The sequence below is a fragment of the Leucopleurus acutus genome (assembly GCF_964270905.1).
Source record: "Leucopleurus acutus genome assembly, chromosome: 5".
NCBI lineage: Eukaryota > Metazoa > Chordata > Mammalia > Artiodactyla > Delphinidae > Leucopleurus > Leucopleurus acutus.
The window spans coordinates 131,650,153-132,556,770 of NC_139147.1; the positions used below are offsets into that span (position 1 = coordinate 131,650,153).

Consider the following 906,618-nt stretch of genomic DNA (forward strand, 5'->3'; position numbering starts at 1 on the left):
GGTGCAAGGTTAGGTTGTTTATTCGAGATGCTTCCTGCTTCTTAAGGTGGGCTTGTATTGCTATAAACTTCCCCCTTAGAACTGCTTTTGCTGCATCCCACAGGTTTTGGGTCGTTGTGTCTCCATTGTCATTTGTTTCTAGGTATTTTTTGATTTCCTCTTTGATTTCTTCAGTGATATCTTCATTATTAAGTAGTGTATTGTTTAGCCTCCATGTGTTTGTATTTTTTACAGATCTTTTCCTGTAATTGATATCTAGTCTCATGGCGTTGTGGTCAGAAAAGATACTTGATACAATTTCAATTTTCTTAAATTTACCAAGGCTTGATTTGTGACCCAAGATATGATCTATCCTGGAGAATGTTCCATGAGCACTTGAGAAAAATGTGTATTCTGTTGTTTTTGGATGGAATGTCCTATAAATATCAATTAACTCCATCTCATTTAATGTATCATTTAAAGCTTGTGTTTCCTTATTTATTTTCATTTTGGATGATCTGTCCATTGGTGAAAGTGGGGTGTTAAAGTCCCCTACTATGAATGTGTTACTGTCGATTTCCCCTTTTATGGTTGTCAGTATTTGCCTTATGTATTGAGGTGCACCTATGTTGGGTGCATAAATATTTACAATTGTTATATCTTCCTCTTGGATTGATCCCTTGATCATTATGTAGTGTCCTTCTTTGTCTCTTCTAATAGTCTTTGTTTTAAAGTCTATTTTGTCTGATATGAGAATTGCTACTCCAGCTTTCTTTTGGTTTCCACTTGCATGAAATACCTTTTTCCATCCCCTTACTTTCAGTCTGTATGTGTCTCTAGGTCTGAAGTGGGTCTCTTGTAGACAGCAAATATATGGGTCTTGTTTTTGTATCCATTCAGCCAATCTGTGTCTTTTGGTGGGAGCATTTAGTCCATTTACATTTAAGGTAATTATCGATATGTGTGTTCCTATTCCCATTTTCTTCATTGTTTTGGGTTTGTTATTGTAGGTCCTTTCCTTCTTTTGTGTTTCTTGCCTAGAGAAGTTCCTTTAGCAGTTGTTGTAGAGGTGGTTTGGTGGTGCTGAACTCTCTCAGCTTTTGCTTGTCTGTAAAGGTTTTAATTTCTCCATCAAATCTGAATGAGATCCTTGCTGGGTAGAGTAATCTTGGTTGCAGGTTTTTCTCCTTCAACACTTTCAATATGTCCTGCCACTCCCTTCTGGCTTGCAGAGTTTCTGCTGAAAGATCAGCTGTTAACCTTATGGGGATTCCCTTGTGTGTTATTTGTTGTTTTTCCCTTGCTGCTTTTAATATGTTTTCTTTGTATTTAATTTTTGACAGTTTGATTAATATGTGTCTTGGCGTATTTCTCCTTGGATTTATCCTGTATGGGACTCTCTGTGCTTCCTGGACTTGATTAACTATTTCCTTTCCCATATTAGGGAAGTTTTCAACTATAATCTCTTCAAATATTTTCTCAGTCCCTTTCTTTTTCTCTTCTTCTTCTGGAACCCCTATAATTCGAATGTTGGTGCGTTTAATGTTGTCCCAGAGGTCTCTGAGACTGTCCTCAGTTCTTTTCATTCTTTTTTCTTTATTCTGCTCTGCAGTAGTTATTTCCACTATTTTATCTTCCAGGTCACTTATCCGTTCTTCTGCCTCATTTATTCTGCTATTGATCCCATCTAGAGTACTTTTAATTTCATTTATTGTGTTGTTCATCGTTGCTTGTTTCATCTTTAGTTCTTCTAGGTCCTTGTTAACTGATTCTTGCAATTTGTCCATTCTGTTGTCCATTCTATCTCCAAGATTTCGGATCAACCTTACTATCATTATTCTGAATTCTTTTTCAGGTAGACTGCCTATTTCCTCTTCATTTGTTAGGTCTGGTGGGTTTTTATCTTGCTCCTTCATCTGCTGTGTGTTTTTCTGTCTTTTCATTTTGCTTATCTTACTGTGTTTGGGGTCTCCTTTTTTTTTTTTGCAGGCTGAAGGTTCGTAGTTCCTGTTGTTTTTTGAGTCTGTCCCCAGTGGCTAAGGTTGTTTCAGTGGGTTGTGTAGGCTTCCTGGTGGAGGGTACTAGTGCCTGTGTTCTGGTGTATGAGGCTGGATCTTGTCTTTCTGGTGGGCAGGTCCACGTCTGGTGGTGTGTTTTGGGGTGTCTGTAGACTTATTATGATTTTGGGCAGCCTCTCTGCTAATGGGTGGGGTTGTGTTCCTGTCTTGCTAGTTGTTTGGCATGGGATGTCCAGCACTGTAGCTTGCTGGTCGTTGAGTGAAGCTGGGTGCTGGCGTTGAGATGGAGATCTCTTGGAGATTTTTGCTGTTTGATATTATGTGCAGCTGGGAGGCCTCTTGTGGACCAGTGTCCTGAAGTTGGCTCTCCCACCTCAGAGGCACAGCACTGAGTCCTGGCTGCAGCACCAAGAGCCTTTCATCCACAGGGCTCCTTAATTTGGGATGATTCGTTGTCTATTCAGGTATTCCACAGATGCAGGGTATATCAAGTTGATTGTGGAGCTTTAATCCGCTGCTTCTGAGGCTGCTGGAAGAGATTTCCCTTTCTCTTCTTTGTTCTCACAGCTCCCAGGGCCTCAGCTTTGGATTTGGCCCCGCCTGTGCGTGTAGGTCGCCGGAGGGCGTCTGTTCTTTGCTCAGACAGGACGGGGTTAAAGGAGCCGCTGATTCGGAGGCTCTGGCTCACCCAGGCCGGGGGGTAGGGAGGGTCACAGAGTGCAGGGCGGGCCTGCAGCGGCAGAGGCCGGCGTGACGCTGCAGCCTGAGGCGCGCCGTGCGCTCTCCCGGGGGAGCCGTCCCCGGATCCCGGGACCCCGGCAGCGGCGGGCTGCACAGGCTCCCCGGAAGGGCGTGTGGCTAGTGACCTGCGCTCGCACACAGGCCTCCTGGCGGCGGCAGCAGCGGCCTTAGCGTCCCATGTCCGTCTCTGGGCTCCGCACTCTTAGCCGCGGCTCGCGCCCGTCTCCGGAGCTCTCCCAAGCAGCGTTCCCAATCCCCCCTCCTCGTGCACCAGGAGACAAAGAGGGACGTAAAAGTCTCTTGCCTCTTCGGCAGGTCCAGACCCCTCCCCAGACTCTCTCCCGGCCAGCTGCGGCGCACCAACGCCCTGCAGGCTGTGTTCACGCCGCCAACCTCAGTCCTCTCCCGGCGCTCCGACAAAAGCCGGAGCCTCAGCTCCCAGTCCCGCCCGCCCCGGCGGGCGAGCAGACAAGCCTCTCGGCTGGTGAGTGCCGGTCGGCCCGATCCTCTGCGCTGGAATCTCTCCGCTTTGCCCTCCGCACCCCTGTTGCTGTGCTCTCCTCCGCGGCTCCCAAGCTCCCCCACTCCGCCTCCCGAAGTCTCCACCCGCGAAGGGGCTCCTAGTGTGTGGACACTTTTCCTCCTTCACAGCTCTCTCCCGCTGGTGCAGGACCCGTCCCTATTCTTTTGTCTCTGTTTAGTTTTTTCTTTTGCCCTAACCAGGTACGTGGGGGGTTCCTTGCCTTTTGGGAGGTCTGAGGTCTTCTGCCAGCGTTCAGTAGGTGCTCCGTAGGAGTTGTTCCATGCGTAGATGTATTTCTGGTGTATCTGTGGAGAGGAAGGTGATCTCCGCGTCTTACTCTTCCGCCATCTTCCCGGAACTCCCTCATTGTAGTTTTGATATGCATTTCTTTAATGATTAATGATGTTGAGCATTCTTTCGTGTGTTTCTTGGCAATCTGTATATCTGCTTTGGAGAAATGTCTATTTAGGTCTTCTGCCCATTTTTGGATTGGGTTGTTTGTTTTTATGATATTGAGTTGCATGAGCTCCTTGTAAATTTTGGAGATTTATCCTTTGTCAGTTGCTTCATTTGCAAATATTTTCTCCTATTCTGAGGGTTGTCTTTTGGTCTTGTTTATGGTTTCCTTTGCTGTGCAAAAGCTGTGAAGTTTCATTAGGTCCCATTTGTTCATTTTTGTTTTTATTTCCATTTCTCTAGGAGGTGGGTCAAAAAGGATCTTGCTGTGATTTATGTCATAGAGTGTTCTTCCTATGTTTTCCTCTAAGAGTTTGATAGTTTCTGGCCTTACATTTAGGTCTTTAATCCATTTTGAGCTTATTTTTGTGTATGGTGTTAGGGAGTGTTCTAATTTCATTCTTATACAAGTAGCTGTCCAGTTTTCCTAGTACCACTTATTGATGAGGCTGTCATTTCTCTATTGTATATTCTTGCCTCCTTTATCAAAAATAAGTTGACCATATGTGCATGGGTTTATCTCTGGGCTTTCTATTCTGTTCCATTGATCTATATTTTTGTTTTTGTGCCAGTACCATACTGTCTTGATTTCTGTAGCTTTGTACTACAATCTGAAGTCTGGGAACCTGGTTCTTCCAGCTCCGTTTTTCTTTCTAAGATTGCTTTGGCTATTCGGGGTCTTTTGTGTTTTCATACAAATTGTGAAATATTTTTTCTAGTTCTGTGAAAAATGCCAGTGGTAGTTTGATAGCGATTTCATTGAATCTGTAGATTGCTTTGGGTAGTAGAGTCATTTTCACAATGTTGATTCTTCCAATCCAAGAACATGGTATATCTCTCCATCTGTTTGTATCATCTTTAATTTCTTTCATCAGTATCTTATAATTTTCTGCATACAGGTCTGTTGTCTCCTTAGGTAGGTTTATTCCTAGATATTTTATTCTTTTTGTTGCAGTGGCAAATGGGAGTGTTTTCTTAATTTCACTTTCAGATTATTCATCATTAGTGTATAGGAATGCCAGAGATTTCTGTGCATTAATTTTGTATCCTACTACTTTACCAAATTCACTGATTAGCTCTAGTAGTTTTCTGGTAGCATCTTTAGGATTCTGTATGTATAGCATCATGTCATCTGCAAACAGTGACAGCTTTATTTCTTCTTTTCCGATTTGGATTCCTTTTATTTCTTTTTCTTCTCTGATTGCTGTGGTTAAAACTTCCAAAACTTTGTTGAATAATACTGGTGAGAGTGGGCAACCTTGTCTTGTTCCTGGTCTTAGTGGAAATGGTTTCAATTTTTCACCATTGAGGATGATGTTGGCTGTGTGTTTGTCATATATGGTCTTTATTATGTTGAGGTAAGTTCCCTCTATGCCTACTCTGTGGAGGATTTTTATCATGAATGGGTGTTGAATTTTGTGAAAAGTTTTCCCTGCATCTATTGAGATGATCATATGGTTTTTCTCCTTCAGTTGTTAATATGGTGTATCACATTGATTGATTTACATATATTGAAGAATCCTTGTATTCCTGGGATAAACCCCACTTGATCATTGTGTATGGTCCTTTTAATGTGCTGTTGGATTCTGAGTTGTATGTTTTTTAAAAATAGAATTTAATGGGGTTTAATTTTAGATTTATGGAAAATTTATAAAGAGATTTCAGAGAATTTCCATATACTTCTCATCCGTTTTCCCCTAATGTTAAGAGATTATGTATATTCCCATGGGACTTTTGTCATAACTAAGCAATCAACATTGGTGTATTACTATTAAGTAGACTCCAGGTTTATTTGGATTTCACCAGCTTTTCCATTAGTGTCATCTTTCTGTCCCAGGATCCAGTCTAGGAGGCCACATTGCACTTATTGTTGTCTCAATATCTTCTGGTCTGTGACAGTTTCTCAGTCTTTCCTTCTTTTTTCCTTTTTTAATGATATTGATAGTTTTGAGCTGTACTGGTGAAATATTTTATAGAACTTTCCTCCATTGTTTTGGTTTAATGTTTTTCTTATGATTAGACTGGGGTTATGAATTTTTGGAAAGAATATCACAGAGGTGACCATCTTGGTATTCCTGTCACATCATCTCAGGGGTACATGATATAAAAGCATGCTGTGGAAGCATAGTGTACAAGAGTGAGGAACTGGAAAAAAAATGCTCAAAACAGGGAATTCATTTATTATCTTTTGTCATGTCCATATATAAGGATATCTCATAGTCCTTATACATTATGATGTAGGTTAATATTTTTAGACATAAAAAGCAGGTTGCAAGCCAGGAGATACAGTAAGATTTCATTTAGTAATTAAAAAATATCTTTATGTATATGTGTTTTAAAAACTCTGCACACTGCCTCACAACAACCCTACAGGGAAGACACTGTCAAACCAGAATATGCCCTTGAGGGCCCTGAGGTCTGCCCATGACTATAATAGCAGTGTACTTTCCTCCCCAGGAGCCAGTGTCCATGGCCACACAGCAGTTGATCCTGTGACCTGGGAAGCAGAAAGACACCTTCCACCAGAAGGAATAGGTGTTTTTCAAAGGTATGAACTACATGATGGGGCTAATGATGTCTCCTAGATTTATTGCAAAGAGTAAACAAGGTAACATGTATGAAAGTATTTGACCCAAAAGGTAATTATGGATGTTGGCCATGGGAAGAGTGGGTCATATGGGGGAGGGAATTCTGCCAAGGCAATTCCTGTTCTTCCTTTAAATGTGGACACATGGACTCATTTTTTCAGAAATAACCCTCTGCATGTTGGTTGCCTAAGCCCACAGCCCAGAGGCCTTCCTTTCCACGGGTGTCAATGGGGGCTGATGGTGTCATTAGTCCAGGAAGTGGAAGTAAACTCCCGACCAGGGGGTCCTGTGGATGACCCTTCTGGGGTTCCTTTTCTGTTCTATGCTTTGCACTTTACTATACAGTTCTGAAGAACAAGGGCAATGTTTTGTCAACCCCAGTGTCTAAGATGGTGTTTGGTACAGACTAGATGCTCAAAATGTGTTTAATTAGTAAAACTAGCAAGACAAGTCTTCTGTAATATTGAAGCCTCCTCACATCTTTTTCACCTTCTTTCTTCTGTTCCCCTTTAGGAACTTTAGTGTGATCTAACTGCCTCATCCTCTCTTGTTGAAACTCTTAAAACTGACCATTAGGAACTCAAAGAACTTTTCCCACCTCTGGGCCTTCATACTTGCTGTTCCCCATGCCTGGAATGTTCTTCCCCCTGGTCGCTGCATGCCAGCTCCTTCTGACCTTCAGTCCTCAGCTCATAAGCTTCTTCCCTAGAGAGGCCTTGTTGGCCATGCCTGCTCTCGACTTGGAGCCTTTGTTCATGTTGTTTTCTTGTTTGGAAAGCTTTTTGCTCTAAACTGCCTGGTCAATTTCTACAGCTTATGAAGATGAAGATAAATGTTATCAGTCTTTTCTATGGTAGAAAAGAATCAAGGCCATCAAAAAAGTGGTCCAGAGGATGGAATGAGAGTCTTGAAGTAAGCATGTATGGAGAAGAATCTGATGGCACTCACTCACTAGGGGAATTTCATTATGCAGTTGTGTCAAGCCAAGCAGACCTGGATTCAAAACTCATCTCTATAATTAACTGGCTATGTAGATTTTGACAAGATACTTAGTATCTCTCAGCCTCAATTTGTTATCTACGAAAAATGGAGAGCTGGGCTTCCCTGGTGGCGCAGTGGTTGAGAGTCTGCCTGCCGATGCAGGGGACATGGGTTTGTGCCCCGGTCTGGGAAGATCCCACATGCCGTGGAGCAGCTGGGCCCGTGAGCCATGGCCACTGGGCCTGTGCGTCCAGAGCCTGTGCTCTGCAACGGGAGAGGCCACAACAGTGAGAGGCCCGCGTACCGCAAAAAAAAAAAAAAAAAAAAAAAAAAAAAAAAAAAAAAAAAAGGAGAGCCATACATATTACCTTATTGGATTGTCATGAGACTTAATTACGATTATGTTGTAAAATCATTCAGCCAAGTTTCTAGCAGATAGAATAGGCTCAAATATTATTTTCCTTTTCTCTCGCTACACACCAACATTTCCTCTAGGATAGTGCAAAGGTACTCTTCAGCCAAATTATAAAATAAGGGATAATTATTTGGGGCACCATTAATGCCCCATCTCCCCCATTTTGGCCCATTTGGCATATTGAAAGGAATGATTAATAATTATCTCTTTGTGGGTATATACATTGTTTTGTTTCTTTTAGCCAGGATCTTGTTCTCAACTCTGACTGAAGTAAAGAAAACTGGAAAGAAGCTTACTTATCCAAAGCTATTAATAGAAAATTGTCCAGATAACTTTCTGAGGGTATATCAGTTAGAAATACTATTTGGTTGTTAGTAATAAAAAGCTGAAAATAGTGACTTGTATCAACTAGTGGTTTTATTTTTCTCATAATAAAATTGGTGACAATGTGGTTGTCTTCATGATATCAAAGACCCAGGTTCCTTTTATCTTTCTGCTGAGCCTGCCTTGGCAAATGCTTGCTTCTTTCTAGTCACATGATGGCTGATCCACCTTCAACTTCAGGTAGAAAAAAGGGATGGCTATAGGGGTTAGAAGATAAAGGTACAGGCCAGTACCCAAAGGTATCTCCCTCCTTTTTAAGACTATCTCAGAAACTGCTCTGTAACTTCCACTGACATCTCAACAGTTAGACCAGTGTTGCAAAGCAGAACTATCTGCAATGATGGAAATGTTCTGTATCTGAACTGCCCAAGATGGTAGCTACTAGCTACTTGTGACTATTAGCATTTAAAATGTGGCTCCTGTAACTGAGGAAATGAATTTTTTTTTTTTGCGGTAAGCGGGCCTCTCACTATTGTGGCCTCTCCCATTGCGGAGCACAGGCTCTGGACGCGCAGGCTCAGCGGCCATGGCTTACGGGCCCAGCCGCTCCGCGGCATGTGGGATCTTCCCGGACCGGGGCACGAACCCGTGTCCCCTGCATCGGCAGGCGGACTCTCAACCACTGTGCCGCCAGGGAAGCCCCTGAATTTTTAATTTTACTTAATTTTAATAAATTTGAATTTAAGCAGCTACATGTGCTACTGGCTATCATATTTGACAGTGCAGGGCTAGACCTTTGACACATGACTATTCCGTCTGTAAGAAAGGCTGGGAAATGTGAGTTTGGGGCTGACACATGGCCACCTCCAACAAATTGTGCTTTTCTTAATAAGGAAAAACAAACAAATAAAAACAATTACAGGCTAGGCAAATAGCTGTCTCTACAACAGAGTGATAGTTGCATGCTGACACTCCTTAAACCCAAAGGAATGGAATCTTGATTGGTTCATCACAAACATGAGGAATGTTGTAGCAGAGCAGACATGATGTACCTGAAAAGCAGAATCCCAGAGCTGAAGTTCAATTCAAATATCTTCTTTTCACAATGAGGAAACTGAGGGGTGACTGAGAGGCCTAATTAAGAGGTAAATGGCAAATGCAAAGCATCACATATAGAATGGATAAACAACAAGGTCCTACTGTATAGCACAGGGAACTAAAGTCAATATCCTGTGATAAACCATAATGGAAAAGAATATGAAAAAGAACATATATATATGAATCACTTTGCTGTACAGCAGAAACTAACACAACATTGTAAATCAACTAAATTTCAATAAAGTAAATTTTTAAAAAAGAGGTAAATGGGATAATCTGCTCTGAAATAATAGAGAGATGATCTAGTGTTTTTTAAAGCATCACCCACGGTAAAATACAAAATCTCAGAAAGAAAATGCTCTCTGCCAATGGTTTTTAAAATGCGATGAAGAGCTAAAGAGATTTTGATGCCACCTATTGGTAGACAAAAGAATAGGGCACTCCTTCATGGCTGGCTTGTGATGTTAGAGGTGCCAGAGGTCACACAGGGTCTTCACATAGAATGACAGACAGTAGAAGATGACATCCCTACATCAGGTTGGAATGTGTGTATCTGTTCTCTCTTGACTCTTAGCATCTTAGAAGGGCTTTCTCAGAGCATTCCTCTCTGCTTTCCAGTAATACAACTCATCTCAGGCATATATGGAAACAGCAGAGGAGACGTATCAGTCAATTCTCAAAATCACATGAAACAGAAAAAAAAAGAACACATTTTAATCTATAAATAAATGTGTTGGGGGGGAGGGAAATGCAAGGTTCTTTTTACATCCGAAGCCTCAAAAATAAGTTCTGTTATTTACAGCATTCCCCTCGAATAGTTGAGGATGTAACCATCCTACAGCCCAAAAGGAAAAAAAAAAAAAAAAAAAAAAAAAAACAAAACCCAAAGGAAAGAAAATAAGGTAAACAGAAATTGAATTTCAAAACAAAATGCTCACCCTGACTCATTCAGGGAAGGATCCAAGGTTTTCAATGCAGGGCACTGATTCTCTGCCTGTTTTTCCCCTTCATCATCTGTCACCCTTAAAAAATGGTATCAACTGCATTGGTAAGAATCCACATTTCTTCCCTTTCATTCCCTGGCTCCATTCCAGTATTGCACTTGTCACACTGATGGGAGGGGTGCCTTTCATATTGGCATAGGACAGTGAGCGGATGCCTCCCCTTATGTTATCAAACAGACACCCGGCAAGTGGATCTGCCCAGAGCTGGAGGCTCCTTTGCGGCTTGGGAATGCCAGTGGCGCCGTGACCCTGTAGCTTGACTTTAGATCATTTTGACCATGGCTGTAGAGCCCAGCGGCTCAGAATCCATGAAGAGGAGAGTTGGAAGGAGGTAAGTGATACAGATCAGGGGGTTCTGAGGTCACAGTTGTTAAAGGGACTCTGGCTGGTGAGCAACTTGCTGTGGGGGCAGCGTCTGCTACCCGAGTTCATGAGCTGGTTATAGATCTTCATTTGTAGAGGTGGGCTGTTGGTTCCATGGGAGAGGTGGGAGGAAATTCTTTCTGTGCCTGGCGGAGAGCATCTTTGAATTTACCTTCAGTGTCATACCTTGAGGAAAAAATTCCAAGTTTCTGGCATAAGGCTGCATGTGTGTTCTGCACACTGGCTTGCAGGCGACTGTTTGTTTCTAATTAGGGAGCGGAAGCCTGCTGGCAGAGGAAACCATATTTGTCACAAGTTGTGGTGCTGTCTTCAGTTTGTGTGTTTGTGTCTTTAACACAGGGAGCTAACGATGGTTGTATTGGACTCTCCCTGTGGTTCTGACTCCATTATCTGCTCTGTGTTTCCTGGTTATGTCATTTTAATTGTGCTTTCAGAGCCTGCTTCCATCAACACTCCTGTCCTCCCATTAACTAACTATGTTCCCTGGTCTGGGTATTCTGACGACCCAAACCCTGGGCTTTTTGTAGAGATAATAAAACCTATGTTGGCAGTTGGTGGTGGTCAATAGAGTAGCTTACAGATTGTCTGGAAATAGTACATGATCAGCACACCTTAATTCTTTTTCTCTTACCCATAAAATAAGAGGCTTGCGTTCAATAAGCTCTAAGGTATTTTTAAAAATTTAATAAATGTTTATTGACTACCTGCTAAGTGACACTGCAATGGCATAAGGGTTAAAATCACAAGAGAACAAAACAGACTACCACCTGCCTTCATGGGACCTACATTTCAGAGGACACAATCAACATGCAAAGAAATTCACGATCATTTTCCTTTTTTTTCCCTTCATCTTTGCAAGTTTAATCCAGCTCAAACTTCAGGTTCATCTCCAAGGCTACTTCTTAATTAAACTGGAAAGGAACATTTTCTGACTTAATATGTCCATATTCAGTAAACATATGCTGACTTTGCCTGCCCAGAATCTATCTCCTCTTTTCTTGTAGGAAGACACTGAATTTCCTTTGGGGGAACATCCTGTGTCTCATGCTCAGTTGCGCTGGATCAGGTGGGGCTCCACTTGGGCTCCAGAAGTGCTGCAGAGCACAGTGAACGCTCCCAAACTCTGTGGAAGGCCTGGAGCATTAGGGGAATCCTGTATCCTAAGGCCACAATGACTGGCTTGTGCTTAACCACGTGACCCAAATTTCTCCAATCAAAGTGAATCAAAGGAGCTTCACGGCCTAAGCTGCCTAAGATTCTTTCTAGGGTCCACATTTCATGTTATCCTACTTCAGAAGGTCTTGAGAGGAAAGCTGGGGGAAGAAAAGTGTTAGTAAGTATTTGTTTCTTTCTGAAGTCTCTTCCTTTGTCTCTCAAAGATCTTCCTAATTGCCTCAAAGATCTTCCTAATTGCCTTCCTAAAAGAACCATTAGTGGTGTACCTGTTCCTCATCCTATTACTTCTTCTCTGGCCTTTGAAATTGAGAACTCTGGTTGGAGAAAAGCCCTTGGCTGATAACCTCTTTACATGAAGGAGGTCTTGTTAGATGTGCCTTAAGAAGATGGGGAGGAAGACCCGCCTATGTCCCTGTCTCCTTGTCCACACTGTAGGTAATATCCTCCATGTCATTCCAATGTCAGAGACTGCCTTTTTTGAACCTTATGGATTCTGAAGTCCAATTTGTGGTTCTGACAAATGTGTGGTTCTATGCTGAGAGAATGCAGCTGTCTAGTTTATCTACTGCTGGAGAAACAATCAGGAGCAATTCACAGTATACACCTACAGCGCTCATTTGTTTGAATTCAACTTTTAATAAGTTTGGAAGAGTAAAGCCACACTTCCTTTCTAAAGTGCTTCATAACATGGGGCCGTGGTTACCCCTTACATAGGACAGTGTGTTTGTATTTATTTTTAAACATTGGTGCTCCCCAAGCATTTCTTTATCTTATATCTATTTGTGAAGTGGATGTATTCGGGAAGACATTATGGGATGAAAAAAGCCACAATGTCCATTCATTTATTCATGCACTTATTTACTAAAAAATAATTACCAGGCTCCTTATGACAGGCTCTTTTGTAGACACAGAAGATGCAAAGACGAGCAATCTCGTCACCGTTTTTGGTGGCAGTTGAGCATAGACCCAATAAGTTTTCTGGAATGTGTGCAAAAAGTAGCATCACTCCCACTCCTTTCCAGATATTCTCGCTTTCCCCTGAAGAGGAGGTCCCCAGGTGACGTATCCCCAGGAACCCGGGGTGAGCGACCGGGCCGGGCGGGGAGCCTGGGCTGCGGCCGCCGCCAGCGGGACCCCTCATCCGGGACTCACCCCTGTCCAGGACGCCCTCCCGGCGGGGCGGGGCGGCGCGCTCCGCTCCCTGCTGCCTCCTCCGCCGGGGTCCCCAGGGGGCGCTCGCGCCCAGGCCTCGGAGCCGGCAGCGCGCGGGCGGCGGGGCGCGCGGGTTTCGTCAGAAGGTGGAGGCTCTCGGCGGAGCTGAGGTCCCCAGCTGCCCGGTCGCGCCCCGTTTCCTCCCTCCCGCTCCGCCCCTCTCTCCGGCGCCCCCACTCCTCTCCCCGAGTGACTGAGGGACGAACGGCCCCGTCCTCACCACCCGGCATGGAGTTCGGGTCCCCGCGCAGCCCTCACTTCCCGCTCGGCATCTCTTCCCTCCACGGTCGCTGAGCTGCCCCGGCGCCCGAGCGGAGGGCGGCACGACCCCCTAGGCCGACCGCGGCCCCGCCCACGGCCGCACCGCAGCTGCGCTCTGGTTGGACCCCGACAGCCGAAGCCCAGTCCGCCCTCGGGTCTCCGCGCCAGGTAAGTTGGTCGGGACCCTGCACCGCGTACCGAGGCTGCGGCCGAAGACCAACTTTTGAGGTGCAGGGTCTCGCTCCGACCCGGCGCTGCTGTTTAGGAAGAGCTGCGCGCAGCGTCTTAGTCCAGGGGAACTTTGGTCCCTCCTCTCGCCCCTGCCCTCCGCCCGGCTAGCTCGGCCTGGCGGGGGTGGACAGGGGGCCGACCTGCCAGTCCTGAGCTGAATGAGGAGGGGAGAGGCAGAGTCCCGGCTGGGGTCGCAGCATCCCTCCTCCTGACGGCGGGGAAGCGAGGAGGGAGCGGGGGCTGTGCGGGGTCCCGGGGCTGGACCGCCGCGGTGAGACTCAATCTCTCAGCTTCCTAACCTCCCTATCTCCCTCCCCACCCCATAGGTTCCAATACTATTGAACCGCATCTCGGGCTGTCTAGCTTAAAACTCATCCATAGGTTCGCAGGTTCCTTGATTCAGCCAACTCCCTGTGCGCTCCTTCCTCTATTTGATAAAGTACCACGGGGAGGGGACAGGGATGGGACTGGAGGGACCCCTGAAGCGCTGGCCACAGCCGACTAAAGTGGTCAGGACCGCGCTATCACAGATGCCCAAGGACCCTTAGGGTGGAATTGAGGGGGACAGTTAGGAGGTGGTCCTTGCGGCGTCAAGTGAGTATTGACCACCGTCGGGTGGGGAGCAAGCTGACCCCTGAGAGGTACTGTTAGGAAGATCCGTTTATCCTTCGCCTTGAAGGCCGTGGGTGGGCTTTAAGGCTCCGGTCCCCCCTGCCCCCCCTGCCCCCCCCCCCCGCAGGTCCCACCGCGCCTCAGGCGGCCTTGCAATCCTGGCTTCCATTCCCAGAACTTGCCAGGCTCTGGGAAGAATCCTGGCTGCAGAGATGGTCCCTGGGGGCTCGAGCTTAAGAAGTGCTGCCCCTGGGGCTCCGGAGGTGGACGGAGGAAGGGTGAACGGAGTAGTGGGGTGGGGTAGGGAGATTTTGAGAGACAAACACCCTCCATCCCCACCCCCTGCCCCCTGCAACTGACCCACTGATGCCATAGGATTTCAATGCCTTTGGGAGGAGCTGCTTCTGCTTCTTTACTCCTGTGTTCAGAACTATGCAAAACCAACTCTTCATCCTCTGGCTGCTTTGCCAGGATTTTAACAGCACTACTGTGGTTGTTCTTGGCTCACTTGGTTTTAGGTTCCCTCAACAGCAGTTTTGAGCTGTCCAAGTATTTTAAAGTGCTCTCCTTAAACTGATACTGAACGCTACTCTTTTGGAAAAGCTGCTTTCACTTAGAGGAGATATTCTTTTCTCCCCATTCCTTCCTTCTACTGCCCGCTTAACAATCCCTGTTCTCAAAGACGTTTGTGTTTTATTTTTTACTTTATGTCAAAACGCATTCCCCTCCCCCAAAAAACTTTCCTAGTACACAGGTGTTTCAAATCCATGCCAATGTTTTGTAGTTAGTATACACTGGTTAAGCTGCATAGCAATCCCCCCCAAAAGCCAGAGACAAGCAACAACTTCACTTACTTCATTTGATGCCCTTCAAGTTTAGGAAGGTCCCATTTTTATTACCCAGCAGATAAGACAGAGCTCTGGATGGCTGTGGCTGTGATTAGATAACTTCTGATGTTTTCATTTCCCTTACTGAGCTCCTGCTTCTAGGTTAAATTCATTTTATTGCCGGTCCATTTTTAAAGAAAGACTGACAAAGTCACTCTAATAGATCAGGGGTCTGAGCTCAGAGTAGGTCAAAAGTACTCACATGTAGGGAGGTGGATAAAAATAGAAGGGTTGGCGAGTACAGCCAGGACACCTGTGTTAATCCTGCATACTAATAAAGGCCAGAATCTTCTCATTTATCTCTGGTGGGAAGTTCTGATGGTTTCACAGGATCAAACTCAAACCACATCAAAACTAGGTGATTTCCCCTGAGTGTTACATAAAAGGAAGTATCCCTCCATAGTAGGAGTGGCTGTTGAATCCTGGGCTGTTTTTAATGGTTCAGTGAGAAGAGCTTACCTATGATAGAACCAAAGGTCTCCTAACGTATTACCGTGTGAAAATGCTCATGGACATCAAACCTATACCATTCCTGTGAGTGCTCATCCCAGCATAATTTATTGGGAGCAGTGACCTTCCCAGCATGAGACAAGCACTTTGTTACAGCTTCTGAATATTTCTTTAAAAATAGTTGCTCTGAGATTTGTGCGTTGTTTTTTTAATTGTACTTAAAAGACTTCTGTTTATCTTCAGGTCTCTGGTAGAAACATGGCGTTTTGCTTGAATCCATGGTTTGTCTTAAGGAGACCCTGCTTTTGGAGGTTTTGATTAAAAAGTGCCTTGTACTACAGGGTTTCTTGGTCTGCACGTGGACTTCTGATTTTAAAATACTGCATTTCAGTTAGTAGGAAGCAAAGATGTTATCTGTTTCCAGAGAAGTTTTATGTAGTATTCCAAAAAATAGAGGCTTTGATTCTTCCCATCATCAGATGATTTGAGTCTACCATCATGACTGAAAACCTTTAGATTATACCAATCAGAAGGAATAATCACAGAGGGAAAAACTGGGTTAATGGTGGAATCTTTACTCTCATCTGCATTTGAATCTTTTGGAACCCAGCTGAATGTATTTATATGGTTTGTACCATGCATTTATCTGTCTTCTCTTTACAAATTTTCTGAAATATAATAAAGGCCTGGACCTTTATGGCCACCTTTATTCATGTAAAGAAAGGATTTTTCCATGGAGGTAAACATGTTGGAGATGAGTAGTTAGTATTGTGTATAATCAACGGCCCCCACTGTCAGAGAGGTCTCAACCCAGAACAAAGAAAGAGAAAAGGACTCTGATGGTACCAGACCCACTGATTGGGAGAAAGTCTCTATACCAGTTGGGAAAGTCACTTCATGAATCTTTGTATTTTTTCATCAGAGATGTGACCAGAGGATCTGTCTTTCATGCATTTTGAAGAAGAAAGGGGCTGAATTTATTCTCTGTATTTACTTTTTTTGGTCATGTTAATATTTTAAAAAACAAACAAAAGCCCCTTTGGATCCCTGCAGTAACTGAAAGTCATATTTCCTTGGCAACAGGAGCTAGTACCCTGGAATCACAAAATATCAAGCCAGAAAATTTTAAATGCACTTAAAATAAAATGTCAAATGGTTCAAGACCATCCTATAGTGTATTAGAAGTGACCTGCCAGCATATGATAATAAAGTTCCCTTTAACTTTGCCTTTCTCTTGATTGAATGTAGATGGTAAAGACAGATTACAGAACTTTAGTTTTAGGATGTCCTAAAAATTCTAGAATGGTTTTTCTTTTGAGGGAAGCATGTTATTAAAATTAAGGGGGTTGGAGTGACACATCCTTTCTTTGAGTGAGGTGTTCTTGTGGAGGTTGGGATAAGTCCAAAATCAAGCTCAATCAATGCGTCAGTCAAGATGTGCTGGTTTTCTACGCTATTTGAAATGGACAATATAGAGTAGAACCTCAATCAGCATTAAATTCAGCCAATCTGCTAAAACTTGTGACTGCAGAGTAAAAACCTATGCCTATGTATACTTTCAGTCTTTTCTGTACTAGAAATCTCATTTATGTGGGAGCTTTCTGTTTAGTCTATGAACTACTAAATATTCAATATATATGACATATAGTATATGTTTTCCCTAAGTTAGGAAATGCTGGGAAGTCCTTTCTTTGGCTGCTGTATTCTTGGGAAAGCATCTTGAGAACCAGTAGCTTTTAACTCAGTAAACATTGAAGGCCTGAAGGCAAGTCTTGGAAAGTGGAAGGTGATAAGGATGACTTATTTGGGAAGGTTTATCCTTGTCCTATGATTTTGGTGCACTCCTAGGTGTCGGGGGACCCATCTAAGCTAGCCTGTGGTGGGCTCATCTCTAAACTGTGAACAACAATTTTATCACTTTGACTCTTAGATGCTCAGAACCATAGCCCTCTTGATTACTCCTCTCACTAAGAAACTCAGGTTCCCTGGAGATAATTACTGTGGTGGCACCATGGGCACTGATGACCTTGACTGAGTTGGGGATGATGGTGGGGAGGGGGGCTCCCACCTTCACTGGGAGGAGCAGGCTTGAGTCTTATTATTTTGCTCTCTCGGAGCCAGTGCAATATTTACCCGATAGATGTGATTAAATTTGTACAGAGTCACTGTCTGCAGCCATCCCTGTTAATGTGAATGTTTTGTGAAGAAGAACTTCTCATGCACAGTCCTAGCTTTCTATTTTAAATGTCACAATTGAGTCAATAAAGTAAACAGATTTTATGTGTATCCAGTTAAGGAATCCACAGGGGAATTCCTTTATTCTGTCTTAAATTAAAGGTCCATTCAAAAAGCACAAACTTTCTAAAATGTTTCTTTTCCATCTGGCTCAGAATATCATATTGATAACTTTCTTCTGACTTTGAAAACTAGAACTGCTTCCCCTTGGAAGCATCAGGAGAGAAATACAGTATTTCAGGTTAATTCTAGAAGCAACCTTATCAGGTTTAAGGTGTATTGACTAAAAGACGTTCCTTATGCAAGAGAACCTAAACCTCTGCAGGGCACTTAAAGGAGGAACGAAATCAGGCTGGCGGGTGCCCAAGGCAAGTACAGCCCCCCGCCCCCCCCCCCCCAACTGGGTAGGGAGGCAGGCAGGAAAGGCTGAGAGTTGGCGTTAGAGAGGACAGCCGCTAGAGGGCGCCGGAGCACCAGCGGAGCCCTCGTGCAGCTCCCAGGCCAGACCTCCAGACTTGGAGATGGGGTTGGCAGAACCCCAAGGAGGGTGCCCAGAGAGGAGGGGTTGGTTGCCGAGCGCCTCTGACTCAAATTGCCATGCTTCAGAGAGGGGACAGTGATCCGCCTTCAGCTTCGGATGGGGCACTTCCAACCTGGTCGGGTGGCCCCGTGGCTGGACCCCTGACATGCTGTCTGCAGTCTCACAGCCCTTTGTTTCTCCGGAGGCAGGACTCTGGACCCAGAAATACCTGGCTTGAATCTTGGGCTTTCAGTTTGAAAGGTGCAGGCCTGTGTGAGTGTTGGCCTCTGGAAGACGAGGCTTGTGGTGGTGAATGGGTGAAGTGTAAAAGTGGTATTTTGGTGGGCAGGCTGTGCTCATCCCTGTGCCCTTTCTCTCAAGAGTTCTACCTAAACTTCCTTCTTCCCTTTCCATTTGAGCCTCTTCCTCCTGGTCCCACACCCCTCCCCTCAGCAGAGGGGCCTCACTTATCCATTTGTTGAACAATCACTGATCACAGCCTTTATGCCCAAAGCTGAGTTAGGCACTGGGATCAATTAATGTGGAGTTCCCATGTTTTGAAGCTGCAGCTTGAGGGGCAGATGGAGAATATGAGAGAGAGATGAACAAACCGTGTGGGCTGAGAGATACCGAGATACTGGCTTTGTCTCAGAGACCCTGGGAAATGGTCTCTCAAGTTCTTTACACTCATGTTTTTTCATCTCCCTGTATTTCAAGGAATCGGGTCTATGGAGGGAGGAAAAAGGGGAGGGGTCTCACTCAGCATGTACTTTGGTTTATATGTATATTTAACTGTGCTATTAGAGGTTCTCAAGTCCAATCAACTTGTACTACTGCCCTCTATGTGTTAATTTCATCAATATAATAAGATAAATGCCTATATAGTTGACTTAATTCCATTTTAATAGGAAAATGATTTTTAAAGGAAACATAATAGAAATATAACAACAAAACCCTTACCTCTAAAGGTTGGGTCTGGAAGAACCTAAATCAAGAGTCTGTTTTTAAAATATTGAAAGATGTAGTCAATACAAATATCAACAAAAATTAAAAATAATAAGGACAGCAGAATGGTTAAAAGAAATGCATTATCTTTATCATTAAAGTGGCAGAAAAGTGCTTAATTTATTAATAGGCACTGGGGGCAGAGGATGCCTAATTTGATGTCTTTGTTATATTTGTGCAGTTATTTCAACAAGTAACTTAAAGACAAAGTGGAAAAACGCAGTTTGTGCCTGAGATGGCCACCCTGGGCCAGGTGAGTTAAGTTTACCTGGCCAGGTAGACCGCAGAGCTCCTGAGAAGCCAGTGTTGTTATTCTTCTGCTGGGTACCCCCTTAGCTTCTGTGACTTGATTGATTGTGAATCATGTTGGGGAAAGGCCTGAACAGAGGAAAAGGGTGGAAACAGTTGATTTGGGGAGGAGCTAACAACATTCATCACAGCTCATGGCCTGATTGAATTTTAAAGAGACCGGAAAACAAATACTTCCTATGGAATCAGAGAATGTGAGGGCTGAACAATCTCATAGAATTAGGAACACCCCTTCCCATTTTCCAGATGAGGAAACAGAGGCCCAGCAAGCTGAAATCCCTCACTCAAGCTGCACCCATCTCCACTCCCCACTACGTGCTTTACAAGAGCAGGACTCTTCCTGTCTTTTTCACTGCTGAATCCCAAACAGGGCCAGGCATCTGGCATCTGCTCTAGAAATTTTGGTTGACTCCATGAACAATGCTATTTCTTTCTTTCTCACTCTTATTTAGGATTGTGCCAATAAACCACTAGGCTGTAATATAATTTGATAAAGGTAAGTATTTATTGAGTTTTGTTATGATAAGGGCTTAGCCTTTGAAGGTAAACAGACTAGGATTACATCCTGATTCTGCCACTCAATAGCTGTTTGGCTTTGGGAAAATTACTGAAACTTTCTGAGTTTTATTTCCTCGTTTGTAAAAATGGGGATAAAACTGTATAAGGCAGAGACCTTCAAGAGGGTGGAGGAGTAAGACGTGGAGATTACCTTCCTCCCCTCAAATACATCAGAAATATATCTACATGTGGAACAACTCCTACAGAACACCTACTGAGCAGTGGCAGAAGACGACCTCAGACTTCCCAAAAGGAAAGAAACTCCCCACGTACCTGGGTAGGGAAAAAGAAAAAAGAAAAAACAGAGACTAAAGAATAGGGACAGGACCTGCACCTCTGGGAGGGAACTGTGAAGGAGGAAAAGTTGCCACACTAGGAAGCCTCTTCACTAGCAGAGACTGGGGGTGGATGGGGGGGAAGCTTCGGAGCCACGGAGGAAAGTGCAGCAACAGGGGTGCAGAGGGAAAAGTGGAGAGATTCCCGCACAGAGGATCGGTGCTGACCAGCACTCACCAGCCCGAGAGGCTTGTCTGCCCACCCACTGGGGTTGGTGGGGGCTGTGAGCTGGGCTCTGGCTTCAGAGGTCAGATCCCAGGGAGAGGACTGGGGTTGGCTGCATGAACACAGCCTGAAGGGGGCTAGTGCACCACAGCTAACCAGGAGGGAGTCTGGGAAAAAGTCTGGAACTGCCTAAGAGGCAAGAGACCATTGTTTCGGGGTGCAGGAGGAGAATGGATTCAGAGCACCACCTAAACGAGCTCCAGAGATGGGTGTGAGCCGTGGCTATCAGCACAGACACCAGAGACGTGCATGAAATGCTAAGGCTGCTGCTGCAGCCACCAAGAAGCCTGTTGTTAAGCACAGGTCACTATCCCCTCCAAGGAGCCTATGCAGCCCACCACTGCCAGGGTCCCGTGATCCAGGGACAACTTCCCTGGGAGAACACACGGCATGCCTCAGGCTGTTGCAACATCACGCTGGCCTCTGCCGCCGAAGACTAACCTTGCATTCCGTACCCCTCCATACCCACTGCCTGAGTGAGCCAGAGCCCCCTAATCAGCTGCTTCTTTAACCCCGTCCTGTCTGAACAAAGGAGATGACCTCAGGTGACCTACACGCAGAGGCAAGGCCAAATCCAAAGCTGAACCCTAGGAGCTGTGCGAACAAAGAAGAGAAAGGGAAATTTCTTCCAGCAGCCTCAGGAGCAGTGGATTAAATCTCCACAACCAACTTGATGTACCCTGCATCTGTGGAATACCTGAATAGACAATGAATCATTGCAAAATTGAGGCGGTGGACTTTGGGAGCAAGTGCAGACTTGGGGTTTGCTTTCTGCATCTAATTTGTTTCTGGTTCTGTGTTTATCTTAGTTTAGTATTTAGAGTTTATTATCATTGGTAGATTTGTTTATTGATTTGATTACTCTCTTCCTTTTTTTTATATATATAGATATATTATTTTTTCCTTTTTCACTTTTTGTGAGTGTGTATGTGTATGTTTCTTTGTGTGATTTTGTCTGTATAGCTTTGCTTTCACCATTTGTCCTGTGGTTCAGTCTGTCCTTTATTTTGTTTGTTTTTAGTATAGCTTTTAGCGTTTGTTATCATTGGTGGATTTGTTTTTTGGTTTGGTTGCTCTCTTCTTTCTTTCTTTTTTATTACTTTTTAATTCTTTTTTATTTTTAATAATTATTTTTTATTTTAATAATTTTATCTTATTCTTTCTTTTTTTCCCTCTCATTTCTTCTGAGCTGTGTGGCTGACAGGGTTTTGGTGCTCTGGCCGGGTGTCAGGCCTGTGCCTCTGAGGTGGGAGAGCCGAGTTCAGGACATTGGTCCACCAGAGACCTCCCAACTCCATGTAATATCAAACAGGGAAAGCTCTCACAGAGATCTCCATCTCAACGTGAATACCCAGCTCCACTCACTGACCAGCAAGCTGGAGTGCTGGACACCCTATGCCAAACAACTAGCAAGACAGGAACACAACCCCAGCCATTACCAGAGAGGCTGCCTAAAATCATACTGAGTTAAAAGACACTCCAAAACACACCACTGGACACAGTCCTGCCCACCAGAAAGACAAGATCCAGCCTCATCCACCAGGACCCAGGCACCAGTCTCCTCCACCAGGAAGCCTTCACAACCTTAGCCTGTGGGCAGACACCAAAAACAACTGGTACTACAAACCTGCAGCTTGCAAAAAAGGAGGCCCAAACACAGTAAATTAAGCAAACTCAGAAGACAGAGAAACACACAGCAGGTGATGGAGCAAGGCAAAAACCCACAAGACCAAACAAATGAAGAGGAAATAGGCAGTCTACTTGAAAAACAATTCAGAGTAATGATTGTAAACATGATCCAAAATCTTGGAAATAGAATGGAGAAAATACAAGAAACATTTAACAAGGACCTAGAAGAACTAAAGAGTAAACAAACAATGATGAACAACACAATAAATGAAGTTAAAAATTCTCTAGAAGGAGTCAATAGCAGAATAACTGAGGCAGAAGAACGGATAAGTGACATGGAAGATAAAATAGTAGAAATAACTACTGCGGAGCAGAATAAAGAGAAAAGAATGAAAAGGATTGAGGACAGTCTCAGAGACCTCTGGGGCAACACCAAATGCAGCAATATTCCAATATAGGGGTCCCAGAAGAAGAAGAGTAAAAGAAAGAGACTGAGAAAATATTTGAAGAGATTATAGTTGAAAACTATAGTGGAAAATTTCCTTAATATGGGAAAGGAAAAAGTCAGTCAAGTCCAGGAAGTGCAGACAGTCCCATACAGGATAAATCAAAGGAGAAACACGCCAAGACACATATTAATCAAACTATCAAAAATTAAATACAAAGAAAATGATTAAAAGCAGCAAGGGCAAAACAACAAATAACATATAAGGGAATCCCATAAGGTTAACATCTGATCTTTTAGCAGAAACTCTGCAAGCCAGAAGGGAGTAGCAGGTTATATTTAAAGAGCTTTAAATATTAAAAGGGAAAAACCTACAACCAAGATTACTCTACCCAGCAAGGATCTCATTCAGATTTGACAGAGAAATTAAAATCTTTACAGACAGGCAGAAGCCAAAAGAATTCAGCACCACCAAACCAGCTTTACAACAAATGCTAAAGGAACTTCTCTAGGCAGGAAACACAAGAGAAGGAAAAGACCTACAATAACAAACCCCCCCAAATTAAAATGGTAATAGGAACATGCATATCAATAACTACCTTGAGTGTAAATGGATTAAATGCTCCAACCAAAAGACATAGACTGGCTGAATGGATACAAAAACAAGCCCTGTATATACTGTCTACAAGAGATCCACTTCAGACCTAGGGACACATACAGACTGAAAGCGAGGGGATGGAAAAAGATATTCCATGCAAATGGAAATCAAAAGAAAGCTGAAGTAGCAATTCTCATATCATACAAAATAGACTTTAAAATGAAGACTATTACAAGAGACAAGGACAGTACATAATGATCATGGGATCAATCCAAGAAGATATAACAATTTTAAATATTTATGCACCCAACATAGGAACACCTCAATACATAAGGCAAATGCTAACAGCCATAAAAGGGGAAATCGACAGTAACACAATCATAGTAGGGGACTTTAACACCTAGCTTTCACCAATGGACAGATCATCCAAAATGAAAATAAATAAGGAAACACAGGCTTTAAATAATACATTAAACAAGATAGACTTAATTGATATTTATAGGACATTCCATCCAGAAACAACAGAATACACTTTCATCTCAAGTGCTCATGGAACATTCTCTAGGATAGATCCTATCTTGGGCCACAAATCAAGCCTTGGTAAATTTAAGAAAGTTGAAATCATATCAAGCATCTTTTCTGAACACAGTGCTATGAGACTAGATATCAATTACAGAAAAAAATCTGTAAAAAGTACAAACACATGGAGGCTAAACAGTACACTACTAAATAACCAAGAGATCACTGAAGAAATCAAAGAGGAAATCACAAATACCTAAAAACAAATGACAATGAAAACATGACAACCCAAATCCCATGGGATGCAGCAAAAGCAGTTCTAAGAGGAAAGTTATAGCAATGCAATTCTACCTCAAGAAACAAGAAACATCTCAAATAAACAACCTAACCTTACACTTAAAACAGTTAGAGAAAGAAAAAAAAAAACCCCAAAGTTAGCAGAAGGAAAGTAATCATAAAGATCAGACAAGAAATGAATGAAAAAGAAATGAAGGAAATGATAGCAAAGATCAATAAAACTAAAAACTGGTTCTTTAAGAAGATAAACAAAATTGATAAACCATTAGCCAGACTCATCAACAAAAAAAGAGAGAAGACTCAAATCAGTAGAATTAGAAATGAAAAACGAGAGGTAACAGCTGACACTGCAGAAATACAAAAGATCATGAGAGATTACTGCAAGCAACTCTATGCTAATAAAATGGACAACCTGGAAGAAATGGACAAATTCTTAGAAAAGCACAACTTTCTGAGACTGAACCAGGAAGAAATAGAAAATATAAGCAGACCAATCACAGGCACTGAAATTGAAACTGTGATTAAAACTCTTCCAACAAACAAAAGCCCAGGACCCGATGGCTTCACAGGTGAATTCTATCAAACATTTAGAGAAGGGCTAACATCTGTCCTTCTCAAACTCTTCCAAAATATAGCAGAGGGAGGCACACTCCCAAACTCATTCTATGAGGTCACAATCACCCTGATACCAAAACCAGACAAAAATGTCACAAAGAAAGAAAACTACCGGCCAATATCACTGATGAACATAGATGCAAAAATCCTCAACAAAATACTAGCAAACAGAATCCAACAGCACATTAAAAGGATCATACACCATGATCAAGTGGGGTTTATTCCAGGAATGCAAGGATTCTTCAATATATGCAAATCAATTAATGTGAGAAACCATATTAACAAATTGAAGGAGAAAAACCATATGATCATCTCAGTAGATAAATAGATGCAGAAAAAGCTTTCAACAAAATTCAACACAGATTTTTGATAAAAATCCTCCAGAAAGTAGGTATAGAGGAAACTTACCTCAACATAATAAAGGCCATATATGACAAGCCCACGGCCAACATCATTCTCAATGGTGAAAAACTGAAATCATTTCCTGTACAATCAGGAAGAAGGGAAGTTTGCCCAATCTCACCACTGTTATTCAACATAGTTTTGGAAGCTTTAGCCACAGCAATCACAGAAAAAAAGGAAATAAAAGGAATAGAAATTGGAAAAGAAGAAGTAAAACTGTCACTGTTTGCAGATGACATGATACTATGCATAGAGAATCCTAAAGATGCTACCAGAAAACTACTAGAGCTAATCAATGAATTTGGTAAAGTAGCAGGATAAAAATTTAATGCACAGATATCTCTTGCATTCTTATACACTAATTATGAAAAATCTGAAAGAGAAATTATGGAAACACTCCTATTTACCACTGCAACAAAAGGAATAAAACACCTAGAAATAAACTACCTAAGTAGACAAAAGACCTCTATGCAGAAAACTATAAGACACTGATGAAAGAAATTGAAGATGATACAAACAGATGGAGAGATAGACCATGTTCTTGGACTGGAAGAATCAACATTGTGAAAATCACTTTACTACCCAAAGCAATCTACAGATTCAGTGCAGTACCTATCAAACTACCACTGGCATTTTTCACAGAACTAGAACAAAAAATTTTTATTGAAACACAAAGGACCCCATATAGCCAAGCAATATTGAGAAAGAAAAACTGCGCTGGAGAAATCAGCCTCCCAGACTTCAGACTATACTACAAAGCTACAGTAAACAAGATGGTATGGTACTGGTACAAAAACAGAAATATAGGTCAATGGAACAGGATAGAAAGCCCAGAGAGAGATAAACCCATGCACCTATGGTCACCTTATTTTTGATAAAAGAGGCAAGAATATACAATGGAGAAAGGACAGGCTCTTCAATAAGTGGTGCTGGGAAAACTGGACAGCTACATGTAAAAGAATGAAATTAGAACACTCCCTAGTGCCATACACAAAAATAAACTCAAAATGGATTAAAGACCTAAATGTAAGGCCAGGTACTATAAAATTCTTAGAGGAAAACATAGGCAGAACACTCTGTGACATAAATCACAGCAAGATCCTTTTTGACCCACTTCCTAGGGAAATGGAAATAAAAAGAAAAATAAACAAATGGGACTTAAGGAAACTTAGAAGTTTGCACAGCAAAGGAAAACATAAGAAGAAAAGACAACCCTCAAAATGGGATAAGGTATTTGCAAATGAAGCAACTGACAAAGGATTAATCTCCAAAATTTATAAGCAGCTCAATATCAAAAAAAAAAAACAACCAAAAAACCCCAATCCCAAAATGGGCTGAAGAACTAAAGAGACACTTCTCCAAAAAAGATATACAGGTAGACAACAAACACATGAAAGAATGCTCAACATCACTAATCATTAGAGAAATGCAAATCAAATCTACAATGATGTATCACCTCACACCAGTCAGAATGGCTGTCATCAAAAAATCTACAAACAATAGATGGTGGAATGGGTGTGGAGAAAAGGGAACCCTCTTGCACTGTTAGTGGGAATGTAAATTGATACAGCCACTATGGAGAACAATATGGAGGTTCCTTAAAAAACTAAAAATAGAACTACCATACAACCCCGCAACCCCACTGCTCGGCATACCTGGAGAAAGCCATAATTCAAAACGAGTCATGTACCACAATGTCATTGCAGCTCTATTTACAACAGCCAGGACATGGAATCAACCTAAGTGTCCATTGACAGATGAATGGATAAAGAAGATGTGGCACATATATACGATGGAATATTACTCAGCTATAAAAAGAAACTAAATTGAATTATTTGTAGTGAGGTTGATGGACCTAGAATCTGTCATACAGAGTGAAGTAATTCAGAAAGAGAAAAACAAATACCATATGCTAACACATATATATGGAATCTAAAAAAAAAAGTTCTGAAAAACCTAGGGGCAGGACAGGAATAAAGATGCAGACGTAGAGAATGGACTTGAGGACCCAGGGAGGAGGAAGGGTAAGCTGGGACGAAGTGAGAGAGTGGCATCTACATATATACACTACCAAATTTAAAATAGATAGCTATTGGGCAGCAGCCACATAGCACAGGGAGATCATCTCTGTGCTTTGTGACCACCTAGAAGGATGGGATAGGGAGGGTGGGAGGGAGATGCAAGAGGGAGGAGATATTGGGATATATGTGTATGTATAGCTGATTTGTTTTGTTTAAAGCAGAAACCAACACACCATTGTAAAGCAATTATACTCCAGTAAAGATGTTGGGAAAAAAAACTGTATAAGACCGCCGAGGACCTGTATTAAGTGTTGGTCTTTCTCACTCTTCCACTTCTGCTCTCCATTCTTCCTAGAGAAGATGTTAAAGGGGGTATAGTACTTTTTAAATAGGGGGTTTAATTTATTTCGGATAATACACATCCTTCAGAAAAGATTATTCCATTATAGAAATGTAAGCACATGAAATCACTACAAATACGTATTTTATGGGTTAGATATTATTAGTTCTACTTTATAAATAATTGAGCATGCCAAAGTACTGGCAACTGGATAGGAAGAGGACTCAAACCTAGGGTGCCCCACCCCCCAGTTTCAAGACCACAGAATTTTTTTCTTTTGTTTATATTCTTTTTCATTATGGTTTAGGATATTCATAGGATATTGAATATATTACCCTGTGCTATACAGTAGTACCTTGTTGTCTATCCATCCTATATATAATCGTTTCCATCTGCTAATCCCAAACTCTCAATCTATCCCTCCACACCCCCTCACCCTTGGCAACCACAAGTCTGTTCTCTATGTTTGTGAGTCTGTTTCTGTCTCATAGATAAGTTCACTTGTATCGTATTTCAGATTCCACATATAAGTGATATCATATGATATTTGTCTTTCTTTGTCTTACTTCACTTCATATGATAATCCCTAGGTCCATTCATGTTGCTGCAAATGGCATTATTTCCATCCTTTTCACATCTTCTTTATCCATTCATCTGTCGATGGACATTTAGGTTGTTTCCATGTCTTGACTATTGTGAATAGTGCTGCTATGAACATTGGGGTGCATGTATCTTTTCGAATTGGAGTTTTCTCTGGATATATACCCAGGAGTGGGATTGCTGGATCATATGTCAACTCTATTTTTAGTTTTTTCAGGAACCTCTATACTGCTCTCCGTAGAGGCTGCACCAATTTACATTCCCACCAACAGTGTAGGAGGGTTCAGCCTGGGCGTTTTTTTCAAATCCGTGTTTCATATGGTCTTTATTTCTCATCCATCCTTCCGTGTCTGCCTCTCTCAAGAAGGCTCAGATCCTCCATTTTCACACCCTCCTGGCTGACTGTGCTTTAGCTCCTGCTGTGTAACATTGGTGTGCATGGGTGTTCCTGATTCCCCAGTGGATCACAAGTTTTGCCAGGTAGTGGCTGTATCATACGCTGCTTGCTGTAACCCCAGAGTGATTAGAACTTTCTGGTACATAAGGTGCTCTCTCTGTCCCCCGTGTGTGTACCCGTCCCCTTATCTTACATCCTGCATCTGAGTCAGGTTTGTGGGTGACTACAGTGTACATTTAACTTCCTCAAAATCAACTCTACACCCTTGATCACTTGTTAAAAATACTCATATTACATTTGGATGGTTTGTTTTCTATAATATAATCTAAATTAATGTGTGACGTTATACAGATATATTACTGTATGATGTTGTATATGTAATGTAATATGTATTGTACTTGGCGAACAATTTATGGGATTTTTTTCAAAGATCATTTTGACTATGTGTGAGTTTTACTCTATGCATTAACTTTGAATCATAGCCCTTACCTACAATGTGCTACATTATAATTGTAAGGCCATGCTTTGTGTTGTGTGTGGTTAGGTAGAATTATTAGTGAGTGGCATACATTTTGAGTCAGGCGTCCCTGGGTCTGAATTTCAGCTCTGCTTAATCTCTTGAAGCTCAATTTCCACAGATGTAAAATGAAAATAACTTGAGAGCCTGTGCCCGGGGATGGCTGTGAGCCTCAGAATATACATGCACCCTAAGTACTCATCGTATTGTGGGCACATGGAAAGTCCTCAGGTTGTCACTGTTGTTGGCTGGTGGCATCCCTCAAAGGTTAGCACTTAGGAGTAATTACCCTAATGGTAGTAGTTTGCTGTGTTGCAAGCGAGTTGTGAAAACTAGAAGGAGTGTGTTTATGAAGGTATTATAAAGACTAGCAATAAATCATTTACTGTCCTTCCCTGTCTCCCCTGTTCCCACCCACAAATTTTATTCCTGGTTGCAAAGATAACTCAAGGGTTATGCTGGGGTTTCTCTAAGATAAAATTTCCTCTGTTCCTGCTGATTCCAGATTTATTTCAGATGCAAAGTATGTTTAGCACTGGCCCCCAGATACACAGCCAGAATACAAAATCAATCACTCTGCTCTGCAAGTGGAGCAACAGACATTTATTGTATTTATATATCTCCTATCTTTGTCCGAAAAAGATTCTGGTAGCCAGCAATAGACAACATATTGGGTACATTCTACTGTCAAAGTCCAAAATGCTACTAGCACAAAATCTTCTTATTTATTTATTTGTGGTACACGGGCCTCTCACTGCTGTGGCCTCTCCCGTTGCGGAGCACAGGCTCTGGACGCGCAGGCTCAGCGGCCATGGCTCACGGGCCCAGCCATTCCACGGCATGTGGGCTCTTCCCGGACTGGGGCACGAACCCATGTCCCCTGCATCGGCAGGTGGACTCTCAACCACTGTGCCACCAGGGAAGCCCCAAAATATTATTTTTTTTTCAGGGAGGCCCCCATTCATATTGTAAAGCCATGGTTCTCACACTGGAACACGAATCAGAAATCTCCTGGAGGTTTTTTGTTACAACACAGTTCAATGGGCCTCACAACCAGAGTTTCTGGTTCGGTGGGTCTAGTGTTAGAGTCAAATAATTTGTATCTCTGACAGCTTCCCAGGTGATGTTGATGCTGCTGGTTTGGGAACCACACTTTGAGAACTAATGCCTTAGATACTCACTTTATTTAGACAAATTGCACTTTCTCTACTGTGGGGTATGACTGAGAACAGCATTGGTGGTGAGGAAAGGGACCTGACATTTACTGAGCACCTGTGACATTTGCCGTGTGCCAGGTACCTCAGCAGCACTTTACACATATTATCCTATTTAATCCTCACAACTACCCCACCAATCAATTCATAATTATTTATGGAGACGCTGTCGTGTATCATGCCAAGTGCTGCGCTAGGTTCTGGGGATGTGGGACCAACACCACAGACATAATCAGGGAAACATGCTTGAGAAGATAATTATAAGGGCGATTAGTGTGATCTATAGAAGATAGAAGACCAAAGAGGTTAAGTAACTGGGCTAAGGTTACACAGCTAGTGGGAGACAAGGGGGACAAAACAAACTTAAAAACCATTCTACTCCAAAATGTACCGTCTTCCACTAAAGCAGAGGTTCTTAGATTTTTGGGCTCAGGGTGTCTTTACACTCTCAAAAATTATTAAAGACCTCAAAGATCTTTTGTTTATTTGGGTTAAATCTATCAACATTTACTGTATTAGAAAATAAAACAAAGTGGTTCACAGTTTGAGAACCACTGCACTAAACCAGGCTGCAAATAGTACCATCTTTCTTAGGTTCTGAACCCTGACTTGTTTTTTTTTAGTTAATTAATTTTTTTATTTATTTCATTTTTGGCTGTGTTGGGTCTTCGTTGCTGCGAGCAGGCTTTCTCTAGTTGCAGCGAGCATGGCCTACTCTTAGTTGCGGTGCTTGGGCTTCTCATTGCGGTGGCTTCTCTTCTTGCAGAGCACAGGCTTTAGGCGCATGGGCTTCAGTAGTTGCGGCACGGGGGCTCAGTTGTTGTGGCATGTGGGCTCAGTAGTTGTGGCACGTAGGCTCAGTAGTTGTGGCATGCAAGCTTTAGAGCACAGGCAGTAGTTGTGGCACACGGGCTTGGTTGCTCCACAGCATATGGGATCTTTCCGGACCAGGGCTTGAACCTGTGTCCCCTGCATTGGCAAGCAGATTCTTAACCACTGCACCACCAGGGAAGCCCCGCTGACTTGTTTTAATGACTTCTGTAAGCCATCAAAGATGAGAAACTTCTCCTAAACTATATATTTTTTTAAACATGAGGGCCTCTTTTGATCCTCAGCCTATATTTCTAGTGCTGATGGCTTCCTAAAGACAAGGCTGACCTGCTTTGGAATCACCCTTTTAAATATGTGTGTGTGTGTGTGTGTGTGTTTATGATAAGGAAAAGCCAATTAAACGGCCAATTGCAGAACAAAGTAAGATGTGGTAACTTCACTGAAGGGTCTCTATCCCAGCCGAAGGCATTTAAAAAGATACAGTTCACAAAAGTTAGTGATGTGCATTGTCTTCAGGGCTCCTCAGGGCAAACGCCATGGCTAGGGAAGCCGAGGTATCCCTCTTGCTGTCTCATTAACAGTAGGGAAGTAGATGGATGACAGGACTCAAGTCAGGCGGTTTTTATATAATGTTGGCAGCTGAATCATGCTTAATCATGGGCTAACGACCGAAATACTGCCCTTTCCTATCATGTGTATTCATTACCTAATGAACATGAGACAGCCCAGTAGATACTTTCCTGGTGTGTAATGGTCCATTGTTGTTCAGACATGGACGCTCTGGCTGACTCTGAATGCTTTATGGCCTCGTTAAGTTTTACTGAGTAAAGTCACCAAATGGGAGTTGCCATAACTTAATGTGATTCTCAGTGGATGATCAATAGATCAGATCTCCTTTTATTTTTATAGAGACCAGTGAACTGGGGAGAGGGGGGGGTGTGCTGCAGTAAGGTTTGAGCAGTTATTTAGATGTAGCAGACCTTTGGATGAGAAGTAGGAAAGAGAGAAGCCTCCAGTCATCTGACTGTGTGGTCTTCTTGACACCAAACATCTGGGTCACTGGTTCATGGGGAAACTTTTTTTTTAACATCTTTATTGGAGTATAATTGCTTTACAGTGTTGTGTTAGTTTCTGCTCTATAACAAAGTGAATCAGCTATACGTATACTTATATCCCATATCCCCTCCCTCGTGCGTCTCCCTCCCACCCTCCTTATCCCACTCCTCTAGGTGGTCACAAAGCACCGAGCTGATCTCCATGGGGAAACTTTTAAAATGTTTATCCAGATGTTTCATTCACATATGCATATCCCGTAGCCAAAACAAACAAATCAGAAATGTGTGATGAGAGATGATCATTTGTCATCTTCCTTAAAAGCTGAATTTTGAAACCAAGCTCTGTTGGTTGACCTGAGGCAGCATGGAGTCCTTCACACAGCATCTCTGCACAGGGCACATTTTGCCAGGTGATTATAACATTTTAGAGGAAATGTTTTTTTCTGGAAATAAGCACTTGTATGAAGGTCTAAGGCATAAGGAATTATATTGGCAAGTTGAATCTCCTTATCACTGTCACATCAAACGGGAAACTGTGATACATGCCTTGAGGGGCCATCTCCTGGGAATCCTTTTGGCCAAGTTTCTTGTGCTGTTTGTACGTCATGTCGTGAGCTTCTTGCCCAGAATTCTCATTTTCTGATTCCATGGGCTCATATGAGCAACTCTCAGTGATGAATCCTGTTGGTTTTGTAGATTGCTACGGCTGCTTTCAAGAACCTGTTTTTCTAAAGCAGGCACAGGGAATGCCCTGGCAGTCCAGTGGTTAGGACTCCCCACTTTCACTGCTGAGGGCACGGGTTCGATCCCTGGTTGGGGAACTAAGATCCTGCAAGACATGCGACCAAAAAAAATATAAAAAATAAAAATAAAGCAGGCACAAACATGGAAGGTAGCTAGGCCCCTGCTCCTCACTCACATTCCCTGCCCAGGGATGGGGCTCGGGGAAGACCAGACCTGCTCACTGACCCTTCGTGTCTGCCTTGCCAACAGTCAACCTCAGCTTTAGCCCAGCTTAGACTTGCCTCTGGAAGAAAGGGATGGGAATTATTTTCCACAGGGATGGGATGATAGGAATCTGCATGACATCATGGGGACATCGTCTTCCTTAAGCTGGGGAGAAAAGACAACATTCAATTAGGGAGGTACAATGTGGTTACTTAGGTGGAAACCCTGTCCCTCTTTGCTTGGGTGGGCAGGAAATGTTCTATTTAAGATTCCCATTCCTTCCCTGTGTTTTATGAGTGCTTATATAAGTTTACTCTCTAAGCATCTTGTTCTGTGATTTTCCTTTTATAGGTATGTATTTTAACATTTAAGGGAGATTTGAGGTGAAATAAGACATGATTAAGGCCAACTTGAGATCTGCAGGTTAAAAAGGTCCGTGTGAAATTGAGATACGCTAAGGCAGGGGTCAGCCAAATAGAGCCCATGGGCCAAATCCAGCATGCATATTTTTTGTAAATGAAGCTTAGTTGGAACCCAGTCACACCTGTTGTTACCTATGCTGTTCTCACATAACAATGGCAGGGATGGGTAGCTGTGGCCCTCAAAGTCTGCTGTCTTGCTCTTTGTGGAAGAAGTTTGCCGACTCCTACACTTGGGGACATATTTCTCTTTGGCCATCTCCTGATAGGAAACATACATAGATTTCAGAAAAATCCAAGGGAATATTATTCTGATATATGGACTCTGAGCCATAAACGATAGAATTTTGTTGCTATGCATTGTGAGGATCTTGTACATAGTAGGTGCTTGTGGGATGAATCATTGTGTATTTCTAGATGAGTGATTTATGGCCTGGGTTACATTCCCCCATGTATAAAATCAAAGTATCTGGTGTGATCTCTGAGAATCCTTCTTGCACGACTGAACGTTCATGCCTTATACCCCAGTCTGCCAAGCCTCTTGAGTTCCCATATTCATATTCATTTAGCATCAGTTGGAGTTATTAGGCAGGGTCAAAAAGCATGACTATCCACTGCTACTATGTATTGAGTGTCTTACATGGAGAGAAACAAGGAGGGTTAAGAGTTGAGAGCATCTAAATTATGCTTAATGCCTGTTCTTAGTTGTTTTGTGGAACGTTTGTTGTATCTTGGACACACCAAGGCTAGATGTGCCTGAGGTCCCAAATCACAGTCCATGGATGATGTGGTGGGGGACTGAGGGAAGGAGAGGTGATTGCATTACTGTCTTCCACCCAGGAAGAAATATGAACTGTGCCATTGTGAAGGAAGACTCGTGCTCTGTGGTGTGATTTGGTAGCCGACTACTGATTCATAGCTTATGCTGTACCTCCCTTTAGGACCTGGAGTTCCCATGGTCACTTTTCCCGAGGAGATAGCCAGGGTTTCCATCTGCTCAGCTCCACAGATTTGACATGGGGTTATCAGTTGTTCATTCATTTGGGAGGGTGATACACTGCCTCTGCTGAGATGTAAGCAGAGCCTCAGCCTCTGCATTTGCATCCCAGGCTGCACCCAGGCTTCCTTTCAGGAATTCCAGCCCCCAGAGTGCTGGGGTTCAGCTGAGCAGCCCTGCCTCCTCACATCCTGGTAAATGACTGACCGTGGCAGGTCGGAAGGCTAAGGCCAAGCAGGATGTGAGCAGCCCGGGACTAAGGAAGGGGAGGCCTGCTCACTAACTCTTGGCTTCTATGTGCAGGATTCAGGCCACCCTCTCCCCTTTGGGAAGAGAAGGGTAGAAAGGACAGGACCAGGATGGGGCTGAGTGGCATGATGCAGTTTGTGCCACGTTCTGACTCTTGTACCTTTAAGCTCCATGGCTAGAAGGCATGCTGCGGGGACAGACTGTCTGTCCTGCTGGAGAAGCAGAATTTGTTCCTTTCTAGACATTTTGTTTCTGAGAGCTCCTAGTTCTTAGAACTTCTGAAGGCCTTAGTCTTAAGACTGGAGGTAGAGGGATGCTTTTTGATCTGCTGAAGCGTGGCTAATGTTGCAGTTCAGTAAAGTGCATCATTATGTCAAGTGAGGGCATTAAAGCACATTTTCCTGGACATCTTATATTGGTTGCCTCTATCGTTCGTTTTTTAAAATAAGTGGGTAAATCATATGCATCTGATCACAAACTTTCCTTATTCCTTTATATGTGTATCTTCATATGTCCCATTGAATGTATATTTACCTTTACTCATCAAACTTATTTTTCAGATGTATTGTATTACAGACTGATGCAATGCCATGCCTATTACTTTAAATCAAGTATTTATTTAAGTCCTTCATCTAAAACAGCAGCTATCTGAGTATTTCTGCTACTCACTACCTAGGGCTTAGAAGATTTCATGTGCAATCAAGGCAAAGTCTTACAGTAGAAGTTCCTTTCAGTAAGAGAGGGCACCCTTTCTGCAATCTTAGAAATGAAGATGCTAATACTTGGCTTCACAGAATTGGACATAATTTAAAACTGTAACACACTTTCCTGCTTGCTTTATTTGTAAATGTTGATCCTGGCACTGAGAATCTCAGAGCTTTTCCTATTTTCTTATTTCACAACTCCTAAGGCATGTGCAAAAGGAAAGGTAATAAAGGACAATATTTTCAAGATAAAACATGATTCATAAAGGTGAAAGCTATGCCATATGTGAGCAGTGATTAAGAGCTGCAGAGTCTGCTAATGGCTTTTTAAAAACAAAGTGATAAAGCAGATTTTCCTATTATTGATATTTTGTGTTTTGGTGCTTGCTCAAGTGCATGCCCTGATTTTTCTAGGCTTCATTTTATTCTGTAGAAATTGAATCACTGTTCATGCCCCAGCAGTGCTGTGTTAGGGCTTACTTAACTATTTCACATAGCTCCCTGGTTATTCTTCCAGTGACATTTTAAGTTTCAAGACAATGATATGGTGTATTAAAACCGTAACCTACACTTCTTATTTCTGGAGAGTGCAGTTGGATGGACAGAGGGCAGAGTATTTCCGAGGCTTGCTCATTTGGAATTGGTTTAATTTAGAGCAATGATGAGAGTGGGCATGCGCTTAATGAAGTATCACACGTTTCGATGGTCTTCCCCCGCCATCCCCAGCAGATCCGCTGCAGGCCTGGTGGGGACGGACAGACAGACAGACAGGCCCAAAGACCGATTGCCTCTGAGATGAGGGGGTGGAAGGGGAAGAAAGCTCTTGTTTCAAAATTGAGTTGTCATCTTAGCAAGATCGATTAATTCTAGGAAGTGCATCTTCATGAAATTCAGCTGTCTTTGACAAGTAACCAAGCCCATTTTCTCTGATTGAGAAGCCCCTGATCACTTGCCTTTTATAGGTGGTAGTTTTCCTCTTGTTTGGATCACAGTTCCCTTGGAGAATGTACTGAAAGCTATGGATTCTCTCACCTGAAAATTGAACACACCAATTTGTACACAGAAGTCTGCAACCTGCTTCAGGGGTTTATGGACCTCCCTGAAGCAGAGACCTTCTCCTTTTCCCATCAAGAACCCCTTCATTGTTTCTTCAATGGATGTGTTCTCGATGGTAAATTTCTTTTAAAAAATATGTACATTAAACTCATCACATGGTAGCATTTCTATTAGAGGGAAAGGGAGCAGTAGAGCTGGGGATATTTTGTTACCATAAGGAGCTGTGCATTGTGCTGTCTGGGGGATGCTCTGAATTGAGTGTCTGGCTCCTCGGGGGTGCTTGGAGGAAGGGAGTGCAGGAGGGGCGAGGGCAGTGCCTGGGGGTTGGCAGTGAGGGAGGCATGGCTGCATGCCAGTGATTGTCCTCAGGGGCACTTCCCACCCCCACCCTGTGGAGCCCAGGAGCCCCGAATCCCTGATGGGCTTCCTAGGAAGCTGCTGGGTGGGGTGTGTCATGTGATGCCTTGGCACAAATAAGAGGAGAAGGCCTCCTGTCGCACTCCTGGTGGAGGGCCAGTAGTGCCCAGGTTTTTGCCCAGGAGTCCTCCAGAGCTCCAAGCTCTGGGCCATGAGACACAGCCTTTCTGGGGTTGGCTTCTCTGGACTAGGGGTGCTCTGCTCACAGGAGATGGTGGGTGCTGACCAGTAAAGCAAATTGGCCTTGGAAGTGGTTCACACACACCTTTATGCAGGTGCATCAGGCAGCCTGGAACTCGGTGCTTGATGCTCTCTAAGGTCCCAAGAGATATTTTGGAAATAGAGAGGTAACAAGAATAAACATGGAAGACCGGAAGGTCAGGGGTTAGACTTGTCCTCTATCCCTTTCTTTCCCCCTTTTTTCACCCTCCCTCCCCTTCCTCCTGCTCCTTCCTCCATCCTTCCATCCATCTTTCTTTCCTTCCTTTCTTCCATTCTTCTCTCCTCCTTCCCTCCTTTTTTCCTTCATCCTTCCCTGTTTTTCTCTCCACTCCTCACTTTCTTCCCGTTATCATTTCCTTTAATCTTTTCTTCCTTTCCTTACCTCCTTCCTTCCATTCAACAGACGTATTCAAGTGTCTGCCGGGTGCTGTTGGTTCTTAGCTGGTGTGGGATTTTGGTGCCCTTTCTGTCATGACGGGTCCACCCTCGTGCTACCAGGGAACATTTTTGTACTTTGTTAACTTCCCCTGCTCCTTCCTCCCTTCATCAGCTAGCATATATCAAACAGCTGCCTTAGAGAAAAAGCTAAAATGATATGGACTTCACTTTCAGGAAGGAAGGTTAAAATCAAATTTAGGAATCAAGGTACAAGTATGTGAAAAGCCAAATAATAGTGGAATAATTACATGATGTCTTGAAACAAGAAAGTGAGATGCCAGAAGACAGCCTGAACATTACTGTTAGATGAGTGAACTGAGACATGTTTGAGTTTAGAGAATGGAGCAGTTTTTGTGGGGTGGATGGGTTTGGGAGAGTCTTACAGAGAAGGAGCATAAACTGGGGTTCCAAATAGGATTTTCATATTTGGAAAAGAGAGAAAATTTCGGTACAGGAAAGGGGAATGATGTGGGTAAAAGCTCAGTAGTGTTGGTCTTTTTCTTTTGTCGCCTACATTTTCCAGGGGAAAGTTTCAGTCCAGGGAACCTCTCTTCCTCTCCTGGTCATGGCCATCTCGTCTCCAGTTCTTTATCTTTCCCCACATTTTAAATTCAGCTGTTGATGGGCTCAAGGGAAACACCCAGTTTCTCTCAGCCCCTGCCACGATCAGCAGACTGGTCACTTTCTGTTGCACATAAAGAACTCCTCAGAGGGGACGTTTAAACTGAAGAGAGGGCTTTGAAATGTCATTTCCAGCTTCGTGGCTGAAATTCCAACAGTAATTTTTGTCAGCCCTTGGGTGAGCCAGAGCATTGCTTTTAGGGCTCATGGTCTGAGATGCTGGAGGTCTCAGAGTGCCTGAAGTCAAGGTTTTGGGCTGGAATTCCTGGTGTGGCTGGTTCAGTGTGACTGAGTCCAATTCAGGAAACACTCCCATTTTTCTTGCACATTATATGTACATTTAGCTATTGTTCTTGGATGTTTTCATAGTAGATGGGTGTTATAAGCTGAAACCAATCCATATTATTTGGTTCCAGTATCCTCAGTCCATGAAGAAATAGTTGATTTTCAGATACCTGATGAGCCTTGATCCTAGCCAGGTGTCTGGGTCTTTCCTGGCAGTGACTTGAGTCAAATATGACCGAAATACTGTGGTGACAGCTGGGCTATGGAAGTTGAAGATTCTAACTTTTTTCCCTCTGAGGCTGGCATTTCTCTGCGATTGTTACATAGGATCCTTTCCAAGGCTTAGCCTCTTTGGCAACATTGCTAGGGAGATACAGGGTTGCTGGGGTCCCCCTAGGCTTGTGGACTTTTGATATTTGCCCTTAAGTAAAAGAAATAATCTCTTTACTGAATACTTGCTGGTTGCTCAGAATAGAAATTTTCTCACTGGTACATTACACTTGATTATTGAAAAGTTCACATTCAGGCATTGTATATGTTGTGTGTGTGGTGTGTATGTATGTAAAAATAATTCCTTTTCCTTCCAAGGACATTGTGATGATTCTCAGGATCTAGTTGATCTTCCCTTCTTTCATCAGATGAAATCGGGTTAAAAAGGTTACCTTGGAGCAGAAAGGAAGGGGGATGATGGCCCTGGTGGTAAGTGTAAGCCTCACTGAAAGCTGTCCTAGAATGATATTGTCAAAGGACAATTTTGAAAGTTTTAATTCAGCTTCCCATGTTATAAAAAAGGGAAACCTAGGTCCAGAGATGTGAAGTGATTTGGGCTAAAGTGATGCAATAGATTAAAGATATACCAGGGGGCTTCCCTGGTGGCGCAGTGGTTGAGAGTTCGCCTGCCGATGCAGGGGACACAGGTTTGTGCCCCGGTCCGGGAAGATCCCACATGCCGTGGAGCGGCTGGGCCCGTGGGCCATGGCCACTGGGCCTGTGCGTCCGGAGCCTGTGCTCCGCAATGGGAGAGGCCACAATGGTGAGAGGCCCGCGTACCGCAAAAAAAAAAATACAAAAAATACCCAGGATCTGAGTACAGGTTCTCCGACTCTGGGAAATAATTACATGTATGGAATCTTTGCACCCTGTTATCAAAATATGTTAGACAAAGAAAGCAATGAAAAATAAATATTTGATTAGCAGAATAAAGGAAACAGCTTTGTTCCACATTTCATTAGGAGTGGTTTGACAGAATTTTTAAGAAAAAATTTTAAATGAAGGATAAAATATATTTCAGGAATACAGAGATCTTTTACAAAGATATATAGGGTCTGTTCGAAAAATATTCTCAGTATAAAAAGCAATCAGACTTATTGCCCACGACATTCTCATAACACAGTATAATGACTTTGGAGGTGTAGAATACTAAGCTAATTAAAAGCTACTCTGTTGCTTGAAAACCATTAAATAACTGTTTTGTGAAAGACAGAAGCCAAGTACACAATATATTAAAAGACAATGGAAGGGCAGTCTTCTCCATATACTATGGGATGCAATCAAAACTGTAATTAGACTACATTTCCTACTCCCAAATGCCAGTGTTAGACAAGAATAAAAAAGATTAAAATAGTTTCTGAATCAAAAACATTTTAAGAAAAATAAGAAAGGAAAAGGAAAGAAAAATCAAAATAATCTGGGTGTCATTGAGGAAGGAAAAACCAAGTGGTCTAATGAACAAAGTTAACATTTCTAGCCCCAGCTTGATAGTGCCTCCTCTTCCTCCTCCTTCTCAGGAGGATGCCGCTCGTCCTTACTCCAGTCACTGAGAAATTTGGAATGCCTGGCCCCTGCACTCCCCAGAGTCAGGATCTTGGGGAGATGTGGAGAGGGGTCAGGGGCTGCCCTGGGGCCACTTTCTCTAACCTGTCCCCTTAGGGAAGGCTCTGGGAGGATCAGAGAGAACATTGTTCCCAGCTGTAGGCACATTTCCAGAGCAGGGAGGCGGTTGGAGAAGGACCTTCTTTATGAGCTGCAGACGTGCCTTCTTGCAGCTCCTCCAGTAGCAGCCACCCTCTTAGAGCTGAGCTCCAGTGCAGAGCCCTCAAGAAGGTCCTGTGTTCCCCACTCAGGAGAATGTGCAGAGTGAGCTCACTGGCTGTCATACACAGTTTGGCTTAGCTTCAACCCAAATCTCCGCCTTTGCCTTCCACCTCTCAGAGTCACTACTGTCGTCCACCCCAAACATTTACTGATCACCTGTATTGGTTGCATTATTAGAAGGTATGGTATAAATAGAAGTGAAGAGAACTGGCTCTGGAGCTGGGATACCTGGGTCCAAATCAGGACTCCACACTTGTAGCTGCATGATTTTGGGCAAGTTATTCGATCTCTTTGTGCCCCAATTCCATTGTCTGTCAATGGAATAATAATGATAATGGGTCCCAAGGCATGGGTTGTGAGGTTGTTACATGAGAAGGGCCTTAAAACACTTTGATAGTTCCTGGCACAGAATAATGACTCCTCAAATGTTAGCAATGATTGTTACTTTAACCTGTAGGGACACTGGGTAAGGGTGTAAAATTACCGTACCTGTCCCAGAGGGATTATGCTGTAATCTGGGAAGCTGAACGTTTTTCAGTCATGAAGAAGGAAGTTGGTTTTGTAAAGCTGGTTTGGTGGTGCTGAATTCCCTGAGCTTTTGCTTGACTGTAAAACTTTTGATTTCTCCATCAAATCTGAATGAGACCCTTGCCAGGTAGAGTATTCTTGGTTGTAGGTTTTTCTCTTTCACCACTTTAAATATATCTTGACACTCCCTTCTGGCCTGCAGAGTTTCTGCTGAAAAATCAGCTGATAACCTTATGGGGATTCCCTTGTAGGGTATTTGTTGATTTTCTCTTGCTGCTTTTAATATTTTTTCTTTGTATTTAATTTCTGTTAGTCTGGTTAGTATGTGTCTCAGTGTATTTCTCCTTGGGTTTATGCTGTATGGAACTCTTTGTGCTTCCTGGATGTGGGTGATTATTTCTTTTCCCATGTTAGGGAATTTTTGGACTATAATCTCTTCAAATATTTTCTCAGTTGCTTTCTCTTTCTCTTCTTATTCTGGGATCCCTATAATTCGAATATTGGTGCGTTGGAAGTTGGTCTTGTGATCTTGTGCATCTAGCAAAGAATCAGTTGTTATGTCTGAAGATGGATCGCCATCCCTCCCCCTGCCATCTAGCGTGGATGGAGCAGAGCCTCCTTGTTTACCAAGAAGAGCTAAGCCCTCTAGTAATGTTAGTTTTTCCAGATCTTAGGCTTCTGAGAAGTCCTGTCTGGGTTTCATTCACTCTTTAAAAAAAAAAAAAGCTTCTGTTTACATAGGCATAACTACATGTAATTGTATAAAGAATAGAATACACATGAATTCTTAAATATGCAACTACTCTTGAGGCTAACTTTTTGGTTGTGTCCATTTGGTATCCTGGGAAAATGCAGAGGAGAGACCAGTCTGATTTTCGGAATCTTATATGAATTTATCAATCTCATCATGCCCAGAAAGATGCATCTCTTAGAATGAAGCCTCCATGCTCTGAGTAAGTCCCTCCTCTTACTGTGTGATGCCAGTCTTCTCAGTTTAACCCTCTCCCCAACCTGATGACAATCAAGGGTAGGATGGAAGGAATGATTTTGCACCATTGCCATCTTGGCTACTAACTTCTATTTGTCTAAAAGCGTCAACTCTTGTTGGCTTTCATGGCTCATGTCAATGAGCTGGGGCTCAGGTTCTGCCCACTTCATGCCCAGCACCACCTCAAGCAGAGGTCAGCAAACTGTAAACAAGGAGCCCAATCTAGCCTGCCACCAGTCTTTATAAATAAAACTTTATTGGGACACATCCACACCCATGAATTGACATATTGCCTATGGCTGCTTTTGTGCTGCAGATGCAGGGTTTGGTATTTGTGAGAGACCATATGGCCCAAAAAACCTAGAAAATGTCCTGTCCAGCCCATAATAGAAAAAGTCTGCTGATCCTTGACCTAAAGATTAGACGTAGAGAGAGGGAGTCCTCCCAAGGCCACATAGGGAGCCAGAGATCACAACTGTTCTACAGGTAGGGAAATTCAGGACAAGAAAGGATAAGATGAGAGTAAGAAAGTTGCCTGTAGAACCAAGGGGATGAAGTAGTAGCTGAACTGTTTGGATACAGGCTCCTGCTGTTGCCTAGGCTGTAGTGTATAACAACTTGTCTAATTCCAGTGGAAGTTGCCCCTAATCATATGCCGTGTTTTCCTCATCACAGGAGTCATGTGAAATCCTCCAGTGATGGAAAATGTCATGGATTCTGTGAAATGATACACTGTCCTCCCACAGCTCTGCCGTGATGGCTTGTTACAGCTTCCAAACAAAACAATAAGTCTGATTGCTTTTTATACTTTGAGGTTTGACCTTACATTTCTGTGTTGACCCTGAGCTGGGTAACGAGGTTCCCATTTTTCAGCCACCATAGCCCCCTCACTCCTTTGAAATTATTGAGTTTTTCTGGGCCACTAGCTATGTGTGAAGTATCCCCGAGGTACCCACACCACTCCAGGTGTCTGCCTTTCCCCTTTCTGTCATTAAAGGGGACACAAGGAAGACAGAGTGTGAAATCCAACATATCTTGCTTTGCAAGGACAGCAAAGAGCTCAGGAGCCAGTATTTTCCATGTATAAATGACTCCGTCTCTAAGAGGTCGTCAGTCTGATCTCTGCTCTGTGACAACCCCTTCCCAGAGCTTCCGCACAGGGCTGTCTGCTGGCCTGAGATTTGGCTGCTTACTGGCTGTTCACCCTGGCCCAGCACTGCCTCCATCCAGAAGGACACCATTTCTAACTTGCACAAAGGTGCCCTGTGGGCTGGCAGCAGTCCCGTCCCTTCCTCTCTCTGAGCTTCAGTCTTGCTTGCTCGAGGAAACTGAGCTAGATGGTTTCCAAGGCATCTTTTAGCTCTTTGATTTGAAGGCCTTTTGAGGCAATCTGCGTGGCTGGCTAAGTCCCCTTCGTGCTCTGTGCTGCTTCCCTGCCTGGAGTGCCTTTGAAGCCAGCGGGGAAAGCTGTGTGCCAGGAAATCCAAGAGCTTGAGAAGAGAAGGGCTCCTGGGTTGCTCTGAGGACAGGGCTCTGAAGACTGGACTTGACAGTGTCGAGGCAAGTATCGATTCTGAGAGACCATGGTGGGGTAGCGGGGGTGTCAGACCAAAGGCAGGTGTCGCCAAGTCTGGCCTGATTTTCTCAGCATCAGAGCAGTGGAGAGAAGCCAGAGTCCCTCTGGCTCCATGCAAAGGGAGAACAGCGACGTGCACCCATGTATCTTCTCTCCCTGACCAGACTATCGCTGGGGTCGTGCTTGGCCTCTTACAGTAGAGACCTGGACACCATAGTGACCAGATGCCTGGGCTGAGCCAAGGGATAGTAAAAGGGAGGACAATGAACACTGTGGGTGTGAGTACACAGAGGTGAGGCTTGCTGGGGCCATGGACCCTCTAGGGAAGAGACACCTTGTGAGCTTCCTTGAGATCTTGTCAAACCCACACTCCAGTTCCCTCAGGTTACTAAAGTTCTTGGTGTATTACTCTTAAAAACCCTGTTTTGTTCTGTTTTGCCCCCACTTTGTTGGGCCTTGATAATGCTTGGTGTGGACATGGTGCTAAATGCTTTCGTATCACCTCATGTCATTTAAACGTCACAAGGCTAGCTGTGGTCAGTTCTCTCTACATTTGGCAGAAGAGAAAACCGAGGCTCGCTGGAGTTAGATCACCTGCTCAAAGACACAGAACCGGAAAGTTCTTCAGCTAAAATTCTAACCCAGACCCTACACCCAGATGATACTGCCTTTACATGTTATGTCCCAGGGCCTGTCTACGATGCCTCAAACGTGGCTAATAGTGTTGCTAGTGCAATGAGGTTGCAGGGGCAGGGGGAGCTTTCTTACCTGTGCAGACAACACAACTCAGGGTTTCTCAGCCTTGGCACTACTGACATTGGAGCCAGAGTATTCTTTGTTGGGGGGAACTTCCTGTGCATTGTAGGATGTTTAGCAGCATCCCTGGTCTCTACCCACTCGGTGCCAGTAAGTTCTTTATCTGCCCAGTTGTGACAACCAAAATATCTCCAGACTTTGCTAAATATCCCCTGGGAGACAAAATTGACTTTGGTTGAGTGAGAATCACTGACATGAACTAGTGTTAATTTGCCAATAAAGAAAAAAAATCTATGCACATGTAATTTCTTTATTGTCTACTTTTCTTTCTTTTGCACCAAAATTCTGCTATTAAAGGTTTGAGCCCTTCTTTCTGCCTGGCTGACATCCTGAACTGTGTCACTGGGAACACTTTACCTTGCTGGCATCTTCTCACACGTCCCAGACACTCTCTCTTTGAGCCTGGAGCCTCCTGGGGGAAGTATTAAGAACCAACCAGCTATGAAAACAATGTGTTCTTCCTTGTGCTAAGTGCCTCTGCTCTGGCAGTAAAATGCTTCAGTGGTGTGAGCATATGGCATCAACAGGGCCTCTAAAAACCACGCAGGGCATCCAGCAAGCATGGAGGGAAGGGGACAGGCTGTATGAGCTCCAGAAGTTTTTGGACGGGACCTCCCCTCCCCTGGGAGCAGCTGGGCTGGGGTTCCTCGGGGATCTTGAAACTCCACACAGGCCAAGGCTTTGCAGGCCTTGAAGCCATTGCATTTTTCTCCTTTAATTAAACACCCTGCAGACCTTGACATCTGCCACAGAGAAAGGCCTAGAGCAGCCCAGTGGCCCAGCGCCAGCCCTCACTTCTTGTTCCAGGGAGGCGTCTATTAGGTCTGGGCATCTCAGCAGGGACCCACTGCTTTCTGCCCACACAGCCTCCCGAGGGCAGGACATCACTTGGAGACTTCTAGGCCAATAAACAGCCTGGAGTATTGGTCTCAGAGCAGGGGGTCTGAGCTGCTCAGTCACCCAGTTTAATATCGCCAGGTGTAAAAGCTAACGAGGTCAGGGGCTTAGTGTGCTGGAAAATGATGCCTGTGAGTTTTCATCATCCTGCATCCTGGGTGATGTCATTATGGGATCTGACAGTGGGTTTTAAAATAGTCTCCTTTTTTCAGAACATACATTTTTGGAGTTAAATAAAATCATCAGGAAAAATCTTTAGAAGTTTAGTCCACAGGGTATATGGGTATATCCTGAACCATGGCTGACAGTGTAGGGTGTAGACATGCCTATACCATTATGCCCATGTGCACACATGCAGGCATACTCTTGTCTCCACGTGAAGGATGAGGGGCTTAAAGCCAGATGAGCCTGTTTCAAATTCCAGGTCAAGTCACTTCCTGCATGTACAGCATGGATGACTGTACAGCATGGATCTCTGAGCCTGTTTCCTTATCCTTAAAATAGGAATAATCATACTGACATCCATGGCATTGTTGTGAAGGTCAGAGATAATGTGTTTGAAGTTACAAAGAATAGAATACACTTGATAAGTGATGTTGTTGTTATTATCACAATGTTCTCTTGTGAATAGTTACAAAAAAGATACCAAATCTGGGATAGAGCTGATTTTCTTAGATTACTCTTCAATAATTATGTTGTTATACCTCATACTTCCTCCAGTTTACTCTTGGGACTGGATGTGGATGTTTTCCATTTTGAAATACTCTCTCTTAATCCTCATTCAATAAGGAATAATACGTGATCTTTCAGGAATCTAATTATTTTCACATAAGGGCTCCTGTTTTCCATTCACTCCTGTAAACATTTAGGAAGTATGTACTGTGTGCCAGACACAGATCCAAGGGCTGGGGATCCAGCAATGAAAACAGACGAAGCTGCTTGCTGATTGTCTACATGCCAAGTCTGCTGCAGCCTTGCCTCCGGGAAAGATGTTCCATCCTGTGGCAGAGATACCCACTGTGAACTGACTTCGTGTCACGCTCTGTGTTGGGTGATTAGGGGAGCAGCATGTAGTGATGAAAAGAAACAGTGAAATATGGCAACGTGATGGGTTTGTTGGGTAACTGACACATGAGCAATTGACTGAGACAGAAAATACAAAACCATGACAAGTGTCATGGAAATCCAAGAATTGGTTTAGAATAAATTTATGGATGAATAATTCATTAAGGCTTATTAAGGGAAGTTGAGAGCATAGTGCCTGGAACATACATAGTATATGAATGTTTGAATGGATGAATTGTTGCATGAATGGAGGGTCTGCCATGTACAGTTGTGCAGGTTTCATACTGCACTCCAAGGTATGCCATTCAAACTGTGGCACAGCCTCTGTGCTCATGTGCCAAGAATTTCACATGTAACCTCATTCAATCCTCCCAACGCTCCACTATTTAAGTGGTGTTTTCTCCATTATGCAGACATGGACTTGGGGATTCAGTGAGGTTGTTACCTGCCCAGGTTCACAGAGGGAGTCAGTAGAAGTGGAGGGGACTCGCAATTGGAATGCAGAGCCCTCTGACTCCAGAGTTCCTGTTTGGAGAATAGAAAACAGTAGCTAGAAATGAAACTTCATGGTTTAGGTCTTGTCTTTTCTTTGAACCAAATGCTTGAGTCTCTGGGGTCAAAAGGAGAAGTGGAGACGCTGAAATGATTGCTTTTCCAGATTTTGAGCTTCAAGTCACATGCTCGGTGAGACCCTTGCCCCGTCTCACATCTCACATCTTAGCTCTCCATTCTCCTCTCCTCAAGAGAAGCTTGGATCCAAGATACCAGAAAAACCCATCTGGTAGAGGTGATGAATACACCATATGTATTATTTACAAAATTAATAACAAGAAAAGATAACGGCACTGGAGTGAGGAACTATTATTGTAGCAGTCAGCCTCTTGGCCGGGAGATGACATCCAGCTCAGATGTGCTCTTTCTTAGTTATTAAATAACTAAGTTTAATCTCTCTCCATTCCTGACCCAGCAATTAGCTGGATAATGCAATGCCATGTTGGTGTCATGTCATGACTGTGAACTAACAGGGCCTTCCCCCCACTGCCCCCTGAAGTCTTGGCACTTCACACTCCTGTGTGATCCAGGAAATCAGCAGGAGAGGGGGTCGACTGACTGCTCCTGATTGCTGGTTGCTCTTAAAGGCAGTTTATTTCTCAATCAAGTTTTTAATATAACAGTTCAATCTAGAGAACTACAAAAGGTGAAAGAAAACTTTATGTCAGGTTAAAAAGAATTGTGGCTAACAGTGAATACAATTTTAAAGTTTCAGGAAACGGAGCATTACGAATTGTATGCTTTGGAAGGATTACGAGTTGTATGGCTTTGGAAGGGGAATGCAGTCTTCCTGCTTTGGAAACATCCCGCTTCTTATGCTGTACTTCTCTCTGAATTCCAGAGCCTGTAGGAGTCTTAGAGATTATCTACTTACACTTGTAAACAGGCTTTACATCTTTTGTTCTGGTTATCTTAAAGAAAGAAGGGGAGGGGTGAGGAAGAGAATTATATTTCTGAGTTATGTGCTTGTTTTCCTTAATTCCTTCCAAGGGTCCTGCAAATGAGATATTATTATCTTAATTTTATTGTCGATGAAACTGAGGTCTTCAGAAGTCCCAGGACCCAGGGTATTTGTTCAATCTTTTCATCTCTGGACTGTCTGCTGTGTAGCCCACACTCTTTGTTTAATAACATATATTTTGACACTCAGGGAGGGACTACTTTTCTTAAATAGAAGGAGGAACAATTCTGTGTTGAATAATATCCCCTACAGGTAAATAAAAACAACAATAAGTATTTAATGAGTGATTACTGTGTTGGGTGCTGTGCTAGGTGTTCTGTTCTCTTAGCGCTCTGGTGAGGAAGGCACTGTCTTCTGCCCATTTGACAGATGATGGAGCTGAGGCTTAGAGGCAAATGACTCTCCAGAGTCACACAGCTGTTAGAAGTGCTCTATCTTTGTACTCATGGCTTTCTTCTCTGTTAGGCTTTAAACTTCTAGAAGGCAAAGACTGTCCCTAATCAATTTCTTTCTTCCTAGAAGCCCCTGCAAAGTGGTTTCCCTTAGCAAGTGCCTACTAGATATTCGAATATCAGAGAATGTAACTGATCCTGGAGTCTGTCCTCTCTGATCTCATCACACATTCTGACTGTTTTATCAAGTGGGCAGATGGGGGAAAGGGTGTGTTAGCAGAGTGTTTCCTTCCTTCTGTGAAGCATAGAGGCCTAAAGCTCTTATGTACATATGATAGGAATGGAACATTCATTCATTTTATTGTTTTGTTTTGTTTTGGTGACTGTATTAGTCAGGATAATACAGGTTGTGCTAACTTGACAAATAATCCAATGGCTTTGAACCTCCAAGCAGCTGCCCCCCATCACCAGTGGTGCAAGAAATGCCTTGACCTTTGGCTCTGCCATTTCAATGCAAGATCCTTTAATAGTCACCACAGTGGGGGCATCTGGGTGCTGGGACTGTCCTGCCCTGGTCATTGAAGAGACACACATCATACTGGTCACACCCTACCAGCTGGAATTAGTCATATGCTCCCAGACAGCAAAGAAGGTGGAGAAGAGGAATTCTGCCCTGTGCACAGAAGAGGAAATTTAGATGTAATTGATCTTGAAGACTCTAGTCCACTGGTGGTCCTTTGTTTTATTTCATCTACTGAGTTACAGAAAAGGTTAAAGGTAACAGTTATAATACTGTGATATTTCTTCAGAACACTTTCATGGACTTGCAGTTCCATTTGGCAAATTATACTAATTTCAATTCCATATGTTTAACCACAGTGACTCATGTCTAACTCTGGCTATTTTAAGTTTCTATATGTTGGCTATGCCAGTAACTACAATTTTTTTAAAGGATAAAGTATTTCTTCTAAACCATCAAGGATGTTTTAGCTCAGGAAATTGTTCTATTTTCTTGATACTGTCTCAAAGGATGCCTTAACTGGAGTTCTCAATTTTTTTAAACGTCAGTGTAAAAATATTTTCCAACAGATTGTTAAAATCCTTCACAAAACAATGCTAAGTGAACCTAACAAAATATAAAACTATATATATTATGATTCCAAATTTCTCTGTCTCTCTGATAATTGCTGTCTGTGTCACCCTGTCTCTGTTCTACACACATACACAGACACACACTCCATACTGCAAATCAAAATCTTGACAGCCATAGTCTCTGAGCCTAATGATTATTTTGTTTTCTTCTCTATACTTTTTTGAATTTTACAAACATTTTTTTACCAAAATATCTTTTTAAAGATTAACATAATTTTTTGCTCAGATATATTATAATCAGAAAAAATACATTTTAGATATAGATATAAATATAGGATGGATATTTAAAAGTGCTTATGTGTTTCTTGTAATTCTGTCTCACAGCACAGAATTAAATGGTGCTTATTATAGATTATTCCCTCTGTTTCCTTTTTCAAGTCATTTAGAACTTGGAGGCAATGTTGAGAAAAGGGTATGGAGAGCAGGAAGGGAGAGAGATGCCATCCAGAGATGAGGGAACCATCATTTCCACCGTGAAATCCAGTTAAATTAGGGTCAGCTAGTCCCTATATCACTGTCCCCGTCTGCTCTTCCTGGATAGTTAATTTGGTATCTTCTGATGAATGTCATCTTGCAGTTAAAATGCTGGTGCTGGCGAGTTTCAGCATCTCAGCTGCCATGGCCCCTAGCTGTCAGCAGGCTTGTCTTTTTAATCAGGACCTCTATGACTCTTTTTATTCAAGTAACTTTTTACTTTCCCAGATCCCAATGAATTTGGATGGAAAAGAGAGATATTAGTTGAATTTTAATTTAATCACTTGCCTCTTGGGAAATGTGCTAAAAAAGATGGTTCACACAAGGACAGGATAACGCACCTGCTGGGGTCTGATTCCTACTGACGCATCACCTGGGTACGGAGTGCTGAGGGTGAGCAGAAGGTCTGCCACCTGGGAGCAGGAGGTGAGGATGGCTTCCCTTGGAAGCAGGAGAGAAAGGGAGCCCATGTCTGTCAAGGTCATCATAATCCCAGCTGTCTGAGTCATGAGAGGAAGGAGATCTGGGCTCCACTTGCTTGATCCCTAGGAACAAATGACCCAGGCAAGGTGCAGGGTCAGCAGAAGATGAGCTGACTGATGAGGGCTTACTGAAGAGGCTGATCAGACTGACAGCTCAAAGCCTTCCGACCAGAGACAGTCATCACAAGTAGACTGAGGAGTTGCTCTCTGTGACAGATGCCCCCACTCCCCTGTCCTCCTTTACTTATCTCCTTAACTGCATGGAGTCCCTCAAAGGGCACCTGTGATGTCACCTGCACAGCCTGTGTGGCTGTGTGGCTTACAGCGAGGTGTGCGTGTTTACCAGTGCTGGGCAGACCAGCAGGGCGAGTTCGTGATGATGAGTTCTGTTCAAAACCCAAGAACTCTCTCATTGAACGCAGAGTTTCTTGAGCCCCAAAGTGCATACAGATCACCTGGGAATCTTGAAAAAATGCAGATTCTGTCTTGGTAGGTCTGGAGTGAGGCCTGAGAGTCTGCATTTCAGCAAGTTTTCAGTAGATGCTGAGACTGCTGATTGTAGGACCTCACTTTTGAGTTGTCTTCACTGGGGTCATCAGGCTATCAAAAGGATACTGGAAAAAAAAAAAGAAGGATATTGACAAAGCTTGGCTTCTTGATACATTCTTCTATTGATATTTAAATTTTTATCTGTTGCAAAGGATGATTTTTTTAATATAGCCTTTGATGTACAAATAACAAAGAGATTGATTCATGGTTGAGTTTCTTTCTGTTTCTTTGTTTAAGTCAGGGACAGAAGTGCCCAAATGGGCACTGTGGGCTCATTTTCTGCAGGCTTATCAGAAACACACATCCTCACCTAAATGCTGCAGCCCTAATTTCCTAAGTTGTAAGCTTCTGCAGGACAAAGACCAATACTTCATGTAGACTGGTGCTTAATAATGATTTTCTTGTCATAGTCTACATACAGTTTATGATGTGATCTAACTTGGCAAAAAATAAAAAGAATAAAAAAGGCTTAGGCATTTGAGTTAAATGTGGCAAGAAAAATTGAAGCAGTTTCTCTGGAATGTCATGCCTTATCTTCCTGCTTAAATCAGAGTCCAACTCCTTGCAAGACTCCCCCATGAAAGTGACAAGTCAGCTACCTATTAATGAGAGCTTTGGTCCCTGTCACTAACCTCTTCTTCCTGCGGCCCTCTGAGGTTTTCTGCTGAGGTATGGGTTTAATTTAATATCCCCATCTCTACAGCAATTGGTCTTTGGCCCGTTCAGATTCTGTTCTGAATGCCATGGTGTGTTATTGAGATGACGAATGGGGCAAATAAAGGAAGTTGAGAAAGCAGCTCTGGGAGGCTGTTGCCACGTGGGCGTGGCAGAGGTGATGATGAGATTGGCAGCCTAATGGGTTTTATTAGCTGGTGCTGCCATGTCTGCAGTGATATCATTCCTTTGGAAAGGAGCCCAGGACTCACTGGGAAAAACATAACCTGTTTAAGGAAAATAAAAGTGTTTGGAATGGATCACACATGGGAAAAACTATTCAGCAGAGGCTGACCTAGGGAAGTTAGAAAAATGAATTCAGTTGCACATGGGTTACCAGAGTTAACATACAATAATTTCTTGCACTGGGCAAGCCTTAAACAATGTCTGTGACTTGGAGGGCAGTGGTGTGACTGATGGATATGGGTTTTAGCCTTGATGTAGTCCCCAAGTCTCTGGATGTCTGCCTCATTTGTGGAGTGCATGGAAGGAGGAAGGTGTGAACTGGCCTTCCATCCACTTCATCCAGGTGTGGAACTGTTTTTAGGAATTGTTGCTTTGTGTCCATACTCAGTATGGATGGAATTTTTTCTAAATGCTGAGAACTACAGGGCACCAGGTATTTCATATGGTCCAGGCCAGCAGGCTTGGAATTTCTGTTTGTTAACAGTTGCTCCATTGTATTTGTGATGTATTTATAGTTTTTATTTGCAGACAGGTTCCCTTTATCATGTCATCTGTGGTCTGTTGATTAAAGCAACCAACCGCATTGCTGACATTATCTACTCACAGTACTTGGGTGCGATTCCCCCACTGCCCCTTCATGGAAGTGTCTTATGCTGCATTTTCTGAATCAAGATCAATCAAGATCTTCATCTGGTCAAATTGAGTAATCTTTTGGTCGACTTAGTTAACTGTCTTGTTCTCTAGCCAGAAAAACAAATCATTTGGTATCAGTATTTAGTTGAATTTGCTTTGCTTTCTTGATCAGATTTTAATATTTGGAAGCTTAGACTTTTTTCTCCCTGTAACACTTGCATCTACAAAGTGAAGAACAGATACTATAATTGTACATGAAAGCAACTTTGTTCTTTTTTTCTTTAAACTTTTTATTTTATATTGGAGTATAGCTGATTAACAATGTTGTGCTAGTTTCAGGTGCACGGCAAAGGGACTCAGCCCTACATATACATATATCAATTCTCCCCCAAACTCCCATCCCATCCAGCCTGCCACATAACATTGAGCAGAGTTTTCTGTGCTTTATAGTAGGTCCTTTTTGGTTATCCATTTAACATATACCAGTGTGTACATGTCGATCCCAAACTCTCCCTTCCCCCCATCCTTCCCCCCCTGGTAACCATAAGTTCCTTCTCTAAGTCTGTGAGTCTGTTTCTGTTTTGTAAATAAGATCATTTGTATCATTTCTTTTTAGAGTCGGCATATAAGGGATATCATATGAAATTTCTCTTTCTCTGCCTGACTGACTTCACTCAGTATGACAATCTCTAGGTCCATCCATGTTGCTGCAAATGACATTATTTCATTCTTTTAAATGGCTAATATTCCATTGTATATATGTACCACATCTTCTTTATCCATTTCTCTGTCAATGGACCTTTAGGTTGCTTCTATGTCTTGGCTATTGTAAACAGTGCTGCAGTGAACATTGGGGTGCATGTATCCTTTCGGATCATGTTTTTCTCCAGATATATGCCCAGGAGTGAGATTGCAGGGTCCTAGTGTAGCTCTATTTTTAGTTTTTTAAAGGGACCTCCATACTGTTCTTCATAGTGGCTGCACTAATTTACATTCCCATCAACAGTGTTGGAGGGTTCCCTTCTCTCCACACCCACTCCAGCATTTATTGCTTGTGGATTTTTTGATGATGGCCATTCTGACTGGAGGTAATATCTCATTGTACTTTTGATTTGCATTTATCTAATAATTAGCGATGTTAAACATCTTTTCAGGTGCCTCTTGGTCATCTGTATGTCTTCTTTGAGAAATGTCTACTTTGGTCTTCTGCCCTTTTTTGATTGGGTTGTTTGTTTTGATGATATTAAACCTCATGAGCTGTTTGTAAATTTTGGAGACTAATCCCTTGTTGATCACATCATTTGCAAATATTTTCTCCCAATCTGTTGGTTGTCTTTTTGTTTTGTTTATGGTTTCCTTTGCTGCACAAAAGCTTTTGAGTTTAATTAGGTCCCATTTGTTTATTTTTGTTTTTATTTCCATTTATTCTCGGAGGTGCATTGAAAAAGATATTGCTGCAATTTATATCAGAGAGCGTTCTGCCTATGTTTTCCTCTAGGAGTTTTATAGTGTCCAGTCTTACATTTAGGTCTCTAATCCATTTTGAGCTTATTTTTGTGTATGGTGCTAAAGAATGATCTAATTTCATTTTCTCACATGTAGCTGTCCAGTTTTCCCAGCACTATTTGTTGAAGAGACTACCTCCACCATTATGTAGTCTTGCCTCTTTTGTTGTAGATTAATTGACCATAGGTGCCTGGTTTTATTTCTGGGCTTTCTATCCTGTTGCATTGATCTATATTTATTTTTTGTGCCAGTACCATACTGTTTTGATAACTGTAGCTTTGTAGTATAGTCTGAAGTCAGGGAGTCTGATTCCTCCAGCACCATTTTTCTTTCTCAAGATTGCTTTGGCTATTTGGGGTCTTTTGTGTCTCCATACAAATTTTAAGATTTTTTTGTTCCAGTTCTGTGAAAAATGCCATTGGTAATTTGACGGGGATTGCATTCAATCTGTAGATTGCCTTAGATAGTATAGTCATTTTGAAAATATTCATTCTTCCAATCCATGAACATGGTATATCTTTCCATCTGTTAGTGTCTTCTTTGATTTCTTTCATCAGCATCTTATAGTTTTCAGAGTATAGGTCTTTTGTCTCCTTAGGTAGGTTTATTCCTAGGTATTTTATTCTTTTTGATGCAATGGTAAATTGAATTTTTCCTCAAATTTCTCTTTCTGATCTTTCATTGTTAGTGTATAGAAATGCAACAGATTTCTGTGTATTAATTTTGTAACATGCGACATTACCAAATTCATTGATGAGCTCTAGTAGTTTTCTGGTAACATCTTTAGGATCTTCTATGTATAGTATCATGTCATCTACAAAGAGTGACAGTTTAACTTCTTCATTTCCAATTTGTATTCCTTTTATTTCTTTTTCTTCTCTGATTGCCATAGCTAGGACTTCCAAAACTATGTTGAATAAAACTGGTGAGAGTGGACATCCCTGTCTTGTTCCTGATCTTAGAAGAAATGTTTGCAGCTTTTCATCATTGAGTATGATGTTAGCCGTAGGTTTGTTGTATATGGCATTTATTATGTTGAGGTATGTTCCCTCAATGCCACTTTCTGGAGAGTTTTTACCATAAATGGATGCTGAATTTTGTCAAAAAAATTTTTGGCATCTATTGGATGATCATGTTAGTTTTATCCTTCAATTTGTTGATGTGGTGTATCACACTGATTGATTTGCAGATACTGAAAAATCCTTGCATCCCTGGAATAAATCCCACTTGATCATGGTGTATGATCCTTTTAATGTATTGTTGGATTCGGATTCCTAGTATTTTGTTGAGGATTTTTGCATCTATGTTCATCAGTGATATTGACCTATAATTTTCCTTTTTTGTGTGGTATCTTTGTCTGGTTTTTGTATCAGGGTGATAGTGACCTCATAAAATGAGTTTGGGAGTTTTCCTTCCTCTGCAATTTTTAGGAACAGTTTCAGAAGGACAGGTGTTAGCTCTTCTTTAAATGTTTGATGTGAATCAATCAACTGTGTGAATCACAATCAATGTGTGAATCCATCAGGTCCTGGACTTTTGTTTGTTGGGAGTCTTTTAATCACACTTTCAATTTCAGTGCTTGTGATTGGTCTGTTCATATTTTCTATTTCTTCCTGGTTCAGTCTTGGGAGACTGTACCTTTCTAAGGTACAGTAGCTGTACCTTTGTCCATTTCTTCCAGTTTGTCCATTTTATTGGCATAGGGTTGCTTGTAGTAGTCTCTTATGATCCTTTGTATTTCTGTAGTGTCAGTTGTAACTTCTCCTTTTCCATTTCTAATTTTAGTGATATGAGACCTTACCTGTTTTTCTTGATGATTCTGGATAAAGGTTTATCAATTTTGTTTACCTCTTCAAAGAACCAGCTTTTAGTTTCATTGACCTTTGCTATTGTTTTCTTTGTCTCTATTTAATTTATTTCTGCTCCAATCTTTATGATTTCTTTCCTTCTACTAACTTTAGGTTTTGTTTGTTCTTCTTTCTCTAGTTGATTAAGGTGTAAGGTTAGGTTGTTTATTTGAGATTTTTCTTTTGTCCTGAGGTAAGATTGTATTGCTATAAACTTCTCTCTTAGAACTGGTTTTGCTGCTTCCCACAGGTTTGGGGTCATTTTGCTTTCATTTTCATTTGTCTCTAGGTATTTTTTGATTTCCTCTTTAATTTCTTCAGCGATCCATTGGATGTTTAGTAGCCTATCATTTAACCTCCACATGTTTGTGTTTTTTTCTTCTAGTTTATTTCCAGTATCATAGCATTATGATTGGAAAGTTCCTTGATATGATTTTAGTTTTCTTAAATTTACTGAGGCTTGCCTTGTGTCGCAGCATGTATCAATCCTGGAGAATGTTCCGTGTGCCCCTGAGAAGAATGTGTATTCTCCTGCTTTTGGATGGAATGTTCTATAAATATCAATTAATTCTATCTGATCTAATGTGTTATTTAAGGCCTGTGTTTCCTTATTGATTTTCTGTCTGGATGATCTGTCCATTGATGAAAGTGGGGTGTTAAAATTCGCCGGTATTATTGCATTACTGTCAATTTCTCCCTTTATGGCTGATAGTACTTGCCTTATATATTGAGGTGATCCTGTGTTGGTGCATATATATTTACAATTGTTATATCTTCTTCTTGGATTGATCCCTTGCTCATTGTGTAGTGCCTTTCTTTGTATCTTGCAACAGTCTTTATTTTAAAGTCTATTTTCTCTGATGTGTGTATTGCTACTCCAGCTTTCTTTTGATTCCCATTTCCATGGAATACCTTCTTCCTTCCCCTCACTTTCAGTGTGTATGTGTCCCTAGGTCTGAGATGGGTCTCTTGCAGACAGCATATATACCAGTCTTGTTTTTGTATCCACTCAGCCAGTCTGTGTATTTTGGTTGGCACATTTATTCCATTTACATTTAAGGTAATTATCAATATGTGTATTCCTATTGCCATTTTCTTAATTGTTTTGGGTTTGTTTTGTAGGTCTTTTTTCTTCCCTTCCTCTTTTGTTTTCTTCTCTTGTTGTTTGATGAACATCTTTAGTTTTGTGTTTGTGTTGCTTTTTCTTTTTGTGTGTGTATCTATTGTAGTTTTTGGGTTTGCTGTTCCCATGAGGTTTTGATATAACAGTCTATATATGTGCAAGTTCTGTTTGTGTGTGTGTGTGTGTGTGTGTGTGTGTGTGTGTGTGTGTGTGTGTTTAAGTTGCTAGTCTCTTTCCTACCTAGAGGAGTTCCTTTAGCATTTGGTGCAAAGCTGCTCTGGTGGTGCTGAATTCTCTTAGCTTTTGCTTGTCTATAAAGCTTTTGATTTCTCCATCAAATCTGAATGAGATCTTTGCTGGTTAGAGTATTCTTGTTTGTAGGTTCTTCCCTTTCATCACTTTAAGTATATTGTGCCACTCCCTTCTGACTTGCAGAGTTACTGCTGAGAAATCAGCTGATAACCTTATTGGAGTTCCCTTGTGTATTGTCATTTTTCTCTTGTTGCTTTTAATATTTTTTCTTTGTCTTTAATTTTTGTCAGTTTGATTACTATGTGTCTTGGTGTGTTCCTCCTTGGGTTTATCCTGCCTGGGACTCTCTGCATTTCCTGGACTCAGCTGACTGTTTCCTTTCCCATGTTAGGGAATTTTTCATCTATTGTCTCTTCAAATATTTTCCCAGGTCCTTTCACTTTCTCCTCTCTTTCTGGGACCCCTATAATGCAAATGTTGGTGCATTTAATGTTGTCCCAAAGGTCTCTTAGGCTGTCTTCATTTCTCTTCATTCTTTTTTCTTTATTCTGTTCCATGGCAGTGATTTCCACCATTCTGTCTTCCAGGTCACTTTTCCATTCTTCTGCCTCATTATTCTGTTATTGATTCCTTCTAGTGTATTTTTCATTTCAGTTATTGTATCATTCATCTCTGTTTGCTTGTTCTTTAGTTCTTCTGGGTCTTTGGTAACATTTCTTACATCTTCTCAATCTTTGCCTCTATTCTTTTTCTGAGGTCCTAGATCATCTTCATTATCATTATTCTGAATTCTTTTTCCGGAAGGTTGACTATGTCCACTTCATTTAGTTGTTTTACTGGGGTTTTATCTTGTTCCTTCATCTGGGACATAATCCTTTACCTTTTCATTTTATCTAACTTTCTGTGATTGTGGTTTTCTTTCTGCAGGCTGTAGGATTGTAGTTCTTCTTGCTTCTGCTGTCTGCCCTCTGGTGGATGAGACTGTCCAAGAGGCTTGTGCAAGCTTCCTGATGGGAGGGACTGGTGGTGGGTAGAACTAGATATTGCTCTGATTGCAGGACTGTGCTCAGTAAAACTTTAATATGCCTGTCTGCTGATGAGTGGGGTTGTGTTCCCTCCCTGTTAGTTGTTTGGCCTGAGGTGACCCAGCACTGGAGTCTACAGTCTATATGGGTGGGGCTTAGTGGTGGCCTCCAGGAGGGCTCACTCCAATGGGTACTGCCCAGAACTGCTGCTGCCAGTGCCCTTGTCCCTGCAGTGAGCCACAGCCACTACCCCCCCACCTCTGCAGGAGACTCACTACACTAGCAAGTAGGTTTGGTTCAGTCTTCTATGAGGTCACTGCTCCTTTCCTCCAGTCCTGGTGCAGACAATACTTTGTGTGTGCCCTCCAAGAATGGAATCTCTTTGTCCCCCAGTCCTGTGGAAGTCCTGCAATCAAACCCCACTGGCCTTCAAATTCAGATTCCCTGGGGATTCCTAGTCCTGTTGCCAGACCCCCAGGCTGGGAAGCCTGACGTGGGGCTCAGAGCCTTTACTACAGTGAGAAAACTTCTGTGGTATAATTGTTCTCCAGTTTGTGGGTCACCCACCCAGTGGGTATGGGATTTGATTTTATTGTGATTGCATCCCTGTTACCATCTCATTGTGCCTTCTCCTTTGTCTTTGGATGTGGAGTATTTTTTTGGTGGGTTCCAGCACCTTCCTATCAATGGTTGTTCCTCAGTTAGTTGTGTAAAGCAACTTTGTTCTGACATGGTCATGACTAATTCTACTGAGGGTTTGTTTTGAGTGGATTGAGGCTATTTTAACATTTCTGTGCCTTAGTTTTCTCATCTATCAAATGTGGATGATTATAGAACACAACTAGCTCATAGGGTTAATGGCTGTGGGACTAAGTGAGATAATAATGTCTTCTCCTTTTTCTGACATTTGTATAAGATATTTGAAATGCTCCTACCTTAGGACTTTTGCCCTTGTGTGTTCTGTCTGCCTGGACTTGTTTTCCTCCCCAAACCCTAATCATCAGCTCTCTAATTCTTTTATGTTTTTACTTAAGAATTCCCTCCTCAATGAGTTTACCATATCTAAAATGTTACTGCTCCCCTTAACACTTTGCATCCTTTCTTCCCTGTTTATTCTTTGTCTTAGCTCTTATCACTGCCATTAAGCTGGACATTTATTTATCTTGTTTATTGACTGTCACTCCCTCTTTCCCAACCCATTAGGATGTAAGATCTATTAAGTAAAGAAAAAATTGTGCCCTGTTTTACTTCTGTCACTTGAGGATAAAGTAAATATTTGTTAAATTAATGTAATGTACTATGCTTACAGCATAGTGGGTACTTAATAAACATCACATGTGACCGGGACACCTCACACTGCCTTCTCTCCACTGATTATCTAGATTCTACAGCTGAACCAAATTTCATCATCTTTCTTTCTGGGTCTACTCAGCTACCCCTCTTGTCAGCTGCCTTCTTCTTTAAATCCCATTTTTTTTATGGTAGCATTATCTTTTTATCTGCCCTATCTTGTTCTCTGATTATTTCATATGAGTTGGTCCAACCATCCCAACTACCTCTACAGATTTCTTGTTGGGAATAAATAACTCATACTTCTGCCCTATTTCCTTCAGCATAGTGCCTAAGATGTAGTGAGTGTTCACTGTATATTGTTTCTGTATCAATCTGCAAATGATATGTGACTATAGAATTTATTGTTTACTAACTAGAAACCATGAAACCAATTGAATGGAGGGAGAGAAGTATCATTTTCAAGCAAAAATCACATTAGTGAAATACATTTATTTGTGTGAATTATTTGATCAATACTTGTCTCCATCACATTAGGGTACTCTAGCTGCACTGGCCTTCTTTTCTTTCCCAAGCTTTTATTATGAAAAATTTTAAATATCAGCAAAGTTGAAAGAATTTTACAGTAAATACCTGTGTACCCACCAATTTGGTTCTACTGTTAAAAATTTTAGTTTAATTGCATTATCACATAATCTATTCATTTGTTCACTCTTCTGTCTATTAATCCATCTTATATTTTGGTGCATTTAAAAGTAAAATGAAGGGACTTCCCTGGTGGTCCAGTGGTTAAGACTCCGTGCTTCCACTGCAGGGGCATGGGTTTGATCCCTGATTGGGGAACTAAGATCCTGCATGTCACGCAGCATGGCTAAATAAATAAGTAAATAAATAAAACAGTGATAGGGAACTCCGTGGTTGTCCAATGGTTAGAACTCCATGCTTTTGCTGCCAAGGGCCTGGGGAACTAAGATCCCACAAGCTGTGCAGCAGCCAAAAAAAAAAAAAAAGTAAAATGAAGTCATCAGTACATTTCTACCTAATTACTCAAAATATATTGAACTAGAGTTCATCATATAAATGGAATGCTGCATGTACTGTCTTTTGCATAAGGCTTGCTCACTAAACACAGTGTTCCTAAGGTTTATCCATGTTCTTACAAACTCATTCCTTTTCATTGCTGAGTAGAATTCCACACTTTGTCTTGCCTTAGCTGCTGGATGTTGTGACATACGTTGCTGTTATCCACGTATGTTTGTGTACAAAGCTATCTTCTTCACCTTGGACAGACACCTCAGATGAGATTTCTGGGTCATAGAAATCCTTTTTCATCCTCAGACATACCAAGCTTTTCCCTGCCTTATAGCCTGGCACCAGCTCTTTCCTGTGTTTGGAATGCTGTTCTCTGTGTATGAAATACTTTTGCCCCTTATTATATGTAACTGTCTCTTTTGTATCACTCAAATCATAGCCTTCCCTGACCGCCTGTTCTAAAGTAATCACCTAGTCCCTCTTCAGCACATGACTCTTTCGTAATAATCTGCATAGAATTTCTCGTTCTGATAATTTTGTTTTCGCCTAATGTAAGCTAGAGATAGGGTCTCTCTGCTTTACTTTTCTCATTCTATAAAGTGCTTAATGACAGTTTAAGCTTTAATAGTTTTAGATAATTCTGCAGTCAAAAATGGCATTGTATGTAGTAGATAGTCAATAAACATTTGATGAAGAAGTGAATACAGGAATGAATACATTAAATTCCTAATTTCTAGGCCCATCCACCTTACTCATTGTTTTATCCTCAGTACTCAACATATTACAAGTGCACACTATCTATTTGAGGGATGAGCAGATGATAACAGTTCCTTGGTAGATCAGCAACTCTTAAGAAAATGCCACTCTGGAAAATGTCTTCTTTCCTGCCTTGTCATATGAAGGCAGTTAATTCAATTCCTTAAACATGTTCAAAACCTGGGTAAAAATGTGTCACAGCTGCAGATGTGAGACATCTGCCCTCTGCCTTGATATCCAGGGGGAAGTTGCTGGTGGCAAAATGGAAAACACACTTGTAAGCTGTTGTGAAAAGATTGGCTCATTAACCTGGTGTTTAATCGTGCTAAAATGTATTTCTCCAAATTTAGTTACTAGCAGTTATCCTGATTCAGGGGGTAAGGGTGAAATAGGAAGCACTTACTTTACAGGGCAGTTAGTCGGGTGGGGTTGGCAACTGGACATGGATTTCTTGTCTTGTTCAGGAATTGTCATCTTGGATACCTGCAGCCACAGAAATAGGAGATCTTTGAATTTCAAGGGAAGGAAAAGTCAGCGTTTTATGCTCTTAGAGTCCTGGAGTGGTAGAGAGGGACAAGAAAGGAAGAATTCCTGGTGACATCTACCTCCAGGTTCTTCCTTTCTCAGGCCAGCTGACCTTGTACTATCTGGGAGCAAAGAACTGGACCTGCCCATCCTGTGAGTTGAGAAGGGGTCCTCGTATCTTCCAATACTCTACAAAAGAAATGGACAACCAGGGCGGACATTGGAGGAGAATCCTCCCAGGATCGGCTTCTTTCTGCCTTGGCCACTGGTGTGCTTGTGTCCTGAGTAGTATAGGCAGAGGTATGAAAAGAGGCGAGGCAGAAGTTATGGTTGAAGTTGTGCATAGTCCACACAACAATGCTACCCCCTCAGCCTTGGGCCTATCACAGTGCTCAGCAAAGAATCTGCTTATTTGGAGACCAAACTCAAGCAACCAGCTTCCACTGTGCCTTTCACTGTTTACTCGTCTCCGAAAGAACTGGATCCATGTATTAAGGCCTTGCTCAGTGCCCAAGTTGAACCTAACCATGTCTGGTAAATTCCTTGGTTTGAGGGAAAGGAAAATGATAGCATCAAGACAATCTAGAGCAGCTTGATGAAGGATGAGGGGAATCATACGTGGGCTTCTCTTTCTGCACTAGGCATAAGCACGAAAGACCAAGCATTCATCAGGTAATTTTTTTTTTTAACATTTTTATTGGAGTATAATTGCTTCACAATAGTGTGTTATGTTCTGCTCCATAACACAGCGAATCAGCTATACATATACATATATCCCCATATCTCCTCCCTCTTGCGTCTCCCTCCCACCCTCCCTAACCCACTCCTCTAGGTAGCAACAAAGAACGGAGTTGATCTCCCTGTGCTATGCAGCTGCTTCCCACTAGCTATCTGTTTTACATTTGGAACTTTATGTATGTCCATGCCACTCTCTCACTTCATCCCAGCTTACCCTTCCCACTACACATGTCCTCAAGTCCATTCTCTACGTCTGTGTCTTTTTTTTTTTAACATCTTTATTGGGGTATAATTGCTTTACAATGGTGTGTTAGTTTCTGCTTTATAACAAAGTGAATCAGTCATACATAAACATATGTTCCCATATGTCTTCCCTGTTGCGTCTCCCTCCCTCCCACCCTCCCTATCCCACCCCTCCAGGCTGTCACAAAGCACCGAGCCAATATCCCTGTGCCATGCGGCTGCTTCCCACTAGCTATCTACATCAGGTAATTTTTTTAAAACATCAGGCTATTGTAATTCTAAGGAGGTGCTAGCTACTCTGTAATGTAACATTTTGCAAAACAGAGTTTTTCTGTAATATGAATAATCACCCTATGTTATATGCTTTAGAAACTTGGACTTTGATCTTTTTAGTTACACTTAAACAGCATTTGAGTTCAAGGGACACTTTGAGGTAAGGGATTCTGGGAAGATGCTTCCTGAAGGTATATCCTTCATGTCAATCCCTCTTGAGTCCAAATTATCTACTTCTGCTGCGCCAAGTTGCAGATGGGATTGACACTGGAGGTATTATTGAGGCCACTTTTCCTGGGATTTCTGGATAAGAGAGAAAGATCTGGACCTTATTCCCCTTTGGGCTAGATAGGTTCTAGGAAATACAGAGGCTGCGAGGCCAGGGGAAAAGAGTGGTTAGGGATGGGCATAGGAGAGATGAAAGGATCTACTTAAGGAAGGAGTCCAAATGTGGTCTTTGATGATGGGCCTGATGGATCTTCCTGGACCCTGAGTAACTGCTAGGGAGTTAATTGGTTGGGATGAAATCCTCAAATCCTCAAGTCGAGGAGACAACCAAGTCTTGCAACTCAGGAGGTCTGTATGCAGAGGCTTCCTCAGGGAGAAGGAATAGAAAATGGACCAGTGTTTCACTGGCCCCCAGTGACTGCTGCACTTCCCACTAGTTGCAAGTTTCTTACCACCTAGGGTGATGCTTACTTGATTGCTGGAAGGTGGAAGGAGTGTGGAAAGATTGTAAGTCATGATTTGCCAGAGTAGTGCAACCATAGGGAGGAGGACAGCAGATGTTGCCTAGTGAAACTGAGCCACTAGAGATACAGGCTGACCAATGACAATGATAATAATAAGAGTAGTTAGGAAGATTTTCTTACTGCATAAAAAAGTTACTGGGTTTAAAATTATGTTTTTTAATTAAAAATGTAGTAGTTCAACTGAAAGAGTGAATAATTGCTGTTAAGAACTAAAAGAGTGGCTTGGAAGATGATTGAGAAGAAATATTTCAAAGTAGAGGGTAAGGATATACAATATGAAAAAAAAGGTGGGATGCCAAAAGACCCAGAGGACAGTCTGAAATCCTCGCTAGGCATTCCAGAAGGTCCACAAAAGAACAGGTGGTAGAGAGGCAGCTATTTTTAAAAATGATTAAAGAAAATTTCCTTACTTTGAAAAAAAAACCTTGAGTCTATAAATTGAAGGCCTTCACTGAATTCTGAGCAGGATTAATTAAAAAAGAGACATATCTGGATTTCTAAAATCAAAACGATCCAAACAGCAAGACTAGCATCAGACTTGTCATCTGCAACTCTAGAATCTAGAACATGGTAGAAATAACATCTATGGAAAAATCTGGATTTTTATATCTGATGTTGAACTCTCTGAAAAGAGATTATTCCTAGCTTGAGACTACATGATATAGAAATGCTAACTGATCTATTGAGTCAGAACTTAGAAGACTAGTGGGCACTCCCACTGATATTCTCACTATAGAAAAAGTCTTTTGATTGCATTTTCTCCCAAACCTTACCGTTCCTTCCTGGGAAATTCTTTCCCAGTATCACTGAAGACAATTCTTGAAAATACAAATATTTGAGAATTCCATACTGAAAATGGCTCGTCTGTATCATCCGGTCCTACCTACTACTTTACAGAGACCAGGAAACTAAGGAGTATCAAGAAAGTTGACCAAGGCTTCATAGGGAATGAGTGCAAAAGTCAGGACAAGAACACAGGTCTTGTTTCCAGTCTAATCATCCTTCCAGTTTAGTTGAGGAGAGGAAGTCCTTTACTTCTGTGATCTATTTCATATCCTTCTAATACATTTCTTTCTTAAATAGCCTTGAATGGGTTCCTGTTGCTTGCAGCTGAAGTTCCCGAACTGATGAAAAGTCTAGCTATTCTCTCATTTTCAATAATGACATATACTCATGTGATTACTAAATTGATATTTCTAGGCATGACCTTTTCCTCTATTTTCAATATCTCAAATTTCTGAAAAGAAGTTTCCCTCTGTAGGACTTACTCATTTTTTAGATTCAAAAGGCAACAAATGAAACTCAAAATGTCATTTCAAAAATGGCTGTTTTCTTAATGTTCCTACTTCTGTCACTGATAGCACCGTTACTCTAGAAATTTAAATCGCTTTTCATGAAACACATTATCCTTAAGTCACTCTCTTCCTCAGAAACTTCTGCCCTTCTCTGCTGCTTGCAAGATCATGTATGTTAACACTCTGGCTTAGCATTCAATTTCCTGTCAAATCTCACCACTTTATTGTCATTAACCTAATTTTTTAATATTCATACCTGTGACCATACTGGACATTCCACCTAGAAAGGACTTCCATACCTGTAGAAATGTTCTCCATACTGCATGTAATAAAAGAATCTCTGGCTAATATTGTACAGCAACTATACTTCAATTAAAAAAATAAGCTCTGGCTCTGTGCTTAAAATCAAAGATATTGGGCTGTATGTTAGTTCCACTAATCCTGGCTATGGGTCCTTGAAGCTTTGGTTATTTTTATCTATAAATATGCACATTTTCTCTCTTCTAGGCCAGATCTTTCATTTGTATTCATATAAATAAAGAAAAATACGGCCCAGAGAATTTTAGGGACTTTATCAAGGTCACATCGCTTCCAGATAAAGGAAAACTAAATGAATATGAGACGCTACATCCTCAAGTGGACTGTTTCTCATGAGTCCCCTGCTGGCTCCTGCTTGTAGCCTTAAACATATTCAGATGTGAAGACCCCTCTGTGCATTGGGGACTGGGTCGGGGAGGGGAAATGTTTGGGCAGAATCTGATCTGTAAAATTTGTTTCAGTCTTTAGGCTAACAGTAGCTGTTAGAATGTCTGAAAATTTTATTCCTGAGTGTCCTGCCCTTTCCACTGTTGGTTAAAAACAGACTTAATATCCAGGGAAATTTTTTTCAGGCAGGCAAATTAGATAGTTGGAGGCATGCTAGAATCCAGAGACCTTGATGTGAAAATAGGTTACATTGGAACCACAGTGGAGAGAGGGACTTGTAACCATACTTGAGTTGCAGGTGTTTCCGGTCATAATGTCAGTGTCTACACTGATGATGACACTCCTTACCCCAGAGTTCTCCCTGTATTATTATTTCCATTTAAGAGTTCTTGGTGTAACCCAGTCAATCTCATCACCAACATGTAGGTCTCCATCATTCTTGAAGCAGGTGCTTTGTACATTTTAGAATATTTCAAGAATGCTAGTGCAAACTCTCCAGGTCTCCTGAAATTCAGGTTGTTCCATTTCTGGACAGGAAGACACTTTTCCGAAGAGATGTGGCCTTGGCTTCATTATCCCACCTCCTAACTCAGAAACCAGATCATGCCTTGTACAGCTGTGAGAGTGCACTCCCAGGAGGCTGGGGATGCCCCAGTCATTATGAACTGATGAGATTTTCTTTCATACATAACCCACCTGACAGATCTGATCAGATCACACCTGGGCTCTGCAGGCAGGTGCTGGCTGAGCTGAGAGGTGATGACAAGTGCAGGGGGCATTAAACACTCCTCCTGCTGGTATGAGGTCTGCTTGTGTGCCTTTTGTGGGGCTTGCTCCCCTCCTCTCCTTATTACCCTCCCCATTTCACAATGATGTCATTGGGCTTCTCCTTCTAGTTCATCTTCTTCTGCCTTCACCTCGTGCACCAATTCCTTTCCCTCCTGCTTGTTGACTTTCTCGTCTCGAGCTCTCCTGCCTTCCTGCCTGAGTTCACTTTATTTTTAATGGAATTTCTCCTCTGGTTCTCTTCTCTCTCCTCCTACTCTGTGTTCTTCCACAGTCGCCCAGCTATAAATAACCTGAGGCGTCCAACCTTTTGCTCTCATGGAGAAATGAATAATTAAAACTCCAGAGGAAGACATGTGGATTAAATCAGGCACTTAATTCCTTCAAAACACAGAGAGCATTTTGTGGTGTCCTGTACAAATGGATGAGTCACAGTCAATTTCTTTCAGAGGGGAGAAAGCTGTTTGATTTGGTCAACACTGTATTAAAAAATGGAGCATGCTAATGAATGTCAGATGTTAGACGGGAGCGACACTTCTCCCACATTCAGTGGCATGAGCCCTGGAGTCCCAACTATAACACATGTGGAAGTGACAGAGTTTACTGACCAGTGGTTCGTAGAATGTTTCTCTGTAATATTTCCTTTAAATTATCAAATATCACAAGTTTTGAGTCCTTGCTTATTAAATATTGTGAAATGGGGAATTGTGATTCTCTTAGAGATATTGTTGAGGTGATGGCTTTTGGGACTATTTAATAGTAAGTGCTCAGAAAGCTCAGGTGATGTCTCAGGAATGGGTCCACAAAGGAGGTTGGCAGTCGCTGAGCTGAATGGTTCTCACTGACTCCCCTCACTGTGTCATGAAGAAGAACAAGTTCTTCTTCAGCTTTCCAGAGACTGGATTCCTTCCAGAATGGTCTGATTTTATGGTACCTTCTCTTACCCTGAAACATCTTGCTGATGTCGTCAAGAAAGTGCGGGCATCAGGATCCATTATGCCACACCCTGCTCTGCTGCTTTGTAAATAGACTTTCTGAAGGAAAGTCAAGGAGCATTTTCAACCTGGATGAAGTCTACAGAGCCTTTTATGGGAGGCCAAGGGCCTCTACAGAACCTTGAAGGGAGAGGTATCGTTCAGAGACCCGTGAGGAGAAAAGGCCTGGGTACTGGATTTACAAATAAAACACACACACAAACCTAAGGAAACTATTGGTAATTTTACAGAAATATCTCAGACCTGGCTCAACCCAGGAAATAGTCATGTGTTGGAACTCCCTCAAAAGAACAGCTGTGTGTGTGTGTGTGTGTGTGTGTGTGTGTGTGTGTGTGTAAATTCTGCTTTGAGAACAGATAAAATAAATTAAAAACTACCTTAGAGGAAATTACTCAGTGAGGTAGGAGGGAAGGGTGAGTGGCATCTTAAAAGCTGAACAGTAAGGAGGGCAGTAGACTTACATTTTTATTAAAAAAATCATTTGGCAGCGTGTGTTTTGGTTAAATCCCTTCTTCTCTTTTAACATTGATTAGCTGCTTTTCTCTAAAATGAGTTTCATTATAGAAAAAATGTTTTCATCTGTTTATCTCCCCACTCCCATATGCTACTCTCTCAAAGTTTAGGTCCTTTGGGAGGAGTAGGTGTTAATTAAGCTAATTACTTGCTTTAGTTTATTCAGACTTTAGAGATGGCTTTAGGGCCCATTACACAGGGCTCTCCCAGAGAAATAAACACATCTTTGAAATAATTTAATTGTTTCCTTTGCATGCACTTTGCTGCTAAATAAGGGGAAAGACTTTGGATAAGGGTGATTTGTTTGGGGAAGCGCTGAAGGTGAAAGTCACACGAACGCAGTGCTTCTTAAACTTTAGTGTGTACATGGATCGAATTGCCAGCGCATGTTGTTAATGCAGGTTCTGGTTGGACAGGGCTACCGGATAGTGCCATTGCTGCTGGTCTGAAACCACACTTTGAGAAGCAAGGAGTTAGATTTAAATGTCATGTTTTTGGTGCCACTGTAAATAGTACTTTTAAAAAAATGTTAATTTTCCATTCCATGGCTAGTATATAGACATGCTATTGTTTTTTGTATGTTGTCTTTGTATCGGCAATTTGCTAAGCTCACTATTAGTACCAATAGCTTTTTTGTAGACATTTGGGATTTCCTACGTAGATAGTCATTTTGTCGAAGGATAGAGACAGCATTATTTCTTTCTTTCTAATCTGTATGCCTTTTATTTCTCCTTTCTGGAATTTTTGCACTAGCAAATATCGCTAGTATGATTGTTTGAATAAGAGTGCCTTACTGGTTCTTTTAAAGCTAGGAATGTTATTTCAAGCAATAATTAAAGCAGATCTAAGAGTGGTGTCTTAAATTGAGGGCCCATTGCCTATTAACACATCTTCAGGTGATTTTTTTTCAGTTACTGCAAAAAGAGACTCTCCTCTGTGGATTAGAAACTTTCTAGGGCTCATCCTCTACCCAAGGGTTTTGTTTCTGCTTCTGAGGTACTTGAGATGTCAGCATTTACCCAGGCACCCCCACTTCAGACAAAGTCATGCCAGTGATGGCCAGACCTCTGGCTCACCACTCTCTGAACTATGCTGTCTCTTACCATTCCTGCCACAAAACAGGGGTGTCTTCTGCCCAGGCAACCCACGCTTGAATAGCTCTAATTAACAGCATTTCTTGTGACTGTCTTTTGCCTTTTCAAAAGGTTGCTGAACATGAAATAAAAATCACAGGTTTCCTGGGCCCTAATTTTAAAAAGGTGCTGAACCTGGGTGTCGTGTGTCAATCTACTTAGCTTCACATAACAAAGGAAACAGCAAATGTATCCCCCCTTCAGAACTGTAGCACCACCTGTGATACTTTCACATCACTGAGGTGGAAGAGAGCAGACATTTTTGTGTGGACCCACCACCTCTTAATACACGGCCATGCAGTCCCTTACAGCTCTGCAGAGCCATTGTCGGGAAATTCTTCCAGCCCTGCCATGTGCTTTATCCTCCATCAGGTTTTCAGCCTCCCAAATACTCCTTTTCTATCTTTTATCAATGAATATCCCAGACAAATAAATTACACTGGGAGCAAAAGAGAAAGGGTCATTAATGATTTTTTGAATCCATTTTTGAAATATAAGTTTCCAAATCAGATATTTATTATAAGAGATCAAAGAAAATAAGAAGCTCAACTCTTTGCATATTTCATTCTATGTTGGCATCATGTTATAAAGTCAAGTAACATTTCTGTTACATATTTCATTGGATATGTCCTTGAAAAGCTTTGAATAATTGTTATTGTATTTGCTGGGGGATTTTAAATGGAAAAAGAACTTAAAACAACATTTGCTGCACATGTATAACATTTATTCTCCCTCTGTTCAATAATGGCGATTTGGACTTAGTCACTAAAAAATTGGGTAAAACTCAAAACTCACCTCAGCCCTCAAACTGAGAAGTATTTAGGGAAAAAAACCAAAAACAAAAAAAAGCCCTTTCTATGGCATGTACAATCACAATTTAGATATTGAAATTCTTCTTTTACAAAATAAAACCTATGGATGCTTGTCTTTTCTTTAAGAAACCTGAATATAGATAAAAATTTTCTCTTGGAGATGTAGTCATCTGTCTCTAGAGGCTTGTATGATAAGCAGAAAATGATAAATGAAGATGTGTGATTTTTAAATGTCTCTTTCGTATACAAAGTTATCAGTGAAACCATAAGCATCACAGTTCAACTGGAGAGAATATGGACTTTGGCTAAAAATTCACAATAACTCAATATTTATGTTGTTCCCATTATCCAACAGCCCTTGTACTCCAGAACCTTCAATGTCTTCCTAGAGCCCCATGCATTACATGTCAGCCTCTTTTGCCCAGGATTCTGCACCTTCCATGCTTAGTCTAATCCTACCCACTCCAGAGCAACCGAACTTCACAACAGACTACCTACCACCTGTTTCCCAAAATCTAAGTGCTTTTGACATGGTATTATCTTAGGCTGGACAGACATTCTCTGCCTGTTGAAGTTTTATTTCTCAGCCACCACTACGTCAAATTTCATTGTCTTTTTTTTTTAAACATCTTTATTGGGGTATAATTGCTTTACAATGGTGTGTTAGTTTCTGCTTTATAACAAAGTGAATCAGTTATACATATACATATGTTCCCATATCTCTTCCATCTTGCGTCTCCCTCCCTCCCACCCTCCCTATCCCACCCCTCCAGGCGGTCATCATTGTCTTTATAATACTTTTTCTATAAGAGAAAATGTATCATTCCTCTGCCTTTCACAAAAATTGCCTCCCTCTCTTCTTAGCACTAATTTCATTCTGTTTGGATTATCTGTTCTTCTTACCATGTCTGTCTACCTGGCAAATTGCATCTCCAATGAGGATAGGACTCTTGGTTTATGGGTCCCCAAATTTGCACTGTGTTTTGGTCATTGTTGGTGCTCAAGAAGTATTTTTAAGATAGGTGTATTTGTAGCCAAAGCCTCTGATGCTGCACCCACAATGATTGATGGAAACAACATTTTATATTCCAGAGCAGTATTTTGTGCCTTAAACAAGCCTGTGTGCTTTTAGGGCCATTTAGTTGACCTTTAGAGACCCCAGTCAACTCTAAACTCCCATGTTTTTGTGTTGAATCTGATCTCAATAGCCACCAAAACTGGATGCACAGTAATGTTCTCAGGTCTGTAGCTTGTCTCCTAGAAGTCATAGTCATTATCACCTTTGCAAGGTACCTGCTGTCATCCAGGAAGTGGGCTCCGAATGTACTTTAAAAATGCATGCTGGGGCTTCCCTGGTGGCGCAGTGGTTGAGAGTCCGCCTGCTGATGCAGGGGACACGGGTTTGTGCCCTGGTCCAGGAAGATCCCACATGCCGCGGAGCAGCTAGGCCTGTGAGCCATGGCCGCTGAGCCTGCACGTCCGGAGCCTGTGCTCCACAATGGGAGAGGCCACAACAGTGAGAGGCCCGTGTACTGCAAAAAAAAAAAAAAAGCATGTTGTATGCTTTAAATATGTACAATTTTTATTTGTCAAGTGTACCTCAATGAAGCTGGAGAAAAACTGCACTGTTTTACATGTAAGAAAATACATTACTCTGGGAAGTAAATTCAACACATTGCAAGCCAGCAGAGCACACAATTATAAACAATTTCCTAAGCATGTGTCTCCATATACAGTAGTCAGCTATTGGCTTATGAGTGCTAACGAGAAGAAGGAAGGGAGACACAAAGAGAAGGATCATTTTGATCGAGTTTTTGAGTTTGGGGGGCTTTATATTCACAATGAAACATAAGTGGACCTGACATTACAGTGATCCATGATTGTGTGAGGCCAGTCACATAGGGAAAGATCTATGCTGACCAATGGAAAAGAGATGCCATTGTTTTCAAGCTCTTTTTTAATTTTGTGGACTTATTTCTAGGAAAAGTCTTATATTGGTAAACTATGTTTACTGGAAAAGAATAAATTTGCATGAAATTGGGATTATCCTGGAAAGCCTTGAAAATATGAAAATAATAGGGACAGTTTTCCCCACCTTTTCAAATGACACCCCAATTTTTAGAGTTGTGCAAATGAGAAGACTCAGACTCATCTTTGACACTCTTGTAGCAATCTATCATGAAGACCTACTCATGTTCCAACATAAATATCTGTGAACCATCTCTGTTTCAACAGCTGTCACCCTTGTCCAAGTTAAAATCACCTCTCCTTTGGTCTACTAGACTAGCCTTCTCTCTGGCTCCCCTCTAACGGTTCTCCACACTGGAGTTAGAGTGATCTTTTTAAAAATGCAAATCTGATTATGCCATCCCCCAGCTTAAAACCTTTCAAAGGCTTGCCATTGCTCCTTAGATAAAGACCAGAATCCTTGTGGCTCACAAGCCCTTTTTTCTCTGGCCTCTGCTTGTGTCAGCAAACCCATTGCTTACTGCTGACCATCACTCCTCACTCTACAACCACACTAGCCTTCTTTCTGCAACTCAGTTTCACCCTGGTCTTATAACACTTTTGCCAGTTAGGATGAGTAAATATTTAGGATGAGCATTTTCTGGTCTAATATCTATAAACTCTGGGGAGGGGGAACAGGTACCTGCTTATAGCACATGGCAGAGACTCACTGAGATATTTTTTTCAGTGAGTGATTTTTTTGTATGAATTGTTGGACCTCAGTAGACTGTGACGTCCTCAAGGACAGCATATGCCGGAGACACATCCATGGGCCTGTCGTTCATACCAACTGGGCCCAGCCCTGTGCCTGGCACACATGGGCACTGGGTAAACATTTGTAGCACATTGACTTTAAATCACTCTGACTCTAGCTGAGAGCCTTGAGAGTCAGACAAGTAGCATCAACATTGCTTGGGAGCTTATTAGATCCAGAATCTCAAGACTCACCCAGACTTACTAAATCAGGTTCTGCATTTCCCCCCCCAGGCCCACTGTTTAATTGTTGAGGTATAGCATATATACAGTAAAATATGTAAAGTGTACTAAACTTAACTGCACAACCTAATGTATTAACTGTGTTACCACTTCTGATCAGAGGTAGAACATTCCCAGCACCCAAGAGCGTTTCTTTCTTCCTGTTTTCAGTCAGTACTCTCAGAAGTAACCACTAGTCTTACTTCTTTCTATTAATTAGCTTATTAGCTTTTCACATTCTTGGACTTATAAAGTACCACTCTTTTTCACTTAACATTTTCAAATCTGCATTTTCACAAAACACCCACCCACAAAACTTGCATGTTCAAGTTTGAGAAGCATTTCTAGGGAGACTTTGTTCTCACCCCTGATGGCACATTGATGTCCACTGGTGCCTGGGTACCACCCCCACGGATGCTGATTTAATTGGCTTTGGGTGAGGCCTAGGCAGCAGAATTTTTTAAAAACCCTCAAGGGATTCTAACTTGCAGCCAAAATTGAACACCGCTCTGTATGTCCTTAAATCCTATATCAACCAGAGCTCCCTGCCTCTTTAATCCATGCTGGGAAAGACCAGTCATTACCTCTCAGAATGAAGCAGATCTCACCCAGAGCATATTTTGTCTGCTTTCTCAGTTAACTGCTTTTCTCATCTCCCACCTCCTCTAGAACCTAGAGAAGACACACTTAAGCCTTTGGCTTGTGTTTTCATCATCCCATGGGAGCAGTGGTATGCTGGAGCTGGCTCATACTGGCTTGTGAAGGCAGACTTTGTGCTTCTCTTTCCAATTATGCACTCAAGGACGACATGTTGGTAATTTGAAATTGGCCATGATGGGATTCTTTACACCACAGAAATGGGCAAACACTACCAGTCAGGTTCTGTTTCCTCCCCAGTCTCCTCCTGGAGAGTTGGTTTGCATCACATATTCCCTTAATATAGGCAAAGTAGTTAGAAAGCGGTTCCCATCATCCACTCAAGCTTTCACTTCTGCCAACACCTAACTTACCATTTGGCAATTAATCATATGTTTAAGTAATATTGGCAGCGCATCCACTGCTTTGGGAGTATAAGAAGATGGGCATGATTATCGTGTTTCTTCCATCCAGCTTAGTTTGAAATCCTTAGACGAATGCTTCCAGGGTCACTACTGTCTGGTCTTATTTAGGCCATCAGTACATGAATAACAGAGCAGAGGTCAGTGAGAACATTCACTACTGTACCTCACTTAAGGTTTTTCGTTGCATCTAGTATTCTCTTGGGGTTGTCCAGCATTTGACTTATCTGATTTCTATTGATCATTGAATGCCACTGATTACAAAGTGATTCAAGATATTTTGCAGACATTTTCTAAGTAAACATATGGGGTAACACTGATAAAGGATTTATGATTCTTAGTGGTTAAAAACAAGACTTTTTAAGTCAGATAGATATGTGCTTTAATCATGGCTCTTCTACTCCTAACTGGGTGACTATGGGCCAGTTATAACATCTCTAAGTTTCGTGTTCCTCATCTGTAAAATGAATGAAAAATCCTTTGTGGAATTGTTGTGAGGATTAATTAAGGAAAAACAGGCAATGCACTAGTCTTCAAACCTGACACATAGTCAAACTTTACTCATTGTCATAGGCTGGGTCCCCAGGAACAGACCCTGAGACAAGGATTTGGGTGGAAGTAGTTTGAGAGATGATCTTAGGAAATATTGGTGGGTGAGGAGTGGGAAAGGGAGACAGGGAAGAGCTGGAAACCAATAAAGGGTGCAATTGTCAAGCAAATTTACATGTTAGCAATTGGAACTTAATTTTACTGGGGAATCTGAGAAACAATGTAGAAGATATAACTCAGGTTTGTCCCATTAGAAGGTAGGAAGCTGTGGTATTAATCCATCAACCCAATAGTAGTAGCCATGTATGGGAAAGCTTTCTATACCAGAAGGTTGTTTTTCTGATCCATTACTCTGAGAAAGGCAGGATAGTATAGTCAGAGAAGCATTATTTCATCTCCTAAGGTTTGTTTTAGCTGTATTAGTCACAAATAGTCTCATGGCTTAATTCTTTTTGTAGGCACAAACACTACTGCTGGTGTGAATTAAAATCACACTCACATACACACACACACAGAAAACCCTTGTACAGTTTTACTTTTCATCCTGTAGTGATGGGAAACAGTACTATATAGCCGTTCAGCTCTAATATGCTGAAGCATAGATTTGTCTAGGGGCAGCGTGGCTCAGTAGAAAGACCATAGGATGAGGAGTTAGGAGACTTTTGTGGAGTCTTGACTCAGTCACTTAAACTATTTTTGTAGCCTTGAAAGGAGCAAAATTTCCCTGAATCCCTGCTGATGGGGAAGAATTACCTGCATAGTTAATTCTTTGTGGTGAGGAGCACAGGGAATAATGCTTTGAAAAGGGGTTGTCTCGGATGCTGAGGTCTGTATCGGAGGGGCCATGTTTCCATCAACCACCAGAGCAAGGTGCTTCTGGTTTCTTTTGGCAGGATTCCTGAATTCCCTGTGGGGCTTTGGAGTTACCTTGTATTTTTCATGTATCCACAGCATTGTAGTAGTTTGTGACCTGAAGACATAGTGACTCTCTGGAGGCACGTTAGCCACATTGATGTAAATCAGCTGGTTCCAAGGATTCTGTGCAGCTCTTGTCTTCAGTGAAAAATGTGGCTGCAACTGCTTTGTTCAGTTTCTCCTAGAAAACAGTGTTGATATCAGTTTCTTTGACATCCTGGAATATTTCCTTGGCTCCTCAAACATGAAGGAGAAGAAACCAGGGCAAATGCTTATATAAATTTATTCCCCCTTGTTCTCAAATCCAAGGAATGATCATTTTGGATTTGGATGGAATCTTCTTTGCCCTCAACATGTCCATCACTTTATGAATTAAGTTCTACAGGTATATAAGGTATTGGTTTTCAATTACTGAACAAATTTTAACCAGGTAAATATTTAGATGGAAGACTTTGGAATTACAAGAATTTACTACATGCTTTGAACTTTAAAGAGCTCCTTTTCTATAAATTGGGTTGTCCAATGTAAATTTTTTCTTGCAGCTCCACATGGGAGCAAGGAACTTATAAGTATATATAATAAGATGCAGTGTGGCATTCTAGCAATTAAACAATCTCAGTATGATACAAATGTACTCACATCAGATTCTGGGTTTTGAATTGCAGTGCAAAACTATATACATTTTAAGGATGGACTTACTTTTAGAGAAAAAAATACTATATCTCTTTATTTTTAAAAAAATAAATTTAGACAAATATGGAGTAAGCTAGAGTTAACTAGAGTTAATTCCCAAGACTCTAAACTTAAGTACCTGAAAATTTAGATATTTATAGGTTAGTGTTTTTTAATTAGAAAATCTAATGCTCACCAAAAATATTATTCAATATTAATGTGGTTACAATATTTTTAGTTTCAATTTAAAAAAAATTTGGTGAGATTCTTTAGAAAGCAAAAATGATGACACAAATTAAAGATACTAGGAAATAATTATATCATCTTTTTCTTTTTTAAGACAGTTTGCTCAAATCAGCATAATCTGTAACTTCAGCATAAGCATAAATTTCAGAGTATCCATAAAGATAATGTATGCAGAATATTTCTAGATAGTTTCATATATAGTACATATATAATAGTTTTATTATAAGCCAATTTGAAGCTTATTGAGCATTGCATATATATATGAAAATAAATCTGGGTCTTTCCTCTTTTTTCTATCAATAGAATTTTTTATACATAAACAAAACAGACAACTCACATGAGCAAATACTAATAATAGACCACCAATGATCCTGGCAACAAAGTACACAAAGTGGAAGTTACAATCTTCCTTTAACCATAAAGTCTAATCATGGCAAAGGGGATAAAAAGTTATTTATAATAATTGTTTTTAATAATTATATTTGATAAACTAATTACTCCTTTTATGTGACTTCACTTTCTAAACCTGACACTTCATTTTTGTGAGTAGAAGGACCTGCGTATGTTTGCATCCAGTACATAGAATATGTGCAATGAATAACTGCAGATTGATTGGACTCCTTTGACTTTTTTAGCATTTTTAAAATATTGAAGTATAGCTGATTTACACTGTTGTGTTAGGTTTTGGTGTACAGCACGGTGATTTAGACATATATATTCTTTTTTTTTAACGTCTTTATTGGAGTATAATTGCTTTACATATATATATTCTTTTTCAGATAATTTTCCATTATGTTATTATAAGATATTAAATATAGTTCCCTGTGCTATACAGTAGGACCTTGTTGTTTATCTGTTTTATGTATAGTAGTTTGTATTTGCTAATCCCCAACTCCTAATTTATCCCTACCCCCGCTTTCCCCTTTGGTAACTATAAATTTGTTTTCTGTGTCTGTCAGTCTGTTTCTGTTTTGTATATAAGTTCATTTGTATCATTTTTTTTCAGATTCCAGTTACAAGTGATATCATATGATATTTGTCTTACTCTGTCTGACTTCACTTAGTATGATAATCTCTAGGTCCATCCATGTTGCTGCAAATGACATTATTTCATTCTTTTTTATGGCTGAGTAATATTCCAGGGGGTGTGTGTGTATGTATGTATGTGTGTGTGTGTGTGTGTGTATGAAAATATATACCACATCTTCTTTATATATGGACGTTTAGGTTGCTTCCGTGTCTTGGCTATTGTAAATAGTGCTGCTATGAATATGAAGTGCATGTATCTTTTTGAATTAGAGTTTTCTCTGGGTACATGCCCAGGAGTGGGATTGTTGGACCATATGGCAACGGTATTTTTAGTTTTTTAAGGAACCTCCATAATGTTTTCCATTGTGGCTGCACCAATTTACATTCCCACCAACAATGTAGGAAGGTTCCCTTTTCTGATTGGACCCTTTTGAATTCTGGTATTTTCACTCACTTATCTCTGTGACACTTTATTTATATCTTTGCAAGTGTTTTTATTAAATCACATTATATATGTAAGACTTTTCACTCATTTAAAATGGCTAATTGTTAAGAGATCTGAATGGATAAGTCTTAGTGATAAGAGAATTTATCTCATAGGTTCCATTGGTAAATGAAGCATAGGGATGTTAACGCAGAAAGTTTCTAGAGCTTTCAGTGATCAAACGATGGAAATTTTAAAGAACCACCTAGAGGAGATACCTGAAACTAAATGGCATCGCTGTGGTTTCTGTGTGGCAGATCAGGGAGGAGGTGTTTTCTTCCTTGGGTGATTTATTGTCAGATATGGATTGACTGGCTATTCAGCACAGGATGTCACCTTAATTGCAGGTCCTCACTGAGGTGTGAGCTTCTCTTGTGCTACTTTTCACAGCCCTGAAAGGGGAAGGTGTTTTGGTAGCTAATTATTACCTCTGTCTAGTTATTGCTGTTACAACAAAATGGTATCTTGCTTGAATTAATCATCAGCCCATGTGGTGAAGATTACTTCCCAGGACTTATCAACTTATTAAACAATTAAACTGAAATTCTGGGGACAGTGGAGCTTATCAGTGGAGTCTCTGCTGCTGTCATGCTCTTGTAAGTAACAGGAGACTGTTGTCTCTATACTCCTCTCACTGTGGTTCCTTCGCTTGAAGTCCAGGATCCTTGAATACTGGATAGAATTAGTTCATAGCTGATTTTTTTTAAACATCTTTATTGGTGTGTAATTGCTTTACAATGGTATGTTAGTTTCTGCTTTATAACAAAGTGAATCAGTCATACATAAACATATGTTCCCATATGTCTTCCCTCTTGCGTCTCCCTCCCTCCCACCCTCCCTATCCCACCCCTCCAGGCTGTCACAAAGCACCGAGCCAATATCCCTGTGCCATGCAGCTGTTTCCCACTAGCTATCTACCTTACTACGTTTGTTAGTGTGTATATGTCCATGACTCTCTCTCGCCCTGTCACAGCTCACCCTTCCTCCTCCCCATCATAGCTGATTTTTAACTTTACAAACACTTTTGTGGAAAAGAACGAAGTAAGTTTCACCTAAAGTAGGTTTATCAGAAATTATAATGTTTTTCCTTTATTACCTATTAATTTTTTAGTGTTGGATGTTTATTCCTTTCAGACATTTGAAGCCAATTGCCAAATCCTTCACCAGCCATTACACAACCAGATCATTTCCTTTGGCTCTAACTCAGAAGTAATCTCCTTGATCATTTATATGACCTTTTCCCCCCTTAAGCTTCCCTTAATTAATCTTCCTCTTGGATATTGTGCAGCCTGGGATGCTGGATACAATTGTGACATTCATTTCAGGAGACTACTTCAGGGGGACAGATTTCTTTTTTCTGTTTTCTTCTCCTACTCTCCTCCTGCACTTTCTTTAAAACAAAACAAAACAAAACAAAATAACAACCAAAAAAATTCTTTTTCTTAGAGTGTCTCAGACCCCAATGGCCACACATAGGCTGATCTCTAAAAGCGAAAATAGCTTAGGTAAACTTTATCAAAGTTTTTGTTGTCAATGTTGGGTTTTCATTTGTTTGATTGTTTTTATATGAACCATTTTTTAATTGGAAAAGTAAACCATAGTCATAGTATAAAAAAATTAAAACCCTATAACAGTAAATCTCCCTTCCAACCCAGACTCCTGACCCCAGATGCTTCTGTTAAAGTGATAGATATGCTGATTTCAACAAACAAGGACAGAAAGATGAGACAGTTATTTTGTAATATCTTTAACTGCCTCATTGGTTTTATCTTCCAAATCAGTGATTTTCCAAATTCAGTGATTTGTGTCCTGAATACATGGTTACTCTCAGGTGACACGTAAGACACGTTGATGTAAATCAGTTGGTTCCGATGATTCTGTGCAGCTCTTGGCTTCAGTGGAGAGTGTGGCTGCAACTACTTTGTTCAGTTTCCTCCTGGAAGACAGTATTGATATCAGTCTCTCGGACGTACTGGAATATTTCCTTGGCCCATCAGACATGAAGGAGAAGAATCCAGGGCAAATACTTAAATAACTTTTTTCTTCCTTGTTTTCAAATCCGAGGAATGATCATGTTGGATTTGGATGGAAGCTTCTTTGCCCTCAACATGTCCACCACTTTATGAATTAAATTCTACACATATACAAGGTATTGTTTTTCACTTACTGAACAAATTGTAACTAGGTAAATATTTAGGTGGTAGACTTAGCAAGAATTTACTGCATATTTCGAACTTTTAAGAGCTTCCCCGCCCCCCCATTAGGATTACTTGTGATCCTTCTACCAATACTTCAAAGATTGAATGTTACATAGTAAAGGGAAAGGGAAGAGTGAAAGGAAGAGAGAGAATTCTCTTTTTAAAAAAGACTAATAGTGACAGCTTATTAAGTTTTTTTTCACCCAACAATATATTTTAGAGGTCTTTCTATATCAACATCCATAAGTCTACTTTATCCTTTGTCACAGATGCATAGTATGGATAAGTTATAATCTATTTTTTATTTTTTTAATTAATTAATTAATTAATTTGTCTGCGTCGGGTCTTAGTTTTGGCATGCAGTATCTTTGTTGTCACCTGCGGGATCTTTTGGTTGTGGCCTGTAGGATCTAGTTCCCTGACCAGGGATCGAACCTGGGCCCCCTGCATTGGGAGCACAGAGTCTTAGCCACTGGACCACTAGGGAAGTCCCCGTAATTTATTTTGCCTGTCCTTTGTCAGTGGCCATTTCAGTTATTTCATTCATTCATTCATTTTGACTGTTAAAGTCATGCTGTAGTGATTGTCCCTATTTGTATGCCTCATAACCATGTATATACTTGTCAGATAAAATTCTATGCATGCTAGACATAAATGTCTTTGCATGCAGATATGTATATAACTATTTGTATACTCAAACAGAATCATTAAGAAATACAGTTCTCTACCACCCTGATTTCCTCACTTTACAAAGTACTTTGGGATGGTGACAGGTACAGAGCCATCTCATTCTTCAGGTTTCCTTGCCTTTCCCTTCATAGATGTAGATGTCAGGGTGTTATTTCTACAGTGAAGACATTCAGGGCCCGCAGAAATAGTGTGAGTAGATGCCCCTGGATGTGAGACAAATGGGCTGAAGAGGTTGGAGCCAGTGGCAGGCAGCCTTGTTATAGTTCAGAAGCCTGAGCTCTTGGCCGTGGGAGAGACGATGGGGCAATGGAGCCCAAGCCCTCATTCTCTGTGTGGAGGGACTGGACATCCAGGCAAAGTCAGTCTCATGCCTGAGTCACTTAACCAGTGAGGGGCAGAACCTCCCAGCTCACCACCCAGGGCTTTTTCTACTACCCCATGGAAACACCCATGTTTGTCTCTCTGTTTCTTGTAGGCTGACTCTCCTACTGTTTATTATTTCTCTTCATGACCTTGACTGGGTTCTCTTGACCCAGTTGAAAGGGGCATTTAAACACCATCCCACTCAACCTCTGGAACCTAGTTAAAATTTTACAGGCAGTTCTGTCTTGCAGGAGAGATTTTTGCCAATTTCTCTGAGGCCCCCATCTCAATTTGATGATGATTTCAAAATCATTGCTAAAAAATAATGATATAACTTTGGGGGAAAAACGATGGTTCTCTGTCTTTCTCTCTCTCCTGTATTGCTTTTGAAGATGCTTAGGTGATAGGGGAATAGTGGGCAGCCAGGCCTTGTCCTATTGACATAGTGTGGGGGAGGGGAAAAGCCAGTGGTGACCTTAATGAATCAGATCACATCCATGTGGTCCTTCTCTCATGGTGGTCAGGGAAGAGAAAATGCTGCTTGGTGTCCTTTCTCAGCTGAGTATGCCTCCAGGTGGACAGGCATCTGTCAGAATCATGAGCTGAGAGTGCTGTGGTGAAAGGAAGGTGGGAAGTCATGATATATGTGTCTGCACTTGAATGTGCATGTTATGAATGTATATACATATGCATTTACTATATATCTATATGTACACCATGTACATATATGTATATGTGTGTACAAATGGGGGCATATACACACCTATATATGCACACGCATAGATTTTACAATGTATGGCTGTGAAGGGAAGCAGAAGATAAGGACTCTCTCAAACCTCTTCCATGCAGGAAAAAAAGAAACAACTATATTAAGAAGATTTGAGAACAGAAAGTTCTGACAAAAGCAAGGATGTTTTTCTTCCTAAAGTGAAGATCTCCCACAGGACAAATTATCTCCAACTACCCACTTTCTATCACAAGCAGTATTTATCCTTCTTCTGTCTGTTTACATGGGGGCATCTCCACTGACACTGGTTGCCATGGTAATTCAAAGCAACTGGTCTGGCCCTGTAGTTTAGGATAATATATTTCAAATAGGCAGGGTAAAGGGCCCAGAGAATGCACATTTGTGGCCTGGCACCTTGCTAATCTGTGCTGAATTCTTAGGGTAAAAAGAAAAAAATCAATGCTGTGCTCTGTGAACCAATTTCTTTTGACAAGATAAGTACTTGTGACATGTCTGCTCTTCCCAGGTAATTGTTAAATAGATCTGCAGATTAAATTGACCTTAGAAATAAACAGTCACACTCATTCCTCCACGGTGATAACTGTTCAAAACACACCTTCCAGATTTCTCTAGACTAGTTCCCATGTGGGGAGAAGTAGTTCGTTGGGTTGCAAGCATTGACTCTGGTGTCCAATTACTTGGGTTTGAATCCTAGCTCTGCCACTTACTGGCTGGGAGACCTTGAGAAAACTGCTTAAACTTTTTGATCCTCAGCTTTCTTATCTGCCATTCAGGATGATAATAGTCTCTACCATTTAGTGTTGTACTGAAGAAGAGATTTATTGATATATGTATAGCACTTAGAATTGTGCCTGGTCCATACTAAGGGCTACATAAATGTCAGATATCATCGCCACCACATCACCACCACCACCACCACCATCATCATCATCATCATCATCATCATCATCATCATATTTCTGTTATTACATTTAATTCTTATTGGGAAGAATTGACATTTTTTTCCATCCTACATTTATATGGGCTCTGGGGAGAAGAAAAAAGATAATAAAGTCCATAAAACAGAGTCTGAGTGGAAGCTTGAAGTCACAGGAATTCTTTGAGATAACCTGAAAATCTTTCTGAACACATTTGAGAACTTCCAGCCTTTCTTCCTTCTCCTAAATTCAGGTTTTGGTAGCTTTTGAAGTGGCCATCATACCACTAATCAGTTACATGAAGTGGCTTTTCTCCAAGCCACTGGATGTGCTGAGAGTTTGTGCTCAGCCACACTCTGCTACTACAACCAGCTGGAGTTTTGGAGCCAGGAGATGAGTCAGGGAGGGTATGTACATGTAAGAGAGAGAAGATGGGACCAAACATGAGTTGAGTTGTGGACATTTGTTATTTTCTAATTCCCTTTTTTAAAAAAGTATATGAGAAAAAAATAAAGTATATTAGAAAGCTGAGTTCAGGGAAAGATTAAGAGTACAATTCATTGTATTAGTACTTTTTGCCAGGCTTTCTTTGGAACCTGTGATCTGGTAATGGCAGAGCTGGAACGAGTCCATTGGGAATATTTGCTTCCACACTCCCCTTTATGGAGGAGGAAGTGGAACCCTAGAAATGATGGCCTGGGCAGGGAGGGACAAAGACAGGGCGAGAACCCAGAGCACCACTGGATGAATCCAGAGCTACCTTCAGAAGTAGGACTGTTTATGGTTTGAGTCCTCAGTACCATCTGGACTCCTCCCCACTGTCGTCTCTATTACGTCCTGGTCCTTTGACACTGTTAGAGGATTCTTCTCAGAGGCCTGGGACATCCTTTGTTCCATGACAGCAGCAGCCTCCTGTGGGGTGCAGTGCTTGTCTTGTGGAATTCCCACAGGGAAGGCTAGTCTTCTTTGTCCCCAGTAATGCCATCTATTTATTTAAAAGGGAATCAGATGTCACTGGGGACTGGTGTCTATTCTAGCTCTGTGCACTTACTTGACCTCAGACAAAGAAACTGTTGTTCTGAATGCCAGGTTCTGAGTGGACTAGCTGAACTTGGGGGATTCACCAGGCAGAGAGCTGTAGACTTTTCTGTCCTACTAGAGTGTGTACTTGTTAGTGGCAGCAAGACATTTGTTTGCCAAGGGAGCATTGATGTATGGCCCTTAGTCTTTTTATTGACTTCAGAGTCTCTGAGAACAGTGTTTACTGTCCTCTGATAGGATAGGCATTTCTTTTTGTACTTTCATTTTTTATTTCCCTAGGATAAAAAAATAAGAAATTTCATTACTCCCAATTCTGACTTTGGTTGTCATGTGCATTTTCTTCTCTTAAGTAAATGTGCTTTGCTGGCCTCTCATCCCTTTCACTCTACAAACGTCTGTCCATTCACTCCACAATATTCATTAAACATCTACAGAGTGGCAGGAATGGAGCTGAATGAAGGGGGCACTAAGGCAAACAAGAGCCCATCCTGGGCCATGAGGAGTCCACAGGCTAGTGGGAGACAGGCAAGTAAGTGATTCCATTGTGTGCTCAGCAAATACTGCTTCATAAATATTTGGTAAGTTAAATTGATTCCAACAGTCAAAACTGAAATTTGGGATTACTTGGCAAGATATTTCAGGTCTGTCATCTAAGGGAATATTTCATATCATCTAGTCCAAGTGAGAAAATATTTCTAATCTTCTAGTCTATTGTTCAACTTTCTGTTGCTGTTGCTTTGGGACATAGGGTCAATTCAAGAAGCAAATTCAACAGTAATTTTCTCATTGATATTTCATTAGAAATATTTTAACGTTCAATTAAAAAGATTAACCTAAGAATATACTTTTTACTCATACTACCCCAAAGAGACCTCAAATAGACTTAGTTTTGAGTTGCATTTATTTTTATTGATCTTGAAGCTGTTGTCACTCTGAGGCCTGAAGGGATGAGGAATTGGGGGGGGTATAGGTATTGGGACTAGAGAAACCACCTGTCATTCTAGAGGGGACGCTTCTAGGAGCTATGACTTTAGCTCAGCTAGAGAACAGGACCAACCACAATGCTCCAGAAGGGAGGAAGCTGGGAATAACACCCTTGCTTCCTCTCCCCTGTCAGTCTCACCTGTTGACTGCATCTGATGTGAAACCAGAGGGCCAGGGAGCTGCTCATGTAGCCCACACAGGTCAGACTCCCAGGAAAAATGGCAGCGTGTAAAGTGTGGAGATACATCTTCAGGGGCAAGGACAAATCTAGCATAGTAGGACTTTTGTAAGTGAATCCAGATGACCCTCTGGGGCCAAAAGGAAAGCATTTAAACTCATATAAGGAAATTACTATTTGCTCATCAAAGCTTAATGTCGTTACTGGGGGTTTTGAATCTAATGATATCTTAGGAAATCAGAGAAACAGTCAAGAGGTTGCTGTTTCATGGTATAATAAGTATAATTACAAATGCTTTGTCCTTCCACTGAGTCACAGAATCTAATTCCATATCAGCTGGGCATGGTCTTTTTTCACCAGTAAATCTCAGCAGAAGTGAAGTTCTGGGACTTCTAAGCCTAGGTCCTAAGAAGCCTTGCAGATTCTGCCTTGGAATGCTCTGAGAACTTTGATTCACCGCCTAAGAAGTCCAGCTACCTTGATATGACCATATTGGACTACGCCCTGCATTTAACATATCCAGATGAGCCTCCCTCTTCCAGCCATCCCCACCAAGGTGCCAGATATGTAAGGGAAGTCACCTTGGACTCTCTAGACCAGCCTCTTCACCAGATAAACACCAGTGAGTGGCCTCATCTATGCCACGTGGAACAGAAGAATCACCAAGCAGAGCTCTTCCCAAATTTCCAGCTCACAAAACCAGTGGTATACAATGAAATGGTTATTGTTTTAACCCACTGAGTTCTGAGGCAGTTTGTTAAGCTGGAATAGATATTTAGGAAATGGCCTTACCCTCTGTGTCCACATTAATAACGGAAGGTAGCAACAACCCTCCATCAAACCCCATACACACATATACTAACACATACCACTTTAACTTTACAGTTCTGTTCTCAGTGATCTAGCCAGATAATTGAGTCTAATATGAAACTGTTGATTCTGGATGAATTTTGAATTCTGGAAATGGAGAAAGCAGTAAAGAGCAGCATCACCAGTTAACCTGTGCAGCCTGGGGGAAGATGCAGTCTGGGGAAAGGTGCAGCCTGGGGACAGTGTAGCCTGGGGAAAGATGCAGCCTAGAGAAGGTACAGCCTGAGGACTGTACAGCCTGGAAAGGTACAGCCTGGGGAAAGATGCAGCCTGGGGAAAGGTGCAGCCTGGGGAAGGTTCAGCCTGGGGAAACATGATCATCTTCATCACCTCAAGTTGTTTTTAAATAAAAGTTTAATTTTAAGAAACTATAATAAATTATATGCTCCTTGCCCAGATGTTCCATTAGGAAAACAAACATAAACATTTTATTCATGTCAGAGTGATTACACTAATTTCTAATGAAAAAAATGCAGCAAGGAAATGTGCAGGTAATGAGACAATCAGAAAAGGAACAAATATTAGTAAACATAGTACTGGTCAGAATACACTGGATTATGCTGCTGTAGCAAACCCCAAATCTCAGTGACTTCACATAGCAAAAGCTTTTTTTCCTGCTATTCTATGTGTGTGTGGGGTGTCTCCACTCACTGAAGTTACTCAGAGACACACAGTAGCTGGCGTTTTACACAGCTTGTGCTCCCACCATCTCCAGAGCTTCAGGAAAGAGAAATGGCAGCTCACATCTGGTTCTTAAAGCTTCATTCAGTGTGAAAGAGAGGCTTTCCATTCCCACTTCACTAGCCAAAGCAAGTTATATGGCCACACCCAGTTTGAAGAGGGCAGGGAGTTAGTTCTCCTGGGAGAAGGAAGAATCTAACAAAAATCCATTTTATAGGTTGAAAACAGGCATATGGAGGTGAAGCAAGTTGCCCATGGTCACAGCTGATACTTGTAGAGGAGGACCTGGGACCCAGGTCCTTGGGTCAGATTCCAAAGGGCAGACTCTTTTTGACACGGTGCTTACCAAGCATATTCATATCATTGAGGAACAAGAACAGACAAAAGGGAGTGAGGAGAATTTGATAACTATTTGTATTTTGCAGCAACTTTCATCTTATAAGGTGCTTTGCTTCTCTTTTGACCTGTGCTCTGAAGTGCATTGATATGAATGGTAAGTTACGGAGGGCTCACCGTGTTCAGGGCACTGTTCTTGGTCTGTGGGAGAAAGAAAAAAATCAGAACACAGTATCTTTGTAGAGTTTATTATACTCTAGTAAAAGGAAACATCTTTAAAAGAATAAGGTTCTTTTTACATACAAATAGCAAAGTCTTGGAATTTGTTCAGATATAAATATATATTGTTCCAAGCAGATTTTAGAACAGTGGTTCTTAAATTTTTTGAATCTACTGAAAGCTATTCTCTCTCCTAGGAAAATGTATTTACACACTAGAACTATACCTTCCCCATATTACATGCTCAATAAATATTGTTTTTTTAAATTGAAGTATAATTGATTTACAGTGTTTCAGGTATACAGCAAAGTGAATGAATGGAAAGAGAAGGAGGGACTATTTGGGATGTAGTGCTAATATATGTTCATCCTTATGTGGCTGTCATTCAGAAGAATGGTATTTTGCTCTGGGGCATCTTAGCACATTTTTGTTGTTGTTGTTCATAGCATGAGAATTGGGCCCCGAAGAACTGAGCGAAGATCAAATACTGAATGGAAAATAAAGCAATGGATTGATTGTAACCCTCAGAGAGTTAGTTGGCTGTTAGAGTAGTTGTTGAAACATGTAACAAATTCTGAGGGAAAGGGAAATATATATCATCATCTACCCTTGACTGAGCATCTGTTAAGCACCAAGCACTTGTTGGGTGGGCACTGGGGAAATAAAATTAAAGGTCAGATTCTGATCTTGAGAGGCCCTTAGTCTAATGGATGAAACAGAAGGAAACAACTACCCACAATGCATTGTGAGAACAGTCATAGTGGAAGCGTGAACAACTTGCTATGGGAGCTAAGACTAAGGCAGGGCCTTGAGGAGTGACTTGAAGTAAATGGTGTTCCTGGGTCCAGTTCCCATGTGTGTGTGTGGAGGTGGGGGTGTGTGTGGTGGGGCAGGGGCCTTCCCCATACCCACAAGGACACCTGGCTGGTGTCTGATAATTCAACTCAATTTTGACACTGTCTGCCTGGAGATGGCATCAAATTCCAGAGGTTGAGGGTTCAATTCCACAAGACTGCCCCCTCTCCCCACTTCAGATACCACTCGCAAGCCCAGGTTATCACCTGTGCTTCTCACCAAGTAACTATAGACTGTAGGTTCCAACAACCCCCTCCTAGGACTTCAGATGCCAGGTACAAGTCCAGGTTGTTTACCTGTACTTTTAATTGCCTGGCTGTAAATTAGAGGTTTCCATGACCCCCTCCTTTCTTGAGTTTCATTAATTTGCTAGAGCAGCTCACAGAACTCAGAGAAAAATGTTACTTACTGGATCGCCAGTTTATTATGAAAGGATATAACTTGGGAACAGCCACATGGAAGAGATGCATTGGGCAAGGTATAGCAAAAGTGCTCGAGGCCACTCTCCCATAGATATCCCCATGTTCGCCAGCCCAGAAACTCTCCAAACCCTGTCCTTTTGGGGTTTTATGGAGACTTCATTACATAGGCATGATTGATTAAACCATTGACCATTGGTGACTAAACTCCACTCCAGCCCCTCTCCCCTCCCTGGAAATCCCAGGTGGAACTGAGAATTCCAAACCTCTAATCACAGGGTTGACTCTACTAGCAACCAGCCCCCACCCTTAGGTGCTTTCCAAAATTCACCTCATTAACATAAAAAAAACGATACCTTTATCACTCTTAACACTGAGGGTGTTCCAAGGGTTTGGGGAGCTGTGACACAGAAAACTTGGAGGAAGACCAAACATATATGAGAAATATACTTTGGTCATCTGAATGACCAAATCTATCTATCTATCTATTTTTTTAAATCTCAAGTTTTCCAGGTTAGAAGGGGAGTCTAATCAAGGGAGAACAGCAAAGGCATGGATATTTGCATATGCATGCATTCTGAGAACTTCAAGAAGTCCAGTGCTTTTTTGCATTATTATTTGAGTAGGAAGATAATAATCTTTCATAGAAGATGGTTTACAGTGGTGAGAAGGGAAGCCAGGAGACCTGTTAGGTGGTGGTGATCAAAGTGAGGTTGTCCCCAGGGGTTGAGGACATTCTTTAATGAACTATCTCCCCCCAGGTTAATACTCCCTACCATGCTTAGCATGTAAGAGGTGTATTTGCTGGGCACATGAATGAATAACTAATGAATGAGAATCTAGATTTGGCCAGTTGGATGAGATAGGTTAATGGAGTAAGAAATATTTTGGAAGTAAAATGTGTAGCAGGACTTGGTGAGGTGTGTGCTTGGAGAGGTGTGTGCTATGGCAGACCTGGGTTTGGGAAGGGAAAAGGGAGAAGGGAGAGAGAGAAATGGAAAATTGTTTTGAGATATTTAGTTTGTGTGACTCTTGGTGATGCTACTCCTTCACCTCCTGGTTTTTCTTTCTTTTTTTTTTTTAATTGAAGTATAGTTGATTTACAATGCTGTGTTAGTTTTGCTACTTAATGCAAGTTCGTATGCCGGAAGCACAGTGAGGCCAAACACTACCAAAACGTCGGAGTTTGGAGCAGAGAAAGGTTTATTGCAGGGGCTAGCAAGTAGATAGAAGGCTCATGTCCCCCAAACTGAGCTCCCCAAATGGTTTCTGCAAAACATTTTTAAGGGCCAGGTGAGGGAGGGGTGCCCAGGGATATGGGATCAGCTCGTGCAAAATTCTCAGATTGGCTGATGGTGATCAATCCTTAAGACACCAGAAGTTCTGGGGGCTATGTGCTCATGATCATCTAGTAGTTAATTTCTTCCATTTGTTGGTAGTTTTCAGCATCTGAAAAACTCAGGAAATATGCGTCAGATACCATTATCTAGGTACTTAAGAGAGGAGTTAAAGCAGAGGATATGAGGGAGAGGCCAATCCCAGGAAGACTCCATAGGGTCCTGCTCAGTTACAGTTTCTGGTGTACAGCAAAGTGATTCAGTTATACACACATACATATTCTTTTTCTTTTCTTTTTTTTTTTTTGGTCTTTCTTTAAGGCCATGTTTTGTGGATTGTGATTAGGGACCATAAGCTCCCTTCATTATCTTCCTTCAGTCTACTAGGTTTGGATCTTGAGAGTCAGGAATAGACAACAGAGAAGGGAGAGGAGGATACTTTTGGAGAAGCATGACGTGCTTGCTTGTAATGGGGTAATGCAGTGAATGCATATTCTAATGACTGTTTCCTTTCAGCCAGAGGTCCTAGCTGACCACTCAGGTCATTGGAAAGGCTATAACTTAGCCCACTCAGTGTGTAAGTGGCCCAACTCCATTTCTTTTGGCCTTATGATAATGCATATTGACTGAGTGCTACTTTGGATGGTTCCTGGGTCAGGCAATATCACACATGTTTGTTCCTCGCAGCAACGCTGGGAGTTAACCAGAATTACAGATTTTTCACCAGTGTTGAAACTAAGGCTCAGAGTGATGAAGTTACCTGCCTAGAGTCACAGAGGAGCTACTGAAACTCAATCCTTTAGGATATAAGTATGTTCAGATTATAATACAGTACGGTGAAATGATTCCTTAAGGAAAAAAAATCATTCTATGAGTCATAATTACTCTAAAGAGGGTTTTTTGTAGTTCTCTCTCTTTGCAAAATCATGTTCACATGGAACAAAGTGTCCCTGATGAAGATCCAGGTGATCAAGATATTAGTCCTAGCTCTGCTTCTAACCACCCACCCCTGTGGCCTTAGAGCAGCCATTGAACATTTCTGGGCCTCTGTGTCTTGTGAGATCCTGAGTTTGCCTTGTTCATCTCTAAAGTTTTGACCAGCTATAATCAACATTTCTTGTTCTGATAAAAGTTATGGTAATGGATATTTCCAATACACAGAGTTGATTTCAAGGTAAACCCAATATCACATGAAAACATTGTCAGAAGATATTATCAGCAGTTTTTTCTAAAAATTAAAATTATAATTTTAATTATAATTAAAAATTATCAGCATAGTTTTCTAAACGAATATGATTATATATTGTGGTATTCAGCATTGACAGTGAGTGTTGCAGTAAGGGGGACCCCTTCCAGGACCCGAGAGTAGGCTCTTGTCTAACACTCGGAAATGAATTGTCTGAGGAGACAAACGTGCAAACAAAGCAAGAGACATTATTGGGAAGGGGCATGTGGGTGGAGAGCAGCAGGGTAAGGGAACCCAGGAGAACTGCTCTGCCATGTGGCTCACAGTCTTGGGTTTTACGGTAGTGGGGTTAGTTTCCAGGTTGTCTCTGGCCAATCATTCTGACTCAGGGTCATTCCTGATGGCGCGAGCATCACTCAGCCGAGATGGATTCCAGCAAAAAAGATTCTGGGAGGCCGGTAGGACATATGGACTGGAGTCTCCTCTCTCCGTTTGACCTTTCCAGAATTCTCCCAGTTGGTGGTAGCTTATTAGTTCTGAGTTCTTTACCAGGACCTCCTGTTGTAAGATAACCCGTGCAAGTGGCTACTATCTTGCCTGGCCAGGGTGTGCAGTTTCAGTCAGTGTTTCCCCTAACAATAGTGTGTTCTCTCTCTCCATCTCTCTCTTTCTCTTCTCACATAGTATATTGTCAGACTCACAATTATTTTCTTTTCAAGGCTGAATCATATGAATGACCTGAATCTTTAGAAGCACCACATAGTTTGACATATTACTTGAATTTGCCATTGGGTTTTAGTATTCAGAAGATATATTTCTTAAAATAATGGGGTTAGTCATTCAAAAGAAGAAGTTTCTTTTAGGCATTTGTATTCATAGCTCACTGTCACCGTAATTCAGGGCACTGTATGACATTTTAATTTAGGTGGTGTTATACGAGAGTAGGTGGGGCGATGAAGGGGTGCAAAAGGATTTTGCCCTAAATTGCATCTGAGAGTGGAAAACATTCTTTGTGTCTTCTACTGTTTTTGAGAGGCGCCATCACACTTCGATGTTACACAAGCAAGTTAGACTGGGTGGAAGAGAGACTTTTTTTAATTGGGAATTTCACTTTCCCTCTTTTATAGTGGTCCTTGGATGAGAATGTTGTCGACCGAAAAAAAAAGGCACAACATGAGAATTGTGAGTTAAGTTTTATGTGGGGCAAAATGAGGACTATAGCGTGGGAGACAGCATTTCAGATATCTCTGAGAAACTGCTCCAGAGAGATGGGGGGAAGATCAGTGTTATATATGATTTTAGTGAAGGGGGGACATGCAGTGGAGCACACATTTTGGCAGAGCCTTGCTGCTAGTCACGAGGAGCAGGTGTCACTGTTAATTATTTCAGTGCTTTTCTAGATATGAGGAGATGCAAGAATTGGGCTCATAAAATCTTCTCCTGAAAATATCTAACTATCTGAAGACCAGTTCTGCCAGTTTTTCCCAGAGCACAGAGTGCCTCATTTCTGATCTCCACCTTGAACTCCTTTCAGGGGGTGTTGAAATAATGAGCTGCAGATGAGGTAGATGGCAAGTGCCAGTTTGTAGTTGGAAATGTTTAGGAAGCTGGTGGCTGTGACTGGTAGTCTGTTCTGAAAGGGCAGTGTTTGAGTTTGTGATTTTTCTTTCATGGGTTTTGATTAGAAACAGCCTGCCTTTTCTCTCTCACCCTTCTGGTACCCCTGCTGCCTAGATGTTGAAATATTGCACTGAGTCATTTCCCTATTGTTTGATGTTTTTGATCTTTGGTGCCCAGGGATGACTGGCTCCTATGGACCTCTGGATGTGTTAACCCCAGTTTCTCCAGTCTTCTTTGCTAACTCATTGGTTTTGGTCAGAGAACTGTTGCCTGATTAACAGCTTATGGCCAGTTTGCATCCAGGTATCATTTATGGAGCCTCACTGCTCTAGATACTTGCATTTATTTCATTTCATTCATTATAAAACCCACCAGATTGGGGAATGCAGGAATACTTATTATTAACTCTATTTTTTATACAGAAGAATTGAAGCTTAGGAAGGTATGTCGATTGTCAAAGGTCACATAGCTGGCACATAGGAGAGCTAGAATTTCATTCTAAATATCTAACTTCAAAGAGTTTAGGATAGAGCAGTGGTTCTTAAGCATCACATGTGTCAGAACCCCTGAAGGGCTTGCTAAAAATAGAATTCTGGACTGTATCCCCAGTTCTTAATCAGCGGGTCTGGGGAGGGGACACAGAATACGCAGTAGAATCACTTGATTTCAGAACTCTTCTGCTAGAATAAGCTCCTGGAGAACAGGGGTTGTGTGCAACAAATCTTTGATCCTCTGCAATGTCTCCCACCATTAGCAGGACCCTAACAAATATCTGGCGAGTGAATAACTAAGTGACGGAGTTGGAAGGCACGAAGTCAAAAAGAGCTTTGCTACCTGGGGTGGATTATTTTCCCATTATAGGTTTTGCTTTCCTCAATGAAAGTCTTTTTTTTTTTAACATCTTTATTGGAGTATAATTGCTTTACATTGGTGTGTTAGTTTCTGCTTTATAACAAAGTGAATAAGCTATACATATACAAATATCCCCATATCTCCTCCCTCTTGTGTCTCCCTCCCAACCTCCCTATCCTACCCCTCTAGGTGGTCACAAAGCACTGAGCTGATCTTCCTATGCTATGCAGCTGCTTCCCAGTAGCTATTTTTTTTTTTAAATCTTTATTGGGGTATAATTGCTTTACAATGGTGTGTTAGTTTCTGCTTTATAACAAAGTGAATCAGTCATACATAAACATATGTTCCCATATGTCTTCCCTCTTGCGTCTCCCTCCCTCCCACCCTCCCTATCCCACCCCTCCAGGCTGTCACAAAGCAGCGAGCCAATATCCCTGTGCCATGCGGCTGCTTCCCACTAGCTATCTACCTTACTACGTTTGTTAGTGTGTATATGCCCATGACTCTCTCTCGCCCTATCACAGCTCACCCTTCCCCCCGCCCATAACCTCAAGTCCGTTCTCTAGGAGGTCTGCGACTTTATTCCTGCTTTACCCCTAGGTTCTTCATGACATTTTTTTTTCTTAAATTCCATATATATGTGTTAGCATACGGTATTTGTCTTTTTCTTTCTGACTTACTTCACTCTGTATGACAGACTCTAGGTCTATCCACCTCATTACAAATAGCTCAATTTCGTTTCTTTTTATGGCTGAGTAATATTCCATTGTATATATGTGCCACATCTTCTTTATCCATTCATCTGATGATGGGCACTTAGGTTGCTTCCATCTCTGGGCTATTGTAAATAGAGTTGCAATGAACATTTTGGTACATGACTCTTTTTGAGTTTTGGTTTTCTCAGGGTATATGCCCAGTAGTGGGATTGCTGGGTCGTATGGTAGTTCTATTTGTAGTTTTTTAAGGAACCTCCATACTGTTCTCTATAGTGGCTGAACCAATTCACATTCCCACCAGCAGTGCAAGAGTGTTCCCTTTTCTCCACACCCTCTCCAGCATTTATTGTTTCTAGATTTTTTGATGATGGCCATTCTGACTGGTGTGAGATGATATCTCATTGTAATTTTGATTTGCATTTCTCTAATGATTAATGATGTTGAGCATTCTTTCATGTGTTTGTTGGCAGTCTGTATATCTTCTTTGGAGAAATGTCTATTTAGGTCTTCTGCCCATTTTTGGATTGGGTTGTTTGTTTTCTTGTTATTGAGCTGCATGAGCTGCTTGTAAATTTTGGAGATTAATCCTTTGTCGGTTGCTTCATTTGCAAATATATTCTCCCATTCTGAGGGTTGTCTTTTGGTCTTGTTTATGGTTTCCTTTGCTGTGCAAAAGCTTTGAAGTTTCATTAGATCCATTTTTGTTTATTTTTGTTTTTATTTGCATTTCTCTAGGAGGTGGGTCAAAAAGGATCTTGCTGTGATTTATGTCATAGAGTGTTCTGCCTATGTTTTCCTCTAAGAATTTGATAGTTTCTGGCCTTACATTTAGGTCTTCAATCCATTTTGAGTTTATTTTTGTGTATGGTGTTAAGGAGTGATCTAATCTCATACTTTTACATGTACCTGTCCAGTTTTCCCAGCACCACTTATTGAAGAGGCTGTCCTTTCTCCACTGTACATACCTGCCTCCTTTATCAAAGATAAGGTGACCATATGTGCATGTGTTTATCTCTGGGATTTTTACCCTGTTCCATTGATCTATATTTCTGTTTTTGTGCCGGTACCATACTGTCTTGATTACTGTAGCTTTGTAGTATAGTCTGAAGTCAGGGAGCCTGATTCCTCCAGCTCTGTTTTTCGTTCTCAAGATTGCTTTGGCTATTTGGGGTCTTTTGTGTTTCCATACAAATTGCAAAATTTTTTGTTCTAGTTCTGTGAAAAATACCAATGGTAGTTTGATAGAGATTGCATTGAATCTGTAGATTGCTTTGAGTAGTAGAGTCATTTTCACAATGTTGATTCTTCCAATCCAAGAACATGGTATAGCTCTCCATCTATTTGTATCATCTTTAATTTCTTTCATCAGTGTCTTATAATTTTCTGCATACAGGTCTTTTTTCTCCTTAGGTAGGTTTATTCCTAGATATTTTATTATTTTTGTTGCAATGGTAAATGGGAGTGTTTTCTTGATTTCACTTTCAGATTTTTCATCATTAGTGTATAGGAATGCCAGAGATTTCTGTGCAGTAATTTTGTATCCTGCTACTTTACCAAATTCATTGATTAGCTCTAGTAGTTTTCTGGTAGCATCTTTAGGATTCTCTATGTATAGTATCATGTCATCTGCAAACAGTGACAGCTTTACTTCTTTTCCGATTTGGATTCCTTTTCTTCTCTGATTTCTGTGGCTAAAACTTCCAAAACTATGTTGAATAAGAGTGATGAGAGTGGGCAACCTTGTCTTGTTCCTGATCTTAGTGGAAATGCTTTCAGTTTTTCACCATTCAAGATGATGTTGGCTGCGGGCTTGTCAGATATGGCCTTTCTTATGTGGAGGAAAGTTCCCTCTATGCCTACTTTCTGCAGGGTTTTAATCATAAATGGGTGTTGAATTTTGTCGAAAGATTTCTCTGCATCTATTGAGATGATCATATGGTTTTTCTCCTTCAGTTTGTTAATATGGTGTATCACGTTGATTGATTTGTGTGTATTAAAGAATCCTTACATTCCTGGAATAAACCCCACTTGATCATGGTGTATGATCCTTTTAATGTGCTGTTGGATTCTGTTTGCTAGTATTTGGTTGAGGATTTTTGCAGCTATGTTCATCAGTGATATTGGTCTGTAGTTTTCTTTCTGTGTGACATCCTTGTCTGGTGTTGGTATCAAGGTGATGGTGGCCTTGTAGAATGAGTTTGGGAGTGTTCCTCCCTCTGCTATATTTTGGAAGAGTTTGAGAAGGATAGGTGTTAGCCCTTCTCTAAATGTTTGAAAGAATTTGCCTGTGAAGCCATCTGGTCCTGAGCTTTTGTTTGTTGGAAGATTTTTTATCACAGTTTCAATTTCAGTGTTTGTGATTGGTCTCTTCAATTTTCTATTTCTTCCTGATTCAGTCTTGGCAGGTTGTGCATTTCTAAGAATTTGTCCATTTCTTCCAGGTTGTCCATTTTATTGGCATAGAGTTGCTTGTAGTAATCTCTCATGATGTTTTGTATTTCTACAGTGTCAGTTGTTATTTCTCCTTTTTCATTTCTGATTCTATTGATTTGAGTCTTCTCCCTTTTTTTCTTGATGAGTCTGGCTAATCGTTTATCAATTTTGTTTATCTTCTCAAAGAACGAGCTTTTAGTTTTATTGATCTTTGCTATTGTTTCCTTCATTTCTTTTTCATTTATTTCTTATCTGATTTCTATGATTTCTTTCCTTTTGCTAACTTCGGGGTTTTTTTGTTCTTCTTTCTCTAATTGCTTGAGGTGCAAGGTTAGGTTGTTTATTCGAGATGTTACCTTAATGTATGATTGTATTGCTCTAAACTTCCCTCTTAGAACTGCTTTTGCTGCATCCCACAGATTTTGGGTCGTTTTGTCTCCATTGTCATTTGTTTCTAGCTATTTTTTAATTTCCTCTGTGATTTCTTCAGTGATCACTTCGTTATTAAGTAGTGTATTGTTTACCCTCCATGTGTTTGTATTATTTTTTACAGATCTTTTCATGTAATTGATATCTAGTCTCATAGCGTTGTGGTCGGAAAAGATACTTGATGCAATTTCAATTTTCTTAAATTTACCTAGGTTTGATTTGTGACCCAAGATATGATCTATCCTGGAGAATGTTCCATGAGCACTTGAGAAAAATGTGTATTCTGTTGTTTTTGGATGGAATGTCCTATAAATATCAATTAAGTCCATCTTGTTAGTGTAATATTTAAAGCTTGTGTTTCCTTATTTCTTTTCATTTTGGATGATCTGTCCATTGGTGAAAGTGGGGTGTTAGAGTCCCCTACTATGAATGTGTTACTGTCGATTTCCCCTTTTCTGGCTGTTAGTATTTGCCTTATGTATTGAGGTGCTCCTATGTTGGGTGCATAAATATTTACAATTGTTATATCTTCTAGGATCGATCCCTTGATCATTATGTGGTGTCCTTCTTTGTCTCTTCTAATAGTCTTTATTTTAAAGTCTATTTTGTCTGATATGAGAATTACTACTCCAGCTTTCTTTTGGTTTCCATTTGCATGAAATATCTTTTTCGATCCCCTTACTTTCAGTCTGTATGTGTCTCTAGGTCTGAAGTGGGTCTCTTCTAGACCGCAAATTTATGGGTCTTGTTTTTGTATCCATTCAGCTAATCTGTGTCTTTTGGTGGGAGCATTTCGTCCATTTACATTTAAGGTAGTTATCAACATGTATGTTCCTATTTCCATTTTCTTAATTGTTTTTGCTTTGTTATTGTAGGTCTTTTCCTTCTCTTGTGTTTCTTGCCTAGAGAAGTTCCTTTACCAGTTGTTGTAAGGATGGTTTGGTGGTGCTGAACTCTCTCAGCTTTTGCTTGTCTGTAAAGATTTTAATTTCTCCATCAACTCTGAATGAGATCCTTGCTTCGTAGAGTAATCTTGGTTCCAGGTTTTTCTCCTTCATCACTTTAAATATATCCTGCCATTCCCTTTTGGCTTGCAGAGTTTCTGCTGAGAGATCAGCTGTTAACCTTATGGGGATTCCCTTGTGTGTTATTTGTTGTTTTTCCCTTGCTGCTTTTACTATGTTTTCTTTGTATTTAATTTTTAACAGTTTGATTAATATGTGTCTTGGCGTATTTCTCCTGTATGGGGCTCTCTGTGCTTCCTGGACTTGATTAACTGTTTCCTTTCCCATATTAGGGAAGTTTTCAACTATAATCTCTCCAAATATTTTCTCAGTCCCTTTCTTTTTCACTTCTTCTTCTGGAACACCTATAATTCGAATGTTGGTGTGTTTAATGTTGTCCCAGAAGTCTCTGAGACTGTCCCCAGTTCTTTCATTCTTTTTTCTTTATTCTGCTCTGCAGTAGTTATTTCCACTATTTTATCTTCCAGGTCACTTATCCGTTTTTCTGCCTCAGTCATTCTGCTATTGATCCCATCTAGAGTATTTTTAATTTCTTTTATTGTGTTTTACATCGTGGTTTGTTTCATCTTTAGTTCTTCTAGGTCCTTGTTAAATGTTTCTTCCATTTTGTCTATTCTATTTCCAAGATTTTGGATCATTTTTACCATCATTATTCTGAATTATTTTTCAGGTAGACTGCCTATTTCCTCTTCATTTGTTAGGTCTGGTGGGTTTTTATCTTGCTCCTTCATCTGCTGTGTGTTTTTCTGTCTTCTCATTTTGCTTATCTTACTGTGTTTGGGGCCTCCTATTTGCAGGCTGCACGTTCATAGTTCCCATTGTTTTTGGTGTCTGTCCACAGTGGCTGAGGTTGGTTCAGTGGGTTGTGTAGGCTTCCTGGTGGAGGGGACTTGTGTCTGTGTTCTGGTGGATGAGGATGGACCTTGTCTTTCTGGTGGGCAGGTCCACGTTTGGTGGAGTGTTTTGTGGTGTCTGTGGACTTATTATGATTTTAGGCAGCCTCTCTGCTAATGGGTGGGGTTGTGTTCCTGTCTTGCTAGTTGTTATGGCATAGGATGTCCAGCATTGTAGGTTGCTGGTCGTTGAGAGAAGCTGGGTGCTGTTGTTGAGATGGAGATCTCTGAGACATTTTCGCCATTTGATATTATGTGGAGCTGGGAGGTCTCTCGTGGACCAGTGTCCTGTGCTCGCACACAGGCTTCTTGGTGGCGGCGGCAGCAGCATTAGCGTCTCATGCCTGTCTGTGTGGTCTGCGCTGTTAGCCGCAGCGCGCGCCCGTCTCTGGAGCTCCTTTAAGCAGCGCTCTTAATCCCCTGTCCTCGCACACCAGGAAACAAGGAGGGAAGAAAATGTCTCTTGCCTCTTAGGCAGGTCCAGACTTTTTCCCCGGACTCCCTCCTGGCTGGCCGTGGGGCACTAACCCCCCACAGGCTGTGTTCACATCGCCAACCCCAGTCCTCTCCCGGCACTCCGACCGAAGCCCGAGCCTCAACTCCCAACCCCGCCCGCCCCGGCGGGTGAGCAGACAAGCCTCTCAGGCTGGTGAGTGCTGGTCGGCACCGATCCTCTGTGTGGGAATCTCTCCCCGCTTTGCCCCCCGTACCCCTTTTGCTGCGCTCTCCTCCGCGCCTCCGAAGCTTTCCCCATCTGCCACCTGCAGTCTCTGCCTGCGAAGGGGCTTCCTAGTGTGTGGAAACATTTCCTCCTTCACAGCTCCCTCCCACTGGTGCCAGTCCCATCCCTATCCTTTTGTCTCTGTTTATTCTTTTTTCTTTTGCCCTACCCAGGTATGTGGGGGTGTTCTTGCCTTTTGGGAGGTCTGAGGTCTTATGCCAGCGTTCAGTAGGTGTTCTGTAGGAGTTGTCCCACGTGTAAGATGTATTTCTGGTGTATCTGTCGGGAGGAAGTTGATCTCCGGGTCTTACTCTTCTGCCATCATCCTGGAAGCCTCCCAGGAATGAACTTTTTTTTTTTTTTTACTTCTTTATTGGAGTATAATTGCTTTACAATAGTGTGTTTTTTGCTTTATAACAAAGTGAGTCAGTTATACATATACATATGTTCCCATACCTCTTCCCTTTAGCGTCTCCCTCCTTCCCACCGTCCCTATCCCACCCCTCCAGGTGGTCACAAAGCACTGAGCTGATCTCACTCTGCTATGCGGCTGCTTTTAAAAATATTTTATAATATGTTTTCTCCTGATGACAAAAGTATCATCATGTTCATGATAAAATATATGTGTAAAATTTTAATGAAAAATATAGCAAGGTTAAAACTTTGGTATACATACTATGAGTCTTTTATTCTCTCTCTCTCCCCCTTCCTTCCTCCCTCCCTCTCTCTTACCATTTGCAAACAAAATTAAGTGATAGAATATATAATCTTTTCTCACCTTCCAACCCACAGTTTTCTTACACTCTCTAAATATTCTTCAAGAATATAACTTTTCTTGGCTATATGGTGTTCAACTGAGTGGATATAATACCTTGCTAAAAACAATCTGTTTTTTAATCTTTATATTGTTTCCAAAATTATTGGTATTATAATAAATGCTCTATTGAACTTCCATCACTATGTATAAATTTTGTGTATATTTATGATAATTTCAGTCAAAAAACTACATTGAAGTGGAATTTTACTGGATCATAGGGCATGAATCTGTTTTGCTGTTCCATAGATTTCAAACTGCATTTTTTATGTAAGCCATTTTAATACTTAAGATTTTATTGGCTGAACATGACATAGTAAACCACAGTGAGCCAATATCCATTAAAGAAATAGACTTGGTAGTTAAAAATATGCCTCCATCAATTCTGTAATTCTCAAGTATAAGAAATTCATCAGGCCAATAAAATTTGAACACAAGTTTCATCAAACATCAATGAACTGGTAATCCCTGTCTTATGCATATTTCAGAGAACACAAAAAGAAAGAAAAGCTATAGACTGTTTTTAGCTATATTACCTTGATACCACAACCAATACTCAGAGTTTAAAGAAAAGGCTACTATAGACTAATCTCACCTAGAATCATAAATGAATAATCCCTAAATGAAATACTAACATATGAAATGCAGTATTTTAGAAATATATCATGTCCAAGAAGAATTTATCCTGAGGGTGAAGGATGGGTCAACATCGGTCTGTATATCCGTATATATCACTATATTAATACCAGAGATTAAAAGAGAAAAATGTTACCATTGTCTTAGTAAATGTGATAGCTTTTAGCCTGAGTACCCTAGGCTGGATCTGCTAGAAAGCAGAGCCTGGGGTGCTTATTACAAAGGTGACACTTTGAGGGGTACAGATATCAGCAGGGAGAGTGAGGAAAATAGGTAATATCAGGCAAGGAAAGATGTGAAGCAGTTGTGTTGTCATATTAGCCACAACTTCCAAATACATTGCAAAGACATTCAAGCATGTTACCTTAGCTTATGGGGATTTACACAAAAAGTTTACAAGAGGAAAGTGCCCCGTTGAGCAGTTCTATAGAGGGGCAAAAGGAGGGTAAGTTTATCTGCCTGTTTCCCTCTTCACTTTTGTTTCGTATTGGTCATGGTCTATCCCACAGAGACCTGATACTTTTGTACACCTGGTAAGATGGTGACTGCTAAAGAAGCCAATTCTAAGCCCTGTCATGTGGCATTTCATCCAAGTCCAGAAGCAGAGAGGAGATTCAGTTGTTTGGAGCACCAACCAGGAGAGAAAAGAAGGAGGTAGCTGAGGGAAACAGGAGGCACACAAAAAATTTAGATGTAATACAATTCAGAAAAGGCACTGGATGTGATGTAACACTTATGATAAAAATAAATAAAACAAAAGGAAAATCTCATAATCAAGATGGTCAATATATCTATCCAAAAGCTCTGGTAAATTTCATATTTTTAAAGTTCAGACATAGTTCCATTAAGTCGGATACAAAACAAGGATGCCCACTTTTCTGCTACTATTCCACTTTTTACTGGATATTCTAGGCTTACCACTTAAAAAACCAAAATCAAAAACAAAAACAGAAAACCCAGAACTTAATCACATACTTGCAAGGGAGACTAAAATATTTAATTTCTAGCTGCTGGGCATGTGCTTAGCTAAAACAGGTGTGTGTACTGGGGAAAGGTCTTTTACCATAATGAAAATATGGTGAATGGGTGCTGGGACCATAATTAGTCATTTCTGCCACATCTATGTGGGAAAAAACCCAACAGTATCTACAGACAATAATCAAAAATAAAAAAGAGAGCTCAGTGTTTCCAGATAAAACATTAACATAAAAACTTTAGTAGTATGGGAATGTAAATTGGTGCAGTCATGAAAAAATGTATGGAGGTTCCTCAATAAATTAAAGTTAAAGCTACTATATAGTCCAGCAGTTCCACTTCTGGGTACATTACATATCCAAAGGAAACAAAATCATTATCTTGAGATATCTGCACCCCCATGTTCATTGTAGAATTATTTACAGTAGCTAAGACATGGAAAACAAACCATGGTCTGTGTCCATCAGCAGATGATTGGATAAAGAAAATGTGATATATATATATAAAATATATATATAATATATATATTATATATAATATATATATAAAATGGACTATTATTCAGCCACAAAAAAAAGAAGGAGATCCTGCATGTATGATAATATGGATGTACCCTGAAGGCATTACGCCAAGTGAACAGAGAAAGATACTGTATAATCTCAGTTATATGTGGAGTCTTAAAAAAACAAACTGCTAGAAACAGAGAACAGATTTCCAGAGGTGGGGGTTGGGGGTGGAGTGGGGGAATCAGTGAAAGTGGTCAAAAGTTACAGACTTCCAGTTATAAGATAAATAAGTTCTGGGATGTAATGTACAGTATGGTAACTATAGTTAACAATACTAATAGTATATTTGAAAGTTGCTAAGAGAGTAGATCTTAAAAGTTTTCATCACAAGAAAAAATTATAACTATATGAAGTGATGAATATTAACTAAACTTATTGTGGTAATCATTTGGCAGTATATACATATATCAAATCATTATGTTGTACACTTTAAATGAATATAATATGTCAATTATATCTCAATAAAACTGGAATGTTTTTCAGTAATGAGCCCTATAGCAACAGTAATCAATTAGAAAATGGTATGGATAGATATATAAATTATAATAACAAAAACTACATAATGGGTAGAAATAAATTTAATCCCCAAATGTACAATATTCTAACAGAGAAAAATCACAAAACATCCCTGAAACACATAAAAGAAGATAGTAATAAATCTTTCAACCATGCTAATTCTTCTCAAATTGACCTAAAAAATCGATGCAATTCTAATAAATTTTCCAACAGAATTTTTTATAAAACTGGGCAAACTTATTCTAAAATTTATATGTTGAGATTGGTACCCAAGGATAGCCAAAACCAACCAATTGGCAAACAATAGGAAAATGGGAAAAGAGCATCTGGGCAGTTCATAAAGGACAAAACATATAAAGGGGTTCTCAGTCTCACTAGTAATCTGATAAATCCAAATTGAAGTAACCAACCACAAATTGCCCTTTTATGTGCCTTGGATTGACAGAAGTTAAAAATAGTAACAATACCAAGGGTTGGAAATGATGTGGGGACATTTGATGGAGTGAAATTTAGGAATGAAGTGAAATAGGTACAACCATTTTGAGCAATAATATGCCAACACCTAATAAATCTGAAGATGGCTATAAGTTAATATCGAGGATTACTACTTTTAAGTGTAGTTGATCCTCATTACTCACAGATCCCATATTTTCAAATTTGCCTACTTGCTAAAATTTATTTGTAATCCTCAAATCAGTATCCACAGTGCTTTCACAGTCACTTGTAGACAGAGAGTGGCAAAAGTTTGCATCCCTTGATGTACACAGTCCCAGCTGAGGTCAAACAAGGCGACACTCTGCCTTCTTGTTTTGTTTGCAAACAAGCATCCTTTTCATGGTTGATTTAGTGCCATTTGTTTCAATTTGCATTTTGTGCTTTTTGTTGCTGATTTAATTGTTTAAAATGGCCCCCAAGTATATGCTGAAGTGCTGTCTTCTGTTCCTAAATTCAAGAAGGCTGTGATGTGCCTTATGGAAAAAGCGTATGTTAGATACACTTTGTTCAGGCATGAGTCATAGTACTGTTGACTGTGAGTTCAATGTTAGTGAATCAACAACATGTATATTAAATAAGGTGTCTTTAAGCAGAAACACACATAAAACAAGGTTATTAATTGATTGGTTGACAAAAATATTGTGACCAGAGGCTTGCAGGGACCTAACCCTGTGTTTCCTCTAGGAACAATGGTACACTATCTGCTAATTCAGTGTTCACAGTGACTTTATAAAACACAACTACTGCAAATAACAAAAATCAACTATAAACCATAGAGAAACTTGCACATGTTCACAAAAAGACATAAAGAGTGTTCATTTTTTGTAATGGTGAAAATGTAGATACAACCCTAATGTATTTCATGCAGAGAATGGATGAATACATTGTGTTCTATCCATACAAGGGAACACTCATAGTGCTAGCATTTTGGTTGAGACTCATACAATAAGCAAAATAACTACATAAAGTATATAATATGTAAAAAGGTAGTGAGTGCTGTGGAGGAAAATTAAGTAGAGAAGGGTAATATCAAGTCCTGGGGTGGGGGGTGTTTTTGTATTATTGGAGTACAGCTGCTTTACAATGTTGTGTTATTTTCTGCTGCACAACGAAGTGAATCAGCTATATGTATGCATATATCCCCTTCCTCCTGGGCCTCCCTTCCACTCCCACCCAGCATCCCACCCATCTAGGTCATCACAGAGCACCAAGGTGAGCTCCCTGTGCTATACAGCAGATTTCCACTAGATATCTCTTTTACACATGGTAGTGTATATATGTCAATCCTAATCTCCCATTTCATCCCACCCTCCCCTTCCCCACCCTGTGTCCACATATCCATTCTCTATGCCTGTGTCTCTATTCCTGCCCTGCAAATAGGTTCATCTGTACCATTTTTCTAGATACCACATATATGCATTAATATATTTGTTTTTCTCTTTCTGACTTACTTCACTCTGTATGACAGACTCTGGGTCCATCCAAATCTCTACAAATTACCCAATTTCATTCCTTTTTATAGCTGAGTAATATTCCATTGTTTATATGTACCACATTGTCTTTATCCATTCATCTGTTGATGGACATTTAGGTTGTTTCCATGTCCTAGCTATTGTAAATAGTGTGGCAATGAATATTTGGGTGCAGGTGTCTTTTAGAATTATGGTTTTCTCTGGGTATATGCCTAGTAGTGGGATTGCTGGGTCGTATGGTAGTTTTGCTTTTAGTTTTTTAATGAACGTCCATAATGTTTTCCATAGTGGCTGTATCAATTTACATACACCAACAATGCAAGAGTGTTTCCTTTTCTCTACACCCTCTCCAACATTTATTGTTTCTAGTTTTTTTGATGATGGCCATGCTGACTAGTGTGAGGTGATATCTTTGTAGTTTTGATATGCATTTCTCTAATAATTAGTGCTGTTGAGCAGATTTCATATGCCTCTTGGCCAACCATATGTCTTCTTTGGAGAAATGTCTATTTAGGTTTTCTGCCCATTTTTTAATTTTTTTTGATATTGAACAGCATGAGCTCATATATTTTGGAGATTAATCATTTGTCCATTGCTTCATTTGCAAATATTTTCTCCCATTCTGAGGGTTGTCTTTTCATCTTGTTTATGGTTTCCTTTGCTATGCAAAACCTTTTAAGTTTCATTAAGTCCCATTTGTTTATTATTGTTCTTATTTTCATTACTCTAGGAGGTGGGTCAGAGAAGCCCTTTCTGTGGTTTATGTCAAACATGTTTTTCCTAATCTTTCCTCTAAGAGTTTTATAGTGTCCAGTCTTGCATTTAGGTCTTTGATCCATTTTGAGTTTATTTTTGTGTATGGTGTTAGGGAGTGTTCTAATTTCATTCTTTTACATATAGCTGTCCAGTTTTCCCAGCACCACTTATTGAAGAGGCTGTCTTTTCTCCATGGTATATTCTTGCTTCCTTCATCATAGACTAAATGACCATAGTTGTGTGGGTTTATCTCTAGGCTTTCTATGCTGTACCATTGATCTATATTTCAGTTTTTATGCCAGTACCATACTGTCTTGATTGCTGTAGCTTTGTAGTGCAGTCTGAAGTTAGGGAGCCTGTTTCCTGCAGCTCTGTTTTTCTTTCTCAACATTGCTTTGGCTATTCAGGGTCTTTTGTGTTTCCATACAAATTGTAAAATAGTTTGCTCTAATTCTGTGAAGAATGCCACTGGTAATTTGATAGAGATTGCATTGAATCTGTAAATTGCTTTGGGGAGTATGGTCATTTTCAGAATATTGATTCTTCCAGTCCAAGAACATGGTATATCTCTCCATCTGTTTGTATCACCTTTGATTTCTTTCATCAGTGTTTTGTAGTTTTCTGAGTACAGGGTTTTGCCTCCTCAGGTAGGTTTATTCCTAGGTATTTTATTCTTTATGTGGCAATGGTAAATGGGATTGTTTCCTTAATTTGTCTTTCTGAGCTTTTGTTGTTAGCGTATGTAAATGCAAATGATTTCTGTTCATTAATTTTGTATCCTGCAACTTTACCAAATTCATTGATTAGATCTAGTAGTTTTCTGGTGGCATCTTTAGGATTCTCTATGTATAGTATCAAGTCATCTAAACAGTGACAATTTTACTTCTTCTTTTCTAATTTGGATGACTTTTATTTCTTTTCTTCCCTGATTACCATGGCTAGGACTTCCAAAACTATGTTGAATAATAGTGGCAAGAGTGGACATCCTTGTTTTGTTCCTGATATTAGAGGAAATACTTTCAGTTTTTCACCATTGAGAATGATGTTTGCTGTGGGTTTGTCATATATGGCCTTTATTATATTGAGGTCAGTTCCCTTTGTGCTCACTTTCTGGAGAGTTTTTATCATAAATGGTGTTGAATTTTGTCAAAAGCTTTTTCTGCATCTATTGAGATGATCATATGGTCTTTACTCTTTAATTTGTTGATATGGTGTATCACATTGATTTTGTTTTTTTTAATATTTTAATTTAATGTATTTTTTTAAACAACAGTTTCTTATTTGTCATCAGTTTTATACACGTCAGTGTATACATGTCAACCCCAATCGCCCAATTCATCACACCCCCACCCCCACCCCCCACAGCTTTCCCTGCTTGGTGTCCATACGTTTGTTCTCTACAACTGTGTCTCAATTTCTACCCTGCAAACCGGTTCATCTGTACCATTTTTCTAAGTTCCACGTATATGTGTTAATATACGATATTTGTTTTTCTCTTTCTGACTTACTTCACTTTGTATGACAGTCTCTAGATCCTTCCACATCTCAACAAATGACCCAGTTTCGTTCCTTTTAATGGCTGAGTAATATTCCATTGCATACATGTACCACATCTTCTTTATCCATTCATCTGTCGATGGGCATTTAGGTTGCTTCCGTGAACAGTAAACAGTGGTAAACAGGCTATGGTAAACAGTGCTGTAATGGTAAACAGTGCTGTAATGAACATTGGTAAACAGTGCTGTAATGAACATTGGGGTGCATGTGTCTTTTTGACTTATGGTTTTCTCTGGGTATGCCCAGTAGTGGGATTGCTGGATCATATGGTAATTCTATGTTTAGTTTTTTAAGGAACCTGCATACTGTTCTCCATAGTGGCTCTATCAATTTACATTCCCACCAACAGTGCAAGAGGGTTCCCTTTTCTCAACACCCTCTCCAGCATTTGTTATTTGTAGATTTTCTGATGATGCCCATTCTAACTGGTGTGAGGTGATACCTCATTGTAGTTTTGATTTGCATTTCTCTAATAATTAGTGATATTGAGCAGCTTTTCATGTGCTTCTTGGCCATCTATATGTCTTCTTTGGAGAAATGTTTATTTAGGTGTTCTGCCCATTTTTGGATTGGATTTTTTTTTTTAAATATTGAGCTGCGTGAGCTGTTTGTATATTTGGAGATTAATCCTTTGTCCATTGATTCATTTGCAAATATTTTCTCCCATTAGGAGGGTTGTCTTTTCATTTTGTTTATGGTTTCCTTTGCTGTGCAAAAACTTTTAAGTTTCATTAAGTCCCATTTGTTTATTTTCCTTTTTATTTCCATTACTCTAGGAGGTGGATCAAAAAAGATCTTGCTGTGATTTATGTAAAAGAGTGTTCTTCCTATGTTTTCCACTATGAGTCTTATAGTGTCCGGTCTTACATTTAGGTCTCTAATCCATTTTGAGTTTACTTTTGTGTATGGTTTTAGGGAGTGTTCTAATTTCATTCTTTTACATGTAGCTGTCCAGTTTTCCCAGCACCACTTATCGAAGAGGCTGTCTTTCCTTCATTGTATATCCTTGTCTCCATTGTCATAGACTAGTTGACCAGAGGTGTGTGGGTTTATCTCTGGGCTTTCTATCTTGTTCCATTGATCTATGTTTCTGTTTTTGTGCCAGTACCATATTGTCTTGATTTCTGTAGCTTTGTAGTATGGTTTGAAGTCAGGGAGTCTGATTACTGCAGCTCTGTTTTTTTCCATCAAGACTGATTTGGCTATTTGGGGTCTTTTGTGTCTCCATATAAATTTTAAGATTTTTTGTTGTAGTTCCATAAAAAAATTCCATTGGTAATTTGATAGGGATTCCATTCAATCAGTAGATTGCTTTGGGTAGTATAGTCATTTTCACAATATTGATTCTTCCAATCCAAGAACATGGTATATATCTCCATCTGTTGGTATCATCTCTAATTTCTTTCATCAGTCTTATAGTTTTCTGCATACAGGTCTTTTGTCTCCCTTAGTAGGTTTATTCCTAGGTATTTTTTTCTTTTTGTTGTAATCATAAATGGGAGTGTTTCCTTAATTTCTCTCTCAGATTTTTCATCATTAGTGTATGGGAATGCAAGAGATGTCTGTGCATTAATTTTGTATCCTGCAACTTTACCAAATTCATTGATTAGCTCTAGTAGTTTTCTGGTGGCATCTTTAGAATTCTGTATGTATAGTATCACGTCATCTGCAAACAGTGACAGTTTTACTTCTTTTCCAATTTGTATACCTTTTATTTCTTTTTCTTCTCTGATTGCCATGGCTAGGACTTCCAAAACTATGTTGAATAATAGTGTTGAGAGTGGACATCCTTGTCGTGTTCCTAATCTTAGAGGAAATGCTTTCAGGTTTTCACCATTGAGAATGATGTTTGCTGTGGGCTTGTCATATATGGCCTTTATTATGTTGAGGTAGGTTCCCTCTATGACCACTTTCTGTACTGCTTTTATCATAAATCGGTGTTGAATTTTGTGAAAAGTTTTTCTGCATCTATTGAGATGATCATATGGTCTTTATTCTTCAGTTTGTTTATATGGTGTATCGCATTCATTGATTTACGTATATTGAAGAATCCTTGCATCCCGCAGATAGATCCCACTTGATCATGGTGTATGATCCTTTTAATGTGTTTTTTGTATTCTGTTTGCTAGTATTTTGTTGAGGATTTTTGCATCTATATTCATCAGTGATATTTGGTCTGTAATTTTCTTTTTTTGTAGTGTCTTTGTCTGGTTTTGGTATCAGGGTGATGGTGGCCTCATAGAATGAGTTTGGGAGTGTTCCTTCCTCTGGAAGTGTTCCTTCCTCCTTCCTTTTTGGAAGATTTTGTGAAGGATGGGTGTTAGCTCTTCTCTAAATATTTGAGAGAATTCACCTGTGAAGCCATCTGGTCCTGGACTTGTTTGTTGGAAGATTTTTAATCACAGTTTCAATTTCATTACTTGTGATTGGTCTGTTCATATTTTCTATTTCTTCCTGGTTCAGTCTTGGAAGTTTATACCTTTCTACGAATTTGTCCATTTCTTCCAGGTTGTCCATTTTATTGGCATAGACTTGCTTGTAGTAGTCTCCTAGTATACTTGGTGTTTCTGCGGTGTCTGTTGTAACTTCTCCTTTTTCATTTCTAAGTTTATTGATTTGAGTCCTCTCCCTCTTTTGGTTGATGAATCTGCCTGATGGTTTATCAATTTTGTTTATCTTCTCAAAGAACCAGCTTTTAGTTTTATTGACCTTTGCTATTGTTTTCTTTGTTTCTATTTCATTTATTTCTGCTCTGATCATTATGATTTCTTTCCTTCTGCTAACTTCGGGTTTTGTTTGTTCTTCTTTCTCTAGTTCCTTTAGGTGTAAAGTTAGATTGTTTATTTGAGATTTTTCTCGTTTCTTGACGTAGGCTTGTATAGCTGTAAAGTTCCCTCTTAGAACTCCTTTTGCTGCGTCCCATAGGTTTTGGATCATCGTGTTTTCATTGTCATTTGTCTGTAGGTGTTTTTTGATTTCTTCTTTGATTTCTTCAGTGATCTCTTGTTTATTTAGTAACGTATTGTTTAACCTCCATTTGTTTGTGTTTTTTACTTTTTTTCCCCTATAATTCATTTCTAATCTCATGGCACTGTGGTCAGAAAAGATGCTTGACATGATTTCAATTTTCTTAAATTTACTGAGGCTTGATTTGTGACCCAAGATGTGATCTATCCTGCCAAACGTTCCATTCGCACTTGAGGAGAAAGTGTAATCTGCTGTTTGTGGATGGAATGTCCGATAAAAATCAATTAAATATATCTGGTCTATTGTGTCATTTAAAGCTTCTGTTTCCTTATTTATTTTCATTTTGGATGATCTGTCCATTGGTGTATGTGAGGTGTTAAAGTCCCCCACTATTATTGTGTTACTGTCGATTTCCTCTTTTATAGCTGTTAGCAGTGTTCTTATGTATTGTGGTGTTCCTATGTTGGGTGCATATATATTTATAATTGTTATATCTTCTTGCATTGATCCCTTGATCATTATGTAGTGTCCTTCCTTGTCTCTTGTAACATTCTTTATTTTAAAGTCTATTTTATCTGATATGAGTATTGCCACTCCAGCTTTCTTTTGATATCCATTTGTATGGAATATCTTTTTCCATCCCCTCACTTTCAGTCTGTTTGTTTCCATAGGTCTGAAGTGGGTCTCTTGTAGACAGCATATATATGGGTCTTGTGTTTGTATCCATGCAGCAACCTGTGTCTCTTGGTTGGAGCATTTAATCCATTCACGTTTAAGGTAATTATTGATATATATATTCCTATGACCATTTTCTTAAGGGTTTTGGATTTGTTTTTGTAGGACCTTTTCTTCTCTTGTGTTTCCCACTTAGAGAAGTTCCTTTAGCATTTGTTGTAGAGCTGGTTTGGTGTTGCTGAATTTTCTTAGCTTTTGCTTGTCCATAAAGCTTTTGATTTCTCCATCGAATCTGAATGAGATCCTTGCCAGCTAGAGGAATCTTGGTTGTTGGTTCTTATGTTTCATCACTTTAAATGTATCATGCTACTCCCTTCTGGCTTGTAGAGTTTCTGCTAAGAAATCAGCTGTTATGGGAGTTCCCTTGTATGTTATTTGTCATTTTTCCCTTGCTACATTCAAAAATTTTTCTTTGTCTTTAATTTTTGCCAATTTGATTACTATGTGTCTCAGTTTGTTTCTCCTTGGGTTTATCCTGCATGGGACTCTCTTCACTTCCTGGACTTGGGTGGCTATTTCCTTTCCCATGTTAGGGGGGTTTTCAACTATAATCTCTTCAAATATTTTCTCCTGTCATTTCTGTCTCTCTCCTCCTTCTTGGACCCCTATAATGTGAATGTTGTTGCATTTAATGGTGTCCCAGAGGTCCCTTAGGCTGTTTTCATTTGTTTTCATTCTTTTTTCTTTATTCTGTTCTGTAGCAGTGAATTCCACCATTCTGTCTTCCAGGTCACTTATCCGGTTTTCTGCCTCAGTTATTCTGCTATTGATTCCTTCTAGGGTATTTTTCATTTCAGTTACTTTATTGTTCATCTCTGTTTTTTTGTCCTTTAATTCTTTTAGGTCTTTGTTAAACATTTCTTGCATCTTCTCGATCTTTGCCTCCATTCATTTTCCGAGGTCCTGTATCATCTTCACTATCATTATTCTCAATTCCTTTTCTGGAAGGTTGTCTATCCACTTCATTTAGTTGTTTTTCTATGGTTTTATCTTGTTCCTTCATCTGATACATAGTGCTCTGTCTTTTCATTTTGTCTATCTTTCTGTGGATGTGGTTTTTGTTCCACAGGTTGCAGGATTGTAGTTCTTCTTGCTTCTGCTGTCTGTCCTCTGGTGGATGAGGCTATCTAAGAGGCCTGTGCAAGTTTCCTGATGGGGGGGACTGTTGGAGGGTAGAGCTGACTGTTGCTCTGGTGGGCAGAGCTCAGTGAAACTTTAATCCACTTGACTGCTGATGGGTGAGGCTGGGTTCCCTCCATGTTGGTTGTTTGGCCTGAGGCAACCCAACACTGAAGCCTACGTGGGCTCTTTGATGGAGCTAATGGCAGACTCTGGGAGGACTCATCCCAAGGAGTACTTCCCAGAACTTCTGCTGCCAGTGTCCTTGTCCCCACGGTGAGCCACAACCACCCCCCACCTCTGCAGGAGACTCTACTACACTAGCAGGTAGGTGTGGCTCAGTCTCCCCTGGGGTCACTGCCCCTTCCCCTGGATCCTGATATGCACTCTACTTTGTGTGTGCCCTCCAAGAGTGGAGTCTCTGTTTCCCCCAATCCTGTCGAAGTCCTGCCATCAAATCCCACTAGAGTTCAAAATCTGATTATCTGTGAATTCCTTCTCCCATTGCTGGACCCCCAGGTTGGGAAGCCTGACGTGGGGCTCAGAACCTTCACTCCAGTGGGTGGACTTCTGTGGTATAAGTGTTCTCCAGTCTGTGAGTCACCCACCCATCAGTTATGGGATTTGAGTTTACTGTCATTGCGTCCCTCCTACTGTCTCATTGTGGCTTCTCCTCTGTCTTTGGATGTGGAGTATCTTAATTGGTGAGTTCCAGTGTCTTCCTGTCGATGATTATCCAGCAGCTAGTTGTGATTTTGGTGTTCTCATGAGAGGGAGTGAGAGCATGTCCTTCTATTCTGCCATCTTGGTTCAGGGCGTATCACATTGATTAATTTGCATATGTTGAAGAATCCTTGCATTCCTGGGATAAATCCTACTTGATTATGGTGTATGATCCTTTTAATGTGTTGTTGGATTCTGTTTGCTAGAATTTTGTTGAGGATTTTTGCATCTATATTCATAAGTGATATTGGCCTGTAATTTTTTTCTTGTGATATCTTTGTCTGATTTTGGTATCAGGGTAATGGTGACCCCATAGAACATGTTCGGGAGTGTTCCTCCATCTGCAATGTTTTGATAGAGTTTGAGAAGGATAGGTGTTAGCTGTTTTCTAAATGTTTGATAGAATTCGCCTGTGAAGCCATCTGATTATGGACCTTTACTTGCTGGTAGAGTTTTAATTACAGTTTCAATTTCATTACTTCTGATTGATCTGTTTATATTTTGTAATTCTTCCTGTTTCAGTCTTGAGAAGCTGTACCTTTCCAAGAATTTGTCCATTTCTTCCAGATTGTCCATTTTATTGGCATATAGTTTCTTTTAGTAGTTATAGTAACCATAGTAACTATAGTAGTAGTTAAGTAGTTCTTATGATCCTTTGTATTTGTGTGGTGTCACTTGTAACTTCATCTTTTTCATTTCTAATTTTATTGATTTTAATCTTCTTCCTTGAGTCTGGCTAAAGGATTATCAATTTTGTTTGTCTTCACGAAGAACCAACTTTTAGTTTTATTGATCTTTGATATTGTTTTCTTCGTTTCTGTTTCATTTATTTCTGCTCTGATCTTTATGATTTCTTTCTAGTAACTCTTGGGTTTTTGTTGTTGTTGTTCTTCTCCTTCTTTCTCTAGTTGCTTGAGGTGTAAGGTTACATTGTTTATTTGAAATTTTTTCTTGTTTCCTGAGGTGAGATTGAATTGCTATAAACTTCCCTCTTGGAACTGCTTTTGCTGCATCCCATAGGTTTTGGGTTGTCATGTTTTCATTGTCATTTTTTTCTATATATTTTTTTATTTCCTCTTTGATTTCTTCAGTGATTTCTTGGTTATTTAGTAGCATATGTTTAGCTTCCATGTGTTTGTGTTTTTTACACTTTTTTTCTTGTAATTGATTTCTAATCTCATAGCATTGTTGTCGGAAAAGATGCTTGAAGCGATTTCAATTTTCTTAAATTTTTCAAGGCTTGATTTGTGACCCAAGATGTGATCTATCTTGGAGAATGTTCTATGTGCACTTGAGAAGAAAGTGTATTCCACTGCTTTTGGATGGAATGTCCTATAAATATGAATTAAACCTATCTGTTCTGTTGTGTCATTTAAAGCTTGTGTTTCATTTTTTATTTTCTGTCTGGATGATCTGTCCATTGATGTAAGTGGGGTGTTAAAGTCCCCCACTATTATTGTGTGATATCGATTTCCCCTTTTATGGCTGTTAGCATTTGTCTTATGTATTGAGGTCCTCCTATGTTGGGTGCATAAATATTTATAAATTGTTATATCTTCTTCTTGGATTGATCACTTGATCATTCCTTATCTCTTATAACAGTCTTTATTTTAAAGTCTACTTTATCTGATATGAGTATTGCTACCCTAGCTTTCTTTCGATTTCCATTTGCATGGAATATCTTTTTCCATTCCTTCACTTTCAATCTGTATGTGTCCCTAGGTCTCAAGTGGGTCTCTTGTAGACAGCATATATATGGGTCTTGTTTTTTTTTCCATTCAGCTAGTCTGTGTCTTTTGGTTGGAGCATTTAATCCATTTACATTCAAGGTAATGATTGATATGTATGTACCTATTACCATTTTCTTAATTGTTTTGGGTTTGTTTTTGTGGGACTTTGTCTTCTCCTGTGTTTCCCTCCTAGAGAAGTTGTTTTACAATTTGCTGTAAAGCTGGTCTCCTGGTGCTGAATTCTCTTAGCTTTTGCTTGTCTGTAAAGCTTTTGATTTCTCCATCGAATCTGAATGAGATCCTTGCTGGGTAGAGTAACGTTGGTTGTAGGTTTTTCCCTTTTATCACTTTAAATATATCCTGTCACTCCCTTCTAGCCTGCAGAGTTTCTGAAAAATCAGTTGATAACCTTTTGGGGATTCATTTGTATGTTACTTGTTGCTTTTCCCTTGCTGCTTTTCATATTTTCTCCTTGAATTTAATTGTTTTTAGTTTGATTAATATGTGTCTTGGCGTGTTTCTCCTTGAGTTTATCCTGTATGGGACTCTCTGCATTTCTTGGACTTAGGTGACTATTTCCTTTCCCACGTTTTCAACTATGATCTCTTCAAATATATTCCCAGACACTTTCTCTTTCTCTTCTTTTTCTGGGACCTCTATAATGTGAATGTTGGTGCATTTAATGTTGTCCCAGAGGTCTCTGAGGCTGTCCTCATTTCTTTTCCTTCATTTTTCTTTATTCTGCCCCTTGGCAGTTATTTCCACCGTTCTGTCTTCCAGTTCAATTATTTGTTCTTTTGGTTCAATTATTCTGCTATTGATGATTCCTCCTAGTGTATTTTTCATTTCATTTATTGTGTTATCCATCACTGTTTGTTTGTTCTTTAGTTCTTCTAGTTCCTTGTTAAACATTTCTTTAATTTTTTGATCCCAGCCTCCATTCTATTTCTGCAATTTTGGGTCATCTTTACTATCATTATTCTGAATTCTTTTTCAAGTTTGTTGCCTATTTCCTCTCCATTTTTTTGGTCTTGTATGTTTTTAACTTGCTCCTTCATTTGTACCATACTTTTTTGTCATCTCGTTTTTATTTTTGATGGATGGAGCTGTTGTCCTGTCTTACTGGTCGTTTGGCCTGAGGTGTCAAGTACTGGAGTTTGCAGGCAGTTGGGCAGAGCCATCTTGGTGCCGAGAAGAGGACCTCCAGTAGACCTCACACTAATTAATATTTCCTGGGGTCTAAAGTTCTCTGTTAGTCCAGTGGTTTGCACTTAGTACTCCCACCACGGGAGCTCAGACCCAGCTCGTGACCTGGGAATCAAGATCCTGCAAGCTGAGCAGTGTGGTTAAAAAAAAAAAGCAGAACAATAACAAAGAATAAAAAATAAAATAAAATTAGAAAAATAAAAAGTATTTTAGAAAAAATAAAAATATAAATGAAACAACAACAACAAGGTAAAACAGAAACACAACAGAAAAATAAAGGGTGGAAAAGGCCTTGGGAGTGTGGGCTTAGGCGGGGTGGGGATTAGTTGGGTGCTGGGCCTTGTATTAGGACCCTCTTGGCCAGAAAAGGCCCTGGGGGAGGCATGGTAGGGCTATGGGGGGTGGGGCTTAGACTCAGCACAGATGCTGGGGGCCCTGGAGGCCCAGGACCCCAGCAGACTCACTGGAGCTTGAGTGGGCAGGGAAGACACTAGCCTTGTTTCCCTCCAATCCCATGATACCTGGAAGCCTCTCCCCATTGCTGCTGATCCCTGCTCTGTGGGTGGGCCCCTCCAAGTGTGGGAACCTCTTTCCTACGCCCCCTGCCCCAGACAGGTGACAGTGCCCTCCCACCTCCCCTTTTCCTTCCCCCTCCCTCTTTCCCATGCTCCCAGTTCCTGCTCAGCCAAAGGGGTCCCTGAAGGGCTGAGCTTTAGGCCCAGGACCCCAGCAGGCTCCCTGGGGCCCGAGTTGTTGGGGGAGATCCTAGCCACATTCCCCTCTGATCCCCCTGATCCCTCCAAGGTCTCTCTCCATCCTTGCTCAGTGGATGAGCCCCTCTGATCATGCAAACCCCCTCCCTCCCCCAGCCACACATCAGGGGTGCCAGTCCCATCCCACCTTCTCTTTTCCTCCCCTCATCCTTCCCCCCCCAGTGTCCTTCCCACCCTCGTCCTACACAGTCATTTGGGGATTCCTCCCATCCCTTTAGGTGTCTGAGGTCCCCCATCAGCACCTGGTAGGTGCCCTAGTTGTGAGGAGATGCGAACTCTACGTCTTCCTACTCCGTCATCTTGACTCTGCCCTGTAGGGTGCTTTGAAATTTTAAATAATGTGGCCAAGGAATGCCTCCCTGCAAAGGTGTAAATAATTAAAATTTGATATTCTCTTCTTATTTCATAAGGTAGAACTTCTAGAATTTATTAAATAATAATTGTAATAGGAGATTTTTTAAAATTCCTGACTCAGAATCTAGCAAATAGTGGGGGATGAATAAATGTTTACATAATGAATGCCTCTGATGTTTCACCTTTAAATATGATTTTGGCTAATGTCCAATACATCCACATTTCAGTGCTCTAGGAACTTTGCATATTTTTTGTGTTTTATTATTTCATTTGGAAGATTGGAAGAAGTGTTTTAGATTTTCCTGGCCTTCCTCCATTGTGAGCTGGAGTTCCATGATTGACATTTTAATATAGGTGAAGCACTGACCCTGGCATGAATTATCACTCAATCAATGTTTTTTAAGTGAATTAATGAAGAAACTGAGAGGGGGAAGAAAATACGATGTTTACCTTGATTTGTAATTTTCAAATAATCATATATTTGGTAAGGAGTCCTCTTTTACTTCTTTTGCCATTTGCCCTGCAAATGGTAGGGGTGGACTTAGCCAAGGGAACTAGTGTTTGTTCAGCAATGATTATGTTCTAGGTACAGAGTGAAGAGTTCAGTCCTTTGCATGTAATCATTACCAAACCCAGCAAGGCTAATATTATTTCTACTTTACAGAAAAGAAAATAGTTTCAAAGAGGTTATGCAAATTTCTCAACGTCCTACAACCTGAATCATAGCACAGCTGGCATTCCAACCTAGTTGGTCTGACACCAAAACCTGTGCTCTTTTCTTCACATACTGGTGCTAGTTCCCAGAATCATAATCAGTGTGTTCTGTCTATGTATTTTTGTTTCCATTGCATTTTATACTCAACATAATCATGCCAAAGCATATCAGCACATAGGGAAAAATCACTTCTGGTTTTCAATTTAATAAACACTTATTGGGTTCCTACATTGGTTATTTTCAATACTTTACAGAAAATATGACCTTCTCAACATGATAAAAGGCATTTATGAAAAACCCACAGCTAGAAAATTTTCCCCTTAAGGTCAAGAAAAGACAAGTAGGTCTACTTTTTCCACTGATATCTAACATTGTACTGGAAGTTCTAGCCAGGAAAATTAGGCAAGAAAAATAAAAATAAAAGGCATTGAAATTGGAAAGGAAGAAGTAAAATTATCTCCATTTGTAGATGCCATGATCCTGTATATGGAAAATCTCAAAGAATCTATAAAAAAGCTATTATAGCTAATAAACAAATTCAGCAAAGTTGCAGTATATAAGATCAACACACAAGAATCAGTGGCATTTTTAAATACTAACAATGAACAATCTGAAAAGGAAATTAAGAAAACAACTTCATTTAAATTTCACCCAAAAGAGTAAAATACCCAGGAATAAATTTAACCAAAAATGTTAAGGACTTGTGCACTACAAAACATTGCTGAATGTAATTAAAGAAAATCTATATAAATGGAAAGACATCCTATGTTTATGGATTGGAAGACTTATTAAGATGTCAATACTATTCACAGTAATCTACAGATTCAGTGTAGTCCCTATCAAAACTCCAATGGTCATTTTTTGCAGAAATGGAAAAGCTGATCCTCAAATTCACATGGAATTGTAATGTCCCTCAAATAGCCCCCAAAACCTTGAAAAAGATGAACAACTTCTTAATTTCAAAATTTACTACAAAGCTTCAGTAATTAAAATGGTGTGGTACTGGCACAAAGATAAACTTGTAGACCAGTGGAATAGAATTGAGAGTTCAGATATATACATATATACACCTATGGCCAGTTGATTTTTGATAAGGATGCCAAGACCTTTCAACAGGGGAAAGAATAGTCTTTTCAACAAATGGTACTGAGACAACTGGATATCTATATGCAAAACAGTGAAGTTGGACCCCTACCTCACATCATATACAAACATTAACTCAAAATGGATCAAAGACCTAATTATAAGAGCTAAAGCCTTAACACTCTTAGGAGAGAACATAAGGGTGAGTCTTCATGACTTTGGCCATTGATTCTTAGACATGATACCAAAAGCTGACCAACTTAAAAAAAATTAGGCTTTATCAAAATTAAAAACTTTTATCATAGGACATTATCAAGAAAGTGAAAAAGAACCTACAGAATGGAAGAAAATATTTGTAAATCATTTATCTGGTAAAGGTCAGAATATGTAAAGAACACTTACAACTCAACAACAAAAAGATAAATCACCAAATTTTAAAATGTACAAAGGACTTGAATATGTATTTCTCCAAAGATTATATACAAAGAGTCAACAAGCACACAAAAAGGTGCTCAACATCATTAGTCATTAAGAAAATGCAAATCAAAGCCACAATGAGGTACCACTTCACACCCAGTAGGATGGCTATAATTAAAAAAATGGAAAATAGGTTTTGATGAGACTATGGAGAAATTAGAGAGTTTGTACATTGCTGGTGGAAATGTAAAATGGTTCAGCCACCATGGAAGAAGTTTGGCAGTTCCTCAAAAAGTTAAACATTGAATTACCATATGACCCTTCAATTCTATTTCTAGGTATATATCCAGAATAATTGAAAACAGTCACTCAAACAAGTATGTGTACACACATTTTCACAGCTGCACTATTTACAATAGCCAAAAGGTGGAAAGAGCTCAAATGTCTATCAACAGATGAATGGATAACCAAATTATGGTATATTCATGCAGTGGAATATATTCAGTCAAAAAAAGGAATGAAGTACTGAAACATGCTACAAAATGGATGACCCTCCCAAAACATCAAGCTGAGTGCAAGAAAGCAGACACAAAATGACAAATATTGTATGATTCCATTAATATGAAATATTTAGAATTGAGAAATCCATAGAGATAGAATGCAGATTGGTGGTTGCCAGGGGCTGGGGAGAGTTGGGGGTAGGGAGAAACCATTTAATGGGTAAGAGGTTTTACTTATAAGTGATGGAAATATTTTGGAACTAGACAGAGAAGGTGATTTCAACAACACTCTGAAGATACTAAATGACACTGAATTATTCTCTTTAAAATGGTTAATTTCATTGAATGTGAATTTCACCCCAATAAATTACTTTAAAAATATTATGACCAATCTTGGAGACCCCAGTAGGTCTTAGATGAGTACCAACTCTGTTTTGAAAAGATAACACTAGTGGTTCAGATGTGTACCAAGGGTTGTGAACTGTTGGCCTTCATGCCATCAGTGTCCTGGGAACTTTCACAACATTATCTCATTATCCCATTCCTGTCCTCATTTAACCATCCTAGGTCCTGACTCTGTGGGTCATATTCACTATATGTGTGTCAGTTTTGGTCCTCTAATAAGAAGATGCCAAGGTGAATTAGGTATGGAAGAGACTTATTTGTGGAAAATAACTGCAAAGAATAAAGGGGGAATAAAACATTTGGTGGGAAAGGTTTTCAGAGTGTGATGCAAGTCTGATACCTGTGAAAGGGGAACGAGAAGGAAGGAGGCTTGGGGAGGAAAAGCCTCAGACTTCAGTGCAGCCCTGAGAAAAGTTTATCCAGGCAATGAGATCCCCAGAGCAGATTGCCCATCAGAGGAGTCCTCCTTTGGGCTGGAATGGCCCATCTCTTATACCTGAATCATTCCCTCTCATTGGCCAGGAACAGCCCTGGAAGGGTGTGGCCTCAGGGATGGATGCTGCTGAGGATTTGAGTATATGGCACGTGGAGGATGTCCACCAACCAGCCTTCTTGCAGCAGGTTCTCTTGAAAGATCTGAGCACAACATCTCAACCGCCACCAACAGTGTGATACTGGGCAAGTCCTGTAATCTGTCTGAACATTATTTGCAAAATGGAGTTCATGTCATCTCCATCAAGTGGTTATAGGAAGACAAAATTAGATAAGTAAAAGTACCAGGCATGGTATCTGGAATGAATTTAAGTGATTGACCATTATTCTTTTTCCCAGCATACATGTGAGCAAACTGTGGCTTAGAGTGAGAAAACGACCTTCCTGAAGGCCACATAGCTAGTAAGTAGCAGATGCAAGATTAAAACCCAGCCTAACTTCATGTCCTACACGTATTCCATTTAATTACATACTTATCTGAGATTTTCTTGCCAGTATCTGGAACTGGGGGCTTCATGAACACTCTGCGTGTTCTGTAAATTTGTCTGTGGAGACACATCTGCCAGCTCTGCGTGTGCAATATGTACTTTTACTTAATTTCCTTGTGCCTTATTTTCCATTGGCACATCACAGAGAAGTGCCAAGCATCTTCTTCTCTTATCATTAGTTGTGTATTGACATTTGGAGCTTTTGGAAAGATGATAACATTTCCAGCACTGAAATATTCATCTTTGATAAATGCTATCTTAGGAGAAAAATATTAAGCTGTAAATTGGTTTCATTTAAATCTCACCACTTCTACCACACAACACCAAGTTGGCACAGTCAGACTGGCCTGGCTGTGCCTTCTCCTGTCATCTGTTGAGAAGTGGATGATAGCAGAGGCTCCTCCTCTGGGGCTCTGGAGTCATGGGAGGTGGCCAGCTGAGGGCCTGAGGTGAGCCCCGTTGCATTTCCCCTGCTGCTACTGCTGCTGTGAAAAGTGGAATATTGACAACACTAACAGCCAGAAGCAGCCTGTGGGCAGGGCAGACACACGCAGCCCTGCCGTCTCTCACTTCATATACTTTTATGGATATTATTCAAGAGCATAGCAGCCCCTCCCCACCTCAAATTGCCCCCATCGTAAAGTCATTTGTCAGCTTTCATTGCAGAAGGGATGACACCAAATGGTCTCTTCTGGGCTTTCCCTGCACAGATTATTTGCAGGCAAAAAGAGAGAGAGAGGTTTGGCTTTGCTGTTTAAGAGATAAATATTTGATGCCCGGTTAACCTTATAATACAGTGTCAGATCCAGGATTCAGTTCTGTGGACATTTTTAGTGCTCACCATGGCTAGGTACTAGAAATTTGGAGTTGAAAAAGATAGTCAAAGCAGAAACCGGGGGTGTGGTGAGAGGTGAAGCAGGAACCAGGGGTGTGTGTCAGAACAAGACTAGGTCTTATAGATCCTACTAAACAATTAGACCTAACGGAGTCAGTGACAGGAAGCCAGCGAGGAGAGTAAATCGGGGAGATACGAGGTCACATTGGTGTGTACAGGGGACGATGGATGTACTGGGAGAGACTGGAGTCTGGGAGATCAGTTAGGAGGCTGATAGAGGAGTCCAGGTGAGAAAGGTTGAAGATCAGAATTTATGCAAATGGCAGAGGCAATGGAGAGAAGGGGGTGGACGTGAGAGAATATTCTTATTCTGAATAAGAAATAATAAAGGTAAAAGCAGTAACAATAGTAGTAATAACAATTAGTTGTTGCTGTAATAACACTTATTAAATATTCATCTCTGCACCAGGCCCTATGATAGATAAGCACTCTCTTCATTTACAACAACCGTATGAGATATTAAAAGGCTATCATCCCTTATCCAGGGTTCTAAAATTCTAAAATCCTTCAATCAAAAAGTTTTTCCAGATTCATTTGCAGTAAAACTTCAGTCGACTTTTGAACTCGCTTGGTGGAAAAATTTGACTGGAAATGATGGAAGGCTACTTACAGGTTTTATTTATTTAGTGTGGACACCCACACGTTTTGCTGTGGAATATAAATGTGTTTGATTATGGAGCATGGGCCCCAGACCCTTCTGGGGACATTACCAAATAGACTATAGATGATGTAATGCCCTCTGCCTGTGTTACAAATTATATTTCACATCCACTTTATACCTTTTAACCTTTCCTCAAGGGTTTCAGATAAGGCACTGTGGGCCTACCTATATTTTAGCTGTGGAAACAGAGGCACAGGGAGGTTAAGTAATTTGCCCAGAAGTATGCAACTAGGTGGTGGCAGAGCTGGGATGGGAATCCAGTTTCTCTGGACTCCAGAGTCTGCACTCTGAAACCTGTTGCTGCACTGTCTGCTTAGGTTGGCAGGAAAAGATCATTTTACAGATGAGGCAACCTATGTTTCTTTTCAACTAGCTTTTGTGAATGGTAATATCTTGCTTTCCAGGTCTTAGAAGAATGGAAGCATTTCCTTACCAAGGTTACTCAAATGAATCTTTTGGACAGAAAAAAGGACTCCAGGGTGATGAAGGAGGTTTCTGGGGATGGGGACTGGTTGCCAGTTTGGGAAGATTCATCAGGTGGAGGTGAAAGACAATAGCTGCTTAATGTCATGGGCTCCAGATTGAAGGAAAACAGTGGTGAATCTTTGGCAAGATTATAGATGATTTTGGTTTTGATTCTTAAAGCTTTCCAAGTTTTTCACAACTGTCACAATTTACTTTTATAGTTAGAAAATTGGCTTTTAATTTGTTTGTGACAAATGACTTATTTTGGGGAGAGTTAAAGCAATAAGTGCCTTATAAACAAGAGGCATTCATTAACTATTTGCTGATATGTTCACTCAACAGATTACTTTCTTATCCCACTTGCTAACTGACCACGAATACTGAAAAGTTTAAAGTAGAAATTTTATTAATTATTATTCATGTTTTACAAAATGTTTTTCTTTCTCAAATTGAACTAATGTATTGCTGTACAATATTATATGTTACAGGTGTACGATATAGTGATTCACAATTTTTCAAGGTTATTCTCCATTTATAGTTGTTATAAAATATTAGCTATATTCCCCGTGTTGTACAGTATAACCTTGTAGCTTATTTTATACCTAATATTTTGTACCTCTTTATTCCCTGCCCCTATATTTCCTCTCCCCCCTCCCCTCTCCCCACTGGTAACCATTAGTTTGTTCTCTGTATCTATGAATCTACTTCTTTTTTGTTATATTCACTAGCTTGTTGTATTTTTTAGTGTCCACATATAAGTGATGTTTCTCAATTTTTTTAAAAAAAGCTATCCAAGTCCACTTAATTACAATAACAAATTTTTAAAGGAATAAAAAGATTTTGAGGTCATAATGAATAGTTTGGTAAAAAAATAAAGCAATACCTAATGTGATAAACATTCCAGTAACATTAGAGAATTTAGGCAGTCTTTTGAAGCTTAATAAAACTTAATTTTACTAATATTAAGTTGTAATAAGAGGACAGTCTTTCCTTGTCAAACAAGGTATTACGACATTTTATACGTATTAGGAATAAACAATAAAATGTTGGTAAACCACAGGAGGCCGTTTTTTATTGAGCACCTGATTTATGCCAAGATGATCAGGAGAGTCTAAGAAAGGTAGTCCCCATCTTGTGTTTTAAAATGTGTATCTTCTGAAGCAGGAGTTTTTTTTGTGTGTTTTTTTGTTTTTTTTTGTGGTACAGGGGCCTCTCACTGTTGTGGCATCTCCCGTTGCGGAGCACAGGCTCCGGACATGCAGGCTCAGCGGCCATGGCTCACGGGCCCAGCCTCTCTGCGGCATGTGGGATCTTCCCGGACCGGGGCACGAACCTGCGTCCCCTGCATCGGCAGGCGGACTCTCAACCACTGCGCCACCAGGGAAGCCCTGAACCAGGAGTTTTAACTTTCTTTAACCTTTTGTCAAATTGCCTTTATAATATTTTGCCATAAAGGAACAGTAAATAGCATCAGATATATTGCATGATTCTTTTCAAAAATAGCCTCTCTTTGGGCCTTAGTTTTCTCATCTGTCACTGGGGATAAACAAGATCTGTTTCATAGAGGTGTGGTTAGTGGTGTGCAAATAAATGTTTAACAAACAGCCTTCAAAAAGAAGAAAGAAAAGGGGTATAAATCTCTGATTTGTCATGTTTCCTAATTTCTGTGGTGTAAATATTCCCATCACATCTGATTTCAGGCCACCATGGTAACATCAAAGCACCATTATACAGTATTTCCTTCCTTACTACTACATAGATGATAGGTGTAAACCACCTTAAGAGCATAGAAAATGTGGTAAAAATAATTAGGAAGTGATGAGTTTTGAGTATTTATTACCTTTGTTTTAAATATAATTTAAAGTTTATATAATTTAATGTCTAAAATGGCTATGTTTGACAGCCAGCTTGCAAAAATTCCTGAAAATTTAACAGTTGACTCTTTTTTTTTTTTTTTTTTTTTTTGCTGTACGCGGGCCTCTCACTGTTTTGGCCTCTCCTGTTGCGGAGCACAGGCTCCGGATGCGCAGGCTCAGCGGGCATGGCTCACGGGCCCAGCCGCTCCACAGCATGTGGGATCTCCCCGGACCGGGGCGTGAACCTGCATCCCCTGCATCAGCAGGCAGACTCTCAACCACTACGCCACCAGGGAAACCCCAACAGTTGACTCTTGAAGCCAGTGCAAGCCAGCTCCAGCATACCACTCACTAGGTGTTATGAAGATTAAAAGGAAATCATAAATTTTAAAACTGCCTAATAGTTCCTCTATAAATCTCCATTTTCTTCTCTGTTCTCTTGTGTTTTATTAAGCCCCATCCTCCTCCTCAGAGTCCATGACAACATCTCTAGTTTTAATACCATCTCCAAAGACAAATTAGCTTGATGAATTATTCAGAATATTCAGGAAAACTTGATGAGCATGATTCACTTTCTCTCAGTCTTGTGAGAAGGGTCAGCTTGAATATGAGGAAAAAGGGCCTTGGTGTCTTCATCTCTCCTTGCAAACACTTGTTCTGCACGTCTGGAATTCACTGCCCCTTTTCCCTGGATCAGTAGTTCCTCATGCTTTCTTATCCTAGAGCTGACCAAGAAGAGAGCATGTTCTCATTAGAGAATCAAATCTGTGGCTTTATTCAGCTTCAAATGAGAGTTCTGGGAGATGTTTCCACTGTATATTGGAAAAATATACACCCCACTGATTCTGATATAGTCATTTTTTGTCTTATTTATTATCAACTAAGTCACATGATTAGAAATCCATGTGTATCTGAGCCCGTATATTTTCCTTATAAAGGAAATATAAATTTTATTGTGCTTTCAAAATATAAAGATTAACAATGCTCAGTGTAAAAACCATGAAATAATACTGAGAAATATAAAAAGATGAAAACAAAATTACTCATAATTCTACAACTCAGAGAGAGCCGCTATTATCTTTTAGTGGATTTCTTATTTTGTCCTTATTTTTTTGTTTGTGTAAGTTACATAATTGGGATCATACAGTATATGAAGTTTAGTATTTAGCATGGATACTTTTTGATGTATGAATCTAGAAGATTCATACATTATGTATGAGCATTATTGGAAACAGTTTCATATAAAACATAAACATACCTGTTTTCCTTTTATCTGTAAACCATCATAATGCCTTAATTTCATGATTCAGTTATGAGGAATTAAGCTTGCCAATCAAAACAATATGATTACTTATGTTAAACTTCAAGGATGGGGTTGAACACATACCCACAAACACACACACACAGGCACACAAATATAACACACACATACATGTCTTAGGGAACAGGCAAACCTGGGTGCAAACTCCAGCCGTGTTACTGTCTTGCTGTGTGACTTTGGGCAGATTACTCAGTTTCTTCCCATGAAAAATGGGAGCAATGTTAATACCTACCTAGAAGGACTGTTAACCAGATTTGATGATGAGGTGGTCCATATAAAGTGCTTACTTAGGATTCATAAGTCTATGAAAGACAGCTACTGTTACTGTCATTACTGAGTGGCCCAGCCCTGCCAGCTTGAGACTAGGATAGAATGAGCCACTGACTATGGTAGCAGTGGGCAGAGGATAGGCTGTGGGATTAAGTATATAATAAAGTGCTTAGACCTGTGCCTGACACAGGAAGTGCCACATGAATGTTTACTGCCAGTGTGCATTAATGATTAACCTATAACTTACCATATAGGTTGAGACAGTTTTGAGAGTGAAAGGGTGCATTAGTAATAATTAGACTGGAACAATAGGTGTAAACCAGGGCTGTCTGAGGCAAATTGGGACAATCCTAGGCAAACAAAGTCATATCCACCCAGCTCTCCCAAATCCCAAACTTATACACTGTTAATAGTTTCTCTAAAATTCTTCCAGAGTTTCTTTATAATATAAGCAAATGTACGTATATAATTTTTCTTGTTTTCCTCCTTTTTACACAAAAGACAGCATTTTCTACATGCTGTTTGCAGCTTCATTTTTCACCTAACAATAATATATCCTGAGATTACTCTGTATCCACAAAAACAGCCATTCCTATTTTTTTTAACAGCTATATGGTATTCCATTGTTTGGATATACCAACAACTTATTTAACCAATTCTCTGTTGTTGAACTTTTAGATTGTTTACAATATTTAGCTATTTCAAATAATGCTGCAATAAATAACTTTGTATATAATTATGGAAAAGTGGAGTGGCTGGGTCAAAGGGCGTATGACTTTATAATTTTTTTTTTTTTTTGCTGTACGCGGGCCTCTCACTGTTGTGGCCTCTCCCATTGCGGAGCACAGGCTCCGGACGCACAGGCTCAGCGGCCATGGGTTACGGGCCCAGCCGCTCCACGGCACGTGGGATCTTCCCAGACCAGGGCACGAACCCGTGTCCCCTGCCTCGGCATGCGGACTCTCAACCACTGCGCCACCAGGGAAGCCCCATGATTTTATAATTTTGAACAGTATTGTTAAGTCTCCCAGGATAAGCTGTGTACTAGTTTGCATTACTGGTGTATGAAAGCACCCATACCACCCAGTGGTAACCGTTTATTTTTGCCTTTGGCAATTTGAAAGGTATTTTAGTGTAGGTTGAATTTAGTAATATGCTGAGCAGTAGTCATGATAATGAATATCCCTATCTTATTCCAGACTTTAGTGAGATGCTTTTTGAGCTTGCCCATTAAACCTAATTCTGTCTTTTGAGTTGAATTTTTTTAATGTTAAGTATCCACATACTTGTATCATGCTTTATCAAGTTTTAAAAATCTTTTACAATGTCACATTTTCCTTTCTTTTCTTATAGTTTTGTATTTAGGAAGATCTGTGTTTCTATTCTAATATTACCTTGGTAATTATAAATATATGTAGTATGCTCAGTCCTTCATTTCTTCTTTTCCTTTCCTTTCCTTTTTTTTGGGGGGGGATTCCACATATAAGTGAAATCATGCAGTATTTACCTTTTTCTATACGGCTTACTCCACTTAGCATAACGCCTTCCAAGTTTATTCATGCTGTTGCAAATGGCAGGATTTCCATCTTTTTAAAAGTTGAATAATGATCCATTATATATATATATATATATATATATATATGATATGGTGATATAAATATAACATTCCATCAACACTCATCTGTCAACACACTCTTAGGTTGTTTCTATACCTTGGCTCTTGTGAATTATTCTGCAATGAACATGGGAGTACAGATATCTCTTCAAGATAGTTATTTTATTTCCCTTGGATATATACCAAGAAGTAGGATTGCTGGATCATATATTAGTTCTATTTTCAATTTTTAGTGTGGAGGAACCTCCAAATCGTTTTCCATAGTGGTTTCCCAGCTTCCATTCCCACCAACAGTGTAAAAGTGTTCCCTTTTCTTCACATCCTTGCCAGCATTTGTTATCTCTTGTCTTTTTGATAATAGATATCCTAGCAGGTATGAGGTGATATCTCCCTGTGGTTTTGATTTGCATTTCCCTGATGTTGAACACACTTTCATGTAACTGTAGGCCATTTGTATGTCTTCTTTGGAAAACTGTCTATCCAGGTCCTTTGCCCATTTTAAAACTGGATTATTATTTTTTCTATTGTATGAGTTTCTTATATATATTTTTAATATTAAGCCCTCATCAGATGTGTGGCTTGCAAATATTTTCTCCTGACCCATAGGGCCTTTTAATTTTGTTGATGGTTTCCTTGCTGTGCAGAAGTTTTTCAGTTTGATGTAGTTCCACATGTTTATTTTTGCTTTCATTGCCTGTACTTCTGGTGTTAATTCTGAAAAAACATTGCAAAGACCAATGTCAAGGAGCTTACCTCCTATGTTTTCTTTTAGGAGTTTATGCTGTTCAAGTGTTTAATCCATTTTGAGTTGATTTTTGTGTATGGTATAAGATAGTCCAGTTTTAATCTTCACATGTGGAAATCCAGTGTTCTCAACATAATTTATTGAAGAGACTATCCTTGTATTCTTGACATCTTTGTCGAAAATTAATTGACTATAAATGCATGGGTTTATAGCTGGGATCTCTATTTTTGTCCATTGATTTATGTGTGTCTTTATGACAATACCATACTGTTTTGATTACCATAGCTTTGTAAAATAGTTCAAAATCAGTAAGTGTGATGCTTCTAGCTTTGCTCTTCGTTCTCAAGATTGCTTTTTCTCTCTGGGGTCTTTTGCAGTTCCATGCTAATTTCAGGATTGTTTTTTCTACTTCTGTGAAAAAATGTCATTGGAATATTGATAGGGATTGCATTGAATCTGTAGAGTGTGTTGGGTAGTGTGGTCATGTAAACAATAATGATTTTTCCATTCAATGAACACTGAATATCTTTCCTTTTATTTCTGTCTTCTTCAATTTCTTTCATCGGTGTCTTACAGTTTTTCAGTATACAGGTCTTTCGCCTCCTTGGTTAAATTTATTCCTAAAATTTATTTATTTATAAATTCCTAACAATTTATTTTATTTCTTTTTTGATCCTATTGTAGATGGATTATTTTCTTAATTTCTTTCTGACAGTTCATTGTTAGTGTCTAGAAACACAACTGAGTTTTGTATATTGATTTTTCATTTTGCAAATTTACTGAATTTGTTTATTAGTTCTAACAGTTTTTTTTTGTGGAGTCTCTAGGGACTTTTATATATAAGATTATGTCATCTGCAAATAGACAGTTTTCCTTATTCCTTTCTGTCTTAGATGGCTTTTATTTGTTTTTCTGGACTAATTGCTCTGGCTAGGAATTCTAGTAGTATGTGGAATAAAAGTTCTGAGAGTAGACAGCCTTGTCTTATTCCTGGTCCTAGAGGAAAAGCTTTTAGCTTTTCATTGTTGAGTATGATGCTAGCTGTGGGCTTTTCATATATGGCCTTTATTATGTTGTGGTACATTCCTCCTATTTCTATTGTTGAGAGGTGTTTTTTTTTTTTTTAATAAAAGGATGTCAGATTTCATCGAATTTGAGATGATCATATGATTCTATCCTTCACTTTGTTAATGCAGTGTATCACATTTATTTGCTGTTGTTGAACCATCCTTACATCCCAGGAATAGATCCTGCTTGATCATGACGTATGATTCTTTTAATGTACTGTTGAACTCACTTTACTAATATTTTGTTGAGGATTTTTGCCTCTATGTTCCTCAGGGATATTGGCCTTTAATTTTTTTTTTTTCTTGTAGTGCCCTGGTTTGGCTTTGGTAGTAGGATAATGGCCTTGTAAAATGAGTTTGGAAGTGTTTCCTCTTCACTTTTGGGGAAAATCTGGAGAAGGGTTTGTATTAATTCTTCTTTAAATGTTTGGTAGAATTCAACAATGAAGCCATCTGGTCCTAGACTTTTGTTTATTGGGAAGTTTGTTACTACTGATGATATCTCCTTACTAGTAATTAATATATTGAGATTTTCTATTTCATGATTCAGTCTTGGTAAGTTGTATGTTTCTGGAAATCCATTTCTTCTAGGTTATCTAATTTATTGGTGTTTAGTTTTTCATAGTGGTTTCTTGTGTTCCTTAGTATTTCTGTGTTATCAATGGTAATGTCTTCTCTTTCATTTCTGATTATATTTATTTGAATCTTTGAGTCTTCTACTTTTCTTAGTCAGTCTAGCTAAAGGTTTGTCAATTTTGTTTATCTTTTAAAAAACCAGTTCTTAGTTTTATTGACCTTTTCTTCTGTCTTTCTAACCTGTTTCATTTATTTTCATTCTGATTTCTGTTATTTTCTTTATTTTAGTAACTTTAAGTTTAGTTTTTTCTTCTTTCTCTAGTTTCTTGAGTGTAAAATTAGGTTGTTTATTTGAGATCTTTCTTTTTTCATAATGTAGGCATTTATCATTGTAAACTTCTGTCTTAGTACTGCTTTTGTTGCATCACATAAGTTTTGGTATATTGTGTTTCCATTTTCATTGTCTCAAGAGTTTTTCATTTTGTTTTTGATTTCTTCTTTGATCCATTGCTTGTTCACAAGCATGTTATTTAAATACCACATATTTTTGAATTTTTTGAGTTTTCTTCTTGTAATTGATTTCTAGTTTCATATCACTGTGGTCTGAAAAGATACTTGTCATGATTTTATCCTTCTAAATTTAGTTAAGACTTGTGGTCTGACATATGATCTATCCTTGAGAATATGTGCTTTTGAGAAGAATGTGTATTCTTCTGCTGTTGGATGGAATGGTCTATAAATATCTGTTAGGTCCATTTGTTATAACATGTAGTTAAACCCAATGGTTCTTTACTGGTTTCTGTCTGGATAATCTACCTGTTGTTCAAAGTAGGGTATTAAAGTCCCTTACTGTTATTGTATTGCTGTCTATTTCTCTCTTCAGATCTGTTAGTATCTGCTTTATATACTTAAGTACTCCACTGTTGGGTGCATACGTATTTAGAGTTAGATTCTCTTGATGAGTTGACCTCTTTATCATTATATAATAGCCATCTTTGTCTCTTATTAGAGTTTTTGGCTTAAAGTCTATTTTGTCTGAAATAAGTATATCTATCCCAGCTTTCTTTTGGTTTCCACTTGCATGGAATATCTTTTTCCATCTCTTTACATTCAGTCTATATGTATCATTAAAGCTGAAGGAAGTCTCTTGTAGGCAACATAGAGTTTGGTTTTTTCTTCATCCATTCAGCCACTCTGTGTCCTTTGATTGGAGAACTTAGTCCATTTACATTTAAAGTAATTATTGATAGGTATGGCCCTACTATTGCCATTTTGTTCATTGTTTTCTGGCTGTTTTGTAGTTCCTTTCTTCCTCTTTTGGTTTCTTGATGATTTTCTGTAGTTGTATACTTTGATTCCTTTCTCTTTATCTTTTGTGTATACTATAGGTTTTTGTTTTTTAGTTACCATGAAACTTACATTAACATCTTTTAGTAATAAGTCTATTTTAAGCTGATAACAACTTCAGATACATACAAAAGCTCTACATTTTTACACTCCCTCCTTATATATATATATATATATTTTTTTTCTTTTGCGGTATGCGGGCCTCTCACTGTTGTGGCCTCTCCCGTTGCAGAGCACAGGCTCTGGACATACAGGCTCAGCGGCCATGGCTCATGAACTCAGCCGCTCTGCGGCATGTGGGATCTTCCTGGACCAGGGCATGAACCCGTGTCCCCTGCATCGACAGGCAGACTCTCAACCACTGCACCACCAGGGAAGCCCCCTCCTTTTATATTTTTGATGTCACATCTTTTTATGTTGTGTTTATGATGTTTACATCTTTTTATATGTTTATATCTTTTTATATTGTGTAGCCATTGACAAGTTATTGTAGTTACCATTATTTTTTATTATGTTTACCTTTTAACCTTAATACTAGAGTTATAAGTGATTTACCCATGACTATTACAATATTGAGTATTTTGCCAGCAACTTTATACTTTCATATGTTTTTCTATTACTGATTATGTACTTTTATTTCAGCTTGAAGAACTCCCATTTTATTTCTTGTAAGGCCAGTCTAGTAGTAATGATTAACTTCTTTGGCTTTTGTTTGTCTTGGAAACTCTATCTCTCCTTCAATTCTGAAGGACAGCTTTGCTGCGTACAGTATTCTTTGTTGATAGTAGTTTTTTTCCTTTCAGCCCTTTGAATGTATCACCCCAATCCCTTCTGTCATGCAAGATTTCTGCTGAAAAATATGCTTACAGGTTTACAGGTGTTCCCTTGTATGTAACAAGTTGCTTTTCTCTTGTTGCTTTTAAGAGTCACTCTTTGTCCTTAACTTTTGATAATTTGATTATGATGTGTCTCCCTGGGGGTCTTTCTGGATTCATATTATTTGATATTTTCTTTACACTTCCTGGATCTGTATGTCTGTTTCTTTCCCCAGGTTAGGGAATTTCCAGCTAGGATTTCAAATAAGCTTCCTGCCCCTTTCTCTCTCTTTCTCTCTTCTTCTTCTGGGACTACTATAATGCATGTACTGGTTCTTCTGATGATGTCCCATAAATCCCTTAAGCTATTTTCACTCTTTTTCATTCCTTTTTTCTTTTTGCTCCTCTGATTGGGTGATTTCCACTGCCCTGTTTTCGAGTTCACTGATCCTTTCTTCTTGATTTCATCTGATGTTGAAACCCTCCATTGGATTTTCAGTTCAGTTATTGTATTCTTCAGCTCTGTGATTTCTGTTTGGTACTTTTAAATATTTTCTACCTCTTTGTTGATGTTTTTACTTTGTTCATGAATTGCTCTCCTAAACTTGGTGAGCATCTTTATGACAGTTAATTTGACCTCTCTATCAGGTAAATCACTTATTTCCACTTCATTAAGATTGGTTTCTGGAGATTTATCTTGTTCTTTTGTTTGGGACATATTCCCTGTTTCTTCCTTTTTCTTAACACTCTGAGTTGGTTTCTGTTCATTAGATAAAACAGCCACCTTTTCCAATCTCAACAACCTGCCCTTGTGCAGGAGATGAACTTTGTCAATCAGCCCAGTCTGAGCTCCTGGCTTCCTCTTAAACCTTGTGATTGTTTAAGCTGTGGACTTTTTTTTTTCTTACTTAGTGGCTCCGAATAAATGATGGTGTGGCAAGACCTATCAGTGTCCTAAAGGTGTAGGAAATGTCCGTACCCCTCTTTAGGCTCCTGGAGAACTATTAATTACCTGCCTCTTGAGCCCCTGATTCAGGTTAATCGAAAGCCTGACCTTCAGGCAGCAGCTGGGAAAGCCAGGATGTTATATATGCAGTCTAGCCCCTTTCAGGGAGAAACTGAAAGCTGAGTGTTTTGCCTACTCTCTCTGTGTTGAGCCAGGGAAAACAGTCACTGAGAGTGCTTGTGTACCCCAACAGAATTCCCTCCTTGTTTTATGTGGTGGGTAGCTCATGAATTCTGAGGCCTATCAGCTCCCAGAGCTAGGTGATTTGGGAGCCAGTCCCTCAGAGGCAACCATAACAGTTGGGGTGCTAGAAGTATGGACAGGCTCCTTCCAGGGAGAAGCTCAAGATGATTTTAGTTGCCATGAACCAGGTGAGTTAGTGGGGGATGTGCCCAGGAGCTCTTTCAGGCTCCTGGGAGGATCCAGTCTGTTCCCACATTCAGACTTATTAGAAGCCAGAACCTCTGGCAGCAGCTGGAAAAGCATGCAGTAAATCCATTGCAGGGAGAGACTGGGAGATGGGTATTTTTGCTTTCTCCCTCTGCAGTGAACCTGGAGGGGATAGCTTCAGGAAGTGCTCGTGTAGCTGTTTGAAAACTAGGTGGCTGATTTCTCTGTTTAATATGTTTCTATGGGACTCATGAATGCTGAGCTCATTGGTTATCAGAGCCAGGTGATTTGAAGGTCCATCTCTTGTGTGGCAGCTGCAAAAGTATAGACAAGCTCCTTGGACATTTGGCTTTGCTGTTGAAACTAGGTGGAGGTAGAAGGTGGAGGAAGTGCTCACTAACTCTTTCAGGCTCCCAGGAGAATCCAAGTCAGCCCTAAAATTCAGGCTGATTAGAAGCTGAACCTTCAGAGAGCAGCTGAGAGAGTATTGCAATCAAATCCCTTCCAAGAAAAAAACTGGGAGATGGGTGTTTTTGTTTGCTGCTTCTGCACTGAGTCTGGAGGCGATTTCCACAGGGAGTGCTTGTGAACCCATTTAAGAGCTGCTTCTTTGTTCACTATAGTCCTGTGAGACTTTTGAATTCAAACCTCACTGGCTTTCAGAACTAGGTGATTTGGTGGTCCATCCCTCAAGTGACAGCTTTAAAAGTTAGGACACTACATGTATGGCCCAAACCCTTTGCTCCTCAGGGAGAAGCTGGCAGCTAGGGGTTCCCTCTGAAGTGTAAGGTACTGTGCTTAGGGCAGGGATCATGGTGAGAATGTGTCTCAGCCTTTCCTATTCATTTTGATATGGGCATTTTCTTAGTAGCCTGATGCACAGGAGTCACTCAACTAATTTCTGGATTTTTCTCAGAGGGAATTGATCCATGCATAGCTGTATGTTTAGTGCATCTGTGGGAGGAGGGTAAGTCAGGAGGCTCCTAGGTCACCATCTTGGTCAGTCCTTCATTTCCTTCCTAGTAGTGATAAGTAAACATATTGACTCTTTTCCCTCTTTTTGGCTTCTCTATTTTATCCCTTAATTTTAATCAATAATATTATCTTTCTTATTGATTAACTTTTTACTATTAAATCTGCACTTATTTTTATTATTTGTTATATTGGTTTTAAACGATATGTTTATTTCTGTCAGATGCTCCATAGAGTCAACACCACTTTTTCTTTATCTCCCAATTTCTTTCCTCTTTTCTCCCCCATATTTCTGTTATTTGCCTACATCTATATGGTCAAGATGTTAATATATACATTTTGTGTTGGCATCTTAATTTTCACATTGCTTTTGTCTTAGTTGTAGAGTTAAATACATTCAATGCACTATTTCTTTGTCATAGTTTCCTTAGTCATTTTGTAATTGCTTTAAGTTTGTCTTCTAGTATTTTCTCAAGAAAGTCTCATAAGTACAGCATACCCTTAAAACCTATAAGTTCAAAAATGCTACTCAATGACCTTTATATCTGAAGTATAGTTTGTCTGTATTTGAAATCCTTGGCTTAACATTTCATTCTTTGAAAATCTTGTAAGTGCTACTGCATTGTGTTTGGTGTAGAATTTCTTCGTAGAGAAATCTTATGCCAGTTTGATTTATCCTCCATGGTTTTGCATAGTTGTCCAAATAGTTATTCAAAGTGTGATAAATTTACTGGGATATGTCTTAGTATTATCTATTTTTGTATAAATTTCCTGGTGCATGTAATACCCTTTTAATAATATATTCAAACCTTTTACTTCAGGTAAGTTTTCTTGATCATATTTTAATTAGTTTTTCTGTTTCATTGTTTTGTTTAGTTTTCATTTATTTTTATAAATGGGGAACTGAATATTCACAGTTGCTTCTTCTTTGCTTTTCACATAACTTTCATTGTCTGTCCAATCCCTAATTCATTTCTCTGACTTTTTCTTTTTTCCTTTTTTGATCCTTGTTTTCTTGTTTCTGGTATCTGTTCCCTTAATGTGCTATCTGCGATGTCTGTTTTGCTCATGTCCTTTCAGATTTCATCTTTATGTCTGTGACTATTTTTTCTTCTGCTTATTTCCTAGGTTCTGCCAACTCATTCCTTCTCTTCTTGTTTTTCCATCTCTTTTCTGAGTTCTTATATCTCTATTCTGTGCTATTCCTTCATAGAGGGGATTATTTCATTAAATTTTTATAATTTGTTGTAAAATATTTTTATCACAATTTTCATGTGCTCTTGACATTTTCTAATGTCTGTTCTCTAAGAGCAAGTCTTTTCTACTCTTCTCCACACTTTCTTATATTTTCTTTGCATCATGTCTGTGTCAATTCACTTTTAAAAAATTGACGTATAGTTGATTTACAATATTTTGTTAGTTTCAGATGTACAACATAGTGATTCAGTATTTTTATAGATTATACTCCATTTAAAGTTATTGCAGAATGATGACTATATTTCCCTGTGCTCTACAATATATCCTCGTTTTTCATTCATTTTATACATAGTAGTTTGTGTCTCTTAATCCTCTACCCATATCGTGCCCCTCCCTCCTTACTTTCCCCCTCTGGTAATCACTAGTTTATTCTCTATATCTTTGGAGTCTGTTTCTGTTTTGCTATATACATTCTTTTGTTTTATTTTTTAGATTCCACATATAAGTAATAATATACAGTATTTGTTTCTCTGTGTGACTTATTTCATTAAGCTCTAGGTTCATCCATGTTGTTGCAAATGGCAAAATTTCATTCTTTTTATGGCTGAGTAGTATTCCATTGTATATTTAGGCAATCTTTATCCATTCATCTGTTGATGGACACTTAGGTCGCTTCCCTTTCTTGGCTATTGTAAATAATGCTCCTATGAACATTGGAGTACATGTAATCTTTTCACATTTGTGTTTTCATTTTCTCTGGATATACCCAGCAATGGAATTACTGGATCATCTGGTAGTTGTATTTTTAATTTTTTTGAGGAACCTCCATACCGTTCTCCATGGTGGCTGCACCTATTTACATTCCCACCAACAGTGTACTAGGGTTTCCTTTTCTCCACATCTTTACCAACATTTGTTTGTTGTGGTCTTTTTGACGATAGCCATTTTGGGAGATGTGAGGTGATATCTCATTGTGTTTTTGATTTGTTTTTCTCTGATAATTAGTGATAAGCATTTTTTTTTCATATGCCTGTTGGCCATCTGTATATCTTCTTTGGAAAAATATGTATTTAGGTCTTCTGCCCATTTTTTAAATGTGTTTGTTTATTGATATTGAATTATATGAACTATTTATATATTTTGGATATTAACCCCTTGTTAGTCACATTTGCAAATATTTTCTCCCATTCTGTAGGTTTTCTTTTCATTTTGTTTATGGTTTCTTTTGCTGTCTAAAACCTTTTAAATTTAATTAGGTCCCATTTGTCTATTTTTGCTTTTACTTCTTTTGTCTTAGGAGACAGATCCAAAAAAAATATTGCTGTGATTTATGTCAAAGAGTGTTCTGCCTGTGTCCTCTTCTAGGAGTTTTATGGCTTCTAGTCTTACATTAAGTCTTTAATTCATTTTGAGTTTATTTTTGTATATGGTGTTGGGAACTGTTCTAATTTCATTCTTTACATGTAACTGTCCAGTTTTCCCAGCACTACTTACTGAAGGGACTGTCATTTCTCCATTTGTATATTCTTGCCTCCTTTGTCATAGATTATTTGACCATAAATGAGTGAATTTATTTCTGGGCTCTCTACTCTGTTACATTGATCTATGTGTCTGTTTTTGTGCCAGTACCATGCTGTTTTGATTACTGTAGGTTTGTAGTATAATCTGAAGTCAGAGAGCATGATACCTCCAGCTCTGTTCTTTTTTCTCAAGAGTGCTTTGGCCCAGTTAACCTTTCATTGCTCTTCAGTGAGCAGGTTGGATTTTTATGAACCATTTATATGTAGGAAGTTTCTCTTTGAGGTAGTAAGGGTCCAGGGTAAATTTATAAGCATCCCAGCCCAAAGATTCTCTCCTTTTCTGCTGCTACACAGACTCATCCTAGTGTTTCTTGTGTAATACCCTCTTATTTTCTCTGAACCAGACTTAGTACAGCGGGGCTTCTACTACCAGCCCTACTCACCCAACCCACATTGATTATTGCAGAACCGAGACACACCTTGTACACTCCAGGTGAAGCCCTCACCTTCAAGTGAATGTTGCTTATCCTTTCAAAGCCGAGTTCTCTCTTCTGTTTATTCATTTTTCACCTCCCAGAATGTTTCTGCTTCTTCTCAGATGCTTCTCGCAGCCCTTTAATGTGTTTTAAGTCTCTGTGGATTAAGTCTATCTTTTGATCTCACTAAAAATGGAGTTTGAAAGTTTTATTTTTATTCTGTTTATCACTTTTATATGATTTTCGTGAGGAAAAGAGTGTTGACTTAATAGCTATTATCATACCAGAAGTCCTGAATAATGTTTCTGCCAAAACAAAACAAATATAAAACACAGTAGGAGGCTCATAATCCTGGACTGTATGTTGGCTGTCCCAGCCTTTAATTTATCCTGGGTTTTCTTAATGTATAAAAGGAAATTCATAACCCTCCACCAATCCATACAGACCCCAAACACTACCCCTCCTCTCCGAAACCTGCTTCTAGTTGGTGTTTCCTAGAATTCTCCAAATAATGAAGTTCTCTAAATTTTATACTTTTAATGCAGACCCTCCATCCTCTACTTTGCCTAGGTTCATGTATGTTTGAACCCTAGGACACCACTTTTTCTGTGGTCTTTTCAAGCAAAGTCTATTCTTCAAAGCCATGCTGTCATCTCCTCTTACCTTGTCATGCCCGTTCTATCACTGAAGGCTTAGCTCAATCTTCCTGAGCTGCCTGCCTTCTGCTATCATCCTAGAAAATTGACATCTGCCTGAACATCCCCCAAAGGACTCAGACCTCTCATTTCCTTGATTTCTTTCTATCTCCAATGATCCTTTGCTCTCCTCTACTCCATTTATCCCATCTGTCCTTTATGCTGTTGACTTTGGACATTAATTCACAGTGCCCCACCTCCAATATTGCTAATTCAACCATCCCACTTTCCAGCTTATTTATTCAATTATCTCTGCACAATGATTTTATGACCTCATCAAGATGTCCAGTCTATTGATGTCTCCAATTTTTCTGTTGACTTCTTCCTGTTTCACTTCCATCCTATCCAGATTATATTTTATTGGCTTTCATTTTAATGTCTCTTTTGCAAATACTCTCAACTTCCTTGACCTCTCCATCATTATAACTGCTTGATCTCAGCCCAGGTAAACCAAACTATGTGCCAACACCCAAAGAGCTAGCTCAAGTCCTCTTGAGAATATCACACATTAGGAAAGGCTGGTATCATTGGAAATCCATGACCATCAACCTCCAACTGGGCCCTCAGTAATGCCAACATAGCTTATTTACATTTCCTTATTGAGTTTTTTCTTCATCATTAAACTCATTTTATATCTCTTCCATACCTCTTGTAGCTCTAAAGTCCTTTCCCCCAATCTTAATCAAATGACATATTTCTGTTCATAGAAAAAATATAGAAGCCATGAAATGGGAACTCTTTCTTGTCCCCCCACCATCCCTACAGACTTACCTGCATTTCCTTCCTTTCTGTTCAATAGAAGAAGCACAGATATTCCAGACCGCATCCCTTCTCACTTTCTCACAGGACTTACATTACTGGGTATCCCCTCTAGTGGCTACAACCTTACTCTCTGCTCTCTAACTGGATTTTCCCCAGCAGCCTGCATCTATGTCATGGTACATAGTTCATCTTTAAAACACTTTCCCTAGATATTGCATCTCTCTCTATGACATTTTACAACAAACTTCTTGAAAAACCTTTGTACACATGCTGCTTTCTCTTCCTTTTCTTTCATTCATTTTTTGACTCATCCCAATCTGGATTCTCTACCTGCTAAAGCCAAAAATGGTCTTCCTAAATCCAAAGGATCACTTTAAGTTCTTATCTTCAGTGACTTTACATTTAAAACAGCATTTAACATAGTGCTATGAAAACATGACTCAATTTCCATCTCTGGCCCCTATATTTCTTCCTTTCTGGTGTCTCTCTTCTCAGGAAATGGTATGACCTCTATATATCAGTTGGTCACACCATGAATATGGGCAGCTGTCATTTTGTCATTCCCTTCATCTTCCATTTACATATTCACTTTGCATAGGGCCTGTCACTTTTTCTCCCAAGATGCTCCTCAAATCTACCTGTTTCTTTCCGTCTCCTCTATTACTGCTTCAGTCCGAGCCTCCATCCTTTCCTGACTTCATGGCCATAATGACCATCTCACTACTCTACTCCCTTTTGTTCTTGGTCTCCCCCAATCCATTCTTCACATTGATCCAGAGTGGTCCTTAAGGAACTTACAAGTGTCATGTCACTCGCCACTGCATTTAAAATCTGAAATCTTCAGTGTCATCTACAAAGCATGAGCTAACCCTTAACTGCATCTCAACCCTCAGTTTCCTCCTGCCCTCAATGTCTCAGCCACAGGACTGACTAAATTTGGGCAAACTCGGAGACTTTGCATATGCTGGAATGTTCTTCCATCAACTCTTTACTTGGCCGAGTCTTACTCATCCACCAGGCACAAATTAAATGTCCCTTCCTCAGAAAATCCTTCTCTGACCCCAAAAGGTACCACTTTCATATCTCATTTTCATCACACTGTTTTCTCTTTCTTCATGGCCTTTATCCAATTGTGTATGTATATATTTGTACACTTATTTGTTTAATGTCTGTCTCTTCCATGAGGGTGGGGTCCACATCAATCTCATTCTCCATTTAATCACTAGCACCCAGCACCGACCATGAAATAAAGAAGGAGCTCAATAGATATTTATTTACCCAATGATTGAACGGGAATCTAGGCTAGGCTTTGCTTTGAGACAGAGGTATTTGACGGTCTGATCTGTCATATATCAGATAGCCAGGTTTCTGTCAGGGTTCTATACAGTGACCTGGTAACTGAACCAGCAATTTTATGGTAATAAGGCCTTTCAAAATGCTAGCACATGTATACTTCTGTTTAAACTGTTGACCTTTGGTTACAAGAGTTTCTGTTCTCCTGTCCAAATCCATTAGCTGACATGTGAGATCTCTCTGATATCCATAGCCACATTCTTCAGGAAGTTTCTTGAACCTTCCAGTCCTCTGACTGCTGTGGGCATTGGGAACATTGCCTTTTCACTGTGGTAGCTGTAGCCTTACCTGATTAGTACTCACTTGTATCATGATGTCAAACTAGAGGCAGAGAAGAGAAGTAGTATTTTGAAAGACAATTAACTATGACACATAGGAACAGAAGGGATTGTTTCCTCTCTCCTAGTTTTATAGAATACCAGAATTGGGAAGTACCTTACAGCTCTAACCTAACCCCCAATTGTACAGATAAGAAATTTGAAGCCCAGAGAAGTAAAGTGATTTCACCAAGGTCACACAGTTATGTGACCCCTTTGTCCACTATACCCTTCATTTATCTTAGTAACCAAAAATGTGCATGCCAGCTTTAGATCAATTTTTCATGGGAATTTTTCTTTTTGAGTTGTAAAAAGCTTAGAGCAAAATGAAGATGGAGATGAAATGGGGACGGGGTCATAAACAATCTTTGTTATTAGAGGGAAAGACTCAAGTTCTTCATCTTTCAGTGTTGAAGGGGACCTCAGAAGTCATATAAACCAAAGTAGTGAGGCAGGTCCTACAAACCCATAGGTATGAAGCTCAATATTGAGACAATTAGGGATAGCTTACTCTCTGATGAATGATAGTTCCCTTTGCAAAAGACTGTTGTTGGTCAAGGTAAGGTTCTCTTCTCCTACTTAAGGAGACTTCAGTTTCTCCCTAACCTTTTTATTAAACGGGTTCACCAATTTCTTCTTCACTGAAATTCTCTTCGTTTGCTTTCCTGAAGCATTTTTCACTGTTCTTATGCTGAAGGTTGGATTTTGTTCAGTGGTAGTTACATTTCAGGAGCATATTGCAAAAACTGTCACCAGTCCAACTGGTAGAGTGTTTTCATTGGCTGTACTTCCTACCATGATTGAAACTGCCCTGAAATTTATGGGAAATGAGTAAGGGTAAGTTGCCTTCGTTAAAGTATCAGGTAGTGATGTTTCCTATATGAAGTATTGGCATGTGCATTCATTGGAAATATTTCTAATCAACACTTTCAGTTTCCTGTGTGTGAGCTCATTCTTTCTCACCTCCCAACCGTTCATCTGCCTCACCTAACCTTGTGAGAGAGGCAGAGACACAAGATGGGAAGCAGGAATTTTGAAAACATCTGTTTCTGAACATTCTGTGATTACAGGAGTCAGGTTTGAGAGCTTCTCACCATTCAGTAAGTTCTTCACTACCTGAGGGAAAGAAATCATTGGAAGAGTGGCAGCTTTGTTCCTTAGGTTTCTATATGTGAGGACCCAAAGAGACCTACATACAATGGGAAACTTTTAACTTGCTCTGTCCCAACTGAAGGAGGTAAGGGAGTTAATATTCACTAAGCTCCTATTATCTGCCAGGCACTGTACCAGGGGCTTAGTAGGGCTGCCACATTGCATGACTCAGGGAGCAGCATTCACATTGTAGTCCATGTGAAATGGACCACCGAAAGTTGTGCAATGAGGTATCTTTACATCTATTATCAGTTACTACAACTGCCCATATATAACCACACCAAAAAAAAGTCCTTTGACTTCCATTTTGTTTTTTTATTGGGACCCCTAGTATGAGATCAGAAGAAAGGATGAGGTCAGGGCATGTATTCCCCTGGCTCCTTCCTTGCAAGGTCACTATGTGCTGGCTGTGTCCCTGATCTTCTCAAGACAGTTTTTTCCTACCTAACTCTCTCCCCCCTGGGTTTTAGATCCTATTGTTGTCTCCTTATTGCATTATCCCTTGAATTTCCCCTGCATCACACTTACCCTAATTTGAGTGTGCCCTTTTTTTTCCCTGTAAGGACCCTGACTAATACAGGCTAGATCTATAATATTCTATAATATTCTCTCAGAATGAGACCACTAAGGCTCTCTGTGTTCTCTAACTTCTCTAAATTATGTCACAACTAGGAAATGTCAGAGCCAGGACACAAATTCAAGTCCTTGTGTCTCCAACACACTTTTGACTCTGTCATGCACCACCTGGGTGATACTCTCATCCATCCAAGCATCTCATAACCTCCAGAAACAGAATGCTGCCTCTGTGTTTTTTGCCTTTTTTTGATGATGGGACATACAGATTGGCATATCTTTTCTTCTTTTCCTAGTCTCTTCCATTCAGACCAGTGTTGTGAGCTTAGCTTAAAACCTTTCTCTTCCATTTTACAAAAAACAGAGTAATGGTTCATTTTAAAGCACCTAATACCAATTCTAGCATAAAGAAGTCTTTGTAACAAATATTGCCTTTCTTCTGTTTTCACTACACTTCAGTTTTTTTCTCCAAAAATTATGATTGCTTTCATTTTTAAAATTCATGATACTAAATTTGAAATTTCTTTTAAAAAATTAGTTATTTTATATTGAAGTATAGTTGACACACAATATTATATTAGTTTCAGTTGTACAACATAGTGGTTTGAAAGTTATATAATATTACAAAATGATCACCATGATAAGTCTAGTATTCCCTATGCTGTACATTACATCCCCATGAACCACTTATTTTACAACTGGAAGTTTGTATCTCTTAATCCCCTTCACCTATTTCATCCATTTCCCCACTCCCCTCCCCTCTGGCAGCCACCAGTTCGTTCTCTGTATCTATGAGTCTGTTTCTGTCTTGTTTGTTCATTTGTTTTTTTTCTTAAATTACACATATAAATGAAATCATATAGTATTTGTCTTTCTCTGTCTGACTTCGCTTAGCATAATTTGCTCTAGATTCATCCATGCTGTCACAACTGGGAAGATTGTATTCTTTTTATGGCTAATATTCTAATATGTATATATATATATATATATATTCCATTAATCTATTAATGGACACTTAGCTTGCTTCCACATCTTAGCTATTGTAAATAGTGCTGCAATGAACATAGGGGTGCACACTTTCTTTGAATTAGTGTTTTAGTTTTCTTCAGATAGATATCCAAAAGTGGAATTGCTGGAGCATATGGTAGTTTTATTATTAATTTTATGTTTTCCATAGTGACTGCACCGATTTACACTCCCAAGAACAGTGCACAAGTGTTCCTTTTCCTCCACAACCTCACCAACATTTGTTATTGGTTACCTTTTTGTTTTTTTTTGCGGTACATGGGCCTCTCACTGTTGTGGCCTCTCCCGCTGCGGAGCACAGGCTCTGGACACGCAGGCTCAGTGTCCATGGCTCACGGGCCTAGCCGCTCCGCGGCATGTGGGTTCCTCCCGGACCGGGGCACGAACCCACGTCCCCTGCATTGGCAGGCGGACTCTCAACCACTGCGCCACCAGGGAAGCCCAGTTACCTTTTTGATAGCAGCCATTCTGATGTGTGTGAGATGGTATCTCTATGTGCTTTTGATTTGCATTTCCTTAATAATTAGTGATGTTGAGCATCTTTTCATATGTATGTTGTCATCTGTATGTCTTCTTTGGAAAAATGTCTCTGCCCATTTTTAAATTGGATTGCTTATTTTTTGAATATGGGGTTGTAGGAATTCTTTGTATATGTTGGATATCAACCTCTTATCAGACATATAATTTGCAAGTATATTTTCCCCTACAATAGGTTGACTTTTCATTTTGGGATTTTTTTTTCCACTGTGAAAAAGCTTTTTAATTTGATGTAGTTCCATTTGTTTATTTTTGCTTTAGTTGCCCTTGCCTGAGGAGACATACCCAAAATGATATTGCTAAGACTGATGTTAAAGAATGTACTGCTGGGCTTCCCTGGTGGCGCAGTGGTTGAGAGTCCGCCTGCCAGTGCGGGGGACGCGGGTTCGTGCCCTGGCCTGGGAGGATCCCACATGCCGCGGAGCGGCTGGGCCCGTAAGCCATGGCCGCTGAGCCTGAGCGTCTGGAGCCTGTGCTCTGCAGGGGGTGAGGCCACAGCAGTGAGAGGCCCGCGTACCGCAAAAAAAAAAAAAAAAAAAATGTACTGCCTATGTTTTCTCCTAGAACTTTTATTGTTTCAGGTTTTACATTTAAGTCCTGAATCCATTTGGAGTTTATTTTTGTATATGGTATGAGAAAGTTGTTCAGTTTGATTCTTTTCATGTATCTGTCCAGTTTTTCCAACACCATTTATTGAAGAGGCTGTCTTTTCCCCATTGTTTATTCTTTACTCCTTTGTCATAGATTAGTTGATCTTAGAGTGTGGGTTTATTTCTTGGCTCTCTATTCTGTTCCATTGATCTCTTTGTTTTTGTAACATACTGTTTTTATTACTGTAGCTTTGTAGTATAGTTTGAAATCAGGCTGCATGATCCCTCCAGATTTGTTCTTTTTATCAAGATTGCTTTTGCTATGTGGGGTCTTTTGTGTTTCCATACAAATTTTAGCATTGTTTTTCTAGTCTGTGAAGAATGTCACTAGTATTTTGAAAGAGATTGCATTGAATCTGCTTTGGGGAGTATGTACATTTTAACAATGTTAATGCTTCCAATTCATCTTTTCCCTTCACTTTGGACCAAAGTATCTTTATCTTTTCTGGGCTTTATCATTACTTAGCTTGTCTTTGCTAATTACTTTAGCAATTCATCGTGTACCTTCTTGCAGAAATCTTTTTCATATGAGCACTGGTTAACATAATGATTGTTTAGCACTTACTCTATGCTCTATATCTGCCTTGTTACTCCCTGAATCCTCACAACAATGCTAAGTTAGATCCTACTGTTAGTTCCCTTTTGCAGGTGAGGAAACCAAAGTACATCTTGCCTACAGTTATAACAGTAAATTATGGATCCAGGGTGTGAACCTGGCTATCTGACTCAAAAGCTTATACATTTAACTATAATGCTATATTGCCTTCTATGAATAAAATATTTCATCTACTTCATCCCACTGAAAGTCCTTGAAAGGCAGTGACCACAACTTAATATTTTGGTGCCCCTCCTAGCATGTGATAGAGTATTAGGTGCTGGGTAGTTGCTCAATAATCATTTGTCAAGTTGAATTTTAGGGATCTTAGGCGTGAAAGGAAAGTATCCTTGATCATGAGCATCTCTTGCCAGTGGTCTGTGATTATGAGAATTAGCCATGTTTGCTTCCTAGAATTTTAGCCTCCAGTGAAATAGACAAACACAGAGTCAGAGGGACTTGAGGGTTAAGGAATATGTCCAAATGTTCTAGACCAGCTGGTGGCAGAGATAGGAATGAATTGGTGCTCTGTACCCATAAGTGACATCATTTCTTCTGGGAGAATTGGATTTCTGAGACACAGAGGCAAATCATTGCCCTTTGTTGCAGCCAGTCAGTGCCAAGTGGGTGGGAGCAGTGCTGTCAGCCCAACAGGAGTGAGCAGGAAGCCTGTGTTCTGACTGCTGTGTTAACTCCTGGTTACCCATCCCCACAGTGAGAATTCCAGACTCTGTTCTTTTCCTTTAGCCATTTACCATGGAAATAATCTGTGTTTGAGGCAGTATCAGTGAGAAGCTTAATGCAGGGAGAGGGAAGGAAGAAGACTGGAGAGAAATGCTCTCTGGGATAGAATGCTTGGAGTCTCACAGTGATGTAATGTTTGGTTCTAAGGTGATGGCATAGATCATACTTGTCATATTTCTAGGTCACCTGGCATTTTGAGGGTCTGGCTGTCCACCCCAGTCCCTGTTTCCAGTTCGGGAGATCTATTTTGTATCAGCAGCTAGAGCCACAGATTTTTCCAGGACCCCACACCATGGGGTTCTGACCTGTCATCCTGCAGTTTAGGAGGCTCCATGCCCAGTCTGTCCTGCTTTGAACCTTTGTTGAACAGTCCCTACCCACCAGGATTTTGTAGACATAGAAGCTGATAGTTATAACATGTGTGTGATCATTGACGTCAGGGGACCATAGGAACACAAACTAAGGAGTGACTAATGGGTATGGGGTGGTCGTGGAAACTTGTTCAGTGTATTAAAATGGAGCCATGAAGGAGGCATAAATGAGGAGGAATTTTTCATGTGAAAAAAAAAATAATTCCATGGGAATTCCAGTGGAGGGACAAGAAAGACTTGAAAGTGAGAAAAAGAGTAATACAAATGAAGCAGTTTAAAGTGGCTGGACCTACTATAAAGCAGAGAGAAATATGCTCAATATTTTGTAATAACTAATGAGGGAAAAGAATCTGAAAAAAAAGATAGATGTGTATGTATAATTGAATCACATTGCTGTACACCTAAAACTAACACAACATTGTGAATCAATTATACTTCAGTTTAACTAAGTAACTACTAGCTAAATAAATAAAGTAAATGACTGGTATGCCCAGTGGACAAGGTCGGAAAAGTCAGCTAGTGATTCTAGCCTGGGAAGTGTGGACTTTGGCCTGTAGAATTTAGGTACCACAGAAGGACGTGGGGCAGGAGTGACCTGATAAAATTTGAGTTGAAAAATTTGGCAAACTCCCCTTGAGCACCTTGTACCTACTGATTGCAATGAGGAATAATTTATAATGGATCCAAGTTGGGGGAAACAAGAGAAATGATTCTCTTTGTCTCATTTAAGGTTTGTTTCCTGAGATTCTACTTTGCCTCATATTACTGTTATCATCTCTACTTTCTTTTAATTGGAGTCTCTTTTTATTTATCCAGATATTCACTCATTCATTGGCTCATCCATTTATTTACTTATTACAGTTTGCTTTGTAAGTATCCCATAGTTAGATTTTAAAGACCTAAGGTTCTTGGTCCTTTGGGGAATTTTAACATTTTTATGATTACTAATAAATTAGATATGTTGGTGTTATTTATGCCATCTATTATTTATTTTTTAAGTAAAATTTTATCCAAGTACAACAAACATACAGAAACATACATCATAAGTGTATAGCTTCACAAATTTTTATGAAACAAACACTCCAAGTCAAGATATAGAATATTCCTGCACTCCAAAACCTCTTTTGTATCCTTCCCATCATTGCCTCCACAAAAGGTTATCATTATTCTGACTTCCATCATTATAATTAATTTTGGCTTGTTTTTGAACTTGATATAATTGGGATCACATGGAAAATACTCTTTTATATCTGGCATGGTTCAGATATAAAAGAACCTCCATGTCTAGGAGGTTCATTCATGCTTGTGTGTGTATCAGGAGGCCCTTTATGCTCATTGCTGTATGGCATCTATCATGTGACTAGACAACACTGTCGTTTTCCCCATCCATTTCTTAGGTCACGTGTTACAGCTCCTGTTGTTATTTTCTATTTACTCATTCGAGGATGGGAAGACTCTGTTCAGCCTGGCATTTACCAGTGTACAGGCTAAGTGGAGTGTCATTCATCTTCCCCACTATCCGCTGGATGCTAGCTTCTCCTGCCTCTCAGCTGAGTGTTTGAGGGTCACCAAGGCATCTAGTACCTGGCTCAAACTGGTAAGGCCCACAGGTGTTCATCTAGAGTAGTTTGGCCAAACTGTGACTGGAGCTCCGACTCAGTCAGAAGCTCTGAACACATTCCTCTATGCCGTGTGATACCTGAGAGACAGTTCTTCCCACACTGCCCTGCTTCCTGGTGTAGTTATGTCTCAGCCCCCAATTACAATATTTTCAATGGAAAACAAAATATTCCCAACTGTAGTATGCTTCTGCTTGGTGCCCAAACTCTGCCATTTTTCCAGAGTTTGTTTTTGCTTTTCCTTTTTCCTAATCATTTATCTTCTGTTGTGTCCCATGACATTTTTTTTTATTGAAGTATAGTCGATTTACGATATTGTGATAATTTCAGGTGTACAGCAAAGTGATTCAATTATATATACATATATATTTCTTCAGATTCTTTTCCAGTATAGGTTATTGTAAGGTATTGAATATAGTTTTTTGTGCTATATAGTAAATCCTTGTTGTTTATTTATTTTATGTATAGTAGTTTGTATCTGTTAATCCCATACGCCTGTCCCCCCCCCCCACACTTTCTTCTTTGGTAACCACAAGTTTGTTTTCTATGTCTATAAATCTGTTTCTGTTTTACATATAGATTCATTTGTATTATTTTTTAGATTCTACATATAAGTGATATCATATAATATTTATCTTACTTTGTCTGACTTTTTTCACATCTTCTTAAACCAAATGTCTGTTCATGGGCACTTGGGTTGTTTCCATGTCTTGGCTATTATAAATAGTGCTGCATTGAACATAGGAGTGCATGTATTTTTTCAAATTAGAGTTTTCATCTTTTCCAGATATATGCCCAGGATTGGATTCCTGGGTCATATGGTACCATATTTTTAGTTTTTTAAGGAATAACAATACTGTTTTCCATAGTGGCTACACCAACATACAGATGGCCAACATGCATATGGAAAGATATTCAACATCGCTAACTGTTAGAGAAATGCAAATCAAAACTACAATGAGGGGCTTCCCTGGTGGTGCAGTGGTTGAGAGTCCGCCTGCCGATGCAGGGGACACGGGTTCGTGCCCCGGTCCGGGAAGATCCCACATGCCGCGGAGCGGCTGGGCCCGTGAGCCATGGCCGCTGAGCCTGCGCGTCCGGAGCCTGTGCTCCGCAACGGGAGAGGCCACAGCAGTGAGAGGCCCACGTACCACAAAAAAAAAAAAAAAAAAAAACTACAATGAGGTATCACCTCACATAGTCAGATATGGCTATCATCAAAAAATCTCACATAGTCAGATTGGCTATCATCAAAAAATCTACAAATAATAAATTCTGGAGAGGGTGTGAAGAAAAGGGAACCCTCCTACTCTGTTGGTGGGAATGTAAGTTGGTGCAGCCATGAAATTTTTCTGTGAGTAAATAAGTTTAGAAAACATTATACGCCATACCTCCTTTTTGGTTTACTGAGAATATTCACATACAGCAGAAACTCTCTACTGTAAAGGAACCTGCTTTATGTTATAAAATCTACCATTTTCTACTTTTGAGAGTATCTGTTAGTACCTCACAAAATAGAACAATGGTTCCATAGCACAGTGCTACGTAGAAAACAGTGGGATTTCCACTTGGATGTTTTTTCCTTTTAGTGCTATTGCTAGTTTCTGAGGTTCTCCATGGCTATTTTAATGGAAATGTGGCAGAAGGAATAACAGGCAAAATTAATCTATTATAAATACTTATCTGTGAGAGTCAAGGTGGTGGAGGAGTAGAAGGATGTGGAGTTCATCTCTCCCCACAAATCTACAAATGGAACGATTCTCACAGAGCACATGCTGAACACTAGCAGAGGACCTTGGACACCTAAAATGACAAGAAATATCCTTGCCTAACCAAGCAGGATGAAAGAAAGAAGGGAAAAGGAAGAGGAAAGGAAGTGGGAGAGATCTGTGCCCCTTGAGGGGAGCTGAAGGAGAGGAGGGGTTCCTGCATCCAGGGAAGCCCCCTCACCAGTGGGAAGATCAGTTGGTAGAGAAAGGGGGCTTTAGGGTTTATCGGAGGAGAGTGCAGCTTATCGGAGGAGAGTGCAGCAACTGGTGTGGCAGGCAGGACAGGGTGAGACTTACACAGATGGTCCATACCACAAAGATGTATGCCCCAGCCTGAGATGTGTGTCTGCCAGTTTGGACAGGGGCTGGGTGCTGGAACGTGGGGTTTAGAGAGCAGATCTGGGGAGAGGACTGCTATTGCTGTGAGGAGACAGCCTGAGGTGATGTAAATGAGGAAATCCGCAACCATAATGCTTGTGGCAGAAAACTGGACTGCCATTGAAGCGAAGTGGCATTGTTGAGTGATGCACAAGGGGTGGGGCCACCACTGTGGCCTCTCTCCTCACATGCTGGCTCCTGCCTCCCTGGAAAGTAAGAAGGGCTCACACTAGGGCCAGGACTCCTGCAACCCCAGTGGCTGCCACCTCTTCCTCTGCACCCCATCCCTACTGCGACGGGCACTCTTGTGACCCTGGCCACTGCTACCTCTATGCCCCCTCTTTGCTGGGGCACTCTTGTGTGCTCCAGAGCAATCTCAGGAGTAGACAACTGTGGGTGGCCCACACTCAGGAGTGGGGCTGAAACCACAGCTGAACCCCAGGGGCTATGCAACTAAGGAAGAAAAGCTGAAATCTCTCCTTCCAGCTGTGCAGACTGTGGATTGACACCGCTATGACCAGCTTTATAAACTCAGCTCCTGCAGAACATCTAAACAGACAGCAAGTCCTCCTGCAGCCAAGATGGGTCTATCTTTGGCAGCTGTAGACTCTGTGGGCATACACGTGTGGGCGTTGGACCAGGCCAGTGTCTGAGCTGCCCCCAAAGTGCCCACAGTGAGTCCAGATCCATAATTACTGCAATCTTGGGACCTGACTTCAGTGGATCTATGCTGGTGGCCTGGTGAAAACAATTTCAGAGAGCCACCAGGGCCAATTGCCAGCATACCTACAGTTAAGATGGGGCCAAGAGCAGTGCCAACAATGTTGTAATCTGAGAGCTCACACAACAGATGAAAGGTGACACAACAGAACACACCCACAGGTGAACAGCTCCAGAGGAGTAATACTCAGTGGCTTCTCTCCCAGTGGGAGTGCTCCAATCCAACCTACCTTTCACCACAAATCAGAAACACAACTAAGAAACAGCTCTGGGGACCTCTACTCCAACAACTAGGGAGCAGACCCCAACTCTGACAGGGCAGTGACAACCACAGAGCAAAGGGGAAGCCACATTCAGTATCCAGTGAAGACTCTGGTCACCACAACGTCAGTCACACCTCTTATGAAGGGGATAATGAGCAGCATACACTGAAGAAAGAGGTGGCAGACATCTATATTAAAAACAACGCTCACACGAAAAATTATTAAACCCATGCAGGTTACACAGGGATGTTCCCATGTAAAAATAGCCCTTCAAGACAGTCTGAGGGTCTGGTATCTGGAGGAAGAACCCCCAGAGCATTTAGCCTTGAAGGTCAGTGGGGCTTGAGTGCAGGAGCTCCACAGAGCTGGGGGAAACAGAGACTCCACTCTTGGAGGGTGCACACAAGGTCTCACATGCAGGAACTACTGTCCTGCCGGCTGCAGAAAGGAGACCACAAAACCAGAACAAAATGAGACAACAGAGAAATATGTTAGAGATGAAGCAATGAGATAAAAACCTACAAGAACAACTAAATGAAGAAGAGATAGGTTATCTTTTGAAAAAATAACTCAGAGTAATGATAGTAAAGATGATCCAAAATCTTGAAAAAGAATGGAGGCACAGATTGAGAAGATACAAGAAGTGTTTAACAAGGAACTAGATGATTTAAAGAACAAACAGAGGTGAACAATGCAATAACTGAAATAAAACACTAAGAGGACTCAAGAGCAGAATAACTGAGGAAGAAGAACGAATAAGTGAGCTAGAAGACAGAGTGGTGGATATTGCTGCCACAGAACAGCATAAAGAAAAAAGAATGAAAAGAAATTAGGACAGTCTCAGGGACCTCTTGGACAATATTAAACGTACCAACATTCACATTATATTGATCCCAGAAGGAGAAGAGAAATAGAAAGGGCCTGAGAAAATATTTGAAGATATTATAGCAAAAAACTTGCTAACATAAGAAAGGAAACACTTACTCAAGTCCAGGAAGTGCAGAGTCCCATGTACCAAGGAGGAACATACCAAGACACATATTAATCAAACTGACAAAAATTGAAGACAAAGAAAAATCATTAAAAGCAACAATGGTAAAGCAACAAATAACATACAAGAGAATCCCCATGAGGTTATCAGCCGATTTTTCAGCAGAAACTCTGCAGGTCAGAAGGGAGTGGCATGACATGTTTAAAGTGATGAAAGGGAAAAACCTACAACCAAGAATACTCTACCCAGCAAAGCTCTCATTCAGATTCAACAGAGAAATCAAAAGCTTTACAGACAAGCAAAAGCTAAGAGAATTCATCACAACCAAACCAGCTTTACAACAAATGGAGCTTCTGTAGGTGGGAAACAGACCAGCAACTTAAAGCAACCTTGTACATATAAAGCCTGCTATATTGAAACCTAATGGTAACCACAAGCCAAAAATCTACAATAGATACACATACAAAAAAAGAAAAAGCAACCAAAAACAACACTAAAGATGGTCATCAAACCACAAGAGAAGAGAAGAAAAGAGTAAGGGAAGAAAAAATACCTACAAAAACAAACCCAAAACAATTGAGAAAATGGCAATAGGAACATACATATTGTAAATTACCTTAAATGCAAATGTATTAAATGCTGCAACCAAAAGACATAGAGTGGCTGAATGGATACAAAAACAAGACCTGTATACATGCTGTCTACAAGAAACCCACTTCGGACCTAGGGAAACATAGAGATGGAAAGTGAGGGGATGGAAAAAGATATTCCATGCAAATGGAAATCAAAAGAAAGCTGAAGTAGCAATACTCATATCAGACAAAATAGACTTTAAAATAAAGACTGTTACAAGGTACAAAGAAGGACACCACATAATGATCAAGGGATCAATCCAAGAAAAAGATATAACAATTGTAAATATATGTGCACCCAACATAGGAGCACCTCAATATATAAGGCGAATACTCATAGCCATAAAAGGGGAAAGTGACAGTAACACAATAATAGTGGGAGACTTTAACACCCCGATTACAATGGACAGATCATCCAGACAGAAAGTTAATAAATGAAATATTAGACCAGATAGACTTAAATGATATCTATAGGACATTCTATCCAAAAGCAGCAGAATACACTTTCTTCTCAAGTGCACATGGAACATTCTCCAGGACAGATCACATCTTGGGCCACAAATCAAGCCTCAGTAAATCTAGGAAAATTGAAATCATATCAAGCATCTTTTCCAACCACAATGCTATAAGATTATAAATCAATTACAGGAAAAAAACTGTAAAAATACAAACACATGGAGGCTAAACAATATGTTACTAAACAACCAATGGATCACTGAAGAAATCAAAAAATACCCAGAGACAAATGACAACGAAAACACAACAATCGAAAACCTGTGGGATGCAGCAAAAACAGTTCTAAGAGGGAAGTTTATAGCAATTCAATCTTAACTCAGGAAACAAGAAAAATCTCAAACAGTCTAACCTTACACCTAAAGCAACTAGAGAAAGAAGAACCAAAAAACCCAAAGTTAGTAGAAGGAAAGAAATCATAAAAATCAGAGCAGAGGTAAATGAAATAGAAATGAATAGCAAGGATCAATTAAACTAAGAGCTGGTTCTTTGAGAACATAACAAAATTGATAAACCTTTAGCCAGACTCATCAAGAAAAAGAGGGTGATTACTCAAATCAATAAAATTAGAAATGAGAAAGAAGTTACAGCTGACACCACAGATCATAAGAGACTACTAAAAGCAACTGTATGCCAATAAAATGGACAACCTAAAAGAAATGGACAAATTCTTCTAAAGCTACAACCTTCCAAGACTGAACCAGAAAGAAATAGAAAATATGAACAGGTGAATCATAAGTACTAAAATTGAAACTGTGATTTTAAAACTTCCAAAACAAACAAAAGTCTGACCAGATAGCTTCATGAGTGAATTCTATCAAACATTTAGGGAAGAGTTAACACTTATGCTTCTCAAACTATTCCAAAAAATTGCAGAGGAAGGAATACTGCCAAGCTCATTCTATAAGGCTACCATCACATTGATTCCAAAACCAGACAAAGATACCACAATAAATGAAAATTACAGGCCAATATCACTGATGGCCATAGACGCAAAAGTCAACAAGTTACTAGCAAGGAAAATCCAACATCACATTAAAAGGATCATACACCGTGATCAAGTGGGCTTTATTCCAGTGATGATAAGAAAGAATGAAAGATCAGAAAGAGAAATTAAGGAAACAATTCCATTTACCATCACATCAAAAAGAATAAAATACTTAGGAATTAACCTACCTAAGAAGGCAAAAGACCTCTACTTAGAAAACTATAAGATACTGATGAAACAAATCAAAGGTGACACAAACAGATGGAGAGATATACCATGTTTCTTGGTTTGGAAGAATAAATATTGTCAAAATGACTATACTACCCAAAGCAATCTACAGATTCAATGCAATCCCCTATCAAATTACCAATAGTATTTTTCACAGAATTAGAGCAAAACATTTTACAATTTGTATGGAAACACAGAAGACCCCAAATAGCCAGAGCAATCTTGAGAAAGACAAATGGTCTGGAGGAATCAGGTTCTCTGGCTTCAGATTATACTACAAAGCTACAGTAATCAAAACAGTATGGTACTGGCACAAAAACAGAAATAGATCAATGGAACAGGATAGGAACTCCATAGTGCCATACACCTATGGTCACCTAATCTATGACAAGAGAGGTAAGAATATACAATGGAGAAAAGGCAGCCTCTTCAATAAGTGGTGCTGGGAAAACTGGACAGCTACATGTAAAAAAATGAAATTAGAACACTCCCTAACACCATACACAAAAATAAACTCAAAATGGATTAAAGACCTAAATGTAAGACTGGATACTTTAAAACTCTTAGAGGAAAACATTGGCAGAATACTCTCTGTCATAAATCACAGCAAGATCTTTTTTGGCCCTCAACTCCTAGAGTAATGAAAATAAAAACAAGAAGAAAGAACCTAATTAAACTTTAAAGCATTTGCATAGCAAAGGAAACCATAAACAAAACAAAAAGACTACCCACGGTATGGAGAAAATATTTGCAAATGAAGTGACAGACAAGGGATTAATCTCCAAAATATATGAACAGCTCATGCAGCTCAATATCAAAAAACCAAAGAACCCAATCGAAAAATGGGCAGAAGACCTAAATAGACATTTCTCCAAAGAATACACACAGATGGCTAAAAAGTACATGGAAATATGCTCAACATCACTAATTATTAGATAAATGCAAATCAAAACTACAATGCAGTATCCACCTCAACACCAGTCAGAATGGCCATCATCAAAAAATCTAGAAACAATAAATGCTAGAGCAGGTGTGGAGAAAAGGAAACCCTCCTATACTGTTGGTGGGAATGTAAATTGGTACAGCCACTCTGGAAAGAGTATGGAGGTTCCTTAAAAAACTAAAAGTAGAACTACCATATGATCCAGCAATCCCACTCCTGGGCTTATATCTGGAGAAAACCTTAATTCGAAAAGATACATGCACCCCAGTGTTCATTGCAGCACTGTTTACAATAGCCAGGACATGGAAGTAACCTAAATGACCATGACAGAGGAATGGATAAAGAAGATGTGGTGAATATATATATATATATATATATATATACACATACATACATACAATGGAATATTACTCAGCCATAAAAAAGAATAAAAAATAATGAATGCTCTTTGCAGCAACATGGATGGACCTAGAGATTGTCATACTGAGTTAAGTAAGAGATAGACAAATATCATTTGCTTACATGTGGAATCTTAAAACAATGGTACAAATGAACTTATTTACAAAATAGAAATAGAGTCACAGATGTAGAAAATAAATTTATGGTTACCAAGGGGGAAAGCGGGGGAGGGATAAAATGGGAGATTGGGATTGACATATATACACTACTATATATAAATTAAATAACTAATAAAGACCTAACATGTAGCACAGGGAACTCTACTCAATACTTTGTAATGACTTATATGAGAAAAGAACTTAGAAAAGAGTGGATTTATATGTATAACTGATTCATCTTTCTGTAACTCAAGAAACTAACACAACATTGTAAATCAACTATACTCCAGTAAAAATTAAAAAAAAAAAACACCTTAATCTGTTTATTTCCCATTTGCCTGCAAGCTCCTTGGAGTTAGTGACCCTTTTCCTCTTTGTATTTCCCAGTACCCAGCATGGTTCCCAGCACACATCTGAAGTGTTAAATAAATATTTTATGAATGAATGAATGAAAGAGGTATAACCCTCTGGGACTGTTAGCGTGAAGGAACTCAAGTAGAACTAGAAACTGAACTGAGATGTTAAGGTATACAGAGGAGGCTGAATAATATTACAGACAGAATCCTGTAACTTTGGAGTTAAAAAGAATACAATTGAATCCTGCCCCCTTCGGGTTTTTTGGTTATGTGATCTAGGAATTTACTTAGATTTTCTGAATCTCAGTTTTCTCATCTGTAGAACTGAAATAATACTGAGTTACCCTTAATAACTATTGAAAGGATTGAATGTGATGGTGTAGCTGGCAGCACTGAGCACAGTGCTGGTCACCCAAGTATGCAAAAACAGTTGTTGTGGTTGGTTTTATTGTTGCTGTTATGGTTTTCCTGTGGCACTTATTTCTCTGGTCTCTGCCTGCACTGGAACCTGCAGGTTTTCCTGTGTTCATATTCTCTTCACAGGCAGTGAGGATGGACATCTACAGAACTCCCAGCCCCCACACACATGGCATCTGTCAGGTTTCCTCCTCATCTAATCATGTCTTATACATACCTTGCCCAGGTGCCTAAACATGAGCCATTCAGTCAGTATGTCTTCATGCTGTCAGAGGACCCCTGAAGTTTCTCAGTGTTCATGGGGAGACTCTTTCTTTCCTTTCCAGACTCCTCCACTGAATATAAATTTCTCACATTGTTACACAACAGCAGTCCCACCTTGTACTCTGGTACTATGGAAATTCAACAGGAGAGGGAGGAAGAGGGAGAGGGAGAGAATGAATGTGTGTTTGTGTCCATGTGTGAATACTGACATGCAGATACCATAACTTCCACATAGACTGTGGCTTTCCTCTTCACTGAAGCATCATGATGACTGATATCTGAGATGGATATGTTGTTATCCTCTAGAACAGCCTCCCTTTCCAGCAGTCCTCTCTCCACTCCCCAAATCACACCCACTTTACATAGTACTTCTACCTCAATTCTCATCTCTCATTTGTTTTCATTCATTGCTACCTCAGCAAGGCCATTTGCCACAAAGCTTATGTTTTGCCATTTTGAAACTTTCTGTAGAAACATTATTACACATCAGACATAAAGGCAATGTCACATTAGAAAGAAGTTCTAGTTTCTTAAGGAACCTCCATACTGTTCTCCATAGTGACTGCACCAATTTACATTCCCACCAACACTGTAGGAGGGTTCCCTTCTCTCCACACTCCAGCATTTGTTTGTGGATTTTTTTGATGATGGCCATTCTGACTGGTGTGAGGTGATATCTCATTGTAGTTTTGACTTGCATTTCTCTAATAATTAGCGATTTTGAGCATCTTTTCATGTGCCTCTTTGCCATCTGTATGTCTTCTTTGGAGAAATGTCTATTTAGGTCTCCTGCCCATTTTTTGATTGGGTTGTTTGTTTTGATGATATTAAGCCACATGAGCTATTTGTAAATTTTGGAGACTAATCCATGTGATCCTGCAATCCCACTCCTGTGCATATACCCCCAGAGAAAAACAAGGTCCAAAAGGATATATGCACCTCACTATTCATTGCAGTGCTGTTTACAGTAGCCAAGACATGGACGCAACCTAAATGTCCATCAACAGAAGAATGGGTAAAGGAGATGTGGTACATAAATACAATGGAATATTACTCAGCCATTAAAAAGAATGAAATAATGCCATTTGCAGCAACATGGATGGACCTAGATATTGTCATACTGAGTGAAGTAAATCAGAGAAAGAGAAATATGGTATAATATCGCTTATATGTGGGATCTAAAAAAAATGATAGAAATGAACTTATTTACAAAACAGAAACAGACTCACAGACTTAGAGAATGAAGTTATGGTTATGGGGGGAAGGGTGGGGGGAGGGATCATTAGGGAGTTTAGGATTGACATGTACACACTGCTATATTTAAAGTAACCAGCGAGGACCTACTGTATAGCACAGGGAACTCTGCTTAACATTATGTGACAACCTAACTAGGAAAAGGATTTGAAAAAGAATAAATACATGTATATGTATAACTGAATCACTTTGTTGTACACCTGAAGCTAACACAACATTGTTAATCAACTGTACTCCAATACAAAATAAAAAGTTAAAAAAAATGTTCTAAAGAGAGCCTCACTCCATTATCTTCCTTAGGCTGCCACGTTCCCCCACCCCAATGTGTGGATGGCAGACATTGTTAATTAATCACACTCTTTCTTGTGCAGTCTGTCTCTGTGCAGTACTGCAAGCATTCACCCCTGAGCAACTGGCCCTGGCAAACGAGGAAAAGACTATGGGCCAAACCTGGGCTTGCTAAGTCCTTTTAGCACCTCTGTGTTCAGTCTCCACTAAAGAGTGGGAAATAGATTTCTCTTATAAAAGAGTCCTGGGCTTCCCTGGTGGTGCAGTGGTTAGGAATCTGCCTGCCAATGCAGGGGACACAGGATCGAGCCCTGGCCAGGGAAGATCCCGCATGCCGTGGAGCAACTAAGCTCGTGCTCCACAACTACTCAGCCTGAGCTCTAGAGCCCGCAAGTCACAACTACTGAGCCCACGTGCCACAACTACTGAGGCCCGCACGCCTAGAGCCTGTGCTCCACAACAAGAGAAGCCACGACAATGAGAAGCCCGCTCACTTCGCTCAACAAAGAGTAGCCCCCGCTCACCGCAACTAGAGAAAGCCTGCACACAGCAACGAAGACCTAACAGAGCCAAAAATAAATAAATAAGTAAATTTATTTTAAAAAGTGAATAAATAAAAATAAAAGAGTCCTGTTTCCATGACTTGCTTTGAGGTGAGGTCCTTGACATCACATTCATGTTGGAAGGTTCTTTTGAGCAATAGCATTCAGTTTTAGTCTTCAGGAGAAACAAAGGAAAATAAAAGAACGCTATGAACAGTAGTTTAATACAATATGTCCAGCACATGTCAGTTATGGTAGCCACCAGCCACAGGTGGCTATTTAAATTTAAGTTAAAACTAAATAAAGTTAAACATTCATTTCCTCAATTGCACTAGCCCCAGCTCAAGTGCTTTTGGCCACTGTACTGGACAGCGTAGGTAAAGAAAATGTCCATCAACACACATATTTCTACTTGGCAGCACTGAACTAAACGTTGTGTTCTGTATCCCCAAAACACACGATTCTGTCCTATGCCAACTAAACAAAAGCCTGTTAATGCTAGGATGTTGTTCAAAGCAGAAGCAAGTCTTAAACGAGGTGCAGGAGCAGAACAAGACCCATCAGTAGATCCATTACCATGCTTTTTCAAGGAAATTGGCTTCTGGCTTCATATACTGTCTATAGTTTCTCCTGTTGAACATAAAAATAATGTTGCTCCTTTTTGCTTTTAAATTTAGCCACATATATGAGACCAGAAGCACAAAATCCACTTTGTGAGCCCCAGCTTCCTGTTAGCATGACATTAATGGAAGAATCCACCCTGTGATTATATTAAAAAGGGAAAATAACTGAACAAAAGAAGACTGGGATTTTATCTTTTTACTGGGTAAATTTAGTTGCCTGAGAAACAGGAGGAAATTATTTCAGTGCCAAAATAATAAAACATCATCTGAATTTGCTTTTTCTCTCTCATTCGGGATCTTTAGTTGCCTTTGGTGTGGTAGGAAAAGGAGTGGCTGTAACAGGGAGGAGACAGTTATTCATACAATTTCCTTTGACATTTTGTTCATGTTTCACTTTTAAAATTTTGTCAGCCTTTGTAGTCGTCCAGTTAAATTTGTATATCCAGTTCTTCTCCTAAAAATGCGTGACATTTGAGTGCTATAAAATTAATAGGAATGTGATGCAATGGACGTAATTGCTTTCTAGAAAATCTCATGTTTATGACTCATTGTCAGAGATACAAATGTGAGCCCGGAAGTTCCTAGAACATCGATACATCTGATTCCTTATGTACATTTTCCCAAGAAAGCTCTTTTTCAGTAAATAGGATCTCTGCTGGATTTTTTTCTTTCGGCCTCTTGGTTGTCTCAAATTAGAAAGTCAGGAAATGACTGAAATAATAATTTACTGCACTTGAGTGATTTGGCATAGTATATTTCAAGAAAAACATTCAAGTCCACATATTGTCAATTTTGAATCTTATTCATTAGCACCATGGCCTTTTGTGGTTCATGTGGTTTTATTTCTGGGTTTTCTGGTGGTGTAGCCCCACCAATGATAACTCATCAATGCTCTCTGATGAAATCATCCAGGTAGGGGCACTGAGTTCCCAGACCCCTCAACTTGTTGGTGAGGCTACCGTTACAAAGAGTTCCAAAAGTGACTTGGGCTGCTTTGAGAGTAAGGGGAAGAAAGAAAAGTGAATTTTTAAAGGCTGCTAGAGCACAATCTCATTAATGTACATAGTACACCTTAGAGATTTTATTAAGATTGGAACGGGTTTTAAGTTTGCCTTTGCATGATCTAGAAGGAAAATAATTTTTAATCTAATTGAGTGTAAATCATTTTATAAGAAATGGTCAAAAACACAGATTGTGGAGTCCATTAGACCCAGGCTTGATTCCTGACTCTGTCACTTGGCAGCTGTGATTTAACCACCATGAGTCTTACTTTTACATCTATGAAGTGGGGCTGGCAATACTTATCTCAAGAGACTGTCTCAAGAATTCAGTGAAACACTTTCTGTGTAGTTTGTTATTGGTGTCGTTAGTATTAGTGGCTCAGAAAACAAGCTATTTTTAAAAGAGATTTATAGAGCATTATAGGCTTTTCTCCCTTTTTGGCCCTCGTGGGAAGATTCAGTGTTTGTGCTGCCAAACTGGGAGCCGAGGGGGCCTGAGCAGGATGCATCATGATTAAAGCTGTGAGAGGAAGGGAACCAGAGAGCAGGTTAATTTATAAAATAAAGGGTTCTCTATGAAGGAAAAAATAATAAGGAATCTAAAAGTTTCAAGGACTGAGAGAGAAGGGTGCTGGAATTTTGGGGGGATAGACAGAAAGAGGGAGAGGCAGTACAGTGTGACACTCAGGGGAACCAGGGAAGTCAGGAACATTTGGGCAAGTGTTGTGTAAGTCCCCAGTTGCCCCTTTTATTGAGAGTCTTCTTTTTTAAAAAAAGTTTTAAAATTGAAGTATAGTTGATTTACAATGTTGTCTTAATTTCTACTATACAGCAGAGTGATTCAGTTATACATGTATACTTTTTTATATCCTTTTCCATAATGGTTTATCACAGGATATTTCATACAGTTCCTTGTGCTATATATAGTAGGACCTTGTTGTCTAACCATCCTATATATAAGAGTTTGCATCTGCTAATCCCAAACTCCCAATCCATCCCTCCCCCACCCCCTCCCCCTTGGCAACCACAAGTCGGTTCTCTGTGTCTGTGAGTCTGTTTCTCTATTGTAGGTAAGTTCATTTGTGTTATACTTTAGATTCTACATATAAGTGATATCATATGGTATTTGTCTTTCACATTCTGACTTACTTCACTTAGTATGATAATCTCTAGGTCCATCCATTTTGCTACAAATGGCATTATTTCATTCTTTTTTATGGCTGAGTAGTATTCCATTGTGTGTGTGTGAACACACACACACACACACACACACACATCACATCTTCTTTATCCATTCATCTACTGATGGATTTCCACATCTTGGCTACTGTGAATAGTGCTGCTATGAACATTGGACCTCCATACTGTTCTCCATAGTGGCTGCACCAATTTACATTCCCACCAACAATGTAGAAGGGTTCCTTTTTCTATTGAGAGTCTTCTTAAGTAGCTATCCCACAGGGAGGAGAGTGGAGTAGAGTGGTTAAGAGCCTAAATTCTGGACCTGGAGTTCTAGGTTCAAATCTTATTCATCACACTTGGCTGAATAGTTGTTTTACTTCTCTAAGCTGCAGTTTCCTTCCTGTGAAACGATTCTCCTGGGATCTCATGACTTCATATAGAGTGCTTGGCAGATATATAAGAGCTTGATAAATGTTACATGAACTCAGTGGTATCCTTTTTAAAAAGGACAATAATCGTTTTCATTATTCTTCTGAAGACATTATGAGGCTTAATTCATTTAATTCTCAGGAAAACTCTACAAGTCAGGAGCTATTATTATCCCCATTTCACATGTGATAAAACTGAGGCACAGAGGAGTCAAGTAACTTGCCCAAACTCATACACAGGGAGTAGCAGAGTTTGGGTTAGCCTCAAATATTCTGATGCTGGATCCATACTCTTGTCTTCTATACCATCTACATCCCATATGTGAGCATCTGGTCTTCAGATGAACAACTTCTAGGGCAGTTTGCCTTGTTTTATAAATGCTTGGTTTGTACTCAACAACCTTGCCTCTCAAAGTGTGGTCCATAGGCAGCAGGATCAGTGACACCTGGGAGCAGAGTCTCAGGCTCCACTCCAGGCTCTTGTAACAGGAACTTTGTCTTAACAAGCTCCCCGCGTGATCCATGATCGTGCACAGCCTGAGAAGCTGCTCCAGGATGTGAACATGTAGGAGATGGGCTGTCTCATTAGTGTCCAGCGCCATGCTTGCCGCCTAAGAGTAAATTTACTTTTGATCTAACAGTAGATCAGGAAACGTTGAATAGGAAATAAATTCAGAAGTTGAGGGAACAATACCTGGTTTCTCCTCAGCTGAGTGAATGATGCTTGGGGCCTCTGGATCCACTGCAGCACCAGGCACATAGCAGACGCCCTGTCATATTTCTTGCATTGATATGGAAATGTGTGATAGAGACATCCAGCATAGCAGCCTTCCTGGATGTGCAGTGACGTTTAAAAAGGCCAAATAATACTGGAGCAAGCAGAATAGAGATTGTGCAGTTATTCTTTTTTTACATCTTTATTGAAGTACAATTGCTTCACACTGCCATGCCAGCTTCCGCTGCACAACAAAGCGAATCAGCCTTATGCACACACATATCCCCACATCCCCTCCCTCTCCCACCCTCCTAGGTGGTCACAAGGTACCGAGCTGATCTCCCTGTATGCGCTTATTCTTAACATAGCTTTAAGGCAAGCTGGTCCCCTGTGAACCCGAGCTGATTCTCTTTCCTCTTGAGCTCTCTATTGTCTTGGCATTGTTTTCAGCTCATTCAGAAACTAATTAAGTTTCAGGATCAATTTGTCCTGTTAGAGAGTGTTGATATGCTAAAGGAGTGGTTTTTTATAACTTAAATTATCCAAGTGAAAGGACAATTATAATTTGCTTCTAAAATTGGCCAAAAGTCAGCTTTGATCAAAATAATTCTCAGCAGACTTTAGTCTCTGTAAAACCAGGCTATTGTATGAAAGGCAACAAAAGGATTTAAATAGGCCATGGAAAATGTATTGATAATCTGGCCATATTAATCCTGTCTTTTAACAGAGTGTGAAATTACTTGTTTACTCCACTTATCTGGAGCCGGATGTAGCTGATCACTGGTTGACAGAACCGTAGTTTGTGATCACCTTTCAGCAGTGAGCTTCAGCTGGGCCAAGGCCAAACAGTCTGAATTCACTGGCCTATATACCATCTCCAAAATCAAGGTCAGGACTGCTGCTACCTCTGGACAGCCAGAGGAACTCCTGATCTCCAATATGTCCATCTAGGTGTGGCTTTCATTTGTGCATGGACATAGCCTATATCCTGTCCCCCCAAAAGTCAGGATTTGTAGTGGTTTCATCACCAGTCTACAAATATTATCAAGGCGAACACTATTGGGGTAAAGTATAAGAAGTAGTCCCTGATCTAAAGGAGACTAACCACTGTGGTGAAATAGACCCTGTTGATGCTCTGCCCAATTCCCCTTTATCAAGTTAGTGTATCCATCCCCCAGTGCCCAGTGGATATGAGTGTTGGCTGTGAATGTTTCACAGCTGCGCTTTTTCTGGAGACTTGACTGATTGTTCTCAGCCAGTGGGTGGCAGGGACCAAACCTAAGGACTTATGCCAGCCCAACCCTAGAATAAGTGTAAGCCTGAAGGAGCCAAAGGAAGAAACAGTACTCCCAAAGTGAAGTGAGAACCTTGGAGATGGAGTTGCCTTTCAGGACCTGGGTCATATAGGGGTTTGGCTCACAGTTCTGGAGGCTGGACATCCCAATCAGAGTTACAGCGTGGTTGGGTGAGGGCTCTCTTCTCACTGTGTTCTCACATGGCAGAAGGGCCCGGGGAGCTCTGTGGTCTCTCTTGTAAGAACACTAATGCCATTCATGAGGGTTCCACCCTCAGACCTAATCGCTTCTCTAAGTCTCCACCTCCTAATCTCACCACCTTCAGGGGTTAGGATTTCAGCATATGAATTTTGTGGGGGGACACAGACATTCAGACCATAGCACAGGAGGCTAGCCAACAGTGAGCTGTCATTCAGTGGAGGTCAGCCTCTTAGGTCCTTGAGCAGAAGAAGAAGGTGGGGGTGAAATCGATGAAAAAAGGAGGAATAAATAATGACCACCCTTTGACAATCATAAACTTTCTTCTCTCTTCTAGTCCAACCATTGATTAATTTTTATCAAATGATTATTTCATCATGTCTATTTTCCCAGCTCTAAATCCTCCAAGTGTTTGCCTAAAAGAATGGTTCATAAAAAATTTTAGATCATATACCCCACTGGTTTTAAAAAAGTCTCTGAACATGTGCCCCAATTTCTTTTGTTTATTCATTTATAAACGATTTAAATTTACTACCAGCTAATATCTCAGAGTACTATGTACACTTACAGTTTAGGATATATCATTCATGGTTATGGCATAAATCCATATTTTGAGAAGCTTTCCTAATAGTTTTAAATTATTTTAGACAGCTTTTGGCCTATGTGATCAGATTGTCACTTATATTTTACTATCTGCCTTCTGATCGGCTAATGTGTATGAATCCTCAGACAAACTACTGATTTGAGAGGTGGTTTTGTGCTCTTAGGTGGAGAGTGTTATGCCCAGACTGTGTGGGCTGCAAAGAGAATGTATTTAAGGGGTCAAGTAGAATCTTAATCCTGGAGTAATAGCAAGAAAATCCAAGAGAGTTCCAGTTGGCAGTGGGAGAATGAGTGATTTAATCTTGAGAGCAGTCAGATTACAATAATAATAGCTCTACTTTTGAAGCATCTACTGTATACCTGGCATTGTGCTAAGCACTTTACATGTATTATTTCATCTGCCCTTCATAGCAACTCTTCAAGGTAGGTATTACTACAAGAGAGGTTAAGGACCCTGTTCAAGGTTACATAGTGAGTGAAGGAGCCAGGATTTGACCCTGGAAGGAACTGTATGTCTCCTTGACAGTCTTTTTTCCATTACATACCACAATTAATACTTGGCATTAGAGCAGGTGTTCCATTCTATAGGCAAGCTTGTGTTATACAGAAAGGAGTCAGTGGGTCCTGGATGAAAGGAGCCAGCCTGAAAAGCCTCCCATCTCTGTGACATTCTGGAAAAGGCTATGCAGACAGTAAAAAGATCAGTGGTTGCCAGGAGTTAGGGAGAGATGAATAAGTGGAGCATAGAGGATTGTTAGGATGGTGAAACTACTCTGTATGGTACTGTAATGGGGGGTACACGTTATTATACATTTGTCCAAACTCATGGAATGTGCAACCCCAAGAGTGGACCCTGATGTGAACTATGGACTTTGGGTGATTATGATGAGTCAGTGGAGGTTCACCGATTGTAACAAAGGTAATGGAGGAGGAAGGTGGCATATGGGATATCTCTGAACATTCCTCTGAATTTTGCTATGAACTTAAAATAGAAAATAGTCCTTAAGAAAAAGAGAGAGAGAGAAAGGGGATGGACATGACCATGAGCCTGTAAGGATAGGGCCAGTTAGAAGGGGTAGCAATGCCTCCCAGAGATAGGAAAGGCCACTCAGAACTCAGAAGAGCAGTGTGGAACCAAGGAGCCAACTAATGCTTTGGGAAAGCAGAACTCAGGAAGGATAAGCTGTTCTTATCAAAAAGTTGATAGAGAGTTCACAACATTTTTTCCAACACTGCCTGATACAAAACCATCCTCCTACTAGTCTATTCCTTCTCTGTGCACTTTTTTATAACCTGAAGTTCACATATGCTCTGCCTTCTATTTTGCTCTAATGATTGGTCTGCTCACAATATGTAAAAATAGAGGAACCATCATTTATTAAGCTGTACACTTATGATTTGTGCATTTTCTATATATGAATAAAATTTGTTTAAAAATAGAAAGAATGATTCTGCATGGAGGTTGAAATAAATCAAGGATATTGTTATATCCGCTGTTACTTTGTAGATTCAAACAATTCTCCAGCCAACGTTTTACATATGGTAAAAAATAGCATGGGCTAAAAGATAGAAAACTGGCATTTCAGTATTAGCTCTTCCATTAGAATAACTGTGTGACACGGGCAAGGTTCCAATCCCCTCTCAGCTTGGATTTTCTTGTATGTAAAAAAACAAATGTCCCAAAATCCCTATTAATATTCAGTATGATAGAGGATAGAGCAACTCTCACCCTCAGACTAATCCCACAGCACATATTGAAAGAGAATCCCAACTCCTTCCAACTGCAAACTCCCCTTACCTGATATTTTAGAGCAGAGACTGGGAAACATTTTCTGAAGAGGTCAGAGAGTAGGTATTTCAGGCTTTGCAGGCCATGCAGCCTCTGTTGCAAATACTCTGGGCTGCAGTCTATTAAGGCAACCACACACAATATATAAATGCATGACCAGGCCTGTGTTCCAACAAAACTTTATGTATCAAAGCAGGTGGCAAGCCAGATTGGGCACACAGGCCATAGTTTGTCCACTTCTGTTCTAGGAGATAAATTTCTGGTATTCAGTGCAACTTCCCTTCAGCATATATAGGGAAAAACATGTGTTCATAATAACTAGATAAATAGGGAACTAGAGAGTTGGAATGTGGAAGGGAGGGAGGGCAGAGAGCCTTGTGATGGAGCATTGGGAGAGAAAATTCCAGTGACATCTGCCATGAGGGAGGGGCATTGTCAGGTTGGAAAAGGTTGCCTTTGGCATGGAGCTAGCTGCTAAGTTTGGAGAGACCAGCTGGTGTGTGTGTGTGTGTGTGTGTGTGTGTGTGTGTGTGTGTGTGTGTGTGTGTGTGTGTGTGTGTGTGTGTGTGTGTGTGTTTAAGAGGTTATGGTGTACGCAAACCTAGCATGGTGCCAGATACCAAGGGGACTCACTGAATATTTGTGGAAGAAGGGAAGGGAGAAGGATGGATTATCCTCATTTTATAGATGAAGAAATTCCACTGTGGGACACCAATGCCGTTTCTCATAGGGAATCTACAGGGAAACGGAATTTCATGAGAAGGATATTGATTTCACCCCTGAGAGGCTCTGTCGATGTCCTTACAGGCCCAGCCCTCCTCTGAGAAGGAGAGTGTTGGAGGGTTCTGGGGCTTCCCTGTAGCCCTGGGCCTTGGTGATGCAAAGTGTCATTGAAAGGTGACCATGTGAGGACAGGAAGGAGGCCTGCAGTACTTACTTGTGGCTGCTGTTTCCATGGTTTAGGCTTTGTGCTCTCCTTCAAATGGTCACAGTCACATTTCTGACGTAGTAGCAGGATCAGGGAAGGGAAAGGAGAGAATGGACTAATGCACTTGAGGCAGGAGATCAGATGCTGGGTCTCTCTTGGACTTGGTTTGCTGAAGGCATCTTGAGAAATGGAGCCAGGGTTTGGGGAAGGGAAATTTGGACTGTTTCTTCAGGTCAGACAATGTCCTTCTCTGTGCCATCACACAGAAGGAAAAGAAGAGCTGGATTTGGGAGGAATCTGAACAACTTGGAATGTGACTAAACTGATTAACCAACAACTCTGTAAAATTTCACACAAGCCATGCACTTAATATAGAACTGGTTTACAGTTTGCAGTCTGTTGCACTAATTCGTTAATATTATTTCACAGACTATAAATTTTACTATGCAAATGTATGCAAATCATATAAGAAAATAGTGTTCTTAGCCAAGTGCATTAGCACCTATTGGGTATTTTGGTTGTTTTTTCTTTTGGTTTTGTTTGTTTGTTTGTTTCACTGGAACCCTGACCCTGCTGTGGAAAGCCAGATAATTAATATATTCAGTACTCGATAGTGTGTGTTGAACATTTTCCTGAAGGGTGACTGGGAAGCTTTTTCCTTTGAAAAATACTGTGGTGATTGGCATCTGTTTTTTCCTCTTTTTCTTGCCTAAAACAGAATGAAGAAGATGAGCAACATTTATGAGTCAGCTGCCAATACACTGGGAATCTTTAACAGCCCCTGCCTGACCAAAGTTGAGCTGCGTGTGGCATGCAAAGGCATTTCCGACAGAGATGCCCTTTCCAAACCAGACCCCTGTGTCATCCTCAAGATGCAGTCCCACGGGCAGTGGTTCGAGGTAGGCATGTCCAGTGAAATGGACAGAAGCATGGCGGGAGGAGTGATTTGAAAATATTTTGGCATTTCCTGTCTTCAGGTCGTTTATTTCGGTGAGATGGAAAATTCTAGAAATGAATATGATCACATTTCTGTTTATATCATGATTTTTATTTATTTAAAAAATTTTTATATTATATTGGAGTATAATTGATTAACAATGTTGTGATAGTTTCAGATGCACAGCAAAGTGATTCAGTTATACATATACATGTATCTACTCTTTTCCAAATTCTTTTCCCACTTATGTTATTACAGAATATTGAGCAGAGGTCCCTGTGCTATACAGTAGGTCCTTGTTGGTTATCTGTTTTAAATATAGCAGTGTGTACATATCAGTCTCAAACTACCAGTCTATCCTGCCCCCATACCCTTTTCCGTGCTAATCATAAGTTTATTCTCTAAGTCTGTGAGTCTGTTTCTGTTTGTAAATAAGTTCATTTATATAATTTTTTTTGATTCCACATATGAGTGATATCACGTGATATTTCTCTTTCTCTGTCTGACTTACTTCACTTAGTATAATAATCTCCAGGTCCATCCATATTGCTGCAAATGGCATTAATTAATTATTTTTAATGGCTGAGTAATATTCCATTGTATATATGTACCACATCTTCTTTATCTATTCATCTGTCGATGGACATCAACATCCATATCGTGATGTTTTAATACTGTGGATATTTTGACATTTACCCTTAATTTGTGTGCTCACTTTAGACATAGTAGCCCCTGGGGATGGGCAACAGGGACTGCCTTACAGGGGCCACATCACACATTTATTTTTTGGAGTGAAAACTTAATATTAGCTAAACTTTATTGTTCTAAGTGCTTTATGTAAAATAGCTAATTTTGTCCATACAACAATCCTATGGGAAACAGACAGGTGAGGAAACAAAGATTAGGTAAGTGGAAAATCTAATATTTCCCAGTCAAGCTCCAGGGCCTGAGCTCTTTATTGCTATTTTATACTTATGGTGGCCATTGGTGTGGTCTTTGGTGGTTTGTGTGGCAATATTGCATGTCGAATTCTGAAGTTGGGTTCTGTTTGTTTATTTAAAAGTTGAAACAAATTGGATGAGGACTGTTTTTAAGTTTTGGGTTGTTTTGTTGTTGTGTTGTTGTTGTTTTTAATTTTTGTTCTTGGTACGTGGTCTAAGTTAGCAATGTTTTTAAATATCTGGTCTCAGGTGGAAGGCAGGAGAGGGAGGGACAGGGGGTGCAGCCAAGGAAGCAGTTGTTATTGTCTCTAAGGGAACCAGATGCCCAGTGGAATTTGGGTGAGGGGTTTGAATCCATACTGAGTAGATCAAGTGTAGACAAATACCTTGTTTGGATCCCTGAGGATAGACTTGAGTCCTTCTTCCATCTGTTTGCAAGGAGCTGACAGGTGCTCCTCTAGGGGCCAATGTCTTCACTCCACAGCAGGAAGAAGGCTCAGAAGACCTCACAGGTAGCATGTTTACTTACCTGTACATATGTGATAAAAGCCACTTCTCTGAAAGGGTGGTTTGATAGAAGTTGGTAAGCAGATGAAATTCAGGTGAGAAGGCAACATAACACGTATGAGGGGACGAGTGACAGATGGCAGATAGGGGATCTTCATTTAACTTCCAGCTCATCCAGGTCTTATATTATAAATATAAAACAGCATTCACAGACATCTTAATGTGTAATGTCTTTTTTTTCCCTTCTAAATATTCTCCATGACTTTGTTGGTGGGCTTTACTGTCTTTTATTTTTTGTTTAACAAAACTAAATGGAATATCTACATTAGGATAATAGGACCGTCTTGGATAATTAGAGGAAAAGACTTCATCTCCTGAGACCCCCCCCTTACATAATTTATTTATTATTTGTATATATTTCTTTTCAGTCTTTTCCTTCTGGCATTCATATTCTTACATGATACTTATCATGCACATAAAATTTTCTTTCCTGATTTTATTACTTAGTAGTATATGTTTTTTTCCATATTGTTATAATATTCATAATTATAATTTTTAAGACTGCATAATATCCCATCAAGCAGATTTATTTGATCATTTTCCTATTTTTTTCACTTTGAAGTTGCTTTCAAAACTACCCTATTTTGGGCTTCCCTGGTGGTGCAGTGGTTGAGAGTCTGCCTGCTGATGCAGGGGACACGGGTTCGTGTCCCGGTCCAGAAAGATCTCACATGCCATGGAGTGGCTGGGCCCGTGAGCCATGGACACTAAGCCTACGTGTCCAGAGCCCGTGCTCCGCAACAGGAGAGGCCACAACAGAGAGAGGCCCGTGTACCGCAAAAAAAAACCACACAAAAAAACCCACAAAAAACTACCCTATTTTAAATAATGCTGCAGTAAACATCTTTGAGCATAAGACTTTTCCCTTCTTTTTGGATGAGTTCCTAGGAGATAGTCTGTCAAAGTGGAACTAGTGGAACAAAGGATGGGACACTTTGGGGGCTTTTGATACATTTGCCAAATTGCTTTTCCAAAGTGCTTTTCTACAGAGTTACTTAAAGTGTGTTTGCCCACAGCTACCAGCCTGCAAACATTTTGTTACCAGTGCACAATGAGATAAGAAGCTTGTGCCACATTGTAAACTGATTCACTGCTTCCTTCATCTAGAAAGTCTTACTCTTTAAAAGTAGTGTCAGCTGAACTTCCAGCATCCTTAGTGATATGAGTGATTTATACTGTGGAACTTTGAGAAGCACTTCTCTAATAAATTTTAACCTTAAGACTATACATTTAGGATATAGTTTGGAAAACAGAGCCCACACCAGGTAGCTAATAGAAAAGATTTTATTCAATAACTAATAACAAAGGAGTTGGGAATCTTGAGAAACTAAGTAGAAACTGTGAGGAAACCCAGAGATTAACAATAGGAAGCTGCTACTTGACTTAGGGTAGAGCAGTGATATACTGAAGCTAGCTTGTAGAGGCCTGAGAGAGTCAATTGTTAAATCTTCAGGAATTTTGCTAGCCTGGGTATAAGTATTTACACCACAGACATTGGCAAACATTTCAAATCAGAACTTTCTCCCCACCAAGAGAACCGGTTGCTAAGCATTTACCAGCACACCACTGGGAGAGAGGGACAAAAGAAGGTGTTAGTACCAGCTGGGCCATCGAGCAGAAGCTGGATCTGTGGAAGGAGGGCCTATCTAATGGTAGCCAGCAAGGTAGAGGAGATGCAGGTAATGCTCAAACGTTGCCTGAAAGGGAGATGAGGAAGGGATTGTCATCTCAGGTCTCCCATCCATGCCTTCCAGTGACCACACCCCTGGTGGAAGCCAGTTGGCAAGGTTCCAGGGAAGAGTCCAGAACACACTTGAAAGCACAGAGGTAACTGACAAGCACATAGACCTTCTGACAACTCACAGTAACTGGGAGAATCATGTACTCAGTCGTGAAGTAGTGCATATTTATTTAGTGCTAACACCTACTTTTTGGTGCAAGTTCAGTGCGTGGTCCTGTGCTCAAAGTGAGAAGCACCTGACAGTCTATTTAAACCACACACCTACTACCTTCTATGTTTAGTGAAAGCTGGCAAACATGGCCATTGCCCTGGGACATAACTGATGCACATTTTCCTGTATCTGTCCCTTAGAACATGTCTGGAATTACAGAGAGATTTCTATGTGCAGAATTACAGAATTCAGAGAAAGCAATGCAGAAGAGGATTCATGCCAGCTGTGTCAGTTCCTGAGTGTCTTTGTTATGTGAAATCTGGTAAATGACTAAGTGAAGAAAAAACAAAAACCTGAGAGGCTAAACTGATTTGCATAATAAAGAGATTGTTGGGGGTGTAAGGATGAGAGAGAGAAAAACAAGGTGAGCTTCTTTTTCAGAGTTCTGAAGTTTGGCAAAAGAGCCTCTCTGGAGATCAGCACTGTCCACTAGAACTCCCTACAGTGATGGGCATGTTCTCTGCCTGTGCTGGCCAGTAGGTAGTCGACAACCAGAGGTGGCCACTGAGCAGTTGAAAGGTGGACCGTATAACTAAGGAATGGAAAAGTTTAATTATTGAATTTTAATTAATTAGAGGGTAAATAAGTAGCTGGTGTGATTTCGGAGTCTCCATGGGTGGTACAGAATTTGGCTGGGTGGGGAAAAGAGGAAAGGGAGTTTGTTAACACATTACTACCATAGGCTGTTGCTTTTATAGCTGAACCTCTTTTGGGGAAGACATACCTAGAGATTGATATTTCTTTGTTATTACTCGTGATTTCTGGCCTGTGCATTTTGTTTTTGTTCTTGTTGTTTGTTTTTTTGTTTGTTTGTTTTTATCTGTTTCATCTTTTTTTTAACATCTTTATTGGCATATAATAACTTTACAGTGGTGTGTTACCTTCTGCTGTATAACAAAGTGAATCAGCTATATGTATACCTGTGTCCCCATATCCCCTCCCTCTTGCGTCTCCCTCCCACCTTCCCTATCCCAGCCCTGTAAGTGGTCACAAAGCATTGAGCTAATCTCCCTGTGCTATGCAGCTGCTTCCCACTAGCTAGCTATACATTTAGTAGTGTATATATGTCAATGCTACTCTCTCACTTCGTCCCAGCTTACCCTTCCTCCACCCCATGTCCTCAAGTCCATTCTCTACGTCGGAGTCTTTATTCCTGTCCTGGCCCTAGGTTCTTCAGAAAGTTTTTTTTTTTTTTTTAGATTCCATATACATGTGTTAGCATACGGTATTTGTTTTACTCTTTCTGATTATCTTCACTCTGTATGACAGTCTCTAGGTCCATCCACCTCACTGCAAATAACTCAATTTCATTTTCTTTTATGGCTGAGTAATATTCCATTGTATATATAAGCCACCTCTCCTTTATCCATTCATCTCTCGATGGACACTTAGGTTGCTTCCATGTCCTGGCTATTGTAAATAGAGCTGCAATGAACATTGTGGTACATGACACTTTTTGAATTATGGTTTTCTCAGGGTATATGCCCAGTAGTGGGATTACTGGGTCATATGTAGTTCTATTTTTAGTTTTCTAAAGAACCTCCATACTGTTATCCATAGGCGCTGTATCAATTTACATTCCCACCAACAGTGCAAGAGGGTTCCCTTTTCTCCACACCGTCTCCAGCATTTATTGTTTGTAGATTTTTTCATGATGGCCAATCTGACTGGTGTGAAGTGATACCTCATTGTAGTTTTGATTTGCATTTCTCTAATGATTAGTGATACCAAGCATCCTTTCATGTGTTTGTTGGCAATCTGTATATCTTCTTTGGAGAAATGTCTATTTAGGTCTTCTGCCCATTTTTGGATTGGGTTGTTTGTTTTTTTGATATTGAGCTTCATGAGCTGCTTGTATATTTTGGAGATTAATCCTCTGTCAGTTGCTTCATTTGCAAATATTTTCTCCTATTCTGAGGGTTGTCTTTTCGTCTTGTTTATAGTTTCCTTTGCTGTGCAAAAGCTTTTAAGTTTCATTAGGTCCCATTTTTTTATTTTTGTTTTTATTTCCATTCCTCTAGGAGGTGGGTCAAAAAGGATCTTGCTGTGATTTATGTCCTAGAGTGTTCTGCCTGTGTTTTCCTCTATGAGTTTTACAGTGTGTGGCCTTACATTTAGGTCTTTAATCCATTTTGAGTTTATTTTTGTGTATGGTGTTAGGGAGTGTTCTAATTTCATTCTTTTAAATGTAGCTGTCAGTTTTCCCAGCACCACTTATTGAAGAGGCTGTCATTTTCTCCATTGTCTATTTTTCCCTCCTTCATCAAGGATAAGGTGACCATATGTGCATGGGTTTATTTCTGGGCTTTCTATCCTCTTGCATTGATCTATATTTCTGTTTTTGTGCCATTACCATACTGTCTTCATTACTGTAGCTTTATAGTATACTCTGAAGTCAGGGAGCCTGATTCCTCCAGCTCTGTTTTTCTTTCTTAAGATTGCTTTGGCTATTTGGGGTCTTTTGTGTTTCCATACAAATTGTGAACATTTTTGTTCTAGGTCTGTAGAAAATGCTATTGGTAGTTTGATGGGGATTGCATTGAATCTGTAGATTGCTCTGCATAGTATAGTCATTTGCACATTGTTGATTCTTCTAACGCATGAACATGGTATATCTCTCCGTCTGTTTGTATCTTCTTTAATTTCTTTCATCAATGTCTTATACTTTTCTGCATACAGGTCTTTTGTCTCCTTAGGTAGGTTTATTCGTAGGTATTTTATTCTTTTTGTTGCAGTGGTAAATGGGAGTGTTCCCTTAATTTCTCCTTTAGATTTTTCATCATTAGTGTATAGGAATGCAAGAGATTTCTGTGCATTAATTTTGTATCCTGCTACTTTACCAAATTCATTGGTTAGCTCTAGTAGTTTTCTGGTAGCATCTTTAGGATTCTCTATGCATTGTATCATGTTGTCTGCAAGCAGTGATGCAGTTTTACATCTTCTTTTCCAATTTAGATTCCTTTTATTTCTTTTCCTTCTCTGATTGCTGTGGCTAAAACTTCCAAAACTATATTGAATAATAGTGGTGAGAGTAGGTAAGCTTGTCTTGTTCCTGATCTTAGTGGAAATGGTTTCAGTTTTTCACCATTGAGAATGATGCTGGCTGTGGGTTTGTCATATCTGACCTTTATTATGTGGGATAAGTTCCCTCTGTGTCTACTTTCTGGAGGGTTTTTATCATAAATGGGTGTTGAATTTTGTCAAATCTTTTTCTGCATCTGTTGAGGTAATCATATGGTTTTTATCCTTCAGGTTGTTAATATGGTGTAGTACATTGATTGATTTGCATGTATTGAAGAATCCTTGCATTCCTGGGGTAAGCCCCACTTGATACTAGTGTATGATCCCTTTAATGTGCTGTTGGATTCTGTTTGCTAGTATTTAGTTGAGGATTTTTGCATCCATGTTCATCAGTGATATTGGCCTGTAGTTTGCTTTCCTTGTGACATTTTGGTCTGGTTTTGGTATCAGGGTGATGGTGGCCTCATAGAATGAGTTTGGGTATGTTCCTCCCTCTGCTATATTTTGGAAGAGTTTGGGAAAGATAGGTGTTAGCTCTTCTCTAAATGTTTGATAGAATTCGCCTGTGAAGCCATCTGGTCCTGGGCTTTTGTCTGTTGGAAGATTTTTAATCACAGTTTCAGTTTCATTGCTTGTAATTTGTCTGTTTATATTTTTTATTTCTCCCTGGTGCAGTCTTGGAAGGTTGTGCTTTTCTAAGAATTTGTCCATTTCTTCCAGGTTGTCCATTTTATTGACATATAGTTGCTTGTAGTAATCTCTCATAGTCCTTTGTATTTCTGCAGTGTCAGTTGTTACTTCTCCTTTTTCGTTTCTAATTCTTTTGGTTTGAGTCTTCTCCCTTTTTTTCTTGATGGATTGGGCTAATGTTTTATCCATTTTGCTTATCTTCTCAAAGAACCAGGTTTTAGTTTTATTGATCTTTGTTATCATTTCCTTCATTGCTTTTTCATTTATTTCTGATCTGATCTTTATGATTTCTTTGCTTCTGCTAACGTTGGGGTGTTTTTTGGTTCTATTTTCTCTAATTGCCTTAGGTTTAAAGTTAGGCTGTTTATTCAAGATATTTGTTGTTTCTTGAGGTAGGATTTCATTGCTATAAACTTCCCTTGTAGAACTGCTTTGCTGCATCCCATAGGTTTTGGGTCATCGTGTTTTCATTATCATTTGTTTCTAGGTAATTTTTGGTTTCCTCTTTGATTTCTTCAGTGATCTCTTGGTTGGCTATTAAGTAGTGTATTTTATAGCCTCCATGTGTTTGTAGTTTTTACAGATTTTTTCCCATAATTGATATCTAGTCTGATAGCAGTGTGATCAGAAAAGATACTTGATATGATTTCAATTTTCTTAAATTTACCAAGGCTTGATTTGTGACCGAAGATATGATCTCTCCTGGAGAATGTTCCATGAGCACTTGAGAAGAATCTGTATTCTGTTGTCTTTGGATGGAATGTCCCATAAATACCAATTAAGTCCATCATGTTTAATGTATCATTTAAAGCTTGTGTTTCCTTGTTTATTTTCATCTTGGATGATCTGTTCATTGGTGAAAGCTAGGTCTTAAAGTCCCCTACTATTATTGTGTTACTGTCGATTTCCCCTATTATGGTCGTTAGCTTTTGCCTTATGTATTGAGGTAGTCCTATGTTGGGTGCATAAATATTTACAATTATTATATTTTCTTCTTGGATTTATCCATTGATCATTAAGTAGTGTCCTTCTTTTCTGTTGTAATGGTCTTTATTTTAAAGTCTATTTTGTCTGATGAGAATTGCTACTCCAGCTTTCTTTTGGTTTCCATTTGCATGGAATATCTTTTTCCATCCCCTCACTTTCAGTCTCTATGTGTCCCTAGGTCTGAAGTGGGTCTCTTGTACACAGCATATATATGGGTCTTGTTTTAGTATCCATTCAACCACTCTATGTCTTTTGGTTGGACCATTTAATCCCTTTACATTTAAGGTAGTTATTGATATGTATGTTCCTATTACCATTTTCTTAATTGTTTTGGGTTTGTTATTGTATGTCTTTTCCTTCTCTTGAGTTTCCTGCCTAGAGAAGTTCCTTTAGCATTTGTTATAGAGCTGGTTTGTTGGTGCTGAATTCTCTTAACTTTTGCTTGTCTGTAAAGGTTTTAATTTCTCCATCGAATCTGAATGAGATCCTTGCTGGGTAGAGTAATCTTGGTTGTAGGTTTTTCCTTTTCATCACTTTAAATATGTCCTGCGACTCCCTTCTGGTTTGCAGAGTTTCTGCTGAAAGATCAGCTATTAACCTTATAGGTATTCCCTTGTATGTTATTTGTTGCTTTTCCCTTGCTGCTTTTAATATTTTTCCTTTGTATTTAATTTTTGATAGTTTTTTAACATGTGTGTTAGAGTGTTTCTTTGGAGTTATCCTGTATGGGACTCTGTACTTCCTGGACTTGGGTGGCTATTTCCTTTCCCATGTTAGGGAAGTTTTCAACTATAATCCCTTCAAATATTTTCTCAGTCCCTTTTTTTTTCTCTTCTTCTGAGACCCTTATAATTCGAATGTTGGTATGTTTAATGTTGTCCCAGAGGTCTCTGAGACTGTCCTCAATTCTTTTCATTCTTTTTTCTTTATTCTGCTCTGTGGTAGTCATTTCTACTATTTTGTCTTCCAGGTCACTTATCCGTTCTTCTGCCTCAGTTATTCTGCTATTGACTCCTTCTAGGGAATTTTTAATTTTATTTATTGTATTGTTCATCATTGCTTGTTTGCTCTTTAGTTCTTCTAGGTCCTTGTTAAACATATCTTGTATTTTCTCCATTCTGTTTCCAAGATTTTGGATCATCTTTACTATGATTACTCTGAATTTCCTCTTCATTTGTTTGGTCTGGTGTGTTTTTACCTTGCTCCTTCATCTGCTATGTATTTCTCTGTCTCCTCATTTTGTTTAATCTCCTTTTCGCAGGCTGCAGGTTCATAATTCCCATTGTTTTTGGTCTGCCCTGAGTGGCTAAGGTTGGTTTAGTGTGTTTGTAGGCTTCCTGGTGGAGGGGACTGGTGCCTGTGTTCTGGTGGTTGAAACTGGATCTTGTCTTTCTGGTGGGCAGGATTGCATTCGGTGGTGTATTTTGGGGTGTCTGTGAACTTATTATGATTTTAGGCAGCCTCTCTGCTAATGGGTGGGCTTGTGTTCCTGTCTTGGTAGTTGTTGGCAAAGGGTGTCCAGCACTGTACTTGTTGGTTGTTGAGTGGAGCTAGGTCTTAGTGTTGAAATGGAGATCTCTGTGAGAGCTCCCGCTGTTTGATATTACGTGGGGCCAGGGGGTCTCTCATGGACCAATGTCCTGAACTCAACTCTCCCATCTCAGAGGCTCAGGCCTGACACCCGGCCGGAGCACCAAGCCTCTTTTGGGAAGTCTGAGGCCTTCTGGTAGCGTTCAGTAGGTGTTCTGTAGGAGTTGTTCCATCTTTAGATGTATTTTTGATGTATTTGTGGGAAGGAAGGTGATCTCCACATCTTACTCCTCCACCATCTTGAAGGTCCCTGCCAAAGCAATCTTTGTGGAAGTCCAGGAGTCCAACAGAGAAGTTCCAGCACAGCCCTTTTGGGAAGTCTGAGGTCTTCTGCCAGCATTCACTATGTGTTCTGTAGGAGTTGTTCCATATGTAGATGTATTTCTGATGTATTTTTGAGGGGGAAGGGGATCTCCACGTCTTACTTCTGCCATGTTGAAGGTCCCCCTGTGCTTTTTGTAATAGCATTATGCCCCTGTTATGCCCTAGTTTACAGCTCAGGTTACTACTGCAATAATTATAACTACCTTCTGATGCCCAGCTCATATGCAGGGGCACTGCTTGCTTTTTAAATGGGCTGTAGCCTGTTTGCAGTGGAAGAGAACAGTTGATTCCTAAAGTGTATCATAAAAATGTAAGGCTGATAGTTAGACTCAAAAGGAACTACAATCCGACCTTCTGTGCTGTTAATGATATTAAGAGTCAGTAAGAATACATAGTAGTTTGTGTCTCTTAATCCCTTTCCCTGATGTTTCCCCTCCCCGCTTCCATCTCCCCACTGGTAACCACTAGCTTTTTCTCTGTATCTGTGAGTCTGTTTTTGTTTTGCTATATACATTCCTTTGCTTTATTTTTTAGACTCCACATGTAAGTGATAACATACAGTATTTGTCTTTCTCTGACTTATTTCACTAAGCATAATTCTCTCTAGGTCCATCCATGTTATTGTAAATGGCAGAATTTCATTGTTTTTTTATGGTAGGGTAGTATTTCTTTGTATATATATACACCACATCCTTTTTATCCATTAAGGATATATGTACAGCACAGGGAGTTGTAGTTATTATTTTTTAGTAACTTTAAATGGAGTATAACCTATCAAAATACTCAATCCCTTTGCTATAACCCTGAAACTAATCTAATATTGTAAATCAACTGTACTTCAAAAAAGGAGTTGATGAGGATAAATCTGTGTCTTTGAAATACTGGGAATCAATTGTTCTGAAATGTAAAACAGATTGTTGCTCTTTGCAGACCAGCAGGGTTTGGAGTGTATGTTTGAGGGCTGAGGAGATGGAGAGGATGCTTTTTGTTTCCTCTCAGAGTATAAAGATGAGATGGTAAACCTTCTGGTAAATCTTTAATGACCATGATTGTAACTGTCAAAAAGGAAGGAAAGGAAAACTTGTAGCTTGGAAATGCATTCCCAGTGGAGAGTTTCAGACCTATCATTTAATTTCCCTAATTTAATTCATACCCATTTTTAAAATCCCCCTGTACCTGCTCCTGGCCATTTAATGGTGACAGTATGTGGTACAGTTCAGTGTGCTGATAATTTAAAACACATTTTGTCTTCCAGTGAAGGATGGAAATATTTCCCCCTGGCTTCTAGTGAGTGCTGATATTCACTAACTCCCAGGCACTAAACTTCGTATGCAAGTGGAATAAATTAACACTTCTCAGGGATTCACAAGGCAAGAGCCCTTATGAACTGGAGCCTTTTATTCAGTTCCCTGGGCACCTGGATGCTCTCCATGAAGCAGAGCTACACTCCTGATACTGTGGCCCTTGGCAGAGATCTTGTAGACGGCAGAGTAATTGTTCTCATTGGAAAAAGCCAAATGATTGCCCACACTACTAGAATGTTGCCAATCACCTTTAATTCCAGTTTTCCATTTAATCTTAATACATAGTTATTGAGTTCCTCCATAGGAAGCTCTAAGTAATTCTCAGGATGAATTACCTTTGGATCAATTCCAGATGAAAACATGTTATGATGAATCACATGCTTTGGTGGATTGTTGGTAATAATAATTGTTAGTAATAATTAGTGTGGTTATATCTAACACATTAATTATCAGTGGATGTTAATGCAAGATTATTATTGTTTATAATAATAATGTATCCATATAATACTTTACATTCACAAAGCCCATCTACTTAAATTATTTCATTTACTTCTCATAATAGCCCTGTAAAAAGGTGGTACAGACATTGAAATTAACCCTAGCACGTACTGAGTACTATGTAAAAGACATCTTTTGTGTCCTCAAAGACCTCAGAGTTTAGTAGAATGCAGCCCATCTCAGAGCCAGAGGCCTGGAGCCGTAGATGGTCATGTGAACTTGAGAAAGGGGGCTCAAAACAACGTTCTAACTTAAACCTTTTCCTTTCCTTCAATGTGTGGTGGATAGACCATTTCAAGTGTGCCTTGGCTACCTATATATGGGGTGGAACTAAAAATCAATCATTCCTCCATCCCTCCACTATTCCCCATCTTCTCTCCCCACTCCCCATTTACACAGATGTAGTGTCTGGATACCATCTGATCCAGCATCCCTACTGGCAGTACACAGGAGAAATATGGGTCCATGGTGGTGGCCTTGCCCACTCCCAAATAAGTGGGCTATGAACTTTTTTCAGCAATTCTTTGTTGGCTAGAGGGCTCATGGAGGAGTTCTGTGGAACACGTTTCTTTCATGCTTGGGTAAATAGTGAGGCAGCATCCTTTTGTGTATGGAGCCAGGAGGATAGAGTCCAAAATAGCAGTTTCACCTATACCTGAGATTTTCAATTTCCTATTGCTCCAAAATGCTAGAATTTTATGAAAATGAGTCAGACAATATGAACATTTAGGTGATAACAAAATAAAGTAGCCATCTCTAATTGTTGATACCAGCTATGTATTTGTCATTTTACATATTTTCCTTCTAATCCTCACAACTACCCTGCAATGCAGACTTTATTAACCAGGTAAGGAAACTGAGGCTTGCGCAGAATTAATAAATCACCAGGTCATACAACTAGTCAATAGTAAAGCTGGAATCTGGTTGATTCTAAAACCCATATTATCTCTATTTTACCAGAGGTCACGAATTTAAAGCTAAAGGTCTCTATCTAATTTCCAGACATAGTTTATCTGGCCTTCATGTGTTTAAACAAGTTTTGTACTGGTTGACGAAACTTAAAGATCAGGGGATTTTTCATAAAACTCCAGATTTTTTCTTTTGCCAGGAAATCTGGCAACATGGAGCCTTTAGTTCTTGTACAGTGATGGTCAGCAGCTGCCCCTACCCAGAATCCAAGGGTGTCCTTGTGCTCACTCCTAGGCAGCCTCCTTCACTCACTGGGATGGCTCCAATGGCCCCTGGAGGTGTTTGAGTTCAGACCACGCTCCTGCAGTCCCTGGGCTGGGCCTCTGAAACACAGCTAACCTCTCAGTTGTGGACTCAGACAAGAGCTGAAAAATTAAGTCAATTAAAGCATTCCCTCTGGATATCACAAACAAGCTCCTTTCTCAAAAGATTTTCTGTTCACACTTTGTTGATTGGCAGTGTTTGAGTGACTAACACCAAGCATGATGGATGATAAAAAAACAACAGTTTTCTTCAGTTGTTCACAAAGTTTCCACTGTGGTTTCACATCAAACTCCCATTTGGGAAAACTTTGATGTTGCTTTCCACCTCCCCCTTAACATGTCCTAATGAGAATAATTTCTATTCTTAAAAAAAAAAGGAAGTTGATTTTGGTGATATTAGAAATCTTATCCTGAGCACTGAATAGAAAGGAAAACAAAATGAAATATTAGAACCAGAAAATGTTTCCTTCCTGCTGCTGGAAGTTACTTCCCTGTGACCAGAGACTGTGGTGCTATGATGCTCACTCCAAAAATGATGCACTTGGATGAAAGGGAAGATTACTGGATTGTATAATATGTGACTAAGTAGCTTTCTTATCATTGAAATCTCCAAGTTGTCAATGTTATAATGTCTGAGAGCAGAATCACACAAGATAGGAAATTTGGGGCTACAAATGAGAAAAAGAAACAATTTGAACTGAAATCCTGTTTTCACTGCTTATTCTCTTGGGGGCCTGGAAGATGATTTATCAGCTGGAAGGATAATGTCAGGCCTCCTACAAAGAGGAGCTTCACTGTGATGTGGGCTTCACTGCCTCCTTAGCTTGAAGAACTGGCAAGGCACACTCTGGACACTCAGACTCAACAGTGGTTGCCATGGGTTTTTGTAATGTGTCTTGAGTCCCATGCTGAGTGTTTGGAAGATGGAATACAGGCCAGAGAAAGAACGTGAGGAGGCATTTATGATTTAGAGCCCTCTGCCTCTAGCTCAATCCACCTGCAACATTTCAAAGGAGATATTTTCAACACCTTTTCTGGGCCCCGCTTTTTAATGTTTTTCTAGTCACTATTGATAATAATCATCTTAAAATTACCTTTCCTTTGTAATTTCAATCAATTTTATCTTTTTTTATTAAGTGTAGTTGTGGTTTATTAATAATGATACCTTAAATATATTGAGAGTAGGCATGCAGTGTATCAGGCACTCCTTAAGCACTTTACGTGTGTCATCATATGTAATTATCAAAACAGCCCTAAAAATTGTCCTATGTAGATATTTTATAAAGAGGCACAGAAGAATTAAGCAACTTGCTCAAGGATCACACAAGTCAGTCGTAAGTGAAGGAGCTGTGACAAATCGAACCCAGTCTGTCTGACTCCATCACTGCCCGTCTCTGAGAATAATGCATCCCAGTCCCTGAGTGCTGTGTGCCGTGTGCTGAGTTTTTACATGCATATTCATAGAATTCTCATGACAGTGTTAGCAGATATGAACTGTGATTACCCATTTTATAGGTGAGAAAACTGACACTCACATAGGAAATGTACATGTCAAAGCTCACAAGACTAGTAAGAAGTGGTATTGGGACTTGAACTCAGATCTTCATGTCTCCAGTGCCCATGGAGGTAAAGTAACACCCACAACGCCACTAGTCTTTAAAATGAACATGTTTTTCCTCCTTAGAAAAGGCAAGAATTCATTTAAAACTGATTGCATTTATTTTTAATAGAAATTAAATTTGTTTGGGGGGTAATACTTAAAACATCCACCTCAACCCCAGTTTATATGGTTTCAGCCTGACCTCCTAGTGGTTCATGATGGTGCATGGCAGAGTGGTTCAGATCTCAGACTGTGGAGCCAGACTGCCCAGATTTAAGTCCTAACCCAGTCATTATTAGCTGTGCTAATAGGCAAATTACCCAGCCCTTTCTGTGCCTCAGTTTCCTCATCTATAAGATGGGTATCATATTGGTACCTTTCATATGGGGATGATTATGAGATTAAATGATTCAGCTCAGGTAGAGTGGTTAGGACAGTCATGAGGTGCACCACACGTCAATGGTGTGACCTTGGAAAGCCTCCTAACCCCTCCAAGCCTCTCACACCACCTCCTTTCTAAACGGTTGTTGTTAGGATTGAATGATTGGCTGGCAGGATAGTGAGCATGCTGTTTCTATAGACTCTGGAATTGGACCACTTGGGTCATCTATGACCTTACACAGAAGCCTCACCTTCCCTGGCCCTGCGTTCTCTCCATCTGCTACATGGAGGTATCAATGAAACCTGCTCCATGGATTTACTATAAGGATAAAATGAGACGATACCTAAGAATTCCTTAACAGAGTACCTGGGGCATAGTGAGTGCTTAATAGACATTAAATGTTATTATGCTTAAAAGATATAATGTGTGCAAAACTAATGTGGTTAGCACATTATCCAAGACCCTGTATGCAGAAGATGTTATCAGGTAATCCCTTCATGAGGTGTGTTTAATGCCAGCAACAAGCTTTTGGTCTGCTGCCCAACCCAAGTATTCTTGGTCCCATTTGCTGTGTTAAAATAAGAGAACTTTCAGTCAAAAATTTTGGCAGGTCTCTAAGTTTCCCCCAAGCCTCTGACTAGCTACTTTGATTGATCTGTTTTGGCTCTCCTGGTAGGGAATTATCCAAGCCTCTTCCTCCCCTGCACTCCCTGCATTTTGAAGAAGACGAATAGGCTTGGAGCAATTTCACTTCACTTGTCCATGTTCTCTAATCTGTGGATGGGAATTAGAGAGGCCGTGCTGATAACCTTGCTTTTCCATCTTTGCTTCTGTACCAACATCAGCCAGCACTGTTTGGCAGTCTTAAGAGAAGTGACAAGAAAATTCTTCCTTCTGGAAACTCCAGATGTTCTTGGGGTCAGTTTACAGGCTAATTAAATAGTTTATCTTGATTCAAGCTCAGGAAAGTTCAACTGCCTATCTTGGCTAGTCTGTTTTCAAATACTTGATATTTCAAGAACCTCTTCCCATCTGAGAATTCAGTCTTAGATATTTTCTTTTGAGTGTGAAGACTAGTTCTTCTTGTTAAAAGATTACAGTTTGGGAACTGTGTGTGGAAGCAAGAAAATTTGTTACCTTTTAAACACCCCCTTTGAATTCCAACCTTTTCAGAACAACTTCTGAGGAACTGGGATTTTTGGTAGGATAGCCTATGTAAGCCTGTCCGTCTTGAAGATTTGCTTTTCCAGCTCCAGTTACTACCATTGCATAACAATCACCCTAAAATTTAGCAGCTTAAAACAACCATTTTATTAATCTCATGTACTCTGTGACCTCAGACAGGGCACAGTGGGTCTGGCTTACCCCTGATTCACAGGGTCCAGGGCCTCAGCTGGGAAGACTAGAGGGCTGGCAGGATTTGAGGCTGGGGTTCAAATCATCTGAAGGTCCTTCACTCTCATGTCAGGCTGGGACTTCCGACTAGAGCATCTTCATGTGGCCTTCCATGCATGGTGGTCTCAGGACAATAAGAAGAGTGTCGAATCTTTGCCATCCAGTTAAGCCATGGACGATAAAAGTTGAAGTCTCTCTTCTGGTTCTAGACACCGTTTTAAGAATAATGCATAAATGCTACCACGACTAGATAAGAAGAAGAAAAAGAATAAATAAGAGCAACTTGTATCTGCATAGCTCTTCCACAATTCTTTTCATAGCTTCCTCACAACTTATGAAAGTCAGTACTATTATTTTTACTGCCAATCTGCAGATGAGAACCTGAGATTCAGAGATGTCATAATAACATTTCCAAGGTCATATAGTCAATATATGTGGTACCTGCGCTCTAAAATCCTCAGACTTCCAAGTTTGGGATCCTTTGGTTGCATCATGAATCCTCTCCCACTGATGTTCATGATTCTAACCCTGCCCCTTTCTGAGAAACCAGTACACCCATGGCTGTGGGAACCACTTGAGCCCACACACAACTCTCTCCATCCCGTTGCTTACTTGATCCCTTTCTTGCCCACTCCCTACCTCCTGCCTTGAAATTTGCCCAACCACATTTTCCAATCCTCATAAGTATTTTCCACAGTAATTTGCTGGCAAGAGACCCATAGGTGAGTTTATTCCATGGGTGAGCCATGATTCACCTACCAGCCCACTAATGGTGCACATGTAAGTGGTTCATTTAGCAAACACTTACTGAGTTCCTACTATGTGCAAGGCACTGTGCCTTCCATGGGCTGAGAGAATGGCAGGGAGTAACACATGGTTACTTTTGTGCTTTTGTGCAAGTGAACAGAATAGAAAATAAACAATGAACGTATAATCTATTGTCAGGGAGTGGTGAGTGATTTGAAGAAGAATTAAGCAGGGAAGAGGGTGGAGAATGCTGAGGGCACCAGTTTAAAAATTATGGTTAGGGAAGGCTTCTCTGAGGTATCAACATTTGCACAGGAAATTGAGCCAGTAACGGAGTGAGCCATCTGGTTACAGGGAAAGAGTGTTCTAAAGAAGGATGAGCAGAGGCCATGACACAATGACACAGGTTTGCTGGCCTATTTAAGGAATAGCAGGGAAGCAGGATGGATAGGAAACAGTGGGGTTGAAAGGTATGTGTGAGAGGAAATGATGTGGGGAGGCAGCTAGGGGCCAGGTTGTGTAGGGACTTACAGGCCACAGTAGAGATCCTGGGGGCTTCTAGATTTTATTCCAAACATGGAGGGCAATGGAATTCTTGGAGTAGGGAAGTGATTGGCATTTTAAGAGATAACACTGTTTGTTGTTGTGCCAGACAGTGTACAGAGACTACGTTTGTCCAAGGGAGAGATACGATAGTTTGGAGCAGGTGTTAACCATGGAGAAGAGGAGAAGTGGTTGGAAATGAGCTGTATTTTAAAAATAGCCTATTAAATTTGCTGATGGACAGGATGTAGGGTATGAGATAAAGGGAGGAATCAAGACTGATTCCAGAGGTCTAAACATCTAAGTCAATGATGACAATACTCGGGGAAGAGCGGGTGTGATAATAATTCTATAGTGAACATGCTTCTAGCAGTGAAAGGCAGGGACAGTGTGGTTAAGGACCATCTATGTTCGAATCCCAGCTCTATTATTTATCAGCTGTAAGATCTTACCCAAGTCAGTTACTTCCATTTTCTTACCTGTATAATGGAGATGATAAAATTACCTACATTGTAAGGTTGTTTGGAGGATTTAATACACAGCAGTACCTAGCACTTAACTGCCAGCCATCAGTGTCATTATAAACATAATTCTGTTAACACTTAGATTGTTTTCTTAGGGGAAGTGTTGGATCAAATGATATACACACGTGTTAAGCTTTTTAAATTACCTAATTCTCTGTCAGGAATGATCATACCCATATGTTCCTACCAGCAAACTGTGAAATGAAAAGGAGGCAATTTTTTAACAAAAATGTTTTAGATATTTAACATTTAATATATAGATTCCCCAGACCTTTGTTGTCGCCTCCTGCCCCAGTCACAGAGGGAGGCTTTCTTTGGTTTGACGTGACTCGAAGTCACTTAAGGGATTCTATTCACGCTTCTGTCCTTCTTCTCCCAAAATTATCTTTATATTAATATGTGTATTATTAATATAATATGCCTGATATAATAATAAAATACTAATAAATTAAAACATAACTGTTAATACATTTTTACTAGTATACAGTGTGTGTGGGGGGGGTTTGTGAGAGTGAGAGCTTGAACAAGGGAGATGTGGGTTGTGTGTGTGTGTTAGGACTGGAGACTGAATCCAAACATCTCTAGGTTGTCATCTCTAATTCTGAACGATCACTGTGCTTGATGCTGTGCTTTATTTAAAGAGAGAGAGAGAAATTGATTTAATAACCTGTCACATTATACAACACAAGAAGAAAACTAGGGAAGCAAAAGCACTCTGGTATTCTTAGTGGGAAGAAAAATATTGTGACAGCTCCATGGAGGAATCTTTGTACAGAGAAAACTGGTAGAAATTATGGTGGTGAATTGAGGATCTTAGGAAAATATACTGCTTCCTTGGAATAAATGTGACCAGTACACCACAGAGCTTTACATTATAGAAGACTATTCCCCTCTCTTATGTAAGGAGAATAAGAAAATAGAAACTTCGATTGTTCCTTCTCTTTTTCTAATTCCTTAAAATAATTTGTTCCATCATCATTTCCTCTGGGGTTTCTAAAATATTCTGTTTAACTGAGGTGGGACAGAATAACAACAAATTATGATAACAATAGGATAAAATTGTAAAATTTAATTAAGGGAATTTAATATCTTAGTGTAAACGCTGGCATTTGGGAGAAGTCAGTTTGTATGTTAGTGAACAGATATATGTGAGGGAATAATAGCTTCCAGCTACCAGGAAGACACCTATAGTTGAATAAGTTGGGTTTGTTGCTCTTTGTCACAAGGTAGAACACTCTCCTTGGGGAACTCAGAGGCCTCTTAGTAAGAGAGTTTAAGAAAGGACTTATTGAATTTGGGCTATCATTAGGTGATTTGGGGAGAATTTAAGGAAGGACAAATTTACTCTGGATTGGATGGAAGCCAGGACAATTCTGTAATTGAGTACCCTAATAGATCTTATCTAGGAGGGAAGAATAGACCAAGGCTGAAGCTATAATTGATAAAGAAGCATCAGTCGATCATTTAACCAGGATGGGAGATGTTTGGTCATTTTTGTGGTTTGGACATTGTTTATGTTTTTGTCTTGCTCCAGTATGATTATGGAGCAGTCTAGTTTTTGTCTTGCTCCATCATGGCCTTGTGTTATATTGGTGTTCTGTGAAAGTGTTTCGTTCCACAGGATACTAAAATCTATCTGTACGTGCCAGGCCAGCTCCTAGCAACACCAAGGTCAAGCTGATAGCACCAAGTCTGCTCACCAAGCCAGCTTCCAGATGTCAGGGGATGCTTTCCTCTGGCTCAGAGTGAAACCCAGGAGTTAAGCTGTTCTATTTAAAAAAATATATTATTAACAATGGACCAACTTGTTGACTAAACAAAGTATCAATCATAAGACGTCTTGAATCCAAACAAAACGACCTTTTATTTCTCAGCTGTCCTTATTATTCAAAGAATGATAATTAGGATATTTATAATTCTTAAATGATACTTAAGAATGATAATGATTATTATCCAAAGAATGATGTCCAATGTATGTAGATTCTATGTTAATTTTACTTCTTCAATTTAACCCCAAATCTCCCTTATATATATATTTTCTCTATTTCCCTGATTAGAGGTAAAATTCCCAGGAGCTCTTTTGAAAACATTGAAGTTTCTGCTCATCCTTTCTATAGAAATCTCTGTAAGAAATATCCTAAGTCCATCACACAAGGCATGCATTTTCACAAGAGATCTGGGCAGGATAATTCTTTTTTTTTTGAACATGAGATAGTTGGCTTAATTTCTATCCCATTTATTAAGCCAGCTCTAGGGGGAAAGTTATTTTCCAAAAGCTCCATTTTATAAACATCACCTGGTCACTGACATTCATTCAACAAATGGCTAAGGAATATCTGTCATGTGCCATGCTCCCTCCTTGCCACTGGATAGCAGAATTGACAATTATGGTCCCTGTCTTCATAAAACTCATATTTCTCAAAGGACAGGAAAATGTGTGAGCCAAAATATTCTTGCAAAGCTTAGAAGAGTCAGAGGAAAGTATATTAGACTCTAGATTGGGAAAAGGAGCCAGGGAGGGCTTTATAAAGGAGATGTGACTTAACTAGATGTTAGGTGATGAGTCTGCCAGGTAGATAAAATAAGGAATAACATTACTTAAAAAGGGAAAAAATATGCTATGTGCAAAAGACTGACTTCAAGAGGGTCAGGCAACCCCTACCAATCACGAAGCCTGGATAATTCTGATAAATCGGTCTTGATAGGACTTTATGAAAAGACCATCATCTTCTTGGCTAGAGCTCTTTCTAATCCATACTCCAAGAAGAGAATATCTCTTCTATTTTTAAACACCTTTTGAGAAGGGAGTCCACAGTCATCCTGGGATGTCCATGGCTTTGAGTCACAGAACCTTATTAGCACAGATGGTGTTCAACAGCTCTCAGTAGGGGGAGGAAGGGATGTTCCAGGAGGGGTCAGGGGCTAGTTTTGAGGGTTTAATACTTGGAACAGAGAATAACCCTGATGCAGCCGTGAGCTGGAGTTTAGATTGCTTATGTGCCAGGATTTTCCCGTGATTATAACACAGGAAACTGGATATGGTAATGTCAGATGAAACAGCTAACTTCTTTTACATCATGAGATCCTGGGGAATGATGAGAGAGCTTAAGAAAAAAACTCATTAATGGAAATAGATTTCTGTTAGTCACAAGATTTCAGCCTGAGTTACACGCACTCTTACCCATGTATTCTATAGTGTTCCACACTCCCTTCCTTCACTTCACTTAATCGTATTTTTGTCTCTTAGACAATCTCACATACTTTGTGTGGTTTGCACTCACTGACAAACTCAAACTCTCTGAGTCTGTCTGTGTTTTTTACAAACACACACACATACCCTTACACACTTTTAGACCCAATTCATAGTTAACTCTTGTTAGTGAGCTTATTACCAAATGAAACTGAGCCAAAAAGTCAAACAGTAGGAGACAGTCTCGGTCATACTTTTCATGGAATCTTCCAGAATAAACAAATGAATTTTCTAGGTGTTCTTTATTCTGGAACCTAGAATGAGGCAAGGTAAGATCCATAAGGGCGAGACTTTGATCTATCTTATTCATCACTGAATTTCCAACTCCTAAAATAATGTCTGGTACTTAGTAGGCACTAAATGGATGTTTGAATGTATAGTTGAATGAGGTTTCCTCTTGTTTGTAGAGACTGTTGGTGTTTCATCACTGCTGAATTTGATCATTTAGAAGTTCTTCTGTAGAGATCAGTGTACCCTATCTAGTTGTGGCATGTTTGTTCTTAATGGGAATATCTTATTTCTTGATAGCATATGGGTTGAGTTGTTTGAATCATCTAGCGGGTGTGAAAATTTGTTTCAGTCTGTCTTTGGGGAAACAGCCTCTGATAATTTTTTTAGGTAAACTTTTAATTTTACAAGTCATAAGTGTACAGATCAAGATATTTTCAGAAAATGAATCCAACTGTAGAACCAGCACTTAGATTAATAAACAGAACGTCAGCAGAACCCGTCTTGTGCCTTCTTCTATTTACTATACCTCCACCTGTGTCAGGAGTAACCACTATGCTAACTTCTAACAGCACTGATAGCTTTTGCCAATCTTCAAGTTTTATACAAATAGAGCATGCAGTGTATATTTTTTAGTGTCAAGCTTCTTCCATTGAGCATTATATTGGTGAGATTCTTGATACTGCATGTAGTCTGGTTCATTCTCATTGCTGTATACCATTCTGTTGTATGGATATACCCCAATCGATTTATCCATTCAGCTGCTGATAGACATTTGGGTTATTTCCAGTTTAGGGCTCTTATGAATAATGCTGCTGTGAACATTCTTAGGGATGATTTTTGATGAGTATATTGATGTGTTGCTTTTGGATAAATACCTAGGAGTATGATTACTGGGTCATAAGGTGAGTAAGGGATTAGCTTTAGTAGATATTTCCAAACAGTTTTGCAAAATGATTGTACAAAAGTACACTCCCATCATTAGTGCATGAGAGTTCTAATTGCTCCACATCTTCTTCAGCATTTGATATTATTTCCTATCTTTTTCCTCTTAGCTATTCAGGTAGTGTGTAGTCCTACATCACTGGGATTTTAATTGAATAAGATTAAATGAATAAGAAGATGAGCACTTTCATATATTTGTTGGGCATACACATTTTATTTAAAGGTTTGGTTTTTTTAGTTGTATCTCTATTGTGCAAATACATTCCCAGACCCAAGAGTCACTCTCTTTTCAACCTATTTTTAATTCACTCCTACAGTAGTTGTTACAATAATAAACAGAGTAATTCTTAGCTATCACAGTCATTTTTGCCATCACTCTTATTGTGGAACTTCACACTCTTAATATTATTGCTTATATATTATTGATTACTATTTGTATTATTGATATATCTTTCTATTCAAAATGCTATTCCTGACTCATAATTGTTGTAATCGTCATCCATATTACATCATTAGGCTTTATAGTAAACCACATTACATCTCTGTACCAGCTAAGAATGCTCTCAGCTGTGAGAATGGGAGGCTAGAGGGTTTTGAACAGATAGGGGTTCATTTTTCTCATATAATAAGAAGTTTTTGGTGTTGGGTCAGCTACTCCACATCACTGTCAGGGGTTGAGATTTTTCTGCATTTTCTTTGTGCCACTCTTAGTAAGTTTATTGGGTTTTCTTTCCTGTAGTTGTTGCCTCCTGCACACAAGACAGTTGTTGAATTGCCAAATATGATGCCTACATTCTAGACAGGAAAAATGGGGGTGGACAGAAGGCTATGCCATCCATGTCTAAAACCCTTTTCTAGTGGGCAGAGTTTTGTCCCCAGAATCCTGATCTGCATACATTTTAGGGATCACTTGATGGTAACGATGTCATTGGTTATTACTAGATGCAAGGGAAGCTGGGAGATTAGTGGTTGGCTTTGTAGCCCGTAAAGCAGAAGGCAAGAGAGAAGGGTGTTGATTTGGTGTCAAGGAAACAAAATACAGTGTCTGATGTAGACTGTTAGAAAAAAGAAGGCACAAACAGAGGCTAAAAAGGAGTTGATACAATCAACTCCTCTTTAGCCTTGAAGAAAATATCACTAGAATGTCTTTTAACAAGGTAGATAATGTCCTTTGCTGATGCTCGTGCACTTTATACCTGGTGCTCAGAGCTTGATTTAGGGAGCAGTTGCCCTGTTGTACCTAGCTGTTCCGTCTGATTAGTGATGTCCCACACATGGTTCATTAGACTCTGCCACCTTCTGTTAGTTACCACACAGATTAACCATTAATAAAATTGATGATAGAACACAGACACACACTTTCTATGAAAAGGGGGAAAAGAACACCTCATAGCAATAAACAGCTCTCACAAGAAAATGAAAGTCTTGCCTTCCACTTGGTTGTAGTTGGAATTTTGTATAAATTAGATAAATATTATTTGCTTTTGCCTTTTACTGGTAAATATGGGACCTTATTTGTCTCTGGAAAAGTAGATCATTTTTTTTAAACTGTACTAGTGAGAAAATAAAATGAAAATACCAACCAACAAAAATCCAACAAGCTGTTTAAAGTTTTTAAAAGCACAGTGAAATTTCTGATGATGAGGCAAAATGGTTACTATTTTAAAATTATTTTCTACCTTTATTGAGGTATGATTGAAAAATAAAAGTTATATATATTTATATTGTACAATGTAATTTTTTAAGGTGTACGATGTGATGATTTAATACATGTATACATTGTGAAACGATGCCACAATCAAGTCAATTAACACATCCATCACCTCATGTAGTTACTTTAATGCGTGTGTTTGGTGAGAACACTTAAGATATATTCTTTTAGCAAATTTCAAGTATACAATAAAGTATTATTAACTATGATCACCATGCTGTACATTAGATCCCCAGAAATTATTCATCTTATAACTGTAAGTTTGCACCCATTGACCAATATGTCCACTGTTGGTCTACTCTCTGGTTCTATGAGTTTGACTCTTTTAGATTCCACATATAAGTGAGATCACACAGTATTTATTTTTCTGTGTCTGGCTTATTTCACTTAGCATAATGTCCTCTGAGTTTATCCCTGTTTTCATAATAGCAAGATTTCCTTCTTTTCTATGACTCGTGTGTGTGAGTCCACAGATATATGTGTATATAAATGTTCATATATATGTATATATACACATACATACATACACACAGTGACATATATATCAATCTTCTTTATTCATTCATTCATTTATAGAGACTTAGGTTGCTTCCATATCTTGGATACTGTGAATAATGCTGCAGTAAACATAGAAGTGCAGATATCTCTTCAAGATACTGATTTCATTTCTTCTGGATGTATACCCAGAAGTGGGCTCGCATGATCGTATATAGTAGTTCTATTTTTAATTTTTTGAGAAACCTCCATACTGTTTTCCATAGTGGCTGTACCAATTTACATTCCTACCAATATGCATCAGGGTTCCTTTTTCTCCACTTCCTTGCCAACACTTACTATTTCCTGTCTTTTTGATAATAGCCATTCTAACAGGTGTGAGGTGATATCTCACTGTGGTTTTTGATTTGCATTTTTCTGATGATTAATTATGTTGAGAGCTTTTTTATAAACCTGTTGGACATTTGTATGTCTTCTTTGCAAAAATGTCTGTTCAGGTCCTTTTCTCATTTTTAAAATTAGGTTATTTGTTTTGTTTGCTATTGAGTTGTATGAATTACATGTATTTTGGATACTAACCTCTTATCAGATATATGGTTTGCAAATATTTTATCCCATTCCATAGGTTGACTTTTCATTTTGTGTATTACTTTCTTTGCTGTACAGAGCTTTTGAGTTTGATATAGTCTCACTTGTTTAGTTTTTACTTTTGTTGCCTTCACTTTTGATGTCAAATCCAAAAAAATCATTGTCAAGACCAGGGTCAAGGAGCTCACCCCCTATGTTCTCTTCTAGAAGCTTTATGGTTTCAGGTCTTATATTTAAATCTTTAATCCATTCAAAATTAATTTTTGTGTATGGTGGGAGACAAAGGTCCAATATCATTTTCTTGCATGTGGGTGTGCAGTTTTCTCATCATCACTTATTGAAGAGGCTATCCTTTTTCCATTGTGTATTCTTGGCACCCTTGTCAAAAAATAGTTAACCTTTTACATGTGTTTTTTTAAAATCTGGGATCTCTATTCTGTTCCATTGAGTTATGTGTCCGTTTTGATGGCAGTACCATACTGTTTTCACTATTATAGCTTTGTATCAATTTGAAATCAGGAAGTATGTCTCCAGCTTTGTTCTTCCTCCTCAAGATTGCTTTAGCTACTTGGTGTCTTCTGTGGTTACACGCAAAATTTAGAATTGTTTTATGTTTTTGTAAAAAATGCCATTGGAATTTTGTTAGGCATTACATTGAATCTGTAGATTGCTTTGGATAGTATGGGCATTTTAACAATATTAATTCTTCCAATCCATTAACATGAGATCTTTTTCTGTTTATTTGTGTCTTCCTCAATTTCTTTCTTAAATGTCTTATAGTTTTTAGTTTACTGGTCTTTCACCTCCTGGGTTAAATTTTTCCTAAGTATTTTTTTCATTTTGATGCTATTGTAAATGGGATTTTTTTTTCTTAATTTCCTTTTTGGATAGTTTGTTGTTAGCATATAGAAATACAAGATCTTATATTCTGTAGAGAGTTTGCGTCTGACAGTAGAGATAGGTATGTGGGAAATATTCATCAATAGTATATATGTAATTTCCCTGTTTTGCTTGATTTGGTTTAAGCCAGAATCTTTCCAACTTTTCCCATTTTCACAAGGAACTACAGATGTGAATTTTTAAGTTTAATTCTTTACCATAAAGTTGTAGTTAACTGTTTTCAATGAAACATCTTTGCAAATGAAATGAACATATTAAATATAACAAGAAAAGGAAGTAGTATCATTTTCTTTTAGATTAAATCCAATATGTATAGTACTTTCATATATATCAGTACATTTAATTTCTACAGCAACTCTGTCAAATCAGTGGTGTTATGTTAATTTGTAACTGAAGAAATTAGAGCTCAAAGACCTTGTGATTTTGCCAAGGTCACACAGCCAACAAAAGGGGTCTTCTTACGTCCAACTCTGCAGCAGCCTCTGAGCACTTTAAGAATTTAGGAGAGGAAAGGAAGTGGAATTTCTCAAAATAATCCATTTATAAATGTACCATAATATCTTGAGGCCTGGGACTCTGTCCACTCCCATTCCTCAGTGTTTGGGCCAGTGCCTGGAATGCTGTAGGTGCTCAACAAACATTCATCAAATGAACAATGGAATGAATAAATGGTTTTAAAACTCAAGTAGTTTTAAAATTAAGGTGAAGTGGTCAAATGGTGTATTCTACACTGGACAGCTACTGTCCTATGGAGGTCAAGGCCTAGCCAGACAGAGATTGTGGTGATGGGCATCATCCCCCACTCTTTCCATAGTCTTATGGGCCAGCTATTTCCTCAAGGTGGCCTTGGTGGGGGAGAGGAGGGGGAAGCGAGAGACAAGCAGCAAACAAGGAAGCTGAGGAGTCAGAGAGAAGGTACAGAGCTCTCCCCCTATCTTCCACCTGCCCCCAGTGTCCAATACATACCTTACCCATAGCTCTCACTTGCTGAATTGAGAGGTCCATTTAGGGGTAGTCCCCCTTCTAGAGTGTGAGCTCCTCAGGGACAGAGATTAGGCATTTGCCATTACTGAATTCCCAGCACTGCTGCAAAAGTCAGTGTTGCTTTTCGCCCCCAGCTTTATTAAGGTCTGATTAACAAATAAGAACTGTATATATTTAGGTTTTACAACATGATGTTTTAAAAATCAGTGTTTCATAGATATTTGTGAACACAAATGAGGCACACCAATGTACTAAAAGAAACGTTTCTCATGCAAAAAAAATTTATCCTGTGTAAGTGAAGTTCCATGACTACCAGGTGCCTCAGAGTGGTCTAAAGGTCTAGTTACATAGTCAGGGAAGTAGAGCTTGATCTAAAAGATCAGGATATCAAGAAGAGGGGTAGAAGTATTAGCATGTTGTAAAGGCAGGTTTCTCTGGCCGAATCTCAGAACTCAGCTTTGCCAGAGTCATTATTTTCATCCCCCATTGTGTCAATCAGGGTCCAGTCAGAATAAAGAAACTACATGTTATTTTAAGAGATAGAATTTAATATAAGGAATGGTTTAGTAGGAATTGAAGATATGAAAGGGCAAATAGGAGACATTATGGCATCAAAACGATAGCAACTGAAGGAAGCAGACTTGCCCTTAGGGTTGGGATAATGGAGAGGAAAAATTGACTAAAACCCAGATCTCTGAGGAGATGGTGTCATGTCCCTGAAGGGTGTGACAAGCTGGTTCTGTGTGTGTTGGAAAAACTGCAAAGCAGATTCAGCAGCTCCCAGGAAGAAGTGCCTTTGTTGGAGTGAGAAGTGTTGATGGGGGAAGATTGCTGATGCTCCTGGGTTGTGGGAGACAGTCCCTTCCTCTTCCTCCTCCAGACTCCTTGTTACCTCTAGGGACCCCGTTTGGAAGAGATTAACAGGGATCCAGCTGCCAAAGCAAACAGTGGTTTTCAGAGTTCCCAGCTTTGACATCACAAAGTCACGTAGAAGGGTGGGTTTGAAACTGGGAGGCAAGAGTTTAATAATCGGCAAACCCGCCTACCTTCCCCAAGCTGTCAGTCACAGAGTATGAGTGTCTGCAATTATTCCACAAGACAGCTAAGTTCCTACACTGGCCACTGCTAATACTTAATCAAGTTTCATCCTAGTGGTCCTAGGTAGTTTTCAGGGATGGATAGAGCAAAATGAGATGGGTCTTCTGAAAATTCATCTGCCCAACAAATATTTATTTATTGCCCTGCTCTAGGTATTAGAGACATACAAGTGAAAAGACGTGTTTCCAGACATCTGAGAGTTCCCAATCTTGTGAAAGATAAAGTAAACGGATTATACCATAGTGTGATAAGAGCAATGATTTCATTAAAATGAGTACTGTAGAGTCATGAAAGATGGCATCTCTATTAATTTTTTATTACTGTGCAAGACTTTACCCTAAGCCTTAGTGGCTTAAAGCAACAAAAATCATTTATTATCTCTCACATTTTCTGTGGGTAAAGGATTAAGGCAGGGCACCTCAGGGGTAGTTTGTCCCTACTCCACAATGTTTGGAGTCTTTGCTAGAAAATTTGAAGGCTAAGGGCTGAAATCATTTGAAACCTCTTTCACTCACATGTGTTGGTTGGGGACCTATCTAGGGCTGTTGCTCAGAACATCTACATATGGACCCTTCATATGGTCTGAGCTTCCTCAAAACATGGTGTCTGGGTTCCCAAGGTAATTATCCCAAGAGAGAGCCGGCAGACACTACATTGCCTTTTATGACCTAGTCTCACATACCATGCACTTCCATCACAATGTTTTTTCTGAGGTATTAAAAAGGTCTACCCAGGTCAAGGTAAGGGAACCAATTTCTCACCTCTCTATGGAGAAATGTCAATGTCATGATATAACGAAGGGCATGTGGGGCAGGATATATATCAGTGCAGTCATCTTTGGAAAATGTCATCTCCCACAAGATCTAACTCAGCCCATGGTTAGGGTACAAGGTAGTCAGAAAACATTCTTAGAGGTGATGGCATTCCTGCTGGATTCTGAAGGCCCAGAAGGATTTGGCCAATGAAGAAGAGAGGATGGTTATTTCAGATAAAAGGAAAAGTCAAGTCCCAGAGGTATGAGGTAGATTTATGGCTAGAAAATTGCCTGTAGTTCATTATGTTTAGTTTTCTTTGAATGGTAGGGCCTGAGCTTACCAAGTCTTTCTCTCTCAGAAGAAAGATGTGGTTTCAACTGTCAGGCTGATGATGTTACTCCTGAGGGGAATGGAGTCTGGCATTGTGAGGCTAGTCTCCCAATTCTCCTCCTCACTTTTTCCCTGTCTGGACCCACAGAAATTTTTAAGATGCTCTGGGTAGTCAGTTTCCTATTGCCATAGGACCGCACATGTTTCCAGGGTCTGAGAGTGAAATGGTAGGGAAGGAAATGTCAGTACATCAGCAGCCCTGCTCCAGACCTGCTCACCTGGTGCTTTGCAGCATTCTGAAGAATGTTCTTGATGCTGACAACCAAGAATACAGTCCTCTTCTGAAGATCTCTTCAGTCCTTATTAGTATATCTTATTGCAATCCCCTCAACTCTTCTGATTAGGAAATATCCCAACTTATCCTTATTTTCTAACCAAGATCACCTCCTGGGAGCACACCCTCCTGTTCTATCCTAACTCGGCAAAGTTGTACAGCAGTTAGCCACCATCAGCTTGAAAGTGCCCCTTACAAATATCTTTATGTTGCTGGTTCTTTCCCCCTTATCCTCCCTACTTTATCCAGGGACCAGTTTCAATCTCTGCAATATTTCTTTCTCCTTTCGTTCCTTTACATCTCCTTTGCCCTCACTCTAGACATTTAGAATTTTCTTCCTGGACTATTAAAGTGGTTTAATAATTGGTCTCCCAACTTCTTGTCTTTTCCCACTCCCAACCACACTTAGCATCACAGAGGTCGTTAAGCTTGGTTGGTTTTTCCTAGGTGGCATTTATTGAATTGCCCCTCCACCTTCTCTCCTCCAGGCTGGATGACTCCATGTACCCAGAGATGCCCCACTGTGCATCTCTAACATGGCTCAGTGTGATGTCGGCTGCTGAGTCAAATGATTTCTAAATAGAAACCTTCTGGTTTCTGGCACCATCATTAATTAGCATCCATTCTCAGAACATTTAAAAGAAATTAGTTGGGAGAACAATGTGCTCCCAACAAAATTAATGAAACTTGGAAATTGGCTACGTTAAAAAATAAATAAGTAAGTGCAGCCCTTGCTGGTTAACTGCTTATGCAGAGTTTATCAAACGTCCCTCTTCTTGCTTTCCCTTTTTTGTCCCTTGATCCTCTCACACACTGCCTTCTTGTCCTCTCCCCTCAGAATTATGACTACTTGTCTTTTAAAGATCACACTGTGTCCTGTTCATGTCTGATTGATTATTAGCAGCTGCAGCCCTCATACCATCAATTTAAGCCCAGACTGCCTCTGTTGACAAAGTTGGTTTCTCCCCAAGGGTAGTGACCATGTCTTATGTGTCCCTCTAAACTCTGTAATTATAGCACAGTGTGTGACACATAGTTGAATATTTAATGACTAAATGAACAAATTACTAGTAAGAAGTGTTATTTTGCCCACTTTGGGTAAGACAGCCAAATGGGACCTAGGATAGTATCTTGTCCTGATCCCACTGAGATGCTCCTGGACAGTTGCCCATGCTGTTCATTCTGCTGAGGACACTCTTCTCGTCATACAGGTCATCTCCTACTCATCGTGGGTAGTTCTTAGCTTAGCTGTCATTTCCTTGCGAAACCTTCCCTAACACCCTCCTGCCAAACTTCACTCTCCCTTCCTTCCTTACCAAGTGAGGGATTCCTATATGTTCTTCCTTATACTTTTCATGTTATAGGAAATGCATATTTTACTGTTTGCCTATTAATTATCTACATTCACCTTCAAACTGTGTGCCCCACAAGACAAAGGTCCACATGTATTTTTTATTCATCATATTCCTGACACCAAAGAGAGTGTCAGGCATACTGCAGGCTCTTGATGAATAAGAATACAAGTATGTAGGAATGATTAATAGAATCAGGACCCTTTTGGGGGTCTTGGAATAATGTTCTCTCCCCTTTCCTTCTCCCAACATAGAACTGTACCATCTATATAGCTAAAATTGTGCTATGGAAAAAATAAAACCACAATAAGATATATACAATGCCTTGTACAAAGAAACAGCAATGTCTTTTATTTATGCTTTTGTCTAAACATATTCCATTACTGTAAAATATGCAGAAGTGGAGGATACATGGCCCACAAGTTTTCCTTAAATTGAAAAGCTGAGCTCACAGTGAGCTTTGGCATCTCTTCTGCTCCTTGTGAACAGGATGCTCCAGCTGATGTGAGCATCAGAGGTGTCATCCATCTACTTCTTAGAGGAAAATATGATTACTGCAAGAAACATTGTGGATTTTATCTAAAAAATGACAAAAATTAATAGTAATAATCTGCTCTGGAATGATATCCTATTCCTCACTATGATACTTTGACAAGAGTAAGAGTCCTTCATAGAGGGGGTATCCAACATCTCCTCAATTTTAGAGAGGTGAGTGTCCCCATTAACTTCTCATGGGAAAGTTTTCCACGTCGAGGGCAACATGAGTTTCTTCTAAGATGTTCTGGTCTTGGATGAATTCCATTTTAAAGAGAGTATTTCAGCTTACATCTACTAATGGTTGCTTGTATCTATTAAGAGAGAAGTAGGAAGTTCACTGGGCTTAGGTGTCAAAATTGTCCTGTATTCAAATGTTAGCCCTATTGAAATTTTCAGTAACTTATTAAATCTGTAAAATAAAACTAATAATTCCTGTACTTGTATCAGTTAGGAATTATTTGGGCTGCAAGTGAAGTAAATAGAGGTATAGTTATTTACATAAAACACAAGTTTATTTTGCTCATGCATTAAAGACATACAGAGCCTGCTAAAGCAAATTCATGGGGTCATTAAGAATCATGGCATTTTATCCTGTCGCTTTGCCATCCTCCACCTGGAGCTTCTACCTTGTGGTCCAAGATGTTGCTTGAATTCTACCCATCAGTCTGCATCTCAGCCGACTAGAAGGAGACAGGGGGAAAGAAGAACATGGGCACCTCTTTTTAAGGATGTTTTCTGGAAATTATAATGCTGCTTCTGCCAGAACTTAGAAGGGTATCATGCCTAGCTTTGTGGGGAGGCTGGGAAAGGAATTCTTTGTTCCATGTGGTCATGGTTTACAACAGAAATGAGGAGCTGATTCCTCTGAAGACAAGAAGAATGGATATGAGGGGACAATTACAAGCCTTTGCCACCTCCTCCTCACCTGAATATTGTGAAGATCAAGTGATACAAATGCATTTCATAAACTGTTAAATACTGTATCCTTGACAGATTTTATTTTTAAGATATTATTAGTACTATTCTTATGGGTAGGAATTCAGAAAACTAAAGAGAAGTTAAAGGAAGTTCTTAAATGGGCAATTGCTAGGTAAAATTTTATTCTGGACAGTGATTATTGAGATCTGTTTTTGAAGGATTATTATAAGGAAAACACTTATCATTCATTACCCAGCTACATAGATGATAGAGGGAACTGGAAGCTAGATGGTGTATCTCTTTCATTTTACAGATGAAGAAACGACGTCCAGAGAGGAGATGTTATTTTTCCAAGGTTACAAAGCTAGAAGTTAGTGGTAGAGCCAGAATTAAACCCCAAGATCCCTGGAAGAATATTTAATATCTTATCCACTAAACGTTCCTACCTTCCCAAATTGACAATCAACTGTAAAATGAGGGTTGATTAAGCTGTCAAGGGAAGTTGTGAGTAGTTGCTAGAATTTTCTGAGACTGGCAGGGACCTGCATTTGCACAGAGGCTGGCTGAGGGGACCTCATCAGGTGACCTCAGCCCCAGGCTTTCCTTGTAATTGGAGTTAAAATTCAGAGTAGCTCATTCAACATTGTCTCTGTGTCCTTTTGTTTCTTAGTTGCAGAGTTGATTTTGGCCCCCCTATGGCTACACTATGGGGTCCATTCTTTTCTCCTTCTTGAAATTCGTTTAATGTTTTGCTGGTCCTTTAGTTCCTACATTCTGAATTCAAGGATTCTCAGTTTATGAGCTCCTGATGCTTTTTGTCCTTACAGCTTTTCTTACCCAGTCCTCCAGCAGCCATTCCCCAAGGGCTGTGGGGGGCGGAGGGTGTCAGTTCCTCCTGAGCGTCACAGCCCTTTTTCCATCTCTTCCCTCGCATCGGGGAAACCTATTTCTATCTCAAAGGGTGATCTTTAGCTTCTTGTATGAACACTGGCAACAAACTCTTACCACTCCCCCAGCAGCACCAGCTGCCTCTCTGGATTATCACCTGACTTTCTAAGGAGTGTTGCTGACTAGTTGCTGAGATGTCTGTGCTTTGTGTTTTATGCTTGCTGTTTTGTTTTAATGCTTGGTGGTGTCTTTTTCCTGTTTTGCCCTTTTGTTTGCATTCTCTTCTTTGCCCTCTCTCATTGAAGATGACTTTGATTCTCTGTCCCAGCAATCTGTTTTCTGCTGTGTCGGGAGCTGGATGCCACTCTTCCCCTAATCTCCTCTGGCAGGCTTAATTAATTCATATAATTTTGTATGCTAAGTGGGAAACAATCACTTTACAAACCAACAATTACCTTATGAATCTACCCTCTCTCCATGTTATTCAATCTTATTACATGTCACTTGTTTCTCCTTTGAACCTGGGTTTTTAAACCCGAGTCTATATGGCAGAAATTCTTATTTGCCTAATATCCATGATTCCTTTTTCACTCAAAGAACTCTGCTTTGGGGGTGTGTGAGAAAGGGGCAATTGCTCCCAAGTATAAAAATTATGATTTCCGTGTTACACATTTTTTACCTCAGTAAAAGATACAACTTACATTAGCTCACATTTCTTTTGTTCTGAAATTATATTTATGTGTCTGTGTTTTGCTTCCTCACCAAGACTAAACCCAGGAAGTATGTCCCTTACTTATAAATCTCATTATACTCTTAAGTGTAATGTCTTACATGCAGTGTTCATTGTGTAGTGACCAATATGGTAGTAAAAATTGGAAAAGATTAATAAATATAAGTATGATGAAAAAATAAAATTTCCAGCCTCCCTTTCATCCAAGAGGGGTCATATGATAGTGTTCCCACAAATAAAATATTAATAGAAGTCTAGCTGGAGATTCTGAGAAAGCTTGGCCACCTCTTTCTTCTTTGTCTGTTTTCATTCCTACTTCCTGTATGTACATGGCTGCCACAGCCATTCCCTCGACTGTGAGAGACAGGCCCAGAGGGTTGAGGCAACCTCAGCTCTAGTACTCTGCACCACTAAACAAAAGTCAGTAGGGTGAGTTCCGGGAAGATGGCGGAAGAGTAAGACGCGGAGATCACCTTCCTCTCCACAGATACACCAGAAATACATCTACGCGTGGAACAACTCCTACGGAGCACCTACTGAACGCTGGCAGAAGACCTCAGACCTCCCAAAAGGCAAGGAACCCCCCACGTACCTGGTTAGGGCAAAAGAAAAAACTAAACAGAGACAAAAGAATAGGGACGGGTCCTGCACCAGCGGGAGAGAGCTGTGAAGGAGGAAAAGTGTCCACACACTAGGAGCCCCTTCGCGGGTGGAGACTTCGGGAGGCAGAGTGGGGGAGCTTGGGAGCCGCGGAGGAGAGCACAGCAACAGGGGTGCGGAGGGCAAAGCGGACAGATTCCAGCGCAGAGGATCGGGCCGACCAGCACTCACCAGCCGAGAGGCTTGTCTGCTCGCCCGCCGGGGCGGGCGGGACTGGGAGCTGAGGCTCCGGCTTTTGTCGGAGCTCCGGGAGAGGACTGAGGTTGGCGGCGTGAACACAGCCTGCAGGGCGTTGGTGCGCCGCGGCTGGCCGGGAGAGAGTCTGGGGAGGGGTCTGGACCTGCCGAAGAGGCAAGAGACTTTTACGTCCCTCTTTGTTTCCTGGTGCACGAGGAGGGGGGATTGGGAACGCTGCTTGGGAGAGCTCCAGAGACGGGCGCGAGCCGCGGCTAAGAGTGCGGAGCCCAGAGACGGACATGGGACGCTAAGGCCGCTGCTGCCGCCGCCAGGAGGCCTGTGTGCGAGCGCAGGTCACTAGCCACACGCCCTTCCGGGGAGCCTGTGCAGCCCGCCGCTGCCGGGGTCCCGGGATCCGGGGACGGCTCCCCCGGGAGAGCGCACGGCGCGCCTCAGGCTGCAGCGTCACGCCGGCCTCTGTCGCTGCAGGCCCGCCCTGCACTCTGTGACCCTCCCTACCCCCCCGGCCTGGGTGAGCCAGAGCCTCCGAATCAGCGGCTCCTTTAACCCCGTCCTGTCTGAGCAAAGAACAGATGCCCTCCGGCGGATGCCCTCCGGCGACCTACACGCACAGGCGGGGCCAAATCCAAAGCTGAGCCCCTGGGAGCTGTGAGAACAAAGAAGAGAAAGGGAAATCTCTTCCAGCAGCCTCAGAAGCAGCGGATTAAAGCTCCACAATCAACTTGATATACCCTGCATCTGTGGAATACCTGAATAGACAACGAATCATCCCAAATTAAGGAGCCCTGTGGATGAAAGGCTCTTGGTGCTGCAGCCAGGACTCAGCGCTGTGCCTCTGAGGTGGGAGAGCCAACTTCAGGACACTGGTCCACAAGAGGCCTCCCAGCTGCACATAATATCAAACAGCAAAAATCTCCGAGAGATCTCCATCTCAACGCCAGCACCCAGCTTCACTCAACGACCAGCAAGCTACAGTGCTGGACATCCTATGCCAAACAACTAGCAAGACAGGAACACAACCCCACCCATTAGCAGAGAGGCTGCCCAAAATCATAATAAGTCTACAGACACCCCAAAACACACCACCAGACGTGGACCTGCCCACCAGAAAGACAAGATCCAGCCTCATACACCAGAACACAGGCACTAGTACCCTCCACCAGGAAGCCTACACAACCCACTGAACCAACCTTACCACTGGGGACAGACTCAAAAAACAACAGGAACTACGAACCTTCAGCCTGCAAAAAAAAAAAAAAAGGAGAGCCCAAACACAGTAAGATAAGCAAAATGAGAAGACAGAAAAACACACAGCAGATGAAGGAGCAAGATAAAAACCCACCAGACCTAACAAATGAAGAGGAAATAGGCAGTCTACCTGAAAAAGAATTCAGAATAATGATAGTAAGGTTGATCCGAAATCTTGGAGATAGAATGGACAATAGAATGGACAAATTGCAAGAATCAGTTAACAAGGACCTAGAAGAACTAAAGATGAAACAAGCAACGATGAACAACACAATAAATGAAATTAAAAGTACTCTAGATGGGATCAATAGCAGAATAACTGAGGCAGAAGAACGGATAAGTGACCTGGAAGATAAAATAGTGGAAATAACTACTGCAGAGCAGAATAAAGAAAAAAGAATGAAAAGAACTGAGGACAGTCTCAGAGACCTCTGGGACAACATTAAACGCACCAACATTCGAATTATAGGGGTTCCAGAAGAAGAAGAGAAAAAGAAAGGGACTGAGAAAATATTTGAAGAGATTATAGTTGAAAACTTCCCTAATATGGGAAAGGAAATAGTTAATCAAGTCCAGGAAGCACAGAGAGTCCCATACAGGATAAATCCAAGGAGAAATACGCCAAGACACATATTAATCAAACTGTCAAAAATTAAATACAAAGAAAACATATTAAAAGCAGCAAGGGAAAAACAACAAATAACACACAAGGGAATCCCCATAAGGTTAACAGCTGATCTTTCAGCAGAAACTCTGCAAGCCAGAAGGGAGTGGCAGGACATATTGAAAGTGTTGAAGGAGAAAAACCTGCAACCAAGATTACTCTACCCAGCAAGGATCTCATTCAGATTTGATGGAGAAATTAAAACCTTTACAGACAAGCAAAAGCTGAGAGAGTTCAGCACCACCAAACCAGCTCTACAACAACTGCTAAAGGAACTTCTCTAGGCAAGAAACACAAAAGAAGGAAAGGACCTACAATAACGAACCCAAAACAATGAAGAAAATGGGAATAGGAACACACATATCGATAATTACCTTAAATGTAAATGGACTAAATGCTCCCACCAAAAGACACAGATTGGCTGAATGGATACAAAAACAAGACCCATATATTTGCTGTCTACAAGAGACCCACTTCAGACCTAGAGACACATACAGACTGAAAGTAAGGGGATGGAAAAAGGTATTTCATGCAAGTGGAAACCAAAAGAAAGCTGGAGTAGCAATTCTCATATCAGACAAAATAGACTTTAAAACAAAGACTATTAGAAGAGACAAAGAAGGACACTACATAATGATCAAGGGATCAATCCAAGAGGAAGATATAACAATTGTAAATATTTATGCACCCAACATAGGTGCACCTCAATACATAAGGCAAATACTGACAACCATAAAAGGGGAAATCGACAGTAACACATTCATAGTAGGGGACTTTAACACCCCACTTTCACCCATGGACAGATCATCCAAAATGAAAATAAATAAGGAAACACAAGCTTTAAATGATACATTAAACGAGATGGAGTTAATTGATATTTATAGGACATTCCATCCAAAAACAACAGAATACACATTTTTCTCAAGTGCTCATGGAACATTCTCCAGGATAGATCATATCTTGGGTCACAAATCAAGCCTTGGTAAATTTAAGAAAATTGAAATTGTATCAAGTATCTTTTCTGACCACAACGCCATGAGACTAGATATCAATTACAGGAAAAGATCTGTAAAAAATACAAACACATGGAGGCTAAACAATACACTACTTAATAATGAAGATATCACTGAAGAAATCAAAGAGGAAATCAAAAAATACCTAGAAACAAATGACAATGGAGACACAACGACCCAAAACCTGTGGGATGCAGCAAAAGCAGTTCTAAGGGGGAAGTTTATAGCAATACAAGCCCACCTTAAGAAGCAGGAAGCATCTCGAATAAACAACCTAACCTTGCACCTCAAGCAATTAGAGAAAGAAGAACAAAAAAACCCCAAAGCTAGCAGAAGGAAAGAAATCATAAAAATCAGATCAGAAATAAATGAAAAAGAAATGAAGGAAACAATAGCAAAGATCAATAAAACTAAAAGCTGGTTCTTTGAGAAGATAAACAAAATAGATAAACCACTAGCCAGACTCATCAAGAAAAAAAGGGAGAAGACCCAAATCAATAGAATTAGAAATGAAAAAGGAGAGGTAACAACTGACACTGCAGAAATAAAAGAGATCATGAAAGATTACTACAAGCAACTCTATGCCAATAAAATGGACAATCTGGAAGAAATGGACAAATTCTTAGAGAGGCACAACCTGCCAAGACTGAATCAGGAAGAAATAGAAAATATGAACAGACCAATCACAAGCACTGAAATTGAAACTGTGATTAAAAATCTTCCAACAAAGAAAAGCCCAGGACCAGATGGCTTCACAGGCGAATTCTATCAAACATTTAGAGAAGAGCTAACACCTATCCTTCTCAAACTCTTCCAAAATATAGCAGAGGGAGGAACACTCCCAAACTCCTTCTATGAGGCCACCATCACCTTGATACCAAAACCAGACAAGGATGTCACAAAGAAAGAAAACTACAGGCCAATATCACTGATGAACATAGATGCAAAAATCCTCAACAAAATACTAGCAAACAGAATCCAACAGCACATTAAAAAGATCATACACCATGATCAAGTGGGGTTTATTCCAGGAATGCAAGGATTCTTCAATATACGCAAATCTATCAATGTGATAAACCATATTAACAAACTGAAGGAAAAAAACCATATGATCATCTCAATAGATGCAGAGAAAGCTTTTGACAAAATTCAACACCCATTTATGATAAAAACCCTGCAGAAAGTAGGCATAGAGGGAACTTTCCTCAACATAATAAAGGCCATATATGACAAGCCCACAGCAAACATCATCCTCAATGGTGAAAAACTGAAAGCATTTCCACTAAGATCAGGAACAAGACAAGGTTGCCCACTCTCACCACTCTTATTCAACATAGTTTTGGAAGTTTTAGCCACAGCAATCAGAGAAGAAAAGGAAATAAAAGGAATCCAAATCGGAAAAGAAGAAGTAAAGCTGTCACTGTTTGCAGATGACATGATCCTATACATAGAGAACCCTAAAGATGCTACCAGAAAACTACTAGAGCTAATCAATGAATTTGGTAAAGTGGCAGGATACAAAATTAATGCACAGAAATCTCTGGCATTCCTATATACTAATGATGAAAAATCTGAAAGTGAAATCAAGAAAACACTCCCATTTACCATTGCAACAAAAAGAATTAAATATCTAGGAATAAACCTACCTAAGGAGACAAAAGATCTGTATGCAGAAAATTATAAGACACTGATGAAAGAAATTAAAGATGATACAAATAGATGGAGAGATATACCATGTTCTTGGATTGGAAGAATCAACATTGTGAAAATGACTCTACTACCGAAAGCAATCTATAGATTCAATGCAATCCCTATCAAACTACCACTGGCATTTTTCACAGAACTAGAACAAAAAATTTTGCAATTTGTATGGAAACACAAAAGACCCCGAATAGCCAAAGCAATCTTGAGAACAAAAGAAGGAACTGGAGGAATCAGGCTCCCAGACTTCAGACTATACTACAAAGCTACAGTTATCAAGACGGTATGGTACTGGCACAAAAACAGAAAGATAGATCAATGGAACAGGATAGAAAGCCCAGAGATAAACCCACGCACATATGGTCACCTTATCTTTGACAAAGGAGGCAGAAATGTACAGTGGAGAAAGGACAGCCTATTCAATAAGTGGTGCTGGGAAAACTGGACAGCTACATGTAAAAGTATGAAATTAGATCACTCCCTAACACCGTACACAAAAATAAGCTCAAAATGGATTAAAGACCTAAATGTAAGGCCAGAAACTATCAAACTCTTAGAGGAAAACATAGGCAGAACACTCTATGACATAAATCACAGCAAGGTCCTTTTTGACCCACCTCCTAGAGAAATGGAAATAAAAAGAAGAGTAAACAAATGGGACCTAATGAAACTTAAAAGCTTTTGCGCAGCAAAGGAAACCATAAAGAAGACCAAAAGACAACCCTCAGAATGGGAGAAAATATTTGCAAATGAAGCAACTGACAAAGGATTGATCTCCAAAATTTATAAGCAGCTCATGCAGCTTAATAACAAAAAAACAAACAACCCAATCCAAAAATGGGCAGAAGACCTAAATAGACATTTCTCCAAAGAAGATATACAGAGTGCCAACAAACACATGAAAGAATGCTCAACATCACTAATCATGAGAGAAATGCAAATCAAAACTACAATGAGATATCATCTCACACCAGTCAGAATGGCCATCATCAAAAAATCTAGAAACAATAAATGCTGGAAAGGGTGTGGAGAAAAGGGAACCCTCTTACACTGTTGGTGGGAATGTAAATTGATACAGCCACTGTGGAGAACAGTATGGAGGTTCCTTAAAAAGCTACAAATAGAACTACCATATGACCCAGCAATCCCACTACTGGGCATATACCCTGAGAAAACCATAATTCAAAAAGAGTCATGTACCAAAATGTTCATTGCAGCTCTATTTACAATAGCCCAGAGATGGAAACAACCTAAGTGTCCATCATCGGATGAATGGATAAAGAAGATGTGGCACATATATACAATGGAATATTACTCAGCCATAAAAAGAGACGAAATTGAGCTATTTGTAATGAGGTGGATAGACCTAGAGTCTGTCATACAGAGTGAAGTAAGTCAGAAAGAGAGAGACAAATACCGTATGCTAACACATATATATGGAATTTAAAAAAAAAAATGTCATGAAAAACCTAGGGGTGAAACAGGAATAAAGACACAGACTTACTAGAGAATGGACTTGAGGCTATGGGGAGGGGGAAGGGTAAACGGTGACAAAGCGATAAAGAGGCATGGACATATATACACTACCAAACGTAAGGTAGATAGCTAGTGGGAAGCAGCCGCATAGCACAGGGAGATCAGCTCGGTGCTTTGTGACCGCCTGGAGGGGTGGGATAGGGAGGGTGGGAGGGAGGGAGACGCAAGCGGGAAGAGATATGGGAATATATGTATATATGTAACTGATTCATTTTGTTGTGAAGCTGAAACTAACATACCATTGTAAAGCAATTATACTCCAATAAAGATGTTAAAAAAAAAAAAAAAAAAAAAGTCAGTAGTTCCTACCTCCAGAGTTATTGTTAAAAGAAAAATAAAGCCTCTGGTGGGTTGATATCACTGTTGTGGGGGACTCTTTTACTCTCCGCTAAATGCAGTTTCTAAGTGATCCATTTATAATCAATAGATTGAGTCTCTGGTGAACACTGTGATGTGCCACCCAGATCCCATGCAAAGAAGAACTTGTCGCCTGGTCACTGTCAGTGCTGTCAGCCCTTTTGGGCAATTATTCAGTTTCAGGCAACCTCTACATCCAAGGTTACTCCCTTTCTGGAGTGGCTCACATTCAATAAATGATCAGTTGGGCACATAAAGTCCTGGTCATTTGATCCAACTTGGGACAATTCCACAGGGCCATTTAGAGCTCCTGTAGGGGTGTCAGTAGCTGTCATTGAGTCCACATGAGTTTGACTTCTCCCTCTGTTCACCCCTGTTTTCCTTCCCTTCCTTTCACGGGTACTGGTCCCAAGAGTGCTCCTAATGCAGACCTCGGTGCTAGGCTTTGTCTCCGGGTCTGTTGTTTAGAGCGAGGGTCCCCAACTCCCAGCCTGTGGACCAGTAGCAGTCTGTTAGGAACCGGGCTGCACAGCAGAAGGTGAGTGGTGGGCGAGAAAGTGAAGCTTCATCTGCCACTCCCCATCACTCGCATTACCACCTGAACCATCCTCCACACCCCACCGTCTGTGGAAAAACTGTCTTCCACGAAACCGGTCCCTGGTGCCAAAAATGTTGGGGACCACTGGGAGGACCCAACCTGTGATACCTACAATTGATTTTCAGTCTACAGATGTGTATTGACATCCTACCCAGTACCACGCTCTGTGCTATGCCTTACTTGGTGGTGAGGGGTGGAGGTGGTGGGTCAGGAACACAAAGATGAGTAAGATACAGTCCTTATTCAGAAATAGCCCTAGTCTAGTAAAGGAGTCAGATAGGTAAACGAATGCTTTTCATTTGGGGCAATGAGTCCAATTATAGGATGATTATATGGGAATATATGGGACAGATTGAACAACTGCCTGAAAGCCAGAGAAGGCCTCACAGAGAATGTGGGGTTTGAGAGGAGACTTGAAGGATATGGAGGTGTTACCACATAAAGTGGAGGTAAAGGGCATCAAAAAGCGAAGGGTATCCATTAAAAATGCAAGAGCTTGAAAGGGCATGATGTGATTGAAAAAGACAAATGATTTTCTGGTAGGTGGGGAGACAGATGAATTGAAGCCAGGTAGTGGAAGACATTATATAAGTCTTTGGGAATTTATTGGTAGTTGTTTGTATCAGAGTCAAAGTTATATGAAAATCTGAGGGTTAACGAAAGACCATGTTGGCCATGTGAAAGGCAGATTAAGTAGGAAGAGATGAGAGGTAAGCAAACCAGTAAGTGCTCTTTGGTAGGGTATCCAGGCAACAGATGATGGGAGACTGAACTAAGACAGGGACTGTGGGTACAGAGAGGGTGCGATAGATTTAGGAAATTTTGGTGGAGGAATTAAGAGGCTTGGAGTCTAAATTGATGGAGGTAGTAAGCAAGTCAAAGATGACTGAGAATTTTGGCTAATGAGATGTAGTCATGGTACTCTCAAGAGCCAGAAGAGAAATTATAAGAGACTTGAGCTCTCGAAGATATCTAGAAAAACAACCTGAAATAGATTTCTAGCACAAAGAACCTTCCCTGGGCAGCAAATATAGGTTTCTAATACACCAAAATATTTGTGTTACTTGAAGCCATACATTTGAGTGATATTGTTCAAAAAGAGGATGTAGAAAAAAAGAAAAAATGGGAAAGAACAGAGCCCCTGGGAAACAGCTGTTTTGTCTAGTAGGACCTGAATAAGTACTGCTGAATCCTGAGCAGAGTGATGATGACTAAACATTTGTGTCCCCACTTCCCCTCATTAATGTTCAGTATAACTCCTTTCACTGTTCTAGAAAACTCTAGGCTACTGCTAAGGCTTTTTATCCCTTTGTGTACTCATTGGCTAAATCTTGCCCATTTTCAATGCCCTTGAACTCTCTTTATCATTCTGTTGACATACTATTTTTTAAAAAAAATTTTTGGCCACACCATGTGGCATGTAGGATCTTAGTTCCCTGACGAGGGATCGAACCCACGCCCCCTGCATTGGAAGCGGAGAGTCTTAACCACTGGACCACCAGGGAAGTCCCTCTTTATCATTCTGAAGGGAAAGTATCATTCTTCTCGGTTCTAACATCTTCTTACATCCCTTTTAACAAGATGGGATATCCCAAACTCAGAATTATAAGATGACTGGCTTTCACAGAAAGCAGGGAGAATCTTGCAGTGTGAAATATTGCATCATTCAATCAGGAGAGTGTTCTGCAGTGAAATCAAACTCAGTCCTGAGCACTTATTCTAAAGTCTTCGAAAACAAGAACAGTCTTGTTTGTCTTTGAAAGGCTTGGTGGGGAATAAACATTAACTCTGTGTTGAACTGAGTCAAATGGAACTGAGCCACGCCTTTCAGAATCGTTCCAATAAGTGATATTTTACAGTCATTACCTGACTCCAAATGAAAAGTTTTCTGCAAAGATGGAAATATATGTCTGGTTTCAGAAAGACTAAAATAGAGGTAAATGTACAAAGTGATCACCATGATGAGTCTAGTTCCCATCTAACATATAAAATTATTGATATTACATTATTATAGACTATGTTCCCTATGCTATACATTACATCCTCATGGCTTGTTTTATAACTGGAAGTTTATACCATTTAATCTCCCTCAGCTTTTTACACTTATACCCCTCCCTACCCTTCCTCTGGCAACCACCAGTTTTTTTCCTTGTATCTATGAGCCTTTCTGTTTTGTTCTGTTTGTTCATTTGTTTTGCACTTTAAAGATCACATTTAAGTGAAATCATAGGGTATATGTCTTTCTATGACTTATTTCACTTAGCATAATACCTCGAAGATCATCTATGTTGTCACAAATGGCAAGATTTCACTCCTTTTTAAAGCTGAGTAATATCTTGGCTACTGTGAATAATGCTACAGTGAATGTAGGGGTGCTTATATCTTTCCAAATTAGTGTTTTTGTTTTCTTTGGAAAAATACCCAGAAGTGAAATTTCTGGATCGTATGGTAGTTCTGTCTAATTTTGGGGAGAACCTTCATACTATTTCCCATAGTGGCTGCACCAATTTATATTCCCACCAATAGTGCATAAGGGTTCTTTTCTCCACACCCTCATCAACACTTGTTATTTGGTGTCTTTTTGATAATAGCCATTCTGACAGATCTGAGGTAATGTCTCATTGTGGTTTTGACTTGCATTTCCTTGATGCTTAGTGATGTTAAGCACCTTTTCATGTGTCTGTTGGCCATCTGTATGTCTTCTTTGAAAAATGTCTATTCATGTCCCCTGCCTATCTTTTAATTGGGTTGTTTTTCTGATGTTGAGTTGTATGAGTTCTTTGTATATTTTATCTAGTAACCCCTTATCAGATATATCATTTGCAAATATCTTCTCCCATTCAATAGGCTGCCTTTTCATTTTGTTGATAGTTTCCTTTGTTGTGCAAACACTTTTAAGTTTGATGTAGTACTACCAGTTTGTCTTTGCTATTGTTTCTCCTCCCTAAGGAGACATATCCAAAAAAAATTTGCTAAGACTGATGTGAAAGAGCATACTGTGTATGTTTTCTTCTAGAAGTTTTATAGTCTCAGGTTGTATATTTAAGTCTTTAATACATTTGGAGCTTATTTTCATATACAGTGTGAGAAAGTAGTCCAGTTTGATTCCTTTATGTGTAGCTCTCCAGTTTTCTCAGCACTACTTATTGAAGAGGCTCTCTTTGTGTATTCTTGTATCCTTGTTGTAGATTAATTGACCATATAAACATGGGTTTATTCCTGGGCTCTCTATTCCATTCCATAGATTTATGTGTTGGTTTTTGTGTTAGAACCAATCTGGTTTGATTACTATAGTTTTGTAGTATAGTTTGAAATCAGGGAACATGATACTTCACTCTTTGTTATTCTTTCTCAAGACTGTTTTGGCTATGTGGGATCTTTTGTGTTTCCATACAAATTTTGATTTATTTGTTCTAGTTCTGTTTAAAATGCTACTGGTAATTTCATAGGGGTTGCACTGAATTTCTATAGATTGCCTTGAGGAATACAGTCATTTTAAGAATATTAATTCTTGCAATCCATGAGCATCATATGTCTTTCCATTTGTTTCTGTTGTCTTCACTTTCTTTTATCAGTGTCTTATAGTTTTCCTAGAACAGAGCTTTTATCTCCTTACTTAGATTTATTCTTAGGTATTTTATTCTTTTTGATACAGTTGTAAATGGGTTGTTTTCTTAATTTCTTTTCTGGTAGTTTATTGTTAGTGTATAGAAACACAACAGATTTCTGTATGTTAATTTTGTATCCTGCAACATACTGAATTCATTTATTAGTTCTAACAATTTTATCATAGTGTCCTTAAGATTTTCTATATGTAGTATTATGTCATCTGCAAACAATGACACTTTTATGTTTTCCTTTACAGTTTGAATTCCTTGTATTTATTTATTTTTTTCTTGTCTGATTGCTGTGGCTAGGACTTCCAATACTATAATGAATAAAAAGTGGTGAGACTGGGCATCCGTGTCTTTTTTTTTTTTGACATCTTTATTGGGAGAATAATTGCTTTACATTGTTATGTTAGTTGCTGCTGTATAACAAAATGAATCAGCTATACATATACATATATCCCCATATCCACTCCCTCTTGTGTCTCCCTCCTACCCTCCCTATCCCACCCCTCTAGCTGGTCACAAAGCACCAAGCTGATTTCCCTATGCTATGTGGCTGATTCCCACTAGCTATCTATTTTACATTTGGTAGCGTATATATGTCAATGCCACTCTCTCACTTCGTCCCAGCTTACAATTTCTCCTCCCCTTGTCCTCAAGTCCATTCTCTATGTCTTTATTCCTGTCCTGCCCCTACGTTCTTCAGAACGTTTTTTTTTGTTTTTGTTTTAGATTCCATATATATGTGTTGGCATATGGTATTTGTTTTTCTCTTTCTCACTTAATTCACTCTGTAAGACAGACTCTATTTCCATCCTCCTCACTACAAATAACTCAATTTCGTTTCTTTTTTATGGCTGAGTAATATTCCATTGTGTATATGTGCCACATCTTCTTTATCCATTCATCTTTTAATGGGCACTTAGGTTGCTTCCATGTCCTGGCTATTGTAAATAGAGCTGCAATGAACATTTTGGTACATGACTCTTTTTGAATTATGGTTTCCTCAGGGTATATGCCCAGTAGTGAGATTGCTGGGAAGTATGGTAGTTCTATTTTTAGTTTTTTAAAGAACCTCCATACTATTTTCCATAGGGGTTGTATCAATTTACATTGCCGACAACAGTTCAAGAGTGTTCCCTTTTCTCCACACCTTCTCCAGCATTTACTGTTTGTAGATTTTTTCATGATGGCCAGTCTCACTGGTGTGAGGTGATACCTCATTGTAGTTTTGATTTTCATTTCTCTAATGATTAGTGATGTTGAGCATCCTTTCATGTGTTTGTAGGCAATCTGTATATCTTCTTTGGAGAAATGTCTATTTAGGTCTTCTGCCCATTTTTGGATTGGGTTGTTTGTTTTTTTGATATTGAGCTGCATGAGTTGCTTGTAAATTTTGGAGATTAATCCTCTGTGAATTGCTTCATTTGCAAGTATTTTCTCCCATTCTGAGGGTTGTCTTTTCTTTCTTTTTTTTTTTTTTTTTTTGGGAAACAAAAAATCTTTATTTTTTACAAATGTTTTCATAAATGCATTTTATATTTGATATGCATGCTACTATAACAAAGCAACTAAAAATATAATTACAGTTAAAATAACTTTATGCATATTTAAAAGGTAATTTTTTAATCTCAATTTTTAAAAATTGAAAGTAGAATAAGCAGTTCTTGCAAAAATATCCATTGCCCTCCATGCAATTTTTGCAATGACTTAACAAGGAAAATAAAAATAATCAGTCAAATGAATGCTTAAAAGCCACTGTCACCTCATGAAAACCTTTTGTTTGGGACCAAGTTTAGAAATGCTTGTGTTCCAGGTAGTATATATCTATTGCCTCTGGGTTATAACCATTCATGTGTCCTAACTGAAGGGTTTCTCATTAGGGCTTTGTCCTCACTTGAATGCTAATTCCATTCTTACTGCAGTTAACTGTAGATTCACAGAAAGGACTGTGTAGCATACTTGAGTGAAAATTCAGACTACCAGGATCATTTTTTCTTTTCATGTATATGCTTCCTTAAAATAGAAATAGGCAAGAAAATACAGCAACTTAGCTCATATAGTTTATCAATTTTATATATGATTTTCCATTCTTTTTTTCCTGAGATATGAAGCAAGTTTGTAAGTGGTCTGTTTTCATGCAAAAATACATTTTTCCATTCTTTACATTCATTTCACAGTATTTTGTATTCTAAGTAACTATATCACATTTGTGCTTTATACATTTGGAAAATAAAGAATAATTCATTCCCTTTACTGCAGAAAAATAAAAGATCAGAGGTTCTTTGATGGGTAATACAATCAAATTAAGTGCTGACTTCAAGTTGCTAAAACATTACCTGACTATAAAAATTGCAATGAAAAAATCCTATTTTTTCTCATGCTTGCAGTTTTACCTAAATTTAGAACGAAAGGTTGACTTGCTCATGTGAGGGAGACTAGGTATGTTTATTCCTTAGACTCCTGAGTTCGTGAGTCCTAATATGGTTGTCTTTTCATCTTGTTTATGTTTTCCTTTGCTGTACAAAAGCTTTTAAGTTTCCTTAAGTCCCATTTGTTTATTTTTGTTTTTATTTCCATTTCCCTAGGAAGTGGGTCGAAAAGGATCTTGCTGTGACTCATGTCATAGAGTTTTCTGCCTATGTTTTCCTCTAAGAGTTTGATAGTGTCTGGCCTTGTATTTAGGTATTTAATCCACTTTGAGTTTAGTTTTGTGTATGGTGTTAGGGAGTGTTCTAATTTCATTCTTTTACATGTAGCTGTCCAATTTTCCCAACACCACTTATTGAAGAGGCTGTCTTTGCTCCATTGTATACTCTTGCCTCCTTTATCAAAGATAAGGTGACCATATGTGCATGCATTTATCTCTGGGCTTTCTATCCTGTTCCATTGATCTATATCTCTGTTTTTCTGCCAGAACCATACTGTCTTGATTACTGTAGCTTTGTAATATAGTCTGAAGTCAGGGAGCCTGATTCCTCCAGCTCCATTTTTCTTTCTCAAGATTGCTTTGGCTATTCAGGGTCTTTTGGGTTTCCATACAAATTGTGAAATTTTTTGTTCTAGTTCTGTGAAAAATGCCATTGGTAGTTTGACTGGGATTGCATTGAATCTGTAGATTGCTTTCAGTAGTATATTCATTTTCACAATGTTGATTCTTCCAATCCAAGAACATGGTATATCTCTCTATCTGTTTGTATCATCTTTAATTTTAGTTCCTCTAGGTCTTTGTTAAGCATTTCTTGTATTTTCTCCATTCTGTTTCCAAGATTTTGGATCATCTTTACTATCATTGAATTCTTTTTCAGGTAGGCTGCCTATTTCCTCTTCATTTGTTTGGTCTGGTGGGTTTTTACCTTGCTCCTTCAACTGCTGAGTATTGCTCTGTCTTCTCATTTTGCTTAACTTACTGTGTTTGGGGTCTCCTTTTCGCAGGCTGCAAGTTCATAGTTCCCATTGATTTTGGTGTCTGCCCCCAGTGGGTAAGGTTGGTTCAGTGGGTTTTATAGGCTTCCCAGTGAAGGGGACTGGTGCCTGTGTTCTGGTGGATGAGGCTGGATCTTTTCTTCCTAGTGAGCAGGACCGTGTCCAGTCATGTGTTTTGGGGTATCTGTGAACTTATTGTGATTTTGGGCAGCCCCTCTGCTAATGGGTGGGGTATGTTCCTGTCTTGCTAGTTGTTTGGGATGGGGTGTCCAGCACTGTAGCTTTCTGGTCCTTGTGTGGAGCTGGGTCTTAGCATTGAGATGGAGATCTCTGGGAGAGCTCTTGCCGATAGATATTACGTGGGGCCAGGAGGTCTCTTGTAGTCCAATGTCCTGAACTCGGCTCTCCCACCTCAGAGGCTCAGACCTGACATCCGGCCGGAGCACCAAGAGCCTTGTCAGCCACATGGCTGAGAAGAAAGGGCAGGGGAAAAAAGAAAGAAAGAAAGAAAATAATATAAAGTTATTTAAATAAAAAAAAATTAAAGTAATAAAAAAAAGAAAAGAGCAACCAAACCAATAACCAAATCCACCAATAATAGCAAGTGCTAAAAACTAAACTAAGACAAACATATAAATCTGAATCTAGTCAGTCAATTACAGCAAACCCCAAGTCTGCAGTTGCTCCCAAAATCCACCACCTCAATTTTGGGATGATTCATTGTCTATTCAGGCATTCCATGGATGCCAGGTGCATCAAGTTGATTATGGAGATTTAATCCGTGGCTTCTGAGGCTGTATGGAGAAGTTTCCCTTTTCCTTCTTTGTCTGCACAGCTCCTGGGGTTCAGCTTTGGTTTTGGCCCCGCCTCTACATGTAGATCGCCCTCTGGCGTTGTTCTTCGCCCAGACAGGAAGGGATTAAAGAAGCGGCTGATTAGGTGGCTCTGGTTCACTCAGGCTGTGGGGAGGAAGGGGTACGGAATGTGGTGTGAGCCTGCGGCGGCAAAGACTGGCGTGACATTGCAACAGCCTGAGGTATGCCATGTGTTCTCCTGGGGAAGTTGTCCCTGGATCACGGGACCCTTGCAGTGGCAGGCTGCACAGGATCCCGGTAGAGAAGGTGTGAATAGTGACCTGTGCTTGCACAGAGGATTCTTGTTGGCTGCAGCAGCAGCCTTAACGTTTCATGCCCATCTCTGGGGTCCGCTCTAATAGCTGCGGCTCGTACCCATCTCTGGAGCTTGTTTAGGCAGTGCTCTGAATCTCCTCTGTTCGTACACCCCCAAACAATGGTCTCTTAACTCTTAGGCATGTCCAGACTTTCCCGGGTTCCCTCCCAGCCAGCTGGGGAAAACTAACCCCCTTCAGGCTGTCTTCACGCAGCCAACCCCAATCCTCTCCTTGGGGTCTGACCTCCAAAACCTGAGCTCCCAGCCCCCACCCGCCACAGGAGGTGAGCAGACAAGCCTCTCAGGCTGGTGAGTGCTGGTTAGCAGCGATCTTCTGTGCAGGAATTTCTCCTCTTTGCCCTCTGCACCCCTGTTGCTGCACTGTCCTCCATGACTCTGAAGCTTCCCCCACCCCGACCCCCGTCTCCGCCAGTGAAGGGGTTTCCTAGTGTGTGGAAACTTTTCCTCCTTCACAGCTCCTTCTCAGAGGTGCAGGTCCCGTCCCTATTCTTTTGTCTCTGTTTTTTCTTTTTTCCTTTGCCCTACCCAGGTACATGGGGAGTTTCTTGCCTTTTGGGAAGTTTGAGGTCTTCTGCCAGCATTAAGTAAATGTTCTGTAGGAGTTGTTCCACATGTAGATGTAATTTTGATGTATTTGTGGGGAGGAAGGTGATCTCCACATCTTACTCCTCCGCCATCTTGAAGGTCCTCTCCTGTGCATCCATATCTTGTTCCTGATCTTAGAAGAAATGCTTTCAGCTTTTCACTGTTGACTATGATGTTGGCTCCAGATTTGTCATATGTGGCCTTTACTTTGTTGAGTTATGTTTCTTCTATACCCACTTTCTGAAGAGGTTTTTATCATAAATGGATGCTGAATTTTGTCAAAAGCTTTTCTGCATCTGTTGAAATGATTATATAATTTTGATTCTTCAGTTGTTAATGTGGTCCATCACATTGATTAATTTGCTGATATTGAACCGTTCTTTCATCCCTGGGATAAATCATGGTGTATTATCCTTTTAGTGTATTGTTGAATTCAGTTTGCTAATATTTTGTTGAGGATTTTTTTTATCTATGTTCATCAGTAATATTGGCTTGTAACTTTCCTTTTTTATGGTGTCTGGTTTTGTGGTGTCAGGGTGATGCTGGCCTTGTAGAATGAGTTCAGAAGTACCCCTTCCTCTTAAATTTTTTGGCATAGTTTGAGAAGGATAGGTATTAACTCTACCTTAATTGTTTGGTAGAATTCACCTGTGAATCTGTCTGGTCCTGGACTTTTTTTTGGTGGAATTTTTTGTTGTTGTTGTTTTGTTTTGTTTAATTACTGATTCAATTTCATACTGGTAATCAGTCTGTTCATACTTTCTATTTCTTTCTGATTCAGTCTTGACAGATTGTATATTTCTAGGGATTTATCCATTTCTTCTAGGTTATACATTTTATTGGTGTAAAATTGTTCATAGTAATCTCTTATGATCCTTTGTATTTCTTTGGTGTCAGATGTAACTTCTCTTTCATTTCTGATTCTATTTATTTGGTCCCTTTCCCCTTTTTCCTGATGAGTCTGGCTAAAGGTTTAACAATTTTGTTTATGTTTTCAAAGAGCCAGCTTAGTTTCATTGATCTTTTTTATTTATTTATATTTTAGTCTCTATTTCATTTATTTCTGATCTGATATTTATGATTTCTTTCTTTCTACTAACTTTGGGTTTTCTTTGTTTTTCTTTTTTCTAGTTCCTCTAGGTGTAAGGTTAGATTGAGATTTTACTTATTTCCTGGTGTAGGCTTGTGTCACTGCACACTTTCCTCTTAGAACTTGTTTTACTGCATCTCAGAGATTTTGGATCATTGTATTTCCATTTTCATTTGTTTCAAGGTATTTTTTGATTTGCTCTTTGATATCTTCAGTGGCCATTTGTTATTTAGTAATATATTGTTTAGCCTTCATATATTTGTATTTTTTGCTTTTTTTTCTTATACTTTACTTCTAGTACCATAACATCGCAGTCAGAAAAGATGCTTGATATGATTTCAGTCTTCTTAATTTTATTGAGACTTGTTTTGTGGCCCAGCATCCTGGAGAATGTTCTATATGCACTTGAAAAGAATGTGTATTCTGCTGTTTTTAGATGGCTGTTTCTCTATATATTTATTAAGTACATCTTAATAAATGTACTTAATAAAAAACTGTCTTTTAAGGCAAGTGTTTTCTTTTTTATTTTATGTTTGGATATCTGTCCATTGATATAAGTGGGGTATTAAAGTTGTCTAGTATTATTGTGTTACTGTCAATTTCTTCCTTTATGTTTGTTAATATTTGCTTTATGTATTTATACACCCAATCATATTTAGGCTGCATATATATTTACAGTTGCTATATTTTCTTATTGGATTGATCTCATTATGTAATGTCCTTCTTTGTCTTTCTTTTAAAGTCTATTTTGTCTGATATAAGTATTGCTGCCCCAGCTTTCTGTCTGATATAAGTATTATTACCCCAGCTTTCTTTTCATTTCAATTTGAATTGAATACCTTTTTCCAGCCCCTCATTTTCAGTCTTTATGTGTCTCTAGATCTGAAGTGGGTCTCTTGTTGACAGCATATATATGGATTTTGTTTAATGCATTCACCATTCTGTTTTTTGATTGGAGCATTTAGTCCATTTACATTTAAAGTAATTATTGATGCATATATACTTATTTGCATTTTTGTTGTTTTCTGGTTGTTTTTGTGGTTCTTTTTTGTTTCTTTCTCCTTGTTTTCCTCTCTTCCCTTGTGATTTGATGCCTGTCTTTAGTGCTGTGTTTGGATTTCTTTCTCTTTTTTTGTGTGTATCTATTATGGGTTTTTGGTTTGTAGTTACCATGGGGTTTATATATAACACTGTTTATTTGCATGTATATATGATTATTTAAAATTGATAATCTCTTTAGTTCAAATGCATTCTAACAACCCTATATGTTTACTCCCCTCACCCACGTTTAATGTTTTTGATTTTGTATTATATACCTTTTTGTTTTGTGTATCCCTTAACTACTTACTGTGGATATAGATGATTTTACTACTGTTATCTTTTAGTCTTTCTTACTAGCTTTATAAGTAATTGATCCACCACTTATAAAGTGTTTGCCTTTACCAGTGAGATTTTTTCTTTCATAATTTTCATATTTCTACTTGTGACCTTTCTGCTTAGAGAAATTCCTTTAACATTTCTTGCAAGACCTATTTAATGGTACTGAATTCTTTTATGTTTTACTTGTTTGTAAAACTCTTGATCTCTCCTTCAGATTTGAATAATAACCTTGCTAGGTAGAGCATTCTCAGTTGTAGGCTTTTTTCCTTTCATCACTTTGAATATATCATGCCATGCTCTTCTGGCCTGCAAAATTTCTGCTGAAAATTCAGGTGATAATCTTATGGGAGTTTCCTTGTATGTAACTGCTTGCTTTTTTCTCGCTGCTTTTAAGATCTTCTATCTTTAATTTTTGCTATTTTAATTGCAATATGTCTTGGTGTGGACCTCTTTGGGTTCATCTTTTTTGGGACTGTCTGTGATTCCTGGACCTAGATTTCTGTTTTCTTCCCCAGTTTAGGGAACTTTTCAGCTATTATTTCTTCAAATAAATTCTCTTCCCCTTTCTTTATTCTTCTTGGATCCCTCTAATGCAGATGCTAGTATGCTTGGCATTGTCCCAGAGGTCAATAGTTTAAGAAAACTATCCTCATTCTTAAAAATTCCTTTTTCTTTTCAGCTGGGGTGATTTCCACTCCTTTGTCTTCTACTTCACTGAGTCATTCATCTATATCATCTAACCTAGTATTGATTCCTTGTAGTGTATTTTTAATTTCCATTATTGTATTATTTTGCTGTTTCTTCTTTATATTTTCTTAACTCTTTTTTAAGCTCCTCACTGTGTTTATCCATTCTTTTCCTGAGTTTGTTGAGCATCTTTATGACCATTTCCTTGAACTCTTTATTGAGTAGATTGCTTATCTCCCCTTCACTAAGTTCTTCTCCTGGGGTTTTGCTTGTTTCTTCATTTGGAACATATTCCTCTGTCTCCTCATTTTACCTAATTTCTCTGTGTGTGTGTGTGTTTTTTTTCTCCTATGTATTAGATAGGTCTGTTATGTTTCCCAATCTGGAGAAGTGGTCTTATGTAGGAGACATCCTCTGGGGCCCAGCAACACACTCACCTCTGGTCACGTGAGCTATATGCTCTAGTGGTGCCCCCTATGTAGGCTGCCCAGGCCCTTCTCTTGTGATGGGACTGATTACTGTGGGTGTGTTGGTAAGCAGGGCTGGCCCCTAGCCTGGTTGGTTGCCAGGCCCTGCCTCATGTGGTAGCTGTCAGCCTGCTTTTGGGTATGGCTGGGTCTTCACATGGCTGGCTGCTTAGCTCTGGAGTCCCAGGTTGCTGCCAGCCCACTGTTGGGTGGGGCTGGGTCACTGAACTGCTGGCTGTGCAGCCCTGGGGCCTGGTGCTGATACTTGCCAACTGGTGGGCAGATAAGCCCCTGGCTATAATAGGCTGGGGGAAGGACTCCAAAGTGGTACATGCCAGCATAGTGTCCTCATGGTAGAATGAACTCCCCCAAATGTCCACCACCAGTATGTACGTCCCCGGGGGAGTCCCAGTTGCCTCTTGCCTTTCTGTGAGGCTTTCCAAGATCAGCAGGTGATCTGACCCAGGGTCCTTTCAAACTACTGCCTCTGTGTTGAGACTGGGAGTGTGTAAGATTTTTTGTGTGTCCTTTAAGAGCAGAGTCTCTGTTTCCTTCAGCCCTCTGGCTCTCCCATAGGGGTGTCCTGCTGCCCTTCAAAGCTAAATGTTCTGGGGACTCATCTTCCTGGTGAAGGACCTTTGGGCTGCAGAGTCTGATGTGGGGCTCGGACCCCTCACTGCTTGGGAAGAACCTCTCTGATTATCTTTCTGTTTGTAGGATGCCCACCCAGAACTGTGAGTTCTGACTGTACTGTGTCTCTGCCCCTCCTAATCATCTCACTGCAGCTCCTTCCTTATATCTTTAGTTGTAGAAAATCTTTTCTGCTGGTCTCCAGGTCATTCCCATAGATAGTTGCTCTGTAAATAGTTGTAGTTTTGGTGTGTCTGTGGGAGGAAGTAAGCTCAGTGTTCTCCTACTCTACCATCTTGACCACACCAGTGTCAATATATTTATGATTGTACTCAACAATGACACCCAAACACACTTTTATAGAGATGGTGTCTGAGTCTCTTTGGGCTGCCATAACAATATCATAGACTGGATGCATTACAAACAACATAAATGTGTTTCTCACAGTCCTGGAGGCTGGGAAGTCCAAGGTTAAGGCACCAGCCGATTTGGTGTCTGGTGAGGGTTCGCTTCCCAGTTCATAGACAGCTGTCTTCTCTCTGTGTCCTTACACAGCAGAAGGGACATAGTAGTTCTTTGGGGTCTCCTTGATAAAGGCACTAATCCCATTCATGAGGCCTCCACCCTCATGACCTAATCACGTCTGAAAGCCCTCACGTCCTAGTACCATCACACTGGGGATTAGGTTTCAATATAAGGAATTGGCGGGGGCAGGGTGTGTGGGGGGCGGACACAAACATTCAGTTAATAGCAGATAAGTAGAAATTCTAAGTCAGTGATGACAGAGGCAGCCGGACATACTGGACATGGGATTCATATACTGAAACTAACTGCTTAGGAAAGTAACATTTGCACTGATGTCCAGAAATCATACAGGGTTCTTTTTCCTCAGTTATTAAAGACATACTCATGAAACAGGTGTTATTCATTCAAAGACAGACTCACCTGTCACTTGTGAGTATATTCTGTGTGCTAAGCACTGTGGTTACCTTATTTTATCCTTTCAACATCTTCTGTGACATAAGCAATATAACCTCCATTTACAAATGAGGGAACCAAGACTCTGAGTTTGACTGAATTAGTCATTACAATCTAGATCTCAGATTCACACTTAGGTCTAACTGACTCAAATTCCTATACTCTTTAAAACATGTCCACACTGTTTCCATTAAATCCTTCATTAAAAATGTATGCAGAGCCTCAATAAAGGGAAGTAAACACGATTTTCAGATGTCTTTATTACCTTAGTGTATCATCCATCCCAGGGACAGGAACTGCTGGGGAATGTGCAGACTTTGTCTCGACTGTTTTCCATTATATATTCTGCCATTTATTATAGTGTTTTATAGCAGTCATTTAAATGAACTCAGTCCATTTTTGACTTTTTTATATCTTAGCCCTCCTCTCCTTATGTTCTGTACAACCAGTAATCCTCAGTTAATATCTAATCTGCTTTCAAATGTTATCATTGTAACTTCATAACATTTTTACTTTTGTAAGTCTTTAATCTTAGAAACATCTAACTCTGGTGGACTGGGTCTTTATTATGGCTATCTTTATCTCCCAAATATAACTTCTGAGGCATTTGTTGTCATGCTTTTTTGTATGATGTGACAACATAACTATATAGACAAAGGGATGACTGATAACAAACAATTAAAGACCCAAGTACCTTAGCTTGTCTAAATAATAACTTTGGGGTTGTTATAATTTTGTGTATGTGAGAGTTGGAACCCAGGAAAAGGTGATTTGTTTGAGATAAAGGAAAGGAATGAGGAAATAATTGCTGAGTGAGAAAGTATGAAATGGTGGGTCATTCTGTGGATGGATTTGCATTGATGTTTTCTATTTCAGTTAGTTTATAGCCTAGATTCTGTTGGATCAGAATCATTATAATTTCTTTTAGCAGTACCAGTGCTTCTCTGTGCATCTTTTCCCATCTGACACAAGTTTTGCCATTCTATACAAGGCTCTTTAGAAACAAAAGAAGTTTGGGCATCAGCAGAATCACAGAGAGTAATCTGAATTGCACAGAGTTCACTAGTTGGCAACACCACCTCCTTATTGTAATCACTTAGACAGTACTGGATCTCAATCTTGGCTACACATTCAAATCACCTTTAAAAAATACTGATACCTGAGTTTAACCCTCAGAGATTCTACTTTTATATGCCTGGGTTATAGCCTGGGTGTTTGAAAATTTAATCTTGACTACACATTCAAATCACCTTTTAAAAATACTGATGCCTGAGTTTAACCCTCAGAGATTCTACTTTTATATGCCTGGGATATGGCCTGGGTGTTTGAAAATTTAATCTAAATGCAGCTTGAGACCCACTCAGATAGAGGTTGAGAACCACTAAGATCAATGCTAAATTTTGGGGAAAATAGTATGGAAGAGGGTCAAAAGCAAAGATTGGCTTGAGTTGCAAAATTAGCCAAAAAGAGGTCAACTGCAACTGGTTTCCAGTTATGGGTGTTAGGTAGAGAAGAGTGTCTTGAAGACCACTGAGATGCCATCCAGTGAGGGGCAGGCAAGGTAAGGAGCCAAGCTGAGATTTGTGACTGGTTTTCTTGGGGTTCTTCAGGGATACGTTAACAGATAAATTATCATCCAAACCACACATTTTTGAAAATGAAAAGGAGTGACATTAATTATTATACTGAAACAACAGGCATAAACCAACAAGGTTATCTTGGGCAAATTGGGATGTATGGTCACACCTAGCGTGCATCTCATTCGTGACTTCTGATGCTAAGATCATGTGAGCAGTATAAACTTCTCCTTTATAAGTACAATTGAAAGTGGTTAATGCTTTTGATCTTTGATGATATCATCCTCACAGCTCCACCAGCTTCTTTAAACAGTGGTTTTCAACCTGAGCTGCACATTAGAGTCACCTATGACTTCAGAAAACAAATGCTAATACCTGTTCCCCATCCTTAAGGAATTCATATTTTGGTGGGTAGAGTCCAGAAATTACTATTATTCTTTTAAAGCTTTCTAAGTGATTCTAATTTGTTGCCGTGGTTGAGAAGCACTGCTTAAAAAGAACGGGCTTCTCAACCTCGAAGCGTTTGCATTCCTTTGTGGAGGGCTGGCTGATGACAACTGGCACTGTTATAAAGCTTGATTGTGGTGGTTTGTGTAATGAGTCTTGTTGCTCTATAGCTACCCCTCCTAGATGTGCTTTGTCTCATTTGCTTTTGAAATTATGAGACCATTATGTGGTGGTTTTGGGACTCGTGGTCTTCAAGTTGCTGTGGGCTTGTGAAGACTTTGGCAGTGATTTTTTTCCAAATGTTTCACTGTTGTGATGGCATTCAAAGGAGAATATGTCTAAAATTCCTTTCATAAAACTTTTAGAATATCATATTACCCTAGGATGCCCACTTGTAAAAAGGTCTCCGTGGATGACAAGTAAAGGGAATAAAACCATCTCTCATTGTGTTTTCAGCAAATATCAAATACTGCCTCTTTGTGAACATAGCCAACTCTTCTATCTAAGGCTCTGTGTAGACAATCAGTGCTTTTCTCTTCTCTTATCTCTTACCCTTGGGCTGCTCATTTTTTGATCAGTAGCTCATTAGAGTCAATCAAAGGTGAGAACATCATAAAGAAGGAGAAACCAGACTCACCTGTTATTGTTATTAATGGATCTGGTGGTAGGATTGAATGAGAAGAATCTGAAGCTGGGGTTGAAATGTTGCTCTTACACTGTCTGTGTGATGAAATTAATTCATGCTTTTTCACTCCTTTTGTTCTTGGAGGAAAAATCATGGTTAAACGTTTAATTCTCTTGGCTTTAAGAAATTAAATTTGAAGATATATCAATAATTGTGTGAATTAACTCACAAATCTGAACAATTGATATTTTAAAATTAATTTAAAAATCCCTGAAGAAATGTGTATAGCTGTTTTAAAAAGAGTTGTCAAGAAAAGGGACTTATTTACATAATTTGGAGAACTTATTCCCCTCCAAACACCTGCGTGGTAGTATTTATATGGACTACATCTGGTGTGAGTTTTTTCACCCTTCCTTTTATTTAACCACCTAGAACCTGCTTGAAATTGCTGTGTTGTTAGGAGAAATGAAGGCTGTATTAGATTCCTCAGTGGATTCTGCAACGTAATTAGTGCAGGAGTGTAACTGATTGAGCAGCAGAGAGGTTGGGAGATGGAGAGGCAGCGAGGGCTGCAACAGGGTTTCCCTCTTCCAGCCCAGAGAGGATTTTTTCCACTTACCCTTTCCCCAGAAAGTAGGGACCAGAAAGAACATTCTGCCCTAAAGCCAAACAGCCCCAAATCTATACAACTGTAGAATGTTGTATCTAAAGGCCTTAGAGAATTTCTACTCACTCAACTCTTTTATGAAAAATGAAGAAAGTAAGGTTCAGGGAAACAGAAATGTTCCAAAAGTCAAGCTAATTTACTTTTCTAGTTCCTAGTTCACTGTTCTTTTCACTGCATCCAGTGAAAAGTCCAGCCAGCTGTTCACCAACTCTAGAGCTTCCCTACTTGTTTTGGGAACTCTGCAAACAAGGGAACATTTCCTGTCAAACAGGGAGTGATTGACTGCAGCTGGAAGACCCGCTCCTCACTTTAACCTGATTTGTGTTGCAAGTTTTATGTCAGATTTTTAGGGGAGGAAAAGAAACCAGTCAGTTTTGCTACTATAGATATAAAATACCCATGGGCTTAAAGGGTAGGTTCTTTGAATACAATTTTGAAACACTGTAATCTGGCACTGAGATTGAAACAAAATATTTCTTAGTAACATCTTGTTGAAAGAGTATGGAAGGAAGAAGATATACAGATGACCAACAGACACATGAAAAGATGTTCAACATCACCAATTATTAGAGAAATGCAAATCGGAACTACAATACAATGAGGTATCATCTCACACAGGTCAGAATGGCCATCATAAAAAGGTCTACAAATGATAAATGCTGAGAAGGTGTGGTGAAAAGGGAACTCTCCTACACTATCGGTGGGAATGTAAATTGGTGCAGCCGCTATGGATTAACAGTATGGAGTTTCCTTTAAAAAACTAAAAAAGAATTACCATATGATGCAGCGATTCCATTCCAGGGCATATATACGGAGAATACTGTAACTTGAAAAGATACATGCACTCTAGTGTTCATAGCAGCACTATTTACAATAGCCAGGACATGGAAGCAACCTAAATGTCCATCAACAGAATGGACAAAGAATATATCTATCTATCTATCTATCTGTATACAATGGAATATTACTAATCCAAAAAAAGAATGAAATAATGCCATTTGCAGCAACATGAATGGACCTAGAGATGATCATATTAAGTGAAGTAAGTCAGACAGAGAAAGACAAATACCATATGATATCATTTATGTGTGGAATCTAAAATATGATACAAATGAATTTATTTACAAAGCAGAAATAGACTCAGAGACATAGAAAAAAATTTTATGGTTACCAAAGGGGAAAGTGTGGGGAGCGATAACTCAGAAGTTTGGGATTAGCAGATTCAAACTACTATATATAAAATAGATAAACAGCAAGGTGTGATTGTATAGCACAGGGAACTATATTCAACATCTTGTAATAACCTATAATGGAAAAGAATTTGAAAAAGAATATTTTATATACATATGTATAAGTGAATCACTTTTCAGTATACTTGAAACTATCACAACATTGTAAATCAGCTATACTTCATTTTTTTTAAAAAGTAAAAACAAACGAAAAAACAAAATAAAGAGTATGTAAGGAACACAAAAATGAGGGAAAATGACTGTGAACTTTGTTTCTTTCATTACATAATCCTTGAGGCAAAGGATTGACATATGCTTCCAGGTAGAATGTACACATGACCTAAGTCAGGGGAAGCCACCATGTCTTGAAATAATTGACAAAAAGCATACCCTCTTATTCCACTGAGTGAATGAAATCAGGTACCATCGTGAGGGAGAGCATGGGCTCTGGAACCTGACTGTTTAAATCCCAACTTTACCATTTATTAGCTGTGTGAAATTGTGGAAGTTTTCTGTGCTTTATTTTGCTCATCACTAAAATGGGGACAATAACATCTACCTCATGGGAAGGTGAAATGTTTTAAGGCATGTAAAGCTTTAGAACAGTACCTGGCACATATAAGCATTGTTGTTATGAATTATTAACAATTAATGTTAAAAATGTTGTTATTATCCAAGAAAAATAATGCCAGGAAATTCTTTTGTGGACAACTTCTCCAAGGTTCCATCATTTCTCAGTAGGTTTTCATTTCCACCCCCCCCCCATGTTTCTCATTCACATCTGTGTTATTTTCCTCTTCCAATACCTTAGTGCAGAAACTACATATGAACATCCCATCTTGCTATCGCCTGGATTTGTCATATTCTCTACAACTATAGAGTGATAGAGCTGTTAAAACTCTGTAGAATGTTTAGAATGTATAAAGCCTTTGATTTCCTGGCTCATTTTAATAGCATTTTGGAATAGTTTGCCTTTCGTAAAACATCTTAACCTGGTTAGAGTGAGTTCATGATCATCATGAGAGAGAAAATTATATGGAAACAGTGTAAAGGGTACTATTTATGTCTTCCAAGATTCTGCATATAGTGAGTGCCCCAGAGATATTTACTGACTTGAATACACTTTATAGATAGAACCACATGGTTGGTCATTTTCCTTTTCTCTGTGTCAGATTATGTTATCCAAGTTCCCTGGCCTATGTTGGAGGAAAGCACACTGTGTTGGCAAATAGAAGGACTAGTCTCAACAAATTATCTCTTGGCTTGAATCTCAAACATATTTCTGGTTTCAGTGGCTTTTCAACCAGAGGAAAACTCAGAGAAGGGCGGATATATGAGATCAACGGCAGGAAGAAACATACGATAAATTATATTTTATTTTATATATTTTTTACACCTTATTGGAGTATAATTGCTTTACAACCGTGTCTTAGTTTCTGCTTTATAACAAAGTGAATCAGTTATACATATACATATGTTCCCATATCTCTTCCCTCTTTTGTCTCTCTCCCTCCCTCCCACCCTCCCCATCTCATCCCTCTAGGTGGTCACAAAGCACCGAGCTGATCTCCCTATGCTAGGCGGCTGCTTACAAGTAGCTATCTATTTTACTTGTCGTAGTGTATATATGTCCATGCCACTCTCTCGCTTTGTCACAGCTTACCCTTCCCCCTCCCCATATCCTCAAGTCAATTCTCTAGTAGGTCTGTATCTTTATACCTGTCTTACCTCTAGGTTCTTCATGACATTTTTTTTCTTAAATTCCATATATATGTGTTAGTATACGGTATTTGTCTTTCTCTTTCTGACTTACTTCACTCTGTATGACAGACTCTAGGTCCATGCACCTCATTACAAATGGCTCAAATTCGTTTCTTTGTATGGCTGAGTAATATTCCATTGTATATAAGTGCCACATCTTCTTTATCCATTCATCTGATGATGGATACTTAGGTTGTTTCCATCTCCAGGCTATTGTAAATAGAGCTGCAATGAACATTTTTGTACATGACTCTTTTTGAATTATGGTTTTCTCAGGGCATAAGCCCAGTAGTGGGGTTGCTGGGTCATATGGTAGTTCTATTTGTAGTTTTTTAAGGAACCTCCATACTGTTCTCCATACTGGCTGAACCAATTCACATTCCCACCAGCAGTGCAGGAGTGTTCCCTTTTCTCCACACCCTCTCCACCATTTATTGTTTCTATATTTTTTGATGATGCCATTCTGAGTGGTGTGAGATGATATCTCATGGTAGTTTTGATTTGCATTACTTTAATGATTAATGATGTTGAGCATTCTTTCATGTGTTTGCTGGCAGTCTGTATATCTTCTTTGGAGAAATGTCTATGTAGGTCTTCTGCCCATTTTTTTTTTCTTTTTTTTTTTGCGGTACTCAGGCCTCTCACTGCTCGGCCCCTCCAGCTGCGGAGCACAGGTTCTGGACGCGCAGGCCCAGTGGCCATGGCTCACGGGCCCAGCCACTCCGCAGCATGTGGGATCTTCCCGGACTGGGGCACAAACCCGTGTCCCCCGCATTGGCAGGTAGACTCCCAACCACTGCGCCACCAGGGAAGCCCTTCTGCCCATTTTTGGATTGGGTTGTTTGTTTTTTTGTTATTGAGCTGCATGACCTGCTTATAAATTTTGGAGATTAATCCTTTGTCAGTTGCTTCATTTGCAAATATTTTCTCCCATTCTGAGGGTTGTCTTTTGGTCTTGTTTGTGGTTTCCTTTGCTGTGCAGAAGCTTTGAAGTTTCATTAGGTCCCATTTGTTTATTTTTGTTTTTATTTGCATTACTCTAGGAGGTGGGTCAAAAAGGATCTTGCTGTGATTTATGTCATAGAGTGTTCTGCCTATGTTTTCCTCTAAGAGTTTGATAGTTTCTGGCCTTACATTTAGGTCTTTAATCCAGTTTGAGCTTACTTTTGTGTATGTGTTTGGGAGTGATCTAATCTCATACTTTTACTGTCCAGTTTTCCCAGCACCATTTATTGAAGAGGCTGTCCTTTCTCCACTGTATATTCCTGCCTCCTTTATCAAAGATAAGGTGACCATATGTGCGTGGGTATATCTCTGGGCTTTCTATCCTGTTCCATTGATCTATCTTTCTGTTTTTGTAACAGTACCATACTGTCTTGAATACTGTAGCTTTGTACTATAGTCTGAAGTCAGGGAGCCTGATTCCTCCAGCTTCGTTTTGCATTTTAAAGATTGCTTTTGCTATTCGGGGTCTTTTGTGTTTCCATACAAATTGTGAAACTTTTGGTTCTAGTTCTGTGAAAAATGCCAGTGGCAGTCTGATAGGGATTGCATTGAATCTGTAGATTGCTTTGGGTAGTAGAGTCATTTTCACAATGTTGATTCTTCCAATCCAAGAACATGGTATAGCTCTCCATCTATTTGTATCATCTTTAATTTCTTTCATCAGTGTCTTATAATTTTCTGCATACAGGTCTTTTGTCTCCTTCGGTAGGTTTATTCTTAGATATTTTATTCCTTTTGTTGCAATGGTAAATGGGTGTGTTTTCATGATTTCATTTTCAGATTTTTCATCATTAGTGTATAGGAATGCCAGAGATTTCTGTGCAGTAATTTTGTATCCTCCTACTTTCCCAAATTCATTGATTAGCTCTAGTAGTTTTCTGGTAGCATCTTTAGGATTCTCTATGTATAGTATCATGTCATCTGCAAACAGTGACAGCTTTACTTCTTTTCCGATTTGGATTCTTTTATTTCGATTTCTTCTCTGATTGCTGTGGGTAAAACTTCCAAGACTATGTTGAATAAGAGTGGTGAGAGTGGGCAACCTTGTCTTCTTCCTGATCTTAGTGGAAATGCTTTCAGTTTTTCACCATTCAAGACGATGTTGGCTGTGGGCTTGTCATATATGGCCTTTATTATGTGGAGGAAAGTTCCCTCTATGCCTACTTCCTGCAGGGTTTTAATCATAAATGAGTGTTGAATTTTGTCGAAAGATTTCTCTGCATCTATTGAGATGATCATATGGTTTTTCTCCTTCAATTTGTTAATATGGTGTATCATGTTGATTGATTTGCGTATATTGAAAAATCCTTGCATTCCTAGAATAAACCCTACTCGATCATGGTGTATGATCCTTTTAATGTGCTGTTGGATTCTGTTTGCTAGTATTTTGTTGAGGATTTTTGCATCTATGTTCATTAGTGATATTGGCCTGTAGTTTTCTTTCTTCGTGACATCTTTGTGTGGTTTTTTGAACCAGAGTGATAGTGGCCTACTAGAATGAGTTTGGGGGTGTTCCTCCCTCTGCTCTGTTTTGGAAGACTTTGAGAAGGACAGGTGTAAGGTCTTCTCTAAATGTTTGATAGAATTCACCTGTGAAGCCATCTGGTCCTGGGCTTTTGTCTGTTGGAAGATTTTTAATCACAGTTTCAATTTCAGTGCTTGTGATTGGTCTCTTCATATTTTCTAATTCTTCCTTATTCAGGCTTGGCAGGTTGTGCATTTCTAAGAATTTGTCAGTTTCTTCCGAGTTGTCCATGTTATTGGCATAGAGTTGCTTTTAGTAATCTCTCATGATCTTTTGTATTTCTGCAGTGTCAGTTATTATTTCTCCTTTTTCATTTCTAATTCTATTGATTTGAGTCTTCTCCCTTTTCTTCTTGATGAGTCTGGCTAATGGTTTATCAACATATTTTATCTTCTCAAAGAAGCAGCTTTTAGTTTTATTTATCTTTGCTATCATTTTCTTCATCTCTTTTCATTTATTTCTGATCTGATTTTTATGATTTCTTTCCTTCTGCTAACTTTGGGTTTTTTTTGTTCTTCTTTCTCTAATTGCTTTAGGAGCAAGGTTAGGTTGTTTTTTCGAGATGTTTCCTGGTTCTTAAGGTAGGATTGTATTACTCTAACGTTCCCTCTTAGAACTGATTTTGCTGCATCCCATAGGTTTTGGGTCATCGTGTCTCCATTGTCACTTCTTTCTAGGTATTTTTAAATTTCCTCTTTGATTTCTTCAGTGATCACTTCGTTATTAAGTAGTGTATTTTTTAGCCTCCATATGTTTGTATTTTTTACAGATCTTTTCCTGTAATTGATATCTAGTCTCATAGCATTATGGTCGGAAAAGATACTTGATACAATTTCAATTTTCTTAAATTTACCAAGGCTTGATTTGTGACCCAAGATATGATCTATCCTGGAGAATGTTCCATGAGCACTTGAGAAAAATTTGGATTCTGTTGTTTTTGGATGGAGTGTCCTATAAATATCAATTAAGTCCATCTTGTTTAACATATCATTTAAAGCTTGTGTTTCTTTATTTATTTTAATTTTGGATGATCTGTCCATTGGTGAAAGTGGGGTGTTAAAGTCCCCTACTATTAATGTGTTACTGTAGATTTCCCCTTTTATGGCTCTTAATATTTGCCTTATGTATTTAGATGCTCCTATGTTGGGTGCATAAATATTTACAATTGTTATATCTTTTTCTTGGATCGATACTTTGATCATTATGTAGTGTCCTTCTTTGTCTCTTCTAATAGTCTTTATTTTAAAGTCTATTTTGTCTGATATGAGAATTGCTACTCCAGCTTTCTTTTGGCTTCCATTTGCATGGAATATCTTTTTCCATCCCCTTACTTTCAGTCTGTATGTGTCTCTAGGTCTGAAGTGGGTCTTTTCTAGACAGTATATATATGGGTCTTCATTTTGTGTCTGTTCAGCCAGTCTGTGTCTTTTGGTGGGAGCATTTAATCCATATACATTCAAGGTAATTATCAATATGTATGTATCTATTCCCATTTTCTTAATTGTTTTGAGTTTGTTATTATATGTCTTTTCCTTCTCTTGTGTTTCTTTCCTAGAGAAGATCCTTTAGCACTTGTTGTAAAGCTGGTTTGGTGGTGCTGAAGCCTCTCACCTTTTGCTTGTCTGTAAGGCTTTTAATTTTTCCATCAAATCTGAATGAGATCCTTGCTGTGTAGAGTAATCTTGGTTGTAGGTTTTTCTCCTTCATCACTTTAAATATGTCCTGCCACTCCCTTCTGGCTTGCAGAGTTTCTTCTGAAAGATCAGCTGTTAACCTTATGGGGATTCCCTTGTGTGTTATTTGTTGTTTTTCCCTTGCTGTTTTTAATATATTTTCTTTGTATTTAATTTTTGACAGTTTGATTAATATGTGTTTTGGCGTGTTTCTCCTCGGGTTTATCCTGTATGGGACTCTCTGTGCTTCCTGGACTTGATTAACTTTCCTTTCCCATATTAGGGAAGTTCTCAACTATAATCTCTTCAAATATTTTCTCTGTCTCTTTTTTTTCTCTTCTTCTTCTATAACCCCTACAATTTGAATGTTGGTGTGTTTAATGTTGTCCCAGAGGTCTCTGAGACTGTCCTCAGTTGTTTTAATTCTTTTTTCTTTATTCTGCTCTGCAGTAGTTATTTCCACTATTTTGTCTTCCAGGTCACTTATCCGTTCTTCTGCCTCAGTTATTCTGCTCTTGATCCCTTCTAGAGTATTTTTAATATCACTTATTGTGTTGTTCATCGTTGATTGTTTCACATTTAGTTCTTCTAGGTCCTTGTTAAATGTTTCTTGCATTTTGTCTATTCTTTTTCCAAGGTTTTGGATCATCTTTACTATCATTATTCTGAATTCTTTTTCAGGTAGACTGTCTATTTCCTCTTCATTTGTTAGGTCTGGTGGGTTTTTATCTGCTCCTTCATCTGCTGTGTGCTTTTCTGTCTTCTTATTTTGCTTATCTTACTGTTTTTGGGGTCCCCTTTTTGCGGGCTGCAGGTTCATAGTTCCCATTGTTTTTGGTGTCTCTCCCCACTGGCCTAATTTGGTTCAGTGGGTTTTGTAGGCTTCCTGGTTGAGGGGACTAGTGCCTGTGTTCTGGTGGATGAGGCTGGATCTTGTCTTTCTGGTGGGCAGCTTCACGTCTGGTGGTGTGTTTTGGGGTGCCTGTGGACTTATTATGATTTTAGGCAGCCTCTCTGCTAATGAGTGGGTTTGTGTTCCTGTCTTGCTAGTTGTTTAGCATAGGATGTCCAGCACTGTAGCTTGCTGGTCGTTGGGTGAAGCTGGGAGTTGGTGTTGAGGTGGAGATCTCTGGGAGATTTTCGCCATTTGATATTACATGGAGCTGGGAGGTCTCTTGTGGACTAGTGTCCTGAAGTTGACTCTCCCACCTCAGAGGCACAGCACTGACTTCTGGCTGCAGCACCAAGAGCCTTTCATCAACACGGCTCAGAATAAAAGGAAGAAAAAGTAGAAAGGAAGAAATAGGATAAAAGAAAATAAAATAAATAAAGTAAAATAAAATAAAGTTATTAAAATAAAAAAATAATTATTAAGAAGAAAAAATTTTAAGTATAAAAAACAAAACAGATGGATAGAGCCCTAGGACAAATGGTGAAAGCAAAGCTATACAGACAAAATCTCACACTGAAGCATACACATACACACAAAAAGAGGCAAAGGGGAAAAAATAATAAATCTTGCTCTCAATGTCCACCTCCTCAATTTGGTATGATTCGTTGTCTATTCAGGTATTCCACAGATGCAGGGTACATCAAGTTGATTGTGGAGATTTAATTAGCTGCTCCTGAGGCTGTTGGGAGAGATTTCCCTTTCTCTTCTTTGTTCGCACAGCTCCCGGGGTTCAGCTTTGGATTTGGCCCCGCCTCTGCGTGTAGGTCGCCGGAGGGCATCTGTTCTTTGCTCAGACAGGGCGGGGTTAACGGAGCTGCTGATTTACGGGCTCTGACTCACTCATTCTGGGGGGAGGGAGGGGTAAGGAGTGCAGGGTGAGCCTTCGGTGGCAGAGACCAGCGTTACGTTGCACTAGCCTGAGGTGTGCCCTGCATTCTCCCGGGGAAGTTGTTCCTGGATCCCGGGATCCCGGCAGTGGCGGCCTTCACAGGCTCCCTGGAAGGGAGGTGTGGAGAGTGACCTGTGCTCGCACACAGGCTTCTTGGTGGCGGTAGCAGCAGCCTTAGCATCTCATGCCTGTCTCTGGGTTCCGCGTTGATCGCCGTGGTTCCCCCACTTCTCTGGAGCTCCTTTAAGCAGCGCTCTTAATCCCCTCTCCTCGTGCACCAGGGAACAAAGAGGGAAGAAAAAGTCTCTTGCCTCTTTGGCAGGTCCAGACTTTTTCCCGGACTCCCTCCCGGCCTGCCGTGGTGCACTATCCCCTTCAGGCTGTGTTCACGTTGCCAGTCCTCTCCCTGCACTCTGAACGAAACCCGAGCCTCAGCTCCCAGCCCCGCCCACCCTGGTGGGTGAGCAGACAAGCTTCTTGGGCTCATTAGTTCTGGTTCGCACCAATCCTCTGTGCGGGAATCTCTCTGCTTTGCCCTCCGCACCTCCGTTGCCGCGCTCTCCTCCACGGCCCCGAAGCTCCCCTGCCTCCACCACCCGCAGTCTCTGCCCGTGAAGGGGCTTCTAGTGTGTGGAAACCTTTCCTCCTTCACGGCTCCCTCCTACTGGTGCAGGTCCCATCCCTATCCTTTTTTCTGTTTATTGTTTTTTCTTTTGCCCTACCCAGGTACGTGTGGAGTTTCTTGCCTTTTGGGAGGTCTGAGGTCTTCTGCCATCATTCAGTAGGTGTTCTGTAGGAGTTGTTCTACGTGTAGATGTATTTCTGGTGTATCTGTGGGGAGGAAGGTGATCTCCGCGTCTTACTCTTCAGCCATCTTCCCCCTCTCTCCAATTTTATTTTATATGAACTCAATATCTGTGTACTCGAAAGGATCAGGCTTGGTTGCAGGGATAATGATGACAAATATTGCTAGATATATGATGATAGATTCAACTAAGCAGAGTGTGGAAGTGGAGGGCTTTATAAACAGAATCCCAAAGAAATTCTTCAAAACTAAATGGGTGCAATATTTGTCACACACATTCGCTCCCTTTTTCTCTCACTCTCTTGGCACAAATGGGAAAACAAATGACTACTGAGATCAAAACAGATACTCAGGAACTAATGCTTTACCTAATTGTGCTACTAACAAGTGTAAGATGGACAGTGAAACTGATGATTTTGAAACCAATCTAAGTCTTGAAAAAGGATATAGAGCTGCAGGAGGGAGAAGATACTTTTCACAGACCTGAAAAACCTTCCAGAAATGGAGGCAGAGTCAACTTTACAATCAGAGAGCTATGAAAGATGATGCAATTACTGGCAAGTCAAGAGCCAAAAATATCTGCTTGTGCCTAGAAGCTGCAGATGGGGATTCTTTGGTGTTTGTCCTCTTTATGTCAGCTCATTGGGTCCAGCCTCAGTGGACACAAACCCATTACTGCTGTGGAGGTAAAGGACCGGTTCCAGGACCATGTATCCTTGTCTTCACAGAGACCAATCTCTGCCCAGCTAGGAAACCGTGAGACCTTGTCCAAAAACACAGGAGTTTGTATCTTAGGGACCAGGGACGAAAAAGGCACCACTGCAAAAAAATCAAGGTGAGGTCAGGCCCACAAAAGACCCCTCTAGAACATTGGAAATTCAACTCCGAAAGAGGTTCATAAGAAATACACTGACCTAAAACAAAATCTTTTGAACCTGCCCTTTCCTTGGATTCCTGATCTAAGGGAACTATAGGAATACCTGGCCCTTGTAGTTGGCTTGTCCAGACCTGTGAAGAAAGATTGAGAGACATCATTTTTGTATGTTGGTCAGGCTTTGGGCTCACATAATTTAAATTTTTGGGTTGAGTAAAATTATATTCTGCATATAAATCTTTTCCCAGTTTTCTAGGGACCCTCAAAAGAAGAAGAAGAAAACCAAGAGCGGGAGGAGGAGAGCCAGAAGGAGCAAGAGAGGGAGGGAGGGTAGGAGGGAGAGAGGAATAGAGAGAGAAGAATAAAAGAGAGAAACACACAGAGTCTCTCTTTAATGGTGTTGAATATTTCTTATTTTGGTATTGGAATGGAAAATATTGATGTTTTAGCTTGGATTGGAGTGTAGAGGTTAGTTCTTCATCCTGAAATGGAATACACAAATATCTTTCCCCAGTGGGATTTGGGGAACCATTTTTTTGCCCTTTATCTTAAAATTGAAGTATAAAATTACATATAAAATTCCCAGGTCTATTCGGTTCCATTTAAGTGCATATCATTTTGACGATCAAATACACTTATGTAACAACCAACCATATTCCACACAATGTGTGGAATGTAGAAAGTCATCTCATGCCCCTCCCCTCCCAAGCTCTTGCCTCCCAAGAAGACAGCCACTATTCAGATTTCTATTCCCATAGATTTGTTTTAGTCTGTATAAATGTACTCTTTTGTGTCTGGCTTTTCTGTTTCAACATAATGTTTTGGAGATTCATCTGTGTTGTTTTATGTATCAGTAGTTTATCCATTATTTAAATATATCAAAATATTTTTTTATTCATTCCCCTTTTTATGGACATTTGGACTAGTTTCAGTTTTCAGCTATTATGAATAAAACTTCTATGAAGATTATTATACAGTGTTTTAGTGGGCATATATTTTTGTTTAACTTTATACGGTTCTCTGAACTGTCCTTCAAAGTGGTCACACTATTTTACACTCCTAGAGGGGACTGATGAAAGTTCCAATCACTCCACATCCATGGCAACATTTGATATTGTAGGTCTTTGTTATTTTAGCCATTCCAGTGATCATGAAATATTATCTTACTGTGGTTTAAGTTGTATTCCGTAATGACTAAATTATGTGGGGCCTCTTTTCATGTGCATATTGGCCATTGTGTATTTTATTTTGTGAAGTGTCTGTACATATCTTTACCCATATTTTTTTTTTTTTTTTTTTGCGGTACGCGGGCCTCTCACTGCTGCGGCCTCTCCCGCCGTGGAGCACAGGCTCCGGACGCGCAGGCCCAGCGGCCATGGCCTACAGGCCCAGCCACTCCGCGGCACGTGGGATCCTTCCGGACTGGGACACAAACCCGCGTCCCCTGCATCGGCAGGCGGACTCCCAACCACTGCGCCACCAGGGAAGCCCCACCCATATTTTTATAAGTTTCTATTTTTATTGTTGATTTGTAGGACTTCTTTGTATACTCTGAATAGTCATATTGCAAATATCATCCTCAATGACCAGACTTTTCATTTTCTACTAGTGTATTTTTAAAAAATTTAATAAAATCCAGTCCTTTTTTTCTTTTATACTTATTGCATTTTGTGTCTTAACTAAGTAATATTTGGCTTTTTCAAGGCCACAGAAATATCCCGCTGTATTTTCTTCTAGAAGCTTTATAGTCATGGCTTTTGACATCCCCTTTACAGACAAGCAAAAGTTAAGAGAATTCAGCACCACCAAACGAGCTTTACAACAAATGCTAAAGGAAATTCTCTAAGCAGGAAACACAAGAGAAGGAAACGACCTACAAAAGCAAACCCAAAACAATTAAGAATATGGTAATAGGAACATACATATCGGTAACTACCTTAAATGTAATGGATTAAATGCTCCAACCAAAAGACACAGACTGGCTGAATGGATACAAAAACAAGACCTGTATATATGCTGTCTACAAGAGACCCACCTCAGACCTAGGGGCATATACAGACTGAAAGTGAGGGGATGGAAAAAGATATTCCATGCAAATGGAAATCAAAAGAAAGCTGGAGTAGCAATTCTTATATCAGACAAGATAGACTTTAAAATAAAGACTATTACAAGAGAAAGGAAGGACACTACATAATGATCAAGGGATCAATCCAAGAAGAAGATATAACAATTGTAAATATTTATGCACCCATCTCAGGTTAAGTTTTGTTTATAGACTGTCAGAGGATTTGAAACTATTTTTTATACAGATATCCAGTTGTTTCTGTGCCACTTGTTAAGAGTTTTTAAAATTTTTTGTTCCACACTGAATTACCTTTGTTGAAAAAAAGAAAGAAAATCAGTTGAAAGTGTTTGTGTGTTCATTTCTAGACTCTGTTCTGTTTACCACTTTTCTATCCTTACAACAGTATCAAACTTTCTTGGTTAGTATATCTTTATAGTATATCTTGAATTCAGATACTGAGAGTCCTCTAACATTCTTAGTTTTCAAGATTGTTTTGGCTATTCTAGATCATGTGCATTTTCAGAAAAATTTAAGATCAGCTTGACAATTTATTCAAAAGATTTTGCTTATATTTGGTTGAGATTGCTTTGAATTTTACATCAATTTGGGGATAATTGACATCTAAACATGTATATCTTCACATGATATGTCTCTTTAAATTTTTTAAAAAATTTCTCAAAAAACTGTAATAATTTTTACTGTATAGGTCTGTACATTTTTTGTTCATTTTATTTCTATGTACTTTATTTTCATGCTATTTTAAATTATATTATCTTATTTTCTAATTACTTATTATTAGTAAATGGAACTACAGTTGATTTTTGTACATGACTTTGTATCCTGTGACTTTCCTAATTTGTTTATTAGTTTTATTAGTTTATTTTTTAGATTCCATACTTTCTGAGTACACAATAATATTGTCTGTGAGTAATGATCATTCTCCTTTTTAATCTTTTTTCTTCTTGTCTGAACTATCTAGAACTTCTAGTACACTGTTGAATACATGTAGGGAAAGTGGAAATCTTTACCTTATTCCTGATCTTGGGTAAAAATGTTTAGTATTTCACCATTAAATATGTTAGCTGTAGGTTTTTTGTAGGTTCCCTTTATCACACTCAGGAAAACGCCGTTCTATTTCTAGTTTTCTGAGAGGTTTTAACATCAATAGGCTTTTGAATTTTGTCAAATATTTTTTCTGCATCTCTTGTTATGATATGTTTTTTTCTCTTTTATTCTGTTAGTGTGGTGAATTATAATGATTCACTTTCAAATGTTAAACCAACCTTATATTCCTGGGATGAATACCACATGATCTATTACCCTTCTTATACATTGCTGAATTTTATATATTGTTTATATATTGCTAATATTGCAGGGAACACACAGTCATCATAATCTCCTACTAGATTTAATTATTGAGAAGGGAATTTATTTCTAATCTATGAAAGTGTCCCTTACTGTATCATACTCATAATGCCCAATAAGTGCATAGAAAATATTTTATTTTAGAAATAAATGAATTCATGAATAAACAAATAAATGTATATGCCTTGGTTCTCCCATGTCTCTTTCAAGAGTAGGCTTTACTTAATAAAAAACTTGAGACATGTAACATCCCTGTAGTGTGCAACATGATAAATATAATTAACACTGTTGTATATGAGAGTAAATGCTAAGAGTTCTCATCAAAAGGAAAAATTTTTTTCTATTTCTTTCATATTATACCTATGTAAGTTGTTCACTAAATGCACTGTGGTCATCATTTGTTGATATATGTCAGTCAAATCATTATGCTGTACACCTTAAACTTACACAGTGCTGTACATCAATTATATCTCAATAAAATGCTAAGGAAAAAAGAAATCTCATGCTTAACACCTTCCCCTTTGCACAGGTCCGAGTGCCTCATACATAATTGAACGCTGTAGCTGTCCACGGTGCAGACAGGTATCACAGTGGCTCTGTTCTCACCTGTGAATGGAGGCTCAACCATGAGTGTGTGGTGTTAGGGGAGGGTTCTGCTGGGTTTCCAGCCTGGGCTCCACTGCTACCAGGAGAGTTTGAGCAACCCACCTCCTGCCTTTGTTTTCAGTTCCTCATCTGTAAAGTGAGGAGGATCTAAGGTCTCTAAGACCTCCTCTGGGTGTAAAATGTCCTGTGTCTGGAGATGGCAAGTGAATTACAAGAAGACCAGGAATAGGATCCAGGTCTTCTCAGGCCGAGCCAGCTGTCTTCTCCACTGGAATGTTCTATCTTCCTCTTCTAATACTTACTGTTTCATGCTGTTTGTTTGAAGGCTTATACTAAAAATTTTCAGCGCAGGGAATGGTTACTCTTCTCTCTTCCATCACCAATTCCCAGGAAATGACTGTGTAAAATTTTTTTATGCCCACTCTCTATTAATATGAGGGCAGTAGTCAAACCCTTATTTTTTTCAGCTTTATTGAGATATAACTGGCAAATAAAATTATAAGATATTTAAAGAGTCCTCAAACCCTTACTTACTGCCATGTTAATCCCTCAGTACCTTGGAGCCTTTCTGTATGTGTGATTCATCTGGGAAGTAATGGTCCTATCTATGTTTTATGATTTTCTAGTTCTAATTTTTTCAGCTTGTTATATTTCCTCCATCCAACTGTTACACAGCTGGTGCTAAGCTCATAGAATACTCTTCCAGTCAGCCTTTGTAGTTTCACAATGAGTTTTTTGTTAAGGAGGGATTAAAAATATTAATTTTTAATTGAATCAGTAATATACAGATACAGTCTCATTTTAAAACCACCCACTTTCTTTCCTGGTCACTTCCCAAGAGGTTATCCATGTGGTGACTTTTCTCATATATTTACATGCATATGTACATATACCTAAAAAAATCTAAAATTGTAACATAAATGGCATCATGCAATGCCCATTTTCCAGTACCTTCCCTCATTGTGTTGTTTCAGTTTATCAATATTGTAAATGGTTCGGCAGTGAAGGTTCTTATATACGTTGTCTTGCACACAGGTGCAGGGAGAGCTGGCAGGGAGAGCTGGCAGGAAGAAGGACTTCTGTGTCATGGAGCTTGTGCATATTTAACTTTAATTGATACCATCATAGCAGAGGGGTTAAGAGCATGGGCAGGGACCCAGACTACCCAGGTTTGAATCCCTGCTCTGCTGCTTCCTAGCTGTATGATTTGAGGCTGCTCTGCAAAATGGGGATAAGATCTCACAGGATTGTTAAGGCAATTAAATGAGATAATAGAGAAAATAGTACCCACCCCAGAGTGTCGTCAGCTACACTCTAGTTCACTAAAGCTGGGGACCCTGTCTTACTCATGTGGTATCCTCAGTAAAGCACTGTATTTGGCACATATTAGGAACTCAGGAAATCCTATTGAACAATCGTAGTTCAACACCAAAATAGCTGTTTTTTTCATGTAGCCATAGTAGCTCCTTGCATAAGATGAGAGGGGAGTCAGAGTGAGAAAGAAGTGAATACTTATTCTGCTACTGGCATATGTCAGGTGTCAGACTGGGTGTTCTACATTTCTTACCTAATTTAATGCCCCATGAGATTTCATTTTATAGATCAAATAATTGAGGCTCAGAGAGATTAAGTAACTTGTTCAAGGCCACACAGCCAACAATTTTGAATTCAAATTCACTATTGTCTGCTTCCTTATCTAATGAGTATCCTTCCAGGACAAACAGTGGGATGCCTTCAGTTCCTACAGGCACAGTCCCATTGGGGTAAGGTACACTTTTCCTGGAGGTGTTATAACCCTATACCAAGAACCCTTAGAAAGCAGTTTTTTCAAAAGATATGTTTTAAGATATAGTTAACATTAAGCTCCAGAGGAGTTCTGGACCTTAGCCAAAACCTAAAAAGTGTTTTAAAATTCAGAAAAATGGAAGTGATGAATTGTGCATACTGTTGCAACCAAAAGAGATACTCTCAATATTAAGGAGATGCCAGTCATGAATATTGTGCTCATACTGAAAGATAGATTTACAGCACCAGACCAAGAATAGGGTACTCCTAGCTCTCAATGCTACCTGATAGTACTATAGTAGTCTGCTATTGCTATGATCATACCGTGGAACAAATAACCACAGAAACTCAGTGGCACAGAAATGACTTAGGTGTGTCTGTGGGTTGGCTGAGAGCCAGATGATTTGGGCTTGGCTCCTTCACATTCTTTTTGGTTGAAACATCTCTGTTCCATGAATTTTTCATCCTCCTCCTGGGACCAGAGGGCTAGACAGGGAATGTTCTATTGTGGTGACGGCAAAAGTCCCAAAGAGCAAGAAGCATCACACAAGGCCTCTTAAGTCCTGGGCTCAGAGCTAACACACTGTTCCTGCTGCTTCATTCTATGGCCAGAGAAAGTAACATGGACAAACCAAAGTCGAGGTGTGGAGAAACATACTCTGTACCTTTAGGGGGAGGAACTTCAAAATCATTTGGCAAAGGGCATGGATTCAGGCAGAGTGAAAAATTGAGACCGGTGATGCAATTTACCATGAGGATTAGTCAAAAAGTCCACTTGAGGCTATATATTTGCCCCTGCTTTTGTTGGGCAGCTAAGACAGAAAGAAGAGGTTTGTTTCTTTTCTTTTCTTTCTTCTTCTTCTTCTTTTTTTTTTTTTTTTAATCACCGCTGTCATTCCACTAGTGATGGAAAATGCCTTCTTCAATCCTCCCTCCCCTGTGGGCACATGGAGTGAAGAGTAATTTAAAATGAACAGACTGCTTTAGATTTTTCAGAACACCTGTATCTTATTTTAGAAGGAATTGACGCTCTTGGCCTGGTTCATGCTTGGGTAATTTAGAGCGATTAAAGATTTTACATTTCTCAAATGCTTCTGTGTTCAGATGAGCCAAATACATGTTGGATGCAAATCTTCTTCAGTGCCATTTTTTTGAGACACTTTTAATTACTTATCACCTAATAAAGTAGTGAAGATATGAAGTTCCCAGTGTTCCAGTTTGAATTCACAACAGAACAAATTTAGAAGCCTTCCTGGCAAACTCTACCTCATTGGCTTGGTATTTTCTCCCCTTTCCTTTTTTATTTTTATCAACAAGAAGTCCTTGCCTCTCTCTGTGTTTATCAGTTTTGCCCACATGGTGCAGGCTTGAAGGAAGTCAGCTTAAAAGTATTGCTCTCTTAAATGAGATTATTCTGGGATAGGGACTAGTGGGGTGAGATGAAGTAGGCAGAGAAGAAGAGTGGGAGTGTGAATGAGGTGGGAGCCACAAAAAAGATTAGCCACTGGTGATATCTGCTTAATGATAGACAGATAACCTAGAGATTATGGCTATGATGCAGAGGAAACAACAACATCTGAGTTTTTAAAATGAAGCTGTCTTCCAAAGAGGGTGGGCTGTACCAAATACTAGTTCCATTTGTTGTGCAAAACATTGGGTTTGGAAAGGCAAAATGGTGGGTGTGGAAATGTAGCATGGCAATGGGAGCCTGGAAGAGTAGAACTGATTTGTATAAAGAAAAATGTGGAATTCCCCAAAGCCTTCTACTCAAAGTGTAGTCCTGGGACCATGATGGACCACACCCAGGAGCTTGTTAGAAATGGAGAATCTTGGGCCCAACCAACCTATTGGATCAGAATCTACATTGCACTAAGATCCCCAGGTGTTTTGTATTGGAGCTGGAGAAGAACTGCCTTAGAACAGCAAGGGTGGAACAGGTTAAGAGGAAAGACAGAAGGAGAAAAGGGAGGTAGGAAGGAGATGGTTTGGGCTAAGGAGTAAGAAGCTGCCAGTGAAAAATCACCAGTGCTGGACAGGCCAATGGACTTTTAAGAACAAAATTGTCCAATTTTAGTAGTTTGCTTTTCTGAAATATAAATCCTTCATCTGTATCCTTCCTATCCTTTAATAATTCTGTTCTGTGTATCCTAACAGCTTGTGGCAGTGTCTGCTTTCTGCTTCTGCGTGTATATAAATCCCAGGACTATCTGAGTTTCTACCTGAGTCTAGGTGGGAAGGACTAGAGCCAGCAGGTGCAATGAGGCAGAGTGACTCAGGACCTGAGCGGATCTATTGGAATTGGGAGTCTGGAATAAGAGGCCACAAAGGTGATGTTGATATGATAAGAATGTTTTAGAATTTTCCCCTTTTGCATTTGCTTGTGGCCTCCACATTCAACTAAAGGAAACCTTTGCCTCAAGGAATGTTGAGATTATTAAAGCTGCAGGGCAATCAGGGAGTGTCAGTGTGCAACTTCTGGGTGTCTTAAAGGCTCCAAGAATTTCCTAAATTACAGATACTCCCCATTATATATCAAGACTCAGACTTATCTGACTCTAATCATAGCATTTTATTCTAAACTCTGGTGTAGAGAAGATCCAGACTATGATCCTGAAGGGACCATGTGACAAGAAGTGGACATGGAAAGTCTTCTGTAGGATGAGGAAAGAAAGGGTTTAGGAAATGCATCTCAGGTCAGGACTCTGGCCTCTGCAGGAATACAGTTTCTCCATTGCATTGGCTTTGCTCAAGGGAGCTGAGATGTAAGAAATTCTAGTTAGGTTGAAGAAAAAGCCAAAAGTGAGAGGGCTTCTACCTTCTTCCTCTTTATGACTCTAGGAAGAGATGTGGCTGCAATGCCTCATGGTGACATATGGTAACCACAGCAGGATTGACATGGCACTGTAAAACATAGAGTGAGGACTCGACACTATTTCTCCCTAACACCCACCACACTGTTCTCATACACTGTGGATAACAAGGAAAGGACCAGACTGTACCTCCATGCCCAGTGAAAATATGGTATATATTTGAAGGGCACTCTGGCAAGCTCTGGACAAAGTGACACTGTGGCCAAGGGCTTCAAGGAGGGCTGGCCAAGCTGGCAATTAAATTGGAGTCATGGTCAGAGCTTAGAAGATTTGCTGAGCCTGCAAGAGCTGCTGAGGGTGGGAGGAGAACCCAGCTATAGAGAGCAGTGGTTACACTGAGGACAGAGGCCGCTGCCTAAATGCTGGGTGGAGGTGAGTTGTCCTCAGCCTTGAGTTTATCAGGGGCTACAAGGAAGGACAACACAGGACCAGACACTCCCTCCCCTGCTGCCAGGAAGGTATGAGCTTCCCCCCTGCTCCCAGATAGACTTATATAAAGGTGGGAGGGGTGGGGAGATCCTTTAAGAAAAGAGAGGAACACCGTTGATGATGGGGAATTTGACACTTAAATTGACAGAGTATTTACCCAAAGAAGTGGAAATAACTAGAAATATATTTTAATGTGAAGAGTGTTACTTTTAATTCGTATGTGCATGTTTTCTTCCAAAATTGAGAAAAAGATGAGATGAATTAATAGAAAATAGAGGAAGCTACATTTTTGTAATCTGACATGTTGAGTTAAATCTCCTCCCTGCCCATTTACCCCAAAACACAGACACACAAACACACATACAAAAACACACACACAAGTGTAGCATGCACATTCCTGAGAGTTTTTTTTAAAAGGTATGGAGGGGTCTTTAATTGTTCCACAGTATATGAAGTTGGAGCCTTCAGTCTTCATGGGCACTGAGACCCCCAGCTGATATCCGAGTGACAGCAAGCGTCAAGTATATGAGCATCTTTTATGTGCCAGGCATTGTCTTGATACTTAATATGCTATTTAAAATAACTTTTACAGAAAAGCCTGTGATTTAGGTGGTGGTATTCCAGTTTACAGACGGGAAACCAGAGGCTCAGAAAGGCTGGCTTATAGGTAACTTGCCCAGTGTAACATGGCCAATAAGTGACCACATTGGGACCCCACCCCAGACTTAAATCCAGAGTTTATGTGATCTCACATTCTATATTTGATACTCTCCCAAATGTCTGCTTGCATCATAAGACTCTTCCCTATTCCACCCTCCTTCTAGGTTCTGCATTTGTATTTTCCCTCCCTTTGCTTGCTCCTTTTGTAGTCGCATGGTGACTATTTCTCTCTGGGCCTTAGCACGAGCACTAGCATTTGCTGTCACATGTACTCCCCTGGACTGAGTCCTGTGGTCTGCCTGGACCTTTCTTAGTGGTCCTCAGCCATGAAGAGGAGAGACGCATGTATCCCAGTGTCCATGCAGATCACCCTGGACACACACAGTGTGGCCCAACATCTGTCATGGTTCCTGCACCATGGCCTCCCGTTTACATTCTGGAAAATGGCCATGGTGCCTCAGCCGGGGAGCCACCCTCGTGTTAGCTGATATTAACTTTGGTAAGGCATGTTCTCTCTAAGCGCCAGGAGATCCAAATCCCTGCTGGACTGTTGTTGCTGTTCTTTATGACAGCAGTGGTCTGGCAGGTTCTGCTATTACATGAAAGCTGTAGAACTTCCCCTCTCACTGGGTCACTTAATCCCTGAACATACCTTCCCCTGCCCCACTTCTTTCCCAGAATCTCACACAGAATTAAAATTAAATTAAAATCTAAAGATTCAGGGATTCAGTAAAATATTGTGTACAGTTATTATGAAGCCCTCCTAGAGTGATGAGACCTGGGATAATTTGAAAATGCTGCTTACTCCGGCTGTAAAATCAGAAGTTTTAAAGAAGAACAGACAAATCAAGAGGCAGCTTTGTTGTTGTTTCTCTCAAAATCTCTTTATTTTAGGAAGCTGGTCTACAAAGCAGTCCTGTACCACTGTTTTGTAAGGTCATACTGCTACCTGCATTCTGATTCTTCATGAGTTATCCTTTTTTACTGTCCACTTTCCACTTTTCTCTCAGATTAGCAATGGATGTCACAACAGATGTCAAAATATATGTGATTGTCTTGCTTTGCAAAAGGACATTGAGAGGGGATGGCATGGCACTGCCTGTGAACCAAGAGGCTATGTAAGACATAAAAACAGATTGGCCACAGGACAGGGATGAGCTGTGCAAATGAAAATACAGTGCTAGTTATCCTCACTATAAATCAGTCAAGAGAGCCAAGATGCATAAACATTTTCATACTTTTTGAACTAGTCATTCCATTTTTGGGAATCTTTCCTAAAGAAGTAATGAGGGGCTTCCCTGGTGGAGCAGTGGTTGAGAGTCTGCCTGCCGATGCGGGGGACACGGGTTCGTGCCCCGGTCCGGGAAGATCCCACATGCCGCGGAGCGGCTGGGCCTGTGAGCCATGGCTGCTGAGCCTGCGCATCCGGAGCCTGTGCTCCGCAATGGGAGAGGCCACAGCAGTGAGAGGCCTGCGTACCACCAAAAAGAAAAGAAATAATGAAAAATGCAGACAAAAACTGCACTGATTAGATAGTATGGGATTTATTAATTTCTTGAATACTTTATAGAACTTACCTGTAAGACCATAATGACCTAGCATGCTTTAGGTGGAAATACTTCAAGAACTTTTCCAATTTCTTTTATAGTTATTAGACAATTCCAATTATTTTTTCTTGTGTCGATCTTGGTAGTTTAGATTTTCTCACCAATAGTCCATTTCATCAAACTTATCACGTTCCTTTATAGTTTCTTGTCTTCTCCATGTGTGTGGTGATAGGATTTCCCTCAACATTTTATTGTAAAACTTTTTAAACATTCAGAAATGTTGGAAAGAGTATGCAATGAGCACTCATACACTCACCACCAAGATTCTACCACTAACATTTTACTATATTTGCTTTATCACATTTCTGTCCATCACTGCATCTTTTTTTAATGAACTCCAAAGTACATTGCAGACATAGTGATAGGATTTTAAAATGAAAAAAAAATGTTTTAATCTCTTTGAGCAGTGTAATAGTCTTAGTATTATTAGTTGACACATCTGAGGTTCATGGTAGGAAAGAGATGGCATGTCAAATTGGGCAATTTGAGGACTGTTCACAAAGATGGGAATGGTGCCATCCTGGGGCAGTGGGGCACCAATGCCCCCCTGGGGCCTGGAGGGGCAGGTAAAGAGGGCACTCACTAGAACTAGGGACAGAGCTGTGTGGAGGGGGCTGCCTAACAGGAGAAATGCAGGGGGTGGAGGCCTGGGAGAATAGCCACCCTCCTCTCTCCCTTTAGTCTCCTGCTGGTGCTCCCATTACCCAAACCCAGCCAGAAGCCAGAGGGCAAGGTTAGCCTTCGGAGCAGAGAGCAAAGTGGAGAAAGGTAGAGAGTGGATCAGGAGAGGACTATCTAAGTGACATAAATTCTAGGTAGAACATAGCACGTTCAGCAATAACCTGGATTTTGAAATCCTTGGTGTAGCTCAAGTGGATACATACATGGTAGGTGTCCAGGAAATGTCAGTTAAATTAATATCAGAGTTGAGAAAAGCTTAATTTAAGGTGATGAGATCCTGGAAAACCCATCAGTATAGTAGCAGAAAGACTTTTGGGTGGTAGAGGCAACTGTGAGGGAAGGAAAGGGCAAGAAAACCATGTGGTTGATTGATCACGCTATAGTCTTTTGTTTCCAGTGGGTCTCCTGCCTCACTAGACGCTCCCAGCCTTGCACATCTGCCCTCCTGCTGACTCACTTAGCCAGGCCTGCTGGCTGCACGGCCAAAAAAGTTAATACCCTTTCTAAAGGAAATGTTCAGATGTTGTGTATTCCTTTGGACTTGGGAGTCTTCACACATGGCACCATCCTAGGCACTGTGGGGAATACAGGCAGGGAGGGCTGCCCACAAAGAGCTTCTCATCAGTTAATGAGCTATAAGGAGGCATAACTGACATCCTCCTTGCAGATGTCATTGAGAAGTGATTTTATCTTAGGGTGATCCCTGGGTGTGCTCATGTCATCACTGTTTTCTGCTTCGTCTTAACACTGCAGGTCAGGCCAAGGACAAAGAGAGAAGAGACCCCCACTATAAAGTATAACAGATGCTTCACATTTCTTTCAGCTGCCCACCTACCACCTCTTTCTACATTTGGGAAATCTCCATCTCAGGAGTGTGGGTAGGGCATGCAAACCTTCTCCCTCCTGTGGAATCTCAGGCTCAGTAAATTGGCCATGCCTTTTGCCACACTTCGACTCAAAAGCTAGTGAAATGAGACACAAGGGACAAGGAGTTCTCTCTCTCTGGTGGCCTTTGCATAGGGGCAGTAGTTTCTTCTCGAGAATCTGTTGAAAAGGGAGGTGTTAGTCATATTTCCTGGCTGCTTAGCCGTAAGGTTAGTTTTCAAGCTTTCCTAAAGACACTATGAACTACCTCAAACCCTTTTAACATAGCCTTTTTTCTTCTTTCCTTCCTACCTGCCAGCCTTCGTTCTTTCTTTCCTTCCTCTCCTTCCTCTATCTCTCTCTCTCCCAATAGACATGCGCATAGACTATGGGCAGAATTCCTAAAGCAGACTCTTAAATGGCTAATGAACACATAAAAATATTCTACTCTGTTAATAATCAAATAAGTGTGAATATAAAATAAGATATAATTTTTCAATTATTATAATTCCTTAGGTTTTTAAAAATGATAATATCCAACATTGTTGAGGGTACAGGGGGAGGTATTCTAAACCCCCTATGATTGCCGGTGGAAATAGAATCTAATAAATATGTAAACCTTATGTATAGAGAAGGTTTCTCCTCACAGTGGTGGTTATAATAGTGGAAACATGAAAACAGCTTATATGTGCAACAATAGGAAAGTGATTACATATATTATGTTAATACAAGTCAATAGTGTTCCGCTATTAACAATGAGATTTTGAAGCAATATCTAATGATGTAGGTAATGAAATAACACTGTTTAAAAAGAAGGATAATTATATGTATGGGTAATATGATCCCATATCTGTTAAAATTATGAAAGAATATGTGTTATCATATACACAAAATAACCAGGAAAAAATTCACCAAAATGTACATACTTTTATCTCTGAGTTATAAACAAATAGGAGGTTTTAATTTTTTTTCTCTATTCTCTATTCCAAATAGTCTTCAATAATCAAGTAAAAACATTTAAAATCATAGTTATCATTTTCTCCCTTACCACTTATCTAATAGGCCATCTGCTGCAGTTAACTTCTGTTTTCTCCATTTGAATTTTTGGTACACAATTGAAATAGTGGATTTTTTAAACAATTGGGTCCTGAAAGTGGATGTGTAATCTCCATATTTCTGTGCTGGCTCTTAACACTCATTGTACTCCCCTGGACAAACCCCAGTATGTGGGATTTGAGTGAAATCCTATTGCTTTGGCATTTTAACACAATTAACAGTGGACTTGAATTCAATCTCTGCTCATCTATGATTCTATTCCAGTTCTGCCCCAAGTCAGAAAATAGCCAGATTTTCTCTCTGAATATACAAGGTCAACAATGCATTCAGTTGTACTTAATCCTATATACTCAGGATTGTGCGAAAATTAATCTTTAAGAACGTTGGTTTCTGGAACTAGTAATACTAGTTATGACTAATGATGAAATAAATGGAATTTGCTTCTTTGTTAGAAGAGAGACATAGAGGTGAAGGGCATATACATAAAGTTTACATCAGACAAAACTGACCCTGAGTGGATATAGTGGTGATGAGCAAAACCAAGCCCAGGTGGGCACCTGGACCTAGGCCACAGCCATGAGGGGAAGTACCAGTGTCCAGAAGAGGAGTGGCAGGAACACACCTGTGAGAGGCCAGTAATGAGATGACATCATGCCTGAGAGAGAACATTATACCAAATTGGCTAGAGTCTTGGCGGGCGGGGAGGGAGGGCTGGTTAGCAGATTGTGTCTTCCAAAGGTGGCCACAAAAATAGGACCCTTCCTCATGCTCTTCCTAATAAGACTTTGGCATCCTCCCTTCGAAGTGTGAGATCTGGGTAGACTTGTGACTACTGCGAATTTGGTGTAACTCTGAGGCTGGATCATAGGAGGAAATACAACTTCTGCCTGGTTTGGGGCAACACTTGCTCTTGAAACCTAGCTGCCATGCTGTGAGGAACTCACACAATCCATGAGCATGTTGAAATGGTTGCTCTACACCACTGGGTTTGGGATGTTTGTTACACAGCATAGTAACTAGAATAGGGGAGATGTGAACATAAATGGGTCACAATCTTGGGATTTGGTACAGAGGTAAGACTGGACCCCAAAGCCTAGAAGCAAGTTGCTAAAGAAGGGTAAAAGCAAAGTAAGTCATCTAAAATAAAAAGACATTTAGCTTATAGTAACTCTATGCTGCAGTGTCACTAAAAACACAGAAGAAAATCTACAGCACCTCCAAATATGGAGAAGGAATATCGCTGCTGGAGTTTTCACACACTTCAAATCTCTTGGAGCCGAACTGAGAATCTCAATAGGCAGCCCACCATCTGAAGCCATTCCCCTGTGTGAAAGAAGCAAGGAAACATAATACTTTCTCACTTCCTTACCAGAGTCTGAACCAGGCAGAAAACTGAACAACTTTTTACTGTGTGGGTAAGTTCAGGAAGCAGCTAGTTTATTCTATCCTTGCCACACCTTCTATAGATGTACCTAGTAAATTCCAATCTGATTCATTACTTTTACACACCTCCTGAATAAGGCCAAGCCCTTAGACCTCTTTTACTACATCTATTCTTAGGTTTTCCCTGTCAACAAAGAATGCAGGTAAGGGAAAGTGGGCTGTGCTGGGGAAACTGGAGAGTGACACAAAGGACTTTTAGAGGTAGAGTTCTGACCATAAAACATAGTAACTAGAAGGTGAAAGAAGAACTCAGGTAGCTGGACATGAGGAGTGGATTTTTGTTATTTTATTCTATCAAGAGAGTTGGAAGTCTAGGCAGTAAGGAAGGAAGACATCAGCTCATTCCAGAGGATCTGTGCTAAACAAATGCCCCTTGGATCCTGGAAATTATACTACATGTTCTTGAAGAATATATACTTGCTTAATTGCAAGCACTTCTAAGTGATTTACATGTGTTAACTCATAATAACTCTATTAGTTAAGTATATTTTTTACCCCATTTTACATGTAGGAAATGGGCACAAAAAGGTTAAGTGCCTTGTCCAAAATTGCATGGCTTGTGAAAATGAAAATTTAGGCAGTCTGGCTCTAATCCCTGTGCTGTTGATCTCTGTGCTATCAGGCTTCAAATGCTTGATTTAATCCCAGTTAACTTTCCAGAACTGAGAATAGAATCAAGGATGCAAACTGAAAAGGTTTATCCCATTTCAATAAAAAATAATGGAGGAAGACTCAGTCATGTGCTCAATATTCTGTAATAACCTAAATGGGAAAATAATTTGAAAAAGAATATATATATATATGTATAACTGAATCACTTTGCTGTACACCTGAAACTAATACAACATTGTAAATCAACTATAGCCCAATATAAAATAAAAATTAAAAAAAAAGACTCAGCCCTCAACTCACTGTGGCTAAATTTTTCTCACAAAGCAAAAATACAAAGCCTATAAACATCCAGGAATTTTTAAAATATCCCAAAGGGAACCCAAATCAATCTAGTTTCCAATTTCTGCTGTATTAAATACCAGAAGAAAACCCCAATAATATCTACGTAGTCATTGAGCAGGAAAGATATGGACCAACAATTTCATGCCTAGTTACTATTTCATCAATCATTCTTCATTCATTTATTCATTCAATCAACATACTTATTCAGCATCTATTATATTAAAGGGATTACATGAAAGTAGCAGAAAAATATTCTTAGACATATTTTAACTACACATGACCTATGTTCCATCTTTGTACCTCTTGTTGCATGGATTCTTAAAGGTATAGCATGTTTCTTGTGACAAAGTTAGGTAGATTAATGGAATTGTGTTACAGTTAACTTTAGCTTTCAGAAGACTTAACTACAGTTAAGTGAGTAGGCAGTATAACCTTGGAAGGCAGATTGCATGGTAAACAGCAAAAACATTGATGTCAGAGAATGCTGGGTTTGAGTGCTGTGTCTGCTACTTGGATGTGACCTCAAGTAAGATAATTATCTCTTTTAAACCTCAGTTTCCTCATTGTGAAATGGAGTTAATATGTCATAGAGTTGTTGTGAAAATTAAGTGGGGTAATATATTTAAATGGTTGAGCCTGGTACCTGGCGTAGAATTAATATTCAATATAAGTTAATGATGCTGGTGATGGTTATGAGGATGTCATATTTGTATACAGTGAGGAGTCAGTATTTAAGTCAATCTGCTAAAGGTTTTCAACAAGTCTTTTTTCGAGATTTTTTTTATTGAAATATAGTTGAGTTACAATGTTGTATTAGTTTCAGGTGTACAGCAAAGTGATGCATATATATATGCATACATATATGCATATATATATATACATGATGCATATATATATATATGCGTCATATACACACACACACACACACACACACACATACATACATACATACCACATCTTCTTTATCCATTTATCTGTCAATGGACACTTAGGTTGCTTCCATGCCTTAGCTATTGTAAACAGGCAGCATTTTCCCCCAATTTTATTTATTTATTTATTTATTTTTGTCTGCATTGGGTCTTCATTGCTGCATGTGGGCTTTCTCTAGTTACATCAAGCAGGGGCTACTCTTCGTTGCATTGTGCAGGCTTCCCATTGAGGTGTCTTCTCTTGTTGCAGAGCATGGGCTCTAGGCACATAGGCTTCAGTAGTTGTGGCACACGGGCTCAGTAGTTGTTCTTCATGGACTCTAGAGTGTAGGCTCAGTAGTTGTGGCGCATGGGCTTAGTTGTTTTGCGGCATGTGGGATCTTCCCAGACCAGGGATCCTACCCGTGTCCCCTGCATTGGCAGGCGGATTCTTTTTTTTTTTTTTTTGCAGTACACAGGCCTCTCACTGTTGTGGCCTCTCCCGTTGTGGAGCACAGGCTTCGGACACACAGGCTCAGCAGCCATGGCCCACGGGTGCAGCAGCTGCACGGCATGTGGGATCTTCCCGGACCGGAGCACGAACCCTCGTCCCCTGCATTGGCAGGCGGACTCTCAACCACTGTGCCACCAGGGAAGCCCTGACAGGCGGATTCTTAACCACTGTGCCACCAGGAAAGTCCCAGCAGCAAGTCTCAAATCCAGTAAAAATACATAAATGGAATCAAAACATTGAATGGGTCTCTTTTTCTGTTAGCTGTTACCCCAAATCATCTTTTTATCTCACTTTATGTTGAAATGTAGTATGAAAGAACTAATAAGGAAAGTGATTTTTCCTAAATAATGAAGGTATAAACTGGGAGTAGCAGATGCAATAAAACTTATAGCTCATAGTAATTTCACTTTGCCAAGTGTGGTGGCTTGTATAGTGTACAGAATATGTATTAGTGTCATGTGGGAGCCATTCTGAAGAACTTTAAAAGAGAAAGAGCAGGTTTGTGGCTAGAGACAATGCAACATTGTTATTTATATAAGTTCTTCAATCAAAAACTTAAAAATGGGAGAGGAAGTGATGTATTTTCCACATTCTATCTTGTTCCACAATCCCAAGGTTGAAATCAGACCACAAACATGAATTGAGTATCTCCTCTATGCCAGGCGTCATGAGGGATTCTGGTGTAGAAGAGCCGTGAGGTGTGGACATCACAGCTTAGTTCCCAAGAGCTTGCCTCCTAAGCTGACAGCCTGGATGCAAATACCCATTATGTTGTTTCATGGATCTCTGACCTTCAATCCACTATCCTCCTTGAGCCTCTACTGAGTTATTGGTAAAAAGAGGATAATAATTGTTAGTACCTAAACCAATGACTGTTGTGAATATTTCATGAGATCATATCTATTAAAATTATTTGCCTGGCATAGAATAAACAATACTAGCATGTTAATAATTATTTTTGTTAGAATAACAACTTCAAGGAGTAACAATTTTGTGGCTACAATGGATTTAAAATAAGTAATGAAAACATAGCATATACGGAACATACAGAGATTCTTGGGATCATTTATTGATGAAAGGGCTGCTTTTATCTAAGAGACTCAAGTTAAAAACAGAGATCTTAGGGTGTGAGCAGACATTTGTATATGTTGTAACTAGAACACAGCCTGGAGCCAAGATAGGGGGTGAAGATTGGTGTATGTGTGCAGAGATGGTAACCAAAGATAAACTTAATTTTAATTAATTTTCTGCCTACATTTCTATATTGCATCCTTGCCGCTCCCTTCTCCTTACTTTGCATGTCTTCCCACTACTCTGTTCAAGGGACATTTATCTGTGTGTGTGTTAAGGCCATACTCAGACCAGGTCAGGGAAAGAGAGCCCATGCTATTGTAAAGGCTCCATGGCAAAACTTCCTCCCAGTCTTACTGAACAGTACAGGGCTGGGGAAACCAGGACAGAGGGTCACCATTGGTGACCCAAGACCATCTAGGGTTTCATCCTATCTATTCCTGAAGGGAGGGGCAGGGAGCAGGCTCCTCTATCTCTCTTCCCCCATACCCTCTCAATCTCCATTGCTTACTACCCACAACTCTATCTCTTTCTCTATTTCTACCTCTAGGTTTCTCTAACACAGGGAGAGTTTTTATTTCCTCCCAGTGTAGCAGGAAACCACCTTCAAGTTTATATCATGATGTCCTGTACTCCATGATAGCTGGCTGCGCAGCTGAGGTGATCCCCAAGGAAACTGGTACTGAGTCTGGGGCAGCAACTCCTCCCATGGAGGAGGATCTGGGTGGTGCATCTCCACGTCCATCACACTGATGGTGACTTCTCTGCTTACTAAGTGATGTAATGTCGCCTTTCTTTCTGTGCTTATCTGAATACCTTAAGTTCTTTTCTCATGTAGGAATATCTTTGCCTCATGGCAGTGAAAGGAAAAGCAGTTTATGCTCCTTTGGGAGGCCTAGTCACTTTCTAATGGGAATATGAACCAAAAATTGATTTCCTGTACTCTCTTCTCCCCTTGTACTTCCTTATGTAACACCATTTAATTTCTCCTCTGGCTGCAGAAGCTCAATGGTTCCTTTTCAGCCATTCCAGGCTTAATGTGTTGGAGGTGCTGCACTCGTTTCAGGAACTGGAAGGACGGCATTTCTCCTCCTTTGGAGGTGGTAATGGGTTGGGAAAGAACTCTGTTCAGAAGCAGAGTGTGAGTGCAGGCAGGAGGGAGACAGCAGAAAGGTTGAAAGGAAGCTACCTCACTCCTGGAGAAGTTCCCCCAAGGGGATAACACCGTAGGTGGCCTCACTCAGATGAATGGTCATACCCAGGCTCTCACCCCCTATGGTGTGAATGCCTGTTTGTATCCTTACTACTGGAAAAACTACTCCAAGAGCATTTCCTACCAAGGTCAGGTCATTGACAAGCCAGAATCTGTGTTCTACAAGCCCACTCTGGTGATGCGGGGACATTCAGCTGGCATGATGTAAAAAGCCAGATAATGAACACCCTAAAGGACTTCTTAAAAGGTTGCCTAGGACTCAGAGTGGTGTCTGAATGTGTTAAAAGCCATGCCATCTGAGGTTGGCAACGAAATGCTTACACAAATATTTGTCTTGCTGCTTTGAAAGTCCTTTGATTAGAATTCTAGAGTGAACCAGCTAGATATACCACACACTCAGCTGAGCAGAAATTTAAATCAAAGTCTAGAATTAAAATCCTGTTGATAAGTATTTTGGCTGACTGTTTCCCAGTGAGCCCGGCATTTGGCCAACATATTTGTTAACTGAGCTTTGATTTGTTGTTTTGGAATCCAATTCACTAGTTTTGTGTCACTCCTTGGCTCTTTGGTGTTCACTGCAGAGGAAATTGAAATAAAAACTAATGGAATAAAATTGGAAGCCAAATGAGAAAATTATAGCGGCGAACATCAGCTGATTTGGGAGAGGAAGAGATAAGGCTGATTTTGAGAACTCCTTCATGAAAATATTTCTGCTCACCCTGCCAGATGTGGCTTCTCCTCTGCTAACCCCTCATGGCTCCCAGCAAATTCTCCCTCGTGATGGATGGATTTATACGTGTACATGATCGTTTCCCCTAACTAGATATTAAGGTCTTTGAGGTTCCATTCACCTTTTCCATCTTGCATTGCCTTGTGTAGTGCCTCATATATTCTAGGTAATTGAGCTGTAAAATAATAGAGCTACCAGGAACTCTGAGATGACATACTCACTCCTCCTTTAACAGGACTGGGATGTTTTAACAACCTGCCTGTGGTTACCTGGTTAGTGGCAATACAGCAACTCGACACCAGGTCTCCTCACTCTCAAGGCATGTATTTTTCTGATTATAATATTATTACATGTTTACATATGAGACACATAAGCATGCTTCCATTTCCATATGTGAGAAAAATATAAAGTACAAAATAAACACCACCACTCACAATAATCACTATCAATATCATATTAAATATATGTATAAATAAATATATAAATGTATAAAATAGACAATATATTGACAAAATAAAATGTATAAGATAATATATAATCTATATGTAAATTGAGTAAATGTATGTTTATCAACATTTTTTAAATATATATTAAATAGCAAATTAAAATATGAATATATCTATGCATTTATATATATATAATTTTATACCTTGATTTCTATTTTATTTTATTAAAAAAATTTTTTTAACATCTTTATTGGAGTATAATTGCTTGACAATGGTGTGTTAGTTTCTGCTTTATAACAAAGTGAATCCATTATACATATACATATGTCCCCATATCTCTTCCCTCTTGTGTCTCCCTCCCTCCCACCCTCCCTATCCCACCCCGCTAGGTGGTCACAAAGCACCGAGCTGATCTCCCTGTGCTATGCAGCTGCTTCCCACTAGCTATCTACTTTACATTTGGTAGTGTATATATGTCCATGCCACTCTCTCACTTCGTCCCAGCTTCCCCTTCCCCTTCCCCATGTCCTCAAGTCCATTCTCTAGGAGGTCTGTGTCTTTATTCCCGTCTTGCCCCTAGGTTCTTCATGATTTTTTTTTTTTTAGATTCCATATATATGTGTTAGCATACGGTAGTTGTTTTTCTCTTTCTGACGTACTTCACTCTGTATGTCAGACTCTAGATCCATCCACCTCACTACAATTAACTCAATTTCGTTTCTTTTCATGGCTGAGTAATATTCCATTGTATATATGTACACATCTTCTTTATCCATTCATCTGTTGATGGACACTTAGGTTGCTTCCATGTCCTGGCTATTGTAAACAGAGGTGCAATGAATATTTCCATACATGACTCTTTGAATTATGGTTTTCTCAGTGTATATGCCCAGTAGTGGGATTGCTGGGTCATATGGTAGTTCTATTTGTAGTTTTTTAAGGAACCTCCATACTGTTCTCCATAGTGGCTGTACCAATTCACATTCCCACCAGCAGTGCAAAAGTGTTCCCTTTTCTCCACACCCTCTCCCGCATTTATTGTTTCTAGATTTTTTGATGATGGCCATTCTGGCTGGTGTGAGATGATATCTCGTTGTAGTTTTGATTTGCATTTCTGTAATGATTAATGATGTTGAGCATTCTTTCATGTGTTTGTTGGCAATCTGTATATCTTCTTTGGAGAAATGTCTATTTAGGTCTTCTCCCCATTTTTGGATTGGGTTGTTTGCCTTTTGATATTGAGCTGCATGAGTTGCTTGTATGTTTTGGAGATAAATCCTTTGTCAGTTGCTTCATTTGCAAATATTTTCTCCCATTCTGAGGGTTGTCTTTTGGTCTTGTTTATGATTTCCTTTGCTGTGCAAAAGCTGTTAAGTTTCATTAGGTCCCATTTGTTTATTTTTGTTTTTATTTCCATTTCTCTAGGAGGTGGGTCAAAAGGATCTTGCTGTGATTTATGTCATAGAGTGTTCTGCCTATGTTTTCCTCTAAGAGTTTGATAGTGTCTGGCCTTACATTTAGGTCTTTAATCCACTTTGAGTTTATTTTTGTGCATGGTGTTAGGGAGTGTTCTAATTTCATTCTTTTACATGTAGCTGTTCAGTTTTCCCAGCACCACTTATTGAAGAGGCTGTCTTTTTTCCACTGTATATTCTTGCCTCCTTTATCAAAGAAAAGGTGACCATATGGGCTTTATGGGTTTATCTCTGGGCTTTCTATCCTGTTCCAGTGATCTATCTTTCTTTTTCTGTGCCAGTACCATACTGTCTTGATTACTGTAGCTTTGTAGTATAGTCTGATGTCAGGGAGCCTGATTCTTCCAGCTCCGTTTTTCATTCTCAAGATTGCTTTGGCTATTCGGGGTCTTTTGTGTTTCCATACAAATTGTGAATTTTTTTGTTCTAATTCTGTGAAAAATGCCATTGGTAGTTTGATAGGAATTGCACTTTGAGTAGTAGAGTCATTTTCACAATGTTGATTCTTCCAATCCAAGAACATGGTATATCTCTCCATCTATTTGTATTATCTTTATTTTCTTTCATCAGTGTCTTATGATTTTCTGCATACAGGTCTTTTGTCTCCTTTGGTAGATTTATTCCTAGATATTTTATTCTTTTTGTTGCATTGGTAAATGAGAGTGTTTTCTTAATTTCACTTTCAGATTTTTCATCATTAATGCATACAAATGAAAGAGATTTCTGTGCATTAATTTTGTATCCTGCTACTTTACCAAATTCATTGATTAGCTCTAGCAGTTTTCTGGTAGCCTCTTTAGGATTCTCTATGTACAATATCATGTCATCTGCAGACAGTGACAGCTTTACTTCTTTTCCGATCTGGATTCCTTTTATTCCTTTTTCTTCTCTGATTGCTGTGACTAATACTTACAAAACTATGTTGAATAATAGTGGTGAGAGTGGGCAACCTTGTCTTGTTCCTGATCTTAGTGGAAATGGCTTCAGTTTTTCACCATTGAGAATGATGTTGGCTGTGGGTTTGTCATATATGGCCTTTATTATGTTACCCTGATTTTTAAATCAATTTTACATTATATTATAAGCATCTTCCCATGGTATTATATTGTCTCCATAAATATGTTCTTTAAAGACTACCTTTAAAATCCCATTATTATTTAACTCATCTTCTATAATGTAGATTTAGAAATTTTTCAAAATGTTCACCATTACAATGCAAATATTTTCTTTCAAAAGCTCTTTGGCCTTTAAAATGCAAAGATATGGAGGTCATGTCTGCACATTATTCCTGTCCACACCTCACATTTCTTCACAAGGGTAATTTCTGAAACTAAGTAATGAACTATTTTAAGGCTTATGATAAATATTACAAGACTGTTTTCTAAAAAAATTGTACCAATGCATAGTGGTGTATCATTATTTGACTTTCTTGATTAAGGTATTAAGTTAAAATTGCTTTATTTTAAAAGGCATTATTTTTATTACCTGAAAACTAAGAATATATTGTGCTTATTTGGTCTGAGTAAAATAATAACTCAGAATTTTGATATTTTGAATCACATTCATTGTCACTGCAAATCATATATATTTAGTAAATATGTACAAAGAAATATGTGTATGTATATTATACTCATATGTACACATATGCATGCATTTAAACATATATAATTTTAGAATTTACAGAAAATTTTGAAATATACTTTCATAGTAATATCCTGTCACTTGAGTTTATTTTTTCTGTTCTATGAAATTCTTATATTGTTTTTTTCTCTGATGAAAATGTTATTTTGGTAAAAGACTTTAAGAAATACTTTAATGTTCATCAACATGCTTATTCTCATAATTTTAATCTAAAATTGTAATGTTTCTTTAATTCACCATTGACTTTTCAAAACTCATAGGAGGTATTTTTAAATATCATATTATATCACCTACAGAAATAAGTTTGTTAAATGCCTTACAAGCCTTGTTTACTTTTTACTGGTCCCTGTGGAATGAGTTTGTTACCAATAATAGCTGAATTTTCCCTGTCCTATGTGGAATTATCTTGGGTATGCTAATGAGACTACTGCTTCTAAACATGGGTAACAGAACTACACCATAATGTTGTCATTTGTATTTTTTCTGACTTATATTATACTACAGTAAGTCCCCTACATATGAACCTTCGAGTTGCGAACTTTTAAAGCTGCGAACGTGCATTCGCATGTCCAATCATGTAAGTTCATGTGTCTGGCGTGCATTGTCACGTGTGTGCATCCTTTACAAGTGGTTGTGCTTTTGTGTACTTTACTGTACACTACTGTATAGAGGTACAGTAGTACAGTATCTTTATTTCAAGACCAGATGTCTGGAAGCAAACGTAAAAGCAGCAAATATATAGCTGGTACTGCTTAAGATGTAACAGTGCTGATGTAGCTGGTATCTCCTATTGCTGACGATCCTTCAGCTCTACCATCTCCCACTTCCTCTCCCTCCTCTAGCCAGTAACTCTTCTTGCCTGTTCACTTGATGCCAGTCCCTGTATGCCAGCTGTTGTACTGTACTATGGTACTTTTCAAGGTACTGTACTGTAAGATTAAAAATGTTTTCTTTATTTTTTGTGTTTGTTTTTAATGTATTATTTGTGTGAAAAGTATTATAAACCTATTGCAATATAATACTATATGGCCGATTATGTTAGTTGGATACCTAGGCTCACTTTGTTGGACTTATGAACAAATTGGACTTATGAACGCACCCTCAGAACGGAACTCGTTCGTATGTAAGGGACTTAGTGTATATGAAATCATTAAAAATCCATGTGCCTAGAGAGATTTAATATGAAAATCTGATAATTTTGCCAGAATTTTAGGAAAACAAATCTGAAGGTCATAGAGTTTTCAAATTATTTTTAACATTTTATTTTGAAATAATTTTAGGCTAACACATGTGTTACAAAACTAGCATGTAGACCAGAAAAGTCATGTCCATGGAGATAGAAAGTAGCCTGGAGCCGGGGTAGGGAGTGAGTGGAGATAAGCGTGAGGTTTAATTTAGGGTGATGAAAATGTTCTAAAAATAGTTAGTGGTGATGGTTTTACAACTCCACAGATTTACTAAAAACCATTCAACTGTATACTTAAAATGAGTGAATTTTATGGTGTGTATATACCTCAAAAAACTCTTAAATATCAAATCATCACATTATACACCTGAAACTAATATAATGTTATATATCAATTATAACTCAATAAAAAATATATAATTACATTTCTTTAAAAAGACCCTCTTAAAAATATAGTACAGTGTTCCCATGTACCCTTTACCCAACTTCCTTCAAAGATAACATAATGTATAAATAACCTTAGTGCAATTGTCAAGACCAGAGGTTTTACATTGATACAACAGTATTACCTAAATGACAGGTATTATGTGGGTTTCATCAGTTTTTTAATGCACTTTCGCTTTATTATTTTTTTGGGGGGGTGCAGAGAGTTCTATTAATTTTATTACACGTGTAGATTTGTGTCACTACTGCTGCAGTTAGAATACAGAGCTGTTCCATCACCTCCCACAAACACTGCATTGTGCTGTCCCTTCAAGTCACTCCCTCCTCATCCATAACCCCAATGGCAATTACTAATCTGTTTGGCATCACTATGATCTTGTCATTTGGCAATTTTATATAAAGTAAAATCACACGCTATATAATCACTTAAGATTTACCTTTTTCCCTCAGGATAATGCTCTTGAAAGCCATCCAAGTTGTTGTGTGTACCTATAGTGTGTCCTTCTTTAGTGCTGTGTAGTATTTCATGGTATGAATAACCAACAGTTTGTTTATCCATTCACCTCATGCAGGACATTTGGGTTGTTTCCAATTTTAGGCTATGAACATTTTGTACAAGTGTTGTGTAAATTTAAGTTTTCGTTCTGTAGGGTAAACACTCAGGAAACTACCAAACTGTTTCCTAGAATGGTGGCACGATTTTACATTCCCACCAGCAATGTATGAATGATCCAGTTGCTCTGTCCTCCAGTGAACACCTGTTACTTCCAGCATTTTGTTATTTTAGCCATTCTAGTAGGTGTGTAGTGGTATCTCATTATGGCTTTAAGTTGCGTATTCCTAATACCTAGTGATGCTGAACAACTTTTCATTTACTTGCTTGCCATCATTATATCTGTGGTGAAGTTGTATATTCAAAAATATTATCCATTTTTAAACTGGATTGCTTAATTTCTTACTGTTGAGTTTAGAGAGTTCTTTATATATTCCAGATACCAGTCCTTTGTTAGACAAGTGATATATAAATTTGTCTTCCAGTTTATAGCATGTCTTTTCATTCTCTTAACAGTGCCTTTAGCCTAGCAAGAGTGGTTTAGTTTTGTTTTGTTTTTTATGGTTTGTTTTTATAAAGTCTAATTGGTCAGCTCTATAATGGATTATGCTTTTGAAGTCATATCTAAGAACTCTTTGCCTAACCCCTGGCCATGAAGGGAAATTATGTATTTTCTTTTCCAAACTCTATTTCTTTTGCTTGCCCAATTGTACAAACTGGAACACCTTGTGTTGTATAAGACTGGTGAAAGTAGACACACTTGCCTTAATCTTATGGAAAAGCATTCAGTCTGCTACATTGAATATGAGCTGTTGAATGTGAGCTATTGGTTGTTTTGTAGATGCTTTTTATCATGTTAAAGTTTCCTTCTATTCCTACTTGACTGAGAGTTTTTAGCATGAGTGGTTGTTAAATTTTATCAAAAGACTTTTATGCTCCAATCAATATGATCATGTGGGTTTTCTCCTTTAGACTGTAAACATGGAAGGTTGCATTAATTCATTTTTGAGTTTTGAACCAACTTTGCATCCACTTGGCCATGATGTATTAGTCCTTTTATATATTTACTAATATTTTGTTAAAATTTTTTGTATCTATGAACAGGAGAGCTGTGGTTCAAATGCCATTTATATTTTAAAGCCTTTGAAGTGCTATTCTGGTCTGCCCCACTTGTTGTGTACTACCCAGAAGCCAACCTGAAACCTGGGTGATATTTTATATCGTAATTCAGTTCTCAAAGCATTTGCTGTGTTCATTCTTGGTTAATTTTATGCATGGGTCTCTTCAGGGTGAGCCTGGGACTGCAGACACAGATGTAAAGGGTCCCTTTCTCTGGCTTGTCTTCTCAGTGATCCCCACTCTCTAGTTAGGGGGAATGCTGCCTCTCCTGCATTTGCTTAGTGAAAGGTGTGGGTAGCCCTTTAGAGCTCCACTCCACTGTATATGCAGCAGTAATTCCAGGCGGGGGCGGGGGGCGGGGAAAGGGTGCATGTCACCACCTCTTTGCTGTCATTTGCTCAGTGTAGGAAGGAATGAGTTGATGGGGCTCCACTACAAGACTTTTTCTCCACTCCAAGGAGAGGCCAAGAAAGGGACTCTGCCCAGAGCTGCCACTTCTGTGGTGTTAGTAGGGCAGGGTGGGGTAACAGGGATGCAGTCTAAAGGGCTTCCTCCTTTCAGTCCTCTGGATAGAAGGAGCAGGCTTTTCCTGGGAATAATTTATTTTTATTGTGCCCTGTGGTGGTTCTGAGTTGCAGGCAGCTCTGGCACCCAGACTAAGATATATATGAAAAATAAATAAATAAAGCCCAGGGAACTCACTGCCAAGTCTTCCTTCTTTCTTAGCCTGACCATCCTCTTAATTTCACCCTTTGAAATTTTCTGATACTTGCTTTGTGCAGGCCCAGGGTTTTACTTATAATTAACAGAAGTAGGGTGAAATGTATTTATTCCATCTTGACCAGAACCAGAAGCTATCATTTTATTTTCATTAGTAGTGAGATTGAATTTGTTTTCTAAATTTATTATTAATTTTTATTTATCCTTCTTTGAATTACTTGTTCATTTCTTGGCCAATTTCAAATGAGATTTAAATGTTTTTCTAATTAATATGAACACTTTATATGTATTACTTTATAATAATTTTATTTGCTATAAAATTTCTCCAATTTTTTGTCTTTTTATATGTATTATTTTTGACAAATCTATAGTTTTTTTCCATTGTGATTTCTTCTTTTTACATTCTAAGATCAGATAAACAGCAGTAATATTTTCTTGTTTCATTTATTTTCACATTTAAATAGTCCCTCTTTATTTTTTTGTCTTTTAAGCCTTTTTATTTAAAATTTTTAAGTATAGTTGATTTACAATGTTGTGTTAATTTCTGCTGTACAGAAAAGTGATTCAGTTATACATATATACATTCTTTTTTAATATTCTTTTCCATCATAGTTTATTATACAATATTGAATATAGTTCTCTGTGCTATATAGTAGGACCTTGTTGTTTATCCATTCTATATAATAGCTTACATCTGCTAACCCCAACCTCCCACTCCATCCCTTCTCCAACCCCCTCCCCTTTGGCAACCATAAGTCTATTCTCTATGTCCCTGTGTTTCTGTTTCATAAATAGATTCATTTGTGAACCTATATTTTAAATTCTACATATGTGATATCATATGATATTTGTCTTTTTCTTTCTGATTTCACTTAGTATGATAATCTCTAGTTGCATCCATGTTGCTGCAAATAACCTTATTCCATTCTTTCATGGCTGAGTAGTATGGGTTATTTGTTTTTTTGTTGTTGAGTTGTATGAACTGTTTGTATATTTTGGAAGTTAAGCCTTTGTTCATCACATCATTTTGCAAATATTTTCTCCCAGTCTTTAGGTTGTCTTTTTGTTTTGTTTATGGCTTCTTTTGCTGTGCAAAAGCTTGTAAGTTTGATTAGATCACATTTGCTTATTTTTGTTTTTATTTCTCTTGCCTTGGGAGACAGATCCAAGAAAATATTGCTATGATTTATGTCAAAGAATGTTTTTCCTGTGACCTCTTCTAGGAGTTTTATGGTGTCATGTCTTATGTTTAAGTCTTTAAGCCAGTTTGAGGTTTTTATGTGTGTGTATGGTGAGAGGGTGTGTTCTAACTTCATTGATTTATATGAGACTGTCCAACTTTCCCAACACCACTTGCTAAAAAAACTGTCTTTTCCCCATTGTATATGCTTGCCTCCTTTGTTGAAAATAAACAGACAGTAGGTGTATGGGTTTATTTCTGGGCTCTCTGTTCTGTTCCATTGATCCGTATGTCAGTTTTTGTGCCAATCAAACCACACTGTTTTGATTACTGTTGCTTTGTAGTATTGACTGAAGTCTGAGAGGGTTATGCCTTCTACTTTGTTCTTTTTCTTCAGGATTGCTTTGGCAATTCTGGGTCTTTTATGGTTTCATATAAATTTTAGGACTGTTTGTTCTAGTTCTGTGAAAAATGCCATTGGTAATTTGATAGGGATCGCAATCTGTAGATTGCTTTGGGTAGTATGGACATTTTAACAATATTAATTCTTCCAACCCAAGACCATGGGATATCTTTCCATTTCTTTGAATCATCTTTAATTTCCTTTATTAATGTTTTATAGTTCTCAGTGTAAAAGCCTTTCACCTCTTTGGTCAGGTTTATTCCTAAGTGTTTTATTTTGGGGGATGTGATTTTAAAAGGCATTTTTTTTATACATTCCCTTATGATATTTCATTGTTAGTGTAAAGAAATGCAACTTATTTCTGTATGTTAGTCTTATATCCTGCTACCTTGCTGAATTTGTTTATCAGTTCTAGTAGATTTTGTGTGGAGTCTTTAGGATTTTCTATATATAGCATTATGTCATCTGCATATAATGACGATTTTACCTCTTCCTTTCCAATTTGGTCTGATTGCTGTGTCTGGGACTTCCAGTACTATGTTGAGTAGAAGAGTTGAGAGTGGTCATCCTTTTCTTGTTCCAGATTTTAGCAGGAAGTCTTCCAACTCTTCGCCGTTGAGTATTATACTGGCTGTGGGTTTGTCATAAATAGCTTTTATCATGTTGAGATATGTCCCCTCTATACCCATTTTGGTAAGAGTTTTTATCATGAATGGATGTTGAACTTTGTCAAATGCTTTTTCTGCATGTAGTTTTGTCTCTTCTTTTGTTTATGTGGTATATCGCATTGATCGATTTGCATATGTTGAACCATCCCTGTGAACTTGAGATGAATCTCACTTGGTCGTGGTGTATGATCTTTTTTATGGGTTGTTGGATTTGGTTTGATAATACTTGGTTGATAATTTTTGCATCTGTATTCATCAAAGATATTGGCCTATAATTTTCTTTTCTGGGGGTGTCTTTGTCTGATTTTGGCATCAGGGTGACGTTGGCTTCATAGAATCTCTTTAGGACTGTACCCTTTTCTTCAATTTTTTGGAAGAGTTTGAGAAGGATCAGTTTAAGTTCCTCTTTGTATATTTGGTAGAATTCACCTGTGAAACCAGCTGGTCCTGGACTTTTTTTTGTAGGGAGTTATTAAATCACAGATTCTATTTCACTTCAAGTGATTGATCTGTTCAAATTATCTATATCTTCTTGATTGAATTTTGCTGGGCTGTATGTTTCTAGAATCTTGTCCATTTCTTCTAGATATTTGAATTTGTTGGCATACAGTTGTTCATAGTATTCCCTTATGATTTTTTTGTATTTCTGTGGTATCGGTTGTTATGTCTCCTTTTTCATTTCTTATTTTGTTTATTTGGGTTCTCTCTTTTCTTCTTGGGGAACCTGGCCAGAGGTTTGTCAAAGAACCAGCTCTTGGTTTTATTGATTTTTTCTATTGTTTCTTAAATCTCTATTTTATTTATTTCCTCTCTGATCTTTATTATTTCCTTCCTTATGCTGATTTTAAGTTTTGTTTGTTATTCTTTTTCTAATTTTTTAAGTGGTAGGTTAGGTTGTTTATTTGAGATTTTTCTTGTTTTTTGAGAAAGGCCTGTATCGCTATGAACTTCCCTCTAAGAACTGCTTTTGCTGCATCCCATAGCTTTTATATGGTTGTGTTTTCATTGTCATTTGCCTCCAGGTATTTTTAAAATTTTCTCTTTGATTTCATGGTTGACCAGTTTGTTTCTTAGTAGCATGTTGTTTAGTCTCCATGTAATTGTTTTTTCCTCATTTCCTTTTCTGTGGTTGATTTCTAGTTTCATGCCATTGTGGTCAGAAAAGATGCTTGAGATAATTTCTATACTTTTAAATTTGTTGAGGCTTGTTTTGTGCCCTAGTATGTGGTCAAGCCTAGAGAATGTTCCATGATGTGCACTTGAAAAGAATGTGTATTCTGGGGGTTTTGTTTTGGATGTACAGTAAGTCCCTAACATACAAATGAGTTGTGTTCCAAGAGTGCATTTGTAAGTCCAGTTTGTTCATAAGTCCAACAAAGTTAGCCTAGGTACACAACTAACACAATCAACTATATAGTACTGTACTGTAAAAGGTTTATAATACTTTTCACACAAATAATACATATAAACAAACACAAAAAATAAAGAAAACATTTTTAATCTTACAGTGCAGTACCTTGAAAAGTACAGCAGTACAGTACAACAGCTGGCATACAGGGGCTGGCATCGAGTGAACAGGCAAGAAGAGTTACTGACTGGAGGAGGGAGAGGAGGTGGGAGATGGTAGAGCTGAAGGATCGTCAGCAATAGGAGATGGATGGCAAGCTGTAATTTCACTCACACCTGTTGTTGATGGTACAGGTTCTGGTTCCTTGCTGGATTCAATTCTATCTACCCTCTTGAAAAAACAATCCAGTGATGTCGGGGTAGTAGCTCTTTTTTCTCATCATAGATGACATGGTAGCACTGTATTGCATTCTGAATGGCTGCTGCAACCTTCAAGTACCATTCTACATTCGAGTCCTGTGCCTCAAAAACTAATAGTGCCTCCTCAAATAAAGAAAATCCCTTGCCATTTCCTGCATCATGAATCTCTTTGGTTCTTCAGTTTCTTCTTCAACCTCTTGTCTCTCTTTGTCCTTTCTCTTGTTTCCGGGAATCCTGGGCTTGAAATAAAGATACTGTACTACTGTACTGTATACAGTACTGTACAATAAAGTACACAAAAGCACAACCACTTGTAGAGAATGCATGCACGTGACAATGTACACCAGACACGTGAACTAACTTACATAATTGGACATGCGAATGCACATTCGCATCTTTGAAAGTTCACAACTTGAAGGTTTGTGTGTAGGGGACTGAAAATATGAATTAGGTCTAACTGCTCAATTGTATCATTTAGGATCTCTGTTGCTTATTGATTTTCTGTCTCAAAGATCTGTCCATTGATGTGAGTGGGGTGTTTTTAAATGTCCTACTATTATTGTATTTCTGTGAATTCCTCCCTTTATGTCTGTTAGTATTTGTTTTATGTATTTGGGTGCTCCTATATTAGGTGCATATATGTTGATGAGTATAAAATCCTCTTCTTGTATTGATCCCATTATCATTATATAGTGTCCTTTTTTATCTTTCTTTATGGCCTCTGTTTTGAAGTCATACTGTGATATGAGTATTTTGACCCCTGATTTCGTGTCATTTCTGTTTGAATGAGATATCTTTTTCCATCCCCTCATTTTCAATCTATGTGTATCCTTTGCCCCCAATCTATGTGTATCCTTTGTCTCTTGGAGGCAGCATATTGTAGGTTCTTGTTTTTTTTTTTAATCCAATCTGCCACTCTGTGTCTTTTGATTGGAGCATTTACCCCATTGACATGTAAGGTAATTATTAATAGATATGTATTTGTTGGCTTTTTTTTTTTTTTTTGCGGTACGTGCGGGCCTCTCACTGTTGTGGCCTCTCCCGTTGCGGAGCACAGGCTCCGGATGCGCAGGCTCAGCGGCCATGACTCACGGGCCCAGCCGCTCCGTGGCATGTGGGATCTTCCCAGACCGGGGCACGAACCCGTGTCCCCTGCATTGACAGGCGGACTCTCAACCACTGCACCACCAGGGAAGCCCAACATTTGTTGGCATTTTAAACCTTGTTTTCCCATTGATTTTATATTTCTTCTTTGTCCCTTTCTTTTTCTTTTTCCTTTTGTGGTTTGATGATTTTCTTTTGTATTATACTTATGTTCTCTTCTTTTTTGGCTTTTGTGGTTCTATTGTATGTTTTTGATTTGCACTTACCCTGTTTTTCCAGTATGTTAACCCCTACTTATATCTAATTGCCTTAGACAGGTAATCATATAGGCCCAAACACGTTCTAGGGAAAAAAATCTACATTTTCTTACTACTCTCCTCCCCCACATTTCATGATTTTTATGTCCTCTTTTATGTCTTCATGTTCATCCTTTTGCTGTTCATTCTGGTTATCATCACTTTCACAGATATTCTTTATTATTATTATTTTTTTAATCTGTGTACTGGCTTATTTAAGTGATTAACTTTCCAACTGTGATTTTCTCTTTCCTACAGATTCTTACTTCTTTTCTATTTAGAGAAGACCTTTCAAGATTTCCTTTAGGATAGGTTTAGTTTTTGCTTGTCTGAGAAATTCTTTCTTCTTCTATTTTAAAGGATAATCTTTTGTTTGTTTGTTTTACACATTACCGCAACATTAACATCTTAAAACATCACTCATTTTTTTTTTCTAACATCTTTATTGGAGTATAATTGCTTTACAATGGTGTATGAGTTTCTGTTTTATAACAAAGTGAAGCAGCTACATATATACATATATCTCCATATCTCCTCCCTCTTGTATCTCCCTCCCACCCTCCCTATCCCACCCCACTAGGTGGTCACAAAGCACCAAGCTGATCTCCCTGTGCTATGCGGCTGCTTCCCACTAGCTATCTATTTTACATTTGGTAGTATTTATAAGTACATGTCACTCTCTTACTTCGTCCCAGCTTACCCTTCCACCTCCCCGTGTCCTCAAGTCTATTCTCTATGTCTGCATCTTTATTCCTATTCTGCCCATAGGTTCTTCAGAACCATTTTTTTTTTTTAGATTCCATGTATATGTGTTAGCATACTGTATTTGTTTTTCTCTTTCTGACTTACTTCACTCTGTATGACAGACTCTAGGTCCATCCACATCACTACAAATAACTCGATTTTGTTTCTTTTTGTGGCTAAGTAATATTCCATTGTATATATGTGCCACATCTTGTTTATCCATTTATCTGTCGATGGACACTTAGGTTGCTTCCATGTCCTTGCTATCGTAAATAGAGCTGCAATGAACATTGTGGTACATGACTCTTTTTGAATTATGGTTTTTCTCAGGATATATGCCCAGTAGTGAGATTTCTGGGTCATATGGTATCTAAAGGATACTCTTGCTGTATAGAGTATCCTAGGTTGCAGATTTTTCCCTTTCAGGACTTTGAATTTATTTTGCCACTCCCTTCTGGCCTACAGTGCTTAGGTAGAGAAATCAGCTGATAGCCTTATGGGGGGGTCCCTTGTAATTAACTCCTTGTTTTTCTCTTGCTGCCTTTAGTATCCTCTGTTTATCTTTAAGTTTTGCTATTTTTACTATAATTTGTCTTGGTGTAGGTCTGTTTGTGTTTATCTTGGTGTAGGTCTGTTTGTGTTTATCTTGTTTGGGACCCTCCATGCTTCCTGTACCTGGATATCTGTTTTTTTCTTTAGGTTTGGGAAGTTTTCTGCATAATTTCTTCAAATACATTTTGAATCCCCTTTTCTCTTTCTTCCCCTTCTAGAATCCCCATTATGTGTAGATTGGCACACTTTATATTATCCCATAGGTCTCTTATATTGCTTTCATTTTTTAATTTGGCTTTCTGTCTGCTGTTCTGATTGGGTGATTACATTATTCTATCTACCAGGTCACTTATTCATTCTTCTGCATTATTCATTCTGCTATTCATTGCCTTTAGCTCAGCTTTTGTCTCAGCAACTGAGTTTTCTCATTTTTCTTGGTTCCCCTTTATAGTTTCTAGTTCCTTTTTACAATATTCTGCATTTCTGTCAATAGCCTTTCTTAATTCCTTCAGTATTTTCATTATCTCCTTTTTCAAATTGGTGTCATTAGACTGAAGAGATCTGTTTCATTGTTTATTCTTTCAGGGGAATTCTTTTGGTCTTTTAACTGGGAGTAGTTCCTCTGCTTCTCCATTTTACTTATATTTTCCTTACTCTGAGAGTTTAGGAGAAACAATTATCTACTGTGGTCTTGGAGGGCTATTTATATGTGAGAATATCCCTGTGTAGCTTCTTTGGTTTTAATATTTTTGGTGGAAGGGCCGTTTTTAGTATGGTTGTCTGTTTCGTCTTTCCTCAGCGTGTGCTGGCCATTATCCCCTTGATAGGGGATGTGCAGATGTGGTGTCTTGTACCTGGTCCTGGAGTTCTCAGTGGTGGTGGCAGCTCAGATGCACCCCTGAAGCACACAATGGGAGCAGAAGCAGATCTTGACCACTTCTGAATTCCAGGAGGATGGTGGCAGCAGCTTGTGACCACTCCCGGAGCTTCTATAGGTGGTGTCCTGCCACCTGAGAGCACACATCAGGAAAAAGGTTGCAGTGGCAGGTCCCAGATCTCCCCTGACACACCTGCCAGACAATGGCGCCTGGTCTCTAAGTAGGCCCAGGCTTCCTCCATGTATACCCTCAGTTGCTATCACACCACACTCCAGCCCCTTCAGTCTCTTTCTGCACAGCCAATCCCAGTCCTCTCTCCCAGGTCTGATCTCCGAAGCCTGAGTGCCCCCAGCCCCTACCTGCCCCAGTGGATGCACATCTCAGGCTGGAGAGTGTGGGGTGGTGGCACTAACCATCTGTGCAGGTCACTTTCCATTCTGGCTGCCACAAACCAGTTGCCGTTTTCTCCTCTGAGGTTCTGAAGCTCCTCTCTGTCCCGGCTGATCTCTCCACTGGTGAGGGGACTTCCCAGGGTTTGGGAACCTTTCCTCCTTCACAGCTCCTTCCCAGGGGCACAGGTCTAGTCCTGATTAGCTTCTCACTTCCTTCTTTTTTTTCTTTTGTCCTACCAGTTACATGGAAATTTTGTTGCCTTTTCAGAAGTCTGAGGTCTTCTGCCAGTGTTCAGTAGATATTCTCTGAGAATCGTTCCACATGTAGATGTATTTTTGATGTATTTGTGGGTGGAGGTGAGCTTCACGTTTTGCTACTCCACCATCTTGATCACCAAGGAATTTATTTTTATTCTTTTGTGAGAAGTGATGTAACTTGATCTTTTTTCTTCCAAATAGTTAATTGTCTCAGCATCTTTGTTTATGTAGTGATCCTTTCTTTCTCTACTAACAGATATAATTATTGAATGAATAAGCCCTTTTTCCTTCAGAGAAGAATTTCTTTGCCACCCACACCTTCAAGCCCAACAAACACTCTCTTTGAATCAAAATAAGAAAAAACAATCTAACTTCTATCATAAAAGGTGACAAAAAATCTCCTTGTCTTCACTTTTCTACTCCCCACTTGTCAATCCACATCTAAAGGGATAAACAAGTAAATGAGCCAAACAAAGAAATAAGAAATTTAAAAGGAGATAATTAAATTTGGCTGTCCTATGAAACTAATAAAGGGAGAAAATGCAGAAGATAAAGGTTATTATAAAATCTAAAAAGGGAATTTAAGCCACAGGCTTTCACTGTAGTCTGCATTTTTCTCCCTAGCTTTTGTCTTTTTAAAAATGAAAAACATATGAATATTTATTGTCATCTTATCTTTTCAAAATGTGAAATTAAAATTAGTGTTTCATAGAGAAGTAAAATAATTGTATCTTAGTTCGCAGACATTTATGCTTTTCCTGCTTAATGCTTAATTCTTTGAATTAGTCAAATAATTTTAATTGGCCATTTTAATAGCTATATGAATTTAAAGATATACCACAGACCTCAATTGCCTCCACTTTCATACAGATGGGGAAAATATACCCTAAATGCCAGTTTCCTCTTGCTGGTATGTACGTGACTCAGTAGAGGGAGGAATCATGATGAAATGTAGGGTAAAGGAGAGGAAATGGTGGATGTTCTTGATGAGTCAGTGGTAACCTTTGCAAATTTTCTCAATTTCAATGAATTATTCTTGAACAAGTCAGCCCAGCCAAGTTTTATATCTTGATACCCTTCTGGCACAGATAGAATTTTTAACTGTAGGAACTGAGAGGTCATCTTTGTTCCCAAAGCAGCCTCACTTGACCTAGAATTTACTGTCACTCTCCACTCAAACCACCAACATATTGATATAAATGTCAATTATACAATATAAAATATACCGATAAAATAGAACCTTGAGCCCTTGGCAGTGAGGACTCAGGGTGGCCTGAACAGAAAGGATTTTAGTCACTGAAATTAAAGGCCCAGAATCTTTTTTTGACCAGAAGAGAACTAATATTTAAAAGCACCTGCTCATATTTTGGGTATAGTCTGGTTTCCCTGTAACTCTCTTCACACTTGATACTGAGGCAGCAAATCCAGTGGTTAAGAGAGTATAGGTTTGAAAACAGGCTTGAGTTCAAGTCCTGATCTATTACTTCCTAACTAATTTAAATAGTTTAATTTCAGTAAGCCTCAGTTTCCTCATTTATAAATGGGGTTAATAATACCTCCCCCTCAGGATTGTTGGTGGATTAAGGGAGATATATGTGAAGTGCTGTGCCTGAAACAGTGACTGAAAATAAATAGTAACTGATAAGAATGGGAAAAAAAAGTAAAAGCACCTGCTCGGTGGTTTCACATATTCTCCCATCTAATTGTCACATCAGTCTGCAAAACAGGCACTATTGGCCCCATTTCACAGATGAGCGAAAATGAAACTTGGAGAGATTATGTCTGTAGCTCAAGGTTTCAGACTTGGTAAGTGATGGAGTTGGCATTTAAATCTGGATTTTGGACTCCAGAGTCCATGCTAATCACTCTAAGGCTCTAGGGACACAGAGATGATTTTAGGGGAAATCTGGACACAGAGTTAAGTAATTCTGAATCACACAGTGAGGCAGTTAGACCTTCTAAATTCTCTTTCTATTCTTCTGATGATGGCAAAAAGAAAGTTTTGTTTTGGTGTTGTATACTTTCATATTTTTTTTAACATTTTATGTCCTCTATTTTCAATAAAGAGGACAAAGATCTCAGACTCAAAGTATTGGGCCAGCAGAAGTATCTACCTAGAATTTATTTATTTATTTGTTTTCATTACGTATATTTCTATGTCTCTTATTTATGGCAAGTTATACTAATTTTCCATTTATGGTAGTGATGTAAAGCTTCAGTTGTTTAGCTAGATATACTTAACTTTTTAATGTGTCGATTTAAAGAAAACTTAGTATCTAAATGCAGGTATTAGTAGTATATGAAAGACATGTGTGAGAAGCACATATTTTATTTTAGATATGATGCTATAAATTCTTAGAACAATTTCAATGCTTGAACAATATGATGTATGCTCCCTTCCCCTAGGGGCCACAATTATCCCATGTGCCATGGACCACTGGATATGAGATATATCAGTATCAGAACATGACAGCATTTTTCTTGCAGGGTAAATAAGAACTTATTCTCAACTTTGAGAAATTTCTAAGAATGTTATATACTAGACGAACTGCATAGAAAACTATAGATTTTTCTTCCTATAGATTCTACCCTGTAGTTCTGGTTAGAATAACTTTTACCTGAGATTCTACATATAATGTAAAATTTGACCTACAACAGGTCTTCCTTGGTGGCGCAGTGGTTAAGAATCCGCCTGCCAATGCAAGGGACACGGGTTCAAGCCCTGGTCTGGGAAGATCCCACATGCCACAGAGTAACTAAGCCCGTGTGCCACAACTACTGAGCCTGAGCTCTAGAGCCTGCAAGCCACAACTACTGAGCCCATGTGCCACAACTACTGAAGCCTGTGTGCCTAGAGCCCATGCTCTGCAACAAGAGAAACCATGACAATGAGAAGCCCACATGCAGCAATGAAGACCCAACGCAGCCAAAAATAAATAAATTTATAAAAAAATTTTTTTTTGACCTACAACAACGATTCTAACAGTATCTTTCAATATATTTTCTAAATTTTCCATAGTGAAGTCAACTTCAAGGGAGACCTTCATTACCAGAGGCATCTAATGCAAAGTTTTTCATTTGTTCAACAAATGTTTATTGAATACCTACTCTACACTAAGCATATACCTGGGATATATCAGTGAACAAAATAGGTAAGAATTTGTGGATCCTGCCTTTGTGAAGATAGGGAAGAGAGACAATAGATAACATATAGAAGTGAGTATATAAAAAGAATGTGGTAAGTGCTATGGTGTAAGGATTGGGAAGGCAGCAGAGTGTTGGAATTTGTTTAGAGGGATCTGAGCAGGCTTTATTGAACATTTGAGCAAAGACTTGAAGGTGGTAAATAAGAGTAAGGAGGAGGAAATACCATCACAGTTATACAGAACAAGTACATCCCAGGAATGTTTAAGGAATATTAAGGATGCCTGAGTAACAATAGTGGGGGATGTAAAGAAGTGGAATGGAAGGAGGTGAACAGTATGGAGGGAAACAGAGTAACAATCACCTAGTTTATCTTTTAGAAGAGTCATGCTGTCAGCTGGGTTGAGAATAATCTGTTGAAGAACAAGAATGAAATCAGGGACCCAGACAGAAGAGTATTGTAGTCATGCACGTGAGAGATTATGGTAACTTGGACCAGGGCAGAGGTGGAGAAAACTAGTCATATTCTGGATATATGTTGAAGGTAGATGGAGTCAAATGTAGAGTGTGAAAGAACTTGTCAACAACAGGGCAGCACGGGATGGAATATCTGGGAAGGAATCTCTGTAGAAAAGGCATATATTTGGAGGAGAATATGGTCTTTGAGCAGCCAGATTGTAATGGAATTTTATAAGCTCTAAACCTTTAGTTAATTTAAGAGAAGAGATCCATAAAATACTTGGTTTTTGCCTGTATAGCTATGTAAGTCTAAATGATGACCACCATTTCTTGCCAGAATCTTCCAGTGTTGACTTTTAGAGATGTGTTTGCATGCACATAAGATCTTGCTAATTTCCACCTAAAAACTATCACCTAGTGGCTTGACTGAAATGCAACATCACGTTCTACTGGTGAACAGTCCTGGTGGCAGTAATGTGTATATTTATTTCAGCAACAGATGACATATAAATCCAACCAATTTCTCCCTATCCTCTTGTGAAGGGGTGTCACTTCTGATTTAGTCAAGCTTAGCATCTTCAACATTTGTCAAGCAATGTTTTATTTGGGCTCTTTACTCCTTAATTTGTTATTTTTTATAGTGTAGTTACAGTATTGTTTTATAGGATCATTTGGTTAATGTTCTGGGCACCCTTTTTGAATATACTGCATCATCAGCTCCATCTGGGATTTGAATGTTAATTTCTTGCTCTTGTAACTTTTCACCTTGTGCTGATGAGGTTGGGTTGTGGAGAAGAGGGCATAACTAAACTGCACCAGTGAAATTAAGTTTGAGTGACTCAAAAGAAGCATGCATTTCATTTGAAAAATACTAACTTCTGGCCATGTGCCAGGCACTGGGACAATAATGATGAAAAGTACTGTCCCTACCTCAGGTGGTTGATGATAAGGCCTGGTTTAGAGCAATGACATTGATAGTAGATGAGAGAGGAGATGGATTTCAAAAGTGTGTCATCTATGTACATAAAAAACAAAGATATTTTATATAAGTTCTCAAGAAATACACCGTTTCTTAAGAAACATAATGCTTACCAAACTTTTAAGCAAAAAGCATTCAAATATGTGATCCAGATTACAAAGAGATTAATCAAAACAAAAGTTCAAGAATAAAATGTGTGAATTCAGTGATCCCCACTACCACCTTCGTATTCACCCAAGAAGAAAGGTATATACATGCAAAGACTTATATAAGAGTGTTCAGGGGCTTCCCTGGTGGCGCAGTGGTTGAAAGTCCGCCTGCCGATGCAGTGGACACGGGTTCGTGCCCCGGTCTGGGAAGATCCCACATACCGCGGAGCGGCTGGGCCCGTGAGCCATGGCCGCTGAGCCTGCGCGTCCAGAACCTGTGCTCCGCAACGGGAGAGGCCACAACAGTGAGAGGCCCGCGTACCGCAAAAAAAAAAAAAAAAATAGAATGTTCATAGCAGCTTTATTTGTAATAGTCAAATTTCCTTCAATCTGAGAATGAATAAATAAATTGTGATATAGCCATACAATGGAACACTACTCAACAATAAAAAGAGAAAACTGCAATGCCTATGATAACATGGATAAATCTCACAGACTTTTTTTTATACTGAAGGCAACCAAATGTAAAAGAGTACATACTATATGATTCCACATATATGAACTGAAAATAAGCAAATATTAGCTAGGATGATAGAAATCAGTATAGGAAGAAACTTGCTTGGATTATGGAAATATCTTGATTGTGGTACTGGTTACATTAGTATACACAGTTGCCAAAACTCATTGAGCTGTGCTCTTAAAATCTGTGCGTTTTAATGCTGGCAAATTATACCTCAATAAAAAAAAAAAGACTGGGGGGGATAAAATTTGAGCATGAAACAATAAAAAAATTATATCAAGCAAATTTATAATCTGAGCAATATAGTGTTATATTGGCTTGTCCTAGACTTACAGGGATACTGTCACCATACGTATGACTTACTATACTGGGCTATTTTTAACTGTGGCTTCTACTTCTTTCTCCATCATTGAAATATGAGGTCATTAGTCTCTAATTTATTGTGATAGAGATCATGATGCATGTGACAAAGTATTTTCTTGGAATCTTTCATGTCCTCAGCCAAGGAAAACCATACAAGATACCAGGGTTTGTTCTGGTAAAACTACTATGTACTTGTGCTTTGCCTCATCCAGATCAGCTCATGTTTAATCCTCTCATTTTATCTCATTAACTTCCTGTTTGTTTCTACTACAAATACAACCTAAAGAGCTACCATTTTCCTACACTTCAGTCCCAACTCACCACTCTTCCTTATGATATAATGAAATAAGGGTAAAAACTGAAATTAAATACTCTAAAACATGACATTTATTGTGGCAAAAATGTGGAATACACTAGTAGATTTGATTCACTCTTCTTTATTTTGTATTTTTAAATTTATGGCTATTTTGTTTAAACCATAAAATGTTTTATGTCTTGCTATGCTATCAGTTGTATCCTATTTGTCCATTGCTGCTGTTTCCTACAAATATAATAAGGCTAGAGGCTGCTGCTGTGATAAGCCCATAAGACTGTCACAGCAGTCACAAATTACTGTGTCTTGCTTCACCCTTGAGTATATGCACATTAAAGTCATGTGTGTAGTAAAGCAGGTTTCCATTACTGGCAAAGCTAAGAAACCTTGGAATAAATAGATCATTTTCACAATGCAAAGTTTGATTTCTTCCTAGAACACATTTTAAGTAATTCAGTATCTGTGGTTGGGCATAGAAGCAATTGGGAACTAGGTTGACCAGGCTTGATGGTATTTTCTTCTTAAGTGGTCATCCTGAGACATTTTCCTTTTCCTCCCAAATATATATCTTTGATGCTAAAGTTTTAGATGCATCTTTTTTGAATCCCATAAGAATTCCTCAAGATAATTCAAATTCTTCCCTTTGAAAGTGAGATATAATGTACTTTGTAACTTCAAATGTCTCTATGGAGACACAGAACTCATTGGATTTTGGTGACTAAGAAAAAGACACCTGATGTGATAGAGTGTATAGTACATCTGTGTGTTTACATTCACAGGGTAGGGTGGCTGTGAAGGCCTCAGCGGATGACCCTGTTGAATAAAAGCACTGTTTAGGATGAGGTTTAGGGAAGAATGTTAGCTTAAAGACTGAGTGATGTAAATTTGTTGATTTACTTTGTCTCCCTCAGTCTGAGTGACCGGGTACAAGGGAGCCCATCCCACAGGTGAGCTAGAAGAACCAAGATACATTGAACCCAAAACCTGGATGGGAATTTTCCCTGAGAAATTATTTTTCTCCTCCCAGGTCCATCTTGCTGTTTTCCTTTTGTTCTGACCTTTATGGTGTAAGAGATTCAATGAAGAGTGGCCTTTGTAAAGCTCTTCAGTGGGGAGGCCACTTAAGGTGAGAAAAGTCACAGAACAGAGTCAGAAGAATGGGACTCAGTCTCACAGGGTCTTAGGCAAGTATGTCTTAGTCCCCAAGCCCTTATCTGTAACAGAAAAAAATAAGGATTCTCTAAATTTCCTTTTAGTCCACTCTGACTTTCTGTGACTCTGGCTCAAACCTTTCTCAGATATGAAATGATCCTTAAACCTTCTCTTTTCCAATCCACCCAACTGTCCTCATGTGGTTTAGTTTGCATTCTTTAACCATTTGTGTTACTCTTAACCAGAAGATCCCCAGATCCACAAGAATACCCTTAGACCGTGAAGAGCCTGAATATACTTTTTGACTGTGTACTTACTCTGGGCCACTCTACCAGGCACATGTGTGTGCACACACATGTACACACACATGCACACACACACATACACAATTTTACCTTTTCCTCACACACAACTCTGTTAAATAGGCATTATTTACCCCATTTTTGGGTGGGTGAGGAAATGGAAATGTACAGCAATTAAACAATTTACCCAAGATTTAGCTTATGTAAATCAGGACTGAACTCCAGGATGCATAATCTCCCCTCTATCTTGCTCCAACTCCTGAAAATACTCACTAATTTCACTAACTTATTCATGCAAATCCAGAACTTTATTGAATGCTTACTATATGTTTGTCTCTATACTGGGATTTGAGATGCCCCTAGTGTCTACAAATATATTAATTCAGGCATTTTTTTTCCTTCAGGAGTGAAAACATTCCAACATAGATTCCACCAAAACTTTTCTAGAGTTCTCTGTTTTTATCACAAGCTTTTCTGTGCCCTTTTCTCTTTTATTTTATTTCTGGCTTCACACAATGACCATCTAAGACCAGGGCATAGACTCTGGGTCATGCTTTGGTTATCAACTGCCATGCTAGGAACAGATGGCCTGTGCCATTGGGTCTGCCATTGGAGACAGCAATGCTGAATGAGATGACCGAGAGTTCATCATGTGTTCTAGGCTTTATGAAGCCTAGGGACCTTGGTTGGACCTCTTTCTAGTGACCTCAATCACAGTCATCAGCCTGGGGAAGGATTTTATGACCACTCTCAATGTAAACCTACACAGAGTAGATGTATTCTTGCCTACCTGAACTTTGTGCAAATACCCAATTTACTATATTCAGGGTTCATCAGGACATGACCAAGAAGCAGCTGACACTGGTAGGAAAAGAATGACTTCTTGTATGTTTCTTCATTCTGACATCCTTCTTAGGACACAGCACTATCTTAGAAATGACTACTCAGAAAAATTACCACATTTTTATTTGTTGATTGGGCCTCAAACAGTGAAAATGGTTTTGCCAAATTTTAACTGCCATTTCTGAGGATTACTTTTAAGTGTATGCTACAAGAACCACTCACATGGTTCCTATTTCTCAGTAGAAATTACATTTGAAATAAATCATTACTATGACACCAAAAGCTGCCACGGAGTCTCATGACAGATCCCTGTGGTTCCTGAAACTCTTGGGTCCCTCACAGGGTACTGCTTCAACTATTCCATTGACAGTGGAAGTTCAGGTCACATCCCATGACAAGAAGACTAAGGGTCCACTTGTGTGGTCCCTCTAAGACTTCAAGGTTCTGTGCTGCTATGAAGAATTTTCAGGAATATCAGCCTGTCCTACTTCCTGCTCCCTAATGTGCTGTCCTCTCCAGGCCCCTCACCAAAGATGTTCTTCAAATCCAAGGTGCCCTAGAAATGAGAGCAAGGACATGTTGTCTCCATCTCTAGTTATCTCTTCTCTTGTTCCGCTCCAGAGGAGAAGGAGGCAGACACACCAAAAAACTGGGGAATGTTTTCCTTCTGAGGAGGTCCCTATGCTTAATCTGCTTTCACTCAAACAAGCTGTTGTTTTTTCCAGTGGAAGAAGTTTACACAGGCTTACCTATTTAAGTACTGATAAAACTGGGACCCAGGGACATTGAAAGACCTAAGCAGACCCCTGACTGGTATTATAAACTTCAGCAGTTCTGCCCTCTTCCCCACCATCCCAACTAAAGGATAAGGCTGGGCACTAGGTCACATTGCATTTACAAAAGTCGCTGGCATCCAATATCTTTTGACAGCATACTCAGGAACCCTCAGAGTAAGCTGCCTCCTGAGAGATGGGTAGGTCTTTTTCTAAACTCTGAGTTCTACATTTCTTTCTAAGCCACATTTATGTCAAATTCCTATGTTACTGAATAACGAGAAAGATATCAGAGTACGTATGATCTGAATAACTGGGTTTTGATTTATAGAATCATAGAGTCACAGTGTTAGCTGTGGCCTTTCAAGTGTCTCATTTGACAAAGTACTAAAGAAAGTTTAAATGACTTACCCAAGTAGTTAGCTGTAGAAGTCAGGTTTTCTGTCTTCCAGACTAGTGTTTTTAATTCTCTGAGAGTTCAGCATATTAAAGATTCTTAGTCTTAAGAATAAGGAACCAGACTCTCATTCATTTATTCATTCATTCATTCAAAGACTTTGTTGTAGATCCTCTCTGTGCTAGGTAATAAAAGGGTTCCTAAGAATCATGAAACACTTCCTATATATCTTACAATCTCATTCTAAGTTCCAGTATGTACACCAGTGCCTCTATTTCTTTTGTCATTTAAATTATTGAAGAGAAGAAATATCTGGCTTGCTACCTTTGATATCAGACTGGAAACAAAATATAGATTTGATGTATAGTTTTATTTAAATCCCACAACATGTGCTTATCTTTACATAATATGCAACGTGGCTGATGAAAGTAACTTGGCCTTCATGCCTAACCTTTAAGGAGGGTGTGATTGCAACATGATTTTGCAACTCTGGTTATTTTTGCATTCACTAGAAAGTGCCTCAGTGGTGCTTCAAAGCTCACCCTCCATTTGCTTTCAGGAAGGTATTTAATTGCCATGTGCTCAGTGAAAATGAAAGTCTAGACCCTATATTCAGAGCACGTGGTACCTTTCAATTCCAACAACTCACCGTGGTGGTGTCTGTACTGATGTGACAGTCTCCAAGAGGATGGTTTCTGAACTGTGGCACCATCACACTTATGTCTTGCTGGCAGTGCCATAGTGGAAAGCTCACAAGCGCTGGTATTAGAGTCAAATGCAGACCTGCCAGTTACGGGCTTGTGGGACCTCGAACAAGTTGCTAACATTTCCAAATGTCCATTTGGTGAATGTAACCCAGCATCCTGCAGGGTTCTGGTGAGGATGGAGTGATATGAGAGGCATTTAACAATACCTGGCATGTAGAAAGTTTTCAATAAATGTTAGTTTCCTTTCCTTTTTTTCCTGTGCACAGGTGTGCACACACACACACGCACACACAAACACACAAGACTCGCGATGATGTGTGAGTTGCCACTTATTTCTGCCTCCTTGCTGAGAAGTGGGGAAATTATTTTAGAGATCCAATACTGGATAAAAATAACAAGTTGAAGCATATGAAACAGGAATACTTCGCAAATGGTCGTTTAGGTGGATAGATTGTTCTGAGGCTGCAGGAGTGAGGCAATGACCTGGATATGTGTTATATTTATATGAACAAGGTACTTCCTGACTCTGTAAGACTATGTCTGGGCAGGCGTTTTGTTCCCGGTGCAGATAGAAAAGCCAGTTCACTCCCCAAGGCAGACAAGGGCATCAACTTTGATGGCTGAACAACAAACTCATGGCCAAATTCTCGCCACATGTTAAATTAGTGAATCCTGAATTACATGGGGATATAGGAGTACGATGGGTATTTAAGGAGAAAAAGAATACATTGATTATTTTCTAACCCTTGTTAGTTCATTCTTTTGGCAAATGGTCCATTTGTGCTAAGGCTGGAATTACAGTCATTGGTCTGTGCTGGTCTAAGGATCAGGGCAGCCAGTATATGGAACACATAAAAATCCCTCTTCGAGATTTCATGACAAAGAACCGAATTCCACATCTTCCTACAGAGGTATGACCAAATATGTTTTGTTGTAGGCTGACTGGAGGTTAAAATTTTAAGTAGTTCCCTTACAACCTGGAAAAAGAAAAAAGTTCTATTCATGTAATCAGCTGGTTTGTGAGCTCCATTGGCTTTTACTTTTTTTTGTAAATCCAATTTCACTGAATTTACAGAATTTGGGAATTAAATGGCTTCATTCTACCTCAGTTATCAGGAGTATATATAAAATAGCAATTTCCCCAGATAATTGGTATGTTTACCAAGTCCTTCTTACTTCTGGAAATGTTATTTAACATTACATTTATCTTGGTAATGAGAGAATAAGCAATCCCTTGAAGAACTACTCAGGGTTGATTTGTCAAGTTTTCTTATTTTCCAAAAGAGTCTATCAGATATAAATGGAAGGCATAAGAACCCCTGGAGAGACCTAGGGGCCTGGGGGGCAGGATCCTGAAAGGATTTGGACAGCATCAGAATACAAAGAGAAAGTTGATTTGCTTCCTGGACATAAGGCTGGGTGAGCAAACTTGCACTAAGTGTGGGGATTTGTATTGCAGTGCACAGCTACATTCCACCTTCCAAATATACCCCGGTTTCCTTTTGTGAAGTGAAATCCCCCCCCAGTTCATAAAGCCTTGGTGGGAGAAAAATTCCATGTGTCCTCACCTACAATGGAAACCAAAGGGCTTGCGCCCTCTCTGTCCTCTCCTGATATAGCCATGGGGCAGCCAAGCAGATGGTTCTCTCCAGACCTTCCATCTTGGGTGAGTGATAAAGGGTAGAAGGAGTGCTTGGGAGTCATTCATCACAGTGGCTACATCAGCACCATGGACAGCATCTGTCCAGTCTTCTTGCAATGAGGAGACAGCTGGCTTCCTAGTTGTTATCCCCCCAGGGGCTGTGTAGTCCTGCCAGTTCCACTGACTCCCTAAACTCCTAGTATTCTCCAAACAATGTTCTTCTGGGTAAATTAGCCAAATCTAGTTTTTATAGCGTGCAACCAAGGAACCATAACTGATCTAGACCTGTATTCTAAGCTTGTCTCAAAGTACATTACACTCCACCAATTAATATGCTGGATTATCAGTGGAGAATTCTCAAGCTGAAAGGGGCTCTAGAGGTCCTATAATCCAACCACCGTCTTCTGCAGTTCTCAGGGGCGGTGGGGAGCTGAGACATAGGCTGATTACCCTTTACAATATGGGAACATTATGGCATAAAGATTAAGTGAGTTCGCAAGGTACGTGAGTCACATTTCTCAACAAATGGGAAGAAAGGGAACACAGCTCCTTGACATCTCTGTTGTTCAGTTGTTGATGGGTTGAGTTGATGTTGGGCAGGCACGTCAGTGGTGTAGCAAGAAGTGCCATTAAAAACCTGTCCAATATCATGTCATTTCACTCTGAGCCACTCGTCAGAATTATTTCTACTCACTGTCTGCACTTGTTTCTTCAACTGTACAATGGAGATAAACATTTATCTCATAGAGTTATTGAGAAGTTTAAATGAGATGAGTGTGGGCTTCAGAGCGCCAAATCCCAGGACCTAACAAAGTACTAAAAGCTATTTTTAGAACAGAAAACAGAAATTGATAGGATGTTAATCATAATAGGGTCTTTCTGGACACCAGAATTTCTATTCATAAGAGATGTTTATAAGGATTACATAAGCAAAGGAAGTGAAGCAAACATGACTTGCATAGTATGTGTTGGATGCAGAGATGTAGCACCCAGATCCCCCATTAAAGGATTTGTTGCCAGCTGCTGAAAATGCTGTCTGCCCCTTCAGGGACTGACTCAGCTGCAAAGAACCCCCTCACCCAAGGTCATGTCCTTCCCTGAGCTGCCCAGCTCTATTGACTGACTGATGGGTGTGGGAAAAATGTCTGGCCGTTTCAGCCGACTGTCAGACAGCTCTGTCAGGCCATGTAAGCTCCAGAGCTCTCATGAGCCAAGTCTGTTATTGGGGTTCATTGCAGCATCTCCTTCTGCCCATTCTGCTCCCTTCCCTTTCCTTCCACAGACGTTATGGCCCCAAGGGCATTCCCTAACACACAGACTGGAAGCTAAACTCAGAACCTGCTTCTGAAGGAACTCAATGTACAACATCCTGTGTTGGGCATTTTACACTGAATTCTTGCAAGAAACCTTATGAAACATCTCTAATTTTCCCACTGTAACAGATGAAGGAATTGAAGCTCAGTGAACTCAGCAGCTTGTCTCAGGAAACACGTTACGTGACAAAGCTGGTATTCAAATCTAGTTCAGTTTGATTCCAAGAACTGTGTTTCGAGAAATTATTAACATATCTTTTCTTGGACTGAAAGAACAACATTCTCTCCCGGAGTGAGCAGCTGGGCTCAGTGCTTGGTCACAATCATTCTGTCCACATAACTGTCTAGGTTGGTTCTGATGAGATTCCCTTTCCTTTTGCCTTTATCCACTTGCATCCTTCTTTATTCCCTGAGTTGATGGTTATTGTTTTAGCCTAAAACTAGCAAGTGTCAGCTTCTACACATTTTCAAAAATTTCAATGTCATCATTTAAAAATAGGCTCTGAAATTTTGTTTTCTTTCTGTTGGCAACCACAGTTGCTATGGAGTTCAAGTAATAGATTGTGATGTTTAACACTGAATTAATTACTACTTCTCACTCGCAGGGAACATCTAATTATACATATTCATGCCAACCAAGATTTGGTTTTCTTAAGGAAACTGTGGTATGGTGTGGGGTGTGTGTGTGTGTGTTTGTGTGTCCTTTTACCCTACAAGGTACATGGGGGAAGGGTCTTGGTTTGTGGTCTTCTAGAAGACTTCTCTTTCCTTCTTAATTACAGTTTTTCCTACTAAATCTGACCTATATTGAGATCATACTTCTCTCTTACACACCTGAATGGATTTTCCTACATGCAAATGGTGGGCTTTTTCTTTTATTTTAAACATCATGGTGAGGGAAAGCATGAAGATTTCCTCTCATTTCCTCCCCCAGTTTTGTTCTCTTGGACACATGTATCATGAGGTGGTGAAGTATCACTGGAGACAGCATGCTATCTGTTAGGATCAGATATACATGAGTCTGAATCCTGGTTTTGTAACTTAATTAACTTGGAGCCAAGTCATGTCAGGAGTAAACTTCAACTCCTTAATTGATAAAATGGAAATGATTTTATCTACCACTTGGAGCTGTTGCAAAAATTAAATTAAGTTTTAAACAAACAGCACCATACTTCTCAAACTTTAATGTGCAAGATGGAGCTCTTGTTAAAATGCAGATTCTGATTCAGCTGGTTAGGCTTGGGGCCCGAGCTTCTGCGTTTCTAACTAGCTCCCATTTGATGCCGATGCTGCTGGTCCATGGACCACGCTGTGAGTAGTAAGAACGTACATGAAGTCAGTGCATTTGTAGCTATTTGTACAAACCCTTAATTTGTTACCCTACACATTTTGGATAGAAAAGCACAAAATTCACACCCACTGGCCAGATGGAGAAACAGAGGCACGGGCAAGAAGATCATGCACTGTCACCAAGAGGACGCCATGGGGTGTCTCTGCCATGTTGCCTTCCCCTGCAAAGCTTCTAGTTTTCCCTTGTGCTGGCTGTTGCAACTCCTACTGCTACTAATGGGAGTTACCCAGGCATGTGTGGAGGAAAGAACATAAATCCTGTGGCGTTCTTATGTACTCAGCTAATAAAGCAATTTTGTATTTTGCTGAAAAGAAACCAGTTTCTTGACACTGACAGTAAGATGTTTAGAAATTTACTCCTTTCAATTGGCTCATCAGATAAGTAGTTTTTTAAATTGGATTTGGGGTGTTCATTTGAAAATGGGATTGTGGCTCAAAGGCTTAGGGGACCTAAGTGGTTGAGATTGTGCAACACAGCACCAAGCCTATTAAGATTTGAAGGCAGCCCCTTGCTGAAAAGATCCTTGGATTCTTACAAAACAGGAGTTGGCAACCTTTCATATGTGGGTAGGCGGTATTTCTTTTATTTATACTCTTCCTTTAGGGGAGGTGGTAAAATGCTTCTTCTTTGAGAAGATTGGGAAAGGACTTTTCTGTGTGCTTTCTGACTTACTTCCTAGAATTTCTGTGTCTTTCTGGCCTGCCCTTTTGAATCACGCATACCTTGCTGGACTTTGTTGCTCCATCCTTTTGGATCTTGGACCAAGACTAAAATATATGTACCACTATTCCCTTGGCTGATGACCCTGCTGGCCCCAGGCTGCCCTTCCACACCACCATGCCACATGCTAAAATGACAGTAATAATTAGAGTCCTCCAGTGGCCACCTGGAGCCAATGTGTTTTGATTCCTCCACAACATCTCTGACAGTCTATCCTCCTAATCACTCCTCATTTCTCACACTCCAGCCACGTCGGCCTCCTTGGTGTTCTCTGACTGTACGAGGTATATTCCAACATTAGGCCCTGTGCCATAGCTGCCCCCTTTGCCCAGAACTCTTTTCCCCCTGAGAGTAGCCCAGTTAACTCTCTCCCCTCCTTCAAGGCTTACCTTCTCAATGAAGCCTTGCCCCACTACTCCTTTAAATTACAAACTGCAAATCCAGGCCACCCCCACTCCACCATTCCTGATCTCCCTCACCCTGCCCTACTTTTTTCTTTTTCCATAGGCCTTATAACCTTCTGATCCTATGCAGTGAACTACAGTTCCAGTAGAAAGCATTCCTCACTGCCTCTCCTCCTCCCAATATTACTGATTTGGATTGAAAATTCCTTTCCTCCCACAGAAGGCAAATCTAAGTCTTCAGAAACAGCAGAAATAATTTTTCCTAAGGAAAAGTTCAGGCTGTTATGTATCTTGATTTTTGTGGTGGCTACACAGGTGTACACATTTGTCAAAGCTCATCCAACTGTACAGTTTAAATGGATATAGCTTACTGAAACTGAATCATACCTCAATAAAATTGATTTAAATAAAAGAGGATGTAACTGTTCCTCTGGGTGCATGGGGTGGGTGTGAGGTGGGCTGATATTATAGGGTGAGGTAGTAGTTGACATTTAGGAAGGTAAATTTCTTCCTCGGAAATAATGTGGATAAAGAAATCAGTACAAATTGGTATCCTGGGAGTCACTCCCTCTGGCTTTGAACGATGAGAGCAAATATTCGGTGTTAATGATTTACATTGTCCCGGCTGGCTCTTCTTTCATTTGCAGAGTGACTCTCAGAAACCCAAAGATTAGAAAATTTCGGGTTGGTTTAGTTTTATAGTTTCCTAAAGTGAGTTGATCCCTATTTCAATCCTATAAAGGTGTGTGGATTAGAATCTCTTCACTCTGAAAACATAGTTTTCATTTGGATAAACAAAACCAGAAGCAAACAAACCCCTTCATCTTTCCTTGAACTCTTCTCATGTTAATACAGGAAACAACTTACAGGAAAACAGCTAGCAAACTCCTAGAATGTACACACTCAGATATCTAGAAGTGTCCACTCCTCCTCCTCAGCCCAATTTCAGTTTTCAACTTTTCAAAATGAATCAGACAAATCTCTGATGTGAGGATGCAAGGAAGTAAAGGGAAGATATAAATCTAAATTCTGCCACTTCTGAAACACCTGCCATTACAGCATGGAAAAAACTATCAGAACCTGAGTATTGATGTTAGTCCTGGGCATATTAAAAACTATGCTTCTAGACTTGGAAAAGTATTAAAATACTTATAGATTCATCTTAAGTAACTATAATTAAAGTGGATATTAGGACTTTTTCCCAAACATTCTCCAAGTCTTATATATAGGCAGGTTCTGGAATCTTCACATACTGGAGTAGAGGGAGGGCTCTTTGTGCATCGTAGTTTACTTAAACCTCAGTTGAACTCTCAGAAGTGTTACCAAGAGGATATATCTGCTTCCCTCCCGCCCCCTCAAGCTGGAATCTGGCTAGCAGTCAGGAGCCTCTCTCATGAATTGGGGAGGTCAGCTTACCCCAGGGGCCCTCCATCTTCATCCTGGATGGCTCTAACCCTCTTCAGTTCTTATCCATTGGATTTTCTTTTTCCTGTCTTCTCAAGGAAAAAGTATTCAAGATGCTTCTGTCTCTTTCACTTTCTTTATACTGTTAGCATTGTCCACTTTCATGATCCCAGAGCCTATTTCCTTATATCTCTCTCTAGAATGTCTAGTGATACTTTCTGATTTCCATGCTCAGTAATTCTCCCTCTGGTCCTTTACATCTGGTGGATATTTTTAGATTGTTACCCGTCCACCTCCACCACCCACTGTTGCTCCCCACTGAGGCTGTTCAGCCAAACTATACATATTTAATTCTTCTAATATTCCTTTATCCACCAGACCCACCAGTCTCTTAAATTGTTTTGTTCGTTTTGAGACCACTTCCTGATTGTAGCTGCCCTGTGACCCCACAGACTTTCTCTCAGACACGGCGTGTGATGGCATATCTCAGCGTCTCCCGCCTCTGTGAAAAATAAACAGTGAAGACACTGCTTTGGGAAAGCAAGTGTTCTCCTTACTTGCTGCAAGTAATAAATACTTCTTTCGCTAAAAAAAATAAATAATAATAATAATAAATAAACAGTGGAGAAAGGAGGATTCTTGTGGCAGTCATTATCAATGTTTGTCCAGTTCTCTGCCTTCTGAACACACAGTAGGATTGCACTTCCTGGGCCCTTGTCATTGGTAGAAACTTGTGACCAGTTCTGCAAGTGAATTATGAGTAATGAAACACTTCCAGACCAGTGAGACCCTTGAGTGCTTTTTTTCTCTCAGGAACAGTGGCTGCCAATGTTCAGGATAGTGGCTGTTCAATGCAAACCATTATATATAGACTGGATAAACAATAAGGTCCTACTGTGTAGCACAGCAAACTATATTCAATATCCTGTGATAAACCATAATGGAAAAGAATATGAAAAAGCAGGTATATTGTGTATAAATGAATCAATTTGCTGTACAGCAGCAATTAACACAACATTGTAAATCAACTATGCTTCGATTAAAAAAAAAATAGTGGCTGCTCTGTTAGCCTGATCCCTTGAGTTACTACAATGAGCTGAGACCCCCCTGCCAAGCTACGCTGTCCATTGCAACGAGAACAAAGAGTACACTTTTGTTGTTTTAAGTCTCTGAGGTGGGAGGGCTATTTGTCACTGTAGAATAACCCAGCCTCTGCTGACTAATACAACTCTAATAGATGCCCTGAGGTGCTCCACGTATACAGGGGTCTGTGTCACACCAAGCAGCATGTTACAGTCTGGGACACTCAGCAGACTAAGAACTTTTATATAAGGGTTAATTTGAATAACATTCTCAGGTAAAGAATTAGAGGCAAGGTTGAGGCAGAAAAGAAACATGGAGGGGTGGACTCTCATGAGCGAGCTTTGAATGTACAGCAGAGACTCCACTTCGTACCAGGCAACTGTCCTCCTTGATCTAAAAGTCAGTCACTGAACTGTCTTTCCATCATTTCTCTCTCCAGGCCCCAGTTCCAACACATCATATTTAGGTTATTTCCAGGATTAACGTCTTTATACTTTTATGTCTCTTCTACTTCTTTCTTCTCCTCCTTCCCCTTTTCCTCCTCTTCCTTTGACTCTTTTTCAATTTTTTCCTCTCACTTATCCCCATGCAGGGATGTTACCTGCTTACTTGAACCAGCCAAAGATATTCGATGACTCTTAAGAAGCACTGTTTACATTTTATAGTCTACTTGAAGATATTTATTCCCTCTTTGTATTAAATTTGCAAATTTCTACAAAAATCTATCAGATAATTATGACCTATTCATGCTCTTATAAGTGAACGTTGTAGCTTATGATGCATTTGTCCACATTTGGTTACTTGTTTGCACACGTTCCACTGGTTTCTCATTAACCTTGGCATATTTATTGTCAATCTTATCCGACTTTTATTACCACACAATTGTGGGCTGACCCTGCACATTTTCTTAGGTATTTATTGAAGCTTTGTGGATGAGGGGAGTGTGAATATTCATTTGCTAGTGTAACAAATTACCACAAACTTTGTGGCTTGAAACAACACAAATTTATTATCTTACAGTCTATATAAGTCTGACATGAATCTTGATTAAAACCAAGATGAGGGAAGAGCTGTGTTCCCTTCTGGAGGCCTTAAAGGAGATTCCATTTCCTTTCTTCTTCGGCTTCTAGAGGCCACCTACATTTCATGACTTGTGGCCCCTTCCTCCATCTTCAAACCGGTAATGACGGGTTGATTCATTCTCATATTGCATCACTCTGACCTGCTGTTTGGCCTCCCTCTTCTGCTTTTAAAGACCCTTGTGATTACATTGGGCCCACCAGAATACTCCAGGGTAATCTGTCTATTTTTTTGTCTCCACATACTCACCAACACTTGTTATTTTTTGTTTTTATTTTGTTAACAGCCTTTCTAACATGTATGAGGTGATATCTCATTGTTTTAATTTGAATTTTCCTGATGATTAATGATTTTGAGCAACTTTTCATGTACCTGTTGCCCATGTATGTGTCTTCTTTTGGAAAAATGGCTATTCAGATTCTCTGCCCATTTCTTAATTGGCCTGTTTGGTTTTTTGCTATCCATTGCATGGGTTCTTTATATATTTTGGATATTAGCCCCTTTTCAGATATATGATTCGAAAATATTTTCTTCCATTCGGTAGGTTGCCTTTTCATTTTGTTGCTGATTTCCTTAGCTGTGCAGAAACTTTTTAGTTTGATTTAGTTCCATTTGTTTATTTTTGCTTTTGCTGCCTTTGCTCTTGGAGTCGATCCAAAAAATTATTGCCAAGACTGATGTCAAGGAGCTTATCACCTATGTTTTCTTCTAAGAATTTTATGGTTTCAGGTCTTACATTTAAGTCTTTAATTCATTTTCAGTTAATTTTTGTGTATAGTGTAAGATAGTGGTCTAATCTCATTCTTTTGCATGTGACTGTCCAATTTTCCAGAACCATTTATTGATGAGATGATCCTTTTCCCATTGTACGTTCTTGGCTTCTTTGTTGTAAATCAATTAGCCATATATGTGTCAATTTATTTCTGTGCTCTTGATTCTGTTCCATTGATCTGTTTTTTACACCCATACCATGCTAGCTGAATTCTTCTTACCCACATTTATGGTGGCCTTGTCTTCCTCCCATGCTCTGTACACCATTTCCCCTCACAGACACTTTCCTTAGATTTCAGGCTGGCTTGTACCCTGTGACCTGAATTCTCTGATTGGTTTAAGAAAAGTTGTGAATATTCAGATTATTTGGCTTTTTCTGATTGTTAGAATAGAAGTGATGCTCTTTCCAGCTTTCAACATTGTAGGCAGAAATCCCCATGTCTTCTATCATGTTCTAATTTCTACATATATAAAATTAAAGACAGGCAGTGTTCCTGCTTTCATGGAGGATACATTTGGACATTTTCTACTATTTCTTTTGCTGTTAAAATTCATCATACATTTAAAAATATTTGTAAAATAATATATATAAGTGAAAATGTGGGGAAACAAGTCATTTCATATTTTGCAGATTAAGATATAAATTACCATATCCACTTTAGAAGATAAGTAGTCAAGACTTAAATTATATACCTTAAAAAAAATGCATCCCCTATGACCCAAGGATTTCTTTTTATCTACCCTAGGGAGATACATGAACTTGTACACAAAGACATTGTCATAAGGGCATTCACTGCCACATTGTTTTAGAGAAAAATTGGGGAAGAAAATAAATATCTGTCAATAGGAGAATGTATTCTCTTTTGTGTCCATACCATGAAATAATATGGAAACAGATACAATAGGGTAGATCTATAGGTAGTGACCTAAGTATCTCCCAGACAAAATATTTTTTTAAAGGTATGAAATGATATATGTAATATACCTTTTAAGGAACAATTTTTAAAAACCCAAGCTTGTTAAATGATGTTGAGTGATGAATAGTTGAAATAACTACCTAGAGACATAACAGATAAATTTTAATAATGCTGGGAGGAGGAGGAGTTCCTCATAAACCCACTATTCAGATATTCACTAAGAAACTGGATATCCACGTGAATTCCTAAATTGAGCAGATAGATAATTATACCACATAACTTGAAGTTCTTTTCCAGATCTGGAGTTATACAAGCCTATTAAAAGACAAAAGTGAAAGCAAACTTGAACTTGTATTTCTCACCTTAATACTCAAGTAAGCAAATGTGCCACGGAGCCCCGATACATGAGTACAACTTAAGCTCTAGCAGGAAATGTTATGGCTGAAGGGAAATGACTGAGAAAAATATAATATGGGCTGTGAGGTGGACAAATTGTTTCATGGAGCTTTATTTTAGCAACTTATCCCGAAACTTAGTGGCATAAAACAATAAGGGTTTTTGGTCTCGTACTGTTTCAGTAGGTCAGGAATTTGAGAGCGGTGTTGCTAGGTGGTTCTGGCTCAAGGTCCCTCATGGGATTACAGTCAGATATTGGCCAGAGCTGCAGCCTTCTGGAAGCTTGACCAGGTTTGAAGCAATTGCTTCTAAGATGGTCCATTTATGTGGATGATGAGTCGGTGCTGGTTGTAGGCAGGAGACCTCAGTTTCTCACCACAGGGACCTTCCCATAGGAATATCTGGTTGCCTCATGCTTAGCAGGTGGTTTCCTCTAGAGCAAGGAGAGGAAGGTGGAATCTGCAACATCCTTTATGACCTAGCCTCAGAAGCCACACTTCCTATTGATTGTGCAGGTTGGCCCTCTTCAGTGTGGGAGGGAGCTCTACAGGAGCTGGGAATCACTGGAAACTATCTTGGATGTCGACTGTCACAGGGTTATGTTCCAACCCAGTGCTTTTTAACCACATTTCTAAAGCAAGTGATGGGCAGACTAGTCCAGACAATGAAAATGATTTCTAATTCCATCACTTTTTAATGACATGTTCAGTAAATAAGAATGGGATTTTTTCCATTATTTTTACTTCAAGTTAATTATATTCAAATCATCGACTATTTCATGATTGCCTATAATATGCAGAGATAGGAGGTGAAGACTAACAAATCTGGAATCATGTCCGCTACTTCACAGCAGGCTTTGCACATGTTTGTCATATTTAAGCTATTCAAGAATCCTGTACATAAGTATAATTTGTTTCATATCGTGGATGACAAAATTGAGGATAAATGAAATGCTCATAATTACACACCCAGTCAGTAGTATCATCAGGATTTGAACCTCAGACTACCTGTCTCCAGGTATTCTTTCCACTAAACTGGACTGAAAAATATTTCCTCCTTATTTCTCTAATTTTCGATCCACTAATGTAAAATTAATTTTCTTGAACTTAAGAAAATAATGACTCAAAAATATTTATTTCTCTGAAAGCAATGCAATGGTTATGAAGCTAAGTCTACAAATTGCTGAGTAAGAAATATAACTTACTTTATTTTCTGTAATACAAGTTAATGTTTATGACCATAGGAAGCTAATAGGAAGCTTTAACATCTATCTTTTCTGTGGCTCCTGAACCCTCCTTATTCCCTTTCCATATGGTGTCAGAGTTGGGCAAGGAACGGGGACCATATGACCCACAAAGGTCCCTGAGATGTTCTTTGCCTCATGTCCTTGAGGTCTTGTGATTGTATGAGTCTTCCATGTCTGGTGTGGGGAAAGGGAACTTTTGTTCAAATGGCACCTCCCCCTACCTATGCCTACCATCGCCATTTCTCCTCTATGTATTTGTGTGCCCCTCTCCCTCCAGCACCCCAAAAGCTCTGGCAGCTTAGATGACATATTCCTGATCTCTAAGCTTCCCCACACCTCTCTGAATTTGCTGACAGTCCATAGCCCTGCCAGGATGCATGTCCATATGCTCTCCTCTTATGCATAACTTTCTTTTTCTCTTCTCTCTTCCTCCTAACCTTGGGAAATCTGTGATTGTAAGGAGAGCCCCTTCACCTCCTGCTTCATTTAAGAATTTTTGTGAAAACTGCAAACTTCCTCCCTCCTTATCCATTCCCCTGGATGGACATTAGGTTTTGAAAACAAATCCAGGAAGACTTGAAAAATCATTCACGCTCCTTTACCCTGACCGCATCCTCCTTCAGAGGTAGGGGGCCTGGAGTAGACCACCTACAAAAAACCAGAGCAAGAAAATGCAGGAATAACTGTTGTAGTTTGTAGCTTCATAAAGTGTCTAAGAGATTTCTTTGAATTTTCACCTTTTCCCAGCACCTGGGACTTAACATCACCTGACAAAGTTGGCTGTGGTTTGGTTTCTAGGGTTCTTTGTTTTTGTGTTTGTTTTTGTTTTGCTCCAGACAGAGGCTGACAACTGTAAAATTACTGTGTTCTGAAATTAATACTTTAAAGCGAAGTTCATATTTTAAATTAAATATTGTTTAGTTGTACATGGAAGGATAGTACCCAGCCAACAGAAAGGTTCTCATTAACTTTCAAAATACTTTTAGGAAGACTCAGATAGGGAAAGTTTCAAGTTCTAATCAAGACCTGGCTGAATATGGCCACATAGTATTTAATATCTAAGTCATTAGTACGATTCTAACTGCCTGTTAATAAAATGTCTGGCTTGGGGCAAAGAAAAGTGACTCAGGAATTTCCTGATTTCCTATTATTTATCCACATATCTGGGAAGTTTTATTTTCCATCAAAGGCTGTAATAATATCGTCCACCCTACATGCTTTTCTTTAAATGTGACCTTGCCAAATCCATGGGTATTAGAGGTAGAATATATGTCACTTTTTCTTGCATCTAAGCATACCATTTTTCAGGGTATATGTCCAGTAGTGGGATTGCTGGGTCGTATGGTAGTACTATTTTTAGTTTTTTGTTTTTTTTTAACATCTTTATTGGGGTATAATTGCTTTACAATGGTGTGTTAGTTTCTGCTTTATAACAAAGTGAATCAGTTATACATATACATATGTTCCCATAACTCTTCCCTCTTGCGTCTCCCTCCCTCCCACCCTCCCTATCCCACCCCTCCAGGCTGTCACAAAGCACCAAGCCAATATCCCTGTGCCATGCGGCTGCTTCCAACTAGCTATCTACCTTACTACGTTTGTTAGTGTGTATATGTCCATGACTCTCTCTCGCCCTGTCACAGCTCACCCTTCCCCCTCCCCATAACCTCAAGTCCGTTCTCTAGGAGGTCTGCGTCTTTATTCCTGCCTTACCCCTAGGTTCTTCATGACATTTTTTTTTTCTTAAATTCCATATATATGTGTTAGCATACGGTATTTGTCTTTTTCTTTCTGACTTACTTCACTCTGTATGACAGACTCTAGGTCTATCCACCTCATTACAAATAGCTCAATTTCGTTTCTTTTTATGGCTGAGTAATATTCCATTGTATATATGTGCCACATCTTCTTTATCCATTCATCCGATGATGGGCACTTAGGTTGTTTCCATCTCCGGGCTATTGTAAATAGAGCTGCAATGAACATTTTGGTACATGACTCTTTTTGAATTTTGGTTTTCTCAGGGTATATGCCCAGTAGTGGGATTGCTGGGTCATATGGTAGTTCTATTTGTAGCTTTTTAAGGAACCTCCATACTGTTCTCCATAGTGGCTGAACCAATTCACATTCCCACCAGCAGTGCAAGAGTGTTCCCTTTTCTCCACACCCTCTCCAGCATTTATTGTTTCTAGATTTTTTGATGATGGCCAGTCTGACTGATGGGAGGTGATACCTCATTGTAGTTTTGATTGGCATTTCTCTAATGATTAGTGATGTTGAGCATTCTTTCATGTGTTTGTTAGCAATCTGTATATCTTCTTTGGAGAAATGTCTATTTAGGTCTTCTGCCCATTTTTGGATTGGGTTGTTTGGTTTTTTGATATGAAGCTGCATGAGCTGCTTGCAAATTTTGGACATTAATCCCTTGTCAGTTGCTTCATTTGCAAATATTTCCCCCATTCTGATGGTTGTCTTTTTGTCTTGTTTATGGTTTCCTTTGCTGTGCAAAAGCTTTGAAGTTTCATTAGATCCCATTTGTTTATTTTTGTTTTTACTTCCATTACTCTAGGAGGTGGGTCTAAAGGATCTTGCTGTAATTTATACCATAGAGTGTTCTCCCTATGTTTTCCTGTAAGAGTTTTATAGTGTCTGGCCTTACATTTAGGTCTTTAATCCACTTTGAGTTTATTTTTGTGCATGGTGTTAGGGAGTGTTCTAATTTCATTCTTTTACATGTAGCTGTCCAGGTTTCCCAGCGCCACTTACTGAAGAGGCTGTCTTTCCCCATTGTATATTCTTCCTTCCTTTATCAAAAATAAGGTGACCATAAGTGTGTGGGTTTATCTCTGGGCTTTCTATTCTGTTCCATTGATCTATATTTCTGTTTTTGTGCCAGTACCATACTGTCTTGATTACTGTAGCTTTGTAGTATAGTTTGAAGTCAGGTAGCCTGATTCCTCCAGCTCCATTTTTCTTTCTCAAGATTGCTTTGGCTATTTGGGGTCTTTCGTGTTTCCATACAAATTGTGAAAGTTTTTGTTTTAATTCTGTTAAAAATGCCATTGGTAGTTTGATAGGGATTGCGTTAAATCTGTAGATTGCATTGGGTAGAATAGTCATTTGCACAATGTTGATTCTTTCAATCCAAGAACATGGTATATCTCTCCATCTGTTTGTATCCCCTTTAATTACTTTCATCAGTGTCTTATACTTTTCTGCATACAGGTATTTTGTCTTGTTAGGTAGGTTTATTCCTAGGCATTTTATTCTTTTTGTTGCAGTAGTAAATGGGAGTGTTTCCTTAATTTCTCTTTCAGATTTTTCATCATTAGTATATAGGAATGCAAGAGATTTCTGTGCAGTAATTTTGTATCTTGCTACTTTACCAAATTCATTGATTAGCTCTAGTAGTTTTCTGGTAGAGTCTTTTGGATTCTCTATGTATAGTATCATGTCATCTGCAAACAGTGACAGCTTTACTACTTTTCCAATTTGGATTCCTTTTATTTCTTTTTCTTCTCTGATTGCTGTGGCTAAAACTTCCAAAACTATGTTGAATAATAGTGTTGAGAGTGAACAACCTTGGCTTGTGCCTGATCTTAGGGGAAATGTTTTCAGTTTTTCACCATTGAGAACGATGTTGGCTGTGGGTTTCTCATATATGGCCTTTATTATGTTGAGGTAAATTCCTTCTATGCATACTTTCTGGAGGGTTTTTATCATAAATTGCTGTTGATTTTTGTTGAATATTTTTTCTGCATCTATTGAGATGATCTTTTTTTTTTTTTTTTTTTTTTTGCGGTATGGGGGCCTCTCATCACTGCGACCCCTCCCGCCATGGAACACAGGCTCCAGATGCGCAGGCCCAGCGGCCACATCCCACGGGCCCAGCCGCTCCATGGTACACAGGATCCTCCTGGACCGGGGCATGAACCCGTGCCCCCTGCATCGGCAGGTGGACTCCCAACCACTGCACCACCAGGGAAGCTCGAGATGATCATATTGTTTTTATCCTTCAATTTGCTAATATGATGTATCACATTTATTGATTTGTGTATATTGAAGAATCCTTGCATTCCTGGGGTAAATCCCACTTGATCATGGTGTATGATCCATTTAAGGTGTGTTGGAATCTGCTTGCTAGTATTTTGTTGAGGATTTTTGCATCAATGTTCATCAGTGATATTGGCTGATAGTTTTCTTTCTTTGTGACATCTTTGCTTTTGTATCAGGGTGATGGTGGTCTCGAAGAATGAATTTGGGAGTGTTCCTCCCTCTGCTATATTTTGGAAGAGTTTGAGAAGGATAGGTGTCAGCTCTTCTCTAAATGTTTGATAGAATTCACCTGAGAAGCCATCTAGTCCTGGGCTTTTGTTTGTTGGAAGATTTTAACCACAGTCTCAATTTCAGTGCCTGTGATTCGTCTGTTTATATTTTCTATTTCTTCCTGTTTCCGTCTTGGAAGGTTGTACTTTTCTAATAATTTGACCGTTTCTTCCAGGTTTTCCATTTTATTGGCATATAGTTTCTTGTAGTAATCTCTCATGATCCTTTGTATTTCCGTGGTGTCAGTTGTTACTTCTCCTTTTTCATTTCTAATTTATTCATTTGAGTCTTCTCCCTTTTTTACTTGATGAGTCGGCTAATGGTTTATCAATTTTATCTTCTCAAAGAACCAGCTTTTAGTTTTACTGATCTTTGCTACTGTTTCTTTCATTTCTTTTTCATTTATTTCTGATCTGATCTTTATGATTTCTTTCAGGTTAGGTTGTTTATTTGAGATGTTTCTTGTTTCTTGTGGTAGGATTGTATTGCTATAAACTTCCCTCTTAGAACTGCTTTTGCTGCAACCCATGGGTTTTGGGTCATCATGTTTTCATTGTTATTTGTTATTGTATTTTTTGATTTCCTCTTTCATTTCTTCAGTGATCTCTTGGTTATTAAGTTGTGTATTGTTTAGCCTCAATGTGTTTTATTTTTTACAGATTTTTTCCTGTAATTGATATCTAGTCTCATAGCATTGTGGTCAGAAAAGATACTTGATATGATTTCAATTTTCTTAAATTAACCAAGGCTTGATTTGTGACCCAAGATATGATTTATCCTGAAGGATGTTACATGAGCACTTGAGAAGAAAGTGTATTCTGTTGTTTTTGGATGCAATGTCCTATAAATATCAGTTAAGTCCATCTTGATTAATGTATCATTTAAAGCTTGTGTTTCCTTATGTACTTTCATTTTGGATGATCTGTCCATTGGTGAAAGTAGGGTGTTAAAGTCCCCACTATGATTGTGTTACTGTCAATTTCCCCTTTTATGGCTGTTAGCATTTGCCTTATGTATTGAGGTGCTCCTCTGTTCGGTGCATAAATATTTACAATTGTTGTATCTCCTTCTTGGATTGATCCCTTGATCATTACATAGTGTCCCTCTTTGTCTCTTCTAAAAGTCTTTATTTTAAAATGTATTTTGTCTGATATGTGAATTGCTACTTCAGCTTTTTTTGATTCCTATTTGCATGGAATATCTTTTTCCAACCCCTCACTTTCTGTCTGTATGTGTCCCTAGGTCTGAAGTGGGTCTCTTGTAGACAGCATTTATACAGGTCTTGTTTTTGTATCCATACAGCCAGTCTTTGTCTTCTGGTTGGAGCATTTAATCCATTTACAGTTATGGTAATTATCAATACATATACTCCTATTACAATTTTCTTAATTGTTTTGGGTTTGTTATTGTAGGTGTTTTCCTTCTCTTGTGTTTCCTGCCTAGAGAAGTTCCTTTAGCATTTGTTGTAGAGCTGGTTTGGTGGTGCTGAATTCTTAGTTTTTGCTTGTCTGTAAAGGTTTTAATTTCTCTGTCAGATCTGATTGAGGTCCTTGCTGGAAAGAGTAATCTTGGTTGTAGCTTTTTCCCTTTCATCACTTTGAATAAGTCCTGCCTCTCCCTTCTCGCTTGCAGAGTTTCTGCTGAAAGATCAGCTGTTAACCTTATGGGGATTCCCTTGTTTGTTATTTGTTGTTTTCCCCCTGCTGCTTTTAATATTTTTTCTTTGTATTGAATTTTTGGTGGTTTAATTAATACGTGTTTTGGCGTGTTTCTCCTTGGCTTTATCCTCTATGGGACTCTCTGCACGCTTCCTGGCTTTAACTATTTCACTTCCCATATTAGGGAATTTTTCAACTATAATCTCTTAAAATATTTTCTGAGTCCCTTTCTATTTGTCTTCTTCATCTGGGATATCTATAATTGAAGTGTTGGTCGTTTAATGTTGTCCCAGAGGTCTCTGAGACTGTCCTCAATTCTTTACATTCTTTTTTTTTTTATTCTGCTCTGCAGTAGTTATTTCCACTATTTTATCTTCCTGGTCACTTATCCATTCTTCTACCTCAGTTATTCAGCTATTGATCCCTTCTAGAGAATTTTTAATTTCATATATTGTGTTTTCCATCACTGCTTCTTTCCTCTTTAGTTCTTCTGGGTTCTTGTTAAATGTTACCTGTATTTTCTCCATTTTATTTCCAAGATTTTGGATCATCTTTACTATCATTACTCTGAATTCTTTATCAGGTAGACTGCCTATTTCCTCTTCATTCGTTTGGTCTGATGGGTTTTTATTTTGCTCCTTCATCTGCTGTGTGATTCTCTGTCTTCTCATTTTGCTTGACTTACTGTGTTTGGGGTCTCCTTTTCAGGGCTGTAGGTTCGTAGTTCCCATTGTTTTTGGTGTCTGTCCCCAGTGGCTAAGATTGGTTCAGTAGGTTGTGTAGGCTTCCTGGTGGAGGAGACTCGTGCCTGTGTTCTGGTGGATGAGACTGGATCTGGTCTTTCTGGTGGGCAGGACCACGTCTGGTGGTGTGTTTTGGTGTGTCTGTGAACTTAGTATGATTTTAGGCAGCCTCTCTTCTAATAGGTGTGGTTGTGTTCCTGTCTTGCTAGTTGTTTTACATAGGGTGTCCAGCACTGTAGCTTGCTGGTCATTGAGTGGAGCTGAGAATTAGCATTGAGATGGAGATCTCTGACAGAGCTTTCGCTGTTTGATATTACATGGAGCTGGGAGGTCTCTGGTGGACCAATGTCCTGCACTCAGCTCTCCCACCTCAGAGGCACAGGCCTGACACCTGGTCAGAGTGCCAAGACCCTGTTAGCCACACAGCTCAGAAAAAAATGGAGAAAAAGAGAAAGAAAGAAATAAAATAGTTATTAAAATAAAAAATAATTAATTTAATAAAATTAAAAAGTAATAAACAAAGAAAGAAAGAAGAGAGCAACCAAACCAAAAAACAAATCTACCAATGATAACAAGTGCTAAAAACTATACTTAAAAAAAAAGGACAGACAGAACCTTAGGACAAATGTTAAAAGCAAAGCTATACAGACAAAAATCACACAGAGAAGCATACACATACACACTCACAAAAAGAGAAGAAAGGAAAAAATATATATATATCATTGCTCCCAAAATCCACTGCCTCAGTGTGGGATGATTCATTGTCTATTCAGGTTTTCCACAGATTCAGGGTACATCAAGTTGATTGTGGAGATTTAATCCGCTGCTCCTGAGGTTGGTGGGAGAGATTTCCCTTTCTCTTCTTTGTTCTCACAGCTCCCAGGGGCTCAGCTTTGGATTTGGCCTCGCCTTTGTGTGTAGGTCTCCTGTGGGTGTCTGTTCTTTGCTCAGACAGGGCGGGGTTAAAGTAGCATCTTATTAGGGGTCTCTGGCTCACTCAGACTAGGGGGAGGGAGGGGTACGGAATGTGGGGTAAACCTGCAGCAGCAGAGACCAGCGTGATGTTGCACCAGGCTGAGGTGCGCTGTGTGTTCTTCCGGGGAAGTTGTCCCTGGATCACGGGACCCTGGCAGTGGAGGGCTGCACAGCCTCCCGGGAGGGGAGGTGTGGATAGTGACCTGTGCTTTCACACAGGCTTCTTGGTGGCTGCAGCAGCAGCCTTAAAGTTTCATGTCCGTCTCTAGGGTCTGCCCTGATAGCCGCGGCTCACGTCCGTCTCTGGAGCCCATTTAGGTGGTGCTCTGAAGCCCCTGTCCTCGTGCACCTGAAACAATGGTCTCTTGACTCTTAGGCATGTCCAGACTATTTCCTGGACTCCCTCCTGGCTAGTTGTGGTACACTAGCCCTCTTCAGGCTGTGTTCATGCAGACAACCCCCATCCTCTCCCTGGGATCTGACCTCCAAAGCCCAAGCCTCAGCTCCCAGTGCCCACCTACCCCAGCAGGTGAGCAGACAAGCCTCTCTGGCTGGTGAGTGCTGGTCAGCACCGATCCTCTGTGTGGGAATCTCTCCACTTTGCCCTCTGCACCCCTGTTGCTGTGCTCTCCTCCATGGCTCTGAAGCTTCCCCGCCACCCACCCTCCATCTCCGCCAGTGAAGGGGCTTTGTACTGTTTCGAAACATTTCCTCTGTCACGCTCCCTCCCCAAGGAGCAGGTCCCATCCTTGTTCTTTTGTCTCTGTTTTTTTCTGTTTTCTGTTGCCCTACCCAGGTACGTGGGGAGTTTCTTGCCTTTTGGGAAGGAAGTCTGAGGTCTTCTGCCAGCGTTCAGTAGGTGTTCTGTAGGAGTTGTTCCACATGTAGATGTATTTCTGATGTATTTGTGAGGAGGAAGGTGATCTCCACTTCTTACTCCTCCGCCAGCTTGAAGGTCTCCTCCAGCATACATATTTTGACTGAGTACAGTGGAACAGATCATAGAGTCAATTTTACAGTGGAAGTGACTCTCTGTGACTCCTTAGGCATTAAAGGAGCTGCAACTCCTGCCTAACTCTCTTTCAGGACACTTGTTCTTGGTACCCAGTCATCCTGCTGTGAAGAATTTCAAGCCATGTAAAGAGAACAGTTGTAAATGGTCCAGCTGACAGCTGGCACCAACCACCAGCCAGGTGAATAAAGAATCTTCAAGGTGACTTCATCTCCACTCATAATTGGGCTGCAGCTTCATGAGAGATCCTGAGTTAGAATCACATAGTTGAACCCAGAACTGTGAGAGATAACAATAATACATGATGATTTTTTCCCCTATACTATTAAATTTAGGTTGTTTTTTTTTTTTTTCAGATAGTCACAGGGAACTAGAACAGCACACTGGCCCAGGGACAAAGACAGCCTGAACGAAAGGTGTCAAAGTTGCTGGAATCACCTGCTTGTGGTTTCACTGTAGTTCTAGATGCTAATTTTCCGTTCAGCTCTTTATCTTACCATAAATACTTGGAAAGCATGAGCATGCCCTGTCATATACATCTCTGAAAAATTATTCTTCAGGTCATGTATCCAGAATAATGTATCTCCCCAAGGCACAAGGATAGTAAGAGAATGCATATCTCTCAGTTTTGCAGCAGGTACTGTGTGATTCATTCATGGGCTGATGAGATGGGAACGAGGAGAGAGTTGCCCACAAATGGGCAACTAGAATTCTGGCTGGACTCAAGGCACATGAATATGGGAAGTGCTCAGAATTCTGCTCATTTTGGAATCTAGTTTGCTTCTATTTTCCTTAAGTAATAAACCATCCAAAATATAGTGGTTTAAAACAACCACCATTTATTTAACTCAGTTTGTGGGCAGCAGTTTGTGCTGTGCTTAGCTGAGCATTCTTCTGGTCTCAGATGAACTTTCTCATATGTCTGTCTTCAACCGCAGTAAGACCTGGCTAATGGCAAGGGTAATGGGGGTGGTTGGGCCACTTGTTCCATTGTTCTTCTGCAGCATAGCCTGGGATCAGTCACATGACAGTGGTATAGCCCCAAGAGAAAGAGCAGAAGCATGCAAGCTTCTTACAGCCTTGGCTTAGAATTGGCACACAGCCACTTCTGCCACATTTCTAAAGCAAGTCACAAGGCCAGGCCAGATGCAGCAGGTGGAGAAATACACTGTATATTTTGAGAGATGAGTTGAAAAGTCACATTGTAAAGGATGTGGGACACGGGGAGGGGTAAAAAAAAATCCATTTCACGATCACCTAGTCCTGGCCTTGGTTGACCAGTAGTACAAACCTTTGTGCTAGTTCTATGGATCAGGGTATGGAGGGAAGTCTAAAGATTAAAAAGGGCCAGTTGCTAGCCACTTATTTCCAAGGCTGCAGTCATACTCAGGAAAGATATACCTCCGTATTTGAAAGGAGTTTTCAAATCACATATTCAACAGATATTTACAATTTGTGTTTTGGTAATACTTGCCCACTCCCTGACATTAACATTTGCCTGATTGCATTTGGCTAAATCATGTGGATTCTTCTTAGGGCTAACAACTGGGTTCTACAGAGGTGTAAATACTGATGATGTAAAATGTGAATGGATAGGGAAAGCAGAAGTAATAACAACTCTCAGAATTTCTACCCAATGGTTGAATCACAAGAGTCTGAAACCGTCAGTGCTAGGAGGAAATTTCAACCAACCTCTTCAACCCTGTTTGGATAGATTAATTAATAATGGTGTGTGTGTGTGAGAGAGAGAGAGAGACAGAGAGACAGAGAGAGACAGACAGAGAGACAGAGATAGACATTGACTCTAGGTACTGCAAAAGATAAAACAAGGTAAGAAAAAAGAACTAAGGTGTATTGTGTCAGGAAGTCTATCTTACAAACTCAGATGCTCAGAGATGGAGTCCAACCTTAATCAGAACCTGAATTTCTTTTTTTTTTTTGATTTTTTTTGATTTTTTGAATTTTAATTAATTTATTTTTTTATACAGCAGGTTCTTATTAGTTATCCGTTTTATACATATTAGTGTATACATGTCAATCCCAATCTCCCAGTTCATCCCACCACCACCCCTGCCGCCACTTTCCCCCCTTGGTGTCCATACGTTTGAAGAACCTGAATTTCTTATTCAGTAAGAAGCTGGTTCTTATTCATAGTTGTCCATTCTTTTCACAACTATCATTTAATCACTGCATAATGCTCCAGCAATTAGAAGTACATAATTTACTTAGCCATTTCCCTGTTGTTAAACATTTATATTGTGTCTAGTTTCTTATCATTACAAATAGTGCTGCAATAAACATTTCTGAGCAGAGTATGTTCTCCCCAACTTGTGTATGTGTCAGGAGGGCTGAGAGGTGTTCATCTTTGTGTCTCCAGTGGCTAGAACAGTGCCTGGCACAAAGTAGGTACCTAACAATATATTTTTAAAATATCTTTCCTCACATTTTAAATTCTTTATTTGGGAAAGATTATCAGATGCCTGTGCTTTCAAAGTGTTCTTATCCAAATATTTCCTTTAAGGAGAAGAACAAATCACATGCACAGTTTTTCTTTTGCTGAAAATCTTTATAGAAGCAATTATCAGCCAAACCTCCTTGTACTTTTGTTTTCTGGAAAAAGGGGGCTAAATTTGAGTGGGGCTGAGTGGACAGAGACAGGGGGAGAGAATTTATGTTTCCTGTCACCTGCCACATGCCAGGCACTGTGCTAAGCATGGTGCTGCATCATCTCATGTTATCTTCACGACACCCAAGACATGGGTAAAGTCATACCCGTATCCAAACCTCTAGGAGATTATGCAACTTACCAAATTCCAAGGCCACCCAGTTGGCTAACAGCAGAACCAGGATTTGAATTCAAATTTGTCTGACTTAAAAGTACTGTCAAATTTTACCTTTCACTGCCCCTCTGGAAACCAAGTTTGACATATAAGGTAGAAAATGCTCCAAGTCAATCTCGGAAACTTCTAATTCCAGTCTTGTGTTCATTGAAGTTTTCAGGCTGAGGCCAGGATGCTAAAACCCAAGGCTTGAAGTACTCTTTCAGGGATGGTTTTCTCTGTGGTCTGCTGACCTGTTCTGCTGTGGGTCTGTGTTATCATAACCTGGTCTCTTTGCAGATCATCAGGGGCAAAGCAGGAACATCTTTTGCAATGTCTATAAAGCCGAATATTCTCTCTTGACTGTTGGTTTAGTTCTGACATTTCAGATACATTAGCAGGTTTGGGGGAGATTCCAGGGTTTCCCTCTGTGAACACTGATCTTTGGAGACCCTGCTATGAGGCTCTGCTTAAATGTCTGTCCTTTGATATCATTTGCAGGCTTGCTGTGAGATCAGTGCAGTGTGACTTAGGTGTCTCTGTTTACTAGTGCTGCCAGCACTGTCCAGGACACATCCCAGCTACATTCAGTGCATCTACTCACTGCCTTGCCTGACTTCAATTCTGGAACCCAGAAGGAGCAGCTGGGCAATTTGTCAACATTTTTTGCTGTGCACACCAGAAGAGTTTGTAATAGTCTCCTGTTCTACATCTGAGACTAGAGGTCTGAGGCACTTGAATAATATTACTTAATATTCTTGGTTGTTCTCTGCCCTGGGACTTGATGTTTCCATGGCCCTGAGTCTCCGTTGCCTGTTGGAAAGGAAGACTTGCACTCTACTTAGACTGGGTGGGTGGAATCTGATTCTCACCCAAGTCCTTCTGGGACATTTTCTATGTTACTCTTTTCCTTTCTCACTTTGGATGCATAGTCTGATTTGGCATGAAAGTGATCCTACTTCTATGTTTTCCTGGAACTTCCCCTCCCTATTCCTTGACCTGGCGGGTAGGCCCATCTGACTATTGCTGTCTCATCTGGGGATCCTAGCAATGGGGCTCTTTCACTTTCTCTGCAGTCCTGTTGGCTTTTGGCTTGGTTTCTTTTAAATCCTAGCATGGCTTGAGCTTGGGGCCACTAGTCAATGTACCCAGACTAGGTCCTGACACTGAACATTTACTAAGCACCTATGAGCCCTCCCAAGCCTGAGAAAACACTCATGGAGTATACTACATTTTATATCCCAGAATTTTTTTGCACAGTGATGCCCTCTATTTGAAGACAGAGCCCATGGTTGAGTCCTGTCTTTGGTAAGAAGTAATAGCCCAGTCTCCCTCGTTTGTCCTCTGTTGACATATAACTTTGGCAGGCACCTGAGCAGATGGAGCATCTGGGTTTTATTCCACTTCTGTCTCTGTTTAGGGTCACAAGGCAACTTTTTTTTGCCTGAATTGTATAGATTTCTCTCTTTTGCAGTGGTATACATGGTTTGGAGTGATTGGACAGGAAGTTATTGTGAAATGCAGTAAAGTACAAAAATAAACCTGACCCCATTTCAATCAGGAAAGCAGCATGAGCTCTTTAGAAAACTCCAGGCACCACCTGCATACTGACTGGCCTGCTGTGGGCATTGCTGATAGAAGCAGGTCACTCTTCTCAGGCCCCCAGGACAAATGATGGAGGCTGCCTGCAGGTGCCACTGGGGAAACACATGTCCATGCACCACACTCTGATGTTTAGATACTGACTCCACTTGATATATAAGCCTCTCTGTCCTTTTTCTTATCTCTACTTCCTTCTTTATAATCAGTGTGAGCCCCTTGGAAATCTTTCTAGATGATCCCTTTCTGTAGTGATATTGTGAGTTCACCCCTGAAGTAGCTCTCAATCCCACACTCCTTTTCTTCCACTCTCACGGAGGCCTTCCTCACTTCTCTCATAGAAGATGGACCAGCTGCCTGTTAGGTATGTCAATCTTTGTGCTTGGCCTTCTCCTGTTGCCAGAGTGGTTTCCCTAATATATATCAATTGTGTCACTTATTCCAAACATGCATCCAATCATGCCTCTCATTTCTTCAGAACCTTTATCATGAAATTAAGGCCACGCCCTTAGGCTAACATCCAAAGTCTCACCAACTGTAACGCCAGTATTTCTTTTTTGGATTATCTTCACCCAGGCCTTCCCAACTCACACATGGGCCACACTAGTGAGAGGTATATGGTGGGAGGGCCTCAACAGAATTGAAAGAAGCCCTCCTTTTCTTACCCATCAAATATTTCAGCAAATAACGTCTCATCCATTCTAACCCTGACATTTTAAGTGTCCATAAAATTAAAATATTGGTACATTTAGGATCAAAATCCTAAATATTTTTTCCTTTTTTGCCAGTAACGGATTGATGGAATGTGACAAAACTAGCAAGATTTGTGCAAAACCATTTCTTCTGTCATTTTTATCATGAGCCTACAACCCCAAAGCCATTCCACCATTTATCTACCCATATAGTAACCACTAGGTGCTCGGCACTTGCCAGGAAATGAGAATATATAAATTGTATTTTATTTTTTTGCGGTACGCGGGCCTTTCACTGTTGTGGCCTCTCCCGTTGCGGAGCACAGGCTCCGGATGTGCAGGCTCGGTGGCCATGGCTCATGGGCCTAGCCGCTCTGCGGCATGTGGGATCTTCCTGGAATGGGGCACGAACCCGTGTCCCCTGCAATGGCAGGCGGACTCTCAACCACTGTACCAACAGGGAAGCCCAAGAGAATATATAAATTTTTAAGATAAATGGACCCTGTCTTCAAGCAGTTTGCCATGTAATAGTGGTAGAGACCTATAAGCAGAGCTGTATTATTTCGTGTTATGAGAGCTGCAAAAGCACTCTTAATGGTTACAAAGGGAGCACAAATTCCTGGGAAGGTTAGGAAAGGCTTCTGGAAGGAGATGTTTGAAATACACACACACACACAAACACACACACACAAAATGAACAATCCATATGAAGACTGAGACCTGATGTCTAAGGCTCCTGGAGACCAAAGCCTGCTCCATTCCTAGACTTTACATTTGTTCTTCAAGAATAGAGAGAAGGCAGTAACCCCAGCTGCTAGCACTGACCACTTTTTCACTAACCCTAGGATGATCTGCAGGCCACTGAATTATTATTCTGGTGTGTTTCACCAGTGGTAACATTAGGGAAAGGGGGTTTAGGCTGCCACTGAAAATGATGATTTTATGTGGCCCTTGTGTCAGTGCTGGAGCATCATTCGTGGGAGCTGAGAGATGGGAAAAAGGGAGGGGATCGTGGAAGAAGATTATTCCAGTATTTTTTTCGTAACTCAATTTGGAGACTGAGGAGTCACAGCAAAATATCAGAAAATAAAGACAAAACCAAAACAAAACCCTAGAGCAGGTAGAAAATAATGATCTATTTTCAGGATACATAACAATTCTGTGACTCACTCTTGCCTGTAGAGTGGATTCAGTGAGATGGGGGGTCTGAATATACCCCTGAAGGCTCTTGTGGGAGAGTTCTGAGCCCAGCTCTGCACCTCAGATGAGATTATTATGATGGTCCCATTCGGTATTGCAGCTCCGCTTCATGCCTTGGTCTTAAACACACTGCACAGAGTTTAACCTTTAATGAGTTTATGTTTACCTCAGGAGCAAGTCCTGGCCCAGCTGTCTGTGTCTTTTCTAACTCAGTTATGCCCAGTCTCTGTCTCTCATAGAGCAGCTCTAAAAGTTAGAAACATATCCACAGTAGCGTTCATAATATTTTTTCTCTTTCAGAGCCAGTTTTCAAAACTCCACAAAGTGAATAAATACATCTTAAGCTCTTTGGAAATGTCTTGTCAGGAGAGTTTGGAGAAAAGTGTTTTTAACTGACTATGGGGCATACAAGTTCAATTTAAATTCCAAAGTGTGGGCTTCCCTGGTGGCGCAATGGTTAAGAATCTGCCTGCCAATGCAGGGGACATGGGTTTGAATCCTGGTCTGGAAAGATCCCACATGCTGTGGAGAAACTAAGTCCGTGTGCCACAACTACTGAGCCTGCACTCTAGAACCCATGAGCCACAAATACTGAGCCTGTGTGCCACAACTACTGAAGCCATCATGCCTAGAGGCCGTGCTCCACAACAAGAGAAGACACTGCAATGAGGAGCCTGTGCACCTCAATGAAGAGTAGCCTCTGCTCGCCGCAACTAGAGAAAGCCCACACGCAGCAATGAAGACCCAACACAGCCATAAATAAATAAATTAATTAATAAGTTTATAAAAATAAAGATAAATATAAATAAATTCCAAAGTGTGACGGAGTTAAACTTTGCACAATTTTATCTTATTGATTTTCTTCTGGGTTTTTGGTTAAAAAAGAAGAAGAAGAAATAAAAACTTCCAAGCAATCACTTTTCTTTTGTGAAAGTCAAGCTATGATGTCAGTAGTATTAATGCCATATTAACAAAGTATTACCAATTTTCTACCACCTAATGCATATTTACATGTCCCAATTCTGGGACTTCCCTGGTGGTCCAGTGGGTAGGACTATGTGCTCCCAATGCAGGGGACCCAGGTTTGATCTCTGCTCGGGGAACTAGATCCCACATGCACACTGCAACTATGAGTTTGCATGCCACAACCAGGAAGCCTGCATGCAACAACTAAGAAGTCCACAGGCCACAACTAAAAGATCCTGCAAGCTGCAACGAAGATCCCACATGCCACAACTAAGACCCAGCACAGCATAAATAAATAAATAAATAAATAAATAAATAAATAAATCTTTAAAAAAATAAAAAGTAAATAAATGTCCCAATTCAGCTAATTATTTGATCAGGCTGAGAAGAGAGTAAGAGGTAACTGCTTTCTTTCTTCTAAACTCTTGCCTAGTTGAAAGAAAATTGGAAGGTTGAAAAACTTCTTCCTTGGACTCCCAACTACCTCACGAAACTCCCACCTCACACTCAGCTCAAGGGTCATCTCTTCTAGGAGGGATCTTCCTACCACCCTTCATGAGTCAGGTTAGATGATGCTATTAGGTGTGAATTTTTATATCACTCTGTGGATATCCTTAACTTCATACTTAGACTATTTAATCTGTATTTGTTTACTGTATTTATTAAGTATCTGTTTATGTGTCTAACTCCCTTACATTGTGATGTTCCTGAGGGTGGAAACTATACCCTAGTTATCGTTCCATTATATTACACAATTCATGAAACAGAGTAGGTCTTTGGTGGTGATTCAGTGAATTATTGTGTACATGTCCATAGATCCATCTTAGTTGTCAGAAGCCTGTGACTGAGGCCTTTGAGGAGCGCTCTTCTCATAATTATGTCATTGGTTCAATGGCAGAACATCTGAGGTCTCATGTCCATTCACTGGACAGTTTTGCTCAACCAGTGCACTTCTGGGTAAGCCTTGACATGGCTCATTCAGGGAGTTTTGATGTAAGAGGCATTGATGTGCTGTATCTGAACAGGGCAGTCAATCTATCTCAGAACATCACTGACACAAATATTGCCATTCCTAATGCAAGTAAAATACTTACCCCACTTTCTATAGCCATTGACTCTGAGGTATTAATAAGGTTTGTAATAGAGCCCACTCATTTCCATGTTCCTGGTTCCTACAGACTAGAACAAAAACATATAATAGCTGTCCTGAGAGTTAGACCCCTCTAGGGTGATCGTTTGCCAAGTTTGTAATACAGTCTAACCTTTGGCTGCACTTTGGGAGGAACCTCTGTGACGGAATAAACCAGTAGTCTTGATTAGCCACCGGCATGAAGCCAGCCACATCATGATTCATTCATGCTCGCGAAATCATGGGCAGATAGATCCCCAGTGAGTTGGATGTGTTCTGCGCTGTCTTCCTCAGAACCCTCCCCTTGCTAGTTTGGGGATACTTGCTCAGGAAATACTAAATCCAAGAAAACAGGTCATTGCACATGATAAGGGCTACAAAGTATCCTACTTTCAGCCCAACTCTCCTTGACAAATGAGAATGACGAGAAGATGGTGTTGATGTGGCCAGCGTTTCAATCCAGAATTCAGATTTCTGTAGTTTAAGAAAACCAGAGCCACTGTGACCTGCAGAGTGTAGTCATACAGTGTGGAGTGAATGAAGCTTAAGTAAATACCTGTCAGAGACTCGAGCTGACCAGTGCCATCTGGAGTGAGTAGGAACCATTCGGCCCCGTTCCAAAGAAAGACTGGTCAGTCTTCTGGTTGGAAGAACAGAGCTGTTATGTTCACAAAGAAAGTAAAACTTGCCCAACACCATTAGAGGAAAAGAATATATGTGTATTATTCTAACAACAAAGCAGTGGCATGGAGAAGAAGGCTCCTGTGGTCTGCTTCTGTGAACTGCAGTGGCACTGATGCTCTTTGAGTGGGAGGTTTCTGTTCATTTGCAAATGCGATGACATTTTCAGCTTTTTGTGCCAGGAAGCACCTTGAGAAGCTTGTGGGTGAATGCATTCTCCCTAGAGAGCAGCAAATGAGGTTAAATCCATGTACTGATGGAGTGTCTGGAGAGAAGGGTGGGGGAGCGGGGGAGGAAGAGGAGGATAGATGTGTGGCAATGAGTTACTCTAGTTTGAACTGACTTAGAGAAAATGTATTTTGCATCCTTCCTTCAAAGACTGCAGGGACGAAGCTTGGGAAACATGTGTCTCAGCAGAAAGCTATAGGGTGGTTTGTGCTCTTGACCTGAGGGAGCAGATCCAGAATAGATGAATGTGTCTGAATAGTCAGGGATGGGACACCTGACTTCATCCGAGTTAGGGATTCAATTAAGCAAGTTTGATAAACAGGGAGATTGGTGGTGACCAAACTAACCCCCTTAAATAGTTAATGAGGCTGAAGATGATTCCAAAATGGCTTAATGTGGCAGAAATTTTCTCACAAAATAGCTTTGATTCAAGTAAGCTTGGACAGCTGTGGTGCAAGAATAAAGAAAGTTCTCTAGATAGAAAAAGCTCTGCTGCTTCCTCAAGCCAAAGTTGTGAGAGCCCAAAGGAACTTAATTTGGTACTGAGTTCACCCCCTCAATCTCCTAGGGAGGAGGAGGAGCCCTGAGAATTTAAATGATTCCCGTGGAATTGGAGGCTATCATCAGTGTACTGCTCTGAGCTTTGATGATTATGCCTCTCACTCTGGAATCTTGGAACATGCTGCTTCCCTTTAGGCATTGGCTACAAACCAGGGACCATCCCAAAGTAATAGTAAACATATTTCCAGGTGATCCTGGAAAGAGCTCTAGACTTTTTGGCAACTCACTAGCAGATTTTTGATTCACTGAATTTCTGCTGGGACAGGGTACTTCACCGCTGAATAATAGAGTTGCCATATGCAAAATAAAACAATAAGCAGCAAGCAAAAATAATAGCACTGCCAGGTCTACTTCTGCCACATATGGTACCTTTGCAGATATGAGAAAGATGCCCCCTGCCCCCGGTGGTTGAATTTGAGAAAAACACCCTTTCCCCTGCACTGACTTTCCAGGATGGGCTTGGAGAGGGGCTGGATTTCATTCCCTATTCACCCCCTTGACCAGGCCCACCTTAGCAGAGTGCAGACTACACATTTGGATGCAGGAACTCTGGTACCAGACTTACTCTCAGGTTTTTGTGATACCATAAGGAAGAACATCTGTACAAGTTCTTTGAAAGATGTCGTGCTCTTTGTCAGTGTAAGTCCTATTAAGATACTGAAATTGGTGGACTACAGGGAGATCCCTTTATGGCCAAATTGTGCTTGGGCATCTAAGTTGAAACTCATTCTACTCCTGAGAGTTTTACACCCAAGTCAGCTGCATCTCTGAAAAAGTAGTTTCCGAAATTGAACTGGATTTTCCATAAGTATTTTCTTGGGAAAGGTCACTAAAGGATGATTGTAAGTGTCTGTGTGTCAGGATACATCCCCAGTGAGAAGTGTCATTCCTCAGAGGCAATCAGAGGTGGCCCCTGCTTGCTTGGCATGTTGAGAGCCTGATAATCCTTGGCATGTTGACAGCCATCTCAGGGTGGCTGTGCACCACAGGCAAGGAAACAGGAGGGCAGCCAGTGGCAATGAGCTCATAGAAACAGGGCACACGGTATGGGAGTGATGGAGGAATGCACGGTGGTAACTCCTGATATGAAGACTTTGATCTCAGGTACACAGACATGGAGGTTTACAATCTGTTGCCCAGTTCTCTGTGACTCTCTCCTTTTGAAGAGGTGATATTTGAGCAGATTTCTGAATGGTGAGAGGGAGCCAGCCAATGTGAAACTCTTGGAGTAAAGCCTTCCAGAGAGAGGAAACAGCAAGTGCAAAGATCCTGGGGCAGGCACAAATTTGGTGTGTTCAAAAAGAGAACTAGATCAGTATGTTCGGATTTTTGTGAGTGAGGGAGATCACAATGGAAGAAATGGTCAGAGCAGTAGACAGAAGTCATATCATGTTGGGCAATTGTTGTCAACTCCCACCACATATCAAAAATGCAGGCGCTCTACCTGCAGCAATTCGTATTCAGTTAGTCTAGGGTGGGGCATTGGCGTTTGATTTTTGTTGTCGTTGTTGTGGCTGTTGCTGCTCCTGTGGTTATTTTAGGTCTCCGGGTGGTTCCAGTCAGAGGTGAAAAGTCTCTACTGTGGAGCCTTATAGGGTCTTCTAGAAATTTGGATTTTATTTTAAGAACAGTAAAAAACCACAAAGGATTTTAAGCAGGGAAATGACATGATATGATTTCCATGTTTAAATGTCATTCTTGCTCCTGTGTAGAGAATGAATTAAAAGGGATAAGTATGAGGGAAACTCTTGGAAGTCCATGGCCAATGTCCGTGGAGCCTTGGTCTACTGGAGGGAAAAGTGGATGGAGAGGGGAAGCATGGAGCTGTAGTCCTTCACATTTCCTAAAGTATTTATTTTCTGATGGATTGGATTTGGGGGTATGGGAAAAGATGAATGACCGACAGATTTTTTATTTGAGGAATTCAGTGTATTGTGGTGTCATTTATAGAAATAGGGCACCCTGAGGAGAAGCTTTTTTTTTTTTTTTTGAGGGTGAGGGAATGGAATGAAAACTTCCATCCTGGCGAGTTGTGTTGAGGCTACATGTTGATTTCCAAATGTAGATGTCTGGTTAGCAGCTGTTTATTCACAACAGGAATTTAGGGGTGAGATACAGACTATGCATAGAAAATTATGAGTTTGTATGGTATATCAATGGTGTTTCCCATCTCATATGAGATGGTATGCGGGTGTGGGCAGGAATAAACTTTTCAGTGACGACAACCTTGGTCCAGAGGCAACTCTGAAGATGAATCACTGTGTCCTGTTCCTATCCTGCCCCTCATCCCAGGCTGGTTCTCCTGCCAAGAGAGAGGGGGATACTTTCAGTTCCTAGTTCCCTTTAATTCTGATTCAAGGAGAAAGCTGCCAGTTTTGTGACTATAGTGAAATATCTTAAATAACTTAATGATGCCTTCTGACAACTTTAACACCAGTGAAGTTGTTCACTTAATGGTGACAATCAGTCCTTTTGTTAGAGAAAACAACGAAATCACTGGAGAAACTTGGCTTGGTGATGGCAGGCAGCTCTGGAGGGGTGAAACCTGCCTCCATCATGGTTCCAGAGCACCCAGTGGCCATGGGGGATGGGGCATGGTACCTTCCCAGACACTCTTGATGAATTTCTCCATTCCACAAGCACATCAGTAACTCGCCTCCTTTCCCGATCTTGTATGGTCTGTTGATTGGTTGACTTAGAGCAGCATTCTTCATACCTGGAGAGGCACACCCCCTTAGGTAAACATGAAGATTTTCCAAAGAGTATAAGGGCTTAATTACAGATCTTCCAGTTCCATCTGTACTGTTTCTTAAGAATTGAACTGCCTAGGAACTCACCCTTCTCCTACTCTATCAAATAAAGAAACTTGCTGCTGGGCTCTTTCTATGGTACATTGCCCTGTGGTTTACAAAAGCCTCCTAAGTTCTAAACAAGGGGTCATTTGAATATTAGTGTAGTTATTGAGAAAACGGATGACCGTCCTGACTGGGTAATCAACAAATCTTTCTGCAAGTCAGGTTTTCCGATTCTTTGCTTTCTACAAAATTGAAGGTGGACTAATTGACATGTCAGTTGCTAGATAATTAAAAATAACTTTGATGATAAATCACTACGATTTTGACATACAACTTGGAAGGGGTACAAAAATTGAATGGCACCTCTATTACAAAACTTCCATTCATGTCCATTTATTTACAAGAAAAAGTCTCTCAGTTCTAAGCATTTATAAAAATGAAAAATAGGAATGCAATGGAAGATGAATCTGATTTATTCTAGAGATTGGTTATATTAATTCATTAATACATGAAGTAATTATAGGAGAAATAGCCATTCATCTCATTAGAGATGCATTTTGAATTATAATTTTAACTCTAATAATTATCAAAATTTAGAGAATATTTCATTGTTTTGATCAATCCTATACTCATAACTGTAATGATAACTCAATCCAAATTAAAATCTTTAACAGCATTACAGAAAACTTTTTAAAAAGATTTACATTTATAGACATATTTTTGTCACAAAGAGGTATGAGAGACCAATGAATAAAACATTTTAAAGTATAAAATTATATTTCTTTGGGATAAAATTCTGTGAGGAAAATAAAATGGAAATGCAGTTTGAAGGGAGAAAAGGAAGTTTATAAAATTTATTAATGAAGAGTTTGTCTAAGTATTTTTTCGGTAGATAATAGCATTAAATCACTATGGCATCAAATTTCCGCTCTTTAGAGTTCAAGCAGTTTTAAGATGGCAGAATTAAAATATGCTGAATGTTATATGCTATTAAAGCCAGGAATGAAATATTTCAGATGCCAGCTTAGAAGTGTTTAAATGGATTCACAGCTTTTCAAAATTCTTTCAGGAAGCATCTAAGCACAAAGCTAGAAGATGACTTTTAGAGCGTGTGATGGATCTTCTTATGGGCTGTTTAGGTTCCTCTTAGGCCAAGGACACAAATCCCCATTCTAAATGGCCACTCTCTGGCCACTGAGCCCTGGTGTTGCAGTCTTAGCTCAGGATAATTTCAAAGTGACCATTGGGAGGATATAGATAGGTAGGTAGGTAGGTAGATAGATAGATAGATAGATAGATAGATAGATAGATAGATGATAGATAGATAGATTAGATAGATAGATAGATGTACATAACATAAAATTTACCATTTCAACTGTCTTCAAGTGTACGATTCTGTGACATTAAGTACATTCACACTTGTGTGTCCATCACTACCATGAAAATATATATTTTAAAAAACCTCTAGCACCTCAAATATTTACCATCAGTGAGTTGTATTTTATTGGTGTTTGCTGAGAGAGAACTAGGCATGTGAACCATTGTACCTTATTTTCTGTATAATTCTGATTGAGAATTTTGTTTCCTCTGTGCTGCCATATAAGTCCCACGAGAAATACCTCCTAGCATTCTGGTCTTGGAAAGAATTTCATTTTAAAAATATTGTCAGTGGCTGGGCTCTTTATTTATCTGCATTTAAAAACCTGTGACAATTATATATTCCTTATGTGGTAGAAATATGAAACAAGAAGAGAGTTTGGAGGTCTTTTACTGAGGGCAGTGAGCTGTATGCTCATCTCTACATGACTAAGGTGGTCCTCTGTGAAGCCCTGGGAGACACAGTCCAAGAGGGGGTCTGAAAGGATGTATTTCTGCCCAGTATTTGCTCTATTATCTTTACATTAAGTTATATACCTGATTTGTCTGGGAAGTTCATTTTTTCATTCACTCATTCATTATTCACTCATCAAACATTGATTGGACACCTATTAAATGCCAGTCACCACCATGCTGGCACTGGTCTATAGGTAAAATGTATAGTAACCTCCCTCAGAACAATACATGGTTTAAAGTGGGAAAGAGAATTATTCTAAATATTACCAGTGGGGTTGGTGCTGTTGCTGACGGCACCTAACTGAGCCAGGAAGCAGAGTCAGAGAGTAGGGTTCAGAAGGGGTGATGCCATAGCTGAGCCCCAGAAGACAAGCAGGAATCAGCAAGGTGGAGAGAAGAACGACAGAATTTCTAGCCAGATATAGCAGCTGGTCTTTCCAACTAGCTCTCCCCAGACATGGCCCATTCTTGACCTGCATTGGAGAGATTTGAACTTCTAAATTAGATTCCTAAGGAAGGTGCCAATTAGAAGAAATCATGGAGTGACTGGCAAACAAAATCGGCTGTGTTGGGGTAGGGGGTATCCAGACAGGTACCATTTGGCCTGCAGAACAAAGAAGTACCCCTGGGGAGGCTGGGTGTTGGCTAAGGGGCTTAGTTAATTTTCAGATGTCCTGTGTTCTTAAAACTCTGTGACAGTAAGACATGGGTATTTACTGTTTTGTGAGCAGAGGGGTTAGCATAGCCTTTCATTGAAGGTGAACCCAACCCGTGGAGGGGAAATACAGAACTCCCACATCTGGTAAGAGTAGGAGAAAGGACCTGGAAATGGCAAAAGCATGTCAGACATGAGTGCAAGTTCATAGTGTACTGCTGGCTGCCTGCAGTGGGCGTGGGCATAGGAAACTAAGCTGGAAGAAAAGTAAGCATGGCCCTCCCTTATCCCCTCTCCTGTTTCTTGTCACCCAGTCTCCCCTTAAGGATTTGACAAGGGGAGGTGATTAGAAGGAGAATGGAATAGAGGAAGAAATGGACATGGGTTGGATGTCTACTGTGTGCATCAAGCTTCAGCTCAGTATCACCTCCTTCTCTGAACTCCTGGACTAGAGAGATGAAAGACCTCTTTTTGTGCTCCTAGGGTGCCCTATTCAGAGCTCCAACCTGATTTACTTTGTTTTTTTTTTACATTTTTGTTGGATTATAATTGTTTTACAATGTGTTAGTTTATGCTGTACAACAAAGTGAATCAGCTATATGTATACATATATCCCCATATCCCCTCCCTCTTGAACGTCCCTCCCACCCTCCCCAGCCCAGGTCATCACAAAGCACCGAGCTGTTCTCCCTGTGCTATACAGCAGCTTCCCACTAGCTATCTATTGTACACATGGTAGTGTATATATGTCAGTGCTACTCCCTCAGTTTATCCCAGCCTCCCCTTCTCCCCATGTCCACAAGTCCATTCTCTACATCTGCGTCTCTATTCCTGCCCTGCCACTAGGTTCATCAGTACCATTTTTCTAGATTCCATATATATGTGTTAATATACAGTATTTATTTTTCTCTTTCTGACTTAACTTCACTCTGTATGACAGACCAATTTACTTTATTCTATTGGGGATTTTTTTTTCTTTCTGTACATGCCTCCTTCTCAAAATCATGATTTTCCCAAAAGCAAAGGTTATATATTCTGATATCATAGATTCCTTAGAAGGACTTGGCACATAGTAGATACTCAGTTTCTGAATTAAGTGAATTGCATCTCTTTAATGGCGTTTTATGTTTGATGCCTCATTGAATAATTGTGGAAAGCACTGGCTTAGTATGTGCCATGTACCAGGAAGGCTCTAACCCATATTCTTCTCCTAAAACCCTGTAAAGTGGACACTCATTATCTCCCATTAAATAGGCAGCCACCACATTTCATAAAGGTTAAATAACTTGGCCTGGTCCCACAGCTAGCAGGTAACAGAGCTGGGATTTGAAGCAAGGCAGTCTGACTCCTGAGTTTGCACTTTGAACCATTATTCCCATCCTGTTCTTGCCACATTAATATTGGGTGGATATTTATAACCATGTAACCCAGTTTTGCAAAGAAGGTAAGTAAGTCTCAGAGAGTATAAGGGAGTTGCCCAAGACACACAGCTGGTAATTGGCTGGTCTGAGATTCAGATTCAAACATGTGCAACTCCAAAGCTCATGTCTATTACACTCCACAGCAATTTGCACACTCTCAGAACTGGACAATCATCTCAAGTGTTTTGATTGAGGATGCTGAGAGAATTAAGGTATCATTTCTTTAAGAATGTAGGGTGAGTAGCTGAAGATGGGTGGCTGGTGAAAGGGCAGAAGCAGACCGAACTTCCTCTGTTATTAGCTTCTTATTTAAAAGTATATGTGTGTGCATGTGTGCATTTGGTTGAGTTCTTTGAAATATGCAGTGTAAAAAATTTGAAAACAGGAATAAATGAATAAGAAATCATCATCATTCTGCCTTCCTGACATAATCAGTGCTAATTTCTGTGCATCTAGTATGTATGTGTATGTGTATAAATAAATATATTTATAAGTGAATTTAGACTCACATTGTTGTCTGTGACTTTTTTCAGCTTAACATTAAGCACTTTCTAATTTCATTAAATATTATTCAATTATGTGCTTTTTAATAATTTCACAGTAAGTGGATAAACCATAATTTATTTTATCCTGATTCCTCTATTGTTGGATATTTATCAGTGTTTACATCTTAGATAATTTTACAGAAAATTCTTAAAAATAGAATGGTTGGATCACAGATTTTTATGCACATGGAGAAAATGTCCTCAACAAAGGTGGTATAAATTTATTCTTCCCCCAAATCTATATGTAAATCTCATCTCCCCAATCTTTGTCTACAGTATTATCTTTTCAAAATTTGTCAGTTGGATAGATGAAAAACTTTCCCTTCAGTTTTAAAATTGCAATCGTTTGATTATTAAAGTGGCTAGATGTTTTCTATATATTTCTTCGTCATTTGTTTTTCTTCTTTTTGGAAAAGTACTTTCATATCATTTGCTTTTTCCATTAGGATATATTTAATATTCTAATCAACTTGTCTGAACTATTTACTTATTAAAAAGAAGACTTAATCTGTTACAGATATTTTCCAAATTGTTAACTTGTGGGTTTTTTAATTAATTAATTAATTTTTGGCTGTGTTGGGTCTTCGTTGCTGTGTGCAGGCTTTCTCTAGTTGCAGAGAGCAGGGGTTACTCTTCGTTGTGGTGTGCGGGCTTCTCATTGCGGTGGCTTCTCTTGTTACCAAGCACAGGCTCTAGGCGTGCGGGCTTCTGTAGTTGTGGCACACGGGCTTAGTTGCTCTGTGGCATGTGGGATCTTCCCGGACCAGTGCTCGAACCCGTGTCCCCTGCATTGGCAGATGGATTCTTAACCACTGCACCACCAGGGAAGTCCTGTTAATTTGTCTTTAAAATGTTTTTCTTCTTTTTACATATGGAAGTTTAAAATTATATAAGCAAACTCTGAATTTACTTTGTGGTTTCTTTGGTTCTAAAATTTGAATACCTCAAAATCAGAATCATATTTACCTATGTTTTCTTACACTTATGGTTTCAGTTTTTATAGTTAAAACTTTAATACATTTGCCATTAATTTGGGTACATGGTATGATGTAGGTGTTAATTAATCTTTTCTTTTTCTCAATTAAACAATTGTTCAAAAGTGATCTACTGAGCAGTCCTTTTCTTTCTGGTGGTCCTTGGTACAATCCTCCCCTAGTTTTTTATTTAAGAACATCTGCTCTCCCCTCATTATATAAAAGGGGGAGGCTATGTGCTGTGGGGTCTTCAAATGCATAATTCCCAGCTTCTGCTCTCCAGGAACTTGTAACTAAGTGGGGAAGTTCAAGCTGTTGAATTAACTCCTGCACAAGACAGAAGGAAGAATATGGGTGACCATTTTGGTCAAGGCTTAAAGGTTTTCTTTAGGATATTGGTGAAATCTTAGGTCTAGTTTCAATATCCCCTGTGGAAGATGCAGAGATTCACCACCCACACCCCCTTCAAGGAAGATTCATGCCCAGTGCTGGGGACGGTTGGTCATCAGAGAACCTCCAACTGTCAAAGCCTTCAGGGTCGCCTGGGTGCAGAAGAACACCTCATCCAAGGACATGCCCTTTCCAAGGCATCTGGTGCCTAAGTCAGGCTGGGTGTAAATGCCTCACCATGTGGGCCTAATGCAGGGAGATGCTGACAAGGAGTATTTGCTCCAAGGCTCCCCACGAGTTGGTCAAGACTTTATCAGCCCTGCATTGCCATTCATCTTCTCCCTCTGCCAAATCCTGCTTTCTCCCTTTCCTCTCACAGGTATTAATCCCTAATAAACCTCTTGTACCCCCAAATCCACTTCAACATCTGCTTCTGGAGAACCTAACCTGAGATGCCCCCTCCTTCCCTCGAGTATTGTCCTGGACCAAGGGGGGCTAATCAAACCTTCCAAGGCACCCACAGAAACTTAGTTCTGGAGATGCAGGAGAAACCTTACAAATGAATTCAGTGTGCCAGGAAATGAGTGCATCAGTTAGCAAGTAATATAAATTTAAAATGTGTGAAGATACAAAGAGACAGGTAGAAGTTCGAGCTGGTAATAACTGATGTGTTCACAGAAGGTGTACAGGGAACCACCTGGCAATCAGAAGCGTGTGCTGGTGCTAACTTCTTAGGATCTGATGAAAGAAGCATAGCATCATCACCTCATGTCCACAGAGAGGATATTCACTTTCCCTGCACAAAACAAATATGATTTCTAAATGGGCACTGTGTGATAGCACTAACATTTACAGAGTATCCCATGTGCCAGGCAGTGCAATAGGCAATTTCTAAGGATAGCCTCACTTAATCTTCACATCAAACATTATTATCACCCTCATTTTCCTTAGAAAGTGTAAGTACCTGCCCAAAGTCATGCACATTTTAAGCGGTGGACTCAGTGCAGGAACCTGAGCAGCCTAAGCACTACTTTGTTGCAGGCATGTCAGCCACTAATGAGCTGTGTGATATTCTTGGAAAGTTACTCTAACCTCAGTTTCTCCTTCCCTAAAATGGGCATAATGGTGTTTATCTCATAGAGTTGTTTGGATGACTCAATGAGGTAATGCACTATAAAGTCCCAGGCATTGTATGTCACAAAGTAAAAACTTTACACATGTCAGTTGTTACTATCAGTGTTGTTATCTTCTAGGTTTCTGACATGAATTTCCACATTGTCTAAAGGATGTTTTATTTTTGATAAGGGACTACATATGGGAAGACTTCTGGTCACCCTGGCAAACTGACCTGACATAGAAACACAAAGAAATACTAGGTGAAATTACAGAAGTTTAAAATAAACACATCTAAGCTTGGAAGTAAGACAAGGCAATCCCAGGTGGCAGAAAGGAAAGGGAACAAAACCAGAGCATTTGGCACAATTGCTGATGACCTGCTCATAAAGCTGTAAGACCTGACCATCAGCCCTAAGTCCTGGAGAGCTGGTGTTTAATCTCCCATATGTGTCCTGGGGCCTTGCACCTAAGCCCCTGTATAGACATGGGAATTACTCAGATTGGAGAATGGATAAAAGAAACCTGGAGAAGCATCAAGAAAGATGGTCTTTTACCTTAAGTCACAGATAGAAATAGAATCACCTGGGAGTATTACCACAGTTCTGAATATGTAAAATTCCATCAGTGCACAAGGAGTCTATACCTTGTGGCTCTCTTAGGGTCTTGGCAGATGCAAGCATAAAATCCAACCCTTAAGGACAACTCTAAGCACAGAGAACCCAGACTCTCAAGGAACACAACTCCTGGGAAGATGAGCTCACAATAAAAATTACAAATCAAATTACAAATAAACCACCATGAGAGAGAGTTGGCAGATGTAACAAACTGTCAATTCTGTACTCAAAGACCTGGAGATGATAGCACAGTCTGAAATAAACTTTAAAAGTAGTTTTAAAATATGCAGGGAGCTTAGAGGGAGAAGCAATAAGGCAAAAATAAGAGTGGAAACAAAAGCCCTGGAGACTGAAGGAGCTATGGGCAGGAGGACTGTGATAAATAGAGTAACTAAGGAGACCTGGGGATGGGGATGGTGAAAAGTAATCAGAGACATGAAGGAGGTGAGGGAGTTAGCCAAGCAGTATCAGAGAGAAGAAGTTCTAGGTTGTGAGAACAAAGAAAGCCTTGGAGACAGAACTGCAGCTGGTATGTCTAAGGCCAGCAAAGAGGTGGGTAGACCTGGAAGGGAGTGTCTGAGGGGGAGAGTTAAGTTAGTTAATCTACCTGAGCCTCAGTTTACTCTACTGTAAAATGAGGAATATCTACTTCCCAGAGTTAGAAAGTTTAAATAACTTAAGCAAAGGAGCCGGGTTTATGGAACAAGGCCACTTTAGATCCTTTATATCCGCTATTTAATCCTCAAAGAAGCCTCTTATTATCTCCATTTTACACATGCAAGCACTAAGACTGCAAGAAAGCACAAAGATGTGAGAGATACAACCAGGATTTACACACAGGTCATTTTGTCTCCAAAGCCCAAGCTCTTTATGTAATCTTCATGTGGAATGGCCAAATGCACTGATGGGTATAGAGTAGGTGATTAGTAACTAAGTTTCATGTTTTTATTACCCTGGACCAGATACATCAGTAATTAATTCCGTCTTAGTTTGGGTTCCCCCACAAAATAAAGCCTAAGACAGAGATTCGAACATAGGTATTTTATTTGGAAAGAGATGCCAGGAAGCAGGCATGAAGGAATGGGGAGAAGGAGACAGGGAAGAAAGAAAAGACAATAAAGGTGCTTCTAGGATGGGCAGCTGGGGCCCACTCATACTAAGGATTTTATGAGGAATTGTGTAGCATGCACCTCAGAATTGTCCCTCCAAAGGGTGGGAGGCTGGTTAAGGCCACCCTGGTGAGTGATAACTCACCACATCTCCAGACTTCCTTCAGGTGGGCCCACACAGCTTCAGATAAATTCTAGAGGCTATACTCTTTCTTTCTAGAGAAAATGTCAGCAGTGCATGAAATACTAAGAGATCTACATTTCTACTCATCATTCCCTACCAAGGAGACCTAGAATCTCTGGTTCCCCAGCTGCCAGCTCTTTCACAATCTAATTGCCTAATTTCAAAAACCATGTAGGACCTTTTTGGAATAAAATTAATCTTTTCAAAATAACTAGGAACCGTGAACTATGTGTGTGCGTATATGTGTGTATTTTAACTAAATGAGATAAATGAAACTGAAATTATTCAGATGTGTTCAAAGTGCATCAAATATCGGGAGGGTGTAGACTAAATTATTAAATATTTCAATATAATTATGAAGTATTTGCAAGATATGACATGTTAGGGAACATTAAATCTGTTTGAAAAGAGAGGAGACAGTAATAGTGTATGAAACTCTTTTGTGTTGGATGTCTCTTTTCACTGAGATATTATATATTTATTATGAATTTTAGAAACTGTTATCTTCAGAATTGGCCAAATTGATACTTCCCTTTACGTACTACAAAGTTTGATCTCCTTGGTTTGATGTACTCATCTATTAACAATTTTGAAGATGCTTAAGAGAATAATAAATAGAGTAATCAGAGGAGGCCTGATTACTGAAGGGGAGAAATGAAGAACTGCAGAAACAGTGTCTTTTTTAAAACATCTTTATTGGAGTATAATTACTTTAAAATGGTGTGTTAGTTTCTGCTGTATAACAAAGTGAATCAGCTATATGCATACTTATATCCCCATATCCCCTCCCTCTTGCATCTCCCTCCCACTGTCCCTATCCTGGAGAGAAACAGGGTATTTTTAAGTCATTTAACTATTTCAAAGTATTTCCATATCAATTATCTCATATCCTCATTTATTCATTTACTCAGTCATTTAACAGACAGTAACTACTGACACCCTCTCTGTGCCAGGATCAGTGGCAGGCACTTGGAGGTAAAGATTCGAAAAACCTTCTCTGAAATTGCTTGTGGGAGGAGTCAAGATGGCGGAATAGGAGGACACAGAATTCATCACTCCTCACAAGTGCATCAAGAATACATCTACAAATGGAATAGTTCTCCTAGAGCACCTGCTGAACATTAGCAGAAGACTTCGGACACCTAAAAGGACAAGAAAAATCCCCTCACAACCGGGTAGGACAAAAGAAAGGAGAAAAAAAGAAAAGAGGAGTCAAAAAAGAGACCAGCAAAGCTGGCAGGAAGCTGAAGGTGAGGGGAGGTCCCTGCACACAGAAAAACTCCCTCGCAAGGGGGAAATCAACTGGGACAGAAAAGGACCTTTGGAGAATCAAAGGAGAATGCAGCATGTGGTCTGTGGAAGGCAAGACAATGTAAGAACTGTTTGCATGGTCTACATCACAGCCCTGTGCATTCCAGCCTGAGTTGTGAGTCGCCTGTTGCAAAGGGGGTTTGGGTGCTGGAAAGTGGGGTTTGGAACACGGACCCAGGGAAGGGACAACTGTTGGCTGTGAAAAGACAACCTGAAGGGACAGGAGTAAGGAGCTCCACAACCAGGAAGGTCTACAGAAAAAGCCCAGGACACCATAAGAAGCAAGGTGTCGTTGAATGGTGTGCAAGGGGTGGAGCTGCCATTAGAACCCCTTTCCCCAACCTCCAGCTTCTTCAGCTTCTGCAGGCACTGGGAGGGGCTCCCATCTGAGTGGGCCCACCTGCCCCTTGGGCTGGGGTCTCCTCTGCCCACATGGGCTCCAGGGCACCGCCCATCCCAAAGCCTCCTTGAGAATCACCCCTGGGTGCCCCTGACTGGGACAAGAGCTCACCAATGCTGGCAGGGTCTGAGGCTAAAACGTGGCGTTTGGAGAACAGATCAGGGGAGACAAGTACTGTTGGCTGTGCGGATACAGCAGAGGGGATGGGAGGGAGGGGATGCATGGCCGGGAATGCCCCTAGAGGAATTGTGGTCTGCCTAGAAAGCGAGGCACCATTGTTGAGAGGCACACAGGGGGTGGGGCCGCCACTGCCCCCACATGCCAGCTCCTGCCTCTGTGGGCACTTGGAGGGATGCCCTCCAGAGCAAGTGCATCACAGTCCATTCCAACTACCCGCTGGTCCCGCCACCACAGGCAACTTGCACACACCCCAGTTGTGGCCGCCCTACCACCCCCCAGCCTGTATGAGTAAGTGTGCCCCAAGCAGCTGCTGCTTTCACTCCCTCTTGCCTGGGCAAGGAACAGACGCCTGAGGGCGATGCACACACACAGATGGGGTCGAAACCAAAGCTGAGCCCGAGGGACAGTGCGACTATGGAAGAGGAATGGAAATCTTTCCTTGCAGCTGCATAAGCTGTGGATTAAATCCCCAAGATCAGCCTGGTAAACCCTGCATCTGTGGAATACCTAAATAGGTAATAAATGTTCCCACAATTGAGACCAGTCTAGACTTTGCAGCAGTGGATTTTGGGGGCAAGAGTGTACAGGAGTTGGGCCAGGTCAGAGTCTGAGCTTCTCCCACAGTGCCCGCAGCAGGTCCAGAGGCCTAACTAGAGGTATTGGAGGGCTTCCTGGGGAGTCAGGGATTGGCTCTAGCTCACTGTGGGGGCAAGGAAACTGTGACAGAGGAGACCACAGGAAAATATTCTTATTACTGTTGTTCTTTCTTTGTTTCATTTTGTTCAGTTGTTGGTGTTGTTGCTTTTATTTTTTTATCTTTTATTTTTAATTTTAATTTTTTAAATATATATTTTAATCTTTTTACTTTATGTTTTTGTTGTGGTTTTTTCTTGTTTTTGTTCTTTATTTTCTTTTTTGTGACTGTTTTTGTATATATTTTATGTTTTCTTTGCATTTTTGTTGTTTGTTTTCTGTTTTTGTTTTATTTTTCATATTTTTGTTTCTGTTAGTTTAGTCCTTATTGACTGTTCTTATTTTTTAAATTATTTTATTTATTTGTTCTCTTGTTTTATTTTTTTTCTTTGTGTGTGTGTGTGTGTGTTGTGTTGTTGTTGCTGCTGTTTATTTGTTATGGCTTTTACTATTTGTCTTGGGTTTTGTTTGTCTGTTTCTTTTCTTTATTCTCTGGTACACTGTGTATCTTGCAGGCACTTGATTCCCTGGCCAGGGGTCAGGCCTGGGCCTCTGGGGTGGGTGTGCCAAGTCCAGGATGCTGGACCACCAGAGAATTCCCTGGCCCAGGGAATATTAATTGGCATGCATGTTCCCGCAAGTATCCATATCACCAAGACCAGGCCCCACACAACTGCCTGCAGGCCCCGGTGCTGGACACCTCATGGCAAACTAGCAGCAAGACAGGAACACAGCCCCACCCATCAGCAGACAGGCTGCCTAGAGTCATACTAAGTTCAAAGAGACCCCAAAACACACCACCTGACGTGGCCCTGCCCTTCAGAGGGAAAAGACTCAACTTCACCCACCAGAGTGCAGGCACCAGTCCCTCCCACTAGGAAGCCTGCACAAGCCCCTGGACCAACCTCATTCACCAGGGGGCAGACAATGGAAGCAAGAGGAACTACGACCCTGCAGCCTGTGGAAAGGAGACCATAAACACAGTAGAATAGACAAAATGAGACAACAGAGAAATATGTTGCAGAAAAAAGTAAAATGCCACAAGACCAAATACATGAAGAGGAAATAAACAAGCTACCTCACAAAGAATTCAGAATAATGATAATAAAGATGATCCAAGATCTCAGAAATAGAATGGAGGCAGGGATTGAGAAGATACAAGAAATATTTAACAAAGACCTAGAAGAATGAAAGAACAAATAATCAACACAATAACCAAAATGAAAAATACACTAGAAGGAATCAGTAGCAGAAAAACTGAGGCAGAAGAATGGATAAGTGACCTGGAAGATAGACTGTTGGACATAAGGAAAAAAGAATGAAAAGAAATGAGGACAGTCTCAGAGACCTCTGGGACAACATTAAATGCACCAACTTTCAAATTATAGGGGTCCCAGAAGAAGAAGAGAAAGGGAAAGGGCCTGAGAAAATATTTGAATAGATTATAGTTGAAAGCTTCCCTAACATGGGAAAGGAAATAGTCAATCAATCAAGTCCAGGAAGAACAGAGAGTCCCATACAGGATAAACCCCAGGAGAAACACACCAAGACACATATTAATCAAACTAACAAAAAGTAAACACATAGAAAAAATATTAAAAGCAACAAGGGAAAAGCAACAAATAACGTACAAGGGAACTCTCATAAGGTTATCAGCTGATTCTTCAGCAGAAACTCTGAGGCCAGAAGGGAGTGGCAGGATATATTTGAAGTGATGAAAGGGAAAACCGTACAACCAAGATTACTGTACCCAGCAAGGATCTCATTCAGAATCAATGGAGAAATTGAAAGCTTTACAGACAAGCAAAAGCTAAGAGAATTCAGCACCACCAAAACAGCTTTACAACAAATAAAGCTACTTCTCTATGCAGGAAACACAAGAGGAGGAAAAGACCTACAAGAACAAACCCAAAACAATTAAGAAAATGGGAATAGGAACATACATATCGATAATTACCTTAAATATAAATGGATTAAATGCTCCAATCAAAAGACACAGACTAGCTGAATGGATACAAAAAGAAGACCCATATATATGCTGTCTACAAGAGACCCACTTCAGACCTAGGGACATATACAGACTGAAATTGAGGGGATGGAAAAAGATATTCCATGCAAATGGAAATCAAAAGAAAGCTGGAGTAGCAATACTCATATCAGACAAGATAGACTTTAAAATAAAGACTATTACAAGAGAAAGGAAGGACACTACATAATGATCAAGGGATCAATCCAAGAAGAAGATATAACAGTTATAAATATTTATGCACCCAACATAGGAGCACCTCAATACATAAGGCAAATGCTAACAGCCATAAAAGGGGAAATCGACAGTAAAATTATAATAGTGGGGGACTTTTTTTTTTTAAGAAGATGTTGGTGGTAGGAGTTTATTAATTAATTAATTTATTTTTGCTGTGTTGGGTCTTCGTTTCTGTGTGTGGGCTTTCTCTAGTTGTGGCAAGTGGGGGCCACTCTTCATCATGGTGCAGGGGCCTCTCACTATCATGGCCTCTCTTGTTGCTGAATAGTGGGGGACTTTTAACAACCCACTTTCACCAATGAACAGATCATCCAGACAGAAAATAAATAAGGAAACACAAGCTTAAAATGACACCATAGACCAAATAGACTTATTTGATATTTATAGGACATTCCACCCAAAAGTGGCAGAATACATTTTTTTCTCCAGTGCTCACAGAACATTCTCCAGGAAGGATCACATCTTGTATCACAAATCAAGCCTGGGTAAATTTAAGAAAATTAAAATCGTATCAAGCATTTTTTCCAACCACAACACTATGAGATTAGAAATCAATTACAGGAAAAAAACTGTAAAAAATACAAACACATGAAGGCTAAACAATATGCTACTAAATAGCCATGAGATCACTGAAGAAATTAAAGAGGAAATCAAAAAATACATAGAAACAAATGACAACAAAAATACGATGACACAAATCTTTAGGATTCAGCAAAAGCAGTTCTAAGAGGGAGTTTTACAGCAATACAATCCTACCTCAAGAAACAAGAAAAATCTCAAATAAACAACCTAACCTAATACCTAAAGTAACTAGAGAAAGAAGAATAAACAAAACTCAAATTTAGTAGAAGGAAAGAAATCATAAAGATCAGAGCAGGAATAAATGAAATAGAAATGAAGAGAACAATAGCAAAGATCAATGAAACTAAAATCTGGTTCTCTGAGAAGGTAAATAAAATTGATAAACCTTTAGCCAGACTCATCAAGAAAAAAAAGGAAGAGGACTCAATAAAATTAGAAATGAAAGAGGAGAAGTTACAACTGACACCACAGAAATACAAAGGATCATAGGAGACTACAAGCAACTGTATGCCAATAAAATGGACAACCACGAAAAAACGGACAATATCTTAGAAAAGTACAACTTTCCAAGACTGAACCAGGAAGAAATGGAAAATATGAACAGGCCAATCACAAATAATGAAATTGAAACTGTGATTAAATATCTTACAACCAGCAAAAGTCCAGGACCAGATGGCTTCACAGGCTAATTCTATCAAACATTTAGAGAAGCACTAACACCTATCCTTCTCAAACTCTTCCAAAATATTGCAGAGGATGGAACACTTCCAAACTCATTCTATGAGGCCACCATCATCCTGACACCAAAACCAGACAAAGACATCACAAAAAAGAAAATTACAGGCCAATATCACTGATGAACATAGATGCAAAAATCCTCAACAAAATACTAACAAACCGAATCCAACAACACATTAAAAGGATCATACACCATGATTAAGTGGGATTTATCCCAGGGATGCAAGGATTCTTCAATATCCACAAATCAATATGATATACCATATTAAAAAATTGAAGAATAAAAATCATACAATCATCTCAATAGGTGCAGAAAAAGCTTTAGACAAAATAGATGCAGAAAAAGCTTTCAACAAAATTCAACACCCATTTATTCAACACTCTTCAGAAAGTGGGCATAGAGAGAACCTACTTCAACATAATAAAGACCGTATATGACAAATCCACAGCAAACATTATTCTCAATGGTGAAAAACTGAAAGCATTTCCTCTAAGATCAGGAGTAAGACAAGGTTGCCCACTCTCACCACTACTATTAAACATAGTTTTGGAAGTCCTAGCCACGGCAGTCAGAGAAGAAAAAGAAATAAAAGGAATCCAAATCAGAAAAGAAGAAGTAAAACTGTCACTGTTTGCAGATGACATGATACTATACATAGAAAGCCCTAACGATGCTACCAGAAAACTACTAGAGTGAATCAATGAATTTAGTATAGTTGCAGGATACAAAATTAATACACAGAAATCTCTTACATTCCTATATGCTAACAACTAAAGTTCAGAAAGAGAAATTAAGGATACAATCCTATTTATCATTGCAAGAGAAAACATAAAATGCCTAGGAATAAACCTGCCTAAGGAGGCAAAAGACCTGTATGCAGAAACATATAAGATACTGATGAAAGACATCAAAGACAATACAAACAGATGGAAAGATGTACCATGTTCTTGGATTGGAAGAATCAACATTGTGAAAATGACTATACTACCCAAAGCAATCTACAGATTCAGTGCAATCCTATCAAATTACCAATGGCATTTTTTCACAGAATTAGAACAAAAAAATTTACAATTTGTATGGAAATACAAAAGACCCTGAATAGCCAAAGCAATCTTGAGAAAGAAAAATGGAGCTGGAGGAATCAGACTCCCTGACTTCACACTATACTACAAAGCTACAGTAATTGACAGTATGGCCCTGGCTCAAAAATACAAATATAGATCAATGGAATAGGATGGAAAGCCCAGAGATAAACCCATATGCCTATGGTCACCTAATCTTTGACAAAGGAGGCAAGAATATATCAATACAATGGAGGAAAAACAGTCTCTTCAATAAGTGGTGTTGGGAAAACTGGACAGCTACCTGTAAAAGAATGAAACTAAGAACACTCCCTAGAACCACACACAAAAATAAAGTGAAAATGGATTAAAGACCTGAATGTCAGGCCAGACACTATAACACTCTTAGAGGAAAACATAGGCAGAACACTCTTTGACATAAATTGCAGCAAGACCTTCTTTGACACACCTCCTAATCAAAATAAAAACAAAAATAAACAAATGGGACTTAAAAGCTTTTTCACAGCCAAGGAAACCATAAAGAAGACAAAAAGACAACCCTCAGAATGGGAGAAAATATTTGCAAATGAAGCAACTGACAAAGAATCAATCTCCAAAATATACAAGCAGCTCATGCAGCTCAATATCAAAAGAGAAACCAATCAAAAAATGGACGGAAGACCTAAATAGACATTTCTCCAAAGAAGACATACATATGGCCAACAGGCACATGAACAGATGCTCAACATCACTAATTATTAGAGAATTGCAAATCAAAAGTACGATGAGTAGAGCTCACAAGCCATAACTACTGAGCCCACGTGCCACAACTACTGAAGCCCACGCATCTAGATCCCATGCTCTGCAATAAGAGAAGCCACCGCAGTGAGAAGCCCACGCACCACAACGAAGAGTAGCCCCTGCTTGCTGCAACTAGAGAAAGGCCGCACTCAGCAATGAAAACCCAATGCAGCCAAAAATAAAATAAATAAAATAAATAAATTAAATGGCCTGGCACTTAGTAAGCTTTAGCTGTTTTTATTCATGCTGCTGTTGTTGTTACTTGGCTTAAAATAAACATAGTTAAGAGCCAAAAAAAAAATACGATGAGGTATTACCTCACACTGGTCAGAATGGCCATTGTCAAAAAATCTAGAAACAATAAATGCTGCAGAGGGTGTGGTGAGAAAGGAACCCTCCTGCACTGTTGGTGGGAATGTAAATTGATACAGCCACTACAGAGAACAGTATGGAGGGTCCTTAAAAATTAAAAAATAGAACAACCCTATGACCCTGCAATTCCACTACTGGGCATATACCCTGAGAAAACCATAATTCCAAAGGACACATGTTCCCCAATGTTCATTGCAGCACTATTTACAATAGCCAGGTCATGGAAGCAACCTAAATGTCCATTGACAGATGAATGGATAAAGAAGATGTGGCACATATATACAATGGAATATTACTCAGCCATAGAAAGAAACGAAATTGAGTTATTTTTAGTGAGGTGGATGAACCTAGAGTTTGTCATACAGAATTAAGTAAGTCAGAAAGAGAAAAACAAATATCGTATATTAACGCATATATGTGGAATCTAGAAAATGGTATAGATGATCTTCTTTGCAAAGCAGAAATAGAGACACAGATGTAGAGAACAAACATATGGATACTAAGCTGGGGGAGGGGGGAATTGGGATATTGGGATTGACACATACACTATTGACACTATGTATAAAATAGAAAACAAATTAGAACATACTGTATAGCACAGGGAACTCTACTCAATGCTCTGTGGTAACCTAAATGGGAAGGAAATACAAAAATGTTGGAATATATGTATAGCTGATTCATTTTGCTGTACAGTAGAAACTAACACAACGTTGTAAAGCAACTATACTCCAATAAAAATTAATTAAAAAGAAAAAGAAAAACCTATCTCTGCTTCACAAAACTCTGGGAACTGTGTTCTGGCATGCATGGTCAGGTCCTTCTGTGTGATGAGGGAATGAGATTAAAAAGATGAAGCCTTTACCCAATGGAACAGGTTGTTAATGTTTGAAAGGGCTAAATTTTTAACCAGGTCTCCTGGCTTAAGTTGGAAGCCTGGACATTTTTTTAAGATGGTGCATTTACTAACAGTTTCATTTGGCATATAGACCTAGAAAGTTGATTTTTGAGCCAGTTGTGACCCAGTAGGGAAATATTAGAAGAGAACGTGCATGAATTTCTACTTGTGTATCCTCACTTCAGGAAGTGTTCTTTGACTTCAACTTGACTTTGGACTCCTCTGCATATCTTAGCTATATACATTTTAAATTTAATTTTTCAGTCTTTTATTTAGAAGGACACTGTACTTTGCTCTGCCATTAAGATTCTGAATGGCCCCTGCATATTTATTATGCATTGCTTTCTTCATTTTAGATATTCAAATGACTAGGATATAGCTGGAAGCTTTAACTCCAATAAACAAAAGATGGGGTCCAGATTTATGATGTCCTCATCTTTATGGAAGGTAGGACAGAAATGTCTCTTCCAACAGGTTTTCTGCTCTTTTAGCCTATTTGTTCCTGAAAATTGTCTGCTTCCAGCTTTATCCAGGCAATTGATGTAACAACTGGGGGAAATGTTCCTTGTCTTTGCTGCTTACTCAGGAACTTTGTTTGACTTCTTGGTAGGAGTGGGGCCAAAGTTAGACCCAATTTCATTTTATCCCCACCTGAGTTTACCGACAGGCAGGGACAGATTGATTCAGAGGGAAATTTGTTCCCTCCTGTCCTCTACCTCAGAGAAACATTCAGTTGGTCTCACTCATGCAACTGTTAGGGGGTCCCTGAGCAAACTGGTTCTCACCATGGCAAAAGCCATGGCCTCTCCTCTCCCGCTCTCCCAGCCTCCGTTCATCTGTTTGACCTCAGGTTGTGCCTCTCAATCCTGGTTCACACACACGCCCCTGGACCTGATGGCAGGCTTATCTTCTCTCCTTGGTGCTCATCCCTGGGCCCTGGTTTTGTATGCCCCTCCAGGTCAATAAGCTGCCAGCCCATCCTCCCCAACTCCCAAGAGGGGAGATAAGACAGGTAGGGAAACTATCTGTAGTTGCTATCCATAGGGTCTGGCCATGCTGAGGATTTTCCCAGCATGCTGTGTCACAGGTGCCTTCTGATCCATCACACTTGGAATTGGAACAGGGAGGCTGACTGTGGAGGGAGAAGGTATATCTGCCATTTATGTATCCTCTATTCTGTATTCTCTATTACGCCCTCAAACTACACTTTACATGTACTTCCTGGTGGCAGTGATTATAATCCCCACTTCCAGGTAAGGAAACTGAGTTTCAAGGAGGTTATATGACTTGCCCAATATCACATTGTTGTAAGTGACAGGATTTGAGCCTTACTCCAAACCCACACTCTGTATAGAACAGGCTGCATCTCACAAGATCTGAACTAGACATACACCTCTGGGAGGGGTGTGTTGGGGAGTGGGGCAGTGGGTGTTCAGGCAGTGCATCAGGCAAGCCGCTGTCCCCAGGGAGCTCTAGCACAAAGCAGTGCATATTCCCTAAAGGAAGGATGTAGGAGTAGAGGGAGCCTTGTGAGATCTGTCTTTGGTCCCCAGGATAAGCCTGTTGTTGGAGGTCAGCCACACTCTAACCCGGAGGGCAAGGCAGGACCCTGTGCATGAAGGAACGTAGTCACTGGAGAGCAAAACCCAGTCCTGCTGGGAGACTTGGTTTTGACACTGGGCCAGAGTCATACAGAACCAGTGTGAATCCCCTTCCTGAAGGCAGAGCTATGAAATTCCCCCAACACATCCTCATTACATAGCAGCCTTAATAAAGGGGTGCATTTTGCCTCCAGGCCTGCTCAGGATAAGGTCTCTGCATGGTTCCTTCAATCTTGCCCAAGGATGGATGCCAGATGCTTTCCATTCTATACCCTCACCTCCTCTCTACATGCCCATCCACCACTCTAGGTCTTGGGGGAGCTTAAGATTCTCTCGGAATGTGGAAGAGTATTGCCCATAAAGGATGGGACCAATGGGATTGCATAAAGTCCTGGGGTGCATATTGAGTCTCGATGGCTGCTATAAATTAGACAGCCATGTAGGGCAGTCCCCGTGCCTCCTGATGAGCAGTGAGCCCAGGAGTCTGCTCCTGCGTCCCTCTCGACCTCTTTCTCCAGTGTGATCCATCCTCCCATGAAATAGTCCTCATCTACCCTCTGGGGAGGTCTTCCTGCTCTTCAGCTGTTTCTTCCAATTCTACTATTTATAATGAGATTTGCTTTTGTTATTTGAAATGATTGGGCTCTTGAAACTAAAAACAAAAAAAATCTTGAAGTGCTGTCATCTCTGGTCCAAACTGTGGTTAAAAACTCAAAGGTAAACACACCTCATATTTTTTTCTGTCTTCGTTTCTACAGTTCTGGGTGTTCCCCTAGAGCAGGGTATGCTGAAAACTCCTCCTGCTTTGTGAGTACTGAGAGAGGTCAGGCTCAAGTTCTTGCAAGGGAAAGCACCTAACCACACAACCTCCCAGGGAATAAAAAGAAGCACTTCCTCATTAAAGAGACACGTTTATTGTAAGATGAGTCCCTCTTTCAGGAAGATTAATGTATATATTTTAGAACGCATGTTGGACGAGGCAAGTCTGCTGGCAAGGTGTGGTCCAATGGCTGTGCTCTGAGGATGGGGGAACATGACCTTTCCAGCTAGAAAGTATAAAAACTCAGCAGCCTCTGACCAACATGCCAGGTGTATAAGTAACTGATATAAAACTCAAAGAATTACCCTGTCACTCTTTAATTCAATCTATGCACTTACTTCAATGTACTTCTATTTATTAAGTACAATGTACTTCTCCTTAAATCTGTGTGTAGCAGGTGGAGGATGAGGAGAGAAGTTCCTTTCTCCCTAAAGATAGTCCTTTAATCAGCTGTCAGCTCCTGATAAATGAAAGGCCATTGTCCGGCAAGATGTGATAAAGCAGTGTGTTAGGCGAGGTGGCCCCATTTTCAGTGTTTTGTGTAAACTGAGTTGGCTTTTGGAGATGCTGATTGCTTCTAGTCTGAGTGCTTTTGTGCAGCGCTTTCCCTAAATTGGCATCTGCTTTATCTCTGGGGCTATCTCCCTTGCTTGGCTTCAGTGCCTCAATTTGAAGCTGACTGGAATGGTTTTGTCTGAAAGTTCCCAGCATTACATTCTCTCCTCATCTCTGGTGGGAGGCAGCAGGATGCTAAGTTGAAAAATGTTCGGCCATGAGCTATCAGCCTCCTCCCTCTCCTTTTGCAGGCTCTGCTTTCTGGAATCCTCTGACCAGGGCTTTGGAAGGTCCTGAGGTGGTGAAAAGAATCGAGTCCCCCAGTTGGAATACTGGCCTGCCACTTGCTATAAGTGAAAATAGGAAAATGTCTTAAAATCTCTGAGCCTTGCGTTCCTGACTTATGAGAAGGGAAACAGTTTTATTGGAGGAGGTGGAATCACCTATATTGGTATCAGGCCATGACAAATACATGAAGAGGCTGACATCTGATCACCTAAGATGCTTGGTTGGTTTGGGAAGCTTATTGCAAAGCTAGTGAGAAGTTGGGTTGGGACTGAGGCAGTGACCAGGTCAGAAGGATGCTCCGCAGTAAGCTAAGGAGGAGAGAAAAGTCAAGCAGGAAGAAGGATACTCCACCCTGTAGGAGGCTGCTGGGACCAGAGCCGAGAAGTGTGGCCAGCATTTGTCTGCTGCCTCACAGTTATCTACTCCTGGGTCACGTTGTGCGTGGAGGCCGAGGGAGCCCTGCAGCCGGTCCGGGCTGCTGCATTTATTACACACTTACTTTCATGATGCAGGTTGCCCACAAAGACCCCTCATCAGCACAGTCTGACCTTCTCCCAAGCACAGTGAAGCCATAACATTTGCACTGTTTCCCTTACATTATAGTTCTGAAATCTGAGATTATGGATTGAGACAAATAAAGAGGAAAAAGAAAATGGAGAGCCCTGAACTCTCATTGTTTTCCACCTCGAACATTTTTAGATATTTTTCCAAATTGGTCTCTGGCCCTGTGCAAGTTGCCATCAGGAGCCCTTATCCAGAGAAAACAGAACCTGGAGAGTCAGGGCTTTAGGCATCATGCCCATCTCTCACTTATACCTGCATCTAGGCCCGAACCTAGAGAATTCAGGTTCGAGCCTTCCAAAGGTGTGTATCCAGTGGCATTTAAACTGATGGAAGAGGTGATTGGAACACTGCCTCACTTTGCCCCTCCCCCCCATCTCTTTCTCTAGCATTCTTTAGATATTTATTTTGTATGAACTAAAATTCTCCCCCACTAAAGATGGTTAACCTTCTGGAACAAAAGAAAATGATCACTAAAATCTGTCTCAGGAGCAATCAGAGGTTTTAAAGAACTTGTGTTCTGAGCTGTTTCCACAGTGCAGAAAGAATTTACTGCCTTACGACCCTGAGTATCTTCCCCTCTCTCTTCTCTCTCCTGTAGGACCCATGGCCTTTTCACTCCTCATCAGGGCATTCCCTAACAGGTGAAAAATAAAAATGGGAAAAGAAAAAGGGGGGACAGCTAGGATAGAAAACAAGCTAACTTTAGCTATTAAATAGCCCAGCGGAAGAGAGATCTAGATAAGAAAGAAGTTAGACCAATTCAGTTAAGGGATGATTTCTGAATTGCCTTTGGATTTCATCTTTCCTTCCTTTCTGCCCCATCCCTTCTCAGCCAAAATCACTGAAGCAAACTTTAGACTGTGATTTTAAGAGTAGTCCTCTTAAGCAAAAGAAAACCACCAGTTTAGAGTTGGCTTGAAGAAAAAATCCGTCTTCAAAGAGGCAGCATAGGGTGGTGCCATGGTTTTCCATTATTTTTAATCAGGGGAAACTTCTAAGAACAATGTCTAACTCTGAACCTCTAGGTGTTAAAGGGTGAGGTGGAAGGAGGGGCAGTGGGGGGTCTCTCTAGTGTAGCCCCCCTCGTTCTTGCCAGCAGCCCCTGAGGCACAAGGAGAAGCCTTCCCAGGGGCCTCCAGATCCCACTCCTCAGTGATTTTGAGCTTTGTGCTCAGTCCGGCCTGAGTTTAAATCTCATCTCTGTCACTCTTCCAGCTAGAATACTCTTTGACTACAACAGAATACTCAGCTATTTATTAATTATTATTAATAATTAATGTCCTACAAACCCAGGATCTTTCCTTCTTTTTCTGCTCCATGCAGAACATGTTGGCTTCACATTCAGGCTGGTTCTGCATGATGGTAAGATGGTGGCCATAGCTCAGACATTATGCCCTCACTCTTCTGTGTCCACAAGAAGAAAAGAGGTTCTTTCTCTCTGCTTCTTTCTCTTTTTTTAAGGGTAAAAGCATAGAGCAGAGGCTACTCAGCAGACTTCTCTTGCTGTATTTTTGGCTGAAACTAGATAGAGACTCACCTCTAGATTAATCACTGATCAAAGAAAATGAAGTTACCATTTGGGGTTTTGACCAATCATGTTCCACCTCAGGGTGGCCCTCTGTCTCCCAGGTGTGTCTGTTAGTGGTGTATAAGATAGCACAGTCGAGGGGCGGCCGGCCTTCAGTAGACAGAGCTCACTGGTGGCCCCAAATATATTCACAATGAGCCTACAAATTACATCTCAAATTACACGTTCTCAAAAGGAACAAAATTCCACAGGAATACAGTGGAAGAACTGTGCTGATATTGAATCACATGTAGTAAGGTCTAGGGTTGTTCAGCATCCCTTCCCACTGAGCTCATTCCTTTCCACTGACAGGGCGTTACCAAGCCATCTGTTTCACAAATCTGAATAGAAAGACTAGGTGACTTCACATCAATAATTTGTTTCAAGGGAAAACTTATGGCTTCTTGCATCTGCGACTGTCTGATAAGCCTGCTAGGGGAGGAGATGCATGTAGTGATTCTGATGCTGTCAGGGAATTCCCTTGCACGTGACTAGCATGGTGATGCCACCTCATAGCTCACACATCCCGTGGACACTCCCCAACAGAGCTTCTGTAACCACACTTAGTGGCAAGACTCTTTTTTTTTTAAGTATAAAAAAAAAAGTATAGTTGATTTACAATGTTAAGTTAGTTAGTTTCTGCAAGTTAGTTTCTGCTGTACAGCAAAGTGATTCAGTTATACATATATATATATTATTTTTCAGATTCTTTTCCATTACTGCAAGATGTTGAATATAGTTCTCTGTGCTATACAATAGGACTTTGTTGTTTATCCATTCTATATATAATAGTTTATATCTGCTAATCCCAAACTCCTAATTTATTCCTCCTCCCCTTTCCCCATTGGTAACCATAAGTCTGTTTTCTATGTCTGTGAATCTGTTTCTGTTTTGTAAATAAGTTCATTTGTGTCATATTTTAGATTCTACATATAAGTGATATCATATGATATTTGTCTTTCTCTTTCTGACTTACTCCACTTAGTATAATCATCTCTAGGTCCATCCATGTTGCTGCAAATGGCATTATGCCAATCTTTTTATGGCTGAGTCGTATTCCATTGTATATATGTGCCACATCTTCTTTATCCATGCATCTATCGATGGACATTTAGGTTGCTTCCATGTCTTGGCTATTGTGAATAGTGCTTCTATGAACATAGGGGTGCATGTAGAGTTTTGTCAGGATATACACCTAGCAGTGGGAGTGTGGCAAAACTCTTGAGGTCTCATTCTGTAGTTCCTTGCAAATGCCAGTTAGCACTTATCCCATCTGTTCATGTAACATACCTTTGTTGGGGACCTGCTCTGCACCGGGCACTGTTCTTAGTGTGATGTAGGTACGGGCCACTCAGCCTTGTTTGCACCATCAATCCTTTCCTCTACATTACAGTGAAGATGGTTTCACCAGTCCTGTAATGTTGCCACCCCTCGTGGCCCAACTCCTATGGTAGAATGAGGAGCCTGCTCTGGGACAAGAAATGTGCTAAACTCCTGGGACACCTCCTTTCAGGAGCTTCCTTGTGGTCTCACTCCATCTGTTTTTTGGTCATTTGCTTACTGATTGTGAAGGATGTGAAGGATGTTGTGAAGGATGCTGGTGACAGTTCAGGAAAGGATCATAACACTCTTAAAACTAGTTGAACTAGGGCTTCCCTGGTGGCGCAGTGGTTGAGAATCTGCCTGCCGATGCAGGGGACGTGGGTTTGTGCCCCTGTCCGGGAGGATCCCACGTGCCGCGGAGCGGCTGGGCCCGTGAGCCATGGCTGCTGAGCCTGCGCATCTGGAGCCTGTGCTCCGCGGCGGGAGAGGCCACATCGGTGAGAGGCCCGCGTACCACAAACAACAACAACAGCAACAAAACTAGTTGAACTAAATGTAGACTCAGGGGCAGGAATCTGGAAATGTGTGAGCTGGAAAGAAAGTTAAACCTGGCGCTAACCCCGAACTGTGCAGCAGGCATCTGAGATGGATTCAGGAGCACAGGAAACCATCTTCAGATAGCATCAACCTCTTCAGAATGGGAATTTTGAAAAATCAGTATGAATTCCAAACCCAGATGTCTTTATGGTATAAATAAATAAATAAATGCCTTATAACTTGGATATGTTCATTAGTGACATTTTAAAAGTCTATTGTTTCTTCAACAAATATTTATTGAACATCTATTATGTGGCAGATTCTGCACTAGACACTGAGAACATAGCATTAAAGGATCAGAAATGCTTCTTGTTTTCATGGGGCTTACAACTTGTGGCAGATTCTGCACTAGACACTGAGGACGTAGCATTAAAGGATCAGAAATTCTTCTTGTTTTCATGGGGCTTACAACTTGGTAGGGGCAAAACTTTAACAAATAAACATATAGAAATAAGGAATTGTAGTCAAGATGAAGACTATGATGGTCACCAGACATTACATTTAGGCATTATTTTCACCTTTTTTTTTTTTGAATTGATTTACAATGTTGTGCCAATCCCTGCTGTATAGCAAAGTGACTCAGTTATACACAGACAGACATTCTTTTTTATATTCTTTTCTGTTATGGTTTATCAGAGGATATTGAGTATAGTTCCCTGTGCCCTACATTAGGACCTTGTTGTTTATCCATTTTAAATGTAATAGTTTGCATCTACCAACACCAAGCTCCCAGTCCATCCCTGTCCTGTGATGACCACAAGTCTGTTCTCTATGTCTATTTCTCTTTTGTAGATAGTTCATTTGTGCCGTATTTTAGATTCCACATGTAAGTGATATCATATGGTATTTGTCTTTCTCTTTCGGACTTAGTTCACTTAGTATGATAATCTCTAGTTGCATCCATGTTGCTGCAAATAGCATCATTTCATTCTTTATTATGGCTGAGGAGTATTCCATTGTATATATATACTATATCTTCTTTATCCATTCATCTATCATTGGACATTTCAGTTGTTTCCAAGTTTTGGCTATTTTGAACACTGCTGCTCTGAACGTAGGGGTGCATGTATCTTTTTGAATTATAGTTTTGTCTGCGTATATGCTCAGGAATGGGATTGCTGGATCATATGGTAATTCTATTTTTAGTTTTCTGAGGAACCTGCATACTGTTTTTCACAGTGGCTCTACTAACTTACATTCCTACCAACAGTGTAGGAGGGCTCCCTTTTCTCCACACCCTCTCCAGGATTTTTATTTGTAGACTTTTTAATGATGGCCATTCTGACCAGTATGAGGTAATACCTCATTTTAGTTTTGATTTGCATTTCTCTAATAATTAGTGATGTTGAACATCTTTTCATGTGCCTACTGGCCATCTGTATGTCTTCTTTGGAGAAATGTCTATTAAGGTCTTCTGTCCATTTATTTGATTGGGTTGTTTGTTTTTTTGTTGTTGAGTTGAATGAGCTGTTTGTATATTTCAGAGATTAAGCCTTTGTCTGTCACATCATTTGCAAATATTTTCTCCCATTTTGTAGGTTTTTTCATTTTTTTTATGGTTTCCTTTGCTGTGCAAAAGCTTGTAAGTTTGATTAGGTCCCATTTGTTTATTTTTGGTTTTATTTCTATTGCCTTAGGAGACTTACCTAAGAAAACATTGGTACGATTTATGTCAGAGAATGTTTTGCCTATGCTATCTTCTAGGAGTTTCATGGTGTCATGTCTGATGTTTAAGTCTTTAAGCCATTTTGAGTTTATTTTTGTGCATGGTGTGAGGGTGTGTTCTAACTTCACTGATTTACATGAAGCTGTCCAACTTTCCCAGCAGCACTTGCTGAAGAGACTGTCTTTTTCCAATTCTTGCCTCTTTTGTTGAAGATTAATTGACCATAGGTGTGTGGGTTAGCCATTACCTTCATAAATAGATTTTCATGTGTTCCGATTTGGTGAATAAAATGAAATATCCAATTTCTGAAAAAATATGTGATTTCTCCATATTTTGCGGGCATACAACTCCAGTAAATGGCTTGTGAGTGTTGTGAAGTCTTCAGCAGTTTAGATTCAGGGGTCCAATCATGACATATAACTCAGATAAGTAGGTCAGGGAGGTTTTCCAAAGTGAGAACTTTGGTAAAAGGGACACAGCCTAAGCTGGTTCCAAGGTGGCAGAAATCTCAGGATATCAGCTTCATAAATTGCTCTTCTAGGCCTAAATACCAGCAGGTGATCACAGCACTGGGCAGAGGACCCCATCTCTCTTCACTCTTGTATCTAGAGTGTTATCCCATAGTTTCCTGGGACTCCTGGAGCCTCCTCCAAGTGTTGGCCCTCAAGAGTGGGATACATGCAAGACAGCTCAATGCAGCCTGCCTTCCAGGACGGTCACTTGACCAACAGAAAGATCACCCATCTTTGCCACACCAAGTGGTAGATTCATTAATGCTCTTGCCTTCCTCGCCAACTCTCTTCTTTTACTGCTCAGGTAGACATCAAGGAAATATTAGCAAGCCCACTGCATAAGCAGGTGCCCAACCAAGGATCCCCTTCTTGCCAGCCCTACCAGTCTCTGAGGAGAGTTCTCCTGCAAGGACTCCCCTGAATTTGCAGAATGAAGCTTTACCTCCTCTTGAGGGGGAAGAGGGCAGTCATCACACACACCATCAGCCAATCAGAACAAATCCAGCCCTTCTTGGCTCTCCCTCCCTTCCTCTCTAATCATAAGCTTCGATTGGAGGCACTGATGGTTATAGGTTTGGTCATCTCAGAGGGGTGTTTGGCTTTCAATTTATTCCGCACTTTAAAATATGAGGGATTTGACATTTGTGTCCTTAGATGGAAGTAATTCCAGGGTAACAGGAGAAGCCCCATTTAAAATCCCTTCACATGTGTAATACACTAACACAAACCTAAAACCCAACAACAGCTTGTGAATCCACATGGTAGCTAGGTCAGTGCTCAGAACATGTTTTATGCTATGAAAATAAATAAACAAAAAAACCCACATACATTTAGAAATGGAGTATCTTTTTTTTTTAAACATCTTTAGAAATGAGTATCTTGAAATCATTCAAAGGCTTGAGGTTCATGCTTTGTTGTTAAGAGTAAATGCATCATGAACTACGCAAACTGATTGTTTTGGGGCCCAGACCAAGAATAATTAACCTCTGAGAATAAATTGAAGGTTATCTTTGGCCCTATTTGGAAAAAAAAATGTGGATAAGGGGAAATAAGCAAAGCTCACATCATAATTCAGTTTTAATTATTCAACTTTTACAGAGGTCTGTTTAAAAGATAAGGAACAAAAATCATTATTCATAGTTCAGTTACTAGAGAAGGGGGAGAACCCACTTCCTCCCATTATTTGTGGCCAATCGATGGCCCCTGCTGACTCTAAATCCTAGACCAGCCAAACTGGTCATTCAGGAAGGAACAGCAGGAGGAAGGGAGCAGATAAGAATGAAGAAACAGGCTTCTTAAACAGACTTGTCTGCCCTGTGTTTCCTGCCAGCTGTCTCATAACCACTTGTTGACAGCAGGCTATTATCCCCCACTCCCAAACAGGTGTCATCATCATTGTGGCTTGGAGAGGGGGGAGGGTGTCTCAGGTAACCATTCCTTTCTGGACATAATTCACATCTAAGCTTCTTACTAATTTATTGTAAGAAAAACTTGAATGTTTCTTTTTCAGCACAGACCAATCAACTGTCAGCTATATCATCTACAAAAGTAAATGTTAGATTTAATATGTATATATTCTTCATACAAGTGTGCATCCTCATTTACAGACACCCACGTCTTGTGGTTTGTCAGACAAAGAGAACCTGGCACTTGAATTTTCTTCACATCTTCCCACAACCCTGAGGGAGACACCCACCAGTCATGTTTCTCTGTTTTCACTGTGTAGCAAATTGATTGTAGAGCACCCCGAAACCTATCCCTCAGTTTGCCACCTTCCAGAAGAGGGTCACTGAGCCAAACTTCACCTCGTCTAACTCTAGGGATTCCATGGGCACTGGAAAATTCCATGGGCAACAGAATGTGGGAATCTCTACCAACACAGATTGGGTGAGGTCAAGATTTGTTGGTATTTGATGAAAATCCACACACGCACACCAGCATATACCTAAATATAATAACGATTTGCTGTGCCAGTCCTCTGGACTACGAAATATTCAGAATGTCTTTTGGTAGCATATTCAAGCTATAGGGAACTTAGAATTTCCCTCGACTAAGCAAATTGCTTTGAGAGGGGTACAGGTAGCCTTTTTTTCTTACTGGTCTAGTTTGGGGCTCTAGTTTCTTTCCAGGAGATTCATTCAGTATTCATGTCCAATATGGCTACACTACAGGGAAGTGTGACATTGAATTCATGATGCAGAGGATAAAAAGCAAGGCAAAATCATCCTCGACAGCAGAAGGAAAGCAATTCTGTTTTTCCCAGGCCTTTCAACAGCTGATCAGAGAGAGCTATTCCCCACTCTGCATAAGACGAAGTTGTTCAGCTAACTTCCCTCTGGACCCTTCTGATTAAAGTGGGTTTTGCACATAATGTTAGCTGAGTCTCAGCCAGTTCAAGGTCCTAAAAGTGCTTCAATTTCTTAAAATTGAGAGATTCTATTGAGAGATTCCACAGCACTGAGTGGAAAGTACAGATCACCACGAAGGGCATTTACACAAAGGAAGATTTCTGATTCAATTTCTATCCTGATGGATGGACTCATTCTGGGCTCAGGATATTACATTTGTGGTAGTATTTTTTTTTTTCAAGTCTCTCCTGAATCCAGCTTAGCCTATCTAGTGGTCTGTTTTCATTTCCATCTCTCCTTGCAAAACTAGGAATTGAAACTCCTGGGTTCTTACGGAATCTCTCTTTCTGGGCATTCTTAGTGACCTGTACAAGCCACCAGAAGTCAGGATTGGGTTCTAGAATAAGTGGGTACAAACATCCTCAAAGCCAGCCTTTGGTTTTCTACAGAAACACTGAAATTTCCAATACATGCAAACTGGCTTAAGCTTGATGACAATCACAAGTCATAGTCTCCTCTTCCACCGAGCTTTGGAATTCCAGATATCCTGGCCAATAGCTGCAGTGAACTACCTTTCTTTCCCTGTCTTTCCCTTAACCAGACCTGGTAGGACAAATAAAGCAAGAGAACAGAAAAGCCTAAGACCCAAAACATCCACAAACTGGAGACTTGGTTTCCAAATAAAATAATAGGGTGTAGGCTCGGTTTGATAAGGGTACATGACTTTCTGGATACAAACACTCAAAACATGTTTCTCCTAAAACCTGTGAAATCTGAGTGTGGGTGTTTGGGAGAGGGGATTTGGGGAATTGAAAAAATATCCTTCTAGCTCAGTTATCCTTTTGATAGGCAGATTGGATCTGAAGCTCTTGTTTTGAAGAAATATTCACTGAAGTAGCAGAGGGAAAAATTGTAGCTGTGATTTTTTTTTCCTCTCAAGTCCGGCAGAGTATGAACAGTAGTCTCTTCTTGCCTAAAGGAGAAAGGGGTCACGACTACTCCCCAGCCCCCATTAGAGCCCCAGCCAAGCTGAAGAGAGCCAACTGGGCTCTTTGTAAAAAAAAAAAATGCCACTCACTGGACTCAGATGGGTCCAGCCCTTCATTACTGAGTCCTTTTTTTTTTTTGAACAATCTGAACTGGTTTTCTTCAACTTTCTTTAAAGAGCCAGCTCTAAATATATGTCTCAATGTGGTTTATCACTCCTGGGTAGAGGGTAAACCATGCTGAGAAGTGATGGAGGTTTTTTAATAAATATCTAAATACGATACACATGCACACCACACACACAGACACACACACACACACACACACACACACACACACACCCCTAGCACTTTCCACACTTTGTGCCTTTATTATCCCATAATCAGATGTCTTAGATAAGCTACAGACCAAAGATGGAAGGAAGGAAGGAAGGAAGGAAGGAAGGAAGGGAGGGAGGGAGGGAGGGAGGGAGGGAGGGAGGGAGGGAGGGGGGATGGGCTTTTCCCCTTTCTTGCACACATGTGTTTATGCCCAGGTTCAGACTCTATTTTAAAATTTTGTTATGATTTATTATGTATACAATATTAACACTCATCCAAATGGAAGGAAAAATTCCCTTACAGCATTGCTTCAACAACAAATCAAACCGTGTTCACTTTGCTTTACTCTTTTCCTGTCCCCATCCCAATGTTGGCATCAATTTATCTGCCATTTACTGTTGATTCTAGAGCAACATAGCTTATGAAGTGCATCACTGATGTATTAACTGCATTTCAGAACAACACCAAATAAATGAAACAACATTAAATGGGGATTGTAAGCTGTGTCATGAGTACAGAAAATCAGCAAAACTCTGAAAACTGTGCATCTTAGAATCAAGGAAGCCTGTGAGGTACCATTTCATTACGGATATGATTTTGAATCTAGACTTTTTATTATAATAAGCATTTTGTAGGGCTGTATCTAGGCATCATAATTCTAATTTTTACAGCATTATATTATGTTATCAAGGGACATCCTTCTGACCATTCTTCTTTGGCAGATATTTAAGCCTCTCTCCAGTGGTGAGGTGTGCTTGAGCCAGCCCTTGGGGGCCCATCCTGCATATCTCATCTCTACCCTGGGTTCAGAGACTTCAAATTGGTGGCTTGGAATTGGCCATGGTGGGAATCTTAACACCATGAAAATTGGCATATATGGCCAATTTACAAGCACCCCACTACTTATTTCGAAAATTGTTCCTATTATATATAATACCTTAACGATTCACTAAGTGTCCCAATTTTTTCTTATTCCGAATTTAGAAGAATTCCACTAAGGGGATAATGATAATGAAGTACTAATAAGTAAATGCTAACACTTCTCCAGTGCTTACCAAATAAGATACTGTGCCAGCCCCCTTACTTATCCTCAAAGCAACCCCATCAAGTTAGGTATTGTTTGTCATTTCACTTTACAGATGAGAAGATTGAGGCTTAGAACAATTGGATGACATCAAGCAACTAACCCAACATCACACAACTAGCAAGTGGCAGGGCCAGGGTCCGGATGCAGGCAGTCTGGAGCCAGAGGTCACCCCCAAACCACAGAGAGATCAGTAGCATTCCTGGGAGTCTAATTCTGATCCCCAACAAATCAACTCTGAAGCCCAAGCCTGCCAGGTCCCTCCCTCCCCTTGTGTCACAAGCCCACACAAGGGTTCACACTGTCTGTGGCTGCCCCGAAGCTGCTGGTGCCAGGTCTGCTCCATTCTCTTCTCTCTTCCTTGCATCATTTGGTTCCAGCAGTCTGTGAGTTGATGCAGTCTCTCCATCCTAGGGTCTTCAATGCTTTTCCTTGTAGTTCCTCTTCTTTTTCTGCCTTCCTGGTGCTGTAGTTCATCCTTCTCAGGGCTCCAGGGTTTGCCCCCATCTCATACATCCCTCTTGCTTCCAGTTTCTCCTCCTGTTCCTTGACCTGAGTGGACCTGAGAGGAGTCTGCAAAAGACCCTGAAAACCTGCTGGTCAGGAAAGCGGAGTTTGTTAGACTTCCTGCAGTGAAGGACAAGGCCACCTGGATAGTCTTAGGAGTTTCTTAGGTGGGGGGAGGGGAGGGGAGGATGTTTAAAAGGTTTTAGGGTCTCAGCTCCCTGATTCAAGGCAGGTCCTGAAAGACAGGGAACTGGTCATGGTTGGAGAGACTTTATGGGCGTCTGGTTGGTGGGCGCAGTCAGGGGATCACCTAAAACAACTCCGAATAAGCCAGCTGCTAATCTTCATCAACAAGCTCTCGTATTGTTCATGTTGTCATCTTCTCAATGCAAGTACTTCCCAGAGTAATTAATCAAGTCACTTGTGTGGGTTCCCAGTACTGTGTTTAGCACAGAAAAAGGAAAAACACTTGCTCCCAGTATTATTTATCAGACAGAGAAAAGTGTGATATCTTAGTTCTCAAGCAGAAGAGGCCCTTTATGCATCAGTGCTTTTGGGATCCCAAATGGGCCCTCCTGGCAGAAGCCTGACCATGTCCCTGAAATCCAGACTGGTGATAGCACCGGGCACCATACTCCAAAGGCCATCTCTCCCACAACCCAGTGGCATTCCTGGATTTAAGTCTAGTCTGTGCTTTTTCCAGGTGGGTTTCCTGGCTTTAGTGACACCAGGAATTTTTTTTTTTTTTTGCTGTACGCGGGGCTCTCACTGTTGGGGCCTCTCCCGTTGCAGAGCACAGGCTCCGGATGCGCAGGCTCAGCGGCCATGGCTCATGGGCCCAGCCGCTCCGCGGCACGTGGGATCCTCCCTTACCGGAGCACGAACCCGTGTCCCCTGCATCGGCAGGCGGACTCTCAACCACTGCGCCACCAGGGAAGCCCCACCAGGACTTTTTTTTTTTTTTTTAATAAATTCGTTTTATTTATTTATTTGGCTGCGTTGGGTCTTCGTTTCTGTGCGAGGGCTTTCTCTGGTTGCGGCGAGCAGGGGCCACTCTTCATCAGGGTGTGCGGGCCTCTCACTGTCGCAGCCTCTCCTGTTGTGGAGCACAGGCTCCAGATGTGCAGGCTCAGTAGTTGTGGCTCATGGGCCCAGTTGCTCCGCGGCATGTGGGATCCTCCCAGACCAGGGCTCGAACCCGTGTTCCCTGCATTGGAAGTAAGATTCTCAACCACTGCGCCACCAGGGAAGCCCCCCAACTGGGACTTTTTGACAGGAGATTTTGTTCAACCACATAGAGCCCTTCAATAGGTCTGGTCAACGTCCTCCCTCATAAGCCCACTGGGAAGATGTGCAAATAGGAACCCTGGTAGCCTGCCAGCCTCTCAGGGTTCTATCAGTGGACTTATAAATCAAATATTTCAGTTTTGTATTTCTTACTATGTGCATATGGCAGTTTTCTTCTTCTGAATTGTGATCATAAGATAATTTCCACAAGTGGGACCACAGGGTTAACAGGAAATGAACATTTTCATGCTCTTGATTTTCATTGCCAGCTTACTTTCTATAGAGGGTTGTAACAATTTATATTGCGAGCAGCAATATGACTGTACTGTTTTCACCACAATATGGCTAACATTGTTTTATGATTCAAAATTTATATACTATAACTTAATTATACTATTATTTCTTGTACTTAAATTTCAATTTCTAAGGAGGCTTAACATTTAAATACATAGTCTGTGTAACAATGATTAGAACTAAGAGATAGGCAAAAAGAAATTTTCAGAAGCATCTAAAGATGCTACCCCAAAGTAACCACTGTCAATAAAAGACCTTTAAGTTTCTTTCTTTCTATAAATATACTCTTCTTTTTTTCTGTGAAAACTGGGTCACACTGTTCAACATATTTTGTAACCTGTTTTTTTTTTTCACTCACTCACATATTCTAACACTTTTCCATGAAATAACGTCTCCCTAACACCAGTTGTGATGATGGAATATTATCTCATTGTTGTGAGGCAGTGTAAATGGAGATTAAGTATGTAGACCATGGTGCCCAAATGCTGGGTTCAAGTGCCAGGTTAGCCACTTAGGATCCATGTAACCTTGAGTAGGTTATTTACATCCTTGTGAGTCCGTTTACTCACTTGTGAAAAAGAGATCATAATACTACTGCCTTATAGGGTTGTTTTAGAAATTAAATAAATTAAAACTTGTAATACTTAAAGAGTCTGGCACACTATGTGTTTGTTTGCTGGAAACAATGTTGGGTGTGCCATAATTAATTCACCAAACTATATCATTGGACATTTCAGTTGTTTTCTTTTTTCTTCTGATACAGAAAATGCTCTGATGAACATTTCTTAAGATAAACTCCTGAATAGTACATTGCTTGATCGAAGAACACATACCTAGTTAAGGCTTTTGTTATGTATTGCTAACTTTTCCTCCAAAAAGTATATCCCATGAGCAGGAGAGTGTGATTTCTTCCCTGATGCTAGCAACCAATGTCCTTTAGATTCTTTGCCTGCCTGAGACAGGTGAAATCTGGAAGGTAAACATGAACTGACCAGAGAGCCAGGGGCACGGTCTCCTGTGGCCTCTCTGTTCTGCTCATCATAATCTCCTCATTAGCTGGCCTAGGACTCTATCTAAAGCAGAGAACATTCACCATTTACGTGCTATTTTAAAGTGAGAAATGATAACTGGTAATATTGCATTTAGGGTTATCATTAACTTGAGCTAAATTACAAAGAGACAGCTCCAGAAATAAGTGGAAGAATTGGAGGAATAACAACCCAATTTATTACATCTTCGTGTGCCCACAGTGAGCACTGGGCAGGCTTATCACAATGGGGACTTCAGAGGGTGGGCTTCAGATCAGCCGAGTCTGACAAAGCCTGCTTGATATGATAGCTGTGGTTTGTGTTATCTCAGGTATTAAGTCAGTTGTTAAATCAAGTTTACCATGATACTTTATTACTTGTCCAGATTAAAGAGGAAAAACTCATTGTGCAAGAGAATCAAACACTGGCTGCTTTATCATAATTAAGGACACATGCACAACTGAGAATTTCTTTAGGGAACATACATTATTGAATTTAAGGAGATTCTAGATGCTCATGTCCTGGGTAGAAAAGGTAGTTTTATTTTCTGAAAAGAAAAAAAACATTTTGTGGTATATTCATTCTTTCCTGCCTTATCTCCTTCTCCATTGGAATTTCAATGAGACTTGTTCAGTCACTTCTGTGTGTGACTTTTTTTCCTGCCTTGACATGTACAAGTTGAATTGTAATATCAAAAAGACCATAAGCTTTTTCCCACTGTAACTTGATCAAGGAAAATAATAATGTATACCTAAAATAGGGGGAAAACAGTTGATATTTTTTTTGTTATTACCTGAGTTTTCCCACCAAAAGGAATTAAACTATGTTTATCACATTTTGTATTCTAAGGAGTGGTTACCTAGTTCTTGTTTAAGATTGTTTGGATGTCAGCTCTCTTCATTTCTGCTTACCCGTTTCAGGTCACATGCCTGACTATTAACTTAATCCATGGGATAAAAAGTTAGAACATGCATGTCATCATACTGTCCTTCTTAAGTTGCTCTGGAAAGAAGTTTGAAGAGGGGGGTTGAAGCTCTTGGGCATATGAGGTGATTGACTAATCTCCATACCTGACACACCACACAGATAGAGTGACTGTTAATGAGCGCCTGTCATTTACAATGTTCAGAGCGTATATTATTCACTCTTGTTTGTTATTCAAGAAGCAAAGACCTAGAAAATTGTGTGTTTTAAATAAGATCAGAAAGAGAAGGGATGAGACAAGACTGTAACTGACATACATCGAACGTCAATTACAGACTAGACATGCTAATTCATGACAAATGATTTAACCTCAGCCCACAGCAGTGAGATAAGGTAGGTACATATCCTAGCCTGGCAGATGTGAAATGCATCATCCAGGTCCACAAAGGCCACAGGTGATTTAGTTAATTGCAGTCAGTCCCCAGCTATACTGCAGACCTTATTAGGGTCTTCAATTTGCTGGTTAGTATTATGGATCTTCAAGAAGGGGATATAATATACAGAATTTTCCAGCTGACTTGGCCCGCCCTCCCACCCACCCACACATACACACAGATAACACACAAACAGACATAATTTCTTTTAAAAAATATCTTTTCAGCTAATGTTTCATAAAGCACATTTGGAAAATACTCCTCATTGTACTGGTGAGATATGAGAGACCCAGAGTAGCGAAGCAACTCTCTCAAGCTCACACAGAGATTTTGAGGTAGAATTGGCAGTCAGATCCAGCCATTACAAATCTTTACCTTGAGCAGTTGTAGCTTTAACAATGATGCCTTACATGGTGGTAAAAACTGGTTGAACTCTAGCTGATAAATAGTTTCTCCTCTGGTTTCTTTTTTTCCTACATATTAATATTATTCAGTATTAATTCTCAACTTGAGTAACAAAAGTACGTCATTCCTTGTTTGTCCTAAGTAAAAAAATCTTAAGGTACTGAACTTTAGCTGAGAATGAAATGTGGTGGAGAAGCTTATCAGTCTTTGATTTGACCAGACATGGTGCAGTGATGAAAGACACAGCCTTTGGTTGAGACGTGCAGCCCTGATCATATCTGGCTCTGTCACTTGACTGCTGGGATTTTTAAGTCAACGAGGGCAGTGTCTATGTTGGTTTTGCTCAATAGTGTATACCCACTTTTGGCTTACAAACTATTAAGGAATAATAATTAAGCATATATATATCTATATATATATATCTATATATATATATCTTTCCCCCATTCCAGCACTCCAGTGTCTCTGCCCATCTCACTCAGAGTCAAAGTGTTTACAGTGACTGGCCTGCAGAGTCATACATCTTTCTAACTTGATGTAATTTTACTCTCCCCTTCACTCAGTCTGCTGCAGCCACAGTGGCCTCCTTGCCATTTGTTGAGCCCTCCAGGTCCATTTAGGTCCTTTGAAAGTCTGTTCCCTCTGCCTAGAATGCTCTTTCTAAAAGAGCTTGCTCCCTAACCCTCTTTGTGTCATTACCCAAAAGTCACCTTTGTTCTGGTTATCAATTACTATGTAAGAAACAGCCCCCCAAATTAGTGGTTTAAATAACAATGATTAATTACTGTTACATATTACGATTCTGTGGGTCAGGAAACAAGACAGAACACAGAGAGGAAACTTGTTTATGAACCCCAGAGTCTGAGGCCTCAGGTGGGATGACTTGTACAGGAGAAGATAGGAACAGCTTGGGGATGGTTGGCTCTCCCTCTCTCTCACTGTCTCTCTCCCATGTCATGTTGCTTGCTGTGCATAGCTTGGGCTTCCTCACAGCATGGCACCCTTAAAGTAGTAGCAGATCTTGCATAGCAGCTCAGAGCAAAAAAAGGACCAAAGTGGAGGCTGCCAGTCCTCTGGAAGCTGATGCAGCAACTAGGCACAGCATAACTTCTACCAAATGCTGTTAAAGTAGACACTGAACAGCCCAGATTCTAGAGAAAGGTTGTAAATTAGCATAGCTTCCTTCTTTTAATAAGAGAAGCAGCAAAGAATCCATACTCTCTTTAACCACCACATCTCAGTAAGTTCTTCTCAGTCTATCTTATTTAAAACTGCAATCCCCCAATGCTTTCTACACCCATTCTTGCTTTATTTTTCTCTATGACAGCATAATCACTTAATATATTTTATATCTTATGTATTTAGCTTGTTGTCTGTAACCCTCACTTGGGTATAAATTCCATGTGTCCAAGGACTTTTTCTGTTGTGCTTCCTGTTGTATCTTCATCAACTAGAATAGTGTGTGACATATAGTAGGGACTCTATAAATAGTTATAGAAAGGAAGGAAGGGAGGGAAGGAGGGAAGGAGGAAGGAAGGAAGGAAGAAAGGAATGAGGGAAGGAAGAAGGAAAGAAGTGGGGGAAGGGAAGGGGATAAACCTGAGGTAGGTTAACTACTGTGATCCTAAGTTTCCTCATCTACCAAATGGGAATAACACTACCTTCATTCTGGAGCTCTTTTAAGGATTAAATGAGTTCAGGTATATAAAGTATTTAGTAGAGAGCCTGGTGAATAATTAGTAGATATTAGTTTGAGTGACCACCGGGTACACTTAAATGGATTTCAGAAAGACCATAAAATAGATTTAGACACTGTCTTCTTGGGCACCACTTAATCTTCTGACATATGGAAGAAACAGGCAACTTCAAGCCAACTAAAAGCTTCGCTCTGATAATTGAGCTTAACCACAGAGGGAAAGTGAGGATTTAATAGAAGGGACAGGAGTCATTTATTTTTAAAATGGGGTTCCTTTTGAAGGAACATCAAAGTTGCTAGAAAGACCCTTAACAAAATTGGCATCAGTATGGGTCACTATGTATATTTCACTGAGGAGAGAAACCTCATTTGAGTGCTATCATTTTCTCCCTAATTGATTGTCTATAAATAGCAATTCAGTCATTTATTTCCACTCAAAAAAGGTCTCCTAATTTGTTCATTTGAGCATTAAAGCAATGCTAATGCAGAGTTTCATCTCCTCTCAGCTGGAGAATCATGGTTTGGTGGGCTTTGTTTTTGTTTTTTTTGTTTGGTTTTTTTTTGCTTTGTTTTGTTTTTTGAGAAATGTCCAGACATCCTACCTGCTTCCATTTCTGCATCTCTTTTTGCTTCCTCTTCTTCACAGTGATGAAATTTAACTCAAGACATCATTGTGGGGTGGTGAGAGTCCCAGGGTCCTCAGAGAGGCAAATGGAATGAGAAAGCAAGAACACAGTTGTACAGGTGCTAATGCACCTGTTAGCTGCCTTGGGCATCTGGTTGAACTTGACCCGAGATTTTCATGGCCTGTGGAAGCCACCTGCTGACCCCACCAGTAGATAATCCTCTCAGAACCCTACTTCTTTGTGGACTCTGCCTCCATGACCACCAGGTTTTTCCTGTAGCACCAATCTGTCACTAGAGACAATATGCCCAGGCATTTCATGATTTTTTGTTCCTTTTTTCAAGTGTTTTGTGACTTTGGTAACCTGATTAGAAATGAGGCTGGGAAATGTGGAAAATGAGCCCTTGCCTCGTTTTCTTGGCCCTACACCCTTTTCCCTGTCTCCCTCTCCTTTACTGGCTCCTCCCTCTTTGGAGGAAAAAGCAAATCCTACCCCAAGTCTCAGGCTAAACAGTTTTATCCTCATTCTGGTCCTGAAGGCTCAGATTCTACCCCAAAATGGACTTACCTGGGCATCTATTCAACAAGGAAAGTGTGTCTCTTCCCACAGGGAGTCTTGGCTAACTTCCAAGAAAATGAAGTAGTCACCCTGAATCTCCTTCTTTTGCTTTGCCCAAGTTTGTACCCCCATATGATCTGCTGTCCCTTTGGCCCAGTCACCACCCAAAAACATGAGAATGGACAGGACTGGTAGCCTCATTTGATGAAGAAGGGCTGCTGTTAACCACGTTTTCAAATTGCCCTTCATTCACTGGGAATGAAGTATCTCATGGAGTATAAATGTGAGCTTCCAAAGCTTTGGTTGGTAAATCATCCTCAAGGGTAAAAGGATTTGTCCCATGCCATGGAATATGCAAATGGACATGCACCCTGCACCTCGAGGGTGACTCAGTGATTTGGGGGATGGAAATGGGGAAAAGTGCGGGCTTTCTGCTACATTTGGGGCGAGATTTAGGCCACCTGAAGTGAAATTTAGACACATATCACATGGGAACCTGGGTTTGATTAGTGAAAACGAACAGACAACAGTTTTTTGGTTTTTCTTTGTGTTTGTTAACAAACAATTCACTTTAAGAAAAGGGTTAGATTCAAATCTGCAACTTAACAGCTAGGCATCCTTGAGCCAGTTATAAACCCTCTCTGAGCCTCTTTTCCCTCATCTGTACAATAATGGAGAGGATTCCCACTTTACAGGGAAGTTATGAGGATTAAGTTCTATAAACACACAAAAAGGTCTGAAAAAATGTCAGGCTCATAATTTCCTCCCTTAAGTCAGACAAAATCCTATAGTCATAACTTAGATGGGCTTCATTGTCATACATTTCATTCATGGGTATTGTAGCAGGTCACAGTGACCAGGGCGTGTTCTTTGTAATGAAGGAAGTACTATTTCAGAAGTGGCAAAGCTGCTTGAGGCCGTTCCTGTAAAATGGACACCTGACAAAGCCATAATATTGACAACTATCTGCAAGCCACAGCACCTAAGGTACATTAGAGTGCAGCCTTCAGAATACCTAGCAAGGTGCCTTATAGATTTATTCCCATTTGTAGGAGGGATGGTGCTGAAGTTTTCTCATTAATGCTAATCATTCCTTAAAGAAAAGCCCTGCAGATGTCTTTAGAAACCTATAAACATTCCTTAAGCCCTTATGCAATCTTCTATCCATTATTTTAGCAATGATGAAGCAGGTAACATAGCTTGTCAGTACCTGATCGTAGCTCTGTATTTTTCTCCCCCACCTCTCTTATTTTTTTCTTGTAAGATGACTTCTTTGCATTCGAATCCAGTTTCTTTCTCGCTTGGGCCAGTAGCCCTCTGTCCAATCACTAGTTTGAATGGCAGGTTGGTGCTACCATTAGATAAATATTAGGACCCTCACTTTATAAATTAGAGGTTGAGCTTTGGGGACAGAGAAGGAATTGGTAAACCTTGGCTTGGCCACAGTAAATAAGATAATGGAAGAAGTTTTCAAGAACTCAGATCTCTTGGCTTTTGGTGACTAGCTCCCTTAAGTCAGCTGTCTTTCTCGTGAGGATTCTGGTGAGAGCCCACCCTGACAGAGGAACATGGGATGTCACACCTTCCCTGATCTAGAAATGGGAGCCTCAGCCTGTGGCTCCAAAGCCAACTTGTTGCTCCATGCCCTGCCAAGCTCAGCAGTTTTTAGCGTCCATCTGAGCTGTTGCTTACCACCCAGTGACCTGCGCTGACTCTGTTTCCTGACTTGTTCCTTCCTTCTTGTTTGGCTCCGTCCACTTTCTGCTGTTCCTGTCATCTGACTACAATCTCGCTGGTGTCCCAACCTGCTTGGTTCTCTCTCTGAGTTAGACACACTTCAGCCCTCAATTCTGGGTCTCCAACTTAAGCCCTTTGCTAAATCCCAAAGAACTGTAACTGATGGCCCAGTCCCACAAGGGGCCCCTTAAGGATCTGCCTTAAGGAGGTGACCCACTCCTGCCATCTCCTGGTCAAAGGTGAGCCAGCCAGCTGCCGTCCTCCACTCATCATTTCCACCCCAAGGCACAGCATGGATGGATGATAATGGAATTTAACCTTCTATGTGAAGGCCCTTTGGGATAACAGGGTAGCAGCACAGTAGCATAAGCTCTACCCTATAATGGTACTCCCAGTGTTTGGCTCTGGATAGTGAAATCTTCCTCCTGGGTTCCTGTGTGGGTCTGGTGGACATGAAGGTTTAGAATTTATGAGGTGAAAATTGAAACCTTAGCTAAGAAGAAACACCCTTGAGAAAAACCTAGCTTTTTGTCAGCATCTGATAAGGGAAGACCGAGCAGGGGAAATATACAGCTGTTAATTTTATGAGGTCATTTTTACTTTAGCACTAATGAATATTTGCGGGTCTAATTACCAATATGTGTCAACACTTCTTGTGTTTGGCCAAAGAGATATCAAAATGTTTCGGACACCAAAGCTTTTTGGAATTTTTTGCCCCCTGTCCCTATAAAGAGAGAAAGCCTTATCATGACAGAAAACCCTAGCATGACACTTGGCACATACTTGGTCCTTGGATGTGTTCTTGGTGGTAGGATGATTATTGGATCAGGAGGACTTAGATGAGTTTACTCACCTTCTCTCAGGAGGGAATAGAGAATTTATGGAAGCACACTGTCAAGATTCCTTTGGGCCGTACCAGGGAAGTTTTGCTTTTCAAAATTGGTTCGCGGAGTCTCCCAGAAAACGCTTCACAATACTAACAAGTTGACAATCTCCAGAATAAGAATGCCTAATGTAAGGGGACAGATGATCCCAATATGATTTATTTAATAATGATATATAATAAGGTAGACATGCAGCCTTTGTATTTAACAAATCCCATTACAAAACACACAAAGGAAGTAATCAAACACTAGAATGTGCAAACTCAGAAGAGATCTGACACCTGGTTTCTGAATATTAAGAAACTTGTCAAACTTACTGTGTCTCCTGGAAAGGCAGTGCTCAGATTTATGGCTGTGAAAACCCAATGTAACAGTAATCAATTTGTAATTGTTTTGTATTCTTTCCTCCCTGCAGGTTGTAATGGAGGCAGTGGATGGAATAGCAATTAACTCTTTGGGGTAAATATGAGTAAAGTCAGTGGCAGCACATTTAGCATTAAAAAATTTTTTTTTGCAAACTTACAAAAGGAGGAAAGGCTTTATTGCATTCATGTAATGGTCATCCATCCCAGGCCCATAGAGTGATTTCCGTAGTAGTTGCAACCATTATCCCCTCCCTGTAGAGGTTTGAGTTGCCGTAGCTTCAGCTGTATCATCCTGTAGCAGGTGATGCTCTCAACAGCTCTTTTAGTGGCTCAGTAATTTTCTTACAGAGTATCTAGGATGAAAGAAATACTTACCAGTTCCATTTATTAAGTAGTTAGGTCCAAACAACAGAACAAGGCATTTGAAAAATAATACACATGAATCGAAAGAAAAAATATTCAAAATTGTACCCTTTAGTAATCATAGTTACTCGATAACGGAATATGTGTGCCTGTTGCGCACTGCACATATTTTCAGAACTTGAAATGCTATTGGACCATGCCACTCTCATTTCCTCTTCCACATTTTGGCAACTGCCAAAAACCTAGTTTCACAAGGATATCACGATCTAATGTTGAAAATGTAAACTACTTCAAGGGTGCAAGATATCAAATATCCCTGTCCTTCTCTTGAAAATATCCAGTGTTGCCCATGAGCTCACTGTAATGCCCTGGGTGACATGGTGTACACAGTTTATAGCCCGAGCTCATAGCTTCATGTCACAGGAGTGCCTAGCTTATACAAATTCAACTATAGTAGCCCCCTCTTTTTCGTGGGGCCTATGTTCCAGGACCCCCAGTGGATGCCTGAAACTACAGATAGTACTGAACCCAATATATACTATGTTTTTTCCTATACATACATACCTATGATAAAATTTAACTTATAAATTAGAGGTTTATAGAGATTTAAAAGATTAACAACAGTAACTGATAATAAAATAGAAGTTATAACAATATAGTATAATCAGTTATGTGAATGTGGTCTTTCTCTTTCTCAAAATATCTTACTGTACTGTACTCACCCCTCCTCTTGTGATGATGTGCGATGATAAAATGCCTACTTCAGGAGCTGAAGTAAGGTGAATGGCATAGGCATTGTGACATAGCTTTAGACTACTATTGAAATTCTGCCAGTATGTCACAAAGAGGATCACAAGCTTAGGGTGATCCTACATTATGGAGCCATGAGTTGAGGGCTGGATGTCAGGAGCAGATGATGTCAATGTTTGGGGATCCCAAGTGGAATGGAGCAGGATGGCATGAGATTTCATCACCCTGCTCAGAATGGCATAAAGCATGCAACTTAAAACTGATGAATTGTTTATTTCTGGAATTTTCCATTTAATATTTTTGGACCACAGTTGACAGTGGGTAACTGAAATTGTGGAAAGCAAAGCCACATGTAAGAGGGGACTACTGTACAGTCTCTTGCTGCTAAAAGCTATTCTTGTGTTCAAAGTTCCATATTTTTAAAATTTTATTTATTTTATTATTTATTTGGTTGTGCTGGGTCTTAGATGTGGCCGGCAGGCTCCTCAGTTGCATCTCGCCAGCTCCTTAGTTGTGGCATGCAAACTCTCAGTTGCAGCATGCATGCGGGATCCAGTACCCTGACCAGGGATTGAACCCGGGCCACCTGCACTGGGAGCACGGAGTCCCAACCACTGCACCACCAGGGAAGTCCCAAAGTTCCATATTTTTAACGCAACATGGCCTGCAAATGTAAGTCAACTAATACGACTTACCCTCATACAAAGAATCAGAATCTATTCCAACACAGGCAGAAAAGTTAATTGTTTTGGACATACTGAAAGATATTACATCTGTATTTTGCAGGTGATTTAGGTATTTTTAAAATTTATAAACTTTTTTCAAATACAGAATACTCATACACAAAAAATGTATATATAATTTTATATAAATACATGAGCCTATCTTCACCTTTTAAGAGCAGTCTCTCTTTTTCTTGTACTTTTTTGCTTGATTTCACCATCATCTTCCTCAGTCTTTCAATGTATATTCTCACGCTAATATAAACAACTTAGAATATAACCTTTTAGATTTTTCTCTTTGTTCATGTAATCTTAAACGCCATATTGATAAACACACTGATATGGATACTAGTCATCGATTTACATGATGGAGACACATTATATATTGTTTCTTGTGTCTTGCATTTTTAAATAAAAAGTACCAAGTCAGTTGACAATTCATTCTTTCAAATGACTGCATGATATCCCATGGTGTGGATGAACCACAGTTTATCCACCCATGCTCTTGTTAATGGGCATTCATCATGTTTCCAGTTTATCCGGCCCCAAAACAGCTCTACAATCCACAATTTTGTTCATATTTTCTCACATACCCAGTGGTTTTATTTCTAAGGGTTACATTCTCAGGTATAGAATTGTTGTGCTGAAGGGCATAATCAAATTAATTTTTTAAAATAGATGTTGCTAAATAGCTTTTATTATTTATTTATTCTATCTAGATTTGATTTGCTTCTGGTTTTTTAAGTAGTTTCCAGCCATTCCTGTTTCACTTAGTAGCATTATTTTCAGCGTCTATAGATCTGATAACATGGTTTCCCCCTTTGATGTATTGATATAATTAATTATATTGATAAAATTCTCGATACTTCATTTGCATCACAGGAATAAACTATATGGTCATAATGTATTTTTGTATACACTGCTGGATTCTTTTGCCAATGTTTTATTTAGAATTTTCATATCTATATTCCAAATGAGGTTGGTATATACTTTTCTATTTTCCTACTATTCCTTACCAGGTTTTGGTATGAAATTTATGCTTGTTCCACGAAATTAATTGGGGAGCTGTCTAGCTTTTTCTATGGCCTGGAAAAATTGAAGTAACATCGTAATTATTTTGTAAAATTAGCTAAATCTCAGCTGTGAACCCATCTGGTCCTAGCGCCCTTTTCAATGTCAGATCTCTAATCACCCTCATGAGCTTGTCTACAGTTGTTGGTCTATTCAAGTTTTCCATATCTTCTTGGATAGGTTTGGGTAATTTATATTTTGCTGTAAAATAATTTCCCCTTGGAAATATTTAATATTAAATATTCTTTTAGTCCTTCCTGAATCTGTGATTGTTCTTTCTTTTTTATCTATAATCAGACTGCTAGGTGTTGGTCTGTTTTATTTTACATTATTTTTCAAAGAACCACCTCCCAAATTTGTTTATCCTTTCTAATATCTGTTTCCTTATCTTTTATTTTGTTGTTATAAGCTCCTATCTTTATTAATTCCTTCTCCTAGTTTCTTCTGATTTATTTTATTGTCCTTCTAGTTTCTTAAGATGAGTACCAAGTGTCTGGTTTTTTGTACCAGCCAATACCTCTATGGCCTTTTTTATTGTTTATCTAATAAGTCAGTCCTTTCTGAGATATGTATATTGAAATGTCCAATGGTAATTGCATTTCTGCAGCATTCTCTTGCATAGGTTTTGTTTCATATATAGATGATCTTTATGTGTGTGTGTGTGCATTCAGGTTTATGACACATACATTTTTCACAAATTGTGCAACTTATAATTACACGGCACCTGTTTACCCTGTCCATCTTATTTGCTATTAATAGCACCAATCCTGCTTTCTTTAGATTTTTATTTTACTGAATTCATTCCTTGTGTTTAATCTTTATTATTTTCTCTAGCTGTGCTTCTTGTAAACTGCAATTAACTGGGTTTCTTTTTAAGCCAGTAAGATGGTCTTTGTATTTTAATGGGAGAAATCAGTCTATTTACATTTATTCATTGACTATTGTGCTGTATTTTGTTTCTTCCATCTTATTATGTTTATTATTTGTTTTACATTTTTATTTCCTTTTGTTCACGTTCCTTATTTTTGCTCACATTTTATGTTAAGGTTGCCATTCTTTTCCCCTCATCAATTTGGTAAAATTGTTTTCTTATTTTTCTTAGAAAAATCAGGAGTAGTTATCAGGAACTCAGTTTTGACACGCAAAGTTTGAAAAGCCTACAAAATGTTAAGTGGGGCTTAGAGACTGTCTATAGAGTTCAAGAAGCTTCAGTTTTGCCTCCTATTCAACCACAGGGCAGTTGCTCTGAGGCTATCTCTCCAGTGTGTCCTGAGAGTGCTCAGCCTTGGGTATGCACAGTTTCTCAGACCATCAGGGGTAAATGTGATTTTATTTTGAAAGCCTGGCTTCCTCAGAGTCATCCTGGGTCAGAGGAGCTTAACATTCAGCTAGCTTTGTCTAAATTTGTGCTTAATCCCCTGGAGCTACTAAGGCCCCTGTGTTTTGCTGATGGATTAGGTGTGCTGGGAAGATGCTTTAGAGTTTGCCCTGTGTTCTGCTCTGACTGTTCCTGAGTAGGTGCAACCTAGGGAATGCCCATAGCCTTCCTGACCCCCAGAAGGATTTTTCTTGTCTGTCCTTTTCCCTGGTTCTCGCTGTTAAATTTATGGCTGTTCTGCCAGGTAGCTTGTTGCTACTATTGTGACTACTAGCCCTCTCGTAATTGCTCTCTACCAAGATCTCCATGGTTTTTGACATCAAGGCATTTAGACAGAACTTCTCCAGGCTTTGTTTCCAGTAAAGTCAGCCGCCTCAGGCGGAGCTTTCTTCCTTAAGGCTTGCCTCCTCACTTGGGCAGAACCTCTGTGCCACTGTGCTGAGGCGGACTGGGGACAACGCAATTCGATGTGTGATGGTCAGGGAAGAAGGACATCTAGGCTTGAGATACCAATTTGGGAGCCATCAGTTTACCAATTTTATTTAAAACGATGAGGTTAGATTAGATGATCTAGAGACCTATGTAGAGGGAAAATAAAAGCAATCAAAAACTTAAGCCACTTGTAGGGCTGAGCTAAGGCATTTAGCTATGAATAGATGAAGAGTTTCTGCCTGAGACCAGGGCCCGGAAACACTTGGTCCATCAGTCACAAGCCAGCTCCATCTCAAGCCACAGGGGACAGACTGAGTTTCATACCTTGTATGTCTCATCCTGTACCCATATCACTTGTTTATAAACATGATTTTCCATCCACCAAGTCTAGCATATGTTGTTGTCTCAAGGATCCAACTGGCTCTACAGATAGACGTAAGTCATATAATGTAAGTACAGTAACATGCAGTAGGTGCTCAATAAATGTCAGCTTGTTTCCTTTATTGACCACAGAGGCTAGAGCAAAGCGACTTAAATCCATGAAGTCATCTCTAAATTTCCATTTTAGTTGTTCCTTCTTTATCAAACTGTCTACCTTCCTATAGCTACATTGTTTTAAGGGTACCTGAAGGATACTTTAAGAATTATTTCAATCATGCATGGTAAGACATGCAGATACAAAATGATTGCTGTAAAGGAGAGAGTCTGTACTCACATTTTTCTAGAAATGGGAGATACCTTGTGACACACAGGGCACACGGGGCAGCATAGGGCTCAGTCAGGAGGCAGAGGGAGCAAAGGAAACACAGGCAGCAGCCTATATTGTGGTTTTCATGGGAAATAATGGGCTAGGCAGGGTAAGCAGGTTTAGGATTGGCTGGTTTGAATAATTTCAGTGAGCTCCAGTGAATAAGGGATGTCCCTAGTTGTCTGATACCTGGCTCTGGCATGATCAGGGCAGGAGAGTCATGGTAGAGAGTGAAAGAGCTGGATAAAGGAGGTGATGGGGGTAGGGGTTAGGCTCTGGCTTGGTTGGTTTGCATATGAAAGGGCGCCCTCCAGGTTTCTTACTCTCTCAGAATTGGCCAGCCCTGACAAGGATGGTCCCTCCAGGGTCAGCAAGGACCAAGATGTCAAAGCATAAAATATATAGAAAACAAAATGTCATGATTAATACACACATTCTGTTTTATGTTTGTGCATATTTGCTAGACCAAGAAAAAGAGGGCTCACATTGGATCAAGCAAAATCAGGGAGCTGGAAATGAGCCATAGAGAACCCATAACCACTAAATTATCCACTAGGTAATTAAAACTATCCATTCTCTGGCTATCAAAGCCAGTTTTTAAAAAATCCATATTTGGATTCAGGGATAGACTTAGAATTCCAAAACTGGGGGCTTCCATGGTGGCACAGTAGTTGAGAATCCATCTGCCAAGGCAGAGGACACAGGTTCAAGCCCTGGTCCGGGAAGATCCCACGTGCCGCGGAGCAACTAAGCCCATGCGCCACAGCTACTGAGCCTGTGCTCCAGAGCCCACGAGCCACAATTACTGAGCCTGCGTGCCACAAATACGGAAGCCCACACACCTAGAGCCCGTGCTCTGCAACAAGAGAAACCACAGCAATGAGTAGCCTACGCACTGCAACGAAGAGTAGCCCCCGCTCACCACAACTAGAGAAAGTCCATGCACAGCGACAAAGTCCCAATGCAGCCATAAATAAATAAATTTATTTTTTTTAAAAAAAGAATTCCAGAGCTGGAAGAAACCTTCAGAATTAGTCTATTCCTCCCCCCGCAACCCCTCACATCTGTTGCTTAAATCTCTTCCTTATTCCTGCTAAGGTGGCGTCTTACTCCTTCAGGTTTTTCTGATTGTAAGTAAAGGTCCTCTCTTTATGGAGCCAAGATCTGCTTCATTTTGTCCTTGGCCTGTTAATTCCTGAAAGCCTGCTGTCTTAATGTACAAATACAAAAAACACTCAGCCAAGCTCCCAGAATAACTGCCAGATCAGATAAACTATGTAAAATGGGCCTACAGAGCTGACAAAGAGACACTTGTATTTGTCACACCTATTGCACATTTAAAGATGTCACTTATGAGAATTTGTTTTCTGTCTCTTTCTCTGAGCTGGGTTAGGAAAGCCTCCACTTCAGGGCACCCCCGAGTGTTGCCAATAGCCACTGCCACACAAAATGTCCTTTCCACAGAATGGATGGGGCTATGAGTAGGACATCTGTATTATAAATTGAAGTCTTGACTTTGGGAGGTATGGTATATAACTCGTTTAATGCTGAATCCCTAGGGCCTAGCTCCGTGCTGAAAAAATCACAGGCACTCATTAAATCTTCACTGAGTGAATGAGAGGATGCATGGAAATGAATACAAAGTGCTAATTGGAAGGGTCTGCAAATAAGTAAGACACAAGAAAAGAAGGTTTGGGTTGCTAGTAGAAGAAAAAAGCAGTCCTCCAGGGACCAAAGTTAGGCACTGAAATCACTGATGCTGTTACAAGAAAGCAATATATTCTGAATTAGGTTTTCTCACCTATTGAGCAAGGGGCCGACATAGAAGGGTGTTGTGTAGGTTTAAAGAGAGAATGAGCATTAGGAACTTAGCACAGAACCCATGATGAGCAGTCAAAGCACTCCAGCTATTGTTGATTTGCTGCTTCTTTATACAGTTGACCCTTGAACAACTTGGGGGTTAGGTGTGCCGACCCCCTCATGCAGTCAAAAATTCACATATAACTTTTGACCAAAACTTAACTGCTAATAGCCTACTGTTGACCAAAAGCCTTCCCAATAACATGAACAGTCAATTAACACTGTTTATATTGTATTATATACTGTATTGTTATAATAAAGCAAGCTAGAGAAAAGAAAATGTTATTAAGAAAATTATAAAGGAGAGAAAATACATTTAAAGTACTGTATTTATCAATACTGTAAGCTTATGTCATCTGTTTACAAGATGAATCATCTGTCAGTACTTATATCTATATAGTCATACAATATAAAAGACTGTAGCTGTTGTATGTATTACTAACACTAGACATCAAAAATGAAAAGATAATGTGAAAAAGAAATTCATATTTTTTTACAGGTATAACGAATCATTCATTGATAACAGAGAAGCAGCAGTATGATTGCTTCATGGTAACCTAGCCTATACACTAAGGAATGAATTGTTGTAAAATGTCTGTGGCATAAAGTATTGCAGTCATATTCATAATACAGTACTGGAAACATTATTACTTTTTAAAAAATTGCCTACCTGTGATGATAGGCTGATATGCAGTTTCTCCAACTATGAGAGAGGAAGAGAGAGAGAGACAGGCATACTGCACAGTAATGTAATTCTTTGAAAGCAAAGTTATAAAACAGTAAGAAAACTAATACATTATTAACTTTATATTCCATATTACTCACCTTATGCCTACGTAAGGATAGGCTATCCACTTCAATACAAGTCTTGCACACAATGTTCTACACAGTAAACACTTAGGCAATGATGATGATACAAAAATGTTTACACAGTTCTTGCTGTACAGTTATTAGATTTTCACACGAAGACACATACATACTCCCAGAAGATAAGTTTATTAACCGTATGGCATGATGATTATTTAGTATTCATTAAGTGGAAGTGGATCATCATAAAGCTCTTCAACTCATGTCTCCACACTGAGTGAACTGAGGAAGAGGAGGAGGATTGGTCTTTCTGTCTTGGGTGGCAGAGATGGAGGAGGTGGAGGGGAGGCAGGAGAAGCAGTCACACTGAGTGTAAACTTATGGAAATACATCATAGTTTCTGACTTTTCTACTTTTTCATTTCTCTGAAAATGTTTGTATACCATAATCCTTCCATCATTTGCTTTACTTTCAGCACCCATATTATAGAAGGATCCATGTTGTAAAAGTAATCAAAAGCAGTCTTGAATGATTGGAACCCTTCTGCTGGATAGTCTGATGTCAGCTTGTTTCCTGGCACTGTTTCTTCTATGTCTTCCTCATCCTCTGGCCCTGGCTTGGAAGCACTCATCTCCAACAAGTTGTCTTCTATTGATCCCTCTGGTGTGGTGTCCATCAGCCCTTGAAGATCTGTAACTTGAAACCCTTCACACCCCCCCCTCTTTTTTTGCCATATCCACATTCTCTTTCATGATTTCCTTTGATTGGCTCTGTCATAAATCTTTTGAAGTCATGCACAACATCTGGACACAGTTTTCTCCAGAAGGAATTTACTGTTTCGGGCCTGATGGCTTTTTAATAACAATGATGACATCTTCAGATATCTTTCTCCTCAGTGATTTTCTTAATGGTGTCTGGGAACTTATCTGCTGCTTCTTGGTCGGCAGAATCTCCTCCTGTCATGTTGACATATTTTAAGCCAAGGCTCTTTCTAAAATTATCAAACCATCGTTTGCTGGCTTTAAATTCTCCAGCTGTAGATCCTTCACCTTCCTTTTGCTTTAAGTTGTCATATAATGATTTTGCTTTATCTCGAATCATATTAGAGTGTATAGATATGCCTTTCTTAAAGCAGTCCTGCACCAACACAAAAGCTGCTTTTCCAAGTCAAAATAAAAGGCATTTCACAAAAAGTGCAGCTGCTAGTATAGCTGAAGCGATGGCTTCACAAATTTCCTTTTCTTTTTTTACAATGGTCCTTACGCTGGATTCTTTCACCTTGAAGTGGTGGTAACCACAGCTGCAGACCTCAATCTAGGGTACATATCAAGCAACTGAACTTTTTCTTGTAACGTCATGACTTTCTCTGCTTCTTGGGAGCACTGCAAGCCTCACCAGTAGCACTTCATGTGGGTCCCATAGGTGCCAAGGTTTATGGCATTGAACTTAAACATGATGAAAAATACTCAAGAACTGCAAGAGATCACTTTTTACTGCCATATCCTATTTACTTGAAAAAAACTGCTCACTTAGAGATGATTAGCATAACATGGCATCTTAAGTGGATACTCACAACACTTGAGCTCATCACAATAGCAACAGGAGACGACTACAAATTATTACAGTAGCACAGTATGTACTACAGTTAATTTTCTGCAGGTGTGATTTAATACTGCATCTTTACAGTTATTTACATTTCTCTCAACTGCAAATGGCACCATGTATGGTCTGTAAGTGTTTGTGTGCTTGTTTTGATAAATTTTAACTTTTTAGACTAGATTTGTGTATGTTTTATGGTGATAAATGATAAAATAGACTAGAATCTACATATATTTTATGCATTAATGACATACCTAACTTTTACTTATATTTGTCGATATTTCTAGGCTATACAGTTTGCAAGTTTTTCAATTGTCACAGATCTCCAAGACATTTTCCAATATACTTGTTGCAAAAATCCACATATAAGTGGACCCATTCAGTTCAAACCTGTGTTGTTCAAGGGCCAACTGTAATCATGAGAGTATCTAACCCTATGCTTATAAGTAGGCCTTCAAATTGTAATCACTGATGATCATTTGAATGATGCTGATGATGATGAGAGTGTGGTGGGAAATTTCACCACTTAGAAATATGGCCCCAGTCCTAATAATGCTTGTACCTAATGAAGGACCCAGCAATGTAAGCTCTTCAGTGTCAACAGAATTACTGACAAATGAGTAAGAGGAGCGTCACAGCATCAGTGGGAGATGCCTCTAAAAGAGACATATGCTTCGTAAAGAAGCCTTGTGTGCTGTATGTACATGCTTATTTAAAGACAGAGGAAGTGAGGATACGGGGAGGGGGAAGGGTAAGCTGGGACAAAGGGAGAGAGTGGCATGGACATATATACACTACCAAATGTAAAATAGATAGCTAGTGGGAAGCAGCTGCATAACACAGGGAGATCACCTTGGTGCTTTGTGACCACCTAGAGGGGTGGGATAGGGAGGGTGGGAGTGAGGGAGATGCAAGAGGGAAGAGATATGGGGACATATGTATATGTATAGCTGATTCACTGTGTTATAAAGCAGAAACTAACACACCATTGTAAAGCAATTATACTCCAATAAAGATGTAAAAAAAAATCCCTATTAAAAAAATGTAAAAGACAGAGGAAGTAGAAGTTTGAGAACGGGAAAGATAAAAAGAAAGACAGAGAAGGATTTTTACCTCTTCTAATAAAAACGTTATCTTGTGACAGTCTTCGGGTAATTGCCATAAAGAATCCGTCTTCCCAAGTGGTTGGAAGTAAATTGAAAAATCCGTTGAGATTACTTTTCTGATTACCAGTCCTTCTCACAAGAAAATAAAGAGGAATAGGAGGAAAAATATATATACATTTGGAGAGCTTTTTGGTATGTGGAGTAACTGGAAACTTTTGGGGTGATGCCAGAGTTGCCATCATCTACAGTAGCCTAGAACATTCCAGAGCTCAGCCTGCCACCCCAGCCTGCTAGACTTGGGCCCAGACAATCAGGGCCCGGTGAGGAGAATGGGCCTCCTACACTCGGAGTGTCCATCTACCATGTTCTCTCTCAGCCCTGTGTAAGCAGCTTCAACTTTTTAATTAGCAAATATAGTGAAAAGTTTTCAATTCCTTGGTTTCTAAAGGAAGTCTTTCAGGGAGTGGTAAAATGAAAAGTGAAATATGTGGACATGAGGCAAAAGTAAGGGGTGCTGGTTGTTGGCCCCCAGTGGAAGGAGAACCCAGGTGTGTGGCTGGACTGACAGACGGGCATTCCCCAGACTTGTCACCAGGCGAGGACTGTGGTCTGTGGCTAAACAAAGCTGTTTGGTCTAAATTGACTATGGTGAGAAGGCAGGGGGCCTGTGGCACATGTCTGGATCCACCCCAGGCTGAGAAGAAACTCAGCTCTCTCTCTCTCTCTCCCACTGTCTTCTAGCTTCTGAGCTAGAGTTTCTTGGTGATAAGAATTTATGGTAACTTGGGTTTGGCTTCAGGTAGAAGCTCAACATTTTAATGAGGAGATCAGGGAGAAAAGATGGTCAAGAGAAAAGTCAGGGAAGATGAGAGGGAGGGCCCATGGAAATTGTGCAAAACATTGAACACACTCAGAGGCTTATCATGTGTCATTAATTTAGTAAATAAACACTGAACGAGCAGTTTGTGTTTGGCACTGTGCCAGGTGTGGAGTACTTAAATCAATGCATCCCACTTGTGTTTTAACTTCTTTGCTCTTAGAGAAAATAAAAGATATCTATTTTCTTAACACTTTAGTGCAAACTCCTTCAAGTGTGTTTTGATGGATATTAATATATGTATTTTGTGAGAGGGAAAAGGAGACTTAAATACATTTGGAAAATTTTAGACAAGCTAACACACTTATTGCTGCAGAACCCTTCAGGGGTCTGTAATGTACTATACTATGCATGACAGCTTTCTAAGAAAAAGGTACAGTGGGCAGGGCTTCCAAAACTCCTTTGACTGCATATGCTTTATTTCCAGGAGCTGCTTGTTGAGCTAGAATATTGCAGAGCATGCTTCAGGGATGCTGCTGTAAAGCACTGATCATCCCTTTCGGGGGACAGGCAGGATGTCTGACTGTGCACTGCTCTGTTAGCCGAGCATCCTGATCTGCCTGGCTGTGAGGTCCCCTCTGACTGATGCTTGTGTTGGGAGGCACATAGACTAGCCCATTTCCTAAGATCCCATTTCCTGGCATGGCCTGATTCCATAGTATTGCCCCCTTTAGGGAACTTTGTTTTTAGAATTTTGTTTCCAATGTTGTGGGGGATTAGCTCTCGTTAACAAAACCACAAAAAGAAAGGCTGAATATGTGGATGTTTGATTTGAACTTCGAAGCTGAAACGCTGGGCCCTGGGTCCTGTAAGCACCTGTGTAGCTGTGTAGGCGATTGTGGAATAAGCAGTTTGGTGTGGGGAGTCCGTGCACTAAGCCAGAAGGCAGAGAACCTAGCTTATCCACATCTCTACTGTCAGTCTGTAGCTTCAGGAGTTTGAGAATGTTATCTTAATACCTGTGGGTCTCAGTTTCCTCTGTTACAAGTTGAATCACCAGAGTAGAAGAAGAAAGACACACAAGTGACACCTGAGCCAATCCTGCCCCTCCTACACCCGGGGCAGACATTGCTAAGTGATCATTTTCCCCATAAATACAGAGGTGGTGTCAGGCACCTTTGCAATACCCTGTTCCCACCAACCACTCTTAACCGAGAGGCAGCATGGAGGCTGCCGTCATTCCCAGACTGGATGAACGCTAAGATCTGAGCTTATCACCACAAACAACATCTACTTTCTGGGAAAAGCCAAGTGTCAAGGAGAGGTGAGCACCCCCACTGAATGAGGGAGCACTGTGGGGAAGAGCCCCAGGCATAGGCTGCTGTGCTCCTCCCTGTCCAATGACATTTGGAGAAGATCCACTTGGATCATGTGACTAATTCACAATCTGGGCAGTTGTGAATTGACTTGTAAGCAGACTGGATGTTGGTTATTCTAAAGGAGTCAGGGGAAGGGGAACTGGAAGCTGGGAGGTTGACCTCAAGCTACGGGACCATCCCCATGGCTTCATCCATGCACGTGGGCACCTGTTGTGAGGAGAGTGAGGCAGCCTTGCGAGCCCACCTTCACACTCAGCTGGCTGGTGTGCTGGGTTGGACTTGGGATGTGTATGGAGCATCCTGCAGATGAGTTTCTTTTCACTATTTCAAACATCAACTAATAAGAAAACTAAGATTTTCCAGTCTTTTTTTTTTAATTTTACTTATTTTTTTCTATACAGCAGGTTCTTATTAGTTATCTCTTTTAAACATATTAATATATATATGTCAATCCCAATCTCTGAATTCATCCCACCACCCCCCAACCACCACTTTCCCCCCTTGGTGTCCATACTTTTGTTCTCTACATCTGTGTCTCTATTTCTGCCTTGCAAACCAGTTCGTCTGTACCATTTTTCTAGATTCCACATATATGCATTAATGTAAAATATTTGTTTTTCTCTTTCTGGCTTACTTCACTCTGTATGACAGTCTCTGGGTCCATCCACATCTCTACAAATGACCCAATTTCGTTCCTTTTTATGGCTGAGTAATATTCCATTGTATATATGTACCACATCTTTATCCATTCATCTGTCGATGGGCATTTAAGTTGCTTCCATGACATAGCTATTGTAAATAGTGTTGCAATGGATATTGGGGTACATGTGTCTTTTTAATTATGTTTTTCTCTCACTATATGCCCAGTAGTGGGATTGCTGGGTCATATGGTAGTTGTATTTTTAGTCTTCTAAGTAATATCCATACTGTTCTCCATAGTAGCTGTATCAATTTACATTCCCACCAACAGTGCAAGAGGGTTCCCTTTTCTCCACACCCTCTCCAGCATTTATTGTTTGTAGATTTTCTGATGATGCTCATTCTAACCAGTGTGAGGTGATACCTCATTGTAGTTTTGATTTGCATTTCTCTAATTATTAGTGATGTTGAGCAGCTTTTCATGTGCCTGATGGCCACCTGTATGTCTTCTTTGGAGAATGTCTATTTAGATCTTCTGCCTATTTTTTGATTTTTTTTTTTAATATTGAGCTGCATGAGATGTTTATGTATTGTGGAGATTAATCCTTTGTCCATTGATTCATTTGCAAATATTTTCTCCCATTCTGAGGGCTGTCTTTTCGTCTTTATAGTTTCCTTTGTTGTGTAAAAGCTTTTAAGTTTCATTAGGTCCCGTTTGTTCATTTTTGTTTTTATACCCATTACTCTAGGAGGTGGGTCAAAGAAGGTCTTGCTGTGATTTATGTCAAAGAGTTTTCTTCCTATGCTTTCCTCTAATACTTTTATACTCTCTGGTCTTACATTTAGGTCTTTAATCCATTTTGAGTTTATTTTTGTGTATGGTGCTAGGGAGTATTCTAATTTCATTCTTTTACATGGAGCTGTCCAGTTTTCCCAGCACCACTTATTGAAGAGACTGGCTTTTCTCCATTGTATATCCTTGCCTCCTTTGTCATAAATTAGTTGACAATAGGTGCTTGGGTTTACCTCTGGGCTTTCTATCCCACTCCATTGATCTATATTTCTGTTTTTGTACCAGTACCATATTGTCTTGATTACTGTAGCTTTGTAGTATAGTCTGAAGTCAGGGAGTATGATTCCTCTATCTCCATTTTTTTCCCCTCAAGATTGCTTTTGCTGTTTGGGGTCTCTTGTGCTTCCATACAAATTGTGAAATTTTTTGTTCTAGTACTGTAAAAAATGCCATTGGTAATTTGATAGGGATTACATTGAATCTGTAGACTGCTTTGGGTAGAATAGTCATTTTACAATATTGATTCTTCCAATCCAAGAACATGCTATATCTCTCCATCTGTTTGTGTCAGCTTTGATTTCTTTCATCATTGTCATAGTTTTCTGAGTACAGATCTTTTACGTCCTTAGGTAGGTTTATTCCTAGGTGTTTTATTCTTTTTGTTTCAATGGTGAATGGGATTGTTTCCTTAATTTCTCTTTCTGATCTTTTGTTGTTAATGTATGGGAATGCAAAAAATTTCTGTGCATTAATTTTGTATCCTGCAACTTTACCAAATTCATTAATTAGCTCTAGTAGTTTTCTGGTGGCATCTTTAGCATTATCTATGTCATCTGCCAACAGTGACAGTTTTACTTCTTCTTTTCCAATTTGGATTCTTTTTATTTCTTTTTCTTCTCTGATTGCCGTGGCTAGGACTTCCAAAACTATGTTGAATAATAGTGGTGAGAGTGGTCAACCTTGTCTTGTTCCTGATCTTAGAGGAAATGTTTTCAGTTTTTCACTATTGAGAATGATATTTGCTGTGGGTTTGTCGTATATGGCCTTTATTATGTTGAAGTAGATTCCCTCTATGCCCAGTTTCTGGAGAGTTTTTATCATCAATGAGTGTTGAATTTTGTCAAAAGCTTTTTCTGCATCTATTGAGTTGATCATATGTTTTTTATTCTTCAATTTGTTAATAGGGTGTATCACATTGATTGATTTGTGTATATTGAAGAATCCTTGCATCCCTGGAATAAATCCCACTTGATCATGGTGCATGAACCTTTTAATGTATTGTTGGATTCGGATTGCTAGTATTTTGTTGTGGATTTTTGCATCTATATTCATCAGTGATATTGGTCTGTAATTTTCTTTTTTTGTAGTATATTTGTCTGGTTTTGGTATCAGGGTGATGGTGGCCTCGTAGAATTACTTTGGGAGTGTTCTTTCCTCTGAAAATTTTTGGAAGAGTTTGAGAAGGATGAGCGTCAGCTCTTCTCTAAATATTTGATAGAATTCACCTGTAAAGCCATCTGATCCTGGACTTTTATTTGTTGGAAGATTTTTATCACAGTTTCAATTTCATTACTTGTGATTGGTCTGTTCATAATTTCTACTTCTTCCTAGTTCAGTCTTGGAAGGTTATACCTTTCTAAGGATTTGTCCATTTCTTCCACGTTGTCCATTTTACTGGCATAGAGTTGCTTGTAGTCATCTCTTTATATTTCTGTGGTGTCCGTTGTAACTTCTCCTTTTTCACTTCTAATTTTATTGATTTCAGTCCTCTCCCTCTTTTTCTTGGTGAGTCTGGCTATCGGCTTATCAATTTTGTTTATCTTCTCAAAGAACCAGCTTTTAGTTTTATTGATCTCTGCTATTATTTTCTTTGTTTCTATTTCATTTATTTCTGCTCTGATCTTTATGATGTCTTCCATTCTACTAACTTCGGGTTTTGTTTGTTCTTCTTTCTCTATTTATTTTAGATGTAAGATTAAATTGTTTATTTGAGATTGAGATTTTTCTTGTTTCTTGAGGTACGATTGTATTGCTATAAACTTTCCTCTTAGAACTGCTTTTGCTGAATCCCATAGCTTTTGGATTGTGGTGTTTTTGTTGTCAATTTTCTCTATGTATTTTTTGATTTCCCCTTTGGTTTCTTCAGTGATCTCTTGGTTATTTAGTAATGTATTGTTTAGCCTCCATGTGTTTGTGTTTTTTACGTTTTTTCCCCTGTAATTGATTTCTAATCTCATAGCATTGTGGTCAGATAAGATGCTTGATATGATTTCAGTTTTCTTAAATGTACCATGGCTTGATTTGTGACCCAAGATGTGATCTACCCTGGAGAATGTTCCATGTACACTTAGAAGAAAGTATAATCTGCTGTTTTTGGATGGAATATAAATATCAATTAAATATATCTGGTCTATTGTGTCATTTAAAGCTTGTGTTTCCTTATTAATTTTCTGTCTGGATGATCTGTCCATTGGTATAAGTTAGGTGTTAACGTCCCCCACTATTATTGTGTTACTCTCATCTTCCTCTTTTATAGCTGTTAGCATTTGCCTTATGTATTGAGGTGCTCCTATGTTGGGTACATATATATTTATAATTGTTATATCTTCTTCTTGGATTGATCCCTTGATCATTATGTAGTGTCTTTTCTCTTGTAACATTCTTTATTTTAAAGTCTATTTTATCTTATATGTGTATTGCTGCTCCAGCTTTGATTTCCATTTGCATGAAATATCTTTTTCCATCCCATCACTCTCAGTCTGTATGTGTCCGTAGGTCTGAAGTGGGTCTCTTGTAGACAGCATATATATTGTTCTTGTTTCTGTATCCATTCAGTGAGCCTGTGTCTTTTGGTTGGAGCATTTAATCCACTCACGTTTAAGGTAATTATTGATATGTATGTTCCTATTACTATTTTCTTTCTTTCTTTTTTTTTTTTTTGCGGTACACGGGCCTCTCACTGTTGTAGCCTCTCCCGTTGCGGAGCACAGGCTCCAGATGTGCAGGCTCAGCGGCCATGGCTCATGGGCCCAGCTGCTCCATGGCATGTGGGATCTTCCTGGACCGGGGCATGAATCCGTGTCCCCTGCATTGGCAGGCAGACTCTCAACCACTGCACCACCAGGGAAGCCCTACCATTTTTTTTAATTGTTTTGGGTTTGTTTTTATAGGTCACCTTGTATTTCCCACTTAGTGAAGTGCCTTTAGCATTTGTTGTAGAGCTGCTTTGATGGTGCTGAATTCTCTTAGCTTTTGCTTGTCTGTAAAGCTTTTGACTTCTCAGTCGAGTCTGAATGAGATCCTTGCTGGGTAGAGTAATCTTGGTTGTAGGTTCTTCCCTTTCATCACTTTAGATATATTGTGCCACTCCCTTCTGGCTTGTAGAGTTTCTGCTGAGAAATCAGCTGTTAACCTTATGGGAATTCTCTTGTATGTTATTTGTCATTATACCCTTGTTGCTTTTAATAAATTTTCTTTGTCTTTAATTTTTTTCAATTTGATTATTCCATGTCTTGGCGTGTTTCTCCTTGGGTTTATCCTGCCTGGAACTCTCTGTGCTTCCTAGACTTGGGTGGCCATTTCCTTTCCCATATTAGGGAAGTTTCCAACTATAATCTCTTCAAATATTTTCTGGGGTCCTTTCTCTCTCTCTTCTCCTCTGGAAGCCCTATAATGCGAATGTTGGTGTGTTTAATGTCCCAGAGGTCTCTTAGACTGTCTTCATTTCTTTTCATTCTTTTCTCTTTATTCTGTTCTGCGGCAGTGAATTCCGCCATTCTGTCTTCCAGGTCACTTATCCATTCTTCTGCCTCAGTTTTCTGGTATTGATTCCTTCTAGTGTATTTTTCATTTCCATTTTTGTATTCATCTCTGTTTGTTTGTTCTTTAATTCATCTAGGTGTTTGTTCTTTAATTCTTCTATGTCTTTGTTAAACATTTATTGCATCTTCTTGATCCATTCTTTTTCCATGGTTCTGGATCATCTTCACTATCATTATTCCAAATTATTTTTCTGAATGATTGCCTATCTCCACTTCATTTAATTGTTTTTCTGGGGTTTTATCCTGTTCCTTCATCTGGTACATAATCCACTGCCTTTTCATTTTGTCTATCTTTCTGCGAATGTGTTTTTTGTTCCACAGGCTGCAGGACTGTAGTTCTTCTTGCTTCTCTTTTCTGTCCTCTGGTGGATGAGGCTATCTAAGAGGCTTGTGCAAGCTTCCTGATGGGAGGGACTGGTGGTGGGTAGAGCGGGGTGTTCCTCTGGTGGGCAGAGCCCAATTAAACTTTAATCTGCTTGTCTGCTGATGGGTGGGGCTGTGTTCCCTCCCTGTTGGTTGTTTGGCCTGAGGCAACCCAACACTGGAGGTTACAGGCTCTTTGGTGGGGCTAATGGTGGACTTCTGGAGGGCTCATGCGAAGGAGTACTTCCCAGAACTTCTGCTGCCAGTGTCCTTGCCCCTGCCATGAGCCACAGCCACCCTTGCCTTTGCGGGACACCCTCCAACACTAGCTGGTAGGTCTGGTTCAGTCTCCTATGGGGTTACTGCTCCTTCCCCCTGAATCCTATGCACACACTGCTTTGTGTGTGCCCTCCAAGAGTGGAGTCTCTGTTTCCCCCAGTCCTGTCAAATTCCTGCAATCAAATCCTGATAGCCTGCAAAGTCTGATTCTTTAGGAATTCGTCCTCCTGTTGTCAGACCCCCTGGTTGGGAAGACTGACGTGGGGCTCAGAACCTTCACTCCAGTGGGTGGTCTTCTGTGGTATAAGTGTTCTCCAGTTTGTGAGTCACTCACCCAGGCTTTATGGGATTTGATTTTATTGTGTTTGTGCCCATCCTACTGTCTCATTGCAGCTTCTCCTTTGTCTTTGAATGTGTGGTATCTTTTTTGGTGAGTTCCAGTGTCTTCCTGTCGATGATTATTCAGCAATTAGTTGTGATTCCAGTGCTCTCACGAGAGGGAGTGAAATTGTCAAGGCTCTCAAGTCTTGGACGACCTTTCCCGAGCACTCTACAGCTGTGACAGAGAGATGAGGTGGTGGGACCATCCTGTTAATAACCAGCATCTGAGTGAAGTGCAAACTGCTTTACAGTTGTGTGGGATTAGCCTCCAAGCTCCCTCATGAGGAGGATCTGACAGGAGCTACAACTCAGAGTGACCTGTCATGCAGTCCCTTCCCACCCCCATGTTGGCAGGCTCTGACTTCCTTCAGCAGATAGGCATGAGTTTTTTCAGGCAGTTTCTGATCATTTGATGTTCATGTGCCAGCTTACAGCTGGAGTCTGGTAGAAGGAAGTTGATTTAGGATTGAAAACACCATTTATGTTTTAGACTCTTCTTATGTCCTCTCTGCTTAGAGCATCCATATTTCTCCTGATCTATCCCAAAAGGGAACGAGCTAACTGGAAGAAACTTGAAGAGAAAAATATAAAGAAGGGGGGAAAGAAGGTGTGAAGACAGAAAGAGGCATGCTGGACCCTCACAGTCACATCAAAAAGCCTTTTCAGGGTGTGTCACCCAGCTGAAGACATAAAGATTGTTTTCCTGTCAAAGAACATTTGGAGTCTTGAGTGTTGAGAAGGGCTCTGCTTGAAACCATTATATGCAGAAGGTACCTGAAGAGATGTGTCCTCTTCAAGAGAGATGGTCATGTCTCAGGCAAGAGCTTTAATGGGAATCCCAAGTGGCCCCATCACTAGAGCTGAGTGACCTTGGGCACATTAACCCCTTTGACCCTATGTTTTCTCATGTATAAAATAATGATAATGGGATGGTTTATTGGGATGATTGAGTGGGACAGTACATGTGAAGTGGTTAGAATAATGCCTGGGGCATTTTAAGTGTTCAGTAAATGTTCCTTATGATCTATTACTGAACACAGTTGATGAATAGATGTTGAGGCTAAGACGAAGTTACCACATGAAGATGGTAACCAGTTTTCAGACTCTTAAAAGACCATATAATTCATTCATCATGAGCCACCAGACTGGACACAATTTTGCCTGCCCTTGGGATTCTGAAGTCTCTTCTAGAAGAAATGTTAATGACACAGGTAGAGTTGTGTGGGCAAAATTCAAGGGATCAGCAAGGGATGATGAGATGCTCTGGGAGTAGCAACAGTGGGAAGGTACCACTGGACTTGATGGGCAGGTGGAAATGGCAGTGTTACTGGAATCCAGTGAGAGCTGGAGGCTTGCAGGAAGGGTTACTAGGAGAGGACTGTGGGGGTGAGGGGACATAGTCACTGCCTAAAACTGCAGCATGGAGCAGGAAGGGGGCAAGCAAAACACACTGAGCTCTCTTTCTTCCCACTTTCTGATCTCCTACTGATGCCTCCTATTGGTTGAAGAGGCAAGTTGGCAAAGAAACCCTAATAAAGCAATTCATGCAGCCAGTCTCCTGGGGAACAGAGCAGAACAGAAAGATCTACAGATGCAAAGGAGACTAATCACCACATTCACTAACTCTCATTTCACATTTTGAGAATGTGGCAGTTAATGGAGTGCTCAGTTGGATAATCCATCTAGTAAATCAACTCACAACTTTGTTATTTCCTTTAGTCTTCCTATCCTGTAACAAGATGAGCAGCAGTCAAAATGGCAGCTCCCAAGGAAGAAGAAACTTTCCAACACACAGTCTGACCAGGAGGTGGGGGTGCTCAGAGTAGATCACATGGTCCTTCTGGTCGCCATGCACCTTGGGGCTGAGCCATAGCAGCTGGTAATATAATATTACTGGTCCTCAAACTGAACTGTGCATTCGTTAAGATTTCTAAACCACGTAGTTTAAAAATCTTAGTCTGTTAAGGCTGCTATAACAAAATACTATAGACTGGGTGGTTTATAAACAGAAGAAATGTATTCCTCACAGTTCCGGAGGCTGGAAGTCCAAGATCAAGGCACTGGCAGATTCAGTGTCTGGTGAGAGCCTGCTTTCTGGTTAATAAACACTTAGCCATCTTCTTGCTGTGTCCTCACATGGCAGAAGGGGCAAGAGGGCTCTCTGGGGTCTCTTTTATAAGGGCACTAATCCCATTCGTAAGCACTCCACCCTCATGACTTAATCACCTTCCCAAAGCCCCACCTCCTAATACCATCACACTGGGGCTTAGGTTTCAGCATAGGAATTTTGGACCATGGGAATTAAGCCACACATAGACACTCATGTTGGGGAAGAGGAACACCTAAGGAGGATGCAGAGGTTCATACTTGAGACCCCTGCCAACAGGGGCTGAGGAGGGCAACAAAGGAAGAAGAAGACCCAGGACCCATCCCTGTGGCCCTTGAGAACTCTGAAGGTACCTCTAGGTGATGCTCATTTAATTCGCTTCTGAGCCCCACTCTTGGGCGAGGTGATGTGGCTCTGCTGTTTACTCTGAACAGCACAAGCCAGGGCTGAGTCCAGTGGTTAAAGGACTGTCTCACTCCAGGTCCTCCAGTAGGTTAATCCCCAGGGCTCCGTAAACAGAGCCCAGCTCGCACAAGAGGCCCTGTTCCTTGACAGCCAAGTGAAGTGCATAGCAGAAAGATAAGGCAGGGGTGTTGGGGGCTGGTCAATGGATTGACTTTTGTAACCCTGGATCACTCGTTCAATTTAATCTATAGAGCATTTGAAGATTTTGCCATGGGGTGGGTGAGGAGTGCCTTTTCAGAGGTGAAACTGGATGCTTCTTGAGAGAGGTAGAATGATGTGTAGTTTACTAGGACTGCCGTAAGAAACTACCACAGACTGGTGGCTTAGATGACAGAAATTTATTGTCTTACAGTTCTGGAGGCTAGAAGTCCAAGATCAAGGTGTTGCCAGGTTTTGCTCCTTCTGAGGGCACTAGGGAGAATCTGTTCCACACCTCTCTTCTGGCTTCTGTTGGTTTTCTGGTCATCTTTGGTGTCTCATGGGTTGTAAGTGCATCACTCCAATCTCTTCCTTCATGTCCAAATGGCAACTCCCTGTGTACATGTCTGTGTCCAATATCCCCTATTCATAGGACACTGGTCATATCAGATCAGGGATCCACCTCACTCTAGTATGACTTCATCCTTACTTCTAACTTCTGTAACAGCTGTATCTCCAAATAATATCACATTCTTATATACTCAACATATGAACTTTGAGGGACATAATTCAACCCATAATAAATCATAAAGTAGAAAGAGCATATATTTTGAAATTGGGAGACTGAGCTTGATCCTTTCTTTTGCCACTGCTTTTCTGATGAAGTTTTATTTTATCATTTACAAAATAAGGATGATATATTTAATAGACTTATTGGTAAAATGATAAGTCATTGGTAAACTGAAGTACTATTTTATGTATCACCAGTTAACAAAAATATACTTTCAGTTAAACAATGGCATGTCATTGATTATAACATGCATCCCAATTTTTGAAATGTTACATTGTGAAAGAAAGTTTGTTTTAAAGTTAATGAAGATAAGGACTGAAAATAACATGTAAAATACCTTCTACAGGAACGTAAGAAGGTGAATGATAAAGGTACATCATTTTTCCTCTCACCCCTTTCCAGGAGAAATTTAAATAATTTACTAGGCAAGGGTAAAAATTCCTAGGGAGGTGACTTCTGTGAAGTGTGTTATTCATAATACAACTATTATGATTGCTTCAAGTAGGGATGTCTTCTGGAGCTTCTCTCTTAAGGATCCCACTCTTTATTCATATCTTGGCTAGTAAGTCCACTAGCACGGTCTAAGACCCAAAGACCCTTGGAGAAGTTTCTCTATTTGTTTAGCTGGGATTGAATGTGGATTAGACAAATAGGGGACACCACTAGCTTTGAAGAGTGTTCAGTTCTGTGTTGATTAGGACTAACCTCCACATTGTAGGGTATTTAGCATCAAGGGATGTCACCCCATCGTTGTGACAACCCAGATGCCCCTACACATTTCCACATGTCCCCTGTGAAAGTGAGTATTGCCCCCATTGAGGATCACATGTGTCCAGGTGAGAGATCAGCTTCAGCCCAGGATGTTATAATAAGAGAAGGAGAAGCAAAGGTTGCTGAATACTCAGGCATATTTTCACTCTTAGGACCTGGTGAGCAGGAACCGACTGTGAGGCACACCAGTCAGGCAGCCAGAAATGATGCAAGCATGAAGACATAGCACAAAAATGGCATCAGGAATCTCAGGTTCCCACAGGTGACTTCTTTTTACATAACCAGCAAAATGTTACAGTGTTAGTCCTATTCAAGTAGAGAATCCACTTACAATGAAAATAAAAGCCATATTTCACTAGCACCAACCTCTGTCCCCCTGTTGAGTGATTTTAAGGCCAGCGACTTGTTTGTTGCAGCTGTAGGGCAAACCTGCCAACCCCATGGCCAGGCACTTGAAATCAGCAGCCACAAGCAGCTGAAATTGAATAATGCTAATTCTGGTGACTCAGTGACTTATTATGTAAATTTTATGTGGTTTAATATGTCCCTTTGGAAGTTACATGGTTTGAAAAATTGTCTGTAATCAATCCTTTATTTTTGATCATAACGTTATCCATTATTTATTCAGAGAAAATTAGTTTCTCCTCACCCTCACTAAATAAATATTGAGCAAATATTTAAAGAATATCAGTTTGAAATAATATCTAATTATACGCCTGCCCTGGGGGCCTTCACGTCTCTCTCTGACACACGATGTCACTCTTCTCCAGCCCTGTTATCCTCGGGATAGGGGCCTGTACTTCTCTAGGAAACCTTAGACCATTCAATGACTGACATCAGTTTTGGCTCCTGACTTTACCTTCTCCATCACATTGTTTAACACTCACCTCCCAATCACCTCACCTCCTTTGCCTATGTCAGTCCCAGCCCTTGGGAGCCTCTGGGAACAGATGGCCATTCTGTGCATAGTCTTGAACTCTTTTTGATGACACAGTGACCTTGTCCCCTACACAGTTCAATCTCCATGGGCAGTGTTCAAGGCCCCCATTGTATCTCCAGTATGCCCAGTGGACAAACCAGATCTCCAGAGACACAACTACAGCCTCATTCACTGACTTTCCCCAACAGTTCCATATCTTATGCCTGTTGTCTGGTTTGTGCATTACTTTGAGCAAAAGGATTTAGGTGAAAAAGCTTCAAATTTGCATGACTATATAGCATAAAGATGAAAAATCCTACCTCTTGCAAGCTGTATGATATTGGGAAAGTTATAGGGTCTCTCTACCTCCCAGTAAAAGGAGTAATAATAGTACCTACCTCACAGTGTTGTCATAAGGATGAAAAGAGAGTGCCTGTCAGAAGATTTGACCATACACTTCACCAAAGAAGACAGATGGCAAATAAGCACGTGAAAAGATGCTCCACATCATTAGTTATTAGGAAAACACAAATTAAAACCACAATGAGATACCACTACACACCTATTAGAATTTTAAAAGTTAAGCATATACCTATTTCACTCCTGGAGAGAAGAAATATATGTCCATACAATTGCTTGTACACAAATATTCATGGAAGCTTTATGTGTAACAGCCAAACTGGAAACAGTCCATCAATGAAATATTACTCAGAAATAAAAAAGATGAACTGTTAATGCACAAACAATGAATAAATCTCAAAATAATTACACTGAATGAAAGAATAAAGACAAAAAGACTACATAGTGTGTACAATTAATTGTATGTCATTATAGAGGATACAAACTGATTACGGTGACAGAGAACAGGCTGGTAGTTGCTTGGGAACAAGGGCAGGAAGGGGTGAGAGGAAGAATTACAAGGGGACATAAAGAAACCGTAGGGGGTAATGGGTGCCTTTACTTGATTGTGGGGATGGTTTCACAAGTCTATACACATACCAAAACTTACTGAATGGTACACTTTAAATAGATGTGGTCTATTTTATGTAAATTATACTTCAATAATGCATTTTTAAAAGTGAGTGCCTGTGACACACCAGGCCTTCCATAAGCATTAACTATTATAAACTTTACTGTTCTACTGAAAAATGTTTTAGATGAAATTCTTTAAAAGAGCATCTCATCCAAAGCAATATTCAATGATTGATTCTATCATCATATCATAACCCAGCTAAATTTTTTTCTTTCTGTCTAGGGATGCTCATGAAGAAACATGAATTAAGAAAAATAGTCCATGAGGATATGGGGAGGGGGAAGGGTGAGCTGTGACAGGGTGAGAGAGAGTCATGGACATATATACACTAACAAACGTAAGGTAGATAGCTAGTGGGAAGCAGCCGCATGGCACAGGGATATCGACTCAGTGCTTTGTGACCGCCTGGAGGGGTGGGATAGGGAGGGTGGGTGGCAGGGAGACGCAAGAGGGAAGAGATATGGGAACATATGTATATGTATAACTGATTCACTTTGTTATAAAGCAGAAACTAACACACCATTGTAAAGCAATTATACCCCAATAAAGATGTTAAAATAAATAAATAAAAATGTGTTCCTGGGAATGTAAAAAAAAAAGAAAAGAAAGAAAAATAGTCCAGACTTTGAGGTCAAAAAGCCTGAGCTCACTGCCTACTCTGTCATCCAGTACTTTGTACTGACATCTGACCTTGATTTTACTCATATATAAAATAGTATAAAGCTGCATCACATGATTGCTATAAGAACCAAATAAAAAAATGTGTGTGAGTATGTTCTGCAAACCATAAGCAACACTGGCGTATCAGTCATTACAACTGCAGAGGAGAGAAGTGTTGACAGTTTTGCAGACTGGGTAACAGAAAGAAAGCAAGATTTTTTAAAACCTTGACAAAAAAAAAAACCTCACACAAGAGCAAGAGCTAGACCCTCCATCTCTTCAGTTCCTTTACTCTGATATTCCCATATTCGAATTGCCTAGAACACCCTTAAAAATACAGATTTTGGGGATTCCCTTACTCCTATTGAATCAGAACCTGGAGTATAGGGATCAGGAATCTCAGTGTTAAGGAAAGCTGCCCCATTGATTCTTTTTTATTATTATTAATTTTTATTGGAGTGTGGTTGCTTTACAATGTTGTGTTAGCCTCCACTGCACAACAAAATGAATCAGCCATACACATACAGATAATCCCCTCCCTTTTAGACTTCCCTCCCATTTAGGTTACCACAGTGCATTAAATAGAGTTCCCTGTGCTATGCAGTATGTTCCCATCAGTTGTCTATTTTATACATAGTATCAATAATGTATACGTGTCAATGGAATATTACTGAGCCATAAAAAGAAATGAAATTGAGTTATTTGTAGTGAGGTGGATGGACCTACAGTCTGTCATACAGAGTGAAGTCAGTCAGAAAGAGAAAAACAAATACCGTATGCTAACACATGTATATATATAGAATTTTCAAAAAAAAAGGTTCTGAAGAACCTAGGGGCAGGACAGGAATAAAGACGCAGACATAGAGAATGGGCTTGAGGACATGGGGAGAGGGAAGGGTAAGCTGGGATGAAGTGAGAGAGTGGCATGGACTTATATATACTACCAAATGTAAGATAGATAGCTAGTGAGAAGCAGCCGCATAGCACAGGGAGATCAGCTTGGTGCTTTGTGACCACCTAGAGGGGTGGAATAGGGAGGGTGGGAGGGAGGGACATGCAAGAGGGAAGAGATATGGGAACATATGTATATGTATAACTGATTCACTTTGCTATAAAGCAGCAACTAACACACCATTGTAAAGCAATTATACTCCAATAAAGATGTTTTTTAAAAATGCAAAAGAAAAAAAAATTTTTAAATAGCTACACAAATAAAGAAAGAAAGAAAGAATGTACATGTGTCAATCTTAGTCTCCCAGTTCTTCACACCCCACCCCTTTCCGCCTTGGTATCCATACATTTGCTGTCTACATCTGTGTCTCTATTTCTGCTTTGCAAATAAGATCACCTATACCATTTTCTAGATTCCACATATATGCGTTATTATACGATATTTGCTTTTCTCTTTCTGACTTACTTCACTCTGTATGACACTCTCTAGGTCCATCCACGTCTCTACAAATGACCCAATTTCATTCCTTTTTATGGCTGTGAGCCAGCAATCCCACTACTGGACCTATACCCAGAGAAAACCATAATTTAAAAATCACATGCACCCCAATCTTCATAGCAGCAGTATTTACAGTAGCCAAGTCATGGAAGCAACCTAAATGTCCATCAACAGATGAATGGATAAAGAAGATGTGGTACATATATACAGTGGAATATTACTGTTGCCCCATGATTCTGATGCAACCAGCAGCACCAGTCAATGGCTGGTCCTTTGGAAACAACTACCTGGACCTTGACACCTTTCAGTGAGAAACACCAGCCATCCTAGGCTCTATTGCTCAGGTTAAACCTGTCTTCAGTCTCCAGAAAAGAAGGCATCTCCCATACTGACTGGGAATGCAGAACGTTTTGAAATATCTGCGAGTGTTACGAGCATTTCCCCATCACCATTCTCCTCCTAGTCCTGAGCATCCATACTCAAGGGTCTCAATGGCCCTGAGATTATCCTTGGAATTACCTATCTTGGTAATGCAAATGTTTGTTACTTAACTTCTTTCCAAGCCAATCCTCTCCCTCACAAAACAAAGTCATTCAGTGTTGCCTTGGATGGTCCACCTGAGGTGTGGTGTGATGTCTATGTGGGATGAGCATTTGAAAATCAAGAAGTGAGAAGAAAGTCAGCAGGATTGATGCACATCAGCCATTTGCGCCCTTTGGGGTGGTTAAAGCAGAGAAACAACGACTAGAGTTTCCATCTTCTGTCTCTTATCATCTAAACCTGGCTAGGACTCTGTTCTTCTAGACCTGAGGAAAGAACCTTTTCTGTTTCTTGAGAATCCACCTATAAGTTACTTCTTGGGGATTATTTCAAAATCTTCTACCAAAAGGCACCACATGAATCTAATTAAATCTCTCATCATATGGCTCAATGATGCTATGAATTTGGACCAAGTGTTGCAAAAATGCCTCTAGAAGTCAGGCGGGGGAATTCATTGAGGGTGAAGAGCTTGGAGAATGGAGAATGAATGCCCATCTGAATGGGGCAGCCCCCAATGGTTGCCATGTATGAATGTAGTCCCAGGTTGCCAGATAATCTGATTTTTTTCCAAAGGGAGGGCAATAGAAATAGCATCTCTTTTCTGTTGGCAAATTAAGAGAAAACTACATTTAAGTAGGATGAATAAAACACCTCTAGGTCAGTATGAACTGCAGACTACCAGTTTGTGACCTCTGATTTTTACTATTACTCAAAAGCATAATCTCTTAATAAACTGAAAAAAAAACTATGCCAATACAGTAAATCCTTGTACCCACACAGTTAACCAATAACATATGCAATCCTTCCCCACCAGAATGAACATTTTAAAGGATATAAAACTCAGCTCAAATAGAAGCTGAGTCTTCACTGGAACAGTCAAATAACCATTGGTCTGTACAGTAGCTTGTTGTCAACTGCTAATCAGCAGTGGGCTGGGGTTTGGTTTTTCTGTCTCTTGCACAGGGACATAAAAGGACCATATTCTCCTCCTCACAACCTGGATCATTCATCCCGCCAGGAATAGCAGATGGTGTTCCTTACAGGGTAACCCTCTCTCACACAGGGCCCTGCATAGGAAGGGACAGGGACATGGACCAAACCCTGAACTCAAGAGTGTATCCAATTTTCTTTGCTGGATAACATGTACACACATGATATGGTCAAAAATGGTTTCCCTCATTTTACTGAGAAATTTTCCTTGTACTCTAATGAAAGTGGGGAGATGTTTTTCACAGTTTGTGCTAATGAATGACTCTTGGGAAGTATCCAATAAACTGTCGACTGAAAAAAATTGCACAGCCTAAAAGTTGAGAATTATGTTTTATTCAGAGGACATTCTGAGCACTTCAAGCCTGGGAGACAGCATCTCAAATAACCCTGAGAGACTGCTCCCAAGAAGCAAGGTGGGGAGCCAGGATATATGGGAGTTTTTGCAACAAAGACCAGGTAGTGGAACATCAAAAGATTATTCTTAATTAAAGAAAACCATATATCTCAAGTTAATGAAATTTAGTGCTTTTCTATGTATGGGAAGATGCAAGAGTCTGGGATCACTGAAATCATTCCTTTGATATGCACCTCAGCTACCTGGGGCCAGTATCCTGCTTCTCTCCATCCTGAATCCCCTCAGGGTGCCCCGTCGGGGTGGCTGCAGTGGCTGAGGGCTTGACAGCCGGCAGCCCACTTGTCTCCATCCTGAGTTCCCTCAGAGCTCACCATCAGGGTGGCTATAATGTGATGGCTTGGCGGCTGCAGCATCCTTTGTTTACTGATATGGCAGGCAATATTTTTCATTCACAAAATGATGTATCTATTTGAAAGCTGACAGTTCATGTAGGCTCCAATTGACCTATAAAATATGAGTGATGGATATCTCCCATTGAGAGATACTGTAGGATCTTGGGTTATCTGTAACTTGGTCCTCTAAGGCTTCACAGAATATAAATGGTGTTGAGTATTCTTACTTGGGACAGACGTGGAAGAGAAGAACTTTAGTGGTGGGAGTACGAGCAGAAAACAGATGGCATACCCAGAGTTTCACTCAAAGAGCTAAACTCTTCACACAGGGACTCTTTGCATGTGCCTGGGCAGGCGTAAGGGAGCTGACAAAGGATGGCAAGGCAGCAGCCGAAAGCCATTACCACCCCTCTATCTGAGGGTCAGGACTGTGTCACCAGATCCTGGCGGCAGCTCCCTCTTGGATGGGAGTCCCTAGCAGACTTGTGTGTGTAGAGGGGCAGAGACACTACCCATGTCCTTCTGATCTCCTGCCAAGTCTCCCCTCTGGCTGCCTCCACCCAGAGCCCAGAGGTCAAGGGAGCCCAGGAAAGTCAGTCCATAAAAGTCAGCCTCCAGGGGCACAGAGTGTGGCAGAAAGTGAGAGAGAAATGGAGAATTACCACCACAGAAGGCCTGGGAAATCTTCGCTCCTGGAACATTAGAGCACAAAGGGACTTTTCATCCTCTAACCCTCACTGGTTGATGGGGAAACTGAGGCCCGGGGGACTGAAATGACTGAGTCAACATGTGTAAACCCAATAAAAGGCACACTTGAGACCACAGGCAGTTATCTTCATATCCCTTCTCATGCCTTTCCCCTTCAATGTGCTGGGATTCATGAACTATGACACTCATACTAGAGTAGTGTTGGCTAAAATGGGGCTTCTACATGGTCATTTGCCCTGACTGTGCCCCTCAGACTTCAGGAATTGAATACAGATTTCTTTTCTCCTGAACCCAAACGTGCCCTCAGACTCTTTCTCATCCTGAGGCTCCAGGCAGCCCCTAATAATCTATCCATCTTGTTGCCCTGTTACTTAACAATACAAGGTGCTCTAAACCCTTAAATACAAAGCTCAGATTATTCTATGATTTTCCTCCTTGAAACATGGCTTATTCTCTGAAGATGCATCCTTGAAGACATCCAAACTGCTCACCCTGTTGACTTGGTGGAGGGCATTGACAGTTTGGAAGGAGACAGAGCACCGTAAGATGAATCCTCATGAAGGATAATGATACGAAGCCCTGATCCCTGATGGGTTTTCTCTTTCTCTCTTCTGCAGGTTGACAGAACAGAGGTGATTCGCACCTGCATCAACCCAGTGTATTCAAAACTGTTTACCGTGGACTTTTATTTTGAGGAGGTGCAGCGCCTGCGGTTTGAGGTCCACGACATCAGCAGCAACCACGATGAGCTGAAGGAGGCTGACTTCTTGGGTGGCATGGAGTGCACACTTGGCCAGGTGAGTCCATGGTGTCCTTCCTCCCTTTTTGCCTTCTGAGGGCCTTTCTACCTCCTTTTGTCCTCTCTCCTCTCATTCAACCCTTGCTTTCTTTCTGCTGTTGATTTTATTTTCTTTAAACATGCAGCATTTCATGATGTTCCATGCACTGCCATGTCCATTATATTCAACATTATACTTACATCTGGATGATGCTGCAAATATATTGTGTTACTTATCTTGCAAAGTTGATCATTTTTGCTTTCTGAATTCATTCATTCTGTCAGTCATTTATTTAACAACTATTTATGGAACACCTGCTTTTCTCCGGTTGAGTGTCTGCTATAGCCTTATCCTGATACATCATAACCTTCCATCTCCCAACTCAACTGTGTGGGAACAGCCACACAGGGAGTATCCCTGAGTCATGTGTATTCCAAGCCTCTGGTGCCAAAAATAGCCCAAGAGAGGGCTAAATAGGTATTTGGTGAATGAGTAAATGCTTTACTTAATCCTCACAACAATCATGGGAAATAAACATCATTATTATATCCATTTGTCAGTGAGAAATGAAGACTCAGAGAGGTAAGCGACTTGCCTGAGGTCCTGCACTAATGAGGGCAGAGTTACAACCAGGTGAGCCTCACTCCACACCCCATCATCTTGCCTTTATTACACCTTTCCTTTTTCCCTTCCCTTACTGCTGTACCCAGAACTTGAGTAGGTGCTGAGGAGAAATCTAAATGAAGAAATAGTCCCTGTGCCCAAGACTAATTGGAGAAGGCACAGTATATGCCCCTCAGATAGAGCCATTCATGATGCCCTCTAAGCCATCATGAGACAACATATCCTGGGCTCTGTACATAGGGTTGTGGGCCTGCAGGGAAGGGAAAGCTTTCTGCTGGGGAGAATCAGAGAAAGCATTGTGGGGCCAAACTTTGAAAAAATATGGTTCGGGGATTGAAGGAGAAGGAGGAGGGAAGTCTTTCAGGCAAAAAAACAACAAAAAGCATAGAGGTCAGAGTAACCATGCAGAGCTAAGGGGCGGGAGGACCAGCCAGTCTTAATCATGGTCAGATGCTGATTTAATAGGAAATCAGTGCAGCTTAAAATTCAGAGCCCCTCACTTGTGTGGACCCTTCCAAAGCTCTGTGTCACGTTTTTATTTGTAGTTTTGTACTTTTTTCACGAAGAAGGATTCCAAATTATATAAACCTCACAAAACCTGAATTAATCCCATGCATACGTAAGGGTCTTGTTTAGGGATTAGTAAGAAAGAGTCTGCCTGGCAGAGAGATGGCAAGCATGCATGTTTGTTTGCCTCATGCCACTTGTCACTAAAGGAAATTCCTCCCATGTGAGCACTGACAAAATAGACAAGCCCTCAGGTACCCTTTTCCAGCAAATATAGTGATTGATTTCATAAGATTGTTTCTTGCTCCTTCAGTAAAAGCCAAAAGCCTACTGCAGAAGTAGAGCTGAGGGGAGGCAGACAGAAAACCTGGGATGTTCTTCCTCACATATTATATGATGGTTATTGTATGTCTCTCTCATGGCTTTTGGAAAGAGTCGAGAGCAGATAGTTCTAGAGTCTTGCCAGGTACAGTGTCCTATAAGTAGGCATTGAATGAATGAATGAACGAAAGAATAGTGGATTTGAGATGGAATTCAGCAATGTATAAATCAAATTAAAAGGTGACTAAAATGGCAGTTTTATAGATATAAAGGAACCATTCTAAGATTCTCCCTTAGACAATGGGCATCCCTTCTATGTATAAAAGTTATATTCTGTCCCAAGAAATAAATGTAGATCCATTAAGAGTCATGTAAATAAAATATCTTTTATCTAAAGCTTTCATAATTTTTTCTCTGTGAATGACTCTCAAACTTACATCTTTCATAAGGTTCATCTTCCCATATCCAGCCAGTCCTTGACCCTCTACTTTGTGCCAGGCAGTGTGCCAGGAGCCAACGATAGAGTGGGAGGCCAGAAGCATTGTCTTTGCCCTCAAGCAGCTCACAATCTAGTTGGGGATAAAGATGTAAAAAAAAAATAATTAAAAAAACAACTAATTAAATCACAACCATTCTTAAGGAGAAATACAGAAGAGGAGAGCAAACAATGAGAGGATGGCCTCAGGTGGACAAGGGCTCAAACAAGGCTTCCAGAGGGAAGTGACATTTCCACTGTAACTGGAAGGGAGCATGAGCATGAGCAGGGAGAGGAAACACATTCTGAGCAGATGGGAACGCTGTGTACAGAGTCTCTGAATTCAGGAAGGAATTTGGCATATGGTATCTTCATTTGGACTTCCCAAGAAGCCGACACTGAGATAGGAAGTCAAAGAAGGTGTAGGAAGCACCACGGTGGAGTGGAGAAGTGAGGCAGGAAGAGGAGAGCAGCCTCGGAGGGTGTGTTGTCCAGCCAGTTACTGGACATGGGTAGCTGGAATGTAACTGGGCTACGACATTCTGGAGGCCAGTGCAGAGCAAACACCACAGAGTGATCCCACCCTCGGGATGAGGGAACTGGAGCTTTTATACATGTGGGAGTGTATATACTCTCAACAGTCATTGAGGGCTGTTCCCAGCATGGAAATAGTAATCCCCTAGTATTTTTGGCTTATTGCATGGGTGGGAAAGACCAGAAGAAGTTTTCAAGCAAAGAAACACAAGTGCTAGTGGTCAGAAGTCAGTGCTGTGCACTCAGGTCATAGGGCCTGGGGATAAGAGCAGGTCACTGAGAGCATCTGCTATATAGACTCTGGTTGTCTCCCACCCAGTAGCCAATCTCCTCCCTCTCCTCATTCTTTCAGCTGTCAGACCCTGATCATTTTCAGACCATTTTCCACCATTCGGCCATGTAGAAAATAGCTCTATCCTTAGCTCAAAAAGTGAATCCTGAGGAATCTCCACCAGTCATATGAATCCCATCCCCCTCTGCCAGACATTGGTTTAGGGGTGGGCTTGTGATCAGTTCTAACCAATAAGACATAAGAATTTTTCTTGGAAAGGTTTCCTAGCCTTAGAAAAAGAGACACACATGAAGATTCCTGGAACCACCGCAGTTGTCTTGCAGGAGACTGTGGATGAGAGCAGCCCTTGGGGAGGTCAGAGCCAAGAGATATGGCAGGACAGTCCTGATACCCCGTACCTGGAGCCCACCTACCTGTGGACTCCTCATTAGGAGGGAGTAAGGTGTCCTGCCGTCAAAGCCCTTTGGGGTGAGGTTTCCCATTACTCAAGTATAAAGCATCAGGGTTGATATGGAGTAATAAGGAACTGAGAGATGGCCAGTTGGCCTGGAGTGGAGGGAACAGAGAAACTGAGGGCTGCATTGGCATAATCGTCTTAATCTCTCAAGATGAGGAATATGTAGACGTGAGCACTGAGGGTGAATTACCAATAGGCCTCCTTAGTATATTTTGATGCTTTTGAAAGGACTTTCAAACTGATCATGTCACCTGGCTTTTTTTTTTAATTTATTTTTTTGAAGTATAGTTGATTTATAATGTTGTGTTAATTTCTGCTGTACAGCAAAGTGACTCAGTTATACATATATACATTTTTTTCATATTCTTTTCCATTATAGTTTATCACAGGATATTGAATATAGTTCCCTGTGATATACAGTAGGACCTTGTTGTTTATCCATCTCACATATGCTAGTTTGCATCTGTTAATTTCAAACTCCCATTTCACTTGACTTTCCTGATGACACTGGGAGGACAGGTGTCATTATCCACATTTCATAGTAAAAAAACTGAGAAACAGAAAGATTCAGTGCCTTGACAGAGCCAAGACAGAAGTCAAGAGTTCTTGATCTTTAATTCAGAGCTCTTTCTTCTGCCATTATTTAGGAAAAGATAATGTGGGCAGGCCCCCTGTTGTGAGAAATTTTTTTGACATTGTGGCTTAGGGAGGGAAAAAGACATGAGAAGCAAGTCAGCAATGCTTCCTGAGCCACACTACTTCACCCCCAGGTGACTTGCTGGCCTTACTGGGTATCCTGCATATACTTAGACAACCACCCTCTCATAGTATAGGCCATGTGACTGGTGCCGTTGACCTTTCCCACACTTTGGAGAGCCACTCATTGGCTTAAATCAATCAGGATGTCTTAATTTTGTGGCAACAGTGATTGATTCAAGGAAGGTATGTAACTAATTGGGTATAATGAGATGTAAATATATATTTGCTGGAGCCTTCTGGGAAAGAAAGGGTAGGGCTGTGAGGTGGAAACGGATCCTGCAAGAGAAGAATGTGGAGCTACTGGGGAAAAAGAGAGAAATTGAGTGATGTTCTTTACACTCTAGATAGAGTCTTGTCTGAAGCCAGCCTGTCCTGGGAATTTCAGCCAATAGCTTCCCTTTGGACTTCCCTGGTGGTCCAGTGGTTAAGAATCTGTCTTGCAATACAGGGGATGCCAGTTTGATCCCTGGTCAGGGAACTAAGATCCCACATGCCTTGGGGCAACTAAGCCTGTGTGCAGCAACTACTGAGCCTGCATGCCGCAACTAAGACATGACACAGCCAAAAATAAATAAATTAATTAATTTTTAAAAATAGCTTCCCTTTGCTGTTTAAACCGCTATAGGCTAATTCTTTTTTTTTTTTTTTTTTTTTGCGTTACGTGGGCCTCTCACTGCTGTGGCCTTTCCCATTGTGGAGCACAGGCTCTGGACACCCAGGCTCAGTGGCCATGGCTCACGGGACCAGCCACTCCGCGGCATGTGGGATCTTCCCAGACTGGGGCACAAACCCGTGTCCCCTGCATCAGCAGGCAGACTCTCATCCACTGCGCCACCAGGGAGGCCCTAGGCTAATTCTTTTTGGTACTTGTAACGTGAAGTCTAACTGATTGAATCATACTCCATAGAACCCCTTTCCCAGACCATAGAGACTTCTTTAAATTCCAAGCTCCTGTAACCCATCTCCATTTCATTCATGCAGCTTATTCTACATTGCCTTGAGAAGTTCCTTTTTATCAGTTCATTAAAATAAATTCTCTCTATAATTAGCACCTATTTTTATATTTATCTGGTTCCCAGATTACAAGTTTCTGAAACCAGAGGCCACATTCAGCACTTCTTTGTGTCTAAGGCAACATCATGCTTTATATATCACACGTGCTCAACTCAAATTTATTGATTAGTTAATTTTGAAAATTTCAGATCAGTATGAACTTTTATTTTGACATGATAAATTTCATTCTTTCATTTATTCGTTTTTTCAACAAGCATTTAGCGAGTGCCCCAGGTACACCAAATACTGTGCTAGGTGCTAGAGGCACAAAGATGAAAAAGAAAGGGGCCCTGCACCAGAAGAGCTTATAATTAGCTGAGAGACACAGACCAGTAAATAAATCATCAAAATGCGTATTACTAAGTGCTATAATGAGTTGTGTTCCAAGGGCTATGGTGGAAAGACTTGCCTCTGCCTAAAGTTAAGCATTGAAGAGGTCTCATAAGAAAAGTGTCTCACTCTGGACCTGAATCTCAAAGAGTGGGTAGGGATTCACAAGCAGAGAAAAGAAATGACTCTCCAAGCAAAATGACTGGTACACACCAAGGCACAGCAGCATGAGAACGTTAGAGAACTCTAAGTAACCCAGCATGGAGGGATGGGCAAGTGAGTTGGGAAAGGGATAAAAGAGACTAGGCAGGAGAGGGGGAGCTGACCATGTGCTTTTATGAGCCTTTCACTAAAGTTTGGAGAGCTTGGACTTGATGCACTGAAGGCCCTGAGGGGCTTTAACAAGGGCAGGGCCAAGACTTGATGTGTGTATTAGAAAGATCACTTGGGCATTCCTGTAAATGGTGGATGGGTGAGGACGGATGTGGAGGCAGGGAAACCAGTTAGGAGGCTGTTAAAATAATAGAAAACAGCTGAGGAGGGCAGTGGTGATGAAAGTTGAGAAGAGGAGATGCAGAGGGGAGTTTGTTCAAGAGCACAACCAGCAAGTCTTAGAGACTGGGTGTGGGATGAGAGGTCCACTGGCATCTGGCTTAGGTTACTGGAGGAGTGACTTGGCTGTCTTGAGGGTAATTGGACTGAGGTGTGGGATGGAGAGTAGGATGTAATGCTGATGCCTTAAGCTCAGGATGTCTGGGAAGAGCCCAGAGGAGATTGCCACTTGGTGGCTTGACCACGTGGATCTGAAGATGACACAGATTTGGGAGCTGACTCCCTATAGATGGTAGTTGGTAGCAGGAAAGTGATGAGATCTTTCAAAGAGGCTGTTTTATTTTTACTTTTGGAAGAAAATTCATTGAACACGCCACGTATGAACAACTCATAAAGGGTTTTTTTTTTAATTGTTGAGTATGTAAGAACATTTCATTTTCTTAGGTGAAAGTGTGAACTTGATGTATTGAAATCAAAATCCTTTACTATGTGTAGAGTAACACACAGACAAATGCAGTTGTCATGAGAGCTCTGTGAAGGGGAGCAGACTTCTTCACTCCATAGTTTGACAAGTTGTGACCCTTTGGCACCCTTTGTTTTTTTCAAATTTATCTCTCTACTATGATCAAGCAAAAAAAAAAAATCATTTTTCTTCTTCAGCATTTTCTAACTTCAGAAATGAAAGAAGATTCCTTTTCCTTGCACTGTTCAGTTGGGCAGGGGATGGTGGACGTGGGAGCTGTAGGAATGGCATGATCGGGTCCGAGGTACTGTTTCATGATGCTACACCATGAAGCTGGGTGGACTAGGGTCATATCCCAGCTCAGCCGTGCTCAGGTGTATGTCCGGAGGCAAATTCCTGCAGCTACTTAAACCTCAGTCTCTTCATTTGAAAAATGGATATAATAATGCTGCCCTCAATAAATAGTGTGATGGGGGAGGAGCTTCAAGATGGCGGAAGAGTAAGATGTGGAGATCACCTTCTTCCCCACAAATACATCAGAAATACATCTACACCTGGAACAACTCCTACAGAACACCTACTGAACACTGGCAGAAGACCTCAGACCTCCTAAAAGGCAAGAAACTCCCCACATACCTGGGTAGGCAAATGAAAAAAGAATAAACAGAGACAAAAGTATAGGGACAGGACCTGCACCAGTGGGAGGGAGCTGTGAAGGAAAGGTTTCCACACACTAGGAAGGGCTTTCGCGACGGAGACTGCGGGTGGCGGAGGCGGGGAGCTCCGGAGCCACGGAGGAGAGCAAACCAACAGGGGTGCGGAGGACAAAGCGGAGAGATTCCCGCACAGAGGATCGGTGCCAACTGGCACTCACCAGCTCGACAGGCTGGTCTGCTCACCCACCAGGGCGGGCGGGGCTGGGAGCTGAGGCTCCGGCTTTGGTCGGATCGCAGGGAGAGAACTGGGGTTGGCGACGTGAACACAGCGTGAAGGGGCTAGTGCACCACGGCTAGCCGGAAGGGAGTCCGGGAAAATGTCTGGAGCTGCCGAAGAGACAAGAGACTTTTTCTTGCCTCTTTGTTTCCTGGTGCGCGAGGAGAGGGGATTAAGAGCACCACTTAAAGGAGCTCCAGAGATGGGCGCGAGCCGCGGCGATCAGTGTGGATCCCAGAAATGGGCATGAGAAGCTAAGGCTGCTGCTGCCGCCACCAAGAAGCCTGTGAGCAAGCACAGGTCACTGTTCACACCTCCTCTCTTGGGAGCCTGTGCAGCCCGCCACTGCCAGGGTTCCATGATCCAGGGACAACTTCCCCAGGAGAATGAACGGCATGCCTCAGACTGGTGCAAGGTCATGCTGGCCTCTGCCACCACAGGCTTGCCCCGCATCCGTAACCCTCCCTCCGCCCCAGCCTGAGTGAGCCAGAGCCACCGAATCAGCTGCTCCTTTAACCCCGTCCTGTCTGAGCGAAGAACAGACGCCCTCAGGCAACCTATACGCAGAGTGAGTCCAAATCCAAAGCTGAACCCTGGGAGCTGTAAGAAGAAAAAAGAGAAAGGGAAATTTCTCCCAGCAGCCTCCAGAGCAGCAGATTAAATCTCCACAATCAACTTGATGTACCCTGCATCTGTGGAATACATGAATAGACAACGAATCATCCCAAATTGAGGAGGTAGACTTTGAGAGCAACATTTATGATTTTTTCCCCTTTTTCTCTTTTTGTGAGTGTGTATGCGTATGCTTCTGTGTGTGATTTTGTCTGTATAGCTTTGCTTTTTCCATTTGTCCTAGGGTTCTGCCTCTCCATTTTTTTATTATGTAAAAAAATATTCTTTCTTAATAATTATCTTTTATTTTAATAACTTTATTTTATTTTACTTTATTTTATTTTATCTTCTCTCTTTCTTTCTTTATTTTCTCCCTTTTATTATGAGCCATGTGGAGGACAGGCTCTTGGTGCTCCAGCCAGGTGTCAGGATGGTGCCACTGAGGTGGGAGAGCCAAGTTCAGGACCTGGTCCACAAGAGACCTCCCAGCTCCACATAATATCAAACAGAGAAAATCTCCCAGAGATCTCCATCTCAATGCCAAGAACCAGCTCCACTAAACGACCAGGTAGCTACAGTGTAGGACACCTTATGCCAAACAACTAGCAAGACAGGGACACAACCCCATCCATTAGCACAGAGGCTGCCTAAAATCATAATAAGGCCACAGACACCTCAAAACACACCACCAGACGTGGACCTGCCCACCAGAAAGACAAGATCCAGCCTCATCCACCAGAACACTGGGACTAGTCCCCTCCACCAGGAAGCCTACACAACCCACTGAACCAACCTTAGCCATTCGGGACAGACACCAAAAACAATGGAAACTATGAAGCTGCAGCCTGTGAAAAGGAGACCCAAACAGGAGACGCTTAACAGTAAGTTAAGCAAAATGAGAAGACAGAGAAACACACAGCAGATGAAGGAACAAGATAAAAACTCACCAGACCTAAAAAATGAGGAGGAAATAGGCAGTCTACTAGAAAAAGAATTCAGAATAATGATAGTAATGATGATCCAAAAACTTGGAAATAGAATGGAGAAAATACAAGAAACGTTTAACAAGGACCTAGAAGAACTAAAGAGCAAACAAAGAGTGATGAACAACACAATAAATGAAATTTAAAATTCTCTCGAAGGGATCAATAGCAGAATAACTGAAGCAGAAGAACGGAAAGTAACCTGGAAGATACAATAGTGGAAATAACTACTGCAGAGCAGAATAAAGAAAAAAGAATGTAAAGAATTGAGGACAGTCTCAGAGACCCCTGGGACAACATTAAACGCACCAACATTCGAATTATAGGGGTCTCAGAAGAAGAAGAGAAAAACAAAGGGACTGAGAATATTTGAAAAGATTATAGTTGAAAATTTCCCTAATATGGGAAAGGAAATGGTAAATCAAGTCCAGGAAGCATAGAGAGTCCCATACAGGATAAATCCAAGTAGAAACACACGGAGACACATATTAATCAACCTATAAAAAATTAAATACAAAGAACAAATATTAAAAGCAGCAAGGGAAAAACAACAAGTAACACATAAGGGAATCCCCATAAGGTTAACAGCTGATCTTTCAGCAGAAACTCTGCAAGCAGAAGGGAGTGGCAGGACATATTTAAAGTGATGAAGGATAAAAACCTACAACCAAGATTACTCTACCCAGCAAGGATCTCATTCAGATTTCACAGAGAAATTAAAAGCTTTAGAGACAAGCAAAAGCTAAGAGAATTCAGCACCATCAAACCAGCTTTGCAACAAATTCTAAAGGAACTTCTCTAGGCAGGAAACAAAAGAGAAGGAAAAGACCTACAATAATAAACCCCAAACAATTAAGAAAATGGTAATAGGAACATATATATCGATAATTACCTTAAATGTAAATGGATTAAATGCTCCAACCAAAAGACATAGACTGGCTGAATGGATACAAAAACAAGACCCATATATATGCTGTCTACAAGAGACCCACTTCAGACCTAGTGACACATACAGACTGAAAGTGAGGGGATAGAAAAAGATACTCCATGCAAATGGAAATCAAAAGAAAACTGGAGTAGCAATTCTCATATCAGACAAAATAGACATTAGAACAAAGACTATTACAAGAGACAAAGAAGGACACTACATAATGATCAAGGGATCAATCCAAGAAGAAGATATAATAATTGTAAATATTTATGCACCCAACAGTGGAGCACCTCAATACATAAGGCAAGTACTAACAGCCATAAAAGGGGAAATCAACAGTAACACAATCACAGTAGGTGACTAAACACCCCACTTTCACCAATGGACAGATCATCCAAAATGAAAATAATTAAGGAAACACAAGCTTTAAATGATACATTAAACAAGATGGACTTAATTGCTATGTATAGGACAGTCCATCTGAAAACAACAGAATACACATTCTTCTCAAGTGCTCATGGAACATTCTCCAGGATAGATCATATCTCGGGTCACAAATCAAGCCTTGGTAAATTTAAGAAAATTGAAATTGTATCAAGTATCTTTTCTGACCACAACTCTATGAGACTACATATCAATTACAGGAAAAAATCTGTAGAAAATACAAACACAGTGAGGATAAACAACACAGTACTTAATAACCAAGAGATGACTGAAGAAATCAAAGAGGAAGTCAAAAAATACCTAGAAACAAATGACAATGAAAACACAATGACCCAAAACCTATGGGATGCAGCAAAAGCAGTTCTAAGAGGAAAGTTTATAGCAGTACAATCCTACCTCAAGAAACAAGAGAGGCTTCCCTGGTGGTGCAGTGGTTAAGAATCTGCCTGCCAATGCAAGGGACCCAGTTCTGGCCCTGTTCCAGGAAGATCCCACATGCCGCAGAGCGGCTAGGCCCGTGAGCCACAACCACTGAGCCTGCGCATCTAGAGCCTGTTATCCACAACGGAAGAGGCTATGATAGTGAGAGGCTCATGCACTGCAATGAAGACTGGACCCCCGTTCGCACAACTGGAGAAAGCCCTCACACAGAATCGAAGACCCAACACAGCCAAAAATAAATTTATTAAAAAAAAAAAAAAGAAGCAAGAAACATCTCAAATAAACAACCTAATCTTACACCTAGAGCAACTAGAGACAGAAGAACAAAGAAAAACCCAAAGTTAGCAGAAGGAAAGAAATCATAAAGATCAGATCAGAAATAAATGAAAAAGAAATGAAGGAAACAATAGCAAAGATCAATAAAACTTAAAGCTGGTTCTTGAGAAGATAAACAAAATTGATAAACCATTAGCCAGACTTATCAAGGAATAAAAGTAGAAGACTCAAATAAATAGAATTAGAAATGAAAAAGGAAAAGTAACAAGTGATATTGCAGATATACAAAGGATCATGAGAGATTACTACAAGCAATTCTATGCCAATAAAATGGACAACCTGGAAGAAATGGACAAAACCTTAGAAATGCACAACCTTCCGAGACAGATCCAGGAAGAAACAGAAAAAGTAAACAGACCAATCACAAGCACTGAAATTGGAACTGTGATTAAAAATCTTCCAACAAACAAAAGCCCAGGATCAGAGGGCTTCACAGGCGAATTCTATCAAACATTTAGAGAAGAGCTAATACCTATCTTTCTCAAACTCTTCCAAAACAGAGCAGAGGGAGGAACACTCCCTAACTCATTCTACAAGGCCACCATCACTCAGACAAAGATGTCACAAGGAAAGAAAACTACAGGCCAATATCACTCATGAACATAGGTGCAAAAATCCTCAACAAAACAGTAGCAAACAGAATCCAACAGCACATTAAAAGGATCATACACTATGATCAGGTGGGGTTTATCCCAGGAATGCAAGGATTTTTCAGCATACGCAAATCAATCAACGTGATACACCATATTAACAAATTGAAAGAGAAAAACCATATGATCATCTCAGTAGATGCAGAGAAAGCTTTCGACAAAATTCAACTCCCACTTATGATGAAAACCCTCCAGAACGTAGGCATAGGTGGAACTTTCCTCAACATAATAAAGGCCATATATGACAAACCCACAGCCAACATCATTCTCAATGGTGCAAAACTGAAAGCATTTTCACTAAGATCAGGAACAACACAAGATTGCCCATTCTAACGACTATTGTTCAACATAGTTTTGCAAGTTTTAGCCACAGCAATCAGAGAAGAAAAAGAAAGAAAAGGAATCCAAATTGGAAAAGAAGAAGTAAAGCTGTCACTGTTTGCAGATGACATGATACTATACATAGAGAATCCTGAAGATGCTACCAGAAAACTACTAGAGCTAATCAATGAATTTGATATAGTACCAGGATAGAAAATTAATGCACAGATATCTCTTGCATTGCTATACACTAATGATGTAAAATCTGAAAGTGAAAGTAAGAAAACACTCCCATTTACCATTGCAACTAAAAGAATAAAATACCTAGGAATAAACCTACCTAAGGAGACAAAGGACCCTGTATGCAGAAAATTATAAGACACTGATGAAAGAAATTAAAGATGATACAAATAGATGGAGAGATATACCATGTTCTGGATTGGAAGAATAAACATTGTAAAAATGACTCTGCTACCCAAAGGAATCTACAGAATCAATGCAATCCCTATCAAACTACCACTGGCAGTTTTCACAGAACTAGAAAAATAATTTCACAATTTGTATGGAAACACAAAAGATCATGAATAGCCAAAGCAATCTTGAGGACGAAAAACGGAGCTGGAGGAATCAGGCTCTCTGACTTCAGACTATACTACAAAGCTACAGTAATCAAGACAGTGTGGTACTAGCACAAACACAGAAATAAAGATCAATGGAACAGCATAGAAAGCCCAGAGATAAACCCATGTACATATGGTCAACTTATCTTTGATAAAGGAGGCAAGAATATACAGTGGATAAAAGACAGCCTCCTCAATAAGTGGTGCTGAGAAAACTGGAAAGCTACATGTAGAAGAATGAATTTAGGTCACTCCCTAACACCATACACGAAAGTAAACTCAAAATGGATTAACGACCTAAATGTAAGGCCAGACACCATCAAACTGTTAGAAGAAAACATAGGCAGAGCACTCTATGACGTAAATCACAGCAAGATCCTTTTTGACCCACCTCCTAGAGAAACTGAAATAAAAACAAAAATAAACAAATGGGACCTAATGAAACTTCGAAGCTTTTGCACAGCAAAGGAAACCATAAACAAGACCAAAAGACAACCCTCAGGATGGGAGAAAATATTTGCAAATGAAGCAACTGGCAAAGGATTCATCTCCAAATCATACAAGCCACACATGCAGCTCAATATCATAAAAACAAACAACCCAATCCAAAAATGGGCAGAACAACTAAATAGACATTCCTCCAAAGAAGGTATACAGATTGCCAACAAACACATGAAAGAATGCTCAACATCATTAATCATTAGAGAAATGCAAATCAAAACTACAATGAGATATCATCTCACACTGGTCAGAATGGCCCTCATCAAAAAATCTACAAACAATAAATGCTGGAGTGGGTGTGGAGAAAAGGCAACCCTCTTGCACTGTTGGTGGGAATGTAAGTTGATACAGCCACTATGGAGAACAGTATGGATGTTCCTTAAAAAACTAAAAATAGAACTACCATATGATCCAGCAATCCCACTATTTGGCATATACCCTGAGAAAACCATAATTCAAAAAGATTCATGTACCAAAATGTTCACTGCAGCTCTATTTACCATAGCCAGGACATGGAAGCAACCTAAGTGTCCATCAACAGATGAATAGATAAAGAAGATGTGGCACATATATTCAGTGGAATATTAGCCATAAAAAGGAAAAAAATTGAGTTATTTGTAGTGAGGTGGATGGACCTGGAGACTGTCATACAGAGCGAAGTAAGTCAGAAAGTGAAAATCAAATACCGTATGCTAACGCAAATATATGGAATCTAAAAAAAAAAGAAAAAAAATTGGTCAGAAGAACCCAGGGGCAAGACGGGAATAAAGATGCAGACCTACTAGGGAATGGGCTTGAGGATACTGGGAGGGGGAAGGGTAAGCTGTGACAAAGTGAGAGAGTGGCATGGACATATATACACTACTAAACGTAAAATAGAAAGCTAGTGCGAAGCAGCTGCATAGCACAGGGAGATTAGCTCGGTGCTTTTTGGCCAACTAGAGGGGTAGAATAGGGATGGTGGGAGGGAGGGAGACGCAAGAGGGAAGAGATATGGGGACATGTGTATAACTGATTCACTTTGTTATAAAGCAGAAACTAACACACCATTGTAAAGCAATTATACTCCAATAAAGATGTTTGTTAAAAAAAAAAGAAAGAAAGAAATAGTGTGACGATCAAGTGAGAAAATACTTACAAGGTGCTTAGCAGGTCCCTGGCACAGAAAGAGCACTCAGGGTCTAGAACCTGTTATTAAGGAGATACCACTACAGACACCTGTGGGGACCAACATTGTTTCAGAAGTGAATGTGGAAGGAAAATGGGTGAAAACCTTATGATAGAACCCATGTCCTGGGCAATTAGTATAACTGAACTTATAATTTTGCCTTAGGTTTGTTGCATGCTTTATACAGTCAAAGATTCAGTTTGTGTATAATATTTACTCTTATGGGGCAATTTTTAGTAAAAATAGTTTCAAGTAAGATCTCTGAAATAATTTGGGACAGATGTTCCGATTCTTATCTTCCACAACTGAAGCTCAAAGGGAAATATAAAATGGCTTCCCAAAACCCATCCAGAAAGTCACACATTCAGAGCCTCTCTCCTCAAGACTGTCTACAGGTACTTGCTCTACCTGTCTGAGTTTGTCACATTCTCATTCTGCCATGTGAACCAGCAGGACTCATGGCCTTTTGGAAGGGAAAATAGCAGCCCTCAGCATGTTAGAAACTGGCATTGCCCATGACGTTGGGTACCAGCACAGCAAGTGACTTACCACTGAGCGGTGATGCCAGATGAAGGTTCACATCCTCCAAGAGCACTCAAGGCAAAACTGTGTGTTCTCAGCAGATGGATGAGGGGGGCGAATCACAGAGATGCGGGGTGCTCGGAAAGCTGTGTAAGCCTTTTCGGTGACTGTGGAGACCATCCTTGGGTTTCTGTTGGCTGAAAGAAGGCCAGGAACTAAACCCCGTTCCTGCTGCACCCAACAGAGGGCATGCCAGGGAGAAATGCGACCCCTTACTATCTCGAACAGCAAGCAGACCTTCTTTAATGTGATGCCTTCATTTTCTGTCACTGCTTATTAACTCATTCATTCATCCCCATATTTTTCTACTCCATCATGCACCAATCCAGTGGACAGTGAGTCCGAAATAATAAAAATAATAAATATAGCAGCTACTTTTCTCTAGGCACTTTTATTTACCAGCCACTGGGCTGGGCACTCACTAGACCTCAACTCATTTAATCAGCACAGCATCCCTGGAGGCTAAGCACTACCATTATCTCTACTTCCTTTTGAGAATACTGAGACTGAATAAGGCTCAGGTAGGTAGCTTCCTCAAGGTCACATAGCTCATGAGGGGTTGAGCTGGATCTTGAGTACAGAGCTCTTTGGCTCCTAAGCCTCTCATGCTCTTTTCCTTTTGCTCTAATAGTTTATCACTAACTAGTGTAAATTATGATGTAGCAGCTATTAATGCAAATCTGGGTTGGAGTTTACCTTGCTAGTTTGTGTTTTTTTAAGTTTGTCTTGTACGAAGCTGATAGAGGCAACATAGGAATTCTCTTGGGGAAAAAAATAGCTTTGGTTACCTCTCCTCAAGGTTTGCACACTGAATTCACTTTAAATATAACACAGCTTCTTAAATAGTGTGTTAACCTCCCAAAACAAGAACCTTACAAATTCACCATCCAGAAGGTGTTCCCTCCTGGTCTTTTCACCCTAAACCATGCTGCATAAACCCATTATCCAAATTCATGGTTGCCCTGGGTTTCATCATTGCTTTTCTTTCAGGCATTTTCTCTCCTCCGTGGCTTGGAGGACTGTTACACTGTGTGAAGTCCTCTCCTCTCTGTCATGTGGCTGCTCTTCAGGTATTTCTTCCCCCAAAGGTCAGAAGATACCTGTTATAACCAAGAATTCCTGCTTCCTGTCATCATAAGTGATCAGGGAAATCTTTAACACCTCAAAGGATTTCAAGGCTCTCTGGGGGGCTCTGACTCTCATTCATGAGAGGAGAATCATGTGCCATCTTCCCACAGAGCAGAGGTTCTCAAACTTGAACTTAACAAAGCCAGGTGGAGGCTTATTAAAACATGTAGTACAGACCCCACCCCCAGAGTTTCTGATTCAGAAGATTTAGTGAGAACACAGATAATTTGCCTCTCTGAGTTCCCAGGTGATGGAGATGCTGCTGGCCACACTTTGAGAACCACTGTCAGACCACTGTCACAGAGTCTTGGGGGAGGAATGCCAATGAATCTTGGACAGTGTATCACTAGTTTTAATAACAAAAGAACAAATGTTTGGGGTAATTATCTAGAGATACTAAGGAGGACAACAAAAACATCTGGAGAGCAGGAAAAAAAAATTGCTTCATAAAGTTTACAGTCCCACAAAGGACCATGCACATGGCTTTGAGTTTATATTCTTGGTGAGCATCTTGACTTCCAAAGTTTGTTTCTCCTATCCACTCAATATAGTTGAATGGACCTATTACCTAGACTGTTGGTTCTTCTCCTGACACAGGTGAATGTTAGCATTAGATAAGCCACAGTGACCCCTGAAAGGATGGCTGACCACAAGCTTTCAGTGACCTACGTGCATTTGGTCTCAGGCTGGGATGGACCCAATCAGTGGGGACTGGGGCTTTGATGGTGCAAAGGGTGCTATCCAAACTCAATATAAAGCCCACAGTGAGATTCCCAAGGTTGGTTTTTTGTTGCATAACATCAGTATCCTCATGGCATAAAATTGATGGCCCAGGGGAGTCAAATTTACACATTACAGCAGGCAACTCATTTTCCTTCTGCTGCTCACATGAAAAGCTTTCCCTAACTTTGCAGAATTACTGCAGGCAGAAGCCACATGAGTAATGAATGATGTCATCAATAAATGTCATCATCTCAGCTGCCATGGACAGGCTGAGAAATCCTGGGAAGCAGTGCTGTTTCCATGTTGACTGTTCTGCTCATAGGCAGGTGGGATTCACACAGGGCAATTGTGGGTGAGCACACCTCAACTCTCCAAGGAGAAGAAAATTAGTTATTGCCTTTTTCTTTGCTATCTTTGTCCAGCAAATAATCTTCTTGCATTTGGGTACTAGGGAAACCCCTCTACTTCCTCTAGAGTCTCCTTTTGTACCTTTAAATCTCCTCTATGGTGTCCTAGACTGGCATCAAGAGCCCTGGGGCCTGGATCTGCCACCAAGTCCCTGTGGGATCTTGGTGATGTAGTGACCTCATCTGTAGAGGGAAGGTTTTGTATTGATTAACCTCCAAGTTCCTTCCAATTCTAATAGTTAATGATTCTCACTCATCTCTTTCCTTCCCCTTGTCTCTGAAAGTAAAGCATCCCTCCCTGCATCCTCATCCCTTTGCAGGATGTTCTCTGCCCACCTCCCCTCAACTCCCCCACCCCACCCCTTCTCTTCTCATCCAGAACTGAGCCTGCCAGTCATAGATGTCATTCAGCCACAGATTGTACCTCCCGACTGAGGCGCCCCCTGGGAAAGCAACTCCTCGTGTCTACTTAATTTCAAAGATAGTTTTCAAAAGATCTATTTAGTGGCAATTAAAATGGGCCTGTGTTTACAGGCCCTGTTCCACATACATTCACAGGAATATGGTACCTCTCCTAGCTCCATATGTGTACAAGGGAGGAGGGCACGTGACCTGAAACTGGGTGAGAATTTGCAAGGACTGACATGTTACTACTGAAAAGCAGCTCTAGGTGTTTGACCTGGTCAACTCTTTAAGGCAGGCTGGTGCAGGCACTCAGCCTTCAGCCTGCCTGGCCAGGGCACCCTGGATCTGTCTACCCATATGGAGAGACACATGTGCCAGCTGGGTTTGAAGGCAGCTACTGGTACCTCTACCAGATCTACCACTTTTGCTTGTTGTCAGCCAGCCTTCATTCCAATCACTCTTCCACCCAACAAAGAACTACTGGCTGTAAAAACCCACCCTAATCCTGTCTTCTTGGGGTTAACACAGGCTCTCTCCACCATCTGGTCCTGGCCTATTCCCAGCCTCATCTGGTTATACCTTCTCAATTATCAGCATTCTGAGTGCCTTAAACAGAAATGTCCTAGGCTTGTCTCAGCCCTTAAGCATGAGACACTACAACACTGTGAACCAAATCCTCAATATGTCAAATGACCAATTTGCTGAAGTCAAATGATCAGAAAGTCAATTCACCAAATAATATAGTAGCCCCAAATTAATTCTCTACCAAATATTTTTATTTACCAAAAATATTTTTTTAAACATATTTATGTTTTACTGCCATTATTTTAAAACCTGAGAAGATTACTGCATTTTTTTAGCTTGGCAACTTATGAAATTTAGTTACCAATTACCATACAATTTTCTGAACATCACATGTAGCCATCAGAAACTAACCTCTTCTTGGTCTTCTCTCCCAAAGGTGGGGAAAAAATATTACTAGCGCTTCAAGTACTCATTTCTTAGTAGACCAAAGGACTAGGAGGAAATATTTTTAAATGACAAGAATGAAGACATGTAGAGTGTGGGGTTATGGGTGATTTTTCGTGTCGCCTCCATGTTTTTCTATATTTTCTAAAAGGAATATATATCACCTCTATAATCAGGAAAAAGTTACTATGAATGTTAGTAAAAACATCATAATTTTAAAAAAAAATCAGGCCTGCATCCTGACTTAGAAGAACTCATATTCACATAGAAGTATATGATACCTAGTATTGTACAGATCTTAAACTTTTGAAGAACTTTAAAACATGTAAAGATGTCTAATTTGGGGGATTAGTGAGAAATGATTTTGAGTGAGGTATCTGCTGTGGCTGTGCTTTCTTTATATATATATCTATATATAGATATGTAGATATATACAGATATATATTTTTTATTGAAGTATAGTTGGTTTACAATGTTGTGTTAACTTCAGGTATATAGCACGATTCAGTGTATACACACACACACACACACACACATATATATATAATCTTTTTCAGATTCTTTTCCCTTATAAGTTATTATAAAATATTGAGTATAGTGCCCTGTGCTATGCATAGGTCCTTGTTGGTTATCTATTTTATATATAGTAGTGTGTATATGTTAATCCCAATCTCCTAATTTATCCTTCCCTCACCCCTTTCCCCTTTGGTAACCATACATTTGTTTTCTATGTCTGAGGGTCTATTTCTGTTTATATATATATATTTAGTTAGTTAGTTTATTTTTATTTTTGGCTGTGTTGGGTTTTCATTGCTGCCCGCGGGCTTTCTCTAGTTACAGTGAGCGGGAGCTACTCTTTGTTGTGGTGCATGGGCTTCTCATCGTGGTGGCTTCTCTTCTTGTGGAGCACAGGCTCTAGGTGCGCGGGCTTCACTAGTTGTGGCTCATGGGCTCTAGAGCGCAGGCTCAATAGTTGTGGCACACGAGCTTAGTTGCTTCACGGCATGTGGGATCTTCCCAGACCAGGGCTTGAACCTGCGTCCCCTGCATTGGCAGGTGGATTCTTAACCACTGCGCCACCAGGGAAGCCCTCTATTTCTGTTTTGCAAATAAGTTCATTTGCACCTTTTTTTATTTAGATTCCACATATAAGCAATATCATATGATATTTGTCTTTCTCTGGTTTACTTCACTTAGTATGATAATCTTTAGGTCCATCATCCATGTTGCTGCAAATGGCATTATTTCATTCTTTCTTACAGCTGAGTAGTATTCCATTTGTATATATGTACCACATCTTCTTTATCCATCCATCTCTCAATGGACATTTAGGTTGCTTCCATGTCTTGGCTATTGTAAATAGTGCTGCTATGAACATTTAGGTGCATGTATCTTTTCAAATTAGAGTTTTCTCCAGATATATACCCAGGAGTGTGATTGCAGGATCATATGGTAATTCTATTTTTAGGGGACCTCCATACAGTTCTCCATAGTGACTGCACCAATTTACATTCCCACCAACAGTGTAGGAGGGTTCCTTTTTCTCCACACCCTCTCCAGCATTTATTATTTGTGAACTTTTTGATGATGAGGCTGTGCTTTCTGTTAGGTTTTTGAGAAAGAACTTTGCAGATGCTGCAGGTAAAGCCTTGATTCCCACCTCACTGCCCACAGGGAGGAAGTTTTCCTTGGGTAATCCGATTCTGATCCTTTGTTATACTGTTTTGATTACAGAAGATACCCTGGAGAGCTTGGAGCACTAATAACGAATAAGTTAAGGAAACTTCACTGGAACTGCAAAGAGGTTCTGACATTCCTCCAAAGTCCAGAATCTCCAGTTCAAGCCTAATTTGAGAAAGAGAATATTTTTATTTTGAATTAAACTAATGAAGTTTAAAAGGAGAAAAAACAATAACTGCTTGGGTTACAAAATCATTCCCAAGAGTCTTGGTTTCAGATTCAAGGGCAAAATGAGGCCGAGTGTGAATTCATTAACTTTGTTTTGGATGGCAGGTGAGCCTTTGAGGCTCCTCTGTCCACCTGGGCAGGTCGGGCAAGGCCCAGAGTGAGCTGATTATAGTGCTCACCCACTCTTCCCTGGTGTCTGCCCACCAGGGGGCTGAGGTCAGCACACACTCCCAATGCAGTTATCAGCAACAAAGGAATGGAAATCCTCCAGACCTCTCTCCCCACAATGACACTCGAACCAGGAAAACTAATATTACAGTGAACTTGCAGACAGGGTTCCAGTGGAATATGAAAAGCTTGAAATGGGGAGAAAGACAAAAGTCCAGCTGAGTTCAGCCAGCACAGTGCAGGAGTCAGCTTTCGGTGCTCCCGGCCTCTGCTTAAATACTTCCAAGGAGGGGGAATTCATCTTTGCATGTGAGGTGCCCTCATAAGGATACCGTAACCTAGACTCCATTTGCCCCAGTTCACACGTGTTGTCATGGTTTAATTATTAACACTGTTCCCTTTCATTTTCAAGTGTCCTAATTAGGACAATATTTTTTACAGTCCCTTCATGATAATAAATCATTTTCATAGCTGACATTTACCAAGTGCTGATCATATGCCAGACATTTGTGAGCTTGGTGCTATCAATATCATCATCACAATTATCATCATCATCAACACCAGACCAAGATCCACACCTCCTAAGTGGCAGAGCCAAGATGCAACAACAGGCATTTGGATTCAGAGTCAGAGCACTAAGCTCTTCCTCCCTCACCCCCAGGCTGCACTATCTCTGGGATTCTGTTTCATATACCTAATAAGAAAAAGATCCATATCCCTTTACAAATCTCCCCCTACTGACTTTCTTATAAGTGCTCAGTTGAAGGGAGGAGACTGATATTTGGGGACCTTGTTGTATCCCAGGTACTGAGTTACCTGAGGCCAGTATCACCCCCACTTCTACAACCCTTTGCAGATTGGAAAAATTGGAGAGTAATTCTCCCTAAGTGCTATCACTGTAAACTGCTCAATGAGGTCAAGAAGGAAGTGACCTTTTCCACACGTTGATAAATTGACTCCTGTATCTTTCTCCCAGCTCAGGAAGACCTGTGACAGCCATCTGCAAATAGACACCTCATTTGTGAGTGTTTATCTGCAATACTCCTGGACCACAGAGTCTGAACAGCTTACAGTATTCAGGCCTCACCCTTCCATGGGCACGGACCTATTGCTTATGTACCAGTTAAGGATAACAATCAGATAAAAATAACTGACATGTACTCATTCATTTATTCATTCATTCAGTGAATAAACACATCAATGCCAGCAATGATAATAAAAAGCTAATATACATTTATTCACTCATTCAAATAAATATGTATGTACTCGTTCATTTATTGAGCACTTACTGTAAGCCAGACACTCTTCTAGACCCTGGGGCGTCAGCTGTGAAAAAAGGGGACAAAGCCCTGTTATCATGGAGCTTACCTGTTCCTACATAAAATAATGACAGTGATAGTCCTGTGAAGGAAAATCCCAATGGGGTAAGGGATAGAGTGATGGGAAGGGGGTAGGTGCTCATTTAGATAGGAGTGTCTGGGAGGCCCTTTATAAGCAGAGACCAGAAAAAAGTGTGGGCATGAGCCATGCAGAGAAATCCAGGAAAGCAGTCTAGGCAGAGGGCAGAGTGACTGCTCTTATATACTGCTAGACCTTATGCTGAAAACTGCACCAAACATCTCATTTCATTCTTACAGAACCCCTGAGGGGAAAGTACCATATTTCCACATTTCCTGCTAAGCACCTGAACCTTGAAGTGACTTGCTTAAGTGCAAGCCATTTTCAAGTCAGGGAGTTAAACCCAGGCCTCCCGACTCCCAGATGATGTCCCCACTGCAGCTCCTGGGCACTTCTGTGCCTTGGCCTGTGGGTAACAAGCACCAGCACTTTCAACACAAGATTTAGAGGACAACTAGGAAATGACCTCTATAAAGCCTGCCTCACCCATCCTATTCTGCATGTGGTTCTGACATTTTGTAACATTATTTTTGATTACAGAAGGACCTGAGAGGGCTTGGAGTGCTAATAATCAATAAGTTAAGAACCCTCATGGGCCCATGAGGATGGGAAGTTTAAATCTCTGTGTCCCAGAGTTCACTAATCAAGCCACAGGCAAGCAGGGATCCTTGACCTGGGCCCAGGCCTGGAGTAAGTGGGATAGGAAGGAGCACACCACAATCAGGTGAGTAGGTTCTAAGACAGTACAGGTGCAGAACAAGACAACAGCCCCAGTGGAAATGGGACCACTCAGCGGATATTGGGCTCTGACAACTGCTGGAGGTCTTTGAGAGGGGTCTTTGACCCCTCCCTCTGCTCTGCTGGAGGACCATGAGGCCCACATCCCAACATTGACAGATAGCTTTTAAATATTCTGGTGCATGTTATTCTAGATTTTTTTAATGTATGCATATACATACAGTTCTTTTTTAAAAAACAACCATCTGGTGACTTATACATGCTTTTTGTAACTTGCTTTTTTCACATAAAAAATATATCTTCCCATGTTAATGCAACCCTCTCCAACATGTATTTGTAGACTTTTTAATGATTGCCATTCTGACTGGTGTGAGTGATACCTCATTGTAGTTTTGATTTGCATTTCTCTAGTAATTAGTGATGTTGAGCATCTTTTCATGTACCTGTTAGCCATCTATATGTCTTCTTTGGAGAAATATCTATTTGTTTAGGTCTTCTGCCCATTTATTCTATTGGGTTGTTTAGAGTTTTGTTTTATTTTTTGATATTGAGCAGTATGAGCTGTTTGTATATTTTGGAAATTAATCCCTTGTTGCTTGCATCATTTGTAAATATTCTCTTCCATTCCATAGGTTGTCTTTTTGTTTTGTTTATGGTTTCTTTTTATTTTTAAACTTCTTTATATTGGAGCATAATTGCTTTACAATGGTGTGTTAGTTTCTGCTTTATAACAAGGTGAATCAGCTATACGTATACATATATCCCCATATCCCCTCCCTCTTGCATCTCCCTCCCATCCTACCTATCCCACCCCTCTAGGTGGTCACAAAGCACCAAGCTGATCTCCCTGTGCTATGCAGCTGCTTCCCACTAGCTATCTATTTTACATTTGGTAGTGTATATATGTCCATGTCACTCTCTCACTTCATCCCAGCTTACCCTTTCCCCTCCCCGTGTCCTCAAGTCCATTCTCTACGTCTGTGTCTTTATTCCTGTCCTGCCCCTAGGTTCTTCAGAACCTTTTTTTTTCTTTTTTTAAGATTCCATATATATGTGTTAGCATACAGTATTTCTTTTTCTGACTAACTTCACTTGTTTATGGTTTATTTTGCTGTGCAAAAGTTTTTAAGTTTAATTAGGTCCCATTTGTTTATTTTTACTTTTGTTTCCATTACTCTGGGAGATGGATTCAAAAAGTATTGCTGCGAGTTATGTCAACAAGTGTCCTGCCTATGTTTTCCTCTAGGAGTTGTGTTGTATCCTGTCTTACATTTAGATCTTTAGTCCACTTTGAGCTTATTTTTGTATATGGTGTTAGAGAATGTTCTAATTTCATTCTTTTACATGAAGCTGCCCAGTTTTCCCAGCACCACTTATTGAAGAAACTATCTTTTCTCCACTGTATATTTTCACCTCCCTTATTGTAGATTAATTGACCATAAGTGCATGGGTTTACCTCTGGGCTTTCTATCCTGTTCTATTGATCTATGTGTCAGTTTCCATGCCAGTACCATAGTGTTTTGATTACTGTAACTTTGTAGTATAGTCTGAAGTCAAGGAGAGTGATTTCTCAAGCTCCATTCTTTTTTCTCAAGATTGTTTTGGCTATTCAGTGTTTTTTGTGTTTCCATAAATATTTAAATTTTTTTCCAGTTCTGGGAAAAAATGTGATTGGTAATTTGATAGGAAATGCATGAAATGCATTGAATATAGATTACCTTGGGTAGTATAGTCATTTTAACAATATTGATTCTTCCAATCCAAGAACATGGTATATCTTTCCAACTGTGTCATGTTCAATTTCTTTCATCAGTGTCTTATAATTTCCAGAGTACAGGTCTTTTGCCCCCTTAGATAAGTTTATTCCTAGATATTTTCTTCTTTTTATGCAATGGTAAATGGGATTGTTTCCTTAATTTCTCTTTCTGATATTTCATTGTTAGTGTATGCCTTGCACTTTTAATATTCTTCCTTTTGATGCCTCTATCAGCACAGAGAAAAGAAGACAGCCCCTGCCCTGAATTGACTGCCCCCCACAGAGCATAGCCCCAGCCTGAGCATGGAGGACACAGCCTGTGATCCCTCAGGCCCTCACCCATGGGATGGAGGAGGCTGGGCCCCCACAGGGTGTGTTCAGAGGCTGCAGGTAGTGAGAAGACATTGCTGTGGTTCTCAGCCGGGGAAGGTTGCCTCACTCTCAGACCACTCCTTTCTTTCCTTCATATATTTCCTCCTCAGCTCCTGCCCTTCCATTTATCATCCACATGTTGGAGACTCCCAGCTCAGGCCTCTCTTCCATGCCCCAGATTCATGTATCCAACAGTATCTAGATACTGACTCCACTCGGATGACCACAGTCACCTCAGACTCAACAACCCCACATCAAACTCACCATGTCTTCTTGCTCTCCCTGCCCACAGCCTCCATCTGCCCCATTCAGGGAATGACAGCTCTGTCCTCCCAGATGCAGAGACCCAAAACCGAGGAGCCTTCCCTTGCACCACTCACTCACTCCCTCTGCTCCACAGCCCACCCATCAGCCTTTCCCAAAGCCCCATCAACTCAGTGTCTTAAATATCTTTACTCTCTACCTCTCTTTCCACTCCACTGCCAGAACCCCAGTCCAAGCCAATCAGTGACTATAATCATCTCTTTGTGGGAATTGATTAGATAGGAGAGAAGAGAAGAGGAAGGAGCATTTCATAAGCATCTCTGTGGGCCTGATGCTGGGATTTTGTTGCTACTCATTATGCAAAAGATAAACCAGTGGGGTGGATAGTATCATCACCATTTCAGAGAAGACAAAACTGAGGCTTGGAGAGGTTACCCTGCCTGGTCCTACATGATGCTCAGCATTTGGACCCTCATGTGTGACCTTTTTCTTTTCATTAATTTATTTATTTTAATTTTTTAATTGAAACATAGTTGATTAAGACTGTTGTATTAGCTTCAGTTATACAGCAAAGTGATTCATTATGTATCTATTCTTTTTCAGATTCTTTCCCCTTATAGATTATTGCAAGATATTGAATATAGTTCCCTGTGCTATACAGTAGGACTTTGTTGGTTATCTATTTTATATATAGTAGTGTGTATATGTTAATCTCAAACTCCTAATTTATCCCTCCCCTCCCTTTCCCCTTCGGTAACCATAAGTTTTTAAAAAAATTTATTTGGCTGTGTCAGGTCTTAGTTGTGGCACACGGGATCTTCATTGCGGCATGTGGGATCTTTCATTGAGGCGAGCGGGCTCTTCGTTGCAATGCGTGGGCTTCTCTCTAGTTGTGGCATGCAGGTTCCAGAGCACATGGGCTTAGTTGCCCCGTGGCACGTGGGATCTTAGTTCCCAAACCAGGGGTCAAATCTGCATCCCCTACATTGGAAGGCAGATTCTTAACCACTGGACCACCAGGGAAGTCTCCCATAAGTTTGTTTTTTATGTCTGTAAGTCTATTTCTGTTTTGTAAATAAGTTCATTTGTATCAGTTTTTTAGATTCCACATATAAGTGATGTCATATGGTATTTGTCTCTCTCTGTCTGACTTGCTTCAGTTAGTATGATAATCTCTAGGTCCCTCCATGTTGCTGCAAATTACATTATTTCATTTTTTTCATGGCTAAGTGATATTCCATTATTTACACACACACACACACACACCACGTCTTCTTTATCATCATGTGTGGCTCTTACTTTACTTTATGTAGCAAGAGTGAATCTAGGGGACCAGTTAAGTGGCCCCTGCAGTGGTCTGAGGGAGAGGGAATGACCCTCTGAGGTCAGCTCCCGCAGGGCGAGGAGTGAGTGTGAATCACTGCATACATCTGGCAGAGTTTAGCACAGGATCAAGTCCAGCCTCTGTCATTTATGGGAGGCAGCAGAGAGGGGATGGATTCTGGGCTGGACTGACTGGGTTCAAATCTCAACTCTGTTACTTCCTGGCTGTGGAACCTTGAGAAAGTCACCTAGCTTCTCTGTAGTGGACCTAATGGTGGCCCCCCAAAATATGTCTACATCCTCAGCCCCACAATCTGTGAATGTGACCTTATTTGGACAAAAAGTCTCTGCAGATCTAATTAAGGATCTCAAGATGAAGAGCTCATCCTGGATTATCCAGGTGGGGTAAATCCAGCGACAACTGTCCTTATAAAGGAACCACAGAGGAGGGACGCAGACAGGAGAGGGTCTTGTGAAGGAGGTGGAGTGATGCGGCCACAGGCCAGGGGACAGTGGCAGGCACCAGACACTGAAGAGACTAGATATGGAAATCACCCTTAGAGCCTCCAGAGGGAGCACGACCCCCACAGATGCCTTGATTTCAAACTCTGCCCTCCGCAGCCATGAAAGAATATGGTTCTGTTGTTTTATGTAAATTTGTGGTAATTTGTTATGGCAGCCCTAGCAAACCAATACACTCTCTATACTTCATTTTCTTATCTGTAAATGGGCATAATACTTACTCCATAGGGCTGTCATGAGAATTAAATTAATTAGTACACACAAGGCACTTCAGAGCAGTAGCTGGCACACAGTAAGTGCTCTTCCTGCAGTAGTATCATGACTCTTCAGTAGCTTTATTACCTTAGTTATCTTTGAGCTTCTGGTCTCTTCACCTGTTAACAACCTAGTTAACCTAATCTAACAACCTGAAAGCTGGAATTTGCATACTTCGCTTAAAAATGGTCAGGGGCTTTCTCCCATCCTCCTCTATCCTGTGGACTATTAGTGTTTGGTTGCCAGCCTCACTGAAGACGAGTCACAGCCTGCCAAGGCAATGGTTGAAAAGCTGCCTTGTGCCCTTGACCTGACACAGTGCCCTACCCTAGGCAGCAGCTGCTTGGAGACGCAGCTCTTTCTCTTTCTCCTGATCGCCATGTGGTACAGCTTAACTGAGTGTGGGGAGGTAGCCTCTGGACCAGGTCATTTGTGATGAGGAGGCAAAGGTGCATAATTAATACACAGGCAGTCCGTAAATCTCTCTCCGAAACTCTTTCCGTCCCTTACTAATGAAGTCAGAGAAAGGGTAAAAGTCTGTAATTACACTTGAAGTAATTAGAACCCTGCTTAATAGAAATCTCAAGACAGGAAGCCCAAGGAAGCAGATTACCCATCACTCCTGTCACTTGGAATCATTCTCTCTAGGCTGGTCCTTCTGTAGGTCTCCACTGGGAAGCTGAGGACCAGACTGAGTTTACATAAAACATACGTACACACGTGTGTCACCATTCTCTCCCCCGAATGGCTGAAAAAGCTTCTTAGCTCCTACAGCTTTACCTTTAATGAAAGTCTAAATTAGCAGAACAGATTCATCTTAAAGCCCTTTTCTAGAAATCCTTTAAATCTGATCATACTGTACTGAAATTGTCAAAGTGCAATTCTTACTTTTTAGCTCAGTGCTTCTCACTTTTAATGTACATGCAGGTCACCTGGGAACCTCATCAAAATGCAGATTCTGATTCAGCAGGTCTGCGGTGGGCCCTGAAAGCCTGCATTTCTAGCAACCCAGGCCATGCTGCTGCTGCTGCTGCTGCTGCTGCTGCTGCTGCAGGGAACCAGCTAGGATGAGGAGGGGAGGACACGCGTGAGGGCAGAAGGAATAGTTCTCCATCCCACAGGTGACTTCACATCCCTCCTACCACAGCAACCATTCCAAACTTCTAATGAAGATCTTAAAAATGAATAAATTTGCCAATTGAGGGGAGAAGGTATGAGTCATCCTAGGCAAAGGGAACAGCATAAGAAAAAGCATAGCTCTTAAAGGCTATTTTTTAATGATGTTTAAAACCATTTTAAGGCTTCCCTTTATTGGTAGTGCACACAAGATGCCGAGGTTCTCAGCGGTTATCCTGTGCTCAGATAGGATTGTGGCTCCTTTCGGTCAGTGGTGGAAGCAAGATATGACCAGGAGAAAGAGGAAGAGTGTCAAGGCCAGGGTCTTCAGGTATATTTATCTTGAGAGGGTCTGACTTCTATCAGGTGAAGTAATATTGCCCAGCAGTCTTGGGAGGGAAATGGGAAGGTAGGGGTTTCCCTAAAATCAGTCATCGCTGAAGCCATCATGACATCTTTTCCTGGAACTTTGAACCTGGGCTAAGTCAGCCTATTAGTTTCCTGTGTTTACTGTTACAAATTATCACAAACTTGGTGGCTTGAAACAACACAGATTTATTCTCTCATAGTTCTGGGGGCAGAAGTCTGAAATCAAGGTGTCAGCAGGGCCGTGCTCCCTCTGGAGGCTCTAGGGGAGAATCCATTCCTTGTCATGTCAAACATCTTCAAGTATTTCTCTGCTCTGTCTTCATATTTTCATCCTTTCTGAGTGTATGTCATAAATTATATCTCCCTCTGATTCCCTCTTATAAGGACACTTGAGATTACATTTAGGGTCTACCCAAATAATCCAGGATAAATTACCTATTTTAAGATCCTTAAATTAATTATACTGTGAAGACTGGGGTTTTTTTGCCATATAAGGTAATACACACAGATTTCAGCGATTTAGGGTATGGATATATTTAGGGAGTCATTTTTTACCTACCATAGCCAACGTTGCTAAAGTACCTAGTGTGAATCAGAGGACAACATGGCCAAGAACCTGGTCTCTGGGGATAAATTAAAAGTCTTCTTTTCTGTCCCTCATATTCAGCCTGCTCCTCATACTCATATATCCCCTTGTACCTACTATTCCTTCTCCTCTTTGACTACTCAGTTATCATCCATGAGCCTTCAGGTCAGGGGCAGTTTCTTCAGAAATGCCTTACCTGACGTCCTGGATCTGGTGAGCCCCCCTCTCACGGCATGACATTACTTCTCCTTGCAGAGTTGGAATTTGACATGGGTTTTATGTGACTACATCTGGAAGAGCAATTGTGTGCCTGTCTTTGTGCCATCATTTTATTCTCAATACCCAGCACATAATAGATGCTCAATAAATATGATACTCAGTGAAGGAATGAATCCTGGCTTCAACTCTTATAAGCTATGTGTATTAACCTGTTAGGGCTGCCATAACAAAATATCACACACTAGTGTCTTAAACAATGGCAATTTTATCATAGTTCTGGAAGCTGGAATTCCAAGATCAAGGTGACAGCGGGGTTAGTTTGTGGTGAGACCTCTCCTGCTGGCTTGTAGACAGCTACCTTCTCATGGTGTCCTCACATACCCTTTCCCTGGTGTACATATTGCAGAGAGAGAGAGAGAGAGACTTCTGATGGATCTTCCTTTTTTTATAAGAATACTAGTCCTGTTGGATTAGGGTCCCACCCTTATGACTTCATTTAACCTCAGTTATCTCCATTATAGACCCTGTCTCCAAATACAGTCACATTGTGGGTCAGAGCTTCAAGATATGAAGGGGAGGAGGGGTGGGAAGGTTCACAATTCAGTCCATAATGCTATGTGACCTTAGATAAACTCAATTTCTCAAAGCCTTGCTTCCCTCATCCCAGTTGCTTGGGGCAAGAGAGAATTTTGCTCATTAAATGACAGTAAATGAGATAATATATGTGAAATGCTCAATGCATTATCTGACACAGAGTTGAATTTTGGTAGTGTCGCCCAGAAGCAGACAAGGATTGGAAAGTAGATTATTTGGAAAGTGAAGGAAACACTAGAAAAGGAGTGGAGAAGTGGCAGGAAAGGGGGAGTGGCCAATAAAGCAAAGGCTCTGATGTCTAAGGATTCACCACTGGGAGTAACTGGAGCTCCATCCACTGGGAAAACTCAGCTTCTGTGCAGAACAAACACCGCAGAGTTACCCCCATCCCTGGGCTAAAGGAGCTGGGAGATTTCTGTGCCAAAGCCCATCGGTTGGTTGACTCCACTCCCAAGGGTGTTAATCCCCCCCACTTTCAGCTTACTGTTCCTGTGGACAGTGGGCACAGACTCCAGAAGAACCTGTAGGCAAAGAGATGCCAATGCTGGCTGTTGGGAGCCCACAAGAGTCAGGCCTGAGAGGACCTGGACCTGTCCCCCTCTGTTGCTACAGGAGTCATCAGGAGCCCTTGGTTGTACCCTGTAGTGATGGGAGTAGTAATTGCTAGTTTTCAGAACACCAGGGATTCTCCTTGACAAAAGGTTCTGGGGTCAAAAAAGTATAAAGAATGCTCCTTCCATGGCTGTGCTCAGGGTGATTCACAACTAAAGCTCTGTTAATATCCTGCAGTTAAAGATGTCAAACTTTTTCTAATCGTGTGATTTCCAGACTTATCTACACAAAGACTTTTTCATACAATATTTACTTACCTTTTAATAAACGAAAGTTCTCTGACACATGCTTTGGGCATTATCAATTCTGGCTAACAGAGGTATGAATGTCAAGTATTGTAATTATGTTTTCACCTGTCCACCACTGTTATCTCAGAACAGTGCCTGGCACAGAAAAGATGTTCAATAAATGTTTGTTTTTGCAATAGAGTCTTAAAGCAATTTCCAGAAATAATCTGAAGATATTTTCAGTAAAAGAGATCTCGTGAAGGACGAATGTCTAGTTCCCAAAATGACTGTTTTGAAAGTCTTTGTAAGCAAGTCCAGATGAACAAACACTTGTTGAAATATTGATCAAAATGTTTTTTATTCTCCTGGTTTTGTTCCCATTTATCTAAATGAAACAGTGGACTTCCCTGAAAATGAGGATCCCTACTGTTAGAATACCGCCCACTTCACAGGGAGAGAAGCACTTCCTCCCCAGATCCATGTGTGAATGCAGATCAGGGACTTGATGGTGCTAATGTCCCTCTGATTGGACTTTGCTAATAAGAGTGTTTCCTCCCCCTATATTTCATCCTTCCGTTGAAGTCTAAGGGTTGCAACTGTGACCCCACTGTAGGGTGAGAAGAATCAAATAAGAGGACTTCTGACAAGTGCATCCCCTTTAGCCCAGTGTTAAATGCTGCCTATTTGTTGGCCTCAGTATCAGCTGGGACAAGTGTAAGTCCTTGTCACTCTAAACCCCTCATCCTCTGACATGACCTAAGGCTGTTTTTGAGTATGTTGCAGTTGCTTCAGCTGCAACAAAGCCTGTGTGAGAAGGGAATTGGCAACAAATAGACCTTTCTCTATAGATCGCTGCTTCAGCTGGGCATCCTACTATTTTTGCTCGAAGTCCTAAGAATGGCAATGCCAATGGCAACTCATTATCAATCATTATTACAATGAAAGGTTTGAAACCTTGATTATTACTCATTCTTTGGAGCTGAGTTGGAGGCCTGGGGCTGTAGAATGTTTGTTTGAATGCCTGCTTGATTAGCCACTTATTTACCCATATGACCATTTCTTAAGAAGGAATATTTCCTGGGAAATTGCTTGTCTTTCTAGCATTTGTAAAAGGCAGGAGGTGGTATGTGGTAGCATTCTCTTCAGACCCTACAAATGGAAACGTTGGCATTTCTAAAAAAGAGTGAGAAAGACCTGGTACCATCCTTGGTCTTCCTTGAAGAAAGAGAATGTGGATCTTGGAAGACACAGTCTGTAATGACAGTCTACCAATACCTGGTAACCCAATGCATGGATCATCTCAGGGCTGACAAGGTTGTTGGGGTCACTTGGAGTTATTGGGGTAGGTAACCAATGTGGATGAAACGCAGCAACAGTGGACCAAAGTATTTCTGAGACCAGATTTATTTGGGAACAGGGTATAATGTTCCCAAATAAATCTGTTACCTTTCTTTAGAGAGATACTGACCTGGCTACTGCTTATCAGTGACCCTTGTTTTGTCATCTATTCATGTGTCTTCCCTTCCACTCCCCACTGAAAAACCCCTGGAGAGAAACCACAAAGTCTTCTAATGTCCTTTTGCTGTTTGTCTTCTGTGTTTCCTGTGTTTTGGTTTATCTCAAGTTAAAAAATAATGTCTACTTTATTCTAGGAAATGGTAGCTTTTCTAGAACAAGTGACAATCTGAGAATTGGGGGGGTGGGATAATGATTTTGCCAATAGGACTAAAAGCACTGGAACATTCTTAATGAGTAGGGTGGGAAAGGTGAGTTCAGAATTCAGAATTAACTATGGAAAGGAAAGCCAATTCCTTTATCATCTGAATTTTTTCATGTCATTTTATTGATAGTCAACTATAAATAAAAAACCTATGTTCTTAATCATTATGCTACACTGCACTTAATCAAAGCCAGTGTCTCCAGATTAGTTCATTCTTAAGCTTTAACTTGATTATTTCTTTACCATCTTCTCCATGATTACACATTGAGACTTAAGCACTAACATGAGATCTAGGGCTTAAAAGCAAACACATGTAGTACAAATCCAGCTGTGCACATTTTCTGAACCTGTTTTAGGAGTTCACTTACCAGTCATAATGTAACTGGAGATCAGTTTCTGGAGTCAGACCTATGTTCAAATCCCAGGCACACTCCCTCCTAGCTCTATGGCCTTAGGACAGTTACTTAAACTCCCTGTGTCTAACTTTGCTCCTCTATAAAAGGAAATTAATAATACCAAATTTGTGGGGCTGTAAAGTTAGCAACAAAATAACCACTAAGACAAAAAACTTACTGAATTTCTCCTTCCCCTCAGGGTCTATTCTCTCTCCCCCACTATATAGCCAAACTCATTGAAAGAATTTTCTTCTTGTCCATTTTCTTCCTCTGTCTCTCCTCTTCAACCTACTCCAGTCTGTTTTCTGCCCCAGACTTTGTTCTTTGCCTTCCAATTTAATGTCCCCTTCTTGTGACTCTTAACTCACTGAAGGGCATAACTCTCTGATCCAGTGATACTTTAGGATGCCTCCCACTCTCTCTGTATTCAATCCATTTCCAAATTCTGACTATTTTACACCTAACTATCTCATAAATCCAGTCTTTTCTCTCCATCTCCATAGCCACTATTACCTCTCACCTGTACTGCTGCCACAGATTCATAAGTGGTCCACTCTCAGTCACCCCATTCATCGTCCCCATCATGGCCAGTGCATGTTTCCTTTGTGACAAGTTATATTTGTTTGACCATTTGGTTTATTACTATCTCCCCCACTAAAATGTAAGCTCCATGAGGTCAGCTATTGCATCTGACTATGCTTACCACTCTATTCTTAGTGCCTAGCACCAAGTCTGTTATATTTTGGGGACTAGATAATTATTTTTGGAATGAATAAGGCATCTCCCACATGATCTGTATACTTACATGGGAGTTCCCATTGCTCTCATTGATGTCATCAACATCATCATCATCACCTGGTGATTCTTTATAGACGCACTCCTTCTTCAGATGACAGCCGACTGAACATTAGTATCTTTAATCTGCTTGGCCTAGGGAAGGTCTCTGAACTTTTTGCATTTGATATTAGCACACTCCTAATATTTTTATTGCTCTAACACAGAGACAAAATATATAAGGATTTTAGAGAATGGGTTTATGTCCCCACTCTTCACAGTGATCTCCTTCCCTTTCTTATGTGTACTTTTACCGATTGCTGCATTAAAAATTACTGCAAAAGTTGAAAGCTTAAAAACAAACACTTATTATCTCACAACTTCTGTGTGTCAGGGGTTGGGGCAGCATGGCTGGGTCCTCTGGACCAGGGTCTCTCACAAGGCTGCTGTCGAGGTGCAGTTATCTCAAGGCTCACCTTGTGGGAGGACCTGCTCCAGGCTGTTGTGCGGCTGCTGGCTAGCCTCTGGTTCTCACTGGCTGTTGAGTGGGGACATCAATTCCTGGCCATGTGGGCTGCTCCTACAGGGCTGTTCACAACCTAGCAGCCTGCTTCCCCCAGAGCAAAGGCTCTAAGAGAGAGAATGAGAGATGATGAGCAAGAAGGAAGTCAGTGATTTTGGAACCTAATCCCTGAAGTGATATCCCATCACTTTTGTAGTATTCTGTTCATTGAAAGCAAATCACTGGATCCACCCAACACTCAAGGGGAGGGAATTACACAATGGCAAGAACACCAGGAAGCGGGGATCACTGGGGCCATCCAGATAGAAGCTGCCGCCCCACAGCAGAGGACTATGCTCTCCCTCTGCCGAGAGCAGAGCACGGCTTTCACTTTAGTCTTTTAAGCCTTGTCTCCTTTGGGAATCATGGGGAATCATGGGGTGCAGGCCCATCAGGGCCTCACTGCCTTGCCACCTTTCCCTTTCAGAAAAGAAAACAAGAGGGGATGGGGCAGGTTCTGCTGAGAATAGCTCCCAGTGGAGAGGACCCCAGTTACTCCTTTTGGCTTGTCTGAGCATCAGTCTCCTCATGACTTACTTTATTGCTTCCTATTGAATATAGTAAAAATAGAACTCTAGACGTTATCGATACAGGAAGTGTATATTTAGACCTTGAGTTTCCTTCCTCCCTTCACTCCATCCTCCACTCTGCACAGAGGTTTTAGTGCTAATTTGAGATCATTCTGAAACTTCATCTCCTTTATGTTAATGTACATATCCAACATGTTTTGTCTAATTTTAATATAAATGTCTCAGCAATGATTAAGCCACCTCCATTAGTACTGAATTATCTGTAATCCCTTACACACTCACACTTACAGCACAAGCCATAAGAGGAAAGAAGGGAATGACCTGTATTTAGGAGAGGTTTGTCGAAGAAACTTGGAAAATAAATGAACATTGATGTCATAATTTCAAGGAGAGCTGTAAGTGCAAAATTTTGTAAGGGAAATACTAAAGAGTATACCTGCAAGTATATGACTAGTATCTCCACCTTGTGTTTCCTTTTGTACAGATTGTTTCCCAGAGAAAGCTGTCCAAATCCTTGTTGAAGCACGGGAACACGGCAGGGAAATCCTCCATCACGGTGAGCCCTCCCTAAGCAGCCACCTGCTCAGGCGCCCAAAATGGAACTGGCTGGTCCGACCCAGCCACGTGAGAAGCTGACCCTCTGGATGTTGGGAGTTGAACCCACAACTGCTCAACTGTCCCAGTTGCCCTTTCTTTTTTCCATCTTTCTCCTTCCTGACAATACAATTTTGACCTTTCCATTGTACGAAAAAGGATTTGAAAGTGAGGCCATTCACTTCAACTAAGCACTTCTGTAATTAAATGTAGGTTTTAGCAGGGGACAAAGATGGAGTTATTGAGCACAGTAAGAATACAGAATTGCCTGGAGTTTTCAAATTATCAGAGCTACCTATCCCCTCCAGCCCCCTGCCAAAAAAAAGCTACCTGTCCCTGTTTCTCAGTTTCTTGAGAAAAAAAAATGCTCTAATATCATTTAGTCCAAGGTTTGGTCTGTTGCCTAAGGATTAGAGAGCCCAGCATTTAACTCTCCTCTCTAATATAATAGTTTGGAACTGCACTGTTCTATTTGGTAGCAATGTGATTATTTGAACTTAAAATTAAATAAAAGCAAATAGTCATTCCTTCCACTATCCATGTATCAAGTGCTCAGTAGTTCCATGTGGCTGGCCACTGCTATATTGAACAGTGCAGATTACAGAACATTTCTGTCATTGCAGAGTGTTCTATAAGGCAATACTGGAAGTATTTATAAATAAAATATTAAATGTTCAAAGTATTTGAAACTTTGGCATCTTGTATTAGCACCCTTAAGAAAGATAGTCTAACCATTTAGCTGTGTGGACAAAAAATAATAGTAATAGGTAGAAAAAAGTACCAGGAGAATCTGAATTGATTGCAAGGCAGATTGTCTCGGGAGGAAAACCTCCTAAGTTCCTCTGAACATTCCTTTTTAACTAGAAAGTGACTGATTCATTTTTTAAAAATTTAAGCCATTTTTTAAAGGAAAAATTCAAAAATATTTTATTTCCACTGGTGAAAGTTAGGACCATTCTCACAAGCACTTAGCAGAGTTTGTTGGCTTGAATATTAAATTTTAAAATGACACAGTCATGTCAGAGCTTAATTTTGACTGCCATGTTCAATCATGAACAAATGGTTCAAATGGTCTTTAAAGATGCCATTGGTGCTCTAAAAATCCATGGACCCACGGGCTCACTACCAAAGCCCACAATCCTAGATAAGACTTGGGATGGTGAACCCAGGTGTGAGATCTGCCACGGTTCTTTCACAGGTGAACAAAAGCTCATCTTGTCACTTTTCTCTAAGACTTCTTGGGAATTTCCTTTCTCTACAAAGCCCAGAAAAACTTAATCTCCTTCCTAATTTTAAATATTTAAATACTCCTCTGTATCCTGTGTCCTTGGATCAGAACAATGGCTTCCATAACTTCTGGAAAACACTTAAAAGTATGTGCAAAATTTTCTAGGCTTTGCAAATGGAGGTCATAACTTTCATCATCTTTCCAAAGGTGTCTGTAACCACAAAATAGTTAAAGACCTCAGCTCAAGTGGAGTGTAAGAGGCATTAAGATGATATGGGACAAAAGAGAATTGAATGAAAAATGTAAATATGATGATTTCTGGTTTATCAAGTAGTTCTTCAGTTTTCACTATGTATCTGGCCCCATGTTCCCTACTCTTCAGGTGGTCACACGTTTGGAAGGATCCTTCCCTCTTTAGACAACTCTTTTAGCTTTAATATTATGCATAAAATAAAAATTTCCAGAGGCTACCAATGTGTACTCAGAACAGATGAACCCAACTCATAATGGAAAAGTTGATCTCAGATAGAATGGAGATAAAATTGAATTAAAGCTCAGTGTCTCCACATAACAAATTTGATAAGGGTGTCCACACATTACGGCCTCCGAATGCATGGTGAAGTCCTAACATGATTTAGCAGTGGTTTAACCTATATGCAGCTACATTGGGCCTTATATTTTTGTTGTTGTTATTGTTGTTTTTCTACTGACTTCTTTTTTTTTAACATCTTTATTGGCGTATAATTGCTTTACAATGGTGTGCCAGTTTCTGCTCTATAACAAAGTGAATCAGCTATACATACACATACATCCCCATATCTACTCCCCCTTGCATATCTCTCCCTCCCAGCCTCCCTATCCCACCCCTCTAGGTGGTCACAAAGCACCAAGCTGATCTCCCTGTGCTATGCGGCTGCCTCCCACCAACCATCGATCTTCGCTTGGTAATGCACATATGTCCATGCCACTCTCCCACTCCTTCCCAACTTCCCCCTCCCCCTCCCCATATCCTCAAGTCCATCCTCTAGTAGGTCTGCATCTTTATTCCCATCTGGCCTCTAGGTTCTTCTGACCATTTTTCTTCATTTTCTTTTTAGATTCCATATGTATGTGTTAGCATACGGTATTTGCTTTTCTCTTTCTGACTTACTTCGCTCTGTATGACAGTCTCCAGGTCCATCCACCTCACTACAAATAACGCAGTTTTGTTCCATTTTAAGGATGAGTAATACTCCATTGTATATATGTGCCACATCTTCTTTATCCATTCATCTGTTGATGGACACTTAGGTGGCTTCCGTGTCCTGGCTATTGTAAATAGAGCTGCAGTGAACATTTTGGTACATGAATCTTTTTGAATTATGGTTTTCTCAGGGTATATGCCCAGTAGTGGGATTGCTGGGTTGTATGGTAGTTCTATTTTTAGTTTTTTAAGGAATCTCCATACTGTTCTCCATAGTGGCTGTATCAATTTTCTTTCCCACCAACAGTACAAGAGGGTTGCCTTTTCTCCACACCCACTCCAGCATTTATTTTGTAGAGTTTTTGAAGATGGACATTCTGACTGGTGTGAGATGATATCTCATTGTAGTTTTGATTTTCATTTCTCTAATGATTAATGATGCTTAGCATTCTTTCATGTGTTTGTTGGCAATCTGTATACCTTCTTTGGAGAAATGTCTATTTAGGTGTTCTGCCCATTTTTGGATTGGGTTGTTTGTTTTTTTGATATTGAGCTGCATGGGTTGCTTGTATGTTTTGGTGATTAATCCTTTGTCAGTTGCTTCATTTGCAAATATTTTCTCCCATTCTGAGGGTTGTTGTTTGGTCTTGTTTATGGTTTCCTTTGCTGTGCAAAAGCTTTTAAGTTTCATTAAGTCCCATTTGTTTATTTTTGTTTTTATTTCCATTTCTCTAGGAGGTGGGCCAAAAAGGGTCTTGCTGTGATTTATGTCATAGAGTGTTCTGCCTATATTTTCCTCTATGAGTTTGATAGTGTCTGTCCTTACATTTAGGTTTTTAATCCATTTTGAGTTTATTTTTGTATATGGTGTTAGGGAGTGTTCTAATTTCATTCTTTTACATGTGGCTGTCCAGTTTTCCCAGCACCACTTATTGAAGAGACTGTCTTTTCTCCACTGTATATTCTTTCCTCCTTTATCAAAGATAAGTTGACCATATGTGCATGGGTTTATCTGTGGGCTTTCTATCCTGTTCCATTGATCTCTGTTTCTGTTTTTGTGCCAGTATCATACTGTCTTGATTACCGTGGCTTTGTAGTATAATCTGAAGTCAGGGAGGTTGATTCCTCCAGCCCTGTTTTTCTTTCTCAGGATTGGTTTGGCTATTTGGGGTCTTTTGTGTTTCCATACAAATTGTGAAATTTTTGGTTCTAGTTCTGTGAAAAATGCCAGTGGTAGTTTGATAGGGATTGAATTGAATCTGTAGATTGCTTTGGGTAATAGAGTCATTTCACAATGCTGATTCTTCCAATCCAAGAACATGGTCTATCTCTCCATCTCTTTGTATCATCTTTAATTTCTTTCATCAGTGTCTTATAATTTTCTGCATACAGGTCTTTTGTCTTCTTAGGTAGGTTTATTCCTAGATATTTTATTCTTTTTTGTTGCAATGGTAAATGGGAGTGTTTTCCTAATTTCAATTTCAGATTTTTCATCATTAGTGTATATGAATGCAACAGACTTCTGTGCACTAATTTTGTATCCTGCTACTTTACCAAGTTCATTGATTAGCTCTAGTAGTTTTCTGGTAGCATCTTTAGGATTCTCTATGTATAGTATCATGTCATCTGCAAACCGTGACAGCTTTACTTCTTCTTTTCCAATTTGGATTCCTTTTCTTTCTTTTTCTTCTCTGATTGCTGTGGCTAAAACTTCCAAAACAATGTTGAATAATAGTGGTAAGAGTGGGCTACCTTGTCTTGTTCCTGATCTTAGTGGAAATAATTTCAGTTTTTCACCATTGAGGACAATGTTGGCTGTGGGTTTGTCATATATGGCCTTTATTATGTTGAGGAAAGTTCCCTCTATGCCTATTTTCTGGAGGGTTTTTATCATAAGGGGGAGTTGAATTTTGTCAAAAGCTTTCTCTGCATCTATTGAGATGATCATATGGTTTTTCTCCTTCAATTTGTTAATATGGTGTATCACGTTGATTGATTTGCGTATATTGAAGAATGCTTGCATTCCTAGGATAAACCCCACTTGATCATAGTGTATGATCCTTTTAATGTACTGTTGGATTCTGTTTGCTACTATTTTGTTGAAGATTTTTGCATCTATGTTCATGAGTGATATTAGCCTGTAGTTTTCTTTCTTTGTGATATCTTTGTCTGGTATTGGTATCAGAGTGATGGTGGCCTCGTAGAATGAGTTTGGGAATGTCCCTCTCTCTGCTCTATTTTGGAAGAGTTTGAGAAAAGATAGGTGTTAGCTCTTCTCTAAATGTTTGATAGAATTCGCCTGTGAAGCCATCTGGTCCTGGACTTTTGTTTGTTGGAAGATTTTTAATCACAGTTTCAATTTCAGTGCTTGTGTTCGGTCTGTTTATATTTTCTATTTCTCCCTGGTTCTGTCTCAGAAGGTTGTGCATTTCTAAGAATTTGTCCATTTCTTCCAGGCTCTCCATTTTATTGGCCTAGAGTTGCTTGTAGTAATCTCTCATGATCCTTTGTATTTCTGCAGTGTCAGTTGTTACTTCTCCTTTTTCATTTCTAATTCTATTGATTTGAGTCTTCTTCCTTTTTTTCTTGATAAGTCTGGCTAATGTTTTATCAATTTTGTTTATCTTCTTAAAGAACCAGCTTTTCGTTTTATTGATCTTTGCTATCATTTCCATCATTTCCTTTTCATTTACTTCTGATCTGATCTATATGATTTCTTTTCTTCTGCTAACTTTGGAGTATTTTTGTTCTTCTTTCTCTAATGGCTTTAGGTATAAAGTTAGGTTGTTTATTTCAGTTGTTTCTTGTTTCTTAAGGTAGGATTGTATTGCTCTAAACTTCCCTGTTAGAATTGCTTTTGCTGCATCCCATAGGTTTTGGGTCATCATGTTTTCATTGTCATTTGTTTCTAGGTATTTTTTGATTTCCTCTTTGATTTCTTCAGTTATCACTTGGTTATTTAAGCATATTGTTTAGCCTCCATGTTTTTGAATTTTTTACAGATTTTTTCCTATAATTGATATCTAGTCTCATCACATTGAGGTCATAAAAGATACTTGATACGATTTCAGTTTTCTTAAATTTACCAAGGCTTGATTTTTTACCCAAGATATGATCTATCCTGGAGAATGTTCCATGGGCACTTGTGAAGAATGTGTATTCTTTTGTTTTAGGATCAGTGCCCTACAAATATCAATTAAGTCCATCTTGTTTAACGTATCATTTAAAGCTTGTGTTTCCTTATTTATTTTCATTTTGGATCATCTGTCCCTTGGTGAAAGTGGGGTGTTAATGTCCCCTACAATGAGTGTGTTACTGTTGATTTCCCCTTTTATGGCTGTTAGTATTTGCCTTATATATTGAGGTGCTCCTATGTTGGGTGCATAAATATTTACATTTGCTATATCTTCTTGGATTGATCCCTTGATCATTATGTAGTGTCCTTCTTTGTCTCTTGTACTAGTCTTTGTTTTACAGTCTATTTTGTCTGATATGAGAATTGCTACTCCAGCTTTCTTTTGATTTTGATTTGCATGGAATATCTTTTTCCATCCCCTCACTTGCAGTCTGTATGTGTCCCTAGGTCCAAAATGGGTCTCTTGTAGACAGCATATATACGGGTCTTGTTTTTGTATCCATTCAGCCAGTGTGTGTCTTTTTGTTGGAGTATTTAATCCATTTACATTTAAGGTAATTATCGATATGTATGTTCCTATTACCGTTTTCTTAACTGTTTTGGGTTTATTATTGTAGGTCTTTTCCTTCTCTTGTGTTTCCTGCCTAGAGAAGTTCCTTTAGCATTTCTTATAAAGCTGGTTTGGTGGTGCTGAGTTCTCTTAGCTTTTGCTTGTCTGTAAATGTTTTAGTTTCTCCATCAAATCTGAATGAGATCCTTGCTGGGTAGAATAATCTTGGTTGTAGGTTTTTCTCCTTCATCACTTTAAATATGTCCTGCCAGTCCCTTCTGGATTGCAGAGTTTCTGCAGAAATATCAGCTGTTAACCTTATGGGGATTCCCTTATGTGTTACTTGTTGTTTTTTCCTTGCTGCTTTTAATATTTGTTCTTTAATTTTTGATAATTTGATTAATATGTGTCTTGGTGTGTTTCTCCTTGGATTTATCCTGTATGGGACTCTTTATGCTTCCTGGACTTGATTAACTATTTCCTTTCCCATATTAGGGAAGTTTTCAACTATAATCTTTTCAAATATTTTCTCAGTCCCTTTGTTTTTCTCTTCTTCTTCTGGGACCCCTATAATTCAAATGTTGGTTTGTTTAATGTTGTCCTAGTGGTCTCTGAGGCTGTCCTTAATTCCTTTCATTCTTTTTTCTTTATTCTGTTCTGCAGTAATTATTTCCACTATTCTATCTTCCAGGTCACTTTTCTGTTCTTCTGTCTCAGTTATTCTGCTATTGATCCCTTTGAGAGAATTTTAAATTTCATTTATTGTGTTGTTCATCACCGTTTGTTTACTCTTTAGTTCTTCCTGGTCCTTGTTAAAGGTTTCTTGTATATTCTCTATTCTATTTCCAAGATTTTGGATCATCTTTGCTATCATTATTCTGAATTCTTTTTCAGGTAGACTGCCTATTTCCTCTTCATTTGTTAAGTCTGGTGGGTTTTTGCCTTGCTTCTTCATCTGTTGTGTGTTTCTCTGTCTTCTCATTTTCCTTAACCTTCTGTTTTTTGGATCTCCTTTTCGCAGGCTGCAGGTTCATAGTTTCCATTGTTTTTGGTGTCTGTCCCCAGCGGCTAAGGTTGGTTCATTGGGTTGTGTAGGCTTCCTGGTGGAGGGGACTAGTGCCTGTGTTCTGGTGGATGAGGCTGGTTCTTGTCTTTCTGGTGGTCAAGTCCACGTGTGGTAGTGTGTCTTGGGGTGTCTGTGGCCTTATTTTGATTTTAAGCAGCCTCTGTGCTAATGGATGGGGTTGTGTTCCTGTCTTGCTAGTTTTTTGGCATAGGGTGTCCTGCACTGCAGCTTACTGTTCATTGAGTGGAGCTGGGTCTTGGCATTGAGATGGAGATCTCTGGGAGATTTTTCCATTTGATATTACATGGAGCTGGTAGGTCTCTTGTGGGCCAGTGTCCTGAACTGGGCTCTTCCACCTCAGTCGCATAGCCCTGACACCTGGCTAGAGCCCCAAGATCCTGTCCTCCACATGGCTCTCACACCACCTTAGTCTCAAACCTCCCGCCCCTGCTCCTCAGGCCTGTATCCTCACTTCTTTTCCACCAGTTTCTGTTCCAAGGTTTTGAGAGTCACTGTTCAATATTGGGAAGTGATATTTTATGAAAAAAGATGATAGGTTATTATCTCTTCACTTATGTCAAAGTCTTTGTCAGAAATTCTCTGTTCTTGAGAGTTAAGGGTATAGTTCCTTATTCTCTCTCTCTCTCTCTCCCTCTCTCTCTCTCTCTCACTCAAAGCCCTAGGACAGTCTTTTTGAAACAGTGGAATTAGAACATTTCTTTGATGACCTTATGATCGTTGGTCTGGAAAGGATGTAGAGACCAGTTTATTCCCCATCCCTTGTTGGTGTGATTCAAAACAGTGAAGAAATATTGCTGCCTGCTCCTCCTTTTTTGTCACTTCCCAAAGAAGAAAATGTATATAATTATATGGACATGCCATTCAGTGCTGTGTGACCTTTGAAGGAAGAAGCTCTTCCTAATTGCTCCTCCAAAACCTCTTCCCTTAGCTTACACCCCATATCTCATGTTCTCATGCTCAGCACAGATGAGATCTAGTTATCTTCTGTGGTCTGTTCTAGGGAGTTCCCTGTACACCTGTTGATGCTGTACCATCTTTACTGTGTTGTGGGAAACTCCATGCCAAATGTCAGTCTTTGTTGATTTTTGGATCAAACATGAGCTAAATTGTTCATGAATTCCTGGGCTTAGTTGTCCAACTGCCACTGCACCTGATGTGTCCTTTTTCCTTTAGGTGATTGCTGAGGAATTATCTGGCAATGATGACTACGTTGAACTTGCCTTCAACGCACGGAAACTGGATGACAAGGTAAAGTGTTTGGCATCAGCTTTATCGAAGGTAGTAATAAAACTAGCACAAAAAGTTAATAAGGTTCTCCCTCACAGCTATTTTTTCCCTTTCAACTCCCATTATTAAACACATCAAAGATTTCAGAAAGGTCTGCAAAGTTAAGCTTCCCCCAAATTGAGAAGCAGTTAATGAGCAGTGGGAAGGACTATAATTAAAACAGGACCACTTTATTACACTAAGACTTCATTTCTTCCCAAATGCCACAGGTCATATGTGCATAAGTAAATGCAATTTAACCCCAGTGCCAGGAACTTTTCAAAGGAAAAGAGGAGATGTGAAAGGGAAGAAAAGTGACATTTATTAAGCATCTATATTTGCCAGGTACCTGGTTAAGCGCATTTCAAGTATGATCACAGTTAGTCATTCTTATAGCACCCATGTAACAGGTATTATTAACCCTGTTTAGACCTTGGTGAAGAAACAGATTCAAAGATGAAGTAATTGTCTAAGGTCACACCATGTGTTATCCAGATAGTCCAAGAAAGAGACAACAAGACAGGGTTAACAATGCAAGGATTTTATTAGAAGAAATGCGTGTGTAGGGAACATTGGGAGGAAATCTGGGAGAGCTGACAGACCACAATGTAAGTCTGAATATAAGTAAAGGAGAGCAGGAGAGAAGTGGCAGCTCCTGCAATGCCATGTAGTCTAAGGAAGGTTCCACAAGGCCATCAAGGAGTCCTAGAGCAAAAATTAGCCAGCAAGAGAGTCTTTTGTCTCCCATGAGTGCCTTTATATCCCCTACACACACAGCACTGGCTGGGAGCAGCCCACAGGCAGCCTGGCCTCGGACTGAGGGCAGGGCTGGATTTTGGAGCACAGCAGCTGGGGTCCATGGTAGGTTACACTCCCTGGAGTAGGAGGTCTGCAAAGCACGTGCTCATGGCCACCATACCCTGCTAGTTGGTGGTAAAACTGAGGACTGAGTCCCATGTCAGTCTGACTCCCATCTGTGCTCTTTCTGTTGTATCTCACAACTTCCACCCTATCACAGGCCGTATTAATCTTGTATATACAGAAAAAGTTCTACAGTCTCCACCCCTTTAAAAAAAAGTTTCCTCTCCAACCTCACCATATATTTATTATTTCCCTCCAACCATATCCTTGAGTCAAAAAGCACATCATATCCATAAATGTATTCACAAAGGACTCCATTTTCCAAGCATACAACTAAGGAAGAGGCGATACGGGGATGTGGGACTGCTTTTTCAAACAATTGCTACAGGCATTAGGCTGAAAAAAGCTAAAGCACTCAAGCAATTCCCCATAGCCTTAAGCAGCAGTTTATATCCTGGCATAGTTCATTTTCACCTACAAAAAGTACTCAGTCCATTTATGCATTCATTAATTCACTCTCTTATTTGTTCATTTATCCACTCGTTCATCATTCATTTACCAAACCTTTGTTGTATGCTTGTTATGCATCAGTTGGCAGGAAAAGGGCACACTTTGAACTACTCTTACACGCACAACCTGGAATTCACCATCTAAGTGACACATCAATTTAAACAACAAGTGATATAATGATACTAGAGCCATAAGAGGATGATACACAATCAGAGAATCCTGAAAAGGTTAATCCATTCTGCCTGGGGAAATTAAGAAAGACTTTGTTCTTAAGAAAGAATTATATTTGGATTTTTTTTGTCCTGAGGGGATTGTGTGACACTTTCACAAACTGCTACCTTTTGACATTAGTTGAGCGAGGTGCTGGGAACTGTAGAGTGCATTGATGTCTGTGGGGTGTAAGCTCTTATCCCTCACTTCCTGTGATCACCGTGCTCTTTCTCTCCCGTCATCTTCAAGTTTCAGAATAACTCACCAGACTGCTTTGTAGCATCTTTCCTGGTGACAATTATAAGCCATTGGGTCAGTGTGTTGCAGTTTTAAGCTACTCACTTAATGGCTTATAATGGCTTCCTTCCACTTAGTCATGTCCTCTAGCTGACTTATGTTATATTGCAAGGGGCTATGGGGGTTTGTTAGTGGGTACATTGGCTCTAAGGTGTTTGAGCAGTTTCCCTTCATTCAAATGAGTGCTTGCTTGCTCACAGAACTGAAAGAGCCCCATGCAGCACTTACCGTGGTTCTCGATGGCTGTTCCCACCCTCAGCTGTGCTGATTGTCCAGGGCCCTCAATTGCTCATTGCTGAGACCCCAATATCATGAAGCTGGAGACCCCAGGTCTTCCATAATATGGTGGTATCTTTCCCAGACTCAGTCACCCAGAGGGGAGCGGACCCTGTTCAGACCAAAACAGAGGCCACTGCTCCAGTGGACTGGGGGGTGAATGGTCTCAAGTGGAGAGAGGGCAAAGTTGTAGAGTTGAGGAGCAAGATGGTACCATGAAGATCATCTCACACAACCTCTTCAGGAAACAGAGGCTCAGCAAGGCCGGATTACTTACACAAAGACACTGCTGCCTGGTTATGTATTGCTGCATCACAAACCACCTCAAAACCGGGCAAATTATACTAACAACTACTTTATTATATGTCATAATTTTGAGGTTAGAAATTTAGGCAGGTTTCAACTGGGCAATTCTTCAGTTATACTCAGCTGGTGGAGGAGCTTTACTCACATGCGTGGCACATGGGATGGCTGGAAGGCTTGGCTCTACCAGCTCGGTCAGCTAGACTGTCTTCATGGTGGTCTTAGGTTTGTCACACTTTCTACATTGTGGCTGGCTTTTCCCAAAGAGAACATCCCAAGAGAAGCAAGGAAAAGCTGTGTGGCCTTTTCTGACCTAGGCTTCAAAGTCATGCAAGTGAGTCATAAGGCAGCCCAGAGTTGAGGGGAGGAGAGCGACTCCATGCCTTGATGGGGGAGTCATAATGTAGAAAAGCGTGTGGACAGTGGACGTTGTAGTAGAAAATCAACCTGCCACAGTATTTTTGTGATAGAATCAGAATAGATATGAGAGATATGAGAATACAAAGATATGAGATATGAGAATACAACAGATATGAGAATCCGGCTGCTTTCAATTATTTCATGTCACAGCTGGTGAAAGCGTTCCCAGAGGTTCCCAAGGAGGACCTCCTTCTAGCCTTTAGCACTAAATGAGGGTGTAGCTACCTGCATGTTAACAGTTAATCTTATATTAATTGAGAAAATAGACCATGACTAAAAGCCACTGAAATAAACAAATCTCTTAATTTAAAACATTTTCCAATTAGTATTATGAGAGCAACTAATTTCTATATACATTTGAAAAATTGCAGTATGAATATGTGGGAAAAATACACTATATCCAATTCAGACAATAGTTATGGAGATCTGGAACCCCACTCCCCTTGCAGTAACTCTGGTAACCTCCAGGTATCCACATACCTCTGGTAGAAAGCTCTGCCTAATACAATTGCTCTCTTTTACGTATGAGAACATCGAGGTTCAGAGATGTGAAATGACTTACCAAAGGCCACACACACACACACACACACACACACACACACACTCACAGATAATCAGTAACAGAGAGGGACTCAATCAGGTTGCCTAACTACAATCTAAATCTTCTTCAGGGAAGAGGGTTAATGAATACAAGTTGGACTGGTCTTGGGCTGTGGAGAACTTGGTTATGTTCCCGTGTATTTTGGGGAAGTGGGGAGCCAGAGAAGAGGAAGGTGAGGGTACATATACTACAAGGCAGCAGTCCTCAAGGTGTGGTCCCAGGTCCCAAGACCCTTTCAGAAGAATGCATGAGGTCAAAACCATTTTCATAGTAATACTAGGACATTATTTTCTTTCTTCACTCTCATTCTGTCACATGTGTACAGTGGTTTTCCAGAAGCTACATGATGCCTAGTATCACAACAGATTGAATGCAACAACAGATATGAGAATCCGGCTGCTTTCTATTGATTCAGTCATTAAATTGATTTACAAAGATGTAAAATGATATCATTCTCCTGACAGTTTTATACATTTTGAAAATATAATTATTTTCCATTAAAATGTTATTTTTTATTATGATGTCATAGGTTTATCTTTACTACTTTTAAAATGATATAACAAATGAATATTTTTTAAACTTCTCAGTTTTAATTTATAATATGGTAAAATATTGACAGATATAATCCACATAAACAAAAGACTCCTTGGTGTCCTCAGTAATTTTTAAGTGTAAAAGGGTCCTGAGACCAAAAAGTTTGAGAACTGCTATTGTGGAGTATAATAGTACTTTTGCAAACCACAATGACAGATAATGTCCCTTTTTTGTCATTTTCTGTCATTTTAAACTCCTCTTTCCAATGCTGTCCAGGAAACCAGCAGCTATCTATTCAGGACGGAAACCCAGAGTCCTTGAAATCTGAGAAGTAGGCTTCATGAGAGCCACATATAAAATAGACGAGGCTTGCAAGAAATAACTTATTTGTCTACTGTTAATGCAATTCACTTTGTGGAGAGATAGGCTTTTTAACTCCTAAATCACATTTATTACATTAGCAGCTAGTTGGTGATTAATCTAACAAGTAGAGATATGAATGTAATCCCTTTGGAACATTCAAGCTGACAAAGTGTTCTTTCTCCTCCCTTTCCTAAGAAAGTATTCACGACAGCGTGTTGGAACTGATTCTCACGTGGTGCTCTTCATATATGTAATCATGATCATTATAAGCTGTATTTTTTAATATTGCCATGATGCTAGTTCGATGGGGTGCTGTATAAGCAGTTGAATCTGTCTCTGAAGGAGAGGTTGGGAAACATTTCCTATAAAGGTCAGATGGTGAATAGTTTAGACTTGCAGGTTGTATGGTCTCTGTCCCAACTATGCATCTTTGCCTTTGCAGCATGAAAACAGCCATAGACAATACGTAAATGAATGAGCATGGCAATGTTCTAATAAAACTTTATTCACAAAAGCAGGCAGTATGGGACTTCCCTGCTGGCACAGTGGTTAAGAATCTGCCTGCTAATGCAGGGGACACGGGTTCAAGTCTTGGTCCAGGAAGATCCCACATGCCACAGAGCAACTAAGCCCGTGCACTACAACTACCAAGTCTGTGCTCTAGAGCCTGCAAGCCACAACTACTGAGCCCACACACCACAACTACTGAACTCTGTGTGCTCTAGGGCCCATGCTTTGCAACAAGAGAAGCCACCACGATGAGAAGCCCATGCACTGCAATAAAGAGTAACCCCCACTCCCTGCAACTAGAGAAAGCCCACATGCAGCAACAAAGACTCAACACAGCCAAAAAGTAAATAAATAAATTTTTAAAAAACTAAAAAAACCCCCAAACGAACAGGCAGTGGGCTGAATTTGGGCCACCTACCATACTTTGCTGACCCCTGTTCTATAGCAACATTAACTCTCTCGTGCTGCGCTGTGATTTTACTATGTTCAGGTATGCCTGCCTTAAAACTAATCCAGCCTGCATTAATGAAAGCAAATTATCATTCATGAGCATCTACAATGTACCAGGTGTCAGGTGTCTAACTACATTACCTCCCAAACTCACCATATTCTTAAAAATGGGTCTTATTATTTCCAGTCTACAGATGATGCATAGTGAGGTCAAAGAATTTGCCCAAAGTTGCAAGGCAAGGAAGCTATAGAATCTGGATATGACCCCATATCATTCAAACAATCTTTTCTAGTTCCAATATTCTGTTTTCATGATCACTGTCATGGCTATGCACTGCTTCCTTTTCTCTTTCAAACCTCTGCTGATTGCTTACTGACCTCTCACCTGACTAAATTTCTTTCATATTGGACTAAAAGAGCAGGGACATAGCCTCCAAGTTATTAAAACATTTTACCATAGCAAAACTTCAGTAAAATGCCTATATCATTAATTTTCATTGTACTGAACTGTCCCAAGGGCCATCTTAATGCTGATGATCAAGCAAAGGAAGCTGAAAATTCCAGATTGTGGTCAAGTAACCAAACAATTAGACACAGATTTGTTGTTTTTAACTATGAATCTCTGAGTGTACATTTTAGATGTATTTGAGCTGCTTATGAGTTGTTTTATTTTCAGAAATCAGATGCCTTCTTAATATTAATCATCCCTGGGGCTTCCCTGATGGCACAGGGGTTAAAAATCCACTTGCCAATGCAGGGGACACAGGTTCAAGCCCTGGTCCAGGAGGATCCCACATGCCGTGGACCAAATAAGCCTGTGTACAACAACTCCTGAGCTTGTGCTCTAGAGCCCATGAGCCACAACTACTGAGCCAGCATGCCACAACTACTGAAACCCACGTGCCTAGAGCCTGTGCTCCACAACAAGAGAAGCCACCGCAATGAGAAGCCTGTGCACCACAACGAAGAGTAGCCCCTGCTTTCTCTGAGTAGCCCCAGAGAAAGCCCATGTGCAGCAACGAAGATGCAATGCAGCCAAAAATAAATAAATTTATATTAAAAAAAGAGCTCTTACTAACATTTTAAAAAAATAGTAATCATCCCTGATATTTGTATAGTGCTTTACTAAGTGTCCTCAAGCATTCTCTCTTTTATTGGTAATAATTAATAGCAGTAGTGCTTTCTGAGTGCTGACCATGTGCCAGGCACTGGACTCAACACTTAGGTGTATCAGCAACTATAATCCTTCTGCATTGCTATGAGGAAAAGGTGATACCCTCTCCATTTATGGATAAAGAAACTGAGACGTGGAAAAATTAAACATCCTGTCCCAGCTCACCCAGACTGTACATGGTGGAATCAGGATTTGAAAGCCAGTGTGCTACATGTTAGATTTTTTATTTACTTGAAGACAAAGATTATATCCTGATCTTTCTTTTCTTGATTTATAGTACTGTTACCAAGTCCAAGCTCACTCTGCTCGCCACACAACAGACCAATAAATCGGGAGATGAGATGTTGAGGCAAGGAATAGCGACTTTATTCGGAAAGCTGGAAGACCAAGAAGATGGCAGACTAGTGTCCCCCAAACCATCTTACCGGGCTTTGGATGCCAGCTTCTTTTATAGAACAGAGATGGGGAGGAGGTGAGGAAGTAAAGTAAAAGGGCCGTTAGTTTTGCCTGGCTTGACCAGCATTGGGGAGGGTATGTGAGAATTTCTTCCTTTCTACAGCCATTCATAGGTGGGCAGGGTCAGATTGTCTCCCTGTGAGCTGAACAAAGGCCCATTAGTTTAACATTCAGGCAGAGGGGCAGGGTTCCCTGAGGCAGACCATTATGTATGATTATAGTAACAAAAGCAATGAAATGCAAAGGTTAAAGTCAAAGAAACAGATCCAACATGGAGTCAGATTTTGCTCTTCCCTGTTACAGTACATCCTCCTGACAACTCCATGCCAATCCTAAAAATCATGTGAAATAAAGCAGAAAAAACATTGCAATATACTTCCAAGAGGAAAAAATAGGGTACTAAAGTGTATATAGAGTACGATTACAAATATTTTTTATTTATTTTATTTTTTTAATTTTTTTGCGGTACACGGGCCTCTCACTGTTGTGGCCTCTCCCATTGCAGAGCACAGGCTCCGGATGCACAGGCTCAGCGACCATGGCTCACGGGCCTAGCTGCTCCATGGCATGTGGGATCTTCCTGGACCGGGGCACGAACCTGTGTCCCCTGCATCGGCAGGCAGACTCTCAACCACTGAGCCACCAGGGAAGACCCACAAATATTTTTTAAAAGAAAGAAAGAAAATTATGTCTAGATTCTAGAAAAAAATTTATCAAAATGTTATTGATAGTTGTGGTACTATGGGTGGGATTATGGGCTACATTTTTCTTCTTTCTATATTTTCTATTTTTTGAAAAAACGATAGCAAACATTTAAAATTATCAATAAAAGGAAGAAGAAAAATAACTGATAGCATTCCTCAAGTGTGTTGAGCAATTCTTAAGTACAATTGATATATACATTTCCTGAGGGACCAACAATCTATCTCAGGGGATCCTGGAGAAGGGCCCCAAGGGCACGCAGAACAAGCTAAAGTGCCCACACTAGGAATTGGGGAGGGAGGCTCTGGTTCTCTAACATGAGTATTGAAACAGAAATAGGTTCGAGGGGCAAATGTCTTGAGCAGATACGTACGTTAGTGCAAGTACGTGTGCCCGATGAACAGTGAGTCCAAACAAACTGAAACATCGGAGTTTGGAGCAGAGAAAGATTTATTGCAGCATCATGCAAGGAGACGGGTGGCTTATGCTCTAAAATTCAGCAAAGCTTTTTTTTTTGGCCACACCACTTGACTTTCAGGATCTTAGTTTCCTGACCAGGGATTGAACCTGCACCCTCTCCAGTGAAAGGTGGTGAAAGTTCAGAACCCTAACCACTGCAACGCCAGGGAATTCCCTCCACAAAGCATTTTTTAAATGCCCGGGGAGGGAAGGGGTTGCAGGGTATGTAATCAGCTCATGCACAATTCTCTGACTGGCTGATGGAGAGGTAATAGGGTGGTGTCACAGGGGTTAACATTATGAGTCCTTAGGCTCCAGGAGGCTCCAGGTCATCAAGTAGTTAACATCTTCCATTTAGTGGGAGGTTTTCACATCTGTAAAACAACTCAGGAAATGTGCCTCAAATACTGTTATCTGGGTACTTCAGAGAGAAGCTAAAGCAGAGGATATGGGTGAAGTGCCTGTCCTGGGGAGGCCCCATAAAGTTCCGCTCAGTTACACATAGTGGTAACAATCAGATAGAAGTGTGTCTGGGAGGAAAGCAGGGGCCATTTTTGTGGAGAGACAAGTTTTGCAGGGCAGACTTACTGACAAACTCTGTGTTGTCAATCAGGCACCTTCAGAAATAGGGCAGAGGGGTATTTTTCAGACTCTGGGTGTTTGATCCTGGTTGGGTAGGGAGGACAGCCAAAGGGAAGACAGATATCCCCATCTCCCTCCTCCTTCTAAGGTATTCTACAAAGTTTTCACTACAGAGCCAACCATGTTATTTTTTCCTGGTCAAAATCCTTCAGTGGCTCCCCACTGCCTCTCAGGTAAGTGCAAACACCAGTTGTGCATTTAAGGCCCTTCACCTCATGGAGCCACCTCCACCAGTACTGCCTCAGATTCCTCCCCTACACATCCTGAGGCTGCAGGGTAATTCAGCTACTTGGTGTGTCCTTTCCATGTTTACTCTTTTACACCTTCACTCACTCCATTCCCTCCCTAGAAACATCCTCCTCACAACCATATTATGCAGTCAAAATCCATTGATTTCCCTCTTCTCTGTTATTCATTCATTCATTCATTCATTAATGCTTAACCCTTTGTTATGTTTATGGCCCTTTGGAGGGATGAGAAAAGGTTTTATCCTTCTTTGTATCTTAATATCAAGCATAAGGGCTCCATGATCAGCATATCCCCTGAGAGTATTTTGTCGAGCTAAAGACTAGGATGGCTATAGACTTTATTCTGCTTTGCTGCTGTCTAGATTTCTGGGGCAGGGAATTACCTAGTGAAATACATAGTAAGAATGTGATGACCAAAGCTGTTGCTGAGATAGCCTCCTATTCTGTACCTGGTTTTCTTGTCATTCGCTCATCCATTTATGTGTTCATTCATACATTCAGTAAACACTGTGTGCCACTAAAAGCTAGATGCTATGGAAGATGTGCTATGGTAGAAATATAAAGGAAAATAAGATATAATTACTCCTGTCTGAGAGTTTATAATCTATCAGTGTAAAAAGCCAAGTTTAAAAGAAGGATATGGACAGGTCTGCTTCCAGTATTAAAGTGCCTGTTTGTTTTACATTACTCTACCACTGAAAACAACTATAAACACTGGACAAGATACAAGAGACATCTGTTTGAGGGTCTTAAGGCAGTCAAGATTCAGGGTCAGAGAAGTTGGAGAGAAGAGAAATCCATTGAGGTGATTCAGACATTCTATGCAGATTTTCCACTTAAGGCAATTCCATAAGGCTGATTCATAAAACCCAGGGATAGAGAAGCTGGGAAGCCTAGCAGAAAATAGCTACTAAGAAACAGAGAAACTGAGCAGTGCTTTTAATAGTATCATGGAGTTGGGGAAGTAAAACTGGAGTTCAGGACTTCAGGGAGAGCTTGGGTTAGTTGTAGAGAAGGGAAGCAGCCCAACCCTTGGAGTGACTTATCCCCTCAAGGCATTCACTAATTAGCAAATAGCAGCATAGACAGAAACTGAACCAATAACTATAGAACCAAGAGATTATGGAAGTAAACAGAGTCTTTCAGAGTCTCACAAACAGAAATGAGCCTTGAGGGCTTGTCAAGAAGAAACAGCCCTCATAAACAGTGAGTTTTTGAGTGAGAGCCATTTAAGGATTATACCCAAGGAATAAAGGAATCAGAAATAGGTTGGGCCTTTAAAGACTTTTGAAGAAACCAGGCTCTAAAGAGCTCAATCCTAATTGGATTCAGGTGACTGCCCCCATTCTAATTGCTTGCCAGAAGCTGAAGACTCATCTATAGCCTTTATAATTTTTTTTTACACAGTGTCTAGTATTTAATCAACAATTAACAAGCATAACAAGAGGCAGAATGGAGAAACATAATAAAAACAGACCCACAGTGATCCAGATACTGTAGTCATCAGACATAGACTTTACAATAACTAGAATTAACATGTTTAAGACAGCAGATACACTGCTTCTTAGAGAACCAGCATTTGGGTGGATCTTTGAAGACTACCTGGGATTTCAGTCAACCAATCCTTACTTCTCAAAGGACTCGGCGTTAAGATACAGCTCATTCTAGCCAAAGGTGGGTCTCAGGGAGGAAGAATAAAGCAAGGAAGGGTCAAATTCAGGGGTATTTTATCCAGGGCTGGATCAAATGTGTTTGTGCAGGGGGTAGGGAAGCAACTCATTTCTGCTTATTTATTGTAGGATTTCTTCAGTAAGTCTGACCCATTTCTGGAAATTTTTCGAATGAATGATGATGCAACTCAGCAGCTTGTGCACCGAACTGAGGTGAGAAGAGCCGTCTTCAGCTGTGCCATCTCGTCTCTTTAAGATGAAACACTGACCTGTTTTGAGAAACCCCTTCCCTTTCTTTTTTTTTTTTTTGCGGTACGCGGGGCTCTCACTGTTGTGGCCTCTCCCATTGTGGAGCACAGGCTCCGGACGCGCAGGCTCAGCGGCCATGGCTCAAGGGACCAGCTGCTCTGCGGCATGTGGAATCTTCCCTGACCGGGGCACGAACCCGTGTCCCCTGCATCGGCAGGCGGACTCTCAACCACTGCGCCACCAGGGAAGCCCAACCCCTTCCCTTTCTTAATGTCTATAGCTAAACCTCAAGACCTGAAGTCTTCCCAGTCCTTAAGAGGGCTCTTTATTCTCAATGTGGGTGTTATAAGAGGAGACCCTTTCTCACCCAGATTTTCCATTATTGACCTTTAATGCAGAAAGCCAGCAACTTATTAATAATAAAAAGATGAATACTAGCTAATATTTAATAAACATGACTAGGTACCAAGCATTTGACTGACTGATCTCATATGCATCATTTTATTTACTTCTCACAACTATGCATTGACATGATTATTATTACCCCATTTTACAGTTGAAGAAACTGAACTTTGAGGAGGTCAAGTCACCTTCCCAGTGAGCAAGGGGTAGAGCTGAGGTTTGAATTGAGTTTGACCCTGAGCTTTGCTGCAATTTGAGAAGCCAATGTGCCTCCCCAGGGAAAGTCCATACACGGGACTGATGTCAGATCTGTCGTACGAATGGCTGTCCTGTATCAGCAGGCATTTGGTCTGGCTGCATCTCCCTCTCACCCTCCTACATTCTCTCCACGTGACTCCGAACCTTATCCTTCACTCTCCCAGCCCCACTACCCACCACCACACACCCACTTAACAACCAACCCTAGTCTCCACTTTTTATTTTATTTTATATACAAGCCAGTTCAAGAGAGACTGTGGGGGGGGGGTGAGAAGTGCATTGATAAGGAGGAATGGCTTGGAGCTGAGAGAAAAATATGCTTACAGTGTGGGGTAAAGGAAGAAGGAACTCTCGTGACTCTCTCAGGATGATAGTGGAGTGCTGTGTTCCCATACCCTACACTGGAAATCCATTTCCTTTTTCCTGAAGTAGCAGAGTTGCAGGTAGCATTAGGGGAACTTTTCATGTCATATTTAAGGCAAACAAGAATCAAATAGTCTTGGACTGGCTAGTTCTGTGGATGTCATCTGGTACATGGTTAGCATTTAATAAAGTGTGTCTACTAAAGAATGAATACATGAATGGAGTTGAATATTGATAGTTATGTCCACTCCCTGTGATAGTATAATGTGATTCTTTGGACAGTCGCAAACTATTCCCTGGGGAATAGTTTCAAATGCAACTGGGATGGTTTCCCTGAGTGGCACCCCATCACCATCACCAAATAGAACTTTTTCCCACATAAAGATTCCTTTGGTGGGACAAAGTTCTCTCAGGAGAAGTAACTAAATGTTGGGGAGAATCAGAAGTGGTACCCATTCATGACTTTGCTCGAGCCAGTGCACGGGGACTTGAATGTGCAGGGAGAAAGAAGAGGGGTGGCATATTGTTAGACTTCTTCTTCACTCCTGACGGCATCCCTCCAAGAAGAGGTAAACTCCCCTGTTCCCCTCTAACTCTTCCCCATACCCCATTGTGAGGGGCTCCTGGAATCTCATAAGAATTGTGATTGTAAAGTTTTCCAATGAGTCAATCAACATAACATTGATTTTTCCTCTTTCTTACTCAATAGATACAAAAAAAAATACAATACCTTTCTTTCTGGGTAAGCAATAGATACAAAAAAAAAGGCAATACCTTTCTTTCTGGGTAAGCACATGTGTGTGTGTGCATACACACACACACACGCACACACACACACACACACACAGAGATTTTAATTTCAGCGGAAATTTCTAGTTGAAATTTTGATCTGCTATTGAGTTTTATGAAACTGTTGTAATGAAACATCTTCACTTTTTAGTATTTCTATACAAGGGTGAGAAATTTAAATTAACCAAAACAATTTTATCTAACTTTTCTTCTCACTACCACTTTGCTCATTCAGCGAATGAGAGCAAAAAGCAGTCACATAGGAACATTATTTTTCTACTTTTTAATGCATTAAAGGAAATGTACTAATGAGCCTACAGTATAATCAGTAATTCATCATTATATTAAGGAATTCAGGAGAAGAGGGAATCACTTATAAAATAATTATGTTATGTAGATAGAGAATTAATTTTTTTACAATTCTAAGGCTCTGCTAACTAAAAACTTCATAGGAAGAAAAGTCAATATGACAGAACTCCATTTAACTTCGTTTGTATGTCCCCTAGAGCAGTGGTTCTCAAATATCATGCATCAGAATCACCTAACGGCCCACCTCGAGAGTTTCTGTCAGTAGGTCTCGGTGGAATCTAGACATTTGCATTTTTAACAAGTTCCTGCTGGTCCAGGAACCACACTTTGGTAGCCCCTGCCCTAGAGTACACAGTACAATCTTAGGCACAGAGCAAATACTCATACGCTAAACCAAATTGAATTACTGAATCATCTGATGGCAGAATAAGACTTGACTCGAATAGACTCTCAGGCAGGATTTAGCCAAGTTCATGATTAGTAAGCTGCTTTTAAAAGGGTTTCACGATATTGCAGTCTTAGTTTGTGATCCTGAAGATCTGCCCTGTTATGCCTTCCGAGCATACCTAGTATAAATGTATTCCTGGGATTTTTCTTCTAGAAACTTTACTTCTGACTTGCAATCTGATCTAACCAAGGTCACAGGTCACCAAAGACTGCTCAGTTCTTCAGCAGCAGAATTGTCCTGCCACACACCCCACACACACACCAATAGGCTTTACGTATGCTGACCTCATTAGAAGAGAATTTATGCCATAGGACTGACAGTCCTACAGAACTGGCAATACTTTATCAGGGGCAGAGGCAGCCCATCTCCTTAATCCCAACCCCTTTTGATATAGAAGGGGTCATCTCCAGCATCCACATACTGGACAATATTATTGTCATTATTCATGAAATAACAGCCAGGCCAGCGACCGCAAGAGTTCTGCCCATAACGATCCACCTAGTGGGCACCCTTGAAAGGTTTACTACTCCAAGTTTTCATTAAGGCACCTTTTCCAGACAATTGTCCTTATCATAAGCACCACAGTGTTTCTCAAGCAGTTTTTATGTTGAAATGTGAAAATGTCAAGCACTTACTCTCCCACCCACCACTCCTCTCTTTTTTTCCTCAGGTTGTGATGAATAACTTAAGCCCAGCCTGGAAATCATTCAAAGTATCAGTAAATTCTCTATGCAGTGGAGATCCCGACCGCCGGCTGAAGGTCAGAAATCTGTCTGTCTGAGAAATGTAATTTTACATATTTACCCCTCCTCTTTCTCTTCAAGTGAATGTTGGCAAACCCAAAATCTCCTGTATCATTTACCCAAATCTCTTAGCATCTTGATGGAAGAAACAAGGGCTCTCCTTTCTGCTGGAGCCATCGAAGCTCCTGAGATAACATGAGATAAATCTCAATCATGTTACGTTAAGTGGCAAATCCCATGGCCTCTAGGAGAGAAACTGTGGCAATAAGTTCAGGGTATATTTGGGAGTTATTAAAAAAACAAATACTGTTGTTATCACTTATCTACCGCTGCATGACAGACTACTCCAAAATTTAATGCTTAAAACAATAGCCATTTATTTAGCTTATGATTCTGTACATTGTCAAGTTGAGTTCATCTAGGAGGCTCTTTTCTTGGTCTTGCATGGACTTCCTCATGTATTTGCAGTCAGCTGTACCTGAGCAGGACACCTCTGCTTCTGGAATTTGTCTGGCTGTCATCTGGAATGATCAGGGTGGCAGGGCCATTTGTCTCTCATCGATCAGCAGGCTAGCTTGACTTACACACTCAGCAACCTTAGGGTCCAAAAGAGCCAGGACAAAACATGCACGTCTCAAGGCCCAGTCTCAGACTCACATGAGGTCACTTCCTCTGCGTTCTGTTGGCCAGTCACACAGCCATCCCAGATTCAGGGATGAGGAAATAGGACATGGACTCTACCTCTTGGCGGGAGGAGCTGCAGAGTATGGTGGCCACTTTTTTCAGTCTACCACACAGGCTTTTTGAGTATCATGGGAATGTAGAAGTTGGAAGAAAAGACTCATTATAAGAGTCAGGACGATCAAAGGAGGACAATAGGCTAAGTGCCTGAAGCAGACTCCCAGAGTCATTCCTTATGGTCCCTCGTCTGGCCCTCTCTCTACCTTGGAAGTCCAGAAGCTCCATGTTGTCAGTGTCCCAGAGGTGACTCTACCAACTCAGGACGACTGAGTAAATTCAATAGAGGCCAGAGCTATAAATCAAAAGGCCAACAGGTTCATGTTCAGTGAGAAACATGACCCTCAGGCAGACTCAACATTCATATCAGCTTTACCAGAGCATTTTCTCCATGTGGGCAAACCATGGGGAAGATAGTTTTCAGAAGGTTGTGTGACAGCCTAAAAGCAGAGCCAGGGAAGCTGGATAATGGAGGTGGTTAATGGCTTGAGACCTTAAAAGCCTGGGACACCTACCACCCCAATGGGATTATATGTCTGTTAGGCAGACTAAACATTCATGTTGGGGGCACCGACTCCCCTGGAAAGTGTTAGATGGGCACTGCCAATGTTTGTCTTTGTAACTTTACACTTTCCTCACTCTTTTTGCCCTGTAAACCTTCTTCTAATGGATATAATTATTTGCATTTGTCAATGTCATCCATCAGTTTAGAATCCTATCCATTGGTTAGTCCCAAACTCTTAATGTGACTTTACATCTTTGTTTAAAACCATTTTGTTTGGACTTTGTACTATCTGTGGACATGCTTACTTCTGTGGTCTGGAGGAGCTGCTCAGAGTTGTCCCTAATATCTCCTGTGGGAGCCTCCACTCCCACTGGAATTGTCTTTCATGCCAAAATCAGGACTCCTGGCTGTTTGGGCCTCGTGTATAAGCTCATATTCACAGTTGCCAAGACCTACGGCTTCAGGCCTGGGTTGGGGATTGTCACCTATACTCTGAGCCACCCCATCCCAGTCCCAGGGAGATAAATGGACCCTTTGGGGCAGAAATAAGATAATGCCTACATTAGCCATAGGTCAACTTAGTCATGGTGAGTTATCAGATAAAAGGGGAGGGTTATCTGTAACTGAATAAATTAAAATGCAGAAAAGGAGCATTTTGTGGCCTTTTGAGTGCTCTGCTGTCTGTAGAGGACAAGTGGGAATAAAGGAGAGAGAGAGAAAGAGAGAGAGGGAGAGAGGGAGGAAGGAAAAGGAAAGGAATGAAGGAAGGAAGGAGAGAGAGACAGAGAAAGGGAGGATCAGGATTTCTCAACAGCTGTACCATTGACATTTGGACTTTGTTGTGGGGACCTGTCCTGTGCATTGTAGGATGTTTAGCAGCATCCCAGGCTACTAAACACTTGTAGTAATACTTCACCCCCATCAGTCTTACAGCCAAAAGTGTATTCAGACATTATGAAATGTCCCCTGGAGGGTAAAATCATTTAGACCAATGCATCAGAATCACCTAGAAGGCTTGTTAAAATGCAGATTGTTAGGTGTTATCCCCAGGGTTTCTGATTAGGTGGGTCTGGAGTGAGCCTGAGAATTTGCATTCTACAATTCCTGAGTGATGCTAATGCTGCTGGTCCCAGTCCACACTGAGAACTCCTGGTACAGATATTTGCTCCTTCATTACAGTCCTTCCGCGGCTCAGTGCCCCCCACCACTTTTCACCACCCAGCCTCCCCTCCACCACCTTTTCTCTGCCCAGCACTCATACCCACCCTGCCCTCTCCAAGCCTTCAGGGCTTGGCACACGCCTCTCTCTGCCTGATGCCTTCTTCATTCTTCTGCTTTTCTTGGATTATCATCATCTGCTACTTTCCTTCAGGTCTCTCCAATATCCCTCCACTTCCAGAAACCTTCCCTGATCTCTTTAGCTTCTATGGGTGCCCTCTAGCCCTCTGTACCCACCTCATAGAGATACTTCACTTGTTTGGAACATTTCCGTTTCCATCTCTTTCCCCAGCAGGTGACTCTTTCTTCCCAGTTTGCCCCTTCAGGGTGAGAATCATGTTTTTTCCCCTGTGTATCCAGGCATCCAGCCCAGCACTCGGCACAGAGCAGATACTCAGTAACTGTTTCTGGAGTGAATGGACAGAGGAGCAGGGAGGTGCTAAGAGGTCAGCAGCGCGTCACTGGCGGGTGCAGTGGGGGGGAAGGGGGAATCCCCCCACACAGGTGTGCTGAGCTCACTAGGTGACAAACCCAATATCATCACTCACCTGCTCACAATCACCAAAAGCAACTTTTCTGAAAAGCTGGAGAGACTTCCTGTATTGCCCTTTATTTGTATTGATTATTTCATCACAAAGGCCACTGAGAAATGCTCATAATGTTGTTCCCATTCAGCTTTCTTTGAAATAAAATGGTACCATATTGGCAGGCAGCAACTCCTCACCACCAAAAAAACCCAGAAAGTGAACTTTTAAATTAAAAAATTTGGGGACTTCCCAGGTGGTCCAGTGGTTAAGGATCTGCCTTCCAATGCAGGGGGTGTGGGTTTTATCCCTGGTCAGGGAGCTAAGATCCCACATGGCTCACGGCCAAAGAAACAAAACATAAAACAAAAGCAATATTGTAACAAATTCAATAAAGACTTTAAAAATGGTCCACATCAAAAAAAAAAAAAAAAAAAGACCAGAAAAGAAAACATTTTAAAACCCTCTGTCCATTTAGATTCTCAGTCTTGGCAAAACTCTAATAATGAGGTCTTTGTCCCAAATGAGACTTGATATATATATATATTTTTTTAAGAAGATGTTGAGGGTAGGAGTTTATTAATTAATTAATTCATTTTTGCTGTGTGTTGGGTCTTCGTTTCTGTGCGAGGGCTATCTCTAGTTGTGGCAAGCGGGGGCCACTCTTCATCGCGGTGTGCAGGCCTCTCACTGTCGCGGCCTCTATTGTCGCGGAGCACAGGCTCCAGACGTGCAGGCTCAGTAGTTGTGGCTCACGGGCCTAGTTACTCCGCGGCATGTGGGATCCTCCCAGACCAGGGCTCGAACCCGTGTCCCCTGCATTAGCAGGCAGAGTCTCAACCACTGCGCCACCAGGGAAGCCCTGAGACTTGATATCTTTAAATATCTTTTATTCAAGGGTCCACACTAGCACCAAGTTTAAATAAAACCAGGTTTTTCTTTTGGTTTTATTTATTTTTTTCCTCCTTTATGGGAAAAATTTTTTAAAAGCATTCAAATAAGTACTTTTCAGAAATTGATGCTTTAATTTATTTATTATGAAAAATTTTAAACATCCATAAAAGTAGTGGGTTATGATAACCCACCCCCCTCCCCACACCCATCACACAGCCTCAACCATTATTAACCTGTGGCCAATTTTATTTCATCTGTACTCCCAATACCCATTTTCTGTCACCCCGCCCCCCCCAACTACCACTAGATCGTTTTTAAGCCAATCTCAGACCAGGGCTCACTCATTCATTAGGTAAAGCAAGCGTAGTGCCAGAACACATGAAACTTTTAAGAACCTACAAGAACGTTTTAATTTCTTTTAAAGTCAGAAGGAAAAATGAAATTGTAAGGTTGAATAAAATGTTTCCATTTTTTTCTCACATCAGAAAACAATAACATTTTTAGGATCCCCAAAATCTGTTATGGTGAGAGGGGGGTCCATGAAGGCAAAAGGGCCTGGGGCCAATGTAAGTCCCTATGGGGTCCTCTCCCAAACACCATACCATTTCATCTGAAAATACTGCAATGTGTATCTCTAAAGGACAAGGAATCTTTCTATAAACATAACCACAAACCTATTTCTATACCTAGAATATTATCTAAGCTTCCTTAATGCCAGCAAATGTTCTGCCACTATTCATATGTGACCATCTAATTTACTTCATAGTTTTTTTTTCAAATTGGAATCTAAACAAGGTCCAAGCATTGCATTTGACTGAAATGTCTCTGAAGTCTCTTTCAATCTGTTAGTTCTCTCTCCCTCTTTTTTTTTTCTTTTTCCTTGCAATTTAATTAAAGAAACTTGAAGAAACTTCTTTTACTTGAAGAAATCAGGCTGGTTTGTTCTGTCACATTTCCCCCACTCTGTGTTCCCTGTAAACAGCTAGTTGGGACTTGATCAGATTCAGTGGCTGTTTTGTAGCAAGAACGTTTTACAAGGGATGGTGCTCTTTTATGGTCTTAAAAGTTATTGAGGAGCATTGCCTAGATTCATTATTTCATTAGAATTTCCAAAATGGTAATTTTCTAATTCTATTATTCCTTCTTTATCTGTTATTTAGAGTTCTTCTATAAAGAAGAGCTCGCTTTAACAGCTGTTTGGTTCCCTGAGGTGTGATTTATACAAGAAAGCCTGGAAAATGCTTTATTGTTTCTTTTTTTCAAACAATTTTCAGAATAACAAGTTACTTCTCTAGCATCCTTCATAGGTGACTAATGGGGTCCCTCACTATTATTAAGAATTCATGGATTTTTAAATATATCCCAGTGTTTCAATCTATTTCAGTTATAATTATTCCTTTGAAATCTTGTATCGTCCCTTGTTTAACCAGTTAAAACCACTTCAAGTTGGCTCTTGAGTTCTTAATAGTTTCTTTGCTTTCTGGTATGAATTTTTTTAATTCATGAATTCTGAAATTTTGAAATTCTTTTTTTCTGTAAGATATGTATCTCTCTATAGATGCTAACTCATACTTTAAAGTCTAGAGACAATTCCTCTCTATAGTTGAAGCTCTAACCCATAGAACGGTTGGGTTCCTTTGTTTCATTTTGCTTTCAGCATTTAGAATTTATTTTTTCAAGTTTAATTTTGTCTTATAATTATATAAAATGTTTACATGATTCTAAAGTCAAAACTACAAAACAAAGTATATTCAGAAAAGTTTAGCTCCCATTCCTGTTTCTCTAGTTTTTACTCTCTTCCCTTACAGGTAATCATTTTGTAGCACATTTTAACACCTGATAGAACCAGCCTCTCTCACTTCTGTATTCTTTGTATTTTTAAGGGTCTTCAGGTCTGCTTGGATATTTTGCTTGTTGTTCTTTCCATTAAGCTTTATAAGCAACTAGTACCAGAATAAAAAAAAAACTGATAGTATTTTTATTGAGATTGCAAAGGAAATCTCTTCTTTTTTATTTTTTACATCTTTATTGGAGTATAATTGCTTTACAATGGTGTGTTAGTTTCTGCTTTATAACAAAGTGAATCAGTTATACATATACATATGTTCCTATATCTCTTCCCTCTTGCAGAAATCTCTTCTAATATTGTCTTTCCAGCCCAGAACATGGCTCGTCTTTCAGTTCATTCAAGTCTCCTTTTGTGTTTGCAGGAGCACTTACTGTTCCTCTTAGAGGTTTGGAATGTTTGTTTTTAAGTTTATGCCTAGTTTGTTTGTTTCTTTCTTTCTCTTCCATTACACCTTCTAACAACTATTGTTTGTATACATAAAAGCTATTGAATTGTTTTCTTAAATAACTATTTGATTAAATTTTATTGTTGTTTATACTAATTTTCTGTTAATTTTTTGGAGTTTTTAAAATATAGATCATATGGAAATAGAGATAGTTTTGCCCCTACTTACTTAACTAGTCGTTCTCCTTATTTCTTTTCTTTATTTGTGTGTACCAGTGCTCCCAACACAATGTTAAATAGTAGTAGAGATGGAGGGCATCCTCTGGTCTTATTCACCAGTATGATGGAAAATGCTCTGGTGTTTCTCCATTAATTCTGACAGAGGTTAATTTTTTAAAGTAATTGTGAAGGTGTCAGAGGCTTAGAGTTTTCTCAGCCACATCTACTGAGCCTTAAGTACCTATGGTAGGATTCAGAGAGGATTCTTTCTCGGTAACTCAAGAGACAACCCTGCAACAAGCTGAAATGTCTTCTGAACTATGTAAAAGACATTGCATACTTCCTAAGTAGATTTAGGGTTACATTTAATATTAACTATTTAAAGAAATATATGTATTTAATATTTAATATTTAATACTAGCTGTTTAATGACATATATTTAATATTTAATGTTAGCTATTTAATGAAATATATATTTAATATTTAATAGTAGCTACTTAATGAAATGTATTTAATATTTAGCTATTGAATGAAATTATCCATGATTTCTATGGCATATTAGAGTCCTTATCAAAATCACAACTTCATTTACTTCTAACCATACTGTGAGGTAGATTCCATTGTGTTCATTTTACAGATGAAGAAACTGAGGCTCAAAACCCCATGCAGTCAAATGTCAAATTTCATGCTTTTTGTTGAATCGTACTGCCTCTATTTTGTTGTATTCTTAGAAAATAAATCATCCTGATAAAGGATGATTTATCCCATTACTCTCACTCAACCAAAATGCTTATCATCATTCAAACATTTAACAGAAAGAAGACTTGTCTCTATGTAACATATTTCATAAAGTCTGAGAAACTATCAACTATTCACCATACCACTAAAGGGGAAAAAACACTCTCAATGAAATTATAACACAGTGTTTTCTATCAATTTGTGGTTGTTAAGAAAATAAATATGAGCGTCTTTGATTCTATGAAATATGGTATTAATAATTTCCTTTGATTTTTATCAACACATTATTAATACCCAGTACATATTTGTTAGGAGACAGTGCTGGTATTCAGAATAGATTCTTCCAGATGGGGATCTTAGAAAGAAAGAGGAGAAGGGACCACCAGCAAGTATTATTAACACCTTAATTGTGCCTAGCACTGGGGGAAAGGTCATGCCAGAACAATCAAGACAAATACCATGTAAGCACCTTGAGGTCATTTCCTGTCCCTTTCTCTGGTGCTCAAACTGCACAGGTAACTTGGAGACTTTCCCCTAGAGTTTATCGGACATCCTCTAAGGATAATTGATAGAAGCCACTTGCCTTGAAGAGGGATCTAGGGTGAGGAGGACCAGTTGCTTCTGTATCAACTTGCCCCCAGGCCTTATTCTGGAGAGAGGCCCAGGTTATTAGCTGAGGTCTTAGTGGGGTGGACACAAGCAAGACAGAACCAGGAGAAGGAAATAGCAGAAAAGAAGGAGAAGCAAGTCCCCAAAATCAAAGCAGAGGTGATGAAACTCAGGAGGCCATGAGAATTGAGAGGAGGCCCGGACACAAGTCTAAAGCAACCATAAATGGCATTTTTACCCACCTAATATCTTGCTCATTCTTCATGCCCTCCCTTCTTCTGTAGTGCTTCCTGGGTGATTTAAAACAGCATGTTCACAAGCTCCCTCCTGACACCCCAAAGTTGGATTCCCGGCAGGTCAGAAAAGTGCTCTGTTGAATAAGAATCCCAGTGGTCCCAGAATCTTCAGTTTAATGGTTTTCCTAAACAATTCTTGTGCAGGCCATTTGCCAAGAGCACATGGAGAAACAGTGTCTTCCCACTGATTATGCAAACCTAGCTGACTTCTTGGCACCTCTCTTAGGTAGCTCAGTGTTTTTCCTGCCACCTCACTGCAAAGCTAATGTGTGTATATATTTGCTCTTCCTCCTGTATGAAATCCTAACATTCGTTCATCCTTGGCTTCTATCCAGCTATTCCCATCCTCCCTTCTCAGGTGTGACCAAGCCATCTTCTCCACAAATTCACTGTCTTTGCTTACTCTCTGAGCCAGACTGGCTCACAACTGCCAAACAGATTGGACTCCTGGAGTGTGTTCTTGGAGTTTGCCCTGGACATTCCCCCTTTATTCCCAACCCCATATGACTCCTAAATCCTGGACCCCTAAGTACCTCTTATTTGGCCTCAGATCCTTTGGACTTAGTTCCATACTTGTTTCATCCTGATTTTCTCTAACAAACCTCTGGCTCTTACTGCTTAGAAAGGAAGAAACCCCACCCCAGTTCCAACCCCCAGATCTCAATCCTTGACAGTGGCCTCAGTTCAGCCCCATAGTTCCCCCAAATTCATAGAAAGGGTTTCAATCATTAGAGAGCCCACGGCTTACACCAGCATTTCCTGATTCTTGCTACAAAACATGGAAATTTGGAATTTAGGGGTTCATTGCTATGTTCAGTGTGGCTGGAAACACCTGTAGTAAAGAATCTGACATTCCCAGGTGGGTGGAAGCAAGTTTACTTCCTTCTCTACCTACCTTATAATGGAAAGGGAAAAATTTGGGTGTGGCTTATGGTCCTATGAAGCTTTGTTAAGATCTGTTAAAATGTAAGTGCTTTCTTGATGTCCTCTGGACTCGAGGGTTGCTGGTTTTATGACTCTCGATATCCCACTCAGCCTAGATGCCCTGCAATTACCAGAGGACTGCAAACTCACCAAGGTGTCTCTGTGTTGGATCAGCTCTGACACAGGAATTCTCAATGCCACTTAAGTAAATGGCACCTGAGCCCAGCAGCCTGCCTCTACTGAGATCTGTAATCTATACAGTACTGCAGCAAGGAAAAGCAACAGCCAGCTTAAATACTGTTAAATCGTGCAGGAATAGAGAAACTTCTGAATGAGAGAAAAACTACATATTCTCTTAAGTTTAATATTTTTCCTTTTCATTAATATTATCCCCCTTTTTACAGATGAGGAATTCAAAACTCTTTGTTTAAGGAAATTGTTGAAGATTACACAGTGAAGTAGTGCAGGCTTAGTTTAAACCCAGCTCTCTCATGCTCCATCATTCTTGTCCTTAACTATTGAAGGACAGCTAACATTCACCGAGTTCACCCACCAGCTCCCAGTTGCTTCGCTGGAGACTGCTTAAGTGACTTCATTTAACCCTATAATTATCCTAGATTATACAATACTGTGGTAACAAAGTGCCCCCATGAAATATTAGTTTCTCACTCACATAACAATCAGAACTAAAGATTTCTAATCAGTGTCTGCCTCTCCTATGTGCAGTGATTCAGAACCCAAGTTGCTTCTATCTTGTGGCTCCTCCATACCTTAGAGCCTCACTGTTATTTGTATCCACAGGTAAAAGGGTAAAAAATGTGGAGAGGGATGCGTGGCCCATGAAGAAGCCGGTAGCTTAGTTGTGCCTGTATAGAACTAGGAGTGCCTCAGCTTTTTCTTATCTCCAATCACTTTTCCCCACTTTCCCCACAACCAAGCTTTATCCCAAAAACATCTCGAGCTCGTCAACTTTGCCAACAGGGATTTGAGATTTGTTCACCCATCTCCTCACTTGGCTGCCTCATGAATAAAGCCTTTCTCTGATGCAAACTTTGGCATCGCAGGTTCTGGCTTGCTGCACCCTGGCCAACCACGGCTTGTCCTTCAAGATTCCACCTGGTTCTTACCTCCCTAAGAAGGCTCATTTGATGCCTCGACCTAGGGTACATAGGAGGTGTATTTGCTGAAGCCCTGTATAATCAAAGAAAATTTACTGAAGGCTCTACAGGTAAAAGGCAATGGATTTAACAGTAGACTTTTCTTCAATGTTGTCTGACATCCAATATTACATAGAAGTTTGAGTGAGGCTAATGGCAGACTCTGGGAAGGCTCATGCCAAGGAGTACTTCCCAGACTTCCACTGCCAGTGTACTTATCCCTGTGGTGAGTCACAGCCACCCCCCACTTTTGCAGGAGACCCTCCAACACTAGCAGCCATATGGCTAACAGGGTCTTACTGCTCCAGCCGGGTGTCAGACCTGAGTCTCTAAGGTGGGAGAGCCGAGCTCGGGACATTGGATCACCAGAGACCTCCTGTCCCCACATGGTATTAGTTGGCGAGAGCTTTCCCAGATATCTCCATCTCAACACTAAGACCCAGCTCCACTCAACGACCAGGAAGCTCCAGTGCTAGAAACCCCATGCCAAATAACTAGCAAGACAGGAAAACAACCCCATCCATTAGCAGAGAGGCTGCCTAAAATCATACTAAATTCACAGAAACCCCAAAACACACCACCAGATGTGGTCCTGCCCCCCACAAAGACAAGATCCAGCCTCAGCCACCAGAACACAGGCACCAGTCCCCTCCACCAGGAAGCCTACACAACCCACTAAACTAACCTTACCCACTGGGTGTAGACACAAAAACAATGGGAACTATGAACCTGCAGCCTGCAAAAAGGAGACATCAAACACAGTAAGTTAAGCAAAATGAGAAGACAGAAATATGCAGCAGATGAAGGAGCACAGTAAAAACCCACCAGACCAAACAAATGAAGAGGAAATAGGCAGTCTACCTGGAAAATAATTCAGAGTAATGATAGTAAAGATGATCAAAAATCTTGAAAATAGAATGGAAAAAATACAAGAAAAGTTTAGCAAGGACCTAGAAGAACTAAAGAGCAAACAAAAAATGATGAAAAAAAATAAATGAAATTAAAAATTCTCTAGAAGGAATCAGTAGCAGAATAACTGAGATAGAAGAAAGGATAAGAGACCTGGAAGATAAAACACTGAAAATAACTACCACAGAGCAGAATAAAGAAAAAAGAATGAAAATAAGTGAGGACAGTCTCAGAGACGTCTGGGACAACATTAAACTCACCAACATTTGAATTATAGGAGTCCCAGAAGAAGAAGAGAAAAACAAAGGGACTGAGAAAATATTTGAAGAGATTATAGTTGAAAACATCCCTAATATGGGAAAGGAAATAGTCGATCAACTCCAAGAAGTGCAGAGAGTCTCATACAGGATAAATCCAAGGAGAAACATGCCAAAACACATATTAGTCAAACTATCAAAAATTAAATACAGAGATACCCTCATCCACCAGAGGGCAGACAGCAGAAGCAAGAAGAACTACAATCCTGCATCCTGTGGAACAAAAACCATATTCACAGAAAGATAGACAAGATGAAAAGGCAGAGGGCTATATACCAGATGAAGGAATAAGATAAAACCCCAGAAAAACAACTAAATGAAGTGGAGATAGGCAACCTCCAAGAAAAAGAATTCAGAATAATGATAGTGAAGATGATCCAGGACCTCGGAAAAAGAATGGAGGCAAAGATTGAGAAGATGCAAGAAATGTTTAACAAAGACCTAGAAGAATTAAAGAACAAATGAAAAGAGGTGAACAATACAATAACTGAAATGAAAACTACACTAGAAGGAATTAATAGCAGAATAACTGAGGCAGAAGAATGGATAAGTGACCTGGAAGACAGAATGGTGGAATTCACTGCTGCGGAACAGACTAAAGAAAAAAGAATGAAAAGAAATGAAGACAGCCAAACAGACCTACGGGACAACATTAAATGCAACAACATTCGCATTATAGGGGTCCCAGAAGGAGTACAGAGAGAGAAAGGACCATAGAAAATATTTGAAGAGATTATAGTCGAAAACTTCCCTAACATTGGAAAGGAAATAGCCACCCAAGTCCAGGAAGCGCAGCGAGTCTCATATAGGGTAAACCCAAGGAGAAACACACCAAGACACATAGTAATCAAATTGGCAAAAATTAAAGACAAAGAAAAATTATTGAAAGCAGGAAGGGAAAAATGACAGACAACATACAAGGGAACTCCCATAAAGTTAACAGCCGATTTCTCAGCAGAAACTGAGAAACAGGCCAGAAGGGAGTGGCATGATAAAGTGATGAAAGGGAACAACCTACAATGAACATTACTCTACCCAGCAAGGATCTCATTCAGATTCGATGGAAAACTCAAAAGCTTTACAGACAAGCAAAAGCTAAGAGAATTCAGCACCACCAACCAGCTCTACAATGCTAAAGGAACTTCTCTAAGTAGGAAACACTTAGAGAAAGAAAAGAACCTACAAAAACCAACGCAAAACAATTAAGAAAATGGTCATAGGAACATACATATCGATAATTACATTAAACGTGAATGGATTAAATGCCCCAACTAAAAGACACAGGGTTGCTGAATGGATACAAAAACAAGACCCATGTATATGCTGTCTACAAGAGACCCACTTCAGACGTAGGGACACGTACAGACTGAAAGTGAGGAGATGGAAAAAGATATTCCATGCAAATCAAAAGAAAGCTGGAGTAGCTATACTCATATCAGATAAAATAGACTTTAAAGTAAAGAATATTACAAGAGACAAGGAAGTAAATTACATGATGACCAAGGGATCAATCCAAGAAGAAGATATAACAATTATAAGTATATATGCACCCAACATAGGAGCACCTCAATACATAAGGCAAGTGCTAACAGCTATAAAAGAGGAAATCGACAGTAACACAATAATAGTGGGGGATTTTAACAACTCACTTACACCAATGGACAGATCATCCAAAATGAAAATAAAGAAGGAAACAGAAGCTTTAAATGACACAATAGACCAGATAGATTTAATTGATATTTATAGGACATTCCATCCAAAAACAGCAGATTACACTTTCTTCTTAAGTGCACATGGAACATTCTCCATAATAGATCACATCTTGGGTCACAAATCAAGCCTCAGTAAATTTAAGAAAATTGAAATCATATCAAGCATCTTCTCTGACCACACCGCTATGAGATTAGAAATGAATTACAGGGAAAAAAATGTAAAAAACACAGACACATGGAAGCTAAACAATACGTTACTAAATAAGCAAGATATCACTGAAGAAATCAAAGAAGAAATCAAAAAACACCTAGAGACAAATGACAATGAAAACACGGTGATCCAAAAACTATGGGATATGGCAAAAGCAGTTCTAAGAGGGAAGTTTATAGCTATACAAGCCTACCTCAAGAAACAAGAAAAATCTCAAGTAAACAATCTAACCTTACACCTAAAGGAACTAGAGAAAGAAGAACAAACAAAACCCAAAGTTAGCAGAAGGAAAGAAATCATAAAGATCAGAGCAGAAATAAATGAAATAGAAACAAAGAAAACAATAGCAAAGATCAATAAAACTAAAAGCTGGTTCTTTGAGAAGATAAACAAAATTGATAAACCATTAGCCAGACTCATCTATAAAAAGAGGGAGAGTACTCAAATCAATAAAATTAGAAATGAAAAAGGAGAAGTTACAACAGACACTGCAGAAATACAAAGCATCCTAAGAGGCTACTACAAGCAACTCTAGGCAAAATGGACAACATGGAAGAAATGGACAAATTCTTAGAAAGGTATAACCTTGCAAGACTGAACCAAGAAGAAACAGAAAATATGAATAGACCAATCACAAGTAATGAAATAGAAACTGTGATTTAAAATCTTCCAACAAACGAAAGTCCAGGACCAGATGGTTTCACAGGTGAATTTTATCAAACATTTAGAGAAGAGCTAACCCCCATCGTACTCAAACTCTACCAAAAATTGCAGAGGAAGGAACACTCCCAAACTCATTCTATGAGGCCACAATCTCCCTGATACCAAAACCAGACAACGATACAACAAAAATAGAAAATTACAAACCAATATCACTGATGAATATGAGTGCAAAAATCCTTAACAAAATACTAGCAAACAGAATCCAACAACACATTAAAAGGATCATACACCACGATCATGTGGGAATTTTCCCAGAGATGCAAGGATTCTTCAATATACACAAATCAATCAATGTGATACACTATATTAACAAATTGAAGAATAAAACAGTATGATCATATCAATAGATGCAGAAAAAAGCTTTTGACAAAATTCAACACCCATTTATGATAAAAACACTCCAGAAAGTGGGCATAGAGGGAACCTACCTCAACATAATAAGGCCATATAAGACAAAGACACAGCAAACATCATTCTCAAAGGTGAAAAACTGAAAGCATTTCCTCTAAGATCAGGAATGAGACAAGGATGTCCACTCTCACTATTATTCAACATAGTTTTGGAAGTCATAGCCACAGCAGTCAGAGAAGAAAAAGAAATAAAAGGAATAGAATTTGGAAAAGAAGCAGTAAAACTGTCACTGTTTGCAGATGACATGATACTATACTAGAGATCCTAAAAATGCCACCAGACAACTATGAGAGCTAATCAATGAATCTGGTAAAGTTGGAGGATACAAAATTAATGCACAGAAATCTCTTGCATTCCTATACACTAATGATGAAAAATCTGAAAGAGAAATTATGGAAACACTCCCATTTACCATTGCAACAAAAAGAATAAAATACCTAGGAATAAACCTACCTAGGGAGACAAAATACTTCTATGCAGAAAACTATAAGACACTGATGAAAGACACTGATGAAAGAAATTAAAGGTGATACCAACAGATGGAGAGATGTACCATGTTCTTGGACTGGAAGAAACAATATTGTGAAAATGACTATACTACCCAAAGCAATCTACAGATTCAATGCAATCCCTATCAAAATACCAATGGCATTTTTCACAGAACTAGAACAAAAAATTTCACAATTTGTATGGAAACACCAAAGACTCTGAATAGCCAAAACAATCTTGACAAAGAAAAACAGAGCTGGAGGAATCAGGTTCCTGGACTTCAGACTATACTACAAAGCTACAGTAATCAAGACAGTATGGTACTGGTACAAAAACACAAATATTGATCAATGGAGCAGGATAGAAAGCCCAGAGATAAACCCACACACATATGGTCAGCTTATCTTTGATAAAGGAGGCATGAATATACAATGGAGAAAAGACAACCTCTTCAATAAGTGGTGCTGGGAAAACTGGACAGCTACCTGTAAAAGAATGAAATTAGAACACTCCCTAACACCATACACAAAAATAAACTCAAAATGCATTAAAGACTTAAATGTAAGGTCAGACACTATAAAACTCTTAGAGGAAAACATAGGCAGAACACACTCTGTGACATAAATCAGAGCAAGATCCTTTTTGACCCACCTCCTAGAGAAATGGAAATAAAAACAAAAATAAACAACTGGTACCTAATGAAACTTAAAAGCTTTTGCACAGCAAAGGAAACCATAAACAAGACGAAAAGACAACCCTCAGAATGGGATAAAATATTTGCAAATGAATCAACGGACGAAGGATTAATCTCCAAAATATACAAGGAGCTCAAGCATCTCCATATCAAAAAAACAAACAACCCAATCCAAAAATGGGCAGAAGATCTAAATAGACATTTCTCCAAAGAAGATATACAGATTGCCAACAGACACAAAGGATGCTCAACATCATTAATCATTAGAGAAATGCAAATCAAAACTACAATATGGTATCACCTCACACTGGTCAGAATGTCCATCATCCAAAAATCTACAAACAATAAATGCTGGAGAAGGTGTGGAGAAAAGGGAACCTTCTTGCACTGTTGTTGGGATTATAAATTGATACAGCCACTATGGAGAGTAGTATGGACGTTCCTAAAAAACTAAAAATAGAACTACTATACAACCCAGTAATCCCACCACTGGGCATATACACTGAGAAAACCATAATTCAAAAAGAGTCATGTACCACAATGTTCTTTGAAGCACTATTTACAATAGCTAGAACATGGAACAACCTAAATGTCCATCAACAGATGAATGGATAAAGGAGATGTGGCACATATATACGATGGATTATTACTCAGCCATAAAAGGAAACAAAATTGAGGTTTTTGTAGTGAGGTGGATGGACTTAGAGTCTGTCATACAGAGTGAAGTAAGTCAGAAAGAGAAAAACAAATACCATATGCTAACACATGTATATGTGATCTAAAAGAAAATGGTTCTGAAGAATCTTGGGGCAGGGGAAGAATAAAGACACAGATGTAGAGAATAGACTTGAGGACACAGTGAGGGGAAAGAGTAAGCTGAGATGAAGTGAGAGAGTGGCATTGACCTATATACACTACCAAATATAAAATAGATAGCTAGTGGGAAGCAGCTGCATAGCACATGTAGGTCAGCTCGGTGCTTTGTGACCACCGAGAGGAATGAGATAGGGAGAGTGGGAGGGAGACACAAGAGGGAGGGGATATGGGGATATATGTATACGAATAGCTGATTCACTTTGTTATACAACGGCAAGTAACACAACAATGTAAAATAATTATACTCCAATAAAGACGTTAAAGAAAATGTGAAGAGAGCTTCCCTGGTGGCGCAGTGGTTGAGAGTCCGCCTGCCGATGCAGGAGACGCGGGTTTGTGCCCTGGTCCTGGAGGATCCCACATGCCGCGAGGCGGCTAGGCCCATGAGCCATGGCCATTGAGCCTGTGCGTCCAGAGCCTGTGCTCCGCAGCAGAAGAGGTCACAAGAGTGAGAGGCCCACCTACCGCAAAAAAAAAAAAAAAATGTGAAGAATGTTCTCTCTAGAAGTTTCAGCTGAAAACAGCACTTGACATTGCTCCCTATATTTCAATGACTAGAACTCAGTCATACAGCCACACTGAATTGCAAGAGCGGCTGAGAAATGTGGTCTAGTTGGATTTTAGGTCGTTTTTGGTGACTATCGAGCTGGCTCTTCCATGGGGAGACACTGTTAATATTCCATTTTGCAGATGAGAAAACTGAAATCACTTGACTAAATCCATGGAACTTGCAAGTGACATAACCAGAGTCATGTCTGTCTGACTCTATCCAGTAAAACTCTCTGTGATGGTGGAATATTCTGTACCTGTGATGTTCAAGAGAGTAACCCACTGCCCATATGTGGCCAAAGTCATCCTTGCCCACACTCTCCTCTCTTTCTCTTCAGGAAGCCTTCCTATTTTCATTCATCCCATGCTGGGAACACATTCCTTCTTCTCCAATAAACACCATCCCAGGAGAAAATTTCACCCCTTCATGTGTCAAGCCTCCACTGCTCATGGGAGTCCTCCTCTGCCAAGTTCCAAAGGGGGAGGAATGGGTGTCCTGAAAATGAGGTCAAAAGTAGGTACTGCCATGCAGAGATAATCTTTTCATCAGTGAGAATCAAGTCTAATTTCCTCAATATCTAAGAAGAGAGAACACCTTGTCAAAGCAAGTGCTATGTTTTTTCTCCCCAGGAAACTATATAATCTGGTCTTACATAAAAAAAGAACTTTGCAAGTTAGTGCTTGATGGGTATACATTTTCAGTGGGGAAGATGGGAAAGTTCCAGATGTGGATGGTGGTGATGGGTGCACAGCAATGTGAATGTACTTAATACCACAGAGCTGTGCACTTAAAATGGTTAAAAGTAGACTTTATGTTATGTATCTTTTTCCACAAAAAAAAAAAAAGTGTGTGAAAAAAGAATCTCCTTCCTGTTTGATGTGACTTTGAACTTGCCCCTCGTGGAACACCTGCTTGGCGTTACTGTACTAACGAGCGTTTGAGTGCTGCCCATACCTGGCAAACCTCACCTAGGATGGCTCTTGCTCTCACTGCAGCCTGGGATGAGGGTGTGGCAGCTCTGCAGATGCCCAGACTCCTCCCGTTCCCTCTCAGAAACCCTTGTGGGGTACAGGGGAGGTCCTTCATTGCACCGTTATGAGTGAAAAGCATAGAAGAGTTGGCATGATCTGGTACAACTGTTTTTTGGGGAAAATGGTCAATCTCTGTCTGGTCAAGCTCTGTCTGATTAACTCAAAAAAGATTTTTGAGGAAATTACCTTTGGAAAATACTTTGAAATTCTGAACTAAAAGAACCAAATAAACACTAATCAGTGCCCTGGTGAGATCTCTCATGTAAAGTGAAGAGGGAGCCGTGTTGTCTTCCAAGGTGGACATTTTCCTGCTAGAGAGAACATCTATTCCAATAAATCGTGATTTATTGTTGTGAGGAGAAGCAATTTCCTCACATTATTTAACCCTTCTATGCCTGCATCTGCACTGAAAATTAAGATAGCTAACCAGCTCCTGGGAAGATGCTTGGGGAGAACTAGGCAGCTGGACCAAGTTGCTGAATGATGATGGGGAGGGAATGTTCTAAGGAAAGTATGAGGATGCTCTGTGCATCATTGAGGCATAATTCAACCCGATGGGGCTCCCTGTCCCATCTGAATAATGCTGTGTGTGGGCAACATGGACATTCTCTTATGCCGGTTGCTCTTATTTGCTTGTGTGTTTGGGTTTATTTATGCCACTTTTCATCGTTCATTGCACCACTTTGTTAACATTGAAGCTGAAAATGTTGCTCAAGATCTCAATTTTCATTTTTGCACTTTTGGAAATGTTTTGAAATGTAGCCTTGTCAATAGGAAGGTTTTCACAAATTGGGTTGACCTCCCGAGAGGCCGTTGTACTGAGTCCGTTTCTGTAGGGAATTCAGCTACTCTCCCACATTTTAAACATTAAAGAGGAATGTAGGTTTTTTGGAAAAAGTATTGCAATCTGCAGCCATCCTGGACATTTCTTGTGGAAAGTCTTTTCAATAGAATTTTCAAATAAAACGTTAAGAGAGCTCTCTCTTAGGAAGAAGGACAGCTTTTATAGAGTTCTTGAGGCCAAGAGAAATGACCCTTTCTTAGGTGCTGGGCAGAACAGTCCCACAGGCCCTCCTCCTCAGGAGCTGGGGGAGGTGTCAGCATATTTTCATGACCACGGTGCTCATGAAACCCCAGCTGCTATAAGGTGCTCAGACTTCCAAAAAGTTTTCGGAAAGGCCAAGATTTTGTCTCTGGGGACCACATGAAACCACTGTCAGGGGAGAACAGACTGACTGACATTATAAGAAATAAAGTATTTGTCCCCTGGGAGCATGTGAGGACCCTCCTTCCTGTGACCTTAAACTCACGGCAGAGGATGCAGATGCCTTTGAGCCATCCCAATAAGGAGAAGAAAGCTAGAATGATCATTACCCTGGTCTCTACCCAATGAGTTAGAAACAAGTGAGATGCCTCCTTGTGTTACCTAGCGTGGCCACTCAGCTAGACAGCTCCAGCCCAGGTCCTGTCCACCAGCTGTGGTCTCCAGCTTCTTTGATTAGACAGCCACTCACACTTGATGGGTCCTGGAAAAAGTGACTCATGTAAGAGTCAGATGTATACATCAGGAGGCCAATATATGAATTTATAAAAATTTTAATATAATTTATTATTTATTTAATAAAAACTATAAGCATGCTCCACCATACTCCTTCCTTGATGTCTAAACTTTTGTGAAGCAGAGTTAGCCATCAGAACATTGCTTGGTGAGCATGGAAAAATCAAGGCCAGGGCATATGAGGAGTCTTCAGAGATTGTACTGTGGTCAGCAGTTGGACACAAAGACCCTTTGGAGAGTTTGATTAAGTTAATAGGATATTTACCTTTTAAAAGGCAGAATACATGAACTCATTAAGGCTGATCTCTGGACTTCAGAGCCCTGGGATCAGCCATGGTGAGTCTTGTCAAAATATAATTTCCAAAAAGTTAAAAGCATAACCCATCCAACTATCAATGATCATGTGTCAAAGATTTTAATCAACTCATTCATGAATGAGGAAACCAATACGATGATAAGCTATTTTCTAAGACAGATAGGTTTTACACAGTCTTTTTCTTTAAGCATGACTAAGATTTCTAAACACAAAATTGATCAGTGTCCTTCACAGCAATAAATCATAAACTTCAGGGTTATCTTTGCTACTAGATAGAAATCATTGCATCATATGTAAGTTTAACATATATAACTTCACAGAGTCTGAGCTCTTAATTAATAAATAATAAAGAGCAAAATCATGCAATGGTACATTCTTGTAGGAAAATCAATCATCCTTGGGCCTGTTAAGCAAAGCTTCAGTATGCCATTGAAAGGACTTGCAGTCACACGCTTGACTTGTTTCCAGGTTATGGATATTTTTTCTTAAACTCATTGGCCCCCTAGTTCATATTTCTAGAAGGTGATACATGCCTGAAATTCCTGTCTGTCCTCCTTTGCTCCCTCTCCATCTCTGAATGGCTGGCACATTGTTAAATTTCAGATGTCAGCTCAGAACCCAACTGCTCAGAGATGCCTTCCCAGAGCTCATGGTTCATACATACCTTCCTCCAAGTACTCTCCATCTCATCACCCCATTAATCTCTCTGATGGCACTTACCATCATCTGTCATCATCATGTTTATTTCTTTACATGTTTATTGTCTGTCTGCTATACTAAAATGCAAGTACCAAAGTCCAAGGGAAAAGAATTGGCCTATCTAATTCACCTCTATATCCTCAGCTCCTAAAACAGTGCTGGGCATATAGTGGATGCCTAATGGATGGATGCATGCATGGGTACATGGATGGATGCATGCATGCATGGATGGTTGGATGAATACATGCATGGATGCATGGATGGATGGTGTGTATGCATGCCTAGTTACATTAGCGACATCTTTTGGAAGACTTCCTGCCACGTTTTTGCTATTTGGTCTGCCCTTTTAAAGTCTCCAAGAAAAACACTCCTCTCATCTACTTATTCTTACCCTCACATATATTGACACTGCTGATTAACTTATTATTGCCACCTCATCACTTTTGACCTAGGGTACCACCTTTATGTAAGGCAAAGATAAATGCATTATAAAAATGTCCCTTCCTCATTGTCAGTGTCTTGGAGAACACCCCACTACAGCACATTTACAATCATACTCTCTCCTAATAGTTTTCTCCCTCAAATTAAAGCACATCTTTCCTTGCACCAGCCCTGTACGGTTGCAAGAAGGAAAGAAAGGAAGGGAGGAGTCTGGATGAGGGAGAAACCAATAGGGAAAGACACTTCTTCAGAATGAGGGCCTGGAATGAAAGCCACAAAGATGATAAACAAGATCTTGGCCTCACCTGGATCTCACAGCATACCTTTTGGAGGCCAAAGGGACCTAAATTCCTCTCAGAAAAGGAAAGGGAAGGAAAGCAGCCTTAAGGATTTTCCAAATGTCAAGGATCTCATTTCACAGCATATTTCCTGCTCAGGTATTTACCTCCTTTAGACAATCTCTGAAATAGCTAGAACCAAGTCTAGGACTAAGAATGATAAATTCTAGCTCATCTGTAAGCTGTGAGATTTTCAATGGAAAAAATCAGGAGACGGAGGTAGGGTGAGTAAGACAAGCAGGATTCAATTAAGTCCCAGAGTAGGTGAAAAAAGGAAGGACTATCTTCTATATTCTGATCCTCAGAACGTTTTCTATAATTTCCTTGTCTTTTTGTTCTTGTCTTTCCCTTGGCAATTAAACATCTACCCAAATTTTATTGTTGACCATCCAGCATGGCTGGTTGCACTCTCATTTAAAATATGTTATGACAGCTATCTCACGAAAGAGTAAAATCACTAAATGGACTTGCCAGGAAGTGTTACCTCCAGCTCATCTCCCCTGGAAACCAGCTGGCCCTCTTCATACACTCTCTTAAAATTCACTCATCCCTGCTGCTCCCAATAATGAAACCAACTCTTGGAGGTGTACAACGTACCAAACCTCAACAGACCTTTTCACAGGTCAACATATCTAGAACAATGTTGTCAAACTTGAGCATGCATCAGAATCTCCTGGAGGGCTTGTTAAAACACACATATATGGGCTCTAACCCCAGAGTTTCTGATTCAGTCAGTACAGGGTAGAGCTGGAGAATTTCCATTTCTCACAGTTCCCACGGGATGCTGATGCTGCTGGTCCAGAGTTCACATGCAGAGAATCACTGATACTGAAGAAGCAGTCAAGAGACAACCTCAACAACATCTTTCCTTCAATTCACCCATCTCCACCTTAAAATTTCTCAGTATCTGCATCTATTGTTTCCCTCTTGCCAAAACTAAGTTATTTATTCATTCACCCCAGTTCCTCATAATACTCAGACTCTTCCATGGCTAGTCACTGACACAATTACTTTTTTTTTTAACATCTTTATTGGAGTATAATTGCTTTACAATTGTGTGTTAGTTTCTGCTTTATAACAAAGTGAATCAGCTATACATATACATATATCCCCATACCTCTTCCCTCCTGTGTCTCCCTCCCTCCCACCCTCCCTATCCCACCCCTCTAGTTGGTCACAAAGCACTGAGCTGATCTCCCTATGCTATGTGGCTGCTTCTCACTAGCTATTTTATGTTTGGTAGTGTATATATGTCCATGCCACTCTCTCACTTCGTCCCAGCTTACCCTTCTCCCTTCCTGTGTCCTCAAGTCGATTCTATGGCAGGTCTGTGTCTTTATTCCCATCTTGCTCATAGGTTCTTCTTGACCATTTTTTTTTTTTAGATTCCACATACGTGTTAGCATACAGTATTTGTTTTTCTCTTTCTGACTTACATCACTCTGTATGACAGACTCTAGGTCCATCCACCTCAATAAAAATAACTCAATTTCATTTTTTATGGCTAAGTAATATTCCACTGTATATATGTGCCACATCTTCTTCCTCCATTCATCTGTCAATGGACACTTAGGTTGCTTCCACATCCTGGCTATTGAAAATAGAGCTGCACTGAACATTGTGGTACATGATTCTTTTTGAATTATGGTTTTCTCAGGGTATATGCCCAGTGGTGGGATTGCTGGGTGGTATGGTAGTTCTATTTTTAGTTTTTTAAGGAACCTCCATACTGTTCTCCATAGTGGCTGTATCAATTTATATTCCCACCAACAGTGCAAGAGAGTTCCCTTTTCTCCACACCCTCTCCAGCATTTATTGTTTGTAGATTTTTTGATGAGGGCCATTCTGACCAGTGTGAGATGATATCTCATTGTAGTTTTGATTTGCATTTCTCTAATGATTAGTGATGTTGAGCATTCTTTCATGTCTTTGTTGGCAATCTGTATATCTTCTTGGAGAAATGTCTGTTTAGGGTTTCTTCCCATTTTTAGATTGGGTTCCTTGTTTTTTTGTTATTGAGCTGCATTAGTTGCTTTTATGTTTTGGTGATTAATCCTTTGTCAGTTGCTTCATTTGCAAATAATTTCTCCCATTCTTAGGGTAATCTTTTCGTTTTGTTTATGGTTTCCTTTGCAGTGCAAAAGCTTCGAAGTTTCATTAGGTCACATTTTTTTATTTTTGTTTTTATTTACATTACTCTAGGAGGTGGACCAAAAAAGACCTTGCTGTGATTTATGTCATAGAGTGTTCTGCCTATGTTTTCCTCTAAGAGTTTTATATTGTCTGGCCTTACATTTAGGTCTAAAATCCATTTTGAGTTTATTTATGTGTAGGATGTGAGGGAGTGTTCTAATTTCATTCTTTTACAGGTAGCTGTCCAGTTTTCCCAGCACCACTTATTGAAGAGGCTGCTTTTCTCCATTGTATATTCATGTCTCCTTTATTAAATATAAGGTGACCATATGTGCGTGGGTTTATCTCTGAGCTTTCCATCCTGTTCCATTGATCTATATTTCTGTGTTTGTAACAGTACCATACTGTCTTGATTACTGTAGCTTTGTAGTATAATCTGAAGGCAGGGAGCCTGATTCATCCAGCTCCATTTTTCTTTCTCAAGATTGCTTTGGGGCTTCCCTGGTGGCGCAGTGGTTTAGAGTCCACCTGCTGATTCAGGGGACATGGGTTCGTTCCCCGGTACGGGAAGATCCCACATGCCACAGAGCAGCTGGGCCCATGAGCCATGGCCGCTGAGCCTGCGCATCCGGAGCCTGTGCTCTGCAATGGGAGAGGCCACAACAGTGAGAGGCCCGCGTACAGCAAAAAAATAAAAAAGATTGATTTGGCTATTTGGGGTCTTTTGTGTTTCTAACAAATTGTGAAATATTTTATTCTAGTTCTGTGAAAAATGCCATTGGTAATTTGATAGGGATTGCATTGAATCTGTAGATGGCTTTGGGTAGTAGAGTCATTTTCACAATGTTGATTCTTCCAATCCAAAAACATGGTATATCTCTCCATCTATTTGTATCACCTTTAATTTCTTTCATCAGTGTCTTTCATCAGTGTCTTATAGTTTTCTGCATACAGGTCTTTTGTCTCCTTAGGTAGCTTTATTCCTAGGTATTTTATTCTTTTTGTTGCAATGGTAAATAGGAGTGTTTCCTTAATTTCACTTTCAGATTTTTTTACATGAGTGTATAGGAATGCAAGAGATTTCTGTGTATTAATTTTGTATCCTGCTACTTTACCAAATGCATTGAATAGCTCTAGTAGTATTCTGGTAGCATCTTTAGGATTCTCTATGTATAATATCATGTCATCTGTAAACAGTGACAGCTTTACTTCTTTTTTTCTGATTTGTATGCCTTTCGTTTCCTTTTCTTCTCTGATTGCTGTGGCTAAAACTTCCAAGACAATGTTGAATAATAGTGGTGAGAGTGGGCAACCTTGTCTTCTTCCTGATCTTAGTGGAAATGGTTTCAGTTTTTCACCATTGAGGACAATGTTGGCTGTGGGTTTGTCATATATGGCCTTTATTATGCTGAGGTAAGTTCCCTCTATACCTAGTTTCTGGAGGGTTTTTATCATAAATAGCTGTTGAATTTTCTCGAAAGCTTTTTTGCGTCTATTGAAATGATCATATGGTTTTTATTCTTCAATTTGCTAGTATGGTGTATCACATTGATTGATTTGTGTATATTGAAGAATCCTTGCATTCCTGGGATAAATGTCACTTGATCATAATGTATGATCCTTTCAATGTGTTGCTGGATTCTGTTTACTAATATTTTGTTGAGGATTTTTGCATCTATGTTCATCAGTGATATTGACCTGTAGTTTTCTTTCTTTGAGATATCTTTGTCTGATTTTGGTATCAGGGTGATGGTGACCTCATAGAATGAGTTTGGAATTTTCCTCCCTCTGCTATATTTTGGAATAGTTTGAGAAGGATAGGTGTTAGCTCTTCTCTAAATGTTTGATATAATTCGCCTATGAAGATATCTGGTCCTGAGCTTTTGTTTGTGGGAAGATTTTTAATCACAGTTTCAATTTCAGTACTTATGATTCATCTGTTTATATTTTCTATTTCTTCCTGGTTCAGTCCCAGAAGGTGGCACTTTTCTAAGAATGTGTTGATTTCTTCCAGGTTGTCCATCTTATTGGCATATAGTTACATGTAGTAATCTTTCATGATCCTTTGTATTTCTGCAGTGTCAGTTGTTACTTCCCCTTTTTCATTTCTAATTTTATTGATTTGAGTCTTCTCCCTTTTTTTCATGGTAAGTCTGCCTAATGGTTTATCAATTTTGTTTATCTTCTCAAAGAATCAGCTTTTAGTTTTATTGATCTTTGCTCTTGCTTCCTTCATTTCTTTTTCATTTGTTTCTGATATGATCTTTATGATTTCTTTCTGTCTGTTAAATTTGAGGAGATTTTTGTTTTTCTTTCTGTAATTGCTTTAGGTGTAAGGATAGGCTGTTTATTTGAGATGTTTCTTGTTTCTTAAGGTAGGATTGTATTGCTATAAAGTTCCCTCTTAGAACTGCTTTTGCTGCATCCCATAGGTTTCGGTTCACTGTCTTTTCATTGTCATTTGTTTCTAGGTATTTTTTGATCTCCTCTTTGATTTCCTCAGTTATCTCTTGGTTATTAAGTAGTGTATTGTTTAGCCTCCATGTGTTTGTATTTCTTGCAGATTTTTTCCTGTAATTGATATCTAGTCTCATAACGTTGTGGTCGGAAAAGATACTTGATACGATTTCAATTTTCTTAAATTTACCAAGGCTTGATATGTGACCCAAGATATGATCTATCCTGGAGAATGTTCCATGAGCACTTGAGAAGAAATTGTATCTGTTATTTTTGGATGGAATGTCCTATAAATATCAATTAAGTCTATCTTGTTTAATGTATCATTTAAAGCTCATGTTTTCTTATTTATTTTTAGTTTGGATCATCTGTCCATTGGTGAATGTGGGGTATTAAAGTCCCCTACTATGGTTGTGTTACTGTCAACTTCCCCTTTTATGGCTGTTAGTATTTGCCTTATGTATTGAGGTGCTCCCATGTTGGGTGCATAAATATTTACAATTGTTATATCTTCTTCTTGGATTGATACCTTAATCATTATGTAGTGTCCTTCTTTGTCTCTTATAATAGTCTTTGTTTTACAGTCTATTTTGTGTGATATGAGAATTGCTACTTCAGCTTTCTTTTGATTTCCATTTGCATGGAATATCTTTTTCCATCCCCTCACTTTCAGTCTGTATGTGTCCCTAAGTCTGAAGTGGGTCTCTTGTAGCCAGCATATATACGGGTCTTATTTTTGTATCCATCCAGCCAGTCTGTGTCTTTTGGTGGGAGCATTTAATCCATTTACATTTAACATAATTATCGACATGTATGTTCCTATTACCATTTTCTTAATTGTTTTGGGTTTGTTATTGTAGGTCTTTTCCTTCTCTTGTATTTCCTGCCAGAGAAGTTCCTTTAGGTTTTGCTGTAAAGCTGGTTCGGCGGTGCTGAATTCTTTTAGCTTTTGCTTGTCTGTAAAGGTTTTAATTTCTCCATGAAATCTGAACGAGTTCTTTGCTGGGTAGAGTAATCTTGGTTGTAGGTTTTTTTCCTTTCATCACTTTAGATATGTCCTGCCACACCCTTCTGGTTTGCAGTGTTTCTTCTGAAAAATCAGGTCTTAACCCTATGGGGATTTTCCTGTATGTTGTTTTTTCCCTTGCTGTTTACATTTTTTCTTTGTATTTAATTTTTGACAATTTGATTAATATGTGGCTTGGCATATTTCTTCTTGGATTTATCCTGTATGGGACTGTCTGCACTTCCTGGACTTGATTAACTACTTAGGGAAGTTTTCAACTATAATCTCTGCACGTATTTTCTCAGTCCCTTTCTTTTTCTCTTCTTCTTCTGGAACCCCAATAATTTGAATGTTGGTGTGTTTAATGTTCTCCCAGAGGTCTCTGAGACTGTCCTCATTTGTTTTTTGTTTGTTTGTTTGTTTGTTTGTTTTTTTGGTATGCGGGCCTCTCACCACTGCAGCCTCTCCCGTTGCGGAGCACAAGCTCCGGATGCACAGGCTCAGCGGCCATGGCTCACGGGCCCAGCCACTCTGCGGCATGTGGGATCTTCCCGGACCGGGGCACGAACCCGCGTCCCCTGCATCAGCAGGCGGACTCTCAACCACTGCGCCACCAGGGAAGCCCCCTCATTTGTTTTTATTCTTGTTTCTTTATTCTGCTCTGCAGTAGTTATTTCCACTGTTGTGTCTTCCAGGTCATTTATCCGTTCTTCTGCCTCAGTTATTCTGCTATTGATTCCTTCTAGAGAATTTTTAATTTCATTTATTGTGTTTTCCATCACTGTTTGTTTCCTCTTTAGTTCTTCTAGGTCTTTGTTAAACGTTTCTTGCATTTTGTCTATTCTTTTTCCAAGATTTTGGATCATCTTTACTATCATTATCCTGAATTCTTTTTAGGTAGACTGCCTATTTCCTCTTCATTAGTTAGGTCTGGTGGGTTTTTACCTTGCTCCTTCATCTGTTGAATGTTTCTCTGTCTTCTCATTTTGCTTAACTTACTGTGTTTGGGGTCTCCTTTTCATAGGCTGCATGTTCATAGTTCCCATTGTTTTTGGTGTCTTCCCCCAGTGACTAAGGTTGGTTCAGTGGGTTGTGTAGGCTTCCTGGCGGAGGGGAGTAGTGCTTGTGTTCTGGTGGATGAGGCTAGATCTAGTCTTTCTGGTGGGCAGATCTACATCTGGTGTTGTGTTTTGGGGTTTCTGTGACCTTATTATGATTTGAGGCAGCCTCTCTGGTAATGGATGTGGTTGTGTTCCTGTCTTTCTATTTCTTTGGCATAGGGTGTCCAGCACTGTACCTTGCTGGTCGTTGAGTGGAGCTGGGTCTTGGCATTGACATGGAGATATCTGGGAGATTTTCGCCACTTGATATTACATGGAGCTGGGAGGTCTCCAGTGGACCAATATCCTGAACTTGGCTCTCCCACATCAGCAGCACAGCCCTGATGCCCAGCTGGAGCACCAAGACCCTGTCATCTGCACAGCTCAGAATAAAAGGGAGATAAAAAGAAAGAAAGAAAGACAATAAATAAATAAATAAAACATAATAAACTTATTAAAATAAAAAATAATTATTAAAATAAAACATTTAAAAAGTAATAAAAAAAAGAAAGAAGGAAAGAAAGAAAGAAGAGAGCAACCAAACCAAAAAACAAATTCACCAATTATAACAACCACTAAACACTATCCTAAAAAAAAAAATACAGACAGACAGAACCCTAGAACAAATGGTAAAAGCAAAGCTATACAGACAAAAATCACACACTGAATCTTACACATACACACTCACAAAAAGATAAAAAGGGAAAAATATATGTGTATTGTTGATCCCAAAGTCCACTGCCTCAATTGGGATGATTCATTGTCTATTCAGGTATTCCACAGATGCAGGATACATCAAGTTGATTGTGGAGATTTAGTCCACTGCCCCTGAGGCTGCTGGGAGAGATTTCTCTTTCTCTACTTTGTTTGCGAAGCTCCCAGCATTCAGCTTTGGATTTGGCCTCACCTCTGAGTGTAGGTCTCCTGAAGGCATCCATGTAGGTGGGGAGTTTCTTGCCTTTTGGGAGGTCTGACATCTTCTGCCAGCCTTCAGTAGGTGTTCTGTAGGGGTTGTTCCACATGTAGATGTATTTCTGATGTATTTGTGGGGAGGAAGGTGATCTCCACTTCTCAGTTTCCCACCAACTTGAAGCTCCTCCACAAATACTTTTTAAATTTATTTTATTGAAGTACAGTTGATTTACAATGTTCTGTTAATTTCTGCTCTACAGCAAAGTGATTCAGTTGTACAAATATATACATTCTTTTTCATATTCTTTTCCATTATGGTTTATCACAGGATATTGAATATAATTCCCTGTGATCTACAGTAGGACCTTGTTGTTTATCCATTCTATATACAGTAGTTTGCATATGCTAACCCCAAGCCCCCAATCCACCCCTCTGCCACCCCCCTCCCCTTTGGCAACCACAAGTCTGTTCTCTATGTCTGTGAGTCTGTTTCTGTTTCATAGATCAGTCCATTTGTATCATATTTTAGATTCACATATAAGTGATATCATATGGTCTTTCTCTGTCTGACTTCACTTAGAATGATAATCTCTAGGTCCATTCATGTTGCTGCAAATGGCATTATTTCATTCTTTTTTATGGCTGAGTAATATTCTAATATATATATATATATATATTATATATATATAAAACATCTTTTTCATCCATTCATCTGTTGATGGACATTTAGGTTGATTCCATGTCTTGGCTATATTAAATAGTTCTGCTATGAACATAGGGATGCATGTATTTTTTTAAACATCTTTATTGGAGTATAATTGCTTTACAATGGTGTGTTAGTTTCTGCTTTATAAGAAAGTGATTCAGCTATACATATACATAAATCCCAATATCTCCTCCCTCTTGTGTCTCCTTTCCACCCTCCCCATCCCACTCCTCTATATTGTCACAAAGCACAGAGCTGATCTTTTTGAATTATAATTTTGTCTAGATATATGCCCAGTAATGAGATTACTGGATCATATGGAAACTCTATTTTCAGTTTTTTGAGGGACCTGCATATGGTTTTATATAGTGGCTTCACCAATTTGATACAAGTATTTGAAAGCTAGAAAGAAGCTTTGGAGTCATCTCATCTATCAATCAGGGATTCTCAACTTTAACACTACTGACATTTGGAGCCAAATAAATCTTCACTGTAGGGGGCTGACCTGTGCATTGTATATTTAGCAGCATCCCTAGCCTGTATCAACTAGATGCCAGTAATATACTCCCCATTGTGACAACCAAAACCATCTCCAAACATTGCCAAATGTACCCTGAGGGACAAAATTATCCCGGTTGAGAACCACTCCTCTAGTCAATTGTATCTTTACTATCTTCCTCACTGTTGGGGTTTAAGGGTGAAAATGCATTGCATCCCTTCCTGAGTTTGTTCCAATTGAGAAATCAGGACAGATTTCAGAAGCATGGAGATCAAAATATCACTTCATTGCTGCTAAAACTGACTCCTGCTAGAGAGGTTTGTAAGTAACAATAGGCAAGGAAGCCCATAGTTAAACTCAGGATGAGCAGAAAATAATTGTGTAGCAACACCAGGGGACACTACAGTGGCATGACTAAGGCAGTGGTTCTCAACCTTGGATACATACTGGAATCACCTGGAGACCTTTAAAAAGTATTGATCCCACTTCAGACCAATTAAATAATTTCTGGGTATGAGCCCAAAACATCAGAAATTTTGAAAAGTTGCCGAAGTGATTCTAATGTACACCCAAGGTGGAGAACCTCTACTTTAACCAAATAGTCAAAGGAAATAGTCCCTGGTTGGATATTTCTTAAGGGTACTGAGGAGACAACATTCTGATACAAGATCTCTCAGGAAGTTTTGTAAGTCTTTTTCAGTCAACTAGTCTTCAAAATTATGCTGACATGTAACTTAAATTTATTATAAAGAACATAAAATATTTACAGCCTTCAGAGCAGGCTTCCGTGAAAATAGAGCATCTAAGTCAGGACCTTGGAGATATGTAAAAAGACCCAGAAGTTCATGATTAATAGGCCCAGTGCTGCAGGCTTTTAATGTGTTGGGGAAGAGGCCCCAGGGATGGATTAGAGGTGGGTAAACAGAACCCTGTGGGCCACTTTAAGGAATTTGGATTTTTATCCTGAGAACAATGGGAGGCACTGGAGTTTCTATGCAGGAGAGTGACATGGTCATACTTGAATTCTTGGGATCAATACTCTGCCTCTTTGTGGAAGTTGGATTGAAGGAGAGCAAGGCTTGAAGTGGGAGATCTGATTAGAAGTCAGGGCAGTCATCCAGGTAAGGGTTACTTACCTGACAGGGATGATGAGACTTGTTACCAGATTGGCTGTTGGATGGAGAGACAGGAAGAGGAATGCCTCAAGCATCAGTCCCTAACTCCTGACTTGGTCCCATGGGTGGAAAATGGTACCATTCCTTAAGACCAGACCATCAAAGGGGCAGGAGTTTTGGGGTGAGAATGATGAGTTCAGTTTTTTACCTGCTAAGTTGAAGGTGTATGGGTCATCCAGTGGCAGTTGGCCCAGGGTTGTCTCAGTTTTAGCACAGAAAGTCCTGCATCCCAGGAAACCATCAGTCTTGGGCAAACCAGGACAATAGTCTGACCCTCAGAAGACAGAGCTTTGCTGGAGCATGAATGTAAGTGTTGTCAATGAATATATGGCATGTGTGTGTGTGTGTTTGAACATGTGTGCAAGTGCATATGTGCATGAGATTAGAAGAAAACACACCAAAATGATGTTAACAGTACACATTTCTCAGTGGCTAAGCAATAAAACTATTTTTAAAGAATTTTAAAAAAATTTCTACCTTAAGAATGTGTTACTTTTGCAACAAGGAAAAAGAAAAGACCAGTTTAAAATACACATACAATTTTTAGTATCCATGCCAACGTTCTCTATTTGCTTAGTCCTTTTTAGTTCCTATTGAAAAAGTAAAAATTGAAGTAATTATTTTTAAAAGTCCCTGTGTGTTTTCCTGGTGATAGGCAAACATACCTTATTTTTGTATCCAAAAAATGTTTTGTATACAGAAATTACTTTTGGATACATACCTTATTTTGGTAAAATTTGGAATACCTTATACAAAATTAGGAAATAGACTATAGATCAATTTGGCTTACCTCCTCTTAAATTCCAGTGTCTTAAAGGCTTAAAGTAATTTTAGGCTTAAAGTAACCTGGCAATAGAGTGATTGGTGATAACAAACTTACACAAGTAGAAATACTGTCCTTCTATACTTGTGTTAGTTTTCTGAAATGGGTTTGTCTTTTACCCCATTTCTGCATTGTTCATTCTTTTTCTTTTCTTATTTATTTTTTTTAACATCTTTATTGGGGTATAATTGCTTTACAATGGTGTGTTAGTTTCTGCTTTACAACAAAGTGAATCAGCCATACATATACACATGTTGCCACATCTCCTCCGTCTTGCGTCTCCCTCCCTCCCACCCTCCCCATTCCACCCCTCAGGCGGTCACAAAGCACCTAGCTGATATCCCTGTGCTATGCGGCTGCTTCCCACCAGCTATCCACCTCATGCTTGGTAGTGTATACATGTCCATGCCTCTACCCCGCTCCGTCACAGCTCCCCCTTCCCCCTCCCCACATCCTCAAGTCCATTCTCCAGTAGGTCTGTGTCTTTATTCCTGTCTTACCCCTAGGTTCTTCATGACATTTTTTTTCTTAAATTCCATATATATGTGTTAGCATATGGTATTTTTCTTTCTCTTTCTGACTTACTTCACTCTGTATGACAGACTCTAGGTCTATCCACCTCATTACAAATAGCTCAATTTCATTTATTTTTATGGCTGAGTAATATTCCATTGTATATATGTGCCACATCTTTATCCATTCATCCAATGATGGGCGCTTACGTTGTTTCCATTTCTGGGCTATTGTAAATAGAGCTGCAGTGGACATTTTGGTACATGACTCTTTTTGAATTTTGGCTTTCTCAGGGTATATGCCAAATAGTGGGATTGCTGGGTCATATGGTAGTTCTATTTGTAGTTTTTTAAGGAACCTCCATACTGTTCTCCATAGTGGCTGTACCAATTCACATTCCCACCAGCAGTGCAAGAGTGTTCCCTTTTCTCCACATCCTCTCCAGCATTTATTGTTTCTAGATTTTTTGATGATGGCCATTCTGACTGGTGTGAGATGATATCTCATTGTAGTTTTGATTTGCATTTCTCTAATGATTAATGATGTTGAGCATTCTTTCATGTGTTTCTTGGCAGTCTGTATATCTTCTTTTGAGAAATGTCTATTTAGGTCATCTGCCCATTTATGGATTGGGTTTTTTTTTGTTGTTGTTATTGAGCTGCATGAGATGCTTGTAAATTTTGGAAATTAATCCTTTGTCAGTTGCTTCATTTGCAAATATTTTCTTCCATTCTGAGGGTTGTCTTTTCGTCTTGTTTATGGTTTCCTTTGCTGTGCAAAAGCTTAGAAGTTTCAGTAAGTCCCATTTGTTTATTTTTGTTTTTATTTCCATTTCTCTAGGAGGTGGGTCAGAAAGGATCTTGCTGTGATTTATGTCATAGAGTGTTCCGCCTATGTTTTCCTCTAAGAGTTTGATAGTTTCTGGCCTTACATTTAGGTCTTTAATCCATTTTGAGCTTATTTTTTTTGTATGGTGTCAGGGAGTGATCTAATCTCATACTTTTACATGTATCTGTCCAGTTTTCCCAGCACCACTTATTGAAGAGGCTGTCCTTTCTCCACTGTACATTCCTGCCTCCTTTATCAAAGATAAGGTGACCATACGTGCGTGGGTTTATCTCTGGGCTTTCTATCCTGTTCCATTGATCCATCTTTCTGTTTTTGTGCCAGTACCACCCCTCTTGATTACTGTAGCTTTGTATTATAGTCTGAAGTCAGGGAGCCTGATTCCTCCAACTCCGTTTTTCGCTCTCAAGATTGCTTTGAATATTCGGGGTCTTTTGTGTTTCCATACAAATAATGAAGCTTTTTGTTCTAATTCTGTGAAAAATGCCAGTGGTAGTTTCATAGGGATTGCATTGAATCTGTAGATTGCTCTGGATAGTAGAGTCATTTTCACAATGTTGATTCTTCCAATCCAAGAACATGGTATATCTCTCCATCTATGTGTATCATCTTTAATTTCTTTCATCAGTGTCTTATAATTTTCTGCATACAGGTCTTTTGTCTCCTTAGGTAGGTTTATTCCTAGATATTTTATTCTTTTTGTTCCAGTGGTAAATGGGAGTGTTATCTTGATTTCACTTTCAGATTTTTCATCATTAGTGTATAGGAATGCAAGAGATTTCTGTGGATTAATTTTGTATCCTGCAACTTTACCAAATTCATTGATTAGCTCTAATAGTTTTCTGGTAGCATCTTTAGGATTCTTTATGTATAGTATTATGTCCTCTGCAAATAGTGACAGCTTTACTTCTTCTTTTCCAATTTGGATTCCTTTTATTTCCTTTTCTTCTCTGATTGCTGTGGCTAAAGCTTCCAAAACTGTATTGAATAAGAGTGGTGAGAGTGGGCAACCTTGTCTTCTTCCTGATCTTAGTGGAAATGCTTTCAGTTTTTCACCATTGAGGATGATGTTGGCTGTGGGTTTGTCATTTATGGCCTTCATTATGTTGAGGAAAGTTCCCTCTATGCCTACTTTCTGCAGGGTTTTTATCATAAATGGGTGTTGAATTTTGTCAAAAGCTTTCTCTGCATCTATTGAGATGATCATATGGTTTTTCTCCTTCAATTTGTTAATATGGTTTATCACACTGATAGATTTGTGTATATTGCAGAATCCTTGCATTTCTGGAATAATCCCCACTTGATCATGGTGTATGAACCTTTTAATGTGCTGTTGGATTCTGTTTGCTAGTATTTTGTTGAGGAATTTTACATCTATGTTCATCAGTGATATTGGCCTGTAGTTTTCTTTCTATGTGACATCCTTGTCTGGTTTTGGTATCAATGTGATGGTGGCCTCGTAGAATGAATTTGGGAGTGTTCCTCCCTCTGCTATATTTTGGTAGAGTTTGAGAAGGATAGGTGTTAGCTCTTCTCTAAATATTTGATAGAATTCGCCTGTGAAGCCATCTGGTCCTGGGCTTTTGTTTGTTGGAAGATTTTAAATCACAGTTTCAATTTCAGTGCTTGTGATTGGTCTCTTCATATTTTCTATTTCTTCCTGATTCAGTCTTGGCAAGTTGTGCATTTCTAAGAATTTGTCCATTTCTTCCAGGTTGTGGATCCATTTTATTGGCATAGAGTTGCTTGTAGTAATCTCTCATGATCTTTTGTATTTCTGCAGTGTCAGTTGTTACTTCTCCTTTTTCATTTCTAATTCTATTGATTTGAGTCTTCTCCCTTTTTTTCTTGATGAGTCTGGCTAATGGTTTATCAGTTTTGTTTATCTTCTCAAAGAACCAGTTTTTAGTTTTATTGATCTTTGCTATTGTTTCCTTCATTTCTTTTTCATTTATTTCTTGTCTGATCTTTATGATTACTTTCCTTCTGCTAACTTTGGGGGTTTTTTTGTTCTTCTTTCTCTAATTGCTTTAGGTGCAAGGTTAGGTTGTTTTTTCGAGATGTTTCCTGTTTCTTAAGGTGGGCTTGTATTGCTATAAACTTCCCTGTTAGAAATTGTTTTCCTGCATCCCATAGGTTTTGGGTCGTCGTGTCTCCATTGTGATTTGTTTCTAAGTATTTTTTTATTTCCTGTTTGATTTCTTCAGTGATCACTTCGTTATTAAGTAGTGTATTGTTTAGCCTCCATGTGTTTATATTTTTTACAGATCTTTTCCTGTAATTGATATCTAGTTTCATGGCATTGTGGTCGGAAAAGATACTTGATACAATTTCAATTTTCTTAAATTTACCAAAGCTTGATTTATGACCCAAGATATAATCTATCCTGGAGAATGTTCCATGAGCACTTGAGAAGAATGTGTATTCTGTTGTTTTTGGATGGAGTGTCCTATAAATATCAATTAAGTCTATCTTGTTTAATGTATCATTTAAAGCTTGTGTTTCCTTATTTATTTTCATTTTGGATGATCTGTCCATTGGTGAAAGTGGGGTGTTAAAGTCCCCTACTATGATTGTGTTACTGTTGATTTCCCCTTTTATGGCTGTTAGTATTTGCCTTATGTATTGAGGTGCTCCCATGTTGGGTGCATAAATATTTACAATTGTTATAGCCTCTTCTTTGTTCGATCCCTTGATCATTATGTAGTGTCCTTCTTTGTCTCTTCTAATAGTCTTTATTTTAAAGTACATTTTGTCTGATATGAGAATTGCTACTCCAGCTTTCTTTTGATTTCCATTTGCATGGAATATCTTTCTCCATCCCCTTACTTTCAGTCTGTATGTGTCTCTAGGTCTGAAATGGGTCTCTTGTAGATGCATTGTTCATTCTTTATCACAACCTATTATACACAGAGCTGAGTGTATTATTTGAGACTGTAGCTGCAGCATCTAACTTCTTTACAAAATGTGTGAGCACAGAAATAATCAACTGTTCTTTAAAATCAATGGACTGAGATTGATGACACTGGAATGAGGAGTACAACATGGAGGACACTTCTATGACTTGTCCCAGGTCCCATGGGATCTTGTGCAACAGTGCTGGGGTTTGAACCTAGGGGTCCTTAGAATCGTGGAATAGAGGCCCAGAGAGGAGAAAGGACTCATGGACCTGGACCACATGGCTCATTAGAAACCAAATCATGACTTGAACCTGGACTTACAGAAGGGAAAAAAGCATTAAGCCCCTACTGTTCACCTACTGTATGCCAGGTACTTTCCCACCTTCTGTCCCCTCTAATCCACACAACAAAATTGCAGGGCTAACAAAGAAGGAAACTGAAGCTTAGAGAATTGAATAAACCCCTAAAATTTCAAGACCTCTTAAGGACAGAACCTGAGCCGAGGTCTGGTTGACTCCAAAGTCCATTGATACCTCCTGAAGGTTTCTGGAGACCCTTCTCTATGTCTCGAATTCTGTTGCCTGGGGGAAATGGGAAAATGGGTTCAATTGCTGTCTCCAAGGTAGGAGGAAAAAACAAAATAGCAGGTTTGTTTATCCATCATTGTCAATAATTTAAGGATGAGGGAAGAGGAGAAATACCAAGGACTTTCCTGAAACTTAATATCACCCATCACATTTCAGGTGAAGTGCCCTTGCAGTGAACAGCCAGGAAACAAGAACCTCAAGGGTTATTGTAAGCTTGTAAAATCCCAGAGAGCCCTATAGTATTTTAAATCTCTTGGGAGGATCTTGCATATATATTGGAGAAATCAAGTATAGGCAGAAAGGAGATGGCATCTTGAACAATTCTTTCTCACTTTTCTTAGTGTAAAATCAGAGATGATAAACTCTCCTTTGATTTTCTGCCTACTTTGTATGTATTGTGTCTATTTCCAAATGCTCCCCAACATTTTCTCTTTAGAACCTCATCTAGGAGGTAGACAGGGCAGGAATTATTATTCCCATTTTTGCAGATAAAAAAGCTGAGTCATAGAATAAATCATTTGCACAGGATATCACAGATAATTAGCAAAAGTGAGAAGAGAAAGTAGGGGAAAGAGCTGTTGCTTGAAATCACAGTTTTTTATGATGCATTTCTATCAATAAAAGCACTTTGAACATATACATATTTTATTAATTATACACCTTTAATCTTATACTAATACAGTATATATATTTTAAATTTTATACAACAATAAAATTGTAAGGGCTGTGATAAAAATGAATATAAGTGCAAGTGCTAATATTCCCCTTTCACTCCAGTTGTTCACGCACCCATGGTGTGGTGATTCCCACCCCCTAGTATCCATGTCTTTGTGTATTTTCCTCCCCTTTAGTGTGGGCAGGACCTGTGACCTTTTAACCAGTAGATACATGAAACGTGGTGGCACATATTCTTGTGGTTATGTTACATTATATGGCAAAGGTGAAGATGTCATTAAGAGCCCTAATCAGTTGACATTTAATTGCTCAAAGGGAGATTATCCTGGTGGACCTGACCTAACTATAGGCCCTTTAAGAGAGTACCTATGCCTTCCCTGAAGTCAGAGACTTCAAGGAGCAGAGACCCTGTCTCTCTGTTTCTGGCTTTCAAGAAAAAGCTGCCATGAATTCTACAACTACAAATTCTGCCAACGACCTGAGGGAGGTTGGAAGCAGATCCTTCCTTAATCCAGCATCCAGATGATAATGCAGCCCAGCCCACACTTAGATCTCAGCCTGTGAGAGCCTGAGCAAGGATGCAGGTAAGGTGTGTCTGGATTCCTGACCCATGGAAATCGTGAGATAACAAGTGTGTGTTCTTCTAAGCCACTGTGTTGTAGTAACTTGTTACACAACAACATAAAATGAATATAGCAGGGATTTCCCTGGTGGCACAGTGGTTAAGAACCCACCTGCCAAATGCAGGGGACATGGGTTTAAACCCTGGTCCTGGAAGATCCCACAGGCTGTGGAGCAACTAAGCCCATGCACCACAACTACTGAACCTGTGCTCTAGAGCTCACGAGCCACAACTACTGAGCCCACGTGCCACAACTATTGAAGCCTGCATGCCTAGAACCCATGCTCTGCAACAAGAGAAGCCATCACAGTAAGCCTGTACACCACAATGAAGAGTAGCCCCCACTCACCGCAACTAGAGAAAGCCCTCATGCAGCAAAGAAAACCCAATGCAGCCAAAAATAAATTTATAAATAAAATAAAATAAAATAAAATGAATACACCAAAGGGTGGTCTTTGCACCCCTTTGGTTTTGCAGACCTTATTTTCTAGTCAAAAATCTGAGCACCAAGCACTAGGCACTCTGCTCAGCACTTTACCTGTAAGATGTCATTTAGTCATCCCTACCTTATGGTGTTGGTATTTTTCTACCTATTTGGAGGTAATAAAACTGAGATCATCAAGATTAAGCAACTTTCCACAGGCCCCACAGTCAGAAATGAAAGGCAAGGGTCTTGACCCTCAGCTTGGAGCTGAGAATAAAGCCAGTTATTCTCTTCACTTCCTCTGTTGGATCCAGATGACCTTACAGAAGACAACAGGAAACATTCCCCATGCCCTTTTCTACTCGTGAAATGCTTACTGACTGTGTACAAGGTACTCTGATAAGTCTTAAAAAGTAACACATATCAGGATGCCCTACTCTTGCAAACAATTTGGCTAAGAGAATGACAACAAATATCCTCTACTTAAGGGAATCTAGTCCACACTATGTTTTAATACTAAGTCTCTGGCAGTGTGTTTTCTTCCCACATTTTTCTAGGACAGCTAACAACCTGCTGTCTTAAGGAGAAAGTTGAGAAATTATTTTCTCCTCTATACCAATCAGGATCCTGACAGGGCATTTAATGAAGGACTGTTTTACAGATGTAAAATGAGAAATGGTTAAGTGCCCAGGAATAACAATAGCAGGAAGCTTTTACCACCCAGGTCGAAAGGGACAAGACAAGGAATTATGTTACCAGAGAGTAAAGCTGTAGAACCCATCTCTTTCCCCCAGGAGCTGTGTTGACAAAGGAACACAGGTACTGCCAGAACCTCAGCATGGCAGGGAGGGAGCAGAGGTAGATAACCTGATGCTCCCCTCTCCTGCTGGTGCTTCCTATAATAGGAAGTCAGCCCTTAACTAGCCTTTCTACTGGGTTTCCATTTATGCTATTCACACTGTCCTGAATGCATTTACTTTAGCGATGATGCATCTTATGGCCTATATCTCTTAAGTGACAACAGTGGGTTCTGTAGTTATACATGAGAAGTAGTCTATGTGAGAACCATCTATCAGGGCCAAAAAATATATTGTGTATTAGGCTGGACAGTTCAAACTGTTGAATGATTCGGTATCAGTGGAGCTTGGAGCTCTTGGAAGCAATTTGATATGACCTCCCTTTCATTCTACTGTGATGTGCTAATAAAGTAGAACAATGTGCCCCCAACTGCTGCTTTTTGCAAATCAGTTTTTCACCTGGCAATAGCTATTCTAGCAGCTGCTCTTCCTGCATTTCCATGTTCCCGGCCTTGCAAATCCATCACTAATCAACCCTAAGAAAATAGAGCAAAGTAGGAAAAATTCTTGGTTTCCACACTTGGTTTCCCAGCTGGTTGCATTGTGTTCTGGTGAGGAAGGACTTTTGCAGAACTGATATGGCAGGCAAACCACCAGCACTTACTTCTGGCCCTGCCACCTACTTCCAGGTGATTGACCTCCTTTGGCATGTCCCAGAGCTTAGTAGCAACTTCTCTAAGCCTTATTTTCTTCCTTAGTCAAATGGAGATAATAGTACCTGCCCTTATTCTATAGGAGTCATTCATTCATCCATTCATTCATTTGGTCAACAAATCTTGGATCACCTACTATATACCAAGACAGCCTTAACAATCCACACCAAGAAATGTCATCAAGGAGCAAAACCAGAATTTTCAGAACGGTCTCAATTTCAAATATTTAAACCATTTATTCCTTGAAACTGATAATCATTTGTTGAATATCTTTTAAGTGCCAGCTTCCTTATTACATTAAATATGTAATCATTCACTCAATTATATATAAATCTCCATTCAAGACCTATAAAGTAGATGTGGTGTATATATACACCACATACACACACACACACACACACACACACACACACACACACACACACACACACACACACACACTGGAATATTACTCAGCCATAAAAAGAGTGAAATATTGCCATTTTCAGCAACATGGATGGACCTAGAGATTATCATAAGTGAAATAAACCAAATAAAGACAAATATCATGTGATATTACTCATATGTGGAATCTTAAAAAAAATGATACAAATGAACTTACATACAAAACAGAAATAGACCCAGAGACACAGAAAACAAACTTATGGTTACCAAAGGGAAAGGGTGGAGGGAGGGATAAATTAGGGGTTTGGGATTAACATATACACGCTACTATATATAAAATAGATAACCAAAAAGGACTAACTGTATAGCACAGGGAAATATACTCAATATTTTGTAATAACCTATAAAGGAAAATAATCTGAAAAAGAATATATATATGTACTATAACTGAATCACTTTGCTGTAAACCTGAAACTAACACAACATTGCAAATTAATTATACTTCAATTAAAAAAACAAGGCCTACTCTCTGTGAAGCACCATGCTAGTTTCTGGAGGTACAGAGATGAATGTCTCCACCATCAGGACATTCAAAGTGTGATGAGGAAACCTGATCTCAATGTATAAGCAGACAGATATTTTTTAAAGTGCAGGAATACCAGGGAAAAACAAATCTATAGGACACCCATCCTGGGCTATGTGACATGAAAGCTATGGTCAGACTTGCATTTCTGATAGTTAATCTGACTCCCTGAACTTGAACAAGAAAAAAGGCAGTTAAGGTGCTTCTGTGGTCCAGACAAGAGATAATGACGTCCTGAAGTGCAGGGACGTTGAGTGTAAGAGAGCAAAGGAGTCGTTTGGAGACTATTTAGGCAGTACATTTTACAGGAAATAGTGATGGCCTAGATATCAGGTGGAGAAGAGGAGAAAGGAACAGGGGATTAATATTCCTCTCCAATTTCTCGCTTAAGTAATCTTAATTCCCCTAGTCAGCCCTGCAGGGTAGGTATTATTATTGACATTTTACTCAGAGCCTCAAGATCAAGTAGCTAGTAAGGTCAAGGCCAAGATTCACACCCACAGCCTGATTCCAAAGCCCATGCTTTTCTACTACAAACCCAGCCCCCTCCAGGATCTTCATATTAGTCTTTCTATGGATCCCTCTTCTTTTTTTTTTCTTTTTTTTCTTCTTGGCTGCATTAGGTCTTTGTTGCTGCACGCGGGCTTTCTCTAGTTGCCGTGAGCGGGGGCTACTCTTCGTTGCAGTGCACGGGCTTCTCACTGTGGTGGCTTCTCTTGTTGCAGAGCATGGGCTCTAGGTGCACGGGCTTCAGTAGTTGCAGCCTGTGGGCTCAGTAGTTACATAACACGGGACCTAGACCACGCAGGCTTCAATAGTTGTGGCCCATGGGCTTAGTAGTTGTGGTGCACGGGCTCTAGGGAACACGGGCTTCACTGGTTGTGGCACACGGGCTCAGTAGTTGTGGCACATGGCCTGTACAGTGCAGGCTCAGTAGTTGTGGTGCAGGGACTTAGTTGCTCCGTAACATGTGTGATCTTTGTGGACCAGGGATTGAACCCGTGTCCCCTGCATTGGCAGGCGGATTCTTAACCACTGTGCCACCAGAAAGTCCTAAACCCCTCTTCTTAGATTCAAAAATCTGCTTCCTGGACCATTACATGGGACAAGGGAAAAGAAAAGGTACGGCAGGATTGGAGATGATGGAGGGCAGGAAAAGGGTGAGTCTGCTAACTAGTCTTCTCTCTCTTCCATCATCTGCATCCCTTCCCCACCTCTCTTCTCCACCAGCAGGTGCATGGTTCTAGGGGCTCAGGGCCCTCCTCATAACCTGGTCCTCTCTATAGGAATTAGCACAGGCAGTCTCTGCTGTGGCTCCTGGCAGTCAGATTTGCTGGGATTTCTCACAGCATCTCCAGGTTTGGGGACATATCTAATGTGCTCCAAAGAGAATCGTTTAAGAGATGAGAATCAGGAAACTCTAATTTGCTGTTTGCTTACCAGCATTCTCAGGCTGCATCCTCACTCCAGCTGTCATTTGCAAGGCAGAACTTTCTTTCTGGCCAAAGCAGTATCTTGACAGTAGGTGGGAGCTATTTTGCCATTCAGAGTTTCCTCTGGATCTGCACAGCAGTCTTAAGACAGCTGGGGGTAGAGTAGAAAGCCCCTCTTCCCCCATCTTTTCCTTGAGGCTCTGCTCCCAAAGACTGGAGGTTAGTGGTTCCGATGACAGAATGGTGCCATCTGTGGACCAAAGTTCTGTATCATCAATGATCTCCAAGGTAGCAAAGATGTTACCTAGCAGCAGCGGAGCCCAGAGATGATAACTGTCATCACTGGCTGCCCAGCCCTTTTCCTCATCCTGACGTGCTTGCATTTCTCTTCTTCTTCAACTTGACTATTTACTGCTGCTCCAGATTGCCAAAGAAAATGTCAAAGAATGCTAATAGCCCAGAGTTGAGATGGTTTCCTAATACTACACACTGTAGCTGTCCTCAGCAGGACTCACTCTCCGAATTTACCCTGTGACATTTGTTGGGCCTTGGAGACCTGGGAGAGGTTTTATGAGATTTCCTGAACACAGAATTCTGCCTCGTGAGTTCTGCTATCATAATATGTAGGGGAAGAATTTTCCTTGTTTCACAGAATAGGTGGTTTCAGTGAAAGTTATCAATAAAATTATCTAAAGCATTTAGATAATTTCATTCCATTTTATAATAAGAAATATGTTGCTGTGGATGGGGGAAAAACACTTTGACCTGACTCAATTCTTGGGGCATTGTATGTTTTAAGAGAAATATAACCTGAACTCTTCAGTATCTTAGCCTGATATACAATGAACGATTTTCTGTTATTTTCCTTCTATCTGTGTATACTTTGTCACCTTTTTGCAGCAGAGTTTGTGTTCTTAAGCAATCACAAAGAGTGAGATTCTGATTGCTTTCTGCACAAAGTAACCTCCTACGTTAGAAATTGGATATTCTGCAGCTGTTGAAAAGAGAGGTCTTTTATGGGCTGGTTCTTCAGCTTCCTGAGTCCTCTCCAAGGTCAAGGTCTGAGTTCCACTCATGATTCTGAAACTCTCCTTACTGACTTCAGATAAATAACCTTCTTGTTCTTAAATTGCATCACCTACAAAATAAAGATGGTAATGTCTGCCCCCACCCACTTCCCAGTGACATTTTTTGAGTCAATGAGAATGTCTGAAAAGCACTTGGATTGCTCTACAGGACCTGTTATTTTAGAAATGCCTTCTTAGCAGAGTAGCCAGACAGATGCCACAAAGGCTTTGAATGCTGAGACTTCAAAGAATGAAAACCCAGCTCATAGTTCACTTTATCCAGACTCTATACTTGAAACTTTGGACTTGTTTTAATTTATGATTAAGTGAGATACTTCGCTCGACCTCCATCATGGGCATAAATAGTACTTACTTTATAGAGCTGTTGTCAGGATTAAAGAAAGAAGTGCAAACAACTCGTTCAGCATATAATAAGTGCTCAGAAAGCATGGGCTATGTTACCTGTATTAGAGGTTATAATAGATCATTCATTAAGATGTTTTATTGGCCAGGGACCAAATGAAATCAAATGTACATGTGTTCCCTGAGGCACCAGCCATCACGATATACAGTGTCAGGGTTTCCAGGAAAAAATGGCTAAACCGGAAAGATGTGGAGATACTATCTGTAATTGGTAACCAAGAGGGTGTCTGCATAGATAACTCCAGCTCTTAGTGGTGAAGGCCTCGTTTCATCTCAAGGTATGTGCAGTATTAGTTTGGACATCACAGATGGACAGTGGATGGATAGCAACACAGCAGTGTGATTTAAGACATCTGTGTCCTTTCGGTTTGGAGAACTTTTCCCCAAGGTGATTTCAGCCTTCCAGCTTTTACCTGTTTCCTCTTCCGGGCAGTGATTATGGTTTGGTATCTCGAGCATCTCTCTTGGCAATAGATTCCCAGGCCTGGTTCATCAGAGGCGAATTGTTAGTGCAATATCACTTTCCATCTCTTCCCTCCTTATCTGAAACCTGTTTTTTTATTGAGCTGCTGTTGGATTATCTAAAGCTAGAATAAATTGTTTGCTGTTTTTTTGCTTCTGTCCACTACTAGAAAGCCATTTAAACTTTAAATTGTGCCCAACTTTTCTTGACTTTCCTTGATTATGCCCCTCTTATATTCCTGCTAATTTTATCTGGAGTCCATATCATGCTTAGACCTTTCCCATTCTCCTAAGGCCCAGAGGGTTGTATGACTTGCTTGAAGTTGCAGATTCAATCCACAGGCTGAGACAAGAAGCAAAGTCTCCTAACTCTTCATTCTAGAATCGTTTTACTTTCTATATGGATGAGCTCTTCTCCCATAAACATAAATGTGACTCAGAGCTACAAACTGGATGTGGAAAATGGCCTAAGCTGAAAAGAATGATTAGCAAATACTTAAACTAGTATTTCTCAAAGTGTGATCCTCTAACCAGTAGCACCAGCATCACTGGGGGAACTTGTTAGAAATTCAGAATCCCAGGCTCTACCCAAGACCTACAGAAGCAGAAATTCAGGCCCTGCAGGTGATTCTGATGCATGCTAAAGTTTGAGAACCTATGGTACAGGCTGTGTTAAAATCGTATACTTTGATCACATAAGGCCATTAAATGGCCACTGATGCATGAAATTGTGTTTGGATTTCAGAGGTATGTTTGAATTTCAAGTCTGTTATTTTACCTGAAAGACAAGATAAACTAATACATTTCAAGGTCCAAAGTTTTACTGAAATTAGCGGAAGTGTTTTCAGGGCCCTGTGGGATCACAAACATGGCTGAAAAAAATCAGGATCCGAAGTTCCAGGAAGATGGCGGAAGAGTAAGACGCGGAGATCACCTTCCTCTCCACAGATACACCAGAAATACATCTACGCGTGGAACAACTCCTACGGAGCACCTACTGAACGCTGGCAGAAGACCTCAGACCTCCCAAAAGGCAAGGAACCCCCCACGTACCTGGTTAGGGCAAAAGAAAAAACTAAACAGAGACAAAAGAATAGGGACGGGTCCTGCACCAGCGGGAGAGAGCTGTGAAGGAGGAAAAGTGTCCACACACTAGGAGCCCCTTCGCGGGTGGAGACTTCGGGAGGCGGAGTGGGGGAGCTTGGGAGCCGCGGAGGAGAGCACAGCAACAGGGGTGTGGAGGGCAAAGCGGAGAGATTCCAGCGCAGAGGATCGGGCCGACCGGCACTCACCAGCCGAGAGGCTTGTCTGCTCGCCCGCCGGGGCGGGCGGGACTGGGAGCTGAGGCTCCGGCTTTTGTCGGAGCGCCGGGAGAGGACTGAGGTTGGCGGCGTGAACACAGCCTGCAGGGCGTTGGTGCGCCGCGGCTGGCCGGGAGAGAGTCTGGGGAGGGGTCTGGACCTGCCGAAGAGGCAAGAGACTTTTACGTCCCTCTTTGTTTCCTGGTGCACGAGGAGGGGGGATTGGGAACGCTGCTTGGGAGAGCTCCGGAGACGGGCGCGAGCCGTGGCTAAGAGTGCGGAGCCCAGAGACGGACATGGGACGCTAAGGCCGCTGCTGCCGCCGCCAGGAGGCCTGTGTGCGAGCGCAGGTCACTAGCCACACGCCCTTCCGGGGAGCCTGTGCAGCCCGCCGCTGCCGGGGTCCCGGGATCCGGGGACGGCTCCCCCGGGAGAGCGCACGGCGCGCCTCAGGCTGCAGCATCACGCCGGCCTCTGCCGCTGCAGGCCCGCCCTGCACTCTGTGACCCTCCCTACCCCCCGGCCTGGGTGAGCCAGAGCCTCCGAATCAGCGGCTCCTTTAACCCAGTCCTGTCTGAGCAAAGAACAGACGCCCTCCGGCGACCTACACGCACAGGCGGGGCCAAATCCAAAGCTGAGGCCCTGGGAGCTGTGAGAACAAAGAAGAGAAAGGGAAATCTCTTCCAGCAGCCTCAGAAGCAGCGGATTAAAGCTCCACAATCAACTTGATATACCCTGCATCTGTGGAATACCTGAATAGACAACGAATCATCCCAAATTAAGGAGCCCTGTGGATGAAAGGCTCTTGGTGCTGCAGCCAGGACTCAGTGCTGTGCCTCTGAGGTGGGAGAGCCAACTTCAGGACACTGGTCCACAAGAGGCCTCCCAGCTGCACATAATATCAAACAGCAAAAATCTCCAAGAGATCTCCATCTCAACGCCAGCACCCAGCTTCACTCAACGACCAGCAAGCTACAGTGCTGGACATCCTATGCCAAACAACTAGAAAGACAGGAACACAACCCCACCCATTAGCAGAGAGGCTGCCCAAAATCATAATAAGTCTACAGACACCCCAAAACACACCACCAGACATGGACCTGCCCACCAGAAAGACAAGATCCAGCCTCATACACCAGAACACAGGCACTAGTACCCTCCACCAGGAAGCCTACACAACCCACTGAACCAACCTTAGCCACTGGGGACAGACTCAAAAAACAACAGGAACTACGAACCTTCAGCCTGCAAAAAAAAAAAAAAAAAAAAGGAGACCCCAAACACAGTAAGATAAGCAAAATGAAAAGACAGAAAAACACACAGCAGATGAAGGAGCAAGATAAAAACCCACCAGACCTAACAAATGAAGAGGAAATAGGCAGTCTACCTGAAAAAGAATTCAGAATAATGATAGTAAGGTTGATCCGAAATCTTGGAGATAGAATGGACAATAGAATGGACAAATTGCAAGAATCAGTTAACAAGGACCTAGAAGAACTAAAGATGAAACAAGCAACGATGAACAACACAATAAATGAAATTAAAAGTACTCTAGATGGGATCAATAGCAGAATAACTGAGGCAGAAGAACGGATAAGTGACCTGGAAGATAAAATAGTGGAAATAACTACTGCAGAGCAGAATAAAGAAAAAAGAATGAAAAGAACTGAGGACAGTCTCAGAGACCTCTGGGACAACATTAAACGCACCAACATTCGAATTATAGGGGTTCCAGAAGAAGAAGAGAAAAAGAAAGGGACTGAGAAAATATTTGAAGAGATTATAGTTGAAAACTTCCCTAATATGGGAAAGGAAACAGTTAATCAAGTCCAGGAAGCACAGAGTCCCATACAGGATAAATCCAAGGAGAAATACGCCAAGACACATATTAATCAAACTGTCAAAAATTAAATACAAAGAAAACATATTAAAAGCAGCAAGGGAAAAACAACAAATAACACACAAGGGAATCCCCATAAGGTTAACAGCTGATCTTTCAGCAGAAACTCTGCAAGCCAGAAGGGAGTGGCAGGACATATTGAAAGTGTTGAAGGAGAAAAACCTGCAACCAAGATTACTCTACCCAGCAAGGATCTCATTCAGATTTGATGGAGAAATTAAAACCTTTACAGACAAGCAAAAGCTGAGAGAGTTCAGCACCACCAAACCACCTCTACAACAACTGCTAAAGGAACTTCTCTAGGCAAGAAACACAAAAGAAGGAAAGGACCTACAATAACAAACCCAAAACAATGAAGAAAATGGGAATAGGAACACACATATCGATAATTACCTTAAATGTAAATGGACTAAATGCTCCCACCAAAAGACACAGATTGGCTGAATGGATACAAAAACAAGACCCATATATTTGCTGTCTACAAGAGACCCACTTCAGACCTAGAGACACATACAGACTGAAAGTAAGGGGATGGAAAAAGGTATTTCATGCAAGTGGAAACCAAAAGAAAGCTGGAGTAGCAATTCTCATATCAGACAAAATAGACTTTAAAACAAAGACTATTAGAAGAGACAAAGAAGGACACTACATAATGATCAAGGGATCAATCCAAGAGGAAGATATAACAATTGTAAATATTTATGCACCCAACATAGGTGCACCTCAATACATAAGGCAAATACTGACAACCATAAAAGGGGAAATCGACAGTAACACATTCATAGTAGGGGACTTTAACACCCCACTTTCACCAATGGACAGATCATCCAAAATGAAAATAAATAAGGAAACACAAGCTTTAAATGATACATTAAACGAGATGGAGTTAATTGATATTTATAGGACATTCCATCCAAAAACAACAGAATACACATTTTTCTCAAGTGCTCATGGAACATTCTCCAGGATAGATCATATCTTGGGTCACAAATCAAGCCTTGGTAAATTTAAGAAAATTGAAATTGTATCAAGTATCTTTTCTGACCACAACGCCATGAGACTAGATATCAATTACAGGAAAAGATCTGTAAAAAATACAAACACATGGAGGCTAAACAATACACTACTTAATAATGAATATATCACTGAAGAAATCAAAGAGGAAATCAAAAAATACCTAGAAACAAATGACAATGGAGACACAACGACCCAAAACCTGTGGGATGCAGCAAAAGCAGTTCTAAGGGGGAAGTTTATAGCAATACAAGCCCACCTTAAGAAGCAGGAAGCATCTCGAATAAACAACCTAACCTTGCACCTCAAGCAATTAGAGAAAGAAGAACAAAAAAACCCCAAAGCTAGCAGAAGGAAAGAAATCATAAAAATCAGATCAGAAATAAATGAAAAAGAAATGAAGGAAACAATAGCAAAGATCAATAAAACTAAAAGCTGGTTCTTTGAGAAGATAAACAAAATAGATAAACCACTAGCCAGACTCATCAAGAAAAAAAGGGAGAAGACCCAAATCAATAGAATTAGAAATGAAAAAGGAGAGGTAACAACTGACACTGCAGAAATAAAAGAGATCATGAGAGATTACTACAAGCAACTCTATGCCAATAAAATGGACAATCTGGAAGAAATGGACAAATTCTTAGAAAGGCACAACCTGCCAAGACTGAATCAGGAAGAAATAGAAAATATGAACAGACCAATCACAAGCACTGAAATTGAAACTGTGATTAAAAATCTTCCAACAAAGAAAAGCCCAGGACCAGATGGCTTCACAGGCGAATTCTATCAAACATTTAGAGAAGAGCTAACACCTATCCTTCTCAAACTCTTCCAAAATATAGCAGAGGGAGGAACACTCCCAAACTCCTTCTACGAGGCCACCATCACCTTGATACCAAAACCAGACAAGGATGTCACAAAGAAAGAAAACTACAGGCCAATATCACTGATGAACATAGATGCAAAAATCCTCAACAAAATACTAGCAAACAGAATCCAACAGCACATTAAAAAGATCATACACCATGATCAAGTGGGGTTTATTCCAGGAATGCAAGGATTCTTCAATATACGCAAATCTATCAATGTGATAAACCATATTAACAACCTGAAGGAGAAAAACCATATGATCATCTCAATAGATGCAGAGAAAGCTTTTGACAAAATTCAACACCCATTTATGATAAAAACCCTGCAGAAAGTAGGCATAGAGGGAACTTTCCTCAACATAATAAAGGCCATATATGACAAGCCCACAGCAAACATCATCCTCAATGGTGAAAAACTGAAAGCATTTCCACTAAGATCAGGAACAAGACAAGGTTGCCCACTCTCACCACTCTTATTCAACATAGTTTTGGAAGTTTTAGCCACAGCAATCAGAGAAGAAAAGGAAATAAAAGGAATCCAAATCGGAAAAGAAGAAGTAAAGCTGTCACTGTTTGCAGATGACATGATCCTATACATAGAGAACCCTAAAGATGCTACCAGAAAACTACTAGAGCTAATCAATGAATTTGGTAAAGTGGCAGGATACAAAATTAATGCACAGAAATCTCTGGCATTCCTATATACTAATGATGAAAAATCTGAAAGTGAAATCAAGAAAACACTCCCATTTACCATTGCAACAAAAAGAATAAAATATCTAGGAATAAACCTACCTAAGGAGACAAAAGATCTGTATGCAGAAAATTATAAGACACTGATGAAAGAAATTAAAGATGATACAAATAGATGGAGAGATATACCATGTTCTTGGATTGGAAGAATCAACATTGTGAAAATGACTCTACTACCGAAAGCAATCTATAGATTCAATGCAATCCCTATCAAACTACCACTGGCATTTTTCACAGAACTAGAACAAAAAATTTTGCAATTTGTATGGAAACACAAAAGACCCCGAATAGCCAAAGCAATCTTGAGAACGAAAGAAGGAACTGGAGGAATCAGGCTCCCAGACTTCAGACTATACTACAAAGCTACAGTTATCAAGACGGTATGGTACTGGCACAAAAACAGAAAGATAGATCAATGGAACAGGATAGAAAGCCCAGAGATAAACCCACGCACATATGGTCACCTTATCTTTGACAAAGGAGGCAGAAATGTACAGTGGAGAAAGGACAGCCTATTCAATAAGTGGTGCTGGGAAAACTGGACAGCTACATGTAAAAGTATGAAATTAGATCACTCCCTAACACCGTACACAAAAATAAGCTCAAAATGGATTAAAGACCTAAATGTAAGGCCAGAAACTATCAAACTCTTAGAGGAAAACATAGGCAGAACACTCTATGACATAAATCACAGCAAGGTCCTTTTTGACCCACCTCCTAGAGAAATGGAAATAAAAACAAGAGTAAACAAATGGGACCTAATGAAACTTAAAAGCTTTTGCGCAGCAAAGGAAACCATAAAGAAGACCAAAAGACAACCCTCAGAATGGGAGAAAATATTTGCAAATGAAGCAACTGACAAAGGATTGATCTCCAAAATTTATAAGCAGCTCATGCAGCTTAATAACAAAAAAACAAACAACCCAATCCAAAAATGGGCAGAAGACCTAAATAGACATTTCTCCAAAGAAGATATACAGACTGCCAACAAACACATGAAAGAATGCTCAACATCACTAATCATGAGAGAAATGCAAATCAAAACTACAATGAGATATCATCTCACACCAGTCAGAATGGCCATCATCAAAAAATCTACAAACAATAAATGCTGGAGAGGGTGTGGAGAAAAGGGAACCCTCTTACACTGTTGGTGGGAATGTAAATTGATACAGCCACTGTGGAGAACAGTATGGAGGTTCCTTAAAAAGCTACAAATAGAACAACCATATGACCCAGCAATCCCACTACTGGGCATATACCCTGAGAAAACCATAATTCAAAAAGAGTCATGTTCCAAAATGTTCATTGCAGCTCTATTTACAATAGCCCAGAGATGGAAACAACCTAAGTGTCCATCATCGGATGAATGGATAAAGAAGATGTGGCACATATATACAATGGAATATTACTCAGCCATAAAAAGAGACGAAATTGAGCTATTTGTAATGAGGTGGATAGACCTAGAGTCTGTCATACAGAGTGAAGTAAGTCAGAAAGAGAGAGACAAATACCGTATGCTAACACATATATATGGAATTTAAAAAAAAAATGTCATGAAAAACCTGGGGGTGAAACAGGAATAAAGACACAGACTTACTAGAGAATGGACTTGAGGCTATGGGGAGGGGGAAGGGTAAACGGTGACAAAGCGATAAAGAGGCATGGACATATATACACTACCAAACGTAAGGTAGATAGCTAGTGGGAAGCAGCCGCATAGCACAGGGAGATCAGCTCGGTGCTTTGTGACCGCCTGGAGGGGTGGGATAGGGAGGGTGGGAGGGAGGGAGACGCAAGCGGGAAGAGATATGGGAATATATGTATATATATAACTGATTCATTTTATTGTGAAGCTGAAACTAACATACCATTGTAAAGCAATTATACTCCAATAAAAATGTTAAAAAAAAAAAAAGAAAAAGAAAGATATCAGACCAAAAAAGGGTACATATTTATGTTTTAAGATGGATAAAATTCCAGAAAGTGCAAACTAATCTATAGTGACAGAAAGCAAATCAGTTGTCCCCTGGGAAGGGAGGTAAAGGAGGGACTACAAAAATTTCACAGGGAAATATCTGGGGAGATAGACAAATTCATTATCTTGAATGTGGTAAGCTTTCCATGAATTTATATTGTATATTTGTCAAAAGTCATAAAATCGTATACTTTAAATAGGTGCAGTTTATTGAATGTCAGTTATACATCAGTAAGATTGTTTAAAACCCAGTTAAAAAAAAAAACCAGATCTGGCTTCTGAGAAAATTAATTTCTTGCTTTACAGTCTTTGAATTAAAAATATGTTTAACAATAAAAAAAAAAATCAGGATCCAGGGTAGACACTGCTAGATGCAAGCAGTTATTTCTCTGAATAGAACATGTCCTCTGCACTGTCCAATTCAACAGAGATATTAAATCGCTCTCTAGTGTTACACTGTGTTGCTCTACCCACCTATTTTACCTTCCTGGTCTCTGAAGACATTTGAGTTTACTACTCAGCCTAAGTGCTATTTACTCTTTTTTTTTTAAATTGAAGTATAGTTGATTTAAAATATCTTGTTAGTTTCAGATGTACAACACAGCAATTCAGTTTTACATACACACATGTATATATTCTTCAGATTCCTTTCCCTTATAGGTTGTTACAAAATATCGAGTATAGTTCCCTGTGCTACACTGTAGGTCCATGTTGGTTGTCTATTTTATATATAGTAGTGTGTATATGTTAATCCCAATCTCCTAATTTTTCCCTCCCACCACCCCCTTTTCCCCTTGGTAACTGATAAGTTTGTTTTCATGTCTGTGCATCTTTTTCTGTTTTGGAAATAAGTTCATTGTATCATTTTTTTTAGATTCCACATATAAGCAATATCATGTGATATTTATCTTTCTCTGTCTGGCTTACTTCACTTATTATGATAATCTCTAGGTCCATCCATGTTGCTGCAAATGGCATTGTTTCATTCTTTTTATGGCTGAGTAATATTCCATTATATTATATCTTCTTTATCCATTCATCTGTCAATGGACATTTAGGTTGCTTCCATGTCTTGGCTGTTGTAAATAGTGCTGCAATGAACATTGGAATACATGTATCTTTTCGAATTATGGTTTTCCTATTTACTCTTTATGCAGGATATCAGATAAATGTGTCTCAGCTAGCACTGTCCAGTAGGACTTTCTGGGCTGTTCTATTCTGTGTTCAGTGTCAGTGTTGTCCAGTAGGGTAGTGAGTAGACATGTATAATTAGATTATTTAGAAAATTGACAAATTGATAATCTAAGACAGTCTTTTCTTAAGTAAGTGGACAGCTTTTAGGGTCAATCCAAAAGTGATTATGTCTAATCGTTTATTAATATAGTTAGACAAAGTTAGGAGCCTTCCATTCATGATGGGGTTGAATAATTCTAGGACCAATGGGTTTCTGAGACTTTTTATAACTTCACTTCTTTGATGTCTATTTTAAATGGCAAAAGGTTGCTGGATCCAACTTTGAAAGAAATCATAGAATGTGCAATAACAGTTCTTCAACAGAAACCATACAAAAATTGTTCCAAAAATTTGAATTCACTTTTGATCCTGAGTGATGTCACCCATTAAAAAGTTGTGATTATCAGGTTTTGCAAAAGAATAAACTCTCAATAAAAGAATTTGAAGTTTAGAAGTTCATATGTGACTGAATCTGAGTAATATTTGATGTATTGTCAAGTTGATGGTGCCAGATGTTTTTAAGTGTCCAGTAATTTTCTTGGCCAAGAGGAACAATGCCCGCTCCCTTCATTTTACACTTAGGACGATTTCAGTTTACAAAATAATGATTAAAAAAACAAGGAATAGTCTCTCTTAAAACATAGCTAGAGATTCTTTAAACTTAAGTTTCTCACATCTGTTCAGAAAGGACGTTGCATCCACATAATCTTCCTATCCTCTCATCTCCCTTCCAGTTATAAGATATTGTCAGGCTCAAGAACAACAATCCTGGAGGTCAGAGTAGGTTTCAGGTAGAAGTAATCATATTTACCCAATCTGAAACATTCACCTCAAGAATGGAGATGAGCAGAAAAAGACTGACTGTGAAATAATTGACTATAATTATTGACCTGGCCCCTTCATTGGAGACCCAGGTTTAATTGTCCCTAGAATTGCTTTGCTGGCTGAAGTTCAGACAAATTGGATTGTGATAATAGGTGAGTTTGATTATTTACTTTCTTCATTGATTCTGACAGCTCTACCTGGGGAAATTATCCAAAGTGAATCACTCTTTCTAATCTACATTTCCTATGGATAAGGCTTTGGCAAAACATTTGCTAACCTTGGCATTCGTGTCTTCTAAACTTACTGAGTTAGTGGATGTTCGGAGTATGGAAAGTTCAGGAGACTATTGGATGTGTTTCCAGTATCTGAGGGATAAACATACCTGTTGGTAGGGAGGATGCATTATTGTTTTTTTGTTGTTTTTTTCCTTTTTTGTTACCACTCCCAACCCCCGCCACTTTCCCCCCTTGGTTTCCATACGTTTGTTCTCTACATCTGTGTCTCAATTTCTGCCCTGCAAACAGATTCATCTGTACCATTTTTCTAGGTTCCACATTTATGCATTAATATACGATATTTCTTTTTCTCTTTCTGACTTACTTCACTCTGTATGACAGTCTCTAGAGCCATCCACGTCTCTACAAATGACCCAATTTCGTTCTTTTTTTTTTTGTGTGGTATGCGGGCCTCTTCACTGTTGTGGCCTCTCCCGTTTTGGAGCACAGGCTCTGGACGCGCAGACTCAGCGGCCATGGCTCACGGGCCCAGCCAATCCGCAGCATGCGGGATCTTCCCGGACCGGGACACGAACCCATGTCCCCCACATCGGCAGGCGGACTCTCAACCACTGCGCCACCAGGGAAGCCCCTCGTTCCTTTTCATGGCTGAGTAATATTCCATTGTATATATGTAACACAACTTCTTTATCCAATCATCTGTCGATAAGCATTTAGGTTGTTTCCATGACCTGGCTATTGTAAATAGTGCTGCAATGAACATTGGGGTGCATGTGTCTTTTTGAATTATGGTTTTCTCTGGGTATATGTCCAGTAGTGGGACTGCTGGGTCATATGGTAATTCTATTTTTAGTTTTTGAAGGAACCTCCATACTGTTCTCCATAGGGGCTGTATCAATTTACATTCCCACCAAAAGTGCAAGAGGATTCCCTTTTCTCCACACCCCCTCCAGCACTTGTTGTTTGTAGATTTTGATGATGCCAATTCTAACTGGTGTGAGGTGATACCTCATTGTAGTTTTGATTTGAATTTCTCTAATAATTAGTGATGTTGAGCAGCTTTTCATGTGTTTCATGGACATCTGTATGTCTTCTTTGGAGAAATGTCTATTTAGTTCTTCTTCCCATTTTTGGATTGGGTTGTTTGTTCTTTTAATATTGAGTTGCATGAGCTGTTTATATATTTTGGAGTTTAATCCTTTGTCCGTTGATTTGTTTGCAAATATTTTCTCCCATTTTGAAGGTTGTCTTTTCCTCTTGTTTATGGTTTCCTTTGCTGTGGAAAAGCTTTTAAGTTTCATTAGGTGCCATTTGTTTATTTTTATTTCCATTACTCTAGGAGGTGGATCAAAAAAGATGTTGCTGTAATTTATGTCAAAGTGTGTTCTTCCTATGTTTTCCTCTAAGAGCTTTATAGTGTCTGGTCTTATATTTCGGTCTTTATTCCATTTTGAGTTTATTTTTGTGTATGGTGTTAGGGAGTGTTCTAATTTCATTCTTTTACATGTAGCTGTCCAGTTTTCCCAGCACTTCTTGTTGAAGAGACTGTCTTTTCTCCATTGAATATCCTTGCCTCCTTTGTCATAGATTAGTTGGTTATAGGTGCATGGGTTTATCTCTGGGCTTTCTATCTTGCTCCATTGATCTATATTTCTGTTTTTGTTCCAGTACCATATTGTCTTGATTACTGTGGCTTTGTAGTATAGTCTGAAATCAGGGAGTCTGATTTCTCCAACTCTGCTTTTTTCCCTCAAGACAGCTTTGGCTATTCGGTGTGTTTTGTGTTTCTATACAAATTTTAATATTTTTTGTTCTAGTTCCGTAAAAAATGCCATTGGTAATTTGATAGGGATTGTATTGAATCTGTAGATTGCTTTGGGTAGTACAGTCATTTTCACAATATTGATTCTTCCAATCCAAGAACATGGTATATCTCTTCATCTGTTGGTATCATCTTTAATTTCTTTCATCAGTGTCTTATTATAGTTTTCTGCATACAGGTCTTTTGTCTCCTTAGGTAAGTTTATTCCTAGGTATTTTATTCTTTTTGTTGCAGTCATAAATGGGAGTATTTCCTTAATTTCTCTTTCAGATTTTTCATGATTAGTGTATAGGAATGCAAGAGATTTCTGTGCATTAATTTAGTATCCTGCAACTTTACCAAATTCATTGATTAGCTCTAGTAGTTTTCTGACAGCATCTTCAGGATTCTTTGTGTAGAGTATCATGTCATCTGCAAACAGTGACAGTTTTACTTCTTTTCCAATTTGTATTCCTTTTATTTCTTTTTCTTCTCTGATTGCCATGGCTAGGATTTCCAAAACTACATTGAATAATAGTGGTGAGAGTGGATATCCTTGTCTTGTTTCTGATCTTAGGGGAAATGCTTTCAGTTTTTCACCATCGAGAATGACGTTTGCTGTGGTTTTGTCATATATGACCTTTATTGTGCTGAGGTAGTTTCCCTCTAGGCCCACTTTCTGGAGAGCTTTTATCATAAATGCTGTTGAATTTTGTGAAAAGCTTTTTCTGCATCTATTGAGATAATCATATGGTTTTTATTCTTCAGTTTGTTAAAATGGTGTATCACATTGATTGATTTGCATATATTGAAGAATCCTTGCATCCCAAGGATAAATCCCACTTGATCATGGTGTATGATCCTTTTAATGTGTTGTTGGATTCTGTTTGCTAGTATTTTGTTGAGGATTTTTGCATCTATATTCATCAGTGATATTGGTTTGTAATTTTCTTTTTTTGTAGTAACTTTGTCTGGTTTTGGCATCAGGGTGATGGTAACCTCATAGAATGAGTTTGGGAGTATTCCTTGCTCTGCAGTTTTCTGGAAGATTTTGAGAAGGATGGGTGTTAGCTCTTCCCTAAATGTTTGATAGAATTCACCTGTGAAGCCATCTGGTCCTGGACTTTTGTTTGTTGGAAGATATTTAATCACAGTTTCAATTTCATTACTTGTGATTAGTCTGTTCATATTTTCTATTTCTTCCTGGTTCAGTCTTGCAAGGTTATACCTTTCTAAGACTTTGTCCATTTCTTCCAGTTTGACCATTTTTTTGGCATACAATTGCTTGTAGTAGTCTCTTAGGATGCTTTGTATTTCTGAGGTGTCCTTTGTAACTTCTCCTTTTTCATTTCTAATTTTATTGATTTGAGTCCTCTCCCTCTTTTTGTTGATGAGTCTGCCTGATGGTTTATCAATTTTGTTTATCTTCTCAAAGAACCAGCTTTTAGTTTTATTGACCTTTGCTATTGTTTTCTTTGTTTCTATTTCATTTATTTCTGCTCTGATCTTTATGATTGATTTCCTTCTGCTAACTTTGGGTTTTGTTTGTTCTTCTTTCTCTAGTTCCATTAAGTATAAGGTTAAATTGTTTATTTGAGATTTTTCTTGTTTCTTGACGTAGGCTTGTATAGCTATAAACTTCCCTCTTAGAACTCCTTTTGCTGCATCCCATAGTTTTTGGATCATCGTGTTTTCATTGTCATTTGTCTCTAGGTAGTTTTTAATTTCTTCTTTGATTTCTTCAGTGATCTCTTGCTTAGTTAGTAACGTATTGTTTAACCTCCATGTGTTTTTTTTTTTACTTTTTTTCCCCTGTAATTCATTTCTAATCTCATAGTGTTGTGGTCATAAAAGATGCTTGATATGATTTCAATTTTCTTAAATTTCCTGAGGCTTGATTTGTTAACCAAGATGTGATGTATCCTGGAGAATGTTCTGTGCGCCCTTGAGAAGAAAGTGTAATCTGCTATTTTTGGATGGAATGTCCTATAAATATCAATTAAATCTATCTGGTCTATTGTGTCATTTGAAGCTTGTGTTTCCTTATTAAGTGTCTGTTTCAATGATCTGTCCATTGGCGTAAGTGAGGTGTTAATGTCCCCCACTATTATTGTGTTGTTGTCAATTTCCCCTTTTATAGCTGTTAGCAGTTGCCTTATCTATTGAGGTGCTCCTATGTTGGGTGCATATATATTTATAATTGTTAAATCTTCTTCTTGGATTGATCCCTTGATCATTATGTAGTGTCCTTCCTTGTCTCTTGTAACATTCTTTATTTTAACGTCCATTTTATCTGATATCAGTATTGCTACTCCAGCTTTCTTTTGATTTCCATTTGCATGGAATATCTTTTTCCATCCCCTCACTTTCAGTCTGTATGTGTCCCTACGTCTGACGTGGGTCTCTTGTAGGGAGAGTATATATGGGTCTTGTTTTTGTATCCATTCAGCAAGCCTGTGTCTTTTGGTTAGAGCATTTAATCCATTCACATTTAAGGTAATTATTGATATGAATGTTCCTATTACCATTTTCTTAAGTGTTTTGGGTTTGTTTTGTAGGTCCTTTTCTTCTCTTGTGTTTCCCACTTAGGGACGTTCCTTTAGCGTTTGTTGTAGAGCTGGTTTGATGGTGCCGAATTCTCTTAGCTTTTGCTTGTCTGTAAAGCTTTTGATTTCTCCATCGAATCTGAATGAGATCCTTGCCAAGTAGAGTAATCTTGGCTCTTCCCTTTCATCACTTTAAGTATATCATGCCACTCCCTTCTGGCTTGTAGAGTTTCTGCTAAGAAATCAGCAGTTAACCTTATTGGAGTTCCCTTGTATTTATTTGTTGTTTTTACCTTGCTGCTTTCAATAATTTTTCTTTGTCTTCAATTTTTGCCCATTTGATTACTGTGTGTCTCAGCATGTTTCTCCTTGGGTTTATCCTGTATGGGACTCTTTGCACTTCCTATACTTGGGTGGCTATTTCCTTTCCCATGTTAGGGATGTTTTCAACTATAATCTCTTCAAATATTTTCTTGAGTCCTTTCTCTCTCTCTACTCCTTCTGGGACCCATATAATGCAAATGTTGTTGCCTTTAATATTGTCCCAGAGGTCTCTTAGGCTGTCTTGATTTCTTTTCATTGTTTTCTCTTTATTCTGTTCTACAGCAGTGAATCCCACCATTCTGTCTTCCAGGTCACTTATCGATTTTTCTGCCTCAGTTATTCTGCTATTGATTCCTTCTAGTGTACTTTTCATTTCAGTTATTTTATTGTTCATCTCTGTTTGTTTGTTCTTTAATTCTTCTAGATCTTTGTTAAACATTTCTTGCATCTTCCTGATCTTTGCCTCCATCCTTTTTCTTTCTTTTTTTTTTTTTTTTTTTGCGGTACACGGGCCTCTCACTCTTGTGGCCTCTCCTGTTGCAGAGCACAGGCTCCAGATGAGCAGGCTCAGCAGCCATGGCTCATGGGCCCAGCCACTCCGTGGCATGTGGGATCTTCCCGGACTGGGACACGAACCCATGTCCCCCCCATCGGCAGGTGGACTCTCAACCACTGTGCCACCAGGGAAGCCCTGCCTCCATTCTTTATCCAAGGTCTTGGATCGTCTTCACTACCATTATTCTGAATTCTTTTTCCTGAAGGTTGCCTATCTCCACTTCATTTAGTTGTTTTTCTGGGGTTTTATCTTGTTCCTTCATTTGGTCATAGCCATCTGCCTTTTCATCTTGTCTATCTTTCTATGAATGTGGTTTTTGTTCCACAGGCTGCAAGATTGTAGTCCTTCTTGCTTCTGCTGTCTGCCCTCTGGGGTTGCATTGTTACATCACACAATGTGCAAGATTAATAACAGGGGAAGTAGGTTGTTATTCAATGTACCAAGATTGTGGTATAATCTCCAACATTAATTGAGATGAATATGGCTAACCATAACAATCTCCAAATATATCTAGGATGTTAAGCATGTACACATTTTTTAACCTCACAGTTCTATTTTTAAAAGATTATTCTATGGAAATCATTATGGGTTTTATATTTTAAAATGAAATGCTCATCATAAGATGAAAGGTAATATTTACAATAGAACAATCTGCATAACAGAATTTTCTGCATCTTTTAAAAATAATGTTACCAAAGAAATATGACATGTGGTGGGGTAGAGTTTGAGCTAAAATCATCTGCAAATTTTTGTCCTTCTTTCTACTTTCTTTCAGTTTATTCTGTTATTTTAAAAATTTATTTAAGTTGAACATTTGTCTTATCAATATTTAACCTTTCTTCATCACTAATATAAATATATATAAGCCTTTAAATTTTAATTGAAGGTTCACTTTAAGCACATTATACAAATCCTGATATTTAGTATCTTCACTGTTACCTAGTTTCAAGTTATTTTCAGTTTCCATTATTATTTCCTTTTTCATGCATTATTTTTTTATTGGAGTATAGCTGCTTTACAATATTGTGTTTGTTTATACTGTACAGCAAAGTGAATCAGCTATACATATACATATATCCCCTCTTTTTTTGATTTCCTTCTCATTTAGGGCACCACAGAGCACTGAGTAGAGTTCCCTGTGCTATACAGTGGGTTCTCGTTAGTTATCTATTTTATACATAGTATCAATAGTGTATATATGTCAATCCCAATCTCCCAATTCACCCCACCCACCCCTTTCTCCCTTAGTATCCATACATTTGTTCTCTACGTCTGTGTCTCTGTTTCTGCTTTGTAAATGAGATCGTCTATACCAATTTTTTCAGATTCCACATATATACGTTAATATACAATATATTTTTCTCTTTCTGACTTACTTCACTCTTTTTGACAGTCTCTAGTTCCCTCCATGTCTCTACAAATGACCCAATTTCACCCCTTTTATGGCTGAGTAATATTCCATTGTGTTTTTTTTAAAATTAGATATATGGAGATGTAGTTGTGTTTTTTTTGTTTGTTTGTTTTGTTTTTTTGGGGGGGGTTTTTTTGCGGTACGCGGGCCTCTCACTGTTGTGGCCTTTCCCATTGCGGAGCACAGGCTCCGGACGCGCAGGCTTAGCGGCCATGGCTCACGGGCCCAGCCGCTCCGTGGCATGTGGGATCTTCCCGGACCGGGGCACGAACCCGTGTCCCCTGCATCGGCAGGTGGACTCTCAACCACTGCGCCACCAGGGAAGCCCTGTAGTTGTGTTTTAAAATCGATTTTTAACTTAGTAGTAATCACAGAACATGGTCTGTCTTATACTGATTCTTTGACTTTTTTGAGCCAGAGGTCAATTTCATAAAGGTTTCATGTATGCTTGAGAAGAGTATGTTTCCTCTACATGGAAGGGACTCCTATGGCATGGTGGGAATGAGGGTGGGGAGGTGAATGGAATTAGAAAGGGGAAGCGTGGGAGCAAACGACCAATTAGGAAGCTATTGTGACCATTTAGGCAAGAGATGATGCCTGGGATCAGGAAGGTATTAGTGAAAGTGATGAGATACAATTGGATTATGGATGTATTTTCAAAGTAAAACCAACAGGATTTCCTAAAGGATTGAATGTAGGAGAGAGAGAAGTCTTGCCTAAGCAGCTGAGATGGGTGGGACTATAGGTGGAGCAGACTTGGGGGCAAAGACTCAAATGGAGAGTTTGTGTTAGACACCCAAATGGAGAGGTCAAGGAGGCAGAGGAAAAGTCTGAACTGAAGATACAAACTTGGGATATAAACTTGGGTATTTTTGGCTTGCTGGTGGTTTTTAAAACCATAAAAGTAGATGAGAATACCTAGGGTGATGGTTCTCAACTGGGAGTGACTGGGATGGTTGCTACTGGCATGTAATTATTAGAGGTCAGGGATGCTGCTAAACATCCCGTAATGCAGAGGATTGTCCCATCATAACAAGGAATTATCTGGCCCAGATGTCAACAGTGCCAAGGTTGATAAAAACCTGACGCTGGGGCATGAGGGCATAAGAGTAGCTGGAGAAGAGAAGCTACTCAGAGACTCAGCTCTGGGCACTCCTTCCTAGGAGTTCAAGGAGATAATAAACAATCAAAGGAACTGGAGGGTGTAAGGAATTGGAGGGTGTATGTCCAGTGACACTGGAAGGAAACCAAGAGAGTATCATACACTAGAAGCCATGTCTAGAAAGTCTATTAAGGAGCAGAAGTGATCAACTATGTCAAATACTGATCAAGAAAAGTGAGGACTGAAAATTGACCATTGGATTTTTCATCGTGGGGTCATTGAAAAGACCCCCACTTTGACAAGAGCAGTTTTAGCAGAGTGGTGTTGGCAAAAGGTCATTGAGTGACCTTGAGCAAGCTATTTAGCCTCTCTGGGTTTTAGTTTCCTCACTCATAAGATGAAGATAATAACCTATATCACAGAGTTGCATGAGATAATGTAAACAAGGTATGTAGAGCACCAGCTCAGAACTGGCACGTAGTAGGCACTCAATAAATATAAGATCTCCTTCCACAACTATTCCATCATTTCAAACTTCTCTCCTCCTACACACCCTACACTCACATACAAACCTGCTGCTTCAGTGCCTTATCACACTCCAGGTACTATTTAGTATCAGATGAGGCAGTTCTTTCATTTAAACACACTTTAAGATGGGAACCATATTTCAATTATCCCTTATTATGAACTGAAGAAAAAGAAATGTGTTAATAACTTGAGTTTTTCTGTATGAGGTGATAAAGTGTACTGGGAGAGAACCAGGTAGCAATTTAAAAATATACAGAATCACAAAGAAATTTCTCATTAATTTAAGTATTCTCTTGTTAAGCTGAATTCTGTATGAAGTCTTTCTACAGTTTTGGAATTGTGCAAGCCTGAAACAGTGGTCCCATGTACTAGATCTACTGTAGCTCCACATATTTTCTTCACATAAAACTCCTCTATTTCAACCTCTCAGTCAAAATCAAAAATCCTCAAAGAGATGTCAAAGGATGGAGATTGGGAAAAATCTAGAGAGGTGGACATTCACTCCTTAAAACCTTTTACTCTGGAGTCTCCCACTGATGTCTTCTCTTGGGACTCATAAAATGATTATATTACTATAATGATTGCACAGTAACTTTATAAAATTAATTGAGTTTCAAAAGGTCAAAGGTAGCTATATTGTGGGGGAAAAGCTACCTGAAAATATGTCATTTGGCATTCAATTCTAATTTTCACAGAACTAAGGGCCCTGGAAGGTCATCCAAGTAATGAGATTTTGTGCTAATTCCCATCAGTCACACACTATGAGCTCTCAGCCCAAGTGGCTCCTGACTGCTCTAGAAACTCAGAAGGCTGAAGAGGAATTCTCCATGATTTGGAACTTCATGTCATGACTCAGTTCCAAGTGATTCTGAGGCAAACTGATTTTCACATCTGCCAATTCCTCAAAGCGAAGCTTTCATTCATCTTTCCACTTCTGCATCTACTGTATTTCACTGAGTCTTAAGACACACATTTTTCTCAAATTCTTGTCTCAGGAATCAGACCACATCATACAATCAATGGCTTGTTACTGTTTCTGTTGGTCAGTGCCGTTCAAAAGAACACTTTGTTATGTTGGAAATGTTGAAATGCTGTTGGTCTGTTCTGTCCAATATGGCCTCCACTAGCCAACTATGGCTTTTGAACACTTGAAATGCAGCTCATGCAATAGAATAACTGAATTTTTAATTTTATTTAATTTTCATTGTTTTAAATTTAAATAGCCACATGTGACTAGTGACCACCATATTGGACAACACAAGTACCAGTTGAATTCTTTTAGAAAGTATTTTCATTTGTTCCTTCCACACATTTGAGGAATGATCAACTTGAGGCTCCTTTAAATTAAATTCTCTGTTTGAGGCTTTTTTGCACTGCTCCAGTAGTGTGATTTCAGATCATGGCCCTGAATGAATACCAGCTTTGGCTCAAATTCTCAGAAGAGATTTTTCTTTTCCTCCTTTTAACCAGTGTCAATATTGAGATATGTAAATTTTCCTGCCATCTCTTCCTGCAGGGTAGACTTTTTTTTTTTTCCTCACCTGCTCTTACTCTCAGAGGGTGACCCTTGAGTTCCAACATGCAGAAATAATTTCCTATTAAACTCCTCTTCGTGGATGTTTTTTAGTTTCATATTGAAACCAAAAATAATGATGCTTCCTTCAACCAGTGAAAACTAAGATGGATGGGACAGCATTACCCTGGTCTGGCTTCTTCTTTTTTTTTTTTTTAAACATCTTTATTGGAGTATAATTGCTTTACAATGGTGTGTTAGTTTCTGCTTTATAACAAAGTGAATCAGATATACATATACATATATCCCCATATCTCCTCCCTCTTGCTGATCTCCCTATGCTATGTGGCTGCTTCCCACTAGCTATCTATTTTACATTTGGTAGTATATATAAGGCCATGCCACTCTCTCACTTCGTCCCAGCTTACCCTTCCCCCTCCCTGTGTCCTCAGGTCCATTCTCTACGTCTGTGTCTTTATTCCTGTCTTGCCCCTAGGTTCTTCAGAACCTTTTTTTTTTTTTTTAGATTCCATATATATGTGTTAGCATATGGTATTTGCTTTTCTCTTTCTGACTTACTTCACTCTGTATGACAGACTCTAGGTCCATCCACCTCACTACAAATAACTCAATTTCATTTCTTTTTATGGCTAGGATGTAGCCCTGTTTGCACAGGGGGAGACTGAAAGCTAAAGACACTGTTTCATGAGCATCTTTATGAGCTTCCGTGTACAGGAAGTGCAGGTTTAGGGTCCAGGTAATGATGCAGGGTGCAAGCAGAGGGTCTCTCTCTTCACTTCTGTAAAACCCAGCCCTCTGGGTGCTGGGCCTCCCACATCTTGGAGCTTTGAGAACTTTGAGGGCCACTTTCCTTGATGGAGGCATCATTCTGGATGCCAATGGCAGCTGCAGTCATAAAGCAACCTTAAGAGGCTAAGGAAGAGACTGAGCAGGAAAAGAAGAAACATGACCATGCCCCATGGGGATGCAGCTAGACAGGTTGGTTTCTGGGTTTAACTGGAGATTGCTTAAGATACTTGGGGTAAGAGGGTGACTATGAAACTCTGCAAATGACCATCATTTCTGCTTGAACACGTGTGGCTCATTGCTAGAAAGATTTTAATTAATAACATTTCTGGGACCTTACTTCAGTTGAGGACAGGGTGAGAATTGGGATAGTCAGATCATGAGAGAAGAAGAAAAATAAAGGAAGAAGTGTAGTTAGTTATTCCTGAGGCTGAAACTGAAATTGCAGAGGAAATATTTTTTATATTCCTTTCTGTCTGATCCATTCAGATTTTATCCAGAAGATGCAAAAACTGGGAAACCCATTTGAGGATTTCTGGAAGGTCGTAAGCCTATTGGGCCCAAGACATAAGGCTGGGATTTGTGCAGAGTCCACTTTTGGCCTCTGGGTTGTTGGGCATCAAAATGGCCATCCTCTGTCCCCACTAGGGGAGCATCAGGCACTGTAGACAGAGAGCACCAGCCTTGGGTCGACTTGTGTTTGAGTCAATTCTGCCAAAGGTATAGTGAATTCACTTAACCTGCTAACTATGAGATCCTTATCTGAAAATAGGATATGATACACCCCCATGAGACCGCACAGTTTTTGTATCATCAAATGAGATAATAGAAACCCAGTAAAGTGCTATATGAATGTAGGGGGAAAGAGCATGTTTAAATAGGGCCAATCTACAGTGAAATGTCATTCCGTTGAAGAGCGTCAAAAGCACAAATGATGCTCACCTAAAACAATTACTCCAAATTAAGATCTGTAGGTACCAGTCCAGCTCTCTCAACTTAATTGAATCTACTTGTATTTGGGGTTGAATTGAATGTATAGTAAGTTCTGTCAGCAATAATAGGGAATGAAAAGAATACGGAAAGTTAACAGGCTGTCTAAAAACTAGACCCATTTGCTATTCCAACTGTGGCTCATTACTCTGATATTGAAAAGAAACACTTAAATTGGGGAAGGGACAAAAAGAAGCTTCTAGAAGAAGGATCTACCTTGTGTAGTTGGAAAATAAGGACTTGTTTTCCTGTCAAGGGCAGGTTACTTCTCCCTATGGTATGTTGCTGGAAGTCTCTAGGGACAGCCTAAATTCCTAGAACCTGTACACAGATCTCAGCAGCAGCTAGGATAGTATGCGTTCCATAGTTAAAATGAGAAAGCTATGTTCCAAAGGCATATGTAACAAGGGGACATGGCCACAGGGAAAAGAGTCTCAGGAAACTTGGTAAATAAGCCAGAAATTGATGGTCAGAAAGATGTCTCAAATTATAATCAGAATATCCGGATGGATTCATGGCAGCACAAAAGAAAACAGCCAAATTATCAGGAAAAGTTTAGGAAAACACATGTAACAGAGAATAGAGCCAAGTCAGGCATTCAAAATTAAGAAGAATGGTGAGAAAGGGGAAGACCTGTCAGAGCTAAATGGCATGGCAATGTGGTGAACAAATGCCATGACAAATAGAAAGAAAAGGAACTGTATCCTCTTTACCTTTTATCCACAGAACCTAGGGACATGCCTAATATAGAGTAACTATTGAATGAATACATAAACCCAGCAAACAGATTTAGGATATTGAAAACTGACTCTTCTAATTCAGCCAACTGATACCCTAAACCAGTGCTTCTCAAACTTTAATGTGCATACAAATCACTCGGGAATCTTTTTTAAATGCAGGTTTTAGTTCAGTAGGTCTGGGATGGGACCTGAGGGTATGCATTTCTAATGTGCCTGTGACTACCACAGATACACTGATTCACCCCATAATTTAAGTAATAAGGGCCTTGACTCAACTCAGCATCTTGTATTAGCTTTTTGTTAAGGCAGAAATCTATTACAAGAAGAAGGACTGTGAGTGGAAATAAGGAAAGTATCTTCCAGGAGTAAGGAAGTCAAGCTTGGGCAAGAATGACAGTTCTTGAGAAGAATGATTTGGGGAACTTTCCTGGGACAGTGACTGCCAAAAGCCCTGTGCCCAGAAAGAGGAGACCACAGTGGCCCAGAATTATACATGCAGAACTGGGGGAGAGCAACATTTGTAAAATGGTTTATCCACCGGAGCCTTACAATTTTTCATAACCTGAACAAAACTCATCCAATGATGGGCTTCATTTCAGCATGCCCCATCTATCTTATTGAATAAAAATAAAACTTTAGGTTTTTTTTTAGTTTGAGTATATCACTACAATGGAGCTTAGTGACATAGAAAGCTGATATAAAAATAGAATTGTGTGTCACAAAAGGGTAGAAATAGGAAACTGTAGACATTGCAGACAGAGAATTATCACATGAACCCTTTGTAGTCTCCCATTAACTGACCCCTCCTTTACCTTGTACCTGTTGTCCTCTATGAACTATAGCATGTGGTCCAGGTTTAAAGAGAGCTTGGAAAATACCTTCATCTCTTATAGATGACCCTAGATATGGCTACCAAGCAACAGTCCCAAGCAGTGGTGCAGAATCAACTCCACCTTTACTGTAATGACATTGTGTTCTGAGATCAGCACCTTCAGCACTGGGGACAGAGGTAAATCCCTGTGGACACACAACTCTGGTTTCAGTATGAGCCTTGCAGGGCATCTCCCCCCCCCCACCGCTGTGCAGAGGACAGTCATTTGTGACGTGCCCTATCAAGTGCCCACCTTTCCTGCCAATTATGCCCCCATCCTTTATATTACAGGACTGTTTCATGCTGTGCTTATGCATACAGGATGACATACTCCTTTTCCCATGGGCAGGCTTTGCCATTTTAATTACTGGAACTAGGTACCCATATATCAAACAAGTTCTCCAGGATGCATTGTTAGCTCCTAGACTGTTTCATACTGATTTTCTACTCTGCTTTGGTGTGTCTCTCTCAGCTATGGGCTGTCAGATGACATCTCCTCATGCACATTGGAGTAGGAGGTGATCTTCAAAACTTTTACATGAGGCACACTTTATGACAAGAATTAATGATACATGTCATAGCACAACAATCTTAAGGTCATGTGTGGGGTGCTCAGATATTCTAAGTTATTGACAAACTGAACAAAATCAAGCTGCCACTCTTCCTAGTATAGTATAGCATGTGACATTCCCTTTGCAGTAGGGGATTAACTGCACACCTAAGACCAAAATTGTAGTAAGGAAGTGAAGTTAAAGAAGGTTCCTGAGAGGGGTGAAACCAGGCTGAAGACAAAAACCAAAATCAGGGCTGATGACTACATATAAGAAACTTTCTCTGAGTTACAGAGTCATGAAACATAGGTCTCAGCCAAGGGAGCCAGTTGATTATAATTAGGAAAGGACACATTGGAATGAGATACCCAGGCACAAATGGCCTCGTTTCTAGCAAACATTTATTTTAATTTCCTCAGAATGAGATTTGCAGGCTGAAACGGTCAAAGGGGAAGATTCTCTGAAGCTGGCCATGAGCACTACAATTCTAAGGGATAATGGCCTAGGGGACACCTGAAGTGGCAGCATCAGGAGATGTAAGAGCAGATGGCCATAGGAAAAACATTGAGATGGGGCACCGTTACTAGTATTCATAATGAATAAATACTCCATGGATCTTGTAGTCAAGGGAGGAAATTAGGGCTTTTTGCCCAATGGTGGTTCCAAGTCAGAGTCAACACCATAGACTTTGAACTTAGGTCTTAATTTGACCCCTATGCTGGCTTTTCCTAAGGGTCCCTCTTGGCTTCAAGAGCCTTCCTAGTCAACATGGAAATAACAGACAAAAGTCACTCAGTGATGGTGTATTAATTTCCTATTTCTTCTGTAACAAATTACTACAAACTTGGTGGCTTAACACAACACAAATTTATTATCTTACAGTTCTGGGGATCTGAAATCCAAAATGAGTCTCTCTATAGGCTAAAATAAGTGTCAGGAGAGCTGCATTCCTTACGGATGCTCAAGGGGAGAATCAACTTCCTTGCATTTTCAAGCTTCTGGAGGCTGCCTGCATTCCTTGGCTCATGACCTCTTTCCAGCAATCAATCACTCTGACCTCTGCTTCCATCACCACTTCTTTGGTTCTGACCTTCTTGCCTCCCTTTTATAAGGACCCTTTAGGTTACATTGGTCCCACCTGGATAATCCAGGGTGATCTTCCTATCTCAAGATTCTTAATTTAATCACATCTGCAAAGTCCCTACTGCCTTATAAAGTAACATATTCACAGGTTCTAGAGATTAGGATGTGGACATCTTTGAAGAACCATTATTTTGCCTATCATAGGTGGTATCTTCACTGAAGGCCAAAAAATTAGCAAATGTTAATCTGACCTTCAGGTAGCCGGTAACTCTGGACCCCAGGGCTCAGGGAAAATTGCCTGCTGTGCTAAAATGAAAAGGATTTATCCTGGTACAATTTGGTCTATTTAAAAACCTTTTAAAACTAACATAATTTCTTGCTCCAAGAAACTCTCTCTTTAAGTCATCTCATTACAATACATCATCATCATTATTTTTTAAATCAACCAATTACAGTAATTTTTGTGTTCTGAAAACAGAGACATGATAGTTGGCTGCTCTCCCAGAAACCCTTTTACATTTCTTTCCACATATGAGTATTATGAAAATCATCTCCAGATGAGTAGAGCTGCATGCTGATATGCTCTGGCTGAAGCTCTCTTTGGCGGCTCACACCCAAGGGAATGTGGCCGCAGGGCCAATTGCTGCTTTTGTCGTGGTTAGAGGAGGATGTGATTGTGAGGCAGGGGTTTAAAGCCCACAGAACTCTGGACAGAAAGTGATGATCAGGGACTGGAGACTTTATTTTCCTGTAGTCATTGTCAAGTGACTTAATTCTACCTCCTTAATCTCTCTCTACGCCATCCCCTTCCTCTCCAATCTCATGCTACTCGTCAAGACAGTGTGATATTTACATTGCAAGATTCCCCAAAATGACCTGATCCTACGAACCGCCTAGGATGTGTATAAAACATCCCAGGCACCCCACTTAGAAATTCTGATTCTAAGTCTCGCAGGGGCCTTGGAATTTGAAGGGGCCAAGCAATTCTATTATCTGGCAAGAATGGGCAAGACACATTTCTAAGCCGGGCTGAGAAATCATGCACACTTTTTCACACTTCTTTAATATTTTTCAAGCTGGTGAACTTGGACAAGTTACTTAGATTCCCGGAACCTGTACAATGAAGAGTTTATAGGTTGTTTGGAGAATTTAATAGAATTGTCTGCACTTTTCACTGTACACAGATTGTGAATTATCTTCTCTCCCTGCCCTTCATGCCTCTCCCCATAGTACCTGCCATATTGTGGTTTTCATACCTGGCGGGTGTTGACTGACTGCACATGCCATAAAATACCAACCAGCAACACTTGGTTAATCTTTCTGCCAGGACCTTCCCTACCTACCCACTCATCAACTTTTTTGTGTAATTACATGGGCTTTCAGAGGCCTCCCTGCCACACAGCTTCCTCTCGTCCACAAGGAAATGTCCACAAAGGTCCTCCTTTCTTCACAGCACCCAAAGAAAGCTAATCTTCCCCCACAGCTGTGTCAACCAACTTCACAGTTCTAGGAAGTGCCTCCAGGAAGTGCTTGACTTTTATTATACAAGAGAAAGAATCATGACAGTTTTATTACCCTAGACAGGGGCCCCTGCTGGCTAGAGAGTTTCTTCACCAGTCTCAAAGTCTCATGTCTCCCTGCAGCAGGAATATGTGTCACATGCCACAGGCTACATGCTATTGTGATATATACGTTTAGCACGTGCTGTGGAATCAGCTCGATTTTAATTATCATCCCCATTTTATTTTTGGCTATTTTAGTCTTCCAAAGAATCTTGGGAGTATATTGTGACTGATACCCTATTTTATTCTCTCTCTTTACCACTTGTCTCAAGTCTCAATCCTCTTTTTCTTCTTAAGATGATGGCAGTGGGTGCAGAGTGATGATCATGCTCTTATAGTAGTTTATACCTATTAATCCCCTACTCCTATGTTGCCCCTCCATTCTCCCCACTGGTAACCACTAGTTTGTTCTCCGTAATTGTGAGTCTGCTTCTTTTTTGTTATATTCACTAGTTTGTTGTATTTTTTACATTCCACATATAAGTGATATCATACAGTATTTGTCTTTCTCTGTCTGACTTATTTCATTTAACATAATACACTCCAAGTCCATCCATGTTGTTGCAAATGGCAAAATTTAATTCTTTTTTATGGTTGAGTAGGATTCCATTGTATATATATATATATACCATATCTTCTTTATCCATTCATCTGTTGATGGACACTTAGGTTGCTTCCGTACCTTGGCTATTGTACATTGAGGTGCATGTATGTTTTTGAATTAGTGTTTTTGTTTTTTCTCAATATATATCCAGGAGTGGAATTGCTGGGTCATATGGTAGTTCTGTTTTTAGTTTTTTGAGGAATTTTTGCCCAAACCATTTACATCTCTTTCTCTCTATACTTCCCACTCCTGACACTATAGCAAAGTGTCAAAGTGTGGCCTCTAGACCAGCAGCATCACCTGAGCACTTGTAAGAAATGGAAATTCTTGGGCTCCACCCCAGATCTGCTGAGTGAGAAATTCTGAGAATGAGGTCCAGAGATCTGTGCTTTAAAAGCCTTAGGTGATTCAGATGTACTCTATTTTGAGGTTCATCGCGCTGTAGCAACTTCCTGTCTATCAGCCATCTCCTGAAAGCACACGCACAATACATTTAATTGTTAGTAGCTTGGAATACCACCAAGCTGTCCATAGAATGCTTAGGAATCCTCCCCACCATCCCAACTGACCTCATTTTAATTCTTTTTTCCCTCAGATTTTCTTACTCCACTCCATGAACATGGAGCCACTATCTCATTCTCCACACCCCCCTTTCCAAAATTTAAAGCATAATAAGCTAAACTGGAAATCACCTGAGAGACAGTCTAAGCCAAATGTGGTAGTGGTGTTATTTCAGTTGTGAGACCTGGACTGTCATGTTGAGTGGTATTCTGAGGTCATGTTCAAGTTCAATGAGTAAAAGCTGACAGGCGCTGAAATGGAAAGTAGCAGCAAAGTGCCCTGCACAAGTTTTACCATGAGGCCTGGGGAAAGGAAATGACTTGTGTAAAGTCACACAGCTAGTGAGTGGTGGAGATGCCTCTTGAAACCATGAATTATATTCAATACTCTTCTCACAAGACTCATGTTCTTTCCCTTTGCTCTCCCTCCTTTTCTACATTTCTCCTTCTTTTGGCTCTCCATCACCCTTGTAGACTTTCTGCTCATCATTAACATGACTACCACAAATGAGTAAAGGAAATGGGAGATGGGGGAAAAATCAAACTGAGCTCCTTTTTACTGAGGAGTCTTGGAGAGAGGGCAGGTGGAAACCAATTGCTCCATAAAATGTGCTGCAGGTCTCCCTCATCAAACTCTCTTACCACATGAAAGTGAACATGCCTTTCTTCCTTTTCTTTCCTTCTTTCTCTCCTTCTTGCTTCCTTCCATCAACATATTTTTGTTGGGCACATACTAAATCCAGGCATTTTTATAAGCTCTGAGGATACAGCAGTTAACAGACCCAAAAAATCCTGCCCTCATGGTCTTTGAATTCTAGTAAGGAAGATAGACAGAAAACAAATAATATATGGCAGAATATATGGCATGTCAGATGGTGATAAGTCTTATGGAGAAAAATTAAATAGGCAAGAGAAATATGAGGAGCAGAGAAGAAAACAGTTGTCATTAGGATGGTCAGAGAAGGCCTCAAAAGAGGTGACAGGTTAGCACAAACCAGGAGGGAAGGGAGCACACCATGTCACAATCTGTGAGACATGTGTGTTAGGGCGAGCAAACATGAGCACAAAGTCCATGAGACAAGCACATTCCAGACAAATTTGAGGAGGGATAGGAGGACACCATATATGGGGCAGAATGAGCAAGGGGGAAGGTGCTGGGAGATTTAACTAAGGAATTGATGTTGGGACACGTTGTGTCCTGTATGGGTCCTGTATGCCATTGCGGGGGCTTGGGACTATACCCAACTCCAAAGTGATGTCTCAGTTCCCTTACAGTTTTGGTGGTGACAAAGCTGCTCATAGTTGATAAAGTAATGAACTCTAAGGTTGCAATGATAGACTGTGCTTTCTTCCCAGAAGTCTCTGACATCCAGCTTTGCCCCACTTATGATGGACACTCTGGCCCCTGAGAGATAAATATTTTAGGGGCAGAGGGATCTTTGGGGCATGCTCCTTCAAATCCTATTAGACAGGCCTTCTCTATATTTATGTAAGACAATAAATATCCTTATCCTCTCAAATTACTGTGAAACTAAACCGCTCACGACTGTACGAAGCCCAGCCTTATTCCTTTTGGCCTCTCAGTGCACACAGAAAACAAAGACAAAAGAACCTATTTCTAATTTAAAGGGAAACATATTGAGGGAGGGGGCAGCTGTGCTCAGGAGACTTGGGTTTCAGTTATCCCAAGCAATGACTGCCTGTCTTTGGAATACTCACTTAATTTCACTGAGTCTCTGCTTACTTGTAAAGTGGATCCTTGGATAAGACACTTTTTAGAAAGTCTGTGCCCTAGCTTAATATAACTTGAGGCTTAGATGTCAGCAAGGTTTCATTATTCCTTCTTGATATTTCCATTTTGCCATAGAAGTTCCACTGATTTGGGATAGCAGAATACAGATAGAGAAAGAAGCATTCTCTGCAATCTGAAGCCATCTGTTTTTTTTTTTTTTTTTGAATTTTAGAATTTTATTTTATTTATTTTTTATACTGCAGGTTCTTATTAGTTATCCATTTTATACGTTAGTGTATATATGTCAATCCCAACCTCCCCGTTCATCACACCACCACCACCACCACGCCACTTTCCCCCCTTGGTGTCCATACATTTGTTCTCTACATCTGTGTCTAATTCTGCCCTGCAAACCAGTTCATCTGTACTATTTCTCTAGGTTTCACATATATGTTAATATACAATATTTGTTTTTCTCTTTCTGACTTACCTCACTCTGTATGACAGTCTCTAGATCCATCCACGTTTCTACAAATAACCCAATTTCATTCCTTTTTATGGCTGAGTAATATTCCATTATATATATGTACCACACCTTCTTTATCCATTGGTATGTCGATGGACATTTAAGTTGCTTGCATGACCTGGCTATTGTAAATAGTGCTGCAATGAACATTGGGGGGCATGTGTCTTATTTTATTTAACATATTTATTAGAGTATAATGCTTTACAATGGTGTGTTAGTTTCTGCTTTATAAAAAAGTGAATCAGTTATACATATACATATGTCCCCATGTCTCTTCCCTCTTGCATCTCCCTCCCTCCCACCCTCCCTATCCGCCCCTCTGGGTGGTCACAAAGCACCAAGCTAATCTCCCTGTGCTATGCGGCTCATTCCAACTAGCTATCTATTTTATATTTGGTACTGCATATATGTCCATGCCACTCTCTCACTTTGTCGCAGCTTACCCTTCCCCCTTCCTGTATCTTCAAGTCCAGTCTCTAGAAGGTCTCAATCTTTATTCCCATCTTGCCCCAGGTTCCTCTGACCTTTTTTTTTTCTTTTTTTAGACTCCACATATATGTGTTAGCATACGGTATTTGTTTTTCTCTTTCTGACTTACTTCACTCTATATGACAGTCTCTAGGTCCATCCACCTAACTACAAATAACTCAGTTTCGTTCCTTTTTCTGACGCAGTAATATTCCATTGTATATATGTGCCACATCTTCTTAAGCCATTCATCTGTTGATGGACACTTAGGTTGCTTCCATGTCCTGGCTATTGAAAATAGAAATGCAATGAACATTTTGGTACATAACTCTTTTTGAATTATGGTTTTCTCAGGGTATATGCCAAGTAGTGGGATTGCTGGGTCGTATGGTAGTTATATTTTTAGTTTTTTTAAGGAAACTCCATACTGTTCTCCATAGTGGCTGTATCAATTTACATTCCCGCAAACAGTGCAACAGGGTTCCCTTTTCTCCACACCCTCTCCAGCATTTAATGTTTGTAGACTTTTTGATGATGGGCATTCTGACCGGTGTTAGATGATATCTCATTGTAGTTTTGATTTGCATTTCTCTAATGATTAATGATGTTGGGCATTATTTCATGTGTTTGTTGGCAATCAGTATATCTTATTTGGAGAACTGTCTATTTAGGTCTTCTGCCCATTTTTGGATTGGGTTGTTGCCTTTTGGATATTGATCGGCATGAGTTGCTTGTATGGTTTGGAGATTAATCCTTTGTCAGTTGCTTCATTTGCAAATATTTTCTCCCATTCTGAGGGTTGTCTTTTCGTCTTGTTTATGGTTTCCTTTGCTGTGCAAAAGCTTTTAAGTTTCATTAAGTCCCATTTATTTTTGTTTTTATGTCCATTTCTCTAGGAGGTGGGTCAAAAAGGATCTTGGTGTGATATATGTCATACAATGTTCGGCCTATGTTTTACTCTAAGAGTTTGATGGTGTCTGGCCTTACATTTAGGTCTTTAATTCGTTTTGAGTTTATTTTTGTGTATGGTGTTAGGGAGTGTTCTAATTTCATTCTTTTACATGTAGCTGTCAAGTTTTCCCAGCACCACATATTAAAGAGGCTGTCTCTTCTCCACTGTATATTCTTTATCCTTTATCAAAGATAAGCTGACCGTATGTGCGTGGGTTTACCTCTGGGCTTTCTATCCTGTTCCATTGATCAATATTTCTGTTTTTGTGCCAGTACCATACTGTCTTGATTACTGTAGCTTTGTAGTATAGTCCAAAGTCAGGGAGCCTGATTCCTCCAGCTCCGTTTGTCTTTCTCAAGATTGCTTTGGCTATTTGGGATCTTTTGTGTTTCCATACAAATTGTGAAATTTTTTGTTCTACTTCTGTGGAAAATGCCAGTGATAGTTTGATAGAGATTGCATTGAATCTGTAGATTGCTTTGGGTAATAGAGTCATTTTCACAATGTTGATGCTTCCAATCCAAGAACATGGTCTATCTCTCCATCTACCTGTATCACCTTTAATTTCTTTCATCAGTGTCTTATAATTTTCTGCATACAGGTCTTTTGTCTTCTTAGGTAGGTTTATTCCTAGATATTTTATTCTTTTTGCTGCAATGGTAAATGGGAGTGTTTTCTTAATTTCACTTTCAGATTTATCATCATTAGTGTATAGGAACACAAGAGATTTCTGTGCATTAATTTTGTATCCTGCAACTTTACCAAATTCATTGATTAGCGCTAGTAGTTTTCTGGTAGCATCTTTAGGATTCTCTATGTATAGTATCATGTCATCTGCAAACCGTGACAGCTTTACTTCTTCTTTTCCAATTTGTATTCCTTTAATTTATTTTTCTTCTCTGATTGCTATGGCTAAAACTTCCAAAACTATGTTGAATAATAGTGGTGAGAATGGGCAACCTGTCTTGTTCCTGATCTTAGTGGAAATATTTTCAGTTTTTCACCATTGAGGACAATGTTGGCTGTGGGTTTGTCATATATGGCCTTTATTATGTTGAGGAAAGTTCCCTCTATGCCTACTTTCTGGAGTATTTTTATCGTAAGTGAGTGTTGAATTTTGTCAAAAGCTTTCTCTGCATCTATTGAGATGATCATATGGTTTTTCTCCTTCAGTTTGTTAATATGGTGTATCACATTGATTGATTTGCGTATATTGAAGAATCCTTGCATTCCTGGATAAACCCCACTTAATCATAGTGTATGAACCTTTTAATGTGTTGTTGGATTCTGTTTGCTAGTATTTTGTTGAGGATTTTTCCATCTATGTTTGTCAGTGATATTGGCCTGTAGTTTTCTTTCTTTGTGACATCTTTGGTTTTGGTGTCAGAGTGATGGTGGCCTTGTAGAATGAGTTTGGGAGTGTTCCTCCCTGTGCTGTATTTTGGAAGAGTTTGAGAAGGATAGGTGTTAGCTCTTCTCTAAATGTTTGATAGAATTCTCCTGTGAAGCCATCTGGTCCTGTGCTTTTGTTTACTGGAAGATTTTAAATCACACTTTCAATTTCAGGGCTTGTGATTGGTCTGTTTATATATTCTATTTCTTCCTGGTTCAGTTTCAGAAAGTTGTGCATTCTAAAAATTTGTCCATTTCTTCCAGTTTGTCCATTTTATTGCCATACAGTTGCTTGTAGTAATCTCTCATGATTCTTTGTATTTCTGCAGTGTCCGTTGTTACTTCTCCTTTTTCATTTCTAATTCTATTGATTTGAGTCTTCTTCCTTTTTTTCTTGATAAGTCTGGCTAATGGTTTATCAGTTTTGTTTATCTTCTCAAAGAACCAGCTTTTCGTTTTATTGGTCTTGACTATCATTGCCTTCATTTCTTTTTCATTTATTTTGGATCTGATTTTTATGATTTCTTTCCTTCTGCTAATTTTAGGTTGTTTCTTTTTTTTTTGTTCTTCTTTCTCTACTTGCTTTTGGTGTAAGGTTAGGTGGTTTATTTGAGATGTTTCTTGTTCCTTAAGGTAGGCTTGTATAGCTATAAACTTCCCTTTTAGAACTGCTTTTCCTGCATCCCATAGGTTTTGCATCGTGTTTTCATTGTCATTTGTTTCTAGGTATTTTTTGATTTCCTCTTTGATTCCTTCAGTGATCTCCTTGTTATTAAGTACTGTGTTGTTTAGCCTCCATGTGTTTGTATTTCCTACAGATTTTTTCCTGTAATTGATATCTAGTCTCATAACGTTGTGGTCGGAAAAGATACTTGATATGATTTCAATTTTCTTAAATTTACCAAGGCTTGATTTGTGACCCAAGATATGATCTATCCTGGAGACTGTTCCATGAGCACTTGAGAAGAATGTGTATTCTGTTGTTTTCAGATGGAATGTCCTATACATAGCAATTAAGTCCATCTTGTTTAATGTATCATTTAAAGCTTCTGTTTCCTTATTTATTTTCATTTTGGATGATCTGTCCATTGGTAAAAGTGGGGTGTTTAGTCACCTACTATGATTGTGTTACTGTCGATTTCCCCTTTTATGGCTGTTAGTATTTGCCTTATGTATTGAAGTGCTTCGCTGTTGGGTGCATAAATATTTACAATTGTTATATCTTCTTCTTGGATTGATCACTTGATCATTATGTAGTGTCCTTCTTTGTCTCTTGTAATAGTCTTTGTTTTAAAGTCTGTTTTGTCTGATATGAGAATTGCTACTGCAGCTTTCTTTTGATTTCCATTTGCATGGAATATCTTTTTCTATCCCCTCACTTTCAGTCTGTATGTGTCCCTAGGTCTGAAGTGGGTCTCTTGTAGACAGCCTATATACTGGTCTTGTTTTTGTATATATTCAGTCAGTCTTGGTTGGAGCATTTAATCCATTCACGTTTAAGGTAATTATAGATATGTATGCTCCTATTCCCATTTTCTTAATTGTTTTGGGTTTATTATTGTAGGTCTTTTCCTTCTCTTGTGTTTCCTGCCTATAGAGGTTCCTTTAGCATTTGTTGTAAAGCTGGTTTGCTGGTGCTGAATTCTCTTAGCTTTTGCTTGTCTCTAAAGCTTTTAATTTCTCCATCAAATCTGAATGAAATCCTTGCTGGGTAGAGTAATCTCGGCTGTAGGTTTTTCTCCTTCATCACTTTAAATATGTCCTGCCACTCCCTTCTGGCTTGCAGAGTTTCTGCTGAAACATCAGCTCTTAACCTTATGGGTATTTGCTTATGTATTATTTGTTGTTTTTCCCTTGCTGCTTTTAATATTTGTTCTTTGTATTTAATTTTTGATAGTTTGATTAATATGTGTCTTGGCATGTTTCTCCTTGGATTTATCCTGTATGGGACTCTCTGTGCTTCCTGGACTTGATTAACTATTTCCTTTCCCATATTAAGGAAACTTTCTATTATAATCTCTTCAAATATTTTCTCAGTCCTTTTATTTTTCTCTTCTTCTGGGACCCCTATATTTCGAATGTTGGTTTGTTTAATGTTGTCCCAGAGGTCTCTGAGACTGTCCTCAATTCTTTTTATTCTTTTTTCTTTATTCTGCTCTGCAGTAAGTATTCCACTATTTTATCTTCCAGGTCACTTATCTGTTCTTCTGCCTCAGTTATTTTGCTATTGATCCCTTCTAGAGAATTTTTAATTTCATTTATTGTGTTGTTCATCATAGTTTGTTTGCTCTTTAGTTCTTCTAGGTCTTTGTTAAACATTTCTTATATTTTTCCATTCTATTTCCAAGTTTTTGAATCATCTTTACTATCATTATTCTGAATTCTTTTTCTGGTAGACTGCCTATTTCCTCCTCATTTTTTAGATCTGGTGAGTTTTTATCTTTCTCCTTCATCTGCTGTGTGTTTCTCTGTCTTCTCATTTTGCTTAACTTACTGTGTTTGGGGTCTCATTTTTGCAGGCTGCAGGTTCATAGTTTCCATTGTTTTTGGTGTCTGTCCCCAGTGGCTAAGGTTGGTTCAGTGGATTGTGCAGGCTTCCTGGTGGAGGGGACTAGTGCCTGTGTTCTGGTGGATGAGGCTGGATCTTGTCTTTCTGTTGGGAAGGTCCACGTCTGGTGGTGTGTTTTGAGGTGTCTGTGGCCTTATTATGGTTTTAGGCAGCCTATGTGCTAATGGATGGGGTTTTGTCCCTGTCTGCTAGTTGTTTGGCATAGGGTGTCCTGCACTGTAGCTTGCAGGTCATTGAGTGGAGCTGAGTTTTGGCATTGAGATGCAGATCTCTGGGAGATTTTCACCATTTGATATTACATGGAGTTGGGAGGTCTCTTGTGGACAAGTGTCCTAAACTTGGCTCTCCCACCTCAGTGGCACAGCCCTGATGCCTCGCTGGAGCACCAAGAGCCTGTCCTCCACATGGCTCAGAAAAACGGGAGGAAAAAAAAGAAAGAATGAAAGAAGATAAAATAAAATATAATAAAGTAAAATAAAATAATATAAAATAAAGTTATAAAAACAAAAAATAATTATGAAGGAAAAAATTTTTTAAGTAAAAAAAAAAAACAACAACAACGGACAGACAGAACCCTAGGACAAATGGTAAAAGCAAAGTTATACAGACAAAATCACACACAGAAGCATACACATACACTCACAAAAAAAGAAAAAGTGGAAAAAATATATATATATTGTTGCTACCAAAATCTACCTCCTCAGTTTGCGATGATTCGCTGTCTATTCAGGTATTCCACAGATGCAGGGTACATCAAGTTGATTGTGGAGATTTAATCCGCTGCCCCTGAGGCTGCTTGGAGAAATTTCCTTTTCCTTTCTTTGTTTGCACAGCTCCTGGAGTTCAGCTTTGGATTTGGACCCACCTCTGCGTGTAGGTCGCCTGAGGGTGTCTGTTCTTCGCTCAGACAAGATAGTGTTAAAGGAGCAACTGATTCAGGTGCTCTGGCTCTTTCAGGCCGGGGGAAGGAAGGGATACTGATGCGGGTCGAACCTGCGGCCGCAGAGGCCGGCGTGACGTTGCACCAGTCTGAGGCACGCCGTGCGTTCTCTCGGGGAAGTTGTCCCTGGATCATGGGACCCTGGCAGTAGTGGGCTGCACAGGCTCCCAGGAGGGGTGGTGTGGATAGTCACCTGTGCTTGCACACAGGCTACTTGGTGGCTGCAGCAGCAGCCTTAGCATCTCATGCCCGTCTCTGGGGTCCACGCTGATAGCCCCGGCTCGCACCCATCTCTGGAGCTCCTTTAAGTGGCGCTCTTAATCAGCTCTCCTCGCGCACCAGGAAACAAAGAGGGAAGAAAACATCTCTTGCCTCTTCGGCAGCTCCAGACTTTCCCGGACTCCCTCCCGGCTAGCTGTAGAGCACTATTCCCTTCAGGCTGTGTTCTCGCAACCAACAGCAGTCCTCTCCCTGGAATCCGACCGAAGCCCGAGCCTCACTCCCAGCCCCCACCCGTCACGGCGGGTGAGCAGAGAAGCCTCTCGGTTTGGTGAGTGCTGGTAGGCACCAATCCTCTTTGTGGGAATCTCTCCACTTTGCCCTCCATACCCCTGTTGCTGCGCTCTCCTCCATGGCTCTGAAGCTTCCCCCCTCCGCCACCCACAGTCTCCACCCATGAAGGGCCTTCCTAGTGTGTGGAAACCTTTCCTCCTTCAAAGCTCCCTCCCACTGGTGCAGGTCCCGTCCCTATTCTTCTCTGTTTTTTCTTTTGCCCTACCCAGGTACGTGAGGTGTTTCTTGCCTTTTGAGAGGTCTGAGGTCTTCTGCCAGTGTTCAGTAGGTGTTCTGTAGGGGTTATTCCACATGTAGATGTATTTCTAATGTATTTGTGGGGAGGAAGGTGATCTCCACATCTTACTCCTCCAACATCTTGAAGCTCCTCCCTGCATGTGTCTTTTTGAAATATGGTTTTCTCTGGGTATATGCCCAGTAGTGGGATTGCTAGGTGATCTGGTAATTCTATTTTTAGTTTTTTAAGGAACCTCCGTACTGTTCTCCATAGTGGCTGCATCAATTTACATTCCCACCAAAAGTGCAAGAGGGTTCCCTTTTCTCCACACCCTCTCCAGCATTTGTTGTTTGTAGATTTTCTGATGATGCCCATTCTCACTGGTGTGAGGTGATACCTCATTGTAGTTTTGATTTGCATTTCTCTAATAATTAGTGACGTTGAGCAGCTTTCATGTCTTAGCCATCTCTATGTCTTCTTTGGAGAAATGTCTATTTAGGTCTTCTGCCCATTTTTGGATTGGGTTGTTTTTTTTTTTTAATATTGAGCTGCATGAGCTGTTTATATATTTTGGAGGTTAATCCTTTGTCCATTGATTCATTTGCAAATATTTTCTCCCATTCTGAGGGTGGTCTTCTCATCTTGTTTGTAGTTTTCTTTGCTTTGCAAAAGCTTTTAAGTTTCATTATGTCTTATTTGTTTATTTTTGTTTTTATTTCCATTTCTCTAGGAGGTGGATCAGTAAAAATCATGCTGTGATTTATGTCAAAGAGTATTCTTCCTATGTTTTCCTCTAAGAATTTTATATTGCCTGGTCTTACATTTAGGTCTTTAATCCATTTTGAGTTTATTTTTGTGTATGGTGTAAGGGAGTGTTCTAATTTCGTTCTTTTACATGTAGCTATCCAGTTTTCCCAGCACCACTTATTGAAGAGACTGTCTTTTCTCCATTGTATATCCTTGCCTCCTTTGTCATAGATTAGTTGACCACAGGTGCATGGCTTTATCTCTGGGCTTTCTATCCTGATCCATTGATGTATATATCTGTTTTTGTGCCACTATCATACTGTCTTAATTACTGTAGCTTTGTAGTATAGTCTGAAGTCAGGTAGCCTGATTCCTCCATCTCCATTTTTTTCCCTCAAGTCTGCTTTTGCTATTCGGGGTCTTTAGTGTCTGCATACAAATTTTAAGATTTTTTGTTCTAGTTCCATAAAAAATGATAGGGATTGCATTGAATCTGTAGATTGCTTTGGGTAGTATAGTCATTTTCACAATATTGTTTCTTCCAGTCCAAGAACATGGTACATCTCTCCATCTGTTGGTATCATATTTAATTCTTTTCATCAGTGTCTTATAGTTTTTTGCATACATGTCTTTTGTCTCCCTAGGTAGGTTTATTCCTAGGTATTTTATTCTTTTTGTTGCAGTGGTAAATGGGAGTGTTTCCTTAATTTCTCGTTCAGATTTTTCATGATTAGTGTATAGGAATGCAAGAGACTTCTGTGCATTAATTTTGTATCCTGCAACTTTACCAAATTCATTGATTAGCTCTAGTAGTTTTCTGGCAGCATCTTCAGGATTCTCTATGTAGAGTATCATGTCATCTGCAAACAGTGACAGTTTTACTTCTTCTTTTCCAATTTGTATTCCTTTTATTTCTTTCTCTTCTCTGATTGCCATGGCTAGGACTTCCAAAACTACATAGAAAAATAGTGACGAGGGTGGATATCCTTGTCTTGTTCCTGATCTTAGAGGAAATGCTTTCAGTTTTTCACCATCGAGAATGATGTTTGCTGTGGGTTTGGCATATATGGCCTTTATTATGTTCAGGTAGGTTCCCTCTATGCCCACTTTCTGGAGAGTTTTTATCATAAATGGGTGTTGAATTTTGTCAAAGGCTTTTTCTGCATCTATTGAGATGACCATATGGTTTTTATTCTTCAATTTGTGAATATGGTGTATCACATTGATTGATTTGCATATATTGAAGAATCATTGCATCCCTGGGATAAATCCCACTTGATCATGGTGTATGATCCTTTTAATTTGTTGTTGGATTCCGTTTGCTAGTATTTTGTTGAGGATTTATGCATCTGTGTTCATCAGTGATATTTGTCTGTAATTTTCTTTTTTTGTAGTATCTTTGTCTGGTTTTAGCATCAGGGTGATGGTGGCCTCATAGAATGTGTTTGGGAGTGTTCCTTCTTCTGCAAGTTTTTGGAAGAATTTCAGAAGGATGGGTGTTAGCTCTTCTGTAAAAGTTTGATAGAATTCACCTGGAAACCATCTGGTCCTGGGATTTTGTCTGTTGGCAGATTTTTAATCACAGTTTCAAATTCATTATCTGTGATTGGTCTGTTCATATTTTCTATTTCTTCCTGGTTCAGTCTTGGAAGGTTATACCTTTCTAAGAATTTGTACATTTCTTCCAGTTTGACCATTTTTTTGGCATACAGTTGCTTGTAGTAGTCTCTTAGGATGCTTTGTATTTCTGAGGTATCCTTTGTAACTTCTCCTTTTTCATTTCTAATTTTATTGATTTGAATCCTCTCCTCCTTTTTCTTGATGAGGCTGGCTAATTGTTTATCAATTTCGTTTGTCTTCTCAAAGAACCAGCTTTTAGTTTTATTGATTTTTGCTATTGTTTTCTTTGTTTCTATTTCATTTATTTCCGCTCCGATCTTTATGATTTCTTTCCTTCTACCAACTTTGGGTTTTGTTTGTCCTTCTGTCTCTAGTTCCTTTAGGTGTAAGGTTAGATTGTTTATTTGAGATTTTTCTTGTTTCTTGTTGTAGGCTTGTATTGCGATAAACTTCCCTCTTAGAACTGCTTTTGATGCATGCCATAGCTTTTGTGTCATGGTGTTTTCATTGTCATTTGTCTCTAGGTTTTTGTTTTTTTGGGTTTTTTTTGCGGTTACGTGGGCCTCTCACTGGTGTGGCCTCTCCCATTGCAGAGCACAGGCTCCAGACGCACAGGCTCAGTGGCCATGGCTCACGGGCCTAGCCGCTCCGTGGCATGTGGGATCTTCCCGGACCGGGGCATGAACCCGTGTCCCCTAAATCGGCAGGCAGACTCTCAACCACTATGCCACCTGGGAAGCCCTAGGTATTTTTTTATTTTGTCTTTGATTTCTTAAGTGATCACTTGGTTATTTAGTAATGTATTGTTTAGCTTTCATGTGTTTGTGTTTTTTACGTTTTGTTTTCCCCGTAATTGATTTCTAATCTTATAGTGTTGTCTTCAGAAAACATGCTTGATATGATTTCAATTTTCTTAAATTTCCTGAGGCTTGTTTTGTGACCCAAAATGTGATCTATCCTGGAGAATGTTCCATGCACACTTGAGAAGTATAATCTGCTGTTTTTGGATGGAACGTCCTATAAATATCAATTAAATCTATCTGGTCTATTGTGTCATTTAAAGCTTCTGTTTCCTTATTAAGTTTCTGTTTCAGTGATCAGTCCATTGGTGTAAGTGAAGTGTTAAATTCCCCCACTATTATTGTGTTATTGTCTATTTCCTGTTTTATAGCTGTTAGCAGTTGCCTTATGTATTGAGGTGTTCCTATGTTAGGTGCATATATATTTATAATTGTTAAATCTTCTTCTTGGATTGATCCCTTCATCATTATTTAGTTTCCTTCCTTGTCTCTTGTAACATTCTTTATTTTAACGTCTATTTTATCTGTTATGAGTATTGCTACTCCAGCTTTCTTTTGATTTCCATTTTCATGGAACATCTTTTTCCATCCCCTCACTTCCAGTCTGTATGTGTCCCTAGGTCTGAAGTGGGTCTCTTGTAGAAAGCATATATATGTGTTTTGGTTTTGTATCCATTCAGCAAGCCTGTGTCTTTTGGTTAGAGCATTTAATCCATTCACATTTAAGGTAATTATCAATATGAATGTTCCTATTACCATTTTCTTAATTGTTTTGGGTTTGTTTTGTAGGTCTTTTTCTTCTCTTGTGTTTCCCACTTAGGGAAGTTCCTTTAGCATTTGTTGTAGAACTGGTTTGGTGGTGCTGAATTCTCTTAGCTTTTGCTTGTCTGTAAAGATTTTGATTTCTCCATTGAATCTGAAAGAGATCCTTGTTTGGTAGAGTAATCTTGGTTGTAGGTTCTTCTCTTTTATCACTTTAAATATATCATGCCACTCCCTTCTGGCTTGTAGAATTTCCACTGAGAAATCAGCTGTTAACCTTATGGGAGTTCCCTTTTATATTATTTGTCATTTTTCCCTTGTTGCTTTCAATAATTTTTCTTTGTCTTTAATTTTTATCAATTTGATTACTATGTGTCTTGGCATGTTTCTCCTTGGGTTTATCCTGCCTAGGACTCTCTGCGCTTCCTGGACTTGGGTGGCTATTTCCGTTCCCATGTTAGGGAAGTTTTGGACTATAATCTCTTCAAATATTTTTGGGTCTTTTCTCTCTCTCTTCTCCTTCTGGGACCCCTATAATGCGAATGTTGTTGCATTTAATGTTGTCCCAGAAGTCTCTTAGGCTGTCTTCATTTCTTTTCATTCTTTTCTCTTTATTTGTTCCATGGCAGTGAATTCCACCATTCTGTCTTCCAGGTCAGTTATCCATTCTTCTGCCTCAGAATACACTTATCCATATTTTGCTATTGATTCGTTCTAGTGTCTTTTTCATTTCAGTTATTGTATTGTTCATCTCTGTTTGTTTGGTTTTTAATACTTTTAGGTGTTTGTTCTTTAATTCTTCTAGGTCTTTGTTAAACATTTCTTACATCTTCTCCATTTTTGCCTTCATTCTTTTTCTGAGGTCCTTGATCATCTTCACTATCATTATTCTGAATTCTTTTTCTGGAAGGTTGCCTATCTACACTTCATTTAGTTGTTTTTCTGGGGTTTTATCTTGTTCTTTCATCTGGTACTTAGCCCTCTGCCTTTTCATTTTGTCTTACTTTCTGTGAATGTGGTTTTTGTTCCACAGGCTGCAGGACTGTAGTTCTTCTTGCTTCTCTTTTCTGTCCTCTGGTGGATGAGGCTATCTAAGAGACTTGTGCAAGCTTCCTGATGGGAGGGACTGGTGGTGTGTAGAGCTGACTGTTGCTCTGGTGGGCAGAGCTCAGTGAAACTTTAATCTGCTTGACTGCTGATGGGTGGAGCTGGATTCCCTCCTTGTTGTTTGTTTGGCCTGAGGCGACCCAGCACTGGAGCCTACCTGGCTCTTTGTTGGGGCTAATGGTGGACTCTGGGAGGCCTCACACCAAGGAGTACTTCTCAGAACTTCTGCTGCCAGTGTTTCTGTCCTCACGGTGAGACACAGCCACCTCCTGTCTCTGCAGGAGACCCTCCAACACTAGCAGGTACGTCTGCTTCAGTCTCCTATGGGGTCACTGCTCCTTCCCGTGGATCCCAATGCACACACTACTTTGTGTGTGCCCTCCAAGAGTGGAATCTCTGTTTCCCCCAGTCGTGTTGAAGTCCTGCAATCAAATCCCGCTAGCCTTCAAAGTCTGATTCTCTAGGAATTCTTCCTCCCATTGCCGGGTCCCCATATTGGGAAGCCTGATGTTGGGCTCAGAACCTTCACTCCAGTGGGTGGACTTCTGTGGTATAAGTGTTCTCCAGTTTGTGAGTCACCCACCCAGCAGTTATGCGATTTGATTTTATTGTGATGACGCCCCTCCTACCGTCTCATTGTGGCTTCTCCTTTGTCTTTGGATGTGGGGTATCTTTTTTGGTGAATTCCAGTGTCTTCCTGCCAATGATTGTTCAGCAGTTAGTTGTGATTCTGGTGTTCTTGCAAGAGGGAGTGAGATCACGTCCTTCCACTCTACCATCTTGAACCAATCTCCATTTGTAGCCATCTTGACTGGCACCAAGAGCTCTCCTGTAGATTCAGAAGGGCAGGTGGTCATTACAGAGGGAAAGTTCCTGAGATGCATATCATCTCCTCCAAAATGCCTTCCCTGACCCCTCCTTCTGACTTAGAACCTTCTTCTGTGGTTTTACAGTATCCTGTCCTCATCTCTAATATAGTAAAGATATGTCATTTGTTGGTGTGTTTGCCTGTCTTTCCTATTTCCCCCTTCTCTGCCTAGTACCTCACCTCCCTACACACACTAAATTATATGCTCATGGGAAAACAGGTACCCACCTTTTCATCTGTATATCTTTAGCCTTTAACACAATGTCTTGCACATAGTAGTTGCCCAAGAAATGGTGAATGAATGAATTAATGGTTTGGGTGGTGGTAGGTTAATGTTGGTGTCAAACAGAAGCCTCTGAATAAAATGGTCAGAATGTTTTGGGGGTGGGAATTTTTTAAAGTTACCAGCATTCTAAAGGATTCTGTTTATAATCCAGTGGAGATTCTGAGTTAATTTGTGGAAAATTGTTGTAATTGCAAAGTGTTCAGAGAACCAAAGGTACGAATAAGACACTGTCCTTAAGGATGGACCTTTGCTATATTCCAGGGAATATGGCATGGAAATTAAGGTGAGGGTTATGATGAAGACTAGTGCTTCTATTTCAAATTTTAGTTTACAAATTGTTTTCAAACATGTTATTCATTGGAAAGACATCTGGATTAGACATCAGAGAATCTGGGTTTCCAAAAAGTGGCCTAGCCTTTCTGAGCTTTAGCCTCTTCACCTGTAAAATGGAAATGATACATATATGCCCATCTCAAAGGGCTGTTGAGAGGATCAAATGAGACAAGATATGTGATGGCTATTTTAAAACTTACAGGCATAGCTGCTGGTGTGGGAAAGTGAGTCTGGGGAGCATTATAAATGGCTCCACAAAATAAGTGACTGAATAGGTCAGTAAGATGAAGTTTTTACTGCCTCTGAGCTAAGAGCAAGACTTTAAAATCAATAGTATCATGAATAAATTTTGTGAAGTTCACCCTCAGTTTTCTTATCCTTAAAATTAGAGAGTCCTACTGAAATGATCCCCAAATTACTATTGAACTAAGATACTAAGATGTTAGTGACATGCTTGAGACAAGGCATGGTGAATAAGTTCCCATTTAATGAATCTAAGAATACCAACACTCCTCAGAACAGTGCTTAGACCCTATAAATCTACATCACATGAGTGCAGCGTGAGTATCTGAAGCACATTGTCCTCTGGCTCGTGTTATAGCTGAGCTTGTTGGCAGCATTTCTAGCCCTTATTATCCCTAGTGGGCCTGTACCAATTGGCCAAAGCCTCACAGAGACTGGAAGAGCTAATTATTTATAGATGCAGCTCATCAGAGACTTTGAACCTTCGTTTGTCAACACAAATGAAGGACTGATCTGCTGACTCCCATTCTTCCTTTCTCTTTTATGTACTGTCTGTTCCTTAACTCCTTGCATTTTGATGTGCCTTCAGTTCTGATGAATTCAAAGGTATGAGGATTTTAACTTCCTAATCCATCAGTTGGGAGTGATCAGGAGGGAGAGGAGAGAAATACTATCCCAATTCTTCAGCTAATCTGTCACTAGGGGATTTCCATAGGAGTTTATGTTGGTTAGGCTATTTTTGTTAAAAGGAATTTTGATGGCCTTTAGTTTGGGTGAGTTATGTAAGAACTCACCTGAAAAAAAGGAAGAAGATATGGGGGTTTTGCTACGGCCTCAGGATTCTGGGAACTGCTAAACCACCAGGTCTCACAGAGCTTACTAAGTAGTTTGACTCAATAAATCATTCAGAATTCAGAGCAGCACAAGTGACTGGGTCATTTGGTCAACCTCCTAAGCAACAGGGGTTCACAAATATCTATTCTCATGCTCTACCATTGTGGCAACTTGGCTAGTCTCCCTGTGTCCTTCAGCTACTATTCCCAAAACCAGCTGCTTCATTCTTTCTCTCTGTCTCAAGTTCTGATTGGTCTAATTAGTTCCCGTTGTCCATGATGAACAAAACTTCCACACCAGGTCATCTCATAGACTCCTGGCCAACCTACAGGTGGGCTGTCCTTAGACAAAGTGCCCACTTTAGGGGAGCACAGGCAAGAGTCACCATTGTGGCAGGTTGTGTGGACAGAAACCCTCAGAAGAGGGATGTGCAAGGAGCAGATGTTCTGAAGCCCAGCCTCCAGTAACACATTCAAAGTCAGTGCCATAATGGGCTGAGATGCCTATCTGAACCAAATCTTCTTTCCTACAAGTAACTGTGATATATTAAAAGAAAATCCAACTTAAAAAGCACAAAGGTTTTAAGAACTCCTTTATGCACCATTTCATTATTTTTATTCCATGCTCCTCTTTGGTTAAAGATCATTCAATTAGTGAAGTTCCTAATGTACTAAAATAAACTTATCAAAATATAGTTGCCATATAACTTCTAAGTATCATCTGTTGGACAGAGTGAAGCACACATGTTCAAGGTTGTGTTTGATTTAACTAGTGGTATGGCCGTGGTGTTATTTTCTGTGGTTATCTATTGCACAACTGAGTGCATTAGATATATTTAAGGTGACCTGGGCTTTTGTGGTGAGCTGGAGACCTAAACACTATTTACAACTTTGTTGTTCTGAGTTCTCAACATCCAGTTAACAGTGAGACCTTCCAGAGTTATAGTCATTTATAAATTGGAAATTAATGCAGAAATCTTATATCACCTGAAACCAAGCATCTTTGAAACAGCCACCTTCAGCAGACATTTTTAAAATCTCTGATCATCACAACCATCTTATGGCATTTGATTCTCTCCATGTCTTGGGAAATGGTGTTAATATGAGGGAAGGTAACTGTATATTTATCTAAGACAGTGGTTCTCAAACTGTGGTCACAGAACTAGCATCACCAGAGGACTTGTTAGAAGTACAAATCCTCACGCCTTACCCCAAATCTCCTGAATCAGAAAGTTTGCTGATGGGGCCCAGAAATCTGTATTTTAACAAGTCTTCCAAAAGATTCTTGTGTATACTAAAGTTTAAGAAGGCTGAACTAAGACTTTTGTGAGCTTCAGAAGACCCCAGGAAGACTCTATTTCCATAAGAACAAAGCAGTATCCCCATCACTTGGTTAGGAACAAGAGCGTGTATTATTTCTCTAAGTACTTCTGACTGGGGTCAGATCTGGGAGGAAGCCCAGACTACGGATGAATGTCATCAATGTACGTTTGTTCTCTTTCTCTATTCTCTGTCCTTCCCTTCTGCTCCAGCAGGCTGCCCCTCACCATGTCTAAGCTCCTTCAGTTTCCTACATAGTATTTCCTCCTCCTTCCTCTTTGTTAACCTAAACTCCATGTTTCCTTCCAGTTCTGCTTCAAAAAGGACTTCCTCTAAGAATTTTCCATGTTTTCTCTCAGCTGCATTCATCAAGCATTTATTGAACACCTACTTTTTCCCTGGCACAAGTTACAAAGACAAATAAGACTCTGTCCCTGTTCTCCCGTGCAATGAGGATACACAACAGATGATGCTCCTTTTTTGCTTTCACTCAAACCTTTCTCTACAGTTCCTAATAAATTGCCAGACAACTTTGCTCTGGTTTTAGGTTACTTCCAATATATGTTTATCTTCCCTACTAGATAGCAAGCTCCTTGAGGGCAGTGACCACATTTTTAAACTCATTTTGTATATTGCGTGTTTCCTGGCAGCCTGCAGAGAATGTGTTGGGAGAATGTTGTTGGGTTGAATGAATGAGGTAATGGTTGAAACAGTAGTATAGATGTGCACAGAATGGATTCAGTACCTTCACGGTAAGCCTCTCTGTCTTTTCTTCCTCTGCCCTTTGAGTTACTCTTACCCACTTACCTGGGTTATGAAACCAATAAAATCCCAAAGACAACTTGCTTGAACAAAAGTGGATTCATGTTTCTCCTTGCTGGGCTGAGGTGAATCCCAACAAATGCCAGGCCAGCCACCAGGTCAAATGCCAATTAAAAGTTTAAAAATAAATATTAAATCTCTACCTTAATTCTACCCCCTGCTTTTGGTTGGGATGATGTTTGGGTTTTGAAGAAAAATTTTGTAGAATCCTGACTTAGGGCCAAAAAGACCAATAGTTTTCCCTTAATTAGTGGAATTACAAAGAACCTGCCAAATGAATGATTTGTATATGACCAGAGAGACACAGAGGAGAATGATGGTCTGTGTAGTAGTTATTATATGTCCACATCTTTCAGCTGAATTAGATTACATGCCAAGCTGAATCCTCCAAGAGCAGCTGCCTGCAGGTTGCTAACAAACTCTCTTTTGATCCATATGTCAAGTCAGTATTTAGGTTTATAGAGCACATACCTGCTTGCCAAGGTAACTGTTGGAAATATGAAAAATAAGATATTACAAACTCCATGTTTGCCAATTTGTTCAGCTCTTCATAGATCAAAGCTCCAGAGAGCATCTTAAAGGTTAAGCTTCTCAGCTGCATAGCACAGAGAGATCAGCTAGGTGCTTTGTGGCCACCTAGAGGAGTGGGATAGGGAGGGTGGAAGGGAGACACAAGAGGGAGGGGATATGGGGATATATATGTATATGTATAGCTGATCCACTTTGTTATACAGCAGAAACTAACACAACATTGTAAAGCAATTATACTCCAATAAAGATGTTAAAAAAATTTAAGCTTCTAAGTAAGGACAGAAGGATAAGAAGACAAGTTTCCTGTGGCTCTCTTAGAAACTCATACCAGGGAAATCATCATCATCAATATTATATCCATGGGATGTTGGGGCTTGAGTCATCAGGAAACTTTGAGATTTGCTACCTGAATATGTGGCTTTAGTGACATAAAATTAGAAGGACTTGTCATGGAAAACACATGACTTTGTGACTAGGAGAGGTGGGAAGAAAGTGGATGGGATGGTAATTTCTGTGAATGAAATAATTTTTTGCTGCCTCATTATGATTCTTGACAGTCTTGGCAAGGTGGCAAAAATGAAAGCTACCTTTTAAAATAAAATGGAGCACTCAGGATCACTAAAGTTGTCAGTAGGAGGAAGAATCTCAGAGTAAGAAAAAGCAGCTGAACTATGGGACCTAGGCTTCCTAGGAGTGTTTATTAATTAGCAGTCTCAAGGTAACCTGCTTCCCACTTAACTCTGACCCAACCATGGACATATGGTTCTCCTCTGAGTGCTGTGAGGTCTAGCTATGACAAAGCCAAATTACTCAAACCAAATGTTGCTAACAGACAGGTAAGAACAAATAGAAAGTAAACCCAGGGAGTACTCTTAAGTGAAAATGATGTGGTTTATAAGATAATGCTCACTCTTCAGGGCTTATATCCCTTCCCTGCCCCAATGGGTAAGGCAGTGACATTCACGTAGTTCTTTTCCTCCTAGCACTCACCCTACAAACATGCATCCTGACTCATCAGACTTGAGACTGACAGTAGGAAACAGGTTTGAATCTTATATTCCATCTCTGAACAATAAATAATGACTGCCTGGGATGTTGGATTGAGGAGGAGTCTAAGTGATGAAAGTATGATTGACTGGTGATGTCTGCAATGGGCAAAGATAAGAGGATGGGCAGGAAGTAGTGGGGGAATGACTATGCCTGTGCCAGGTATCTGGCGTCCTGGTCTAGACCTGAGAAAGAGATACCAAGACAGAGGTACAGAATTCTCTCTTTCTCCACCCTAAGGACCTTACTCTTCCTCTGTGTTGATACTTGAAATAATGCCTCCCCATTTCAGGGAAGACCCCACCTAAGAACAGGGTCCAAGTTCTACAGGCAGCTGTGTTAGCCTCTTGCATATTAGCCTCAGTATTCACACAGAAGAAACTCATGCTGATGGGGGAGGCATATCTTTCCATCAGCAATTTTTCTCTCTGGAATGAATCTCCATAACAGTCTCAGTCTTCCTCTTGGCCACATGGGACCTGGAGTTTCTGAAGTTACAAGTAGCTGTCACAGGTAGAAGGCTAACCCTGTGGGCTGACAGTAAACTTTACAAAACAGTCCCTGCATGAGAGGGAAAATCTGACCATGCCTCATCTCCCCTTGCTTGTGGTGAAGTCATTCCTGATCAGCTCAAAGAGGAGGACAAGTTACAAAATAGCTGTAGTGAGGGGAAACCTGAAGAAGAGGGGAAATTGATTGCTTTAAAGGCAAGTGGCAGTAGGAAAACTTAGTGAAAGTAGGGACTAGGCAAAGGAAAAAATCATGAGTCTGGGGGGACCTAAAAAGAGGAAACCATTCTAGATAAAGAGGAACTGACAGATTCTTCATATTGGTCACCCTCCCAAAGATCAAGCTAGATGGCAAGATGAGACTGAATATCAAGGTACAGCCACCAACTTTAAATCTGGATCTGAGAATAAAGTCCCCATCAGTGGTGGGCCTCACACCAGCCCAGAGCAACAGTCTAGACAGCGTAGCACTGAAACATCACAAGTCAACCTTCTCATCCCGCATGTAGCCTGGTGACAAGTGTTTATACAATATGATTGATCACCCTGCAGTTTGCTTTGTCAGTCAGTCATGTAGTTAATTACATGTTACTCTTGGGCACTATTATAAATAATGGTATGGCAAACAGTGCTAGGTTTAATGGTCCTGAGTGTTCAGCTATTAAATTGATGACACAGCTACATCAGTATTGATGAACAGGGATCTTCTCCATCAAAGATAATTTATATCCCTTAGCATAATGGGCTATTCTGCTCCCATTTTTGCCAAGGCATCATTCATACTGATACAGGCAATGAATCCATCAATAAAGGAGGGACAAACATATTTTATTTTGTAGTTTTTTAAAAAATCCCCTGATAAATGCTGATCATAAGGAAACAGGGATTTTTGTATCACTGACACAGAGCTTAAGGAAAATGTGAGCTCACCATAAAACTTGCCAAAACAGAAAAATAAGATGGGTTCAAGAGAAAGAATTTGCATCCAAGCACAACTTCTCCAGAATGTACTGTCCACCTGCCTAGGGCATCCTTCTTTTCTACTCACTCTACAAATACACAGCCAAGTTCCTTGACCAAGTAAGCTGTGTATTATATACTGTGTATTATGCCCTAATCTTGGAAATTATTCACAATACACATTAGCAGGACCTGGAGTAGGGGAAGGCAAAAGGAGTATTGGCACAAAATTTAAGGAAGCTGTCACTCTCAGCTTTACACAAGTGGCAACCCTGTGCTTGTGGTGCCCTAAGAACAAATGCCTCATTAAATTTTGTGCCCTTGGTGGCTGGTTGGCCTCACGTTGGCATTTCAAAGTCTGCAATAGAGAAAACTGTTTAACTTCTATTATCTCAGGGTAACCCAAGCTTATTTGAGAATTCAGCCCTTTTTTATTTTTTATTAATACCCCATTAACCTCCCATAAACATGGTGCTCTATGAAATTAACTTTTAAAATGCTTTGCTACCATATTGATTTTGATTTCTGCCCTTTAAAATGATAACCTTGATGTGGAGAATGCAATTTAGATGGAAACTCGGGTCCATTTATCATAAACCACCATTGAAAATACATTGACTATTATGAAAGCCAGAAAAAAATTCTAATTATTTTCCACTACTTTTGCTGCCTTTTAAAATAGTTATTGATGAGCCTGTTACTAGGAGGGCCTTCCTATCAGTGAGTGGATGGGTTTACACCCATCCATGGGTAAAGAAGGTTTGTGTCATCTCCCCAGAGACAAATAAAGCTATTGCTCTGTACAGTGATAGAAATGGAATGAGAAGAAAGGTTCAATTACTTGGGTAATAAGTCTGATAAGCTAGGTCAGTGCCCCTGCTTTATACTGTCAAAATCTCAGCTCTCTGCTTGTCCATCTTGAAAATGTGTGTCTGACTCCATCTAGATGAAAAGAATAGGGTATCTTCCTGGATGACTCAGAACCAAGCCCTCCTATCTCGCAGGAAAGTGTTCGACTCAAAAGTCTGTCTATAATAATTATTGTTTAGAAGAGGAGAAATTATTCTCTCTGACAAGGAGAGTTTCACCAGTAGCAATTTTAGGCTAACAACTTAGTACAGTTGTTTGGTTTTCTTGTTTCATGTAGGAACTGTAGACTCTTCCTCACACTCGCTAAGTAGGCAGCATAGCTCAGGGAGGTATAGATTGACCAGGAAGGGCTGGTTGTATGTAGAAAGGCTGAGTGACAGAGGGACCCCATCACAAGGAACTAAATGAAATTAATAAAAAGTATTGGACTACCGGAAGCTTGGTTTCAAGGGTGGCTGGGGTAAATCTACACAAGACTTCAGTCAGAAGCCAGTTCCTGGATGAAGACTCAGGATCCCGACCAGGGTCAGAAGTGATGTCTGCCCACAAGAGACATGAGTGAGAGGGTAGCCAGGCCCTGAAGAGCATGAGCATGCAAGGTCCCCTGGTGCCCAAAGGATAACCTGGATGCCCCAGCAAGCCAAAGAAACATTGTAAACACGGGAACGGAGCAGGGACCAGTCAGTGGTAGTGATGAGGCAGGAGGATCCAGAACAATGTTTGTGACTCTGACTGGAATGCCTCAGTTATTTTATACTGTCTGTGGATAGAGGATTAGTCCAGTTTAAACTCCCAGAATTGGCTTGGGCATGGCAGCAACAAATCTGTTTTCCATAAATTATTTCATGCGATTGGTTAGGAATGGCTCATTTCTCTATGCTTTTAGGATTTGTTTTGTTCCCTTGTTTTAAAACCTCCAAGTCTTGAACACCTATGATGGTTCCATGGGCAATAATTAAACAAGAGAAGCAAGTAAATGAGCTTATGTCGGAAACACACTGTAATCAAGCTGCCTGGCTGCACTGGGGCTCCCTTCTGGCTGCTGCGAGACCCACGTTGCCATTTTGTGGTTTTCAGATTGATTAAGCCATACGAATCGAGTCATCTGTTCTTTTCCGGTCTTCAAGCACCTTTTCCTCCTCAGGGACCAATGGAGTTTGCCTCCAGGCATCAAATTACAGCAATCAATAAACCACGAGCAGCATGGCTCATTTAGGAATAAAGACACAGGAATTTTTCTAGAAGAAACAATGATTACCTGTCATGAGTCGGGAGATTCACAGTGTTTATTAGAGGTCAAGAATGTGGGATTCAACATTTGACATGACCAAATACTAAACTATCCCTTGGGCCTCAAGCCTATTCTTCCTGTGATTGCTACCCAGGTGAATGGTACACTGCATCACCCAAGCCAGAAGCTTGTGGGTAATATCATGAAATTTTATTGTGTATATGATTTATACTTCAACAAAGTTGATTAAATGAAAAAAAACATATTATTAGGCATATAGGAACAAACGTTCAATAAACTTCAGTTTGCCTTTTACAATAAAAAGTCCCCATCATTTAGAAAAAAAAAAGATGTAAGGAGCAGAGTGAGGTAAATGGCGCTGACCCAAGTCTGCAAGGGGAACTCGTGCTTTGGGATGCTTCTCCCACTGAGCACCTGGTCTGAGTTTCAGGATTAGAAGGAGCCCTACCAGTCTGGACATAGGGCGCTGATGATGAAGGTGGTGCACCCCCAGGATGAGCACAGAGCACCCACCCCTTCTGCCCTCAGCCCCGAGCAACACCTCTCCTTCATGGAGAAACACTGAGCCCTCAGGATGCTTAAATCTGGGCCTCTTAGTGCATCTAACCCCTCTGTTCTCCTGACCTACATAAGACCCTGCTATTTTGTGAAAACTTTTCTTTCAAGCTACTTTTCTACTTACAGCTCCCTCCCCAGAACTCAGACATGAATCCATAGGGGTTAGACCTGTGGAAAATTCTGAGCATTTGTCACCAGACTCTACTCAGCCTTGCCCCACTCCTCTAAGATGTGGTTCTTTGTTCTTGGGCCCATCTTGTTGCCCCACTCTCTCCTCACCTTAGGTTGAGTTCCCAGAAGATACTCAGGCTCTCATACAGACAGATGTCTGCTAGTCCTGCCCACCAGCACAGCAAAGATGACTGCCAGAGATGCACATGGCTGAGGCCCCAGCCCTGCCCACCATTTCTAGAGCTGTACCTACATTTTGTTTATTTGAGAAACTCTCCCCTCCATCTGGATGCTGCATATGCCCATCTCTCAGGGTCCAGCTTCGTCTCTGCTCTACTGTGAAGATTTCTGTCTTCACTCCCTGTGGCATCCTGCTCTGCCAAACCTCAGAGGTCCAAATCAGAGTGTTCATGTTACAAATGGGGGAGCTACTTTTAATTCCCATCCAACTAGCTGCTGTGATGTCTGAAGGTTATTGCCAAGTCTGCAGTGAGTAAAAGCAATCAAGTGATGAGAAAATAATCAAAGGGGCATGGACCCTCTTCCCATGGACACACTCTACCAAGGTCTGCCTGTGCTCAAGTCACAACCACCAGATAAGCAAATATACATTTAATACTCTTTTTTAGATGTTTACAGTCCTGTGTAAACCATTAAACCGATTTTGTGTTAAGGGTTGTCATTAAATTTTAACAAAAAAGAAGCCATTCCGAGTACTAAATTATGAATGAAATTGTCCCAAATCCCTAATCATAGCTATCCTGAAATATAATTTTATGTATTTGCCTAAAACTCCTTAAAATGATAGCAATCAGATTGCCTGATTTCCCAAAAGCTGCAGTTAGGAGACTGGTCTAGACTAAGTGATGTTAGAACACAGTTTGGTTCCTATGTTACTTATTCTGTTAGCATTTAATTTTGATGGTTTCAATTTAAAATTCTACCTTTAAATGAGCTCAGTAAGGCCCCACCTAGATTAATCATTCTGGGTAATCTTAGAGTGCTTATTATCAAAAAGACCGTTAAAGATGTATATAAGGATATTCTTCCCTGGGAGAGGTCAGATATCCATGATTTAGTTGGTTAGTTAAAAAAAAAGAAAAAGAAAAATGGCCTGCCATTGAAAAGGCACATGGCATGAGTATGTTATGAAGCTATGTGGTATAATGAAAAGGGTCCTGAGTATAGAGAAATAAATCCAGGTCCACAGCCTAATTTAACTCTTGCTAGCTCTGTGCTTGGGAATAAGCCACCTTCAGTTGCTCTATTGAATTTTAGGATCACCATCTGTGAAAATGGACCTGCCATCTCATGGTGCTCTTGTGAGAATCACCATGAGAAGATGAACAACTGACTTTCAGTTGTCCAAGGGATATAAATATACCTAGTGAAAGAAAACAAAGGAAATTGTCTTTTTGTCTTGTTTATGGTTTCCTTTGCTGTGCAAAAAGCCTTTAAGCTTAATTATGTCCCATTTGTTTATTTTTGCTTTCATTTTTGTTACTCTAGGAGGTGGGTCAAAACAGATCTCACGTTTTATGTCAAAGAGTGTTCTGCCTATATTTCTTCTAAGAGTTTTATAGTGTCTTGCCTGACATTCAGGTCTTTAATCCATTTTGAGTTTATTTTTTGTGTATAGTGTTAGGGAGTGTTCTAATTTCATTCTTTTACATGTAGCTGAACAGTTTTCCCAGCACCACTTATTTAAGAGGCTATCTTTTCTTCATTGTATAGTCTTGCCTCCTTTGTCATAGATTAGGTGACCATAGAAAAGACAACCCTCAGAATGGGAGAAAATATTTGCAAATGAAGCAACTGACAAAGGATTAATCTCCAAAATATACAAACAGCTCATGCAGCTCCATATCAAAAAACAAACAACCCAATCAAAAAATGGGTAGAAGGCCTAAATAGACATTTCTCCAAGGAAGACATACAGATGGCCAACAAACGCATGAAAAGATTAAACAACATCACTAATTGTTAGAGAAATGCAAATCACTATTATTATCTCCTTTAACAGGGAGAGTAGTGAATAGAAATGCAACATCATTAATTATTAGAGAAATGCAAATCAAAACTACAATGAGGTATCACCTCACACCAGTCAAAATGGCCATCGTTAAAAAATCTACAAACAATAAACGCTGGAGAGGGTGTAGAGAAAAGGGAACACTCTTGCACTGTTGGTGGGAACGTAAATTGATACAGCCACTATGGAGAACAGTATGGAGGTTACTTAAAAAACTAAAAATACAACTACCATATGACCCAACAATTGCACTACTGGGCATATACCCAGAGAGAACCATAATTCAAAAAGACACAGGCATCCCAACGTTCATTGCAGCACTATTTACAATAGCCAGGACATAGAAGCAACCTAAATGTCCATCAACAGAGGAATGGATAAAGAGGATATGGTACATATACACAATGGAATATTACTCAGCTGTAAAAAGGAATGAAATTGGGTCATTTGTAGAGACATGGATGGACCTAGAGACTGTCATACGGGGTGAAATAAGTCAGAAAGAGAAAAACAAATATCATATATTAACACATATATGTGGAATCTAGAAAAATGGTATAGGTGATCTTATTGGCAAAGCAGAAATAGAGACATAGAAAACAAATGTATGGACACCAAGGAGGGAAGGGGTGGGTGGGATGAATTGGGATATTAGGATTGACATATATACATTATTGATACTATGTATAAAATAAATAACTAATTAGAGCCTATGTATACTTAGGGAACTCTACTCAATGCTCTGTGATGACCTAAATGGGAAGGAAATCCAAAAAAAGAGGAGATACATGTATATGTATAGCTGATTCACTTTGCTGTACAGTAGAAACTAACACATTGTAAAGCAACTATGCTCCAATAAAAATTAATTAAAAAGAAAAGAAAAGAAAGGGAGTAGTGTTACATTATCAGGTATTGATAAATAATTAAGAATTTTATGACTTTAATATAATTATCTCAGACTTTGGAACATAAAGTTGAAAAAGGAATAAAGATGCAATGCCATGTAACTAGGGAATTCTGGATCTGAAAGGACCTCAGAGAGCACTCACTCCAGCTCCCATTCCCCAGACACCCATTTCATAGAGAAGGAAACTGAAGCACAGAGATACTGAGAAGACACCCTAAGGTCTCACAGTGCTATCTGCAGAGCAAGGACAGAACTCGGCCTGCTGCTTCCCAGGCCCTGGCCCCTGTGTCTACAACAATTAAACCGTGTCCATAATCCCATGCAGACAATCCTTTGCCTGTGCCTATATCTACCACCAACAAAACATATTACCGAGTTTGATCATCTCCTTTAATAAAAATTAACCAGTTGATTGCAGTACCTTCCCTTTGCAGTGTGGAAACAGGGCCAATCTGAGGACTGCCATCCACTCAACTTAAGGAGAAAGACCTTTTTCATGAACTCATCACAGATTTATCTGAGTTCTTACTTGTGCCCAAGAACTGTGCTAAACCCTGATAGAAAGCTGAGTACTCAAGTACGTGGTGACCACGTAGCTGGAGACACGTTAAAGCAGATGTAAACAGATTGCAATGGAAGCTTTGGGGGTGGTGTAACCAAGGAGCCAAGAGAAAGTGGACAGTGAACCCTACTTCACCTGAACAAATGACAGGTTACAATGTTAAAACATATATAAAAATTTAAAAGGCAAGGGAAGAACAGATTTCCTTTAAACATGAGAATTCTGCAGTGATGAACCGCAGTTATATAATTTTATAACCACAGTTTGGGTAGCTCACCCTGGCCTTCCAGGACCTGGATCACATTCAAATCCCGAGAACTCTGATGTTAAAGCCAATTGTACTTTAAAACCCAAAATATTCCATAATAGCAGGAGATCATTCACCTCTCTGTGTCTCAGTTTCCTCATCTGTAACGTGGAGGTAACAATAATAGTGTCCCACTGATGGGGTTGCTGTGAAGATTAACTATCAGAGCATGTCAAGGGCTTAGAACAATGTCTGGGACAAAGTAAGTGCTCAATAAACTTTGGCATATCAGTATGAGAAGACCGATGGTCACTGAAAACTCACTTCTTAATATGAAGGTATGAATGCCAAGGGAGAAGATTAGGGAAGGTGCGTCAGCCAGGGTTAACTGGAGAAACAGAACCAGTGGAAGATAGACATTAAGAGATTTATTGCAAGGAATTAGCTTATGCTGTTGTGCGGGCTGGCTGGACAAGTCTGAAATCCCTAGAGCATACCCTCAGGAAAGGCAGGCTGGAACTCTCAGGCTAACTGAAGTTAAGTTATGGCCCAAAGGCAAAATTTCTCCTTCTTCAGGGAAGCCTCATTCTGCTCTTAAGGCTTTCAATGGATTGTGTCAGACCTACCCAGATTATTAAGGAAATCTCCTTTACTTTTAGATTTCTTAACAGCTTTATTTAATTGATACATAAAGAACTGTACATATTTAATGCATATAATTTGATGAGTTTGGACATATGCAAACATATGCAACTTCATATGCATATGAGTTTGAACCTGTGAAACCATCACCAGAATCAAGGTAACAGATTCCACACGTTCCAACATTTCCTTATGTCCTTTTGACTTGTTTTGCGATAAAAACACATAACATGAGATCTACACTATTAACAAGTTTTGAAGTGCACAACACCATATTACAAACTATAGGCACAATGTTGTACAGCAGGTCTCTAGAACTTACTCATCTTGCGTGACTGAAACCTTACACCCATTGAACAACAAGACCCCAATGCCTCCACCCCTCAGCAACCTCTATTGTATTCTCTGCCTCTATGAGTTTGACTGTTATAGATGCCTCATAAAAGTGGAATCAGGCACTAGTTGTCCATCAGTGACTGGCTTATTTCAGTTAGCATAATGTCCATCCAAGTCACAAATGGCAAGATTTTCTTCTTTAAGGCTGAATAATATTCTATTGTATGTATATACCACATTTTCTTTAGTCATACACTTGGGTTATTTTCATATCTTGGCTATTGTGAATAATGCTGCTGAAGTTAACATGGGAATGAAGATATCTCTTCGATATCCTGACTTCAGTTCTGTGGATGTATACCCAAAAATGAGATTGCTGGATCATATAGTAGTTCTATTTTTAATTTTTTGAGAAACCACTATACTGTTTTCCATAGCTGCTGCACTGTTTTATATTCCCACCAACGGTTACAAGGGCTCCAATTTCTCCATATCTTTGCCAACAATTGTTATCTTTTGTGTTTTTTTAATAATTGTCATCCTAATAGATATGAGGTGATATCTCATTGTCATTTTGATTTTTCATTTCCTGATAATTAATGATGTTGAGCATCTTTTCATATACCTGTTAGCCATTTGTATATCTTTTTTGGAGAAACATCTGTTCAAGTCCTTTGACCATTTTTTAATCAGGTTATTGGGGTTTTTTTTGCTATTGAGTTGTAAGAGTTCCTTATACATTTTGGAAATTAATCCCTTATCAGATATACAGTTTGCAAATATTTTCTCCCATTCTGTAGGATGCCTTTTCATTTTATTGATGGTTTCCTTTGCTGTGCAGCAGATTTTTATAGCTCCTGTAGGAGTTTGATATAGTCCCACTTGTCTATTTTTGCATTTGTTGCTTGTGCTTTTAGTATCATATCCAAGAAATCATCGCCAAGATGAATGTCAAGAATATTTTCCCTGTGTTTTTTTTCTAACTCTTTTACAGTTTCAAGTCTTATGTTTAAGTCTTCTATGCATTTTGAGTTGATTTTTGTGTATGGTGTAAGGTAGGGATCCAATTTCATTTTTTTGAGTGTGGATATTCAGTTTTCCCAACATCATTTGTTGAAGAGACTCCCTTTTCCCCATTGTGTATTCTTGGCACCCTTGTCAAATATCAATTGACCATATATGTATGGTTATTTCTGGGCTATGTATTCTGTTCCATTGGCCTATAGATCTGTCTTTATGGGAGTACCATGATGTTTTAATTCCTGTGGCTTTGTAATATATTTTGAAGTGATGTCTTCAGCTTTGTTCTTTTTCTCAAGATTGCTTTAGCAATTCTGTGTTGACAAAATTCAACACTTTTTCATGATAAAAATGCTCAACAAACTAGGAATTACCTCAACATAATAAAGGCCATATATGACAAGTCCACAGCTAATATATTACTCAATGGTGAAAATGTTAAAGCTTTTTCTCTAAGATTAGGAATAAGAAAAGAATGCCCTCTCTTGCCACTTCTTTTCAACATAGTGCTGACAGTCCTAGTCAGAGCAATTAGACAAGAAAAATAAATAAAATCCATTTTTGTCACTTTCTAGATGTCTAGTCAAGTCACTTGACCTCTCTAAGCCTGTGACTGATACCTGTGAATAATAATATTGTCATTTCAGGGTTATCATACAGGATTAGAGACCATAAACACAAATGGCCTGGGTTCATAAGAGATGATCATTTAGGACAAGCTCCAAAGTTTAACTTCTTTTAGTTCAAAGATTACCTATTGTTAACTGTGTGGTGTTGGAAAAGTTACTTTACCTCTCTGTGTCTCAGTTTCCTCATCTGTAAAATGAGCATAATGAAAAATTATTCTGGGTATTAAGTGAATTTACATATGTAAAGTGTTCAGAACAGTTTCTGGTACATAGTAAGCACTATATATGTTGTAATTATTATAATTTGCTGTTTTGTGGTTGGCGGGGGGAATTAGGTAGGCAGGAAACCTGGACTTTCGTCTGCACTGGGTAAACTTGCAGGAGTCACTTCCTTTCTCTTCCATTAATTTCCTTCTCTTAAAATGAGGGAGTTGACAAGACCATCTGTCGAGCTCAGACATTTTAAGATGATATACCTAAACTATACTGTGAGCTGTGGGAATGTGGAAGGCCTCCTGACTTGTAGACAGTTTTGAGCTGCCACTCTGTCACCAATCTGTCAAAGTTTCCTTATTGATTCACACCAAGAACCTGCCTCTGTCTCAGCTTTTCTGCAGGGCAGTTGATCTGTTTACTTTTCACCATGACATGTTCCTCTGTCAGCTGTATCAAAGCTGTCATGAGCCAGCTTCATGGCAGGGAGAGAAAGACCATGGTTTATTTTCCTGCCTCACTGTGTCTTCTTTCCTCTGGGACCTTTCTGAGAAAGGTCGAAACAGGATTCTGCAACTGGCATGATGAGAAATGCCACCAATTGAAGAAGCAGGGCCCATGTAAACAGCAGTGCCTGCCCCCCAGGAGGCCAGGCCTGGAACCCTGTTGGGCCTGACTCATCATCCAGCCCAGGGGAATTCTGCCCCAGAGAGAGCAAACGTCCTGAGTGTTATGGTGGCAGGTGGAAGGAGGGCAGTAACTAACCAAAGCATGACGGGAAATCTAAGAGAAGGCAGATAGGTGGTTTTGCTTGAGATTTGGTGACAAACCAAAGTACTACGTACATTCCCTCTTGCTTTTCCTATATTCTAACGGACAGATTAAAAGAAACACAGTAAAACACAAGGGAGTGTTGAAAAGACTCTTTTGGCCCCTTTGCCTTTTTATCTGCTTCCCCCCAAGATAGAAGACTGAGTAAGTGTCAGACTCAGATGTCCCAGGGCTGTGTTCACTACTGCGCACAGTTAAAAGCCTGAGAGGCAAGGTCCCAGAAACACACTTCCTTCTCTTTCTGTGCCCAGGCCAGTCAAGCTTTCTTTTGCTTCTGGCTCCAGGTAATGACTGTGTGAGTGTCAGGGTCAGTAAGGAGGGGCTGGCAAATAGAGAGAAAAAACCCTGTTGTGAGTAACTGAGATCAGTAGACAAGTCTTTGACAGTGTGATGTTCACAGTGCACATCCTGAGTGATGTTTCCCACTGGGTGGATGTTGATACAATCCACTGTGACAGAAAATAAATGAGTAGGAATAAGTTTGGGGGGAGATTATGTTTCATTCGGGGCATATTTCATTTTAGGTCTGTGTGGTATCCCACAGGTCAGAAAATAGATTTACAAACCAGGTTTTCCAGGCAGGACTGGCCACTGAGGTCTTCATCCCAAGAAAGAACTAGGCTGCCCCTTGAATCCCAATATTCCAGGGAAAACCTCTGAGTAAATGTCTCCTTGCTGCCTCAATCTTATCTGACTTCTGGGGTTCCTGGCTGCAGATCCCTGGTTTAAGATGTAGAAGCGATATCTGAAGTGCTTGAAACCCTAGTCCAACCTCCACCCCAGAAAAAATGGTGACTCCCTCTTCATCTAAAGATGTGTGACCAAGCAGAGGGATGGCTACTGATTTAATCTGCATCACACTGCAAAGTGTTACTTGCAAGCCCAGAAGTTAGCCTTAGTGGTGTTAGATGGAGCCCTCTTGTTGGAAGGTCGCATCTTAGGTGTGATGGACGCCTGCTTTTTACCAGTGTAACTCACCTCTCACTGTTTTTCACCTATTTTTCATGTGGGTACAATTAAAGCTCTCACTTTTTGCCCTCTGACTTGTTTTTCTTAGCATCACTCTTTTGCCTTCAGAAAAAAATAATAAAATGTGATTCATATGATCAAATCATTAAACATAAGCTGCCACTGTGGAAGCTACAGGCATGGACTCAGGCACCTGATTCCAGCTATAAACCACAGAGGCTCTCTTCTGTGGGAAAAAGAACACTGGAATTAGAGTCAGGATACCTGCCTTCAAATCCCAGGTTTCTCATTCACTGGATAGTCCCTTTAGCAAGTGACTTATCTCCTTTTGGTCTTACTGGCCTTACCTGAAAAATCGGCAAATTATTAGTCACTGTTGCATCACAGGGCTGCTTGAAAGTCATGACAAAAAGGCTAAGTAAAACCAATGGAAACCAAAGGGATACCTCTTCCCACATGCTGTCATCCTAGACTTTTGATCCAGACCAACTGTCCTTCATCAGGTCTTCCTCATAAAGTTTGCATTGCCTTTAGCTGCTGTGGATGAATTCTTAAGTTAAAAAAAATACTTATTTTCTCTTGCAGTGCATAGTATGGGACTGGGACTCCAATGGCAAACATGACTTTATTGGAGAATTCACCTCAACATTCAAGGAGATGAGAGGAGTAATGGAAGGAAAACAGGTACGTGGTAAGCCCCTCATGGCATTTCCCCCAGACTCGCCTCTTGCAATGCCTCCTTAGCACCCAGCTATACACCGAGCAGCTAGAGGTGAGACATTAATACATGATTAAACATGGCCAGGAGGGAGCATGGTGGGAACTGAAATCTGGGTTCTAGTGCCAACCCAGCTCATAGCAATTGGTTGTGACCTTGGACAGGACCCTGCTCCAAGGTGGTACAGTTTCTCCACTGGCAAAATGGAGAAGTCAGATGAGAAAGTTTCTAGTTTCCTTTGGCTGTGTAGCCTTGGACAAGTGACTTAATCTCTGTGCACCTCAGCTTTCTCACCTAAAATAAATGAAGGTGATAATGGTACTTACCCGGTAGCATTCAGTGAAGATTAAATGAGATAAATCATGATACGCATTTGGCAGGGTGTCTGGAACTTCCAAAATATGTGCTGATGTTATTATCATGTTGCAGTATTCTTTCTAGATCTACATTTCCATGACCTGGTGGCATTAATTACACATTTAATGCTTTGGGCAAATTATTTGATTACTCCAAATTTTTATTTTGGGCACCAGATTTTCATTTAGTCTCACCATTTCACTCTTACACTCTTGATACCAAGACATAAACCCAAACACTACCACATACCACAGGGGCACATAGGGATTTCATTGCATCACACAGAAGCCTACACCTCCTCTTTGTATCTCTCAGACACCCATACTCTGATGGATACATATATACATCTATTGGTCAGTTGCTGTCGTCTGGACCCTGACCATGTAGCTTCTTCTCTGATCTGTTCAGGATTCACCTGCCCAGTGTCAGCTGCAGAACCTGAATCTCTTTGCCTGAGGGCTTTCTGTGGCTGCTGGAGCCTGCTCTGCCCATGCCTACTGCAGGCTGGACATGTCGGGGGAGTTGTACACATTTCAGGGAGCAGCCCTCAACAAATTGCTAGTGGGAGATGGGATATAAATACCCCAGCTCTCTTGCCCTTCAGGCGGCAAAACTCTGAGGCATGCTCTGTGAAGTTGCCCAGAGTTCCCCAGCAGGAAGCAGCCCTGGTTGCCCATAGGGTTACCTGAATGGATCACGTACCCCTTTTTGGCTGCTTCCCTATTTCAATTCCCCACTCTTTTATTGTTCCTTCCTGGTATTACCTCCCAGATGAATTACTTGTACTTAAATACTTGCCTCGGCGTTAGCTTCTGGAGGAAGTCAAACCAAGCTACCTGCCATCCTAACTCTGGGAGCCACTGTCCCCATAGAACAAAAAGGAGTGACAGCAGAGAAAGACTTTTTCCCCTAAAGACCCTGTGCCTGGCCTGCTCAGAAGTGCTGCTTGGGGAAGATTGTCCCAACTCACTGTTCAAGTTTCTCCTTTCAGATGTAAGTCAAGATGTAACCAGACTGGATGGAAATAAACTAACATTCTTTAGAATCAGAGGCTTAATCTGAATCAGACCATTTGTTGAATACCTCCCTTTGGCCTGAAAAGTCAAGGGCAGCTTTCTGCATAGCTCCCACAACCTGCTTAACACGCTGTTACATACCCAGCATTGCAGGAAACTTGTCAGACACAGAGACCTTCACCCACGAGCAGGCTTGCAGTTTCAGGGGTACAGTGAAAACCAACACTAAACTATAAATTAAGTCACTACCCAAATAACTAGGAATTTATCCAGAGACGTTGTTGCTTCTTTGAATGTACAAGACCAGGCTCTGTTGAGCTAATAAATCAATGACAGTTATCAATACCACCCACTAGAGTTCTAAAGAGTTTTACGAAGTTTTGCCTTGTTCTGCTTTACAAATAGAAATAGCCAAACCAATAAACATGGGAAACACTTCATCTTTAGAATCCTAGGAGGATATTATAGCATACATCACAATTGAAGCACGCTGAAGTCTGATGCTTTCAAACAAACAGAAGTGAATCTTGAAGTCTCTCTGAGGAAATGGATGATATGCTACTGTACTTTTCTGTATCACTGAGACACCAGAAAGGTTTTGGTGCAACCACTCAGTCCCTATTCTGACATGTCTGCACCCAGGGAACTGTTCTATTATTCATTGACCCCACTAATATTTACTGAGGAGCACCTGCTAAGTGTCAGGCTCTAGGTGTGACATGAGTGTGCATCATAGTAAAATATAAATATGAATCAAGTAAACAAAATATGTAATTATACATTGTGCCAAATACTATAAAAAACTGAGCCAGTTTAGTTATAAAGGTATAACATAGAAGAGATCAACTGAAAAGGTGACATTTAACTTGAAGGCCCTTAAAGATGAAGTGAAGCCAACCATGTAACAAGCAAGGGAACAGTATTTCAGGCCGAGGGAACAACATTGCAAAGTACTGAGTCAGGAAAGAGCTCGGTGTGATTAAGGATCTGGAAAGAGACCAGTGTATCTGGATCAGAGAAGGTGAGGGAGCCATGCATGCGATGTGGTCAAGAACAGAGGCCAAGGCCAGGAAAAGCAGATTCTGATAGCTCAGAGAAAAGAGTTTCAATTTTCCTATAAATGTGTTGAGAGCACACTGAAGCCACAGTCTCCAATTTAATAGCTACTGGCTACATACACCTATTTCAATTTCAATTTTAGTAAGTTTAAGTTAAATTAAGTTAAAATTTCAATTCCTCCATCTTTCTCTCTCTCTCTCTCTCACACACACACACACACACACACACACACTCCAAGTGCTCGTGTGGCTAGTGTCTTCCACATTGATCGGTGCAGACATGGAATATTCCCATCATTGTAGAAAGTTCTATTGAGCAGTGCTGCAAAGGGGTCTAGGCTGGAGAATTACATTAATTTTTTTAAAGATTACTCTGGCTACTGTGTAGATAATCAGTTACAGAGAGAGACAAGAGAGTGAGACAGGGAGATCTGTTAGGAGGCTACTACCATAGGCAGGACAGGAGGTCGGCAATCTGGGCTGAGTTCCCCTGGGAAACTTCTCTCTGTTCCAAATGGGACTCACTCTTGCACTTGTGCCTACACATCTGAGGTAGCTGAAATGTTTCTCCACGTGCTCTTTCATCCTCCAGGATACCAGCTTAAGCTAATACATGGTGAAAATGTCCCAGCAGCAAGAGGAGGGCAAGCCCCAGTGCACGGGGCTTGTCAAGCCTCTGCTCATGTCACTTGCTAACGTCCCATCGGTCAAAACAAGTCACCTGACTAAGCTCAGAGTCATTGTGCACTGGGAGGAATGGGTCATTGGCGCCAATGCTGTATCAATCTACCCACTCACATCTGCCTCAGAAATTGCTTCATTTTCAGATACTTCCAACTGTCAGAGTGTGAAAATTTGTCTTCTGAGTAGAAATCCAAGGATCTACTCCCATAGGATAGTAGGCAGGAGCATTCCATGATTCTTGGATGTTTGACTTTGTCAGTAGTCAAGGTGCAGTTGGCTTTGTCCCCTGAAGCCTTCTGTAGGCTGAAAGGGTTGAGATCTGTTCACCCTTTAGCTCCCAGCTACCTCCTCAGTTCTGATTCTACCTCTCACAGAAGCCTCTCTGGCAATCTAATGCGCCACCGTTGTGACTGTGTCAATCCATTATTTTAGTCCTCTGTGAAGTTAAGCAAACTTATCATCATCCCCATCAGCTTCCTGTAGCCAGTATTCAATGTCCCTCAGTTTTCCTACCTCTTAAGTCAATTCCCAGACACTAAGACTCAGCATTTGGGTTACTCAGCTGTGTGTCCCCAGATCTCTCCTTCCCTCTGCTGCTTAATTTGGTCCCATTAATAGCAAGCATTTATAAGTGTCAGGCACTGTTCTAAATGTATTACAAGGGTAAATCATTCAATCCTCACAGTAACCCTATGAGATACCTACAATTACAAGCTCCATTTTACAGAGGAGACATGCAAGACATAGAGGAATCAAGTAATTGGCCAAAGATCACACAGCTGGAAAATGGAGGAGCTGGGATTCAAACCAAGCAGAGTAGTGTCGGAGTCTCCCTCTGCACCACTCCTCCTTACTGCCCCTCCAGATGTGAAGGGATCAGCTAGAGACCATGGGTCAGCCCTCAGGTCCATCTGCAGGTGCCCAGGGGCCTCGTCACGAATGACTCCACTTCTTCCTGAGCTGGCAATCATGCTATAACCTTTCTTGTTTCAGGTGCAGTGGGAGTGCATCAATCCCAAGTACAAAGCCAAGAAGAAGAATTATAAGAACTCGGGCATTGTGATTTTGAATCAGTGCAAGGTATATACATAGCCCCTGTCTTCCAGGGGTATGAAGCTAGGGCTGTCTGGGAGGAAGGTTGTGTGGACAGAAGGAGAGAGTGTCAAAGAGATACTATCTTTTTTAAACAAAAATCAGAAAGTCAAGGTATTAATGGACATACATTGTAAGCATGGATGGTCTTGGAGCTGTGGTAGGCCAATGCCACCATACCCTCCACAAGGACAGTCCTGCCCCCAAAGATAGGAGAGTCCTGGTCTTCCCAGGGCAGCACCAGAGAGAGGTCCCCAGAGGGGGTCACCAACATTTCTAAAGCACCTATTCTGTGCCTATCCCAGTGTTCGTTGCTTTATATGTGACACCTCCGCCATGCCGAGAAGGTACCATGAAAATAAGACAGTGGGGGAAGATTAAAGGGCCTAAAAATTCCTCCCAGAGGGGCTCTAACTTAGCAGAAAATCCCATCTGGGAATAATTTTGCTACTGGTTGAGTACTTACTATGTGAAAATAACTATAATACGTTCTGTTTACTCTTATCACAACCCTGAGATTTCTACTTTCAAATGAGATTGTGTAACCAGTTTGTCACACACATGGTAAGTTTAAGAGCTGAGATTTTAGTCTCCGTCTGTCTGACTCCATGACATAAGACTTACGTGCCATCCAGTTTCTCTCTCTATATATCAGGTCCCTTCACTCAGAGTTGGCCTTTCCTGGCTGCCAGGAGCTGCAGGAACTCATCCTTACATAACAAGAGAGTAAAGGAAAAGACTGATGGGTCTGGCTTAGGTTACATGCCCACCCCTTGAACCAATCACTGGAACTAGGAGATAATGCTTATGATTGGCCATCTGGGGGTCACTGTTTTAATAATGGCTTTTTTTCTGTATTTTATGATGCTTTGACATCTTGGGGCCTTGCATACTGAGGAGGAACTGCCCCTCCCAGAGTTACCTAATTCCTAAAGGTAGCAATCAACTTGCCTGTGAGCCTGTCTTTGACATGCAGACCAATCCATCCAGAGCCTATACCCCCAGCCACCCCCTTTCCTGAACTCTCACACACCAAGACAATATTCCGCCTGCCCTGTATCAGCCCAGAGCCAGGTTTCAGATAATTAGAGACCATCCCTATCACCCAGAGCCTCGTAAGTTACTCAAACTATTGAATCCTAAACCTGCTTAACTCCTTACCTTGCTTCATGCATTCCTTCCCACAAAAACCATGATAAAGATTTTTGCCTGTGCTTTCCCCTCATTCCTCTTGCCTCCTGACTGAACCTAGTGCTTCCCCGTGTGGCCCCCTTGTGTGGCAGGACATTCCTCCTGTCCCTTGGGGAGCTGTGAGTAACAAACTCTTCTTTCAAAGGCAGTCGTCTCTCGTCATCTTACCTACCTGTACAGACCAAATCCTGGTACATTCAGAATAGACCTGTGACCATCCCTGTGCCCATAGCAGCAGGAGAAAAGAAGATCCAGATGAGCCAGTTCAACTATCCATCTCTGTAAGGTGATTGTGCACATATCTGTTTTGATCTAAGAGTTCGGCACTCAAAGGCCATGGCGATCGAACTCATTTTTTTGGTGTACAGACAGTAGTAGGGTACCCCAACTATCAGGCAAAGCATCGCCATAAGGAAGCCAGGAGCAGGCACTATTCAGGGAGCCCAGTAAATGTCAGCCCTGAGACAAGTCTGCCAATAGATGTGTGCCACCTGGAGGTGGTGCCTGGAAACACTACCATGGGGTTTTATGGGTCAGTCTCTGAGAAGCTGCCCTGAGCGTCAGATGGAGTCTGAGAAGTGAGGGTCAAAAATCAGCTAGTAGTTGTCCTGGTAAAAGGATCCAGATTGTGAGCTCAGGGGCTGCAGGTACCATGCCTGTTTCTCACATCCCTGTATCCCTAGCATCCAGTGCATGGTGGGGGCTTAATAAATCCTTGTTAAATAAATAAGTAGATGAATGTCACCAAGACTCAAGCATCAGAATCATAATGAAGCAGAAATTAAGACTAGAAATCAGTAAGGTATGTGAGAACACAGATGCCAGGGGTTGGGAAAAAAGCAGGGACCCTGCTGACTTCCAGCCTAGAGGTTGAAAGGATGAACTGTGCTGTCAAGACCGCCATCATCTGAGTTCCACCTCCATCATCTTAGCCTCAATTTCCTCTTCTATAAAATGGGCACAATAATAACAATAGCATCACCTTCACAGGCTTGTTCTAAGAATTAAATGAGGTAATGTATGTCAAGTGCTTGGCATACAGTAAGTTCTCAATAAATGTTAATACTTGTTGCTCATGGCATGGGAGGAATCTCACTAGCTGGCAGCTGGCAGTAAAGACCTTCTCAGGTAATTGTGATCTTGAAGCTGCCCATCTTGATTACTGTGGTATTAGGAATGTTACCAGAACTGGGACTTAGACATGGGCAGCGAGACTGAAGCCAAGTATGAGACTTCATTCATTTCAAACCAGTGGTGACCCTTGAAAACACAGTATTAGTCTCACCCCAGAGGCAGAGGCTGATTAAAATCATGTGTAAACCAAAAGAGAGGGTAGCAGGGGATGGATGGCTGCAGCCCTCACAGGCCCATCTAAATTCAGCATTGCTTTCTTTCTTTCCTTTCATGGAACAAAATCAGCTGACCCATCTTTTTCCCACAGATCTTTCTCTGCTTTTTCCTCTACGTCAGCATAACCCCAAAGTGTAGGCCTCTAATCTATAGGTATACAGATCATACTGTTCCTAATACAGTTTCCTCTCCTCCTCCTGTGCAGATCCACAAGATGCATTCTTTCTTGGACTACATCATGGGTGGCTGCCAAATCCAGTTTACAGTGAGTTGTTTCCATATTTGTCCTTATTCAGGAGTAAGGTTGGGGAGTGGTGCTGGGTGTGGGGCACGAGGAGACAAAAGTCTGTTAAGACCCTGGGTCAGCTTTGCTCACGTCTCACCGCTGAAATATCATACAGTAACATGTTTTTACAAGGAGGTCATAATTCTGTTTTCCTCAGTGAGTATGGTTTTCAGCGTCATGTCAGGAAATTCCTGCCATTCAACCTCAAGTGGTTCGGGCAACCAGCCTAATGCTTTCCGTTCTTTCCATGACTACATGAGGCAGGAGGCAGTGGGTGGGCTGCCAGGTCCCATCACTGCGTGAAAAGGGTGGGAAGGAAGTGAGCCGTGCTTGCGCATCCCACTGGACAACTGCAGACGTCTTGGTTGTGTTCGTGTGGCCAGACCACGAGCATCCATGTCATGTCCAATGGTCGGTGCCAAGAGTAAGCCATCCAAATGGTTCATCAGTCAATGAGAAAGAGAATTCCAAAAGATTGGGGAACCAGTCTTGCAAGGTTGAAAAATAGAATGAGTGAGTGGATTGAGGATCACCTCCTACATGGAATATGTGAGCCCATGGGATTTGCACACTCCTAATACAGATTGGAGGGTCGGGGTGGACTGGGTCTTTTTTAAGTGCCTGGGTGGGCCAAGATTGTGAGTCCATCTGCCCTGGAACAATTTGCTTTCAGTGGCTTCATGTTCAAAATCCTACTAAGTTTAGGCAGACATGACCTGCAGAAAGAGAATACCCAGATGACAAGGAATAGATCTGCTAAAACCTATGGGAAATCAACGTGGATGTAAACAAGAGGAATCCAATTTGTGCAGCATTTGTTCCTCATCTTACAAAAGTGTACTCTTGAAACTCAGCCCTGTTTAGCTCCCTAGACAGGCTCAGTCATGTGAGGAAGGCAAGGAAATTGGTTTGAGCCCAAGAAAGTAGACAGGAGCAATGTATTCCTGAAACTAGGGATAGTGGTGCCCAAAGGACTAGAAGGGGGTTCCCCGAGGGGTTGAGATAAGGCATCTCCCTAGATAGAGGCTTGTCCTCTGCTATAACCTCAGAGGGGTCTACCTATGTCCTGCCTAAGCTCAGGCCATTGTTCATTTGCCCCTGAATGCTTACAGGAGTTAATTATAAATTTTGGTCATTTCTTTGAAGTCTAAGTTTCTCTAAAGACACACCCACACAGCACCCACCCCTTCCCCCCCTCCTCCCCCCCCCCCCGCCTTATACACACAGGCATGTTTAGAAGGTAGCAAACATGTGCATTGTGGGCGCACACCCCTGCCTCCAGCTGTCCTGGGCAAATGGAGGTAGAGGAGTCAGCAGTGTCACAGAGGAGATAGTGTCACATGATCTTAGGCAAAGGAATGATGCAGAAAACTATTTATAGATTCTTCAAGGGAAAGCTCTATCAATTTGGGTCTGTTTTAGATTCTATAGATCCCATGCTTTTGAACAGCTCTATATTCAACCTTCAGGGGCTTGCTTTGCCCTTGGAGTTGGGCTACAAAGAATTGGCCCCAGGGAAAACTGAAGTTTGACCCCAGAATGTTTCCAGCTCTACACCCTGACTCATGAAGGGGAGGGGAGGGGAGATCGTGTGGCCCACCTGACAGGAGGATTGCTCTCCTGGCTTTGTTTTCCCCTCCTTCTCACTTTTGCTGATGCTCCCAGCCGGAAGGGACCACCTCAGTGGTTCTCACTACCACCTTCCCAGCCCCGGCTTCTCAGCCATCCAGTGTCCACGGATCGACCTGCGGGAGATCTGGAGTGAGTCTGGAGCAAGGCATGTGAACAGGGGGAGCATGTGCAGATAAATACCGAGGAGACCAGACCATCAGCAGTGCCTGCAACAAAGCCCTTCCTCCTGGAGGGCTCCAGGCCAAGGATGCAGGAGAAGGTTGCTAGGTGTTCTATTTTGAGCTTTCTATTAAAGAAAACATAGCAGCCACCTCATTGTCATTTTCCTCTAAAATTAAGTCAGCTTTCCCATTATTAATTTCTTATTACTCAAGCAGTGCTATCTAATGTAAATGGCAAGCTGTAATACAAACTATTAATAACAAATAACATGTCTTAATAAATTTGGTATTTATTATATACCCAATCATTTTATTGAGGCCATCTAGAAAGATGAAGGGAATGTGGCAGAGGGATGAGAAATGAGAAGAGGGCTTCCTGGCGTAGAGACAGGCAGAGCAGAGGGAGGGAGGAACGAGGTTCTGTTGCAGTCACCCCACCCCTGAGCTCTCCAGAGTTGAAATCTCCCACTGGCGCAGAGGATGGCCCGAGATTCCTAAGCAGGCCCCGGAGCTTCAGCCAGGATGAGCCTCCGTCTCCCTGGAGACAGACCTTCAGGAGCCAGCAGTGGAATACAGTTCTGCATGTTTCCTCCCCTCCTCACGCTTCTCGGCCCTGCCCCTGTGCCCAGGAGGCCTTCCTCTTCGGGTGCATCAGCCGGGCTCTCCTGCTCATGGATTTTGGTTGGATTTGACCAATGGTAGGCAGCAGCCAGAGGTCAAACAATAGGAGGAGAATGAAGTTGGGGCACTTCTTCCCCACTCTCTACCCCCCAGGTTGCTGTTTGGCAGTGACCACATTCCTCTACAGAAGGACACAGTTCCCTTCAGATGTCCTGCCCTGCAAACACTACTCTTACTCGGTTCTACTAACTGCCCCTCTTGACCCTTTCTACTCAGCCTCCCTTAACATTTTAGAATTGTCCTTTTATTAAATTCTTCTCAATCATCCCTTTTGAGTGGACCATTTGCTTCCTGTCAAGACTCAGCCCAATACACACTACAAACAGTGGTGAGAAGAAAGCTTTTGCACCTTCCACTGATGCCTGGAGCTCCTGGTTTCACCTTAAGAATATCAAGAGCAGAGCACCTTTCCCTTCAGGTAGTAGGCGGATATAAATTGCTCAGAATACTTCTGTTGAATGGTGGTGGATCAAAGCCTAAATCTTCAAGAAGAGATAAGGTTTAGGGAAAAGAAGAAATTGGATAAATAAATGTGATACTATGTTTTTGCTTTAAAAAGCACCCCTGTGAACTTAAATATTTATGCATCCATATATTCTAATGATAAATACTGAAACCTTACTTGGGTTAATGTGAATATGCAGGATATATTTAGGGATTGTTGGGGAAATGGTTTAGATTGAGAATTTGAAGGGCCTTGAATTTTGAGGTAATTAGGTGGATGTGGGAATGTTCAGAAGACTCTTGGGCAGGACTCGGGAGCAATCAGGCACATGCTTTAGGGAAGTAAATCTGGGAGGTCTTCATGAAAGGGACTCTGAAAGAAGACATTAAAACCCACTGTAGCCGTCCTGGCGATGGGTAGTAAGAGGTAACTAGAGGGGCAGCAGTAGGAAGGGGCACTGTGGAAAGAGAGTCTACTAGCCCTGACTTATGATACAGGAGGAGACAAAAGGCACAGGAGAATGATGAGTCCAGGATGACTCAAATCTTTTGTGCCTGAAGACAAAGCATGGCAGTCCCATTCACAGAAATATGGAAATCAACAGGAGCTGCCAGACAACAAGATGAACTTCCTCATGGTTGTGGTGGAAGTATTTTCAGGTATCCCAGTGGAGATAGCATTTATAAGTATGGACCTCAGTTTCAGGAGAGAGGTGGAAACTGCACATACATGCATCTGGAGGAGATGGCTAAAGAGAAAAATACAGAAAGACTGGGGGCCTGGTGACAGAATATTGTGGAAGATCTGCATTTGTCAGCAGGGGAGAGAGGGGCAAACAGTAAAGAGATGCCAGAGGGGGAGGTCCCAGAGGAGGCAGTTACTCAGATGATCAGGAGGAAGTGTTACAGGATCGGGGCAATAATCTCATATGCTAAAGAGAAGATAGAAGGTGAAGAATGAAAAATGGTGACTGGGCCATGTGATGAGTAGGCACAAATCATCTTCAGAAGAGCAACTTCAGCAGAATGAGACAGGAGACCCAGGAGGTGGGGTGTAACATACGATGAGGAGGTGAACACAGTGGGTGTGACTACTCGTTCAAGAAGGCCGACAGTGAAGGGAAGGCAAGAGGTGGAAAGGAGAGTGGCAACCTGAGGATGAGAAGAGGGGAGTTTTAGGCTATGAAATAAGCAGAGAAGGCCCCAGGGAGGGAAGGACATAAAGGATGCTAAAAAAAGCCCCAGTCGATGATTCTTCCTCTTTTTTTGTCACATGGACCATTTGAAATCTGATACAAGATCTATATCCTCTCACTGGAAAGTGCACACACCCAATTCTGCACACCATTTCAGGATGTCAAGGGCACCCCCGAGGACAACCTTTGTTCCTTGTGTGAATCTTTAAGTTGTAAGGACTCCGGAGCAACAGTCGTGTTGTGGTCTTGGAGGACCTGAGCAGAGGTGAAGCAGAGACTTGAGGGAGAGAGATTGGGTTCTATGTGTTTGGCACATGGCACAGCAGCTAAAAGGAAAACCAGATACCAGAATTTCATATACAAAATACACAACTACAGACAACAGAGATGAGGCCGACTCCATAAGATATTTGAAGAGGAAATGATAGAAGAATTCAATGTTTCTTTTGAAAGTTATTGCCTTTCCAGATGCAAAAAAATGTTCATTGTAAAATGAATTTTCACAGAAACAGGTTGTAAGCAACACAAATGTCCAACAATAAGGTAATAGCTATATAAATCGCAGTTTCTCATTTAGGTGGACTATGATAAAGCCATTTTAAGTGGTAATTATAATGATTGGTAATAACATGAGAATATGTTTATGTCATAGTGTTAAGTGAAGAAAAAAAGAACATAAAGCAAAGCTACCCTATGATTACAACTATGTTAAATGTTTATATATAATTATATTGTATGTTTTATATATAAATTTTAAAAATATTTTGGATATATATATTGTATATAACTAAAAAGAAAAAATATGACTTACCAGACTAGTAGAATCCTGAGTGGTCATTTTTTTCTTATTATATTCAGTTGGCCCTTTTTATTATTTGTAATTTTTTTAAAATTAAAGAGGGTATTGGGCTTCCCTGGTGGCGCAGTGGTTGGGAATCGCCTGCCAATGCAGGGGACACGGGTTCGAGCCCTGGTCTGGGAAGATCCCACATGCCGCGGAGCAACTGGGCCCGTGCGCCACAACTACTGAGTCTACACTCTAGAGCCCACAAGTCACAGCTGCTGAGCCTGGGTGCCACAACTGCTGAAGCCCGCGTGCCTGGAGCCCGTGCTCTGCAGCAAGAGAGGCCACCGCAATGAGAAGCCCGCGCACCACAAGGAAGAGTAGCCCCTGCTCGCGGCAACTAGAGAAAGCCCACGCGCAGCAACAAAGACTAAACACAGCCAAAAATAAATAAATAACTTAAAAAAATTAAAGAGGGTATTGCTTTCCTTTATCTCTGATTGTATAGTCTACATTTTAATAATATAATATGATATAATATAATAAGCTGAATGTGGCTTCTCCCAGATTAACCTTGAAGCCTAAGAAAAGAGCACCTCTTAAAGGTCCTCTCATGTCATCTTTTCTGACCCTAACACACTTGAGACATCCTATGCCCAAGCTGTGTCTCAGTTTAAGTTTTAAATCCTGATTTTATATCCCAGACTAAACACTGACGGATTCTGGTGTAGAACCCTGAGAAATGAGGATGAGTCCTGGGATGAAGAGGAGAGTGCTTTGCACTTTCCAGGAAATGAACCAAGTGACCTCTGGGGTTTTTCCCATCTGGCCTAGGTTCTTATTTCTTTGCCTGCTATAGGGTTTTGAGGAAACAGAAAAGCACAATAATTAAACCTATTATTTAAGAAATAGTCCAGACTAAAGAGTATCTCCACCTATAAGTCTTGTTTTATAGGTCCAAATTGTATACAAATCTAAAAAACAAACAAAAAAAGCTGCCCTATAGCAGGTGATATCACAAAGGTTGCAGAGAGATTGGGCAGCTAACCAGAGATGGGTTCACAGCAGCTTTCCCCAGAAAACATCTGGGAGGTTCTCAAAGGGCGCATTTTTTCGCCGGCAGGGAAGGGATATGAGGCCTGGGCTCGTTTCAGGTAAGAAGCTAAAAATGTCCAAGGAAGGATACTCATCTTTAGCATCCAGCCTTTTCTGGAAGCAGTTCCCCACACTAGGGACTTGGCAGCATGGAGGAAGCAAGCATTTTGCTTTCTTACTTTACAAAGTTTTGCAAAACTGCTCATGGCTCTGCTTAATGAAGAGCGAGACCTCCTGGGCAGAAGGGGAAACAAAGGAGGCCTGTTCCTGGGCTGCCTGCTGGGAAGATGGGAGCGCACAGCAGAACTGCAGGCTTTCCTGAATGCTTCATAGCAGAAGATGAAAACGGCAGCTCTGCAAGCCCGCCACATTAAGGAAGCCAGGAGCCGGGAGCCTCCTCCGCAAACTGGCATTTTTCGGTCATTTTCTTGCTTTTATTTCTCAACTTAATCCCATCTTTCACGGCCTCCCTGTTGCTTTTTAAAATAAACCTAACCTTTCTCTCTGTTCTCTTTGCACTCATGCTAACTTAAAGAGCGCAGAGAATTCTTAGTAGAAGGCCACCTCCTGAAGACAGAGATTTTATCTCCAGCCTCATCAAGGAGACCAGAAACCATCAGTTGCCAGGAAAGAAAAAAAATCTTTTAGCTGCCTTGTACCTGAGACTGTCCATTTACTGTCTAGTCAAATGATAAAATGTTTTTATGAGCAGTGGGAATTACAGAAAGTAGTAGGTGATAAAGGTCATTGGTTTATTTCCTTTTTCATCAGGTAATTTTTAAGTTCACACCCTTCCCCAAAGTTACATCAGCATCTTCTGAGCTGGAATAGCCTCTGGGGTTGTCACAAACATGGGGGCCATCCCCATGGGAAGAGTGGAAACCCTAGAGGCCTGCCTGCAGAAAAAAAGCAGTTTCCATTGGGCATGTTTGTATGTCCCTACAGGACCACCAGGAACAGGCAGCACAATACCGCCTTCTAACCTTGAACTTCAGGTTGTCCCACTACATAATCTCCTCCATCCCCAAGGAGATCTGGCCGCTTCCTTTCCCTACCTGGCATCCAACTTCACAATCAGTCACCGAATCCTATTTGTTTTCTATGCTTAATATCTTCAATCACAATCCTCTTCTCACCACCATCTCTGCCCCACCCTAGTTTGTTAAGCGTAAGGGAATTATTCCAAGCCTGAGGATGAAGAGTTGATAGAAATGAAAAGATATACCAGCACTGGGACCAGAGTGAAGAAAGAGAGGCACCTAGGATGCAAAATTTAAGGAGGCATCACTCTCAGATCATGCAAGTGTAGGGTCAGCTCAGATGAGTGCCTTCCTGAGCTTACGCCCTAGTCACCTCTCTTACTTTACCCTAATCCCAGCCCTATGATTTTTTAAAAATTTTAGTATAGATTGTTGCCAAAATCTGTTAAGCTCATCCAGATGTTACATCCACTTCTCCCCATACCACAGGTACTCATCCAGGTGATACACCTGGGCTCAGATGCTGCCACTTGGTGCCTGCATGCTTGGAGTATCTTGCCTATGCCTGGGAAGACAAGATGTTCAATTATGTTGCTTGAGTTGCCATTTTTCTTTATGGAGGTTTTTCCCTCTGTTCTTTATATTATCTGATTTCATTCTCTGGTTTTACATCAAGACACCAGCATATTTTTTGTCATCACAGGATACCCTTGCCAATCAGGTAATCAACACATGGTACAGGTTGCCAGTTGCAGTGTTAAGAAACACTGGTAGATTGGGATGCTCCATGAAGAGGGGAATCATAAACACAAGTGAGGGGAGCCACAGGTACTCATTATTAATAATAAAATATTAAACCTGCCAGTGATTTACAATACTTGCAATGATATTAATAAATCAGAGCAGAATCAAGGTTGTCTCCATAATAACATCCTTGCATCCTCTAGAATTTTCTACAGCTCTAAAGTGCTTTCCTCAGTGGAAGAGAAAGAGGTGGCTTTACTTCTAGCCTTCCCAGCACTATTTTTACCTTCTAAACACTATGTACACATGTGAGGTGCCATGATCTCTTAAGTGTGTCTCATCAGAACAAAAAGGCAGAGAATGGTGGGTGTGTGTTGGAGCTTAGTACATCCAAGAGTCCCTGAGATGTTTGATTTCTCCAAACACTGTCTCTCAGGTACCTCTCGAGTGTCCTCCTTGGAGAAGTTTTCCAGGGATTGTCTGCATGTATCTGGACCTCTGTCTGGTTGGGGCCCCATGGGTGAGATCTGGAATGCTTTACACCTCCTTCTCGTTCACAAAATGCATGTAGGCTCTCCAGCACCACTCCTGCCGCCTCAACTAGCTTTTCACCACAGTTCATGTTGTCTTCCTCTCTTTTCTTCAGTGGCTTGGCTTTCACCTTCAGGATGAAATCTATCTCAGAAGATACTGGATTTCACTGGTCCTTTTAGGTCACCCCCAGTCGTCCTCAGTAACCCATTCTCCCACTGTTTCAGTTTTTTTTCTTTTTAAATGTTTTTTTTTCTTTTAATGTTTTTAGTGAAGTGTAGTTGATTTGCAATGTTGTATTAATTTTTGCTACATAATAAAGTGATTCAGTTATACATATACATACTTTCTTTTTCACATTTTTTTCCATTATGGTTTACCATAGGATATTGAATATAGTTCCCTGTGCTCTACAGTAGGACTTTGTTGTTTATCCATTCTGTTTTTTTTATTTTATTGAAGTATACTTGATTATACTGTATGATATCACTTATATGTGGAATCTAAAATACAATACAAATCAACATATCTGCAAAACAAAAACACTCACAGACATAGGTGGGGGGGTAAGGGAGGGGAGGAATGGGAGTCTGGGATTAGCAGAGGCAAACTATTATTATATATAGAATGGATATATAACAAGGTCCTACTGTATAACACAGAGAACTATATTTTCAATATCCTGTGACAAACCACAATGGAAAATATATGAAAAAAAATATATGTATAACTGAGTCACTTTGCTGTACAGAAGAAATTAACTCCCACTGTTCTTCATACACACACACGCACACACACACACATATACACACACTTTAGTTGCTGTTTTCCTACCTTTTGCAGTTGCTTTGGTCATAAAGTGTTGTTCATTCAAGGTATTTCTTCTCTCCTAAATTACTGTAGTTGCCTCCTGGTTAATATCCCTACCTCCAGGCCAAATCTCCTCATCCTTCATAAGAATAAAACATGCCCACGAGATGTCTGGACATCCCAGTCACAGACTTACTCATTCTCTTGGGTATATAATGATATGATGAAGGAGCAGAGTCTTTGGAACCATATAGACTTGGGTTTAAACCCAGCTCCATCCCCTATGACTTTGTGACCTTCATCACCTTTGAGCATCAGATTCATCAATAAAAAGGAATAATAATCTCTACCTCCCAGAGTTTTTATGAGAATGAAATAACACAATGCCTGTAAAGCTGCCAGTACAGGTGTCTGACACACAGTAGGGTTTCAACAGAGGTTACCCCTCCCTTCCTCCCTTTTTTGTCCAAAGTAAGGGCATCTAAGCATTGGGGGAATACTCATATGACCTTTTTTGAAACACTTAGTATTATATTAGCGTTTTATCAGTTTGTACTCCCTTATTGAAAACATCTGGAGGTTCTGAAAATAGAATTTGAATCCTGCTTAAATTTATTTTCAACATAGTCCTGTGGAGGGGTGAGGAAGAAAAGGGGAAAATTCAGTGATGAAAGAATAACTTTACAAAGGGACAAAAGAGAGGTTGTTAGTGAATTACTGTTAGTCAATGCTTTTTCTCTTCCAGTTACTTTGATTTGATTGCAGGCTTACAATATAAGATGAGGTGACATTTTTTTTCCATCAATGTTACTGAGTCTGGTCTTTCAGAAGCAGACACAGAGCACATAGCCCCTTTCCTCTGTCCTTCCAGAACTAGCATCCCACCTTAAATCCAATGAGATATTCCAGTGGTTTGTTATAATGGAATTTTGTCAAATGTTATGCAAATAGCATTTGTCATTCACAAGATCATAAGAGAAAATAGAGCCTTTCTATCATCAGTCAGCCAGTGAATGGATTCTGTTGAGCTGGGTGCACCATGAACATTCCTTTCTTTCCCTACAACTCCTTTCATTTTAATCCCTCTCTCCCCACTCTCCACCTCCAAGATTAAGCATTTCTTTGGAGAGGTGTTTGCTAGGTTAACTTTCATTGAATTGGTGATGATATTAGAAATCAGAAGAATACACCTTCCCATTTTAGCACCACCCCCAGGTTAAAGAATTTTGTTGTTGTTGTTAAGAAGTGTCCTGTGTGGGACTTCCCTGGTTGTCCAGTGGTTAAGAATCCACCTTCCAATGCAGGGGATACAGGTTCCATCCCTGATGGAGAACTAAGATCCCACATGCCTCAGGGCAACCAAGCCTGCACACCACAACTACTAGCTCATGCGCTCTGGAGCCCACACGCCACAACTAGAGAGAAGCCTGCACACTGCAACAAAGACCCAACACAGCCAAAATTTTTTAAAAAATTGTCCTGTGGGTCAACTTTTATTTAGATGATGATGATGTAGGGGGTCAGGAAAAACTTAAGTTCAAAGATAATGCCCACTAGGTGGCCAGACAGAGGTTTCTTTTCTCTACTTGCCACTGACAATGCTGTAGACTTCAGGCATCTTCTCTGTTGTGGGTGGGTTTTTACATGAATGAGCCTTACACAGAGCTGCTTCTGGCAGAAATTTTATTATAACCACTTCAGCATCTCTCTCTGCAACTGGTCACTCATGAAAATAGTGGCTTTGTTATACAGACCACATCTTTAACACAGAATTTAGTTTTGAGGGAGTTTAGCTAGGTCTCAGAGATGGAATCGTCCTCCCCGGAGAGCACTAAGGACTCTTCTTAGTGAATTACAATATTCCACCCTTACCCTTGCTGCCTGGTGACGTCGTGGATCAGATTCTGGGTTTTCTAACCTGGACGTCAATCTCAAGTTCTGTTTTGGACAAGGAGAAAAGAGGGCATAGGGGAGAGGGAGGTTGAAGACTATAGAAATGGCCTCAACCAAATTAATAACTAGTTTTTTTTACTGAAGTATAGTTGATTCACAATGTTGTGTAATTTCTGCTGTACAGCAAAGTGACCCAGTTATACATATATATATACATTATTTTTATATATTCTTTTCCATTATGATTTATCACAAGATATTGAATATAGTTCCCTGTGCTATACAATAGGACCTTGTTGTTGATCTATCCTATATATAATAGTTTACATCTACTAAACCTAAACTCCCACTCCATCCCTCCCTGACACCCCTTCACCCTTGGCAACCACAGGTCTGTTCTCTATGTCTATGAGTCTGTTTCATAGATAAGTTCATTTGTGTCATATTTTAGATTCCACATGTAAGTGATATCCTATGGTATTTGTTTTTCTCTTTCTGACTTACTTCACTTAGTATGATCATCTCTAGTTGCATCCATGTTGCTGCAAATGGCATTATTTCATTTGTTTTTATGGTTGAATAGTATTCCATTGTATATATGTACCACATCTTCTTTATCCATTCATCTGCGGATGGACATTTAGGTTGTTTCCACGTCTTGGCTATGGTGAATAGTGCTGCTATGAACATAGGGGTGTATGTATCTTTTTAGAATAGAGTTTGTCTGGATATATGTCCAGGAGTGGGACTGCTAGGTCATATGGTAATTCAATTTTGAGTTTTTTGAGGAACCTCCATACTGTTTTCCATACTGGGTGCACCAATTTACATTCCCACCAACAGTGCAGGAGGGTTCCCTTTTCTCCACATCCTCTCCATTATTTGAATAACTAGTTTTTAAAGCTGATGAATTTCTTCTCTAACTCTGCTTACTGGCAGGTGTGTAACATACTGCTTCCCCCCCCACACACACACCAGCTGTGTCTCTCTCAGGGCTAATCACAATTCCTATGAAATATGTTCATTTTAAATCAAATCCACCCATTTGCCTATCTTCTCTTCCAGGTAGCTATAGATTTCACGGCTTCGAATGGGGACCCCAGGAACAGCTGTTCCCTGCACTACATCCACCCCTACCAGCCCAATGAGTACCTGAAGGCCTTGGTAGCTGTGGGGGAGATTTGCCAAGACTATGACAGGTATGAGACTCCCCATCTCTGTGGGTTCCTGTGGCCCTTGCCTGACCCTGGGCCAAAGAATGGAAATGAAGTTATGCTGAGGCTCATGAGAGGACAGAATAAAGCTTTGTCCCAAATGTGTTATCCTCTCCACACCTAGAGAAACTGAGTTCATGCCAAGCCTACACTGACCACCAAAACAATCCTTTCTTAGCTTTCTTCTCTTACTTGGCTGGCAGGACCACGGGATAGCGATTTTGGTTTCCCTTTTATAGTTTCAGTATGTGCCTTGCTACTCAAAGTTTGGTGCATGGACCAGCAGCATAACATCACCTAGGAACTTCATCAAGTCCCACTTGAGAATTTGAATCAGCATCTGCATTGTGACAAGATTCCCAGATGATTCATGTGCACTTTGGAGTTTGGGAAGCACTGGTTTATTAGACACTATTCTATCTGATCCTCACATTAAACATTCTGTCATGGGTGTTGTTTAACAGAAGAGGAAAACTGTGCAGGGAGGTGAAGTGATCTGTGCTCTGCTCCACACCCAGGGGCAGGATTTAAACCCAGATCCAGCTCATTCCACAGTGTAAGCTCGTAATAGTGGGGTTGCATGGACCTCAAAAGCTGTTGGTAACTTTAACAGAAGATGTGTGTGTGCCCACGACAGTGTGTGTATGTGTTTGTAAGTCTGTATAGAAAACACGATTTTGAGATCAGATCAGTATTACATTTATTTTTACTTGATAATGAATATTGACCTTGCCCACCAAGAGAATTCCCTGTAAGAAATGATTTACATAAATTACATTGAACTGAATTTATTCTGCCTTTCCAGTATTTCCAGATTGAGGTGAAGTTGTTCACATGTTTGATCAAGAAGGCTCTTTGAAGTAGAACCAGTGTAAATATAAATATGGGTAAATCTCAGTTGACAGCCTGGTATGATTGTAATATAGGGCTAGTTAGTAATGAGCAGCAACTAATTGACCTATTAAACCAGAAAAATAAAGAAAGTGACTCTGTCCTCCGGTTTCAGGGAGATTTCATGGAATAGCCTGATTTCTGTTCTTTCTAGTCTCATAATTGGTTATAAACCATGATAACCTGATACCCAGGCACCACAGGGAGTGACACAACCTAGTGACCAGAAAGTGCAGAGAAACCAAAAGGACAGGTAATAGGAAAGCTTCCAGCAGTGGACTTCCCACTGGCGAGTCTCTGGATTCATACTGTTCATCACCAATAACTCAGATGGGTGTGTGGCCAGTTGGGGATGAATGAACAGGTACAGTCAAATCAGACAACTCTAAACACAAGGCCCCTGCTAACACTTCCTCTTTTCCACATTTGGAACAGAGGGCAATAATAACATTTTTAATTACCTTGTTGAAATGATACTTGTACTTAACCTTGAAATATTGTCTGTGAAGACAGCTTGAATCTCAGCTCTGATTTCTTTAGGCCCCAATTCGGGGAGGTTCTTAGAGAGGCTCGTGTCATATGGAGACTTCTACCAAGGAGGGAAAAGATGGGCATATTGCATCCTCACTGTCAGAAACTTCTCCAAACATCCCCAAAACAACAAAACAGTAATTCTCTCCTTTCTCTCTCTCTCACTCTCACATACACACACACACACACACACACACACACACACACACACACACACACATACGCACACATGTGTCCATATGAGAGAAGAAGGAAGAGAGGGAACATCTTCTGGATTCTTAATAACTTTTGAATGTTGAAATTCTCATAAAAGAGGTAAAGTAGGTAAAAGCACTTAATACAACACAATAGCTGCTTAGTAATAAAGTTGACTCTGCAAGGCACAAGGCAGTGTAATAATGAATTCCAAAGAGGAGATTTGGTGAGCTGGCCAGAAATTAAGATGCTGACACCCAGAGCCCTTGCTGCGGTTCTGCAGCAGATTTACTGGACAAGCTGCAGAACTTCTGTTTCCTGATTACCTTGCATGAAAGATGCAGATACAACAGTCAGAGGGACCTGCACATCTTTTAGAGCTGTTATCCCTTTATAACGTGAGCCAGACAAAGCCTGGGGAGGATTTTGTATTCCCTCAAAAATACAGATTCATTCTAAAAGTAAGAGATGACACTTTTGGGGTTACATGAAGAATCATCGCAAATGATTCTTTTAAAAATTTAAAAATAAAATACCAAAGTTGTCAGCCCCAACTGGCCAAGAAAAACAGGTTTCTTCAGCTCAGTGGAGCTTTTATATTTTTCATATAAAAAAGGCACCTCAGCATTGAAATGGGCACACTAATGGCTTCTGGAAAACTGACAAGGTTCCACTGCTTCTCCTCTGTGTGGGTGGAAAGACAATAGACAGGAAGTCAGGACGTTTCAAGTTGGGGTTTTGGAATTAATTTATTCTTGCATCAAAGTCAGTGAGGTTGTTGCTCAAAAAGAAACACTTCAATAAAAACTGACAGAAGGCGCCATTCCCCCTCCTGCAGCAACAGGGAGGTTTTTAATCCCCAAGAGGCTTGGAAATTCCTCCCAGCCTCTGACAGCCAAGGGTTTTCTTCCTGCCTTGTACAGTCACTGTTCACGGGTCAGGATGAGCTGATCCGTGAAGCTGAACAGCTTGAGAGACGCGTGAAGCTCGGAGTTCTCAGGGTGGCCTTGAGGGGAGACCAGACTCAGGTCCTGAGCCTGGAAGGCAGCCCTGCCAGCCCATTTTCTATGCACCTCTGAGAGAGAGACCCCTGCCCTCTCTCTCCTCCAGCTCCCCAAGAGCGTGCGCTCACAAGCTCATCTGTTCCCGGTTGGTTGTAGCCCTTCCCCAGCTCCTACGAACAACCTGGTCTCTTTAGGCTGCTCAAGTCCAAGATGGTATCCACTCCTTGGGCTCAGCAGAGATGTGAGTCTCTGACCACGTGCCATGTCCCTCATAGAAAGGCTGGTCTAGCTGCTACCAAGAGAGTATAAATACGGTACATTGCTCGCAAATACAGACTGATGTTTAATAGGCTTGGCCACCCCAGAATAATGCAGGGGTACTGGAAACCACTGAGGCAGGCGTCTCCTCTGAGGTGTGCTCAGAGCAGTGCAGAGGCAAGGTTAGAACTGACACAGGCATGTTTGAGTGCAGAAGGTTGGGTTAGAAGTCGGAAGGCAGGGTCACATTACAGCGCTACCTTTTCCACTCTGCCAACACTAATCCATTGTTCTCAACCTTGGCTCCACATTGGAACCACTCAGGAAGCCTTAAAACAAGCTGGTACCTGGGCCCTACCCCCAGACACCCTGATTTAATTAGTCTGGTGCACATCCTGAGGATCAGGATTTTTAATTCCAATGGGCATCCAGGATTGAGACCCAGAGTTAAATTGGGAGAGATAGGTGAGATGGAGCAGCTGAGGACCTGCTGGGTGCCAGGCCCCTCATGCAGTGCTGTAAAGGCACAGAGAGATTAATAAGCATGGTTTCCCCTCACGTCGGTCACAGTCTCATGGGAGAGAAAGGCACATAAATGAATCACAGCCCTACATGGCCTATGTAAGGATGGGGACGCATGAGGAAGGAAGGATTAACTCTATCCTTTGTGAGAAGAGAGATTGACAGTCAAGGAGGGCCTCCTGGGGGTGGTGAGTTCTGCTAATTCTGTTATTTGTTGATATTAGCACATTATTCTGAATCATTAGACCAGACCAACCTCCTATGAAGGGCAGAGTCAACAGGGTCCTGGTGACAGGGGGGCCTGGGTTCAGATCCCAGCTCGGCTCTCTTTATTCTCCTGATGTTATACTGGGCCTTGTTTCCTTGACTGCAAATGAAAGATTTATCTAACTTCCCCTGCAGAGTGGTTGTAAGGATTAGATACAAAAGTTTTGCCTTTTGTACATACTTGATAAGTGATAGAGGCTATTTTCTTTAATACTCTTACACAAAAGGGAAAAGGACTATAGTGTCAGACTTAAAAGTCATTTTGGACTAATGACCTTTAAAATTTTTTGGCTCACATACTCGTAAAAAGAGTGTTAAAACATATAGCCCTCACACACTTTTGCATTGAAATCTAACATTTTCCATCAAGAGTTTAGATAGTGACAAAGAATGAAAATTCTAGTGTAATGTAAATATGGACATTTAAAAATAAAACTCTTACCTAACTCTTGCAAATGCATCCAGCAGAATCTAAATGCCATAGCTATTTGATACCTACCATCGTCCATTTAAAAAATGCGCGAACAATTTCATCAGTTTGAGCTGAGAATTTTGTTTCTTCTTTTTCATGAGCTCATATTTACATTCCCTTCCCCCATAGAACTTCATTCCAATGTATCTTTAAAAATTTGGTTTGAAATTCCTTTATTGATCACTGTATCACACATCTTTAACTAAAATATGAATATAAATTTTTAAGTTTCCAATCTCTAAAATTTACTGTAATGAAAAGATTCAAAGTATTTAAAAATATCTTCTGGTTTAGTTCTTATTATAATCCTTATTAGTGTGTAATTGATCATAAATATTTGTGAAAGTTCCACACCTGATTATTGCCTATAAAAAATAGAAATGAAAAAATCTTAGTGAAACAGATAGTAGGTTATTTTCCCAATTAGCTTACATATCTGTGGATGACTGCTACCTATGACCAGAATGGGAAAATCTAGCATCAATACTAATCCAATTTTTTGTTTTTATCAATGTAAATACTAAGAAAGCTTGTTTTTATAAGTCCATGGTAATGGAAAGAGTTTGCCTACGAGTATTATGTAATTCTTTCAATTCTAAATTTTATATCAAAAAATTACATATCTATCATCAAAAGGTATTTTTAATGATCTACCACCTGACATCAGCACTTCCTACAATTTTTTTGAAGCAAAAATGAGCAAAACTATCTGACTTACAAAAGGATTTGTTTGCTAGTGAGTCGTTCACATCAGGAAGTGTCTCTTTATTTTCTGCTGTGGAGCTTTTACACTCGGGAGCAACTCACCATGGTGGCTGAGATTCCTAGTGGGTGAGCAGAGGTTAATTGGGAGAGGGGAGGTGTGAATCAGGAGCAGGTATTTCCATCAGAGATGTTCCCAGAAGATGAATTTCAGTAAAGAATAGATGGGGAGGTAGAGGAACTGAATACTGATTTCCCTTAAAAACAAAGAAGCCATGCTCTCATATCCCTCGAAGGGCTTTGCATGTCCATGTACCCTAGCTTTAAGACCACTGCTTTAGAGAACAGCCTTCATTAAATGTCTAGTTGTTCTGAAATGCTATTTTGCTCTGAGTTCATCTCCATTTCCTTATGGACACAGTCATTTGTCTTTTCTTTTATTAATCTCTTGCTTTAGCCCACTTTTCCTTACCAGGGAGGGTAAAAATGCATCTTCCATCTGCAGGTCATCTGATCAAGTTCTTTCCCTAAGAAGTTCAAGACGTCAAGCTCACTGCCACTGAAGACTCTGGGCTCTTAGATAGTATTTTATACTATTTTATTCCAATAGTAAGAAATACTGCCTTCAGCAATGTGGTGATCTGCCCTGAATTTTCCAGGTTGGAAGTTTCTACCAATCAAGTCCTCAATAATTGCTAAATGACCCCTTTACTCAGTGCTGCTGAATCCTATCTTAAGTTCCCTGATGTGTTGGCATGCTGATGCTTGCTTGTGTGCTCAGCTTGCCTTCCCTTGCCTCTTGCATAATAAGACTCCTCTCTTCCTAGTTCTATTTCTAATCAGGGAAAATGAATGCTTAAATCTATTGTGCTTAGGCTTGAATTTGTTTCTTTAGTATGTTTATTAGAGTCTTTGTGACTTCAGAGAACTGAGACCATCCTGATTCATTAATTATTCCCCTTGTAGGTGAGGCATTTTCCCTACCTCCGTACTCTTGAAACTCGGTTATATAACAGTGCATCATGCTCAGCAAGCTTAAATCCACAAGGGTGGCTTGAAGGGTTAAAAGGAATATCATTACATCTGGAACACTGGTTTTGTGATTAGAAATGGGTGGAATATTAAATCTCACCCCTCCTAAACTTATCAAAGAAATTAAAAAATGTGGAGCCTTCTAGGTTTCTCTGTTTTGACTTCTGAGCCATCCGAGTTGGAAGAAGCAGGACCCATCCTCCACCCAGAACAGTTTTCTTCCAGACTTAACTAGAAAGTACCTCTAAAATCTCCTTTGCTGATTCCTCCCCACATCTGCTCACCCTTGTCTTGGCTAAGAAGGAATTTCTGAGACAAAGTATTTCAATATTTCCAAGGACCAGAAGTATTTTTTTCTCAGAGCTGTGGTTAATCCTTTATAAGATTTTATGATTTTCTATTTATCATCATTAATAACTTTTCTAATACCTGATAGGTGCAATGCCCCATGAAGCCCATATCTACACAATAGAAAGGTAAAGAAGGAACTGGTGATTTTCTGGCAAATTTAGAGGTTGATTTCAGAGAATTCTGGTTTCCCTGTATCTCCCAACCCCTGCCCCAAATTTGGTCAAATGGGCTATATTTTGGTGAAGTTCCATCAAAGCCATCATTGGCTACTGATGACCTCTAAATCAGTTAGATAGTGATGGGTGATGGTCTGGCTTTGATCCTTTGACTTCTCAGCTTGGGACTCCCCTTTTGCATCCAGAGACATTCTGGGACAGTGAGCCCTTATCTGAATTTCCTTTTCTCTTTGGCTGGCTCTGCAAGAACTGTGAAATGGAGGAACTGTTCCAAGAACAAATCTCAGTTGTGTTTTTTTGTTTGTTTGTTTTGTTTTTTTTTGCGGTACACGGGCCTCTCACTGTTGTGGCCTCTCCCGTTGTGGAGCACAGCCTCCGGACGCACAGCCTCAGCGGCCATGGCCAGCGGGCCCAGCCGCTCCATGGCATGTGGGATCTTCCCAGACCGGGGCACGAACCCGGTCCCCTGCATTGGCAGGCGGACTCACAACCACTGCGCCACCAGGGAAGCCCTCAGTTGTGTTTTTAATGGGAGAGAAAGTAAAAGGTAGATAGCCTGAGGGGGGCATGCCTTCTTCCAAGAGCAATACCCCAGAGCCCCACTGCAACAATCCCCTGACAGCACAAATTTTGCTTAAGAAGAGTCTTATTTGTGATCTGGTCAGGAGACCCAGTTATGGGAAGTGCAAGAGGAAATCGCATTTAATGCTGTACATAATCAGTAAGTCATGATGGTATAATAGAAAAGGCATGGGCTTTGGAATCACACAGTGCTCACTGGTAAACACCTTAGGTCATTTTCTTAGCCTTTCTGAGACTCAGTTTATTCATCAGTAAAACAAGAATAATAAGTAGGTGGACCTTCAAACATTGTGTGAAAATTAACTAAGTATGTACATGGCCTAGCATCATATCTGGCATATTGTAGTGCCAATCAATGTTTATTCTTCTCCTGCCCATCGTCTCACCTATAGTAAAGGAAAGCAGTAAAGTGATGAACTTTGGGGATTATTTCTTGATTTTAGTTGCTCACACTATTGCTATCCCCTGTTACCACAGGTAATCAAGAAGCATGGGTAGTCAGTATTTGGCATAGTGACCTATTCTCACAAAGTAATGCAAGTTCGTGTTTTTCTTCCTCATTAAATGGACAAATGTAGCAACTTCTTTTTTTTAATTTCAGTGACAAAATGTTCCCAGCCTTTGGGTTCGGTGCCAGGATACCCCCAGAGTACACGGTGAGTGAGTGTTTTGCTATAAACAAAGGATGAGTTGGGTTTCCCTCACAGGAGTCTCACTCTTTCGACCTTTGATATAATTATGTAAGGGCCCAAAGAAGCAGAAGTGGTCTTCAGAACCAGTGAGATTAGCTCCTCAGAGCCTCTGTTTTGAGACAGCCAATCTCCTGGTATTCTGGATTGGCCTTCTCAGAGTCATTTTCAAATGAAGTGTTCCATTGTTTAGCTTCTTACAGACATAGTCAGAGATGGTGAAAACACTCGGAAGTTGATCTCCAGTGGCTCAGAACCCATGTATTCAGATCTCCCCTGGAGAAAGACCCTATTGACCATGTTGACAGTGAAAGTCCATGACAGTGAGGTCCACAGACTCCCTCATCCCAAGTCCCTAAGCACCAGTCTTTTGTGGGAGACACAGAAAAATCCTGAAGAAAGCGCTGCTCGGGCTCAGAGACTCTGGAGTTGAAAGGCTCATGTAAAGACACTGGAATCCTATTTGGTCTCGATGCCAATTTCTCACAAAGAAGGCAGAGACTGTACGTGGAGAGATTTGTGCTGCAGTGGAACTGAGGCATTCTCCTATGGTATACCAGATGGCCCTGTGGGATACTCTCCACAGGGGACTCAGCCTTCCAGGTGGGAGAACCTTGGAGAGGAACAAGGCTCCTACTGCGGCCTCAGGAAGCCTCTGAGGTCCCAGCTAAGTGCAAGCAATACCGCCCAGTCATCAATTTCTCTTTTACTGACCTTGTCTGAGCTGAACAGCAGGAGGCAGATGCCAACTTTTGCTTCCACCCCAGAGCCGTCAGACCAAGGGCCTTCAGTGAAAGAGGGAGTTCACCTCCCTTTTCCTGCTGGAGTGAGAGATGATGGAGTAGCCTGTCTCCCTGACCTGTCCTCCTCCTTGTTTGCTTTGTAGCCCACACTGGCCTTCCTGCTGACCATGCTACAGAATTCTAGAAGCATTTGTCGGAAATCAGTACATGGTGGGGGAAGAATATAGAACAAGATCTGTTGACTGGTGGCCTGTAGACATTAGACCATATTCTATTTGACACACAGTTTTTTTTAAGAATTAGACAATTTCATATAAAATGTCAGATTTCTGGCTTCTCTGGAAAAACTGAAAGGCCTGATAACACTAAAATTCAAAGATTACACATAAAAGTATTAGCCAGAGCTCAGGAGATGCAGTCCCCTTCAGACGGAGTATCAGTTCCAGAATGTGGGCAGGTGGGTGCCCACCTTCCTCACAGAGGTGCTGAGCCTCGAGCCTGGAATGCACCTGGACAACCACCAGTCCAGCTGCCCTGAGATGCTTGAGTGTTCTCCTCACATCCCCCCAGACAGCCTTCCAGTCTCAGCTTGACCCAGTGGGGCTGAGGACAGAGGTGTGCAGCATACCTGGCTCCAGGCCTTTCTGTCCTCATCCCTGACATCTGCCTGGTCGCCCTCCTGAAGCAACTTCTTCTTCGTGCTGTTTGCTAAAGTCCTGATCCCCTGGCTCCACTCTGACTGGCAGCTAACTTATTCCTGCTGCCCTAACAGGCACCCCTTACGTATTCTCACTCTGCTCCCCCAAAGCCATTCAGATACCCTTTTCCATGCCTCATCTCCCCTCTGCCCCAGACAGGCCCTGATGGTCTCAGCAACTCAGGTGCCCCCCAGAGTGTTTACAAAGTTACCATGACTTACTTCTTGAGGATAAAATCTCAGTTTGCATTGAAACTGAGCCACAAGTACCTCCGCCTTAGTTTGTGCTCTCCTGGGACCTTGTGACAGGGATTTAAGTAGGGAGGCAAGTAGTTTATTTGAGAGGTGGAGGAAACCTCAGTAGAGAGTGGGGAAATGGGGAGAAATCAACATAGGGTTTACTAACAAGCCATTACCAGCATGGACAGCCAGAGCTGAATCCCGGGAGACAATGCAGAGCGCACACAGACCCCAAGGGGTAAGAGACCTGGGATATTGACACACCACCTCCCATCAGCCCATGATGAAGAGCTACTCCCCGGGGACATTACTCCCAGGGGACATTAATTCCCCACCATTTTTAACCTGTCACTTGGGCAGGCAAAGCAGGCTCTGGAAGCCCAAGAAAAACTTAAGGTAAATAAAGCAGGCGGGATGATTGGCAGTCGGCTGAGTTGCCTGGAAAAGTCAAGGGCAAAGGAGTGTGAGCGAGGCACCAACAGCAACAGCTCTGACCCCCGCTGAGAAAAGAGGGGTCTTTTAACACAATGACCTATTTTCTAGGCCCCAGAGAGTCAGTCCTGTGGGAAATAGCCTTTGAAATAGAAGTCTCAGTAAAATTCCAAGTGACCCAATAAAAATGTATAGATGCCAGGACACCCCTCTTATTTTATCAGGTTTTAGAAAGAAAAAAGTAAACCACATATTATTTGACCTCGTACATATGTCCTGCCAGGTAGAGGAATTTGTGTTGGAATTATTTCTTTATTACTTTTCCAGAAGCAAGAGTCTATTTTTACCTGTATGTATGTGAAAATCCTCCTGCCTGGCAGCTCTGTATATTATGTTAGAATGAGTCTTAAATGTCAACAGCTTTGCTGGAGCCTTTGTAACCATGGCCATGTCAAGCAGACAGCTTAGGTTATTGAGTTATCATTTTTTAATCACTGGCTCCAAATAGAACTCAACCAAATCTAAGCCTCTGGTCTGTGGCCACTTCTATCCGGAAGCTATTTGGAGTTACATTTTTATGAAATATTTTCTTGGATTTTTTTTTCGTATGCTTTATTCTCCCCCTCCTGCCAGCATTTATCTGATTCTAGAAAATCTCCCTGTCACCTCAACTCCACAGGGAGCTTAGAATCCACCCTCCATCTCAGAGTGATTGTGTAAAGGCTTAAAATGGTTCCCACTGCTTGACACATAATGAATGTAATGAGCATCTGTTGGCAAACTCTAAGCCCCAGTGCCTCCTTACTGGATTAATGTTGTCATTCTCCTTTCTTCCTTTTGTAAATTTTAATTGGTGTCCAGGTATCTCACGACTTCGCAATCAACTTTAATGAAGACAACCCAGAATGTGCAGGTAAATCACAACGTGAAAGGAAGTCAGTGTTTCACAGCCCTTCCCTTCATACTTTTCCCATTTTAGTTTCTCTCTCCTGATGCAGTATGTCAGTGATGATTGTCCACAGAGGAGAAGTAGGCTCCCTGGACCCAAATAAACACGCTACTCTGAAGGCCATAACAGAGCAGAGAAGTAAGAGCTGGAAAAGACAGAATGCAGAAGAGGTCTTGAGCTTAGAGCAAGAATATTGATTCCAATTCTGGATTCTTCTGGCCAAAAACACCCAAAAAACAAAAAAAATTGAGGGAAGGGTCACGTGATGGGCAGTGATGAGGTACCCCTCCTTCTGCTTTCCAAGGTGTCATCAAGTATTTATTTTGTACAACTTCCTCTCTGTGAAGTAATAAGGAAAGGGGGAAGCGTGGAGATCATGTGACACTTTCATGTTGGCAAAGGATATGCCCTCAGCAACTTCAAACAAGTCACTTCATGGTTTTGTGCCAGAAAGAGCCTTCTCAAAGGCTTTGGTCTGTATTATGTTATTTCCAGCTAGAAATTTCCCAAGACGTTCCACAAAATAATGATTATGACTATGATGATAAATTATATCCTAGAATCATTTTTCCTGATTTCTAAATAATAAATAGAGCCAAGTACACCTGTTGCTATGAAAATGGTAAGACATTTTTGCAGTGGGCTGGTGGAAATGTCTGTGTCTCTCCTCCTTCCTATAGAGGAGGAAGGGACTGAACAGGATTAATTCAGATCCTGTGGGGGTGTAGAACATCCCGCAGTTTCTTTCACATATTTGGCACTAACTGTCCAAGAACATGATATCAATATCCCCGGGTCTGCACGCAACAACCTATGAGACCAGATCTCCATTCTGCCCTTATTCCCTCTCATCATCCCTCACGCCAAGTTTATTATAGTTTAGGCTTCCCTCATCTCAAACCATTCCCTCTCTTCAACTGTAAGAATGGTTTTCCATCAAAGCAGAATGAAGGATATATCCAGTGTTAACCCATTTCACATCTTAGAATTCACCTGCCTGGTATTTTTGGAAGAGAACTCAGACTTGCTTATCTTAGGCAAAACCTCAAAAACCAAAAGAGATAAAGAGCTTCTGTTCAGCATCACTTAACTTCAAAACCAGGCTATGTAATGATTTGGCACCTGTCTTTAGAATGGCAGACTTTGGGGCAGGACAAAGAGAATGAAGCATTTTCAGTCATTTTCATACACATTTTGTTACATGCATGTGTATAAAGGCAGAACAGAGCACAACTTGCTCATCCAAGATGCCCAAAATCTGGTTGGCAGGATGTGGAGGGAAAAAAATCACAGGAGGGGCTTTGTGGGTCTCTCTGGCTTAAAACAGGACCAGTGTGCTGTTTCAGGGTAGAAAGGGGTGCAGGAGGATGAGATGAAACAGGGGAAGAGAGAGGTAACACAGGCACAGACACAGAGAGGACCATTTGAACAAAAATCATAGATAATGGGACTGTCTCTCTGGGATCGTGGTTAGAACATTCAGTGTGCAGCCAAGACTTACGCTGGGAGGAGCTACACTAGCAGGGCTGCCTCTTCCAGCAGAGCCCACCCATCATGATCTCTTGGATGGAAGACTCCCTTAAATGAGGGGTGCCCATGGTGATGGACGTCACTCACCTGTACTACAGTGCCCAGCAGATGACTGTGACCGTCATCTTGCTCATTCATCACACATTTGGGGAGCAGCTGCCATGTGCCCGACCTGCCTCGAGCTCATGAGAAAGAAAGTCACAATTCCTACCCACAAGGACTTTAACATTTGGAGAGACGGTTGTGGGTACACATCCTCACATAGGTGGCCCGGGGTGGTTATACTAGAGTCAACAGGATGGTATGAAAATGAGAGGGATGTTAAAGCTGTGAGCATGGCCCTTAGAGCCAGACACACCTGGGTGTGAATCCTGAGTCTGCAGCAAACCTCTCTGAGCCTCAGTTTCTTACCTGTAAAATAGGTACAATGTTGGCTTCATTACAATAGGAGGATCTAATGAAATCTATTGTGTAAGGTGAGACATAAGGGAGACATTGGTGGAAATGATTGCTTTTGACTTGAACCTTTAAAGAGAATGATTTCAGACCAAAATGATTTCTCTCTGAATTTTAAGTTGTAGGGTTGCAAAATATTCCCAATATGAATCCCTTATTTTTGAAAGTGTAGAAAAAGATTTGGGAATACATAAGTTTGTAACTGACATTTTTTTAATGGGTCTAGAATATTCTCTTTGTCATAAAAAGCTTGTTTGTATTCTGTAGCAAACACAATCATTCATTAATAAATTCTTCCCAAGTCAATTTCAAAAAAAAATAAGTAAAATGAATAAAGAAAATTATTTTAGTGGGAGTGGAGGCAGAGATACCAGCCCAGATGTGGTATTTTCTTTTTTATCTTAAGAACATAGATGTGCTATTGATAAGGACTATTTGGGGGAAGTTAATGCTTCATTTGTGTGTGTGTGTGTGTGTGTGTGTGTGTGTGTGTGTGTGTGTGTGTGTGTGTTTGATTATAAATATATTTAGGGGGACTATTTAGCTATTGATCTTTGCCAATTCCACCTCAGGGATTCAAGGAGTTGTGGAAGCCTACCAGAGCTGCCTTCCCAAACTCCAGCTCTATGGCCCCACCAACATCGCTCCCATCATCCAGAAGGTCGCCAAGTCAGCATCAGAGGAGACCAACACTAAGGAGGCATCGGTAAGGAGAGAGGTGGTCTACCTGCTAATGGGCATTTACCCATCCTCACCTGGATACTGGCCATAGCACCCATCCCAATCTGACAATAAATTTGCATTTCTACCTGTGTGAGTTTGAAGAAGTGACTTAACCTTCCCCCTGTCCTCAGTCTCCTCACCTGAAAAATAGGGATAATCATGCCTATCTCTGCTGGATTAACATGAGGCTTAGAGATGACATAACTCAAATGTCTGCAATGTTACCTGAACACAGAAGGCCTTCAACAGGGAAAGCCACTATATTCACTGGAGTGTAGGTCATCCTCATAAAACTCATACTCACCTTCAGTTCCTAGGAAGGAAAAAAACTGTCCAAAACTAAGCTTGCTTTCCAGTGTACCCAGACTACAGATGGAAGTGAAGTAAAACAATGGGTTATTCTTCCGCCTGGTAGTCAAGTGAAGTAACACACAACATCACAGTGAAGGTTTATTTCAGGTCCTATTAGTGGTTTTCTTAAGAAAAATGCAAACCAAGGTTACAAGGCCAAATAGAGTTTGTTTTTTTCCCCTAATATATTAGACTTAAATATATTGCTGTAATAGCTTTTCTATGCATCATTTTTCAATACCGTCATTATGTCCTATGTCCTTTTTTAGCTGTATGGCATTTTCTCAGATTTAACAGAATATTGCTAATGTCTGAAATTTTCTCTGTGATTTTATCCTGGGTTCCAAGACACTGAATTTTCATGAAGAATATGATATGCTGCTCCCTTACCTTCTTGTGTGAGCTCATCTGACCTGTGCCTGTGTTCTCAGCTTCTCTTGTGTTAGGATGGGCTGGACCACACTCCCGTCTCATGGCGACCTCTGCTCTGTGCACTGCAGCACACACCTCCCAACTATTAGGGACACTGACTTCATACTTATATTCCCTTTCTCACCTCATCACCTATTTTTCCCTTTCTACTGAAGACTCATTCCTATTAGCAAATAAAGCATGTTACAATATCTCTTGTTTAGGTTCAAAACACTCTCTCAACACTTTACCCTTTAGGTACTGTCCCTCATTTTACTCTCTTTTACAGCAAAATTCATTGAAAGAACTGCCCATATTCACTGCCTCCATCTCTCCTCCCATTGACCCTTCCACCTGTACCACCCAAACTTTGCTCCCCAACACCCCTGTGAAGACCATGTTTGTCAAAGTCAATAGCATCTCCATCTTGCCAAACCCACAGAGGCCTTGAAGCAAATCAGAATCCTCTCAGATGCAAGATTTAGGCATAAGGTTGGACAGGATCAGTATTTAATTTTATTTTTAACCTTTTTTTTAATCACCAAGACTTCAAATTCAAATACTTCAAATAATACCTTGCTCAGAAACCAAACACATAAAATAGATTTTAAGAAAACAGACTATTTTTTCTAAATATGGGCTGAAGGATGGGGTCCAAACTTGTCTATTCTCCTTGACTCCCTTTATCCCCAAGAGCATCCAAGGCATCCCTAGGGCTCCCCGGAACCCAGTTTGAACCATCTCAGCCTCCCTGGGGTACCAGGACTCACAGGAGTAAAGAGAATCTGACATAGGTCTGAGTTCTGGACTAATACAAACCAGCATGAGGTTTTGGCTATTACTCACTCCTCCAGGGACAGATGTGTCTGCTCTGAAAGGACAGGTCAGGAAACAGTACTGGAAGCGTCTAATCCATATCTCCCCAAATAACTCACTCCTATAGGCCAGGAACACTGATGCTTTCCCCCAGAGGTTTCCATTATCTTTTGAACAGTGTGTGGTCTAGGGCCCCTTGTTATCACTGATTGCTAAGGGTCCTAACCTTGAACCTTGTAGGCAAGTGGTGCCAGGAAGTCTGTGGCTATAGGATTTTCTCCTCAGTTTTGTGGAACTCTTCTAGAAAGAAAAAAATGTCCTCTCCTTATGTAAGCAGGACCTCAAGTACATTCAAAGACTATAATATTTCACCCATGAGCACTTTCCTAGCCTGACTTTGGAAGCAAATGTTACTGCGACCTTTATTGGAAATTTCCATCAGGGTTTTGATCCAACAGTCTGCAGCCTATTACCTTTAGCTAGATTAAACCTGGAAGGATCAGGTTCTAGAATCTTGACAGTCTCTTCAGACCAGAGCTTCTTAACCATTTTTGTTCCATGGACACCATTAGCAGCTGGTGAACCCATGGACCCCTCCTCAGAAGGGCCTTTAAATGCACAAAATAAAACATATGTTATAAAATAAACCAATTATATTGAAATGCAGTTAGCAAAGTATCTTTAAATGTTACATAGAAGAATTATAAATATAGTAATAAAATTAAATTATGAGAATTTGTGGCTGGCCTAATAATTCTGTAATTTCTAAGTAGTGTTGAATGTAAATGACACGTTGAGATATTTGCAAACACTGTAAGATAACAGGAACGTATTCTGTGATTTCTATTAGTGACTCAGTCACAAGTACAGTTAAAACTAATTTTATTTGTTAATTATATTTAGAATTGAAAAAAATGATAAGTTTTAGTTAGAGGTTAGTGAAAATAAAACTTTAATTTACCCCAGCTGCACAGACTGCCTGAATTCTTTCAACTCAACAGTCCGCAAGTCTAGGTTAAGAACCCCTGCTCTACATGAAAAGCCAGCCACATTCTGCAACCTGTTTTTCAGTGGCTTGCTAGGTAAGAATGGCTTTTACATTTTTAAATGGTTGAAAAAAATCAAAAGGAGAATAATATTTCATGGCACACAAAAGTTATATGACATTCAAACTTGTGTCCATCAGTAAAGTTTTAACGGAACACAGCCATGAACATTCCTATTAAGCACTGTCTATGGCTGTTTTCATTCTAACAGGCAGAGTTATGTCATTGCCACAGACATCATTATGGCCCACAGAGCCTAAAGTATGTATTATAGCCCCTTTACAGAAAATATTTTACCAACGTCCGCTCTAGACCACAACAACTCTAAACTTTCTTGATGTGGTCGTGTGACTGTCAGGTTGTTTGCTCCTGTGGGTATTATAGGGGGCAGGTAGGGGAGATCCGTGCCCTGGACCATGAAGGTCGAATCAGACAGGAGTTAGGGGAGGGTGGGGAGTGGACAATGAGGGCACAGAAGTGTGATTCACTCACGAGCCCACCTGATCAGGAATCAGGATGAGTCTCCATCCAGGTGTGGCACCTGCCATGGCCTCTAAGGCACACCCTGGGAAGAGTCATTTCTGGTTTCCTACACTGCTTCCCTCCAGCCCCAGGCCACCAAGCTGCCTCCTTCTGTGCCTTCTCCTTGCAACTCCCTAGCTTCTCAATCACTTCACCCTACTGAAACCTTCCTCCAAATTCCCAGGCCACCGTCTCTGTGAATGTATAAGACTTAAAAAGCATAGGTATGGATGAAAATTGACAATTCGAATGAATTTGAAAATTGATCAACTAGAACTAGGGGTGGGTAGTTAGTGGACATGGAACAGAATTAGTCATATATATATATATATATATATATATATTTGTTTGTTTGTTTGTTTTTGTCTGCATTGGGTCTTCATTGCTGTGCACGGGCTTTCTCTAGTTGCGGTGAGCGGGGGCTACTCTTCGTTGAGGTGCTCAGGCTTCTCATTGTCGTGGCTTCTCGTTGCAGAGCACAGGCTCTAGGCTTCAATAGTTGTGGCATGTGGGCTCAGTAGTTGTGGCTTGCAGGCTCTAGAGCTCAGGCTCAGTAGTTGTGGTGCACGGGCTTAGTTGCTCTGCAGCATGTGGGATCTTCCCAGGCCAGGGCTCGAATCTATGTCCCCTGCAATGGCAGGCAAATTCTTAACCACTGCACCACCAGGGAAGCCCCAGAATTAGTCTTTGTATTAAACTGTATGGAAAGCATTCAGGACATGTGACTGTCTTCATCATAGTGTGAATTTCTCTTCTCTCTAATTGCATTTTTGACTGAGTTGTTTTGTTTAAAAACATTTTTTTCAGACTCACAGAGAAAAATGGGAACTCTTTAGCACTGCCAGCCTATATGCAGCTTTCTAAGTGTGAATCTCAAAAACAGATGTTTTCAACATGTGATTATTCTACTAGCCTTTCACCTTTGAAATGTGACAACTTGGAATGGTTTCATCATCCCACATTTATTCCCTGTAGATGTAGAACATATTGCAAAGATTACATTAGAAATTCTTTTGGGTTTGGCATGAGCAGCATCTCAGTGACCTCCTTCCCTCCCCTCTCACCTGAGAGGCTGTCATGATGCCTCTAACGACTAAGGACAGTGATGTCCTCCACTGGGCCTTCCCTCTCCAGACCCCGTAACCCTTCCCAAGCCCTTCCTGTGCTGATGAGCATGGAGCCTTCTCTCCAATCTCCATCTCAGATGAGTCACCCACCATCCTGTCCAACCAGGACTTAGAGCAGGAAGAGTCTTCTGCCCACATCCTTGGAGAAGGGCAGCCACCTGCAGGCCACTCATTAGCCCAGGGCCCACAGCCTTCAGAGGGAGAGACTGTGACCCTTGCCTTTTCTAGCAGGGCTTTAGCACAGCGCCATCCACTAGAAATACAGTGAGAGGCATGCAGAGATTTTAAATTCTCCAGTAGCCACATTTTAAAAAGTGAATAGAAGCAGGGAAATTAATTTTAATAATATATTTTATTTAACCCAGTATAACTAAAACATTATCATCTTAAGAGGTATTCCATATAAAAATTATTAATAAAATATTATACATTCTTTTTTTTTTGTACTAAGTCTTCAAAATCCAGTGTGTATTTTATACTCACGTCATCTCAGTTTGGATGCTAAATTACCATGGAAAATACTTGATCCTTATATAGATTTTATAAGTTGATAATTGAGAAAGTGGATTCACTTATTTATAGTTGTTACAAACGTACTTAAAAGATTTCCAATAACTCAATCGGGTATCCACTTTTTAAAGTTAAATTTAAATTCATTCAAATGAAATAAAATGAAAATTTCTGTTTCTCCATTGCTTTCACCACATTTCAAGGGCACCATAGTTACATGGAGCTGGTGGCTATTGTAAATATTAGGCAGCTCGGCTTTAGACTCTTGCAAATCTCCAAGCTGAAGAGGACCGTATGAATGATCTAGCCCCACCCCTCATTTGAGAGATGAAGAGGCTGAGACCCAGAGGAGTTAAGGGAAAATTCCCAGCATCTCAGAGCAAGAGGCTTTGAAGCCAGCTCCCCTGACTCTTCTGCTGCTCTGTCTACACCCTGTGCTTTGTAACCATCACTAAGGTGATTATTAGAATTAACCTGCAATTACTGTGCCTGCCTTTAAGCTCCATTCATCCTAAGTCTTCAGTGTTTAGGGTTGTCAACACGGGCACTCAGGAAAAGTCAGTTGTCATTTGCTGTGGTCAGTATGCACCGGAGCCGCCGGAGTGTGTAACTGGCTTTGTCCTTGTCTCTCCCACCTCTCCATCCCCATCGTCTCCTGGTGTCCCACCGATGGCAGCAATACTTCATCCTGCTGATCCTGACCGACGGGGTCATCACAGACATGGCCGACACGAGGGAGGCCATCGTCCATGCCTCCCACCTCCCCATGTCGGTCATCATCGTGGGAGTGGGCAACGCAGACTTCAGTGACATGCAGATGCTGGACGGTGACGACGGGATTCTGAGGTCGCCTAAGGGAGAGCCCGTCCTTCGCGACATCGTCCAGTTCGTGCCCTTCAGGAACTTCAAACACGTACGTATATCTCAGGGGCTTCCCCTGGGAGAGCAGAAGCCCCCCCCCCCATTTTTCCACCAGTGTTCGTAGTGAAGCAATGCCAGCTGTCCCTGCCTGGGCCAGGCCGATTCCCACCCAGGACATGTAGAGCTTGGCTTGCTGGAGAAAGAAGTATAACCTGAGTCAGTCATGCTAACTATGTGGCCAACATTTCATTGGAGCTCGGCCTCATCCACAGAATTTAGGGTCTCCAGTGTACCCAGGACTGCCATGTACAGTTGGGCAGGTTGTTCCCTGCTCAAGGTTGCCTGGCTGAAGTAGCAAAGAGCTGAAATTCAGCCTTGGTTCTCCTTGTCAAGCCATGTGCCCTGGCAGAGGTCTGTGTTTGCCTTGGCAAAGTATATTTTCAAAATGATAGAAACTTAAATCCTGTATAAATGTACAGTAAGCAGCATCAAAGATTTATTCAATTCATTAATGAGGGAAACAGCAAGATAATAAAGTTAGTTTAAAGGATGATATTAAACAGTTGTTTGTGGTCAATAGGGAAAAATGCTGAAATAAGTTTGCTAAGGCAGAATCAAAACTGGTTCATGACCCACAGGGTTTAAAAAAAAAAAACTTTTCTGATTCATACAGTTTCCCTCTGGGATGGCCGTGGCCCTGAAGAGCCCTGCAGAGCCTCCCCCACTGTGTCACAGACAGCCCCCTGTGTTCTTTTGTTCCATGCCCCAGTGAAAGCTCCCACAAGTGTGTGGGCAGTGAGCCTGGGTGACTCACAGAGGGCAACTCTGCTACCGTAGCCCATCTTCAACTTACCCAAGGGGAGGTTTCCAAGCCCCCAAGTTGTCTGCACAGGACAGCAAGGTGGGGCATCCTCTTCAAGTTGGGGTGTGCTGGAGCTGAATCACCCACAGTTGTGTTCATCATTGAAACCACTTGCTCACATGGTGCCCAAGATTGGGGGAGGGTGTTCTTCCGGACTGTGATGTCCCACCCCGTCTTGTCAGCTTGAAAGAAGTACCACAGGACTGACCACCACCCACAGCGTTGCCTGAGTGAAGAGGGCTCCAAGAGCTTCTCCAAACCACCCTCTCCCGCCCCCTACAGACACACACACACACACACACACACACACACACACACACACACACACACACACACGCCACGGGGCCATGCACTGTTGCAGCCTCCACCCCGCCCCTGCTCTCCTTCACACACCCGCAGAGTGCCTGCTGTGTGCTAGCACTGGCACCACAGTGAGAGGAGGAACCATGGGGCCCAGCCTCCAGGAATTTACTGGAGAACTGCCCGGTTGGGACACAGGTATCCACAGAAAACTCACACCAAGCGATCTGTGGGCGATTGAGGTGGGCCACCCTGTGGCTACAAAACTTCAGAGAAGCGGCTGGAGCTGGGACATAAGGAGGACAGACCTTGTGGAGTGGGCAGGGAGGTGAGGGGCACCCGCAACAAGGAAGTGCCTGATCAGGGCGAGGAAGGGGGCGTACTCACTGCCCCGCTGCTCCAGGCTCCCAGCTCCCTGTGGTCCACTAGAGCAGAGTACCAGGAGTTTAGCACCCGCCTTAGCTTCCTGAATTTCAAATTAGATTCTGAGAACCATTTCATTATCCAAACTAATCTATCCTGAATTCAATAAACCATAAATAAAACTCAAGGTGAGGCACTGATATCATTTCATATAGCCAGGAACCCATGAATCGCCTCTCTTTTTCTGCTCTGCATGGTAACTCAGAGCTTCGGACAGGGCAGAGGCTCTGAGCTGTGTGGCTTGGGGCAAGTTACTTAACCTCTCTGTGTCACAGACTTTCATCTGTAAAATGGGGCAAATAACACACACATTGGAAAATTAGAGGTGGGGCTTATATAACGCTCAGCACAGCGCCTGGTGCCTGTAGGTAATTAATAAATGTGACTTTTATTACTGTTCTTGCCAGCTACTTTCATATTTTTTTCTGCCTTATCCCAAGTTAATGGACCTCCAGGCCCTCTCTGCTCCCCAGAACCACCAGCACAGATATGCAAAGGGCGGGAGTATCATTGGGAACTGTGCCGTCCAACACAGTAGCAAAGAGCCACATGTTGTTATTTACATTTAAATTCATTAAAATTAAATTTAAAAATCAGTTTTTAGTCACACTAACTACATTGCAAGGGCTCAGTGACAGCACGTGTCTGGTGACTACCACATTGGACAGTGTAACTACAGAATACTTTTATCATCTGAGCAAGTTCTGCTTGACATACTGTTCAGGAATATTTTTGTCTTCAAATAACAGCAAATCCATCTCACAGTGGATTACATGAGTGGTTCTTAACCAAGGATGATTTTTCTCCCCAGGGGACATTTGGCAATGTCTGGAGACATTTTTGATGGCTACTTGCATCCAGTGGGTAAAGGCCAGGGATGCTAGTAAGCATCCTATGATGCAGAGGGCAGTCCCCACACAAAGAATTATCAAATATATCCAATATATCAAAATTGCAATAGTGCCAAAATTGAGAAACCCTGGATTATATAAGTACAGATATACTTTTCTCGTGTAGCTAGATGTTAGGGGCTGGTGGCTGCTGACATTAGTTTTTTTCAATGATTCAATAGTGTCAGGACCAGCACTTAAGAGATTCTTTTTGTTATTCCCTCACAATGATAAAATGGTTGCCATAGCTCTAGGAATCATATTCTAGTTCAAGGAAAAAAGGAAGAAGAAAGAGAAACAGAGCCAGTGATGTCTGTTAAAGAGCTCCAAGAAACACCCCCCAGGAAACTCCCACTTGGGTCTCAAACAATGAAATTGGATCACATGGCCATCCCTAGATGCCAGGGAGACTGGGAAGTCAAGTCTTTATCTTTCTAAACTTTGTGTGAGCAATGACCAGAGAGAAAAGGGAGGAAATGACTATTGTGTCTTCCCCAGTGTAAAAGTGGGCCATGATCTAACACATGACCCTGAGCAGTTATTTATAAAATAAAAGAGCATTCATGGATACCAATGTCCAACATACTATGGCACCTTCAAAATGTGAGCAGTCGCTTTAGAAACACTCCTCACTGTGTTTTCAGATTGTTTTTAAGGTACGTGTCTCTTACATTTTGAGCCTCCTAAAAACTCTGAGATAGAATGAATTCCTGTTCTTTCCTTTCTTGTCTCAGAATATCGGGGCTTAGCAAAGTTGAATGGCTGAGTGACAAGCCACAGAGGAAGGAAAGAGCTAGAAACCTGGTCATCTGGCATTTAGTCCAGCCCCTTTTCCTTCAGGACTTTTCCAGAGGGACCTCAAACATTTCTCTCTGCTTCAAATTTTCAACCTCTTCAGTAATTGCTAACAATGAGGTTCAGGCAATCTTATTTGCCCAGTGGCTGGGGAGTTAGTAGTGAGTGCCAGGGTCAGAGGTCAGGCCCAGCTCTGCATGAGTCCAGAGTCCATGCAGAATATCAACCTCTACCTTTCTCTGCCCCAAGGCCTGCAGTGAGTCCATAATGCTGATATAAGAAAGGCTACATAAATTAGCACAGTATTCAAGACTCTCCATCACCTGGCCACAAGCTCATTTTCCAACTGAATGCCCCACCAATCCTGCATCCCTAACACACACACACACACACACACACACACACACACACACACACACACACACACATGCACTTCCTTTAGAGCCCCATCAGATGACTCACAGTCCCTAGAATGATCAAATGCCAATCCTTTCCTTCTCCCTGTTTCAAAATATACCCAATGTAAATGCCATCTCTTCTTGGAAGCCTGCTGTGATTTCCTCCAAGATGCCTTAGTCTTAGTTTTTTGTGCTCTGGTCACACAGTGTCTGTGACTCCCTAGAGCAGTGCTTCTCAAATTTCAATATGCACAGGAATCACCTAGGCATCGAGTTAAAATGCAGATTCTGATTCATTAGCTCTGGGATGGGTCTAAGATTTTACATTTCTAACAAGCTCCCATTGATGTGATCTGCTGGTCTGTGGGATGTATCATGTTCTGCCTGATAGGAGGGTTAATTTCGGCCCCACCACGCTCCCCTCACATGACTGTAACTTCCTAATGGCAAGAATCATAGACCCTATAAACGCTCGCATAGTGCCTGGAACATAAATAGGTGTATGGATTTGAATGTAAATCAGACACAAAACTGCAAGGCAATTCTTTCTGCCATCCAGTGTTCACCCATCCTCAGATATGAATAGTTTTATATTTTGAAACAGACATGAAAAAATGTAATTATGAAATTAAAGTTTCATTTTCCAACAATCTGACAACTCTTGCTTGGAGTAGACACTGACAAGTACAGAATGAATGATGAATGAATGAATGAATGAATGGGACCAGCTGCTTAGAGCAGGACTTAAGTCTTTTAGGCTGATTTGGGTCAGATTTCCTTGGCCAGGCGCCAAAGTCACTGTGATTTCTTCTTCCCTGCAGGCATCTCCAGCTGCCCTGGCAAAGAGCGTGTTGGCTGAAGTCCCAAACCAAGTCGTGGACTATTACAATGGCAAAGGGATTAAGCCAAAATGTTCATCAGAAATGTATGACTCTTCCCGGACACTGGCTCCATGAAGTCTACACACTTTTACAGAGTCCTTGAATACTATTCCTGCTGATACTTAATACTTCTATTATCCTGTACTTAAAAAGACACAAAGGTACACATTTAAAAATAGCACGTTTTGGTGATTTTTAACTAACTAACAATTTTTTTTGCATGTGTAGCCCTGAGGCCTGGATCTGCTAAGCCCTTGTATTGTTAAAGACTTTTTACAAAGAAACACAGATAATTATAACTTACTCTTTACATTACAGCATGTCGCCTTGATATAAAATGTTGTCTGTATCTGTTTTTTATACAGGTTTGTTGAAATTTTGCTAAATTTCTTATTATCTTTACACTGTAAAGCATTTTGAAACATTTCTTGAATGTTGATAGCCAAAACATATTTGGTTTTATCTGCTACAGGATGAGAGACTTTTTAAAATGGCAGATGCATGGACTGTATTTTGCATGTTTAAAATAAAAAAAAAAAAAACATGCTGTTTTTGCAGTTGTCGGCCATAATTCCTCCCTGCTGAGAATGGTCCCTCCACTGAAAAAGGGGCTTATCCACCTAGAAGTGGTCTTCCTGAAGTGGGTCTGGGGCACCCAATCCAGCACCTCTCAGACTTCCCTGTGTATACAAATCACCAGAGAATCTTGTTTAAATTTTGACTGTGATGCAATAGGTGTGCATGGGCCCAAGATCCTAGAGCTCTGAGTCCCAGATGATGCCAGTTCAGGCCCCATGTTTATGTCACTCCCTAGGAATGACCTCAAAGTGTCTTCAATAGACCCATGACAGTGGAAACTTGTCAACAGCAAATAGCCATGTATTTTATGAATAAATTTGGTACTTAACGGAATTTTTTCTAAGACTTATAGTCTTGTTTCTCTTTTCAAGGCAATTTCTGAACAGTGTTCATGTAAGTGACTTGGCCTCAGGTTAGGAATAGCTCTTTCACAGTCCCATAGAAACATGTGGATCATGGTTTTTAACAGACAAGGAATTAAAATACTTAGACCCTGTTCGCCAGAAATAGCTGGTGGTTGTTTCTAACCCAAAACAAGGACATGAGCTTCAATGTCTATGTGCCAGGAACATAGTAAGCAATATGTGTAATGAATAGATAACTATTCAATAGATAGATGCTTAATGAATAAATGGAATACTACTCAAATAAGTGAATGTGTGAAAGAATGAATGAATACACTTGTTAATGTGCTTCATGATCAACATCAAATCCACTGTAGATTTTTAAATTTTTTTTAACATTTTTATTGAAGTATAGTTGATTTACAATGTTGTGGTAGTTTTAGGTGTACAGCAAAGTGAGTTTTATATATATATATATATATATATATATACACATATCCTTTTTCATGTTCTTTTCCATTATGGTTTATTACAGGAAATTGAGTATAGTCCCCTGTGCTGTACAGTAGGTACTTGTTGGTTATCTATTTTATTTTATTTTATTTTTTTACATATTTATTGGAGTATAATTGCTTTACAATGGTGTGTTAGTTTCTGCTTTATAACAAAGTGAATCAGTTATACATATACATATGTTCCCATATCTCTTCCCTCTTGCGTCTCCCTCCCTCCCACCCTCCCTATCCCACCCCTCTAGGTGGTCACAAAGCACTGAGCTGATATCCCTGTGCTATGCGGCTGCTTCCCACTAGCTATCTATTTTATGTTTGGTAGTGTATATATGTACATGCCACTCTCTCACTTTGTCACAGCTTACCCTTCCCTCTCCCCATATCATCAAGTCCATTCTCTAGTAGGTCTGTGTCTTTATTCCCATCTTACCCATAGGTTCTTCATGACATTTTTTTTTCCTTAGATTCCATATATATGTGTTAGTATACGGTATTTGTCTTTCTCTTTCTGACCTACTTCACTCTGTATGACAGACTCTAGGTCCATCCACCTCACTACAAATAACTCAATTTCATTTCTTTTTATGGCTGAGTAATATTCCATTGTATATATGTGCCACATCTTCTTTATCCATTCCTCCGATGATGGACACTTAGGTTGCTTCCATCTCCTAGCTATTGTAAATAGAGCTGCAGTGAACATTTTGGTACATGACTCTTTTTGAATTATGGTTTTCTCAGGGTATATGCCCAGTAGTGGGATTTCTGGTCATATGGTAGTTCTATTTTTAGTTTTTTAAGGAATATCCATACTGTTCTCCATAGTGTCTGTACCAATTCACATTCCCACCAGCAATGCAAGAGTGTTCCCTTTTCTCCACCCCCTCTCCAGCATTTATTGTTTCTAGATTTTTTGATGATGGCCATTCTGACCAGTGTGAGCTGACATATCATTGTAGTTTTGATTTGCATTTCTCTAATGATTAATGATGTTGAGCATTCTTTCATGTGTTAGTTGGCAATCTGTTTATCTTCTTCGGAGAAATGTCTATTTAGGTGTTCTGCCCATTTTTGGATTGGGTTGTTTGATTTTTTGTTATTGAGCTGCATTAGCTGCTTGTAGATTTTGGAGATTAATCCTTTGTCAGTTGCTTCATTTGCAAATATTTTCTCCCATTCTGAGGGTTGTCTTTTGGTCTTGTTTATGATTTCCTTTGCTGTGCAAAAGCTGTTAAGTTTCATTAGGTCCCATTTGTTTATTTTTGTTTTTATTTCCATTTCTCTAGGAGATGGGTTGAAAAAGATATTGCTGTGATTTATGTCATAGAGTGTTCTGCCTATGTTTTCCTCTAAGAGTTTGATAGTTTCTGGCCTTACATTTAGGTCTTTAATCCATTTTGAGCTTATTTTTGTGGATGGTGTTAGGGAGTGTTCTAATCTCATACTTTTACATGTACCTGTCCAGTTTTCCCAGCACCACTTATTGAAGAGGCTGTCCTTTTCCACTGTATATTCCTGCCTCCTTTATCAATGATAAGGTGACCATATGTGCATGGGTTTATCTCTTGGTTTTCTATCTTATTCCATTTATCTATATTTTTGTTTTTGTGCCAATACCATACTGTCTTGATTACTGTAGCTTTGTAGTATAGTCTGAAGTCAGGGAGCCTGATTCCTCCAGCTCCATTTTTTGTTCTCAAGATTGCTTTGGCTATTCGGGGTATTTTGTGTTTCCATACAAATTGTGAATTTTTTTGTTCTCGTTCTGTGAAAAATGCCAGAAGAAGTTTGATAGGGATTGCATTGAATCTGTAGATTGCTTTGGGTAGTAGAGTCATTTTCACAATGTTGATTCTTCCAATCCAAGAACATGGTTATTTTATATATAATACTGTGTATCTGTTAATCCCAACCTCCTAATTTATCCCTCCATGCCCCCCTTTCCCCTTTGGTGACCAGAAGTTTGTTTTCTATGTCTGTGAGTCTATTTGCATTTTGTAAATAAGTTCATTTGTATCATATTTTAGATTCCACATATAAGCGATATCATATGATATTTCTCTTTGTCTGGCTTACTTTACTTAGTATGATAATCTCTAGGTCCATCCGTGTTGCTGAAAATGGCATTATTTCATTCCTTTCTATGGCTGAGTAATATTCCATTGTGTATATATGTACCACATCTTCTTTATCCATTCGTCTGTTGATGGACACTTAGGTTGCTTCCATGATTTGGCTATCGTAAATAGTGCTGCAATGAAATTGGTGTGTATGTATCTTTCAACGGTTTTAATGGTTTTCTCTGGATATATGCCCAGGATTGGGATTGTTGGATCATATGGTAATTCTATTTGTAGTTTATTGAGGAACCTCCACACTGTTCTCCATAGTGGCTGCACCAATTTCCATTCCCACCAACAGTGTAGGAGGGTTCATCTTTTCTCCACATCCTCTCCAGCACTTATTGTTTGTAGACTTTTTGATGATGGCCATTCTGACCAGAATGAGGTGATACCTCATTGTAGTTTTGATTTGCATTTCTCTAATGATTAGTGATGTTGTGCATTTTTTCATGTGCCTGTTGGCGATCTTCGTGTCTTCCTTGGAGAAATGTCTATTTAGGTCTCCTGCCAAATCCACTGTAGATTTAACAGGTGTGGATTGAGTGGCTGTGGCTGTCAATCAAAATGAGACACCATGTCATTCTCAAATATCTGTTGGGATCCACTACATTCATGCCAGGATGCCTGGGGTCTGGGAGATAGGGTGCTAAGGACAGAGTCCAGGTTTTCTGTCAGAACCTTAAGGCAGCCGACTTCCATTTTCATGGCGACTCAAGCCCAGCTCAAAAGACTAATAAAAATAATAACTAACAGTCACTGTACCAGCCACTGTTCTAAGTGCTTGTCACAGGCTACCTCATTTAATTCTCCCAACAGCCCCAGAAAGTAGACAATATTATGTCTCATTTTGCAGATAAGGAACTTAAACACACAGAGTTTGGGTGACTAACCCAAGGTCATACAGCTATCAAAAGACATAGCCAGGATTTGAACCAGATACTCTAGCTCTTGAGCACAAACTCATTTTATAATTCCCATTTCAGCTACCCTTCTGGCACCTTACCCATCTACTTGCCATATTCAGCAGCAGATTATTAAGATATTTGAGGGAATGAGCCTTAAAATATGGCCTTTGCCTCCGTTTCAGAAATCTCTGTCTCATCTGGTGATCTCATCTTCTTTTCGTGGGCTTTTGGCATCTTGTGATGTATAACATCCCGCTGGGAGCAGTGGAAGAGTCTCAAGGCACACCTAGGTCTTCCCAGCTTCTTGCTACCAAGGAGACCACATGGATGAGACACTTCAAACACAGATGCTTCCAGGAGCCGAGACACCATATGAACAACTGAGGAGGAACAGGTTTAAAGGGAGGGATATAAAGAAAGGGGTGTGGTGAGGATGGAGGAAAACTGGAAGGTAAGTGTGCAGAGGAGGGCTGTTCCACCCAGCTCCAGGGGCCAGGCAGGACCATGGCCCCAGTACAGCCAGACCGTTCAGTTTTTCAAGACCATTGAAAAATGTGATATTTCACATAAAATCTGCCAATTTGTAAATAGAAAAAACTCATTCAAAACGATTCAACAATCGTTTTAAACACTAAAAGGGCTAAAGTGTCTGCATCAAATGAAAAATACCTCTGGGTTCCCATTGGCGCTGGAGTGCAAATTCGGAACCACTGAGTTATATGCATGTGTGGCCTGCCCTCCAACAGGCCTCAGTAGATAATTCCTGAGGACCCCAAAGAGATTTTATTTCTGTGGTTTACATCTATTGATATTTGCTGTATTTTAAATTGAAACTGAAACTATAATATATTTATTAATTCATTTATGTCAAATTATATATTAACATAAGAATATTTTTAGAAAAACCTATATTTTCAAAACCAAAAAAAAGTCAGTGAGACAAGCTGCATTGTGCCTTGCTTAACAAAAGCCAGCTGAATTCTTATATCTGCTTCTGCATTCAACCTGTTGTGAAATGATGTCTTGGTTGAAGTACAGTGAAGAAAATCTAGTCTTACGTGGTTATGTAGTTGGTAAGAGGAGGAATATTTTTAAGATAATTGTGCTAATTCTTTTTACCATGACAAAATTCAACCAATGGTAGTTTCTTGAAGGTTAGTTGCAATTTGGAATATGGAAGCATATCAATAAATGCTTCCTGGCATTTTCCATAGTTCCTTTACCCATGCATGATTCTGCAACATCATGCATTGGTCATTCAGAAAATGATGACCCACTCAGTTATTCACATGTGCCAAATACTTCCACAGTTTACAGCATAAATAAAATCACATTCTTCTGCTGTATAATATCACAGCTGATCTCATCAGACAGTCTAAGTATTGAGAATCTGTCAAATTCCAGTGGCAGACTCAGGTTTTCCAAAATTCTATTCTTTGCTAGAAAGCTCAAATGCTATCATTGGAAACATGTACTGTCAGTTGTTCTTCTTGGAGTGGCAGGCTCACTTCATTCATTTTCGAGAAAATATCTCCCGAATACCCATGTGTGAATAACTCCAATTTCTGTATCAGCCTTTTGTTGAGTAAAACTGGTGTTCCATGTGGGGAAAGGGCACATGTGCTTTTCTTCGAGGTAGAGGGGCTTTCTGGTGCTTTGATTTGATCACCCAGCATATGAAAAAGACATGGGCTCAAGGGTCGAGATTTAATAAAACTAATAATTTTTCTGCTTCTTAAGACCATCCTTAAGAGAAACTGCATGTTCTTTCCTGCAAGGTTGTGCTGGTGAAAATAGAATGACCACTGGTAAAGCGATGCCACCTTGATGTGAGCCAAGACACGAGCAGTTTTCCCCACTGATGCTTTTGCACTATTGGTGCAAATGTCGACAACGTGAAAAAGGCAAATAACATCTTAGTGTTATCGTAAAAAAATGTTTTCACCTCACAGGCTTCCTGAAAGGGTCTCAGGGACCTTCGGGAACCACACTTGGAGAACTGCTTGCTCTAGACCTCCTGACAAGAGGTCTATTGTTTGTTTCGCTATTTCTCCGTAATAAATTACCACAAGCTCCATGGCTTAAAACAGCACACATTTATTACTGCACAGTTCCCTGAAGTCAGAAGTCTAGGGAGACTCAGCTGGGTCCTCTCAGCCTCATAAGGCTGAAATCAAGATGTCATCGGGACTGCATTCCTTGCGGAATGCCCTGGGAAAGAATCTGCTTCCCAGCTCCCTCAGGCTGAGGTCCTGTTTCCTCATTGGCTGTCAGCTGGGAGGTTGGGTGGGAGTGGTCTTTACTCCTAGAGGCCTCCATATGGCTTTCCATACGGCCCCTCCAGCACTGATGGGTCAAGCACCTCTCAGACATTGACTCTCCCTTACTTCTGCAGCATCTCTCTGACTCCAGCAAGAGAAAGTTCTCTGCCTTCAAGGTTCATGTGATCACATTGAACCACCCAGGTGATCCAGGACTTACTATCCAAAGATCTGTAACCTTAATGACATCTGCAACATCCCTAATGTCATGGAACATAACATGTTTATAGCTTCCAGGGATTAGGGCTTGGACATGTTTGAGTGGCCATTCTGCCTACCCAGAGGGAATGCAGGAAAATGCCAGATGATTCTAAAAGGAAACATGGAGTGTTCAAGAAATGTAAAAAGGGCTTCCCTGGTGGCGCAGTGGTTGAGAGTCTGCCTGCCGATGCAGGGGACACGGGTTCATGCCCCAGTCCGGGAGGATCCCACATGCCGCGGAGCGGCTGGGCCCGTGAGCCATGGCCACTGAGGCTGTGTGTCCGGAGCCTGTGCTCCGCAACGGGAGAGACCACAACAATGAGAGGCCCATGTACCGCAAAAAAAAAAAAAAAATATATATATATATATATATATATATATATATATATATATATGTATAAAGGTTGCCCACGGAGACAGAAGGAGAATACAGACAAGGCCAAGGAGTGACGGTAAAAATACCTGCTGATTCCAAATCGCTGCCCAGGAGAGTATCCTCTAAATCTGTTTGAATATCTTGTTTCTTCAGTCTTTCCAGAACTTGCTAAATACCAACCTGCACTAAGCTTGGGGGTGGGGATGAGGATGTAGGGGGGAGTTAGGAGTGAAGGAAGCAGAGGATACATGGTCTCTGCGTCCAGAGGAGCTCCCAGCCCAGAGCTGCTCTCTGATTCTAGGACTTTGGAATCCTGTTAGACATACCGTGCATGCCTTAACATTAAGACACACAAGATTTAAGGACTTTCTCATGAAGATGCTCTTAAATATTGAAAGAAGAGTGGTGCAGGGAAAGAGGTGGGGACACGTGAGAAGAAACAGCAAGCCTGCCAACCATTCTCAACCTCCTCCTCCTCCCTGCCCCCTACATGAGACTGACCTTCAAATCGGTCCAGAAAAAATTCTACTTTCTCAATACATCTAGACACTCTGCCCTCCTACTGAGCACAGTTCAGTGGAAATACCTAGTATTTTCCAGCCAGAACAACCTGGATACAAATCCAATCTTTGCTACTTCAGAGTTGTATGATATCCCTGATCCTCAACTTTCCCATCTGTGGAATGGGGAGAATAATTTCTACTTTGACAGGTTTCCTTGAGGATGTGAGATAATGTGTGTAACCCTGTCTAGGGTTGCAGGTTGGGTTTCCCAAGAAGCAAACTCTAAGACTGAGATTATTGTGCAGGTAGATTATTAAGAGAACATTATTAAGGGAATATTCTTGGGATTATGAGCTGTGGAAAGAGAGGGAAGGCGGTATTACTGGGCAGAGGAGATGTTGGGTTGCAACATAGTCCTTCCAAGTTACCCCGAGTTGGGACAAGGTGGCCACGCCTTTATACCCCCTCATAGACCAGCCAGTGATGTAAGCTGCCTCAAGAAGAGGGGTGACTACTGGGCATATACCCTAAGAAAACCATAATTAAAAAAGAGTCATGTACCAAAATGTTCATTGCAGCTCTATTTACAATAGCCAGGAGATGGAAGCAACCTAAGTGTCCATCATCGGATGAATGGATAAAGAAGATGTGGCACATATATACAATGGAATATTACTCAGCTATAAAAAGAAATGAAATTGAGTTATTTGTAGTGAGGTGGATGGACCTAGAGTCTGTCATACAGAGTGAAGTAAGTCAGAAAGAGGAAAATAAATACCGTATGCTAACACATATATATGGAATCTAAGGGAAAAAAAAGGTCATGAAGAACCTAGGGGTAAGACGGGAATAAAGACACAGACCTACTAGAGAATGGACTTGAGGATATGGGGAGGGGGAAGGGTAAGCTGTGACAAAGTGAGAGAGTGGCATGGACATATATACACTATCAAATGCAAAATAGCTAGTGGGAAGCAGCTGCATAGCACAGGGAGATCAGCTTGGTGCTTTGTGACCACCTAGAGGGGTGGGATAGGGAGGGTGGGAGGGAGGGAGATGTAAGAGGGAAGAGATTTTGGAACATATGTATATGTATAACTGATTCACTTTGTTATAAAGCAGAAACTTAACACACCATTGTAAAGCAATTATACTCCAATGAAGATGTTAAAAAAAAAAAAAGAAGAGGGGTCTTTTGGAGTGAATAAGTCCTTCAGTCCTGAAGGGGAGATCTGGGTTTCACAGCACAACACCCATGACACCTGGCATATGACAAGTACTTAACACATTGTAACACTTTCTATTATAATTGTCAGCATCATTTTTATCCTTCTTTTTACAGCCACTGCCCTGACTTAGTTTAAGTCTTCATCATCTCTTGTCTGGGATATGAAAGAGCCTCCTAAATGGTTTTCCTAATCTACATTGTCTTCCTCAGATCTGTTCTCCATACCGTTGCCAGAGTGATGGTTATAATCTAAGCCTCTCACTACCCTGCCTAAAATCCACCAGTGGCTCCCCACAAACTTCAGAATAAAAAAAAGGTCACTTTAAAGTGACCTTGAACATAACATATACCTGACTTTCCCATCTGATCCTTGCCCACTTTCACCGCCCCCCTTGGCCACCCCGCTGCTATTTGACAACCTCTTCACACTGCATTTGTTGAAGCTTCCCCCAACCCACCTCTTCACTCTGTTGGTTTCTGCTTATCTTTAAGGTCTCAGCTCAGGCGACAACTGCTCTCAGAAGCACCCACCCCCAAACCAAGACAGGCCAAGTATTGGTATTCCTCTTATCATTTCCCTTTTCATCTGTGCATATTTATGTCAGAAGTCCCTCCAACTAGGACCTGAGTTTCTCCCAGAAAGCTGAGTCCTTCGGTCTTATTGTACAGATACAATATCAGAGCATGCAGGGTTAAACCAGTAAGAGGAGGTGCCCTTCTGGTCAATGACAGACCTCCCCACAGTCTTCTGAGAAATGCAGCTGCCACACACAAATCAGATTCTGGTGCATTAACTTCCATTCCACCACAAGTCACTGTTTAACACAAAGATTTCCAGACCAACAGGATGAAGTACAACAAACTTATAAGAGAATGTGACCCGTATCTTAAGGTTGATGTGATACAATTACATAATCCAGATGTTTCCAAAACTTCTCCTGCCTTTCATTAAAAACACCAACAGAATAGAGGGATGAAAATGTTTGGGAACTAGAAATAGAGGTTCACAACACTGTTAATGTATGAACTGTCATTGAATTGCTCACTTCAAAATGACTAATTTTATCTTATGTATGTTATCTTACATGAATTTCACCTCAATTTTAGAAAAAAAAACCCAATACATACCCCAGCTTATTTGATGAGCAGACAGTCCAGTCATTCACCAGGTTTCCTCTTGGACCCACCCTCACTTCTCACCTTGGATGTGGCTCCAGGTTCTTCTGCTAATCACCCTCCTTCCACATTAGCACATTTCTGGGCTGCTGCATCTTCTCTCAATCATACTCCACCCCACCTCCCCCCACCCATCACCACCACCACCATGGACACAGTCCCCATGCTTAATTCCCCAAAGTACAGCCAAGAGCACACAGTAGTGCTCAACAAAGCTTTCCTGAATGTTTGAACTGAACAAAGAACATTTTTAATGTGATGGAGATGCATTTAAAAGGGGATGCCGTATTTGCTCTAAGAACTTGTGGATTATAAGATGCACCATTCATCTCATAACTCCTAAGAAAAAAAAACACCTTAAAATATTTACAAGAATTTCACATTTGCCAATACAGCACACATTTATCCCCCAAATTCCATTCTTCTTTCTTCTTTAGAGTCAAAATGCATCTAAGCCTTCTTCATGTTGTGACTTTAAACGTGTTTCTACCATTTACACATAAGCAGAGCATCACAAATAAATGTTGGGATTTGTAACTGCTTGGGACCTTGACTTTTTGGGATTTTTAGGGCAGATAATATAATTCTGACGTTTACCCAAGAACACTGAGGTTTTGTATGTGTTTCCAATTTGATGAAACTTACAGTGGTTTCTAATTTTAAAAGCCCATTGTGGATTCACAAAGGAACACCAGTCAGCCATTCCATTCCTGCCTGTTTCTGTGGCTCCTGAGAACATAAAAGGGCCCTAAAACTGCAGCCTTGCTAATAGAACAAAGAATACTTTTCTCCAGAACGTAAACACAGCTTCAAGTTCAGGCATTATGAATCATTTCTCTAGTCTTGCCCAGAAACTTCTGAAAGAAAAATAAAATAGATTCAAACATACATTGGTTTCTTATAGTATGGAGTGCCCTGTTCTTTTATACATCTATGTACATATGTGCACATATATTCATTAGCTTTCACTTTGTAAAATTGAAAACAGAGCTGAATGTTGGCAGGGTTCCCTCTAAGGTGAACAGACAGGATTTCCCTCATTATTGCCCCATCCTGATGGCCAGGTGAGATTTCTAAGAAAGGAATTTCTTTTACAGGTGATTAAAAGGCATGGTGTATTTCAAAAGAAAGATCTTTTCTTCCCTCTTGCATATTGAATGATTTTTCTAAATGACATAAAATGTTAAGGAGTACCTCCTGCATTCATTAACAATCCACAGGTAAATCGTTGGCAACCAGCTGGGATCCACTGGGACCACAATCCCTGCATTATGGAAAGCAATCAGAGCACCAAATGTCAAACCCAGGTGGACTGGAGTGTGGGATATGAAAAATATGTACACCCACAGGGACTGGATTAGGCTAAGAAAATAATTTCATAATCAAATTCGTTTAGAGTTAAATATGAATCAAATGAATTGAAAGTGATTAAAAATATCATTAAATATAGCCACAGTCAAGAAATTACCATCACGTTCTGTTTATGTCTCTTTATTTAATAGCCTCAGGATCAGAATGAACTTAGCTGAGCTGCCATCCTGCAGGTCTCAGTTCATTCTAGAATGTGCATTTATCCATTCTAGCAAGAGTAGTTAACAAGCTGGTCCTACGCTCTTGAAGAAGGCTGACTCAACATGGTTATGAGCAAGAGTTTTGGTGTCAGGCACAAATATGTTTCCTAGAGAACATAAATTTAGTTACCTTCTCTGACCCTCAGATTTCTCATCTGCAAAATGGAAATGATACTATCTGCCTCTTGGGGTCCTTGTGAGGACTTCAGGAGATAATATCTTTAAAATGTTGAGCTCAATTGTGTGGCATATAATAAGCAGTCTCTAAGTCATTATTTGTAGCATAATGGGCAAGGTGTATAGCCTGGAAGACAAAAAGATGGCTAAAAAAATAATAAGTACGATGAAAAATGCACAAAACTGTAGCATTTGATGACCATTGTCACAGTGGCTAGATCACGGATAAACATGTGACCTCAGCCAGGCCAGAAAATCCAAACTCAGGACTTTTGCTGGAGCTCCCAGGAGAGAGTAACTGTGCCCTGACGTTGCTGCCCTGTGAGGACATGAACCTGCAGGTGGGGGAAGACTTCGCTGGTGCCTCATGGGAATGAGGCCAGTGCAGAATGAAGAGGTAAAAAGGGAAAAGGGAAGGCAGCATCCTGATAACCTTAGCCAGGCTCTGGATCCAGCCTCACCCCTGGAATTCGCCACCACCAAAGCCTGTAGTTATCTTTTCGCTTAATCTAGTTGAAGCTGGACTTCTGTTGCTCACAGCCAGAGATTTTTGACTAATGTAGCTTGACCTTGGGCAGAGAGGAAACATGGCAGGGCAGGGGTGGAGAGAGGTGGTGCTGCATGGCTGTTCCTTCTCTCACCAGCTATGAAGGGAACCCGTTCCCCTCACTTCTTTCTGGTCACTGAACCCTTGTGGGGCTGAGAACTATCTAAATTAATACAAATTACTCATCTACTAATATTTGGTTGTAAGTCTTCCACCTTAGGACTTTGGAGAACAAGCTCATCTTTGATTTCCCTGTAGGATTTAGGGTAGAGATAGCAGGTGGGATTTGGAACGTAGAAAGTCCTTGCATGTTCATTGAATGAAACAAACATGTTGCCCATTCACCAATTTTTCCTTGTGTGAGATGGAAAAGAGACAGAGGAGATACAGGCAATTTGTTTCTGGAATGGATCAAATCATCTGAGTTGCCATTGCAGGTAAAGGGCAAAAGGAAAGTCCTCCTCTCTTCTGCCTGAGGGAAACCCACCCTGTTCCTTCTTAAAATTCTATATCTACCACTTCTTATTATTTCCCATATGAAGACCCATTACGTTTTTCATTTCAGGATTTGGAATAATTCAGAAACAAAGGAGAGATTAAAATCAAATCTTTCTCACATTCTTGGAAGCAGGAGGGACATTCTAATTAAGGTGTTCTCTAAACTTGCTAGAAGTTTAAGGGGAAAAACTGAGAAAGTTTCAAGGAGAATGGCTCCTTGTCCATGGGCTAGTGTCTTTTTCCTCCTGAAGAAAAGCCACTCTGCTTTAGAGTCCAAGAAAGCGTCCATCAGGACCAGCATCTTTCTGCTGCCTGAGACCTCCAATTTCCGGTCCTGGGATGCTTCCCTGTGCTCATGGGAGGAAGAGCCAGATTTCAGTGGCAAAGTCAATTTCCCCAAGAATCAATTTCTGATATATTTTATTTTGTTGTCTGACCAAGTCCCAAACTCCCTTTCGCAGAAGGCCTTGCCTCAGAATGACATTTTACATTTAGACAGTTCCAATCTAGCTGATATTTCACTTTAAAGATCATTTCCCCCCTTTTCTACTGGTCATAACTTAAGCAAGGAGATGTTTTATAAATAACTTCTGCTTTCAGTCACCCAAAACAGTAAACCCAAGGGCTCAGCATCATGAGAAGTGGAAAAATAGAATGGGAATTAGGAGACCTGGGTTCTAAAGCAGGCTGGACTAGGTACATGCCTTTCCTATGGATGTTTACTAAGTATCCATCTTGCAAAATTTATCTAACCTCTCCAGCCACAATACTTTCCTAATAAACTGTTGTGGGGATTAAATAATAATATTTGCAAAACATTTACCATTACACCCAACACTATATAAGTGGCTCAAAAAATTATTATGAGGCTTTTCATTACTACCATTACTACTGGTATGATATAGCAGTGGTTCTTTTTCCAGAAAACTCATATTCTCTCAGACAAATTACTGTTCCCATAATGACTATTCACTTGAAGGAAACTTTAAGGCAAAGTTTGCCTACCCACACCTGGCATTCTCTGCACTGCTCCTTGACTGTAGAGTGTGGATTCCAAGGGTAAAGAAAGAAACAGAAGGAAGAGAGAAGAGTAGGCTTAGCATATTATACCTTGTCCAGAAAGGAGCCCAGTCTCCTTGATGGTAGTGTGATGATGAGGATGATAAAGATGATGATGGTGATGGTGATGATAAAGCTGATGAAGAAGGTGGTGGTGATGGTGATAAAGCTGATGATGATGGTGGTGGTGCTGGTGATGATAAAATGATGGTGACAATGATGATGATGGTGGTGATAATGGTGATGTTTTTAAACAATGAAAACACTATTCTTTCATATGCTGTATTTCTGTAGTATTGGAAGGAGATCAGAAAACATGGAGATAAAGGACACTAGAGGCAAAACAATGACAAAGAGATGGCCTAACACCTGTTAGGAAACTTGCATGACTGCATCAAGATGAACTTGTTCATGTACAAAATACCAATGAGAAAGTTAGGAAAGGATAAGTCAAGATTTTTCACAATTATTACAATATCTAACAGAAAGTGAATGTAAATATTATTAATAGTGATAGTAGTCGACACTTTTTTTAGTTCTTACTATGTGCCAACTACTGTGTTAAGCACTTTGCATGCATCATTTCATTTCCTCTGTACTGTTTCCTTAAGAGGGTTTTTTTAATATATAGATGAGGACGCTCAGAGAAACTAAGTGATTCCCCCCAGGTGCATGGAAATAGTAGCAGACACAGGATCTGAACCCAGACTTCCCCACTTCTAAAAAAAGTCTGCTCCTAGCTATTATATGAGTAGATCAAGTCCTTTGCTCCTGATGTTGGTGGATGAGGCAAAAGGAGCATGTTGGTGAGCAAAACAGAGTCTTTTGCTCTTGTTAGTCATTTGGTAACCCAAGTTCAGGCCCTTTCACCCAAGCTATGGTTCTGGGTTTGCCTCGACTTCTGTTGGTGTGATAATTCTGACTACTCTTGATATTTCACATCAGATTCATATATTTTTTACTGACGTATAATTCACATACCTCAAATCCTCCCTTTCAAAGTGTACATCTCAGTGGTTTTTAGTATATTCACCAAGTTGTGCCACCATCACCACTAAAATTTTCAAGTGTTTCCAGGGCTTCCCTGGTGGCGCAGTTGTTGAGAGTCCGCCTGCCGATGCAGGGGACACGGGTTTGTGCCCCGGTCCGGGAGGATCCCGCGTGCTGTGGAGCGGCTTGGCCCGTGAGCCATGGCCGCTGGGCCTGCGCGTCCGGAGCCTGTGCTCTGCGGCGGGAGAGGCCACAGCAGTGAGAGGCCTGTGTACCGCAAAAAACAAAAACAAACAAACAAAAAATTTTCAAGTGTTTCTGGAGCTCTTATTTTTTATATTTATATATATATATATATAAAACATATATATTATACATATATATATATTTCTTTTTCGTGGGGGTGGGTAACACATGGCTTGCAGGATCCTTAGTTCCCTGACCAGGGATTGAACCCACGCCCTTGGCAGTGAAAATGTGGAATCCTAACCACTGGACCACCAGGGAATTCCCCTGGAGCTCTTATCATAAATGTAGGATTTCTGGGAGAACTGAGGAAATACATTAATATTACCCTGCCTTGAAAGAGTTTGCAATCTTGTCAAGAACGCATGGCTTATAAACTTAAGCCTCCTCACTACTTATAATAAAAGAGAATAATACCGTACAAGAATGTAATATATGCAGTAAGTGCTAAGAGAGAGGAATTAACAGGCAGGTCTAGTGATGATGAGGGAGTCCTCAGTGGGGAGGTAGGCCTTGGAGATGAGGAAAGATTGGAGAGGTGGTGTGAGTGGGGAGGGCATCAGATGCAAGAAACTGTCAGGCTAAACGGCCCAAGTGTTAAACTCTTGCCAAGCATAACTATTTGCCCCACTGAGAGACTTGCTGGGACTTCAATAGGAAATACAAAAGAGATTAGATGAAGCCCAGTGATTTCAGCCAGAGATGGCTTGCCCTATTTGAAGGTAATTTATATAATAGTGACCAGTGTTTCCTCTCAGTAACTTGGGTGTGATGCTCATTGGTTTCAGCGGGATGCATACTTTGTGGAGCAAAGACAGCGTTTGGCCCATGGTGGAAATTCCTGCTTTTAAAAGCCATTTTGTTCCATTTTGAAATAAAGTGGAAGTGAAAGTCATGCCCCATGATGTTTCATGGTTAAAACTGCAAAGGCATTTCTGCCTGGGCATAAAAGATTATTTTAAGCATCATCTTCTGGGCTCCTCAGTTACTAAGGGAATCCTGTCTCAGCTCAGTGGTGCAGACAGGCGAGTTGCCATGACAATCCTGCTAGGCCTGGTTGGAGTCTAAATACCACAGGGGGAGGAACCGCTGTCACTACCTGACCCCTGAGCAGCTTGGCAGTGCCCTCCCTACCCCTGCAGCTGGCCACCCCTCCTGGACTCACCTCAGCTGCCCAGTCCTTGCAACTAGGGGGCACAGGCACCAACTGAAGGGCATTTAGGGTCAGTGGCTCAGCCTGTTTGATGGTCAATCTCCTCTTCTGTCCCAGAACATGCTGTTCATGCTGGGTCATATTCAAGTCTTCCTGGACACCCACAGTCCTTCAAGCCTGGCCTTTGTCTCTCCAAATAGAGGAAATACTAAATACTAGATATTTACCAAAAAGTTGCACTAGGAAGCAGAATAAAATCTGGAATAAATCTTATTTTCTTTCCAGCCAGACATAATCTGAAACATTTTCACAAGGGAGACCTGTCACAGTATTGGTCAATCAGCAATTGATCAATCCCTGCAACTGCCTAGATGCAATTCTATCCTTTCACATGGACACACTCATGGTGTTTGTGGCAGACTATACTTTTTAAAGATGGTGGTAACCCTGTCTCCCATCCCATGTGACAATGTGACTCAATGCTCACATTGAGGCATGGGTCTCTATTCCTTGAACCTGGGCCAGCTGTGTCTGAAGCGAAGTAATGACATGTGATTTCTGAGGTTAGGTCATAAAAGGTAACACAGCTTATATCTGGTTCTCTTGGGATGCTTGCTCTTGGGATCCAACCCTCATGTTGTGAGGAACCCCAAGCAGCCACATGGAGGGACCACATATAGGTGTTCCAGAGAACAGCCTAGTTGAGGTCCTGACTGACAGGCAGCATCGAACACCAGACATGAAGTGAAGGCGCCTTCAAATGATTTCAGCCCCACAGCTGACATCACCCCTGGTCTTTGAGTCATCTCAGTGGAACATGAAGCAGAAACAAGCTGTCCCCACAGTGCCCTTTCTGAATTCTCAACCAACAGGAAGCATACAAAAAATTAAATAGTGGTTATTCTATGCCAAAAAGTTTGCAGTGATTTATTACTCAGCAATAGTAACTGGAACTACATTTTCTTCCTAGGTTGTCCTCTCTGTATTCTGCTCCTGGGGACTCATACTCTCCCCTCAAGGAATAATTCAACTGTTACCCTTCAGATGCACATTTTTCTTCTCTTGGGTGAGAGGCAGTGCAACAGAGCAGTAAAGCACTGGACTCTGGAGTCAGCCTGCCTGGGTTCAGCTCCTGGCTCCATGGCTTACTTGATAAACTTATGGTTTGTGACCTTGGATGAGCTGCTTATCTTCCCTGTGCCTCAATTTCCATATCTGTAAATGAGGATGAGAATAATAGTACATACTTCATAGGTGAGGAGTGAGTTGGAAAGCACTTAGAACAGTGCTTGCCACTTAGCACAATTTAAGTGTTGGTTATGTCTCATCCTTCTGGGACCCTTTCCAACTATAATCAAAATCCCAAATGAACTCATTCCCTAGAATTTCTCAAGACTCTGTATATTCTGAGCTCAGACAGGACCACGACCATGGCTCCAGATAACAAGAGTATTCACTGGTCTAGAGCTACACTTCAGCCATCAAAACTACACAGCACCTGGAGAAGACCAGGGGGAAGGAGCTGCCCTTGACTGAAAGCATCTTGTCCTTGGGTGTGTGATGCTCCACTGTCTGCCCCCAACATTTTTGTTCAGCCATCAGAGAACTGTAAAGAAAGGTATATGGGTTTAATTACATTAAGTTTCAGAACCATTCTGAGTATAAGGACGGACTGCTGGGAAACTGTAACCCACATCACCACATGGTCACACTGCTGCTGCTTCTGCTGCTTCTTCCCCCTCCTCCTCCTCCTCTTTTTCTTCTTCCTTTTTAGGCTTCAAGACAAATGTGCTTCCATGCTGATCAGCTCTTGGAACCCTAAAATCTGTGGGAGAATTAGGATTTATAAATAAAAAACTATGTTTTTAAAAGCTTTATACTGAAATTGAACATTGTTATTTAGTCTTACTGGAGGACATTGAGGCAGAATTCGTCTTCTCACTGATTCTGCAATATGGCCATTTAAGTTTTCTATTCTAATTAGCAATGGGATCTCAAAGTTCAAAATTTCCTAAAGTTCATTTTATCTATTCCCCATCTAATGCTCAACAAACTTTCATAAAGTCTCTATCAATTTTAGAATATGCTAAATTCTCACAACTTTAGAAAAATGGAAGAAAGCCAAGGGTAATTTAATTAGAAGTCTAAACTCAAATCAATTTTTAATTTCAAATATAAGGCATGTTATGAGCTAAGAGATAGCATAAAGGAATGTAAAATATAAACTAATCAGCAATGAAAAATGTATCATTCTGCAAGCAGCCAACCAAACAGGACATATCACAAACAGTGTGAGAACTAATTGAAGGGCCTAAAGGCGGGAACACATGAAAAAGATACTTTCCAAGAAATCCTTGGCTTGAAACTTACTCCTTCTAAGATGGTTCTCTTTTGTTGGCCATGGCTTTGGAAATTCAGAAGTGAACATTTATTACAACAGCTTTGGTCTGAATTAGAGGAACAAGGATTACAGAATGGTAGCACTAAAGGGAGATAATGGGGGCTATCTTTGTTCCAGTGAGAAACGGAAGTCCCAGAGAGGCTGATATCAGTGTCCCAGGGTCCAGGGAGGTCTCTGAAGGATGACATTAGAAATGCTGGGAAGCTTGAGCTCAGCTCCCTAAAGGAGACCCGGTTGAGTCGCTTGAGAACTGGACTGGTCCTTGTGAATTAGCAGCACTCCATAGTGACTAAATCAAGTAAGATGATACCTCCCAGACCCAGCTGGCAATCAGGAGATGTGTGCTGTGTGACAGCAGACAAAGCATGTTTTGCTTTGATTCGGTTCAGCAGTAGCGTCTGCTAAGGATTTCATTGACTCAAGGTTGCCATTATGGACCAGGAGAGTTTTGGCACTAGGGGCAAAGTTAGACTGAATGGCTGAGTCCTCAGGCCTCACAGACCACAGTGTGTGATAGGATCACTTACCAATTTTCCTCTTAGTGACAGAGTAATTCCAACAGAAGAGTAATAACACATTTGTCTTACAGAATCAAAGAAACAGAATGGCTGAGAGCACAGGCTCTGTGGGCACACTGCTGAGATTTAAATCTTGGCCCTTACTAGTTGAGTGAACTTGTGTAATCTCTCTGTGTTTATTTTCTCAATTGTAAAATGGAGATAATTATAGTATTATCACATGGGGTTATCATAAAGATCAAGTGAGGAAATACACTGAAAAAGTCAACATGAATCCTGTTAGGAATCAGACTGCGGTGTTTAATTTATAATGGAATGTCAACACAACACTTCTAACAGAACACAACCAAGGTCACACCTCAGCTACAAAATGACTAACAGTTCCTTCATCTGAGTGATTTCTGCTCCCTCACCATCATCATCCCCAGTCTCACTTTTTCCTTTGTTCCTCCAGAACAAAAGTATTGAGACGCCCAAATGCTGAATTGTCCTTGATAGCATCCATTCCAAAATAAGTCCCTGTTTTCCTGATGCCACCCAGCATAAGTCTAAATCTTATAACTCGTTTGTATAGAGACATCCTCAGGTGTATGCTCTCTCTTGCTGCAGCAAGCTAATTAAACTTAACCTTGTTTGAGTTTGGGCGTGCCCCTGGTGGTCTCTGACTAATGGGCTTCCACAATACTCAGCACATATAATAGCATACTATATGCACAAGAAATGCTAGCCACTGGCAGTAATAGGCAAGTCTTTTTATTCCCAGCTTCTTGCATACAGCACACCTCAAGACATGCTTGTTCAATAAAGGGCTATTCTCAAATAACTGGGAAGCCAGGCTAAGATGAGAAAACAAAGCAAACATTTAGAAACTGTGCTTTGTTTTCTAATTTTTATTTTTAGAGAACAGTCCAAGTAGTTACCAGGAATTGACCATTGCCTGGACTTTTTAAGCTAGGGTAGCCAGATCTTGAATAAAAGAGGGTCTTGAAATAGCTAAACTTTTAAGTTTTTATTTCTGAATTTCTAAAAACACACATTTGACCAAGAAGGAAACAAACTTTTGGAGTAATAGAATGAATGCCCAAGATACATCCATGGTGATTAGGTTTATTTGCACTTAAGGTGTATTAGGTATCTATTTAGTGACTCAAAATGAGAGTAATCATTTATTCTCTGTGGCAGTTTCTTCTGGTCAGGAGCCCATGAGTTCCTTGGCTGGGTGGTTCAGGCTCAAAGTTTTTCATGAATTGCAATCATCTGAAAGGTTGCCTGGGACTGGAGGATCCCCTTCCTAGGTGGTTCACTCCTAGCTGGAAAATTGGTTCCTCTTCACATGGGCCTCTCCACAGGGCTGTTTGAGTGTCTGCAGAACATGACCGCTGGCTTTCCCCATAGGGAGCCGTCCAAGAGCCCAAGACACAGTAGCAATACCTTTTATGATTCACCCCTGGAAGTCACACATCATCAACTTGGCCATATTCTACTAGTACATTCCAACCCTGTTTCAGTGCTTACTCTGCCCATCTGCTGGATGTGCTATTTTGGACCAGCACCAAAACTCTAAGTCTGTGTGCCCTCATTTATAATATAAAAATAACAACCTCCCTTCAGGGCTGTTTTGAACGTAAGCCAATGTAAGATTATCAAGCGCTGCTTAGTACAATGAGCTGCCCCACAACAGACATTACTTAGAAGTGATTTCGTTTCCTTAGGAAGACTGTCCCTAGTTCGCCTCATTCTCCTAAAGTTTAAACTCCGAGCATCCTTTTTTTTTCCACCCCTGGAGAGCCGAGTCAGTCAGACCCCACCCTCCCCAGCCGACTCGATCCCGACGTAGGACTATTCAGGAGGCGGAACTCTAGTTCCCGGGGCTCACCTCGGCACCGGCGCGCTTTGCGAACGGACCGGAAGTGGCTCCTCCAGCTCTTCGTCCGAAAGGGCAGTGGGGGGGCGGCCGGTTGGACGGTTCGTGAGTGATCTGCGGACTGGGTCGCCGGCGCTGGGACGCCCTGAAAGCGGAGCGGCGGGGCGCCCGGAGGTGAAGAGGTTGCGCCCTTCCGGCCTAGTCATGCCCGGTTGGAGGCTGCTGGCTCGGACCGGCGCCCGGGTGCTGGACCGCGGCGCGGGCGGCCTGGGCGCTGCCCGGGGCTCGGAGAACAGGTGGGTGCAGAGGACAGACGAGGGTGCGGCGTGGTGCCTGCACCTGTGGCCTCGGGCTGTGGCCTGGCCCGGCGTGGGGTAGGAGGGGGTTCCGTCCAGGCCTGAAGAGTAAGAATCATTGCTCTAAGGACGTGCCCTTTGAAGGATTGGAGGTGTGGGTTTTTTTGCTTTTTAATGCTGATGAGCATTAAAACAAGCATTACCAACAGCAATAATATTATCTGCCAATTAATGAGCGTTTACTGTGTAATAAATGTTCTTTTAGGAACATTAGGCTCCTTACGTCATGTAGCCTCACCTTAGAGCTGCTATCATCCGTTTTACAGATACCATCATTTTCCTGTCCTATCATTATTCCGCTTTGCAGGTAAAAGGGAAGCTTAGAGAAAAGTGATTTGCCCAAGGTCACTTAACTAATAAATGAAAAATTGGGACTCTAGCCTGGATGTATCTACATGCCTACAAAAGAGATAGATCGCAGGAAGATTTACTTCTTTTCCGACCCTCCTGGCAAGAATTACACATCTCTTTCCTGACCTCCGTCCCGTAAGGTATCTCTTGGTGTGTTCAGCTAGTCACAGGTCATGTCTTTTATGGATTTTAGAATTTGCACACCCAGTTTCTTCACCACTCTGAGCCAAGGCCATGTCATTACAGGGGTTTATCAGAGAAAGATCAGTAACCCCACATTTTGTCACCTCTACTGGATGTAAACTGTTAACGTACATGTTCTAGTGGACCTGTGGCTTCTCTTGTCTACATAGGACTACTCTGTTAGAAATCTGTTTATCCCAGAGGAGAAGAGGAAGAACTTTTCCTCCAGGGTAACTATTAACAGTTGAAATATGAGCCCTATTATTATCATGAGGAATGTCAGGGAAAAAACTAGAACAGAATCCAAACCCTTTCCAAAGGCCCTGACTACACTTTCCAACTCATGTGACCTTCCTTCTGTACATTAAGTGGGGAACCTTTTGAATTGTGCTTTGTTTTCTAATTTTTATTTTTACAGAACAGACATCTGGCTTTTGGTTAGAAGTCTCCATGGCAAGAGTGGTACTTGGTGGGATGAGCATCTTTCTGAAGAAAATATTCCCTTTGTTAAGCAGTTGGTCTCTGATGAAAATAAAGCCCAATTAGCAAGTAAACTCTGTCCTCTGAAAGATGAGCCGTGGCCTATACATCCTTGGGAACCAGGTGGTTATTTTGTATATGTTGTGTTCTCATCACCTAATTACTGTCTGACTGGCACGTTTAAAATCATAGTGACTTCTGAATCAATTTATCATCTCTTTAATTTATTTTTCATGTCTTAAGTGTGTCTATTTCATTGTGGTTTGCTTTGCAAGTATATTTCCAGCATCCTAGTCTACTGTTAGTGACTGTCTGATGATCATCAAGACTTCCTCAAGAAACTGCTTTGTAGGTGAAAAGAGAATTGTTCTGCAAACGTTTTCTTGTTTTCTTCAGATGAAAAATAATATAAAATAAATCAGGGAAGAAAAGCTGGAAGAGTGTGATCTAAACTGTAATGTATCACACAGACGTTTGTAGCTGGGGTATTCTGCCACTCCACGCCTGCCAAGCATAACCCCAGAATCAGCTCTGTGTGCCTGGTAGAGTGCTAAATCCATGTGTGGCCAGACCAAAAAGCATAAGGCCTTTCCTGTTCATGGAGTTGTCGTTGGTTGGGGGTTATTGTGGCTGTTGAATTGTTTAATGGCTAGAATTCTTAGTGGAGCAACTTTATCAATTTATGCAACAAATCTAAGTGTCATGGTGGATGCTGACATATTTTAGCAAAATGACCACTTGTGTCATCTCAGTAACTCCAGCTAACTTCTTAGAATTTGAGAAGTAGATGTTCCCTAATTAATGAGGTTGGATATGAATTGATATTAGGAAAGCAAAGCATAATGATGGATTTATCATGCCCTCTATTAATACCACTATTTTAAATACCAGAATATATCAGTTTAACTATTTTCTTTATTTTGTACAGTTTTCTTATATTTTTTATTTTACAGAGATTTATTGAGTACCAGTATATTATGTCAGGTTTGGCTGAAGGCATTTGTATCTGTAAGGAACAGTTGTATTTTACTGTATGAATATATCAGCATGTTTCTTATCTGCTTGCTCCTTACATGAAAGCAAAATTTAGGAAATACCATTGTATCGTGTTGACAAATGTTGAAAAGTCTGTGTGAGTATTGATTTGTTTTTAATTGCCAGGTTCCTCTAGAGTAGGCCTTATTGCAATGAAGTTAGGCATGATGCCCTTATGGACCAAAGATGGTCAGAAGCATGTGGTCACATTACTTCAGGTAAGAAACAGAAGATGTAACAAATCTATGTGTGTGCTGAGATCTATTTGTGCAAACCTAAATGGGCAATATTTGTATCCTGAAACATTTGACTGTGTGGTGAAGAAGAGGTTAAGTCGAGCATAGATACTGTAAAAGAGCTTTACTTCTGATGGTGTCAGTGAATGTTCTCACTCATGCCTGAGTGGTGGCTTTCTTTATACTGGCATTGGGATAACTGGGGCAATTAATTTAAAAAAAAATTGTAACCTAGCTTCTTACAGATCTACTAGTTTAATTCATAATCAGAAAAAATCTCAGTCCCATCTTATTTTCATTTATGGAGTTCTTTCAATTCAAAATTGTAATTTTGATCTCTTTACTAACTCAGAATGTAACACTTTTGTCTGGGGAAGTAGCATTTTGTTCTCTGAGATAAGGTTAAGCTCTAATGCTTAAGAATATAGGCCCTGGAACCAGAATACCTCAAATGTTGGTTCTGCCATTTTCTAGCTGTGTTCCTTGGAACACTGTGTCTTATCTGTAAAAGAATAATTTTATTCTGTAGAAGAAATCACTATGATCTCCCTCAAAGGGTTATTGTGAGGCTTGCACAAGATTCTAAATGTCAAGCACTTAAAATTTAAAACAATATTAAATGTCCAATAAATGTTAGCTGTTATTGTCTTTATCATTATTATAAAAAGATCACTGATAAAGTTGAGACCTTTATTGCCCAGATCACTTTGAACACCTCAGTTCATATTGGAGTCAGGCCTTAGACAAGCGTTTAGGGAGGAGATGGGGAGTAAAATGAGACCTCATGCATGTAAGTGCTTCCAGTGCTGACAGACACAGGTGGCCTGTAAGCCCTTAGTAAGTTTTTACTGACTCTGAATGATCAAGGAAAGGATTATAGTTTCTGGAACTCTACAGAACTTTGGGAGCTTTTAGGAATGATGGGTGAGATTGTAAATTGGTACAGGCTGCTTCAGGAAATAGTTTAGTATTATGGAAAAGTTGAGGTACGTGAACCAGTGGTCTCCCAGTTCCACTCCTGAGTGTTACTAGAAAATGTGAACAGATGATTTATAGCAGCATTACTCTTAATACTCCAAAAGTAGAAATAACTCCCATGTCCATCATGGTAGAATGGGTAAATAAATCATGGTGTATTTACATGATGGAGTGCTGGGTGACAGTGAAAATGGACAGAATAGAGCCGCACACAACAGTATGGGAGAACCTTACCTATAGAATCTTGAGTGAAAGCAGGAAAGTATGGAGGAGTATTTGTGGTCTGACTCCATTTACATAAAGGTTCAACAGGCAGCACTGAACTATAGGATTAAACAATACTTTCAAAGGTAGTAATTATAATGAAAAGTTAAATGATTACCATAAATGTCAAGAGAGGTGGTTATTTCTAGGACAGTTCTTCTCAGACTTTACCTCAGAATCACCTGGAGGGCTTATAAAACACAGGTTCTGATTTAGTAGGTCTTGGCTGAGGCCTGAGAACCTGCGTTTTCACAGAGTTCCCAGGTGACTGATGCTGCTTGCCTGGGGACCACACTTTGAGAGCCACTGCTCTAGGGGTAAAAAGGGTGGGGAGGAGGAATGGGTATGATGGGGGAATTGGGAAGAGACACAGAGGTTTGGGGGATTTTTGACATGCGTAGTGGTTACATGCATATTTTCTTTATAAATACTCATTTTGTTGTATATTTGTGATTTATGCACTTTTCTGTTTGCCTTATATTCAGTATTTGGCAGTGTTTTTTTAAGAGTGTGGTTGGTATGGTGAGATAAGATGGATTGGATGGGCCTCAGTGTGGCTGGTATGTAATGTTAGCATGTGTCCTGGCACATACTTAATATTTTTATGTTTGTTTTTTTAGGTACGAGACTGTCACGTCCTAAAATATACTCCAAAGGAAAATCATAATGGAAAAATGGCAGCCCTGACTGTAGGAGGAAAAACTGTATCACGTTTCCATGTAAGGGTGCACTTTTATTCCTAGAATAGTGCCTTTCATTAGTTTTAGACCTGAATTCTTTGAGATTCTGAATTCTTTTAAGTTTTGAGGATATCCCATAGCCACAGACTTGTCCAGGAGGTGAACTGTGGATTTGGGGGGAGGCAGTCTGATAGAGCTACTGACCCCAGGAGTCTGGGAGACTTTGAGTTTGCTCCAGTACCTCCCTTCACTGTCTGGAACAAGTAACTTCACCTTCTAAGCTTCAGTATTTGCCCAGATGTAAAATGTGGATAAAAATACTACTTACCTAATAAGAGGTTTGGTACCAGTATTATGTGAGACTTTTCACATGTGCCTGGCATGTAACAGACACTCAAAAGATGGTAGCTATTTGATTATTTTGTGGTTGTTTTATGTTTATTTTCATTTTTTTTCTAAATTGTCTCAACTCTTGACTCCAACAGCATGTGAGGATTAATTTTTCATATATTAGAAGTTTTCAGTATTGGGAAGAAAGCTGTGTATGAAGTCACATCAGATTTTTCTGAATAAAGTGTATTTCCCAAGTAGAATACTAATAGAATGCTGAGTTTGTAGTTTAAATGTGAAAAAAATCTGCACAATTAGTATTTTGGGGGGTTTGGGGATGACTAAAAGCAGAGAATGCCTTTCTAGAAATGGTGATGGTTTTCACTAATGGCTGCTAAAACATCTTTAGGTTTACTAAAATGTTGCTTGTCTCTAGATTAACATTTTTCCATTATAAATTATTTATGAAATGAACATGAATGAAAGTTAGGAGACAACCTGTTCTGTGCAGCTGTCAAAACTAACAAGTGTTTATCGATTGCCTCCTATTTCCTTGTCATAGTTAACTTTTGAGCACTTATTACATGCTGGGTATGTAGGCATTAAGTCTTTTACGTTTATTAACTTACTCTTTCAGACTCTAAAGATAACGAAGTTAAGTAACTCCCTCAGGGACACCCACCAATAAGAGGTAGAGTGACAGTTAGACTCTGAAAGCCTTACTTTGTTAATTGTGTCTTGATATCCACCCTTTGGGAATACATAGGGAAGGTGGACTAATAAATTGACTATCTCAACACAGTACTATAAATGCAACAAGCACATTAGCCAACTCTGCTTGTGGGAATTCTAGGAAGTTTCACAGGGAGAAGATCAGAAAGGAGGGTGGGTGCTAAAGGCATGCCAGGCAGAGTGGGCTCTGCAGAAGCAGATGCATGGAAGAGCATTGGTGCTTGGTAAGAGAAGGGCCATGTGTCTGGATCTTAGTGTGCAGTCGGGGAGAATGTGATAAAGGTGTGACAGGTGGGGTTGTCAGGATGGAGGGCTAACAAGTTTAGACCTCATCTTGTAAACTTTGAGGAACTTTCTGAATTCTTTAACCAGGGCAGTGGTCAAATTGTTATCATGGTTAACTAAATTAGAAGATGCCAGGTGCAGGGAGTACGTTTAGGAGGTTGTTTTAAGCCCTCAGGGAGAGTTGATAAAAGTCTTTTGCCCCAGAGCAGTTGCATTGGGCTTGGAAGAGGCAGGGGTTATAAAAGACCAGGTGAGTGTGAGCCTGTGGGAAGAGAACCCAGCAGGTCAGTGCTCATGCCATGACTTGGGACAGGGACAAGGAAAGGGTTGCTTTGGAGGAAAGACGTGTTTGAAGTGTTTTAGAAAGTCCAGGTGGAATTGTCCTATCAGTATATACTGATCAGCAAATTGGCGCTGATTGGAGTCCTATGGTTTAATAGGCCTATCTCGTAAGTATTAGAGGACTTAGCTATTTTTGCATATTATGGTAGTATAGTTAGTTTATTTTTCATTAAGCCTTCATAGTAATATCTGCTATTCCTGACAGATTATTGCCTAATAATTACAGGGTTCAGATAATACCACAGTAATTAAAAGCACAATGTGATATTTTGGGAAACATTTTTTAAAAATGCCAAATGTTTGAATTTTTAAGTGTGTAAATATCTGCCCAACTTCCTGTGAATCATGTGAACAGTTCTTCAGTTTGATAGACACCTCTGTTTTCTAATTGATTGTATTTCTGTGTTTTGTTAGGACTGTCATCTTTATTTCATTACCAATTTTGTAAATTTATGACTCTACAGCCTTGGTATTTGTAAGTCAGGTGTCCTGTTGGGATAATCCATTCTGCTCCAGCGGATTTGTGAACATTACTTCCTTGGGACTGTGCGATAGTGGGAAATGAGTGGACCTGAGATCAAAAGAGCTGAGTTCTTCCATGGCTGCCAGTAGCTCCTTCACTCCACCTTTTTGAACAGCCATTTTCTTACCCATGAAGACAAGGAATTGGACTTGATGGTCTGTGACTTCTCTCCCAGTTCTAAGTCTCACGTTGGTTCTCAAATATTTTAGTTTTTAAGAAAAAACAAAAGTTCCCCTCCAAAAATGAACTTGTCAGCTCAATTTATTCTATTTTACTTAGTGATAAAGATAATCTTATTGATGAAGTCTTATTAACATAATAACTAGGGCTTCCCTTGAGGCGCAGTGGTTGAGAGTGCACCTGCCGATGCAGGGGATACGGGTTCGTGCCCCGGTCCGGGAAGATCCCACATGCTGCGGAGTGGCTGGGCCTGTGAGCCATGGCCGCTGAGCCTGCACGTCTGGAGCCTGTGCTCCGCAACGGGAGAGGCCACAACAATGAGAGGCCCACGTACCGCAAAAAAATAAATAAATAACATAATAACTAAACTATTACAGAAACGATAGTACTTTTATTTCTACTTTGATATTTGAGACTCTGGTTTTCATACCTTAAGCTTTATCTCACCAGTGAATATATAGCACAGCAGGGTGATTTGGATGCTGTATTCTTATACTGTGGTGAATTTTAACCACTTATCTGACATAAACTTTTAAGACTGTTCACTACTCTGGTATAGAAGTGCTACAGAGGCCCTTTTATTCTTCAAGATATTATTTTTCTAGGACCAGAGGTCATGTATTATAATATTAAGAAAAAAGTTTTGTCTTTGAATGACTTTTCATCAGAATAGGATGTGAAAATGAAGGTCTAGAATTCTTTAAAAGTAAAGCATTTTGGTTCAGAAAGGAAAAAGATTTTTGAAACTAAAGGTATACAAACTTTCTCTTGCACATTGTAACCCTCAGGGAAACTGCAGGTAGATTGATTATAGAGGGTTTGAGAGAGAGAAGAGACACCTATGAATAGGTAATATTAAATAGTTAAGCATTCTAAAATGAGTTGATTGAATCAGTTTTATTTTTAATAGGGCTAGAATGTTATTTTTTTTTTAATCTGTAAAGAATTTATGCCTCCAAGAAACTAGACTGCTTTGCTTTTGCTATTTGTGTACCTTATAATAAATAAAAACTGATGTGGTACATAGTGTTTTTGAATAAGGAAGCTAGGTGGCCTTAAAGTTGGTTAAATCAATTCATCTTAGGAGCAGAGCATTTTGATTGTGAGGAGGATAATTGCAGAGAACTCTGAAGAGGGAGGAAAAAAATGCAACCTCATAGATAGGATTATCCAAGTGTGACTCTGCTGTCAGTCTTTTAAATTGCCTTTTGAAATCATTTATTTGGAAGTTAGAGGAAAAAAAGCCCTTTGTTACACTGCTGTTGACTCAACTCAACTTGAACATCTGGTTTTTCTCAGGGCAGATACCCAATTAGTTTTATGATATTTTGATTTTAAAAGAAAAAAATTATTCACTTTTAGTGAAATTGGAAGATAATCAGGAAGTATGTATTACCTTTGTCCTTTTTATGTCTCAGTCTATAGTTACTTAGTCAAGATGTTTATCTTGTCCATTTTGTATTACTAAAAAAAATACAGGATTTTTCTCATAAGCCTCCTGGAATACTTATAAACCAATATTAATAAAATAATGTTTTTAAGTTACCAGGTGGAATATGTGAAGGTCAAAAATAAAATTGAAGCCTGTTCTAAAATTTAATAAATCTGAATCCAGTACATCAGGAAAATAATTTTAAGGATCCACATTTTTAAAATTTTTATTGAAGTTTAATTGACCTAAAACACTGTTAGTTCCAGATACACAACATAGTGATTCAGTATTTCTGTACGTTACAAAATGATCCTCACAGTTACCATCTGTCACCATACAAAGTTATTACAATATTATTGACTATATTCCCCATGCTGTACATTTCATCCTCCTGACTCATTTATTTTGTAACTGGAAGTTTACCTCTTAACCTCCCTCACTTATTTTACTCATCCCGTCTACCCCATCCTCCTCTGACAACCACCTGTTTGTTCGCTGTATCTATGAGTCTGTTTCTGTTTTGTTACCTTTGTTCATTTGTTTTTTAGATTCCACATATAAGTGAAATCACATGGTGTTTATCTTTCTCCATCTGACTTATTTCACTTTGCATAATATCTTCTAGACCCATCCATGTTGTTGCAGGCAAGATTTCTTTTTTTTATGGCTGAGTAATATTCCATTTTGTGTGTGTGTGTGTGTGTGTGTGTGTGTGTGTGTGTGTGTGTGTGTGTACACATATATACACATCTTTATCCATTCATCTAGCATTGGATACTTAGGTCACTTTCATATCTTAGCTATTGTAAATAACACTGTGATGAACATAGATGTGCATATATGTTTTCGTATTAGTGTTTTTGTTTTCTTTGGAAGAATACCCAGAAATAGAGTAACTAAATTATATGGTATTTCTATTTTTAATTTTTGAGCAACCTCCATACTGTTTTCTGTAGTGGCTGCACCAATTTACATATCTGCCAACCGTGTGCAAGGGTTCCCTTTTCTCTGCATCCTCTCCAAAACTTGTTGTTTCTTGTCTTTTTGATAATAGCCATTCTGACAGGTGGGAGGCAATATCTCATTGTGGTTTATGTGCATTTCCCTGATGATTAGTGATGTTGAGAATGTTTTTTCAAGTGTCTTGGTCATTTGTATGTCTTTGGAAAAATGTCTATTCTTGTCTTCTGCTTATTTGTTAATTGAGTTGTTGGGTTTCTTTTGCTGTCAAATTGTATGAATTCCTTGTATATTTTGGATTTTGACCCCTTATCAGCTATATCTTTTGTGGATATCTTCTTCCATTCAGTAGGTGGTCTTTTTGTCTTAATAGTTTCCTTCACTTTTTAGTTTGATGTAGTTTCATTTATTTATTTTTGCTTTTGTTTCCCTTGCGTGAGGAGACATCCAAAAAAATTTTACCAAGATCTAGGTCAAAGATTGTACTACCTATGTTTTCTTCTAGGAGTTTTATGGTTTCAGGTCTTATTACATTTAAGTCTTTAATCCATTTTGAGTTTATTTTTGTATATGATATGAGAAAGCGGTCCAGTTTGATTCTTCTGCATGTAGCTTTCCAGTTTTCCCAACAACATTTATTGAAGAGGCTGTCTTTTCCCCATTGTATTTTCTTGCCTCTTTTGTCATAGATTAGTTGACCATTTAAGTGTGGGTTTATTTCTGGGCTCTCTCTTCTGTTCTATTGATCTGTGTGTCTCTTTTTGTGCCAGTACCATACTGCTTTGATTACTGTAGCATTGTGATATAGTTTGAAATCAGGGAGCATGATACCTCCAGCTTTGTTCTTCTTTCTCAAAATTGTTTTGTCTATTCTGGGTCTTTTGTGTTTCCATACAAATTTTAGGATTTTTTGTTTTGGTTCTGTGAACAATGTCATTGGTATTTTGATAGGGATTGCATTGAATCTTTACATTGCCTTGAGTAGTATGACTATTTTAACAGTATTAATTCTTCCAGTCCATTAGCATGGTATATCTTTCCATTTCTCTGTGTCATCTTCACTTTCTTTCATCAGTGTCTTTTAGTTGTCCAAGTGTCTTTTACCTCCTTGGTTAGATTTATTCCTAGGTATTTTATTTTTTTGATAATTTGCAATTGCAAGTGGGATTGTTTTCTAAATTTCTCTTTCTGATAGTTCATTGTTAGTGCATAGAAAAACAACAGGTTTCTATATATTAATTTTGTATCCTGCCACTTTACTGAATTCATTTATTCTAATGGTTTTTTTGATGGCATCTTTTAAGATTTTCCATATATAGTATCATGTCATCTGCAAACAGTGATAGTTTTATTTCTTCCCTTTCAGTCTGGATTTCTTTTTATTTCTTTTTCAAGGAGCCACATTTTTAAATGAACTTTTGTGTTTGCTTTTGTGGAAGAAGTGAGTATGACTGAGGATGAAAAGCAGGGGCCTTGGTAAAAGCGATGTTGAATATCAGTCTTAGATTTCAGCATATGGGAAGTGAAACCATAAAGAATGACTGGAGTGAATGTATGTTATCACTGTTGGAAGAAAGGATAGCTTCCCGAGGGGACTCTGTGAGGTAGAGAACAATATTCTGTGGACATCCGGAGCAGAGCTGTTCACTATTTGTTGCACAGTCCCACTGGGGGGCTCCAGGGAGATTCTTGGGGGGCTGCGGACTGATCCAAACACTAAAGTTCTCTGCTTATAGGCCAATGCCACCCAATTTCATGTCAGCTGAGGACAGCCTACTCAGTAAGTTATAAAGGGGCACAGTTCTTATTTCAAACTGAAATTAGCAAGTACCTGAAGTTTGCTGCATATTCAAATACATGTTCTTCAGATAAGTGTGGCTTATCACTGGACCTGGGACTAGACATGTATTTAACAGACTTTCAGTGAGCTTTGGAAGTACATAGCGGGGGGAGAATATAGGCCAACAGACTGGCCTGGGCAGGCACAGGTAAGCATACGTAGAGTACTGTGGCTCATTGGGGTCCTGCAGGTGCTTCATTTAGGATCAGAGGGGAAGCAGAGGGAGAGGGAACAGCAGGAAGATAAATATTATTGCTTATATTCTCATGAAAGAGGCTCTTCACATCAGGAAGTGGTACAGCTTTTTTGGTAAGTCTTACAGTATCTATATCAAGAGTTAAGAATTAAAACAGAAAAAAAGACAACAGGACATTATGGTAAGGAAATAAGTTGTCCATAAAGTTTTCTATTCAAGGATATTTTCTATTCAAGGATATTTACAATAGCAGAACGAAAAAGCAGGGGTGGAGGGAAGAGCAGACAGTAGGACCTGCGAGGAGCTGGGGATGGAGCAGCCACTACAGTCTCTGCTCTCTAGAAGCTTACATTTTGGTGGGCTTGGGGGTGAGACAGGGAAGCTATTGCACAGAAGATAAACAATTAAAAAATGTGTATTGTGACAGATGGAGGGAAGTGCTTTGAAGATTAATAAAGTGTGCTAAGGGCATTGCAAGAGACAGAAAGTGGTGCTATTTTAGGTAGAATAATCAGGAAAGGTAAGTTGATATTTGGGTGAAGACCTGAATGAAGTGAGAGAGCATTATACAGAAATGAGAGAGCATTATATATATATATACATTATATATATATATACAGAAGTACATTATATATATATATACAGAAGTGAGAGAGCATTATACAGAGCATTATACAGAAATCTGGCAGAGGCGTGAGGAGAGACATAAGTGAGGGAGGTTAAGAGGTACAGACTTCCAGTTGCAAAATAAATGAGTCATGGGTATGAAATATACAGTGTGGGGAATATAGTCAGTAACTACGTAATATCTTTGTATGTGACAGGTGGTAACTAGACTTATAGTGATCATTGTGTAATAGAAATATTGCATCACTTTGTTTTGCACCAGGAGCTCACAGTGTTATAGGTCAATTATACTTCAACAAACAAATTCATAGAAAAAGATTTCAGTTTTGTGGTTACCAGAGGCAGGTGATGGAGGAGGGGGAATTGGATGAAGGCAGTCAAAAGGTACAAATTTCCAGTTATAAGGTAAATAAATACTAGGGATATATGTACAACATGATAAATATAATTAACACTGCTGTACATTATATGTGAAAGTTAAGAGTAAATCCTAAGAGTTTTCATCACAAAGAAAAAATTTGTTTTCGTTTCCTTTAATTTTTTATCTATATGAGATGATGGATGCTCACTAAACTTATTGTGATGATCTTTCCATGATGTGTGTAAGTCAGGTCGTTATTCTGTGTACCTATAATAGTGAGGCAGACATTTTCTGCAGTTGTAAATAGCATAAGACTATGGAGAGGAAAAGGTAAAGGGAAAAAAATCTGGCAGAATGGCATTCCAGGCAGGGGGACCAGTATGTGCAAAGGACCTGAGGCTGTTGTTTAGTGAGTTCTTAGACTGGTAAGGAGCACATTGTCCCCGAGGCAGGGCAAGCTGGGAGGAGAGTAGGTGGTGTAGAACCTTGGAAACCATGGTGAGGACTTAGGACTCGATTCTTCTGCACAAGATGCAGGCCATCGTGGAGACTAATGTAACTTGAGTTTAGAAGGATCATGCCAGCCTGTGAATGGAGAACATACCAGGGCGTCAGGAGTATAGAAGTTGGAGACGTGGTAGGAAGCTACTGAAATAATCCAGACGATATACGGCTGGCTGGGGTCGGGGTGAGAAGTGGCTGATGTGGGCTATGTGTTTAAATAGAGGCTACAGGAATGGCTGATGGATGGACATGGGATGTGAGAAAGAGAAGAGTTGTAGATGACCATAGAATTTTTGGTCTAAACAGAAGTATGGAGCTGCTGTTTATTGAGATTGGAAAGACGAGGAGAGCAGGCGTGGCGGGGCAGGAGCGTGTTGAGTTCAAGTTTAGACGTGTTAAACTTGAGTTGTTGTGTGACATCAAAGTGAAATGTTGACTTGGCAATTGGGCAGAAAAATTTGTAGTTCAGAGTAGAATTTGGGGTGGATGTTAGAAAAGTGGGTCATTAGCCTGTGAAAGAACCAGGGAGTAGTAGCTGGAAGTGGAGTGGAGGCCTTCCAAGGAGAGAGCAGCTCCCTGTGCCAAGCAGTGCTCATGGTGACCAGGGCATTTGGTGATTTTGACCAGCACGTCCCATTGAGTACGAGGGGCTGGAAGCCCCTGATGAAAGCCTTGTCGTGGGCAGGCACAGAAAGATAGCTGGAGGAGATAATGTGGCCAAGGAAAGGTTTGTGTTTTAATGTGAGTTATTGTGATTCTTTTATGCTGCTAGGAAAGTTCGAGTGGAAAGGGGGAAATTGTTGATTAAGAAGATGGTGGGGACAGTTTCAGGAGTAAAGCCACTGAGTAGGTGAGAGGAGGTAGGAGTCAGTACACAGTGAAGGATTTGGCTTTAGTAAGAACATGGACAGTTCATCTGTTATTGTGGTTCCCAGCCCCAGATTCACATCAGAACCATATGGAGTGCTGAAAATACACTGACACCTGGATGCCCTCTTAGACCGGTGAAGTTACAGCCTCCAAGCTGAGGCCTTGGCCTTGGTGTTCTCTGAAAGCTTCCCATGTGCCTCTTGTGCACCTGGAGTGGGGTGGGAGGGTGATGATTGATTTGGTGGTAAAAGCTTGGGGAAGGGCTCTCGATTCTTCTGTTTTTTTCAGTGCAATAAGAAGCAACATTATCAGCTCAAAGCAGGGAGAAGGAGGGGAGAATGCTGGAGGTTTTAAGAGGTTGTGGCGGAGCTGCCTTGGGGAGTGAGAGGGATTTAACAGGGGAATGTGGGTTGGCCAGACCACACTGGCACTCACTGTGAAGTCTGATTGTACATTTGAATGTGACTTGTCATGTTTCCTCCCAGCTGCTTGGACACAGCAGGGAAATTAGAGTCAAATTTCCCAAGATTGGGGTTCTTGATACAGACTGTCTCCAGTCAAAATCCAAATATGAGGACTTCCCTGGTGGCGCAGTGGTTGGGAGCCCGCCTGCCGATGCAATGGACACGGGTTCGTGCCCCGGTCCGGGAAGATCCCACATGCCGCAGAGCAGCTGGGCCCGTGGGCCATGGCTGCTGAGCCTGCATGTCCGGAGCCTGCGTGTCCAGAGCCTGTGCTTTGCAGCGGAAGAGGCCACGGCAGTGAGAGGCCCGCGTACCGCAAAAGAAAAAAAAAAAATCCAAATATGAGCATGACTGTATTTCTTTTCCTGTGGAACAAAAGTCTTTCCCCGTATACTTTGAGCTACACTATGCCAGTTCTTTATATGAGCTATGCTATGCCAATTCTGAGTGTGATGGATGAAAATCTCACCTCCCTTAATTAAGGGCTATAGAGTACTCTTTTGTTCATTGGGGAAGCAGAGTGCTCTTTAATTTGTTTTCCTGGAGTGTTAGTAACTTAGTTTAGATCTCTAGGCATTAAATTCCACTTTTTGTAATTAATGTGTTACTTATATGTGCTGCTTTTCCTCTAGAAATCTACATCTATATTGGAATTTTACCGAGAACTTGGATTGCCACCAAAACAGAAAGTTAAAATCTTTAATGTAACAGATAATGCTGTAATTAAGCCAGGTAATCTGAGGTCGGGGAGAAGAGGGAGGTAAAAATACCCAAATATGTGATTTGTTTAATGTAAGCCCTTTCAATAAAGCTGAATTCACAATACAAAGTCCCAAACATTTATTTTTAAATATAGAACTGTAACTGATTTAATCACTAGGGACAAACAAGTCTTTTTCTTTTTTAAGTGGAAAGAACTGTAGAGAATTCTTTGTTTTCCATGAAAGAGGGAGGAACACTTTTGTTTTTAATGTACGGAGAGTTTCACATTTGGAAAAGCCACTCCAAATAAATAAACGAACTTTTAAAATGTGAAGTTCACTGTTTGTAGGCTGGCATTTTATTAAGTGAAGAATAGACCCTCACTGAGATAGGATAATTTGAGAAAATGTAGCCTGAAACAGGAAAATGACTGACCATAGCACCTTGAAAAAGTAAGATTTGGCACTATGATTATATTGGTTCATATAGTTAATGGCATTTTGATGTCTTTGGACTTCAGAAAAGCTCCCTATCTCTTGAACTTGAGTTCTCTAACAAGTAGACTGTAGAAGGATGTTTTAAGATTTGATATTTTAATACCTGAACTGAATTTCTTGAAGTAGAATACAATTGCAATAGGCCTTATTAATAGGGGCAGTAGAGTCAGCCTTGATATAACTTAGAATTGAAGGTATTTTTTGAAGTGCAAGTTTTTCATCTTTGAGGTAAAGTACATGGAATTAAACTAACAAGTATAAAAATTAAGTCCACATTAACTTTGGCTGTAGCACAAACCATATGATATTTTTTGTGTGTGGGGGTGAAAAATGGTCAAATATCAGCAGTTCAGGTCATTCAACCTCGTAGAAATTCGGTCACTTTTTAATCTCCCCTATTTTTTCTTAAATGAAGGTTTTTCTCTGCCCATATAAATCCACGTTGGGTCCTACCTTAAGGACACTAAACCTACAGCACTTTACTCCCTGTTTTAAACAAACAAAAATAGCTTTTGATTACATTCTCTACTACATTGGTTCCAGCTTTAAAAGAAAAGTCTTTTACTGGATGATGTTAATGTTGATTCCTATTTTGGGATAACTTGTCTCCAATAGGAAAAAAAAAAAAAGACTTGATCCAGCCCCAGTGCTTTTTGAGTCATTCTCTTATTTTTATTTTCCTTATTTGAAATAGGAAATACATCTTAACATATTGTTATTCACAGAAACAACCAAGAATCTCATGTATTTACCAGCAGGAACAGTGTTGTCACAGGAGTTGCCTGTTTCAGCCTCTGTGAAGGCACAAGCGCACCAGTGGCCGTGGGCTGTTGGCCACTCCAGCACCACGTGCCCCATACTTCAGCCTACATACAGTCCATTAAAATACATTTGTTGAGCAGTTTTATTATTTTATTGTTGACATTTCTAATAATTAAAATTGCAGAAGAGACTCTCCTGACATTTTGAAATCTGATAGCTAGAAGGCTTCCTGTATGTAGTTTACGTTTAATGAAGTTGTTTTTGGGCTGATTTCATACTGATTTTTTGTTTTCTTTTCATAAAGGCACTCCTCTTTATGCTGCTCACTTTCGCCCAGGACAGTATGTGGATGTCACGGCCAAAACGTAGGTCCACGTAACAGGTTTTTTCCTTTTGTTTTCTTTGTATATTAAAAAACAGCAGAGTGAGTGAAAGAAGTGCAGCCTTTCAAAGTCAGTGAATAAAGGATAAGTAACCATTATTCTCATTCATAACTCTAATCCTTAATGTTACTGATGGTACTGGTTTTTAAATTGCACCGAATTAGCTGTATGTGAAGAGTTCACTTTGGGTTACTGCTTTTAAACTGAGATGTGTGCTTCTTGAGATGGGATTAAGAGAAAGGTCCATTACTGAGTTCCCACAAGGAACTCATGTTCCTTGTGAGCTGGGCCCACATCTGTTTGAAGACCAAAGGCGGCATTTGGTTTGTTGGTGAAAGATAAGGGAAGCAGTTAGATTACAAACATCTTGCACTATTTGCGATAGTTGTGCTTAAGGTTCCCCTAAGGTAACTAACTGTATAAAGCGTTTGTGGAACTGTGTTAAAATCCTATCATGAGCTGAAAGAAGAAATAGGATTACACCTTAGGCGTCTTCAACAGCATGGCATCATCTCTTAGCACTAGAAGAGACCTCTTCCATAAAAGCAAAATATTTTGTCATGTGTAAACAAGGGTTCAAATTTGGTAGAAATTAACACTTAATTTTCACTCTAACAGAAATGCTGACTTTGAATCATACTTATGTTGGGTGGTGGTATTTGGGGTACTGTAGTTTTTTTTTAATATCTTACCGTCTGTTAAGATAAGCCCAGTACTGGCTAGATAATCTCCAGGAAACTTTAAATCTTACAGAAGTATTTTTTCAAAAATCAGTTGAGATTATCTCACTATGGAATGAAGTCACCAAGCCTTTAAATATGTTTATATAGAAATTGTTCAGGCCATGCACATATGGTCACCTTATCTTTGATAAAAGGAGGCAGGAATGTACAGTGGAGAAAGGACAGCCTCTTCAATAAGTGGTGCTGGGAAAACTGGACAGGTACATGTAAAAGTATGAGATTAGATCACTCCCTAACACCATACACAAAAATAAGCTCAAAATGGATTAAAGACCTAAATGTAAGGCCAGAAACTATCAAACTCTTAGAGGAAAACATAGGCAGAACACTCTATGACATAAATCACAGCAAGATCCTTTTTGACCCACCTCCTAGAGAAATGGAAATAAAAACAAAAATAAACAAATGGGACCTAATGAAACTTCAAAGCTTCTGCGCAGCAAAGGAAACCATAAACAAGACCAAAAGACAACCCTCAGAATGGGAGAAAATATTTGCAAATGAAGCAACTGACAAAGGATTAATCTCCAAAATTTATAAGCAACTCATGCAGCTCAATAACAAAAAAACAAACAACCCAATCCAAAAATGGGCAGAAGACCTAAATAGACATTTCTCCAAAGAAGATATACAGACTGCCAACAAACACATGAAAGAATGCTCAACATCATTAATCATTAGAGAAATGCAAATCAAAAGTACAATGAGATATCATCTCACACCAGTCAGAATGGCCATCATCAAAAAATCTAGAAACAATAAATGCTGGAGAGGGTGTGGAGAAAAGGGAACCCTCTTGCACTGTTGGTGGGAATGTAAATTGATACAGCCACTGTGGAGAACAGTATGGAGGTTCCTTAAAAAACTACAAATAGAACTACCATATGACCCAGCAATCCCACTACTGGGCATATACCCTGAGAAAACCATAATTCAAAAAGAGTCATGTACCAAAATGTTCATTGCAGCTCTATTTACAGTAGCCCAGAGATGGAAACAACCTAAGTGTCCATCATCGGATGAATGGATAAAGAAGATGTGGCACATATATACAGTGGAATATTACCCAGCCATAAAAAGAAATGAAATTGAGCTATTTGTAATGAGGTGGATAGACCTGGAGTCTGTCATACAGAGTGAAGTAAGTCAGAAAGAGAAAGACAAATACTGTATGCTAACACATATATATGGAATTTAAGAAAAAAAAATGTCATGAAGAACCTAGGGGTAAGATAGGAATAAAGACACAGACCTACTAGAGAAAGGACTTGAGGATATGGGGAGGGGGAAGGGTAAGCTGTGGCAAAGTGAGAGAGTGGCATGGACATATATACACTACCAAATGTAAGGTAGATAGCTAGTGGGAAGCAGCTGCATAGCACAGGGAGATCAGCTCGGTGCTTTGTGACCACCTGGAGGGGTGGGATAGGAAGGGAGACACAAGAGGGAAGAGATATGGGAACATATGTATATGTATAACTGATTCACTTTGTTATAAAGCAGAAACTAACACGCCATTGTAAAGCAATTATACTCTAATAAACAAGTTAAAAAAAAAAGGAGAAATTGTTCAGGGACTTCCCTCGTGGCTCAATGGTTAAGAATCCACCTGCCAATTCAGGGGATACGGGTTCGAGCCCTGGTCTAGGAAGATCCCACATGCTGTGGAGCAACTAAGCCCGTGCGCCGCAACTACCGAGCCTGTGCTTTAGAGCCCGCGAGCCACAACTACTAAGCCTGTGTGCCACAACTACTGAAGCCTGCGCACCTAGAGCCCATGCTCTGCCACAAGAGAAGGCACTGCAATGAGAAGCCCACGCACTGTGATGAAGAGTAGCCCCCACTAGCTGCAACTAGAGAAAGCTGGCACGCAGCAATGAAGACCCAACTCAGCCAAAAATAAAAAAATTAAAATTAAAAAAAATAGAAATAAATTGTTCAGTATCAGTTGTTAGAATCCACATGATCTAAGCTAAGCTTAACTCCAGATATCCGCTCTTGTCTATGTGGCTTGCAGGATCTTAGTTCCCCAACCAGAGATCAAACCCCGGCCCACGGCAGTGAAAGTGCCCATTCCTAACCACTGGACCACCAGGCAATTTCCCAGCTCTTGTCCATTCTTGTTTCTTGTTCTATCAGCATAGATGGTAGTTTCACTGATTTATGTGCCTGTTTTGTTTTTGGAATATTCTGACTGAGAACTCTTTGAAAATGAACAGTGGCCCAGTGGTGCTCTGGGTTAACCTTAGAATCACAGTGACTGAGACAGAGCAGCTTCTTATATCCAAGGAAACCAGATAAATCCAGCATCAGTTTCTTAAATGCGGTCAGATATTTCTTCACTTCCACATTATTACTGCCTACTTTTAAATACAGGCCATTGCACACAGGTCCTAGGGGCCTTAACTTTTTAATATTTATTTATTTTTGGCTGTGTTGGGTCTTCGTTTCTGTGCGAGGGCTTTCTCTAGTTGCGGCAAGCGGGGGCCACTCTTCATCGCCGTGTGCGGGCCTCACTATCGCGGCCTCTCTTGTTGTGGAGCACAGGCTCCAGGCGCGCAGGCTCAGTAGTTGTGGCTCACAGGCCTAGTTGCTCCACGGCATGTGGGATCTTCCCAGACCAGGGCTTGAACCCATGTCCCCTGCATTGGCAGGCAGATTCTCAACCACTGTGCCACCAGGGAAGCCCAGGGGCCTTAACTTTTGATTAGCTATTTCGAAGTGGAGTGGGCTAGGTTGACGGTGGAGTAGAGGAAAGTGGGGCCTCTTTAAAGAGACTGTGAACCTTCCTCTTTTTCTCCCTGCTTCCTGATTGTTGCGAACTCATTCCTACTTGCTGGGGCGTCTGAAATTACTGGTCTTTTGGAAACGTTTGTCCTGCCTACCCTTATGAAGAAGTCAAAATATTGGAGCTGTAAAGCTTTGGTTTGAGTAATTGGGGAGACGTGTGTGTTGTGAATCAGATGGTTTTACTTTTTAAATGCCTGAATTATTACGTATGATAAAATGCCTCACGGTAATTTGTTAATTTACACACAGTTAATAATGTGTGCATTCCATTACATATTTTACAGGGTAAATGAGATATTCAGGAAGCCCTGCAAAGTCGGATTCCTTTGTTAGCAGATGCTCTGTGGCAGTGTTTGTGACTAGCTTGGGTTGGAGCCTAACCTTTCAGTGCCTGTGTTCACTAGATGCTTTCATTTCATATGCTACTGTTGGGTTTCCTTGGCTTCCTAAAAGCTATTTTTAAAACTTCAGGCTTCTCCTTGTGAGTGTAAAGTGGAAGGAGAGTGTGTTGGTTTTGTTTTGTGTTTTAAGATCATGTACCTAGAAAACAAGAGTGTGTACAGCCATGTGCCAGCCTCAGGACTAGATGGCTGATGAGAGCTGGGAGAGTAACTAACCCTGGGATTTAGAGTAGTTGACATTCAACTCTGGAAAAGGGGTGCCTGCATTTGAGAAAACCCTCATTGTTGTGTGGGTTGCAGTACCGTTTTCTGTTTGACTTTGTGTAGCATGTGCACTGTACTCTGGTGTGCGTACCTTTTCGGGGTATTACTTGAGATCAAAATGAAACAGACTTTGACCTTTCGCTAAATGTTGCCAATGGCTGCAGCTCTTGGAGCTGGCATGTTATTACGGCCTCAGGATGCTTGTAAGTGCTTCCGAATTTACAGAGCTCTGTCCTCATGTGGAGATGTTTTGGATTCCTCCTGGATGCAGGCTTATTAGGTCTCAGCTACACCCAGTCCTGGTGGAAGCTGTCTCTGCTGTTGACTTTCCTGTGCATGTGTACGTGCACGCACACATGAATTTGCTTGCTTTTCTTTTTCCTTTTTAAATTCTTTTACATCCTTTCCCTGATGCTTCTCATTTTTTGGACAGTTCCCCCCGCTTGTGTTTTAGCCCTCGCAGCCAATGAGAATGTTTTTTTTTCCTTGTTAACTGTAAATAGAACCATTATCTTTTGGACATAGGCTCTGAGTTCTTGCAGTCTCTTGCTGTGGCTTACTTACAGCCAGAGATTTTCTACCTTGTCCTCCATTTTCAGCCCCTGTTTTAAAATTTTGAAACTTCTGGGCTCCATTGTCTTTATTATTAATCCTGTTACAGGTGCAAACACTAGAGAAAAAATGGTGCAGTGACATGGTTAGGTCAGGTGAGGGACATGGGTTCACAGCCTGGAGCATCATTTCCCACACTTCAGTGGGCTTCACAATCTCCCCTACCTCCACTCCCCTACCAATCTTCAGATTCATTAGATCTGGGGTAGTACCTGAGAATTTGCATTTCTAACAAGTTCCCAGGTTGTGTGGATGTTGCTAGTCCAGGGACCACACTCTGAGAATCACTGGACTGGAGAATAGTCAGGAACTCACCGGTGGACCTTCTTTTCCTGCTGCTCCTTTACCCAGCACAGAGTCCCAGTGCCTGCCTTTTCTCAATTCTACTCAAATTATAACATGAACATCTGTTTTAAAGCAGGCAAGTCTAATTAATCCAGTTTCAAATAATATTGTCAGTAAAAGCAGGCCTTTGTATTACCCACATTTTAGTTAGCATGAAACTGAAAACTGGTCTCCTTAGTAACTGGCTTCATCATCTCCTTTCCATTAGAGATGAATTTGTTTGAGACTTTTTTCTTAATTGAAATTGTTCATTTTTCTCATGTTGTAATAGTGATATTTAATGGTTAAATCTATACTTATATTTCAAGTTTTTTACCTTATACCTTCAGTTTTAATTGCTGGATTAAATATACTTTAGAAATAACTAACTAAATAAGAAAAATTAAAATGGAAAAGTACTAATTTAAGAAAATACAGTGTTAATAGAATCTTTCTACTTCAAGAATGAAATTGTCTGCAGACATTTTCCTTTTAGTGACTAGTAACTAACAGTAGCACCCTCTTGAAGGCTTCCTTAAATTTTTAAAATGTTCCTCTTTTAATGATTGCATTGGGAAATCTGCTTACACTGAAAGATACATTGTATTTACCTGTGCTGAATTTGGATACAATTTTCTATATAAATAAGTAAATTTACCATTGTTGCATTAGAGTGTGAGGTGAATATATATTTACTAGAGTTCTTTTTAATTTTTACTTTTAAACCAGAAATAGTTTTTTATCTAAAAGGTCTGAGTATACAAATTTAGATTATATGGGAAAGATCTTTACATCTAATACATAAAACCATTCTAGCAGAATAATTTTTCACAGTTTTCATTATGCTATAAATAGGTAATAAGGCCCAATCTTTGAAATATGTCAGTTTTATATAATTTATTCTAAATAAAATTTAAAGTGTAGCACATATATTGATACGTTCCCCACACCACCACCACTACCCACTTCCTATACTAGGACCCTTTTAAAGATTATATTCTTATTCTGTAATTATATTCCACCATAACTTCTAATAGATGATGGGTTTGGGGGCCTAACATTTTCCCTTTCTTTCTCAGTTTTGAGGAGGAAACCTCTCTAGATAATATATAAAGAGTGGGTGAGATAAAGTATGACTGTTGATTCTACCCTCAACATAGGATGTTTAGTCCATTGTTTTCTGTTGAATCCTAGCAGTGCTTATTTTAACTTGTAGAGTTTTTCTTTTTTTAGGGAACGAAATCAGAGAAGAATTAAAGTAAGATAAAAATAAAACTGTAAAAATGCATTCTGCAGTGTTTAGGAGAAAATGTTAGGTCCCTGTCTCAAAGGGCTTGAAGGACACAGGTGGTGATGCATCCATAACGGTGGGCATGGGGGCACTTTCCTGCCAGGTGTCTTACTGAACTTTGAATTCATGACAGTGGCAAGCCTGAAGTAATTTCTTGAATCCCAGATTGAAATCAGAAAACAGCTCATTCAGCTACTTCTTTCTGAGTGAAAGATAATCTAAAACGCTGTCTATGAGTCTGGGCTAATGAAAACAACCCATATATTTTCAGGCACAATCATATTACTTTAATAGCAATTTCTGGCGTAATCTTACTATTTTTGAAGTTAACAGTATGCTTTAAATCCTCATTACCCTTTGGCCTCAAAATAGAAAAATAGGTGCTTACTTTGATAATGTTATCCGTGGTAGTAAAACTGAAAGGAGTTGGGGAGAGTTAATTTGGGTTCTTTCATTAAAATATCAAAATGTGTACAGAAATATTGTCCATCAGAGCCTTAAGGTGATTAAAAAGCCAGGTAGGTTCTTAACAAAGCAAAGACTCTGGGCTGTGTGAGCAGTCCTGCACACTGTTCAGAGAAGGTTGCCTGCACATGGTCGGAAGCCTTCCCCACTAGCTTGTTATTCTGACTGGTGGGTGTTTGCTGGGAACTCGGAGGGAAAGCAAGGTAAATGCTGCCTTCAGGGAACAATTGCTCTCCAGCCCTGCACATTTGCAATTTTATTTCATTTTTAATAAGTTACTTTATTTACTAGTTATTCAAAGCAGTAAATTTTTAAGCATACAGTTTTCAAAATGAGTAAACTGTAGAGGGAAGTAGTCTCTAAAAAATAATCCCTCTTCAGTCAAGTCAAAATGAGTGTCTCATCAGCGGTGGTCTAGGGAAAGCATGGATCTACTTCTCAGCAGCTCTGTGACCTAAACAGCTTTCTTAACCTCTCAGTCGCCTCATGTTTAACACAAGACTAATTACAGCACCTACCTCATAACCATGTTGTAAAGACTGAATGAGATAATGCACAGAAGGCTCTTAGCTCAAGATCTGGGACATAGTGAATGCTCAGGACTATTGGCTGCTATTGCTATTGGTGATATTACTGTTTTTTCATTTGTTTCAAAATTTTAAAGGAAAAATCTGTTTTCCTCAATAGGAAATATCTTTTTAAATGAATTAACAACATTAAGTCATTAGGAATTAGATTGTGGTATTTTCTAATACATCAAATTGTTGCCTCTTACTTTAGACTGTTTTGTATAGCAAAGTAGTAGCTTTACAAAACACTCTAGGTGGGCTTCCCTGGTGGCGCAGTGGTTGAGAGTCCGCCTGCCGGTGCAGGGGACACGGGTTCGTGCCCCGGTCCAGGAAGATCCCACGTGCCATGGAGCAGCTGGGCCCGTGAGCCATAGCCGCTGAGCCTGCGCGTCTGGAGCCTGTGCTCCCCAACGGGAGAGGCCACAACAGTGAGAGAGAGGCCCGCGTACCACAAAAAAACAAAAAACAAAAAAAAACCCAACACTCTAGGTAATTTTAAGAATACATAATACCTGCTACATCAGGAATATACAGTGTAATGAGGATGCCCTTGAAATAACTCCATGCGTCTCTGATATGCTACTTTATTTTTGCTTTACTCTATTTCTCAAGAGGCAGTATGACCTGGGTTAAAAGCATGACCAGATACTTTCATTTACCAGGCATTTGACCTTGGGCAAGTGGCTTAACCTCTCTGGATGTGGATTTCATTATCTTTAACATAAGGGTTTAGGAGTAAATGGTTTCTAAGGTTCCTTTTTTTTTTTTTTAATGTAGGTTTTTGTTTTCTTAAGTATAGTTGATTTACAATATCGTGTTAGTTTCAGGTGTACAGCAAAGTGATTGAGTTATACATTACATATCCTTTATCATGTTCTTTTCCATTATGGTTTATTACAGGATATTGAATATAGTTCCCTGAGCTATACAGTAGGTCCTTGTTGGTTATTTATTTTATATTTTGTAGTTTTTGTCTGCTAATCCCAAATGGCTAATTTATCCCTCCCCACCCTTTTCCTCTCTGGTAACCATAAATTTGTGTTCTAGGTCTGTGAGTCTGTTTCTGTTTTGTAAATGTTCACTTGTATCATTTCTTTTTTAGATTCCACATATTCTAAGTTTCCTTTCAATTCTAAAAATCTGTTTCCAAAAAATAATCCCTCAGTTTTCCAAGTGACATAACTCACTGTTTTCTATATTAATGAAGAAGTAATACTCATAAAACTGTTGTGTCTTTCCATGATATTGCAGAATTATTTGAGTTTTTGAGTTTTCTTCTTTGAGAAGAGCAGACTGAACTCAGGACAGCAAACGTCGTGTTCTGGGTTTACTTAGAACAGTTGGAAAATGCTCCCTCTGTAAGAGGACTCAAAGAAATCACTGCACATTTGGCTCTTCGTACTATTGAATGAGCTAGATTTGATGTCAGAAAGCTGTAAGCGGTCCACTCTTAGCGGTCAGTTGTTGGTAAAAATGTTCCCAGATATTGATGGGAGCTTTATAGTTTTTAGACATAAACAGAATACCTGCAGTTCAGGTCATGCTGTCACAAATTCATCCTGGAGAGTAACAGCCATACAGATCTTCCATGCCAGCTTTTAACTGTATGTGATGGGACACAAAGCAACTGGAAGATTCCACCATGACTTACCTGTGTGCTCAGGAGCTGTTTTATATCACTGATGGAATAGGTTTAGACAACAACACTGAGTTGAGTAGAAATTGACTCCCAGCATTTACAGGGATCTTCAGTGGCAAAGGCAAAACTCAGTGATGAGAATTTTGAAGGAATTTCCTTGAGGACTCAGAATGGATGGACTCGAGAGCACTCCTCACCTCATGGACATTTTGTTTTATCCGCATATACAAGTGTATCCAGAACCGTGCAGTCAAAGGCAGTTTCCCACAAAGTGGGGAAATACATGATGGGTTTGTATTAAAAACTTTGTGTCTGCTGGTAGACATTTAGGCATTTGTCAATGTGACAGGGAAATGAAATTCATAGTATACTCTAGAGATTTATAGAATGCAGTTGGAAACACTAAATTATGCATTCTATTCTGCAAGATTCTTACAGTCAAACCTTTAAGCCTCTCCTTGCCTTTTCTTAATATAATCTTCATAAACTTTTATAAAAAAACAAGCCCATTATACAGCATTTGGAAACTACAGGACAAAATAAAGGAAATAATCATCTCTCTTCCTAAGACACAGTTATAGCTAGTAACAAAATTAGTCTGAGTTCTCTAGGTAGGGCACTAGGGTTAGATGCTGCACAATCCTTGCACTTCATGAACTTAAAGTATAGTGAGGAAATATACCCAGAAACAAGGGCAATAAAGCCTAAATTTAAATCGCATCTCTGAGATTTTTTGAGGAAGTTTTGGTTTTAGCAAGTATGAATGCTCTAAATAAAATAAATTTTTTATGTTTTCCTAATTTTCAGATATGTTTCACTAAATTTGGAACTTCTAACATTGTGTTCTTAGCTGATTTGAATTTTCCTTTATTTGTTTTTTTCTGCTGTCATTAAAAACTGCAGCAGAAAAGAGGTGGGAGAGATAAAGTACGTTATGTGTTTTATATCCTATTTAGTAAAGTGAAGGTATTATTTTATGTGACTTGTGAAAACCTTATGTTTGAACTCTGCATGGGTTTGCTAAGTGTAGATTCATTCATATCTTGCTTTTTGTTTTGTTTTTGTTCTCCAGTTGGGCGACAACTGAGAGAAACAACAGAATAGACACCTGTGCCCCCTCCGTGGAGCAACAGGTGCCCTCTGTTCTCCGTAGTCTCAATTCAGCCAGTGATTTGTCACATCATGTGTGTCTTACCCTTTTGTTTAAATGTTATTTATTGAAGAGGCTCCTGTTGTACACAGTATAACAACATGATGTGTTCTAGAACTAGATTGAAAAACAGTCTGTAATTGGCTGACAGTAATTAGCAGTTTCAGGATACCACTTTGATTTTGTAATCGTTTGCTGGTAAAATGAGCTGAATTATCTCCTATAATTTACCTGGAGTGTTTTTTACTGGTGCACACATGCATGCTCTCTCTTTAAGCAGGAGATGAATCAGTTTGAGAACTCAAGTTACCAGCAAACTTTCTACCAAGAATGACCAGTGTTAGAATGCCGTATTTTGAAAACATGCTCATTTTAGATTTGGCATTGCCAGTCCGTTCCCTTGTTTTCTTTAAAGTGTTATTTGCCAGGGCTTCCCTGGTGGTGCATTGGTTAAGAATCCACCTGCCAATGAAGGGGGCATGGGTTCGAGCCCTGATCTATGCACCACAACTGTTGAGCCTGCGCTGTAAAACAACTGAAGCCCGCGCACCTAGAGACCATGCTCTGCAACAAGAGAAGCCACCACAATGAGAAGCCTATGCACCACTACGAAGAGTAGCCCCCACTCGCCACAACTGGAGAAAGCCCACGTGCAGCAACGAAGACCCAGTGCAGCCAAAAATAAAATAAATAAATTTATAAAAAATTTTTAAAAATGTTATTTGCCCAACAATATCATAAGTTCAAATGACTCTTTAGGTACTTCTTTTTTATTTTTAAATTGCAAAGCATTTATTTTTCAAATATCAATATATTCTAAAATTCAGCGTTAAGTAGAAATATTTGTTAAGTTTCTGAAGCAAAATTTCAGTAAAATATTTGATTATCATAGTTTGCCTTCTTAGATGTTAACCTTGCAAAGTTTATAGTGACTTTTCAATGAATATATGTTAAATTTCTGTTTTAGCTCTTTGATCAAGCATAAGCATTATTTTGAATTTTGGAGGCAAAAAATCAATTATGTACAGGCACGCCTCGGAGATACTGCAGTTTGGTTCCAGACAATGGCAGTAAAGCGAGTCAAGCTTTTGGTTTCCTACTGCATATAGAAGTTATGTTTAACACTGTACTGTAGCCTGTACAATAGCATTATATCTAAAAAAACAATGTATGTGCCTTAATTTAAAAATACTTCATGGCTTAAAAATGAACAAAATATAATGCCATTTTCAGCGACATGGATGGACCTAGAGATTGTCATACAGAGTGAAGTAAGTCAGAAAGAGAAAGACATATATCGTATAATATCACTTATATGTGGAATCTAGAAAAATGGTACAGATGAACTTGTTTGCAAAGCAGAAATAGAGTCACAGATGTAGAAAACAAACTTGCGGTTACCAAGGGGGGAAGGGTAGGGTGGGATGAATTGGGAGTTTAGGACTGACATATATACACTACTATATATATAATAGATAACTAATAAGAACCTACTGTATAGCACAGGGAACTCTACTCAATGCTCTTGAGTAGGTGGTGACCTAAATGGGAAAGAAATTTTAAAAAGAGTGGATATATGTATATGTATATCTGATTTACTTTGCTGTACAGCAGAAACTAACACAACATTGTAAAGCAACTATACTCCAATAAAAATTTAAAAAAAAAAACAACTTCATGGCCAAAAAGTGCTAATCATTATCTGATCACACAAGGTTGCCACAAACCTTTCAAACTGTAAAAACCACTGTATCTGCGGAGCATAATAAAACAAGGTGTGCTGGTCAGTGTACTCAATGTGATGTGTTCAGTTGATTAATGTGAAAAAAGCTACATTTAAATTATTCATATACAAATAATTTTTGACATGTGATATGATACTATTCGACTGTTATATTCTATACATATTCGTATTATTTTTATGCTGGTTTCTTGATTTATCTAAAACAAACCATCTTAGTCATGTGGGCTTACTTCAATCCATTACTCTCTGATAATTCTTTGTTAAATGCATAGCAAAGTCCTTGTGGAAATTACATAGTTTTCAAAATCTTTTGTTATTGGTCCTTTTTGTAAATGTCCTGAACTGGGCACTATTTATTTAATAATAGCTAGCTTTATTAAATTAAGGGAACACAGCATGAAAAATATGTTGACATATTATCTAATGAAAGGTGAAAAAAGTGTTCATCTTAAGAGTCTATAAAACTAAGGCTGGTAGAGTCTTACAATTCATTCTAGCCCTTTCCTTGTATCATTTGTCCTGATATATTTGACAGAGATAAACTCTAATGCTGCTTGAACCTTAGTGTCGTTTCTACCTACACTGCATAATGTTTCTCTAGTTAGCAGAATTTGAAAATAGAATGGTTTTGTTTAAAAATTGAAATATTAGATTTTTTCTCTGATTTTATTTCTCCATTGGCTTCTGATTCAAACCTTGAAACCAAGATCCATCTTCTAAAGTTGTTCAGCATTTAGAGCATTATTACTGTTTTATTTTGTGTTCTATTGTATATTGCTGCCTAGCACATTACCCTAAAATACAACAGCCTAAAACAACAAACATTTATTACCCCACAGTTTCTGTGGTCGTAACTCCCAGTACAGCTTAGCTGGGTGCCTCTGGCTCAGGGTCTCTCACGAAGCTGCAGCCGAGGCAACAGTCAAGGCCGTGGTCATCTCAGGGTTCAACTTGGGAAGAAGTGCCTACAAACTCATTAACATGGCCACTGGTGAGCGTCAGGTCCACAGTTGTTGGCTAGAGAGGTCTTTGCTGCATAACTCTCCGTAGGATAGCAGCTGGCTTCCTTCAGAACCGAGAGTGCAGAGATGGGAGCCAGTGTCTTTGTAACCAAGAGTCAGAGGTGACATCTCATCTCTTCTGCCATAGTTTATTCCTTAAGAGGTGAGTTGCTAGGTCCACACAGACTCAAGGGGAGGTGATTGATCGCACAGGGGCATGTGTACCAGGAGGTGGGTTTTTTCAGGGTTTTTTTTTGTTTTTAATTTTTATTGGAGTATAGTTGCTTTACAGGAGGTGGGGGTCTTAATGGTGGCCTGCTGCATTGCTTACAAGTACTTTGAACTTATAAAATGTCCCACTTTTACTGTGTTGTGTCATAGGATTAGGATGATAGAACTGCTTAGCTTGCTGTTGTCTCACAATCTTGAACTAATCATTTTATGTAGAATGAGACTCCAGGAAGGGGTGCAAACCAGGACAGAGATAAAGGCATGTTCATTTGTAGTTTTGCTTCTTTGGCCTTTTCCAGTTATTTGGATAAGGAACGTAGCTAAAAACTCTAAGGTACTATCAAAGTATACAGTTGGGGGTATTTTATCCTCTGTTCATTATGTAAATTCTAATGTTTATCTTGTTCAGTATTGGTAAAGGTTTCCAAGGCGTCATGAAAAGATGGGGATTTAAAGGCCAGCCAGCTACTCACGGTCAAACAAAAACCCACAGAAGGCCTGGAGCTATTTCAACTGGTGTAAGTATAACTTAGTGATCCTCTTTTTAGTACTAAAGATTCAGCTTTTGTGTATATGGTGCTTTAGTCTGTCCTTGGGATCAAGTCACATTATTTGAATCTTACTCCAGATGGGTCCTAATAAGTCACACATTTATGAGTCCTGGCCTTACTTTCCAGAGCCAGACTTGAATCATTTGGTTATATCCTACGTACTTACGGCCAGTGTTCTCAGTACTTGTCTGCCTACTTTCTTTCCCATCTCTGTCTCCCATCCTACACTCTGAAGTCAGCTGTAAGTGAGCAGGGATCAGAATGCCCTGCCATCTTCCCGCACTGGTTCCTTCACAGATTTGTTTTTGCCTTAGAAGAGACCATTGGGAAAAGTTGTCAAGGGCAATATAATGATGAAGGGGAAAGTAATAGAGAAAAAATGGAGAAATAGACAATAAGAGCATAGGAAGGAGAGAAGGAGATTTGTACTGCTAATTTAGTCCTACTGAATATCTCTCCCAGAGGTGTACCATAAAGAGCCTGGGGGATTCTTACTCTTGGCTGGGAAGAGTATGGAAGGGCTCAGGAGTGGCAGGAGTGGCACTTAACTAGATATACTTTTTTGTTAATACTTTTTCCTTTGGAACCATGTTAATGTTTTACAAATTCAAAGTAAAATAAAAATGGGGGGGAATCCATAATGGAATATAATTAGGAAATGAACATAACTATTTCAAATGAGTAACAGAACCTCACTAAAGTGGGGGACTAGAGTGGACTAATAACTCAAGTAACTTGTGAACACATAGTTGTTGGCTGTATACCCAGAGTCTAAATTTAAAATGTACTATGTGCATGTGTTGAGTGTTAGTTAGCCATTCTGAGATAATTTTCTGTGAATTATAGGATTGACCAGATAAGTGAATATATTGATAATGGAAGCCAAGTTTCTCACTATTGGTGGTAACTAACTCTCTCCTTTAGTCACTTTGCAGAAGGATAGTAACAGGCAAAAGCCAGGGTGGGAGAGTAGGACCATTCCAGCAGCTGTGGACTGGATGGAGTCCAAGTCAGTTAATACAGAAGATTTGTGAAAACAGGCTAGGCAGTCCATTTTTTCTTTGAATGGTGGTGTGACATGTTTTTATGTCCTTCTCAGCCATTATTGGCTCAGTTGCTGCTCTCTTGTTACTGAATTTTTCTCCTAAATATGTTCTTAGTCTATATTTTTTTGTTCTAATCTAATTTAGAAAGGGAATTCTCTAGGGGTAAATGTGACTAAATCCATGTTTAGTTCTTTACTGGGGGCTAGCAAAATGGAGGAAAAAATAAAACATTTTAATGACATATTTTATTTGCATTTTGGTTTGATTGGTACTGTTTGAAATTGAGAATACTGCTTAAAAGTGCTACTTTTGTTTCTCTCCTTTAGGATGTTGCCAGAGTCTGGCCTGGAACTAAAATGCCTGGACAATTGGGGAACATAGATAGGACAGCATTTGGACTGAAAGTAAGTTTCTGGAGTCGCTTTTTATAGGAGTGGTTAAATTAGTGCCTAAAGGCAAACGCACCAGCATACATATTTAACGTGTGTCTGCGTATGGTGGTTCTAATAGGTTTTACAATTATTGAGGGGTGGGGGAAACGTGTACTGTGTGTGTGTGTGTTGGAGTTGTCATATATGTTCATTTAACATGCAAGCCATGGAAAATGCACTCATTAAAAAGAAAAAGTTAATTGTCTACTATTTGACCTGGAAGATTTCCACAAAGTGTTGTTGCATGAAAAAATAGAGATTCAGAGCATTACGTATAATACTTTTATAAAAGAGTAAACAGAAACTCCCTACATGTATATGTCACCATGCCATGTAAGCACAGAGAAGAGTAGATGGTTATATATCATATTGCTTTCGATTAAATGTCAAATGTGTGGGTGGATGTGGGTGAGGAATAGGAGAGAGGAAGACAAAATAGGAAAATAGAGTACTAAAAAAGCATGTGGTATATATCCATTTTTGTAAAATAATTATATATTTAAAAGGGGCAGGGAGTTAAATTCACTGTCTGCTAACTTGAGGAACATATGTAATATCTAAATGAAAATGAGTTGTACATAATAGGTGCCATGTAATTATATTTTTATTAAAACAACTAATCTGTCTATATGTGTGAAAAGTATAGAAAGTACAAAAAAGAAAATAGGTCATTCAAAAGAACAACCCCCAAAGACAACCACTGGTAACATTTTGGTACATATTCTTTCATTCTCTATTCTAGATGTATTTTATTTATAAATTTTAACCAGCAGAAGTTTTTAAAATTTTATATAATTAAATCTAAGGGGTTTTTTTTTCCCTCTTCTGTTACATTTATACTTGCCATAGACAACTATTTGTATCTGTCTTTGTGCATTTTCTTTTCATGTATGCATATGTGTGACAGGAGAGAGATTTCAGTTGCCCTAGTATTTAACATTTAGCCGTGAGCTATGGGTCAAACTTGATTTTACCCCCAAATACTTTCTCAGTACCATTTCTTGACTGTTCTCTCATTTGTGTAAATGTTTTTCCCACATGAAGATCTGTTTGAAGGCCATCTGCTCAGCACACTTTTTAAAAAATTAGACCCAGAGAGGTTGCGGCTTCCCAGTTTCTAGTTGCAGCAAGCTCATGTTAACTAAGAATAAAATAAAATTGAACTGTCATGTGTTATTCTTGATGGTGCCAGGAGAATATTGAAATATCGAAGTAGTCTTGATCGTTCAGTCACATTTATACTTAAAATGAGAGTTTTCTACCACTTACATGAGACATATCTGTTGTAGTATTACAGTACAAGTCATCCATAGGATTTGAAATTTTTATTCTCATTCAATATTTTGAGGTGCTAACATGATTATTTCTTTACAGGCTACTTATAGCCTCAGCTTTTGTTTGTATTGATATAAGTATATTCTAATATTTTTAACTCTTAAGGTTTGATTTTATTTCCACTTCAGGTGTGGAGAATAAACACAAAGCACAATATAATCTATGTAAATGGCTCTGTACCTGGACACAAAAATTGCTTAGTAAAGGTATGTATAACTCTCTTTATTTTCCCTTGTTCAGAGATGTGGATGTGTGCCATAAGTTCTCCTCTCACCCATAAATGTGTCTTGAAAATAAGTAGCTGTTTCTCGACATGTTCTTTGCTATTTTTTCTGCTTTTTAGTAGCACCTGAGTGAGAAAATTGCACAAAATAACCTATAGCCTATGTCTCTAAAACCATGAACCTGCACAAAGGGTAGGTCCAGTAAGAGGTTCTTTAGAAATACAAAAGGATATTAGCAAAACTACTTGCAAAAATATCAATATATCTCTATCCTTCCAAAAAATAACTTTTTCATTTTTTAAGAGTACTTTGACATGGGAACCAGAAGTATATGTGGTGGAAATAAAATGAGAAATGAGAATCAACAAGAAAGGTGGTTTGAGGTGGACATTTTAAGGAAAGATTTATTATTATTATTATTACTAGCATTGCTCTGTTTTCCTTAAAAATACATTTTTATGTTCAAAACATGAAGAGAAGAAAACATGTTATACAAGATAGACTTGAAAAAACGTTCTTAAGCTCTCAGAGATTTAGTTCCATCAAATAAAATACAAAATAAATATTCAACGTGGGATTTAAGTCAACATAATACAAAATGAGACATCACTTTTGAATTTTGAATCTTCCATTCTGAAAATAAATTTGTAGTTGAAGTGATATCAGCAGTTCCCCAAAATAGATTCTTCATTACTCTTCCAACAATAACAACAAAAATAGGCTGAAACTTAACCCTCAGATTTTTCAAAAAACCTGTCTTTTTCTATGTATTCTTTTTTTTTTTTTTTTTGTGGTACACGGGCTTCTCACTGCTGTGGCCTCTCCCGCTGCGGAGCACAGGCTCTGGACGCGCAGGCTCAGCGGCCATGGCCCACGGGCCCAGCTGCCCCACAGCATGTGGGATCCTCCCAGACCGGGGCACGAACCTGTGTCCCCTGCATTGGCAGGCGGACTCTCAACCACTGCGCCACCAGGGAAGCCCCTTCTTTTCATTTCTTAAAGTAGGTTCCGTTACTAGCATAAAGTACAATATTTGTTTCAGTCTTACAGTAATTAAAATTCCCTTTCTGGAACTCTTCACTTTTTTGACTAGAGTATTCTCATTTTTGTTTTTAAAGAAAAAATGCATTTGATTAATTCTTGCAAGATTTTTTGGTCTTTTTTTTTTTTTTTTAAGTTTGCAGTTTTTTAGGTTTAAGTAAGTTTTCAGGCCCCTGGTGACCCAAGTCATGTACATAACAGGTACTTGAAGCCAGCACATTGTCATTGTGCTTTTCCTAACATTTTGGCCTCATAATTCAGTGTATTCTTACCTCCAGATTTATTACATTGTATAAATATAACAACCTAATAAAAAAGAAAAAAGGAAAATGATCATTTTTCATAATAAATTATACTGGATAGCAGATGAAGTTTTAAACATTGTCAAATCCTCCTTTTCTCCCCATTTGCTGTATACAGTTCTAGGCTGGCTTCCAGCTGAGCCTCACTGTTGCTGTGACTCCTCAGGTTCACCTCAGCATCTTCCTTGACTCCAGCAGGGATGAACAGGTGAACTGCCTTGAAAAACCATATGTGCAGGGTTCTGATCTGGCTGTTATAAATAGATTATAATCAACAACACTTATTACTCAGATTTTTCCACCCACTTCAATAAAGATTGCCTCCAGAAACTCAATCCATTTAATGGATGGTGGCTTGCTATACTGAAGATATTCAGAAGGTACACTGAAGGCAATTCCAAAAGAGGAGTCCAAATACATTTTGAGAAACTATACCATCAGAGAAATGTCTAGACACTTTGAACTGTTAACACACTAGGTGAATATATTTCCAACAAACAGATTTTGATAAAAGAACTCATCTTGAAAAAAAATCTTTGAAATATAGTGCCTTTTAACTGTCTTTTATAACCTTAAATGTCTGTCCCAAACATTAAGGTGTGGGTTTGGGGGAGTTTTTTGTGGGCTTATGTTTTAAATGCCAAAAGTTTGGTAAATCTGCTGAAAACAGTCACCCCACTTTGTCCATTCTTCCCAGTGATCCCATAGCAGGTGAATAAGCCCCTTGCCATTGGAGGTTGAGGCTCGTCCTGCTGGACAGGCAGCCTTATTGGCACCCACTCACTGCACAGGAGCTTTTGGCTCCATTAGAGTACGGAGTACAGGGCTGCCTGTCATTCATTCTAAAGTTAGTAAGATAGGCTTAGGGATAACCAACCTGTTTAATTAATGTAAGCTTTTTGTTCTTTGGATTCACTAAATGTATTAAGAGAGCCTAAAGAACTGTTATTTACAGCATAGTGTACTGTAATATTTGTGTTTGCTTGTCCCTATATCCTAATTTATAATTTAAGTTTATTTTCAGATTTGCCTGTTTTTTGTGTGTGTGTCCTACCTCCAGCTTTCCTAAAAAGTGTTTGAACTGGTTTGCCGATATACATAAATATAAAAAGAATGAGAGGGAGTCCTGAAGGCGGGGAAATAATAAAGCCAGGGATAAGATTCAGTGCACAAAAACATGTACCAGCAAATTCGGGACAAGATGGTGGAGAAGAGGGACCTTGAGCCCACCTTCTCTTATGAGCACACCAAAATCACAACTAACTGCTGAACAATCATCAATTAAAGAAAAAGCTGGAACCTACCAAAAAAGATATTCTACATAATATACAAAAGAAACCACAATGAGATTATAGGAGGGGTGCACTTGTGATGTAATCAAATCCTTTACTACCTGGTGACACAAAAAGTGGAGAATGATCATATCACAGAACTTCTCCCACAGGAGTGAGAGTTCTGAGCCTGACGTCAGGCTCCCCAGCTGGGGGCCTGGCATCAGGAAGAGGAGCTCCCAGAGCATTTGGCTTTGAAGGCCAGTGGGACTTGATAGCAGGAGCTCCACAGGACTGGGGGAAGCAGAGACCTCACTCATAAAGGGCACATGCAGAATCTCATGCACCTGGAACCTGGGCAAAAGCAGTAATTTCATAGGAGCCTGTGCCAGACCTACCTGCTGGTCTTGGAGGGTCTCCTGGGAAGGTAGGGGGCAGCTGTGGCTCACCCTTAGGACATAAAAACCAGTGGCAGATGTATTAGGCAGTATTCATCTTCATGAACTCTTGCTGGAGGCTGACATCTTGCTTGGGTCATTAGCACCAAAACCTGGCCCCACCCAACAGCCTGTAGGCTCCAGTGCTGGGACACCTCAAGCAAACAACCAAGTGGGCAGGAACACAGCTGCATCTGTCAGCAGACAGGCTGCCTAAAGACTTCCTGAGCCCACAGCCATCTTTGGACACACCCTTTGACACGGCCCTGCCTACCAGAGGGTGAGGAATCAGCTCCACCAACCAGTGGGCTGGCACCAGCCCCTCCTGTCAGGAAGCCTGCACAAGCCTCTAGAGCAGCCCCATCCAGCCAGGGGCAGACACCAGAAGCAAGAAAACTACGATCACACAGTCTGTGGAACTGGGTTTGCAGACTGGTCCCTGATCCTTCAGGGATGAGAGGGAGGTGTACTGCTGGGACATACAGGACATCCCACTTCTCCAAGGTTGAGAAATGTAATTAACCTACCACACACATAAAAATACAAGTAGAAATTTAGACAGACTGAGGCGGCAGAGGAATATGTTTCAGATGAAGGAACAAGATAAAATCCCTGAAGAACAGCGAAGTGAAGTGGAGGTAGGCAGTGTACTCGAGGAGTTCAGAGTAATGATTGTAAAGATGATCCAGGAATTTGGGAAAAGAATGAATGCACAGAGCAAGAAATTAGAAGTTTTTAACAAAGTCAGAAAATATAAAGAGCAACCAAACAGAGATGAATATAATAACTGAAATGAAAAATACACTAGAAAGAACCAGTAGCAGAATAAATGAGGCAGAAGAATAGAGCAGTGAACTGGAAGACATAGTAGTAGAAATCACTGCCGTGTAACAGAATAAAAAAGAATGAGAAGAAATTAGGACAGTTTAAGAGAACTTTGGGACAACATCAGGCACACTAACATTCCCATTGTAGGGATTCTAGAAAAAGGAGAGAGAAAGGGCCTGAGAAAATACTTGAAGAGATAATAACTGAAAACTTCCCTAACCTGGGGAAGGAAACAATCACCCAAGTCCAGGAAGCGCAGAGTCCCATAGAGGATTAACCCAAAGAGAAACACACCAAGACACATAGTAATCAAATTGACAATACTTAAAGATAGAGAAAATATGAAAAGCAGCAAGGGAAAAGGTATAAATAATGTACAAGGGAACTCCCATAAGATGGTCAGCTGATTTTTGAGCAGAAACTCTGTAGGCCAGAAGGGAATGGCATGATGTATTTAAAGTGATGAAAAAATCTACAACCAAGAATACCCAGCAAGGTCCTCATTCAGATTTGATGGAGAAATCAAAAACTTTAGACAAGCAAAAGATAAAAGAATTCAGCACCACCAAACCAGTTTTACAACAAATGCTAAGGGAACTTTTCTAAGGGGAAAAGAAAAGGCTGCAACTAGAAACAAGAAAATTATGAAATGGAAAAGCTCACTGGTAAAGGCAAACATGATAAAGGTAAATTGTCCACACACAAACTAGTAGGGAGGTTAAAAGACAAAAGCAGTAAAATCATCTGTATCCACAATACACAGTTAAGGGATACACAAAACAATTAGATGTGAAATATGATATCAGGGACCTCCCTGGTGGTACAGTGGTTTAAGAATCTGCCTGTCAGTACAAGGGACACGGGTTCAAGCCCTGGTCCAGGAAGATCCCACATGCCGTGGAGCAACTAAGTCCGTGCACCACAACTACTGAGCCTGTGCTCTAGAGCCCATGTGCCTAGAACCCGTGCTCCACAACAAGAGAAGCCACCACAATGAGAAGCCCATGCACTGCAACCAAGAGTAGCTCTTACTCGCTGCAACTGGAGAAAGGCTGTGCACAGCAACAAAGACCCAACACAGCCCCCCAAAATAATTAATTAATTAAAGGAAAAAAAGAAATAGATCAAAAACAGTAATCATGAAGGGAGGAGAGTACAAATGTGGGGTATTTAAAATGCAGTTGAAATGAGATCAGCAACTTAAAACAATCATATGTATTTATATATATACACACACACACTGCTATACTAAAACATAGTAACCACAAACCAAAAATCTGTAATACATATACACACAATAAAGAAAAAGGAATCCAAACGTAACACAGATAGTCATCAAATCACAAGAGCAGAGAACTAAGAAGAAAGGGACAAAAGATCTACAGAAATCCAATAACAAAATGGCAATAAGAACATGTATATTGATAATTACCTTAAATGTAAGCGGATCAAATACTCCAATCAGAAGGCATAGACTGGCTAAATAGATACAAAAACTAGACCCGTATATGTGCTGTCTACAAGAGACCCACTTCAGATCTAGAGACACACAAAGTAAGGGGATGGAAAAAGATATTCCATTGCAAATGCAAATCAAAAGAAAGCTGGAGTAGGAATACTCATATCAGACAAAATAGACTTTAAAATAAAGACGGTTACAAGAGAGAAGGACACCACATAATGATCAAGGGATCAATCCAAGAAGAGATATAACAATTGTAAATATATATGCACCCAACATAGGAATACCTCAACATATAAGGCAGATGTTAATAGACATAAAAGTAGAAATTGACAGTAATAATAATGGGGGACTTTAATGCCCCACTTAAATCAATGGACAGATCGTCCAGACAGAAAATCACTAAGGGAAACACAAGCCTTAAATGACACATTTAATGACCAGATGGGCTCAATTGATATGTATAGAACCTTCCATCTGAAAGCAGAATACACATTTCAAGTGCACATGGAACATTCTCCAGGATTGATCATATGTTGGGCCACAAAGCAAGCTGTAGTAAATTTAAGAAAATTGAAATTGAATCAAGCATCTTTTCAGACCACAACTCTGTGAGTTTAGAAGACAACCAGGGAATTCCCTGGTGGTCCAGTGGTTAGGACTCCGTGCTTTCACTGCCAAGGGTGCATGTTTAATCCCTTGTCAGGGAACTAGTATCCCACAGGCCGCCCGATGCAGCCCAAGAAAAAGAAAAGAAAACAGCCACAAGAAAAAAACCTGCAAAAAACACAAACACGTGGAAGTTAAACAGTATGCCACTAAACAACCAATGGATCACTGAAAAAAATCAAAGAGTAAATCAAAAAATACTTAGAAAATCATGAAAACGAAAACACAATGATCCAAAACCTATTGGACACAGCAAAAGCAGTTCTAAGAGGGAAGTCTATAGCAGTACAATCTTACCTCAGGAAACAAGAAAAATATCAAATAAACAACATAACCTTACACCTAAAGCAACTAGAGAAAGAACAGTTGAAACCTAAAGTTAGCAGAAAGAAAGAAATCATGAAGATCAGAGCAGAAATAAATGAAATAGACACTTTAAAAAAATCAGTAGAAAAGATCAATGAAATAAAAGCTGATTCTTTGAAAAGATAAAATTGGTAAATCTTTAGCCAGGCTCATTATGGAAAAAAAGGAGGGCCCAAATCAGTAAAATCAGAAACGACAAAGCAGAAGTTACAGCCAATACCACAGAAGTACAAAGGATCATAAGAGGCTGCTACGAGCAACTATATAGCCATAAAATGGACAACCCTGAAGAAATGGACAAATTCTTAAAAACGTGCGATCTCTCAAGACTGAACCAGGAAGAAATAGAAAATATGAACAGAGGAGTTACCAGTACTGGAATTGAATCAGTAATTTTAAAACTCCCAACAAACAAAAGTCCAGGACCAGATGGCTTCAGGCAAATTCTACCAAACATTTAGAGAAGAGTTAACACCTATCCTTCTGAAATGATTTCAAAAAATTGCAGAGGAAGGAACACTTAACTCATTCTATGAGGCCACCATCACCTTGATACCAAAACCAAAGATATCACAAAAAAAGAAAAGTACAGGCCAATATCATTGATGATCATAGATGCAAAAATCCTCAACAAAATCAAACCAAATAAAAAAGAAAATCTAGCCAACCGAATCCAACAATATATTAAAAGGATCATACACCATGATCAAGTGGGATTTATCACAGGGGTATAATGAATTTTCAGTATCTGCAAATCAATTAGTGTGATACACCACATTAACAAGTTGAAGCATAAAATTATATGGTCATCTCAATAGATGCAGAAAAAGCTTTTGACAAAATTCAACATCCATTTATGATAAAAAAAAACTCCAGAAAGTGGGCATAGAGGCAACCTACCTCAGTATAATAAAGGCCATATGTGATGAGCCCACAGCTAACATCATAATCAACAGCAAAAAGTTGAAAGCATTTCCTCTAAGATCAGGCACAAGACAATTGCCCACTTTTGCCACTTTTATTCAACATAGTTTTGTAATTCCTAGCCACAGCAATCAGAGAAGAAAAAGAAATAAAAGGAATCCAGATTGGAAAAGAAGTAATTGTCACTTTTGCAGATGATGTGATACTATACATAGAAAATCATGAAGATGCTATCAGAAAACTACTAGAGCTCATCAATGAATTCTGTAAAGTTGCAGGGTACAAATTAATACATAGAAGTCTGTTGCACTTTATACACTAACAACAAAAATCAGAAAGTAAAGGAAACAATCCCATTTACAATGACATCAAAAACAATAAAATACTTAGGAACAAACCTACCTAAGGAGGCAAAAAAACCTGTACTCTGAACATTATGAGATGCTGATGAAGGAAATTAAAGAAGACACAAACAGATGGAAAGGTATATGATGTTCTTGGATTGGAAGAATCTATATTGTTAAAATGACCATACTATCCAAGGCAATCTAGAGATTCAGTACATTTCCTATCAAATTTCCAATGGCATTTTTCACAGAAGTAGAACAAGAAATTTTAAAATTTGTATGGAAACACAAAGGACCCCAAACAGCCAAAGCAATCGTAAGAAGGAAGAATGGAGCTAGAGGAATCAGGCTCCCTGACTACAGAGCTACAGTAAGCAAAACAGTATGGTACTGGCACAAAAACAGACATGTAGATCAATGGAACTAGATAGAAATCCCAAAAACAAAGCTGTGCACACATATGGTCAGTCTACATCAAAGGAGGCAAGAATATACAATAGAGAAAAGGCAGTCTTTTCAATATGTAATGCTGGTAAAACTGGACAGCTCTGTGTACAAGGTTAAAACGTTCTCTAGCACCAAATACAAAAATAAATTCAAACTGGATTAAAGACCTAAATATAAGACCAGATACTATAAAACTCCTAGAGGAATAAACAGGCAGAACACTCTTTGACATAAATTGCAGCAATATCTTTTTTGATCCATATCCTAGAGTAATGGAAATAAAAACAAAAATAAACAAATGGGATCTAATTAAATTTAAATGCCTTTGCACAGAAAAGGAAACCATAAAATGGAAAGACAACCTGCAGGATGGGAGAAAATATTTGCAAAACGATGCTACCAACAAGAGATTAATTTCCAAATGTACAAACAGCTCATACAGCTCACTATCAAAAAAAACCAAACAACCAAATCAAAAAACGGGCAAAAGACATTTAATGTCTAAGTAGACATTTCTTGGAAGAAGACGTACATGTGGCCAAAAGGCATATGAAAAATAATGCCCAACGTCGCTAATTAATAGGGAAATGCAAATCAGAAAAAACTATAATGAGGTATCACCTCACACCAGTCAGAATGGCCATCATCAAAATGTCTACCAATACTAAGTGCTGGAGTAGGTGTGGAGAAAAGGGAGCCCTCCTACCCTGTTGGTGGGAATGTGAATTGGTGCAGCTACTATGGAAAACAGTATGGAGACTTTTTAAAACTAAAAGCAGAGTTACCATATGGTCCAGCGATCCCACTCCTGGGTATATATCTAGAGGAAACGATAATTTAAAAAGATACATGCACCCCAATGTTCATCGCAGCCCTATTTACAGTAGCCAAGAGATGGAAACAACCTAAATGTCCATCGACAGAGGAATGGATAAAGAAGCCATGGTACATTTATACAATGAAATACTACTCAGCCATAAAAAAAGGAAATAATGCCATTTGCAGCAACATGGATGGACTACAGATTATCATATTAAGTGAAGAAAGCCAGATAAAAGATACTATACGATATCGCTTATATGTGGAATCTAAAAAATGATACAAGTGAACTTATTTACAAAACAGAAATAGACTCACAAACATAGAAAACAAACTTATAGTTACCAAAGGGGAAAGGGGTGACGGAGGGATAAATTAGGAGTTTGGGACTAGCAGATACAAAGTACTATATATAAAACAGATAACCAACAAAGACCTACTGTATAGCAAAGGGAACTATACTCAATATCTTCTGATAACCTATAATGGGAAAGAATATGTAAAAGAATATGTATATATGTATAACTGAATCACCTTGCTGTTTCTTGGGTATAATCTATAAAAATTTGAAAGTACCTGAGAATTCACCATTTAGGCAATTTATAACTAAATTTTCACAGTTATCAAATTTGCACAGAAAGTTTTGTTGTTCGTTTTGTTGTTCATCTGCTTGGGTTTTATTTTCAGTTACAAATTCTGAGACAATTGAATTGGTAAGAATTTGACCTTTTTTTCCCCAAGTTAAAGTTCACCTCAAGATTAGTGGATTGGAAAAAAAGGTTAAACAAGTATATTTTCTTCTGGGCAACTTACTGATAATTTCTTGGAACAATTTTAATGAGAAAAATTAATATAGGTGTTTTTCTGTACTTAGCTATTCCTAGCAGCTGTGTACTTACTTCAACCATATTATTCATTTCTTATTGCCAAAATGAGTATGCCTTATCTTAATCTGTTTGTGTAATTACGTGTAATTGTTTTTTTACTTCTCTCTGAATGAAGGCTGTAGAATGAGTCAGAAGCTTTAAAGAACCCAGTGTTTTCCAAAAATATAACCCAACATTTTAGATCATATCAATATCTGTACTATTCCTCAGTTAATGAATTTACAAATGTAATTAGAATATTTTTAGAATATAAAGAGCTAATACAGCTGTTTACAAGACTTCTGGGTTTATTATTGTTTCTGTTAAATACTATTCTGTCCTTAGCTTCTCAAAGAGAACACTACTTGTTAAATACAAGCTAATTTCCTTAACAAAACTTGATATTTTGGGTTATGTGCTCTTAGAATTAAGGCTAACAAAAGTACTAGGTAAATTTTATATTTTTTAACCCAAGCTCAAAAAATTTATGGTAGAATATAGAATAATAAAAATGTAAGTAGATAATAAAATTAATAATTGAGATGTAGATAGTAATACCTTTTAGGTATATAGTTTATATCAGTTATTTATATTTGAAAAATCAATTTGGGTATAATTGATATTTATGTAGTAATTGTAGAATATAATTTATTCTGTTGGGCAGTTCTGTTTATGGATAAAATATAATCAGTAATTTTAATCTCATGAGATAGCTGATTAACTTGAGGAAGGTTATATTTCTGTCATTGAATTAGTTTATTGGAATAAAAATACATATATAAAGTAAAAGGAACTCAGTGTATAACAGCTGTGTTATTCACATTAGAAAATTAAAGAACAAAAAACAAAGAAAAAGGAAGAGCTGTTCTTTGATTATGAATAAGTAAACCAGACTATCTTTAAATAACTTAATTGGTATCACTTATTAATAAGACCTTTGCTTCCTCCCCCCAGATCAAAGATTCTAAATTGCCTGCATATAAGGATTTCTGTAAAAATCTACCATTCCCAACATATTTCCCTGATGGAGATGAAGAGGAGCTACCAGAAGATTTGTTTGATGAAGATTTGTGTCATCCTGGGGCACCTTCTATTACGTTTGCCTGACCTGGACATGACAGACTCCCACATGTCCTGTGAATTCTGATGAGCCAGAACAATAATATAACCAGGAATTATGTTTTCTTTTCTTAGTAACAACATACCACACTGGTTATCTTTGTCAAGGGCATAAATTTATCATTCATCCTCCAACTGAATTTCATTTAAAAAATTACCACATTAAGCAAACCGGTTAAGTAGATTGAATATGCCAAATTTAGATGGACCGGCAGTTTGCATATTAGTAAAATCTTTGTAATTTGTGGGCTTTGTCCTTTTTTTACTATGTATTTCTCAAGTTATCTTAAATGTTTATAAATTTAGCTTCTTTTACTAAAGACTTGTCTGTTTTGTGAAAGGGTGGTTGTGGAACAGTGTCAAATCATATGGGGACTATGGTATTACCTATTTAGGTAAAAGAAACTATTTCCTGAGTCCTAAAAAGAAAAAGGAATTGAGATTTTTATCTAGATTATAGAAATGTTTATGTCATAGTTAAAGGCCTGACACAATAAGATCATAAATTATGGGTCTTATTTACACTTCTGTTGGGAGGTATAGTTATTTTTTAGTTAGATCACTCAACTATAAGACAGGTGTAATTATTTTTCCTTTTTTTTCAGCCATGCCCTGCAGCATGCAGGATCTTAGTTCCCTGACAAGGGATCCAGTCTGCCCCCTGCAGTGGAAGCTCAGAGTCTTAACCACTGGACCACTGGGGAAGTCCTGTAATTATTTTTCCTTGATGCCTTCCAAAAGGGATTTGAAATGGCCTGGGTGTACGTTCAACAAACTTTTTTTTTTTTTTAATTTATTTATTTTTGTCTGAGTTGAGTCTCCATTGTGGCACACGGGCTTTCTCTGGTTGCAGCAAGCGGGGCTACTCTTTGTTGTGGTGAGCGGGCTTCTTATTGCTGTGGCTTCTCTTGTTGCGGAGAATGGGCTCTAGGCGCGCAGGCTTCAGTAGTTTGGCATGCAGGTTCTAGAGTGCAGGCTCAGTAATTGCGGTACATGGGCTTAGTTGCTCTGTGGCATGTGGGATCTTCCCAGACCAGGGCTTGAACCCGTGTCTCCCGCATTGGCAGGCAGATTCTTTTTTTTTTTTTTTAACATCTTTATTGGAGTATAATTGCTTTACAATGGTGTGTTAGTTTCTGCTTTACAACAAAATGAATCAGTTATATATATATACATATGTTCCCATATCTCTTCCCGCTTGCGTCTCCCTCCCTCCCACCCTCCCTGTCCCACCCCTCCAGGTGGTCACAAAGCACCGAGCTGATCTCCCTGTACTATGGGGCTGCTTCCCACTAGCTATCTACCTTACGTTTGGTAGTGTATATATGTCCATGCCTCTCTCTCACTTTGTCACAGCTTACCCTTCCCCCTCCCCATATCCTCAAGTCCATTCTCTAGTAGGTCTGTGTCTTTATTCCTGTTTTACCCCTAGGTTCTTCATGACATTTTTTTTTCTTAAATTCCGTATATATGTGTTAGCATACAGTATTTGTCTCTCTCTTTCTGACTTAACTTCACTCTGTATGACGGACTCTAGGTCTATCCACCTCATTACAAATAGCTCAATTTCGTTCCTTTTTATGGCTGAGTAATATTCCATTGTATATATGTGCCACATCTTCTTTATCCATTCATCCGATGATGGACACTTAGGTTGTTTCCATCTCGGGGCTGTTGTAAATAGAGCTGCAATGAACATTGTGGTGCATGACTCTTTGAATTATGGTTTTCTCAGGGTATATGCCCAGTAGTGGGATTGCTGGGTCATATGGTAGTTCTATTTGTAGTTTTTTAAGGAACCTCCATATTGTTCTCCACAGTGGCTGTATCAATTTACATTCCCACCAACAGTGCAAGAGGGTTCCCTTTTCTCCACACCCTCTCCAGCATTTATTGTTTCTAGATTTTTTGATGATGGCCATTCTGACTGGTATGAGATGATATCTCATTGTACTTTTGATTTGCATTTCTCTAATGATTAGTGATGTTGAGCATTCTTTCATGTGTTTGTTGGCAGTCTGTATATCTTCTTTGGAGAAATGTCTATTTAGGTCTTCTGCCCATTTTTGGATTGAGTTGTTTGTTTTTTTATTATTGAGCTGCATGAGCTGCTTATAAATTTTGGAGATTAATCCTTTGTCAGTTGCTTCATTTGCAAATATTTTCTCCCATTCTGAGGGTTGTCTTTTGGTCTTGTTTATGGTTTCCTTTGCTTGGCAGGCAGATTCTTAACCACTGTGCCACCAGGAAAGTCCCTCAACAAACTTATTAATCACTTATTACTCAAAATGTTAATAGCTCCTGGGTTTCTCTTCATTGTATGGAATGAAAATGTTTACTAATGGCTACTTATAACGGATAATTAAACTTAAAAATGTTAAGTATAAGCAGACCTCATTTAACTACTGGATTTCCTCTGGACCAGATTCCTGAGGATCCACAGAGTCTAACTTTTTAAACTCCAGGTATCTTCTGAGACTTGATTCACATGGCCACCCAAGAGACTTAATAACCACAGTGTTAGACCTTTTAATAACAAATCCATTAGTTATCAGGAAATCACACAAAAACCTAACAGTATTTTCCGGCCAACTTTGCCTTTCTTATTTTTAATTTTAAATCCAACTGTAGCCACATCTCTTTTAAAGTTTTCATTTATACTTCATCTCTTTTAATTAAAGACTTGTGACTTTAATGGTTCTGGTGACTGAATACAGCATCAATATACAAACATATAATAGCAATATTGGGAAATTCTATGGGAGGAAAGTGGATACCATCCACAACAGCAATTTTTTAAAAGATTACTGAGGAAAAAAAGCCTGACAAATATTCTAAGGTCTTATGGGAGAAGATAAGATGTTATTGAAGGACATAAAAGATAACCAAGATAGTCCTCTCCATTTTTTAAGTTGTGAATGAAAAGATTCAATATTGTAAAGAATTCAGCAATCATATTTTTAAAATCTCAAACAGGACTTACCATAGAACTGTTGAAACTGATTCTAAAATTGATATGAATGTGTAAATTCAAGAATAACCAAAACTTAAAATGGTACCCATTAGTTAGGTTTGCCCCATACTATGATTAGGGACTATTTATGTGTATTTAACTTTGAAATTCTGAATACCGTATGCATCAATTCTGCTTTAATTAGCTGCATTTGACCAAAAGATTTTAGTGAACTTATAGGTATGTCAAGGTTGCTGAAGTTATGGGAAGCAGCTGTTACCATGCAAAACAAATGAACAGTTATTGCTGGGAGAACATAAACTCTTGTTTCTGAATAAGGTATTTGCAGAGGTTTGTATCAGGAGTCCCCAACCTCTTCTGCATGAAAAACTGTTTAATTGCCCAGAAGCCATTGATGGGGGGAATCATTACTCAGCAAGGATGCTTTACACAGTGCAGGAAAGGAATCATATCTGAAAGTAGCCAGATGACAGAAGGGGAGCCAGGACATATGGTGTTTTGAAGAAGGCAGGGAGTCCTCTCCACTAGAGAGCCTGCCCCAGACCTATCACCATCTTCCTCTAGAGTTTGTGTTACCAAGTCCAAGCTTGTGCTGCTCACCCCACTACAGGCCAGTAAATCAAGAGACAAGCTGTTGGGGCAAGGAAAGCCAGCAGACCAAGAAGATGGTGGACTCATATCCCAAAGAACCATCTTGTCTGAATTCAAGTTTCTTATATAATAAAATCAGAGGGAGTAAAGTCAAACATTTCCTGGTTCCAGTTTCAAGTTTCTTATATAATTCAAGTTTCTTATATAATAAAATCAGAGGGAGTAAAGTCAAACATTTCCTGGTTCCAGCCAGCCTCCGGAGGGGATGTGTTAATTCACAGGTGGGCCTGGTCCAGATGTTTCCTGTGAGCTAAACAAAGGTATATTAGCTTAATGCTCATTACCTGGGAGGCAGGGTTCCCAGAGATGGGAAGTGCATATACTTTAAGCTTGTAGGCAACATCCCTTTAGTGATTAACTTGTAATAGAATACAAAGGTTCTTCCCTATTACAATTCCCCATTGCCAATGTCCATTCTACAGTCTTGTGGGGAAAGGGACAAAGACTGCTCTGGCTACTTCCTGCTGAACAGGGACAATGAATCTTTAGCAGTAAAATCCTCTTTCCTTTTTTATCTACAACCATTTGAACCTGATGAAACTCCTTAGCACTTTGTTGTCTAATTTGTAATTGAACTTGGGGTTGGGGTTCAGTTCCAGTTCCCAATACATATACTAAGTTCCTGTGCTGTTTATTTGGAAAAAATTAAATAGGTTGACCCCTCTCCGGCCATAATGAAATTACCATTTACTTAAGTTCAATAGGCAGACCTGTTGGAGTCAAACTCAAGAATAGGGTTTAGTATAATGCCCAAAGTTTTAGCATAACTGGCAACTGCTAGGTCTTTCAGAGCATTTATAGATTCTCCTGCCTGGGCAGACACCTAGAATGAACTACAATACAGTATTTCAAAGGGGCTTAATTTAAGCCTGCTTCTGGGAGCCACTAATCCATAGCAGGGCAACTGACAAGGCTTTATCCCAAGTTAAGTTAGTATTCATTTTCTCAGTTTTTCCTGTTGATTGTGGTCTCTGGGATTAATGTAGTTCCAATGCCTTAAAACAAATCGGGATAATTTCCTTGAGGGCTTTAACTGATTAAAAAGTACTGATTTTAATGAACTCATTTACAAAACAGAAACACAGACTTAAAAAACCAAAGGGGAAAGGTTGAGGGGGAGGGATAATTAGGAGTTTGGGATTATCATATACACACTAGTATATATAAAATAGATAATCAACAAGGACCTACTGTATAGCACAGGGAACTCAGTATTCTATAATAACCTATATGGGAAAAGAATCTGAAAAAGAATATATGTAACTGAATCACTTTGCTGTACACCTGAAAGTAACACAACATTGTAAATCAGCTATACTCCAATACAAAATAAAATAATTTTTAAAGTACTGATTTTAAAAACTAGTAATTTTAAACTGCCACACACAAAACCAGTGGTGGACAAAACAGTCTCCTTTCCTTCTGAAGTTTATACAATTCATTGTTATCATTAATCAGTCTTTTTACGAAGAGTTCTGAGACCATTATTCCACCACTGATTAAGACTGGGGTGGCAGGTATTGGAGGTAATATTCATTTAGCCTCTGAGTTTTCTGGACAGACTTGGTGACCTTGCCAGCTCTAGCTGCCTTCTTTTCCACCACTTTAATGACACAGCAACTGTCTGTCTCATGCCATGAACAGTAAAAAACCCAGAGGAGGATAGAGAAACTCTCAACACATGAGGTCTTGCTAGGAACCGTATCAACAATAGCAGCATCACCAGATCAAAAATTTGGTGCCAGGACTTCCCTGGTGGCACAGTGGTTAAGAATCCACCTGCCAGTGCAGGGGACATGGGTTCAATCCCTGGTCTGGGAAGATCCCACATGCCACAGAGCAACTAAGCCTGTACGCCACAACTTGAGCCCATACACTGCAACTACTGAAGCCTGCACATCTAGAGCCCGTGCTCTGCAACAAGAGAAGCCACCACAATGAGAAGCCTGTGCACTGCAGTGAAGAGTAGCCCCCACTCGCTGCAACTAGAGAAAGCCTGCACGCAGCAACGAAGCCCCAGTGCAGCCAAAAATTTAAAAAATAACAAATATAAAATAAAAACGAACTTGGGCCCATCTTCCAGCTTTTTCCCAGAATAATGATCAGTCTTCAGCTCAGCAAACTTGCAAGCAATGTGAGCTGTGTGACAGTCCAGGACAGGTTCATATCTAGCACTGATTTGGCCTGGATGGTTCAAGATAATCACTTGAGGTATGAAGCCAGCTGCTTCCATCGGTGGGTCAATTTTTCTGTCACCAGCCACATGGCCACAACAAACATCTTTGACAGACATATTCTTGACATTGAAGCCCACACTGTCCCCAGAAAGGCCTTCACAAAAGCTTCATGGTACATTTCAACAGACTTTACTTCAGTTGTAACATTGACTGGAGCAAAGGTGACCACCACGATAGGTTTGAAAACAGTCTCCACTCAACCCACAGGGACAGTACCAATACCACCAATTTTTTAGATGTCCTGGAGGGGCAGACTGAAAGACTAGTCAGTTGGATGAGTTGGTGGCAGGATGCAATCCAGAGCAGCATGGTTCCACTGGCATTGCCATCTTTTGGGTGAATTTCCATCCCTTGAACCAAGGCATGTTAGCACTTGGCTCCAGCATGTTGTCACCATTCCAGCCAGAAATTGGCACCAATGCTCCCGTGTTGGGGTTGTAGCCAATTTTCTTAATGTAAGTGCTGACTTCCTTAACAATTTACTCATACATCTTCTGGCTGTAGGGTGGCTCAGTGGAATCCATTTAACAGCAACACTTACTTGTTTCACACCAAGAGTGTAAGCCAGAAGGGCATGCTCATGGGTCTGCCCGTTCTTGGAGATACCTGCTTCAAATCCACCAGCATCAGCAGCAACAATGAGGACATCATGGTCAGACTGGGATGTACCTGGAAGCATGTTTTTGATAAAGTCTCTGTGTCCTGAGGCATCAGTAATAGTCATGTAGTACTTATGGTCTTGAATTCCCACAGGGAGATATCGATGGTGGTACCACACTCATATTCAGCTTTCAGTTTGTCCAAGACTCAGGCACTCCTCTTCAGAGACTTTTTCTGTCCAGGTGGGATTGCTTCCACCCATCCTGAAAAAAAGTGTCCACAAACACTAGCAGGTATCTGAAATTTCCTGTAGCTCAAGGCATTTGTGTCCAGTTGTTGGTGGCACAGATTCCTTTGTGTTGGGCCCCAATCTGGGAAGGTCCAACAGCAGTCTTTGGGTTGTTTTTAGCACAAATCATGCAATTCTGAGTGACTCGCTGTATGGTCTTCTATAGGTTAGGCCCCATTATATATATTTGAATCCATTGTAAGGTGGCATCTCTCCCGTAATGGGTACTAATATGAATGTGCTGCAGCACAGGGTCCAAGATCACCTCAGGAATTAAAACAATTGTGCACTACATTTCCAGCCAGGCAAGGTGCAATCCAAGTGAAACCCTACTCCTCGACCCTCTCTTTGTCCTTTTCTGAATATACTGGATGGTATTTTGACAAGTCAGTCTGTGAGAGAAGTGATCCTCTTGCCTCAGAGGATATTGCTTTAGGTTAGGTGTCCCAGCGTCCCTTTTTAAGGGGATGTCTATTGGCCATGTGTTTTTGGCCTTCCCTGAGGTGCTGTTAGCACACACTCTGGTCTTACCTTTTCATAGACCTGGGATGGGGGGCAGGGGGACGAGAGCTCTGTCTCCTGGGGTTTTCATGAACACCATCTGTAGGGTTAAAGAGTGTTCTCGTGGAACTCTGATGTCAAGCTGTTCTGAAGAAAAACTTAAGGGTGAAAGCTCATTGTTTCTCCCCCAGTAGGGGCTTACCTCTCTTCCAGTTACTCCCCTTTCAGGAATCCAGTGCCAAAAAAGTGGCATTTTGTTTTACATCTTCATTCTTCTGTTGCTGTTCCCTGTTGAACACTTTAAAAACAACATCTACCCATTGAGAAGGATTCATTCCAAATGCACCATCTAATCTTCACAACTTCCTCCCAAAATCTGAGACACTTTGCCCAAAATAGATCAAATTTATCCTTCTAATATTTTCAGGGGCCTCAGGATCTACATTAGTATAATGTCTGTAGGCTTGATACATCTTTTCCAAAAATTCAGAGGGATTTGTTTTTTTGCTGAATTTCTTGAATTTGGTTTGAACTATTTTGCTTTGGTTCCCCTTTTCAAAGCCCTGCCCAGATGCACTAATAAGTAGTATTATAAATAAGGGCATTCCTCCCTCATCGGGGTCCCATTTTAGTTCAGCTGTGGGTGATACCAAGTGGGCTTCAGTTATAGAGGACCCTCCTTATGAAGGAGGGTTGCAATCTTTCCAGTTAAAGTCTGAGAAACACAGCTGACTGATCATTTGCATTTAGTCCCCACATGAGATAAAGGTGTAAGGGAAATTGCCCTGCCCTGGGAGGGGCCCAAACTGGGTGCCCTGTCAGGTCTTAGATGGCGGTACTAGACCAAATCCCTGTGCCCCAGGAACTAACACAGGATTTTCTAATTGATCCCTATAAGGAGGGGCAGTTCTGAGCCCCAGTGTCAGGAATTGGGGTTGGATAGGAAGGGAAAGTAGTGGAAGGGGTGGATATATTGGCATAACAGCTGGAGGAGTTAAGGTTTTTTATCTTCCCCCCAGAATTAGACCTTTTAAATTGAAGTATAATAGATTTTTTAAAATTGTATTTATTTATTTATTTGGCTGCTTTGGGTCTTCATTGCTGCACACAGGCTTTTCTCTAGTTGCGGAGAGCAGGGGCAACTCTTCATGGTGGTGTGTGGGCTTCTCATTGCGGTGGCTTCTCTTGTTGCAGAGCACAGGGTCTAGTCGCACAGGCTTCAGTAGTTGTGGCACACGGGCTCAGTAGTTGTGGCTCACGGGCTCTAGAGTGCAGGCTCAGTAGTTGTGGCGCACAGGCTTAGTTGCTCCGTGGCATGTGGGATCTTCCCAGACCAGGGCTTGAACCCATGTTCCCTGCATTGGCAGGTGAATTCTTAACCACTGCACCACCAGGGAAGTCTGAAATATAGTTGATTTACAGTGTTTTGTTACTTTCAGGTGTATAGCAAAGTGATTCAGTTATACTGTATATACATATATATATATATTCTTTTTCAGATTCTTTTCTCTTATAGGTTATCAGAAAATATTGAGTATACTTCCCTGTGCTATACAGTAGAACCTTGTTGTTTATCTATTTTGTATATAGTAGTGTGTATATGTTAATCCCAAACTCCTAATTTATCCCTCCCCCTCCTTTCCCTTTTGGTGACCATAAGTTTGTTTTCTATGTCTTTGGGTCTATTTCTGTTTTGAATATAAGTTCATTTGTATCATTTCTTCTTGGATTCCACATATAAGTGATATCATATGATATTTGTCTTTCCCTGACTTACTTCACTTAGTATGATAATCTCTAGGTCCATCCATGGTGCTGCAAATGGTGCTGCAATCCCACTCCTTGGCATATATCTGGACAAAACTCTAATTCGAAAAGATACATGCACCCCAATGTTCACTGCAGCACTATTTACAATAGCCAAGACATGGAAGCAACCTAAGCGTCCATTGACAGGTGAATGGATAAAGATGTGTTATATATATATACACACACACACAAACACACACACACACAGTAGAATATTACTCAGCTATTAAAAAAGAATGGAGGAGTTAAGATATGAAGCAACATATTCTCACTCTCATTCTCTTCCTTTTCTTATTTTCCTTGATATAATAGCACAAATGCTTGCTCATAAAGGATTTCATCATTCTTCCCTGCTTCTTCACAGAATAGCCATAAATAGTAATTGATCATCTCTAACCTTTAAAGGATGACTTTTTGCCTTGGCATCAACCAAACAGGGAGAATTCTGGGCTGAGGGTTTTGGCGATTTTAGGAACCAAGTGGAATCTTTTTCTCTTCTCCCTAGGAATGTCCCACAGACAGGCCATTCCCCCCCCCCATTCCTTTTCTCCATTTGACATCAGTAAAAGTTTTAAATATCACAAAATTGATTTGACTGTAAATGAAGAAACAATACCAAACAAAATGAAGTGAAAAACTCAGAGGACAAACAGTAAATCCTAAATAAACCCTCAAGTTTGGTCTTGGAGTTTTACATATACAATGACACAGGAGACCATAAATGATGTAATTAACACAGCAAGGGTAGCAGTGCATGGTGCACAGGGTCCCAAGATAACCCTGACTAAACCCCCTGTGGAGATCCGGACAGGTACAGTGGCCACACATTTTTACAGTAAAATATTATCTTCTTCTCACTCGTGGGTTCATGGCTGTAATCAGATCACTTAACCACAACCTACCTCAGAGGGCTTTCTTTAAGGGATATTTAAAACATTCCTCATTTTTAAAGACAGAAATTCCAGACAAAACACAAATGGCACATATAAATGCTAGCATCCAAAGAAGCAAACAAACCAGTTCACAAATTGAGTGAAAGTCCAACAAGTCTTTCCTCTCTCCAACAGGGTACCCTAAGCAAAGGTATTTTAGCTTAATGCTCATTACCTGGGAGGCAGGGTTCCCAAAGATGGGCCATTATGTATAATTTAAGCTTATAGGCAACATCCCTTTAGTGATTAACTTATAATACAATACAAAGTTTCTTTCCCATTACATCTGCAGATGGACTGTGTGTCTGCATTTGAGTGTGAAGGAGAAATTTTCTGATCACCTTTTAGTATCACAAGTGTGAGGCCTGTCACTGAGAGCCAGACAGGGAGCAGACAATCCACTTCACCCCCGCTCCCCACCACCAGCACCTTGTACAGCTCCCTATTTTTGAAGAGGATCAGGACCCCGTTCCCGCAAACTTTTTCAGTGGCCCAGAAGAAGTGACCTGACTTCTACTGAGCCAGGTGGGAAAGGAGGATGCCTTCTCTATGCTTACAGGGTACAAAAGCCAAAGTCTGCCTGGTCCAACAGACACTAAGCAAAACACCTGTGATTTGCTAAGAATCTTAGGTCACTTTCTGGCTCCAGCTCTTGTCATCAAATATTCAACCCGAGGAAAATGGAACTCTGCCTACAATGGATAAGCAGTACATGGTCTGGACATGGGTCACTCACCTTTCTGTTTGGAGCCCATGCAATACTAGTGGCTGACTCCTGAGCTGTGTTGGCAGATGGAAAGGCATGGAGTTCAAATGGGCTTGAACTTGATCCACTGTTTTAGATTTTGTCTTGAAATGAGGAAATTTTTGTAATCAAACTTCATTCAGTTTAGACATTTCTTCCAGTCTTAGTTGGTATTAGCTATTAGTTATAAAATAGGTAAATATTGGGCCTCATATAAATTCTGTAGGCCTCAGTAAGGCCAACTGGTCAAGACATACCTGCTTTAGCACTATTCACAATAGCCAAGATATGGAAACAACCTAAATATCCATCAACAGATGAATGGATAAAGAATATGTTTTATACACACATACACACACACACACACACACACACACACACACACACACACACACTGGACTATTACTCAGCCATAAAAAAGAATGAAATAATGCCATTTGCAGCAACATGGATGGACCTAGAGATTATCATACTAAGTGAAGTAAATCAGGCAGAAAAACAAATATCACATGATATCACTTATACGTGGAATCTAAAATGTAACACAAATGAACTTATCTACGAAACAGAAACAGACTCACAGACATAGAGAACAGACTGTGGTTGCCAAGGGAGAGGAGCGGCATGGGAGGGCTGGATTGGGAGTTTGGGATTAGCAGATGCAAACTAGTATATACAGAATGGTTAAACAACAAGGTCCTACAGTATAGCACAAGGAACTACATTCATTACCCTGTGATAAACCATAATGGAAAAGAGTATATATATATATAGATAGATAGATAGATAGATAGATATATAGATAGATAGATATGAATCATGTTTTTGTACAGCAGAAATTAACACAACATTGTAAATCAACTATACAATAAAATACACTTTAAAAAAAAATGCCCATTAGTGCCCACATTGGCTGAAGGTCACTGCTTTGGAAGTTCCCCCTACTCTTGCAGGAAGTATGGCAGGAGAATGGGCTGGTGGTGCTTATCTTGCTTCTATAAATTGTTTCATAATAGAGTGTTCTTGTGATGATGTGGGGCACATTGCTGATACCAGTGTTACTGAAATGTTGTCCCCAGAGCATGTAAATACGGACAGACAGAAGTAGGTCTCGTGCTATGAGGCCCCCTTGGGCAAACGTCTTTAGGAGCTTCCTTATCACATGTCACTTGGTGGCTACCTGTCTTCTGTACAGGAACTGGTTCTTCACAGAAGAGTTACTTGACTAATGATGGAAGAAGTTTCCCCTGCTTTCAGAAATTTTCTATCAAGTTGACTTCATTGTAACGAGAGACATTTCTCCTTCAGTTTCCAGTGTTATTGCTGTATCTGCTATAAAGTCACATCTGCCAGCTTCCAGTCATAATTCCTGAGGACTAGTGGGAACTGAGCCCCAGAAACAACAAAGCATGCAGTACAAGACAGCTGCCATCAACATCCTGCCTCTAGCGACTGCCCAGGATTCCCTGAAGTGAGAGGACCCAATTAAAGTGTCATCCTCCCCTCCGGAAAACAGCCAGAGTCCTGCGTGTGCATGGTTGCCAGCCTCCATCCCATTATTTGCTTTTCTGCTTTTAAATGTTGTTTCCAAAGAACTTACAGCAGTCCCTGCCATGCATTGTTTTTCATTCTTTTTAGATTAATGAGGTGACCTGCTCAAGTTAGATGAGCCAAATTAATCTCAATGAATGCAACCCATAACACCATAAAAGCAGTTAAGTGACTTTAACTCTGCTTGCCAAAGAATCTTTTTGGCATGGGAGATGCCTAATTTTTCCTTCCTGACATTTGACAGGAAGAGTGAAAGTGACAGTTGTGATCTTGATTCTCTTAAAGCAGACTTTTTATGAGCATCGAGTATGTGTCAGGGCATTTAGAAAATTTGTTGTTGTTTTTAAAGAGAAAGGATAAGATATCCATCAAGTTCGGCACTGCATTGAATTTGCTTTATTTGAGAAGGAAGTAACTGCATCACAAAAGTCCTAACAAAGATATTAATGGGACTCTGTCAGAATGAATAATAAAATTCATTGGGCATCCAACATAAATGTCCTTATCTAAAATGGTATGTTGAGATGATGAAGCAAAGATGACAAAAGAACTGTTGGCTGACTGTCCTTTTTTTTCTGCTAACTGTAGAAACAATGAACGTGATGCTTTACCTCACAAAGGAGTACTGGTGATTGTAAGGAGGGGGCCCATTCCCTCCTCCAACAGAGAGTTTTACCAGCTGCCAATAACAGCCAGCCTGCTGCTAAAATGTCACCGTAAGGGACACAACTGAGGTTACAGTATCCACAGAGGACATGGATATTTAGGAAAACATGAGTCAAAGCAGAGGAAGTAGGCAAAGAAAAAAGAACTGATGAAAAGAAAGTAAATAAGGAAAAGATCTATTCTATAAAAACTCTAGACTTTTTTCAACCTGGAAAATTAGAACCGGCAGCATCTCTTCCTTGCTTACATGGTTCCTTTCTCTAGTCAGTAACCACGAGGATGCCTTTGCCATGGGAAGAATATTGTGATTTAATGACCCAAAGCCCTTTGTTAAATACCATTTCCCATAAAGAGAGAGGCTCAAGATTCTGTGGCCCAGGAGCCATTGAGATGTGAGTTTATGAGGAGGTCCATCCAAACTACGTCAAACACAGGAAATTCTCACCATGGTTTACAAAGGCAAGTTTTACCCTCACCTGACACAGTGCTTGTTAACCTTGGCTGCAACTTAGAACCACGCAGGTTGCTTTTAAAACCTAAGTCCAGTATCCTCAGAATCTCTGTAGCTGGTTCCCAGATGTCAGTGTTTCTTAAAGCTCAGTGAAGGTTCAGAACCACTGGCCTGAAACAGCATGGTGTACAGATGGGCAAGTCATGTAGGGCACCTGGGTCAGTTATTTGGGAACCTCCCTAGAGCAATTCACATGGGAGAAAATTTTATTAAATTGTAATAATAATAATGTGTATATGTGCATAGTACTACTTTATATTATAAAGTGTTTTTATGTCCTTGTGAGAGTGCCCCCTGGGAAAATGCTTCACATCTTGTAAAACTACACAAATGTTAGATGTAATCAGCCTGGGACTTCCCTGGCAGTCCAGTGCGTAAGACTCTGTGATTCCACTGCAGGGGGCAAGGGTTTGATCCCTGATTGGGGAATTAAGATCCCTCATGCTGCAATGGCCAAAAAAAAAAAAAAAAAAAAAAGAAGAAGTAATCAGCCTGTGTGATCACTGAGGAAATGGGCAGAATGAGAGGCCTGGGACTTGGTCAGTTCTCACCAAACAAGTGGCTGGCAGACCTTTTACCAAAATTGGGTCCCTGACTTTCCTGTGTCCTCTCTACAACAACTTGGGAGTCAGAATTATCTTTGAAGATCTCCCTAAAAGATTGATATATTTGGTTTCCTCTATTATGAACTGTGATTTAGCCTCATGTACAAACATGTATTAAAAATTGCTCTAAGTTGCCTTAGAAATATGTTGCTTTAGTATCTCCATGATAAGATCACAAGTGAAACAAACTCAATTTTAGCTCCTCTGAAGTTTTCAAAGTTTGTTATTGTTGTTGTAATATTTGCAATTGTATTTTTTTCACTTGTCCTGCACGTGCAGCAAGTATCAGAGGTTTAGGGAAAACTACTGAGAGGAAAAATGGAAAGTGGAGAAAACTTTATCTATTAACTTAGTTTCTTTGGATGCAAATTGGGATAGATGAAGACTGTTCTTCTCCTGGCTGAATGCTTTAGAAGAACCTAGAGAAGCTGCTGTGGAGCTGTAGGGTCTCTAGTGGGGGTGAAGCTGACTTACTGATCATTGAGTCCCCCTCTCAGGCCTCATCAGGGCCCCTCTCCCTCAGGACTTTAAGGTAATAACCTCATGACAGTTATTGAAACCCCCCCAACTGTCAGACATTTTACCCACAGTCTCTCATTTAATCCTCAACCACCCTGTGAGTCAGTTGGTTATCATCTCTACAGATGAGGAAATTGCAACTCAGAGATTATGTGACATCTCCAAGTCAAATATCCAGTGAATGGCCAAGCTGGGTGAGAACTGAAGGTCGTGCCCCTCTGGACTCCTGGTCACACATTCTGGGCAGGGCCCCAGCTTCCTAACTGTTCTGGTAGAGAACCCTCTCTTCAGCTGTGGGGAAACAGGAGCCCCCTTCCCCAGGGCACATCTGTAGATGTGGTTTAGACAACTTTTCTGGGAGGCAGTTTCTCCCAAGTCTGCAGAAGAAAAGGTGGGTGTCATGTCCCTTAAATTCACCACTTCTCACCTCTTCTCCCATCACCTGAGATGGGAAGGGAATGGAAAGAAGACTGGTTTGCCAGAGCCAGGACTGATGAGAACTGGATGGGAGTGAGTGTGAGAGGAAGGGCTGGCCTTGGGTGTGGGATCACCTACCACCAGACTGGGGAGCTCTGGTTGATGTCACTTGTATTTACAACCAAGTGAAACTGCTCTATTGGCAGGGCTAACTTAGCTTCCCATCCAGAGCAAGAGGACCAAGTATGTATTTGAGGGGTCAGGTGCTAATAGTGGTGAATAGAAAGTAAGGATGAAAACATCTGCCCTTCACTCCACGTTACAAGTCTAAATAGTTATATTACCCTGTTGGACAACTCCATAGTTATTGTTTTAACCTGAGCAAGGGTCTTAAGCATGACTAGTAGATATTGATTAGACTTGCAAATAGATTTAGGCAGTAAAACAGTAGGAGACTTAAAAAAATCCTCAGTTTCCAGAATATCAAAGAAGTCATACCAGCTAAAACTGCTGAACCAACTTCTTTAAAAATAAGCATTGATTCAAAATGTAATAGAATAGTGAACTCTTGCATCTTTTTAAGGACGTTGTCTCAATTTTCTCTCCATCTAATGAGGTGGGAAGGAGCATTGGACAAGACAGGTAGTCACTCTTGGACTCTGTGCCTCTTCATGGATGGGAGGCCTATGAAGAATGTCTGTGGATTAGTCATTTCTTCTATTTATGTGGTAAGTTAGGTTGACCTAATTATCAAACACAGAAGGTCAACGATCATGCCAACTTTGAGACATTGTCTAGTGACCCTTCTATTTCACCATCAGTCAGAAAAGTGCCTGAGCTTTTTAGGACCTTGGTGCTCCCAGGCATGGAGATCCCACCATTTCTTATTTGCTCATCTCTGTGTTTAATTATTGGTCTGGCCACAGTGAGGGGGCGTGATTCCTCTTTGTTACCTCCTGAACTGTTTGTTTGTTGATTCTACATTGAGCCAGGGATGTTTCCTAGTCTCACTTAAATTAGAGAGACATTCAGAGAACCCACTGACTGAATAAATAAAAATTAGGGAAAAATCATTATGGGTCAATCATCCAGTTGGATTTTAAGAGAACATGAAAGAAAAGGAGTAACTGATTTTTAAAACTTAAAAATAAACTGTATTATAAAAGTAATATTTGTTTATTATATAAGTTTTGAAAAAAAAGAAAAACACTTCATGATCCCACCTTGTAGAGTTACTAAGACTGTTAACATCTTCTAGAACTTCTGTGCCTATGCATGTGTATGTTTCTATAGGATTATACTGTACATGCTGTTTCATAGTCTTTTTCCGTTGGTAATATATCCTTCAGTGTCTTAAAGTTTAGGGGGTTTGGTTTTTCAGTTGGAAACAGGCTATGATGGGCATCTTTATAGCTAAACCTTTGTGGACATCATTAATTATTCTTAAGTAAATTACTGGAAAGGAAATGACTGGATCAAAGGATATGGAATACCTAATTGCCCCTCAGAAAGACTGTACCAAGTTACATGTGTTCAAAATCTCCTCTATTTAAGACAAGAGTAGCTGGGCTCTCCCTGAGAGGTGTGCACAGGCTTCCTCCTCCACTTACCAGTAATTCCTCCCCTGCTTCCAACTGAGGATATCGCTGTTTTTCTTTCCTTTAACAAGTTCCTGAGGGGTCAATGCTCACCCTTCCCTTATTTCCCTTTTCTGTCTCCACTCCTAAGACTGGATTTGTCACCCCAGTGAGCCAAGCAAGGACCCTTAATACCATCTTGGAATTCCCAGGATCTCAGAGAAGAGCTAATGCCCTGGGTAAAATTATTAGGCCATTATGTGGAAAGCAGGAAGGAATGCAAAAGCACATATGACTCTAGCTTGTGGGTATTGGATGGGTTCAAGTATCTTCATCAGGACCAGTCCACAGCCCTGGGAAGAGTGGGCTGTAACATGGCAAGGGAGGAAGGAGGCTGACTCCACATGGCCTGCCTGGTAGGAGGTGGTGATTCGGCTGGCAGGAGGGGAATGGTATTAACATTGACACCATAGCTGTGTCTGTCTCCAGTAAACCATTTCTGTGAGGGCAAGAGAGGGCTGGTGTTGTCACAGCCCTTACTGCTGAGGACACTGTCCATGTTCCTTATACCAGGGGCTGCACAACTCAATCCTCTCAGGGAGTAATGTCAGGAAGAGCTGTCTTTCCTCTGAAAAAGAGTATGATTCATTGACTCAGTAAAGAAAGGTATTTAATCCTACCTGCCTCCTTGAAAGCAAAGTAAAAGTGAACCAACTATTCTTAGTCTCATTTCTGGTGTAATCATCTCTCCTCACTCCATCTTTCCTATCTGTGTTGCCTGCAAAGAATATTTAGGTCTGTATTTCCAGGTATATATGGTCCTACAGTGTATGTGCTTTTATAATAAGTCACACCACCTCTCACAGGGAAGGAAGGAAAGCGGGGAGGTAGGAAGGGAAGGAGGTCCCCTGGAGGATTTTCTGAGTGGCAGATTTGAAACTTAACTGTGAGTCTTGAGTTCCACTTTAATTTACTTAAATACGGAAAGGAATTTATTCCCTTCCATTTATCCAGAACAAGAGGGACATAATAAATAATTGTTAAATTCTTGTTTACTAAAGACTTAAATTCAGGAGTTAGGAGAACACTTGAAGAAGTGTTTCCCAGATACCTGTGGAGGGGATGGAGGGAAGGGATGGAAGGAAGGACGAAGGGAGAAGAGGAGGGAGAAATGAGCTATGGCCTGAAAGCATCTCCTAAACCACAGGGAGGGCCCAAGCCTGGAATCACTGCAGGGTGGTGACAGTGGCTGCTCTCCCAGCAGGGGCACAATGCTTGCTCTGGGGGCTCAGGCATGGCCTGACAGCATGGCAAGTGATTTGGGCCACGTCCCAGGAGCTGACAGTCTCCTAAACGGTGCTGAGAAGCTGATAAAAGCTAAAGAGACTTGATGAGCACTTCTTAGACCCATTCACTGTCATTGACAGTGGAGCCCATGATCTTAATTGTGGAGCCCAGAAAACTGGGATCTAAATGCTGCCAAGTGACACCACTGGAAGTGTCTGCACTAGGCAGCTCTGTCCCCTGGTGCAGGAGGTAAAGAGTGAAGCTCTCAGGAAAAGTTTCCAGATTTTAAGTTATATTTTTCTCAATAAAATGTAAAAAAGCAAAGGTCCGATATACATATAAACTCTCCTTTCTTCTTTCTGCCCCATGCGTGTGCAGTCCCCTAGGCTGTAAGTTAACACATGATGAATTAATCATATTACATTTAATCAAAACTCATTATCAAACTACTAGTAATTGTCCAGCCAGCACTTTACTACCTGCTGTGTTAAGCAGGACTTCCTATTAGCTATCCTAAAAACCCCTTTCTTCAAGCTCTAAGAGGCTGCATGGTGGTCAAAAGTTTAGAAATTTGATAGGAAGATTCTCGATCATTCCTTGCCTACTTCATTAGACATCAGCTTTAGTCTTCTGTGAACTCCCAGGGGCAGGTTTCACAGGTGGCATGGGAAGGCCTCCAAGAGGCACACATGAGAAGAGAATGGAATGAGCATATTGATGATTTTGTTTTTCCTTCTATTCATTTGACCTTATTCTTTCCTCTGGTCTGGCTTCCCCTCTGCGTCCTGCTGACCAGCATAGTGCTCGGCAGGTGACAGGCAGAACCTCCAGAAGGCTTATTTGGTAAGTGAATGAAATGAACATACTAGAGCATCTTCTTTTTTTTTTTCTGTCTTTCAATTTCCTTGGTTATTCTATTTGCCTTTCTCTTGGTTGACTCCAAGTACCATAGTGACATTCTTGTAAAGGTCTGAAACCATTTGAGAGGCCCACAGGGCAAATCACACATTTATGTACCCTATGCTTCTAGATGTTAATGGTCAGATTAAAACTTGAATAAATGGAGGGCAGACTTGTTCCTGGTGAAAAGACTACATTTCATAAAATTGCCTGTTATTTCTAAATTGTACCTAAAATTCCAGGGCCGTTCCATCATACTCCCTCCAGAGTTGAGGGAAGGCAGTGAACAGAAAATACGCATGAGGGTATAATTCTGTAAAAATGGTTCTCAAATTCATCCAGAATAATAAGATAGAGGAAATCTCAAAAGAAATTCTAAAGATAATAAGTAAATGGGGAAAGATTTATCTTTCCAAACTCTAAACCATAAACACTGCTTAAAGAATGAACAAAGCCCATGTGGTACTGGCACACGAATAAGTAGATCTAAAAAAACAATAGAACAAGTACAGAAAGATGCTTTTACAAGTAGTCAGTTTTTAAATTTCAAGATATTTGAAACACAGGAATCCATAACTCCATACAATAATACATATAAATAAGTGGGAGAGAAGGGAGGACAATGGCTTTCAATGGAATGTTGGCTGCCCAGCTGACAAATGTGGAAGGGGTGCTAGAGTTGGAAAATCATTGTTCTGCAGCCATCATGGTACAGACAAGAATCATCAGTGGATACTAAAACAAGGGGGAGGGAGGGACAGATTTTGATGGTAAACAGGATATTTGCATGGTATTAAAGTATCTCCCCACACATGGAAGCAACCTAAATGTCCATCAACAGATGAATGGATAAAGATGTGGTATATATATATATATATATATATATATACACACACACACACACATCACACACACACACACACACACACACACACTGGAATATTAGCCATATAAAGAATGATATAATGCCATTTGCATCAACATGGAATGGACCTGGAGATTATCATACTAAGCGAAGTGAGTCAGACAGAGAAAGACAAACATCATATCACTTATATGTGGAATCTAAAGTATGACCCAAATGAACTTACCTATGAAACAGAAACAGACTCATAGACATAGAGAACAGACTTTTGGTTGCTGGGAGGGCAGGGAGACGAATTGGGAGTTAGGGGTTAGCAGATGCAAACTATTATATATAGAATGGATAACAACAAGGTCCTACTGTATAGCACAGGAACTGTATTCCATATCCTGTGACAAATCATAATGGAAAAAAAATAAAGTGTCTTCCCATGGATTTCTTACTAGTTAAAAGGGGAAAACACTAACTATACAGTAATTACCAGGTGATCAAAATTAATAGCACCAATATGGGACAGATGAATATCATGAAACCAGATATAATACTTTGAGACAAAATATCACTTCTATCATATCCCAACTGGAATGTATAATCTGAATTTAGTCATTAAGGAATGTCAGGCAATTCCGCCCAAAGAAAAAGGGAATGAACACTTTCAAAAAATGTCAAATGCATACCAAAAAAAAGACTGGGTATAGATACCAGATTAAAAGAGATTAAAGAGACATGACAACCAAATGTAATACCTGATCCTAAACTAGATCCTGTATTGGAGGTGGGGAGGGACGCTAGGAAGTACATTATTGCTAAAATTGGAACATGGACTTTATATATTTTTTTATTGAAGTATTGTTGATTTACAATGTTGTTAGTTTCAGGTGTACAGCAAAGTGATTCAATTATACATATCTATATATCTATATATATGTATATTCTTTTCCAGATTCTTCTCCCCATAGGTTATTACAAAATATTGAGTATAGTTCCCTATGCTATACAGTAGGTCCTTGTTGGTTGTCTATTTTATATACAGTAGTATGTATATGTTAATCCCAAACTCCTAATTTATCCCTCCCCTGGGACATGAACTTTAGATTAAAGTATTGTATCAATGTTAAATTTACTTAAATTGACAACCCTACTGTGGTTATGTAAGAGAAATTCTTATTTCTAGAACATGCACACTGAAGTATCCAGAGGAAAAGAGTCACAGGGAGTGCAACTTACTCTCAAAAGTTCAGGAAAAGACTCAGGAGAAAATATTTATATAAAATAGGTAGATAGATAATAAAGCAAATGGGTGCAAAATGTTAGCAATAGGTGAATCTAGGTAAAAGGTACATGGATGTTCTTTGAACTATTATTGCAACTTCTCTGTAACTTTGAAATTATTTCCAAATAAAAAGTGGTTTTTTGTTGTTTTTGGTTTTGTTTTAAGAATACACACAGTTGGGACTTCCCTGGTGGCACAGTGGTTAAGAATCTGCCTGCCAATGCAGGGGACATGGTTTCGATCCCTGGTCGAGGAAGATCCCACATGCCACAGAGCAACTAAGCCTGTGCGCCACAACTGCTGAGCCTGTGCTGTAGAGCCCACGAACCACAACTACTGAGCCTGCACACCACAACTACTGAAGCCCATGTGCCTAGAGCCCATGTTCCACAACAAGAGAAGCCACCACAGTGAGAAGCCTGTGCACTGCAATGAAGAGTAGCCCCCACTCAGTGCAACTAGAGAAAGCCCATGTGAAGCAATGAAGACCCAATGCAGCCAAAAATAAAAATAAAATAAAATAAATTTATAAAAACATATATATATGTCCACAATTTAAAAATACTAAAAGAAAAGAAAAACGAATACACACAGTTATGGTCCCATTTATATAAAGTTCAAGAATAGGCAAAACTGGGACTTCTCTGGTGGTCCAGTGGTTAAGAATCTGCCTTCCAATGCAGGGGATGTGGGTTTGATCCCTGGTTGGGGAATTAAGATCCCACATTCTGCGGGGCAACTAAGCCTGCGCGCCGCAACTACTGAGCCTGCAAGCTCTAGAGCCTGCGTGCCACAACTAGAGAGCCCATGTGCTGCAACTACTGAGCCTGTGCGCTTTGGCATGGAACGAAAGATCCCTCATGCCGCAACAAAGATCCTGCGTGCCACAACCAAGACCTGACACAGCCAAATAAATAATTAAGAAAATAAAATAAAATAAAAAAGGTAGACAAAACTACTATAGAGGTACTGAGTGGGTGGGGCTCACAGGAGTCAGGTGTGGTATTGGAGACATTTTTATACCTGGATCTCAGTAATGGCTACGTGACTGTATGTTTATATGTAAACATTTATTGAGTTGTTTGCTTAAAATTTGTGTACATATACATACTATGCCTCAATTATAAATTGAATTAAAAAAATTTTTTATTAATTGTGGTTGAGAGAAAGTCATGTATGAAAGTGTAGGAATAGAAAATGAGGAATGCAATGAAATTGCATTTGTAATGAAATGGGACCAAGAAAAACTACTTCAAAATTGGCCTCAGAACTTTCACAAATGAAACAAGCTATTCTAAATCACCATAGGACTACACACAACAGAATGATACAGTCGCTGTGCAAGAAATGCTAAGTCGGAGAAGGATTGGCAGAGAGGTTGATTAGGAAAGATCTCCAGGAAACTTGAGGTGAGGCTTGAAAGGAAATATAGGAGTTGGAGAGGAAGAGGATTACACAGCCTACTTACTAATTTCCCTTCTTCAACCATTTATGTAAGCTTTTAGGTTGGTGAGGCTTTCATTTGAGACTGGCTTGGTCTTTTTTTTTAATGCACAAGTATAGAACTGAAGAAAGTCATATCTGTAAGATAAGAAATAAACGAGCATATATTATCTCTCTGAGGAGAAGTATTTAAAAAAAAACTATGATGATAGATTCTCGAGACATGGGGCTGCAAGAGAAGGTTGGCACTTAGCAAGTCTACATACTTACTTAAACCCACATTTATAGAGGAGCCTCTCCCATGTCCTGGACAAAAATGTTATTCTTGGGAGACCAAGATGTGTCCCTCAAAGCCCCAAAGAGCTTACACACTCATAGGAATACATAACAAAGAGTCATAAAAATGGCAAGTTGGGACCTCTCGTCCGCAAAGTAAAATGAGATCACAATTTTTTGCACCCCCTCTGCTCCAAAACCTAACAGTGATGGACAAGATATGTAAATAGACATAGCCAGGCTCCACAACAAGTAAACCAGAAAAGGAAAACTATGTAAAGCAGAGAACAAACTGAAGCACAAGCCTCTTAAGACATGGGTGAGAAAAAAAATTGTGGCAGTGGAGTTAAAGGGGCCAAAATGCTTGATTAAAGAGGGGAGACCAAAGCCAGAGGAAGGGCTACACCATCCCAATATCCTCACCAAATAAAGACAAGGGGAAAAAAAAAACTTTTGTCTATGTCACTTACTGGCCTAAGCACACACACACACACATACACACACACACACACACACACAATGGAATATTACTCAGCCATAAAAAATTATATTTTCAGCAATGTGGCTGGACATAGAAAATATTATGCTTAGTGAAATAAGTCAGAGAAAGACAAATACTGTATGATATTTATATGGTCGAATCTAAAAAATAATACAAATGAATGTATATGCAAAACAGAAACAGACTTACAGTTATAGAAAGCAAACTAGTGGTTACCAGAGGGGAGAGGGTAGTGTGGAGGGGCAATTTAGGGGTATGGGATTAAGAGATAAAAACTACTAGGTATAAAATAGATAAGCTATTTTATTTATTTTTAATATATAAACAGATATAGCCATTATCTTATAATAACGTTTAATGGATTATAATCTGTAAAAATACTGAAACACTAGGCTATACACCTGAAATTATTATGACATTATATATCAACTATATTTCTATTTAAAAAAAAAAAATATATATATATATATATATATATATTGCCCTTTCTGTTTATAACCCTGCAATGATTTCTGTTTTTTTTAGAGTAAAATCCAAACTGAGCCAATCAATCAATTAATAAATGTTATTACCCAGAGATAAACCAAGTTCCTGCTGGCTCAGTAACTGGATTTGCAAAGTCTTCGTTATTACCAGAGATCAGGATCTTTTGAAATCCTTCTGGACTAAGGGTCCAGGAGCCAGGTAGAAGCAACTAAAAAACCATCAGATGAAGACAGATGAGCAATGAGGCAAAAAGAGAAAAAGAAAATACATTTTTATGGGTAAATAAAATATCTCCCATTCAAAAACAAAATTCTTTTTCAAAATGTTGTTTTTACCATAAAAAGAAATCAAACGCTAAGAAAGAGCCAAAACAACCAACAATCAGAATGAATTCTCTCCACTTGAAAGTTATAAACAGTTCAACAAAGATCTTAAAATTAATGTCTTTAGGATGCTCAAAGAGATGACTAAAATTATAAATTTCATTCAACATGGTAGGAAATGACAAAATAAAAACAGGCCAAAAGGAAATAAGAATGGATTGCTATATCATGAAATGGTATGCTCCTAACAATTTAACTTCAAAATATATAAAGCATATAAAAATAAAATTTCAAGGGAAAAAATCACAAATCAATGATTAGAGTAGAAAATGTTAACGTATCTTTATCGGGTATGTTAAAATAAACTGATAAAAGAAGCAGACTAAAATCAACAAGGACATAGAAGATTTGAGCAACACAATTAACAAGTTTAATCTAATGGGTATTTATGGAACCATTACACCCTGGTAGCACAAAGGTCTCTCCAGACTCTTCTAGGCATTAATTAATACTTTGCTGTTTCTGGAAGATTCATTCCAGCCTTATCCTAGATAAGGTGCCTATCATTTCTGCCATTATTGCATCAGTGATGACAATAATTGCTGAGATTTATTGAGCCAGGCCTAGGGCTAATTACTCAGTTACCTAATTTAATCTTAAAAACAGTTCTCTAAGGTTGTACTTTCCAAAGTACTGGCTACATGTGACTCTTGAAAACTTGAAATGTGTCTAAATTGAGATATAATGTAAACATAAAACACACACTAGAATTTTAAGACACAGTACCAAAAAAAAAAGAATAACACATTTCATTAATAATTTTTATAGGGGCTTCCCTGGTGGCCCAGTGGTTAAGAATCTGCCTGCCACAGGTTCGCACCCTGTGTTCGCACCCTGGGAAGATCTCACATGCCGCAGAGCAACTAAGCCCACGCACCGCAACTACTGAGCCTGAGCTCTAGAGCCCACAAGCCACAACTAGTGAGCCCATGTGCCAGAACTACTGAAGCCTGCATGCCTAAATGTCGTGGTCCACAACAAGAGAAGCCATGACAATGAGAAGCCCACGCACCCCGTTCACCATAGCTAGAGAAAGCCGTGCACAGCAATGAAGACCCAACACAGCCAAAGATTTTTAAATAAATAAATAATTTTTATATCTATTACATGTTGGACACAGACAATCTCATACATGCCAACAGCCAACAAATCTACTCTGTGATGGTGCAGGACAAAAACATGATCACTGAAATTGTGTCTGAGCACAAACAGAGCAAGAACACAGTCCAGACCATAAAAATGACCAAACGCCCCAACTCCCATCTAATACAAGTGACTTCTTCACCAATTACAGCTTTTATTCTGTTTTGTTTCTCTCACCTCTGAGGGATAAAAATTATTAAGGTTTAGCAGAATTGTTCCTGCTCACAGCACCCAGTCAGAGCAAAACCACCTGCCTTTGAATTCTCTCCCAAATCACCTAACACAAGTTCAAATCCTGCAACAGCCCCCTCCTAACCGCCCCTTTCTGAAAAGCCTCGAGGCTCCATTGGATGGCTATTTCCAGCATTGCCACAGGTCATTAAATCCACTTTCAACTACAATGTACTCCTGATGGTCTTTGGCTGGAGGGCGTTGACATTTTCCAGATAAGAAAATTGGGCCTGGAAAAGCTAAGTAACTGACTTGAGGTCACACAGGATACTGGGCTACCACCAGTGATCTTCAACCTTGACCACACATCAGATTCTCTGGAAATGGGACCGAAATATCCATATGTATTAAGAGCTCCCCCCAGCAGTAGCCAGCCAGCTGAGGTTGAGAAACGCTGGCCGGGTGATGTCTAGGGCGGCACATCTCAAACTTCAACATGCCTGTCAGTCATCCAGGGATCTTGTTAAAAATGCAGATTCTGATTCAGTGGGTCTGGGTGGAGCCTGAGATTCTGCACTTCTAACAAAATCCCAGGTGACACTGACACTGCTGGTCCACAGACCATATTTTGAATAACAGAATCTGGTGACTCCTACACCTCCATAGCACTGACTTTCCAGAAATGTGTTTTATGTCTCTATTTATCCAAAAAAGTAACTTATTCATTTATTGAGGACCTACGATTCATTAAGCACCATGCTGGACCCTGGGGAATCCAGCAGAAAACCAGATAGAAAATGTCTCTGACCACCCAGAGCTGACTTTCTCAGGACTGAGGGGGAATTGTCTCATTGTCCGGTTGACCCAGGGTCAGCGATCATGCTTCCCCTCTAGCTGGGGCCCTTGTGTTGGTTGGGACCCTGGTAGCTTCCTTCCAGCATCAACATTTTATTATTTGATTTTCTCCTGAATAGTATGAATTTGGGAACCATACATTTATTCCAGAGACGTTTGTCTACTAAAACAACTATAACATGGGGAAGAGAAAACACAGTATATTCAAGGTCATGAAAATAGAAACTGTGTTGTCATTTTTTAAAAATCACAGCAAATGTAATGGAATTTCGTAGTAAATTATTTAGCATCCACGAAAGAATCCCCCCAAAGATTATCGCATGCTTAAAGTAGGTCAGATTCTGGGACTATGTGTCTTTAGACTGTACCTAACTGAAGCTCAAATGTTTTCATTGCTCTTGCATTTAAATGGTTTTGGCATGAAATTTTAATTAGTCTTCAAAAGTCATAGTATGTCTGCTGCTGGGAGATGGGGAATTTGGTAACCCTGCCTTTTTTGTTTCTCCTGGATGTTATACCTACATGGCCAATTTACTGAAAGCTGGAGTTTTCTTGCTCTTCATGCCTGGTCAGTTGTGTAGGGTGAAAAAAAGAAAAGCTGTCCTTGACACCTGGGAGCTGGCTTGGTGCTCTCTGCTGGGCTGTGGTCCTCTTGTGGAATATAACACTTGCACAGACCATCAGCATCAGAGGTGGCCATTCTGTGATGCTAATGGATGGAGACCAAAAAAGACCACCCTACAATCACGTATGAACACAGACAAATTGTGATCATTGTCCAACCCACAAAGTGACCAAGTCCCCTATCCTGGCTGAGTGACCGCTGCTGCTTTCCCAGCACCAGCCTTGGTCTATTCCTTCCTCCTTCTAGGTGAGATTACTAGGGTAATTACTTGGGTAATCACAGAATTCTCCTGGCACACAGTGGCCACTCCAGATATAATTGTGGAATGGATCTCATAATTTCTGATTCCGTACACCCTCTTCTCGGACCACCATTTCCTGTTCTTCTAGCTCACAAGCCTTACCTCAGATGCATGGATCTCACGGATGCAAAGCCAAGCTTTTCACCTCACCCAGGCCTGGCCTCAGCCACTGGACGAGGCCGAAGAGACTCACAGCATCAGCTGAGCTGCCTCATGTTAGGCTCAGGAGCAGGGCCACTGCAGATGCTCACGCATGCTCTCAGGCTGCGGGACACACCGGGTAGGCGATTCCCCCGGGGGCGATTTAAGCCGGGCAACATATAGGGAAGGGAAGAGGAGTTTGAGACAGAACTGAGATGTCCTGGGGGAGAAAACATGGAGGAAAGGGGATCAGAAGTGAGGGGTCATCTTCAGAAGCACTGGCTTCCAGTGGAAGAAAGTGGCATGTCACGTCTCTGGGGTAGAAAGAAACAAATTCCTTTTGGGAGCATGACCTCTTACTCCTCATCCCCCAGGTTCTGGACCATCGCATTCATAAGCCCTTTTACAATATTTTAGAAAGAGGTTCATTTCATTGAAAAGCACTACCAAGTAGCCTAGTGCTGCCGTTGCATGCAGGGCAGAGAACCCCGTAGCGGTCGGGTCTCTGGATATCCCCCAGTTGTTGTCACGCCCACAACGCTAGACGGGTGTGGACTCGCCCCACCTCCTGACGCACAAACCCTCTGCCTCGTCTGGCTTTCAGCCCCTACTCCCAGCTCTCCTGTGATGTGGAACAGCTCTTCTCTTATTTTGGGCCATTCTTCTCCTTTCGAGCTCCGCAATCTCCTGCCTCTTTCCCAAAACACATCTCCAGTATTAATAAAGGAAACATTTCTGCTCAAGCCACAGTCTCAGAGCATCTAGTGTCAATGCCCCCACATGGCAGTAGGAAAGCATTCTTTCTTGGGGATTGTGGTAGACTGAAAACGGCCCCCCAAAAGATACACATGTTCTAATCCCTGGAACCTGTGAAAGTTACCTTATGTGGCAAAACAGAACTCTGCAGAAGTGATGAAGTTCAGGATTTTGAGATGGGGAGATTGTCCTGGATTATGGGAGTGAACCCTAAATGCAAGCTCATGCATCCTCCCTGGAGGGAGGCAAAGAGAAGACAGGCAAAGAGGAGAAGCAGAGTGACGACGGAGGATACAGCCACATGGCCAGAACACCGACAGCCACAGGAGCTTGGAAGAGACCAGGAATGGATTCTCTCCTGGAGCCTCCAGAGGAAGCCCAACCTGCCAGCACCTTGATTCAGACCTCTGCCCGCCCCCACCCCTGAGAACTGGAGGACTACATTTATCTCTAAGCCATTGAGATTGTGATAGTTTGTCACAGCCTCCCCAGGAAACTAGTATAAGGAGGTCCCACCTCTCCCTCTCCTGCCAGCGAGCTGGTGAGCAGCCTGCCGGGAGCACAGAGTGGGCACCAGACTCAGAAAGACAAAGAAATACGTGTGGAGCAGCAAGGTGTCTGCCCGTGTTTCTGCTCTTGAGCTGTCCACTTGGGCAATGAGGGTCACTACCCAAAAAGAGGCAGAAAGTTCATGACTTCAGATGAACCATGAAGCCCTCAGCTACAAACCAGCATTTCTTGGGGGCGGGGGGAAACCATTTTTGGAATAGAAAAATTTACAGGGAAAGCCTTCAGGGAGGTGACCTTTCTTGAAATGTCATGGCCTGTGCAAACTTCCAGTGTTCAGTTTGGCAAACAGAGGAGCCTGGGGCTGGCAGGAGAGGAAGGCCCAGGGTAAGCTGATGCTACTGAAGGCTGTTGGTTTAGAAGGGGCTGGAAGCACCAGGGGCTGAAACCATTTGCAGAAAGCCCCTTCCTTTCCTGAGTTCACCTAACCCCAGTGTTGTCCAACAGGGGCTGAAGAACCAAAACGTTCAATGAATAAAAATGTTTCTAGCCTCTCAGACCTACCCCTTCCCCAGACTAGTGTGAATGGCAAAAAAACAAATCCCTTTTGGTGAGTGTGAGTTATGCTGTGCCCAAGGGGAGTCTGGGATCTCTTAAACAAATACTTCTTTCTCATAATATTTACTTTTCATAATTAAAATATATAAGCATTTTACAGAGAATTTGTAAAACAGAATAGAAGGGGAAAAAAATCATACACCCATCTCTCTAAATGCACCCACCCACTGTTGGGATTTCAGAGTATTTCCTTCTTCCACATTGTTTTTCTTTGGTTTTAGAAAACTACAATCAGAGGACTAGATTCTCAAGTTCTGAGAGCTTGCACCTGACCACCCACTTTGAGAAGGTTACCAATCACCTCTCCCTGTTTTTATGTTCCTCATAACCCTCATCATCTGCAATACTCACCTGCAGTCAAGGCCCAGACATTGTAGGGAAAAGGGATGAGGAGGAGGGGAATGAAAATTGGTAGCCAGCACCGAAGCAAAATTACGCTCATTTGGATAAATAGTGTTCATTAGTGATGTTAAATCCAAGTGGCAAAAGTGAAAACTCTGACTTTATACAGTTGATTCTCATTATTCATGGATTTATGAATTCACCTACATACTAAACTTCCTCTGTAAATGGAAAATCAATAACTTGTGGGCCTGGGGTCATTTGCAGACACAGAGGAGGAAAAACCTTGAGACCCTGCCACCATGTTCCAAGCCGAGGTCTGGGAGGCTGAAGCCTCCTTGCTTCAGCTCTTCCTGTAAACAACGGTCCTTTCTGAGTTTTATTTAGTGCTATGTTTATACATTTTTGCACTTTGTGTTGGTGATTTTGCTCTTTTCCGAGCCTAGTACAGAAGTGCTGTCTAGGGTCCTAAGTGCAGAAGGCTGTGATGAGTCTTACGGAGAAAATACACGTGTTAAATAAGCTTCATTCAGGCGTAAGTTCTAGTGCTATTGGCCATGAATTCAATATCAATGAATCAACCAAATATATTAAAAGGTGTCTTTAAACAGAAACACACATTAAACAAGGTATGTATCCATCGGTTGACAAAAACACCATGACCAGAAGACCAGGACCCTAACCCTGTATTTCCCCTGGGAGCAGTGGTTCCATGTTCACAAATCTAGTGTCCATGGCAGCTTTATAGAATATCATGACTGCAAATAACAAGATTCGATTAGACACATTTAAAAAAATATTTTCCTTAAAAAACTTAAAATAGAGTTACTGTATGATCCTGCAAGCCCACTCCTGGGCATATATCCAGAGAAAACTCTAATTTGAAAAGATACATGCACCACAATGTTCATTGCATCACTATTTACAATAGCCAAAACATGGAAAAAACCTAAATGTCCATCGACAGATGAATGGATAAAGAAGATATGGTACATATATACAATGATATACTACTCAGCCATAAAAAAAGAATGAAATAATGCCATTTGCAGCAACATGGATGGACGTAGAGATGATTATCATACTAAGTGAAGTAGGTCAGACCAAGACAAATACCATGATATCACTTATATGAGGAATCTAAAATATGACACAAATGAACTTATCTGTGAAACAGAAACAGAATCACAGACATAGAGAACAGACGTGTGGTTGACCAGAGGGTGGGGGAAGGAAGAATTGGGAGTCTGGGGTTAGCAGATGCAACCTGCTATACATACGATGGATAAATAGCAAGGTCCTACTGTATAGCACAGGGAGCTATATTCAATACCCTGTGATAAACCATAATGGAAGAAATATGAAGAATGTATGTATATGTATAACTGAGTCACTTTGCTGTACACCAGAAACTAACAAAGTATTGTAAATCAACAATACTCAATAAAATAAATTTTTTTAAAAATTATACCTTTAGAGGATTTTGACGTGTGTATAATGAAAACAGATGGACCAAGTTCATGGGCACATCTGTGTACAAGTCAGTGAGGACAGCAAAGGTGCTTCTAACTTTTGTTCTACATGTCAGAGACCACTGGAACCCTCCTCAACACCCCTTTTTTCTCACAGCACCCTAATTTTATTTGGGGTACAAAAACATACAATCCAAAAGTCTACATTTCCCAGCTTCACTTGCAACTGACAGTGATCACAAGAGTGTAAGCAGCAGTCATTGATGGTGAGGTGCTTTTTTAAATTGCAATAAAGGATACATGAACATAAAAGTTACCATTTTCGCCATTTTAAGTGTACAATTCAGTGGCATTAAGTATATTCATATTGTAGTGTTACCATCACCACTATTCAACCCAGAACTTTTTCATCATCTCAAACTGAAACTCTGTCCCCATTAAACACCTTCCCCACCCTCCCCTGCCCCCTGGTAACCACTATTCTACTCTCTGTCTCCAGTCATGTGACATACCTGTCATACCATGACATACCATTCCAGTCATACCATATGACATACCAGTCATGTGGTAAATGTATGTCTAACTATTTAAGAAACTGCCAACTTGATTTCCAAAGCGTTTGTGTATTCCCACCAGCTAGTCTGAGGTTCAAGTTCCTCCATGCTCTCACCAGTACTTGGTGTGGCCAGTCTTTCTATGTTGAACCATTCTAATAAGTGCATAGTGGTATCTCATTGTGGGTTTTTGGATTTTTTTATTTGTCTCAAAAATCTTTTCTTAATACGGTGAAATTCACATGACAAAATTAAACATTTTAAAGTGAACACATCAATGGCATTAAGTACATTCATGATACTGTGCAACAACCACCTCAATCTAGTTCCAAAACCTGTGCATCCCTTCCAAATAAGACCCCATTAAGCAGTCACTCCTGGTCCCCTCTCTCTACAGACACTGGCCACCATCAACCTACTCTCTGAATTTGATGACTCTAGGGACCTCATATAACTGGAATTACATAGTATTTGTCCTTTTGTGTCTGGCTTATTTTACTGAGCATGTTTTAAAGTTTTATCTATGTTGTAGCATGTATCAGAATTCCATTCCTTTAAAGCTGAACAGTATTCCACCTTACTTTGTCGTAGTCCATTCGGGTGGCTATAACAAAATACCATAAACCATGGGGCTTATAAACCAAAATTTGTTTCTCACAATTCTGGAGGCTGGGAAGTCCAAGACCCAGGCAGAGCAGATTGCATCTGGTGAGGACCCTCTTTCCGGTTCATAGACAGTGTCTCTGTGCTGTGCCCTCACATGGTGGGAAAGGAGCAATCTAGCTCTCTGGGGTCTCTTTTATAAGGGCACTAAACACCTCCCAAAGTCCCAACCTCCTAATACTATTAGGTTGGGCATTAGGTTCTACATATGAATTTGGGTTGGGTGGGGGGAGGTTTCAGTTTTTTACCCCTCCCTGGTTCCTTTACTTCCTCTCTGAATGTGGATGTAATAGCTGGAACTTCAGCAACCATCTTAGAACTTGAGGGCACTTTGAAGATGGGGCACTAAAAAAGATGAAAGTCTCCCTGATCATATCATGAAGTGTAGTATAGAGATGGAGATGGCCAGGTTTCCTTCCTGTGAGAGAAAAATCCAGTCCCTCTTTTGTCTTGTGGGGTCAGGGTGGTCTCTGATACTTAGCAAATACAGGCCCTAACTGACACATCCCCCTTAGTACTGACCTCCATCCTGGGGCAACATTGGTTGGATCAGAAGTAATTCTGCTAGGAATAAACCTACCTAATGAGGTAAAAGACCTGTACTCAGAAAACTATAAGACACTGATGAAAGAAATCAAAGATGACACAAACAGATAGAGAGATATACCATGTTCTTAGATTGGAAGAATCAATATTGTAAAAATGACTATACTACCCAAAGCAATCTACAGATTCAATGCAATCCCTATCAAATTACCAGTGGCATGTTTTACAGAACTAGAACAAGAAATCTTAAAATTTGTATGCAGACACTAAAGACCCCGAATAGCAAAAGCAGACTTGAGGGAAAAAAACGGAGCGGAAGGAATCAGACTCCCAGACCTCAGACTATACTACAAAACTACAGTAATCAAAACAATATGGTACTGACACAAAAACAGAACAGGATAGAAAGCCAGAGGTAAACCAACACACCTATGGTCAACTAATCTATGACAAAGAAGGCAAGGTTATACAATGGAGAAAAGACAGTCTCTTCAATAAGTGGTGCTGGGAAAACTGGACAGCTACATGTACAAGAATGAAATTAGAACACTCCTTAACACCATACAAAAAATAAACTCAAAATGGATTAAAGACCTAAATGTAAGACCAGACACTATAAAATTCTTAGAGGAAAACATAGGATGAACACTCTTTGACATAAATTACAGCAAGATTTTTTTTGATCCACCTCCTAGAGTGATGGAAATAAAAACCAAAGTAAACAAATGGAACCTAATGAAACTTAAAAGCTTTTGCAAAGCAAAGAAAACTACAAACAAGACGAGAAGACAACCCTCAGAATGGGAGAAAATATTTGCAAATGGATTAATGGATGAAGGATTAATCTCCAAAATATATAAACACCTCATGCAGCTCAATATTAAAAAAACAAACAAACCCAATCCAAAAATGGGCAGAAGACCTAAATAGACATTTCTCCAAAGAAGACATACAGATGGCCAAGAAGCACATGAAAAGCTGCTCAACATCATTAATTATTAGAGAAATGCAAATCAAAACTACAATGAGGTATCACCTCACACCAGTTAGAATGGGCATCATCAGAATATCTACAAACAACAAATGCTGGAGGGGGTGTGGAGAAAAGGGAACCCTCTTGCACTGTTGGTGGGAATGTAAATTGGTACAGCCACTATGGAGAACAGTATGGAGGTTCCTTAAAAAACTAAAACTAGATTTACCATGTGACCCAGCAATCCCAGTACTGGGCATATACCCAGAGAAAAACATAATTCAGAAAGACACATGCACCCCAATGTTCATTGCAGCACTATTTACAATAGCCAGGTCATGGAAGCAACCTAAATGCCCATCAACAGGCCGATGGATAAAGCAGATGTGGTACATATATATAATGGAATATTACTCAGCCATAAAAAGGAACGAAATTGGGTCATTTGTAGAGATGTGGATGGATCTAGAGACTGTCATACAGAGTGAAGTCAGAAAGAGAAAAACAAATATCGTATATTAACACATATATGTGGAACCTAGAAAAATGGTACAGATGAACCAGTTTGCAGGGCAGAAATAGAGACACATGTAGAGAACAAACATATAGACACCAAGGGAGGAAAGTGGCGGGGGGTGGTGGTGGTGGTGGGACGAATTGGGAGATTTTGATTGACATGTATACACTAATATGTATAAAATAGATAGCTATTAAGAACCTGCTGTATAAAAAATTAAATTAAATTTAAAAAAAAATGAAATGCCAAATTTTTCATGCAACTTTTGGCCAGTGAACTCATACTTTTTACTTCCTAGAGGATGAGTTGGTTTTAATTCAATAAAGTGAATGGAAACACACACACACAAAAGAAACACTCTGATGTTCTGATGTCAGAATGCCCCAGGGGTTCCAGGGGCCAGGCTGGCCATGACTCTGTCAGACATGCACCCCAATTCATCTGCCTCCTCCCCCACCTTCTACGGGTGTTGATCTGTAGTAAACATCCTGTGCCCCAAACTGCATCTCAGTCTCTGCTTCTGGAGAACCCAATCTGCAATACACTCCACAGTCTCTCAAAGTCCTTCCTGGCTCTAAGCATCTATGTGGAAAGACCAGTGGAGAAAATACAGCAGAGTAAGGGCATGGGCTTCAGAGTCAACCCCGTTTGAATCTTCATGCTTCCCAGCTATGTGGCCTTCAGGAAAGGACTTAAATTTTCACATCTATGAAAGACAGACAACAGTTTCTCCTTTGTGTAATAGGGAAGAACAAACCTGACTCCATATTAGATCTGTTCATTTTTTTTCTTTAATTTTATTGAAATACAGTTGATTTACAATGTTGTGTTTAATTTCTGCTGTACAGCAAAGTACTTCAGTTATATCAATATATAACTGAATATATTCTTTTTCGTATTCTTTTCCATTATGGTTTATCACAGGATATTGAATATAGTTCCCTGTGCTATACAGTAGGACCTTGTTGTTTACCCATCCTATATATGCTAGTATGCATCTACTAACCCCAAACTCCCAGTCCATCCCTCCCCCACCACCCCTCCCCCTTGGCAACCACAGGTCTGTTCTCTATATTTGTGACTGTTTTTTGTTTCATAGATACGTTCATTTGTGTCATATTTTAGATTTCACATATAAGTGATATCATATGGTATTTGTCTTTCTCTTTCTGACCTACTTCACTTAGCATGATCATCTCTAGCTTCATCCATGTTGCTGCAAATGACATTATTTCATTCTTTTTTATGGCTGAGTAGTATTCCACTGTATATATCTATACCACATCTTCTTTATCCGTTCACTTGTTGATGGACATTTAGGTTGTTTTCATGTCTTGGCTATTGTGAATAGTGTCGCTATGAACATACAGGTGCATGTATCTTTTTGAATTATAGTTTTCTCTGGGTATATGCCCAGGAGTGGGATTTAGATCTGTTCCTTTTACTTTAAACTTTGTGCTCTGTTGCCTGTGCTTAATCATGCTGGCTCTTTACCTTTTGTAAAAGAATATTGCCTATAGCCTGAAATATATAGGATAGCACATTCTCAATGCTCTGACATTTAAGAGTCTGTTCATATAGAGGTAAAAAGTTGCAGAACAGAGAATAACATTTGTCCTGTTGGAGGTTTACAGGAACCTTATGACCTGACCTATGTGGTGCAAGAACGAACGATTCCAACACCAAGAAGTTTGTAACAACCAACCATGTTTCACCCTTTCCTTGCCTTTAAAAATGGTTGTTGAAACCCTTCAGGGAGTTCAGGGTTTGGGGGGCATGAGCCACTCATCTCCTTGCATGGCCCTGTAATAAACTTTCTCTGTTCCAAACTCTGACATTTCAGTATTGTTTGGCCTCACTGTGTGTTAATGTGCACACGAACTTTTGTTTGGTAGCATTTAGACAGTTATTGTGTGGATTAATTGAGCCAATGCATGTAGAGGGCCTGGCAGAGGGAATGGCATATGCTAATAACATTATTATAATTCTCCCTTTGGCAAGAACCTCCTTGTCCATTCAACTTCACACAGTGATTCACATTAAAAAATTCTCTAATGAGGGTGCATGAAGCAGCAAACACTAAGATTTATATGTATTTTCCCATTTAATCTTCCTGGGAACCCTACAAAGTGGTTGTCATTAACATCTCCATTTTACAGATGAGAAAGTTGAGGTTCAGAGAGATTGAATAACTTGCCCAAGGTCACAAAACCAGTAAGTCGTGGAGCTAAGATTCAAATCTGGGTCTCTCTGTGTCCAGAGTGTGAGATAATAAGAAATACATGTATTGGTCTCTGCCCCAAGATTCTAACACAGAGCTCCTAAAATCCTTGTAAAAAGGGATGCTGGGAAAATCTTTAGTTCTAATATTGTCTTTGATCCTGGTTCCTAATACTGGTTCCTAAATCCCTTGGAATTTCCTGGGGGACAAGAACATCTTTTGTTCAAATGAGATGACTCGGTGTGCTCTTTGATGAAGGCTGGTCACAGGAAAGACCAAGCCATGATTAGAAGCTTGGAACTTTCAGCCCCTCCCCTCATTCTACAAAGAGGGGAGGGGGCTGGAAACAGAGTTCCTAATCGATCATGGCTATGTGACAAGGTTCCATAAAAATCCCAATAGGGGATTTCTAGGTTAGCAAACACATCCAGGTACCAGGGGGTTGGCACACCTGTGGTGGAAGGGGTAATTTTCCCTCTACCTCTCCTGGGTGCTTGTGGCTGGACTAATAATGAAATTAACACAAGACAGATCAACAGGCAGATAAGAAACAGTTTAAATAGTGAGCACAGAGATCACATACAAATGGCACCTAGGAAGTGGCCAAAGCAGGCAGCATTTATACTTTTTAGGCAAAGAAACAGTAAATTTGAAAGGACAAAGAAACTTAGGTTTGGGTGCTTAATTAGTAAAGAAGTAACAAGGTTTGTTTATATGAGCTTCTCGGCCCTGGGTTCCCTGCCTCTGGATGTCTCTCTACCTCCTGGAATGGGGAGGATGCCTTTCATGTGGGAGATTTGTTTCCTGCTCTCAGCAGACAGAGAAGAGGGTAAAAGTCGCTCTCATATCAGCTGTTTCTTAAATAACTTTAATTCAAAACAATCAATACACTATTGAGACATATTTGGGCCCCAACACACCTCAGCTCCACGGGGACTGAATTTCCTGCACCTGGGGCTCTTCCAGACCTTGTCTTATGTATCTCTCCACCTGGCCATTCCTCTGCATCCTTTATCATATCCTTCATTATATAAGAAACTAGTAAACATGAGCATTTTCCCTGAGTTCTGTGAGCTGTTCTAGCAAATGATGGAATCCAGGGAAGGGGTTGTGGGAACCTCTGATTTGTAGGCAGTTTGGACAGAAGATGTGGGTCACCTGGGAACCTACTGCTTGTGATCGGCATCTAACATTCAGGGGACAGTCTTGTGGAACTGAGCCCCTAACCTGCGGGGTCTGTGCTAACTCCAAGTCAGACTTGAACTGAATTGTGGGGTACCCAGCTGGTCACAGAGAATCTCTTGGTGAAGGGAAATGCCCAGACATTTGGGGACCAGAAGCGTCAGAGCAAAGTGCTCTGTGTGAGGAGTAACAGGAGACATAGGCATGTGCTGTCCTGAGTGAGACGCAGAGGCTGAGCGCTTTACTGCACAGCCATGATGCCCGTGGCTCTGTCCCCACCATGCAGCCCTTCCCAAATTAGCAGGGGCTGAAGAGATGATTGCTAGTTCAATATTAGGCAGGGGAAGCCTCAGGGAGAATACAGATACAGATCAGTATTTGGTTCTATACATTTATGTTTGTTGATTTTAGGGAAAGATAATCCTCCATACACTCCCTGGATCAAACTAGGGCACAACTGAAGAATGCAATGCTGTGCATGTAAAGCTCCTCTGGGAGCTCCAGAGGGAGGGAGTGAAGGGGCTGGAACCATGGAGAAGTGGGAGGAGGAGACAAGTGGAGGTCAAGCTGGACGGTAGGACAGTGAGGGGCAAAGCACAGGTGGCAGCTGTGGCTGGGGGACTTCTGAGAACAGGGATCCCTGATGTCTGGTGTTTACAGACAAGCCGGACTGGCCCAGATACCCCAACCCTACGGTGATCTGCAAATCATCGGTAGCGGAGACTTCACAGGAGTGTGAGTGGCTTGGGGGCAGCAGGGAAAGGAGGCAGGGGCTGGTGTTTGCAGGGGGGATGGTTCACATCCAAAAGAAGGGAATGGCCACAAGAGACAGAATGGAATACAGAAATCAGCAGAAACAGGAAATCAGAGAGACGATAACTGGGAGAAACATGTGCCTTCAAGAGTCTCCCCAAATACTAAGGAGGCCAGGATTTTGGAGGACTTGACACATCCAGGTGGTGCTGGGTCAGATTGATTGGAAAATGGCCAGGTACCTCCACCTCGGTGTCCACTGCTTCTGCAATGGCCAAGCCTGGATGTCCTCTGACCAGGTCCCTTAAAGAATACTAATCAGATAGAGAGACACTGTCCCACCGCAAGTCACCTGGGAAAGAGAGTGCATGTGTGTATATACATGTGTGCACGTGTGTGTGTAGGGGCATGGAGCATTCTTTGGGCCTGGAGCTGCCTTCCCCTGCCTTCCCCTCCCCTTGGGCTCAGCCTTTGAGAGCTGAGGAGGGGAACGCAGAGAGAGGACTGCTGAGGGCTGAAGGGAATCATGCCTATGAATGGGTCCTTCCGGGACCTAACTTTTTCCCTCTTCCAACCACAGTACACATAAATGCTCCTGCATTAATGGACTAGGTCTTACCTGTCCGCAGAGGAGCCCACCTGTCGGGAGAAAAGCACGGAGACTTATCAGCTGTCCACCCGCGAGACCATTTCCCCTAAGGGCCTTACAGCAGCCCTCACACCCACCTGGAAGAGAGCCTGTTTAGTTCTTCTGGGTGGCAGGAGGTAGGCGGGTAAGGGGACAGAGGCCTGACCCTCTTGGCCACGCCCCCATCAAAACAGACACCCCTTCCTCACCTGCCTCTTTCCCACCCACCATAACAGGGAGCAGGCAGGGAGGAAAAGCAGCTGTAACGGGGCCCTTTCCACTTCTCACAGCAAACAGGAAGCTCATCCCACCCTGGAATGCTGTCTTCCCTGGAGTAGAAGGCAGCAGCCTGGAGCGGGAAGACTAGGCAACCTGGGGTTCAAACTTACCCCCAGCACCTACAAGATGAGAGTCCTTGCAAAAGTAGCAACCTCTTGATGCCTGTTTCCTTGCCAGTAGAATTGAGATAGTAGTTGTGGGGATTCAGAATATGTCACCCCAAAACATGCCATTTGGGCATATTGATTATTTTGAATTAAAGGTACTTGAGAAGCAGCCAGTACAAGACACTCTGAATCTTCTGAAAGCAGGAGGTGAATCTTCCATGTGAAAAGTACCCCCCCAGTGCTAGGAGGGTAGAAGGCACCCTCATCACCAGAAATAGGGAATTCATGGCCCAGAAGCCTGTATAAACAAACGTGTTACTCCTTCACCAGTTCACTACCCCAAGCCCAAACCCCTTTTCTTGTCAATTCTTCACAAATGTATTATTTCTTTGTCTAAAATGTACAAAAGCTTCTTGCTTTCGTTACTTCTTTGAGTCTCATATTTTTATAGGGCTCCTGTACATAGGAAATTAAATTTGTTTTTCCCCTCTTAATCTGTTTTATGTCAATTTAACTGGTAGACCAGCCAAAGGATCTAGAAAAAAAGAAGGGAAGTTTTCCTCCCCACTCAGTCTTGTGCTCACAGCGGGGCTCTAAGAAGGAGATTGCAAACACAACACACTTGGAGCACAGCTAGTGCTCAGCAGATGGCAGTTTACTTTTACTCTGGAAAACCCAAAGCCCTCCCCACCATTTACTCTTTCCCCAAGTCAACTTGAAAAAGCAACAGGGGGCTCATCATGTGACCTGAAGGAAGGTCAGTATCTGCAAGCATCTGCCGTCAATCAGGCACAGGCTGTGGGCCTTCTTAAAACAAAACAGATGTGTGGGGATGCAACCAAGGAGCCCATCCTCCCAACCCCAACCTGTGGCCCCTGATTTTCTCAGAGTAAAGAGCTGAAAATGACAAAGTGTTTGATCAGGGTGGTGTATGGAGCCTGGAACAGAGCCCATCTCCCCACACACACACACACACACACACACACACACACACACACACACACCCCGCTGTTGCCTTCTGGCTCTGATGAGCCTGGAGGGAAATTGGGAGAGAATGGAATGGGGTGCAAACCTCTGTGAGCTGGTCTTATTGTGTTACTGAGTCCAAGCTCACTCTGCTTGCCACAGGACAGGCCAATAAATCAGAGACAAGGTGTTGTGGCAGAGAATAGCAACTTTATTCAGAAAGCCGGGCATCTGAGAATATGGCAGACTAATGTCCTAGAGTCCCATCTTATTGGGGTCTGGATGCCAGTTTCTTTCATAAAACGGGGAGGGGGGGGAGGGTGGGTGAGGAAGTAAAATAAAAAGGCCATAAGTCTTCCAAAGTATCTCCTGGCTTGGCCAGCCTGAGGGCGGGTGTGTGTTAATTTCTTCTTTTCTGCAGCCATTCACAGGTGGGCAGGGTCAAGGTGTTTCCCTGTGAGCTGAACAAAGGCACTTTAGTTTAACATGCAAGCAGAGGGGCAGGATTCCCCAAGGCAGGCCATTATGTATGCTTATAGCTATAGAGAGCATCCTTTTAGTGATTATAGTAACAAAAGCAACAAAAAGCAAAGATAAAGTAAAAGAAACAGATCTAACATGGAGTCAGATCCTGTTCTTCCCTTCTACAACTGTCTACAATAACTGGGAGTGGGGGCAGGCACAAGGCCCTTCTCTCTTCCTTGAACCAGAGTCTCCTACAAAACAAAAGCCTTACACAGCTGCAGAAGCGGCAGTAAAGCTTGCTGTCTCCAGGGCACAAAGACTCATGTATCTGGAGGAAGGATGGAAGAAAAACTCTACCCCAGCTTAGGGCAGAAACCTGTCTTGTGGGAAGGGAGCTGCTGTACTGTGAAAACACTCAAGCAGCCCTGTGGAGAGGCTCCCATGAAGAATAACTGAGCCCTCTCCACCTCCCTCCCCCCCACCCCCTCCCTGTCCCAAGAACCAGAATCACCTTTCCAGATGCATGAGTAATCCACCTTAGAAGTGCCGCCCCAGTCAAGTCTTCAGCTGACAACTGACTTCAACCTCATTATAAACACCAAGCTAGAACCATTCAGCCAATTTGCTCCCAAATTCTTCACACACACAAACTGTTAAAGCCAAGCAGGACCCTGCAATTCCTTTCTGTGTCCCCCATTTCTCGTGTGCAGGAAATAGGCTTCATTTAGCCTCCTTGACCTTCCCTGACTTCCAAAGGACAGATTTAAACAGTTGTTAATCAGGGAAGGGAGGGAATGCAGAGACAAGGGAGGAGCAGTCAAGAAACAATAGTACAGACTTGGGGCAGGTCCTGGTTCCTCCTCAAGTAATATAAATAAGGATACCTTTGAGTTCTTCTGCAGGAACTAAAGCCTCCACCCAGGTGGAGGATGTTAACTTCAGGCTGAGCACAAGATTTCTGGAGCACCATCCTGTTACCTCACCACTGACCAATCAGAGGAAAGTCACACACCCTGTGGCCCTCACCCCCAATTTTGCCTATAAAATTTTTTCCCAAAAAACCATCAGGGAGTTCAGGGTTTTTGAGCACAAGCCACCCATCCCCATGGCCCTGTAATAACAACTTACACTGCTCCAAACTCTGATGTTTCAGTTTGTTTGGCCTCACAGTGTATCAGGCACATGAACCTGTGCTAGGTAACACTGTGAGACATAATAAATTATTACTTGTTTAAGCCACTAAGTTTTGGGGAGATTTGTTTAACAGTAATAGGAAACCAATACATGATTTTATACATCAGAATAACAAGTAAAATTTCATTTGAAGAACTCTGTTGTGTAAAAGAAAACAACAGCAAACAAAAAACTTTAGTATCCATGTAATCCAACCTTCTTAATTCATTAATTAGAAATAGAGCTAAGGAAGATAAAGATATGGTGACATAACTGAGTCAAGGCAAAACCAAACCAGCACACAACTTTGATGGCTACTTCATTCCATAGCATTCAACAAGATCAGATATTGAGAGAACAAGGTATTCAGAACTTGGTTTAGAGAAAAGACTGGTTTATCCAACCTGGTTGTTAAGGCAAGTACCAAGATGTTCTTGAGGGAAGCTTAGATGCCTGGCCTTCAGGTTTAATCTGATAACAAGGTGAGACAGGAAGGGGTCAGGGAACAACCTTTTAAAGAATGATATGGCCCAAGGACATGATATAAACTGGTTAGAACCAACTAGGTCCAAGATGGCAGATGAGTCAACTTCTGCTAGACCTTGAGCCTCAGTATACCCTCATTGTAATACATCAGCACGCTAACTGACACACCCACAGGTGCCATGACAGTTCAAAGGTCAACCATAAAAGGTCAAAAAGTGGGTGGTGGTCCAATTCCTGGAAATCCCCACCCCTTCCCCAAAATAGCTGGAATACTCCTCCCACTCATTAGCCTATGAAATTACCCACCCCTATAAAAATTGACAACCCCACACCCTGGGTTCTCTCTCACCTTCTGAAATAACCCACACCCTGTCTATGGAGTGTGTATCTCCCTGAATAAATCTTTCGCTTTACTTTGGCTCGCTCTTGAATTCTTTCCTATGTGAAGCCAAGAACCCACACTTGGCGGCTGTCCCAAGGATTCACCTGAGACCTGGGACATGACAATCCTCTCGTGCCCCACTCTTTTTCATGCAAGAAAGGGTTGAGGTAACTGGCAAGACGTCACTGTTTATCGCTATCCTGAACATAAGGCATGATGAGTTGGAACTTTAAGTCTTTTTTTAAAAAAAAAATTTTATAAGCAAGTTTAAAACTCATCAATCCATTAACTAAAAACTTTGCTGCCCCAAACATGGCAATTTCCAAACACCAAATCAGTGATTTGCAACATAAATAAAGCAATCAGAATGATGAAAATAGAAGCCTTCCAGCAAAATCCACTTCTGAGAGCTGCTGCCAAAGGGAGAAGAAAAAACATTTTCAAGTTAAAATTTGGACTGAAATTGAGCTGAGAATAAGCTGAAAATTATCACCTCTCTCTGAAACCCAGTGGTTAATTATACTGTTTCACAGCAAGGTGCATACAGATGTAGCTGGGATAAAAGAAATAAATGTACGTTCAGAGAGAATTCAAACCACAATTCTCTTGTTGGTATGTTAGTCACTTCTTTTTCCTGAGCACAGGCCAGGCTGAAAATATTATGCTGACTTCCTTCCGTAGAGGTTGTGAAATTGCTAGAAAATGGCTGAGGACCTTTGTCCTGTCTCTTCAAATGACAAGTTCCCAGATCTCTCCTTTCAACACTCCCTGGTCACTGCTATTTATGTTCCCACCTGGAAGCATATGCAGTGTGTGGGACCGGTCCCAAAACTTGCTGGGGTTCTTGCTGTTCCCTAGTCTGTGTGAGTAGCAAAGATGTGGAAGGTCTCACACGTGCAGGGGCTGGGGCTGCTGCACAGGTCTACATGGAAGCACTTTCCTCTCTACTCAAAATATGATTTATATTATGACTTAATTTTTATATAAATGCATCTACTCACAGTCAAAGGCAGGTAGAATAGGGCTATTTAAATAATTAGAATGAGCAGAATAGCTCATGTTGAAACGAAGCAGGACCCTGTGGGGTTCTCCCAGGTACAAATCCTTTCCATGTCCCCCACTTCTTGTTCATAGGAAGCAGGTTTCATTCAGCCTCCTTGACCTTCCCTGAGTTCCAGACAGGGAAGGGAGGGGATGCAGAAGCAAAGGAGGAGCAGTCAAAACAAACAAAACTAAACAAAACAAAAAACAGTGCAGAGTAAAGCAGGGTCCTTGTTCCTCCTCAAGGGATATACATAACAATGTGTTTGAGTTCTGCTGCAAGAACTAAAGCCCCCACCCAGGTGGAGGATGGTAACACCAGGCTGAGCACAAGATTCCTGGAGCACCACCCTGTTACCTCACCACCAACCAATCAGAAGGAAGTCACACACCCTATAGCCCTCACGCCAAATATTGCCCTTTAAAAACTCTTCCCCCACAAACCATCTAGGAGTTTGGGGTTTTTTGAGGACTAGCTGCCCACTGTCCTTGCTTGGCCCAGAAATAAACCTTTCTCTGCTCCAAACTCCAGCGTTTCAGTTGGTTTGGCCTCACTGTGCGTCAGGCACACAAACTGAGCTTGGGTTCGACAACAATATACAATGTGCCAAGGTGACGTATTTTGCAGTAGTGTGTCCTGACCCCACCATTAGTTTATTCTCTTCTTTATCATGGTTGATTGAAATGTATTATTATTATCATTGTTATTAATAGTTTTTAAATTTTCTTTTATCTTTACTGCTCATTGTTAATAAAGTTATGTAAATTTTTAGAACTATTGTCAAAATAGAAAATTATCCAGTTTCTTTCACAGATGTAGAAACTGGAAGATTTCAAGGCATGTCAGGTTTTCCTGTGCACTGAGCAATATTAAAGAATTATCACATCAGTATACTAAAAGCCATTCCTAGACCCAGTCACATACAATGAACATTCTATTAAGGGTTTGACCTTGTATGTGAGCCAAGGCCCACAAAGCTCTCCTAGGAAAACTGGCCTGCTGCCCGGCCCCAGCCTCACAGACAGAAAGGAAGGTCACTTCCTGGAAGGCCACGAAGCTGAGAAAGTTGAAAATTGAGAGGACCTCAAGAAGAGAGGAATTTACCAAATTGATAGGTTCTCTATGTTAAATCTGGTGGACATAGTGTCTTGGGTTTTGTTCCTCAAGCCTAGGAAAGAAAATAATAGAGACTTTATAAAGTCCAATTTGAGATTCCTAATCCACATAGTTGCCCAATACTATATGGCTCTAGATTTGAAAAGCAAACTTGAGGAAGCCTTTAGGGTTACTTAACGCTCTCCCTGCACCTCTTAAACTTTGCAGATTACTTACGATCCCAGTAGAGGAGACTGTCAAGAAAAATTATCCTAAACTTGAAAATAGGCCAAGATTATTGGGCATTCTTTCAGAGTAATGTTGGGAGTGTTCCTCTGACTGGCTTTCTATGGACCAGGCTATTTTATAGCTCTGTAGGGGTAGAGGCAAACTTACAGAAAATTGACGGCAGTGCAAATAATTTTTGCCTGAAAGCAATACAGTGGCTGCCTGACAAATGCTGATTTTGTCTGGTAGTAAGACAATTGATTTCCATCTGTAAAAATGATAACCTTCAAAGTTACTCTTTATTGTCTGTAGGATATTAACCAATTCTGCATCTCTGAACAAACTCATTTCAACATTTTCTTTGGTCTGACTCTTGTAAAGCTTTGTTCTTCAAATTCTCATTTGAATTAGTTTTAACATTTTACTGGTTCCCTAATGAGTGGAATAAAATCTTTGACATGTTCATTTTATATTTTTATGAAGTCATGTATGCAACTTTTTGAGAAGTGTTTTTCAGCACATGAAACCAAGCAGGATCCTGTGGGGCTCCTGGGCACAAAAGTCTTTCCATGTCCCCTGTTTCTTATTTGTAGGAAATAGGCTTCATTCAGCTTCCTTGACCTTCTCTGAGTTCCAGAGGATAGATTCAAACAGTTGCTAATTAGGGAAGGGAGGGTATGCAGAGACAAGGGAGGAGCAGTCAAGAAACAATAGTTCAGCCTTGTGGCAGGGTCCTGGTTCCTCCTCAAGGGATACACATCACACTATCTTTGAGCAGAACTAAAACCCCCACCAAATGGAAGATGATAAGTACTCAATGGAGCACTCTTTATTCCAGAGAGAAGGTCACAGTTCAATAGCCTTGAGAACCACAGAAGCCCATCATGAGACCACCTGATGCCAGATGATTTCTAGATTGAAGGAATGCAGACCCTGCACGCACCCTGATCCCTATCAGCAACTCTGCCTATTGACTATAAGACTCCTCACAACCCCCCACCCCCACCCCAGGTTGAGACACACAGTTTTGAGGGCATTAGCCTGCTGTGGCCCCCTTTGCCTATCAAAGCAATAAAGCTATTCTTTTCTGCCTCACCCAGAACTCTGTCTCCGAGATTCAGTTCAGTGCTGGTGCATAGAGGCCGGGTTTCCTCATCAAACATGCACTAAAAATATTCCAGCAGTTATAATATGCCTCCTTAGCCCAGTCTTAAGCTCCAGTTCACACTATGGAGACAGATTAAGCTTCCCATTGTCCAGCTCTGACTCTATCACCCTCTTGTTCAAAACTCTTCAATAGCTCCCTCCTCTTGATACAAGAAGGTTCAAATACATTAGGTTGGTATCCCAGGCCTCTTACAATCATGCCCCAACCTCTCTAGATCTACCCTTGGCTTCAGGTAGACAGTAGGTACCTAATTAATGTGTGGTAACATATGGATGACTGAACTCATTAATACCATTTACCTGAACGTAATGGCTTGCTTTCTGCTGTTAAGAATGAAAGCTGTCCCTTTCCCTTATTGGGCATCCCACCTAAAGTATTTTTCATCTGGCTTCCCCCAGGAGCAGAGGCCAAGACAAGGTTTTAAGGATCAGTAGTTTGAGAGCTGATTTGAGAAAATTCCAGCAAATATGTAAAAAAGGTGGCCTGGGAAGAGAACAATGTGACAGAGGGTGTGTGATGAAGCCAGCTCCCATGGTATGTGACTGTGAAACAGAGCAGAACCCGTGCCCACACTCACAAGTGAAAAGGCCCCTCCATGTTTATAGAAGAGCTGAAGTCTCCCAGACCACTCTGAGTCACAAAGAGCAGGCTAAAGCAGCTAATGATTAGGACAATGGAGTCACAGACTCAGTGACTGATGAATATTCCTGAGTTGTCTTACAGATACTGTAACTGCCACCAGAGGGAAAACGCTAACTGCATGATGAACAGACTGCAGCCATGACATAAGCTGCTCCACCTTGAGCAGTACGGAATGTATGGCTAGTACAATTCTAAGAACTGGCCTTAGGAGAGTGGGATTAACACTATTGCTCATAATAATCTATATCTTTGTGGGCATCCAACTAATTGTAGTTTGTTCTGCCCATGTATGAAAATGGGCAACTACAACTGTCAGCAAAGAGATGCTACAGACCCATGTCAACATCTTCCACTCTAAGAACATGGTACCTTGTGTCATCATGAAGAAGTTACAGAAGATGGACATTAACCCATGATCCCATAGAAATGAAATGATGTTCTGAGAAGTGGGGATTTGTAAGCAGCTTTTGGCAGGAAAGACCACTTTGCAGGAAAGAGTTCTCTGCAGGAGGCCCCTTTTCTCTTGACACTAACCTTAAGCCAGGCACCCCCATGATCTACTCATCTCTGGCTGAAGCACACCTTTCAAATCTTTTGACCACACAGTACTTTGCCTAACGTGTTGGTTCTTTCTGTAGAACAAAGAAGTCGAAATGAAGAATAAGTAACTAACAGATGACCTGATCTCTTCCCCAGCTTCCCCTTCAGTAAACTCATGAACAAACTGTGTAAAGAAGATAGTATCTAAAGAAAGACCACAAGCCTGCACACAGGGGGGGTTAGTGATGACTCTGGCCCTCTATCTCAATGAGTAACTGAGATTGCAACCCTGTTTACCTTTAGAAGCTTTCATGGCTGAGCAGAATCTTCAGAGGTGGTTTTGGGGGACCCTGTGTCCACCATCTCCCCAGATTACTGGCTTTCTGATTAAAGGCAACTTTCCTCTCTACCATCATCTGTGAGTATTGATTTTGTAAGGGGCAAGCAGTGGGACCCGATTCCATAACAAATGGAGCTCGCTTCTACTGAGGTGTCCTGGGGGGTAGAGCAGGACCCTCCTCAGAGCTGTCCCAACCAAGCAGTGAGAACACAGTGTGTATTTATCTACTGATTCCCCATCTTTCATTGGTTGAGTGTTACTTCTGGGGACATTGTCTCCTGACACTTGCAGCTGCTCTGCACACGGGCCAAGCTGGCTCCCTCCTCCAGACAGAAATGCTCAGGGAGAGTCAAATTTCTTCCCAGTAAGCAGCCTTCAGAGCACCAACAGCCCAGGATGCAATCCTGCAGAGATTCCCAGCCAAGTAATTCAACTTGTTTCCTACAGATTAAGACAGGCTCCTCTCTCCTAACAACTCTCTATGTCAGAAGCTGAATTTTTTTCTGATTATATTCTACCACTACTGAGTTATATTGCAGTCCTAGATTTAGGCATTATGGCTTTGGAATATATTGAAGGGTCTCAGGGGTCTGGACTCATCGTGTTTGGCCATAAAGGCAATTAGATGTCTGCAATTTTTTTATTAAGATTGTATAATGTGTCAATTACACGCAAGATGAGATTGTTTGGGACTCCTGCTTGCCTTTATGGCATCTCTTTTCCATACTTTTAATGTGCTCCCTTTGGGCTCTGTTTAGCATGCAGGTTACAGTGTGGGGAAGCAGAGGTGAGGGGAGGAGGCCAAATGCTGGGAATCTGAATCATCCTTGTTAAAAGATAATCTGCATACACATGAGGAAGGAAAAAGGGGGGGCTCATACCTCTCTGCAGGAAGTTCTTGAAAACCAATCACAGACAGCTATCTGCTCACCTCTGGAAAGGAGGAGGGCCAGATGGAATGTGGGTAGCTTTGGGAACCAACTGAGTCATGAGAAATTTCAAATTGTGATAAAATTTAACCATAAACGTGTTCCAGTACAGGTGGAACAAGGCTTGTAACCAAGCAGGACACTGTGGGGCTTTCCTTGGACAGACCCCTCCCCGCATATCCTCTGTTGTAGCTCTTCTCTGAAGTACCCAGATAATAGTATTTGCTGTATTTCCTGAGTTTTTCGGATCCTAAAAACCACCACCAAGAGGAAGAAATTAACTGCTTGATGATCATGAGCACAGAGCCCCCCGACCTACTGGCACCTAAGGATTGATAATGTTAACCCCTGTGACACTGCCCTGTTACCTCAAAATCAGCCAATCAGAGAATTATGCAGGAGTTGATCACACACCCTATGATCCCCCCTCCATCACCTGGCCCTCAAAATGCTTTGCTGAAACCCTTCGGGGAGTTCAGGGTTTTGGGGGGCATGAGCCACACATTCTCTTCGCATGGCCCTGCAATAAACCTTTTTCTGCTCCAAACTCTGACGTTTTGGTTTGTTTGGCCTCACTGTGCATTGGGCACATGGACTTGTATTTGGTAACAGGCTGACTCCCAGTTCAGACTGCATAATTATACTTGAAGAAATGCTATAATCTGTGGATTTCTTACCCAAAAACTGGGTTTGTCTCTTGGTGGGTGTTGAGCCAAAAGACACAACCAAGCCAAAGATCAGGAGAAGGAAGGATTTATTACCTGCAGCAAATAAGGAGAACACCTGGGATCTTTCCCAAAGCAGTTTCTCCCCCAAACAGCAAACTTGGGGAAGTTTTAAGGTAAGGGTACAGGCATGTTCATGAGGGGCTTGGGTGGTGTTTGCATATCCATGAAGGGCTTGAGCAGAGGAGAATTCAGCATAGAATTGGTGCAAAGGTCAACAGAGTCTAAGCTTTAGCTGATTGAAGTCAGAAAATGTCAGCATCATCATCCCTTAGGTTCCAGTAGATCTGGTGGTTGAGCTTCAGACTAATCTTTACCATTGAAGTAGAACTGGGAGCCTTTTTACCTGATTTGTTATCTTTGCTATTGTTACTCTCTTGCCTGATAACAGTCCTTCGTTTCTTTGTTCTTTTGTTCCCTTAAGATCATTAATTATTGAGACCTGTTCAAGGGCAAGCACTGTGGCCAGGCTTAGATCGCAAAATGGCTTCTCTTATGTCAAGAAAGTCATGCCTGGTTCTCCTTTCCCGGGGACCCCCTACAGTACCTACTTACAGATTTACACACCAAGCTGCCAGTCCTTCACCTCTTCCCTCTGCCTCTCACCCCGTTTCCAGCACACTCCTTACCGCCCTGGGTTCCAGTGTTCTTAGAGGCTTATTCAGATTTGCAGTTAGTTATACTCAAGAACAGTAGTTCTCAAATTAAGCTGCATCAAAATCACCTGGAAGTTTTGTTAAAACGCAGATTGCTGGGTCTGAACTCCAGAGTTGCTGATTCAATAGTTCTGGGGTAAATTTGCTTCTCAGGAAGTTCCCAGGTGGTGCTGATACTGCTGGTCCAAAGGCCATACTTTGAAAACCACTGCTCTAGAAATAGTAGGTAATTGGACATGGGTCTTCAGCCCCACCAGAAGTCTACCCAGTCTTTACAGAATGATTGAAATCATCACATCCTTCAAAAGGCCCACAGATACCTCCCAGATCAGCTCTATGTTGAAACAAGCAGATCATCCCATTTTTGGGCTTCTGAATTTTAGGATTTGCATCAGAAAGTCCTCAACAATGATCCCACCCACAATCATCTACATTCTTGCTTCTCCACAAAGTTTGTGGATTGTTCCTAAAACCCCATATGCAATCTTTTCATTAAAGCTTTCACTCCTAAAAGGCCAAGTATCTACTCAGTGTGAATATGACTGTTCTACAGATGGGAAAAGAGGAAAGATCCCATGAACATAGGAATCTGCTAAATGTAATGGAATTTGGGTCGTCCGTCTCCTGGCTGAATGCAAGTTTCACTCTGGTTCCCTCAGCGTTTGGTGACTTCAAGGACAGCCTTTGGCCCACAATCCAAAGAAAGTAGCACCTGTGAGAACTAGAGCCCTACCTCCCAATTTTGGCATTTGGTATGAAAATCAGTATCTTTTTGGCTTTTTTTTTTTTTGGTATGGAAATCAACAGCTACCAGTGGATTCTTGCCCCTAAAGGTGGGGACTAGAGCTCTTCAATCCAGCACCACAGCACAGACAGCCAGCCCACCAGCAAGTCCCCTGAAGCTGCTTTGACAAGGACTTGGGGACAGGTCCTGGAATCCCAGTGCCCAAACTGAGCTACAGACATTGAGCTGGGATCCACAGGGACAGGGCTGCTGTGAGAAGGGGTAAGCCCATCCTCTGAGCCGAGGATTTCCCATCTATTCACTGGATGACTTAGAGTAAGCCACCGATTTCTCTGAATTAGTGTCCTCATCTGTAGTGATAACACAGCCTGTGTTTACTGAGAGCTGGACTATGGGCCAGGTGCTATGCTAGTCCTTGTCGACCAAAAAAAAAACCCACAGAAGGCTGCAAACAAGAGTTTTTTTAGGGTTGTAAGAATTGCAGTTTGGGGGGGCCTCCCTGGTGGCACAGTGGTTAAGAATCTGCCTGCCAATGCAGGGGACACGGGTTCGAGCCCTGGTATGGGAAGATCCCACATGCCATGGACCAACTAAGCCTGAGTGCCCCAACTACTGATCCTGCACTCTAGAGCCCGCGAGCCACAGCTACTGAGCCCGAATGCCACAACTACTGAAGCCTGCGTACCTAGAGCCCATGATCCGCAACAAGAGAAGCCACCGCAATGAGAAGCCCACGCACCGCAATGAAGAGTAGCCCCCGTTCGCTGCAACTAGAGAAAGCCCGCGTGCAGCAACGAAGACCCAACGCAGCCAAAAATAAACAAACAAATAAAATAAAATTAAAAAAAAAAAAAGAATTGCAATTTGGGAGGTGTACCAATTCCAATAGCAACTCAAATGTGCTCCAAGGGAAATAGTGTAAGGAACGAACGGCACCAAGAAACGGAGGAGAGCTTAAACAAACTTTATTTGGGAACGCTCCCGGGAGAGGATCCCTGGTCCGAGAGAAAGGGGCCAAAGAAGTCGCGCCTGGGCGAGGGTTTGGGCAGAATTTATAGGGGAAGAAGGGAAAGGGGTGTGGCGAATCCGGGAAGGCGCAGGGTATTCCTCATTTGGTGGTCTTTTCGGGTATCGTGGCAATATCTGGTGCCGGTCGCATCAGTCTTGGGACCGTTAGTCCCGCCCCTCGAAAGGCGGGAAGGCTGGGCCGGGTGGAAAGTCCCCAGGTCAGTTCCTGGAATTGGGTACTCCGGAAAGTCTCCAGGTCAGTTTCTGGAACTGGGTGCTCCGGAAAGTTTCGATCTGATGCAGCCTGTGAGTCTGATTGCGTTCCCCTGCCTCGGGCCAGTTGGCCTTACAAATAGAGAATAGCAGGTGTTTGTAAAGACAACAGACTGAGACATTCAGAGAAGTTACATAGGTTGTTTTACAGAACTACAACGCGTGCCAGCAGACATTCAGATACTTAACTTGTTGGCAGCAGATTGCTTGCTGAGCTGCAGTTTCTAGGGAGTAAAGAAAATGAGTTCTAGGTGGCCTGTGGATGCCTGGGTCAAAAGTTTATATTATATCTGGGTGGAGGTATGTTAAGTTCCCCCTCCCTACTGCCTTCCTGGCTCCAGGGTAGATCCCTTTGACATAAGTGACTGCATTTCATTATTTATAGTCCACATCCTTTATCACATTAATTCTTCCTGAGAACTGCATTATCACATTAATTCTTCCTGAGAACTCTATGCAATGGGTATTATTATTACCCCACTTTACAGATGAGGACACTGAGGCATGAACTGGCTGCCTAATTGGCCCAAGTACCTAAGTGGTGAAAGATTCAAGCTCAGTTCTATGTGGCTCTAAACCATCCTTTCCCTAGTGTGGTCTCATCTAATCTCATGATTTTGAGCCCCATCTACTAGCTAATGACTCTCAAATTTATACCTTCAACTCCAATAAGTATCTCCAAAACTGAACTCTTGATCCAGCCTTGACCATCTCAAAAGTGGTGATGGATAGAAACAGACTGAATACGAAATAGTTTGGAGGCAAAAGCAACACAATTCTACCATTAGACCCTGGCCAAGAGTGCAAAAAAGTTCTCACATAATTACTGGGATTTTTCGTGGTCAGGGAGTGATAGGATTAGGACAGTCTTTCCCTTAAATCCCATTAGAATGCAAATCTCCCAAACAAAGATAGCATCACCTCAATCAGTATCAAACCTTATCACCTTTATGTGACTAATTTGACTGAGACCTGACCGGAGGCATGTGCAGAGGAATAGCAAATGTCCAGGGCAGGACTCCCCAGCCCAAGGGCCCACCTGGCCTGGCAGGTAAAGTGAGTGAGGCCGCCCCGCTTTCAGAGGATAACCTGCAGCCCCTGCTGTTGCCTTGTTAACCAAGGCATGCTGCTTCTCCAGTCCCGCCCCTCCCTAGCACGGGACAGTATTGCTGGAGCTTCCAGTTTTCTGAGATGGAGCAGGGACTGCAGGTTATTAAAGTGTGAGAATGCTCATTTTTTTTTTTTACATCTTTATTGGAGTATAATTGCTTTACAATGGTATGTTAGTTTCAGCTTCACAACAAAATGAATCAGTTATATATATACATATGTTCCCATATCTCTTCCCGCTTGCGTCTCCCTCCCTCCACCCTCCCTATCCCACCCCTCCAGGCGGTCACAAAGCACCGAGCTGATCTCCCTGTGCTATGCGGCTGTTTCCCACTAGCTATCTACCTTACGTTTGGTAGTGTATATATGTCCATGCCTCTCTCTCGCTTTGTCACCGTTTACCCTTCCCCCTCCCCATAGCCTAAAGTCCATTCTCTAGTAAGTCTGTGTCTTTATTCCTGTTTCACCCCTAGGTTTTTCATGACATTTTTTTTTTCTTAAATTCCATATATATGTGTTAGCATACGGTATTTCTCTCTCTCTTTCTAACTTACTTCACTCTGTATGACAGACTCTAGGTCTATCCACATCATTACAAATAGCTCAATTTCGTTTCTTTTTATGGCTGAGTAATATTCCATTGTGTATATGTGCCACATCTTCTTTATCCATTCATCCGATGATGGACACTTAGGTTGTTTCCATCTCGGGGCTGTTGTAAACAGAGCTGCAATGAACATTTTGGTACATGACTCTTTTTGAATTATGGTTTTCTCAGGGTATATGCCCAGTAGAGGGATTGCTGGGTCATACGGTAGTTCTATTTGTAGTTATTTAAGGAACCTCCATACTGTTCTCCACAGTGGCTGTATCAATTTACATTCCTACCAACAGTGTAAGAGGGTTCCCTTTTCTCCACACCCTCTCCAGCATTTATTGTTTCTAGATTTTTTGATGATGGCCATTCTGACTGGTGTGAGATGATATCTCATTGTAGTTTTGATTTGCATTTCTCTAATGATTAGTGATGTTGAGCATTCTTTCATGTGTTTGTTGGCACTCTGTATATCTTCTTTGGAGAAATGTCTATTAAGGTCTTCTGCCCATTTTTGGATTGGGTTGCTTGTTTTTTTGTTATTAAGCTGCATGAGCTGCTTATAAATTTTGGAGATTAATCCTTTGTCAGTTGCTTCATTTGCAAATATTTTCTCCCATTCTGAGGTTTGTCTTTTGGTCTTCTTTATGGTTTCCTTTGCTGCGCAAAAGCTTTTAAGTTTCATTAGGTCCCATTTGTTTACTTTTGTTTTTATTTCAGTTTCTCTAGGAGATGGGTCAAAAAGGATCTTGCTGTGATTTATGTCATAGAGTGTCCTGCCTATGTTTTCCTGTAAGAGTTTGATAGTTTCTGGCCTTACATTTAGGTCTTTAATCCATTTTGAGCTTATTTTTGTGTATGGTGTTAGGGAGTGATCTAATCTCATACTCTTACATGTAGCTGTTCAGTTTTCCCAGCACCACTTATTGAAGAGGCTATCCTTTCTCCACTGTACATTCCTGCCTCCTTTGTCAAAGATAAGGTGACCATATGTGCATGGGTTTATCTCTGGGCTTTCTATCCTGTTCCATTGATCTATATTTCTGTTTTTGTGCCAGTACCATACTGTCTTGATTACTGTAGCTTTGTAGTATAGTCTGAAGTCAGGAAGCCTGATTCCTCCAGCTCCGTTTTTCGTTCTCAAGATTGCTTTGGCCATTCGGGGTCTTTTGTGTTTCCATACAAATTGTGAAATTTTTTGTTCTAGTTCTGTGAAAAATGCCAGTGGTAGTTTGATAGGGATTGCATTGAATCTGTAGATTGCTTTGGGTAGTAGAGTCATTTTCACAATGTTGATTCTTCCAATCCAAGAACATGGTATATCTCTCCATCTATTTGTATCATCTTTAATTTCTTTCATCAGTGTCTTATAATTTTCTGCATACAGGTCTTTTGTCTCCTTAGGTAGGTTTATTCCTAGATATTTTATTCTTTTTGTTGCAATGGTAAATAGGAGTGTTTTCTTGATTTCACTTTCAGATTTTTCATCCTTAGAGTATAGGAATGCCAGAGATTTCTGTGCATTAATTTTGTATCCTGCTACTTTACCAAATTCATTGATTAGCTCTAGTAGTTTTCTGGTAGCATCTTTAGGATTCTCTATGTATAGTATCATGTCATCTGCAAAGAGTGACAGCTTTACTTCTTCTTTTCCGATTTGGATTCCTTTTATTTCCTTTTCTTCTCTGATTGCTGTGGCTAAAACTTCGTCTGAAGTGGGTCTCTTGTAGACAGCAAATATATGCGTCTTGTTTTTGTATCCATTCAGCCAATCTGTGTCTTTTGGTGGGAGCATTTAGTCCATTTACATTTAAGGTAATTATCGATATGTGTGTTCCCATTCCCATTTTCTTAATTGTTTTGGGTTCGTTATTGTAGGTCTTTTCCTTCTTTTGTGTTTCTTGCCTAGAGAAGTTCCTTTAGCAGTTGTTGTAGAGCTGGTTTTGTGGTGCTGAACTCTCTCAGCTTTTGCTTGTCTGTAATGGTTTTAATTTCTCCATCAAATCTGAATGAGATCCTTGCTGGGTACAGTAATCTTGGTTGCAGGTTTTTCTCCTTCAACACTTTCAATATGTCCTGCCACTCCCTCTGGCTTGCAGAGTTTCTGCTGAAAGATCAGCTGTTAACCTTATGGGGATTCCCTTGTGTGTTATTTGTTGTTTTTCCCTTGCTGCTTTTAATATGTTTTCCTCTCTGTGCTTCCTGGACTTGATTAACTATTTCCTTTCCCATATTAGGGAAGTTTTCAACTATAATCTCTTCAAATATTTTCTCAGTCCCTTTCTTTTTCTCTTCTTCTTCTGGGACCCCTATAATTCGAATGTTGGTGCGTTTAATGTTGTCCCAGAGGTCTCTGAGACTGTCCTCAGTTCTTTTCATTCTTTTTTCTTTATTCTGCTCTGCAGTAGCTATTTCCACTATTTTATCTTCCAGGTCACTTATCCGTTCTTCTGCCTCAGTTATTCTGCTATTGATCCCATCTAGAGAATTTTTAATTTCATTTATTGTGTTGTTCATAATTGCTTGTTTGCTCTTTAGTTCTTCTACGTCCTTGTTAAACATTTCTTGTATTTTCTCCATTCTATTTCCAAGATTTTGGATCATGTTTACCATCATTATTCTGAATTCTTTTTCAGGTAGACAGCCTATTTCCTCTTCATTTGTTAGGTCTGGTGGGTTTTTACCTTGCTCCTTTGTCTGCTGTGTGTTTCTCTGTTTTCTCATTTTGTTTATCTTACTGTGTTTGGAGTCTCCTTTTTGCAGGCTGCAGGTTCATAGTTCCCATTGTTTTTGGTGTCTGCCCCCAGTGGCTAAGGTTGGTTCAGTGGGCTGTGTAGGCTTCCTGTTGTAGGGCACTAGTGCCTGTGTTCTGGTGGATGAGGCTGGATCTTGTCTTTCTGGTGGGCGGGTCCACGTCTGGTGGTGTGTTTTGGGGTGTCTGTAGACTTATTATAATTTTGGGCAGCCTCTCTGCTAATGGGTGGAGTTGTGTTCCTGTCTTGCTAGCTGTTTGGTATAGGATGTCCAGCACTGTAGCTTGCTGGTCGTTGAGTGAAGCTGGGTGCTGGCGTTGAGATGGAGATCTCTGGGAGATTTTCGCCGTTTGATATTATGTGCAGCTGGGAGGCCTCTTGTGGACCAATGTCCTGAAGTTGGCTCTCCCACCTCAGAGGCACAGCACTAACTCCTGGCTGCAGCACCAAGAGCCTTTCATCCACACCACTCCTTAATTTGGGATGATTCGTTGTCTATTCCTGTATTCCACAGGGGCAGGGTACATCAAGTTGATTGTGGAGCTTTAATCCGCTGCTTCTGAGGCTGCTGGGAGAGATTTCCCTTTCTCTTCTTTGTTCTCACAGCTCCCAGGGGCTCAGCTTTGGATTTGGCCCTGCCTGTGCGTGTAGGTTGCCGGAGGGCGTCTGTTCTTTGCTCAGACAGTACGAGGTTAAAGGAGCCGCTGATTCGGAGGCTCTGGCTCACTCAGGCCGGGGGTAGGGAGGGTCTCGGAGTGCGGGGCGGGCCTGCGGCAGCAGAGGCCGGCGTGAAGTCGCTAGCCTGAGGCGCGCCGTGCGTTCTCCCGGGGGAGTTGTCCCTGGATCCCGGGACCCTGGCAGTGGCGGGCTGCACAGGCTCCCCGGAAGGGGGTGTGGATAGTGACCTGTGTTCGCACACAGGCTTCTTGGTGGCGCCAGCAGGAGCCTTAGCGTCTCATGTCTGTCTCTGGGCTCCGCACTTTTAGCCGTGGCTCGCGCCCGTCTCTGGAGCTCTCTTAAGCAGCGTTCTTAATCCCCTCTCCTCGTGCACCAGGAAACAAAGAGGGAAGAAAAAGTCTCTTGCCTCTTCGGCTGGTCCAGAATTTTCCCCGGACTCCCTCCCGGCTAGCCGCGGTGCACTAACGCCCTGCAGGCTGTGTTCACGCCGCCAACCTCAGTCCTCTCCCGGCGCTCCCACAGAAGCCGGAGCCTCAGCTCCCAGCCCCGCCCGCCCCGTCGGGCGAGCAGACAAGCCTCTCGGCTGGTGAGTGCCGGTCGGCCCCATCCTCTGCGCTGTAATCTCTCCGCTTTGCCCTCCGCACCCCTGTTGCTGTGCTCTCCTCCGCGGCTCCGAAGCTCCCCCACTCCGCCACCCGCAGTCTCCGCCTGCGAAGAGGCTTCCTAGTGTGTGGACACTTTTCCTCCTTCACAGCTCCCTCCCGCTGGTGCAGGACCCGTCCCTATCCTTTTGTCTCTGTTTATTTTTTTCTTTTGCCCTAACCAGGTACGTGAGGGGTTCCTTGCCTTTTGGGAGGTCTGAGGTCTTCTGCCAGCGTTCAGTAAGTGCTCCGTAGGAGTTGTTCCACGCGTAGATGTATTTCTGGTGTATCTGTGGGAAGGAAGGTGATCTCCAAGTCTTACTCTTCCGCCATCTTCCCGGAAGTCGAGAATGCTCAATTTTTAAACATTGGAACTAATTTATACTGGGGAGGCGGTGGGGGGCTCTGAGGGGAAACAGAAAAATAAGGTTAACCCTTGCAGTAATTTTGGAATTTCTAGACTAGTATGTTTAGACGTTAACTCATTCGATTCCATTAATCCTGTGAGGTTAAGTGGGAGTGTTCCCATTCTGCAGATGAGAAAACCGAGCCTCACAGGGCATGGAACTTGCTGCAAATTAGTCTGAGGTCTTCGGCCTGAATTTCTATATCTGTAAAATGAGGAAGAGGAGGTTTCTGAGCGCCCTGAAGTTGGGTGCGGAGGTCTGCACAAGTTAACACGTGTGTATTTTTCTCAGAAAAGGATGCATAATAAGCTTCATCATATTCTCAAAGGGGTCCCAGACGCAAACAGCTTGAGTATCACCATCCCAGAGAGGATACAGATGAGGAATTTATAGAAGAAGCCTGTCAGTTGTCCAATAAACATGAAAACTGCTCAGCTTCTCTGCAGTCAGGGAAATGCATGTGAAAGAAAGGGGCTTATTTCAAAGATAAGCCATGAGGATCCAAGGACCCGAGGTGGTGCAGTGAAGCTGCAAATGGCTCATTCAATCAGTTATGGCTCCTTTTGTGGTCGTGCCTCTCCTGCTTGATGTCTGTGGTCATTCTTGCGCTAATCATGCCAAGTGCCCAATGGCTTCACAATTTCTGTGCACCAACCTTCAAGGAACAACTATAAAGCTCAGTGTATCAGGATATTATTCAAGGCCAATTCTGGCTGTTTGAAAATATTTTGTATCTTTTGAATCATTTTATAACATCCTACCCTCCTCTCTACTGCAAAAGGATTTTCAGTAATAACTACGAAATGAAACTGATGATAACAATGATCAGAAGGGAAATGAAGACAGTAAATTTTTCTATTATTGAATTGCATGTGCATAATTATGTCAGTAAATAAATTTTTAAATAAGTATTATATTACAATGGATAAAAGATGATTAACATTTTAAAATTATATAAATGCAATTTTTGAAAAAGAAAAACTTACCTATGCCATCTCAGTGATGAAATAACATTATAGTTCTTGTGTTTGAGCCTTAACTTTTGCAAATGTCAATAATTTGGTCCAAATTTGCATATTCATGTTAAATAGAATAGCCAGATTTGCCTACCTATCTCTTCACTAACAGTTCATGGAAGACAGGTTTTTTTTTTGTTGTTTGTTTGTTGTTGTTTTTTTTAAGAAGATGTTGGGGGTAGGAGTTTATTACTTAATTTATTTATTTTTGCTGTGTTGGGTCTTCGTTTCTCTGCTAGAGCTTTCTCTAGTTGTGGCAAGCGGGGGCCACTATTCATGGCGGTGCGCGGGCCTCTCACTATCGCGGCCTCTTGTTGCGGAGCACAGGCTCCAGATGCGCAGCCTCAGTAGTTGTGGCTCACAGGACTAGTTGCTCCGCGGCATGTGGGATCCTCCCACACCAGGGCTCGAACCCGTGTCCCCTGCATTAGCAAGCAGATTCTCAACCACTGCGGCACCAGGGAAGCCCGAATTCTGAAAGTTTTCTTTCACTCGAAGTAAGTTATTCAAATCATTAAGAAAAGTCTTAAACGGACTTTTACCCACTTCCCTGGTTGCACAGTGGGTAAGACTCCGCGCTCCCAATGCAGGGGGCCCGAGTTCGATCCCGGCTCACAGAAGTAGATCCCACATGCAAGCCGCAACTAAGAGTTTGTATGCCACAACTAAGGAGCCCACCTCCAGCATCTAAGGAGCCTGCCTGCTGCAACTAAGAGACCCAGTGCAACCAAATAAATAAAAAGAGAGGCACCTAGTTCTCAAAAAAAAAAGTCTTAAACATAAAGATAAATTTAACCGATTCATAAAAACCTCAATTTATAATGAATGTCAGAAATGCATCATTTTCCACATCTTTGTTTCTTCAGGATTGTTCTCAGCAGTCTTCATATGTCTCTGTAGCTCAAACATTTCCACTGAAATGTTTTCACCAGAAGATTCATCATAAATTTCTATTACATTTAGTAAAATCCCTGAAGATTTTCCTCTTACACTGAATTTAGAGAAAATGATTAAATAGTGAACATTGAAATTATTTGATCCATTGCTTTAGAATGAGTGTCTTGTTCCTGGTGAAAACTATCCAGGTGTTCAAAGACTGTCCTTTTGATTTCTTCTGGCAATAGAAGACCAGCACCTTTTGTCATATTTCCTGGAGTTCTTCTTCAAAATTTGACTCTGTTTTCCATGGAATTGCCTATTTCCTTACTTTTTTGCAGTTGTTGTATTATTCCTGGCTTTCTCCACAGTTTCTGTGCACTGACCTTCAAGGAACAATGATAAAGCTTGGCGCTTCAGAATACGTGATTCAAGCCTGATTCTATTTGAAAAAGTTGTTGTGTACTTTAATCTCCAAACAGAAAAATTACATCCAACTCTCCTGGTTTATTATGAATCTCCAGTGTAAACACGAGTGTGTGGTACCATAGGGACTGGAGACACAAGCCACACCTGAAGCGAGCTAGAATTATTGAAAAACATTATAATTCACTTTTAAACAAATATGTGTGGCTGAGTTTGTGTGCATTGGAGGCCAGTTGTATAGCTGGGACTCGAAGCTTACATATATTATTAAAACTCAACAGTACCCACAGCAATAGCTTAGAATGTAGGCCAAAAAAAGATTTTTTAAAAATTTATTTTACTGAACTATAGTTGATTTACAATGTTGTGTTAATTTCTGTTGTACAGCAAAGTGACTCAGTTATACATATATATATTCTTTTTCATATTCTTTTCCATTATGGTTTATCACAGGATATTGAATATAGTTTCCTGTACTATACAGTAGGACCTTGTTAGTTATCCATTCCATATATAATAGTTTGCATCTGCTAATCCCAAGCTCCCAATCCACCCTCCCTCACCCCCTCCCCTTTGGCAACCACAAGTCTGTTCTCTATGTCTGTGAGTCTGTTTCTGTTTCTGTTTCATAGATATGGTCATTTGTGCCATATTTTACGTTCCACAAATAAGTGATATCATATGGTATTTGTCTTTCTTCTTCTGACTTACTTCACTTACTATGATAATCTCTAGTTCCATTCATGTTGCTGCAAATGGCATTATTTCATTCTTTTTTATGGCTGAGTAGTATTCCATTGTATATATGTACCACATCTTTATCCATTCATCTGTCAATAGACATTCAGGTTGCTTCCAGGTGTTGGCTATTGTAAATAGTGCTGCTATGAACATAAGGTTGCATGTATATTTTCGAATTAGAGTTTTCTCCAGATATATGCCCAGGAGTGGGATTGCTGGATCATATGGCAACTCTACTTTTAGTTTTTTTGAGGAACCTCCATACTGTTCTCCATAGTGACTGTATCAATTTACATTCCCACAAACAGCAACAAAAGATTTTTGAGGGGTGGAATACGTTATCACTGACATTGTTAGAATGGCCTACATGTGGTGATGGAAAGAAGCAAACTGACATTGTTTGCAATCTTTTATTGCTTTTACCTTGGGCACCTGCTCTCACCAGGGTCGGTTTGCCACTGTAGAGAGACACCACTTTTCAATCATAATTCTGGAAAAATCTAGACGTGTGACAGCACCTAATGCTGGACCAAGATGTGGAGTGTCTGGGGGCAGTGAGTTAGAAGGGGAAGGGAGAAGGCAGAATATACTCACTCATTGCAGGAGAAAATGGGGATCAGTCTCACCTTTGGGCTAGAAGCTGGTAATATCTATGAAAATTAAACATAAACATGCCTTTCAATCTAATCATCCTACTCCCGGGAAAGAGGCTGAAGGTACCTCAAAATATCGTTATATCTGAACTGTGGAATTCCACAAGGCCACTAACAAGAATAAGTAAGAACTGGATTGGCTGACTCAGAAGTATTTCCACGGTGTTTTATTAATGGAAAAAAGCAAATGTTTACCAACTACAAGCCCTTCTACGTGTGATATGAAATTTTCCATGAGGGTAAGAGCCCAGGGGAAGGCCCGGAAGGTCTCCTACCCACCTGGCTTATCCCGACAAGAGAGGGGAGGGGTCAAAGCAAGAAAAAATAAGCCGTAGATAAGAGAAAATAACTAAAGAGTCCCACAATAAAAACAGCATGCAAAATACTCCAGTTATATAAAATTACATGTATTTGTTCACTGTCCCAGAGAACTATGAAAAAAAGGCCAAATTACTCAGGGCTGCCGGTCAGAACTTTCTATGATGATGGAAACGTGTTCTATTCATGCTGTGCTATCCAAACCAGTAGCCAAGAGACGCATGTGGCTACTGAGCGCGTGAAATGTGGTTAGTGTGACCGAGGAACCAAATCTTTAATTTATTTAATTTTAATTAAACTTAAGTAGCTAGTACAGCTATAGACAATGGTTTACTATAAGCAGTACTGTTGCTTTATTTTCTTTTTTCTACTCTTTATAGTGTTTGAATGGTTCTATGATGAGCAGTTATTATGTAATCAGTAAAATAAATAAATAAATAAAATTTAAAACATGTAGAGAAGCAGTATGTGTGGTGATTAAGAGCTCAGATTTAGATCCAGAGAGCCTGGTTCAAATCATAGCCTTGTTACTTCATTGCTTATAATTTGGAGCAAATGCCAAATAAATAATTTTTTTTTTTTAAAGGGACTTCCCTGGTGGTCCAGTGGTTAAGACTCCATGCTCCCAATGCAGGTGCGGGGGGGGTCTGGCTTTGATCCCTGGTTGGGGAACTAGATCCCACATGCTGCAACAAAGATCCCACATGTCCCAACTAAGACCTGGCACAGCCAAATAAATACATACATACATATATACATAAATATTTTAAAAAGTAATAATTTGGGAAAAATTACTTAGCCTCAAATTGCTTTCTTTACTATGCTTCAGTCTCCTCACCAGTAAAACGGGCATAATCATAGTATCCGTGTCATGGGGTTACTGTGAGGATGAAGTGAGTCTGTACATGAGAAACTCTTAGACCAGTTCGTGGCACGTGGTGTTTGATAAGTATTTGCAAATACAAATATTACCAAGGGTTTAGTTGCAAGTGATAGGAGACTCTGGCTAAAGAATTTACTCATTGGATACCTGTGGGCTCCCAGAAATGTTGAGATGTCTGGAGGACCAGGTTTCAAGCCCAGAGGGCAGACGCCCAAGTGATGCCTCACTGCTGTTCCAATGCCAACATATGTTGTCAGGGGCCACTGCTTCCCTTCGATTCCCGAGTGCAAGTCCTGTCAAGTGTATCAGGTTGGCACAGCTTAGATCACCAGTTCAGGCTGAAGCCCTGGCTGGAGGGAGTCTGGGCAGGCGAGTACTCTACCTGCTAACTCAGCCTCTGTCGGGGGAGGGGGAGGCTCCACAATGGGAGGGCTCCCCTCAGATTCAAAACACTTCCTGTGCTGGGAAGACCAAAATAAAGATAAAAAAATACTACAAATGTTATTTTAGTTAGGGAAAGGCTGGGGAGAGGGGGAAACGAAAGAAAAAAAGTTTTTTCCTCAATGTCCTGTTAGTTTTATTCAAAGAATTATTTTTAGAAAAACAGTTCATTAATAGAGAAACATTGAAGGTTTAGAATGGGGGAGGAATAAATTAGGAGTTTGGGATTAACATATACACACCACAATATATAAAATAGATAACCAACAAGGACCTACTGTATAGCACAGGGAACAGTACTCAATATTTTGTAATAACCTATAAGGGAAAAGAATCTGAAAAAGCATATATATATATATATATATACATATATATATATAACTGAATATATATATAACTGAATCACTTTGCTGTACACCTGAAACTAACACAACACTGTAAATCAACTATACTTCAATTTTAAAAAAAGGATAGGAAAATTAAAGAAAAGATTTCATGAATTTTTAAGCTAGAATTTGAGTCTTTTTTTCTCTTTTCGTTTTTTTTTGAATTTTATTTTATTTATTTTTTATACAGCAGGTTCTTATTAGTTATCTATTTTATACATATTAGTGTATACATGTCAAGCCCAATCTCCCAGTTCATGCCACCACCACCACCCCTATCCCCTGGCATAGAATTTGAGTCTTGAAAGATGTTTTCTTGCTTGAGGCAGAAGATCCAAGCAAAACACTTGGACCCCCAGGCTAGCTCAGCTACTTTGCTTTGCCCCAGGGTTAGAAATTTGGGTAACCTTGATAATCAGGTTAATCATTAAGATCTGTCCCAGCTCTTGGATTCTAAAAGTACCTCCTCCTTTCTCTCCTGGGGCCCTTATTCTTTTCAGAGGTGAGACAAAGATATTCCAGTATGTGAAAACTACTTCTCCCCATGTTTGTGCTGTACCATCTATACAAAAAGCCACCCTGATGGGACATTCTGAGAATTGTGGGTTTGAGGATACATAAAGCCCTGGGTGGTGAGTGCCCAAGGTCACTGGAACCAGGGGTTCTGCTGTCCACGATCATCTGATACCACTTCACTAGGAGCCAACACTTCTAGCTGTGTGACCTTTGGGCTCATCCCTTCACCTTGGTCCTGTCTTAGTTTCCTGGTCTATAGAATGAGGGCCATGATAATAGAATGTACTTCATGAGGTTGTTAGCAGATTGCATGACTATGTATGAAGTACTTAGAGCAGTGCCTGGCATATATCACGTGCTATAAAAGTGTTTTGGTGGGTAAATAAAATTTATTTTGGACCTACTCCTTTCTGAAGATATTTAAAAATTTTTAGTTCCAATAAAAAAGACTGACCTTCAATAAAGGGGAAATGTTGAGTTTGGATTTGGATATGACATATTTTAAATGCCTACAAGATAGCCTCTTGAGGATGTCTGCCTACATACATTGTAAACTGAATCTGGAATTCTGTTGATATCTCTGAATCTCAAATTTGGACATTTATGCAACTAGAAGTAGAAGGCCTCTGAAGAATAGATAGAGTGAGAGCTGTTATGCATTAAGATGTGTAGATACTGGGACTTCCCTGGTGGTCCACTGGTTAAGACTCTGTGCTTCCACTGCAGGGGGCATGGCTTAGATCCCTGGCCAGGGAACTAAGATGCCATGTGGCACAGCCAAAAAAAAAAGGCGAGTAGATAAGGAGTTTATTATTAGTATTTGTGAAAAAACAAAGAAATGAGATTGCTCCTAGGCTGATCTCATTCTCTTTTGATTTATACTTGTTATTGTTATGATCCTAAAATTTCCTTAGAAGAAGACCAATAAAAGTCTCATTTTCTGCCATCAGCTTCCAGGTAAAGTGTTTATCTCTTCAGAAACTGCAGATCCCTTAAGCCATCTGTAAAAGGAAACAGCGTCAATTCCTCCAGTCCCCAAAGGACAACCTTTGAGCAGAAATACTGCCCACGGGGTCTGGTTTATTGAAAGGGAACGTCTCCTGCCTCCACGGCACCCACTTGCTGCTGAGCATCTGCTTCTCAACTTTTTGAGAATTCAGTGGAAGGGATGGGAAGAAAACAAAGAGATGGTTGACTATTTAGGAGCCAAGACCTCTCCATTACTTGAATTTATCTGAAAGCCAAGTGTTCTCTATGGCAGGGGATGAACAACACTTTGTCTCCAAAATTAAAGTAGGTCGGTGGTGGAGCTTTCCTTATTTTGTCTTTTTCCAGGCTCTTACCAGAGAAAGAGAAGCCCTTGTTCAAATTCATGTGTTCTATTCCACGTATGTAATAAAGGTTCATGAATGTGTCTAAGGCATTCAGTTTGCATTCCAAAGTGTTTTTCCAGAGGTGCTTGGAATCCCGCTCACAGCACCCTAATTTTTCCCATGGCTAGTATCTTTAGGATTAGTTATTCTGGCTAAAGAAAGTGCACACAGGTTTCTTTCTTTTTATTTTTTTCCCTGTCTTACTTTGGATCTTCCTTCTCTTAAGTAGTATCATAAAATGGTAGTCTAGGTGAAAAAGCTGGTTAAATTGGTGACATTAGTGGATGTGGAATAAGCCTTTTTTTTTCCTTCTTCTTCTCTTGTTTATTCCTTCTGCAGTTGCACCAATCATGTTTGCTTTCCATGTAAGCAAGGGAAAAAAAAGTAGTGAAAAGTGGAAAAGTAGGAGAGCATATTCCACAGGACTGAAGGAAGGTATGGGTATAAAATACCTTGGAGATGAGAAAAAAGATAAAATCCTCATGGAGGTGCCGGGGATTGAACCCGGGGCCTCATACATGCAAAGCATGGGCTCTACCACTGAGCTACACCCCCAAGTGACAGTTGCCTCTTTTTTCGGTATGTTAGGAAATATACCTATTTTCTGTATTCTTTGGCAAAGCTACTTCCTTTTGTCAGAAAATTTATTCTGTTAACTCCATTATTTCTACAATTTTTAAATTAGACTATTTTTGGTGGATGGCTATGCTCAAGAATAGTAAATTCTAAACCCAAATTGTTACCATTCCTGCTCTTAGTTTCTTCTCAGCCAGGTCAGTCCTCTCCAAGACCTTCTCACCTGGACCAAAAGACTATGACAGAGTAGATGGAAGCGTACAAAACAAAGAAACCAGCTCACTTGAAATTATCACCAGGAAACAGAAAACTGATTCCACATTAACAAAAATTAATCCATTTCTCAGAATCTTTGAATATTATTCAAGAACGAATGAAAAGAAGAGAAAAAATAAGGGACTCTAAGAAATTTAAAAAAAAATTTTTTTGTCATTTTCTGAGCTGTGTCAGAGGAGCAGAGAGACTTTCCAATGAATCCCCATCATTTCTCTTCTGTCTCTCTCCTCCTACCATCCCACACCACCAGGAACTGGATGCAAGCACCATACATGGAAGACATTCCTAACTTTTTGGGTGGATAAGTATATTGGACAATGAGAGAGCAACACTTTCGAAGTCTGAAATGTTCTAAAAATGGATTGAAAACAATCTCAGTTTTGAAAAATGAGTGTCAAGGCAGCTCACCCCTAAGGTGCTGAAATAGCTCAGTTGGGAGAGCATTAGACTGAAGATCTAAAGGTCCCTGGTTCAATCCCGGGTTTCAGCAGGTTAAGTGTTTTAGTCAGCATCCATGAGGAGGAGCAATTCTGGTAACCCCTACCAGAAAGGTCTACCTTTGCATCCTTGAAACTTCAATCATTTTTTTGTTTTGTTTTTTCGGCCATGCCACACGGCAGTGGAAGCTGCCAGTGGAATCTTAACCACTGGACCACCAGGGAAGTCCTGAAACTCCCATCTCTGAATTTGGGTCTTGTGATTGATGTCCGATGAGCTTGGCACATGAACAAAGGAAATGTCTGGCATTCACTGCTTCTCCCATGTGTGTGCAGCGATTGCAACGTCCAATGAATTTTGATGTGCAAGATAAAGGTGAATAGTAAAATTCATTCTTATAATTAAAAAAAAAAAAAGACTGCCCTTACTGATGTCACCAGAATTCCCACAGCAATTATTATATGGATGAGTGGTAGGACAGGGTTCTTACTTCTCCTCACCATTGGCATTTTTTCCTCTCCTTACACATGGTGGGGTGAAGAATTTGCATAATAGATCCTGCAAGTTATTCTAAACAAGTTTGCCCATTTTAGCAAAGGAAAGATGTGTTTGGCTTGGAGATGCTTGTGATAGGCCTGAATAATGGCATCCAAAAGATGTCTACACATTAATTCCCAGCACTGTGAATATGTTACCTTATATGGCAGGTGTGATTAAGTTAAGGACATTGAGATATGGAGATTATCCTGGATTATCCTGGTGGGCCCTGTATAATCACCAGGATCTTTATAAGAGGCCGGTGGGAGGTCAGAGAGGAAAGATGCTACATATGGCTGGCTTTGAAGATGAAGGGAGGGACCATGAGTCAAAGAATGGAGGCAGGCTTTAGAAGCTGTTAAATGCAAGGAAACAGATTCTCCTCTGAAGCCTCCAGAAGAAATGCAGCCTTGATTTTAGACTTCTGATTTCCAGAACTACAAAATAGTAATTTTGTTTTGCTTAAAGCCACTAACTTTGCACTAATTTGCTACAGTAGCAAAAGGAAAAGAACACAATGCTCTATACCAAAGACTTTCTCCAGGTGGAACATGGAAAGTTTAGAGGACTTGACCTTGCAGAAGATGCCTAGAATGAACCATAGCATAAGTAGATGGCACTTTTTTTTAAAGAAAGATTTGGCATCATCCTCTGGACTCTGTTTCATGATCAACTAAGAACGAGATCATTTGCCATCTGGTCATGAGTTGTACCTTGCAGGTGTTTCCAAACATAGCAGCGAATTTTTTCCTTAGAACATACTTGAAAAGTTCCCATTTTTCTCTTGTGTCATTCCTTCCATTGTTTTTGTTGTCTGTTCCCTAAATCTTTTATTTACATTTTTACATATTTATATAATAGTACTTAAAACTACCATGTATCACAAGCCTTCTGTGATCAGGCATGGCCAAAGCATTCACATGCATTCATTCATTTAATCTCCACAATAACCTTTGGAAGTATTTACTGCAATTACACCCATTTTACACATGAGGAAACTGAGGCATGGAGAGAATAAGAAACTTTCCCAAAGTGACACAGCTTTACGGTGAGCCATGGTTCAAAACCAGGTCATGAGCCTAACTGCTCATAACAATTAACTTCCTCAGGGCCAAGACCCAGTGTTATTCTTGTTTTTACCTCCCGGACTCCCACCCTGCCATGCCTAGCCCATTTATTGAGCTCCTGTTATTGCTAGCACTGTGGTAAACACTTCCACATATATGACTTCACATCATCTCTACTAGAACCTCAAGCGTCTTGTCCAAGGCCCTACAAATACTAAAGTGGAAGAACTTTCCAAACGACTATGCTGAGTTACAGACCTGAGAGCACTGGAGTTGGGGCCAAAAGCCTGATTGGAGCCTTAGCTCTTCCACTTACTACCAGCGGTGCAACTTGTGCCAGTCTCTTCATCATTTGGGTATCTGTTACTTCACCTCTAAAATGGGGGTGATGAAACCTACCCTGCAGACATTTTAAGCTCCTCCTGGGTGGGGCTGATGGCACATCATAGCTGGGAGACAGAGCTGGCTCCCCAAAAGGCAGCAGCAGGTGCCTGAGGCTGGCTGTTGGAGCAGAGCGCTGGAGGGCACTCAACACTTTCCCCAGTGAAGCTCAGCTCTGGTCCTCCTTCCTTGCCTTCTCCAAAAGGAGCCACCATCCAGCTGGAGATGTTAGAGATTACTTCCTCCCTGGGAGCAGTGCCGCGTCACCTGCCCCAACTCCCATACCATTCATTCACTAGGTGCAAATGCTGTTTCTCCCCACCACCACCCCTCAGTCAGGGTCTTGTTGCCACAGGAATTGGCAGCAGCTTACAGAGCCTCACTGTCACGTGGGGATGGGAGGAAGAGGCTAATGCCCTACCTGACCCTTTCCTTCACCATGGTTCCAAACACCTTTCCAGGCACTGAAGAAAATTTGAAGACAAAAGGGCTATGGGAACTTTATGCTTGAGATGAGGGAGAGGGTCCCAGTGCCTGAGAAATAGACATACCACCAGTTTCTACTACTTCTGCAACCCAAGGATAAGGAAGAAGGGAAGCAGCCCAGAGCAAATTCCAACCTCAACTCCAAGAACCAGGAAAGATTTTCAGCCACCTCACAAATTATTTAAAACATAATTCAGGAGAGACCGGCCAAGATGGCGGAGTGGAAACAACTTGAGCTCACCTCCTCTCATGGGCACACCAAAATCACAATTATCTGCAGAACAACCATAAAACGATGAAAACAACCAGAACTTACCAGAAAAGATCTTCTACAGCAAAACACAAGGAAGGAACCACAAGGACGTGGGTAGGAGGCACAGACTCACAGTACAGTCAAGTCCCGTACCCCCAGGCACCAAATTAGCACCAGCACCTGGCCCCGCCCAGCAGCCTGTGGGCACAGGTGCTGGGACCCCTCAGGCTGAGCAACCCCCAGTCACCAGCAGACAGCCTGCCTACAGACTTCCTGAGCCTACAGCCACCTCTAAGCACGGCGCTGCCCACCCTGGGAAATCTTCAAGTACACTTGGATTTGGACTCATGAGCTCAAAGTAGCTCTGCAGTTTTCAGAGGCAACTGTAGCTCTCTGGACCCTGGTTTTCACATCTGTGAAATAAAAGTGTTGGATGAGGTGATCTGTCTGGACGTCGGCAGCTGTGAAATGCCACGTTCCCTGATGATCTCTGTGACCAGTATGCTCTGACAGCAAAGGACATCAAGAAGATCCCATTATTATGCTGAAAAAAAAAAGATTATTTTGTCTGAAGTTGTCTCTAAATTCTGTTTTGGAAATAGGCAGGGTGTGCATTTTTATAGGAATTTGTATAAAAAGCACTTGCCAAAGTCACACTCTTGGTTATTGGAAGAATTGAGGGGAGGCCCTCAGTCTCCAGACCCCAAAGCCGGAATGCGGGTCTTTTCTACAAGGACGGAAAGAGGTGCCGAAAGGGCAGGCTCTGCTGCTGTAAAAGTCCTTTGGAGCTTGCTGACTGTTTCAGTTTCAGCCACACTCAGAGGTGCGCTCTTGCTGCTGCTCCCATTTTCCGCATGAAAGTTGCTAGGGCTCTTTCAGACTTTCCTTCTGAATTACTACAACACGGTTTTAGGATTATTCCTATTTCACCTGGAGGCTTTCCTTTGAATGTACAGTGTGTGTGCACACATCTGTTTACAGTTTGCTGAAATCTCAAGTGTGATTCCATAACATCTCAGTTACTTTTTCCATGGGGGATGGATGTCTCCCTCATTTTAAGCCTAAGTCAGGGCTGCCCAAGGCTTTTCACATCAGGGCACTCATAAAAATGGTATTTGCACAGTGGATGGGGCTACTTCAGATCCTGAGGTGCCTGTCTGGAGACACCAGCCTTTACGTACCCTGTCCCAGCCCAGCATCCCTGAGGACTGAGGGCATGACAAGGCCACCATCGTGTCCCATGCATGGCTCACCAGTGTGCAAACTGCTCCTGGAGAAACTAAACCCCAGCCCAAGCCAGTGGACAAACTGGGCTTGATATACCAGAACACTCTTGTCAGACAGTCTTCCAGGAATGGATGTGCTGGAGCATGAAATGTATCAGAGAGGTAGATATCATGAGAGAGAATGGAAAAGTGGAGCAGCCCAGGGTCCATCAACAGAGGAACAGTTAAACAAACAATGGTGCATTTATGCAGTGCGGTTTACTTGTTAGTAAAAGGGGATTACAGGTTCCATGCAACCACATGTATGAATGTCAAAAACACACTGAGTGAAAGCTGGGCTGAGAGATAACATATTGTATTGTTCCATTTACATGAAGCTCTAGAATATCCAAAACTGACCTGTAGGCGTGAGGTGGGGTGGTGGGCATGGGGATGGACTGGAAAGTGCAGTAGGGAACTTCCTGGGTGATGCAATGCTTTTTATCTTGATAGAGGTTTGGGTTACACGAGTGTATGGGTTTGCCACTTAAGATTAGTGCATTTCATCACAGACACAGAAAACAAATTTATGGTTACCCAGGGGAAAATGGGGACCGGGGGAAGGATAAATTAGAAGTTTGGGGTTTGCATATACATACTACTATATATAAAATAGATAAACAACAAGGACCTACTACATAGCACAGGGAATATACTCAATATCTTGTAATAATGGAAAAGAATCTGAAAAAGAATATGTATACACACATATATGTATAACTGAATCTCTTTTCTGTATACCTGAAACTAACACAACATTGTAAATTAAGTATAATTCAATTTTTAAAAAATGGTTAAAAAATGATTAGTGCATCTCACAGTACATAAGCTTCATCTTAAAAAAATAAATATTGAAGCTCTAGTTACTAGTACTATGTGTGCTGAAAAGTTTAGGGTGAAGGATGCTGGCATCTGCAACTTACATTGCATTACATCACAAAATATGATGGCTGGATAAAGGGTGGATAGATAAATACAAATGTAATAGGGCAAGTAAAGTAAAATCTTAGTGGTAGAATTTAGGTGGTGGGTACATGGGTATCCTCTATATAATTCTCTTAACTTTTATTTATGTCTGAAACTTTTTATAACAAAATGTTAGAGAAAACATGTGGGCCTTGTCATGCCCTCAGTCCTCAGGGATGCTGGGCTGGGACAGGGTACGTAAAGGCTGGTGTCTCCAGACAGGCACCTCAGGATCTGAAGTAGCCCCATCCACTGTGCAAATACCATTTTTATGAGTGCCCTGATGTGAAAAGCCTTGGGCAGCCCTGACTTAGGCTTAAAATGAGGGAGACATCCATCCCCCATGGAAAAAGTAACTGAGATGTTATGGAATCACACTTGAGATTTCAGCAAACTGTAAACAGATGTGTGCACACACACTGTACATTCAAAGGAAAGCCTCCAGGTGAAATAGGAATAATCCTAAAACCGTGTTGTAGTAATTCAGAAGGAAAGTCTGAAAGAGCCCTAGCAACTTTCATGCGGAAAATGGGAGCAGCAGCAAGAGCGCACCTCTGAGTGTGGCTGAAACTGAAACAGTCAGCAAGCTCCAAAGGACTTTTACAGCAGCAGAGCCTGCCCTTTCGGCACCTCTTTCCGTCCTTGTAGAAAAGACCCGCATTCCGGCTTTGGGGTCTGGAGACTGAGGGCCTCCCCTCAATTCTTCCAATAACCAAGAGTGTGACTTTGGCAAGTGCTTTTTATACAAATTCCTATAAAAATGCACACCCTGCCTATTTCCAAAACAGAATTTAGAGACAACTTCAGACAAAATAATCTTTTTTTTTTCAGCATAATAATGGGATCTTCTTGATGTCCTTTGCTGTCAGAGCATACTGGTCACAGAGATCATCAGGGAACGTGGCATTTCACAGCTGCCGACGTCCAGACAGATCACCTCATCCAACACTTTTATTTCACAGATGTGAAAACCAGGGTCCAGAGAGCTACAGTTGCCTCTGAAAACTGCAGAGCTACTTTGAGCTCATGAGTCCAAATCCAAGTGTACTTGAAGATTTCCCAGGGTGGGCAGCGCCGTGCTTAGAGGTGGCTGTAGGCTCAGGAAGTCTGTAGGCAGGCTGTCTGCTGGTGACTGGGGGTTGCTCAGCCTGAGGGGTCCCAGCACCTGTGCCCACAGGCTGCTGGGCGGGGCCAGGTGCTGGTGCTAATTTGGTGCCTGGGGGTACGGGACTTGACTGTACTGTGAGTCTGTGCCTCCTACCCACGTCCTTGTGGTTCCTTCCTTGTGTTTTGCTGTAGAAGATCTTTTCTGGTAAGTTCTGGTTGTTTTCATCGTTTTATGGTTGTTCTGCAGATAATTGTGATTTTGGTGTGCCCATGAGAGGAGGTGAGCTCAAGTTGTTTCCACTCCGCCATCTTGGCCGGTCTCTCCTGAATTATGTTTTAAATAATTTGTGAGGTGGCTGAAAATCTTTCCTGGTTCTTGGAGTTGAGGTTGGAATTTGCTCTGGGCTGCTTCCCTTCTTCCTTATCCTTGGGTTGCAGAAGTAGTAGAAACTGGTGGTATGTCTATTTCTCAGGCACTGGGACCCTCTCCCTCATCTCATGCATAAAGGTCCCATAGCCCTTTCATGTAAGAGATTTATTCCAGTGACCTCATTTAACAGATGAGGAAACTGAGGCCCAGTGAGTAAGAGACTTGCCCTGGGCCACACAGCTAGCTAGTGGCAGGTGAGGCCTAAAACTATCAGGCTGAGAACCCTCTTGGTTCCATCATTAGGAAACGTTTTTGCCTCAAATCGAAGCATTGCTATCGAATGCATTTTAGAATCTTGGACTTTTAGTTCTAATAATGTATTTCTGCAAATGGTAATCTTCGGTATCTCCTGAAGCAATTAGTTCAAACATTATTTTTTAAAGTTTGTAGACGCTTTAAAAAAAAAAGAATGAAACGGTAATTTAATTACCATTTAATTAATTTAATTAAGCAATTTAATTAAAGTTTTTAGCTACTTATCTATTTATAGCTTTATAATAAAGTGTTTCTTCAATGCCCAACTGCTTTGGCAGAGCATAGAGAAATATAATTATTAATTACTACTATCATAACCACTTCACAAAGCAGTGAGTACTTAGATCTTCACCCATACTTCCTGGGAGCAAAAGTTTCACAACGTTCCTCAAAGACAAGCAACTTCAGAGTAAAATATTCATATGAATCATCAAGAGCTATTATTAAACCCTTTTCAGAGTTTCTGAGTCATTGCCTAAAAGAATATCTAACTTGGGTTTAATTTGAGGAGAAAATAGGGGGTTCAAATTTGACATTTTTCTTTTGCCTTAAAAAGTACTGGTCCTTGACCCTGTTTCCTGGTCCTGCCCTCCCCATCACTCCTTCTAGGAGAGGAGTGGTACTCACAGGCACACTGACTGCTCTGTAAAATGAGATGTGTGCGCAGGCCTTTTCCTAACTCTGACAAAGTAGCGTACTGACCACCTTGCCAACTCCCTCCACCCAGAGCCTCCCTAGAAAAGCTGTAGAAGCAGGTACAGTCGTGCATCTGAAAAACTATCAACAACACCTCCAAAGTGTGAGATGCCCCTGGGGAGAAGGCAGGCTGTCTAGGCAGGTGTGATGGGGGAGAGAGCAGGAGGGCAGAGAAGACGGAGGGTATGGGCAGAGAAAGAACTCTAAATTCTCTTCCCTCTCCATGGCCTGGCCTTGGATGGATCAGAGCAGCCTCTTGGCCACAGAAACCTGCAGCATCAGTGCAGGCGGCCAGTGCTGTCAGGGTACGTAAAAGTACCACAGAAGCCCTGCTGGTGTGAGGAGCTGATGAAAACAGGACCAGCAGCTGATACTTAGCATCCGTTCACTCACCTCTCCCCGCTCAAGCTCCCCAGGATGATGGATTTTAACCTAGGAAACCCCTGCTCACAGGAAGTGCCTGGCAGCGCGGTACCAAAGGTTGCAGTCTTTGGGGTTCTGTGGGGTCCAAAGTGGTCTGCCCAGGGGCTTGTCCCTTCCCTTCTCCTTAAACTCCCGTGGAGGGATCTGGCTCTTCCTGAAAACCAGAGAGGATCGCTTCAAACAGGAACATGAGTTGCCAGGGTGAAATGACCTTGCACCTAAAGACGACAAACAGAACAGCAGACGGTTGATTGGAACTCACCAGGCAAGAGCTTAAATAAACACAATAAATATTCTCTAAAGGGCTGGAGGGTGGGGAAGAGGCTAGATGGGGGCCAAAGGGCACGAACTTCCAATTACAAGATGAATAAGTTCCAGGGAGCTAGTGTGCAGCCCGGTGACTATAGTTAACAACACTGGGGGTTGTATACAATGAAAGTTGCTCTGAGATCTTAATGTCCTCACAACAACAGCAACAGAAACGGTGGTTACAGGAGGTGAAAGAGGTGAGAACTAAGTGATCAAGAAAAACCAAGTCCTATCAAGTCGTTTGAGCAGAAATACCTAAAGGCAACCACTGCTGGGCTTTTCCACGGCAGAGCCAATAAAATCCTGTGTACGTGTGCGTGCACACACACTCCAGACAGCTTGAATTAGGTTTCTGTCTACCTAAGAGGGGACGGGAGAGGGGGTAGCTTTGCCACTTTGTGATGCAATGAACAGAGTGACTTCAGAAAGAGCCCCTTTCCGAAGGTGTTAGTTACTTTAGCTAATAATTCACTGGCTAAAGCCCCTAGTCTTCTTATCCATTCTTGACTTGGCAGTCCCCATAATCTTGCTGAAATAATACAAAAATGTGTACTCTTTAGAATACATATAAATTTTGATTCCATCTATACAAAGCTCTGGAAAATAAAAACTAATCTCTACTGACAGAACACAGATCAGCAGTCGTCTGGGGCTAGGAGCAAGGCAGGGAGGGAGGATTTAAAAAGGGGCAGGAGAAAATGCTTGGGGTGATGGACATGTTCACTCTCCTGATGGTGTTTATGGTTTCAGCAGGATATATGTGTGTGGAAACTCACCCAAACGTATACTTTTTTTTTGTATTAGGTTCTTCTTGTCTCAAAGTATATATATATATATATATATATATATATATATATATATATACATCTTTATTGGAGTATAATTGCTTTACAATGGTGTGTTAGTTTCTGCTTTATAACAAAGTGAATCAGTTATACATATACCAAATGTATACTTTAAATACGTGTAGTTTATTGTATGGCAATTATATCGCAATAAAGCTTTAAAAAAGAAAACAGAATAAAAACATATTGGCAAAACAAAAAGCAAATTGGATAATGTCGCCCTATTTAACACACTGCAGTGGTTTCCCAATTCTGTCAGGGCAAAACCCAGTCTGTAACGGGGTTTGGAAGGCTTTCCTGATCTGCCCCTGCCCGGTCGCAGCTCTTACCATGTCCAACCTCTCAAGTGGGGCTCCGGACATCCTGGATTTCTCCCAATTTCTGGTCCACTCCAAGCATGTGCAACCTTCTCCTTCTTAGAACATCTCCCCATGCCCACTCCTGCACGCGCACACACACGTTTACCTGGATACTTGCTTTAGGCTCCTGCTCATACGTCCCCTCCTTGACACTTTCACGGAGCATCTCCCTACCCCCATGACTGTTAAGAGCCTTCCTATGTACTCCATTGTACACAAGGCTTTCCACAGCTTAGCACATATTACTCTGTCTCCTAAGTGCCTTTTTACTTCTCTGAAGCCCCTCACCATCCTGTGAGATCTTCTGAGGGTCTGTCTTATAAATCATAGCTCTGGTGCCCTGAACACTGTCCAGAGTATGGTATGCTTGTTGAATGATTTGATAAATGATTTCAATAGGTCATAGACAATCCAAGAGTATATCTTAACTACTAAACTTAGAGGAGACTGAGGCCAACCTTGAGAAAGGGGGAGAGTCAGTGTAGCACCGTGGTAAGAGATCGGGCCCCAGTGTTAGGTAGTCTTGGGTTCAGATATCAGCTCTGCCATGTAGTAGTGTAACCACATGGATGTTCCCAAACCTCTCTGTGCCTCAGTCTCCTCCTCTGTTAAATGGGATGGTGATATCTATTTCATTGGGGTGTTTTGAGGATTAAAGGAGATAATCTGTATAACTTGAGGTCCAAATGTAACTACAACTAAAGAAAATAATATCATAGTCCTTAAGAGAAAAAGGAACTAAATAATAATAGAAGCCAGTCAAATACATGTTCCTGGTATTACCAAACTGAGGAAGCCAGTTTAAGGTCAAGTAGCTGCACAGCAGTTCATTTCCCTCTGATCAGTTTGTACCTGAGAGCCCGTCCCAACAAACTTCTTGCCTGAAAATCTCTATCTCAGGACCTGCTCCGCTGGAAACTGGGTCTGCGACACTAAGTCCAAACACCCATCCCTCGACGCACTGGTCACCTCCGTGCACATATGCCCATGCACCACTGGGCAAGCAGTCAATTTAGGGCTCCGATGCCTCCCCTGAAGCCAAAACAATGGGGCAGCTGAGTATCTTGGATCAGAAGAATAAAAGCAAATTCCCACTGCCCTTATGAATCTGAAATGTTGAATCATATTTCAGGGCAAGGAGCCTTTGGGAAAGAGGCTCTGAGTTTATTGAAGGACTGGAAGGAAAAGGATATTTAGGGGGAAAATCTGGGAGAGCAGGACACAGACAACTGAGCTTATTCTTGATAAAATGTAAGCTCCTGAAGGGAGAGATTTCTGTCTGCTTTGTTCTCTGCTGTGTCTCCTGAAACAGTGTCTGGCATATGGCAGGTGCTCAATCAGTAGCAAGTCAATGAATATAGAGTTTGACAGGGCAGGGAAGGAGGCAAAGCTAACAGCAAAATGAAAACTTTAATGCAACTCCCAGACAAAGAGTGAGGCGGTGAAGCTTGGTGGGTCAGATCCTGAGTTGTGACCGCAGGCAGACCTGAGTTCAAGTCAGGCTTTGCAACTTACAGCTGTAGGACAGCTGGCAAATCATTAGCCTCTGCAAACCTGTTTCCTTATCTGTGAAATTGGACTCGTATTTAATATGATGACTCTGAAGATTAAATAAAATGATTTAGATTAAGTGCTTGTACAGAGTAGACACACAGTTCTCTGTTCATAAGTGAGCACATTTGGTACACATGTACACACACACATACACACTCACACAACCTCCAGGGACTTGAGGGGTGACAGTGTTTTACTTCTGGATTCTCCAGAGGAAGGAGTGTGGTGCTTTGTCTGCTTTAAGGATGACAAGAATCAATGCAAAATGTTCTGGCCAAGTAGAGCCTGTGAAATAAACCTGAAAGGCTATACCAGCCCATTAATTTGAGTCTTAACCATATTACTGATTTTATAGTCACTTAAGCAAATCAATGTTTCAAAACACACTTTGGAGAACAGCCTAATTTGTGAGTAATTTTTTTAAATCGGCCATTTGAGCTAATGCCGCTGAGGCCTATTTCACTTTGATTTAGAGCAGAACGCTTGTGCCAGACAGAGGAGAGGCCATTTGACTCTTTCTGCCCACACATTCTAAACAACAAAAGCTAGGACACAAGATTAGCTATGGCCTCCCGTTACCATGGTGTATAAGCTACAAAATCCATTTCTGACTCCAGTCTCTAATTGAATGTGGGATGGAACTGGGAAAGCTGCCAAGGAGAGCCAATGGTTTCACATAAATTCTTCAACTATAGGGGACAATACACACAATACAGGCAGAACAATACAATTTTCCTTTGTGCTCCCTTTACACTTTGATTGACAAAAGTAATTATGTACTTATTCAGAGGTAATGTTCTGTCTTCCATGGTACAATTAGGGGTGGTTTGGACATTGTGGCTTTCTTTCCTCCCTCATTGAATAGCAGCCATGAGATCCGAATAGAACCGACCCTCACTTAATCCTGTTCCCTTGGGCACAGTCGCTGCTTTAGGCCTCCCAGGCCAAACTTCACGGTTGCCCTTTGACCATCGGGGTTGGTCAGGGCTGGTCAATCATAGCAAAGCTAAGGACTCTTGCTTTGGATGCAAATAAGGGGAACCAGCCTTGAGATGGAGCCCTCACTATAGTAGTATAGTGTAGAGAGAGAATAAAACTTAGTAGTGTAGTGTAGAGAGAGAATAAAACTAAGTCATTGAGCCTTTGGGTCAACTATTCCTGAAATCTACATGCTTCTCAGATTTCCAGGTATATGAGATAAAAAGGTTTAAATTGGATCTTCTGTTACTTACAACCCAAACCTTCATAAATAATATATGCCCATCAGAAAATGAAATTTCCAAAATTGTATTTGACTTCCTGCATTTCATCCCAGACCCAAATTCCTTGCAGTGGCATGCATAATCAAGGTGGACAGTCTTACATATGCAGAATGATTTTCCTTCACATCAGAAAAATCTATTATTCATCCAATGGACTTGGTTTATCTGTTAAAATGTATGAAAATAACACTTGCTATAAATAACTTATATCTTAGCGTAATTACAATTAGCTATAATGAATGCACTTGGAGGCCTATCTTGCGGTCTGATAAACTGCCACCAGCTGTCATGCTAGCAGACCCGAAACAATGATTTGTGAGTTTAATTCCCTTAAAATAATATCATGAAACTGAAGCAACATGACCTCTCAACTCACCAGTGTTATCTTTAAAATTTCCATGCAGCCAATACACAAAGATATTTGTTCTGATACTGGACACTGTTTAAAAAAAGTGGATGTTCTATGTTTTTTGAAGGACATAAAGCCCTTCACACTAAGGAGATGAACCATAGTATTTCAGTTATCAGCCAATAGGTGGAAGAGAATTTGAGGAGTGTCTGTTCCATAGGAACCACAAAAACCTTATTACATAACAATCAGCCGGGCTGGTCTTGAGTTCCAAACCTCAATGTAAATACTAGGTCAGCTCATTTCGACTGTACCCATATTTGAAGACTAGGAAGTGCGATGTTGCCATGGTAATAAGTTGCTATGTTACCTCCAAGCAGCCAGTGTAAGCTGACTTTGTTAAACGATATCACAAGGATTAAGAACTAATACGTGTTTTGATTGGATAGAATGACGAGAAGTGTTTCTTTGCATTATTTAGGAAGCCAAATAGGGACCTTTGAGATAATTTATCCTAACCTTTTGTTCATTTCACAGATTAATTTATCCAAATATTTATTGAGCACATACTATGTGCCAGGCAGTGGAATAAATAATGGAAGACACAGGGCACCCTTGAGATGTGCACAGGAGATGCGGAGACCAAGACCCAGAGAGATTAGGAAGTTGCCTAATGGACACAAGGCCCCTGGACTTGTACAAGAGTCTTGAATCCCAGTCCAATGATATTTGCCACAACGTGAAGAAACTTGTTGGAGGGACTTCCCTGGTGGTCCAGTGGTTAAGAATCTGTCTTCCAAGGTAGGGGACGCAGGTTCAATCCCTGATCAGGGAACCAAGATCCCACATGGCACAGGGCAACTAAGCCCATGTGCCACAACTACTGAGCCTGCACACCACAACTAGAGAGGTCAGGTGCTGCAATGAAGAGCCCGCATGCTGCAATGAAGTTCCCGTGTGCTGCAGCTAAGACCTGACACAGCCAAATAAATAAATTAAATTTTTTTTTATCAAAACAAAAAGAAAAAACTTGGACAAAAATTAATATGAATTAATATTCAAAATGAGCTTCTATTGGCTTGCTCATCTTTCATAAGAGAAAAGGCTTTTCAAGAAGCATGCATTCAATAAGTATTTTACTGAGTGCTTACTGGGCCTACTCTATTGTAACATGCCAGATGCTGGGGAAACACAGTCATGTTCTAGTAGGGCCAAAAGAAATTTTAAGGAAGAATTCTGGCCAGTGGGATGGTTCTCTTGTGGAGGCATGCTCAAGTTGCCATGGCAGCCCAAATGAGGAGAATGAAAGCTGCCCTAAAGGAGTGATGAGCTTTGAAGGACAAGTAGGCATTAAGAAGTCTTGGGGCAAGCAGGCCTTTCCAGGAACGGACTCCATGTGATGTAATTAAAATGTTACTACAGCGACGACTGACATTTTCTCAGCAGTGCCTGAGGGAAGGTGCCTGATACCTATGGCGACCACGTGTTCAGTTTAAACAGTCAACAATTTTGTCCCCCAAAGTTGGAGCCATTTCAACCAATCATATTCTAGTTTGAGAAATGGGATATTGAAGCCAATATTTGAATAGATCTTAAAGTACATGGTGCTGGAGTCACTATGAATGGTTCCAGTGGCTGAGTTATTCTGCCTGAAACATTTGTCCCAATCACAGACCCAGCACAGTTTTAACTCCTTCCTTAACACCAGATCCATAAAGGCCTTGCTTCCCCTTGTGCCCGCCTCCTCCAGGCTACCTGTCCTACACCGTTAGCCCTTGTCTCTGGAGACAGTTTCGTGTCCACTGTGATCTCCTCCCTGCTTGGCTGGGCCCTCTCTTTCACAGGAGACTTGGTCATTGATGGCACCGACAGGCAGAGGCACTCACCCTCCCAAGCCTTGCACGCTGAACTTCCATTCTGTTCCACACTGGGGAGGCCTCCACCAGCATCCTGCCCCACCCGCCCCAGCGCCACTTCCGACCACATTGTCTGGTCTCCAGCACCTTACCTCTTGCTTCCACGCTCAGCGCTGGCCGTCCTGGTCTCTGCCTGGTGCTTTGGGCAGTGGCAGATGAGCCAGACCAGCCAGTCATTGGCCTTTCTGACCTGTCTCTCAGCCCCCACTGCATGCTGTGCCCTATTTCTTAGAAGTCACTTAGGACTCCAGATGCCTCCAGGATGAGAAATGAGCTTCTCCCCTCCTGCATTTCACCCACTGTAAGACATCATTGACTGCTACATGCATTATTATTTTATGTACTTCTAAGAAAGAAAAATTCTTCCATTAAGCCATAATACGATGTTTTCTTATCACTTCATTTTCTAAAAATTTCTATATGTTGAAGATTTTTTTACTTCATTAGACATGGTTTTTATCATAGATCACTCTTGTGCATATATGGGAAATATACCCTAAGTAAAGTGATTTAAATATTCCTAAAACTTCTGCAGAGTGTTCAACTCTTTTGAATCATTTTTCAACCTGAGGCATTAGCTGTTCGTGTTTTTCTACAAAACATCGACCTCTGTGCCATCAATAGCAACATTTCTTAAGAGTTCTCCACCTGAGTCTCTGGGATTTCCTCCCAAGCTGCTGACATTCATCCCACAGGTTTTCAGGCCATGTGCAGCAGGTGATGACCATGTCAGGACCACCACCTGGCATGAGTTGTAAGACCTATCCTGACTTCAGAGAGTTTAATGTCTGTCTTAGAATAATGGAAACAAGGGGACATCAGACCTGCTGTTCCCCATACATGACCACCGCTGCAAAACTCGCCAGGGAAAAGCCCAGGACCTGAACTTGTCTACCTCAGCCTTTTGACACGGCACCAGCCTGCGTGCATATCCAGAGATGTCTAAGCTGTGGCTGGCTCTTCCTGGCGGCCTCGTTCCTGGCAGCCCCACCCCAGCGGGAGAAGGATGAGCTTCAAAGCCGGCACCACAGCAGGACCTGTGTTCAAGGACTCTGAATTCAAACCTGTCAAATTCATGCCTGGATCCCTCTGAAGAGTTCCTGGAGTGGTGTGCTGAGGTAGCGTAGGCCTGCAAGGAGGGTTCTCACACCCAATACCCTCTTTTATAATCAATACTTCTAGACACCAAAGATGGCGGCAAAGATATCTGTCCCACCTGATCTTCTAGAACTTGGTCACTCCTTTAACCAGAGATGGAGCCCAGCTTCCCCACCCCTCGAATCTATGTGAGTTTTGTTGTTTGTGACCAATGGAACATGGCAGAAATGAAGTTGACTTCTGAGGCTGATTCAGACAAGGCCGTGCAACTTCCATCTGGCTTTCTGGAGCCCTGACGGCCAGGTAAGCAGTCTGAACACCCTGAGGTGACCACTCTGAGGCGCCCAAGCCAGTCACCATGAAAAAGCCTGAGACTGCGTGGCAGGAGACAGGCCTGGCCAGCCTGCAGCTGCTCAAGTCCAGCCTGGATCTGACCCCAGCCATGAAGGATAAAGGAACTGCTGTTACTCTAAGCCACTACATTTGAGGATGATTTGTTACATGACCATAGCAGATGGAACCCACCCTTTGTGGATGGAGTGTCATTCCCATGGGGAATGACCGGCCTAGAGTCATTAAATCCTCCACATGACCACCAAGAACAGCGTCGCCAGGGAAAGGCTTGGAGCTCCGAGACCACTGTTTTGGCCACTTCCTGCTCACAGAGCTTCAATTACCTTCTCCATGCCCTCTTCTCCTCTTCATCACCCTGAAGTCTTAGGATGGAAAATTTAGATAACTTACCATCTATCACATAAACAAGGAACAACTTGAGCTAGCTCTAGAAGCTGGAAAAAAGGTCAAAGGGATGACAGATAATTCCCTATTTAGTTAGTTACACCCTGGCCTTGGCTTTGGGGCTCCATCCTGGCATCGGGGGCTTCAGGGGGTGTGAGGTGGTGACAGGCCTTGCCTGCCTTGCTCCACACCGATAGCAAGGGCGTCCAGGCCTCCACATGCAGCCGGACTAGTCTTCGTGAGACATGAATCTCATACAACTTGGAGAATGTTCTTTAGGAAAGAAAGAAACCAAATTTAGAAAAAGGAAACCAAAGGGAATATCGATATAGGATGTAAAAGCACAACCAATTACAACTTTCAAAAGCTGAAAAATACCACAAACATGACAAAATCTAGGGGGAAAAAACCCATAAAATTATGATGAGTTAATTACTTGACATGATTTTATGGTATTCTTTCCTACTTTGGGGGGTTGCATACTCTTTTATTCCGTTTTACACTATCATTTTCTATATAGTATGAGGTAGATTAACCTAGTCCAGAAGGTCAGGACCAGAGACTGCTTCCCTTAGGAAGTGACATTAAAACTAAGAAAGAATGGGAGTTAGTGAGGCAAAAGGTGCATGTGGGAGGGGAAGCTGGGGTGGGGGCTGAGGGTCAGTGGCCTGGGGAAGGGGATGAGGTTTGCCCTGCAATGAGCCTGAGGTCAAAGTGGCTTCCTCAGCTCTGGTGGGTCGGAGGGTGAGAAACTAAAGGGGAGGTGATCAAAATGCAGGGGAAATGCCTGTGTGGAACATTATGCAGCCATTAAAAGGGATCCTGTGGGGGGCTACGAAGCAGCATGGAGCAACACTTTGGCTGCAAATTGCAGGCATGAGTTTCTACACTTTGTGAAGTACAGCCACGTGAAGAATTATGGAATCTCATGAACAAGATCCCTATTGGAACAAAGAGGAAGTTTGAGTCTCTAGCCTTTTTTTCCACCTGTGGTAGGCATGGGTTGTTTGTGCTACAAGCATTCCTGCCCCCTCCCTCGGGGGTCTGCTACATCCCCAGATCTCCTCTCTGCTCCCCCAGCCACTACGAGGGCGGAGGAGCCTGGCCTGGTCAGTCAACTGCATAGTCCTAGTGTCGGCAGGGAGGGCCCAGGTGAGCACATGACCACACCTGGCCACTCAAGCTCCACCGTGACTTTCTCATTTGGGGCTGAAGAACTTCAGTCCTCCTTCAACTCAACAAACTACCCAACATTCTTCCTGGGACGGGTCGCATGTCCACCCTGAATCCTTTCCTTGTTTCTTTAGATTCATTTGGGTTGGGTTTCTGTAAATTCACAAGAAAAAAGCAATTTCCTTTTTATTGTTTTAACTGGTCATTTTAAAAACAAAATACGTACACATTGTAGAAGGTTCAGGCAATATGAAAGAGCATAAAGAAGAAAGTTTATGAGTGTCTCTCCCTGTCATTTATTTCCAGTTTTATCACGTTATGCTCAGAGAGTGTGATGTGTACTGGCATTCCAGAGGTGGTACAAGACTGGAGAGGATTTACTGAGGTTTTCTAAGGCCCAATAGATGCGTAATTTGGTAGATGTTTCCTGGGTCCTTAAAGGTAGATTCTCTGCTTCAATCAACATAGTTCAGTATTTATCTTTTATTTTGCTGGCGTTTGTGCCTAAGTTTTTTGTTTGGAGTCTGGAGATAATATAATAGTATCTCTGTCTGATATAGTTGGGTTGTTACATATGTTAACACATGAAAAGAGCTTACTTAGAACAGTGCCCACAGCACAGTAAGCACTGCCAGAATATTTGTTGCCATCATCATCATTATTATATATCCTAGATTCTGTACTTAAACGTTGACATTTTATCTGCCAAGGACTGAGTTTGTGGTCTCCCAATACTGTTGTGTTGACTTCTCCTTGCATTTTCCATAGATATCCTGTATATAATCTGAAATTCATGCAGTCATTGTGGATAAACTCTTGATCAATTAAAGAAAGCTAATAGAGATCTAGCCCCTTAAACCCTTTCCTCGGGGCTGCCAGCTGTTTGTGTCTTATTCCATCTTTCCTCTTATTCCCCAGTCCATGTATTCCTTAAATTCCCTGAGCAAAGCCTGCTTCTGTTGGGGAATCACTCTTCTAGAGAATGCTCTTTATCATTTACAGCCAGCGTTCACGTCCCTTTCATGAACAGACCCCATGTTGTTATTTCCTGTTTACTTCAGTGAATTGGAGGCAATCCTTCCACTCCTTTGCCCTCAACAAGCACATGGCTCACTCACCTGCTCGCCCCTCCCTGTTACCTGGCCTCTGCCTACATCCCCACCTGGAACCAGTCCTGGACCGCAGGAAGGTGGGAATGGATCAGTCTGTTCTTCAGCGGCCAGGAGAGGCTGGGGGGCCGGGGCTGTGGGTAACACCGCCCTCCCGGGGCTTTTCCAAGGGCTGTTCATGATTACTGAAAACCCCACCAGGGTCATCTGAGTGGAAGGAGAGAGGTCCTTGCCAACTGCATTCCCTGGGAATGCCTGTGGAGGGTAACAGGCACCAGGGGGGTAGGAGAGGGCTGTGCTCATATGCGAGCAGAGCGCTTGGCAGGGGTGGGGCGGGGATGGGGGAGGAGGCCCCGGAAGGCAGCTTCATCTCTCTGCCTCTGGCCTCTACTAGGCTGCCTTTACCTGGAGGGAACATGAACTTCCACGTTCCTGCCTCTTGCGGAGTTAGGGGGCGAGGCCATGTGGTTTCTTTTCCTGGGAGTTTTCTGTGGCCTTAAGTCCACGGTGGGTGTTTCTCTTTCCTCTGCCCTGCCCATGCCCTGTCCTTCCTCCTCAGAAGTGACCCTGTTTTAAATATAGCCCCCCACCTCCTGCTCACTGCCTGTCCCTGAGGAGGGCCAAGGTAGAGCGTTTGTTAGCTAAGCTCAGATTCTGTCGCCATTCACTAATTTCATCAGATAAAATTTCTCTGTTTTTTTTTCTCATGTTCATTTGTCTGTGTGGAGGGGAGCGTTTGGAGGAAAAATGTTTTCTGTGCAATAAACCAAAGTCATAGGACCCTCGCCTTCCCTCATCTGCACGTCTGCCCTGGTCTGGTTTACTCAGCAGCCTTTGGCCTGAGTAACTGTGAAGGTGGCAGCCACTCTCCTCAAATGTTTCTGCTCAAAGCAGCAGCTTTGCCAGAAATTCGATAACCAAGGAGACTCTGGCTCCGGACAGCATGGGGCCCAAAAGTGTGAATTCAGCACCAGCCGCTGCAGCAGCAAGGAAAAAGCAGAGGAATGAGAAGTGCGAGCATCTTGCTGACTCTGCTGAGAAAGGCAGAAATATGTGTTTGGGGGGGATGCAGCCAGGGCCACTCGCCTCCCATGAAACAAATTGCGAGAGGGGCCAGCATGAGGTGGAGACCCAGCACGGTCTGCCTGCTTTACCCCCCCCACAGGAACCACAAACCCAGTGGCTCAGATGAGGAAGAGGTCAGGTGCTGGCTGAGTCACCACCGCAGTTGATGGGGTCAAGGATTCCACGGAGCTGCCTGACTTCTCTCTCCCCTTGATGACTGGTTTCTCCAGGCCAGGGGGTTTCTTCATACTGCAGCAGGAAGGTACTGGATAAGAGGGGAGAGACCAGAGGCGGGTGTGCCATCACCTCCCTGCCTGCCTGCAGACGGGAAGATGAGGCAGGCGAAATGAACTCAAGCCACAGAAAGACGAACACTCTAGGGGGGCTGGCTGAGACAGCACCCTCTCACTGGGATAGTGCGTGTGGGGATGATACAGGGAAGCCATGGGCTGTCCCCCTCAACAATCCCCAGAGCCAAAAAATAAAAAGATTTAGTATAAACAAAAAAGCAAGCTGACGACTGCACTGCCAGGAGGCTCTGACGTGCCGGGACAGCCCAGCATTAAGATGCAGTCTGTAAGGGCTGTGAAGCAGTGTGTGCGGCTGGGCCCCGGGCCAGGTCTGCGCAGGCCCAGCTCCAGGCAAGGTAAGCGATGCCACCACTCCAATCCCGCTCGGCCGCAGGGACCTTGCCTCCACACAGGGATGAGCGAGGGCTGCGGACACACAGCACAGATGGAGCGGGTGCAGGCTGTGCCCTGGGAGGCTCTGAGGCATCCCTTCTCCCGGCCTGCCTACCTGGGGAGCTGACGGTGGCGGTCAGGGCCAGGTTAGGAGACAAAGGACAGAGTCGTCCACCTCTCCAGGCACCTACCTGATCTCTGCAGCTGCTCCCACCCCCACCCCTTCAAAGGCCAAGAGCTGCCACCCGTCCCCACCCACCCCTTCTTCACAGCCCTCTCGCCCAGGGCTCCTGCCCTGTCAATGCCCTCCTTCCCCTCCTGGAGCCTCGCGGAGGACTTGGTTAGTAGCTCACACTACCTTCTCCAACAGCCGTCAGTTTCTGGCTTCATCACATGGACCTTGACTTTCCCATGATGGCTCCACCTCAGCTTCAGAAACACCCTCTCTGGCTCAAGTACCCCTCCACACACACCACAGCCCATGCTGGAGTCCTACCTCATCAAGACCTCCAGTTTACTAACCCCTCCGGGGTCACCTCCTGCCTTCAATTCCCGTCTTATTCAGATTAAACCTTACACCCCACAGTCCAGCATTACGTCTCCTGTAATCTCAGCCGCCTTGCCCCTCCTCCCCTGTGCTCCTCTGGGAAAGGCCCAGCTCTGCCTCAGTGACCTTGTCCCACCTGAACACAGCTGTGGGGGAAACACATGAGTGTGTGTACACCCACCCCCCCCAGATGTGGTACATCTAAGCGCCTAGATCCTCGTCTCATAGCTCAGCCCCGCCTGCCCTTCTGCGTTTCTGTAATCGACTTGCTTTCCCAGGTGCAGATGAAGGACTGCCTCACGCCCTCTGAGAACATCCTCCACCCACGTCCAGCTGATGGTCTCACTTCATTTCACCAGGAAGAGATTACAGCTCCTTCAGCCCACCATTAATTGAGCCCCTCCTCCTCTATACTTTCCCCTCCTCTTCTTGAGCCCATTGTGTTGCAGGACTGGCTGTCCTCCTCTCAGAGGGCTCAGCCCGCCTCCTTCTGCACGGACTGTGCCCCTTCAGGAACCCTCTCTCCACTCTCCACCTTGACTGTTCCCATCGACACCCAGGCTCTCCCACTGCAAACCCTCCCTGACCTGACAGCCCTCTCCAGTTCTCACCCCATTTCTCACACCCTCTGGACCTGCTTCTCACTGTCCACCCCACCACCACCTACTCACTCAACCAACTCCCACCCCTTCCTGAAACGGCTCCCCTCCAGGTCATCCACGACTCCACGCTAAGACATCCAAGAGACAGTTCTGCCCTCCTTTCACCGAAACGCTCCTGAGAGCCTGGCATGTCCACCCTCTTCAAGCAGCTTCCTCTCAATTCCTTGTCCTCCTGAACATGTCCTGCTTCTCCCCGCAGACTTTCAGGGCTGGGTTCCCTTAGGGCCCCGTCCTGAGTCTTCTTCTCTTTTCTCTCTCCTTGGATGACCCCATCCAGTCTGAAGTATTGCCACACCATTTTTATGTGGATGACTCACAAATTTAGGTCGCAACACATCCAAAATGACCTTGATTCCATCCCCTCCAAAAGCCTGTGTGGTCCCCTTCCAGCTTCGCCAGGCTTTCCCTTCATCCATAAGTTGAACACCTTAAGGCACCAGCTGAAAAGTCACCCTTGAGTCTTCTCTCTCCTCACCCCACCCTCTAGCCAGCCCATGAGAGGGCCTGTCAGTGCTGCCACCACCATCTCTTAAGAGCCCCCACTTCTCTCCACCTCCTCTGCCATCCAGGCCCAGATCAGCACCACCTTCCACTTCACCTCCTACCCGCTTCCAGTCCGTGCTCCACACAGCTTGCCCCGACCATGGCCTGTAAGGCTCTGTACCATCTGGTTCCTGCTTCACCTCCCCTTGCTTACTTTAGTCTAATTACACTGGTCTTTTGCTGCAAATTCTCTGCTTCCCCCTACCACCGCCCCCCTCCCCCCGCTGCCACCCCCAACTGAGAAATGGAGTCTCACTCCCTACCTTTGTTCTGGGATAATTTGCCAAGATTCGTTCCCAGAGCCTTAACACGTGCTTCTCCCTGGAACACCCAGAATCCTCTCCCCACACTCCTCCCTGGCTCTGTCCTTTCCATCCTTCAGCCTAAATGCTCTTCACAGAGGCCCTTCTGGACCACCTCAACTAAAGTGAAAGATACCAAGGTGGGACCTGTAGCAATCCTTTATTTCCTTCTTAACACAGACATAAATAAAACAAGTAAATAAGCATCATAATTTAATTAATCTTATCTTCATTTCTAGAGCAGTGGTTGGCAAACTGTGGCCCACAGGCTGGCCACATCCCTTTTTAAATGGTTTTACTGGAACATAGCCACACCCACTGATTTATGTATTGTCCACTGCTACTTCTGACTTGGCAGAGTTATGCAATTGCTACAAACACCATGTGCCCCACCAAGCCTAAAATATTTACCATTTGGCCCTTTAAGAAGAAGTTTCCTGGCTGCATGGAGAGCGGTCTATGGCTCTCTCATCCCTAGATCACCAATACCTCATACAGCTAATTTGTTGAAGGAACTGAAGGGCTTTGAGGCCCGGCTATAAGCCCTTCTTTACTGGGAGGCTCTTTTTTATTGGGGCAGGTCTAGATCAGGGCTGGGCCAGCTCCCTTCACTGTCCCCAGAGTCTAAGGGATCCCAAGTGAAAGCCCTGGAGGAAATGCACCAGAACCCAGGGGTCTCGAGTCCAAGGTCAGTCCAAGGAGGCCAAACCTTTTCCTCACCCCTTCTGCTCAGTTTCAGAAGAGGGCAGGGGGTAGGTCAGGGCCCTCTACCACCCTTTCGGGGGGATACTGCTCTGGCCAACCCCCAGGCAAGGATGCAACTACTTTCAGGGGGAAAACGGGTCCTCTGCTTCTCTGTCCTCCCCAACAAGCATGGGCTGGGCTAGACGCTGGGAACAGCCATGTAGGAGTGTGGGGAGAAAGCCTCCCTGATTCAGAAGCTCCTCCCCAGCAAGGAGATGGGTATGGCAACAAGCTACGCCCCACACGTGCCACTTCCTGCTTAAACTGGACACGGCAAGGGATGGGGGAGGCATCAGCTTGTGTGTGAGTGCGTGTCTGGGGGCCACTAGGCTGTGTGTGCGCACATGTACAGGGAAGATGCAGGCTCTGTGAATCTGCCAGGGCACCCAGGATGAGCTGCGGATTTTTGCCACTGACACCATGAGTCACCACGTGGCCCTCTGCTCAGAACACTACACACCTTTTCCTTTTAATCTGTTATCATCTATCAGGCCCAGGCCCAGAAGAGAAAACATTCCCTTTTTCCTCCCTCCCTCCCTAGTACAAAGGCCCTGATCTCAGGCAGGTTCCATGGGTTTGTGGAGGACAGCCTCTAGGGACGAGCTGAGAACTTTAAGCGTGCGAAAGAGCCAGGTTCCAGCAGTCCGAGGTTCTGGAGGGCTTCCAGCAGCTGTTCCCGTGCATTTCCAATAAACGTATTCTCCAGGAAGGCAGGCAGGCCTCCCACACCATCCCGCAGGGTGTACAGGGGCACCCGTACCAGGCCCAGCACCTGGGAAAGGAAGGAGACATGAGACTCTGGGAACACAGAGAGCTCGTCCCAGCCAGATCTTTCTAGATCAGAGGTCTCACCCCTTTATCAGTCCAGCAGGACCAGGCCTGAGGACGCACACCTCTGTGGCCCTAGAGGGCCCAGGTCTTTGCAGACAAATGACCCAGGTCATGCTCTCCAGCTCCGCAAAAGCTAACCCTTCCCACATCACAGAAGTGGCTCCTGCCTCCGGGACGCACACTGGGCCCTACGGCAGTAGTCCTCAAAATGCCGCATCAGCACCATTTAGGAACTTTTGAAACATGCAATTCTCAGGTCCTTCTACCCCTCCCCCACTGAGCCGGCAATTCTGGGAGTGGGGCCAGTAATCAGTTTTAATAAGCCTCCCAGATGATTCTTATACCCACCAAAGTTTGAGAACCATCGCCATACACAATGTCCCCCTCTACCCTCGCCTAAGTGCCAGGGTTTTCCCTCAAAACATCAGGCCACTTCTACGCAAGAAAAACAGGGGCCTAAGGTGCAACGCCTGCCACTATCAAAGGGGACTAGAAGAGTGACTTGGATGGGTGTGTTCTACAAAGACAACTGTAGAGGCTTGTGAAGTGGGGAGGGGGTTCGATCTTTGCAGGGAGACCAGGTTTGCTGCAACTAGTCACCCAGACCCCAACTACACGAGGAAACTGTGGGACAGGCCTTCGGGAGCTGGAAGACGCGGGGTGGGATCCTGGGCTGGCCCCACCTCCAGCCCGTGGTCCCGGGCGCGCGGCGCGCCCATCTCCACCGCAGTCAGCTGCTCCAGGGTCAGGCACTTGGCGTAGAAGTGCGCCACGACGCGCGGCCGGGACCCGGCGTGCGAGCTGCGGTAATCGGCACGCTCCACGCGGAAGGCGGCCGCGGCCTCGCCCAGTTCCTCGCCTAGCTCGCGGTTCAGCCCGTTCTCCAGGCTGCAGTCCCGCAAGTCCACGAAGCCGCCGGGGAAGCCCAGGCGCCCGTCAAAGCGCATCTGCATCTGCGGGAGAGGGAAGCGGTGATGGCCGGGGGCGCCCAAGGCGGCGTGGCCGCGGGGCGGGGGCAGGCGGTGGCCGGGCGCGCCTCTTCCTCACCAGCACTGCGTAGCGCAGCGGGATGCGGCCGAAGAGCAACCCCGGGTCCGGCGCGTAGAGCAGCGCGTGGCACGCGTGCCGCCAGCCCGGCCCCAGCTGCAAGGCCTCCGCCAGCTCCAGCCTGCGCATCCCGGCCATGACCGGACCTCCCCGCTCGGCTGTCCAGGGGGCCGACGTGGGTAGCGGGCGGGACGGCCAGGACCAATCCCTGCAGGGCCCGGCGGCCAGGACCAATCCCTGCAGGGCCTGGGGCGGGGCGCGGCCGTGGTCCCGGGCGGCAGCCAATCAGCGGGGCGCGGTGGCGGGTAATCGGCCCCGGGAAGCCTAGGGCCAAGTGAGACTCGGGGGAAGTGGGCCTTGGCACGGGCAAGGCTGCAGGCGTGACCAGGTCATGGACGCGGCGGGAGACCGTTAATAGTGCTGACGTCACAGTCTAGCTCCAGGGGACTTCCCCAGCCGGTTGGGAGAGCTGGGTCGTGCGAAGAGGTTTGCAGGCTGAGTAGAGTTTCATTATCTAATTAGGGACGCATCCTGGGAGCCACACCTAGTTGGTCTGGATGGTACACAAAGCCCGGGGCCTGGGGTGGGGTAAGCGTTAGCAGAGTTGGCTTCCGAGCCGCAGCCTTCCCTGGGTGGTGGGGACAGAGGAGCGATGGGTGTTAGAGCCATCCTGAGGGTGACACTGCGGGGACTCAGTAGCTGATTGAGTGTCGGGGGGGGGGGGACTTTGCCAGGATGACGTCAGGGTGGATGGCGCTGTCACTTTCTGGGATGGGGATTATAGGAGGGGGGTGAGCAACAATAATGTAGTTCTGAAATTGGGGGTGGCAATAGGTGGTGGATAGGATGGACAGACCCACGAGATTTTCCAGGAAAGAGTAAGGGAGGAAAGGGCTGTGGGTGAAACCCTGTAGGCACAGGAAGGAGAGCAAGGGTCAGAGGTAGAAGAAGTGCCCAAGGCTTTCTAGACTTTACTCTCACATACGCTCAGACCACTGAGCTGTGAAGGAAGGTGGGGAACCGCGCACCCCCAGGGCAGGGGGCTCCTCAGGACCTGATGCTGAGTGAGGAACAGGGGTTCAGAATCCCTCGCCCCAGGCCTCCCCACCTTTTCTCAGGCCCTGCACTCTGTGCAGGGCATCTCTCCTCAAGAGTCAATATTTATTACACAGAGGAAGGGAGGAGACAGCTTCTCAAGAGGGGCTGGGCTTGGAGTCACAGCCTGTTAGTAACAGCACGTGATGCGAAAGAGCCCAAGTACCCACCCAGACACAGGCTGGCGACCTTAGCAAGGCAGTCAGTTCTCTCAGATCCCAGTCTCTCATCTGTTAAGTGCAGAGTATTCCAACCTATTAAGGATGTTAGAGATTTAAAGCACTTAGAACAGTGCCAGGCACAGCAAATGTAGCTATCTGTGGAGCCAAGGGTGGGGTAGAGTCTTATGTTAAAGGCCCCCTGGCTGGAACTGAGCCACACTCACCAGGCCTCAGAATGGGGCAGGGAGGGGAGGTGGGTGGAGTGAGACGTTCCTGGCATCATCTTTCCTAGCTTAGTCTTCTGAGTAACGTGGCAGAGATGGTATCTACTGACATCAGGCAACTGGATCGAGGTGATGAGACTGTAGGTGCGACACACTCATTCCCCTTTTAGAGTTCTAGGGGGCCTCGAAATGGCCCTGGTTAAACGATTAAACCTTGCAAAAAGCTCATAAAAACTGCCAATTCCAGAATATAAATTGGTGCAGCCACTGTGGAAAACAGTATGGAGGTTTCTCAAAAAACTAAAAATAGAGCTGCCATATGACCCAGCAATTCCACTCCTGGGTATATATCCGAAAAACAAACAAAAAATAAAACAACAAGAAACAGAAACACTAATTCAAAAAGGTACATGCACCCTAATGTTTGTGGCAGCATTACAATTGCCAAGACATGGAAGCAACCTGAATGTCCATTGACAAATGGGTGTGGTATACAATGCGATACTATTCAGCCATAAAAAAGAATGAAATTTAGCCATTTGCAGCAACCTGGATGGACTTCGAGGATACTGTGTTAAGTGAAATAAGTCAGACAGCAAAAGACAAATACTGTATGATATCACTTACATGTGGAATCTAAAAGATACAACAAACTAGTGAATATAACAAAAAAGAAGCAGGTATAGAGAACAAACTAGTGGTTACCAGTGGAGAGAGGGAAGCGGGGAGGGGCAGTATAGGGGCAGGGGATTAAGAGGTACAAAATATTAGGTACAAAATACCTACAAGGATAACATTGAACAACACGGGGGATATCGCAAATATTTTATAATAACTATAAATGGAGTACAACCTTTAAAAATTATGAATCACTATATTGTACACCTGTAATTTATATAATATTATATATCAACTATACCTCAATAAAAAAATAATAAAAGAAAAAAGACCTGCCACTTCCAGGGTTCCACCCCAGACCAATCGAATCAGAATCTCTGGCAGTGGTGCTTAACTGTAAGTGGTTTTTATATGTGTTTCAGGTGACTCTAATAAGGAACCAGGGCTGAGAACAGTGCCCTAACCCTTACCCCTAACACTCCAAAGGGTTTCTTGGTTTCTCTCCTAGAAGGGTTTCCTTGAAGGATTTAGGGTCAAACATGCACTTTCCAGAGCTTCTGGCTGTTGTATTTTTCTTTTATGGTTGCTTGAGGAGACTTTTAAAGATGGATTCAGCTATTTCTAAGGCAATGTGAAAAACTATGAAAGCAAGGCAACAGCTCTACAAGAAAATGACTGGAGACCAGAGATTTTTCAGGATGAATGAATATGGAAGCCCTCAAGACCCTCCAATCTTGCCTCCCCTTCCAAACTGCTCTCTGCCTCTGCCGGGGGAGCCCAGCCTCTTACCCTCTGCTATTCCACCTCCTGAGACAGACTGCCTAGCAGTCGGGGCTGAAGGTAGAGAGCTGAGCCATGTGCCTCCAGAGATGCTGCAAGTTCAAAACCAAAAATAGCTCAGTGTTCAGCCTCAGAGGACATACATATTCATTATTTATATTCATTATTTATAAGCTAATGAGGCAAGGATTTAAGCATTTATCCTTTTTATATGGGCTCTACCTCAGGGTAACCAAATAGTTGATGAGGGGAGGTTTTTCTTTCTACAGAGAATTCCAGTTATTCAGAGAAGAAAGATGGAGCCAATCAAAACTTTGCTTTTTTTAAAAACTTTAAAGAATTAAGAGATCCTAGGAAATGATCATCAATGGCTGCTAACATCACTAAAATGATGGAAGAATGCACCACCTATGAAATATTCTTGCCAAAAAATTGAATTTGAATCTAACCACCATATTATAAGAAATACAAAAGAACATCTTTTTCAAATAGCAGGAAGAAGCTAGAATGTTCCAGGTGGTAGTGGATTAGAGTTGGAGACATCAGTAAGAAGTTGTTTAGTTTAGATACAGATGGTTACAAACAGAAACATTTTTGGATAAGTGTATATTCAAGGGTTATTTCGTACACATATAAATTTCATTGCTCTGTCATCTGGGAGGGCCTAGAAACAGCGATTCCCCAGGAGCAACAAGCACACCCAGTGCCCAGATCTTGGTTTCTGTTACCATTTCCCAATAAAAGGAACCAAGACTCCTTGGAGAAGTGCTGATTCAGGCACTGGGGCAGGAAATATACACAGTGGGTACATGATGAGCCTGGAGCATCTTGTGATGCCAGAAAATAAGGAAGTGCACCGAAAATCCAAAAATCAATAATGAAAAGAAAACACCCATATCGATGGGAGTTTGTCAAAGGGATAAGGACACAGGAACCAACTCAAGAGCTAAAGAGCTCCCTACAGCTAAAACTGAAACAGTCTGGGCAAGAAAATAAAGCAGTATTAGATTATAACCTAAAAGATGAAATAAATCTCTATGGGTCTATACTAATCTAAATCATGAATAAGTACATAAATGGGGGAAAAGAAGATCTCCCATGCGGAAGTAGTTGAAATAATTGATATAGGAGAGCTGTCCCCTGAAGATGGTGAAGTGTAACTGTCGACTCCTTCAGCATGGGCTGCTGGGAACAGCCACTTCTTTCCAAAGGGGGCATAATGGAAGGGGGTAGGGGTGGGGCCTCTGCCGGGTGATCCAGGGCAGTATCAACAGTGGTAAGTCCTGTGGGTGGTATGCACTCGTGCCATGATGGTAATTATAGGGGTGACTGTGTGAACTGTCTGGGGTCTCTGTACTGTCTTCACAATTTTTCTGTAAATCTAATACTTCTAAAAAATAAAGTTTATTTTTTAAAAAAAAATCAGGACGATGCCGTCTAGACTGAAGGAAACTTTACGAAAGAAATGAACTGGTTTCTTCAATAAATGAATTACATGGGGAAAGGAGATGGGGGTAGAATCTATACATTAAAAGAGATTGAGGAGACATCTAGTGAAGGGATTACTTGTATCCTAATCTGAAGAAACAAAGAAAGTGGGGGAGATGTGAATACTGAGCGGATATTTGATATATAGGAATTATTGATCATGCTTAAAATGTGATAGTAGTATTGTGGCTTTTTACAAAAAAGAGTCTTTATGTTTTATAGATACATGCTGAAATATTTATGAATGATAAAAAATTAGCCAGTGAGGGGGTAATGGGTGATACTATAAATAAGACTGGCTACAAACTGATCATTTCTGAAGCTGAGTGACAGTTCCCTAACAAGGGCTTATTATATTATTCTCTTTAATATAATTTGATGTTTTTCATAGTAAAAAGTTAAAAATAAAAAGCACTTTGACTTCTCATGAAGTTAAAGGTAAAGGTTATAATTTACAGTTGAATAAAGCTCTGCATTTCACAAAACCCTTTCATAGATAGGATCCCTTTTGGTCCAGGAGAGGGAGAGAGAGGTGAGGGTCTGGTCTCACTTTTTAGGCAAAAGAGGACTGCAACCAGCATCTCCCATCTGTCAGGAAATTTTACATCATCCCACTTAATGCTCATAAAATTTCCCAGGTGTTTCAAATGTGGAGCCAAGATTAAGAACCACTGATTTTGAAGAGTATAGGAATGGAGGAGGGAGGGAGGGAGAGGAGGTGCTACCCTCAGAGAGCTGCCAGCTAGAGCCTGTTGGTGTTTATCCAAAAGGACCTACTGAAAGTGTTAGATGCTGCTATTATTATTTTTCAGGCATTCACATACCTGCAATCACATCCAGCAGCCTTCAAGGAGGTGGCATTCTACAGAAGTCAGCCCTCTTCTTGGTTATTTGCAGGTGCAGCATCAAAAATATCCATGGCTGTGTTGTCTGGAGCTCATCAGGTGGATCCATTTCACTAGGAAGACAGAACTTTTCAGACACCTCCAGTCCATACCTGGACCTCTCCCCCTGAATACCCCACAAATGCCTCAAGTCCAGCACACCAGGAATGAGCTCAGTATTTCTCCCCCACCTGCGTCTCCTGTAACCCCACCTCTGTGTATGCCCACCGCCTGCCCAGCGGCCCCTGGCTGGAAACCTAGGAGCCTCACCAACACTCTCCTCCTTTACCCACCCCAGGCAGCCCTCGCCCCTCAGTTCCCTCTCATCGTCTCCATGCTCCATGCCCTGACTCATCAGATGAAGGTCAGGCTTCATCTTTGCTCACCTGGACTAACCTCCTAACTGCCTTGCTGTCCTGCCTGTCTCACCCTTTTCAAACCTGCCCTTCACAAGGTCTCAAGTTACAGCTTAAAGTCACGCCCTCTTCAGGTGCTTCGCGTTTCTAAGGGATTCTTGCAGAGCAAACTCAACAGCTCACATGTGAACTTCACCTTCCGTATTAGCGATCTGTCGCTGAAACATACTGTAAAATGTAGTGACTTAATAAACACTTCATATCTCACAGTGGCTGAGGGTCAGGGACAGGGATCAGCAAGGGCTGCAGTCAAATGAAGGCCTGACTAGGGCTGGAGAATTTGCTTCCCGGGTGGCTCACTGTCATGACAGGAAGTTAGTGCTGGTGGCGGAAGCCTCAGTTTCATGCCATATAGATCTCTCCATGGGGTTGCTTGAGTGTCCTCATGACACAGTGTCCGGCTTCTTTCAGAGTGAGGGGCCCAAGGGAAAGCAAGATGGGATCCATGTCTTTTATGACCTAGTTTTCAAAAGTCATACATGACTGCTACAGGATTCTCCTGGCCATAAGGCCACCCCTGATGCCACATGAGAGGGAGTTGCACAGAGCAGGATACCTACCAGAGGTGAGGACCACTGGGGCCATCTCAGAAGCCGGCCACACACCTTCCTCTCAAACCTGCCGTGGTCACCCTTACACTTGAGCCACCAGCACAAAAAGATGGCACATTCCTGGAACCCACAAGGCTTTGCATTCTTCATGTCTGTAAGATCTTTGTCTCCTTCTTTCTTGCCTGAAATATTTTCCCCAGCATTATTGAGGTATAATTGACAAATAAAAAACTGTATATATTTAATTGATATACATATACATTGTGAAATTACCACAATCAAGCTAATTAACATATCTATCACCACACATTTTATGTGTGTGGTGAGAACACTTAAGCTTTACTTTCTTAGCAAATTTCAAGTATACAATAATACAGTATTATTAACTATAGTCACTATGTACGTAAAATCTCCAGAACTTATTCATTCCATATAACTGAAACACTGTACCCTTTAACCAACTGTCCCTGTAAGTTTCCTGCTCCTGAGGGATCGCTCAGCCAGAACAAGTTCAATGGCCAGACTCAGAGTCTGAGGGTAAGGAAATACTCTCTTCCGATGATAGTGGGAAGAGCTACGAAGTTAAAAGGGAGCAGTCAGTGTCCAGGGAGGGGTGAATTGGAACCCAAAATTCAATCTTTCAGAGAAGGAAAAAGCATAATATTTTGGAAAAAAATGTTCTAGCTGTTGAAGGTTTGTCTCCCAACTAAACTTACAAATCTACTTTGCAAATACTCTGTAGGAGTCAAGCTCTCCGTTCTGCATAAATGTTAACAATTCTGGTACTCCTAATGAGTATTTATGAATATATTATTTCATAATGTATATTTGTTGGACTGAATTTCCTTCTGGAGTTAGGGGAGAACTGAGGGTCCTGAGGGCACTGGGGATACTGCTTCCTCCAGGATCACACAGGTGGGTTCATGAATGTAAAGTGGGTTGAGGCCTGGTTGGGGGACGCAGCTGGTCCTCAGCACAGCTCGGTTGCCTTTTCAGAGCTGCTTTCTTCATGGCCTCTCAGCCGACTTTTGTGAGCAAAAAAAAAATTTGTGAGCAAATTTTTAATCAGATGCTGGCTGAAAATGGCTAAAAGTGTTTACTTTTGGGGTGTGTTTGCATGTTACTACTAGAATCTTAGCCGCCTAAGGAAGTCTTCAGGGATGAATCTCCAATGATGGGAGATCAGGCAGCCTGACAATAAATAATTCCTCCTCCAAAGTTGAGAGCATCTTAACAGCGTTTAAAGCATACCCACACATTACGCCGAACCCCATGAGCAATTTCCTGAGATTCAACATATGAGATAATTTGCTTATTTTTTATGGCTATCTTCAGACAAAGGCAGGTAACTGAGACTCAGAGGGAATGACTTGCCCTAGATCACACAGTAAATGGCAACAGTGGGGCCAGAATCCAAGTCATCTGAGAGCAAGTTCAGTTTGTTTTCCTTACACGAAGGAAGATCATTTTATTTATTTATTTATTTTTGAACAATCTCCATAACTGTAATACGATTAATATTTTATTTATTTATTTATTTTTACATCTTTATTGGAGTATAATTGCTTTACAATGATGTGTTAGTTTCTGCTTTGTAACAAAGTGAATCAGTTATACATATACATATGTTCCCATATCTCTTCCCTCTTGCGTCTCCCTCCCTCCCACCCTCCCTATCCCACCCCTCCAGGCGGCCACAAAGCACCGAGCTGATCTCCCTGTGCTATGCAGCTGCTTCCCACTAGCTATCTACCTTACATTTGGTAGCGTATATATGTCCATGCCTCTCTCTCTCGCTTTGTCACAGCTGGCCCTTCCCCCTCCCCATATCCTCAAGTCCGTTCTCTAGGAGGTCTGTGCCCTAGATTCTTCATGACATTTTTTTTCTTAAATTCCATATATATGTGTTAGCATACGGGATTTGTCTTTCTTTTTCTGACTTACTTCACTCTGTAGGACAGACTCTAGGTCTATCCACCTCATTACAAATAGCTCAATTTCATTTCTTTTTATGGCTGAGTAATATTCCATTGTATATATGTGCCACATCTTCTTTATCCATTCATCCGATGATGGACACTTAGAGTGTTTCCATCTCGGGGCTATTGTAAATAGAGCTGCAATGAACATTTTGGTACATGACTCTTTTTGAATTATGGTTTCCTCAGGGTATATGCCCAGTAGTGGGATTGCTGGGTCATATGGTAGTTCTATTTTTAGTTTTTTAAGGAACCTCCATACTGTTCTCCATAGTGGCTGTACCAATTCACATTCCCACCAGCAATGCAAGAGTGTTCCCTATTCTCCATACCCTCTCCAGTATTTATTGTTTCTAGATTTTTTGATGATGGTCATTCTGACTGGTGTGAGATGAAATTCATTGTAGTTTTGATTTGCATTTCTTTAATTATTAATGATGTTGAGCATTCTTTCATGTGTTTGTTAGCAGTCTGTATATCTTCTTTGGAAATGTCTATTTAGGTCTTCTGCCCATCTTTGGATTGGGTTGTTTGTTTTTTTGTTATTGAGCTGCATGAGCTGCTTATAAATTTTGCAGATTAATCCTTTGTCAGTTGCTTCATTTGCAAATATTTTCTCCCATTCTGAGGGTTGTCTTTTGATCTTGTTTATGGTTTCCTTTGCTGTGCAAAAGCTTTGAAGTTTCATTAGGTCCCATTTGTTTATTTTTGTTTTTATTTCCGTTTCTCTAGGAGGTGGGTCAGAAAGGATCTTGCTGTGATTTATGTCATAGAGTGTTCTGCCTATGTTTTCCTCTAAGAGTTTGATAGTTACTGGCCTTACATTTAGGTTTTTAATCCATTTTGAGCTTATTTTTGTGTATAATGTTAGGGAGTGATCTAATCTCATACTTTTATATGTACCTGTCCAGTTTTCACAGCACCACTTATTGAAGAGGCTGTCCTTTCTCCACTGTACATTCCTGCCTCCTTTATCAAAAATAAGGTGACCATATGTGCATGGGTTTATCTCTGGGCTTTCTGTCCTGTTCCATTGATCTATATGTTTTTGTGCCAATACCATACTGTCTTGATTGCTGTAGCTTTGTAGTATAGTCTGAAGTCAGGGAGCCTGATTCCTCCAGCTCCATTTTTCGTTCTCAAGATTGCTTTGGCCATTCGGGGTCTTTTGTGTTTCCATACAAATTGTGAAATTTTTTGTTCTAGTTCTGTGAAAAATGCCAGTGGTAGTTTGATAGGGATTGCATTGAATCTGTACATTGCTTTGGGTAGTAGAGTCATTTTCACAATGTTGATTCTTCCAATCCAAGAACATGGTATATCTCTCCATCTATTTGTATCATCTTTAATTTCTTTCATCAGTGTCTTATAATTTTCTGCATACAGGTCTTTTGTCTCCTTAGGTAGGTTTATTCCTAGGTATTTTATTCTTTTTGTTGCAATGGTAAATGGGAGTGTTTCCTTAATTTCACTTTCAGATTTTTCATCATTAGTGTATAGGAATGCCAGAGATTTCTGTGCATTAATTCTGTATCCTGCTACTTTACCAAATTCATTGATTAGCTCTAGTAGTTTTCTGGTAGCATCTTTAGGATTCTCTATGTATAGTATCATGTCCTCTGCAAACAGTGACAGCTTTACTTCTTCTTTTCCGATTTGGATTCCTTTTATTTCCTTTTCTTCTCTGATTGCTGTGGCTAAAACTTCCAAAACTATGTTGAATAAGAGTGGTGAGAGTGGGCAACCTTGTCTTATTCCTGATCTTAGTGGAAATGCTTCCAGTTTTTCACCATTGAGGATGATGTTGGCTGTGGGTTTGTCATATATGGCCTTTATTATGTTGAGGAAAATTCCCTCTATGCCTACTTTCTGGAGGGTTTTTATCATAAATGGGTATTGAATTTTGTTGAAAGCTTTCTCTGCATCTATTGAGATGAGCATATGGTTTTTCTCCTTCAGTTTGTTGATATGGTGTATCACGTTGATTGATTTGTGTATATTGAAGAATCCTTGCATTCCTGGAATAAACCCCACTTGATCATGGTGTATGATCCTTTTAATGTGCTGTTGGATTCTGTTTGCTAGTATTTTGTTGAGGATTTTTGCATCTATGTTCATCAGTGATATTAGCCTGTAGTGTTCTTTGTGACATCTTTGTCTGGTTTTGGTGTCAGGGTGATGGTGGCCTCGTAGAATGAGTTTTGTTCCTCCCTCTGCTATATTTTGGGATAGTTTGAGAAGGAAAGGTGGTAGCTCTTCTCTAAATGTTTGATAGAATTCATCTGTGAAGCCATCTGGTCCTGGGGTTTTGTTTGTTGGAAGATTTTTAATCACAGTTTCAATTTCAGTGCTTGTGATTGGTCTCTTCATATTTTCTATTTCTTCCTGATTCAGTCTTGGCAGGTTGTGCATTTCTAAGAATTGTCCATTTCTTCCAGGTTATCCATTTTATTGGCATAGAGTTGCTTGTAGTAATCTCTCATGATCCTTTGTATTTCTGCAGTGTCAGTTGGTACTCTCCTTTTTCTTTTCTAATTCTATTGATTTGAGTCTTCTCCCTTTTTTCTTGATGAGTCTGGCTAATGGTTTATCAATTTTGTTTATCTTCTCAAAGAACCGCCGTTTATTTTTATTGATCTTCGCTATTGTTTCCTTTATTGCTTTTTCATTTAATTCTGATTGATTTTTATGATTTCTTTCCTTCTGCTAACTTTGGGGTTTTTTTGTTCTTCCTTCTCTAATTGCTTTAGGTGCAAGGTTAGGTTGTTTATAAGTGATGTTTCCTGATTCTTAAGGTAGGATTGTATTGCTATAAACTTCCCTCTTAGAACTGTTTTTGCTGCATCCCATAGGTTTTGGGTTGTCGTGTCTCCATTGTCATTTGTTTCCAGGTATTTTTTAATTTCCTCTTTGATTTCTTCAGTGATCACTTCGTTATTAAGTAGTGTATTGTTTAGCCTCCATGTGTTTGTATCTTTTACAAATCTTTTCCTGTAATTGATATCTAGTTTCATGGCATTGTGGTCGGAAAAGATACTTGATACAATTTCAATTTTCTTAAATTTACCAAGGCTTGATTTGTGACCCAAGATATGATCTATCGTGGAGAATGTTCCATGAACACTTGAGAAAAATATGTATTCTGTTGTTTCTGGATGGAATGTCCTATGGAAGGTCATTTTAAAACACTCTTTGCTGTGTGTCCACCACTGCCCCTCCCCCAGTCCCCTCTCTCTGTCTCTGTCTCACCCCTTTTCCTTCTCTTCCTCATTTTTCATTGTTTCTCCTTTATCATCTTGGTGGCCTGGCCCCCTTCCCTTCTGACACAGTAGTTAACACACATGAGTTACCCATCATCTTGAAAGAGGAGCGGGGTATTTCCTCCCCCCTCCCCTGAGTTACTGTCTGATTTGTCTGCCCCCTTTATCCCGATCCCATATAATGGACCTAGAGCTTTCACTCTGGCCTCAGCCCCAAATACATTAAATAATTAACTCCATCACTCTCTTTTGTGTGCCTTATCTCTGCATCACCCAAAATAGCTCGTGGCATTTCCTCTGCATAAATAGAAAGCAGAAAGGTCAGTTGGCATTTGTGAAATATATGTATATTTTTTACAAAGCCGAAAGCTAGCAGTGCTTCTTTATTCCCTCATTCCTGTGCCGGATTCATAACAAGCAACTTCCTAGCTCTCCAATTCCTCAGCCAGTTTCCACTCACCATCTAGCAATTTGGTCAGTGATTAATACCCACACTGAGTATGGCTGTGGGATAAAGCATTTTCCCAGTGGTAAAATCAAAAAGGAATTTTCTAGTCATCTTAAATCCTGTTCTGCCGCTCCCATTAACCAACTAGAAGGTAAACACAGTGAGTTTCTTTTATAAGACATGGCGCTCTGATTCAAGATGGTGTTTCTTCCTAGCTTTCCTTTCTTTGATGCCTGATACAGTGCACAGCACAAATCCTGGAGGATAAGGTGTTTTCCTTCTGCACCTGTCTTCCTAGCCATTGTAGGGGACCAGAATAGGCCACCTCCAAATATGCCACTTTGGCATGAGGATTATTTTGAGCTGAAAGTAGTTAAACAGTAGTTGCAGGAAGAGCCCTCTGCCTTCCCACATTCTGCCTAAATCATACATTTCCCATGAGAAAAGCGCTCTCCCTAGACCAGGGAGAGGAGAACGTTTTGATCGCTGGAGATGGGGCACCAATGCTGAGATGAATCTGTACAAACAGACCTACTAACTCAACCCTTATCTTCCATTAGCTTCCCCGTGTGTCTCCTAGTCACTGCCCCACAATTTACCCCTCCTCAGAGCTCAAATCTCTTTTCCTTTGTTTTGTCACATCTCCACAAATTGATTACTGCTCTTTCATCATAAGCTGTCTGGCTTGTTTCTCTGGTGTTTTCACTTCTTTCTAAAAAGCATCCCCCTCACCTCCCCAACCCCGTCACATGCCATGTAAAAACATTAAGATCAAATAAAACGTGTGTCCTTTTTCTCCTGCTGTCTGTTGTCAGTTTATTTTGTAGGCCCCAGCTACAGCACCTAAGAGGGTAGAGGAAGTCTTTTCTTCCCTCCAACATGTTCTTAAACCAAGGGTGTTGTTCCCTGGACATGTTTATTTGTTTGTGAAATATTTGAGAATCTAGCTATTTCCCCTTTTGACCAGAAACTCACCCAAGTGTCAGGGAGGAAGAAATTTCCCCTCCGCCCTCTTGAGTTTTCGTGGCTAGACTAGTAATAAAATTAACACCAGACAGATTAACAGGAGAAAAAGAAACACATTTTAATTCATGTGCCTGAAGGTCCCATAGAAATGGGACTTAAGGAGTGGGGCAGCTTTTATACTTTTTAGACAAAGAAACAATACATTTGTGAGGAACTGACAGGACAAAGAAACTTCGTTTTGGGTGCCCAATTAGTGAAGAATCTAAACAGAGCTTGGGCTTGGGTAGTAAACTAAAAGAAGTGGTAAGGTTTGTTTATACAGGCTTCTCTACCATGTTCCCTACCTCTGGTGATAAAGGTGTCCTTCTTCCAGATGCAGGGAGGGAAACTTTCATATGAGATTTATTTCCTGCTTTTCAGGGAGACGCAGGAGGGTCAGAATTTCCTTCTTGCATCAGCTGCTTCTCAAGCAACTTTAATTCAAATTCATCAATCTGTCACGGTGGCATAATTTGGGGCTGCCCACCCTGAGCCCCGACACAAATATTCTGTTCTAACATGAAAACCATCAGCAAGGAGATTCAGAAACTTTTATTAACTTGGATGCTACCCCTCTTCCAGATGTAGTTGAATCTGTTTGGTCATAAAAGGGCATGGGAGCTACAGGGAGCTCCTCCTGGTGGTGAGGGCTCTTCCTTGTTCGCATGAGGGGCATGTCCGCATCTGTTCCCCTCAGCAGAGTGGTCACGTGCTCCATCCAGCCCGGGCTTCCCAGGGCAGACCTGGCTTTCAGTGTTCCCCCCTGGCAACAGCCACAGTTACTGGATTTTGAGGTGAGCAATGTGCTCAAGTTCAGAATTCTGCTAAGTCTCAGATCCCACCTGCAGGGAAAGAGGGCAGAACGGGCATCTTTGGCTTTGGGAAGAGGCAGCATGAAGATCTATGGTGGCCCTTGTCCTGGGGTACAGAGGTTGTATCTCAGAGATGGAGTTTTGGGTGGAATAGAAAAAAATAGCTTTATTGCTTTGCCAGGCAAAGGGGGCCACAGCAGGCTAATGCCCTCAAAATTCTGTGTCCTGACCTGGAGGGGGTAGTGAAGAGTTTTACAGTAATGGTTCAAAGAGGGCGTGATCATCTCATGGACATTTTTCTGATTGGTTGGTGGGGAGGTAAGTGGGAGTCAGCATCATCAGCCTTCTGGTTCCAACCAGTCTGGGGTCTGTGTGCTTATGGGCAGCATACAGTTAACTTCTCCTACCTGGTGGGGGCTTCAGTGTCTGCAAAACAGCTCAAAGATATTGTTACTTGTATCTCTTGAGGGGGAACCAGGACCCTGCCCCAATGTTGCACTGTTGTTTCTTGGCTGCCCCTCCCTTGTCTCTGTACCCCCTCCCTTCCCTGATTAGCAACTGTTTGAACCTGCCCTTTGGAACCCAGGGAAGGTCAGGGAGGCTGAATGAAGCCTATTTCCTATAATCAAGAAACGAGGACACAGAAAGGCTTTCATGCCCAGGAGCTCCACAGGGTCCTACTCGGTTTCAGCCCCAACACCTCTTCATAGGGCACTGGAGTTGGAGGGAACACAGAACGGTGATGTTCACAAGCCCTTGATCATTGAAGTCATGGCTCACTTGGGTCCCCGTGATTCCTTGGGTTGCTGGGCAGAGGTGGGAATGAGGCTCAGAGCATAGCCACTAAGCACCCTTGTCCTTAAACTGACCCCACCAAGTTCCCTCAAGTTAGTCACACTCACCTTTTTCCTCTCCATCAGTACATTTTGAGAGTATTCACAGTGAGACATCTGGAGTCTTTGGGTTCTTTCTCCCAATCCTCAAACCACCTTCAGAGATGTAAGCAGATGAATTATGCCCCAACTAAGAGGAGACAAATTTACTGCTCCAGTGAAGGGAGGTGGGGAAGAGGGCAACAGAAGGAAGGGTCTGGAACAATGGTTCTGATTGTGGTCCTCACGCAGGCAGCGTCAACATCACCAGGCACCTGTTAGAATCGCAAATTCTCGGGCTTTGACCAGATCTTTTGAATCAGAATTGCTGGGGATGGGCTGGTAATCTTTTTTAATAAGGCTTCCAGGTGATTCTGATGCTCAGATTTGAGAACTTGCCTAAAAGACCGTGCATTGAACTGTGGGCACAGCCCCATCCATAATGGGCCAATAAGGCAACCAGACCTTCTGTCTCAGTGTCCTCAATCTGAGGCAGGAGCAGAATAGTGAATCTCAGTGCTTCCTTGCACCAGATTCACCCAGGCAGCTTGGCAACAAAAGACAGGCTTTGGTCCCTTATCTCCCCAGAGAAAGGGAGGAGATTGGGACTGGGTATTGATAAAGATTCTCTCCTTGACCAATCCTGGAAGCCCTCTTTTTTTTTTTTAAATATTTATTTATTTGGTTGTGCTGGGTCTTAGCTGTGGCATGTAGGCTCCTTAGTTGCAACACGTGGTTGCAGCAGGCGGGCTCCTTAGTTGTGGCATGCGAACTCTTAGTTGCGGCATGCATGTGGGATCTAGTTCCCTGACCAGAAATCGAACCCAGGCCCCCTGAATTGGGAGCACAGAGTCTTACCCCGTGCGCCACCAGGGAGGTCCCTAGGAGCCCTCTTTTGACTACTTCTCAACCTTGGGCCCTGTCTTCAGCCTGGTAAGTCAGTTTAGGGAGAACCCCCCATCCCTGATGTCTGATTACCTGGTCTGCCTCCAGCAGGAACCCTGTTAGGTCAGTTTAGCAACAATCTCCCCTGCCTTGGATGTCTTCTCTTAGTAACCTTCTACCCTGGATCCCCACCAGTGCCCCCACCCCTCCTTGGCTGTGAATGCCCTGCTGTCTTTGCCGCATGAGGAGGTGAGTCTCACCTGTCTCCCTACTGCAATAGTCTTGGCACCTGGTCCTGAATAATGTCTTCCCTATGGGTGTAACAAGTGTCAGAGTAACTTTTCCTCTAACACATTTTCTTAAACGTGTGCATGTGTAAGAAGCTGCTCAAGCAGGTCTGATATAGCTCCCTGGTCAGAAACCCACATGCACTGTGGTTACAAGCATGGGCACTGGAGTCAGACAGACCTGGGTGAAACCTAAGCTCAGCTTCTTGGGACTGCATGACCTGACTGGTTATGTAACCCGAGCATCGTCAGCTGCAGAGTACGCAATTTCTCTCTCCCTCTCTCTCTCTCTCTGGTGAAAAGATCAAATGAAGTAAGGTCCTTACAGTAGTAAGCACAGCACTGGTCCATAATAGGCAACAAACAAACCAAGTCTTAGTTGCTTTAAGTAATAATTATCCTTAGATGGATGTGCTACATTCGATAGGATACTTCTGGATAAGGACAGTGTAAAATAGGTGATTTGTTTTGTAACCACGGAAAGTATATTTATTATGAATAAAAGTCTTCAATACTCCATGGATGAGTCTGGGGAATAATTCACAGAAAGGAATCACTTTATCCTTACACATATGCCCTTCTTGCTTTTTAAGCATTCAAGGGCAAAAGTGGGTCAAAAGCAGGTCACCTGAGACAGGTACATCTGACCCATGGGCAGCAGCCCAGCATGGCCGAGGCTGGGATCCAACACCCTTCAGGGACAGGTGCCCACAGACTGTGGAGACCAAGAGCAGTCGGGCGCTGAGCCTGTCCTCCAAGTGGAAACAGTGAAAAGCAGATGCTTCTCCCAGGCCAAGGTCAGGGTGGTCCAACCCCGCTGGAAACCTCAAGGGCACACAAGTGGGAATGCTTTTCAGGAAGCCAAACTTGACCCATCTCACAATATAGACCCAACAACACTAATTAGCCCAGGTTTACTACTCCCTAAAGGAGTCATTCCATTTGACAAGGGATTGAGAGTAGAGACAACAGCTCCAGCTCTGTACCCAGTTCCCAGAACAGATTCCAGCATACGTGCTGACGGATGCTCACAGGCATTCGTCCACTTGAAGTTGCTTGTTTCTGACATTTGCTTTGCGATGGTTCTGGAGAAGAGTGGCCCCTTCTCTGCTTGTGATCAGCAACTGCTCCTCAAAGTAGAGCCGCTGTTCAACCTCAGAACAGTCACTGGCTCGAGGCACGACTGTTTCCAGAGCTGCCCAGACCTCTGCCTTGCTGGCTCTCTGCTGCCTTGCTCTCTTGAGGTAACTGTAGACCTCCTCAAACACCTCCGCCCCCAGCTTCTGCACAGCTGATCTGCCAAGGAAGTTAGGAAAGAGTAAGAAGTGTTACATATTGAGATCACTTTAGAGAAAATGTACTGTCAGCCCTCCGTGTCGCGGATGGTTGCATCTGGGGGTGCGGAACCCGAAGACACTGACGGCCGACTGCGCTGCCATTTTATACGAGGGAATTGAGCATCCGTGGATTTTGTTATCTGTGAGGGCGGGGGTGAGGAGAGTTTCCTGAAACCAATCCTCTGTGGATACCGAGGAACAACTGCATTTTAAAAGCATTTAATACAACAAATAACATTGTAACCCTGGGATTTAGAGAAAAACAAGACCTTGAACATTCAACAATATTCAACAAATACTTCTTGAATGTTTATTACATGACAATTACCCTTCTAAGAACTATGAATACAGCATTCAACAAGTGAGGCAAATTCCGGCCTTCATGGAGCTTACCTTCTAGGGCAGTGGCCCCCAACCTTTTTGGCACCAGGCACCGGTTTCTTGGAAGACAATTTTTCCACGGACGGGGGTGGGTGGGGATAGTCCAGGCAGTAATGCGAGCGATGGGGAGCGGCAGATGAAGCTTCGCTTGCTCGCCTGCCCGCCGCTCACCTCCTGCTGTGCGGCCCGGTTCCTAACAGGCTGCGGCCCGGGGGTTGGGGACCCCTGCTCTAGGGTAAAGAATAAACAGGTAACTAATAAGATGCATACATAATAAAATAGGTGGTGCTAAGTGCAATGAAGAAGAAAGCAGTGTGAGAGATGGAGAAGGTGGGTGGACAGGGCAGTCCTCTCTGAGGAGGGGTCGTTGAGAGAGACCCACAGGAAGTGAGCTAGTATTGGGGAGAAGAGGTGAGGGGACCTTGAGGCTAAAACTTGCAGGAGAAATATCCAGAAGGCGAGTGTGTCCGGAGTCAAGCAAACAAAGGGAAGAGGATGGTTGAGATAGGAAATCAGAAATAATGTTAATGCGAACAATCAAATGATAATGAGAAGAGAGAGGCAGAGGAGGGGGGAAGAATAGTCCTATTACCCACCCGCTAGGCACTTTTCTACCCACTTACCCTTTACCACAGCTCTGTAAGGGAGGCATTTTTAAAAATCCCTATTTTACAGATGAAGAGACTGAGGCTTAAAGGCTTAAAGGTAATTTGGCCAAGTTCCCATGGAGACCAGTGCTCACTTCCATACTTGCCCCAGTCCTGGTCCATGTGGAGCCACAATCTGTGTTATAATCATATTGCCACACCTGGAATGTTTATTTTGCCTCTGTTTCCCCTCATCTCTAGCCAGGGTTGCAAACTAAAGGCTTATGGGCTAAGCTTGGCATGGGACATGTTTTTTTCCATCAGAACCATGTTCTATTTTCTCCTGTTTTATTCGTATTTTTTACACTTGAATGTGAAAATCTTCAGGCTGGGCCTGCCCTCCACACTCTCTATTTTCTGCCTCTTCTTCACTCACCTCCCTCACTCCTGACCATTTTATCCTAGGCTGCATCCACCTGCCTGACTCAAGGGCACTCGAGTGTCGAGAATTTTGTTTTACAGTTCACAATTGTTAATGGCTCCATACTGCTCCACCGAATCTGTGTGCCGACACTTTCCTAATCACTCCTCCACCATTCATTTAGTTTCTTTTCACAATAACACCGTATGGACACCCTTAGGAGCATAGCTTTTTCATTTAGGGGAATCTTTTCTGGCATCAAACTTCTAGAAGTGGAGCTAATTACATAAGTATGTCCACCCTGTGAAAACTCATATATACACTTATGATTCATGCCTTTTTCTGTATATGTATTGAGTTTGATTAAAAAATAAAATATTTTGTGAGAACAGATTAGGTTGATGTGTATGCAGTCATCCCTCAGTATTGGCAGGGGATTGGTTCCAGGACTCCCTGCAGATAACAAAACCCATGGATGCTCAAGCCCCTTATATAAAATGGCATAGTATTTGCATATAACCTACCCACACATCATCTCTAGATTAGTTACAATACCTAATACAATGTAAATGCTATGTAAATAGATGTAAATACAATGTAAATGCTATGTAAATTGTTGCTGGTTTGCAGCAAATTCAAGTTTTGCTTTTTGGAACTTTCTGGAATTTTTTTTTCAAATATTTTTGATCCCCAGTTGAAGTCACGGTTGCAGAACCCATGCATACTAAGGGCCAAGTATAAATATTTTTATAACTTTAACTGTGAATAAATGTTTCTTTTTTCTTCATTTCAATGGATTTGGTGAAAAGAAAAATCAGAGGTTGTTTTTTGTTTTCCAAAATTTTTAAAGCATTACTGCTAGACAGTAATGATGGTAATGTTGACAATAACATTGAAGGCATTAATCACAGATGGTTTCATTCATTTTTTATGCTTTTGTTGTACAGTAATATTCAACCTTGTAATCCCTAGAACACAAGGATCTGGGTTAGGTACTGTGGCAGATAAAAAGAAGTAATTGATCCTGCTCTAGTTTAGAGGTTTGTAATTATAATGCAAGATATATGCATCTTAAATTTTAACCAACATTTTTTTTTTTTCGGTACACGGGCCTCTCACTGTTGTGGCCTCTCCCATTGCGGAGCACAGGCTCCAGACGCGCAGGCTCAGTGGCCATGGGTCACAGGCCCAGCCGCTCCATGGCATGTGGGATCTTCCCAGACCGGGGCACGAACCCGTGTCCCCTGCATCAGCAGGCAGACTCTCAACTACTGTGCCACCAGGGAAGCCCTTAACTATCATTTTTATAGTACTTCAGAACTTGCAAAATGCCTTTACATTTATTATCACAAATGACCTTTGTGAACTAGACAATACATTGAACATTTATCTCCGTTTTACAGATGAGAATAAGTAGGCTGACTTTCACAAACTAACACAACCACTAGGTTGATGGAACTTGTACTCAAACACAGGTCTTGGAACTACAAGTGCTGGAGAGATAAGCAGCCCTAGGGCCCCACATCCTCCAGCTTGTGTAGGTTTCTAACTCTGCCAAGAGATTATCAGAACCAATCCCAGCATGCCTCACATCCCTAGTCACCTCAGCCACTCGCAGAAATCCAAGCTTTCCTTGCTGACATGTACCAAATCATGGTCAGATCCTACCACTCCCCTGCCTCACAGACTCATATAACATTAGGGTCTGATCTCTTCTCTACTCTCATTTATCAAGTCGTGTATAATCTGTCTCCTGCTTTCTTCCACCAACCTGCTCTGTCTTGTCCACAGTCTGTCTTAGCCACTAGGCTCCAATCACACCTACCTCCTTTCTGTTCCTTAAATACAACCCAAGTCTTATTCCCACCTCCAGGCCTTTGCACTAGCTCTACCCTCTTCCCTGAAATGCCTTTCCCTTTGATCTTCATATAACTGCCTCCTTCTTGCCATTCAGATCTCAGTTTACATATCTCCTTCTTGGAGAAACCATCCTTGACCACTGAGTCTAATGGATCCATCCAGTTATTCCACAGGATCACATTACCTGAACCATTTGCACAGCACCTATCACTCTCTGGTATTTTTCTTCTATCTTTTTGCGTATATTTGTTTACTGTTACTCCCCTAATTACCCTACTCCCCTAATTAGCATACAGATTCCATAAAGGAGGGACTCATTACCTAGAACAGGACCAGGCATGCAGTAGGTGTTCAGGAAATACTTGGGGAATGAAGGAACAACCCAGACAGCCAATAATTATCGTCAAATAGTGTCTCATGAAAGTTTACTGTTGGGAAAATCAGGGAACACCCAGTGGAGGAGAAAGGGGCACTGTAACAACTGGAGGACTGTGGGTGGGAGCCAACCGTGGGAGCAGCGGGAGACCAGAGAGGCGGCCTGGCAGGTATGGAGGATGCGCGAAGAAGAGAGTGAGAACCACATGAACACAACATTAAAGAAACCTTAGAATGTAATTATTAATATTAACCATTGATGATAAAGAAGCCCCAAAATGTTCCCTGAAAACATAAAAAATAACTAACAGTTCTTGAGTTTTCTCTGTGTGCCAGGTTCCATTCTGAGCATTGTCTCAGATCATCCTTTTAAATCCTCATAACAACAGTATGGATAGACATTATCATTATTCCCATTTTACAGATGAGATAGAGGAGGGTATTAAATAACTTGCCCACTGCCACCTAGCTTTGAAGTGGTGGAGCTGGAATGTGAGTCCTAGTATTTTCACTCCAGAACTCATTCTTTTCATCACTATGTTATGGACTTTGGATTCAGAGAGAACACAGTTGGATCCTGGCTCTCCCTTTCCCTGGCTGTGTGATCTTGGGCCAGTTACTTGACCTCTCTGAGCCTTGGGTTTTTCATATTTAAGTGGAGGTTACACACACACAGACACACACACACACACACACACACACACACACACACACACACACATTTTAACAGAGTACCTGTCACCTACCAGGAACCCGATAGCCATTGTTTTTACTATCATGTACATTACTGTTGCTTTCCCAATGGTGAATTGCATGGTAATCCTATTTCAGTTTAACTGGAAGCTTCAAGTAATTTTGTAGTTCTACTGCCAGTTAAGACACTATTTTAGGGGACTTCCCTGGTGGCACAGTGGTTAAGGCTCCGCACTCCCAATGCATGGGGTGGGGGTTTGACCCCTGGTCAGGGAACTAGATCCCACATGCATGCCACAACTAAGGAGCCTACGTGCCACAACTAAGGATCCCACCTGCCACAACTAAGGAGCCCGTCTACTGCAACCAAGACCTGGCGCAACCAAATAAATTAAAACAAAAAAAGATACTATCTTAAATATTTTTTATCTTTTCTAACTGAATTTGAAAAAAAAATGACATAAAAAGTCTGGTGGCACAGTGCGAGTTTAAAAAAGAAGTAATTTTGTAGAAGTAATCATGAAAACCGAGTTTAGCAGAAAGCATTAAGAAACACAGATTATTCTTCAGACACAGTTTAAGGAAACTTGAAAATGGTTTTACAGAATATAAAAAATTCCTGCACATCACATATGTATGAGGTACTGCAGGAATAGAATGGCGCCATGAGCTTTCCCTTTAACACCTCTATCTTAATGATCATTGGTGCTAACAAGTACCAGGAAACTTTTTGAAAGATGGATTTTGTACCCCTTCTCTCCATGTCTAGTATTTCAAATGGCTGTCTCTGAATCTGGTGGGCAGAGACAGGACAGATCTCTGCACAGAGACAGACGACTGCATTTTCCATGCTTGGGTGACATGTGGCACCCCCAGATGGGAGGTGTGACTTTCAGGCCCTTTGTGAAAATGGTGTTGCCTTCTGCTCTGTGCCCTGGGCACAGATTCTTGTTTGTTGGGTACCCTGCTATAGCTAATCATTCCTGGAAGGGTTATTTTATTTGTGATCTAAACATCTGCTAGTAAATGTAGATGAATAAACTGTCTAAAAAGCAAAATCCATCTAGGTATAATTTATGAGACACATGTAATATATAGGGCATTGAAAGGTTGAGAGTAAACAAATCTAAAAAAAAGGACATGCCAGGCAAATAATAACCAAAAGAAATCTGGGGTAACTATATTAATATGAGACAAAATAGATTTTAAGGGAAAAAAAGCATTATTAGAATAAAGAATGACACTAGAAATGAAAACCATTCAACTCACAGGAAGAAATAAAAATTCTAAACTCACATGCATCTAATAAAGTAGAATCAAAACACATCAAGCACTACAGGGAGAAACTGTCAGTTACATCCTCATAATGTAGGATTTCAATATACCTTGCTCAGTTATTGATGGAAAGCATTTGAAAAATTAGTAATAGAAAATCTGGATATACTTAATAAGCTAAATTTAATAGATATATATAGGACCCTCTCCCTCCTGATGATTGGGGAACCTACACTCTTCCCAGACTCTTATGTAACATTTACAAAAACTGACCATATACTAGACAACAATTCAAGTCTCCACACATTTCAAATAATTGATTTTATACAAGATCTAGTTATCTGACCACAATACAATTGTTAGAAACCTGTAACAAAAATATGGAGTAAACAGTTCTGTGTTTGTAAATTTATTTATTCTAAATAAGTTTTGGGTCAATCAAGAAATTAGGCATGCCATTAAACAAACTTATTTTAAGCCAAAAGAAAAGTGACAGGTGTGCTAGCATTGTAAGATTGCAGCGTAAATTTACTTTGACACTCCGAAAATAGGCTGTAATATTTCTGCAATGATGTGTTCCAGTATTTTAGGAATCATAAAATAGAGAATTCTATTTAAGGGGACTCTCTTGCTGTTATCTAAGATTTGGAAAGAGAGGGGAGTGTCCCCTGTGCTGTTTAAGGGGAAAAAGGGGGTTCTAGGTTTGTTTTTTCAAAGGGAGGGGGATAGGAACCAACTCTTTAGTTAGGTGGATATCTCAAATAAAAAGAACTTACATTTTCAAATGAAAAAAAAGTATATTTTAATCCTTTTTCATCTATTTTGTCCTATGCTTCATATCCTTGATCAATTTTATCCTCTTGTTCAAAGTATTTTAAGTGTTTAAGAGATCCTAAATATCATCTTAGTCCAGATGGTTCATTTACAGGCTGGTGCTCTTTGGGCTGGATCACCACCCTGCCCAGGCCAGTGGCAGACACAGGGGAGCTGAAGGAAGCTTCCCACGGTTCTAAAGAAGTTCCAGCTGCTTGGAGAAACCCCCAGTATATATATTTGGCTGATTCTCCAGCTGAAAAACTCCATTAAACCGTGGGGGAGCACTTCCGCCCTCCTCTGCCTAGCTCCTCCAAACTCAATCTCTCATCCTCCAAACTCCTTTACTGACCTCTTCTCATGTTTACTTGTTCTTTGTAAGCAATATATTTATCATATCTATTTATTTTCCCATCAGCTATTGATTGCTCTGTGTGCCCTCTATCTCTCTCTCAGGGGCTCTAAAGAAGAGGTCTGTGTCTGTATGGTTCTATAAGGATGGCAAACAAAAATGTCCTCACATTTTAAATATTATTTTAGTTTGGAAGCCATCTCACACTTAGAGAAGAGTTACAGGTATAGTTCAAAGAACACTTTTTTTTTTTTTTTTGCGGTATGCGGGCCTGTCACTGTTGTGGCCTCTCCCGTTGCGGAGCACAGGCTCCGGACGCGCAGGCTCAGCGGCCATGGCTCACGGTCCCAGCCGCTCCGCGGCATGTGGGATCTTCCCGGACCGGGGCACGAACCCGTGTCCCCTGCATCGGCAGGCGGACTCTCAATGACTGCGCCACCAGGGAAGCCCCAAGGAACACTTTTTTGACTTAAGTCTTTTGAGAATAAGTTGCTGAACTGATGCCCCTTTCTCCCATACTTTGTGTGTATTCTTTACAAATAAAGATACTCTTTTACATAATCACAGACCAGCCATCAAAATCACGAAATTACCACTGATATATTACTGTCATCTAATTCTCTAATCCATTCAGGTTTCCCCAGTTGTCCAGTAATGCCCCTTATAATAAAAGGATCCGGGTCAAAATAATTATGTTGCATTTATTTGTCAAGTCTCTTAAATCTCCTTTAATGACCTTGACACTTTCAAAGGTTTGAAGCAAGTTGTTTTGTAGACTGTCCGTCAATTCGCGTTGTCCTTGCCCATGGGACTTATCAAGTCTAGCTATCCCTCCTTTTACATATTGGTCTGAAAGACAGAAGTAGAGCCCTCTATTACTTCAGGGCATTCTTTGAGAGCTCCACCTGCACCCCTTCAAGAAAGTTCTCTCTTCTCTAGAGTCCAAAAAATGCCCTGGTGGTAATAGTATCTTGGTGCCTAGTTCATGATTCTTCCCTACAGCTTTGTTCCCAGTGTCCTGTAAGAAATAAGGGATCTCCTAAGGGAAAGGAAGCAGCTTGTGAAGTAAGTTTCCAGACATTCAGGAAAGAATGCCCTGAACATTCTACCCACTTGATATCTCCACTTGAATGTCTGGTAGGCATCTTACAGTTATCACGCCCAGTTGAATTGCTGATCTTCCCTCCATATCATCCTAGTGCTGCAGCCTTCCCCATGTCTGTTCATGTCAGTTCCTGCCTTCCAATTTCTCAGGCCACAAACCTTTAGGTCACCCTTGATTTGTCTCTTTCTGTCACACTCCAATGGTCCACTGTCTCTCTTAATCAGACCAGTTATTAAATCCTATTGGCTTTCACCATTTCCATCACTACCACCCTGGTCCAAGCTGCCATGCTCTCTCACCTGACTGCTTCAATAGTTTCTCAATTGGTCTCCTGATTCTACCCTCACTCCCCTATAGTCTGTTGTCAACTCAGCAGCCAGAGTGACCCTGATGCCTTCCTCCTCTGCTCAAAACCCTCCTTTGGGCTCCCCATCTCACCCAGAGTAAAGTCAAGGTCCTTCTGGTGGTCTAGAATATCCTGAACGATCTTCCCGCCATACCTCTGCAAACACATCTCCTCCCTCCCTCCCCTCACTCACTCCATTCCAGCTACACTGACCCTCTTGACCTTCCCTGAACACACTGGGGACATCCCATGCCAGGGTCTTTGCACTTGCTGGTCCCTCTGACCAGAATGCTCTTTCTCCAGATATTCATATCTCTTTTCTTCATCCTCTCCAAGTCTTTGCCCTGGTGTCATCTTTTCAGAGACCTACCCTGACCACCTTCTTTAAAACTGTAAACTTTACCCCCATTCTGCACTGCCAGTCCACCCTCCCTGCTTTGTATGTTCTTCTTAACATTGTTACTTTCTACTGTACTCTGCTTTCCCTTTATGATTTGTCAATCACCCCTTTTGAAAATAAGGTCCATAGGGCAGGGATTATTTTCACCTTTTTTGTTCACTGATCCCACTGCTTGGAATAGTGCCTGGCACAGAACAAGTACACAATAAATACTTGTCTGATGAATGAATATATACCTTGAAAGCCAAGTAAGGAAGGAATAAGGTGATGTTATACAATTTTATTTTAAAATATTTGCATCTGAGGTGGGGGTCAAGGTGGAGAAGTAGGAAGACTCTGAGCTCCCCTCCTCGCGTGGACACACCAAAGTTATAGCTACTCACAGAGCAACTACCACTGAGAACAACCTGAAGATTAGCAGGAAAAATTTCCCACAATTAAAGACATAAAGAAGGAACAACAATGAGCTGGTAAGAGAGGCAAAAACGGGTCCAGCCATATCCCCTGGTCGGTGACCCACTGGCAGCCACAAGCCACTGAGCTGCACAGCCAGCAGGGGGTCAGCCTGCTTATGAGCATGACCACAGTGGTCGGTCCCACCACATCAGAAGTGCACACGCGGCTGACGCAAGGAGCACCCCTAGAGCACATAGGTCCGAGGGGGGTGTGCTGCTGGGCCTCACAGGACGTCTTCTGTAAGGACGTCTCCACTTTTCCAAGATCAGAAGACATAATGAACCTGCCTGATATGTAGAAATAAACACAGAGAAGTAGGGGAAATGAGGAGACAGAAGAATATGTGCCATTTATATATATATATATATATATATATATATATATATACACACACACACATATACACACACAATGGAATAGCCACTGAAAAGAATGAAATCTTGCCATTTTTGATAACTTGGATAAATCTAGAGGGTATTATGCTACGTGAAACAAGTCAGACAGAGAAAGACAAATACCATATGATTTCACTTACGTCTGGAATCTAAAAACAAAACAAATGAACAAACAAAAAGAAAACAGACTCATAGATACAGAGAACAAACACGTGGTTCCCAGAGGGGTGGGGTGGGGTGAAATAGGTGAGGGGAATTAAGAGGTACAAACTTCCAGTTATAAAATTAAAAAGTCTCAGGGAGGTGTTGTACAGCACAGTGAATATCATCAATGGTGCTCTAATAGCTTTGTTTGGGGACAGATGTTTACTAGACTTATTGGCGCCAACATTTTGCAATGTATTTAAATGTCGAATCACTAAGTTTTATACTTGAGACTAACATAATGTACATCAACTACATTAAAATAAAAGAGAAAAATATATGCATCCCTAGTATTTGCTCTAAGAATTAACACATAGTGAAATTACAACCTAATTTTGTCAAGTGTAATATCACTTCTGTGATTTTTACTTGTTTTCCAAATTGTTTTTTAAGATAAAACTCTGATCAAGTGTAGTTTTCAGTATTTCTTATGTTACTTTCATCGTATTTCAAGTGGATTGGCTTTATGAGGCCTGTGCAATCATCTGTGGATAAAAATGACCTCATATTTCCCTGAGTGGAAAGGAACAAGCTTTGTTTTTTAATTTATTTTTAACATCTTTATTGGCGTATAATTGCTTTACAATGTTGTGTTAGTTTCTGCTTTATAATAAAGTGAATCAGCTATATGTATACATAGATCCCCATATCCCCTCCCTCTTGCATCTACCTCCCTCCCTCCCTATCCCACTCCTCTAGGTGGTCACACAGTACAGAGCTGATCTTCCTATGCTATGCGGCTGCTTCCCACTAGCTTTCTATTTTACATTTGGTAGTGTATATATGTCCATTGTTTTCTTTCTTTTTTTTTTTAACATCTTTATTGGAGTATAATAGCTTTACAATGGTGTGTTAGTTTCTGCTTTATAACAAAGTGAATCAGTTATACATATGCTCCCATATCTCTTCCCTCTTGCATCTCCCTCCTACCCTCCCTATCCCACCCATCTAGGCGGTCACAAAGCACCAAGCTGATCTCCCTGTGCTATGCGGCTACTTCCCACTAGCTATCTACCTTACGTTTGGTAGTGTATATATGTCCATGCCTCACTCTCACTTTGTCACAGCTTACCCTTCCCCCTCCCCATATCCTCAAGTCCATTCTCTAGTAGGACTGTGTCTTTATTCCTGTCTTACCCCTAGGTTCTTCATGACATTTTTTTTTCTTAAATTCCATATATATGTGTTAGCATACAGTATTTGTCTTTCTCTTTCTGACTTACTTCACTCTGTATGACAGACTCTAGGTCTATCCACCTCATTACAAATAGCTCAATTTCATTTCTTTTTATGGCTGAGTAATATTCCATTGTATATATGTGCCACATCTTCTTTATCCATTCATCCGATGATGGACACTTAGGTTGTTTCCATCTCCGTGCTATTGTAAATAGAGCTGCAATGAACATTTTGATACATGACTCTTTCTGAATTATGGTTTTCTCAGGGTATATGCCCAGTAGTGGGATTGCTGGGTCATATGGTAGATCTATTTGTAGATTTTTAAGGAACCTCCATACTATTCTCCATAGTGGCTGTACCAATTCACATTCCCACCAGCAGTGCAAGAGTGTTCCCTTTCCTCCACACCCTCTCCAGCGTTTATTGTTTCTAGATTTTTTGATGATGGCATTCTGACTGGTGTGAGATGATATCTCATTGTAGTTTTGATTTGCATTTTTCTAATGATTAATGATGTTGAGCATTCTTTCATGTGTTTGTTGGCAGTCTGTATATCTTCTTTGGAGAAATGTCTATTTAGGTCTTCTGCCCATTTTTGGATTGGGTTGTTTGGCTTTTTGTTATTGAGCTGCATGAGCTGCTTATAAATTTTGGAGATTAATCCTTTGTCAGTTGCTTCATTTGCAAATATTTTCTCCCATTCTGAGGGTTGTCTTTTGATCTTGTTTATGGTTTCCTTTGCTGTGCAAAAGCTTTGAAGTTTCATTAGGTCCCATTTGTTTATTTTTGTTTTTATTTCCGTTTCTCTAGGAGGTGGGTCAGAAAGGATCTTGCTGTGATTTATGTCATAGAGTGTTCTGCCTATGTTTTCCTCTAAGATTTTGATAGTTTCTGATGAAAAATCTGAAAGTGAAATCAAGAAAACACTCCCATTTACCATTGGAACAAAAAGAATAAAATATCTAGGAATAAACCTACCTACGGAGACAAAAGACCTGTACACAGATAACTATAAGACACTGATGAAAGAAATTAAAGATGATACAAATAGATGGAGAGATATACCATGTTCTTGGATTGGAAGAATTAACATTGTGAAAATGGCTCTACTACCCAAAGCAATCTACAGATTCAATGCAATCCCTATCAAACTACCACTGGCATTTTTCACAGAACTAAAACAAAAAATTTTGCAATTTGTATGGAAACACAAAAGACCCCGAATAGCCAAAGCAATCTTGAGAATGAAAAATGGAGCTGGAGGAATCAGGCTCCCTGACTTCAGACTATACTACAAAGCTACAGTAATCAAGATAGTGTGGTATTGGCACAAAAACAGAAAAATAGATCAATGGAACAGGATAGAAAGCCCAGAAATAAACCCACGCACTTATGGTCACCTTATCTTTGATAAAGGAGGCAGGAATGTACAGTGGAGAAAGGACAGCCTCTTCAATAAGTGGTGCTGGGAAAACTGGACAGGTACATGTAAAAGTATGAGATTAGATCACAAAAATAAGCTCAAAATGGATTAAAGACCTAAATGTAAGGCCAGAAACTATCCATTGTTTTCTTAAAATAATTCTGTGTGGAAGGGGCTGTGTCCCTGCCGTCCTCTTTCACACTTGCACACCGGGGCATCTGGAGAGCTGCTTAGCTGGCTGCCCTGCTGCACGTGTGAGGCCTTGGAGAAGGATGGAGGGAGTGAGCAGCCGAGGCGATGCCCTTCTACAGCCATCACCCTCTGCGGTGAGAGTTAAATACGGCAGAGAGCAGCAGCCGAGGGCGTTGTAGGCTCCTGTTCTAAACGACATTTTAGCTTTGCAGCAGAAAATGTTTGACACCATACCCCCTCCTAGAAAAATCACAAGCAGTTTCTGTTCAGGGAGAAGGAATGAGTTTCCTCCCATCCCGCAGCAACATCAAACCTCCCTTAGCCCTGTCCCTTAGTAAGGACTAACAGGAAAGTCTCTCTCTTACCTTGGGGTTTATTTGCTTTGCAAACCTTTCCTCTGCCCAGTAGAAGTTTCCCAATAATGGCTACATTTACATTTTTGTTTCCAGATTAATTAACCACTTGAGGAGTGTAAAACTGAAAGCAAAGTACTTTTGTCTGTTTTCTGGTCTGCTCCCCCACTGGGCTTGGGGCCCCCTGGGGACAGAGGGCCTTTCTTAGTCATCCTTGTACCCAGCATGGTCCTGGCACAAACCTGTCCCTACGTTATTTATTCATTCAGCAGATTTTTAATGAGTGCCTAGCGCGTGCCAAGTTCTAAGAAGCAGCCATAAGCTTGTGACCTCACATAACTCATATTTTAGTGGGAAGATGACAGATATTAAACAAACAAATAAGGTAATTTCAGATTTTTGTCATTGCTGCAAAGAAAATAAAGCAGGGAAATGGAAGAGTGAGAGCAGGGCTGCCTAGAATAGGGTTTAAGCCCCCCAGCAAGGTGGTGGCAGAAAAGGTGCTTCTAGGGGGTCTGGTACAGGCCGCTTGGTAACCGCCAGGCCCTGTCATTTTGAACCAGCTCCCCCATCTTCTTGACTGACCCTCATGCAGAGGAGGCAAGGCCCGCTGCGAACATTTGTGGGGATACAGCAAGAGGACCAGTGGAGGCCCCCACGTCTAAATATTTACAAGTTATGAACCAAGCTAACAAACTGTTAAATAAAATATGACCTACCTTCTTACCCTGACAAATTAACTTCATAGAGACCTGGAAGGCCAGCTTCAGTATTCTCAGACTCCTCCAAATTCTGCAATGAAATATGACAGAGCTAGGTGTGCCAGCCCCCCGACCCTCATCCCTAGATGTACATCCTGACCCTGCCCCCATCTCTCCCCAGCCTGGCTCCATCTCCCACTGTGAGGGGTCTCTGCACACACATATGACACCTCAGCCCCTACATCCAAGAGCCATTGATGTCTTCTGCAGATAGCCAGCCACCTCAGACATCGGGGTGTGCAAACCGGCAGCACAGACCACCCTGGGAGGAGGGCCCTGAGGCAGAGGCTAGTGGATTCTGGAAATGAGCTTAGGTCATTTTGGTCTAAGAGAATTGCAGGGTTCCAGGTGACCAGGGCATGGTCTAGAAGAGGAGACACAGGCCCTGAGTATGCAGGTCTCCTTGGCCCCATGGGCTCCTTGCTCCATGGGGAGGGATGAGGTTGGAGGATGACCACAGCGGCGCCCTCGACAGCCAGGCCCAGGGCCTAGGGATAGTATTAGGAGGGAGGTTACCTTTGCCAATGTAATTAAGGAAGGCCTCTCTGGGCGGAAGGCGTAGGAACGACATTTGAATGGAGACTTGAAAGGTAGGATGAGTCATCCAGGCCAGTATCTGGGAGTAGGGCATTCCCAACTGAGGGAAAAAGAAGTGGCCAGGCAGGTGAAGCTCTGTACAGAAGAAGACTGGGGTCGCTGAAGCCTAACTCAGGGGACAAGAGTGACAGGAGATGAGGGCAGATGGTCAGGCAGGGGCAACGACCTTGGAGGCTGAGGTAAGGAGTCCTGCCTTGACCTGGGTACACGGGAGCTTCTGAAGAGCTGACACAATCTGAGCCCTGTTATAACCAGATCACTCTGGTGCTGTGTGAAGTGGATGAAATCACAAGGAGCCACTGTCAAGGGCAAATCAACAGATTTGAGCACCACGCAAAATGCTTCAGTGCCTTTGATGTAAGGATCCTTGTGATTAATTCTTCCCCAAATTTTCGAACCAAGAAAACTCTCCTACTAAGCTGGCTGCTGTTGACTCAGAGGGTTTCTCCTCTTGTCTAGGCTGCCTGCAAGCTCAGAGCTGAGTTGGTGCTTATTTGCAGGGTAAACTGTTCATTTATCAATCTGGCATCCAGTCTCAATTTTATATCTCCTACTCGTATACATGTTTACACAAACTTTTCTCAGAACAGCAAAAATTATAAGTAAAAAAAATAGTAGTTAGAAACATAGGGAGATTTGAGAAGATGGCGGAAGAGTAAGACGCGGAGATCACCTTCCTCCACACAGATACATCAGAAATACATCTACACGTGGAACAACTCCTACAGAACACCTACTGAACGCTGGCAGAAGACCTCAGACCTCCCAAAAGGCAAGGAACTCCCCAGGTACCTGGGTAGGGCAAAAGAAAAAAGAAAAAACAGAGACAAAGAGTAGGTACGAGACCTGCACGAGTGGGAGGGAGCCGTGAAGGAGGAAAGGTTTCCACACACTAGAAGCCCCTTCGCGGGCGGAGACTGCGGGTGGCGGAGGGGAAAGCTTTGGAGCGGCTGAGGAGAGCACAGCAACAGGGGTGCGGGGGGCAAAGTGGAGAGATTCCCGCACAGAGGATCGGTGCCGACCGGCACTCACCAGCCCGAGCGGCTTGTCTTCTCACCCGCCGGGCGGGGGCTGGGAGCTGAGGCTCGGCTTCGGTTGGGTCCCAGGGAGAGGACTGGGGTTGGCTGCATAAACACAGCCTGAGGGGGTTAGTGCGCCACGGCTAGCCGGGAGGGTGTCCGGGAAAAAGTCTGGAGCTGCCGAAGAGGCAAGGGACTTTTTCTTCCCTCTTTGTTTCCTGGTGCGCGAGGAGAGGGGATTAAGAGCGTCGCTTAAAGGAGCTCCAGAGACAGCCGCGAGCCGCGGCTATCAGCGCGGACCCCAGAGACGGGCATGAGACGCTAAGGCTGCTGCTGCCGCTACCACCAAGAAGCCTGTGTGCGAGCACAGGTCACTCTCCACACCTCCCCTCCCGGAGCCTGTGCAGCCCACCACTGCCAGGGTCCCGTGATCCAGGAACAACTTCCCCGGGAGAACGCACGGAGCGCCTCAGGCTGGTGCAACGTCACGCCGGCCTCTGCAGCCGCAGGCTCGTCTCGCATCCGGACCCCTCCCTGCCCCTGGCCTGAGTGAGCCAGAGCCCCCAAATCAGCTGCTCCTTTAACTCCGTCCTGTCTGAGCAAAGAACAGACGCCCTCAGGTGACCTACACGCAGAGAGGCGGGGCCAAATCCAAAGCTGAACCCCAGGAGCTGTGTGAACAAAGAAGAGAAAGGGAAATTTCTCCCAGCAGCCTCAGAAGCAGCGGATTAAAGCTCCACAATCAACTTGATGTACCCTGCATCTGTGGAATACATGAAGAGACAACAAATCATCCCAAATTGAGGAGGTGGACTTTGGGAGCAAGATATAGTATTTTTTCCCCTTTTCCTCTTTTTGTGAGTGTGTATGTGTATGCTTCTGTGGGAGATTTTGTCTGTATAGCTTTGCTTTCACCATTTGTCCTACAGTTCTGTCCGTCAGTGATTTTTTTCTTTTTCCGGTACGCGGGCCTCTCACTGTTGTGGCTTCTCCCGTTGCGAAGCACAGGCTCCGGACGCGCAGGCTCAGCGGCCATGGCTCATGGGCGTAACCGCTCCGCAGCATGTGGGAACTTCCCGGACCGGGCACGAACCAGTGTCCCCTACATCGGCAGGCGGACTCTCAACCACTGCTCCACAAAGAAGCCCTGTCTGTCTGTTTTTTTTTCTTTTTTACTTTAAAAAACTTTTTTTCATAATAATTATTTTTTATTTTAATAACCTTATTTTATTTTACCTTACCTTATTTTATTTTATCCTCTTTCATTCTTTCTTTCTATTTTTTCTCCCTTTTATTCTGAGCCATGTGGAGGATAGGCTCTTGGTGCTCCAGCCAGGAGTCAGTGCTGTGCCTCTGAGGTGGGAGAGCCAACTTCAGGACACTGGTCCAAAAGAGACCTCCCAGCTCCACGTAATATCAAATGGTGAAAATCTCCCAGAGATCTCCATCTCAACACCAACACCCAGCTTCACTCAATGACCAGCAAGCTACAGTGCAGGACACCCTATGCCAAACAACTAGCAAGACAGGAACACAGCCCCATCCATTAGCAGAGAGGCTGCCTAAAATCATAATAAGGCCACAGACACCCCAAAACACACCACCAGACCTGGACCTGCCCAACAGAAAGACAAGATCCAGCCTCATCCACCAGAACACAGGCACTAGTCCCCTCCAACAGGAAGATTACGCAACCCACTGATACAACCTTAGCCACTGGGGACAGACACCAAAAACAACAGAAATTACGAACCTGCAGCCTACAAAAGGGAGATCTCAAACACAGTAAGTTAAGCAAAATGAGAAGACAGAGAAACACACAGCAGATGAAGGAGCAAGGCAAAAACCCACCACCTAACAAATGAGGGGGAAATACGCAGTCTACCTAAAAAAGAATTCAGAATAATTATAGTAAAGATGATCCAAAATCTTGGAAATAGAATAGAGAAAATGCAAGAAACATTTAACAAGGACCTAGAGGAACTAAAGAGGAAATAAGCAACGATGAAAAACACAATAAATGAAATTAAAAATACTCTAGAAGGGATCAATAGCAGAATAACTGAGGCAGAAGAACGGATAAGTGACCTGGAAGATAAAATAGTGGAAATAACTACTGCAGAGCAGAATAAAGAAAAAAGAATGAAAAGAACTGAGGACAGTCTCAGAGACCTCTGGGACAATATTAAACACACCAACAATCGAATTATAGGGGTCCCAGAAGAAGAAGAGAAAAAGAAAGGGACTGAGAAAATATTTGAAAAGATTATAGTTGAAAACTTCCCTAATATGGGAAAGGAAATAATTAACCAAGTCCAGGAAGCACAGAGAGTCCCATACAGGATAAATCTAATGAGAAACATGCTTGGACACATGTTAATCAAACTGTCAAAAATTAAATACAAAGAAAACATATTAAAAGCAGCAAGGGAAAAACAACAAATAACACACAAGCGAATCCCCATAAGGTTAACAGCTGATCTTTCAGCAGCAACTCTGCAAGCCAGAAGGGAGTGGCAGGACATATTTAAAGTGATGAAGGAGAAAAACCTACAATGAAGATTACTGTACCCAGCAAGGATCTCATTTAGATTTGATGGAGAAATTAAAACCTTTACAGACAAGCAAAAGCTGAGAGAGTTCAGCACCAGCAAACCAGCTTTACAACAAATGCTAAAGGAATTTCTATAGGCAGGAAACACAAGAGAAGGAAAAGACCTACAATAAAAAACCCAAAACAATTACGATAATGGTAACAGGAACATACATATCGATAATTACCTTAAATGTAAATGGATTAAATGCTCCCATTAAAAGACACAGACTGGATGAATGGATACAAAAATAAGACCCGTATACATGCTGTCTACAAGAGACCCACTTCAGAAACAGGGACACATACAGACTGAAAGTGAGGGGATGGAAAAAGATATTCCAGGGAAATGGAAATCAGAAGAAAGCTGGAGTAGCAATTCTCATATCAGACAAAACAGACTTTAAAATAAAGACTATTACAAGACAAAAAGAAAGACACTACATAATGATCAAGGGATCAATCCAAGAAGATATAACAAATGTAAATATTTATGCACCCAACATAGGAGCACCTCAATACATAAGGCAAATACTAACAGCCATAAAAAGGGAAATCAACAGTAACACATTCATAGTAGGAGACTTTAACACCCCACTTTCACCAATGGACAGATCATCCAAAATGAAAATAAATAAGGACACACAAGCTTTAAATGATACATTAAACAAGATGGACTTAATTGATATTTATAGGACATTCCATCCAAAAAAACAGAATACACATTTTTCTCAAGTGCTCATGGAACATTCTCCAGGATAGATCATATCTTGGGTTACAAATCTAGCCTTGGTAAATTTAGGAAAATTGAAATCGTATCAAGTATCTTTTCCGACCACAACGCGATGAGACTAGATATCAATTACAGGAAAAGATTTGTAAAAGATACAAACACATGGAGGCTAAACAATACACTACTTAACAACGAAGTGATCACTGAAGAAATCAAAGAGGAAATCAAAAAATACCTAGAAACAAATGAAAATGGAGACACAACGACCCAAATCTATGGGATGCAGCAAAAGCAGTTCTAAGAGGGAAGTTTATAGCAGTACAATCCTACCTTAAGAAACAGGAAACATCACTTATAAACAACCTAACCTTGCACCTAAAGCAATTAGAGAAAGAAGAACAAAAAAACCCCCCAAAGTTAGCAGAAGGAAAGAAATCATAAAGATCAGATCAGAAATAAATGAAGAAGAAATGAAGGAAACAAGCAAAGATCAATAAAACTAAAAGCTGGTTCTTTGAGAAGGTAAACAAAATTGACAAACCATTAGCCAGACGCATCAAGAAAAAAAGGGAGAAGACTCAAATCAATAGAATTAGAAAAGAAAAAGGAGACCAACTGACACTGCAGAAATACAAAAGATCATGAGAGATTACTACAAGCAGCTCTATGCCAATAAAATGGACAACCTGGAAGAAATGGACAAATTCTTAGAAATGCACAACCTGCCAAGACTGAATCAGGAAGAAATAGAAAATATGAAGAGACCAATCACAAGCACTGAAATTGAAACTGTGATTAAAAATCGTCCAACAAACAAAAGCCCAGGACCAGATGGCTTCACAGGCGAATTCTATCAAACATTTAGAGAAGAGCTAACACCTATCCTTCTCAAACTCTTCCAAAATATAGCAGAGGGAGGAACACTCCCAAACTCATTCTACAAGGCCACCATCACCCTGACACCAAAACCAAAGATGTCACAAAGAAAGAAAACTAAAGGCCAATATCACTGATGAACATAGATGCAAAAATCCTCAACAAAATACTAGCAAACAGAATCCAACAGCACATTAAAAGGATCATACACCATGATCAAGTGGGGTTTATTCCAGGAATGCAAGGATTCTGCAATATATGCAAATCAATCAACGTGAGACACCATACTAACAAACTGAAGGAGAAAAGCCATATGATCATCCCAATAGATTCAGAGAAAGCTTCTGACAAAATTCAACACACATTTATGATAAAAACCCTCCAGAAAGTAGGCATAGAGGGAACTTTCCTCAACATAATAAAGGCCATATATGACAAACCCACAGCCAACATCATCTTCAATGGTGAAAAACTGAAACCATTTCCACTAAGATCAGGAACAAGACAAGGTTGCCCACTCTCACCACTCTTATTCAACATAGTTTTGGAAATTTTAGCCACAGCAATCAGAGAAGAAAAGGAAATAAAAGGAATCCAAGTCGGAAAAGAAGAAGTAAAGTTGTCACAGTTTGCAGATGACATGATACTATACATAGAGCATCCTAAAGATGCTACCAGAAAACTACTAGAGCTAATCAATGAAGTTGGTAAAGTAGCAGGATACAAAATTAATGCACAGAAATCTCTGGCATTCTTATACACTTATGATGAAAAATCTGAAAGTGAAATTAAGAAAACACTCCCATTTACCATTGCAACAAAATATCTAGGAATAAACCTACCTAAGGAGACAAAAGACCTGTATGCAGAAAATTATAAGACACTGATGAAAGAAATTAAAGATGATACAAATAGATGGAGAGATATACCATGTTCTTGGATTGGAAGAATCAACATTGTGAAAATGACTCTACTACCCAAAGCAATGTACAGAGTCAATGCAATCCCTATCAAACTAAACTGGCATTTTTCACAGAATTAGAACAAAAAATTTCACAATTTGTATGGAAACACAAAAGACCCCGAATGGCCAAAGCAATCTTGAGAATGAAAAATGGAGCTGGAGGAATCAGTCTCCCTGACTTCAGACTATACTACAATGCTACAGTAATCAAGACAGTATGGTGCTGGCACAAAAACAGAAAGATAGATCAACGGAACAGGATAGAAAGCCCAGAGATAAACCCACGCACATATGGTCACCTTATCTTTGATAAAGGAGGCAAGAATATTCAGTGGAGAAAAGACAGCCTCTTCAATAAATGGTGCTGGGAAAACTGGACAGGTACATGTAAAAGTATGAAATTAGAACACTCCCTAACACCATACACAAAAATAAACTAAAAATTGATTAAAGACCTAATGTAAGGCCAGTCACTATCAAACTCTTAGAGGAAAACATAGGCAGAACACTCTATGACATAAATCACAGCAAGATCCTTTTTGACCCACCTCCTAGAGAAATGGAAATAAAAACAAAAATAAGCAAATGGGACCTATGAAACTTCAAAGCTTTTGCACAGCAAAGTAAACCATAAACAAGACGAAAAGACAACCCTCAGAATGGGCGAAAATATTTGCAAATGAAGCAACTGACAAAGGATTAATCTCCAAAATTTACAAGCAGCTCATGCAGCTGAATAACAGAAAACAAACAACCCAATCCAAAAATGGGCAGAGCTAAATAGACATTTCTTCAAAGAAGATGTACAGATTGAAAGAATGCTCAACATCATTAATCACTAGAGAATTGCAAATTAAAACTACAGTGAGATATCGTCTCACACCAGTCAGAATGGCCATCATCAAACAATCTAGAAACAATAAATGCTGGAGAGGGTGTGGAGAAAAGTGAACCCTCTTGCACTGTTGGTGGGAATGCAAATTGATACAGCCACTATGGAGAACAGTATGGAGGTTCCTTAAAAAACTAAAAATAGAACCACCATAGGACCCAGCAATCCCACTACTTGGCATATACCCTGAGAAAACCATAATTTAAAAAGAGTCATGTACCAAAATGTTCATTGTAGCTCTATTTACAATAACCAGGACATGGAAGCAACCTAAGTGTCCATCAACAGATGAATGGATAAAGAAAATGTGGCACATATATACAATGGAATATTACTCAGCCATCAAATGAAACAAAATTGAGTTATTTGTAGTGAGGTGGATGGACCTAGAGTCTGTCATACAGAGTGAAGTAAGCCAGAAAGAGAAAAACAATTACCGTATGCTAACACATATATATGGAATATAAGAAAAAAAAAAAAGGGTCATGAAGCACCTAGGTGTAAGATGGGAATAAAGACACAGACCTACTAGAGAATGGACTTGAGGTTATGGGGAGAGCAAGGGTAAGCTGTGACAAAGTGAGAGAGTAGCATGGACATATATACACTACCAAACATAAATTAGATAGCTAGTGGGAAGCAGCCCCATAGCACAGGGAGATCAGCTAGGTGGTTTTTGACCACCTAGAGTGGTGGGATAGGGAGGGTGGGAGGGAGGGAGACACAGGAAGGAAGAGATATGGGAACATATGTGTATGTATAACTGATTCAGTTTGTTGTAAAGCAGAAAGTAACACAGCATGTAAAGCAATTATACTCCAATAAAGATGTTAAAAAAGAAACATAAGAAGTTGCAACTCAGAACACTGATACCTGACCAGTAGTTCTTTTGACAGTGTGTACACTGGAAGTTGTTTGTTTGTTTTGTTTTGATTGTTTGGTATATTGTAATTGAGGGACAGGTAGCATGGAGCTTTTAAATGCACGTTACCCTTTGCTACTAAAAAATTATAGCGACTGTTGAGACTCAGTTTCTAATCTTTACAAACAAATGAATGTCATGGCTTTTCATAACTCTCCCAAATTTATTACAAGGATGTCATAAAATATTTTAAGATATAAAAAAAGTGTAAAGTATAATACAATGAACAGTCACATATCTATCTCCCAGTTTAAGGATTCAAGCATTAGCAAATGCAGCTGAAGCTCTGAATTCCCTCCCTAATTATAACCCCTTCCCAATCCCCACTATTCTGAATGTGGTGTTTTATCATCACCAAGCATTTAAAAAATACTTTTATTATATATGCAAATATGTAACCCTCAAAACAAGTAGCACTCTTCAGTGTGTTTTTACACTTCAAGTGGTATCATACTTGTTTTTATTCTTGCCTTTTTTGCTCAAAGTTGTTGATATTTATCCCCTTTGATGCTGGAGCTCACTGATTATCTGTGTCCCATTCCATCACTATTCTGCATTTGTTCTCCTGATGAGGTACCTTTCACGTTGTTTCTACCCCTCCCCCACCTCACTATCATTTTTACTAACAAAGCTGCTGGGAACATTCTTTTTTTTTTTTTTAACATCTTTATTGGAGTATAATTGCTTTACAATGTTGTGTTAGTTTCTGCTTTACAAAAAGCGAATCAACTATACATATACATATATCCCCATATCTCCTCCCTCTTGTGTCTCCCACCCACCTTCCCTATCCCACCCCTCTAGGTGGTCACAAAGCACCGAGGTGATCTCTGTGCTGTGCAGCTGCTTCCCACTAGCTATCTATTTTACATTTGCTGGGAACATTCTTGCATACCCTCCTTGGATTCATTATACCTTAAACTACAAAATATACACATGCATGGAAAACTAAGCCTTTCAGACACTGTTCCTACATAAAGTCATTATTTTCAGAGTGATTTACCATCACTCATATTTGATCCTTTATAATGGCTCCAAGGTGGATATTTTATAAAAAGATGCAATCCACAGAGGGATAGAATGATTTAAAAATCAGAATTATGGAACTTTTGAAAAGCCCTGCAAAGTACCAAGGAGTCATCTAATCGAACACCTTCATTTTATAGACAAGGAAAGTGATTCCAGGATGGGGAAGGGACCTCCCCAGTGGTGAGCACTGGGCTTCAGAGTGAATCCTATACTTGTCTCCACCATGATGGACATACATATGAAATAAATATAATATAAATAAATCCTTTGCTTTTTCTTCTGTTCACTAAGACCCACTAAACAATGCACCATGAGACGTGGACCACTCATAAGTCCTTCCTGGCTGAATTATGACTGTGCTTCCCTTGGTCAATTCAAACCACATTCTTAATTTTTCAAAAGTCAATTCCACCCTAGCTTTGCTGGAGTCGAAGCAAACATCAGAAGATAAAATAGATTTTCTAATCAAACACAAGAATAATTGGATTTGCAAAGGGAAATAAAATCATAAAGGAAACGAAATTAGAACATAAATATGTTTGGAAGAATTTCCTTGGTTTATTACCAAGGATATTAAAACACAGGAACCAACAGCCAGATGAAGAGATTCATAGGGTGAGATCGAGAACAAAGAAACTTCAGTCTTCTTGGAGTTTGGAGCCCAGCACGGTGGCACATGGAGGCATTCTGCTTCACCAACCTGGAAGTTCTCTGAAACCCCTCCCTTTGGATTTTAATGGTGGCTTCACTACACAGCATGGTTGATTAAATCCCTAGGCACTGGTGATTAATTCAACCTCCAGAACCTCTTGGTTAACCTGAGATGGTCTCAGTGCCTGCCTGACACAGAAGCACTATCACCAATGGTGCCCGTTCCATTGTCAAAAGGGTCCTGGTTTAGACAATAAATTATATGGCCACCCACATGTGATGTGAAATTTACTGGCTAAACTGTCACTGAGGACCTTAATGACAAGAGAACCTGTTGGACTTAAAAACGGTGTTACAGCAAGTACAAAGGACACAAGAGAGCCGACTCTTTAAATGAAGACATTCCTTTTAGTCCTGACTCCCTAGGCATAGTTACATTTGATTTTATGTCCCAAATTAAAATGTTTCTCCATAAATAAAAAATGATTTTCCTCACTTTGTATTTCGAACATGTTCACCCATTGCCTTTATTATACCTCTCCCTTGATGACTGCAGATGCGTTTATCACAGTACAGTTTACCAGACATGCATTCCAGAGTAAGAGGGTGGGAGGGAGGAGATAGAGCCTGGGAAAGCCCATGAGGCACAGGCCTTAGGAAAAACAGTGGAGATAAGGGAAGCACTACCTCATTCTCCACTGAGTATCATTAAAGGACTGAAATGAATTTGCAAAACAATAACTGAAGCTGACACCTGCTCTTGACAGGTGGGAGCAGATCAAGATTGAGCTGTGCTTTTACTGCTGTGGAAAGAGGGCCAGGCAGGAAGGAATCCCCTACCACCTCCCACATGGAAACGCTGCGTTTCTTGTCTTCTTTCCTAACACCAAAGAAGGAGACCCCTCATTAAGGTGAGGTTTGTGAGAAATTTTGAGCAATGTTTTTTTTTAGTTACTTCCACTTATTTGAAAATATCTGCAAGAGACCCTTATCCCGCAGAGCTCTCCCACATCAGATGGGATGGGCTGAGAGCTGCAAACCCTGTAGGCAAGATCTCAGGCTCTGGCTTTAGGGTACAGATGGGCTGGGGGGTGGAGGGGAAAGGGTTGGATTAGGGTAATCTCCAAATTTCCTCCTACCAGGAAAGTCTAAGATTCTCCCCTCCGCTAGGTTTGTTCGCCCCATTTTACAGGCAAGAAGATTTAAATGGGGAGAAAGCAAGGTCACTGCGGGGGGCCTCTTGACTTCAGTGTTCAGTATGTGACCTGCAGGACAAGATCGCCAGTTTAGAAAGAGGAACAAAGGCCATCAGAAGGGTGTTTTACCCGTGGTACTCAAAGTACGATCCTGCCCACAGCATCACCCCTCACAGGAGCTGGTTGGAAATGCAGGCTCTCAGGCCCCACCCAGACCCGCTGGATCAGAATCTCCGTTTAACAAGACTCCAAGAGATTCGTATGCACTTTAGAGTCTGAGAAACACTGGCTGGAGCTGTGGATTACACTTTGAATAGCAGGACTCCAAAAAGCATTTCAAGCTATGAAATAGCTTTTGAAGAAAACGCTGATGCTTTTATGGGATCAGGCCAGCTTTCCAAGCTCCAAGGCATCACTTCCCATACCAGCACCCTCTACAGAATTATTAAACTTAAATTTTTACAATATGAATTTAAATCTGATAAGAGCAATAGAAAAGGGGTCTTCATGAATTTTGGGCTGAAGCATGTGCTCTCTCTCTCTCTCTCTCACTCTCTCTTCTCTTTCCTTCTCCCTAAATCTCTGATGCACAGCTTCGCATTAGTAATACTCTTGGATTCATGGCACACTCTCAGCATTGTGTTTGTCTTAAGAGGAGGACGCCAACCTTGTTTGGGTTGGAGATTATGAATTATAGTTTGTTTGGCAGTTTGCTGGGTTTGCTTGCCCATGTTTGCCCCTGACTCCTAATTCTGCATCAGCTAGAAGTCTCTCTGCTTAAATAAGCAGGAAACCTCTTTCCCTTCAATTTAGGAAATACTGTATTCTAATTTTATCTTACTGATCATCTGACTAAGGAGTGAAAAACAAGCATAAACCTGTGTTAATAATTTTCCCACCTTTTCTTTGTATCTGGGGCAGATACTGCAGAAATCATTTGGTGTGAAATGAAGTTTCAATTAGTTCTAATATATGGGTAGTCTTGGGAAGAAACAGGAAGAATTAAATTGCAGGTTTTAGTTGAACTACATGAAATTGCTACTTTTACAAGTTAAAAAAGTCAATATTGGCAATTTCATTTAGTCAACCTAGTTAGAATGTTTCAGTTAAGAATTTCTTGACCTAAGAAATATTAAGAGGGTTGACAGTGCTATTTGTGGAGGCTGGGTTGTCTCTTTTATTTGGAGATACTTTTTGGAAGTTGGGGCAAATGCTTTGAACACTAGACAACCATCTTTCTATTCTAAGCAGGCAGGGAGACGTGGGCTGTGGGAAGGTCAAGTTTGGTTATAGATTCAGGATGAATGTATGTGTCCTAGAAGGAGGCTTATAATCCTCTGCATCTGTGAAATATATAAATGATGACACAGAAATATAGATAGTTGACACACAAACTAAGGTAAGTTTATTTTCTACTTCCTTTTTATGTCAGGTGTAGTTAATACTTGAACTCTGACAGGAGTATGAAAAGAAAACTCCCCCCCTCTCTACGTTAGCATCAGTCTTTAGCTGGAACGTGAGAGAAGAAGCATCAAAGTGAAGTGTAAGAATCTCATCCCTTTCTGGGTTAATTGTCACAGTTACACTATAGGCCTGCTGTGTTCCATGGCACGCTGGGCATAATTCTATGACTGGCCAAATTGCATCACATTCTAATTATGTGTGCTGTCCTGGGATCACACTTTGAGTTGAAGGTGGAGACCATGTCTTATTCGTGATGATGTGCCCAGTGGCTTCAAGGCAGCTTGGCACACAGTAGGCATCAATAACTGTTTTATGCCAAATTTTAAAATTTGTGGAACAAATGATGACTTTTAATAACTAATCACATTAACAAAAATTGAAAATATTACATTAAAAATCTTTGTGGATTACAGAAACCAAGTTGGCATTAAATATCAAGGGTCACATCCTATGAACAAATAATTATAATAAAATCACATACCCTATGAACCAGTAATTACAAGACATTTATCTTAGGAGAGAGTCTGAAATTCAAAAACAACATTAGGTAAAAAAAAATGTTTGTCAACATTATATATGAGTTGGAAAAACTGAAAACAACTTAAAAAACCAAGAGTAGGATATAATATTATAGATAAATAAATGATATTTTGGGGAATATTTAATAACATTGGAAAATGCTCAAGTAAGGAGGGGGAGAAAAAACATGACACTAATGTCCTGCTTTTTTTTTTTAAACTTAGCATCACATCACAAAGATGTCCCAAGTATTCAAAATTCTGCCAAAGTAGTGTTTGTAATGGCTGTAGAATTCTATTGGATACAAATACAGTAAGTTAGTAACTATGTTTTATAAACATACACATGCACACACACTAAAAATAACATGCATGGGGTAATATGCATATTGTCTGGCACCTTCTTTTTCTCAGGTAACAACATAATTTAGACAGCTCACCACAGAAGCACACACAAACCTTCCTCAGTTCATTTTCGTGCCGGGATACTATTCCATTGCAGAGACAGGCATTGATTTTTCAAAACAACTTGTATTGATACTTTCAGCTATTTATAGCTTTTTTCTATTAAACAATCCTGTGATAGATAATTTAGACAAACATTTCTGTGCATCTATGCAAGTACATTTGTGGGATAAATTCTGAAATTGCTGGATCAAAGAGAATGTTCACTTTAAGAACTTGAATAAACTTTGGCAAAGTGTCCTCCAAATTGTTGCCCCAATGAACACTGTATGAAGGCACTGCTTCATTTTAAAATGGAAATAGGGGATGGGATGTATTTGCATGGGTGTATTTGAAACAGAGCTCATGAGCTCCTGCAACACATGGAGCCATGAAAACTGGGTCTCCCTCCCTCCTTCCCTAAGCACTTCTCACTCTGTCTTCCTTCCCTCCTTCATGCCTTTTTTCTTTTCTTCCATCCTTCCTTCTCCTTCCCTTCCTTCCCTCCACGTTCCTCCCTTCCCTCCCTCCCTCCCTCCCTCCTTCCCTCCCTCCCTTCCTTTCTTCCTTCCCACCTTGTTATTTGATCTAATGGGAGGAGAGATGGGGGAACATTAGAGTGAAGGCCAGTGAAGAATTCGTGTGGCAGTTAGAGAATTAGAAGAGAACAGGAAATGGGCTTAGCTGGAGGTAGGGTGCTCCCTCTGGGAGGACATAGGCTGAAACTGGACCCACACAGAGGAGGGCAGCATGGCCCCTGCCTAAGGATGACGTGCAATTCTGTGACGTGTTCCATATTTTACGGTAACTGTGAGGTGAGCGTGCGCTCACTAACCTTATTGTGGTAAGTGTTATCAAATCATGATGTACATGTATCAAATCATCACCTTGTACATGGTAAAAGATAAACTAAGGCATATTGAACAATTTAAGAGTTTATTGAGCAAAAATAGATTTGAATGGAGTGGCATTAAATCAGAAGTGGTGAGGAGCCTCCACTGACAGGAGCTCAGGGAGATCCTTTACAGAGAAAAGGTGGAAGCACAGTGAGGAAATCATTGACTGGCTGCAGCTTCAAGCCTGATTGGCAGTTTGTGCTCGGTTGTCCCTAGGTTTCAATTCCGTAACCTCGAGGCATTTATAGGATTAGATTTTGGTTTGCTGATGTTGGCTGCATCAGCATCAGAGCCACCACAGACTAATGACCTATTAGTTTAATTCTCTTAGTGTACACCTTAACCTTACACAACGTTACATGTCAAATATATCTTGAGAAAGCAGGAGCAAAAGTCGGAAGCAGACTGTTGGGGTGAATACAGTGCACAGAAATATGCAGTGTGGGCAAGTCGGACATGGGTAAGGACAATTTGGATGTGTCTCTAATTTTCATGGGCATAGAAAGGATTTGTGGAGGATCCTTGTTTAAGATGCAGATTCTGATTCCGTAGTACTAGAGTGGGGCCTGAGATTCTGCATTTCTAATGGGCTTCCAGGTGACACTGATGCTACTGGTCTGGGCCTACACTTTGAGGAACAGGACTTAGTTGACAAAGCTCCCTGCCAGAAACAACAAGCAGAAGCCTCAGCAATCAGTGGGGAGCAGGTGAGCATTACTGTTTAGAGCAAGGAACGCCCCCTGCAAATGTTACAAGGTGATAAAATAACAAGTTGGCTCAGCCTGTCACTGCTTGCTTCATCCACCAGATCCAGCCTGGCCCACAGCAGCACAAGGACCAAACAATGTTGCATTAAACCTATGCTTACTTTCCCCACTCTTACAGGAACCCTTACTTTTAAATCAGATCGTATTTTATTTGCTTCGTCTCCAAAAGTCAATAATAACTTCTGTCACACAGAGTCCTTCAATATTTCCTTGATTCATGTAATACCTGGTATCGCTGACACTGTCCCAGGTTTAAGTGACAATTACCTGCCTTTGGTTCAGTCCAGGGTGCCCATAGCCTGCAGCTGGAGATATAGAGGGCCCGCCCATTACTTTCTTTATCGGATGAGAAGAACAAAATGGAGCTACTGCCAGAAGGCCCAGCATTAACGTGTGTAATTTCAGTTGAGCTTTACAGCACTGCAACTTCCCTTGGGATTAAACCACTTGAAAGCTCCTCTACAACCTCCCCCTGTTCCACCGAGATATTTTCTGAAGTGTTACATCCGGCAAAGCTAAGGTTGTTAATGTATGTTTAGGAACCAGGATGCTTTCACATTTAATTCTTCCTGTGTGATCATTTCTCTACCATCAGTCCTTGCAAATCAAGAGAAGTTTAAACGCTACAAAAATTCACAAGCTGCAGTTGACAGGAACATTTTTCATCTCTCTGATCCAAGCCAGACAAGTGCATGATGCTGGCAGGCTAGCTGTTCCCTCTCTCAGCTCCTGCCCAAGGATAGGGAGCCCAGATGATACCCAAGAATACACACACACACACACACACACACACACACACACACACACACACACAATCACTATACAAACAAGAGCTCCGGATTGAAGCCTTAGGAAAACTAATTGATGCTTGTTCTCCTTTTCAAAACATAATCAAGATGACAAGACTCAGACAAGCACAGGTCTTAAGAATTCTGTCACCTGATAAAGCTCTTCAATGTATCCTCTGTGTTTATACCTAGAAAGGTGTTTGCATTTAAGAAATAGGTTTGCTGTGAGTGAGTGTTGTATTCCTCTAAAGCCCTGGGGATATGCAGGGTCAGCTTTTTGAGTGATAGATACAAATTAAGGATCCATGAGAAAAATTTCTAATGTGTTTGTATTCACTTTAAATTTTGCTCTAATTAGGGATCATTAAAATATATGATGGTTAGCAGTTAGGTTGTTTTATGCTTGATTCATGCTTTCATTTGCATTAAAAAGTTCTATTTGAGTAGAAAATCAGAGAGGCATAATGTTTCTTCCTTTTTCAAGAAATTAGGATGTTGAATTCTATGTTTATAATAACCACAAAACGATTGTCTACCTGGTGTAAGAAAGAAAACAAACAGCTTGTGTGTGTGTGTGTGTGTGTGTGTATGTGTGTGTGTGTGTGACACTTAGGATTTCATTAGTTTAATTTAGCTCCTCACTCACAGAGCAGACCACAGTATCAACAGTATTAGTCCACGGGAGATAGCATTTAGAAGAAAATATCTCTCTAAATTCCTGTTATCCTTTCAAATTCCCAAAGGTAAATTTTCCAGACTTCTGAGAGAAGTAGCATATCTGATGTTGCCAAAACCCAGATGCAAATAAATATATCAATATAGGCGCATTTTACAGATAATTGAAACTCTCATTTTTCTATCATTTCATGACACCAAATACAACATTTAAAATGTTGATATGTGTTCAACATTTACTATGATTTTCTTGTTTTGTTTTTTACTGTGGACCACTTTACTTTTAAGTCTTTATTGAATTTGTTGCAATATTGCTTCTGTCTTATGTTTTGGTTTTTTGGCCATGAGGCATGTGGGATCTTAGCTCCCCAACCAGGGATCCCCTGCACCAGCACCCCCTGCATTGGAAGGCGAAGTCTTAACCACTGGACCACCAGGGAAGTCCCTACTATGATTTTCTTAATGAGGTTTTTATAGTGCTCAACATCCTTTTCTACCCTAAATATAATAAGAAAAAAATGAAAGAAATGGTGATAAATATATACATGTGTACACACATATTAGTCATTTTTTGACCAAAAAAATAAAAAGTTCTACCATTATTATTGCAAAATATTTCTATAAGGAACATGAGCAATACCAGAGAAACTGGCAACCTCTTACCTCAGTGTGAAAAACAAACAGCTTTTTTAGAGTTATCTTTACATATACACACATAGAAAACCATATAGGTCTTTACACATTTATATGGATGACGTAAAAGAAATATGAAGGGGGAGCTTAGAGAAACGCCTGTCCCAGGACCACTGAATGTCAAGGCTCTTTTCCACGAAGGATGCTGAAGGAACTGCTCAGGTTTCATGGAGCACCAAGAAGCACATAACCCAGGTCTGCTCCAAGGACGCCTCTGACGTGGTGGGCTGGCAAGCTGTGCAGTTACAAAGCTACTGCCTCAGCTCCAAACCCACTCCTCCCTACTCTGCATTAGGATGCTGAGCCCGACTCTGCTGACCATATTTTCGCTTTGCCAGCTGCTCCCTACTAGGCTCCGCCTGCAGGGGGTGCCAGAGGGAGACAGGTGAGTGGGAGAACTTACCTCCCATCCCTGTGAATGGCAGGCTGACGCTGCTCCCCGCCAGCAGCTGGTGAATCCACTTCTGGTTTCTCCGACAGTTTGGAAGATATAAACTGCTTGAGATGCCCCATTATGTTGTTACACAACTCCTGTATTTTCTGTATTTGTCATTTTTTTCTGCACAGATACAGACTGTACTTCCTTCTACTGATGTTCAGAAGCAGCCAAGAAACATCCCTCTGCAGCTGACACTCAAAACGTGCAAATGCCAGAGCCTCTGACATTGCTTTTCACTCTTAAGTTTGAAAAGGTAGTTGTCATGTACAAAGTAAAAGTTAAAAATTAAAAAAAAAAACCACTGAGATGGAAGAGAATAAAGACAATACAATTTTTAGAAAGTAATAGCTAAATTGTTCATCAGTGAATTCGTCTATGAAATCTCTCCCCATCTAGTCCTGAGAATTCATCTTTGAGGCCCCACTGTCTCCTATGAACAACCGCCATCAAGCCTCACATGAAAGCCCTGCTCCTCACTGCAGCCCTAAGTATTATCCAGAGAAAACAAACCTCTGGTTGTCTGAAAACTGCCCTTAAAGCCCATTTTCCTTACATGTAATCACAGTCCATCTAGGGGATTATTAGAGATGAGTGAGCAATCTTTTGGAGACTTGGGGATGCCATAAGGAAGAAACCCATTTGTTTGATGCCTCCCTATTTCATTCATTCATCCACTCATCCTTTAGTTACTTATCGAATACTTAATCTTTGTGCCGAAGAACCAAAGAATCCTGTCTAAATCATCTCTGTATCTTTTTTCCATGGACAAAATGCAATAAGGAAGTCATATAATCATATCTGCCTTTCAAAATATACTGTTTCACCCTCACATTTCTGAACATGAGGGGAGTTTTCTTTATAATGCTCTTTAGGCTGTCTGGCAAAAGACTCACTTCCTAAGTTAATTTACTCACCACCTATCCTTCCATTTAGGCAGATAATCGTGTCACACACACACACACATACACACACACACACACATACACACAAATTACATAGCACTTGTCTTGTACCCAAATAACCTAGTCTAAAAGAATCTTAGTATGATTTAGGGGGGTAATGAAACCTCATTGTCTGGGAGGTGTGTTTAATGAGAACACTTTCCTGGTCTTCCTCCCTTGTTTAATGGGATCTCACAGCCAGCATCATGGTGTCCATGATTGTGGGAAATCAATGTTAGCCTGCATCTCAACTAGGAAATAACTCATTTATAACTTTTTAAAGTAATCCAAGTAACAGCTTCAGAGACCAACTTTGTGTTGCTTTGGTTTTCCCAAAGACTCAATTGGGAAAGAATGTATACCAGTGAATTTTCATATGTTTTTCCCAGTACCATGGCAGGCAAAATATTCACACAGAGACCAAGAGTCCTGATATTCTGGAGAGATACAGGTCAAGCAAATAGCAGAAAGCATTCTGGAGGAATTAAGTAGCACCTAGCATTTTACAGAGTGCATTAGAGAGGGCAGAGTTACAAAAACTAGCCAATAGTGGCTGCACTTAAATGGAATCTTACCAATCCTTAGGGGAAAATATAAACTTTTACAAATTACAAAAGGGCCCTAATACAAAGAATAGATCATCTCAGTCCAGAATAGAGTGGGACATGCAGAAGACCACCAGCAAAACATGTACCATACAAGGAGGAGAAAAATCTAGACCAGACTGGACAAGTCATGCTGTAAAAGGGTAATCGCCAAGTCCTAGGGAAGGAGGTGGAAATTACTGTGCTCACTCCATCTTGTCCTCTGCACCCTTTCATTTAGCCATCAGATTTCTGCATTCATAAATTGTTCACATGCCAAAGGTAAAGGTAAAGTTGATCACGTTCCGCAAATACGTGAGATGTCTTTAGACAGTTCTGAGTTAAGAAACCCCTCCATGCTTTAATATATCAAGACTTTCTTGGCTATTATGGGTAATATATATATATATATATATATATATATACACACACACATACATATACACGTATATATATGTATATATATATATACATATATATACGTGTATATGTATATGTATGTTAAGTCTTACGTGGATAAGGCCTGAACATTGGCAAACCAACACAGCAGAACCCCTTCCTGAAGACTGATGAAGCTCCACATTGAGTTACTTATGGATGTTATTCTGTGTCCTGCTTATCTTAGAGCATCTATAATAGTGATTGTACTTTAGCACTCCTTGATTAGGAATTGACCATAAAAATAGAAAGTCAAAACACAGTTAGTTAATTAATGCATGGCAGTAGGGAAACATACCCATCAAATCAGCCAAGGGCATCCCTGTCATTTATTCCTCAGAGACTTCAAATCAAAATCTGCCTTCAGTTTTGCTCTTAACCCTTCTTCAAGGGTCACATATTTTTAATAAAAAAGTAAGAAGGAAACATTTAATTCTAATTAAAATCGACAGATTGTAAATTCTCTATGTACTCCTAGTCTTACTTTTTAATACAGTTAGACCCCCTGGAAGACTATGTGGTCTAGTTCATCATAGGACAGCTTTTTATCACCAAAGAAGCCACATTTATGAACTTCATATCTGCAGCTCCTGCAGGATTGTTGAGGATGTGTCTTCACTCAGTATGCTCTATATGGAGACAAAAGCTCTGTCTTCCCTGAGGAACCAGTAACAGTCACATTCTTGATAATGAGAACTAATAACTCTATCATCTTTCTGTTTTCACTTGGCTTCCTGGAAGCTCAGAGCCATACCGTACACTCAGCCACAGCAACTATGGTCATACATTGACTACCCCTCACTTCTCTCTGATCTTCATTTTCTATACATATTATTTTATTAGAGACTTATTGTATATTGCATTTGATGTAATAATGAATTAAATAAACTTCTCTCGGGTGTAAGAGGTAAGCTCTGATCAGCAAAACATGCTATTCACATGTATCAACTGGTAACTCGATTTTCAGATCCCTTTGACAAAGAGTTAGAGAATAAATAAAGTTTTAAGTAAAATTTCAGTCTCTCAGCAGCAAAGCCTGTGTCTCCTATTTCTCTCTTCACTCCATCATTCTCTGCAAACAGCAGGGGCTCAGTAAATGCTACTGAAGGCAGTAAGGACTAACATTGCTTATTGAGGGTTGAGTCCATACTTCTTGGAATTTTATGTGGACTGGGACTGGAACTTGATTCCAAAATAGGAGGTGTAGGATTAGAATATAAGTGGAGAAGATTTTAATTTCCCTTCTGAGGAGTCCTCTGATCTCATAGAGTTGGGCAGACTTGTGGAAATCTGGGTGCATGATTACAAGCTGTCCTGAGCCTTCTGCATCAAGGGCCTGGTGGAGTTCCAGAGAGTTTGGCAGCATTGCAGCAGCAGGGGACAACCCTGGGCCCAGGACTCTAATGGACAATCGTCCAGGACCAATGACTAGAGCAAGAGACAAGAGAGACAGAGCCCTGTGCCTGAGCAGCAGCCTACACCTCTGTAAGCTGCATTCTCTCACCTGCCCTGCTCCCCTCAAATCTCAGCCAGTTCTCTGCTTTTCTCCATGATGTACATCATAATTTTCTGGGATTGGAACACTGCTATTGAAAAAATACACTAGAAAATAATCCTTTCTTCTTTCCTCTTGTGAGATAATGCAAAGGCGGAGGTGCCTTGCCTTGTCTGAAATTCCTTTTGTCAGTCTCATTTCTGCCCTGACATTGATGAAGCTGTGCAGTTTGACAAGAGTAAGACAGGACCACATGAGCTCAGCTTCCTGCCCATGTTGCTGTCCAGTCTGGTTCTGTAACCGAGCACTAGAGCAGGGCTCCAAAGCCATGGCATAATCAGCACTGCAAAACAGAGAGGCTGAGACACCTCTGACATGCTTGAGAAAATCTGTTCCTGTGTCTAGCATGATTAGTCTGTGGAGAGACCTGGTTGATGAGTTGAAAAGATAACTGTACCCATGGATTAATTACTATTGTTAAAATAATCACACTACCCAAGGCAATTTACAGATTCAATGCAATCCCTATTATAATACCAACAGCATTTTTCAAAGAACTAGAGCAAATAATTTAAAACCTTGTATAGAAACACAAAAGATCCCAAATAGCCAAAACAATCTTGAGAAAAAAGAACAAAGCTGGAGGCATCATGCTCTGTGATTTCGAACTATACTACAAAGCTGCAATAATCAAAAGAGTATGGTACTGGCATGAAAACAGACACATTGATCAATGAAATAGAATGGAGAGCCTAGAAATGAACCTACACTTATGTGGTCAACTAATCTACAACAGAGGCAAGAATACACAATGGAGAAAAGACATCATCTTCAGTAGATGATTCGGGGAAAACTGAACAGCTACATGCAAAAGAGTCAAATTGGACTGCTTTCTCATACTATATACAAAAATAAGCTCAAAATGGATTAAAGACTTAAACATGAGACCTGAAACCATAAAACTTCTAGAAGAAACATAGGCAGATTTTCTTTGACATTGATCTTAGCAATATGTATATATATATTTAGATCTTCTCTCAGGCAAGGGAAGCAAAAGCACAAATAGACAAATGGGATTACATCAAACTAAAATGCACAGTGAAGGAAGGAAACCGTCGACAAAACCAAAAGACCATCTACTGAATGGGAGAAGATATGTATAAATCACATATCCAGTAAGAGGTTAATACCCATAATATACAAAGAATTCATACACCTAAATATCAAAAAGCAAATAACCTAATTAAGAAATAGGCAGAGAACCTGAATAGACATTTTTTCTAAAAAGAACATACAGATGGCCAACAGACACATGAAAAGATGCTCAACATCACTAATCTTCAGGGAAGTGCAATTCCAAACCACAATGAGATATCACCTCACATCTGTCAGAATGGCTATTATCAAAAAGAAAAGAAGAAAGGAGCTTCAAGATGGCAGAAGAGTAAGACGTGGAGATCACCTTCCTCCCCACAAATACATTAGAAATACATCTACATGTGGATCAACCCCTACAAAACACCTACTGAATGCTGACAGAAGACCTCAAACCTCCCAAAAGGCAAGAAACTCTCCATGTACCTGGTTAGGGCAAAAGAAAATAGAAAAAACAGAGACAAAAGAATAGGGACGGGACCTGCACCAGTGGGAGGGAGCTGTGAAGGAGAAAACGTTTCCACACACTAGGAAGCCCCTTTGTGGGCGGAGACTGTGGGTGGTGGAGGGGGGAAGCTTTGGAGCCATGGGGGAGAGCACAGCAACCGGGATGCGGAGGGAAAAGCAGAGAGATTCCCACACAGAGGATGGGTGCTGACCCGCACTCACCAGCCCGAGAGGCTTGTCTGCTCACCCGCCAGGACTGGTGGGGGCTGGGAGTTGAGCTCGTGCTTCGGAGGTCAGATCCCAGGGAGAGGACTGGGGTTGGCTGTGTAAACACAGCCTGTGGTGGCTACTGCGCCACAGCTAACCGGGAGGGAGTCTGGAAAAAATTCTGGAGCTGCCGAAGAGGCAAGAGACTTTTTCTTGCCTCTTTGTTTCAAGGTGCACGAGGAGAGGGGATTAAATACGCCACTTAAAGGAGCTTCAGAGACGGGCGTGAGCTGCGGCTATCAGCACGGACCCAAGAGACGGGCATGAGACACTAAGGCTGCTGCTGCTGCAGCCACCAAAAAGCCTGTGTGCAAGCACAGGTCACTATCCATACCTCCTCTCCTGGAACCCTGTGCAGCCCGCCACTGTCAGGGTCCCGTGATCCAGGGACAACTTCCCCGGGAGAACACACGGCATGCCTTAGGCTGTTGCAAAGCTACATTGACCTCTGCCGCCGCAGGCTGGCCCCGCATTCCGTACCCCTCCTTCCCCCCGGCCTGAGTGAGCCAGAGCCCCCGAATCAGGTGCTCCTTTAACCCTGTCCTGTCTGAGAGAAAAACAGATGCCCTCAGGCAACCTACACGCAGCAGCATGGCCAAATCCAAAGCTGAACCCCAGGAGCTGTGCGAACAAAGAAGAGAAAGGGAAATCTCCCCCAGCAGCCACAGCAGCAGTGGATTAAATCTCCACAATCAACTTGATGTATCCTGCATCTGTGGAATACCTGAATAGACAACGAATCATCCTAACTCAAGACGGTGGACTTTGAGAGCAACAAAATATATATATTTTTCCCTATTTCTTTTTTTTCTCAGTGTGTATGTGTATGCTGCTGTGTCTGATTTTTTTTGTATAGCTTTGCTTTCACCATTTGTCCTAGGGTTCTGTCTTCCCATTTTGTTTGTTTGTTTTCTTTTTTTTGGAGAGTTTTTAGCACTTATTATCATTGGGGGATTTGTTTTTTGGTGTGGTTGCTCTCTTCTTTCTTCCTTTCTTTATTTTTAATTACTTAAAATTTTTTTTAATAATTATTTTTTATTTTAATTATTTTATTTTATTTTATCCTTTCCTTTTTTTCTTTCTTTTACTCTCCCTTTTATTCTGAGCCATGTGGATGACAGGCTCTTAGTGCTCTGCCCAGGTATTAGGGCTGTGCCTCTGAGGTGGGAGAGCCAAGTTCAGGCCATTGGTCCACCAGAGACCTCTCAGCTCCACATAATATCAAATGGTGAAAATCTCCCAGAGATCTCCAACTCAACACAAAGGCCCAGCTCCACTCAACAACCAGCAAGCTATAGTACTGGACACCCTATGACAAACAACTAGCAAGACAGGAATACAACCCCACCGATTAGCAGAGAGGTTTCCTAAAATCATAAAAAGGTCACAGACACCCCAAAACACACCACCAGACCTGGACCTGCCCAACAGAAAGAGAAGATCCAGCCTCATCCACCAGAACACAGGCACTAGTCCCCTCCAACAGGAAGCCTACACAGCCCACTGAACCAACCTTAGCCACTGGGGGCAGACACCAAAAACAACGGGAACTATGAACCTGCAGCCTGCAAAAAGGAGACTCCAAACACAGTAAGATAAACAAAATGAGAAAACAGAGAAACACACAGCAGACGAAGGAGCAAGGTAAAAACCCACCAGACCTAACAAATGAAGAGGAAATAGGCAGTCTACCTGAAAAAGAATTCAGAATAATGATGGTAAACATGATCCAAAATCTTGGAATAGAATGGAGAAAATACAAGAAACATTTAACAAGGACATAGAGGAACTAAAGAGCAAACAAACAATTATGAACAACACAATAAATGAAATTAAAAATTCTCTAGAAGGAATCAGTAGCAGAATAATGGAGGCAGAAGAATGGATAAGTGACCTGGAAGATAAAATAGTGGAAATAGCTACTGCAGAGCAGAATAAAGAAAAAAAAAATGAAAAGAATTGAGAACAGTCTCAGAGATTGCTGGGACAACATTAAACACAACAACATTCGAATTATAAGAGTCCCAGAAGAAGAACAGAAAAAAAAAGGGACTGAGAAAATATTTGAAGAGATTATAGTTGAAAACTTCCCTAATATGGGAAAGGAAATAGTTAATCAAGTCCAGGAAACACAGAGAGTCCCAAGGAGAATCCAAGGAGAAATACGCCAAGACACATATTAATCAAACTATCAAAAATTAAATACAAAGAAAAAATATTAAAAACAGCAAGGGAAAAACAACAAATAACATATAAGGTAATCCCCATAAGGTTAAGAGCTGATGTTTCAGCAGCAACTCTGCAAGCCAGAAGGGAGTGGCAGGACATATTTAAAGTGATGAAAGGGAAAAACCTACAACTAAGATTACTGTACCCAACAAGGATCTAATTCAGATTAGATGGAGAAATTAAAACCTTAAAGACAAGCAAAGCTAAGAGAATTCAGTACCACCAAACCAGCTTTACAACAAATGCTAAAGGAACTTCTCTAGGCAGGAAACACAAGAGAAGGAAATACCTACAATAACAAACCCAAAACAATTAAGAAAATGGTAATAGGAACATACATATCGATAATTACCTTAAATATAAATGGATGAAATGTTCCAACCAAAAGACATAGACTGGTTGAAAGGACACAAAAACAAGACCCATATATATGCTGTCTACAAGAGACCCACTTCGGACCTAGGGACCCATAAAGACTGGAAATGAGGAGATGGAAAAAGTATTCCATGCAAATGGAAATCAAAAGAAAGCTGGAGTAGCAATTGTCATATCAGCCAAAAGGGACTTTAAAACAAAGACTAGGGCTTCCCTGGTGGTGCAGTGGATGAGAGTCCGCCTGCTGATGCAGGGGACACGGGTTTGTGCCCTGGTGCGAGAAGATCCCACGTGCCGCAGAGCAGCTGGGCCTGTGGGCCATGGCCCCTGAGCCTGTGCGTCCAGAGCCTGTGCTCTGCAATGGGAGAGGCCATAACAGTAAGAGGCCTACATAATGCAAACAAACAAACAAAGACTGTTACAAGAGACAAAGAAGGACACTACATAATGATCAAGGGATCAATCCAAGAAGAAGATATAATAATTGTAAATATTTATGCACCCAACATAGGAGCACTTCAATACATTAGGCAAATACTAACAGCCATAAAAGGAGAAAGCAACAGTAACTCAATCATAGTAGGGAACTTTAACACCCCACTTTCAACAATGGACAGATCATCCAAAATGAAAATAAATAAGGAAACAGAAGCTTTAAATGATACATTAAACAAGATGGACTTAATTGATATTTATAGGACATTCCATCCCAAAACAACAGAATACATATTTTGCTCAAGTACTCATGGAACATTCACTAGGATAGATCATATCTTGGGTCACAAATCTAGCCTTGGTAAATTTAGGAAAACTGAAATCATATCAAGTATCTTTTCTGACCACAATGCTATGAGAGTAGATATCAATACAGGAAAAGATCTGTAAAAGATACAAACTCATGGAGGCTAAACAATACACTACTTAATAACCAAGAGATCACTGAAGATATCAAAGAGGAAATCAAAAAAATCTAGAAACAAATGACAATGAAAACACGATGATGCAAAACCTATGGGATGCAGCAAAAGCAGTTTTAAGAGGGAAGTTTATAGCAACACAATGCTACCTTAAGAAAAAAGAAACATCTCAAATAAACAACCTAAACTTTGACCTAAAGCAATTAGAGAAATGAGAAAAAAAAATCCCGAAGTTAGCAGAAGAAATCATAAATATCAGATCAGAAATAAATGAAAAAGAAATGAAGGAAATGATAGCAAAGATCAATAACTAAAAGTTGGTTATTTGAGAAGATAAACAAAATTGACAAACCATTAGCCAGACTCAACAAGAAAAAGAGGGAGAAGACTCAAATAAATAGAATTAGAAACGAAAAAGAAGAAGTACCAACTGACATTGCAGAAATACAAAGGATCATGAGAGAATACTACAAGCAACTATTTGCCAATAAAATAGACAACATGGAAGAAATGGACAAATTCTTAGAAATGCACAACGTTCCGAGATTGAACCAGGAAGAAATAGAAAATATGAACAGGCCAATCACAAGCACTGAAATTGAAACTGTGGTTAGAAATCGTCCAACAAACAAAAGCCCAGGACCAGATGGCTTCACAGATGAATTCTATCAAATATTTAGAGAAGAGCTACCACCTTTCCTTCTCAAACTATTCCAAAATATAGAAGAGGGAGGAACAAAACACATTCTATGAGGCCACCATCACCCTGATACCGAAACCAGAAAAAGATGTCACAAAGAACACTACAGGCTAATATCACTGATGAACATAGATGCAAAACTCCTCAACAAAATACTAGCAAACAGAATCCAACAGCACATTAAAAGGATCATACACCATGATCAAGTTGGGTTTATTCCAGGAATGCAAGGATTCTTCAATATAGGCAAATCAATGTGATACACCTTATTAACAAATTGAAGGAGAAAAACCATATGATCATCTCCATAGATGCAGAAAAAGCTTTAGACAAAATTTAACACCCATTTATGATAAGAACCCTCCAGAAAGTGGGCATAGTCGAACTTACCTCGACATAATAAAGGCCATATATGACAAACCCACAGCTAACAACGTCCTCAATGGTGAAAAAGTGAAAGCATTTCCACTAAGATCAGGAACAAGACAAGGTTGCCCACTGTCACCTCTATTATTCAACATAGTATTGGAAGTTTTAGTTACAGCAATCAGAGAAGAAAAAGAAATAAAATGAATCCAAATCATAAAAGAAGAAGTAAAGCTGTCACTCTTTGCAGATGACATGATACTACGCATAGAGAATCCTAAAGATGTTACCAGAAAACTACTAAAGCTAATCAATGAATTTGGTAAATTTGCAGGACACAAAATTAATGCACAGAAATCTCTTGCATTCCTATACACTAATGATGAAAAATCTGAAAGTGAAATTAAGGAAACACTCCCATTTACCACTGCAACAAAAAGAATAAAATACCTAGGAATAAACCTACCTAAGGAGACAAAAGACCTGTATGCAGAAAATTATAAGACACCAATGAAAAAAATTAAAGATGATACAAAGAGATGGAGAGACATACCATGTTCTTGGATTGGAAGAATCAACATTGTGAAAATGACTATACTACCCAAAGCAATCCACGGATTCAATGCACTCTCTATCAAACTACCAATGACATTTCCCACAGAACTAGAACAAAAAATTTCACAATTTGTATGGAAACACAAAAGAACCCGAATCCAAAGCAATAGTGAGAAAGAAAAATGGAGTTGGAGGAATCAGACTTCCTGACTTCAGACTATTCTACAAAGCTACAATAATCAAGACAGTATGGTATGGCACAAAAACAGAAATATAAATCAATGGAACACGATAGAAAGCCCAGAGATAAACCCACACACATATGGTCACCTTATCTTTGATAAAGGAGGCAAGAATGTACAGTGGAGAAAAGACAACCTCTTCAATAAATGGTGCTGGGAAAACTGGACAGGTACATGTAAAAGAATGAAATTAGAACACTCCCTAACAGCATACACAAAAATAAACTCAAAATGGATTAAAGACCTAAATGTAAGGCTAGACACTATCAAACTCTTAGGGGATAACATAGGCAGAACACTCTATGACATAAATCACAGCAAGATCCTTTTTGACCCATCTCCTTGAGAAACTGAAATAAAAACAAAAATAAACAAATGGGACCTATTGAAACTTCAAAGCTTTTGCACAGCAAAGGAAACCATAAACAAGACGAAAAGACAACCCTCAGAATGGGCGAAAATATTTGCAAATGAAGCAACTGACAAAGGATTAAACTCCAAAATTTACATGCAGCTCATGCAGCTCAATATCAAATAAACAAACAACCCAGTCCAAAAATGGGCACAAGACCTAAACAGTCATTTGTCCAAAGAAGATATTCAGATTGCCAACAAACACATGAAAGGATGCTCAACATCACTAATCATTAGAGAAATGCAAATCAAGACTACAATGAGGTATCAACTCACACCAGTCAGAATAGACATCATCAAAAAATCTAGAAACAATAAATGCTGTAGAGGGTGTGTAGAAAAGGGAACTCTCTTGCACTGTTGGTAGGAAAGTAAATTGATACAGCTACTATGGAGAGCAGTATGGAGGTTCCTTAAAAAGCTAAAAATAGAACTAACATATGACCTAGCAGTACCACTACTGGGCATATACCCTGAGAAATCCATAATTCAAAAAGAGTCATGTATCACAATGTTCCTTGCAGAACAAATGTTCCTCTATTTACAATAGCCAGGACATGGAAGCAACCTATGTGTCCATCAGTAAATGAATGGATAAAGAAGATGTGGCCCATATATACAATGGAACATTACTCACCCATAAAAAGAAACGAAATTGAGTTTTTTGTAGTGAGGTGGATGGACCTAGAGTCTGTCATACAGAGTGAAGTAAGTCAGAAAGAGAAAAACAAATACCATATGCTAACACATATATATGGAATCTAAAAAAAAAAAAAATGGTCATGAAGAACCTAAGGGCAAAATGGGAATAAAGATGCAGACCTACCAGAGAATGGACTTTAGGACACAGGGAGAGGGAAGGGTAAGTTGAGACGAAGTGAGAGAGTGGCATGGACATATATACACTACCAAAAATAAAATAAATAGGTAGTGGGAAACAGCTGCATAGTAGAGGGAGATCAGCTCGGTGCTTTGTGACCACCTAGAGGGGTGAGATAGGGAGGGTGGGAGGGAGATGCAAGAGGGAAGAGATATGGGAATATATGTATATGTATTGCTGATTCACTTTGTTATAAAGCAGAAACTAACACACCATTGTAAAGCAATTATATTCAATAAAGTTTTTTTAAAAAAAAGACAAGAAATAACAAGTGTTGGTGAAGATGTGGAGAAAAGGGACCCCTTGTACACTGTTGGTGGGAATGTAAATTGGTGTAGCCACTATGGATAACAGTATGAAGGTTCCTCAAAAAATTGAAAATAAAACTACCATATGATCCAGCACTTTCACTACTGGGTATTTACCTGAAGAAAACAAAACACTAATTTGAATAGATATATGCACCTATGTTTACTGCAGCATTGTTTACAACAGCCAAGATATGGAAGCAACTTAAGTGTCCATTGATAGATGAATGGATAAAGAAGATGTTTGTGTATATATATACATATATATATATATATGTATATATATACACACACACATATATATATACACACACATATATATACACACACTATATATATATAATATATATACACTGTATATATACATTTTATACACATATACATATACAATGGAATATTACTCAGCCATAGAAAAGAATGAAATCTTGCCATTTGCAACAACATGGATGGACTTTCCTTGAGGATGTCATGATACGTGAAATAAATCAGATGAAGAAAGCCAAATACCATGTGATTTTACTTATATGTGGAATCTAAAAAACAAAACAAATGAAACAAAATAGAAACAGACTCATAGATACAGAGCACAAGCAAGTGGTTGCCAGATTGGAGGGGGTGGGAGGGATGAGTGAAATAGGTGAGGGAGATTAAGAGGTATGATCTTCCAGTTACAAAATAGACAAGTCACAGGGATGAAATGTACAGCACTGGGAATGTAGTCAATAACTCTGTAATATCTTTGTATGGCTACAAATGGTAACTAGACTTATCATGGTGATTATTCTGTAACATAGAGAAATATCTAATCACTATGTTGTGCACCTGGAACTAACAGGGTGTTGTGGGTCATTTATACTTCAACAAACTCATAGAAAAAGAGTTCAGATTTGTGATTATCCGAGGTGGGGGGAGGGGGAACTGGATGAAGGCAGTCAAAAGGTACAAACTTTCAGTTATAAGATAAATAAGTACTGGGATGTAATGTAGAACATGATGAATGTGATTAACACTACTGTATGTTGTATATGAAAGTTGTTAGGAGTTATCACAGGAGTCAAAAATTTTCTTTTTATTTTATTTTGTATCTGTAAGAGGTGATGGATGTTCACTAAACATTGTGGTCAAATTGTATGTAATTCAAATTGTTATGCTATACACCTTAAACTTATACAGTGCTGTATGTCAATTATAGCTCAATAAAACTGGAAGAAAAACAATTTTTAAAAGAATTTGATTATACAAATGTGCAGTGTTTTGAAGGCACTCAAGAGTGTAACTAGTAATATACACTGTCTACTCAAATTTTTTAAATTGATATCTAGCCAACTGAAATAAACTGGGTCTTTTGAATGAAAAAAAAAATGATGAGAGTCAAAACTCAACAAATACAGCAATAAACATGAGACTTTCTCCTTAATCTGTGGTTCCTGGTGGTGTTTAGGGTTTTCAGCACTGAACAGGCTGTAGATATTTCAAAATAATATAGAAAGAGCTGTGTCATTCTAATTTTATCACAAACATGCTTAGTTGTTTCAAAATAATGCCTATTGCCTCCAGCTAGGAGAAGTACAAGTTAACTATAATTCAGGCATGGTCTTAATGGGAATCAAAGACATGGAACATATTTGATTTATGGACCTAAGAAGAAGAAAACTTGAACAAGGGAGGGTAACCAGGAGACACCAGGAAGACTGAAGAAGCCTTGGTCCATGAACACCAACATGGCCTCAGAAGTCCTTCAACTTGTGCCCCCCCGCCCCCCAACCCTGGATATCTGTTCTGAGGTTGCCAACAGCTACAGGGCCTCTTTAGGATTGTTTGCTTGGAAGCAAGATTTCAAATCCGTGAAAAAAAATTTGTGAAAAAATCTAACAGAACAAGCACTTTCACAAGTCAAACACCAGCTCATAACTTGGGGCTGTAGAGTGGCAACTGGAAGGTCAGGAAAGAGGTTTGAGCAGGGAGGCAGGGTATCCACTGAGTACTCAGTAGAGCACTATTTGATACCCATGCTAATGATGCTTCCATTTCACAGGTGAAGAAACTGGGGCTGGGAGGCAACCTCTGATAACTCCCCCTGTTACTGAAATAGGACAGATGGAATTAGGGTACAAGTGTGTTAAACTTCAACTGGTACACACACACACACACACACACACACACACACACACACACACGTGTCTAGAAAAAACAGGTACAGAAGACTTTTTTGGGGAAGATGAGACCCTGAGGACACAGAAATGAGCAAAAGCCCAAAAGCAGAAGGAAAGGCTAAGGTGCTAGCCTGAGAACATTTCATTTTGCTCCCAAGAAAGGGAGGAAAGCAACAGACACCAGAAAATGGGTGTTGGAGACCCCTGGGGGGCACAGTGGACACTGGTCTGTACCTCAAGATCCCTCATCAGGAGGGAAGTCTGGTTCCCCAGTAGCCGGGAGCACCCCGGCAGTCAGCCCTCTTGGGGAATTGTCCTCAGCTGAGCTCAAGAGCTGCCTCGTCAGGGTTCACACCCTCCCTGTGTTCCTGCAGCCAGTGACTGGTGTGTACAGGGCTCTTGAGCTGAGTCCCCTCAAGCCAATGTGGGACAACTTTTCAGGCAGGGCCATCCCAGCTTCAGTGCACCCCATACAACGGACAAGGCCTTGCTGACCCCAGCTCAGCTTATACCTCTGTCCAGTCCTGCTTCCTCCCTTCCCCATCACATGTGGATCCAGAGAGCCGGCCCCCCTAGGAAAACTTTCTGCAGGAAAATCATCTCAGAGCTTGTTTTCCAGTGAGTCTACCTGTAACAGGAGGCGAAAGAACATTCTTAAGAACAGGGATGCCTAATGATTATTTGAAGTTGCTTAAGTCCTTGTGACATGAAGCCTTTACCACTAGCTTCCAAATCATCAAAAAATGTCCAGTGCCTTCGTGGATGACTTGAGTGAGTAAGGATGTTAAGGAAAATGAATAAAGAGGCTAGATTTTCAGTCTAAGCCAGTATGGCACAGAATGGAGGCAACAGAGAGAAGATACTCATGATATCCAAGGACTTGCAGATGTCTCGGGAAGGGCTGTGAACTACCACAAGACACGGACTTACGACTTGAGCCTTAGCTGCCCAGGCCCTGGATGGGCAAGACAAGCTGGCTGACACCTGGGTTACAGCTATGGGGCTGAACCTTGCCTTCATAGAAAGGGGAAAGTCATCCCTAGGGCAGGCAACAGGCACAACAGGTCCACTTGAGGGAGAAGGCATCAGCTGGGCAGTGCGAGGGCCTGTCCATCCCTTTGGAGGAGATGGGCCCCTCCTCTGAACTTCCCGGGTGTTGGCTCCACTTGAGCAGCACTTGGCATTCACCCTAGTCTTGTGCATCACACTCAGGGTGTCCAATCTCCCTAGGCAGGGTGTAAGGTTTCCCCCTTATGTACCTCACGACACTCAGAACGTTCCATCTCACAGACTCTCAAGAAAAGCACAATTAATCGATTGCAGACCTTGGGACAACTGAGTAGGAGGAAGCTTGGCTGGCTTTTTACAGGATCTCTTATACCTTACATGTATATTTGGAAAGGCTGCTCTTTGAGGAAGGAGCCCTTGTTTGCCAGTCATCAAGGCTTCCTTACACAGAAGCTTTTGTTTGTTGTTTTGAAATTGAAATGTTGGTTTCAATCAGCAGTTCCTTCAGAAGTGCTGCCTGACACTGACCTTTTATTAAAAAAATGGAATGTTGGAGGCATAACTAACACCTCTTCAATGAGATTTGAAAAGTGGAGGAGAAAAGAACCATTGCTTCATCTATTTCTCTACTGAAGGATTATTTCAATCAGTCAGACAGAATGAGCTTTATTCACAAAGCACTTGGAAAGCCTCAAATAGTAAGTTCTTTGTGTTAAATACCTACATTTATTTGACAAGAAGCCTGAGCTCAGGAAATAAGATGCTGTCGAAATACAAACACCCACCATTCCTTCAGCTCTATCATCTCCCACCTCCTCTCCCTCCTCCAGCCAGTAACTCTTCTTGCCTGTTCACTCGGTGCCAGCCCCTGTATGCCAGTACTGTACTAATGTACTTTTCAAGGTACTGTACTGTAAGATTAAAAATGTTTTCTTTACTTTTTGTGTTTGTTGGCTTTTTATGTGTTATTTGTGTGAAAAGTATTATAAGCCTATTACAGTACAGTACTATATGGCCAATTGTGTTAGTTGGGTACCTAGGTTAACGTTGTTGGACTTAGGAGCAAATTGGACTTACGAACACGTCTCAGAAGGGAACTCGTTTGTATGTAGGGGGCTTACTGTAGAGCTTCCTAAATTCCAAAAAATATACCAAAAGCAAGTAAAATAGACCCCACAGTGAAAGACTACATTTACAAAAAAGATAGACAGACAGACATCGAAAGATAATATAAAAGACAAAAGTTTGATGTACTCTGTGGGGAAACTGAAGAGAAGACATTCTCATACATTACTGGTAGGAATGCAAAATGACATTTGGAAATGTCTACCAAAATAATACTAAGCATTTTTCTTTTGACCAAGCAATCCCACTTACAGAAATCTCTCTCAAAGAGAAACTGGCAACAAAACAAAAAAGCTCAATGCACAAGATTATTCATTTTAGAACCATTTGTAACAGCGAAGGACTGGGAAACCCGTATGTCCATCTAGGGGACAGGGTGAATAGACAGCAGTCCATCTGCACAAAGGAAACGTTGAAAGCTATGAAAAGGAATGAAGTATACTTCTATATACTACTACGAAGTAATCTCCAGGATACACTCCTAAGGGAAGCCGACAAAAGTGTGCTACCAATTTCTTCAGAATAAAAATATTTGAATATATTTTAAAAATGAAAGAATGAGCCATAAAAGTTTTTTTTAATTATACCTTTTTGGGAAAGGGAGCCATTAGGGTAAGGACAGAGACTAGTCTTCATTAAATAGGCCATTTTATGAATTTGACTTTGGACTCATGGAAACACTTTACATAATCAAGAAACAAAAGTAATAAAATAAAAGCAGTTTCTAAAACTTTAAAACAAATAAGACTCTGTATACCCATACAGAAACTAATGATTCGGCTCAGTAGAGATCAGTACATGTGCGTGAGGGAATCACTGAGGGGAAGGAAATAACAGTGTGAGTTAGAGAGAATAGTGCTTGGAGCTCACACAGAGCCAGGCCAGTGTGTCTTCATACCCACCAAGCCAACCTGATAATTCACTGGCCACTGGGTGGAATACACAGAAGGGTCTTTCCTCAGTCATGGGCAATAATCAGGGATAGTTTAATTGCTGCTCTGGTCCCACATAACAGAGCTGAATCAAACTGTTTTCTAAGTCACTTAACTGAAACCTAAAACAAAGGTCAAGACTGTTTACTGGAATACAAAAATATCCAGGACCCAACAAGGAAAAATTCACAATGCCTGACATTCAATAAAAATTACCAGGCATACTGAGAAGTAGAAAAATATGATCTATAATAAGAAGAGAAATAAACTAATCAAAACCAACCCAGATAGGACACCAATGTTAAAATTAGCAGACAAGGACATAAAATAGTTATTATAACTGTATTTTACTTGTTCAAATAGAGGAAATATTAAACATGTTAATCAGAGACATGGAACATATTTTTCAAAAAGACCCAAATCGAACTTCCTGAGATGAAAACTACAATGTCTGAGATAAAAAATACACTGGATGGGATTAATAGCAGTTTAGACATTGCAGAAGAAAACGTTAAATTGAATACATAGCAATAGAAACTGTGCAAAATGAAACAGTTGGGGGAAAAAGCCTAAAAAAAAAGACCAGAGCATCAGTGAGCTGTGGGACAATGTCAAGAAGCCTGATATCTGTGTCATTGTAGTTCCCAGATTGGGGACACACAATGCATGCAGACAATAGTTTGTTTTTCTTGTGCTCTCTGCATGAACTTGCAATGTAGAGGTGATTCAGTGTTGTGGTCCCCACAAAAGGATCCTACCTCTCCAGGGCCCAGATATTTTTCAGGGCATCAGTGTCCAACAGGAGAAATGGGCTCAGAAGCCCCCCCGAGACATTCAGGCCTTCTCCATGGTTTTTCCTTCTCAGGCTGGTCTTAGTGAGGTGGGTCCTAGCCCTAGAACTTGGTCCCACTGAGCAAGATGGTGGAGGTCACTCCTACCCCCATTGTCCCCAGGCACTAAGGCAAGAGCCTGAGAGGCCCCTCACAGCAAAGTTCAGCCTCAGAATTTCCTGGGTAGTGAGTCTCTAACATTTGGCTTCTTGGGTCCAGAAACCTTAGGGATAACTGCTCTGAGGGGCCTGAGACTTAACCCCAAACCTGGCTCTCTTTGTGACAATTCTGTGGAGAATAAAGGGATTCAGAACTACAAGGGTCTAACACATGACTATTCATAGATCTGCATCCATGTCCACAACTACTATCAGTTACATTTGGGGCCTATGATGTAAGTGATGAGTCCACTTATGTGATTTTCTGCAACAGGCAACACTATAAGGACAGAAAACAGATACATGGTTGCCAGGGGCAGGGATGACAGGAGACATGGACTGCAAAGGGGGAGCACAAGGGAAGTTTCGGCAGTGAGAAAACCATCTTTCAGTCTCGATGGTGCTGATGGTTATATAACTATAGGTACTTATCAAAATTAATAGAACTGTGTAATTTAAAAAGTGAATTTTATTGTATGCAAATAAAAGAGTGATGAATTTGTCAAACCTCATAGAACCATACTCTAAAAAGGGTGAGTTTTACTAGATGTAAATGATCTCTTCCTTAATAAAATAAATGGAAAACAAGTAAACAAAAAAGTCTAAAAAATTGAGACCTTAAAAACATACATATATAAATATATTTTTATATAATACTTGGCTTTCATTAAGATTGAGGCCAACTCGTATTCTGGTAATAAACTCTCCCAGGGTGAAATCCTCTTGAATCAGTGCTTCTCAAACTTTAACATGTACATGAATCTCCAGAGAGTTTATTAAAACACAGATTCTGATTCTGCATTTCTCACAAGCTTCCCAGTGATGTCAATGCTGCTGGTCTGTGGGCCACACTTTAAGTAGCAAGGCTGAGGACACCAGTGAGATCACCTGATATATAAAGGCCAAGAGAATCATTCACTCAGATTGAACAAGCCCTTCATGCGTGACTCACTGCCTTGGCCTGTGTGAGTTACAGGATTGGTCCCTCGGCAACAGTGTGTCACTTACACACTCACTGCTGCAAGCTGACTTGTTGTCATTCCATAGGTCCTCCTCTTTAGCCTCCAGTGGAAGCCTGGGGCCAGGCCTGGAAATGAATGCAGTTGACAGTGGTGAAGAAAGCTCTTCTTAAGAGAAATCCAGAAACTCCTGCCCTGAAGGTAGAGGCTTCAGGAGGTCCATGAAGGGGAGACCCAGATTGTAGTACAGAGGCTCAGCCAGCCAGCCACCCATCCTTCCAGCCACCCATCCATCCATCCATCCATCCATCTACATATGAATAGCAACATATCTTCAAACGTCCATGGAAATTACTCAGCCAGAAAGGAAGTCCACATTTATTTCTTGCAATTCTGCAGATATTCGAATGACTTTGATTGGCCCCCCACCTAACAACTGCTCAAAGTGAGTGCTGCCTGGGCCCCAGCAGGGGCGTTCCATTTGTGGACAGTCTCTCAGCAGGAGTAAGAAGTGGCCCTGACAGGAAGCCAAGTGTTGGAGGATGGTAAATGGCTGGCTTTTATATTCAACAACTTCATGACATTTTCCCAGCAAATTGGCACTTCTTTTTGCATGCTAAAAATAATGCTCTATAAATGGCTTCACAGACAGCTTCTTTGCCTACAGATGCCCTCATCTGTGTGAGTATGAAAGGTATGAAACATCACTTAGCAGGCTAACACATTACAACACCTTCAGATATTTGCTTAAGGCTTTTCAAAAGGAAGCAACCACATGTATATCCAGAGTCTATTTTAAGTCGTTAACATTTATTGAGTACTTACTATGTGCCGTGAAGTATCCTAAGTGCATTTCATACATTCATAATCCCAACTAATGCTCAGAACAACCTCACGAGGTAGGAGCCAACACATTTTATAGATGAGAATTCTCAGGCACAAGGAGGTTGTGTACCTTGTCTAAGGACACACACTAGTAATGAGAAACAGGGACATAAATCCCAGCAGCTACTGTCCCCTGCCCTGGCCTTCCCTCCTGATCGCTCTGCTAGGGTCACCCTTTGCCTGACACTGCATGTATTTATGCTCACTAAGCCCCAGGGCTCCCAGCTGAGGGATCATGAAGGAACACTGCACTACAATCATCACCTCCCCACAAGTGGGGAAGTTCCTCCCCACTTCCTTACAGAGCCTCACTCTCACACAAGGGAGGATGAAGCCATTTGCCTGGTACCCTGAAGCCACACACACTGGAAGGTTTGTTCTTAGCTAGGTCCTACCTTTCTTATGTAAAGATGGGGAAAGCTGTAGAGGAAGTAAACTTGGTTCAGGAAAACAGGAGCTCAGTTTTGAACATCCTGAGTTCGAAATGCTTCATTAACATCCACGGGAAGTAAGAGCAGGTTAAAATTCACATATTACTGAAAGAATAATGGATGAAAAGATGTGCTGTCATACAGAGTGAAGTAAGTCAGAAAGAGAAAAACAAATACCGTATGCTAACACATATATATGGAATCTAAGAAAAAAAAAATGTCATGAAGATCCTAGGGGCAAGATGGAAATAAAGATGCAGACCTACTAGAGAATGGACTTGAGGATACGGGGAGGGGGAAGGGTAAGCTGGGACAAAGTGAGAGAATGGCATGGACATATATACACTACCAAACATAAGATAGATAGCTAGTGGGAAGCAGCCGCATAACACAGGGAGGTCAGCTCGGTGCTCTGTGACCAACTAGAGGGGTGGGATAGGGAAGATGGGAGGGAGGGAGATGCAAGAGGGAAGAGATATGGGGACATATGAATATGTATAACTGATTCACTTTGTTATAAAGCAGAAACTAACACACCATTGTAAAGCAATTATACTCCAATAAAGATGTTAAAAAAAAAAGTTGTGATGGATGGTACGTTCTTAAAAGCAACATGGGAGAATAGATGGGAGTGGAGACAAAACAAGGTTTGCCATGAGTTGATTGTTGAACTGGCTGATGAGTCCATTGGGATTAATTATACTACTCTGACTACTCCTGTATATGTCTGCAACTTCCAAAAATGAAGTTTTTAAAAATTCAGAAGGACACAGCATCACATACAGGATACCATAAAAAATGTATAACTTGGATCTGATCATGAGGAAATACCAGACAAATCCAAATTGAGGGACATTCTACACAACTGGCCTGTACTCTTCAAAAATGTCAGTATCATGAAAGATGGCAAGTAACTGAAGATCTGTTCCAGAATAAACCACACCAAAGAGGTGTAACAATGAAATGAAGTGTGTGATCCTGGTTTGTATCCTGGATCAGAAAAAACAATTGCTATAAAGGCCATTATTGGGGCAATTGGTAAAATTTGGATATGGATTGGTATATCAAATAGTATATCAATGTGAAATTTCTTAAATTTAATCATTTACTATGATTATATAAATGAATGTCTTTGTTCTTAGGAACTGCACATTTAAATATTTAGAAGTAAAGAATCATGGTGAATGAAATTTATTCTCAAATTACACTATAAAAATAATTACAATAATTTTTATGTATTATATAGATAGATATAGAGAGATTATGCAAATGTGGCAAAATAATAATCGGTGAATCTAGATGAAGCAGACATAGGTGTTCATTGTGCTATTCTTACAACTTTTCTTAGACTTGACATTTTTCAAAAAAAACATTAATTTGATTTACCTGATGTAATTAGTATCCCTATAATATATCTCTTGCGTTCCCTTCCTTACAGCCTTTTGAATAAAAAGCTATCTTCTTTACTCTTTAGAGATGGATACCAAATATTTGATTCTTCTTTAAGAATGCCTCTCTTATATATCAGTTTTACATGCATTAAGTCACTGACTCATCTCAACAGGCCCTGAACATACTCCCCAGCTGCTGGGGGTGTGCCCCTGGGGGTCGGCCCTCCACCGTCAGCCCCTGTGGGGATTGACTTGGCTGAGTAATTCCTTGTCACAGTTCTTTTCTGGGATAGCCCACATCCAGTGCTTGGTTGACCTGGGATCATATAGGCCTGGCCCTCTCACCCCCAACTCAGGGGAGCCCTGCAGGGCTGGTCCAGCTTTACAGCTCTCTGAAGAATCAGCAGAGGCCTCCACTGAGACCACATCACAGCTTGGTGTGTCCCTGTGCCCAGTCTGCATACTTTGCCCTCCTTTCTGCAGATGTTGGCCTCAAGGACACCCTCTCACAGACCTCCTGCACAGAAATCCCCAACCCCAAGTCCACTTCCCAGGTACTCAGCTGTGGCAATAATATGATGACCATTTTGCCGATGAGAAAACTGAACCTCAGAAAAAACCACTTGCCTAAGCTCAGAAAGCCATCTACTGGTGAAAATAAGTCTCAGACTCGCAACGTGCTGGCCTCCAGTTCCCCCCTTCTCTTTACCCTTCAAATCCTACATCTCTGTTAAGGCCGAGGCCAAGTTCCCTCTTCCCCCAGAGGCATCCTCGACTTCCTTTTCTCACCTTGACGCTCTCACCATCTGCTCCGTTTGGCACATGGCTACAGTCCCACTTGGGTACTTTTTTTAACTATCACCTCAGATTACATAACCACTGTGTTGTTATTTAATTTTTCAGTTTGAAGTTTGGTGCTTTCCCTGCATTATAATCTCCTTGGGGACAAATGTCATTTATTGTTCTTTGCATCTCAACAGTTGCTGTCCACATGCTGAGGCTGTGGCCAGTACATTACCATGTCAGGAAAGAATGCAAGATTCCACCTCTTCTGGCTATCCTCTAAGTCTTAGAACCTGAAGAAACACAACATTCTCAGAAGATCCTCAGCCCTGCAGCCTCAACTTCCTCTTCGCCTTTTCTGGAATGGTGTGGGGCTTCATGACATGGAATATAAGGAGGGATGGCACGTTATTCTGCCAGAGGAGCAGTACCATCCATGGGGAAGTAGCCCAAACTGTATCCATGAGCCAGAAAACATTTGGTCAAATTCAGTCAAGCAGTAAGGAAGAAAACAGCAAAAGGGCAATAAATTCACTGGAATGCATCTTGGTCACTTATTTTGGCAAAACTGCTTTCATTTTAATTATTTAAAGCATTTTGTAATGTGCTAGGAAGTGAGATGTTGTATACTTTGCAAAAGTAATGAAGTCTTAGATCAAAAATCTGACAACACAACATTATTAAATTTTAAGGGCGAAATAAGTGACTTGCTTTTCTTGTCTTTGAAAATTATCGACTGGGAGCTTAGCAAAAACCTTCTCCATAATCTCCTCCCATCAAGGATGAGTGGAATGAGGGAGGGGTGGGAAAGTTTAGTTCAAACTCCCTCACTTCCAGATCCTGGGAATCTCTTGTTGCCATGGTAACTGTGTTACTAGGTTACCACTCAGGTACAGGCAAGACTTGAAAACAATCGGCATCTAAACACATTATCAGCTTGAGGTTTGGAAATAATTTTCAGCACTTTTTTCCTCCTTTGTTTCCAAATATCAGCCTATATGACGATGTGTTGCATTGCAAGAACAATATAAATGCACATCGACTGAAAAATATTTTTTGCCAAACTTCCTAACTATTCAACCAGCACCAACAGAGGAAGTAGATTTTAGAGAGAAGCTTCTGAGTTGGAACATCTACAGGAGGGGTCCACAAACCATATAGCCCACAGGCCAAATCTGACCTGCTATTTGTTTCTATACATCTTGTGACTTAAGAATTGCTTGAAATTTTTAAATGATTGAAAAAAATCAAAGAAAGAATAATATTTTGTGCCACCTGAAAATTATATGAAATTCATTTGCAGTTTGAAAATTATGTTTTACTAAATCACAGCTATACTCATTAATTCACATTGTCCATGGCTGCTTCTGTGTTATAGGAGCAGAGTTGTAATGGTAACAGAAATCATATGGCCCATGGAACCTAAAATATTCACCATCTAGCCCTTCACAGAGAGAGTTTCCCACCCCTGATCTGGAGACATGGAGAAGTTAGCCTAGGAGGCTGGGGTCTCTTCCCTGCCAAGAAATTTATAACAGTCTGTTTGGGCTGCTACAGCAAAGCAGCACAGGCTGGGTGGCTTATAAACAACAGACATTTTTTTGCTCACAGTTCTGGAGTCTGGGAAGTCCTATGTCAAGGCACCAGCATGGCCACCTTCCAGTGAGGCCCTCTTCCTGGGTCATGGCTAAAGCCTTGTCATATGGCAGAAAGGGCGGGGATCAATCTGAAGCCTCTTTTATAAGGCACTAATCCCACTCCTGAGAGCCCCACCCTCATGATTTAAGTACCTCCCAAAGGCCCCACCTACTAATACCATCTTCTTTGGGGGTTAGGATTTCAACATGTGAGTTTGGGGGTAAAACGTTCAGACCACAGCCAGCACCTTGCATGCAGATTCAGACCTCTTCAACCGAGCTGTGCACATCCCATTCACTGCTGCTTCTAGAAAAGCAAAGCTGTGATTTTTGTGGTGAATAAACAGAATGGCACCACATGACTGACCACATTCGGTCCATGCTTTCTACCACTGCACTCTCCAAGGGGTTAGGCCACAGGCTAGTTACTCCCACATGCATTTCACCTTGGCCCTGGCTGCTGAACTGTTGAAAACTGGTGGTCCTGCTAGTGTGTCTGGAGCTGAGCTGGTGACACTCCTTGTGCCTGAAAATCAATGCACAGCACTTACTGACTTCATCAGAACTTCAGCAACTTCAAGGCAACAGTCAAGGACAATCAGAAGACAGAAGCTATCACAGGCGAATTCTATCAAACACCTATAGATGAGTTAACACCTATCCTTCTCAAACTTTTCCAAAATATAGCAGAGGGAGGAGCACTCCCAAACTCATTCTACAAGGCCACCATCACCCTGATACCAAAACCAGACAAAGACATCACAAAGAAAGAAAACTACAGGCCAATATCACTGATGAACATAGATGCAAAAATCCTCAGCAAAATACTAACAAACAGAATCCAACAGCACATTAAAAGGATCATGCACCATTAACAAGTGGGGTTTATCCCAGGAATGCAAGGATTCTTCAATATACACAAACCAATCAATGTGACACACCATATTAACAAATTGAAGGAGAAAAACCATATGATCATCTCAATAGATGCAGAGATAGCTTTTGACAAATTCAACACCCATTTATGATAAAAACCCTCCAGAAAGTAGGCATAGAGGGAACTTACCTCAACATAATAAAGGCCATGTATGACAGCCAACATCGTCCTCAATGGTGAAAAACTGACACCATTTCCACTAAGATCAGGAAAAAGACAAGGCTGCCCACTCTCACCACTATTATTCAACATAGTTTTGGAACTTTTAGCTATAGCAATCAGAGAAGAAAAAGAAATGAAAGGAATCCAAATCAGAAAAGAAGTAAAGCTGTCACTCTTTGCAGATTACATGATACTATACTTAGAGAATCCTAAAGATGCCACCAGAAAACTACTAGAGCTAATCAATGAATTTGGTAAAGTAGCAGGATACAAAATTAATGCACAGAAGTCTCTGGCATTCTTATATACTAATGATGAAAAATTGGAAAGTGAAATTAAGAAAACACTCCCACTTACCACTGCAACAAAAAGAATAAAATATCTAGGAATAAACCTACCTACGGAGACAAAAGACCTGTACACAGATAACTATAAGACACTGATGAAAGAAATTAAAGATGATACAAATAGATGGAGAGATATACCATGTTCTTGGATTGGAAGAATTAACATTGTGAAAATGACTCTACAACCCAAAGCAATCTACAGACTCAATGCAATCCCTATCAAACTACCACTGGCATTTTTCACAGAACTAGAACAAAAAAATTTCACAATGTGTATGGAAACACAAAAGACCCCGAATAGCCAAAGCAATCTTGAGAATGAAAAATGGAGCTGGAGGAATCAGGCTCCCTGACTTCAGACTATACTACAAAGCTACAGTAATCAAGACAGTATGGTACTGGCAGAAAAACAGAAGATAGATCAATGGAACAGGATAGAAAGCCCAGAGATAAACCCACGCCCATATGGTCACCTTATCTTTGATAAAGGAGGCAGGAATGTACAGTGGAGAAAGGACAGCCTCTTCAATAAGTGGTGCTGGGAAAACTGGACAGGTACATGTAAAAGTATGAGATTAGATCACTCCCTAACACCATACACAAAAATAAGCTCAAAATGGATTAAAGACCTAAATGTAAGGCCAGACACTATCAAACTCTTAGAGTATAACATAGGCAGAACACTCTATGACATAAATCACAGCAAGATCCTTTTTGACCCACCTCCTGGAGAAATGGAAATAAAAACAAAAATAAACAAATGGGACCTAATGAAACTTAAAAGCTTTTGCACAGTAAAAGAAACCATAAACAAGACGCAAAGATAACCCTCAGAATGGGAGAAAATATTTGCAAATGAAGCAACTGACAAAGGATTAATCTCCAAAATTTACATGCAGCTCATGCAGCTCAATATCAAAGAAAACAAACAACCCAATCCCAAAATGCGCAGAAGACCTAAATAGACATTTCTCCAAAGAAGATATACAGATTGCCAACAAACAGAGAAAAGAATGCTCAACATCATTAATCATTAGAAAAATGCAAATCAAAGCTACAATGAGTATCATGTCACACCAGTCAGAATGGCCAACATCCAAAAATCTACAAACAGTAAATGCTGGAGAGGGTGTAGAGAAAAGGGAACCCTCTTGCCCTGTTGGTGGAATGTAAATTGATACAGCCATTATGGAGAACAGTATGGAGGTTCCTTAAAAAACTAAAAATAGAACTACCATACGACCCAGCAATCCCACTACTGGGCATATACCCTGAGAAAACCATAATTCAAAAATAGTCATGCACCACAATGTTCATTGCAGCTCTATTTACAATAGCCAGGACATGGAAGCAACATAAGTGTCCATCAACAGATGAATGGATAAAAAAGATGGGGCACATATATACAATGGACTATTACTCAGCCATAAAAAGAAACGAAATTGAGTTTTTTGTAGTGAGGTGGATGGACCTAGATTCTGTCATACAGAGTGAAGTAAGTCAGAAAGAGAAAAACAAATACCGTATGCTAACACATATATATGGAATCTAAAAAAAAAAGAAAAAGAAAAAAAAGGGTCATGAAGAACCTAGCAGCAAGACCGGAATAAAGACACAGACCTATTGGAGAATGGACTTGAGGATACAGGGAGGGGAAGGATAACCTGGGACAAAGTGAGAGAGTGTCATGGACATATATACACTACCAAACATAAAATAGATAGCTAGTGGGAAGCAACCCCATAGCACAGGGAGATCAGCTAGGTGGCTTGTGACCACCTAGAGGGGTGGGATAGGGAGGGTGGGAGGGAGGGAGATGCAAGAGGGAAGAGATATGGGGACATATGTATATGTATAACGGATTCACTTTGTTATAAAGCAGAAACTAACACAACATTGTAAAGCAATTATACTCCAATAAAGATGTTTGAAAAAAATAAAAGACAGAAGCTAATCCACCTTGGCCACAAGGTAATGCCACATTAATTAGAGACAAATTCAATTATGACATGCATAATAAAGAGATTTATTCCTAATGACAAGATGATTTACAGTTTTAATATGTACAAGGAATTCCAGGACAAAGCCTCTCTCAAAAAGTATTATTTAAACAAACACCATTATTTAAAAGAGGGGCTTTTTATACGCAGGGGAATATGCATCTATAAAAAAGAAAACATCCTTGGGGACCCCTTGGCCAGTGTCTTTCAGCAGGTTTGTTCTGATGACTGATGAATTTTTTCTGATAAGCTTAGTTTTCCCTTTATCTTAACTTCACAGCTGAGCACTAGCTTTTTTGCAGTGGAAGGCAAGATGCTGACCAGGGGGTCATCTGTAGCCTTGTACTTCAGCAGAATGGAGCAGAGGGCTAAAGCTGAGTTCAGAAAGTAGAGTTGTTAATGAAAGCTGTAGAGTTAGGAAATCTGCTGAGAGAGCCACAATTTTTACCAAGATACCCTGGAAGCTCTTACAGAACATGTTGGAACTGATGGGAAATAAATACTCCACCAACTGAAACAGCATTCCTTTCCCACTGAGAAGCTAAGGCTGCCCCCAAGTGAGGGGCTGGATCATCAGAGCTGGATCTTCATGTGGGCTGAGGGAGGGGGGCAGAGTCCTGTGTCTCCATCCCTTAGACCTCCCACAAGGTGCCTCATCTCATCAGGAGAAAACTTTGAGCCCTAAGATTCATTTATAAACTACTGTATATCCACGTAGTTGCTTTGTCAGAGAAGGTACCCACGCTGTGAAACTCCAGCTTTTCCCTCATATAACATGTGACTGTCTGTTTTGGGGACCAAATGAGGAAGTGAGGGCCAACTCGCATTTTGTTTATTAATAAAGCTTTTCCCCTATATTTGTAAATTAAAAAGATTAAATGCAAATTCTATTATTTCTTACACTGCCCTTCTTTGTACACCCCCTTGGGGGCATGCACCCCACTTTGAACTTCCTGTTCTTACAGATGCCATCAAGATGAATACTGTCTTGCTTCACTTCGTCAGAATCTCTGGTCTTTCCTCAGGCTCCATCTCTAGATGCAGAATCACTGGTGTGAATTTTGTAAAGGGCACGTTACAATTAGCTAAGTAAACAACACATCCTTCCTGGTATATCACAGGTGGGTCCTGGCGCCTGACAGCTCCCCTTGCTCTCAATCGGGAGACCCCCCCGCCCCCGCCCCTGACTCCGAGAGAAACCTGCCTCAGCCTCTGTCACCGGAGATGGCTCCATGGCAGTGTCCTCTCCCAACAGCTCTGGCCCGATGGTTGCTTTTCTCCAGGGAAGGGTCTTGTGAGGGGGGTGACTGGGAGGCAGAGAGGTTCATTTCATATTCATGTTGGTTGCTTTTTATAACCATCTTTCCTAGAACCTGAAAAGTTACTAAAACAACAAGCATACCATGCCAAATAACATGCAAGCTCAAAAATCAGTTCTGCCAAGAAGGAAAGGAAGGTGATGTTTCCCCATTTCTCCCAGAGAGAGCTGGCAATCCTTAGGGCTTATGCAAATAAAGGTCAGAGCAATTTCCCCGGAGCTGCAGTTTATTTTAATCTGGCTACTGTTCCCCTCAGTAAGGCTCTCAGCATCACGGGGAAAGATGCTGAGCCTTGAGCCCAAGCAAGGGTAGAGGATGGGGCAAAGAGAATTTCAAGCAGCAGGGCTGGCGAAGCTTGGTGCTCAGAGCAATTCCTTTTTCAGTGTTTCTTACTGACCAGCCTTTCTCCTTCTATCCCACCTTACAACATGAATAGCACTTGCTTTATTGTCAGAGAAAAGGACAACACATTCAGCAACCACAATAAAGATGAAGTCACAGGCTTCATCTAATCGGAGGTCACTGAGTCCCAGAGTATATTCTAGGCCACTGCTAGAGATCCTGCTAAAATGTGTTACGAATCAGCTAGGGATTCTGTTAAAATGCAGATTCTGACTTAGTAGGTGTGGGTCAGGCCTGGGATTCTGAATTTCTAAATGCTCCCAGGTGATACCAGTGCTGCTGGACCTGGGACCACATTTTGAGTAGCAAATGTGACAGGCTAGCTAGTAATCCGTGGGATCCAGTGCTAAATGACAATGCAGGGTCCGTTGTTCAAAAAGCAAGAGAAAAGCTGGTTTCTTTTTCTGCATCTATCTTGGGACCTGCCATGGTGTTTCTTACAGGATATTTACTTCATATCATCTTCCCTCGGGAACTGGGCTAGACGCTCTCAAGAAGTGAAGACCCTCAAAAGGACCCAGGGGCCTCCCTGATCCCATCCTTCCAGAAGTCATGCCTAGCCACCCCCTGCCCAGGGAGTAGAGGGCAGCAGTGGGGGGAGGGGGGGAGGGGAGGGTAGTATCAGGGAGTAGGTGCTGGTCGGAGGACTCTCTCCAGGGAGTCAGCTCCTGAGCAAGGCTCCAAGGCCCTGCTATGTATTCCACTGTCCCATCAGACTTCATTTATAAAATACAAATTCAAAATTAAAATTATTAGGAATTTCAGTAAACCCTAAGTGCAGGCCTCACTCCTGAGCCTGGGGCCCTACAGTCATTGCACACACATGAAGTTCTGATTCCAGAGCTCTGCTGTCTTAGATGTTTTTAAAAAATCAATGAATCCTCAATCCCTATGTTGATTTTTTTACAATTAATTTTCTCTTTGTTAATTTCAACAGCATTTTTATGCACTTGGAAACAGCATGTACATGTGAGATGCCCACACAATGTCAGGGGCACTGATGGCGTCACAGATCGGGAACTCTACACTGTCACCTCTCGCAGGGCTCTCTGAGCCACAGGCTGGGGACCCAGCCTCTCTACTGAGTCTGTCCCTTTCTGACTACCTTTGATTGATCCTCACCTTTGCTTCACCTCCAGCTCTTTTTAAGAACAGTGAATCCTGATAAGAAGCATTGTTTAGACATCACTCTCCTCCTTTCAGGGTTTCTAAGACTGAAGAATGTCCACCAGCCAGTCATCAAACAGAGGTTATACCTATGGTGATTTTTAAAGGTGGATGTGTGCATGGCAGGGGGTAGATTTTAGAGAAAACTCTGACCACTCTATCCTGCCTGTGGGAAGTTCTGAAGATACTTGGCTCTGTGCACCTCTGAGAAAAGTCCTGCAGTGCATGCTGTGTGGTTGGGACCCAGCGGGTCTTCCCTGGCTGTGACTCCAGCCAGAGGGCAGCAGGGGATCAGTCAGCAGCTAAGTCCTGCCACGTCCTGCCTCTTCCACCCACTCCTTGCCTGGGCTATCGGCTCCTTAGGAGGAGCTACAACCCCATTAAAATACAGGGAATGACCAATCACGCTGCCTGAGCAGAGGAGGGCACCGCGCTCACAGCTCACCATAGGTCAGCATCAAAACAGAGGGCCAGATGTTCGGAAAAGAAGGCGGTGACAGGAAGTGTTACATGGACGATTTGAGCATTTGCTCCCTTTTCCCTCCCCATCGTGCTTCACTGGAGCAAGAGGACCTTCTGCTCTAGGAAAACATACCTGCAGGCAAATGTCAGGACTTGGTGGTTCATGATGAATTTTCTCGAAAACCAACTCCGCTCTCCTCTCCTGTGTCCCTCAGCCTGGGGACCATCCCCTTCACGTTCTACTCCAATCTGTTCACCATCATGGTCGGCTCCCTCTGTTCTGACCTTTCCTTGGTCCCATGTGTCAACTGTCCCCCCCACCTTTCCATCCTGGGTTCCTCCACCCTCCTGTCCCATGGGTGTGACTCGTATTTCTATTGTCTTTTTGAAGTATCATTTCTATACAAATACATTCCAAATCATCATGAACAGCAGCATCAACAACAACAATAACGGCTAAACATTTTTTGGTGAATAAGTGCCAGGCCCTGGGCTAAGCATCTTACCTGCTCTCATGGAAGGTTCCTAGGAAGTAGGTTCATTTTTCAATGAGGAAAGAGGTTTGAGATGTTCATTTCACACAATTGATAGCCTACGCAGCTGGAACCTGACACCAGGCCTAGATGCTGGCCGCCCATGTTTAATCGTCCTAGAGGGAATACCCACTCCATGGCAACAACTGCTCTGGGTGTCAGCCAAGGTGCTCCTCGCCAGGTTTTGTTTCTCAATACTCTTCACTCCCTCTCCACTCCCCTACCCTTTTCAACTAGTTAGTAACTCCTTGACCACAGAGATTATGTCCTGTTCATCTTTTTTTGAACTTAATCCATTTTTAAGGGTACAACTCAATGGCATTAGTACATTCGTGATGTGTCTATCTCCAAAACTTTTTCATCACTCCAAATGGAAACTCTGTAACCATTAAACAATAACTCACCATTCTCCCCTCCCCAACCCCCTAGTGATGTCTAATAGGCTTCTGTGTCTGTGAGTTTTACTGTTCTAGATATCGCATGTAAGTGGGATCATACAATGTGTCCTTTTGTGTCTGGCTTATTTCACTGAGCATCATGTTTTCAAGTTCACCCACATTGTAGCCTGTGTCAGGACCTCCTTTTTATAGATGAATAATATTCCATTGTATGTATATATCACTATTTGTTTATCCATTCATCTGTTGATGGACACTTGGGCTGTTTCTACAACAACAGACGAATGGACAGACAAAATGAGTGTTATGGGTATTGCTGCTGTAGGTATTTTCACAGAGGTTCTTTGTCAGGTTTAGGAAGTTCCTTTGTATTCCTAGTTTGTTGAGTGTTTTTATCAAGAAATGGTGTTGGATTTTGTCAAATGCTTTTCTGCATCTATTGAGATGGTCATATAGTTTTTGTCCTTTAGTATGAACATGGTGTATCACATTAATTTATTTTCTGATGTAAAACTATCCTCACATTCTTCTGATAAATCTTACTTGGACTTTCTATATAATCCTTTTTCTATTGCTGTGTTTACTTTACTAGTATTTTTTTGATGATTTTTGCATATATATCTACAATGAATATTGGTCCATAGTTTGTTGTTTTTAGTTTTTCTTGTGATGGTTTTAGTATCAAAGAACAGCCTCACAGAATGAGTTGAGAAATGTTCTATCATATTCTATTTTTTGGAAGAGTTTGTGAAACTGATATTAATTCCTCTTTGAATGTTTAGTGGAATTCACCAGTGAAGCAATCTGGGCCTGGTCTTTTCTTTGTTGGAACTTTTAAAATTACTAATTTGACCTATTTGTTACAGGCCTGTTCAGATTTTTTTCTTCTTGAGTCAGTTTCAGTAATTTGCATCTTTCTAGAAATTTGTTCTTTCATCTAAATTATCTAATTTTTTGGCCCTTGTAATCCTTTTAATTTCTTAAAAGGTGGTAGCAATGTCTCCCCTTTCATTCCTGATTTCTTAATTTGAGTCTTCTTTCTTATTTTCTTGGTCAGTATAGCTAAATATTGATCAATTTTTAAAATCTTTTCAAAGAAACAATTTGTGGTCACATTGATGTTCTCTATTGTTTATTTCATTTATTTCCACTCCAGCCTTTATTATTTTCTCCCTTCTGCTAGCTTTAGGTTTAATTCGATCAAATTTTCAAGTTTCTTAAGGTAAACCATATATTTTAGATGTTCAATAGGTAGGAATTAAAGTCAAAGGTAATGTAAATAGTAGCTGTGGTCCTTAACCTGTAAAGGGCTTGCAATCAATTGGGGAAGGCAGGATATCTATCTAGATAATCAGCAGAAGTAGTACTGAGGAGATGTACCCTGGTACTGGGACTACAAAGAGGTAAAATGAGGATCTATGGAAAAAGCACCAGCCTTCAGATTAGGGGACCACAATTATCATTCTATTTCTAACATCACCAGCTGCATGGCCCTCCAGTCACCTCTCTGGCCTCAGTTTCCTCACTGTATATCTAAGTGTTTCACTAGACTAAGGGCCTTCTTTCATTTCAAACATTCTATGATCTGGTATAAGACATATCCCTGGACCTCCAGGGTTACAGATTTTACTTGCAAAGGTAACACTTACACTAACAAAGATAAAGAGCTATCAAAGGGACCAAATGTTAAGAGGCAAATGGCTGGGACCAACAATAAACGTTACAGGCATTATAGAACATCAGGCACCACCATCCTGAAGTTGTTCCTGTGGAAATAGGAACAACTGTGAAATATTGGCTGGTGAGGCTTATAACACTTGATATCACCCATGGGAGTGTTTTGACAATGAGATGAAAACAAAATGATATAAAGAGACGTTAAGCAATAGAAGCTGTGTTTCTTAAGAATGTAAAGTACAGCTCATGATAGTAATATTGTCAGGATCCCTCCTACTTCTGTGGTCTCTTACAGCAGAGCTATTTTCCCTGAAGATGTGACAGCTTGATGATCCTGACATTTCACCAGCAGAAAGAAATTCTTCTCTCATTTCTTCCAAAATTTCCCTTACTCATTCCAGCTGCTGGACAAATGACCTTGATTGTAAAACAAAAACCTGTGTTTACCCTCCCTGCTAAACATCCTACCATGTGGGTAATGAAGAGCTGATGCAGGCAGTGCAGGGGTGGATATTTTGGCAAATGAGCTCTCCCTTAAGCTCCCAGCACATTGCTTAGTCAGGAATCCTTGCAGACACTGTCCTTGGTGCACAGCACATTCAGAATGCTTCTCACCTAATCTCCTTCAACCCTCCTCTTTCTCTCAATTGCCTACAGAATACTCAGGGAATAGCAATTCCTTGACAGACAACCCTATTTGCCCAGATTATTGCAACGGCACGTCTTCATGGCCCTCATTCTTTCTCCTCCTACTAGTTAGAATGGCGCGTGACCAAAGATTTGCCTAGGGGTTGGCAAACTTTTTCTGTAAATGATCAAGTAGTAAATATTTTAGAATTTGCAGGCCAAAGAATCTCTCTTGCAATGACTCAACTGAAGACAGCCACTGGCAACAGGTAAATGAATGAGCATGACTGTGTTCTAGTAAAATTGTATTTACGGAAACTGGTAGTGAAGCAGATGTGGCCTGTGAGCCATAGTTTACCAACCCCTGGTCTAGATAATGGAGAATCATCATGATTCTAAGCTGGAGGTGACCACAGACCTCTTCAAACCAAATTCCCTCATCTTACGGATGAGGAAACCGAGGCCCAGAGAGGCCAATGTCACAGAGCTGTAAGGGGAGGGGCAAAGGCAGGATTAGAGCTGTGGTTTCCTGACTCCCATGTAAGTGCTCTTTCTAATCCCCCACAGAAGCGCCACATCCAGATAAGGATTTTCATGTGCTGATTTTGAAAATCAGGAGATCAGCAGACAAAACCCCTCCTCCAAAGGCTCAGATTTGGAGAGAACATTACATCTGTCACGTCATGTCTCCACCTCTCCGATGATGGCCCCGTGGCTTATTATAGGAGAGGCTGTGAACCAGCAGGACGCTATGAGAGCAGTTCTACTTACTGAGAGGCTTAGCTGACCCATGTCTTTGTGAAGACTTTCCTCAAGCATCTCCTATGATGATAATGGACCTCAGGATGTCAATACAATTGGCTAAGAATCTTTGAAGCAGGCTGGTCTCCATCTTCACTGTGTTACCCCAACACCCAGAGATAGAGTTGTACCACCCAGATCTCCTTTCAAGGAAGGACATGTTGCCCAGCTGCCAGGAGTGGGGGACAACAGCCTGCAGCTGTGGTCCCTGCAGAAGCTGCCTCAGCTGCAGAGCTGCCTTGCCCAAGATCACACCCTTCCCATGTGGCCCACACTTAACAACTGGTCACAGTCGAGGTAGAAGCCCTAGTCATTTTGTCCTGTGCAAACAATCCTGAGTCCTGAGCTCCCCATGATTTCAGGTAAGGCTTGTCAGGCCCCACTGCTCTGCGACTTCTCCTCTGCCTCATCCTGCTTTCCTCCTCTCCGGTCCACAGGGGCCAATCCTGCATAAATGTCCTGCCCACTCAGCTCCATGTCAGAGGCTGCTTCCTGAAGAACCCAAGCCATGACACATGGGGACTGGGGCTTGGGGGAGCAGGGGCATGGAGATGGTTGTCTTGGAGCCTTTAACAAGCTGAGTACTTGATAAGAGTGATAACAAAAATGACAATGTAACCATCCTTACCCTCCCCTCACCCCCCGCCAGCCCCAGCTCTTTCAGAGAATTGTTTCTGTAGGAACAGGGCAGAAGTCACCACCTAAGGAAGTTGTTGCTAACCCTGCAGCAGCAGGTGAGTCCCAGCCAAACCCCAGGAGGAGGCTAGAGAAGAAAGCAGACAGGAGGAAAGGGAAGAAGACGGCCTAGGAGAGAATAACCTCCAGATGCTTCCAGTAGGAAGGGAGCTAGGGCACATAAGGATGAGTGCGTGAGCTGCCTTAGGGGATTGTTGTCTGAATCCTGACTCTGTGGTATTTGGTCAGTTACAAAACTTCTATGACTCAGTTTCCTCACCTGTACAGAAACAAAATCTGCTTTTTAGGGCTCTAGCAAAGCTTAAAAGCAATGATCTCTGTGAAGGTATGTTGCTGTCAGTAAAGGCCCAGGTGTACGAGGACACTGTCTCCCTTGTCCCCAGGGCACCCACCCCACTGCTCTGCACAGGGTAGCTTTTCAATGAGTGAACAGCACTCACTGCCTCTACCAGAATTAATCAGTTGGAAAAAAGGTGGGTCAGCTCGGAAAAGGAAACCTGCTGCTCATGGGGAGACGATAAATACCAGAAGATAGGAAATAAACTTTCTATTTTTACTCCATGGTTATTTCACACAACAAATATTCAACTGAATTGCAACGGCACGTTGCAACAAATATTCAAGTGAGTTGCATGGAAAATTAAAAACAACAGGAGTTCAGGGGTTCGCAAATATTCATTTCCTTTTGAATACACCAGAAGACACCTCTAAGAATAGTACCTATCAATTAAAAAAAAGGGGGGGCTGTCTATTTTAGGATTGAGGCACAGCAATTAAATGTGCATTCAGGGTAAGAGGTGTGGGGAGGCCAGACCCTAACTATTTCAATTGTGCTTACCCTGTAGCCAGTGTTTGGGAGTTTCATTATTCTGGGCTGCCACTGGTGGAGAATCTTGGCTTTAGAAACAAAACCTGCTTTTCTGTAACAGCAGATTGGGCTGGCTTCAAACTGACTCAAATACTTAAGGTAAGTACATCAGCACTCCCCTCTTCTTTCAGTAGAAGAGAATCACAGAAGTCATCCATGGTCATTGCAGATAAATTAGAAAACATGGAAGGGGGAAGCTCCTCTGAGAACCATTATTATCACTTTGGTATTTCCAGTGTGTGTGTGTCTATCAACTATAGTTTATTTATAACACCTTTCATGCCAATGAATATGTAACTACATCATCATTTTTAATAAACTGAGAAGAACTTCTTTGTTCTAGAAGATATACCAGTCCCCATTGCTAGGCATTTATTTTGATTCTCAATTTTTACTATTGTAAACCACACTGCCATGAGAATCCTTGTATATATTTCTCCTTACACACAAATCTGATTATTTCTTTAAGATAAATTCCTAGACATAGACTTGCTGAGTCAAAAACTATTTTATTCTTTCAGGTTAGTTTAACCTAAATGTTGAAAGCAAACCTTTTTCTAGGTTGTAAATAACACTCTCTTCAATGGGGTCATAAATATATTAAAGATGGAATGTGAGGCATCTTTATTAAAAACTTGATTCAATTTATGAAAATGTCCAATATAAGCATTGTCTTTATAAAGCCTTGGCTGGATGTGAGAGCCCAGTGGTTCTCAATGTCCCTGGACCAGCAGCATCAGCATCATGTGGGAAATTGTTAGAGTTGCAGATTTCTGTGCCCCACCCAAATCTATTGAATCAGAATCTCTAGGGGTGGTGCCCAGCAATCTGGTGATTCTTATGCTGCCCCACGACCTGGAGTTCATCACTTCTTGCCTGGAGTTCTAGTCATTTGGTCTAGAGATGGTGATACCCCTAATAACCTGGAAGTTCCCTGAAAACATGAACTATGTCTGATACTGCTCTGTGAGTCCTATGATGGCTTTATGCCAGGAAACGCTCGATATATGTATCATCATTTGTGATGCAGCCTTACATTTCCAACTTTTGCGTAAATAACCTAACAACTTTTTTTTTTCTTGTGATGAGAACACTTAAGATTTACTCTCGGGGCTTCCCTGGTGGCGCAGTGGTTGAGAGTCTGCCTGCCGATGCAGGGGACGCAGGTTCGTGCCCCGGTCCGGGAAGATACCACGTGCCGCGGAGCGGCTAGGCCCGTGAGCCATGGCTGCTGAGCCTGCGCGTCCGGAGCCTGTGCTCCGCAACGGGAGAGGTCTCAACAGTGAGAAGCCCTCGTCCCGCAAAAATAAATAAATAAATAAATAAAAATTAAAAAAAAAAAGATTTACTCTCTTAACAATTTTAACATATAACATACAGCTGTTAATTTCATTAATCATGTTGTATATTACATCCCTCGTACTTATTTATCTTTTTTTTAACATCTTTATTGGGGTATAATTGCTTTACAATAGTGTGTTAGTTCCTGCTTTATAACAAAGTGAATCAGTTATACATATATATATGTTCCCATATCTCTTGCATCTCCCTCCCTCCCACACTCCCTATCCCACTCCTCCAGGCTGTTACAAACCAACGAGCTGATCTCCCTGTGCTATGGGGCTGCTTCCCACTAGATATCTACCTTAAGTTTGGTAGTGTATATATGTCCATGCCTCTCTCTCGCTTTGTCACAGTTCACCCTTCCCCCTCCCCATATCCTCAAGTCCATTCTCTAGTAGGTCTGTGTCTTTATTCCTGTCTTACCCCTAGGTTCTTCATGACATTTTTTTTTCTTAAATTCCATATATATGTGTTAGCATACGGTATTTGTCTTTCTCTTTCTGACTTACTTCACTCTGTATGACAGATTCTTGGTCTATCCACCTCATTACAAATAGCTCAATTTCGTTTCTTTTTATGGCTAATATTCCATTGTATATATGTGCCACATCTTCTTTATCCATTCATCCCATGATGGACACTTAGGTTGCTTCCATCTCCTGGCTATTGTAAATAGAGCTGCAATGAACATTTTGGTACATGACTCTTTTTGAATTATGGTTTTATCAGGGTATACGCCCAAGAGTGGGATTGCTGGGTCATATGGTAGTTCTATTTTTAGTTTTTTAAGGAACCTCCATACTGTTCTCCATAGTGGCTGTACCAATTCACATTCCCACCAGCAGTGCAAGAGTGTTCGCTTTTCTCCACACCCTCTCCAGCATTTATTGTTTGTATATTTTTTGATGATGGCCATTCTGACAGGTGTGACATGATATCTCATTGTAGTTTCAAATTGCATTTCTCTAATGATTAATGTTGTTGAGCATTCTTTCATGTGTTTGTTGGCAGTCTGTATATTTCTTTGGAGAAATGTCTATTTAGATCTTCTGCCCATTTTTGGATTGGGTTGTTTGTTTTTTGATATTGAGCTGCATGAGCTGCTTGTTAATTTCAGAGACTAATCCTTTGACAGTTGTTTCATTTGCAAATATTTTCTCCCATTCTGAGGGTTGTCTTTTGGTCTTGTTTATGGTTTCCTTTGCTGTGCAAAAGCTTTGAAGTTTCATTAGGCCCCATTTGTTTATTTTGGTTTTTATTTCCATTTCTCTAGGAGGTGGGTCAAAAAGGATCTTGCTGTGATTTATGTTATAGAATGTTCTGCCTATGTTTTCCTCTAAGAGTTTGATAGTTTCTGGCCTTATACTTAGGTCTTTAATCCATTTTGAGCTTATTTTTGTGTATGGTGTTAGGGAGTGATCTAATCTCATACATTTACATGTACCTGTCCAGTTTTCCCAGCACCATTTATTGAAGAGGCTGTCCTTTCTCCACTGTACATTCCTGACTCCTTTATCAAAGATAAGGTGACCATATGTGCGTGGGTTTACCTCTGAGCTTTCTATCGTGCTCCATGATCTATCTCTCTTGTTTTTGTGCCAGTACCATACTGTCTAAATTACTGTAGCTTTGTAGTATAGTCTGAAGTCAGGGAGCCTGATTCCTCCAGCTCCGTTTTTTGTTCTCAAGATTGTTTTGGCTATTCGGGGTCTTTTGTGTTTCCATACAAATTGTGAAATTTTTTTGTTCTAGTTCTGTGAAAAATGCCAGTGGTAGTTTGATAGGGATTGCATTGAATTTGTAGATGGCTTTGGGTAGTAGAGTCATTTTCACAATGTTGACTGTTCCAATCCAAGAACATGGTATATCTCTCCATCTATTTGTATCACCTTTAATTTCTTTCATCAGTGTCTTATAATTTTCTGCATACAGGTCTTTTGTCTCCTTAGGTAGGTTTATTCCTAGATATTTTATTCTTTTTGTTCCAATGGTAAATGGGAGTTTTTTCTTGATTTCACTTTCAGATTTTTCATCATTAGTGTATAGGAATGCCAGAGATATCTGTGCATTAATTTTGTATCCTGCAACATTACCAAATTCATTGATTAGCTCTAGTAGTTTTCTGGTGGCATCTTTAGGATTCTCTATGTATAGTATCATGTAATCTGCAAAGAGTGACAGCTTTACTTCTTCTTTTCTGATTTGGATTGCTTTTATTTCCTTTTCTTCTCTGATTGCTGTGGCTAAAATTTCCAAAACTATGTTGAATAAGAGTGGGCAACCTGTCTTGCTCCTAATCTTAGTGGAAATGCTTTCAATATTTCACCATTGAGGACGATGTTGGCTGTGGGTTTGTCATATATGACCTTTATTATGTTGAGGAAACTTCTCTCTATGCATACTTTCTAGTGGGTTTTTATTATAAATTGGTGTTGAATTTTGTTGAAAGCTTTCTCTGCATCTATTGAGATGATCATATGTTTTTTCTCCTTCAATTTGTTAATATGGTTTACCACATTGATTGATTTGCATATATTGAAGAATCCCTGCATTCCTGGAATAAACCCCACTTGATCATGGTGTATGATCCTTTTAATGTGCTGTTGGATTCTGTTTGCTAGTATTTTGTTGAGGATTTTTACATCTATGTTCATCAGTGATATTGGCCTGTAGTTTTCTTTCTTTGTGACATCTTTGTCTGGTTTTGGTATCAGGGTGATGGTGGCCTCGTAGAATGAATTTGGGAGTGTTCTTCCCTCTGCTATATTTTGGAAAAGTTTGAGAAGGATAGGTGGTAGCTCTTCTCTAAATGTTTGATAGAATTCGCCTGTGAAGCCATCTGGTCCTGGGCTTTTGTTTGTTGGAAGATTTTTAATCACAGTTTCAATTTCAATGCTTGTGATTGGTCTGTTCTTATTTTCTTTTTCTTCGTGATTCATTCTTTGCAGGTTGTGCATTTCTAAGAATTTGTCCATTTCTTCCAGGTTGTCCATTTTATTGGCATAGAGTTGCTTGTAGTAATCTCTCATGATCTTTTGTATTTCTGCAGTGTCAATTGTTACTTCTCCATATTCATTTCTAATTCTATTGATTTGAGTCTTCTCCCTTTTTTTTCTTGATGAGTCTGGCTAATGGTTTATCTGTTTTGCTTATCTTCTCAAAGAACCAGCTTTTTGTTTTATTGATCTTTGCTATCGTTTCCTTCATTTCTTTTTCATTTATTTCTGATCTGATTTTTATGATTTCTTTCCTTCTACTAACTTTGGAGTTTTTTTGTTCTTCTTTCTCTAATTGCTTTAGGTGTAAGGTTAGGTTGTTTATTCGGGATGTTTTCTGTTTCTTAAGGTGGGCTTGTATTGCTATAAACTTCCGACTTAGAACTGCTGTTGCTGCATCCCATAGGATTTGGGTCGTTGTGTCTCCATTGTCATTTGTTTCTAGGTATTTTTTGATTTCCTCTTTGATTTCTTCAGTGAACACTTCGTTATTAAGTAGGGTATTGTTTAGCCTCCATGTGTTTGTATTTTTTACAGATCTTTTCCTGTAATTGATATCTAGTCTCATAGCGTTGTCAGAAAAGACACTTCATACAATTTCAATTTCTTAAATTTACCAAGGCTTGATTTGTGACCCAAGATATGATCTATCCTGGAGAATATTCCATGAAAGTTGAGAAAAATGTATATTCTGTTGGTTTTGGATGGAGTGCCTTTAAATATCAATTAAGTCCATCTCATTTAATGTATCATTTAAATCTTGTGCTTCCTTATTTATTTTCATTTTGGATGATCTGTCCATTGGTGAAAGTGGGGTATTAAAGTCCCCTACTATGATAGTGTTACTGTCCATTTCCCCTTTTGTGGCTGTTAGTATTTGACTTATATATTGAGGTGCTCCTATGTTGGGTGCATAAATATTTACAATTGTTATATCTTCTTCTTGGATCAATCCCTTGATCATTATGTAGTGTCCTTCTTTGTCTCTTGTAATAGCCTTTATTTTAAAGTCTACTTTGTCTGATATGAGAATTGATATTCCAGCTTTCTTTTGGTTTCCATTTGCATGGAATATCTTTTTCCATCCCCTTACTTTCAGTCTGTATGTGTGTCTAGGTCTGAAGTGCGTCTCTTGTAGGCAGAAAATATATGGGTCTTGTTTTGGTATCCTTTCAGCTAATTTGTGTCTTTTGGTAGGAGCATTTAGTCTGTTTACATTTAAGGTAATTATCAATATGTATGTTCCAATTACCATTTTCTTAACTGCTTTGGGTTCGTTATTGTTGGTCTTTTCCTTCTCTTGTGTTTCTTGCCTAGAGAAGTTCCTTTAGCATTTGTTGTAAAGCTGGTTTGGTGGTGCTGAACTCTCTCAGCTTTTGCTTGTTTGTAAAGGTTTTAATTTCTCCATCAAATCTGAATGAGATCCTTGCTGGGTAGAGTAATTTTGGTTGCAGCTTTTTCTCCTTCATCACTTTAAATATGTCCTGCCACTCCCTCTGGCTTGCAGAGTTTCTGCTGATACATCAGCTGTGAACCTTATGGGGATTCCCTTGTGTGTTATTTGTTGTTTTTCCCTTGCTGCTTTTAATATGCTTTCTTTGTATTTAATTTTTGACAGTTTGATTAATATGTGTCTTGGCATGTTTCTCCTTGGATTTATCCTGTATGGGACTCTCTGTGCTTCCTGGACTTGATTAACTATTTTCTTTCTCATGTTAGGGAAGTTTTCAACTATAATCTCTTCAAATATTTTCTCAGTCCCTTTCTTTTTCTCTTCTTCTTCTGGAACCCCTATAATTTGAATGTTGGTGCATTTAATGTTGTCCCAGAGGTCTCTGAGACTGTCCTCAGTTCTTTTCATTCTTTTTTCTTTATTCAGCTCAGCAGTAGTTATTTCCACTCTTTTATCTTCCAGGTCACTTATTTGTTCTTCTGCCTCAGTTATTCTGCTATTGATCCCTTCTAGAGTATTTTTAATTTCATTTATTGTGTTTTTTATTGTTGTTTGTTTCATCTTTAGTTCTTCTAGGTCCTTGTTAAATGTTTCTTGCATTTTTTCTATTCTATTTCCAAGATTTTGGATCATCTTTACTATCATTATTGTGAATTCTTCTTCAGGTTGACTGCCTATTTCCTCTTCATTTGTTAGGTCTGGTGGGTTTTTATCTTGCTCCCTCATCTGCGGTGTGTTTTTCTGTCTTCTCATTTTGCTTATCTTCCTGTGTTTGGGGTCTCCTTTTTGCAGGCTGCAGGTTCATTTTTCCCATTGTTTTTGGTATCTGTCCCCAGTGGCTAATGTTGGTTCAGTGGGTTGTCTAGGCTTTCTGGCCGAGGGTACTAGTGCCTGTGCTCTGGTGGATGAGGCTGGATCTTGTCTTTCTGATGGGCAGGTCCACGTCTGGTGGTGTGTTTTGGGGTGTCTGTGGACTTATTCTGAATTTAGGCAGCCTCTCTGCTAATGGGTGGGGTTGTGTTCCTGTCTTGCTAGTAGTTTGGCATAGGGTGTCCAGCACTGTAGCTTGCTGGTCGTTAAGTGAAGCTGGGTGCTGGCATTGAGATGGAGATCTCTGGGAGATCTTCGCCATTTGATATTATGTGGAGCTGGAAGGTCTCTTGTTGACCAGTGTCCTGAAGTTGGCTGTCCCACCTCAGAGGCAGAGCAATGACTCTTGGCTGCAGCACCAAGAGCCTTTCATCCACACAGCTCAGGATAAAAGGGAGAAAAAGTAGAGGGAAAGAATTAGAAGAAGTAGGATGAAAGAAAGAAAGAAAGAAAGAAATGATGGAAAGAAGGAAAGAAAGAAAGAAAGAAGGGAGGGACTGAGGGAGGAAGGAAGGAAGGAGGGAAGGAAGGAAAAAAGAAAGAAAGAAGGTAAAGTTAAATAAAATAAAGTAAAATATAATAAAGTTATTAAATTAAAAAAATAATTATTGAGATAAAAATTAAAAAAAAAAAAACAGATGGCTAGAACCCTAGGACAAATGGTGGAAGCAAAACTATACAGACAATATCTCACACAGAAGCATACATATACACACTCACAAAAAGAGAAAAAGGGGAAAAAATCATAAATATTGCTCTCAAAGTCCACCTCCTCAATTTGCGATGATTTGTTGTCTATTCATGTATTCCACAGATGCAGGGTACATCAAGTTGATTGTGAAGATTTAATCCGCTGCTTCTGAGGCTGCTGGGAGAGATTTCCCTTTCTCTTCTTTGTTCTCACAGCTCCCAGGGGCTCAGTTTGGATTTGGCCCCGCCTCTGCGTGTAGGTCGCCGGAGGGCGTCTGTTTTTCTCTCAGACAGGACGGGGTTAAAGGAGACGCTTATTTGGGGGCTCTGGCTCACTGAGGCCGGGGGGGGAGCGAGGGCCATGGAGTGCGGGCCGAGCCTGCTGTGGCAGAGGCAGGCGTGACATTGCACCAGCCTGAGGCGTGCCGTGCGTTCTCCCGGGGAAGTTGTCCCTGGATCCTGGGAACCTGGCAGTGGCAGGCTGCACAGGCTCCCCGGAAGGGGGGTGTGGAGCGTGACCTGTGCTCGCACACAGGCTTCTTGGTGGCGGCAGCAGCAGCCTTAGTGTCTCCTGCCCATCTCCGGGGTCCGCGCTTTTAGCCAGGGTTCGCGCCCGTCTCTGGAGCTCCTTTAAGCAGCGCTCTTAATCCCCTCTCCTCGCGCACCAGGAAACAAAGAGGGAAGAAAAACGTCTCTTGCCTCTTCGACAGCTCCAGACCTTTTCCTGGACTCCCTCCCGGCTAGCCATGGTGCACTAACCCCTTCAGGCTATGTTCACACCACCAACACCAGTCCTCTCCCTGTGCTCCGACCGAAGCCCGAGCCTCAGCTCGCAGCCCCGCCTGCCCCGGCGAGTGAGCAGACGAGCTTCTTGGGCTGGGGAGTGCCGGTCGGCACTGATCCTCTGTGCGGCAATCTCCCCGCTTTGCCCTCTGCACCCCTGTTGCTGTGCTCTCCTCTGCAGCTCCGAAGCTCCCCCACTCTGCCACCTGCAGTCTCCGCCCACGAACGGGCTTTGTAGTGTGTGGAAATCTTTCCTCCTTCACAGCTCCCTCCCACTGGTGCAGGTCCCGTCCCTATTCTTTTGTCTCTGTTTTTTCATTTTTTTCTTTTGCCCTACCCAGGTACGTAGGGAGTTTCTTGCCTTTTGGGAGGTCTGAGGTCTTCTGTCAGCGTTCAGTAGGTGTTCTGTAGGAGTTTTTCCACGTGTAGATGTATTTCTGATGTATCTGTGGGGAGGAAGGTGATCTCCGCGTCTTACTCTTCCGCCATCTTCCCCTCATCCTCCCTAATAGAACTTTTAAATGAACTGCATAAGAAACCCTCTGCCCTAACAAATGAGTGGACAGTCTCCAGCCAGTGACACACTTTTACTGACCCAACCAGAAGTGGCCTCAAAAAGCAATTGGTCTGGTGTATAATCACTGCTGATAGAATAGCTTGATGTTGCTCCTTGGAGAATGAGTTGTCTAAAGTTCAAACGATCAGGTTGACTTGACATTTACTAAGGTCACTAACAGCCACCTCACCCAGGAAGGCACGCCAATGGCCGTCTGTGCTGCATGCAATCAGACACACTGAGGAGTATTACTGAGCCTCTTCTGGAGTTGAGATTGATGACAGGGGACCTCGTCCCTTCCTCTTCTTCTAAGCTGGTGGTGTGGAATTTGAGTCTCAGCTGAGGACTCAGCTAAGCAGATTCAGGACCAGGCTTTTTGCTTCTGCAGGCAGGCATTCCATAGCACCCATCGACAGCTGGCACTGCTGTGGTCCTCTTTTCAGGTGAGAGCACAGGACAGCTTCTCACCTTTCCTTAGAGTGTCAATCCTGACAACTGCTGCTGAAGCAAACGGCTCCCTCTGCAGTCAGCAGCACAGAAGATAAACTGAAGAATAACTACCTGGATCATCTACTCCTGTGAAAACCGAAAGAGGAGCTGTTTCCATAGGACACTGCCAGGGCCATGTCTCCATATCTCTAGGCATTTTTAAGGTCTATCCTTATCACAAGAAAGTTCATTACCATAGTAGATAGTCATTATTATTTGGGGCTTCACATTCCCCTTTCCTGTTTAGGAGAATCTTCTCCTTCGTGAGGCAGAGGCCAGCTCCCACTAAAGCAGCTATAGATGCCTGACAGTCACTTCCCAGCCTCCGTGTTGTCAGGGTGCAGTCATGCGGCCAGCCTCTGATGTCCTCCCCAGACTTACTATCAGAAGCTTGTATTGAGGAAGAGTGGAGCTCGAGGAGGCTGTCCAGGCAGGGATGGGACCCCAGCCAGGGGCAGCCTAGTAGCCACACCCCACATCCATTGCTAGTGGCCTTGAGGATGCTTAAGCCACCCTGTGAGGAGCTCCATGTGGAGGGGAGCTGAGACTCCAGCCAATTTGCTGTGTGAGTGAGTGAGCTGCCTGGGAAAGGCATCCTCCGGCTCCTGTCAAGTCTTTCCATGATCGCGGTCCTGACAACATCTGACTACAACCTTGCAGGAGAACCTGAGCCAGCACCCCACAGCCAAGCCGCCCCTGGATTCATGACCTGCAGAAACCACGAGAGGTAATAGAGGACTACTGTTGTTTTCAGCTAGTGTGTTTCTGAGTAGTTATTAATGCAGCCATAGTTTAGGCAGCAAGCTTTTACAGAGGTTCAGGATAAGAGACTAATATATGAAAAATGTTTCTGCATTTACCTTAAAATAAGTTTTTGTTTCTTTTTTAAAATTAATTAATATATTTATTTTTATTTTTGGCTGCATTGGGTCTTTGTTGCTGTGTGCGGGCTTCCTCTAGTTGCGGCGAGTGTAGGCCACTCTTTGCTGTGGTGTGGCTGCCTTCTCACTGCGGTGGCCTCTCCTGCTGCAGAGCACAGGCTCTAGGTGCATGGGCTTCAGCAGCTGTGGCACGAGGGCTCAGCAGTTGTGGCTCACGGGCCCTAGAGTGCAGGCTTAGTAGTTGTGACACACAGGCTTAGCCACTCCACAGCATGTGGGATTCTCCCAGACCAGGGCTCAAACCCATATCCCCTGCATTGGCAGGCAGACTCTTAACCACTACGCCACCAGTTTTGAATCAGTTTTGAAATCATTATTTGTTGTGTTGCTTCATGGTCACCGTAGAAGAGTACGGTGTTGCTAAGTGTTCGTAAAGACCTTAATAGGAAAAAGTAGGTGTCCTTTGAAGATGGATAAAGAATCTTAAAATTCACGTGGGAAAATGAATGACAGAGGATAAGAATATTTGAAAAAATAAGAAAATTAGAAGATAACTGTCTTATCAGACATTAAAACATTTCATAGAGGCAGTGTAATGAGAACACTGTGGTATTGACAGAGAATTAAGAAGCTAGATCAGTAGGCCAAAAATAGAGTCAGGAATAAATACTATCCAGGAGTTAGAATATAACAAAAAAGAATTTAAATTAAATGGAAAAAAGTAGATTTTACTCGTTTAATAACATCAAGTGTGAAAAATAAGAAATAAAAATTCTAGAAGAAAATTTAGGAGGCTATATATAAAACACTCTTTACGGATGAGGGGGAAGATGGTGGAAGAGTAAGACGTGGAGATCACCTTCTTCCCCACAGATACATCAGAAATACATCTACACGTGGAACAACTCCTACAGAACACCTACTGAATGCTGACAGAAGACCTCAGACCTCCCAAAAGGCAAGAAACTCCCCACGTACCTGGGTAGGGCAAAAGGAAAAAGAATAAACAGAGACAAAAGAATAGAGATGGGACGTGCACCAGTGGGAGGGAGCTGTGAACAGGAAATGTTTCCACACACTAGGAAGCCCCTTCACGGGCAGAGACTGCGGGTGGCGGAGGGGGAAGCTTCGGAGCTGCAGAGGAGAGCGCAGCCACAGGGTTGTGGAGGGCAAAGCAGAGAGATTCCCTCACAGAGGATCGGTGCCAACCGGCACTCACCAGCACAAGAGGCTTGTCTGCTCACCTGCCGGGGTGGGCGGGGGCTGGGAGCTGAGGCTCGGGCTTTGGTCGGAGCACAGGGAGAGGACTGGGGTTGGCGGCGTGAACACAGCGTGAAGGGGTTAGTGCACCACGGCTAGCCGCAAGGGAGTCCGGGAAAAAGTCTGGAGCTGCCTAAGAGGCAAGAGACTTTTTCTTCCCTCTTTGTTTCCTGGTGTGCGAGGAGAGGGGATTAAGGGTGCTGCTTAAAGGATCTCCAGAGATGGGCGCGAGCCACGGCTATCAACGTGGACCCCAGAGATGGGCATGAGACGCTAAGGCTGCTGCTGCCGCCACTAACAAGCTTGTGTGCGAGCACAGGTCACTATCCCCATCACCCCTCCTGGGAGCCTGTGCAGCCCACCACTGCCAGGGTCCTGGGATCCAGGGACAACTTCCCCGGGAGAACGCATGGCGCGCCTTAGGCTGGTGCAATGTTACGCTGACCTCTGCCGCAGCAGGCTTGCCCCACACTCCATACGCCCCCCTCCCCCCTGCCTGAGTGAGACAGAGCCCCTAAATCAGCTTCCCTTTAACCCTGTCCTGTCTGAACAAAGAACAGACGCCCTCTGGTGACCTATACACAGAGGCGGGGCCAAATCCAAAGCTGAAACCCGGGAGCTGTGTGAACAAAGAAGAGAAAGGGAAATTTCTCCCAGCAGCCTCAAGACCAGGAGATTAAATCTCCACAATCAACTTGATGTACCCTGCATCGGTGGAATACCTGAAGAGACAAAGAATCATCCCAAATTGAGGAGGTGGACTTTGAGAGCAAGATATATTATTTTTCCCCTTTTCTTATTTTTGTGAGTGTGTATGTGTATGCTTCTGTGTGAGGTTTTGTCTCTATAGTTTTGTTTTCATGATTTGTCCTAGGGTTCTGTCCTTCCATTTGTTTGTTTTTACTTAAAAAATCATTTTTTCTTAATAATTATTTTTTATTTTAATAACTTTATTTTATCTGTATTTTATTTTATCCTCTTTCTTTCTTTCTTCCTTTCTTTCTCTTTCTTTCTTTCTACTTTTTCTCCCTTTCATTCTGAGCCGTGTGGAGGACAGGCTCTTGGTGCTCCAGCCAGGAGTCAGTGCTGTGCCTCTGAGGTGGGAGAGCCAACTTTAGGACACTGGTCAACAAGAAACCTTCCAGCTCCACATAATATCAAATGGCGAAGATCTCCCAGAGATATCCATCTCAACACCAACACCCAGCTTCATTCAACAACCAGCAAGCTACGGTGCAGGACACCCTATGCCAAACAACTAGCAAGACAGGAACACAAACCCACCCATTAGCAGAGAGGCTGCCTAAAATCATAGTAAGGCCACAGACACCCCAAAACACACCACCAGACGTGGACCTGCCCACCAGAAAGACAAGTTCCAGCCTCATCCACCAGAGCACAGGCACTAGTACCCTCCACCCGGAAGCCTACACAACCCACTGAACCAACCTTAGCCACTGGAGACAGACACCAAAAACAATGGGAACTCTGAACCTGCAGCCTGCAAAAAGGAGACCCCAAACACAGGAAGATAAGCAAAATGAGAAGACAGAAAAACACACCGCAGATGAAGGAGCAAGATAAAAACCCACCAGACCTAACAAATGAAGAGGAAATAGGCAGTCTACCTGCAAAAGAATTCAGAATAATGACAGTAAAGATGATCCAAAATCTTGGAAATAGAACAGACAAAATGCAAGAAACATTTAACAAGGTCCTAGAAGAAGTAAAGAGGAAATAAGCAATGATGAACAACACAATAAATGAAATGAAAAATACTCTAGATGGGATCAATAGAAGAATAACTGAGGCAGAAAACGGATAAGTGACCTGGAAGATAAAATAGTGGAAATAACTACTGCAGAGCAGAATAAAGAAAAAAGAATGAAAAGAACTGAGGACAATCTCAGAGACCTCTGGTACAACATTAAATGTACCCACATTCGAATTATAGGGGTCCCAGAAGAAGAAGAGAAAAAGAAAGGGACTGAGAAAATATTTGAAGAGATTATAGTTGAAAACTTCCCTAATATGGGAAAGGAAATAGTCAATCAAGTCCAGGAAGCACAGAGAGTCCCATACAGGATAAATCCAAGAAGAAACATGCCAAGACACATATTAATCAAACTACCAAAAATTAAATACAAAGAAAAAATATTAAAAACAGCAAGGGTAAAACAACATATAACACACAAGGGAATCCCCATAAGGTTAACAGCTGACATTTCAGCAGCAACTCTGCAAGCCAGAAGGGAGTGGCAGATCATATTTAAAGTGATGAAGGAGAAAAACCTACAACTAAGATTACTCTACCCAGAAAGGATCTCATTCAGATTTGATGGAGAAATTAAAACCTTTACAGACAAACAAAAGCTGAGAGAGTTCAGCACCACCAAACCAATTTACAACAAATGCTAAAGGAACTTCTCTAGGCAAGAAACACAAGAGAAGGAAAAGACCTACAATGACAAAACAATTAAGAAAATGGTAATTGGAACATACATATTGATAATTACCTTAAATGTAAATGGATTAAATGTTACCACCAAGAGACACAGACTGGCTGAATAGATACAAAAACAAGACCCATATATATTCTGCCTACAAGAGACCAACTTCAGACCTAGAGACACCTACAGACTGAAAGTGAGGGGATGGAAAAAGATATTCCATGCAAATGGAAATCAAAAGAAAGCTGGAGTAACAATTCTCATATCAGACAAAGTAGACTTTAAAATAAAGGCTATTACAAGAGACAAAGAAGGACACTACATAATGATCAAGGGATCGATCCAAGAAGAAGATATAACAATTGTAAATATTTATGCACCCAACATAGGAGCACCTCAATACATAAGGCAAATACTGACAGCCATAAAAGGGAAAATCGACAGTAACACATTCATAGTAGGGGACTTTAACACCCCACTTTCAACAATGGACAGATCATCCAAAATGAAAATAAATAAGGAAACACAAGCTTTAAATGATACATTAAATAAGATGGACTTAATTGATATTTATAGGACATTCCATCTAAAAACAAATGAATACACATTTTTCTCAAGTGCTCATGGAACATTCTCCAGGATAGATCATATCTGGGGACACAGATCAAGCCTTGGTAAATTTAAGTAAACTGAAATTGTATCAAGTATCTTTTCCGACCACAATGCTATGAGGCTAGATATCAATTACAGGAAAAGATCTGTAAAATAAACAAATGAATGGAGCCTAAACAATACACTACTAAATAACGAAGTGATCACTGAAGAAATCAAAGAGGAAATCAAAAACTACCTAGAAACAAATGACAATGGTGACACAATGACAAAAAACCTATGGGATGCAGCAAAAGCAGTTTTAAGAGGGAAGTTTATAGCAATACAATCCTACCTTAAGAAACAGGAAACATCCCAAATAAACAACCTAACCTTGCACCTAGAGCAATTAGATAAAGAAGAACAAAAAACCCTCAAAGTTAGTAGAAGGAAAGAAATCATGAAAATCAGATCAGAAATAAATGAAAAAGAAATGAAGGAAACTATAGCCAAGATCAATAACACAAAAACCTGGTTGTTTGAGAAGATAAACAAAATTGATAAACCATTAGCCAGACTCATCAAGAAAAAAAGGGAGAAGAATCAAATCAATAGAATTAGAAATGAAAAAGGAGAAATAACAAATGACACTGCAGAAATACAAAAGATCATGAGAGATTACTACAAGCAACTCTATGCCAATAAAATGGACAACCTGGAAGAAATGGACAAATTCTTAGAAATGTACAACCTGCCAAGACTGAATCAGGAAGGAATAGAAAAAATGAATAGACCAATCACAAGCACTGAAATTGAAACTATGATTAAAAATCTTCCAACAAACAAAAGCTCAGGACTAGATGGCTTCACAGGCGAATGCTATCAAACATTTAAAGAAGAGCTAATACCTATCCTTCTCTAACTCTTCCAAAATAGAGCAGAGGGAGGAACACTCCCAAACTCATTCTACAAGGCCACCATCACCCTGCTACCAAAACCAGACAAATATGTCACAAGAAAAGAAAATTACAGGCCAGTATCACTGATGAACATATATACAAAAATCCTCAACAAAATACTAGCAAACAGAATCCAACAGCATATTAAAAGGATCATACACCATGATCAAGTGGGGTTTATTCCAGGAATGCAAGGATTCTTCAATATAGGCAAACCAATCAACATGATACACCATATTAACAAATTGAAGGAGAAAAACCATATGATCATCTCAATAGATGCAGAGAAAGCTTTTGACAAAATTCAACACCCATTTATGATAAAAACCCTGTAGAAAATAGGCTAGAGGGCACTTTCTTCAACATAATAAAGGCTGTATATGACAAACCCACAGCAAACATCATCCTCTATGGTGAAAAACTGAAAGCATTTCCACTAAGATCAGGAGCAAGACAAGGTTGACCACTCTCACCACTCTTATTCAACATAGTTTTGGAAGTTTTAGCCACAACAAGCAGAGAAGTAAAGGAAATAAAAGGAATCCAAATCACAAAAGAAGAAGAAAAGTTGTCACTCTTTGCAGAGGACAAGATACTATACACAGAGAATCCTAAAGATGCCACCAGAAAACTAATAGAGTTAATCAATGAATTTGGTAAACTAGTAGGATACAAAATTAATGCACAGAAATCTCTGGCATTCCAATACACTAATGATGAAAAATCTGAAAGTGAAATCAAGAAAACACTCCCATTTACCATTGCAACAGAAAGAATAAAATATCTAGGAATAAACCTCCCTAAGGAGACAAAAGACCTGTATGCAGAAAATTATAACATACTGATGAAAGAAATTAAAGATGATACAAATAGATAGAGAGATATGCCATGTTCTTGGATTGGAAGAATCAACATTGTGAAAATGACTCTACTACTCAAAGCAATCTGCAGATTCAATGCAATCCCTACCAAACTACCACTGGCATTTTTCACAGAACTAGAACAAAAAATTTCACAATTTGTATGGAAACACAAAAGACCCCAAATACTCAAAGCAATATTGAGAACGAAAAACGGAGCTGGAGGAATCAGGCTCCCTGACTTCAGACTATACTACAAAGCTACAGTAATCAAGACAGTATGGTACTGGCACAAAAACAGAAAGATAGATCAATGGAACAGGATAGAAAGCCCAGAGATAAACTGACACACATATGGTCACCTTATCTTTGATAAAGGAGGCAGGCATGTACAGTGGAGAAAGGACAGCCTCTTCAATAAGTGGTACTGGGTAAACTGGACAGCTACATGTAAAAGTATGAGATTAGAACACTCCCTAACACCATACACAAAAATAAGCTCAAAATGGATTAGAGACTTAAATGTAAGACCAGAAACTATTAAACTCTTAGAGGAAAACATAGGCAGAACATTCTATGACATAAATCACAGCAAGATCCTTTTTGACCCACCTCCTAGAGAAATGGAAATAAAAACAAAAATAAACAAATGGGACCTAATGAAACTTCAAAGCTTTTGCACAGCAAAGGAAACCATATACAAGACGAAAAGACAACCCTCAGAATGTGAGAAAATATTTGCAAATGAAGCAACTGACAAAGGATTAATCTCCAAATTTTATAAGCAGCTCGTGCAGCTCAGTATCAAAAAAACAAACAACCCAATCCAAAAATGGGCAGAAGACCTAAATAGACATTTCTCCCAAGAATATATACAGATTGCCAACAAGCACATGAAAGAATGCTCAACAACATTAATCATTACAGAAATGCAAATCAAAACTACAATGAGATATCATGTCACACCAGTCAGAATGGCCATCATCAAAAAATCTACAAACAATAAATGCTGGAGAGGATGTGGAGAAAAGGGGACACTCTTGTACTGCTGGCGGGAATGTGAATTGGTACAGCCACTATGGAGAACAGTATGGAGGTTCCTTTATAAAGTACAAATAGAACTACCATATGACCCAGCAATCCCACTACTGGGCATATACCCTGCAAAAACCAAAATTCAAAAAGAGTCATGTACCAAAATGTTCATTGCAGCTCTATTTACAATAGCCAGGAGATGGAAGCAACCTAAGTGTCTATCATTGGATGAATGGATAAAGAAGATGTGGCACATATATACAATGGAATATTACTCAGCCATAAAAAAAACGAAATTGAGTTATTTGTGCTGAAGTGGATAGACCTGCAGTCTTTCATACAGAGTGAAGTAAGTCAGAAAGAGAAAGACAAATACCGTATGCTAACAAATATATATGGAATCTAAGAAAAAAAATGTCATGAAGAACCTAGGGGTAAGACTGCAATAAAGACACAGACCTACTCGAGAATGGACTTGAGGATATGGGGAGGGGGAAGGGTAAGATGGGACGAAGTGAGAGAGTGGCATGGACATATATACACTACCCAACGTAAAATAGATATCTAGTGGGAAGCAGCCGCATAGCACAGGGAGATCAGCTCGGTGCTTTGTGACCACCTAGAGGGGTGGGATAGGGAGGGTGGGAGGGAGGGAGACGCAAGAGGGAAGAGATATGGGAACATACGTATATGTATAACTGATTGACTTTGTTATAAAGCAGAAAGTAACACACCATTGTAAAGCAATTATACTCCAATAAAGATGTTAAAAATAAAATAAAATACTTGATATAAAAAAAAGTCTTTAAAAAAAGTGGGGGATGGATAAATTAGGAATTTGCGATTAACATATACACACTTCTATATATAAAATAATATCCAACAAGGACGTACTGTATATCACAAGGAACTATACTCAGTATCTTATAATAACCTATAATGGAAAAGAATCTGAAAAAGAAACAAAATACACACACACACACACACACACACACACACACACATACATATAACTGAATCACTGTGCTTTACACCTGAAACTAACACAAGATTGTAAATCAACTATACTTCGATAAGAAAGGGGAAAAAATATTGAATTACTATGTTGTGTGCCTGAAAAAGAATGTACTTTTATATTGATAGCATTTAGATTATACTTACATTGTTTTGGTCAGTTGTACACCAATAATATTTGAAAAAACGAATCTGAAAAAACTGTTAAAAATAACAAACAGAAAAGCTGGAATTTATAAAAGTTTAGTCACATTTGCCTACTTAAAAAATTTAAAGTTTCCTCCATGGCTTCCCTGGTGGCGCAGTGGTTGAGAGTCCGCCTGCTGATGCAGGGGACACGGGTTCGTGCCCCGGTCCGGGAGGATCCCACATGACGCGGAGCCGCTGAGCCTGTGCATCCGGAGCCTGGGAGAGGCCACAACAGTGAGAAGCCCGCATACCACAAAAAAAAAAAAAAAAAAAAAATTTCCTCCACCAAAAATCCAAAGAAACAATAAACGAAATTAATAGGCATAAAACAGACTGGGAAAAAATTTGCTACACATATGATAGAAAAGGGAGTAGTAATGTCTTTATAATAATTCAGCTTAATTCATTGAACATTAAATCAAGTGCAATGGCAGTGACTATTTCTTTCCACACAAATCGGTATGGGATATTAAAGGTTGTGGTAAACACCTTTTACAAGGAAAACACTTTGTTTAGGAAAAATAATAAAAATTAGCTACCAAGATTGTTCATGCTGTATTCACAGTGTGATGATTTGAACTGCTCACCATTCCCGGTCAGCCTGTTGCTGCTGCCTGTTCCTGTCTCTGTGTTTCTCCCTGTCCTGTCCATTCCACCTTCAGGGCCTTCCTCCCCACCTTCTCATGGCCAAACCTATTCTCCTATCAGGAACGATCTCGGATGCTGCCTTCTCCTTGAAACGTCCTTGATGACTTCCATCCCCCAACTAAAGACAATCTCCCCACTTTCTGAATCCTTACTCTCTTGTTGTATGGATGTTTAGGCCCTTGTCTTGGTTCTATTCTGAAATCATAAAACTTTAACAGCAGGATCCAGGCCTAACACACCATTGCCACCTAATACCATTCCTCTACAAAGTATATTAACTTTGATGAAATCCTAACGTGTGAGTAAGGAAGGAATGCACGATTGCTGAGTTTCTCTCTTAGCTAGGTAAACTTGATTCCTGAAGCTTTCTTCTAGGTAATAGGAATATACAGAACGTTCTTTGCTAAGAGTGTGCTACTAAGAATGATTAATAATATTGTTTTAGGAATTTATTTAAATTACAAAGCCTTTCTCTACCTCCTTCCCATCACTACACATCTGCCAAATGAATGTGTCTGGCATGGTAGCAGACACATGGCAGGTTCTCTGTAAATTGCCACTAATCCTGAATCTATTGCAGCCTTTCAAGTTTTAAAGAACTTCTAGAAACTATTAAATTTCTGTAAGACATAAACAGAAGGGATAGTGGCAAATTTGGTGCATTCACATCAAAATGATCCAAGTGGTTTTTGATCCAAAATATCCTCCCTCTCCCCCAAATGCAGTGGTTTTAATGTGTCTGTAACCAAAGATAAGACACTATTTTGAAATCACTCTAATTATTATGAGAAATTCTTTTCTGTCAAGGTGAAAAGCACAATAGTGCAAGGTTAAATGGCTGTCAGTCATCCCTACATTTAACAGCTTATAGTTTGAAGAGCTTAAGCAAAGGAAGTTTCAAAGGGATTCAGAAACCCTGATGTCGTCTCTGGTCTGTATCAGTCACATTGTTTAGTAGAGATTAAACAGTAATTACCAAGGTTCAATGGAAGATTTGAAGGGTAACAATTTTCAAAAAGCCAAACTGATCAAACGTGTCAACACACTAAAGAAATCATAATGGGCAGAGAGGTTTGGAAGAATCTCTTGTATCCTAATAACTTCTGTGACAACATCCTGCTTGGATGTACAAAACAAGCCTTTTTACAAATAGTTCACCCAACTTGTATCATTCTGCTGATGACTTCTCTCTAGAAGTACAGCTAATTTCCCAATCGTTAAAAAGTGCTAAACTTCATATGTTGCCTTGGTTCATAATCTGATTACTAAGAAACACAGAGACAGAATTTTCCTTTTTAAGGGAAAACAAAGGTCATCTTCTGCCTCTACTGGCTAGTGATGGGCCTGAACAGTTACTATAGCAACACCATCTGTTGTCTGTAGAATGAAAGCCCATTGCCAGTTCCCCAACTCAAGTCACTTCTTTCAAAGCATCCTCCTTATTGTTTGTTAAAGCTGATCTTTTCTGATCATGCTTAAGAACAAGTGATATCCTAGTCCACTGGATAAAGTTCAAGCTCCTTAACCTGGCACCAAGGTTCCCCATAGCCCTGGCCCTGTGTATTCAGATTTGCTGGTCCCTTCCTCACATCTTACATTCCAGGAGCACCAGCCTTCTTGATAATTCCATGAATACATCCAGTTGTTTCATACTTCTGAACCCTCCACTGCTCGATCCTTTCTAGAGGACACTCCCTCTTCCTGACCACTTGGCCGCTCTACTCACCTTTCCGTTCATTCATCTAATGATTATTGAAAATTACTGTGTGCCAGGCTATGTGTTAGACTCTGAGAACACTGCCATGAATAAGACCTTGTCCTGCCCTCATGGACCCAGGCAATCACAAGCTTCCTCCTCCTCTGTGGAGCCTTGCCCCAGCAGCACGCCCACAGTGGACCCCTCCCCTCCACTTCCCTTGTTCCCAGTATGCATTGTCCTCATCACAGTGCCCTGTAATTACCTGCCTCCCTGACTAGACTGGAAGCTCATCAAGGCAGGGATCTTGTTTTCTCCATCACTCTGTGATACCTGGCTTATGATATGTGCTTTATAAACATTTGTAGGGAAGAAAGGGGGGGGGAAGAGAGACTGCACATTTCAACCATGGAAATTTCACGTTTTGAAGTATCTGCCCTCAGTGAAATGGCTGCTGCCTGCATTCTTGGTTGTCCCCCAGAGCCCCCATTCTGGCCTTCCCTGTTCTGTTAAAAAAATGTTTTGTTCTCCTTTCCTCTCCTAATTCTACCTGGGATTCCTTAGCATTCTGTTCATGACTGGCCTTTCTTCTTATACCCCATAGGAAATGTTGAGGGGAATTTAGGGCTTCAGAAATGAGGTGCCTCCATTTGGGAGGCTATGTTCTCCATGTGTAAAAGAAGCACCTAGTGGGTGATATTGTTACAAAGCTTTGCACTGATTCGTCCAGGACCCCACTTGGTGGCTGGGACCATGTTCCAAATAAGTTTCAACATCTGAGTCTTGATACAGTGTCTTGAACCCACCTAAATGTCTGGCACAGATGCTGAGGATGAAGAAAAAATACAATATTGGTTCCAAGGAAGCTTAGTAACTCTTGTATATAGTGCCAGATAGCCCAGCACACACTGACATCACCACAAAAAGAGAGAAAAAAAATTCTAGAAGCTGTTTTCATTTTGGCTTATAAGCAAGTTCTCTGTAATTTTAAGAAATAATTTTTTTATTTTATACTTTAGCAACATTTTGTTTGAGTTATAAATTAGGGTGGGTGTGCACGATAAGAATCTCAGGACTTAAGGGCATTAAAGCCATGGCTCTCAAAGTGTGGTCTGGACTCAGAACACAAGCATCACTTGGGAACTTGTTAGAAACAAATTCTGGGGCATACAGAACACCTGCGTCTTCCCAAGTGCTCTAAGTGATCCAGATGCCTGCTCAAGTGTGAGAACCACTGGTGTAAAGGCTTTAACCTGACCTTGATGTACAGAGGAGACTCAGATACTGAACCTGTAATTCAAAAAGCCATTTCTAATTCGGGATCTCTTGAAGCTCCACAAATGCTACCTCATTCACCCTCTCCACTCCCCAGTGACACAGGAAGGGGAGGCATCACTGCCCCTGTTTCAAATGAAAATAAAACTGAGACTGGGGTAAACCGGCCACCAGCAGCATTTTCAGGGCTACAAAGTTACGTCTTTCTTGGTTCAAAGAACCAGAAGGACATTTGCATCTGTTGTTCTCTCCTCTCTTGTTGAGGGTTGGAAGAAGCTCTTGAAAATGTTTGTGGAAGATAATTACAAACCTGTCATGCTCAATGGGCAACTGGATATTTCCAAGATGCATAGGCTGATGCTACCTGTAAGTGAAGCATGGCTCAGTCGTGGAGGGTTCCTGCTTAAGTGACAAGGCTTATACTCTGACATATTGAAGTTTCAATTGTCCCTTGGATCCTGTTAACATTTGGATGTATATCAACAGCCATGATGGTTAATAAGCTCTAACTATTATTTCAGCTGGTGAATCTCCCCAAATGTAGTTAGAGCAAAGCAGCTACTGTCTACTTGAGCAATCTCATGTCCGATGAGACTACGTGAGGGGATTTCTTCACAGCTCCTATGCAAAGACAGAGAAGCACCTGGAATCCAGAAAGCCATCATACTCTCATCTGTAATGAGTACCTCCCCAGACAGGTGTTTCAAAAGCTTGCTGCCCCTCATGTCAGTGTCCGCCAGTCCACCCCTCCCTCTCTGTCTTCCCACACACACTTAGGAGTTTAGCTGTTACCTTTCTCTGTCCCTGAATCACTCACCACTCACCCATCAGGTTTCTGCTTTCCCAAACTCACTAACAGCACTCATCTGGCTCCCAGCTCCTCTCCTGTTCCCTTTGTTTCTGCAGGTTTATATCAGCTTTATTCCTTTGCTGTCACTTTAGTGGCACTCCAGGCAGGGATGAATGTGTATTTTTATTCCATGTTCCTAAAGCTCATTTTTATAAAATCATACAGTCTAGAAGAGAATTTAGATATTGTCTATTCAATCCAGCACTTTTTTTTTTTTTGGCAGTGAAATCTTTTTCAACACAATCTTATGTAGAAGTCTAATTTGTAAAACAGGTAAGAGTGAAACTATTTTGGTTGAAGCTGGGAAAGGAGGAGAGTCTGCATCTAATTTCTCTTAAAATATTTAAAAATATTTGTTAAGGGCCTCTTCTGCACCAGGCACCATGTTAGACAGGGCTTCTGTCCCTGTGCTGCTCAGGGTCCCCCTCCCCACTTGCTAGCTCCTGGAGGTCACCAAGGAACCCAGTTTGAAAATTACTGAGCTAGTCTAACTGAGGTCCAGAGAGAGAGTGAGTGCTTGGCCAAAGGACAGGCCTCCTGGTCTGCAAATTCAAACTTGGGATAACTGTACCTCATAAGTGTTACTGATGTACAATTAAACAAGTCACAGGGTGATGGCCAGGAGAAAAAATCGGGGAGCTGTGTTATAAGTGAGGCTTCTCACACAGAGATGTGGAATATGCTAGAAAAAGCTTATAAATTGTGCATAAACTCCTAACAAAACAGTGGTGAATGCTGGCACTCCTGAAAATTTCATCTTTATTCCTGCCATTCCCTTTTTTTTTTTTACTTTTTATTTTATATTGGAGTATAGCTGATTAACAATGTTGTGACAGTTTCAGGTACATGGTAAAGAGACTCAGCCATACATACACATGTATCCATTCTCCCAGAAACACCCCTCCTATCCAGGCTGCCATATAACATTGAGCAGAGTTCCCTTTGCTATACAGCAGGTCCTTGTTGGTTATCCATTTTAAATATACCTGCCATTCCCTTTGAAGGGACTGCTTGTGCTCACACGACTGTGGGACATATATACGATGGAATGTTACTCAGGAATAAAAGGAACGAAACTGGGTCATTTGTAGAGACATGGATGGACCTAGTGACTGTCATACAGACTGAAGTAAGTCAGAAAGAGAAAAACAAATATCGTATATTAACGCATATATGTGGAATCTAGAAATATGGTGCAGATGAACCAGTTTGCAAGGCAGAAATAAAGATACGGACACAGAGAACAAACGTATGGACACCAATGGGGGAAGGGGGAGGTGGGATGAATTGGGAGCTTGGAATTGACATATATATGCTAATATGTATAAAATAGATAACTAATGAGAACCTGCTGTACAGCACAGGGAACTCCACTTCACTGTACAGTAGAAACTAACACAACATTGTAAAACAACTATACACCAATAACGTAAAAAATTAAAATAAAAATTCACCATCAAATTTCAAAGAAAAAAAAATCTCACCCCTTTTCACCCAGGACCTATAAGAATAGAGTCATCTATCCCTTGGTATCCCTGAGGCATTGAACCCTTATGAATACCAAAACCTGTGGCCGCTCAAGTACCCTGTACACAGAGGCCTAGTACAGTGAATACAGATGGCCCTCAGAGCTGAAGGAGCTTCTGTCCAGGGCTGGTTGAATCTGGGGAAGTGAAACCCGCAGATAACAGACTGTATCCTCTGCTATTCCATCTGTGTCAGATGACAATTTATCATCCAATGCTAGAAGTTATCACAGTTGGGTTTGTTGGGTTAAAAAAAGAAGAAAATAAAAAATAACGTTTTATCCTTGAAGCACAGCAATCCCATTTATAGAGACCAACAATGCTAAAGAAATTTCAGCTTTGTTTTTCAGACCAAATCTCTTCTAGTAACTGGCTGACCTTCAAAGTGATGGTCCTTTCAGCTCGAATGAATATGGTGTTTCTATAGGACCAATGGGGTAGAAAAATTCCTCTCCCAGGAAACCTGTAAAACATATTATTGTGCCCTGCCAGGCCACCATTGGATCACAGTGGACCACTGAATTTAATGATTTCATCCTTGGAGACCCAGGGTCGTTTCATCCTTGGAAACCCAGGATAAACAATTCTTCTTTGCATTTCCTGGCCCATGGGTCAGACATTCAACCTCTGTTGGCCTCAGTCTCCTCATCTGTCAAATGAGGTTGGAATAAAATATGTATGAGATTCTCAAGCTTTCTACTTGTTGAATATTCCATTAGAATCAGTAGGTATCAGTATATTTTGGAATCTGAAGAGACTTACTCACCTAGAGTGCTGCAGCCCAGTATGTACTCCAAACATCTGGCCAGTGCTTCAATATCACTGTCCTGTCAGAACAAGAGAGATTTACTTCTGTGGGTGGTAGACATGGAAAAATGTTCTCGCCACATGTAGGCAAGACAAAACACAAAAAAATCCAGTTGCAAACTCATTGTACAATATGACCCTATTTTTTAAAAGAAAACTCTATATTTATATGTATATCTACCGGTACATCTCTTCCCTCATATCAATCTATATTTCTATTGCTCTATCTCTCTGATGGGAAAAGCATACACTAAAAATGTTAACCACAGTTTGACTGCCAGGTGGGATTAAGGGGGTATCTTTCTTTTCTTCTTTTTGTGCTTATGTCTTTTGTAAATTTTTATAATAAATAAATATTACTTATTTAAACTATAAAAATGGTAAATAATATTAGAATGAAGAGGAAAATGTTCTATTCAATCTATAATCAATACAACAGGAATCAAGTAAACATATTTTCTTAGAGAGCATCTCTACTGCTCTTCTTTGGAAATTTATGGTCTTCAAGGAGTCATAAATCTAAGAATCATACTTCTTATTTACTTTAACCCTCAATAAAAGTCAGGCACCCACATGAGGATTTGAAGGGGGGTGATCCCAGAACTGTATTTGATAACAAATATTATCTTTAGTGCAAAATAAATATCTGTCCTCTTCCCAGGAGGCTGGAAATATCCAAAACAGCATCATAACAATTGGGGGAAATGTAAGCTCTTAATTATTTTCAGGTTTTTGGTTATATTGAGAGAAATTAATAATTTATGGCTCACCTGCTCTATTTCAAAACAAGCAACACATTTCATATTGTAGTAACTGTGGATTTTAGAAAAATGCACTGTAGTATGATAGACTTCCCTAAAACATTACATAAATGTGTTGGGTTTCACTTTATAACATCTGGTGGGGTTTGGGCAGCCACTTTTTATGCATGTGGTAAAACCCAGCATCACTTCATTTTCCAACATATAGAAGAGGAGTGATGAGGAAGGCATCCCTGGTCAGTACTGGTCAATGAGGCCAAAGCACTAATGGGAGACTCCAGTGCCCAGCCCAGGAATAGAGGGCAGGCACCAAGCATAGAAACAGAAGAAGGAAAAACAGGTCCCTCCCTTCTTCTATACTCTTGTGGTCTCCAAACTTAACAGGGGCAGCCTTGAGTCAGACAAGAACTTGGCAGAAAGAAAAGCTAAGCACACATCTGCATATGCAGGTGATGATGTCAACCAGACAAGGTGGACCTAAACCTGGCTTCTCCACTGACTGTGCTGGTCAAGGCCAAGTGGCTTGACTTCTCAGGTCTTAGTTTCTGCATCTGTGAAACTAGTGGTTAAGTCAGATGATGGTTAAGGAGGCTTCCAGTGCTCAAACCCTACTTTTCTGGCTAAAGTGCCAGATGCACAGAGAGTGTGGTAAATTGCTTGCAAAGTCCCATCCTCGTGCTCTTATGCCATTCCTCACATCAAGAGGTGGCGATCTTCTGTCATCCCTGGAGCTGGCCCTGTAGCTTGCTTTGGGCCACAGCACAATGCAGAAGTAATGCTGTGACTTCTATAACTAGGCCTTAAGAGGCATGTAGCTTCCATTTTTTTACTCTCTTGGAAGCCAACAACCACATAAAGAAGTCCAGGCTGTCCTCCTAGAGAGATCATGTGGGGAGAGTCCCTGGAGCATGAGAGGCCATGGGAGGAAAAGAGAGGCCCCCAGCCAACAACCAGCACTACCGTCGGACACACGAGTGAGGCCACTGTGGACACCCAAGCCAACCTCTCAGCCAAATGCAGCCTCAAGAGAGACTCTACACAGTATCTTGTGGAGCAGAACAGCTGTCTTGTGAGTCCTGGCAATGCACAGAATCATGAAAAACAAGAAATCGTCATTTTAAGCCACTAGGTTTTGGGATGTTTTGTTGTACAGTAAAAGATAACTGAGGCATGATTTTGAGTTCACTCAAATCAAATACTCAAGTATTTTCTGCTTTTATGTCCCAGCACCAGCACAGATCCTGCCATGCAACAAATGCTAAGACTCATCTGTTCGGGTCTCCTCCAGCTTCTGTGATTTGCAAGGAAGGAAAACAGAAAAATGGCAGGAAGTCTGGGTTCTCCCCTACTCAAAGTATTGTACTTTATTCCTGGGAAAGTGGAGGAAAAAGCACACTGCTTCTTAATTCTGCGTCCTGGTCAAGTCAGTTAACCTCTCTAAGCCTCAGTTTCTTTAATTATAAAGTGATGAGTATAACAGTCTCCATCTCACACAGGGCTCTTATGAGATGCAAATGAAATAATACAAAGCCTTTACTAGAGTGTATGGCTCACTGGAAATATCCAGTCAATGGAAAAAGAGAGTTCAATAGAAGAGGATGGGATGGGCAAGGGACAGAGACATGAAATATAAAGAGGTTCCATTCACTGTGCTGGCCACACAGCATGAAAAGTCTCAGGAAGCAACTGAGTTGAACCAATGCAACAGAAACAAAATGACCAGAGACAGGGATGAAGGAAGCACCCAAATGGCTGTGATATATCAATCACATCTTCCCAACACAGAGGTTAGGAGCACTGTCCATGGGTGTGGGAAGGGCAGAAATAATTCTAATACTACAGAATGAATGAATGAATACTAACTTTTATTAAGGTCTTAATATGTGCTATTGTTGTACCAGCTTACATCTATTAATTCATTTAAACTCTACCAGGTTTGCTATTTTTCTTCCCATTTAACAGTTGAGAAAACTGAGGCACAAACAGTTTCCATAATAGACCAAGTTCACGCAACTAGTTAGAGGTGCAACGGGCAATGTCTCCAGGGCCTGACCTCTTAGCTACTCCACTACACGTACACAGAGTAGAAATCAGGGCTCCAAACCCACAGCAGCCCACGATATTGTTGGAGGAACTAGGGTATAGACGCAAGAGAAGACCTAAGAACAATTCCTTGGGAGATATATATAAAATAGAGTGCAGCCTGGAAACAAGATGCAGCTAAAGAAGGGGAGGTGGGAGGGGTGGATTCTTCATCAACAGATTCTGACTTCATGTTAAAAGAGCAGTTTAAGCAGAACAGCGATTCTCTAAATATGGCTTTGACCCAAGGGGTGTGCCTTCTCACGGTGGAGCAAGCAAATCCAGCCGTGATCCATGTGGGCATTTGGGACCTTTGTTGACTTCCTTTCCTGCCCCTGAAGACTGTAACCCCAGAGGTCATGGGCAATGACTGAGCTGAACCTTCATTCCCAACAAGGGACAAGTCATTTTCTATCTCTAGGCTGCAGAACAGCGTATTACAATTTAAACTGCCAACTACACCCATTGAAGACTTTGTAAAATTTTGAAATAATTTCAGACTTACAGAAAACTTGCAAAAATAATGTGAAAACTCCCACTTACCTTCCTCCCTGATGTCATTGCTATGCCATATTTATGTTATCATCCCCCATCTATGCAAACACACCAAAGTTTCTCAACCTGGCACTACTGACGTTTGGGCCGGATAATTCTGGCTAGTGTGCTGGAAGATGTTTAGCAGCATCCCTCCCCTCAACCACCAGATGCCAGACACTCCCATCACCCCTTCCTCTGGCCCTGAAACTGGAAAAGCAAAAATGTCCCCAGACACTGCCAAATGTCCCATCAGGAAAAAAATCTCCCCTTGTTGAGACCCACTGATCTACATACATCTCTATCTCCACATACATATTTTCTCTACTGGTTAAATCTGTAACAGCTTGAGGATCAAAATATAGGATTAAAATAAGATGCCAATTGTACTTTTTAACATTTGAATGAAATTTTGTCTATTTTGACAAAGAGACAATTTATAACAAAGATCAGGTTCTACACTTTTCACATTAAATAACAATTTAGGAAAGGAGTTAAGGAGCTTGTTTTACTGTGTTACAACTTAATGTGGCAACCAGCTCATTCCTAGTGTTCCAGAAATTATCATTTAATGAATACAAATGACCTCAATAGAAATACATTCACCCCCATGAGTAAAGGGGGAAAATGGAAATGAACTGCATGCCTTTCTAAAGATGTTTCCTGGGTCTGCACCATGTTGGCGCTTAGCAAGAAGTTCAGTCATGGAAAAGACCTTTCAGGAGTGTATCAAGGCAAGTGCAATGTGGGGATTATGCTGCTGATTGGAATTTTTGCATTTTCTCCTTGCTTCACAGTTTAAATTGGCCTCTGCCCGAGCTCAGTGGCCTGTGGAACACCCATGTCTCCCTTGGGGCCACATTACAGTGTCGCCAGCCTTCAGTCATTCCAGCCAAATGCCAGGAAGCTCATTTTCAAATGTTGTGAAAATAACCTAATGGTTCCTTGGCTGATGAACTTAGATGTTCTTCAATTTTCCTTCCCTCCTAACCATCAACCTCTCTAACAGGAATGTGCCTTAGAGGCTCGAGGAATATCTTTTTAAGACTCAGCTCTGAAAAACTGTCCCACAGATTCAAGTTCAGTCAAACACCCAGATTTGTTTCAGAAACAGATGCAGTAATTTGGCTAATTAATTAGTAATTTGGCTAATTAATTCTCTAATAACTCATATTTATTTTTTAATCTGGAAAATATAGAAAATTATCAAAAGAAAATAAATATTGCCCCAAATTCCATTACCATTAACATATACACCCACAAAAATACATACACAGTCTTTTCTAGGTAGATCTATCTTTTATATATTTGAGATTATATTATATATGTATGGTATACATAGAATACACAGACATATACACTTTTGTTTGGATTTCCATCCTATGCTATTAAAAGTTCTTTAGAAACATAATTTTAATAGTTACACAACATTGTTCTGTAAAGCTATATGAATTTATTTATCTATGTCCCTGTCATTGGACATCTAGATTGCTTCAGTTTTTTTGTGAACAACATTGCAATGACTACCTTTGCACCTAAATCTTTGCCCCATGTTTACAGTTATTTCTTTAGGTTAGCCATTCAGAAATGAAATTATTGAGTCAAAGAGTGTGAACGTTTAGAAACCACCCTCTTTCTCTGCTCTGGCCCTTTTCTTCACATTTCCACCCATCCTAAGTAGCTTATTTTCTCCACAATGAGCTTCGATGCCTTCATACTTTTTTCAACCTTTATAAAATGTGCTTTCCTTCAAGAAAATATATGATAGATTCATTATCGCAAAGATGATTGATAAGGCTTATATGTTATCTCAGGATACTTGTGTTTCAGTAAGGGATATAGCCTCACATCAGAGGAATTAATTTCTAATAGCAGGAGTGTAGGCAGTAGCAAGCAGGCATGTCAGAGGAGGAAGTCAGGTGGTGTGTTCACAGAGCTGGAAAAATCACATTTTTCCGTTTAGTTATCAGCCAGTTCTGTCTGACTAAATAATCCAGATTATCTCCTTACTTTAGAGCTTTCACCCTAGTCGTGGTGAAAGATTTAGTTTATACACATGTGCGTACCATGCACACACACACAAAGACACTTCATTACTCAGTTTTATTCAATTCAGGTAAAGTGTGTTAAATACCAATTATGTTCCAAATGTATACAAAGTTGAGGGAGACAATATGGCCACAGCCCACCATTTCGGGACAGATAATCCATTCCATATCCCTGGGATATTTCTGCCAGTACCCTAGTGACTCACTGCTCTTTCGGCAGTAAATTCCCACATCAAATCCTCCTTTGATGCATGTCCTCCATGCTGGTAGGATTACACAAGCCAGGTTGAGAAACCCATTAAAATCAAACAAATATAAACCCAACAGCTACCCTAACTCAAGGCCATTTCTTGCCTGGACCACAAATCAGCCTCCTTATTTCTCTTTCTGCCTCCTCTGTGGCCTCGCTTTAGTCCATTTCCTTCACAATAGCCACGACTTTGTCACTATGTACAGAATAAAATCCAGATACCCCCTCCCTTACAGATTAAAGTACCATCACAGCTGGCCACACCTTGCATGACCTACCTCCTGATGATCTTTCCAACATCATCTATTTCCACTTCTCTGACCAACTGTGCTCCAGCCATGTTGGTCTCTTTCCTTCAAACATAGTAAGATCTTTCCCATCTTGGGGCCTTCTCACTGGTTGACAGTGCTCTTGCCTCACAATGTTACATGACTGTCTTTCTCATCCTTCAGATCTCAACTGTAGGTCACCTGCTCAGAGAGTTCCCCTATTGAATTAGGTTTGTTTCTACCACCACTCTGGCCGACATATCATAGTGTTTATTTCTTTCTTTTGAGACACAGCCAAAGATATACTTAAAAGTTTTGTTTGTTAGTATTTGCTCCATGAGGGCAGGGACCATGCCTGTTGAGTCATTATTAACTCAGAGCTGACAACCAATAAACCCTTTCTGAATATGTTGATGAAAGAAAAGCAAACATCTGGGCAACAAAGTCAAATAAAATATTCCTCTGTTTCTACCTCACCAGCAGATTTCACCTAAATTCATAGCTTCTCAACCCTGTGAAAACTTCTTTTTTAATATCTTTATTGGAGTATAATTGCTTTACAATATTGTGTTAGTGTCTGCTGTACAACAAAGTGAATCAACTATATGTATACATATATCCCCATAGGCCTTCCCTCTTGAGCCTCCCTACCACCTTCCCTATCCCACCCCTCTTGGTGTCACAAAGCATTGAGCTGATCTCCCTGTGCTATGCAGCAGCTTCCCACTAGCCGTCCATTTTATATTTGGTAGTGTATATATGTCAGTGCTACTCTCTCACTTTGTCCCAGCTTCCCCTTCCCCACCATGTCCTCAAGTCCGTTCTCTACGTCTGTGTCTTTATTCCTACCCTGCCCCTAGGTTCATCAGTACCATTTTCTTAGACTCCATATATGTGAGTTAAGAATATAATGTATTTGTTTATATATATACATATATATCTATTTGTTTTTCTCTTTCTGACTTACTTCACTCTGTATGACAGACTCTAGGTCCATCCACCTCATTACAAATAACTCAATTTCATTCCTTTTTATGACTGAGTAATATTCCACTGTATATATGTGCCACATCTTCTTTATCCACTCATCTGCCAATGGACATTTAGGTTGCTTCCATGTCCTGGCTATTGTAGACAGTGCTGCAGTGAACAGTGGGGTACATGTCTCTTTTTGAATTATGGTTTTCTCAGGGTATATGCCCAGTAGTGGGATTGCTCTGTCATATGGTATTTCTATTTTTAGTTTTTTAAGGAACCTCCATAATGTTCTCCATAATGGCTGTATCATTTACATTTCCACCAACAGTGCAAGAGGGTTCCCTTTTCTCCACACACTCTCCAGCATTTATTGTTTGTAGATTTTTTTGATGATGGCCATTCTGACTAGTGCGAGGTGATACCTCATTGTAGTTTTGATTTGCATTTCTCTAATGATTAGTGATGTTGAGCATCTTTTCATGTGTTTGTTAGCAACCTGTATGTCTTCTTTGGAGACATGTCTATTTAGGTCTTTTGCCCATTTCTGGATTGGGTTCCTTGTTTTTTTAAAATTGAGCTGCATGTCCTGCTTGTATATTTTGGAAATTAATCCTTTATCAGGTGCTTCATTTGCAAATATTTTCCCCATTCTGAGGGTTGTCTTTTTGTCTTGTTTATGGTTTCCTTTGCTGTGCAAAAGCTTTTAAGTTTCATTAGGTCAAACTTGTTTATTTTTTATTTTATTTCCATTACTCTAGGAGGTGGGTCAAAAAATATCTTGATGTGATTTATGTCATAGAGTGTTCTGCCTATGTTTTACTCTAAGAGTTTTATAGTGTCTGGCATTACATTTAGGTCTGCAAACCATTTTGAGTTTATTTCTGTGTATGGTGTTAGGAAGTGTTCTTTTTTTTAATTTTTGAATTTTATTTAATTTATTTTTTTATACAGTAGGCTCTTATCAGTCAACAATTTTATACACATCAGTGTATATACGTCAATCCCAATTACCCAATTCATCACACCTCCACCCCAACCCCACCACTGCTTTCCTCCCTTGGTGTCCATACATTTGTTCTCTACATCTGTGTCTCAATTTCTGCTCTGCAAACCAGTTCATCTGTACCATTTTTCTAGGTTCCACATGTATGCGTTAATATAGGATATTTGTTTATCTCTTTCTGACTTAGTTCGCTCTGTATGACAGACTCTAGGTCCATCCACCTCACCACAAATAACTCAATTTCGTTTCTTTTTATGGCTGAGTAATAGTCCATTGTATATATGTGCCACATCTTCTTTATCCATTCATCTGTTGATGGATACTTAGGTTGCTTCCATGTCCTAGCTATTGTAAATAGAGCTGCAATGAACATTTTGGTACATGACTCTTTTTGAATTATGGTTTTCTCTGGGTATATGCACAGTGGTGGGATTGCTGGATTGTATGGTAGTTCTATTTTTAGTTTTTTAAGGAAACTCCATACTGTTCTCCATAGTGGCTGTATCAATTTACATTCCCACCAACAGTGCAAGAGGTTTCCCTTTCCTCCACACCCTCTCTAGCATTTATTGTTTTTAAATTTTTTTAATGATGGTCATTCTGAATGGTGTGAGATGATATCTCATTGTAGTTTTGATTTGCATTTCTCTAATGGTTAGTGATTTTGAGCATCCTTTCATGTTTTTGTTGGCAATCTGTATATCTTCTTTGGAGAAATGTCTGTTTAGGTCTTCTGTCCATTTTGGATTGGGTTTTTTGTTTTTTCAATATTGAGCTGCATGAGCTGCTTGTAAATTTTGGAGATTAATATTTTGTCAGTTGCTTCATTTGCAAATATTTTCTCCCATTTTGAGGGCTGTCTTTTCATATTGTTTATGGTTTCCTTTGCTGTGCAAAAGCTTTGAAGTTTCATTAGGTCCCATTTATTTATTTTTGTGTTTATTTCCATTTCTCTAGGAGGTGGGTCAAAACGGATCTTGCTGTGATTTATGTCATAGAGTGTTCTTCCTATGTTTTCCTCTAAGAGTTTTACAGTGTCCAGTCTTACATTTAGGTCTCTAATACATTTTGAGTTTATTTTTGTGTATGGTGTTAGGGAGTTTTCTAATTTCATTCTTTTACATGTAGCTGTCCAGTTTTCCCAGCACCACTTATTGAAGAGACTGTCTTTTCTCCATTGTATACCCTTGCCCCCATTGTCATAGATTAGTTGACATAGGTGCGTGGGTTTATCTCTGGGCTTTCTATCTTGTTCCATTGATCTATGTTTCTGTTTTTGTGCCAGTACCATATTGCCTTGATTACTGTAGCTTTGTAGTATATTCTGAAGTCAGGGAGCCTGATTCCTCCAGCTCCATTTTTTTTCCCTCAAAACTGCTTTGGCTATTCAGGTTCTTTTGTGTCTCCATACAAATTTTAAGATTTTTTTGCTCTAGTTCTGTAAAAAAATGCCATTGGTAATTTGATAGGGATTGCATTGAATCTGTAGATTGCTTTGGGTAGTGTAGTCATTTTCACAATATTGATTCTTCCGTTCCAAAAACATGGTATATCTCTCCATCTGTTGGTGTCATCTTTAATTTCTTTCATCAGTGTTTTGTCATTTTCTGCATACACGTCTTTTGTCTCCTTAGGTAGGTTTATTCCTAGGTATTTTATTCATTTTGTTGCAATGGTAAATGGGAGTGTTTCCTTAATTTCTCTTTCAGATTTGTCATCATTAGTGTATAGAAATGCAAGATATTTCTGTGCATTTATTTTGTATCCTGCTTCTTTACCAAATTCATTGATTAGCTCTAGTAGTTTTCTGGTGGCATCTTTAGGATTCTCTATGTATAGTGTCATGTCATCTGCAAACAGTGACAGTTTTACTTCTTCTTTTCCAATTTGCATTCCTTTTATTTCTTTTTCTTCTCTGATTGCTGTGGCTAGGACTTCCAAAATTATGTTGAATAATCGTGGTGAGAGTGGACATTCTTTTTTCAGTCTTTTTCCTGATCTTAGAGGAAATGCTTTCAGGTTTTTTTTTTTTTTTTTTTTTTTTTTTTTTTTGCGGTACACAAGGCTCTCACTGTTGTGGCCTCCCCCATTGTGGTCCGGATGCACAGGCTCAGCGGCCATGGCTCATGGGCCCAGCCGCTCCATGGCATGTGGGATCCTCCAGGACCAGGACACGAACCCATGTCCCCTGCATCGGCAGGTGGACTCTCAACCTCTGTGCCACCAGGGAAGCCCATGCTTTCAGTTTTTCACCAATGAGAATGATGTTTGCTGTGGGTTTGTCGTATATGGCCTTTATTATATTGAGGTACATTCCCTCTGTGCCCACTCTCTGGAGTTTTTATCATAAATGGTGTTGAATTTTGTCAAAAGCTTTTTCTGTATCTATTGAGATCATCATATGGTTTTTATTCTTCAATTTGTTAATATGGTGTATCACATTGATTCATTTGCATATATTGAAGAATCCTTGCATCCCTGGGTTTAATCCCACTTGATCATGGTGTATGATCCTTTTAATGTGTTGCTGGATTCTGTTTGCTAGTATTTTGTTGAGGATTTTTGCATCTATATTCATCAGTGATATTCGTCTGTAATTTTCTTTTTCTGTAGTGTCTTTTTTGGTTTTGGTATGAGGGTGATGGTGGCCTCATAGAATGAGTTTGGGAGTGTTCCTTGCTCCGCAATTTTTTGGAAGAGTTTGAGAAAGATGGATGTTAGCTCTTCTCTAAAGGTTTAATAGAATTCACCTGTGAAGCCACCTGGTCCTGGACTTTTGTTTGTTGGAAGATTTTTAATCACAGTTTCAATTTCATTACTTGTGATTGGTCTGTTCATATTTTCTATTTCTTCCTGGTTCAGTATTGGAAGGTTATACCTTTCTAAGAATTTGTCCATTTCTTCCAGGTTGTCCATTTTATTGGCATAGAGTTGCTTGTAGTAGTCTCTTAGGATGTTTTGTATTTCTGTGGTGTCTGTTGTAACTTCTCCTTTTTCATTTCTAATTTTATTGATTTGAGTCATCTCCCTGTTTTTCTTGATGAGTCTCGTTAATGGTTTATCAATTTTGTTTATCTTCTCAAAAACCAGCTTTAGTTTTATTGATCTTTGCTATTGCTTTCTTTGTTTCTGTTTCATTTATTTCTACTCTGACTCTTTATGATTTCTTTCTTTCTGCTAACTTTGTGGGGGGTTTTGTTGTTCTTCTTTCTCTAATTGATTTAGGTGTAAGGTTAGGTGGTTTATTTGAGATTTTTCTTGTTTCTTGAGGTAGTTTTATATTGCTATAAACTTCCCTCTTAGAACTGCTTTTGCTGCATCTCATAAGTTTTGGGTCATCATGTTTTCATTGTCATGTGTTTCTAGGTATTTTTTCATTTCCTCTTTGATTTCTTCAGTAATCTCTTGTTTGTTTCATAGCATATTATTTAGCCTCCATGTGTTTGTATTTTTTCCTGAAATTGATATCTAGTGTCATACGATTGTGGTTGGAAAAGATGTTTGATATGAATTCAACTTCCTTAAATTTACTGAGGCTTGCTTTGTGACTCAGGATGTGATCTATCCTGCAGAATGTTCCATGTGTAGTTGAGAATAAAGTGTATTCTGTTGTTTTGGGATGGAATGTCCTATAAATATCTATTAAGTCCATCTGGTCTAATGTGTCATTTAAAGCTTGTGTTTCCTTATTTATTTTCTGTTTGGTGATCTGTCCATTGGTGTAAGTGGGGTGTTAAAATCACCTACTATTATTATGTTACCATCGATTTCTCCTTTTATGGCTGTTAGCACTTGCCTTATGTATTGAGGTGCTCCTATGTTGGATGCATAGATATTTACAATTGTTATATCTTCTTCTTGGATTGATCCCTTGAACATAATATAGTGTCCTTCCTTGTACTTGTAATAGTCTTTAATTAGGGAAAATAACACAGAACAACAGAAAAGCAAAGTTAAACTGCATAAAAAAATAAAAGTAAAAAACAAAAATTATGTTATAAAACACGGAGATCCCAAAAGACTAAAAAAAATAAAAGAACTAAAATAACAACAAGCAAAAAAAGATAGAAAAAGGAAGCCAAAAAAAAAAAAAGCCAAACCCAACAACAGAATGAATCAAAACATAATAAAATTTATAATAATAATTATGTTTCCCTGGGATCTCCGCTGTAAGTGTCCTTGCACATGCTGTGAGTCACAGCCCACCTCTGTCTCCCCAAGAGGCTGTCCTGCCTCTGGGCTGGTCTCTGGACCTGCTGTGGTACCTCTGGGGACCCCTCAGACTCTGATCTGGCCCAGTTCCTGCATGTGCTGCCCCTGAAGTCCACAGCTGTCAGAGCTAGACCATCTTCTGTCGTGGGAACACTCATTGTCTACTCAGATATTCCATAGATGCAGGGTCTACCTAGCTGATTGCAGGGATTTAACCTGCAGGTTGTACAGCTGATGAAAAGATTTTCAATCCTCTTCCTCAGTCACCCTGTCCCGGGGGTTCAGCTTTGGTTTATCCCCACCTCTATGTGTGGTCCACCCACAGGAGTCTGGTCCAGAGGCTGCCTTGGAGCTCTTGGGCCTGTCCCAGTGAGGACAGGGCACAGAGGTGGTATGACTGCTTGGATCATGGGAGCCCGGGCAGTGCCAAGTGTGCAGGGAAGTCGGTGGCCATGGGCGCAAGAGATGTGGCCCAAGTGAGGCCTTTTCTGGTGCCCGGGATAAGGCCCATGAGGGCCAGTCCTAGCTGGGGTTTTCCTGGCACCCAGCAGCAGGCATGCAAGGGCCAGCCCTGAGAGGGCTTATTCTTTTAATTGCCCTGCAGCCAGCACGTGAGGGCCAGCTCTGAGGGAGCTTTTTTTTATTGTCCAGCAGCCAACGTGCAAGAGCCAGCCCTGAGCGGGCTTCTTTTATTGTCATTGGCAGGTGCCTGCGTGTGGGGAGAGAGAGGCTACAATAGTGGCTCCTCCCCCTGCGGGTGACTCAGCAGTAGCACCCTGCTTCCATGGCAGTCCTGTCTTCCTCCATAGGCATTCCCTGTTGTGGCTTTCCTCCCTCCCATCCCCTCAGTCTGTCTCCCCACAGCCAGCAGCAGTTCTCACTCTGGGCCTGTTTTCCAGTCCCTATGCACCAGCTCCCAGCCCACTTGCACACCTGTGAACACATGTACCAGTCAGGACACCTAGGGCCCGGGTACAGACTGTGTATTTCTCACTCTGTCCTGTCTGCCACAGATCGGCCGCTTCAGCATCTTCTGACAGTCTCAAATGCTTCCCTTCTGTCCCAATCGATTTCCCCATCAGAGAGGGGGTTTCCCCAGTGGAGAGGGCATCTCCCTGAATTCAGGAATCTCTCCTCTGTTTCAGCTCTCCCGCCCTGGGGTGCAGGTCCCATCTCACTTCCTCTCCTCCTCCTTCTCCCTTCTTATTTTCCATCCTACCCAGTTATGCAGGGATCTTTGTAGTCCTTTCCGGTGTCCAAGGTCTTCTGGTAGTTTTCAGCTGGTGTTCTCTGAGAATTGTTGCATCTATAGATGTATTCCTGACGCATCCACGGCAAGAGATGAACTCCACGTCCACCTACTCCTCCACCATCTTGAATCTTCCACTCCCTGCGAAAACTTTGGATACATTTCTCCCACTGAATTCTTTCAGAGGCGTTTATTTGCAAAGCTTCATTCCAAGCCAGCTGACTGTGTATCTTCTGCTTCCATCTGCCCTTTCTTCTTGGTTCCCAGTTGTTCTATTATAAGGCTATTTTCTGTCTGCTTCTGAGGTGACCCCAGAGGCAGATATGACCTCACAGGCTCCCCACAAACTACAGCTTCCTCTGGTGGAATCCTTGTCATGAGCCTTCCGGGAAACTTTCTGTTGCAACCTCCCAAATGGTCCCCAATGAGGAAATTTGCCTTTCAGAAGATGGCCCCTCTGTAGGTTGCAGCCATTGCTACAAACTTTCCTCCCCTGTGGCCACCACAGGGTATACACCCTCAGGCACTGTGGGACGCACAGATTTTGGGGAGTAAGAGCCACGTGTGGGGTGTGCGAACAGCAGGCTCAAGAGTTCTCAGCCCAATTCAGCTTTGTGCTCACTGGTCTCCCAGGCTTTCCTGGCTTCATGGCTCATCCTCCCTGGAGCAGGTTCACTAATCTTCCCACTTCCACAATCTAGTAGACCCCATGTTATTTTTCTATAGATCCTGTGATCCTACAGATCCCTACAGACCCAGGAACTGGACCCCTTATTGTCTGGATCACAGATTTATCCACCTTGGCCTCAACCATCTATGTATGCATACATATAATTAGAGGATTCTGATTCTTGGAAAACATAAAAATCTCATAAAGAATTCAGTGGTGTAAACAAGCAATCCAGGAAGATTTTCTATGAGCAGTGTTTTGTTGGAATCTGACACCTGGATAGACACAATGGACCAAATTCTCAAAAAAAATCTCATCTGGATGATCTGTAACAGAACATGAGAGTAAACATGTAAATAGTTAAAAGGTTTATACCAAATCAGAGCTACACAGCATCTTACATTTTTATCTTTAGTTCTTAGAGGCAAGCCCCAAATACTGTCATTTGTACATATCACAAGCATTGTTTTGCTCCTTGAAGTTTCAACCTTTGATCTGAAAGTTGATAAGATGCTGTTTTGAAAATATAATCAAACAATTATTCAACCATAGTTCTATATCAATATTCTTGCTAGAAAAAAACCCTTATTTAGCATCTAAATTACCTAGGACAGTTTCAGCTACAAGTAACTGAAAACTTACATAAAATAGCTTAAACAAAGAGTCCTAGTATGTTACTTTTCAAGTGTTCTCAGAGCCCTCTCTTTCCCAAGAAAGTATATCCTCATACTTTATGGCCAGAATCAATTGCATGTTCATCTTAAACCAATTGTTGGCAAATGGAGCCCGATGGCCAGACTTCTAGAATGGATCAGGATTTACCTAAATCATGAGGGAAGGGTGGCCACTGGCACAGAGCTGAGACTCTGAATGAATGGACCAAAGGAGAGGGGGCACAGCCTAGTGGTTCAGAGCCTGGACTTTGGAGCAAGACTGCCTGAGTTTAAATCCAGCCCTGCCACTTGCCAGCATGTGTCTTGAATAAATTATTTAACCTATAGGTGCCTCTATTTCCCCATCTGTGTGATGGGTTGTTGGGAGAATTAAATATGTTAGCATCTTTAAAGTATATAGATATGTGCCTGGTACATATTAACTGTAATATGTGTTTGTGAAACAAAATGCTCAAGAATGTGTGTTGGGTGCACAGCATCTTGGCATGAACCTTGTTTAATTTTCTGCTCAAACTGTTGGAATGGATCACGGCAGTTGAGACATTTCTTTCTGAAGAGGTTTGTCTCTCAAGCTGCTGCTGATGGTCATGTATCCAAGAGACTCCGGTCATGGTGTGCAGGTCAAGCTGAAACCCAGTTTCAGAGGAGAAAGGTGATACAAGGGCGGAAAAGAGGCTCTGCCATCCCCTTAGGGAAAAAGCAATGAGAACCTACACAGAGAAGCCTAGTCCCATGTGGCATGTCTGTTCTGAGTGTCAGGACAGTTGGCCTTCGTGTGGATGAAGAGGAGATGGCCGAGGGACGAGCCAAAGAGAGGCCAGGCGGGGGACGTCAGATGCTGCATCCCTCACTTTTCCACTTGCCCTAATGAATGCATTCCTCTTGTTAAATGAGAGAAGAACTGTAAGTTGGCTAAAAACAAACAAAGCATCTGTTTGAGAAATTTTGAGCAACTCTGAAACTTAACGAGTTGGAAATAAACCAATGGGAGAGGCTTTAGTTATAAAGTTGGGTGGATGAAAACAATTTACACAGGTCTCTTTGAGGCTGAATATATGGATAAAGAGAGAAAGCACTGATATCAGTAAAATGGTAACTAGTATACCTGCCCCTCGAGGAGTGAGCTGTGAACGAATGAATGAATGACGGCAACCAGCTGCCATATGACCTTAGTTTGGGAGCAGTTTGGGCACCAATAGCCCCTGAGGGATTGTACATCTATTTTCGGACATTCTCAAGAGCCTCTTGAGGCTTCTGCTTCCTACTTCCACACCTTGAGGCTTCTGTCTCCATCCAGTGCCGTCCACGCTCTCTGGGCAGGCAGCCAAGCTGACTCCCAAAGATGTGTCCTAGGAGGTGTGCTCTAACCAACACAGACACAGACAGTTTCACAGCTACAAAGTGTCCTGTTTCCAGAGGCTGAAAGCTGCTCCAAGCTAGTGGAAACAGATGCCTTCACGTGCTGCCAGGCCTGAGACCACAGCCTCCGTCTGCTGAACAATCCCAAGCAGCAGAGATGTATAAACATATGTACAAGATGGAGGTAACCTTCCATTTCAGCTCCAGCCATTGAGAAAAGCACAGCCAAGTCCATCTCACTCAGACCCCCAGGCATGTCTTCTTGTTTAAGGGTCCCTATGTCCACAGGGGTGAGGGGCAAAGGGGCTGATCTCCTTCACCTCCTGGTCACCTCCCTTCTGAGAGCCATCCCACAAGGTGATACCAAACCATACAGAACCCTCTTCCCTACTCATCCTCAGTCATTCTGGACCCGCTTTCTTCCTGAGAGATCTCATTTGAGGGCACACAGGACCTCCTCCAAGCTGAAAAGTCACGCTTGGGCTACAAGCAGCCAAAGAAGTGGCCTTGATGCAGGCTAAGGACTCACACATCTCATTATGTGTATATGAATATCACAAATCTATTGTAGTGCTTTTGTAGTTTTTCTTCTACAAAAGAAAATGTAGAAGCAACGTGTTATTTTTACTGAAGTAAAATCTGCATTCAGTAAAATGCCCAGATCTTAAGAGTACAATTTAAAAAGTGTATATACCCAGGTAGCCACAACCCGAAACAAGATAAAGGACACCTCTCTCATCCTGAAAGTTCCTTCCTGCCCCTTTCCAGCTAATCCCTACCCTCTGTAACCACGGTTGTTCTGGTTTCTATCACCATAGATTCACTTTAAGACTTTATTTCAGTTGCCCTTCACTGGCTTGACCTTTCACTCTCCTTATAGGGCCTTCACGACGTAGCTACAGCTGGCCTGACATCTCCAATCTCAGCCACCTTCTTGCTCACCCTGCAGTTCCTCCAACTTGCTGAGCCCTTTCACGCCCAGGGCCCTCCCACATCCTCCTCCCCTCTCTGGGGTGCTCCTTTCCCAACCCCCCTTCCATACATGGAGGGCTGCCTTTTCCCATCCTTCAGGTCATGGCTGAAAAGTCCTCTTCTAGAAACTTTCCTGACCCCCTTCTAGGTCTCCCCACGCCCCCAGTGCCCAGTTCCTCTATTACTTCAATTTCTTCCTTTCCTAGTCACGCTCATCTGTTTGTGGACGGGCTTATGAGCTACCTGTACCAATAGGCACTCATTCATTCATTTATTCCTCAGTATCTACAGAGTATTTGCTCTGTGCTTTCTAAGCACTAAACTAAACACTGTTCATGATGCCGGGAATATAGCAGTGAAAAAAATACCCAACCAGAATCTCTGCCCTACTAGCTCACATTCTAGTGGGGGAGACATACCATAAATGAATAAGCAAACCAACAGTGGTAACTCAGATGGGGATAAGGATTTGAGAGAAAAGTAAAGCAGGGAAGGGAAAAGGGCATTCTCAGGCCAGCAAGTGCTATTTTACATAAATTAGTCAGAGTCCTCCCCAGTAAGATGGCATGAGCGGACTTGGAGGCATAGAAGCAGCAAATCATTTGTGTATCTGGAGGGGAGGGTATTCCAGGCTTCCAAAGGCAGGAACATGCCTGGTGTGTTCCAGAAACAGGAAGACGGCTAGAATGGCTGGAGTGGGGCGAGCAAGGGCAATTTTCATAGTGATGGAAGGATGGGGAGCTAGAAGGCCTCTGACCAGACTCTGCCTCTTATTCTGAGTGAGATGGGGAAAGCTCTGGGAGACCAGTTAGAATTTACCTCAGTGATCCACTGGGGAGGTGACAGTGGCTCTGGCAGTGGGGTAGAGGTGCTAAGTAGTGATAATATTCTAAACACACCTCCAAGGTCTAGCCAAGAGGTTCTGCCTGTGGACTGGATGTGGACTGTGAATGAAAGGGTGTGAGTCATGGCTGGGTCAAGAGGCGCTGATTGGGACCGAGGCTGGGTTTTATTAGTCTACTTTGGGATACTCTTAGTTCAGGACGTCCACTAGAAGTCCACATGACTTCTAACCCCACTCCAGGGCAAACTGGAGATGTGAGTCTAGGGTTCCAGGGAGACAGAACTGAAGAAGAATACAAAAGGGGGAGGTGACAGTCTGTGGATAGGAATTAAATAATGAGGGGGCGTGAGATGCCCATGAAGGTGGAGCTGTGTCTGTTTGGTTCACCACCATACATCCAGTGCCCAGAACACTCAAATAGGTGATGTATAAAGGAATGATCTGAGCAAAACCCCACCCACTTTCTTTTCTGCAAGTTGCTTTATTAAGCTATTGTCCATCTCCTTCAAACCATATCCACAAACAGCCCTGAAAAATGTCACTAAGTTACAGAAACCAAAACACCAAGGTGACCTTATCCATTTTCTGCACACTCAGATGAACCTTTACATCTGAGTTTGATCTCATTAGAAGCCAAGTCCTTGCTCATCTGCATTCGTAATACATAGGAAGACAGTGGATGCCGTTCAGCACAAAGCCATAGGCCAGAGCTGATGGCACCTTTGTGGAGGCTGCCCAGAAATCAGGATGCTGATGTCCTAACTCCTACCTCACTGCCAATGACCACCTTCTGCCCAGGAGAAAGGCCTTAAAGAGTGTGTATTGATGGGAACAGAGCCACATCTGCAAAACTCAAAGTGCAAACAAGCCCCCCACCCCAGCTCCTGTAACACTGAACATGCCTCTGTCACTGCATTGGGGACCGCTGGATGTGACTGTCAGTGTGTCCATATTTCACCACTAATGCCTGTTCCCTCTGCATTATCAAAGCCTCCTAACTGCAGTGTTGCCTGTCAATGCCAGGTTCGCGGCAAGTCGGCATCCACGGGTTGCTGTAGGGTTTCACAGACACTCATGGGCATCCACTACAGAATTCTCAAGACATTCTGGGTTACAGTCGGGAATGTAAAGGATGGAGAGAAGAAACAAGAAAGCAGGGCTGATGGAGTGGCGCCACGACACCTATCCGAGACCGTGGGCAGCGGGGTTTTCAGGAGTTGGTGAGGAGGGTCCTCCCCTTGCTGTCCCCGCCCCATTTCTAGAGTTCCAGCAGCTGGAGGGGAGCCTGCCTCCATCACTCCCCTCCCTCCCAAAAGCTCACAAGCTCTTAATGAACTGCTTCTCTCACCACAGCTCAACAGTCCCAAGGAGAAAGTCCTGCAGTTGAAGGAAGGTTGACTGGAACAGAGAGAGAAAGAAGGTCATGTTCTGAAAGGCAGCCCTCGCGACACACACTCCCTTACTGCAGATTCCTATTTCTGACTCCAGTTCTAGCTTTCTTCCCATATAAATCCCACAGAGTAAGCGGGAACTTGGCCCTGTGTTTTGAACATAATTTTAAATCAACAGATGTTCCATTTTCACACATCCTGGGGCCGTCCCTTAGGTCCCAAGCATCTCCTTATCATCTCCTTTACCAAATTCCCCAGTAAGTGCTATACTCACCTAGAGCTCATACCAGTGGACACAGGAGTGTTTACTGGTTCGAATTCCAGCTCTGGCAATGCACTGAGTGGCCTAGGAAATTGGTTATTTTTTCTGCTTCAAGTTTCCTCATTTGGAAAATGGGATGAAAGATGTTACTCCCAGAAACTGCTGGTGAGCACATCATAGGGCAAGGCACATAAAGGACTTATCACGGCACCGAGCGCGCTGAAAGGTGGCTGTTTATTCACCACAGCGGTCACTTTCTCTGGTACGATGTGGACCCATGTGCTCCCAGATCAGCAGGTTAATGGAAGGACAGCACCTCCAACAATGTCCCAGGTGTGTCACACCCCTCTCCTCCCAGACTGAGCACCAAAATTCTCTCTCCAGATGTAGAAAATATTCAGAAAATAAAATTAAATTTCTCTGTGTAACTGAATCACAAAACAGTGCGCTGGGCCTTTTGTTTGCAAGGGCTGTTTAGGAGGATTTTCATATTCTTTGCAGGCTCTCTTACACCCGTGTGGCCAGGGCACCCCAGCTCTGATGACAGAGAGGGACAGGAATTGGTTTGTGTATGTGGAGAGGGGGAGGTTGGAGAGAAAAGCCCTGAAGGTGCCACTGTAAGTCAGTCAGCTCTGAGAAAACCTGCGCAAACCTTTGCACCTCTGACCCCAGCTCCAGGAGCAGCGCGGCCGAGCACCGTGCAGGCCGTTGTCCCTCGCTCCCCATCTGCCTGTGCGCCTCAGTCACCCATCGACAAGGAGGTGGCAAAGGGGGTGAGCTCTGGCCCATACCCTGGAAGGATCTCACAGACACTGCCCTCCCACTCAGTGTGCTTTGTCTTTATCCACCTATCGCCTCCCTTGCCTCTGTGCTTTGGCGTCAGGGTGAAAAGTGTAGGTGTGATCCTGAGCACAACAGTGGATCTAATTTAAAAGATGTTGGGACTACGGTCTTCTACATGCCCCCTGTGCTGTGTCCCAGACAAGAGCAAGGTTTTGCTGGCCCCCTCTGACAAGCAATGAGCTGTGCTTCAGCCTGGACCAGAAATGGTAGAAGGAGAAGGGGGAATGACCATGATGGATATGAGGGCTGGAATAGGGGCAGGGGCAGAAACTGTCACATCAGGGTCACTCCTTCAGCAACACACATTGGGTCTACAGATGCCTGTTACCTGGAAGGAATGACACCTAAACTGTGAGTTCACTAACCCTTCAGCAGGGATGGCTGCTGTATTGCCTGGGCCACAGGCCAGGGGATATTGATGGGGAAATGATTCAGCAGCAGGGCTGGCTGCTTCTTAGAAGTGATGAAGACTGAGGTAATTCAAGACAAAAAGTGTTTCCTCCCATGCATAAAGCTAAATTAATTAGGTCTGATTATGCAAAATAGGAGGTAAATCAATCCTACTATTTGGACTCTAGAGTTCTGGCACCTTCTATAAAAATTAAAAAAAAAAACAAAAACCAGCAGGAGGAATGAAATCTGTATCCCATAACAGACATGGGAGGCAGGCTCATTTTATTTCTAATTTTCATAACTCAGCACTTTTCCTAGAACTGGCACAAACTTTGCCTTTTACACAGGTCAGTAATTCTCTTCAGTAAAACAGGTCTCAGCAGAGGACCAGATAATGCAATAGTCCCTTAGCTAGTCCTTCAGACGATTGAGTAAAGTGCATTTTCTCAGTCATCATGGAGGAGCAGGGATTGTAATTACTGTGCAGGAGAAGACTGTGTAAAGGAGAGGCTGCAACTAGGGGCAGAGAGTCCGGCTCTGCTACTTACTGGCTGTGCCGCCTTAGAGAAGCTCCTGGACCTCACCAAGCCTCAGTTTCCTCTTACGCAAAGTTAGGATAGCACAACAGTCTCATCTTTCAAGGGACCTGAGTTTTAAAGTCAGTGCTTCATACAATAATCAATTATAGACAAAATACTCTGTTTCTTTTTTGAGCACCAAGTGAAATAGCTAGCTTGCACTTAGGGAGTGCGTTGTATGAAAAACATGTGTCCTTAAATATTATAAGTCTTGGGTAATAATTCAAAGCAACGAGAGGTTCACAATCGGAGAGACACGCAGGATCTGAGGGGCACTAGAGACTCTGGATTTATGGCTCTCAATCCGGGACATTTGCTTTTTGACAGAATTGTCAGGCAGAATTACCTGGAATCCCTAACTTCCTCCTACTTCAGCTTCTTCATCACCCTCACGTTCTCCCTTATTTGAATTCCAGCCAGTGAAATTCTAGTTTGACTGACTTCAACCAGAAGACACATCATCACATACATTTGCATCGAAGGGTCGTTGCAAGAACTGAATGAAACAATGGGTCTGTGGCAGCCACGGAAGGGCCCCTGACCTGTCTCTTTGAGCCTGCTACCGGTTGTGCAGAGAGTTGATAGCCCCCAGCTGCTGCCGCTTCAGAGTCATTGCACGTTCATGCCAAGGCCACGCTCTTCCTGGGCAGCTCCCAGCCACTGCGAGCACGGCGGACACACCAGAGCCAGGCCATGTCTGCCCATTTTGAGCTCCTCTAATGGGCAGTCTCTGCCCTGGGGCACCCTCTTGGTGCAGCCAAGGGTTTTTTCACAACTGCATGGTAGGCCAAGGTTCTCACCCCATCCTTTGTTCTCCCCTCCCACGCTTGTCCTCAAAGATGCAGACCAGCATCACGGCTTGAGGCTCTTCCTGCCCATCTCACAGGCTTTTCTCTCAATTCTAGTTCCATCTTGTCACCTGCTTCCCATAGGACCTAAACTGACATAGCACATAAAGTACTGGGCATAGAATGAAGGTTCTGGAAATGTTAGCTTTTATTGTTATAATAATTATGACTTGATTAAACGAATGACTCCACTAGCAGAAGATGCCCTTAGAGTTACCTACTCCCGTGACAATCTGGTCCAAGAGTCCTCAGTGGAATCTTAGGCTTTGCTTAGCCTGTACCCATCTCTCTGCCCCTGTGGCACCATTCCAAGGTCATTCTTGCTTTTTCTAATGCTTCACTGTGCAGAGAGAATTTCAGAATCACTGGAGGGTTTGGTGAAAATGTATTAAAAACTTCAGAATTAGCTGGGAAATGGGCCTCTACAGCTCTTCATCTTACCAGGAACAAACACCATGGTCCTAAGAGCCTTCTCCAAATGAGTGCCAATGAAAGCCACATTCACTAAACAGCAGAGCCTTTCCTGAGGGAGTTCTGAGTCACATCATTATGGCCCACCTCATATGTGCCTCATCAGTGCACGCTGGACATTGGTTAGTCGTGGAGAGGGAAATGATGGTCAAGGCAGTAAGGGAAAGGTCTACAGAAACACCCAGCAGTCCACAGCCCTGAAACATGTCCATTAGGGCACATGAAACACTTTTCAGTGACAGGTCCCACAAATACTGTTGAGAACCCTGTTATGATGACAGCTATAAATTCCATTCTCTTGAGATCTGAGCGGCTGGTTCCAATTCAGTGACCACAGACTTCACAGAGGAGCCATCAACAGCATGATAAGGGCTTGTGATAAAGGGGCTACTGTTGCTGTGCTTATTGAAGCAGAGAAACAACTGACAAATAGGTGCTTCACAAAACTGCTCTGGAGAAACCGCGCTGAAAGATTGTCTTGGGTGGCACAAGGGACCCAGCAATCCAATGAAGCCCATGGCTGTCTTTCTTTATGAAAGTACTTCTTCCATTAAAATAGAAACCATGTGGGGCTTCCCTGCTGACACAGTGGTTGAGAATGTGCCTGACAATGCAGGGGACACGAGTTCGAGCCCTGGTGTGGGAAGATCCCACATGCCGCGGAGCAACTAGGCCCCGTGAGCCACAACTACTGAGCCTGCGCTTCTGGAGCCTGTGCTCCGCAACAAGAGAGGCCGCGATAGTGAGAGGCCTGCGCACCGCAATGAAGAGTGGCCCCCGCTCGTCACAACTAGAGAAAGCCCTCGCACAGAAACGAAGACCCAACACACCCCAAAATAAATAAATAAATAAATGCCATTTCTAAAACACTACTCTTAAAAAAAAAAATAGAAACCATGTGATATCTGTTCCATTTGAAGGAAGAGGATGTCAACTTTGACCTGATTACTCACATAAAAGCCACGGGTATGATGACCACCTAAGCAGACCTTGGGTGCTTGGGTCAAGGGCAAGACTGGGGAAAGGGGAGAAGAGGCAAATCCCAGCGAGAGCTGCATGTATCACCCAGTTTACAGAGCCAGCAGTGACTGGGTCTTAGCACAGGGTTCTGTAACTGTAATTTGTGTGTTGCTAATAAAATAACCTAAAAAGAGAAGGGTAAATACCCATCACAACCTCACACTCATCACCTTTGGGGAAGGGGAAATTATATTGAAAAACAAATGGGGTTGTAATTACCTGTCTCTAATACAAACTACTCACTCGACTTGTCCCTGCCTGCTTCTGTTATGCCAAGTTCATTCTAAGGTGATATGTTTTATGTACTAGAAAAACCACTGGCTTGGAAATGTGATGGACCTGGGCCTGAAACATGATTCTGACCCTTTTCCAGCTGCGTGGCCATAGGCAAGTTACTCCCTCAGAAATTCAGTTTCCTCATCTGGAAAACAGGAATAAGAGTAACTACCCAACAGTTGTTTTGTGAAACAAAACAGCAACATATATGTGAGAGGCCTTAGCATCTTGTCCCAATAGATTATTTAAAATCAGTCACAATCTATCAAACCACATGTTACAGAGGCACAGCCCAGAGAGCAAAATTGAAGCTTAGTCATCCTGGTAAATTATCTGAAGGCAGCTGGCAATAGTGAAGGCCAGGGGCTCTCGCTCAGACTCAGTCCACCTGTCACTCAGCCCAACTCTGTCTCAGATGTGCTCAAACTGGACTGTGGGTCAGGATCACCTGGAGGCCTTTGTAAAACAGATTCCTGGCCCCAAAGTCCACTGTTTCAGATTCAGTTAGTCTGAGGTGGGGCCTGAAATTCTACTCAATGATGCTGCAACATATTTTGAGAACTACTACTCTATCTTTCGGACCTTCAAGGAGAAAATGACATACAAGTGCAATTGTTTAAAGATAAATTCCCCAATACTTCGTCTATTGTTGCACCTGCTCTTTAAACTTCTAAAATGATCAGGAGATGCATTAAATAGTTTTTTTAAGAGCCAATAAGATAAGAACTTTGCCTAAAGGCGAAACCAAATTTCCTTTAAAGGAACTTAGTCAGGTAGGAGGAATTTCTCAGCCTGTGAGCGCACCATCACCCTAAATGATTCTAGCCATCCATATGCCTTGAGCAAATGCAGGTAACAAGCTTAGCAGAATGGTTCTAAAAGGGTGGTCCCCAGAAGAGCAGTAACAGCATCACCCGGATCTTATTAAAAATGCAAATTCTTGGGCCTCCCAGACCTACTGAATCAGAAACTGGGCTGAGAGTCCAGCAATCCACATTTTAACAAGTCCTCCAGGGGATCCTGATGCACACTTAAATTTGAGAACCACTAGTTTAGCACAACGTAAATAGTAAGCTCCTGGAGGGCAGGAGTCATCATCCTGTTCATCATGGTATCTCCAACTCACGGCTCAAAGCAGACAGTCAAACTTCCTGTTGAGTAAATGAATGCCTACATATCTAAGAGAGAGAACTTTCAAACTACCACATAGTATCTCATGCAAAGAATTTCCTAATGTTTATTTTTGGGAGGTGCAGGAGAGGGGAGGAGAAGATCGGGAGGAGATATGGATTTTTTTCCCAAGAGCCCTACTCTCTCCCTCTCTCTCACATCCTCTGATCTTATATCTCAGATGGAGTCATAACTCCAAACAGTAAAATATGTCTTCCTCATACTACCATCTCCAGCTACATCCCACAGGCCCATCAAGTTTGAGGCCTCAGTTTAAGATTGCCCAGCCTGTGATGGCACTCGCGTTGGACAGTGGCTTTCTCCAGGTGCCTCAGACTCTGCTCCAGCTGCAAGAACACCCTGCCTCTCTCTGTATATCTAACAATACTGTCAGAATTGATTAATGTTTCATGACCAAATGACTTGTGATTTAGGAAATCCAACAGACTCACTTGCACGTTTCTGCCTCTTCTCCGAGGAAGTCAACAATATCCACAAAATACTTTTTAAAATGGTTCTCACTATATCCTCTATACAGGGAGGGTGGGGGTGAGAATCACTTCATAAAGACAGGATGCTCTGTATTTGAGCTATGGTGAGGCAAGCTGGGGATGAGTATGGGACCTTGGTAGCAGGCAGCTGCCCAGAGATGCCCTTCTTTATTTTTTCTTTCTTTCCGAGTTTTCTGAAGGAGGCAATGGCTTTATTACCCTGAACCAGAAAATACGGAGCAAAGTTATAATAAAAACAAACTGATTTATCGTTAGATCTTGATGTGGCCACTCCAAAGACCATGTTCAGTGACAGTTCTCAGAATGACAACAGTCATCATTACACTGACAAGGCAGATCTCATAATTTCTTATTTTCCCCAAAATGGCATTTGTGGATGTGAAAAAGATTGACCTAGTTCGTTTTTTAATAAAAACATTTTAAACAAATACATCGTCTCACATGCAGGGAAAACCTATGATTAATATGATACAACATTCTCAAACAACAGGGTAAAAGACAATGCCTTGAGGAGGCACTTAGATGCAGACATTGTCTTTGCTGAGTTGGCTTGGTTTCCCCAAGGAGCTCCATCTTGTGTAAGGTGCAGACAAATTAGGGTAAAAAGACAGAAATGGAGCCCATTAACTGGTGATGTCTGCGGCTTCTGAGAAAGACTGCAGAATACTGACTAGGAGGGTCAACTATAGAGTTAGACTGAGGTTCAAATCTGTTGCTCATTGACTGTGTGACCTTGGGCAAGGTACTTCACCTTTCTGGTCACAGTTTTCTGATTTATAAGTGGGTGTAGTGAATGCTCTTGATGTCCCACACAAAGCTCCTTACCAAACACACTCCATCCACGAGTGTTGCCCTGCTCATCCTCCAGCTGCTATGAGCACCGACTGCTGTGCTAGTCTTCTAGGTTTGCCACGACAGAATGCCACAGACTGGGTGGCTTAAACAACCGAAATGTATTATCTCATAGTTCTGGAGGCTGGAAGTCCAAGATCAAGGTGCTGACAAGTTTGGTTTCTCCTTGGCTTGCAAGTGGTTGGCCCTCTGTGCGCTGGTGTCTCTCTTGTGTCCTAATCTCCCCCTCTTATAAGGACACTAGTCAGAATGGATTTGGGCCCTGCCCTAACAGCCTCATTTCAATCAACTTAATCGCCTCTTTAAAGGCCCTATCTCCAAATACTGTCACATTCTGAGGTCCTGAGGGTTAGGACTTCAACATATAAATTTTAGCGGAACACAGCTTGGTCCATACCAACTGCTAATGGAGTACAAATGCCCCCTTCTCCAGACAACTGCTCTCAGATCAAAGAATTTCCTTACCAAAGAGGTTAGGTCTCACCTCCACCCCAGGTGCAGTTCTGGCCAATGACTGACTGACTCAAGGTGGAACCAACTCTGTGGTGTCATTCATGCCGCGAGCTACTACGGAGGCTAGTCTGCAGCTGGACCACATCCTTGCTCAGCAACTTCCACTGACCTGTGCAGACATACTCCCCACCCATCCCACCCCACCCAAAAGACACATACGACAGAGTGACCATCTCAGCCTCTGCTTCTAAGCAACCCAACCAAAGACTTGGGGTAGTATAATAATAATACCTTAACTCATAGCTACAACATACAATTTTATAAAAGCTACACGAGGCTATACAGTAATGTAAACATCCCTTAAAAGAAAATAGCCAGATGCCAGCAAGATTATATTCTTTTATATTACACATTTAATCCTCAGACTTTCTAGAAAACAATAGAGCCCATTCCCATGGATACTTCTAAAGGGAATCCTTTGTCAGCTATCAATTATATCTCTGACAGCTAAATTTTTTAATCTCTTGAGGTCTAGTCTACCTGCTTAAGGTCTTCTTTTTTTTTTTTTTTTTTTTTTTTTTTTTTTTTTTGCGGTACGCAGGCTTCTCACTGCTGTGGCCTCTCCCGTTGAGGAGCACAGGCTCCAGACACACAGGCTCAGTGGCCATGGCTCACGGGCCTAGCCGCTCCACAGACCGGGGCACAAACGCGTGTCCCCTGCATTGGCAGGCGGACTCTCAACCACTGCGCCACCAGGGAAGCCCTAAGGTCTTCTTAAAATGTTCTACATAGCATAGTGTCCTGTACCTAGTAAGCTTAATAAATGACCATTATTATTACCTTAGCAGGTAGAAAGTGTGAGTTTTCTTATAGCTGACAAGAGTGCAGGGGGAGAAAATAGGATCCCTTCCACCAGAAATAAGAGGTGAGCTTTGGCCTTACTCCAGAAAAGGGATGCAGAAGGAGGGTGGGAGATTCAGAGCCAGCGAGGTGGTGGATGGTCATGTGCTCTGTGAGATGTTGAGCTCATCAAACACGTGTACAGGTGAGAAAGCTGGGTTTGCTGTCTGAACCCGTAAGTGCTATGTGGAGGCCACCGGCTTCCATGAATGAGCTACAAGCAGAGGGAAGCCTGCATAGTGATTATGAGGACAGCTCTAGACAAGCTTCAGTTTGAGCCAAGCTTCCCAAATCTCCCAGGGATGGGGTCTAAGCTGACATCTAGGGTACATCATTATTGGTGTGTAAAAGCGGCATTTATACAAAAATGGCCAACTGCAGAGCTAGAGAAAACACTCCTTGGGCTGAGGCAGTTGAACTCCACCGTGTAGAAAAGGATCATTCCTAAACCCCAGGCTTCTGTCCTCCTGGGAGCTAATAAAGGTACCACAGTCTCTCACCTCTGGACATATCTTCCCCTACACCATTAGAAGGAAAGAACTGACCCTGAAACTTTGCTGTTTTGGAAAAGGTATTGTGTCAATTTCTAAACTTGAACTTACATTGGATTTTATTTTTCCTTTCCAATTTTTAAAAGCCATCTCTCCCCCCACAGTGAACGATGACATGGTTTATCAGGGTTATGTAGTGACTCATCAGCTGGGCCTAGAATACCCTTCCCATTGACAGCCACTAAGATTGCTCACGGGAGCTTGGAAGTCATAGGGGAGAAGGGCGCACCCTAAAACCAGTGATCACTACTTCCCACGGTGAGTCATCCCTTCTGCAGGTACCAGGGGCCCCTGCTGGAGGTCCTGGGGAAGCCATTACTCCATATGCCAAAGGGCTGCTGCATCTCTATTTCATTACATAGCCCCCTTCTTGGCCCATGGGAAGCAACTGTAATTTTCAGTCACTATATAGTGGGGCTGGAGGCTTACAGCAGCATATTTGCTAAGAAGTATTTTGAACCAATGTTCAGTCCAGGGAAGCATGTAAACAGCCCCTGGTGAAACGAGCACTCCAGAGTTCAAGGGAGAAATGAACACTCAGCTCTGTGACTACTTCCAGTCTCACCCAGTCTGTCACAAATCTTGCCTAAAACACTTACCACGTCACTCTTCCCCACCAAGGACTCCCTCACTGCCAATAAAATTGAGTACAAAATCTTCAGCTTGGCAGCCAAGGCCTTTTATCATCTGGTTGCAACCTGCTTTCCCAGACCTGCCTTCTCCTACTGATGGATGTGGTAGCTCTCAGTTAAAGGTGGGAACCAAGAGGGATTCTGATTGGGTGACCCTGGGCTAAGTCTAGGCAACTTCATTTTTCTGGTGCTTTCCAGATGGTTCTCATATGTACCTTTAGATCAGGACCTTGGCTTTTGTAACCTGGACTCTACATTTTCCCCTGAACTTGCTCTTGCTTTCCAACTTCTGTACTTTTTTTTTTTTTTTAAGCAGTGTGTCTATATGAGATTCTGACTCAGGTGGCCCATGACTGTATTTTTTTATTAATTAATTAATTAATTTATTTTCAGCTGTGTTGGGTCTTCGTTTCTGTGTGAGGGCTTTCTCTAGTTGCGGCGAGCAGGGGCCACTCTTCATCGTGGTGCGTGGGCCTCTCACTATTGCGGCCTCTCTTATTGCGGAGCACAGGCTCCAGATGCACAGGCTCAGTAGTTGTGGCTCACGGGCCCAGGTGCTACGCGGCATGTGGGATCTTCCCAGACCAGGGCTCGAACCCGTGTCCCCTGCATTGGCAGGCAGATTCTCAACTACTGAGCCACCAGGGAAGCCCCCAACTTCTGTACTTTTTTGTGTGTGTGTGTGGTATGCAGGCCTCTCACTGTTGTGGCCTCTCCCTTTGCGGAGCACAGGCTCCGGACGCGCAGGCTCAGCGGCCATGGCTCACAGGCCTAGCCGCTCCTCGGCATGTGGGATCTTCCCGGACCGGGGCACAAACCCGTGTCCCCTGCATCAGCAGGCGGACTCTCAACCACTGCGCCACCAGGGAAGCCCCCAACTTCTGTACTTTTAAGAGCGCTCTCTCCTCCTAGAATTGCCTTGTCCAATATGGTACCCATTAGACACATGTGGCTATTTAAATTACAATTAATTAAAAGGAAACAAAATGACAAATTCAGTTCCTTATTCACACTGGCACATCTCAAGTGCTTGAATGCCTCCTGTGACAAGATTATAGAACATTTCTATCCTCGTAAGACATCCGCAGGACGGCACTGTTCTAGAGGCTCCTCCCCTGCTGGGCGGTAGCCTCCAGTTGGAATTTGGCCAGATTGCTTTGAAGCCCTAGGATGTGGGTCCCTTCACCTCTCAGACACTCCATCCCTCCCCTGACCAGCACGCCCTCCACCACTACCAGCCCCACCCTGCGAAAGGAAAGGTGGAACCACAGGCCCGTGAGGGCCTCCAGCTCTCACAGTCCTGGGCTCAGCAGGGCCAGGCAGTGGCTCCATCCCATCTAGCCTCAGCCTCCTTCGCCTGCCCTTGGAACCATGTCAGACCGAACCTTCTCATCTGTGCCAACCTTCTTTAACACAGTGTCTACAAGTGGGGCTTTAATAGATGTCCAGCCCGCACCCTTCACCCCAGAGAAAGGCAGCTCATGGACCTCCCAGCTCCCCACAGCAGACACTGTCTTTCACGGCACAGCAGGGATTAAGTCCACTTTACTAATTATATCACTAACTCTAAGTGGAACTAAATCTCAAATACAAACAATACATTTATATTCTGGAGGCAGATGTGCAGCAGTTGCTTGGTTTTATATCTTTTTGATGCTTTCTTCTCTCACACAATAAGCTATAGGTTAGTACCAATACTGTGACCTTTTCTAAAATAAACCCTCAAAACTAAGGCTAAAATTATCCATGCTCATTAGCTTAGCCTGCAGCATCACACATGAGGCTGTGAAAAGAAATAATTTTCTTAGGCAAAATACATATTCATGACCCTTTCTGCATGGAGGGCTAAATTAAATACAGTACAGTGCCATGTATAAATATATACAACAGCAGGTTCTGCTGTAAGTTTTTCTTTGAGAGACACCCCTCTATATGATCAAGTGCACCAAAAGGGCTACACACACACACACACACACACACAAACCATGACAGAAAGAAGCTCCATGATGCATTTGGAAGCAGGTCTCCCTCAAGCTCTCAAGTCTATGCTTTTATTTTTTTATAATAGATCTTTATTGGAGTATAATTGCTTCACAATACTGTGTTAGTTTCTGTTGCACAACAAAGCGAATCAGCCATATGCATACACATGTCCCCATATCCCCTCCCTCTTGAGCCTCCCTCCCTCTCTCCCTATCCTACCCCTCTAGGTCATCGCAAAGCACTGAGCCAATCTCCCTGTGCTATGCTGCTGTTTCCTACCAGCCAACTCTTTTACATTCGGTAGTGTATATATGTCGATGCTACTCTCACTCCACCCCAGCTTCCCCCTTCCACTCCATGTCCTCAAGTCCATTCTCTATATATCTACCTCTTTATTCCTAACATGCAATTAGTTCATCAGTACCATTTTTTTCTTTTTTTAAGATTCCATATTATACGCGTTAGCATACAGTATTTGTTTTTCTCTTTCTTACTTACTTCACTCGGTGTGACAAAGCACCTCACTACAAATAACTCAATTTCGTTTCTTTTTATGGCTGAGTAATATTCCACTGTATATATGTGCCACATCTTCTTTATCCATTCATCTGTTGATGGACATTTAGGTTGGTTCCATGTCCTGGCTACTGTAAACATTGCTGCAATGAACATTGTGGTACATGTCTCTTTTTGAACTATAGTTTTCTCAGGGTATATGCCCAGTAGTGGAATTGCTGGGTCATATGGTAGTTGTATTTTTAGTTTTTTAAGGAACCTCCATACTGTTTTCCATAGTGGTTGTATCAATTTACATTCCCACCAAAAGTTCAGGATGGTTCCCTTTTCATCCCACCCTTTCCAGCATTTACTGTTTCTAGATTTTTTGATGACGGCCATTCTGACTGGCATGAGGTGATACCTCATTACAGTTTTGATTTTCATTTCTCTAATAATTAGTGATGTTGAGCATCTTTTCATGTGCCTCTTGGCCATCTGTATGTCTTCCTTGGTGAAGTGTCTATTTAGGTCTTCTGCCCATTTTTTAACTGGATTGTTTGTTTTTTGATATTGAGCTCCATGAGCTGTTTGTATATTTTGGAGATTAATCCTTTGTCTGTTGTTTCATTTGCAAATATTTTCTCCCATTCTGAGGGTTTTCTTTTTGTCTTGTTCATGGTTTCCTTTGCTATGCAAAAGTTTTTAAGTTTAATTAAGTCCCATTTGTTTATTTTTGTTTTTATTTCTGTTACTCTAGGAGGTGGGTCAAAAAAGATCTTGCTGTGGTTTATGTCAAAGGATGTTTTTTCCTGTTTTCCTCTAAGAGTTTTATAGTGTCTGCTCTTATATTTAAGTCTTTAATCCATTTGGAGTTTATTTTTGTGTATGGTGTTAGGTAGTGTTCTAATTTCTATGTGCCAAAATGATTCTCCCTTAGGCAAAACTATAACATTTCTCTGAAGCATTTTTTCTGGTTTGGAGAGCAAAAGCCAAAATAAGTAGATAAAGTCTGTCTTTTCTCCAGAAACGAATATAAGCCAGGAGATCCACTCTCTCAAAGGGAAATATAGGGAGATTGAGCAGACCCTGAAAAAGCTGGTATGTATGGCTTGATACTGTGTTTTTGGCAGAAGACATCAAGTTCTGTGACTTTAGGCAACTGGCTTAAGCTCCCTGAGTCTTAGGTGTCTCATCTGTAATATGCAGATAGTAATAACTCACCAGTCTAAGAGCAGGAGCCCGAACTAGATGATTCCAGCTTGTTTTCCTGCTCTAAGGGTTGCAAAAGTATGACATGGAGTAACAGACCAGACCAGTGTGTATATGAATTGTGTGGGGAACTTGAAGAAATGTGGATTCTGATTGGCAGGTCTGTGTGGGGCCTGAGAGTCCACATTGCTGACATGGTCCTCAAACCACACTTTGAGGAGCCACCAAATGTTTGTCAAGAAGTGAGATGACAACTAAGACTTTCACGAAGCTGAAGAATTTAAAGTTCTGTCAAAATGAAGCCTCTGCCTTTTCTCTGATTTTCCTTTGGCCGTGTTTCCTCATTAACAAGAGGCTTGAGTACCTCAGAATGCATTTAGTGATTGGTTTATTGACAGAGAGAACACCTTGTGAGCCAAATAGAATTTCTCCTGTGATGAAATCCTGGAGTTATAATTTCTCTTTTCCACCTCATTTCTCCTGGAAAATATTTGTTTCCCACTGGCAGCATCCCTCTGTTAAATGTTCAGCTGTAAGTAGTCAGGAAACTGCCAGAAGATGTCTGCTTGTTCTAAGATGCTCTGGGTTTGCCAATGTGAATAGGCAAACTGAATACAGCAACATGGGCCAATGATCACAAAACACAAAGGAAATCTACTGCATTGATACGGTGGATGTGTCTTCATTTAAATGTTTTTAATTAAAGAAAGTGCATATCATACACATGGGTTTAGAAAAATCTTCATGGTCCTACTCAGGAAAAGCTTCTATCACAACGTTGGACATTCCTGTGTGACCAGGTACTTCCTGTTGAATGTGATATGGTCTTGGAGAGCAAGATAAACTTAAGTTTAAAAGGAACTCTTTCCTGTCCTGTAAAATCTAGAAAAGCTTCCATTTACATGTCCCCAAGTATTGTAAGTAATAATAATAATTACTTCCCTTTGTATGACCCTCCATGATTCACAAACTGATTTCAAATATATTCTCTCACCCAAGGCTCCCTTACTACATGGTGTGAGATGGGTGGTGTTATCCCCTCGTGTCCACACAAGGAACATAAAAGTTAGGGTTCCTTGACCTCTTCAACTTAGTTTGAAAGTGGCAGACCCCAAACCATGTCTTCAAATTCTAGATCTAGTGCTCATTTGTATCAAATCATATTGATTACATAATTCTGCTTGGCTACTCTCCGAAGGTAACCACTTAATTTGGTCACAGAGTCACAAATGCAACCACATCTGCAGAATGTGACATTAAAAGTTCATTGCGGGCTTTCCTGGTGGCGCAGTGGTTGAGAGTCCATCTGCCAATGCAGGGGACACGGGTTCATGTCCCGGTCCGGGAAGATCCCACATGCCATGGAGCGGCTGGGCCCGTGAGCCATGGCCGCTGAGCCTGCGCGTCCGGAGCCTGTGCTCCGCAACAGGAGATGCCACAACAATGAGAGACCCACATACCAAAAATACCAAAAAAATTCATTGCAACCTCTACCTCTTTTCCACATGCCAGCTTTACCTTCTTCTCAACCACTATCCATGCCACACACACGCCACTAACTACTACAGAGCACCTTCAAATAATGTCTAGAACCCTGGCCAGAGTTCTTTTGTGACTTTTTAAAATGTGAAGTCACTAGAAAGAGCCTTCAATAAAAATTACTTGCATTAGTTATCTATTGTTGTGTAACAAATTACCCCCAAACCATGGCTTAAAACAATAAAAAATGTTTATTTTCTCCACATTTTCTGTGAGTCAGGAATCCAGGAGTGGCTTGGTCAGGAGGTCCTGGCTCAGGGATTGTCATGAGGTTTTGGTTAAGAAGTCATCTGGGGCGATAGTCATCTGCAGGCTTAATGGGTACAGGAAGATCCAACCCTAAGCTCACCCACGTGGCTCCTCGCAGGAAACCTCAGTTCCCGGCACACAGACCCACTCCCCTCCGAGGGCAGCTTGAGTGTCCTTGCAACATGGCAGCTGACTTCCCCCAGAGGGAGTGACCCTAAAGAGCAAGGCAGAAGCTGTGCTATCTTTGCCACTTAGCCTTGGAAGACACACTCTGAAATTTCTACACCATCCTATTGGTGTCACGGGTCAGACAATTTAATGTGTGTGGGGGGAACCATACAGGGGCATGAATCACTGACGGCCATCTTAGAGGCTGGCCACAAAAAATAACCTAAAAGTTTAGCTTTTCTTTCTTTTTTATTTTGAGAAAAATATTCATTTTATCTTCATGTATAAATAGTTGGGTTGTTACATTGAGGTTACATAATGAATCAGTGACAGACTTTACACTAGAACTTTCTCCCAATATCCAAGTTGGTGAAACCTCTACCTTTAAAAGACTGTAAATAGAAAAACATATATGTAACAAGATTTGGTTCATAATTAGGACAAATATGGACTTGAACAGACAGATACTGTTGAAATTTCACATGGTTCCCCAAGTGTGTCAAAATCATATTTAGGGGATTAAGTATATAATTATTTTCAGCATCATATCATATTGCTAGAATACTAAGTATTCACATAATTATGGGGAGAAAATAACACCAAACTAAGATGTACTGTAACCTACATGAAAGTGAATATGGACTGATTAAACAGAGAAATGTCCAGAACAAGGTAAGCTGATCAGGGACATTTAATGTGATCTGTATTAGTCACAGTATTCCAGGGAAACAGAACCAATAGGATGTGTGTGTGTGTGTGTGTGTGTGTGTGTGTGTGTGTATGTGTGTGTAGAGAGAGAGAGAGAGAGAAGGGGATTGGAGAGACACAGAGAGAAGCAGAGAGATGGAGAGACACAGAGACAGAGACAAAGAGACATATTTAT

General features: G+C 40.8%; 3 protein-coding genes and 1 pseudogene across 4 annotated transcripts; 2 read left to right on the top strand and 2 right to left on the bottom strand.

Annotated features, from left to right (window-relative positions):
* Positions 1-10,390: 10,390 nt before the first annotated feature.
* CPNE4 (copine 4) lies at positions 10,391-602,177 on the top strand (the record flags this gene model as incomplete). The annotated part of the gene is made up of 16 exons (XM_082839801.1): positions 10,391-10,458; positions 169,336-169,516; positions 394,542-394,721; positions 430,117-430,188; positions 438,584-438,658; positions 449,492-449,575; positions 452,851-452,940; positions 559,136-559,234; positions 563,377-563,463; positions 566,222-566,281; positions 578,319-578,452; positions 586,052-586,106; positions 589,113-589,164; positions 591,759-591,892; positions 597,369-597,605; positions 602,043-602,177. Exons 1-16 carry the CDS (start codon positions 10,406-10,408, stop codon positions 602,175-602,177), a joined length of 1,728 nt encoding a protein of 575 aa, XP_082695927.1. The 5' UTR covers positions 10,391-10,405.
* A 21,304-nt stretch (positions 602,178-623,481) lies between these two features.
* Positions 623,482-667,931, top strand: MRPL3 (mitochondrial ribosomal protein L3). Its single transcript, XM_082839740.1, has 10 exons — positions 623,482-623,690; positions 624,703-624,887; positions 625,926-626,017; positions 627,898-627,996; positions 638,236-638,335; positions 639,869-639,929; positions 653,581-653,689; positions 655,095-655,172; positions 656,663-656,740; positions 667,492-667,931. Exons 1-10 carry the CDS (start codon positions 623,599-623,601, stop codon positions 667,642-667,644), a joined length of 1,047 nt encoding a protein of 348 aa, XP_082695866.1. The 5' UTR covers positions 623,482-623,598; the 3' UTR covers positions 667,645-667,931.
* A 4,849-nt stretch (positions 667,932-672,780) lies between these two features.
* On the bottom strand, positions 672,781-678,404 carry LOC309961808 (elongation factor 1-alpha 1-like; annotated as a pseudogene). The gene is made up of 3 exons: positions 678,386-678,404; positions 673,344-674,324; positions 672,781-673,012 (listed from the first exon to the last, which is right to left on the bottom strand). The product of its transcript is annotated as an elongation factor 1-alpha 1-like (transcript).
* Positions 678,405-757,536: 79,132 nt separating this feature from the next.
* NUDT16 (nudix hydrolase 16) lies at positions 757,537-760,115 on the bottom strand (the record flags this gene model as incomplete). The annotated part of the gene is made up of 3 exons (XM_082839111.1): positions 757,537-758,871; positions 759,614-759,883; positions 759,978-760,115. The coding sequence occupies 3 exons, from the start codon at positions 760,113-760,115 to the stop codon at positions 758,692-758,694; spliced, it is 588 nt and encodes a 195-aa protein (XP_082695237.1). The 3' UTR covers positions 757,537-758,691.
* Between the last annotated feature and the right edge of the window lie 146,503 nt (positions 760,116-906,618).

Bases quoted from the DNA above. Each gene is read 5' to 3' on its own strand.
- MRPL3 (XM_082839740.1), top strand. From the start codon at position 623,599: ATGCCCGGTTGGAGGCTGCTGGCTCGGACCGGCGCCCGGGTGCTGGAC. The intron at 627,997-638,235 runs GTAAGGGTGCAC...CTTTTCCTCTAG, and splicing joins AAACTGTATCACGTTTCCAT to AAATCTACATCTATATTGGA. The intron at 656,741-667,491 runs GTATGTATAACT...TCCTCCCCCCAG, and splicing joins ACAAAAATTGCTTAGTAAAG to ATCAAAGATTCTAAATTGCC.